Source organism: Chelonia mydas, chromosome 17, assembly GCF_015237465.2.
Source record: "Chelonia mydas isolate rCheMyd1 chromosome 17, rCheMyd1.pri.v2, whole genome shotgun sequence".
NCBI lineage: Eukaryota > Metazoa > Chordata > Testudines > Cheloniidae > Chelonia > Chelonia mydas.
This window is the reverse complement of record NC_051257.2, coordinates 18,079,433-19,198,785: the sequence shown is the minus strand read 5'-3', so window position 1 is coordinate 19,198,785 and position 1,119,353 is coordinate 18,079,433. Positions and strand designations below refer to the sequence as shown.

The following is a 1,119,353-nucleotide window of genomic DNA, read 5'->3' as shown; positions in this document are numbered from 1 at the left end:
CGCCTCCAGGGACGTGGGCCCGGCTTAGGGTTGCCAACTTTCCGACCGGACACAACCGGACACCCTTGCCCCGCCCCTTCTCCGAGGCCCCGCCCCCCTCGCTCTCCCCCACCCTCACGCGCTGGCCGGCCATGGGAGTTGGGCGCCTGGCTGATCTGGGAGCTCTCCCCGTCCTAACGTGTGGGTGCTTCCTGCCGGGAGACTGTCCCGTAATCACGCTTACATCTGGCGTGGCGGGGTTGTCAAAGAAGCCCATGGGAGCCCGCCGCTAAACCCCACTGAAAATCAATGGTTGTTGAGCACCTAAGTCCCTTCGGCACCTTTGAAAATCCCCAGTTGTCTGTAGGCCTCAAAAAGCACCATTGCCCCCCGCTGTAGAGGAAGGGAAGATGAGGCGCAAAGAGCTGCGTGCGCGGCAGGTTTTGGGTGCCCATCTTGAAACGTGTAGGGCCTCGTTTTCAGAGGGGTGCAGCGCGCGCAGCTCCTGTTAACTTCATCGCTCAGCACCTCTGCAAATCAGGCCGGGGGCGTTTCCAATTCGGCAGCCAAAACCAGGGGCCTCTCAAATGAGTGGACACTTCAAAAGTTCAGGCCTACGTGACTTGTCCGCTGCCACTCAGTTGACAAAGCCAAGTTTGAAACCCGTCTCCTCGCTTCCATACCACACCATATTGGGATATTATAACTATGGCTAAGGACCATCCAACGTTGCCATTACGGGGAAGAAATGCTGACTAGTTGTTCTGCCAGGAGGGTTGGAGTCTATACCTGGCTCTACCATTGTCTTCCTGGGTGACCTTGAGCAAGTCACTTAACGTTTCTGTGACTCCCAGAGTTGCCATCTCTCATGATTTTGTCATGAGTCTCGCCATAGGTGGTGTTCTTCTTTATGCCCCAAATCCTACAGAAAAGTGGAAATTTCAGCCAGCGTTCAAAAAAAAGAATTTCTATCTCTCATGGTTGCAGAGAAAAGCTTGAAAAAATGATCAGAGTATCTCCTAAAGGTGCCAAAACAGAATGCAAACAAAAGGAACCCCAATCTCACAATTTTTAAGGTGATCTCATGATTCTGGGGGCCGGTCTTGTGATTTTTGAACCTCTGGGCCTGGCAATACTTGATTTGCTATAGTAAAGGAGGACTGGGAGGCTCAATTAATGCCCGTAAAGTGCTTTGAGATCCTTGGATGAAAAGTACACTGTTACAGACATGCAAAGTATCATTGTAATTTGGCAATTTGTCCTACAGTGCAAAAAAGCAACATCATGATGTTTGTATTACTATATGATGACATTTCTGACATGATGTTGCTGAGTCAGCTTGTTGCTGGCAATCCTAACTGGGCTTCCCTCAGACTGATCAGCAAGCTACAATGGCTGTAGAATATAGCACCTTGCATCCTCCTCAGGGACTGAGGGAGTCGGTTGCATCTGCCTCCCATGAATTACATGATTACTGCTATTCCAAAAGCCACAAGTCAAAGTCTTCATACTTGCATATAAAGCCCTTCATAGACTAGGCCCTCTCAGTATTTGAGTGATCATGTCTTACTCTATATCCCTGCCAGGAAGGGCTGGTCAGTTGGCCAGGTCTGCTCATAGACCCTAATCCAGATCCAGGGTTTCACCCCATTTATAGTTCTATATAAACATATACTGCTAGGTATTCATAAATGGACAAGAGGGGGAAATTCCTGCCCCGTGTTGCATATTAATGATTATTATTAGTATTATTTATTTGTATTACAGTAAGACCTAGGAGCCCTAGTCATAGACTGGGACCCCATTGTGCTAGATGCTGTACAAACAGAGATGCGCTATAACAAGCCCCTTCATTTTCAGTTTAAACCCATTTTTACCAAAAAATATCCTGGGCTTTACAAATAGTATTATTCGCTTTTTTCCGATTTTCACCCTACTTTTATATCATTCAAGTATCTAAAAAACAACTTGTTTTATTAGGAAAATACAATACATTGCGTGAGATATATGTAGTACGATGATACATTAGCCGGTGTGTGTATGCAAAGCAGCCTGTTGAGGGAAGGCTAGGTATTAGTCTAAAAGATACACACAATAAACAAACGGGTGCGCACACAAGCTCTGAAGTGCGTGCGCATCTGAACGTAGTGATGACTCGCTTGCACATCACGTACGCATTTCAAGCTGCGAGCGGATAATGGTTTAAAGATCTGACAGACTAAAATGGGAAGAAAATGAAAATCTGTACCAGAATACATTCGAACGTATTCGAAAGTTTTGAAAAGGCAAAAACAGGAGAAAAGGATGGAGCTGAGTGGATGCGTCGCAGATGATGTGGCCCAATTATTAAATGTCAATATTTATAGGTTAATAGTTCTGAGTCTACAACAGAAAACTGTTTATTCAAGTGAAAAGTTTTATCTGGAGATTAGCGATACATTGTTTTCTTAAATTCTGAGGTAGCATTGTGTTTTGAGTTCTCTGTTAATTCTGCAGCAAACCACATTGAATTCCATTCACCAAAACATTAATCTACTGAATCAGTTTTCCTCTGTCCTTCTGTCCACCAAAATAAACCCCAATATTTACCGAGACAAATTATTAAGAGTTTTTTGCCCCGATTTTCACCTGATTTTGTTGGTGTGGTAATAAACGCCGATACATTCTCAGGAAAGATAAATTAAAAACCACAACGAAAGGGCCCTCGATGTGACGGAAGATGGGGCAGGGCTCCTCTTCCCTTGCTACACACCTGTGCAGGGTGTTTTCTTACTGATCTCTTGAGCACTTAGACCAGCATGTTCACAAATGGCTACTGAGTTTGGGTGTCAATGGAAATGTTGGCCTTAAGCACTGAGGGATGGATTCAAAGCCCACTGAAGTCCATGGAGAGACTCCCTTAGGCTTCAGAGGAACAGCCGTGTTAGTCTGTATTCGCAAAAAGAAAAGGAGGACTTGTGGCACCTTAGAGACTAACCAATTTATTTGAGCATAAGCTTTCGTGAGCTACAGCTCACTTCATCGGATGCACCTTAGGCTTCAGTGGGCTTTGGATTAGGCCCTAGAAGAGGTCAGAATAGCTAATGTACCAACTGACACTGCAGCCCCCGCCCCCAAAGGGGGGCACAGTCAGGAGGCTTGGGGGGTGTAACCAAGCCCACCCTGAGCTGTAGGCTGCTGACACTCACAGTCCTGGGCTATTGTTTACATTTACAATGTCCTTTAGCTACAGAATAGCAATTGATTAGTCTTTTACAAAGCCTTGTATATTCTTTCCTCTAATAAGGTTTTAGAGCAGTGGTTTTCAACCTTTTTCATTTGTGGACCCCCTAAAAAAAATTTCAGTTTGCAGTGAATGGGACTACATGCAGGAGTAAAGTCATGCGTAAATGTTGGAGGATTGAGGCCACAGGTAGATTTGAGTTTTATTATTTATTATAATAATAATAATAAGCAGAGATGTCTACATATATTAACATAAAGATAAATCCCAGCCATCTACATCTGCAGTCAGTTTCCCAGCGACACTGTGGTAGAAATGGGGCTGGAGGAAGGATTTGAAAGCGGACAGGACAGCAGCTTCATGAACAGGCATATATTGCTCTAGCTCCACCAATTTACGCTACCTGTGGATCTGTCCCATCTTGTGCAAACATCGACTTATTCAGGCCATAGCATGAAAGTGATAAACAAACATCACGTTGCAGAGAAATTAAGTCCTCATAGAAAATATTTCAGCTCAGATTGTACTATTTATATTGTAAACCCTTCAGGGCAGGGAACTTGTTTGAATATGTCTCTGTAATGCACCTAGCACACTCTATAATTAATCCTGATAACACCATTGGTAGGTGGATACAGAAATAGCCTTCATCTTATTTTACAGATAGGGAAACTGAGGCAGAGAAGTTAAGTGGTTCTATGAAGGTTACATTGAAAATGGCCAGAGGTGGGATTAGAACTCAGGACTGCCTGGTGACCAGCTCACAAGACCAGACAACTTCCCAGCAATTTGTTCATAAAGGTTTTAACTTGGAGGAAGCTCTGGAAGCTGGTCAATGAACATTCATCTCCAGATTCCACCCCATGACACAGATGCAACCCCAATGCCTTGAGGCTGCATGAAGAATAGTTGAGAACAGAGAATGGCCAGTGAAGTCAAGGCTGCTGATTGTTCTGAATGAATGCCTTGGTACAGAAAGTTACAAATAACCAGAAGACTTGCAAGATTCCAATGTATGTTCAGTAGATCCCCCCGAAAGGCCTAATAATCCTGATTCTGCCCACACTATTAAAATAACTCAAAAGCATCCAAATGCACAGCTTCGTTAATTCCTGCGGCCTGGGAGACGAGGTCGTCTCTTCACATTTTCTCCCCTCTCATGTTTCTTGTGGTAAATGGCTTGTGACATATTAAGGGAATATTCTCAACCTGCTTTGACATGGAGGCTTTGTTTGATTAGCTGCTTAATATTCTGATAGGTTATCCGGAGATAATCACCCCTTAACTTCAGCAGCGATGAGAGATTCATGCTGATGCTTTGATTCCCCTAGTACCCTGCAATTCCTTCATGCTGGGCAAAAAAAACCCAACAATCCTGCTCTAGACGCTGTATGGCTGTTACTCCCTCACTCTGTGTGTATGTGTGCGTGTGTTTGTGTGTGTGAGCGAGAGAGTTGTTGGGGATGGCACTTCGGAACAACCTCCTGCACAACCAGCAGAGGATCTTCAGTTCTTCTGTGGCAACAGCCTCACAGGAAGCCCGGCAAAAGGTGCGTATCTGCTTCTACCTCTAAATTTGCTGGTACCTCAATGTTACGTCTGTTGCCACAAGGCCTGGCCACCCGATTTGGGGACCAGGACCCCACTCGGCTCGAGTTTGCTAAAAACACAGAACCAACAGACGCATTCTGCCCCAAACAGTTTACAAGCTAATGCCTTGAGCAGAGCTAACGCCTTCTGTTTTGCCCACTGCCGCAACACAGCCTCTCACTGAAGCATCTCGGTGGCAGTTCTTGGGCCTGAGAAATAGGAACATTCAGGAATGCAGGAGCGTAAGGGGACCACTGTTTACTGGCCGTTGACCCAGACTTTTGCAGCTAGAGTTCAAAGGTGGCTTCAGGATTCTGCATCCCAACAGGCGGAAAGTTGGAAGCCTGAGAAACGGTCCATTAACAGAAAAGATGGAAGGCGAGTGAAGGACTCCAGAGCCCCTGAGGGTTTGAGGTGGTGTCGCTCTCCCTTTTCGTAGGGGGCAGAGTGTCCGGAATGGCTTCTGGAGACCCCAGCAGTAACTTCTCCCTAGTCGTAGATTCCGAAGCCAGAAGGGACCACTGTGACCATCTTGTCTGGCCTCCTGTATAACAGCCCAGAGAACTGCCCTCAAAATTCCTAGAGCAGATCCTTTAGGAAAATGTGTACCCACTGATGAGCTGTTTCATGTACACCCTACTCCTTTCTGAAGGTGGGTTAGCACATCTGGCCTCTGTGTGCCAAATTCCACCAGGAATTCCAAGGGACTGTGCCATCCCCGGCCCTTCAGGCTGGATGTTGAGGGAGAGCTGGCTATAGCTTCCCCCTTGTTGGCCCCCCATCACCCACTTGCTGAAGACGGTAAAGCCAGCGACAATGCAGCACCACGCACGATGTGAGTTGGGGGAAGGTAATCAGCAAGGGAGTGAAAAATGGCAAGCTGATTCTAATCTCAGGTGGGCAGCCCCATGGACGTGCAAAGAATCACGTGGTTTATATGGTAATGACCAGCATCACCCTGTAATACAAAGTCAGTGGCAGAATCAGAGAGGATCCAGATAACTTCATAGGGTCAGACACACGCAGAGAGTAAAATTCACTCCTGTGAAGGAGGCCCCTTACACATCTGTAGCCCTTTGACTAATGTAGGTTGCAAAATGCACAAGTTACTAATAACAGATTCTTTACTCAGGCAGCTCCATAAGAAATATAATAGGAATTGAGACTGGTGAGACACCCAGTGAGACATGGAGACGTTGTTTAGTGCAAACAAGTATAAGTGAATAAAGTATAAATGAATAAGATAAATGCAACAGAACGATCCCATGTATTGTTTGTTCTCCCAAACCTTGTCGAGACCATTAGAAGTGAAGAAGAAGAGGAAGTGGAGAACATCTTAAGCGGGATGTGACAGGCCAGGCTTCTGCCATTCTGTCATTCCAATGTGCCCACCAGAGGTTGGACTTGCACGTTATTTTATACCCCTGTCCTATACACCTACACGTGTCCGGTGGCCATATGTAGATTAAGTCTTAACCCCTTGCCCATGTATGGTAGTCCAGGGGCCCATGATTAGGGTTCCGAGTGCTTACACAAGCGATTTGCATCAATGCATTTACAACATGCTAAAGCCGTTAACCTCATGGTTACATCTACCAAAACTCCATTAGAAATATGTTGGTTTTGTTCTTTTTGTGGTTGACTTTTGCAGGGGGGAGGGATCGCTCTGTGGTTTGAGCATTGGCCTGCTAAACCCAGGGTTGTGAGTTCAATCCTTGAGGGGGCCATTTAGGGATCTGGGGCAAAAATGGGGGATTGGTCTTGCTTTGAGCAGGGGGTTGGACTAGATGACTTCTTGAGGTCCCTTCCACCCCTGATATTCTATGATTTATCACAAGATATTTATTGCTAAATCCTGTGACCCTAGCACTCTTAAGCTCGCTGCTTCCTCCTGGGCCCTGCTAGGCCTCCAGCATATTGCAAAGCCTACTGTTACATTTTATTCTTCCCTACTTGTATCACAGCTTTAATATCAACATCTTTAAGCACCCTAGCTTCCCTCTCAAATATAATTTAACACAAGCATAAACCTTCCAAGATCAGGTCAAGGTCAACAGGGCTGTCTCTGCAGCCTTCTCTTTCGGGACGGTTGCCCTGGACACAGTAAGAAAACTACAGGAATTGTGTTTTCAGGGTTGTTCCAAGGTGCTCCTGTTCCACTTCTCCTGCCTTCTTGCCAACCCACCTGGTGACCCATCTGGTTCCCTACCTGTCCCCATTCCAACTTCAAAGGACTTTCCCTATGTCCATCTTAAATGTCAGCAGCCTTCCGTTCTCCGGCATTTCCCAGAATCCTTTGCACCACTTACCAGGCATCTCATGATGGGGTGCTGTAGGAGGTCACCACTGGACTCACTAGCGCTAAACGCCTGTGGGCTGCAAGCATTACAAGAGAGTTTGACAACTGGGCTCCTTGGGCAGCCATGCTGGGTACTCCAGGAACAGGCCTTTAACGCAACCGTCTCTGCAAATGCCCAGATACATTAGCAAGCCGATGGTATTTAGTTATCAAAAACTCTTATCTCCTCACACCAGCTCCAGGGGGTCGGCATTACGGGTTTCCCAAGAGGCTGAAACACTAATTAATTTGCTCGGAGCATCATCTCATTAGCAGATTTTGGAACATTAAGAAGTCCCATGTTGAAGACAGATTTCCTATCTAATCTATCTGCCAGTGTCTGAGCTATCTGCTTAGCTATCTCCAGGATCTATTTACTGTATCTAATCCATCTGCATGCGCTTCCGATCTTTCTAGGTATTTATACCCTGCTCATGATTGTGGGTTTTGATCTCCTCATGGGGGAACTTTTCCAGCCAGTGCATCCTCAAAAGACATTTTATGGACACATTTACAAAAAATTCACCAGGAATGATAAATCTGAAAAACCCGGAATGCCATAGAACGGAGTAACATAAACGGTACAATGCTGGGATTATGACCGTTGTGAGACTTCCCAACAGGACAAGCTGTGTGTTGCAACCTCTTTAATCCTCCTGGTCCGTTCCAAAGCAATGTGACAGCGCTTTGGTGCAGCCAGGGAATGTTGCATCCCGGCACCACAACGTTGTGAGGAGACATTGCAAACACAATGGCATTTTTTGCAGCTTCCCCCAAAGTGATTTTGGGATTGTTGCTTGAGGGAAGTGGGCACGACCCCAGCCAGACAGGACAATCCTGGAAATACTCCAGTCTTGTGCTGCAGAGTGTAAACGGATCACCGGCATGAGGAGGAACTTGCCTTCTCGCCACATGGACAGCGTGCAAACTGGCATGTTATGTGAGGGTGCCAATCTGCTTGCGATGTGCATTGATCATTGCAGGGAGGCAGGATACCAGATTCGACGGACAGGTGACTCGAGCCGGTCTGGAAAAACTTGAATTGGTGTGGACATTAGGCTTCTGAATGAGACCACGCTCTTGTATCGTGATTGATCCACAATAGCAGGGGGCCTCTTGGCTTCGGATGACAGCAGCCCTCACCGTGAGCTGTTACAGTGGTGGTCTGTGACATGGAACGCTGTAACATTTTACTCTGATCCAAGCTTCACACAGGAGCCAGAACAGAAATGATACTCTGCATGTACACCGCGCCGTTCCTCCAAGGCCTTCCAAAGCTGGGTGCGTATTATCCCTACATTACAAGTGAGGGAAACCGAGGCACGGAGACGTGACGTGACTTTTCCAAGGAGTCAGTGGCACAGCTGAGATTCCTGATTCACAGTCCCCGGCCGTTGCCGTTAGCCAGCTTTATCTCCCACCCTTATTCCTGTTGTTGCCTCCATCCATACACAAGGCACATGCCAGGCTAGGGTGATACCCCGCTAATTGACTTTGTAGAGCTCATGCTCTGAACGCCCCCAAGCTCAACAGTAATACAGCTGCTGCTACCGCAGCACAAAACTGCACGGAGGTGGGAGAGCTGAGGGCAAGTGAGAAAAGGCATCATCTGCTTGGCTTGCAGCACCTACAGAGCACAGGGCAATAGCATTGAGCTGGCTCCATTTCAGAGGCGACAAAGGGGATGGAGAAAATGGGCACCTCGCTCTCTTCCCATCCCGCTCTGGGCTTGCTCCAAAGCCCACTGAAGGCAAAAGAAAGAGTCCCCTTGGTTTCAGGCTCTTCTGGTGACCTGACCCCCCAAAGTGATCTGTTTCTTTCAGATGACTGGGGCAGGGGAGCGGAGGGATAGCTCAGTGGTTTGAGCATCGGCCTGCTAAACCCAGGGTTGTGAGTTCAATCCTTGAGGGGGCCATTTAGGGCTCTGGGGCAAAAATTGGGGATTGGTCCTGCTTTGAGCAGGGGGTTGGACTAGATGACCTCCTGAGGTCCCCTTCCAACCCTGATATTCTATGATTCCTAATGAAACGCAGAGACTCGTCCCCTTGAGGTGGCAGGTCGGTGATGAGTGCAAATCGTTGCACCCAAAGGCGGCTTGGTGGCCTATGAGAAGTGTGTCAGGTGGGATCTGGGTTCACCTCCTTGCACTCAGCGATTTGCATCACGACCATCGGCCTTTATGATGGATGAACACTGTCTCAACGGAGAGGACTGAACTTAGGGACTGCTCTCCCAGCTCTAGCTTTGGCCTCTCTCTTTGGAAAAGGGGAGGAGGTGGGGTCGTGTGCCCTGGCCCAGCCTGTAGATAAACTGACCCCTTCTGTTTCGGCTGCTGCTGAGATTCAACCCCCTCCTCCCGGTTTGGTTTGGGTCCGTCTCAGTAAACATTCCGGGCTCGATGCTTCACTCTGTTACTCCAGGTAGGCACTGGTGTAACTTCACAGAAATCAGGCCCGAAACAGGAGTCACAGGCCACTGCTGTGCACGGTGGATGCACTGAATGCAGAAAGGAAAAAGGCTCCAGAAAGCATCCCTCAAAGTAGGGCCTGCTGTCCTCACCGGAGACAGGAGCTGATTGAGAGGGCAGGGGAAGATGAAAACACCAGACAACAGTTGTCAGGGATTGCATTGGAACAGCCCACTTGTCTGTAGATTAATCGTGCTTTGCACTGGTATGGGGCCTTTCATCTGAGGATTTCAAAGCACTTCACAAGCATAAATGAATGCAGGCTCCCCGCCTGCCCCCTGAGGTATTTATCATTATCGCCATTTTACAGAGAGGGCAAGTGCTTGCTCCAAAGTCACACAGCAGGAGGCAGAACGCTGCAGTCCTCATTCCCAGGCTCATCTTCTGACCACTAGCCTCTTCCCTCCCACCGGGAATCTGCCTCACTCCCACAGTTCGACCCAGTCAGATTGGCCAGATTGTTGGCTCGAGTGTTCTAATCTGCAGCTGGATTGAGTTAATGACAGTGGTTTTCTGCTGAATGCTAACATTAGAGTCGCTCTGCTGGGGTATTTGGGCCTTGCGTGGCTGAAAAATAGCACATGCCCCCTTTCACTGTTGGAGCAACCAACTCGAAAGAAAGAAAAAGAAAGAAAGAAAATAGGATTTTTTTAGTTCCATCCCCCTTCTGCAGCTGTTTCTGGTTCAGATTGCTCATTAGAGGGGAGCACTTTGAAGTGAGTCACGGGTGAGGGGGGGAAGGGGGGCGTACAGTGCAGAGATAGGGACAGCAGAGTTCAGCAGCTGACACACAGGCAGAGAAGGGGGATGGGGCAAGGCAGAGCTCAAAGACACTAATGCTGTCATGACTGCTTTGCATCCTTTGATTTGGGTCTGTGCCGGCAGGAGCAGGCGGGGGCTGGGGGGGAAGGATTCTTTTGCGCTGAATCTATCGCTGTGATTCGGCGGCTCTTCCATTCCTGGGAGGGGAGGGGGGACAAAGCCTGCATTGAAGGAGATGTAAGAGGTGTAGCCCCCTTTCTTCATGTGTGCTTGGAATCAAAAGGAATTATGCAAAACTCTCAAGGGGAGAGTAGGCCCCCTAAGCATCTGAGAGCAACCCACTAAAGCAAGAGACATTCCCACTGAAAGGTGAAATGGGGTAATTAGCTGTCATGTCTTAGAAAGCCTAATACTGTATTTACTAACAAAGACCCCGCTGCTGCAATCAGATCCACATGAGCAGACCCCTGCGCCCATCCAGAGCCCTGTTGGGATTCTGATCAGGGCCTGCCAGTGGAGATCCGACTGCAGGCTCAGGGCCTGAAAAAGGAATGCAGCTATCTACGAGGAAGCCCTGCCCGAGGGATATTACATGCTGGGAAAGGAGGTGTCAGAAATACCCATATATGTTACTAACTGCAGCTCTGAAGCACTGACTCATCCCATTCTGGGGTGGTTTTGTACTGCTTTGTATTGAAACTTCTAGGCATCTTGGGTGAAATCACCCCTGTCTGTTCCACTCAGGAGGCAGGAATTGGCTTTAAGCCACCTTTGTGCTCACTGCATGCTGGCACTGTTGGGACCGCCTGTCCTAGACACTGGGAAGCAGAAAGCAGCTGTTGTATATTCACCTCCTCTCTTGTCCACAACACTACGGGCTAGCAGCAAGGCTGGTGTGGAAGCCTGGTGCAAGATCTACCTGGGGTGGGTTTGCCCCCGGTGCAGGGAGTATCCTCAGGAAGCTGCTTTCACCTCCTTGAAAATCCCTGTAGGCCACAAGTGTGGGGTTAAGGGACTGTCTGTAAGTGAGGATCCGCCCCTCTTGGTTCTGAACTTCCCCAGGCGGATCCCTACATGCAAACCAACAGACAAGCCTGCGCCTTCCCCAGCGAGAGTTTGCAGCTTCCGCAGTTGGGGGAAATAATCATCTTTTGGCTTTTAAACAGGGCATATTTGCTCTGTAAGTCACCTCAAGAGACTAGATATAGACCCTCCTCTGACGGCATGTTACAGAGACACTTCTCCGCACACGACGGTGCTGCAGCCGTCTGGGATTTCATGGTTGTCTAGTGCAAAGAGGTCTGAGATGAAAATGCTCCGGCCATTCCCATCCCAAAGCCCGACATCCCAGATGTCCACCTGGTATGGATGAGCCTTTCAAAGCCTGGTCAACACAAACGCCCCAGAATTAGAGCTTTAAACTCAGGTCTGAGTTCTCAGATAAACCCAGGCCCCTCTATGCCCACTACTCCGTGGAGGCAGAGGGCCAGCTGGCAATCAGGGAGCCCTGGCTCCTGATACGAGCCTACCCCGGCTCCACCAGGCACGGTGCTGAGGAATTACCTCATTCACCAGAGCTAGGCCCAGCCCCACTTCCCTCCTGGCTGTATGATGGGGATAATGTCGATGTACCTGCCTCTTGGTGGGTGCCAAGGGTAAGATAGTGAATATCTGTCCAGTGCGTGGAGCCACAGTGGCTGATTCAAAACACATCGAAAGCCATGCAGAGACGCCCCGTGACTTCACTAGGCTTTGTATCAGGCCTCAGAGGGCTATAGCCTGCTACGACACCGCCACTTTTGCCGGCCCTCCCTATTCTGGGCTGCAGTCTGGCAAAAAATAGGGCCCTCAGGGGCTGTTCTCCTTCACAGCAGCCTCCTGAGGGCTGCCTATGTTACGTTATGTCTGTGCCAGGAAAATTCTGCCCCCGCCAGCTACCAAGCTTTTAGCTGTGGCCAACAGCATCCTGTCTCCCTTTGAATTGGTTTCAGCCTCCTCCTTTGTGTTCTGAACTGGGCACTGCTAAACAGCTGCCACGTCCCACCCCAGAGGTGGCTGCATTACAGTGGCGTGGGAAGTGACCTCTGCGTACGATCTGCAGAACATCTTCAGATCCTTTTGGGATGGAGAGCACTGCCTAACTGTAAGGTATTTTGAATCACAGTAATTAACGAGTTAACGACAAAAAGGAAACAAGGAGAGAAGGGTTGTGGGAGGGATCATGCACTGGGTCCGTAGAGCTCATTTCTAAGTCCCACAGAGACATTTCAACAGTTGCTCACTGAAACCTTTGCCCAGCTCTTCTCCGCTGAACTCTACCTGGGGAGGTAAAGTCTTGTGGACACGGGAACATTTTGTTGGTATAACCTAAGGTAATTATACAGATATATTCCCTCATTCCCTCTTACTCTGCTGTAAGAGTGTCCTCACAATGAGTTATACCTGTATTACTCTAAAACTTGCCCTTGTAGACAAGGCCTAAATCTGGGGGAAAGATAAAAACACAAATTGAACCTTTGCACCCAGTTCTCCACCGATTTGCACGTTGGGTCTTGGGTAGTCACCACAACTGTGCACTGTCGGTGTGAAACGCTGCCATTCTGACTGGGCAGCACCTCACGCCCCCTTTGCACCGAGATAAGTGGTGACATGAGGATAGGAGCAGGATCTTAGGGCCAAAGTCTCAGCTGACATAATGCCATTGACTGCAGTCGAGTGACCCCAGGAGAGAATTTGGCCCAAACTCCCAACTTCCATAACTTTCCCCCTGGGGCAAGGCTGAGAGAGAGAACGAGCCACACATGACATACGTTAGTCATGTTCATAGAATCCTAGAATATCAGGGTTGGAAGGGACCTCAGGAGGTCATCTCGTCCAGCCCCCTGCTCAAAATGTTGCTTGACTGGAAGGGCCTCAGAGACGAGGGTGCCCAGGGAGGCATCGGAACCTGAATAAAAGAGCTGACAATTGGTGCCGGCATCCACCCGAGACCAGGAATAGCCTGCATGTCCTCTTTCAAGTTGACTTCCAGTTGCCTGAATGTTAGGCAGACAGCGCTGCGGTTTCAGTCTTTAGGAAGAACCAGGTCTCTGCCAATCCCACCCATCTGGAAATCCTCCCTAGATAGGGGACTAAAGAGCACAGCAGGGAAAGCACTAGAAAAGAGAGGCGAAAGGACAGTCTTGCGGCAACCTCTGGGGGCTCGAAGAGGGATCTCCCACCTCTTAACATCTAGACTTCCATGACTGCTGGCATGGGCCAGTGCACAGAGGACTGGGAGACCGGGGTGTTAACCCCAGCCCGGCTGTATGAGCCTGGACAAGTCACTGCCCCTCTGTCTCCCATCCCACGCTGTCTCTAGGCTGCAAGCGCTTAGAGATGTGTGTTTGTGGAGCACCCCCTTAAATAGGGCCCTGATCTTGGCTGTACCTCTAGGTTCTATTGTCAACCAACCAACCCTGAGGTCCCTGAGCTACACACGCCTCGGTGACTCCCACTCTCTTATGGGCCCCACTGGAGTACACTCATGCCCCTACCTTGGGCCTCAGCTTCCCACCCCCTGACCCCAGCATACAACACACAGTGGGGGTGGGGCTGGCCTAGGGCTCCCTTACACTGGGCCATTCCCAGCCCTGGTAAGGTCCCTTCTGGCTCCAGGGCGTGGAATGGGAAATCAGCTCCCTTGGCCAAGGAGGGAGGTGCCCGGGATCCCTTTGCTTTCTTGCTCTTGTTCTGTTAGCAGGCTGGGGTGTGGGGGATACCCCAACAGGTTCCCCAGTCACCCAGCATCGCGAGCAGCAATCCTGGTTGGTCTAGCCCCGACTGGACACAGCGTGGCAGCTCAGCAGGGCAGTGGCGAGGTCAGTGTGGTTCGCTCTCTCCTTCCTTCGCCCCTCTCTTTTCCAGCCTCGAGCTGCCGCAGCCTGGGAGCGCTCTGCTCCTTTGAGGATGGGCAGTGGAAGACCCAAGTTGAGACCTCTGAGAATTCATTACACCCCAGATACCTGGCTACATCCATATGCCTGCTTCCTCCTCCCCCCTTCCTCAATGCCTGCGGCTCTAGTGTATTGGGGCTGGGCACATGTAGGTCAAGTTCCCCCCCTGGGCAGTCCCAGGAGCACCATACGCTGTATGAATCAGAGCTCAGCCTGCCCCGTGCGGCTGGCTTTCCAGCCAACCCTGCAGCCCCATCTCTAATTAAAACGTTGAACACCTTGTAAATTACATAGCAACATGCGTTGGCAGATGACTTGGCAGTAACAAAGGGGGAGAAAAGCAATAAAGAGGAGGGAGAGAAATACATTTTTTTAACGTTCCCCCGCAGCGACCTCTGGGGAAGGCGGGGAGGAATCTAGACCCAGGGCGGCCTTTATACCATGGGGATGATCATTCTGGGAAACGTTCTGCCATCTGTTCTTCTAGATAATTATACCACGCCCATCCAGGGGCATCTGAATGGCTGAGTGCTCAGCTAGGCCAGGGAGGAGACTGGTATACTGAGAGAGACAAGGATACATATGAGGAGAGGTAGATAACAGAGAGAGATAGAGAGAGCCTTAAAAATCGATGTTATTCCATGCCTAGTTACATAGCTTGGAAGACAGACACAACCCCGTTTTGTATTTACCGTAGCTCCTTTCCTCTGATCCCCTCAGAGCATCTTGTGGATAATTCACTCAACTCCCCAGTTCCCCCATGCTATAGGGAAATATCCCTACAAAGAGGCAGAGACTGTCCCAGGCCATGCAGTGAGTCAGCGGCAGAGCCATGTCACCCTTACAGTGGCGGAGTTACAGAAAAGAGACTAGATTTCAGGGGACAGCTGGAGTAGAACCCAGGAGTCCTGGCTGCCAGTTCCTTGGAGCTGGACTTCTATTGCCTGCTGACCCCCAAGCAGCACTCAGCCGATAACTAGCCAGTGTATAATGACACAGCAATTGCCTGGCCCATAACTCCTTTCTGTAATTGTGCACATCAGCTGCTAGGTTACCACAGGGGCTGGGGATCGGCTGTTTAACAAGAAGCGGAGGGCAACGTGATTCAGAGACAAGGAACAAATCACTGCCCTTCACTCACACCCTGAATGGGGCCAGGCGTCCCGGGAGGCAAACGTGTGCCTCCCTTCCCCGTCCTCATGTGCTGAGGCGATACAGACTGCTCTGGGAAATGCCACAGGGAGAAGCCACGGGATCTGGAGTGCATCTTCCGACAGTAAGGGCTATCCCCAGCTGGTCTGCAGTTGGCACTGGGGGGTCTGGCCCAGTCAGCCTTAGGAGAGGCAGAGGACTTTAGAGATGGAGCTGGGAGAAGGATAGTTAGGTCATCAGAAGGCCCCTGTGTTCCTCCTGGCAGGACCCTGGCCTCAGCCCAGCCATGCAGTCAGGCACAGGCTGCTGGCAGGCTTTCCCTTTAAGGGATGAGACTGTGAAGAAACTCCGACCCCCTAACTGCGGGGGCTGGTCCCCGTCACAATCAGCCGCCTGCAGCCTACGCCACGCCCCTCCGGGAGGCAAAGCCAAGAGAGATGAGGCAGCCGCTGCTGTGACTAGACAGAGCGGGGTGGCTGAGGCCCTGATCCGCCTTGAAGTGAAATGCCCCCCTCGGCTTCCCCCGCGTCTGCATCCCTCGCACGGAGCCCCCTGGACTGGAAAGCCAGCTCCCTCCCAGCAATGTCCCCAACACCACACGCTCAGCATCCTCCATACAGGGCGTAGGCTGATCGCCTCGGGCTGCCCGTCCCTAGGGCATGGCAAACACCTGTCTGAGATGCTGGGCTGGGCTGCTGGCTGGGGGGCATTTCCTTCAAACACGGGCCTTCCCTTGTGCCTCGATACTAAGGAGACGGGCGCTTTACAAAAGCAATTAGATAGATAGATAGATAGATAGATAGATAGATAGATAGATAGATAGATAGATAGATAGATAGATGCTGGGTGTGTATGGGGATAGATAGATAGATAGATTAGATTAGATCACTGTTACAGTTGGAGCAGTGCAAAGCAATGGAGCAGCCGCCCCGTTAACAATCCCAGGCAAGCCGTCCCCAGCACAAGCCCTAGCTCCACATGTCCCCCCTGCAGCACGTGACTTCTCGAGGGCTCTGGAAAGCGCGCTCCCGGTGGCCCCCCACGCCGAGGGAGCTTTAATAATTAAGCAGGCGAGCCAGGGCCCAGACGTCAGCTCTTATTTAAGGAGCTGATCTAAATACCGCATAGGCAGCACTTCAAGCATGTCTAAAAAAAGGCTCCGGACGCCTTGCTCCCTCCAGAAGCAGCCTCCTGCGCTCTGCGAGGCTGGCAGGCAGTGCAGCACCAGTCAGGGCCATGACAAGGCAATTGGCGTCAGCCGGTGGGCCGGGGTGGGAGCAGGGCTGGGCGTGGGCTGGCTGGGGAGGACGTTCCCATGGGAGGTACTGGGGAGTGCAGAGGATGCTGCACCCTCTTCACCCTCCTGCACCCCAGCCAATCCCGTCCCCATCCTCTCATCCACCATGGCCCAGGGAGGGTGGGGCGTGGACAGTGGCGTTTGGAGAGGAAAGCCCCAGGGGGTACACAAAGGCATTACCTCTCCTCTGCTCCACCTGCAATCTCGCGTCCTGCCCTTCATCTATGGGGGTCAGACCCCCAAGCCATCCTCACCCTGAGGCCCAGGCCAGGATGTGAAAGGGACCGATGCCCTCTGCTGGCAAAGCTCCCTCCAGCCATTCTCCCCAAAGACCCGGCGCCACGGCTCGTCAGTGTGAGCGGGCACGCAGCAGAAGCTCCCGCCGCGAGCAAGGCCACCCTCCGCTGGGCGGAGACGGGGCTACCGCGCACCCGCTGGGAGCCCTGAGCCTGCAAGAGCCGCTGCTTCGAAGCAACGCCGGGGAACAGGGCAGAGCGGACGCTCTGAGTAGGGCCCAGTTTCAGCGTGAGCCCAGCAGCACCCGGAATTCACAAGGGGGCGGCCAGCTCCTCTTTCCCAGACGCAGCCCCGTGAAGTAGTCCTGTTACCAGGGGATAATCCTCTGGTCAAGTACAAGCCAACGGATCCTTCCTCCTGCAGGGTGCTACCAGCCCCTCCAATCCCTCCGGCCACTGAAACATCGCTTCCTCCTCCCACACCAGCACAGTTGCTTACACTTAAACACTCTGTGGGAAGCGTCTGGCTTTCTCTCCGTAGCCCCCAGGCATCCCCATTAATATCTTTCTCCTCCGCCCACCAGTGGATGCCACGTTACACCACTAAAGTCACAAGACATTATGCTGCTTATCTGATGGGTTCTCTGCTCTCCCCATGTCACCAGGCCAACCTCCCGAAAGCCTCAGTCACTAACCCAGTCCCACAAAGCCCCTGGCTCAGTCACTAACCCAGTCCCACAAAGCCCCTGGCTCAGTCACTAACCCAGTCCCACAAAGCCCCTGGCTCAGTCACTAGACCAGTCCCACAAAGCCCCTGGCTCAGTCACTAACCCAGTCCCACAAGGCCCCTGGCTCAGTCACTAACCCAGTTCCACAAGGCCCCTGGCTCAGTCACTAACCCAGTCCCACAAAGCCCCTGGCTCAGTCACTAGACCAGTCCCACAAAGCCCCTGGCTCAGTCACTAACCCAGTCCCACAAGGCCCCTGGCTCAGTCACTAACCCAGTCCCACAAAGCCCCTGGCTCAGTCACTAGACCAGTCCCACAAGGCCCCAGGCTCGGCCACAGGGTAAGCTTTGTTGCCTCCCTTTGCTAATATTTCCCAATCAGCCAGAAGTCATTTTAACTAAATCCTTTTTTAAAATTCACATAACCGTTTCCCTAACAGGACCCGTGTTCTGCATGCCTCGGTGAGGCCCCACTCGCTCCCTTCTGCTGGGGACTCAAGGCCCCTCCAGCCAGCCGGCGCTAAAGCCTCAAAGCCCCGAGGTGTCTTTATACGGTCAGGGTTGGTCTCAGCACTGTGATGACGGATCTTGTCTCCGGAACAGCCTGCAGCCTTCTAGCCTTATCAGAAACATGAGCGTCGCGTGTAACCCCCATGGATCCAACCCGGGGGCACCACAGCACTTGGCTGCTTGTGCCTAGCCGCGTTCATTAGCACAAAAGGAGATGGGGTGTGGGGGGGAGGCAGAGAGATTTTTCAGCCAGGCTCAGTGTAGAGTTCTGCGCAGCTAGTCGCTGGATTCAATCAAAAGCTCTTGGTAAGTTATTACTTACGGCCCTGTCCACATCATAACTATCAGCCACGTCCACCGGCTAAATCAACACGGAACACGCTGAATAGCCAGTGAATCTTCCTCATGCCCCATGCTGGCGGACCCATCTGGCACATGCGCTGCATCCTGGAAGTGGTCAGACCTGGGCCAGATCCTCAGCCGGTGTAAATCAGTGTCGCTCCAGTAAAGGCAACAGAGCTATGCCCATGGCCTCTGGGCGTTTTGTTACATGGCATGGTGCCCCTCCCCATGCCACTGTAACTGGAGATCAGCTCCTCCCTCCTGCCACAACGCTGCCTGGTTAGATATCCCAGAGTGCACTTGCTCAGGCAAGCGTCGGTGCCTCGCCCTACGGAAGCTTTATTTCCTGTGTGTAACGAATACCAGGGGGCTTACCTGGCTGGGGGACCCGGAAACTGCAGGCAGGTTTAAAATGTTAGGATCCTTCTTTGCTAGGCATAACACAGACACCATTGTCTGGACAACCATGACCTCCCCGGTGCCCCTTCTCCAGAGAAGCCTGGTCGGACCAGGAGATCACAGCCCTGCGGGCTGGCTGGAGTCAAGAGAACAGGCAGATCCATTTGAACCCCAACATATAAAATGCCGGGCGTGTCCATGGCTGTCTGATCACTGTGCTGACAGCAGGATGCCGCAAACGCCTTGTGACTGATGGGGTCGCAATAGATCTCCAGCAGCTGGTGGACAGCGCGTCCATATTCCCTGGAGCTGGGCGAGGTTCTTGTGGACACACTGGGAAGTCCAGCCTTGGTGGAAGGTCTCCGTGATCCCTTGAGCAGCCCCGCAGCACAGGGGCCTAGTTTCCCCGGGGCCGTGAGCTCATGAGCATGCCCCGAGAAGTCATAGCTGGCAGCTACGGACACCAGCGCTAGCCTGTGAAACTGTCAAACTGACTTTGAAATCCTTGCCTGCTTGGCTCCAGGCAGGGCATGGCCCAGTGGGACCTGAGGGCTCAAGGGGAATTTAAGTTGTGCCAGGGCCGTGTGCTAGCTGTCTGCACCCCTAACGAATTACTTCCATCATGGAGATTCTTCCACCCACAGAAAGCCAGCCTGCAGGGCATGCTGATGATGGTACCACCATTCTAGATGGAATGGGGTACAAAGCAACAGGGCGTCAAACCTGCCACTGTGGTGAAATCTCAGGAGTGTGTTGCAAGTTCTATTCATCCAGCGCAACGCAAAACCTCTCAGGCTGCAGTAGATTTCCAGCCTGCTGTGTAAGGGGTTAACCCAGGTCTGCAATGCAAACCCACGGGCTGCAATGAAATGCCAGGGCTGCTTTGCAAGTCATACTAAGTTAGGACTGCAATGCAACCCCGGCACTGCAGTGCAAACCGAGACCGCAGAGCCGTTCCAGGGCTACCCCTGTAAATCATACAAACCTGAGCCCATTGGAGCAAACCTGCCATATGGGAACTGCAGGGAAATGGCTGAACTATAAAGGAATCAAAGGAGAGCTGTCTCCCATTAGAGTCTCCTCTGCTTTTCAGCTTGAGCACAGCCCAGAGGGAAAGTAATAGCTCTTCCAAATATGGTATTCAACTCACATAATTGCCCAGATTCTTCCTCGCCTAACTTCACTGGCTGCAGAGCTGAATTTGCCCCGCTAGTTGCAACAAGCAGTTGCCAGCCTGCCCCCCTACTACAGGAATGCAATGCAAAGCCAAGACTGCAGTTCTAGTGGTCCTGTTCCTAAGGGACCAGTCCCTTCAGATCATCTCCTGCCAGGGCTCACAGCTCAATGAGAATCAAGAGAGCATGGAGCCCAGCAGGAGGAGCACAGCACTTTGCAGGATTGGGGCCCAAAGGCGCAGGCCCGGGTGACTGCGCTGCAGACGGTACTTGAGAATGCTTCGCTGCGGCTCCCTGAAAGCAGCTGCCTTAGTTCCGCACGCTGACCCTGGAAATAAGATCAGTGTCAAAACAGAGGTTCAGGCCAGAGTTTCTCCTCACTCTCAGGCTCTGAGCCACTTGCCTGCAGTGGTGGATTAGAACCAGATTAAGCAGATCAACCAGAGTCGTAACCCCAAGTCGCAGAGGGATTTCTGGTTACCTGGGTACGGCGGAAACAGGCAGCCAGGTACCTAGGAAAAGAGGCGTGTTTCCCAGCGTACATTCCTGGCAGTGCCCACTTCCCTACAACGGGGATGCTACATTTTTGGTCAATCCAGGTCACGTTTAGCCACTGGATTCCACTGGGGCCTTTGTGAAACTGGTCAGAAGTCCGGGAATGAGATACTCCAACAGGCAATGAGGGCAGCTTCTTAGTCCTCTGTCAACCCTGCGTGGGAGCCAGGTTCTCCTTTCATTCTGGCCCCTGGAGTCGTTTGGCGATAAGGATTATGGAGTTAGACCAAAGCGTGTTCCACATTGTACCAAAATGTCGGTACAAACGAACTGGAATCTGGACTTTAGTTCCTGTGTTGTTTGCTTCTGCTCCTGGAAAGAAAGAAAGAAAGAAAGAAAGAAAGAAAGAAAGAAAGAAAGAAAGAAAGAAAGAAAGAAAGAAAGAAAGAAATTTGCAATATTTTGGCACAGGTGTTGCACTTTTTGGGAGGTGTGGCACTTTTACAGCTGACTAATAAGTCCTCGAGCAATAACACTTTGTACCAGAGAAAGAACCTTCGTCAACCGTTGTTCCTCGGTGACTATCAAGTCCCATATTAGCAGACGTAATAGAGACTGCCTTTGGCCCATCAGAGAGCACGGGGTGGGGTCCACACCTCAAATCCCACTTCCAGATCCACATATTCCAATGTTCAGGGGTGTTTGAGTCCCGGCTCAGGCCCATCTTTAATTTAAACCCTCAGGTGATGTGCCCTATATACATTTGGTGCCCAAATATAATGATGAGGGGGTAGGTAGGCAGACAGGTAGGCGGGCAGTAGATAGATAGATAGACACTGCTTTTCATGATGTGTTATAAATAAATCCCTTAGTCTCCCTTTCCCACTCCTATATGAGTTGCTGATGCCCTGCAACAAAACCCATTAGCAAGGATCTTGTCTGAAGAGCCTCTGAGCCCTGTCCAGCCTTTGATTCTTTGCACACCTCTCCCTGCCCCGTCCTGATTGAGATAATTCATTGCCAACCTTTGCCTTGGGTCTCTGCAGAAGTGATCATTCATGCACGACTGGCACAATGCCGGACGAGTGTAAGCGACACAGACCATCAGGAGAGTTGGAGACACAGCCTGCTGAGCTCTTCCTCCAAGACGTTACCCCGCAGGGACTCGGAACAGGAGCTGGGAGGATACCGTGACCACTATAGCCTACACCTGAGCCCCACAGCCATCCTCAACTGTGATCTTTGCCAACTTGGTTAAACCCAGGTGTGGACAGGGAAAGGGCTCTTCTGAGATTCATTTGGCATTGGAAAAGGAGATGGGAATGGTAAATTTTTCATGAAACAGACTGTCCTGAAGATGAAAAGTGCTGGACTGGTGGCTCCACGGCCTTGTCTGCACACAAAAGTTGCACCAGTTTAGGAACCGATTTAGTTAAATCCATGCAGTCTCCTAGTATGTGTGGACATGGAGAAAGCCCCACAGTCACAAAGAACTTCCTCCTCCTGGACTGACAGACTGCCATCTTGCAGCCCTGGAGTGTGAAGTCCTCTTCTCCATCTGTCCAGCACTGTCTATCATGGGCCACTGTCCCTTCCCACAGGAGACTGATGTGTCCTTTTAGCCTTCCTGCAACCGACCTTACGTCTGGAGACGGCAGATCTCCAGTCTTCATGCCTTGATGTCTCTGCTGAGGCTGCCGACTAAGGGAGAGAGTTGTCCTGCTGGCTGCCGTATTTGGTGGCTCTTCTACAAACGTCTCACTGGACATGGCACCCTCAGGGTGGCCACGTGTTTAATTTTCCATCAGAAAGTCCGGTCGAAAAGGGGACCTGACAGGATCCAGTCAGATCTACTGACCGGACATCCAACCTCTAGTTTCTGCAGCAGGGGGAAGCGCTGGGTCATCAACCTGCTCGTCCCTACTCAGCCAGGGCTGCCTCCTACCAGCGTCGAGTGGCTGCAACTTTCAGTCCCCGGCTCTGCAGGGGAGTCCCTCCCGACCCAGGTGTGTGGGGGGGAGAGGAGCAAACGGGGGCAGGGCCTCAGGGAAAGAGGCGAGACAGGGGTGGGGACTCGGGGGAAGGGACGGGGCGGGGGAGGTTCTGGCACTCCCGTTGGAGTATCCAGTTTTTAAATACGACAAAGTTGGCCACCCTAGGCACTCACGGGGCTGCTGTCAGCGTCCGGAGCGTGAGCTGAGAAACCACGCCCAGCAAAATATTGCCATGGTGGAGTCAATCCACAAGCCCCAGGGAAGACGAGGTGGTGCCCCCCCCAGCCCCCCCCGTCCGCCACCTCACATACTAAGGCCTACAAATAGCTTGCAGGGTGACGTTCCTCAGGGGCGCTCGACTCCTTCGCCCCCCGTCACAGAAGGAAGCCCTGGGAAACCTGGGGCCTGATCCGCAGCCCGCTGAAGTCAATGGGAGTCTTCCCGATACCGTCCCAGATCTGCGGGCATCTAGCCCCGCACCCCCGAGGAACAGGGCTGCAGATTGTAGCAGCAGGGCAAAGACACGAGGGGTGGCTCCTGGCGGCAGGGAAAGGTCAGCAGGGCCCCGTACGCTGCAGCCTCTCCGACCCAGGACACGCAAAGCTGGCTTTTCAATCCCTTGGCCACATAAAAGGCCGGGGGGGGGTGTTTGGCTGCAGATTTTGGCTCCAGGCCCTGCGAGGGAGACAGGTCAGCTACAAACTCCAGACCTAGGTTGAGAGTACAACCCCCTCCTCCAAAGTTAAGGGGCTCTTGCGCCCCGAGTTTAATTTGGGGCCCATGGAGGAACCAGGGGTGACCTCAAATGATAAAGAGGTGGTTGTTTATAGGATGCTGTGTGCTGAATACATGGCAATCGGGGGGGGTTGCGGAGGTAGCAGGGGAGATGGAAGCAAGCCAGCCCCGTCGGCTCCCCCCGCCCCCGCTGGGCACATCACCAGCTCCTTACTGAACGCTGCCTGGCGGAAGCCACCAGCTCACTTAAAGCTGCCCCGTGAGTGGATTGATTTCTAATGGCTCCATTTCACCTTGGCTCGGAGTCATTCCTTGTCTTTATAGCCCTGCATTACTCTGCCCAGCTGGCGCTGGCAGGAGACACCCCCCCCCCGGGTCCCCCCACCCCTTTAGCTGCTGCAGGGGAGGCGGAGGACCCCCTCTGCAGACCGCAACGCCTCTCCCCTCACCCCCTCCAATCAGCCAGCTCTGCAGATGGACCTAGCAAGAAGGAGCCAGTGAGCAGAAAGCACCGGGGCTGCAAGGAATAATCAGCAATCTCATTAGTTTTCATTAGGGGCAGCCAGCATGGTGCGGCTCAGCCAGTCCGGCTGCCGGAGTCTTGCTGGAATATGGCTCTGCAGAGTGACTCAGCAGCAGATGCAGCCTGGAGCCACTGATCTGTTCCTGGAGGGTTGGGACAGCCTCCCTGCCCTCTCCAAGGGCAGGGCACCCCCTATTCCCGCTGTGTGTCCTGGGAGACCTACTCCCAGCCACGCCGGAAAGTCTCCTTCCAGAAGGGATCTGCATTCTAGCTCGGCTGCTGGTCAGAAGGAATCCCAGTGCACTCAGTAAAAACACACCAGCCAGTGAGCACGTGGGCACACATAGGTTCTGCTTGCCAGGCAGTCATATTAAAAAGTTGGCCTAGTGGTTACAGCAGCGGATTGGGAGTAAGGGCGTCTGGGGTCTAGCCCCAGCTCTGCCACTAATGCACTGCGTGAACTGGGGTAAGTCTCTGTGCCTCCGTCTCCCGCGGTGTAAAACTGTCTCTTGCGGAAGATTCCTTTCGCGCGAAGGAAGACGTTCTCTATTTCGATGGTAAGCTCGTCGGGTCAGGGGCTGTCTTTTACCGTGGGTCTATGCCTCGTCTAGCACCATGGGGCCCTGATCTCAGCTGCTGCTACTGCAATGCAAATAATTACGAGTAACACGCTCCAGAACCATGAGCCACTGTGTTATCTCTGCTTAGCAAGGGAGAGCTTTACTGGAGCTTATCATAGAATCATAGACTATCAGGGCTGGAAGGGACCTCAGGAAGTCATCTAGTCCAACCCCCTGCTCAAAGCAGGACCAATCCCCAATTTTTGCCCCAGATCCCCAAATGGCTCCCTCAAGGATTGAACTCACAACCCTGGGTTTAGCAGGCCAATGCTCAAACCACTGAGCTATCCTTCCCCCCTGCATGATAGCCCCCTGTCACACCAGTCTGTCCGCCTCACCAGCAAACTCCTCCAGGTTCTGCCAGTCTAAACCTGGCCTTGCAGGTAACAGCCAGGTCCTGGGTTCCCCTTTTATGGGGACTTTATGTTTGTTCTTTCTTGTTATTACTCTCACAAAGTCATTTTCATCTGCACACAGCCACTCTGCATGCAAGGAGGAGCGTAACATTACTAATGATGGATACCGGAGTCTGGGTTTTGCAACTCTCAGTTTTACCCAGGCCAGCCCAGTGCAGGGAGGGGGGAGACGCATACTTTCAGTTTTGACCTATGTCTCTTTATCGCTGCGGCCGCTCATGGATTTCCCTGATGGACTGGCAGCAGCAGGTGGGTCTTGTTTTCCTGCGCAGTGTGGATGAACCAGTCTGGGTAATTTGAGTGGTGTTGCAGAGACCTGGCTCCTTCGGGGTCGATTCAAGCAGTTGATGGTCAAGTTCACAAGGTCAGCACGCCGAGCCTGAGGCAAGCGCCTGTATATAGCCCCTGCGCCATATCGGTGTCGTGTCCCCCGGTTGGCGTGAGCACCTCTGACGCATGCTGCATGCCTGCCCTGAAGCAAGATGGACTCTAGTCCAGCTGCTGCTCGTCACTGAGGCTCAAAATAAGCAAACGCCAGCCCCAGATCACAGCGAACGGCCCATGCGGTGCCCTCAAGCTGCAGGATCAGCCCTGGTCTCTGACCACTCGGCAGCACCAAAATCCAGCTCTGCCTGGGGGAAATCCCTGCTCCAGGAAGTAGGTTGTTAGGATCAGCTCAGGGGTCCCACACATGGCTCTGGAGGGGTCAGAGGAGGAAACAAACAATTGCGTGTCCAATTCCCTTGGGGGGAGAAGGGAAAACTCTGCCCTCCCTTACACCACTGATTCCCTGCTGTCTCCCAGGGTCTTTCACTGGGGTAACAGAGGGCTGACATGGGTTTAAGCAGGGGCAGGATTTGGCCCTGCAATTGGAAAGCACATACTTCTGGGGATGACCCATGAGCTAGAGTAGAATAGGGCTTGTCCTCTCCTAGCTGGATCGGCTCGGCAGTGGAAACAGTAAGACCGTGTGTTTGGCACCGTCCCCGAGAGTCGAGAGCCGATCTGACTCCCAATGTGCACTGGGGCCCGATGCTCAGCCCCTTCCTTCTTGCACTTGGGGCAGGAGGAAGGGGAAGCAAAGGCAGCTTTTACACATCTTTGCACTTCCAGTATTCTGGAGCAGCCAGGACCCAGTGTAAATTAGAGCAGCCTCAGGGCTGTGGTAATTCGTGCCCCAATCCCTATGCCCTATATGGGCCCTGACAAGCAGTGCACTCTGCCCCCTCCCTGCCCTCAGCCCGCTCCTGACGTGGTCCCGACACTCCGGGCTGGGAGCTCCAGCTCTGCACCCATCTGGGGGGGCAGCTGGGACTTGCAAGGCCCCTTTTGTCACCAGAGTGTCCTGAGGCCCAGGCCCCGGGAGTGGATCTGCTAAGTGAGGAGGTGCCATTGTACGTGGCCACTTTTGACTAGGCTTCTCTGGCTTTGACCATGGGCGGCCTGGGCCAGCAGCCAGCACAAGACAGGAGGGGCAGATGCTTTGTGTGGGACCATGGCCTGCCTGGGATGATTTCCTCTCCTGCCCCGACCTCTCTGCCCACCTCCCTTTCGGAAAGCGATGCTCCCCCCAGCGTCCGGCCTTGAGGCTCTAGTGGGGTGTGAGAGGAACTGGCCGCAGCCATTAAAGGGCCAGCGCCTTGCTCTGCTCCTTGGGCACTGACAGCAGCTGCGGCTCTGACCCACCACGAGGGGGTTTTAAGGACCTCCACCACCCAGGGAGCAGGGAGGCAGGCCGGAGGCTCGCCAAGGGGGCCCGGAGGCAGAAGCAGGGAGGTGCTGCTCCACTCACCTGGCCCCCAGGAACAAAAGTGGCATGTAGTGCACACACACACACCCTGGCTCCCTCCATGGGGCTGCCCTGTGTGGGGCCAGAAGGAGAGTGGGACAGATCCCCTAAGCAGCAGACTCCGCTCCCCAGCAACCCCACCCCACTGCACATCCCCATCAGAAACAACAAAGGATGAAACCAAACCAGGAAAGCCCTGGCCCTGTGGGGGTGAGGGCCCCTTCCCCTGAGGGTGAGGGGAGAGGGAAGTGCCCCTCCCCTGCCCCAGCTAGGAGCCGGGGTCCCAGTGCGAGGCTGTTTGCCTGACCGTGGTTTCAGGGATGGGGTGAACTGGCACCTAGCACTTCCAGGGAGCAGGCTTTGGCCCCCTGGGCCACTGGCCTGGGGTCTGTGCCCTGCACTGACGTGCATCCCAGCAGCCCCGTGCAGCCCCTAGCCAGGTCCCTGCCCGTGGAGCAAGGCATTGTACACACACGCTCAGAGGCAGTCCCTGCCCCAAAGAGCTTACAGTCTAAAGAGGCCAGGCAGACAACGGCCAGGAGGGGAAGTGACTTCTGCATTGACACTCCCCAGGTTAGCAGCCGAGCCAGCTACCAAGCCCCAGTCCCCTCCAACCCAGCCCAGCGCCGTGGCTTTCTACCACTCAGCTCTCAGGGGCCAAGTCTCCAGGACACAATGGCCCCACTCAATGGGGCTGGGAGCCTGACTGAGCCCCCTGGACCAAATCCATCCAAGATGCAGCAGCACAGGAAAGAAGGGGTGTCTCTGGCCCTTCCGGCGCAGACCCTACCCCCGTGCTCGCTCCGAGCAGCCCAGGGCAGCAGCAGCATGGGCCCTTTAAATCGGCCAGCTGGGGCAGGCCTGGCTTTAAATTGCTCTTCAAAGTTCACCTGCCCAGGGGAGATTTTGCTCATTAAAGAGGTTTCCCGGCTTCCTTTGCAGGGGACTCGGGGCTAGGCAGGCTGCGCTGCACACAGGAGCCCTCTGCCTAGCCCCAGCGTGGGCCGGCTCCCACCCTTCTCCGCTAACGCCCCCTCCAGCAGCTTTTCTGGAGAACGGCCTGGCCCATTCCCTGCTCTGCTGAGTCGGCTAACAAGGGGCCTGACTGGGTGACTCTGATTTTTAAGTGGACCCCTGGGAGCTGGGCGGTGCTCCCCTGCCTGTGTCATGCAGCACAACAAACAGCTGTCCCATGGAGCAGTATTCAGCCAGCAAGAGATCTGCTTGATCCCCTTCCAGTTCGCCCCGGGCATCACCACCAGAGCTTCCCAGGGCCCTGCCCGGACTCTCTGGCTGGGAAGCTCAGCCCTTAAAGGCACAGTGCCCCCTACCACTACATGGTGCCAGCTTTCAGTCATGGCTGGCCCAGGCTGGATCTGGACTGGTGACCTGGAGGTGACAGGCCCGCTGCTCCTTGATTTCGAAGCTGGAATGAGAACGTCTGGGCTGTGCTCTGGCTCAGACAGAGGTCTGGGGCCCCAGCTAGCACCACTGAAGTCAATGGCACTGCACTGATTGACACTAGCTGAGGATCTGTCCCAGGGGGGTTTCTGTTTGAGGGGGTAACTTTGCTGGTATTCACACATTTGTGTCTTCTAGGAGAACCTCAGGGGTGTCTCCTTTCCTCTCTGTCCCCTGTCTCCCACCATCCCAGGACTGTGCCATAGCGACCACTTTCCCAGCCACCAAGGGCTAGAACTCCAGAGCTCATGGGGTCTCCTCAGTCAGCCAAGGCGAGCGCTGGGACATGATCCCAGGGACTGGGCTAGCTATGCCCTGGTGCCTTGGCCCTAGGAATGGGGTGACATCATTACTCAATGCAAACCCCCGGCAGACGGGGGAATCCCCTTTACCTTCCCCTGGGGCAGCAGCCAGGATCCCATGCCACTGCTGCCAAGTCCCACATTGCAGGAGACGGGGAAAGGCATGACACCCGGTCCTCTTCCTGCCTGGTATGCTGATCTAAAGGCTGGTGAGATCCAAGGGCTCATCTTGCAGCTCCCCGGCCCCTGCCCCACTCCGCAGCATTTTGGTGTTGGCCTTGCAGGTGCTCAGCACCCTGGGGATGAGTGTGGCATGAAAACCTAGACCCAGGAGATGGTGCCCCAGTCTCTACATTCCCAGAATGACTCCACGAGCTCCCGGCTCCCTCCTTAAGCAGAACAACGTCTTCCAGCCAGCAGGGCAAGTGTGGGTGTGGATCGCCTTCCCAAGCCGCCACGGGGCTGCTCCTGGTTCATCCGGCACAGGAGCAGGTGCCCTGCCGCAGGGGGTATCCGTGTTGCACACACTCCCCCATCCTCCTCCAGGGAGAGAGGCGGAAACTCCAGCCTGGCAGCTGGCCGCCATCTGCCTCCCCTCAGGGGAGTCCCCGCTCAATACTCAACTTCCCAAGGCGGGTGCCACCCTCATCTTTATTTAGATCAGAGCCAAGCCCGACTGAAAACCTGGATCCAAACACCCCCGGATTCTGGAGCCTCCGCAGGCCGGATCCAGAAGTAGAGCCACCATTTTGCTGCTTGAGCCGATCTCTTATGATGGGCCCACAATAGCTGCCGTCAGCGTTACCTCGAGTTCTCTGTGCTGAGTGAACCCCCCTTGAGCCTCTAGCTCGAGTGCGGTGCAGAATAATACCGGAGCAGCACCGAGCCATGATGTTAGCCGTGGGCTCACTTGAGCTGTAGCCTAAAACTCATTGTGGACCAGCCAATGGAAGATCAAAGCACCCCCACACTTGAATGACGGGGTTTTGTGTGTGGGCAGGACTTGAGTTAGGGCCAACACTCGTGTTAACTCTGCAGTGAGGACAAGGTTAAAGTCACAATGCGGATTCTGTTTAAAGCTGGTCGAAACAGAACCAGGGGCTGGCTTGGCCTTTACAAACCCTTCAGAGTGGGACTTAGCCAGGACTAAGGACAGTTCAAATGTGGGGCCCATTTTAACGGAACTTAACGGAAATTGTTTTCCCATCCCACAAGAAGTTTTGCAATTTCTGAAATTTGTTCCTGTCCCAAATCAGGGCGAAAAGTCGAAATCTCGAAAATTTTTGTGGGCCGAAAATCGGAAACACATTCAGCGTGGGTCAGCTGAAACATTTGCGTGTCAATAATTTTGAAACATTTCCTTTTGATTTTGATCCTTATAATTTTTCCTATTTGCATTTGTTTTTTACTGTAAGTTAACTTGAATTGCAAAACGAAACCTGGAATGTTTTGTTTCAACATCTTGGCCACGTCGAAACTCTCGTTCCAAATTTTTTTGAAATGCAAAATTCATCCAGACTGACCCCTTCCCGCTAACGGTGTCAGTCAGGACAAATCAGCATTTTCCAGTGGAAAAAAACATTTTGCCACAAAAATTCCCAGCCAGAAACCCCTAATCTGAACCCCTAACGTTTATCTGGGCGGGGCAGTGGACTGATTTTGTCCTAGAAGATACTAACCAAGAAAAACAGCCTTGAGATGACTCCATCAGAGCGCACCATGGAGGTGAAACAGAATCACTTCTACGTGAAGACACCTCGCCAGCCGGCGAACCCCTCCGCGCCCCCCTCCGGAACTCCCGTAGACACAGGTTCAGGACCCTGTGAGGAACGTGGACTGAGATGAAACGCACATCACTTGTGGTGCTGTGAGTTAATGGCGTTCATGCCCCCTGTAAATAAAAATGACTGCAGTGCAGGCTGACAAATTGGCTGCAATAAGGATTACACTATTGCTCTGAGACCCACAGGGGACTCGCCCCAGTCACGGGGGAGAAAAGAAGGATAGATGGAAAACGCTGCCAATGTGGGATATTTACCCGTCTCAGCTGGAGTCCTCGGAACCTCGAGGACAAGGGGAGGCACAAATCTTTGTGCCGCAAGGGTTACTGGCTTCCGGCAAAACCCTGCCAAAGCGATGGGGTGAAACTACAGAGCGGCGTCAAACCAGCCCAGGCTTCGCTCCTTGCGTTGTTCACTGCCTTGCCAGTTCAGTCATTGCTTTGGTGACGGCACGGTTCCTGAAATAGCTCCTCGTCACTTAACTAGGGCTACGGAATGGAGAGCCAGAGAGGAAGGATGGTTTTATGTTTAAAAAACCTGGGTCCAGGAGTGCAGGTCCCAGCTCCGCCACAGACTCTCAGCGTGACCTTGGGCATGTCACTTGGGGGCTGATTTTCAAAATTGCTCAGCCTGCGGGGATTGAAAATCCCAGGCGATCTCTCATAGTTCCCTGTCTGTCAAAGGGGGATCATAACCCTTCTCCTCTGCCGGGGCCCAGTGAGACCCTGTAGGCTCGTTATTCTCATGAGAAGGCCTGCTGGAACTGGGCGATCTCAGTCATCTCCGGCTCAGGCATGGGGAGAAATGGCATTGGCAGAGCAGTGGGAGAAACCCAGGCTGTTGGCGCTGCCCATAATGATGATGGATGGAGCTCCCTGGGGCTGCACTTCCCTGTGGGGCCCTCTCTAGGGCGACCAGGAGGAAAGTCTTGATTGCAGTACCGATGTGGGTGGCCATGGTGGGCCCGATCCTGAGCGCCATCAGGCACCAGCAGCTCCCACTAACACCAGTGGGTGCCCAGCACCTCTGAAAAATCAGCCCTTGTATTTAGGTGCCCAACTTTAGACTGTCAAGCGGGGGTGAGGGGGAGGCTTTAGGTGGCGGCCCCCAGCACTGCTCACCTCAGGTGGGTGAGAATTGTTATGAGATGGGGAAACTGAGGCAGAGAAAAGGGAAGGAGCCAGTGGGAGCACTAGGACAGGAACCCAGGTCAGCTGCTCTACGCACGGATAACGCTGCCTCTTGTAAGCAGCTGGACTTGCAGGGAACATCAAGATGTGTAAGAAGTGCTCGGTGCACCCTCTATCACATCTGGAGTGAAAGGGTCCAAACATTGCAACATGTGACCTCATCGTCCCCAGGCAGAAAAGCGGGCAGGTCCATAACCAAACAGGGAAACTGAGGCACAGAAGGGTTTGATGACTTGGGCCCAGGAACAGGCAAATGCACAGGAACAGGAAGGTTGCTTCCAGCTGAACAACTGCTTGTGCATTGAGTGACTCATCCCAGCTCCAGCGCTGGGCTGCTCAGGTTACAGGCAGCGTCTCTGATGGCCTTAAAGGGGCACATCATCATGACACTGCCGGCTAGGCTGCTCCCTTCCCCCAGCCTCAGACCTACTCGGAGCTGGGTCAGAACCACAACACCGGAGCCAGCCCCTGCACTTTGGAGCCTGATAATAAATCAATACGTCATAAGACATGGATCAGAGCTGGGCAACTGTGGGTCATGCCTGCAATGGGGCAGGCTGCCCCCCATCCCCAAAATACACCCGCACTCCCCCCGCATTGGGGGACGGAACCCCCTTACAAGACACCAGCCCTCCATGTGGGAGGATGCCTGTTTAAGGGCCTGGGCCCTAGCCCGTTTGAAGTCAGAAGAAAGACTCCCGTGGATTGCAGTGGGCTTTGGATCCGGCCTTTAAGGCAGACCCCACTCGGAGCAGACCTCTGTACCTTGATATCCCTGGCAGCTGCAGCCAAGCCAGTCCCCACCCAACCAGGCACCCACCCTGGGCTTATCTTTTCCCTCCCGCTGTGGGTTGGTTTCAAAGGGCCGACGCAGCGCGCCGTGGCGAGCTCTACCCTTACCCACGACTGGAAGCAAAGGCAATTCTCAGCCCAGGCCAGGTCCTGCCAACAGGGCTCTCTCAGGGTGCTGGCCGGGCGCCCGGGCGGGCTGGGGCTGGGGGCACGTCTGACACACGGCTCAGCAGATCCGCAGTCCCTGCAAAGCAGGGGCAATGGCTCAGCAGCGCTCGCCAGCGGCCTCTGCGCTAGGCGGCACTGCCCGTTTGGCACAAAGCTGGGGCCGATTGTCTCTTTTACCGAAGCCGGATTAAGGTTGGAGGAGCAAAGATCCTGAACCGCTCCCCACACGGGCCCATCCTGAGCACAGGGACCGCTCCCTGCTAGTCGTGAGGGGCATCAGTCACCCCCCAAAGGACACCCCACCCTCATTAGGCTGCACTGGTCTCAGTGGGGTGCGCGCACACACACACACACACACACACCCCCTACCTGCTTGCAAGCTGGCTGCTGGGTTACCCCGAGGCACATGTGATTCCTGCTCTGGGCCACTCAGGGCTGGCATTAGGAACGGGAGGGGGGATTTCCCAATCCCTCGGGCTCTCCTCTTCCATCCCAGTCTCCCCACGCCTAGGCACCGCTCCCCGGGACTCCGGCAGCTGCAGAGCCCATAGCTGCAGGCTAATTTAAGGGCAAGGCCTGCCGGTTTGAGGCAGGGAGCCGTGGATCCAGGACTCCCCAGCACCCTCTGTAAGCTAGTGTAATGAAACGAGGACCCTGCCTTTCAGCTGTGGACACAGCACAGAGCCTGCCCTGAGGGCCAGCTGGATCCAGAGCTCCAGCCTTCCCTAGGTGGGGGGAGCCGAGCCCTGGCACCAGAGTTCTGACAACTCTTCTACTCCTGACCTCCAGGACAAGCGGTGGGACGGACCCAGAACCCCAACTCCTACCCCCAGCTGGGATCCAGAACCTGGGTTTATGGGCTTGATTCTAGGTCAGAGCCAAAGCCAGAAGCGGCCAGGTTTTCTGGACGCCATTTGGAAGCAGCCTGGCATGGTGGGAATCTCTTGAGAATGATGGATCGCACAAGGCTCTCACCCCTTGAGTCTGCAATCACCTGAGAACAGCTGGGAACACAGGAATCATCAGACCTGGGGCCAGAGTCCTGTCTCTGACAATGGCAGCACCAGATGCCCTGAGGAAGGTGTAAGAACCCCCCAGTAGCAGATGCTGGACAATCTGCCCCCCACATTAGGTCTAAGGCCTGGTCTATAATAGTCAGAGATTGGTTCAGCCCCGGGAAAAGCAGGTTTAAGACCCCTTCCAGAATTTCTGTTTTCATTAATTACAATCACTCAGGACACTCTTGTCCAGGTTAGGAGGTTTCACCTCTTGTGAATCTTGCTCGAACCTCAAGCCGCTGCTGATCTAAATCGAATCCAGATCCTGGGCCCGTCTCTGTCACACAGCAGCCCCTGGGTGCCTCCATGTTGGGAAACCCACCCACTGAGTGTCCCAAATGTGCCCCTTGGACGCCACAGATCTGGGACCCCTTCAAGCTAGCACTGGGCTTGAACCAAACTGGCCGCGCTCAGCCTCTGCCCATGGGAAGATTCGCTTCCAGAGCTGAACGTTGCAGGTCAGGCTCGGCTGATCCAAGGAGAGAGGGATGGGCGAGGCCGGAGCTGGACACCGCCCAGACTTACCCACGTTTGGCCAGGATCAAAAATCACCTTGATTTTTCCCCACCTCTCCTGGAAAATGCTCTCTGTCCCCTTTAAGCAAGGCTTGCCAGTGTGGCCCACTGGCCGGGCGCTACCCTGGCACTTAGGGAACTCGTGGGCTCATCCCAGCTCTGCCACTGACACATGGCGTGAACTAGGATGAGCGACTTGCATTTTCCGTGCCCCCGTTTCCCGCTCCGAGGGGAGGCTGATGCTGCCGCGGTGCCGGGGCAATGTGTTCTCTAAGGGCCAGGGGCCAGATTTTTTAAAGGTGTCTAATCCGGCCTCACGTCTTATTATTCCAGAATTCAGTGAAATCAAATTCAAGCCCCGCTCCTTTCCCTTGCTGTCTTGGGTTCTTTCAGCCTGGCTTAATAATTGCCTTCCCTGTTAATAGCCCCTCGCCCAGGCACAGACTCATCCCTTATTCCTCAGAGGCCATAAATCCAAACCCAAGCTCGCCTGGGCTTTATGAAATATTTATTCTCTCCATCCTGCGCCACCGTCTCCCGTTCAGAGGGTACGAAGGGAACCGCTCGATGCTATTGATCTGTGTAGAATTGCAGTGGCTCTGGGCAAAAGCTGGGGAAAGCAAAGGGAAAAAAAAAGCTTACAGTGGCCAATACAAAAGGGCCCATCTGGCGCGCGCTTGTTCCCTGGGCATTTGATTAGATGCAGCCGTCGCCTACAGACAGGGCGACTTCCTTCGTCCGTGCACAGGACATGAGATCGGGAGCTTTGCTGTGCTCTTCCGGTAGCTTGGCACATGGGAAATAAGCAGCCAGGAGCTCAAAGCTGCCTGCCTCGACCCTGTAGCGTGGCGGCCGCCTCCAGAATTCCCCTGCCGTTCCCCACTCCGGAGCCAGGTCCACTCTCGCCCTTGCCTGGAGCCGTGGCTAGAAAGAGCATCTAGCTAGCGTGGAAGGGCCAGCCAGATCCAAAGGGACTCAGGCTTTTGGACTCCACTGGGACTCAGGCTTTTGGCCCGAGTTCTTCTCTAACATTGCCACATTAGGGCCCAGTATGGTCTTACTAGGAAGCCATCCCTGGCTCTGGAGGGTAATCTGGAGCCAAAGGAAACTCAGTTTCTCCAGCCTAGGTTCTGCAGAAGGACATCCGCCCGGATGCATTGTGCTTTGCAGGGCAGCTGCAGTGCACTGGGCCCAGAAGCCAGAGACCAAGGTCAGACAGAGGGAGGGGACTGGGTCTCCCCACCTTCAAGCTAAAGGGAGTGAGTTGTATCTGACAGGTGCAGAATACAACCCCAGAAAGTTACAAGACACCCCCCTACGGGCCTGAGATGGGAGAGGACAGGTGCTCTGATGCTACCCTTGGACCTGATTCACTAGAGCGTGGTGGGACGCCGTATACAGTGTGACACATGGCACCTATGCACAGTGGGGTAAGATACTCCCAGGGATTTAGGCACCATAAATGCAGAGAGACCCTTAGGGGGGACTTTAATACTGCCTGAGCAGGTTAGGCACCAATGCCCCGTTGAAATCCAGGGGGCCAGGTGCCTTCAAAACTCCTACCAGGCCTCTCTTTAGGCTCCTAAATCCCTTTGACAATTCTGGCTCTATGTGACTGGAGATTTGGGGGCGTTTGAAACCCGCCTGGTGCGAGGCAGTGGAGAGCCAGGCCCTGGCGTTTGCTCTGCTGCCCTCTCTCCAGCAGGACACAGAGGGCTAGAATATCCATAGAACGGTAGGACTGGGAGGGACCGCAAGAGGTCACCTGCACTGAGGCAGGATTAATAGATAAATAATCACTAGCTCTTCTATAGGTGCTTTTCATCAGCAGATCTCCTAGAGCTTTACAAGGAGGTCATTGTTTTTATCCCATTGTACAGCTGGGGAAACTGAGGCACAGTGAGGGGCAGTAACTTGCCCAGAGTCACTGGCAGAGCCACGAACAGAACCCGCGGTTCCTGAGTCCCAGTCCAGTGCTCTAACCACTAGGCAACACCACAATCATAGCTGTCCCGATGCAAATGGATCCCTGCTCAGCTCAGATAGTCCTGTGGGGGGTGGGGAAAGCAGCCCAGGATGGCCCAGTGGTTAGGGCACTAGCTTAGGACTCGAGAGATGAAAGGTCAGTTCCCTGCTCGGTCACAGACTCCTGGTGTGACCCTGGGCAAGTCACTTTTCTCTCCGTGCCTCGGTTCCCCATCTGTGCAATGGGGATTGCAGCCCTGCCTTGCTGGGAGTGCACAGGGAGGGGGGTGATGTAAGTGTCCCAGAGACAAGCCAAAGCCTACCCCGGGGGTTTGCTTAGGGACCCCTGCTGGTCCCCCATCCTGAGCGAAGTAAAGCCCTGGGAGGAGACCCTGGATCCTGGCTCACAGAGCCCAGGTCCTTTGCCCACTCTGGCTCCTCTGAGGTGGTCGGCCTCCTTCCCTGCTGACGGAGCAGCGCCTGCTGCAGGCAGCCAGTGCTCCGCTGCGTCCACCCGTTCCTCTCCTCCCGGCTCTCAGGAATCCCTCTCCTCTTGCAAGGCTGCAGCAGGGAGGCTGGCAGTGCCAGGCTCCGAGCCCTAGCTCTCTTTCTCAAGTCACTCACTCTCCAAGGGGGCGTGATGTGCCTTTGGTAATGGGGGGTGTACCATATCCCCCAAGGACTAATGGGGAGTTACCCGGGGAGCCCAGGGTAATGACATTATACCACATCCGCGGGCTCCATCTTCCATGACAAATCAACCCCTGCCACGGGCATCCTGCAGGCCCCAGGGCTACTCCCCTGATCTCTCCGGCAGGTTGCGGTGGCGCTGGGAGTACCCTCAGCTCCCATCCCTTTCCTTCCTCTCTTTTCCCAGCAAGCCATCTCTGCCACCGCTGCGGCATCCATCTGCCCTTCCAGGTAGGGCAGGACGGCTGGTGGGGATGGGATGGTCCCGAAGCAGCAGTCCAAGGCTGGCAGGTTACCCAGCCAACCAGTAGCCGGCCAAAGAATGGGTCTGGATGTTTTACCCACACGAGGGGGGACCCTGGGGTAAATGGGAGGCAGGGAGTCTAGTGGCTAGTGCCGGGAGGCAGGATTTTGGGGGTCTACGTCTAACTCAGCCCCATTTCTCAGCTGGAGAAACTGAGGCACCGAAGCGCTTTGATCACACTGCAAGTCAGGGGCAAACAAACCCCTCCCAGGGGTGTTGCGAGGGGGCCATTCATTGCAAAGCGCTGTGAGCTCCTCAGAGGAACCGGGCTCTGGAAATGGCAAGCGTGAGCCTCGCGACAGATCCTGGAGCAGCAAATCAGGAGCCACGCCGAGCAGGCCTTCATCAAGCTCTCCCTCTTTTGCCAGCGGCATTAGCCGGCAGCTAACGGCTGGGATCCGTCTGGTGACGGCACCTCGCCACTCAGGCGGTGACAGATCTAAAGGAGGGAGCATCTCACCATTACCAGCTTGCTTGGCTGATGGTGGAGAATGTCTGGGATCGCCTGCTTGCTGGCATGTGATGCTAACCGAAGCACTCAGAGAGGCAGAGAGAAGCCAGTGAGAAACCCTGGTTTTGTCCTGGGTTCAACAGGCCAGAGGTCCAGCTAAGTCCCCATTTCAACTATTCAGTACTGGCAGACCATGCACGACACAACATAGGGGCCAGATGCTTGGTTGGTGTAACTCAAAGTTACTCTCCTGACCTCACTGGAGTTGCACTGATATACATCAGCTGAGAATCTAGCTCTAAAAATATAAAAAATCCAAAAGCTACGGTTTGATCATGTCTTCCAGGCAACTAGCGCACAGAAAACCTCAGCCCATACTTCTGATATGCGACACCGGTGTAAATCAGGAGCAGCTTCCTTGACTTCAATGAAGTTACTTTGAATTTGCACCCTCTGGGGCAGCCCGTAACCACAGTGACTGTTCAGAATCCATTTGCCACTGAGGGACTGACCGCAGCCAGCTGAGCTGTGATTCACAGAGCAATGAGGACGCTGGTTCTCAGCACACTTCCAAAGGGCTTTTATTTATTCACCCAAAAAATGTATAAGAAAAGAGAAAAAACCCAGAACATGCACACTCAGTTATTAACAAAGGAATTATACCGAGAATTGAAAGGCCCGGGATTGCCCGCGTCGTAATTAAGCAAGCTCCTCCCTTTCTGTCTGCCAAAAAATAGTATTTCTCTGTCTCCCAGCTGGGGAAATGACAAAGGGTTAATGACAAACTTCGAGGATCCCAGCAGGGTTCCAGGATTCTTCGCCAGGATCCGAGAATGCAAACAGAGCTTCCTTGCGAAATACCCAAGACCGAATGGGGCTACACGGGCGTCTTGGCTGACAGGTGGAGCCACCCAAGTGGGTCCAAGAAACGCACCGGTTCAGCTCCACGTTTTTATTCACCAATCCCCAGGAGCCAATTCAGCAGTCAGGTCTGTGCTGGGCACAGAGAGTCCCACTGACTTCCGGGGGCTCTATGCAGGAAACCCGAATGGATCGGATTCTGGAGCGGGGCCTAGATTTCTAATGCACATGGGCCTGCAAATGGATCATCCAGGGGCAGTTTCACAAACACCCTTTTGATAAGCAGGTCAGGAGCTTTGCCCGTGGATCAGTTCTGAGGGCCATTGCAGGGTGGTGGGTCATTCTGATGGGAACACGTGGCCACAGGGACCTGGACTGAGACCGGCTGCCACACACATCTCCCGTAGATCCGCCAGCCACCATCCAATTCCAACAGGATGCGGGCCAAGATTTTCAGAGGCTCCTATGGGACTTACAAGGCCAAGTCCGTTTTCAAAAATGACTTAGGAACTTAGCTCCATTGGCTTTTCATGGGATTTCGGGCCAGATTTTAAGATGCAGAAGCATTTAGCAAGATTTTTGGCGGGAGGCATACCTCAGTGGTTTGAGCATTGGCCTGCTAAACCCGGGATTGTGAATTCGATCCTTGAGGGGGCCCTTTAGGGATCTGGGGCAAAAATGGGGGATTGGTCCTGCTCTGAGAAGGGGGTTGGACTAGATGGCCTCCTGAGGTCCCTTCCACCCCTGAGATTCTATGATTTTCTAAAGCACCTGCCCGCCTAATTGTCATTGAGAACTACATCTTTAAGTGCCTAAATAAACTAGGGCCCAGATCCTCAACCGTGTTTAGGCTCCTAAATCCACTGAAACCAATGGGAATTAGGCACCTAAATTCATCTGAGGATCTGGTTCTACGTCACTTCTGAAAAGGGGACACAGGCACATATGAAAACGTGACCTTTGGTCACTATCACCGTGGGCTGGATGAGAGCTGGCCACCTGGACACAGCTAGTATCTGAGCTCCAGGGACTCTGCAGAATAGCCCAGTCCAGCTCCCCGTGACTCTCCACAGAGTCTAGCAATGCTAGATTGGCACCAAAGTTCTCTGCCTTCTCCATGGGCTCTGCTTCTTGGGTACGTATGTCTCTGCCGTTTCTCCCAGAGAGACTCTGCGAGGCAGCGGTGTTCCTTCTTGCTTTTCTTCCGTTCTGGGGTTTTTCTTGGGACAAAAACTTACCCTGCCAGAGAGTTTGCAAAGATGCCCATGAGCGGCTGGAGCTCTGCTCTGTGCATCGTGGATAATGTTCAAGTAGGCATTTGCCAGTGCCCCTAGAGAAATCTCCACGGAGGGTGGGGAGGGGCCTGGCAGCGAGAATAGGGCTTCGATGCCCATTACAGACGTGCTATATACAGCGATGTATAGGCCACGTGGGGGTTCATCTCCCACAGACATCGGTGCCGTGGGCGCACCAGCAAGCCAGCCCACACCACGCCACGTGCCGCTGGCATCTGGAATTCTCCGCAGTTTGAGCCAGCGTCAGTCTGAAAGAGAAACAGCCAACGTCAGCTGGCAGCCAGGGCTTTTCATCCGGCTGATCGGTCAAAGGACAACTCAGGGCAGATCCTGGGGCCTGACTCCTCTTAACCAAACCACTTTCCCCGGGGCCTCACTCCAGTAAGCTGAGCCAGCTTGAGCGACAGGCCGGGGGCACCACGGCCAGGTGGCTCTTTTCACTTTAGGCTTGATGTAGAGCTGCTGGCCTTTGAACAGCTCCCTGGGGGGGGAAGGGGGGGGCACTCCTGCTCTGCTACCAGGAGAGTCGGGCTCGTTCTGGTTGGGACGGGTGTCTGAGCTCCGGGGTTGCCCTCACCTCCTACGACGGGCCACTGTCCTTTAATCAGCAAAGGCCCGGTCTGCCCTGCCTACAGACACATTACTGCCCTGGGCTTCGATGGGGCACGGTAGGGGAAGCAGAGAGACACGCAAGGGGATCGACCTGCCCCCCCGGACTCACCCGGGCGTCTCTGGGCGGCCGCGGGCACAGAGCCGGTCATAGCAGCCCGCAGAGGGCGCCGGCGTCTTCCGAGTGGTCGCAGTTATGCACGTTCCAGCGGATGTGGGAGCAGTGCAGCAGGGAGGGCTCGTCGCCTTTGCACTTGAGGTTGTCGAGGAAGATGTAGCCGGTGCCTGGGCCGTAGCGCGCCTCCCCCCAGGCAGCCCGGGCGGCCCCGCAGCCCAGCTGCCGGCACACCACCGCGACGTCCCTGAGGTCCCAGGCGTCGTCGCACACGGTCCCCCACTGGGACAGGTAGAACATCTCCAGGCGGCCCTCGCAGCGGTGGCTGCCGTTCACCAGGCGCAGGGATCCTGCGGGGGGGTGGGACCGCACAGGGTGAGGGGAGCCGGGGCAGCCGGAGGCCCTGCCCATCAGAACCCTGCACCGCACCCGTCAACCGGCTGCCCTCCGCCTTCCTCCTGGGGACGCTCAGCAGCCCTCCGATCCCGGCAGGACGGACGCAAGGCTGCTCCTTAATGGGGCGAATAGGAATGAATTGTTTCCTTGATTCCCCTGGGAAGACGGGGAGTGAATCCACCCAGCCGAGCCCCCGGCACTGGGCACTCAAAGCAGCGTCCGGCCTAGAACCTGCGAGCAGTTGGCGGTCCCCCACTGCGCCCCGGGACGCAGGCAGCTGCTGCCCCAGCACAGGCAGGTGCTCAGAGGAGAGAGCCAATGAGGGAGCCAACACAAGGTCCCGCAAATCCAGACTCCCCCTCCTGTGGCTCACTTTGCCCTGGCAGCGAGGGGCCAGCGGTGGAAGCAGCACGAGTGCCTCCGTATTAGGAGTTCAGTGGAGACGAGAGAGCATGGGGTCCAGAACAGGGGAGCAGGCCGCAGGACCCCAGAGCAGTATGGGCCAAAGCATCTGACTGAGAAGCCAGAAAGCCTGTGTTCTGTTCCCGGCTCGGCCTGGCTGCGTGGCCCGTGCCACGTCACCCAGTGTCACTCAGCTTAACCTCATCTACCTCACTGGGATAGACAGAGGCTACAGAAAAGGTGCTTTGAGATCCACCGATGACAGACGCCGTGGGAGGGAGTCAACCGCACACTGCCTGCTACCCCTGTGCTGCGGTATCACTTCTGATCGACGTTTCAGCCAACGCCATGGGCGGTGTCATAGAATCAAACTCGTAGGACTGGAAGGGACCTTGAGAGGTCTTCTAGTCCAATCCTCACCTGGACCGGGCATTATCTAGACCAACCCTCAGCTGCCTTCATCTCTGGCTTCTCTGTCAAACCCGAGGGTGTTTCTCTGGGAGGAGACCTATGGCTGCCTGAAGATGGTTGGGGGGGCGCTGCTGGCCCCGTGGGGTACCTACCGTCCTTGGGACGAGTTGTGGCCGAGGTCGTGGTGGCAAAAGCATCTTCTGTGAAATGGTCTTCGGACTCGTCCACACCTGCTCCAGCGAAGGATGGATGAAAAGAACAATGATCAGCCATCTCTGGTCTCCAGCTCAGGGGCGGATGTCATGGAGCATGAGTGGCTGGGCTGGAGCTAGGCAGACCCAGACAGCTAGGCGGGGAGAGGAGACGCACTGCAGATTGCTGACGTGTGGTGCGTTTAGGAAGCAGAGGAAGGGCAAACATCCCCTGAAAGCAGGCACTGAAATTCACAGGGGAGGCTGAAGGCCTTATCTATCGGTCACGTGTAACAATAGCATCCCATTCCCCAGTGGGTGTCACTCCGGAAACAGGGACCGGCTTCAAACCCAGGGACTGGGCCAAAACTAGCACCTCAGACCTGAACCCTCTGAAGTTCTGGGAGCTTGGATTCGAATCCTCGCATCTGAACCTGGCTCTAAGGTTTCGGTTCTGGGGGAATCCAGAAGCAGGAGGGGCCTTTCTGGGTGTGTCTGAAATTCCCCCAGGGTCTCATGGGATTCCCACCAAGAGCATCTGATTCCAATTCCAATTCCAACCTGAACTAAACCCCAAGCCCCAGACTAAATATGATATGATCCCTGTGTGGCCCATCTCCCGCTCGAGCGGCTGGAATCCAGGTTCCCAGTTCAGACGGCCCACCCGGGGAGGCTGCAGGACCTCGGATGGCACTCCCTGGGACCCATTAATTCCGCCCCGAGGCATGCTGAGGCCGGCAGCTCGTGGCATGACCTAGGCCCAGCTTCCCTCCCCGGGGCGGTCCCAGATCTGGCTAGCTTTGGAGGGAGGTGCACAGGATGGAGCTTGGAGCCAGGCGTGCCGCTTGGGGCGGGGCAGACGTGCTGCGTGGAGCCCGCACACGTATCTCACCTCTGCAGATGACGCCGGCGTCCTCATGGTGCCCGCAGTTGTGCTGCCCCCAGCCCAGATGGAAGCAATTCGCCAGGTCAGCCTCCCGGCCGGCGCAGTCCACATTGTCCAGAAGGATCAGCCCAGTGCCGTAACCAAAATACCCCAGGACGGTGGCCGCAACTGCCACCCCGCAGCCCATCTGCCGGCAGACCACCTGGGCGTTGGTGAAATCCCAGTCGTCGTCACACACCGTGCCCCAGGCGCCGCGGTACAGAACCTCCACCCGGCCCTGGCAGCTGCTGTTCCCGTTCGCCAGCCTGATGCTGGCACCTGTTGGCCAGACCCGGAGAGCAAAGGTGACGTGGAAGGCCAGAAAGTCGAGAGATTCTGGTTGATGCTGGCGGTGGGGAGGGCCCGGGGCTCTTCAAAGTGCTCTGCAGCAGCTGCCCTCATCTTTGATACGAGGTGGGGCCCAGGGAGACGACAGGTCCCCGCACGCCAGGCTCCTGTTTAGGCTCAAGATAGAGCATGGCATTGCTGGGACTTGTAGTTTCTGCCGGCTATTGGCACGCTCCCTATGGTTGGGCAGGGGCTGAGTTAATACCGCAGGGCTTTCATTCCAGCCCTGGCAGCCCAGTGCAGGCGTGCCGTGTGGCTGCCTTGGCTTTGCGGGGAATCTCTGAACGCACCCTGGGCCGCCCGGAGCCAATGCCCGCCTGCGGGGAACGCGCACACTTACTGTTCTTGCCTGCAGCCAGAAGGGCTGCTGTGATCACTTCGGTCTCCGGCGAGGGCTGATCTCCGGCATCCGTGGCTGCAAGGACAAGCAGCGGCATTAGGAGGGTGGGAGTTCAGGGGAAAGCCTGCTCCCGGGCTGTTCTCCGTTGACGGGGCACAAGGGCAGCATCCTCACCCATGGTGGCAGCATGCACCATGCAACCTCATGCCCAAAGGATACAGGATCTGATGGGGCTCCTGGGCACAAGGGTGAAATTCACCGCTGGACTGATGGCCAGCATGAGAAGCAGGCCCATTTCGACCCGATGGGGGGCAGTTCTTTTTGCAAGGCATCACCCTATGCGTTGAAGCGGGACCTTGGTGAATTTCACCCACAAGTGCCTCATTCCCTGGCATCACAGCCACCTCGGGATGCCCAGGTAGCGGCAAAATCAGAGCACAGTGCCCCCCGGGAGAGCAACATCATGGCATGCTGTGCAGCAAGCACCCGACTAGCAGGCTTTCAGGGATCTGGAGACGTTTGTTTGCAGCTCCTGTGATCCTGATGCTGGGCCCCAGGAAGGATCCCACCCAGTGCTGTGGATCGAGCGAAGCCCAGCATGACCTGAGCAATACTCCAGACTGCGCTGAATTCTTGGCAGCCCAGCCGTGTCTCCAGGTCACCCAGCGTCCCTACTGATGACTCCAAAGGAGAAGGGGAGGAGAAAGCCCTGGACAGGGGATCTGAGCCCTGCTTCCCCAGTACGGGTGGCTGGACCAGGAAGGATAGCGAGCTGGTTCAGATCCCAGCTGTGTCCTCCCCAGGACAATGTTATGGGGTAGCTGCTCTGATCAATGCACTAGCCTTGGACCTGTAGGTCTCCTCACGCATCATCCATCCAGAGAGCCTCCAGATGCGGGAATGGGCAGCGTTGGCCTTACCTGTGGCAGTGTCGGTGAATGACTCTCCGTAGTCCTGGCCAGCCGAGGTGGTGAATGGTGCCACCGTTGAAATCCGCAGCCCTGCGGAGACACACGTAGGGGCAGAGGCCACATGACCAGCGGCCGTAGGTTTGTTTGCACTGAGTCATTTCAAGAGGATGGGCAGCCAGAAGGGAGCCCATCCAGAGAACAGAGACATGCGTCCATCATTCTCCACTCCTCCAGCCGCTCTTAGCGGCTCCTAGGTCAGACACTGGCCGGTGCCTTGGGAACATGTGTTCGGAGCGTAGTGTCCTGCTAAATGCACTTAGGTAACCCACGGGTTGGGATCAGCGTGTGTTATACAAAGGATTGGAAGGATTCAATTTTTATCGGGAAACGTCCGTAAACCTGCATTTCCCCGGACATGCCCACACACTGCTGCACAAATATTTCCATCAATAATAATCGAAGCGTACAGACTGGGAACGTACAGGTTGAACTTCTCTAATCCGGCACTCCCTGGGCACATCCGTGGTCCGGCATAGGCACCGACTCTGTGGGTGCTCTGGGGCTGGAGCACCCCGGGGGGGGGAGGGGAATGAGTGGGTGCGGAGCATCCACCGGCGCCAAGCTCCCCCCTCCTCCCGCGCCTCTCGGCACTGGCGGCCCCGCGCTTACCGACTCCGACTCCTCCCTCCCAGCGCTTCCGGAGTGACGCAAACAGCTGATTCACCCATTCAAGCTCTGGGAGGGAGGGGGGAGGACCTGGGGCCGGCGGCTGGGACCGGGGGCCGGCATCGGAGCCCCCAGGCGGGGGGCCACACTGAGGGCAAAGCCTGGGGGTGCTGCAGCACCCCCCGCATCTCTACTTCCCACGCCTATGGAGGCCCGCTGGCACTCTGCACTGACCTCCCGTGGTTCGGCAAATTCTCTGGTTCGGCACCGGTCCAGTCCCGAGGGTGCCGGACTAGAGAGATTCAACCTGTACAAAAAATGCCAGTTCAGGACGTACTAGAGTTTGATTTAAGGCTATTTCCTTTGTATATTTTGACCTGTGATATTGACAATTTGTGTTCGAACGGTTACAAAGCTTTTAACCTTTGGAATCTCCACCTCTTCTGTCATTAAACAATCATCCGGCCCCCTCCTATTGGCCGACCCCAGCAATTTCCCGCAACCGTGAACATTCAGATGGATCCAAATTCTTAAAAAATGCTTAAAAGCCATCGTTTGGGGCAAATTTCCATAAATACAAATGTAAAAATAAACATCAATGTGTCAACATTGTAAAAGAAAAAGTTGAATTCTGTCAGGCCCCGTTATCCAGATCCCCGGTTGCGGGGGGGGGGGGCTCCAGGCTGGGGGAAGGGGGTTGAGGTGCGGGGGAGGGGGAGGAGGGCTCCAGCTGGGAGTGCAGGCTTTGGGCTGGGGCCAAGGGGATCAGAATGTGGGAGAGGGCTCAGAGCTGGGGCAGAGGATTAGGGTGTGGAAGGGGGTTTGGGGTGCGGGCTCCGGGCAGTGCTTAGTTCAGGCAGCTCCCTGGAAGCTATCAGCATGTCTCTCCAGCTCCTAGGTGGAGGGGCGACCAGGTGGTTCCATGTGCTGCCCCAGACTGCAGATGCCGCCCCCGCAGCTCCCATTGGCTGCGGTTCCCAGTCAATGGAAGCTGCGGAGCCAGCGCTCGGGGTGGGGGCAGAACGCAGAGTCCCCGTGGCCGCCCCACTGCTTAGGAGCTGCAGGGACATGGTGGCAGCTTCCCGGGAGCCACGCAGAGCCAGATAAGGAGCCTGCCTGCCCCGCTGGTGCTGCAGCCAACTGGTCTTTTTGCGACCGGAGCCGCCAGGGTCCCTTTTTGACTGGATGTTTCAGAAAACCGGATGCCTGTCAACTCTAATATTGTAGCACCTGACCGGGCTTGGCAGTGATGGTGGCTAGGCCCAGGTACAGTGCATCGCTCACACCACAGCACTCCAGCCCATTCTGCCTAGCCGTGTCACCCCACCCAGCGGGCCAGGACCAAGACCCCTCTCTTGCCTTGCCGCCAATCTGACCATCACTAGCATCTCCCCTAGAGGTTTGGTTCTCCCAGCTGGGCCTCACCCACTCTGTGGACCCGCTGCCCCCATTCAGAACAGCCCCCACCCCTGTACAAGCCGTCCCACCGAGGCTCTCCGGGCCAGCGTTTCCATCTCCCCGGCTTCCAGGACAATGGCTAGATAGGCAAGAAAGGAACAGCCTGAGAAAATTGCTCATTTTGCGCGCATCAGCCTCTTTGTTAGTTAATCGCTGGGAAGCGAAAGTGACGGCACTTAGAGCTCCAGTCATTAGCTGCGATAATGAGGGAATTCAAGGGGATTATTAACGTTATAAATGGTAATCAACAGAGATACATAATTGAAAGAGGGGAAGAGAAAGGGAGACCGGGGATGGCTGAGTGCCCAGCCGCTGACAGCCAGTCACTCCACTTCCTGACCAAAGCAGCTTGCTTTCCACCAGAGCCAGGAAATCGCAGGCAACCAGAGTCATTTCCCTTGCAAATTGCTGCTCAGATTAGTCCCAGCCTCTCTCCATTGTGTTTTATCCATCTCCTGGGTTTCAGCCTAGCAGGTAATGAGGAAGGATGGTCCAGTGGCTAGTCCCCTAGGCCTTGTGAGCCCTACTTTCAAGTCCCTGCTCTGCCACAGACTCCCTGTGTGACCTTGGGCAAGTCACTTAGCCTCTCTGTGCTTTAGTTTCCCATCTGTGTAATGGGGATAACAGCCCTGCCCTGCCTCTCCAGGGTGCTCTGGGGTATATTAGACATTATATGGCCACCGGATCCTGTGGCATTGGGGGCCATTTAAGTAACTTAGGGCACATCTACACTACAAAATTAAGTCACCTAACTTACGTTGCCATACAGCCACCGCAGTAATTACATCGTTTGTGCATCTACACTTTCCTCCTTGCGTCGGTCGTGCGCAGCCTCACCGGGAGCGCTTGCACCAACTGCATCAACCTTGTCTCTACACCACTCAGGGAGGTGGAGTTATTAAGTTGGGGTAGCGGGCGAGTTACGGCAGCAGGAGTGAAATTTTAGTGTAGACACCGACATAGATCTGCCTTGTGTGGACCTAACTCTGTAGTGTAGATCTGGGCTTAGCTAAGTAGGGGACACCTGGGGGAGGCCCACAAGGAGCTCTTCCAGGCGTGCCCGTCCCAACAGTGCATTTAGGGCATGCTCACTGTGGAGAGCCATCTGCATTTCATTCCCTTTGAGGAGGGTCAAAATAATGTTGGGCCTGGGTGATTTGGGTTCCCTGGGGTGGTCTGGGGTTCAAACCCACCTGCAGAGCTTTGTGGCTTGAGCCTTCTCTCTGTCCAGCTGTCAAGAGATTTGCCCCCCTTTTCCCTGCATACATTCAGCTCTCCATTTTCGGCAAGGCTGAGCAGGTTTGCAGCCACTCAGCTTTCCTCCTGGTTGGACCCTCCTGCCTTGCAACCCCCTGCGCCCTTCTCTGCACTTGTCCCCGATCCTTGGTCATCAGAACCGCCCATGGGAGCCCTAAGCAGCCTCACTGGCCAGCCGTCATTGCCTTCAGTGGCAGAGCTCTGGTTGGTTTCGGGACTGAGCCATTAGACTCAGTAGAGGGGCGTTATCAGCACCCTGGCTCCGGGTCGTGGCAACATCTCATTTCCTTTCCGGTGGCTGCTACACACCAGTACTCCTGGGGGAATTCTGCGCCAAAAAATAAAAAATTCTGTGCACAATATTTTAAAATTCTGCATATTTTATTTGTCAAAATAATGCAGTATAATCACTCTGGTTTCAATTCTTGCAGTAATTTAAACTACAGCACAATGGATGGAGAAAGGGAGTGGAGAGCATTGGAGGAAATCCTCAAGCCCCCTTGCCTAATAATAACATAGCTCGGTTTGACAGTTTATTTCTAGTTATTAGTCAACAAATATATGCAGCCATATGCTCAGGGTTACATCATAGGCAACTGAAGAGCAAATGAGGGCTGGGAAATCAAACTCACAATTTATACTGGCTACTGACCATCTCCAGAAAGGTCAGTATCAAACAGTTCATGGAGCACATTGTGATAGGAAAATTTTTCAGTCCAAAAATGTAGACCAGTTCTAATCACTAAAGCACCATAAGCATTTATAAGGCCACACTGTCCTTTACACCCCTCTGGCAATGTAAAGGAGCCTTAAAACTTTTATACCTGTTTTATACTCCTGGGAGACCTCACCAAGACAATGGGAACAATTCACTAAGCAGGCAGGCTGCTACATTCTGTTCTGCCTGAGGGGACAGAGCCTGCCCCATGCCTACGTCCTCAGAAACACCCTGAAGCCTTGCCCCTCCACGCCAAGCGTGCTGCAACAACAAGTGAGAGGGACAGAGTGTCTCTCACTCACACAACTGCCGAGCCCCCCTCTCCCTTCGGTGGTGATTTATGTCTCTACCAGCTGCTCCAGGCTCCCGAACCAACCTGACTGCGCTGCCGGGGAGGAGTGTGTGACCGCTCTTGCGGCTTCCCTTTGCTTCCCTGTCAGGAGTCATTTTTCTGCATGGAAGCAAAGAAATCTGCGGGGACATGAATTCTGTGCACACGCAGTGACGCAGAATTCCTCCAGGAGTAACACCAGACTCCAACTTCTCTGGCGTTATGATCCCGACTCCCTACCCCCCATTAGTCACTTGTAGTTCTGTTCCATTCAGCCTAATAGTCCTTCCGCTGCCAGGACTACCCTCCCCAGGGCTAGCACTGCACCCTTCCCATTCATCTCCATTTGCCACCACTCTGCCCAGCTCCCAAGGCTATTCGACTTCCTGCAGTCCCGGGCTTGCCACAAAACTGCTCCTCCCCCTGGATCGGCATCATCGGATTTAGATCCCACGTCTCTACGTTTAGTGCAGATATGGGCACCTGCAGACAGCCCCTTCCCCCAGGAGCCTCCAGTCTACAAGGGAGAAAGTGGTGTGACGGGAACATTGAGTTTGAAGACGTCGGCATGGATTCACTGCTGGGTTCTGGGGCTTTGAAATGTTTCTCTTATCAAGATTGGACAGACCAAGCGAGGCTGTGGGTCCGAGCGGAAAGAGAGCTGCAGAGAGACTACGACTAATAACAGAGGGCCCCCCTGGCACAACGCGGAGCGTGTGCCGCGTCACTGAACGTGCACGGCCCGTAGCTTTCACAACAGAGCTGTGCGTGGTGCGAGCCGGCAGCAGAGGGATTGGGCAGGCTACTTCAGCAACCGCTCATCCTAGGGGCAGGGCTGAAGTCAACGCAGAGGCTGGAGCTCCCTCAGGACAGACCACAGGGGGCTGCTGGCAGGGTGTTCGAGGGGGGCCCTGGGCTCGGGCTGCCACTGCCCGGATTCGTTAGCTTTCTGCACACGCTGCAAAATGGTTCCAAACCAGCATCCGGGTACCAGCATCCCTGATCTATGGGGACGTTTGGATCTGGATCAATGTTCAACCCATCTCATCCGCACCCTCTCCTTTTTGCACCTGCAAATGGGACCGGCACAGCTGGTGCTGTGGAAAGAGAACTCTGTGTGCGCAATGTGGAGAAGGGGGCAGCTTTTGTTTTCACGCCAGTAGCAGCTTGCACAGACACTGTTGGGGGTGCCGATGCACGTGCCCGTGCGAATGGAGGCCACGGTTAAAATACACGGCCCGGCAAAATTTTGCTCCAATGTGTCATGATGGTAGGAAGCAGAGTAGGATTGTTTAGCACAGCCCTGAGCAGCAGCAGTGACAGGGGATATAACCCATGGCTTGGTGTGTGCTACTCATTCCTCTCCATATCCAATTTACAGCAGCCCTGCCGGCTTCCCCCCATGGGCCTGGATCTACCTGTAGAGACTCAGGCATTCTGCTCTGGAGGGCTGGACTCGATGCTGGCCAAGGAGGCGGCCATCGCATCGGTCAAGGCTTACCCAGGGCTTGCACTGCCATGGCTCAGACGCTTGCGTTGAGCTGCCTCTGGATGGGGGAGGAGGGTAATCCTCCAATCAGCCTGGCCCCCTCTGCACCCAATCCACACGGGCCGCGGCTTGCGCCTCGGTTCCACCCCCGGCGGGTCAGCCAAGATGGCGGCCGTTCCCATGAGGCTTTGCTCCCTTACCTGTGCAGATGACCCCCGCGTCCTCGTGGTGCCCGCAGTTGTGGATCCCCCAGCCCAGGCTGTAGCAGGCCGCGAGGCGGGGCTCGCTGCCCTCGCAGTTCACGTTGTCCAGCAGGATGTGCCCCGTGCCATAGCCGAAGTAGGCGTTGCTCTTGTGGGCCACTGCGGGGCCGCAGCCCGCCTGCCTGCACACCACGCTGGCGTCGCTCATGCCCCAGTCGTCGTCGCACACCGTGCCCCAGGTCCCTCGGTAGAATATCTCCACCCGGCCCCGGCAGGGGTCGGCGCCGCTCACCAGCCGGATGCTGCCGTCGCCTGCACAAGGGCAGCCGGGGTTCGCGTCAGGGCTCTCCCCGGGGCAGGCAGAGCACCGAGCGGGATCCCACGGGAGTGACAGGAGCAGGCCGTGCGGGGATGGGGAGCAGCAAGCGAGACGGGAGTTTGCACGTGGCAGCAAAAGCAGCCCATGGAGTTGGGACGTCCCGTCCCCAAACTGGGAGACCTGCTCTGTACAGCCACGGCTCTGAGCAGCACCGCTGCAATGCAGGGACCTCAATAACCCACTGGGGTCATCCTTGGCCTTGGTCTCACCTGTCTCCTCTGCTCTCCGGGGGGGAGCTGGCCCAAGCCTGGGGGTAAGGTATGGGGAGAGTCTGCATGCACTGCTTGGGCGCCCTGGCCTGGCCTCTGGCGGAAAGACGCCAGCCAATAAGGGCTTCGAAGGGTGAGTAGGAGGCAGGGAGGGAATCTGATGAGTGAGAAGCCAATCTCCGACATGCTTACGCTTCCCGGTCAGCAGCATGGCTGTGGTGGTTCTGCTCACAGGTCCTTTGCTTGCCCGGGTGGGGGAGAGCTCTGAAAAGAGAGCCAGAGGCAGGCTGGGCGTCAGTGTGGCTTTACTAATTTTCCTTTCCCACGCGCCCTGTAATAAATACACCCGCTGGATACGCAGCCCCAGCATCCAGAGCCCAGGGGAGGGCAGCGATGTTCACCCACACAGACGCACCGGCTAGAAAACTGGCAAATATCAGGAGACTCACGATCAACCTGCAAGAGCCGGCAACGCTGAGCAAAGAACCCGAGTTCTAATCCTGGCTCTGACCCAGATCACTCTTGAGGGAGCCACCTCACCTCTCTGCCTCGCATTGCCCCGAGGGAAACTGAGGACAATGACACTCAATCCTGCTGCTGGGGATTGGTCCCTGTTTGCAAAGCGATGCAGAGGGGCTAAGTGCTGTTCAGACCCGTGTGGGATGCTGAGTGCTAGAGGGAAGCGTCAGTTTTTCCTTGCAGGCCAGGCTAGCTGGAGGGCTGGTTACTTGTTATTAGCAGACCCACGTCTGTGTCTCTGAGCTCAGTCTGGGCACGAGGGAGGAGCCCCGGACAGGGCAACGTCACCCCATCACTGCATTCACCAGCCAGCAGGGTAACATATTGCTCTGGGTCAAAAGCCGGCCCTGCCCACTGGGACCCCCCTCCCAGCGCACCCCGGGAATTCTTTCACACGGCGCCAGGCCTCTGCCTCCCTCTCGTCAGCATCCCGGCTATGAACAGCGACGGACAAACCTCCAACGGCCTGAGCAGAGCAGTTCAGCCTGGAGACTCAGCAGCAGGATCAAACCGCCGGAACCTCCTCCAGAGATCTCCTCCCCAAAAGCCGGCCTGAGCTCACCTCCCCGACCAGCTCCTCCCACTCCCCTTCACAGCTGCATCCTGAGACTCATCACCCCTTCCCCTCCAGGTCAGCCCCCTTTCTCCAGTCAAGGCTGGACGCCTTCCCTAATCAATCAGTCCCTGGCTCCTTCCCGTTGATCCCCAGCCTCTTAGGGGAATCACAAATCCACTGTCTTTCTGCTAGGCCTGGGCCGGCATCTGTCTGCAAATCTGGCCCAGCTCCAGGCATCTGCCCCCATCACCCTGACTAGGTCTGAGAGGGGAGCCCCTGGTCTGTGAGTGATTGGGAATAAAAAACCAGGCCCCGCAGAGCAAAACTAGACCTTACTGGGTCTGTGATCCTTTCAGTCAGAGCTAGCTTGGGTAGATCTACACGCACTGTCCCGACTGGAGTGTATCATAGGATCAGAGAATATCAGGGTTGGAAGGGACTTCAGGAGGTCATCTAGTCCAACCCCCTGCTCAAAGCAGGACCAATCCCCAATTAAATCATCCCAGCCAGGGCTTTGTCAAGCCTGACCTTAAAAACCTCTCAGGAAGGAGATTCCACCCCCTCCCTAGGTAACGCATTCCAGTGTTTCACCACCCTCCCAGTGAAAAAGTGCTTCCTAATATCCAACCTAAACTTCCCCCACTGCAACTTGAGACCATTACTCCTTGTCCTGTCATCCGCTACCACTGAGAACAGCGTAGACCGTGCGGAGCTAGCTTTGATCTAGCTTGCGCCCCTCACGCTCGCAGCGAGGCTGCTCCTGCACGGACGGACAAGGCTGCCTGAGACCCAGGGTGCGTCCTCGAAGGGGCGGCTGACGCTGCTACGGTTCCTGGAGCCAGCTAGATCCAAACTAGCCCAGGTACATCTCCACGCTCCGCAGTTGCTCTGACTGCAGTACAGACCTACCCTAAGGGGGGTCACAGAGATGGCAGATGGGAACGGGGAGCCATGGGCCAGGACAGAGTGAGAGCAAAGGGCAGGGCAGAATGGGAAAGCTGTGGAGGGAGGGTCAGTTTAATCAAACAGAGCCAGGCCCTGGTGCTGCTCAGTTCCAGTCCCCAGCTCAGGTGGTTGGTGGATGCGGGTGCAAGCAGCTGGCCCATCCCTAGTGATGGGCCCAGACTCTGAGCCCCAGCAGCCCAGCCCTGCAGCACCGTCTCCTCCGAGAGCCCAGCGCCGGGCACGGGGGCCCTGGTGAGGAAGCCACGGTGACCTCTGACCAGAAGTCCCATTAGTCCTTCACAAGAGGGACATGAGACAAGGGGGCTGCTGGGCCCTGCCTGGTGGGTCTGGAATCTCCTTCCTTAGAGGTTTTTAAGGCCCGGCTTGACAAAGCCCTGGCTGGGATGATTTAGTTGGGGACTGGTCCTGCTTTGAGCAGGGGGTGGGACGCGGTGACCTCCTGAGGTCCCTTCCAGCCCGGATCTTCTGTGGTGAGGCGTCAGTCGCGTAACCCCATCGCTGCCCCGCCCCCGCCGTAGGATGGAACCAAACCTTTTTACCGTTACACATGACAGCCACATCCTCATAGTGGTAACAGTTGTGGATTCCCCAGCCGCGGCTCCCGCACTCGCTCAGGGCCACCTCCCCGCCTTGGCAGTCCACGTTGTCCAGGAAGATGGGCCCCCTCCCGTGGCCAAAGGTCAGGGTAGCTGGCATGGCGAGGGCATGGCCGCAGCCCAGCTGGCGGCACACCACGTTGGCGTCTACTAGGTCCCAGTCGTCGTCACACACCGTGCCCCAGGAGCCGTTGTAGAGGATCTCCACGCGCCCCTGGCACTGGGTGCGCCCATTGACCAGCCGCACCGCTGCGAGGAGGAAGGTCACAGTGAGATGAGTAACCAGGCAACGGGCTAGCCCTAATTAGGTAATGAATGCACCACGACCCTCACCAGGGGTCATCAGCAGGGTTTGAACCTATGACCTTCTGCACCAAATCCCAGACTGCTACCACTTAAGCAAAAGGAGTAGCTCCATTAGTTGATACCAGTAGTAGGCTGCTGTCTTGCTGGCATTTGCTTTGATTCTGGTGAGTGGGTTTCTATTTGTTTGTGGGAAGCAAAGGGTCAGGAATACATCTCTGCACCGGACACATTCACTCGGCCATCTTGAAAGCTCTTGCTGGGTTAGGGAATCGTCCAATGAGAGAAGAGAAATGGTATCATGTGACGTGGGTGACCTGTCACCTGGAGCAGGTAACAAATTGCTAATACTCACAGCAAACCAATCCATGGATAATTCCTAGACTGAAATCAGCCACACATAAATGATCTGTCAAATAATTAGAAATAGAACACGCGTCTGTATAAATGCCTTGCCGAATCAGTCGGTCACTCACTAGAGCCGTGGGCACCCACTTCTATGGCCCTGCCCATCAGAGATGGCACAGAACAAGGCCAGGGAGCTGCAAAATTCCCCTATTGCTTCCAGTAATAAGTAGAGCTGGTCAGGAAAAAGTTATTTTGCCTCCACAAAAAGTTTCGTCCAAATTTTCCTTTTAAACCCATTTGGTTTTTTCAAAGCAAAAACTCAAAATCTCATCACCATTCCCCTGCCTCGCCGCCAATATATTCCCCATTTTTCGGGTCCAAAACATTTCGTCCAAAAGCAGTTCTAATAAGATCTCACCTGGGAATGACAATGGAGCAGAACCGGAGGCGTTGCCTGAAATGGAGAAGGAAAAGGATCAAGCATCGTTGGTGTGCCAGGAGAACACAGATAGGAAAGGGTTACTGGATAAGGGATATCAGAACGGACCCATAACATCTTACCAAGCAGCATGAGTGCTAAGAGGGATGGCTTAGTACATTAAGCATCAGGTATAACACACATCCCAGTCCCAGCAGGGCCTTTCACACTTCTCAGTTTATAGGGTGTTCCCTTCCATGCACAGTAACAGGGCTGCAAACGAGTTACTGAGGACAGAATTTGCCCCTCGGGATCTTTGTTACCGCTGTTGAGGTCTGTGGTTTGTCACAGATTAAAGGGGAAACAGTTCTGGAGTCCTTGTTAGCTTACTGGCCACAGTTCACTCATCACACTCAAGTCCACATGACTTCTCAGAGGCTTCTACCTAAGGGGAGTTTTGTTTTGTTGTTCCATGCAGCTCTCTTTGCACTAGCAAATTCGACTGCATTCGCAGAACCGTCTTTGCTGTGGTGGCATCTGGACCCTGGAGGTCCGTGGAACGAGGAAGCAGTTGGGGGAACTGAGCAAGCAACTAGCAGTTGGTGAAATTGTCAGGGCCAAGGGGTTATCCCAGCCACTGGAGCTTGCTTGATTATTCAGAGCAGGATGAAATTCACCCCCACGCAGAGACCCGGCACAAAACCCTGTGCATCACTCAAGCCCTAAAAATAGCGGGTCCGAAGGACTGATGCAAAGGCATTGAGCTAGGCCTGTGCGTGTAGGGGTGAATTTCTCCCCCCAGCGAGGCCGGTCACAGACTGCTGCAATACCAAACTCCGTGATCTGGGCTTTGACCGCTCCTGCCTGAGACAACTGAGAGGAGTTAAGCCTCCAAACATCTGAGCACATGAAGTTTCCGCTTACCTGTCTCTTCCCTTTTCCACACAGATCTGAGGTCTGGGAGAGGGGAAAGGGGAGAGCAGGAGAGAGAAAGCAGTTGGTTTAAAAACAAAAACTCCCACAAAAAGACAGATCGTTGTTATCTTCACTATTTTAGCGATGGGGAAACTGAGGCACAGAGCAAGGGCTGTGAGTTGTCCACTGCCATGCTGCGAGTCAGCGTCTCAGAGATAGAACACAGCTCTCCTGATTCCTAGCCATGTGCTTTAACCACTGGGATACAGCGCCGTCCAGGGGTGCTGGGAGTCAGTTCCCGAATGTTGGTGTAGGGAGATCCTTAGACAAAAGGCGATGGAGAAGTGCCAAGGACTATCATTAGCAGGTTAAATGAAACCAAGCTGTTCTTCTGGCTCACACTTGAGAGTTACCAGCTTTCAGAAAGAAAGACCCTTTTATAGCTGGGTATAATATTGTCACTCTTTTTTCCCCAACATGGTCACAGTACTAACAGCCTGTTTTGTAAAAATGAAGGGGGACAGCAGTGGAGCCGAGTGGCCAAAGGCCTGAGACACAGGAGACGTGGGTTCTATTCCCGCCTCTCGCCTGCTGGGTGACCTTGGCCAAGTCACTGTGCCTCAGTTTCCCATTTCTACAAAGGAGATGATGATCCTGAACTCCTTGGTAAAGAGCTTTAAGATCTACTGATGAAAAGTGCTGTAAAGAGCTAAGTATTATTATTTACTTGGTACCATTTTTAAAAAACACAACGTAGTCAATAGTCTTTACAAGCTCTCTGTCTGTCTATATGCACAGATCACTTCGCCCACAGCTGAGATGCAGCTGCCTCTGGGGCAGAAGGTGGCAGCCTCTAAACCACAACAGAATAGGAGAGAAGTTATCCCCTGAAAACCACTGAGGAGTTGGGAGGCATCCCTGGAATTTGGCACTTGGCTTAACGCGCCGACTCGGGTGGAAAGTGGCAGTGGCCCCTTGGTGAGCACAAGCACCAGCTTCTCATCTCATCCGAAAAAGAGACCCTCTATCACCACCACCGGGGTATCAGTCCAGCTCCGACGCGGAGGGGGACATGTAGTCAATGAGAAAGGATTTTGGTGGGGCCAGGCGTTCATTCAATAGGAGGGGTGCTTCTTACTGATTCACCAGCATCACTTCCCCACAGCATCTTGGCTTTACTGAAGATGGCTTAGATCTTTGGGGGATCCAAAGAGTGGAAAATGCTCGGTAAGGACAAATGTGCTGTAATATTTGCATGGGAGAGAAGTTTGGTTTCATTATTTGGTACATTGTGATTGATATGAGAGCAAATCTGTAACTGGCACTCAGAGACTACAGTGATGAGCATGACAGAAGAACCTGTATAAAGTAGAAAAGAAACTGTGATATTTTCTGTTCCTGAATGTGCACAAAAAAGTGACTAGAAAGGGGTACATATCAAAATGTGATTAAGACTTGGTGAAAAGTCCATGACACTTTCACACAGCTCTAAAATGTGGGTTAGCTAGCTGAGGTGGGAGGAACCACAATGGAATTATGAACAGAGCACAGAAAGCATGCAAACCATGGCTGGGATGATTTAATTGGGGATTGGTCCTGCTTTGAGCAGGGGGTTGGACTAGATGACCTCCTGAGGTCCCTTCCAACCCTGATAGCCCAAGGAATCATAGACTATCTCCTCTCCTGGTACGTACCGAACCTGAGTATACCTACCGTAGAGCAGCTCCTGAACTCACATCCACTCCTGGTGTGCCATAATCCATCCCTCTGCCTGGCCACAGTCAGGTCACGGATACTGCACTCAAAATTGCCGTGTAGACGTCCCTGCTCAGGCTGGAGCTGGGGATCTGGGACCCACCCCCCCCGGGTATCATATCCCGAGCTCCAGTCTGAATGGGAACAACTACACAGCTGTTTCTAGCACCGCAGCGTGAGCTGTGCGAGCCCAAGTCTGGAGACCCGGGCTCCGAGACTGGCTGCTGCGGGTATGTTTTTGCTGCAGCAGCTCCATGAAATTTATCATCGGCCTTTTTTTCCCCAGGAAAAATAAATAAATAAATAAAAATGCAGATTCAGTGACTCCAAAACGTTTGGCAAATTCGCCTTGGTTTGGCTGAGTTGCTCAGCTCCGGGAAAACAAACCAAAAAAAGGCTCCCTCTTCCGACATTTTTGAAGAATCACATTGTGATTCAAAAGCACTTTTTCCTGCCCTCTTTCCTTCAATTTTATTAAAAAATGCAAAAAAAAAAAAAAAAAAAAGCTGAACATTAAAACAATTCAGTGTAATTTGACCCCAAACTATTCACACACACACACACACACACACACACACACACTTTTCAGTTTGCTGAAAATTTCAAAAAAGTTTATTGTCAAGCCCCCCTGAGATCATTTTTCTCCAGACGGGCCAGCAAATCACAAAATCAGTTATTCACCCAGTTCCTGTCCTAACACCTGCTAGTGGCGCACTGGGTTGCAGAAGAGCCCCCCCCCGCCCCCCCCTCCCCCCCGCTGGCACAGAGGAGCTGTTGTGGCTCGCCTTTACTAGCAGAACAGGAGCTCCAGACGGTTTGATCAACGCTGGGAAGAACAGCTGTGTGCCCAGCTAGCGAGGAGGGGAGCATGTACTCTACTTCCTCCTAGCTCCGCCTCGGAGCAACCGACTGGAAAAGTGCCAGTCAAGGCTCGTCCGAGCTATCCCCATCTGAATGGGTGAGGAGTGGAAGCTAACCTGGCCGTCCAGCTGCAGTGACAGACGGAGGCAACAATCGCTTATGCGGCAGGCTGAGAAAGGCCTGAGTAACAACAGAGCAGATGCCCCAGGGGCGCTCAGGTTGTGTCACGGCTGGGCCAGGGCGGGCTTTACCACGCACAGGCATCCAGCCTGACAGCGGTAACAATGCCGCTCGAAGGTGAAGCCGCCGGAGCTATGAATGCAGCAGGCCTTCATAGCTGGGGAACGCTGAACTTTCCTCCACCCCCAGGGGGCTTGATTCCCCATGGCCCTCCGATACCCGGTGTCCTCAGTCACGCCAGCGTGAATGGTCACCGGGCTGAGCCGCTAGCTATCTACAGCCCCTTTGTGCTGGCGTCAATGACGACACGAGGTGCAGGACAAAGGGAATCGGGCCCATGATCAGTACCGGGCAACAGCCCAGTGCAGCCACCCAGGGGATGCCGGTCCCCTTAAGAAGAAACACTCAAGAGCAGGACTGGCCGCAGGTTACCAACACATGGCCAGATTCTGCCGTGTCCAGGCATTTACACCAGCAAAGTGATGTAAAATGCTCCCACTGATCTAGCTGCACGTTACCCCCACGTTGCACTGGTGCAAATGACTGCACAAGGACTCGGGCTACAGCTTCTGCTGAAAAAGGAAGCAAACAGAGTATCTGGCAGAGGGGGCCAGTCACGCTGGAGATCTGCTCTCCTATCTGCCGCAGCTCCTCAGCAGAGACCGTCTGGCTGAGTGCCGGAGAGGAGAAGATGCACGTTTAAAAAAAAAAAAAAAAAAAACCATTTACACTAGGTGTAGCTGGAGACAGAGGGGAGAAGCGAGTGGGGAAATCACAGGCAAGAATCCCATTCCAGTAACTGATCCTTTCTGGGAAACCGGAATCAAAGTGCCTCCCTTCTCAGCTTGTGTTTATCCCTACAGGCAGTGTAGTTGGATCCCTGTGGATCAGAGACAGCAGGTGCTGCAGAAGGGAGGGGCAGCTCATTGGTTTTCCTAATTAAACAGAAGGCTTTTCATAGCTTTTCGGTGATTTAGTGGGGTTGGTCCTGCTTTGAGCAGGGAGTTGGACTAGATGACCTCCTGGGGTCCCTTCCAAGCCTGTGATCCTATGAACCAGGCAGCACGAGCTGGCAAACAACACATGGGAAGTGCATTTGCTTGGAACGCCTGTCCCATCTTCCGGCTCCACACGCAGGACTAGCTCCTCAGCTGGTGCCCGTCGGGGCCGTTCTCTCGAAGGCAGGGAAGCAATGACAAACGACACGAGCTCAGAAGCGGGCTCACCGCTTGCCAGGCTTGTGCCGCGTCACCAGTTACTGCCATTCCAGTCTGAGTCGTGCAATACCTGGCGCTTCCCTTAAAGCCCCAACTCCTGGCAAAGGGATCGCACTATGTCTGGGCAGGGCGGCACTTAAAGTGCCGTGTAGCCCTTCAGTGAAGACGCTCCTACGCCGACGGGAGAGCGCTCTCCCGCCGGCGCAGTTAATCCACCTCCCCGAGAGGCGGTAGCGATGCCAGCCGGAGAAGCGCCCCCATCGACTTAGCACTGTCCGCACGGGAGGTTACGGTCGGTACAACGACGTCGCTCGGGGGTGGATTTTTCACACCGCTGAGCGACGCAGGTCTGTAGTGTAGACCTGGCCTAAGTGTCTGAGCCCCAGTTCTAAGCCATCTTTGACAGGGCTGCCCTAGCATAGGGTGACCAGACAGCAAGTGTGAAAAATCGGGACGGGGTGGGGGCAATAGGCCCCTATATAAAACAAAGCCTCAAATATCGGGACCGTTCCTTTAAAATGGAGACATCTGGTCACCCTAATCTAGCCAGGGATAGCCGGCCACACAGAAAGGCAGGAAAACTCCCTCAGACCTCAGCCAGCTGGACGTTAGCAAGGGCTCCCCAGAGGACCCTGCTCCAGGATGCCAGGGGTTTTAACCCCCCAACCAGTCTCTCCTCGGCCACGTCTCCGTGCGCTTAGCCAGACGGACACCCAATTCTCCTGGGCCTCACGCCTGTGCCCAACGCAGGTGAGAAAGCGACCGCTCAGCATGGTGGTGCAACGCCCCCACAAGAGGCCAGGGGTGGGGCAGGCCAGAGGCGTGGAGCTCTCTACGCCCGGTCGCTGGACACCTCGCCCCCAGGGAGCACAGAGCACTGGCGACGTCCCTAGGATATACAGTGCAATGGTGACACCCAGTGGCTCGGACAGTCAGTGGCTGCGATGCCAGGCCTGGTCTTCCTTCTGCTTTGCACCTTGGGGAGCCTTTTACACCCCCGAAAGGCAGGCTGGGCCCAATGCTGAACCGCACCAGGGCCTCTCTGGCCGCAGGAAGGGGCTGGACCGCATGAGGCTCCTCCCGGCTGGGAACTGCCCCAGCCTAGGGGGTCCCCCAGGTGCCAGGAGGGTGGCGTGAGTGGCCCTACACCGTCCCCTCCCAGACACCTGCAGAGGAGAGAGGGCGTGGCTGGAGCGGTCTCTGCTCTGGCTGTGAGAAGCGGGTAAGGCTGGCGCCTCCCCATTGGGCTGCATCTGCTCTTAGTGGCTCCACTGCCAGGGGGGCAGGGGGCCCTCCCCGGGCTCCCCACTCCATGGAGCCACTCAAACCCTAGCCTGTTACTTGGGATGGACACTGGGTCCCCAGAACCAGCTCTGAGCGGGTACGCCAAGGGAGAAGGCTTCCCACTGGCCTCCCTGCCGTCCCCAGCACGGGCTGCTGAGTGCAAACCAAAGAGAGGGACCCAAACTGGGACACGGGATCGGATCGCCCACAACCTTGGGGGCCGTTCGGCTCCAGGTCCAGACTTGAGTGTCATGGCTTGGCCCTCTCTCTTTAAAGTGTCTGGCCCAGAACCCCCACCCTAAGCGCGCCCTGAACTCGGGGGACAGCCTGACGCAGCACAGAGTTCTTGGGCCCCTCAGCGCTTGCCAGAGACCACCACCCGCGGCCTCTCCCTTGCAAGTGCCCTACAGGTGAGTGGCGCGGTGTGGCGCTGCGTACTTCTCTCACAAAATCTGAGCACTGGATTGTTTCGCACGGGCCACAATCCATTTACAGGTTTCAGAGTAGCAGCCGTGTTAGTCTGTATGTGCAAAAAGAAAAGGAGGACTCGTGGCACCTTAGAGACTAACCAGTTTATTTGAGCATAAGCTTTCGTGAGCTACAGCTCACTTCATCGGATGCATTCAGTGGAAAATACAGTGGGGAGATTTATATACACAGAGAACATGAAACAATGGGTGTTACCATACACACTGTGATCAGGTGAGGTGAGCTATTACCAGCAGGAGGGGAGGGGAGGGGAGAGAGGGGGAACCTTTTGTAGTAATAATCAAGGTGGCCATTTCCAGCCGTTGACAAGAACGTCTGAGGAACAGTGTGGGGTGGAGGGGAATAAACAAGGGGAAATAGTTTTACTTTGTGTAATGACCCATCCACTCCCAGTCTCTATTCAAGCCTAAGTTAATTGTATCCAGTTTGCAAATTAATTACAGTTCAGCAGTCTCTCGTGAGAGTCTGTTTTTGAAGTTTTTTTGTTGAAGAATTGCCACTTTTAGGTCTGTAATCGAGTGACCAGAGAGATTGAAGTGTTCTCCGACTGGTTTATGAATGTTATAATTCTTGACGTCTGATTTGTGTCCATTTATTCTTTTACGTAGAGACTGTCCAGTTTGACCAATGTACATGGCAGAGGGGCATTGCTGGCACATGATGGCATATATCACATTGGTAGATGTGCAGGTGAACGAGCCTCTGATAGTGTGGCTGATGTGATTAGGCCCTATGTTGGTGTCCCCTGAATAGATATGTGGACACAGTTGGCAACGGGCTTTGTTGCAAGGATAGGTTCCTGGGTTAGTGGTTCTGTTGTGTGGTGTGTGGTTGCTGGTGAGTATTTGCTTCAGGTTGGGGGGCTGTCTGTAAGCAAGGACTGGCCTGTCTCCCAAGATCTGTGAGAGTGTGGGTCGTCCTTCAGGATAGGCTGTAGATCCTTGATGATGCGTTGGAGAAGTTTTAGTTGGGGGCTGAAGGTGACGGCTAGTGGCGTTCTGTTATTATCTTTGTTGGGCCTGTCCTGTAGTAGGTGACTTCTGGGTACTCTTCTGGCTCTGTCAATCTGTTTCTTCACTTCAGGTCACCGTGTCTATTTCCCGGCATTCTTGAATTGGTCCAAAAACCTTTATTTCCAGCAGAAAGCTCACCATTGATCAGCTCGGATGAACGGGCGCGTCTAATGCCAACTCCAGAGAAACCCTAGACCTGAAAGTTAGACCCTCTCCCCCCCGCCGCCCCACCTTTCAGGATAACAATTCCCAATAAATAAAACCTGCCTTCGAGTGAAAGGCTCCAAAGACTGAAAGTGAAGGTAAAGGGGGTGACGATCACAATCTCTACGTACCTAGATGGGGAACAAATAGTTGGTAACGGACTCTTCAGTCGAGCAGACAATGGAAGTGGAACCTGGACAAATTCAGACTGCAAAGGAGGCTTACCTGTGTAACAGCGGGCGTAACTAAGCATTGGAACACTCTACTAATGGTTTCCATCACTGGCAATTTTTAAACCCAGATTGGCTTGTTCCCTAATGATTTCACCGCAGTTCTCTGGCCTGGGTTATACAGGAGGGCAGCAGATGATCACAGAAGTCCCTTCTGGCCTGAGAATCTATGAAAATCCCTGTCTTAGTCACGGAACACAAACGCGTGATCAGGGTCTCTCTTCTACGTCGTCCCTTTGCCTTCTTTTCTCTACCTTATCCCTCCTCCCGCCTCTAACCCACCCGATCCTGCTCTTTCCAGGCCGGCCCTTCTCCCATAAGCAGAGCACACCACAGCTGTCAGTTCAGTGTAAGCGTGGTGTCCTGTAACTCATACACCAGATGCCGTGGCCAAGAAGAGAATAATTTAAAGGTGACTCTCATGGCATGAAACAAACTGGGCCACTGCCCTTTTGTGCGTCTTAAGGATGACAAATATGGCTTCCGAGGGTTCTAAGTCAGCCACAAAAAAATCAGCTTTTATCCACTTTGGAGGACTCTATGGGCCACAGGAGAGCTTGTGAACAGACAGGATCATTGTAAGTATTATTTATTACTCAGCACCTAGAGGCCTAGACGAGAGTGAGGCCCTATTGTGCTAGGCGCTGTACATACCCATAGTAAGAGATACTCCCTGCCCCAGAGTTTACAATCTAACTAGACCAGGCAGGCTAAAGGTATAGAGAGATTCATTGATTGAGCTCAGGGACGGGGGCAGGGCTCTGCACCCACAGCTGGGGCCAGTTTCAAAAGAGCTCAGCTCCCCACTTGGGCACCGAAATAAAGGCCAGGTTTTCAGAGGGGCTCAGCTCTGAGCAGCTTACAGTGGGAAATGTTGGGGCCAGGTTGACCAAAGACTTCAGCATCCAATCCATGGAGCCCTTCTGAAAATCTGCTCCTTGGTGACTTGCTCCAGGTCACGCAGAGAGTCCGGGGCGGAGCCAGGAACTGAACCCAGATCACCTGAGTCCCAGGCTACCGAATGAATCCCAAGGCCCTTCTCCTTGTCATCACGGCGGCTCTCCCAACAGGCCAAGCAAACATCTCCCAAAAGGCAGCGAGGACACAGATACCTGCCCCCCAGTGCAGTGCGCCAGGCGGACGCAAGCATCGCCACCTGTGTGAACAGAAGCAGCAAAGCGTGGGCACTCCCCACCAAAACAATTCTTCCAGCCGCACTAAGATGACAAATCTTAAACCAGTGCAACTTGTGCATGTAGGCAAACCCTAAGAGACAACGTTAAGAGTCAAGAAGCTGGATCCAGGCCTTGCCACCATCTGGAACGAAGGCCACGGACAGAAATCGGGAGCACATCAAGCTAGAAGTGGTTTACTTGAAGGAGTTGCCAGGTTCACACTACTTCCGCCCACGTGCCCAGAAGGGACAGGCGAGTTCTCCCACAATACACTGGGAAAAGATTCATAGGGCAGCTCAGTGTACTGCAGTTCTGGGAACCACGGGATGGGCAGTAATGATACAGCAACTCCAGCCTGATCGCTCAGTATCACTGATCTCCCCCATGCTGGGCTGACTCAGGAGAACTGACTCAACTTTAGATCACTTGAGTAAACCCCACAGCGAGGGAAAGTATTTTGAGTCAGATTGTTTAAAACTGTTTTGCATTTCTTTTTGCTGACACCTATTTAACTCCAAAGCCTAAAACACACTTGATAGAAAGGACATCTTTGGTAAAGTTTCATATCACTGCCCCTTTCATTAAGGTGCAAGAACTTGCAACATGCATCTGAGCTGCCCAATCGACTTTCAGCAAAACCAGAAGACCCCCCAGACTTGACATTTCTGGTATTTCTATGTTTAAAAGAAAACAGGAAAAAAGGGTATTTTGGAAAGCCAATCTTCCAGACAGAGCCACCTGAAAAATTTTCAGTGGAACATTTTCCCTAAGAAAATGTCCTTTTGTCAAAATCTAAATGTTTTGCAGACCAGTACCAATTGACAACATTTTTGCCAGAAATATTTCAAACTGACTCACAATCAGAATGGAGTTTTTTGTTTCGACGTTCTCATTTGGTTTCATTTCAACTTTGCCGCTTTATTTAGCCGTTTACATGAGATGACAAAATATTAATGTGAATAGTATATATTTGACGTTATGTTACAAAATGAATTATTTTGAAATTCTCAAAACAAAATGAAAAGGAGTACTTGTGGCACCTTAGAGACTCACAAGTTAGTCTCTAAGGTGCCACAAGTCCTCCTTTTCTTTTTGCGAATACAGACGAACACGGCTGCTACTCTGAAACCTGTCAAAACAAAATGATTCAATAAGGCTGTTTTGATGCTTCCAAACTGACATTTTTTTAGTATTTCTGTTCCCACAATAGTTCTAAATTTTGACTTTTTCTCCCAATTTGGGATGAAAGCAAATGTTAAAATGTTTTCATTTCCTGTGGGATGGAAATTCCATTTTCCAACCAGTTCTACTTCCAGGTTTCCTTTATCCATCTTAGCAAAGCGAAAAAGGGAACAGAACCAGTGGAAATAAAATCCACCAAATAACCTAGCGCCAGATTCCCATCTCAGTTACATCAGGGCAGGCAACGAGGCCCTGGTGCAATACGCCTACATAGACACTCATTTCCAGACGCTGCTTCTGCAATCCTGTACCTTGGAGGACAAATCGCCCTTTGTTATCCACTTAGTCAAGTCTCATTCACAAAAAGAAATGAATGAAACACTAGAGGGCAGCGCATGCTCTGCCTGGTTTAAAGTTACAAAGTTCCTGTCTCAAATTCTCCCTGGGGAAATCTGTGATTTATTCCAAATTCCATGCAATTTATTGGGGAGGGAGGAGGATTGCGGGAAAGATAGTTACCAGGCGTAGTATAAGCACATGAGCGAGAAGTGGATTGCCCGCCATCAGCCAAGCTTTTCCCAGGGAAGAGCTGAGAGGTGCCAACCTGCAGCTCCTCACTCCAGACCAGAGCAAGCAGGCTTCCGAGCATGCATCAAAGCAGAGCGCTCATTTTCAAAGGCTCTCCCCGTAGGCCAACAAGGACGACACGCTCACTCGCTGATGTTCAGTCTGCATTAGCCTTGCCAGGGCATTAGCCTTGCATTAGCCTAGCATTCAGTCTGCACTAGCCTTGCATTAGCCTAGCCACCAGTGCGTCGGGCTTCCATTCCAGACCCCAACCCAGTTGCTGAAAAGCTTTAGACTCGAGCCAGTTCCGAGTGAGGTGGAGGCATGAAAGCTGGGAGTTTTCACAGAGCCTACGGGAGTGCAGTGCTAAAATCTAACGGAAATGCAGTGACAGCGGGGTGCCTCAAAGATCTGCTCGGGGAATTATTTGGGGAAAGTTCTGTGCTACACAGGAAGTCAGGCTAGACGGTCACAATGGTCCTTTCTGGCCATTGAATCGATGACTAGAGTAACGAGAATTCCCAGTCGGTGGGAAGTTCCAAAAAACTGTGTTCTGAATGGGAACAAAATGCTGACATTTCAAAAATTTCCCGCAGAACAAACATTCCCCCAAAAGATCCAGAGCCACCGAAAAGCTTTGTTACACGAATGTTGAAATGTTTTGTTTCCATTGTCAACGCATTTTGGTTTGACTTTTATAGGATATTAAAATGTTAACGATAGATTATACTTAATATCCTATAAAAGTCAAAACAAAGTGTTACCGTATGGAAAGATCCCTGAAATCGGCATGCTCCGATGCAATGTGTCCATTTCAGTGAAATCGCCTTTGTAGTCAGACGACTCTTCCATCAAAACTTTGCAACCAGCTCTGGTGCCAAACTCCTAACCTGCTGTGACAATCCCGGGGCTACCTGGGAAGTTAGACTGGTACAGGAGCACTAGTATAGCTCTCTGGGGGGACACTCCTGTTCCCAAAGAAGAATGGCTTTTCCCAGTTTAGCTTAAACCTCTTCCAAATTGGCATAAGCTAGACAAAACAAAACAAAACAAAACAAAAAAGACACTCACATCAAAATAAGAACATCCGTATAGGGAATACCACTGCTAAATCAATATAAATTCACAATGTAGCTTTCCTGTGTAGACAAGGCCTTAGTGTTTAGACTGTGCCCAACTTTGTGGTATCTGAGCTGGGTTCAGGTGGCACATTTCAGATCTGAATTTCATCTCCTCCCTGCAGAGGCTGGGGCTAGAAAGTCTTATCAATCCCTTCCTTAGCCCAGCCCAGAAAGTCTTATCAATCCCTTCCTTCAGAGCACGGTTTATTCTTCAAACACAGCAGTTCAATGTTAGGCTATGTATAAACCTGGTCGTTCCCCCAATTCAGGTCTTCTGCTAAGGCCTTTCCACTTGTATCCCTTCCTTACCCCTAGCCCAGAAAGTCTTATCAATCCCTTCCTTCAGAGCACGGTTTATTCTTCAGACACAGCAGTTCAATGTTAGGCTATGTATAAACCTGGTCGTTCCCCCAATTCAGGTCTTCTGCTAAGGCCTTTCCACTTGTATCTGTGTTCATGTCCCAGTCTCCTCCCTGCAGCTCCTCTTTATACCTGAGCCACTGGGTGGCTTTTATAATCACTGGATCAAACTCAGCTGGGAAGCAGCTGATTGGTCACAGGTGAGGCTGGACCCAACTCCCCTTAAAGGGCCAGACACCATGTGACAGGAAGTGTTTGGAACTTAGTTCTGGCCCAGCTGTAACCAAAACCTCTCTTCATCAGTGGTAAAATTCACCCCTTTTACAGAGGAGCCAGCAGATATAAGGCCTAGGCCCCACTTAGGTCCCACTTGAACCCTTACAAGGTGCCTACGGCTACTGTGGCCCTCTGCCCGGGGATGAATTTTTATTTTACCGCCTGTGAGTTTTTTATGGTTTTTTGGGGCGGGTGGGATTTAAACCCCCTAACTCCATGGGGGGAGAATCCCATGTGAACTCAAGCCACAGAAAGTCTCCATGTGCCGCAGTGAATGGAAACAGGCACATTTCACGCAGCTCTGGTTAATGCGCCCTGTGAGGCTGGCAAGCAAATACTAAAAAGTGGAGAAATGAAGAAGAAATACAGTGAGGCCCCTGGTTCCTGCTGTATTCACTGCAATGCTGGGGGGCCCAATCTCAGCCCTGCTGGAGCTGGAGGTGAAGCTCCAGTTGACTTGAGTGGCATGAGCTCAAACCCTTTCAGACCTTGTCTACACGGGGGCATTTTCCCGCCACCAGACTAACTCCAGCGCAGCTCACCGGGTGCTAGCAACAATGTAAACCAGGGGACGGTGTTTTTCTCGCCCTGCCCGTGAGCTCCTCCACCACATGAGCTTCAGGAGAACCCCATTATCGGCTGGATGGGGATGAGAGGTGTGTTATAAAGGGAGGTAAGTCTCATTAGCCTCACTTTGCAATTGGAGAGACTGAGGCCTGGTCACGCACCAAGTCAATGGCAAAGCCGTGAATAGAATCCAGGTGTCCTGACTCCCTGTTCAGTGCTCTTCTCCTCTGTGGGTCATCCAATACACACACACACACTACAGGGTAATGACTGGGGTTTACACAGGAGCAATATCCCCTGGAACAAACGAGCATCCGGCTCTGCAGAGAATCATCTCACCCAGAGATGATGCAATCTAGGTAACTTTCCCTCTGGGGCTGAGCCAGGATTGTTCCCTGTAATGTGTACTTAGGGCTTGCCTGGAGCAAGGTTGCTAAGTGCAGATCAGCTAGAGGGCTTTGGGTATCCTAATTTGGGGCCTCTCCCGTCTGGCCAATTTCCCAAGCTTCACCCCCATTTCTTCACGAGAGCAGCACCCAGCCTGCCGATCTCCCTCCACAGAGGTTTCAGTGGCGTGTCCCCGCAGGTTCCAGTCATCAGGGCTTTGCCCCTCTTATCGCTGTTGTGACTTTCAGGCTTGTAGGGCCCCTACATCTCGGTGATGGCAAAGGCAAGTTTTGATTGTCTCCATTACGAGGCCAGCAAGTGCTGCAGCAAGACGGCTGAGTCAGTCAGCGTGGTACTGAGTCCCTAGCGAAGAAACTGACCGGCTTCAGGTGACTCCTTCACCAAAACCCACCGACTAGCCGGGCACCAAAGAAGGCTGCCATGAACCTCAGCCAGTTCTGCTGGCAGGCTTCAAACAACTCAGGTTTCATTGTTAGGATTCTTCACGGCATTGTTTCCTACCCAAACCGATACTCCCTCAGAGAATTCAAACCTCAGGGCCCAGTCCTGCATTCCTTGGGAATTTGGCCAAGCAAGGACCACAGCAGCTGGTACCAAGTTCATGCACAAGAGAACCTGCTTCCCCATCTCCCCAAGAGCGCCAGCTGAGAGCAGCGAGTTTCAATAAACAGCTGACCCTGAGATTTCACCCTCTGCACATCTTTCAAGGCTCTCTGCCCTGTTTAAAAAGAGCCCTTAGCATTAGAAGCCAAAGACTGATGGGTGTCCGTGGTGATAATTGGGTCTACAAATGTACCCTCATTGTGAGCTCCCCTGTACAGAGTGTGTGAAAGTTCATAAGCTGTCCCCAGACCCTATAACAACGAATGCTGACGGGAGAAGGTGCAAAAGCGAGACGGACCGAGTTAGCCGAAAGCAAAGAGCCTCCTTCTATAACTCAAGGACCATGTTAATATCATGCCTGGTAAGCAAGGGAAGTGAGGGACCAGAAGTGAATGGACCAAAATTGGTGAACCAAACAAGGAAGTGATGGGCTACTCCACCCACCATTCCCCTTTGTGGGTCCTCAGAAAGAGCCTTTGGGGCAACAGGCTGGCTACCGCCATGCTGGCTGACCAAAAAACAAGAGACGGGGAAGGAGGGAGTGTCACCATCTTGGCTGCCACCCCCACCGTCTCCTGGGACCCCAGGATCCAGCATGACGCCACTGTGCCTTTGTCGCCCTGATCCTGAGAGATGTCCTGACCAGACCGGGCCAGAGAGACTCCGGTAACGTCGCCGCCTCCACGGGCTCCGGCTACATCCTGACCACAGCCTGGGACGTGAGACTTTGTCTCCTCCCCCCCTAGACTGGCACTGGGCCTATACCGTCTCCTCGTCCACACTCACAAAGCTGGTGGATGACCACTTGGAACCCACACCCCTCCTGCGTGTGGTGTTCTGTCCCCCATAGTGGCACCGAGACCACTTAGAGAGAGATTCATGTGTTTGCTCTGTAGCCTTAGCTTAGGGGCACATGAGAGGCTCAAGCATTTAGCTCCACAGGTCCCAGGTTCGATCCCACCCACCGACGACCGGAGTCTGTCAGTGTTACACGCTGTTCACAGGACTTGTGCGGAAGAGAAGCTTAGGCCTGTATGGGTTCACTAGGGGAAAGGGTGTTCTCTACTCCTGGTGCCTAACACGAGGAAAACCCTAGTGAAGCCAAGGCAGGGTGTAGTTTTCACTTGTGTTAGTGTAACCCACACACCGTCTGGGTGTGGAGGTGTGTGGGTTACATTAGTAGGTCGAGATAAAGATGGTGGGAGAGTCTAGGGTTCACCTTGGCCTGCTAACCCATGTTAAAACTACAGCTGCCTTGTCTTCACTGGGATTTTACCTCACGTCAGTTACCACGGGATAGCAAACACCTTTCTCCCTAGCGAAGGCAAGGCCTGTGTGTTTGCCCAGGGCCCCCATCCTGAAGAGGGCCCCTGTCAAATGGATAACAATGGTACTAACTGCGCCAGGACACCAGGCAATTCCACTGATATTCAGGAGCGTGCCGCCGGAGAGGAGTCAGACTGGACTCTTGTGGGGCTCTACCGAGCTGCACCTTCCCTCCAGGGGCTGGAAGGAGCTTAGGTGTGCAGGGCTGGAGGGCAATCAGCACTTTGTCCCTCTATTGTTCTCCCCGCCCCCCCACCCACATCAGCTGGGGGTTTCCAAGCTGCCTAAGGGATTTAGACGTTCCGTCCCCATTGACATTAATGGCAACTGAGCATCCAACCCCGCTAGGCATCTTGAAAGTCCCTTTTCTTCTCTCTTTTTGCTGGCCCCGTCCAATCAGCCCCATTCCTCACCTCCCTCCACCTCTGCTGGGAGGAGGGCAGCCTCTGTTCCCTCAGCCAGTCCAGTCATGATCGCACCCCACGGGGCATGGAAGTCACGGGCACTGTGTGTGGGGGTGGGGAGCCAAGCACTGGCTAGGGGAGCCCTCACATTTCACAGAGTCATAGGTTCCGAGCCCAGAAGCAACGAGTGTGGCCATCTAGTCTGATCGCCCCGTGTAGAACTTCCCTGGAACCATTCCTGTTTGCCCTTTGAAAGACATCCCATTCTGGTTTAAAAATGGGAACCCACACAACCCTTGGTAAGTGGTTGGAGCATTGGCCTGCTAAACCCAGGGTTGTGAGTTCAATCCTTGAGGGGGCCATTTAGGGATCTGGGGCAAAAATTGGGGATCGGTCCTGCTTTGAGTAGGGGGTTGGACTAGATGACCTCCTGAGGTCACTTCCAACCCTGATAGTCTGTGAGTCTATGATTCTAAGTTGGTCCAATGGTTAATCGTGCTCTCAGTTAGAAATGTCCACCTTATTTTCAGTCTGAATTTGTCCAGCGTCAACTACCAGTATTAAAGCAAGGAACCCTTCCCTGGTCAGTGCTCGTTGTGAGTGTCTGGGAAGAGGCTGGCATAGCAGCTTGGAATGGCCAAAGAAGAATTGCAAAGAGGCTGGCAGGAGATGGGGGTGGTAGAAAATCCCCATGCACAAAAACCTGGCACATCTGCATATAACAAGGTTAGGAGCTGTTTGATCAGCAATAGCCTTCCTACGGTTACCACCACGGCTGGTCAGAACATGTTCAGAAAAAGGGGGTTTCGATAGCAAAGGCCATTTTTGCCTAAAATCAAAAGGGTTAGAAACATTTGTCAATGTCAACGCGCTTTTATTTTGAAAAAGCCTAAATGCAACATTTTAAGAACGTCGAACCGTCCCCATTTTGGAATGGACTATTTCGGCTTTTCATTTCCAAATGACCTTTCGAACACAAAATGAATTGTTTTGCCTATAAAAGTGAAAAGCAAAAAAAGTTCAAAAGGGTTGAAATCGGAACGAGCCATTTTGATTTTCCCAAACCAAAATGGCTTCGATTGGCCCCAAATGAAGAGTTTTCGGGAATTTCATTTTGCAGGAAATGCAGAAAAGGTTTCTTTTTGTTCCATTTCAGAATGGAAGAAAATTACAGAAATTACAGAATTTCCCATGACAAGAAAAAGCCGATTCCCTGCTAGCTCTGATTAGTAGCTGACTCGGGCCACTGCATTTGCCATCCCAAATATCATTCATGAGACTGGGGCTTGGTTTGGAAAATGTCCTGGACCGGCAGCATCCTTCGTGTGCCTGCAGTTATTTGCAGACACAGTTAACGTCACGTGGACCGGCCTGATTGTGCCCAGAGATCAAGGAAACCTGTTGTCTGAGTGACACCGATTAAGCCTTGAAATAATGGCAGGGGATCTGTGCCCAGAATTTGTGGGTGTCAAAAGGAAGACGTCCGTGAAAGTCACCCCTGCGCCGACGCCAGCACAAAGTGCTATTTAAGGCCCTCTGGGCTTCAGAGGGACTTACGCGATGCACAGACCTATACATTGCCAACCCTCCAGGATTGTCCTGGTGTTTCCAGGAATTAAAGATTAATCTCTAATGAAAGATTATGGCATGTGATGAAACCTCCAGGAATATGTCCAGCCAAAATTGGCAACCCTACCTTCAGCTGACTCTCTGCCCAGGGATAAATACCAAGGCTTTACAGAGCACTTTTCATCAGGAAATCTTAAAGCTTTTTACAAGGGAGAGCAGGATCATTATCCCCATTTTATGGAAGGGGAAACTGATGCACAGAGCAGGCTAGTGAGTAATTTACTCAGGGTCACCCAGCAGGCCAGTGGCAAAGCTGGGACTAGAACCCAGTCTCCAGAGTCTCTCTTCAGCACTCTTCCCATTAGGCAATGCTTCCTGCCAACTCTGCCCTGTGGCAATTGTGTTCAGAAGCTGGAGTGACTCTCACGTGCATGGTTTGGAACCAGCCTTCATTTTTGCTGCTCCCAAGGAGCTCCGCACACCGACGCGGGGGACCGACCAATCAGCCAGCGCACCTGTACCGGACACAGCGCTGCTGGCTAGAGGTTCCCCATGTGAAGGGAGAGATTTACCTCGATCCAGCTGATCCTGGAAGTGCCCTGTCCTGGGATCAGCTCCCTAACTGTGGGCAAAGTTCTCACCCTGGTTGCACCCCGTGCAACGAAAGAGCTCACCGCTCGGGACGAGGAAGAGGAGCAGTGCTGCTGGAAGCAGGAAGGCAGGGAATACCCAGAGGCCCGGCCTCCACACTCTGTGCTCGGTAGCTGGGCGGGGACCAATTCTCATTGCTGCTTTGCACTCGTCAGCTGGATGGTCGTCCGGTTGTCTCTCACGGAAGCAGATGCGAAGCCACACCTGGAAAGTTCCGAGACAAGCATTCGTGATTATTCATTGTTACTATTTCTGTCGTGCCTGGGAGCCGCCGTCATGGTCCAGGACCTGTTGTGCAAGGCCAGGAAACGGACCAATAAAATAATAATAATCTTACATTTATACAGAACTTTATATCCTGCAGGACACAAAACCTACATACAGGAATCATTTTGCCTAGCTCTGAAATGCAGTCACCTCTGGGGTGGAACCCGGCAGCTGTTGAACAGCAAAGAAGAACAGCTTAGGAGAGGAAGTGAGGAATACTGTACCCAGGTGACACTGCAGGGGGAATCTGAGCAGGCCGAACGTAACAGCCTCCAGTGAAGTTTCCCTCACTCCCTTGCTGTGGCCGAGATGCGCCAATGAAATTTTTTATGACCATATGTGGGCGGGACCTTACGTCTCACCGGAAGGACAGCGGCCCACCCCGTGCTGGGACATTGGTTCTGTTATCACCAACCTTTCTCCTGCAGCCCCTTGCGTTTCTCTTGGGAATCTCCCACCCAAGTACTGAGCAGCCTGGACCCTGCTGGGCTCCTGGCACAGGACTAGCACACCCAAGGCGGAATGGCGACTGCATGAGATGTAGCCAAATGTCAGCTAGTGCGTCCTACAGCATAGACGGCCCAGACTGTCCCACAGTGCACGGAGGGATCTCTTCCCCCATGTAGATCTAGTTGAATGTGGGCTCAGCTATCTGGGCAGCGCATTCCCCGGGTCTCTGTGTGATCCAGTGACTGGGCTGGGGAGTGGGTGGGATATGCCCCAGGGTGGCTGCAGGAAGTTCTGGGTGAAGCACATCCGGGGGATCCACCTCGACTCTCCTGGCCCCATGGAAATTAGTCAGAAAAGATAATCCAGCCCCAGGTTCCCCACCCCAACCCCTGTATGGAGCATCCACAGCCTGGAGCCAGCTATCCCACAACACGACTCCAGAGGAGCACCTTGCCAGGTGCTCCTGTGCTGGTGGCCCAGGCCTCTCCAATTCCCAGGCCTGGGGTTGGGCCCTACAGCCTTTTCTATGGGGAGCATCAGGACAGCATGCTTGGGGTGTGTGTAGGGGGGTCCTTTCAGAGATCTCTTCACCCCAGCCCTCTTCCATGGGTTCTTCCACAGGGCAGGCTGACCTGGGCCAGCATCGGTCATTTTTTTGTGCACACTCCACGCAGTAAAATAACTGGCCAGGGAATCCTCAGATAATTACAGGTATCCAGGGATCCTGCCTCAGCACAGGGCCGGACTAGCTGACCTCTCCCGGTCCCTTCCAGCCCTGCATTGCTATGCGTCCCTGACATTCCACCTCCTTGGCCCTTCTACCTTCTAGGCCCAGCTTGGCTCTCACTCCCACCGGCATGTGGGCCTGACCCAGACCCCACTGAAGTCAATGGGCGTCTTTCCATTGACTCCAGTGGGGTCTGGGTCAGGCCTTAAGGCAGTAACTGACTGACGTCAATACAGTTGTGCTTGCATAGGAGACTCAAAGCCCACAGCATTCAGCCTCCGGGAGGGCACTCAACAGCGGATTGTACAGGCAAATTCCCTAGGTCTGTGGGCTGTGTGCTAGGGAGGTCATTGAATTATGGGAATATGGGACTGGAAGGGCCCTTCAGGGGGTCATCCAGTCCACACACATCCCCGCTTCCCAATGCTGAGGACATCATCCCTGACGGGTGTTTGTCGAACCTGTCCTTAGAAACCTCCTAGGATGGGGATTCCTCCATCCCTCTTGGAAGCCTTTGCCAGAGCGTAACTACCCTGAGAGTGATTAAGTTCTTCCTAATATCTACCTTCAATCTCCCTTGGTACAGATTAAGCCCATTGCGTCTTGTCCTCCCTTCAGTGGACATGGAGAACAATTGATCGCCGTCCTCTTCAGAACAGCAAGTAACATGTGTGAAGACCGTCATAAGCATCCCCCTCAGTCTCCTTTTCTCAAGACTAAAAATGCCCCGTTCTGTCAGTCTTTCCTCATTGGCCAGGTTTATTAACCCTTCCCTTATTTTTATTGCTCTCCTCTGAATTCTCTTCAATTTGTCCACATCTGGCTTAAAGTGCGGCACCCAAAACTGGACACGATTCTCTCGCCGAGCTCTCAACCAGCACCAGGCAGGGCGGGACAATTACCTCCTGTGTCTTACCTACAAAACTCCTGTTCATACCCCCCTAGAATCGTTCCCTCTTTCACCACTGCTTCACATTGTTGGCGCCTATTCATTTGTGATTCGCTATCACCCCCAGACCCTTTCCAGCAGGATTACCTGCCTAGCCAGTTAGTCCCCGTTCTGAGTTTGAGTTTTCCTTCCTCGGTGTAGCACTTTGCACTTGTCTTTGCTGAATTTCAGCCTGTTGATGTCACTCCAATTCGCCAATTTGTCAAGGCCATTTTAATACTGCCTTCCAAAGTGCTTGCAACCCCTCCCAGCTCAGCCTCGTCCGTGAACGTTCTGAGGGCTGGAGAGGTGGCGGGGGCGGGGAGGTTGAGCTATCCCCTCCCACACCAATCTGTGGCCTCTACTGCAGTGCCTGTTGTTACGGGGGTCTTTCCCCCACCTTCCCCTCTTAGGGTGCGGCTACAGTGCAGTCGGAGGTGCGATTGCAACACAGGTAGGCCTACCCAGACTAGCACAGCTCAAAACAGCAGTGTAGATGCAGTGGTGTGGTTTCAACAACGCGAGTATCTAGCCAGGGTCCCGGGCGGGCTCATAGAGCCCACGTGAAGCCCAGGCCACCACCTCAGGTCCATTGCATCCACTCCAGGAGCTTTCACAGCTGCGGAGATCGGGTCAGATTTGCCACTTAGTGAAGCTAGAGCAGGGGAAATCTGCAGCCACCCCCTCAGAAACGTGGACATGAAGTGCAGCTGGATAAAGGGGACTCTGACCGAGAACACCCTGTTTTGCAAAGAACTCCTCCTTTACCGTCAGGCTCTTGATGTGGAAAGGAACATACAGATAGAGATGCCCAAGCTGGACCAACATCTAAGGAGCTTTCAGTAACAATGTCAAGAGCCGAGGCATGCTCATAGGTTTGAACCTCCTGAGTTTGCCCGTGTTGCAGGACAGTGCCCACTTTATACCCCGCAGGCAGAGTTTGGTGGGTATATAAGCCCTGCCTCTACATTTTCAGAGGGCATCAGTGGACGAATTCATTGGGCCCTGCATGGAAAGTCTTGGATTGGGTACCTGCTCCCCTTGAGAGCAGATATTAACACGTTCCCCCATCTACAGCCATTTGGGCCCTCTGACCTCCTCTCGCACAGGCTCCCAGATGCCACGCATCGTGTAACCTGCCACACCTTAGCACACGGCTACAACATGCAGCTTTCCCCTGCCAGTGGCGGCCCATGGAGATAACCCGGAGAGATGAGGATGCAGCCTGAACTCTGACGTGTTTGGCTGGGAGACGTCTGAACTCCCCCCGCAAGACCAACGTGCTTGTCTCCTTGTCAAACAAAACTGCCATGGCGACTGACATTCGGCTTGAGGACCATCTTCACGCAAGCTGCCTCCCCGGAGAGACTCACAGCTGCCACTTTATTCTCCTGGCCCAAAGATTTGGAAGGGGCTCCCTGAGGCCCGGCCCCCCTCCCCATGATGGGCCCTAATCTACACCATGCTTACAGTGTACTGTCTTATCTTGCTTTATGAGACACAAGGCTCAATTCACTGACTTTCAGTGGAGTGCCGTCCATCTAAGGCACTTATGTTGCCGCATCACTGTAATACCTGAGCACCATCTTTAATGTATTTCTCCATACCCCATCCCCGCACGGCAGGGCACTATTATTATCCCCATTGCACACCTGGGGAGATGAGGCTCAAAGAGGCTAAGTGACTTACCCAAGGTCACACCAGGAGTCTGTGTCATAGCAAGGACTTGAACCTGGGTCTCCCAATGCCCAGACTAGTCCCCTACTCACCATTTTATTACATCGAAGCCATCAGCAAAGATCATGGCTGCTGGGGCCTTTAGATGTCAAAGACCATCCTATTTGGGCCATCAAAGACCACTTCTCGGAAGGGGACAAGCCCCCATGAAAAGCATGAGGTAACAATGGGGAAAAGTGAGCCCACCTGGATACAGTATCAATCAACCTGACACTTCACTCACAACTCACGCTCAAACCTTCCTTCCCATTTCCATGCTTCCTGGCTTGGAGGGGCCGGAAGAGCAGTCCAGAAATACCGCAAGACAGGCCTGTCCAGTGCGGGCTTGTGACCCAGCCAGAAGTGACCAGCCCCAAACATCTCGCCAGGAAACCAAACTGGGTGAGATCACGAACCCGATGGAGTGAAGAGGGGTTCAGAAAAGCTTCAAAAGAGCAACCGAGCTTCCAACCCGACTTTGCTCCTTACAAGTTAAAGATCGATTCAGAAACACCCACCCAAACCTGAATTCCATTTGCTGCCTTGGAAAGACGCCCCGACGTGATACAACCAAAGCCTGGTTTATGTGGGTCATGGGCGACCTCTCAGACAGGTGCTGCGTTTGCACTGTAGAACTAAAGACGCTGGCGACCTACAGACAACAGAGCGAGCGCTTTAGACCGAGCGGCACAACGGAGCAAGCGCCGTCCTGCGGAGCTATAGAAAACGGAGCGAGCCCTGTAACGTACGGGGTGTGCCGCCGTGGAGAATTCCCGACTTCCTGCGCTCTCCCTGCTCGTATGCTGCTCGCCGAGCTCGCAGCGGGGACCCGCCAGCAGACAAACGGCTCCGTTATGAAGGGATGAAAAATAATCTTGTCCCCACTGGTGTGTTTTTCAATACTCCATTCATCCCTAATGTGCCAAGGCTCCATTCCGAATAATGGCGCCTTTTGTCCTGCCCGGCCCGCCCCGCCCTCAAGCCTAGACTGGCTGAAAGAGGGCAGATGAGGCTCTCCTGGGCCAGCGGCACATACCTGTTCCCTACCAAGGGAGGACGTGTGGCCAGGCTGAAAGGAAACCATCCCAGCCTTCCCCCAACAAGCACAGCTCCCAGTGCCATCCGCCCTTCCCCGCCTGCTTTAATGCAGTCAGACCGGGGAGGTGGAGCAGTCTTTCCTAATCGCCTTCGCCACGAATGATCATCATCGGTGACTTTTGTGAAAGAGCCGGAGAGCGATGGACAGCCCCTGGCAGGGGCACCGGCCGGTTTTAACCATTCAAATGCCACCCTCCGCTTACCAGACTGGCGTGGCAACACCCAGCCTGTGCTGTGTTGCTTGTGTGTGTCAAGTGCCCGGCAGCAATTTGCTTAATGGATCCCGGCTCCCAATCCCTCTCCCCCGGCACCAGCCTCCTCAGCTCTCAGCCCCCGATTCAGGATTACACCCACTCTTCTTTAAACCCCAGGGGAAACCCCTTCATGAATCCCCATTGATCGAAAATTAGCTTTAATTCAGTACTGGCTATCACAACCCTGCAACAAGCACCCTTTAAATCCAGGAGGCTTTCTGAGCCCAATGTGTTATAGAACCATCCTTAAAAAACTAGCATGTATTCTACACCCAGAGTAGATATATTGCTCACAACCTATGCACTCACTGAAATATTGGACAGGGCATCTGGAGTAACCTACATGCAAAGCAACATTGATATCGCACAGGGCATAGAAAGTCCCTACACTGTCGTTCCACAAATTCATAAATCTGATATCAAACAAACGGTGCTTTAAAACAGCTCATTTAAAAATCCTGCCTTCGGCGTGAATTGGAAATGCATTGGATACAGAAATGAGCCTGTCTTTCATTGTTCTAGGGTTGGATCCATCTCTCTTCGTAGCCATGTCTCCTCTCTAAACTATTTAAACACGCTCATGAAAAAGTAAACTCTTTCCAGCTCCATTTCCCTGCCCAAGTGCTATGGATGGGTAATGATCACACTGATAAACATAAAAAGGGAGTGCCATAAAAATCACATACCTGCTTGGTATTTTCTTTCCAGTGCAGTGATGGTTCTATAAAATCCCACAAATAAATCTCTTCTTTTGAAATAAAGAAAAGAGCTGGCTAGTTAACGAAAGGAATAATAAAAAAAAAAATACAGAAGTCACTCCCCCCCCCCCCCCGGCACCAGGAAACCAGGAGGAAAGGAAGGAAACTTTGGGGAGAATTTTTTTTGCAAATGAAAGGGAAAAAAAGTAGGAAGAGGGAAAAAATGTTTCACCCGGCAACCAACGAGCTCCAATCTGTCGTCACGTTCACCTTTCGGGAATGGAAGTTGCTGCTGTTGGATGTGAAGTTGACTTAAAGCGCTATGGTGTGGAAACAGCCCTGCATTTACAGTATCACATCCTGGGGTGGGTTTTCTCAAGAGGGAAAGAAGAAGAAAGAGAGAAAGAGGGGGAAAGGGGCACGTTTAAAGAGACATGGTAGGGTGGGGAATGACTCGGGTTTCAGGCAGGCAGGCGAGAGATACCCTCTTATGTTGGGTTCTGGCTCTGCTGATGAAAAGTGGAGGCTGATTTAGCGTCTTGGAGGAGGGGAGACCACATACTGAAGGCATTTCTATTTGTATTTTTTCTTCTCCTACAAATTCCTCCACTGGTAGTCTGCGCTAACCGTTCTGCTAGCTACACGCATGTTGGCCGGATCCCTCGGGATGGCCAGCGGCTGTGATGCACCAGCAGGGAAGGGGTCGCAGAGTCTGATGACCCCTCGGTTAGTGGGCACAGCGTATGCAGCATTGCTGGCTGACAGCCTTGCACTCCTCGGAGTCCAGCCCATTTACGGCGGGTAAAAGGGACAGAGCAGGCGCGAAGGAGCCCTAAAATCCTGCGTTCCAGCTGGGGGAGGATTCTCCTGGTGCAGGGACTGTGGAAGACAGGTTGTCCTCCAAGGAGCCCCTTGTAAGCTCTGCCACAATGGTTGTGCCAGGGGTGAGGATGGGGGCTACAGGGGCATGAGGAGGATATGGCCACACTGCACAGCCCGGAGGAGATTCTGGGAAGCACTGGGGCCCACACAGCAGCCTAGGGAGGCTGCTGCCTTCTGAGCTGTCTAAGGCCTGGTCTACACTAAAGAGTTTACACTAAAGAGTTAGGTTCATGCATATTTAAAATCTGCACCCCTGAGCAATGCAGTTAAGCCGACCTCGCCCCCGGCGTGGACGGTGCTAGACTTCTTCCATCGGCCCATTTACCGCCTCTCAGGGGTTGGATTACCTATGACAATGGCAGAACCGCTCTTGTCTCTGTAGGGAGCGGCTACGCTGAACACTGCATTGTGTCGCGTTTCCAGTGTAGACAAGCCTGAAGTCACACGGGGGGGCCCCTACAGCCTCCTGAATAGCCCAGCATCAGGAGGGCACAATGGTGACTTGACACCAATGGTGATTCTCCCCTTCTGCCCATAGTTCTGCGCTACGCTTCATCCCTCCTGCCTACTAAGCAGGGGGCAGTCGAATTCCTTGGGTGACTGGTTTTCATTTGGCTGCACCAAGTCAGGCATATTCGGTGTGTGCATTGAAGTGTTACCTCCTTTCCGCATCCACCTCCATTCCATTGCACGCTACACTTCCGCTTTTTCTCCTTAAATAATAGTCGAGGGCCAACTTGCGGAATTAGGAGAACGGGCAGGAGTCTAAACTTGTTTCACTCAAGCGCAAAGGGGCCAGAAAAAGGTGCAAGTGGAGTGTATAGGAACTGGGTACCATCCCTTTAAGTGGCGCGTGAGTCCTCTCGCGGCGCTCACTGTGTTCTGTTGAGGAAGCCGCCCCAGCAGCAGGGCTCTATGTAGCTAGGCCTTGTATGTTTGTAGAAAGTTCGGAAACATGGTTATTTGGAACCCTGCTGTGGTTTCCTCATGTTCTGAATGGTGTCTAAAGAGCAAAGACACAACAGGGAGGAATCCATGATTTCACCCTTACCCCGTTGGCTGGCATTCTTGCTATGTCCCTCCCTCGTGGCCCATCAGTGTGCACCTTACAATAGCTTAGACTTCCCTGAACTCAGGCGCACCCACGTACGCACATGTCACTTACATGTCACCCTCTGCCGCTGAAGTATTGTTCCCCACTGAGCATCTTCCAGACCGGTAGATAACAGTGAGTGGAAAAACTTCCCCTTGACATGCAGCCCATCCAAGCCTCCTGGCTTTAAACCGCTTTTGGAAACCAGTCTGGTTGAAAAATTTCTGTCTAAACTGGTTTTGGACAGAAAATTGGGATTTCGGTTAAATGGTTTTTTGTGTGTGTGTATGAAAAGTGTCTGCCTTCCATGGAAAAATTAGATTTTTAATTTAGAAAAAAAAATGCCTGAAAACCAAAATATTTCCTTTTGGAAATGCTGCCACTGTGCCCAGGGGAGTTGTAGTTCAGAGTGCCTCATGCTGCCATTCTCCTCTATGGGGTGGGCTACCCAGCCAGACTACATCTCCCATGATGCACCCACCCAGTGACTCACATGATGCATCACCCATGCTCTCCAAGAGGGGACACCGTGGTGCATCATGGGTGATGTAGTCTAACCAGGGAGCCCAGCCTATACAGGAAAATGGCAGTATGAGGCACCGTGACAGAATTGCCAAATCAAAGTATTTCTGTTTTCAGCTGAAATTTTCTAGTATTCAAATTTAAAAAAAAAAAAATCCATAAATCCCCTGCATTTTCCAACCAGTTCTATTGAAAACCCATTTATTTCCCAGAGTGTTGCCGGTGGAGTCATGTTTGGGCCCCTTCTTTAACGGGGCCAGTGTGCTTATTTTTCATTTTCTATATAATCTTTGAATTCCTACAGCCCTTCCTGAGCACCTTGCTGGGGTGGGAGATGGGGCACGGGCCAGAGAAAATGCTTTACAAATAACACTGTTGTGATTGTGTTACAGATAATGGGTCGTGTCCAGCCCTGCCCATGTATCTGTGCAATGTGCAAGGATCACGTATGGATGATGCCAACACATGAAACGTGTGTCCTCAGCCAAGCATGCTCCTGCCACCAACGCTCCAATGACTGATCCCTACGCGCCTTGTACTTTTGTCAGCGTGAGCTGGTACAGAAGAACGACTCCCATTGACTGCACTGAGAGACGCGCTGCTTTACACCAGGGCTGAATTTGGTCTATTCTTGTCAAGAAGCCAAAGGGCCAAATCCTGAGCAGTGAGGAAGGTGGGATTGGATGTTCTGAGAAAGATGCAGAATATCTGAAGTACCTGCTCTGTGCACACTCTGAAATACGGATTCTTAAAGGACAGGAGAGGACCAAGATCCGGGGGATATTATGAACCCAAACTGACCAGTATCTAACTAGCAAATCTTGAATACAGGCTGTGAACACAGGGTCTGTTCCTAGTCCCATTGCAGTCCATGGGGATTTTGCCACTGTCTTCAATGACACAGGAGCCATCCCCTTAGAGTTCTCTCTTTAAACTCCTTTGTTTTGTTTTCAAGCCAGGATCCGAATACAAGTGTCACTAATTGCACTGTTAACCATCTGTTATGACTTTAATCTCTGGACTCAGTAATTAGCAATTAGGCATTTAACGTCTCCTTTCCAGTAACGTCGGAGTTTTAATTAGGCAGCTCGCACATGCAAGAGCGTTGCATTTAAAGTCTAGTTTGCCTCAACTTTGCTACACTTCTGGCCATCCTGGCCTTTTGCCGGGGGCGTCAGGACTAGAAATAGTCTACATCAAAACTGGATCAAGATCCAAATCCCAAGTTTGAACACCCCACACCAACTCTCCTTAAGTCCAGAATTCAGGGATCAGGCCAGCAGCCTGAAGAAGCCCTGGGCACTACACTGTTGATCATATAAACTCTCAGGGGGAATTTCATGATGAATCAAGACTGTACTACTCCTAATCTCTTTACTTCCATGGTGTTGGTGCCACCTTGCTTGGCAGTGCCAGGCCCTGCACCAAAGCGGGTCTGGGGACCAGAGAACACCCCCACCCCGATCCTTGCACTGTCAGGGGAGCATGATCAGCAGCTACGACAGCAACACTATGGATGCCAGGTGGGACGAATGTATTCTGTTCGCTGAACTAGAGAAAGACCCTCACTTGCTAGAACCTGCTGTCTAGGGAATCACCAGGACTCTGCTAATATTCAGGGAGCTCACACAGCAAGAGAAGTCTCTGGCCTGGCCAGGATTCTGCCGATTGATCAAGTCCGTTCTCACGTCCAGCACAGCAGACAAGGGAACGGAGCACCTCGCTGTTCCCTCTGGAAGCTCCAGCAGACCACTCCCCTAGTGGTGTGAGCAGGACCCAGGGCTGCTGTCCTGAGGGGTCTTCTACAGGGGCAGTCACCACAATGAGGGGAGAGGAGCAGGAGAGAGCGCGCTCTGGAGCTGCTGCAAAGCTACCAGGACATATCATGGTGCTTTATAGCTAGGGGACAGTGCAATGTAAAGAACCAGGCCGGTTTTTGCTGAGTCGGGAGGACACGGGGCAGAGGCATGGTTCAGGCCTTTAGCTAGTGAGGCAGGTGGCCACACCAAAAGCCACCCGCACTGCTGGCAAGGATCACGGGGAACAAACACCTACAGGTCCCCGTGGAGTTACAAGCTCAGGAACCAGTCAGAACCTCTAAGACTGGGGAGGGGGACACTTTCACTTACCCAGATGGACCGGGCACCGGCTGCTGGGGTTCCCACTGCAGCAGGCTGGATCTGCTGCCCAGGCGACACTAATCCCAGAGGGTGTCCCGGGGACTTACGATCTGAATCTGGGTTGTGGTTCTTTGCCACTGGTTAGCACAGTGGATGGCCCATCGCCATATGGAGTAAAGGACTGCCATGTTCTTTGAGCTCCTTTTTCGCTTGGGATCATTTTCCAGTCCCTTTAACCCCATCTTTTCGTTTCTGTCCCTTTCGCTTTTCCTGCCTGGAAAGAGAAGGCCCACTTCTCCTTTCACCTGCATTCATGTGAGAGCAGGATCAGGGCCAGAGCTAGTTATTCTGCCTCTGGACAGTGACACTCCACCCAGACAGCGAAACTCAGTCCTTCTTAAGTCCCCTTTGGCAGCTGCTGCGGATTCCCTAGTGTAGGACAATCCTCAGCTGGCACAGGGCATGTTCCAGGAGTGGTCAGGACAAGGGTGTAGCACGATGCACTGTGGCAATCCTGGCCAGCCGAATAGCTCCTTAGGAACCATTATCTCCTGGTGCAAGTTAGAGCAGCCCCAAGACTGCTCTAATTTGCGCCAGGAACTGATGTGTCTCCCAGCAGCTCCAAGATGGAGGAGAAGGGAGCAGAAAGGCAGTGGGAAGCCATCAATGCCCGTCCCCCATTCACATTTACCAAGCACTGCACAGGTGCAGCTGAGGGGGCTTTTATTTGATTTTTGTGAATGGATTGATTCATTTCCATTTTTTCCATGTTTTCAGAAAACTGTGTGCGCTAGTAAATGCTGAAGGAAGGACAAGGGCAGAGGAGAGAAAGGCTGGAGCAGCAGCTGACGTGCCTACGAAATGCTGCTGGCAGACAGCTGCACTCAGAAGCATCTCAGTCAGAGGTGCCCATCCCCGTCCTAAACAAAATCACCTTTGTTTGTCCCTGGTAATCTGCTTCCTGCTGCAGAAGCCACCCTGGCCAGGGGAGAAAGAGCAGCCCAAGGACGCCTTGTTGAAAAGGGGCTGCCTGGAGGGGACTCCGGGGAGTGCCAAGCGAGCTGTGCTACCGACCCACATGGCTGCCAGCCTCTGATCTCGGGTGGGAGCGTAGAAACCGCACACCACGGGCTGGAAGGGGGCAGGGAGCAGCCCGGGTCCCTTCCCACCTGCCAGGCTGGGGATCATTCAAAGAGGCACCAGGACCCCTCAGGGGAGGCTCCTCGACACAGGGGGCATTCTGGGGACCCTCTGGCAGCCCTTCGAGTTTGAGCCGCCCCTAAAGCTGCTCCAGCCTGCGCCGGCAGCCGAGCCAGCCCCTGGCAGGGCCAGCCTAGGGGAGGGGTGCAGCCTCCCATCTCGGACACCTCAGCACAGACCTGCATTCATCCGTATCTCTCTCGGTACCTCCACGGCCCCCCATCGCTGAGCACAGACAGAAGGTCTGTCATTTAAAAGCCCCATTTCAGCGGAGATCAGGGCAGCTGGTGAAGATCCAAGCTGCTGCCCCTTGCCCATCTCTGCCCTAGCAGCTGGGCAGGATTCCAAGTTAACTCCCGAGGGGCACGAGGGGGATGGAGCCACTGCCATACCAGCTGGTGCAGGGGGGTGCCCAGGGGGAGTGCCCAGGCCCCACTGCTTTTGCCCCTGTGCAGCCTGTCATGATGGCAGGACTAGCTGCAGCTCTGGCCTCTCTCTGTTCTCTGAGAGCACCGCATCAGGTATCATGCCTTTACTTCTCCATTCTCAGACTGGGCTATGGCACCCTGGGGACTGACTGTTCTGACCCAGCAGGTCCAGTCTGGGTTTGGCCGCTGCTGGTTTTCCGTTCGGGAGTCTGAGCGGGGTGAACAGGAGCAGACAGCCTTCTGGAAACCAGAGTGTCGTTGGTTTTAACCCTCAGAACAAAGCATTTAGAGGAAAAGAATTTTAAAACAACAGTCTGCTGATTCTACACACCTCTGTCTTACCAAGAAGCTTCCCATCCCCTGCTGGCAACCCTCACGTTCAGACACCCCAGCAGGTCCTGTGTGTCAAGACCTGACCAACTCCCGCTCCGAGAGAGCGTGTTCCTTTCCAAACTGCTCCAGCCTTTTGATCGAGTGGGTCCCAGGCCTTGGCCCTGTCCATCGAAACCAGTTCTGCAAGCTGGATGGAACCCAGAGACAGACTCTTCACAGCATCTACTGCAGGCGTTGTGTCTCTCTTCCCAACCCTGGAGGGGGAGCCGCAAAGTGGCTCGCCACAGGCTGGCAGGCCCTTGAAGGGGACCTGGGCTGAGCCTCACCTGTGATGGATCGGTTACCTCCCAGCTGAGGCTGCTCGGCTAGGGATAGGGGATTATCAAAGCCAGAGGGGGTCAGGTGGGGAGAGAGCTCTGGTAGGTCGGGGGAAGGCCTGAGAGGTGGAACTTGTGTTACCAGTTTTACATGCAAAAAATAAAGCTGAAGCCCTAATAGCCTGAACTAGACTCTGGGGTGGGGTCAGTCCTTCCCCAGCTGGGCAGACAGGCCTGCAGGACGTATCTTGAGCCACTCTGTGTCCTTCATGCTTGTTTTCCTTACAGGCCACTATTCAACTGGGATTAATATTACTGCCATGCCTAGACCCCTCTATTCAAACAGAAAACGTCCCCAGTACCAAGTCAGCCTCCAGCATGAATTATTACAGAGCTGCTGTCACGTACTCCACACCCCCTTAGTGTCATGGCTGGGCCACAAAGGGAGGCTGATGAGCCTGGGGTGAGCCTCCCCTCTGAATTCCCCGCCCCCGGTGATCAACACCGCTCTCATTTCAGTTCCTGGGGAAAACACTGGCAGTGGGTCTCTTAGCTCAGGCAAAAAGAAAAGGAGTACTTGTGGCACCTTAGAGACTAACAAATTTATTTGAGCATAAGCTTTCGTGAGCTACAGCTCACTTCATCGGATGCATTCAGTAGAAAATACAGTGGGGAGATTGATATACACAGAGAACATGAAACAATGGGTGTTACCATACACACTGTAACGAGAATGGATTTTTTACCTTCAGTCCTTTTGGTATGATGTCCATCTGTTTGCATTTGGAAAGGAAGATGATGTCTGTCTGTAACTGTACGAGTTTTTTCATGAAGTTGATAGATTTCCACTCCATACGGCTAAATTCAGTGCCTTGCATAATGACAGGTTTCAGAGTAGCAGCGTGTTAGTCTGTATCTGCAAAAAGAAAAGGAGGACTTGTGGCACCTTAGAGACTAACCAATTTATTTGAGCATAAGCTTTCGTGAGCTACAGCTCACTTCATCCATTCTCGTTACAGTGTGTACGGTAACACCCATTGTTTCATGTTCTCTGTGTATTTAAATCTCCCCACTGTATTTTCCACTGAATGCATTCGATGAAGTGAGCTATAGCTCACGAAAGCTTATGCTTGTATAAATGTGTTAGTCTCTAAGGTGCCACAAGTCCTCCTTTTCTTTTAGCTCAGGCAGTTTAAGATCCAGTTCAATCCCGGAAGCCACCGACCCACCAAGGCACGTGGGTTAAGAAGTTACAGCCCGTACGTTCCCATCTGCAGCATGTGCTAGGCAGTGATGTGGGCGGCTGCTTTCCAAGGTGTACCGACCAGGCTGTCTCTTGGAAGTCAACGCACAGCTGGCACTGCTCTGTTCCCCTTCCACCCCCACGTGGATCCTGCCCAAGTGAAGCATGAGGGCTGCAAACTCACCTCCCCTGAAGCAAAACCAGGAAAAGGCCCTGTGTTCCATTTGGGTCTAATGATAACACCCTGTCCTGCCCTCGCCCACCCCTAGGATCTGCCCTGCTCTGCTAACTAATTTTGTGGGGGGTTGTTTTTTAGCGGCGGGGCAGAGCTCTGTATACTAGGTGGCACCAGTTTTCAGGGGGAATCCGAAAGGGCTCCAGCAGGAGTTAGTTTAGGAAGAGGTTGAACCTGAGCTCCACTCCGAGTTGTTCCCAGCCCCGGCTCCAAATGAGACTGCCAGGCTGCCTGCTCCTGGGACATTAAAGCAACAGGCAAAGCATGCATGGGGCAAGCTCAGCAACATCTGCCTTTAGCCAACCACGGAGCAGCAAACGAACAACAAATGAAAACAACAGGGATGAGGAAACAACCTAGGGAAAAGCAGTTGTGAACTAGAGTGTCACTCCAGAACCACCAGCCAGCCCAGGAGAGCTAGAGCACGAGAGGAAATTTACCCCAGTTGAGGATCTGCCCTAAAATGCTTAGCTCTAAGATCTTTCCACCCATACATCTCCAAGAACTGTACAAAGGTGGGGAAACTGAGGCACAGAAGACCTGGGTTCTATTCTTAGCTCGGCCATTGACTTGATGTGTGACTTTGGCCCAGTCACTTATGCCACAGTAGTCAAATTATGGGATACCGATTTGGAACATCTGCGTTTTTAGGCGCCCAACATGACACCCTGGGTAGCTTCTTAATGGCGCCGAGCCCCCTGCAACTCCCACTGACTTCAGCTGGAGTTGTCGGGGCAGGGGGAGGGCTCAGCATCTCTGAAAATCAGGCCCTGGGTGTCTCACGTTCAGCACCCGCAATCCAGGGCCATTTCTGAAATATTTATCCTCGGTGACTCAGCCATCGATTTAGCAGCAGAGCCAGGAAGAGAAGCCAAGAGGGCTGCAGGCTGGCATCTTGCCCACCACAGCACAACAGCCACTTCCTAGGGACAGAGATGTAGCCTTTCTCCAGTAGCAAAAGCATCAGCTGGTTCCGGGGGGCCAGAAGACAAGACCACCTCTTAGCAAAGCCATGATCCATCTACTCCACTATTCCGTCTCTGAGCAGCACCAGATGTGTCAGGGGAAAGTACAAATCTAATAACCTGCCTGCAGGGGAAGTTTCTTCCTAACTCCTATCACTTCGGACTTGTTTGCATGGGAAGTTATGCCAAAATCAGGTAGAGGGTGAATTTAAAGTCCTTTCGCTATCCCGGTCAATATCCTTATACAGACAGGCCCTGTGTGATTCGTTTCCTCCCTGAAGTATCAACCTAACCCCCATCACTTAGCAGAGCTTGAAGCATGAGGGTTTATATATCTTAGTACAGGTCCTTGGTTCAAAAACACGTGGGAGGTGGTCATCATGGAGAAGTTAACTCAGCCCCTATGGCCCTGCTGCAAGAAAAGAACCAAGGCGAGGACAAATCTTGAGCTAGCCGGTTCCTGTCTACTGACTACGCTAACAACAGACTCTCCCACGCTGGGTGCTCTCAGTCTGTGCTTTGGCAGGGTGATTTGGATAGCTGGGTACGTGCGTATGGGGTATCGGCAAGCGTCCACCCACGGAGCAGCGTGGGAGGGAACGTGGAGTTGTGCTGGCCCTAGGAATGTGACATGCGACAAGGGAGTCTTTGCAGCCCACATCCTCGAAGGTGTTTAGGCACCTGACGCCCGTGAAATCAATGGGAGTGAGGTGCGGATCTGGGCCCCTGTATCCGGCGTGGCTCTGTGCCGATGCTGCCAGAGATTGGGCCCCATCGTGCTGGGTGCTGTACGTACACATAGTGCTAGACAGTCCCAGCTCCCAAAGAGTTCCCCATCTAAACATCCAAAGGCAATCCCAAACCAGCATTCGTCTCTCTCAGCTGCCTCTTAGCAGACTGGAAGGCTGGCCTTGTGGTTAAAGCCCTCAACTGAGACTCAGCAGCTCTGTGTGCAGCCCCCAGCATTGCTGCAAACCTCCCATATGGCCTGGGACAAATCACTTACCTTCTTTGGCCTGGATTGTCAAAGGCATTTAGGCTCCCAACTCCCAGTGATTTCACTGCCTCAGCTTCCCAGCTGTAAAACAAGGATAAAAATCCTGTCTTGTCAATGTAGAGGCTCAGCTCTTTGAGGCATGGGCTGTCTCTTATTGTGTTTGTACAGCGCCCAGCACAATGGAGACTCGATCTCGTCTGGGGCCTCTCTGTGCTTCCCTAATACAAAGGTGTCGTTAGACTCTTGTGCTCCAATACAGCGTTGCTGGCTATTTTACCTCGACACTTTATGCCCAGGAGTCAATGAAGATCTCTCATGTAAACACCACTGAGCTCTTTGATAGGGCTCTGGTAGCAAGATCACGTCTCCGCAGCACACAGAAGGGAGCCCTGTTTGTACAAAAGCAGATCTCACCCTGCTTCCACACCCGGTTCTGCTGACGACCAAATGCAGAACTTGTTTTCTGGATACGCAACATAACTTCTTCATCTGTTAAAGGGTGGTTCAGGAAGACCCTTTCTAAGGTTTGTAAATGTGGCCCTGGTGTGTAGAGCCATATCTTTACAGCTGTTTGGGTTGACAATCTGAACACTTGGGCTCCGGTTAGTGCAACCTGTCTTTGGAATGCAAATTGTCCGGCCAAAGTTCAGAGGGAGATGCAAAGTGAGACATCACATCCTTATCCGCAGGGCGTGCTGTCAGCAGGCAGCAAGTTGAGGATTATCACCAATGAGCTTCCAGGATCTTTGTGGATGCACACAAACGTAACAGATTGGAGTTTGTCCAAGGAGAACCTTATCTTTACGACCAGGGTGGATCACAAATTGCTTCATCAGACACAGCTTCGAAGAACAGTCTGATGATTTAGCAACAACCACATGTATGATGTCGGAGACATCTGGTACCATTCCATCCATCCATGTCTTCACCGAGTGGTCAGATAGTGTTCCCTGGGCATCTCCAGAGCCTCCAGAAACAGGGCCCAGATTCTCACCTCAGTTACACTGTGCGAACTCGTGGCAACTATTCTAGCTGATTGAATCTGGCCCAAGGACAGTTGATCATAACCAAGTCTTTGGTCGGGTCTCCTGTTTTCTTCCCTGGGCTGTTCTGGAAATTGTGGACCCGTAGATATATCCCAGGGTAGGTCCTCAGCCATAGCTCCGTTGGTTCCAACGAGGAGCTGCTCCTCTAACAGTGCTGCTGCATCGTGATAGAAAACCACATTAACCCTGGGAGTTCACAGTGGATGATATTGTCTCCTATCAGATAGAGAACTCTCACCAATATTTGACATGCTGTCGACAGTTTAAAAAAGATACCTCTTTAATACCAGTCACGTTTTGAGCCCTTTCCCTTAAGCCCGTCCCTTGTAATGGTGTCAACTTCTAGTGGTCCTGTTTCTTGGTCCCAGATCATAGAATCATAGAATATCAGGGTTGGAAGGGACCTCAGGGGGTCATCTAGTCCAACCTCCTGCTCAAAGCAGGACCTATCCCCAACTAAATCATCCCAGCCACGGCTTTGTCAACCCTGACCTTAAAAACCTCAAAGGAAGGAGATTCCACCACCTTCCTAGGTAACCCATTCCAGTGCTTCACCACCCTCCTAGTGAAATAGTGTTTCCTAATATCCAGCCTAAACCTCCCCCACTGCAACTTGAGACCATTACTCCTTGTTCTATCATCTGCCACCACTGAGAACAGCCGAGCTCCATCCTCTTTGGAACCCCCTTTCAGGTAGTTGAAAGCAGCTATCAAATCCCCCCTCATTCTTCTCTTCCGCAGACTAAACAATCCCAGTTCCCTCAGCCTCTCCTCATAAGTCATGTGTTCCAGTACCCTAATAATTTTTGTTGCCCTCCGCTGGACGCTTTCCAATTTTTCCACATCCTTCTTGTAGTGTGGGGCCCAAAACTGGACACACTACTCCAGATGAGGCCTCACCAATGTCGAATAGAGGGGAACGATCACGTCCCTTGATCTGCCGGCAATGCCCCTACTTATACAGCCCAAAATGCCGTTAGCCTTCTTGGCAACAACGGCACACTGTTGACTTATATCCAGCTTCTCATCCACTGTAACCCCTAGGTCCTTTTCTGCAGAACTGCTGCCAAGCCATTCGGTCCCTAGTCTGTAGTGGTGCATGGGATTCTTCTGTCCTAAGTGCAGGACTCCACTTGTCCTTGTGGAACCTCATCAGATTTCTTTTGGCCCAATCCTCTAATTTGTCTAGGGCCCTCTGTATCCTATCCCTACCCTCCAGCGTATCTACCTCTCCTCCCAGTTTAGTATCATCTGCAAACTTGCTGAGGGTGCAATCCACATCATCCTCCAGATCATTAATGAAGATATTGAACAAGACCGGCCCCAGGACCGACCCTTGGGGCACTCCGCTTGATACCGGCTGCCAACTAGACAGGGAGCCATTGATCACTACCCGTTGAGCCCGACGATCTAGCCAGCTTTCTATCCACCTTATAGTCCATTTATGCAGTCCATACTTCTTTAACTTGCTGGCAAAAATACTGTGGGAGACCGTGTCAAAAGCTTTGCTAAAGTGAAGGAATAACACGTCCACTGCTTTCCCCTCATCCACAGAGCCAGTTATCTCATCACAGAAAGCAATTAGGTTAGTCAGGCGTGACTTGCCCTTGGTGAATCCATGCTGACTGTTCCTGATCACTTTCCTCTCCTCTAAGTGCTTCAGAATTGATTCCTTGAGGACCTGCTGCATGATTTTTCCAGGGACTGAGGTGAGGCTGACTGGCCTGTAGTTCCCAGGATCCTCCTTCTTCCCTTTTTCAAAGATGGGCACTACATTAGCCTTTTTCCAGTCATCCGGGACTTCCCCCGATCGCCATGAGTTTTCAAAGATAATGGCCAATGGCTCTGCAATCACATCCGCCAACTCCTTTAGCACTCTCCGATGCAGTGCATCCGGCCCCATGGACTTGTGCTCGTCCAGCTTTTCTAAATAGTCCCGAACCACTTCTTTCTCCACAGAGGGCTGGTCAGCTCCTCCCCATGCTGTGCTGCCCAGTGCAGCAGTCTGGGAGCTGACCTTGTTCATGAAGACAGAGGCAAAAAAAGCATTGAGTACATTAGCTTTTTCCACATCCTCTGTCACTAGGTTGCCTCCCTCATTCAGTAAGGGGCCCATACTTTCCTTGACTTTCTTCTTGTTGCTAACATACCTGAAGAAACCCTTCTTGTTATTCTTAACAGCTCTTGCTAGCTGCACCTCCAGGTGTGATTTGGCCTTCCTGATTTCACTCCTGCATGCCCAAGCAATATTTTTATACTCCTCCCTGGTCATTTGTCCAATCTTCCACTTCTTGTAAGCTTCTTTTTTGTGTTTAAGATCAGCAAGGATTTCACTGTTAAGCCAAGCCAGTCGCCTGCCATATTTACTATTCTTTCTACACATTGAGATGGTTTGTTCCTGTAACCTCAATAAGGATTCTTTAAAATACAGCCAGCTCTCCTGGACTCTTTCCCCCGTCATGTTATTCTTCCAGGGGATCCTGCCCATCAGTTCCCTGAGGCAGTCAAAGTCTGCTTTTCAGGGTCTGTATTCTGCTGCTCTCCTTTCTTCCTTGTGTCAGGATCCTGAACTCGACCCTCTCATGGTCACTGCCTCCCAGGTTCCCATCCACTTTTGCTTCCCCTGCTAATTCTTCCCGGTTTGTGAGCAGCAGATATTGCAGGGATATGAAGTTAGTCCGGTAGATCTCAACAGACATTCATTCCATTGGGCCCTGTACTCAAATTGTATTTGATGGTGTGGCTTTGCTAACAACGTGAGTAAGTAGAAGGTCGGTTGAGGGCATTGACTGTTGTTCCACATCACCAAGTGGCTACAGTAATACATTTAGGACCGGCAGCCAGCAAAATGTTCATACTACTGACACGATGGATGGATACGTTGTCTTTACAAAATCCACTTTGACATGAAGAGGAGCACTCCTCCTTGATGGACCAAAACCAGCTTTGAGTGTATCACACAGCTTCTTTGTTGGTCTGACTCAGGCCTGGTCTACGCTAGGAAATTAGGTTGGCAAACTGCATCGCTCAGGGGTGTGAAAAATCCATAGCCCAGAGTGACGCAGTTAAACTGACTTAACCCCTGGTGTAGACAGTGCTAGGTTGATATCACCTCTCGGGGAGCTAGAGTGCCTGCACTGACGGTAGTGTCTTCACCAAACCACGACAGAGGTACTGCTGTAGCATGTTAAGTGTAGACAAGCCCTCAAGGTCTTCTAATAGCTCAGCCAATGTACCTTTAGTCTGATCTTTCATAGCCCTGCACCCAGATATGCTAATATCTCTCCATCTGTAACATCACCCAGGTCTTTTTAGTCCAGAACCCCCCTCACCTAGCTCTGGCAATGCACCTCAATGCTGACCCTCTTCTTCCAGTCACACCCAACTATCCTCGACACACAGCTCAGCCAGTGCACCTCAGGTTTGACTGAGAGCCTCCTTATTATTCCGGCTCTGCCCGATGCAGCCTCTTGAAGCCTGCACAATAATACTGTAGTATGAATCTGAACCTGTACCCTGTGCGGGTACACCCCCCCCCACGCTACCCACACCTGGAAAACTGTGTGCAGTTCTGGTCGCCCCATCTCCAGAAAGATGTATTAGAAGTGGAAAAGACACAGAGAAGGGCAACAAAAATGATTAGGGGGATGGAACAACTTCTATATGAGGAGAGATTAATAAGACCAGAACAGTTCAGCTTAGAAAAGAGACGACTAAGGGGGGAGATACGATAACGGTCTATAAAATCATGAATGGTGTGGAGAAAGTTAATAGGGAAGCGTGATTTATTCCTTTACATAACATTAGAACCAAAGGTCACCCACTGAAATTAATAAGCAGGAGGTTTAGAAAAAACATAAGGAAGTATTTCTTCACACAACACACAGTCAACCTGTGGAACTCATTGCCAGGGGATGTTGTGAAGACCAAAAGTAAAACTGGGTTCAAAAAAAGAATTAGTTAATTTCATGGACAGGTCCATCAGTGGCTATTAGCCAAGATGGTCAGATGTAACCCCATGCTCTGGCTAAGCCTCTGACTGCCAGAAGCTGGGACTGGATGACAGGGGATGGATGTCCTGTTCTGTTCATTCCCTCTGTAGCATCTGGCACTGGCCAACGTCAGAGACAGGACACTGAGCTAGATGGACCATTGATCGGACCCAGTATGGCCGTTCTTATGTTCTTTATCTCGCAAACTTTTCCAAATGTTTTGTAAACTTGCAGACACATGTGCACGCTTGGTGAATCTGTAAAACATTTAAAACCTCCTCCCCTGTTCCTGAGATCAGAATCTGACCCTCACTAATTCCAAAGAAAAGAGAAACCAAAGCAGTTCAAAAACATAGAAGAAAGCTGGAGCTATAAATCAATTGCTAAGCAACAGCACTGGTATCTCTCCGGTCACATGCAAGAAGAAGATTTCAACAAAAGGCATCATAATAAAAACTACCAAAGACTCAGAAGGGGGAAAGAGCAAAGTCATGTTATCCACTGCTCCCCCTACCCGTGCAGGACTGTTCCCTGCAAAATACTTTGTTTAGTCTTTTATAGCTGACCCTGAATTTTGCAGGGGAGAAAACTGACACACTCCACCCCCTATGCTTTTCCAATTTTTCCTTTGGAGACACAAATCTTTTTCTCTCTTTGCAGCTGTTGTCTTTAAGGCAGGGAACATAAAGGTTCTTTAATCTTCCAGGTGATTCTCTTGCTTTGTGCTGCTTCCATAATCCTGCCTTTATCACCCACAGGCAAAAATGTAACCATTCGTGTTCATCAGATATGGGTGCTGGAGCTGCCTCTAGTTCTCATTCAGTCCTATTAAGCCTGTTTGATGTCAGGGAGCTAAGGAGCTAAGCAGTGCAGAAAATTTAACAGAGATTTGAGATTAATCTGCATAAGTAAATCTTCTGTAAAACACCAAGTTACTGATGACTGATTACAATTTTTTTTAAACTAGATTTTCTGTGCTGGAAGCCTCAGATCATAAAATACCCATCTTTAATCCCATTCTCCAGCCTCGCTAGCTGTCTCTGTAACCGGTTGTTTTTGTCAGGCCTTGATAATACAATAGAATCTGATAACATTTTGTATAGCAGCTTTTATCCAACCTCTCTCTGAAAATGCAGTAGGACAGATGTCATTTCCCTCTCCTTGTGCCAGTAAGAGATGAAGAGATGAGAAGAGACTCAAAGAAGATTTGAAACGAGATGGTTAGAGCAGCTGGGAGGCTACGAGTCTTGCAATATTTGTGGTGTTTCTTAAAGCCCCAGCACCCAGAGTCATGTGATTATGTGAGACTCTCAGCTGTCATTTCAGTCAAAAGTGAGTGGCTAGGCTTTCTGGGTGCAGAGAAAAGCTTGAAAGTGGGACCAGCATGTGACCTGAAGGCAAAGAAATAAACCCAAGTCTCATGGTTTTTAAGCCAAACTTATGATTTGGGGGCAGGGGCGGGGGGTTGGTTCATGGCTTTGGAGCAGCTGGGGTCAGTGACACTGTGCACCTGCCTGTCCCAAGCACAGGAAGGGGTGGCTGAGAACTGGGTCCTGCTTTCATAAGGCAGCAGCTGGGACGGAGTGGCCACGTGCACTCGCCTGAGAGGGGCTTTGAACCGCCTCCCACCTGGGCTGGGATGGGTCTGTCAGCAAACTCCCCGTACACGTGGGTTCCAAGGAGGATCAGGCCAATAAATTGGGGGGGGACATTTGCTGGGGGGGGTTTCAAAGGCCCAGAAGGTGCCAGTTGGGCTGGGGGAGCCCCAGTGAGGCCCCAAAGAAACGACAGGGGGAGGTTGGGCGTGGCACATTAAGTCCCCAAAGCTGTGGCAGTGGGAGGAGTTGGGGGACCCCCCCAAAAGACCCCAAAACTGGAAGGGGGATGGGCTGGGGGAGCCCCCAAAAAAGCCCCCAAAACTGGGGGGTGGGCTGGAGTGGGGGAGCCCCCCAAAAAGCCCCCAAAGCTGTGGCAGTGGGAGGAGTTGGGGGACCCCCCCAAAAGACCCCAAAACTGGAAGGGAGATGGGCTGGGGGAGCCCCAATAAAATCCCCAAAACTGGGGGGGTTGGGGGAGCCCCCCAAAAAGCCCCCAAAACTGGGGGGGTGGGCTGGAGTGGGGGAGCCCCCCAAAAAGCCCCTAAAGCGGTGGCGGGACGGGACTGGGGGAGCCCCCTCCTCCCCCGAGCCCCGGGCGGGTGGCTGCTGCTGAGGCTGGGGCAGGGCGAGCTAGAGGCGGGGGTGGGGGAAGGCCGATGGCCGCTCCGCACTACAAGTCCCAGGGTGCCCCGCGCGGGGGGCGCATGCGCGCTGGGCGCTCTGTCTCGGCTGCGAGGGAAGGCGCTGCCCCCAGCAGCTCTCGCTGCCTCCTGCCCAGCGCTGGCCGGAGCGGAGCGGCGCCCTGAGTGGCGGTGAGGGGCGCCCCGGGCCTCTGAACGGCGCGGGTCGCGGGGGATGCCTGGGGGCAGAAGGGGGGTACTTGGGGGGGGGTCTGACCTCTGCGGGGGGCCAGGCAGGAGGGGGGGAGTCTGGCCCCTGGGGGGCGGGGGGAGGCCAGGCAGGAGGGCGGGGGGGGGGGGAGTCTGGCCCCTGGGGGGCGGGGGGAGGCCAGGCAGGAGGGCGGGGGGGGGGGGAGTCTGGCCCCTGGGGGGCGGGGGGAGGCCAAGCAGGAGGGCGGGGGGGGGGAGTCTGGCCCCTGGGGGGCGGGGGGAGGCCAGGCAGGAGGGCGGGGGGGGGAGTCTGGCCCCTGGAGGGCGGGGGGAGGCCAGGCAGGAGGGCGGGGGGGGGGAGTCTGGCCCCTGGAGGGCGGGGGGAGGCCAGGCAGGAGGGCGGGGGGGGGAGTCTGGCCCCTGGAGGGCGGGGGGAGGCCAGGCAGGAGGGCGGGGGGGGGGGGAGTCTGGCCCCTGGGGGGCGGGGGGAGGCCAGGCAGGAGGGCGGGGGGGGGGGGAGTCTGGCCCCTGGGGGGCGGGGGGAGGCCAGGCAGGAGGGCGGGGGGGGGGGAGTCTGGCCCCTGGGGGGCGGGGGGAGGCCAGGCAGGAGGGCGGGGGGGGGGGGAGTCTGGCCCCCGGGGGGCGGGGGGAGGCCGGGCGGGGGGGGGGGGGAGTCTGGCCCGCGGGGGGAGGCCGGGCGGGGGGGGGGGGGAGTCTGGCCCCTGGGGGGCGGGGGGAGGCCAGGCAGGAGGGCGGGGGGGGGGGAGTCTGGCCCCTAGGGGGGCGGGGGGAGGCCAGGCAGGAGGGCGGGGGGGGGGAGTCTGGCCCCTAGGGGGGCGGGGGGAGGCCAGGCAGGAGGGCGGGGTGGGGGGAGTCTGGCCCCTGGGGGGGTGGGGGGAGGCCAGGCAGGAGGGCGGGGTGGGGGGAGTCTGGCCCCTGGGGGGGGTGGGGGGAGGCCAGGCAGGAGGGCGGGGGGGGGGAGTCTGGCCCCTGGGGGGAGGCCAGGCAGGAGGGCGGGGGGGGGGAGTCTGGCCCCTGGGGGGCGGGGGGAGGCCAGGCGGGGGGGGGGGTGGGGAGACTGGCCCCTGGAGGGGGGGGAGGCCAGGCGGGGGCGGGGGCATGACAGTGGGGTCCGGTCACTGTGAGAATCAGAGGGCAGTGTTGTGGGATGGGGATCTAACTCTGAGGTCTGGTCACTGTGGGGTATCTCTGGGAGGGCAGGGAGGTGGTGGGTGGAGTAACTTGAGGTTCCCTTGGTGATTTGGGTGGAGGTAACTGATCCCTTCATTTCTTCCTTTCTCTAGCGAGAAGTGTGTCTCTGCGAGTCAGGGGATTTGTCTGTGCCTGGCGCTGGAACTGCTCCTCAGGTTTGGGCACGTCTCATTACTCTGGGTGGGCATTTAGAGCCTCTGTCTGTTCTGGAGATTTTACTCCCACTTTGCTATTCAGTCCTCTCTCTTCCCCCGCCCCATCACCCCATCTGCTGGGATCTGACAGGCCTTCTCCAGCTCCAGGGACATAAAGCCCTTGTGCCCAGCCTACTCTATTACCCCTCTCTATCCCCCTCCCTAGAGGGCTGTGGGTGTCTACCACCTTCAGCCTCCTCCAGCGTGCACACCCAGCTTTGCAAACAATCTGTCAGTGTTGTTCCCCTTGCAGAGCATGCACCTCCCATTCAACATCACTCCTTTCATTTTCGATATCGACTGTCTCCACTCAAATATGACCCTGGTTTCTTGCAGGTGCTAGTGACAGACACCCCCTAAAATGCAAGGGGAGACTCAGTCCACTCAGTTCATTCCCAGATAACTATACGCTGAGAATTTAAAGTGGCACCAATTAAAGCTAGTTACTTTTAAAAGAATGAGTAACAGTTTCAGATCTCACACCTGCCCAAGTCCTCCTGCCAATGTGCGTGGGTTTAAAATCACATGTTCTTATTTTTTAAAATGTTTCTCCCTCCTTCCCCGGTTGCTGTGTGCAAAACCTCCACAGACAACAGGGGAAACTGACTAGACTGGCAACCGTGAAACTGACTATGCGCAAGGTGCTGTCAGTGTCCAAGCTGTAAAAACAGAGAGATGCTTTGTCCTGATCATAGCTGCACCCGTGCAAACCCCGTGGATGGGCAAAGCTGTACAATGTGGGCTAGTGCAGTGTATCATTGCTCGGAGCTGGGGTAAGCTGCACTGGTGAATGGAGCTAAGCCTTGCGTCTCTTTCATCCTTCTACTATAGTAACATTTGGCCAGTCCCTGCCCAGAAATTCCACTGGCTGAACTAAATCAGTGCATCTCCATTGCACGCTAACTCACAATCAGCTCCTCCTAAGCTGATGTCCATGTTGCGAGGCGGATATGAGTTTAGCTTGCAAAGGGTTTGTGCCGACTTAATTAAATCTGTTTAGAAACCCGTTTAGTTCAATCAGAGCGATTTGTGGTAGCCCAGCCTTTGTTTGTTCCTTGGGAAAGCACTTTCAGACAGATGCCAGTTTTTAAACTGATGGTGACCCTTTAAGATAACAATTTATTTTCATTCTCAAAAGTTATGAAATGTCTAGGACCTAAAGATTTTTTTTAAATCTTGCATCTTTTAAAGCAATTTGCTTTGATATTTGGAAGGAAGTTCTGTGGGAGCTGCCTTTTACAGAAATGAGATTAATTTTGACTTGGGGTTAACTTTTCAAGTGCTAAAGGCCCATTTTCACTTAGTTTCAATGAGATCTAGGGCACGTAGGGTACATCTACCCAGCAAGCTCTGAAGACCCCACTCCCTAAGCTTCAGATACCGAACATCTACACGCTATTTTTAGTGCTGTAGTGTGAGCCCAAGTCTGTAGACCCAGGCTCTGAGACTCACTGCCGTGGGATCCTGCTTGCTGTGTAGACATGCCCTAAATGCCCAGGTGACTTTTGAAAATGTTACCCTTGTCTTAACTGTAGGACTTTTTCTTCCTCAGGGTCTGATCCTGCAAATGCTACCAGTATTCCCATGGGGACACCGTGCCTGATACTGTTTACTGGATGAGGCCCTTGGTCCTGCTCCTGCATTTGGACCCACAAGGGTCCAGTTGTAGGTTCTGGACTTTAGACTGTCAGTTGTTCCTGGCAGGCAATATCTGTGGTATTATGTGGCTGCCCATTGCTATAGTATCTGAGGATTGTGAGGTAGTCAGTGTGTGTAGCCTCACAACACCCTGTGCTATTCCTATGTTACCGCTGAGAAACAGAAGCAGAGGGTGACTTTCCCAGAGTCATACATGAAGTCTGTGGTAGAGAAAGGAATTGAACCCACATTTCCAGATTCCTAGGGTAGCGTCCTAACCACCAGACCACTCTTCCTCCCTAACTGGGCCTTTTATACGGATCGACCATATAAATAGTCATATCTGAGTTTGATTCTTTAAAAGGACACTGACCACTTCTTCATAATATTTCCAGTCGGAATTCCTGGCCCATGTTACAAAGAGCACTTGGTTTACTAAAATTGAACTAGTGTTGAAAATCTAATTTTCTTTTTGCTGTTCATGCTGATTGTTTGTAGTGATTCTCTTAGCCTGGGCAAATAAATATTTGCTGAGATAATATAAGCCAAAAAGTGGAAACTTCCGTTTTGCTTTCAGGCTCTCAGTGGAAAACCCCACCCCCAAGAGAATGTGAGCTTAAAAGCAACTGTTTCTCGTTTTGCATTTGAACAGCACCCTAAAATATCTGTGTAAAACCCTTTTCCACTGGAGTGAAAAGAAATGAATGGATGCATGTCTGTTGAGTTTGGTATAAACGTGTTTATACAGAATCTGAAGTGCTGGCCAGCTTTGAGTTGACATTGTTTCTTTAGTGCAAACCTTCCTGATGAAGGGTCTGATCCTGGGAGGTGCTGAGTGCTTTCAGCTCCCCTTGGCTTCGGTAGTAGTGGAGCGAATTTAGAATTTTGCAGGCTGATCTCTGGACTGGTATGATCTGAGGGGCGCGCTCTGTATTAAGTACGTCTACACTATGAGCTAGGGGCGTGATTCCCCTGCTCATGTATGCACACGGAAACCCATGAGTGTGTACTCAGCTTTGGCTCCGCTGCTGCTCTCTGTGCTTAAGTGGCTAGTAATACTCGTGATAGCTCTTACGGAACAGTGCAAGTATGAGTGTGACGGGTTCCCCCCCCCCCAGGGTGCCACCTGGAACTGGGGTACCACTGAGCCCTCTGACTCACCAGCCTGGGCTCCCTCTCACACTGTGCTGCTGTGAGAAGCTGCAGACCCGCTCCCACTCCTACACTTCCACCAGCAAACACACAGGTCGGGACACACCCAGCTGCAGTTACGCACAGGCTGACCAGCCACTCCATGAACCAACAATAGAGAAGCTACAGCCAAAATAACCACCAGCTTCCCAACTTAGGACCCCAGAGCTGTACCGTCCTGCCCTGGTCGAAACCCTGACCAGTATGAATTTATTATCCAGTTCGCCTCCCCCTCAATGTGGAGAGGAAATGCCCCTGCCCCTTGAGCTAAGATTCCCAAGCACTTCATTCAAATTCACTGGTTTAGATGAAAACATAAAATAAGTTTATTAATTACCAAAAAAATAGATTTTCCGTGATTATAAGTGTTAGCAAACGGATCCCAGCAGATTACTTAGTCAATAAACAAAACCGCAAACGAAGCCTAAAATACCAGAAAGGTAGGATATGAATTAGCAGATTCTCACCCCTGGCTGACAATACCAGCAGGCTTGCAGATTGTCAAGCCACAAGCTGCACTTGCTTTGCATCTTGGGATTCCCACCCCTGTTCCAAGTCCTTTTCTTTAGGAGATTCTCTTAGGTCTTCAGTTGTGGGGGAGTGAAGAACAATCAATGAGGTCACTCTCTGCCTTATATAGCTTTGGCATATGGCAGGAATCCGTTGTCCCAAACTCAGTTTGTGGAAAAACACTTTTTTTCCATGCTTTTTTCATGCTTTGTGTGTATAAAAAGATCTTCTACACTTTCCACAGTATGCATCTGATGAAGTGAGCTGTAGCTCACGAAAGCTTATGCTCAAATAAATTGGTTAGTCTCTAAGGTATCACAAGTCCTCCTTTTCTTTTTGCGAATACAGACTAACACGGTTGTTACTCTGAAACCTGGAAAAACACTGGTATCCAAGATGGAGTTCCGTGTCATGTGGCCTGATCACATGCCTTTGCATACTTTGCTGAGTTATAGCAGCCATTTCTTAGGCCTTGTGTACACTGGCACTTTACAGCGCTGCAACTGTCTCTCTCAGGGGTGTGAAAAAACACCCCCCTGAGTGCTGCAAGTTTCAGCTCTGTAAAGCACCAGTGTAGACAGTGCACCAGCGCCGGGAGCTGCGTTCCCAGCCCTGGTAGCTACTCCCCTCGTGGAGGTGGGGGGGGGTTTTAGAGCGCTGGGAGAGCTGTCTTCCAGCGCTGTGCCGTGACTACCCAAGCCACAGGGCAGCGCTTTAACGTTGCCAGTGAAGACGTTCCCTTGCAAGCTCACCAGGTTGGGGAGAAGCTTCTCCTAAGGCTTATTGTTTTTCCTAATGGCCCATTACCTTGAATAGGCTCTTCACAGCCCCCTATCTAGACTGGAAGCACTTTGCCCAGTGGGTGTCCCCCAGGTGTGACTACATGTGAAATACAGATACATAGTCAATATTCATAACTTCAGATACCAAAATGATAATGCATACAAATAACATAATCATATTCAACAAAATCATAACCTTTCCAATGACACCTCGTACAAAATGCATCATAATTATGCCATAATCATATAATTATATCACTATGAAGAGTATGGGGTGCAGTGTCCCAATGGGCACATGAATAAGGGACGCAAACCCCAGCTCGCAATGTGTGTAGCCTTAGTGTCTCTTGATCTTGGTTGAGGCCTCTGCTGTAAATACTAACGATTCATTCTGATAGTGAAAAGGCTCTGGAGCCGGAAAGTCATTCCGATGACCTTGAATCAGGTTGCCGTCTTAATTTTTTAATGGTTGTGAAAACGCTAGGATTGCACAGGGTGGCAAACTAGTGTACAGTTCAGTTCTCTCTTATATCAGGCTGTCTGATTTCCTTCTCTACGTTCACACTGCATTTGCTCGTAGTACTTTTTCTAGTATCCAGATGGGTTTGCATTTCTACCTCAAACGCCCTTTGATATTTTGTCAGCCTGAGATCAGCTCTGTAAAGGAACCTTGTGGGTAGTGAATTATCGATGGACGATTGTAAATGCCCAGTGGTATTTATGCAAGTGGATATGAGCAATGCATATTCATCTCTTCTGATGCGTCCATACTTGTGGCATGCCGTGTCTCGTTAAAGCCCCCTTGTGTCTCCCTGAGCTTCGGACTGGTGTGTGCCATGGTGGAAGACGGTGTTATCTGATGTGATTTTAAAGGATACGGTGGCTCACCTGCCAATGGGAGTTGAGCTTCAAACTCCTCTTAGAGCATGTTAGAATCCAGCTGCCAGAGCAAAGAGGGCAGCCACCTATTCTGATTCCTCCATTGTAATGGGTACTGGAGCCTGTCACCTGGCGCAGTTCCACTCCTGGTTCTTTTTGTCTGTTGTGCTAGGCACTGGACAGAAACAATAAGGAACTTATAGTCTAAACAGACAAAGGGTGGGATGGGAAACAGAGGGACAGTGAGGTAATGAGTTGGTCAAGGTCACACTGGAGGTCAGAGTCAGAGCTGGGAACAGAACCCAGGTCTCCTGATTCCTAGGCCAGACCTATGGTCATTACTCTCCCATGAATCCCAGGTCAAGTTTGGGGTACAGGCCATACCATTCCCTGAACCCCAGAGTCAGGGTTGGATACCCTTCTGCAAGATATACTGTAGCCCACAGAGAAGTTAAGGGTTTGGTGCAAAAATCACTGGGTGAGGGTCCCTGGCCTGTGTTATGCAGGAGGTCATACCTGGTGATCAGAATTCTGGCCTTAAACTCTATGAATAAAACTGATATGATCCTAGTAAATTTCACCTGGCTGCTCCAGGTGGGATCAGGCTGGGCCGGATTTGGCCTACAGTGCCCAGGAACAGCGCAAGTACCTGAGATTTCTCTACAGCTGTGAGACTCAGGTTTCTTTCCAGGTATCTCCACCGACACCCACAGAGAGCCCTGAACAACGGATGATGGTCATGGTAGTGCCTCTGTTGCTCCTGTAAATTCACAGCGGAATGAAACTAAAATTTCATTTGATTTGCTGTGGGGCTTGGCAAGCACCACGCGGCGCAGCGGGGCTGTTAGTTTGATCTTCCCTTTGGGGTTTCCGAATTGCACGGGGTATGGGCTGCCTGCAATCCTGTAACAAACGCACCCTCCTGATGCTGAGTCGTCAGCCAGTTGGAGACCCCTGGCTTAGTGTATGTAGCCTGCACACCTAGGAATCTTTTAATTCAAATATAATCCATTCACCGTGATGATATGTAGTCGCTTGTTTGCAGACCTCGCGTTTCCTAAGTGTGGTGTCAGTGATCCTTGCAAATCTTTTCTGGGCATTGTCCTGTTCGAATAACATGCTGAAAAGCCCTGTGCTTTAAAAGAATCTCACTCTGTTGGCCCTAGAAAACTGCCTACATCCACAGCACAGATCTAAGGCTCCCCGGCCTTTTCTTTTCCACTTGTGAGGCAGGCTTCATTGTCAGTGAGTTTTTATTAGCACCGATGAGTTCAATCCAGAAATTTTAAGGGGACATTGTCAGCTGGATTGTAGAGCCAAAGTTCAGATTTTTATGTATTTAAAAAGGCTTTAACACAACTGAATAGTTGTTGGGGTTTTTTCCTCCCCTCCAACTTCTGTTTTAAATTTCAGTGGAAACAGACTTTTGGCTTGAACGTTGCCTGGTAGTGCTGTGAACCCAGCTCTGCTGCTCTCTGCTAGGCTTGAGAAGCAGGAAGTGACTGTGAAAGAGAAAGAAACAAAAACTTTCCAAACTACTTTTGTTGTCAGAGTCCCCAGTCCTGCAGTCAAATCCAGGTGGGTGGATCCTTACATGAGGCTCTGCCCCAGGGGCAGAGATCCACCCGTGCAGGTCTGATTGCTGGATGGGAGCCCAAGTTAATAATCAAGTAGCATAAATGGTGAAAAATAAACTAGAAACTTACAATCTAAAGTGCTGTTAACAACAGGGGAGAAGATATTTTTTAAAACTAAAAGCAAAGTTGTTCTGTTGTGAGATTTAGCACCGACATGTAGCTACTACATCTGGGCCTGCAGATCTCTGAAGAGCTGGACCACTGAATTTAGTAGCTGACACAGTAGACACGTGGGGTCATGGGAGATCTGTGGTAGATATGCTGGTACAGGACCACAGCCGTATTCTTCACTGTTCCTAGACTGTACAGGTAAGTGACGCAAATGCAGTGGATGTTAGATATGAGAGATCAGCAACCAGACTGAGAAGTTTGTAAAGTCCTTATCACAATGTACCTCAAACTGTTTCCATCTTACATGCAATAGCTGTAGATATGCAAGGGGTGAGGATCGCAGTTCGGGGTGTCAAGTATCAGGGGGTAGCCGTGTTTGTCTGTATCCACACAAAAAACAAGGAGTCCAGTGGCACCTTAAAGACTAACAGATTTATTTGGGCATAAGCTTTCGTGGGTAAAAAACCACACTTCTTCAGATGCCTGGAGTGAAAATTACAGATGCAGGCATTATATAATGACACGTGAAGAAAAGGGAGTTACCTCATAAGTGGAGAGCCAGTGTTGACAGGGCCAATTCATGCGAGTTTTTTGTTCAGGGTTTGGGTGACCTTAACTTTGGATTTCCAGGCTTTTAAAATGTGTGTGTCACTGTTTGGCGCGGGAGGGGAGTGATGGATTGAGATGGGGTTGGGTGTTTTATTTAATGAAAACAAAAATCAAACTACATTTTTCTCTTAGGTATCCCCTACCCCGAAACCCTTCAATAACGAATAGAAACATACAGCCTTAACTTCAAGTTGCCAAAGTGCTTTGCCCAAGACATGGAACTTGCGTTTGTTCTTTCACAATCCTTGCAAACAGCTGTAGTCTAGAATTCCATTTAGATGCATAAACTGGGAAGCCCTCGCCCCTTTAGAGTGTCAGTTTTCTGATCCAGGAAATAGTATCAGTTACCTACTGGGCAGTGAATTTTCGTTTACACGGAACTCACTTGCAGCCAATCAGGATGTCCTGGTTTGCATAGTGAGTGCTGATTGGCAGCTGCAGCTCCTCGAGTTAGCTAAGCATTGTTGACCCCCAAGGAGGTAGACAGTAGACCGTTTGTTACCTGACTCTTTTCAGCCAATCGTGACCCAGGATTTCGTTGGCCAGTAGGTAAGGAGGATGTCTACCCCCACCTGGGTTTTGAGGCTGTAGTGCTGGGGGAAAGCTACCACGTAAGGAGAAAGCGTTAATAGATGTGTATCTGCTGTGATCTTTTTTTGTTTCCTTCTGCTGTCGCTATATTTTAACAGGAGCACAAGCCAATTGTGTGACCCCTCCAAAACAGAGCGTGCCTCCCCCTGATGGCCTGCTTTGCTGATAGTTATCCAGGCCACTGTATATATTTGGAAAGGCCAGGAGCCCTTTATGTACAGCTGTCCCTTTCCCAGTGGGGCGCAGAGTACCCCCTGCTTGCAAACATTGGGCACCAGATGGGATAGAAAACTCCACAGCAGAGCTCTGAACTGAGATGATCCAAGCTGAGCTCGGCAATGCTGAGCAGCAGTGTGTGAAATCCAACGTAAAAATAACGCACGAGGCAGGTGTTGAGATTTTACACCTGGGGTTTGTTGAAGTGACTTGTAATTCCAAGCTGTAAAATAACTACTCCTGGGAATTGGGGGGTGCTAAGTGACAGCAGCAAATGTCTCAAGATTTTTTTTTTTTTTTGTTAATCAAATGATCTGTGGAGGGGTCTCGTTGGCTGCCGGTGGCTTGTAAGCCTGGGGGCGTTGGGTAGAACTGCACAGGATGACTCATTCGCTATCGTTTTCTTAAAAATGTATCACTCTCCTCTTGAGAACGCAGCCATCTGGGTGTCTCTGCTTTATTCCATATGGATGAGTTGGAAATAACCAACCACGGGAGCCGCCCCCGAGGGGTGGGTGCTGCGCCCACAGGAGCCTGGCTGCCCTACATCCCAAAGGGCCCCGCCGAGCGGGCGTACACCAGCGGAGGCTCCGTTGCTACCTGCATCTCCCCAGACTCATGCTTCTGACTGTGATGGAAAAAAACCTTCCAGCCGACTGATGGCTGCTCTGTTGGTTAAGTTGTGCCCTGCTCTTCAGCTCTCCAGGGCCCATGGCATTTTAGAAGGCTGTTAGCAGACAGTGTGATACACAGATTAACCCTTTGACTGCGGCATGGGGGGAAGGGTAGCGATTGGGTTTTGGTTGTGTGCGCACAGAGCCTGGCTAATGGGGGCCTGATCCCAGATCAGGGCCTCTAGATCTATTGCAATACCCATAATGAATAACACTGGAAATCCTGGGTTCCTGTAATGCCCCATGTTGGCCTACTTATCAGTGCTGACATCATGTGCTTGGGGGTCTAACACTGAGAGTCTTTGCCCCCAAAAGCTTACGCTGTCCGTTTGATTGTAACCCCCCGCAACATTGGCAGCAGGATTCAGGCCGGGTAGGACCCCAAACTACATTTAACGCGCTGGGTTTGACATTGATTCGCTTCTGAGTTGCATGCTTGAAGTGTTCAGCGATTTCACCTCCCAATTGTCTTTCATGGAGAAATGCATGCACTTCCTCCCCCTGGGTTTGTAGACTTTGCCGCCTACCTGCTGGATTGCCTGCTGTCAGCTCAGGGTCGTCATTCTTAACTCTATATGTCTTGTCTCTCTCTCTTTGCAGGCCTGACGTACGCCCTTGAAGGGGATGGTTTGAAGGTGGGTGGACAACGTGCTCTGGCTCGGCTCGCTTTCAGACCTTGGAAAATGGCAGCCGCGCTGGGTGCCGGAAGCGGTTCTGCTGGGCCACCTGGGCTCCCCAATTCCGTGCCAGGGCATGTGGCCCTGCCCGCAGTGGCAGTATGGGAATGGCAGGACGAGTTCGGCAGGTGGAGGCCATACAGAGGGAGCGTGTGCAGCTTTATTGAACAGGCTCTCCAGGCCCCTGCGCAGAAGGGGAGACGATCAGGACCTGGGCTGGCCAGCAGCAGTATCCCGCTGGGGCAGGCAGACGCCATGCTCGCCCCTTATGTCATCGACATACCAAGCCTGGTGCAGTTCCGACAGGACACAGGTAAGAAACCTCTTTCCCAGCTAATTTTACATGTGCTTAAATGCTTTGCAAGATTGCGGCCTGAGAACCGTATGCCCTCTTCCACCCTCCCATTCCCCCCGCACATCCCTTCAGGGAAGTTGCATAAAAAGGCCTTTTTGTGATTAAAACACTCCTGTTTGATTCCCTTGTCCCACTCCTCCCTGGCTGCAGCACCAGCTGCTCTGGCTTGGCCTGGTGCCCTGTGAACGCTGCTGAGCTAATGCCTGCAATCCCCACAGAATGACGTAGGGCAGTGCTAGAACACTGCCCCTTCAGATTGACTTTCCTTTCCCACTTTTTTTTTCCCCTTTGTTCCAGGGAGGAGGGAGGTTGGCTTTTGAGGGTAAAGTACAGGATTAGTTGCGGGAAATCTGGGTTCTGTTCCCGCCTTTGCTCCTGACTCACTGCACAACCCAAGGAGGTCTCTCAGGCCAACAGTTTGGTGTCCATTACATCTGGATGATCGCCTTTAGCACCTAGGGGCTGACTTTCTTTTCCCCTGGAAGTAGTGAGCACCTATAACTTCAATGGGGTTTTTGTGTGCTCATCACCTCTGGAAAATCAAGCCTGGGTGTGTCAAAGTGGACACCCAACATTAGTCCCCACTTCTGAAAGCACAAGCCTATCCGTGCCTCAGTTTACCCATCTGTAAAAATGGAGCTAAGCCCTGCCTCCCGAGAAGTGGCAAGGCTTGGTTCACTCTGAGGGCCTTAGAGAAGGGCAGAAATGTTCAGGTTTCTTGAATATAGTAAATCAGTTGGGTTCGCAGAGCGTGAGGGGCGATAAGATGAATCCTAAATGACGGGCCTATAAGCAAGGACGGACATGTTCCCCGCTCATATTCCCACTTTCTTGCTCTGTTAGGGTGAGTAGCACACAGCTGGGCTGGGCACCGCTCTGGAAAGTACCTGGAGCTTTGAAACCTGGCTAGGAAGGTGTCCCACGTGAGAGACTTCATCAGGAAGATGTATGTGTTTGGGAGTGTCTGTCACGGGCACAGCACCAGTAGCTCTGAATATTCTTTAGGCACCCAGCAGCCTTGTTTGGTTGGGGCTCATAATGCTCTGAAAACTGCTGTGGAGATCACCAAGCAGGCACCAGGACTGCCTCTTTCCATAATGCTCAGTGACCAAGCTGTGCATAGAACCCAGGAGTCCTAACTCTCAGGCCTTGCTCTCCCCAGTAGCCAATGGTCCCCTCTCTCTAGCCCCCCATTTATTTTCAGAAAGGGTCCCTTTTCTGACCCAGCTACAGCAGCATGATTGAATCAGTAACAGTGATGGGCTTTGTCCCAGCTACGTGATGAGTTAAAATGGTCTCAGCACTCAGCAGTGGATCTGGTTCTTAGTGTAGGTGGAATCTTGTGAGCAGCTGGTGTGTAGGACCACCTAGGGAGCACCATTCTCTCCTAATGGCCAAACTGTGAATGGATTATCCTCCCACAGGAGCGGGGCAATCTCTCTGAAAGCAACTACCGACGCTCTATATTATCTTGCTTCTCTCTAGTCCCTTTCACTGGAAAAGATTCCACAGCGCTTCACAGATTGTATTCATGCAGGGACTGCTGAAATGCAGCCAGCTCTGGGGTGGAGGGAGGTGGAATGAACGTTTTGGCAAAGGACCCTGGGGGTCAAACCGCTGCTCTTATGAAACTATAATAGAATCTTTAATGTCGGGGCTGCTGACTCAGGTTTGAGGATCTTGTCTGAAAGTCCCCTCCCCGTGAATGCATGGGGCTCAGTAAATGGATCTTGAAGGGAGGATGGGCCGAGATGGCCTGGCTGGGATTTGGATCTGTGGCTGCAGGGACTGCAGACTCGTTGCTCACCCCATGAAGCCACCTGTTCAGTTTGCATTTCAGTATGATCCTTTAAAACACTCTTGTTCCCACTATTCCCCACCCCCAGCTTCTGGTGGGGCAGTTATGTTCAAAGCTCCCTGGCTTTGAGCAAGGCTCCCCGCCTTTAGACATGAACGTTGTGTAAATGATCAGCCAGCTGACCTTTGTAATGCGCTAGAGATAAAATAAACTCCGCAGGAAACGTTCCTATGAAAATCGTTAAACAGAACGAAAAAGAGCCCATTGCATTCTCCCCGCTGCTATTCAACAGACAAGCAGGCTCTTCAAAGGAAGCTGGGAAGAATAACAGGAAGCCAGTGTTAACAGGTCTAACATCCCCATAGAAAGGGAGCGACAGCTGCAAAGGCGGCTCTCAAGCGCTGGATTAGGAACGAGCCTCAGCTGCTGGTCTGTGCAGTGTAGCCAGAAGTAAATATCAGGCGGCTTCAGGAACTGTCCTAAAGCTACCCTGTCTGTGTGGCCAAGATAAGAACGGCCAATGCCCTGCCCCCTGGGTATCCCAGAGCGGTACCACCTCACACTGTGTGTTGAGTCCCAAAAGCCACCTCTTCCCACAGCTGGGGGCTAGCGGGTGCTGCGGTTCCATGCTCTGAAAGCCCTTGTGCTGCATTTATCCTGCAGTCTGCTAGGACGTAGGATGTCACTGCTGGCTTTGAACGCTAGCCCCCAGCTGAGCATCGGTCTCCCACCTTCGTTTTCCCACAGCGCCCATGGTACAGACTCTCTGGGGGGCTGCGTCACCTCCCAGGGGTGAGGTTTGCTCTGCCTCTCGAGGCTGCAATCTCATCCCCATTGCTCCCCCCAACGAATTCCTTCTCCTATGTGTCTCGCCGCGGATCCAGGGGTGCTGTAAGAGAACACCCCCCTCCTTCACTTCGTTTTCAGGGAGCAGCCAGGTGGGGAGCAGTTCCTAGAACTTGCTTTTGGGCACGTGCTCTGATTTCCCATCCCAGAGCCAGCTCCTCAGCTGGTGGATGTCAGCCTAGCTCTCTTGATGTCCGCATTACACTGATTTACTCCGACTGAGAATCTGACCCACTAGGATTTCTAAGCCTGATGTTTGAGCTACAAGGGCCCTGGGGAAGTTACTAGAGCGCCTTTCCTTTCAGTAGCTCTTAAGTAGCGTTGGTCACATGTTGTCTCTTGTCATGGTGCTTGCTAGTTAAAGGGTCAGTATTCCGTCGGTAGAGCAAAGTAAACCGAGAGCAGTCAGTGCTCTTGTATGGAGCAGGTCACTTGCTGAGCTAACCTCTGAAGCAATGATCTGTAACTTTCTAAGCCCCCAGGGCCACAGAATCAATTTCCGTAATACGCTAGAGGACCACAAAACAGCCGTCATGTGAGATACTGAGGTCCTATTACTTGGAGATAGTGCTTTAAAGTAATCATGAAACTCTTTTTTTCATATGAACACATGTAATGGGGTATGTGAGGGGCAGTGTTGTCCAGTGGTCGAGTGAGGACTCCTGGATTCTTTTCCTGTCTAGTCCTGTCATTGACTCGCCTTGGGCAAGTCACTTTGACACCGTGCCGTAGTTTCCCCATCATAACGTGCGTACCTCACAGGGTCATGAGGCTTAAGGTTTGCAGAGCATCTGGGCATCCATGGATGACAGGTTCTTGTATGTCAGGGAGGTCCCCACCCCGCTCTCCCTGCAGCACTGGCAATAGATTATGCTCCATAATCACTTCCTTTATTTTTAACTTATGTAATGAAACCCTGAGGCAGGACTGCACTTACAAACCCAAGCCTTCACTTGAGCCATCTGTTCCTCGGGATGCTCCCTGACCCGCCTGTCCCTTCCTTCTGGCTCTTTTACCTTGAAGGAATTCTCAACCTATTATGCGTCGGAGTTGGAGCTAATGACACCCTCCTGATCCGGTTGCCAGAGTGAGTCACTGGAACAGCTCTGCACCTCTGCAAAGGGTCTTGAAGTCAGACACCTGCAAGTCAGATCCCTACAGCCCAACACTGGTCCCAAAGAGAGCAAAATATGATTAGCCAAACGCATTATACCGGAATCCAAACCAAACCTACAGAGACGCCCAGGAGCAATGTAGGAAGAGGCTGACTTTAGGGGAGTTCCCATGAGACTAAAATGTTCAAATTCATCTAAGTGACTTGGGAAAATGGGACTGAGGAGCCTAAGTGACATAGGCACTTAGGAGGCATTGAAAGTCATTGGGACCGAGGCTCCGACGTGCCTGAGTCACTTAGGCGTGTGAGCCCCTTCAGTGCTTTTGAACGTTTTCCCCTGGTGCTTCTCCCTGTACAAGCTCTGTAGCTGCTGAAAAGCCTTCCTCTGTGAATGTGAAGGTTTGCTCATGCCTCCCTGTTCCCCCCCTTACGCGTGTGTCCCCAAAGACACTAGCACCATGGAGGAGCGGCACTCTGAGGGCCCCTGGGCTGGTTCAGTCCCTGCTGGGGGAAGCCATTTTTGCTGACTTTTAATTTCCCCTTTTATTGGTTGGTTTCTATCCTCCTTGAGCAGGTTTTAATAAAAATAACCAGGGCAAATGTGCTTCTCAGGTCACTTTGCAGCTGGGAAGCAGAGCCTTTGATATGTGAGCAGGCTTTAGCTCCCGCTGCTGGTCTAGAATAATCCTTGAACCAGCAACTCCACTGTGGTTTTGTTCCCATTCCCTCTGTATGAACAGCTGCTCTCTCTAGACTTCCCAAACTGCTTTCCCAGGTTTGCCTCTGCCTTTCCTTCGGACTGTTGCACACACGTGTGTATGTGTGGGTGCGGTACCTGGCAAAGTGGCCATTTCAAAGCATCTTCTAGGATTGTTCAATCTCTAAAAGACCCACATCTACTAAGCCACCAGACCTGCGTGGTTGGCCCTTTAGTGGTCACTTCAGAAACGTTCCGCTGTCCCTTTTGCTTGTGATTTCCTACAGTGCCCTAAGGAAGTGGATGCCGAATTCCCATGGGAAGTCAAAGGGAGTTGAGTTGTTGACTCCCATAAGCACTTTCAGAAATCTTGCCCCAGGGTGCCACTTCTCCATAGTTACAGTGTTGCTATGGTTTTTGTGGCTTTGACTGATGTCCAGTGTCTGTTTCTCTTGAACCAGGAACCATGCGATCCGTCCGCAGACACCTCTTCGCTCAAGACTCTGCGGCCGGGCAGGGCATCGTGTGGGAGTGGCAGAATGACGAAGGTGGGTGGTCTCCATATGAGATGAAGATCTGTGTGTTCCTGGAGCAAGCCTTCACGCATGGCCTTCAGCATGTAGACCTGAGCTCCTTGGGCTACAACTACGACATTGATTTTGTATCGCTGGTCCAGACCAACAAGACCTCCAGGTTCCGACGAGGTATTCAGAGGCGCATGGACACCCCGTATCCAGTGACCACGGCCTCGGGGCCCCTTCACATGGCAGTGGCTTGTTCTTGTCAACAGTGCTTGTTGAATAGCGGAACTGGCCCTATCACCACGCGCTATCGGCACTCCATGATAAACCTCCCCAGTTCATCGGCTGTGCCGCAGGTTTCCAGTCGGACAGCTGCACTAAGCTCTTCTGGGCTCGGCTTTGTGCCCTATAACAAACCGACCTTGTCTGGAGCCAGGTCAACGCCGAGACTCAATACACAGAGTGCGTGGGCGCTGCCTCAATCTGTGGGAGCCGGAGGCCCAAGCCCAGGACTGTCAGCGTCTAATGGAGTCAGGTACAGAAACTGATTGTGTTTAGGGCCTTTGAGAGAGCATAGTCTAACCTGCTAGAATTTGCCATGTAGCGGGCATTTGAATCCAGACCCATATAACCATGGTTGGATGTGATAAAGAAAAGAAAAAATTGGAGTTTGTGCCCTGTCTGGCAGCTTTGTGATGGATAAAGGCGGCCTGGAAGGAAGCTACTGCATTCTCCTTCCCTCTTGTTTTTTCACATCAGAAATCCAGGCCAGATCTTCTCCAGAAGTCTCTATGGGCCTTTGGAAAACTTGGTAGGATTCTGATGTGGCACGTTCCAGGAAGGGAGAGGTGGTGAATGGAAGGGACAGGGTTTTATTCAGGCAGTTTAAAACTGAGTTAACACGGAAGCCCCCTGAAAACAGCCAGCTGTAAAAGAGTCGCGTTCAGAACCCCGTCCCTTCACCAAAGGGCCGAGAGTGCTCATGACACACGTCTGAGACCGCCTGTAAGTCATCCAGGAAAGTCCCTCCTTGATAGCTCTAAGTGTAGTTTTTATGAACCAAAAGACCTTCCCGGACTTTTTAATCAGCACAAAGAATTAAAAAAAAAATGAAAAAAGGATAAATCCAATGATATTTTTCTTGTGCTGCTCACCTTTGAAGGCACTGAGCCAGATTCATCTCTGGTGTATCTGAGGTCCGGGGAGTGATGCTGCTGACGAATTTGACCCATTATATTCAACAGAGCTTCCAGCTTCATAAGGTTAAATGCTGAGGTCTGCCTGGATAATCAGAGATGCAGTTTGTTCTCCATGTGCTCTGATGCCGTGAGCAAGGCTAAGATTTTGTTGCGGAGGTCACGGAATCCGTGACTTTGAGACCTCAGTGACATTTTCCACTTCAGCCCCGGGGCAGCATGGCTGGAGGTGTCAGCTGGCAGGGGCCCCGCAGCTCCCAGCCGCTGCGGGTAGTGGGGAGACCCTGCAGCTCCGAACGAATGCACGCAGCAGGGAGCGCCCTTTCTGCAGCTCCCAGCCACCACCGGTGGCAGGGTGCGGGCTTGCAACAGGGGGCCCTCTGCAGCTCCTAGCTGCCTTGGGCTGCAGGGGAGACCCCGCAGCTGGCAGTGGCAGCAGGGGGGACCCAGAAGCCCCAGCGGTCATGGGTACTTGGCCCTCCTCACTTCCCATTTTCATAGGATCATAGAAGATCAGGAATGGAAGGGTCCTCAGGAGGTCATCTAGTCCAACCCCCTGCTCAAAGCAGGACCAATCCCCAACTAAATCATCCCAGCCACGGCTTTGTCAAGCCTGACCTTAAAAACCTCTAAGGATGGAGATTCCACCACCTCCCTAGGGAACCCATTCCAGTGCTTCACCACCCTCCTAGTGAAAAAGTTTTTCCTAATATCCAACCTAGACCTCCCCCACTGCAACTTGAGACCATTGCTCCTTGTTCTGTCATCAGCTACCACTGTGAACAGCCTAGATCCATCCTCTTTGGAATCCCCTTTCAGGTAATTGAAAGCAGCTATCGAATCCCCCCTCATTCTTCTCTTCCGCAGACTAAACAATCCCAGTTCCCTCAGCCTCTCCTCATAAATCATGTGTTCCAGTCCCCTAATCGTTTTTGTTGCCCTCTCCTGGACTCTTTTTCCAATTTTTCCGCATCCTTCTTGTAGTGTGGGGCCCAAAACTGGACGCAGTACTCCAGATGAGGCCTCACCAATGTCGAATAGAGGGGAACAATCACGTCCCTCGATCTCCTGGCAATGCCCCTACTTATACAGCCCACAATGCCATTGGCCTTCTTGGCAACAAGGGCACGCTGTTGACTCCTATCCAGCTTCTCGTCCACTGTAACCCCTAGGTCCTTTTCTGCAGAACTGCTGCCGAGCCGCTCGGTCCCTAGTCTGTAGCGGTGCATGGGATTCTTCCGTCCTAAGGGCAGAGTCATAGTTATTTCTAATAAAAGTCAGGAACAGGTCACATGGATTTTTGGTCATTGCCAGTGACCTCTCTGTGACTTTTACTAAAAAATAATCATGACAGAATCTTAGCCTTTGCATGAGCAGCATCTGTCTGACGTGGCAGGACTGGAAGCACAGCAAAAACGTCACTTTTTGAAAAAACGATCGGAGGCTCGCCTCATGAACGCTGGCTGCTTCGGGCTTCTGTTTTCTCCCCTTTCCACTGAGGTCACTCTCTGGTGGGGGCTTATGGACAGCTTCCGAATGTTTTCAAGGGAGTAGCCTAGGTGGAACAGCACTTGGTTCCATGTCCTATCAAGGGATTTGGCCTCACTTGATTCTGCTTGGCTGCAGGCCTCCCCATTGTAGAGTTCTGTTCATGCAATGGCCACCACTCATTTGGCTGTTCCCTGACACAGGTGAGACAGGTTTCCATCTTGTGGTGAAAGTGGGCTCTTAGCTATGTCTCCTGAACGGGGCTACAGCCTGGCAAAGGGAACCGTGTGGGGGACATGTTTGGTTCCTGCCTACGCTACAAGATACGTGTTTCAATGAGTGTTGTGGCTATGCTGGAGACTGGGCGACTGTGTTGTAACTGGGTGCAGAGGTGGGTGCAGGAGTTCTTATCGATCATTTCACATTGTTCTGCCTTTAACAGCTGCCCCCTTTCTGTGTCATGGTGTCACATTTCTGGGAGCGGCTCAGCTGCTGTGTTCATGCCCGTTTCCCAGGAAAGCAAGGAAGCTGAGCGTGCTCTCTCTGCTGCTTATCTGTTAAGGGAGGGACGAGACTCCAGCATGTACCTGACCTGATAGTGCGCACCTCTCAGCCCTGTTCTCTGCTGGCTTCCTATCTGGGTTGTAGTGTGACACGGACCTTTTGTGCCACATCCCGTGTTTGCTCCCTCCCAGCAGCAGAAGTGTCAGCCAGACTCGGTTCCACAAGTGGATGTCCTCCTTTCTTCAAAACCGTTCCGGCCTGCATAGGGTTCTTTCCCTTTACAAATAGTCACCAGGGTAGCAGCAGTAAGAGGTGGATTGTTAGTTGGAAAGCACCTTTCATTCAAAGCGCTCAAAGTGTTTTGCAAACAGAGAAGAGCTGAGACCACAAATCCCTCCCTCCCGGAGGTAGATGTACGTTCCAGTTTACAAACTGGGGAAACTGAGGCACAGGTGGGCCTTCCCCAGGGTCACACAGCGAGTCAGCCACAAGAGTCAGGAATACATTCTAGGGGTTTATCGACACTTTAAAATAATAATAATAATAAAAGCCTGCAGTAGCGAGATTCAGCTCGGAGCCGGAGTTGTCTATTGGGCTAAAAATAGCAGGTTGGAGTTGAAGCCCAGGCTCTGAAACCCAGTGAGCAGGGTGGGTCTCCGAGCCCAGGCTCCAGTCCAAGCCTGAATATCTACAATGCTATTCTTAGCTCTGCAAGCCCTAGTCAGTGGATCCAGGCTCTGAGACTGTACCACCAGGTGTGTGTGTTTGGTTTTTTTTGCAGTGTAGACAAACCCTGAGACTCACTGGCTGGGGTGTGTTTTTGCAGTGTAGAGGTACTCCAGATCTCCTGACTATTGTTGCGCTTGTATGTAGCTTGTGTGGTGCCTTTGTGCTTCATGATACTTCAGCTCCTCCACCCATCAACAAATAATGTCTCCCGTCCTCTCAAACTACAGAACAAATAAGGAAGCGTTGAAAGTGGGAATGATTCCCTAATTCTCTACACAAAGCTATTCCTGATGGACAATCAAATTGAGTTGAAAGGAAAACTCCAGTGTAATGTGGTCACTGCATCAAACTGCAGAGCTCAGTTGATCACTAAATAATGTTTCTTTAAAGTCTCCAAGGTGCAATTAACACTCCTAAAAAGGAGTACTTGTGGCATTTTAGAGACTAACAAGTTTATTTGAGCATAAGCTTTCGTGAGCTACAGCTCACTTCATCGGATGCATCCTAGAGGAAGCTTAACACTCCTACAGGAAGCTGCTGTCTCAGTAACCTTGTGGTGCAAAATGGGATTGAGAGAATTCATGTCCCATTGGAAAGCATTAGGAAGTCAGGGGGCTCATTTCCAGCTGAATCTTGGAAGTGTTCTCATTTCTCTGTGCTTTCTAAAGAGCTGAATTTTCTCAGTCCTACTATGCATCATTTGGCAGGGCCTCAGGCAGGGAAGTACAGTGTGGTATCACGTGCACTCCCCCCAGTAGTGGAGAGGATGGCTGAATAGCAATCCCAAAATAATGGCAGGCAGCGATTTCTGAAAACTGTTTCAGAAATTAAACTGTTATCAGTCCAGCTATTTTGGGCATTGCCCAGAAACCTCTGCAGGTTTGCCGTTTACAAATTGTCATTTATCTATATGTAAAAAATAGAATTGTTGGTTATACAAAAGACCATGGTTTGTACACTTTGCTGCAAGGACTGCCTCAGTTCATAGGCGAGTTTGTTACCGTTGCGTTCCATCTCTCCGCACTGCTTGCTTTCTGCGCAATAAAACAGAAGAAACCTGCTTGGCCTGCCTGATTAGTTGGTTTCAGATGCTTGAAAGGTGCAGTCTGCACGGTCTGACGATCACAATGCCAGGACCCAGGCAATGACTCCAAAGGGTTCTCTTTGGCTCTCTGGGTGCTTTCTTTCCTCTCTCCGCAACTCCCCTGCCCCCAGGAAAATGCAAAGAACTCCTTTGGAACTGGGTTGGAAGTCAAGAGACTTTGGGTCTTTTCCCAGTTCTGTCACTGAGTTTCTGTGTGGCCTTGGGAAGTCACCTCACCACACTGTGCCTCAGTTTCCCCATTTTCCAGATGAGGATAATGTTGACCTTCCTCTGTAAAACGCTTGAAGATATATAAATGAAAAGCACTAAATATTGTTGGCTCTTAGATCTGTGGTTTAAAAAGGAAATTACCAAAACAAGGGCTAATGGAAATGTTTTTGTGGCTATTTTTTGTCTGATTTCCAGTGACGACAATTCCCTGTTGTGCATTTAAACCTCACCTAGCAGCGTTTGCAAAGCTGGTTGTGGACAGGACACGTGATTTATCTATGGGCCTGATCCTGCAAAGTATTACTCATGTAGCTGTTACTCATGTGAGTGGCCTCATGGGAAAAAAAAGTGGGAGAACTTCATGTCCAGTGAAAGTTTGCCTGAGCCCATGTGTTTGTAAAGTGCTGCGTACATTTACAGAGCTATGCGTGTTTCACTGTAATAACCCAGACACTGGAACATCGTGTGTGTGCAGGAGAATCTGACCATGAACCTGCTAGTTCACTGTACTAGTTTAATTGTCCAGGTTGATCCAGTGTAAAAAATATAAACAACATGAAGGTTGAATAGTCTATAGGACTTTTAAAGTGCTTTGTATTGTTAATACAAGAGGATGGCAGTAAGGGGGATTTGAATGTTTTTTCAAATTATTTTGAGCCTCGGTGTCCTGATTTTAAAAAGAAACATTTACTCTGATTTCTAATATTGCAGTATTATATTTTACATTCAGACGAGACATTTACAGATGAAGCCCTGTCTGAACATTAAATATCTCTAGCATTTTGCATAAGAGGAAAAGATTCTTCCTGTCCCAAATTCCCCTTTTGTTTCCAAACAACTACACAGTGCTCTAGGCTATTGGCCTAGCTGGCTGCTGGCTTTCCTCCCCAGAGGTGGCTACATTTCAGTGCTGCATTTATATTTATATATGTAGTTTGCGAAGTGCGTGCTGATCCTTGGGGAAGGAGGCTTTAGGAATGAACAGATAGGCACTGCAGACATCACCTGAAGACAGACCTTCCCTAAGACTAAGTTAGGTACTAGGTGGTGTGAGCTCTTTGTGGGGTAAGGGCTGCCGTGAAATCAAGCAGGGGGAATAACTGATTCCAGATCATCCTCAATTCTGCAACCTCTGTGGATTTGTGCAAGCAGAAGACAGGCATTCCTCTGGAAGAATACAACCCCTCTCATGTGTCTCCTGGGCTACTGTTTCCTGTACTAAACACACAGCCAGTTTGGAAACACTGGTTCACAAACAGAACCAAACTGTTCTGTCATCTCAGGTGTATTAAGGGATGCTCAGATTAGCTAGCTCCTAACTAATATGCTTTGTCACTGATGCTGGATTGGATTGATTCTTAATCCACACTGAGCAGCATAGTACCAGAGTGCCCTAAGAGCCATTGCATTTCCTTCTCTTTCCCATGTGGACTAAGCTTTTGGGCAGTTTTCAGTTGGGCCCTGGTTAGGATTTGGATTGTGAGTCCCACATTCCTGGAGGGCCAAAGGGCTGTGAGCTGTTAGTGTACTGAAGGTGGCTTTGGAGATGGGTGCCCATCGGTGAAGTAATGAAACTTGCTGACTTTGCTTGCAGACAGTGTGGTGCCCACTACATTCACAATAATCCGTGGCCCATTAAGCCTTTTAGAGGCTGCAGAGGGGTTAGTTGATCAGGCATCTGCTGGGAACAATGCAACACCACAGGGAATGTGGCTTATTCTCTCAGGGTGATTGGAGGGGTGTGGGAGAGACTAGACACACCTGCAAAGTGTGAGACAGGAGTGATCCTACCTGCAGACTATGAAATCTGCCTTTGTGGTTTGACCCTCCTGCCTGCTTGCTCAATTCCTGATCACTGTCTGGCTGTTAAAGATTCAATGCATCGAGCAGGAGAGAGCCACTTGACATTGCTGTGGGGAGATCGTCAGACTCACTTTCTGTGGGACTGGAACTTGGTGTGGAGGGTGAGAGTTTTGTTGGCTGCCTTTACCCTGTGAGCTTCTGGCTGTGGAGGTTTCTGCTTTAGCTGTGGGGTGGGTTGGTTTGTTTTTGGGCGGAGGGGGTGGGGGAACAGTATCTAATATTAGCCTGTATCCTAACCATACCCTTGTCATTTGTTTCCTGTGCACTCCATGTGAAATTCACTTGAAAAGCTATTTCTTTATTTGATGCTGGCAGATGTCTGTCAGTAGAGCTGGGGGAGACTTTAGGGAGGGTCCAGAGACTGTGATCTTACACTCCTCCCCCCATCAGTGCAACATTGGAGGAGCAAGCTGAAACCCTGTGAATCAGGAAAGGATGGGCAGTGCAAATCTTTGTGTCAGATGTTGATTCTGGATGCCTTGTGGCCTCCTCCTGACTCTGGATTTTAAATCTCTGGGAGTTTTCTTGTATTCTCTCTCCCCCTCCCGCTTCTGACCCTACACACACGAATTCAAAGGGAAGAGGGACAGTGAGGGTAATTTTGGCCTTAAGTAGCAGCAACTATAGAAGGCAGGCTGTGAAAGGGACAATTTCACCCCTAGCAGACAGCCCTGGATGACTTTTCCCTTTCTTTCCACATGATGGACTTGAGTCGGAAGTCCAGTTAATTATTCCTGTCCGGGGTTCTTTTCTCCGGCTTGTGAAATTCCATTTTCCAACAGAAAATATTCTAATACCCATGCATTAGAGGAAACCTGAGCAGCCGACTCTCACAATGTGTTTCATTTTACTTCTAGCTGTGACATTCCTGGGTTACTTTATACACTAGATTCCCCCCCCCCCCCTTTTCCCTCCTCAGCTAGGGTTTGTTTCTACAAAACGTTTCTTCTTTTCTTCCCTCACAGTCCATATGCCTCTCCTCCTTTGTCGTTTGTACATTTCAGGGAAATGTTAATGTTTGTGGCTGATTCAGTGTCAGTGAACATGAGACTAATTACCCTGGCAAGAGCTGGGTGTCTGTGTGAGCTTCCAACACAGAGGTCTGCTGATGCATCTCCGTTGTGACGTACCCTTGCCAGTTTTGTAGTCCACGCTCAGAGGCCCGACCGTTCTGATGACAGTTCTGAGCCTGGGTTTTGTGACCCTGACCTGGGTTTTGTGACCCTGACCTGGGTTTTGTGACCCTGACCTGTGTGTGCAAGGGGCAGTGAAAAGATTGAGGTCTCCAGAGCAACCACCCAATGAACAGCTTTGCCCTCCTTTCCTCTCTGGGTATTTCCTGTCCAAAGACTTGTCTACACGGGGAGGGGGGCCCTCGGCAAAGTTAATGCGAGTGAACGAAAGTGTGAATTTAAAGTGGATTAGTTAAATCACATTAAACCCCTGTGTGGATGCTCATATTCAGAATTAAAGTGGCCGTAGTTCAGTGTAGCTTTAATTGAATGTAACTGAATTGAGGAATAGGCAGAGCTGCAACCGTGTGTCACCCCTGGAGGATATCTAGGTCTGAAACACAATTATCATGTGAATTTCTCTCTACACTGGCAGGAACATGCCATGTTATAATATGGTTTGAATATGAGGTCTGCACTTTTGCAGGAGCAGTTGCCATCGAGCAATGAAATGCATTAATTTTACATTTATCCTGGGCAGTGCAGATGGGGTTCAACAAAGTTTTTCAAAGGTAGATTAAATTCCTGATTCCCTTGAGTCTTTGATAGATCAAGGTAATTACAGAGAGCGGCAGGAAACAGTGTGGCCCAATGGGTAGGGCACTGGATTGGAACTCAGGAGATGGGGGGTGGGGGTTTCCATTCTTGGCCCTGCCACTACCCTGCTGGGTTGCCTTTGGGAGTCATTTCACTTCTCTGTGCCTTATTTTCCCATCTGTAACATGGGGGTGGGGACGCCGACCTTCTTTTACAAAGTACTTTGAACCTCTGCAGCTGAAACATCGCTCTGTAAGAATGGTGTATTTTATTATTCCCACTGCCAGCTGGATGTGTAGCAGAGAGAAACTAAAATACAGTCAGTGCCTTCCAACTGCTGGTGCCGTGGGCCTGTTGTGAGCTTCGGTGCTTTCTGAAGATAACACCAGGAATGGGAAAGGGTGTATTTCAAAGCGATGGGAACCGCAGCGTAGTAATGCTCTTTGCATCACTCTGGTTAATTACAGAGAAGAATAAATCGCTGAAGTTTGATAAGAAGTGTCCTTGGCGTAATAAAAGAAGATCTAACACTGCTGCAGGAAGCTGCTCGACAATGTAACAATTATAAAGCGGACCAACGTAATCCCTGGTGTAACTCCATTAATGTCGCTGAAATTAAACCAAGGGTAGCTCTGGCCCCAAATGTTCCATTCAGCAGCATGTGGTAGCAGGAGGCTTTCATAGCTGTAAGCTAGTTTCTGTGTTTAAAATCAAAGGGGGGTGAGTTTACAGTGGTTTGACATACACAGTATTTGCAGATTATGGGTGTGGTGCTGAATAGTGACTTTACTGGAAGTGGGTAGATGCTCGATCCTGAGAAATGCTGAACGCTATGTGAGAAGCAGCAGGGCCTAGTGGCTAGGGCAAGGCGGAGGGAATCAGTAGGGCTGGATTCTATTCCTGCTCTGCAACTTTCTCTCTTTCCCCTCCCACCAATTCACCTGTCTTGTCTGTAGACAAGGAGGTAAATTCTTTAGGGCAGGGACTTTCTCACTATGTTTGTATAGCACAGTGGAGCCCTGATCTCAGCTGAGATACAAAGAATAACAGACCACTTTCTATTGTTTCCCATTTTGTTTAAAAAAAACAAAAAACCTAAAGAAACCTAGCTAAGTGTGATGTTAATTCTGTGAAGCGGGAGTCCAGAATTTTCATCATACCCATCATGTGGCCTCACATGAGCAGGTGACTTTACTCCTGCTGTTGCTCAGGATTAACTGCTCACAGTTCATGGGTGCAGCTGGGAGGTTTGATTCGCTCAAGCTAGCCTGCCAAGAACAGCTAGTCTTGGGCTAGCCACCTGCGCTCAGACCCAGGGGGCTGGGCAGGCTTTGCCTTGGGCAGAGATCCATGCTCCTGTTTTCAGGGCACTGGCTTGAGCGTAGCTAGTGCGAGTCTGTCTACCCGGGCCTATGTCATGTCCCCATTATAGCCAAGCTAAATTATTGCAGTGAATCCTTCCTGTTTGTGCCACAGTAAAAACAGTTCTGCAGCTGTTCAGGCTTCTGCTTGACGGGCCTCCACCATCACTCTACGAGCAGCTGTTTGTTCAGGCAGGTGGTGCAAAATGATCATGCATCTGCCAAACATAAGAGAACTATTGTACTTCAAAGGCCTTGGAGGTGTTTGACTTTGGGGTTTTAATCCAAGCTTTAAGCTTTACCGTTCCCCAGCCTGACATTGTTTTGGTTAGAAACATGTGGGTCAAATCCCAGTGGAGCGTAGACATGGCCTACGCCAACAGGAGGGGTTCTTCCATCGGCGTCGGTAATCTACCCCCTGAGAGGCGGATAGCTTTAGCACTGTCCATATGGGGATTTAGGTCAGTTTAATTATCCTTCAGAGGGGTATTGCTACGCACTGCTTCCCTAATGCTCTTTAGGGAAGTGTCTGTGTCCTGAGCCTTAGCAAGGGCTGCCTCAGCGAGGGGAGTGGGCCCACATTTCCCCCCTCCCTGGGAACATGCCCTGCTTCACAGAGGTGCTGTGAGGATAGCTGCATTAAAGGCAGGGAGGGGCTCCACTTCTGTGGTGATGGGGGCTGCAGTACTTTGACTGGATAGAGGGTGATACAAACCCCGAGCGTCAGGCGTGTTAGTGGGAGTTGCCCAACTTTTGCATGTAGTCTTTTGCCCAGAGTCATTTCCACTCGGGTGTCATGGGAGTAAAATCCACTCTGTCCTAAACAGGCAATTGCAGACCTTTCCATTTAGAAATGGATGTTAAAGACAGTCTGATTTCTTCCCCAGTGTTTCTGTCCCTGCAAGGAAGGAGGTGCAGCAGTGTTGTCATGTCTGTGTTTTTCTCTTTGAGCGTGTGTGTGTGGGGGGGGGGGGCAGATGCTTTACTTATTCAGAACTACTTAGTTTAGGTCAAACCAAGTCAGCTCGTCTTGTGCCAAGGTAGACAGAGGGGCTGTAAAATAAGGGCTCTTAAAACAAAGATGCTGCTGAAATAACATTGAGTAATCTGATGCCAAGGCCTCTCTTTCTCGTGCAGCTTCAGACAAGTGTCTGGAAAGTCTGGTGAGCCATATCGGTGTGCGGGCATCTGTCGGAGACATGGACCGAGGGAAATACTGCTCCGTGGGCTTGACTGTGTCAGCAGATGAGAGGAGTTTTTGAGGGGTGTTTCCTGCCCAAAAAAAATGACTTCTGCTGTAGCTCCATTTATGGGAGCAATGGCTGTTACCAGCAGGATCTGTTCCCAGCAGATCCATCCCGCTCCCCTTTGCCCCACTCCTTAACATCTTGTGTAGCCGAATGACAAAAGGCTCCCAATTCATTTCACTGCACCCCGTCAGCTTGGTCAGCTGGCTTGCCCTGTGGTTCTCAGATCTAGGGTCAGTCTTTGGTGAGTGGCTCATTGGTACCTTTTTTGCATAACAAAACTTTCTACCCAGGACTGTGGCTTTGAATATACCCACAAAACCATGTGGCGAGGAGTCTACCCCACAACAGGACCCATCACTTCCCTCCACTTCACCAGGCTTGGGTCCGTGACCCGAAGAGAGAAAATACGTACTAGGCACAGGAGATGCGTTCTTCCCGCTGTGAAATCCCAAGGTCACTTGTCGTTTCACGAGGGCCCTGACTCCTGCAGTGGTTGAGCAGTATGAGAAACGTCCGTGCCTACTCTTGCAAAGCATGGTTTGTCTAGGCTCCCGGCTTGTCCTCGTGGGCGTCCAGCACACGATTTGAGCACAGATTACCCAATGTGCCACCCTTCTGTATACCGTAGCAGTGACAGGAAACCTCGATATATTTGTTCCAGTTGAGGGATTTTGCTTCTGCTTTGCAGGGGGTAGTGGTGCTTTCTCCAGTTCAGCTACTCAGTGGATGCCTGGTATCTGCATTACTTGATCTCTCCTTAGCTGGCAAAAATGGGACATGCAGTTCACCCCCAGTGCCCACGAATGCAGGGCAGTAAAAACACCTGAGCCCTGCTACTCTTGAGCTTCCAGTGTCGTTCCCACCACTGAAGTTGCACTTATGAGGAATTACACACGAGGCACCTCTGCTGCGCTCTCTCATCTGCAGAGGCCTCTCTGGAGCTTTTTAGTGCTCTTGCAGACAGGCAGGAGAGCTATGCCGTTCTTGTGTCATTCCCTGAAGACACACCTTGTAAGAGAGCCTCACTTATCCACCCACCTTCCCTGCAGAGCCAAGGAGTTGGTTGTATTCTTTAATGTTTTCTGCTGTTCACAAGAAGGACAAAAAGGGAAGTGATAGCACTAGAGTCTGCAACTCTCCACTCAGCACGAGGGACGAACTGGGCTAGCTTGTGTGTGTGTGTGTGTGTGTGTGTAATGATATGGAGGTGCAGTGGAGCGGGAGATAACTCCACCCAGAATAGCGAAGCTGGGGGGATTTCCAGCCGTCATGTGCTGGGATCACAGACCCAAAGTTTAGAACTTGAGAGAACAGATCTTCTGGATGGGACATCACTCTGTCCTGTGCGGTGTTCAGGAGGAAGGAGGTGAGCCGTTTTGGTTCAGGGTTGTCAGCTCATTGACATTGGCAGAGCGATCCTCAAATTCGCCCTCGCTCACTGAGCCTTGAAAACGTTTGTATTCCGTGTTTGGAGCATGAGACGCTTCCTTGCTGTGGCTCTTCTCCTGAGAGACGACCAGGGAGGCGGGTGGTGGTGGTGGTGGTGGGGGGAAGAGATTGGGCGAGAGAGGAAAGGGAGGAAAAAAACCACCAAGACAACGTACTGCTGGGAAGAGGCCAAATCAGAAGAGAAACGTCATGAAGAGTGAAATGGATTTTAGGGTCTAATCCAAGCCCTTTGGAATCCCTGGGGGCCTTTCCAGGGACTTCGGTGGGCTTTGGATCACGCCCTTAGAGAGAGCAGTGAAGTGATGTGTCATTTGAAAAGATTGAGAAATTCTGGACAGCTTAGTGTGAGCGGGGAAAACCCAGTCACTGAAATAACTGGATGGGAAAACACCACGAGGCAGTATTCTGTAGGGCCAGAAGAAACCATTATAATCCTTTCCTCTGACCACCCCCAAAACTCAGGCTATAGCGCCTCCGCCTGCGGATTCCTGCATCGAGCCCCTGCCCCCGCGTCTCCAGGCATGTGCGGGAGGAGGAAAAATGGGGGGAGAAAACAGGAAAGTGGGTCTTGAAAGTGATTTTAATAGAGAACCTGCTTTGTGCAGTATTTGGAATCTGATTTTTAATGGCAGTCGATCCGATTTCTTTTGGCCTAGAAACAGAAGCTTCTCTTGGTATGTGGGGAGAGGGGGGATCGGTCCGTCCGTCCGTCCCAGAGCCCCTAGACCACTTTAATGATCTGAGCCCAAGGAGCCTGTGGCCTTTGTGTTTTGTAAACGTGGTGCTGCCGCTTCTTTTGCCCTAATATCCTGTGCAAAATTGCCCCTCCCCTCCATTGTGCTGTGTGCTTGTCTGTTGCTTTCTTCCCTACACCCCAGAGATGGCTGCATTTCAGTAGTTTGTGATGCCCTGTCGGGCTCTCTTGAGGTGACAGGCACTGTGTAAACACTATTATTGCTCTCTCACATTGGGTGAGCCGGGGTTGACTGACTATCTCATTGAGGCAGAGCATGGCCGCCTGTCCTCCTTGGCTAATACTCTGACCTAGACTGAAGTGGTCTCACAACCCCAGTACCTGAAACATCAGAGCTGGATGTTCCCTTTACATTTATATGGGCCTTGTCTACATGGGATGCTACCACACAGCAAGCCAGGGTGTGAATCTACTGGGTTATAGCGGGGACTACATGGCCAGCTAGCGTGCTGTAGATTCACACCCTGGTTTGCTGTCCATGTAGACAAGCCCTTGGTCTCCTTTCCCCACTCCACGTAACCCGAACCCTCTTGCTGTGACCTCTTGTCTCTGTGTGTTTTCAATCTGCTGCCCTCGCTCTCCGTACTAATCCTCGTCGTCAGCAGAACACGCTTCTGTGGCCCATGCCCAGGTTTCCAAATTCACCTTGGTATGAAATTCCATCCTCTTGCCACTGGACGGACGGACGGACACACACACACTCTCTCTCTCTCTCTCTCTAAATTCCTAAAGGAACTAGGCTGGGATTTCCAAATGGGGTTATCAGACTCAAGGGAAATTGGACATCTAACTCCTTTAGGTCTCTTGGACCTCCCATTGCTTTCCCATTCCCATAACCCAGTGCGGTCCAGTGGATAGGGCCCTTGAGCTAGATTCACACCAGACTTCTGCTGTGACTTTCACCTCCCTGTGCTTCATTTTTTCCCATTTGTAAAATGGTGCTCACCTCCATTGTAAAGTGCTTTGAGATCTGCTGCTGAAAGTCACTATATAAGAGGAGGCTGTATTATTATTATGCAGTGAGATTGCTTTTATTTTCACTAGCATCGACAACCAGTGCAGCAAGTCACCTGGAAGGTCTAATGCCTTTCTGCCTTTGCTGTGTCTCCAGCTGTACTTTGGTATGTACTAGAGAGAAACCTAAATTCTGCAGTGATTGACTTTGTTAGGTACAATGGGAAAATGTATCTAACACAAGCACAGTACTCTCCGTGGCCGTTGGACAGAACACCACGTGCCGCTGAATTGCCCTATCTTGTCTGTCATCCATGCGGGTGATGTTAAACTTTTTGTTTTTTGTTTTGTTTTGTTTTTTCTCCCCAGTGTCCAAAATCTGCCGGTCGAGATGCCCAAGCCCAGCAAAGTGAACCAAGCTTTGGCAGGTAATGACTCCTCCTCAATTATTTGTTTTCTCCCTAGGTTTTTTTCCTTTCCTTTGTAACTTGCTTCCTTACTTAGCCTCTAATAAGAATCTAGAGGGCCCTGTCATGTAGCCAGGGCCTGGCACAGGATGGAGAATGAAGCTAGTGTGTTTGAAAATGTTTAGAAAGTGCACAAACCAGCAGCTGGTTGGTTTTTCTCAACCACGTTGCGATAAGTACCTACTTGGCTTTGTATTGCTGTCCTTGCTTTGGTAATAGGGTGGGAACAGTCCCACCCTTGTCTTTCTACAATGCCACAGTGTGCAGACTTGTTACCTATAAGGGCAAAGGCTGACAGAGAGAGGAAGTCAAGCATCTGGAACTTGGTTAGCAATTCTGTAGATGAAGCATGAGTTCCCCTGTAACTGCGGGAGTAAGTAGGAGGAGCTTACGTTTGTCGCTGAAGTCTGCGGCTCTGACTCTGAATACTCCCAGGGAGCAGGTCTGTTAGGGAAGGAGGAATCCATTTTTACATAGTTGCTTTTCAGAGTAGAATTGCTCCCTGCGACTCTAAATGGCGTTGTCTGGATAATGATCCCACGCCCGTGTGGTTTGCAGTGTAAGCAGTGCTAGTCTGCGTCCCAGGGGGTGGAACGCTTGCTGGTTTGTTTGCCCCCTCTTAATTCAGCTAGTGCGCAGCAACTGGAATTCTAGTTTGGGAGCGTCTTCTGAAACTGGAGGTTCTGCTGATCACACGATGTCTTCTGCTTACTAATGCAGTCCATGCACTTTAATAATAGCACTGCCCTGGGACAGAACTGCCGCAAGGCCCATATGGTGGTGTCCAATGACGCCCTCGCATGGCAGGACATCTTTGAGTACATAACAGCACATCCCCCACTCCCATCCTTTGTATTCTGTCTGCTTGGACCGTAAGCTCTTTGAGTGGGGGAGCATACCGAGGCAAATACTCCACAACCTGGGTGCGTCTGTCCTCCAGCACTGGGGCCGTGTTTGTAGTCGTCTCCATGTCTTATACATCTAGAAAGCACCTAGTGCACTGTTGGTGCTGTCCAGTTAGTCGTAGCGATTGCATATTGGAAATCATCTAAATGTTCAGCCAAGCATCCGATCCCTCCATCTGCTAGAAATTCTCAAACCTACTTAATGGACATGAGATACTGGGCCGGACTCAGACCTCGTGTAAGTGGCTGACCTCAGTTGAGTTTCACCTTTTATACGTGCTCTGAATTTGGCTCATTACTATGTCGAATGGACCCATTCTCTAGGCACTGTTACAAAGGAGAGTGTTTCTAGAAAACCACTGGGTTAACCATATAGGGTCAGATTCAACAAAGCACGTGCTGAAAGGTATTGCTGGATCGGAGCTATGTTAATAACAAGCTGCTGGTACGTTCCATATACGGGGCATCCATTCTCAGTTTGGAAGAGGCAATTGGACTTGATGCTTTAATAGAGAAGAACTCCAGGAGGTAACTGGTACCAGCATTTTAACACCACCTTTGTTTAAAAAGCCACTTTTGCAATCAATTCTTCTACTCTTGTTGGAGGCAGGGGGTAAAGGAATGAGAATTTTAAAACTTTCAAAATCTCTTTAACTTAAAAATGAGGCCAAGGTCTGTGAGATCACATGTACAGCAGCTGACAAGACACGCAGTGCACTACAGGAGTCCAGAAATGGTCCGACTAGGGCATGATCAATGGGCAAATGCTAGCTTCTAAAAGGCAAACACTCTTCTTGTTTAGACCTGAATCTTTACAGGGCCTGGCTTTGACTGGAGTGGAGGGTGGTAATCTTTAACGGAAGCACCATGTTGCCTTTTGTTCAGTGTGGCAGCCTTTAAAAGGTCTGAGAAGGCTACAGCAGTACACAGTTTTTCTTTTTCAGCAGAAAATCCTTATTCGAACGTGACTGTAAAAGAAGTCACAGGGGAAAGGTGTGGGTAGCTTAACTAGTGTGTGTAAGGAAAGGAAGTGCCCGGGAACATCTATGAAGAGCAGCGGGCAGTGGAGTTCTGGGGACAAGAATACTGAATTTCATCACGGCTTTACTTGACGCGGCCTTTAATTGGTGACCTCTCCTTCCCATCTTATTGGGCTACTGTGTCTTTGGTAACTTTAGGATCTCTCTTTGGAAACTTGAAAAGCCTCCGTTGATCTTGATTCCCCAACTTTTCATGCTTCAGATGACTTAATAAGGCAAAGATCCCCTCCTTGGACACATTCTGAGCTCCGCTGCACGGTTCTCAAACTAGTTTGTTCTGTGGATCGGCAGGAATGGCTGTGCGGTTCGCTGGAGAACCATAGAGCCAGGGGAGAACCTCACAGGGGCAGTTCAGTGATGGTCTGTACCACCAATCTTAATAGTCTGCTCATCATTGGCTGTGCAGAGAGTGGCCCTTCTGGGGTGAAAAAGGCAGGCCCAAAACTAAGCCTAGCCAGCTGCTGTAGGGTAATAAATCTATTGCTATGCTGGATTATCTCTCATTTGGTCCATTCATTAGGAAACTAGTTATATTCTGGGACGAATGGACTGATGTCTCAGGAGCTTTGGGTACCAGTCAGATATGCTCCTCCACGTGTTTGAAACGGGCCTTGTAACTAAAAGTAACACCATACTAAAAGTACACTTTGGGGTTCTTTGTATTTACCTTCTGGTTTTTGATACGTTAAGGGGTACATGGCTCCTGGTTTCCAGCTTTAAATCTCCATAACCATGAAGGTCAGGAATTATCTTTTTTTAAAATGCAAGCTGAGATTCTCATGTATTCACATGATTCCAGGGGCTGGGGCTTTGGGAAAAAAAACCCTCAATATCACAAGACCCGCGATGAACATTGTGAGAGCTGGCAATACTGCATAGGATCTCCATTGCTATTCAAAGCAAAGTTCTGGTCCCCGTGCAAGTCTTGACTCTAAAGTACATTTGAACAAAAACGGGCAGCTGGACAAAGTGACATGTTAGAGCTTGCTCACATATCCAGCCTGGGTACACACAACCTGCTACTCTTGTCACATCCTCAGTCCTTGCACAGCACACAACAGTAAGAATTTCTTTGAATGGGAGACCACTTAGATCCCTGATTGCTGTGACCATTGCCATAGCAAGACTAACCTGGTTTACAACACACGTGTAGTTTGTATGCACAAACATGCTAAAATCTGCACTGAGCTGCAGGTAGATTTTCAAATTCCAACACAGATTCAATAACAGCAGCCAGATTCTCGGCGGGAGTCAGTGGAGTTAAATCAGCAGAGAATTTGTCTCTGACACTAAGGCTTGGTCTGTGCTACAGACTCTGTGTTGGGACAGAGCTCTCCGGGAGGTGGAGTACGTGCATTGGTGCCGCTGCAGTGTGGAAGGTGTCAACAAGCCCTAATGTTGCCTGGCTAACCCATTGTGTAGCTCTGAAGATACAGACCCGTAGTGTTCCTAGATAAAAGCTTAGCCCTCATTTGTTGTTCTCCTACCGTGGCAAATCTGCATTCCTTAAAGAGCTATTGCCGGCCACTAGCCAACTTTAAGGAAAACGTAGCTTAAATCACAACATCCTCGTGTGCTGTTTCTTCTGTTTCATCCCCATGGAGATCATCGTGGAAATAGAAAGAGTCAGAACGATCTTTGAGCCTTGTAATATGTGCCCTGGTTCTAAGGTGCTGAGCACATGCCTATAAATACTTGTCATTAGTGAGTACAAAAGTAATTGGCTCCTTCATCTTGTGAAATTGATGCCAAGAGCCCTAGTGATGAGACAGTGTTAACGGTGTCACTGGGTTGGTCTGTGTTACAATCAGAGGGCTGCTCAGGTAGGCGAACTTGCGTGCGCTTTAATCTGCCCAGCACAGCTAAAAATATCCAGGAGCCCACCGCGACATGGACTTGAGCATGAGCTAGGAATGTGGTTACGTACCCTGGGTTCCAGGTGGGCTGGTACAGCCTGGGCTGCTGCTATTTTTAGCTGTGCAAGCTAAATTTAAGCTAGCATGGGTATGTCTACCCAACCTGCAGTCACCCCTCCGATGGCAGTGTGGACATACCCAGTGATTTCCGGGTGCTGAAGAGGAGTCAAGCATGATAAGCCAGTTTCAACAGCAAAGCTGGCTTATCTGCATAAGGAAGCATCACAAGTGATTTTTGCCATCAGGCTCCCCAAGAGTTGATTGCTGAATACTGAGATTTCCTGTGTTACGTTAGACGCTTAATGGAAAAACAGCTGTTGGCTACGCAAATGATTCAAATGTAAGGGAGCCCAGCCAGTGATGCACCAAGTGACTGGCCTCTTGCTCAGTGATTCCTTGGTTTCAGGAAGGATGTGCTTTGTTACTGTTGCACGCTTCGTTTTGTGCTGCGTTTGATTCCTCTGCCACGTGTTGTCCCTAAGGACAAAAGAAAGTAGAGGAGGAGGACAGCCCAGTAGTTCACCTCGTCCATCTTCCTGCCTTCTTGCTAGATGCTCAGAGGAGGAATCTCTCGTGATAGCACGTGAGCATTGCTGTCTATGTGGTTTCACCTCCTGACGTGCTGGGTGGGTATAAAGTTCATGTGATACGTTTCTATTTTATTTATGATGATTCATCACCTCCAATACGCGTTGTTAGTGTATTGCCCCAGATGCACACTGGGATCAATATTGCTCTGGTAAAGCTTAGCTAATGAAACTGATATATTCTATGGCCTGTGTTCTACAGGAGGTCAGACTAGAGTATCATAATGGTCCCTTGTGGCCGTAAAAATCTGTTAACTCAGTTTTTCAGATGCACAGTTCTGCGGCTCCTGTGCTTTCTAATGGCATAGGCACAATATTTCAGTGATATCCTCTGGAGCAGTTAAGCTTAGATCATTAACTTTTCAGTTAGATATCAGTTGTATTCATTTGAAGATTATCCTGTGTAGCACTTTGACCAGGTTCAAAGTTCCTTAAACACTTTAGCTGATTGATGAACATAATCAAATTGTCCAGTAAAGATGACAGTTAAGAGGAGCTTTACCATTTCTCCTTCTGTGGCAAGCTGAAGAATAGTGTTTACATCCCTGCCTGATCAGAAACTTGTAGGCTGATTTAGTATTTATTAGAAGCAATTTTGCCTAGGGGCTAGAACACAGGACTGGGGCTCAAAAGACCTGGGTTCTAGTCCGGGCTCTGCCACTGGCCTGCAGGGTAGCCATGGACAAGTCTCTTCCCCACTCCTTGCCTCAGTTTCCCCATCTGTAAAATGGGGATGATGATACTGATCTCCTTTATGAAGTGCTTTGAGATCTACAGATGAAAAGCTCTGTATTGAAAGCTAGGTATAATTACCATAGCACCTAGGACCCTAGTTATGGATCAGGATCCCATTGCGCTAGGCGCTGTACAAACACAGAACAAAGAGATTGTAAGCTCTTTGGGGGAGTGACTATCTAAATATGACAAGAGGCAAATGGATTCAAACCAGTAGGGATGTACAGGGAAACAATGAGATGCTCTTGGTGACAGGCAGTGGACTCAGCACTCCAGCGGTTGTCAAGTGTAGGCTTCATGGCAAAGGGGAGTTTTGAGGAGGGATTTGAAGGAGGCTAATGAGGTAGCTTTGCAGATGTTTACAGGGAGCTCCTCCCAAGAGCCAGGCGCAGCATGGGAGACAGCGTGAAGGTGCTTGTTTGGAGATGTGACCAGTAGATCCCTGGGTACTACAGAGAACAAAATATCTTGTCTCCTTCTGAATATGAAAGTGTATTAGTCCGAGGGCTAATATTCCAGCATGGATTTATGAATCTTCCTGCCTTAGTGCCATTTTGACAGTCTAGACAGGCACAAAACACTTTAGTTTTTGCAGCCAAAATTCTTAATAAATGTGGTAAAGCAAATTGTCACTCTTGAATGGTGGTCTGACTCCAGACTCAGCTGGTCCAAACCCACCAATGCTAGGGATGAATTTGTTCGCCCTTCAGCCAAAGAAAAGAATGGAACGTAAGTGCAGCTGGTCAGTAATAGCATGGTTACAATGGCTGAGGTTAAGAAGGCTGGAATAAAAATGATCCACATGTTCTCCATTAATGAAAAGAAGGCCGTGTTCCATTGCTGTGGAAATCTTAGGATATTGCAAAAGGATTTAAGGTTTAGTCCTGCTTAGTGCATCCTGGAAATTGATGAGTACCCTCAGCTTGCCCTGGAAATCGAGGATGCACAGCAGTCTTGCAGGAACCAGGGTTTTAGTCCAGGATTAAAAAGAAATTTAGATTCTGACTGGCATTTTTCATTGGTAAGCTTATGGGCCTGATTCTTAGCTTTGTGTAAACTGACATAGCTCTGACTTTGGCAGAGCTTCCTTGATTTCTAACAGCTGAGAACCTAGCTCTGGTATTGTTACCAGGACAATAGGTTAGTAGCTTAATGTTTTCACCCACTAAAAATCAAGACTCTCTCTTTACCAACACCCCACAGCTGCTGGGGGCTCTCTGCTGCCGCTTAAGGAATGTGTGTGTGTTCTGGTGTCACAGTCCACCCCGGTGGACGCTGTTTGGAGATCAGGAGTGCTGGCCTCTAGCACTGAGCGTGGCAGAGGCGGTTGGCTGATGAGGAGGCAGGTAGCTTCCGTTTTCACATGTCTCTTGATAGCAGGAGTGATGTGAAAGGAAACCCAGATATTGACATTCGTCAGAGATTGAGTTCAAAAATAATGTTTCATGTCTGTTGGAGTGTAGCTTATCCATGTACTGTGTGTCTAGATCTCTTTGACGGAACTTCATTAATCTCCTAAAATCCTCTCCCTCCTCTCTCATCTATCCTTTTTCCCTCTTTTATTTTTCTCTCATTTCCTTCTTTCAATCTTCCATTTAAAAGGGGTTGCCTTATTTCTTACATCAACTCTGTTTTAGTCTGACATGCGGTTCTAAAATGCCCATCACCATAATACTTGCCTGTCAGTAACAATTTGTGATAGCTTTTGCAATGCTGTAGAAAGGATACAAATATCAGGCCCAGTTCTTCACTGCCTTGCTTCTCTGGTAGTCACTTGTTAGAGAGGAAGGATGGTTTTGTTGTTAAGATGATGGACTGTGGCTTGGGAGATCTCTGTTTAATTCCTAGCTCTGCCATAGGTGTTGCAGGTGACCTTGGGCAAGTCACTTAATCTCGGTGCCCACTTCCCCATCTGTAAAATGGGGTAATAATCTTTTCTGTCTCCCACCTTCCATGCGCTTTGGATCAGACCCTAAGGTTGTCAGGTCTTAGAGTCAGGGGCTGTCTGTAGCTGTATAAAGAAGGAGCTGTAGGAGTTACTGTAACGTGTTGTAAAATAATGTGTTGTACAGAATGCAGTCAGCGCTGAGTGGAGAATTCTTATTGGATAGCATTTCACCCTGACTTTGCACAGGGACGTTTGACTATGGAAAATCCATAGATGCTCTTAGTGAGTTATATATTTTAGACCGAGCTGATAGTGTCCCCTATATTTAAGGTTTCTTGAGACGTCCCCTGATGATACCCTGTTTTCAGTTTTTTCTAGTTTGTGTGCATGTACGTGGTATTTTATTGTACTAATTAAAGAATGATTTCATTTTGTGCATCTTTTTTGCTGCCTTTCCCTCCCCAGCCAAACAAGGGTTTGAAAAACAAAATACTTAAAATATCAGCTAACAGAGTTGTGCGCTATTGGTTACTAACACTCCCCATGTAGGGGGAACCCTAAGAACAGGGAAATATACACATCGCTACATCTTGTGTACTACCTTGGTGGGTAACTCTTGCTAAATGTTGACCACTGTCGAGCTGCATTTAAAAGGGATTTTCTAAATATCCTGGTGTCTCTCAGGGTAGAATACTTTTCTGTTGGGGAGTGAGGCAGACAGGAGGTTCCTTGAATATGTAAGCATTAGGGCAGTTTTATTACATTAGATTGTGTTACAATCCTGTAATGTAATGTAACTGGCCTGTACTTCAACAGTGAATGTTGCAGTATTAGATCAATCGAGTCAACCCTGAAGTTCTGTCTGTGCCAATTTTCCCTTTAGGGAACAGGTGTCCTTTTAAGAGGAATAATTAATGTTAAGAAACCGAATTCAACAAATTTGTTGTGGGACTGTGCTGTCCTGTGGCTTTGATTAGCAAAGCACCGAAGAGATCCGGCTGAAGTCAATGGGGCTGCAGTAATGCTTGAAGCTAAGCATGTGCCTAGCTGTTTTAATGAATCTGGGTCAATGTGCAGACATGTCCCAGGCTGTATGATGCCTAGAACATGACACTGAGCCCAATTCTGCTGTTACACTGGTGTGAATCCAGTGTAACTCCATTGAAACCAGTTGAGCCACTTCCAGATTTACACCAGCATAGGGCCCTCAGTCTCAGCCCCAAGGAGTTTACAATCTAAGGAACAGATCTGGAAAGCAATGAGCCTCTTAATGTGGAGTCAAGAGTACTCACCACCTTGCAGAGCTGAGCCTTAAATAGAGAGACTTACCATCTAAATAGCGGAATCCTAAGTCTATGCTAATCCATAGACTCCAAGTCCGAGGTGAAGACGGGGCTTCTGTTAAAGCAGCAGCTTCAGGTAGCATTTATCAGATTCATGAACCTATTCTTCCGCTTTAATTTACCATCCAAGCTGTTCCTCCTCTGGATTCTCCAGTTCCTGTCCTTGCACTGAAATCAAACTGAATCACCTTTCCCATTTATTTGCTTTACAAATATTTTATGTTCTTTGAATCAAGGGGTTTTTTATTTTCTTTGAAAAATTTATTCCTTTTTTTTTTTTCTTTAAATAAATTTATTTCCCCCTTGTTTCCTTCCTGCATGTTGATCTCGTGTCCCCTGTAGGCATGACGGCTATGCTGATGTCAGCCACTGGACTTCCCGTGCGTCTGACCTGTGCACCACAACCTGCCAGCACCCGTAGAGCCACTAAAAAACACAGCTCAGTTAAGGAAGGGAGGAAAGTGTCCAAGAAAGGTAGATGGTGCTCAAACTCTCTGGTATTTGCTTCAATCTCCTTCTTCTCTTTATCTCTGCACTCACTCTTCATTCCCCCCCCCCCCCCCCCTTGGCCTGCCTTTCTAAATTGACGTGATTGGTGCACTCATTCCATAAAGAGGAGCCGGGCTCTTTCCCTTGCTCTAAATGCTACTTGACACAGCGCAAAATAAGATTGTAAAAATAGACCATGCCTCTAACTAACCCAGTCCCTTTCAACCAGTAATTAGCATATTGAATAACCCGGCAGCCAGACACTTAGTTCAGACCTTTCCCACTGGGATCCTCTATCCCTGGCAGCTCGGGCTTGCCGGGCACTCTGAAAGTCAATTATTGTCATCTATTATTTATATGACAGTAGCAGCAAGGAGAGGCGTGGCCCAGGACCCAGTGTGCTGGGGGTCCCTTACTGACCAGGGAGCTAGTGAGTTCCAGAGTTGTGGGGCCGTGGTGGAATACATCATTCAGCTGCTCTCCAGTGGGTCTTCTGCTTGGGTGGCCCTGCCGGTCATCCCTGAGCACAGGGAAAGAGGTGTCTGTCAGACAAGTCAGTCCCTGGCCATTTAGGGCTTTGCAGGATGAAATGTGTTAAACCCACTTCCTATAGCTCAGCATTGGGTTGAACCGGTGGAACGGGGCCTGCTGCATGTTGGTTTCCAGTATCTCTACCCAGAATGACAGCAATAGCCACTACTGGGTCCCTGTTGCAAGGCTTAGTCATCTCCACAGTGGTTTCTCCACTTCCTTCTCTTCCCTGGGTCCAAGCCATGCAGCCTCAGCTTTGCGGAGCCACTTGTTTCACAAGCCGCAGGCCGGGTTGGGAGAGCCGGGCCTGCGTGTTTGTGTGCGCCAGCCCAGCCCCATACTCTACCATGGGGAAAGGCCAACGGCAGAGCTAAGGTGGAAATCTGGGTTAGTCCATCCTGGCACTATTGTGCTGACTCTGCTCGCCAGCCCAGCCACAGAGCCACTGGGATAGTTTCCCTTCCCAGCCCAAGCTAAGCCGCTCGCCCTGGGTGAAGCTGCTGGGCCCAGCTTTCTGCCCGAAGAGGGCACTTGGCGCAGACCTACGCTACCAAACAGAACGGGTCGGGTACCCAAAGCTGCAGCCCGAGCTGCCCAGCCTCAAGCTAGCAGGAAGTGTCGTGGGGATGGGCCACTTCTGCCCGGCCATGCCTCTCAACAGAGTGCCCCTCCCCCCCCCATTCTGCACTTTGGGCTGTTTGCAAATGAGGGTGGGGGGCTGAGAGAGGCAACCCAGAAGGTTTAAGCAGCAGACTCCTAGAAATGTCAGACTGGGGGGGACCTGGTAGGTCATCTAGGCCAGCCCCCTATGCTGAGGCAGGACCAAGTACTCCTAGACCTTCCCTGACGGGTGTTTGTCCAACCATGTGCCACTGGTGACCCCCTCCTACCTGGAAACCCAAATGGGGTCACTGAAGGGGAAGAGGGAGAAGGTTTTATGAATAAGTTGTGGGGGCGGGGAAAGATACTGGAGATCTTGGCAGGCAATGGAGGGAAGGAGGAAGTGGGTTGCAGGGGGTGGGGAGAGAAAGGTGAAGATCAGGGGACTCTAGAGGGAGGACTAGAGAGGCAGATGGGCATACACCACCACAGGAGGAGAGCGATTCTGGGGGAGTAATGAAAGGAGGGGAACAGAAGAGAAGGGAAAAGGGGGAGAGAGACCAGGCTGCAAAGCAGAAGAGGCGAGGAAGGAAAGGAGGGTGAGCAAGAAGTTGGGGACACCAGACTTCGGCAAGGGCAGGAGGAACAAGAGAGAAGGTGAGGTGGAGAAGAGACAGTGTGTGGAAATGGAAAGCAGTGCCAAAGGGCCGAGCTGGGTGAAGAGCTCGCTAAGCGGCGCCAGCTGACCTGGCGGTATGGGTATTGACCTCCTGGCATTAATTATTACAGAACGTGTGAGATTGAAACGGGTGCCTGGCACTTCTCACCCACATAGAGACAGGGGTGCCTGTACCAATGTGATCTAATTGGGGGGGCGGGAAGATGCCCTCAAAGTGACTGAGGACCAGATCCTCACAGGTATTTAGGCACCGAATTGATTTCAGTGGGAGGTGGGGGGTGAAGTTCCTGTGTGGATCTGGGCCCACAAGCTTAAATCGGGCTCCCTGGCTCCCAGGTTTACTCTAATGCAGCTCGAACTGCAGCGGAATAATTCAAAGGCCCAGGAGGGGCAAGTCACAGCAGGGGTGGACGGGCGCTTCCCAGCAGAATGCAGCCAGCGGAATTGAAGGGGGAGTGAGGATGCTTGGCCTACTGGGAGCCAGGGAGCAGCGCGAAGGACCAGGGCAGGTAGAGCACCAGGTGGGGCTGGAACAGGCCGAGCACAATGGACAGGTGTGGCGGGTGTAATGGGAGACTAGGTCTAGACTCCGAATGGGTGTAAATGGTCATAGCCCCACTGACTTCAATGGGGCTGTTCTCCTTTACTCCAGCTGAGGATTCAGCCCTAGACAGATCCTCCTAGCTCGGCCCAATTGTAAGTTCTGTGGGGCAGCGACTGTAGGTTTGTACAGCGCCTAGCACAATGGGAGCCTCTAAGCACTATTGTGAAGCAGGAGCTCGGTGGACGTCACGCTGCAGGACAGGAGGGGTGGTAATGGGGCCAGGTCAGTGGGCTGGAGACAGCACTGTGCTGGACTCGGAAAGGGCCCAGGAGTTTCAAGGTGATGGGGAATGAGCCAGGAAGCCAACCGAGGAAGGGGGAGGAGGGTGTCGGTCCCCGGGAGAATGGAGGGGTCAGTGTCCATGATGGGTGTCATGTCGCCCTCCTGCCTAATCCATTAGCCCTTCTCCTTCCGTCTGATCCAGCTGGAGCATTGTGTGTGTTGCCCTATCACCCGCCAGAAGCCACCCTGGAAAAGCAGGCATGGTTCCCCCCCCCCCCCCCGACCCCCTCCCTTTGTTAGGGCGTTTAGCTCTGCCCTGGCTGAGATCTCTTTTGTAGTGATGTGTCCCAAGCTGCCAGCCTCATGTGCAGCCTAGAGCTGTTAGCTTCCCTGAGCCCAAATATGGAGCAGTGCTTCCCGCAGCCCTGCCTTGGGCCCAAATGTGAGAGTCACTGAATGAGTTTAGCATTTCCAGCCGGCAGGGGAATAGCTGGGGGCTTTCTGACATTGCATGGAGCTAGCCCTAGACTACACACGCTCAGCTGAATCCTCCTGCCCCAGTCTGCCTGCTGGGACTTGCCAATTGCCTGCCAGCCGGGCTGTGGGAACTCACGTCACTGCCCGCCGGGTAACTCACGTGGACCGACCCTCCTCAGGGTACCAGCACCATCTATCTGCTGGAGGAAATGCATGATTTTCTTCCAGCCTCTTGTTGAAGCAAAGAGAGTGAGGGGTGGTACCACATAGGTGGGCGAATGATCCCTTCTGACAATTGGGCATGGCCTGAGGGGTGCTGAGCAGCTGGCACCGAAAGGATCCAGCCCATTGTTTTTTTCATTGTTATTTGAGCAGCTCGTGCATGGACATACTTCCCTAGCCAGGCCTTCTCCAGCACAGATGTCCCATATTAATACACAATGGTTGGGTGTCTTCCCCCAGAAGAGGAGAATGACTTATTCCATCAACCGTTTTGTCTGCTCATTGAGGTTCGTTTGCTTTATGTGTTGTAGGCCCAACCCTGCGAGGTTCTGAGCATTCAGCTCCCTGGGAGTAAAGGGTGCTCAGCACCTCCCAGGATCAGGCCCTCTAAAGTCTTATGTCCCTGCTAGTATTAAAGGCCTCTGTCCCTGCTGGAGATCCTTAGCCATTACTGCCAGAGAAATAAACAAGGGCTACCTGAAGGGTGTTTTTCATTTTAATTATTCTTTTGCCCAGTCGTTCTTTGTAGACCTGGTAGCTGTAAAGATCAGACATGGCAGTTTTATCCCTTTGGTCCTGTTGTGCTCCATACGTTGTTGTATTGCAAACACACACATTCTTGTGTCCCAGCGAGATTTGTAAACCGATGCATCCTTGCGTGAAAGCATCACTGAACGGTGTAAATATTTCTGCTCTCGCTGTTCAGGCCCCTAGGGGCGTGGCAGGGGGATGCTTCCTGCACCTAACTGGCAGTCCCGTCTAGCGTCCTCAAACCTGGGAGGCTGAACGGTGTCAATTTCTCCGAGGGGCGGTTTTAAGTCCCACATCAGCCACCCCAAATGCCTGGGGTGTTGCAGTTTGTTCCCATAGCAGCATGACAGGATTTCACAGCTGATTACATGGAGCGTTTTAATGAAGAGAGCCTGTCTGAGCACCAGCAGTTCCAAGCTACCTGCTGCTTAAAAGAAAGAGCTAAAGAAACCCAAACCGGATTATGCTGCTCTTCTGCAAATGCCTGGCCTGTATTGACTGAGGAAGATAATTAGTAGATGCCCTGTTGTTCTCTCAGTTCTGTCGGTGATTTTCTGGTATTGATGAATCATACAGCTAGTGCATTTCAAGTTGCCTCCGTGTTTCTACCTTACATAAAATAGAAAACACACCATTTTCACCTTGGCATAAAGCAACTGCGCTAATTCTGCAAGAGAGTTGGAATCCATCAATGCAAGGGGGAAAGTAATACAGCGAGTACCTCTAGATTAGGTCCACCCTAACCCTTCTTGTTCCTGGCTGTCTTGGAACCAACCAGCTCGGTGGGCTAATGCTCCGGTTTTCTCCATTGAGCCAAGCTAGGGTAAATGAAAGGGAATGCTTGTCCTTCCCTGGGGGGAGAGACCAGAGGATGCAGCCAAGGTGACGGTCGAGTACAGCACGACCAAAACGTCTCGTATCACCAGGCTCGCTAGCTAGTCCTCAGCCATAGCTTCCCTGCTTGTCCCCCTTCCGCTGAGGTGGTTTTGGGGGGGGGGGGGGGGGCAGGAGCAGGGTGGGGTTGCACTATTTCTGTGCCTCATGTTCCCAGTTGCTAGCCTTGTTTCCATGGGGGCTTGGCTAATCTGACGCCATCGTCGTAGTCCAGCACCTCACCCCCGCTAGCCCTCAGGCGGACGTAAGCATTTGCATGTCATCCTTCCTGTTCTGTGGAGGGCAGAAAGCTGCAGAACGTGGCAGTGATGAACTAAAGGAAAGTGTACCTCCGTCTGAACTTGATGCATTTCACACTCACGCCACAGGAAAGAGCTGAATGGGGGTGGGGGGGGTCAAAACTCCTCCTTAAAGAGACAGACCATCCTGTTACAGTGGGGATGGGTTGCTCCACCAGGTGCTGTTCCCCGAGAGTCCAATGCCTCATTGGTCTTGTAGACTGGGGGTTCTCAAACTGGGGCTTGGGACCCCTCGGGGTCGTGAGCTGTCAGTCTCCACCCCAAACCCCGCTTTGCCTCCAGCATTTATGATGGTATTAAATATATATAAAAGTGTTTTTAATATATAAGGGGGGGGTCGCACTCAGAGGCTTGCTATGTGAAAGGGGTCACCAGTACAAAAGTCTGAGAACCGCTGTTCTAACCTCTCCCGATTGCCTCAAGGGAGGTCCTTCCTCTGAGGTCACTAGAGACACAGGATTAGCAAGAGGAAAATAAAATAAAAACTCCACTCAAGGAATCATCCATGCCAAAGTGCAGGAAAACCGACTGCCCGAAAGCCCAGGCAACACTTCAAGAAACTTCAGGATCCCCCCTAGGCACAGCTGGGTATTCGGAGAAGGGTGAGTCTACCCTAGAAAAACGACGTCAGCATAGCCGTAGTGCTGCTCAGCATAATAAATCCACAGGGTGGGTGTCGGCAGGAGAAGCTCTTCTGCCCCTATAGCGCTCTCCACACCTGCACGTAGGTCGGTGTAAGTGACGTCACGCAGGGAGGTGGCTTATTCACACCCGAGTGACACCAGTTATGCCGCCATGAGTGTGGACAAGCCCTTAGTGTAGCTGAAGCTTTGATCCCTGGCTTCAAAAACAGGAGAAAGCTGTGCAAAAATATTTGGGGGCGGGGGATCGCTTTCCCTAACTTTAATTAGAAAGAACATCTCCGTGTTTGGCATGTGTTGTGTGTGAAACAATAGCTGCTGCAAACCATATGGCTCCTTTTAATCGCCAGAAGGAGGTGTGTTCTTGCTGTAAGCCTCCAAAACACAGCTGCTCAGTGTTATCTGTGGAAAGCTCTCCTCTTAATAAACCTCCTGCTATCTCCAGAAAATGGGCAGTGCTAGGAAAATAACGTATCCTCGCGCCTGTAAAGGAAGGGGCAGTGAACCTTTCTTCCCTTCCCAAATGATCAATAAAGCAACAATGACTGGGGGGTGACAGACAACGTTATTCGAGTATGCTGTAGTATTTTTCAACCCAGCGTTGACTCCAAAGAGCTATGGAAGAGTGTTTAGTGTTAGATGAACCAGGGCGGGGGTAGATTTCAAGAAGATTTGGACAAAGGCCCCCGAAGCAAATATCCTTAAGGTCCAGATCGGGGTAGTACAAGGTGGTGCATCTCTTGAATCAGATGTGGTTGTTCTCAGCTTGTGTCTTGACCTCTTGGTAGGTATCATAACTACTTAGGTCTCTGCTTTTAGCTCTCTTTCCAAATTCCCAAATGCTCAGCACCCACCGTTGGGGCCAAATTTTCAAAAGAGCTGAGCAGCTGGCATGCAGGAGACACACTAATATCTCTTGGAGAATCTGGTCACCTACCGTGGTGCCTATATGGGTCCAGAGATCTTTGAAAAACTGTCTCCAACTGCCCTGAAACCGATGCTCGAGCTTTGCGGGCAGCTTCTTAGGGCTTGACAGGGTTCTTGTAGCTTCTCATGGGAATTACTGGCATAATACTAATGGATGGGGATATTGGGCCAAAATCTGGTGCCTCTTTGGTAGAAAAATAGCCAGTCGTCTAGTGAATGAATCCATCCTGCTCAAAGCAGGAGACCGAACCTATGGGGGGCCCTTACTCTCAAACACTCCCCTGTTGGCACCTTCCCTTTGGTGCTGTGGCTTGGCGCAGTATGTCAGTGCCAGAGGGGATTGCATAGGGTGACCCAAGCCGCTCCACCCCATGGACACTAGGTTACATACTGCCAAATTGTGATGCCTTTTTACCTACCAATTCCTACGGGGCCCTCTGCTGTGGATACAGGTCTGTGCAGCGTTGAGGCCAGCAAAAACCTTGCTCTTCTCCATCAGCGTAGTGCTTAGCTGAGAAGCAAAGCAAAAAGCCAGCGGGAGGCTACGAATTCAGCTGGTGTCATTTGTAGCAACAGGTATCAGAGGGTCAGCAGCATGGGAGTGTGTGATCATTTTATACCCCAGGTTCAGAGGAGTCACCATAGGAACTAGCCTCTAGCTTGTGAGATGGCAGAACCATCGGTATTCTGAGGCGGGTGTCCCAGCCGCTGTAACCAGCAAGACACATCCTAGCTTTCGAAGTCTCTGCATGACCCCATTGTCCTAGCCCCGCTCTGTGGCATTCCTGTCTTCCTTTTAACAGAGAGCTTGGATTCTTCTGGGCAGAGAATCTCTCCTTATTTGCTCTGTAAAACCCCACGCTCCCATGTGGTGCTCCATAAATCCTTCAGGAGAACCCTGGTTTATGCACCTGGGCAGCGGAAGGTTTGAGCAAGGAGCGTCCTCAGTATTTCTGCACGAGGGTGAATCTCGCAAATTTCGTTCGTTTTGTGCTGTAGAAATGGTGTTATGGTGGCTCCTAAGCAGACCTCGCTGCTGGCGTGACTCCACCATCTGTTTCCCTCTGCCCTTTTGCCGCCTCCTCCGTGTCGGCCTCCTTTCCCTCTCCAGCTCCCAGCCCAGAGGACAAGAAGAATCTTAAAAAGGAACAGCCCAGAAGGAACCACTCCAGGAGGAGGTATCTGGTGCCTGATCCCACGGTCAGAGCTCAAGCTCCCAGCCACGGGCCTGAGGCTGGGGTTGACGTGCTATCAGACTGGACCACCTTGGAAGAAGTGGGTGGTGGTGAGCATCGCCTGCAGCCATGCATGTAGCTAATCTGCTGCTCAGGGCTCAGACCGTGCTCTCCAGCCATAGATCTCAAAGCACTTCACAAGCCTGCGGGCCGGTTGTCTGCCTCCAGGCTGGCCCCGACCCTGCAGAGCAGGCTTGTTTCCCTGCAAGAAAAACTGGAGCCTCTGTCTTCTCAGCGACCGCAACCGCCGGAGAGATTGATAGCCCTGCGCGGCTTGCTCGGCTGGTCCCACCTGCTAGCCATGCATGGAACCAAGTCCCCTCCCCACCAACTCCAGCCCTCTGCATTCCACAGCTGTTAGGCTAAAGTGGCAGTTGCCTTCTAGGAACATCCACCCACCCACCACCCCCTACCCCCTGGGGATCTTCTGGCAGGGTAAGTGCTGGGCAGGGGGAGCTGGGACCCCCCTCTTCACCCTGTGACTGGCAGAGGGGACTGACTGCACACGCCATCGCGAGCGCTGCCTCTGCTCCGGGTCTCCCCCTTCTGGCGCCAGAGGGAGTCGGCCTGTTCCGGGTGCAGGCGCTGCCCCTGCGAATGGAGGAGTGGGGGATTGCTTGGAAACACGCCTTGACCCACGCGGGGTAACTCAACCTTCCCACTCCCGCCGGCTGGTACCAAGCAGCTGGAACACCCCCAGCATCTCCCCAGGGCAGAAGCTGAGATTTTCCGGCTGCTTGAGGGCCCACAGGCCTCCCTTTGGCGCCGAGAGACTAGACTCCATCATGTCCCTGGGGTTAGACCCGTCCAGATGTGCAGGGGGATGTTTCTGACAGCCTGGCTGGGCAGAGTGCCTTCCCCTTCCCATAAATCCTGCCTTAGCCCTGGCGAGGCGTCGATTGGCTGGGGGAGGAACCCAAGTCTACAGCCATCAAATAAGCTGCTGGGTAAGATTTTCACAGTGCTCCTGGTGCCTGGAGCCCAGTACCCCCGACCGCTATCTGCTCTGGCTGCGCTGGACGAGCGCACGGCTACGAAGGTTCAGAGGGCAGCAGGATCACAGGCAAGGCTGCAGTCTCGTTCTCACGTTTGGTGGGAACTAGAAAGCAAAGGGGAGTCTCAGCTTCCATAGAGGCGACTACGCCCCCTCTAGGACGGAAGGAGCACAAGCCGCTGGATCTCATCTCATCCGGTTGGAAAGAGAGACCTGGAGATGCACACTCTGCTTTACCAGTGCGTTGGGTGTGCGGTAGATCCTCTCTCGGACCCCTTCCGAATGCTCAGGGCTCACACTTGCTGTGCATGCCACCCCACCTATGATTAAAGGGCTGGAGCTCAGGCCCACCGGAAGAGCCAAGCAAAGGCATGGCCCTTCCCTAAAGAACTGAGCTATAGTGGAGAAGACTGAGAAACGTCAGGGCCTCATCCTTGCCTGCATCTCTTCCCCTCTGTCTCATCTCTCTTTCCATGCTCTGTCCCAGGAAACGGCCAGAAGGATAAACCTCACAGTCCACCAACACTTGGGGTCAGGACCGTCCTGCACAAGAATATCCAGACTCTGGGGTTCAGAACAGTAATCCTTCATACCGAGAGAGTCTTTCAGCCCGGAGAGCCCAAAGGTCCGTGGGACGGGGGAAGAGTTAGGGACTCGTAGAGAATGAGCTAGGAACTTGCCCAGGGTCCCACCGATGAGGCTGTGCTGGAGCTGGGAATAGGCTCCAGGTCTCCAGAGCCCAGGTCTGTACCCTAAGGATAACTTTTGTTAGCTTCATTTGAAGGATGTGTATTCTCCCCTCTCCACCTAGCCACGTTATTGGCAGCTGGTCACTTGTATCCCCCACCTTTGGGTTGGTGTCTTTAGGAGCTTCATGAAGATCCTGATTGCCCAACTAAATGAGGAAGGAACACATCTTTGCTCCACCCACCCAACCCTCCCTGAGCCAGTCCAGCCCCTGGCTCCCCTCAGCAAGGCTGAATACAAGAGTGGCATTATCCATTAAGACAAGGACAGTGTTTAAATTCTCACACACACTCCTTTCCCCTCTCAGAGTAGCCCTGGTCTGCTCCCCAGGGCACACTCCTCCCTATAATCTCCCATGGCTCCTCCCCAATCAGGGATGGCCTCTCCCACAGGTGAATCTTCTTCCTCTTAATAGCTCCCTCAAAGGGTGGTGCAAACAGCTTCCTTTCTGAAATTGGGTCTAGCTTTGCTCTATCGGAGGGCAGAGCCTTCTTTCAAAAGGGCTCCTTACCACAGGCAGGCTTCTGGTGAGGAGCCTCTGAGGTATTTGTAGTGTCTGTTTCACAGGCTCCTGATGCAGTCTCAGGTATGGACCTGCCTACAGGGGGGATCTTGGTATCAGCGTGTGCTGCTGTGTGTTTCTGGTTCCTCTAGGCCCAGCTGATAGGTGTTAGTCCCTAGAGCTGCTTTTGTCAGTTGGGACCTTTCGAGGGTTCTGTGGGGTGTCTCAGCCTTCTGGGAGCGTGAACTTTAGCCCGGCCATCTTGGCTTCCCTATCTGGTCATTGTGTCTTGGCTTGTGGAGACAAACCGTTATACCCACAGCTGGAGGGGGGATTCCTGGGGTTCCCCAGTTCTTGTGGCTGTGCCAAACCCCTACTTCCTGTTCTGGGACTGTCTGTGTTCCCCTGGAGAGGGAAGCAAAGTTTGTCAAGGTCTAATTTGGGGATGAGCCCAGAAACTGCCCAGCTAGATTGCATCTGTCCTGGCCGAGCAGAGACGCTAAGCATCTTCGCCAGACCCTTTAAGCCGTTGTCTGAGCGCAGCCCTTGGGAACAGCATCCTGCCACCTCCTACTGTTCAGAGAGTAATAGCAAACTAAGGCAGGGCCTCTGCCATCTGCTCAGTCCCGGGCTGGCCCTGGCCATCATGGTTTTCTGGGCCCGAGCCTACTTGTCAGGAACCTCCCCGCCCCCCTGAGCATTCCACTTCAGGGAATCTGATGACTAGGAGCGTGAAGATGGGATTTCTTGGCACAGGCCCGAGTCCTGGTCCCCAATCCCTTCTTGTGTCTCACAATGTGCAGTAGGGTTTCCTTAAGAGCTTATTCCTTGATGTCCAAAGTTATGGGCTTGCTGCAGTTATCACTGGGCGAGGTTCTCCATGCTGTGCTCTTCAGGAGGTTAGACTAGAGGGTCATCATGGCCCCTTCTGGCCTTTAAAATCTAGGAATCTCTCTTCCAGACTATCCGCTAGAAACTCTTTGTTGCTAACATAACTCTGCTGCAGTTGGGGTGGGGGGGGTCACTTGTCTTGATGGGGCTGGTTTTCCTGCAGCTACAGGCCTTGGGCTGTATCTTTGTCCCTTTGATATTCGTGGGAGTTTAGCCATTGACTACATTGCAAGTCAGAATTAGCCCTCAGAAAGTAGCCTTTCAATAGTTTTTTCTTAATCCAGGAAGGCAGGTGCAATGGAATCGTTACCCGGTGATCTTTCTTACCAGACAAGGTAGCTTTTCATCTCTCCTCTGACTGTCCAGCAGGGTTATTCATTCACGCTTTCTTATTAAACTGTGTGTAGCCTTGAATCTGGCCATGTCTTCTGGGCAAAAGCTGGCTGTCGAGTGCCCCTGGAATTCTGTGTGACCCAAAACCAGTTCTTCAGGAACCAAAAAGACCAATTCGTCTGATATCCGGAGCGAAGGGAGGGACCTGAGGCAGCAGAGCCCCTTGCCCACTTGATCAAGGAATACGTCGCATAAAAGTGGATGGTCCTTTCTGTCTGCTTCCTAAAACTGCTTTCTACTCTGAAAAGTGACTGCATGAGTGGTATCCATCAGACCCAATCCCTGTGTAACCACAACTGCTCTCTTCAGTGACCAAAATAAGTTGTAACTCCTGTGTTTTCCTGTCAGCATTTTTGGGCTGTCGGAGAGAGTGCTGGAACCTAGTCTGGCCTGTTCATCGGCAGTAGAGTTGTTTATTGAGCTGCCTTTAGAGATACCGCTCTTGGCCACACCTTAGCCTAAGAGCCTGCATCCTGCTCCGTAGCGTGGGGTTAACAGGGGGTGGAATTGGAAGAAGACAGGGTCACCCAGGTGGAACAGCCTAAATGAGCCTTCACTCTTGGGGGCCCTGCAGGAGGCGCACAGGGCGTGTTTGCGGTGCTTAGGGAAATGCCTTTTGGAGTGGTAAACTGAGGAAACCTGACCTGAGAGCCAGCAAACGTAGATTTCCCTCCCAGAGTCCCCTTCCAGAGCAGTTCTGCCCTTCCAGGGACACTGAGAGCAGGGCGTCCTCCTGGGTGGAGAAGCCTGGAGCGTCAGCCACTGAAACTCCTCCTTGTGGTAGGCCTGAGTTCCTCACTGCAAGCTGCCTTTGCCCCAGCCTGTGGGCCCCGCTAGCTTTGTTGGCTGGGATGGAGGAAGAGGAGAAGGGGCAAGGAAGAATTACTTACTGGTAATAGCATTTGTCATGGCACTCCTCTTCCCCCACCCTACGCCGGCCCCTCTCTCGTCCGTAGGTCTGGTGGGCTTTACAGTAGGGCTGAGTGGGGAGGGAGTGGTCGAGGGCGCTAGGCCAGCCGAGTGACTAGTCCTCTCTTTTGCCCTCTGCTAGGTGGAGTCATAACGTCGATTGTGCAAATGTTTCCCTTTGCAGGCTGGTGGAAGAGCCTGATTGCGTCTATGATGGACACGGTTACTGGTAAGGAGCTTTGGCGCCCTGCCGTGGGGTTGTATGGCACCTGGTGACAGCGTGAGAGGCACCGGCCCACTTTCCCCTGGCTTGGGTGACCCGTCACAGGTTCTTGGCTCCCAGCTGTGTGGCGGGGGCTTCCTGAGCACCTCCGTCCCACAAGGAGCCAATCCCAGCCTAACCCGTTGAGGAGGCAAGTGAGCTGCTTAATGGAGCCCCCTTGTCCTTTATGACCCCCTGCGTGCTGCATCGCAGGGTCAAATGGTCTTCTAGAGCAGGTGAACCCCTGAGCTGCCCACTCTCGTTGCATTTCAGTGGGGACTGGGCATGGATGCCCCGAGGCCCCTCTGCCAAACCCAGCCCCAGCATTCTGCTGCCATTCAGCAGGCAGCTCATGGGGTAGTCTGCAAAATGCCACCTGAGCTTTGGGGCATGTTTGGGGTGGAGGGGGTGGTTCATCCCATCTCCTGGGGTCAAAGGGAGGAGTTCATTCTCTTCCTATACATGGGCTGGGTCAGGGACCCCTCCCCCTCCGACTTGGGATTCTTCCTCCTTCTCCCCATGTTTCAGGGCAGGGGTGGGGGAGCCTCCAGGGGGCTTTTCACCTGTGGGAATGAGTGTGGTGAAATGCTGGTCAGGAGCGCCTGGCCCCACAGCCCATGCTGGGGATGGCAAGAAGCTGGTCTTTGATCGCTGTTTGGTGCCCTACCTGATAAGGGCTAGAAGTCTCCATTCAGAGCCTCGTGGACCAGTGCCCACCGTTGTGGTACATATTCTCTGCCGTGTAGGTGAGCTCAGTGGAGAGTGCTGTACGTTCCCAACCCCAGGGGTGGTCCTAGACCAGAGTCCGGGTATGTTGGTGGGTGGGAAGGGAGGGATACCCTGGGGTACCAGCAGGGAGGAAATCCATTCCTGTGCTGAAGGGCGAGCCCTGGGACTGCAGTGGGGTATACGTGCTTGGGGAGAACTCGGATGAATATAAGGATTTCAGGCCCTGATCCTCAAAGGTACCTAGGCACAACTTGCATGGAATCAGTGGGATGCCTCAATACCTTTGTGGATCTGAGCCTCTGTAAGATCTGGAGACTTACATTCATTTTATTAAGAAACCAGCTTATTTTTAGAAACCCCAGTGACTTGCGTTCTATGGGAGGTACGAGCCAGGATCAGCCGTGAGACATTCCCAAGAAAGGCCCTTTCTGAGGAAGGGTTTGCTTTCCTGCTAGGAATGCAATATCTAGTAATGAAGCTTATTTCACTCTTGTGCTCCTTCGTGGCATAAGGAGAACACCCTGACGACTGCTGGATCTGACCGTAGTTGTGTCTTCACTTAAGATTTTTGCCTGGCTCTCTGATGTGAGAGCTCTAGTGCATATAGATAATGGTTTTCAGACTAATTATGTCCTATCTATATAGTATGTATCCATGTGCTGCTTTTTTTTTTTTTTTAATGATGTAGGCTACATGACCCTCTTCCACCATTGCGGGTGTATGGTCCTTGAGCCTGGTTCTGAGACCCAGTGCAGCAAAATACTGGTATTTGAAAGGAGCCAGTGTCACCTGCAGTATGTGAGGAGGGCATAGCCCAGCAAAGTATCAGAAGACTAGAGAGGATCCTGAGGTCTGCTTCAGATTGACTGAGCATTTGCAGCTCCCACTGACGTCCGATGGAGCGGTGGCTGTTCGCCCCGTGCAGTGGGAGCTTTTACAACCCGATTCTTTATCTACTTGGCTTTTACTGGGTGACGTCTTCTGGCCTGTGCTTTGCAGGAAATCTGACTCTGTGAGCACTGGTCCCTTTTTGGGGGCCTTAAAATCGACACATTTCCTGCACCCCATAGCATCTGAGTACCAGAGTAGTGTTAACCATTCAGAATGGCCCCTGCTGGACTAACTTGCTCCAACTCTAACCCGTAACTTTTTTCCTCGGCAGGCTGGCCTGCCACTGCTTTGCTTTCCTCCCTCCTTCGCCTCCTCTCGCTCACTTTGTACCTCCTGGAATCTTTATTTCCCTATGGGCTTTTTTTTTTTCTTCCCTCCCTTTCTTCAGTGACCCCAAGCGAGCCCGAGCAGGTGGTGAGGAAATACTTGGAAGAGCTGAGAGGAGCCCCTGCTGACGAGGTGAGTGTGAGGAATCAGAGGAGTCTCTGACAACAGCGGGGAGGGGAAGAATGGAAGGAACGAAAGCAGTTGTGGGCTGGATAAGAGGCCTGCCTTACTTCATACTAGGCAAGGCTCATGTGAAACCTATGCAGCTCTTTAGACTGTTAGCCAGATCCTCCACGGGTCTCTTCACTGACACAACGCTCACCAGCTGGCCCTACACAGATGACTTCCCAGTGGACCCCATTAATGGTCTTGTCAACACTAGGTGAAAAGGCCTGGTATCTGCAAGGCCTGTACTCTGCCTTGAGTGTCACTCTCATGCATTGTTAGGTACAGTGTGAGAGCTCCAGGGTCCCTGTTCCTACCAAGATAGCTACCCTGGGACACCACTGCTCTCTGCCTTTCTGTTGTGTGTGTCAACTGGAGCGTCTCCAGACTCCAACGCAGCCAGAGTTTGGAGCAGCCCTAACTTCCCTGTATGTTAGGAAGCACCCAAATGAATGGGAGGCAGTGGTGGATGCTGACTTGGGATCTTAGAGTGGTAGAAGTGCCCCCAAAAGGCTGGGACCTTTATTTAGAGGGTCCCGTTTGCAGACTCGAATGCTTGGAGGAGACAGCTGCAATGTGACCTCTCAGTAGAATATTTGCATCTCAAATGCACGTTGCCCGCAGAGATCTCACGGGGAAAACTGCCTTGCTCAGCAGCTAACAAAATGAACTGCAGTGCCCCTGAGTCCTCTTTGGCTCCAGGAGCTCTGAGGAGGGATACACACTGCTACTTGAGATAGGAAGTTATACAAAGCTGCCGCCTTATTTAGCCTAATACTCAAGTGCAAAGAGGTTTGGCTTCTTTTAATCTAGAAAAGAGTGGGCTGCTCGTGGACATAGACCAGATGAGCAAACCCCGCTCCCAGAATGGGCTGGCACAGCTTCCCAGGTCTCTCTCATCCCATAGCTACGAAAACCATCTCGTCCCACCACCTCCACCTTTCACCAAAAACTCCAGGGTGTAAACTTTCTGTGCTAGCCCCTCTTGGGCTGTGCACTCATTAGGTGCTGGCCTCTAACCCAAAGGTTAGGATTTCAGGATGTATGTGTAGGACTTTGGGATCCTTCAGGATGGGAGGTGTTGTAAAAATACTTTTTTAAAAAAAATTTGATTATAGGGACAGGCCTCTAGCGATCACACTGATAGACAAGTCAAATAAAATAGAAGAATCAGTGTTTTCCCAATAGTTAAAAGCTGCGGGGAGGGGCAGAAACTTCCTCAGACTTCAAAGGGGTTTTTTAATGCCACTGTAGACTAATTTCTAAATAGTCTCTCTGGCAAGCTGATGCATCAACAAGGCTAATGTTCACTGCAGCCCGAGGCTGGCGGTAAATGGCGTCTCTTCTTGCTCTGTTTCAAGGACTGTATGATCTGTATGGAAAAGCTGGCATCGCCTTCTGGCTACAGCGATGCCTGTGAGGGCAAGAAAATCAAGCCGGAAGCGGTGGGGCAACTGACCCAATGCCAGCACGCTTTCCACCTGCTGTGTGTGCTGGCCATGTACGCCAATGGAAACCAGGTACTGCACCACCCCGGACCTAGCACAGTGGGGTCCCGATCCACGAGTCGGGCCCAGGATGGCAGTACAGATACTAGTGCTAGTGTCCTCACTACTGTTGTGAAATCCCTCTGATGGTGACCCTTCTCACCCACAGGATGGCAGCCTGCAGTGCCCCTCCTGTAAAACCATCTATGGCGAAAAGACTGGCACTCAGCCAAAAGGGAAGATGGAGGTTTCGACTTTCACTCAATCCCTTCCCGGCCACCAGGACTGCGGGACAATACAGATCGTGTACTCCATTAGCAGGGGGATTCAGGTACGTAGGCAGCTGTAAGCCCCTTGGGGCAGCGACTGTCTCAAGTTCTGTCTGTACAGCACCCAACCCAAGGAGGCCCTGCTCCATGGCTGAGATACCTAGGTTCTGTCGTCGTGCGCCTAATAAATACAATGAACTAAAGCTCGTCTCTGCCGTGGTGGAGCATTGAATCTATGAGGCGTGTGGAACTCGCGTCACAATTCTTGTAAGCACCAGCCATGGTAACGCACCGGTGTGTCCCTCTTCCCTCATGCAGTTGGTGATGGCCAAAGGGATCGGACTGGGCACCAAAGGATTAGATGGCTTCAGAGCCTGACGGACCCCAAGGAGGGAGGAGGAGAGAGATTGAAGCTAGAGGAGCAAATGGGGATAAACTGGACATGAGTAAGCTTAGGGTGGAAATTAGGAGGTTTCGAATCATCGGAGGAATGAGGTTCTGGAACCGCCTCCCCGTAGGATTAGTGGAGGCAAGAAACGGAACTAATTAAGCTGGATCTTGATAAGTTTCTGCCTGGGATTATGTGATGGGGTTGCCTGTGGTGGCAGGGGACTAGCCTCTGACCCAGGAGGTCCCTTCTGCTCCTATGTCCTTAATTCCTCTTACGCTGACCCAATTCTTTGGGTTTATCTAATGGAAGATCCCATGGGATCTGGGTGCCCTACGTTTTTTTTTTTTTTCCAAAGAGCTTGTTAACACACTTGTAAATCCATCATCTATCTACGAACGACCTCTGTGCTCTCTGCTGTGTGGGCATTCGAGTCATAGCCCTGCAGTTAAGAACGCACTGACAAAATGGCTGCCGAGGCTGATTTCATCACTCGGACTCCATAATGGTCTGTTGAGAGACTATGCCTTGTGGTGGCTGCTGAGCCTGGGTGACATGTGGCACTTGTGTAGCCATGAACCATTTTTCCCCGTTTTGCGTCCTGCCCGAAGCAGCAGTGTTGGGCTTTTTCACCTTGAAAAGGGAGACGCACCAGGGATTCCCTGAAGTCCACCGCAGACTTCCCCATTGCTGCTAATGTAACATGGAAGGTGCCCAGATGCTACGGTGACGATAGGAAAAACTCTCAATGGAAGGATGTTGAGAAGAGATTAACCCTTCTCTCACAGATGGGGAAACTGAGGCATGGCTTGCCCAAGGTCACATAACTGAGCAATTAACGAAGCTTGGGCTGGACCCAGGTCTCCCAGGTGGTCAGCCCTGCTTACAGTCGTAGCAGAGAGGCAGCCTGGGGCCTATCTTGGACTTAATTTTTTTTCCCCCCCTAAATGGATCTCCAGGCAAGGCCTTCTCCTCCCCCAGCTGCCTTTCACCTTATTTAGCCATTAACATCTGTGCAAAATAGCCTTTCTGGCCACCCTGCACTGGTGTGACTGCTCTGCCAAGGGTCATGCTGGGGAGAATCGATCCCTCTGTGTTCTGCACAGACTTCAGGTGGCTCAGTTTGTAAACCAGGCCTGGCCGACCTGCAATGCTTGGATGCAGATCCTTAGGGCTTGTCTACACAGGTCCCTAATGCAGACTACAGCGGCGTGATTGCTAAAGCACGGTAGCTGGTCCTTGTAGATCCTGCTGGCGTGCACTAAAAGCTATGTCAGATCACATTCGGGGACTTTTTCGTGTACTCCAGCGGGGTCTGCATGGACTAATGCCAACACATTAGCGTGCATTAGAAATCACACTCCCGGGATCCTACAGCATGTAGCCATCCCAAAGCAGCGGTGTGTTGAGATCAAATTGGCCCAAGTCTCCTGGTATGTCAGGGAGACTCCCCGTTTCCCATCCAAATAACTCCAGCCCTGATTTCATAATGCTATCTCCTGCATGGAAACTGCCATCCCCAGAGTCCACCCCTCGCTCGCTGTGAGCCCGCTGTGTGGCTGGTGCCCAGATTCTGGGGAATGTAGTTGGCCTCGGCTCTGCCAGCGAGAGTGCTGGAGCGGTGCGGCTGGCCGGTCGGCGGCCAATGGCAGGGTGGGCGGGGTGGGGTAGGGTAGATTTGAAGTGCAGGGCCAAGATGGCAGGGTAGCATAAGGCAGAGGCAAGTGGAGATGGGGGACAGGCACTGGTCAGTATTTCAAGGAGGGGTTCCTGCCCCATTCTCCTCCAAGCCTAGGAAGAGGGTGGATGCGAGGGAACAGCCCCATTCATCCCAGGACTCAGAGCAGCAAGGGAGATTTGGGGGATGGGGAGGGGGTTATACCCCATTTTCCCCAAGTCTGGGGGGGGTGCAACAGGAGGGGGATCGAGGAGGGAGTAATGTTGTGTGTCGTGTCCGTCCCGTTCCCCCCCCCCCATCCCCCCTCCCCGCCCGGACTTGGGGTAGCCGGGAGAGGGCAGGTCTACGCAGTTCTGTTCTCCTGCTGTTGGAAGAATCAGTCAGTGCCGTCAGCCTGTGAAAGGAGCCGTCGTCGGTACAGAGTTGATGAATTGCCTTTATCTGTTGCAGGGGCCGGAGCACCCCAATCCAGGGATGCCATACACAGCCAGAGGCTTTCCCCGCTACTGTTACCTTCCCGATAACGAGAAGGGCAGAAAGGTAATGAAAGTCCTGATCCAAGTGGTGACTTCACCAGTAACCGGCACTTGGCCTGAGTCTGGCCTTTTTCCAGTGGGGCTGAATGGACTTCAAGTCTTACAAGAGCCCCGCACTCACTCCCAGTCTGGGCAGTAACTGAATTAATGCGGTGGTTCTTAGGTTTGCAAACCACAAGTGACTTGCGATCTTAGTCCGTGGCTGGTGCATCCTCTGCCTGGAGCACGTGCACCTCCTGCCTGATTGTAGGAGGCATGAAGCGTTTTCTGCAAGGGGCTGAGTGCTTGCACTTCCACTGAGTTAAGCGGGTGCTGGCACTCAGTATCTGGCAGGGTGGGTCCCTTTGGTAACTGCAAGGACAGTTGGGTAAAGGGAGCAGTTTGATAAGGGAGGCTGTGGAATCTCCACGTCTCCTTGGTTAATACCCTGTTTTTGGAGGAGGGAAATGCACGGGAAGCCATGAGTGCTAGCTTGTGCCCATACTGGGGATGGACTAGAGCATCCCTTGCAACCCAAATGGCCGGGGTTCCCTACTGGGACTGCAGGGCTCCAGTGAGTTAGATTTTAACCAGCTATTTCCCTGGAGAAATCTGCCCCATGGAGTTCATCCAGACACTATCTCCTCTGCGGGTAACCGTTAAGGATTGACGTGTGTCTAGAAATGGACGGGGTATTGCATAGATCCAGAGGGAGCAGGGCTTGCATCTTCTGCCTCTCTGGGAGGGAAGGAAGTGGGCCTGCTGGTGCTGCAGGTCATTAATAGTGAGACTTACCCACCTTTGCAGAGTGCTTTGAGATCCTCAGGCGAAAGGGATTAAGTGTCATCTCTCTCTCCCACCCCCACCCCCACCCCCACCCCCCACCCCCATTGTACAGCCAGGAAACTCGGGACCAGAGAGGGGAAGTGATCTGCACCAGCTAGGTCAGGAATAGAGCCCAGGGCTCCTGACTCTCAGCCTGGTGCCCTGACCACTAGGCCATGCTGCCTTCACCCCTTGGGCAGCGCTCCCACCATAGAGCATAGGAAAGGAGGGAACTGTGGGGAGGGGGAGCCGGCCCTGGACTTGGGTCCAACCAGGAATGGCGATGGAGCGGGAGGGCAGAGTGAACCAGCCTGGAACAGAGCTCGCCCAACCCACTCCCAGCTGGACGGGTCGCACGGAGCCCCAAGCTGCCCAAAACGCTTTGCTCTCTAGTGGAGCTGTCCCCTTTGCCGTCTCTAGGTCCTGGATCTATTGAGGGTGGCCTGGAAGAGACGCCTAATCTTCACCGTGGGCACTTCCAGCACAACCGGCGAGAGCAACACGGTGGTGTGGAACGAGATCCACCACAAGACGGAGATGGACACCAATCTCAGCGGCCACGGCTACCCCGACCCCAACTACCTGGACAATGTGCTGGCAGAGCTGGCAGCTCAGGGCGTCACCGAGGCCTGCTTGAGACAGTGACTCGCGTCACGTCTGTGCAACGCACGGCGAATGCCTACTCAAGCCTCTGGAGGGCGGCTAGTGCACTTATTCCTGTTGCCTTAAGGTCCTGTCTCTAATCACTTGTCATGTTCTGAGCAATAACACTGTATTTGGGAGTCACGTGTTCTGTACAGTCTGGTTTCTGGAGAGCAGGTTATTTTTGTATAAGCCAAGGGTCCTGATCTTGGTGTCTCAGGCGTGACACCGGAGCACTCCTGCAGCCAGGGCATGCTTGGAATGTGCTCCCGAGGTGGCTGATCAACTCGCTTCTCTGTGTACTTTTGCAGCACTCGGGCGGTCCCAGCCCTGCTCCCGCGCTGCGTAAAGGGACGTCTTGCTGGCTCTGGATCAGCAACGAATGGCCAGAAATGTCCGTACTCCTCTGGCTAACGCCCCGAAGCTCTGCTCAGCTGAGTGCATCCTCCCCCTCACCCCCGTCCCCGGGTAGCTGATTTAACACATATGCCTTTGTGCTGTGCTCCTAATAAATGCTGCGTTGCTCTGGAGAGTTGTCATTCGCCTTGAAGGAATCTCTTGTGTCTGATGCTTTCGTTTTTTGGTCTGATACCTGGTCCTTCGCTGGAGTTTGGCTAACGCTGTAGAGAGCCAGGCCTAGTGTTCTTCTGCTAAAGATGGTGGTGGCTGCCTATCCTGCCGCAGCAAGGCTTTTCCCATCAGCTGCGAGCCAGCGTGCTAAGGATACAGCAGAAGCAATTCCTGCAAGGGGGAAGGACAGGTCCTGGAGTCCGTGGACGGGCTCAAGGGTCCCTAATCAATGGAACTTCCCTTTCATGGTGCTGTTGCCTAATGAGGAGCGGCGAGGTTGTCTGCTGCATGATGCAGGCTGTCCCTTTCCTGGTCGAGGCTTTGCAAATAATGCCCCAGGCCTCGAGGAAAGAGAGGGGCCTGTCATTCCCCGGCAGCAGAGTCTAGGAGCGGACGTCAATTCCCCCCCCTCCTCGGCTCTGTGTACAGGTCTGTGCTGCCCCACAGCATTACAGAGCTGTCCAGCGGGAGCGGAGAACCAGCAGCAGCAGTCCCCAGGTGAGAGAGGGTAGCACGTGACCGCCAGAAAACCCCTCCCCAACTGCAGCTTCTGGCTGAACAAACCCAGAGCCCCCCCCCCGCCCCCCCCGCCCCGCACGAAGAATGTAGCAGGCTCTAAAATGGGGTAGGAAGGGAGGTATGAGGCTGAACGCAGCTGGAGCCTTCAGGGAGTGATGCAGTGCCCTGAACGCTAGCTTGAAGAGAGTTGGCCCATCAGACGAGGTGAATCACTCAACAGTGATCAAAAGAAGGGAAGTGGAGGCGCCTAGCGGGGATTACTAAGGCATACTTGGCTGTAGTTAGCCCTACCAGCCTCCTCCCTTCCATTCCTGCCCGGCCCTGTTGCTGGAGTTGAAGTGTTAATTGAGGGGTAAGTTAGTAAGGCTAAGCTCTGGTCTACGCAACATAGATCGACGCAAGGCAGCTTACATCAACCTAACTCTGTCTACACTAAAATGTCACTCGCCCCCTTAATAACTCCACCTCCCCGAGAGGCGTAGAGACCAGGTCGACGCAGCGTCCATGTGGACACCGCCTTGCTTCCGTTGACTGTTGCTAGCTTTCAGAAGCCATCCCACGTAGACAGTTCCATCGGTGCAAGGACGCGCACGGCCAACAGGAGGGGCGAAGTGTGGATGCCCACCAGTGCTGTAATTACTGCAGTGGCTGTGTGCCAATGTAAGTTAGGTCGACTTAATTCGGTCGTGTAGACGTGCCGTATGTCTACACTTCAACTGCTAGCCGATGCTGTACTTAACCCCCCTCCCCCAGAAGCAGTGACTGGAAGAATTCTGTCTCCACTGGGGGTTAGTTTGGCAGAGGGGCGGCTCCTGTGGTGTGGATTTTTCACACACAGCTAGGCCGCTGTAAGTTTTCAGTGTAGACCAACCCTTAGGCCCAAAGCACGAATTGTCTCTCATGGAACCCAGGGGCTCAGGGTCTTGGCGAGCACGAAAGGCCACATCTGTGCAGCTGGTGGCCATCAACCCTGTCTCTGCAGTTCCCTAAGCACTATGGGAATCATTTGTCTGAGGTTAGCACCTGTAATGGTGCCCAGGTCTTAAGTGTAGCAGGCTCCTAGATGAACCATTCGGACAAGCACAGGAAAATGCAGACGTTCGAATTGTTTCTTCAACCCTAAAAATCCCCGAATGCCCGGAAGAGAGCTGGAGCATTCCTCGCTCTTCATCATCCTAACATGGACGCTCCTTCCCTCTCGGCCCTTAGCCCTGCCCTAGCTGCAGCAGAGAAGACTCCAACTACGATGAAGCCTCCTCTGGGATGTTCACCCAAGAAGAGTAGTAAAGCTGCAGCAAATTAGGCCTGCTCTGGGACCAGCCACTTGTGTTTCCTTCTCCTTGAAACTGCGTGGGCACTGGTGATGTCCTTACACAGCGTGGGCCTTCAGAGTGGCTCCCAGCTGAGCAGGCTGCCTGGCGTTGCTCTCTCTGGTGCTGTAAGAAGTAGATCTGAGATTGGGCATTAAATCAAGTGTGAACAAGTCTGATTTCTCACTTGTAGGGGGCTGGGCTGGTGTTTGTCCAAGCTGCTGAGTCATGAATCCGTTGGAGACATCGATCCAATACTTCACGAGCCTGGAAGAAGCAGTGGGAGGCTCAGTAAGATACACGCTGTGTGGCTTTTGGGGAGCTGGGTTGAGTTCAGACCATGCCTGTTACTGACCTAAAGTTACTGCCTCATGTCTGGGTGGGATCCTGTGCACGGCCTCATCCACGCCCAAAAGTTGCACCAATTTAACTAAATTGGTTTAGAAACCAATGTGACTAAATCCAGGCCACCCCCCAGTGCGGATGGCCTGGCCCAGATATTCAAAGATATTTAGGTGCCTCACTCCCATTGCCATCAATGGGGTTAGGTGTCTGTCTGCCTCTGGGGAGCTGGGCCATTGGTCTTAGCTCAGTTTGAATTTCAGCAGAGACCAGTTTGGAGGAATGTGGTGAAAGCGCGCCAGGGAGAGAGAAGCAGCAAACCAGCAATGGACTGGTGGCTAAAGGTAAACCAGTGCCAGGCACCAGGGTGGCCCATTTTGGTATCAACACGCCGGGGGAGTTTTAAAAGGTCAGTGCAAGGGAACAAGGAACTAACCAAGCAGCAAGTTCACCAAAGGCTGCGTGTGCTATTCCAACCTCTTGTCCCGCAGCGGCATCAGGATGCAGCCAAGCGAGGGCTGGCGTACATCCTCTGAGCGCAGCGGGCCCTGCGCAGCTCCCGGCAATTGTTTGAAGACATGGTGCGGGAGTGGAGGGGGCGGGGGACAGTAAACTCTTTGCTCTGTGTTTGTACAGGACCTAGCACCGTGGGGGTCCTACTCCACGACGGCCTCCTCACTGCTACCGCAATGCAACTGCCGTCTCCTCCCAGATGATGGCTCCTAGATTCCATGAGAGTTGGGGATAGGCCCGGGGCAGCTCAGCTCAGAGGTGATCCAGCTCTTAACCTGTTTCCCCCTGGCTTGGCTAGTACCCGACACCTGCAGACGTGGCTGTGCTTACCCTGCAGCGTGTGAGTGATCCCCGACAGGAGAGGGGGTGAGATGGACCACCGGTCTGAGCCAGGTACGGGATGGCTCCGGGGCTCAGCTGAGCACGTGCGTAAGTGGTTGCGCGGATCCTGCCTCGGTACTGGGTGAGAGAACCCCCGTTAACCCTTAGAGCCCTGCCCAGACCTGGGGTGTCTTGCACCATCACCACTGTATTATGAGGGTGCTGCTGGGGGGAAGGGAAAGGATTTGTGGGGGGAAGAGGGAATGATCGCTGGAGGCAGCCCTGTTCCTCCTTCCTGGCTCCCTGCCCTGATCTGGGGATCAGCGTGGGACGGGCATAGCAGAGATGAAACCAGCGTTATTCCCAGGCACACGCTACACTCCGTGCTGGAGAGATCGCTGGCGGCAGAGATGGGGGCCAGGGGGTGACTTGGTGGTGGGGCTCCTGAAGGTTCTCACAGGGGTAACGGGGCAGCTGCTAGGGACCGCGTCAAGGGAGGAGAGGGACAGGCGTCCGTTCTGCTCCTGTTCCACCACAGAGCTTGGACAAGTCTGCGGAGATGGGCTAAGGCCAGGGTAGAATCTTTCTCAAGGGGCGGAAGTCCTGAGCTGGAAGAGGGAGGAGGAACAGAACAGCAGGGGCCTGTCCCAATCCACCAAGGACAGTGACGCTATGTGGCATTTCTCCCCTGTAGATCTCAAAGAGCCGGCAGAGGAGGGCACTAATGTCCTCTCCACTTTACAGCTGGGGAAACTGAGGCACGAAGCAGGGACAGCAACTTGCCCACAGCCGCAGAGCAGGACTGTGGCCACAGGGGAATAGCACCCAGCACGCTAAAGAACGGAAACTGAGGCAGAGTTCATCCAGCCGCAGCAGCTCCATGCAAGGTGACGATCCCCGTAGATGATGCTTTCTTGACACACCGGGTTGTGAGACCAGCTGGGTCAATAATTACCGTGGGGACGGCATCTTGCCCTTCCAGGCGTGCTCAGGGGATATTGTGCATGAATGAGACGGTATTTAGCGTGTGTGGAACAGCCTGGGGGCTTTCCCCCACCCGCTCAGCGTGGGGCTGGGCTCCACGGGACATGGTGCAGCCAGACGCTAGATGACCAGCACTTGGCTGCAGGGTGTGGAGGTCAAACCACCGAGGGCTGCATGCCCAGCCCAGCTGGCCCAAGCCCTGTCTAGAATGGCGGAGGGTGGGGGGAGCCCATGTGAAAGGCTCAGGGGCTGTTTAACCCCGAGCTGAGCACTGATGCTATAGCAGCCTTTGCCCAAAGGGCTGAACACACACGAATGGAGCTGCTCCGGCGGGAGGAAGGGTGGGTTTGCGGTTAAAGCCCAGCACCGGGCAATCAGCAGCCATGGCTGCTCTACCCAGCCCTGCCCCACCCCGGATTTGCTGGGAGGCGTTTGGGCAAATCGCTGCTTATCCTGGGGCTTCAGTTTCCCCTGTCTGTAAAACGGGGATCCTGCCCTGCCGCCGAGTGGAGATGAGGACGGCCAGGCACTGGTGTAATGCCGGGTCTGAGCTGGGGAGCCCAACACGGGGGAGATTAACTCCGACAGCGTAGGTCTGAGCAGGAGGGCGGCAAAGCAGAGGAACCCCTCCAATGCTGCAGTACCTGTCTGAGCTGGAAAGCAGACGCATGGCCAGAGGGAGAGGGGAGAAGCTCTTGTAATGCAGCAGGACAGGCCTGACCGAAACCCCCACCCCTCCCATTGTCTTTTGTCTGGCCCTAGCAGAGTCCCTCTTTCTCACACCCACCCCCTGCATTTCTTTCTCCCTGGGCTTCCTCCTTCGCAGATCCCTCGCGTCGTCTTTGAACGGCACAAGTGGGATTTAGTGTCAGGAGCGGTTCGGCAGGTCGCGCCTGCCGCTCTCGCTGGGAATCGGGCTAGAGCCCCAGAGGCCTTATGATGCTGGTTACAATGGAGCGGAACCGGCGGAGGGGAGATTTTGTTTCTTTAACGCCGGTGGTGACTCATGTTTGTTTGTTATTTGTTTATCAGCAGCACCGAAGGCCCCAGCCCCATTGGGCCACGCGCTGTACAGACCCAGAACAGAAGACAGTCTCTGCCCTGAGGCGCGTACAGTCCACAAGACCAGCCAGAGCCCTGCTGGCCGCAGTGTTCTGAAGCGGAGGGATCTGAGCCTTGGGCAGTGAGGGGCGAATTTGTAACCGCACGTGCAGTATTTTCAAATACGATGCAATCTCCTCCTACAGCCACAGCAGCCTTTCCGAGCACTGAGCACCCAGATCCCACCCGAGGGTGCAAGAGGCGGCTTGAATTCAGTAAGAACTGACCCCAAACCTTCCCTGCAAAGCCAGGGGAGACAGATGAAAGCAGGGAATGATGTAAGTCATTAGCAGGGTGCATTAGCAGGCCTGGATGGGGGCCCAGGAGTGGAGCAGCTCCAGTGGCAGGGAAAGGGGGGTTGGAAGCCTGTACAGCTTGCAGCTGGACTAAGCCAGTGCTGTGAGCCCTTTGGCGTGAGCCTGGGGCTAGCTGGATGGGCCGTGCGGTAAAGAATGCAGAGAATCCAGGTTCTCTCCAGTTGTCTATAGCGCGTAGGCCAGGAACGATGGTTTTGTTTGTTATTAGCTGGGGCCTGACCCTGTAAATAAGTCAGCGAAGCCTCTGAGCTGCGCTCACTGGTTCCAGGGACTCCTTCAACCAGTGACTCATGGTGGCACGCAGATGTATCACCTGGCGAATGCGGGCCACCCCCTATTGCCAGCAAGCCCACCGGCAGAACTCCCCCGGCCTGGCCTGGGAGGAGTTCTTGGCATCAGGACACTGTGCTGCTGAGTCCCACCGAGGTCCGCAGGGCTCCACGCCAGAGCATCCTTCTGCCGTGGTGTAATGACGTGGTCACTCAGTGCAGCCGTTCGGCAGGCCCTAGCTGTGCCCCCAACCGGGCTGTGTACAACCCATGGGTCTTTGTTGTTTCCTCTGGGTAATGTTGGGAAGAATCAGATCTAACAAACATCTCTTGCGATCACCTTGCTGCATAGCTCTGCCTGGCTGCCCCCGCCCTGTTAGTGCTCGGAGGGACGGAGGGGATCTTGGCTGTGGGCGGTTAAGGTTGTGAGTGTGAATGCGGGAGCCCAGCATGTACACAGAATGATAGAAGATTAGGGCTGAAAGAGACCTCAGGAGGTCATCTGGTCCAACCCCCTGCTCAAAGCAGGATCGATCCCAACTAAACCATCCCAGCCAGGGCTTTGTCAATCCAGGCCTTAAACACCTCTAAGGAAGGAGATTCCACCACCTCCCTAGGGAACCCATTCCAGTGCTTCACCACCCTCCTAGTGAAATAGTGTTTCCTAATATCCAACCTAGACCTCCCCCATTGCAACTTGAGACCATTGCTCCTTGTTCTGTCATCAGCTACCCCTGAGAACAGCCGAGCTCCATCCCCTTCGGAACCCCCCTTCAGGTAGTTGAGGGCTGCTATCAAACGTTTCTAGGTGGACGCCAGCCCGTGGTCTGAGGCTGGAGCTCACCCAGCAGCCATTACTATAGCGAGCGGACGGGACCCAGCGTTCTGTTAGGAAAGCAGCTGTTCACAGACAGCCAGTGCAGGAGCTGTAGCCCGAGGGCTGGCCTCATCCACACTGCATGGGTCTGTGAGCGTATGTGCTCCTCCTGGGGCTACGGTACCAGGAATCCCAGTTACCCCTAGCTCCCAAATGGAGACAAGGGGCCAGATGATCACTTGGTGTGAACGGCATATTGCAGCTATGCTGATTTTCACCTTCCTCCTGCACACAGTCCCACCGCCTGTCTGCGGTAATAGCATCCAGCTCTTAGCTAGCACTTTTCATCAGTGGAGCGCAAAGCACCTTCCAAAGGCGGGCGATAGCATTAGCCCCATTTTACAGAGGAAGTCAACAGCGGGCAGAGCCCATTGCAAATTGGGTCCCGTAACAAGGAACAGCAAAGAACGAGGTATGGTTTGTATGCTGGAGGCAAATCTAATGGGAAGAAAGGTGAATTTGGGGGGCAAAAAATGGAAACCCACCTGAGATCTTAAAGTTGCTTATGGGAATTAAGGACTGCGTGGTTTAGCTTGTTGAAATTACGTTTCAATGGAAATAGAGAAGGGTCAAGATATCTGGCTTTGCTGTCTGGAAACCTGCCGTCTATACTGAGTGCATTCGTGTCTTGCTGTCCTTATTGCAGGTGCAATGTGCGTCTGTACAATGCATCTGTCCGGGTTATGCACACAAGGGGCAAGGCCTGGGTTCAAGCCACTGTAGTTATTGAATGAATAGTGCCAGGATGGGGCCTTATAAAGAGAGGATCAGATACTGGTTCATTTGGCCCCATAAATCTCTCTCTCTGACAAAAATGCTCCCCAAAAAAACCACCCCAAATATTTGGGATTAAACAAGTGGCCCCAATTTATGCATCTAGGGGGAAATCCTGGCCCCACTGAAGTCAGTGGCAAAATTCCAAAAGATCTCTGTGGGGCAGGATTTCAGCCAGAGTGTCTGATTCTCCTTAGGTAACATTTTTATGTCATTGGAAAAACACACACACACACGCGCGTGATTTACTGTCCCCGTCACTGAAAATGCAGTCCGGCCCAGAGAGCTTCCTTTGCCTGGTGATTTGTACAATCCTCTCTCCTAATTACCCTTGAAACAGATCCACCTGTCTCTAGGTAATAACCTCGATGCCGGAACTGGGGGCAGGGGCCCTCTCACTTTGCAGGAAGACAGCGTTCTGGAGGAGTTATTTCTGCGCTCTCTGGAATGGCAGGAATGCCATGTGAAAGCTGGGGGGGAGGCGTGTTTCCAGCCCCACAGGACCAGAAGGGAGAGGGAGAAGATAGGAATTAGCATGTTGCCGAGGCATGCACAATACAGCTCTGTAGTTCATAAGGCAGCACGATTCAGTGAGTAAAGGCACCACCTAGGCAGCAGGAAGCTCTGCTACTTGCTCACTGTGCGACCTTGGGCAAGTCACGGGGGCCGAAGTTTTCAAAAGTGGCCTCGAAACGTAGCTGCCTCCAATTTTGGGTCCCAGTGTGGGACACGTAGAGGGCCTGGCTTGCAGAGTTGCCCACTCAAAGCTACAAAGCTCAAATACTGAGCCACTCAGAATTAGAGCCCACTTTGGGAATGTCAGCTGTGTAGGGCACTGTGCCTCGGTTTCCCCATCTATAAAATGGGCATAATGCTGTTGCTCCATCTATGTAAAACACTGTGAAATGCCTGACTGAAGAGCTCTCTCCATCCACTAATCACCTCGGTTCTGTTTATAATCAGAGGCCTAGGGAGCTGGAGTTGAACCGGCCCCTGCGCGGGTCTGGGTCAATCCTCGCTAGAGATTAACCCAAATCAAACAGGCTGAAGCTGGAGTGGGTTCAGGACAGGTGGCCTGGCAGCCCAGACGTTGGACTGGGACTCAAGAGATGCGCGTTCAAGGTCGAGCTCCACCGCACATGGGCGCTGACGTTCACGCCCCCGCAATGGGCCGGGGGTTCAAAGAGCCCCACTCCCCTGCAGGCACCTAACGAGGGGGCAGATGTCGGAAAGATCTCAGCAGCCGATGGGCTGAAAATCTGGCCCGGGGTGCGTGCTGAGCCCCTCTGACCATGCTGGGCCTTCACCTCCCTGTGTTTCCATCAGTAATACTCTCCTACCGCCGAGGGTCATTTAACGGGACGGGGGCTATGAAAACACAACCGAACCCCCCTCAACGTCAGGGCTCTTAAGACCAGAAGGGGCCATTGTGATGCTCCTGCAGAGCAAAGGCCAGGGAACCTCGCCTAGGCATCCTAGCCTGGAGCTCAGCCTCTTGCCTTCCCTGTGCATGGGGTTCGGATCCAGGCCCCTGGAGAGTAACAATGGCACCCTGGGAGTCAGGCTCCCAGCTGAGGGCCAGGTGGAGCAAGGCAACGCGCACGGGGTCCAAGGAAACCCGGCCCCGGGGACGTTCATTCCACTCTTGCAAGCCTGACTGGGGAACGGCCTCTTGTCTTGGGCTCTCTCTACCCCGGCCACTTTCATGACCAGCCTTTGGGGCCCTGGAGCTTTGCTGAAGAACCAGCCTGACCTGTTTGCTATCTGGGCCTCGATCCCCCAGCAAGGAATGCAGGCGGCTGGGAGCTGGGGGGGCGGAGGGCACAGCAGAGACCCTGGGGGCAGGGACATAACTGGGGGGAGAGAGGGGAGATCTTTCCTCTCTGCCGTCCTCTTCACACTAGTGCAGAGGACAGAGAGCGAGGCACGGGGGCCCTCGCTGTCCTGCTCCAGGTCAGGCCAAGACACAGACAGAGAACCCATGCCGTCCACTGCTGCAATGGGGCTGCTGCTGGTGCTGACTGGGATCGGCTCGGGCAGGGTCCTAGGTGAATCTTTTGACTATTACAGGGGATAGTGGTCTGGTGGTACTGCCTGCTGGGGAGGGGCAGAGCTATGGGGTGGGTGGGCAGAGAAGGGGAAGCGATGGGGTGGGTGGGGAGGGATGCTATGCAGTGGATGGGCAGGGAAGGGAGAGCGATGGGGTGGATGAAGGGAGAGGGAAGCTATGGGGCGGAAGGGTGGGGAGGGACACTATGGGATGGTTGGGCAGGGAAGGGAGAGGGAAGCTATTCGAAGGATGGGCAGAGAAGGGAGAGCGATGGGTGGATGAAGGGAGAGGGAAGCTATGGGGCGGAAGGGTGGGGAGGGACACTATGGGATGGATGGGTGGGCAGGGACGCTATGCAGTAGATGGGCAGGGAAGGGAGAGGGAAGCTATGGGGTGGAAGGGTGGGGAGGGACGCTATGGGGTAGAGAGAGGAAGGGAGAAGCTGTGGGGTTGAAGGGTCTTGTCCCCTAAATACTTAGCAGAGGGAGAGAATCTGGGGGGACCTTTTCTTCCCCAGAAGGTCTTTGCCAGGGGGATCCACCCCCCACCCCCCCCCCCCCCCCCCCGCATATATTGGGAGCTGTTAAACCCCTGCTCAGACTGGTGTTGGGAAGCAGTCTGGGGAGGCCCCAGGGCGTTTGGAGTGATCAGATATGGGGCGAGTTCATTAGCTCCCGTTTGGGGCAGTTACCCGCTGGGGAAGGCAGCCCCGGCTTCAGGGTGGAGCTGGGCTGGCTTCCACCAGGGCTTTCCCTTGGCGAGAGGGAGTGGGGGCCTTGTCCCAGACTCGGTCCCTCAGCATAGCCTGGGCAGGAGGTGGGTCTCTATTGCTTGGATGGGGATACAGAGCCTTGCACCTCAGGCATGTGGCTTCTGAGCCAGCCCATTGTGGGAACGACTGACAGCGGCTGCCTCTGGCGGGCGGCGATTTGGTGCCTGCCTGCGGACTCGGGGCCCGTTCCCCGCTGCCCCGGTCACCAAATAGCCATGCTGGCTCGCCCTTTGTGGTCAGCCTCAGCAGAGAGGCCATGGGGCACATGATCCCAGAAGCTGGCGCTGCCCACCTCGTGCCAGAGCAGGTGAGCTCCGTGGGGCAGGGACAATCCACGAGCGGGGCTCCCCGGTGCTACCACACCAGCAGCACCCCTAGGGGATCCGGGGTGCAGGCTGCCAGCCCAGCATGGAGGTCCTAGGCCCGGAGGCCGCAGAGTGCTGAGCTCATCAGCAGGGACGGCGCTCCCGGCGAGGGTTTGTGTTTGCCCAGCAGGGCAGAGTGACCCAGTGTTGCTGCATCATGACGTGGCTGGATTCGACCTCACACCGTGTCGGGGCGACACTGCCCCCCAGGGGCAGGCAGGCTGCTGCATCGGTACTGACGCCACACGACGTCACCAGCTGCCGTGCCCATGGCCACGGGGACTCCTGTGCCTTGCAGGATGGCCGGGCGCCGGGACCCACCCTGTCCATTCAGCTCAGCAGCACGCCCAGCGGGCCCCCCAGTTCTCCCCAACACGGGCTGCTCTAATTTCATGTGGGTGGGGGGGAACTTTGCTCAGCTACACCAGTGTGAATCTGGCTTGACTCCGGATTCCCACGGCTCTAACGGACTGAGTTTAGCTGGTCTGCAGGAAGCTATTTCCAGTGGGGGGCATCCATCACCTTGGATGCTGAGGGCCAGATCCTCAGCTGATGTAAATCAGGGTCGCTCCATGGAAGTCAATGGAGCAATGCCCGTTTACCCCAGTAGCCCAATGACGCCAACTGAGGATCAGGCCCCAAAAGCCAGTAGGGTCCATTTCAGTGAATCCGGCTTGAGATCAGAGTCCCAGGTTTGTGCCCAGAAGCACGAAGTCTTAGATCCCTCAGCACTAAGTAGGATAACGCTGGATCTTCTTGTGATCCGGAGCCACGTCCAATCCCTCTGTGACTCGTGCTAAGGGACACGCTACGGTACTGGTCGTGCACGACTGAGCCTTTCTCATCTCGGTCACGGATTCAGGTCCACTCCAGGTCAGCAGAGAACTCAGCTGCTAAGATCCAACAGCCCGCTGGTGACCTGGGTGAAATGGGCACAACGACTGGAACCATTAGCGAGTGCCCTGGTGGGTGGTCTCTGCTCGGAGACCCCAGGCCAGCTTTGGTTCTGTTACACCGCTTCAAAGCGTTGGCGTATTTGGGTGGTTGTGTCCCAGGCATGGATCAAGGCCCCCACGCTGCTAGGAGCTGTACATACTTGCAACAAAGCGTTGGCCCCTGCCACAAAGAGGTGCCAGTCGGAGTGGGAGAGGAGAGACCAGGGGGTGCAGCAAACCAGGGGAACCCAGTGGAACCGAGCCCATCCTGGTCAGCAGGGTAAGCAGCTGTCACAGCTCACCGGCTGCCTACGCACTCATTTGAGTGGCGTTACTCCAGATTTATGCTCAGAATCTGGCTCAGAATGGTGGAATCTCCTTCCTTAGAGGTTTTTAAGGTCAGGCTTGACAAAGCCCTGGCTGGGATGATTTAGTTGGGGATTGGTCCTGCTTTGAGCAGGGGGTTGGACTAGATGACCTCCTGAGGTCCCTTCCAACCCTGATCTTCTATGATTCTATGAATGCTCACTCTATGACCACAGCTGCCGTGGGCCCATCAGCCCGGTGACAATGCTGGGGAACACCTGCGTTCAGAGGGAAATGAGAAGCATTGGGTTCCCCGCCCCTCTCTCTGCTGGGCCCCGTGTCCGCCTCACTTTGTGTGTTCCCCTTTATGTTTCTCCAGAGACTGTCCCCTACACGCCCCAGATCACTGCCAAGTCACTGGAAGGGAAGCTCACCGCTACCACCTTCACGCTGGACCAGCCCATCTGCATCTTCGATCAGTACGTGAATGGCACCGATGACATCTGGCTGGTCGTTGCCTTCACTAATGGTACGTGTGGCTCCAGACCCCGCCAGGCACCTTTCCCTGTGCCTACAACAGCCTTTGCCAGCCCCAATATGGCACTGTCTGAGGAGGAAGTTCACAGCCGCCTCTATTCCCCTTCTGGCTTTTCCTTCCTCCCTCGCTTGAGAGATTGTACGGCTGTGTGCCCTCTCTAAGGGGCACCAATTTGCAGCTACCCTGGGTTACCCCCTGCCCTAGTAAAGGCAACGGGGTCAGAGCACGGCATTAGGAGGCCTGTGGTTTAGTCCTGGCTCTGCAACTGTCTCACTCTGTGGCCTTGAGCTAGTCACGGAGGCTCAAATTTTCAAAAGCAACCTCTGAACTTGGCTGCCTCAATTCCTTGAGGCCTGAGCTAGCGAGAATAATAAGATCCTCTGTCCAGGCCAGATTCAGGCAGGGTGGAAAGCGGCCATCCAAATGAGCTGCACTGTGCCCAGCCAAGCGGAAGAGGAGCCCGAGGAGACACCAAAATATAAATGAGTTCAGAGAAATACGTGTTTGCATGACATTTTAGGCTGGGCTCTAGAGATTCCTAGGAATGTGGGGTTTGCCACACCGGATCAGGCCGCCCCCTGGCCCTTCAGGTTTGGTATCTTGCCTTCAGCTGCAGCTTCAGGAGAACACCTGCTCCCTCGTGCACCTAGCCAATTGCACAATGCTGTGAATGGAGCAGAAATACCCCTGCAGCCCTCACCTTACGCCTTGGAGCGTGACTTTGGATCGCTCATATCTGAGCGTGGGGATCGCTTTACCCAGCCCTTTGAAAAAATCCTGCCGCAGATCGAGAAGCTAACGACCTGCCATGGCTCCTAGGGGAGCAAGAATCCTCTGGATTCCTAACCCAGCCAGCGTGGCAGTGATCTCACGTTCATTACCCACTGCCCCATTTCCACGGAGGGCTTAGCTGTGCTGGCTCTCTGGAAAAACCGCTGGCCCTGTGCCAACGCAGCCCCCAGTGTAGACGCAGCTAGGCTGACGGAAGAGTGCTCTGCAATGTAGACAGTCTTGCGGCCCCCGCTCCATTCCCCAGCACTGGGAAATCACAAACATCCTGTGCATTTCAGCCCAGCAGCGTATCTCGCTCCCACCGATTTGCAGCTTTCGCCCGTGCGCCATGCCCGCGGCGACGCACCGCTCTCTGTCCCGGCGTGGCAGCACCCTCGCTGGGACCCGCAGGCTTTGGGCACAAGGGTGTCGCAGCCCACGGCCTGGCGATGCGCCATCCACGGGCCACTCTCGCAATTTTGCTTCCTCGTGTGCACAGGGCAGAATTATTGCCTCACAGCGGGAGAACGCCCACCCGTGGGCCATCCCTCCTGCTTACGTTCACACGGGGACACGTACGCTTAGGCCCTGCGGCGCTGTGACACGACAGCCAGTAATGCAGCAGCCCCCCGGCCCCCCCACCCACTGAGCAGGTGGGTCAGATGTAGGGAAGGTCTTCCCTGCAGAGTTAACTCAGGTGGTCAGCCCCTGGATCTGAGCTCCTGGGCTAGCCTCACGCAGGTGTCAACAGCCCCGCCGCAAAGGGGGGGGCCCGTCCCATGGTTCGTAGCGCTGCAGTGAGCTGAGCGGTGAATTGGGGAGAGCAGGTGTGTCCTCCTGGGCACACGGGGTGAATCGGGGGAAGGCAGCACAGTGATCAGCACTGGCATGGTTCAGCCGGTGTCCCCGCTGGAAAATGGACAGGTGGCTAGCCTGAGGGAAAGCCTCCCCTGGGTCTGAGCCTGTCCCCCCTCCTGGGTCAGTTAGTCGGGTTGAAAACGCCACTCAGTTCGGGTGAGAGGGTTTGGTATGTGGACGGGAAGAGGGCTGGGGGCAGCCCATGAGGACAAGCCAGAGTTAACTCTGCAGTGAAGCCAGATCCCTGGTCAGGTCACAAGCCCTAACACTGCTCTAGCTAATGGAGAGCCTATGTTGGCCCAAGGAGTAGCAGCTTGTGCTTTCAGGGCAGATCGACCCAAGCTCCATCCTTACTCACAGCCACAGGGGGAGGCTGAGTTTGCTCAAGCAATGACCTTAGCAGTCAGGGGTCTGCCCTGGAACAATCCGCATTCCGAACCTGTGCCTTTCTATACTTATGGGGTTTGGGGTGCAGGTTTTTCCAATGTATTTAGGGGCTTTTCTAGGCTCCCTATCTCCACAGCATCTGTACCAGTCAGCACCTATGGATTTTGCTTCCCAGGACATCTGTGACGTAAGGAAAGATTTACAGGTGGGGAAACTGAGGCACTGTGGGATTAAATGACGTGCCCAGGGTCAGCCTTGGAGTCAGTGGCAGAGCTGGGAATGGACCGACCAACTCCAAGTACCAAGTACCTTGACCACCAGCCCAGCCTTCTCGCCTAATCCGGGAACACCCTCTTCTCTTTCATCCACAGCCACATCCCATTTCAAAAATCCAACCTCCAAGATCCAAATCCCTCCCTACCAGAAGCTATCGACCGCTCTCCATTACATGACGCTGAAGAATTCCATTGCCTTCTACCCGTGTGCTGAAAACAGGGCCGCTAGCGTGCTCCGGGTTGGCAGTGACACCTCCTGCAAAGATGACCGCAGCCTGGAGTACTGCAACGGACCCCTGCCTCATCCTGGGCCTTACAGGTACGACAGTCTGAGCCCAGGCATCCCTGCAGGTAGGGGCCTGGCTGCCCTCTCCCTCACGCAGCAGAAATCAGGAGTAACTCCCAGGCAGACAGCGGACTCATGCGGATGGCGGCAGGAGGAGGCTCAGTCCCGTAGAGTTAGATATTAGAGGTTTATTATCACCTGTATTTGCAGTAGCCCCTAGGAACCACTGTCCTGAACTAGGGCCCCACTGTGCAAGGCGCTGTACAGACACAGCATAGACAGATGGTCCCTGTCCCAAAGAGATTCCTGATAACAAATTCAACCTCTTTAATATTAACTCCCCCTGTCCCTCCATTCCCACCCTCTCTGGCTTTCTGTGTCCTCGGATCCGTGCAGCACCCCTTGCAACCTTCGAAGCTTGCTCTTTCCCAGTCTAGAACTCGCTCGCGCACAGAATCCAGCACATGCATTTGCTAAGGAGGCTCCCGGTTCTTTTTAACCCACTCTCTGCAGCTGGGTTGGCTGCGGTGCAAGGAAGTTTAAGGGACCTGCTAGATCCTGGCTCCCGGATCACAGGGCTGAGTCTGCCACCTCTTTCCACTCCAGTCCCTCAGTTGCCTTTTGTTATTAACTGGCTCTTTAATGATGAGCGCCCCAGTGTGTTCATTTCTGCCGTCCTCGCCGTCCTGATGCAAGAGTCACCTGCTCTTCCTCACCTGCTGCTCAGAAAACCAGTATTCCTTCTCTCTTCTCACTGTTCTTCCGCTCTCTCTCCTTCTCCCCTTATTTCTGAAGCGTTACTCCCCAGGCCCTGTCTTAAGACACCAGCTAACTCGTGAGCACGGCGGGCAGAGTGGGTTGCAGATATCTAATCCCACATGGTGCTGGGGAAAGGGGCACCACCAGGGAAGCAACCAGAGAAGACCCCTGTGCTGGCTACCTGAGCGGAGAATTGGGTTAGATTCTGCCTTTAGTTTACATCCTTCCGGCCCGTTGACTTTAGCGGGGTTGTGCAGGTGTGTCTCAGGGCAGGATCTCACCCAGGAAATTTGCTGGCACCAGGGGGCTTTGCATTTTGGAGATTTCTACATACGCAGAAAGATACAGAACAAACCTCTACGTCAGAACTGCAGTTCCTCAGGCTGCCTGAGGACAGGTTACTTGCAGTATAACATTCAGCCACTAGATGTCTCCCTGTGCTCCGTACACTTGCAGGCAGGGCGTGGTGCCTGGTAAACAAGGGTAACCATGCTGGAATTTGAGCTGCGTGGGAACCTGTTTGTGTCTCTAGTCAGTAGCTGTTTTCTTTAACAAATACCTCCTGCTTAAGGAGGACTTTGATTCCATAGACCGTGACTAAGGTTAAGATTTTGTCACTGTTATTTTTAGTAAATGTCATGGCCAGTCACAGGCAATAAACAAAAATTCACTGGAGCCATAAGGCTGGGAAGAGAGGGTTGGGGGCAGGGGGGTGGAAATGACAGCTGGACTCTGGGGGTAGGGGGCTAAGAGCCCAAGCCCCTCCCCAGGGGGCGGGGGGACTGACAGCCCAAGTCCCACCACCACTGGGGGAGGGGTGCACAGCCCCAGCTCCACCCCCACTGCTGACAGCTGAAGTCATGGAGGTCCGGTAAAGTCACAGAATCTGTGACCTCCGTAACTAAATCGTATCCTTAACCACGGTAGTCCGAGTGTCTCTCTTAGCATACACTGCTCCTGCCGATGACTGTCGTACCTAGGTCCTGATATACCAAAGGCTGATAATACTGAACATCTGACATCTGCTTTGGGGGTCTTTAATCTAGCGGAGAAAGTAAGAATAAGATCCACTGTCTGGGGGTTGAGACTCAACAAATTCAGGAATAAGGCATAAGTTTTTAATAGTGAAGGTAATTAGCCACTGGACCAACCGACCTTGATACCCAGGGCAGTCTCCACCTCCTGAAGTCTCTAAGGCCAGAGCGGATGGCTTTCTAACAAGGACACTATGGGACAAGTGGGAATTATGGGCTCAACCCAGGCATGAGTGGGGGAGGTTCTGCAGGAGGTCCGGCTACATGATCAGAATGGGCCCTTCCAGCCTTGAATAACTAGGACTCGGGGTAAAGGTGATGGCAAGGAGAAAGAGCCAGATCCTCTACTGGTGTAATTCACCATGGCGCCATTGGATTCAGTAGAGCTGCAGCGAGATGTACCAGCAGAGGGTCCAAGGGATTGGTGTCTTGGGCCAGCTGTCTGGAAGCAGCCTGTGGACAGACAGACCCGGTATCTGTCAATGACAAGCTGGGTCAGTTTTGCTCTCCAAGCATGATAGGTCTCGGTGGCTTTGCCGTTTGCAGCTGCATCCCTGATGCTCCAACGTGGGCTGGGCTGGAGCCCTGCCAAATTTCCCTGACCTTCTCTCTCCTTTTGTCGCCCCCTCTTTCAGCGTGAAATTCCTCATCCTGGATACCAATGGGTCCAAGGCAGAGACAAGATGGTCCCAACAAATTATGCTGAAGCAAGGTAACGCTGGAAGAACAGGGAAGGGGCTTCTTGCATTGTAAGCATCTTGGGGGAGGGTTCTTGTCTCCTTTAAGCCCACTCTCAAGGCAGCAAATAGGGACTTGGGTTCCTGACTCACCCTCTGCACGCTTCCTAGGGCTTGTTAGACAGGATGGTACATACCAGCCAGAGCTGGCAGTTCCCAGGGTGTCTCCTTGCAGGCCCCCTGTCCCTCCCTGCTCAGAGATACTCTTGAGTTGTCGTTAATTGGGCCCGCCTGGTCTAGTTGCCAGGGTGAGTCAGTAGAACAGCGTTGCACCTCCCTATAGGGCCCTATAGCCTGATACTCGGTCAGAAGCCTTGAGTGACCAGGCTACGTTACAACTCCCTACTGGGAATTGGACACTGAGCTCCCGGGGCATCGCGCCACCCATACAAACCTGGGAGAGGGAAGTGACTGTCCGAGCAGCATTAAGGGAGCTGGCCCTAAACTATCCCAGCTTCCGCCATGCTCCCCGCCATTTCCTCTCCTCCCTTCCCTGCTGCATCCCTTCAGTCCCCACCACCCTCCCCGGCGCCTCCCAGCCCGTCCCCTCCGGCTCCCTGCCCGCGGTGAAAGCTTCCCCGGCCGTGTGCCCCAGGTCGCAAGGCGCGCTCCATCGACACCTGGCCTGGGAGGCGCAGCGGTACCATGGTCGTCATCACTTCCATCCTCTCCAGCTTCATCGGCGTCCTGGTGATCTTGTTCCTCTGCACGGTCGCCTACGAGTGGTGAGTGCCGAAGCCCGGAGGGAAGCGCAGCCCGGTGCAGCCTTGAAGCAGAGACTGGCTCGACCTGGGGGGGGGCAGGGACGGGAATCTGTGAGCCCAGGCTGGTGGGAACGCTCTAGATCTGCTTTCTTTGGGGAATGGCGAGTGAGCTGCCCTCCCCACCTGGCACTCACGCAGCACCGACCCTCTCTGCACAGCACCCTGGGGTCAGAGGGCAGCAGCTCGGGTGGGGCCCGCAGCACTGGGCCCCCCCGCAGGGCGCCCCCTCCCAGCAGCCACTCGGCCTGGCGCTGCGGGAGGATTGGGTGCTGTGTCCGCGGAGCTGCCTGCGTGGTCCGTGGTGCTCACCAGCTGCCTGTTTGTGGCTTGTTTACAGCTTTAAGCTTTGGCGTCGAGAGGAGCCCGCAGTCCCGGAGGAGCCACGCGTCGGGTCCTTCAGAGAGAGGCAGTATGATACCCACCACATCCCCCCGTCGCAGGCTCCAGCCCAGCCCCACAGCGACGTGCCCCGGCCTCACTCGCCGGCCGCCTCCCCATAGGAGCCCAGAGCTTCCCGCAGGCCATTGTCCTGGGCTCAGCAGTCAGCCCACGGGCACCCCCAGAAGCCTCGCATCCCATTTGTACACCCCGTGCCCTCCCCATCACGCACCCTGCTGCACAGTGTCCCCTGTAAACCCCGGACCCCAGCATCCCCATCACGCACCCTGCTGCCCGGCATTCCCTATATACCCTCGACCCCAGCATCCCCTATGATCCCCAACCCCCAGCGTCCCCATCACACACCCTGCTGCCTGGTGTCCCCTATATAGCCTGGTCCCCAGTGTCCCCTTTGCTCCCCAACCCCCAGTGTCCCCATCACGCACCCTGCTGCCCGGTGTCCCCTATCTACCCTTAACCACAGCATCCCCTACACTCCCCAACCCCCAGCGTCCCCATCACGCCCCATGCCCCAGCATCCCCATCACACGTCCTGCTGCCCAGCCTTCCCTCCGCACCCCAAACCCCAGCATCCCTGTCAGACGCCCCAGGCCCCAGCCTCCCACACGCTCACCCTGGTGCTCTAAGATCACCAGCGCTGGGAGAGGAGAGGCTCCATGCTTGCCATCTGGGGTATCCAGCCTGGCCTGACCGGCCGTGCTGCTTCCCACTTCCCTGGGACTGACTTTACAGGACACAGAGCAACAGCTGGGGAAGAAGGGGAGTAAACAAGCCACATCCTCTGCTCCTGCCAGTCAAAGGGTCCTGTCTGTTAACTCCAATAGGCAGCTGCCTGGTGCATGGGGCTGGGCACTGGTGACACTCAGGGCACCTCGGTCCTTTGTTTCTCGCAGGCTTTATTCACCTCCTGGAACTGTTTATGAAGCCAGATTAACTGGAGGAGCTAGTGGCAGGCCAATCCCATGATGACATCAGAGCTCCATTTACAGGACCGGAGGGATTGAAAAGCCCTTGAGAAACAAAGACTATCCCCCCTGGGCTAATGGGTCCCGTGCTTTGATCCCGTTTCTTTACCCCCAGTGTAGGGAATAGGACCCGTCTGTCCTATCAGCGGGAACGTGATGGAGGTGTTCCCGGCCCGCCAGCACTGCAGATGTGGCTCCAGGTTCACGTGGGTGCAGGGCCGGGCCCCGAGCCACGCTCCTCCTGAGCGCTGGGGACGTTTGGGCCTGGATCTAGAGCAGGGATCCTGTCAAAGAGAAGCAAATTCCAGCCAGGGGTGTAGCCGGCTGATTGGCACCTGAACACACAATGACCCCCCGGCACCCCACCCTCCCCACCACCTGCCATTGACGCAGGAGCCTTGGGGCTAGAATGACGGCCCTGCCCTGGCCGGGCCCACGGGAGCATTAGCACACCTGTGCTTCAGTCCGCTGGGAGGCCGGAGCCCAGGGCTCTGTGCGCAACGCCTGCTGACGGCAGTGTGGCCTCAGGGCTCTTGAGTGGCCGGGAGGGAGGCGTCTCATCTTTCCGACGTCTGCAGCCCCGGGCCCCCTCGGCCAAGCAAGTGCGGAGGAAAGAGGTCAAGCCAACCCCCACCCGGCCTTCCCAGATCTCTGCTTGGAGTCTGAGAGTCCAGCCCCGCAGGGCCCCGGCCAGGACCCAGGGGAGGAGCAGGGTCTCAACCCAACACCCATGGAAGCCATTGGGCTTGGAGCAGGCCCCCAGCTCAGCCGGCTGCCGGATGGAGCGGCCCCTCCAGGCGATGGAGCAGCCCAGCAGCGGTACAGCGTTAGGTGCTTTCCCCTACAGCCCCTAGAACTTGTTTCAAGGACCAGGGCCCAATCCCTCTCCCTTCCCCTCCCCCATTGGAAGCCATCCTCAGGGACCAGCGGGCCGGCCGGTGTGAGAGGTTCAGCTTCTGTGGTTCTTGTATATACTGCTGGGGGAAGGTGGGTTTCTCTTTTCAACTCATCGGTGCCCGGCCAAGTAAACTGCAGTTTGCATTTTTGAACCGCTGCCTCGCTGTCCTCCTTTGCACCCTCGGCAGCGGTCGCAGGCCGGGGACTCCCAGCCCTTGGGCCACAGGAGGGAGCTGTACGACAGAACAGCTGACGGGATGCCACAGGCCCACAGAGGGTCCACGCAGCTCGCGTCCCAGCCTTGCCGGGCTTTGCTCACCAGCCCCACCATAGCCCCTCGGGCATGCCAGGCAGCACACCCTGCCATCTTGTGGCTGACCCGTGTAACGGCAAGTAAACGTATCACGATGCCTTGTCATGCTCTTGCATTTATGTGGCGCCTTTCATGCAAAGGGACGGTGCAGCGGGTGTTTCCTGGGGCCCAGCATGCCCAGGTACACCAGGACCGTGCCTGCTCTCCCTCAGCCACTGCCAGGCATGAAGTCCTGGCCCCGATCTGCAAGGAAGGGAGTATTGTCGTGGACAGGAATGGGGCAGTGTGCCTTTTCGAGTGTCTGCTGGGGTGGAAGCCACAGGCCCCTAACACAGCAGCAGTGGGGGCGGGTGTCCCGAGGCCTTGTACGTTTGTAGCTAGTACCTAGTTAGTAACGCGCTGATCTGGGGACGTCTGGGCCCATGGAGTTTCCTCAAAATCGTATACGTTCGAGGGAAATCGGTGTGGCCTAGCGGCTCGAGCAGAGGTCTGGGCCTCAGCAGAGCTGGGTTCTCCTCCCTTGGGCAAAGCACTTTATCTTGGTTCCCCCCTCGGTACAACCGGGGTAACAGTGCTGCCCTCCCTCACAAAGTGCTTTCAGATCCGCTGCTGGCCAGAGCTGGATGGCGTTAGTAGTGGTGGGGCAAGAGCAGATGAGGGGTTTGTGGGGCTCTGGGCCAGAGTGTGGGCCCCACCCCTTCCACCTGCAGTCCCTGCCTCCCCGCCCAGCGCTCCTGCTGGAGAGCAGAGTTGGGGCGCAGGGGCTTCCCCCACTCCCCAGCGGGTGGATGGAGCGGGACAAGCCCCCTTGCCCCAAACCCGCTCCCCGGCAGGAGCGCTGGGTGGGTCGGGGTGCCCCGATTGGCTGGGCTAATCCGCCACTGGGCAAGAGCAATAACACATCAAGCGTCTCATCCACAGGAACTCAGTGTTATTCAATGGCCTTTTCCCCACAGGGCAGAGGGCATGGAACAGCAGCATGGCCCTTATAGCAATGCCTTCACCTCTGCTTTCCTCTTGGGCGATGTCCCTGAGCTTCTGAGCCTCTTGACTCTGCTGGTCAGGCCCTGGCACAAACACCTCCCCGTCCATTAAAACCATTAATGCTGGGGAGGGGGCAGGAAGGCATGGGGCGGGGAAGGGGGAGATGAGATGGGAGTGGAGGGGAAGGAAGGGAGTGTGAAAGGGGAGGGCAGAGGGGGAGACCAGCTCTGACGTTGTGAGGGCCAGGCGGGGTTGCAGACGAGCGCTGCTGCAGATTAGAGAGTGGAAGGAATTGTAATCGTGCCAGGTGCGCCCCAGAGAGCAGCAGGAGGGTGGGGAGTGGGTGGCGGGGGGAGCGGCAGTTCAGCAGGATTCTGTGCAGCATGTCGGGGTGGGAGAGGAGCTCTCGGAAAAGAACAATCCTGCCGGCTGCCGCCTGGGGCAGCCCATGGGGCGGTCGGGGAGTGGCACGCGGCACGAGGACGGGGCAGAGCGGGAGGCAGCAGTGGGCAGAGCATGGGGACTGGAGGGCAGGAGACGGGGGGTCATGGCTCCCTCTGGCCCTTCTCCTCTGTTTTCCCATCAGTAAACCAGGTCAGTGACCCCGGCCTCATGCGAGCAGTAACTTCTGTTTTCTTCCTGAGCTGCAGAAACCGGGGAGGGGGCTGCCCGTCCTGTGAGCAGAGGCTCCCTGGGGCTGGGGCGTCGCTCCCTGGGCCTGGGGTGTGATCACGTCACGAGTGGGGCTTACCCAGGCTCGGAAAAATTCTTCAGCTTCTTACACACACAGCCATGCACAGACACACACACACACACACACACAATGCATGGACACACTCACACCCGTACACACAAACCCATGCACATACACACATTCGCATCTGGCCTGTAGCCCTAAACAGCAATCCTCTAATAAACCCAGCTATCCTGGGCCAGCAGCCCCCATATTGACCCTACGCCCCCTCTCTCCCTCCCTCCCCGAGTGTATATCTCTAGTTGCTTTCTGCTCTTTCGACTGTTAGTCGGTGATCAGTTACTCAGCTCCGAGGACTAAGCAACCAGGTGCACCATGCCACTAGCCACATGGGTAGGCCGGAGCAGAATTCAATCTGCATTTCTTTATCATGTCAGCAGATAAGCTCAATGTTTATTTTCAAGCATTTTTTTCAACATTGATCGATTAAAATTTTCCCTGTTGCAGGAAATTAGGGGACAGGGATCAGACAACAGGGAGCGTGGTCCAGACAACAATTATTTAATGGCTGTAGCCGCTGAGATGCTAAAGCTTTTATAACCCTTAAAACACAAAAAGAAAAGGAGGACTTGTGGCACCTTAGAGACAAACAAATTTGTTTGAGCATAAGCTTTCGGGGGCTACAGCTCACTTCATTGGATGCACTGGTCAGCATCACTTGTGGAAAGAGACAACGTCAACGGCCTTAACCCGAGCTCCGAGAAGGTCTCCAGCACCGGGTGTCTTACTGGGCCTGGCTGTACGTTTCCATTAGTAGCACCGGAAACCTTTTCTCCTCCGTTTGCGTGTGCGCCTGCGGCAAAATCGACGTTGACCAATACAAACCTGATCCTTCCCAGAGCCGGATAACTGCACCAGTCCTGTGAGCCGAGGGGGAGGTGCTGCTTCCCCCCATCCCTAGCCTGGAGTGTAGCAGAGATGGGAGCAGCCACAGGGCTCCCCTCCCAGGGGTGGGAGAGCAGGGTCCGGTGCTGTTACATGCCGGCGCCTAAGTAGCCCTGCCCCACCATGGTATGACAGCAGATGAGTCAGGCCCTGTTGGAGCGGCCCAGCCCACTGCGGACAGGTGCACTCGTGGTCAGGTGTGTCCCTCACCCCTCCAGCACTGTGCGGGTTCGCCAGGGGCTGGGAAGGGAGACGCCTGTCAGCTTTGCTCACGCGCTCAGTGACCCGAGCAGGGGAATGCACAGGGAGGGGGGCAATGACCACACCCACCTTGTCTCATTGAGTTCAGTGCTAATGCCTTTTACTGGATCAGCTTCTGCGGGTGAGAGGGACCAGCTATGGCGCTTACACTGAGCTCTTCTTCACGGCCACCCTGAGCTAAAGGCAGGGGCTGCTCGTATGATGGTCACAGGCTCAGATCCCCTGTGGCTGAAGCACCGAGCGGGACCCCAACACGCACTCAGCAGTGGGTCACGCAAGCACTGGGAGCGCGGGTGGAGCGTGTGACAAAGTGGGAATGTTTTCTTTGAATACTGTGTGGGTGCCTCAGTTTCCCCTGTGCCTTTCTTAAGTATCTAGGGGCTGGGATAAGGGGTCGTGATTGTTGCAGAGCAGAGGGCCAATGTGATGCTGTCTGCACAGAGAATGGCCGACACCCTGTCTCCTGGCAACTGATGGCCTGGGCCCCTCCCCTGCAAGGTGCGAGCTGAAGGTGTTGGAGAACAAAGAGATCAGGTGGCCCCCGGCCCGGGAAAGGGACAAAGGCTGGAGAAGGAGCCAGGGGGTATGGCTGGGGGGAGACTGCTGGAGGGGGTCAATTTGAAGCTGGCTGGGGTAATGGAAGGAGGTCCAGACGGGGGTCTGGGCTCCCTACCGTCCCCTCCGCCCCCCAAGATGGACCTGACTGAGGGGTCCTGTTTCCTGTATCTACAAGCTCTGTTTTGGACTGTGTTCCTGTCATCTAATACACCTTCTGTTTTACTGGCTGGCTGAAAGTCACGGTGAATTGCAGGAAGTGAGGGGGTACAGGGCCCTGACTCCCTCACACTCCGTGACAGAGCGTGAGGGGCCTTATTTCATCACAGCGATGACTGCTGGTTAATACCGGCATTCCTGTGGCTGAAAGCTGGTCCCAGGCTCGGGGACCTCCCCCATGTTTTCTGTACAGTCAGCGTATCGCTTCGGTCACGTGAACAGCGAGGGGATGCTCACCGGGACCGCTGTGCCCTAGAAACCGTGCTGGGAATCTGACGAAAACAGGCTTTGGTACCAGATTCCCAGCTCGGCCAACGAGACCCTAGGAACTTCCTTCCTCCTGGTTAGCCAGAGACACCTGGAGGAAAACGGTTCCTTACGCGTGACCCGACGGGTCTGAAGCTTTGGGTGCAGATCTGGCCCGGCTCGTCTCTCACCCGGCCAGATCCTAAGCTCCAGTCCCTGCCACTTAGGAAAGGAGCACCCTAGCCATTAGCTGCCACCCTCGCCAGCCACAGGCTGGGCTGATCAGGCTTGTCAGTTACAGTCTTCTCCCCCCACAGGTGTCTGGCGCCCAGGGTTTGTTCACACACACACACACACACACACACACACCCCTACCTGCAGCAGAGGGGTGGGCCTGGCACAGTTCCAGGCTGTTTTCTTCTGAATCCCTCCAACACGAGCAGGGAGTTTTCTGACTCCGCTCCTGGTGAGGTCAATTACAAAGGATTGGACTCCAGGGGCTTATCACTGGGCCACCAGTTTGGCCCTCCGCTATAGGGTGACCAGCCCCTTTAAGAGGTAATCGGTCCAGCCCCACCTGCCCCTCACTCAGCGCTCCTCCCCAGGTGGGGCGCATCATCACAGCGAGGGCCTGTGGCTAAATCAGGCTCAGGCCGAGTGCTGTAAAAGAAGCCTGCAGCAAGCCGGAGGGAGAGAGGGTGAGCAGACAGGGGGCTGCCTGGAGGGGAAGGAAAGAATTCAAAGGGGGCCAGCTCAGAGACGCTGATCAAGGGCTGCAGCCTGCCTCTGAGAAGGAGGACCACACCCAGAGAGGCACATAGGCCCAGAGGGACAGCTGTGGGACCCCTGACCCGAGAAGGGGGACCCTGCCGAGAGAGACACACAGGCCGGAAGGGAGCGTTGTGGGACCCCTGACCACATCCAGAGAGGCACACAGTCCCAGAGGGAGGGCTGTGGGACCCGACCCGAGAAGGGGGACCATGCCCAGAGAGGCACATAGGCCCAGAGGGAGGGCTGCGGGACCCCTGAATTCAGGGGGAGTTCAAGGGGCTAAAGACGAATTGATCTATTTAGCGACTGAGGAATTCACAGGGGGAATCTCAGGTTAAAGCCGTCTGGCCTGGGAGTGGCTTCTTACAAGAACCAGACCAGGGGGAGCAGAGGGCAGCAGCTGTGCAGAAGGGGCGTCCGGAGGGAGCGTTGCCTGTCACAACTTCCAAGTGCCTTCAAGGCAGTGGGAACTGGGGGACTCAGCACCTTATCCTCAGGACGTACCGTATGTCCGTAGGAACAGGAGCCCTCTGCACTGAGAGCGCTCTGCCTGGGCCCTGCTGGGCAGCTGGGAGACCCCAGCATCTCTCTGAGCCTTAGGTGGAGACCTCTCCAAAGGTCTTCCGGCGTCCTGCCTCCGACAGCCACCAGCAGCAGCTGCTTCAGAGGGATGCGCAAGAAACCCTGCCACTACGGGGCAACCTGCCACCATCATGCAAACGGTAGCCCCTCAATTCTGCTCGGCATTCAATGTAATAAGAGCAGAGGAATTAAGAGGTGCAGACATATCGGGATCGAATCTGCTCTCACTTACGCAGTTCTATGCCGGTGCAGTGGATTTACCCAGGGTAAGGGGGATCCGAATCGGGTTCTGTGCGCTGCTGCTCACCGGCCTGGTTGACCCAGCGATGTCGCTCAGGAGGGTGAAAAACCCACACCTGAGCGCTGGAGTTAAGCCGACCTAACCCCTGGTGTAGACAGGGCTAGGTCGATGGAAGAATTCTTCCATCGACCTAGCTACTGCCTCTCGGGGAGGGGGAGTACCTACGCCAAGGGCAGGTAGTGTTTACACTGAAGGGCCTCAGTTATACCAGATTAAATCTGGAGTAACTGCACTGAGGGGAGAGAAGTTACTTCACATATGTGCCCGTGTCACAGAGTTCAGAATCTGGCCGTGTGTGTTTGCAGCTGAGCCTTGATCCGGGCTGCAGCACTGATGAGCTGGGGGGGTGGGCACTTGCACCATGGTCGGGGGAGATTGTTTGGAAGGGCAGAGAGGAGGCTGCTGCTAATAACTGGTAAGAAGGGAGAGAGACGTGCTGGAGCAAACCAGGGCCATCTTGAGTACTCCCTGGGTTTGCCTGGGCAGGTGGCCATGACACTGGCCTGGTGTTAAAGGGCGAGCCAGGCTCCGATCTCTGTATGCTGTGTTAGATCGGTGCCCCCAGGCAGCTGGCCCAGGGAGGGCGATACAGGACAGCTCTCTCCAGCGATGCCCTGCTCAGCACCCGTCCCTGGCGCTGCCAAGCCTGCTGCGCACTCATGCACAGCAAACGCTCCCCAAGAAACTGGCCCGACCTGTTTGCTGTCAGCTCTCGGAGGAGAAGAGAGGAATGCAGGTGTCCAGGAGAGAGGAGGGTACAGGCGGGACCCACAGGGGCCGGGACACAGAGACCATTCAGCCAGTGATCCTCTCGGCATTACCCAGCCAGCTGCCGCGCCGCCAAGAGCCCCGCTCCACCACCTGCCGCCGGGATGTCCCTCCTGCTGGCACTACTCCTGCTGGCCACCACCACCTGCACCGTGAGAGGCCAAGGTGAGTCTTGGGGATGCTGCCTGGTGCCGCAGTGTGGCAGGGAGGGCGACGCAGGGGAGCTCTGGGGGGACTGAATACTGGGGCTGGGGGCGATGGAGCTGGGAACACCTCAGAACCGGCGTTGGAGCTATTTGCAGAATATGGTGCTAGTGTGAACACAATCAAGACCACAGAGCGTCAGGCACCCATGGGTGCTTCGATACAGATCCATGTGAGGCTCAAAGTTCTGCCGTATCGGAAGCAAATCGCCCCCCGGCTGGGGAGGTGGGATGGGGGCCTCTGCGGGGAGAGCAGGTCTAGGGTGACCAGATGTCCCAATTTTATAGGGACGGTCCCGATATTCGGGGCTTTGTCTTACATAGGTGCCTATTAACCCCACCCCATCCCGATTTTTCACACTTGCTGTCTGGTCAACCTTCAGTGCGTTCCTCCTGCTCGTTAATGATAACGTCATGACCCCCAGCACCGGTCATGGCCAAAACTCTGTGATTAACCCTCCCCACGTGCCCAGAGGTGGCTGGTTCTATCCCCATTTTACTGATGGGGAATCTGACGCCAAGAGGGAAAGGGACTCGCCCGAGGTCACGCGGCTTAATCTAGCTCCCTCTCTGGGTGTGTGCATGGCCCCCGCCCTGCAGTACGTGTGGCCCTCCTGAGCTCAGGCGTCCCACCTCCCAGGCCCCCAGCATCAGCAGTGAGGTGCTAGGTGCTGTACAAACACCAGTCAAAAAGATGGTCCCAGCCCCAGAGTTTACAATCTAAGTAACTGAGCTTGATAGTCTTTTCCCTTGCATCAGCGAAATGCCACCAGCTTCATTGCAGTTACTGCTGAGGGGGCATATATATAAAATTGTACTGTCCCAAGCTCCACCCACAAGCCAAGCTCCGCCTACTAACAGTGCCAAATGAGACCCCCCACTCCCAGTAGGATGCTCATTTTCATTAGGCTTCAGAGTGAACAGCCCCTTGGAATTAATAGAGACAGTCTGCATCTCTCTCAGAGCCACTCTTTCAGGCTGATGGCAAACTCAGGCCTGGGCAACCCAAGTTGCACCAATTCCACTCAAGTGGTTTCTAAATTGTCTTGTTTCCAAATGAAGCTATATCAATAGTCACTCTTCATCCCGTTTAAGAGGAATGGCAGTGTTTTAATTCACCTGATTTAGAAACCCCTCTAGCTGCAGTTTGTGTGTGTGTAGCCCAGGCCTGGGGCAGACATCAGTGCATCACTGTATGTCTGGGTCACATCTGGAAGGTTTTCTTTGAAACTGGAGGGCCTGGAGACTTCGTTTGCTTTTTTTTTTAAGCAAAATTTTAGATGGTAGAACACATATTGCAGCCACCACGGGAAAGTCATAATTACACCTTCCCCTCCTCTCGCACTTTGCATCCCTAGATCCCAAAGCGCTTTACAGAGGAGTTCAGTGTCCTCAGCCCCATTTTGCAGATGGGGAAAGTGAGGCACAGAGGGCGGAAGTGACTTGCCCAAGGTCACCCAGCAGGTCAGAGCTGGGAATAGAACCCAGCTCTCCTCCGTTCTAGCGCTCTGCTCACTAGGTGATGCTCTCTCCCACTCGCTGTCATCCGCTTGCCTTCCCAATTCAGCAGCAGCAGCCCGAGTTTCAGAGACATCTCGAGGTTTGCTCCTGCGTTTCTGCAGCTGCATTTCTGCCCCCACAGTGACCTGCCAGCTCAGAGCAGAAGGTAAGTGGCTGTCTGCCAGCCTGCCTGACTCATGGTCTCTCTCCTTGGCTTTCTGCAGTCCTCACCGTTGACTATGAGCCTGCAATCACTCTCCTGGCGCTGGAAGGGAACATTACTTCTTCCACCTTCGTCCTGGAGCAGCCCCGCTGTGTCTTCAACCAGACTGTTAGCGACACCGATGAGATCTGGTTGGTGGTTTCCCTCAGTCGCGGTAGGTGTCATTCCCGCACACGGGATGCGCTTGGCTCAGCAGAAGGGCTCTGTGATTGCAGGGGCTACTGACGTGGCCCCAGGGGCTTTGTATCGAGTGTACACTGCGTATCGGGCCATTGCAGAGCCCCCACTCCGCAGCTCAGCTGAGGCGCTGGGAAACCTGCCCTTGCCCTGGAGCCCTGACTGGCTGGCGATGGGCAGAGAGGCGAAACGGGCCTCTCCACCCTGCCCCGCACAGCCCTTGTTGGCTAGAGATCCTGCCCTTGCTCCTGCAGCCAGCTCCCCTCTGCTTGGAGACTGGGGATGTCCCTGGAGAAGGGACCGCACAGGCTGCAGGGGAAGGCATGTGCTGGCCTGCATGGATGCAGATGGCCCAGACAGAGCCAGACGGGTGGGGCACAGGCCCACGGAGCTGCCTGTGGTGTGTTCCCTATGACCCTGCGCTGCATGGAAAAATCAGCCCCTCCCTAAGGGCAAACAGTGCCTTGATCCAGGGGTGAGGCTCCAAGGTGGCTGGAGGTGCAGTCAAGACTCTGGCAGGAAGGAGAGCTCCTTTTTGGCCTCTGACTGCTCTCAGTGATGACACTAAGGTTCTGCCCAGGCTGGGGCAGATTTGTGCATTGGAGCCGTTCCCTGCCAGAGCCAGTAGCTTCAGAACAGGCACTTAATTGTGCAAGCTGGGAGAACAGGTGCTTTCTCTCCATGTGTCACCCTCGTTAGAGTCCCTACTGGTGCCAATTTTTGCCCCAGCCTTACTGGGCTCTCTGCCTCAATTTCCTGTGGCAATGAGTTCCACAGATAAATTATGTTGTGTAAAAAAGAAAATGTCCTTTCCATGCAATAAGTGTGCCATTCTCAGGGCTGGATGGCTCAGGGGGTTAGACTGAGGCTTTTGCCTTATACCCACTGGGCCAAGTCCAGCCAAGGTGGGAAGTGGCTGAAAGTTCTTGCCACTTGGCTAGATGTTGAGTGGCCTATAGGGTGGGACGGCCCATGAATCCGGGTCAGGCTGGGAACAGGGGCTCCTCTCCTACTGCCACTCCTCCAACCCTTTGGAGCCCAGTTTGATCTGTATTGTTTCCGTAACTCTGGAGAGAGTCCATTGGTGCCAGAAGAAGTCTTCTCTAGCTTACGCAGGTGTCACTCCAGAGTGACTCCACTGAAGTCTCTTCTCCCACTGTTGTAAATCAGGACTAAAACGTTTCACTTGCTTTTCACCGTTGTCCCTGCAGCGATATCCAGTTTCACCAGACCCACCTCCCTGCAAAGCCTCCCTGCCTTCCAGCAGTTCCCAGAGAATCCCAATTACATGACCATGGGCACCTCCTCCTTAAACTACCCATGTGAAAAGAGCTCGGGCCAGATCACGGTGCTGCGTGTTGGGAACGAAACCGGGTGCGTTTTGGACACATCAAGACCAGATTGCAATGGCCCCCTGCCTGGCCCAGGGCCCTACAGGTGAGCAGCAATGGCTGGGCTGTCGTGTTCATGTGCTAATCCCCGGGCAGCACAAGAGATCTAGGTACGCTTCATCCTGCCTCAGAACCAGGGGTGGCCTGGATGTGACCCCTTGCGGTCCCTTCCAGCCCCACAATTGACCCATCCCCCGTCCACAAGGCTTGTTACCCTGTCAATGTGGGATGAAGCGGTAGATGTGGTATATCTTGACTTTAGTAAGGCTTTTGATACTGTCTCGCATGATCTTCTCATAAACTAGGGAAATGCAACCTAGATAGAGCTACTATAAGGTGGGTGCAAAACAGGTTGGAAAACCGTTCCCAGAGAGTAATTATCAGTGGTTCACAGTCATGCTGGAAGGGCATAATGAGTGGGGTCCCGCAGGGATCAGTTCTGGGTCTGTTCAATATCTTCATCCATGATTTAGATAATGGCATAGAAAGTACACTTATAAAGTTTGCGGACGATACCAAGCAAGTGCTTTGGAGGATAGGATTAAAATTCAAAATGAGCTGGACAAACTGGAGAAATGGTCTGAAGTAAATAGGATGAAATTCAATAAGGACAAATGCAAAGTACTCCACTTAGGCAGGAACAATCAGTTGCACACATGCAAAATGGGAAATGACTGCCAAGGAAGAAGTACTGTGGAAAGGGATCTGGGGGTCATAGTGGATCACAAGCTAAATACGAGTCAACAGTGTTACACTGTCGCAAAAAAAGCGAACATCATTCTGGGCTGTATTAGCGGGAGTGTTTGTCAGCAAGACACGAGAAGTAATTCGTCCGCTCTACTCCACGCTGATTAGGCCTCAACTGGAGTGTTGTGTTCTGGGGGGGCCACTTTTCAGGAAAGATGGGGACAAATTGGAGAGAGTCCAGAGAAGAGCAACAAAAATGATGAAAGGTCTAGAAAACATGACCTATGAGGGAAGACTGAAAAAAAACTGGGTTTGTTTAGTCTGGAGAAGAGAAGACTGAGAGGGGACATGATAGAGGAGGGAGAAAAATTGTTCTCCTTAACCTCTGAGGATAGGACAAGAAGCAATGGGCTTACATTGCAGCAAGGGTGGATTAGGTTGGACATTAGGAAAAACTTCCTAACTCTCTCAGGGTGGTGAAGCACTGGAATAACTTGCCTAGGGAGGTTGTGGAATCTCCACCATTGGAGATTTTCAAGAGCAGTTTGGACAAACACCTGTCAGGGATGGTCTAGATAATACTTAGCCCTGCCTTGAGTGCAGGGAACTGGACTAGACGACCTCTCGAGGTCCCTTCCAGTCCTATGATTTCTATGGGTCTGTACTGGAGTGAAATCCCGTAGAACCTCCCCCTCTGCACAGAGCCAGCCCAGAGCCCATCTGTCACTTCGGTGCTATTTGGAGGGCATCCGTGGTGTGCTTAGACCTCCTAAATTTCATGTCTGCCACCGTGTGTTCCTGTTTGTTTACCTTTTAGGCCATTGTGTTCCCAGGGCATTCCTCCGATCTACCTCTCCTCGTTGCCCACAGGGATGGCTGATCCTCATGGGGTACAGGGGCAGATCTGGAGCTGGTGCAAACTGGGGTAACCCCAGTGACTCCGAGAGAGCGATGCCAGTTTGTGCCAGCTAAGAATCAGGCCTGTTGAGCTCAGTCCCCCGCCCCCATCTCTTGATTTTTGCATGCTTGGGGTTGGCGCTGCTGGGAACAGAACCTGCCACAGGCTCACCCCTTCCCTCTCCTCCGCTGCTTCCTGTGCCCCCTTGTTACCTTGAGCCCCCAGCCTGTGCATTTCCATGTCCTCTTCCCTTTTCTCTCTTCCCAGAGTGAAGTTCCTTGCGATGAGTCCTGCAACTGGCCCCAAGGCCGAGACAAAATGGTCAGCCCCGATCACGCTGAAAAGAGGTAACTGACCGTACAGCTCAGCCGCCCCGAGACGCAGGTGGCGCCAGGGTTCTGACTGCCCCAGGCCAGCAGCGAAAGGAGAGGGTCGCACCGCATGTGGCCGAGACGGTGAAGCATTAGCAGGCTCCGGTGGGAGGCGTGTTTGGCCCCGGCAATCGGCCATGCCAGAGAGGCTTTGTGGGAAGCGGGTGGAGTGGGACGGACACACGAGACGAGGAGGGGCGTCTGGAGGGAGGGAAGAATGGTGCCTTGGAACTTGGGAGAGCTGGGTTCAGTTCCTAGCTCTGCCACAGGCTCCAGGTGTGACCGCGGGCAAGTCACTCAGCCTCTCCGAGCCCCAGTCCCCACCTGAACTCTGGGGATAATCGTCCTGCCCTGCCGCACAGGGGTGTTGTGAGTATCAGGGGCTGAGACGCAGCTTTGAGCGGGGCCGCAGAAGAGTCTAAATGGCTAGAATGGAACATGTCTGCGTTCATCTCTATGGCCCTGGCTCAGTGACTTATAATGCCCCTCTTGTATAGTGCTTTTCCCCAGCAGACCTCAAAGCCCTGCACAAAGGAAGCTAGTGTCATTCTCCTTATTCTACAGGTGGGGAAACTGAGGCACAGGGAGGTGAAATGACTTGCCTAAGGTCACCCAACAGGTCAGTGATGGAGCTGGGACTAGAACTCTCCTGAGTCTGTCCCGTGCTTTAGCCACTAGGCCACCCTGCCTCCTTCTTAACTTTAAGCACAACTGGTCCCATGACACCCACTCCATTAGGGGAGTTATTCATGCGCTTGGAGTTAAGCGCATCAGGGTCTCTCCCCTCCTGCCCAGGGGGGTCCCTGCCACTGACTGTTTCCCCTCCCCCCCACTCTCTTTTCCAGGGAAGGACCCTGCCCCCATTGACACCTGGCCCAGAAGGCGCAGCGCTGGTATGATTGTCATCACCACCATCCTCTCCATCCTCCTGGCCATCCTGCTGGCCTGCTTTATCGCCGCGCTGGTCTATGGATGGTGAGCTCCACATCCCGGGGGGAAGATGGGCAGGGCCTGGGTGCTGATCAGAACCATGGGAGGCCTCCCTTCCCCTCTCTCTGTCACACCCAATCCTTCCCCTAGCCCCCTCCAGCCCTATGCTCTCATAGCAGGGGAAGGTCACCAGCTGGGATCCTCCCTGTCGTAGATGCTGGAACTAGGGGTGCTGCCCCCCCCCCTCGGGTTTGAAGTAGTAATAACAACCCAAGTGCATGGTTTCCGCCTTCAGCACCCCCACTGCAAACCTTGTCCCAGCACGCCTGCTCCCTGTGCGGGTAGGGGAGCAGCTGAACCAACGGAGGAGGGTACCTGAACAGATGAGCTCGGCCAGGGACAGGTTTCACTTTCCAGCCCTTTTCTAAGCAGGTGCTTCTCTGGACTCGGCCCATCAGGCATCTGCCGGGCAACGCCTTGAGTCTTGGGCTCTTAGGTTCTCTCTCTACTGTAATCACAGGGTGCGATTGCAGTTTGAGCTCCCGTACCTGAGCCTGCTTGGACACCGCTGCCACGGCCTCGGCGCGGGCTAGTCCTGCCAGGAATTATCCAGGGCTCCCGTCGGGTTCGCACACCCTGCACTGAACCTTGGGCTGCTGAGGCATTGCCTCTCCAGGACCTGAGCTAACTCCGTTGAAGCTGGCTGGGGTAAATCACACCCTGGGAGTGCAGGCCAGATGCACCCCGGGCCGGGGAGATGAGTCTGCTGTGGTTAGCACAGCTAGTGTGGATCTGATTTCAGCACGCCTGGCTCTGGACCCACAGCTCATTAATTCCTCTCCTGCCCCCAGAATAGTGCAGGCTACGGTGGCCTGGGAGAGGTACCGTGTCTTGGCTGGGATGTTAAAACCAGGTGTTCTCATGAAGATTCAAACCTGGGTGAATTCACTGTAAGGGGAGAAGCCGCATGCGGCCTGTGAAGGTCATCCCATGTGCTGTTTATTCACCTGTGCGGAGATACCCCATACCTCCCCCGATTTACCCTGAGTCCCAGTCCTTGGGGTCAGCAAAGGAGCCCAGCCCAGTGAGGGGGAACTGGGGATAACTGGAAGGGTGGGCGGGGGAGAGAAACTGACTTGTACCAGAGTCACAGCAGTGGGCAGAGATCTCACTGTATCTGACCCAGTGGCTTAGGTTCGCCCCGCCCCACTCCCTTTGTGGAGCCCCTCGCTCTGCCCTGATCCGCTGTCCACCCTTCCTTCAGCAGTTTGGACCTTTCCGAGCGCACGGAGATAATGGGCAAGCAGGACTCGGTGACAGTGAAGCGATACAACACCCACCATATCTACGACCAGCCTGCTTCCAAGAACTGAGGCCCTCCAGCGAGACAGCCACCCCCTGCTGCAACCCTGTCCCATCAGCCGGGAGCTCCCCGGCAGAGCCTGTGTGCGCCATGAACAGCGCCGGGAGAGGAGGGGACCCGAGGCAGCGAGCTCCAAATACTCCAGTCCCAAGCTGCGGACTCGGAACCAGGTCCTCCTCCTAGTTCTGAGCCTCCGATCACCCCTGACCTCCCTGGGTTGGGGGGGATTTGATGTTGGCGTCCGTCCCTTGGGCTTGGGCGCTCCTGAGGGGGTTGGTTTGTCCCTGTGACGTGGTGACGTTTCCAGGGTCCGGGCTATCCCCTCTGCTCCGAGTGGGTCGGGGCGATGGCGATTCCTCCTGGACTGCAGAGCCAGGTCCGGTGCGACCCTTCCTGGCTGGAGGATGCTGGGTCTGAGGATTCCCCCTCCCCCCCCCCCCACCTCACTTTAACGTACCCAGCCTGACTGCTCCAGGCACAGACAGGAGCAGTCACCATCCCTCCAGCCTCGACACACTGGACATGGACCCCCTTCGGATCCCTAAACCCCACCCCTTCCCGAGCTGGAGAGGTCACTGCTGAGTGTCCGGCCGCTCTCCTAAGACTTAGCCCTGTGTCGACAACCCAGTAGCCTGGGACCAGGGTTATTTCTAAGCGGGTGGTACTTGAACACAGGGTGCAGTGGCCACCTGTGGGTCTCTGGCTGCAGAGGGCTCATCCTCCGGGATGGAGCGCCACTCCTAATCCCCAGCCGGCCACATTCCCTGGCTGCCCCGATGTCTGTCTGCTGGGGGCCACGTCCGTGCCACTAATTTTGGTGCCCCATTTCCCATCGGAGACCGCTAGCCCGCCTGGACTGGGTATGGTCCTGTGTGATCAGACAGAAGCTCAGCCCAGACGATAAGGATCCCCTTGCAGAGCTGTAGGCAGATCCCACTCCAGCCAGGCATGGAAATCCAGACCGGGAGATAACGCAGGCTCCCACAGGTGAGGTGCATTACTTCCCCCAATTAAGTTGTTAGCAATAAAGTGGGGAGGCTTCCCCTGGTTGCTGAGCCTCTGGGAATAACGGAGAAGCCGGACTGGATTCCCATGTGCTGTGGGAATGGATTCTGCCTGCAGTTTGTAGGATCCTCAGCAAGCTACCTTAACCCCCACTTTAAAAGGATTTGGGGATGGGGGTGGTTCAAAGGAACCTCAGGAAGTTAGCTGCCCTGCACCCTGGAATTTCACTGCGTCTCGGGGCCCCTTCCTCTCTGTGCTTCTGGAAATCCCAGCCAGTGTTCCCAGGGAGGCAGAGGCCAGGCCCGTGCAGCAGGGACATTCACCATTTTCTTTCTCAAATGAACAATTAAAACGGGTTGTCACGAAGACAAGTTTCGCTGTGAGTCGTTGCTCATGGGGTGCAATCGGCCTCAGAGCCAGCTCAGCCCACGCCTGCTGCCCCCCCCTTTCTGCTCAGCACAGAGCTGGACGGGTGGGGTACGCAATAGACAATGCCCTGCCTCAAAGAACCGGGGGGGATTTTGAAGGCACGTCTGAGAGTTAGCCGTCCTCCTCCGGCTGCTGAACTGTCCTGGGAGCCTTAGAACATCTGCCCCGAGCTGTCGCCCGGACTAATACAGGACATGGCACAGCTGATCCGCTGCGAAAAGGTTCGGGGGTAGCCAGGGGAGGAGAGCCGTGCGGGACCAGTGCCGAACAATTTCGTTTGAACCAACCCCTCCGAGCTGATCTCCTCCTCTGTGACGGGGCAGTATCGTTACCCCAATTCTACAGGGGTAGCGAGCCAGCCGGCACATGCGAAACCCGTGCGAATTCAGCACGGCTCTTTGTCCCCCTGTAGTGGCAGTTCATGCCCCTGCCTTAGCGCAGGAGAGGCTCCTGTTCTAGATCTCCTGGGTTCAAGCCCCATTGACGCCCTGCCTAGGGGTGTCGTTACAAGGGCTGACCCATACAGGGATGGGAACTGTGGTGGAGCTTGAGACAAGCGTCCCTGGCTCCAAGGAAAGTATCGTGGGTGCAGGGGTAGGGTTCCAGGTGACGCTTGTCTGTGCACGGAGTGGCAGCTTTTCTGATGTACGGTTTTAGCGTCGTGTTGGGGGTTTCATCCTGCAGGGGAAGGTTACAAGTTCGGCGTCTGATTCCTGGCAAAAACAATCTGTTCCTTTGAGGCAGAAAATCTGCACCGAATGTGACTCATCCGGAAGTTGTTTCAGGGGTACCTATAAATAGCAGAGCTGGCCAAAGAGATTCAGGGGGGAAATCTTCATCAGAAAACTGGGTTTAATCAAAAAATGAGTCACGCTTTAATTTTTTTTCCAAAATTCCAAACCAAAATCGTATTTTTTACCACCCCAATGTTTTCCTACTCGTGTTTCTTTTTTTTCTCCCACTTCTCTGCAGTTTCCCAGCTGGCAAAATTTGGGAGAGAGTAACACAGCGGGAGATTACCAGACCGTAGGTTAACAGAGAAAATTTGGAAGGGGTTTTCTCACACATTCTTACTCTTTCCCAAATTTTGCCCATTGGAAAACAATACAAAGTTGTGGAAAGTGGCTTTATTCCATTTCCTCACACCTTTTCCCCTCCTTTCTCTAGTAGATAAAATGTGCCCATGGAACCTTAACCCAGACCCCTTGTGCATATGCAGTCTGATCCCGCTGTTCATTGCATGTTAATAGGCTATTTTTTCCCCCCACGAGGCACATTCCTGGCCCCAGCCTGACCCCCCCTGCCAAATTTCAAGCCCCTGGAAGGTTCTAGAGCATCTCACTGAAACTGTTTCAAGACTTTTCCACCAGGGGAGAACAACGTTCTTGGAAATGGCAGAACGTTTTTTGCTGAATCTTTCCGACACCCGGCGAAAGTTTGGCAAAGTTATAAGCCACTGAAAACAGGGTTTTATAAGGGCCACAGAGGCGACTTTAACAAGAGGGGTCACTACCAGCTCTGCCTAGACGTCTTCGCTTGTCTAATGACGGCTGTTTTTATTAGGGTGCCCAGTGCCATTCATCGGCTTCCCGAGCAAGGCGGGTGGATGCACCTCTGTGCTGAGCTTTCCCGCTCGGGGTGGTTCATGGCCCAGCAGGCTGAGCCTCCCCGGTGCAAACACACCCTTTCTCCTTTCCAGGCTTCTGATGAAGTTGGCCGCTAGATGGGGGAGTTGTGCAGGTTTTGGTGAGTTATGACTGATATTGGCCACTTTGCTTCACTGTAACGCTATAGCTCTGGGTCTGTCTGCAGAGAACTCCCCCCCCCCCCGCCACGCAACTTATCGTAATCAATAAATGCACAAGCCGAACAGATCCCCATGAGCATGAAGAGCAAGGGGTTAAAATCTACAGGGCCCTGTGGTTACAGGCCCCAGGCTAGCTGTGGGCCCTGCAGAGCTTTCTTGGTCCCCTTGGAGGGAAGGCTGTGTGGACAGAAGGGTTTGAAGAGGTTTTTTTAGTCCCAAAGCCGAGAGCCTTAGGGCACAATGCACAGATCAAAGGCTGCCGATGCCCAGATGGCATGGTGATGGGCAGCTGTAACTGCCAAGCCAATTCTCCACCAGCATCCCAGCATCTCTTCCCCACCAGAGGGCATCTCCGTCACCCATTCACTGAACGGCACAAGGGACTTCAGGTGGATTCGCTCTCCCATCCTTTCCCTGATGTTTCCCATCTGCACTCTATGGTGTAGCCAGCGCTCCCGCAGCACGGACCCACCTTGCCCTCAGGTTCCACTGCAGGCCAATTGGGGTGGGGAGTGGGGTTAACCTCCCAGACGCGTCTGCTGGTTCTGCCACGTGCTGCCTGGGAGGGTCAGCTAAAGCCAGGCTCTGTGGCCAGTGATCGGAGCTGAGAAGGGAGCTTGGCTCGCTGGGCTCCCAGGCCAGTGCCCTGTCCGCTAGACCACACTTCCTCTGTATGCAACCGTTTATTATCATCACTTGTACTGCGGTAGTGCCTGGCAGCCCCAGGCACGGGTGAGGGCCCCCTGGCGCTAGGCGCTGTACAAACACAGCGCAAAGAGACAGCCCCTCTTCCAATGGCCCAGGCCTGTGTCTATCGTTTATAGTAGGGGACTGACGCCCATGTCATCTGGGGTGTGCAGGGCTGTGACTGGGCTTCAGCAGGTGGAGAGGTGGGTCCTTTGCTGATCATTTGAACCAATCGGTGGCAGCAGGTGTGGAAAAGGAGGTGGGACGTTTCCCAGGTGTAAGGTAGCGGACGGGGGGGCTGGTAAAGAGAAGGGGCTCCAGGTAATGAGGCAGGCGCTACTGGGAAGAGCCGAGCAATGTTTCCGCCCCAGACTGAAGAGGGAGATGATTAGCTCCTGCCCCACCCCAAAACGCAGAGACCAGCCATGCCCCGTGAGCCAAAGCCCCTCATTTTCACGCAATGTATTTCATTCTTTACCAATGAGTACGGTAATTGGTACCCGGTGCAATGTGCTATGCACAGCACTGCAGACCACGCCAGGGAGCCTATAAGAGCCAGCCAGGACTTGTCATCAGGGCAAAACTGATCAGCCGGGTTGGAGGGGTGGGTCGAGAAGGGTCCCCCGCAGGTGTGTTATAAGCTGCTGCTGGAGACGGGGTGCTAGAAATGGGAGGCCTGCGGCCTGAGCTGGTGTGGGAGGCGAACCAGATAGGGGAATTCATGGTTTGGGCCAGCGTGGCTGCAGGTAGAGCGTCTGGGGCAGCAGGTACCCCAGTGTGGTGGGGAGCCCCGACGCGGCCGGGGTCCCAGGCTCTACGTGGGTCACTGTTCTGATCGGCGTTCTGGAACGTGCCTTGCTGCGAGGACTCTGCCTCCCTGCTGCAGGGGCTGGTCCGTCCCCTCCCACGCTGGGATGGGAGACCGAGCAGCTTAGCAGAGCGGGCTCCTCATTCGGCGCGGATGCTGGCAGCATCTGTGCGAGGAGTGAGTCACGGCGGGCGGCAATCAGCACTCGCTCCCAGACGGCAGGCCCTCAGATTGGTGCCATTAAGTCTTCTCAGAGGTGGGGCCCGTGCGGGAGGGCGGAAGGTGGGGGGGGGGGGGGGGGGCGGAGGCCGGTCTCCGGAGGAGCCCGTAGGCCGCTCCAGCCCTAGAAACAGCTGCGAGGCGATAAATCTCCAATGGCTCGCTAGGGGCTTTGAAACAAACACATCAAGGCTGGAGGGGCCAGGAACCCAAAGCTGCGGAGTGCAACCAGCTGCAGAGAGGCCCATGCTGATACCTCTGCTCTGCTGACAGCTGCCATGACGCCGGGCCTATAATGCAGGGGAATGAGGGAAAACAAAGAGATCGAACCCAGCCAAATCCCAGCCCCAGAGCATTTCGTGGCACTCAGAACCTGGTCACAGTCCGGCCACATGGAGAAGGCTCTGCCCAGCAGTCCCATGGGACTGAAAAGCTGGGGCCATATCGGGGTATAACCCCGCTGTATCTGTAAGGGTCTCCCCAGCACAGCAGAGGGTAGATGGAGCCTGCAGGGCCCAGCTGTGGAGACACGGCACCAGTGCAATGACAAATGGGGCTACCCCGCAACCCCCATCCCTGCAGTGCAACATCTGCTGAGTGTGGGGGGGGCACGCTAGCCAGCCGCAGCCCCAGGTCCTAAACACAGGCGACTTGCAAAGACTTTGCCCCAACCCCGGTCTGGATCCCTCTCCAGCTGTCCCCATCTGACTGGCCAGTCACTCTTGGCTGACCAGGTTTAGAAACGGCACCGGTCCCAGCCGGACTCCTTTGAGGTGGCAAAGAGACCGTTCCAAGTGCTGCCCTCGTTGGACGTGCATCTCCCTAATACACACACCCTGGGACCTTTTAGGGCACTGTGGATGGGTTCCTGGGTGTGGGAGCTTTGCAATTGCTCTGTGGCTCGCGGGGTAGAAGGCGGCTTGGAAGCTAGATGGAAATCGCTCATTTCAGCAGCAGCGTGGGCCGTACAATCTACCAGCACACCAGCCATAGATCACGCCGAAGCATGGAAGGCCGGGGGGAGAGATAAAGCCATGTCAAAACAGCAGGAGCAGTATCCAAGCAGCAAAGGCTACGGCCTCTGAGGTCGTAAAAGGGGAGTGGGGAATGTCAGAGCAGACACGGGGCATTCAGCCGGCCCAGTAAATCACAGCCTCTTTTCACTCTGCCAGAGTATGCTGCCTTTAAAATGCCCTGGTTACCTCCGTGAGTGATCAGCCCCTGGACCGACCGTTGTCCTCCGGTTTAGGGAGGCATCATTGTCAGAGTGAAGGAGACAACCTGGCTAAGCAGAAAGGGGACGTGGGGAAACCCAGCCAGCTGGGGAACTGGGGAGGACAGCTCATAACCCTGCTTCAAGCCACCCAGCTCTCCGAAGTGGCTGGCTGGAGCTCTGGCCAAGTCCATGGTAAGTCAACGCTTTACTGGGGTCCTTGGGACGGAAGCTGCTCTCGATGCACGCTGCAGGGAAACAAGTGTGGACAATGGCAGGCTAGATCCCGAACCCTGGGTAGCTTTTCCCCCTGCCGGGAAGGGAGAATGGAGGCCTGTGGAAGGAGGAGTAAGCAAACAGAATGGAGGCTGCACCTTCAGGAAAACTGCTTCAGGTGGAATCCGGGGCCAGGATTTCACCCCTGTGTTAACGGTGCTGTCCGGGTCCGTTGTGGATAGCTGGGTGAGGAGACGCTAGTGAACATGTCAGTGCCAGTGGCCGGCCAGGAGCACGGCATTACGGCTACAGATTAGCCTCTGCTCTGGTCTCCAGAGGGGAGAGCTGGAACCTGCTGCTGGAGCTGAGAAAGGGGCATTGCCTTGCAGGTCGAGCAAGGGGCTGGAAGCCCTGGTGCTCAGTCGCCTTGAACAAGTCAATTAACCCTCTCTGTTCCTCAGTTTCCCCAATGGGGCCAATAATGCCTGGCTCGCTGGGGGTGGGGGTGGAGGTCTTTCATGCCAGTAAGGAGCTTAGCTGGATGTGCCAAGCTGTATTATTGTGAGGCCAGTGAGGGGGGGAGAGCTTCCTTGCCTCTCCTTTCCACGGTCCATCTGACAAGGGGCCAAGCGCTCCCTGATCAGCGGGGGACATCTCCTCGGCACCCTGCAGGACTGGGCCTTCCAGGCTGGAGAACAGGAGGACAGTAAAGCACGAGCCACATGGCAGATTTCCTTATTCCCCTTTGCTGTAGGGTCAAGTGCCAAGCGCTCGGCACAAGCCCCCACAGCCAGGACCGGATTTCCCCCCAGAGCCCAATGCCTGATGCTCTCTTGGGAATCTAGCCCATGAAGTAAATGGGCCATTCCCAGGCCAGCTCTCCCAGACAAAGCTATAAGTGGGGTAAATCAGGGTGTTACAATGGAAACTAGTTACCCCCTGCACTGCTTCCTCTCCATAATGCCCCTCTGAACTCTCCGCGTCCATTGGATGGGGCAAAAAGCAGCTGGGAATGTCACAAGAACCACATTCCACTGCTCCCGGCCTCCGCTCCAGCGCGTGGACGTGTGTTTCATTAACACAGCAGCCCCTCTGTCCCTGGGTTTTTTTCTCCTACTGTCCCCTGCAACTTGAGCTGCTTGAAAATGGAAAATAATTCTCTCTCTAGACATTTAACTGGTACTCCCCCAAACCTCCGAGGTCCTGCTGGGGAGTTCCGGTCACATTGGGTTGGTTCCGGCACTTTGGGACAATCAGAGTGCAGGATGTCCCCCGAAAATCCATCCGAGGGGGCAGGGCTGAGCCCGTCATGCTGGGACAGGGCTTTGAGCACAGCCGGGGCTGCGGAGGGTGTATGCAGTGCGTGTGTAACCCACGGGGGAAGAGCTACCGGTCCCCACTGTGCCAATCCACAGAGCACATGAGTTGTTAAAGCCTCACCCAGCTGTAACTCCTGCTGTAAGCGCACCTGCTTTGGAGGGCCCTGGGTCAAACCCTAGTCGTACCTGCTAAGACGGGGGCTGTCATACAAACCCAATGAGTGAAGCACAAGCTACGTACCTCGCTCACACAGCCTCAGTCTAGGAACTTGGTATACAGCTGGTCTCGCAATCCCCACTAATAACACTGGCCCGGATCTCAGCTGCCGTTAACTGGCGCCGTCCCAGGGAAGTCAGCAGAGCTGTGCAGATACAGGCCAAAGAGGGACATGGCCCCGTCTTTCTTGTTATAAATTCAAGGGTGAATTTCAGGCAGGTGCTGTTAGTAGAACAGGGGCGGGGAGATTGATCACCACGCTCCCCCTTCTAGGCACAGACGGATGCCTGTGTCCGTGTGCAGGCCGCAGAGATAAGCTCTCCTGGCCCCGGGGGGTGGTGCGGAGATAGGGCATGAGTGATGGGGCCCCTCCGAGGAGCTGAAGCATCACACAAAGGGAGCATGAGTGATGGGGCACCTCCGAGAAGCTGAAGCATCCCACAAAGGGAGCGAGGAAGGATGGCACAAAAGCTGCAGGACTTGATTTGCCGGCCTGTCTGGGCACCACAGTGTGTACACAGCCGGTTAGGAGAGGACAATAGATGAAAGGAAACCACCAAAGGCTGCAGAGAGACAAAAGGGCAGGAGGCTGGAACTGGCTAACAGCAAGGGAGGAGGAGGGGAGTGACTGCTGGAGGAAGCATTGTCTAGTGGTTAAAGCCCAGGGCTGGGCTGCAGGAGGTCTGGGTTCTAGTTCAGCAGACGTGCTGTGGGACCTTGGATTGTTAGCGGGTGCCTAGAAACCCTGCCCTAAAGAGCTAAGGAGTGAGGTGGCTTATCCAGGCTGGGGTGGGCGATTGGAAGGCTCTGTTGACTTGAAAGGAGCCATGCCCATTTACCCCAGCTGAGGATCTCTGGCCAGCTAAGTGACTTGCCCTAGGTCATGCAGAAAGTCTGTGGCAGAGCAGGGACTGCCCCCCGGTCTCTCCAGTTGCAGGCTAGCACCCTGCACCAGCCTTCCCCGAGCCTGACACCCGCATGCGGGGGCGGGAACCCTACTCACGCTTCTATCTTTCTTTCTAACTTAGCAGGGAACTAACAGAAGAGCCTGAGGACCAACCCCAGAGACCGCGCCATGAGCAACACTCGACTCTCCCTCCATCCTGCCTGCCACAGCCAGAGCGCCCCGAGCCAGCTAGGCCACCCCTCGTCATATGGCCAGCGCTGACCGCGGCACCCACAGGCAGCTGCTTCCTTGTGTCTCTGCTTGGCAATGACCCGAAACAAAGGGGGTCCCGGACTGGTCGCCAGGCTCCTGCGGGAGGCTCAGAGAGCTCTGGCTCACTTCTTAGTGATGTATACTCTCCTGCTGGGCGGGCTGCTCTGCGCTGGGTGGATTGTACAATACCTGGCACCGCGGTGAGCGCAGACGCCGCCCCAGGCCCACCCTGGGTCCCAGGAGACCTGGGCCCTCGTCCTGGCTCTGCCGGCGACCGTGGACAAGTCACGTCCTTGCTCGGTGCCTCGGTGTCCCCACCTGTACGAAGGAGACAATGCTGCTGGCCTCCGGCGCGAAGTGCTTCGAGATCTACTGAGGAAAAGCGCTGGAGCAGAGCTAGCTCTTGTGAGGAGACAGGGAAGGATCAAAGCTGTCTCACAAGCCACGTGGATTTTCAAAGCATGGGTAATCCACACCTACGCAGCGTGGCCCTCTGGTCCCCTTTTGTGGGGCCGCGGCCACCCGCAGAGAGGCTGATGAACGCGCTGCAGCCTTCGCGAACGGCAGTGGCTCTTTTAGCTCAGGCTCCTGCTTTAAGATCCCAAGGTTCCAGGTTCAATCCCACTCCCCCCCAGCAGCGTTGTGTAACGCATCCAGCTACCCATGTGCCGAAAGGGTGCTCCCCTGCCGGGGGAAGTGGGGGGCCCCCAGTGAAGATGCGTAATGGACCCTCAGCAGTGGGTTACACACGCAGCACAGTGGGGCCCTGATCTTGGCTGGAATGTCTGTGTGTAATATGGGCTAATAATAATCCTGTTGACCATGGAAGTCGGTTGGTTGTATTTGCCAAAGCTGTGTCAGCATATGGAACGTTATGTGTGATTAGTTCCTGTCCTGCAAAGTCAGAGGGGGGTGGAGGGGGGCAAAAAGTGGGAGACACAGTGGAGCATACAGACTTATAAAAATCGAGGGGGGAACTACCCCCGGGCCTCCTAGCAAATGATGCCCCTGAGGGCAGTTGCCCCACCTTGTATCCAGGCTGTGCGTGACGCTGCTTTCTGTTTAATGCTGGCATTTCCGGGGACCCAGGCGGGGTGCGGAGAGGGAGAGGTACAGCCTGTCGGACAAAGGTTACGATGTGATCGTTTCTCTCCTCCATCCCTCGCCATGCATCCGCCCCTCACCCCCACTCGTGGCCCTTCCTTGTTTCTGCGGGACTCTTTGCGGTGGAAGAAAACGCTCCTTTGAAAGCTGTTCCTAAGCGGCGGGGGACGTGGGGGGGACTAGCCCTCGCTCCCTGCTAATTGCAGTGCTGGCTCCGGGCACGTTATGAACACGCACAGTCGTTAGGCTGGTTCCTGCCATGCCCGCAGGGGCGGGGCGGGTAATGCTCTCTCACTGTGAGATGGCCTAGGTTCAAAAGCCGCCCCCTCTTGTTCCTTCCCGCTGCCTTTCTACAGCCGTTTCCTCCTCCCTTTTTGCAGCACACGTTCTCGGCTCTCAGCATGGCCCTGTCACAAGAGAATGAAGCCCACTGCTCCTGCGGGTTGCTCCCCTTCCCATGCGGGCTGGGAGGGGCAGCCCTGGAAAACGCAGGCCTCTTTATCCAAAGAGCCAGTGCAGGCCAGCCGCAACCCCCATCCTGCCCCGTGCCATGGGACCGCCCCGAGCGGAGGGAGCTTTCTCCTCCAGCCTCTCTAGTGAGGCCACCAAGCATGGGCTCCAGGCGCAGCAGTTGCTTTGATCCCCCGAGGTCCTGAGCCCCCGTGGGATGCTCCGCAGAGCATGTAAAGTTGGGCTCAAGGGTGAATGGAAGCCCTCCCTTCCTGAGCGAGAGAAGGGCAGGCATGGCCAAGGCGGTGCTGCACCATCCCCAGCATGCCTCTGTGCCACGCACTCCCCTTGAAGGCCTCGTGCCAGCCCCCGGGCAGCAGCGAGAGCTGGGTCTGCGGCACCCCCCCCCGACCGGCTCACGCCCTTCTCCCTTGGGCTGATACGTGCAACATCCTGGACCTGCAGAGCGCAGGATAGAACCCATACCCCCACAGGCTGCCCACTCTTGGCTGGGGGTCTCGGCCCCTCCTGTTTGGTTACGATAGATTTGTATGATGGTGGCACAGAAACAACCCGGCCAGGCTCTGCACGGACACTGAGTGACAGTCCCTGCCCCGGAGGGCTGATGGTCTAAGGAGGCAACGGGAGAGTCTTGGTCACGAGTCAGCCCAGTCTGCCTTCATCCCAGTTATCTAGAGGGGAAAGGTTCTTTCTGAGCCTGATCCAAAGCCCACTGAAGTCGAGGGAAAGACACCCCCTGGCTCCAATGGGCATTGGATCAGACCCCATCCCATCCTCTGAGCCATCTGCTCCCTCTCACCTGCTTTTCTAAACTGTGGGACCGGACAGCGAGAACAACTGCAAATATAGCCCCCTGGTCCTGCATGTCTCCATTCGCCCCATCGCTCCCGCACCCTATCCCATTGCTAATACGGTCTGCGCTGCGGAACCACTGCTGCCAAACGGAGAATGGGGCAGTCTCTGCTGAGCGCAGAGGCAGCATGGCCTAGTGGCTAGGGCAGTAGATGGCAACTAAAGAGACCTGTATTCCCGACTCTGCCACTGACCCACTCGGTGACCTTGGTCAAGTCACCCCCCCTCTCTGTGGCCCTGTTTTGCTTCCCACCTGCTGGCTGTCTTGTCTATTTGGATTAGAAGTGCTTCAGGACAGGGAAAGTCTCTTGCTAGGTGCCTGGGCCTTGCCCAGTACCATGGGGCCCTGATCGTGGTCAGGACTTCGAAGTGCTAGCAGCACAAAGAGCTAATAATAATACCGTGCCTGCTGCGGCCTCAGCAAGACGGGCTGGCTGCAGGACCTGTCTGCTATGAGGCGGGAGGGACACAGCTTGATGGTCAGAGCGGGAGAGTCAGCGTGGCGCAGTGGCTCGCGCTCTCCCCGGGATCTGCCTCCGTGGGTTCCCCCTAAGCCCCCCCATGGGTGCGGTGCACGCCAAGCCCTGCCTCAGAGACAGGTGCCGGAGTCCAGGCTGCAGGGAGGCACCTGTCTCCGCCAGCAAGCCACGAAGGGGACCCAGCCACGTGGCTTAGATGTCTGTGGGAAGGAACCAGGCCTCTGCCTCACCCCACACCAAGTGGCAGGAGTAGGCGCCTGCCTTATAAGCTTTAGCCCAGTGGTAAGCACACTCGCCGGGGAAACTCGGCTTTGATTCCCCCCTGCCTGCCAGAAGGGGGACGATGGGTTTGAAGGGGGGATCTGCCACCCCTCTGGCAAGTGCTCTAACTACTGGGCTATGGGGTATCCTGTTGGGGGGGGGGCTCCCCCAGTTTCTCTGTTGAAGCAGTTCCACTGTAGCTAAATAACAAACCAGGGACTTTAGCCAGGGTCTCCCCCACCGGTGTCTGAGCCCCACAGCGACAGTCACTCTCTCTGACCCAATGACTGCAAGTATTTAGCCGCTGGGCCAGTCGGAGAGCAGCAGGGGTCCTGTGGATTACAACGGAGCCAAAACTGGGCACCTAAACCTGAATCCGGGGTGCTAAATACGGAGCTTAGGTGCCTAATTGCCTGTGTGGATCTGGGCCTTTCCCACAATGGGCCTCTGTTTCCTCTCCCCCACTTGGTCTGAAAACTCCTCAGGGCAAGGACTAGGATAACGGGCACTGGGCTCAGCCAGGGCCTCTGGGTGTTGCCTGACGCACAGAAAAGGTTAAAATGAGGCCCCCTGGCAGGTCTGGCAGTTAATAAAAGCATCCCGCAGCCTGGTGCCCCCCACCCACAACACGACACAGCCACAGCTGGAAGGGTGATTGGGGTAATTGCATTGGCCTCAGTGGACGGTGATTTATACCAGTTGAGGATCGAGCCCAGGTTGCATTGCAGCCTGATTAGCAGCCTCCGGGCAGGGCTCCCCAGCGTTCCCCCTCTTGCTCTCAGCCTGCCTCGGACTCCTTTGCAGCCGGCGAGCCCGCATAACATGGGAGAAGGAGCCGCACATGCTGACGTCCGAACAAACCGACCTTTCCCACAGCTTGGTCAGAGCTCACTCCACCCGCCCTCTCCCACCTCTGGCCTGCTGCATGCCACCGCTGGGGCTCTGAAATGCACAGCCCACCACAGCAGGAGAGGAGCGACCGTGACATCCAGCTCCACGGGACGACAACTGGATCAGTCCTCCACAGGTAAGCAATCAGTCGAGGAACTGTGTTGCACGGGGACGGTTGTGCACTGGGCTCGTGCGGGAAACACGTTCTGTGCAATGAGCTGCAGGTGCCCATTAAACCGGCCAAGCCACTCGCCAGAGAAGGTAGCCAGACCCAGGAGCCAATGACCTTTGGCCCCAGAATAACCCGTATAAATAGCACTATGGCATTCTCCAGTCACGGCCCAGCCGCGGTTCACAATAGCGGTTCTGTCACACCGACGCAGGTCACTCCCCATGCTGCTGTCAATGCCGGAGATGACCGGAGCGGGTAGCAGCCCCACAGGGCGAGGTGCTGCACAAACGTAGGAAGGGACCGTCCGTGCCCCTAAAAAGACAAGCCAGACACAGGAAGGATCATTCTCCCCATTTTGCAGACAGGGGGCCTGAGGCCAAGAGCGGTTATGGGCCAGATTTTCAAAGCGCCTAGAGATGCAGATAGGATTTTCCAAAAGCAGACGGCACCTAAGTATGTTTGAAAGTCTGGGCCTGAGGACCGTGCCCATTCACACAGGAATGCTGAGGCAAAGGTAGGCCTCAAAGCCAGGCCCTTGAGCCACAGGCTACTGTCTCTACCACACAGCCACCCATCCGTTCCTAGTGTGGCTCTAGATCTTCTCCTTCAGTGAGGGTATTCTCACATCCCCTACAGGAGGGCTGAGGCCCTTTGCAGGAAAACGTGAGCACCGTCTCAGGTGCTAGGGCTCTGCGTCTGCCCCCTAATTAGCTGTACAAATGCTACACTCCAACTCCTGACTCGAGGTAAGTGTTTTGCCTGGCGCCCGTCCCAGCTTCCCTAGTCTAGATAGAATAGGGTGACCAGATGTCCCGATAAAAATCAGGACTGTCCCGATTTTTAGGTCTTTGATCCACGTACCGACCAATGCACGGTTGGGATGCCATTTGTCCCGATATTGCGGCTTTGGCCGCTCCGGTGGGGTTTTTTTGGTTTTTTTTTTGCTTCCCCCAGGTGTCCCGATATTTCCTCTGTTTAATCTGGTCACCCTAAGATAGAACCCAGCATCCATGGGGCCTTCCTTGAACCGGCTGCCTTCCGCTGGCTGCGTGCAATCCCAGCCCAGGGTTTTAGCCCCAGGTGCCGATGCACGTTGGGCTGGCAGCCTTATCCCCGGCTCAGCTGGCATCCGAGTGAGGCACCATCTCATGGAGAGGCAGCCGTGTGCTCTGCAAATCAGAGACAATTTCAGTTTAGTGCCTGGGGAAGCGAAGCTCAATCTGTCCTGAAATCCTGTGCGGGATGAGTCACAAGGCTGGGAACCCACTGCAGGGAGCTTTCCTGAGCCAACTTACTGAGATGTTCCTTCTGGCTAGAGGAGATGGGGCTTCGCACAGACAGGGCCCTGGACTCTTCACAAGAAGCCCACCGGCTGGGAGAGCAGCTCTGGTGGGGAAGGTGTCCTGGGGGGAGGCGCACAATTTAATGGTACACATGGCAGCCTGGATGCTCCTCAAAGGGGGTGGCGTTCCCCAAGCCAGGGACTTTCTTCCTGAAAGGTCACCGCTCAGGGAAGGAAATGGCAGGAACAAAGGGAACCATTAGTCTCCTCTCCAGCTGCTAATGAGCTGTCGTCCCAGCCCTGACGGAATTAATGGTCTCTGTTATCTCCGCTCTGCAGCCTGGCGCCTGCTTTGTGATGCCAACCTGCAGAGAGAGAGAGAAAGATCAGAAAGGAAACAATGCCCATGTCTTGTACAACAGGCTGTTCCCCACCTCCCCTGCATGATCCCTACCTGAAACTGTCTGCAAAGCTTTAGAAGCTGCCCTGTGGAGCTAATCCGGGTGGGCGGGGGAAGAGGAGGTCTGCCATTAGGTTTAGAGAGTTTGGAAGCCAGGTGCAATTCTAATCAATTTGGGATATAATACAGGCCCAGAGGAGGTGTCAGCAGAGTATTTCTGTTCTGCGCAGCTTGGGGACAGGACAAGCCTGTCGGGAATGGGCAGTTTTGCCCCACCACAACCGTGCCCACACGTCCATGCTGCTTACCAGGCTTTGGGTCCAGAGAGCTACTTGCCCAGAGCAGGTAGCCCTGCCTGTGACCTTGTCTCCAGGGATGCAGGATTGGGAGTACAGGAATGGAGCTTGTTCGTAACTCTGAAATGTTCATACCTCTGAACAAAACGTTCTGGCTGTTCTTTCAAACGGTCACAAATGAACCTTGACTTCACACAGCTTTGAAATTTTACTATGCAGAAGAAAAGTGGTGCTTTCTCTTTATTTATTTATGTTTAGTAGTCTAGGTTTAGCACAATACTGTACTGTTCTGTCTTTCGTTTTGGGCGTGTGTGTGTCTGCTGCTGTCAGATTGCTTTCGGTTCCAAATGAGGCGGGCGGTTGACGGGTCAGTTCATAACTCTGGTCTTCGTACCTCTGAGGCTCGACAGTAGCTAGTATTGGGTGGGAGAGCGCCAAGGAAAGCCCAGGGTGCCACCAGCAACTTCAGAATTCTGGTGGATTTTTCTGAAATTGCTGTGTAAGGGAATTCGCTGGGGTGTGTGGGCTCCATCCTCATCTCTCCCAGAGCAGAGACAATGGAGAGTCGTTAACCGGCGCGGAGAACATCCTCATGTTGCCGCATTCCATCAGGCTGCCATTGCTATTAAAGGCCACAGAGCTGTGGGCTGGGGAGCCACCCGGAGCCACGGCCAGACCACTTCGAAGCAGCACGTTGCTGGGCTGCTGAGGTTTGGCCCAGCTTCCCCTCCACCAGGATGGGAGGCCAGGCCAATCTGAGTGACTGGCCAGGGGGTCGCAGCTCTGCTCAGGTTCCCCTTAAATGGGGCTCCAAAGCCCCTGGTTGTTTATTCTTTGCATTACCATGGGCCAAGATCCTCAAAGTATTTAGGCACCTCCTATTGAGACCAATGGGAGTTGTGCACTTAAATACCTCTGAGGATCTGGGGCCTAGTTGCTAGGAGCCCTAGTCCCGGACCAGCACCCTGTCTCACAGCATCGTGGCTCAGTGTTCTGTCCTGCCACCCTTGCATTACGTCTATTGCATGTTGCAGCGTTCCATTACGTTGCCATTGCATCGCACCCAGCGCTGGGTGAGTAACAGGGGGTTTGGTTCACTGGCTGGTCCAGGAAATTTTTAAAAATATATCAGTTTGGGTCGACCCGAAACAAATGGGTTTTTGAGATTTCCGGCAAACCAAGAAGTCGAAAAATGTTTTGAACGGAGCGTTTCTTAAACGTCTTACAGTGTTAAAAAATAAAATCGAACGCAAGTTCGACTCATGGAGGGGCTTTGAATCCTGCTGGTGAAAGAGAAGCTTTCAAGCTCCACAGAAGGCACGTGGGGCATGCACAGGTCTACACTTAAACCGCTGCAGTTTCACCGCTCTAGTGCTGCCATGTAGACACTACCATGCTGATGGGAGGGGGGTCTCCCGTTGGCGTAGGAGGCCATCCCCCTGCCCGAGAGGCAGTAGCTAGGCCAGAGGGAGAAGTCTTCTGTTGACCTAGCCCAATCTACAACAGGGTTAGTTCAGGATAGCTACGGTCTCTCAGGGTGTGGCTTTTTCACTCCCCGGAGACTCTTAGCTCAGCCAATGTAAGCCCTGGTCTACGCTTCAGATTTACTTTGGTATAACTACATCCCATTAACTGCTCTCTCCGGTCAGTTTACAGCGGCCTCATTAAAGCGATACAGCAGCTCAGCGGCACCGGTGCAGCCGTGCTGATGCAGCGTCTACAGCGTGGACCTGTCCCGAGTTCTCCGTGTAGACCAGCCCTCGGCGTGTCACAGCTAAATACAAGGTGGCCGAGATTGTTTCGTGTCAGTAGTTAACGCACGGAAGAGGCCATTCAAGATGAAGTGGTCTGTTAGCACCCTTGCAATCTCAGGACAAAACTGGGGGTTAGTGGGTTACAGAGTGTTGTAATAACCCATAAATCCAGTGCCTTTAGACCGTGATTTTTAGTGTCTAGCAGAGTTAGGAATCTAAGTTCCCAGGCTTGTCTTTGCGGACTGTTTTGGTGTTGTCAAATCAGCATTTTTTGCTGGAAAAATTTGATGTGGCCAAAACGTTTCTCCCAGCTCCAGCTGTATCATGATATCCTCCTGCTGTGGTGTTATACCATGTGCAGTTGCAATCCAAGGGCAATATTTTCCCCCTGCTGTTAGGGGGCTTATTCTTTCACCCTCTCGCTTCCCTGGTCCTTCTCGCATAAACAGAGAGCAACAACACCCGAAGTCCGAAGGTGCAAACAATTCCATGTTTATTGGGGTTACCTTCCAGCAAGCTTAAATCCAAGTTCCTTTTTCCTTATTTTCGAATCCCAACTTACTTCCTGTTTGCCCCTAATTTATATAGTAATATTCTTAGCTATACCTTAACCAGTCATTTTACTGAAATTTACCTAACCAATCCTAACATATTGTAACATGATTCGCTAACCAATTATATCCCACCCACCTTAATTAGTTTACAAACAGCAAAATTAATTATACAGCAGACAGGAACAATCACAGAACCAGACAGAGACCATGCAAATAAACAATAGCAAAGCGAGAACTATAATGACAAAACAATACAGAAGTGAGGATTTTACAACAACATCTATAAAGACATAAGGGTTTCCCAGCTGTGTCTATTGATAAGTGAGTTCTTACCAAACAGAAAACGATCAAACTAAATTTCCGTTTACATCTTTTAGGCTCTTCCCTTTCTCTGGAGGTGATAGTTCAGATCACCTTTCTAACGGCCCCAGATTGCCTTATTTCAATATAACTGGTTCGGGATGTGAGGATGTGATCGTATGTTTTCCAGCTTACGGCTGCCCCTGCTGCTTAGCCAGAGGCCTTAGCCTAAGAACAGGGCCTCAGACTGTCACAGGGAGAGAAGGACTTTACACCGGCAGACAGTGATTTTGATTCTTTCTTTTACACCTCTATAACTAGCTAAGTGATAAGAATACACCTAAATTCTTAGAGTATAGGCCTTTACAGACAGGCCTGAATATCTATATCCTAACACCTGCGTTGACTCGTCCCACGGGGCAGAGCACGAAAACTAGCAAGCCTGCCCTGCACCGAAATGGTGCTGGGGACCAGCTACAAAGGGGTTACGTTCTCCTGGTCTTCGTGAACAGACGGGCACAAAGGGACATGACTCAGACTGCCTGACATTTCATTTTTAAAGACCTAGAGTAGAGAGCAATTTTTTTGCCCTAGTACAAAATAACCCTGTTCTAATAACAACTATTAAACCACATCCTGCATTGAAGGCTATATTCTCCCCTCCTGTGCACGTTAAGATGCTGACATTAAGCAGCAGAGAAGCAGCATTGTCTAGCGGTTAGAACCCAGCGTGGTGTGTCAGGATTCAGCAGTTTCCAACCCTACCCACAATCACAGAGCAAGGCAAGTCACTCAACGGCAGTGCCCTCCGGGGAGGTTTAAGCAATCAATGAAAGTGCCTGGAGCTTAGAGCAAAGACCCAAGAGAGATGCTAGGTTTTCTCAGGAGAGCTGCTAGGGGCCATGCAGGAGCCATGCAAAATATTTTCCGCCCCCATTCCAACCCCTTCCCCAAAGTCCCCACCCCAACTCCACCCCCTCCCTGCCTCATTGGACCCCTTCCCCAAATCCCCACCCCAGCCCCGCCTCCTCCCCTGAGTGCGTGGCGTTCCCCCTTCTCCCCCCTCCCTCCCACCCGGACGAAACAGCTGTTTCACGGCACAAGTGCTGGGAGCTAGGGGGAAAAAGCAGGCATTCTCTCGAGTGATCAGCATTCACTTTCTTTCTCGAATGATCAACATTCACTCTCTTTCTTGAATGATCAACTCTTCTTTGGGGAAAAATAATGGGAAAATCCCAGATGTTTTTAGATATTTAAAAATTCCTCCCAGACGGCGATTTACAAACCAAAAAGCTGGACATGTCTGGGAAAATATGGATGTACAGTAACCCTAGATTTATGGCTCTCCATCAAAACCATGTGGAATCAACTGAGTGCAATTTGGTTAGAAAACTTAACCCTTATAGCTGGAGCCGTAGAGCCTTATGCTGGTGGTTTGGAAGTGCTGGGGCTCCATCCTCACCCCATGCAGAGCCGGTGATGGATATGTGGTTGCCCCCTTAATTTGCAGGTGCTAGCCTGGTAATGGTACAATTACCAGGCCCTGTCCCAAGGAGCTTTCCACGTCCCCTTGTGAGCTGGTACTGGTTTGAGAAGCAGGAGGGATGGCTGTGTTAATGGCTGTGGAGCACAGGGGCAGGGATGAGAGCTGGGTTTCAACTTGCAGCGGAAGTGAGATCTCTAAGGAAAGGGTGGGGTGAGGAGGTGGGTGGGGAGGTGAATTAGGCTTTGTCTTCACTGAAGTTTCAAGCACCGTGCTTGACAGTAGCCATCAGGGCCCCCTGGGGCTGGGAGCTGTACAGACAAAGAGACAGAGACAGCCCTTGCCCTGGAGAGCTTGTAGTCTAAAGATGAGACAATAGGTGGATACAACAGACTGTGTGTTGGGGGAAACCATGAGGGAACCATGCAGACAGTGCTGATCAGCATGGGAAACAGCGGTCCCTGCTCACCTGCCCCTTCAGCACTGTCAGGCAGATGTGGATTCACAGCTGGATAAACTAGGCCAGGACAGGTGACAGTTGTCTACGCTAGGGGTTTGCATCAGTGCAGGTGCCCCTGGGGCTGACATCCCAATGCAGATGAGGCCCTAGGCTTGTCTACATGGGGGGAGTTATTCTGGAATAGCTAATCCTGACGGACGCCACGTCTGGATGCTCTGAATCTGGAATCAGAGCGCCTTATTCCAAATTAGCTTATCCCCTTGGACTGAGGTAGTTTGGAATAAAGATCTCATTCATCGGAACAGCCACACAGGGAATTAATCGGGAAGAGTCAATCTGCCTCAAATTCGTACCCTAATGCACAGCCATGCCCTGCGATCTGCAAGAGAGGAATGCCTTGCTCACGGCCAACCCTTCCTGTGCCAGCAAAGGGGACCAAGGAATGTGCTCATGGGATAGCCTTTTTCCCCATGGTGGACCATCGTTCGCTGGTGGGAAATGGACCCAGGCTCCCCCCAAGGGCCGCAGAACAGCCAGAAGGTTTATGAAGCAAAGAAACTGGTGCAAACGGGGGTGAAGGGCTTGTAAAGTCCAGGTCAGCCCAGAGTGATCGTTAAGGGCCCTCCTGAGTACGCTGGCTGCTGGGCACACTGCGGCCCCTGTCCCACTGGCTGGGCTCTCCTCCAGCCGGATCCCCGGCTGGCGGGCAGCGTTCTGGCCCCGTGAGGTCATTGCATTGTTTGTTTCAGTGGCAGCTGCCCACGCAAACAGGCTGCTGTCGCTCTGCTCGGCGTTTGTTATGACGTGGGTTTGAGGGGAAGCCACCTCTTCAGTGACAGCGTTGGCAGTGCTGGGAATAAAGCAGCGGGGGCTTTGGGAGGTGGGTGGGGGCGGGGGAGGGGGAGGGGAGGCGCTCCCCTTCGGCTTTCTCCCCCTCCTATTTGCAGGTCTCCCAACTCCCAGCCCGGTGCTCCATCCACTAGACCGTGCTGCCACCCAATACGGCTCCGACATGCGATGCGTTTGGATGCACTCCCCAAAAGCAGCATTTCCCCCCAGTGTTCAGCTTTCCTGGGACACTGGCTGTATTTCCTCCTCCAGCCCCAGGAAGCGCTGATCTCCCAGCGCCGCTCTTACCTCCCCGCAGGGAGTGTCACCGTGCGAAGGGCGACGGCTGACCACCATCCAGGTGCACGACGGCTCTTAGCCGTAAGGAGCCAAATCGCCTTCGGTGCTTGTTTGATCCAGGGGCCGTGTCTGATCTGTGGGGCCTGGGTGTTGTTCAGCAGAGCAAACAGGATTGAAATGTCCCATCTGTGTCTTCCCCCCCCACCCCCTCCCGGCCCCGGGTGAAACCCTCTTCAGATCTCCCCCTTAGATGGACCCTTCCTGCCCTTGTCTCCAGGCTCCGAGACTGAGCAGCCTTCTGGCTAACGGTCCCCTGTTTATAGTCGCTCATCTTCACTTGCTGAGAGCGGGGCTAAAAATAGACAGCAACGCTGCTGAAAATAAACGGGAATGAGCAGCTCTCTCCTGGGGCTGCTGCCTCCCCGCCTGGCTCCGATGCATTTCAGCACCGTCCCTCGCGTGGTGGGGGGACTCCATTGTTACGCGCGGCTACGAGCCATTCACTACACCTGCCGCAGCTTACGGAGGGCGGGTCGCGCAGGCCAAGCTGGCCCGTTCCGGGGGCTGGGGCTCTGCTGCACCCTGTGCCCGGCTCAGCCCACCTCCCCAGGTGAAGGGCATATGTCCTGCTGGGGTCACATGGGAGAAAATTGCTGAAGTCCTTCCTGGGTGGGGCATGTGATTCTGATTTCCCTTTTAAAGGTCAGAAGTCTGGCTGCAGGGCTCTGGGACACTCCGCTCTCTTCCTCACGGAGACTTATTCTTTCTTGGTTGCCTTAATCTGAAATAACTTCCCGCCTGGCCCAGGAGGGCAAGTTGAATGGAAGTTGTGTATGGAAGACGAGATGCAAGCTGGGAAAAGTGCCCCGGGATTTTTTTTCTTTCCCTTGAGCCTTTTGCCTGAGGCGGCCCTGGACCCGTCTGAGTTCTGGGGGGAGTTCTGACTGGGGCGCTGGTTCTGGAAAACGATCGGTGTGGAAGGGGCAGCCCTGGGAACACTGAAGCCACTTTCTCCTACATGCCGATCTCGTCCAACCCTGCGTCTCAGATGGCTCACTGTAGCATGCGTCATTGAAATGCTAGGCACCGAATTGCACCCCATCAGTTGCGTGGAGGGGCCCAGCTGTAACGATGGCCCAATGTAACGACCTGGCTGCCCCTCTGCCAAGTAGTAGCAGATCTGGGGTCTCTGCAAGTTGAGGACGGGAATCAGCGATTTGCTTTATTTACATTTACATACAGCAGCCCTGGCCCAGAGAGTCTCACAAATGGCACCGAGGCAATCCCCTTTCATAGCTCTCAGCTCAACCATCCCTGGCTGGTTCCCAGGGAGCAGGCCTGCCCTCTCTAGGGAGGGAACTTTTAAAATCAGGACTGGCTGTTTTTTCTAAGAGACCTGCTCTAGGAATTATTTGGGGGAAGGCCAACGGCCTGTGTTCTCCGGGAGGTCAGACCAGATGATCACAATGGGCCCTTCTGGCTTGGAAACTTATGAAAAATATAGACAGGCAGCAAAGTTTTCTGCTGTTTGCAACAGCTTCCCCCGCCAAGATCTGCATCACAAAACTAATACAAGCATATCATCAAAGACTGAGCATTGCTCACATGTGGCCATCCGCTGACTCCTGCCATAACAACGCTTCGCACCATCCCTCCATAAATTGCAAAGTGTAGGTCAGGGTTATTCCAGTGGAAACAGAGGCACTGAGAAATGATGTGTCCTGCCCGAAGGGGGAGAGTTAGTCAGCTGCAGAACCAGGTTTAAAACCCCGATTTCCTGCTTGCCAGTTTTGTTCTCACCCCCCTGCCTTGCTCTGCCTCGGCGTGTCTAAATACACACACAACATGAACAGCACACGTTGAAATTGGCCAGATTAGCCTGGTCCTTCAGTGCCCATACGCCTGTAGATCCTGCTGCAGGCCGTCACTTTGACTCTGGATCCCAAACGTTCACTTAAAAGAAGCTGCTCAAATGAATAAAACCGGTGAACAGGAGACTGTGATTTAAAAATAATACGCCCCCAGCCCCCCCCCCCCCCACAATAAACCTGTTTGTTTGCTGGTACCCTTCCCAATGCAGAAGGCTTCACTCTGCGGCTAGCGCAGCCTGGCAGAGCCCACCAGGTGATTTCTTTCTCACCTTCATGTGTGTAATCCCTAGGATGAGGGGGGTGGGGGGGAATCTGGGGGCTGATCTTATCTCGGGGAATTAAAGAAAAGTGGCTCGTGTCAAATGCACTTTCTAGCAGATTGGGGAACGTGCTTCACTGCACTACTAATTCTCCAATAGACCAATGTCCTGTAATTTGATGGTGAACTTCTCTGCGCCGAACGTAAAGGGTTAAACGGGGCCAGGCTGTCTGCTTCCTTCCCAGGCATGGAAGAAGCCTCATCTTAGAAGCGCCATGCAATGACCAGGCATAACTGCAGTTTCTCCTAGCTCTTGCAGGGGCGCATAGCAGCTCCCAGGAAGAAGGGGCCAGGGAGGAGGTGGGGCATGGCCTGGCCATTTCCCCTCTCTCCCCGCTGGCAGGGTGCAGAGCGTGTGTCCTGAGGCATGGCGCAATGAGCGTGTGTCGCCCACGCCCACTCACTGGGGTGCGTTGTCTCTCTCCAGTGGTGGTTGGGCCCCAGAGGTTGACTAACATTGGCTCTGAGTTGGCCATTCTAGCTCAAGGAGTCAAGGCTCTGTGTGTTCAGACCCAAGGGCCCATGTTCAATCCCCACTACCAGCAACCCCCGCAGGGTCATGCTGTGACCTGGGGTCGGCACCACCATGTTGCGATGGACACTTGACAAAATGACTGTACTTAGTGATGGACATTGGACCGGGGGGGGGAGTTATGTCATTCAGTCATTCAATTTTTTGAAAAATTACCACAGACCTCAACATTTTTACCATGGACACTTGTGTCCGTGTACGGACACATTGCTGACCCCTGGCTGTGACACACACTCCCTTTGGGTGCCTGAAAGCTCCCGAAAGAGATGTGCCTCCATGAAGGACACTCCTCCCCAGAGTTACTGCAGAGGTGGGACAGCTCCCCACGAGGGAGCTCAAGCGTGGCCTAGTGGCTAAGAGTCACACCTGAGCCCACACTGTAACTGTGTACATATACACACGCTAGCCACTAAAGTCAGGGACCAGATTAGCAGAGACAGGTCTCTATCAAAAGATTCACTCTGTTTGCCATGCACAAGGAGCCAGGCCTGCAACTTCAGTCTTAGAAAAGGGAAAAACAATCACAACAAAAACCAATCAAATATACATCTCCATCTCCATAAGACAGTGAGAGCACAGTGTGTGAGCCTCTTTGCCTGACAGCCATGTTGAGTTCACTCACTGCGCCATCCCCATAGCAGACAGGCAAGGAAACCCCTTACAGGTGACAGCATCATAGCACGTCCTTTTACACTCACACAGCCAGGTGGTCGAACACAGTTATACTGGAGTCTTGGCCATGCTTTCAAGTGCTCATTCAGCTGGTGAAGGCCCTGGAGTGGGATTCGGGAGATGTGGTTTCCTGACTCCGCCACAGGCTTACCATGGGACCCTGGGCAAGTCACTGGTCTAGGAGGTCCCTTGCAGTCCTATGGTCCCTATCCATGACTTGGAAATTACAGGAGGGCTGTGAGGAAAATAGTCATGTCTGGGAGGTGCGCAGATACTGTGGGGATGGGGCCACAGAAATGCTAGATTAAGGGAATGGGCTGCTAACGTATCTTAGAGCACTGGTAGGTTTTGCTGTGTCATGTGGTTATAGCTGATTGTTACATAGATGTGGAGCCTCTTGTGAACACTGGTAAAAATAACATTTGGGCAGTGTCGAATGCATGGATGGCTGTGGCTGGATCCTCAACAGAGACAAAAGGGACACCTCTCTGCCTCTAATGATATAGCTCATCTGGAGTATTGTTCCCCTTTTGACCCGAGCAGCTAGTCAAAAATGTGGGGGTCCAGTAGGTTGTTCCAGTTAGGAGGAGAAATTCGTGATAGTCAGGTAGTTCTTTGTAAATAAACAAAACTGCATCAAAAGAATGTACAAAGTCCCGTGTCTCTGAGCCCAGAAAGACTCAAATAACAGATAAATAACAAATAAGCGGAGATTTTCCACTTGTCCCAGCTCCTGGAGTCATGTGATTCTAAGAAACACATGATATGATAAAATAAAACCATGATAAAATTGTGAGCATTGGCAATGCTCTGACAGAGCAACCACGTAATGGATTCAGTGTGTGCGTCAGAAGGCCTAAACTCTATCTGTCTCCATGTTTCTCTCTAACCTCCTTCCTCTTAGACACCTGTCAGGTCCAATAGATGGCGCTAGACCATACTACCACTGGCACTTCTCACAGAGGCCTTTTTGCATCTGCTTTCCACATCCTGTTGTTCCATATGGTCTCCACTCTGCAACGTGCCATGAACAGTTGCACCTTGTTTCACTTCTCAAAGAGGAACAAGCCTGAAGAGGACATGGGCATCTCTGTCCTTGTGGTGCCGGGTGTATCTATCCTCATGCAACACTAGCAAATTAAATACCAGATGGTGTCAAGCAGGAGGCTTGAATTTTGGCAGAGGAAAACAGCCAGGCCTCCTGTTCTCTGGCTGCTGCCATTTTGTCTGTTCAGATTGCAGTACTCTATGAAAGCGAGGCTGCGACCCAAAATTTTGTGGCACGTTATTAGTCCTGGGGCTGCGGTGTACTGGAATATATGAATGCCCCCAAGTAGCTCAGGCTGCTGTAAGGCTTCCACAGGATCTAGCAGGAGCTGTCTTCTCTTTGCCCAGGGCTCTTGCTGACTTTCCCTTGTTATTGTTTATGCGTAATGACTATCATCATTGTTCCTATTATCTGGGCAATTTGTCTAACACCCCCTTACGTGTAACTTACAAAGTGAAGCTAATCTGCATTCAGAACAGATCCACTAGAATACGTTTCTCAGAAACCACTGGCCTCGGCGTCTAGCAATCAGCGAGGAATAGATTCATCGTTTGAATTACAGTAGCGCTAAGAGGCCACAGCTGCGATAAGGGCTGTACATACACATAGCATTGCACTATCCATCATAGAGAGAGGCCCTGTCTTGAAGAGTTTACAGTCTAAATAGACAAAGGGCTAGAGGGGGGAAATCATAGACACATTGAGGGGAAGTGACTGCCCAAAGTCGCACAGCGGGACAATGACAGAATCAGGACTAGAACTCAGGTCTCCAAGCTAGCATCCTAGCCACTGGCCAACACCACCTCTCCAGAGCACATGCCTAGTCCAGCTAACCCTATAGCGTATCTCTGGTACTGGATGCTTCATAGGAAGGTGACCTACCCTAGTGCACCAAGTTATTTGGGAATACTCCAGTAGGTACTATATAAAGCAAAGCATTTTCTTGCAAGGATCTTGCAATGGATTAGTATTCAACTAATCGATTGCAATGGATTAGTATTCGACTCTCGTGATAGATGTACACACCGGTTCAATGATTTCTCCAAGCTCACTGAGCAATCAGTGGCCAACTGAGGATTAGAACCCAGGAGTCCTAAGACGGAATGCAGAATTGGCGCGTTTGACTGGGTGACTGAAGAATAAAGCAATTTTCCAGTAGATGAAGGCAGGGGGGGAAAGAAATAAAGCAACTCATCTTATTGCCTTGGCTTCCAAGGTAAGGAGGAGGTCATGTTAAAACAAGCCAACCATCAGCAATAGCAAAATCTGAGAAGGGACGAAGGGAACAAACCGCTGTGGTCCTTACTAGTGTCCCCGTATAGTGCTGCCAATGCATGCCATTCATTCACCGCAGCCCAATGCCATTTACTGGGCATGTTCCGAGAGACAGACCAGCTTGTGACCGATCCCCTGCGCGAGGTCGCCCACACCAAACGGTGCGGGGGTCGTGCCAGAAATTAGATCTTGTTCCCCAGGGGAAGAAGAGTACTAAATAAACGAACCAAAGATAATCTCGCCAGCAACACATGGCCTTTTTCTCGTTCCAAACGGTGCTTCCTTTCTGAGCCATCTTCTGTCAGTTCATTCAGTGAAGTACATGTTTCACTTGGAAAGCGGCTTAGGGGAGCTCAAGTGGGTTGAGCACCCAGTCACATTGCTTGAAACAGAAATCGCTTGTTTGATGTGGGCCCCGCTGTGGCAGGTGATGTTCCTTCCCCAAAGGGCCAGAAGGGCTCCCGGTCACAGGCAAAGCACCAGGTGTTTTTAGAGCAGAAAGCTGAGTGTGCCTGGAGGAATCAACCTTCTGGTTCGGTGCTGCTTCGTGACCAGGGAGTATCGCATACTGGCGGAAGACGTCCAGCTGAGTCAGCAAACTAGGAAGGGCCAAGTCATCATGACACTGAGATCAGGTGCAAAGCCAAATTTACTACAGATCCAGGTAAAATGGCTTTCAACGCCTAATAAACAGATAGGGCCACACACAAGGGGTTCAGGCCCCGTACGCTAGGGAGGAGTGTGGTTCATTGAAGGCAATGTTAACTTTTAGGAAGCGGTCGTTCTGTTTCCCAGAGAATGGGGGCTGGATGTGCCTTCAGGAGGCCCCAGGTGAGGTGGAGATGCCTCTCAAAGCATTATGATGACTTTGAATATCTTCTCCAGGCTGTTCTGCAAGGTCTAGGCCAGCAAGTGGGAGGTTTGCCCCATGGCATGTGGGATAAGGCAAAGGAGAAAGGGTTCCAATCGGCTTCTTTGTGCATTCAGAATCCCCCGATGACGGATCAGGCAACTGGCTAGCTGTGCTGGTCAAATCACGATTGAGAAACTTTCCCGCGAATAGCCATTGAGATCTTATGGTCATGAGGTCAGTACAGATACCTAGATGCGTCACATCAACAGTGACTAGCGAAATCTCCTGGCTGACGCATGGGATGAGCTAGGCTTTACCCAAGCCAGCTTTTCGTGGGCAAAGCAAACCTTCGAGTGAGGACAGCAGAACTGCGGGTGGAGTTGTTTAAAGAAACTGATGGATCCGCTTTGTACCCAGTAAAAAAGCGCTGGGCTAGCAGGGAAACCCTCGCAAGTGTAAATGGCGGTCTCCAAGAGCCAGACCACTAGGAGAATGGGAGCCCAGTGCCACCGCAAGCACTGAGCCCTTGATCTTTGCTTTGTGGATTTTATGAACAAATCATTGAGATTTTAGTGCATTTTCTCCCATTTGTGGTTGGTGCGGGCGAGGGGCATTATGACTACAAATGCATATTTTAAAAAAATAAAAATTTCCCCTCTGGAACTAAATGCTGTTCTGCAAACACGGTGACGCCTTTCCCCATGACGGCTAAACCCAGGAGCCTGGCTCTAGAAACAGGAAGCTATTGCTTCACCTGAAATGCCAGCTCCATTAGCTCAGAGGCAGTAGAAGACTCGTAAACTTCTGTAGGGGGCCTAGCCACTAGAGGGAGACAAAGTGCCACCCTGCATCCCCCCTCCACGTTAAGAGTCTCCGCTCTCCCCATATGGAAATCTGTCATCGGTCTCTGCAGAAAAGAATAAAGAAACAAAGGCCAGATTCCCAGCTGGAGTAAAGAGGCAGAGCGCCAGTTAAGTCAATGGCGTGCTGCGGATTGACACCAGCTGACCAGCTGATCCTGTCTGTCTTATGGGTTCCGCTAAAGTGAAGCAGCACAGAGGGTGGGTCCACAAATCCAGGCGCCCAGATCCAAAGGGTGCCCCCAGAGTACAGCATCATCCTGTGTCATGAAGAAGGATGGCCCTGTGATGGGGAGTGCTCCCCACCCTGGCAAGAGCTGAATTGGGCCAGGTGGGCCCAATCAATTAATTAGGCTGCAAACAGGGGGAGCTTTAGGTTGGAGGCAGCTACTTAGAGAGACACTCACCTTTGAGGGACAGGCGGGGCTTCTACAAAAGACAGGAATTGGAAGCAGAGGGGGCAAGCGGAGAACCAAGTTGCCTAAAGTTATTGCCTGGGAGGAGGAAGCGAGGAGTGGGGAAGGCCGGGAGGTATGGAAGCAGCTCAGGGAAAGGCAGCAAGGTGCAAGGACCCTGGGTAGAGGGTCTCTGAGCTAGCACCCGGAGTAGCGGGTGGGCCCGGGCTGCCCTGCCAGCCCCTGCAGGAGTGGCACTGTGAGGCAGTGAAGCGGGAGACGGCTGGAGAGCAGGAACCTTGTTGCACTGCCCCCGGGAAGGGGAACACTGATAGTGACCCGGCCGGAGGGCTGAGTCACGAAGAAGACAGCTGGGGCTCCTGAGAGCAAGAGAGGGGCTGCAGAGGAGAAACCGGGGTGTAACCGCCGAAAGGGGCGTCGGCCTGGACCGAGCTAATCCCCAGAACGGCCAGGAGGTGGCACCATCCAGCAGTGAGTAGAACAAACCCGTCCCAGGTCCCCAAACCAAGATCTGGGATCCCCATGCTCCAGACACTGAGCCTGTTCAGATCCAGGAGCCACACTGGACATGGATGCAGCTTCACCTGTGCAGTTTCAGGCCGTCCCTGGTGGGGGTAGAAATGCGTCGGCAAGAGGCATCATCCTCCCGGACTCGCCAGCACCCTGTCAGCAGCCAGAGTCCGAGAGCGAATGGGGGCCGCGGCACAGTGGGCGAGGGAGATGGGGGGCTGCTCGCCCCCGGCCTCCCGAGGTCATGAAACACCCCGGCAGCTGCTCTTGTGCCGTTGGCCGTCGCTCTCCGCAGTGCACGCTTTGCATTCGGGGGGGCTGCACTGGAAGGAGGCTGCCATTCAAACCTGCCTTTAGAAGCAGCAGTCTGGGGAGGGGGGCTCGGCTTCATGACAGCTCAGAAAGCTGCTCTCAATAGAGGGCTCCTGCCGGGGCTGTTAATTCAGGGCTGCTGTATCCTGCAATTACATGAAGAACAGCTTCCCTTCTTTCTTTTGACTCCAGTCACATGAAATTGCCGCAGGAATCAGGCTGCTGCCAACTTAATGGCTCCTGAGGCAGGGCTGGGTCGTGGGTGCACTTTGCCGGCTTGGTTTGTACAGAGACCATGCAGCTGACGACACCGGCTATTATGTGTAATGGATTCCACGGGGCGAGGGCCCCCCCCCCGGGGGCGAGGAGAATGGAATTGGGGAGGCAGGCGCCCACTGGGGAGCCGTGTTAAATGGCTTACCGATCGTAGGCGAGGTCTTGGCGCTCGGTTCCCTGCCCCACAAGCTAGCCTTGCGGTGGGGCTTGCATGGCCCAGCCAATGCACGCAGTAGGATTCCTCCTTCCCATCCCGTCCTTTCTTTGCTCTTCATTAGTTAACTGGGAACTAGGCCCAGGAGGGACCAGCGGCCGGCCATGAGCCTGCATTGTGACCCTTGGCTGGCGCCTGGGCCGGGTTATCCAACCCGCTTCCCTTTGTGTTTTTCCTTGTTGGGGTTTTTCTTCCAAATGGTCCGACGAGGGAGAGTTCCTTCTCGCAGGGCACCTGCCAGGGCTCGGGGCTCCCCCAGGCAGGTGTCTTCGAAATGTCCCCACGTCTCTGGGGTCGTGAAGCTCTCCGTGCCCAGGCCCTGTTCACGCTCCCCGTGAATTCACTGGGGGCGGGAATGGACCTATAGGCAGCCAGGAGAGGGCGGCACTGAGACCAGCCTTAAGGGCTTGGTTCTGATGACGGAAAGCAGGAGTAATGCGATTGACGCTAACCCCCACCCCCCACCCCGCAGCCCTCTCTCCTGAGCTCAGTGTGCTTTCAACCCAGGCTAGCATGGCTGCGGGGCTGGTTTAAACCCTGGGTTCCGCTGGTAACCCGCCCACTTTGCAGTGAGGATGCTGGCTAAACCGCACCAGTGCCTAGAGTCCTCCAGGGCCTTCCTCCCTCCCGTGTGCCCAGAGGGACCGATGAGTTCTCCCACAACTCACTGGGAAAGAATCTCAGCCCCCCAGAGTCCTGTCGACAGCTGGAGGAGCGCAGCAGTCGCTGGGGTCGGGCTTTGCACACCCTGGGGAGGCTAACCTGGTGCCGGTCAGCAGAGTTAACTCTGCGGTGAAGAGAGACCTTTTAACAAGCTCAGGTGACTGCTGACTACGATCTCCCCATCAAGCCGGTGACATATGTAAACAGCTGGTGCCTTTGCAGCGCCGTGGCTTCTAGCGAAGGCTGGCGTGTGCCTTTTCGGCACGCTCTCTTCATGATGCGTTTCGGACTGTTAAGTCACGGTGCATATGTTTGCCTGCCCTCATCAGCTCAACAAAATCTGGCTCGCGTCAGTGCTCTGTATTTACTGGGAAGTCTCCCAAATTCACATAATGATCCCAATTAAAACTCCTCTTCTTTTTTTTCAGTCACAGAAATAAGGTCTGGCACGCTGGGCTAAGTCTGTGTATCCTATCGTCTGTCTGTGTCGGCTCCATTCTCTGTGTTATCGGAGCCATGCGTCAGTGAGGTTGCAGGGATGTAACTGACAGATTAATTCAGCCCCAAATGCAGCCACCCAGGCAGGATCTGGCTGGGTGTTTAACCTGGGGTTAGTGAAATGGGGCTGGGGCGGTTTATCCTCGTCTTTCCTTGCACCCCTGGCCAGCAACTGGTGGTGGTTCTAGGGCAGACCAGGCCACATTGATTTATCATCATTTATTCCCTGTAGGACCGGGACATCCAGACGCCTCCTCCGAGATCACAGCACAGATTTCCTTCCCTCTCTCTGCATTTTCTCTCTCTTGTTGCTTTACCAGCCACCAGCTCAGTAAATCAATGGCTGTGGCTGCAGCCCGTGGTAACAGGAGAGATGCTGTACTGGAAAGTGGCATAAACCTTGGCCTTGGAGGCAGCATGACCTCCCCGGGTTTGACCTTGGGCAGGAACAAGGTGTGCTCGGTGACCTGATTAGAAGGCTCAGCATGCAGCTGTGCGAGGGAGAGGTGTTTGGTAAACAGGTCTGGCTGATGCCTTCCATTCCTGAGAAGGTGGGGAGCCCAGGGCCCTTCGCCTGTGATTCTGACCATTGTACGGAGGTTGGGTTAAACCGGCAATAAAATCAAGCATGGAAAAATCTACTGGGGGTCATTTCCAGAGGCTTCTACCGCGTCTTCCCTCCGGCTGAGATTTTCAAAGCCCTCAGAGTGATATGGGGCCCCCGTCTCCACCAAATGTAATGGCAACCAAGACTCCAAATCAGTTAGAAAAAATGGAGACAGATTTCATTCTCCCAGCCCAGTTGGACTCCTGGCACAAAGAACCCACTTGGGTTTCCAGGCAGAGGGCATGCTGGCTGCCAGGCAGGTTCTCAGCCAGCCTCTGAGCTGCCCTGTCATATCAGCCAGCCAATGAGCCAGCTCCATTAGGAGGGCATAGGCCAAGTACCTGCAACAGGCTCCTGGATTGGCTGGCTGTGACACGGGGTAGTTCATAAAAGAGCTAGGACAGGTAGAAGAGGGGCTTGTCTTGTTCCATTCTTCACTGCAGACTCAAGGCTTTTCATTTCATGCTATCCTCCCACTCTCATCTAGCACGTTTCATCCATAAATCTCAAAATGCTTTACCACTGAGGGGGAGTCTTATCATCCCACTTGTAAGATGGGGAAACTGAGGCACAGAGAGGGAGCCATGGCGTGCCCAAGGTCATGCCGCAAGCCAGTAGGAAGAAGAGAACCCAGGTCTTCTACGGCTTAGTCTAATGTTCACTGCTCTAGACCACAGTCCCCCAAGGTACCCGCTTGCTACAGTAGCTCAGGCCAGGGAACCATCTAGGCTCTTAGCCTGTCTCGGACAGTGGCCAGCACCAGATGCAGAAACTCTGCAGTTGGCAGCGATGAAATAACCTGCCCCTGGGGAAAGTTTCATCCTGACCTCCTTTAGTTAGAGGTTGCCTTGTCCTTTGACTCTCTGTGGTGTAAATCAGGAGTGACTCCATTTCAGGCAGTCAGATTCTTTGCTGTCCTGCACCTTGTACAATCATTTACACCAACACAACGTGACTTCAGACTTGATCTGATCTGGCAGCATTTTACACCCGTGTTGCATGGGTGTGCATGACCACACATGGTGCAGGGCTCTGGCCAATAAGGGGGTTTGTTGACAATCCCCCATCCCAACCCTGTGCAGGTTGGACCCTGCTTTGGCTGTGGTGAGATCACATCTCAAGACGTTATGGCTGCAGGAAAAACATGTAGCTTTATACAGCATTGGCACTTTTCAAAGAGCCAGGGAGGGGAGCACTGAAATGGAGTCGGGTTACATTTGTTTTCCCTCTTAGGTCTTGTCTACATGAGGAAATTAACTGGTATAATCATACTGCCGTAGCTAGAGCAGCGTAACTCCCTGCGTGGATGCCTTTATTCCGGAATAGGAGTGCCTGTTTCCACTTCAGCACATACCGCTGCCAAAGCTACATACCCAGAGTTAGATTAGTAATGTTTGGAAAAAATTCCAGGAGTTTTGGAAGGGATCTAAACCCTCATGTTTCAGGCCGTGCACTAACTAATGGAGGTCAGGAAGAAACTTGCCCCGGAGGGGCAGGTTACCCAATAACTGCCTGCTGCAGGGTTTCTTGCAGCTGGTACTGGTCACTGTCAGTGATAGGATATTAGTGTAGATGAACCGCTGCATCTATCCTGTTATAGGTACCTACATGGCCCCCAGTACCGTGGTATCTGAGCTCCTCATAATCTTTACTGTATTTATCCTCACAACTGCCCTTTAGAGCAGGGAAGGGCTGCTACTGGCATTTCTCAGGTGGGGAGCTGAGGTACAGAGAGACTTAGCCCCTGACCCTCACAGTGACTAAGTGACTTGACCAAGGTAATAGAAGAAGTCTGTGGTTGTGGGGAATTGGACCCTGGTCTCCAGCTAGTGCTTCAACCGCCAAAGCCTCTTTCCTCTCCAGCCTTGCAGTGGTCCGGTCCCGTGTAACTGAGGGGCAGAACTCGTGCTGTAGGGTAATGGACCTTTCCTATGGCATGGGTGAGACCCACAGCAAGTTCTGGGATGGGGCTTGGGGTTAAACCAGCTCTGCTGACCCCCTCCGGCCAGCGGGCAGGATCCTTGCCAGCTGCCGGTTTGTTGCGGCTGGGGGGCCTAAAATTCCCCTTTGCCACGTCAGCTGCCATATGGAAAGGAGAGAAATGAAAACAAACTAAACACAGAGCAGGAGGGTGGTGACAGTCTTGGCAGTGTGGCCCTCTCTGAGCCATAGGAAAAATACACCACAATGAGCTGTTCTCACCAATGCAAACATCCTCGACAGGGGGGACTTTTCCCCCCTGACCTTTCTCGCTTCCTTATTTCACAAAAGCTCTCTTGTAATGCTACCGATTTACCCTGTGGATTATATTGTTGCCTTACCACGCACAGACTGGATAACCAGCGCATTCTCCATTCGCGAGTCGCTCTGTCTGAGCCTCTAACCCAGAGCAGCCTCTGACCCCCGGCACGTGTCTTGAGGCACACATCCAGCCTGGCCCTGCAATGCCTGCCCAGGTCTTTATCCTTCTGCCTTTCACTAGCTCCTCCGCTGGTGTAAATCGGCATTGCTCCAGTGGTTCCCCTGGTTCTGTGGGGGAAAAGGCAGTGGTGGGAGAGTGATGCTGAGGATCTGGTCCCAGGTGCTTTGTCCTAGTGTATTTGTCCTTCCTTGAATCCAGTTCTTGGGTCAGAGCCAAATCCTGCATCAAACCATCCTTCTCCCGCATTTTTTTGTTTTGCTCACTTGGGCATTTGTTTCCAGCCGTTGCTCTAAGATAGACCTTGGCCATTTCTTCTGGCCTCCATGCAGCGTCTTGCATCACCAGCTAGCATTCATAGAATAGCAGGATTGGAAGGCACCTCAGGAGGTCATCTAGTCCAACCCCCTGCTCAAAGCGGGACCAATCCCCAATTTTTGCCCCAGGTTCCTAAATGGCACCCTCAAGGATTGAGCTCACAACCCTGGGTTTAGCAGGCCAATGCTCCAACCACTGAGCTACCCCTTCCCCCCCATTCAAAGAGGGGTGCAGATAGCAGTGGCTCTACTCTGTTTTTTTGAATGTGAATTTAGTTCTGGTGAAAGGTGGTGAATTGACACCCCTAATTTGGGGTGTCCCAGTTTGAGGTACCCTGATTATTCAGAGGTGCTGAGCACCCACAGCTCCCCCTGGCATCTGTTGTGGGTGCTCCACACCTCTGAACATCAGGTCCTGCACGCCTGGGGCATCCATGATTAGAAGCCACTTAGGAAAATGTGAGCCTTAGCGGCTCCGTGCCTCAGTTTCCCCCTCTGTAAAATGAGGCTGGGGAAAACTGGGCCAAGGGCAGATATGAGGCAGCTTAATTCATTAGTGTTTCTGAAGCACTTTGAGGGGGCAGGGGGCTAGGTGGGGATGCTACAGAAATGCAAAGCATGATTGGTTAAAGTGGAGGTTTCAGATTAGGGCTGCTAATGATGGTAGTTTCTAGCTCAGGTTTCCTTGTGATGCAATATCACTAGGGAGAGGATGGAAGAGAAGGGGTGTTTCCTTTGGTAAATATTTACCACCCAAGCTCTCACCCTTTCGAGAAATAGTGTCTCCAAACAGCTCGCAAAACCCCTCTATAAAAAGCAAGTTAATCATTTTCATGAATTGCTTAGGCAGATTAACCCCGAACAGCTGGAAATGTCACACCAAAGGTGGGCGTGTGGTTACAGGGCCAGACCCCCTGCTGGCGTAAATAGCTCTGTTGGCCTCAATGGAGCTATGCTGATTTACACCAGCGGAGAACTTGGCCCATTGTGTAAGCAGCAGAGTGAAGGATTCAGGTCAAACCATTTCCCCTTGAAAAAAAGCAGAGGTCTCATTCCCATGGGGGTTGGGTTCCCCAACACGCCTCTGAAATACATTATCATCCTCTCCGGAGGCTGGATTAGATCGAGAATAAAGGCAGCAGGCGCCTAATCCTGCCATCGCTCACGCTGGTGTAAATCGGGAGTAACCCCCTTTGAAGTCAGTGGATTAACGTGATGTAAAACAGCAGCCAGCGAGAAGGGATTCGGGCCCAAGCGCTCCAATGCCTTTCGTCTCATTGCTGATAACTTGCACTTTGCTGTGTGTTCTTTGCAGCCATAATTAGGGGCTCTGGGAACAGATGGCGAAGGCTTAGTTAAAAGTATTATGTCCATAAACATAACCCTGCTTTGTGATTGCTCACTGCCCACGGCAGCTCGGTGCGTGTACAAAGGCCTGTGATTTTTATATCGCTTACCCTATAACACCTAGCTCACTTCACGGCTGGCGCTCAAAGCACTTGACAAACGAGGGCGACAGCCATCTGCCCTGTTTTACAGAGGAGGGAAACCGAGGCACGAAGAGAGGGAAGGTCACCCTGTAGGCTGGGAAGACACCCATGCTCTGCGCTGAAAAAGCAGGGAGGTTGGGTTTGGATAGTCAGGCCGGAGCACTAGCTGGCTCAGAGGGCAACCTTTAAGGCCAGATGCTCAGCTGGTGTAAACAGACTTCATTGACTTCCATGCTGAGGAGCCGGCACAAGGTCTGGGTTCGTGAGCTGAACCCCAGCCAGGTTGGGAACAGCCGTCCGTTATTACCCGCTGATCGGGGCTTGGTGGGTTGTGGTCCCTTCCTCAGCGGACAGGTCTCCAGGTCACAGAGCCACAGCTGCGACGGGAAAACTCAGCAGACAGGCTGGAGATTCAATAAGGTCCCAGGGACTGGACAGGGGTCGGTTCCATGGGACGCAGGCGGAGTGGTGGAGCCGTTTTGCTGCTCTCCCGGCTACGTCTGTCCTGTGGATTGAGGGTCTCAGTCTCTAGGGACTGGCAGCACTGAGTTACGCCCATAATACAATGGGCAGGGCTTGCTGGCCTTTCTCTGCTCCTGGAACTGTTCTTCTCAGAACTGCATGGGCAACGGGGGAAGCTATCCCCTTCTCGAGCCCAATAACTGGCCTATGGGCCAGTGGCTCCCAGGCCCGGAAACCAGTTCTTTCCGAAGCGCGAACAGCGCTCCCGGCTTTCGGTGTGCTCCCCTGCTGTGATTCTAGCTGAGCCGTGAGCGGCGTTCCCTGCCACCCACCACGCTCATCGGGAACTCAGAGCAGGTTCCCCCGTTAAATCCCTGTGATTAAGCGGTGGCGTTGGAAGAGCAGAACATGCGGCCTTGTTTTGACTCATCGTGTATTTTAGGCTACAACATCTTTTCTTGCGCTTTTCTTGACCTGCTGCTCACAAACCAGGTAGAATTAGTGGGGGAAGCAAAAGTGGATGGGAATCTGGGAGGCAGTGACCATGAGTTGGTTGAGTTCAGGATCCTGACGCAGGGAAGAAAGGTAAGCAGCAGGATACGGACCCTGGACTTCAGGAAAGCAGACTTTGACTCCCTCAGGGAACAGATGGCCAGGATCCCCTGGGGGACTAACATGAAGGGGAAGGGAGTCCAGGAGAGCTGGCTGTATTTCAAGGAATCCCTGTTGAGGTTACAGGGACAAACCATCCCGATGAGTCGAAAGAATAGTAAATATGGCAGGCGACCAGCTTGGCTTAATGGTGAAATCCTAGCGATCTTAAACATAAAAAAGAAGCTTACAAGAAGTGGAAGGTTGGACATATGACCAGGGAAGAGTATAAAAATATTGCTCGGGCATGTAGGAAAGATATCAGGAGGGCCAAATCGCACCTGGAGCTGCAGCTAGCAAGAGATGTCAAGAGTAACAAGAAGGGTTTCTTCAGGTATGTTGGCAACAAGAAGAAAGCCAAGGAAAGTGTGGGCCCCTTACTGAATGAGGGAGGCAACCTAGTGACAGAGGATGTGGAAAAAGCTAATGTACTCAATGCTTTTTTTGCCTCTGTTTTCACTAACAAGGTCAGCTCCCAGACTGCTGTGCTGGGCATCACAAAATGGGGAAGAGATGGCCAGCCCTCTGTAGAGATAGAGGTGGTTAGGGACTATTTAGAAAAGCTGGACGTGCACAAGTCCATGGGGCCGGACGAATTGCATCCGAGAGTGCTGAAGGAATTGGCGGCTGTGATTGCAGAGCCCTTGGCCATTATCTTTGAAAACTCGTGGCGAACGGGGGAAGTCCCGGATGACTGGAAAAAGGCTAATGTAGTGCCCATCTTTAAAAAAGGGAAGAAGGAGGATCCTGGGAACTACAGGCCAGTCAGCCTCACCTCAGTCCCTGGAAAAATCATGGAGCAGGTCCTCAAAGAATCAATCCTGAAGCACTTAGAGGAGAGGAAAGTGATCAGGAACAGTCAGCATGGATTCACCAAGGGAAGGTCATGCCTGACTAATCTAATCGCCTTTTATGATGAGATTACTGGTTCTGTGGATGAAGGGAAAGCAGTGGATGTATTGTTTCTCGACTTTAGCAAAGCTTTTGACACGGTCTCCCACAGCATTCTTGTCAGCAAGTTAAGGAAGTATGGGCTGGATGAATGCACTATAAGGTGGGTAGAAAGCTGGCTAGATTGTCGGGCTCAACGGGTAGTGATCAATGGCTCCATGTCTAGTTGGCAGCCGGTGTCAAGTGGAGTGCCCCAGGGGTCGGTCCTGGGGCCGGTTTTGTTCAATATCTTCATAAATGATCTGGAGGATGGTGTGGATTGCACTCTCAGCAAATTTGCGGATGATACTAAACTGGGAGGAGTGGTAGATACGCTGGAGGGGAGGGATAGGATACAGAAGGACCTAGACAAATTGGAGGATTGGGCCAAAAGAAATCTGATGAGGTTCAATAAGGATAAGTGCAGGGTCCTGCACTTAGGATGGAAGAATCCAATGCACCGCTACAGACTAGGGACCGAATGGCTAGGCAGCAGTTCTGCGGAAAAGGACCTAGGGGTGACAGTAGACGAGAAGCTGGATATGAGTCAGCAGTGTGCCCTTGTTGCCAAGAAGGCCAATGGCATTTTGGGATGTATAAGTAGGGGCATAGCGAGCAGATCGAGGGACGTGATCGTTCCCCTCTATTCGACACTGGTGAGGCCTCATCTGGAGTACTGTGTCCAGTTTTGGGCCCCACACTACAAGAAGGATGTGGATAAATTGGAAAGAGTCCAGCGAAGGGCAACAAAAATGATTAGGGGTCTAGAGCACATGACTTATGAGGAGAGGCTGAGGGAGCTGGGATTGTTTAGTCTGCAGAAGAGAAGAACGAGGGGGGATTTGATAGCTGCTTTCAACTACCTGAAAGGGGGTTCCAAAGAGGATGGCTCTAGACTGTTCTCAATGGTAGCAGATGACAGAATGAGGAGTAATGGTCTCAAGTTGCAATGGGGGAGGTTTAGATTGGATATTAGGAAAAACTTTTTCACTAAGAGGGTGGTGAAACACTGGAATGCGTTACCTAGGGAGGTGGTAGAATCTCCTTCCTTACAGGTTTTTAAGGTCAGGCTTGACAAAGCCCTGGCTGGGATGATTTAACTGGGACTTGGTCCTGCTTTGAGCAGGGGGTTGGACTAGATGACCTTCTGGGGTCCCTTCCAACCCTGATATTCTATGATTCTATGATTCTATGATCTCTGGTGTGCGTGGCTTCTTGAGTGCGGCGTCTCACTCTTCACTTCCTGGCACTGTCTCTCTGGAGGATTAACGCTGTTGTAGATCATCACACACACACACACACACACACACCCCTATTTTTATTTATTTTGGTTCCCAGATTCCCCCTTCCTTCGCATCACGCACACACACACACACACACCCCTATTTTTATTTATTTTGGTTCCCAGATTCCCCCTTCCTTCGCATCTCACACACACACACACACACACCCCTATTTTTATTTATTTTGGTTCCCAGATTCCCCCTTCCTTCGCTTCTCTATGCCTTGCCCCTAGCGAGTATCAGGGCCCCTCATGTGTCTACTCATTGAGCCAAATCGTGCCCCCATTTACACTAGTGTAACCACACTCCCTTCAGTGCTGTTGCTTGGGTGTAAAACGAAGGGCCGAGTTATGGGGTGTGGCTGTGTGATCATTGCCCCTTAACTGCCTCTCCGAGACAGAAGACTGTAACACTGATTATAAAAGTCACATGAATCTGTGCTGGCTTCACTGATCGTTACAAGAGTTTTCCTTCCTGGTTTTGAGGGCAATAACCCTAAAATATTGCCCAAGGGATGTGAACAATTGCAAAGAAAGAAGGTGTATGTTCAGCATGGTCTTTTGCAAGGCTGGTGACTTTTCTGGCCCTTGACCAGTGTTTTACACAGCTGTTGCCTCAGGTGAAATGATCAGTACATCTTCGTTATGTTTTATTTCTGTATTACATTAGCATCTGGGGGTCCCCCACAGACCTAGGGGCCCATGTATGTTAGGTGCTGTATGTACAATTAGTAAGAGATAATCCCTGCCCTGAAGGGCTGACAAATTACTCAGAGAAAGGGACGATTCTCCTATTTTAAACAGAGGCAACGAGGCAGGGAGAGACTGACCAGATGGATCATGAGATCATCTAGTCTGAGGTTATGTCACAGGCAGCCCCAGTGCAAAGTCACACAGTGAGTCTGTGGCAGAAGTGGGAACTAAACCCAGATCTCCAGGGTTCCCAGGCCAGCGACTTATCGATCAGATCAGTCTTCCTCTTGCATCTCACTTCTCTAGGGCTGAAAAGAGAAGTGTGGGTGTGCAGCATCTGCTGTCTCACTGCTCGAAAGGGTCTGAGCACGTGCAATGACCTCATTGCATGATTTTGGGGACCTAGTGTTGGCCTGCAATTTTTTTTTTTTTCCAGGCAACAGTGCAAAGGTGTCTTAGGTCATGTGATGCTGTCTGGCACCACTGGAATCTCCTCTCCTCCTCCCTCCCCGGTAACTGCATCGCCGGCTAGCGACTCCCAGTAATGATACAGGTGCTGAGAGAGAGGCCTAACCAAGCATCCTCTGTCACTTCCCACACCCCTGCTGCAGCTCTGAGCGGGGGCACTGAGCTTGTTTTATGCTCCCCCTGCAGGGAAGTCAGCGCAGGCAGGCAGAGCCGGGCACAGCAGCGGCCAGCCAGCCTCCTGCCACAACAGCCGCTGGTACGAGAAAGCTGGTCATGCTGCCTCTAATGTACAGGCTGCAGCCCTGGCCATGCCCTTCTGCCCAAGACATGCCCCCTGTATCGGAGTCTTGGGGGACAGCACAGAGCTGACTGGGGAGGCCTCCTGCAAAAGGGGTTTTCCATGGGGTGGGACTTGATGAAGGCTTTGCTGCTCCACAGCATCTAAGTCACAGGACAAGCTTAGCTAGCTCAGTTGGTACAGCCTCAGCCTTTTAATCTGAGGGTCCAGGGTTCGAGTCCCTAGTCAGGCAGAAGGAGTCTTTTCCCCCTGTGGCATCTTCCAAGGACTTCAAAAGGCACCTCTTCACAGCCCTCCCAATGCAGTGGGGCCAGATAACCTGAAATGTTAGCTTGGAGAGGTGTGAACCGCCTTAACCCTTTCACCGCTGATCCTTTCAGCAATGACATCCCAGCTGTGGGGGGAACTGGAAGCAATGCATGGCCAACTCCTCCTGTTCCAACCTGAGCGCTGCTGGTTGAAGGTGCTCCAAGCGGACTGTTTTATTGCTTGCCAGGGGCCTGGTCCTGCATTCTTTGAGATTCCCAGGAACTGCAGTTGGAGTGCCAGCAGCACCAGGAATGCAGGATCAGGCCCAGTGTTTGCAATGGGGATCAGACTGCGGAGAAGGCTCCCCGTCTGTGCATACCAGAGACTGTTGTTTTATTTTCCCCTCTCTTTTGGATCTTGGCCACTCGCTCTCTGCAGGGACTGGCTGGCGTCTCACACTGGGCACAGGAACCTGGCTTCACTGGGAGATTTTTGTGCTATGAAAAATGACATTTACCCAGAGCAGCAGCTTAAAACCTCCTCTCCCTCTCTACTCCCGATTTGCAAGAGTTGCTCCACTGGTCAGCAGGCATGAACCTCCTTGCTCATGGGGGCACAAACCAAAGATAACTCCTCTGAGCTCAGTGGGCCCAACTCTCCTCTCTTACACCAGCGTAGCCCAGTTGACTGCCATGAAGCTAATCCCGATTTACAGCAGTGCAAGGGTGCTCAGAATCGCGTCCAGCGTCTGTACTGTTTACCAGTGGCAGAGACCTCCAACCGGAGAGCACCAGGGGCAGGTTAACTATTACGTGACCAGTGAGCAGCTGCTCTGTCTCCTGTTGTGTTCCTTTGAAGTGAGCTGGGATTGCTGGGAAGGGCATTACTGGGGAAGGGGACTGAAGTGGATCCCAAGCTCTGGTGTGCAGCTCAGTGAGCGTTTCTCTCACCTCCTCCCCTATTGCTATAAAATCCCTTTCCTAATGACCAGCTGGTTAATGATGGCCCTGGTTAATGTCAGCTTTGGACAGGATTATGCTAATAAAGAGGGGGGTTTAACGTTAGACAGAGGCTTGTTTAGTTTGGTTTATGTGAGCTTTGACATGTCTGTTGCTCTGTCTAGCATCAATAAATATATGTATTCCCCATCGGCCCTGCAATCACAACACTCAACTCTGCAGCCCCCTGTGGATGTCAGGGCCTTGTTTCCAGGCCTCTTTCCTCTTCCTGCTGCTCTCTCTAACTAACCTTCCCTTTCAGAACCGGTGCTTCCTTACTCAGGATCTGTTGCTGGTTCCGGTCACATCGCTAATAAGTCGCATTGATCTCCACAAACACTAATCTAACCCTGTATTTCAAGATCCAGTTCCAGATACGTGTCAGCTGCATGTTTCGGTCATTCAGTGTGTTGTTAGGTTTCAGAGTTAACAGTCTATCTCCGTAATGAATGGGTGCAGTTCATGCTTCTCGGAGCTGTTGATCCTGAAGTAATCCTACAGGTCAATATGGCTTGTGTCCTCTGTACCTTCTCCATAGAGGATGTGAGGCTTTCACAGGGCCTGATTTGAGACCCTGGCTTTTTAGCCCCACTAGCTCTGCAGGTCCCCAGTCCAATCACCAGTGTCGCCAAGCTGGTGGCCGTCACATAAGCGCTCTGCAGACTCAGGCAGACAGTCCCTGCGCTGGTTGCATTCAGGGCTAACCTTTTCAGGGGTTTCTTCCCGCCCCTAAAGGCTAGAGATGTATTATGATGAAAGCTGAGATTCCGGAGCACGATTCTGCAGCAGGCCCTGAGACTGGCCTAACCTCCCTTGCTCTGTCACTTCCCCTACCCCCGCAGCTCTGAGCAGGGGCACTGCCCGGCCAAGCTCAGCTCCATTGGCCCTTGGCTTGTCAATAACAACCAGTAGATCAGAAGAATAATTGGCCTTTTCACAGGGGCCCTCCATTAGCGAGGAGGGGATGGAATCCCCCACTGCACCGAGTGTTTGTTGTCTCTAGACCTAGGCCCTCGTTCAAGCAAGGCACTTAAGAACATGCCTAACTTCAGGCATGTGAATGCATTGCTTTGACGCTCAACTTCAGCCAGGCTCTTTGGTCAGTGGAGGGATGTGATCACCGTTCCATGGGCCACGTTCTCCCCCCTCCGCCCCATCCCCTCTGCACTGCAGAACGGAGGGAGATGCTGCGGAGCACAGAGCTTGGCACGAAGGGGGGGGTCGTGTAGGAGCTGGACCCAGCATAAGCAGTCCCTGTCCAAGTGGGAGGACGACGGGAGATCACCAGGTCCCCTGCTCCCCACTGGCCTGCCTGCCTCCTTGCAGATGCCGTGGCTTGAAGGTGCTTGCTTTTCTTTCTCCCCAAAGCAGGGCCTATCCATGCCATGAAGCTCCTCCTGCCCCACCTCACTGCTGCAGGACAGAACCCCTTCGAAGCCCACAAGTGACACCCCTAAGAGTTGCAGCAGCATGGCCTGGTGGCTTGGGTACATAGCTAAAGAGCAGGAGACCTTGGTTCTATTCCCAGCTCAGCTGTGTGACCTTGTGTCAGTTACGTCTCTCTGTGCCTTAGTTTTCTATCCGTTAAATAGTATATAGTGCTTCCTTGGCAGATTTAAAAGCCCATCAATGTCTTCAACCCCAGAACTCCCCCGTGAGGCAGGGTAACTCCATTATCTGCATTGTACAGGCTGGCTACAGAGATACTAAGTGACTTGCCCAGGGTCATGCAGGAAGCTGGTAGCAGAGCAGGGTACTAAACCCAGATCTTCTGCATACTAGGTTAATGTCCTAACCATGGGACTACTCTTCCCTTGCTTTGTCACGCACTTTGAGAGCTATGGAAGAAAAGTGCTATGGGCTTATTTGTAGTGAAGAGCCTAGGTCCCCAGGTAAGCAAGGCACCTAATGACATGCCTAACTTCAAGCGTGTGAATTCTCCCATTGACTCGTGCTGAGAGTTAGAAGCACGTGTTAAATTGGGGCCCTAGTTTAGCAAAGAAACCTGATGGCTCTTGGAGGCATTAGTGGGGGGCATGTGTTTGTCTCACCCTGGTGTAAATCAGGAGGAACTCCACTGAAGTCCATAGTTATAGTGATCAGAGGTCAGAATTTAGGGCCACTCCAAATTCATCAGGCAAAGGCATCTATTCCAGTCTCCTGAAACTGGATCCCGGCTCAGCCTTCCTTTGCAGAGGCTGATCTGTTAATAAAATGCCATATGGCTTAGTCTGGAAAGGAAGTCAACTCTCTCCTAATCTTGGATCCCGCTCGTGGGTGTTACATCTGGGCAACTTGGATTTCTGAATTAAAAAACTAACAATAAAGCTTGTAAGGCCAACATCAGCCGTGCCGTAAACAGCAGAGTAAGTTACATATCGAGTATAACCTGGTCAGAGTACTAAAGTAATGAGCTGGCGTGGCTTTGTGCAAATTGAGTGTGGCAGGCAGGAGAATCAATCTGCAGGAGGATGTAAGGTAAAGCAAACTCCCTTCGCCCTCCCACCCCCACATGTGCTCCCACACCCATTTACAACAGCAGAACTCCATTGACTTCAGTGGAATTTTTACGGGCTGCATGTGACATCGGACTCAAACCCTGAATTCCTGCCTGTTTTTCTTTTTTCCAAGAATGAAGATGAAGGGAAACAAATGGGAGGGAATAACGGGAAGAGAGAGAGAAAACAGTGTGGGTAGCTGGAATAGAGCAGTGTGTGTGGGAGAGATAATACTTTGCATTTCAGCTGCTGCTCTCATCCACACATCTCGAGGTAGTTTTCCCTTTCTTTAAACGAGGAGCCCAAGGCCCAGAAAAATTGAGTTACCCAAGTTCCCGCAGCTGGGTAGCCAGGAATAGAATGCCGGAGTCCTGATGCTCTGTTCTGATCACTAGACCACACTGCCTTTCAATTAGCTAATGCTCCACTGACTGGCACAAGGTAGGAAAAGGGCCTGAAATGAGACAGAAAATAAATAGCGCAGGGACATTAGGTGTTAATACCCTGCGCTTCTACAATGTCCAAGAATTTCATAGCTCTTTATAAACCTTGATGTGTCCCACTTTTTTTTTTATAAAGGATTAATAAATTGCTAGATGGTTTAATAAATGGTGAATTGGTTGTTATAAAGGCCAATAGGTTGCTTATATCACCATCTAGAACACCTTCTGCTGATGGGCTAATAACCATCTCTAGCATACGTTGCTCATGTCTGTAACATGCTTAGAACATCTGGTCACATCTCAGTATAAAACAGGATCCATCAATGAATTAAGCCACATGAGGAATTTGTTTCCTGAACCTATACAGCATTAGGCTACAGTTTGCTCTCCCTTTTCCTCAATGAAAATCTGAAGTAACTCCTTTGAAGTAAATCCATGTTTACAACAGTGTAGCTAAGAGCAGAGTTTGGCCTATATTCATAGACTTTAAGGTCAGAAGGCACCATCACCATCTAGTCTGATCTCCTGCAAGCCACAGAACCTCACCCAACCACTCCTATAATAGACCCCTAACCTCTGGCTGAGCTACTGACTCCTCAAATCATGGTTCAAAGACTTCAGGTTACCGAGAATCCACATATATTTACACTAGTTGTGTAATTCAGTCTCTGAGGTAAATAATTTACCGTACTTTGATTTTGAGGTAACACCCAGTGTGGGGGAGAGGGCTCCGAAATGAGGGACATCCCGTTTACTGTTGAACAGAGCACAGGTAGGGTAGGAGATTGGTCAAGAAGAAAATGGACTTCCCAATTCTGCAGCCTGTATTCGCTTGGGTAACCCATATCAGTCCTAGTGTCTCCATTGACGTAAATGGGCTAAATCGTTACTCAGGCAAAACTTTCCTTGGAGAATTGTGTGAGCGGCTCAGGGTTTGGCCCAAATGTTTTACTCAGCTGGATAAGGATTACTCCTGGGAGTAAAGTTTGCAGTTTAAGGTGTCTGGTTTATCGCATGCCTGATTCTGTTCCCTCTTATATCAGCTGCTGCTGGCTTGCACGAGACACAGTCCCAGAGACGAGGACTGAGTGCACCAAGAAGCACGCAGTCCAGTTTGTTCCTGGAGCACGGTGGTGTTTGTTCCAAGCACTCAAAGTTAGGGCTGGCTGCGGGGGTGCACTGAAAGGAAGGATCCCACACAAGGTGCAGCAGATTTCCATGTATGGAAAGGTGTGTTTATTTTATCTTGGTCAGTTGTTTCTGGTCAATTGTATCCAGAGTTATTTAGGGTTCCTTAAGTTGTGTGTGAGACTGATGGGATGAGTAGGGGACTCATGGTGGAGGGTTATTTTTTGGGATGTGGATGGGAAGTTAGAAATGATTCTTTCTGTTGTAGTTAATTAGTGGCTAGATCTTCAGAAGATCTAAAAGAGGCTTTAAACCAGCTGAGGACCTGGCCATCTATGTCAATTGTGATAGATTATTGAAATAGAGACCCCCAACTCCCCTTTCCACTGAGGGAGATCCAAATCTGACTTGCCCCAGTGTAACTCTTTGGACTGCCCTGGAGCAGCACGTGAGTCCCTTCATTGTAAGTGAAAAGAGCGTCAGGCTCTTAGCCTTAATATAATCTTGTTTTAACCAATGGTATTTTTTTTCTTTGAGTTGAGGAGTATTGGTAACTTTGCTGGTCAGTATTAAAAGTTTCGTTGGTGTATTTTTCTTTTCTCTTGTGATCAGTAGGTTTTATTGGGATTCATCGGGCGATACACAAAACTTTTGTTAATTACAGGCTTAGATTGTAAATTCCCTGGGCCAGGGATCATCTCTTTGCTCTGGGTTTGTACAGCACCTCACACAACGGGGTGCTGGTCTATGACTGGGCTTCTTGTTGCTACGGCTGCAATACAGATAACAATGGAATGGGATCTCTGTATGTTTCTCTAACGTTAGTATCTGGTTCTCCGCATTTAGTAAGTCTTCAGCCCACTTGACTGTATTTAACCCATCTTCTCCCTGTGTTTTCATGCTCATTTGAGGCAGGCAACACCCGATTTAACTCAGTGCAGGGCTTGGAAACCTTGCGTACTCATCTGCTTAACAATGTTGCTAATAAATCAGGGTCTGAGCTCCCTTGCCGTGTATTATTCGGTGAGTGTGTCTACTGGTTTAGGTCTCTGCCCCATGTTTACAGTCTAATGTTTGAAGGTGCCAGAGGGCGGACCCTCAGCCTTGGGCCTCCTCCTGTTTCCACTGTACTAGGGTGACCAGACAACAAGTGTGAAAAATCTGGACAAAGGGTGTGGGGTAATAGGAGCCTATATAGGAGAAAGACCCCCAAAATCGGGACTGTCCCTATAAAATCAGGACATCTGGTCACCCTACACTGCACACCCATGTAAATGGGGAGTAACTCCACGGAAGACAATGGAGTTACCCAGGTGTGAAACTGAAGGAGGATTGGTTTCAGAGTAGCAGCCATGTTAGCCTGTATCCGCAAAAAGAAAAGGAGTACTTGTGGCACCTTAGAGACTAACCAATTTATTTGAGCATAAGCTTTCGTGAGCTACAGTTCACTTCATGGGATGCATGAAGGAGGATTGGGAGTGCAGGCTGCCTGGGGGAGCCAAATTGTGCTCTTGCAAAAGCATCACATGGAGAAGCAGCTGCCTGGGGGAGCCAGATTGTGCCCTTGCAAAAGCATCACATGGCTGATTCACCGACATGACTCTCACCGGAGTCGCTCTTAGCCCAGGGGCGCGTTAACCAGCTCAGACAATCGGGTGTCACACTCCGCCGCCTCGCTTTAGAGCAACGCCCCAGAGGGGGCGCATTACCGAGCGCACCCCGAGCAAGCGGGCGGGTCACTCTCTCGCCAACAGCCAATCCGCGCTGGAGCTTCCCGCCGGACCACGCCCCCTCCCTCCCTCCCTCTTCTGATAGGCCAGCTTGCTGCCGGTGACGCAGCTCCCCACACATGGGTGAATGGAAGCGTGAGCCGCCCAGCTGGGCTCGGTCTCCTCTCCCAGTCCCCAGCGTCCTGCGGCCGGGCCAGGCTCGGGAGCCCGACCGGGACCTGCCATGGCCAAGCGGAGCTCGCTGTTCATACGGATCGTGGAAGGGAAGAACCTGCCAGCTAAGGACATGTAAGTAACAGCGCTTCTCCCCCCGGCCCCGTGTGTGTGTGTGTGAGAGAGAGAGAGATTCTCCCCCCGGCCCCGTGTGTGTGTGTGTGTGTGTGTGTGTGTGTGTGTGTGTGTGTGTGAGAGAGAGAGATTCTCCCCCCGGCCCCGTGTGTGTGTGTGTGTGTGAGAGAGAGAGAGATTCTCCCCCCGGCCCCGTGTGTGTGTGTGTGTGTGAGAGAGAGAGAGATTCTCCCCCCGGCCCCGTGTGTGTGTGTGTGTGTGTGTGAGAGAGAGAGATTCTCCCCCCGGCCCCGTGTGTGTGTGTGTGTGTGTGAGAGAGAGAGATTCTCCCCCCGGCCCCGTGTGTGTGTGTGTGTGTGTGAGAGAGAGAGAGATTCTCCCCCCGGCCCCGTGTGTGTGTGTGGTGGTGGTGGTGGTGGTGGTGCACAGGCATCGTGGGGATGATTTGCAGGGGGGCTGGCACAACTCGTAGAAGGGGGCTGCTGAGAACCATTGAGCCAACCTGTAAACCCTGGATATGATGGAAACCACTTCAAGCCAGGGAGTGCAGCGCCCCCCCCCCCCCCCCCCCACACACTAGTTCCAGCGCCTATGGGGGGGTTGTGTTGGTTCTAGTTTGCAGATTAGTGGTGGCCCATGAAACACAGGGAGGATAGAGATCGTTGTGAGGCAAGGAAAAAAAGATCTCCCCGCCCCACAGGACTGGCACGTTCAACCCCAAACAGCAAGCATGTCCAAAGTATTATCCCTTCCCTCCCCCACCGCCAATTATCCACATGACTGTCACCCCCAGCCTTCCCCCCCCCCCCCCCCCACTTGCAGGCCTGTCCATAGAGTGATTGCTCCTGCCCCATGCATGTACGTTCCCAGGGTTATTGCTACTCCGATACAACCCCATTGTAGGCAGGCTTTGAGGGATCTCCTCCACACCCCTCACTCCCAGTGTAGTTCTTGCATGTGAACCCTCACGCCCCTCCCCAGTGCGGGGATGTTCCCTCAACACAACCCTCCATGCCTTACAGGGTTAGTCTCCCAACACACCCACTCATGCTTCCTTCGCAAGTGAGGTCTAGGGTTATTCCCGAACACACGCACCCTCTCCCGATGTAGACATGCTTTAGGAGTTACTTCCCAATATATGCCATGTGCCTTTCCGATGCATGCATGGTTTTTTAGGATTATCAGCCAATACACATGTACTTCTCAGAGTATGCCGGTTCTAGCTCTGGAAAGTAGGTACAATGCAGTGTCCCAGCACCTGCCTATTCTTCACGTTGCTTCTCTTTTACAGACACTGGACTGTAACCAAAAGAGGTTGATTTATTTATTTACTTCCTGATTTATTCTTTCTTTCCATCCTGTGTGGCCCTTTCTTGGGGAAGAGAAGTGGCTACATGTTGCTTTTTTCTGGGCAGGAGGAAGCAGCTACAGGAGTGATGGAAAAGGGTTAGTAAATGAAATAGTCAAGATTTTGCTGCTTACCATATGGAGGCATTTGTAACCAGGTTCCCAGTGTAAATCCTGAATCGCTCCGCTCAGCTAGGACAGCCATCTCCGGAGGCTGTCAGTGTTAAGGAATCAGCCTTCGGGTTGGTGGGACTGAAGGGCTGCCAAAAAAAAAATAAAAAAATCCTAACAATCGTCATGGAAAAAGAATAGACATAAATAAGGAAAGAAATGTGACTTTTGAGTGTTTTACAGGCCTGATTCTGAAACGAGGTTTACGTCAGTGTAATAATGCCACACTCCTGATTTGCCTGCGTGTGAATGAGAGGAGAATTAGACATTACAGAAAACTGAGAGTGAAATAACATTTTTAAAAATGCGTTGCCCATAGACTGCGTTTGCAGGGAACAGGGACTGCACAAGCTCTGATTTCACCAGCATGGCTGTGTGGTCTAGTGGGTAGGGCATTTGCTGGAGAAACAAGAGACCTGGGTTCCATTCCCAGCTCTATCATGGGACTGTTGGGTGACCCTGCACAAGTTACTTCCCCTCGGTAAAACGAGGTTAATTATCTTTATCTGCTTATGTTAAAGTGCCTCGAGATCTGGGGCTGAAAAACCCTGGATTAGGGATCGTTGTTCTTCCGTCTTTAATTTGGCCAGCCAAACACTGCTCAGGTTTATACTCCACAGAGCCGTCCACGCAGCCCCTAAAGTGGGTGGTGAGGCTGCACAGGGGAGGTGGAGGAGCCTGGATAGCCTAGTGATGGGGCCATGTCAGTACCTTGGGTAGACACCATGGTGTAAGCGAGAGCTAATCCAGGAGGAACCCTGCTGAAGTCAATGGACCTTACTTACCCCTGGGTGAGATCAGAATCTGGCCCAACCTGCTTTAACTTGGAGGGAGGCAAAAGATGCGTCATGGGATGGGTGGCCAGACTGATCCGAGTCTGTTTCGCTCCAGTGTGTCCTGCAGCAGTGCGTTCTCCTTGCGACTCCAGTGCTCTGGGCTCCAAAGCCCAGGATCCCAACTCTTCACCTTGGATCGGATCATGGTTCCCGATGCTTTCGGTGACATTACTGGGTTTAGGGTTTTGTGTTTTGGTTTTTTTTTAATTGCTCTTCTGATTAAATCCATTGACTCCATGCATCAGATCCTCAGCCGGCGTAAACCATCATAGGGTCACGGAGCGATGCTGCTTTATACCTGCCCAGGATCTCGCCCATTATAGTTGTGGATGTCTGTGAGTGGTGCACCTGCTCTGCTTATGTAAATCTGGAGTAACTCCATTTGTTCCAGCTGAGTTACTTTGGATTTACAGCAGGATTTGGCTCTGATCCTTGCTCCCAGCTTTCACTCGATGGGCCATATCTTCAGCTGGCCTAAATCAGCACAGACGCCACTGACAAGTCCTGGGGACGGTGCTGACTTGTGCCTGCTGAAGATCTGGCCCCACACCTGTAACAGACCTGTAAACAGACCCAAAGCCCCAGCTGCATGTACAAACCTGCAGCTCCAGGGTGACTGATCTGCAAGGTTGCTGATTGCCACAGCTGAGCCTGAGGTGTCCAATTCGGCCCACAGGGCACCCTGACATTTTAGGCAGCCTATTCATTAATATATTAATGGGTTTGCCTTCTCAGATACCTGGAATGAAATTCACTCCCCAGGCAGCAGGGAGAGAGCCGTGCCTTGGCTTGTCTCCAGCTCTGGGTTGGCTTCTCTGGCCCTCTTTGTGTTTGTCTTCGGTCTGTGTTAGTCAGGGCTTTGAGGAGCCACTGATGGGGCCATGAATCCCAAGGGTTCAAGGCCCTGGACCGCTCCTTGGGGAGTCTGAGCTAGTGACGTCCTGTATCAGTGGAAATAGATGGGAAAGAAGCTCTGAACTTTGCCACTTCTCCTGGATTTGCCTTTCAGTGACCCTGGGGTTGTTCTGCCCAGCCTGTAATCACTTCTGAGGTGGTAAAAAGTCTTAGGGCCTGATTTTTCCCTTCCTTTCTACCAGCTTTACCCCAGTGTAACTCCACCAAATTCAATGGATTTACTGCAGATTGACACCAGCGTAAATATGAGGTGATTCAGGCCCTGTAGGGATAAATCCTGCTCTGGGTGACACCGTTGTAAATCCAGGATAACTCTGTTTCAATCAATGGATCATTCTGTATTTACGCCAGAGTAGCCAAGGGCAGAATTTGGCCTACAATATGTAGCTCAGGATGGATCCAGTGCAGGGATGGCTTATGGAAACTCAGCCATAAGTGCACCTGATTCGCCTCTGACACCGCCATACCACCAGAGACGTGAGCTATTTACCCTGTACGAAGCGGGTGTGAGATATGAATCAGACCCAGTCAGTGCATGGATCCAGCTTCTGCAGGAATCTGAACAAACCCAAGTACCTCCTGTTCAAGAGATGATTAAGTGTGGCCCCAAATTTTAGCCTCATCTTTAACAATGGGAAAAAGTCCTGTTCAAGCACAAATCTCCCCTGGCAGTGTTTGCAGCCTAGACTTGGCTGCATTGAGAACTTGAAACTGACTAAACCAGGGGAAACAGACTTCTTTGATTTCTCTCCTCTACCCCAGCCATGGTCTGAGCCAAGGGAGAGAGTGGTATTTTTGTTTTTTGTTTGTTTGTGTTTTTTTTGCGCAGAATGCCATGAACAGTATCAAGTGAGCTGGGTTTTGGACACTCCCTTTTAATAATCTAAAGTCATGTTAGGAACATGGGGATAGAAATGGGTTTCTGTATGTGTAATATGTTTATATGGAAATCACCACCACATGCTGTCCTGTGTACCAGGCATGTCATCAGTGCAACATCAGCTCAGTTTACATCCAGGTTTCCAAACACCACCCCTATCTTTGGGTGCTTCGCTTGAATCTCCTTCTGTGGGCCCTGTTAAAAATCCACAACTCCTGTTGACTTTGCTGTTTGGCGTGTATCTGGCAACTGAAATAAGGTTTTTTTCCAAGGAGGGCTGGTCCAGGGCCTGGTGGTGGGTGGACCATTCTGGGAAGAGTGACTCCACTTGCCAGCTGGCAAGGGCTGGGCTCCTGGCTGGCTGCCTTACAGGGATTGGGTTTCTTACCTTCATCAGTTTCTGGGTGCTTACCAGAAAGGCACCTCTCAAGAAGCTATTTCTAGACTGCCTGTAATAACTTGCTGCGTCCGTGCGAATGGTTCCTCCCACCCCTGGGGAAATGTTAAGCGTCCTTCTCCCAAGCAGTCAAGCTGCCGATTGTTTATTGTTTAATTGTGGGTGATTCAGTGGCATTTGATAGTGGGGGACTCCTAGCAACCAGAAATAGCGCGGACAGGTGTTGTGTGAGCTCCCCCCCCCCCCCCCCTTCAGTTCAGTTCTGTTGTGAGCTGCAATGACCCCTTTGTTAACCTAATGCTGGGCCCCTCCCCACAATGCACCTCAGTCTTGACTTGCAGCATGTCTCTTCCAGTTCAGTACAGGTTCCCTACTATCATCAGCTGGGATGTGGACTGTCACTCCTACTGGTTGGAGTAGGAGCCAAAGTCGGGAATCCAGTCACCAAAGCCAAGGGGTCGGGGACTTGGGGCCAGAGTCAGGAATGCAGTAACCAGGGCCAAAGGATCAGAGCTGGACTCGGGAACCAAAGCCAGGGGATAGAGATGGAGTCAGGAAGCCAGTAGGCAAGCAGGACTGGCAGGAAAGGAGCAAGGCAGGATGGGGGCTGGAGCAAAGCAAGGAGAAGGGCAGGCAGAGCAGAGATCTGCTGCGGGCAGGTGTGGTGAAAAGTACAACAGCTCTGGCTAAACAGCAGGCTTGCTGGCTTCCTCGGCCAGTCAGGCAGAGTGGTCGTCAGACTCCACTGCGCTCACAGGCGGCCCGGTGATCGGCCAAGTGCAGCTGCAAGGCCTCACGCCTGACACCCTGCACGGCTCTGCCAGTGACCCACGGTCCTGGCTGGCTGCATCTCCTGCTTTCCTAGGCTGTATCGTGCCTGGGGTATCTCCCCTGCAGCCACTGGAACTGCACCAGGGACTGATTTGTTGGGTTTGCGTTGGGGACGAATGGGGACCACGTTGAGCCACCGTACGTATTTCGCTTCCGACCAGCTCCTTGGTTTGGAACCTCTGGCAAGGAATGGCCATTGCACTAACCCAGCGTGCTAACTCCTGTAGGCTGGTGGCTTTGACCCTGACCCCTCCCACTCCCCGTTCTGGGGACCTCAATGGAAGGTCGTGCACGGAGCATTCAGCGGCACAGCAAAAGCGTCCAAAATGGAACAGGCTCGTGCCAGCTGGGCAGTTTAAATAGTTCCTAGCTAGCCCTGGTACGGCCACAGATTTACAAGGAGGTCAGAGCAGCAGGGCGTGGGGAGAGGGATGTGACTAATTCTTAGGCATCTCCAAGCAGTTCATTCCTAGGGGATTAGGGGCCCCCTGGAAGCTTCACCTGGAGCATTAGTTGAATTCCTGTGGCCGTTTTGTTGATTGTGATATTCCACCACTTTGCCTTCCTGCTGTACCTGCTCCTTGTTCCTGGCGGAGGATGGGACATGAATGCAGGCTGCAAGTCACTTCACCTTTATAGATCGTGCTTGTACATCTGATCCAGAGAGGTGGAATATCCCTGCTGAATCCCAAGGAGATGGCCTCTGCAGGAGGGGTCATGGGTTATTTCTATGGACAGATGTCCTAGCAGGGTCATCCTGATGCCTTCAGGTACAGTTTTGCCTAAAGTTTTTACCCTCTGCTTAGCTAGCACAAATGTAAACACCAATATTGGAGTCTCATCTCCAATATTGCAAAGGCCGTTTCTGTCTGCTGGAGTTACCCAAGCTACTGGAATACAGTCATAGCCCTTGGAGCTCGCTGCACCTTCTGGCTGAAGGTCTCGGAGTGCTTTACAAACATGAATGTGCTAAGTCTCACCATCTCCTGAGGAGGCAGATATCCCCACCCTCGTAGAGATGGGGAAACTGAGGCACAGAGTTCAGGAATGAATTGCACAAGGCTATGGAGCAAGTAGCAGAGCTGAGAAAGGAACCCAGGTCTTCTGTCTCTGGTGTACTTGCCCCTAGACAATGCTGCCTCTTACCCTTCCTGCTGAGGACCCATGACTCTTAAATGATCTCACCCTCCACGGACACCAGAGACCATCTGTGTATGTCCTTCAGCATGTGACTCAAGACACCTTGGCTGGGCTTTCCAAAAGAGGAGTTAGGTGCCCAACTCCCTTAGGCCCCATTGAAAATCCCAGAGATTAGATTAGTTTTTAGACTGCTGTTGTCAGTGTGCAGTTGCGCTGTGGGGTGAGAGGCGGTGCAGGGTATGTGCATGTGGGTGGATCTTGTGGCTATTTCTGTTTCTGTCTCTATCCCAGCTTAAATATCTGTCTGTCAGACAAGGCTTGCAAAACGGGGGCGGGGGGGGATGGTTGTCTAGAAAGTGAAAAACCCAAGTTTTACTTGCCTATCTTCATGGAGAAGGTGGGCAAGCAGATTCTATGTCTTGGCTAGTACATTTTAATGATGATTTTGCCAAGTTGAATTAGTTTCTGTCCGTCTTCATGTGCAAGGAACTGTGTGAGAGCTCTTAGTTACTACTTTTTGATTTATTTAACTTTCACTTTTTTTCTTTTGTGTGTGGATTTTTTTGTTCAAAAGTCTAGATCTTGTCTCCACCCCTATCTTTCCGGAAGGCACTGGCTATGTGTATGTACGCTAGGGGGAACGGTGTCTTTTTGCTACATGTTAATTGACACGTTATAAAATCTCAGTGTAGACAGGGCAAGTTGTAGTTTTAACTTAGGTTAACAGGCTGAAACAAACCCTGTTAACATGACAACTTGCGCTCTCTCCACTAGGATTTGGTAAGTACTGGCTAAGGCATTCAAAAGACTCCTTTTTCCTTGTGTAGACATGCTCCAAGTGAAGACATGGGAGTCCCTGGGGTACACTGTAACAGGCCGGTCTACCTCTTTCCAGGCCAGGATGCCTGGGACCAATCAGTCCTGTTCACTTAACCCTGTCCCGCTACCCCTGTGCAAGGTGTGGGACTTGGAGGGAGGAGGAAGGAGTTTCTGGGGAAAGGCTGCCAGAATTCCCTGGGGGATGGTGGACATGCAGGCTAGAGCAGCTGAGGAGAAAAGCTGAGGGGGGGAAGTCTCCTGTGATTAGCCCTGAGGAGCGAGGGCCCAGCGGTTGAGGGCTAGCTGGGGAGGACAGAAGTGAGGCTTCTCAGCAAGGAGGCAAGAAGCTGAGAGCTAGGAACTGGCTGAGGACTCTGGCCTGCCCATGGCCCTTGAGAGGAGGGTAGACTTGACCCCATGGCTGAGTAGACTAGAGCCCAGACTCCGGCTGTCAGTCAGTGGGACAGCAGGCTGCAGCCCTTCTGCTGGCTCCTCCACAGCTTTCTAGTGAGGTTCTGGCTGCATTTCCCGCCCCATCGCCTCAGATTTGCACATGCTACCCATGGCCCCCACAAAGTCGCAAAACCTCCCCATCCAACTTCCTCCTCCTGCTGTTCTTGTGGACTGCTCTCTTGGCCAGTGTGAGGAGGAAGTTGGATGGGAGGCTTCCTCTGTGGCTATGGATTCTGCTTCTGGTTCCTCATATCAGGCAGAGTCTGGCTGGGCAGGCAGTGTCCACTGGCTCCTTGGACTCCTATGAGGAACTGTGCGGGCTGTGTGGGGTTCTCTGCTCGGTGAGCCCCTCTGGATCCCTTGACCCACACTCCTGTTCCTGTTTTCTTGTGATTTATTTATTTATTTTTTATTTGGTCCCACGGCCGTAACCATTGGCCAGCTGGGCTTTGTGGTTCCTCCCCATCGGTTGAAGAGGATGGGTCTAAGCCCACCCATCCAAGGACCCACAGTAAGTAGACTGGGACAGGCCTTTGCTGCTGGGAGCCACCTGTAAGCGAGGGGGCTGAAGGCTGAGCCCTATGGGGCTGGAGACTCTAGTTTGGATATTGCTTGAGGACTTGGACTAAGGGACGCTGTATCCCCAGACTGTCTGGCCAAGCCACTTTAAAGCATTCAACTTGCCTCTATGGCCAAAGTAGGCCAAAGCTCATCATGGGATAACTGAGGAGGAAACGCTGTGATGCCAGGTCTCACCAGGCGGGGGCACCCCGGGATGGTGGGTTTTGTAACGTGTCTCCCCTGCAAGCAAAGGTACGACTGCAGTCCCGGAAGGCCTCTCCATGTTTGCTAAAACAGGGAAGACCAGATTTGACATTGCCAAGGTAAAAAACACCTAGAAAGCCCCCTTTAGGCCTTCTACATCCATCACAAAGAGAGGGCAGAGCTTCAGTTTCATGTCCCTTGGCAGGTCCTGACTCCTGCTTCTGCTCTCTTTAACCTTGCTTTTAGTTCTGTTTTCTTGGTAAGTCTGGGGCCTTATAAAGAAAACATGATGCTATTATTCTTCAGGACTGCTCCTTTGTCCTGTTAAGTAGCCATCCTCCTGGCAGTCAGGAAAACACCAGCATCCTTCGAGTTAATGGTGAGAAAACCATCAATGCAAAAGCAGCCACTGCCACCTTTTTAGTGGTGCTTTGATTTCCAGCCTCAGCCAGAAGTCCTGGGTCATTTAGCTTTGGCAATGATTAACAAACCTCCGAGAACGGGAAGTTTCCAGCACCGCAAGCTATGCACACCACTCAACCTTGGCATTTCATTATAAAACTGTCAGCCTCCCCTGAGGATCTATGGCTTCCCATAAACAATGGGACATTAAAGCCTGCTGGAAAGAATCATAGCACCTCTTGTGCTGCCTTGTTCTGCTGCAGCCTTTTTAAAGGATTGCTCTACTCCGTTCAGATGAAATGCCTGTTGAACCAGGATCTTTCTAACGTGCTTATATGGCCCCTACACCGACGGAAGGGTTTTTTCCATTTCTGTAGGTAAGCCGCCTCTCCTTGCAGTGGTAGCTAAGGGTTAACGTGACGTAGGTACCCTGTTGTTCATGCCAGCACTGTCCATGCAGGGCAGTTAGAGTGCACCTCTTTGGTGCTCTCTGCAATTCATACCTCCGAACTTCACGCTGTGACACAGTGTAGACAGAGCCTGGGTCAAGAGGAGACTTTTCCGTCAACTTAACCACATCTACACTGGGGGTTAGGTTGGAATTTTTCACACCCTAAGCACCGTAGCGTAAGGCCATGACTTGCCTAAGGTTACACAGGGAGTTGAACCCAGGTCTCTGGCTAGCACCATGACCACTGACCCATCCTTCCTCTCCTCCGTTCTCTGGAGCAGTGAGCCGAATGGTTCCCAGGACTGTCGGATTCATTAGTTGTTGGTGCTGGCCGAGAAATGTTGGAAAAGTTGGAAAATGCCATTGGGCTGAAATCAGAATGAGCATGTTGATCTTGACACAACTTTCAATGGAAAAAATTTCAAAATGGTGTGCCAATGAAATGGAGGCTTTGATTTCCGTGTTCTTGTTTCGGCTTTGATATTAATATATTATTTAATATTTTAATTATATTTATTATTTTAATTGTTTCACAGCTGTTGAAAGAAAACGTTTGATAAGGTTGTTTCCAAGTAGAAAATCTTCAGAATTTGTTTTTGTGCCCCCCCCCCCCCCCCCCCCCCCAAAAAAAAAAAGGACTTTTTATACCAATTCAAGACAGGAGTGGTAGAAATGCCCTAAAGGGAGGCGGGAGGGTCTGAGGGTGCCCAAACCATGGCCCCACCCTTGCGGTGCCCTGAGGCCCCACCCTCACACCACCCCTTTCCCCAAAACCCTGCCTCTGCACTGCTTCTTTCCCCTGGGGCCTTGTCTCCCGCTCACCCCTCTCCCCCTGTTGCTTGCCCTTACAGCCGGTAAAAAGTGGAAAGACCATAGTCCTCCTGTTCTGGTGCCCCTGATTCAAGATGAAAACACAATTTGAAAGGTTGGAATTTCCTGTGGGGATGGAAATCCCATTTTCTGGTCACCTCTACTAATTGCGCTGGATGTATCGGAGATTGTCTGAGTTGGTTCATTACTTTTAGGGAAGAAGCAGGTGCCTATTGCATAGGCAGTGTAGTGTTTTGGGAGCAGGGTGTGGTGGTTAAAGCTTTGATCTGGGCATTGGGGGCTTCACGCTGTGAATTTGGCTTCGAGCAGCTCATCTGATCTGTGAAACGGGGTTAATATCACCTGCGTCGTAAGAGTGGGGGAGGAGCATTGTGAGGCTTCATTGGTACAGCTGTCACATGACAGTCATGTCTAATGTTAAGCAAGGAAACCGTTCGCAGAGACGTGGGCTAAGTGAAGCGGTCAGCTCATGCTAAACCACTGTGCGGTCAAGTGATTGCATGTCCCCAGTGCTGCGTTTGTACCAGTGCATCCTAGGACTTCCAAAGCACCAGCTACAGAATGGAGGTAGGTGAGCTAGGCCACCTACAACACCCCTGGCTTCTCAGTGGTGGGGGGAAACGTTGTAGATGGTGCCAGTCCCGACCTAAAGACTTTGCGTCAGGCATTGCAACTAGAATTTACCTACCAGCCCTTGTGAAGATACTGGGCTGTAGCGAGTGGATGTCAAGGCACTGCCCAGGCCTTGCAAAGCCTAGAGTGAGATGGTTGCAGAAGGTAACATGACCCGGTCATGCTCTGTCGTGGGACGGAGGGCAGGGCAGGCTGATCAGCTCAGTGCGCTGCGATTGGTCGGAATGGTCTGAAACGTTTATAAAGGGAGTAGATGCCGGGCGATGGCCGTTCACAAGGAAATCATTCCATCCAGGGCTCAGTTTGCAGTCCTCCAAACTCTCTGGGAGGTTCGTCATGTCCCTGGGCTCCTGAGATGGGACTGAGTCCATCTAAGCTGCCTGTAGTGTGTTTGGGTTTTTTTCCATGCTTGAGTAGAGCAGCTAGGCTAGAAATGCTGAAGACAGGAGGCAGCGTTTGGTCTGTGGGTTAGCTCCCGGGACTAAGGTCAGCAGTCCTGGGTTCTAGCCTTGGCTCTGCCACTGATGGATGGCAGGCAGCTTAATTTTATTATTTGTACTGCAGTAGCACCAGGATCCCATAGTGAAAGGCCTTGCACAAACACAAATCGCTTAACCACGCCATCTCAGACCTTAGTGTTTGGGGCCTATCACACTTATAAAACCCAGTGAAATGGGGTGATACTGACCTCTCTCCCAGCTGGGTTATGAGGCCTGGATGATGTATTTAAAGCACTTGGAGATCCTTGGATGGAGAAGGTACCATAGAAATGCAGCATATACCTACTGTGAGGTGGATTTAGAAACCTTTTGGGAGGTTTGTTTTAACCATGATCACTTGAGCTTCATTCCCCCAGAGGAATTGTCAATGGTGCAGGATCAAACTGGACACCATCAGATTAGGCCTGAATAAAGACTGGGACTGGTTGGGTCATTACAGAACCTAATTTTCCCCCTACTGAGACTCACACCTTCTTGTCAACTGTCTCATGGGCCACTCTCATTACCACTTCAAAAGCTTTATTTTCCTCCCTTGGTATCCTGCTGTCAATTGAATTGTCTCGTTAGACTGACCTCACACTTGGTAAGGCAACTCGCATCTTTTCATGTATTCATACTTGCTCCTTTATTTTCCACTCCATGCATCTGATGAAGTGGGTTCTAGCCCACAAAAGTGTGGCACCTTGAGACTAACATTTATTTGGGCATACAAGGACTCCTCGTTGTTTTTGTTGATCTAGGAACAGACACTTAGGTGATATAAATTGGTACAGCCCCATTGGCCTCCATAAAGCTACAATGGTTTACACCAGCTAGGAGCTGGTCCTTACTTTAGAAACTCCAGGTTAGATATTAACAATCTACAGACTAGTTTGCCCACATCTGACATTCCCTATATGTATTCCCTACGTACTTCATAGTTTGTCTAAGGCAGGAAATGTTGTCAGCAGCAGCATATATTTAACAGAATTTGAGCCACTGATTTCATTTTGTATAAAAACATCTTCTGTATTTTCCACAGTATGCATCTGATGAAGTGAGCTGTAGCTCACGAAAGCTTGTGCTCAAATAAATTGGTGAGTCTCTAAGGTCCCACAAGTCCTCCTTTTCTTTTTGCGAATACAGACTAACACGGCTGTAACTCTGAAACCTGATTTCATTTTAAAACCTGTCCTGACTGCAGTTCCAGCTCATTGAAATGCTGGGAGAAACGTGTTCTTAGCAACCTGAAATTACTTCCAGCAAAACACACTCATTTAAATTATCAGCTCCCCGTAAAATGAAATTGTTAATGTGTTGGCAAATAATAACACAGAATGTAAGTGAGGCAGGAGCAGAGAAAATGGAGCAGGTAACAGGACAAAAAGAAGCGCTCTTTAAAATAAATAAGGTCAGTTATTTATCTGTGAGGCCAGCTTTGGGAAGAATATGGGCATTGCCAGACTGGTCCATCTAGTCCAGTAACCTGTCTCTGACATTGGCCAGCACCAGATGCTTCAGAGGAAGGTGTAAGGAAGAGGTCCACAGTAGCGGATGTGGGAAAATCCATCCCCGTGATAGGTCTTGTCTTGGTCTAATAGAGATCTTCAGAATTATTGTTTTTACTTATGCATAATGTATTCTCCATACTAATAGTCAATCCCTTTCTGAATCTTGTGACAGTCTAGGCCTCAATGATTTCATGTGGCAGTGAGTTCCACAGTTTAATCATTTCATTATCACTTTTTTGGGTTTCCTACCTTTAGATTTCATTGGGTGCTCTCATGTTATGAGGCTGAGAGAACAGAAATTCCTGATCTATTTTTCTCTAGCCCATTCCTGTTGGAGAAGAGAGGAAAAGAAACAGTTCAGTTAAGTCTTTTGTCCTCTCTACCCCTTTCCCCTGAAGATCCCAAAGCACTTTACAAACATTAAGGGGTCAGTTTTCAAACCTGGGTGCCCAAATTTATGCATCTAAACCCATATTTTGCCACCTAGATACTAGTTTGGGGCCCATGAGTGGTTTCTAAAGTGGCACGTAGGTACCCAAGCCACAGGTGCCTCCGTACCGATTTAGCTGCTGCGACTTCAGGCAAGGCATTGACAATTGAGCCCTGCTGAGTTCAGCCCGCCGCCCCCTGTGAGATGGGCATGAAGCACCGAACGTGCTAAACAGACGTGGAAAGGAAACCACAGTAAGACTAAAGCCATGTCTACCCATCGCTGCTCTAGGACCAAGCCCAGCTCAGTGGCACGGGCGCGAGTGATGGCGTAGATAGCTCTCTCCCTTTAGCTCCATCATACGAGACTCAAAATGGCTGCCAGAACCGGCAAGGTGTCTGCCTTTGGGCTTCCACCATGGCTACTGCCAGACCAGTCCCGCTGAACTGATGTGAGTTCCCGTAGCGCTCTGACTACTAGTCTCCCCCCCCCGCCCCACCACACACATTCCTCCTCCACTTCTCCCCCCCCTCCCCAAACGGCAGCTCTTGCTATTCTGGGGAGTAGGTTTGTGGCAGACAGCACCTGAGAGCAGAAAACTGAAGCCAACATAAAAGCAGAGGCCCCAGCCCTGCCTGCGGTTTTGCAGCCATGCAACGAATGTTTGTTTTAGTCTATCAGCCGCTTAACGCTCCTTGGCAGAATTAACCTTTCCGCTGGCCGGGGGCATTGTTGCTCCGGCTGCAAATCATTAAGACAGTTTTGCAGAATGCCGTCTTTGGGTCCCGCCATCCCCTTTCCTTCCTTTGATTGGAAAGCTTCATCGAAACAGCGAATGTGCAGAAGAGGCTGCATTTGCCACTGGCCTATTTAATTTACCACTGGCCTGCTTTACACCTGCTCCAGGCCGCAAGCCAGCATAGCAGTGCTGCGTAGCAGTGGGAGGGGATTTCCTCGGCCATTGTGTCTCCTCGCCCCACCTCCCCTCAAAGCAGGACCTGACTCTGACCTCTAGCCTCCCTTTGGGTGTCCATGTCCAGCACACGTGGACACATGGTTCTTTCCACCCGGTTTCTCCCTGCCCAGACCCCGTGATAGGCCTGATCCAAAGCCCGTTAAAGTCAATGAGCTTTGGGTCAGGCCCACAGCAAGTGCCTCTTCTATCTGGTGACCATCACCGTGGTATCTGGGCACCTGCACTGGTTTCCCCCAAACTCTTCCCCTCCTTGGCTATGCTACACCCTTATGGGAATCTCTTCCGCATGGCAGTGATGGTGGGAGCGGTGTGGCACCAGCCTCTCTGCCACCTTGTCTAGATCTGCTCCCCTCTCCAGTTGGTCAGCGGAGAGGCAGCCTGCAGGAGAGTCTAGTGTGGTGGGGGGAGGGCAGGGGGGAAATGTAGCTGCCTGGTGGAGGCCAGAAGGAGGTGCTATTGTGCTTGCAACACAAGGGTGCCCTTTGAGAAGATGGGTAGCAGCGGGGCCCTAACGTACTCCACACCCACTCGGTGGGGACCACAGATGCTGTGCAGGAGGATTGCACGTCCCCAGAGCTCACAGAGTAGGATCGATTCCGGATGAAATATAACAGCCTGGAATAGCTACTCCACCTCTCCTGGGTCCTCAGGGCCTTGCCTGAGTGGTGGCTCCCTTTGTTTTAACAGCAAGTAACATTGGGGATCCCCTTCTCCCTGGAGAGCTGCCAAGGCAGACCCCCCTCGCCAGAGCTGCTGAAAGGAGAAGTAAAGGTCTCTGTCGCTAGCAGGTAGCACTGCGTTTCCCTGGCCGCAGGAGCTTGGCGTAGCCATGGTCTGGTTAGCGTTGCCTTCCCTGGGGTGCCGCGAAGAGCTGTCGGCCCTGGTTACCCTGAGACTAGAATCTGCATCCGCACCTCTTTAAAGAGCCCTGTTTTGAACACTGTCCCCTGGCAGCACCAACGCCCTTTGCAATTCCAGGCCGGACGGAGTCTGAGTTGTGCTGGGAAACCTAGACGACTGTGTCTTGAGATCACCAAGGCTGAACTGAATTCTACTTAACCCAGAGCTGGGAGGAATCCAGCGTTAGCCCATGGATCTGCAGCGCGTCACCAAAGACCCCATTGGGCAGGGTTTGCATAAGGCCATCTGAGGGCTTTGCCACAGAGCAGGCTGGATTCAGAATCTGCCTGGAATTCCCCATGTGGTTCTAGGCCAGCAGGGAAGTCTTCCAGAATAACTTCTGGATATGCTTGTGCAATGAAACCCCACCAGTCCTGGGCCAAATACAGCTTGGATGAGATCCCCAGCTCCATTGATCAGAGGGGCCCATGCAGCTGTCAAATGGGAGTGACTTTCATTCAGTCCTGATCTGGGCCATCTGTGAGCCAGCAGCCAAGGCATGAAAGGTCTCCTCTCCTCTTCTGCTTCCTCTGAGCTAGGCAGCCTTTGTTTGTGGGCTGGTATGTTCATGTCATGTCCTTTTCCTGATGAAGAGCATCTAGTTCTAAGCAAATTGTTTTGACCTGGAGATCTGGAGCACAGTTGTGCTAAGGACCTGCCAGAAATCTCTACCCTCGAAGCCACAGAGCTAGAGAAGCACTATTAGAGCTTGGCGGGCTATTTTCCCCGCCTCCGTGCTGATATGTTGAGTGGGAATTCTGGCCATGATGCAAACCTTGGAGGGCACTGACCAGTGGATCCTAACCTTGCTGGTTTTCTGGCAGCTGCTCTCGCTGGTCAGTGCTCTCCTTTTTCCCTTTGTGTTCTGTGCTTTAAAGACCTTGAGTCCGCATGCCAGAAGGATCTAATCTATTCCTTGACCTAGAAGTTGCTGTCAGGCCAGCACCACCTAACTCCAGAAGTTTGGGTTGTCAGGTCCGCACCAGAGTGCCTCCCTGGCTGGGAATTAACCCCCCAAACCACTGGGTGGCCCACTGGGACTTCCTTCTTCGGGACATAAGGTGGTCCCTCCTCCAGGACATGCACAAAGCCCCCTAAAGCCCATCCCTGGGGAGCTAGGGGAGTTTCTGTGGCCGTTAGGAATGTGTTGAGAGTAGCTGGATGGGCTACATCCCCATGTTACAGGACCCATATAGCAGTCTGATAGCGCTGGTTATGATGAGGGGTAGTGCTGGGCCTCCTGGAGTTAGTTCTCAGGACACCTGAGTTGAATGTTGGAACAAGATAAAGTCAAGGAAATATCCTAGATCTTAACCTCCCTGTGCAGTTTGCCCAGTGGGGGAAGGAGAGGAAGGACCCGGTGGATGTCATTCTCTGAGCCCCCCAGAACTTGGCGGACCGGGGCTAGGTCCAACTGGGCTGGAGTTGGCTCTGTCTCCTTTTTGCTGCCTTGTTGCTTGCTGCAGGAAGCAGCTGCATCTCTGGTAGCCCTGAGTCACTCTGGCCATCCGGTTGCAAACAGCCAGTGCCTGATGGGGGAAGTTGGACACACTCAGCTCCAGTGATAGAGAGGGGGGTTTTCCTCCCCTGTTTTGGAAAAAAGAGAACTTCTTGGCAGCCAGAAGGACTGAGAGATTCCCAGCCAGGCACCTCTCTGTTTACAAGGAAGCCAGTGTCTGAGATTTATTTCCTTAGCGCTTGGTGCCTGACCATCCCCCAGCCTGGATCCGTTCTTATTTATGTTCAGTCCAGACGCTGTCTTGTGACAGTTCTTGCGTAGATGTCTAAGGCCACAATGTCCCTTTGGACCAGGTAGTCTGACCTACACAGGCCAGAGTTCTTCACCTAGTACCTTGTGTTTGACTAAAGCCTCCAGAATGGCACCAGCCTTGATTTGGAGAATCCACCACTTACTTCCCTGGGCTTACAGGACTCTGGTTCATTTTATTTCCTAGTGAAATTAGGGTGCCAACAATTGGTGCCTAGCTGACATGCTTGCTCCATTTGGGTCTCCGAGAAATAGCCTGTCTGACCTGCTCCGATTAGTTTGTTTATTTGCATCGCAGTAGGACCTAGATCCCCCTGCTAAAATCAGGTCTAGAAGAGCTGTTCTGGAGCTGGGAAGGGTGGGTACAGCAGGGAAGGCAGTAAATGGATTTTACCTCCCGCTGTCCCAAAAAAGAGCTGATCCTTGCTGTGTGATTGTATCGGCCCAGTACTGCCAACTGTGTGCATTCAAAAACCATGAGTCAGGCCTCGAAAAAGTCACAAGATTGGCTTAAAAACCATGAGATTAAAAAACCCCACAGAAACCAACCAACAGTCTCATCCCCTGACACAACATGCCTCTGGAAGCCTGCTGCTAGCGCTCTAAGGGTACGTCTACACTGCAAAATATACCACCCAGCAGTGAATCTCGGAGCTCGGGTCTACAGGCTAACGCTTCAGTGCTAAAGACAGGCAGGTAGATGATCCTGCATGGGCTGGAGCTTGGGCTCTGAGGCATTCCCCCTCCCTTACCCTGCCAGGTTTCAGAGCCCAAACTCCAGCCCGAGGGGAAATGTCTACACCAACCTTTTAAAAGAAGCCGTAGCATGAGTCCAAGTCTGTAGACCTGGACTCTGAGACGTGCTGCCATGGTGTTATTTTGCAGGACAGCAGTACCCTTAGACAAGTGGACCGTGACTTGCATAGGAGGGAAAGGCCATTGGGACTGAAGAATGAAAGTTGGGTGCCTTCTTTCCCTTGTAGCAACTGTGGTTAGAAATTTCCTGGTCTGTGCTAACAAGGACATTTTGTGTTTGTTTTGCAGCACGGGCAGCAGTGACCCTTACTGCATCGTGAAAATCGACAATGAGGCTATCATCAGGTAACTGACCCATCCGCTTGGGCACTCTAGTGCTCGTCTGTGTGGTCTTGCGCTCTCTCTCTGTGCAGACTTTATCCTCAGTTGGTGTAAATCAGCTTAGCTCTTCTGACTTCGATGAAGCTAGGCCAATTTACACCGCTAAGGATCTGGGGTCCTGGTTTGGCTTTTTTTTGTTGTGTTTTTTCCCTTGAAGTGCTCCCTGGAGCAAACTCTTATTTCTTCTGCATCTCTAGCATGTGTGTTCCAGGTGATCATCCTGTATGTTCCGAAACGTGAAAAACCAGCGCGGGACTAATCCCAAGCTCCGGGCAGCTTGGCGCAGTTTAGAACATTTGCCATATATAAAAAAAAGTTTGCCGTGGTTTGAGGATGTTAGGAGCCAGAGATCAGAGAGACGTTTCCTTTCCATGCGAAATGCCCGTCGGGGATGTTATGAATTTTTCCTCCTTCTGATTAGAGATTAATATCATGTTGATTTTGGAACAGCTTGTAGAACTGTCAACTGCCCTGCCCCCACCCTTTTTAAAAGTTGTAAATTTTAATTTGATTTTTCAACCCGTCCCCTCCCCAAGCTGGCTCTGTAAACAAGAAGGAGCTATCAGAAAAGCTATTTCCCGTCTCCTGTTTTGTCTCCTATCCTCTCCAGCAATGGCTGCTTTTTTTAATTCTCCTGTGCTCGGAGCAGAGCGGACATGAACATGAGGTTTTGTTTCCCAGTGTCTCAGGATCCACGGCAAGCCAGCGCGAAAGGCTGAAATGTGCTTTTCAAGTATGGTCGCTAACTGGTGATCGAATGCTAGTGTAGACTGGACAGGTTTAACGCATGCTAGCTGGTTGAACTTAACTCTGTCTTGGCTCCCCCCTGGGATCCGACCAGCTAACCCGTATTAGAGCTACAGCTTACCCTGTCCGCACGAGGAGTTTAGTATGTGTTAGCTATCACATTTTTAAAAGGCACTTTTACTAGTGTAGACAGGAGGACTCAGGAGGCTGCTGTTAATAGGCAAGCACAAATCCTTTTGCTATGAGGTCGCTGATCTGAATCCCCAGCCCCAGGTTAGTAGTGACTGAAAGCTGTTGGCATCGGAGCGTGGTTTAGGACAGGAAGTGAGACAGACCACCTCTCCTGGTGGTTCTCAAATTTTTCCATACTGTGATCACAATAGAGAAGCTTCAGGATCCTCCCCCCACACTTCCTGCCCGCAAGCTCATCTAACTATAAAGAAAGAGCAGCTCGGCATACGCTACTAAAACCTGATTTTGATCCCCAGGTTGAGAGCCCTTAGTGTATCCAAATGAAAGTTCGGGGGGAACGGAGGGAGAATGGAGTCTGGCTAGGACACACTACTATGGAGAAGTGCCCTGGGTCCCTGAGGCTATGTCTACACTGCAGTATAAGCCCAGGGTTCGAACACAGGCTCAAGTCTAACCCCCTTCCATCTACACACAAATCGTACTAACCCAGGACTCAGACCCAGGACCCCTCGAGGGTGGAGGGGCTGAACCTGAATCAAGCCGGGACCCAGATTTCAAGCCCTGTTGTTTTGCAGTGTAGATGCAGCCCCACTGGACTCATGCTCTGGGAGTTCACCAAAAGTATCCCATGGGCCAACTTTCTTTCTGTCCTCTGGACAGTCAAGTTTTCCCACACTGCACCATGAACAGAGAGCTGGATTGGCCACCTTTTGGGGAGGGCACTAGGAAGTCTGGGAGATGGGTGGCTGGACTCAGGCCCGCATAATGCAGTGTAGACGCTGGAGTGCCAGGTTGGGACCCAGGTTCGACAGTTCCTAACCTGAGGTTACAACTGAGTGTAGACACTCAAACCTCAGGTTAACAAACTTGGTCTGCTAACTCGAGTTCTCCTAACCCTGGGCTGACACTGCAGTGTAGACAGACCCTCAATGACCATGAATGGTTAGGAGAGCTTGGTAGAACACCTCACCTGGGGCTTGGTTGCATGGGGAAGCTAATATCTTGCCGTCCCTATACAAGCACTTGGACACGACTGCAATGTCTATGGCAGAAAACCTCCGGTAGGTGTATAGATAAGATATGTATCAATGAGGAGCGGATGGCTGTTTGGGACACAGGTACCCACGCTCCTGGTAATGACTTGTGGTTAAAGGGACCCTCTTCCCTCCAGGACAGCCACGGTCTGGAAGACGCTATCCCCATTCTGGGGGGAGGAATACGAGGTCCATCTGCCACCCACCTTCCACTGCATCGCCTTCTATGTGATGGATGAAGATGCACTCAGGTATGGTGTAGACGTCTCTGCAGCTCTTCTCATCACTCCCACCAGTGCAGCTCCTCTGGCTTCAGAGGAGTTTGCCCAGGGTGAGATTTTAGCCTTGGGCTATATCCATGGCAGATCTCTGACACTAGTATTGTTGTTTATTTGTAGGATGGTAGCAGCAGGAGGCCCCCACTGTGCTAGACCCTGTACTTACCACCCCTGCCCTAAATAGCTTACACTCCAAACAGACAAGGCCAAAGAAGTGCTATTACCCCTTCATTAACAGATGGGAAACTGAGGCACAGAGCAATCAAGTGACTTGCCCAAGGTCACACAGGGACTCAGTGACCGATCAGGTCATTGAACCCCCGCCAGGTATTTGCAGTGCCTTAGCCACAAGACCAGCTTCAACTGCAAGGGACTAGGGAAGAGAAATGACCGATCTGTGTTTGACTTGGTGGGTTCTGCTGACCCACTGACCCCCTCTGCAAAGGATGGGTGGAAAAGATGCAAATAAAATTGAAGCCAGGAGAGGCTGACTCCAGAACAAGGGCTGCTCCTGAAAGGAAACTCCCCTGAGTCATTTGCAAACTCAGCTGGCATGGGCAGCCACAGCAGGGAAGCGCATGAGTGCCCAGAGGAGATGCAGGCTGGGCTCGCTGCAGTGGTGCCCGGATCTGGGAGAGATGGGCAGTCCTGAATGGCGAAGCATGTAAAACAGGGCAGTTCCACAGCAGCGATATCGGGGCTGGACTAAGAACTACCAGCTGCCTCGGGGCCAGACCCTCATCTCGTTGACCTCAGTGGAGGGAACACGCATCAGGGCTGTCCCACAAATTGAGGGACTTCTTGTGAACCCTCTGCTTTCAGCTGCCTAGGAATGAAAACATCCCTACTCTAGCAGGGTCAGTAGGAATTTGAGGCCTTCCCTGTCTTGGGCACAAGGTGCTTCCTACGCTCCTTAGCCAGAGAGGGGCATGGAATGCGTCTGGCTCTCCTCCTGCCGGCTGTGAAGGAGGTGAGGGGTTTTCCCTCAGCCGAAGAGGTGCCCGATGCCTCCTGCTGGCAACGCAAATGGAGACCCAGCCACGTGGGAAGGTCTCTGCCTCCCCTGGAGATCAGTCAGTTCAGCTGCTCGCTTAGCTGCCTGCAGAGCGTTTCAAATAATCCTGGTCAGCTGGAGAGGGGCTGAACAACCGCCTAGCCTGGAGGGGCTGGAACAATGGGCTGGGGTCACTGCAGGGTTCTCTCTCCCTGAATGTCAGGAGGACAGAGGGCCAAACCCCCTGCAAGCTGCACACGGGTAATTGAGGGCACAGATGCTGGTCCAGCGTCAGATGCCAAGGGCTGGCTGTTCAGCGTGGCAATGGGAGCACTGGTTAACACATGGGAGAGGAAACTCCAGATGAGCAGTTACCCCACAGTCATGGAAGCGGAAATCCGTTGTCAGCTTGATGCACAAGAGTGAGCAAGCAAGTGGGAATGGAAGAGGACAAGCCATTCAAACCTAGAGGGTGCAGATTTGGACTGTCAGCCCAGTGGGGCCTGCCTTTGTATGTGAACACCCATGGAATTTGCTAAGTGTATGTAACTCTTTTTGTGGGAATTTTATTTCTCACAACAAATGATTCAGGGCGAGAATGGCACCTCGCACCTGCCCGCAACCCTATGATAACAAACCAGCTGGCCTGATCTAATTATTCTGCAATACCAGAGCAGTGCGCAAAGTCCACCATTCCCATGCAACCCTCCCATAATAAACCAGGGGGTGTGGCCTGGCCTCGTCAGCCGCCCTGCAATACCAAACCAATGCGTGAGCCCCAGCACTCCTGAGCACCCCTACGGTAACACAACGGTGTGTGCAGTGCCAGCAGCCACACAGTAGCAAACCCAGCTTGTGCAGCACTCTCGCTCCCCGGTGACCCTACAATAACACACGCATTGTGCACGCAGCACAGGGGAAGAATAATTTCGACAGGCTGCCACGTTTCCAATTAGTGGCCTCTCTCAAGCAGCTTGTTGGAAGCCTCTGGCAGGATTGAGGGAGGCGGAGGGCTCCGGCGGATAGAACGCTGGACCGGGTCTCTGCTCTGTCACTGGGTGCCCTTGGGCAGGTCTTGTCCCCTCTCAGTGCCTCAGTTTCCCCATCCCCGCAGCAGTGCTGCTGCCATCTTGCCAGCCTCTAGTCACTGCTGTGGCGCAGTGCTGGTGCGTGCACCATCGGGGTTTTGGGGAGCGGTGGAGCCCCAGCACACCGAGCATCGCAAGCAGATATGGGTCAGGAAGCTTAGTCAAGCTAACCTGGCAAGGACTGCTCCTCCGCCCACGCCAGGAGCCGGGAAGCAGCAAGAAGCAGGGCTTTGTAAACAGGAAGGCGGGGGGCGGGGGGGGGCAGCACTTGCCCAGGTGACAGGCTGGGCTGATTGCCCAGCAGCGTCTCTCTGAAACTGATCCCAAGAGGCTAAGGGGGGCTCCCAGGGAGCCGCAGAGTTCCCACATCTCTCTGGAGCGGGCTCTTTAAGGGGGAAATGGCACTGCGCATTAATGAGCCAAGGAGGCTGCACCCTGAGGAGGCTGGTAAGGGAGGCGGCCTGGCCTGGCGGAGCACAGTGCTGGGACTCGGGAGACCCAGGTTCTGTTCCCAGCTCTGCTGTTGGGTGACCTTGGCCAAGTCACGTCCCTTCTCTGTGCCTCAGTTTCCCCACCTGTGCAATGGTGGTAATGCTACTGACCTGCTCTGTAAAGCTTTGAGAACTGCTGGGAAAGTGCTTTTGGGAACTAGGTTGGCTGGGATGAACGGGGCTTGGGTTTTCGGCCAAAGCAGGGATATAGCCCCAATTCAGGACTGCGTGTAAGTACGTGTTTGTGTCCTATTGAAGTCACTGGGACTTAATCACCGGCTTAGTTACTGCCCTAACTGGGACTGTGGGTTGGGGTGGGTTATGTCAAAATCTTGTCCGTGTCTGAACCAGAAAGCGAGCTAGCTCCACTCGTGAACTGGAACCATGGGGTCAGGCTCCGACCTGGGGATTTGAATTGGATGTCTGCCGGGGTTTGGCATGTCGAGGTTTTACATTGGCTCGGCCCCTGCACTGCGAGGTGCTTTGTTTTGTTTCCCCAGCCGTGATGATGTTATCGGGAAAGTCTGTGTCACACGGGACGTGCTGACTGAGCATCCGAAGGGTAAGGCCGATTCTCACTCCAGCTGAGTCGGTTTCTATGTATAGCTGTGCATGCCGCCAGACACGAATCAGCACGGTCCCTTTCCCTGGGGGCACCGAGCTGACACTGGGAAGCAGCTTAGAGAGCCGCTTCAGGGGGGTTGCACTGGTGGAAATGAAAGCAAGGCTTGACCCCACAGCTGATAGCAGTCGTGAGCCAGCCAGAATTTCTCTTGCGGCTTCTCCCCTGCCGTTTACACAGCCCCGTCAAAAGCGACCGCCTTGCTTGATTGCATCTAAGGGTAGAATTGCACCCTCAAGCACTACTGCCCTGCTACTGCGCCGGGCACTGTGCAGACCCCCCGTGCATGATGCCTCGGGAAACTTGGGTATGGCAAATGCAATGGCATTTGATTTGGGGTTTGGGCTGTCATTCGTTGCAGTCCCCCTGTGAATCCATGCAGTCTGTGTCCTAGCGTAGTCTCCAAGCCATGTGCTGCCATGTTCGGTGACTAATGAGCGCTGCATGCAAGCCCTCTGTCTGCAAGATGTTGCCCCAGATCAGTGCAGCCTGGGTCCCAATGCGCCATCTCCCTGCAACACACTAGCATTGTGTTTTTGTTGGTGAGTGTAATCTCTGTCCCCTGCTGTGCCTTTGCTGGGACTCTGAGAGGACGCGCTAAGGCAGAGTTGGGCAAACTACGGGCCACATCCGGCCCGCGGGACTGTCCTGCCCAGCCCCTGGGCTCCTGGCCCCGGCCCCATCCCTGCTGTCCCCCCTGCCCCGCAGCCTCAGATACCGCCACAGCTCTGGTCCTCCACTCCTGCCAGGCAGTGTGGCTGGCTCTGGCAGGGGGCGGGGCTGCGAGCTCCTACTGGGCATGGTAAGAGGGTGGGTGGGGGGGTTGGGTAAGGGGCAGGGGATCCCAGGGGGCAGTCAGGGGAGGTTCTGGGGCGGGGCAGTCAGGGGACTGGGAACAGAGGGGTTGGATGGGGGGGTTCCCAGGGGGCAAGGGTGTGGATAGGGATCAGGGCAGTCAGGGGGCAGGGGTGGGGGGGTTGGATGGGTCTGGGGTTCTGAGGGGGGTAGTCAGGGGGCAGGAAGTGGGAGGGGGAGGATAGGGGGTGGGGGCCAGGCTGTTTGGGGAGGCACAGTCTACCCTGCCCTCCATATGGTTTTGCAGCCCCGATGTGGCCCTCGGGCCAAAAAGTTTGCCCACCCCTGCGCTAAGGGCTAGTTTGCAGCACAGGAGCGTAGCTGCTCATTCCAGCAGGCTCCCATCGCTCCCTCTGTGCAGAGAGCGCCCCCCGTTCTGAGCTCTGCCGAGCTGCAAGTTGCCAGGGCCCCGGGGTGATGGGCCAGCCCTCCCTGCAAACTGGAGCCATCCCGTACTCCTGGCGATTCGGCCCGTGTTCTAGCTAGTGGCTGGATTGAAGGGGTGAACTAGCTGCAAACTAGTTAAGAGGGAGCAGAGAGCGAGTTCCGATAAGCCCCCCTGTATTGCAAATCCTTCTTGCCAGGAGGAAACAATCTCCCACCTATATCAGGGATGAGTCATGCAGGTCTCTGGCTGCCTCAGTCCCCCCATCCTTGAGTAGGCAGCTTACGTCCTCGGCTTACCCTTGCCCAGCTGAGCCAGCCGCTAGACAAGGGCAGCGAATGCTGCGTGGGTGGAGGAGGCGGGGAGGGGGAACTCTGCGCTGGCCTCCCTCCTGCATGTGTCTGTCTGGGCAGCTGGGTCCAGCCCAGAGGAGGCTGCAAAAGGGAAGGGAGCTGCCCTATGGGGGGGTCTGTCCGGATTTGTGAGGACTTGGGAACTCTCTGGCTCTTTTGGACGCCAGAGAGGCTGAAGATCCAGGTAAAGGGTCCTGCACCACCCCACTGCCCCTAGCCGTGAGAGGCTTTGGGTGGTTCAGGGGATTGGTAACGGGGTGCCGCGCCTTTCCCCGCTAGGCCGCCAGCTTGGGCCTGGTCCGAGGCCAGAGGTGACTGAATGTCGTTACCCTTTGATACCTCGCCTGCAAACTGAGGTGCTAGCCCGGTTCTTCTGGGACAGGGGCTGCGTGGCACATGCCACCAGCCACTGCTCACGGTAACGGGCACCTGTGTCGGCAGTGGGAAAGCTGGGGTCTGAGCAGGCCTGGAGACCCAGATCTCCTCTCCTTCCAGGTTAGGCGCCAGGCTCGTTGGTGGGAAGGGCTCTGCAGAGAGATGACTTTGGGCTCTAAGCCTGGTACCTTTTGCCAGCATTAAATTCAATGTCAGTCTGTCTCTTGGGGGAGTAGTGTGAGCCGACTGTGTGACACTGTGATGGGTCCGTGGTTTGGGCACTAGCCTAGTGAGGCCTTGTGAGACTCAAGGTCAAGTTCCTGCTCTGCTATAGATTTTGAGTGACCCTGGGCAAGTCACTTAGCTCTATGCCTCAGTTCCCCAGCTGTACCATGGGGATGACAGCCCCACCAGCCCTGCCTCCCAGGGGTGTTGGGAGGAGAAATGCATTAAAACTTGTGAAGCGCTTTGAGATCTCCTGATGGAAAGCCCTACATAAGAGCAAGGTGGTGGTATTATTATTATTTCCTGTGTGGAAAACAGGCCTGACCAGACAAACCCATGGCAGGGAGGCACACACAGCCTTCTCTACCAGCTGTTCTCTCTGTCTAGGCTACAGCGGCTGGCTGAACCTGGCCGAAATCGATCCCGACGAGGAGGTGCAGGGGGAAATCCACCTCCAGATCGAGATCCTGGGCAGCGACGCGGCAAGGAAGCTGCGCTGCAAGGTGTTTGAAGCCAGGTAAGGGGGTGGAGCAAGGCAGAGACAGGCCTGCAGGGAGGAAGCTGCTAATGCCCCTTTGCTCTCCAGGAAGAGTCCAAAGAAGAGCAATGAAACTGATCAGGGGCCTGGAAAGGAGGAGGGGTTTAAAACCTCAGGGCGGTGCAATGTACCGGTAAGGCTCTAAAGGGGCGGGGGCTGTCACAGAGGTGTGTGTGTGTGGTAATAAGCAATATATACCAGGTCGCTGGGGCTCTTCCTTTTACCCTTGCTCATAAAATGAGAAGAAAGGGACGTCCAGTGATGTTGCAAGGAAGGCAGTGTGATCTAGTGGCTGGAACACTGGCCTGGTTCTAGTCCCACCTTTTGCCACTGGCCTGCTGGGTGAGCTTGAGCAAGTCACTTCTCCTCCCTAAGCCTCAGTTTCCCCATCTGTAAAGTGGAGCTAAGTATACTGACCTCCTTTGTAAAGCGCTTTGAGCTCTGCTGATGAACAGTGCTGTATAGGAGCTAAATATTATTACTACCTGGGGTATAATTAACCTGTGGAACTCATTACCACAGGATGTCACTGAGACCAAGAGCTTAACAGGATTTGGAAAAGGATCAGATGTTTATCTGGATATTGAGAAAATTAAATTAAAAAGGATCAGACTCCTCCTGCTTCAGGCCATAGATCAACCACTAGGTGCCTGGGGCTGGGAAGAAACGTCCCCCTGGGGCCAGATTATTCCATTCTGGGGTCTCTTGTCCCTGCCTCTGCAATGACTGCTGTGGGCCCCAGTTGGGGACAAGACGCTGGGCAAGATGGACCCTGTGTCTGCTCCATCCTGGCCGTCCTTGTGTGCACAGCGCCCGCAGCGCACGGTCTGATGCAGCTGGCAGAACAGCAGGAGCTAGATTGAAAAGGCATTTGGCCTGCCTGCCTCTAATGAGGGGTTAATCTTCCCTGTGGCTCCGGCTGCACGCCCAGCTGAGCTCCCTCCACCGCAGGGCTCCCTGTTAAATGAGTCCCAAGACCCCAGCTGCTACAAACGTGACAGGCTGTGGGAGAATCTGGTGCAGGCGGGGGCTACCGGTGGGCAACTGCTGTCTTGCTTTTGCGGTAAAGGCTGCCTTGGCTAGAAGATGACTGGGGGGGTGCGGGGGGTGCCCGATGCTGCTTGAAGGGGTGCACAGCAGGGCAGAAAGGAATTATTCGGGGAGCTCCAAGGGGTGTCACTAGGAGGGATGTGGGGGATGAACACCAACGTTGGGCTGCGGAAGAGGGTCCCCAGGGAAGTGGTGGGAGCCCTGTGGGTTCAGACATCCTGGAGTCGGGCTGGCCAAAGCGCAGCAGAATGTCCTCCAGGGAAGAGCCTGCCCTGGCCAGGGGGGTGGATGGACAGGGCGACTGCACGGGGCTTTCCCTTCTCTGACGCCTGCCATTCTCTCTGCTGCTGCACGTGTTCGGGCTGGGTACCACCCTCCGGGGCTGTTGGGGAATCTCTGTCCCCTGCCCCCAGCCAGGCAGAGGTGTGGGATGCCCTGTCTGCCTCGGGGAGAGGAGGATTTATGCCACGCAGAACAAAGGGAACGTCTTCACTGCAGAGTTAGCCCAGGCCATCGGCCCCGGGTCAGCCTAGCCCGGGTGTGAGCAGCCCCACTGCAAAGCCCAGCCCCGGTGACTGGGCGCTCGCTGGTGCTGCGCTCCCCTGGGGGAGTCGCTAGGACGCCCCATGGCTCTGAGCTGCTCTCTGGTGCTTTCCCAGGGAGTTGTGAGGGGGTTTAGAGTGGGGATGGGTGGGGGCTGAGGGCAGCGCCTGGTTAAGAGCCCGGGTTAACTCTGCGGTGAAGACACTCAGGGGCAGGATAATGTGCTGATATGTGCGAGACCTTCTGGCGACTCGAAAATGCAGGGCCAAAATCCATCCCGCTGGCTCCCGGTGAGTGAACCCAAGGATGGGCCCCTCCTTCCTCCGTCCAGCCTCTGCGTAACCATTTCCTCCCCTGGGGCCTGCGCATCGAGAGCCCCTGGGCTCCGCTCCTGGAGACCACTTCATGTCTGGCCCCGGCTCTGCCGTGGGGCTGTGAGGATTGGGGCCTGCAGGCAGTGCCAGGCTGGCGCGGGGGCCTTCCTGCTGCAGCGTGGGCGAGACTGTGCCAGCTGCTGCTGGGTATTTGCTCCAGGTACCAGCCTCCCCGGGATTAGCCATCTGCCTCCTGAGTCGGGGCTCTGTGACCCACGAAGGCTGCGCAGATGGGAAGCCAGCGCTTTGTTTGGGCAGAGCGCCCTTGAGGCGGCTCTCTCTCGTCCGCCCCCTCAGAGCAGCCAAGCGGCCCAGCGTGCGCTCTCAGCCAGGCACAGGGGGGAGGAGAAGCCCCCAGGGAGCTGCAGGGAATCCGCTTCCCCAAGCCAGTGAGCTGCCTGGAGTTCCCTTCCCTGTGACTCACCGCTCCGCAGGATTCCCCCTCCCTCTCCTGACCTTTCCGCTGGCTCTGGGGGGAGTACCCTGCACTCCCGCAATGACCAGCAGTCCGTCTAATGGCCAGGAGGCTTGTTCCAAGGGCTACGTGGGGAGGGAACAACAGGGCACCTACAGGAGAGATTCGGACACAATTCCCTCCTGGGGTTTGCCAGGCTGCATGGAGCGAATACTCACTGTCTTCAGCCCTGCTCTGAGCCAGGCTGCCTGCGGGCCGGGATCCTTGCAACTGAGCAGCCCACAACGGGAGGCGTATGTTGTCCAAGTGACATTGCAGGGGGAGTTTAGGGAGGAATCTGGTCAGGATCCTGGGGTTTCTCTTCCCAGGGGATCCTAATGAGCACGCGTGCTCAGGGCCTCTCTCTTCTGAAAGGCAGCACGTCCTATGTGACACGTGACCCCCGGGCCATTGGTTCAGTATGCAGTGATTCATATACTCCATCACCAAGTGCAAATCCCTGCAGCAGCCTGGAGTGTAGCTACCCAGGTACTCAGCAGCATTCTGTAGCTGTGGGGTATTATTCCTCTATTAACGAACAATAAGGAATTAATATTCATACCGTGGTAGCACCCAGAGGCCCTGATATCAACCGCAGCCCCTGGGTGTGGGTCTAGTCCCTCTTTGGTGGGGCAGGAGGAGAGAAGGCAGCCCCTTTCTTTGGTCTGTTGGCGTCTCCAATCACTGAACTGCATCATCAAGGAGTCTGCTGGGTCTGTTGGTTGCCCCGTTACTGTTTTACGCTTCATTATTTTCCATGTCTGCTTAACAGGCCACCCCACCCACCCCCGGGCACTTCCCCCAGCAGCAGGGAGCTGGGAGGGGGGAAGTGCCGAGTGCAAATTCTAGGGGTGAGTGCCAGAACCTGCGACTCCCTGTGAAACAAACGAGCCCCTTGTGTGACTCGCTCTGGGAAACGCCTCATTGGCCAACCCTGCATGTGGCTTTGACGCTTCAGGTTTTCCCTTTGCACACGTAAGCCTGGCAGCAGAGGGTGGCTTTTCCTGGCTAGCAGTCAGCGACGCTCCCTGCATGCTGATGGAGCCTGTCGCCTGGCTCCAACCCGCCCTGTGGATTCTGGAAAGGGAGCACTTGAAACACGCTAGGCTCTTTAATTCCCTAATTAAAGAGGATGAGTCTGGTTTGGGTGTCTGGCTATTTTTAGCTTCAGTCCCTCACGATGTAAACTGGCGTCACTCTGCTCCTTCTGGGGAGCTCTGCTGAGGGTGTTGATTTGCACTCGCTGAGGACCCAGCCCGTATGAGTCAGAGAGAGGACTGCGTGGGAATGCGTCTTCCCCACTAGTCTCTTTGTACCTGCCAGTTCTCTAAGGCAAACAATAATACGGCATCCTTAGTAAAATGCCCTGGAGCCCTACGCACATCAACCCCAGTTAAAAGCATCATCCCACAGGGATCTCTGCCATTTGAATTCTGAACAGCGGGGTCGGCTGAGCTCTGTCTTGTTAATAAAGGATAGTGTAGGTGATCAGAAGTGCTTTGACGCAACCGTGGACGTGTTTAGATCCCAGGGAACAACTTGGAGCGTAGGAGGCAGAGCGGACTCGGCTGTAATGAAATGAATATGAAGGGGGTGTCATGGGGGGGGTCACACGCGTGCACACACGCTGTGCTCTGCCATTGAGACTTTGCTTTTGTTCTTTCTTAGCCCGTCATTCTTTATTTTAAGCCATCCAGACTAAAAATACACCGTTGCTCTTGGCCTACGGAAGGCCATAAGCATTTTATTCCCGGTTCGTCAGCACCCCGTGAACAACGTGAACTTTGCCATGGAAAACCTACGTCAGTGGAAGTAATCTCTTGGGCGAGTTTAAAGCAGGCGGGAATTCTCTTGCTAAAGAGAGAGGGTAATAAACTGGGCTGGTTGTTTTTTCAAAACCATGAGGGTTCAATTGAACTGCTCTGAAAAGATATGGGGGATGCCACCTGTGGAAATAGCTAGACACACAAGTTACAGCGAGCCTTAGTTGGAGCGGTGCTTGAATTTTTACGTGGTAAGAAATGACTGATGGAGGGGCGGGTGGAGGGGAGAATGAGGGCACTTTGGGGAAGGGGGCCGGCGTGTGTGTCTTCATCGGTTATAAGGCCAGAAGGGATATTGGTAGAAATATTTCATCAGACAATTCTACTGCAGATTTTGCTGGAATCTGATCAATTTCATGCCTTCTTCCAACACATCCGTGTAAGCAGCTGGGTTGCGTCCGCAGAGACAAAGCACGCACGCAATCAGCAAAGGGTTTGCCTCTTGGGAGGGTGTCTCTAACCAGAGATCAGACCAAGTTACCATAAGCAACAAAAGAGTGAGAACGCTGCCTCATGCTTGGAGTTGGGCACGTTCCTGAAAATAGCATGTATTTATGATATCAATCGGTAGTGTGTGCTTATCTGAAATAATGTATCCCACCTGGTCATGCTGCGTTGAAAAGGATAGAGCAGAAGTAGAGGGGGCTCGGAGACTGGCAACAAGAACGATTAGAGGTCTGGAAAAGAGGGGGGAGACAGGACTGCTTACCTGAGAGAGGCGACACGCTGAAATAATGAATGGTAGAGAGAAGGTAGATCAGGGCCCTTCTGTTCACTCTGTCTTGTAATGTAAGTACAGGGAATGTCGCTGACAGACACACACGAAGAAATAAGTGTTTACCCACCACGCAATTGGCCCGTTGAACTCATTGCCACAAGATGTCACTGAGGCCAAGAGCTTAGAAGGATGGCGAAAAGGATTGGCCATATATATGAATAATGAGAAGGTCCAGGGTTACAATAGCGAGGATGGGGAAAAGGTGGGAAGGAATGTAAACTCTCGTTCTTCCAACGAGCCTCTGACTCATGGGTGTTAGAAAGATGATTCCTCTGAAGCAGCTGATGCTGGCCACTACCAGAGATGGGCTATTGGACCAGTGTAGCAATTCCCATGACCCTGGGAGGGCAGCCTGACCTTCCCAAAAGAGTTCTCTCCCATCTTCCCCCAAGCTCCCCTGTTGTTGGCTTTTCCCTGAGCGCTCATACAAAGAGTGGGGGACCCTGAGCTGGAGTTAGCCCTTCTTTACCAAGAAACAGATGGCACCCCGGGACATCACACCGCTGGCTGCTTTCGGTGGCCAGTCTGGATCACCCAGTGCTCCCAAACCTGCACCTGTCAATGGCCCTACCCCCCCACCCAAGGGGTACTGGGACAGTGTTTCCTGCTCACGCCACAGCCCTGTGTGACATGTACAGGAGCTCTGTGGAAGCAGCTGGTACCCCATGAGGTATCAAGTTATTGCCCTTATCTCCTAGCCCTGACTGGGGCACATGGCAGATCCCTCCCTCCATCCATGACTCCCCTACCTTCCCATCAACATTCACACCAGTTACGGACATGCAGCTTGTTCCCCTCCCTTCCCCTGCAGATGGGCTTCCTTCCTCTGTCCCTGTAGGCACGCAGCAGCCAGGAGTAATGTAGGAGGGAACACGCATTTGAAAGCGGCTTTGGTTAAGTAGCAGATTCCTTTATGGTGCTCACCACAAACTGGCCCCCGTTCTTTTGTGCTTTCGGTAGGAAGAGGGAGGATTTTGCAGGTTCCCCTAAAGCTGCTGGTAGCTCAAGCAGAGCTTAGGTCAGTGGCAGTTCCACAAAAAACCCCCTTTTTTGTTTGACCCACAACAATTTTTTTTTAAATTTCCAACAAAAATGAAACATTTCATTTAGATTTTGAGCTTTTTTAAAAAAATTCTTATTTTTTACGTTGGCTTCAATAAAACTGAAGGAAATTTCTAACGAAAAGGTCACTTTGAAAACGTCCAAATGAGCCCTGTCCGAATTGAGTTTGCTTCTGGGCCGACACCGATTGGCGAAACGTTTCGGTCGACCTTTATCTGCATTTTGCACTGACTCGTTTCCGTTGAAAAAGATTGCCAGCTCTAGTCAGAAGCTCTTTTGTGCTAAGGCCCTTCTGATTCCTCCTCTCTCCTCAGGGATTTGGCTCGGAAAGACCGGAATGGCGCTTCCGATCCCTTCGTCAGAGTTCGCTACAACAGCAAGACCCAGGAGAGCTCGGTGAGTCGAGAGAGCAGCTTGGGGTGTTGATCCCATTGTGGGGACAGGGAGGAGAGCGGCCTGTGCTAGAAACTCCCTTCTGCCTTTCCCTTCCCCAAGGGGAGACCCAGGGATGCAGTCAGCCGCATGGGTCATGTTCGTAGCACAGCGCCCTTCATGGACGCAGCATCCAAGGTTACTCTTGGATGGGTCAGTTAGCAGTGAAAGTTACACGTGAGCATCACTGGGACCAGAGCCCTAGGAGCCTCGTTCTGTGCAGAGGTTGTGTTGGTGCTAATGGGATCATAGAATCATAGAATATCAGGGTTGGAAGGGACCTCAGGAGATCATCTAGTCCAACCCCCTGCTCAAAGCAGGACCATTCCCCAATTTTTGCCCCAGATCCCTAAATGGCCCCCTCAAGGATTGAACTCACAACCCTGGGTTTAGCAGGCCAATGCTCAAACCACTGAGCTATCCCTCCCCCCGGATGGCTCGGGGTGGTATACGTCAGGCCAGAGTTTGGCCCTGGTCGTGTTCAGGACTCCAGGAGGAAAGCCGCTCGGGTGTGGCGCTATGAGCCATTTCAGTGACGTTATTTCAGGTAGAAGACGAACTGCCTCAGGATTTCCTCTCGGGATGGGCCTGAGCCAGACTCCTGAGGTCTGAACAACCCCAGGCTTTGGGGGGGGATTGGCACCCCCAATTGAAATGTTGTAGCGTGGCCCCATTTCTAGTGCCCTGTTGGACTCCTGTCGTTGCCAGCCTTGCAGCTCAGCTCTGGTGGCACTGTCTGTATCCGACCTAGGCCTCTTTGCAGTGACCTAGTACGGGAGTGTAAATTTCGCTCCAGACATGGGCATAGCCTCTCAGTCCAGGTCAGCACCTCCGGTTTAGCAGAGTGGGGACTATCAGAACGGTACTGTCTGATCACGGGGAAGTAGTTATGCCCATCTGGGGAACGGATCCAGGTGCTCTCTAGACGTACGGCAGGAGGGTAAATGCAAGGGAGGGGGAAGAGCAGCTGAAGCTAAATGAAGAACCAATGGCGATAAACTGACCCTGAAAAAACGGAGGCTGGAAATTAGAAGGTTTCTGACTATGAGAGGAGCGAGGCTCTGGAATCCAACAAGAATAGTGGGGACAAGAAACCTACCTGGTTTTAAGGTGGAGCTTGATAAATTTAGGAGTGGGATTGTATGGGCTTGCCTGCAGTAACCGCGTGCTACACTCCATGACCCAGGAGGTCCCTGCCCGTCCTGTTCCTGGATGGCAAACGATGCATAGGAACTGTTTTCCTGTGGGAAGAAGTCAGCAGACTGAGAGATCTGCTGACGCTGGGAATGGAAATGTAGGTAGTTTAGACCTAAAGTTTAGCTTCTGTACAGTTGGGATTTTTTGTTTGTTTGTTTTTTAAAGAAAAAGTTTTACCAGAGCTGATAGGAATAGAAATGATTGCCCAGTTACAAAGCACAAAGGCATCAGTACTGACCACCACAAACGTCCCCTCAAAAATCACGAGATTTGGTTTAAAGAAAGAAAATTGGGTTTTTTATTTGCCTTGGGTGTTTTGAACCTTTGGGTCATGTTTTCGCCCTTGTGAGCTAGAAACTTACTTTTATAAAAGGAAAGCTGTGATTTCTCCCCCCCGCCCCCCCAAATCACATGACTCCAGGAGCTGGGGCTTTCAGTGAAACGTGACCTGTGACAAGACTCCCTATGAAATCACAAGAGTTAGTAACACTGTGTCATTGCAACACGGGGCTGTGAGGAGTGGGGGTTAACAATTGTGTTTGGGATCTAAACCTGCTGTAGTGCATGAGAATCAACGGCCTGAATTCTCAGTGACACTAAGTCCACGTTATACCACTCTAGGAGGGAAAAGAGGCCTTCCGGTGGTCTTAAATGTAAATGTATATGCATTTGAGTGCCCCTTTAGATTGTCAGAACCATTTTATAACCGGCTGCCCCAAACCCCTGGGCTCTCACCACTCCTCAGCTCTGAGGTGCTGGAGATCTAGCTCTGGCGACTGTGGCTTGAGGCCGTCTCTGCAAATGCAGGGCCTGATATTCCCTGTCCTGTGCCTTGCGTGGTCACTCACGCTGTGCAAAGTGGGCGTGAGGTGCTTTGCACTGATGCAGACGACCAGGCAAGGTGCAGAGCCGCAGTGAATCAGGTCAAGAATCAAGGCCGGGAAGAATAATCTAAGGGCTGTTAGTGACACAGGTAAGAACATTCTCTCTTTTTTTAAACAAAAAAACAAAACAAAAAAATGTTTCCCTTTTAATTTGCTTGGTGACTCGGTGAGATGCTGTTCCCTTGTCCTGAGCTGCTTAGTGGAGCATGACAGATCCCTCTGGGGAGGGTGATGAAAGCTGTACTGCTTTGCCTTGCCCAAAGGTGGTCAAGAAATCCTGCTACCCCCGCTGGAACGAGACCTTTGAGTTTGACCTGGACAAGTCGGCCACAGAGAAGCTCTGCATTGAGGTGTGGGACTGGGATCTCGTCAGCAGGAACGACTTCCTGGGGAAGGTGAGGGGCGACCGCCGGCTGATCAGAGCCACCTCCTTTGGCCTGGTTCTTATACAGTCAGTAGGATTAATATTTAATAAGCTTCATGGATCAGACACAGGGCTGTGAGTCAGACACCTTGGGGGTCTGGTTCCAGCTCCACCACTGACTCTTTCTGTAGCCTTGGTAAACCCTGTTGCCGCACCATGCCTCAGTTTCTCCCATCTTTGAAATGGAGGCAGGATGGCCCAGTGGTCAGGGCGCTAGTCTGGGACTCAGGAGACCTGGAATGAATTCCCAGCTCTGCCACAGCCTTCCTGTGTGGCCTTGAGCAAGTCCCGTAGCCGCTCTGTGCCTCATCTGTACCAGGGGATGACAGCACCGCCCTGCCTCGCAGGATCAATGCATTAAAGATGGGGAGGGGCTCAGGAACTTCCCATCACTGTAAAATCAGAGTGAGAATTAGATGCTTAGGTAGAAACACCTAAGTTAGGATGAAATAATTCTCCCTTCCTTTGTACAGTGCTGCCAGCCCCTCGGTGAAGTCAGGTAGAAGGTTAAGTATTTTCATTATTATTTTATCCAAACCACTGAAGTTCCAGGGCACGCTGGGAGTTCAGATAGAAGCGTCTGGTTCTGGGCCATCTCTAGGCTAACCGCAAGCATCCTGAGCATGGCCTGGCGGAGGAAGGGGGCGTTCAGGATTCAGAACTGCACCAGGTGTCAGTTCCCACCTTTGCCACAGCCTTCATGTGGGACTTCGGGTGGGTCACCCGATCTCTCTGGGTCTCAGCTCCCCATCTGTGAAATCCTTTCTCCCACCCCGTGTCTCTCTTTTCTGTTACACTGTAAGCGCCTTGGAGGAGGGACTCTCTCATTCTGTGCATGGACAGCGCCTAGCACCCTGGGGGCCCTGATCTCAGTTGCTGCCTCCTAGGTGGTGGCGTAATATGTGCAGTTGGCCATGGGAACGAGCTAACGGTGAGAGAAGTAGCTGGTGAGACTCGTTGGAACTATTCCAGAAGTGATTTGCTAGCGAAAGTGCCCTGTGGTAACCCAGTCAGGGAGAGGGTTACATTTTCCTTGCCAGCTTTCTCCTCCTGTGTTCTTCCTAGGTGGTGTTTAATATCCAGGGGTCACAGACTATTCAGCAAGAGGAAGGATGGTTCAGGCTGAGGCCAGATAAATCCAAGCCCAGAGTGGATGAGTGAGTCTGTCATTATCCAGTTACGTTTTCTTGCCATAAAATGCAGAGAGAATGCCAGGGGATTCGGCAGGGGGTGCTGTCCCTCCTAGGCAGTGCTGACCCCGCCGTTCCTGGGGCTTGCAAGGCAGGCGACGCAGTAGGGGGCGCTCTCCCCTCTGCCTCTGTATTTCTGTGCCAGCCTTTCCAAAGGGACGCCCGTCCGTGGTGTTTCTGCGCACCACGATCGGGTGGGTGTCCTCGTGGGTCCTGGTACATGTGGTATCTCATAGGAACATAAGAACGGCCCTACTGGGTCAGACCAAAGGTCCATCTAGCCCAGTATCCTGTCTTCCGACAGTGGCCAGTGCCAGGTGCCCCAGAGGGAATGAACAGAACAGGTCATCACCAAGTGATCCATCCCCTGTCGCTCATTCTCAGCTTCTGGCTTCTCTCCACGCTTTGGTTCTGTGCTTCATCCATTTCAGAGGCAACCTGGGCTCCCTGCAGCTGCAGGTGAGGCTTCGAGATGAGACAGTGCTGCCAGGCAGTTACTACCAGCCTCTGGTCCAGCTGCTGTGCCAAGAAGTAAAAGCGGGACCCAAGGTGAGCTGGCTGCACCACACCATCTCACGCAGGGCAGAGCTGGGAGGCTGCTCAGCTGGGCACATGGCTAATATTTCCTGGCATCACCCCTGTTCAAAACAGGAATTCAAAGTCCTAGAGTTTTAAGGTCATTCTGATCATCTAGTAAGAGCTCCCGGTCAGCCACCCTGCAGGCCGCAAGTGGCTCCTGTGACTCGCAACGAGCTACGGAGCCTTTCACTTCAAGGTTGGTAGTGACCAAAATATCATTCCCTGCTGATGATCAGCTCATTTCAGGCCATCAGCCAATTACCATTCGACATCTGCTCAAGGCCCCCACCAATTCTTCTCATGCCATGACGGACATCCCAGACATAGCCCCGCTAGACTGATTAACCATCATCTGTTTGTATTGTGATAGCCCCTAGGAGCCGGAGTCCCAGCCCAGGACCCCATTGTGCTAGGTGCTGTACAAACAGAGATGGCCCCAGCCCGAAGCAGCCTACAGTCTAAGTAAGGCGTTTTGGTGCGGCTGCATGGGGGAAGCTAGTATAATCCACACTAAGCAAGTGCGGTCTTTGTCTCTGTCCAGTGGCTGGCCCACATAAGAGGGTAGCAGTCTACTACAGCTGGCAGCTAAGGGAGTCACTCCTGTAGCTCATGTGGCAGAGGCTTGTGCTTTTATCACTGATGATGCAGGGTTTCGAACCCCACTGTCAGGCCAAGCGGGGTTGGTTACCCCAGTTCTGCCAATGCATAGGCTGTACTCGCTCTGTAGACAAAGGACTTCAGCCTCCAGAGCTGCCAGCTGCCAAGAAAACTCCCCAAAACCCAGTGTGCCCTGCCGAGGGGGAAGGCCTTATCCTGCCTGCCTCTTCCACTCACTGCAGCCCCTGCTTCTCTTCCCAGCAGGATGGGAAGCTTCATTTAATCACCCTGATCGATGAAACTACAACGGCGGAGTGCAGACAGGAAGTGGCCATCAACCTCGTCAAGCTCTTCCTAGGCCAAGGCTTGGCCAAAGAGTTCCTGGATCTCCTCTTCAAGCTGGAGCTGGATAAAACAGGTGAGGCACGAGGATATGGGGAGGAGCCTGTTATTACACTAGCAACAAGTGACCCAGCTACAGTCTAGCGGATAGAGCACTGGACTGGGTTCTATTCCTGGCTCTGCTGGGTGGCCTTGAACAAGTCACTTCCCTGCTTTCTGCCTCAGTTTCCCCACCTGTAAAGTGGGATAATGCTATCAACCTTCTTTGGAACGTGCTTTGAGATCTACTGATGAAAGGGGCTAGGTAAGAGATAAGTGGTGATATGGGGATGTAAAACTAGCAGGAATTCACAAACCATTTTCCCCCTGTCATTTACTTGTCCTCTTTCACACCCGGTGATTCCATTAAACAACACAAGTGTTTCTAGTTAAGGGGCAGCCTGTTCCATGTGTACGGGATAGACGAGTGTCCCGAAAGCCAGGTGCGTGTCCTACAGCTGCTCTGTGCTGTGAGCCCGGTTCTCCTCTCGCTTACTCTGATGTAAATCCGGTGCAGTGCCACCGCGGTTACAAGGTTCTCTCGAGGCTGGTTTGTTTACCTGGCTCTGAGTATGTAAGTAGGGAATACAAAGAGCACCATCTACTGGCAAGTAAGAAAATGGGACATTGTTCGTAAGCAAGATAAAGTCTGGTGCAAGTGGCTGCTGAAGCCCCAGCTCTGAACAAGTTTAACTGCGCTAGCAAGAAAGGAGAATCTGTCCAAGGGGCGTCTGTGGCCGCTGTCCCTGGAGGATCTCAGCACCTCCCCATCCTTAATGGACTCAACCTCACAGCAGCCCTGGGCGGCAGGGCAGGACTGTTCTCCCTTTGTACAAAGGGGGACCTGGGGCACAAAGAGACTAAGTGACTTGCCCCAGGTAATGCAGGAAGCCTGTGGCAGAGCAGAAGAATTGAGCCCCGGTCTCCCATACCCTGGGCTGCTGCTCTAAGCACTGGGCCATCCTTCCTCTCAGAAGCAGGGGGTGGTGCCCAGAGTTTTTCATCAGACTGTCTTTGCCCTTCCCCAGCCAACCCCTTCTCCCCCCATCATCCCCTAAGTCTGTCCCAAACACGGTGACGTTTGATTTCAAACCCACAATGTCCCTGCAGGCTTCGGATGAATCAGGGTCAGCTGCCCCGGCCCATGTGAGTTTTGTCTGTCAACCTCCAAACAGCTGATGATGCAGAGAGGTCACAGACAAGGGGCTGGATGGCTCTGGAGTCTGCTAATGGCACTGAATTCTAAAACAGGCCAAACCCCCTGGAACTGGCTAACCCCCCACTTCGGGGGTGTTCTGGTCTGGAGGCAGGCTTCAGGAAGAGCTCTCTTCTCCTAGTGACCAGGGCTAATGTCTGCTGGCCAGGATGGAGCTACAAAGCTTGACAAAACCCTGGCTGGGATGATTTAGTTGGGGATTGGTCCTGCTTTGAGCAGGGGGTTGGACTAGATGACCCCCTGAGGTCCCTTCCAACCCTGATCTTCTATGATTCTACTCAAAGGGGGGAGTCACAAGGGAGGCAGTACCACATGTGGAATTCTGTCACCCCTTGATTAATAACGTTGCTTTGGGAGACGTGGGTCCAAGTATCCAAGTGGGGCTGATCACCAATAGCCTGGAGGGTTGGTTCAGCTCAGCACTTGAGGCTGAACGTTAGTGAGAATTAGGTGTCAGGACTGCTTATGAGAGTCACCCCCATTCCCACTGGGCCGGCTGGGCTGGAAGTGCCAGGAGACCCTGCCATGATGGGAATGCTTAGAAACTGCAACGGGGATGATGATAAAATAATTGAGGGGGGGGACCTGAATTTTTCCAAGGCCCCCAAAGGGTCAGTTCAGGTTCGACTTGAGCTCCAAAGTGAAGCTTTGGGTTGTTTTTCTTATTTTATCCAAGCGCATTCAGGCTGGCCTGCAAGACACGCCCTAAGCGTGCGATACGCGCCAGGGAAATTCTGCTCCAAGTGACCAAAGCCGGGGGCTCTGGCTCCTCAGGTCTCTCATGGGTGACGCTCTCATTTTTCAGATGAGCCAAACACGTTATTCCGGAGCAACTCCCTGGCTTCGAAGTCGATGGAATCCTTTCTGAAGGTGCTGCCCTGTGCTCTGCCCGCCGCATGTTATATCCTGGAGTGTGTTATCAGTCTTGTAATATCCACACACGCCAGGCAGGGAGGTGACCTCCTAGATAATCGAGTCTGGCCCCCCCTTTAGTTGCCGGCTTGAAACCTGCTCCACAACTCACCGCTAGAGCTGGGGCTGAGCTGAAACCCTGTGACCGTGGGGAGTTTGGATCCAGATCTTTACTCTGCAGCCCGCCATTATCTCTGTAACGGGCCAAGACAAACACCCAGCTCTGGGACCAACGAACTGGGAGGAGACCAGGGCCTTGGATCCCTGTAGCTGGAGTCCATCTGTAAATGTTAGACACCCCCCCCCCCCCGCCCCATCCTCCGTGAGATAGTGGGGTGGCCCCTGAGACTTTCTTTGGCCAAAGGGCTGCAGTGGGGGAGAGATCCGGACACGCGGTGTGGATCCAGCTTTGCCCTTCGGATGCAGGACTGGGCCCGTCTCCTGATGGCTGTAAATGCTGAGGGGGGGAGAGAGCGTGTGTGTGTCTGTGTGTGCGAGCTGCACACTTCTCTGCTTGCCTCACTGGCCGCCTCTCCTTAGGTGGCAGGGATGCAGTATTTGCACAACGTCCTGGGGCCGACAGTGAATCGAGTCTTTGACGAGAAGAAGTACATCGAGTTGGATCCCAGCAAGGTGGAGATTAAAGAGGTCGGGTAAGCGGCAGTGCCGGGCGTCGGGCAGCTCCCGGGGCAGGGGACGAGAGTGGCAGAAACCAAGAGCCATGTTCTGGCTCCGACACGGAGGAATGTGGCGCTGATGTGTAGGCTGCTACCCATGACTGCCCTGGTGCCAGTGAGGTGCCAGCCACCCCGCCCTAAATCCACGCTGCTGCTGGAGCTGACAGTGCTCCCTGAACGTAGGGGATGCGTGAGGCTGGATGCTCCTCTCCCCTGGCTGTAACTCCCATGAAGACCTGACGCAAGTGAGATCAGGCCCACGATCTTTAGGAGCCAGAGCCTCTGGGTATGTCTACACAGCAAACAAAACCCCACGGCAGTGAGTCTGAGCCCAGGTCAGCTGACTCGGGCTCATGGGGCTTGGGCTGTGGGGCTAAAAGAGCAGTGTAGACATTCGGGCCCAGGCTGGAGCCTGGGCGCTGAGACCCTCCCCCCTTGCTGGGTTTCAGAGCCCGGGCTCCCACCCGAGCCTGGACATCAACACAGCTATTCAACGCGAGGCCAAGTCAGCCGACCTGGGGGTGGGGGGGCTTGCTGTGTAGACATACCCTAAGGGGCCAGCTGGTGTCGTGTGGCATCACTCCATTGACGTCAACGGATCTACACTGACTGACACCAGCTGAGGATCAGGCCCTAGATTCTGTGTGGATCACAAACCTGCCTAACGTTCCCTCTCCAAACAGAGCATTCTCCTAAAGCCTGTAACTCCCTGGCTGCAAATCTCTCTCTTTGCTCTGGGCCCCTGGAGGGGGCCAGTAAAGGAATCCCAGGGCTAGAGAGGAGCCCAAACCAAACCTCCGGCTCACTCCTGACTTTGTGTCTCAGGCCTGTCTCTAAACAGAGCCACACAGATGCCAGGGGATTGGCTGATGACTTAGGAAGAAGGGAGCTAACTCACCCGGCGATGGTCCAGCTAGTTCAGCGTCCTATATCCCACGTCACGCTGCACTAGACTCTTCAGGAGCAATCCTTCCTGACCCCAGCCGGTGGCCAGCATGTGTCCTGAAGCATGTGGATTGGCAGCCCCACACTGCAGCTGTGTGGCTGCAGAGACCACTCATGCTTACGCACACGGTCTCCCCCAGTGTGCGTTCCTGACTGTGTCCCTGCGGCTCGCCCGGCAGGTGCTCCGGGCTCCATCGGATCCAGACGGAGAGCGAGGTGATCCAGCAGAGCACCCAGCACCTGCAGTCCTACCTGACCGACCTGCTCATCACCATCGCCAAGTCGGTGAGGACATGTCCTGCCACCGTCCGCGCCACCTTCAGGCAGCTCTTCAAGCGGGTCGAGAAGCACTTCCCGGAGAACAAACACAAGGTTGGTTGCCAGGCCCTCCCCATCCCTTTCTGTCACTGGCCCAGAGGGAGGCCAGCCCAACACAGAGACGGGGATGGTGATGTTTCACTGCCAGAGAGACCGTGACTCTCCGGGGGGACCTGGCTGTCCCGTGCTGTGGCTGGCTTCCAACAGGGCATTGGCAGAACAACTTAACCCACCAGGCAGCAGCTGCCCAGAGCCTGCTGCTCAGACACAGCAGTGATGGGAAGGGGATGGCCTTGGCTGGAAATCGCAGCCTTGTTTGAGTCTGGACCAAGATGGGGCCCCAGTGCAGGGCCCGCTGAGGTGGGAGCTGCAAGGAGCAGCACTGTGGTTCAGTGGGGGGCGCTCTTCACTCTGGGCCATTAATGAAGCAATGGTGGCCTGCAGGGCTGGTCAGAAATTAAACTGCTCTGTGATGGAAAATGGGGTTTTCGGCTAAATACATCCCTCCCCCCCCCCCCCCCCCCCCCCCCCCCCCCCCCCCCCCCGACACACACAGGAAGCGCCGTGGAGAATCTTGATTTTTTGTCAAAAAACTGATATATCTTGATTTGGATTAGCCTGCCTTGGCGCCGTATGGGAGTTGTAGTGCGGTTCCTCATATCCCCGTTCTCCTTGGCTGTTCTACATGTCCCATGATGCACCAAGGCCAGGGAATCCCACGATGTACCCATTCCAAGAGGGAATACTGTGGGGCATCATGGGAGATGTAGTCCAACCAGGAAGCTGGACCAATATAGGAGAATAGGAGAGCATGAGGCACTGAACTACAGCTCCCATGAGGTACCATGGCAGCAAATTGAAATGTACCAGTTTTCAGATTTTCACTGAAATGACAAAATTCTCCAGGGAAAACTGAGATAAAAATCGTTCTCCCCACCCTCCTTCCATCTGAATTTTCTGCAGGAAAATACTGCATTCTGACTGTCCCTATTTTTCCAGCATGGTGCATGTCTCCCTGAATTCCCCTTTGACAAGGCAACCAATAGTGGGGAAGAATCCTGCAGGCAACTTAAACTGCAAACAGCTGGCATGTTTGTTCTACCCCAGAGGTGGCTGCATTACAGTGGCAGGCTCTATATTTGCTAAAGCACTTTGTGATGCTGCTGGCCCAAGGAGGCTCGGGGGGCCTGATTCTGGTTGTGCTTACACAGGGATCAGCTGACAGACACATACCATCCCCCTGGGAGGCCTAAGTTGCTGCTATTGGTATTTAATGAGCGATTTCCTTCTCTGTCTCCCTGCCGACACCCCTCCCTGACCACTCTCCTCCTGCAGAACGTGAAGTTCATTGCCGTCACCAGCTTCCTTTGCCTCCGCTTCTTCTCTCCTGCCATCATGTCCCCCAAGCTCTTCCACCTGCGGGAGAAGCATGCGGATGCCCGCACCAGTCGGACCCTGCTGCTCCTAGCCAAGGTAAGTCCCATGTTGCCCCAGGCTGCGCTCCATTTGATGTAGGGGGAGTGTCTGTGTCCATAAGGGACCCTGCCAGCACTTCCCAATGCAGCATTTCCAATCGGCTATGCCAAGGGGCTGGCATGGGAGCACAGGCAGTATTCCACCAAGCAGCCCTCACTGCCTGCTGACCCCGTGTGTCATGCTCCCCTTGGGTGGGAGGTGGCAGTGGGGTCAGCTAGCCTTCCTGCAGCTCTCTGAGTGAGGCCAGGACATTCGGGGGACTCCAGGCAGCAGTGGGCTGCATCAGCCACTCACACAGCCAGAGAGAACCACAGAGTCTGCTCGTGTCCAGCTGCCCATTTCTCTACAGCAGGGGACTGAGAATCAGGACTCCTGGGTTCTATTCCTGCCCTGATGTCAGGCAGAGTGTAACTGCCCCAGCTTTGCCCGGAGCACACAGCTGTGGGCAGCTCGGGTGGCGTGCTGTGATCCTTCCCTCTCGTTTGGTGCCAGGCTATCCAGACTGTGGGGAACATGGACGCTGCGGCGAGCCGGGCCAAGGAAGGCTGGATGGCCCCTCTGCAGCCCACCATCCAGCAGAGCATCTCCCAGATGAAGGAGTTCATCACCAAGCTCATAGACATCGAGGAGAAGGAAGGTGAATGGATCTGCTGGAGCCAGTTGGTCTAAGGACCCCACACCTCGCTCCATCTGGCTTGGGGGGATTCGCCGTCACTGGTGTGGCTTTGGGCTGAATCCCTCTTCTAAAAGCATAGCAGCTTCTGGCCCCCACAAGTAGAACGCTGGGACTCTCTCTCTGCTTAGCCTAGATGGGTAGAGCCAGGTAGATCAGACTGGGACCAATGAAGTAGCCTGTGTCACAGGTCAGGGGACCTGTATTCCTGCTCCATGGTTCAGCAAAGACACCCACTTTTAGGCTTTGGGCCCCAGCCACCCCCTGTCTTGGATGGGACCCACATCTCATGCCCACCTGAGTCAGGTTTCCCCAGGTGATACAGTCCCCTGCCTATGCTGTGATAACCCCAGCAAGCCAGACTGTCTAAAAGGTCAATGTCTGCACTTTGTTTCCCCTCCAGAGGCTAGGACAGGAGAATTTCCCATGGTGATCAGGTACCACACAGCCCTTTCTAAGCACACACACTGTTCTTCAGGTGACAGCATGAAAAACAATAAAAATAACCTACACGTGTACTAATACAGTTACCTGAGACCAGCTCCAGCAAGGGGTGATCAGTCTGGCCGGCGATTGGTCCTTCGCACTGCCCCCAGGGGGTTTTCTGTGGTTACAAGTCATGGCGGCCTCTGCTCAGAACACATACATAGGTTAGCCTTTCCTGTATACAGCTGGGGCCTTTGGCTCATGCAAGAGTGAACCACAGACACAACCTCTCTCCTCAGGGTGGGGCTGCAGAAGATTGGGGCTTTGCATAACCAGAGGGGGGTACGTTGGCGCGTGCGCGCACACACACACACTCACAATCTCTCTCTCTCTCTCTCCCTGGGCAACCCAGTTAATTGTTTGTCCCCAAAGTTCATTCTTGTCTGGCTCATTGTTTCAAATGCTCCCTGGGAGTGCAGAACACTCCCCCGGGTTCACACTGGTCCCGTCTGCCCCAAGGCATTACGTACAATCCCACAGCGATACATAAACTTTGCATTCTTAATACAATGGACTCCAGTCCCAAGAAGGATTTCCAGGGACAGTGCAGGAAATGGCCATCTTTGTTGCAGGCGGCGCTGCCTGCAGGTGGCGTGCTCCAGCAGACAGGGCACCACCTTGGGAAGGAGACCTGCATGCTTGTCCCAGCCGTGCTGCGTGCCCTGGTTGTGAAATGTGAATCGCTCTGGGAGACTCTGCTCTGAGGTGCTTTGAGGTCTGCAGCTGCCCGGGGGCTAAGTGGCAGCTGTCTGGTTCTGAGGGCGTCCCTGTTGCTTGCAGAGGCGGACCAGCCGAAGGCGCAGACGCTGGTTGTGAAGGAGGGGCCTTTATTCATCCACAAGAGCAAAGGCAAAGGGCCGCTGCTGTCCTCCTTTAAGAAACTCTACTTCTCGTTAACGAGTGAGGCCCTCAGCTTTGCCAAGACACCCAACTCCAAGGTAAGGGGGACACACCCTGCCATTAGCGGGGAGTGGTTTGCAGCCTGGATGGGCCCAGCTCAGGGAGGCAGCTGCTGGTCCCACGTCTTCGGTTGGGCTGCACTGATCGTGGAAGAGAAGTGGCTGTGGGGCCTCAGGTGGACACTCGGCTTTGCCTGGACCAGGCGGACAGATGGAAGCTGCTTCCCTGCTCAACCCCCATCCCAGGCTTTGCTGCCAGGGTCGCCGTGAGCCCCCTGGGAGCACTGCGCTCTAGGGGATATTCAAGGCAGGGCACATTCCCCCTGACACATGGCAGTCACACGGGGCAAAGACTCTGCTCACACTGCTGGGACTGAGAGCTGGGTTTGGGCCTCCATTTGTACCTCCATTTGCCCATCTGTGACGTGGAGCTGAACTGCTAGCTTCTGGGGGCGGTGTTGAGAATTCAGGAACATGTACAAAGCGCCAGGGGTGGGTGAACTGGTCAGGGGGGAGAGAACTGGCCAGAGCCACCCCAGGGCCTTGAAGGCTTTTCCTGCCCATCCATTCAAGATCTGAAAGGCAGAGTGGGCCGCTTGAATCACCTGGTCTGACCTGCAGAGCATGGGCCAGAGAAGCACGGTCAACGGTTCTGCAGTGCAGGGGATCTACTGGTGTCGGGATCTGGTTGCATTGTCCCTAGAGTCTGGGGTGGGGGGTCAGCATGGAGCCAGCCTCTGACTGAGCTTTCTCCTGTGAAGCCCCCTCTAAGGGGGGCATGGCCTCTCCCTGGGCGAGCTCAGATCTCCTGGGCTCTGCTGTGAGGCCCCTTCTCCCCTCTTGACATTTCCATGGCTCCCGCCCACCCCTTCATTTCAGAAAAGCTCCTTCATCACCCTGTCCAACATCCGGGCGGCCGAGAAGGTGGAGGAGAAAAGCTTTGGCAGCTCCCACGTGATGCAGATCATCTATGCTGACGAGGCGGGGCAGTTGGAGATGGCCTATCTGCAGTGCAAGGTGGGATGGTCACCCAGCCAGGGGGGTGTCTGTTCACCGATTGGGTGATGGCGCTCAGCCCATAACTCACAGAGGAAGAGGATGTGCAGCAGACTGCTCCAGTCTGAATGGAGACTGGAACTCATGGGCCTGGCCGTGGGTGTCGGGAGTCGTCCCCCTTCCCTGACAGCGCAGCGGGCCTGGGGGTCGGGACTCCTGGGTTCTATGCCCGCAGGCTGGCCACACAGCTCGAGTGAGAGGCTGAGAACATGTGAGCAGCAGTGCGGCGAGCGACGCAGCCAGTCAGTCCCAGGAGCCAGAAGAGGCTCTTATGCTGGGCGGCGGGGGCGGAAGCTTCGTTTGCCTCGTGAGGCCGGCTGTTTCGGGGAGGAGGCTCCCCGGGAAAGCACTAGTGCCATGCACGGCTGTCACGCCACAGATGGGGGCCCTTTGCTTTGCTCCCAGGCTGGCACGCTATCGCGCTGGGCAATGCCGATGGGCTGCAGGCCAAGCGATGCTGGGGGTTGTGAGCGGGGACCCTCCAGTCACTCAGTGGCCGGTGTTGCAGGGACATAGGGCAGCCCCCACTGTGTGTGTCTGTTTCAGTGCGTCAATGAGCTGAACCAGTGGCTCTCGGCCCTGAGGAAAGTCTGCGGGAACAACACCGAGATGCTGTGCTCCTATCACCCGGGAGTGTTCAAAGGAGACAAATGGACCTGCTGCCACCAAAAGGATAAAACCGGTAACGTGCTTGCCTGACCCCCTGCCAGCAAGGGGAAGGCGAGGGAGTCCAGGGATGAGAGCGGAGAGGCATGGCTCTTGGGTGGATGCTAGGGCTGTCGTTCTGCCACTGCCTCATTGTGTGACCTTGGGCAAGTCACCTGACCTCTCTGTGCCTTCGGGCCCCATCTGTGAGATGCATGCCTGGGTGTAAAGCGTTTGTCTGTTCTACAGGTGGGGGGGTGTTCCCCTCTGTGCCTGACCCACAGAGGCTGTGACTGGTACAGCCCAAACTAGGGACGTGTGGGTCGTCTGCTCGTGCTTTTAGCTGTGGAGCTCCCCGGTTGTCTGCCAATAGGGCTTGGAGCCCCTTGGCTCAGGGCTTCTCTAGGCTTACGAGGCCGCACTGGTGCAGCTGCGTCGCTGTAGTGAAGACGCACCTACGAGAGCATCTCCCATCAGCATAGGTGCTCCACCTCCCCCAGAGGCGGCAGGAGAAGCCGTCCCGTCGACATAGCGCTGGTGGCTACACTGGGAGTTCGGCTGGATGGGTGACCACACCATACCGACATGAGTTTTGTAGTGCAGACCACAGCTCAGGTGCTAGAGAAAGGCAGAGTATTGTTCCTGTCCCCCTGGGCACGGAACTGTGTTCATTTGCTTTATGAATGTCTTGGGAACGCCCGGACACTCCCTCCTCCCAGGGAAGCCAGAGCAGGGGGAGGGCAGGAAGTCGCAGAATGCCTGCAGGAGTGTAGTTAAACTCGTGGGCTCTTACATCCACTAGAGGGCACCACTCCGATACCAACAGGTGGCCTTTGCTGGCCCACCTCAGATTAACCATCTGTGTCCTGGCTGCTGTCGTCTAGGTTTGGGATGTGATAAAACCCGGCACGGAGTCACTCTGCAGGAATGGAATGACCCCCTGGATCCAGATCTAGAGTCTCAGTTAATTTTTAGACACCTGTTTGGAGTGAGGGAATTAATGAGGTGAGTCACTTGATTTGTGCGGCATGATTGGGGCTGTTTCCCTCTAGGAGTTTGCACCCAGGGATCATCTTTGGGCCCTGTAAGCATGAAACGAGTCTCGCACACTGTCTTCTCACTCGCGGGGGACCATCTCTGTGGCCCCAAGGAGGGAGGGGGCCAATCAGCACAGTGACTTATGTGTCCCAGGGTCCAACACTCTGCCCCTGGCAATCATCTGCCTAAGGCCCAGGGCTCTGCTCTGTTTCAAAGGTCTGGCTGGAACTGGCCTGGAGTTTGTACCTGTCTATGTGCACACGTCCCAGGCGTTCTGACTGAAGCCAGGGTGAGGGAGATACCCCAGGGCCCCCCTCTACACTGGTCTGCAGCCTTGGGATCCTGTGCAGAAAGAGATGAGTCATTAGTGACTAGCCTAGAAATTGGAGATTGGAATCCCTGTTAAGTCCCATCTCGCCCATCCCCAGGCCAGGATTGTTCCCTTCAGTCTATTTACCAGTGCTCTGTCCATTCTAGTTTAAATGCCCCAAGCGATGGGGCTTTCACTGTTTCCCTTGGGAGGTTCTTCCATTATCTTAAGGAACTCACTGTGTGGGAGCTTCTTCTGACACTCACCCTCAGTATTCCCTTTCTGACTGTCCCTGTCCTTCTGTCTACACCCTGTATCACCCTGAACAGTTCCTCCTTCCTGAGCATCCACTGGGGCTCCATCCCAGAGAAGAAAGTGTGGGTGAGCAGGGGGATGGACATACACATGAGGCTGGGATGGCTGCTCAAAGGTGTTTAGAAGAAGCCACCACGTGTCAGAGTTAGCCAAGGGGAGCAGACACACACATCTTAAACTTGCAAAGTCCTGACCATCTCATGAGATGCCGATTCTCTTCAACTCCTGTTATCGGTGGCATTGTGCAGGATTGAACCTTCTGGCCTCTTGGCTTTCAATATGGTGGGGCTAATCAGTTAATTGTGGATTACATCTGAAAACCCATTATTGTTTCATCTTTCTCCCTTAAGGGAAAAGTACCTGGAGATGTTGACGGAGAAAAATGAAAATGTTCTTCTGAACCAAAGTGGAGGTATTGCTTTGTTTGTTTGATGCATTAATCTTTTCAAGGTACCCATCACTACCACCTGGTCATGTGCTGAGATTTCGTGGTACATCTAATAACCAGCACTTTTCTCCCTTTTCCCAGACAACGCCACATTACCTTGTAATAGTTCCCTGTCCTCGCCATCAACCATGGCCATCAAAATTTTCAACCAGCCCTAGCTATCATCCTCCGCTGCTGGAAGCGGGCTCAAATTTCTGGGTGGTGCTGTCTCTTCTGGTGATCCTTGGGGCTGGTAGTGTTGTCAGCAGCTGCTGTGCAAGCATCAGTCCAATTCTTTCTGCTTCCTTGCATCTCCACAGACCCCAAAAACGTGGATGGACCCATGAGGCTATTCCAGGTGCTGCAGGACCTCGAAGACGCCCATCACACAGCCCTCTTCAGCTCAGGCACCCTAACTGATCGGGACAGAAACTGCCTCCTGGAGCTGCAGACGTGACTCCTGGAGTGAGCCACTCCATCGGGGTGACGCCACTGCCTCTTGCTGTGCTCACTTGGTCCCTCTGCATCCTTCAGAGCTGCCAACACCAGACATCTTTGCAATGGGAACTCCCTCGACACCATGTGCTCTCATGCATATTGCCCTGCTGCTCAAAAAGCCAAGCCATGGACTTCTGCTAGCTTAGCATGTCTCCATTAGTGAGCGACTGGTCAATGACCCTCTTGTGCTTTCACTAGTCCCCAGAGCGGGATGTGTGGCCTGTGCTCCATCCAGAAGGTACCACAGAAGCTTTCACGTCTCACCTCTGCCAGGGTTGCACTAGGGAGTCTCTCCACTATTATTTTTACCTTTCAGTCAAGATCCAGCTGTTTTGTCAAGCCTGATCGGATGTGAAATCGTAATTCCTCAATGCAACCTTATAGCTGAGCTGCTTCAGCCTGGGTTTCTCTCACCAGGGTCAAAATGACTCAGTGGAGCACCGAAGCCAGTAGTAATGTACAGGCTGATGCATCCACAGCAAAGGAGGGGAAATTTGCTAAGGCAGGGGACTGGGAGCCAGGTGGCCTGGATTCCATTCGCTCTTCTGCCACTGACCCACAGTGTGAGCTGCAGCAAGTCCTTTGACCCTGCTGTGTTCCTCAGTTTTCCCATCTCTGAAATAGGGATGATGAGACTTCCCCTTCTTTGTTAAAATGCTTTGCGACCTTCTGATGAAAGGCGCAATGGTGGTGCAGAGTATCGGGTAACTGGAGGTGCTGGCTGCCACCTGGAATTTCTAACCAGTGTCACTGAGCTGCACATCCATATGTCTCACTGGGTTGCAGCCGAGGTAAAGGAATGCAGGTTCAGCTTATTGAATGAACATGGACAAGGAGCACCTTAGACCCCATTGCATGGTATGTGGTTACCGCTGGCTGCTCAGTGACCATTCCACACCTTGAGGAAGAAGAGTTGGGGAAGTGGTTCATTAGAGCAGGTGCTTCTGAGTCAGGACTCCTGCTTCTATTCCCACCTCCCCCCACCCTAGGTAAAGTGCTGCTTTTTTAGAAGCACTTAGCATCCACCCGCAAGAGTCAGTGTGAGCTGGAGAGGCTCAGCACCTCTGAAAGCCAGGGCCTTGACCTTTGTGTCTGTTTTTTCTGATCTGTAATTGTGGATAAACATTTATTAGGCTAAACTAAGTTCTCCATTGCGATCCTATTGGCAGTCACTGAAGGCAGATTTTCACTCCCTATGCCTATCTCTCAGGGGTCTTGTAAAGCTTACTTACCTGTCAAGTGGGTCTTGATCCCAGGAAATGCAAAACCCTATCTGTATAATGGCTTCCTGTCTGAAAAGTGCTTTCACATCCCTGGCGAAAGGTGCTGTAGAAATGCAGACTGGCCACTACCACCTGACCCACATTTCAGGCCCAGATAAACTGATGCTCTGAAACTATTGAGCCAGGGGCCTGGCTCCTACTCGGTGTCCTGCACTAACTAAAGCGCTGGTTACAAACGGTCTGGTTCATGGATCACGTGGACCCTCCATTGAATGGACGGATAATGCCCCAGGTTCGACCTGCTGTTCCGTGTACTGTTATCATTTTAAAAAAGGAAAGGAGTACGAGTGGCTGCTGCTCTGAAACCTATTATCATTTATCAACCCGCTCCAGCAGCATAGTGGAGGGACCCCACTGACCATCCGCTTGCCACGGAAAACGTGTCCCTCTGGACACACGCTGGGGCGTTCATGGCAGAGGTGGCTTAGCCCTCAGTAGGTGCAGATGGCCTAAGGAAATAGACTCCAGAGGAGACCGGTGTCGAAGGCAGTAACCACGGCCTCTGCCTTCCTCGCCACTGTACAGAACCAAGGCAGAGCAACAGCTGTGTACTGGAATGCACAATAAACATCTTCTATCCTGAGGCCCGGGGTTTGCTTCTCCTTCCCGGCCAGTGGGTTGAGTGCGGGGGGGGGAGGGGCTGCCGCCGGCAGAGCCCGCCGTGGCCTCTGGTCCTGCTGGCGGCTCCGGCCCGGGGCGGGGGCACGGGCCCCTTGGCGGCGTTGCCATCAATCACGACGTGGCTGCGTCACGCAGGGGCAGGCCGCCGCCGAGCCCGGCCAGGGGCGGCCCGCACGGAGCGGGTCCCCGTCCCCCGAGGCGCGCGGCTGCCCCCGCCGACGGCGCTGGTGACGCGGGTGGGGGCGTTGCCCCGGTCGCTGGTGTTGCCATGGGTGACGCTGGTGGGGGCGTTGCCATGGTCCTTGGTGTTGCCCTGGGTGACGGAGGTGGGCGTTGCCATGGCGTCACACCGGGGGGGTGCCGACGATGGTGTTTCTGTGGCTGAGGGCGGGGCCCCGGGGCCGGGCGGGGCCCCGGGGCCAGGCTGAGCGGCCATTTCTCCTCGCGGGCGGCCCGGGGCGCCGCCTGCGCCGCCGCCGCGTAGTGCCCCGGAAGCGGAAGTAGCGGGGCGCTGGGCGCTCCCGGAAGTGGAAGCTGAAGCTGAGCTCGGAGCTGCTGGAAGCGGACCGGCCGCCGTTACCGCCGCAGGATGAACGCGCCGCCGGCCTTCGAGTCCTTCCTGCTCTTCGAGGGGGAGAAGAAGTGAGTGTGGGGGGCGGGGCCCAGTCGCTGTGAGGGCCCGAGTTCGATCCCCCCGAGCCGGGCAGCGCCAGACCCCCCCCCCCCGGGGCCCCTTCCAACCCCACCACGCCCCCTTCCACCCCCCCGAGCCGGGCAGCGCCAGACACCCCCCCCCCCCCCGGCCCCCTTCCAACCCCTAGAGCCGGGCAGCGCCAGACACCCCCCCCCGGCCCCCTTCCAACCCCTAGAGCCGGGCAGCGCCAGACACCAGTCCCCCGGGGCCCCCTTCCGCCTCTCCCCGCCCCCCCCCCCCCCAGCTGGCCAGCGCCAGCCCCCGGAGCCCCCTTCCAACCCCTAGAGCCGGGGCAGCGCCAGACGCCGGCCCCCCGAGCGGGCTCGGCCCGTCCTTGGCGCGGGGGCTGCTTTGCGCGGACCCCGGCCGCTGCCAGGCTCTGCCGGGGGGGGCGACTCCTGCCCCTCTGCTCAGTCGCGCTCTGTGGCGTGGCCGCCCCGCGGCCCGTCCGCTGCCCCCCTCCAGAGTCCGGCCTCCCTGTGCGGGGGCGGGGGAGCCGAAAACCACCTCGAGCCAGTTGTGCCAAGGGAGCTGCTGGCCCCATCAGGCGGGGCTGGGGCAGTGCTGGGGAATTAGCCCCTTTCATAAAACGGAGTGCCCAGCTGGGTCCAAGATCCTACTGGCCCCTTACCGATGGTTTGCTGGCCAGCCGGGGGGATGCCTTGTGGGATCACACAGGGGTCTGGGGCAAATCAATATTTTCATTAACGACTTGAACAGTGCAGTGAAGAATACGTTGATAAAGTGGGGATGACACCAAGCTGGGAGCACTTCGGAGGACAGGATTAGAACTAAAAATGACCTTGAGAAATTAGAGGATTGATCTGAAATCAACAAGATCAAAGAACTGCATTTAGGAAGGAAAAATCAAATGCATTAATACAAAATGGGGAATAACTGTCTAGTAGTGCAGAAATGGATGTCGGTGAGCTCTAGCTCATGAAAGCTTATGTTCAAATACATTTGTTAGTCTCTAAAGTGCCACAAGTCCTCCTTTTCTTTTTGGGATTATAGTGGATCACAAATTGAATATGAATCAGCAGTGTGACGCTATTGCACAGAAGAAAATATCATTCTGGGGTGTTTTTACAAGAGTGTTGTAAGACACAGGAAGTAATCTGCCCACTCTACTTGCTACTGGTGAGGCCTTGGCTGGAGTGTTATGTCTAGTTTTGGGTACTACACTTTCAGAAAGATGTGAACCAACTGGAAAGAATGCTCAGCAGAGCAACAGAAATAATAAGAGGGTTAGGAAATGTGACCGATGAGAAAAGGTTGAAAGAATTGGGCATATTTAATCCGGAAAAGAGAAGGGTGGGAAAAGACCTGATCAGTCTTCAAATATGTAAAAGGTGTGTTACGAACAGAGAGAGAACAATTGATCTCCAATGCCTACTAAAGGGCGGGGCGGGGGGGAAGTAATTGGCTTGGTTTGCAACAAAGGAGGTTTAGCTTAGATAGTAAGAAAAACTTTCCAACCCTAAGACTAGTTCTGCACTGGAACATGTTACCTAGGGAAGTTGTGGAATACCCATCATGGAAGGTTTTTAAGAACGTTTAGCAAATACTTGTCAGGGTTGGTCTAGGATTACCTAATCCTCCCTCAGTGCAGGGGCTGGACTAGACCAGGGATTGCAGACCCCCTGAAACCGCTTGTGGACTCCCGCTTCAGACTGCTGGACTAGATGAGCTCTAGAGGTTCCTTCTATCCCTACATTTCTATTATTGTAAAATCTCAACAATTGGCAGAGGGACTTTTAATTAGGTGGCAGACCATATATATATTTCCAGTTTAGAGATGTTTCATTGGGTGTACACAGTCCTAGGACATGCAGTCAAAAACAAGTATGTCCCAATCAAGTCCTTTCATTTCAGACACCTGCTCTGTTCTGCCTTGACATTTCGTACATATGGCTATGTTTTCGCAGCTGCAAAATGACAATCCGTGAGAGACAGTGTCTGAGTCGTGCATTTGTTGCATGTTGCACCTTTTACCTAGTCTCTGATTTGCATAATGAGTCAAAGTTATGGGTTAAGTGAGAAACTTTCAGAAATACAAATGGATTAAAGACAGGGGGAAAAAATTGACAAGCTAAATCTTCTAAAAAAAAGATCTGAATTATTAAAGGCAGCGTCTCCTCAATAGACAATTTGGCAAACAGCTCTAAAGTATAGAATGTTTTTGCGTTTACAGTATTCATCGTGAAGTGACATTTAGAAGCTATAATTTAAAAAATGGTGCAGTTTTGGGGTTGACAAATTATTCTGTAATTCACCCACAGAGCTTTTCAAATTATCTGCTAAATTACCTTTTTATTAGTGCACTGTGCACAGTAACTTTGGGCACATTAAAAAAATTCTCCCTTGCCAATAACCATATACAGCTACAGCTGTGTGGGATGCAATTGCTATAACAGTAATTCTTAAAGAAGTAAACCGGGCTCTGAAATTCATTTGTTTTCTTCTGTCTCTGTTGTGCTGCATTAGCAATGCTGTAGGGATGACATGAATTATGTAAGGATCATTATGATCCCATATTGACTTCATAACTTTGTCCAAAACAGGTACAAAAGGCTCAATCTGGTGGGACTCTCAAGATAACCGTGTTTGACTGAAAGCACAGACTGGTTTGGTTTGATGTTCGATAACATCACTTGCTTTAACACTAGTATTTTTCTTTTACTCAGGATCACAATTAATAAGGATACAAAAGTACCAAACGCCTGTTTGTTTACAATCAACAAGGAAGACCACACGCTTGGAAATATCATCAAGTCGTAAGTAAAACCAATTCCTGTTGCACAGGGTTAGGAGTAAAGTTCTAATGGGGATGCAGTAGCTTACATTTAGCTGGCAAGATTGCCAAGGTGCAGAGCGCCCGCACCCTGACTCTAACCATAAACACTGGATAACTAGCAACCGGTCAGTTTCAATAGCATGTTTGGGTGATGTCTGCAGGCCTAGTTGTGGTAGTTACGGATGTGAAATTATGTTCATTGACACCCACTTCTCATTGTGGCCCTTTTTACCACCATGTGTAAAACTTTGAGCTAGGGGTTCAATTCCTCTGCTCGTGTACGCATACTGGTGCTAGCTCCTGGCGTGAGCAGGAATAGCAGTATGGCCGCAGTGGACGTACCCCCCCGCCCCACCCCGGTTTCAGGCAGGTTTGTACTTCTGCCGCTATGAGGGATAGGAAGAGTATGCGTACCTGAGCATGCGAATCATACCTCTAGCACGGGGGTGGGCAAACTGCTGGCCACATCTGGCCTGCGGGATCGTCCTGCCCATCCCTTGAGCTCCCGGCCCCTCCCCTGGTGTTCCCCCTGCATGGCTTGCGCCCGCCCACCTCCCAGGCTTTCGAGTAAGCCTGTCCTGATGCTCTGAGTGGCATGGTAAGGGGGCAGGGAGCAGTTGGATGGGGGGGTGGTTAGGGGAGCGGGGGGGTTTGGATGTGTCGGGAAGGAAGTGGGTGGGGGCCAGGCTATTTGGGGAGCACAGCCTTCCCTACCCAGCCCTCCATATGGTTTTGCAACTCTGATGTGGCCCTCGGGCCAAAAAGTTTGCCCACCCCTGCTCTAGGGCATAGTATGAGCAGATACCCAAAAGTTAGAGGCTAAGGTTGGTTCTTTGTAATGTGGTAAGACGTCTCCCCCCAGGTGAAACTGGCAGTGACCTTGGGGGGGTGTTTCTTCGTCCTTTTTTTTTCTTTCCCTCCTCCTTTTCAGTATGTGGGTGTGGGTTGCTTGCCTAAATTATCTGGTTATATCTCACTTGATCATTTCCCTGCTGTTACTGAGCCTGATGCATCTTGGTCTCTGCCTGTGGCACATAATAGTCTAGTCTTCTGTGGGCTGTAACACATTGGTCTAACTTTGGTCGCTGGGTGGTGGTATTGGCCTGTGATACACAGGAGGTCAGAGTAGATGATCTGGGGGATCCCCTCGGGCCTTAAAATATGATTCTCAAAGGTGCAAATGCCTGTTTGTGTTTTTTTCTTCAAATTACAAATTAGCATTGTAGCAGTACACAGTGATTCTAGTGAAGCAAGAAACCGTTAATTTAACAGTGTAGGAAATTCAAGAATCTCCAGGGCTGAACCAGGTTGACTTCACACAGTTTGGCAGGGGCTAATCCATTCGTAGCTGGTGATGCAGGAGGTCTTTTGCTTAAGTCCCTTCTGTAATTTATGAACTCAGAACAGCAGCATGTGGCCTCCAGTGGTAGGAGTAAATACTGCTGCCTTTAAACTTGGGCTCTCTGCGTCAGATTATTGAAGTATGCTTTTGATAGCTCTTCTGCATGGACTTCGCTGATTCTAAGTTATACCCTGGTGCTTCGTTCACATGACCACCACTGCTCTGTACTTGCTCTTAACAGCTCTGCCAGTGCTTGTCAAGCATTTCCCATTATCCCTGCTGTTCCAGTCCTGGACCTCTAAGGTAGGAACGGTCAATGCTGCCAAAATGTGCAGTGGCTTTATGAAATGCATGTACTGCGTCTTATTAGGATAAGATAAAACTTGCTCTCAAGCTGAGATGGGCATAGACATAACATTTCCTCTAGCCCTCTGGAAAAATTCTCCAAGGATTGAATTAGTCTGTTAGAAAGATGTGATCTATGGCACACCCAGCTTCATGCTTTGGGATCTTACAGAAATTTTGCAGGTAACTGTTTAAGTCATCCGTCTTGTATCCTCTAAATGCTTTCCCCCTCCCCATTTCAGGCAATTACTGAAAGACCCTCAGGTGTTGTTTGCAGGGTACAAGGTCCCACATCCTCTGGAACATAAAATCATCATTCGAGTTCAGACCACTCCTGATTACAGCCCCCAGGAAGCTTTCACCAATGCTATCACGGACCTGATCAGTGAACTCTCCCTTCTGGAGGAGAGATTCAGGGTAAGCTTGCTCCTCTGGCTAAACTGTAGTGTCACTAATGTGGGGAAAAGTTACTGAAACTGTGACCTGGTTTACAAATGGCAGTTAACCTTACAGCTGTTGCTTTCGTATGAAAAATGTAACTTATGATCAGCCCAATTCAGCTCTGAATACCCATGTGTAAATTCCATTACGCTGGAGCAGAATTTGGCTGTTTTACCACAGGACACTTGAGATTTTGTTCATTTTCTCACACACCTTGTCTCTCTAGGTGTCTAGCATTTGCTTTCTCTCCCTTTTCACAAGCATTTAAGTGTGAAAGCCTGTTGTCTGGAACAGCTTACTTGAAAAATTCTGCCTTTGAAATCTTTCCCATAACTCTTTTTAATGTGCCCTTCTGTACAGTGTCTATTTAACCTCTAAAATTGTTTGAGATACCATTGGTCTGAAAAACATTTCAGACTAAAGCTATATTGAGTCCTAGCCATGACTTGTTTTAATGTAACTGCTTTATTCTTTGAGATCTCATTAGTTGCTGGAAACTTGACACACAGGAAACCCTTTGAAACTTACCCTCTTTTCATGTAAATGCCTTCCAGTAATGAATAGAAGGTAAGGGACCCGTATAAATATGCATTCTCCATCGGAACATGACTTGGGTTAAAAAATATTGAATCATAGATTTTTTTTTAACCCCAAATATATAGTGATGAATGTTTTGCTCAAATTATTGGTCTTCAAACCCCATTTAGAGAGGAAATAAATGAGATCACTTTCTGGTTCAGAATTCCTTTAAACTAAGTGATCTATTTCTTGTGTTTTACAGGTTGCTATCAAAGATAAACAAGAAGGAATTGAATAGAAACAGGAAGCTTCAAGTGGACTATTTTTTTTTACCTGGAGTGTGTTATAAATAAGTTTTGTTTTCATTATAGTGGATGTGACTCCGCTTCGTTGAACAAGTTCTTTAAGGATTATTTTAAACTTTTTCAGTAAGAATTCATGTCTCTAAATTCACTTATTTTTAGTTAGTTAGTTTGCCCAGAGAAAGCAGTATTTTGATTTCTGTACAGGATAAATTATTTGCAGGTAATTGTATCAGTTGAGCTATTAAACTTTTTTCAAAGCTGTGTGAGAGACGTCCACAATCCATCATTTACTGTCACACAGAGGTAAGACCCCATGAAACTTAACAGCTGGGTAGTTCTCCACTTTATTTTGTAGCGTGGAGCGTGTTAAAAAGTGACTGCTTTTTCACCATGCAGTATTGGGCTTAGTAGCTGTACTTCCAGAACAAGATTAACTGGTGGCTAATATATTCCTGTACCCCTCCTACATCTGTAGCAGCATTCCCTCCCATCCCCAGAAGTCATCTCTTCACTACCAAGTTAACAGGTATTACATTTTATTAAGTATCATATTTCTATAAAACAAATACACAAAATTGTGAAAACTCACAGTAAAAGAAAGTGGGTATTGTCAATGACAGGATGTGGGCCAAGTCCCTTTGCGTTCTCTCTCTTGCATGATAAGGGCTGGTTTAGAAAACTTCATGGTTACTCTTGGAAACAATCACTAATACTGCACTATTTCAAAACATCACAGGAATGAAGTTTTCCATAATGAACAAGCTATGTTTTCTTCCATACAGCTGCTATATTTACGCCAGTTAAAGCAATAAGGTAAGTGAAAGTAGGGTCTGTCACCACATTGTTTATTAAGACTTCAGTCAGCAGCTCCCCATTTGCTCGAAGCTCTGGCCACTCAAGAATCTAGCAAGAGAACAGATTTAGTTCAGAAAAGCTTATACAAAGTAAGTCTTGGTTGGGGTTTACCTCTGTTTAGAAAGGAAAGGTAACGTACAGTCTGTGCAAAGCCCAAGTCTTCACTGGGGGAGGGTATAATCTTACCGCAACTGGTTAAGGTTGTGGAGTAGCTGTTGGCTAACAGCATGCAACATCAGTAGTCTAGAAGAGTCACCTACATGCTGACAATTAGGGCCTCAGTCATTAGGAGTATACAACTCCGATCTAGGACAGTAAATCCTTCATACAGTATTATTAGGCAATTGGAGATGTAAGCTAGGGTAGAGAACTTCTGGGTTGACCAATGTTTCTCCACGCAGATTTTCAAGAAAAAATTAGATGATTGCCTCTCAACAGCTTTAGGGTTAAACCAATGTGTACCAAAACCTGAGTTAATGGAGTAAAGACAGTAGGTAATGCAGAGAGAGCCCTGTTAGAGAAGGGGAGAATCAGTTTTTTCACCACCAGCTCTGAAAACTAGATAACAATTTGCACTGAAAGGCTTCTCACCTGCTATCCAAGAGCTTGGAAAAAGCAGATTTACCACACATTTTAGTTCCCTGCTAATTCTTAACAGACCCTTTTAGAATTAAATTGAAGAGTCTGAATTTTAAAAAAAGAGTCATCTGAGATATTTAAGGTGCTGTTTAGCAGATGGGAGTAACAACTTTAAGTAATTTGTCTTATGCCTCCTGTTTGCACAGCCTCACTGATAGGGAATATAGTTCAATATAAAAGGCCAAGGCCTACCTGCGTGGGAGCTATTCTGTTCTCTGAGCATTTTCCCTTGGAGGCCCTCCAGGCTGAAGAGTGCTTGCTGAGATTGTACATCCACACACTTCCCTTTTCATCGCCACAGAACACATACTCTGCTGCTGCAAGAGCAAAGGAACCAGTGCAGGGTTGACATTTCTGGTGGCACAGAGCCCAGTATAATGTCACCTTCCAGATGAAATGTATCCCATTCTTAATTGCTGCAGAGTGTTAAGTAAACCAGCCTTACAAAATTCAACTCTAATCATTTGTTGTATCATACTAAGGAGGTGCTGAGTGGACTTTGGGCTCAAGCTGGTGTGTTTTTATGACCATTTTGGCTGAAATAAAGTTGTTAACATTAGTCTTGCGTTGCTAGTGTCCTCAGTTGGGTGCCTCCAGCAGACAGCTCAGCAAGAGCTCTTTCTCCTTTCAAAGTGCTGCACTAGGAGGGGAAAGTATGTGGGTTATTTTAAGATTCAGGTTCCTCCCAGAAATTTGTCACTATTAGGAGTGCCGGGGGGAAGTTCTACCACCAGTTTGAAATGCAGCACAAATTCTACCATGCTGTCCACCTGTAAGCACTTAAAGAGCACCCCTCATTTCAGCCGTTCATAAACTACGCTCCGACCAGCCCTCTGAGGTAGATATTAACATTTTACAGAGGCAGCAAGGTTGGATATAAAATCCTTACCCTGCCCAAGGAATCAGGTAAGTAAAGCAGAAATGGCAAGATCTATTAAAAGAACAACTTGTACCTTTCACGTCCTTCCCCAATAGTAGCTTCTTGAGTCCAGCCTTCTGCATTGTTAGCTATAAAAGTGGGCTTACCTGGACAGGTGCTGAGAGTAAGGTAGGGCAGGTCTGTTGTTGACCACTCCAGTTCTGCTAGAATAAGTGCAGGTCGTGTTCTCTGACAAGATTTCCCCTGTGCCTCGAACGACTGGCTCCAGCTCCATAAGTATATAGACCCTGTCTTAGAACTCTTAGAAACTGGAGGAGAGAGAGAAAACCAACAGCGTATTAGGAATGAATGTCCTAAAATATTCAGACACATTTATTTCAAAACACCCATCCCTCTTTAAATACTGCCTTTCTGACAGTAACATGCTCACCATTAGTGGTGATAGCTGAGGGACCTTTCTAGCCATACTTGTCTTAAGCAGATTGACAGTGTGAGGCTAAAGGAAGAATTAAACTTGATTTCCCACCCCAGAGTAGTTTAAAGCAGCACCCAAGGACTCTGGAGCTAGTGGGGCCTGGGATGCTGCTGGCTACTAAAAAGGGTTGTCTACACTGAGAAGTTAGAGCAGTAAATTCACACCCTACCTTGCTGTGCACTAACTCCCTGTATGGACAATCTTACTGTGCACTAAAAGTGCCTCAGGCCGTGTAGCTTTAAAATGCACAGTTACTTAGTGTGAGCGTCCACACAGGGAGTTTAGTGTGTGGTAAGTTCACACCCCAGCTTACTGTGCGCAAATGTCCCTGTGTGGACAGGCCCATAGAGCCAAACCCTGCCACATTTCAGGGTGGGAGTTAGGGTCCCTGAACCAGGAAAGCATTCTCTCCAGTTCCATTCAACACGCAAAGCAAGTACAAGCCATCTGCCTGGAATGACTAGAGGGGGAAAAGCTCCTCCTTATATTAGGAATATAACATTTCACAGTATGTAGTTCCAGCCCAAACATCATAAAACCTGCTAAAATGTTCACAGCCACAGCTGTGATACACAATTAAAGTTGTTTCAGTCTTCCTGAGACCAGCATGACTTACTTCCTACACCCCACGTAACTGTTTATGGCAATCTGCCTCCAACTAAGAGGCAACTATCCGAGTTCATACCTACCCACAACATCCTTGTTCAAAAAGGCCAGTCCATCCACTCTGTGGGAAGCTGTCTCTTCTCCCTCATCATTAGGAAACTGGAACGCCACTTCAAAAGGCCTGATGAAAAATTGGAAGTTAAACAGTGGTCAGCTACCGAATGAACAAACATCATCTCCAAGTGACCTGTTAAACTAGACAGTGATGGAAATATAGCCTGTCATCGAGCCCTTCTCGGTGCCCAGGCAGGATCATTCCCTAATGCTAGCTAGTTTTAGCTGTGCCAAGAAATAGGCTTCCTGTTATGCTGTGATAATCAGGTGCTGACACTCCAGGGGGAGAACAGAAGATTTTAAACGCCCAACAATGAGCAGCTGAAGCGACTGATTGCGTACAGTATTATTGTACTATCAAAGTGTCTTGAGTAAGGTCTTTTATGAAAGCCCGTAATGTGCAGAACTTGATGGTTTTTACGAGAGACGTATACATACCTGCACTACAATGTCAACTACATCTCCCAGCAGGGAGGGGCACCTCCCAAGCCAGGTATTTTCAAGAAACTGGCTCCAAGTAATGACCCACTGTCCAGTCAGGAAGAGACAACGGGTGAAGCATTGGAGTTAATGGAAAGCCATCCAGCCAACCGAGCTGTCAAGTTTACATGCTGAGTAAACATGAGTCACCCTGGACTAAAAGGGGGGAAAAAAGGGGAGGGGAGTCTTTTAAAAGTAAACTTGTGTCTGAGGGGTTTTTTTAAATCTGGAAACTGAGGGACAGCTTTGAGGCAGGAAGCTGTCTGTGAAACCTGGATCCCCCTAGAGCTACGGGGTACTGGGGGAACCTGTTCAAAGGCAATACGTAAATTGTTTTAGGAAAGGGACATTATTTAATGTGGAAGTGGAAAGCCTGAGGTTAAGTCTTTGTTATTTGTCTCTCTTTGCTTTCCCTTAACTATTTCATCTCTGAATCTGTGGTTTTTCTAGTAAATGAACTTTTTGTCTATTTTTATCCCAAACAGGTCTCTGTTGTGCTAGGAATGTGGGTGCCAAAGTGAATTGATAACGGGGCTGATTTCATGCCTTTGGAGTGACAAACCAGAGGGGAGCAGTTCGAGTGTCTGGTAGTTAGGGAGGGCAGATCTGGGAAGACTCAGGACTGTTGGTGTCACCCTCTGAAGAGTAACTAGCCTGGTGAGAGCCAGGTGAAACCTTGTGCTTTGGGGCTTCAGAGGTCTGAGCATCATACATGCTAAATAACTGCTCTCTATACCTCTTGCTGTGGTCCACCATCTTGTAAGAGCTCGGGAATTATATCCACAGATTAATAGGTTTTCCTCATCTCAGCCTTCTATAATCAAAATCCCAAAACCCTCAGAACACTTATGGTTGTGGAAAGTGAATTTGTGTCCCAGGCCCATGGTTCTTACCTGCTCTTCTGTGGCTTGTCCAGTCTAATATCCCAAGCAAAGCAACCTTCTTCACAACCAGCCAGCAGGAACTGATCTGGGCAGGATGGGACCAGGGCCATCCGTAATGGAATAGAGGCAACTTCCAGCACCATTAGTTGGCTGGCAAATAAAACAGACATTTAGTCCAACTTCCTGTAACAGTTGCTTCTCGGGAGAATTTAACTGAGTGCAGCTTGTTTCTGAACACTTACCTTGCTTTGAAGTTGTAGTCACAATCCGGAACCCCAATATCCCAGAGGCCAATTCTTTTGTCATAGGATGCAGCTGTGGGGGACAAAAAATGGTACCAGGTAGTTACAGACCATTACTTGCCATCTTTTCTTTTTGCTCCACTTAAAAATTCCCCCTGGATCACATGCCATGACATTGCATGGCTGTGTCATGTGTGAGGCCATTAACACAGCATCAGCCATATGGGCTTTGGTCCAGCTAACAAAGCAGCCAAGCCATTAAAAACATATGGTTTGGAATATTTTTTTAAACTTGGGAAAGGAAAGCCCTCTCGTGTGTGAATTTACTGCTGGTGAAGAGTGCCAGCTTGCTAGCTCTGGGGCCCTTCATCCACAGCGCAAGCTTCCCCCATACCAAATCTGTCTTCTCAAGGGAGCACTTCGAAGGGTGAAAGGGAAGTTTGTTTTCCAGGCCTCTGAGAAGGCCAATAAGAGCATCAATTAGTGCCAGTCCAGGCAGTGTTGTTTTGGTTACTTGTCCCAATGGACTGCGACCCACCAGTTCATTCCACATAGGTTATTAATCGTCATAGAACCTCCCACTGTGGACGCTAGGCACCAAGTACAAAAGATTTTAAAATCTTCTTTGGCACTGAGAGCTATGTGGTACATTTCCAATAGATTATTCAGAAAATAACTCAGACCCCAGCCAAACGACTGCCCTCAAACTGCCACTACCTGGCCACCAGACAGTCCTTTAGGGAACAACTGTTAACCCCTGCAAAAAAACCCCCACAACTCTACAAACTAAAATGGCCCTTCCTCCATTCCATGTCCCTATGGTTCAACTCAGAACAATTCTCCAGGTGAAAGTCCCCCTCAGCTGAGAATGATAATCAGATAGGGTACCTATCTACTGGGCTGGCTAGGCTCTTGTTTTTAAATTCTTGAGCGTACTTTTGAGACATGTCCATTAGTTTTGGATGCTTCCAGAAGTTGGGCACCCAGAACTGGAAGATTCCAATGTTAGCGGATGCTTCTGAAAGTTTAGGCCTTCATGATTCACGTGGCACTGACAGAAGGTATGGAATGCAAAAAAAAGAAGGGTTGATTTAGGTGGTGATTGGTCCTGCTTTGAGTAGGGGGTGGAACTAGATGACCTCCTGAGGTCCCTTCCAACCCTGATATTCTAGGATTCATTACTGGACAGACAATACAATGGTAACTTGTAACCCAATGGTTATTACTGGCTGCTCACTGAGCACCACTCTCTCTACCCAGGCAAAACTCTCCTCAATGTCAGGATCTGACCCTGAATAAAGTCATTTGTAAGAGTGAGTAAAATCAGAGGTCACTAAATTTATTTAACAAGTAAAGGCACAAACGTCATTGATCTGAAGAAATCAAGCAGCCCAGGGTAAGCGCACTCATTTGACATGGGGACTGAGTCACAACTTCTGACCCACAAGATGCAGCCTGGTCTGACCCTCCTTACTCCTTGGCATGGAAATGGTTGGGGTTTTATGTGGTCTCTGTGTGATGGCCGCCCTCACGGGCAAGACGCTGTGGACCTCTAGAGCCAAAAGCCAGAGCTGCTACCACTGGGGCGAAAGTCTCAAGGCTCTATAGCTGAAGGCTGTAACAACTCATGTCAAGGTTCCTTCCCCACTCTGAACTCTAGGGTACAGATGTGGGGACCTGCATGAAAGACCCCCTAAGCTTATTCTTACCAGCTTAGGTTAAAAAATTCCCCAAGGTACAAACTTTGCCTTGTCCTTGAACCCTATGCTGCCACCACCAAGCGTGTTAAACAAAGAACAGGCAAAGAGCCCACTTGGAGACGTTTTCCCCCAAAATATCCCCCCAAGCCCTACACCCCCCTTTCCTGGGGAAGGCTTAATAAAAATCCTCACCAATTTGTACAGGTGAACACAGACCCAAACCCTTGGATCTTAAGAACAATGAAAAAATCTATCAGGTTCTTTAATTCAGAAGAATTAAAGAAAAGGTAAAAGAATCACCTCTGTAAAAATCAGGATGGTAAATACCTTACAGGGTAATCAGATTCAAAACATAGAGAATCCCTCTAGGCAAAACCTTAAGTTACAAAAAGACACAAAAACAGGAATATACATTCCATCCAGCACAGCTTATTTACCAGCCATTAAACAAAAGGAAATCTAACTTATTTCTAGCTAGATTACTTACTAACTAACAGAACTTCTGAGACTGCATTCCTGATCTGTTCCTGGCAAAAGCATCACGCTGACAGACAGACCCTTTGCCTCCCCCCTCCCGGCTCCCGATTTGAAAGTATCTTGTCTGCTCATTGGTCATTTTGGTCAGGTGCCAGCGACGTTATCTTAGCTTCTTAACCCTTTACAGGTGAAAGGGTTTTGCCTCTGGCCAGGAGGGATTTTATAGCACTGTATCCGGAAAGGTGGTTACCCTTCCCTTTATTTTTATGACAACTCATATCCTCTGTGGCTAGACACTGAGGGGAAACTTGTACCACACACCCCAGTGAGGTACATGTGCTCCATGTGCGTTTCAACACTCCTCCACATCAATTCCCACCTACCAATACCTGCTCCAACACTAATGACCACAAAATGCTTCTTTATTGGGAAGCAAGGCCTTTTCCCGGCTACTAGAGAAATCCAGAACTGGAGACTTACTAAAGAGGTGTGTCTCACAGGTTGGGCTGAAGCAGGCTGTAGCAATGGGCTTTTTGTGAGCCTTTATCTCTCCATAGCAGAAATCAGCCGATACATGAATCAGCTTTACAATTCCTCTTCTTCCGGCTGCGGCCAGGATATTATGTTTTTTTTTCCGACCGTCATTAGTTACCATGGTCAGAGTTGTCCATGCAACGGTGAAGAACTCCTAGGACAGAGAGAGGTGAGAATTTGTGAAACTAACACAGGAGGATGGCTGTGAGGTCACAGATTAGATAGCAATCTAGGGAACTAGTGAGAAGCCGCATTTTGAAATGACATAAATATTCAATCAGGGGCCATACATGTCAGACCAAACTTAACGGGAAGAAACAAACTGCAAAAGCAGGGCATGGATCCTTCTACGCTGTGAAGCAGATTCAGCAGCCTACAAGTGGGGTCGCTAAGTTTTAGCCCATATTATTATTTTCCAGATCCTCAAATGACATTTTCCATCTGTACCCATCATTTTACAACCTGTCATAACATAAGAACGGCCAGACTGGGTCAGACCAAAGGTCCATCCAGTCCAGTATCCTGTCTGCCGACAGTGGCCAATGCCAGATGCCCCAGAGGGAGTGAACCAAACAGGTGATGATCTAGTGATCTCTCTCCTGTCCACCCTTCTAACAGGCTGTTTTAACACTGTACTCACGCTCCTACCTCCGCAGGCACTTTATACTTTTTCAGCACTATTCCAGTCTCGCAGTCGATAAGACAAACAGATTCCCCTCCACAGGTGGCCATGGTTCTGGAGGTGCTCACTACAGGGTCTGAAAGATGAAAAGAACTGGTAAGAAATGCCGGGGCTTGTAATTAGATCTCTGCTGATTATACTAATCATAATCACCTCTCTGTTACCTCAGGCTCCCACTGTCTGTGCGGTACCGGAACTATCCTGTGGCCTGGCATCTCTAGGGAGGTTAACTTGACGCAAAATTCACACACACAAACTAGAAAAGAATCCTGATTTATTTTATAGTCAAAAATATAAGTAGGTAGCAGTGGAAACTACCGCTTGAAAGTGGAGGGGTCTAAAACATGAGTCAGTTGGGCATCATACCCACCAGACCCTTCGCCAAAGGGTTTGTGGAGTCATTCTGTGAAGCCGGCCAACTGCAAAGTGCTCTCCAGGTGCCTTCGAACAAACTCACCTTTCCTCGTCCCAGAATCCAACGGCGGCTCGAAGACACAGGACCAGAGCTGCGTTTTAAAATCCTCCCGGCTGTTGCCTTTACTGTGACACTGAAGAAAGTGCAATGGCTCCAAACTGATAACCTCCTGCAATAAACCTTGCAGTTAGAAAACACGTGCCGCTAACAGGAATAGAAGATCAGAAGCCTTCTTCTCCAAGGGCTTGTTTAAACAGGACACCAGTGACTAGATCAAGAGGCAGATGGATCTTAGGTGTTTACATAGCCCTAGTAACTGCAGCTAGGAGTTGAAATACAGTGTAAAGAAAAGGGCAGAATACTTCCTATAAAAGGGATCGGCTCTTTCATACATAGGTCTCAGCTGCTTGTACTGGTGTGTTATACACCTAGTCAGCATCTCAACCTTTGGGAGGTCTGCACCAGATTCTGAAGGGGATCAGACTAGAGGCTGCATTCTATCTCCCTCCTGTGGGGTGTCCCATGGCCTCCGACCCAGTGCCAACCCTCTCTCTCACTGGGCTTCTCTACTTTCCAAATCCTTAACAGTGTCTGGACATGAAGTGTTCCAGGCAGCAAGGCATTCCCTTAGGTAGCCTGGCTATAGTCTGTTAGGGTTTTGAAGACAAGGGCTCCGATGTTGCACTATATCCAAGTTGGGCGGAAAGGTGACTTTGTGCCACAATTATGCTCCACTGATCCTGGGACTGGCTGAGAAATGGGCCAGTTCCTGCTGTATGTTAGAGCAGTTTCAGGGCTGCTTTAATTTATTTCCACATGTTTATGGCACCAAGGGGTTGCTCTGCTAGGCAGGGATCAGTGGGGCACAGACACAATCCAGCTCTGCCTCCTTCCTCCCAGGGAGGCTTCCTACACCAGGAAGAGGGGTTGCATCAGAACACCCCATAGTGAGAGAGTCCTCCCTTGTTCAGCTAAGCCAGCACAGCTCGCTGCAGCTGCTTGCTGGTGCTTCAGTGCAAGGGGAGACTGAAGTAACACAAAGCAGTGGGCAGTGTCCTCTGTACACGAACTATCCAAAAACCATTTAGCATTCTTCAAGCAAGGCTCTGCCTCACAAAATGCTTTTCGCTCATATACGTGACAAATCCACCAACTCTACGGTAACTTTAGAAAAAGAAATTCCAACAAGCTGGTGACTTTACACAGCTGGCACTGGGATTTCTTCCCCCTTGCTGCCTTTCCTCCACATGCCTGGGAGCCGAGCACATACACTGATCCCAAATCTGGAATGAATCAGTGTCACAGATTCATAGAGTTTAAGGCCAGAAGGGACCAGCAGATCATCTAGTCTGACCGTGGCTATAACACAGACCATTACATTTTACCCCTATATTGAGCCCAATAACTTGAGTTAAACCAAAGCAGTTCAACTGATTAAGTGGGATATACCCAAATGATCCCAGCACCATGCTGCAGAGGAAGGTGAAAAAACCCAAGCTCCGTGCCCATCTGGCAGGGTAGATAAAAATCAATTATTTAAAAAAAAAAAAAAAGATTTTTTAAAATTTAAATGCAATCCAGATTTTTTTTTTAAATAAACTTCTTTAAAATTAAATTTGAAATTGACAATCTATGTTAAGGCCTAAACTTATTATAATCTATTAAAATAATTTAAATACAAAAATTAGTATTTGCTGCCAAATTTTAAAGAAATTCACACCCCTGAACAGGCTAAAATAACTAAAAAGTACAAATGCAAAACACAATTACAACAGATGATTTAAATCAAGGTTTCCTGCCTGCCAATTTAAATGAGGGTTAAAATTGCAACCCCCCTTGCAATCTGACCAGGGGAAAATCCCTTCCCAGCCCCAAATCTGGTGATCAGTTTGACTCTGAGCATGTGAGCAAGGCAGAGCAGCCACACTTCTAGGAAAGAGGATTTTCTGTACTACCTCAGAGCGCTGGGCCACCCCAACCAGTGTCCCATCTCCAGCTGTGGCCAAACCTCATGCTCCAGAGAAAGGCAATCCCCACCCCCCAATACATGCGGTCAACTGTGCATCAGAGAAAGCTGCGTGAGTTGTTAGGATGCCTTGAAAGAGCAGAACCTTCCCATCCCCCTATCTGAATGTGGATCCTCTCTGTATGCCCAAGAGGCCAAAAACCAACCCCAAAGGAAAATGATCAATGTACCTTGTCTTCCAGGTTCTTGACAGGGGTTATGGTCAGAACCCTTTTGTCCTGATCCTGGCTTTTCTGCTCCTCCGTCAACTGGCTAGATCTTCTGTGGCTTTGTCCTTTCGGAGGCTGTTCTCCATTCCTGTGAGTCTCTTCGGCCACCTTTGCCTGTTGGTTTGATGCTCTTGGTCTATCAGGAGTTGGGTCATCCTGTGAATGGCTGGACTTTCTGGGACTAAGCACTACTTCCTCATCAGTGTTACACTGGGACCGTGGCCTTTTGCTCGCAGATCCTGCTGTTGAGTGATTCCCTCTTCTCTTGCTGTGGATTAATGTGACCTACAAGACACACTGGCAATGTACTGGGTTGTTTCCTTCCCCAGCCAGCATACAGACAGCTTGTAATTCAGAGAAAGTCTTTACCCCAAAACTGATTCCCTTAAATGCCTACAGAGGCTGGGCTCCTAAATCAGACAGATCCACATCTGAAGAGCTCGTATAGGCCAGCAAGCTACAGATGACCAACGAACAACATACAGAAAGGGCCTGATTCTCCTCTCACTTGCTTCACCTGTGTCACTCTGCTGACTCCAAGGGAGTCACTTTGGATTCACACGAAGATAAGGAACAGGAGAATTGTGCTTACAGAGCTTAACACCAAGTCAAAGAAGCCAAGTGCAGTGATGGGGCAGCCCCAAAACAACCCCAACATCTTGGGCATGTGCCACCTTAGTTAATTTCATTAAAAATATCTTTTCCCCAAGGAACAGTGGAACAAGCAGGACATTATCCAGCCAATATTTTGGCTCTCCTATGAAAGTCAGAGTCTTGTGCTCTAGGATATTAACCCTGCCTTCACATTCCTGGGAAAACTTAAAGCTGGCACCAGATGAAGGTGGGACTAGCTTGCAAGGTTTTTTAAATTGGATAAACCCTGAGGTGCTGCCTGAGTTACAGAAAGGTAAGTTCTGGATGCAACTGATGAGTATTGTTGAATTTGTAAGAAAAGCAATTAAAAAAAAAAGTTAACAAAACCAACCCCTGACCTCACAGTTTCAATTAGGATTTCTGAAAGCCAGCATGCAGCTGCTGCATATCATCCCAGAGGTGGCTGCATTTCAGTGGTGGGTGAAGCAATCCCTGTATTAACGGAGAGGCAGCCAGGAGACCTGGATTCTACTCCTGTTTCTGCCACTGACCTGCTGTGCCTCTATTCCCCCTTTGTTTAGGTTGTAAGCTCTTCGGAGCATGGACAGTCTCTCACTATATACATATACATCACCAATCACGAAGGGGCCTTGATCTCAGGCTGGAGTCTTTAAGGCACTACCCGAATACAAATAATTAACAACAGCAGCATTAATTTTGTAGAGGACTTTAAGATCCTTCTGGATGAAAGTAAAAACTTAGATGGAATGAGCTGTCTTTACTTCCCTGATGAAGTTACAACTGGATCTGCTAAGATCGCCTGGCTGGGGAATCCTTAGTAGAGAAATATACTACTTCCATGCAGGTTTGCTAGAGCAAGATCATAACGCTGACCTCAATGCAATGTGTAAAACCTAACTGGAAGCAGTTGTGCATGGACCCTACTCTTTAATGCAGTATTCTTTTTAAAAAACCAAGGGGGTCTTATCTAGAAGAATCCCCTGGAGAATCCTTACCTGCGCAATATCATCGTCTCCCACCTCTCTGGGGTTTTCTGTCGTCGTCTCATCATCATCCTCCATCCTTTCTTGTGTTTCAGGATGTGTGTTCTCTTCCTGTCCCTGCATGGATGCCAGCAACTCCTCCGCAATCATTTTCACCTAGCATTGCAAGGACATTTTTAAAAGGCATCACTTAATGGAGGACAAAGAACAAGAACATCCTGACTCAACTATGCAACTACACTTTGTAATAGGGGAGGATGTTTTTGCTTCCGTTAGATATTTTGTGTGCACTTACTGGCTGGTGGAAGGACCCTGGGCTGACAGGTGGGGAGACTCAAGCCCTCTCTTTAGTCACAGAATTCGTCCAGGATGGGAAGCAGCAGTGCAAGATGCCCCATGCTGCCACCCTCCTGTGCCTCATTCCTGATCTGGAGGGACCACTGCTAGGAGGTTGGAATTTAGCCTCATTCAGTGTATGGCCTCTCTGCTGAGGCTGCTAGCAACCAGGGTCAAAGACAGCTCTTTTTAGAGTCAGAGAAAGGAGCAGGTGCTTGGCAATACAGTGAGCCCGGAAGAAATACTGGTGACACAATGAAAAGATAGCCAATTGAAACCAGTTATTAGCCAATTGAAACCAGTGCATCCAAGCAACAATTCAACTCATTGACCAAGTGGAGCCCCTGGATACCGTGAATGGCAAGTGACAGATACTGGTGACCTGGGAGATCAAAGTGCGCAGGCAGAAATGAGAGATTAGGGTGAATTTTTCTGCATCAGCACAGCAGAGTTCTGCAACATGTGGTGAAATACAAGCCTGTTTGACTGCAATCTTAACCTCCACGTAGGACGTCTGCCTATACTTGTTTTGTTTTACTGGGTATGTCTGTGCCACGTGGACCGGGCACCCCACTCTGTTACTGATGCCAATGGGGTCATCTGAGGAAGGAATGCAAAAGCAATAAAGCTAGACAAAGAACACATGGAAGTCCAGGGCACATGCAGACAAAATACTCAAACAAAAGGGTATATTGCACACAGCTGCCATTAGCTTTAATGGGAGCTGTGCAAAATGAGCAGTGACTACACAGTGGTTCCCATTAAAATCATTTGCCACTTGCAATGACTACCGTATTTCTAATAATTAATTACTATGAGTACCTTAACTACTGGTGAGTAGAAAACAAAGACAGTAAAGACCATCACTCCATCCGGAATGGAATTTATTGCTGGTTCTTGTATAACAGCCACAGCTAATTGGCAACGAAAACCAAAGACTGATACTGTCATTTGCAGGAGCCCCCCTTACCGGAAATCATTAGAGCAGTTTAACCTTATGGGTCCACAAAACGAAGCTGCCGAATCCTGGCGTCAGGCAGCTCAGAAAGATCAGACACTTACCCTCCATCGGGTAAATTCACCGAGGGAGCTGGGTCCATATATGACGTGGGTTTGTGCAGACTTCAGAAACTTTTTCCTGATGAACATCACATGCTCGGCTGAATACTTCTCAGGGAGTTGGCTTCGGAAGTGCCTCTCCCAGTGAGCTGTGACCTAGGCAGAGAGATCTGGTTCACTGAACTGGATGCTTCATGGAAATCAGAAGGCTCCCTACTAAAACTGCTCCAGAAATGGCCAACCCCCGGGCCCAGACACTGTTCTGTTTGAAATGTACGTGATCAGGTGCTTGTATACGATCTCAGCTCATTTGGGAAGGGGAGGAGGATTTGTTAACACATTTTGCATTTGTGTTTTAACTTTAAAGAACACGTATGTGTTAAAAAGAGGCACCCTGGAAGCATCTACAAATAAATTATATATTTACATAGTATCTTTACTCACGGGACACTCGTATTTTTAGGTCTGATTGTGTAAGCAAGTAGTTTTAAGTGATGTGACACAAGACCAATCACACTACTGAAAGGGGTACATTAGTCTGGAAAGACTGAGAACCACACACTTATGGGTTGTTGCAGTAAGCCCAGAAAAGCTGAAGGCCCCTGACACACATCTCAGCCAATCCCATTTACTACGGGCTGCAAGGGGATCTAATGCAGGGCTGTCAAATCCGCCCTGCACAAAGGGGAATTCCAGGTGGGAAGATCTGTCAGGTTTGCAGCCCTTATACACCAGCAGAGCTGCTATACAGGTGTTGCTGAGAATCCCAGAATCAGGGGCCATGTCTTGTAGTGCTGAGCATGCTGGTTTAAACTGGGGGCAGTGGATGGTCACAAAGGCTGGGTGGAGTGAGTGTAAGGAGATTAACGAAAACCAGGAGAGCAATCATGAATTGGTTTCAAAGAACAGGAGGCCAGTGAAGGGGACTCTGAAGTATTTACAAGGACTGTTCACACTGCAGATGAAACTGTGCTACCGTATTTAAACACGCCTGCTGCCAGCATAGTTTCAATGGCAAAGTGGAGGACAGTGTCTGAGAGGTTAACTTCATTATTGCATTGTATCTACTGTAGAGCCTCTGAGTTACGAACTGACCAGTCAACCACACACCTCATTTGTAACCGTAAGTATGCAATCAGGCAGCAGCAGAGACCCCCAAAAAAGCAAATACAGTACTGTGTTAAATGTAAAATACTAAAACAATAAAGGGAAAGTTAAAAAAAAAAAAAAAGATTTGACAAAGTGCTTGTTTCATTTAAATTAAGATGGTTAAAAGCAGCATTGTCTTCTGCATAGTTAAGTTTCAAACCAATATTAAGTCAATGTTCAGTTGTAAACTTTTGAAAGAACTAAAACGTTTTGTTGAGAGTTACGAACAACCTACATTCCCGAGACATTTGTAACTCTGAGGTTCTACTGTAAGTCTAAGCTATTTCTTAGGCATGCATGCGGAAACATTACACATCTTACCTTGCTGGTCAGCTCTCGGCTGTTGACAACTCTCACATGATTAGCTAATTTGGTTACATCCTTGCCATTGAGTAGCCGAAGATTTTGTAAAAGAAACATGACCTTATAGTCATCATTGGTCTAGAAAACAGATAGAAGTTTGAGTTATGGTAACACGTGTATGACATTCCCTTGAACAAATAATTACTGTTTGTTTTTAAATTACAAATCCACCAGGAGGGAATTGAATACATTTATTCCACAATGGGCACCTAAAATCATTTAGCACAATACAAGACTTCCCAATCAATATGCTCCATTTACAAGTACAAGTTTTTTCCTGATTGCCAGCCCTGCAAACTCAACCTGGGGTCTGAAAGTCAAGTCGGGCTCTTTCCTGTTCATACATCACCAGAACTAAAATCTCTGCCAGTAGCTACACCAGAGAGTTGTGCAGGAATGATAGCTGGCAGAATTTGCTTCTGTATGTAGAACTCAGTTAACTCTTCTGTTGATGACCTCCCTTGCTCTCCCACAGCTGTAGCAAGTCTGCAGTGTTATGTGGAGTACAAAGTAGCAAAAGGGCTTTTGTGGTCCCCAAGATCCCTTTCACACTTAGCACTTCCATAGCGCTTTCCATCTTCAAAGCGTTGCACAGAGGAGTGATGTTAGAGCACCCTGAACAAGCAGCCCTAGGTGGGAAGTTTCCTGTAGCTGGCCTAATGACTAGAGCACTGGTCTGGGACACAGGAGACCTGGCTGTCACTGGCATGCTGGGTGACCCTGGGCCTTCTGTGTGCATCAGTTTCCTCGTCTGTACAGTAGAGATAATGCTACTGGACCTCCTTTGTAAAGCACTTTGAGATCTACTGCTCAGGAGTGCGATATAAGGTACTATTATTATTTACGTTCCAGTCAATAAACTGCTGATCACATAAGGATGGAAACCGTATCACTCACTGTCAGGTACACATTGTTTTCATAGTTTAGCTCCTCCAGCAGCGGAAACTGCTTCAGGACAGTCACATCTTCCAGTTGGTTGTTACTGCAGTTTAGGACACGCAGGTCTGGCAGGCTTAGATTAGCAGGTAGTTTGTCCAACAGATTATCAGAGAGATCAAGATTTTGCAGATGTCTCAGACGGGAAAACAACCGTGGGTCCAAGTCTCCGGTCTTTAACTGCAGCTTGGATAAGCTGAAACAAAACAAAAACAAAACATGCTGTCTCCGGTTCCCCAAAGGTACGGGCAAAGGTGGACACATCTGACTTTTAATGGACATCAAGTCTCATTCTGCTGCACTTCTCACTCAGGCAAAACTTGCTGAGTAAATCTTGCTGACCCTACATTAACTTTTGAATGTAGTGCTGCATGTTTCAAGCACAAATCTGAAGGCGGCAAGGAGAGAGTTGTTAAGTGTAACCACAAGTGTGGTGGGTGAACAGTAACCATTGCTAACACCTACAGGCAAAACCTGCACCTGTTGCTTACTGAGAAAACACAGCCATTTGTGACACTCCCAATTCACTGAAAATAAACAGTGGAATGACTGTATCTTAATTGCCAGGCCATGCAGTCAGTGGCTCACTACAAAACAAGTTGTTGTTCCTATGAAAACTATTCCCTATCCTATCGTGATAACAATTATAACTAGCCATTTTGATGCATCTCTGTTGCTGAATTCTTTGAGTTCACATCTTTCAGAGTCTACACTTGACTTCTGGAACACTATTTCCAAAAGAGGAATAACATAGCCGAGTTATTTTCTCATCAGACTGTCTCTCTTGTATCCATTTACATCACATACACGGCGGCCAGACACACAGGATACACTATATAATTCATGCACCTCAAAGCACTTCCCTCTCTAACCACTAAATCATCTTGCCTGGGATCAGCCCCTGGGCAGTTTTCAAACAACTGACTAACTTTCAGAAAAATAAATTATGTTTTACTTTCAATAAATAAAATAGAATAAAGCAAACAAATAAATAAAAGCATGCTGTAAAAGGATTCCGATGTGGAATTCCACCTACAAGCCCTAGAACAAACAGAAGTTTAAGGAAGTTGTGACCAACTGGTCCTAAAAAAAACAACCAGGTGATTCATCCCATTGGAGAAATGGGAAATTCTCTTTCTAAGGGGACAGAGGACCTTTCCCACCTGACATATCATGAGAATTGAGGTCAGACTGGTCTGGTTAAACCTTTACATTACAGTCCAGATTCTGATCCCCTTACTCACAGCAAGTAGCACCTTACTCCTTGAGTGGTTCCCATTAAAGACAATGGAGGAAAGTGCTATTTAATGTAAGGAGATCAGAAGTCAGCCCTCCTTAAACAGTTCTCCAGTAAAATATATGGCATATGCAGAATTGACATGGTGGTTCAGATCTTGCAACTGCAGATAATATGACTATCTAATTCTTGCCCATTCAACCCTACAGTGCTGATAAAGCCCCGGTATCTATCACACTATCAAGTATTCCATATTTTATAACGTATGTGTGTTATTTCTAGGGCTGTCGATTAATCGCCGTTAGCTCATGTGATTAACTCAAAAAAATTAATTGTGATTAATTGCACAGTTAAACAATAGAATACCAATTGAAATTTATTAAATATTTTGGATCTTTTTCTACATTGTAACTGAAATCAAAGCGTATATTATTCTTGATTACAAATATTTCTACTGTGAAAGATAAAAGAAATACTCTTTTTCAATTCACCTCATACAAGTACTGTAGTGCAATCTCTGTGTCCTGAAAGTGCAACTTACAAATATAGACCTTTTTTGTTACATAACTTCACTCAAAAACAAAACAATGTAAAACTTCAGAGCCTACAAGTCCACTCAGTCCTACTTCTTGTTTAGACAATCGCTAAGACAAACAAATTTGTTTACATTTACAGGAGATAATGCTGCCCTCTTCTTATTTACAATGTCACCAGAAAGTGAGAACAGGAATTTGCACGGCACTTTTGTAGCCGGCATTGTAAACTATTTACGTGCCAGATATGCTAAACATTCGTATGCGCCTTCATGCTCCAGCAACCATTCCAGAAGACATGCTTCCATGCTGATGGCGCTTGTTAAAAGAATAATGCATTAATTAAGTTTGTGACTGAACTCCTTGGGGGAGAGTTTTATGTTCCCTGCTCTGATTTACACACATTCTGCCATATATTTCATGTTATAGCCGTCTCGGATGATGATCCAGCACATGTTGTTCATTTTAAGAACATTTTCACTGCAGATTTGACAAAAAGCAAAGAAGGTACCAAAGTGAGATTTCGAAAGATAGCTACAGCGCTCGACCCAAGGTTTAAGAATCTGAAGCACCTTCCAAACTCTGAGAGGGACGAGGTGTGGAGCAGGCTTTTAAAAGTCTTAAAAGAGCAACACTCCAATGAGCAAACTACAGAGCCTGAACCAACAAAAAAGAAAATCAACCTTCTACTGGTGGCATCTGACTCAGATAATGAAAATGAACATGAGTTGGTGCGCACTGCTTTGGATTGTTATTGATCAGAACCCGTCATCAGCATGGACATACGTCCGCTGGAATGGTGGTTGAAACATGAAGGGACATATTAATCTTTAGCGCATCTGGCACGTAAATAACTTGCAACGCCGGCTACAACAGTGCCATGAGAACGCCTGTTCTCATTTTCAAGTGGCATTGTAAACAAAAAGCGGGCAGCATTATCTCCTGCAAATGTACACAAACTTGTTTGTCTGAGTGATTGGCTGAACAAGAAATAAGACTGAGTGGACTTGCAGGCTCTAAAGTTTTACATTGTTTTATTTTCGAATGCAGTTATTTTCTGTACATAATTCTAAATTTGCAAGTTCAATTTTCATGATAAGAGATAGCACTAAAGTACTAGTATTAGGTGAATTGAAAAATACTAATTTTTTTTGTTTTTTTACAGTGCAAATACTTGTAATAAAAAAATAAATATAAAGTGAGCACTGTACCCTTTGTATTCTGTTTTGTAATTGAAATCAATGTACTTGAAAATGTAGAAAACATCCAAAAATATTTAAATAAATGGTATTCTATTATTGTTTAACAGTGTGATTAATCATGATTAATTTTTTTTTAATCGCTTGACAGCCCTAGTTATTTCATATTCCAACAACACTATTTAAAGAAGGAAAAAAAAGGGGGGTATAGCCCAGGTTGGATTCAACTGGAATTTGATGAGAATCTGGTTTGCACTTACTTCAGAGTCTCAATCTTTCGTAGCCTAGTAGATCTTGGAACCGCTCTTTCCAAAAGAAGCTCTGTAGTAACTTTTGACATTTTTAATTTCCGCCCCTTTCCTGGAAGCACAAAGCCGTGAGCCGTAGACTGTCTTCTTGGAACCTTCCTGGTGAAAGAAACAGGAATTAGGGGGAATCCTTTAAAACTGTGTCCCAGCAAGAGAAAGAAAAAAAAGTTATGGTGCAACTACCCTGTTGATAAAGCTGACATCACTGGGTGATATTAGTAACCCAGCCTTGCAAAACAACCATATTCCACTTCACCTGCCCTGACTGCAATAATGATAATAAAAACACTAGTGATATTTTACTCACCCATTAAAAGAAGTTACTCCTTACAGGTGAGTTGTACCCTAGATTGTACACATTTTAGTTCTGTGTTTGTACAGCACCTAGCACAAAAGGGCCCAGTCCATGACTAGGACTCTTAGACGCTACCACAATACAAATAATAAACAATACCTGCCTACAGCAAGGTTTCTTCCTCTGACGCAAGTGTTACTGCCCACTGGATAGGATACTGGACTACAGACACCACTAGCTGGATCCAGTCTGGCAATTCCTAAAATTTTGCAAAACTGGACTAACTAGCTGATTCCCCTATTCAAAGGGAGAGAAGGTACAAATGATAACGTCCATCACCTTTGATGGGCACTGATTCCTCACAGGGGACAGAAATGTTAATAGCAATATTGTAGGTTATTAGGAAACACATTGCTGTGGAAAGGGGACACGACACATATTCTGTTACTTAAAAACACTATGTCCAGTGCCAGAACAGCCTTATGGAACTGCTGTTGGGGATACTGGGCCTTGGTTTAGCTTTCTTTCCAGCCCTAGTCCTAAAGGGAGTACAAAAAAAGCTATTAGGCCATGATCATGACCTGCCTTCTAGTCCCATTGTTGGAACAGAGATTAGGCTGCAAGTTGATAAGAGTATGTGGGCCCTGAGCAGTCACTTGTCTTGCTGAAGAAGACTTGCTACAGTCAGCTGTAAGGTCTGTTTGGGACCAACACTGTTGCATTGTTTCTTTTGTTTAAATAAAGGCTTTGCAGGCTCAACTGCAGGGAGACTCATTTCAAATAATAATTTTCCCATTTTATCCAAGAATTAAAAGCATTAAACCTGACAATTTCATCAGTGACCATTTATGGCCTGATCCAGCAAGCTGCAGAACCCCCTTCATCTCCCAGGGCAGTCAGTGGGAGTTGAGTTCCAGGATCAGACCCCTACATACTGATATATTCAAGCCTCCCATAAACCCCCACGTCAATTATAAGAGTCCAAACAGTTACAAGCTAAAATCAGTGCAGGCACAGCAGAGTTATGAGCCATGTCACCATGTTAGAAACTCTGCTGATGTCTCAGACACAGCTGTGTCACACCGTCATGGGCCACATTATGGGTGACACTGGGGCCATACCATGGACCATCTCACATATAGGGGCTCTGTCACCACTGAGTTACAGAGCAGATTATAGTGACTGTATTACAGACTTTGCGTCACATTACAGGCCACGTCACAGTCATGTTTCACACAGCCACGTTCTGGACTAGCACTCACTCAGGGACACATCCTTGGCCTGTTCTGGCTCAAAGGTGCCAACACTATGTTATGACTCAAATACCACGTTCTAGGCCAGCTCTGCATCCGGGCTGTGTCACTGTGTAATGGACTGCATTGCTGTGTTCTAAGTTGCTTCTGGATCAGAACAGCGATAAGGGCTGCATCACCAAATTCTCCTCCAGTCCTGGCTCAGCAACACATCACCATTATGGATTAGGTCACTATACTATCACAGTATCGCCGTGTCCACATTGCCATATTCTGGCTCAAGGTTGTGTTGCCACATTATGGGCCATGTGGCTATGACCATGTCACGGTGTTCTGGTTCTGGCTTAGGGTTGCTTTGCCACGTTACAGGCTGCCTGGCCGTGACTGTTGCTGTGTTCTGGTCCGGTTCTGGCTCAGGGCTGTATTGCGTTAGTATGTTACAGGCCACGTCTGAGTGGCTGTCACTGCGTTGCCATGTTATGGGTTGCATGGCTGTGACCATGTAACTGCGTTCTGGTCCAGTTCCAACAAAGGTTTGTGTTGCCATGTTGTTGATCATGTTGCTGTGACCAAGTTGGGGTGTTCCGGTTCAGTTCTAACACAGGGTTGCGTGGCTATGTTCCAATCCAGGTCTCGATCCGGATTGCTTTGCCATGTTAAGGTTCATGTGGTTGTGACTGAGTCACCGTTTCAATCCAGTTCTGGCATAGGATTGTGTTGCCATGTCACGTGGCTGTGACCGGGTCGCCGTGGTCTGGTCTGGCCCAGTTCCCGCGTGGGATTGTGCTGTTATGTTATGGGTCATGTGGCTGCGACCCGGTCACCCTGCCCAGGTCAGTTCCAACTCAGGATTACATTGCTGTGTTTTGTCATGTTGCTGTGTCCTGGTCCAGCTCCAGCGAAATGTGGCATTGCCATGTTCTGGGCAATATGGCTGTGTCCGAATCGGCAGGTTCTGGTCCAGTTACGGTGCCGTGTTCTGAGACAGAGCGCTGAGTCCAGATCGCTGTGATCTGGTCCAGTTGCAGAGCGGGGCACGTTACCACATTGTGTGTTAACACGGCTGTGACTGTGTTGTGTTCTGGTCCAGTCCAGTTCCCGGGTGGGTCTGGGGGTGCAGAGCCTCCATGGGCACGTCCCCATGTACCAGCTCAGTCCTGACTCGGAGCCCTGCCCGAAGCATGGAGGGCTGCCAGAAACCCCATGTTCTAGGCCGGCCCAGGCTCACAGCCCTACCTGCGATGTGGGGGGGACGGGAAGGGGGAGAGCCCCCGTGTGCCAGGCCGGCCCTGGCTCCGGGCCAGGCCTGCGAGGTTGGGGATGGGGTCAATCCCCCCGCAAAATGTCTCATGCCAACCCTGCCTGCGTGTTGGGGGTGGGGATGGGGGTCAACCCCCGCCCCCGTGTGCCAGGCCGGCCCTGGCTCCGGGCCAGGCCTGCGATGTTGGGGGGAGGGAGCCCCCGTGACCCAGGCCGGCCCTGCCCGAGCTGGAGTTGGGCAGAGCCGGGCCCTGGCCCCAGGGGCAGGGACGGGAGTAGGTGCCGAGGGGCGGCTAAGGCCGGAAATGGGGGGACTACAACTCCCAGCATCCCCCGCGGCCGAGCGTGGCCCGCTAGCTTGGCCGGCCGTCCCGGAGACTGCTGGGAAAGCGAGTTCCGCGCAGGGGCGGACGGAGCGGCTCTGGGCCTGCCGGAGCCGGGCCGGGGAGCCCTGGTGTCCCTCCCCCCGCCGCGGGTCCCCTCCCCCCGTCCGCCCGCCCGCCCCCCCGCCCCGCCACTCGCTCACCTGCCGCCGGGGCCGCGTGCGGGCCGCGCTGGGCCCTGCCGCCGCTGCGGAGCCGGGAGCGCAGAGCCCGGCGGGCGGCGATCCGGGGCCGGGCGGGGCCTGCCCCGCGGGATGGAGGCGCGGGGAGGCGGCGGCGGCGGCGGGGGCGCGGGGCCCGCCTGCGGCTGCAAGGGGATCCGCTCCTGCCTGCTCTGCGAGGGGCCCGCGCTGGCCGCTCCGCCCCCGCAGGTAGCGGGGGGAGGGGCCGGGAGGGGGCAGCGGGGGGGACAGAGGGGCGCTGGTGGGGGGGCAGGGAGGGATGGGGCAGAATGGGGGGGGAGACAATGGAAGGGGCAAGGGCAGAATGGGGGGGTAGTGGGGTGGGGGGTTTAGAGGCAGTGTAGTAGGGTGACTAGATGTCCCGATTTTATATATTTGGGGATTATCTTATGTAGACTCCTAGTGCCACCCCCCCCCCCCCCCCCCACTTCACACTTGCTGTCTGGTCACCCCACCGTGGGGACAGGCCCAGAGATTGCCTTCTTTCAGCCTCATGGAGCCCAAGGCCTCTTTCCCCCTTGCTACCCCAAGGGAACAGAGAGCAGCAGAGGGGTCTGTTGTCTGCCTCCCCCTACCTGGAAGGGTTTTGCATTCCCCCCATTCCTTAGAGGGAGAGGCTAAGGGGTGCATGGGGGAGTATCTATTAAATCAGCAGCTCCCAGGCCCCTGCCCTCCTCTGCTCCTACCGGTGGAGGAAACTGCACAAGGACAGCCCCTGCCCTTGGCATTTCCAGGGCATAGGGTGATGGTATTGGAGATAGCTTCAGGCAACACCCAGGCCTGGAGAGCATGACATTGATCTCTACCTGATTAGGAGTGATGCTAAGGAGCTTCAGAAGGCATCTCCTCTAGCCAGAGCAGTCCATGTTGCTTCAACTTAGAGAGGGGGCACCGTCAAGCCTGATCTGGATCACTTCCTGTTTAGGCCTGTGTCAAATGGATCGAAAAAGACTTGTTAGTCATACAATTGGAGCACCCCGGTTGACCAGCCCACACCCAGGAGTCAGTTGCTTACATCTCACCTCGAGGCAGAAAAGACATACAAAATAGTTATTAGGGCAGCCCAGTGGCTAGTGCACTAGACAGTGGATCCATTTTTAAAGCATAGGATTCTGTTCCTTGAACCAGCAGCATTGGTAGAGGTGCCTTTGGTTTTGTAGGGAATCCAGCACTTTTTGCCCCAGTGAAGTTGGCTGCAACCTGGAGCACTGAGGGATGGGAGAGAGGCAATAATCCCTCAAATATACACTGTGTTTTAAGAATGCACAGCTTGTTATTTTTCCTCCAGTGGTGTCTTGTACTATAGATGTCACTGTTAAAGAAAGGTATTAACCTGCATTGCAAAGATGCAATTATAAAAGGAGGGAGACATTTTCATGAAGACAAACAGTATAACTGGTTAACTCTACCGCAGTCTTATGCATACATTACCTGTTGCAATGCTATAACAACAGACATCACGGCAGTGTCTTATTGTGCTGTGTCCTTTCTTATTTCCGCAGGAAAAGGGTAACTTCACTTACTGTCCAGCAGCAGGTTTAGCTGTAGGAAATGAATGCTCAGAGTTTGTTGGCTGGGCATTTCCATTTCCAGGAGTATTCTTGCTGGAGGAGTTTATAAATCAAGACGAGGAATCTGAGATGGTTCAGCTGATGGATCAAGATGACTGGAAACTATCGCAGTCTGGCCGAAGGAAGCAGGTCCGATTCCAGAAATATGCTTATTTCTAACTCCGTCTGGGGAAGGAGATTATTTCTTCAGTTAACAAAAATCATGCTTTAGGTTTAATGTTTTCATTAAATTGATTCTTTCTGAAATAACAAAAACATAATTGTATTTGAAATTAGCCAGGATGGGCAGGGGTGGTGTCCCTAGCCTCTGTTTGCCAGAAGCAGGGAGTGGGAGACAGGGGATGGATCACTTAATGATTCCCTGTTCTGGTCATTCCCTCTGGGGCACCTAGCACTGGCCACTGTCGGAGGACAGGGTACTGGGCTAGATGGACCTTTGGTCTGACCCAGTATGGCCGTTCTTATGTTCTCTCAAGAGTGCATTTGTGATTGTTATAATGAATCACACTTGATAGTGCACATTCAAATACAACCTCATATCACATCAGTGTCCATAAACAGGAAAACTGAATACAAGAGTATTATGACTTTCATGGGGTCATATTATCAGAATATGACTTGCACCAGTAAGTTACTGGTAAAGATGGGAATAGAACCCAAGAGATCTAGGGCTTCTCAGTTTGTCCAGAGGGTAGTGCCTCCCTAGAAAAGCATGCCCAAGATTTTTATTTAACATCATCTGGTTTTCCTTTTCAACAGGACTATGGGCCCAAAGTGAACTTTAAGAAAAAGAAGCTGAAAGCTGGTGGTTTCATTGGCTTGCCCAGTTTTAGCCAGGAGATTGTGCAGCGAATGAAAGCTCATTCTATGCTAGAGGATTTCTTTCCTGTTGAGCAATGTAACCTGGACTATCTACCTGAAAGAGGTTCTGCCATTGACCCACACTTTGATGACTGGTGGCTTTGGGGGGAGCGACTGGTTAGTTTAAACATGCTCTCAAAAACTGTGTTGTCCATGTCTTGTGATTCAGAAGAGAGTCTCCAGTTATTTGCCACTCACAGTCAGGTAAGTGGGGCATCAAATCACTCTGCCTCACCTCAAGCTTCTCAGAACCATAAATCAAACAACCTTACTCCCACATCAGCATGTGAAAATTTGGACAGTTGGGATATTGACCACTCATCTCCCGCAAGACTTATTCCATACAAAGAAGTTACTGTAGACATTCTCTTACCTAGGAGATCCCTGATTGTGCTGTATGGAGATGCACGCTATAAGTGGAAACATGCAATTTACCGCAAGCACATTGAGCATCGCCGGATCTGTGTGACCTTCAGGGAGCTGTCTGCAGAGTTCACTTTGGGAGGAAAGCAGGAAAAACTGGGTAAAGAGCTCCTGGAAATAGCCCTGACATTTCAAGGAAAACCAGTGTGAACATTAGAGGGAGAAAACTGGAATTATGAGTTGTTTGGATATTTGAAAATTAAAGTGCAAAAATTCTGAAATTTATCTCTGTCTTATTTGGAGATTGTTTAAGGGCCATTCTCGGACCAAATTATACAAAATATAAAAGCTAGATCTCATGGAAATGTTACAACATTGCAGCAGATTGAAGGTGCTTGGTTGTTTTTAAAATAAGCCTTCCCTGGCAGTATCACAATCCAAAACATTGTAGTGTTAGCTGCTGGATGAGAATCAGAAACTGGCTATTGTACTTTTGTCCTTACTGTAATTTACTGCAAAAACGTGAACAAACCACTTTAAAATAATCACTTGAAGCTAAGGTGTAAATCAGGAAGGAAACTTGGTTTGTAAGTGACTCAATTTGACAGTCTGCATAGTCTAAACATTATTGTAAGTTGATTTATGTTTATTTTGATGTTTCAAATTACTGCAAGCAGAAAAGTGTCTTGTTCTTTAAGCTTTTTTGATCATTTTAGTGCCTTGACTTTCTTTAGGGCTCTATTTTAAGAATGCAGGTGCTCTGCCTAAACTAATAGTGAATGAAAAATGAATGTCCCTTCCTATGGGACAGAATGTTTCACACTATCATTCTAGGAACCAGTCACTAACCTTCTGGTTCAAATGCAGTCCAAGCAATGGAGCAGATTCCAAACTACTGGTCAAGGCTCAGTTCTGAGATATTGCTTTTAGAGCTGCACTGTTCCTTAGGGACATAACTATCTTCTTGTTTGCATCAGCTAGTTCCTTTAAAAGGCCAGCTCTCCAGAGGAGGAGCATAAGTAAGGATCTACCCATAGATACTACTATCCACAGAGAACTAATTAAAGTAATTTTCCCTTTACTGAAAATATTAACTGTGACACTGAGAATTAATCGTATATATAGTGTATGACCTACATCTTGTGGGATTTCAGAGTGACAGAGCAACATTTGCAGTGGGAGGTTTTCAAAGACAACTCAGACATCTTCAGTATTTGAACTCTGTCTAAGTAGGCTGTATTCTTTTCTGAGCATCTGTAACCTCTGAACCCTGCCATTAATTCACAGTAATAAAGTATGTTTTTAAGAATAAGCAGAGAGGCAGACTACAGCACGAGTCCTTTCCTGTAACTTCCAACAGAAAGGCTCAGGTTTGTGTCACTCCAGGTAGGAGATTTGAGAAGTCAGCTGTGGCAGAAGCTAGTATCTTCATGTTGTAAGTCTTAGGCTTCAGCCACCTATATTTAAAAAAAAAAAAAAGTCTACTCACTACAAACAATTGACACAAATAGAAAAAGGATTGAGTTATCGGATATTTTAATCACATTGAGTTTTACATACACAAACACAGGTCTGTTCATAGTTGCAGACAAAATGAACCAGTTTCAGTTTAGTGAAATATTTAAATGCAAATGCACAAATAGCAACATATTAATTCTTACATTGATTAGCAAGTGTTAAATGTACACAGTGTCACACCCATGACTCCCGCATAAGCTTCAAAACCATGAGCAGCATTCAGATTTTCTGACAGCAAAGCGTTTGCTTCACACAGTTAAAGCATTCCCTCTCTCTGCAGGAAACATACTGTGATCACAGATTGTCAGAAGGGAAGATCTGTCACCGCAGGACAATCCTTTGCACCTGATACTACTGTAGAAATGCAACCTGCATGAGACTTGTTCACTACAGCCACATGTCATTTCTTTTAAAACAAACAAAAAAACCCACCATTCCTCCCATAGGCTACAACCTTTTTGGTCCAATCAGAAAGCAGGATTGCGTGTGTAACTTGTGCTCTTAAGCTAAAGGCCCCCCCAACTTTTTCGAGTAAATGTACGAGTTCATACTAACCTCTCCTGTACTGCTAGCACCTACGTCCTACTGCTCAATTGTATAGCATGCTCTATCACAAGATGAGTCTTGGGGTGCTCCTAACACCATCTCAATTCAGTGCATGTCCAATTGACTGGAAGGTAGGTAGTGGCAGCATCCTGGAGCTCTGTACAATGGTACAGTAAGTTAGGAAACCTAGAGTACCATAGTTGTATATGTAACAATACTTTTGATCCATGGTCCTAAATGATCCTGTTTGCTGTTAGCATTTAGCCTCTGCAGTAATATGCTCTAAGCTTACTAAGCGACAGTAGACAGAGTATTTAAATTAGTGTTTGGTCCTTATATTTCAGTCAAACATTCTTCCTTTAACTTATGCTCTGTGCTCTCACTCCACTGCTAAAATACTACATATGCCCGTTTTAATCTCAAGGTATGATACCAGATGGTTTCATGGAGAACATAACTCCATAAAAAGAAGATAAACTGTAGTGCATATTTTGGCTCACACTGTGCTGTGTGTTTATTGGCTGTTTTCAGCCCTGTACAGTCTAAATGAAGACAGTTCCTGCCCCGAGGAAAACAGACTAGAGAGACTCAGTATGAACTAATTTTTTAAAATGTATGTTATACTCTGAACTATAAACTAAAGGGTTTTATGCTATGTATTGAGAGAGGCTGACGTTTAATTTGGTCACTGTTTGCTTCTTGCTGCATCTTAGCGCATACTTTTCCTAGGTAAACATTGACATGGGCACCTGTTTAAGGAGCTCCTGAATGCAATACTTGTAAACCTGCCATTTCATGCTGCTGTGGCATCAGGGACACACATGGTGGCTCTGTTTTCGTTTGTGAAAACCATACGCATGTTCTCTCCTGAAAAGGCAGAATGGCAGCATTGTAAAGACATTAATAGTTGTTTTGGATGATCAGGTATTGTAGAGATCTGTGGAAAGTATAAAGAGGATTTTAATCTGTAACTAGTAGCTGCTAAGAAGAGTTTTGGGCTTCTTTGCTAATGCAGTTAATGTAATACATTTAAACTATTAAAGTTCAATGCAACAGTACCTCCTATCAGAGCAGTATATTTTCTTAACCTAGATTAGTGCTTGTAAACACATTCCAAGAACAGGGTCCTTCTTGAAAATCAAAATCGTCAAGTTGACTTGCATCCTGTACATTTTATAAAGGGGGAGCCTAACATATTTGGCCAAATTAATTAAATTAGGTCAACATCCTAATGTACTATTATATATTTTTTTTGTCCATACAGGACACTGGATGACTCAGTCTAGCCTTCAAAAATATAGTCTTAAACAGCATGACAGTGTAAAGACCACTATACTTTAGAAAATGTTTATCCAGTTTCACATAGGATGGGTTCTTATTATTCACATATCTAAATACAGTCTAGGATATATATTTTTTTCCCCCATAAAATACTCCATGCATAGATAAAGCAAGACTTCAACAGGAACTAGGTGGAAACCCCCCCCCCCCCCCGACTTCAAAAGTTTTCTCCTGGCACTTAAATGGTTCAACATTTTGTTCTCGATATCAGTTGTTAGAATCAAAGCAAAGGTGAGCTTTGAACTATATGTACAGATATTAATGTAGATGTTTGATATATTCAGATGGTTATCAAATGATTTAGAGTATTAACTTTGAAGTGGACACAAAGGAGATTGATGGTGAGAAGTTAGTTAGAAAATAAATGGGCTGGCCTGATTGTCCTGGCACTTGGGGATCCAAGTGGTTTCTTTGTTTCCCAGGCTGAAAGGAATGGGAGGGGAGGGGCTTATGGCAGTGGTACAAAGCTTGGAGGATGGGGAAGGTATGAAATGGGGAACGCTGAGGGCATGAGAATTTAAAAACCAGAAAGATTTATTAACTAAGAAAAGAAATGAGTTATTAAAAGGTTAAGACAGGTAAAACATAGTACTGTTGGATCAGAGACTGTAGGCCAAAATGTTAGCAGGGATGTTAAATCTGCTAGTTTCCTATAAGTCTCTCTGGGTTGCCCAAATAGCTTTGGGACCTCAGTCCTGTTGTTTAAAACTTCTCTGGTCAGAATTCACCGTCCAGAAATGGGGTAGGAAAGAGGTGGCCAGGAGCCTTTGTTCTCCCCTTTTTATATCTTGACCCTTTTTGCTGGAAAAATCCTGGCTGTCTCAAGGGGTCAAGTGACTCCATGGCATAAGTGCTTTGCCCTCAGTTCCTCATATGAATTTCAAATCTTTGCTTGCCCCTTTCTGGGGAGAGAAGAGAATGGATGTCCTGAAATACAAAACAAAAATAGTGGACAAACAGCTTAGGGTCCAGTCCTGCAATTTACATTGCATGGCAGACTATTGCGCTTTCATGGAGCCCTAGAGACGTCAATAGGGCTTCAAATGGACACAGCATCCATCTGTGTGTTGTAAATTGCAGGATCAGCTCCTAAGGATACGCTGCTAAAGTCACAAAGTCAAGCATATTAACTCTGTGGTGGTGTGCATTCTACCTTCCCACATATTAATACTGCGTACTGTAAAATGCATGCCATACCTTAATTCATCCACGGTGTTTAAGGCACTTAATCATAGGAACATAGGAATTACTAGACTGGATCAGACTTGAGGTCCATCTGTATCCTGTCTCTGTCAGAACCTCCACCAGATACCTCAGAGGAAGATGCCAGAACCCCATAGTAGGCAGATGTGGTCTGCCCCCATGCAAGTCTCATCCAAATCCCCACTAATCAGATTGGCTCCAACCTTACATCTAGAGTTTTTATCCCTTCCAAAACTCTGTTTGTATCTTGATTGTGATTTTAAGTGAGCAGCCTTGGGCTTCAACCCTTCAAGTACTTACAGATGAGTTCAGTGGGCATACTCATGTGCTTAAAGATATTCAAATGTTTGCAAGATCCAAACCTTGACGCTGCATTACTGTGGTCTGGTGCCTTTCCTTTCACGACAAATAATTTGTATTTGTCTTTTATTATTATTGTGATGCAGTCTAAAGGGGAAGGTGACAGTTTACAATATGGTCACCACTGTTGCAAAATTGTAATAAATCTCGTACTAAGTATGCCTTGTAAGGGATCATTTAAAAAGTCAGGATTTGCTGAAACTCATTGTCCTATTTGAACGTATCATCATTGTAAATGAAGTTATCAAATGTTGATATATATTTGTAACTCAAAGTTGTTGTGAGCTTGAGAATCATCCATAGGTTAGCTCTTCAGGAATAACAAAGAAGCTGTAAACAAGGGTAAAGACACCTCAGACAGCATGTATCCAGAAAGGGGCAAGCAAAGATTTGAAATTCATATGAGGAACTGAGGGCAAAGCACTTATGCCATGGAGTCACTTGACCCCTTGAGACAGCCAGGATTTTTCCAGCAAAAAGGGTCAAGATATAAAAAGGGGAGAACAAAGGCTCCTGGCCACCTCTTTCCTACCCCATTTCTGGACGGTGAATTCTGACCAGAGAAGTTTTAAACAACAGGACTGAGGTCCCAAAGCTATTTGGGCAACCCAGAGAGACTTATAGGAAACTAGCAGATTTAACATCCCTGCTAACATTTTGGCCTACAGTCTCTGATCCAACAGTACTATGTTTTACCTGTCTTAACCTTTTAATAACTCATTTCTTTTCTTAGTTAATAAATCCTTAGTTAGTTTACTAAGGATTGGCTGCAGAGTTGCTTTTCATGTAAGGTCCTGCACATCCATTGACCTGGGTAGAACCTAATGTGTGGTGTTTTTTGGTTTTAATAACCTTACATCACAGAAGTCCAGTTTGTCTGGGTGGTAATAAGGGGCTGGAATGCCTACAGGGATTGTTTGTGGCTGCATGGTAAAATTAGTATAATGATCCAGGAGTATATTTTATTACTGGTTCGGTAAAATCTAGTGGTAGAATATACCACCAGTTGGGGCATATCTGTCCTGAGTTTGGCATTTTTAGCTGTGACCCACTCCAGGCACAATGACAATTATTTGTTTATTTAAGTCTTGTGTTATGGATGCTATTTGTCCCTTCACATAACACAAGAACCAGGGGTCACCTGATGAAATTAATAGGCAGCAGGTTTAAAACAAACAAAAGGAAGTAGTTCTTCAAACAATGCACAGTCAACCTGTGGAACTCACTGCCAGGGGATGTTGTGAAGGCCAAAAGTATAACTGGTTTAAAAAAAGATACACATTCACTGAGGATAGATCCATCAATTGCTATTAGCCAAGATGGTCAGGGATGCAACCCCATGCTCTGGATGTCCCTCGCCTCCAATTGCCAGAAGCTGGGAATGGATGACGGGATGCGATAATTGCCCTGTTCTATTCATTCCCTCTAAAGCATCTGGCACCGGCCTCTGTCATAAGACAGGATACTGAGCTAGGGCTGACCCTGTGTTGTCATTCTTATCTTAATTTTCTATGTAGTGTTAATTTAGCTTTGAAGACCATACCTATTTCAGTACGGGAGGGGAGAGAATTCTCACCTTTATGGCTGCCACTGTTTGGGCTGGAAACACTTTTCTTACAGTTCACACTGCAACTGCATCAAAAGTCAGAGGCACTCTAAAATCACGGGCTTCTGGATTTTCTGCACCTGCACTTTTCACCTTTTCCTTGCAGCAAAATCCTCCACTGACACATTTACAGTCCCAGCACCAGCTGATGTCCCTGTCTGGGCCCTCCGCTATCAGGGAGAATTTCAGTGATGTTGAAGTGGGAGGGAGTTTCAACAGGCGCTACTAAAATCTTAGCAGATAATGCATGAGCATACGCAGATGTGATTTTCCCCTTAATCGGGGTTTCAATGTCTCATCTCTTTGCTCCTCAAAAGAGAGGCGCACACGCACGCTCTCAGGGAGGGTTCGTGTCCCGGGCAAGTGTCAGACTCCAGCCATTTTTTCCTGTAGCTATGTTCAAAAATAGTTTGCTTAGAACCCCGATGTGTGTACACCACAGTGCATCAGGCCACTTTTTAAAATTAAACCCACAATTTTTCTTTTTACCCTGCTTTCAGTAAGACACCACTAAGTGGATTTTGCGAATCTTTCCAAAAAGTACCCATCAGAGAGAGCCAAAGCACATCTTATCGTATCTTAACCTGCTTAGCAATCCTAACTGTGTCAGGTACTTGCAAAGAAACAACTGAGGAGATGAAGACAAAGTCCACTGTCCCTTTAAGAGCTTTTCCCTATTATGATCCCCAAATCTTTGGTCTGGACTACTGTTCTGTCATACATAAGCCAGCTTTGGCCTTAGACTTATTATTTCTTATTATCTAGCGTAAACTTCATTTCCCTAGGAAAGATCCAGATTCTTGAAGTCTGCTCGCATTTCCCCCCCTCCTATCTGGAGACAGTAACTATTTAAATGTGCATATTCTTATGTCCAACTCATAACTCAAGTGAAAGGTCTCAAGCTACAACCCAGATGTATAATACCTTACAAGGAACTTCTGTCCAGCAGGCAAGATAACAGTTGCTTCATGGTTTTGGCCAACTTTCTATCCAATACATTATTTACCTCTTGTCACAGTGTGAACTGGGCCTTTAAAAAGATCTGAAGCCCCAGCTCCCTCTTGCCCATGCCTGGTTTCCTCCCAAATCAGGTAACTGCAGACTATAGCAAGGTCTGTTTGGAAGAAGGTGGTTTTAAGGGAGTACGCTGAACCACTCTGCAGCAAGCGATCAAACTCTCCTGTGTGGTCTCCAAAAGCAGCCAGGTATGAATGGAAAATGTCCTACAATGGCTCAGGTCTTTCCTCTCAGACTGAACCCAATGGATTGTCAGGAATAACTGCTTCCAGCCCCCTCACACCAGGGGTCCCACCAGGCTTAGCTCTTTTTCCCCTCTTTTGCAATGTGTGTGAAGCTTTTGGGAGAGCTAGTGAGATAGCGTGGGCTGAAGTGCCAGCAGTACATGGATGACACCGAGCTGTACATCTTCCTTCCATCAACTGAACACCACAGTCTCCAAGCTTTCTGATTGCCTTTCTGACTCTGGATAAGGTTGAAGGATTGCTAGCAGGAGGAGGAAAGTAGAGGAGAATTCCTTGAAGCATTACAATCCCATCTATCAAATTGCCAGACATCTAGGCTGGACTATTACAATTCTCTGTATCTAGTAAGGAAGACCCATTCCCAGAAGAAACTCTGCATAGTTCAGGATGTGGTACTCAAGTCCTCAGCAACACAGGTCACAGTTATACATTACCCAGATACAAATCTGAGGAACTGTCATTAGAGGTGATTCTGGAACAACCTGATGAACTAAGCAGTAATAAATCACCAAGACCAGATGGTATTCACCCAAGAGTTCTGAAGGAACTCAAATGTGAGATTGCAGAAGTACTAACTGCGGTATGTAAACTATCACTTAAATCAGCTTCTGTACCAGATGACTGGAGGATAGCTAAGGTGACACCCATTTTTAAAAAAGGCTCCAGAGGTGATCCCAGCAATTACAGGCTGGTAAGTCTAACTTCAGTACCAGGCAAACTGGTTGAAACTATAGTAAACAGAATTATCAGGCACAGAGATAAACAAGATTTGTTGGGGGAAGAGTCAACATAGTTTTTGTAAAGGGAAATCATGCCTCATCAACTAGAATTCTTTGAGGGAGTCAACAAGCAGGTGGACAAGGGTAATCCAGTAGATATAGCGTACTTAGATTTTCAAGAAGCCTTTGACAACGTCCCTCACCAAATGTTCTTAACCAAAGTAAGCTATCATGGTATAAAAGGAAAGGTCCTCATGGATCAATAAGTAGTTAAAAGATAGGAAACAATTATAATAAATAAATGGCCAATTTTCAGAATGGAGAGAGGTAAATAGTGGTGGCCCCCAGAGATCTGTACTGGGACCAGTCCTATTCAACATATTTATAAATGATCTGGAAAAAGGGGTAAACAGTGAAGTCGCAAAATGTGCAGATATTACAAAACTACTCAAGATAGTTAAGTCCAAAGCAGACTGCGAAGAGTTACAAAGGGATCTCACAAAACTAGGTCATGGGGCAACAAAATGGCAGATGAAATTCAATGTTGACTAATGCAAAGTAATGCACATTGGAAAACATCATCCCAACTACACATAGAAAATGATGGGGTCTAAATTAGCTGTTACCACTCCAGAAAGATCTTGGAGTCATTGTGGATAGTTCTCTATGGATAGTTCTCATTGTGGATAGTTCTCTCTCATTCGATTCATTCATGGAGGAACGGTCCATCAATGGCTATTAGCCAGGACAAGCAGGATGGTATCCCTAGCTTCTGTTTGCCAGAAGTTGGGAATGGACAACAGGGGATGGATCACTTGATCACCTGCTCTGTTCATTCCCTCTGAAGCACCTGGCATTGGCTATGGTCAGAAAACAAGATACTGGGCTAGATGGACCTTTGGTCTGACCCAGTATAGCCATTCTTATCCCAACACACTGCTTTCTGCACTGGCTTCCCAATGAAGATAGTCCAGTTCAAAGTCACAGTCCTGATTTTCAAAGCCCTACACAGAACTCGTCCCAAACCCCTGAATCCACATATCTCCCTCTGTGACAAAGGCCTCCCAGCCACCATGTTTTCATGGGAACAATGATACTGTTGATCAATATGTGTAGGTTTGTAACTATGGGAGACAGCGTCTGGACTAAGAATATGGAACTCATTTCCAGAAGAAAATCAGAACAGCCACTAACCTCAGTGTATTCAGAGCCAAGTGTGAAGCCCATCTCTTCCCCCAGGCTTTCCCACAATAGTGCCCTTGTTCTCAAATTCATTCTTTTCAGAAATACTCTAAGCTTGATACTTGGTGGCAGTGAAAGAGAAGAGAGAGAGAGATCATTGTCATCTTTTTAAGTAATAAGAAGTGCCCTGACACTATGAAGAGGAGTGGCCTTATAAGTACTAGGTAGGTAGCTTCCTTCCCTCAGCAGAGGAGACAGACCTGAGAAGAGCAGCAGCTGGTTGGGAAGGCTCAACAGGGATGGCTTGGGCCGGGGCCTGCATGGTTCCCTGCTAAAAGGGAGCCAAGGAAGGAACTGCCTAAGAAGACTCAGAAGATGACCTGGGGAAGAACAGTCATCGGGGGGCTGCAGGGAGACCACTGGTGGCTCCCTGCGGCAGAGAATCAGAAGCAGAGCCCATGAGGGGCTCAGCAGAAGACTGCAGGGAGAAAGCCTGACCAGAGATAGATCTAAGCAGAATGTGGCCCTGGGAATCATGAAGCAAGCAGTTGGGAGCTGAAGACAAATGGTCGCTCTACAGTATAGGGGGGTCCCAGGGGTGAAATCTGGAATAGAGGGACAATAGCAACGAGAGGCAGTGGGGGAAAATGCAGTGAACAGAAGTCAACAACTGGTAAATTTAGACAACTGAGAACGTAATGGAAGGAGAGGCACTTACAAGCTTCACTACTGAGAATCCTGTTCGTGTGAAGACAAGCAGCAGCTGCTGGATTTTGGCACAGTGGCTCAGACACGCACAGCTGGCCAAGATAGGGCTCAACTCCATGAAGCCTTAGCAAAAGTCTAATTAAAACAAGCTCATGCTGCTTCAGACATTGCTTGGGAAACGGCCGAGTTTCACCATGCTGCCAAACACCCTTTTTTAGATCAGCTACAATTTCTGTAGCGGTGGCTGACACCATATGCAACCTTTAAGGAACAGATGCCAGTGAGTCGATATGCAAGAGTGGCGGCGAGGAAGACACATTAGAGGAAGACGAAGAGGCACAGGAGAAAGAGAAAAGGAACCACTACTTTTTGGGCAGGAGCTGGAGAGAAGCCATAGCAAGAAGCTGATGAGAGGGTATAGGAATGCCTGGCTGTCATGGACCCCTGCAGCCAAGCAGCAAAAGGACTATAGATGCAAGGGAAAGGATTAATGCCCACACACACACACACACTGGGCAGGGCTGTGGCCTAAAGAGGGCAAAAGGCACAATCTTGCTTGGTGGTGTTTTGACTTTATTTGCCATGGCAGAGGATTATTTGATATGGCTGGAGGGCCAAATCATCCTACTGGCCTGCAGGAGACAGCCTCTAGTGAAGGGGTTCTCAACCTTTTTCATTCTGAGGCCTCCCACCTCCAACATGCTATAAAAACGCCATGGCCCACTTGTGCCACAACTGGTTTTCTGCATATAAAAGGCCGGACCAGAATTAGGAGGTAGCAAGCAGGGCAACTGCCTAGGGCCCCACACCACAGCGAGCCTCATTAAGCTAAAAGAAAAGGAGGACTTGTGGCACCTTAGAGACTAACCTATTTATTTGAGCATGAGCTTTCGTGAGCTACAGCTCACTGCATCCGATGAAGTGAGCTGTAGCTCACGAAAGCTCATGCTCAGATAAATTGGTTAGTCTCTAAGGTGCCACAAGTCCTCCTTTTCTTTTTGCGAATACAGACTAACACGGCTGTTACTCTGAAACCTGTCATTAAGCTAAGTTGCTCAGGCTTCAGCTTCAGCCCCGGGTGGCGGGGCTCAGGGCACTGGGGCTTTGGCTTTCTGCCCTGGACCCCAGCAAGTCTAATTGGTGGCCCTCCTTAAACCTGATCGTGGCCCTCAGGTTTGGCGGCCCTCCTCAAACCTGATCATGGCCCCCCAGGGGGCACCGGACCCCTGGTTGAGAACCACTGCTCTAGTGGACAAACTTAGACACAACCTGAGGCCTGGTCTACACCAAAAACTTAAGTCAACCTAGCTACTTCACTTAGGGTTGTGAAAAATTTCATGTCACTATATTTGAAACTCTGATTTTCATTACTGTGATCTTGATATGGTTGACATGTCAATACTAATTTTTACTGTGGTGAGATGGGACAGAATTCAACCCTAATATTCTAGCCAACCTCCAAATCAGGGAATTATACTCTACTTCCTTAAACTATCCCAGCAATTTCAACTGCAATCAGTATTAAAGTTCCATCCTAAAACTTGTATAGGGTATCTGTGCAATGTCAAATAGTGGCTACATTTCTATAATGGAAGAAGAGATTACTGTGTGACATTCAAAACCCGTTGGGGTCCTTAGGATAGAGGTGCTACATATAAGGAAGTGCAGTAGCATTTGGTATGGAGGGTCACTGAAATTACATTCAGGAGCTTTAGCAGGAATTTTAAAACTACTCCCTTCCAGAAACAAGGTCCTTATATTGTGTATTTGGAAAGCAGTAGGTAGTCCTGTGTAAACATGGCCCGTGGCGATGAGGGTGAGAATAACTGGTGAAAAAACAGATGAGTGCTAACCCGCTTGCCCAGGAATGACTGAATTAAAATGAAGAAAAAGGATTGGATTTGGCTTCCCAGGAACTTGTCAGAGAGAGAGAGAGATTTAAAGATACATTCTCATCTTGCTGCACTCATTTCACATGCTCCCCATGCTGGGAATCTGATACTTAGTACACTGACATATTTCCTAAATACCACTGGTTGAAGGGAAGGGATTAAATAGAACATCACAAACTTCTTCAATTATTTTAGAACTATTCAAGAACTGGCAGAAATTGTAAAACTATTATCGAATGCAAGGGAATAGGGCCTGAAATGAGCACTGGCAGCATCCTGCAGATTACTGAGTGTGATGAGACAGGACAGGACAACTTTGCTTAAATATTTTGACATATTTCTGTAGCTGAAATAAGTGTTACTTTTCCTTTAAAAATTAAAATCAAGCTACTGATTGCAGAAGAATATTTTGCCTCCCCATGAAGTAGTTATAAATAAAGTCACAACTAATTACACTTTCACCCAGAAAGATGCTACAGTGCTTTACAAGTTTCACTCACGAAGCTACATAAGCACAAACAAGAATCACTTCCTCCACTGCTGAAATACAGCCAATAAGTGAAATGTGATGGTACTTTACCTACACGCAGCTTTCCCTTTGGAATGGCAAAGGCTGGACGCAGCTCACCCCAAACGCAAAAATGCAGCTCCGTGTGCCACAAGGGGTATGTGTTGTTTGAGAAAATGCAAGAGGCTTTCTTCCCTAAGGGGTAAGAATGCTGAGAGCTCTCAGGCACAACTAACACAAAGAACAAGGAAAAAGCACGGGATCTGGACGCCGAGCCCTATGTGGCAAACCAAGCCAGCAAAACAGGAATTATTCTGGTATATACAAAGCAAATGAAGAAAACACAGTGACAGATTTCAGTGGTGTGCTATCTTTCCTCACCCCTTTAAATCTGCTTTTCTAGTCCTTTGAAATTCTATGCCAGGCCTTTTTAAATTCCCAGTTAGTTTCCTGCTTTAACAATGTCTTTGTTGTTAAAATGAAAATACCTGTAAGCCTTCCCTGGGCACACAAACTTTCATGATCAGTAACATTAGAAGATCTTGGTGTGCATTCATTGGAAAAGAATGGACACTACTGAAGCAGGCAAAACAGAGCTTCCCAGCCTCCTGCCAGTCTGAAATTCTCTCTCCCCGTTCTAAAGCAGGGTTAGGTACTAGCAAAAGAGGATAGCAAAAGGAGGACATATGTACTAAGACTGCTGATTTCTAACCTCTTGCATCATTCTAGTGACCTGTTTCTGTAACACCCATTTTATAATAAAGATGGCAAACACACACCCCATGTTCTGCAGTGCTTTCAGAAGGTCCTCAGATTTGTAGTAGATAGCACTACTTATCACCTCAACCCTGGAAACAATCATTGTCAGTTTGCTGCTGCACAACCAGCAAGGGAGCCCTGGCACTCAAAAATAACCTAAACAAACAGGTCCTACAGAAACAGTGGCTTTTTTTTTTGAAGTATCAAGTAATTTCACTCTTGGCAAAAGAAGGTTGCATTGTTAAAATAGAACACTTTGGAAATCACCCTCCAGAACATAATGTTAAAGTAGATAAAGTTTTGGGCTTTAACTGTGTGGCAGTATCAACTTAAGTACACAATTGTGTAGGACCAGAAATAGGCCAGAGACCCCATTAGTGTGGGGAAGAACTAGAACCCATTGCCCTATAAATCAGGCAATTCGCATTTTAGATTGTTAGACCCCCAAATAATCCATCATTGGTTTTGGTTGCTCCTGTTAGCAAAATGTTTATTTTGCTCTTAGCCTCAGCAAAATGATTTGTTTTGAAACAGATCCCTGTTCCTCTGTCACACTACCTGCAACCCTCTGTCATGTCCATCTAATTGCACTTTCAGTTTGTGAAGCTCTTCAATCTCCCGGTTATGTCGCTCCGTTTTGTGCCGCACCAGAGAACGGTAGAAGTGAATGGTGAAGACAACAAAAATCAGACCCACTGGGACCATGATGATGGTGGAGACCAGGGCTGCTTGCCAGCCCACATGGCCACTGGGCTTTTGCATGACGGCAGTCTCGTTTTTCATAATGGAGTCCACAGGCAGAAATTTTATCCAGCACAGAAGCACCACCTCAGCAAGGAAAAGGAGGATTCCCAAGACTGTGGAGAAACCCCAGGCCAGCTCTATGTAGACGTGCATGCGTTCATGTGGGGATTCACTGATGGAGTTCAGGTTGTGTATGTTACTCACCGCTTCCACGTTAGGTAGTATACAGGTGCTGATGAGAAGGGCGAAGAGATGAACTGCTACCAGCACTGTTGTGCAGGCACTGAACGCAATCAGCAGCATTTGGGGGTACTTATACTGCATCTCTAGTTGCACCTCAACCATGGCAACCTGCGGGGGGGGAAGAAAAAAAAGATGGTCAGTTGCTAGAATTCCCATATTTCACTTTTCAAGGCTCCAGTTCAGGAAAGCATCATTATTCAGAGTGCTTAAGCACATGCTTAAGTGCTTTCCTGAACTGGGGCCTAAATGGATTATTTCTTTTTTCTGAACGTCCATGAACAGTCTGTATCTTTCCCCTTCTCAAGACTTACACACAAAGTTACATCCAAGCCCACAGGAAATTATTTCAACATTGCAGAGGGTTTTTTTTAAGCAAACTCTCCCTTAAACTGTGACCCATATGAACAGCATCAAACAAAATGGGGCTAGGACTGATGCTGTGAGGCAAGATGTTGATGGTAACTCTAAACACAAATGTGTTACTGTCAGGCACATGGTTGTGCAGCCTCTGCAAATAGTCAGGCCAATAGATCTACAGGAGGGGGAAAAAACCTGGACAATTTGGAAAAAAACCCACCTCAGAGCAATTTGACAAAAAGCCAAGGAGGCTGAGTGCAGAAGCAGCTGTTAACTCAGCCAGGAAAATGATTAAGGGGATTTCTGAAGATCTTTCTTCTTAAAGTGAATGTAGTGCTTCTCAGAAGCGCTAGACTGAGAGCACAGGGACTGGAGGCCCTCTGTTTGCAGTGGTCACAGGACAGGTGCAGTGACAATGCAGACCTTCCCTACCTGCCCTGACAACATGCCTCAAACTAGACCTAGAGGGACTACACCTACAGGAAAAAGAGGAGCTCTGTCTTCCTGCCTATTCTGTCTTTGGCTTCTCTGCTAAGACGGCCAATAAGAGCACCAACTAGTGATGATGGTTTGTGTGATGGGATGCCTGCCCAATAGGAATGGGACCCAGACCCAGCAGCTCGTTTCACACAGATCATTAAACAGCCATCAGCTGGTAACAATTTTCAGCCACTACTGATCTGTGTTGAATTGGAAGCAGAAACAGAATGCTGAAAAGAGCTGAATCCTAGTCCCATACTACAGTATCTTGGACTTATGTATATTTAAATATGTAAATAAAGTACGACTTTGGAATACATTTTACTTCCATCAATAGCCAGATTGTTGCCTCTCTTAGGACAGAGTACACAGCCTGTTTAATAAGTATTTGCCTTCCAAATTATTGCAGCAGAAATAAATTGGCTGCAAATGATACCAGGGTCGTTAACTGGGATGCCCGATTCTATCAGTTGGAGAAAAATTAGTAACAAACTTGCACAAATTAAAGGAATCCCTATATTCTGAAAGTTAGGTTTATGAAGAAAACATATTGCAAGTAATACCCAAGACCAGAGATCCCACTTCTTTGAATGTAATCGCACGTCATCCAAAATGAAAGTCATTTTGGTCTATTTTCTTTTCATTTTTAAAAAAATATACGCAAACCACCAGTGCTCCTTGGAGTCAGCTCTGAAGTTCTCACAACAGTTGCACTGAAAAAAAATCCAGCAGGAGCAAGAATCCTTCTGAGACAGATCCAATAGCATGAAGTGAAGTGGATAATTTTAGCAGAGACATCTAAACAGCTTGCGAATATGCCATGAATAGAAGTCAGCTGGTTTATACTGTATATTTGCTGAGAACTTTCCATGGCTGTTTGTGTTCAGTGAGTTTAGAAGTAGTGTTTTGTTTTTAAAGTGACCACTGTGCTTTCCGACCCTGCAAACGGATCTAAGTGGGTAGACCCTAAGCCCAAGAGCAGCTCCGTGGACTTCAGTGACACTCCACAGGGACATAGAAGGTCCATTTGCCTAGATCAAGTTGCAGAATGCATTAGAGTTAGGATAGTGACACTGTTCTTAATACAAAATTCTCTCTCTAAAGACATACAACAATTATGCTAAATACTACTAAAAGGAAGCAGATTTTACCTATAGATTCTAATAGGGCCTAATAGTAAAATTCTTGTAAGGAAAACAAAAAGGAGCATAAACTCTGGCAAGTCACATGCAAAAGTACAGGCAAGCAAAATATATTTTAAAATAAAATAAGGCAGGCCATGAAAGAATTTGAAGGGCAACTACCTAAAGACACAAAAACTAACAGCGAAAAAAAATGTTTAAGTACATCAGAAGGAGGAAGCCTGCCAAGCAGTCAGTGAGGCACTGGACGATGGAGGTACTAAAGGAGCACTGAAGGAAGACATGACCATTGCAGAGAAGTTAAATTAATTCTTTGCATCAGTCTTCACTACAGCAGATGTGTGGGAGATTCCCATACCTGAGCCAGTCCTTCAAAGTGACAAATCTGAGATGGTGTCCCAGACTGACCTGTCAGCAAAGGAGGTTTTGGAACAAATTGATAAATTAGTCACCAGGACCAGATGGTATTCACCCAAGTATTCATCTCAAAAATATGTATTAGAATTGGAAAAAATACAAAGAAGGACAACAAAAATGATGAGGGGTATGGAACACCTTCCATACGCGGAGAAATTAAAAGATGGGGACTGTGAGTCTTAGAAAAGAGACAACTAGGAAGGGCTAGGATAGACATCTTTAAAATCTTGAATGGTGTGGAGAAAGTCAATAGAGAAGCAGGGGTGCTGGGACAATTTCTATAGTGGAGGAGCTGAAAGCAGAAACCACATATTTGGTTGTTATTACTACTTCAAGATAAGGGGTGCTGCTGCACCCCCAGCATCAGCATCGTAGAAAAGTATAATTCACCCTATCACATAGCAAGAACTAGGTGTCACCCAATGAAATTAATAGGCAGCAGCTTTAAAACAAATAAAAAGAAGTACTTCTTCACACAATGCACAGTCCACTAGTGGAACTCATTGCCAGGGGACATTATGAAGTCCAAAAGTATAACTGCGTTCAAAAAAGAATGAGAGAAGTTCATGGAGGATAAGTCCATCAATGGCTATTAGCCAAGAGGGCCAGGGATGCAACCCCATGCTCTGGGTGTCCCTAAACCTCTGACAGATGCTGGGGACAACAGGGGCTGGATCACTCGATATATTCCCTGTCCATTCATTCCCTCTGAAGCACCTGATACTGGCCACTGTCAGAAGACAGGATACTGGGCTAGACCCAGTACAGCCGTTCTTATGTTCTAATAACCAACTTATTAACTATTGATTTTTACACTCAGAGCCATCCCTTGGGTAGGGCAAATTGGGGCAACTGCTCCAGGCCCCGCGCTTTGGGGGACCCCACGGGCCGGCGCGGTTGGCCGGCACAGTTGGTCCCGGAAGACATAGGCATGGGAACTAGAGGTGAGGGCAGGGCTGCAGCACCCCCAGGCTCCCAGCTGCCGCCCCGCACGACCGGGGCCTCAGCTGCCACCCTACGCAACCGGGGCTCTGAGGCCACCCTGCACGACTGGGGCTTTGCAAGTCCCCGGCCGGAGCCCTGAGCCACCCTGGCACTATGGCCAACAATAGCCCTGAGGCAGGCGCTGGCAACTGCCAGCAGAAGCAGGCAACTCAGCACCAGGCCGGATCCATCCCAGCCGCCAATGCAGAGTGGGGCCCCCAAGCCCGCAGGGCCTGATTTGTCCCAGGCCCTGCACCACCCTAGGGACGGCCCTGGCTACATTGCAGACTTCTACCAGCATATCTCTGTCAATAAGGGAATACACCTCTTCACACATGACTGACAGAGCTATGCTATCAGAAGTTCTTAGCACAAACACAACTATACCCTCAAAACTGTGCTTTTTGCAGCATAGCTTGTTTCGCTTGTGGGAGTGGTTTTTCTATACAGGTACAAGTACAGTTTTGCCAGTATAACCTGTGTCCACATTAGACGTGCTTGGCTGGTATAGTATACTGCTATTCCTATGCTGGCAAAGCGTGCCTACTGTAGACAGGGCCTAACATCAAGAAAGCTGCTATGCTGGAGGATTGAACAAAAATACATTGGATCAGGGATCTGCAACTTTTTCCAGTTAGAAGTTTCCATCTGCTACTTCAGAATACAAAAGAAGTTACAACCGGACATATAGTAGAACCTTGATTTTATGAACACCAATCTTATGAACAACCAACTATACGAACCATTTTTCCTGACCCTGTAAGGGTGGGGAGGAAATTAAAAAAAAAAAAAAAAAAAAAGAACCCACACATAACAAAAGTGATGTCAATGAAGAACAAGTTGACATTCCTTCATATTCTGATGCCTTTAATGCATTGGAAAGGGCTTGCAGTGGTTTGAAGGACCAGAAGAAAGGGATGCAGTGCACCAAACTGCAGCTTATGTGCAACTTATTTGTTGTACAACTTATCTATCGTAATTTTGAGATGTTCAGTTTATGAATTTTCATTTTATGAACTCCTCAATCCCCATTTAGTCTGTCAAATAGAGACTGTACATTACTATATTTTGTGAATACACATACACATACTATACCCAAAAAGAAAAAATATTGGCAGGGAGGGGGTGAACCACAAAAAGACAAAAGGAAATATACCCGCCACTCCTTCCCCCCACACCCAGAAAAATCCCCGGCAACCCAGAGAAAAAATTGAGTTTAAAAAAAAAAAAAAAAACTAAAAAACTACAAGCAAACCAAAAATTTTCTACGGATCTTGTTTCTCTCTCTTTTCACACCTGAAATCCCTTCATACCCCCCTCACTCACACAACACTCCTCTTTACATGGACATATGAAAAGGACAAGCCCTCAGGAACCAAAAAAGCCCTAATACCAGGTCTGCATTTTCTTGAGCAGTGTTTATTCCTCCACCTCCTTACTACCACACATATCTGCTGCGCATGCATAGGGATAGGAGTTTTAATTCCGTCCACCAATGAGTGAGATCCAGAGGTTAGATAAGGGGGAGGTTCATCACTTCATCATCTTATGCAAGTGTTCTGTTTATGCCAAAGACTTTTGCTGGCTGCCAGTTACTAACAGGTCAGCCGATACTTTGGGGCATGGGTTTTGGGGCTCCCTGAAACTATTTCTAGGTAGCGGATATCACAACACTGCAACAAGTGTCTTGAGAGAGCTGCCCTCTGTGTTAAAACTTTTCAACAGCAGCCAAACAAAAATGCACACACTCAGATTCCTTACCACCTAATAAGGAAATGATGGAATGTCTTGCTCTATGTACAGAAAACAACCCCTATTAACAGAGGAAGGTTTTACACAACTCAACATTTCACAATCCAGCAACTAGAAAAATATACCATAGCAAATCCAGAGAGCAAAGCAGACGTTCTGCTGGAAGCTTTGAGCTTGGCTCGGCTCAGATACAGTTTTCTCCATGCGAGGGCCTGAACAGAGTGATGATTTGAAGTGACCAATTCCAGATAGCTACGTCGGACCCAGTCCCGATAATCCATGCCCTTTGTGCCAGGTTCAGAGCCGCAAGCAGGAGTGGCAGGATCCGCCGGGACGTTTAACTCGGAACTCATGATGAAAGCAATGCTAGAGAAATAAAATATTTTCACATCAGGATAGCAGTAACAGAAAGAACAAGTATGAACTATTGCACAGGAGAAGGCAATCCCAGAGACTGTTTTGTATAAGACATATGGATAGGAATGCAGTAAAAAGCTGCATTAAAAAAAGTACCCTTGGGAGACAGATGTAAACTAGATTGCACGACATACAGAGCTCTAATCTCTACTCCCTGCTCATCTGTAACTGCTGTGAATGCCTATGGGAGTTACAAGGGGAAAGACTACATAAGACAGACCATGAACTACTTTCAACATGAGCTCAGGATGGGCTGGTGACAGCTGAACTTTGTATCTCTAGGCTGCGGCCAGTTTGCATTTCAACTTTAAACCCTTGCTTAATTCTGCCCCTCCCTCTCCATCCTCGTTTGCTTGTTTGAAAAAATAAGGGCAACCATCTTAAATCTAAATCTTGCTTGTTTTTTCTACTTTGTTTCCAAAGTGACACAGTTTAATTCCATGCTGCATCCTGGGTGCATCTCAAAAGCTTCTTATTAAAGCACTACTGTAATATCGGCTACTGCACTCAGTGTCTCAATTTTAATTATTTTCTAAATTGAACCATTTTCAATTAAATCACCCTGAAAGAGATGGCAATTTCCTGCAGTATCTTTGAAAAACCTTACTGAATTAAATTTAAGTAGCTTTGGAGTTCATTGTATCAAAGGCAAATGTTATGTATTAATGTGGCTGGGATTGTATGTAGTATCCTTGGGGGGAAGATGGGATTTGAATCTGGGAAGTTTTATGAACTTCAAAGGACTATTTTGAACAACGGGCCAGACAAAAATGGACTTTTGAACAAACTGGGGAATCTCTAGGGCAGGGGTTCTCAAACTGGAGATTGGGACCCCTCAGGGGGTCGCAAGGTTATTACATGGGGGGGTCGCGAGCTGTCAGCCTCCACCCCAAACCCCACTTTGCCTCCAGCATTTATAATGGTGTTAAATATATTTTAAAAGTGTTTTTAATTTATTAGGGGGTCGCACTCAGAGGCTTGCTATGTGAAAGGGGTCACCAGTACAAAAGTTTGAGAACCACTGCTCTAGGGGGAGGCAAATGCAAATTCCCACTTCCAGTTTTGCAAAAGTCCAGCCTTTTGAAGCTACACCCTGAAGGAAGGACCATTGTCTCCTGATTACCTGTCCTGGAGTCACAAGGTCAAAGGCCCAAGCTGTATAAAGGAAAGACTAACCTATTCTGAGCTAAGGCTTGTATGGACTTGTAACCACAGAAAACCCCCTCTGTGGGTTTTGAAGGACTGACTCCTACCAAAGTCCTTGCTGGAGTTTGGGGAGGAGGTGGGGGTTGTAGGCTTTGGTGTGTAAGCTTATTAGCATGTGTGTAGGTTCTTCTGTTGTTTTAATATGTTTTCACTGTAATGCTTACACCTTAAGAATAAATGTGCTTGCTTACAAATAGCTGTGTGGTAACATAACTGCTGACAGTTAAGGTGGTCATAAGCCTTCGAAGAGAAAGTAAAGTACAGATGTGGGCCTGTTTAGGAAGTCTGGTTTGCTGAGAATACCACAATGCAGGCAGGGAACCGTGCAGCCTGGGGAAAACCCCAGTCACATGGGAAAGGGAAGTGGGTCTCTACACAAGAGAGGTAACAAGTGGGAGCTGGAAGCCTAAAAATGGGTCCCACTGCTGGATCACAGAGGGAGAATACAGGTGCAGTTGCCCTGAACTGTAACAATCACATCACGGATCACAGTTCATTTTACATGGGTTCAGCTTCCTCCCCTCAGCTGAGATTGCAAAAATACAAAAGGAGCTGAATGGCATATAATGTAATGCAATTGAACTGGCTCGCACCTTGAAAGGAACAGCTGTGCATTTCCTAACCCACTCACCCCATTCCATGCTTAACAGCCAACATTTGTGACCAATATTTGTGCTTCTTTACATCCATCAGCCTCGCTTAGGGAAGGAAAAGACGTGACTCTTAAGGGGAAAATCAATCAGGTTTTACTTCTGAACTATGTAGTTTCATAAATGTGCAGACATTGTCAGATTCAACCAACTGTATGAAAACCAAGTTAAATCAACAAGACTATTTCAAGTGACCACATACAACACTGGCCATGACCCAGATATCACCTCCATTAAAACTATGAGTTAACCTTATTGTTATTTAAAAGGCAACCTCTTGGGTTATGATCACAGTGTTACTCATGGACATATAGTAGGATTTAACTGAGCAGGGTTTGTGAACTCTGGCACAAGTTTGAAACTCATATCCTAATTAGGAGGTTTTAGATAAACAACAGAGACCTTGATCCTGCAATCAATCCTTGTACCAACAAGACTGCCACTGACCTCAGTGAGAAGAGCACACATGAGCTCTGCAGAACTGGACCACATCAGCATTTTAATGCTATGAATATTTATACGTATCTAGAAGGAACCGGTGCATGCACAGGAACACGCATGACGTGGTGCTAATTCATCTCAGCACCACACTTCAAGATCAAAAGCACCTTGCCTTTAGTTTGGCACAAGTTACTTTTTATTCATACCCATGCAGTACAAATGGAGACTACAAACATAACTAATAAACCAGTATTTCCCCCAGGGTTTCAAGCAGTGATGGACGTAAATGTCACTCAAGTGCCAACACTATGTAGAAACCGTCTTCGTTCCATATACTATTTTAAAAGGGATGTTACTTCTACATGTCATGGTGAACCAGCAATAGAGTAGGTTGCTGTGGCAAAAAAGGGAAAGTTGCTCATCAGCAATTTCTACTATTTTGCAGATACAGTGACAGAGGATTCTCACTCTTGAGTCTTGTGCTCTGCAAATTCTTTCAGATTTTGGCCCTCTGACACAGTAATAGTTAGAGTGCACGACCCTTCTCCTGGTCAGCTTGTACCAGCAGCTACAGCCTCAGCCCTTGGAGTATTCCTACTCAGTTCCTGACCTGTGTGGGAAGCAAGACCTCCCAATTTATTCCCATTCAGAAATCAAATAAAATGTCTATAAAAACCAGAACAAAATGACACCACCTCAAAAATATTCCTGCAAACAAAGAAGGAAAAGGAGGCTCCGGCATGATATTTTCAAGAAGCAGATTCACAGTTGAATAATCTTCCCTTTTCAAAAAAATACCATTAGTACAGGATTGTGACTCTAAGTGCAAGTACCTGGACAGATATCCTAAAATAAATGTGAACAACACTGCAACAAGCAAAATAAGAAAAGGCCAATGCCAGATAAGCAACAAAAAAGTTGGTGGGAGCGCCTCTGCTGACTGCAGTGGGAAATGAATGGATGGTTCTGAGGGCTGAGATAGGAGACCCAGAAGGAGATTCCTGTATGGATGGTGTCTTTAACAGAACAGTTTTACTGCACTGTAATCACTGGCCAGGCATCTGAGTAGAGAGGCCGAATTATTCAAGGAATCCTGGTCTCCCGCCTTGCAATATGACAGGGGCAGGACCACCAGCTGTTGCCTCTCATAGACTGGAAAAGAAATGGAAGTTAGGAGAGATGTGGAAGAGCACTATTATCAAGGCAGCGTAGTAGTGCTCTCCAAAGTCTATTCACCAGCACTATGTCACACCTAGTTTTGGACCAAGTGACAAGACAGCCACAATTCCATAAGGAGACTCTTCCACAGCCTAATAGTCCAGGGGTTCTCAATCTTTTTCTTTCTGAGGCCCCTCCCAACAGGATATAAAAACTCCACAGCCCACCTGTGCCACAGCTGTGTTTTTCTGCATACAGAAGCCAGGGCTGGCATTAGCGAGTAGCAAACAGGGCAACTGCCTGGGGCTCCACACCACCGGAGGCCCCCCACGAAGCTACATTGCTCAGGCTTCAGCTTCAACCCTGGATGATAGGGCTCCGGGCTTCAGACTCATGCAGCGGGGCTTCAGCTTTCCGCTCTGGACCCCAGCAAGTCTAATGCTGGCCCTGCTTGGCGGCCCTCCTGAAGCCTGCTTGCAGCCCCACAGAGGGCCCCGGACCCCTGGTTGAGAACCACGGTAATAGTCAAACTGGGCCAAGGGAGAGAGAGTAGGTGAGGTTATACCTTTTATTGGACCAATAAAAGATATTCCCTCACCTACCTTGTCTCTTTCATGTCCTAGAACCGACAGGTCCAGACAACACTGCGAACACAGGGGGCTACCTTCGTTCCTGGGGTAGCTCTTCTGACTTTAGTGGAGTTACAAGAGAGATGCATTTGTCCCGGCTACATTTCAGGCCAGCACACTGTGCGGAAGAGGGAAAGCTTTTTGCCGGTGCCGGTTAATGCTGTTTTTGATCTCACTCTGTCTCATCACTGGCCCCCACAGCAGCAAACGTCGCGGGGAAAGCCTTTGCCGTGCCTCCGATCTCAGCGGCCTACGACACAATTTTACACGCACGCCCAGGGGCTTTCGCAGCCAAGGCAGGAGGAGGAGGAGACCCCCACTCCGGCCGACAGGGGCGTGTCCCTCTCGCACCCCCGGGCCGCGGCCAGCCCGGCTCGCCAGAGCGCCTGCCGCAGGCACCGCGGCCGCGCCACCCTCGGCCTCGGCACGGGGCTCCAGGGGCCGCGCTCAGCCTCCCGACGCCGGCGTGGCTCCATCCCCGGGGCGGGGATTTCAGGACCCCGGCCTGGTTCCGCCCCCGGCTTCAAGACCGGCGTGGGCCCGGGGGGGCCGCCGCACCCCCGGCTTGAAGCGGTTTCCACCACACGCTGGTTGCAGTTTGGGTCAGTGGCTCTCAGCAGCCCCCCCCCGCGGTACACACCGCTCCAGCCGGGGCCGGGGCTTGGCCTAGCCCCCCCCCCATGGCACTGGGACCCGAAGGGGGGCTACAGCCACAGGCCGAGCCCCCGTGACAGGGCGGGGGCGGGGGCGGCTGAGACGCCGGCGCCCTCCTCAGCCCGGGCCCCCCCCAGGGGCCGTGCCCGCGGCTCCCTGCCACTGGCGGCAGAGCAGGCGCTGCAGCCCGGGGGGGCCCATAGCCCGCGCGCCCCCCTCCCCCCGGGGGGGCCCATAGCCCTCCCCGGCATCCCCGGGCGAGCCCGTCACTCACGCGCCGCGGCGGGGGCAGTGCCCGGGCGGGTCCGCTCAGCCCCGCCGACTGCGCCGGAGCCGCCGCCAACGAGCCCGAGCCGCCGCCGCCGCTGCCAAGGCAACGCCGGACCCCCGCCGGCACGTGACCCGGGGAGTCCCGCACCACGTGACCGGAGCCGCCCAGCTCCAGACGGGGTGGGGGCGCGATGGGCGGGGCCTGCGGCTCATCCCCCTGCCCCGCATGGGGGTGGCAGGGGGAGTCCGGGGCTCAGCCCCATAGAGGGGGCAGGGGGAGTCTGGGGTTTTCTCTCTGGGGGGGGCAGGGGGAGTCTGGGGCTCATCCCACAGGGGGGCCAGGGGGAGTCTGGGGCTCACCCCCATAGAGGGGGCTGGGGAGAGTCTGGGGCTTACCCCCATAGAGGGGGCCAAGGGAATCTGGGGTTTTCTCTTGGGGGGCCAGGGGAGAGTCTGGGGCTCACCCCCATAGAGGGGGCTGGGGAGAGTCTGGGGCTCACCCCCACAGAGGGGGCCAAGGGAATCTGGGGTTTTCTCTTGGGGGGCCAGGGAGAGTCTGGGGGCTCACGCCACAGGGGGGCAGGAGTGGAGGGGGCAGGAAGTGTGCAGAGGGTCCCCCCTACCCTGCAGTGCTGGCCCTGGATGCCACAGCTGCCACACACGCGGGGTACCTCTCTGCTAGGGGATTGTGTAACACCCGTGCTCCCAGAGGCAGGAAGGGGACTGCAGCATTGGCGCTATTCATCCCCAATCTCCAGGGAAATCCCAACAAGCGGGCAATCTCCCCAATCTTGAAAGGGGCAGACACCCTCGCCCCCCAGGGCCCAGCACCCTGCAGGCATAGCCCCTTGCCTGCAGAGCATTACAGGGGTGAGAACAGAGCGGCCCCACACTGCCAGGCCCACATCCTGTGTGCTTTACAAGGATCAGATCGAGAAGTGCACTGGGCTGCTGCAGCGCCATAATATATACAAGCACAGATAGAGCCAATGACCCAGGAGCAACCAAGCGGATAATCATGTTTGCAGGGCCTACAATCGTTGAAGGAGGCTTTTTTGAAGATCAAAAGACACAAATCCATTGCATCAAAATTTCATCACAAGCCTATTCTGATGTAACCACTATTCTTTGCACCGAGGCCAAGAGGGACTCAATAGGATGGAAAGAACCACCCCGGTTGCTTTATTGTAGAATAAATAATTATGCACCCCAGCAATCATCCCTCTGCCTTACAAAACATCCCTTTTTGTCCCGCTGAGATGAACTCAGAAAGGCAGTAACCTCCACCTTTGGCTGCAATACAGGAAAGTATCCCTTTGTACATTAGAAACAAAGGCAGAGCACGGCACCCTGGGTTGCACCATCTCTCTACAGACTCTGCTGGAGATCGTGTAGGAGGGAGCAGGGATGGGGATTGTGTTGCAGGGAAGAGGCAGGAGTAGTTCTTTACTTAAAAAGGAGATGCAGGAAAATTCACATTCCATACCAGAAGTTACCAGGAAAAAGTAGCACAATGGGGCAGCTTGACCCCCAAAGTCAAAGTCATATTTTCTTTGGGAGGGGGGAGAGAAGAGAAAACACACAGCAAAAGCCAATTAAAGGGATCGCACCAATCCAAATAATTCCTAGCCCTACAATAATATAAATGTATTTTAATTTACTTTTCACCATTTAGGTTGAATTTTTACATTCATTCAAGGTGAGATGCTGAAAGTTGCTCAGTTTTACCATTGTAGCCTTTATTTTACAAATCCTCATTTGGGACTGCCTTGGACTAGAAATCCAGAGAGCTCGGTTTCTGCCACCGATTTTTCACAGGACCCAGAACAAGCCACTTCCCCTGCTGTACTTCAGTTTTCCTTTCTGTATGAGGAGCATAACAATACTAATTTTCCTTTATACGATCACCACAGCAGACTGTGCTCTTAGTGTTCAGGGGGCAGACATACTGCATAGATACTTACTGTACAATGTCTGTGCCCTGTAAGAGACACCATTGAAACATATCCCTAAAGCAGCTTATACAGTTCCTTGCAACACACACCAAACATGGCCTGAACTGGCACACACACATACATTCAGCTCTCCAAAAGACTGCCAGCGATGGAGACAGCAGGACACATTTCATCTTCAGTGGTGCATCTTCAGTCCTTTTGATGAGTTTCACATACAAGCTTAATGTTCTTGGAAGGAGATGTGTGCATACACAATTCACTATAGGCCATTAGGGGAATCATAAGGTGACAGAACCAGGCAGCATAGCTTGAATGCAGTTGAACCCTAATGTAGTGGGATAGACACAAGTCCATCTTCACCATTCAGACAGGAGTTCTCAGGTGACACACACATGCCTTTAATTAATGAAAAACCCCATTCATTTCATTCAGCCCAGCAACATGACAGCTCAGAAGAGAAGCAATGCCTCAGGGTACAGTTATTCATGAGACTCATACTCCTCTCCTCCCTTTCCCCACATACTGGGAGTCTGGGAAATAACCTATGTTTTACCTGTCACCTACAAATCATCCTAGCGTGGAAATTTTGCCCACCCTCCTGCCTGCTTGGAGCAAGCAGAAGGCACAGCGTCCTACCTCATGTCTGTACCAAGATCCCTGGGGAAATGCCACTGATCATAGCACACTAAACGCTTCAACAACTGTGTGGGCGAAAGCAATTACTAAGCTCTTGCATGAGCTCACAGGAAAAGGAAAAAAGATAAACACACCGTCACTTGTGGGTGAAAAACCTTTCAGTCCTCATCCACAAAGGAAATCTGCACAACGCCTTCAAAGGACAAGCCCTGGAATTTAAATAACTTTCAGGCAGCAACATCAGATGCTGAGGGCTGATCTAATAGTCTCCCTTTCTTTTAAGGTTATTTTAAGATAACTCAGCATCAGCAAAGGCTTGAGGGTAAAAAAAAAAAAAAAATAGCTCTTGGACTAAAAGCATTCAAAAAATGACCAGCACTTCCAAGTTAAAAAGAAATAAAAGTTGTTTTCTTCAATCCAAGGTGCAGCAATGGACACAATAATGGGTTTTGTTTTAGTTTAACTGGTCAGTGCAGATGGAAGGTGCTACATTGACAGCTCCTGAAACCTAAAGTCCGCTCTCCACATAACGGCACAGTTCAAGCAGTGGCAGGACAAGCTGCTCTGCTAGTGTGTGTCAACCCTGAGGCTGCACAGCGCTGGGCCTTTTTGCAGAGACCGCCCCCAGGACAGTCTATAAGAGAAGGATGTATGTACCCCAGGACCGCAAAATATTTAACACAGCAACACAAGCTTCAAAGCAGGACAGAAAGAGAGGCTGCTCCCCCTTAAGAGATGACTGGCTCTGTAGTGTTTACAGACTTACTTTCTTTTGGAAAGATTAGAAGAAAAAGTTCCTCCTCTCAGAAAATTAAAGGCACAGTATACACAGCAACTCCCTAGAGTCTCAACTCTGTTATTTCCATGTTAAGCGTCAGTATCACTACTGATCTTTTTGTCCCTTAATCCAAACATGGCTGGGATGGCCCAGCATTGCCACATAGCGTTAAGTATTTCTCCTTTACTGTAACTCTAGATTTCCTGGAATTTCACACGCTTCCCCCCCCACCTCCATGAAACAAAGTATTGTTCATGCACTTTAAAAACTCCTCAGTCTAGCTTTAAAATCAGCAAGCAAGAGGTTCTTGTTTTAGTTAAATCACATTCAAATAAGAGCAGACAGGAAATCAGACATTCCCTTTTTATTACTAGAAAAATTTAAAAGAAAGTAATAGGGCACATCTGAGCAATAAAAAAAGGGTTCCTCTGTTTAAATACCTCTCACACCCGTCTAGCAACAGAAACCGACTTATTTGGGTTAGAAACGGGCCCAATACAAAACCCCAAATTGAAAACACTCACAGTGTGGGGAAGTTTGGGCCCAGACCAATCTTTACTTCAGGCTAAATTCTGCCCTCAGAGTCATACATCCCATTCCTATTGATTTCAATGAATGTTGTGTACACAGCCTTCAGGGTAGACTCCGCCCTAAACGTTGATGGATATGTTTTAGATCTCAGCCAGAAAACACTTTGGGCCATGCTAGAAAGAACTCTAGGGTAACGCAGGCTTGTGGCTGTCTCGTTAGAGCAACCTTATAGCAGACTGCACAGCAGTTATACAAGCAGTTATGAAAATACTCTTATTTGGCAGCCTTCTACCAAAAGCCTTTGGGACTCAGATGTGAAGGTCACACCTCCACTGTCAAGCAGGTACAATATATGCTAATGGATTCTGTCCAGCTGAGATGAAAGCTTCTGTGTTCCTGAACATAAAGTAATGAACGTTGTTTCCAGCTGCCACTGCATTATCATCATCTTCCCATCACAAAGCTGGGCTCTTCTACATCCTCCTCCTTCTCTTCCTCCTCCTTAGTATCCTCATCTTCTTCCTCACTGGTCTGTTGCTCTTGAGACTGGTCGGACTCTAAAAGGGTAAGGAGAACATGTTGATTACCTGTAACAAGGCGTGCATGCCAATGTATTAAACAGCAGGTTAACCTCAGAAATTAGAAGAGAAAAAGTTTATTAGGTTACCCACCTTGTCCAATCCTAAAGGGTCATTGCAGGATTGCTCTCTACCATGTATTTACCAACATTTGGTCCAGTTAAATTTTAAAGGCCCCATGGGACAGGCTTCCAAGTGAAATGATGGGTGCACCTGAAAAATCTCACTGTCAGGAATACTCCCTCACCCACCTGCAGCTACATCTTCTTAATTGTATCCCATTGCTCCTAGTTATTACTAGCATTCCTCGTACCACTAGGTAATGCCCGTTCAAGATCACAGCTATTATAGCTATGCTGGGATCTGCAACAGATTGACAGGTTTGGCCTTGCTTAGGAGTATGCTGAGCTCTTTGGGGGTATGCATTGCAAACCAGGTTCATGAAAAAGTGTCCCAAGTTTCAATCTGTTGGAGAAGGATCAGACCTGGGACCATTTAGAACCCCAATGATGACCTTTGGTTGGATAAAATAGGGGGAGGGATAGCTCAGTGGTTTGAGCATTGGCCTGCTAAATCCACGGTTGTGAATTCAATCCTTGGGGGGCCATTTAAGGATCTGGGGCAAAAACTGGGGATTGGTCCTGCTTTGAGCAGGGGGTTGGACTAGATGGCCTCCTGAGGTCCCTTTCAACCCTGATATTCTAGGATTATGATTCTGACCCTTGATCCAAAAATCCCTCTTATCACCCCTCTCCAGCTCCTGCACCTGAATTGGTTTAGGACACAACAGTACTCATCCCAAGCGCCAACCCTTGCACACAGCATTTATTTTTAGTAGTTTGATACCACCAACTGGTGAAGCTGTGTAATGGCACTTGATATTAGGCACCATACTTTATTTAAAAAAAAAAAAAAAACCAAAGTGAAGGCGACAGTAGTTGGATTCACAGTCCTGGAGACTGAAGTCCTAGTCATTCAGAGAACAAGCTTCCCTACCCAATCCAACCAATAAGCTTCCACTTTGCTTTGGAAGGGCTCTCTCTAGAAGACAGAGGGGAGTGTGATCTTTGCTGAGGCTTCCAAGACGGCTGCCAGTTAGAGCCAACTGTGATGCTAGTTCAGACCAATAACCTAGATGTGAAAGACTCCTCATCACATCACCAGTCCCTGATGCAGCAAATTCCACCCTCACCAGTACATAATTTTAGTTAAATATGACACTAGTCAAAATAAAGACACTGAAATTTACATTCCCCTTGAGATCAAGCTCCACAACAAAGTAACGAACTGAGTTCAAAGGGACCAAATCCACCTGTAGTGTCACTTCAGAGAAAGTACGCCAAGGACTGACCCTCTGATTTAATAGGTCACAGGCTGGCAAATGTCAGGTTCAAATAGATGTGTTCTTTAAAAGCAGAAATATTCACACATCTAGCAAACCTGTCAGCATAGCTACAGCCCTCAAAGACTTCCTGTGGAATCATAATTCAAAGCCACAAAGTGCAGTTATTTCTAAGAAAAGAAAGTTATAGTGCTCTCGCTAGAGCTACCTAGTCAGCCAGTGTTGGATTCTCAAATCAGTGATCTTGATCTTACTAAAATACCTAATTTTCCAGATTTAAACAGAAGAGCTATAGAATTTTCGATGTTTCTTTCTATATATGGAACACAGCTGGTACTGAATAGACAACTCTTTTACATGCAGTACCTACCATAAGTCAGTTTCTGGCTGGCCACACAGTATGAATTTTTTTCCTCAGTGTGGTTCTAATTTTTCTGTCCTGTCCTCAATGCGCAAGACTATTTTTATGTAGTCTGATTCCTTTTAAAAAATGCCTTTTGTAAAATGCTCTAATTCTGCAAGTTCTCGGTTTGACTGAGCCAAAATATTTGCAACAGCATCACCTGAGGAAAACACCAACATTTGCTGCAGTTAAGGAGCAAATGGAACCAGTTTGTAGGTCTGCGATATTCTGAATGAAGGGTAACATTTTCAGAAGCACCTAAGGATATGTCCACATTGCAGCAGGGGGGCTGCTTCCCAGCCCGGACAGACAGACGCGCTAGTTCTGCTCAAGCTAGCACACTAAAAATAGCGGTGTGGACATTGCAGCGTGGGCCGCGTACGCGCCCGCTCAACCCTCTTGGTCTGTATTCTGGTGGGGGAGTCTGTGCCGCTCTGTCCACATAGCTACTGTTACTCCACTAGCTTGAGCAGAGCTAGCGTGTCTGTTTCTCCCAGCTGCCGCATGGACATATCCCACCTGACTTACAGCTTAGTTCCCATCCTAAGTGAATTTCAATGGGGATTTTGAAAATTATACTGAAATTTCAAGTTTAACAGCTTAGCTTGTCCTCCATCACACAGGCACAAACTGCAGGCTCAGCAGTGGGGAAAAAAAAAAAAAAAAAAAAAAGTCAGCTATTGCCCTTGTATTGGAGAGCAGAACTGAGCCCCGAAAGAGGGGAAAACTCGATTCCACTGACCTTCTTGCTGCTTCTTTTGCTCAAGTTTACTTTTCTTAGCCAGCAGTTTCTTCTCTTTTAACTTCTGGCTGTAAAACAAGAAAACACAAATTCCAGCATTTCGATCTTGTGGCACATTTTAACATGTTAGACGATATGCTGCTGTCAGGTTTGAAACTTGGCCTTTAAAAGCCAAGTTCAGGTCAAATCTGGCCTCAAATTTCCGCTTAGTGAGAGTGAAGTTTGACAAAACAAGACCAACAGAAATGTTCCCAAGTGGTTTTTATTCCAACTTAAAACTTTGTTTTTTAGCCATTTCCCTGCGGGACTTGCAACCCACATGCTAGTACAGGAGAACCTGAAAATGGAACAGACACGAAACAAAAATGAACGTGACTCATCTATTTTCATTATCCAAGATAAAAAGCCAAAAAAGCGAACAGAATGGCAAAGTCAGTTTGTTAAAAGCTGAACATTTAAAAAAAAAAAAAAAAAAAAAAAAGGGAAGGTGTTAACAACAAATTTTTATATACAAGTTTTTAACTTGAAATCATCTCTCTAACTACACTGACCTATTACAAACTCATCTCCCCAGCAGCGTGCTTCAGCTTTACCCTAAAGGCAGCACCTCTAGGCGTAGGAGGGAATTTCAGTCTCCAGAGCTCATTCTCTCCTTGGCCCTTATGTCAAGAATGCTAACAAGGGACCAGTAAGAGTCAAGGGTGACAAGGCTGTTTGTGATGTGGATACTTGTGCACAGATACATTAACTGAGACCAGCAACTAATTTCACAGGCCTTTCAACAGCTGGTAGCACCTTTCAGGCACTAGAAACCTGAACACTGGCCTCCAGTGGTAGTGAGTAGAAGCTGCAGGGGCTCAACACCTCTGAAAATTCAGTCCTCTAGGTTGCCAGGATGTTTTAAAAAGATACTGTACTAAACAAAAGTTGCAGACTTCACATGCCTCCATCATTCCGATACAATTCCTGGAGCACGCTTGTTAACAGGAATTTGTGTGTATTAATCTCATACATGCTGATGGATGGCAGTCAGTTATAATGTGGTTTTAAATATTTCACATTAACCAGTGGTTCCATAATTTGGTATAAAGAAAAGGAGTACTTGTGGCACCTTAGAGACTAATCAATTTATTCGAGCATAAGCTTTCGTGAGCTACAGCTCACTTCATCGGATACATACTGTGGAAAATACAGAAGATGTTTTTATACACACAGACCATGAAAAAAAATGGGTGTTTACCACTACAAAAGGTTCTCTCCCCCCACCCCACTCTCCTGCTGGTAATAGCTTATCTAGTACTCCTTTTCTTTTTGCGAATACAGACCAACACGGCTGTTACTCTGAAACCATACATTTGGTATATTTTCAGAGCTAAATTCACTACTGGTATAAGAGAGCACACACAGTACTGTTGACTTAAATAGTCAACTAACGTAGTAAATCTGATCTGCAGTCTTTTTGAACATCCACATGAAACAAGGAGCTGGATAAATCATGTTGATTTATACGGAACGCTGATCTACAAAGTTGTCGGATTTTTCCCCTGCAGGCTCGTACCCCTGCAAATACTCAAGATGCACAGTTGTTTTCTGAACTTAAAGTTCTTGGCGCCAAGTGCTACAGACACTCACTTAAGAAACTTTTAATGGCCACACTTTTGAAACTGATCTCTGTAGCCAGACATCTGAGCTGAAAGATCTGGACAGCAGAAGACAGCATTTAGCCAAAGTACGTAGCTACAGGCAGGACATAAAGCATTTAGAGTTTCTATGTTCTGTCTCCTGGGAACAATTTGCTCTCACCGCTTCCTTCTGCGTTTCGCTGTCTGCTCCTCTGCAATCATCTTATTCTTCTCCAGTTTCTTCTGGTATTCCTCATCCAGTTTTTGCTGCAATTGACCAGATGACATTTTGGTTACAATCTAAACAAAATGTGATTATATAAATTATACCTCAATGTAGGGAGAAGTCTCTTAACAGACACACTGGGAAGATTTGCCAGCAGGTTTGGTGTGGGTGCCTTTTTATATTTAAAAATGTGTATCGATAAGAAAAATGTTCTTTATAAAATTTAACAGCCAAATTCCAAGATCCTTAACTGAGAGGGGAGGGGGAAAGGGTGGGGACCTAATCAATATCAATTGCAGCAAGAACCTGAGGATTCGGTCCTAAAAAATTATATAGCAAAAATGAGGGAACAACATGGAAGACATCAGCAGCAACATACGAATCAACTGACTTTGAAAGATGTGCTGAGAGGGGGAATCAACTGAAGGACAAAGATCCATGGGACAGCAGTGCTAATGTATCCCTGGTCCAGGCCTTACGAGCAAGTCCAGGAGTGTGCAGTTTTTGATTCCTGACTTTATAGAAGTACTTGTTTTGATGCTGTCCTTGTAAGTCGAGGGCTGCTAACCAAGGAAGCATAACCAATGCTGCTCACTTTGTTGGCTGGGAAGAATCTACTCATGTTTCTATCGATTTTTAAAGCATTTTAAAGTCATAATTGGGAACGGGAGCATAAGCACTCTGGCTTAGTCCACCTCCAGCAGGGTCCCCCACTACAGAGAGAGGATGGCATGGTCTGATGCAAAGAGCCAGATGTGTTATTGCTGGTTTTCCACACATATTCCATATTAGGAAAAACAGCCACCTTGAAGTTTATCTGATTTCACACTCTTAGAAAAAGAGTGCAATGAACACTGAGTAATCGGACAACTGACTGCAATAAGGGGCCCGCTTACCTTCTCAGCCATGGCATCCATGAAATCCTGCCTCTGGTACTCTCGCCGACGAAGATGTCGGTACACATGGAATTCCCCACTGCCGGCTCCGGCGCTAGAACCTGCCAATGGCACAAGGATCGTTAGATAGTCTGCTACTCTTAGTACTGTATGTGACGTTTCACTCCATATTCTTTATGAAAATATGCTTATGATATGAATATGACATAACTGAGATGTACTTTATGCAAGATGGCTCATGTAAGATATCATTGGAAAGGTTATAATTTACTGAATGTGATTTACTGAATGTGATTATCCAATTTGTATGCCTATGTCATTTCTGTATCTGAAGTTAGGAATATTGACTACGTATCTGTATTTCAACTATGCTACTTTGGGCGATGCCCACTGCTAACACTTCAGGTACAACAAATTTGAAAAGCCAGATGGGGCTGATGACCTATCAGCAAGGACAATGGACTGTGAAAAGGCTTGGCCTTCCTGCGGCCATACTGTGATACTACAGAGTCAGGTGGTCTTGTCACCTGATACTAAACTTTACCTGGGATTTCTTGTAACTTCCCACTGGAAGGGAAGGCGGGGGGGGGAGCAGACAGGAGTCCAGTCTGAAAAGGACTATAACTGGAACTCTGAATCGCAGTAACTTTGCAACCTGCCTAAAATAACATTTAGGGTGAGAATTTATATTTTGTAACCTGTTTCTTAAGTATATTGAGCTTAGCTTGCATACTTTGGTTTATTTGCTCAGTAATCTGCTTTGTTCTATCTCTTATATTCACTTAAGAAATAAGTGTATTAACTACAAAAGGTGAATTTTGTTTATAATATAACCCAGTTTAGGTAATTTCTAACCAGGGGTGGGGAGGAAGAAGTTGGGCATATTTCCCTCCAGATTGAGGGCAGGGGTGAACTTCATAAAACCTTTGGGTTTGTGCCCCTTAAAGGGAGAGGGCACCAGAGTGTTGGGGCAAGCCCCTAAGGCTGAATCTTTCCAGAGCGGATCTCTGTGTCTCTGTGCAGCCGGGTGCGGCCCTACCTGTGTGCTTGGCTGGAAGAGGCTTGTGAGCCTAGCCCAGCAAGGCCGGGTAAAGGGGACCCAGGCTGGCAGAATAGGCTGACTCAGTGGGCACATCAGGTGACACCCCAAAGGGCCCAAACCTGTCACACTGTATACATAGCACCTCCTAAGGGAAGGTCAGAGTAAGAGTCACCTAAATTCTGCCCCTTTAAGCACTGACATCTGCAGAGGAGATCAAAGGGAATGGCCCAGGGTGCAGCAGCAGAGTCCGGTGCGCTCTGAAAGGACTCAGCAGCCCTGGGGCTTGTGTTTGGAGACTGAGTTTAACAAAACTCCAGTTGTAAAAATGTCCCTGGTCTAAGACGCTCTCAAATGGATGCCTATGGGATACAACTGACTGAGGGATTGTAGGAAGTAAAGACCATCACAAGTTGGTAACAGCATATCTTTATCATTGATTTTTATCCAGCCGAGGTCAACAGGGTTTTGAAAGCCAGAGTGAGCTATGAGACACCCAGTGGCTCAGTCCAGTTTCTGTTGGTCAGCAGCCCACATCACAAAACCATCACTTCCGTTAATTCATTCACTAGACCTCTTGCCATCAGTCTCAGCCGAATGGGCCATGGAGACTCACTCATCTCCCACCCTGTTTCAAGTAATGGTAGGTTGACTGGGCATTTTGTCCTGCTATGCACACACAGACCAGTCCCTCCCCCCCCCCCTCCTTTTCCAAATACATCGCTAGGTCTTATACAAAGTCAGGAAGGTAGAGCAAATACGGTGGTAATGAAGCCTTTGTAGTCTGCTCACCACACATCCTTTTACGGCAATAATGGTATTATAGTTATAATTGGCTCCCCCCCGCATTTTCTTTTAAAGTGATCCTTGGAGTTCCCTCTTTCTGGCATCAACCTGCTCCCAGACTCTCACTGCAGGGTCTGTCCCTTCCCTTTGATTGCTAAACCACTTCTTTAAGGCCTCAATTCAGCAAAGTACTTAACAGAGACACGGTCCCAAAACAGGTCTGAATTAGTATCTCTGAAGCACTTTGAGATCCTAGAGGAGGACAGAGTTACTACTTACTATCGATACAGCAGCACCTTGCCTCTACCCACACAGTCAGAAGTGCACCCTCCTTTCTGGGGAGACTTAGGTGCTGTTCACATTTCACTCTGAAAATAAACAGCCACAACATAGACTAATAAAAAGAACTTGGAAAAATGTGACCAAAAGCATGTCCCTGGCTGCTTTTCTTAACAAAGGTAGACAGCAGAAGAGCTCTCTCCCCTGTCTTTATTACACATTCATCTAGGATTAGGCCATTCGATCAAAAAAATTGAAGAATAGTGCCCTTACCCATAACATCTCTCACAAATTCCGGGGGAGGGCGTGGTGCCCATTCATTTAGTTTTTCAGGAATTGGAACAGTCTTATCCTACAATAAGAAACAAGCCAACCATCAATATCTCCTCTGGGCAGAGAGTGAAGGTTTAATGCATTAACGAAAGCTGATACACGCCCAATGGTGGAATCTCTCCATGTCAGCACAGACCTTAGTGGAAGTAGAACTGTGCTAGCTCTTCTCCCCCAGCAGAAGAATTGGGGATCAGTGGCCCCAGGGGACAGGAGTCAGGGTATACCCCCAGAATGGGAACTGGAGGTCAGTGCCAGCCACCCCCCCACACAAACATACTGAATTTGGGATTTCCTCCCAACAAACACAATGGAGAGTTACGGTGTCTACCCAAGAAAGGGCATGGGGGAACCAGTCCCCCCCGGGCGGGGGGGGGGGAAGAATCAGGATGCTCCAATCACAGAGGTATGGGGGAATCAGTCTGCCAGGGAGGAGGGACTGAGGTACCCCCAGCTAAGGGGTATAGGGGATCAGTCCGGGGGGCGGGCGGGTTGATCCAGGCCTCCAGCACAAGGAGAGAGGTCGTTCCTGCTGGGGACTCAGTCCCAGGGAGTCGGTTTGGGCCCCCATCACAGGGAGCAACTTCAGTTTGGGGAAAAGGGTTGGGGTGGCCCTGGGCAGCAAGGGGGAATTAGTTCCCAGAGGGGGGATCAAGGTGCCCCAGGACAGAGATGGTGGGGGCAGTACCAGGTGGAATCAGTCCTGTGGGAGAGGGGTGCGGTCCAAGCCACCCAGCAGAGGGAGGGGGGTCAGGGAAAGGGAGTTTGGTTCAGGAGAGGGGGGCTGGGGTACCCCTGGGCAGGGGGTAAGGGAGGAAAGAATCAGTCTGGGCTCGGTGCAGTGGGTCAGTCCGGGGGCCGGGCCAGTGGGTTCAGTCTGGGGTCGGGCCAGAAGACTTGGTCGCGGCGGGTCAGCTGGGGGGGCTGGTCAGGTCAGGGGCTGGGATGGGGATCAGTCCGGGGGGCCGGGAGGGGGGCGGGTCAGTCCGGGGCCGGGAGGGGGCCGGGCCGGGTCAGTGCGGAGCGGGTCAGTCTGGGAAGCCGAGGCTGAGGCAGGGCCTGGGGGGGGGGCGGGTCCGTCCGGGGTCAGGCCGGGGGCGGCTCAGTCCGAGGGGCCGGGGTGGGTCAGTGGGCGCCGACTCATTCTGGGGGGCCGGGAGGGAGGAACAGGCCGGGGCGGGTCAGTGGGGGGCGGCTTAGGCCGGGGGCGGGGGCCGGGCCGGGCGGGAGGCTCAGACAGGGTCAGTGGGGACTGGCTCAGGCCGGGGGGCCGGGCCGGGAGGGAGGATCAGGCCGGGGCGGGTCAGTGGGGACCGGCTCAGACCGGGGGGCGAGGTCGGGCCGGGGGGCCGGGGCGGGTCAGGCCGGGGGTCCAGGCCGGGGCGGGTCAGTGGGGGCCGGCTCAGGCCGGGGGGCGGGGCCGGGTAAGGGAGGGAGGGTCGGGCCGGGGGGCGAGTTCAGGCCGGGGCTGGGGCCGGGTTAGGGAGGGAGGGTCGGGGCGGGTCAGGCCGGGGGGCGAGGTCGGGTCGGGCCGGGGCTGGGGCCGGGTTAGGGAGGGAGGGTCGGGGCGGGTCAGGCCGGGGGGCGAGGTCGGGTCGGGCCGGGGCTGGGGCCGGGTAAGGGAGGGAGGGTCGGGTCGGGGCCGGCTCAGGCCGGGGGGCGAGGTCGGGCCGGGGCCGCGTAAGGGAGGGAGGGCCGGGCCGGGGGCTCGGCTTGGCTCACCGGGTTCTTCATGAGCCGCTCCAGCCGCAGCCGCTGCTCCTCGGCCGCGCTGCGGGGGATGACCAGCGGCTGCGGCTCCTTGCGGGGCCGGGGCGGCCGCGGGGCCGAGGGCGCCGCCATCTCCGGCCTCTGCCGGCAGCGCTGGGCCCGCCCGGCCCCTGCTGATGACGTCCCGGCGGCGACGTCCCGCGGCTCATGAGCCGAGCCGAGCCGAGCCGAGCCCCGGGCGGGCGGCGGGCGAGCTCGGCGACTCTCCGCGGGCACCTCGCCGCTCAGAGCCGGGCGCCGGCCCGTGCTCTCGAAGGGTCGCCTGGGGGCTCCGGCTCGGCCCCGGGGCCGCGGTGTGTACACACCGGCGCTACGGCGCTGTAGCGTGGACGGTGTAGACGCAGCCCCCGGGTGGCTGATACCAGAGCTGATCCAGTCCCATAGACCCAGCACCGGCAGGGTTAGAGCAGGGCCGCTCACAGCCCTTTAAGCCATGCCTGGGCGCTCAGCTGTTCAGCTGGCTCAGAGCCAGTCTAGCCCCGCCCGTCTAAACAACACAATTGTTTAAATGCCGGGGCCCTGTCTACAGCATCCTTCTCACCCTTGCTACCCCAGTACAACCTCACCTATATTGGCAAGGGCAGCAACTGGCAGGCAGACACAGCTGAAGAAAGTAAAGAAATACACACATCATGTAAAGTACATGACGATCTACAGCTGCATTATTATTAGTGCTCTAGGGTGCTTTTTCTTTTTGCGGAGGTTTTGCAAAGCACTGGAGTTTTAATAACGATGATCATCAGTCATATAGCACCTTTCACATCCAAAGCACCTTCCAGATATTATCTCGTTAACCCTCCACAGGGTAAGTAGGATTACCCCCATTGCTCAGCTCTAAGGCACAGAACGTTTACGTGACTTGCCCAAACCTACAACAGGATATGGGGCAGAGCTGGGATTACAACTCAGTTGTTCTTAAGCCCCAGTCCTGTGTTCTAGCCACTAGATCAACCTTCTCACTCTCTTGCTTTCAAAGCTGAGTTTGGTTGGTTGGTTTTTGTTGTATCCCAAACAGAGCAACCTTCTACTCTCCTCAAGCAGCAACGCTGACCTGAGTTTTGTCCCCAGAGCTCTGCAAGACATGCCAGAGACAAGTGGCCTCCGTTTGCAAAGTAGGTCACATTCTGGCTGTGTTTTGTGGCTGCTTGCGGTTGTGCACATCCACTTTGCAGAGGCTCCGGGCTGCAATTCAGTGTGTTTTGCACCAGCATACCTGCCTGTGCCAAATTTCTATCTCGGTGACAATGGGAGCGAGACCGTACTTCCTAGCACCTCCCTGTATTGCTGCTTGCACCATCTGTTCGTGTCACTTCAGTAATTAACTAGCGCTCCATGTGACACCTCACAGGCTTTTGTGCACAAACAGTGATAGATGACGGTGGCTTGAGGGAAGCTGCTTCCAAGAACATAGGCAATCTGTATGGGAAAGAAGGCATTGAGGTAGCTCACTGCATCTGAGCCTGCACCATGCACATCCCCTTTCACAGCCTTTGAAGGCACAAGGCTTGTACCAACAGGGAGATTGTAAACCTGAGCAACATTTAGCCACTGCAACAGCTGGAAGTCAAGAACCGGGAGTCAGTGCAGAGCCCGGCTGGGACACAAGCGTCATATGCAAGCCAAATTCCTTGTCAGTCCGCTGTGTGCTACAGAAATGGCATGACATTCACTCAGGCTGGGTGCATGCCAAAATTAGCTACTAGAGGTCAGGTGCAGTGGAAGAGGGGAACATGCCTTTTTGTATTGTACACCAAGATTGGCAGAAGCTGCAGAATCTGGATCCAGATCTCAGATGGCCTAAAGGTGCAAGAGATGTGCAGGGGGAGAGCTTTGGGTCAGCTCTATAAATTTAAGGACCGTTTACAAAATCTGGATCTACTATTGAACCCCTCCAAAAAAGACAGAGGATGTGGAGCTGGCTTTCTGGTTCAGCCCCCTCTATGTTTACATAAGGTACCTTTTTAGATCCTCTGAGGCTGATCTAGAAGTCACACTGGTTTATGAGTTGTGTTGGTCTTACAAAACTGATTTTAAAAAGAACGGTGTGAATTTAGTGCGGGCAGAGTTCCTAAATGGCTGACCACACCAGAGCTTAAAGTCTTGACAGCTACAGTCCAGGCAGAAGCAAGTTAACCTGCCCCCAGCTGACTGCCCAGCATGCTGCTGAGGCAGTCCTGTCTCCATGGCTTGGTCAGCCCTTGGGCCTTCAGGTAAGACTGCCAGAAAATGGGCCAGTTAGTGCCAGTTGGGATGGTGGCTCCCGTGATGTGGACACCTGTCTACTGAACGGAAACCAGCTCATTTCCTACAAGCCATGGAATAGCCCGTGGTCCATTTTCAGTCACAAGCAGCCTGGAGATGAAAGTGCTATATACAGTATCATTACTAATCCACTGACACCCAGCCAGTCCCTCTGCATCGCTTGATAGGTGGATGCTCACCGGCCAGTCCGATTGCCCTACGATGCCCTGTTTCTTCATCACTGCAGCTGCCACCTCTACAAAGCTGTAAGTCCAAGATAAACATTTCAATATTGGGAACTACTGCCTGGCTGTCAGCTCATGGTTCTGGGGGCGCTATCCCCTAATGAAGGAAGGTGGAATGTCAACTGGGAGTGTAGAAATAGCTACAAACATGGACCTGGCTAGCTTGTTTGTGTAGATAGTACAAACTGTGGTTTCCACGTGTAACAACGTACGACCACAAAAAAAATCACAGCCACTTTGCTGGTCATCTAAAGGAGCCCATATATGCAGTATGTGGAAAGAGCAGTGAGCACGGTGTGCCCTCAAACCACACGTCCCTAGGAAATTGCCCTAGAGCCAACAGTGCAGTTGGTCCTTGCTTGTTATTTTTAAGATACTCGTTGGAGGCAAGACCATTGTCAGGGTTGTGCAAAAACAGCAAATATTCCTTTGTGAAATTTAAAAAAAACCCACATAATGACTCACAGCTTTGTGGTGGGGCCTTGATCAGTTCCAGAATTGTGCTGACTGCAGCCTGACAGGTTTTACATCAGAACAGGAAAACATTTGCATGTTTTAACAGGGAAAAAAACCCCACAACCCTGCTCTTGGTCTAAACAAAACGTTTGCATTTGGGAGGCACTTTCTTGAAAATGGGAGCATTCTTGAAAGAAACTGAGTTTGTTATCGCTCTGACATGCTCCTGCATTTGGATGGGGAGGTGGGGCAGAAATGTCCATTTTTGATATTTGAGCTTTGCAATATCTCAGTGAATGAAATGTGAAAACCTTTGATTTTGAGGGTTCTCAGGTTAATTGTAAATCAGTCTCTGCCCTAATAATCACACACACTACAGCACTTCCGATTCCATCCAGCCGAGGGCAGTGGGGCTCATACAAATAAACCAGTACGCTACGCTATCCCTGGCTTGTCTCTTACATTGTTTCTACTCCCAGATCTCTCTGTTCCTTACAAATGGACAGAGGTGTCCTTCTCTCAGCTTCCCAGGAATCCTGTAAGAGGACAGAACATTATTTTCCAGCACAACCGACAATTCATTCATTCCTGCTGCAGGAGGTTGCAGTTCACCAACACACCAGGGCATGAATAACTTACTAATACGCAAGAGCACACAATGTAATGGTCCCTGGTGCTTGTCTTAGGGATCCAGCAGTATGAGCTTCCTAGCGCCAAGGATTCCATCCTGCTTTTTCTGAGAGTGTTATTGCTTTACCAGCTGTCTGGGCCTTGACTGAGGAGCTACCCAGAACTGGCCACGGTCCTGTCTGTACTGCAAATGTGGGGTTTTTAATCAACCCAATCACCTGATCTATTCACAAGAAACAGGGCTGAGCAGCTTTCTTCTGAGACGTACCCAGGTGTCAGCCGGGCTTGGGCCGCTGCCCTCATCGCGCTGCCTAACTGTGCTTGTGCCAGGGCATTCTGGGAAAATCCAGACAGTGCCTCAGCAGCGGGGAGAACGTCGGCGCCAGAGGGGATAGCTGCCAGTAGCACCTAGCGCAGAGCGTTCAGAGATCCTATGGCCGAAAGAGCGGGAGAACCTAACAAGGGGGAACCCGTTACACAGCCAAAGCTGTGTGCTGAACTGGTTGCAAGGAGAGCACGTGTCAACGTAGGCCTCTGGCAAGGGAGACGTGGTCAGGGATGCTAACGGAGTGTGAATGATGATGGAATCCTCTGCCGCTTTGACCACGCTGAATTTACCGGTGACCCATGTGACAAAGACAGCAATGGAGCAGGGGGCTGGCTGAGGTTAGCGGCTCACAAAACACCTCCAAAAACGGGCTACCACGAGCAGGAAGCAGCTCAGATCCATGGCACAGAAGCTTCACCGTTGGCACAGCTCCGGGGACCACTTTGAAGTGCTTTGGTGCCCAACAGAGCTCCAGCCACTGCCATTTGAGGCCACTGTCAGTGCTGCATGTGAAAGAGGAAGAAGAGTCTTGTGGTTAAGGCCCCAGCTGGGGAGCCACAAGACCTGGGTTCTATTCCCAATTCTGTTTATTCCCTTTGTGACCTTGGGCACGTCATGATCGCTCTGTGCATCAGCTTCCCCAGCTGTTAAACAGCCAAAAGGTACTTCCTTCCCACCCTGTGTAGGCTGGAAGCTCTTTGGGACAAGGACCATCTCTTGCTCTATGTCTGTACAGCCCCAAGCATAATGCAGCCCATATCTCAGTTGGGACTTCTTACCAAACTGTAAGTCGTGTATATGATGGAAACCATTTCGAGCCAGGAATGCTGCCGCACCCCTAGTTACAGCACCTATGTACACACTCGGAGAAGCTAATATGGCAGCCAGCACTCTTATAGCAAATCCAGGGAAGCCCCTATAATCACTTTCAATGCAGTGTCTTGGTTCAAGTGGTTTTATTTCAAAACTGGAACTCAATTTTCCCATTTGTTTTACAAGTTGCTTAAATAAATGTAGTTATTCTACAGAACATTACACTTCTCCCTACTTCCCCCTATTTACAAATCAACATATTTGCTTGTAGATCATTTGCTACCCCCTTTCCCGCTTACCCCACCCCCAAGGCAGAATGGGAACGAGCAGCCAGCTGGGGAAGGGCTCCGAGGCAATGCATTGCCTCTGTCTGATCAGCTCGCCAAGTCTTTCTGGAGAAGAAGAATGGCAGCAACCGTTCAATATCTGGACGCTCCCCGTCAGTTCCTTGGGTGTGCAAACAGAGCAGGTCCATTTCAAACTCGCTACCGAAGAAAACCCTGCCTTTCTCTGCAGCACAGGGTGCCCCCTGTTTGTATATTGCACGGGCTCCTCTGTATGTGACCCCCCGTCTAGGCTGGGCTGCTGCAGCAGGCAAATGAAAAACCCAAACTAAATCGAACCCCTCCCGCTGTCCCTTCCAGATCATTTGAAAGCAGAAGTGGCTGTAAGCATAGGGGGATGGGCAGCCAAAGGCTCCCCTCCCTTCCCCGAGTGCTGCTTTAGGAGCACAACTCTTAAGCAGGTGGTGCAGAAGGCTGGCCCAGAAGACCCATTATTTGCCTTTGCAAATAGGGGGGAAGGGAGGAGAGGGGAAAAGCTGGGAGAAATGGCCACTGGAAGGGGGGGAAGATGAGGACGCATTTTGCTGGCTCAGGAAAGAAGCCACCACAGAAATGCCAAAGGAACCCTTAAGTGGGACTCGAGGCCTTGTCTACACACACAAGTTGTGCTGTTTTAACAACACCTGCAGTGTCCTCCCTAGGGTGGACTCTGTTAGACTGGCAGACAGATGCTTACACCATATAACTTCTTCCCATATGGGAAGGGCAGTAATATATAGTGTTATAAGGCACCTTTAATAATAACTAGCTCTTATATGGGGCTTTTCATCAGTAGATCTCAAAGCACTTTACAAAGGAGAGGTCGGTCTCATTATGCCAATTTTACAGATGAGGAAACCGAGGCACAGATAAGGGAAGTGACTTGCCGAAGGTCACCCAGCAGGCCAATAGTAGAGCTGGGAACAGAACCCAGGTCTGCTAAGTCCCAATCCAGTGCTTGATCCATTTTGCCACACATGCACACTAGAGGTGTACGGGTGTAACAATTTCAGTTCAAATAAAAATGCACACCCCAGGCCCCAGCCCACCAACTGACATAATTATATCAGTACTAAATTGGTGTGTAGACCTGGCCCTCTGCCCCGGGGGAGTTTCATCCAGCCATGAGTACATATTTTTTGTTTTAAATTAAAACCAAAAGCATACCAGCCAAACACTTCAGTTATTTTGTCTATGAACACAGTAGGAAACAGCCCTCTCTTTTCTCCAGCTCGCTCTTCTTCGGCAGTTAGGTTTAATAGGCCATAGTTTCAAAAGTAGCCCCTGATTTTCAGTGCCTTAATTTTGGGAAGCCCAACCAAGCAGCGGAAATTTTCACTGACTTCTAACAGAGTAGAGAGGGCCTGGTCCTCCTGAAAATGAGGTTCCCTGGGCATCTCCAGCTGGGGACCCAACCACTGGAGCACCCAAAAAAATAAAAGTGACCACTTGAAAATTTGAGCCAATGTCATATTTTAAAAGCTCGGTCTCTAGGGGATGGAACTGATTGAATTTGCCTTGTTAGCCAAAAGGTGCATTTGCAATCATGTTCCTCTTAGCACTGGCAATAGAATGTACACGGGTTAGCCATGACTGGGATTCAACCAGGAACTTTCATGTTGGTGTATGTGTGTGTCAGAGAGAGAGAGAGAGAGAGAGAGAGAGAGAGAGAGAGAGAGAGAGAGAGAGAGAGCATGCACGTGAAAGAGAGAGAATATGCATCAGACACACATGTGCATGTTACCAAGAAGCCATTGACAAACTGGGGGAAGTTCAGAGAACAAACACAAATGATCAGGGCCTGGGGAGATGGATTTAGAAGAAAATACTAACAGAACTCCACAGATACAAGCTGGCTAAGAGATGATAGAGGCAGGAGGATTTTATTCCACCCCTCAAGCAGCTGTAGGATTTTAAAAACCAAGAAGGAAAAGGAATGATTTAGGGTGGGTCCCATGGCTACAACTAGGAGTAACAGGATAAAATGAAGAAAGAGAAAATATGGGCTGGCTATCAGGAAAAACTTTCCAACAGTCAGATGCAGTAGGCTGTGGAATAATCTCCTCTGGGGAATGGCAGAAGCCCCCTAGTTTGGGACTCAAGTGGACAACCCCTCCCCCGTAAATTTCCTGCAGCGAACAATCTTGTAATAGCAATGGAGAGGGACCAGATAGTCTGATAGGTCTTTTCCATCCCTGACTGGTGTGTGTGTGTGGGCACGTTCTCTGTGCTAGCAACAAAACTGCCTTGGTGAGATTTGTCATATACAAGGTCACCTCAGAACGTTACTAGCTTGCAGTGTCTTGTTTGCAGAACTCAAGGTAATTATCCCTGAAGGGAAGTAACCGTTTGAGGTGACCTTGACTACGTTCCAACACTGGCAACGTCTAGTCCTTTCCATCTAGGAAATGCCAGGAGACGCTTTCATTGTTGCACAGCTAAGGGAAGAACAATATAAATCAAAGCCATGGATTCCTGTTCCAGGAGAACCACTGCATGTTACCAGACCGAAGCGGGAAGTGGAAAGTCCCGATCCGACTGCAGACAATGGAGAGACCGGCAGGCGAGTATTTGTAGGGGTTAAGGGAACCGACCACAAGCTGACAATGGCAGAGACCGGGTAGTGCTGACCCGAGAACAGATCCCTTAATGGCACCGGTGTCTTCGGCCTTCTGAGCTCAGAGCATGAGCCAGATCTAGGGAGCGGTGAACGTGTTTGGTTGGGACATCCCCAACGCGGTTGCCGGGCTGGTGGAGTTGCTCATCGTTCAAACCATTCTCCGAGGTGCGAGGGGGACAAAGGACAGCCCAGGTCCATTGCTGGTGATGGATGGAGTTGGCGACTTTCGACTGGCACCAGTGAATCGGATGCTGAGGTGAGGGGCACGCCAGAGAGTTGACAAGAGAGTGGGGACAGCCCATGGCTTTGGGCCATGGCGATATGTAAACATCCACGGGGGCGGTCAGAGATCAGAGCCAGGGCTCATCAGCAACGGCACGAGCATCTCCATGAGCCACGGCTGCACTGGTAGGCAAGGACACCCCACACAGAGGGCTGGCCTCCACCCTGCGACTCCTCAGTAGAAAGAATACTGGTTCTCAACCGCCCTGGTCCTGCTGCGCGAGCCGTCGCTCTCGTGGTAGTCCTCCACGCTAATGCTGGGTGACTCCAGCAGGCGCTCGGTACTGTTGCTGCGGCTCCGGGCGCTGAGGGTCCCCTCCATTCGGTGGTACAGAGGATGGCCAGTTGAGGAGGAAGAGGCGACAGCCCCCTCCCCAGGCGATGCGGGCTGGAAAGGGCCTGGCACAAAGCTGGAGAAGTAGGGTTGGGATGGGAGGTCGCTCCTGCAGCTGGGCTGTTGGGAGGCAACAGCTGGGGCAGGGCTGGCATCTGCAAGGTGAAACACAAAAGAGTCACGTGCCTGGAGAAGGCACGAGGGCGAATGTTTTACAAGCTGTTCGGTGCTGGACTGGCAGCCACGGAGAGAGGAGTTCTCCGTCCCCAGGGCACATACAGCACAGGGACGCTTGCCCCGCACAGCCCTGCCAATAAGCTTTGCACTCACATGAAACCTGTCATCAGAGGGTCTCATGTGCTTTACACAGGTGAGTGTCATTAGCCCTAAGTGACAGGTGGGGAAACTGAGGCACCCATGGGGTAGGTGGAGGGGGTCTTGTCCAAGGTCACCCAGCAAGTCAGTGACCGTCAGGACTTCAGATCTGCTGCAGATCTTCCAACTCCTAGACTCTAGGTGGCGTGGTCTCTCCTAACCTCAACCAGTTGAAATATGGAGCCAGGTCCTGGGAGTGGCCATGCATGCGAGGAAGGGCAGAGTGGTACTGGGATGGGCTGCTCTATCGACTAAGGTGCTAGCTCATTGTCTTTGTCCATCTCGCAGCGCTTTGCAGACTCCGGCTCGGCCTCACAGCGCCCAGGCCAGGCAAGGAAGCAGGCGGGATCACCAGAGACACGGCGGGCAAGTCACTACATGAAGTCAGCGGGCGAGCTGAGAAAGACGTCAGGTCTCCCGAATCCCACTCCAGCACTTTAACCATGGCTCCTCGCTGCAGATCCCCCAGTGGTTCAGATTCCAGTGCTCGGATGCCAGGAGCTACATCCTGTCCCTCCCAGCCTCTCCCACTGACCCGAACGAATCTGCTCTCAGTTAATTTGGGTCTTGGCCAATATGGAGACAGCCGCCCTCTGAGTCTGCTGCGTGAAGCCACGCAACCCACATTGCCTGCAGGGGGTGAGCGCAGCTATGCGCCCTTCCTTGCAGGCCTCCGAGGGCAAAGGGGTATCTCCTGCCCAGCCAGGGGTGGCTCCTTCTCCCCAAGCACAGGGGCACAGTCCCTCCGCTCTCATGGCGATGCCCCAGCCTGCCCCAGATACAGCTGGGACAGCACCAGCCTGCGTAGGCCTCACCTCGGAAGCCCTGTGCGTTGCTAACACAGCAGAGGATTGAGACGCTCGTGCAGCTGAAATGCCTCCAAGGGGAAAGGGGAGCACAAAAATCGATGGGGCCAAGAGGCGAGGGGGAGGGAGGGCAGAAAGCGCCAGCGCTGTGACTTTGCCCCTTCTACCTCCAACTGCACAAGCGCTCTGTGGGTCTGGATGGGACGTGCGGCCTATCACCCCCCTCTCCCCAGTCGGCCCCAGATGAGGACCTGGAACAAGATCAGGCCCATCACGTTTGGATCATCTTGAGCAGATCCCCCTTCACTGCAGTAGCGGGGTGTGGGGAGGCCAGCAGCTGGTGCGGGGACTCCTGGCAGCACATCCCCATCAGAGGGATTGAGGGGTGTGGGTAACAGCCCAGAGGCACGGGGACGCTGCACAGATCTGGTGGCTCCCCAGAAAACCAGGCAGGTCTTGGGGGAAAACCAAAGTCCTTGGGGGACTGGACTCCCTGCCACTTCCTATGCAGACAGAAGGAAGCTTGTCTCCCTGGGGAAGAACTGGGAGACAACACTGAGCCCCATATTAAGGCTATGTAGGGGAGCACTGATCTCTGTATCATGTTACGGCCCCCATTGCTCATTTGAGGAGTGGGTTTTAAATGCATCCACCCTATGCCAGTTTGGAGGCAGCTCAGCCCCAAACGAGAACATCCCCTCCGGACACAAGGTGCTCAGGGCCCTCGCCCTGTTCAGCCCCTCAAGATCTGATAAGACGCATGGACACGGGTAATCAAATCCTTCCCACAAGGTCCCGCCTAATTGCGTCTCGAGCGACTTCACTCTCCCTGCCTCATCAAGTATGTGCAACAGGCCACTCAGCACACCCCTTATCACCGGAGCAGTAAATACACACACTGGCCCCCAGCATGCTCTTCCTACAGCTCATGGAGATGGAGATGGATACACACACAGAGCTCCTTTAGATTTTTTTATATATGGAGGCAGCACCTCTAGTGGTTAGAGGAGAACACTGGACATTTGTAAGGCCATGTGCATGGTTGTCAGCCGGGACTGAACCTTGGACCTCTGGATGCAAAAGCCCGCACCACTTCTGCCTGAGCTAAAAGGAGCTGGATCTGCTAGCCAGGGCTGTAGCAGGCTCAACCTCTATATATGGCCGGGCCACCACCAGAAGGGGCACATCCACATCCAGGATGGTGGGTTTCTATTCTAATCCCTTGCTGTGTGACCCTGAGCAAGTCATAATCTCGCTGACCCTCACTTTGTCTCTCTGTAAAATGGGATAATAGACACAGACCCACTTTCATACCATGCTTTGAGATCCCTGGATGAGAGATACCAGACATCATGTTGTGGAAGTTCTCTCTGGAAATCCACCCCAGCCTATATCAAAGGGCGCCAGCCTGTAAAGCCAGCTTGGTCCTTCTAGCCAGGGAATCTTGGACACCACCATTCCTGAGCTGGCTGCTGGTCAGAAGAACTCAAGGGCTAAGTGACGTGCTCCTAGCCCCACTCCCCAAGGGTCAGCATAGGGGCAACACCTTAGAATGAGCAGGACAGCTTTTGGGAAATGGTACTGGAGGAGAAAACACGAGAGAGTCTTTTTCTTTTGGATGTTTGCAGGGAACTTGGTGCAAGCACGTTTCTCCTGGAGACGGCCCTGACCCCAAGTCCTAGGATCGCATCCGGATATGAGCTCTGACCCATCTCCAGCTCTCCTCACTCATCTCCTGTGCAGGATCAGGAGGGATGCTGTGCTAGCCAGGTGACCTACCAGAGAAGGGGCCCTGTGCCACAACGTAGCTGCGGAGAGTGATGTCAGCTGAGCCGCCGGACTCCAGGGGGATGGGGTGGGTGTGGAAGTGCCGCAACATATCGAAGATGGTCTGGAACCAGAGGTGCTGCACATGGCACTGGCCGTTCTCGTTCAGGGATAGCCGGAGGTGCTGCAAGAGAGGGGCGCAGTGAAGCCGATGGGCCGCAGGGCAAGTCCACAACTGCCGTGGATACTGACCCAAGTGTTATTTCTGCCACAGACCGTGCACATGGCTTGGTTCCTTCATGTGCTGGCTAGAACGTTTACAGCTCCCACAATCCAAAGGCTACTGGTTATCTACAAACAAAATTGTTTTTTCCGCTTTGCTAGCAATTTGGCTCAAAACAGGAAGATCTCACGTTTCAGAGCCGATTGAAACTGATTGGCTGCCAAGCAACAGTTGCTATGACCCATTCAGAAAGCGTCTGGTCAGGGAAGCTGGCCTTTTGGGTTACCAGCAGCATGAAACAGAAGTGTTCTTTGAGAAGGGGGGGAAATAAAAAGGAAAGCACCTTTACCAAAAAGCACTGGAATAGAGGCTGCACAAAGAGAACATCCAGCAGAGAGCTTCTGCTCTGGGACCTTTCATTGACACTCACCCAGCTGCATGCAAGTTAAAGTGCAACTGACTTGCAGTGCAAGACATTTGCTGGGAAATCAAAGGCTAGTTCCCACTTTCTGCAGTGGAGTGGCCTGTTAAAATGTTCTAGTTTCACCCCTACGGGGCAGTATTCCTTATAAACACTGCGCATTTAAATGCCCTTTCTGTGTTGCAAGTCCCTCCTGTGAAGCGTGAGGTTCCTCTGTGCAGCTCCTACCAAACTCGGAGGGGGGGCGGTGTTTATCAGTAAACAATTATGTTCTAAAAATAAAACAAAAAATATGTATGCAACAAGAGCTTCCTTTCTTGGGTCCTGAGCCTGAGAGGTGCTGAGCACGCACAATGTTCCCTGAAACCAGTTGGAAGAGAGTGCTCAGCATCACTCAGGATCAGGCCTGCCATGACTTGCCAAGGCTAACACTTGCCAGCGGGACATCCCCTTCAGCCCTGCAGAGTTGAGAGTGCTCCCTGAGCCCTAACCCATTTCAGGAATGTGTCCCTTTCCCCGTCACCCCAACCCAGGGCTTAGCAGGGTGGCTGCTGGAACGAGCACCCCCCTGCCATGTCTAATAAGAGAGAGGATTTGCATTCAGCTCTGCCACTGAAACCTGACAGGTTTCTACTTCACTGAACCCCCTCAGACTTCATCCACAGCACCATTCAGGCGAGTGCCTTTCGCTTTCACGCACCAGGCCAGGAACCTGTGCAGCCAGCACCAAAGGGCTAATAGATCTCTCCATGGGAGATTACCTAGCGGCGTCACCAAGGGGAGAACTGATGCCTCTTCGCTAGAACATGGACACTTGCAAGAGTTATTGCTACCATACCGAGCCACTCAGGCTGTCCCAGCATTGAGGGCCATCGATGCCAAGCAGAAACAGAAACAGAATAAGAATAAAAGGGAGGCTTTTAATCCAGTGATCTCAAAGCACCTTAGAAAGGGAGCCAAGTATCAGCCCAGTTTTGCAGAGGAGCTGGACAGAAAGGGGTCAAGTAACCTGCCCATGGTCACTCAGTGAGTCAGTGGCGGAGTCGGAAATAGTCTGCAGATCTCCAGAGTTGTCCCCTGACAGAGTCGCATAGTCCGTGCTTAACCTGGGGCACGTGAGTCATACACCGCATAAAAAGGGGTCTGCGTTAGACACACACACAAAAACAGCCAGCAAGAACAAACAGGCTTTATATTTAAAAAAAAAACAAAAAAAAAAAAACAGGCCTTGCTCTGATCTTCCTATTGTGCTGTTCCTGGCAGGCTGGCACTGGGATAAGGAGCTGCCAGCATTGTTTCTTTTAAAGCCTTCCTGCCTAGGCAGAGCAGCAAGCGCTGTCAAATCTCTGAGATGCATTTCAGTGGCTCAACATTTCCACTCCCCCAGCTTCATGTTCGCTGAGAGCCCTAGATAGCGGCTGCATTTCTCTTGGGTGGGGGGGGGAGGTGGTTAACGCTCACTTGGGAGCCAAGCCCGGAGACTAAACTGCGTGGGCTATTGGCAAAGTGGGTGGTTTGGGGTCCCCTTGGGCATTTTATTCTCTATTCATTAGAGCTAGTCTGGCAGGGCCCCCTCTGGCAGCATCTTAAGCCAACAGGAAGCTTTCACTTCCTCCGACACACTAATCCTCCAGGGCTGCTCTCAGCCCTCTCCCTGCACCGAGCAGCTCATTCACTCTCCTCTAGCAGCCTTGCTTCCCACTGGCTCCCTGGGCTGCTCTAGGAGGCTAACATCCAGCTTCCTTTAGAGCCCCCCAGGCTTCTTTCACAAGGGGTTTGGTAGCCCCAGTGTCCTGGCTACATTCCAATTCTGGTAACCACCCGACAATCCCTTCCTCGCTTGCGACTGGATCCAAGACCCTCACATCACTCTCTGGGGACGTCTTCACTGCAGCTAGAGGTAGACATACGCACACGAACTTTGATCAGGCTGTGTAGCTGGGGCAGCGCAGGTGGCAGGAGGGGCTAGCCACCCTGAGGACCATCCCGTCTGAGACCTAGGCCCGTACTCAGGCCATTGGCCCACCCTGCAGCTACATTGCTACTTTTAGCGTGCGAGCTCAAACAAAGCTAGCACACGTATATCGACGCAATGTACCCTCCGTACTAACCTGTAGCTCAGTATTTCTGTGCCCTGTTAAAAGGGGTCAGCGTTCCACCCCAGAGAGAGCTGCATTTCAGTGATGGTGAGCTAATCCCTGTTCATTACATAGGTCTCCATCTTGCTTTCAGATACAAGGGTGTCACTTCCACTGAAATCAATGGGAGCTTTGCCTAGAGAATCTGGGGACAAAACTGATCTGTAGTGTTGCAGCCCAGTAGACCCGGCACTGGACTGGGACTCATGACACCTGGGCTCTATTCCCGACTCTGCCATTGGCCTGCTGGGGGACATGAAGGAAGTCATGTCCCGCCCCGTGCCTCAGTTTCCCCACCCGTAAAAAGGAGATAATGATACTGACTTCCTCTGTAAAGTGCTTTGAGATCTAACAATGAAGAGAGTGAGGTAGTAATAGTTTGTGGAGTGCTTCCAATTCTGGTAACCACCTGACCATCCAGACCTCTGGATGAAAGGCCACACATAAACGTTAGCTCTTTTCATTCCCTCTTATGCAGCACAGAACTAAAGAGACGGAGAACCACTGTCATAACTTGTTATACAGCATGGCCGTGTGTTTTAAACAGCTGCAAAGGTGGCCACATTTCAGCCACAGGTGGAATGGATCTTTGTGCATCATTCTGGGATGAAAGGCGCTTTCAAGGGTTGGAGGATTATTCATGTTTGGGGATCTCGGCAATCCCAAAAAAGCCCAGTCAATAACGACACTTCCGAGCATCTTTTTAGAAGTCAGCAGAGCTATCCTGCTTCCGAGCCCCACTGTAATCAGACAGGTAGGCCAGAGACAGGCCCCTGTCCTGCATCCTGCTCGCTACATATTGGACTGACGCTGAGAGGTGGAAAGACAAACTAGGGATAGCATCAGAGAACAGTGGGTGAGTGCGGCTAGTGCAGTTCTAAAACCATTTAAATAATAAGCATCACAATGGCACTTGCCTTTGCTTTCCCCTGGAAGTTAAAAGTCAACACGTATTCGCCTGGTCGAGTTTCACTCTGCCGAATGACAAACAGACCGTGACTCCTGGCCCCACCGAAGAGCACCAGCTGGGCGGCTTTGATCCGTGACAGCGTCCCATGGAACCAGGGGAAATCTGAGAGGTTGATCTCCGCTTCTGTCTCGCTTTCCTCCCCTGTACAGTTGGAAAGGGGCAAAAGAAAGGCAGTTTAGAGAGGGAAATGGTTGTCCTTTGAAAGGGACGGCAGCAACAGTGAATAGACCGCAGGGCTCTGGCAGAGGACGTTCTGGCTGTTCCAGAAGGATCAGGATCATATGCTGGGAAGATGACGTCTGAGTCAAATACAGAGGATCATGTTGTAAATGTGCACCTGTAGCTAAGCAGGCTGGCTACTGGGTGCTCCACTCAATTCCACTGAAAGAGTGGCCAGGCAGGGCAGAAAAAGGATTTCTATATTAAACCAATGGGCTCTTCTGGCTGGGAGCAGCGGGGCAAGGTTAGAACTGAGTGCACTCGTCCCTCCCTGCCTGCCTATACACACCTGTCCCCATGAACACCCCTTTAATTCCCCACCTCCGCCCTTCCCCCTCACACCCTTCTCTCTAATCAGAATGCAGCAGTTCTGCTCAGGGTTTGCTCAAGAGACCCACGTTGCATTGCAATGGGATTTTCCCCTTTTCTTCTATCAGTTGTGTCACATACAGCAAATCAGCTGGAAGGTGGCCAACGTGGCTACCTCCCTCCCCCCCCCCCCGGAGCCTTGCAGGTACCTGCTAAATGACTGCTGGTGGCTGGTGACTCCACGGTCTGCAGGAAGTTTTCCAGTGGTACATGGGCCAGGTGTTCCCCCAAGGAGTCCCTGGCCCTGCCATGCGGGGGTGAGATGACAGTGGCAGCAGTCGGGGTGGTGGTGTGGGTGGCAAGCACAGAACATCTGTCTGGAGTCCTGTGCACACCTGAAAGGAAGGCAAGCTTTAACGGCTTAAAGCTCAGAGTTTCTCTGCGAATCAACCCACAAGCACCTGTCACGGACCTACAAGATCGGTGCTACGCCCTCAACTTTGGAGCAGTCTCTTCGGGGAACCCTTCAATGGGCCAGACCCACAAGGGGTCTCACTCCTCCTTCAGGGCAGGCCATGCAGCCTCCCAGGACTGAACCTCGGGGGCTCCAACACTCCTGCTTCACGCCGCGAGATCTGCTCAGCGAGTCCAACTGAGATCGACACCTGGTAGAGACCTGTCCACCCACCAGGGATTCATGCACGTCACCACGTATTTACGGGGACACTCAGGCAATGTTGTCAACACAGGTGGGTTTATTAGTCACCTGGAGCACAGCAGAGGAAGTCCTTAGGTTAGCGCAGAGGAATGAGGGTTAAAGCATAGCCTGGTCTGGCTAGCCCAGAGCCCCAACCAAGCTGTAAAACTCCATTTTCCGGCTCTGTCTCTCGCAGTCTGCCTTCCTTAGCCCGTTCCCAGGTGAGTGAGCTCCCAGCTTACTCCAGAAGCCAACACTTTATCCCGCCACCTCACACCTTCCAGCCCTTTGTTCTCAGGCTGGGGTCTTTGCTCAGGGTCCCTGCTGACAGGTGGGGGAACTGCATCTCCCTCTGGGTTGCTGCTTACTGGGTCAATGTCTGGTTGACTGGGTTTTCCATTGATACAGGCTTGATTTGTCTCTTGCTATAGTGTCAGCCTTGGCCAGTTCTTTTCAGGGACATATTCAGGCTCAGGCAGCTAGGCAAAACACACGCACACACTCTAGGTCACTTAGCCTGCCCTCAGAGACAGCTTGGGCCTTTCCCCACCCTCGCTGGGTAGCCATGCAAAATATAAGGGAAACTGAGGCAAACAGAGGATTCATAAAAATATTATAGAAAATCCCCACGTTGTCAACACCACTTTCAGTAATAACGGACGTGGTGTATTGTCCTCTATATGATCTGCTCCTACTAGAGAGAGAAAGGTAGACAGTTGGCTGGTTTAGTTTGTAGGGTTAGTTAGTTGGTCACCCTAGAGACTGCAGTCTTCCATTTACCCAGAGAATGGGTCCAGACAAGCAGAGCCACTTTAATCCTTCCCTACATCACCCTGACAACGTGCTACTCCCCTGCCCCAGAAGAACAACCGCGAGAAGTAAGAGAGGGTAGTTCAGTCTCAGACAGGCCATTCACGGTGCAGCCGCTCTGCTGTGACTAGTGACAGTGGTGCCAGGATGCCTCAGTAGGAGCTGGACAGAGACCCAAAACTCATCTCACACCCAGCAATGAAGTTTTGGTCAACAGAAATGGGGCAGATTTGAAACAGAAGCCAGAGTCTCCATGTGCTGGTCTCAGTCCCCCATTTCTTTAGGGATAGGCAGCAAGGGAAGGCTGCTGGGGTCAGGCTAGGATCAGCTTGATTTAGTTGGGGATTGGTCCAGCTTTGAGCAGGGGGTTGGACTAGATGACCTCCTGAGGTCCCTTCCAACCCTGATATTCTATGATCAGCTGCTGGCTACAGGGCACATGAAAGCGAGTCAGAACGGCCAGATACTTGGCCTGCATCCCTGGCCTGTCAGATCAGGGTGGCTGCATCATGAACAAGAACACATCGCGAAGGAGAGCGGAGTTGCTCCCACATTTTATGATCTTTTCTTTTGTTGTCAGCTGCGTTCTCGCCTGGAAACCCAACCCAACACCACAAGATGCCAAACATCTGAACCCAACATTTCTGGTGATTTTCTCCGGGTGCCCTTACCATCGGCCAGAAATTCACAGCTGCAGGAGGGTACCCTGCCTGGCAGGCAGGCTCCCTGCACACAGGAGGAAAGTTCAATATCATCTCCGCTGTCCCTGCGAGGAAAAAACAGAGCAGATGGTCATGTGCAGGCTGTCACTCTCTGCAGGCACATGCCTCACCGGGGATGGGGTGAGCAGGGAAGAATTTCCACTCTCAGGTAGGAACCATGGTTCATTTGACTGATCTTATAATTCTGGGTAAATTCTAGCTTCATGCACTCAGTTGGGTGTTCTGGATCACATTTCTAGTGTCTGTACCATGAAACAACGGGCCCCAGCTCTGCCAGATGGCTGCAGTGCCTTGCTTGCCAGTCCCTGGGATGCAGGCCAAGTTCCCATGCTGGCCACTCATGGTGGCGACTCGGAGGCCATTTGGGTCAGAAGCGGAGTTCAAAGAGAGCATCTGGGACCGAACGGATGGGGGAAGGTAGGGGAAGCAGAGCAGGCAGGAGAGATGAAGGCAGGCCAACCCCAGAGATGGAGGACACCCATCTGGAGATGGAGGAGCCAATGTTTACCATCGGGGGGTGGAGTGGGAGCAAGACAGGCCTGGTGGACCTTGAGACAAGATCTCTTGGGGTGACGGCAACAGCCAGTCCAACAGCGGGAAGTCTGACCGAATGACCCCCTATGGGAGCAATGCCTGTGCACATCCCTGACCATTAGCTGACTCCCCCTGTCAGTCATAGCTGTGCCCGCCCCTTTAGCCTGACGCCACTGTCATGCAAAAAGCCACGCTCTCTTGAAATCCTATTTTTAGCCTGGATGCTCCCGATTGCCCCATTGTGGTGAGATACGCACACCGGTCTCCGTTACTCTTGGAGCAACAGCCTCTAGCTGAATCAGGAGGACACGTGCTAGCAGGCAGCTCAGGAAGCGGTTTGTGTTGGCGGTAAGTGTTTGGGAGGGAGCTGCTGAATTATTTAGTAAGCAGTGAATGAATCAGCAGTCGGAGTCGCTCAGCTGCAACCCTTAAAAAAGAAACCACCTCTGCAGAAAATGTTGACAGGGCACTGACGAGGTTTCCGATTCAAACCCTTGGCAAGCACGGCACTCACAAGATGAATGAAAATTCACTCTTGGTGCTCACCAGGCGTGTCCATGTCTTAAATATCTCAGACTGCTCTACGAACACAGGCCCTGATGTTGCAAATACTTATGCCCGTGGTGGTTAGCTCTGGGTCCACAAAGGGCTGCAGGGCTGCTCAAGTGCTGGAAGTTAAGCACATGCAGGCCCGTTTGCTGGATCAGGGCCCTTACTCCTGCAAGGGTGGCAAAGTGTTTGCCCCCCATATTGCAAATGGGGAGAGAGCCGCACAGAGATGTCAAGCTGCTTGCTCAGAGTCACAGAGCATGGCAGTGGCAGAGCCAGGAGTCCTGGCTCCCATCCACTGCCTTAGCCCCTGGATAACACTCTTTACAAGCTGCAGGGCGGTGACCAAAGTGCATTAATGTGGTCCTCTAGACTCCAGAAAGCCCTTTGACACCAAAACCCTTGACCGTTCTGTGGGCTGGGCGCTCTCAGCTGAGGGCTGCCGGATGCTCTCTCTAGCAAAGCAGAACATGTACAATGTGCTCCCAAGACGGGGAGTCAATAAAAACCAACAGACCCCACCTTTCGCAGTTCCTCTCTTCACATCTGAGCCACAGGGGATTTTTTCCTCCCCTGTGAACAGCTTAGTATTTCAGACATGTTTGGAATTAGAATGGAGCCTTATGCCGCGGAAAGGCAGCTAAAGCCAAAGCAAATAAGTCTATTTGCTACTGTGAGATGTTTGTTAAGGTATTTTAACCTTTTCCATGATCTCTTGAGGAGTCAGACCCTCCCCCCTTCCCTCCCCAAACCCTCAGTGAGACGAAGACAATCTTCTACAGCATCTTGCAACCTAACGGATACCATACCAAGCTGGTTGTAGGCTGCACACATAGGAATCACTGCCTGTCAGTGAAACCCAACCACCTCTGGGGAGGAACGCAGCAGCTGTCTAAACCGTAGCACTCCACAACAGCGTAGGAGAAGATGTGAAGACAAACGCTGTATCCAATTGCAACTGCAGGCAGAACGAGACTGTAACCCACTGGTTAGTGTGTGCAAGACATCCAGGATTCCAGTCACAGATAAGCCCCCACTTATGTGATGGCCACTATATTAGTGGACAGACTGGGGATTTAAACTAGGAACTCCAGAGCTACAGACATGGGTTGTTTCAGCTAGAGGGACAAACCTCTGTAGCTGCTGGCTGTAACAGGCTCAGATCCCCCGCGGCTCAGGCACCGAGCGGGACCCCAACACACACTCAGCAGTGGGTCACGCAAGCACTGGGAGTGTTTGGGGTCACAGAGATGATGGCTGGTTAGTACCAGGGTTTCTCTTCCAGTCAGCTGTGTCTGAACGCTGTTCCCCGTCTGCCAGGGCAGTAGATTGGTGGGTCACACAATGACTAACGCTAGCCAACCTTTTATGAACAAATTTTGTTGCTGAAAAATGGGCTTTTTTAAAAAAAAAAAAAAAAAAAAAAAAGCATTTTTGGGTGAACAGAATCATTGACTTTTTTCATTTTTCTTTCTCTCTATCTGAGCACCTCACCCTCTTTATAATGGATTTATCCTTATAACACGTCTGTGAGGTGAAGCAGTGTTGTTATCCCCATGTTACAAATGGGGAACTGAGGTACCAAGAGACTAAAGGACTTTCCCTGGGCCACACGGAATGTTTGTGGCAGAACAGGGACGGACTCCAGATCTCTTGGGCCCAGGCGGTGCTCGAACCCCTGGATAATCCTTCCTCTTCTGAGGTAGAGAGGTGCTTTTTGAAACAGGGAGGGCAGCTTCCCCAAGTGAGCCTTACCCGGGGTCTATGCAGTCCTGGATATCCGCCACCCAAGAATGTTTCTGGAGGGAGTCAATGGTTTCCAGAATATACTCAGCACCATTCTCCACCTAGATGGGGAAAAAAGGGTGGTGGGGGAGAAAAAGACGCAGTCAATTTACAATTCCTTTACCTGTTTAAAATAGACTCTTCCTCACTTTGCCACCCACCCCTGAGATGTGAAAAGAGAGGAGAAATAAACTGCATAGCCTCTGTTTAACAATCAGACTGGATCGTGGAGTTAAGTAAATGCTCGTATCACACCTTCACCTACCACTGTAATGCAGCCACCGCTCTGGAGCATGGGCAGCTGTTAAATACCTCACAGCCCATCAGTTCGAAATGGGAAGTGAAAGAGCATATCGTGTCCAAAAGAAATTATGATATGGGATGGAAGGGGAAATTTTCAGGCATTTGACTGTAACTACCTAAATTGGAATTAGACAGAACTCTGAGGCGAACATCCCTACTTCTGTGAAATGTGCCATGGGATTTTTAATGGACATGACTTCAGTGTAAAGGCTCATCTGAAAAAGACAGCCTAATCCCAACACCACAGTACCCCCTAACTCCATGCTGGAACATTAGCTCAACACTGACTCAAAGGAAAAAGCCCACTTACTGATCAACCAGCCTCACTTCCTGCAATACCCCAGGCTTTCTTTGAAGGTCTCTCTTCCACATACTGACCAGGCCCAACTCTGTTTGTTTTACCACATCGGATGCCACAGCCAGAGGCAGTATGGCCAACCCCAAGTGTGCAAAAAATCACAAGTCAGAATTAGCAATGCCATCCCCAGCAGATATGCCTAGGGTAAGCCGATGATTACTCCATTCCTGTGATTTACCTCACAGTAAGTGAAACTGATACCTAAACTTTAAAAGAAATAACACAAAATATGCCTGGAAGATTTGGGGATTCTTAAATCGTTTGAACAAATGGAAAGGAAACAAAACACAGTGTTTAGATATCTTGCAAGGCACTATTTTTCTTCACAGTGAAAAGAAATGTAAGCATACAAAAGGGAGTGCTCAGTTAAAGGGTGTATAAATACATTTTGGCTGAAAGGAGAGACAAATTGCAGGGCCAATTTACAACAGAGATCCTCTGAACTAGGGGGAAGGTTTTCCATTCACAAATATCTGCATTTCCTCTTCCCTCCATCATAAACCCACTGTTGCATACAACTGACACAATTACTCCACACATCAAACGCATGTGGGAAGCTGAGAGTGGAAGCCTGCTGCTTTGGCTCAAAAGCTACAGACCTCCTCCACCTGAGGAGAGCTCCAATAGCCAGAAGAGGTAATAGGTCCCTTATCTTTGCTGGGGGTTCAGCCACTACATCAGTCACTTCCACACTTCTTCAGGGGGGCTGGAACAATTTGTAGAGTGGGGTGCTGAGAGCCATTGAACCAAACTGTAAACCCTGTTTATAATGGAAACCACTTCAAGCCAGGGGGTGCGGGAGCACCCTCGGCACCCATAGTTCCGGCACCTATGTGCCTCTTCCCAAAAGACATCTTTGCAGTGCATCATCTGGGTCCAGCTGAATTCCCCACACTCGCTAATTCTTTAGGCAGAAGAGGTTTGTGGGAAGAGAGCAGTGTGTAAAGAGGGAGAAGGTGGCTCTGGGACTTTTCAGAGAGTCATTTAGTGGTCAGCACCACGCCGATTCCTGAAAAGTCAGCACACTTTTTAAACACTTCCCCTCCCTGAGGAGACAGAGAGCAGGATCTCAACAAGCAATTATGGGCTTTGAAACTAACAAACCAAATAAACCCTTAGGGGAAACAGGGACTGAAGCAAAGGGGAGAGCCGTTATTGTTAGGGAATTATTGGGAAAATTTAGGAGAGGAAAGAAGGTGCATTCATCCAGCTGCTATCCCAGGACACGATTCCACCTCACCCATCACCTGCCTTGCTCGCTCTGGAAAGAGAAAGTGTGAGGAACAACCCCTCCCCCCACACACACACAGCAGAACACCAAATACAAAGTTTTGTGCCTCACAAAGCCCCTTTGTCCTCATTGAAAAGGAGTGTGGGTGAAGTTTGCATAAGTTCGACTTGTCAAGGAACCGCCATCCAAGGGAAAGAACCATTTCTATGGCAACCTCTGTGTGCCACGGGGCATCTAGTCAATTCAAAGCGCTTTCTTAAAGGCCTGGTAGTCAGCAGGAAGTGAAGTGCCAGGCTTTTAAATCAAACTATGGTAAAGACAAAGCAATACCATTCTACAGGCAGTTTTCCCCTTGACGTTTATGATTGTGAGAGCTTTAAACAGGCTCATCCACACAGGCAAACTGGCCTCTGAACTCTTCCTTTGAAAATATGCTTTAGGCAAACAATGGGGAAGAGGAGTGATTTAAGCAGCAATGGGATGGGGAGGGGGTGTTCTTGACTTTCCTAGTGGAAATGATGAGCACACCAGGTATCTAATAAACTCAGATGCAAGCACAAGGCTAGTAGCAGTCTGAGGAGTCCAGCACTGGACCATATGTTCTTTCTCCTGCGAGGCTGTTCAAATATCACGTTAGCCCAGTATGATTTGCTGCAAGGAAGGCAAGATCTAGGGTAAAATTCTGCATGCAAACATCAGTATTCTACATTAAGTGTATATAATGGAAATCACTGCAAGCCAGCCCCCCTGGCTCAGCACCTCTGACCCAAAAGACATCTTTGCACACGTGCACCATCTGGGTCCAGCTGAATCCCCACACGCTTTCCCCACACTCGCTTAGACAAAAGAGGTTTGTGGGAAGACAGCAGTATGTAAAGTGGGGGAAGGTTCTGGCTCTCGGGCTTTCCAGGGAGTCGTTTAGTGGTCAGCGGCATGCCAATAATGTGGAATACAGATGAAAATAAGTGCAAAACTCAACTCAGCCTTAAAACTATGCAGCTGCAACGGGCACTTCCCTAATAAATGAAATGCAACAGCCATCAGGTCACCAAGCTGGTCCCGATGTCAGACAAGGAGCTAGGATTGGGGCCTGCTTTGCTCATGTGCTTGGATTCTCCCCTCATACCCCCGTTTCTGGTTTCTGTAGCTCCGATGGAGATAAATTTAAGACAGCAGCCATGGAATAGAGGCTCCGGTGGAGGCTGATTCAGAGATGAGCACCTCCTACTGAGTCACCCTCAGTGCTTGCTGCAGCAAGCACCTCCTGGCATCCCACTGGGAGCTCAGGTTGGGTTCTGCCTCAGTCAGTGCCAACAGTAATAAGACATTGCATTGCTCTAGCTTCTCATGCCCCTGATCCCCAATTGCTTTGCTAGGAGAGGGAGCATTAGTGTCCTCCTTTTAAACGACGAAGGCACAAGGAAGGGAAACAACTTGTCTCAGGTTATACCCTACACCCAGGGCAGAGAAGGGAGCAGAACCCAGGTCTTCAGCCTCAACCCACTAGACCAAAGCTGCACCAGCTTGTGGGTTTGAACTGGGACCAAAAGCAAAGGGACCAAGATATCCTGAGAGTGCCTGATCTTGTGACCGTCCTCTTCTAATTCTGGGGACTGGTGTAGGTTGGAGAGTTCAGACAGGCAGTTGGATACCTGGATGATCACAAACACATAGTGCTGGCCCAGCCCTGGAACGGATGCTGGTGCACTGGAAACATCAGGCTATTTTCACTCACGTATGCACGCTAACCTCCTGGCTGTAGCCGTAAGCGTTTCTGATCCGGCTCAATGGGGAGCGATAGTCCATTAACACAAACATCCCATAGAAAGCAGCTGATGTGAAGTGGCAGCCACATTAGTCAGAGTGAAGCACTCTCTCTCTTTTTTTTTTTAAAAAAAATTTAATTTTAACTCAGCATTCATTGCGTGCTTTCGCGTGGCGGCCCCGGACGAGCCAGATTCTAGGAGCTCTGTGTTCTGGGGGCAGGAGAGGGAGGGGGAACCTGGATGGCTGGGAATGAAACTCAGCCACAAAAAGGCAGAGCTCAGCTCCAGCTGGGGGGGCAGCCGCCTCCCAGCTCAGCAGGCAGCATAGACATTTTCCACCCCTTCTGCTTAGGCCCAGTGGGACGAAATCCCCATTTGTAGGGAGAGTTTGTTAGCAGCAGCTGCCACCAGCATGCTGTGCGGGATCGCGTAGCGAGCTAATTAATTGTATTTTATGGAAAACTCTTCTCTGGGGTCTCTATAGCGAGAGAGGGAGACAGACTTTTAATATCTGCTCTCCCCCAGACTCCCGTCTGCTATGTGTGATTCCTCATCCCTAGAGGCTGTACAGCTTCCAATGCAAGTGAGGCTCCCGCAGATCAAACAGCATCTGCCAGCCCCTTATTGATAAAACCGTCACTCCACTCTAGTGGCCTAGAACAGCAGCATTTACATAACAGGGAGCAGCTCCCCAGGAGAGGAAGCATGACTAGATCCCCCCTTGGGGACGGTCTCTGAGTGTGGATGGATCCCCCTTTGCCAGCCAAACAGGGCTGTCTACCTAACAAATCCTTTTTTAAAAAGGGGAGAGCCTCTTCTGTAATCTCGCGATTTGGAGAGGTGCCCAGAAGGCAACCAAAGACCAAATGCAGCCTCTAAGAGGGAGAGGACAAAGCAGACAATCTTTTAGTGTACTGTTTGTCTAGAGGCCCCATTGTTCCAGGCACCATCCAAACATATAGGGAGAGAAAGTCCCTCAAAGAGATTACAGACAAGGCAGACAAAAGGTGGGAAGGGAAACAAATCAGAGGGGAATTAACTTGCCCAAGGTCACAGTGCCAGAAGTAAAATTCAGGGCTCTGGAGTGAGTTTTAGTGCTGGTTAGGACAAGGAGCAAGCAATTGCTGTTCACCTATAGGGGCTAAAAGAATGGAAAACCCTACGTGATTATCCAAGTGCACCTATCAGCTAGTGCGGGAAGATAACGATAGGAGCAGACCTGAGGGGAGCACTGAGTTAATTGTTGGGGAATTGTAAAGTGTAGTCCAACACAGAAAAGTAACTATGCAAAAATGGCACCAAGACAGATCACTTGCATATTTAATCTGCAATCTTCAGGCTTCACTGTAAAATATTAATTCTCTTAGCTCTGCAAAATCCTCACAGCTCCGAGGGAGTAAGCAGGATTCTATTCTGTTTCATGCATCGTCAACAGAATTGTTGCCCAAATTCAGGCCACAGAATCTTTGTTGCTAGAAACGGCTATTGTTACAGTGACCAAAACAGCAAGCTGGGAACTTTCTGATAAGGCAGAAAGAGCCCAGCTTAACTGGCAGATCCCAGGGTGAGGAGATGTGCATAGGGAAAATGCATTATTCTCCTTGTAAACTGAGCAGATTTGCTCCAGAAGCCAGAGAGAGAGAGAGAGAGAATCATACATACATGCCATTGTTATAGTCATTTTCCAGAGCAAGACAGCCCTAAGGAGTCTGGCAGTACACCAGACCTCCCCCAGCCAAACAGAGTGGAATCTGGCCCTGATTCGGAGCCTGGGCCCTCGGAACAGAGATTTAACACCATCACCATCTTGTCTCTCTGGAATACCCTCCACTGAAAAACACCCGTGAACCAAGCCTCATGACAGCACTGCACTCGCTAAGTAATGCCACCAGTTAGCTGCCACACAGTGCTGGAGAAGGTTACCAAGCGGGGGCAGGGTTTGCGTCAGGGACAGACCTCACGAGTGACTGCTTGGGGCCACTGTGTTTAAGGGTATGTCTACACTGCACACTAAGACTGGACTCTGACTCAGATTTGAGCCAAGGCCTGCTTCTGTCCAGACACAAATCAGTCTGACTCGGGTCAGCAAGCACTCAGCGCCCAGGTGGTCCTCTGATCCTTCTAGCAAGGAAGGGAAAAGAGGGCAGGGAGGGGGTCAGAGCCCGAGTCCTGCTGTGACTCGGGCCCAAGCCTTGCCCATTTTGCAGTGTGGACGCAGCTCAAGCCGCAGAGCCAAGTCAGAAGGTCTGCACGGTGTAGCATGGAAGCGTTAGCATGGCTGGGAGACCCAGATCCCACCAATGTAAACCCAGGTTTACAATGAAGCATGAACACTCAGGTGTGGACCCAAGTCCCACAGGCAAGGGGTTAGTGTGCTGTGTAGACATACCTTAAGAATCTCCATAGTCCAGCACTGTTATCAGTTCATCTGCCCCTTCCACAGTCCATAAAGATGGCTGTGGAGGAGGAGCAGCAAGACAAACGCAACAGGGCAGTTGAATGTTAATATTATACGTGTATGCTACGTTCAGGGTGGATTAAAGCACTAGAGGATCTTCAGGCAAACAGCTGGCAGTGGCCTGGTGCACAGCTGATTGGTGCCAGCCTTCTGCAGGGAAGAGGATACATGCCGTGGACGCAAAGTTCCCTTCCTCCCTCAGTCACCTCACCATGTGACGGGAGGGAAGGGCACAGGCACCGGATCTGTGCAGTCACTGGCTGCTGGGGAGTTGGGAGGAGAAGCCCAGAGCTTTGGTGGGTTCAGTACAGTCTCAAGGCATCCAGCGTGCCTTATTAGCCAAGCAGCCTTACCTTCAACACAAAGGTGTTGTCTTTGTCCGGCATCTCCAAAGGCATGGTTGTCCGGACCTCAATGATGGCCGAGAGTGGGATGCTGACCTTAGGTTTGGAAACCTGGAAGAAATAAAAGGAATGAACAGTGCCTGTAGAATAGAAGTTCTCCCAATGGGCAATACAGCCCAGCTCACAGCAAGGCAAGCTCCCTCTCCAGTCTGTGCAGTTATTAAAAAAAAAAAAAAAAAAAAAAAAAAAAACAATTTCCCTCATGCGCCTGATAACTCCAAGATCTTTTAATTAAGGCAAGAGACGCCCCGGTGGAAGATAGGAGAGTTAGCGCATTTCACTGCCAACCCGCTTGCTTATTTCAGTGCCTCCTGACATTCCAGCTCTGCTGACTCCATTAATGTCTCTGGGTTGTTTTTTTTTTTTTTAATCTCTCTCTCTTTATTAAGATGCGCTGGGAGGAAATAATGCTATCTGATCAAGGAAATATTTAGCATGCACAAAAGGCAAGGGGAGGCAGAGCCAGGAAAGGGCAGCCGGATGGGGAATGTGCCAGTTTATCTGGAAGAGAGAGAGGCATTTCAATAGGTAAGTGAAGACACATCTGCTTTGTCTATTGTAGGGAATTTTGACAAAAAGTTTCCCACTGGGGTTGCCACCGGCTCAGCTGTACCAGTCAGAGCTTTAGTGTGGATGCAGCTTTTCAACACAGCGTGCCAGAGCCTCGACTGCACTAGGGTTGAGACCCTCCACTGCTGTCAACTGAGTTCCCCTGATTCACCCCAACAAGAGGTTCCTGCCCCAGGGTACCCCCTGAAACACCTGAACTTGCTGCAGCAGCAGTGGGAATCTGCTGCTAAAATTCTTTCATGTAGACGCAGTCACATCTTTCCATCCCCAGCAGCAGACTCCAGAGATGGGTTTACAAACCTCAGCAAGGCCAGTTTGTCCATGGGGGGAAGAGGGTGATTGGCAATTGAAGCTGTACATGAGTAGATACTCCAGATGTGCTAGGCTCTGTACAAATACAAAAGGCAGCACAGTCCCAGCCCCAAAGACTTTATAATCTAATCTCTCCATGCCTCTGTGTCTTTACCTGTAGAGTGGGGATAAAAATTTACACCAGTTCTACACCAGGAGTGCTTTGCATGTAGCTGTATTGGAATACTACGCTGGCAAAGCACTCCTGGTGTGGCTGTAACTTACACGGCCAAAGCTGCACTTTTGCTGGTCTTGCTTATTCCAGCCCCCTAGAGTAAAACAAGCTATACTGTATTTCTCCACCGTTTCCTGTTGTACGGTGCTATGTCCCAGTGTACTGTTGGGCAGCTCATGTGTTCCACCCCAGAAGCAGCTGTTTCCTATGTCTATAAAGAGCTCCGTGATGAAGGCTCTTTACTAAGCAGTGGAAGACACTTTCAAAGTGAACCTTCTCCTCCTGTCCCCACCACTGGAAGCCAAAGGCAAGAACAAGCGATTTCAGAGGCATAAATGCTGCTCTCTTTGGGCAATGGGATGGTCTCTATACACCGCTGCAGCCCTGGTAACAGACATGCAACCTGATGCATGCTAAGCACTTTGCACACTTAAGGGCAAGATAAATAATAAGCTGCTGGGTATCTCAGCTCCAGATTTGTGGTGTCTCCTTTTTAATAGGGAGAGGGAGAATGTATAAGGGTTAAGAGCAGACAATATGGTCAGGACTCCTGCGTTCTATTCCCAGCTCTCCCAGTGGTGCGCTGTCTGGCCTTGAACAAGTGACTTGACTGTGCCTCAGTTTCCTCCATCTCCTAAATACTTACCTTCCCCTCACAGGTGTATTATGGTTGGTTGTTGCTCTCCACCCTCGAGGTGGTTGAATTTCCGCAGTGCTGTATGCTGAAGACAATTCAGTCCTGCTTCCATTGAAGTCTATTTCAAACCTCCCAGTCCCCCAGTGGTACAGGAGTGGGCCTCAAGTCTGACTGTGCAAACACTTGCTACTGAGTGTAGTACTTACTCCCATGAAACCAATGGATGTACGGCCACTAGTAAACATTATAACTGGTAGCAAGTGTTTGCAGGATTGGGCCCTAAATGTATACAACTCTTCGGAATGAAAGGCCCTATGCAAATGCAACATGATTATTAGTAAAAGCTTGTCTAGTAGCACATTTGAGCAACAATCCCCAGATTTCTAGTAAATTGGCCCCTAGAATTATCACAGTTAGGGATTTGGAAGCAAGAGTTTCTCTTAACTAGACAGACAGACTGGCTAATCCTCCCTCAAGCTGTGCACTTGAATTCAAAGCAAGCATCTAGAAAAGGAATAGAAAGGCAACATAATCATCAGAAAACCTATGAGTTATCCCAAGTGCCTCCAGACCCTAGACGACAGAAACAGGCTCACGATGCGCATAATGCCACAGGTTTCAGAGTAGCAGCCGTGTTAGTCTGCATCCGCCAAAAGAACAGGAGTACTTGTGGCACCTTAGAGACTAACAAATTTATTTGAGCATAAGCTTTCATAAGCTACAAGTACTCCTTTTCTTGATAATGCCACAGGTTACTAATAAAGGGTTCTGTTCTCATTTTGTAAATCAGTGTTGCTGTGAAACAGGAACCAAGAGCTGCCTTTCCCTTCCCCTAAGATTTCGTTTAGCTGGGCCTGGGAGTTTCTGACCAAGTTACTGTCACTGCAAGACTCCAAATGAATGAAGGCCCCTGATCTTTAGAAGTGCTGAGCACCCACAGAGCCAAGGACCACTGCACCAGCTCAGCGGCTCCCATAAACTGTCCTCTAATGCTTGTTTTGAAGCAATGAATTTGCAGAAGCTGCTGGGCTGGGGTTTTTTTTATTTTTGACCAGAGGCGGATCAGAAAAAGAGGAAGCAGCTGTTTAAAGGGAAGAAAATATGACATGAGCTCTTAGGGGTGGAAGGAAGAAGAGACTTGCTTTGACTCTTCTCAGGAACAGCAGACAAAAGAGCCAACAGAGGGAGTCTTCACCGAGTTCCCAGCCCTGCAAAAACACTGACACATGTGAGTAGTCCCACAGAAGTCAATGGGACTCCCCAGGTCAGTAAAGTTACTCCCTGCTTAAGTGCTTGCAGGATCAGGCCCTACGCCTGAGCTGCGGTTTTAGGGCTTGCTCAGAGACTCATCACAGGAATAAATGGGGGCAGGCAATGGAGGTTTTTGTGCTTTGAATCACCATCAAAACAGCTAGTATAACACCAAAAGGTAAGATGGACTGTTGCCAGGTACTTGAAGCACATTTAATTTCCCTTCATGTTTTCAATCACTGTTGCTTTGGGAAAATATACACACACCTAACTTTGTCAGAAAGTACAATATCCACTGGAGAGGGTTTTTTCTTTCTTTCTTTCCTTTTTAAATGAAAACCCAGTTAGCCCCTATTTTTGTAGGACCCCCACAAAAACAAAGTAGTGTGCTCTTGTGCACTCTCAGAAGCAAAAGTTTAAGTTCTCGTCCCACAAATGTACAAGAAAGCGAGGTTAACGCATCAGTGCCTCTCAAAGGGTTTGTTGGGAGTGGAAATACAGGAACATTTGACAAATGAAGAAGATAGATATCATTAGGGAAAGAAATTTAAGCGAAGGATTTCAGGAGGGTGTAACGATGATAATAAAAGACAAGACTGTTTTCATAAAAAGCACTTAAAAGAGGTCCTTTTAACATTGATTTTTTAAAAAGGGGAGATAAAAACAAACCTGAAAAAATACCTATTTCCAGCTATAATATTGCTTAACAGCAGTTACTGCTCCAGCTAAACCTATGGCTGTATCAATCTGTGCATAGACTCACAAGCACTGCTCCCAGATGAGCCAGTGCCAGCTATGCATCTTTCATGCCCTAACTGCTAGTGCAGAAAGAGACTCTGGGGCAGAGGGCAGGGAGCTGGGGATGGGAAGGAAGGTAATGCAGTTAAAATTAATTAAATAAACAAACAAACAAACCCTCTCACTGGGTCTCCAGTTCTCTAGGGGACATTAGAAAGGTTAGAAGTCAGTGAATGGAAACCAGATATTTCACATGTTTGATGACACCCAGAATTCAGACACTATAAATGGTTTCACCCTAATGGCTTTTCCATGTGTTCTGATCCGGTATCTACATGGGGGTTTTTCCTCCAGCTCCATTTCAGGTTAATACACTGTGAGGAACAGTTTATATTGGACTCAAATATCTTCCTAAAGGGTGTATATTTCTCTCTCACAACACACACACACACACACACAATTTTTATTGAATGTAAACATTCCTCTGCCAAGTTGTAAGCCCAAGTACAACAAGAGTAAGGACCTGATTTGAAGTCCATTTCAGATCAGTGGGAGATTCCCACTGGCTTTGAATCAGGGACTCAGTGTAGAAAATGACTCGTGAACGGGATTAGCCCCGTTCCACTGTGGAAGATGAGTGAAACACAAAAACCAACAACATAAATGGCCCAAAGTAAATTATCTATATTTAGTAACCTCAGATTTAATTAGTAATGACTACCTCATCTGCATAATTTATCTACTTGGAAGCATTAGTTAATGTTTCTACAGTGCTTTGAAGAGAAAAAGTGCAACGTGCATGCCAAGTAAAATTAATGTATCTCCACAGGTAAGAACTTAATTTTAAATGCAGGGTATGCTTTTTTTTCATCTCAGCAGGAAGGGTGGTCCAGCAGCCGGGGCACTAGCCTGAGATTTGAGAGACCCAAGGTCAATTCCCTGCTCTTTCATGGTCTTCTTGTGTGACCTTGGGCAAGACACTTAGCCTCTCCCACACCTCAATTTCCCATCTGTACAATGGAGGATAATTGCACTTCCCAGCCTTACAGGGGTGCTGTGAGGGTATACACATTAAAGACAGCGAGGGGCCCAGATACTGTAATGGTGGGGACCATATGGGGTCATTCCATAATGAGGATCATTCAGTCTCTGTGTTTCAGTGTCCCCAACTCTAAAGTTGGGATAATAATTCTCTGCCACATGTTTGTGAGATGCTCAGATACTTGATAGTAAAGAGGGACATGCAGGTAGGTAGATAGATAGATATTAAATTGCATAATGAATCTACAGTAGTTAGCTCCTTTTTCTGAAGCTTTCTTTAGGACCCTGTGGAAGGAAAAGAGTGCAGGGAAGAAAGAGATAAATAAATAAACGTTCAGGAAGGTAAGTAACTGAGAAGATCATTTGGGAAGGTGTGCTACGAAAGAGGAAACAGGAACAATATTTACTATATGGGCTAGAATGCTCCTGGCAGAGGACACTGAAGTCTTTCTTCTCTCTCATTGAAATGTTATGGGGGGGGGGGGTGTGGGTGTGGGTGTGAGAGCAAGCCTAAATGCCAGAGAAAGATTCATCACCTTACATTTCTTTAGCTCCATTCATCCCACTGGATGCAACAGCACTTTACAGACTTACCCACTGCTCCACAAACTACACACAAGAACCACTTCATCCACCTCTGAATGCAGCCAGTGCTGGAATGAAACACTGCAGCTGTTTAACAGCGCATAGGAACACGGCACACTTTTCCAGCTGAAATAACACTTTTCCGGCTGAAAACTCCCCGGCAGTTAGGTAAGCAGAATAGAAAGTTGGATTTGCCTAGGACATTGGAGGCAGCCTAATTATTGCTGCAAAGTGCCCTGGACCATTAGTAATCAAATGTGTTTAGGACCTTGGCTTTGCTTCTCACCTGAAAGAGAGCGCCTCCAGCAGCAGTCTCTTAAAGCCGTCCTGGGGTATTGAGTCAGCACTGATTCAGAGGTGAGGGAGGAAGGAGTGCCACCTACCGACTTATCACTACCTGCCTGACCTGCGGGACCCTTACAAGTCTCCAATGGCCAAGGCAGCTACTGGCTATGTGCTGAAACTCTCTCTCTTCAGGATGATGTCACTGACAATTGCCCATGGAAGCTGGGCTTGATTAGGCAAAACTAGGGAAGGTTTGGACTGGATTCCATTTAATCAAAGCCACCAAATTTCTCAGATAAAGATGTCTGGGCATACCTCAAAGGATCACAGTAGAGAAGCTACAGAAAAGGCTGAAGCAGCTACTCAGTTCTACACCCCTCACAATGTTCCCAATGCGGTTTCCTATGCATGAGCAGAGGTTCAATTTTGATTAAACTAAAAAACGGTCAGGAATTGAGGTTCCAATTTTAGCCCATCTCTAGGCGAAATCTACTCTCCTGAGGGCAGGAAAGGGGGCACGGCTGGAGTTCTTTATCCCCTGTCACAGTTACCTAGCGGTACAGAGAAACTGAACCTGTCAAAAACATGGGTGTGGGGTTCACAAGTTGCCTTCCTATCTGGAGGTGGGAAGGGCTAGTCCTGGCTCTGTACTGTGTACGTCTGAAGCGTGAGTGACAGTGTTAATGGGCCGAGAGAACTCAAGGCTGCTTAGGCCCATCACAAGCTATTTTTACATCCCTGACATCCAGTTGGTGACTGGTCAGTGCAGCTCAATGAGCAGCACCTGACAGAACCCTCGTTAGCCTCGCAGCTAACGAACAGGGAGATGTGGAGACGTTTCCGCAGCAGAAATGAAAGGTTAGAGGAGGTTCCTGTACGTTGCAGGTTAACAGCTACTAGAAAGCAGTTCACTGGTGTATTGGACAGCTCCTGGCTTCAGTCTCCTGCCAGGTAAACACCGGGATCCGAGTTCTCCCAAACGCCGGGCTGACTAACAGACTGCCCACATGGCTGATACAAGAGAAGAAATAGCAAGAGGATAGAAAGCTAGAGTGAGTCACGGACGCTTTGTTCCTAACACATAAGAGCACAAGTTACAGGGCCCTCTCGGTACCTGATCGACAGAGGATACGAGGCTTTTACACCCCAGATTGTAGCACTGGCTCTTTAGCTCAAGCAAGAACAGCTCATGCTTTTAGCTCTGGACGTCCCAGGCTCAATCTTCAGTGTCAGCCAAGATGGCAGTGATCACAACAGCAAAGATGACATGTCTGGGCTCATCACCACCAGAAAAAGAAAAAATACTGCATTGTATTATTCGCATGATAGCACCAGGAATAACTCAGCTTGCTCTTGCCAGCGTAGACAGGAACCAATCCACGTTACGGAGTCATGTTACACCCCTGTAACAGGATTACCAGTCTGATCCCCATCTACATGAGGCAACAAAAGCCAAGCTTTAAGCGTGGCTGATTGGGGTACAAATCATGTGTATTACATGAATCCCAAGACAGGGTTGCGAGGCGGGTGCAGATGGATGCCTTCAGTGCTTCTTGCTATTTGAAATCAGACCCTGTCCCTAAAATCCAGACAAAGTAGCACTCAAACAGGAATGACTGAGTCCCTGAGGGACTGGATGGCTTGGGGAGGGGAACTGGTGAGGAAGCTGGTGACAGAGTAATTGGGGCCAGGTCACCCAACTCCCAGGCTAGAACCCTAACTACTAGGCCATCCTTTCTTAGTGATGGATTTGGGAAGCGTCACTATCAAAAAAGGCTCGCTGACAGCCTCAGTAGCTGTGCCTGCCTCAACTGGCCCTTTTGCTTTCAGTCTTAACTTAGAGGCCAGTGTCTGAACAGATTAACATTAGGAAAAACTTCCTAACAGTCAGGGTGGAGAAGCACTGGAATAAATCACCTAGGGAGGTTATGGGTCTCCATCATTGGAGATTTTTAAGAGGAGGTTAGACAAACACCTGTCAGGGACGGTCTAGATAATACTTAGTCCTGCCTTGAGTGCAGGGGACTGGACTAGAAGACCTCTTGAGGTCCCTTCCAGTTCTATGATTCTATGATTGGGGATACTAAATTCCTCTTTCACCCCTAGGAGGTGGATTGTCCAGTTCTGGGGTGAGGCACATTGGTAGTGGGAAAAAAACCCTCCAATCCCTATTCAAATCCAGTTCAAAGACCTATAAGATAGATAACGAACTAGGAGCACTGGGCATCAGGAAGTCTGAGCGGACAGTAACATTGTTTGTCAGAAACTTGGTGGAGAGTTTGGTACAGACAAAATAAGCAAACCCACTGAATTATACTTCATCCCATAGAGTGGATTACGACCAGGAGGTGGAGGATTAAAAGAGACCACCTGAAAACAAGAGAGGAGCAATACCCATCACCAGGAAGCAGTACACCAGCCCAGCAGAGAGCTGTAAAACCGCCACGACCGTCTGGAGCTCTGATGAAGCGCAGCTTGGAGACGTGTCAGCTGGGATCTATGGCTTCTCGGGGCGAGGAGCGTCACATCTATAAACTCTGCAGCCTGCAGCCAAGCAAGTCAATATAGATAGGAAGCTCAGCCATGAAGAACCTACAAGACCTACCTTTGGTGGCACATAAAACTCCAGCAGGAACCTCTCCCCCTCCATCTTAACAGCCTTCCTGAGCATCAGCCGACATTTCTGCCACTGAGAGCTACCCACACAGTTTGTGTCATCCGCCACCATGTAGCGGAGGGTGCCTTCCCTCTGAATATCCACCAGTTCCACCTTGGAAGACTGGACTTTTGACAGCCGCAGCTTGTGAGTCCATCGCTCCCTCGTGTCATTGTGTTCCTTGATCACAGCGGGACAGTGCTCTCTCTCTGACCTCCTGCCACCCTGCGTGGCCTCCACACCTGGCTCCGGAGAGGACTTCCTGTGCCACATCTCCTTCATGCCATCCACCACACACAGGCTCATATTCCTCAAGGAGAAACCTTTCTTGAATTTCGGCTTGGAAGTAGCATGGACAGAGACGTCCTCTGAACTCCGAGAGTGGCCGTAGGAAGAAACTTTATGAGCCTGAGCCTGCTGGGACTGGCTCAGATATCGGCTGGAGTTCACAGGGTTGTCCATGCTGTCCAGGGATTCTGTGGAGGTCTCCTCTTTCCTCTGGAGGATGTCTCGGCCGTAAGGCATGTGGCAGTTCTGTAGCCCCACAAAGGGTACTATGTTGTACGTGGTTGGGGAGTCAGACACAAACACTCTACTGACCTCCAAGCTGAAGATGTCCAAGAAATTGGCAGCAAAGTGATGGGAGAAGGAGGTTTCAGCCCCCGGGGTATCGTAATGGGGGTTCTCCCTCAGGAACTGGCAGAACTTCTGAGCAAAGTCCACCGCAGCAGCCTGGGCATGGAGCTCACAGAATTCCCTCCAGTCGGGAAGCTGGGAGGAAGACTCTTGGCAAAGGGCATCACCATTCATGACTGTCCCATTCCACCTGCCAGCAAACTGCAAAGGCAAATCAAAGAGAAGGTTAATGACAGTTCAGATAAGGAATTCCAAACACAAACACACACCCACCACTGCAGAACTATCCATGACCAAGGGAATCCACAAGGAAAACAAGGACAATTGATGGTATGTAACATTTTAAACAGCTGCAGTCACAACATTCCACCATGTCTAGAAAGCATGCAAAACTATGGTTAGTGCAACCTTATTTCTGCCTCTATGATCACCTCACTTCAGACTCTAGCCCTAAGATGTTCCATGTCTTAAGACCACTGACTAATGGCTATGATCCCCAAGGATCCCACGGGGCTTTGCAGGGTGGTGGGATAGTGGGAATCAGGTTCTAGAACACTGGTATCTTAGTTAGCACATCCTGTTTCACATCTGGGTGCTCACATCAGCATTTTCACAGCTAAGATACCAATATGAACACCCAAAATACGGAACTGGATGCCTTAAATTAGAGGCCTACAGTTGAAAACCAGGCCTTGTATATATCATCTGCACCATGATGACCTCACTCACTACTGAAACACATCCACTTCTGGAGCAGAACATATCCACCATTTAACAGCAAATTACAACACTTCCCTTCATGTCAAAAAGAGAAGAATACTGTGTTCAACTGAAGCTACAAGAGAGACTTTTTTGGTAAGCAAAATGTAAATACCAAATACAAATTTGGCTAGGACACAATGATCAACAGTCTAGTCTTTTAAAAGAAGAGTGCTACCATTCCGCAATGACGGATGGTTCTCTCAGCACCATTACTGGGACAGAGACAAATACGGACTCAGAAGGAAGAGTGTCGTCTACAGAATCACCAACATCGCTTCCTGTGGTGCAAAGTTTTTCCATAGACGTGTCTTATCAGCACGCAAACCAAGACCCTGCCCTGTGTATCGTATGAGAGCAGACAGAGTCCCAGCCAGATGCAGCAGGGCTAGGCAGACACCACCAACCACATGGAGGAAAAAAATAAATAAATCACAAAATAGCTGCTTGGAGTTCAGAGGAATAAGTCAAAGTTAGGGCATACATAGAGAGCCAGCTATGCACAACCTGCCTCCGGAGCCACACAGTGAACGAGGAAACAGGAAATTCCATCCATTCAGAGTTCTATTCGATTCTATATTTTTACACTGTCGTACGAGCGCCTTCCAGTAGTGCTTTCAGTAACACGGCCACACACCTGTCACACGTTTGTTCTCTTATCCTCTCCCCAGAGGGAGAAGTGCATGGAGTGGAGTGCCTTATTTCGGGAGAGCCCTCCTGCAATGCTGTTACTTTCTTTTCCCAGGAGCAGGGATTATTTCGGGAGATGGCATCTTTTACAGATGGAGTCAGTGGACGACGACAGGAGCTGGGAGGGTCTCATCCAAGTGACAAGGGAAACCCCCCATCGGTTAATTCAGGCACAGCTGCAAAAGCATAAAAAGCCAGCCTTTGCTTTCACTTCTGTGCTGGAATAAGTTAAAGGACTCTGCTGACATAACCAGCCTCTGCTATTGCTGAAGCTGGAGGTGGAGTGATACCAATCCATGCGCATGGCCTGCCGCCTGCGGGAGTCATTCATCTTCTCAGGAGCACACCTGGACCTGATATGCCCCACTAAGTATTAAATCCTAGCTGGAAATGACCATGCTCATCTGCTCCTGAAGTTACACCAAGCACTGAGAGGGGCTGCTGTAGTGGTTTCAGCTCCCTCACACGCTCACCCTCTCATCTTGGATTGGGTGTCAAGGGGGCAATACCGTGAGCAAGGTTAGAGCAATTAACATGAAAAATTGCTTGTAGGGCCAGCAAATGAATCCAGCTAACGGACCATTGTAACTGCCTTTTGCAGCCATCCATCATGTATCTAACTACACAGATCCCTCCTGTTGCGAGATATGACCTGACTTGCATAACCCATCAACACTGCACAAATGTACAACCCCATCTGTTTTTATCTGTAGTACAGTAGATTCATAGACTTTAAGGTCAGAAAGGACCATCGTGATCATCTAGTCTGATCTCCTGCCCATTGCAGGTCACAGAACTTCACCCACTCCTGAAATAGACCCCCAACCTCTGGCTGAGTTACTGCAGTCCTCAAATCATGGTTTAAAGACTAGAGGCCCTAGCCGAGATCACCAGCCCCAGCATGCCGGGCGCTATACACACCCAATCCCCAAAGTGCTCACACACTAAACAGACAAGACAGATAAAGGATGGGAAGGGAAACAAGTGTGCAGCTCACACTTCATTGCTGGGTTCATTAAGTCAGGAGCTCTCTAACTTTTGTCAGACTGTACCTTAAAAGGAAGAGCGTGTGCCTCCAGATTGGCCTCCCCTCCCATTCAGTATCCTGCCGTCCCGCCTCCTCTCCCATTCACAATTGCCTGACAGCTCTGATGTAGCTACTCGCAGAGGCTGCCATTGAAGAATAGCATCAGGAAAGGATGTGATATTTTTAGCTGCTGTTCAGTGCAATTCAGCAGCTGAAGCGAAGGAGGAGCCAGCCAGCCCTATATGGTCAGCAGGTTCGATGCAAACTGCCAGCACTTGTTTTGTTGAACTCTACTCTACAGGCCACTGCTGGTCAAGAACCTCAGGGTCAGGTCATTGTCTGTCTGCAGGTGGGACTAGAGGGGACTGGTCCTTACAGCATACGCTCCAGTGCTTGTGCAGCTCACCCAGGTTTCTAGCTCTGCCCTGGGGAAAGCATTTCACAAGCTAATAAGCTGAATCGCCTGGTGAGGAGAAAAAAGAAAAAAAAAAAGTAAAATAAATCTGTTTTGTCCTCAACTCCACCCCGTTACTCACACTTTCTGCGAAGGCACATTTATAGCAAATAAAGGTTAATAAATGCTGAATAGGTGTTCTATAGTGTTACGGGCATGAGGAGTTCATCCTAGTGACAGAGGATGTGGAAAAAGCTAATGTACTCAATGCTTTTTTTTGCCTCTGTCTTCACGAATAAGGTCAGCTCCCAGACTACTGCACTGAGCAGCACAGCATGGGGAGGAGGTGACCAGCCCTCTGTGGAGAAAGAAGTGGTTCGGGACTACTTAGAAAAGCTGGACAAGCACAAGTCCATGGGGCCGGATGCGCTGCATCCGAGAGTGCTAAAGGAGTTGGCGGATGTGATTGCAGAGCCATTGGCTGTTATCTTTGAAAACTCATGGTGACCGGGGGAGGTCCCGGACGACTGGGAAAAGGCTAATGTAGTACCCATCTTTAAAAAAGGGAAGCAGGAGGATCCTGGGAACTACAGGCCAGTCAGCCTCACCTTAGTCCCTGGAAAAATCATGGAGCAGGTCCTCAAGGAATCAATTCTGAAGCACTTAGAGGAGAGGAAAGTGATCAGGAACAGTCAGCATGGATTCACCAAGGGCAAGTCGTGCCTAACTAATCTAATTGCCTTCTATGACGAGATAACTGGCTCTGTGGATGAGGGGAAAGTGGTGGACGTGTTGTTCCTTGACTTTAGCAAAGCTTTTGACACGGTCTCCCACAGTATACTTGCCAGCAAGTTAAAGAAGTATGGGCTGGATAAATGGACTATAAGATGGATAGAAAGTTGGCTAGATTGTCGGGCTCAATGGATAGTGATCAATGGCTCCCTGTCTAGTTGGCAGCCGGTATCAAGTGGAGTGCCCCAAGGGTTGGTCCTCGGGCCAGTTTTGTTCAATATCTTCATAAATGATCTGGAGGATGGTGTGGATTGCACCCTCAGCAAGTTTGCGGATGATACTAAACTGGGAGGAGAGGTAGATATGCTGGAGGATAGGGATAGGATACAGAGGGACCTAGACAAGTTAGAGGATTGGGCCAAAAGAAATCTGATGAGGTTCAACAAGGACAAGTGCAGAGTTCTGCACTTAGGACGGAAGAATCCCATGCACCGCTACAGACTAGGGACCGAATGGCTCGGCAGCAGTTCTGCAGAAAAGGACCTAGGGGTTACAGTGAACGAGAAGCTGGATATGAGTCAACAGTGTGCCCTTGTTGCCAAGAAGGCCAATGGCATTTTGGGATGTATATGTAGGGGCATTGCCAGCAGATCGAGGGAACGTGATCGTTCCCCTCTATTCGACACTGGTGAGGCCTCATCTGGAGTACTGTGTCCAGTTTTGGGCCCCACACTACAAGAAGGATGTGGAAAAATTGAAAAGAGTCCAGCGGAGGGCAACAAAAATGATTAGGGGCCTGGAACACATGACTTATGAGGAGAGGCTGAGGGAACTGGGATTGTTTAGTCTGCGGAAGAGAAGAATGAGGGGGGATCTGATAGCTGCTTTCAACTACCTGAAAGGGGGTTCCAAAGAGGATGGATCTAGACTGTTCTCAGTGGTTGCTGATGACAGAACAAGGAGTAATGGTCTCAAGTTACAGTGGAGGAGGTTTAGGTTGGATTTAGGAAAAACTTTTTCACTAGGAGGGTGGTGAAACACTGGAATGCGTTACCTAGGGAGGTGGTGGAATCTCCTTCCTTAGATATTTTTAAGGCAGGCTTGACAAAGCCCTGGCTGGGATGATTTAGTTGGGGATTGGTCCTGCTTTGAGCAGGGGGTTGGACTAGATGACCTCCTAAGGTCCCTTCCAACCCTGATATTCTATGATTCTATAGGTGGTTGTAAGCAGAGCAGTAGAAGGTATAACCATGGCTTACAGCCCTCTATAATAAGGACACTACTGGACCCTAACAGTTGCTTAGCCATTTATTGGAACATCTATGGATGATTCTTAACCTTTTAAACACTCTGGCCACACATCCCCGGAGTAGAAAGTGTGATCGCTTTTATTTACTGTTGCTTGGACCCTTCTCAGCATCTGTCCCCACAGAGGCTGGGTGGAAAACAGTGAGCTTGAAAGTAAAACCACTTTCCCCAGGGGAAGTGCAGGGTCCTTTCGAAATCCCTTGTGGGATCAAGTCTGGAGCAGAGACAGAAGCTCATGAGCGTCAGCCTCTGAACATGCTTCTGCTTGGGCCAGAGACAACCTTTCAAGCCGACACAGGAAGAGGAAAGGCAGAAAGCCCAGCGACGTGGTCTAGATAAGATGAGCAGAGAAAAGCAATGTGTTTTGGGCTGGGCTTCCAGGTTTATACATTGATGAGCAGAGCTGCTAATGCCAGAGTTGGACTAGCTCTTGCTAATATGGTGCTGAAGATTAACACACAGGCTCGGGAGTCAGGATTGCAGGGTTCTCTTTCTCTACCCTGACACAGGCTCATGATGCGATCTTGGGCAAGTCACTTATCCTTTCTGTGTCTTGGTTTCCTTATCTATCTACCTACCTATCTAAAATGAGGGTGAAACCTCACAGGCATGGTGTGGCCAGATCTAGCTTGTTAGTGTTTGTAAGGTAAAGAGATCACATCTGTTCCTATGATTATGGATAAAGGAGCCAATTCTGCGTGAGCCCTGGGTTGGACACTCCCAGCGAAGCCAGGGAGAGACCCTTATAATCACAGGCTTGACCAAGATTATAAATCCAGCTCACTCCCCGTCAGTATCAATGGAGTGCTAGGTGCAGAGAGGAACCCAGGGATATTAATAATGCTTTGATGGGAAATCAAGCCAGCAGGAGCTGAGTGGGGAGGGCAGGGGAGTCTAATGCTGATCGTTATTGATGGCAGGGATGGACTGCGTCAAGGGCAGGGAATGTCACACGGATCAAATCGGGAATGCAGAGTCCACCCAGCCCCTGACAGCCAAGCAGCAGGATTAGATAGATTTCGAGGCGCTTGCTGCCTGAACTCATTGGTAGGGAAGCCAAAAAAAATCATCACCACCCCTCTGGATGCAATTTGGGGCAAGCGACTGCCCTGCTTCCAACAGAGCAACACCCTCGGTGGAAAGAGAGCCATGCTCATTTGTTAAGCCAGCCTAGCAATTAATTAAGGTCACACCTGGGCTAATAATTTCTCACCTATTGGGCAAGGGATTCAGAGCCATTAAGTGCTGCTCTGAAGCTGCGTTGCTGGCGTTCAGAGAATTCCTTTTCATTACGGGGAAGCCTTGCCTCTCACTCATCTTCATCAGTGTCAGGATCTATGGCAGGGCAGCATTCCAGGAAGGAGCTGCAGCTCCTGGGTGAATGGAACGGGGAGGGAGACCAGATTCTACTGCAAACGTACATGTGCCCCGAGTAAAGCAACTGACAAGTAGCCCATTCTGCAGGTGCATTCACGGTTCTACAGCTGTGCAAATCTTGCCCACAGCTGAGGAGGCCTTCATTTGACTGCTAGCTGTCTAAAGGCAGATTTTTGGCATGGGAGAATAAAGTGGGACACCCCTTTTGACATAAACCCTCCCTCCCAACAAACTGGGCATGCAATATCTCCCTACCCATAACGAGCCATCGCCACGCATGGGTACAAGTCTGTGTGGATACATGGGTACCCTCAGTCCGAGAGAGAATGAATGGACTCTCAGCTTTACAAGTCTGGAAATCACACACACATACACACACACCCCTACTTTGTACTGACAGCAGGGTCTGAAAACTGTTTTACATAGATTAACCTTCACATTCACAGAGGAAGGAGCATTAGACTATATTGGGGGAAGGGAAGGGAAATCCCTTTCTGACCCCTGCAGGTGTCTGGCTGAAACCATGTGGTGGGTTTGGGGATGGGAGGTGAGTTTCTCTCTCACATGAAGAGGTCTGCAATATGAAAGGACTGGAGAACCCCTTCATGAGGCCACGTTCATTTAGAATGTAGATGAAAGGGAGCTGAAGCAGTGCTAACAGTGGATAAATATTTAACAGTGACCCCCCCACCACCACCTAGCCCCCAAGAGTGGAGCAGCCACCATATAGAAAAGAGAGCAAAGGAAGGAGCCAATAGCAGCTCAGTGGTTATCCCAGGTGGATTATAAGAAATTATTCCATGTATTTAAGATTCTCTAACAAGTCAAGTGAACCAGGCGAGAAGTGAATTATTCATTGGCTTGGCTCAGTTTTCAGCATTGTTTGGTCTTGGAGGGAGCAGACACTGGAGTAAATTTATAGACCGAGATGCTTCAGGATGTTGCACCTGTCTAGTGGGCTGCTAGGATGCTGGTTGTCACCCTGGAGTCTGCATTCACACTTTGTAAAGCTCTACATAGGACGCAGAGCTCATTGCTGAGCAACAGTGTGATGGGGTTCATTCACCACTGCGGCGCCTCCTGCTGGCTGTCCTGGGAATTAGCTGTTTGCCAGTGCGCCCTCTTCTGGTGATGTCTTGCCACCATCACTTCTGCTCCAGGACCCACGTCACTCCAAGGACCGCGGCAGCCTCTTCGGGACACAGCCCTCCAGCTATGCTGCACTCCATGTTCCCCCCCTTCCAGGGGAACGTACCACAGTCCGACGGTCCAGCTACTTCCTCAGTGGCGAGTGGGGGTGAGAGGGGACCCGGGCCTGCCCGCTACTCCATGTCTCAGCTCTGAGATCTTCCAACAGAAGGCACTATACAGGTGTGTCCTATTGCTTCATAGAGAAAGGATTTTGGTCTGTAGTCCCATCAGACTGGCACGTTTCCCTCAGCACTATTATTCATATGAAGCGAGTCTATCTTCTTTTATTCATCCGAGAAGAATGGGAGATTTGATCACCGCAGTATCTCAGATACGGCGGGAGTCTCGCCATTCCCCGGACACACTGCCAGCCCCCAGGCAGCGGGAAGAGCGCTGCAGCTGGGTGAAAAGTCCAGCAGCTACCGCCCCTCTGCTAACACCCCGAGAACAGCCAGTGCAGAGTGCTCCAACAAGCATGCACGTGAGGCTATTAATATTTCACCCTCGCAGCACCACACTGGGCTCGGAGAGGAGTTTTGTCAACAGAACACAGCACACAGTGGCAGGGCGAGAGCGGGGCTGGCTAGAAACTCAGCATCGATTGCCGGGAACGCTATTGATTTTTTAAGTTGCTGACAAGTTTGGAAGAAGTTCCATTCACTAGAATAGCAGCTTCCCACAGACAGTGGGTAAAGGCGAAGGAGGTCAGCAGTAATACCTTCTGTTTTCAGGAAGCAATAAATACAACAGCCTTTTATCGCCTCAGTTACACAATCCCACTCTCTCTGCCCCAGGGAGATCCAAGTGCCAGATGGATGAATTAGAGAGAAAGGGGAAAGGTATAAAGGATTTTATTTAACGTTATCTACACAGTGCCAAGGAAATGCCTTGAAGGCAGACCCAGCGCCTGTTGATAGAGCCACTGAAGTGGAACTGCGAGCAGAGACCTGCCTAAACGCAAGCTTCCAAGAAATCCCTGGAACTGGTGCGCTGGACCCAGCCACCTCTGGAGTTGGGCAACGATTGCTAGGGTGGGAGAGGTGAAATGGGTTTTGCAGAACTAGAGATGACTCTGAACCAGAACTAGCTCAAACGCCCCCTCAACTTTGAGGAAGGCTGGATCCAAATGTAGTAACTCGAGCCCATCTTGAAGCAATGTCCAACATAAGTGCAGTTTAGATCTGGATCCCATTTTATCAGCCTCCATCCGCCTTCCCTTGAGGCTTGTGGTGGACTTAAGAAAAACGGTTCTGGTTTAGGGCAATTTTTTCCCGGAGAACAAATTCCTCAGTTTAGCCACAAAAGAGGCAGAGTCCCAGGATCGACCATGAAGGCTTCCCATGCACCACACGGCTGATCGGTCTCAGCTGTCCTGGCGGGACCCCACCTAGTGGCAAGAGGTAAATTCAGTCTCCACCGTCCTGTCAGTCCTTGCCCTCTCTGCAGCATTTGCTAACATGGCACCAATTAGTGCAGACTATGATAACGATTTGTGCGATGGGTGCAACTACCCTCACACTGACTATTGCAGAGCCATCAAGTGGCAACGAGGTGCTGTGTAGAAAGGCCAAGACAAACCGGCCTTCCTTAGCCCTGGTCCAGTCAGGAAGGTCTTAGCTTTCTGTGCAATTACGCTTCCAGGCAACTGCTGCAGATGGAAAAGAAAAAAAACTAGCAAGAGAAATCATGGGGAATGCCTCAATATACAAATGAGATGCTCTTCCACCAGTGCCCAGTTCATTGGCTGCTCATCTGACAATTAGCTGCACCCTTCCCCCAACCCTTTTGGAAGGGGAGTGAGAGGTTGGGAAAGCAGGAGGAGAACAATAAAAACCTTCTACTAATTATTCAGAGATTAACTTCCATTAACGTGCCTGTTATTCTGTTTGTTTCTTACACTAGCTGGGGAGAAAACACACCAGGATGTGGACTAATGACAATAAAAGGGTTACTTGTTTGTACGTCAAATTACTTAGGTCATTTTGAACACCAGAAAGAACATGGCCTTAGGCAGATTTTATTCATGATGGGACATTTATTTTTAGTAACTAAAGAAAATATTTACAGTTCTGGAGTATGAGACAGCTACTTGGGCATGTTGGGATCATTTATTTCCTAGTCCTGGATGTTTGGGGGCTTGCCATCATTAGCAAATGGGATAGAGAGTTGCTCACTCAAAAGTTACTTTAATCGGGATTCTAAATGGGAATTAGGTACCTAATTCAGAGTGACACCTAATTCCTGCAGGCACCTTTGAAAATTCCCACCCCAGACTCAAGGCCAGTGCGGCGGGCAGGAGGGAAAAAAAATAAAGTGTTTCCTCCTAAGAGCCTAGTTTAGTTTATTGCTTTGGGTTATTCCACCTCTGCCTTATATCCTGGGAAACATGGTCTTGTCAGAGGCCATAAATTCCATTTGTTTTATTATTATGACCATGCAAAAGTATTATTGATTTTTCATAAAGCCACTAAGGAGCCCCATCTGAAAGTTCCCAACACGATTCACCTTCAGGATTTATTGATCTTGTATCCGACTTGGTAATGTGGCCGTATTCTTTATAGGGCTTATTTTAGCTTGGAAAACCTGGAAACCAAGGAACCAAGGAAACCAAAACCAAGGAAAACCTGATCCGAAGTAGCACTACTTGTTAAGATATTATTTATCCCCTGTTCCCAAGATGTTCTACAGGTCTTTCATACCAAAGCCAGGATTTTAGTCTCAGCCCATTAATTTCTCGGGCTGGATTTCTGTCATGTCTTTTGTTCCATTTTTGTATCCACGACTTTTTGAAACTACACAAAAGTTACAACAACAGAAGATGCATGACCCACCAGAGTACAGTCTGCATAAAATTTAATGGCACCAGCACATTTGGTTTCACACCTTGCGTGCTATGGAATTTTAATCTGAATTTTCCAATAAACATGATATCTCCTCTCTTTATAAACAGTCCTGAACCGAGACTCTCAGACTCCCTATTTGGTACCATTACTGTGCCCCATGTTTGTATCTTTCTTCCTCCGTCACTGGTGCGCAGAAGGGCTGACATCTCAACTGTTCCTTGTCAGGTTGATTCTCCATCAGCTAGATCCAGGCTGTGTGACCAGGTCACAAGTTGCAAGAGCTCTTTTCCCACCTTAACCACGGAAGGAGCTTTGTCCAATTTCTGACCCGTTCTTTACTTCGCCATCCCCTGGCTGACAGCTGAAGACAGGTCTTCTTGCTGGATGATTGTCACTTGGTTGACTGACTCTGGATCCATGAACAGATCACTAAGCAGCCAGGACCTCACAGGGGAAATGATCCATCCATGCTTCAAGCAAGTTGAGGAACAGAGTGCTACATGCTATCCACGGGAACCAGTACAGATCACCAGCACTCCAGAAAACCTCAAGACAGGGGAACAGCAGCACTGATCAGACATCCATTTTGTTGCACCTTCTATTGACGGATCCTAAAAACCACACAGATGGAAGAGACCAAGTAGATTATTCAGCCCATCCCTGGGATTCTTTCCTACAACGCATTTCCCAAGGCTCAACCCAGTTCTGAGAGACATCAACCACTTTCCCAGGGAAAGTCTAGCTGAGCTCAGCTCTAGGAAGTACGCTTCCTAATATTCAATCTGTATGATTGTCTCGTTACTTCTAGATATACCCACATTAAAGAATTAGGTTTCTCTGCATTGTGCTTGCACAAATACTTGTAAGTGGTGTTCGTAGCTAAACCCCTTTTCTTCCCCGACGGCTGCCATCTTGGCCAACGCACCAAGGACCGAACCAGGCACCTCCAGAGCTAAAAGCAGGAGCTGCCACTGCTTGCGCTAGAGAACTGAGGCTCCCAAGGCGGCACTGTAACGGATTCCTATCCTCTGTGGATTGGGCACGGGGATTTGTGGTACACATTTAGCAGTGGGTTACAACACACCCACTCAGCTTTATATAGATGAAGAGGTGCAGAGCAGCCTATTGCACAGTGAAGATGGTTGGAAGAGAATCTGCTGAAAGTGCTACTTAGACAGGACTTTGGTGCGAAGCAGAACTACCTGGTTGTTTATACCATCCCCATCTCCACGGTACCAGGACACCCAATGTTGATTCAGGATGTTCACACCGAATTTGAGAGCAAAGAATGAAGCAAGAGCATAGAAATAATTTCTGAGAACTGAGTATCTTAACAGTGATGTGGGAAAAGGACTAGAACAATAAACACATCCTTGCATCCACAAGGCAGATGGTGAGAAACATCACAAGAGGACTGTGGTCAATCAAGGAACTTGACTTTGGGATTAAAAAAAAAAAAAAGTGGTTTATTCTGGATTTACCAGCATCAATGAGCCCAGGGCCAAGAAGCAAAATGCTGACATTTCTGATGTGAGTGGCTCTTTAAAGAGCTCCCTTGCAGTGACTGGGAAAGGGCCTGGAGCCTACTGAACAGCTGCACTGAATAATGTTAAGCAGGGTGCGAAGCAGCACAGAGGAAGAGAAATGCAAAAAACGTGAAGGAGCAGATTGGGTGGCTCCCACAGCCAGGCAAGGCTTGCAGTGCGGCCGGAGTGCTGGGGAACGGAAAGATAACAAGCCAGCTAATTGACGCGAATGTAGATAGCTTCAGCAGATGGTGCTTGCAGCCAAGCCACCTCGGTCTTGTGTTCCTGACCTGGTCACACACAGACTGTTCCACGAGGTCAGTGCTCCTCAGGAAGGGCTATGACATAGAAGGACAGTGGGCTTCAAAAGTCATGGGTTAGCTCTCTTTGGAGGAAGATCGGTTTGTTAATTCATTCTACAGGGGGCTCTGAGTTCCCCCTATTTTTTTTACTGCCCCTTCTCCCCAAATGAGCTTCCATCCATGCCCTGCTGGGCTCCCCTGAGCGCACTAGGGAGGGACAACTTGAAAAATGACATGCGGTGTTTCTTCCAGGGGCTAAGGGCATTAGCTGTGCAGCACAACGAGCCTCAGGGCCAGCTTTGTATCCCCCATGTGGTGGGCAGAGACAGCTTTGCAGGTAGCCAGCTTTGAATATTGAGGTCAGACTGCAATAAACAATACTACACGTCGCATTTATGAGATGGTCCACCACAGAAGTGCAGCCACTTCTGGGGTGGTGCGCAGTAGCCATTCTGTGCCAGCAGTATCTGTGCAATCATCAAGGCTTGCTTTATGATTGGCAGGTATCCAAAGCAACCTAAGGTGATTCTGGTAAGGGAGGAGAGACAGAAAAGCCAGGAGACCTCCTCCTGTCACCATCCAGTCCTTTGGCTGCAAGGAGAGGTACGGTCCAGTTCATTAATAGCAAGTTTCCTCCAGGACTACAGAAGCGCAAGGCATCCTAGCTGCTAACTGTTTTGCCCTGGTAGCTGGAGTGCAGCACTTTCCCCTCCTTCTGAGCACTGCTAGGAAAAAGAACGCAGGAACAGAAGAATCCACATTAGCTGTCATATGCTCAGTGAGCAAGAGCCAAGCGGCTCCTCTTAAAAAGCAGGTTCAATACTCAGGTCCAGAATCCAGTTTCTTAAGCATTCTCATGGCCCAATGAAACGGTTCCATTGCCCCATCTCTCTGCCAGCTTCGCCGGGCTGGGATAGTTCTACAGGCACCACCCACCCCATGCTGGTCTCCTGAGGACCAGAAGTGGTGAAACATCTGCAGGCAGCTTGGAAAATGGGCCAGTTTCATTAAATTTCACCGACATTTCATGGCATACCCCGCTCAGAGAGAGTCTGTGTTTCCAGTGAAAGAAGATTATTAATAAACAGCCAGCAGATGAAGTGACCAGTTATTAACCATTGACCAAAGGAACTACACAGTGCAAGGGACAGCATGTGAGATTCAGACCGGGAGTAAGTACCACTGATTTCAACGGTCCCTCACCCACTTACTCCAGGTCTGCAAATGGAGTGGTGTGTTTAAAAGCAGGAACTCTGAGCAGCACTATTGTCCCGGAAAACAACGAGTGTGTGTGTGAGACCCCACAGCACTGGCCATTCTGCACCAACACTCCCAGACCTATACGCAGGTGGCCCTAATCCCATTAGCCTAAATTTCCTGCTCAAACAGAAACTGCTGGTTACCAAAAGCACAACAACATTGCTCTAGAATCTCAGATGGTTGCTACTGATCCCTACATGCTGGTTAAGTGGGGCTGTATTGTATATCTATCAGAGACCCTTAGGTATTCTGTTCAGACCCCTATTAAGCCAATGGCACCGCTCTTGCTCTCAGTAGGGGAGCCTGCATTGCACTAATTGGCTAAGGATGGATAGACTGGACTCCCCGAGCCATATCAACAGAGCTGCAATCAGAGACCGCTGTGAGGAGTTAGGCACTTTGCCTCTGCACTTCTCCCATGCCCAAGGTCCTCCAGAAGCATAAAAGTCAGGCCAGGCATTGAACTCACATCTCTGCAGCTGCCCAAGCAGAAAGCTGCAGGGAGAAACGGTCTGGTCTTAGAATCCTGATCAAAAAAGAAAGCAGGGTTTCTGATTCCATCCTTCTCAGCAGGAGGTTTGCTCCGCTTGGCTGGAGTCCGAACTCCTGAAACAAGTGAGGGGTTTGTGGGTAACCACTAAGTACCGAGTGCTTCAGAACAGGCAGACGAGAGGATGGGGGCTCATGAGCCACCTTAGAATCTGGGTTTACAGCACACAAACCAAAATTAAATAATTTGATTGGTCTGATACTGCAGACACAGGAATACTTGCCAAAAAGAAAGCCAAACCTTGTTAAGGAACTGGGTGGTTATAGCTAGATGCAGACTATGGGCCAATCCTGCTCCCCTGTTGCAGTCCATGGCAAAAGTCCCACTAACCTAGAGGGCGTAGGAGCAAAACACTAAACATTTGGTATCAGCCTTCCAGGAAGAGAAAAGAGGAAGCTAGGCTGTTGGCCGATCCCCCATGCAGTGGAGCAGGAGAGGAGGCTAGAAAGATAACAGATGTCAGAGATTCCTTTTGCCTGTGCCGTGTGCCTACTTTCCAGGTGAGAGTCTGTGAGCCCCAACTCTCGCAGAAAAAGGAATAATCCGAGCGTTCTGGCCATCACGCCCTCTGACAATCAACAGGGTCGTACATCCCAGGCTAGGTGCGAACACACTTTTCTGCCTGCCTAGCCAGCCATCTCAACGCCAGGACCTTGCTCTCCAGGCCCGTCTATACCATAGCAACTACCACATTGCAGAATCCAACACCGCCACAAGTGTGCCCCGGACAAGGCTCAGTCTCTCTTTATACCACAGGATAGATAGCAAGAAGCCGAACCTCACCGGTCACAAATGATGCAAGTCTGACGGTTTCGAGATGTGGTCTTAAGAGATATGCACAAGTGGCCGCTAGGAAGCGTGTTTAGGCACAATTCTGTCCCATTCCATTTAGGAGAGACCCAGATTGAAAGCTGGTGGGTGCTGCAATTCACGACTGCTGTGCTCCAGCAGAAGTGGATCTCACTCTTTCAAAAATCTTGGCTTCGCTGAAGTTAATGGCAAAACTCCAATTGTCTTCAGTGGAGCCAGGATTTTCCCAAGTGTCAATATGTACAGGAGGGAAGGCTGCCCAGTTATCTGAACTCCCTACCACCACTTCTGGCCATTATCATCACACGCCGGTTTTGATTTGGGAGAATCTCATTCGCCCAAATACTGCGGTGGTGGTGGTGGTGTTTTCAGAGCGGCATCTGCACATTCCCCCAAGGGACACTGTAAAAGCAGCAGAGAGAGCAAAACTGGTGTGTTACTGGGGCAGCTGAATCTTATTCCTGCTTACCCATCCATCGCTGAGCGGAGAGTTTAATGCCTTGGAGCGCAAGAGCAGCTACTTCGCCTCAACTCTAAGATTCCCAGGAAGAATAATTTTCCCTTCAGAGCCACCCTCAGCACAAACAAGGGGGACAGGGAACAGGAGGGCCACAGGCAAGGAAGCTAGGCTTGCGGGGGAGGGAAGGGACTAAACCTGACTCCCCTCTCAGCCCACGTTCTCTGTTTGTCTGGGCTCGGGGAGCAATCATCCCTGTCACACGCTGTGCCACAGACCATGCGCAGGTCGCAGAGCTGGCACTAGGGATCTACAACCAGCAGACGCCCAGAGCACAGGGGCAGCAGTGATAAACCACTCAGACAGGGAGAAGTGGGAAGGGGTCCTGGGGCAGGCGAGGGAGGCTGCAGATATTGGTACCCCACCGGCAGTGCTTGCATTTAGTTGCTCTGGCTCCTATCAGGCCAGAATTACTAGTGCCTCACGGGAGGGGAGGAAGGGGCAAAAGGTGCCGAGGGAAGATGGGAAGGGAGAACCAAACTAAGGACTCAATTTGCAGAGGCACTGAGCATCCACAGCTACAGTTCAACGGGAGCAGCAGATGCTCAGATCTCTGAAAACAAGGTCCTCAGCATTAACAGCATCAAAAGCTTCTTCTTAACGCACTCCCCACCCTTTGACAGCTTCTCCTGCCAAAGGGAATCCCCTGCCCATGCAGTAGAGTTGCCAACCCTTCAAGATTGTCCTGGAGGCTCCAGGAATTAAAGATTCATCTCTAATTAAATATTATGTCATGTGAGGACACCTCCAGGAACACGTCCAACCAAAACTGGCAACCCTGCCATGCAGAGAGAGCCAGGCCTCCGGCGACTGCACTTGCAATAGATGGACTCTGCTTTTCGCACCCCGCTTTCCACCCACCAATTCATTGCCAGCTACAAAAGATAAATCTGGCGATGGTTGGGTTTTTTTATGCAGATCCAGAAGAATTCCTGCCTAACACCGGGAGTTATGCCAATGCTTCCCGACTCGCTCCTTCAACCCGCCCTGCTTGTACAGTGAGGGCAGCTCCTGAGGGAAATTCTCCCTTGTTAGCTCAGGTCACATGGCCTCGCAGGGAGCCTTTGGGAAGTAAGGGAACTGGAGCAGCCCCTGAGCCCCGCAGCCCTAAAGGACAGAGGCTTAGAAGAACAGAGAAACAGGGACAGCGGGAGTGCGGAGAGACAGAGACATGGGAAACCAGAACTGAGTGTGCCTGGCTGGTGCTGCCTTATCTTATTGCTCCGATCCTCATGGCACGTTTCCTCCCCAGCGGGCCAGATCCGAGCAACTTCCTTGGGAGGGAGGTGTCTCTTCTCTGGGGCAGAAGGAGGACAGGAGATTTCACCAGTTTCTACCCCTGCTTACTGTCCAGTCAATGGGAAGTTGTATACATGTTATCAGAGAACGGCCACCTATACATTAAAAAATAGGGGACCAGGTGTATCATTAAAGTGACGCCACTTCCACTCACTGTGCTCCGTTCACAGTGCAGAAATCAGAGGGTATGTCAGTGTCTGCCCCTCTGCACAATTATTGCTTGAAACTGGACTCTCAAAGGCTTTTGGGTCCTCAGTCCATACAGGATGTGGGGCACTAGGCAACAAATATGGGATGTCCCTTAAAGCACAGGTTGGGTGGTCACCCTACAGACAAGGGAGATGAGGACTGGACCCTACATTTTTATTATACTGCTTTATAGAAGAATAGGTCTTCGTCGACCCTCAGGAGTTTTGCACGGATGGATCTGCACCAGTGTAAAAGCATGGGTACGATATGAAGCAAAACTCGTGCCATGGTGACTTAAGGCAGGGCTCATTTACCGGGCATTATCAGCAAGGCAGCACCGCTTACCACTCTAAAGCAAGGCATCCAGATTGTTTGGGGTTCCAGGGCTTGCACAAGCCCCTCTGATGTCACTGATACCCAGCAACTTTGGGCAAGGGGGGTCAGATCATCCTTGTCACCGCCCCCACCCTGAAGCTGTCCCAGCTACCTGGGAATGGCAGGCCAGGCTGGAATGGCTCCCTCGGCCTCCACTGCGGCTCCCAGAGGTCTGAGGGGCCATCTTTGAGAGAGGCAGGGCAGCCGTCCCTCACACCCAGCCACACAATGACTGGTGGGGAGCGGGCAACCAGGCCAGAGCTTCGCTGGTGTAGCAGCACGGGAGCCCTTAAGAGGGGCAGAGGCCCATGAAACTATCCCAGATGGTGGAGATGGGCAGGAGCTGCACCTGCGTCCTAGGTAGCTGCCTCGAAGGCCTACCCTGCGAGCTTCACCCACCACACACACAAGCCCCACATCAAGGTCAAGCAGCTCGGTGACATAACGAAGGCCAACACGTGTGGAAGAAGCGAGCTACTCTGCACCCCCTAGCCACGGCCCTCTACAAAACCCAGCGCATTCGGCCACAGACGTTCCCCTGCTTTCATCCTCTCGCTCACCCCCGGAGACAACGTTTCCCCTCACCCATCGGCCCAGGAGGGGGACGGAGCTAAGTGACAATTCCTACAGGCCAAAACCTGCCAGCCAGCGCGCGGCACAGAGAACTGGAAGCAACGTCAAGCCAAGCTCCAACAACTCAGAGAGAAACGCCAGGCTTCAAAAACATCCCTGATGAGAGAGATTTCAAAACTCTCCCCGAAACGCACACCCGGCAAATTCCTTTCATCAGCATGGGGCTGACAGGCTTTAGGAGGCCCTTTTATAAAAGTGAAGCCTCAGTGAGACACCCAGGCAGGTCTGAGGGAATGGAGAAGAGAATTATTAACAACACTTTGCACTTCCATAGCCCCCTTTCATGCAAGGAATCCCAAAGCACTCCACAAAAATGAAGGCATCGAGGCATAGAAGGGGCCTGCGTTTTTGGAGCCAGAGCATGAGGGAGACAGTCAAGAGGTGACTTGTCCTGTAGTTGGGGCTGTAGCCGAGGGGTGCCACCCAGCCAGGCTTTACCCGGACAGTCTGGTTTTTGGCTTCTGTGTCCAGGTGACATTTAGGGTTGTCAGGTGCCTGGCTCTCAACAGGAAAGTCTGGTCGAAAAGGTGACCCGGCAACCCTAAATGGCACCCGAACCAAAAGTCCGGTTATTACAGGGTTAGGTGAGGCGCCAGGTCATAAATCCGCACCAGCCCCTGCTCAGCTAGGGCCGCCTCCTACCTGCAGGCAGGCTCCTTGAGACAATCCAGCAAGCAATGGGGGTCCGGGGGAGAGGAGAAAGTGACGAGGGCAGGACCTTGGGGGTGGAACAGGCAGAGAAGGGGGCGGGGCTCAGAGAAGGGGTGGGGCCTCAGGGGAAGGGGGCGGGGCATCAGGTATCCAGTTCCAGCAATTAGAAAGGTGGCAACCCTACTCTAGCCTGAGACTTGGGAAACCCAGGTACAATCCCCTGCTCCACCACAGACTTCCTCTGTGACCTGGGCAAGTCACTTAACTTCTTTGTGCCCCAGTTCCCCATCCGTAAAAACAGGGATAACAGCACGGCCCTCCTCACAGGGGTGTTGTGAGGATAAATAGTAGTATCTGAGCACCTCAATCGTTAATGGGGGCCCTATAAAAACCTCAGATCCTCTATAATTACATACGTAGGGGAAAGATATGACAGGAGAAGGCTCTTTAAATCTAGCAGACAAAGGTCTATGGGGAGGGATAGCTCAGTGGTTGGAGCACTGGCCTGCTAAACCCAGGGTTGTGAGTTCAATCCTTGAGGGGGCCATTTAGGGATCTGGGCCAAAAATTGGGGATTGGTCCTGCTTTAAGCAGGGGGTTGGACTAGATGACCTCCTGAGGTCCCTTCCAACCCTGATATTCTAAGGTACAGGGGTTGGGAATTAAAGTCAGCACACTGCAAAATGAAAATACAATGCAACTTTTTAAAAAAAAAAAACTCAGGGTGATTAACTATTGGAACAGCTTCCCAAGAGAGGTGGTAAATTCTCCATCACTTGGCATCTTTAAATCTAGATGGGACATCTTTATCAACAATACACTCTAGCTCACCCACAAGTTTGTGGGCTCAGTACAGGAATTGTGGGATGAAGTTCTCTAGAGTGTTGTTATTCAGGAGGGCAAATGATCACAACACTATCTTCTGGCCTTCAAAATCTATGAATTCTCTCTGACCATGGGATGTAGAGCAACAGCTGTGAAGTATTGGTGGCCCTGGATTTATTGCAACAGTCTCCTAACCAACCGGCAGAGATGTAGCAGGAGGATGGAGTACCCAAACACAGAATATTAGCCAAATAAAGCCATAACCTCAGAAGGGAATTCGTGTTTTAGAAGAAAAGGGATTGCTGGGGACAGGTCAAGCTGAAATCCCGCTTTTGCAATTGCAAAGCCAGTGTCAGCTGCCTGTAGTAATGTTATAAAAATCCCTCCTGATAAGCTCTGATGTGGTCCTATGTACACCAGGGATGCATGTCAGATACAAATGACAAGAACAGAAAGTCTATTTAAGCTACCGACCTCAAGAAGAAATGAAATTAATGCCGTCAGCGAAAATGCACAGAGTGAGAGCATGCGTAACATCAGGGGTCAAGAAGGAGCAAGGAATAGTTACAAATTCAGCAAGATTCATTGAACCAGAGAACTAAATGAGGACAGAACTAAGGTGTAGCTAACATACAGTGATCCACTATTGACACAGATTCTCAGCTTGAGAGACTACAGCGTATAGTCATCATGGCACCTAGCCCACAAATTTTATATGAAAGAAAAAATAAGAAACAGAAACAAAACAAAACCATCCCCTAAACAATTAGCTATCAATGCGATTTAGGAGGAGCCCACTCAAAAGTGGTGAGTGACATTTATGTAGTGCCCTTCCTTCCGACGGATCCTGAAATTATTTACAAACTCCTTTGTACACATTGGATTCATTTCACCCAGCACAGACGTGCAGCCAGCTCTGGACTGGAACACGTAAGCTCTTCAACAGTGCATAAAATTACACAACAGTTTAGAACGGGAAGTGAAGAAGAACAGTGCCTCCAACTGAAACTGCGAAGGTGAGGAAATTTACGAAACTGAATTGCACAAATCAGAATTTGGCCAGGATGCCACGCCGCTCACAGAAACCGCCACGGGATCTTTAATGACCACAAGTGGACAATACTTCTGGTTCTGGGGGAACCCTTCTTTTGCTTAAGGCATATAGCCACATTATTCTTTTACCACCATGCTGTGGGGTTGGTTCAGTACCAATTCAGAGAAGAGCAATCAGTATCACTTCCCGCAGTAACTGTTTTCCTTGGAGGTAGTTCAGCTCCGTCTGGCACGCGAGAGCTAACAAATCACACCAGCAACAGCGTGGTGGCTGCGGCACAACAAGGGATACCCAACCATCATGGTTTGGATGCGATTGCAATGTTTTATTCAAAGAATGCAACTCCCAACCCACAGCTAGGGCCTGGCTGACAAATAAGGATCCACGAAGCTGTGAGACCTCAGGCACTGGCCAGAGAAGACTGATACAAATCAGAATTCGAGGGCTCCATCCTTGAGATAACAAGTCACCCATCAGCTCCCTGAATGTTACGAGAAGAGTCCTTTGGATTGCCAGGCAGGCACCAGCTAGTCAGTGCAATAGTCCCAGTGCAATAGTGTGGCACTGTAGAGTTCATGTACTCTGCAGACATTTCACATCTGCTCAGAGAGGAGGAAAGATCCCAGAACACTCACAGCTATGCAGCACATCTCCAGTCTGCAAAACCCTTGCCTGGGCCACAACCAGCAGAGATCAGGCCCAGCTTGCTGCAAAGGTGACATGCCTGGTGTCTGTGGCAAGGCAAGTGCTGCCCTCTGGGACCCACCCGCTGGGTGGAGGCACTTTGCTGGCAGCTTTTGAGAGAGTCGTATTGTAACCCTCCATGGCTGCACACAGACAGCCGCTGAAGATGTACACGGGATTGGAAGAATACGATTCATTCCCAGAGACACAGTCCTGCCTGGTGAGCTGGGAGCAGGTCCATCGGCACACGTAGCAGAGGGAACCAACACACACTACCCAGCAGCGTGTAAGTGCGCACACCCACCAGCGGTGTCTAACCTTTCACACCCAACATTATTTCAAAGAGGTCAAGGGGCCACAATGAATATTTTGGAGTAGGTTCTCTGGCTCATAGAATATCAGGGTTGGAAGGGACCTCAGGAGGTCATCTAGTCCAACCCCCTGCTTAAAGCAGGACCAATCCCCAATTTTTGGCCCAGATCCCTAAATGGCCCCCTCAAGGATTGAACTCACAACCCTGGGTTTAGCAGGCCAATGCTCAAACCACTGAGCTATCCCTCCTCCCTCTGCTCCATCTCCACCACTAAGGCCAGTGTGAAGGGAGCAGACGCCAGGCACAGATCCCTGCTGGGTATTCCTCCATGGTGTAGAGCAGTCGTTCTCAAACTAGGGCCACCGCTCCAGGCCAATGGGGGCTGCAGGAAGGGCGACCAGCACATCCCTCAGCCCACACCGCTTCCCGCAGCCCCCATGGGCCTGGAGCGGTGAACCGCAGCCAGTGGGAGCCGTGATCGGCCGAACCTGTGGACGTGGCAGGTTAACAAACCAGCCCGGCCCGGCAGGGGCTTTCTCTGAACAAGCAGCAGCCCTAGTTTGAGAACCACTGGTGTAGAGTTCCCAGTGGGAGCAGAGCCCGGGCATTTGCCCCTTTGCTTCCCTCCTTGCCATCCATGGTGCAGGGGGAACGTCGGGGTGCAGAAGGCGTGTTGAGGTAGCGGCTGGTGCATGCTGTGCTCCAGCTACCCCCCGGTGGCCCTGGGTCTCTTGGGAGCCAGAACCAGCTGGCTCGAGTTGCAGCAGCCCCCCATGTGGGGTCAGAGAATCGGGGAGCCGCAACTGGCTATAGGTTCGCAGCGTCTGCTCCTTCCGTTCGTTGGGTGGCTGTGTGGGGGAGGGGAACAGTCCTTTGCTAGGGTCCCACAGCCCCGCAGGGAAGCAGGCAATGGAGCTGGAGGAGGGTCCCTCCTCCATCTGCTGCAATGCAGCAGGTGGCCAGCAGGGACGCTGCTCAGCAGCTGCAGCAGGGAAGGGACCCTGCTCCGCATGCTCCCAGAGCTGCTCGAAGCAACGCTCCTACCTTCGCCCCACAGCAATGGGTCTGACACAGCCCCCCCACCCCACACACACACACACACAGAGGCCACAATTTAGAGCCTCAAGGGCCAGAAGTGGCCGCAGCTTGGATACCCCGGACGTACACATGTCTGCCCCAGATCTGGCAGGGGACTCCCACCGCCAGCGCAGTTGTGAAAAGGGGCACAAAAGAAAGAGGCAGAATAAGAGGAACAGAAATGGCCCAGTCCCAAGAGCACCTCCCACCTCCACCCCTCACGTCTCAGCTACAGTGCAGAAGCAGCGAGGGAGAGCCAAGCTGGCAGCCGGGTCTCCATGGTTCTTAATGCCGTAGAAAGAAACTCACGGCCTTTTTATTATTAAGCCGCACTCTGGTCGCTTCGCAGCACACAGAGCAACTAGTGTTAGCAGCAGAGAGCTGTGTCAGGGCCCCCTTTTGTCTCAGATTTCTAACTGAGAACCACGTTGGTCTCTCAGACCAGCCTGCTCTGCCCCTTTTGTGAGTCTTCCCATCCCTGGCGCTCTACAGGCCTGTCAGCTTCCCGACCTGACAGACTGGCCTGGGGGATTGCAGTGCTGCTGAGGTATCCAAGCGGATCTATCAACCTGGCTCCACCAGAACATACGGCATGCAAATCTCAATGGCAAAGGAAGAGCGGTGCTCAGGCGGGAGGGATTTAATTAGATCAGGGGCACCCCTGCTCTGCAGGAGCCTGGCTGGGAGGCTGGTGGGAGGACCGCCCCAAGTTTGCACCATCAGGGTGGAAGTGCCAGAAGAACGGCCTCTTCTGGTGTTTCAGGACTTACTCTTTGTACGGCAGGCACACCGACAAGCCCCAGCCACCCACAGGATCCATGCTGCTAGGCGCGGTACAAACACAGAACAAAAAGAGGGTTCCTGCCCCAAAGAGCTCACAATCGAAGTATAAAGACAAGAGACAATAGAAGGGTACGTGAAACGGAGCACAAGGAAACAAGGAGAGACTATTAGTCAGCGTGACAGGCACCAATCTCAGCGCTGTCTCCCTTTTCGTAGGCAGGATGGCAGGGGAGAGTTTTAAGGAGGGATCTGAAGGAGAACAGTGAGGCAGGACTGGATACTGATCCCAGACTGATGATGAATAAATGAATTCTTTGTATTACAGTAGCACCCAAAGGGCCCTACCACGTTCAGCCAATTGTGCTGGGCATTGGTACAATCAGCTAGGGGCTGCGGCCATGCTGGAGCTGGAAGGTGCAATTCCCATCCGACGGAGGCACACCTGCACCAGCTCTGATTGAGCTAGCATGCTGCAAAACAGAAAGGCAGCACTGCAGTGCGAGCAGTAGAAGGAGCTAGGCCCCCCCTCCCCGGTATATGCCTGGGGTCTCAGATGGGATCATACACGGGCCCCCCACTTGTGCCGCCGCATCTACACTGTTAGGCCTCTAGCTCAATCAAAGCTAACACAGGTCTGTCTCCTCGAGTTGGAAATCACATCTCCAGCTCCACATGCAGAGTGACCCCATGAGAGGCAGTCCCTACCCTCAGAGACTTCACAATATAACTAAACTAGACAAAGGCTAAGGGAAAGAGAGGACTGTTATTGAGGGAAACTGAGGCACAGAGCGACAAAGCAAATTGCCCAAGGACACGCAAGGACTCTGGCAAAGCTGGGAACTGAACCCAACTCTCTCGAGTCCCAGTACAGTGCCTTAGCCATGACTTGAGCTCCTAGGCTCGATGCTAATAACCATCCAAATTTTCCGGTCACAAGTTCCACTGCCCCCATTTACCTTCTCCACCCACTGTGGTGGGAATAGAGGAGCCTGGCCTTTTGTTTAATGAAGATCTATAGGATATAAATAGGCACAGTCAGACTGGATGTCTGTTTCCTCTCCCGTCCAAGTCAAGCTTCATGCCCCTGTTTTACAGTCTGTCCCACTGAAATATTCATTGAGGAACATTTTGCCCTCCAATTTAATGGTCAAGCTACCTTCCCTGAACCAATCACCTGCTAAATGCAGGCTTTGACTCACTGCCCAGACTCACTAAAGGGCCCTCCTGTCATTTGGAGCTTGGAAAACATTTGTCCAGAGAGAAAAGGCTTCTCAGTTCTTATCCGCTGCCCTATTAGGAATTCTTCCAGCTGTAGAGTAAGCAAGTTTAGCTTTTAGAACAGATGCCCCAAAACCACTGAACAGCCTCCCCACTCCAAGTGAGAGGAAGGAGATCAAAACCAGAGCGTGCTGCTCACCTTTTAATAAAGGTCTCCCTCCCCGCACCCGCGTCTCCAAATGGACTTCGGCACTTGCAGAAGCGAGACTCGCTGTCTGGCCTTCAGCAAAATGCAAACCACAGAGTCAAGCACAGCAAGGTTTCAACTTGCTCTTCCATTAGATGAATGGCAGCTCCACAGAGCGGAGGAAAAATGCAGTCATGTGAATGAATCATTAATAAAAATATTATAAATCCGGCTTTGGAAAGGCTTTCTTGGTAAGTTTCTTGATTCAGAACAGTGCCTGAGTGCATCCTGTTCTATCAAGGTTATGTAGCCAGAGACCTCGCAGCTAAGATCAGCGGGCCAGATCCTGCTGTCAGTTACACGAGTTTTAATCCACAGCTACTCCAATGAACATCTCTAAGAGCAGACTGTGGCCCCATGTGTGACTGTTTGAGATAAGGAGGCCCCCAGTGCTGCTGATCGGGTGGAAGCAGCAGGGGATGGGGTTTAAGAGGAGGGCTATCAAAGATGCCTAGGAGATTTGGGCACCAAATCCCTTATCAGTAGTAAATAACAACCCTATTTCTTATCTAGCGCCCAAAACACTTCACAATCTTTAATGTATTTTTCCTCCCAAGACCCCTGTGAGATAGGACAGCGGTATTATCCCCACGCGGATGGGCAACTGAGGCACAGAGAGACTAAGTGACTTGCTAAATGACTTATGGTGGCCTTGAAACATCTCAGGCTAAAACTTGAGATGCTCGTCTGCTCAGCATCCAAAGGCAATGGGACTAAGAACTGCAGCACGGGTCTGGAAAAAGATGTGCTGGTCAAATGCCTCCCTACTGTGTGAGCTGGAGAAATGAGGCCAGCAAACTTGAGCAGGAGAAAGGAAAGCGGGGATGTTGCAAAACCTCATGCTTTGGGTGGTGAATATTCAAATTGCTGCTAACTATCTTAGGTACCTCTGTGGCCCCCCCATCAGGATAATATCTGAGCGCCTCACAAGCTTTAGTGTATTTATTACAACACCTCTGCGAGGCAGAGCAGTGCCAGATAACTTTACAGATGGGGAACAGAGGCACAGAGAGGCTAAGTGACTTGCCCATGATCAGCACAGAAAGCCTGTGGCTGAGAAGGAACCAACCCAGGTCTCCCGAGTCCCACTCCAGTGCTCTATCCACAAGGCCACATTCACAACTCTGTAGAACATTTCACTACTCACCACCTCCCCCACCCCAACACACACACCAGCTTAGCAGAAACTCCCTAGTTCTAGGCCCTCAATTGTTGGAGGCAGACAGTACGCAAACCTGCACCCAGTGGAAAATGGTGCTCTGGCTCTCTTCAAGCCTTGATATGAGAGGATGGTCCGTCTGCGGAGATCAAGGCGGAAGATGGGCAAATAAGAATTTCCACTGATATAGTTCTTTCCACCTACAGGTCTCAAAGCCCTTTATGAATGCAGGTCAGTGCCACTCTATGCCTTTTATAAATGGGGAAACTGAGGCACAGAGAGGTGAAGGGACTTGCAGAATTAGAACCCTGGGCTCCACATTCCAGCCCTGCGTATCTAGTGGCATGTGTCTTTTCTATTACTGTCTAGGTGAACGCTTTTGAATTTCACCGATTGTCCAAGATGCGTTCATAGAGCACTGAAAGAACATCTGTTAAGCTCATGATAAGAAAACTTTGAAGCATGGCAGAAGTCTACTGTTCCAAGAACCTCATAGAGAGGGAGAATCTTCCAATTATAGATCATGAGAACAGCTAATCTTGCATCTGTCCCCATAAATAACAGGCATATGGTCCATTACAACAAGCCTTGTAATCACAACTTTAAAGAGACGTGTTTGAAGACCAGAGATCAGCCAAAAGCTCTTGGGTGAACTCCAGACACCTCTGCCTTGGTGACCTGCCACTCAACACAGACATTTTAAAATTATGCAACTCACAGAAATGCAGCTCTCTCCCTTGCCTACTAGCATTTCTGGGAGTAATGATAATCGTGATGAACTACTCCCTCTCCTCCCCTCCCCTCCCACTGCCCACACAGAGCAAAGAGCCAATGCAAATCACATCCACGCCGTGTGCTGCTTTGTCCTCAGCCACATATAGTGGTTGATGAGCCTTGGCTGACAGAGGTACATCTTTTAGCTCAGGTCGTAGAGGCTGATGCTTTCAGAGCCAGAGGTCCCATGTTCAATCCCCACCTACACAGTTAAGCGGTGGCCCGCTGCACCGGCAGACTGGACACTCAGGCTGGCAGAGCACATCAGTCCCTGCCTCTCTCCCGAGTGAGGGACATTCTAGAAGAGAAGGACAAACATCTAAGCCATCCAAACGGGCAAGCTGATGGCCTCCTACCTTTGAGTGAAGCGGCTGTGTCTGCCGCCTGACGCAACCTCCAGTGAATAGCAGCAAGGGAGCGTGAACTTGAGACCTAGGGGGTTATCCCACAGACAGGAGAGCTCATGAAAGCCTGTCTCACTGCAAGTCGGTTGCATGAGGAAGATGCGCTAATGGCCATACCAGCATGGCGCGTCCCTGAAGCCTGCAGGTGTCCCATATTGGGACTCCTTTAGGTGACGTCCCGCAACTGGATCAATCACAAGCTAGCTGTGCCGGGCTGGAATTTGGAGCTTACAAAGCCCATGGTGGGTGGGCAGCACCCACTCCGATAACGGGTCTCCACAGCATGATTTATGATATAGTGCAGCCGAAGGGCACAGAGCTTAAGCATGTTCTCAAGGCCTTTTAAGGAGCATGCCAGAACACTTACATTGCGATGTAAAATGAAAGGGCCTCATTAGGACTGGGACATAGACTGTGCTTTGCATGTGGTATGTATTACTGTTAATTTGCTGCCATTCATCTTCACCACGAAAGCTTTGAACAGTTCAGCCTTCACCATTATCTCTTCCCTTCACCTGCTCTAAATCTTTTACCCCTCTGTAACCTTCTCTTTTACCACCCTACCCTCCTGGGGGCAGCCTCTTCTCCGGCAAACCATTCTCCCAACACCACCTCTCCCACCGAGGCCAAGCCCTGCGAGATTCTCACACCCCCCCTCCCCGATCACAGCAGCACTCATGTACTCTGTGGCTGATGTATGTTTGAGCAGGACCGTAGAGTCCTTGGGGCAGGGACCATGTTGGGTTATTTGTTTCTAAGGTTCTAATCACACTGCTGGCCCTTGGCAAATAGAGTCAAAGGACAAGCATTGCAGTATGCGATGGACAGAATTTCACTATACGGGGCAGGCGTTTCTGAATTATTAGGTTGTGAAGGAAACTCATTTCCCACTGCAGCCTCCAGAGAAGCTGCCCTGGTACTTTAGAACCACATGCTTGATGGATCAGTGTGCATGAAAGAAGAGGTCCCGCATTGCTGCTCAAGATGAAGGAGCAGCCACACTGCCTATCAGTGGAATGTGGCATTCAGATCTCCAAGACATCACAGTCTCAGGTTGCCAAAGCCTCAAAAGGCCTTCAGAGACTGAACAGTCAAAGTAAAGTTTGCCTTCATATGGAAGCTTTTAAAATAAAGAGGACTGCGAGGACTGCGAGTTAGGAGGGATTCTTGGCAAAATATGATCTCATCCTTCCCCTTACACACAACGCTTTGCTTATGCACATAGGTGCAGCAACAACTCTAAACAAGCAGTTATCCAAAGTTGCACAATGAGGCCCAATTCCGCATCCCCTGAAATCAACTGTAAAGCACCCACTGATTTCAGTGCTGCAAAAATCAAGTATTTGGGGCCCAATCCTGCAGAGAAGCTGCACAGTTCAGTAGGTAGGAAGGCCTGCGTTGTTCCAAGCTCTGCTGCTGACTTGAATAAGAGTTCTGTGTTGCTCAGAAGCGTTTCTCTTGCACCAACAGAAGATGGCCCGATGAAAGATATTCCCTCACCCATCTTGTCTCACTAATTTGTGGCATGTACTTGGACAAGTCACTTCCCTTCTCTGAGCCTCCATTTCCTCTCCCACTTTTTGGCTGGCCGGTCTGTTTAGATTGTAAGCCCTTGAAGGCCAGGAACGTCTCTCACTATATGAATGTACAGTGCCTGGCACAGTGGGGCCCTGATTTCTGTTCAGGCCCCTGGGCAATATTGGAATACAAACAATAATAATAAACCCACCATGCATGAAGCTTTCATTGATTGTAGTCAACAGCACTTCGATCAATTTCCACCGTATGTGCTCCAGGCTTGCTGTCAGGACATGGGACAGTCTCTTAGCAAAACCTGATGTTTTATACATTCTTGTCACTACTAAGATTAAATGGAGATTTTCATCTCACAGGGCTTTTTCCTTCCAAAAGTTCATCCCAGTGACATTTTCTGTCTTATGTTTTACTCCCTGTGCTAACAGCTGTTCGAGAAGAAAACTGGTGAATAGACAAGATCTGTAGACTTTTCTGATTATGGTGTAACAGATCAGGAAAAGAGAATAAAGAGCAACACATGGAATTCCTTCCTGTATGCACAGAGCTGAGTTCACAGCCAGCCAATATGCAATTATCTGGACAAGTGTACAAGCAACCTAAAGGAGCCCAATGATTTTCAGCTGGCAGCATGGGGTGTCAGGGGGTTTGAACCCAGGACTCTCATCTTGGCACTTGCTATGTGCTTTGTAGTTTTGGATCAGAAGTGAAAACTATTTCACAGATTCTGATTACAAAGCCAGAAGGAACCACTGTGATGATTTTGTCTGACCGTCTCTATAACACAGGCCATAGGACTTCCCCAAATGAATTCTGGTTTGAACTATAGCAAATCTTTTCTTGTGTACTTCATTATGGTGGTGGTGGGGGGGAAATCCAAATAGTTTTTTTTTTTAAAACCCTGCTGTTCCATTGTCACACATAATAAACATGGGATTTAGGATGTTGGGGTACAATTACATGGGTTTGTGTTAATTTTTTAAATTGCAGATGTCACTGCAATTCCCAGCTTGCATCATTAACGTTATCTGCAGGCAGATCGGAGACAAACTGCCATCTAACAACATCTGAGCTGGGGAAATTTAATTCTAGGCAGCATGTTAGCAATAAATGTAGAAATCCCAGCTAATTACTTCAGTGGTGTATTAAGCAAAACACCTTGTAGAAATTCCGATGATCTTCAATAACCTCCCCAAATAGATCTCTTGTTAAAGTGATTTCTATAATCCCTGGTAATGGCTTTAACCTCAACTGCTCCCCTCCTACTCTGTTTCCCTAGCCAGTACCACATTATACAATACATTCAATGTACAACAGTGCAAAATATGCAGAGAGGGACTTCCAGCTAAGACAGTCTAGCCCGGCTCCTGCTGGCTCAGCCGGGACAGATTCCCATTTGGCCCACACAGTAACGTTTCTTACTTCCAACAGCAAGGACCCTAGTTAGAGTCTTGGCTGCAGGTTAGGTGCGAGATGGGAGACACAGATTGCGGTGGGGCAGGCTCGCTGGTAAGCACTGTTCCCAGGATTCTGAGGCAGACTTAAGTGAAATGATGGAGGGGCCTCTAGCTTAACAAGGCTCCAACAATCCCCAACACGTCACTAAACCAAGTTCTTGGGATCTTTTAGACCAAGCAGCTAGAGCACGAAAATGCTCAGGCTTAGACTTTGCTCACACTGTGGCCTGCCTCTCCTCACTTCCATTTCAGGAGGGACTGGGTGGCTGAGCAGGTTTGCCTCCTGGTCACCAGACCAAGTGCAGCCTGGTTGCTACCGGTAAGCAGATGGTACTGGCGGCTGTTCAGCAGCCTGTGTGAAGCAAGTGTACTGGACTCAGCCCAGTCACAGGTGTCTTTGTCCCACGAGCTACGATTACATTGACACTCTCAGGACAGAGGCCACAAATTGAATGGAGCATGGAGACAGAACCTCCCCTTCATGGCCCAGGTGCTCTCTACAAGGCAGAGAGGACTATCCTGGAGTTTCTCAGCTGTTTGGCATGCAGTGCATAAGAGAAGAATGCAAGAGAGTTTGCTAGGGTCTCAGCCTCAGCCCAGCAGTGGAGGAAGACTCCTCCCTGCCCTAAATTCTAGACCCTGGAGAGACTGGGAAACAAAGTTCAAGCCCACGCTTGTCTATGTCCTTCCTGTGCAACCCTGTTGTCTTCCCTGAGATCCAGTTGACTGCACAGTTGAGCACAAGTCTCCGCTTGAGTGGAGTAAGTGCAGTTCACCCTCACTGCAGATCTGTTAACAGATCTGCAGACAGACAATCAATATACAAGAGAGAGAAATGAGCCCAGCAAGGAGACACTGTTTCCAGCTCCTCCCATAAAGGAGAGAAAGCCATTCACATCACCCCAGGAAGCATCCCTTTCACTTAGCCCTCCACGGCTGCCATTTTCCTCCAGTACAGAAGGGCTGGCTGGAGCATTCCTTTGGAACTCAAAAGTCACACTTCTAGATTGAAGGAGTTTTACAGAGGATATTTCCAGATCTGCAGGTACAGCACTAGTAAAATGCAGCTGCCTCTGGAGCGGACAGCATGCTGCACAGTAGTTAGGAGGAGGGAAAAGGAGAAGACAAGAATTCTGGGTAGACTCCTACTCTCCCCATCAGTGCCAGGGTCAAGTATAAAGCAAAGAGGTCTCTACCTATCTTGGATACTTATAATGCACCCAGAGTAATTGGTTTTTAAGTTCTTATTTGACAGACACAAAATACATTTCCTGGAACACTTTAAAAAAAGATGAAAGGTTTAACTGATCCTGCTGAGATTTGAACCTGTGGTTCTAGGGAGTCTAAGAATTTCATACCGGACGCAGATGCCACTAAACCTTCCCCTCTAAGCTAATCGTACTAACTTTCCACTTTTCATAATTCTGGAAGAGAGAGGCAAAAACACCCAACCAACCAGAGCTGGACCATATCATCAGAGCTATCATTCCTAGCATTTCACTTCTATTCCCATTGTTCATGTAGACTATATTTTATTGGAGCAACGGTATCTGAAATACAACCTGCGGTCTGAGACATTAAGGAGCAGAGCGCAGCTAGAAAGCACAGCAAACAGCTGATGATGCAGCTGGTACACCCAGGCTGCAGAGACTGCATACATCAAAGGTTGGCGTTTGGGGGTTTTCCCACCAGAGGCTTGGATCTCACTCTTCTTCAGGAACTGGCACTTGATGGACAGTTCCCAGGTGGCAAGAGAGAGAAGAGTGGCAGCAGAGGTGTGTGTGCAGGCCTCTTTAAACTTAAATTCTGACCACCTTTGGGATTCTCCAACATCCTCTTACAGGGTTTCCTCATTTCCTTCACATAAGTGAAAACAAAAAACTCTGACCTCATTTTCTCTCTCAGAGCTCAACTCACAGGGCGAGACCAGCAGCTAGCTCCTGATGATATGGATCAGTATTGGAACCCAACTAAGGAAAGCGGAGACCAGAGCTGCAATTTGGACCATCGGAGAAGACACTATGTGCATTAGAAGGTTGACAATCCCACTCTCCATTACACAAGAACATAGATCCTGTATCTACCCAGCATGTGAATGTGGCAAAAATGGGGATATGAATAAGTAACTCCAAGTTCTAGACATATGTATTAACGAAACAGATGGGAGAGGACTGCAGATAGAATCAGCGTGGGCACGTGACCTTTGTCCATCACTGCAATGGAGAAGAACCACCAATGAAGCCAGCATTATCTCTGTGCCATTTCCCAGGCAAAAGCCAGGTGGAATGGGGTCAAGGAACACAGAGGACTTGAGTTGGTACCAACTTCCTCAATAACCTGACCCAAAAAGGAAGCATTAGACAGGATGCTATCTGGGAAGTTTGTCAGCATCAAGAAATGGTTGATAGCAACTGTTTGATACAAGAGGGACCCCAGAGACCAAGGAATGGCAGGAAATTGGAGTGGTCTTAGCAGAGGGAAGCAGATGGGACATACACACACATATACAGAAGACCCCAAGAGATGAGGTAATGAGGCCAAAAAAGGAGGGAGAGCAGAAAGAAGACAAGTTGGGGGAGCTGTAACAGAAAAATCACCACAATTCCAAACCTAGAGAAAAATCTTGAACATGAGCAACTAGAGAGAAGGAGGGCAACATGTTTTAAAACAAAAGCCATCGCAAGTTATCTCAAAACACACTTTCACAGCAGATTCAGCAGCGCAGGGAATGAGCATCAGCTCCAAAGGAAGTTATTACAGGACGGACCACACTGGCACTAACTAACTAAGTAAATACAGAGTTAGCTTTAATTAGCTAACTGAGACAGAGGGTGAAGTAAAGGGGAAAACCCAAGGAGAAAGGCAGCCCTTGACATACAGTACAAATTAGCAGACACGCAAATGCATTGGTTTCCAATTAATAGTGAGATATGCCAGACATCCTACAGTTAGAGACAGGAAAGGAGTAAGTGACTTAAATAAAAGTAAGTTAGTTAACGGACATAGCTGGGTGCGAAGCAGCGTTATATTAAAACACCATGCGTGCTGCTGAGCAGCAGGCAGGACTATTCACTACATACAGATGTGAAAGACAAGAGACAATACAAGCCTGAACATACCAAAGGAGAGGGGCTCGGATTTTCAGGAGAGTGGCATAGGAGCACATGACCCACTGATCTTCAGTGGAACTAGTTCTCCTACGTCATTCAGATGCTTTTGATACTCTACCTAAGGAACACAAGAAGCTGTGACATGTACTAGAACAAACATTCGCTTTTTGTGGATAAGATAAAGGTTGCTATATGCAAGGATTTTGAGCAGTAATGGAGAGGGTAGTTTAGAGGCGTTTGGAATGATCTTAATGATCAGCTCCTGAAGTTCATTCATCCTCCCACAACATGGTCTCAATAAGGATACATTTCAAACCCCTAAAGCATGGGTCTATTGTATTCCAGTCCAATTTGTTACAAAACAGCATCAACAGAAACTGGAGATAAACAGAACTGCCACAAAGTCCCCATGCTGCCCAAAGACATGGGTCTGATTCTTTCACTTACACAATGCAAATCAGGAGCAATTTCCCTAAAATCAGCAGTTATACCAGTGCAAAATCAGGATAAGAAAGAGGAGAATCAGGCCCATTGACTGCAAGGGGAGTTGCAGGTGGTCCGTTTTTCTCAGGATCAGGCCCACAGGAGGGAAAACAACTTGCTAAAAGGGAAATGCAAATCTCTCCAAAGAAGAGAGCCCTGTGAGCAATAGGGAAACCCATGAGGCCCTAGAAAACTGTACTTAAAGGGCTAAGCATGTTTTTTGTATATTAATTAACACACACACCTTGAACCTGCAAAGTGCGAAGCACCCATTCATTTCCCTGGTAAGTGGAGATGCCTTGCACCTCGCAAGCTCAGGCCCTAAATAAGGAAAGAGAAATACCACCAACCTCTTTTATTTACCAATAATAAAAGTCTGCCAAGCAATCACACAAGTTACACCTCTCTCCACATCCTACTAGCCCAAAAATTCATACCTGTTGTCTGACGTTCTGACGTCCCCCAGCCTGGACCTTGAGACCCCCAGCAGCTCTGAAGACCGCTGGAAGTTCAGACCCCATGCATTTTACCTGATCAAATATTTAAACAAAACAAATCTACCTACATACAATGCCACAGTTGCATCATTACAGACCTACTTTACAGCCACTCAGGGCTGTCATCGAGATTTAGTGTCTCTTAAAAAAAAGGGGGGGGGGGAGAGAGAGAGAGAGAGTAGCTAGAGATGTGGAATTGCCAACAAGCAAGCAGGACAGGCGTCCATCCACAGCTGTCAAGACAGACAGCAGAATCAAGCCAGGAGCCCGCTGCTGTATGGTTTATCCTTGCTCTGTAACCCTTTCCTCCACTTAAAGCAGCCAGGTAGACACCTGAGCATAACCTCCAGCAGGATCCGGGGCGGGGAGTCCTTGTCATTTGTCTCATAAGGGACACGCCATCAACCACCAGCTAAACGGTAACCTCCATCGATCATGCAGCAATAGGAGAGGGGGGGTCGGTGGGACACTGCGATACAGTACCAGGATTCCCCCTCCCTCAGCCTTGCCCCGTGTCTAAAGCACAGACCCGAAGCAATGCAAGCGTGGCCCCCAACAGAAACCTTTCATTAAATCGCCAGCAGGGCTCCATTGATAGGAACGATCCTTCCCAGCGGCTTCAGCGAACGCCCACTGCCCCAGAGCCACGGGGGCTCGGAGCAGCCTCCCCCCGCGTTTGGGTCCCTGGAGTAACAAGGGCGCTCCACGGTCGGCAGAAGGCGAGGTGGGCAGTGATTTGCAAGGAGGTGGAGGGATCCCCCCCGCTGGTTATTTGAGGGGGGGGGGACAGCAGCGCGGCAAGGGGACGGGGGGCTCCGTTCTCCCCGCTCCAAGCAGCGGAGCCCCCCGCAGACCAGCCTCCCCCCAGATCCTAGCCACGGCACCGCGCGAGCCCCGGGGAGAGGCGGCGGCTGGCGGCTCGGTTGCGAGCCCCGGCCGGCGGGGCGGGGGAGGCACTTACTGGGCTCGGAGGCTCATTGCACGGGAGCGGGGCTGGTGGCTTCTCCCGGGCGCTGGCGGCGGCGGCGGCGGCGGCGGGGGGACCCCACGGGCGGGCCCGGCTCCTGGGGATGCGGGCGGAGACAGATGCCGGGCAGCCCCTGCGCGCCGCAACTGGAGCGCGGCGGCCGGCCCGGCCCGGCCCCCTGCTCCTCCCACTGCCCGGCGGGGTTTAAAGGGCCCCGGCGCGGGGGCGGCTGGGCCAGTCCCAGCCCGGTCCCCGGGCGGGACCCCGAACCGAGCGGGAGCTGCCGGGCGCCCGGGACCCGCTCCTGAAGCGGGCGGGTGGGCGCGGCCAGCGACGAAGCCCCTGGTGCTGCCGGTCTCAAGCCTCTTCTGCCCCCGGGTCCTGGAGCTGATCCAGGTGCTGCGTGGAGGGAGCCGATCCCCGGCTTCTTGGCGGGACGAGACGGGGGTGGCGGGGAGGGCAGAGAAGGGGGCCCTGGCTGCTGCCCCCTCAGAAGTCTGCTGGATTTTGGTCATAGCCTAGAACGGGCCGCCCCAGAGGCCTGGGTACCCAGAGAGGACCTCGGCGTGGACAGTATGTTCTCAACACAAAACAGCCAATGTTTCCAGCACTTACTGGTCGCTATTTCTGATGACTCCATGAGGCATCAAAGACACCAGATCCACCTCTCCTGGTCACCAAGAGGTGGGCAAAACACTGCAGCTACGTGAAGGGGGCAGTGTATTTATTTGTGCAATGACCAGTGACCTCTCTAGGTCAGTGTTTTTGGTGGGGCCCTTGTAATTCACATTTGCTGCTCTAGCTCCATTTTTATATGGTCCCTCCCAAATATTTATCCTCACTATGTCCCTGTTAGGTCCCCATTTGGAAGATGAGGAACAGAGAGATTAAGGCCCAGACCCTCAAATGTACTTAGGCACCTAACTCCCATTGGTAAGCTGGGTCTAAATGACCTTGGGCAAGTCATATAGGAAGGTTGGGGGTCAGTTCCTGGCTCTGCCCGGAGTCCCAGTTCAGTGCCCTGACCACTAGCCCATCCTTCCTCTCTGCTCATGGGCTGCTCAGTCAAGGAGACTAGCTGTGTAAGTAAGGCTTATTCCTGAGAATAAGGGTTTATGGGGCAAGACCTAAGGATAGTAAAGCACCTTTCAGCTGAGGATGATCATTACAGAAGAGAGATCAGGTAATATCTTTCATTGGACCAACTTGTGTTGGTGAAAGAGCCGCTTTTGAGCTATGCAGGGCTCTTGGTTAGGTCTGGTTCACCCACCTTGTGTCTCTAATATCCTGGGACCAACAGGGCTACAACATCACTTTTACCTAAGAGATATTCAAGGTGGTGTTGTGTGGAGAGTGTGGTGACTAAGTGGAATGGGGCTTTCAGTTAAAGTCAAAGAGTATTCAGTAAAGGTTGATGACTACAGGGAATTTAAGTTAAGTGGTTGTCATTTTTGTGTTTGGGAGTAGCTGGACTCAGGGAATTTTCCGTTCATTGTTTTCTCACTCTTCTGTCACCAACCAACATTGACTGCCATTGCGTGTCTGCATGGTGATGTACTTTTCTCTCCCAAACATCGTCATCGTTTAGGCCCAGATTCACAAGGTATCTTGGCTCCTAGCTTCTGTTGAAGGCAGTGGAAGTTAAGAGTCAAAATAATTACCTGGGTGGATCTGGGCCATAACTCTTATGCTTTATAGCAACGTACAAACTAACTCACTGAGCTTCACAACACTCCTATGAGGTGAAAAAATAGTATCCTCATTCTACAGATGGAGAAACTCAGGCACCAAGAAGCAAAATGATTCACCCCAGACCACACTCTCAATTACTGGAATTAGAATTTAGAAATTTCTTTAATCTGTACTTCCTCTGCAAACTACGCTGCTTGCACTAAACAATCCAAGATACAATGGGCCTATATCCTGATTCAGGTCCTACAAGACATTGTAACCCTGAGTCATCTGTAATGATCTTTTTAAAATTCTGTTGCAGACTGGGAGTATGGAGGGGTGGTTACGATGTCTGAATCTTGCTATTCACTTGCCCCTATGTTACATCATGTGTCTTCAGCCTTCATCCTTTTTGCCATTAATGATTATTAGTCATAGCCATAATTAATATATTGGAATGTGCAAATAAAGAATAATGCCCTGATCCTGCAATGAGGTGTGTGTACAGAGACCACTGCAGCTGCAAGAAACCCCACTGGACAAAGTGGGGTTTTGTACCTTTCATTTTAACCACTGAGGTCTATGTTCATGAATACTAAGTATTCTCACCAAAAGGCCTGTTACCAGGTCAGCATATGGTATGATCCCAAACCAAACATTTCTGCATCGCGGATAAGTTAGTAGAGCACATGTCTGAAGTTTCAGCAGGGCATCGTTATCCCCTTAAGGGCAGTCAGCTGTGCACCCAGGTGTGCAATCAGGAGTGCCCAGAAGAGAGCAGTAGCACTTTCAGCTTTTAGCTTCTCTGAACTGACCATGGCAGAGTTTATTGTGGTTTTCTTGGAAATAACCACTTGTGTTGAGCTTGGAAAGGGATCTTCTGGGATTTGTTGTTCTTCTCTGCATCTCTAAAGTAGGAGCAGTACCCCAGGAGAGGTTTTGGAGGAGGGCACCATGTGCCCCTTCTGCAGCTCATCACTTGTAAGGTGAAAGGGACATCTTGCCTCACGAAGTCTACTGATGGATAATATTAATCCTCGAAGAGCCAAAGGAATTTGACTTCACGTAGGCACCCTCAGGTATGTAGCCTGAGCCATAAGCTGACTGAGAACTGATCTGCTTCCCCTTGTAAAGCCTTCTAGATCCTGTTTCTGGTTGGAGATTGCTTTTTAAACAGGGAACTGAGGTTAGCACAAGGGCCGTAGAGCTAAAGTTGTCTCCTGTGCTTGCCATGTTCTGAGGGATTTGGCTTCCCTCTTATACAGAGTTATAAGTTTCTCTCTGCAGGAACTAGATCATACTTAGTCCTGCCATGAGTGCAGGGGACTGGACTAGACGACCTCTCAAGGTCCCTTCCAGTCCTATGATTCTGTAACTCCAAGATAAGCCCTGTATTTTTGTTTCACAGGCTTTAAACATCTCGTTTTGGGAACGGGGGGCGGGGGGGGGGAAATAAGAAAACAGCTTCAATTTCTGGCCTCCAGGAACTGAAACCCTCTTGGAAGATGAGGGCCAAAACTTTGAGAAGTGTCTGCTGCCTTTCGGATGCTCAACTTGAGCCCCCTTGGTGCTGACTTTCAGAGGTGCTGAAGATCCATCGCTCCACCCAAAGTCAATGGGAACTGGGCACACTCAGCACCTCTGAAAAGGGGATGGACACCCAGAACTGCTGAAAGGTTTGGTCCAGGCCTTTTATTTTCTCAGCCCCGTTTAGGCATCAGATGTGCCTGGTGGCCAAAACACACACACACATACGCAGCACAAACACTGCAACCCACGCATGCCCCTTAATGTCTTTGCCCTGCCCTTAGGGGAGAATCCTTGACTATCAGGGGTGGAAGGGACCTCAGGAGGGCATCTCGTCCAACCCCCTGCTCAAAGCAGGGCCAATCCCCAATTTTTGCCCCAGATCCCTAAATGGCCCCCTCACGGATTGAACTCACAACCCTGGGTTTGACAGGCCAATGCTCCAACCACTGAGCTAGCCCTCTGCTATATATTGCTCTACTGCAGTGTGAGAATAACTGTCAAGCTGCTGCCTGTGTGTGGCTTGTGACTGGTATTGAGAACCCTCCACAGCTGGAGCACAGGACATCAGAAGGGCCAGATCTATGTAAATCAGTATAGCGCCATCGACTTCAGTGGCATTAGGCTGATGAAAACCCGGAGCCTCTGCTGCTTGACGCTGGCTGAAGGACTGTCCCAACATGTGGCCTTCTCCCCGCCCCCCAGCTGCCCTCTCCACGTGACTCGTGTGAAGGGAAAGCTCAGCAATAGCATAGCTTTATTCTAGAGCAATAAAGACAAGTTTTTGTCACGGATATTTTTAGTAAAAGTCATGGACAGGTCACGTGCAATAAACAAAAATCCATGGAAGCCTGTGACCTGTCCCTGACAAAAGGGGTAGGCGGGTTCAGCCACCACTGCTGCTTGGGCTCCCGGGTCCCCCACCGCTGCAGTGTGTGGGAGCTGTGGGGTCCCACTGCCCCTGGGGCTCGGCTGCTACGGGGTACTCTCACCCCCAGGGCAGCTGGAGCTGCAGGGGCCGCCGGCCGCGGCTGGGCAACTGCAGGGTCTCCTCCACCACCAAGGTGGGAGCTGCGAGGGTGGGGCTGGCTTGGCGCTCCTGCCTGGGGCAGAAAATGTCAGAAAGGTCGATAAAAGTCATGGATTCACTCCACTTCAGGGCAGTAATATACTTTCCTCACAGGAGTGTTTTGAGGCCTAATTAATGTTTGTCAGGAGCATGGAGATACATGCCTGAATGTGTTTGTTGCAAAATCAGGCTACTTTGGAGTAAGCACAATATCTGTGGCATTTCCTTCTGGCCCCTTTGCTTGGGCCATTGATTCTCCCCCAAAAAGCATCTTCCCCCATTCATGTACATCTAAATATTTAAAGAAAATATTAGACAATCAATAGCCTCTTAGTCTGAGATTTCATTACGGGTTTCATTGCACTTGGTATTTATTGCCTTGGGAGTGCTGGGGTCTGCTACGTTTGGTGGTAACTGTAAGGAGACAATGCTTTAGCCCTATTGTTCACACAGGAGATCAACTGGCGCTAAACAAAGGTTTGACAAGTTATCACTGGTGTAGCTACCTCATGTTCCATCCTGCAGGGGGAGATTTCAGCACCAAATTAATCCCCATCCTGATAACTAGAGCAGTGGTATCTCTGAAAGGTCGTGCAGGGTGAGCACTGCCTGTCCTTCTTTGAAACTGATACACCAGGGGTTCTCAGCCTGGGGTATCACAAACCAGTGTCAGAGGGTCCTGGCTGTAGCAATCTGCATGGAACTTGGAGGAAAGAGTTTGGAGGAGGAACCGGGAAGCTAGTCTGTATGCGCATGGCTGGAATACTACCTGCCGTGGTAGCACTGCTTAACAAAGAGCTGGTTTAGTTTTAGAAACATGGAGTCCTCAACCTCTGCTACATGAAACAATGACCATTCTGCTCTTCTCATATTGCTAAGTGGGATTGAGTTGGGGGGATCCCAGCTAGATGTGAAAGCGGCTTCAGGGGTGGATAGTGCAGGATCGAACCCTACCTGTTTGCATACTGCTGTGGAAAGAATCCCTTTTTCAGCTGCACGGAGGTCAGGGATGCGTCTTATGTTCTAAGCCATCCACATTTTGGGCTGTCCCAATTTTCACATGTACATTAAGCCCAAGTGTCATCTTTATAGTACCCTAGATATGTCACCATGTGGATTAATTGAAATTCTGGTCATGGTGAATATATTTATGTGCCACTCTAGGCCCACTTACTGAGGGCCTGATCCCAAGTCACGGAGGTCACTGGAAGTCCTATTGACCTCCAATAGTCATATGAACCCTTCACCAGAACTCTCTTCATAGTCTCAATCTGTAAAGGCTTCTGCACAGTGCTATTCACTTCAAATGCTGCTTTTCTCCCCCTGGGATCCTATTACCATAAGAACTTTTAAAAATCCCCAGCTTTTATTAAACATCACTCAAGAGCAAACATGGCTTTTTTTTTAAAGCTTAAAGTAAATGCCCTGAATAAAGAATATGCAGTGTTGTTGTAACCGCATTGGTAGCGGGATATTAGAGAGACAGGCTGGGTGAGGTAATAGCTTTTGTTGGACCAACTGCTGTATTTAGCTGTGACACTGTGAGTACATTTCCCAGATCTGAAGACAAGCTCTGTGTAAGCATGAAAGTTTCTCTCTCTCACCTACAGAGGTTGGTCCTCACCCACCTTGTCTCTCTGAATAAGGAGAGCAGTTCTGATTCGGCAGATAGCTCGGTGGCTGCCATATGCTAGCGAACTCTGAGCTCGCACTCCGAAGAGTTGTTAAAAGGGGCTTACTTGCTTACTAGAGGGATGGTTCTGCTGGGATAATATGCATGCTTCTCTCGTGCCTTCACTTCACAGACATCGTGACTTGTGCCTCACAACATCCGGTGAGGTCTGCAGTCAGCTGTTCTCACTTCTCAGATGGACAAGTCACAGGAAGTTTGGACAGGAGGGAGTGGTAGAGTTGGGTGGAGAATGATCATTCCAGTTCAAGGAGATTTTTGAGATCTGGTTTTGTTCCAGTTCCTAACAAAACCCCCAAATTACAAAATTTTCCTAAATGGAATTACCATTCTCTGCCTAGCCCTGCTGGGAGCCCTGTCTCCAGGGCATGGCACCTGGTGGGCTACTCTGCAGTTTGGGACACTGTGCCCTGGGCTGATGAAGAACTGGGAGCCAGGGCTTCCAGGCTCTCGGCTTCCATAGCCTGGCTGCTGGCGGGTGAGCCGGCAGGAAACCAGGCAGGTTTCAAAACTTGTCTGGCAGGTAGGGTTCCATCAGACGCCTGCCTGGCTTCTGGCAGAACTTTCTCAAAATGGACACAATCCTGCAGTGTTTTTTTTTTTTTTAATTTTGCTAATTCAGCAAATTCTGTTTCATTTTTTTTTCCTGATCACGAGAGTGAGTGGTCAGCTGAGAGCTTGTGTAAGGAACTGAGGAAGAGGAAATTTTTAAAGTCAGTGTTTGGCTGTATCAAGGTCTCCGAGAGCCCAGTGGCTTGTGCATGCCAAGGGAGCAGAGAAGGGAAGCCCCCCCACTGTCTCTTTTAGAAGGGATAAGGGTTGCCTCAGGTGCTCAAATGCTAGTTGTGTCAGGGGCATGACTAAGTCAGGAGGTGCAGGTTAAGGTGTAGAAACATCAGTCCCTACAATCTGAGCTCCCTGAAAACTGACTACATGCAGGAAAGGGACTCACCTGCCCACGGGCTGAGCTGTCCGCTAGAGAGAACTGGGACTTGCTGAAGACTTGCCCAGGGGGTGAGGAAAGTTGTGGGGGAAGAGGTGGGCAGGATTGGGGCGCAGGTTTCAGGGTGGGGCTGAAATGGGTGTGACCTTCTTGGAGAGAAGTTGTCATACAGCACCCAACAAAACTGGGGCTGTACATCATGAGACAACCAGAAGAAAGCAGGTGTCAGGCTGAGGCAACGAAGACTCAGAAAGGGGCTCCCTTACCCTCTCTTAACAGGGTCTGTGAACCTTAGGGGGTGGGGTGGGATGACTTCACTGAGGTGCCAGCTCACCTCATTCCCCCAGCGATGAACTCGAGAGGCCAGTACCTAGGAGTGGAGCCCTCTCTGTGCTAGTCAGGGTCAGCATTGTGCTCTGCGTGCTCTCCAAGAACCCTCAGGGACTCCGCTGGCACTGTTCTTAACCTCATGCTTGATCTTTTGTCTCTCTCCAGGAATTGTGAATTGCTTTTCGGCTCCAGAGGCTGCTCTCCAGGAAGGCGTCGGGGTGTAAGAGTGTGATCTGGTAAGTGGCTTTCGATAAGGATAGTTAAACACTACAAAACTAAGACACAGAGCCCTGTTGATAAGTGTAAGGGCCTTTCTCTTCCTGGCCACTAATACTGCTGGTTTTGGGATTAATATGGAGGAATTTTTGAGGACTGAGATTACTGATCATCGGGAGATGTGTCCACTGATAACAGGTGACCACGAGGCTTTGCTGGAGGGCTGGCAGATCAAAATGGCCTGGATAATGGGAGTGACATGGCTTTATGGAAGTGCGTATACCTCAAAAGTTGCTCCACTGAAACGTTTGGTTTGAGAGGCAGTGTGGTCTAGTGGACAGGCCACTGGACTGGGACTCAGGAGCCCTGGATTGTACTTCTGGCTCTGCCACTGATTTGCTGTGTGATTTTGGGCAAGTCACTTCCCTTTGTTTACCCTCTGACTTTTTGTCTTTCCATTTAGACTGAAAACTTTTCAGGGCAGGTACAAACTATGTGGATGCTATGGTGCCCGCTCCAGTGGTGGCCCAATCTTGATTGGGGCCTTTTAAGGTCTAGGCACTACTGCAATATAGATAAAAATGAGCTATTTACTCTAGGTTATACTGGCTTCGATTTGTGCACCTATTTAGGTTTCTAGATTGGAGCAGCTGTCATTCTCAGCTGTTTTGGTAAATTTGTTTAGTTTGGTATTTAGAGGGGTTTATATACATGTTTTGCTTCTCATAGTTCCACCAGCTTTTCACTGTACTTTCTATGTCATTTTGTGGAGCCTGTTAGAGAAAAGTTTATTAGGATCCAGTTGCATGGTCACTATATATAATCAATCAGCTAAGCACATTCGGCTGATCCCATGGAGCCTTTTCCCCTCTCTGTAGGGCAGGCGTCGATTCATATTCTCGGATACGTAGGAGAAAGGGGACGTCCACAGAGGGATGCTGTATTTTGGTTTAAATGCTGCTTCTCATGCCAGTAATAATCACGTGCAATTCTAGAGAGGAAGCATGGCCTTGTGGTTAAGACATGGGACTGGGACAGACTTCCTGCGTGACCTTGGGCATGTCCCTTCATCACTGTGTCTCATGTCCTCCTGTGTAAAATGCGGATCAGAATCCTTTCTTTCTCACACCCTTTTGCTATCTTGCCTATTTCGACTGTAAGCCCTTCAGGGCAGGGACTGTCTTACTATATGTACGTATAGTGCCTAGTGCAAGCAAACTTGGTTGCGGTCTCCAGATGCTACTGTAATATAAACGATAATCTTACTTCCTCCCTAAAGACTCTACTAGAACTAGTCAAACAATTTCCATCCAAGGGTCATTGACAGAAAATGGTTATTTTGTTGATGTGGAAACTTCCAGGGGAAATGTCCTGTTTTTGCCAATAAATACATAAAATAAATATTGTGACAAACCGGTTTTTCTTATGCTTGGAATTTGCTGTGGGGGTGTGGTCGTGGAGAACTAGTTTTCTGCTCAGCTCTACTAGATGTGTTTGGCTGACTTCTACCCTTGTGGTTTTGGGTGGTAGTTGGTGGGTTGGGTTTTTTTTTTTTTTTTAACCCCTGGTTTCACTTCTTCAGTTTAGAACAAGATTTTTGTATAAAGCAACTGACAACCTATCTCTTGACCTTCCCCTCTGTGGTGTTGCTTGCTGTACTAGATCTAACTTTAATAGTAACCCCTGATAGTTTAAAATTTATATATATTTTTGCCTATTTGGTAAAGCGCCATATATCCCTCTGGTACCATATTTAAAAACACCAAACAAACCTAGTAACTACCAAAGCTTACAAAAGTCCTTTCCAAGCACAGCTGTAAAATCACTGTCAGACCTTTGAAAAATCATGTTACCGAGAGCCTAAAAATGGATTTAAGGACCTAATTTTAGGTATCTGCATTTGGCCTGAGTGTATGCAAAACAGTAATGTGGAGTGGTCAGTTTAACTTTTTCCCATAAGTTTTTTCCTCATAATTTCATTAGGAACTATGTTCACAGTAGAAGGATACAGTTCACAAGTCCCTCCCCTCCCAAAGTGTTGTAAAGCATTTGTTTAAAAGTAAAATGCTAAGGGCCACACTTGAATAGCAATAAGCTGTTTTGGGGACCCAATCCAAACCCCAGTGGAGTCAATGAAAAGCTTCCCGTTGTCTGCAGTGGGCTTTGCTTCCAGCGCTTGGTGCACATCTCTTGTGATGAAGATGTTGTGGGCCTGCTCTTCCTTTTGCACTGTTTTTATAACTCCACTGATTGCAATGAAGAGTTACTCCTGATTGACACCGGTATGAGGTCAGGATCAGACCCTCCTTCATACTTGGGTATCATGGCTCCTACAAAGCACACACCAATAGCGGGCTAAAGAACATCCTAGTGTAGCAATAAATCACTATCCTGGATTCATAGCTAAACGCTTTCAAGGAATACACTTGTAAGTAGAGCAAAGTGTAACATGTTGAAACACAGCCTTCTGTTAAATGGTCATTGAATAAACCTAATATCTGCTTACTTCTGCCAATTCTAATTATAGAGCTAATTTTTGTCTTATTAAAAAAACCAAAACCCTAAAAACCTCTACAAGGAATACACTTAGTGCAGCAAGCCTATGGAAGAAGCGGTGGCTGGACTTTCACTTTGAGCTTGGTGTGCACGTGAAATCTTTTGCCTAAAAGCATCTGTGGGCCCAGACAACCCCAACAGTGGCAGATTTTTCCAGTGTGTGCTGCGGCTTTGGTGCTGCTCTGGTCACCACAAAGATGTGGTTTGATTTTATTCTTCCCTTGGGGTTGGGCTGGTATTTTGTCTCTCTCATTGTTCCCCCACCCCCCTTCTCGTTTAATGAAAGAGACACTGAGGCTGGGTCCGAACTCGAGAGAACTTCTACCTTCCCTGCGTGAATAACTTCAGAAGAGCTGTTGACTGAAGCTTCAGGAGAGAAGCTGAAGCAGAAGGAAGAATTTGTGTACTTGGGAAGTACACTTAGGATATATTAACACTGAAATAAAACACCCATGGCTGATTCAGGTCTGAAGACTTGAGCTCTGGCTGTAGGGCTATGAAATTGCAGTGCAGACATTCAAGCTTGGGCTGGAGCCTGAGTTCTGAGACCCTCCCCTCTCATGGCGTCCCAGAGCCTGACCATCAGCCTAAGCCTGAATGTCTGCACTGCAATTTTATAGCCCTGCAGACCCAAGTCAGTTGACATGGGTCAGAAGTGGGTGTTTAGTTGCAGAGAAGACATACCCTAAGTGCTACTGGAGAGAGATCTGGGAATTGAAAAGAATAACCCAGGGTACATGGGCGGGAGTGGAAAAAGGTAGCAGGAGTATTGTGGGACCAGCAATTAAATAAAACTGCAAGGACAAGTGTATGCTGCATGTGTTCGTCCCTGCCTGCTATATGGTTTGGAAATGGTGGGTCTTATGGAGCTAGCAAAAAAAAATAACATACTGAGAAGACTGGCAGGCAAGCGGAGGGTAGACAGAGTACGCACAGATGTTAGGGGGAAGATGAACTTGGGATTCTGTGACAGATAGGCCAGAGAGCACATGTTTGAGGTGGTCTGGGCATAAGAATGGGAAAAGAACAACCAACCAAAAAAAAATTGGCGGAAGAGGATAGCAAGAAAGGATGTGGAAGACAGAGGACACGATGGAAAGACTGTCAAGAGAAATCCTGAAGAGAAAAGGACTGGAACTCCAAGACTTACAAACCCATGCGATGGACCAGATGGAGTGGCGAAGATTCATGGCCATCTCCGACCCCGTGTAAATGGGAAAAGGAGTCGTGAAGTGAGACTTTGGCTTGGTCTGAACTTAGAGTTTTAACAGGCATAATTATGTTGGTAGGAGTGTGAGGTTTTTTTGTTTTTTTAAGAAACATACATATTTTTGCCAACCTACTTATGCCAGTAAAAGCCCCAGCATAGATAGAATTATACTAGCCTAGTTTTTTGCTTCCCTGAGCTGGCAAAGTTAACACAGCAACACTTTTAAGTGTAGACAAGGGCTAAGAAACATGGTAACATCACTTGTCTCAGGGTACGGCTACGCTGCAGTCAGAGGTGTGGGTGCAGTTTAGGTAGGCACACCCATGCTAGCGTTCTTCTAGCTAGCATAGCGAAGACCCTGGGGCAGGGCCCGGGTGCGGGCTAGCAACATGAGTACGTGCCTAGGGTTCTGGGAGGGCTTGTACAGCCCATGCTCGAAGTTGTGCAGCTGGCATCTTCACTGCTGCTTATCCCTGAACTAGCTAGACTAAAGCAAGCACAGTTATGTCTCCATGAGCTGCAATCACCCCTCTGATCATAGGGTAGCCTTACCCTAGGTTAGTGGGAAAGGAACCCTAGTGCTACCACTCCAGTGGGAGCTTGTTGGCTTTAAACACCCAAAGAGGAAAGATGGTCTTCGTGGTAAGGCCATTCTGGAAATCTGGATTTAATTTTCAGCCTTGCTACAGACACCCTGTGTGATTTTGTTTTTGGACAAGTCACTTAATCGCTCACTGCCTCAGTTTCCTGTCTATAAAAAGGCAATATGATCCCACCCTTTGTCTTGTCTATTTAGATTGTAAGGAATTTGGAGCAGAGAATATTTTACTATGTGTCTATGCAGCATCAAGCACAATGGTGCCCTGATCTTGGCTGGAGGTCTTTGGCACTACTAGAATAAAAATAGGGTAGTAGGTGTTTAATGTAATTGGGTGTGTCATGGGGAGACGTATCTGATCCATATTGGGATGGGTACAAGCTAAATGAATATTAAAGGAGAGGTTTCCGAGTAGCAGCCGTTAGTCTGCATTCGCAAAAAGAAAAGGAGTACTTGTGGCACCTTAGAGACTAACAAATTTATTTGAGCATAAGCTTTCGTGAGCTACAGCTCACTTCATCGGATGCATTCAGTGGAAAATACAGTGGGGAGATTTATATACGTAGAGAACATGAAACAATGGGTGTTTCCATACACACTGTAACGAGAGTGATCAGGTAAGGTGAGCTATTACCAGCAGGAGAGCGGGGCGGGGTGGGAACCTTTTGTAGTTATAATCAAGGTGGGCCATTTCCATCAGTTGACAAGAACGTCTGAGGAACAGTGGAGGGTGGGGGGAAATAAACAAGGGGAAATAGTTTTACTTTGTGTAATGACACATCCACTCCAAGTCTCTATTCAAGCCTAAGTTAATTGTATCCAGTTTGCAAATTAATTCCAATTCAGCAGTCTCTCGTTGGAGTCTGGTTTTGAAGTTTTTTTTGTTGAAGAATTGCAACTTTTAGGTCTATAATCGAGTGACCAGAGAGATTGAAGTGTTCTCCGACTGGTTTTTGAATGTTATAATTCTTGACGTCTGATTTGTGTCCATTTATTGTTTTACGTAGAGACTGTCCAGTTTGACCAATGTACATGGCAGAGGGGCATTGCTGGCACATGATAACTTAGGTAGATGTGCAGGTGAACGAGCCTCTGATAGTGTGGCTGATGTGATTAGGCCCTATGTTGGTGTCCCCTGAATAGATATGTGGACACAGTTGGCAACGGGCTTTGTTGCAAGGATAGGTTCCTGGGTTAGTGGTTCTGTTGTGTGGTGTGTGGTTGCTGGTGAGTATTTGCTTCAGGTTGGGGGGCTGTCTGTAAGCAAGGACTGGCCTGTCTCCCAAGATCTGTGAGAGTGTGGGTCGTCCTTCAGGATAGGTTGTAGATCCTTGATGATGCGTTGGAGAGGTTTTAGTTGGGGGCTGAAGGTGATGGCTAGTGGCATTCTGTTATTATCTTTGTTGGGCCTGTCCTGTAGTAGGTGACTTTTGGGTACTCTTCTGGCTCTGTCAATCTGTTTCTTCACTTCAGCAGGTGGGTATTGTAGTTGTAAGAATGCTTGATAGAGATCTTGTAGGTGTTTGTCTCTGTCTGAGGGGTTGGAGCAAATGCGGTTGTATCGTAGAGCTTGGCTGTAGACAATGGATCGTGTGGTGTGGTCTGGGTGAAGGCTGGAGGCATGTAGGTAGGAATAGCAGTCAGTAGGTTTTCAGTATAGGGTGGTGTTTATGTGACCATCGCTTATTAGCACCGTAGTGTCCAGGAAGTGGATCTCTTGTGTGGACTGGTCCAGGCTGAGGTTGATGGTGGGATGGAAATTGTTGAAATCATGGTGGAATTCCTCAAGGGCTTCTTTTCCATGGGTCCAGATGATGAAGATGTCATCAATGTAGCGCAAGTAGAGTAGGGGCATTAGGGGACGAGAACTGAGGAAGCGTTGTTCTAAGTCAGCCATAAAAATGTTGGCATACTGTGGGGCCAGCGGGTACCCATAGCAGTGCCGCTGATTTGAAGGTATACATTGTCCGCAAATGTGAAATAGTTATGGGTGAGGACAAAGTCACAAAGTTCAGCCACCAGGTTTGCCGAGACATTATCGGGGATACTGTTCCTGACGGCCTGTAGTCCATCTGTGTGGAATGTTGGTGTAGAGGGCTTCTACATCCATAGTAGCCAGGATGGTGTTTTCAGGAAGATCACCGATGGATTGTAGTTTCCATCTCCGTTTGTGTAGAGTAGGAAAAGCTTCCCAGCATGAAAGTACTGCTGTTCGCTAGTGACTAGTTTTGGGGGAACGCTTGTGCTATATATTCAGAGTGTAAATCGGTTTCCATCCTAATTAACTGTCTTAGCACCAGGACTGGACTAAAATGAGAGGAGCCAGTGATCCAAGGGCTACTCAAGCTCCATCCTGCTTGATGCCTTGGTCATCTTTTGTTGTTGTTTATCTCTCTCTGAGTCTTGGCCTCTCCCTGGGTGGGCTACATGTTAATCCAGTGGCTCTCAACCTTTCCAGGCTACTGTACTCCTTTCCGGTGTCTGATTTGTCTGGCATACCCCCAAGTTTCACCTCCCTTGCTTACAAAATCGGACATAAAAATACAAAAGTGTCACAGCACGCTAGTACGGAAAAATTGCTAACTCTCGTTTTTACCATATAATTATAAAATAAATCAATTGGAATATAAATATTGTTCTTACATTTCAGTGTAGAGTATATCGAGCAGTCTAAAAAAGTCATTGTCCGTCTGACATTTTAGTTTGTACTGACTTTGCTAGTGCTTTTTATGTAGCCTGTTATAAAACTAGGCAAATACCTAGGTGAGTTGATGTACCCCCTTGAACACCTCTGCGAACCCCCAGGGGTACGCTGCTTGAGAACCATTATGTTAAACTATAAGGTGACACAGGGAGGGCTCAACGACAAAGTGGTCTCTAACTTTGGCTCCTTGTTCAGGTACGTGTGGCCTGATTTCCAGTGGTGCTGAGCCCACTCAAATAGCCACGTCCAAACCTTTGCAAGTTTGGGCCTGCCTGACCGTAGAAACAATAATAATGCTTTAATCCATACTGCTAGAGAACCTGGAGTCTTAAGAGCTTAAAACAGTTTTAAAATGTTAATTAAGCCTCAAACCCCCATGTGAGGCTGGTGAATATTATCCACACTTTACAGATGGAGAAACTGAGTCACACGGGTGAAGCAATTTGCTCATGGTCACCCAGGATGTGAGTGGCTGAGTAAATGGGTCCCTGGATTCCTGGCTCTGTTATACACACTCCCTTTAAATCAAAAATCTACACTTCTCCTGCTTTTTTTAAGCCAGTAGAAATGTGTTTAACTGTGTAACGGTGGGCTCCCATACCAATGCAATTACAAAGGAGGTTGTTTGTCAGCAAACTTAGCTGCTCAGAAATTCCAATTGTAATCTTATTTTCAGAATCATTTCATGGTTTAGACACGGTAAAATGTACTGCATATGTGATCTTTCAGGACGGCAAGTCAGGCAAATAGATGCAGTTTTTCCTCTTGGAGTAATGAAAATGGTGGTTACAGTAGCAAATTGTCCAGGAATAGTCCCACGTGTTCTTTTCTCCTCTCAGAGAAACCAAGCGACTGTATCTCAACCCGTGTGCTGTGGAAACCTGTCATAGGCAGGTGGGGGATAATCGAAGATGGCAATTTACTCGCTGGATATAAAACTTAGTAGTAATTGACTTTTCCAGAGCATCTCAAATACATGGATCAGCGTTTTCACAGAATTAAAGAGTATAGGAACTGAATGATAGCCAATCTCTGTCTATAAGGAACCTCCTTTCAAGTGCTGAAGGTTCTATGCATCAAAGAAATGTAAAAGACCACAGGCTAACCTCAGTTGTAAACCAGAAGGGTGGCTGTAATGATATGGTAGAAAAGATCAACCAGAAGGCCTTTTCCTCATAGGTAACCAGACTGAGGTTTCTGTTACAATTAGAAAGTAACCAGAAAAAAATCTCTCCTGTATGATGTCCGTCGATCCCTGGGTGCAGAGCATGTCCCTTTCAAATGCATCCTTCTCTTCTCCCAAGAAAACTGCAAAAAATGTCTAGCCTAAATTGGGGAGCAAGTGGGGAAATCGGCTGGTGGCCTATCATGGCACAAGAGGTGAAGTGGGGAGCTGGTTTGGATCCAGCCATCAAACATGCGCACAAAGGATAATCCAGGCTCATGCCGCACACCAGTCCAGTGAGATAATTGGGGTTTCCAGACAACTATGGAGAGTAAATTGAAGGCCAATGCAAAGCAACTGGCAGACAAGCTAATGTCCCAGGACAGGGAGGCGCGGGGGGCAAGAACAGAATCAACAGGACTTACAAGTAAAGCTGAGTGAATAAGTGGATTTTTCGGTTCAGCCATCCTATCCCCCTCAAAACAAAACTGAAATTGTTTTTGTGGGGGTGGGGAGTTGGCAAGACAAAACACCAAAAAAAAAAAAAAATTATTTGGGTCAAACAATGTTTTGAATGTTGAATAAAAGTGGACATTTTTGAGGTTTGAGTTTTTTTACCAAAATTATTTGTTGAAGTCACCACTTGTGACTGAAAGGAAACATTCCAACCGAGAAACTGGTTGTGATGGGAACCAGTCTACTGCCAGCAATGAGAGAGACGAGGCTGCTCCAGAGACTGGAATACTTACAGGACTCTGTATGGTAGGGGGCTGAAAGCCGGCTAGTCATCCATAGACCTGATGGTAAAGGCCATGCCACACAGGGCCATACAGCAAGAGTCTGATCTAACACCCACCGAAGCCTTTCCATCAATCTGAATAGGTTTTGGATCAGGCCCTAAAATTGTGATTTATGGATCATTATCAGCTCCCACAATCTTTAGCACGCACTTCTCAATGCCTATAGAAAAGAATGTGGAGCGAGGATCCCCCTGTCCGAGGGAGAAGCATTTAAGAAACAAATATGATGAACTGAAGAGGGCAGGTCTTGAGAACAAGGTGAGCTGGCAGCAGCTCCTGTGATCATTGTGAATAAAAAGCTGTTTAATTCTTAATCAACTCCTGCAGACTTCTGTTGCAGCCTGACACAAGCCAGAGTGGTCTTAGCAGGCTACATCCTGCTCAGAGGGCAGCTGAGTTTGTGGTGCTCTCTCCACAGCAGTGATTGCCCAAACTTCACCTGCATGTGTGAAAAAGGCCATTGAAGCTGTGTGAGAAATTGTGTGTGTGTGTGTGTTTGGGGGGGGTTAGGTAATCCCCTGATCGTCTTGCAGTATAAAAAATTAATTCCCATCCTTTTCCCCCCTCAAACGCCTGCAGTTCCGTTCCCCTGCTGTGCCCCAGATCCTCCATGTTTTAACATCTGTTAGGGAGTGTATTGTGTGACCTTAGGGTGTCGGCTCCAGCTGTGAAGAAAGCAGACACTGATATTTCTGACTGACGCGGGGGAAGAGTCTGGCCTCCCTGGCTGCACTGGTTTCTACACTGATCAGTGGGAGGATTTGCTCCCACCCCTTCTCGGCACTCTTGTTCTATACTGATGCCCAAGTGAATGCTGATCTATTGGATGCGGGGCCGGGGGCGGTGAGAGGGGCTCTCACTTGGGGATCAATAGAGTCTTATGATCAATCAAGTGATTTTGAGAGTTTCCATCTCACCTTTATTGTAATCCGGTGAGTGAACTAGGTGCTCTCAAGGGAGAATCTCTCCTACTGACCTCTGTTCGACAGGGTGTTGTTATTCTCCCGCCGAGCCCCACTGAAAATACCAGCCTGAGAGTTTTCCTACACCGGGAGCTTTGTCAGGAGAGGGAGGGTGGTGCAGTGGTTAGGGCGCTAACCAGGGACTTGAGACCTGGGTTCAATTCCTTGCTCCCCCACTTGGGGCAAGTCCCTTAGGTTATGTCTGCACGGCCTGCTGTAGCAGTGAGCCTCCTGCACTGGATAGAGCTGTATAGGTCACAGAATCATAGACTATCAGGGTTGGAAGGGACCTCAGGAGGTCATCTAGTCCAACCCCCTGCTTAAAGCAGGACCAATCCCCAATTTTTGGCCCAGATCCCTAAATGGCCCCTCAAGGATTGAACTCACAACCCTGGATTTAGCAGGCCAATGCTCAAACCACTGAGCTCTCCCTCCCCGCCTGAGATGATGTGGCTCAGCCTGGTGCTCTGGCTTAAAAAAGCCACTGCCTGCACAGCTCTTCTGAGCATGGCAGTGGGAGCCCAAGTCTGTCGACCCAGGCTTGGAGGGTCACTGCCACCGGCTGTGTAGACGTTCTCTCTCTCTGCCTCAGTTCCCCATCTGTGCAATGGGATATTAGCACGGCCCTACTTCCAGGGGGTGTGGAAGGATAAACACACTGACTGGCACGAGAGAGGGGCCATAAGTACTTTACAGAAAGAAATCCTTGAGGGCAGCCAAGATCAAAAAGCACCTAGGTAAGTGAGAGAATGGGCAAAACTGGCCCCCTTTGTATTTTACTGGCAGGGGCAGCTTGTTGCATAGAGTTTAAGACCAGATGGGACCAGTAGATCATCCTAGTCTGACCTCCTGTATGGCACAGACCCTAAGTGCCATCTAGGTAACACTATAGTGAGACTCGTATTAGACCCAAGCATTTCAGTCCTCGGGAAACAAAACCATTGTGTGCCACAGGGAGAGGCGAAGACCACCAATGCTTGAGCCCCCTGCAATGGCAGGGAATTAATTAGACAAGATATGTCCAGATGACCCCAGAAGGTGATCTGTGCCCCATGCTGCACAAGAAGGCGAACCATCCCCCCATCACTCCCCAGTCCCTATCCATCTGACCTGGGGGGTTCAACTCCTTCCTGACCCCAAAATCTGGCCATCAGTTTCACCCTGAGCATGTGAGCAAGACCCACCAGCTGGGCTTCTCTGCATCACCCCAAAGCACTGGGCCACCCCATCCGCTGTCCCATCTCCAGCTGTGGCCAGTCTCTGCAGGAGATTTCCCCAACACTCAGCTGAATGACTCAGTGGTGCAAACATCCAACTGGTGACACCTAAGCTTTCTTGGAAACAGAGGTTCAAATCCCAGCAGGCTCAGGACAGAGCTTTGTCCTTCCACGGTGGATAGATGGAGCAATATGTTGCCTATTGAATAGGGGGGCCTTTTAATTAAAAAGAAAAAACAACCCAGATCTGCTATGTGTGGGAAATAGAGCATCTCTGAGAAGCAGCAATCCTTACTGGGAACTTCGGGCCTGAGGTGCCTGTATTTCTAACTTGTAAAACTGGAATATACAGTCAACACCATCTCTTCTCCCTCAGGTACTGGAGGATAAGGTTTTGCACAGGTGTTTGAATCAAAATCTCTCCCGCACACGCACACATGCTGTCACAGAGGTTGGTCTCTGCCTTTCTAGCCCACGAAAGCTTATGCCCAAATAAATTTGTCTCTAAGGTGCCACAAGGACTCCTCGTTGTTTTTGCTGATACAGACTAACACGGCTACCCCTCTGAAACCTGTCACCATGCAGAGTTTGGGATTCTTCAGGATGGAACGTGTGACATTAATCTGACATGTTATAAGGGATGCATATTTAAGGGTCTGATCCTGAGCTTTTCCCGCCTTCTTTAGTCTCAGCAAATGCAATCCAATGAAATGGCCCCTGGCTAAAGAATCCACTACAGCCCTCCATTCTGTCAGTGTTTCCTTACTTTAATAAACCTAGGCAGAGAAATTGCCCAACCTACTCCTTGGGCAGCTTCTGCCTTCAAGTGTCTCTTCCCCCATTTAGATGACACGGGCCAGTATGGTGTTTCAGTGGCTTTTCTGATCTACAGAAGTCAGCAGCTGGTGTTGTGGTAACCTGCAGCAAGTTCTCTCAGTCAATGATTTCCTTTTTCCTCTTAGATAAATATTAGTGGGCTGTTACCTGTAGGGTGACCAGATAGCAAGTGTGAAAAATTGGGAGGGGGGTAATAGGCACCTATATAAGAAAAAGCCCCGAATATCAGAACTTGTTCCTATAAAATTGGGATATCTGGTCACCCTAGTTAACTGTAATCTCACTTGCTGTCCCCAAAAACTCATCTCCTTGGCACTGTTCTTCACAGTTAGTCATGCTTAAGGGAACATTGCTGATGCTTCATCTCTCTGGACTTCAATCAGGTAGCGATGGCCTCTTTTACATATCTCACCAAGAGGCAAATCCATTTAAATCTGCTTCATGCATCACAAAGAGGGGAAAATGGTGCAAGGCTCCACTCTAATTCTCAGATCACCTTCCCATCAGACACCCTATCTTAGATTATAGGAGGCATGCTGTTCACACTGTCCTCTACAAATAATGAGGGGGGGGGGAGGGAATGGATAGATTTGCAGATCTAACGCAGATCTAACGCAGATCTTTGTGGTCCTAGCTCTGCCCCGACTCACTGAGTAACCTTGGGCTGGTGACTTCATCTCTCTGTGGCTGTTTGCCCCATCTGGAAACTGGGAATGATAATTATCAACCTCCAGGGATGAGCTGGCTCAGTTTGTTAACCCTTAGGTGATCAGAAATGCTCAAGTAGAGTATTCTTTGTTAAGGCAAGGCCCCTGCCCCAAGTGACTGATTAAGGAAGATGGACAAACGCGCCCATAATGATTGGACCAAACACCTAATGCAAAGGGGCGGAGATGTGAGGGGGGCAGAGAACCATGCGACAAGGCTGGATGTAGGAGATGGCTGGGTGTGCGGGAAGTGGGAGGCAGTTCCGAGCATAGAGATGAGCAGGGAAGAAGTCATGCAGGTGAGAGGAGGATGAAAGAAAAGGGGCTGGGAGGAGGAGGAGGAGAGGTAGTAAGAACAGAGGTGGAGACAGCCATGCAGTGTCCTGAAGGTTAGGAGATCTAAGCTACTGAAGGGGTTTGAGGGCTTGGCAAGAAGTAGCTGAGATGGCAGGAGAGGGCTAGCCTATGCTTTTCCTTACACATCAGGTTACTGGACCATCGCTGTTCCATTCAGTTAAGTGTGTTTGCTCACTGCACTGTGGCAGATGCTAGAGAACAGAATGTGATGCCCGGACTCGGTACTTCTGCAGAGCCTTACCGCTGAGGCTGTCTGAGAGCTTGGCACATGCTAAACTCTACAGTCACCCCGTGTGGGCTATTCTGGGATCACTTGACCCCAAACCACGGAGCACTGCAGGCATCTGTGTCTTTGATCGCAGCAATACTTCACAGCAGTTTAGGACAGGAAGTGAAGACTACCACACTCAATTGAAACTGCAAGAGGGAAGTTAGGGAGGCAGAATGTGACTGCAGGAGTTGGATATTTTATGTCCATAGCGCACTCACAAATTCAAACCAAAACATAAAATACTCATGTTGAAAGGCTGTAATGTGAACACTATTTTATTTTGTAGAATTTAGAACCCTATCACACAAGAACCCAAAACCAGAGAGTGACAAAGCAGGCTGCTCCTTAAAACAGCGAGGTACCACTTTGCTCCAGGCTGCTCTCTGCAAAGTGACTTGGATCACACATGCTTCCCTGGAGAGCCTCACGGACTGCAAGCAGGACCAGGAAACCATTTACAAATTAAAGTGATAGCTTGTAATTTTAACCCAGTTTTTCCCATACACCACTCATTGGACTTGGCAATTTTTGCAAGAGTAGGGGTGTTAAGAGTTCTCTAATGAACCCAGCTGTCACGTCCTTGCCCAGGCATGGGCATTGGTTTGTTACTGGCACAGAGGAAAGTGCCTCATTCTGCAACACCTTGATTATCTCTGGAGGTTTCTCACCCAAGCAGGGACTCAGTCTAAGGTTGTTTAGCTTGTACGATGTGACCAGGCCACAGCACAAGTCGGAAAAGGCAGCTGCTGGAAACTGTGCACCCTTATAGTATACAACTGGCCAATGACTTTGTTCTGATGTTGTATAATGCTTCTAACTTGTGTTGCACTGGCTGATTGTGGTGTCAGTTAGGGTCCAATCCTGCAAGTCCTTCACATGCAGCTTTCCTACATGAGCCCTGCTGCAGAAGGGCTTGCAGGCTTGTGCTTTTTGGTATCCTGCACCAGACTGGCAGGCAGAGTTTCTGGAGAAGAGCCAAATGTTTCCACGTGTGCATCTGTTAAATCCCCCTCGTCTCTCTCCTCGTTCACCTCTGGACTCAGTTACCTTGCTCCAGACACAGCGACTTAAACCGTCCAAAAAAGGGCAGCCCGCTCTTGAAGGCCACTTGTAATACACTGGCTTAGTGTGCTTGATTGTCTCCCTCTAGTGGCTGGGCCCAGAAACTATAGCAGCCTGCTACTTACGCCCATATCGAGGAGGTCTCCTTTATTCAAGTGGTGGAAACCTCTGCTTTTTGATGCAGAAGGACCTGGGTTTGATCCCTGCTGATTACCATATCCGCATCCCATGCTGTGCACACCTTAACTGGGCCCATTGTCCTCCATGTCCAGCCAGTTACATTAGACCCCTGCTCCCTCCTGATCCCCATAACAGTTTGTGCCTGATGACCTTGGCTGTGAACTAGCTGGGCTCCTATCCGTTTAAATCCAACCACTGGCATTCCCTTAGCGACAAGGCTTTATTTTTAAAATGCTCTTTCTGTAGTATCAGGTTTGTTTTTTTTTTTAAATCCATTAAATATTAAACAAAACCATATTTGCCTTGACTAGGAGCCGCTTTTAAAAACACTATCTACTCCAAAAATCCCAGATCCCCCCTAGTTTTGAAAGCTTCTTCCACCTCTTCAACATCCCCAGGCCCTGGGGAGGCAGTAAAATGCAGCTAGAAGTGGAAAGACGTTGTGTGCAAAATGCCTCTAGAATGAATCTGTGCGACTAACAATAGAAACGGTGACATTTCTGAACTCCATAACCTTCAGTGACTTCTGAGTGGGGCAGGGAGCTCTGTAATGTCACCTGCACAGAAAGCCCAAGAGCGTCTTGATTCTGGCCCCGTGCACTGATTGTAAGAAGGTACACCACTGTTGCAGCCTCCGCTCCAGGGGAGTGGAGACATTTGATGCAGCCCTAAAAGTTGGACCTATGTGAGGGCTGTACCAGCTGAGTTTGTCTTCTCCCCCATGAGCTCTGCTGTATTGGAGGGGCCATGAAACCCAGCTCTCAGAGTGCTTAATACAGAGCCAGGAGGGGCTGGGCCAGCCAGGAGATGCACTCGTTCATTATTGCTTCCCAAGCAGCCTTTGCCAGCAGGGACCCAATTAAGACTCGAGGAAACTTAAAGGTGTAATCCCTCAGCAGAGCCCCTGGGGGGAACTCGGCAGCAATAATGCCAGCTGCCCTTCCCCCACTGGTGAATTTCCGGCTCACTCCCATCAGTGGGGTAGAGCGGCTTGGGGGCGGGGAGGGGATTGCCAGAGGTCACAGACAGAGCCAAAATGAAAAATTGAGCTGGATTGCGGAGGCACTCTCCTATCAAAGCTGCTGCTCGCAGGTGATGATAGGAACTCCATCCACCCACCGACCCACACTAAGCGCTGCCTCCCCAGGCAAGGGTGGTGGGCATTTAGAGCTGATGGAAGCCCTTTGCAGAACACAGCTAGTTTCATAGGTCCTGCAAAACTTAGAAACGATGCTTATGTAACGCTGACAGACCCCGGTCGTCAGCGGGCAGGATCAAACCGGGGACCTCTGGAGCTTAGTGCATGAGCCTCTACCGCATGAACTAAAAGCCAACTGGCTGTTTGCTAACGCTGTAGAGCAGACTCCTTTAACTCTCTCTCTAAGTGGTCTCGGTGCCACTAGATGGGACAGAACACCACACCCAGGCGGTGTGTGGGTTACACTTACATATTCCTGAGCACCACCTCCAGCTGTTTACATGTATACAGAGAGAGCAGGTGCTAGTAACAGTGGGTATCATTTGCAACCCCCTGTGCCAACAGGGGTGGATTTGGCCCACTAACACGTATGCGTGTGTGGTGCACCTTTCTCTACCACTGATTTCTCAAGTTTGTGGTGTGGGGGAGGGATCCATCTCTAGTAGGATTCTAGCACAGCTGGAACCAGAAGATGCTGTTAAAACTTCCAAGATGCCTCTTTTAAATATTATAGAGTCTCTAAAGGCTCCTAGCTGGAAGGGCCAACATCCCTAGGTCTGATTTTTCCTTGTGTTTGGAAAATGGCAAGATTCCTTTTCCCAGGCAGGCTGCTGCGTACTGCTGCTCCCTAGAAAGCCAGCCAAAGATAAATATGCCCAACCTGTGGGCTGACACTATTAGGAAGTGGTTTCCATAGCAACAGCCACCTGAAAGGCCTCCGATCTTAGGCGATACATCTATAGCTGTAATAGAATAGACATGATTGGTTGCACAAATCTCTGTGTCTAGCTGGTGTAGATGGATGGAAGCAGAGGAACTCATTGCTTTGTTATCTGCAGCATTCTCAAGCAAGTGCCAGACCCCATTGGGTCATATTGGAGATGGTGCAGACATGCCCTAGATGGCCCTCATTCACTGTAGGGACATGAAATCCTATATACTGGCAGAGCCCTGGATCCATATCCCTCCTTACTTGCAGAAAACTTTCTGTTCTGTAGGAGAGCTCCACTGAATGGGTACTTGTGACAGTCTCGTTTTCCAGGACAGCTGGCATTTTAAGGCTCCTGAGCTGTGTGTTGGCTCTTTACCACCAGCTGTCTCAACTGCAAAGCTGCATTGTTCTAAATGTTCCTTACCCCCAGCGGATGACTTAAAGGCAGGACACAGCATCCAGGCCTCAGGGTTGCAATGTAGCAGGGGTTCTCTGAGCATCAGGTAGCAAGCTGCCTGGCTGACTAGTGCTGGGGCAGCAGCAGGTGAAGGGACTTGGTAAGGTTAGGGTGGACTCAAGATTCCTCAATTTCCTTTTACTGCATTGTGACATGAATCAAAGGCCCAGCAGTGGCAGGGAGTTGTGGGGCTCAGGTTCGGTCAGCTGGCTGCCTGCAAAGCTAGGGGGAATTAAAGGAGCAAAATTTTTATGGACCTTAATCTACTCCTATAGCTGCACAAGAAAAGCAACACCACCACACACTCTGGTTCTTGCTGACCGATTCTTGTAGGAGGCATTGTATTTGTCACCTGTACCGAGTGACTGCTTGGGCCGTGTGGTTTTCGTGAGGAGGGGGAGCACAGAGGATAGTTTTGCCACTTGGTGCTGCCATAATTTCTTGCGCATCCAACTTTGCTATGCTGCAGTGGCTTCTAAGACTGGAAAAAGTAAAATAATTACAGTAATTGGCCCCCAGTAAAATAATTTTTTACCAGTAATTTTTCATGAAAATGGTGCAATGTCAGCCCAGATCAAACTATTTGTGAAATAGAAAAACGAGCAATTCCGCAGCTGTTCATCTCCCATCTTTTTGATTGACACCTTCAGTCTCTGCACATTCCCCAGTTCAGTGTCCGCCCTTTCGCTTGAGCTCCTCTTTATCACTAGGAAGGATCTGATTGAGAATGTGAAAGTGAAGTCTATAGACTGGACCAAAGCACAACTTAAGTTGTTCCCCTGTGGTACCAGCAATGCCTAGGAGAGCTTGTTCATCTACAGCAGGTGCTTTGTCTGATGGTTCTTGTAACAGTGGGTGGAGAGTTGCATTTTTCCCTTCTGATAAAGGCAGATTCCAAAACCTTGCCTCACTGAGCATCCCCTCAAACTGCATTACCACTCACCCGTACAGGTTAGGCTAGAGCAGTGGGCTGGGTGGGGAGAGCAGTCTGATCCTTGTCCAAACTCTTACACCTGGGAGTAATTCTGTTCTCAGTTGGAGGGAAGACAAAGCCACATCCTAGGACCGGAGTCTTGAGGGCTTACTGGCCCAAGTCAAACAGATTTGTGCTTGGATGGAAGGGGGGTTTGGGCTTGAAACGGAGTCTGAGCCTGGGCTTAAATTGCAGTATAGACGTACCCTCAGGCTCCCTATAAGACATTAAAGACGGTCTAGTGGATAGAACACTGGACTGGGACTCGGGAGACGGGGGTTCACAGATTTCTGACCTTGGAGAAGTCACTTTACCTATCCGGTGACTCTGTTCCCCGTCTGTAAAATGGGACAGCATTTCCCTACCTCAAATGCATGTGGAGGATAAAAACTCATTAATGATCATGAGATGCTATGGTAATGAGAGACATCTAAGTATGTGGACCGATGGTGTTTTGACATAGACTTTATAACAGGCACCTTGTTATGTGCGGGACCTTCAGAATTTCATCCTGGCAAACTGGTCCAGTGTCCAGGTTAACGGTGGAAATGCTGCTAGAGATCCCAGAGTCGTGGTCATTCAGGGTCAGATCGCACAGCTTTTTCCTCCCCTCCCTTTACATTTAAGCACATTTCCACCCACACTCCAGCAGGTCTCCCCAAGCCATGACAGACATCCATTATATGACTCTGCTCCCTCTCGTTCCCAAGGAAGTCCAGGACACAAGTGGACGTGCACTGGCTTTATGGTAGGCAGAGGACTAGGAATGGGGAGACCTGAGTTCTATTCCCCTGTGTGCCACTGATGGGCTGTGTGATTTTGGGAAAGGCCTACTAGCCTCAGTAAAATGGCTTGGGCATGCTGGCTGCTGTCAGAGGCAGGATACTGGACTGCATGGCCTCCATATCGAATATAGTTTGGCAATTCCTCTGTGGTATCCAAGAGCTCATCTGAATTAGGCTTTCACTGCTGGGGGAGAAATAGTGGTGAGCCCAAAACTCTAGCTGTGGCAGGCTGAGAGGATAAAGAAGATTCCACCTCCCTGGTTATTTTTAGCCCATCGGCCAACAGCCTGTATGTGACTCGTCCCTGTGCTACGTTCAGTGACAGTCATTCTGGGTAACAGGCAATGTCAGATGAGTTCACAGTCAGCGATGCTTTATTGGGGCGAGGGTTCTGGCTGGCTGTAGGTGAAGCCAGTGTAGCCTGGCGGGAAACAGGAACTCGCCTGTGAGTGGCAGGCTGGCACTTCCTGACTCTGCTGCCCCTGCACAGCGAGGGAGCGTCTTTGGGGTTTCAATAGAGGTCTGCTTCCTCCTTGAAGGAGATCTCCTCCCTGTGGCAAGTCTAGACGCTAGCTCGCTAGTCTTGGGCAAAGGGCGAGTTGTGGTGCTCAGGTTCATTTTGGTGTTACTTGGCAGCCCCCAGCTAGGGCCATGTTTTAGGATTCTCAAGCTCCAACTTCTCAACCACCCCCCATGATGGCAACCTTCTACTTCGTTAACTACGTGCTACCAGACAACTTAATGTGCAAGATCAGCCCTGCCTCTGACACTTGTCTTAATGTTCAGTGCTAACAGCAATAAGTTCATAACAGCAGCATGAATGTGGCGGCGACACAGTTAAAGGCATCCGATGAAGTGAGCTGTAGCTCACGAAAGCTTTTGCTCAAATAAATTGGTTAGTCTCTAAGGTGCCACAAGTCCTCCTGTTCTTTTTGCGGATACAGACTAACACGGTCGCTACTCTGAAACTCAACAGTTAAACGAGTTGCTGCTAAAATCAATAAAGCTCCGACTGCGTTAAATCGATTTGCCCCGATAGATGGTACAGTCAACACTGGCGGGCCCTCTCGTGGCTGTCCAGGGCGTAGCAGGCTCTCACCTCGCACCCTCTGCCGGCAGCTGCTCCCACCCTGTGGTGGTCTGTGTCGTCTTGCGACTTGGCCTCCGGTCCAGTCACACATTAGTCCCACCACTTTCGGAGTACCAGAAAGTCCAACAGAGAGTCCAGCATCTTTACAAAAGGTCTTCACGGGGCCCAGAGTTGGGCCTGGTCTCCACAGCATCCTCTCAGGGCTTTCAGTTGTCTCAGGGGCCTTCCCCAGTGGCTGGCGGGGAACCCAGGCCCTCCCGCTGCAATGGGCTCCAATTCAGGGGCCCAATAACCAGCAGCCAAGATTTGCTCCATCCAATTCCCTGCTGCTGCCTCTCTGGACGACTTCCTCCCGTAGCCTCTCAGCAGGTGTCTCCTGCTGCCTAAGTTCACCCTTCTTTCTAGGCCAGGACTCACAGGGATCTCCCCTGGAATCCCTCAATAAAACTTCAACCAACTTCTTCCCTCCTCAGGCTTGGCCTTTCATCCCTCTGAGATTCCTCTACTGAAAGCCTCCCCTCTTTGGAAGTCCAGCTCCTGCCTTTTTATCAGCGCCCCAGGTGAACCAGAGCCTGCTCCATGTCTTCCCTGCCAGCCCTCTCTACTTAGGAGAGGAGCTCAGGGCCAAGTTTCCCCCAGGCTTCCTCCTTGACCATACCAGTCTCTGTAGCCCTGTGCTTAATTTGTAATGAAAGAGGTGCTGGGGCTCAAGCAATTTTTTTACATTCATAGTGGATTCAGCCAGCCTAGAGGTGCCAGGGCTCAGTCCTGGCAAAAGTTAAACTCTGCTATAGCCCAAGAGAGGAGCTGCAGCGTTTCCCCCTCTCTCATGGAGCCTCCTTCTAATCTGTGCTTCCTCTCTTTATAGTCACCGCCCAGCTCCTTCCCCAGCTGGGCTTCATCTTTAATTAAGCCTGGACCACCCTTCAGGAGCAGCAAGGTGGGCTAATTGGCCTCTCAGGCCCACATTAACCCTTTCAGAGCTTGGAGGGGTAGAAACCATTCAAACCCCTCCCTCCTCTCCCCCAGCCAAACACAGACGGACATGGAAGAGACAGAAGAGGGGAAAAGGAAAGAAAGATGGTGATTATGGCCAGGTTTGGTTGTAGAGTGGTTAAGTTAGGCCGACTGTGGCACCCTCTGTTGGGCAGGAGCACCCTTGTCCATGGACACTCCATCAGGGTGGAGGTTGGTTCAGTTTGACCGACAAAGTTTCCTTCTCTCTCTGGGGCAGCATGATATGGGCCGGCAGAGACCACATCTAGGAGGGTTTGTTGTGAAAGCCCAAGAGACACTAGGACCTGAGCCTTGCTTGGCTAAATGCCCTTTAGACCCACTACCTGGAGTGGGGAGAAGGGACAGAAACCAACACACAGAGTTTTTCAATTCCTCTCTCTCTCCTGCCCCAAGCCCCTCAGGGTTTGTAACTCTCTTTCACCGTACTCTGCCATCGGCCCTCAAGGCATCTATGGAAGATTTCAGGAGTCCTCTGACTCAAAAATCTGTCAGATATCTGGGCCTTGAGTTGTCTGGAAAATGTCTATATTATGTAGAATCCAGGCACACCATACCGGTGACCCTTCTGCACCTATCAGCAGCAGCCCTAGTTCCCAAAACAAGTCCGTCTCAGCCAGACTCCAGTCAAGGAAATAAAGTTTTCCCATAATTCCAAGGAAATTGTCCATAGTCCTCAAGCCATCCTGTTGTCTCTGCTAAAGGCAGATGGCGCTGGCAGATAGTTTCCATTGTCACAACAGTGTTACCCTCTTTCCCCCCTTCCCTCTTCGCTTTAATTCCTATTTCTAATGTAATTTTTCTACCCCTTAAGGTGTCAGGCTGCTTAAGCAAACTGGACAGCCTTATGGGTATGTCTACACTACACACTAATCCCGGGTCTTGACTCAGGTTTGAGCCCAAGCCCTCCTTCCATTCATACACAAATCTGCCTGGCTTGGGTCAGCAAGCACGCAGGTCCTAGGACCTTACTGGGGGATGGGTTGAAGCCTGAGTCTTGTTGTGACTTGGGTCCACGCCCTGTCATTTTGCAGTGTGGATGCAGGTCAAGCCACAGCACCAAGTCAGAAGATCTGTGTAGCACAGTGTGGATGCATTAGCAGGGCTGTGAGACTCTGTCCAGCAACTGTAAACCAAAGTTTCCAATCCAGAGTGGATGCTAAAGCATGGGCTTGGCAATGCCAAGTCCACAAACCTCAGTCCTACAGACCCAGGTTTACAGTGCAGTGTAGACATACCGTAAATGGCCTCTCATCTCTTGGGCTTAGACAGAGTCAACGGATAACCTTTTACACAAATCGCAGCACATCACTGCTCAAGTTCTGAGTGGGAGGTTTAATTTAGGGAGAACTAGCTTGGAAAGTGCTTCCCATGCTTTGTCCCCCAGGGTTATTTCCCCACAGCTTGCTGTACTGACCCCATAGAAAGGATTAGAATAGTTGAAAAACAGGAAAGCAATTTTTCCAAAAATGTCAGTCACAAAAAGTGTTCAAAATTAAAAATTTTTTTGTCATAACTTTTGCCAAAAGTGGAAATCATTATTGATATTTTTGGTGTACTGGGAAATAGATGCTGTCTCATGGAAATGTTTTGTTACCAAAATCCAGTTCCTATCATTTCAAAAACTTTAATTGAAAACATCACAGAAAATTTGGCTTAAAATGGAAAATTTTGATACTGTAACTTTCTGGAAAATGTCATTGTTTGTATAAAGGGAAACAAGTTCTTGTGTGAAAAAGCATGACCAGGCTAGAACTAACATATGCTAAACTACTGTCAAGCTATCATTTCAACAGGCCAGACGGGCCTTCTTCTGTATCTGCTATTGGACCCCAGTTATCCTGCCAGGCAAAATTGGTTTCTAAAGCCACGTCTTGTCTGTTGAGCCTCAGAGCACCAAAATCTGAACACTATCACGTCTGAGCATGTAATGAATACTGTACTGTGGGGTGAGGTGTAATACAAGTACCTAGATAGGCCACAACCTCATCCAGGCAATGCTCGCTTCAGGAAGGAGAAGCCTGTCGGTTGTGTTTATCCCAAATGGAACTGGCAGTGCTGCAGTTGTGACAAACTGTGTGGTGGTTTGTGAAGCGGAGATCTCCGCTAGCTGATGCTAAACTTAAGGGATGCGTGAAACAGGCCCAGTTTGAACACAAGGGAGGTAAAAGGCTAGTTTAGCCTTGCGCGACTAAATCACGTACCTTTCCTTCACTGAGGCTCTGAGTCTGCAATGCACCAAAGTCCTGTTGACGTCAGCACGTGCTTTGCTGAATCAGGACCCTAGTGAATTCCTGAGACACAGCTTGATATTCCTTTGCACACGGTATTCCTTGCTTCCTGTCTTAAACCCTTGTAGAGAATCACTTGCTCGGTAAAACAGCTGCCTCATTACTCTCCGGGGTCACCAGCATCTCAGCAGCAGAGGGAGTTGCTGTGTATGTATATCCTTCAGGCTGGAAGTTAGCGGTAGTTAGTTTGATTTCTGTCAGTCTTCTTCCATGCTCCTCAGGCCGAGCAAGTGCTGTGCCCTGTGAGAAGCAAGCACTCCCTTTTGCTCGGTAGCACTCCCCTCTGAAGGGAGCAGGAGGAGGAGGGTTCAGTCTGTCAGAAGATCGGTTTGAAGTGTTGGAAATCTGTAGGGCGGACCAATGTGCTGGTGCATTCTCCGTTCCTACTGGGATGACTCGTGGCTGGAGCGCACCACGCCTCTCTGGTGCCAGTAGCACTCTGGGGGCACCGCGGCGCAGAGGCAAGGGCTGAAAATGCTTCCGTTGCTGGGCCCGATAGCTGCCAGCGCTGGTGGGTCCCAGTAACAAGTCTAAAGTGGAAGGGCATTCCATGCGGGCAGGCAGGAAAAGGACTGGCTGCAAACACCCGAGGTGCAGCGGCTTAAGTGTTACAGCTCAGAGTGGGCAATAGCAGGTCTTATCTGGGCCCTTGTGGGGGATTGGGGGGGCAGTCCATTCAAGGGTTAGGGTTCTCCAGGCCTAGGGTACGCTCTCCCGTCCTGTCCTGTATTCAAAGCAGATAGGTTTCAGAGTAACGGCCGTGTTAGTCTGTATTCACAAAAAGAAAAGGAGGACTTGTGGCATCTTAGAGACTAACCAATTTATTTGAGCATAAGCTTTCGTGAGCTACAGCTCACTTCATCGGATGCATTCAGTGGAAAATACAGTGGGTGTTAACACCCATTGTTTCATGTTCTCTATGTATATAAATCTCCCCACTGTATTTTCCACTGAATGCATCCGATGAAGTGAGCTGTAGCTCACAAAAGCTTATGCTCAAATAAATTGGTTAGTCTCTAAGGTGCCACAAGTACTCCTTTTCTCAAAGCAGATAGGAACCTGTGGGTTTCCAGGGCAGGATCTTTTAGTGGTGTATCTTTCCTTGGGGGCTCTCTGCAATGGCTCCCTGCCCATTCTCTGCTGCTTCCCCACCTAGATCTGCTGCATACTGCAATATCCGACAGTCGCACCCTGTTCCACACACACTTCCCCATCTCCTGCTGAAGCCTGCCCTGTCCCCATCTCCTGGGGCGTTCTCCCAGCATCTGGCTTCCCTGTTGCTCCTGGCTTGCCGTGTCCCGGCTGCCCTGCCGGGTCACTTCCTGGATCAGGGTCTTCCCAGAGTTTCTGACCCTCAACCCCACCCAAGGAAGGGGATGTGCAGTGGGGAGGGGTTGATGGGAATAGTCGTTCCCTGCTGAGCAAAGCCATCACCTTGGTTAAGTTTGATCACCCTCCCCAGCGTGCACTGTCTTATCACTGCTTCTGGACATTACCTTCCTCCTCTCCTTAGAGCCAGTGGAGATTTTGTCTTCTCTAAACTGCCAGGCACTTTGCTCCTAGGAAAGGAATTTGCAAAGCAAAATTGCTCTAGGCTGAAACGGAGGGACTATGGGGATATTCGAGTGCTATGGCACCAAGCTCCCATCTCCAATCCCATCTCCAATCTGCACCCACCCACCCTGCCTCTGCCCTCCAGCCCTCGGAAGTTTAGGAGCCTTTTGTCTTACAGCAGAATCAATGCAGAGGTTGAAGAATCCCACTGAGAGATCCGGAAAAGGGCGAGCATTGATGTTTCTCTAATTAAAAGGTCGCTCGCAAATCATGGTTGCAGCCTCTCTTAGCAGCACTAATGGATGGGGGGCGGTGGCAAGATGCACATGTAGAAAGAGAGAATTCGCAACAACCCCATCAGGGAAACAGTAGCCGAGTAACTAGCTGCCGATCAATGCCTGTGTTTTCCTGAATGATTCCCCCAGCTGATTTTCTTTTTCCAATTGCACTCCAGCAACAGGGGAGGCCTGTAATAAACCAGGACAACTTCTCCATTCACGGCTAATGGGGCTGCTGCTGCACAAGTAAGAGAACAGGACGAGGCCTTGGCAGTGATGGCTCCCCAAGGCACAGCTTGTCTGATTTGTTTAAAAGCTGCAGGGGGAGAAAAGCCGCTCATTGCTAAGAGCATTTCCAAGGGTCTGAGCTGGACTCTTGCGTCACTGAGTTAAAGCAAGAACAAGCCACCAAAAATCCATCTAAAGACTGTTTAAAGCTGAGCAGTTCTCGATTTTCTTGGGGGGTTGTGAAACGCTGGCGAGACAGCACGCAAATCTAGCTCCTCAGCCCGGCATTGGGAGAGAAGAGAAAGAGAGATTTTTTTTTTCCCCTTGTGGTGTTGAGCGGCCACCACTTCTGCAAACCACAGCATAGGTGTCTCCAGATGGGCATCCAAGATTGGTGGCGACTTGGGAGAAGAACATGGCCTTAACTTCAGAATTGTATAACCTCAGTCTCTGTAAATCCACACATAGGTGGGGGGAGGGATGCTTATGCATGGGGTAGTTCTTTGGAAGTCTGAGATCTGCAGGTGGAGCGTGCAGCACTAGAAGGGCAAAATAACGCTATATAAATGGCATTGTTAGATTTTGCAATCTACGGGTGATTTAGGCCAGCTTTTTCAAAGAGCTCTGCATGTTGGGTGCTGAGCTCTTTTTGAACCTCTTGTCCCAGTTTATGGGTGCTGAGTACCTGTAAATATGGCCCTTGGAGACTATCCTAATGAGGCCAAAGATTCTGTTCTCACCTTGCTGAGGGATTTGGGTCCCACGCATGGTGACAGTTAATGTAGCTGGCACACTCTCTCCATAACAAAAACTTCTTTTGTTCTTTGCTGGCTGGCGAGAATTTCCCGGGACCATCTCTTCTGTTTTTCATGTTGCACTAAAATATTTATTTCCAACATGGCGAATTGCACACCTGCAATTTCCATTGGTCCAATCCCAAGCCATCACTTCACAGCCCTCTCTTTTCTTTAGATGCTTTAATAACACTGGCTCCTCTCAGGACGACGGCTGCCCCATTCACTCGCGTTGCTTTGGGCTAGGCTGCAGCCCTCCACTCAGCAAGAATGGCGTTGCCACGATCTATATTTTAGGGAAGCTTCCGCTATATCGTTAATCTTTATGATCAGTTATAAAGTATAGGATTAAGCAATGAAATGATGATTTTTAGCCTAACCCCTCATTAAATTTTCATTCTATAAGCTCTTGGCAACATGTTCAAACCTGGCTGCCTTGGCTCTTAAATCCATGTTTAGGCACTTAAAAATAAAATGAGCCTCACACTTAAAAGGTGCTGAGCAAACAAAAAATCCTCCCTACTTCAGTGGGAGTCACAAATGCTCAGGGCCTTTTCATAATCAGGCCGCTTTCATTTAGGTGCCTAACTATGGATTTAGGAGCCAAGGCAGCCAGGTTTGAGCATGTTGGCCAGTGCCTTTAGCTGAACCACTGAGGGCTGTGAATCCATTGGGCCTCCTACAGGAAACGTGACCAGGCCTGATGGGAGACCTGAAGCAAATCTAGGGTGGTGTAGAATGTGGTATATTTAGGGTTGTAAAGAGTGTTCTTCCTTAACAATTAGTACTGGACTAATGCCGCAGCATGTCTGGGAAGCAGGGAGGTTGTGCTGCTGGAGATGTTGCCAGGCATGGCAACTTAGAACGTGTGGCTTGACTTTGAAGGTAATTACAGCTGCCACCTAAAATGCCCCGAGGACTGTGTTTCCCATTGGATGTGGCACCCTTCTCCCCCAGCCCTCAACTGCTGTGATGCACAGTGTCAAACAGCTGGTGCATTTCGGTGGTGGGTGAGGCGATCCCCATGTATTCTATTGTGCCGTTGGGATACTTTTGAGGTCAAAGGTCCTATATACCCAAATCCTTATTTAGGGTCCCCCAGTGGAGGGAACTCTAGTACCCAGCACTGTGCATGTTTCTAGGTGTAAAACTGCACACAGTAAGATTGGGCTCTTGTGGCTGCATCCTAGAGAACAGCCACAGAGCTTGGCACCTTTGGCAGCTTCTGAGTAAAGGAGACCTAGGAATTGATCAGCAATGGGTATGTGGTTACAGTGAAGGATTGCAGAATTGGGTGTGAGGAGGGTGCACGGGGCTTGTATATTTTTATGCTTTGCTCTGTGCCCGTATGGACCAGTGTTTATATAACTGAGGGTTGGCGTAGCCACATCACCTCTGTGGGGGCCTTAGTACTTACTTACAATATGAAAAGGGAAATTCTGGGGTAACTCACAAACCTACCTTTACACGTGAGCTGCTGAAATGCTCTCTCAGGTCTGCAGCCAGGTGGACACAATAGCTCAGAGAGGTGTGAACTGCCCCATTCATCTCTGTGTGGTTTTAACTCTGGAACTTAACCTTGTCCATTGACATGGTAGCACAACCTATTACCCAGCTGTCGTTAGGAACAGAAACAAAAAGAAAAGGAGGACTTGTGGCACCTTAGAGACTAACCAATTTATTTGAGCATAAGCTTTCGTGAGCTACAGCTCACTTCATCCGATGCATCCGATGAAGTGAGCTGTAGCTCACGAAAGCTTATGCTCAAATAAATTGGTTAGTCTCTAAGGTGCCACAAGTCCTCCTTTTCTTTTTGCAAATACAGACTAACACGGCTGCTACTCTGAAACCAATGATAATAGGGTTAGTCTTGGAAGAGGGGGACCTGGGAGGCTGTGGAAGCAGACTGGCTGTGTTAGGTGGTATTTATCCCTACCTGTCCTTGGTGGGGGGTGTGTGGAAGTAATGGGTCAATTGCGGGGTTGCCCAACCATTGTCTCCCAACCACCCAGGAAAATGAAACACAAAACTTAATCTTCACACAGTGTCATAAAACTTTGGGAAACCATTTGTCCGCTGCACCCAGCTGACTGCAGGCAGCTTCTGCAAGGTGCTGAGCACCCTTCCCCACTGGGTGCTGAACCCTTTGCAGTGTCAGGTGCTGGTGAAGGTCCTTTTGCATTGAGCGAAACTGGCCCTTGCGTTCACCAGGCCGTCGCACCCTGCCATGGCTCCGGTCACCCTAAGTGTTTTTTCCAAGCAGCAGGAGTGTTTACAGGAACAGAAGAGCCGGAGTTTCCACATTGTTGCTCGTTTACTTTTAACTGCCTTAATGAGAACAGATTTTGGGGGGGGAGGGAGGTAAATATTTCTCCGCTTCCTCTCTGAGCTGGAAAAGCCTGTGAGGCCCATCTCCAGGGAAACACCGTAAATAACACTGTGAAAACTTGTTCCATATGCTGCAGTAGCTTTCAGCTCTTTCTTGCCATCAGATGTCAAACACAATAGCTATTACCAGCCAGCACCTCCCAAGAGAGCAGTGCTGGGGTCTTTATGTAGGGAGATGACTGCGGGGTGTCATAGGGATCTGCTTGCTGACTGGAGTGCTAGCTGATTTCCTCTTACTCCCCTCCAAATCGCTGTGTTTTGTGAATAACCTCCCAAAATGACAAATGGCAACGAATCTCTCTTATGGTGATATCTCCCAGGTGTCTAATCCTGCTGACGGGCATGGTGCAAGGCCCACAGAAAGCATCAAAGCTGAATACAGAGCCTAAAAACTGGACAGTGATGTACATTGAGGTAGCCAAATCTAAGAGCATGCACTGACTTCAGTCCCTGAAGTTCCCCACTGCAGCTGCTCAGGATTGGTGCTGCAGTCTCTGCTAACCTCGAAATCCTTTGACCTGGTGCTCAGCATCAGAGCTGTATTTGCTATTGCATACACTGTCTGACTGACTTTACATCTCAGTCCTACATCTGATTTGACTTTCTTTGCTCAATTTATTAGAGACCCAGGGTGCATTCTATACTGCCAACAGCCCAACAGATCTCTTTAAAATTGGCCCCACTCTGCAAATCTGGATCCTATCGTACTGGGTAAGCTATGGGGATCTTCCATGAATTAAGCAAAACAGCTTTCATGATAAGCAGTTTAGAGGTACTAGCAACCAAAATTGTCAGACACTCTCACTCCCCCAGTGCATGGGGAATTCTGTGCTATCCATTAGAGCTGGTTGAATTTTTTTTTTGGTCAAAACAGTTTTCTGTTGGAAAATGCCATTTCGATTAAACAGTTTTTTTTTCTTCTTGAAATCACACAGAATTTGCTGAAGTTTTGTTTTTGAAAAAAAAGTTGGAAAAAAAAAACAATTTTAAAATGTCAGATTGTCCATTGTTGACATTTGAGGAATGGAACGTTGGATTTAATTTTTTGTTTCAAAACAACTTCATTCAGAAATTTATTTTATGGGAAAAAATTAAATGGTTGAGATGGAAACATTTAAAATTGATCAATTTTTAAAAATCCAAATGAAACTTTTTTCAGAATTTCACTGTGTGAAAATTTTCCTTCCCCCTCTAGGCTGTCTCCATTTTTCATGAGATGGAGAATCCATTTTCCAGCCTGCTCAATTATCCATTTCTCTCATTAACCAGGGCTCTGACACAAGGGTGTATTAGTCCTGAGCTTATCCCATCATTCAGCCTCACAGAGCCTTGGTAAACGTGAGAGCACAGGGGTAAAGGTAGCAGACACAGTTGCTGGATTCACTAATATGACTTTCGGAAGAGCCAAGTCTCTATTCGCCTGGAAGAGTCGAATTTTCCATCTACTGACCGAGCGTTGCAGGAAAGGGTAATGGAAGCAGCGGGTTGTCTCGCCTCGTCTCTCTGTCCCAGTGGAAGAGCCCTGTGGCAGGGTCAGCGGCAGGTCTGAAATGGCTTTACACCAAACCTATAGGAGCGAGTCAGCTGCCTGTCTTTCACTGCTGTGGGGCCAAAGGGTTTTTTAATCTCTGGTTTTGGCACAATGGGGTTGCCTGTCTGATCTGTGACTGCGTTTGATAAAGCAGCGCCCACTGCTAGCCTGCATGGCGGAGGGGTGGGGACCCACCTTGCAGGAGTCAAGAGGACGTTGAAAACTCAGTCCCACCGAGGTAGGGTGTCTGGCCAACTATGCACCTAAAGCCCCCTCACCAGAATTGCTCTCTCTGTTGGCTCCCTAGTTGTTGCCTCACAAACACACACCAGCAATTCAAGCAATTCTGCTGCTGGGCTTTATTCATTCCACCCCCTTTTCCTGGCCCCACGTCCTGCAGGCTTTTCATGGCCTTTCCTGGGCACAGCCCACAGTTATCCCCAAAGAGTCAATCCAAAATGCTGCCCTCCCGTTATGGGATAACCATAGTCTTCTCAGGGGTCACATAACTGCCCATCCATGTGTCCCCCTGGCCCCTCTGCACTTCACCACTGGTTAGAGCTGGGGTCTCTGCCCTCCCAGGGTCAGCCTTCACTCTGGTGGGGTTTATGGTACCTTCCCGCCTGCTCCAGGCTTACCGTCTTCCTACGGGGCCTTGTGCTGCTTCCTCCAGCTACAGCTTATGGTAGAGCCTTTCTCCAGGCCCTTCGCCCAGCTCACTCCAAGCTGCCTTTTAACTCCCTATGGATTCCCTCCTACCTGAGTTCTCCACTCTGTTTATGGAGTCATCTCTGATCCCCACCTGCAGCTGGGGTCAGTCGTTATCATTAAGTCTCCCTATCACATTCAGCTGGGGGGACAGCTGCCAGATCTCAGGCAAGGCTGAGCCCAACCTGTCGCTCCCTTATTCCTCCCCCGCCCCCCATACTTCCTCCCAAATTGTGCTGAAAATGGTTATCCCAGGGGTGTAGGCATGGTGACCAGAATTCAGCTCCCATTAGATCTAGGGGTAGTGTGTCCAGAACATAGATTTGGGGCCGTGATCCTGGTTGGTGCATTTAGATGCTACTGTAATAGAAATCCTACTGTTACGGCAGGTGACTGTAGCTTGACCTGTGGGACAGAGACTTATAAAGTTCTTTTTCTTAGCATGTGAGCAAATTTTCTGTCTTTGTATTGTTGCTAAGTTTGTTAAGGAGTGGTCCTTTGGGAGAAGCTGTATCAGACAGCAGAGTTTATCCTCTGCTTTATTCTCAGGAGTTGGAGGCAATTCCAATATTGTCAACCCCCCCCCCCCAAATCATGAGATTAATTTAATAATTGTGAGGTGTTGTTTTTTTACATGGCTTTTAAATTTGTTTTCTCAGGACAGAGTAGTTTCCTGAAAACCAGGCAATAGTGTGGGGGCTGAGATTTCTGGAAGAGGGGAGTGCTTTCATGCTGTTTAACAGTAGTAGGTCTTTATCCACTGTGTGGGTCCTGCCACTAGAGGGCAACATAATTAGCTCATATGCACAAAGCTGGTACCATACAATAGACTGCACATTGTTAGGGGTATCCGACCATGTCTACTTCAGCAGGACTCAGTGCTGGCAATGGCCAGGGGACAAGAGTGTTTAGCACTTGATGTGAAATGCGGCTCCGTTTCCTTGTGTCGTCCTGCGGCAGCTGAGTGCATGAATCGTCAACGCACAACCTGTTTCTTATTCAGTAGCTAATGAGCCTCTTCCTTTCCCAGCGGTTTCCATTCTAACCCTATACTCCTCTGGGTACATCAGGAGGATGCTAAAGTTCTTGTTTTCAAAATACCTAGACCCTATTACTCCTGCAGAACATGCCTGGAATCATTCAGCTTTTAAAAGGCACAGAAACTGGCAATAAACTAAGACCAAGGCTAAGCTTTCAGGGGTGATCACTCTGAGTTGTTAGATTCTGCAGGCGCATGACGACTTTGCGTAGCATCAACAGCCTGCTAGGGGCTTTATGCACAGATAAACTGACAAGGACCATGCCCTGAGAGAGCTTAGAATGAGCAAGTTAAACACATGAATGGTTATTCCCCCCAGAATTCTTTTTTTTTTTAACTAAGACCAGGCATAAAAAACTTGAGCTCAAAAGAAGAGGGGTTTATAGTGTTATTTGAAAGTTATGAGTAAACCAAGGGGTAGGTTATAAACAATCTCTCTGGCAAGCTTTACTAGAGACAGAATAATCAAAAGGGCTTAGCACCTGTATATATACAGGTGCTGAGCTCTTTTGAGTATCTGCCCCTGATTGTGGGTGCTGAAAATCTATCCCTGAATTCTCTTGGAAATTTGTTCCTGTTATAACCATGGGCCAAATTCTGCTAACCTTGGAGTTGAGTAGTCCCATTGATTTTACATGCCATAGTATGTAATGATGTCAATGGGACGGCTCATGGAATAAGGCATTATTGAGCATGAGTAAGGGGTGGCAGGATGGTTTAGTGGTGAGGGCACTAGCCTACAACTTGAGGGTTGTGGGTTCAAGTCCCAGCTCTGCCACAGACTTCCTGTATGACCTTGGGTCAGCCATTTAGCACCTCCGTGCCTCAATTTCCAGTCTGTACAATGGGGATAATAGACTTGCCCTACGTCACAGAGGGGTTGAGAGATAAACGTATGAGAGACTGTGAGGCACTCAGATACTATGGTGACAGGTATATAAGTGCCTAAGACAGGTACATAAAATAGGCTCGGTATAAACAAGTGACCTAATGAAGAGCTATATGCTGGGGGTGGGCTATGGGGTTGAAGGAATTGTTCAGCTCAGGTCAGTTAGGAGTGCAATGAATATAGTGCCAAATCTATTTTACAAGAACAATTAATAGATTATAAACCCAGAAGTGATCGTCCAGTCTGACCTCCTGCATAACACAGGGCAGAGAACTTCCCCAGAATAATACCTGTTTGGACTAGAACAGATCTTAAAAGAAAAAAAAATTCAATGTTGATTTAAACATTGCCATTCTTACGCAATCTGCATTCATTTAACTGTCTAGCAGCTCTAAAATGTTTGTGTGAAGTAGGATCCCGCGCAGGCTCACTCACCCTAATGAGGAGAACAATAGAATAATTGTATAATTAAACAACAACAACAACAAAACAAAACGGCATTAGGACAAATAGTACTTATTTTTATTCCACTTGAATTCAGCCTGAATTAGTTACAATTTTCCCAAGATAGTTATTAAGGAAATTGCAGAGAATTTACAAAAATCTGTTAATGATTTTCCTCCCCATTCATTGCCAAAAGCTTTAATAATGAAAACTGCTGTTTGTTCCAGAAACCCCAGATAAAGTATAGTAGGAAACCAGACTCCCAGCAGCCATTATGTAATACTGTGTGTTGGGTAACACCTTTTCTAAAGAGATACTCCCAGACCTGGAATATTCTGCAACAGGCCTATCCTCTTTGTGTAGATACATAGATTTTGAGGCCAGAAAGGACAGTTGTGGACCATCCTCTAGTCTGACAACCTGCATCACACAGGGCAGAGACTTTCACCCAGCAATCTCTTCATCGTAGAATCATAGACTATCAGGGTTGGAAGGGACCTTAGGAGGTCATCTGGTCCAACCCCCTGCTCAAAGCAGGACCAATCCCCAACTAAATCAACTAAACCATGCACAATAACTTGTGGTTGAACTTTTAAGACACGTGTTCTTAGTAGCATAAGAATGGCCAGCATGAATGTTGGCAGAGCAGAACACCAGTATGACCATTTAGTACAACTTGAACAAATGTCACTATTGAAGAGTGTAACTCTTTGTTGGGTAGTCATCCACAACTGCTAAACAAGAGAGGGAATAGGATGCTGGAATACAAGGTGTGTAATCACTACACTGTTATCCTCCACGGGCTGTTCACTGACCTATCTGAAAGTGTTATTTACTGCTTCCCATAACACAAGAACTAGGAGTCACCAAATGAAATTAATAGGCAGCAGGTTTAAAACAAATAAAAGGAAGTATTTCTTCACACAATGCACAGTCAATCTGTGGAACTCCTTGCCAGAGGATGTTGTGAAGGCCAAGACTATAACAGGGTTCAAAAAAGAACTAGATAAATTCATGGAGGATAGGTCCGTCAATGGCTATTAGCCAGGACGGGCATGGATGGTGTCCCTAGCCTCTGTTTGCCAGAAGCTGGGACTGGACGACAGGGGATGGATCACTTGATGATTACCTGTTCTGGACATTCCCTCTGAAGCACCTGGCATTGGCCACTGTCAGAAGACAGGATATTGGGCTAGATGGACCTTTGGTCTGACCCCGTATGGCCATTCTTATGTTCTTAAGTGCATTGGAAAGTCTCGGTCTAGATCCTAGATGTCTGCCATGCACCAACCACAGCTGCGTTAGCACTTGCTTCCCTTGCTCTCCTGTCTCTGTCTGTAAACACCTGCTGTCTTATATTTAGATTGCAAACTCTTTGAGCCAGGGACCATTTTATTTTCCTCTGTGTATGTACAGCGCTTAGCACAGTGGGGTCCTGGTCTGCAACTGGGGCTTCTAGGTGCTACCACAGTACTTAAGAATACTAGCACTAACTGGCCCCTGTAGTCAATGGGACTACTCACCTAGGTAGAGTGACGCATCATGAGCGCGGATCGCACAGCCGCTTAACTCACATTAGCACCAGGCAACCAAAGTGAACAGCGTTAAATTTTGAATATGGTCTCCCGTGCCATAGAACGGACACCTAGCCGCCTCGTGGCTGCATGCTCTTGCTCTTCGTGCGGGCAAGTAGCTAACCAGAGAGCTGCTTTAACACCACTGCATAGCTGACAAGCAAATACATGAGTCTTGGGTGCTGTGGACAGCTCAGGGATAACCCAGGTACGACAGAGTCTCCGATATGAAAAGTGCCTTTGAATTCATTCAGAAACCTTGTCCATATGTAGTGCTGTTCACACATTGACTGACCCGCACAACACTGTCTGAAGTACGTAGGTAGGTAGGTACTTGTAGCTCATTTCGGTGACCCAGAGAGGTGCAGTGACTTACTTGCATTAGAACTCAGGACTTCCTCCCTCCCAGCACTCTCCTAGGCTCGTGGTTCTCAACCAGGGGTGCAGGGCCCCCTGGAGGGGCCACGAGCAGGTTTCAGGGTGGGCCTCAAGCAGGGCCAGTGGCCAGTGTTAGACTCGCTGGGGCCCAGGGCAGAAAGCCGAAGCCCTCTTGCATGGGGCTGAAGCAGGAGCCTGAGCAGCTTAGCTTCGCAGTGCCCCCTGTGGCATGGGCCCCCAGGCAATAGCCCTGCTTGCTACCCCCTAACACTGGCCCTGGCTTTTACATGCAGAAGAACAATTGTTGTGGCACAGATGGGCTATTGAGTTTTTAATAGCATGTCGGGGCCGGGGGGCTCAGAAAGGAAAAGATTGAGAACCCCTGCTCTAGGCCATGCTGCTTCCATGATAAGTGAGGAGGGGCAGCCCTCCCCGTGTCAGGCGGGGCACGCCAGAGGGAGGGGCTTGGGATCAGAGCTTCTAGGGGAGAGTGAATTTTCTTACTCTTGTACCCAGGCTGTTAAACACAATCGCTCCCGGCTGGGGCTGGGGCTGAAAGAGCCAGTTTAACGCTGCCCCGTCAGGACTTTGGTCCTGCTGCAGGCCCTGCACTTCTGCGGACTTCCCCGAGGAGTGGCTGACTCGTGCATCAGAGGAGCTGAGTGCCCCCCCAACACGAGTGGGCAGTGAGGGACCCGTAAAGGACAGGCGAGGCTAGGCAACGTGCTTCGGGGACACCAGGAGCGCAGCTAGAGCCCACGTTCAGGCCTCATGTGGCCTAGCTTCTGGGTGCATTGTTTCCATGGTTACAGATTGGCTTGCAGCCAAAGGAAGCCGAAGCGCTAGGATAGAAGTGCATCGTTCCAACAGAATACGAGTTCTGTGCTGAGGCTGTCCTCACGCTCGGTGACTGGCACAGCCTTCCTCCTCCATGTTCAGTCCTGCAACTGGACCCGCCTAGCACGGTTACATTTGTTCTCTCCTCCTGGATTGCTTGCCAAGGTTTACATGCGGGGCCTCTAAATTGCATTTGCTCATGTCTTTGTTCGTCGCCCCCAGGTTTGTTTGGTTTTGGTTTTTTTGTCAGCAGCAGCTGTAACTACTTTACTATTGATCTCTCTGGGTAGATTCATTCATGTAGATTAACAACGGCAAAGGTCTAAACACTGCCCCTGCAGGGCCCCACTTAATACTTCCCCTCTGCTTTGACCGGATCCACTGTGGTTTAATTTTTAATGGTCTCTTTATCTAAGCCAGTGCAGTACTCCTACGCAGTCCATGCAGGTTCTAGCGGAAGCAGGAGACTGGTTGCTCATATCCAGCTCGAGCAAAGACTTTATGAAAACACAGTAAGTTCTGCTCAGTGTACCTTCCATATTGGCAAGAAGCCTCAAGAACATAAACGTCCACCTGATTTGTAGAGTGGTACAGCTCAGAGTCCCAGCCGAGATCTGAGCCTCATTGTGCCAGGCACTGTATGTACACAGTATTATTTAATATATGCATTGTGGTAGCTCCCAGCAGTCCCCATCGCTGACCAGGATCCCATTGTGCTAGGTGGTATACAAATCCAGAACAAAGAGACAGTCCCTGCCCCAAGGAATTTACAATCAAAGTAGAAGACAATCGATGGCGCCAGACAGACAGACGGAGGAGTACAAAGAAAGAATGAGACAATATCTGTCAGCCTGATCGGCTGTGGTCTCAGCATACCAGCAGGCTGACTGTTGTCAAGAATTGAGGAGGGTTTGGAAGGAGGGATAATTGGTTAGTTTTGCTGATCCTGCCAAGGTGGGAGACAGCACAAAGGTGCTTATTAGAAAATTGAACAAGTGTGCGAGGGAGGCCAGCACCATGGGCCGATCAGAGGCAAGAATGGACATCTCAATAGCGAAGAAGTGAGGATGTGTAGAGTGAGATGGACCGTGCAGGGCCTTGAAGGTGAAGATAAGCAGCTTATGCATGATGCCACAGAGAAGCGGGAACCGGTGAAGGGATGACATGGTCAAACCTGCAGGCCAGGAGAATGATCTTTGTAGCAGCATTCTGAATGGAGATGAGGGGGCAAGATTGGATTAGTTAAGGCCAGAGAGCAGAGAGTAGGATGTTGCAGTAATCAAGGAGCAAGACAATAAGAGCTTGGATGTGGATGGATAGGAAAGGTCATATTTTATGTTCTTCAGAAAGAATCTGCCAGATTTGATCACAGCTTGGATGTGAGGACCCAGAGAGAGGTCCGAGTCGAAGATGATACCCAGGTTCCGGGCCTGAGCGATAGGCAGGATGGTGGTGGCGCCCAGTGATTGATAAAGGAGGTAGCAGGGAGGGTTTTGGAGGGGAGATTAGGAGCTTTGTACGTACACACACACACACACACACACACTCTCTCTGTGGTGGAACTTGGAATTAAATGTAGATCTCCTGAGTCCCAGCCCAGTGCTTTAACCACAAGTCCATCCTTTCTGATACAGTGTCATCTAGAAGCATACATACGCCTAGCAAGTAGTCACTAACCAGAAACCCACAGTTCCTCCAATCATTGGGAACCGCATAGCATTTGATTATATAAAGTTGCTCATCAGTTCTGACATCTCTCTGTAGCTGTTTTTTGGGGGGAGAACCAGGGCAATTATCACGATCTCAGACCCATGAATTTTAACTGGAAAAAGCTTCTAATTCTCTAGAATTAAAGCAACCATTTTAGAGACTATTTTTTAGAGCTTACGGGAATTGTGCTTAAACTGCAGCAGCACGGTGTTTGGTCTTGAGGACGACAGAATAAGGGACTTGGATATAGGAAAGTACGGGGCTGATGACTTGAACTGGAGCAAACATTTTTGGTGGGGGAGGGGAATTGAAAATATTGTTTGGCAATTTGTGTTCCTTGCATTCAAACTGTCCTGTCACTTTAAAATCAAAAGCGCTGTAAAGTGTGGATTCCCAGAGTTAACGGCACCATCCATTTAAAAAGAAATGGAAAAGATGATAGTTCACAGATCTGGAGGCCATTATCTCCGACATCCTGTGTTACACAGGCCATAGAATTTCCCCTCAGAACTCCTGCATCCAACCCATCATTTCCGGTTGAGCTGCAGTGTGTCTTTTAGAAAGACGTCCAGTCTTGATTTAAAGACTTTGTGTGATGGAGAATCCATCACGTCCTCAGGTAAGTTGTTACAATGATTAATTACCTTGAAGGTTTAAAAAAAAAAAAAGTGTGCTTTATTTTTCACTCTGAATTTGACTGGCTTCCAGCCACTGGGATCTTTTTATCTGCTAGATCAGAAATCATCTTCCTGTTTAGGTTACTCCATAGACTGTGTTCAATTCCCATCTCAATTTTCTCTTGGATAAACTAACTAAACTGGGCTTCTGTACACTCTCGTTGTAAGGCAGGTTTTCCAGACATCAACACATGCCTGTCGCTCTTCTCTGACCCTTTCCAGTTTAACATCCCACTTCCCAAGACGCTTAAGGAGGAAATAGCTTTCCCCCATACTGGCACTCAGGTGCGCTGAGATTCCATTGCGATAGTTACGTAGCATGGGAGCACCTGCAGGATGATCAGGCATCTTGCGGACACCTGTCTTCAAAAGGGTACGGCGATAGACATGCTGTAAGAATCTAGGAGGTGCAAAATATGTGGCACAGAGCATGTTGGACAGGAACAGGCCTTAAATGTTCAAAAGCTTCTCAAAACAGCTTGAATTAATTAACATCTCTAAATTGCTTTGAGATTCCTTGGCTGGAAAGAGATAGAGCTATGTAAAGTGTCCTTCTGCACGCAGAATAAGCAGGGCACCTGGATGTTCTCATAGCAACGTTAACTTCATCACAAGTTAAAGAAGTATGGGCTGGATGAATGGACTATAAGGTGGATAGAAAGCTGGCTAGATTGTCGGGCTCAACGGGTCATGATCAATGGCTCCATGTTTAGTTGGCAGCCGGTATCAAGTGGAGTGCCCCAAGGGTTGGTCTTGGGGCCGGTTTTGTTCAATATCTTCATTAATGATCTGGAGGATGGCGTGGACTGCACCCTCAGCAAGTTTGCAGATGACACTAAACTGGGAGGAGCGGTAGATACCCTGGAGGGTAGGGATAGGATATAGAGGGCCCTAGACAAATTAGAGGATTGGGCCAAAAGAAATCTGATGAGGTTCAACAAGGACAAGTGGAGTCCTGCACTTAGGACAGAAGAATCCCATGCACCGCTACAGACTAGGGACCGAATGGCTCGGCAGCAGTTCTGCAGAAAAGGACCTAGGGGTTATAGTGGACGAGAAGCTGAATATGAGTCAACAGCGTACCCTTGTTGCCAAGAAGGCCAATGGCATTGTGGGATGTAAAAGGAGGGGCATTGCCAGCAGATCGAGGGACGTGATTGTTCCCCTCTATTCGACATTGGTGAGGCCTCATCTGGAGTACTGTGTCCAGTTTTGGGCCCCACACTACAAGAAGGATGTGGAAAGAGTCCAGCAGAGGGCAACAAAAATGATTAGGGGACTGGAACACATGACTTCTGAGGAGAGGCTGAGGGAACTGGGATTGTTTAGTCTGCGGAAGAGAAGAATGAGGGGGGATTTGATAGCTGCTTTCAACTACCTAAAAGGGGGTTCCAAAGAGGATGGATCTAGACTGTTCTCAGTGGTAGCTGATGACAGAACAAGGAGTAGTGATCTTAAGTTGCAGTGGGGGAGGTTTAGGTTGGAGATTAGGAAAAACTTTTTGACTAGGAGGGTGGTGAAACACTGGAATGCGTTACCTAGGGAAGTGGTGGAATCTCCTTCCTTAGTTATTTTTAAGGTCAGGCTTGACAAAGCCCTGGCTGGGATGATTTAGTTGGGGATTGGTCCTGCTTTGAGCAGGGGGTTGGACTAGATGACCTCCTGAGGTCCCTTCCAGCCCTGATATTCTATGATCACTGTGCACATCTGGGCCAAGACTGTCAAAGCGCCCGGTGACACTGGGTGCCTCTATTTCTTGGTGCTTAGCTTGGGACCCCTTTCCAGCAGGTGGTGTGGTGTTCCTTCCCCTCTGTTTCTACTTCTGGAGGTGAAGGTTGGGCCAGAGTGGGCATTGCCCATCGGTGCTGGCCTACAGAAGATTGCTTCTGCCTATAGCTTATCCTGGAAACAGCTAGTGCACAGTTTTTACATTATAAACATCGGAGTCTTGAAAGAGTTTGTCCAAGAAAGATACAAGGGACCGTCTTTTTGTTTGGTGTTTGTACAGCACCTAGCACAATGGGGTGCTGGCCCATGAATGGGGTGCCTCGGTGCTACTGCACTACTTTATTATTTGTATCTGAGAAAAACCTAAAAAGAGAACAAGTTTGGTGGACAATGTTATATCCTTTATTTCTCAGCAACTAACAGTTGGGAGGACTGCAGAATGCCACATGGGTTATGATTGTGGCTACTTAGCTGTTGTCCTGAGAACTATGTTAGCTTTAAAATTTTGCCCATTTGTAACTATGAATAAAAGGGGGAAAAAGGGACCTAGGCCCTCTCCAAAATGCCAGGTGCTGTTTCCTTGGTAAAAGTCACAAATTCTTCATGAATACTGACCCATCTGCCATTGCTACGAATCCCCCCCTTGTAAACCACAACAAGTTCCAAAATCATGTATCTGGTTCCTCTGGGACTTGAGTAACTCCTATTTACCCTGGCAGCCTGTTTATCTGGTGTGTTTCATAGTTTACTAAACATACCCTGATCCTAGAATAAACTGGAAGGGTGAGTACATCTCTCCTGGCATTGGCTGTACCTATATTTATGTTTCTGAAGTGCCTTTCCTGGTATGCCGTCAATACTGGAGTCACTGTGACATCCTGTATTAAAAGCAGTGTGCTGGTTTCATTCAGCTGTATTTGAATCCTATTGATCTCACTCGCCCATTTATAGTGCATGGGAAAACACTTCTATGTCTCAGAGGGGTAGCTGTGTTAGCCTGTAGCAGTAAAAACAACAAAGAGTCCTTGTGGCACCTTAGAGACTAACAAATGTATTTGGTCATAAGCTTTCGCGGGCTATAACCCACTTCATCAGATGCATGGAATGGAAAATACAGTAAGCAGGTATAAATATGTAGTACATGAAAAGATGGGAGTTGCCTTACCAAGTGCGGGGTCAGTGCTAACGAGGCCAATTCAATCAGGGTGGATGTGGGCCATTCCCAACAGTTGCCAAGAAGGTGTGAGTATCAACAGAGGGGAAATTATTTTTTGTAGTGACCCAGCCACTCCCCAGTCTTTATTCAGGCCTAATTTGATAGTGTCAAGTTCGCAAATTAATTCCAGTTCTGCAGTTTCTCATTGGAGTCTGGTTTTGAAGGTTTTTTTGTTGAAGAATGGTGACTTTTAAGTCTGTTATTGAGTGTCCAGGGAGATTGAAGTGTTCTCCTACTGGTTTTTGAATGTTACAATTTTTGACGTCTGATTTGTGTCCATTTATTGTTTTACGTAGAGACTGCCCAGTTTGGCCAATGTACATGGCAGAGGGGCATGGCTGGCACATGATGGCATATATCACATTGGTAGATGTGCAGGTGAACGAGCCTCTGATAGTGTGGCTGATGTGATTAGGCCCTATGATGGTGTCCCCTGAATAGATATGTGGACACAGTTGGCAACGGGCTTTGTTGCAAGGATAGGTTCCTGGGTTAGTGGTTCTGTTGTGTGGTGTGTGGTTGCTGGTGAGTATTTGCTTCAGGTTGGGGGGCTGTCTGTAAGCAAGGATCTGTGAGAGTGATGGGTCGTCCTTCAGAATAGGTTGTAGATCCTTGATGATGTGTTGGAGAGGTTTTAGTTGGGGGCTGAAGGTGATGGCTAGTGGCGTTCTGTTACTTTCTTTGTTGGGCCTGTCCTGTAGTAGGTGACTTCTGGGTACCCTTCTGGCCCTGTCAATCTGTTTCTTCACTTCACCAGGTGGGTATTGTAGTTTTAAGAACTATCAGGCATTCTATGTCTGCCTGCTAGTGGCTATGGAAACCCATTTAGATTGAGAACCAACCAGTGAGAGGTGCCTTGTAGGCTGGCTTTTAGAGAGAGCTTGGTGGTTTGTTTTGTTTAATAGCACTGCCCTGATTGTCCCTACCTATTGTGATATGGTTTGTTTGTATCTCACAGCTACTAAATGTGAACATTGCCATAACTTTCTACACTGTTCCTCTTTGCACTCACTCTGCAACTCCCTCTTGAGTCTGCAGCCACTGGTTCCTCACTGAATCTCTCTCTGGAATAATGGCATCATGCTAGATCTGCTTACACTTCTCTAGCCAATGCTTCATCTACAAACTTGTCTCCCTCCCCACACTGCTGTAATGACTGTGGTTCATGGAGCACTTTGCATTGCATCTATGAGAATGACCATCGCTCTGTATTTCTTTTAATAGGGTTCTCTCTTTAGTCAGAGAGTAGAGCCAGGTTTGAATGTAAATGGGATTTTAATAATGCAACTTAAGGCTCGTGACAGATGTGTGCCGGACAGAACCGGTGGTAGAAGGTCCATGCGTCCCCAGAAAACATACAGCAAGGAATGCTCTGACGTCTCTATCCTGCCTGGATCTGGAAGGACCACCTCTAAGGGTGAGAAGAGCACCTAGTCCTGGCCATGAACACCTGCCCATTTAGGAATTGGACTGAAAGCACTGGCTTATTTCACCCAGAGACTGGCCATCTCCTGGGCAGTGATTTTTAGCCACTTCTGCTCGAGGCCAAACCTAAACTAGTGACCGAGATCTGAACACCCCTTGTATCCTAGGAGGCATCCAGGCCCCCCGGTAGAATTTTGTGACCGGAGGAAAGAGACACAGGTTAAATGGGTATAAAAGTGTGGGTTTTCCTTTGTTTTCCTGAATGTATGTCAATACTGATTACAATTGTTTGCCATAATCAAATTTAAAAGACTGAGAGAGAGCAAATTGCTGCAGAAACTCTTTTCTTTCAAGGCACTTAATGACCAAATGCTCTTCCAAATTAAATTAGCAAAAATTAACCCTTGGGACTGTGCCCACACACACACGCTGTCTCTCAAGCAGCCATTGTTGAGCCTGTGAGCCAAAAATAACTGTTCTTAGGGATAATAGTGGCCTGAAAAGAACATTGGGAGCCAGGAAGTTCTGAGTTCCAGTAGTTGGTAGCTCACTTTTGACGATGAGAGAAAGAAATATCACTTCTCTAGTAGGGCAAGTAGCTCAAATTAGGAGCTTTCCCAATGTTAAGGTCATTAAATGGTCTGGTGTAGGAGCTTAAGGAGATGTCTGTGGTTCTTTCAGTGGTTTCCTATTTAATATGTGAAGTAAACAGTTCACTGAAAGTCAGTCAAGCTGTGTCCTTTCATTCTGTCAAAATCTGCTTGGCACAAATCAGCAAAATTTTGGAGTTTGCTTTCTGGATGTAGCATAGTTGATGGATTAGTGCATGTGATGATGACACACGACGTTCCAGAAGATGCTGTAGAGAATCGTCCTCCATGGGAAGAGGATTAGACTAGATGAGCTGGAGAAAAAAACCTGAAACCTCATTTGTGGGTAGCATGGGATAAAAACCCAATATGATTAACCTTCAGTTCTCCACTTCATGGTAATTGGGAAATGAACTGCTTGCCCAATCTGAAAACAAACAATGGGAAAAGCCCAATTTGTTGTCATTCGTAGCTTACCGTTCAGTGAGCAACTGAAGTTTAAATTACTGGTTTGGTAACGGGACGTGATTTCAGAGAGAGGAAGAGACATTGAGAGGGAAATGAATTGTAAGGGTATGAGTGTCTGTGGCGAGAAGTGATGAAGGTAGGCAGTTTTTATGGGCTACCATAAGAACTCTTGAAGAAGAGTCCCAGAGAAATAGGCACGTATTTTTCATGAGGGTGATTTACTGTGTGACCTTGGGGTTGTCATTTATGCCTCGGTTGCCATATCTGTAAAATGGGACAAATAGTTCACAAAGGGGATGGTGAGCCTTTGCCAATTACTTGTTAAGTGCTCCAAGCTCCTCTGGTAGGTGGGGCTAACAACTGGAAACTCACAACCTGCAGTTGAAGTATGACGTGTGCATATAAGTGCAACCACTTTGCGTGTGTGATTGGGGAAATGGTCTGTCACTAGTTTCTGGTGCAGGATGGAAGCTGACCTTCAAGCCAGCCTGCTTCTGGCTCTTGTCTGTGGTTGGTTAAGGCTAATGAACCGTCGGTGGCAAAAGCTAAGCAGAGTGGATGTGAAATCTGGAGACGCAGAGTGTTCAGTGCCCAGAGGCGTCTGATCCAGTTGTCTGTCTCCATCAGGGAGGATGGAAAGGGGTGGGTGGGTGCAGCCTGGCAAGGCTGATTGTCCTTGAGCCTGGGAAGCAGATGAGATCGGGGCTCTGGCCACCACTTCTGTGTTATGGCTGACTGAATTAGACTCAGCCCAGTACTAAAGTTCCTGAAGACTGTGCTGCATATGTCCCCTCGCACATCTGCATATGAGTAACGTCATTGCAGAGCCGTGCCTCTTTCACGTAAGAGGAGGGGATAAGCCCCGTGCAATCTGAATAGCCCTTGACTCACTTCAGTTTTACTGTAAGTGAGAACAAACTCTGGCCACTTGATTGTTCCCAGAAAATCTGACTTAGGGCAAGAACAGTGACAGCAGAGCAGTTAATGGACCAATCTAGACGGGATAGGAAGGGTATGGAGACTTATACATCCCACATCCTCAGCTTGCTCACCAGCTATGCTGTACCAGGGATAACCAGGTCCACTCTGTTTTTACCTGGGCAGTGTTGCCCAGTGGATGGAGCACTGAACTGGGACTCAGGAGATCTGGGTTTTATTCCTGGCTCTTCCCTGGGCCTGCTGGGTGATCTTGGCCTAGTCCCTTTGCCTTTGTGGCTTGGCTTCCCTGTTGGTTAAATGGGAATAATGATCCTGACCGCCTTTGTAAAACGCTTTGAGATCTATGGAATAAAGGGATTACTACCGGGTATCGAGTCCAAACCCTGCAGTTTCCCCTCCAATGTTGCATACTTTTGTTCTGAGGGCTGGTGCGTGTGCAGCGTAAGAACCGGAAACAACCAGAATAGGTATCTTGGGCTGGGATTTCCTTTTGGCTGTCCTTTGCTGGGGAGAGGGCAGCATGCAAACTCCCTAGTCCTTCACATCTTTACATGCCTGTGTGCAGCGTAGAGGGAAAGACTGTCCTGTGCCTGGGTCCAGTCTCAGCCAGCAAAACCTTGGCTGAGCCTGAACTGACGTTTGGTTTGCTCACAGCCCGGGTTTGTCTTTGGGGCAGGGAGTGTGTCTCTGCTCAGTTGTGTACCGCACTGGCACCGTGGGGTCCGGCTCATGTTAGAGGCTGTTAGGTGCTACAATAATACAAATAATAAATATTAATCATTTGTCATGGGTCTAGTCGTTCCTTGCTATCATGGCCCTGCCACTTTGCTGGTGCAGTCACAAGATTGGAGATGCTAATATGTACGATAGGTCCATAGGCTGGCTGGGGGAATCATTTCAACTTTCCTGAGCTGTCTTAGAGACTGAACTGAGGCCGGGGGGGGGGGGGGGGGGGGGCGTGAGAGACATGAAGGGGGCATCTCTGGAGGCAGAACCAAGCTTTCCCTGCCTGGCCGCTCTCGCCATGTGACATATAATTCGGTGAGACAACTTTTTTCCCCGACTCTTTGCTACTCTGCAATGGCATCTGTCTTGCTAATCAAGTAAATAAACCCTGGCCTGAATGAATTCTCTTTTCCGTTGGAGAAGGGGCCTCAAGCAGTGACAGCATATAATTCTCTGAACATCATTTGAAGGGTCTCCAGCAGGTCTCCACATGGCACCAGCCACTGAGCAGCTTTGAAACCCAGAAGCATCTGACACTCACTGAAACCTTGCCCGGGTCTCTGGTACAGAGTCCTCCTGAATTCAGGCTAGCCTTGCCCTTGATAATTAATGATTTTTGGCTTGCATGGTTAGAGCTTTAGGAGGCCGCAGTTCTTTCTCTCGTACAGAAACAGCAAAGTTCTCTAGCTGCAGCAAAGGGACTGGTGCTGCTTGAAATAACGAATTATTTTTGTAGATCAAGTCTGTTGCAAGATTCCTTTGCTGCATGCCTGTCAGAAAGGAGAAGCACTACTTCCAGCACCCACCCTGGAGCTCTTCACTCCGTTCCATTGAAAGGCCCAGAGCCCTGGAGTGATGTGTGTTTAAGCCACTGGAGTAAGAGTTACAGGAAATTACCAAGTGGATGAAGAGCGGTTTTGGTTCTTTGTAAGCCTCCATTTTAGAGCTAGCTATTGCAATTACCACTGCCCTCCTATATGCCTGGAATACAGTGACCAAGAAGCCAGCGAGCCTGTGGATAGGGAGACTTCTGTAGAAACAAACTTCCAAAGAGGCTACAAAGACATGCACGCTCTTCCTTCCTTCAGCCCTGAGGCTTTTGCCTTGCACTGCCGCTGGAGCAGGTGGGGTCTTTGCAACATAACAGGTAACCCACAATGGGACGTAAGTGGGCTGTTGGTGCACACCTCAGAGGTGCTTTAAGGCTGATGGCAGAGAAGTCACCGATGGATGACAAATGGATGCCCCTCCCTGGCTTATTAGAATGGCATGTTGCTTTCCTTATGGAGGGCTGGAGCTCCCAACAGAAGGCTGAGAGAGAACAGTAGGGAAAGGAGTATAAACATGGTGGGCTGGGTTCTGTTCTGTAACGGCCGTGTGAATGCAGCGTCACTGACTTTACACCAGTGTAGCAGAATTACTTCTGCCGGTGGAACTTCCAAAGAAAAATGACACTTCTTTCAGCAGCAACTGTGCACTGCTGCTGTCTAGAGCTGGTTTACAGCTCCTAAGTCAGTTGCTTAGCTTAAAAGGCCTGGGGGGTGGTGGTGGGGGGGGCTGGTAAAGGTAGAGGGGATACGAAGGAAGCAGACATGGGGCTGGCAGGTGTTCACTTTCCTCCAAGTTTCTCTAGCCATGCATTTTCCTCCCCTTTCTTTTGAGCCCCTGTGGGTGTTGGAAGCACTGTCTTGTAGTTCTAAGGAGCAGCCCCTAAAACAAAACCCCACTGAGAAGAAAACAGGGTTGAAAGCTGATGATCACAAGTCAAACTCTAGTCTCATGAAGGAGGCTAAGATTTTGTCACCTGATATTCTTAGTAAAAGTCACGGGCAATAAAGGAAAATTAACGGAAGCCAATGACCTGCCCCTGACTTTTACTAAAAATATCCATGATAAAGATGCAGGGTGGCGGGGAGCTCCAGCCCCCCACCCCTGCACCTCCACCAACTGCGGCTGGGGCTGCAGGGTCCCCCTGCCCTCCATGGCATGGGGAGCTGCAAAATTCCCTGTGACTGGCAGCGGCAGCCAGGGATCCCCCCTGCCACCCACAGCGGCTGGGAGTTTGGGGACCCTATTGTCTTAGGCAGCAGGGGTACCTCACAGCTCCCTGCCACTGCGGGAGGCTGCGGGACCCTGCGGCACCCAGGGTGGAAGTCACGGATTCCGTGACTAAATTGTAGCCTTACTCATGATCATCCCATCAAACATTTCCCTTTTCAGCTCCGCCTGTGACGACTCATTCAGCACAAAGAGGCCGTGGGAATGTGTTTGTATGGGGAGGTGACCAAAATAGGCTGCAAGCCACAATAGGAGGAGAACTGGGAGCAAACAATTCCATCTGAAACTGGCCATTTTATTAGCACTTGGAATGCAACAGGTAAAAAAGGTCACTCTACTCATTTGTAAGAAGCCTGCCCGCCTCTGGACCTGTGCAGAGAGCCAGTCTCTCCCCCTCCTTGTTCCCTTTTAATCCCCATCAGGTAACACTGTCTAAAGTGCCACAACAAGATGTGAGTGTTCCTGCCATCCCCAGAGAGCTGGAGGCTGCCCATGTTCATTTGATACAAATACATGAGGAGATGTGCATGTAAATGGCTGAAGTGTAAAATCGGTGCTTGGTCATGGATGAAAGGAAAATTAGAGGGAAAATCACCATCAAAATTAAGAAAAGCAAATAGAACTGGTTTGAGGGGTTTTTTTTTAATTAAAAAAAATAATCCTTGACCCCTCAAACCTGTCTGAAGGTCTCGTTTTAAAATATAAACACAATAGTTTCTCATTCCCCACAGGAAGCACTGTTAGCAATGGCCAGGGAATGAAACCAACACAGAGACTGCTGGTTTGAGTTCAGCCTGACCATCTGCATGACAGGAGGAACCAGAACAGCATTCGGGCTTGAATCTTGTGAGGGGCAGAGCCTACTCATCCCTGAGCACTGAGGGTATTCAGCAATGGTCCTACCCCCTCCGTAGTAGAGTATTTTCTCCTTCCTGTTTATACCTAGTAAAGCATATTTCATCTCAACTGCAGGTGGCCCTGAGCCTCACACAGCAGGGACCAAAGCTGCCTTACAGGGCTGGAGATGCTGCTCCTTCCGACTGTGCAAGACCTCAAACAGTTACTTTAGCTGTCGGATTGGATTTCTAAAACTAGCTGCAAATTTTGTCCTCCTGTAGCTGGGAATTGAACTGGGATGCTTCTTGCTTGTAAAAAACAGAACCACAAACGCAAATCAGTCTTGATGCATGTCTAGGTTTATTTGATCACGTCTTGCATAGCTCAATAATATCTATTTTAAATCATTTATGGAAGATTACATGTGCCAATTTCTAAGCATGTTTTGCAATTCTAATATACGCAATATAGCATCTAAATAAAGTAAGTTTTACTTTCCCTATGAAACCTAAAAGAAACTAGCCTAGCAAATATCCCATTCTTAGCAAGATTGCTCTTTTAGCAAAGACAGCAAAACACCTATTTATTCCGTATATAAAGACCATTATCTTTTTGGATGTGAAAAGCACCCGTAACTTGCTCTGGTCTTTGAGAGCTCACGTCTACTTTACGTTCCCAATCTTGCAAGTGCCGAGCCCCATATGCTGCCCCTGAAATCAATGAGAGTTGGAAGGTGCTCTGCACCACACGTAATCAGGCCCTGAGAGAGATCGGGCATAATCTCTCGAAAGCTAGAGAGATTGTCCTTTCAGATAAAGTTGCCTTCCTCTTAAAAATGCTGATAAACATTACTTTGAAGCAGCAGCACAGACCTGAGCTGGATACAAATCTATGGAAAATTGGCTGTGTTTTGATCACAATCTCTGAGACGAAATACTTATCACTGAGTTATTCAAAGAGAGGAAATAGTGACAACAAACAAAATGCTGCAGCTTCATAAGAAGCAACGGCCTGTTTAGTTTAGAGAGTCCCGTTCATTTTAACAAACACACCAATACTTCGGCCCCGTCTATTTTTATTTTATTTTTGTGCTGCTGTAGCTCTCTCAGTGTAGTTGCAAAGGGGGTAAATCCCCAGTAGAGTCACTGCAATGTAAAACAGGATTTACACTAGTAATTTACTGGTGCACATCCCCTTTTCCACCATAACAGTGTGGCTAGATGAGGGATTTGTAGCAGTGTAATCACATCCAGGGCAGATTTCTCTCCCCTAGACAAGGCCCGAGTCTTCTTGAACCTCTCTGTATAGACAGGTGCTGATTGGTCCTTGTGTATTATCATCTTCATTGCAATTAGTATTTTACTGTTTTCTACAGGCTGAGCAACTATAAATAGATCTTCATTGCTCATGGCATATGGAAAGTCTTATCACTGATTGCGTATTCTATTTATACAATCACACTTACTAACACATGCGTGTGGTTTGCTATGCAATATTAACCATGAGGCAACAACAGTCTTCTGGCCTAGAATGGGGATTTTAACTGAGCAAGAATGGACCATACTATTAACTATAGAGTAAGGGCCTGATCTGGCATGCTACTGAGTACTTTCAATGATCACTGCAGTCAATAGAAGTGGAGGGTGCTCAGCACCTTGCAGGAATGTGGAATCCTAGTAGGAATTTACAAGCTCTATATAAATCAGCTTACCAAGTATTTTCTTTCCCCCAACTAAATCAATGACTTTTATTAGCAGATCAGTCACATTTCCCCCCAAATAACCCACGGTCAACAATTAACTCATTCAAGCTGAAAAGTAGCCCAGAAGGGTCAGACACTTACCCGCCAGGCTGCAATGCAAGCAAGTTTGCCCATCAGACATCTTGCACTGTGCTAACACATCCTTTGCAGCAAAGCAGAAACATTTCTATCATCCGCGAGTGCCCACTGCACTTCCAATGAGCTCCATGCTTATTAGCCACACTTCCCTCATGCCAATTAAATCCTAAACATCGAGTCCATTTCAAGTGTAAGTCAGTCTCCAGTTCAATAATGCCAATAAAAAAGCCTGTCAGCTTTTACTCGACAGCACTCTCAGAGGCCTCAAGAAATGCACATTAGATTACATACAGAGCTGAACAAGATCTTAATTCAATAAGAAATACAGTGTTTTCCTGTCTCTGGATGACTGACCTCACAAAGGGTAAGACAATTTATTGTAGGCTCTTGCAACAAGCCATTTCAAAGTCTAGTAAAATCTGTAGTCTTTGATCACTCAAGAATTTGCTAGAGCATGAACAAATTTTTTAAATACAAGGCCATTGTAAAAGCCACTAATGTCAAGGGGTCAGTTTTCCCTATTTCATGGGAGGTTTAGCCAGGCTAGTGTGTTGGACTTTGAAAAGGTTACGAGGTGGTGCTTACATCAAAGTAGGGTCCCACCCTGTTCCCCAGCCCTCAAAAGCTACATGAAGATGTTAGCTTTCAACAGAACAGTTCCCTACCTCCTACAGGTTTGTAAAGCAAATCTAAATGAAATGAGGATGAACTCTCCCCAAGTTACTTTGGAGATTCCTAAAACTTCAGACACCATCACCCAAGGGAATACACAGAATTTCTATGATTCCAGATGGAATCTGCTTCCTTACACTTATGTTTTGCAAAACGACACTCCATCATTGCTGATTCTAACCTACAAGGGTCAGAGTGGGGAAGGGATCACTGCTTCTCCATCTTACAAAGCACAAAGGTAATCTTAGAAGGTTCAAATCAAGCAGCTGTCTGTGCACAATGATCACAGCAGGGACAGAACACATGGGAACAAGTGCGGCCAAATGCTACTGATGGAATTAACAGTCCCTGGGGATGGGAAGAGCCTCGATTCCAGCCTTCACTGCCACATATCGCCATTGTCTCCATTCTCATGGAACTTGTGCAAGTGATCAGCATACCTGAAAAGAACAAGTTAAATAATGAATCAGCACAAGTTCCACGGCAAGACCCAATACACACTGAAATCAGTATGAAGCCAGACTGCCCTTCCAACAACACCTATCATAATCAGGACCATAGTCTCGCTCACACCACCAGGAAATCCCTATGAGTTAGTCAGAGCAGCTGAAAACAAATCATGGGACCTGATCTGGATGTCTTTACTCACATCTGGAGCAACCGATTGTTGTTTTGTTTTGCTAGCCATTCTGAAAAAATTGGGGGAAAAAAACCCATTTTGGGTTGACCCCAAATGAAATTTTTTTGGCAAACTGGAAAAAAGCTTATTTCAGTTTAAAATGTTTCATTCGACTCAAAACAATGTTGTGTTTAATTTTTTTTTGAATACTTAAAAAACGGAAGGTACATTTTGAAACAAAGTAGTTTAAAAATAGCACATTTTTATTTTGTGGGGATTTTTAACCAGAACCATTTGGTGGATTAGACACAATTTCCCCATGTTTCAGTTAATCTGAATCTACATTTTTCAGTGGAAAAAAAGTTGTGGCTGAAAATCTTCACCCAGCTTTATCCCACCCTCATTTACGCGAGAGGATTACTTGTGCACATGGGCGTTGCAGGATTAGGCCCTCAGCTTCTGAAAATATTAGTCTCCAAATTAATCGATCTCTCGGGTATTTGTCATTCTGCAGCTAATTTCAAAACTGGTGTTCCGCTCCATAAGCCCGTGTAGATATGGTACAGCGGGCTTCCATGTTTGTCTTAAAGGTTTGCAGTTCTAATGAGTAAAACAGTCCCTCCAGCAAGCTGAGCCTGGATTGTTTTATTCTTGTGCATCTTCACCAGCAAAATGTCCTCCTCACCAAATTAAGGCTTAGGTTACATCTCTAAAATCCTATTAGCGATTGCTGATAAAGGTGTCATGATTAGAACTTAATAATTCTATTGGTTCACAAGAAGGAACAAAATTCAGCTCGCTCTGTCTGAACTGGTTTTGCCTTTGCAGGGCTATTAAGAATCAACCTTTACTTCCGGTACTAAAGATAGTAGATAAGACTCTTAAAAGTAGTCACAGGGAACTGATGTGCTGAAATAAGGTGCTGTTTTTCAGAACAGAACTGCACTTTAATGCGACCGTGTGTTTAGAAAGTGATTGCAAGCCCAAATGTTCCTCTGGTTAAATCAAAGTTGCTCCTCTTCTCAAGACAGTAACTGTTTTGAAATCTGGATTGTACTGAATTGTTCTGTTTTCATACATACTTCTTGGCACAGTAAGCAGTGCAGTCCCTTCCCACGCTCTCACTCCAAGCAGTTTTGTAGAGTACCTGGGAAATAAGAAATGCTGTTAACTGTTTCCCATTGCAATGAGAGGCCCCCTGTATTTACTTTCTGCTCAGTACATTAGTGCAGCTGTGACCAGCATCTCACTTCTCTTAGCATAAGCCACCAACCAGACTTTGATGACCAACCCTCTGTGATGCTGTATTGCTTTACATAACCACAGGGTCTGATTCATCCATGTCTGTTAGAGAAATGTTTGCTACAGCCTTAAAGAAATAACTGTCTGCCCCAGTCAATCAAACGCACACAGTAACGGGCTGGGTAGAATAGTAAGTGCATGCTTTGGATGCACGTGTCTCTTGGTTTTTCATAGCCATAAACTATGTATGTTCCAGTGCAGGGGTGGGCAGTGTATGGCCTGAGGGCCGCATCCAGCCCTCCAGATGTTTTAATCCAGCCCTCGAGCTCCCACCGGGGAGCAGGGTCCAGGGCTTGCCCTGCTCTGCGTGGCTCCTGGAAGCAGCAGCATGTCCCCCTCAAGCTCCTGTGTGTAGGAGCAGCCAGGGGGCTCTGTACGCTGCCACCAACCCAAGTGCCGCCCCCACAGCTTCCATTGGCCAGGAACCATAGCAATGGGAACTACAGGGGCGGTGCCTGTGGACAGGCAGTGCACAGAGCTGCCTGGCCACGCTTCCGCGTAGGAGCCAGAGCGGGAACATGCCACTGCTTCTGGGAGCTGCTTGAGGTAAGCATTGCCCGGAGCTTGCCCCAGCCCTGATCCCCCTCCTGCCCTCCGAACCAGCTTGGTCTCATCCTGAAGCACCCTCCTGCACCCCCAACCCCAACCCAGAGCCCTCACCCTCTTCCGCACCCCACCCCCACTTTCATGAGCATTCATAGCCTGCCATATAGTTTCCATACCCAGATCTGGCCCTCAGGCCAAAAAGTTTGCCCACCGCTGTTCCAGGGGGTGGATTTCAATGTGGTCAAGAATATGAAATTTTTCAATACATGATTAAAGAGCACATTAAGGAAGAGCTGTGTGGTTGGAACACAGTTGTGAACTACCACCACTACTAAGAGATTTAAATATACTACATGATTACATATGAGGGTTAATTTTTAGAAAATAAAACTGAACCAGAAGCTTCAATTTCCCCTCCCTTGAGTTTTAGGACTTTTGCCTACCAAATTTGGATTAGTTTTGCATGCTGTAATTTGCAACCTGTAATGTGCAGAGGGTCTCTGCAAACAGAGCAACTTAAAGGGGAGGAAAAAGACTACAGGAATGGGAAGGTCTAAAATCCATGAATGGAGATAAACTGGAGAGTTAGCAGAAGAAGAGGCTACAGGGCTGTCCAGGTCCATTGATGCAGTGTGAAATTAACAATAGGGAGACAGCATGGCCCAGCAGGTCGGGAACTGGACTCTGATTCTGGCTCTGCCATGGACTTGTTTTGAGACCACTAGCTAATAACTTATCTTTACCGAGCCTCGTTTCCCCTCATCTATAAAACCAGAATATTGTACCTTGCCCGTCTTTGTAGTGTGTTCTAAAATCCATGAATGAAAAGTGATTTTCACTCTAGTACTCACAGAGCCATAGAAGTGTATGCAGTGCCTTTCGCTGAACCAATGGGTACGCTGCCAAAGAGCAGTTCTCAAGCTAAAACAATGATGCCTTTTGTGTCAACAAGAAGGGCTCTATTCCTTTCTGCCCTTCTTTAAACTCGTCGACAGAAGTAATGTGCAAATGGCAGGCCTCTTCAGAGACCTGATTTTCAGCTGCGCTGAGCACCCACAAATCCAGCTGAAGTCAATAGGAGCTTAGGTTACTCAGTACCTCTGAAAATCAGCTATCCCTCCGTCTTAGCGCCATCTCCTGAAATGTTTAGCTTGTTGGCGTGTAGGTCTAGATACATCCTCGCTTCCATTAATGAAGAGGAGGGCGGTAGTATGGTGGCCTCTGTTGTACATCTCACTGGTCTGTTGACCATCTTTGATATTACACATATAATAAGTGTGGAGTGGAGAAATGATTTAAATAAAACTTTACAATCGACTTCACCGAAAAGCACAATGGGGCTGCAAATGCAGGCAGAAGACCTCCACATCTGCTGCCGAAGCTGATGTGCTAATGCCTTCGTGACTTGTAAGAAGGTATTATCCTGTCACCGGGGAAATACTCTAATTCCACAAATACCATTCAGCAGGCCTCCAAATTAGGGTTAATTGAAATTCACAAAAGGGAGAAGAAAGAAAAGATTTGTGGAAAGGAAGCCAGATGGAGGGAGGTGAAGGCCTCTGTTTCTAGATTAAGAGGAAAGACATTTCTCAGATGGTAGAAGTGGATCAGACAGAATCGTCCAGCCCATTGTTAAGTGTATGCAGTTGGAGCCTGATCCAAAGGCCATTGGTGTCAATGGCTTTGCAGCTCTGGCCTTGTGATGTTTAGACAGAATGAGATTATTCCATCCATGCAATTCTTATGCCTAATAGTTTCCGGTTACATTTTAAACGTTAATGAAGCTTAACTTTGTATTTCTTTGCTCTCGTCCCCACAAGATGACTGCAGGTTGGCTTTATTCTGACAAAATCTGGGTAGAAACATTCGTTTGTCTTTCATCTTGTCTCATTTAATCATTGATAAGTTTTCCCTCCCATGACAGATAAACGCCCCAGAAATTCTGTAAATAAAACTTTAAACCAGGATAGACTGAAAAGCCCAATGCCACTACAAATACCGGCTGGAGACCTGGGCATCTGCTGCTGATACTTCCTATGCAACTCAGAAGCATGATCCTGCCACTGGGGAAATGCTGTAATTCCAGAAATACCATTCAGCAGGCCTCCACATTAGGGGGAATTGAAATTCACAAAAGGGGGGAAAAGACAGCTGTGAACACAGCCCTGAGCACAAGGGAACTGCCAGATTGAGGCCGCCTTTATCTATCTGGTCTGAGTGGGCAGCCATCCAACTCCACTGGATCATATTGGGACTTTCCATCCATACCCTGCAAACTGACCCTCACAGGAGGCTGCCTATGCCGAGCCCCATTAAAGTCAACAGGGCTTCTGGCTTGGATCTGATCACAGGACTGGGGCCATACTGACTGGGAAAGGAAAATCCAGTTTGCAGCTTCCTGCCTTTGGAAATACAGATCAGCTAGAAGACATTGGGGGGTTGTTGTGGAAAAATCACTGGATCAGGGCACAGCTGCATTAAAAAAGGCAAAATAAGTCCAAGGTCCAAAAGACTGTAGTGAGCACATCACTATCACTTCTTTGCAGTTATGCAGTGAGGGCCAGAATTCCAAATTGCCACAGCTAAGATACTGCATGTTGGCTGCTCGCTGCTCGCGAAGCAGCCGAGAATTGCCTTGGTCCAAAACACAACAGCATACAATGACAACACTGTCGTGTTTGCTAGTACTGGGGAATACCGTGTGAGCGGCTTTCATAGGGGCTAAAGCAACACAGCTACTAGACAGGGACACCTTTATGGGATATTTCTAGAGACCGGTAACTTTTCTATAGAAGTTTTAAACCAACCTGTGGAAGTCTATAGCCAGGATATAATTCTCTATTAAACCCGATAGGATTATCTAAATTTTAAATGGTCTACAGAAAGGAGATCATGGTCTATTCACCTGTATAGGACTTTTACAATTCTACAGGATTTTAAACCCAGGTTGTTTTTAACACTATTAAGTTCCATAGGACTTTTCCCACAATGGAATTGGAGATTATTCCCTCTGGAAGAGGAGACATTGCAGTGACCTAATTAAGACTTTTAACATAATGAAAGAGAGAGATGTGTGGGAGTGTATTTACACTGGTAAATGTTTAGAAACTAAAAGTATAGACGCTAGGGGAATGTAGGACTCACTAGCAGAACTGTGTCCTGCAGAGTGTAAGGCAAAGATGGTACTGTAGTAAATTGCCAAGAAAGGCAAAGCAGAGACTAACTGAGCTCAAGAACCATCTCCATTTGTTTCTGAAGAGATTAAGGGGCGTGATGAGAAAGCAGGAAGATGGGATCACAGTGAGCCAAACGTAGACCAGCATGTTGGGTCACAGGGACATTTCTAAAATTTCTTACGCTCTGAACTTCATGTTGAATGACTAAATTAATAAAAGCCTTTAAAGCCCTGGTGAGTGGATGGATTGCCCTAATGCTGTCGAGTTGTAGGAACTCCCAAGGACTCCTGCATTTAAATCGGGCTAAATCCTATGCAACTATCTGAAAGCAGAGTGGTAAGAGACTAGCATGTCAACAAAATGCGTATGTTGCCTACACTGCGCTAAAAACCCTGCAGCACTGAGTCTCAGAGCCCGAGTCACTGGATTCAGGCTTGCAGGGCTCAAGCTGCAGGGCTCAGAATTGCAGTGTAAACATTTGGGCCTGGGCTGGGGCACAGGCTTCTGCCCGAGCCTGAACATCTGCAGTGCAATGTTGAGCCTGAACCCGCTGATCCAGGCCAGCCCCAGGTCTTTTATTGCAGTGTAGAGGTACTCACAGATGAAGTGAGCTGTATCTCACGAAAGTTTATGCTCTAATAAATTGGTTAGTCTCTAAAGTGCCACAAGTCCTCCTTTTCTTTTCACAGACAATGTGGCCTCACAGCTAGATCAGGGAAAGGTATCAAGAGACACCCGAGTTCTAGTCCCAGGTCTGCCACTTACACACCGTGACCCTGGGTGAGTCACTTCCCACCTCGGTGCCTCTGTCTCCCCATCTCCTTGGGTGCATTGTGCTCCGTGTCTTTTGGTGCACGGATGCATGAGCTACCACACACTTACTTGGAAGAGGCAAGAGTACGTCTCCTGGTTTAAAATGAAAAGCTGAGCACTTTATGGGGTATTTTCCGGCCATTGTAAGCAGTCATCAGTTCCCCTTTTAGACCTAAACACTTACCAGGAAGACCAGGCAATGCAGGAAGAGAGTGTAGAAAAACGCAACAGTGCGAGCTGCCTTGCTGGACAGGATCAGCCGCCCCTACAGCAAGATCAGAACGAGAAACAGATTCAGCCCAGTTAAAGCAAAATTACTTTGGCCACATTATTTTTATTGTTACATTAACCACTAGAGGGGCGCCAGCTGAGCTCAGGACCCCAACGTGGTAAGCGCAGAACACACACAGCAGCAGACAGTCCCTGCCCTACAGAGCTTCCAGTCTAAATGGACAAGACAGACAAGTGGGGGAGAAAGGAAGGATTCTGATTCACATTTTACAGATGGGGAAGCGAGGCATCAGGACAGAGCAAGTCACTTGCCCAGGGTCACACAGGGTCTGTGGTGGAGCAGGCATCTGAACTAGGTCTGAGCCACTGGAACCCTGAGAGGAGGCATGTTCCGTTCCAGGCCGGCCAGAATACCGTATATTCGTTTAAGGTTGTTTACTTTTAAAAACGTTCTTGCATGTTTCAGAGGTAACCAATTCTTTGTACCTGGACAAGGAAGATCATTCTCCTGATTGCCTCATTCTGTTTCGCACTCTGGCCCACTTCATTCCCCTCTCTCCGTAAATCCAAGCAGCCTTACCAAACCTGTAAACAGTGCGTTAAACCTGTGTGCTCAGAGTACGTTAAACAAGGTTTCATTCTGTGGCTTTATACCCCAGGCAGCATGCGCCACACACCTGCTCAAACAGACAAAACAGAGCCTGGAAGGTCTGATTAAGGGGTCAGTCCTGCAAGGTGCTGAGTTCTCTGGCCCCAGCAGGCTCAGGGCTTTGGCAGCAATGGGTAGGTCTGCACACCAGGTCTCCGAGTCTCAGAGCCCTGGTCAGCTGATTCAGGCTGCAGGGCTAAGGAGCGTAGTGTAGATGTTTGGGATCAGGCTCTGAAACCCTGCAAGAGGGAAGAGGCTCAGAGCCCCGGCTCCAGCCCAAATCCCAACCTCTCCACCGCTACTTTTAGCCCTGCAAGCCTGAGTCATCCAATTTGGGCTCTGAGACTCGCTGCTGAAGGGTTTTTTATTGCTGTGTAGATGTACCCAAGGAAACTACTCATATGGAGAAAGTTAAGCAGGTGCGTAAGGGTTTTGCTAGATTGAGATGAGTGCTCAGAGCCTTGCGAGTTTAAGCCCTGCCCACATACTCCAGCTGCTGTATAGCTAATGGAGGTGATGATTTCAGGGGGCTTTCACATCCCGACATCTGCAGTAGCAAAGCTCGGATCCAAACATTCTGGGGAAGTTTGTATCTGGATCCAGCAGCTCAGACACGTCTCTAAGGAGGTTTTCATAGCTCAGCCTAGACACAGTATTTGCATTTACACAAACTTCCCAGCCCCTTTGCTCCTTCCTTCTCCTGGGCTCAGGGAGGTGAATTTATTCTATGTTGTTAATTAGCAGCAGCAATGAGAAGAAAAAATTACAGGCAAAATAATTGTTCTTGGCTGAAACGTGCTCTTTACATAGCAAGTGCCAGACTAGACCATCTAGATCAGTGTCCTCTCTGACAGAGATCAGTACCAAGTACTTCAAAGGAAGATGCAAAAAACTCTGCAAGGCTCTTATGGGACAAACTGCCCTCAGGGAAGGTTTCCTCCTAGCCCCCTTTATTCCAGTGTGATCCCCTGCTGCTGCTGCGGAAGTCCCTTTCTAAGAGCAGACTGAAGTACTGGGCTGGCAAGAACTCTGTACAATATGCACAGCACCAGGTACCTTCTGCAGTGCTGTCAGGCCGCTTCAGCTCAAAAATCCTGCACCAATCTGAGGCAAAGAAGAGATTTGCATTTAAAAAATGCCTCAAAAATCCTCTTACTAAGATGCACCTGCAACCCCCCCCACCCCCCCATTACCTTAAAGGTCTAGCTTAAACCTACAGATGCAAAAAAGAATTCAGTTTTAGAGCCAGTGATACAGGCTGATAATACAGCATGGCCCAGCCCCTGCCTTGTGCTCTGCAGAGCCTTGGACCCAAAGGAAGGGAGAACCAGTGCAGCGGGCATGAGGCTGTGGAAGGAGCAGACTGCGGGAAAGCGTGCTCAGTCCATGTGCAGCTGTAGCATAGACACGGTTTGGAACCAGGAGCAGGGCTCCGCGAACTGGCTACATGGATCCCCTGACTAAATACCCAGCACATCTGGAGAGGGCAGTAGGGGGAATGGGGTAGTGCGCATGGAGCCTGGTGCTTTGAAGTCCTCACAGTCCCTGTGTTGACTTGGGCTGTGCCCAATGAGGGAAGCCCTTGGCCCTCACACTGAAGAAAAACACAAGCCATTAGGAGTTCAGGATGCCCCAAGAGGCCCCTCCTGTCTTTACCAAAGGACCAGGTTGGTTTTTCGCCAGTTAATAGTTTGTTTCCCCTGTTTTCTGATGTCTCATGGTTAGTCCCTGAGCTGCAGACTGGTGGGCATGTGGGAAGGCATTTCTCACCTGGGGCCCTCAGAGACGTCCCGCTGCTGCGCGCTGGTGAGCAGCATCCAAGATGAGCAGCTCACTGTACCAGGTTTTTCTGGGGTAACTAACACTCACCTTTTCCCATCACAGGTTGTGAACTATGGTCCTGTGCAGCCCCCACCTGAGCCTTTTCAAGGTAAGCGACCGATAATGACATTCATACACATTAGATACTTTACATGAAATCCGTGCAGGGGAGTTATCCCTGGAGACTGTCCCCTCTGTGTATCTCCAGGATGGGCATCTACACTGCCCTGCTAAAATGCCTAAACTTTGACCCAGCAGGCTCATTGGTAGAGATGAGAGGGAGATTCAGCCTCCATGGCCATTGAATCCTGGCCAGGATGTCATTGCAAATTGTGATATGCACACCTGTTCTTACAAAAACTGTGTTGCCATCAAACTGCTCATTTTGGAGAGCAGCAGCAAACAACTGTCAGGTGTTAGTGATGTTCAGTCACTATTGACCTGGGTCAAATCTGAGCTGGTGACTAAAATGGGAAAATCTCCATAGCCCGCTCCTCTGGGACATTCAGGATGCCAGGGAAAACCTAAAACCCCTATCATCATCCAGGATGGAATTGTTTTACAAACATGGGGTCAGAATTTATCTCCGCTTTAACAGCAGAGACAAATTCTGGACAAAAGTAAATTCTCATTTAAGCCCCCAAAATTCTACCAGGGGATTTCACAGGATGGAATTAAACAAACAAAACCCACAACCAAACCAATTCGTTGCTGATGTCCTTTCAGCTACTCTAGGCAATGGAGATCACTACTGAAACAAACAAGATTATGTTCTTAAATATCCAGAGGAATAACTCCCTTAAGTCTGCTTTTTGTAAATGAGTTGCATCAATTCACTGGGGTGCTAGCATTCCATCTTATCCATATTCATATTGGCATTTGCTTGAATTCTATGCGAATGGTGCAAAGACTGTTTTGCTTGTAATACAGTATATTTTTGTACTGTAGCCAACAATCCCAGATGCTTAACCCCTTTCATGCTGGACTATCAATGCATTACAACACTCAACCCAGTGCCTGAGGCTGCTAACATCACAAACTCAAATTTAAGTCAAATCTTGGGAAAAGCAAGATTTAAATTTGAACTTGGACAACACATTTGTTCAGGGAGGGCAGTGGGAGTTTTGCTATTGATTTCTAAAGTAGCAGGATCTGGCTCCGAGAGTAAGGTTGATAGTGACAGCAAGAGATGTCACCCACGGGCCAGTCACATGACACTAAGGCACCAGTTCTCTGCCCTCCGTTTCCCCCAAGGAGGCTCCACCTCAGACCCCTTTGATTTGGAACAGCCCTATGTTCTTCTCGCTAACTCCAGCTGATGTTAAAAAGAGCTACATGCACATACCCGCTGAACGGGAGCCCGTTCCCTCTCCACGTGCTGCATCCTACAAGCCAAATGAAATAGATCTGTTCTGATGGACATAACTCCCGGCTCGCAAAGTATCCAGGAGCTAGATGCGTTCTGACTGCTGAAACCAAACACACCCAGGCTGCGCTGTGAGGGGTTTCAGCCGCTAGAATGGAAATACACACCTTGCGTTGAGTTGTGAAGCACCTTCCAGCCCACTCTGCCAGCTCCACACCTCCTCCCACTGCGTCGCAGAGACGTTACTATTCCAGACACATTCATCCGGTGGCCTCTGCTCGATACCCAGAGAGGGTTTTTATAGCTCTCTTTGAGGGAAGAAGCAGGATGGGGAGGGAGGATTATCTGCCAGCAGGTTTAGTTTTGCAAGGCAGCTTGAATAACGAAGAGGCCACCAGATGGTTAGTGATACCAGCTGAAAAGTCAGTTGGCAACCATATCAGATCCATCTCTGTGCAAATCAACAACTGCTGGGTGGTGTAAGAACGCAGAGTTAGGACAGCAAATTGGCAATTTCTGGGCCAAATGCTAAGGATCCCAGGGGTCTGGGCTAACACCATTGGAAATACAAAATAATCTTAATCTGTTTGATGTTTCTCAAAGGTCACTGCAGCCACCCAGGCATTACACTCTGGATCCCAACAGCAATCGGATCCTGTACCCTATGGTACTGTGCCCAGTTACCTCTGCAGCTCTAGTTTAGAGCCTACCTTAATTAGTATAATCCCAAATCCAGTCGCAGGTGCTTGTCTACACTTGTGCTCCCTAACCAGTGAGAATTTTGTTGTCAAATTCCCAGTTTAGACAAGACTTATCCGTGTTACGGGGGAAGGCCATCACGAGAATTCATTTTCCTCTTGACTCCATCGGCTGGCAGGAGGAGACCGCACCTGCTGAGAGTGCTAGGATACCTCCACCTTGCAGAACCACTGCTTTTCTTTCTTTAGGAACAAATGTGCTTAAAACTTGTTATTTAGCAGGAAACCTGTATAACCAAAGCTGCTCTACCCAGCGTGAGTGTTAGTGAAGAGCAGAACTGGGCTATGAGGCATCACACTGGATAGAATTCTGCTTATCTGCATTTTAGAAGCATCATGCTCTGGAATTCATTTTCCCCTCCTCATTGTTCTCCGCTGTGCACTCTTCTCATATCTCACCTTTAACCCCTCCCCCCTTGGATTTAGCCTCAGGCAAAGGCTAAATCACATTCCCCTTTCCTCCCTGTAATTAGTTCACAAGAATGCTTATGTCCATTATTACCCCTTTGAAATTACAGCTTCCTTTACCCGCTGGTCTCCTCCTGCCATACTGTGCCTTGCACTCTGCATACGCAATTATGCCAGGCGTTTGCTCATTATTTAGTCTCTCATTGTAAAGCATTGAGAGGCGCTTTGTGTGAAGGACGCTAGATAAAAAGTAAATTAAACTGAATTATTGGGCTCTCCAACAGAGTTAGAGAGAGTAGACGCAGAGCAATGTACAGTGCAACTCAGGTTCAGGATCACCCTGAATCATTTGGAAAGAAGTGTCAGTGGCACTTAGAATATGTTCTACAAACAGCAGTAAAGCCAGAGACCTGGGGATTTACTGCATTGTACAGGCTTTGTAGTCTCTCTCACTTCATCCGGGATACAGACTAACCCATGGATGTTCTAGCTGAGTCAGCCGGTGGGAAATCATGAGATTATTTTCAGACAAACTGTCCTTGAAGTCCATGGGAATTTTGCCCAAGAAAGCAGCTCAGGAGGTGGTCCCCAGAGACAGAGTTCAAACAACATTCAGGTACTATCACCTCCTCTTTAGAAAGAGATTTAGTGCAAAAATTTGCGAGGGACTCACGTAGCCCTGAGAAGATGCAGCATCAATCTTAATCCCTACCGATAGCATGCCATCTAATTGAGAGGTGGGATCAGGTCTGGATTTCTGACACCAAACAGCCCAAAAGTCCAGATGTGGGGGATAGTGGAGATTCTGCTCAGAGGTGTCAGACTCTGGGCTCAGGCTAAGAAACTTGAGTTTGGATTTTGAAATCCCATAAAGTTTGGGTGTTGAGATTTGGGATTCCAATCCTGGCTCTTCTCCAGTAGTGACAATGCCCTTATGTTTGCGTTTTTGCTTTCAACACACAGCGTAAGCCAACAATGTGTCTATTTTATGGTTCTAATAAAATTCTTAATGTGGCTTTATATGGTGTTGGTTTTCTCTTTTCCAGTCATTGATTTTTCTTCTGACCATGATTAACGTATTTACTGGTGCCCAATTGCATTTTTTATGCATTTCCTCTAGATAAGGAAGTTACTTGCCTTGTTGTAACTGGAGATGTGTGGTCCCCATTTCTAGTCCACTGTGGGGTCCGCATGCAGTCTGTGCACCTGAGACCAGAGAATTTTTGCAAGCTGTGTCCATTGGTCTCTGGCTCTGCTTGCGCTCCGTGCTGAGGGTATAAGGGGCAGTGCATACCAGTTCCTTCTCTTCTGTGAATCCAGTCATGATCCAAAGCGGAGGGGAACAAGGGCAAGTAGTGGAATACAGATATCAAACCATCATAACCATCATCAGATCTGCATAGTCTACTGAGGATCATTGGGCCAGCCAGAGTCACCATGGTTGATGGCATTGCTCCAGGCATCACGTAGCGAATTTCCTAGATCTAGATCAATCCTGCAAACCCATGAATCTCTAGGGCAGTCCTGTGCATGCAGAGCCATCCCTTGGGTTCGGCAAATTGGGGCAACTGCTCTTGGCCCCATGACTTGGATGGCCCCATGGGCCGGTGTGATTGGCTGGTACGGTCAGTCCTGGAAGTGACGGATTTGTCACATCTGCTCCAGGCCCCGCACCCCCCGTAGGGGCGGCCCTGAGTGCATGGCTCCAGGTCGGGTTACAGTGTGCACCCCTTTGCACATTTATGGAGAGATTGGGAGCATGGTGTGCTGGTGTGTCTCTGTCCATCCTGGCAAAGTGGTCAAAGAGCATGCAAAGTTGCGGCTGAATATAATGAGCAACTGAAGGAGGGCCAGATGTCTGCGAGATTGTGGCCTTTTACACAAAGTCAAACCACTTTATGCGCAAGATTTGGCGCTGATAGCATATGGAATGCCTCTAGCCACTGCAAGTCTATCAATAAGAGGCGCCAAGTTTCTGACTGGTGTAGCAATACAGGTAGTACACAGGTTTGATAGATCCTGAACTTTGTCTCAGGGCAAAGATGGTTTTGCATCCATTAGTGAGATATGGGTTTCATGCAGGAAGGTGGTAAGACCTAGTTATTGGAGGATGTCCAGTTTACTATGACTGAACTTTGCTTACAGCCTACTTAGATGAACTCATCAACACTCTCCATGGTAGTCAACCCCACCTGCACCAGGGGTTCTGGTGGCCTAACTCTGATATTCTGGACCTTTGTCTTCTGCCATGAGACATTCAACCCCATAGTGCAGTCAGTGTCTTGCAGATCTTGGAGGGCAGGGCTGATATTCTCGGTCTTCTGCACAAGCAAGGCGGCATCGTAAGCATAGTGAGCACTTCTTGACCAACCTTGATTCCGATGTACGGAGCAGCATGTCCTAATATCCAGTAGATAGCTCGACAGACTAGTGTTGGGGCGAGAATGCATCCCAGCTGCATACCTGAGGTTGTGTAGGAATGCGGCGAAACCCATGAACCAACGTGCACAGTTACACTGGTACCGGTGTGAAGATTTAGCAGAATTATCTGGAACACCAGCTCCTTTCAGTGCGAGCCAAAGTGCTGACCCATCAATCAAAAGCTGCTTTGACATCAATATATGCCACATGAAGAGAGCAGTTGATTCTCAGTGCAGCTCAGCCAGAAGCCGGAGAATAAGGACAGTATCCATGGTCGATCGTCCAACAGTGAAACTTGTTTGCTGTGGATGATGATGTCTGTCTAGGAGCAGCTGCATCCTACCAAGCAGAACGTGAGCAAAGACTTTTCCAGGGACCAATAACAATGAGATCAGCCTGTAGTTGCCACACTCAGTGCGAGATCCTTTGCCCTTGTACAGGGCCACTCTCATGCCATCTTTCCATTCTGCTGGCACTCTGCCTGATGCCCACACTTCTAAGAATAGTTGATGCACGCTGATGCTGCCCGGTTCGAGGACACTTCTGAGCAGCTCACGGGGAATATGATAATTGCGTCTGGGCTCAAAAAGCATCCCGTTACGTTGTGGTGGCGTATGCTGCCTTAGGATTTGTCTGCACGAACAGTTCCTGTTTCAAAGTGGTGCAGCTCAAAGTGCAGGAGGGAACTTCTAGTGCACAGCAGCATGGTGCATACGGACTATCAGTGAGTTCAATTTACACCCCCGCTTGCCTCCTCCTGTTTGTATAGAAGAGCCCTTAGTGAGTGAGATGACAACTAGTGGCTAGTCCCAGCAACTATAACAGCCTGCTACTTACTTACAGTTACAGGCATCCCCTGTTTAGCTCAGGTGGTAGGAGCAGATGCTGACAATTCCCATTTCTGGCTGTTATGTCTGTAAATATGCAGCTGCAGTTTGTTAGAAATACATAAAGCCGGCCATGGGAATGAGTTTTGGCACCTGCAGGAATTCCAGGTAAAAATGCTCTACTTTTAGGTAGAGATTTGGAAAGCCACAAGGGATTTAGGCACACAGTTCCCAATAGTCTTCATGGGAATGGTCTCCAAATCCCCTAAATCAGCTTTGTAAATCTTAGCCTCATAACCAGCCCCTGTAATCTCTCTTTTGTGTCAGTCTCTAAGTACAGTATAACCTTGCTACATTAGTTACTGCAGCTGTTCTCTTTGCATCTCTGAAGCGCTGAGGAAACCTACAAGCCAACTACACATTTAGCAAATCCTGCCCCTCAAACAGAGTTAAAGGCACAATGGAACCAGACAATCTATTGCCCCAGAACAGAGTAGCAGCCGTGTTAGTCTGTATTCGCAAAAAGAAAAGGAGGACTTGTGGCACCTTAGAGACTAACCAATTTATTTGAGCATAAGCTTTCGTGAGCTACAGCATCCGTTGAAGTGAGCTGCATCCGATGACGTGAGCTGTAGCTCACGAAAGCTTATGCTCAAATAAATTGGTTAGTCTCTAAGGTGCCACAAGTCCTCCTTTTCTTTTTGCCCCAGAACAGTCATCCCTGTGCACATGCAGTGATCTACAGTATGTTGCCACTGAACACAGACCAGTCCCCCTCTATTAAAGAAAAACGGTGCCCGGTAAGTGCGGACCTGCATTGCAGGAAGTGTGGAGTGGCAAATGCCCCAGCGCCAGTTCCAAGCAATAGTGTCAGGGAGACGCAACGCCTCCCAGAGAGCACACCTTGTACTAGGTTGTAAAGCCCCTCAGTGGCAGCCCAGTTCTGCTCACTCAAGGACCTGGGCAAGGGCTATGACCTCACCTTTTCCCACCCAGCAAGGCACAGTCAACCTACACAAGGATCAGCCTGAATCTGGCCTGGTAGGCATAAAACAGCTGTTGCATCTGCAAATGAGAGCTAGCGCTGCACGTGCCATTGCACACCCAATCTTTCGAAAACCAGGCCCTCTGCTCAGTTTCCTCCTGTGTCACACTCAGGAGTGTTACATGCATGTAACAGGACAGGGTATTCTGAAGCCAAGGCTATGTTTTTGCTGCCAGAAAGGGGTGTTTGTACAGCAAGACAGCTAACACGGGTGAGTCACCTCGCCGTAAAATCCTAGTGGAGACAGGACAAAAGTAGTTTTTACCTTGATGTGGCTCGATGAGGTCAACAACGTGCCCCCTCATGGAGCTGAACTCGCCTACTTACAGCAAGGTAAAAACCTCTTTGCCTTGAGCACGAGGATTTTACAGCGAGACAGCTGGCTCCCGTTAGCCATCTTGCTGTAAAAGCAACGCTGTTTCTGGCAGTGAAGTCATGGCCTTCAAGCGACTGGCGTTTGTCAGATGCTTTTGGCTCCTCAGCTGGAAGGTGCTCTAACAGGTGACGTATTATAGTGCTTGTAATGTCAGGGAATGACTGATCACAGGGCAAGGAGCCAGGGGAAATTATTCCCCCCCCCCAGCAGCACGTCTGTAGAAAGCATCTGTGCTGGAGCCAGAGTTTGTGTGTATAGGGGTGGGGGTGGGAACTTCCTGCTGACTTACTGTGGATGAAGGAGACTTGGAAGTTTTTCAGCTCAGGAATATCACGCATGTCAAGTCTTCTCCTCTTGTTTTGCCATAGGACAAGAGAACGGGTAGGAGCTTTCTTAGCCCTTAACTGATGGGCGGGGGCGGATGGGCGGTTGAATCTCTCCTTCCTAGCATATGAGCTCACTAGACGTTGACAAAAACAAAGGCCTGGATCCTGCTTTTGTCCCCCCGGCCCTGCAGATCAAAGGGCCCTAACGTTGCTCTAGTCAGATTCAAGACGACCCTCCTTGCGCAGGGGCGTCATCAGTGGTGCAGAGCTGGTGTAGGCATAATGGCTCCTCTGCTGCCACTATTCCCCACCCCTGCTGTGGTTGGCGGAAGGGGTGTGACCAAGGAAAAGAGGGTGTGGCTAAGGTGTCCAGACGCGCTGCTGATCCCCAGCGGCCCTAGCATCCCCTTTAGGGCTGTTGGTTGCTGGTGCAATTTAGAGCAGCAGGAGGGATGCCCCAACTTACAGTGGGGGACCAGTCGGCCTCACTGAGACCCAGGACCAGGGGAGTATAAAAGGAGGCTTTAAAGCCAACTTCACCGCTCTTGCCAAGGCATGCTGTGTGCTTCTCAGCTGCAGAGGAGAATCTGGGCCTAAGACTTTTAAACAGTGCCTAAAAATCTCTTCCCCTCTCAATTATTCCAGTTTCACTTCCTTGGTACTTGGGATTTCCCCCTTCTAGTAAGTGTCCAGTTGTCCCGAGTCTTCCAGGAAAAGCAGGGTAACAAAGAACTGAAGAGCAGAAAACAAGCAGATTTTTAAAATAACCACTGAGGCCTCCATAATCCATTATACAGCAGCAGAAAGGAGACATCTTCCCTGTACACTCCCCCGGCAACACACCACCTTTTGTGCACTACACACCACCTTTTGTGCACTACACACCACCTTCTGCAAGTCACCTTTAACTGATGTCAAGGGAAAAAGCCAAACCGTTCTAAAAGAACATTCTCTTAAATGAACGCCAATGCAAGCTAACCATCTGCCCCCCTCCTACCCCGGTTCAGGACACCATGTCATGTGAGTCATGTGGCCATGGGCTGGGTCTGAGCTTTGCCCCCTCAGCCATTCTGGAATCCAGTCAGCTGTGATGCAAACACCCTGATGAAGGGACAGCAAGAGAGGAAACATTTGTCCTTATCTCCTCTTCTGAAGTGGAACCATTTGCAAAGACTCAGTAGGAGAGTTAAGAGTGGAAGAAGCGACTGTCTGTCCTTATTAACTCGTGAGGTCCAAGTGGTGTCAACAAAACATACGTAAAATGATCCACTCTGAGCACACTGAGCTGGGATCCAGTGCTCAAGGGCTCAGAAAACAGGAGGTGGGCGGAGCATATTTGACATGAGATAAATGTTTATAACTAGAAGAAAATGTACTTGGCTGCTACTTTTCAGAGGTCCCTTTGCTAAGAGTGAAAGTATTTGTGCTTAAAAAAATAGTTTCCTTCACAGCTCATCTTCCCATGCAAGAACCGGCTGCAGAGAAGTCCTAGTTCTGTATTTGGGACATCAGCCTGGTGCCATTGTGTCTGAAACTAGGATGTCACAAGTACAGCATGATTTGTAGCTCTGCCACAGGATCAGAGGGGGGCAATGCTGGCTTGAATGGCAATCAGCAAACCCAGAAAGGAAAATTCTGTGAAGGATCTGAAAGTGTGCAACCCTGTACACAGGAGGGTGTGAGGTTTGGCAATTTCTGAAGAAGGAAGGTCCTTGTTGAAAGCAAAGAGACCAACAAACTCTTTGGCATGAGGAGAGCAACAAATGGAGACAGAGAATTATGTACTGTAGGTGACCTGCCAGCACTTACCATACTGAGGGTGGCTTTATCCCAAGGACTGAGGCTCAGATATTTCCTCTGGCGTTCCTGAAAGTAAATGGCACAAGAGGTTTCATTTGGGGCTAGAAGTGCTCATTTTAGGTTTGGAGAAATATAGGGGAGGCTTGTTGCATGCCAAAAAAACCAAGCAGCACTTCCTACCTCTCATGGAAGGGAGGGATGTAAGTGGTAGGCCAAGATTAACTGCCCTCTACTCCCAAATCTACCCCTCCCCAATGTTCTTACTCTAGCGGTTTGATGTCCAGATGTCAGCTACTACCTGCCTCTTCACAAAGGGTCCAGAAGGGTCAAAGGGTTTCTTTCCACCTTGTTACTGTGATTATTTAGTGCTCAATTTTCCCAATCAGTATTACTCTGCTGCCATTGGCATTTGGGCCATGCAGCTGTGGAGCAGAGAGGTAGTCTCAATGCACATCTGGGAGCCTGGAGCTACTGCGTTATCACCCTGACTCCTTCAATGGTCAGGCCCAAGGCTCAACCTCTGCTTCAGCTTCCCCATCTGTAAAATGGGGATAAATACCACTGCCCTGCCTTCCTGCCAGGGTGCTGGGAGGGAGGAATATGGAAAGGACTTTTTAAGATTAAAACAGCAGGATGAACAGTGACCCTGCATGAACTGACAGGTGCTGGTTGTACAGAGAGACTGAGTGAGCACAAGGCAATTTCTTCCATACCCCATGGTCGGCAATGCTCTGGGTGTGGAATCCCAGTCCTCAGCCTGCTCCCAAGCATCCCAGCGGACAGAATGCTCCATCCAGCTGGAGAACAGGAGAGGTTTTGGCTGGCATTGGGCAGCAAGCTAAATGCAAGACTGAATTCTAGAGAATGGGCCATACTCAGGGGTGATGTGTGTAACCCATCAGACGCAAGTGGCTAAGTCATGCAATTCACGCTGATCTTCCATTCAGAGTGTTTGCAGGAGAGATGCAGCCTATAGCATTTGGGGATTTTGTCTGGCGTAAAATTCAGCACTGGAGTGAGAAGGCACAACTCCTATTGGAGCCAATGGGGGCTGTCCTTCCTACAGCAGAATGGAACTGGGCCCCCAGGAGGCTTGGGGATGGTCTAAGTACAAGGTGAAGTGCATGAGGGTGGCTAGATTTATCTTACACCCTCTTGTTAGCTGCTGTTCTAGCTACACCCCCTTGCTGGTAGGTTACTCTTGTTTTGCATCCAACAGCTTGGTCCAAGTTACACACAGCATCTAACACCCACCCTGCTTCATCAGTGCTGAAACTGGCTTGGGAACCCCCACAACAGGTCCATGTGCGTACTCCAAGCTGTATTTGGCCCTGGGATTGTGAAATAATTCCCTCCCCCCCCCCCACAAAAAAACCCCCCAAACCAAAGAACTCCTTCAGTCTAAGAAGTTTGGGGGTGGTGAGGGTTATGTGTGTGAAAACTTTTGCTTGAATGGAAAAATGCCATTTTAAATGTCTCTCTATAGTGGACCCAGTAGAGCAACACCCCGTTTTCTAACTGCCTGGTTCATCACCCTGGAAGGCATTTCCCTCACTGATAGGCCCAGACCAGCCAGCTGGGAACACAGACAGGCCTGGGTAAGGAAGCCTGCTCCATGGTTCTTGCGGCTAGCCAGGGGCCTCTTCCCTTCCCATGCACCAAGACATCTCTTCCACCAGCACAGGCTGGGCAAGAACATTACAGCAGCCACGAAACATACAGCAGTGCCCCTTTGTCATGCTTAGGCTACGGATCAATACAGGATGGGAGACAAAGCTGTGATCCAGCTTCAGGGAGTTTACTAGGGGAGCACCACCCCCACCCACCCACCCACTTTTCCCCAAAGCCGTTCTGTGACGACGGGCTGTCTATGGTTATGAATTAGAATGAGACTTTCAAAGTCCCGGTGTTGCTCTTCAGCTACCAGCTTCAAAAGAGCCCCACATGAGAAGACGTGTAGGCCCATGCACTGAGCTGCCCACGAAGTGCTGTGGGACATGCGTGTCCTGTGCACGCCAGTCCCCTGGAACGGAGCTACCCGCTGTTAACTCTTGGGGGGGAGGCAAGGAGAGGAGGAGTTTGGAGGGAACGTGAAGAGTGAGAGAGCGTGAGAGAGACACCCCCCACACACACACTTAACTAAGATACTAAATGTCAAAATATTCTGGTGTGCTAATCATTTAGGACCCAATCTAGTGAGGTGCTCCGTGCGCCCAACCCTCATGGTCTTCATGGGGAGGGGAGGGGAGGGGAAGGCAACTCAGCCCCTTGCCAGACTTGGCCCTCGGGAGCAGAGAACCCCTCTGGCTTTCCGTACCTTCCTGCTGAAAGAGGAGAAGGGGTCCAGGCGCTCTTCGTACTGGGTGGAGTAGCGGAGCTCCGTGTCGTCACTGCTGCCACCCTACAGGAATCAAACAAGAAGTTAGCTTCCTTCGCCTCTGCTGACAGCTGGGCTGGGCGGCACAAGAGTTACTCTCTGCGCCGTCCTTTCCTGGGAGCAGATGGCTCCCTGCAGCACCATTCACCCACTGGAGATCTCCAGTTCTGGGGTGAGCCATGGACTCTACATTCATTCCCAAGCAATGGGGAAGTGGAAGACTTAGCCAGGCAACGTTCTTTGCTCACCCTAATTTATTTTTGTAATTAAAAGGGGCACCTTAATTAATTAAGGGCATTCCACCAAGTTTCTGCCCTTTGCGCACACGCCCGCACACATTGGGGCTGGAGAGCTCAAAAGAGACTTTATCACTCTGAGAAGGTTTTAAGTGGATTCAGCATCCTACCCCATAAATGTATGGTTCATTCCTTTAGGCAGAACCACAGGAATTGGATGCTGGGATGGAACACTGAGCCACTGCAGAGCGGATTCTGCATTTGGTGGTCCTTCTAGCAATAGTTATATTGGGACACTGACACCTCAAAGGGCTTGGGTGATCTTATCCCCACTTTACAAACGAGGAAACCAAGGCATGGAGACATCAAGTGACTTGCCCAAGGTTATGCAGAGAGGGCTTGATTCTCCCCTGCCTTGCCCCTGGTGATAGTCACTGACCCCAGTGCAGAGTGGGTGTAAAATGCTTCCTACTCAGGAGCACAACTCCTTGCACAGGTAGGAGTGACTAGGCAATGGGGAATCAAGACTAGAATCCAAGTCTCCCGACTCCAAGCCCCACTCCCATCACCCCAGACAATCCCTGCTCAACTGCACAGATGGTGGTAGCCTGTGCAAGTCTGTGCACAGGGTAAAAACTCAGTCCTATGGCAGAGTTGATCAGTGCTCCAAAGTTGGTCTTGCACACTCAAGCAAAGCAGAAAAGGCCATTTAAACAAAACCTTTTCATTTAACCAGCAGTTTTGTGTTTCCTTTGCTCCTGTTTTAGGTAAATAACAGCTTCATATTACACCGCCCACCTCCTCAGCTGCATGATCGAACAACAAAGTCAGAATTATCTGTTTGCAACACCACAGAATGTTCTTGCCATGGAATGCTTAGGATGTCACAACTCCAGCATAATATCCCTGACGGATCAGGAGAGAGAGGGAGAGGGGCTTGGAGGGAGGAAAACACTATTTAAACACACATCTATTAGCGGACAAAAGGGCAAGGGAAATTGTGAAAACCTCCTGAAAGGGGGTGAGAGATGTAGATCTTATTTAAGCAAGTTATGTTCTCAAGTAAGCTACATCCTGATCTCAAGTTTCTCCCAGTATGGAAGTTCCCATTTCATAACCTTATAGCCGGCTCTGGATTGAACTAACAATGAGCACTTCTTGAAAGCCCTACGTGAGGCTACAAGTCTGCAAACTGTGTTCCAACTTATTGAAATATCATCCAGATTCCAAGCCCACTTACTGATTCCTCCCCAAATTCCCTGACAACATTGGATGTACTCGGGTAAAACAATGACCTCCTCCAAAGCGTTTTAGCTCATACAAACAGTGCATAGTGTGGACACAGAGTCAGTACAATGCATTGGATCTCACGGCATGTCTGAATGGATAATAATTTCCAAGAATTGGTATGTGCAGATTTACTGATTTGGTGCTAACTTTTCATGCTTGGGTCCGATTTGCTGCTCTTGCTTTTGGATTTTCCCACTTGTTTCTTTGCCACTTGGGGTTTAAGTAGGCTTAAAACACAGCAACTAAAAAATGTAGAATCCCCTAGGGTGCTGGAGTTTGGTGCTCTGTCAACTTGTTCTATTTATGCATTGGTGTCTTATGATTCCATATCTGCCTGCCTCAAGCTTTAATTATGAGGGTGCATCATATTTACAATGCTGCTATTAGCCAGCTGTCCCCTATTTTTCCATCTCTGCAATGTCTTTGTCATCATCACGATTTTAAAATTATGATGTTGACCTTTAAGATGTCTTTCAAGTCTCATTACTACATGTTCCTTGTTGTTCTGCCCAGTCATCCAGCCATGATCTTGTGGTTCCTTCTCAGCAGGGTAAATCCCAAGTTGAATAAACTTTAGTGAATATGCCCCTGTTCTCTGGAATATGATACAAAGGCCACTGCATCTCAGAGTCCTTGGCTTAGATTAGGTCCCAGTTTAGGGCTCATGTATTCATTATATGCATGCCTTATTTTATGGTCTTTGATTATTATTTTTAACCAGTCACATGTCTCATTAGGTTCTCTATGTTGTCACCCTCCATGGTGGTTTGCTATACATGATACAGTGCTCCTTGTACAATGAGGATGATATTCTGGTGTAGTAAATACAGAGATACACTCTTCCATTTTAATAGGAAAAGTAAACATAACAACATAAGGCCCAACCCAGTTCGTCCCTTATGAGAAGAAGAAGAGATGCCCAGGGTTAGGTCTTTAATATATATAGAACCTTCCTCCAGAAGGATCCCAAAGAAATTTAAGATATTGATCCATAAAATGGATTCAGTTCACCCACTACTGAAATGCAGCCACCTCTGGGGTGAAACACAGCATCTGTAGCACAGCAGAGATCACCACCACCCAGCAGGTCAGGACAGGAAGCGGATTTTTAGGACAGCTTTCCTACAGTGTATCTAGTTTCTTTTTAGAGCTATCACATAAGGTTTGGACATAACTGGACATTGCAGCTTGAAGACACAGCTACAATGAAAACTCTTCAAATGTGAGCTTACGCAGTTTTCTTAACAGTTGTGAGAGGGTCTCTGACCACTGGCATGGAGGGAGATTTCTGCGTATTAAAATCCCACCTGTGTGCCAAGGGAGAAAGTCCTCATACATCAGACATTCTAGCAAGCAACAAGGAGGGGAGATGATGGTTGAGTATTGCTTGAGCAGCGATGTTTGAGTACTGTGTGGCCGTGTACACCTTTACGCCTTTGTTTTATGTTTGTGTATTACTGAGAGGCTTATTCTCTCTTGTTACGTGCTTTAGCCTCTCCACTTTTGAGTATGACAGACCCACAGGATTGCTGGTACATTCTGTACTAGGAAAGGTCAGTGGCTAGCACCTTGTGAAGGAGAGGAGCTCTCCCTGCTGGCCAGAAGGGATTCAGAAAGAGGCACTACAGAGTTTCTAGTTCAGGATAGCAGGAGAGGGGTGATTCTCTCTCTGTCTGTCACCCGTCATCACTTGCAATTGCACATGAAGAACGGAAATCAGTTGCCACTCTGACGTAGCGTGCAGGGGAAAGCGCAGAAAACTGGTGACTAATGCACAGGGAACAAAGCCTTTTGTCACGAACTGTAATCTCAGAGGTCGCCACTCCACAGTTCCAGAGATCAGTGAGTTGAATGAGCATATTGTTCTGTGATAGGGAACACGTGCCACATAAATCTCTTTGTTAAATTCCTCAGTACAACTCTTACATGCGGTGGGACGCAAGAGTGAGTCACTTTTTGACACCGGCTGAATTATTTCTCAGACTCTGAATAATTTCAGGAGTTATTTGTTTTAACTCCTTGGTGCCAGGCCAGTCAGGAGCAACCATGACCCTGCAGGTGGAGAACAAGTGTGTGAACATCAAAGCATATTGCACTGGCTCCTTCTGGCAGGAAAGGCCAACTCTTGGCCTCAGAGGGTAGCTCCATTAGTGAGATGTTTAAAACTAGACATTAGCAATTATACGGGAGGGAGTTGGGGTGTGTGTGTGTGTGTGTGTGACCTAAGGTGGAGAGGACAATCCTGAAGTAGCAGGGAGATGGCCCAAGTGGCCTGATATTGTAGATCTTTTCCATCTCCAATTTGTATGATTCTGAGTCTTGCATGTAGGATTTATAGGGGCAACTTTCTATCAAGCTACTCCACACAAAAAGGATAAGGTGACCTACAGACAGTATTATGGCATTATATAGGTGTCCCCAGTCATGGAAAGTTTGGACTACCCAAAGCCTAGGAACTGGACAGGCAGGATAGGCAATTACTGTGGTCTGATGGTGGTTTTAGGCATGGGTTAAGCAGGTTTGAGTGAAAAGATTCAGTGTCATCCTAACCGACTTAGTCCTTTGCAAATGAACAAAGACAGTTACATGTATTTTCCAGTTCCCCAGTACGTGCAGTGGATCTCCCAGAATGGGGAAGCATTAGCCTCCAAGGGACAACAGCTGAGATGGAGACAGGCTCTGCACTCACCCGGCCAGGGTAGCTCTGGAGGAACTTGATCTTTTCATATAGCTTGATATTATCAGCTCTCATGTTGTCCAGTTCACTTTGGAGAGCCTGCATTGTGTGCTGCATCATGCGGTTCTCCTGCAACACACAGAACAAATGCTGCTAGCTGGGGGCCCAGGGTTTGCAGATTCTTTGGGAAGGGAACTGGTGACCTAACTTGTCCTGTGGCAGAAATAAAACCCCCTTCCAAGCACTGTATAAGTTGCTGGGCTGAGTACAGCAGAGACAAAGAACAGATACAATCAGCAAAGGGTTTACCTCCAAGGAGGGTCCCTCCAACCACAGATCAAAATGAATGACTGTAAACAAAAACAGGGAGAGAGAACTACTCTAGCTTGGGGTTCAACACAGTCCTAATGGACTTCAAACCTAAGAAGTGCAATAACTGCCCAGAAATGCATGGCTGGGAGTGTCTTTTTACCATAATATTAATCCCTAGCTCTTATGTAGCACTTGTCATCAGTAGATCTCCAAGTGTTTCACAAAGGAGGTCAGTATCATTATCCCCGTTCTACAGATGGGGAAACTGGGGCAGAGAGGGGCTGTGACTTGCCCAAGGTCACCCAGCAGACCAGTGGCAGAGATAGGGATAGAACCCAGGTCCAGCATTCCAAAGTCAGGTCTTTGTAAGCAGCCTAACATACCGCTTCTAATTCTTGGTTCCTTGTACGGAAGCGTTCCCTCTGACTAGAGATGATGGACAGCAGAGAATCCATCTGCCCCTCAGGAAGTGGAGTGCTGGGAGGTGATGGAGGATAACCTAGGAAGCAGAGCTAACCGTGAGAGACCATCCTCAGTCAGCAGACATTCAAGGAAGATAAATAACACATGGCACTTCTATGGCACCCTCCACCGGAGGGTTCAAAGGACTTCACTGATGGCTATTTAATGCAGCTGGATGGAAAAACTTAGACAAAACGTTCTTTTCTCTCAGAATTTGCCAATTCACTGAAATTGAAATGTTTTGCAGAGATTGTTCAATTTTTACAAAATTCCTCTGGAAACCGGCAGGGTTCCAATAAAAACCTGCCCAGTTTCCTATCAGCTGCCCTGCCCCAGTCCCCAGCAGCCCCGGCTCTCAGGCTCCTAGGGTGCCCTGCTCCTGGGAAGCCCCCACAGGCAGACCTGGAGCCGGGACTCCCAGTCGAGCTGGGTGGAGAATGGTAATTCCATTTCCCGGAGAACTTTGAACATTTTTTTTCCATTGCAAATTGGAATGAAACCAAATTTTGAACATTAAAAATCCTCTGGGAAAGGGAATTACTGTTCCCTGCCCAGCTCTAGTGATTAATCAAAACTTAACTCTCCCCAGGCGGTAGGTGTTATTATCCCTATTGTCTGGGGCCAACTAATCTCTACACACCTTAGGGGGAAATGTTCCCCAAGGCAACCCCATTGGCCCTGTTAGGAGAGAAGGCACTGTCACTTGCCCGCAGCACCTGCTCACAATGTGCTGGTTCCCAGCAATCCCCGGCTGGGCTGGTCACACTCCCTATCCAGTGAATCTCTCCCACTTTCTGGGCTGCACTGACTCCCCTCCTGGGGCAGGTTTTGCAGTAGTGGAGACACTGGCAAAGGTCTCTTCAGCCCCTTCTCTGTCCCTTTCCAAAGCCTGTGAAATGGCGCCAACCACTTTATTTTTTTCACCTTAGCCTAACAAAGTGCCTCTGTTTCATCGCTCTTCAAAAATTCATTGGTTGCTTGCTGGGCTAAAACAACTGTTTATTTCCTACGCCGGGAACTGGGAACTGCATCATGAAGCTGCCTGGAACATGCCTGGCTGTGACTGGGGTCAGAACTCTCATGACTACGTAACCCCACTGGATGGCTGTCCCCGCCACTGGCCTTGTGAATGCAGTCAGGCATCTCTAGGGGTTTACACAGGACAGCAGAAGATAAATATGTCCTAGAAGGCAGCGAAGTCTACACAGTGGAGCTATTCATAGCAGCAGGATGGGTGGCTTCAGGTTGTTTTTGCTTGGTGGAACCGTTGCCATGAAATTGTTTATCATTCTACTTAAAAACCTTTCTAAACAAAAAGGAAAGGAAATGGGTTCTTTTCCAGTGGAGCCAACAGTCATCATTTATTTGATTCATTTTCTCCCACAGCCCTTGCAGCGAACAGCAAATGTAAAGGAAACATTTAGCTCTCTGGCTCTGGAGGGGATTCACTGTGGAATGATCAAAAGTGGAAGCGCGGGGTATTTTAGTTTCAGTCTGAATTCTATGTGTATGTGAAAGGAACAGTGGAGCGGCTACAGGGGGAAGCTGATCTGCTGTATTGTCTAGGGCTGTACTTTAGGGAGAAAATATCAGAAGAAGCAACAGTCAGTGACTCTGCACAGTGAAAACCAAGCAAGCAAGTATTCTTGCTTAAACCCCTTCCCAAGACTGTCAGCATTTGTTCTTCAACAAGACAAATCTGCTACAATAAATTAGTGACAGGGTGGGAATGAACCTCTGCATGCAGGTGAATCTCTTCTGCAGCAAAAGGATGGAGGAACTTGCTGAGGAACAATGGCTAACAAGGGTTGATTTTGATCTCCCAGAAGCTAACAGGAGATGGAGGTGCTCAACACTCCTGAAAACCAGGCCCAAGGAGAGTTTAATAAAACCTCTATGCCTACTTCGGAATTAATGGCTGTTATGTTGCACACCATGGCCACCTTGAGCGTCAGGATAGAATGGATTTTTCAGCTCTGAAAGCACAGGTCCTGACCATTAAGGTAACGGAGAATCCCCACCAGCTGTCCGCAGTAGAGTGCCTCAGCAAACCTCAGCACACCCTTCAACTGGATCTCCCATAACACAGCTGCTTCCCTTGCATGGTTAACTTACTACTTACAAATGCAACCCAGTTAGGTACTCAGCAAGTTCAGTGTCTGGTGTATGGACTCCATGGATAGTATGTAAAGCCCCGGTGTCTGTGCTGAACTCCCTGGAACACATAGCTACCAAACAGCAAAGCACGACCTGGACTCAGTCCAGGCTCTTACCATAAAAGAGGGCTGTAGCTTCCTTAATGGGGTCTGGAATCGTCTCTAGACTGTGAACAGCAGCACCCTGGGTGGAGAAATCAGATGTGAATAGGAACTCTTAGTGTAGGTGAGTAGCACAGGTCTGAAGGTGAGGAAACCCCACACCCGATCAGAGCAATAGTTCATCAAACGCATTCTCCTGTCCCACTTGTGGCCCATACCAGGTTCTTTGGTGGTGGTTTTAAGATTATGCTTTTCCATATTCTGGGAACGAGGGCAACACATTACGAAGTTCATGGGCTGAACTGTGGCAATGACGATGGTCAAAGTTCTGATATCCTTCCCCAGGGACATTTTCATTGCATTGACTCCGGTTGGCTGTACCCAGTGCTTCAGTCCAGCCAGCAGCATGAAGTTTCAACCCACCTAAAAGGCCTGAATATAAATGTGCAAAGAAGCAGAATGCAGGCAGACTCTGAAACAACAGACGCCAGAAGCATCTGAGAGAGCTCAGGGAGAACTGGAGTCTGGGGTGAGGAAAACAACAGAATGGAAATCTGGAGAGCAAACATGGCTCTAACGTGTCAAGCCCAATAAGGGTGGGCCGAACAAGGAAAAAGGCACCTCTGTCCAAATCTCAAACCTGAACCTTTTCTTAATGTTAGGATAAATTTTGGTTTAAGTTCCTCCTTTCTGTTTTCCCAGCAGGCTTCCCCATCATTGCTGAAATCCTTCTCAGAAGGTTTGCCAACCCCTCCAGGGTCCTCGTGGTGGCCCTCAACTCTTGTGAGGAATGGGAACACTCTAGAGTTGGGCGTAAGGAGGCAGAGATGAATTCTGGGGCCTAGGGAAACTAGAGCAGGAAATATTTTTATAGATCAGTTAACTCAGCAGAGAGAATGAAGAACTGAGAGCCTAGCTTGGAGTAGCACAGAGGTTTTTAAGGATGATGGGAGTGGGATGATGGAGAAGATTTTGAGGGATGTACGGTATCTGGAATAGTAGAAGGGGAAGGAGAAGGGCTGGAAGGCAGAGAAGTGGGGGAGAGGAAAAGGAACTGAATGCAAATAAAGCTTTTGTAATCAATGGGTCAGCAACTGAAAGGAAACCTTTGGAATTACCTCAGCATCAGGGCGATGCATCGAAGACATGGACTGGATAGTGCTGAGGTCACGCTCCAGGTTGGTGATGAGCTCTTTCTGATCAGCAACCGTAGAAACGGCTTCAGTGAACTGGATCTGCAGCTCAGCACAGCGTGCTGAAAAACAAAGCCAGCGAAACTGGTTGGTCAGCGTGGAGGGCCTCGACCTAACTCCCTTTTCATCCCACCCAGCTCCCCTTTGGTCTGATGCATGCAGCATCTGCTGCTCTAGAAGAAATATGCAAATTCAGCTGCCTAACATGGTGTCAGGAGCCTCCTCAGGTAACCAGGTTTCATCCTGGGGCTGTACTTTACCACACCTGACACAGCTTTCGACCGAGTGCTGCAGATAGAATCATCTGTTCCTGTGAACTGACCATCCCTGCACATTCATTTCATTGATCTGATTTCAGATTATCTACTCCCATGTGTTGCCTGATTCTCTGTCATGGTTATTTCTGAAGGGTACAGAAAGTTCTGTAGCTTTCTGAATGGCCAGCACTCTCCTCCACCTCTCTCATTTCAAAAAACAGACCATGCTGTGGGGAAGAAGGAAGGTTTTACATCATGAGACCCAGAACCCTAAATGATGTACTAGCAACCCTGTTGCATTGTCCTGTTAGTCCCTTCGGATTCGACAGGCTTATGAGGGAGGAACCTACCCATACAGATCCTTGGGGTGCCGGTGCAGTGTAAACGATTGATAACAGTGCCGCCAAACAGCTTTCTGCAGAGGTGCCCAATGCATGCTACACGCCCAGCCACAGCCACATGCTGGGCACAATGAGCTGGGGCAACGCAGCCCTGTTTTGGTCTTGCACAGTGGCCATCTGAGTTCAGTTATGAATGGCAGGGGCTATAAAAGGCATTTAGCCTAAGAGCTGCACAACATCCCATTTGCAAGAGCCAGGGCTTGTGCATTATATCTGGGGCTCTGGAACTCAATACAGTGGAAGCTCAGCAAAAAAATGACTTCCTGCATGTGCTCAGTACTGTCTGCTCTCAGGTGAGAATTTCTGTCAGTATTGCTCAAGTAGCTTATTCCACTGGCGAAACACATTAAGGGCTTAATTTAGGCTAAGTAGACAGGCTCCTCCACTATAATGCATGGAACCTGATCAGAACTTCCGCACAGTTCCGGAGAGTTTGGATGTGGCGTTCTGGTTCAGACCCATCCCTATTATGCGTCTAAGATGAAAATGTTTTTGTTCCTTTTGCTCAGGAATCTCAAAATCACCCACGTGCAGTTCTGAAAGTGAGGCTGTGAAAATGGCAGAGTGGGGCTTCACGTTTTTGATCTCTCAGTGTTTCCAGATCAAATGCGCTCAGTTCACAAGTAACAACAAAACTTAGCCAGGGATTTGAGAGTCAGGCTAGGGTCTTTCTTACTGATTGTAACCAGTTAAAGCAGCTGCAGGTTAAATGGTTGCCCTGGGTCAAGCCTGGAAAACAACACTGTCTACGGGGGTTTCCACACATGTCACCGATTGGAACTTGCCAACCAATTCTGCTGATGTACACAAGCTCCCCATTTCTGAGCTGGGCTGGCTCTGCAGGAATAAGCAGCAATAAAAGCTTATTTTCGTTCCTAAAGTTAGTTGACCAAGCAGATCTGACTGGTACACAAAGCCAGTAAGTAAGAGTCAATAGATAAGAATGTGCCAATTTTAGGATGTTTTCTGAATAAAATCACACCTTAAAACATGACAAGCATTTTTCTATGCAAGAAACAATCTCTAGATGACCAAAACTAGGAACTTAGAATGAAAGTCCCTGTTCATCACTAATGTCATAGCTATATACATCTCTACACACACAGAGAATATCATTAAATCAATGCATCTTCAATTTACTAAGAAAGAATTAGGGCATGCTGTACTACAAATGAATTTCTCTTTCGATATGATCATGTACCTACCAGTTATGGACTCCATCTGTGTCTCTTGGTATTAGGAAAATCCAGCTCTCTAGCTGTTTAAGCTTAGTAAAAAATAATATACTAGAGGTATAGAATCATAGAAGATTAGGGTTGGAAGAGACCTCAGGAGGTCACCTAGTCCAACCCCCTGCTCAAAGCAGGACCAACACCAACTATATCATCCCAGCCAGGGCTTTGTCAAGCTGGGCCTTAAAATCTTCTAAGGATGGAGATTCCACCACCTCCCTAGGTAACGCATTCCAGTGCTTCACCACCCTCCTAGTGAAATAGTCTGTAAGGTGCCACAAGTACTCCTTTTTTTTCCCCTAGTGAAATAGTGTTTCCTAATATCCAACCTAGACCTCCCCCACTGTAACTTGAGACCATTGCTCCTTGTTCTGTCATCTGCCACCACTGAGAACAGCCAAGCACCATCCTCTTTGGAATCCCCCTTCAGGTAGTTGAAGGCTGCTATCAAATCCCCCCTCACTCTTCTCTTCTGCAGACTAAACAAGCCCAGTTCCCTCAGCCTCCCCTCGTAAGTGGTGTGCCCCAGCCCCCTGATCATTTTCGTTGCCCTCCGCTGGACTCTCTCCCATTTGTCCACATCCCTTCTGTAGGGAGGGGCCCAAAACTGGACACAATACTCCAGATGTGGTCTCACCAATGCCAAATAGAGGGGAACGATCACGTCCCTCTATCTGCTGGCAATGCCCCTACGTATACATCCCAAAATGCCACTGGCCTTCTTGGCAACAAGGGCACACTGCTGACTCATATCCAGCTTCTCGTCCACTGTAATCCCCAGGTCCTTTTCTGCAGAACTGCTTCTTAGCCAGTCGGTCCCCAACCTGTAGCGGTGCTTGATACCAGCTGCCAATTAGACATCGAGCTGTTGATCACTACCCATTGAGCCTGACAATCTAGCCAGCTTTCTATCTACCTTATAGTCCATTCATCCAATCCACACTTTTTTAACTTGCTGGCAAGAATACTGTAGGAGACCTTATCAAAAACTCTGCTAAAGTATATAGATTTGAATCCTGCAGTTTTCATACAGGCAAAACTTTCATTAGCCTCAGTGAAGGCTATAGGATCAAGCCCACAGGATATGAATTTTCAGCTGGGTGAAAGCTTAGTTAACAGCTGGTCCCTCACTGATGATGCACCTAGTAATTAGTTGTGTTTTTTTTTAAAGAAGGAAAAAGAAGATGAGAAACTAATTATTAACAAACTAAAACTTAAATGTCACAATTAATTCTAACTATTCCTAATTATTTTTCCTAGGTTCTCATTGACACTGCTACAGTGCTCAGTCTCAGGCCGAGGATGGTTGAGAAGGAACTGAGGGTGTCGGATCTTGTGCACGTTAGATGAGGCACCAACGGTGCTGTGAGATGATCACTGTGCGCGTGTGACCCAAACAGACACTGCTACCGAAAATCTCTGATCAACGGCGCCGGGACGCACTGACACCTGAAGTGGAACCCCCACAGGAGGACACATCTCGAAGAATCTCAGCAACTGCACAGGGTGAGTAACCATCTCTTGCCTAAAATTCCAAACAGCTGGGAGGAAAAATGCTCATTTATCAAAAGTTGGATAGTAAGAGATGCTTAGATTCCAAGTGAAGAAGCTGTGCTTGGAAAGCCAGGGCAGACTCTTAGAGGTCCTTAAGCACCTCTTTGCAGTCATCCAGGTGTCGTTTTGAGTCATGCAAAGCGTTTACAGCAAAAGCCCAAATTGCATGCAAACCTCTGCTGGTTTGGAGCTTCACTACAAACCTGAAACGAAGTCCTGAAAGATTGGCTATGGTTTGGGACCCTTTAGCTTGAGTCTGGGCTGATGTAGATTCCCCATTGAAACCATGCAGGGTATGTGCTTTTGACATAAAACCAGGTGAAATCTGCTGGGTTTGACTGTGTCTTGCAGTGAGATTTTGAGCTTGTTAGAATCTGCAACTTATGAAAGTTCAGACTTGCTAGTGCCACAGTATTCCCACAAAGCCCAGTGATCCAGAATGGCAGAATTCCCTGCACTCCTACTGCTTACCAATCATCTTGGCCTGGGTTTTTTTTTTTAAACCTGCAATTCAAAGATAATTTATCAGCATAAACAAAGACGACAAAAGATTAGAGCACAAGACTGGGAATTAGGAGACCTAGCTCCTAGCCTAAGCTCTGAAACTAACTCACTTCCTGGGCTTGGAGGTCCCTTTCCTTTTCTGCATGACTGTATTCCTCATCTGTGAAATGCCAATAGTGCTTTCCCTACCCCCCAGAGGTATTGTGAGGAGGAATGGTGTGTGAATCAGAGAGATCATTTCACACAAGCTGCTGTATTAGTGCCAGCTACTATTATTGACCGTCTCAAACGCTACTTACACAGCAGGTGGCTGCAGAAGGTTGGAGCATATTTACAGGGACAAATAGATATGTATGGCAGGCACAATCCAGTTATTTCTTTTTGCTGCATCTATGTTCGAAATCCATGACACAAGACTCCAGAGTTTTAGGGCAGGGGCTGAGAACTTTTATATATAAAGATACGGTATGAGTGATCAGCAAACAGCAGTATCTGTATAGTTGTAATAGAACTTACAGTACACTAGAGGGTGCTGTTTCTCAAGAAATGTGAGAGGGTTACTCTCTACTCTTCGAAGTGCTTGCACTTGGAGAGCCCTGGAATTCACTACTGTATATTCAAAGGAATATTTCCAGATACAAAATATTTGGAAACAACAAAACCTCTTCCCTAAAAAAAAAATATTAGGGCCCAATTCTGCAGTATGCTCAGCACCATTTAATGTCCACTGGCCCCAATCCTGTACCCACAGATGTCAGTGGCAAAGCAGCCATTAACCCCAACAGGAGCAGGACTGGCCCCATTGATATGAGTGCAGGTAGAAGCGCTCTGCACCTTGCAAGATTGGCCTGTAGAGGATGGCAAGTCCAGGGAAAGGGAAATGTTTCCTTTAATCTTAATCCTGTGCATGGGGAAATGTAGCACTCATAAAGCAATCGATTATAGCACTGACTAGAGAGGGTGGTAGAAGGAGGAGGAGCACAGAGAGCTGGAAGTTTGCTAGAGGTTTCACTGGGTACTGTGTGCTTGTAGCCTCTTGGGGAAAGGGTCAGAAAGGGACTACAAAGTTTTGCTAAGCCTGTCATGGAATGAAGAGAGATGGCCATGGAGGGCTCAGAGACAGGGGCCCTCAAATGAGGATGGGTCGGACAATCAGCTAAATGTCTAGGTGCAAGTTGAACCTTGGATTTGCCAACTGTTAATTCAGACTCAAGAACTAAATTAGTTTAATACATTTGAGGAATCTTTACTTGGACACATTCAGCGGCAGTATAAAAGCATCAAAGTAAGAGGGATGAGAAATGAATCAACATTATTTTGCACTTGTACAGCATCTTTTATCTGGGGATCTCAAAGTGTGTTACCGAGTGGGTCAGTATCATTATCGCCATTTTATGGATGGGGAAACTGAGGCACAACAGTGCCCAGCGAAACACAGTGAATCAGCAGCAGAACTGGAAACAGAAGCCAGATCTCCAAACTCCCACTTTCCAGCTCGGACCACAAGATAATATTGCCTGCCCAGCTAGAAGAAATTCAAAACATCCTTTTGTTCATTTTCCAGTGGCTCAGGGGACCCTGTCAGTACAAGTACATGCCTCAAAGTTTACATGCAAAGGAAACATTAATTTTGCATTTTATTTTTTGGGACAGTGGGATTTTTTGATGTACAAAAGAGCCCCGAAAAGATATTTTTTCCCCTCTGCTTGTTTCCAAACCTTGGAAACATCAAGAATATTGAATTTTTGACTTCCATGTTTTTAGGCAGACCAGAGGACTGGAATGGAAGCTCTCTCAATCCTTATCGGAACTTTCCTTCTAAATATTCTTCAGATGCTTGAATTAAATTGTTAGTTTGTTTTTTTAATAAGGAAGGTACCCACCCCCGCCCTCAACTGGCTGAATTTTAAATGGAGTGAAAAAGGGTTCTCTCAGTTGCTCAAGTTTCACTCCTTGGTACTGGCCATGTCAAATTCTACTGATTCTCCAGTCATCCACAGAGTGTCTTCCAGGAAAACAGTAGACACAGCTTGAGTTTCTAATGTAAAAGACAACGAAAATTAGAACAATCCACACTTCCTCTTAATACACCTCTTTTCAGGCTTCGAATATCATCACTAAAAATAAAAAAGAGGCACAACCCCCTTTTTGTGTCTATGCAAGTCATCTTTAACTTCACACAGTACATAGAATAACCTGTGTTAGTGGGTTAGAATGCCTATGTCTTAAGCTTTCAGCTAGAACAAAAGAATATCCGTGTTTTATTTTCGGTATGTTGCCACATTTAACAGAACTCACTGTAACCCTTTAGGCTCTCATATGCATTGAACCAGTTTAAGATAAGTGAACTTTCATTGACTGTTCAACTTCAAGTGAACATACTGCAAGAGATAATGGCACAAATAAGCTAAAGTCCTGGGAAAACTAGAATTTCAACTGTACTGTTCATTCTCAAGCTTGGTGGCCTCTAGCATACTTGACAGGTACAACTCAGTCTGAATTACTAGGGCTCTCAGTACTTCCAGCACTTTGTCAAGGGTGGTGATGAACTGAAACAACTGGACAATCTTATGCACTACCAGCAACCTGAACAAAATATCAACACCTCCTGAAACCTGTCATTCTGTATGTTAGTGCTGTCTGGAGCAAGAATGGTCTTTACCTGTCGACTCAGCCTGACAAGGATGAAATATTATGCAGTTGGAAATAGAATATTACTGAAAAATCTTGTACTTTCCTGGGAGGATCTGAAGAGGCAAAAGATAGAGATTTGGAGCTGTTATTGTTTATGAGAAGCTAGCTTGAGACGAAGGCATATTATCAGATTCTAGATTGACTGGGTGAGGCTGAAAGTCTGTACCTTTGTTTTCCATATCCACCAGCCTTGCACTCCATTTGCACCATTACAATGGCTGTTAGGGAAAATTCTATCTCAAAGCCTTCAATTTTCTTCTGACTTGTTGATTGTGCCATACTTACTTTAAAAAAAGATATGCAAATTTACACAATGGCTTTGAAATAAAAACTAACAAGAGACTGGCTGAAACGAATTCTGCAGATTTCGAAGGTCCTGAGCTTTGGTGTGTATGAAATCCTAATAAGAATTTTGCTGGTTGTGCCCATCTCTAAAGGTAACATTTGAACCTCTGTCTAAATCTAGTAATTTCAACAAAACAGTTTTTGAATGCATCGTTGCATGATTTTACTAGAAGAGCTAGAAATCACATTAAAGTTCTCAAAGACAGACATCTTGCATAATTGCAACAGAATGATCTTGCCACATGCTTCTTTTCTCATTTGATTTAAGCTATTCTGCTGTGTAAATGATATGAAAACTGAGGAGCAACAAGGAGCCCTACCTAAACTGTTCACAATACTGGCAGCATTCATGAGATAAGCCAGTGGATACCATTGCCAAGACAAATCCTGTTTGCTTATCTTTTCTAATTCCAACAGCACAATATTGGAATTCTGCGCCAGCAGGGAGGCGGGAAGGTAATTTAATTTGTCTGACTTTCTGTCGTGGGTGGCACTGGGATTCCTCTAACTAGTATGCCAGGGGCTGGGGATTGACATTTGTACAATGCTTGAATTCTGATCCACCGCAGTAAAGACAAAACCATCTTTAACATCCTTTGTTGCCTGAGAAGGCTGACAGGAATATGAGCCTGGCAAAGAATATCCTTTTGGTTTAGAGAAAAGACAACTCATCTCAGGCATATGGGCACTCAGCATTGTGTATCCTGAAACTGGGGTTTCTATACAAGCTGACATAAGCACAGCAAGATTCCCAGACTGCTGAGTGATGCATGCCCATGTGTGAGATGAGAATTGAGCCCTAAATCCTTGCAAGATAACTAGTTTAAAGTGATCTCAATTGTAGTTGAGCTATATTGCCACTATTGATTCTAACTGGGCTATAAACGCTGTCCTCCATGTACGTCTTTTGTTCTATTAAACCTGAATCTTGTCACCTGGATTTTAGCAAAACCACCACTGTCACGGGAATAAGAGCTAAATTGGGGCTTCCATCTGGTAAATGAATTCTTCTATTGGGTAATTGCCTATGGGGTGATGTTTACAAGAGTCCCTGGAGGTCAGGAAGCAATTTAAATGACACACTTCAGTCAGATGAGAACTGGCATGCATGTGAAATGTCAATCCATTTCCCTAGTGTGCAATCCCCTCTGACTTGAAAAGAGCTAGTTGGGGGATGCTGAGGCTGGGTGAGCATGTTTCAGGTGGTGGAGGAGATGGCCCAGTTGGAGAACTGGGTCATAGAAATTAGTGATGGAAAACGCCTCTTAAATAATCAAACAGCTTGCATGAGGATAAAAGATCAGAAGCCATTACGGTTAGGAGCTTAGTGAAAACACAAAAGGCTGAGGGAAAAGTTTTCATGAAATGCACACAATTGAAAACTGGAATCCAGCATCTGAAAAAGGAAATAACTAAGGGGCAAGTGGCCATGTGCAAATATGCCTCCCAGAAACTGAGGGCACAAAGAATCTTCCTGATTTAGGAAAGGAAAGGTGTCAAATCATAACGAACGAAAGCCTCCGTCCCCTTGATTTCTTTGGTATGAGATCTTAGAACCATTTCTGAGTTACTCAAATTATGGACTGATCCAACTTCCATGGACAACAATGGGAGTTGGAGCAAGTCTCCTGTAAGGACTGGATCATTTAGGAAGAAGAATCTTATGACAGGGATTACTGAAAAGGATCATTTAATGAGCAGAAGGGCTGACCTGGCAGGCTGGAGTGAATACAGGCATCTCCTGACCAGAGAGTATCGAAAAGGAAAATACTAGCGCTGAGTGCTCTTCAGTGAGTCATCCAAACACCGTCTGATGGACAGCATCATAGGTGAAGGCATCTGCAGGCCTTCTGGGTCTTAAAAGGGTTTTGCTGTCCACTTGAAAAGATTAGGGCTGACCACACTGACATCCAAAGGAAGAGAAAACAGGTTGTACGAAAAGGTTGACTGTAATAGGTTTAGACCAATCATGAATGTTCTGGCTAAGTTTGATAGCAACTTGCACTGAATTATTTGCCCACCCTTTTCATTTGTGAGAGTATCGTCAGTTTTAGAATTGAACGGTTTTTCTCCTTAAACTGGAGGTTAAAATTCTTGTCTTTAATATCAAGAAAAAAAACATACTGACAGCCTGAGCCTCGGATGGCACTTCAACCATGGTAGTTAAGAATCCAGCAGATGTACACACACATCAGAAGCATGTTCATAATAAAGAAACCCTGACAGTTCTCAGAGTGATAAGAACTTCAAGACATGGAAATAATCCTAGTGACTGGACTCTCTTGGCAAATCATGTGCAGCATCTGTTTCCACAGATGGAGGAAACTGAGATGCCACAGCAGTTTAGTTTGAGATTATATGGCCTGACAAATGAGAGGGAAGCTTTATGATTCCACTAGTTGATAGCTTGTTTTCTAAATGTCCTGGACACCCTGGATTTAGATAACTCTGCAGAAAACAAGAACAGCAGTGATTTGCCAGGCTAGAAGAGACTTTTTTTTTAAAAAAAACAACCACCCTATCTTTATCCTCTTAGAAGTGGACAGACAGAATGGAAGTTCACTGAAATACAGATGGCTTGGAGGTTCTAAGATACTTTATTGACTGGAAGGAAGATGCTTTTACAGAGATCACGACTTGCAATGCCCCTATTTGATAGGTCAATACTATCCCAACTTGAAGGATGGGGAAACTGAGACATGGAGTCTGTGATTTACCCAAGGTCAAAGCTAGTCTGTGACAGCTAGGGCTGGAACCCAGGCCCTGCAGCAGCAAGTCAGGACACCTTCTGGTACCTCAACATTCTTAGCTTATTGATCATCTTTTCTTTTTTCTCTCCCCCTAGTTAGGACTGATTTGTTGTGAATAGTTATTTAGAAGCAGTTAAGGTGATATGTGTATTTGTCTGCATAGGAAAGTACATTCTAATCTCTTTTGGAATATCTGTTCCAGGAGCTGCCTTTGCAGCCCAATGAGATTAATCTCCTGCTGCGATGTTAGAGCCCAGAAAGAAAAGCACGTTTACATATTGCTCTTTTTGTGGAGGCAAGATATTGATGTCTGACCTCCCTAACCAACACCTCAGATGCTTTGGTGAAGGGCACTTGCCCAATAGATGTTCCCCCTGTCTGAAATTCACTGCTGGGGTCCACAAGTATAGGAGTCATAGCTCTAATCCTTGTTGATGGGAGAGCTTCCAAACTGGCATATCAGTTAGAGCTACTTTCAGGCTCTTTGTTGAGTTGGGATACATCAGTGCATTTTGAGAGGGTCTGGAAAGTTCTCTCTCAGCATTCAGCAATGGAAGAAAGAAAGGGAGAGATGGCACCCTCATCCCCTAGAGCCCTGCTTCTCTTCTAAAAGATACAGAGATCATGGATGAACCTACATCTGAGAGGTAACTATTTGGTGCAGGAAGTTCAGTGTTCGGGTCAGCAGTCTTGGAGACATGATTGGAGTGCTGATAATGCTGTAGTCTCCTTTTTCTGCCTTGCATCAGCTCCATACTAAAATTGGAACGACACAGAGAAGATTAGCATGGTCCCTGCACAAGGATGACACGCAAATTCGTGAAGCATTCCATATTAAAAAAACAAACAAAAAAACAAATCTCCAGTGAGATCAGTCTTTTGTGCCTATCAAAGTACCAGTTAGTACCTGCCTCATTGAAGTTTAAATTATGCCATTAGTAAAGGACGTTCCTGTTGACGAGGTTGTAGAGGTCAGAATCCAAAACAACTTGTATTTTCTCATAGAAGATGATATAACAGAAGCATCATCATCACTCCTGCCAAAATAGTCTCATCAGGAGTGTAGAGATATTTGACTTTGAAAAAATAATCAATTATTTGAGGAGGGGCCAAATATTATCACTCTGCTTTCCATAAAGTTGATGAGATGAAGGCTGGTGTCTTCCATAAAACACTGAACCATGCCTCACAGGCCTTCATTAACAAAGACAGCCACTCTGCATGGATGACTGTTCCAGGTGTCAGACAAACTGACCTTTGTCTTGAGCACTGAAAAGTTCAAACTACTTCAAGTTCTTCTTTAATAGTGTCTGAAGGAGGCATGGCCAGTCAGATCTCAGATCACCACCCTAGGCGACAAATATGCCCTGAAGATAGAGCTAGGCTGGAAGTCAGATTAGTCAGTCACTTTACAGATGAGTAGCAATCAAGCTGTGTTTATTTATTACATCTGTACCTGGCACAAGATCATTCCTAGAGCATCTCACCTTCTTCAGTTTAAAAAGGGGGCAAAACAAGATAGCAGCTGAGGGTCAGAAAGTTGTGAAAAGCATTCTCTAAAAGCTCCCTGTAATGCTCAGGCACATCTGCCCAATCTGTAGCTCAGCTGTAACCATTAGAAAAGTCTCCTGGCTGAAGTGCACTGGTCTCTCTGCAGTCCTTCAGAATATAGCATAAAACTTTCCAAAGGGTTCTGGTTCAGTGCACAGGTGCACCCCAAAAGAGAAAACTGATTATGGCAACACTCAAAGAACTCTGGAATCAGCTGGCATTTGACACACGTCATGCCTTTCCCACTGGAACCCATAAAAATTGTGTGTTGGGGGAGGGAGGAAAAAGGAGAAAGGGGCCCAGAGACAGCCAATGGTAACATCTGCTGACATATTTATGCACCAAGACCTCTCATCTTCAAACCATGGACGTCTGATTCTTCTGCCCCAGATGGATAAGCAAATTCATTCAAGTCTAAATGAGTAAAAGGACCAATCTGGAAGGAATAAATTATTTCAGAGAGCCACTAGAAGAGGATGAATTTTCTTAATCACTTGGATCAGAAAAGACAGAGATCCATGACTATTTTAAGATGGAATGGCTTTCCTATGTATATTACTATGTCTCTAGAACTTAAAAGTGGGAGAATGGGCCAGGTACAGTATTGTCTTACAGTCTCAGAATGAGAGAATACCCTATTCAGGACAATTATCAGGTCTATGCACAAAAGCAAAGAAATGCAGAGAGCTCATAGGTGCTCTTCCCTTTCTTCCTGCAAAGTGTGCCTCTCACACCAAGATCAGGTCAGAAAGGTGGAATATGACGATGTTAGGTTTCAGAGTAGCAGCCGTGTTAGTCTATATCCGCAAAAAGAAAAGGAGGACTTGTGGCACCTTAGAGACTAACCAATTTATTTGAGCAAAAGCTTTTGTGAGCTACAGCTCACTTCATCAAAAAGCTTTTGCTCAAATAAATTGGTTAGTCTCTAAGGTGCCACAAGAACTCCTTTTCTTTTTATGACAATGTTGATGTCCCTGTCACTGCTCACTGCAACAAGAGGCTGCTCTGTGGCATCTGAGACCAAATGCCCCATTGCCTTTTGCCTGAAAAGTTCAAGATACATTTAAGCTTCTGCCCTTCCTGTCCAACTTGCAATGAACCATTAGTTATTTTTTCACATTTACTATACTGGAAATGAAAGTTAAAAGGTCGCTTGCACTGTTCATACAAACAATGCAAACTGGGGGCAAGAGAAAAAAGAATCATGGCTGGTGATCTGATCTGATCTTCAGTAGCATCTGCCTGTCTGACTAGCTGGAAAAGATTATCACACCCATCTAGATTAGCAGGATTATCAGAAGGAAATAACTTTTTATCTTGGCTAAACAACACACTCATTACAATAAATTAACGTCCTTTATACAGTCTCTCTTACAGCCAGTTTCTTGTCAATGCACTTAGAAATATCTCCAAGGTAGTCACTGCAAAATTAGAGCTGACTAATCAAGTAAGCTACCAAAATTCACTATGACAGTAGCTTACATTATACATATTCAGTGCACAGCACTCTAAAGCTTATGTAATGGAAAGGAACTAACAAGACAAGGACCAAATTTACACAATTAGCACAGCTCCATTGACTTAAATAGAACTATGCTTATTTATGTTGAAAAACTGGCCTAATGTATGTTGAGTTCAAAAGATTTAAAAACAAAAACACACATTGGTATACACTGGCATCGAAGTACTGCAGTACTGACCACACGTACAGTACAGGATTGAGATTTCATAAACATCTGAGAGGGGCTCACATCTGCAAGACTCAGTGGCTGTCATTTAAAAGTCAACCTTTACTTACAGATTCCACAGTTACTGGTTGTTTCCTTTTCCAGCTATCAGGGGAAACGCTGATATCCGAGAAACCATGCAGTAAAGAATCCTGACTTTTTTTTTTTAAAAATGACACCTGCTGTAACTATGGAATTTGGAAGCCTAAAAAGGATGGGTGGTTTAGGGGTCCCCCCCCCCCAAACCAGGAACTTAGTGTTAATCAATGGAATTCACTCTGTAAGGCAGGAAATTCTCTCACGAAGGAGGATTTTTAAAGGATCATACATGGGTAACTAATAAGTTCCAGAAAACCATCATAATTTCCTCGTAGCATCTCTTCCAGCTTGTAGCAATAAAGAAATAACTGTTTAATACAGTAAAATAATGTTCTAATGTAAACAGTTTGTTCATCACCTTTATTACAACAAAAAGAAATAATAGAGAATGAAGAAAATGTTAGATACTAGAAACAAACTTTCTCCTGATAGAAACAGTAAAGGCTTGTCTGCTTGACACTATAATTTCCATGGTAAAATCTCAGGGCATCATCAAAGCATCTGACACTAGAAGAAGCCATTTAAAATGAAAACAAGAATGGCATATAGAAATGCTGTAGTAGCAAGCACTAAGGGCCTGTTGGCATTAACACTCCACACCTCTCCTTTTGGAGACAGGTGTCTCGGCTTTCCCATAACACTTCAGATTAAGCTCTGGGATGCACATAGGATGCATATTTCTTTCTTGTAATTCCATGAAATAGCAGGTTGCACACCTCTCAGCTTTCTGAGACTTGCTCCTAACTAATGCAGAACCCCACCGTTTTAGGTGATTTTCTTCAACTGCAAAGAGTTCAGGAGGACTTGGGCCAAAGAGCATACTTTGATTTTACAGCAGGAAAATGTTTCCATGCTACACTGAAAAAGAAACCCCAATTCCTCAGTGTAGGTTCAGATGCAGTTGTCTGTTTTTGAAAATGGTACACTTCTCTTGCATAATTACATGTACATTTCCAGTATATTTGGTGTTAACATAACCCAGTACGCCTGAAAGCATGCACAGTTATAAATATATACAGAAGATGAACTAGCAGAGTGAGACTGCTTTTAAAGCGTAGGTACTTTAACATTAAAATGATTGAGGTAACATTACACGAGACAATCCTATTATACTCCTAGAAACCAACAGTTTGATCAGTCATTACATATTATTAAAATTTCTATTTAAAACTATAATTTTTACATCTTACTAAGCAAACTGTCACAGACATGTCATAGGTAAAGAAATGCAGTTACAGAAGAATGAAAGTTAAATAAAATGTATTGAACATTATTAATACTGTATTTTGATAAATGTCCTCTCCTGAGATAATAAATATAAGCAAAGCTAGAGATGGCAAAGATACAGAATGAACAAGCTTTTCATTTTGAACTTCAATAGTTATTTTGCTAATGTAATTTAGCGGACTATAAACCAATAGGATGAATTTCTGGAACAGCCTGAAGGGATGGAAAAAGCTGGTTAATATCTATACAACTTCACACCACCAAATATTGCTCAACAATGTGGGACAGTACAGTGCAAAATCTACAGTTTTAGCTCTTTAAAATTCCTCCTCTCATGCAGTGTGAACTCCATCGAATAATCAATAGTTCCTGAAAAAAGAGATATATACTCTCTTACTGCAGGACAGGAAAAATGTTAAAGAGACAGGCCTATACACGGATACTGAGGAGGAGACATTATATGGTTAGGTCCCAGTCCTGCAATAATTTCAGTGACCTCAAAGTCACAATTTAAAGAATACATCACAACAGGACTGGTAAAAGAGTATGAAACAAACATGCATTACAACTGAATCTGAAGACATTTCAAGCTACAGATTTCTACTGTTTTTTCAAAAAGAATTTCATTGTTGAATCTAAATAACTACTTTAATACCAAATTTTCAATTCTAAACTTGTAGGAAGCACTCAATATACTTACAGGAAAAAACAGCCTGCTAACATTTTAAGGCACAACAAGAGAAAACAATTTTCTTTATGAATATCCATTAAAAATACAGTCAAATACAAGCCAAATATTGGCCAAAGTTCTGCCACATCTATATTTTTGAATGGTAAGCACTGGTAAGCACTTCTGATCACAAGTCACTGGTAACCTCAACAATCGATGATTTTACAAAAAAATCTAACATGCTATTTTGGTCCTCATCTCTCTCCTCAAGTTCAGAACGTAACCAGTCTTTGCTGCCTAAGTATCCAATCCTACTCCCACTGAAATGGGAATCTTTATACTGAATTTAATGGGAGATAGAATAGATTCTAAAGTTAGCCATTTAACGTACTTAAGATACTGAAAACGGATTCTTCAGCGAAATCAAGATACAAAGCTAGAAAGTCAATTACCAACAAAAAAACCCACAAACCCCTACTGATTAGCAAAATGATCAAAACCACCAATGTAAATGTTTGCTGCTTTGACCGTCAGATCTCGACTCTCACCTTAATAAAGACAACCCACACATTATTGTGTTTGTATAAAAGATATTTACTTCAATTATCACACCTAGGGTGCTAGTGAATAATAATAATAATACATCATGTGAGTTTCATACAGTGATATTGCTTCTCCATATCATATAGGGACCGTTGTACAGTGCTGAGAACAAACATTATATGGCTAACCAAACAAAGACAGAAGAAACAATGCCATTCTGCTGACGGAGGGAGCACTTCCCCGCTACTGCCAGCCACATAAACTTTTACTTTTATGTTTAAACAAATACCAAGAAATAAAATGTTACAAAAGATGAGTCACAGCAACACAACGTGGGCTTCTCAAAGCTACTTGTACAAAAAAAATGACACTTTTTTGGTCAATTGGTTCTTTGTGAGGATTTTTTTTTAAATTTGTGATTGTGAACATAACAAACAAGCTCTAAAAATGTCTAAGACTTAGTGCGTTACAGAAAAAATATAAAATACTGCTAAAAATGTAAGACACCACAATACACGGGGGTAAAACTGAGCTTATTATTTAAAAACAAAAAAGTTCTCAGGAAAAAGTACACCACTTTATCTGTCTGAGTTCATCTTGTGCTGTGTTAGTAGTCAGGGCATTCATTTCAAAAGTCTGCCCATTATCATGGCAAGTAGTTATTGCACAAATGCAAAGAGTTAATTTCTTAATAAAAATGAAAAGGGACATGAGGGAAACAATTTTAAAAAACAAAAGCACCCCCACTCCCAAACAAGTTAGTCTCAATTTACTTTGGATTTAACGTCCAAATTCACACACTTGACATTCTTGGAGCATTTACAGAGAGTGGGACAGACAGTGCCTGTTTTCTTAAAAGGAACAGCAGAAAACAGCTTTCAACACAGAAATGCATAGACTATTCTGATAGAAATGAAAACCTTTAGCAGAAATTACCTAATAGTTTAATGTAGGGCCTTTTCCCCCCTCTGCTAGAAGGAGAATGTCACGGCATTGGGAAAAATGTTATTTCTGAAAAATTAATCTGATGTTCTTAGTGGGATGTCCTCAAAACAAAACAAAACAAAAAAAAAGGCAAAGTGCAAGTTTGCTTCCAATCCACAGAAGAGGTGATGCGCAATGCAACAATTGCAGCTCCTTACATCTTTGCCTTCTGTAAGGCTCTTTTTTGCTGGGCCAGTGCTGGTTCAGTGCTTACTGATGGCCCTTGACATTGTCCCCCAAGCAGACACATTCCCCTCTCATATAAACAGGGCTATTTCTAAAGCAACATTTCAGTTGTTGTTTAAGCAGCTCTCTCTCTCTCTCTCTCTCTCGAACTGTTACCTACCCACAGAATGCTTGTCTTAATGTGTTTCTACATTGCAAGGAAACCAAACAACTCCGTCAGCACAGATACAAATTTACAACTAGTATTTTCATATTTCATACCAGGAAAAGTTGTTGCTGCACAAGATTGTTTTGACCAACTTCATGTGTAAGAAAAAAATAGTTATGAATGCAGAAATCAAAACACGTGCCAACAAAGACGAACATCGTAGGAACCCAGTCTCTCTTGTTTTAAAGTAATACTCTTGAGCAGTTTGCAATGTACCTTAACAAAGGGATATTGCATCTTCATGAAATCTTAACAGAGGCTCTAGGAGGCTTAGGGTATTTTTTTGTCTCTCTTTATATCGGAGTCTCTTCCCTCACAACTGAGTCTTTTTAATCTCAATACTAAATGGTTTTTAATATTTAAATACAAATATTTAGTAGACATTTATACAGAGTCCTTTTTAAGTGGATTACTCCAGAAAACACAACATATTGATATGGGTATTGATCAGTCAAGTACATGCCAACCCATCCAATTCCCAGAATAGGTCAATTTTTCTGAACAGAACAGAATAGAATGAGTTTGGTGTGCTGGACCATCTATGTCCGTGTAAGCAATAAAAAGTGATATGTATACTTCTGTTGTGTATATATAAAAATCTCTGAAAGGCATTTTAAAGTAATCTCACTAGAAATAGGAAAGACCAGAATTTTGTTTTGTTCTAATGATGAAAAACTTTTATATAATTAGACATATGTTGCTGTGTAAAGAGCGAGTTTTAGAAATAAACAAAAGCTAGCTAGTACTGACTGAGGAGGTAGGAGTGTGATGTAGAGGACAAAAACCCTATTCTTCACTAGTCCCAGTAAGACTGGAATGACCTTATGGCATATCACCATTTGAAGATGATATGGCTAAGGAAGTTGAAATGAACACGTTATGTGCATATTTTAAAGTTATGTAAGAACATGATAAAAGTTAGCCATAGCTGGAGATCACATGGGTGCTTGACCAATCAAGTTTTTTAAATGCTCACTGAGAGACCATTAGTATGATTTTTGAGAGACTCTTGTTATGAGTGTAAGAGACATTGTTGCATAATGGTGGACTATTTATTCCAAAATTTCATCATGCAAATATAACCAGTGTGAATATACTCTTCAGTCACCTGAATCCTCCTAGAGTAAAGCTTACATTTGCCTACATTGGGTGTACAGGGTGTTAGCTCCTAAATATAAAACTAGAACTTCTATTGCACAAAGCTTTAAATGCATGGTAGTATTGAGTGCTCTTTATCAAAGGGACCAGTAACCCGGGGCTACGGAAATGCGCCTTGACTGGTCTTTTTTTCGGAAATAAAAAGTAGGCTTTTGCGTGTGCTGACGTCTAGGTCCCTGTGCGCTACAGGTCACTCTCGAGGAAGAGATGAGGAGAGAAGGCACCGTATCTTTCTGATTGCAGGGAGTTTGATAAATAGCATGTTTTATGAAAGACGTACAGGCTAAACACTGCTAGGAAATTGTGTGATAATATTGCTTAAACTAAAAACATTTCAAAATAATCTAAAAACATCCCCCCGCAAAGAATAAACAAACAAACAAACAGGAAATCTGAGACCTTCTTCATTCCCAGGGAGGATGAAAAAGGAATGGAAGCCTCTTATGGAGGGGAAAGTGGGGAGAGACAAAACCCACCCGACAGCACAACATAGTCGTGTTGCTTATTCTTCACCTGCCCTCCTTTAAGCTAGTTTACCTAGAACACTTACTGTATATATTATACTCGCTATTCAGAGGTAACTAGGTGCTTTGGAAACACTTTTTTTTTTAAAGCTAATCAATTTACACACAAATAATACATTAAAATAGCAGTAAGGGTCTAATGGAAACTAACAAAAGCCAGAGAAATGCAGAGTGAACCCTGACAGAGTACCAGTCTTATAACACATGGAGATCTATTTTTTTTTAGTTCCACATATGTAGGATTGGATTTATAAAGCCAGTTAAATGCTTAGTTTTTTAAAAATATATTGCTCCTTCAAAGTAATCAAAGTCCCGTGAGGAACTTACAATATGCAATTTCAATTATATACACCTCAGAAGTAGAATTTTCAGCCTGCAGGGGCACCAGAGGTGAACTGCTGGTTTTGATTTGTCACTTGGTTTAGTTTACTGAAAAATTCTTCCTTTTTTAAAACCTACCAATATACAGAGTTTGCAAAATAAAAATCATTTTTGTAAAGGAGGGAATGCTGCTCCCTTTAACTGACCGTACGGTACGTAGGCATAACAGCTCATACTGTACATGTAAGAGTGCTTAGTGCATGAGGTTCCCGATAGCCATATCAGAGCAAAACTTATTTACACACAGTTACAGGGTGAGTTTAGGACGTTTCATCTTTAGTTCTAAATTTCATCTTTAGTTCTAAATTATCTAGCTTTTGTACATTTCAGCCAGACCCTTGACATTATTTTTGTGTATTCTAAATGTGAACTTTTTATTTTTCATGTTAATTAAACCTGCATGGTCAAACAATCTGATCCCTCAAAAGCCTGCAGTCACTTTCTTGCAACGTGGATTTTGCCTAGCAAGTGGGAAAATGGCACTCTATGCATTAATATACACATTAGCATGTAAATAACATTTTTAAACCTGCCATCCACCCATGCCCCAAAGCATATAATTTATCTGATAGACTATAGCAATTCCTTACTGAGCCACTAAGGCCTAAACTGTAAATATGCTACATATTTAGGAACTTTTCCAAACAGGAATAGTGTAAGTATACATGTTTAAAAACTTTAAAAAATGCATATTATTGACCCGCACAGCTAGAAGGTGATAACACAATTAACATATTATTATTGTTACCAATAGAAAGATTGTGCTGTTGCAAACATTACCACAAAATTACACAGTAACTATGCGAAGAACTCCTGTCACCATTACTTCAGGAAATTCCTGGGATTCTTCTCCACTTTCTGTGGATCTTTGGATGAGTACTTTACTTGGTAGTACAAATATCTCCAAAAATAAAATGAACAGCCACAGATATGCCTCTAATGGATGGAGTGGGGGAAGTGGGACAGCAGTTAGTATTTATGGTAGTTTCCTAATATGACTGTTTGTCATTTAACTTTTATATGGTCAGGGCTCACTTGACGGGTTCAGTTTAATAGAGAAACTGAACTGATACAGCAAAGTCACCAGATTTAGTAATAGAAAGAATCTAGAAAGAGCTCTAGATTGTGCTCTTGGACACGCATTATTTCGACTGAAGTCAATGGGAGTTGCATGCTTGTATGATGGCAAAACTTGTCCTTTGGCAAACATCGGTCAAAAAATAAAAGATTAAATAATCAGAGCATAATTTTAAAGTAGATATTGTTTCTTCTACACATTTTTGTGCCTGAACATGCTCATGAATGGTGATGAACTGACAATCCTGGTGACTCAAGTCCATTTTTCACCCACACAACAGGTACAGCAGTGCACGCTTCCCCCTCTGCGTCAGCATGCCTTGGGCCTGACATAGAAGGGGCGAGAAGGGTGTTTAGTCTCCATGGCCAATCAATTCTTGGCCTTTACAGAGGATGCTAATAAGGATACCAATTAGTAAAAAGTTGTGTGGTTAATTTTTGGGACGTGAACACTTCTCTACGAGGAACTGACCTGAGACCAAATAATTTATTTCACATATGCCAAAGAACAAGGTGAAATTCATCACTGTGCTGAGGGTCATCACAAAACCAAAGCACCACTTAAGATGTATTTTCAGGGCTTAACTGGGTTTTTAAGGACTACAGGAGCCTATAGTTGACCCTCCCCAAAGAAGGGTCTTTTAATCATTGTATATTAATAGGATATGGCATATTGCATTACACACAAAATTTAGCAGCTCAGATACTGGGGTGATAAAGGCCATAAAAGTAAGTACCTGGATACATATGGTAACAATGGATTTATTTTTCTTAAAGTCTATTGTTACATATATTTAATACATGGTTTATTCAATATTAACTATATTAAAGCCATAAAAATGAATAGGGAAGGAAAATAAAACAATTTTTGATGAATAATACATACCAAACTCTCATATAGTACTTTTCATCCATAGATCTCAAAGCACTTTACAAAAGAGGTCAGTATCACGATCCCCATTTTACTGATGGAGAAACTGAGGCACAGAGAGGCAGTGACTTGGCCATGGTCACCACAATGACGGAGCCAAGAATGAAACCCTGCTCTCCCAGGCTCATGTTTATTTTCATTATTTAAAGTAATTTGGAGTTATATTTTAAGTTGTTTGGTACTTTTTGAAAATCTTGTATTTATACAGAATTTTTTTTACAAGCTCTTTAATTTAAAACTGTTTGATTATATGTATGACATGGAGGAAAACATGTTAGTGCTTGGCTAGAGGGACCACAGAAAGTGCCATGGAAACTGGAAGGCCTAGCATAATAGTAAATTAAACTGAATGCTGTGTTTTACACTTGTTATGTCTGTATAAGTTAAACTGTGGAAGATCAGATATAAGCAGCCTGTCTTGTTAGGGGCTGAACAAATACTGAAGTCAAAGGAAAGACTTTCCATTGACTTCAATGGACATAAGATTAGGCCTTAGACCAAGTGACACCTTTTGTTCCTCTCTCTTTCTTACGATCTCCATTAAATCGTCAGAATTAGAACCTATGGAACTCAAGTACCGTATATGGAGTGATTTTAAGACCCAGTATACATAGAGATATACCTGGGCTGTAATATAAGCAAGAGAGATGATTTAAAGAACTCACTTGCTTAAAAGGAAAGCAAAGATAGAAAAGAGAAGGAACAAATGGACCCTCCATCTGCATGTCAAAAATCTTTATGAATGTATTTATTTATTGTATTTGCAACGAATCACTTTGCTACATAACACTGTTGATTTCTTAGCAACCCCGCTAAAGGCATTAGTCCGTATTACTAATGACATTTCAGTTTAAATGAGGAAGCTGTTTTGGATTTAAGTGCAAAAATGCATCTGAAACCAATTACTTTTTTGGTATTTTTATAATTTAAATATGGTCAAAATGTTTTTCCATTTCTAAACTACCAAGTTCTTGCCAAGAGCAATTTTTTTCATTTTATAGCAGAGTTCTAAAACCCTTGAAATTAGGGATTTTAAGATGGAAACTCTGACAGACCCTGGACTGCAGCATTGCTAGTGGGGACTGCTATCTTTTTTTTTTTTTTTTTATCATATTTATCACATTATTCTGTCAGATTTTCCCCTAACTCTAATTTATTTAAATTAATCAGCATTATAATTTCACTTGAGCTAACACTGGGATGATGCACTTTTCCTCTAGATCGCTGTTTTCACTTTTAAAAGATAGCAAAATGGTAATATTTTAAAATAATGAGGACTAGAGAATATTGCATAGAATTCTGTAGTGTTCATTAACCCCTTCTCTGTATCGTCCCCACATGAAGGTTATGTTAAAAATTAATGCAAAAACCTCTTAGCTAATAGGAAAGGAGTACTTGTGGCACCTTAGAGACTAACCAATTTATTTGAGCATAAGCTTTCGTGAGCTATGATGAGCTTCATCGGATGATGAAGTGAGCTGTAGCTCACGAAAGCTTATGCTCAAATAAATTGGTTAGTCTCTAAGGTGCCACAAGTCCTCCTTTTCTTTTTGCGAATACAGACTAACACGGCTGTTACTCTGAAACCTGCTCTTAGCTAATGAGAAAGGCATGCGATTTTTACTTTTAGAGATATCTTATTCTAGTAAAGAGCTTATTATTAAACAGCTCATTTGACAGATGATATGGATAGAACACACCAATGCAAGGCTCCTTAAGGAGTGACTCTACCCACAAAGTCTATTTATAAATTTTGCAGGAGTGCAAGCTAAACTAAAATGATTGAGTTCCATGGCATTCAATAGCTACTTTAACAAAAGAAAAAGGGTTTTGTTATCAGTAAGAAAATCTTGTGATTCCATGGATAAAGGAAATCGTATTTATAAAAATGGAACAATTATAATCAACAGGCATGCTTCATCCGCTCTCCATTAACACAATAATAAGAGACCATCACACTTAGTTAAATCTCAGTATTGTCCTCTCCTTTTTGCACTACCCATCCAGAGATAAAAATTTTTCCTGCAGTATAAAAATATTGGTTAAAACAGCCTGAGGCCTATCCCTCCATTGCTTTAGAGAAAGTCTGAACTGTAAACAGAAGCAAAGGTTTTTAAAAAATGCTTTTAAAGAACATAAAAATGGAAACAGTCTGCAGAAAACCTGTAATGCTAGAGACATATATGCACGTTTATCTATCTGGAAAAGTACTGAACAGCATGCCTGCAGCAAGAGCTCGCTTTTCAGTCTTTTTAACTCTATAAAACAACTATGCATAGAGAACAGCCCCACATGTTGAACACGCGGCACCTTATACCACCTTTCACCTTTGTTACTCTCAACTAATCAATGACTGAAAAGCATTGAAGAGTCCAACTCTTTTTACATTACTTCTCCAGTAGCTCTTTATGAAGCAATGAAGACTAGGAGTGTAATACTAATTTTCCTAACAACATTAATTTCAAACATACTTCATTAGCATGAAGAAATATAGCTAAAAATCATTCACCACAGATGCAATTTAACCCTTTTTCAACCAGGGAGGTCTTGCCAATTTGGAAAACTAGTAAGGAAAAAAATCTCCAAACAGGAGAGTAAGGTAAGGTATCTGTCAAAGAACTGTAACGTGATTCCTAATTGGAAGTCTGGAGTCATCCCAATGGCATTCTAATAGTTTTACATACTTTTTACCTATGACATTATGCATGAAATGACAAAAGGAACTAAAGCATTAATAAAGTGCCAAAATATAGGGAATACCAAGAGCATTTTATCTTACTAATTTTACAATAAATACTGATGACAACCCTTGGCAGAATGGGGTGACTTATGAATGCTGTCTTCATTCAACAAAATTCTATGCATTGTAAGTGGTATAATGGAGTTTACAATTAACTGTTAGTGTTATAAAGGAAACACATCCTCTACAAGAGAGCTACAAATACGCTTTTTGAAAACTGACATAGCATTAACAAAAATAAGCAGACACTTTTGAGTGTTTGGCTCCTCTAATGTAATTAGCAGAAACCTGAAAACTACAAAACGAAAGAACAAAAAGGAAACTTTTGAAGGCACTTAAGTATTGCTTATCAAGAAGAGAGATTAACCCTTAATGCTGCATTTGGGTTCATGCTGTAAATAAAATTTTGCTTTCAGTGACAGCTCTCAGTAAGCATTATTGAATGCAATAAAGACACACACTTATTCCACAACAGGTCTGGGGACCTTAATTAAGCAAAATAATAAATAGAAGAAAAAAAAAAACACCCTACAAGCAAGCAAAATTTAACCACTTGACTGCATCAAGCACCCAGATCTCAACCTGATAGAAACAGAGGGTGGCAACACATGGCAAATATATTGTTCTAAAGTAAACAAAGGAAACTGATTAAGTTAGAATGTAAGAAAATATCAAGAAAATGTAAGAAAATTAAAAGTTCTGTCTCTTGGCTGAACTGAAGATGTTTATATTTTGTTATTACTCATGTTCAGGTACATATATTTGAATGGGACACACATTCATAAACAGAGTTGTGTTTTATAAATCAAATCAAAACATTTGCTTGTAAGGAGACACTGTGGTGAACAGAAGATTTCTAATGGTAATGTTTTGATTTACCATGTCGTTGGCTGGAAGTTTTCTCAGCTAAACTTTATGTCCCTATAAAGAAGTCACAGTGATTCTAGATGGTGCGATCACATGTTCCAAATTTTGTCTTCGCTCACCACAGAAAGGGCCAGTTGCTGTCTCTGTTTATCAAATTTGAGTTGTGCACCACAAGCTAAATCTCTGGTTACCCAAGCAGGTAATTTGAAATGACTGTAACAGTAAAAACAGTTAAATAAATCTCTGCCTTTCAGCCTCCTAGAGCCTTCTTTTCGTGTTCATGAAAAGGCTATTTTTTTTTTTTTTTTTTTAAGTGTAGTGACTCTTAATTTGTGAAAACTTGAACTAAGTGCTGCTGTTGCACGTTGAGACTGTAAATGAAATACATAATTTCTAAAACATCATGCAAGAAATGTGGGTTCACATCGTACAGTCAAAGTCCTACTAGTTAATTAATACAAGCACACTGAGGTGTAATATTGGGAGCATACCTTTAAAATTGGAACTCCTCTCCCCACCCCCCAAAATCAAAAAAGTAATATTAATTAAACTTAAAAAGTAATGAATGCACCATTAAAGTGTCATCAAAAGATGCTGACCTAAGACAAAGGTTTCAATGATACACAATACGGTCAAAAAGTCTTCAATCAATAATATACAGTATGACAACTACATCTTGTAAATTATACCCAATACTGCCGGCAGTCTATCCCTCTAAAGAATATTTGCCCCCTTTCATCCCTTCCTAACAATCAGATAATAAAATACAGCACCTATAAATAAGCAAAAAAAAATATATATATATATACCGAAATCATCTATTGTTAGTTTTAAAGATATGGCAATAAAGGAGTCTAAATTAGCAAACTTGTAGAAGCCATAACTGATAAAACAGCTTATTGAAAAAAGGTGGCAGTAATGCACTCTATGTGTGCACAAGTACATAAGAAAATACACAGACGTATAAAATTGCACGCACACACTCACGCACACACATCCTTCCACACACCTCTATGCTCACGCATATACATATAGACAACAGGAGGAGTCAGAGACAAGTGAGAATTTGATTTGTACTTTGATCAAAAGTTTTACGCTGTGCATAAAATAATCTGAAGAGGCTACATTTCTGAAGGGCGGAATAGTCTGGACTGGGATTCAAGAGCATGAATATTTTGGTTTGGAGTTTGGGCTATTTACATCTTGGTCACAGCCCATCTGATACCTGCAACGTATTCTTTTTCTACACAAACAAACTTCCCACAAACTAAAACATTTAAATCAGTGCTTGTGGTGGGAAGAGAGTCAGTAAATGGCTACCTATTGGAGGAAGACATCTCTTCATCTGAGGCAGGCCCAATTCCTTCTTCGTGGTGTGTGACATCTGTTACACATGTAAATGAAACTTTAACTGATTTCAGGTTAGTTGAATGCTACAGGTTGTAAAATATGTCCCCAGAGCTGCAGGCTGAAATGTTACTGGCCAACTTTTTTCATTTCTCTTTCTTTAACAAAAAGGTACTAGATATACCACAATTCAAATGAAATGATCAAGTACATGCTATTCTAAGTTGTCTCCTAAACCTCCTGGATATGAGGTCTGATCAGCGTGCTCTGTGGTTAGAGGTTAAAAAGCAGATTATAAAATACCTAGATTCAGATTTTTTTTTTGTCCTGATTTGGCCTAAAATGGAGTGTATTAAACAAATTCTGGTCTGCAAAAGACCAGAATCAGTTAAAGCTATGAAACAATGTGCACTACGTGTCAATATTCTATTTCACTTACAAGAAAACACTAAGTCAGCTACCACAAATTAAGATATTTTCCTGATGTGACTTTTTTTGTTTTGTTAAAAAATATGTGGAGTAAATGTGTTTTTTTTTTTAATTCAAAGTTTCAAACAACACGATTCTTTTCTTTTCTTGAAAATATTTAGGAATCCAAACTAGTGTGTTTAGAGTCGGTTGACTGTGCAATCTCTTAGTGGCAACTGAACAGCTACAAAAAACTTTTTATTTTTCCTTTTTGAAAAATCTCCCCTTTTTTCCTGGTTTAAGAAGATAATAGTGTATTATCGCTCTGTAGCCATTAGATGGCAGATAAAAAGCCCCCTTTAAATATGTGGGTTTGATTTTTTTTTTTTATGTTTTTGTTTTTTTAAAGCCCACACCAAAGAGGAGGGCACAAGGCAAAGCTGTATGAGTTATTCCAGAAATTGTGGAAATCACTTAGGGCATTAATAAAAACACTTCAGGGTACAAAAAAGCTTGACCACACATTTCAGTTTTCTTCCTTGAAAACACAAACATAAATTGGGCTTAACGCTCCTTTTGTTTTCTATATGCACCTTGGCCTATGGCGTTTTTGCCCTGTGGCCTGCAGGGCGGTAAGTGCGCAACACAATAAAACCAGTAGAGGTCCAGTTTAACTTTCCCAGCTCTCTAGAGTTGGGTGAGTTTAATCTCAAAACTCCCATTCGACGGGCTCTTCTCGACTAGCGGCCTTCTCTAAACGGTGTATTATGTTGTTCAAGTTTGCTGCTTTCTTTTTCCTCAAGGTGTTGTCCCGCGTGTTCTTGGACCTTGCTGCCTCGGAAAAGCTGAATAAACTCTGAATAGAGTTGGCTTTCTGTGAGCCTGCAGCCAATGTGGAACTTGTACTTGGCACACTCAACATTTTCTCGGAACTTTCTTTTGACTTGAAGGAGCTCTCCCCTGTAAGGACTGAGGTGGAGGCAGCTGAGGTAGAGGCATCCTCTTCTGTAGCAGAGTTTGGCATTGTCTCCAGAGTTTCTCCTGAACTTTGAGACCCTGGCGGAGAACTCTGACGTGGTGCTTTGAGCCTACCCTCATCATCAGTATCCTCCAGGCTCTCCATTCCCAAATGGAAAGACTCTGTTTTCTCTGATGTTCTGGCATCTTGTGGTACCTCTTCCCCCACTTCAAAAGCCGACTCTGCTTGCCCTCCCTGAGACTTTGTGGTTGCATTGCTGTACTCGTCCGCCTCCAGACCACTTTGCTTTCCTTCAGGTGGGCCTTCTGTGTCCACACCATCACAACTGTCTCCCTCAGAGCTGTGAACCGCTCTGCTGCTTCTGGCTGAAGGAGAGTCACTTGATCCAGCCTGGCTCTGACTTCCTGCTTGGATTTCTTCAATGAACAGCTCTCGACGGATGCGAGATCTAGAAGACACGACAACAGAACGATAAATTTGGTGCTAGCCATTCATAATCATAGACCACAGTAATATGGTCCAACTTACAAAGTCCATATCCATATAGAAACTCTCCCAAAGTGCAGCAGGAAGAGAAAGGGGATGTCTGGATCTGGGTTTTGATTTGCACCCCATTTTTACTTTGGGTAATACTCACAACATGCCAAATTTAAGAGATTTAAAGAGACGCTGATCCAGTAAAAGATATTACCTCACTCACTTTGTCTCTCTAATATCCTGGAACCAACACGGCTACAACACCACTGCATATATAATTGTTGTAAATCTGATTCCTTCCGACTGTTCAGTTCAATAATTACCTCACACTCTATGCAAACAGTGTAAATTTAACTTTCGTGCAGGTAACAGAATTGTTCTAGAATGACAGTGTGTTAAATCATAAATAGACTTTCTAGTTTAGTTAAAACAATACTTGTTGCTTTAGGAGAACTTTAATCCAAGTTACGCACATGCTGACATTTCCAATTTTACAGGGTCATATGTGGTTTATAAAGGGGATCAAGAGACAAGCTCATAAAGATCTCCCATTCTCAGTGGAATCTCACTTCTGAGAGCATGAAGCTTCAAAGGGTTCCTGAAGAACCTAAAAAGATTCCTCTCTGATGAGGGCACAGGAATTCAGAAGGGATTTTTTTAATATATAATTAGAGGGAAAACAATTTATAAACACCAATAACATTTTGATTTCTACTCCTAAAAATTAGCCATGACTTTGCCTAAAATTAAACAAAAACCAGAAAAAATAATTATTACAAACAGGAAACCCTGATCAAAAGTAAGAATATACTTCTGAATCGACTTTAGGGCAGTGCAGCTTTCTGACTGATTTTCAGTCTATGAGCCCAATGTGACTTCTGCCTTATTTTTTATTTATAAATTTAATTTCAGAACATTAATAGTCACATGACAGGCAGTGCACTTCTAGGGAATTAATGCACTCCACATATGGGTAAAAGTTACCTAATGTTCAACTTTGTGCTTCCTACAACATGAAGTGTATAAAAATCACCCAGCAATGTACATGTCATTTTATTTGAGCCTCCCATAAGGAGTTTCCCAATGTCCTGGATCACATAGGGAAATGAAATGATGGGTGGCCTGGGGTTTTACTTAGCTTTGATACTAAATCAATTATATAATCGTAATTCGACTGTGATTAATATAATTGTTTATGACCTCTGTACATTATACTGCAAGATACGCCCCATGTTCCTATATAACAAGAAGAAAGAACCTTAGTGCAGGAATAGTGTAGACACAGTAACAATTTAGAGAAAACTTTGTCAAAAAGAAAAATACCACTGGTTTTAATGAAGCGCTGCCTTGTCTTTCAAGTCACAGATGAAAAACCCTCTTCATGTTTGTGGCAAGTTTTCAATAGAAACTTAAATTTCTCGCAGGAACTAATGTACGCTGGGAAGAACACAGACCAGCAACAGAACACTGCTGGAATGTCTGCTTTGTGTTTGAAGCTAATGACATTATTGACTTGCTTCAGAGACAGTACAGTACTTCGGCAGTAACTGCTGACATGGCTTTTTTCAGGACCGGGGACCACAGGTACTAATATTAATTTGCTATTAACATTACATCTATGCATTTTATGTTTATTACTAGGCTTTATTTACTTCTTATAAATCTCCCTTTATAGGCAGTGATCCAAAGCACACTGCTCCTGGGGTGCTCACTGAGTCAGGAGAAGGAAACGGATAACTTCGTGTCTGCCCACCTAAGAAATGTCATTTAAAATACCACAGTTCCACTTAAGAAAGTGAATCACAGCATGCTCATTGAACATTTGGCCACAGCTCTGTTTAGTATGGGCTTGTTTGATGGATGTGCAAATCCCTGGAATTGATCCCCAACACACTAGGTCTGGAAGTCAATAAAGCACTAAATTAACTAGGAGACAAAGTCTGTACAATAAACAGGAACTGGTGCCAGCAGCTAGGAAATTCTGGACAGAAAGTACCTATCAGTGGAAGTTGAATACCACTAAATCAACCACACCCTGAAGACATTCTTCAGTGTTATTCAAAATATGAGGCTATCCTGGGGATTGTGCTTGAGTTCATTGTACATGTCTTTGCACAATTTCCAGTATCATACATAGACATTTAATATAGTGATGTTTCCCACAACTTTTATAAATTAAGTTGAATGGAGTTTAATAATTTAATAGCACTGGACTGGAATTTAAGAGAACAGGGTTTAATTGTTACCTCTACCAAAGGCTCTCTAGGTGACCTTGAACAAGTCACTTAATTCCTGTGCCTCAATTTCCCATTTGTAAAATGGGGTTAATACTACTTCCTTTCTTTCACCCTTTGTCTGTCCTACCATTTAGAATGTAAGTCGTTTGAGGCAGGGACCGTCTCTTAACATGTATCTGTTACCGCTTCTAACACAATGGGGTCCCAATTTCAAAAGGGGCCTCTGGAAGCTTCTGTAATGCAAAAAAATACACTCAGATGTATATTATTCTTATATGTGTGCTGAGTCTTGAGCTCTGGAAACAAACAAAAAGGTTTAGATGTGTTTGTGGATACAATGAAATCTTTTCTGAATATTTATATTTCAAAGAGAAATTCTCTCTCTCTCTCAGGTATTTCCACAGTGCCTCTTGCTGTGACACATACGTGCCAACACACATTCTTTACACAAAGATGGATGTGAGGGCATATTCTAATGCAGCAACAGTTTGTGGAATGTATGGCATTAGCCATATACCCAAAGTATAAGCACTGCAGTAACAAGATTCCTGAGGCCCCGAATCCATGACATTATGGACATTAAGAAAAAGGTATCAAATTCAAGAGGAACAGTACACTACGGCTTGTAATGGGACAGACAGCAGTTGTACCAAAATAAGTTGTATGGGAGATATAAAACCCACAATGCAAGCTAAAATTGAAAATGGGCTCTTGACACCTTTAAAGTATGACAAACAACACATTCTTATCTTTCAAGATTCCTTATAGTTAGAAAGGGAACCCTCTTCAGTTCCATGAATTCATTTCTTGTACCACCTTGTATATATTAGTAAATAATAAAAATAATAATGATACCTCACATTTATAGAGTACCTGTATGCTGAGGCTCTAGAATCATTTCACAGACATTACTTAAAGTTCACATTATTAATTGTTAATATTCTTATTTTTCAGATGGTGAAACTGAGGCACAAAATAGTAGTCCATGGCTTGATTTTCAGAGGTGCTGAGCACTCAAAAAATCCCACTGACTTCAATCAGGCCATAAATGACTTGCTCACGATCACACAACAAATCAGTAGTGCTGGGACTAGAACCCGAATTCCCGATTCCATGCCCTGTATTCCAACCATTAGAGTATGTTGCTGCCTCGCTTGTACATATTTTACTTTGTCTATAACAGCAGGAGTATTCTGAATTAACGTATAGCTTGGTGTGGCTAAATGTGCTGATCGATCATGACTTGTCGTGCTTTCTCACAATGTGCCTAACAGAAGACCTCATGATAATGAGGACGATAACACATGTCACCAGATTACTCTCATTCATCTGTATAAGTGAGAACAGCACATTTTGCTGTCAGGCTGAAGGGAACATATTTACACAGGCATTACACTCCAACTTGTGTATAACTGCTATAAGTGAGAAAGGGAATAGTTGTCTGTATTTGCAGAACTTTAAACTAAGATGCAGTATTTGCAGCGCACACAAATCAAATTTAAGTACAAGTCAATATGACAGAGTAGAAATGTTACCACCTACTGGTGACTATATTTGTTATTTTCCTTCGCCTACTACTGTGTGTTCTATTTCTTAGCTCTGTCATTAACAAGGAGTCTTTTTCTGTGTCCCTAGTGGCCTCGGAAGTGGCAGAAAGGAGCTTAGAGGGAGAAATCTTTTAAAATGTGAATTGTTTGTTCAGGTTTTTTAAACTGTCTTCTGATAATCAGGGACTCTTGGTTCAGAAAGCAAGGGACTGAGGCTTGTATGTTTTCTTCTACCTCTCAAATTATAACTGTTATATTGATCAGCGCCAATTTCTGGGACAAAAGTGTGTTAAAATGATGAGGATTCCTGATCAATTCCCTTCAGACAGAAACTGAGTGTGTTTATCCAATTCCTTCTACTTCTCATATGCTGGTCAAGCACAGTCTTTAGTAATCAGAAACTACTCAACGCACCCAACTTGTGGTTCCTTTTAATGGAAACAAGGGATTAAACTGAGACTCCAGTCTCATTTCATTTCAGGGTGACTCTTGGCATCAAGGATTTATCATAATAGTGTAATAAATTTACAGCCACCTCAGATATCATGATTATCACTAGGCTGCACACCATGGCCATTTGGAACTTTCTGGAGACGGAACACATTCTCCTGGTCCCAAATCACAGGTCTCTATATCTTGAGCTAAAGGAAAATCTCCTTTAATTTTCAGCACTGTAAGAACTGTTCTCTTGTCATAGGTCCGATTCCATCCAATATAGGGCAGTAGTACACACACTATTTAGTAGATTATAATATGAATTATAAATATCCCACGACTGTGGACCCTTTTAGTTTAAAGTCCCACTCTGACGTATCAAATCAAAATGCAGGATTTCACACAGACAAGAACTATTTATTAAGTCAATATGTGGGTATTTTTATTCCCCAGGAATTATTTTAAAACTGGCATATACTGTCTGCACTATCATTACTACTATAAACTCCTTGCTAATGAGACAGTCCCTTCTGTATCACTGCCCAGCACTAGTTAAGGCAGATAGAAATAAACAGCCTTTTATGGCTAGAGTATATACTGTGCTCACTGGAGATGCTGTGTGGGACATGTACTATACCTGTAATTGTGGAACCAGTTGATCACTGTGCTGGTTTTCAAGTTGAGCTGTGTAGCGAGTTCCTCAATTGTTTTTGGCGATGGGTATGGCTTTTGCTGATATGCTCGTTTTAGAGCTTCTTTCTCTTCTGGTGCTAGCACTACTCGTGGTTTCTTTAGCTGATGCTGTGGCTGTGGGCTGGCTCCCTGGCTATAGTCTATTCCAACTGAAGAGGGCTCACAAGGTTGACTGTCACTAACTGAGCTGTGCCGTCGTTTCATGTAGGCTGAAAGAGAAATACAGAACCATGTAAATATAAAGTCACCAAATATAAGAACTGCAGAGTAAATGCAAAGATCCCAAATTGTGAGCTCGGGGGGTGTGCATGCTGGGAGGACAGAGCAGGAAGGAACAGGAAATGAATTCTGGCGTGGATCCGAAAGAGACTGCAAGAGAAGGCAGAGGTGGCATGGAAGAGAGCACAAACTGACCATAAACCTTTCTAAGTTTCCCACCCCATTGGTGAATATGTGAGACAAATAATGGACATAAGAAGTTAAGTGTGGCACATAGTTCTAATGTTACTCAACAAAAGTGAGTATTTTATGAGTATGACATTTTAACATATACATTCCGTTAGGACACTTACGCTGCACTGCAACTGAAATATTCTGTGCTTCTTGGTATTTAAAGCTTCCTACTGGATTATATTTAAACTACAGTAGCTGATAAAAGCTGAAATCACAACCATGTTCCAACACAAGATGGCACTTGGAACCTGTGGAATCCTGACAATTTTGCCTCAGCCCTAAGGAACAGTTCAGAGGTTTGTTGCTTATTCCTACAGATCTTGTCTCAGATGCATACACTGGAAACAAGTTATAAAAAAGAAAAACAACCAACAGCCCCTTCCTTTAAGCAAGATTCTTTTACAATACAATTTGATGGGTACTGCTGCTGTGAACAGTTAGCTCAGTTAGGTCAGTGATGGGAATCTGAGCAACTCCATTAGGCTCCTTCATCCTCATGGGGTGAGGTGGTGATGGACCATCCTGTTAAGTTCATTGAGAAAAGAGATTTGGCTAATGATGTCATTGCCTTGATTGACTTGCACTGGGTGGAGGGAGATGGGATCAGAGTCATGCAAGAGCATTGTCGAGGAGGCCATTCCCTTGCAGTGAGAAAAAAACACTTCCAGATTAACTTGATCAATACAATGTTGCAGTGGCCTGATAAATATCTTTTAAATTATATTTATATATAAAAATCGTTTGGAGCACAGACTCATGCCATAGAGATTTGGAAGCTAGTGAAGTAGGTCACCTGAGCCACCAACAAAGTCTTTCATGAAATGAATTTCTTTACCATAGGTTTTATCTTCAGGAATAGGATGCATAGATGATGATAAAAAAAAAATACAAAAGACTTTTACATGAACAGAAACAGGCCACCTTGAGCTACAACTCAAGTTTTCTGGGTATACAGCTCACCCTCCTTATAGTACCAGGCAGCTGCTTTAATAGAGTACCCTTCTTTTCCTCTGCAGGACTGCCTGGGCGTTTAGTGTCCAGCTCTGCTTTGTCATTTCACCATCTACACTGGTGGTGGATCTAGTGGGACTGTTACACACTGTCACAGGAGTATCCAAGTGAATTCTGAACATAGTGTTTAACCTTCCTGGGTACCTGAACTGCCTGCATTTTATTTTTCCTGAATAAGATGTCTTGCCTGTTGGATCGCTGGTATGGAACAGAATGTAAGAACCTCATTATCCCTCACTCCGCCGTGTCATATATAGTCCTGCACCCATTTCAGAAAGTTAGTTGTAGTTGTAGCCATGTCAGTCCTAGGATATTGGAGAGACAAGATGGGTGAGGTAATATCTTTTACCGGACCAACTTCTGTTGGTGAGAGAGACAAGCTTTCGAGCCACACAAAGCTCTTCTTCGGGACCTGAGAGTGGCTCAAAAGCTTGTCTCCCTCACCAACAGAAGTTGATCCAATAAAAGATATGGTCTCCCTCACCCACATTGTTTATATAAGAAAGTTATTTTTAAAGGTTATTCCAATCAACCAAAGCTATATAGGATGTTTCAACCAGTGGGGAAAATGGGAAGCAGTTAGTGGTAAACAACATATGGGGCCCTACCTCTGCAGCCCCTGAGGTGCAGCTAAATGCTACAACTTGTAATGCTGGCAATTAATATGACGAAAATGATGTCTTACATTTATAAAAGGTCTTTGGAGTCTTTTGAGATTAAAGTGTTTTACAAACTTCTACTGATACACAAACTAGACACAGGGCTCCCTTCATTCACCACTGTAACAGCCAAAACAAGGGAGAAGAATGGTATTTGCTCATTAGAGCACTGCAACACTACCCAGTAATTTAGGAGACAACATGAAGGAGAACAGCACATCTAATTAAAAATGTAAAAAATTTGTGCTATATCCAACTGAAGCTGCCAGAATTTGGTCAGGTCACTGGGCTTAACACCCTCCTCTTATTCAAAAAGATCTTTAATGAGTGGTCAGAATCTCTTATCTAACAGCCAAAAGATGGCACCTCCAGCAACACAGAGTTTTCAATCTTCATTCTGGGACAAGAGCTCAGGCCAAACTCAAGAGGATGAGCACCACTTCCTGGAGAACTAGACTTTCCTGGGAGGTGTTCCATCCAAGTGCAGACCTGCCCAAACTCTCAGTGCTGTCACTATGAAGCAAGAACTGCTAATGTCTGTATCTTTCATGAGACTGGAATAAAGAAATGATGACTTACAGGGAACCCGACTGCAAAAAAACCACAACATCCACCAGTTGATATTTTTTCATCCAGATCAGGTTATCTGACCATCGCTCCAGTGGTTCAAGGTCACATACTATGCCATCTGTCAGTGTGCTGAACCAGATTACTAGCTATGTGTTCTGTATGAAGCACTCTAGATGCTTTAAAGATGATTTGCAAATATTATTTTAAACAATCTTTGAATATACACAACGTCAGGGGAGATTTCAGCACATTTTCAAATAAAGAGAGACTCAAATCAAAAGGCAAGTTACAAACATCCCTGAGTTTTGGAGGAATTTGGTTTTGGATACAGTTTTGAACTTTTCCATTAGCCACTACTTCATAATGACCAAACTCACTTCCTAAATCCAGTCCTTGGGAAGGTTTGGACTTGGATCCTTGGTGTTGGGCCCAGTTCTGTTTGAGGATTTTACCCCCTTTTTCATTGCTGTTGTTGTAGACCCAGCACTGCCATGTTCCCTTGGCAAGTCTCCCCAGCATGCACTCGGCTGGAAGTGGCACACCCACCACCCAACAGCACTAGAGGCCTGCCGCCTGGGGTAAAACAGAGCCCTTTTTAAATAGAATTCTTATCCTCCCTGGTACTGAACAAGCTTATTACAAATGAAATGATGAGGAAATATAGAGAATTAACATTTCTCCTGTCAGGAGGCTTCAGCACTATTCACTGGGGAGTGCAATGTTTCCAGCAGCATCCACAGTGGGGTGCCATATGCCGTAGAACCTAATTATTCAGAGTAAGGGAAGTGGGGGGAAGGACTCTGATCTTGGTGGGTCTGAAGACCCCTCCTAAAAGTTGATTTAACATACGGTAGAAATCTGCTGAACTGTTTATACAGGGCTTTCATAACATAAGTTTCAAGCTGGGGGAGTGGGGGGAGAAGAAGATGGTAAAGGTGAAATGAGCATAACTGTCAATTTATTCCTCTGATAAAATGTGGCAGAGGAGTAATTGGTAGTAATGTTTCACTGGCAAGAGAAACCACTGCAATGTTCTTTCACTGACATTACCTGAATGGAAAGGTACATTGTTGATGTGGTTCCAGGGTAATTTAAATGGTTGAACAACAGGACACTTAGCTGCAAGAGAGAACTCTGGAGTGAGCTCACTCCCAGTGCTCTGCTACCAGGACAGCACTTACATAGTTCAGGAGCTACGCTGAGGCCCTCAAACAATTTACACCGTATCTTTACTCAGGCACAGGTTCCTTCCCACAGCATATGTATTGCATGGGACTTCGATAAAAATACGGTGCAGAAACTCGTTTCCGAAGGAGGCTGTCAGTGTTACTTTTTCATTATTTTTTATTTTGTTTTATTCAACATTGTATAGGATGATCTCTTAGGAATGTTAAAAATCTAGTTATTTGGCCCATTTATTTTTGCTCTGTTTCTAATGCAGCAGAAGCCATCTCAGCTCCCTTTAGTTTACAGTGCTAAGTGGGAAACCTGAGAGGATTCTGCTCCCAGTGGAAGACCTCATGCAATTTCTGAGGAGATATTGCATTGTGGTACTACCAGAAGTTACTGTAGCAGAGATTTGTTTCTCTTATTCACTTTCAACAGGAGACTACGAGCTCTCCTGTAAGCCCCCTTAACTGCAATTTTCAGTATAACCACAAAAATTCTTCATGACATGTTAGTGTTATTGTGAAATCAGTCAACAGTAGCACTTTAATGCAGAGGTGCACTATCATCATCCAGGATAACTAGCTGGAATGTACACAATTCTGCACTCAGCTAACTGCTGCTAGAAGTCAGCATCTGGAGCTTCTGTGTTGTAGAATTATGTGATCATACTAAAAGGTGTTAAGTATCAGAGGGGTAGCTGTGTTAGTCTGTATCCACAAAAATGACAAGGAGTCTGGTGGCACCTTAAAGACTAACAGATTTATTTGGGCATAAGCTTTTGTGGGTTTTTTATGCTCAAATAAATCTGTTAGTCTTTAAGGTGCCACCAGACTCCTCGTCGTTTTTATACTAAAAAATGGCTATTTCTGTAATTGCTATTTCTCAGCAATGGATTCAAAATAAAGAGAAGGATCTGAAATTCACAGGACATGTTCCACAATAAAATTGTAGGTTTCAGAGTAACAGCCGTGTTAGTCTGTATTCGCAAAAAGAAAAGGAGGACTTGTGGCACCTTAGAGACTAACCAATTTATTTGAGCATGAGCTTTCGTGAGCTGCAGCTCACTTCATCGGATGCATACTGTGGAAACTGCAGAAGACATTATATACACAGACACCATGAAACAATACCTCCTTCCCCACTCTTCTGCTGGTAATAGCTTATCTAAAGTGATCATCAAGTTGGGCCATTTCCAGCACAAATCCAGGTTTTCTCACCCCCCCCGACCCCCCAAAAACTCACTCTTCTGCTGGTAACAGCCCATTCAAAGTGACCACTCTCTTCACAATGTGTATGATAATCAAGGTGGGCCATTTCCTGCACAAATCCAGGTTCTCTCACCCCCTCACCCCCCTCCAAAAACCACACACACAAACTCACTCTCCTGCTGGCAATAGCCTATCCAAAGTGACCACTCTCCTTACAACGTGCATGAAAATCAAGGTGGGCCACCCCCAGCACAAATACGGGTTTTCTCACCCCCCCCCCCTTTTTTTTCCCCAAAAAAATACACACACACACAAACTCACTCTCCTGCTGGTCACTTTGAATGGGCTATTACCAGCAGGAGAGTGAGTTTGTGGGGGGGGGGGGGGGCGGAGGGTGAGAAAACCTGGATTTGTGCTGGAAATGGCCCAACTTGATGATCACTTTAGATAAGCTATTACCAGCAGAAGAGTGGGGGAGGAGGTATTGTTTCATGATGTCTGTGTATATAATGTCTTCTGCAGTTTCCACAGTATGCATCCGATGAAGTGAGCTGTAGCTCACGAAAGCTCATGCTCAAATAAATTGGTTAGTCTCTAAGGTGCCACAAGTACTCCTTTTCTTTTTAATAAAATTGTAGATAACTATTTGGAGGCCTAATAGATAAATGTTTTTGATCTAAGCAGATGAGGGGAGTTCATTTGAACAAAACCAGAAACACAAAGCATACTAAATTAAATGATACAAATGCATCTCATAAAATCATTTTAAATCACTACATTTATCTTTCCTCCTAGTGATCTCCAGTGTTAGACCAGCAAGAAGTTCCCTCAGGAATCACTGCTTACTCCCTCCATCCCAACGTCTGTGACTGGGTGTGGTCCTACTAATGAAAATCCTGAGCCAGTTCCCATTCTCACGTTTCTCATTTGGTAAGGCAAGTTATCACTGATGCATTAGGATAGTAGTAATTAATTCTACAGTGAATCTAGCAATGGCTTCCTGACACTGGGAATTCAGGGTGGGTTCTTTTTCCCTGGAGATATATAAAAAAAGCAAAGCTAGCATCAAGTCCGGCAAACAGAAAGATGCTGTGAAGCCCTTTCCATACCCTTCAATAATGCTGGATCAATATGACCTATATAATACTCATGGATAATTTAAAAAAAAAAGTCCCATTTGAAATAATAAAAAATATGCATCAGCAATCTGCTGCAAATTACCTTTTTTCTCCATTCGCTTCATATCCATCAATTTCTCCACATTGTTGGGATCATTTAGCCACAGCTGCATGCGGACAAAGGGCTCCCGTCCCTTCAAACTCAATTTGTGCCAGGGCTTTGGGCGAGCCAGAAGGTCTGAGACTGAGCCTTGCGTTAGCCCTAGGATTGTCTCCCCAAACAAACGCTGACCTAATAAGAAATCAAAACTGAAAGGTATTCATTCAGCTAAGAGGCAAATCTAAACTAAAAAGACAGAAGAAAACAATGCAAAAGAAAGGCTAGAAGGTGGAAGGGGACCAAATTCTTTGAAGGAGTAGCAGAGCTCTGGTATATATAATCACTGTCAATTATTCTTACTTCAGACTTGCCTGAAAACCCAACAGAAAAAAGGAAGAATAATAGTTCTTCCGCCATTAAAGTTGGAAATTAATTAGTTTTTGTTTAGTTTTGGCAAGCAGGGGAGCTCAACACCTTTTGGGATCAGGACCTTATAATGGACACAATGTGCAAAAGTAAAAAGTAATAAGATTTTAAAAAGTAAATCAAGCTTTTAACTAAGCAGTCAGCTCCAGCAGGACTACTACAGCTACTTAGGTTTTATGAGGGAAGGTTCCTTCCATTAAGATAATACAGACAATTCAATCAGTGAAACAAATGCTAATCCTGTACACCTCTCCTGTTCAGCAACATTCATGCTGGTGTCTTCACAGGGACATGCAAATTCTTTCCATTTTATATTGTTTTTACTGCTATTGTACATGTGCTTTAGCAATTGCAGGCAAGCACCGTTTACGAAATGTAACAGACATGTATGTTTGTAACTTTTATGTAGTACTTGCTCTCAATAATTCTGTATTTAATGTTTCAAATGCTATGCTCTAGCATTGTAGCAATTTGTATGTATTTTGGAATGTACATACTTTGTATGTACATGTAGTTATTGTTCCATTTATATGCTTAAGATTTAACTTTGCAGTAACTACAGAAAACGTCCACAGCACTCAAAACCAGGCCAGTTTATTTTCTAACAACCTTCACTGGATGCTTTTCTTGAGCAAAATTGTCCTGATATGCAATAGCTTTTGCTACAAAAGAGAAGCCTGCAGTCATCTGAGTCAAATCCTGATTTCTGATAGTATTTTAACTACTGTATATTGTAAAGGTAATCTGAAAAGCTTTTTACCTGTTAAGACTTGGCCTCAGAGTCCTGTGTCTGCCCCCCAACAGAGTATTTTCCTTCACTTGCTCTAGGTATAAGGGGGCCAGTTGTAGTCTTGGGCCTATATGACCTAAGCACTTGGAAAATTTCTCACTGGCTCCCTTTTTTAGTTTCCTGATTTATCTGGGGGAAGAGGGGGTTGTGGTGGGGACTCCTGAGGCATCCAAATGAAGGCAAGGATTCAACTGAAGCTTGAGGGAGTTGTAATAAGAGGCAACCAGAAAAGGGTATGGTTATGAGTATATAGAGATGGGTAGAGTTGCCAAGCATGTGGTATTTGCCCGATTGAAAATGGACACTGGCGGGTCTGGTCAGCTCTTAAAAGTCCAGTCAGCAGTGCAGTGGGGGCCCGGGGCTAAGGCAGGGTCCTTACCTGCCCTACCTCTGCGTTGCCCACAGAAACACCCACCAGATCCCTGCAACCCATAGGCGCTGGGTGGGCCAGGGACTGGGAGGCTCCACATGCTGCCCTGGCCCCCAGCGCTGGCTCCACAGCTCCCATTGGCCAGGAACCATGACCAATGGAGCTACAGGGGGCGGTGCCTGCGGGTGCAAAGGCAGTGTGCACCATGCAGAACTGCTTGGCTGCCCATGCACCTAGAGGCCGCAGGGACCTGGCAGCTGCTTCCTCGGAGCCGTGGTAAGAGCCGCCGGGATCCTGCACCCTCTCCGACACCCCAACCTCCTGCCCCAGCATGGAGTCCCCTTATGCACCCCAAACCCTTCATCCTTGGCCCCATCCCAGAGCCCTCACCCCCTTCCAATCCCCTGCCCCAGCCCGGAGCCCCCTCCTGTACCCCAAACTCTTCATCCCCAGCCCCACCCCAGAGCCCACACCCCATCCAGAGCGCACACACCCTCCGACATTCCGAACCCCTTGGCCCCAGCCTGGAGCCCCCTCGTGCATCCCAAACCCTTCATCCCTGGCTGCACCCCAGAACCCACACCCGGAGGCCCCCCCCGCATCCCAACCCCCTGCCAGCCCAGAGCCCCCTTCTGTACCCCAAACCCCTCATCCCCGGCCGCATCCCAGAGCCCACACCCCAGCCAAAGCACACACACCCCTGCACCCTGAACCCCTCGGCCCCAGCCCAGAGCCCTCTCCTGCACCCCAAAACCCTCATCCTCAGGCCTCCCCAGAGCCTGCACCCCCAGCCCAGAGCTCATACTCCTCCTGCACCCCAACCCCATGACCCAGACCGGTGAAAGTGAGTGAGGGTGAGGGGATGTAGTGAGCAGGGCTGCAGTAAAGGGGCGGGGCAGGCGTGTTCGGTTTTGTGTGATTAGAAAGTTGGCAACCCCAAGCTGGGGAGGGAGAACCCAACATGGAGTAAGCTGGACATGGCCTGTGTGTGTGCCCAATATTACCTAAAGTTGTCCCTCCTCTTGGTTCTTACTGGGGAAATACAGAAGCCTATACTCATATTTTGGCAAGTAAGTAAAAGAAGAAGTGATTTTCAACTACATTGTTTTAAAATACATTCATTTTTCATTTTGTACCTATTCACAGACAGGTAAACCCTGATTACGCGAAATTCTAAAAAATCTGACTAAATGCCAGTTTTGGTTCATCTGCATTCCAGAGCATATCTGTACCCTGGTACAGAGTGGGGATCTTTTGAAATGAACCCTCGTCTATTTATCTTTAAAACTCTTAAAATCTTTTTAATTGTCTTTGTAACTAAACAACATTCCCTTAGTATGTCCAGCAATCTTTAAGTATGAAATTTTAGGGGATACTGCAAATATCACATTAATGTTACGTAGACGGCAAAAGGCAAAACTGAAATGTTTTTATTCCACTGTGTTTATTCTATTTCCCTAAGTACAACCATAAAGGATCAAATACCTGGTTTGAAAGACTGTCAAGCTAATGGGAATCAGATTATAAATCACTACGGGTAGGGAGCAGGTGTATCATACGCCATATACTCAAACAGCCATTGAGGAGTTGTATTTTTTTTTAAATATAGATTTCAGAGAATTTGCAAAACCCATGCCATTTAATTTGCCCCATCTTTACTGCCAGTCGGTAGCCACAAGAGTTAGCTTTTGTATCTAGTGACCTACGTTTGTTGTGATTGTTATGGAAAATTCTTTATGGTATTTTGGCACTTTCTGCAACCCCCCCAAATTTAGGGCTTTTTGTTACATTTTCTCCCCTCTGTGACAATGTGATGTGCTGCCTCAGTTGGAAAATCCTTATTGTGCTACAAATATCTCACTGCTGGCAGTGCTAGTATTGGCTGCTAGAATTGTTACTAGTGTCTGAATCCAAGAAGGCCCATGAGGGAAGACCCTCCAAATACAATCCAATTTAATGAGTCATCTGACCCAAACCAGTTTCACTCTAATGCCCTCTTTAGTGGCTAATGGTTTTTGAACTACTGAGCCACTAGGAATTGGCTGAGACAGGTTCATGTGGCCCTGTGGCCTAAAACAGAAGCCTCAGCACTGAGTAAATCTGGCACTTCAGCACACTGAGGGCAAAAGGAGACATTTAAACTTGTTCCACACCTAATGCAGAGTTTGGGGCACATTTCCTGGCTCTTCTGCTGCTTTTTAGGCTTGTCAGCCACACTGTAGGAAAACAAAAATCATGGGAAAAAAAAAAGACTAAGTAAAAATGGCATCAAAATAAATGTAAACAAAAATACTTTTCAAACCCTCTCTGGAACACCAGAGGAGGAACAGTACCCAATAGCATTCTGAACAAAAAACGAAGGGCCTGATCCTACAAACCCTTACAACCATGTGTAGAGTTTACTACTGTGAGTAGCTCCATAGAGACAGGTTTCAGAGTAGCAGCCGTGTTAGTCTGTATCCACAAAAAGAAAAGGAGGACTTGTGGCACCTTAGAGACTAAATACATTTGTTAGTCTCTAAGGTGCCACAAGTCCTCCTTTTCTTTTAGCTCCATAGAGTAAGCACTCTGGGTCTGACCATACAACATAAGCACGTGAGAAGTTCCCTCAAGTTTAATGGGACTTGCTTTCATGTATAACTTTTTGTAGAGGATTTGCCTAGAATTTTTTTTAAACGAATGTGAGTGACACTAAAAAAAAAAAAAAAAAAAAAGGAGTAAAATGGGTCTTACTTTAGTCTAAGATGGCAGCCCCTGTTATTCTGCAACTGACTGAAAAAGGGTCATATAATCCTGTTTTCTAAAATACAGTAGACTTAGCAGAAGCTGGGTATAATAATGCTTGTAAGTGGTTATAATAAATGAGACAGTCTGAACTGTTTAAGCTCCGAGAGAAGGGTTGGCCTTTGGATTGAAAAAGGGATGAGTACAGGGAAGGAGTGACCTCCTCATCAATCTCTTTTTAAACTCACAGGACACTAGTTTTCTCTAAACTTCAACTCCAAGAGAGGCCTCAATATCTAGATCCCCAACTACACCCTTTCAGTTTGAAATGAGTAGCCTCCACACACTTATACTAAGCATTCTTGCCTCATGGTAGATGCTGGCTGCATAAAGCGACATACTCAGAAGTAACATTTGTGTACGAGTGGTGCTACAATACTCTGCCCTTCTCTACTGCCTTCCATCCAAGGACTTCAAAGTGCTTCACAAACATAAATGCATTAAATCTCCCAATACCTTGTGAGGAAAGAAAGTATTAGACACATAGGAGGAGTTACTGACATACAGGGGTCACAGATTAAGCCAGTGGCAGAGTTGGGAGTAGAACCCAGATCTCTTTGGCTCCCTTTTCTGTACCTTAGCCAACGCATCACATTTCCCTTGACAGCACTGTATATGATCAAACACATCAGCAGTGCATCCATCTGATAATTCCATCTTGAACCAGAAAACTGCTCTGCAGACAAGGGCAGCATTAGCTTTTGTGGGCCCTATGTGAGGTAACAATTAAACGGCCCCATCCCCTTCCACATACTACCCTCTTGTGTCTGGATTCTTCCTCTCCACCTCTACCACATCCAGGACATCCCTCCTTAACTCCCATCTGCCTGTGATGCTCCTCCTCTTCCAACCCTTTCCCTCACCTATTTGCAAAACTCTAGGGCCCCTGGTTAACATCTCTACATGGTCGGGGAAACCAAAAGCTGGAGGTGAAGTACAACTTCTCAAGTGGAGAACTGAACAACATAGAAATGTTGATGTCTGAAGAGCCAAAAGGACTCAGATGACTGTGGACAGGGAACTGGGGATGGTATTCTGCTTAGTGGGCCAGGTTTACATGTACATGATGTAGAAGAGTGACAGAGTTATGATTTTTTGTTTGGAAGTAGGTATTTAAAATCTGGAGGACATTCTTTATCGGATTAGAACAATTTCAAAACAGATTACATTTTAGACCTAAACAGTTTGAGACAGTCCCTTTAACATTCTTTCTAGTGACACATTACTTAAAAAAAAGCATTAATACTTTGTTTTATTTCATTAAAAACATTAGAACAAAGCAACTTACCAAGGTTGTTGTCTGTTAACACCTCTTTAACCCTCTTCGTAATGCCATATGTGTCCAATTCAGGAGAGACAGCAACCAGTTCTTGAATGCTAAGTGCTGAATGGCCCGAGAGAGGCAAAGGTGTTGTCGACTGGGATTCAGGAACAGGTGGCTCACTTGATTCTTGAGGTTTGCCATCTTTACTTGTCTCTATAGCAGGACAGGGTTGCTGTACCAATTCAGTCAGACTCTTCACTGATTCACTGGAACTCATAGGAGACTCAGGAGCAGGACTGCAACTGGCAGAGGTCTTTGGAGTGCTTTCTGTAATTAAAAAAGGAGAAAAACTGACTACAGCATAATTATCTTGCAATCAAAGCATTACAACTATCTTCCTTCTCGTTTATATTCTACATATTTTAACAAATGCCCAGGTATGCAAAAAGTACACCAAAGCCCTAAAATGCTGTTTTTAAGGGCTAAGGTACTGAAAGGTTTCATTTTAAAAACTATGCTATTTTGTAAATTTTACTATTTCATTAATCTCTGTTTTCTCAGAGAGACAAGATACATAAGTGCAACAGAAAAACAACACAAATAATTAATTAACGTTCAATATTGTGGAGGGCTGCAAGAAACTCACTTGGCTATAAGATTTCTAGGTATTGTTTTCTCTGTCATTTTCTTACAAAATATTTTGATGCGTCAATTATTATAGAGGAATATACTTCATAAATAAACATGGTGTTTGAATGCAATCACAATAAAATGGGGGTATTCAAGGCAATAAAAGCTTTTACCATACTGTATTTAGGGAAGTCTTCCCAACACATTCACAGAAACTGCTCTTTCAACCAAAGTAACTGAATTTTTTAAATAGTTTATGAAAGATGCAAAAGAGAGAGACATAAAAGGAGAGCAAGTTCTATATACATCTTTAAGGCAATAAGAATCCTACAAATTTTATTTCTTCTTTCTGCTCACCCCCAAGTCGTCATACAATAGAATATAAAACCCAGCAAATGTTATTTTTGTATCAGGAACAGCAAAGGAATTGTACTGTAAATTTGCCCCGATTCAACCATGCGAGGGACCAATCTGGCAGATCATCCATCTTGTTCACTGTACACTGTCAGGGATGGCATGAATTCCCTACATGATAAACAGATTTCTTCTCAGGTCTGTGTCCTTTAACCCACGTCAAGGTCAAAATTATGGCTGCCTGGCTAATAAACTGCACAGCAATGGTTCAAGTTCCTTCTAATTTTGTCGCTTGTGCCAGCTTAAACAAATCTTACCAAATAACTAGAGCAGCTGCAAATTTCCTATGCAATTCTACATACATGCACTGCAAACCACACATATACAGTACAGTAAAAACCAAAACACCTCACAGAGGACTAAACAAAAGCATTCACCAGTGTCTATTTTTTCAGCCTGTAACTGCAGACATCAAAGGTAAAACAACATATTTCTCTCCTATCACTAAAATGTGGTATGTTGCAGACAGAGTGGATTAGTTACATTTTTTAAAAAAAACATATCAACAGCCTCCTGGGATTTTGTTTTTAAGAGCAACCAACCTTTTTATTTACTCAAAAAGGTAAAAATATCTGAATCTGATTTTGGAATGCAACACAAAGGAAAACAACGGGTCTATTCTAGGAGCACTCAGTGTATTGTGATTTCAAACTATGTATTATACACACACACACACACAAGATAAACAAACAAAATACACTCTACATTCATTCTTGTGAATTTCCCTTAATTTAAAAGCATTTTCAAAATCAGACATTTCTGAGAAGCTAGAAATTAATTCCTCAAGAAAATGAAATCACAAAGCAGATATTCTTTGTTACTCTATGTAGAAAACTATTTTGTTTTTAAAAGGATTTTAAAGTAGAAGTTGCTAACAAAAGAAAGGGAAAAAATCTAATTTAACAATTGTTGACCTCCTAATCTGCAGTCATTTCATGTGTTTTATGATATAATTTGTGAGTGCCCATGTCTCTTGACTCCCTGGCAGGAAAAAAACAAAATTCAGGGACACCTGAGAAATAGCAGATTAAGGATTCCAAAAAAACAGCAGTTGCAAAGGGCTAATGAAAACAATATAGTAAAATAATGTTTCTTTGATACATCATCTGCTTCTCACATCCCAGATTTGAGTGAGAAATACTACTGAAATATGAGTGATCAAATTGATTAAGTTTGTATAATAAACATGTATGTGCAAGTGTTTACACACATATTTATGTTTAGAAAGAGGGACCGTACTACTGGTTGGGGGGTAACAGATTTTATTATCATGAGTTGGGGTGATCACATCATTCAAATGGCAAAGCCCAGGGGCCCCAGTTAATGACTACGGCACCTTAATCAGTCCACATAAAAGCTTTATTATACCAAAGAGGTTATGCATGTTATTTAAAGGGCATCTATGCAGTATTATGAGTTAGAAAGAGCTTCCATGATGTTCTCTCTTCCACTAAGACCACTATTTTGAGGGCAGATATTTCAACGTGGAATGTTTGCAAACACTGCTACCTTGACTTTAGCCATAGCATCTGGTTGAAATTCAAGGGGGCTGTTGTGTGGTTTGTAGGGATCTCTCTTGTTTCTTGTCTTGGGAAGGATTTTTATAATATCTAAAACAGGAATAACTTTTGTATGCACACCCCTTCTAAGATCATCATTACACTATATGCTGAGAAAAATAACGAAAGGTTGAAGGATCAGGTACATAGCATATATATTTATTTTGTAAAGCTCTCAGATATACTGGTTGTGAAAGATGTAATATTTAAAAGGGATAAAATAGTCATACCTAATATAATTATATATAGAAACGCAAAAAACTAGTGATAGTGCAACATGAAGGATGAGAAATCAAGTACTCTAAAGCTGGAGTCTGACTGTGCAGGGTTGTGTCAGCTGCAGGGGGGCTGGAACAATTTGTACAGTGGGGGTGCTGAGAGACATTGAACCAAACTCTAAACCCTGCGTATGATGGAAACCATTCCTAGCCAGGGGGTGCAGCAGCACACCTAGTTCCAGGACCTATGGTCAGCTGAGCAGTATGTTTCCAACAAGCCTGCCTTCTTGTTCTGTAGAATATAATGTTTTACATAATCCCGCACATTCACCCCCCCAAAATTGTCTATCCTTATATGGCTGCTTTCAAATGTGAATTGAATATAATGAGTGAAGTGATGTCGGCTGAAAGTGCAGACAACCGGAATCATTTGAGAAGTGTGATCAGACCCTCTTCATCACTGAAGCCTACAGATGACAGTTGAGATGTCGACATTGTTAACCATCTTACAGCTGATCAAAACAGCCAAGAAGAGAGAGAAACGATCATATTACAATGGTCTGCACAGTTAATCTGGGTCGCATCTGATGCAGCTGGAGCGTGGCTTGTGGACAAAGCTTGGGAGGGTCCCACTATTCTCCTTGCATATAAACTGTTCATAAGTTAGGAAATTCCAAAAGTTAAGGTTCTACTGCAACCAGGAGTGTGGGATAAGAACAAAATAAAGCTAAATAAAGGAATGAATGTAAAATAAGTCAACATTGCCCATCTGCTTTCTATTTTTGTTTTCTTTCTTAAATGTGAATTATATTATTTTTATAACATAAAAAATTGAAAGCTATCCAATATGGTTGTGTTAATGCTGCAGAAAAATACCTACATTTTGGAATTTCCTGACCAGTGATAGTTTGATTGCTCAATCTTAATGCTGATATTTATATTTAATTCCTGTGATTTAAGAGAAAAAAACTGCAAAATTGCATTCTACTCTGAACTGAGAGAACACGACTTGACTCTGGTTGAGCAAACTGCAAAGCTGGCTGAGAACAATATATCGACCTCCTCATTATTACATGAACCACAGATTTATGTTCTGTGGTTGTGCATTCCCTATTGCAGTGGATGAAGCCACAACAAGCTTAAAAGTGGGTATTTTTCAATCCAACCTCCTCTGCGCATTCCTTCCACTTTTTCTCATCACCAAAGTTCTATAAAACACCACAGAGTCTGAAGCACCGCTCAGAGCTCTTGCTTTCATTCGTCAGTTTTGGTTGTACATTCTACTGGACCTAGTAATGGATTTTTCTGTTCTTCTGCTGGATTTTCTGACCCTAGGCAAGTCGGTCTGCCATTTTTCTGTACAGAACTCTACCACATTCTCCCATCCTAAGGTGATAACAGTTCTGAAAAGCTTATTTAATATATTTCCTCCAGTGTGCGAGTCACTATCTTCTGGAATTTGAATGTGATACTTAAGTTGGTGGAACAATCATTTAAAAGCCACTGCCAGGATATGCCTGGCCTCCCCCTTGTTGAAAAATCATCACTGGTGGTGATTTTATCAGCTTGGATAGTCTCAGATATTACCACAGCAGTGTTCTATAAGGAAATGGTAGCATTATACCCATGTTCTAAAGTCTTGTCAAAGTGAGTCTCTGATTTCCATATAAAAAAAATCAACAATAAGTTTTTCCCCCCAAAGCCCATTCATAACCAAGAAAGACTAGGCTTCTTCAAAAGTGAAGAGGGCACTTTGTTCCTATCTATACAGAAATAAGTCATTTTGCAAAACCTCTAGATTGCTGGAAACTCAGGAAGATAATACTAGGGAGCAATCAATTGCCACTCAGATTGTCTAATTCAGTAGTTTTCAACCAGGGGTCCACAGACTATGTCTAAGATTTCCAAAGAGGTTCGCACCTCCATTTGAAATTTGTTAAGGGTCTGCACATGAAGAAAAGGTTGAAAACCACTTGTCTAAATGAATTAGACGATCTACAAATTCTTGCTATGATTGAGTGACGATTTCGGTACTAATGTGTTGGAGTGCATTCCACCAGATCCAAGACAGCCACTACTGCATGTCTCTGAAATGTCATACCTTTATATAGTATTACTCTACGGATCTAATTCATAGGTCAGATGCGGCATTTGAAAGAACATTTCTGCAATATCTTTTTAGTTGAGAGTCCCTGTTTGGTCAAGGATTGAGTCTGCTTGTTCATCACCTAAAGTGGGGAATGAAAGGGGCAATGCTTGGAAATGAAAACAACAGCCACTTACAAAGCTAGTACAGATGACTGCTACGTCGAATCACATTATCCTCCCCCACAGTTTCAGAGTATTACAATGGATTCTGATTTAGTGGAAGGAACTGAGTGTCAGGTGGATCTGCACTGGACACACGCACACAGAGATATAACGTCCAATGGATACTCCCAACAATAATGCCCTGAGCATCAGCACCAAATGCATACATTCTTCATGGAGAGTGTTATATGAGATATCAATTATTATCATGAATGATTAGAAGATATTACAGCCAAACTTTGATTACTTGAATCTCAATTAACTAAACTAAACTTCCCACTCCTCCAAAGGTCAGATGCACCACATTAAAATGGAAGTGGATGATTGGGGAGCCAGTCCAGCAAGCTCTGAAGTCTCTCCAGAGTCCTTAAAACCTGCAGGTTCAGCAGGACTTCAGGGCGTAAGTCTCACTTCAGGTAAAAGGACAAGTGGACCTGAATCTTACTTTCACTGCTTTTACATGGGTCTAACTCCACTGAATTCAATTGACTTATTCTGGATTTACAGTGATGTAAGATAAAAATCAGACCTAAACTCACCCCCACTCATAGTCTGAAAATTGTGGGCATGCTTGAAATTTACGTAAAACTGGGGTTCTCTTGTACATGCTCAAAGGAAAGATTTCCCTTTTTCTTCATGTGGACTATGCAGGGGATTATATCCTACAATTGCAGGAGGATGGATGGGATAATCTATCAGATTTGTGATGTATCTTATTTTGATTCTTTCAACTGCAAGTAGCTTTTGCAGCAGCACCTCCTCAACTGTACATTAACACTACCCAGATCTACAGAAGATAGCCAGCAGGAGGTTCATCCTGGAGAGAAACAACAGATACTGGTGTTCAGAGGCTTGCACGTAGTGATTGACTTGACTAGTTACAAACTCTTTAGAACAGCATGGACTTGAACATGATCGAGACAATAGGCATGGAAGTATCCCCGCCAAAAGAGGTAAATGGATGATGGTGCAGTGTTAAAATACTAGGTGATGGATGCAACCTTGTCAATCCCAGAAGCATGACAGCCTAGAAGGTGACATATCCTGGTAGGATGTCTACAGCATGGTTTCTTAAGCAGAACTGTTAGTATTTCTTCTGAGGACTATGGATCCCAGGAAGCTACGCTCTCATTTCTACAGGCTTGGCAGCAAGTGGTTTCCTTCCCTTTTGTCCTTTTGCCAAGACAATGTAATCCAAAGCCTTTTGGTAGGACAAGAGCGATCTGGACCAAATCCATCTGAGTTCTCAGAGCAAATTAAAAATTTACTGTGTTGAGACTTTTTCTGTGGCACATTTGACTTCCAGAAAGAAGTACTCAGTCCTATATTAGCTCAACAATAATGGAGTGAATATACGGTTGAATGTGTGTTACTGCCAAAAGGTACAAAACATAAAGATGTTGGGGAAAGACCATCTGAAACACAGAAGGTATTCAGGGGCCTCTAACAGGATTAAGAAAAGTATTATATTCTGAAGGCAGCAGGCAGACAACAGCTGCCTTAAGTTTTAGGCAGAAGTGGATTGAAAAAGCAGATCCACTATAATTTTCAGAGACAAATCTCTGCAGTTTATCCAATCCACTATTTAAATTTCAGCACACAGCCCTCTATATACAGTAATAACCTAAATTCCATTTAGTGTTCATTTGAGCAGTCAGGATAAAGTCATTTCTTATTATCTCCCCACTGTGTAAAAAACAGCTTGAAGGTAGGTAGTCAGCAAGCATTTTCACCAAAAAGTAATTATTGTAAGTGACATTTTTACTGCTGGCATGCCATAAGGCGAACTGTGCATTTGGAAGGACAAGTTGCTGGAACAAAATGACAGGGTACTCTGTGACATTCTGACAATAACCCAAACATTATTTAGCTGGCGATTGGCTTGATGCACCACTTTTCATAATGTCCATAGCTAAGGCTTCCGGTCCATACCAAACAAGTCATATTCAAGTTACCTATAAATGAATATCAGAACAACAACATAGGACATGTAGTAGTGAGAAGATACAATAATCTGGTTATTTTTTCTATGGCAAATTATTATAGAAGAGGAAGACAGATAAACATCAACAAAGGATTCTCTCACCACCTCCCAGAAGAGCATTTGATATCTGAGAGCCTGTTTTTACCCACAGATGAGTTGATGGGCAATAAACAGATTTGGATAGGTTGCCCAAGATCAAAGTGGCTCATACTGAGACTAGATTAGCTCCTAGTTTTTCCTGTCTAATTATTAGTTTGTACAATATCTCCATTTTAAAGATTAAAAACCAGAGTATACTGGGCCTACTCTCGCTGATGTATCTTTAGGGCCTTATCCATTTCCAAGTAAAGTCAACTGCAATACTCCCACTGAGTTATGCATTCGGTTTTCTGGCATCTGAAAATTTCATGCAGAATTTGGTCTCCATTTTTCTACACTGTGATTTTAACTCCTGCACAGGAATTTATGTCTTCACACAGTAATGAGCTTTTTGTGCACCAGTGGTGAAATGAAACACAAGTTTGATCTACGTGAGTAATAAATCAGCTAAGCATTTGTGGCACAATACTACAATAAAGCCCTCTTATGACTAATTAATAGTACTGATTTATGAACATTGAATATTTTCTCAGAGGTAGTGTTTTAATGGATTTATTTTCAACGAGTGAACCTTGCCTATTCACAATTTGCACATTAATATGGCTTATGAAAATAAGCCATCTCTCCAGAGCCTAAATGTGTGAGACAGACACATACAATAATGTAAAGCAAGTATGTATATAAATTCATGGTAGTGAATGCCAGCTATTGTTAAGATTATAGATTTCCCTGGATGATTCTTGTGTGGTGGTTGTAGTGTTTATAACTGAATAAATAAATAAGAATGTTAGAATGAAAAAAACTCTTAGGTCTGAAACTTTCCAGACTTGGTCTTGCCTCAGAGGTGAATTTTTGTGGGTGACAGAAAAAATCTGAAAAAAATCCCTTCTGCGTCAAACATTTGTGTGTTTTTGAAAGAAAAAAAAAATCAATTTAATTCCTTGAACCAATAATTCAAAAATTACATAATGAAAACAAAAAAGCCTAGGCTGGTCACCTGGCTACTACTTCGTCGTCTTTACATTCTGGGAAAAAAATGAAAAACAAAGGCCCCTGCACTGCAAATACTCATGCTCATGAATGTGTCTAAGGTTACACATGTGCAGAAATGTTTGCAGAATTAGGGCCAAAGGTTGTGACCACTTGAATAAAGTTACTTCTGAGCATTGGCAAGGGATTATATAATCTCGCCACAATTTTATGCTGCATTTTCCACAATGTTATGCTCGTTCCACACTTACATTTATATATAAATTTTCAGCTGTGGGCACCTGAAATATGTAGCAAAACTAGATGGAGTTCAGAAAAGAGCAACCAAAATGGCAACTGAAGGGCCTGACATAGGGTGGGCTTTCAAAAGTCCTCGAGAGAGTTAGGTACCCAACTCCCATTGGCTTTTAATGGGAGCTGGGCATCTAACTTGATTAGATACTTTTGAAAATTCAACCCATAGTGCCCAATATTACTACAAATTACGTCCCTTCAGAACTCCCTTTGACTACATGATGTTTGCTAGCAGTGGTAAAGGCCCTATTGTAGATCAGGTGCAGGCAGTTTTAAATATAGTATTTCAAGAGCAGAGAAGAAAACGTCACTTCCTTAGTCTCTACCATACCATCTCTATTGATATATAGTCCCAAACTGCCTTAATTTATAATGTGATAGGGTGGCAAAGATGTCAATTAGGCCAGAGCTCAGTCGAAACAAATGCTTTTATCATTGTCTAGCACTGGTACTGGCAACCAGTGAGAAAAGTTCAAGTTTATGTCTAGACTGCCCCACAGTTGAGACTACGCAGTGTGCATACAGATGCTCCGCAGTTACTCCCCTGTGTGAATGCTGCAGGTACAAATGAAAAGGTGCCAAGTTTGTATTAATGTAGTCTGTTTAAAGAGGACGAGGTTAATGTGAGCTACGTACCTTTTATAGAGTAGCAGCCGTTTTAGTCTATATCCACAAGAAGAATAGGAGTACTTGTGGCACCTTAGAGACTAACAAATTTATTAGAGCATAAGCTTTCGTGGGCTACAGCCCACTTCATCAGATGCATAGAATGGAACATATAGTAAGTATATACATATATATACATATATATACATATATACACACACACACACACACACACACACACACACACAGAAGGTGGAAGTTGCCATACAAACTGTAAGAGGCTAATTAATTAAGATGAGCTATTATCAGCAGAAGAAAAAAAACTTTTGTAGTGATAATCAAGATGGCCCATTTAGACAGTTGACTAGAAGGTGTGAGGATACTTAACATGGGGAAATAGATTCAATATGTGTAATGACTCAGCCACTCCCAGTCTCTATCCAAACCCAAGTTAATGGTATCTAGTTTGCATATTAATTCAAGCTCAGCAGTTTCTCGTTGGAGTCTGTTTTTGAAGCTTTTCTGTTGCAGAATTGCCACCCTTAGGTCTTTTACTGAGCAGCCAGAGAGGTTGAAGTGTTCTCCTACCGGTTTTTGAATGTTATGATTCCTGATGTCAGATTTGTGTGCATTTATTCTTTTGCATAGAGACTGTCCGGTTTGGCCAATGTACATTGCAGAAGGGCATTGCTGGCACATGATGACACATATCACACTGGTAGATGTGCAGGTGAACGAGCCCCTGATGGCATGTCTAATGTGATTAGGTCCTATGATGGTGTCACTTGAATAAATATGTGGACAGAGTTGGCATCGGGCTATGTTGCAAGGATAGGTTCCTGGGTTAGTGTTTTTGTTGTGTGGTTGCTGGAGAGTATTTGCTTTAGGTTGGGGGTCTGTCTGTAAGTGAGGACTGGCCTGTCTCCCAAGATCTGTGAGAGTGATGGGTCGTCCTTCAGGATAGGTTGTAGATCCTTGATGATGCATTGGAGAGGTTTTAGTTGGGGGCTGAAGGTGATAGCTAGTGGCGTTCTGTTATTTTCTTTGTTGGGCCTGTCCTGTAAGAGGTGACTTCTGGGTACTCTTCTGGCTCTGTCAATCTGTTTTTTCACTTCAGCAGGTGGGTAGTTTTAAGAATGCTTGATAGAGATCTTGTAGGTGTTTGTCTCTGTCTGAGGGATTGGAGCAAATGCAGTTGTATCTTAGAGCTTGGTTGTAGACAATGGATCATGTGGTGTGTCCTGGATGGAAGCTGGAGGCATGTAGGTAAGTATAGTGGTCACTTGGTTTCCGGTATAGGGTGGTGTTTATGTGACCATCTCTTATTAGCACAGTAGTGTCCAGGAAATGGACTGCTTGTGTGGATTGGTCTAGGCTGAGGTTGATGGTGGCATGGAAATTGGTTGAAATCATGGTGGAATTCCTCAAGAGTTCTTTTCCATGGGTCCAGATGATGAAGATGATATCAATGTAGCGCAAGTAGAGTAGGGGCGTTAGGTACCCGCATGGCCCCACAGTAAGCCAAGAATAACGCTTCCTTAGCTCTCATCCCCCAACGCCCCTACTCTACTAGTCAATAAAAGACTTAAGGGTGGCAGTTTTGCAACAGAAAAGCTTCAAAAACAGACTCCAATGAGAAACTGCTGAGCTTGAATTAATATGCAAACTAGATACCATTAACTTGGGTTTGGATAGAGACTGGGAGTGGCTGGGTCATTACACATATTGAATCTATTTCCCCATGTTAAGTGTGACCTTCTTGTCAACTGTCTAAATGGGCCATCTTGATTATCACTACAAAAGTGTTTTTCTCCTGCTGATAATAGCTCATCTTAATTAATTAGCCTCTTACAGTTTGTATGGCAACTTCCACCTTCTCTGTATGTGTATTTTATATATCTTCTTACTATATGTTCCATTCTATGCATCCGATGAAGTGGGTTGTAGCCCACAAAAGCTTATGCTCTAATAAATGTTAGTCTCTAAGGTGCCACAAGTCCTCCTGTTCTTTTTAGGTACTTTTTAGTTCACGCCCACAGGATCCACAGGGGGAGTTGGTATGCACTGCTATTCACTTACAGATAGCTTATCTAATTGGCTAAAGAATGCTTTATTCACCCTCTGACTTTAAACCAAATTTATAACCCACCGGAAGCATATTAGGCTCCAAACAGGATTTGTGTCCACATGCAGCATGGATAATAGTTTGTTAGCAACTTCAGCAGTTAACAGTGTTTTATCCTTACCAGGGCCTAGGCTGATACACAGTTGCCTTCTTGTGTAACTGGTTCTTCAAAGTATTTTGCTTTGGGGGCTGTCCTGTGCTACTAGTTTGGCTGGTCGTCTGTTTCTCAAGCCCTCTGTGGGTGTGTCTTCTAGGCAATCTATGCACTATGGTGTAGCTGCCCAGGTGCTCCCTGATACAAAGAGGTGCTGATACAAAGAGTTCTGCAGCACAGTAAGAATTAATATGCAAACATGGCTATGAGGGAAGAGATACTGCACTATTGACATAAACCAAAACATATAATAAGTAAACATATAATAAGTAACAAGTAACCTCTGACTGGTTACAAAGTTACACTTGTAGTTGCAGAGTTGAGGGGTCCTAAAGAGAATATCTGTATTCACCAATAATGGGCAGTGTGAACATCAAGGATGTAGAGAATTACAATATTTAAGCTTCTATTAAGGGTATAACTAGATGTAATGGGACAAAATTAAGAAAAGAGAAATTTAGGCTACCAGGAAAAGCTTCTTGGCAGTGCTATTAGCCTCTGGAATTAGATAGCACTTTTTAAAAAAAAAAGATTGGACAAAACTCCAAAAGATATGGTTTAAGGAACACTCTTGAACTGGTCCAGGGATGGACTAGATGATCATTACATTAATGCACTTTTTGAAAAACAAGGAAGAAAACCGGGGGCTTGTGTTAGCATATAGACAATCACAGTTTTTAGAACCACAGCTGAGATAATTTTAGAAGATTATTTTTAAGTTAAATCAAATTTTAATTTATACATTTAACACTCGGATCCTGGCAGGTTTTTAAGACACCATTGTACACCACCAAGCCCTCTTTAAAAACCTGATTTTTCTGTGTTGCCATAACTCACTACTTCTTCAGAAATCCATATTGATTTAAGAATACAGTAACTTAAAAAAATTATCTTCAGTAACCCTATTACTAAAGCAGCTTGTGTGTAGGAACAGTTTTATTAATGAGTTCCTGAAGATTAAACAAATATCTGTCATAAAAACATCCTACTAAGATGCCAAAAACAAAACTTGTGTTTAAATTGCCTTATTGTGAGCAAAGATTAATCATTATATGACAATTTTTCACCGATTCAATGCTTCTAAGAGGTCCTAACTTCGTTATTATTGTAACATCTTTGCTGATGCTCCAGCCAGTTAGAGACTAGAGCTCATCATGCTATCACCATCATATTCGTTTGGTCCTCTCTCCACCTCAAGCTTCTTAACAAACTTAGATAGAGTATGCAGGTACTTCTATGAACGTGTTCAGTGTCTTAACCTCATTTGCCCCTGGATATACAGCTTAAACCAGGTGCAACAGCATACATATGTCCAGTGTACATCCTGTTCTGTACTGAAGAATATCCCCCCCTCACTAAACAATGTGGACATTCATTTGCTAGGGGCAAGATACTTGAGGGGTTAATATCTGGATTCTTTTTCTCATAAGAAAGGCCAAACCATCACCAGTCATATATGTTGGTATAGCAAACTGCTCTTCATCTTAACAGAAAGCGGCTGAATGGACTGTCCCTGCATGTTACTGTACTAAATGCAAAACCGTTCTGGAGGAGTACTGGCTAAAGTACTGAAAGAAAATGCCATTTAGATTATACGCAACAATATTATAAAAGCTATTAAGGTACATTATTTTACACATCCTCATAATCTCTCCATACTGCTTTACTTAATTTGTGATAAAATTGTTGAGAAAGGGTACTTAATGTAGGACAGTCAGTAAAAGTAATTTATCATCTTCCCGCTTCGGTGCTCATGTTATCAGCGAACTCATTTTCTGCATTCATCATGCAATCAACCTATTATTTGCATATTAATCAGGCAGTGGACCATGAAAGAGCTGCATCCCAGCCAAATGCTGCACTATCTCAGGAGGAACACTCAGTAATTATCATACATCAGTGTTATGATGTGGTAATTGATTATAACATCTTTCTGTTGCCCCTGGGGAGTCCCACTGCTAACCCAGCTTCAGGCATTCTGTGCAGTTTTCTCTCTGACAATTAGAGAAACCATTGCTGTCCTTTTACTAGATTTTTTTTTACCTTTACAATAGGCAGTTTTAGAGCATTTCCAAGTTACCTTTAAAACAAAAACAAAAAACCTTCACAAGAAAAATAACTGTCTCAAAACAGGAGATTAAAAACACAATTGTGTTCATTCCTGCTCATCCTCTCTCTCAAGGTCTTATGGATTTTTAGGTGCTGATCTTGCTTGCATAATACCAGTAAACAAAATAAAATGTTGAAACTTCACTAGATTGTAATTGTAAAGTTCGTACAAAGGAGAGTTTAGCTGCTTTATTTAGGTGCCAAACGACAGGCTAATTTTGGTCCTCTTGTAAAGGACAAATGAAACATCTGCTAGTTCCAACTTACTCTATATTTAGGATATAAGTTCCAAAAGAGGAAAGGAGAAAAACAAATGTAAAACAAAACTGAAGTTACACTAAGACTAAACAAATTACTTGTTCATCTGGGTGAAAATATGGAGAGTGGGAGGGGGCAGCTTCCATCACCTTTACACATCCCAATATTTCCTTAGAAAGCAAAGGTGTAAAGGAGGGTGCTGTGGTGGAAGAAGTATCTGGGAGGTGGATCTGATGAAGCTTTTTAGGAGAAAGGAGCAGCTAGGGTATGTTTTATAATGTTAGGATAGGGGAAGGAGAAGTGGAAGGAACAAATTGCAAAGATAATTTTTTTTAGAAAAGGAGTATTTGTATCACTGTCCTAGTGTCTGACATGAGATGCGCAGACTACTGATGTCCAAAGGAATTTTGCTGGTGCTCTGCATTTCTCAGGATCATGCCTTTAAAATACTATCAAATGGTGCTTATGTTATTCTGGATGTAGAATACACTTCTTAAAGAGGGACACAGGGTTTCAAATACTATTTTTTTTAAGAAACAAATTTCCTTAAATTTATTATTAGTACCACCTTTGATCATTAAAACTGTAAGAATTTTAAATATCAAATTCACTTTATTTATATTCTTTGTTTAATTTTTGCATTTCACTCAGCTCGAACAATGAAAATAGACCAGTCAGTTTCAGTTTTCTTTATACTTGATTTCTAGTCTATTTAACTTTCTGGTTCCCACACAGTAGCATTATATTTCAACATTTGGTCTGTAGGGGAATGTTGACCTAGAAGAGAAATGGTTTCCATCAGAATTAAAATAATCATAGGAACAATCTTCTGGATGATTGTTTACAAATTTTAAAAAATCTCAAGTATCTATCAAATTAGATTTGACACACACATCTTTTCTTTTCTTCCTCTGCACTGAAACAAAAGGGACAGCCACAAGGTAACTTGGAGGATACTTAATTTTCCAGTAATTTTCAGTTTTCTCTTCTTGGAAATGATTTTACATATTTATCAATCAAACACACAGCTCCTTATAATCTAAACCTGATTTAATTACTTGTCAGAGGTATAATCTGTTACTTTCCACCACAGAATGTTTACTTCATGTTAAGACTAGTTCCTGGGAAACATACCTGCCTTAGAGCTGTATCCTCCTTATGGACTGGAAGCAATGACCTGTACATTTGGAGCATATACTTTCTATTCAGTAACTCAGGAAGGAAACAGTCCATTATCTGTTTTATGCAGTCAAAGCAAGGTAATTCACACCCACCTCAACAGTATTTTACTAAATTGCCAAGCAACCTAAAGTTGTAGTTTGCCTGTATCCATTACCATAGCCAAGGGGATGAAATAGATTAATACCCTCTTTCCCCCCATAACCACTCTTATGTGACCAATCCCAGAAGCCAAACCCTTGTAGCTTCCTATGAAGAGACATGTGCCTCACTTCCCTTCAAGCAACCAAAAACCCAACATGACTCCTCGCCAGCAGACAAACCCTCCCATCACTGAGAGACAAATGCCTTATCCCTAGTGATAAGTACCTTTCCTGACCTCTTTTGCAGCTGCCAAGCCCTCCAGACTTCCTCTCAATATAGAAGAAGGTGCCTGACCCTTCTTCTCAGCTGCCAAACCATCCAGAGCCCTATCTCCCCCCTCCCCAAGCTGTCAGACCTTTGGACACCACAACACAAATACTAAGGCATCCTTTATGTCAAAACTGCTTGCTGATTTAGGGTCAGTTACTCTTACATTCTGGTTTTCAAAATATGAGATCATTCTTTCATACCCAGCTCCTCCTGGAGCTAGCAGCTGGCTGTAGGATCCACAGACTGTTTGTAAAGAGGGAGGGTCAGAGAATTGGGGCTCTCTTATCACAGAGGGAAGATCCCCTCCAAAAAAAGGGATGAATGGGGAAAAAACATAGATGAATGATTAAGAATATAAAGAAATTGAGAGAAGTGAGTGTTTGTAGTCTATCATATTTAACAGACCAGATCTTCACTCTGAACTAAGCTTGGAAAGAATATGCACCAAGCAGGTCACATGGTTTGGTTGATCTTCAAATACATTTGATCTAATGAATTATAGCAAACTATTCCAGAAGCAGTTTTCATCAACAATTTTGGACTATTGCAATCCCTTAAATAAAGAACTGTAAGCACTATGCTGATCTAGAAAAATCTCAGTGCACTGACATTGTGCTAATTGGTACTTTTCCATAACTGCCTGACAAAAACAGCAGTGGTAACAGTACAACTAATTAAACTTTTCGTCTTCAAACTTTATACATATTCACTAATTAATTATGAGAAGCATCCTGTGAAGTAGGTATTATCTCAATTTTTACAAATGGAGAAACTGAGGCAGAGAGCCTTTATGACTTGCCCAAGTTTACTGAGGGAATCAGTGACAGACAAGTTCTAGAATGCCTGAGTTCCTGGCTCCCAGTCTTGTGCTCAGACCATAGGACAGTGGATTTATGGAGTCCACACAGCCTGACCAAAAAAAGAAAAAATACAGGTTGCACTGGATTGTGTGCAGTTCTTCTAAAAATGAAGATATAGACCCACATTCACTATTTAAAATAAATTAAGATCAGCTTCAGGGTATTGCACGAGTTCCCTTTCCTCCACTTAAATAGGGAAAGAGTGTTGTCACCAAGTTACTACATTACATCTACAATGAATCTTTCCTTATAATGCTGGTGCTCATAATTACAGATTTTATAATGCCAAACACACTTTTATACCTGTAAGGTAAGGACCACAGTGAGGAGGGAATTGTGTTGCAGAAGTTTTGATCATTGTTCACCTAGTGTATGTGGACTCAAAATAAAAATGAGTGGGAAAGGGTTTTAACAGGTGAAATTCTAGGTTAACATGCATAAAAAAAGATCAACACTTGTATGATAAAGACATCTCCTATGCTAAAGGGTCTATGAAAAAGAATAGCAGGTAGAGTTTCAATAAAATCAATTATTTACTAAGCATCAATAATACACACACACAGAGCTACAGGCACGCAAAACAGATTGTGACTAAAAGAAGAATTCTAGAAAAGAAACAAATGAAACTAATGTTCTAGCAATGCTGTCCATGTTATATTAAGAGTCAACTTTAATTCCGACTTTGCACTGCATTTCAAGGTCCCAATAAAGTGCATTGGATAGTGATTCTCCTCGCTTTATTGATACTAGAAAAGTTACCAGGAACGTTTTCACGGTCCAAATTATCAGGGAAATAGCACAGAATTTAATCATACACATTAGACAGACAGACTATAGCAGCTGCCCTTGTGAGGTGCCAGTTGAAATCAACACAGCTTGAAATCAACACAAACTGGGGCCAATTACTTTAGAGCTGCAAACTCAGTATGCACAAATGATGTGGAAACTTAACCAATTTGCCTATTAAAATTACATTTTAGAGTTAGCACAAGAGGCTTGATTCTGTTGAGTTATCCATACACTCTAAGGAACTAACTAAAAAATTCTATTCTGATCTGGCTCACACTGATAAGAGATGGCATTAATATTTTTATTAGCCTCTTTAACCAAAGTTTAAAATAAGTAATTGAATTTAACCTACTTGTGTAAGGAATTCACGCCTGCTATTCTGAAACCTGTCATTAGTCTTATGACTCTTATGTCAAGAGATCCCCCTTTCTTCTCCATTTTATTGGCCATAAAGTCATATTCATCAGAACCATTTCAAACCACAAACAACTTTGTTAACCGAGAATGCATTCTCACAGAACCCAGTATCTCTTGCTACAAGGAGATATTAGCCTGTTTCACAGATAAAAAAATCCAAATTTGGAATGGTCTCAGGAGCAGAGGAACCGATGTCCATGTACATTAGCACATGGGTCTAACTATAGAAGTTCTCAATAGATTGGTCTGAGCTACCTACTGGAACACCTCCTATAACAGTTGTGCTCCTCTGGAACTATAAAGCCATGCACAATAAAGGTAAGAATCATGAGAAAGGGCACAGAGTTTTTTTCATGTCCCGCTTGAGGCTATCAAACTCCTTTCCTCAAGAAATCGGAATCTCACTACTTCCAGAACAAAAGAGTAACACTCATATCTTTGCCTTAGTTTTCCCACAACAGTAATTAAAACAAGACCGTAAACAATATCTAATAACTCTGTTGTGCATAATAGGGAGATTGACCCAATCCACAATTAACTACCTGTTAGCCTTTGTTATTGAAAGATAACACAGTGATGAGCATGGTATGAATAGAGATAGACAGACGAGATATTTGGCTTTCCTGTCATTCTGCAATGCAAGAACTATCATCAGATCTGGAGTAAACTTTGTACTCGTCTTTGGATTTTTCCATACTTCTTTCCCAAGGGATGATTAATCTTTATCATCCCTTGTTGTTACAATTTTTTTTATTTTGAAAGGAAAGGTTTTATGTAATATTTCAGTAGATCTAAATACAGTAAATCTTTGGTTTTTAAATCACTAGGTGATACTCAATTATCTAAGCGAGATTTTGATTTAAAAAACAAGCTTTGATTAGCTCCCCATTTTATGCAGCTATAATCCTTTCTTTAATTCCCATGAGCATTACTACTGCTAAACAGCATGAAGTTAGGAATGATGGATGATACCCAGAAAGGAAGACAAACAAAAGGAAAATTCAAAATCCCCTGAGATCACCCGCAGCTGTACTGACAAACGAAGATTTCCACATTAAGTCATACGAAGACCCTAACAGAAACACATACCAAAAAGACATGCAAGTCTTTAATGTAGTATATGGATACTATATGACCTTCACAGAGGATAAATACAGAAGTGAATTAAAAATTCAACATTCTTGGGAATATCAAGACAATCACCAGAATTGGTACATAAGACCATGGTATCTTTAGTTGCTAAAGTTTTACAGACACTCAGTAAAGAAAGTAATCCAAATAAAACCAATACAGGAGCTACATACAATACAAGTGTTCAAAACACTCAACCATATACACCTCCTAATATTTATTGCAACTCTCTAATTCTAATCTATCTTTGACCAACAAAAATGCACCTAAATAAGGGCCAAATTCATTAAAAAAAAAGAACAAACATGCTGATGCAGCTGGGTGACATTAATTCTGAATTTTTTTTCCATATGATTTGGTCCATGTTGTTGACACATACCTCATTAAAAAGACAGATTTACCCAAAGGCAAAGGTAGAAAGATACATTAAGAAAATGTTAGAAATAACATACTGAATTTCTTTTTCACCACTGGAAGTATAGATATACAATTTGTGTGTAAAATGTATTCAGCAGAACTTGCGTAAGGATCTTCTGATTACTAGACTGATACTTAAAGCTCACAGACACAGAATACAGAAGAGTATCAGATTATATTTTGGTATCAGAGGCTATTCTTGTAAATACTTAAATGTGTTAAAGGTTTGGACCCTTTTTTGTTTATTTATCATATACAACCATATAGATTTATGATCTTATATCATACAGAAAAGTCCTGAATGTTAAAAAAAAGTTACATTCTCCTTGATTTTTTCTTTAGATATGTCTTGCCTTCATTGGTTTTGCTGGAAAACTCCTTGAAGGACAATCAAATTAGAGTTGGAGCATTTACAGCCCTCAAGTAGAGGGGTGGGATGTTGAATCTTTCACAAACACAGCTTTTCTACCGTTTGCCACGCATTTGAATTAAAATAAAGGTGGCAACAAAAACGATCAGATTACCCTTCTCCTCTCAACTGATCATGCTTTACTCTCTTGTTATCTGTGATGTGATAAGCCTATTAGTTCTACAAATATAAAAGGGAAAACAAGAAATGAACTTCTAATTCTAAAAATAAACAATTTTATTCACGTGTTTATTTTTAATCATAAAAAAAAGCCATGGACACAATCCCATCTTTTTCCTTATTTGCAGGTCATCTTTAAGGCAAGAATAAAGGGTCGTAATCAATAATATGCTCCAGTCAGGTAATAAAAACTTAGCACTTTGCAAAATATTAGCTCAAGGACAGTAACTGACAGACTAGGTGGGGATGTGTAGCAGTGGAGCAGAACCTCACACTAACTCATCTAAACTTCCTGAAGGAAATAACCGTTAGCTACTAGCTATCCTCCTGGGAACCCATGAGTTGATCAGACTGCAATACTGTAGGTCAGTATTTCAACCCTTTCTTAATTACTGTTAGGGACCAGAAAAATGATTACTAATAAAAATATAGCCTTTTCCCCTTCCCTCCCATTTGAAACCCTACTATTTTTAAATGACCTGTTAAATGTATTATTTATGATATTTTCTATGTTTTCTTAAGTGTTTATATATATTTTTAAATTAGAATTGTGACTTGTGTCAGATGAATGCTACAGAAAAGTAGATATTGCATACTTTCATGAGCAGCAGTGTAAAAATGCCTCAGGAAATTTACATTCTTTAAATACTTGTAAGTAAGTAACAATAGCTCTGTGATTGCAAAGACTGTTCCTAATTTTATTCATGAAGATTTTATTTTCGTGGTTGATTTTAACGCTGACATTTTGCCTGTATTCAGTCCATTTTCATCTAACTCCTGGGGAAAGTTTAGAGAATTTCTCAATATGAGAAATAAATAAGTTTAGAACCACAACTGAGGGTGAAAAAATATACCAACAAATAAGGCAGTTGAGGTATGTAGGTCATATTACAAATGAAACGCTTCTGTTTTACAACCTAATACATCTCACTGTAAGAGTCTCATAGTAAGGGAAATGGTGGAAACCCTGTTATTTAGGACATTTTACCTAAACTGGACAAATTATCAGCAAAAGGTACTGTGTTGTAACTGCAAGGAGATGGACAAGATGACTTAACAGGTCCTTCCTTTCCATTCTGAACTGCTGTAATTCTCTCATTTATAGCACCTGATCATCTTGCAACCACAGAACACAATTATTTCTCTAGCCTTGATACAGTATAAATGGCTTACATCAGTTAACTGTATAACTGGCTACATAGTGTGCGTGGGTAGAATTTGGTATCAAGCAGCAGGAACACAGCTGTTTTATACTTGGGCTCCCTACTGTAATGGTCATCCTCAGAAACATCTTTAAGCAATTCACTTGCATTTTTCACACATCTCTGTTTTGTTTTAGTGAAGGGGTGGGAGAGTGAGCTGCATATTTAGCAATCTTCCTCAACTTTAAATTAGAAAAGCTGGTTTAGAACCATAGCTGAGGGTGAAAAAAATATACCAACAAATAAGGCAGTTGAGGTATGTAGATCATATTACAAATGAAACGCTTATGTTTTACAACCACTGTTACTTGTCAAATTGATATACTGTGGTAAAAAAAAAAAAATACAGTGCGAATGATCTCAGATCACAATCTTCCAGCCTAATGTACTCTGTTAAATGCTTGCATTTTCAAGATCTGCCATAGCAACACAGAGGGATGAGGAGTTAACTGTTAATAAAAAACCCTTAAGGTGCTCCTGCATGCTATAACAACAAAACACAAGAATCCTTTGGGCATCAAGGCAGCAGAAACAGAATAAAATGTAGTGAATTACTTTACAGCAAATCATTTGAAGCCAGTTGATTACCTGAGCTTGCACATCCCTGCTGTAGGGAATCCTGCAGTGATGTCACCGAGTGGAGGACTAAGTAAGAGAGAACAGTAAAATCAGGGAACAATAAAGGAGACTCCCAATCCCCCAAACAAGGCAATAACTCCAATTCTAAACAGATTTAACAGTTAGTCAAATGTTGATCTCAGTTACAACCAAGTGAAGGCAAAATCTGCCTTGGTATTACTAAAAACAACCACTAGATATTTGTTACTTCTAAACAGCATAATAAAAACAATGGTAAAAAACAGAATTAGAACCACCACTTCCCTCTTTAAAACTTAATTCTTTTATCTTGTTACATGGATCAAAATTCTTCAAAGAACTTTAGAAACAAGTAATTCCTATTAAAATGTGACTGAATTTAACTTTCACATTTTTCTAGACATTTATCCAAAGTTGCTTGATTTATATGCTGTATTTATACATAAACACCACTATCTTAATTGGTAACTCATCATCTCCTGCTTACGACTTAAGCAGAAAACTAATCCTTCTGTGTAAAATCCCAGTGAGTCCCTTAACAACAGGTTGTGAAGTTGAGGTGGGCAATTCTACTTACACAAATGGCAGAGCTAACTTAAGAAAAAACTCTCGCTTACTGCAATTTAAAAATAATTCCTCTCCTTCAATGCCAACAACATAGTGGAATTTTAATTACCTTGTCCTTGTTGCTGTCCTTGTGCAGGCAGGACACACTGTCCCAGCTCACCATTCAACCAGAGTTGCATGCGAATAAATGGTTCTCTGCCTTTTTGCGTCAATTTACTCCATGGCTTTGGCCTGGAGAGCATGTCACTGACACTCCCTTGAGACAGGCCCAACACCTGAAGTGAAACAACCAAGAATGGCATATTAGCACATTTTATTTCAGGGTGGGTAACTTCTGTGATATACTTCCTACCAGCATGTTGCTCATGTCACATGTATATTAATCATTAACCAGAAAGCACATGGGGAGCCTTCAGTTACAAATGCACATTTTATAAGTAAATGGAAGTGTGTGTGTGTGTGTGTGTGTGTGTGTGTGTATTGAGTTCAGGAAGGAGTATGTGTTCTTCCTGCAGGAGAAAACACCTACAAGAACACAGGGAGCTGCATAATACACTGTATAATGTAATGTCATCAGTTCTAACTGGAGAATCAGAGACCTGGTCCTAGTAGGTAAATAAAAACAGGAAATGATTTTCATGTATTTTGTTTTAAAATAAACATACCTGAAACTTTCAAATTTACCCATCAATTGTGCTAATCACTTAAATCTTTAACAGCTTCGTTTTGTACACGTTAGCTCATCTTTAACAATGAACTGCAACTCTACACAATAGTTTAAGAGAGGAAGTGTAGACGATTAAAACTACAGGAGGAATGTAGATAGGCAGAATGTAATTAGCTGACCTGGAATTCAGCCAGGACACTTGAGTTTAACATCCATTGTTTTAGGAAAGCTCCATGGAATATCTAATGACCCCAAGTGGTCAAGCTCTTAGTTTTACAACCTATTTGAAACATGGTACTTGTAGTAGCATAATGTACCTAGTGTCCTGCTGGGACATGGATTCAGTACCAAATCAGAGGGAATAATGCCACCTGCTGCATCACCAACACCACTTCTTGTAGCTTTAGATGTTCCCTTGGTGGTCTTCCATCCACGTAATGACTCAACCTGACTCTGCTGAGCTATGAGATCTGAGACCATTAGAACTCTGAGTGTTGTAGCTTCAGAATGCTACATTATACAAGACGTATATGCATCACCAAGGGCTCACTTAAAAAAAGATACTAATGCTAACTGGGAGGCTGGACACTTAAGGGCTAAGCAATGACTATATAAAGAATTCTTAACTAAAAATATAAGACTGAAGAGCAGAGAGAGTTCCAAATCCCCTTATATTATTTTTAAATATTAAACAAGAAATTTCAGGTTTCCAGAGTCCCTTAACCTTCACTTACAAAAATCTGTTGCAAGGATATTACTCAAATAGTCCATGAGTTCACTTTAGCGCAGTGGTCCCCAAACTTTTCAGGGTCACCCCCCCTTATCCAGTCTACACACCCCAGTTCCCCCAGGAGCCAGAGCCGCAGCTCCCGGGGGGGGGTGGGGGGGTGGGTAAGACTGGGGCTGCAGCTGGGGGGGCAGGAGGAGGATCTGGAACCAGGAATGGAGCCGTGGCCAGGGGCCAAGGCAATGGGCTGAGGCTGCCCCACAGTTTGGGGACCACTGCATTAGTGTCTCAATATATGTTCCAACTTAAAATGAATGTAGTTGATGAGTGTGACAGATATTACAACCACATGCAATATTGTTGGGGTCCATTTGTTTTAAATGAATAGTTTATATATATGACTGTGTTCTGCTTCATGGGACAGGGCTACCCCAGCTCCTCCAGGAATTCAATCAGCCAGATTGTCATTTTCCCCTCCCCACCACCCCAATAGGTAAGTAAAGTCTCCTGGGGAAGCTTGCACATAATAGCTCAAACTAGATTCCCCAGAGACCAACAGACAAAGAAAGAACTTTTTGATAAGTAGCCTGAGTTTAAACTGACTCAGGACCTTCTGTCTATGTGTGGGAGGGCAATCTTTGTGGAAGGGGTAGAAGGGACAGACCTACTAAGCCCTCATAAGACTGATGGGTGACCTCTGGTTAGTACATAGGAACTTTTACTGTTTTAGTATGTTTTTTTTCTGTATTGCTTGCATCTTAAGAATAAATGTGCTTGATTATAAAGAGCTGTGTAGTAACTTGTAACTACAGGCAATTATATATATGTTCATAACCTTTACAGAGAAAGGAAAGTGGAGACCCTGGCCTGTTTAGGTAGCCTGGCTTGCTGAGAATATTACAGCGAAGTACGGGAACTGTGTCCAAGAGGTGATGATTGGGAGCCAGAAACTGTTAAGTGGGTGTTCTTGGTGGACCACAGCGGGGGAATACACATGCAGTTGCCCTGAACTGTGAAAAGAAGAAATTAGCTTTGTGTTCGTACTGTAAGCTATTGAAGAAGCTTTTCGTATAGAAGTTAGAAGCTAGAAAATCTGTGCAATGTCATAAGACACGACTCATATCTTTCACTTGTAAATGTATTTTGTAACTATTGAATGAAAAAGAAATGTTGCGCCTTTATGTGGCAGATTCCCATCCCTATGCCTAAGAATATAGCACTACATGTTTAAAGTATTAGTGTAATGAAAAATCAGTTCTTTACCTTTTCCCCAAAGATCCTTTGGCAGATGCCATTCTTTGCTAGCTTTTCTTTGACCTGACGAGTTAGTTCTATTGTATCCACTTCCTGGTACATGTAAATCTCATACTGCTCAGGTGTCAATGGAGGAACTGAGGGTTTGGATGGCTTTGATATAGGTACAATAGGAGAGGAAGGAAGGGGGCTATTTTGTGGTGTCTCACTGCGGCTTGCCCCAGTAACGCTCAATTCAGAGCTCTGGGAATATGGAGATTCAGCATTTGGCCACTCCTTCCAGTATTCTGAAGAGGATGGTCCTTGGAGTTGGCTACGATCTGACCTTGTCTGGTTGCTGACCTTTTCTTTTCCACTGCTGGCTTCCTCGACCTTTGTATCTTCAGAAAGAGTGGTATTTCTTCTGTCATGCTGAACAGTGTTCCACCAATGGTCCTTCCAAACACTACTACGTCCCAATTCATTTTTAACATGCCTCAGCACACCTTGTGCAGAATCAGTTATTCCATGAAGCTCTAAAACTGGTGTTTCTTGGTGCTCCTTTTTTAGCCCAGAGAGGTTCTGCAATGCAGATATATTAGAATCCATGACAGCTGAATGTTTCTTCAGTGACAAGGCCAATGGAGAATAACTGGAAACTGATGACATTGCAGGTGTAGATATTAGTTTTGGGGACAAGATGGAAATGTCGGCTTGAGACAAAGGTGTTGTTTTTAAGGCAGGTTCAAGGGCAGCCTGCTGTGCTTCCATTTCACGTCGGGCTTGTTGCAGAATGGATCGAATGGCCTCATCAGAATTGCCACTGCTAGATGCAGAAGGTGGCTGAGCCGGCTCAGCTGTGAAAACAAACCAAAGATGAAATGTAACACTTTTTATATAATATACACATTCTTCTAACATCAGTGTCACTGTAAATGTTTCCCAACAAACCTGTGAGGGAATAGATAGTCTGCAGTACATTTTTACATATCTAAAATCTGATTTTCTCTAATCAAAGAAGATAATTTTCAAGAGTTACGCCCTGGAAAATATTTGCAGCCACACATGCGCGCACACACACGCAAACTGCATATGTATAACTGATATGCATTGCAAACATTTGCAAATATATAGCTTTGAAAAACTGGCCCTATTTCCCTCTCCCCTCCCCTGCAAAACGTATACTTCCCCAAAAGTGACATTAACACTTCATGGTCCCAGCTACATTTACTTAAGCATTTGGTTCTCTATCTCCTCCAAATGAATCATGCACAAATAAAGTCCAGGTCACCCAGCTGCACTGCCAGTGTCCTGTTACAACAAAAATAATCTGATATGGTTAATCCTTCTACCCAAAACAGAATTGGAAATTTGAAAACTCAAGGACTTCTGCAACAAATTTAATTCCTTTCTTTCCCTGACTACTCAGCTTTCTCTCTCTTTTTCCAAACCACTGAATGAAATGTCACTAAAAAGAACACGATTATTCAACAGCTTTCAAAAATAAGTGTGATGTCCAGTCATAGTGGTCTGCATTGCCAAGCAGAAGCTCTAGGAAGAACTCTTGATCTCTACCCTGTATAGAGCCAATGGGCATCAAAGAAGAGACACAGAGTCCAACTGAAGGGTTTTAGTGGTGAATCAGTGCTGATATGGCCTTCTTCAGCCAATGTATGCAGCAGCAGAGGTTGGAATTCCATAGAAGAGTCCAATGTACTCTTCTGCAGGGTCAGGAGATTTGGTAAGGTGGTCCTGCATTTGGATTTATAGCAGTCTCCACTGAGACCTGAATTGAAGATGAATTCCAAGGCTTAAAAATCCCATTATGGAGGTTGGGCAATGTGATGCACCTGATCTGACTAAGGGAGCTGTGCACTTCAAGAAGCAGCCACAAATGAAAATAAATAGGCTTAATATAATTATGATATTATCCTATAATACTGTGGGTCAGCTATGCATGTTTTCATTCTGCCACCCTCTGTCCCTTCTCCTTCATGCCCCACAAAATAAATCAGAAATAAGGACAAGGGAAAAAAAACAGGGATGCCTCTTTTGCTTTATCTAACTATTTCTCTCATAGGAAGTTTTAGGCTTAATTAATTAATGTCTGCAAAGCACTTTGAGATCCTCATGAACATGAAGTGTGTTGCAGAAGAATATAGTAATTAATCTGTTTTAAATTACTGTATCTATTCCACATTTAGACACCTAATAACTTGTTCTGTTTATTAAAAACATTTTTCCATTACTCCTGCAGATATTTTTTGCCATGTGATTTGTTTTAATTTCAAAGCTGAATATCCAAAGTAATAAACCAACATTTATTTATAAAATTAAATTTAATGCAAAGCACTTTCTAGTGCAGTGCCAGCTCCTTAAGTGGATATACAGGATTGGAGAATTAGGTAGAAAGTTTTGATAGCTGTCGAATGCATGGAAAATTACACAGTGGGAAGATAACCTGGACATGTGCATTGGAAAAGGAAACACTGTTTGATCTGGCATGACCATTTTGAAGCGCATTTTTAAAATCAGAAAATGGAAAGCAAATAAGCTCCAAGGAACAATTTATACCATGAAATAAAGCCCTGTAAAAGTCAGATTCAGGAATGATTGTGTTATAATCCCAATTCATGAGAAAGATAGTGTGGTGAGAACATACTAATTAAGGGCTAGCTCATGACTGGCCCCAACACAGGCATGCAGGGGAGTAAAATGGATTAAATTATCAACTATGGTGGGTCTTTTGCTGTTTGGTCAGATGTGGGGAAAAAAAGGGCAAGGCAGGAGCAGGAGAGGAATTGTGACCTTCCTTAGATATTTTTAAGGTCAGGCTTGACAAAGCCCTGGCTGGGATGATTTAGTTGGGGATTGGTCCTGCTTTGAGCAGGGGGTTGGACTAGATGACCTCCTGAGGTCCCTTCCAACCCTGATATTCTATGATTCTATGACTTTTTCTAAAGGTTCTATCTAGCACTAAGGATATAAAGGTTTCAGAGTAACAGCCGTGTTAGTCTGTATTCGCAAAAAGAAAAGGAGTACTTGTGGCACCTTAGAGACTAACCAATTTATTTGCGCATAAGCTTTCGTGAGCTACAGCTCACTGCATTGGATGCATCGGATGTAGCTCACGAAAGCTTATGCTCAAATAAATTGGTTAGTCTCTAAGGTGCCGCAAGTACTCCTTTTCTTTTTAAGGATATAAAGTAAAACTTAATATATATTATGTACATGAACCCCTCCTCACTCCAAAGAAACAGCTCTGTAAAAATATGTTCAAGATTTTAAGAACGTAATTAACCAGAAAGCTCATGATAATTGTTTTAATTAAATTCTGAAGTAAAAGGAACAAGAGACAAAGTGAGCCTGTACCTGTTTTCTGTACTTGCAGCTCCCTTTTGGCTTGTTCTAGAATGGATTTGATGGCTTCATCAGAGCCAGTCTCTGTGGTTCGGATTCTTGTGGTGATGTTACCTGAAGAGTAGAAGGAAACTAATGACGTTAAGCAATCTTTTTAGCAAACACTGAGTGTAACGCCTGCAATTCATTCCGAGAACAGTTTGCAGAGGTGCTTGTAAGCACTCATTGGGAGGATTTTAAGATTTATTGACCTTCACTAGTACTGGAAACTCTATTCTTTTCAAGAAATTTTCTCTGCTTGAAAATACACGGTATATTACCATTCAGCAGCAGCTACAGGATAACTTTAATATATAAACAGTAGAAGAATCAGTAGGTCATGTACTCAGTGTCAAGTACCACACAAATTGTACTATCCAGCAGGAATTTAAAAAAAATCTTGAGTCTATTCCCTTCTTCGGGGGAGCTAAAAATGTGATGGCATGAACCACTTATAAAATATCACATTAGCTGGTTTGACCCTGTATGAGATCTGAGTACACTGTACATTTTATTCCAGATTGGAATCTAAAACAGAGAACATTGGATATAAGAAAGCACTATTTATTCTAGTTTATTTTACCTCTCCAGGTTGTCAAAACAATAGGAGAAATACATATTTAAGTGCTGATAACCCTTAAGATATTCCCCAACAATAAAAGGCTTATTTCTTGTTTTTAAAGCAAAGAAAGATAGAAAGAAAATTCCTAATGATTTTGGATTACGTCTGTTGAGTGCATTTTTCATCATGTAGTAATGCTCTATAAATGATCTACATATATCACTAACAGGGCCCATATAATTTTCGACCAGAAACAAAACTCCTCTTTTAGGGTTGGTTTTCTTTTTTCTTTTGCCATCTTGCTAAACGCAAAATTCTGTCATTGGTCTGAAACAAGGCAAAAAAGTTGATACTTAAATAGCAGCTCCTACTTCTTCAATTAGTAGTTTACTGATCTGATCTTCAGTGAAAGCTTTGTCCAGGCTTTTTCACATATTATGCTACGGTAAGTTCTACACCATTTTAAGAGCAACTTATAGTGTATTTGTCAACATGTAATCAAAATCCTAGGAGAAGGAACCCGTAGTACAGATGAAATACTTTTTACCTATTTGTGAAGGAATTACTTAATATTGGGTAACTTTCTTGCTTGGAAGTCACAAGGAAGACAGCCAAACAGTATCTCAGTAGTTTTAATTATTTGTAATGCCACTTCTATCACTTATCTCTTTTTATATACATACATATTTGGATGGGATATGGAGGCAGTATCCAAAACATGTTAAGTTAGTATGGTAGTGGTGGAATTAGAAAAAGTGAAGTGTTCTTGCAACCCATGGTTTGTTTTATACTTACTGTTTTTCCATCAGATTCCAGGCCAGAATCAAACTGCACAGCTTAAAGGAAACGCACAGCTAGAGCACACTCCATTTTCTAGATATTAACTGCAAAGAAAAACACCTGCCTGTGACGTACCTTCAGACCCATTTCTTCGTTTCGGTACTTCCTGAAATAGTCTGTTCAGGTTCTGGCCTGGATTCTCTGTTGAAAAACAAGTTTGGTAAGAATAAAACAATCAGGGGATGATTGTGCTGACATCATGGGCTGTGTGACATGAAAAGATAGCTGCCTATCACTAAATACAAGGGTTCAAGCTTCTCCTAAACCCTTTGAGTCTTTGTCCAAGCATTAGAGGAGCAGGCTACTTTGGAAGAAGTAAGGCTGACTGATTTGTTAATAAAAATTACATCTATATACAGAATAGAGGTTAGATAGATATAAATAAATGTCTAAAGATGGGTAGATAAACCTCCCAAGTATAATCATCAAAAGGAAGAACAAATTATAAATGCAATGACGTTCGTTTTCATTTAAACAACATCTGTGGAAATGCTGCCTATTCTTTCAACTATTTCTAGGTTTTTAACAGCTTTCTTTTCATTTTCTTAAATGCAAGCTTTAGTGTTTATTTAAAATTAATCACACTGACGTGAAAGTGAATGTTACTTCTTAAGATTTTCTACATAAATAAGCAAAGCTGCTTTAAAATCTGGGTTAATTTTTTTTGTTAAACTAATGATCTTATGCATCACCCATATAATTTTTTCAAGACACACAGAAAAAATTGCCACCAGAGTTATTAAGGGCACAATAAACATATGTTCTCTGCAAATAATCCCTACTATAATTTTGGAGGTACATGTGGTGGCTGATGTTCTTGAGAGCTACTTTTCTCTCAATATTTCATTCCAATATCGGGCTATTCTCAATTAAGACAGGCTTTAATATACCAGCTCTTCACTCTTTCCAACAAAAGTCAATCCAGTCCAGAGTATAAAGAAAATCTCTGCTTCTCAGTGTCAAACACACTATACTGTGTAACTGCTGGAAAACAATGTAGTTGAAAATTTGATATAGAAAAGTTATGTTTTGTAGAGCATACGTTCCTGCACCGTAGCTCTGTAAAACAGTAAGGTGAAAAACAATTCTGTTGCATAAACGGCCTAGCAGGAGAAAAATTTTCACTGGTTTGCATATTCATAGTCCAAGAGACCAAAGTTTAAATCAGTTAGTAAACAGAACTTACCTCTTTGTCTACCCTGGATGCTCCGTAGCGCCAGGATGTTCTGCTCATCTGAGAGGAACTGCTTCATCTTGTGAAATGGCTCCTTGCCTCTCACAGTCAGTTTATTCCATGGCTTTGGCCGGGCTAGTATCTCGCTCACAGACCCTTGTGACAGTCCCAAGACATAATGTCCAAATATCCGCTGTCCAATATTGTGCTTGATCAATTGCTCTTTCACCTGACGTGCAATTTCTGCTGTGTCTATCTCCTCGCCTTCGGAGATGCTCCCAGCGCTTTCTGACTGGCTGGGAGATGGGGCCATGCCATTAACATCCGGACTTTGTTGTAATGGACTTTGGGAAGATATGGAGTTTGTGCTGTAAGGACCTGTTGAAAAAATCATGCTTGTGCTTCCTGCTTCCTGCATTGCCTTGGAGTAGAAGGACTGCATTAGCTGTCGCTGGAGGAGAGAGTTTAGTGCAAATTTTCCTGTGGAGGCCAGGGGTAAGCTGGGGCTTGCCAAGGATGAGCTGAAAAAGTCTTGACTTAAACCCGTTGGTGAGAACTGGTGTGTACCATTAGTATTGGAAGCCTGCTCCCCTGTGTTGCGGAGCAACTGAGAAGAAGGGGAGGCCGGCAAGGTTGCAGGACGCTGACTCTCAGGCTGGTCTTTCCCTTTTCTCCTGGCTGACCCTACAAGGAAGGTCAAACATAATGCATTATGGGGGATTAAAAAGGGAAAAACCAAGATAAAATGCAAAGTTTGCCCCACAAAAGGGAAAAAGTGCAGTTTTTACAAGGGCCAATGAGGTGGTGGTTTGTTTTTTATTAATTTAAATTTTAATATGCCAAACAAGGCCCCCAAAACAAACAACATGCATTTCATGTTTGCACCTTTCTTGTATGTTGCAGCCTGGAGAATCCCCCTTACAAACTCTAAAACTAAAACAATTACATGAAGTGCAGTTATACAATTAATATAAAGTCAATTACAAACAGCAAGTTTCTTTAGCGTCTCTTATTCAAGACATTACTCAGTGGATTTGGCTGAACCTAATGCAGCAAACATTTACATTTTGTAACAAATCAATTTAATTAAAGAAATCACGTTTAAGTGGATGCAACAAAGATTGCTCAGTTAAAGTCATATACATTTCAGAATGTAGGAAACCCCAGTGCCAATGACAACTTTTAACTGTACCAGCAGCAAAAACCATAAGCATTAAAGTATCTGGAAATTCCATGACTCCACCATTTAAAAAATTTGCACAGAAAATGTAAAATACCCACATTAGGAAAGCTAATAAAGACACAGCTATTTCAGTATTTGTTTTTTAAACTGATCTGATCATGAAAATATCTAAGTATATTAGATAGGAAGATTATTGTATTCTACATGCAAACACTTGGCTTTACATTTGTGTGTGTTGGGGGGGGAGGGGACAGAGCTTTTTGCGCCACTGCTGAATTTGTTACCGAAACGGAAACCAGCCTTGAATGCTACCATTTGGTACATCCTACAATGCCTCTCTTTTCTAACCTTCAGAGCAGCTCTCAGGTCTCTAAGTCTTTATTCTATTATCCAGCCTATTCAATGGCAAAATCAAACATTATTCAAGGTCCTTGTTGTCCATTAATCTTTCTGTCACACACTAGCTTGGACTCTCATCTCACATTCACTCTCCTTTTCCCCCCAGATAGTAAACAAAGTATCACAGCAGAAAATCACAACCTACCGCTCAGGTCACTATTAGTGATACGCAGTGTGGCGTTCTCAGACTGCAATGAGCGATTTTTCTCCAGCAGCAACACCTCCAGTGGTTTGGATGCATCCTAAAGACAGTCAGAACATGAGGTTTGCTTCCAGGTTAGCCATGAAGGTATTAAACAATTTAAGAAGGTCATTCAACTATTGTGAAAGAATTCAGAAGGAGGAAGAAAGCACTTGCCTTTGCTATGACTGACGCTGTAGAATTCATCGTGTATATATGTATGTGAATGTTCAGATTCCTATACATGCTACTCAACAGCTATGCTGCTTAATTTTCAATGTAAATCACTCATCAACTCGGTGTTTGTTTGTTTAAGTGTTCTGTTAATCATTTTGTTACTCTTACCTACTTTTTTATTTGTCTTTAAATTGTGCTGGTATAGTTTCCAATGAACAACTAAAAAGCTGTTTTAATTGAAGAAGTATTAGTTAAGATTATATTTCTTCTTCCTGGACCACTCCAGTACACTGGCATTATGTATTTCCTTGAAATGCTGTGTGTTTCAGTGCAAACAGACCATATGATCATGAATTAAATCAGTTACAGAAATTGGCCATTTACCTTCCACTAAATATCTAACCCTTGATCATTAAAAAGTAATCCTTTTTATGCCTGGTATATTGATATTCAGTTTGGATTTCAGAAGCAGGAATCCAATTCATAACCTTTGATCTTAAGTGAGATTAATATACTGGAGTATTAGAAGTTTCTACTCCTTTCTCACTGTTCTCAGCTTGTTTTCTTTTGTGAATGCTATAGCCAAGCCTTTTCAATATTTAAAAATTACTGAACAAGGTTTTCAGCCGATTATTAGTTCAATAAATGTCCAAGTTTCAGTTTAATTGTGTGCCAATGCAGCATCTTAAAAAGACTCAGTTTTATAATATTCAGGTTATTCACTCAAACACCACCTGTACTGTCATTCTTTGCCCTTGACCACTTGAAGGAAATGTAATTAACAGGCAAAAAATGTTCAATTCAGCTTTAAAAGAAGAGGCTTGAGAAGCCAGTGATCAGCTTGTGTACCACAATATTTTATGGACACTTAAGAGCCTGTAGTTTACAGATCAACAGGAAATTGTTCGTGCTTGCCCTAGATAACACAAAAATAATATTACTAACTGAACTGGAGAAAGGATTAAGAAAACAAAAGTAGAATCAGTACCTGTGCACCAGAGCCCTCAGAGGGTGCAAATTCCACGGACTTCAGTATACTGTAAAGGGTGAAAAAATGAGTTATTTTCTATTTCTTCCTTTCATAACAGTTCCACTAATGAGCATTTAACATTATAATTTCCTACTTTCCAGGAACACTATAAGTGAGAACTTTAACAACTTTCCTTGAGTAATATAATCTAATAATGAATACAGAAAAACTATTCCAACTAGTTATTGGATAAGAAAATTTTCTCAAGCGTCATCTAATTCATTCTATATACAATCCCACCAGGCCAGTTTAGAGCATAAACTTAAAGGTTAATAAGGATATAACATTTTAAGCTGTCAGAAACAATATAAATTTATCTGTGAAGCTTGAAGGGAATGAGAAACTTATAACAAAGCAACAAAACAGGGGATATCACCATAACAGTTCTAATACTGTATATAAAATACACCAGCTTGCATATAAAAAATATGCACAAATTATTTTTCTGACCAATGCACTACAGCCTAAAAGGCAGTTCATTTTAATAACCTTCCGTTCTACAGCATGGGGAAGACTGACTGTTCAGTATTTATTAAGATACATGAAAGAGCCAGACATAAAACTTATAGAGCACTTTTTATGTATAAAGCATATTAGAAATATTTCATCTTCAGAAGAGCTGTGTGAGGTAGTTCAGAATAAGCACTATCATTTTACAGAAGGGGAATCTAAGTCACAGAAAGGTTAAGTCCAATATTTGAAGATGTATCCACTGATTCTGGGTGCCACATTAACACAATCAGAGTCTGGAAATCAGGCTAGAGGTGTCTAAAGTTGGGGACACAGAGTCAGAGGCGCCCAAAATTAGTGGACACTTTTGAAAATGTTGGTTTTAGTGAATTATGCAACTCCAGAGGATCTTCCTCTACCACTCCGAATTATAGGAGCGTTTGCACCTCCTGCATTAGAAGTTGCTCGTGAGAAGGGTCACTGAAGAGGGATGGGAAAGGTGAGTGGGAAGGCGGGAGGGAACAGAATTGGAGAGAATATCCCAATTCTACCATGCTCAAGACCCATTGGCCTGACATGATATGTGCCCAGGCATGGTAGAAATGGGACAGACGATTCACAAAGGGAGGGGAAGGATCCGGGATCTGAACTGGTGCGCTGCCCCCCAGGCGCACCTTCAAAAGTTTGGCTTGGAGGCTGAGGGCTGCTTCACTGAGCCTTGGCCCTGGTTAAAGGAGGACTGAGAGGACCTCCATCTGTTACTCCTGTCCCGCTTCCTGCAGCTTAAATTGCTTCCTTTAGGGGGCTGGCATATGAAGCCTCAAGGACTTCAGAGTTGCCCGCGAGTCTTTCAGGCTGTGGAGCCTAGTGTCTGTTTGCTCCGAGAAGAGCTCTAAACAGTCAAAAGGCAAATCCTGAATAGTCCATTGGACTTCATGCAGGAGTCCCAACACTTGAAGCCATGAGCTCCTTCTCATGGCTGTCACAGTTGCCACAGTATGAGTTGCTGAGTTCAGCGAATCTAGGGAGGCCCGTAAGGAGGTCCTCGTGACGACCTTGCCTTCCTCCAGGACAGCAGCAAACTCCAAACGGGAGTCTGCTGGCAGCAGTTCCTGAAACTTGGACAGTATGTTCCAGGAATTAAAGCTATAGCAGCTAAGGACTGCCTGCTGCTTGGCAATGCAAAGCTGGAGCCCCTGGTAGAATACACCTTCCTACTGAAGAGATCCAGCTTCTTCACCTCCTTGGACTTAGGAGTCAGCCCCGGTTGTCCCTGCCTTTCCTTTTGGTTGGCCGCCTCCAGCACCAGAGTGCCCAGGCTGAGAATAAGTAAACAGATACTCACACCCTTTGGAGGCCACAAAATATTTCCTCTCCACCCCTTTTCGCTGTGGGGGAAGAGAGGCGGGCGTTTGCCACAATGCCTTAGTGGTGTTATGGATAATCTTAATGAGGAGCAAAGCCACCCTCGAGGGATCTTCAGGGACCAGAATATCAACCATAGGGTCGGTCTCCTCCAACACCTCCTCTGTCTGTATGCTCAAATTTTGAGCCACCCTCTTGAGCAACTGTTGATGTGCACTGACAGGCAGTGGTGGAAGTACCCAACACCATTTCATCCAGGGAAGATGACGGTCAGGAAGACCTGGTGCCCCCGTGGGCATCTTCCTCTTGTTCACAGATCCTCTTGCGCCAAAATGCCCTGTGCTGTGCCAGGAGTGGTGCTGGTTTCCAGGCCTGTGCACATCTCGATACCAGCTCTGGTGCCAGGTCACACAGTGGCCTCAGTGCCAGCCTGCATGCCCATCTCCTGCCCTTGCACAGGTTTCCAGACTACAGATGTCAATGACGATGGGACCCATGCCTCCAAACCCACTGACAAGACATACCCCGCTGGTGCCTCCTCACTCCACCACCTTAGTGGGAAAGCGACCTCTGTCTGTCTTCTTTCTCTAGTGCGGCACCAGTGAATGGGAGAGGTGCTGAACACTCGCATCAGAGGAGGTCTTAGGCGGCGGGGAATGGCGGTGCCGAGGGTCCCTGGAGCTTGAGTCCTTTCTTGGTGCTGCGGCCTCTCTTACCGAGGCCGGTGCACTTCGCACCGAAGTGCTAGCCCTGGGGTCGGACGCCACCCGTGCTGGCTTTGGACAAAGGGCCGACTCCATGACAAATAGTTTCAGCCTAAAGTCCCTCTCCTTTTTGGTCCTTGGGCAGAAGCCTCTGCAGCTCTTACACTTGTCCGTTTGATGGGCTTCCCCCAAGCACTTCAGACAGGAGCCATGTGGATCTCCCTTTAGCATAGGCTTCAGACAGGACCTGCACGGTTTGAAACCCTGAGACCGAGGCATGCCCCAGTCCCCGGGATGGGAAACGTGGTTGGGAGGGGGAACCCCCAACTGAAACGTACCGAAATCTAACTAAATTACTTGAACTAACACACACTGCGTTTTTTTTTTTTTTTTTAACTATTTACAGGAAACAATGAGAAAAAAGTCCACTAGGGGATCGCTTGCTGTTAGCAAGAGAGGAGCTGCTCCAATGACCGTCACTGGCGGTAAGAAGGAACTGAAGAGGCAGCGCCAGGAAGGTGTGACTCCAGGGGGCTCCATGGCTGACCCGATGGGTACCACTAGGGGGTAAACCTTCCAGGGAACGTGCATGCGGCGCGAGCACATCTACTTGGAATCGACATGAGCAACCTCTCGAAGATGAACAATTGTACTGGGCTCTGGACGCAATTTGAGCCAAAACTGTACTTCCTTGCTTTTTGTGGTTTTGAGTTATTCTTGATTGTTCCAAGAACACAGATTTGTGGCTTCATTTAACAAGCATTGTTAATCTACGGTTTGTGAAGAAATTATGTAAGCATTTAACACTTACTTTAATTCTTTCTTAACCTCTTCATAGTCAGCCTGTGTTTTCAGTTTTTCTTCCAGTTGCTTAAAAAAAAGAGAAAAGAAAAGAGAAATGTAATTATTTGGACGCGGGGGAGAGGTTAACTTTCAAAATAGTCTTTAAATTATTTCTTTGATACAGCAAAGAGTGTATGAGTCAGGAGTTACTACTGTTACCTAATTTACATATAATAGAAAACAAACTATACATAATTACATTAAACCAAATTATCGTTGATGCGCTTTTCCTTGTTTACAGAGCGCCAAGCATTGTACAAGTGACAATTGGTTTGTAACTGTATTGCATTACACAAACGTTAAAATTTTCCTAAAGCTATTAAAGTAAAAAACAAGAGTAGTATTTTGGAATATGCTGTACTGCTACTGTATAGTCTTGTCTACAAGAAGAAAAGAGTTCAAGAAGCTATTGACCAGAATGCCTTAGGCTTGCAACATTTATTCAATGCCTTGTATCCAAACAAAACAGCTTGTAGCAAGTGGCTTTACAAGCATTACTTATTGCAATAACTAATATGATTATACACTGAAGAGGAACCAATAAGACTGCACCACTGAGACTTGCTGAGCAGATCTTTTGCTCAGCTCTGGCTAATCTTCTGCAATCTTAATGGTTTGTCTTCAATGCTGAGAAGAGGCCAGAAGCACTGACCCTCCTTACACAACCCAAAATGCAATGTCACGCATGTGAACATTACCCAAAAGCCCCTGTTCTCAACATCAGTGCTCAGCACTGTAGGATAAATGCTCCAAGAATCCTAAACTGTAGTGTTATGATTTTTGCCAACTATGCTGATGCCACATTACTGGTAGACACTGTACAAACAAAGAACAAAAAAAGACAGTCCCTGCCCCAAAAGAGCTTACAATCGAAACAGTTTCCTTCCTTAGTACAGACACAGCCTAGCTACACAAGAGAATAACAAGAGAACTTCTTGGGCTTACAACTTCCACAGACAAGTTGGGGTTGTTTCTGCCTTACTTGACTGGCTTAATTTTTGTTCAGCTCATTGATCCAAAATGATAATAGGTATCTGAAGAAAGAATACACACACTCCTCCCCCTGCAACTTTGACAGCAGCAGAGCATTTTTGAAGCATGACACAAGCAAAGTCAATATATTTACAGCAACAAAGTATAAGGTGGCATGAAATAACCATGTGCCAACTTTTTATGCGCTGAAAATTTCTGATGGTAACATCGCACAGAATCCAAAATCTCACTGAATGTCAAACTACTTTCACTGAAGAAAAGAAAAATCTAGAGTAACAAGAAAAGGCATGAAACAAGCTTAACAAGTAAAACAATCAAGAGAAACATAACAGAGGGAAAGGGACAGAAATGACCAACCTGACGCAGCAACAAATGAAACAGGAAACAATCTTACAACACTAGCTAGGTATAAATGCCTCAACAGATTAGATAGCAAATAACCTGAGTACTTGGATAGCCCCGCTGACTTCAATTAGACTTCTTCAGAGGGTAAAGATAGCAGAGCTGGGTCTTATTAGACAAAACTCTATCTTGTAACTTTTTAGAGTAGGGCAAACATATCAGGTAGAAAGACTGACTGAAGGAAAGAACTGCCAACCCAGTAATGAACTCATCATCATCACTGGTTCTCATGCCTACTATCAAAGAAACTAAACAAAAGTAGTCATATTTTCCATTTGACTCAATCTGCCCTTTTTTCTTCAACCACACAAATTTATGTGCATTACTAAGAAAAATCTCCAAGACCTGAAAGGATACAAGGATAATTCAGACAATCTAGTAAAATATTTGCATTTGCGTCCAGTTGCAGAACTTTTTCTTCTGAAACTCCAACATGGCTGGAATTTACCCCTTTTTTCTTATAATCCACACTTTCCCCATAGCTCCTACCAGGCATTTTTGTGGTCATTTCAGCCCTTCCTGGCATGTCAATTACTGTAATCTCTGTTTGCAAGATTTGGAAATTCTCTGAAAAACAGGAAATGGCCATCTGGTTCATCATGTTGCCCCTCTCTTCCTGTTTTTTGATATCAGACTCTTCAATCCTCACTTGTATTTCTTAGACTATTTGTTTCAAATGTTCTCTCTTAGAATGTATTACATACATATTTCTGTGTACCTGAAACAATTCTGCCAATTTCCTCTTTTTACTCCTCGTTTCCACATTGGAAAATTATGACAGTTTGATCAATTTTGCTACAATGGATTCAACGGAAGTGTTAATGAAAGAAATTATCCCATCCAATTAAAAAAACCCAGAGTCAAGTAGCAGGAGATGCTATTATGCCAGCTACCCATCAAGCAACATGTTCTAATGAATCATCATCACAGTGAATTCCAGGAAAGCAGAGCGAATTTTAACTTGTGGAACTCACAGCTCGAAGGATATTAATGAAGTGAGTAGCTTTTTACGAAGTTAAAAGAACCTTAGACAGGAAAATGAATAACCTCTAGAGTTATTCTAGTTATGTGAAAAATAATAAGAGCTACTGGGATTAAGACAAAACTTCCATGTGGCGTATTATGGCACATTTTGGAGCTTTCCTCTGAAGTAGCCAACAATAGCCATTAATCAAAGGAAGGATACTCGAACTAGTAGGACTAGAAGAATACCGGATTTTGTTCTTGTATAGCAATAACTATGCGTGAGTTTTTAACCCCTCTAACATACCCATGCTGCCCTAATGAAAACTTCAAAGGATATCCTACACATTTTAAACAGGCTCTGTATAGAATGCCACCTCTTTACAAAAGTGTTGCACATTTGTGAAATCCTGATGTCCAAGATCATGCCAGTGACACTTCAGTTCCGTGAGCTTTCTGTAAAGCCAGATACAGCAACTCATAGGTGTAACCAACTGTTCAAGTTATAGCTTGACACTGTGGAAAGTGGCCTTAGTGCACCAGAGAATCTGGCTCAACATTTACAAACCAGACCTAGTCACTAGCACTGAAGCAGGGAGATGTAAATGAGCCAGCCCCTGAGGCTCGAGAAGGGATTCAGCTTTCAGCCTTTCTAGGTGTTCTAAAAAGCCCTGCCAGTGTGTCTACTGAGAGGGCTACTGAATCAGAACATCCCACTTTGGCCATGTCTCTTTGCCAGCCATTTCTAACAACTTTGTTGATCCTTCTACAGCCAACACCCACTATCTGATACATTCATGTGATTTAAAACCTGGGGTGCATTACAATCCATCCTTCTTTTGATACTAGCTCTCAGATTCACAAACTTTGTGTTATTATATGACATACAGTGACAATCGAAAAGTAGACGACTGCCAAGTTACTCTGGCTTTAAGCACTGCAACAGAAAGCCATGTAATGGAGTGAATTAAAAATAGTAACACTAATAACAAGCTGGTTATTGCATTAGTTACTACTGTAGGGATATGCTAAGTAGGAAGGCCTTTTAGGGATACTTACCAAATACAGGATAACTAACATTACTTCCACTTGTAAGCCTGCCTTAATGTTACATGCAGTTTCATACAGTTATATTTCAGGAGGTTTTAAGTATAGATATGTGATTGTTATCACTGCCCAAAGCAACAAAACATTATCTGCAGCTTTTGTTTTTGATGTGAAGATGTCTCCCTTGGAGCCTCAAACATACAGATCAATCTTATAACAGGATGGCAACACAGGAAGAGAGTAATATTGAAACAACTAAAATCCTTTGAACACTACAATAAAGCATATAGCAGGAGTGGCCAAACTTACTGGCCCTCCGAGCCGCATACGACAATCTTCAGAGCGCCGGAGCACACCTGCCAGGAGCCAGGGTTTCAGCCCAACTCCTGCTGAAGCCCCAAGCTCTGGCATGTGCACCTTGCAGGGCTGAAGCCCTGAGACCCTCCTCTCTGCTGGACAGAAGTTCCTACCAACCCACGCCATTGCAAGGCAGAGGTCCCGAGCTCCCTCCACCCACTCTGATAGGTGGAGAATGGGGGCGGGGGGCAAAGGAGGCTTGCGAGCCACACTTCAATGGTAAAAGAGTCGCATGTGGCTCATGAGCCACAGTTTGGCCACCCCTGGCGTATACCCATTGTTCCCAAGGGGAAAACCCCATAATTAATATGGAGATCGCTGCTGCCAAGGGAATTTTGCACTTTATACTTTTTAGTAAACAATACAATCTGTATGTAATTAGACCATTTAGGTATTTGGCATCTCCCCAGCCAATCATTATTGTAAAACGTATTAGTGTGGTAATTGTCTCAAACAACACTGGAAACCGCACAGAGCAAAGAACAATAAAAGGTTCAAACTGTGAAACAATCTGAAGGAACTAATCTCTTGTTCTAAATATCAACCTGGTTAATTCAGACAAAATAAAGTGTGTTTTAATGTCCCCCAAAGTCTAAAAATACTCCAGTCAGAAGGATACAAATGTGCTGGTGGCAGTGAAAAATATTTCTACAAAGTAGCTTAGGAAGCGTCATCTTATCAAGAAATCAACTTGCATTTATTATACAAAAGAACATATAAATACCAAGTGTCAGAGTGCCCACTAGATTGTACCTTTTCCTACAATATTTTAAAAATAATAACTAAATTATTATTAAATAAATAATTAAAACTGCTCTCTTTTGTTAGACCTGCATAGGATATGTTAGAGGGGTTAATAGTTAAATAATGCAATCTAAAAGATAGTTAGTTATCACTTAAAATCAAAGAGCACACACATACCCAAATAGTCAATTAACCTAGGTCATTTGGTGCCAGGGAGACAGGATCTCTTGGCTAACTAGGGCTACTACATTTTTGCTGGATAGTGGGGAAGTTCTGACTCCAACTGACAAGGGGTTAAGACACTTACAGTTAGAAAAGTCTTGATACTAGTGGACAGATTCTGATGATTACATCAGATGAAGATAAGGAAGCAATAATTTTGAAAGACATTGGAAGTATTGCTGAATTGTTTCATTAAACCACACAGTATTAAAGAATTCCCCCAAGATATGGATAAAGAACACTACTTTCATCTGTAAAATTGATTCATTTTTTGTGAAGGCAACCATTAAAATCTTAGCTATTTTAGAAGCACATGCTTTATAATCAAAATTTAAGGTCTACAAAACACTATTTTGACACGGTTCTGTGTAGAACAGAGTTCAGATCTCAGCTTTACTAGCACCAAAGAAAAGACAGGTAAATTACATCATCATCATCATAATAATAATAATGTCACAAATAGGGACAAAATGGCACAAACATGATAAATTAGATAGGATCAAGGTATCAAAAATCATCACTGAGAACCAAAATATTAGCTTTAGCTGGACAAACCTGTGAGAATAGATATGAAGATTACTGAAATGAAAGTCAGAGTTGCTCTGTCGCCAGCTCTGATAAAGGACCAATCTTAGTCCCATTAAAGTTAATGGCAAAACTCTTACTGACCTTGATCGGAGCAAGATCCAATTCTAAGGGTATAAGTGAAACACGTGGGTTCAAGCTATTTTGTCTAAAAAGCTTTATGAAAAGATTCGCAATAGCCGAATAGCCAGAGAAAATGTATCCCTTAAGAACAGCCCAGTTCCTTCGTCTCTCCACAGAAGTGATGCAAAAACAATGACAGATTGGCAGAGACTGATACCATCTTTACTGCTGCCGGCAACAAGCGAGACCTGGTAGATTTTTATTTCCTCTACTGAATTTTCATGACAATTTTGCAAGGATGTCTTAGAACATACAGCAAGTGTATTGAGTTGAAGAATTTAAATTCCATCCCTAAAATACATTTTTCCACATAAACTAAACTACAACACAATAGAGCCTGTACCCTCTGAAGAATGTCAGATTTAGAACAATGTGTCAAGGTTTGCAAACGAGAGCTGAGGCAATTTGATATAGCACAGGGGCAAACTTTTTGGCTCAAGGGCCAAATCTGGGTGGGGAAATTGTATGCAGGACCATGAAGCAGGGGGTTGAGGTGCGGGAGGGAGTGCGGGGTGAGGGAGAGGGTGCAGTGTGCAGGAAGAGGCTCAGGGCAAGGGGTTGGGGAGCAGGAGAGGTGCGGCAGTAGACTCAGGGCAGGGGGGGCTCAAGGCAGGGGGTTGGGGTGCAGGAGGGGTTTAGGGTGTGGGCTCCAGCTGGCACCACTTACCTCGAGTGGCTCTGGGGTGGCAGCAGCACGCAGCAGGGTTAAGGCAGGCTCCCTGCCTGCCCTGGCCCTGTGCCGCTCCCGGAAGTGGCCAGCAGGTCTGGCAGCGGCTCCTGGGAGTGAGGTAGGGCACACAGCTCTGCCGCACGCTGCCCTCGCTTGTGGGTGCCACCCCCGAAGCTCCCATTGGCCATGGTTCCCTGTTCCCGGCCAATGGGAGCTGATGGGGGCAGCACAGAGCTCTCTGTTCCCCTCTCCCCCCACCTTCCCGGGGCCACAGGGACACGGTGCTGGCTGCTTCCGGGAGCGGCATGGGGCCAGGGCAGGCAGGGAGCCTGTTTTAGCCTCGCTGTGCCATGGGGCTGGCAATCTTGTGGGCCACATTAAAAGCCCTGATGGGTTGCATCTGGCCCATGGGCTGTAGTTTGCCCTCCCCTGATATAGCAGGGCTAGAGAAACTTACACAGTAACTGCCTAAACCATGGCTGGCTTAAGTTGGCGCTATCAGCCTCTGACTTTCAGGAGTGCTAAAACTAGAAATCTTTAACAAATAGCTAAAATAACTTCATTTACTATTTACAGCTTATAGCTGGTAGAACAATGAAAGAGACAGAAGGTAGAGGAAACTGATTCAAAACAGATGTCAGGAAAACATTTCTCATGCTTACTGACAGATCAGAAATGTGTGGAATGGTGCACAAAGACAGACAGTGGAAACAAAAGAGAATGGGGTCATTCAAGAAACACTTAGATATACCATCCTTGTGGTTTTCAGGAGAGTGCTACTGACTGATATATAGAAGGCCCAGGACTGGGATACTAGCTACAAATTAGGTACTATCTTGGGGAAAACAGACAAAAATTAAAAATATGCTCTAATAAAGTTAAAAAGCTTCCTTTCAATCCTCATGCTTTCTTGTGTCTGTGCATCCAAACAAGGCAAGTCCCTTTTCCAATGGGAGAAAAAAACCTGGTTGGGTGCATTTACAGGTTGACTGCTGAATGACAGATGTCCCTGACAAAACTGTGATACTGAATGAAGGCATGGCTTAGAGAGTTTTAAGTCCTGACAGGATTTGCTGTGTTATTTTTGGTTTGATTATTTTTCAGACATATACATGGTTTTTAAATGATCCTAATTACAGTAATTTTACTGTTCTATGAAAAAAATATTATTCAGAAAGAATCTGCACTAAAAATAACGATACATATAAAATCTGAACTTAAAATATAACTGGAAACAGGCAGAGTGAGTTCAACAACAACAAAAAGTCATTAATTAAAACAAACCCTACAAAATGTCAACAAAACTACATTCTGAAGAAATGACTAACTCAACACAAGGAAAAAATGGTTATTAACTTTCTGTAACTGTTGTTCTTACAGATGTGTTGCACAAGTCCATTCCACTCTAGCTGTGTGCATACCTCAAGCAAAGTCGCTAGAAATTTTCCCCTCAGTGGTACCTGTCAGAGCACCTCAAGTACCCTCTGCTTCCACGTGCTGATCGCACCAATGTAAAGTGTCAACCCAACCCGGGGCCCCTTCAGTTCCCTCTGATGTAGAGGGGCAAAAGGGTGGTTTGTGGAATGGACATGGGCAACGCATCTTAAAGAACAATAGTTACGGAAGGTTAATAGCATCTTTTTCTTTGAGTGACTGCACATGTGCATTCCACTCTAGATGACTCACATGCAGTTGAATAGGTGGAGGGATCGGAGTTCATGGACACACAGAACGCAGAACAACTTGGTCAAAATTGGCATAATCTCTAGAATGCTGAGTGATGGCATAATAGGAGGAGAACGTGTGCACCAATGACCAGGTCGCTGCTTTACAAATGTACTGAATAGGGATCTGTGCTAAGAATGCTTGTGACCCTGTTGAACGAGCAGCCAGGACAGCTGGCAGTGAAACACCAGCCTGATCGTAACAAGTGTGAATACGTGAAGTAATCCAGGACAAAACTGTCTGTGAAGAGATTGGGACACCTTTTCATCCTGTCAGCCACACTGCGAACAGTTGGGTGAACGCTCAGAATGGTTTAGTTCTTTTTAGGTAGAATGCTAGGGCTCGTCTAACATCCAATAAGTGAAGACATTGTTCATTCCTATTTGCATGTGGCTTTGGGTAGAAGACAGGTAAGTAGATTGCCTGATTGCTATGAAATTGTGAAACCACTTTTGGGAGGAACGGGTGACGACGTAAATATATATTATCTTTAAAGAAGAATGCGTAAAGAGGCTCTGATGAGAGGGCAGGGAGCTCCGACACCCTTCTGACCAAAGTGATACCTACTAAGATTTTTCCAGGAGAGGTATAATAAGGAGCACATTGCCAAAGGTTCAAACGGTGTTCCCATAAGCTTTGACCAAGTTCAGGTTCCAGGGAGGAATGGGCTCTCTTACTTGAGGGTATAACCTTTCTAGGCCTTTTAGGAATCGGACAGACATGTCATTTGAAAAAACAGACCGGTTATCTACCCTGGGGTGAAAAGCGGATATTGCTGCATGGTGAACCTTGGTAAAGGAGATTGCTAAGCCTTGCTGTTTTAGGTGCAATAGATACTCGAGTATGTCTTGTATGGATGAACACATAGGCGAGACTCCACACTGGGATACTCAAACAGAGAGCCATTTCTACTTTGAGAGGTAAGTAGCTCTGGTGGAAGGCTTTCTACTACCTAGTAGGACCTGATGAACTTGCTCCAAGCAAGGTTGCTCTCTGGGATTTAGCCATGGAGCTTCCAGGCTGTTAGATGAAGGGAGCTCAGGTTCAGGTGGAGCATCCAACTGTGGTCCTGGGAAATCAGGTCCAGGTGCAATGGATTGGACTTGCCACTGAGAAATCTAGAAGAGTGGGAGAACAACAGTTGGTGAGCCCATGCTGGGGCTATCAGAATAACATGGTCCCAGTCCCGCTTGATCTTTTGCATCGCTCTGCATGAGCGAAAAAGGGGAAGACGTATAGTAAAGATGTTCCGTCCAAGGTAGCAGAAAGGCATCCATGACAGAATCTGCACTGTGTCCCCATAGGGAGCAGAACTGGTGAGACTTCCTCTTGTACCTGTTCACAAACAGGTCTGTCCGGGAAGTCCCCCATTGCTGGTAAATGTCTCTTGCCACATCTGGGCAAAGGGACCACTTGTGGTGACTGGAGAAAGACCTGCTGAGGCAATCTGCCAAGTCCTTTTGTGTTCCCAAATAGTAAGAGGACTCGAGGTTGATTGAGTGGGCTATGCGAAACTCCCATAGCTGCACTGCTTCTTGACAAAGGAGGGAAAAGCAATCTCCTCCTTGCCTGTTGAAGTAAAAAAAATGGCTGTAGTCTTGTCCATAGAGAACAGCAAAGTTTCTGCCCATAATGTGAGGCAGAAAGGCCTGACAGTCCAGCAAAACCCGCTCTGAGTTCTCTGACATTGATGTGAAGAGAAAGTTCCACCGAAGACCAGCAGCAGATTTTTTCTGAGGGGCCCCTGGTGAGCTCCCCATCCTACTGCTAGCACTTCTGAGACCAAGGACATTGACGGTTAAGGTTGTATAAAGGGAACGCCCGCACAAACCGTGAACGGGTCCAACCACCAACTGAGAGAGATGAGGTACCATGAGTACAGTGTCCAAATGGTGGTGGTTTGGTGAGGCCAACCACATCTGGGGGAGTCTGAGGGACCTTGCGTGTTGTACCACATGTGAAAATGAGGCCACATGACTTAAAAGTCTCTCACAATTTGGGCTGTTGTGATTAGATGGCCTTTAAGGTGTGTTATCAGGGATCCAACTGAATGAAAACACCCCTCTGGGAGGAAGGCCCTGGTCTGAGTACAGTTGAACACCACCCCAATGAACTCTAACCTGTGCACTGGAGCAAGGGCAGACTTTTCTGTATTTATTAGAAGGCCTAGAGTGAGTTGGACACCACCTGAGCCTTGGATTGGCCCTTGACTAGCCAGTCATCTAGACAGGGGTGCAGGTCTACCCTTAACCTCCTATGGAAAGCTGCCACTATTGCCATGCCTATTGTGAACACCCATGAATCCGCAGACAAACTAAATGGGAGGACCGTGAATTGGTCGTGTGAGTGGTTCACTATAAATCAGAGGAAACATCTGTGTCCTTGGTATATCGATATATAAAAATAGGCGTTTCTTAAATCTAGGGCAGCGTACCAATCCCCAGGATCCAGGGAGAGGATAATGGATGCCAGGGTGACCATGTGGAACTTTATTTTCTAGAGATAGTTGCTGAGCTTCTGGAGCTCTAAAATGGGTCTGAAACCTCCTTTGGCTTTTGGGATTAGGAAATAACGGGAGTAGAACCCCTTCCCTCTTAAATTCTGTGGAACCTCTTCCACAGCTCCCACATGAAGGAGAAGTTGAACCTTCTGAACCAGAAGTTCTTTATGAGAGGCGTCATGAAGAGGGTCAGGGAGGGGTAGAAATAAACTGGAACGTGTGCTCAACACTCAATGGTCCATGGTGATATAGGACCACACACTGGAAAGTATGAAAGTCGGCTTTCATAGAATCATAGAATATCAGGGTTGGAAGGGACCTCAGGAGGTCATCTAGTCCAACCCCCTGCTCAAAGCTGGACCAATCCCCAACTAAATCATCCCAGCCATGGCTTTGTCAAGCCTGACCTTAAAAATATCTAAAGAAGGAGATTCCACCACCTCCCTAGGTAACACATTCCAGTGTTTCACCACCTTCCTAGTGAAAAAGTTTTTCCTAATATCCAACCTAAACCTCTCCCACTGCAACTTAAGATCACTACTCCTTGTTCTGTCATCAGCTACCACTGAGAACAGACTAGATCCATCCTCTTTGGAATCCCCTTTCAGGTAGTTGAAAGCAGCTATCAAATCCCCCCTCAACCTTCTCTTCCGCAAACTAAACAATCCCAGTTCCCTCAACCTCTCCTCATAAGTCATGTGTTCCAGTCCCCTAATCATTTTTGTTGCCCTCTGCTGGACTCTCTCCAATTCTTCCACATCCTTCTTCTAGTGTGGGGCCCAAAACTGGACACAATACTCTAGATGAGGCCTCACCAATGTCAAATAGAGGGGAACAATCACGTCCCTCGATCTGCTGGCAATGCCCCTACATATACATCCCAAAATGCCATTGGCCTTCTTGGCAACAAGGGCACACTGTTGACTCATATCCAGCTTCTCGTCCACTGTAACCCCTAGGTCCTTTTCTGCAGAACTGCTGCCGAGCCATTTGGTCCCTAGTCTGTAGCGGTGCATGGGATTCTTCTGTCCTAAGTGCAGGACTCTGCACATGTCCTTGTTGAACCTCATCAGATTTCTTTTGGCCCAATCCTCTAATTTGTCTAGGGCCCTCTATATCCTATCCCTACCCTCCAGAGTATCTACCACTCCTCCCAGTTTAGTGTCATCTGCAAACTTGCTGAGGGTGCAATCCACACCATCCTCCAGATCATTTATGAAGATATTGAACAAAACACGCCCCAGGACCCACCCTTGGGGCACTCCACTTGAATCCGGCTGCCAACTAGACATGGAGCCATTGATCACTACCCATTGAGCCCGACAATCTAGCCAACTTTCTATCCACCTTATAGTCCATACTTCTTTAACTTGCTGGCAAGAACACTGTGGGAGACAGTGTCAAAAACTTTGCTAAAGTCAAGGAACAACACGTCCACTGCTTTCCCCTCATCCACAGAGCCAGTTATCTCGTCATAGAAGCCAATTAGATTAGTCAGGCATGACTTGCCCTTCGTGAATCCATGCTGACTGTTCCTGATCACTTTCCTCTCCTCTAAGTGCTTCAGAATTGGTTCCTTGAGGACCTGCTCCATGATTTTTCCAGGGACTGAGGTGAGGCTGACTGGCCTGTAGTTCCCAGGATCCTCCTGCTTCCATTTTTTAAAGATGGGCACTACATTAGCCTTTTTCCAGTCATCCGGGGCTTCCCCTGATCGCCATGAGTTTTCAAAGATAATGGCCAATGGCTCTGCAATCACATCCGCCAACTCCTTTAGCACTTTCGGATGCAGCGCATCCGGCCCCATGGACTTGTGCTCGTCTAGCTTTTCTAAATAGTCCCGAACCACTTCTTTCTCCACAGAGGGCTGGTCACCTCCTCCCCATGCTGTGCTGCCCAGTGCAGCAGTCTGGGAGCTGACCTTGTTCGTGAAGACAGGGGCAAAAAAAGCATTGAGTACATTAGCTTTTTCCACATCCTCTGTCACTAGGTTGCCTCCCTCATTCAGTAAGCGGCCCACACATTCCTTGACTTTCTTCTTGTTGCTAACATACCTGAAGAAACCCTTCTTGTTACTCTTAACATCTCTTGCTAGCTGCACCTCCAGGTGTGATTTGGCCTTCCTGATTTCACTCCTGCATGCCCGAGCAATATTTTTATACTCTTCCCTAGTCATTTGTCCAATCTTCCACTTCTTGTAAGCTTCTTTTTTGTGTTTAAGATCAGCAAGGATTTCATTGTTAAGCCAAGCTGGTCGCCTGCCATATTTACTATTCTTTCTACACATCGGGATGATTTGTCCCTGTAACCTCAATAAGGATTCTTTAAAATACAGCCAGCTCTCCTGGACTCCTTTCCCCCTCAAGTTATTCTCCCAAGGGATCCTGCCCATCAGTTCCTGAAGGGAGTCAAAGTTTGCTTTTCTGAAGTCCAGGGTCCGTATTCTGCTGCTCTCCTTTCTTCCCTGTGTCAGGACCCTGAACTTGACCATTTCATGGTCACTGCCTCCCAGGTTCCCATCCACTTTTGCTTCTCCGACTAATTCTTCCCAGTTTGTGAGCAGCAGATCAAGAAGAGCTCTGCCCCTAGTTGGTTCCTCCAGCACTTGCACCAGGAAAGTGTCCCCTACACTTTCCAAAAACTTCCTGGATTGTCTGTGCACTGCTGTATTGCTCTCCCAGCAGATATCAGGGTGATTGAAGTCTCCCATGAGAACCAGGGCCTGCGATCTAGTAACTTCTGTGAGTTGCCAGAAGAAAGCCTCGTCTACCTCATCCCCCTGGTCCAGTGGTCTATAGCAGACTCCCACCACGACATCACCCTTGTTGCTCACACGTCTAAACTTAATCCAGTGACACTCAGGTTTTTCTGCAGTTTCATACTTGAGCTCTGAGCAATCATATTGCTCCCTTACATACAGTGCAATTCCCCCACCTTTTCTGCCCTGCCTGTCCTTCCTCAACAGTTTATATCCATCCATGACAGCACTCCAGTCATGTGAGTTATCCCACCAAGTCTCTGTTATTCCAATCACATCATAATTCCTTGAGTGTGCCAGGACTTCCAGTTCTCCCTGCTTGTTTCCCAGGCTTCTTGCATTTGTGTATAGGCGCTTGAGATAACTCGCTGATCGGTCCCTCTTTCTCAGTATGAGGCAGGAGCCCTGCCCTCTTGTGCGCTCCTGCTCGTGCTTCCTCCCGGTATCCCACTTCCCCACTTACCTCAGGGCTTTAGTCTCCTTCCCCTGGTGAACCTAGTTTAAAGCCCTCCTCACTAGGTTAGCCAGCCTGCTTGCGAAGATGCTCTTCTCTCTCTTCGTTAGGTGGAGCCCGTCTCTGCCTAGCACTCCTCCTTCTTGGAACACCATCCCATGGTCAAAGAATCCAAAGCCTTCTCTCCGACACCACCTGCGTAGCCGTTCATTGACTTCCACGATTCGACGGTCTCTTCCCAGGCCTTTTCCTTCCACAGGGAGGATGGACGAGAAGACCACTTGCACCTCAAACTCCTTTATCCTTCTTCCCAGAGCCACGTAGTCTGCAGTGATCCGCTCAAGGTCATTCTTGGCAGTATCATTGGTGCCCACGTGGAGAAGCAGGAAGGGGTAGCGATTTCAAATAAAGGAGAAACAGGATCTGGAAAAATTAGAAAACGTCCAGCGGAGGGCAACAAAAATGATTAGGGGACTGGAACACATGACTTCTGAGAAGAGGCTGAGGGAACTGGGATTGTTTAGTCTGCGGAAGAGAAGAATGAGGGGGGATTTGATAGCTGCTTTCAACTACCTGAAAGGGGGTTCCAAAGAGGATGGATCTCAACTGTTCTCAGTGGTAGCAGATGACAGAACAAGGAGTAATGGTCTCAAGTTGCAGTGGTGGAGGTTAAGGTTTGATATTAGGAAAAAAAAATTTCACTAGAAGGGTGGTGAAACACTGGAATGCATTACCTAGGGAGGTGGTGGAATCTCCTTCTTTAGAAGTTTTTAAGTTCAGGCTTGACAAAGCCCTGGCTGGGATGATTTAGTTGGGGATTGGTCCTGCTTTGAGCAGGGGTTTGGACTAGATGACCTCCTGAGGTCCCTTCCAACCCTAATATTCTATGATTCTATGATCTGGTATCATGGGAACTGGTACAGAGTCCTTGAGTGTCCCATCGAAACACCTGCTTAGAACCCCCTGGATGTCTCGGGGTGGGGGTGGGGAGGCATTGACACTGAGGTAGAAGATGGTGGTGGCCTACACCTAAAACCCCTTCTTCTCTGCGGATCCTGACTGGCAGCTGGGGCAGAGAACCAGATGGGCTGTTGAGGTCTGTAGTACTTCCTTGAAGGAGCTGGTATGTACAATGCCAGAGACTTAAGGATCGTCCTGGAGTCTTTTAGACTATGAAACTTCACATCAGTCTGATCTCAAAAGTGCGAAGTTCCTTCAAAAGGTAGGTCCTGAAGGGTTTGCTGAACCTCCTGTGGGAGTCCTGAGAACTGTAGCCACGAACTCCTGCGCATGGTCACTGCCGAAGTCAGAGACCTGACTGCAGAGTCAACTGCATCCAAAACAACTTGCAACCTCGCCACTGATTTTCCCTCATCCACCAGTGAAGAGAACCCTTGCCTAGCATCTTGTGGGAGCAAGTCCTTGAATTTCTGGATGGAGTCCCACATATTAAAATCATACCTTCCCAGCAGTGTCTGCTGGTTTGAAATTCTGAGTTGTAACTCCCAAGTAGGATAACCTTTCCGACTGAACACATCTAATGTCTTTGAGTCTTTTGATTTTGGGGCTGCACCCTGATGACCCTGCCTTTTTCTCCCATTAGCAGCAGCTAGCACCAGGGATTCCTGGGAGGGGAGGAATGGGTGCACAGGAACTCATAACCCTGGAAGGAGCAAAGTATTTTTGTTCAGCCCTTTCTGACAGAGGGAATGGGACGTGGAGATCTGCCACAAGGTCTTAACAAGGTCCATAATGGCCTCATTGGCAGGCAGGGCTATTTTTGAGGGGCCCATAGCAGCTAAAATGTCAACCAGGCTATTGGAGGACGCTTTCACTTCCTTCACCTGTATGCCCAGACTTAAGACCACCCTCTTCAACAAGACTGGTGCCATGATGGAGATGCCTTCACTGAGGACAGCATAGCCAGCTTCCCTTTTGATGGTAGTAAAGGGCATGGTACTGAACAATGACAGGATCCAGTGGGTTCCCTCCTGTCCACAGGCACCGATAACACCAACTCTTGAACTGCCAGTGATACTGGTATCTGACTGCAGCAAGCGCCTCTGGTGTGGTCATGCTGTGCAGCAGATGTAGACAGCTCTTCTGGTACCGGATTGGATGGTGCCTGCATAGGCACCAGAGTGAAGGGTGCCAACTTTTGTGGTACTGAGGCAGAGGAGTGCTTTGGTTTAGATTGCACTCTAATCTGATTCCCATGCCTGGCTGCCTTTGGTGCCAGGGATCGCCCCTTCTTGACTGTCTCTGTCTTGTGCCCTTTCCTTGGCACTAGGGATGGTGATCGGTGCCAGGACTTTGGTACGATAGAAGGAGTACTCCTTACCGACACTGAGGCATTAAGTGCAGAATCCAATTGGCTTGGCTGAGATGGAGGTCTCAGTGCTGCCTCCATGAGCAAAAATTTTAGCCTGGCCTCCCGGTCCTCCTTCTCCAAAGCTTAAAGTCCCTACAGATCTGGCAATGGTCCCCCTCGTGAGCTTCTTCCAGGCACTTCAGGCAGCTTGAGTCCAGGTCACTCAGGAGCATAGCCTTGTTGCAGGAGGCACACGGCTTAAAGCCCTGTGACCAAGATATGCCTCGGAACCGGGGAACAGATAAAACTCCACTAAAACACTAAGTTACAGAACTTCACTAAAATTAACTAAAAGTGACTAAAAACTGACTACAACTAACTATATACACAAAGAAGAAAAAGACCACTGAGAGAGCTTCTAAAAGTAAGTATAGCAGTTCCAGTGACTGTCACAGGCAGTAAGAAGGAATTGAGGGGCCACGGGTTTGGCTGGATGCTTTATACCAGCGCTACCAAAGTGTGGCAGCAAAGGGCGCTCAAGCTGCCCGACAGGTACCACGGACGGAAAAAATTCCAGTGACTGTGCTCGGGCACGGACACACCTAGAGTTGAATGTACATGTGCAATCACTCGAACACACTGTGCCACTCACAACTACAATGGATGATGGAATCTGCACTAGTGAACAAGTGCATGTTTACCTAAGAGTCCTACTCTGAATAAGGAATGAGCAAACTGTGCTAAATGCACAACTGATCCTTACTTTAAGTGTGCTGTTCTTGGCAGTCAGCTGCTGCTCCAGCTGTGATATCTGGCTGGTGGAGTTCTCACGAAGTTTGGTGAGGCTGCCTTGGAGTCTCTGGACATCTTCTACGAGCTGGGCAATTTCACGTTCTTTTGCAGCCAGTTCCACCTCCAAGCTAGATCGCGTCAGCACCTCTATGGCCTGCTCCTAATGTGAAAGAAATAACATTATACCATATCAATAGAGGCAACATGCTCAAACAGGAGGCAGTTTGGTCAGGACCAAGCATGGAGCTGGAAGTCAGAAACTCCTGATAGAGAGAACAGATTTAGCTGCATCACATGGGTGTTGGGAAGACCCAGGAGTTAATATCTGCACGGTGCTTTGAAGATACAAAATGCTCTATTTAACATTATTGAATATTATTAATAATAGTGCTTCTGGCAATGAAATCTTGTGCTTTAAAAATAATCAGATAGTATGCCATTTCGGAAGAATGGGGGGAAATGTTTGGCCTATAAATTACATACTGGGTCAGACCAATGGTCCATCTAGCCCAGTAACCTGTCTTCTCACAGTGGCCAATGCCAGGTGCTTCAGAGGGAATGAACAAAACAGGCAAACATTCCCTGTTATCCACTCCCAGTTTCTGGCAATAGCCACTGATGGGCCCATCATCCATGAACTTATCTAACTCTTTTTAGGCCCTCCCCCCACTATAGTTTTGGCCTTCACAGCATCCCCCCCGGCAATGAGTTCCACAGGCTAACTGTACGTTGTGTGAAGAAGTACTTTCTTTTGTTTGTTTTAAACTTTCCACCTATTAATTCCATTGGGTGACCTCTGGTTCTTGTGTTATTTGAAGGAGTAAATAACACTTCCTTATTCACTTTCTCTGTTTCGTTCACGATTTTATAGACCTCTATCATATCCCCCCTTAGTTGTCTCTTTTCCAAACTCAGTAATCCCGATCTTTTTCATCTCTTCTCATATGGAAGATGTTCCATGTCCTTAATCATTTTTGTTGCCCTTCTCCGTACCTTTTCCAATTCTAATATATATTTCTTGAGATGGGGTCATCAGAACTGCTCATAGCATTCAAGGTTTGGGCACACCATGGTACATCCCCATTATTGTGACTTCCTAGCTGCCAATAGCTCCCAGGACAGTGAGGCAGGAACTAGGAGGGAGAAAGATAAGGGAAGAGGGAGAAGAAGCTATGTTTTATCTTTTTCACCTAAGTTTTATGGGACCAGATAGGGCCTGGGTAAAGTAGACTTGCACCCCTGACCCCACCCCACCTCTTTTCTCTCCTCCCATTCAATCTCAACTTCTTCCCCAGAAAACAGACCATATAGAGAGGTCAAGTATTGTGCTGTGGAAGCAGCTTCCATGCAGAATTGGAGCAAATCCTTGTGCAGAAAGGATACCGCATGTTCAGATCTAGGGAGCATGATCTAGCCCAATACTTGGTGCTTACATAGCAATCTTCATTCAGAGGCTGCTAAGCACCTTTACAAACTTTAAGGAATAGATCTCACAATATGCTGAGGTAGGTAAGTACTCCTTTTACTAATGGATGAAGTGGGCCACCCAGACGGTGAGCGACATGCCAAAGCTCACACCATGAGTCAGTGGCGAAAACCCAATCCATAAATGTTGACACCTAGTCCCTCTTGTTACAACAAATGACACTGCCAGATACTGGATACCTATGTATTTTCCAGAATAGAAATAACTAAGTGCCTTTTCCATATCTTCCCAACACTTAGCTTGATTTCCAACGTCTACATACTAGTGTCGTATCTCATACAGAAAGGTAGAAATCTGAACAGCAGCTAATAATGCCTTATACTTTTTATCTTGAAAAAACCCTCTAATTTGCTTGCATCAAACATCATAAATTGTGTAACTGTCTACTGCATATCTCTATTGAGACCAGAACACAAGTTTGAAATAAGACAGATAATAATCATTTTCATCCTGCAGTAGTTGTCATATTAAATACGAATGAGGTGCAAAAGTAGTATTGAACACAAGAAAAACCTAATGCTAAAATAAGAAGGCTGGAATATAAACTGGGAAGAGACAGGTAATTCAAAGTTAAGGCTAATATTTTGACTTTTTATATATGCTGTTAGGCCTTGATTCTGGTCTAGTTAACTTCAGTGAGAATATCACTGGGCACTTAAAACAGTTTTTAGGCTTTTTGGTTTGTGACACAACTGTACCAAAAAGTACTTTTAAGGCAACTATGTATTCTTCTGTCTGATATCGAGCAGTGAATGTATTTGGTTCAAAATAAAGTAGCAGCATATCAGGAATCATTTTTGTTAAATTAGTCAGCTGCAATCAGAGCCAATTTTCCATTTTTTTAAGGTAACCACCACCTACTATTCATCTGGATAGGCTAAACTCAAAAGGAATTTTCCTTTCAAATATGACAGGTTTCAAATCATGGTTATTAATCCAGAAAAATTCTGAGGAATGTAATACTATGTGCTTGGAAGGTCAAACAGGCAAAGGGATAGTGTAAACAATCTCCAAAAACAAAACAAGTACATCTATTTCATTTTAAAATACTTGGAGGAAGACAAAAAACCAAAAAGTCAATACAAATAAGAAAGAGAACGCATATTATATCAGTTTGCTAACTTTTTCCTATTTCCTTATGAACTAATTTATCATAGCAGAAGAAGATATTCAGTGAAAGATACCACATAGTCTGAAATGTTATTTTTAAACTTTCTTCTAGAACTATATTCTAAGAACAATATGACACTAGGTAATGCTCAGATAGGCCACTAGTACAATTCTTTGTTGGTTGAAATCACTTGGCCTACCCTACAGCCTCATGCCTCACTGTGTACCCAACGCATGTGTTAATAACCTATTAATGCAAGCCCTGTTGTATGGCATTGCTCAATTTATTTTTCTGCTGTCGCAGCGTCTATCAACTCGAAAGAATCTTTGATAGCTGCTGCTATCTGTCTGGACTCCCTGAGCAGTTGCTGAATGAGTGCTGCCCAGCTCATACTAGCATCCAAAGAGCAGATGGGATTTCCACTCCTGTCCCCCGTCTTCGACTGCCTCCAATCTCAGTGAATAGCTTGTCCAACAAAAATGTAACCAACTTACAATTTCCAGGAACACAATTCTGTTTCAGCTAAAATATTAGTCCAAACAGATATTTTTATAACTGTGAGCATAAACTGAAAGAGCTGGACTGCAGGAATGTCAGAAACCTGTAAGAGTAGGTAAATATTTTCTCACCACATCAGGTGCCTTCTGGATCTGTGTAGCAAGTTGGAGAGATTTGTTAGCTGACGAGAGCTGCTCCCTTAAGGTTTCTGCCTCTCTCTGAGCCACCTCTGCCCTCTGAAGGAAATGAAAAGGGGTGAAAAGAGAAAGTACATTCAGTTTAACAACTGACAATTATTACAAGAACATTCATCAATTCATGCCTGACTGACTATAATTGATTTTCCTAAACACTGAACCTAATAAATGTTAGGAAAAATACATAGAATGTGATGGATTTTTATTTTAAACAGTACAAGGAAGAAATAATTGAGCGATTATGACAGTAATTTAACGCTAGGAGCAAGGAATCCCCTGCTGATACTAATGCTGTGGCCCACTGAATTTCCCAGACTGAATAAATACAAGTGGAAATGGAGACTTTTTATTCAATTTCTTTCTATTCTTCTACACCAAGCAGATTTTATTGCAGGATTCCTCATGGGAATAATTCTCACGGGAAACACTGAATTAAAAGACATTCTGGCTATTCTCCCTAAAATATACAAATGCTGTGGGTTATCTTTTTTCAGCAATTATTTGCCAAAAAGTGAATTGTGAAGTTTTGTCCATTTCAGATGTTCTATTTATGTAACAATGTTTAATCCCTCCAAATCCAACAACTTTGCATGATCAGATACCAGCTACTGACAATTTCAGCAATATCTGATAAGCTTTTGGGGGGCAGGGACTGTCTTTTTGTTCTGTTTGTACAGTGCCTATCACAACGGGGTCCTAACCATGATTGGGGCTCCCAGGAACTACTGCAATATAAATAATAATTAAAAAGATGAAAAAACCCATAGGTTTCAGGGGAAAGAATGTTCATACAGGAGTTTGGGTGGCAATTGGTGGATCACAGGTGACTTCAGAGGGCATGTGGGAGAAAAAGTGCTTTCTACCACCTGTTTTCAAGTTCCAATTAAGAAAAACAGCACAAAAATCTAATTATTTTTTACAGCACACCCCGCTTTTGGCTTATTAGAAGTAAAAATGATTCTTATCCACCTTAATTATTACAAAAAGAAAAGGAGGACTTGTGGCACCTTAGAGACTAACCAATTTATTTGAGCATGAGCTTTCGTGAGCTACAGCTCACTTCATCGGATGCATACTGTGGAAATCGCAGAAGACATTATATACACAGACACCATGAAACAATACCTCCTCCCACCCCACTCTCCTGCTGGTAATAGCTTATCTAAAGTGATCATCAAGTTGGGCCATTTCCAGCACAAATCCAGGTTTTCTCACCCTCCGCCCTCCCACAAACAAACTCACTCTCTTGCTGGTAATAGCCCATCCAAAGTGACCACTGTCTTCACAATGCGTATGATAATCAAAGTGGGCCATTTCCAGCACAAATCCAGGTTTTCTCACTCCCCCACCCCCATACTCACACAAACTCACTCTCCTGCTGGTAATAGCTCATCCAAACTGACCACTCTCCCCACACTGTGCATGACATGAAGGTCGCTATCTTACAACAAAAAAACTTCAAATCCAGAGTCCAGCGAGAAACTGCTGAATTGGAATTCATTTGCAAATTGGATACTATTAATTTAGGCTTAAATAGAGACTGGGAGTGGCTAAGTCATTATGCAAGGTAGCCTATTTCCCCTTGTTTTTTCCTCCCCCCGCCCCAGACGTTCTGGTTAAACTTGGATTTATGCTGGAAGTGGCCCACCTTGATTGTCATGCACATTGTAGGGGGAGTGGTCACTTCGGATGAGCTATTACCAGCAGGAGAGTGAGTTTGTGTGAGTATGGGGGTGGGGGAGTGAGAAAACCTGGATTTGTGCTGGAAATGGCCCACTTTGATTTTCATGCAGGTTGTAAGGAGAGTGGTCACTTTGGATAGGCTATTACCAGCAGGAGAGTGAGTTTGTGTGTGTGGTTTTTGGAGGGGGGTAAGGGGGTGAGAGAACCTGGATTTCTGCAGGAAATGGCCCACCTTGATTATCATACGCATTGTGAAGACAGTGGTCACTTTGGATGGGCTATTACCAGCAAGAGAGTGAGTTTGTTTGTGGGAGGGCGGAGGGTGAGAAAACCTGGATTTGTGCTGGAAATGGCCCAACTTGATGATCACTTTAGATAAGCTATTACCAGCAGGAGAGTGGGGTGGGAGGAGGTATTGTTTCATGGTGTCTGTGTATATAATGTCTTCTGCGATTTCCACAGTATGCATCCGATGAAGTGAGCTGTAGCTCACGAAAGCTCATGCTCAAATAAATTGGTTAGTCTCTAAGGTGCCACAAGTCCTCCTTTTCTTTTTGCGAATACAGACTAACACGGCTGTTACTCTGAAACCTTAATTATTACCTGCTCCATCCGGTCCCACCAATTAAAATATCACTCCTCTTCCAGTACAAAGCAACTACAATCATCCTTTATGCCCACTGCTCAGACCACATTGCTCCCTTTTCTGAATCCCTGAGCTGGTTCAGTCCTGCCTCCAGATGAAGCACATGATACTAACAATCACTCTAAAGACTGTGCAATGCTGCCCCTATCTATACTGCAAATCTTGTCTTTGTGATTCAACTTGTCCCCTTTACTATGCCAATGATGTGCTCCCTTTATTTCCTTCTCCCACTCTCACCTTCACGCTTTCTTCTACGCATCCCTTTATACCTGGAACGATCTTCCTATTTCTGTGAAACATACTCCCTCCCCTCATCAATAAATCCCTCCTGCAAGGTCCACAAACTTTAACAAAAACAAAGCCTATATCCATTTTCTTGGTGTCACCTGTATTTTTTGTCTGATCATTGTCTGACTTTCAAATGATAAGTGACAGTGAGCAGCAAAATGTGTTTTAATTCAGATCTCATTCAGCATACTATCAGGAATTAAATATGTAATTTGTGATACTTTCTTGCAACATTTTGATGATTTTGCATAGGTTTCACAATAGTTGTTGAGAACAAATGTGGAACTGTACACGTTCTAATAACTAGTACGAGACACTTAATCAGCGTACCGTATGTGTGATGCATGAAAAGATGTCTGAAGCAGTCTTTTTCTGGTAATACTATTCCTCACTAAATGGAAACTAAACTGGTTTCCATAGGTGGATAAAGTTGGGAGGGAAAACTGGATTAGCAAGTCTTATTGGGATAATTTATTTTCTCTCATTTACATTAGATGAATGTGAGAAAATATCAGAGGGGTAGCCGTGTTAGTCTGTATCCACAAAAACAATGAGGAGTCCAGTGGCACTTTAAAGACAAACAGATTTATTTAGGCATAAGCTTTCATGAGTAAAAAACCCCACTTCTTCAGATGCATGGAGTGAAAGTTACAGATACAGCCATAGATATATTGGCACATGAAGAGAAGGGAGTTACCTTACAAGTGGAGAATCAATGTTGACAAGGCCAATTCAGTCAGGGTGGATGTGGGCCACTCCCAATAATTGACGAGGTGGTGTCAATACCAAGAGAGGGAAAATTGCTTTTGTAGTGAACCAGCCACTCCCAGTCACTATTCAAGCCCAAAATAGTGTCAAGTTTGCAAATAAATTGTAGCTCTGCAGTTTCTCTTTGAAGTCTGTTTTTGAAATTTTTTTTTGTTGAAGGATGTCTACTTTTAAATCTGTTATTGAATGTCCAGGGAGATTGAAGTGTTCTCCTACTGGCTTTTGTATGTTACCATTCCTGATGTCTGATTTGTGTCCATTTTTACATAGAGAAGAATAAATAAATAAAAAGAAATTAAATAAATAATAAAAGTTTCCCTCTTTTGGTACTGACACCTCCTCATCAATTATGGGGAGTGGCCCACATCCACCCTGACTGAATTGGCCTTGTCAACACTGGTTCTCCACTTGTAAGGTAACTCCCTTCTCTTCATGTGCCAATATATCTATGGCTGTATCTGTAATTTTCACTCCATGCATCTGAAGAAGTGGGGTTTTTTACTCATGAAAGCTTATGCCTAAATAAATCTGTTTGTCTTTAAGGTGCCACTGGACTCCTCATTGTTTCTGAGAGAAAATATTTATCTAATAATTGCTAAATAACAACTGCAAAACAGAACAAGTTACTACACTGTGTTGTTACTTCATCTAGTGTTGTATAAGTAATGGGTTTTGCACCCTTAAGCAATTCTGCTGATGGCTTCCATTCATAACAGCATTGTTTTGAGAATCTATTCACTCTGCATGCAAATAAACCACAGAGGATATTTCTAATAGATATTACATCTGCATATACTGTAAGCTGTCAGCTGCCCTTCCTTCCCACATAGTTTCCCTAGCCAATTTAGCACATCTGTTGTAATCTTGTGAATAATATTAAACAAGATTTCATACTATGCATTGCTATGAAAGAAATCAACAAACTTCAGACAACTCTGACTGGAAAATATGGAAAAATATGTTTTTTGTTTTTAAGACTATATGCTCTTCAGGGTAATGACTGTGGATGCCTCAGCATTTGAAAAGCACTTAATAAACTTCTGGGTGCTCCTGCAACATAAATAATAAACTTACCATACAAAAAACTGTGGAAAAAGAACGTTAAGGTTGCAAAATCAAACACTCAAAAAGTTGGAAATGCCACAATAAGGCTTCCTGTGCAATCTTAGTTGACCTCCCCTTGTGCATACGCATTATGATACAATCTTCAGTTGCATGATCACGCGCTCCCCCTTCCCCCCAAAGGACCCATGCCTGAATCAGTGCACAGAAGGCATGGTGCTCAACAACTAAGCAGCTATTCAATATTTTATTTTATCCTTGTTGTTCAATGACTAGCCCTGTTACTTATTTACTGCTCAGTATTCAAACTCTGCTCTGAATAGTTATTCATTTCCTCATAGGTTTTTCTATGGCTTTTGTCACTATAATATCTGAACGCTTCACAAACAGTAATGTATTTTCACTCATCCCCTGAAAGAGGAATGGGTATTATCCTAATTTTATACATGGACAACTGAGGCACACAGAAATTAAAGTAAAAATTATTCACTAATTTTTGGTGCTCAATTTTGGACAACTAGAACCTGATTCTTCAGTTTACTTTACATTCTATAGCACAGGGGTGGCCAACCTGTGGCTCCGGAGCCACATGCAGCTTTTCAGAAGTTAATATGCGGCTCCTTGTACAGGCACCAACTCCAGGGCTGGAGCTACAGGTGCCAACTTTCCAATATGCCAGGGGGTGCTCACTGCTCAACCCCTGCCCCTGCCCCCACTCCACCCCTTCCTGCCCCCTCCCCTAAGCCTGCAGTGCCCTCGCTCCTCCCCCACCACCCCCGAGCCTCCTGGATGCCATGAAACAGCTGATCGGCGGGTGCAGGGAGGGAGAGGGAGGCACTGATCGGTGGGGCTGCCGGGGGGCAGGAGGCGCTGGGAGCAAGGGGAGGGGCTGATGGGGCTGCTGACGTATTACTGTGGCTCTTTGGCAATGTACATTGCCCACCCCTGCTATTGCACATTGTAGGTTCATAGCACAGTTCTCACTGACTTCAGCTGCAGCGATGAGTACTCAACACTTCCGCAAATTAGACTTGAGGGTCTCAAGGTGGACACCAGGAAATGAGGAACACACAATTAGTGGCCACCTATGACATGTTTGGCTTAAATGATTTGCCCACCACCACACTTCTCCTCTGGTAGAGGTTTGGATAAAATCCAATTCTCTAGGGGAGCATTCAACTGTCTTAACTACAAGACCACCCTTTCTCTTCCTGCAGTCCCCTGCCTCATTCACTATTAACCTTCCAACTTCTGCCACAAACGAAGCATGGGTCCTGCAGTCAACGGCCTCCTTCATTACACAACCCTGATTTCTCCATAGAACACCATCCTGTCCTCTGAATAAGGCACCTGTCCTGTGGAAAAGGGGAGTATGTCCCAGTCTTCTACCCACCTTGACTCCCAGTCCCTGTTTCCTTGTCCATCCAGCCCAGTCTTTCCCTCCCTTCGTTGCTAGCTTCCATTTCCAGTCTCCAATCACAGTTTGCTCCATGCTTCCCCGACGCCAGTAGGGGGAACATCGAGAGCAAAGGAGAGTCTCTCTGCTATCAGTTCCGGTGCCCAGCACCAAAGCAGCCTATATCAACCAGAAGCAGAAATTGCAAGGAAAGTCCTGCTCAGCCTGCATCCCCAAGTTGGAGAGTACTCAGTATTGACAGAATCATCAGAGAATTTAGTTGCCAAACTATAACAAGTCTCAACTGAGGATGTACAAACTGAGATTTCTCAGAGGCTTAAACAGACCAAACTTGGAAATTTTTTTGCCACAGGAACAACAGATTGCACATCCTTGATACTAAGGACACCTGCCTTTGCCAAGTTTCAGGTCCCAGCTCCAAAGTATGGAGTACTAGAGCTTCTTACCAAAACAGCTACAAGAAATTTAACATGGGAAAAACATTTTCCCGTATCTCATTCTCAGAAATGGCTATGCAGTTTTTGCTGAAAGTTAGGGGAAAAAAATCAGCCTGAGCCAAACACCCAGCATGGGAAACTTCTGTCCAAACTGTTAAGTGTTTGGGAAAGTTCAAAACACGGCGTCTTTTAATGAGAAGTGTCAGTTAAGTCAGTATAGATATCACTAACAGCTCTGCCTATACTAATTAAATCTATAGTAATAGATAGCTGTGCCTATTCATGCTAAAGTGCCTGGCTTCTTTCTAAATATCTTAAATAAAAGACTGCCCACACCATCAGAAATGACCAGTGGAAGTCAGTCACACTGCTAACATTGAGAAAGACCATCCTCATTCTCCATGCATCCAATGAAACTGTATTTTTGGATACTTCAGTCATGAATCTTCTCTGTTCCATGTAGCTAATATTTTAGCACAGAATTCTCTCATTTCCTTTACTATCATATGTAAATACCATACTGCTTAGTAGTGAAGCCAATTAATAGGTCATGATCATTTGCCATGTGCATTTCATTTTTTAAAAAATGCGTGCAATGTATTTAGTATAACTTATTTTTGTAGCGCTTCATGACAGGATGAAGATCATGAACGGAGTATAATGTTAATTTGATCAAAGACCAGAGGTATGATTGGAAAAATGGGATACTTTATTTAAAGATCTTTCCCCTCAGAGTTCTATCAGTTAAATTGTCCTTTCTTATATACATACAACACGTAGCAAACACTACTACAAACACTAAAGTGTAATGCATATTACCAGGAGTAGCTCTGTTGAAACTAATAGATCTAGTTATGGCCTGCTAGGGTCTGCAGTATAGGGCCCTCTGTTTGTAGACCATCCCACAGCAGCCATGTTCTTTTCGAGCATCTAGTTGACTAAGGCATATGAATGGAATATGCTTCATTTTCCCCCCTAACTTTTCAACCATTTTGAAGCCTTAGTCTGCATCAAGTTTCACAGAAAAGGAGAGAGAGTTATCAGAAAATCAGTGACATGAAAAACTCTCCAGGGCTTTGGCACCTATTTTTGCAGCATTGGAGAATTATATAAACAACATCAAACAGAAGAGCTTGGGTTGTCTTCAGTCTCGTCTTCAGGCTATTCAATTTTCCTTTTCTCACTGAAACACTGCCAGGTAAATGTGCTTCCAGTTGGAAGCCGAGCTTTTACAGGAGACTCCTAGACATCTATGAAAATAATATTAAACATACTTTGCAATTAGATAGCACTTTCCATGCAACAATCTCAACACACACTTTTCTTCTTCTGTGGATTCTCTGTTACTGGAGGTTTGCATCTATGGTAGCGCATTCTCTACAATCTTCTGCTAATCCCGTTGTGGATAAATAGTCTTTTTGATCCACCCAGGATACCATACTGTTCATCCATCATCATCTTTCTCTGCCTTGTGTTCTTCTGTCAGTAATTTTCCTTTGTAGTGAACGAAAACATGCACTGCCCACTGAGCGCCTTAAAATGTGCCCTGAAAATCCAATCTTTCTTTTCATAAGATCTCTGACTAGTGTTTGCTGACCAATAATTTTCTGTTGGTTAGATATTTTCAGAATTCTTCTATAACATTATAATTTGAAGTACTGTAGCCGTGGTTTACACTACAAATTTATGTTGGTAGAACTATGTTGCTCAGGATTTTCTATACCCCTTAGCAACGTAGTTATACTGACCTAACCCCTGGTGTAGACAGCACCATGTCGATGGGAGGACTTCTCCACTGCAGAACTATAAGTACAGACAACCCTGTCATTTCTTATTCCTGAGTGTCTGAACGTCCACGTTTCACAGCTATAATTTAACACTTTATAAGTTTTTAAGAGTCAGAATTTAGTCTTCAGCGTTACGTCCCTTCTCTTTACAATTTACATGCTGCACTTTACAAAGGTGACGTTCATTATTTCTCTTTTACAGATGGTGAAATTGAGGCACAGGATCAAATGACTGGTGCAAACACCACCAGACCTCATCAGATGGTGTAAACCAGTGGTACCCAACTTTATTACATGGGAGGGCCAGATAAACCTAGGCACAATCTCGTGTGGGCCAGATTCTACATATTTTAATAAGATTTAAAGTCTTCTGTACTGATTTACCTTTTAAGTTCAGCTTGCTTTGTATGTATTTAGATAGGCTGTTTCTATGTGTAGTATTGTCTATTTACACACTCGTGTAAACTAAAATTATGTAAACACGATGATAAAACACTAATGAATTAGCCGTTACTATACTGTGTTGAAGGAGGCCGCAGGCCTTATGAAATGCTCTGATGGGCCATGATGGGCTGTAGGTTGGGCACCCTGGTGTAAATCATTTATGTTAGCTGCGGATCTAGCCATAGTGAGTTGAAGAGTCAGAAACAGAATCCAGATATTCTAATGTTAGCTGCATCAGCCTTGGTGCAGATGAAGGAATCGTGCTGAGTTAACAATACTATCTTCATGGTGAATAAAAACAGGAACACGTTGTCATCATTGTGGTTGCTACCATCAGTTGTGGAACAAATTTTTTTTGTCCGATATCCATCCTTTGCATATATGCTGTTGTCAGTGTTGTTAACTGAACAAGGAGAAATATCACTCCATATATTGGTCTGATACATGCATATTTCCTAGTTGTGCTTAGTTGGAAATATAAATCTTTGACAATTGTGCTTAGTTGGAAATATAAATCTTTGACAATTTTCCAGCATGATCTGTTAGAGCTAGAAGGAGATTATACTCAATTAAAAAAAGCGGAAAACTGTTTCTGCCAAAACAATTTCATTTTCCTTATGCTTCTAGGAAAAGAAACATTTTGGTTTTGCTTATACTTGCTATAGCAGACACAGTGGTTTTTACGTTTTAGTATTCTTTTGTTTCAACAATTTTAATCATTAATTCTTCCTCTACTGATCTTAAAATCCAACACCACAATTCATTAAACGCATAGCACTAATGCAGTCTAGATCCTTTAACAAACTGCTATGTAATTCACCCGACACTCTGAAAAGAACATTTCCTCTTTTCTTGTTCCATTATGACAGAACTTTCTATAATCTGCAATTATCTCTACCCTACAAAACACACAAATGCGTGAAGGACGAATTCAGGAACTCTATCAGCATCATGAGGAGAAACAGGGAGACCAATGAAAACATGCTGACCTTCCAAAGATACAACATAGCATAACATACTGTACAATAAAATATCTAAATTATATATTTCCGGTGTCTTCTGGATGCATTCTGTAGGGGAAATAGTCTCTTATATTCTCCTGTCTCTTGATTCACAGGAAACACTGTAAACATGACATTTCTCAATCTGAGCTTTTTTTTTTTTTTTTAAATCATGTTTGATTCTTCAAGGCATTACACTGATATTATGTCAATGCCAATCAACTGGCACTTCCTTAATTTAGGTGTCCCTTTCTCATTTCTACAGGGGGAACACACTTTCAAACATCTTTACCAAGGAAGACTAAATTGTACCAGTTCACAACACACTTTTATTTTGCTTTTTTAATTTGGTTTCAGAGTAACAGCCGTGTTAGTCTGTATTCGCAAAAAGAAAAGGAGGATTTGTGGCACCTTAGAGACTAACCAATTTATTTGAGCATGAGCTTTCGTGAGCTACAGCTCACTTCAAATAAATTGGTTAGTCTCTAAGGTGCCACAAGTCCTCCTTTTCTTTTTTTAATTTGGATACCCAATATTTGGTCATATAGATCTGCAAACTTTGGTAATGTGAAACCACAGGCGGATAAACTCAAGTGTCATCCGCAGCAGCTTGGAGTCAATACCAGTACCATCTTTTTCTTAACCATTCCATGAGAATTTCTGCTCTTACACCACAATGAATTATTGTTTTCAACAGAGGCCTCAATTCTCATGGGCTACTGTCAGGCAACCCCAAGGATGCTGGAGAAAACAACAGCAGCAGAAGGAGAATTCATCTGCAAGAGTTTGTCATCACCCAATATTTGTGACTTGTTGCCACATACATTTATGGAGGGATGGAGAAAGAGGATGAGAGGCCTTCCACTGGCTGGCTGATGTACCGAGCAGAGCCAACAATAAATATTTATTTATAAAAAACATACATGCACCTGTGTTGCGTGTACACACTAACTATTATACATCCAGAAAAGTACAGTACAACCTTACAAATTTCATAGAAAAAAAATTCATCATAGTCTGTGAATCAAACAATAAGAATTCATATCCCAAGTCCCAAACTATGCTAAATTAATTTATTTGCCAAGTAAGGGCAATTTGTTTTAATTAATTATTTATTATCTTACTTCACAGCATGTCAGCAAATATGCAGTCACTGATGGTGTAAAATGAAACCTCAATAAAATGAGATTCCTCACTACAGCTCTATTAATTAAATCCTTATGGAAATGTCTGTAAAACATCTAGATTTTTTTGGTGAGAAACACTGGGTTTGTGGATTAGCAAACTGAAAAGTAGCAAAGTTCTGCTGTATTCAGATATACTTCCATTCTGCTCCTCTATTGATACCAATTAAAGTGTTCAGAAACAGAGCCTTAAGGTTTAACAGAGAAGCAAAAAATGAGATACATGCTCAGCTGACAGTTCTTTTGTTATCCTGCAACAGAAATGGTAGCGTTTTACTACAAAGGCAAATGCAGCAGGTCTCAATAGAATTCTTCTGACTCTAAACCAAGCGTTAAAATAAAGTTAAATTTTAATGAACTATTAAGTTGTTCCCCCCAACAGAACCCTCGATACAGCAGCCAACTTTACTTATTGCTCCATCTTGTCTTTTTTACACTGGTTTATCCCTCTCACTACTCTAATGCTTTGCTTCATTCTCCATTATCACTATCTTTCGGCTTTTTCAGCATTGTTCCTCCATTTCAGGTCTGTGGTATCATTCACTGTTTATCAAACTACCCCTATAAAACTTTATACTCTAACTGCAGAACCCTGTCTCTATACAATATCCTTGGCAAGCCCTATTCCAGTCAGCATACCCCTCAAAAGGCTTGTCTTCACTGCAACAGGCAATGTAAGTTAGTACACTTGAGTTACCCCACTCCAGCTAGCCTAGCTTGGGTGCAGTGAAAGTGTCTGCTCTATAAAACATTCAAACTACATAACATGATTTGATTAGCAGGACAGAGTGAGAGGATTAGCATCTGATGAGTTGTTGGAAGCTCAAGCTTCTGGAAACTCACTCCATTACTAGCTCCAGCATCAGTAGCACTTGAGATTCAACTCACACCTCGATGCTCAAGCTTAAAGCACTATTTAACTCGAGTTTAGAGATTTTTGTGTGTGCATAGGAGTTGGGCAAAACTTGAATTATACCTGGAGCTAATAATGCAGTGAAGAGACATCCTAATTCTATGGTCACTGCCCTCTTTTTAAAGTATAACATACTCTTCTGACCTCAATGTACAAAGTCTGCTCTTGCCTTACCAGTAGTTTTTCTTTTCCCAAATTTTCCAATCACAAATCACTAACTTCAGTGTAATGCATTTATAAAGGGTCTACAATCCCTTCTGGGAGTTGATGAGGGCACTGGGAGCACAACCCATAGCACACTCCCCCTACCCCTGAGAATGCCCACTGCATGAATGGAATTGAAGTTTCATCTGATCGGAGGGCTGAAGAGAAAGTGTATCGGGACTGAGAAGTTGGAGGAAGTTGAAAGAATCACAGAGCAACTGCACAACTGGCTTCTTGAGATCAGAAGGCAACACTATATTCTGCTTCAAAAACTCTAGAAGTTTTAACTTGCTGAGTTTTCAGAGCACTTTTTTCAATGGGAGGGGTGAACCTGGCCCTAAGCAAATGAGAATGTACTCTTTGAATATCCTGAAGGTTAAATGAAGAGCAGATTCCCTTCCAACACCTGAGATCATGGATCTATGTTACTTCTACAAAGTGAAATACATCATCAGTTGCAACAGAGAAGGTAACAGCATTTCTCACTTGGCTGTAAAAGTTGTAGGTATGTCATTAAATAAAGCAAGAAAAGTACAGGGTTCTGAACTCAGGATTTGACAGCTAAGAGAAGAAAGAAACAATTTTCAAACATAAAAAATGTGTGTTTGAAAATGAAAATATATTTACTATTTTAAGGGGAAAAATTCTGTTAATGATGTTTTTAATATCAAGACTTTGCTGTTCTTTGAATACGTTTTCTGAACTACATTTCAGTTTGGACAACTCAAATATAAATACATTCTTTGTATACAGCAGCAGTCACCCAAACTGTGACGCGTGTCCCCCTAGAGGGGTGCACAGGAACATTCTGGGGGGAGGGTGGTATCGGGACAGGGCCTGGTCCAGCCCCAATGGGGGGCAGGTAGGGAGCATCACCCAAGCAGCTCCGCCCCCCCAACAGCTCTGCTCTGCCCCTCCCCCACCCCTCCCCTGCAGTTCTGCTCCACACCCCCAATCTGGCCTGAGAGTTTATCTATTGGCTTTCATCTATTTGATCAGGTTTGGAATGTGGTGATCAGTTGTTGCTCATTATTTTTAACAGGAGCTGATTTGCCTAATATGGTGTATTACAGATTCATTGCTGTGAATAAACTGCTTCAATTCCCCAAGTAGTCAACTAGAACAATAGAGAGATAAGGTGGATGAGGTAATATCTTTTATTGGACCAACTTCTGTCAGTGAGAAAAACAACAGAAGTTGGTCCAATAAAAGAGATTATCTTCCCCACTTTGTCTCTCAAATATCCTGGGACCAACACAGCTACACCACTACTGGAAAAACAACAGAGGTACATCTTGGATTAAAGCTAGTCACCATCTATGGGCACGTCCCGTGTTGTGGCAAACACTGAGGCATTTAAAAAACAAAATGGGCTTAAAAAGCTCAAAAAGTAAATTTGCTTGTAAATAGCATCCATTACCATATATATTACTATCCATTACTATATATATATAGTAATGGATAGTAATATATATGGTAATGGATATATATATAGATAGATAGATAGATAGCAGAAATAGAGCCATTACAGAGTTTCCCTCACTATATTTGCGGCTCGCACAGCCACACAAAGTAATAAGCTTGGACTGCTAAACATGGATAGGACACGAGACCACCAGAGAAGGGAACATTCCACAAGATAAATATCAAAATCAACGGAAGTTTTTAAAATTTTATGAGTAAAACTTGTTTTAAAATCCTACCTGATTTGCTCGTTCAAGGTCCGTCATGATCATCTCAATTTCATCAGCCCTGGAAAAAGAAAGAGCATAAGCACTGTTACTATATGGTGAAGAAGAGCCTCTAGGCTGTGTGTTTTCAGTCTATTGTGCAATTTTTAACATTCATATAGAAAAATACCAGATTGAAATAATATTTAAAAAGGATACAGTTAAGTCTGAAAGACCAAACTTTTGACCTATTAGCTCTATTTTGGATCTCACTTGTGCATACAGGTATGTACTTCCCTCTTACCCACTGTGCATGTAAGATCGTGAAAAAGAATTATGTTATCAATTTGCTGCTTTAGGGTCACTACCATTATACATTTTATCTAAAAATACTTGGCTTGCAAACTTTAAGAAGTAAAACAATTTTACAGTACTTAGAACAGATTACTCAAAAGGTGAGATTTTTGGCCTCTGAATCATGAAAAAATTAAAAATACTGAAAGAAGATTAAGGTTGAAAGTGCTTCAGTTCTGCTGGGGTGTCTAAATATAATAGCATTCTCCAAACATCTGGCCATTTCACATTCTGTCCTGGAAGTGCTGCAAAGTGAAGGAAGTAAATAGAAAAGTTTCAAATTTACATCTGAATTTCCTAATTTTATGTTTTTGACCATATTTTAACATTTATAGCAATTTTCCTCTTTTTAAAATTTCATTTAAAATTTTCAAGAAATGAGACACCAGGAAGTTTAAATCTATATTTAATTTTTTTTTTAAAGTATCAGACAGTATTGTTAGTTTAGAGTGAGGCCCGTAATACATTTTACAAAAATTGGTAAGTCTGTTAAAGGGTTACAGAAATAGTAGTAGTTAAGAAAAAGCAGTCCAATCAAACAATTCATATACATGTACTGGGTGCTGGCTACCTTAGACACCTAGCTTTACACATGCAAACTCTTGCCCCTGCATGGAACCCCACTGATTTCCATGGGACTCTGTCCACTTGGATGCAGTTGTAGGATCAGAGCCCTACAGGATGAGGATAAAAGTGGTCTCTATTTTATACAAACATCTTTTTGGGGAGGTGGGGGTGGGGGGAGGTGTCCTGGTAACAGGATATCATCAGTGAAGGCTTTTAGACTCTGGGATTCCCTCCTTCTGCCGGTGCAAAAAAGTCGGCATTTGTTTTCCTGCGGGCATGCAGTAAGACCCATTTATTTGCTTGGGTCTGTGCTAGGAGAGGGGTTGCAATAATGCAATTGTTTTAAACTGTATCCCTTACTTCTAATATTCACAGGAGCGCCAAGAATTGACTTTTGAGGTCTCCTTTGGATAATATAGAAAACAGACCAACATGTGTTTTGTGGTGCAATCTTTTCTCTTTTGGCATGAGCTGATGAACTGTTATACTAGGAAGAAGACATGTGCAAGATGTTCTGAATTACTAATATGCATTATTTACTGGACTATATATTTTCTCTTGGCACAAACATAGTTCCAAGTGTTTAGGTACCAATGACATGATGAACCTGGAGAGGTTATATGAGCTTGTGATTACTTTTATCCTTTATGCCAGTTTTGAAACAGAAATCTCTTTTTTTTAGCATCAGGCCTGAAAAGTCTGTTCCCACTGCCAAACCAGACATTAAAATGAAACTATTTTTAGAATGGGATTTTCATATGGAAAACAGTGTCTCTCAACAAGATAAGTACCAGAACATTCAAATGATCAAATCAGGCATCTCCAGTGATGTATCAGGTGGAAGAGGTCAAGTTAAAGCACCGAAGAAACTGTTGTTTTATCTCACTTGAGAAAAAAAAATCTTTTTGGCTCTTAAAAGGAAACTTCAGTGTAATAAAAGAGATTTTTATTATTATAATTGTCATTCATTGCAAGCCAACAAGATTTCTGGCTCCAAACATAAGTAGAAGAAGACAGTCCCTGCCTACAAGATTACACTCTAATATAGACAGACATAACAGTTCAGACACATACAGAGCATGAAATGCCGGTATGAGTTGGAGGTGGCGTAAAAGTCCAGCACCGGTCATTTCTTAAAGACTTTTTTGAAGAAATGTATTTTAAAGAGGAGGGAAAGGTTGTCTGGTACATTGGAATATTCTCCTTGTTCCCAACACAAGGAACATTGTGAGAGGATACAAAACAGGGAGGCAGGAGACACGCTTGGGACAAGAAAAGGGAGCGGAAGTAGAAAGAAGGGAAAACAGAGATGTAAGCTGGAGCTGAATGCAGTGCCTGACAGGTGAAGACAAGGTGCTTGAACTTTTTTAGGACAACCACTGTATCTAATTACAAAGAAGTATAAATCCCAGTATTTTAAAACAATAACATATTTGGGACAGAATTTAAGAGACCTAACATAGCACTGTTGGGGACAGTCACGTACAAGAGGCTAAACAAGGCCGCAGGACTCTAAAAATAGTGATTCAAGTTCTGTAATCTCACTGATTACAGTGGGAAGTGTCCACCTGTATCTAAGGGCAACTTTGTTGGTATATTCAGCTATATACCACCTGACTAATTTTGAGATGTACTTTTCTTCCTTTCACACAGGTATTTGTCCTACCTTGCTTTTCTACCTCGTAATACTTCTGTATAAATCTAATAAAAAGATGCAAACTTTCCAACAACTTCAAAATAAACATCTCTAGTGTAGCAATCTGAACACCCAGTGAGGCTGTGCTGTAACCACAAATATTATCTTTAAGGACAGTAATGAATTAAATTACTGTATGCTCTTTCCAAGAGCAAGTGTCAACAGCATTCAGAAGAACCTTCAAAAGGATTCATTCTTTTCACTTTAAAAGCTCAACTACCACATCAATAGCTGGCACTCCGACAGTGTAAAATCACTTATTTCTGAAAGTCTCTAATAGCTATGTACATTGTTTGCTCAGCAACAATATTTAATATAAAAAAAATTCAAGTTCTCTCACCTTTTTATGAGCTTATAAAAACAAGCTTTCATTTATTCATTACTTACAAGACACTGTGTAATGCTCAGCCTTCAAGGCAGGGGATAATTCCATTTTGGTCTAGAAAATAGCTCACTGAATCAGAACCACAAAGGTCATTCCAGTGCACTCTCTGTATGGGCTAGTTTCTGCCACGTTTGCTCACTTTGAGTAAACTCTTTCAACAGTTCCATTTATTTCAGTGGAACTATTCAACAAGCACCGTACTACTCAACCAACCTAAGGGGGGGCAGAATCGGGTCCTATTGGTTTTAACTTAAAATCTGATAAACTTAAAAGAATATGATCAAGTTTAAATAACCATAAAAACTATGAATTGATCATAATCCTGGATCTGCAGATGGCTTCAAACAGCTCTAAGAGAGGTGTGAACTGCCCTATTTATCTCAGTGGGCTGTGAACTCCGTAAAAGAAAAACTATTTAACATCAACATTATTAGTTATTTCAGTGCTGACCATTTTAGAAGAAACATCCAACTCATGTGTGATCCTGGGATAAACAACTGCCTCACTCACCCTTCTACTGTCCCTAAATCTAGAGCGCACTGAAAATGAAAATGTGGGATCAGAATACAATCAATCTAATCCATCTTTTATGTCGATTTAATATTGACATAAAAAGGCAGGGATTACTGCTTTATCCATTGTTGTATTGAGTCAATTAAAAAAACTTGTTTTTAAATTTAAATGAAGCTGCCACCGATTTCCACATAGCGTCACCAGAATGACATATATTGCAGAGAACTGCCACAGAACACAGGTGTATCTTACCACAAGCACACAAGGTTTTAACTGTACTCTAGGTGTGTGCAACTTGTACATGTGAGCCCGGAATCTTTTTGCTGCACCGACTGTACGGGCTGTGCAATACCCTGTAACTCATAAGAACGGCCATACTGGGTCAGACCAAAGGACCATCTAGCCCAGTACCCTGTCTTCTGACAGCGGCCAATGCCAGGTGCTTCAGAGGGAATGAACAGAACAGGTAATCATCAAGTGATCCATCCCCTGTCGTTCAGTCCCAGCTTCTGGCAAACTGAGGCTAGGGATACTATCCCTGACCATCCTAGCTAATAGCCATTGATGGACCTATCCTCCATGAACTTATCTAGCTCTTTTTTGAACCCTGTTATAGTTTTGGCCTTCACAACATCCTCTGGCAAGGAGTTCCACATGCTGACTGTGCATTGTGTGAAAAAATACTTTCTTTTGTTTGTTTTAAACCTGCTGCCTATTAATTTCATTTGGTGACCCCTAGCTCGCGTGTTATGAGAAGGAGTAAATAACACCTCCTTATTTACTTTCTCCACACCAGTCATGCTTTTATACACCTCTATCATATTCCCCCTTAGTCACCTCTTTTCCAAGCTGAAAAAGTCCCAATCTTATTAATCTCTCTTCATACAGAAGACATTCCATACCCCTAATCATTTTTGTTGCCCTTTTTTGAACCCTTTCCAATTCCTATATATCTTTTTTGAGATGGGGCGACCACATCTGCATGCAGTATTCAAGGTGTGGGCCTACTATGGATTTATATAGAGACAGTATGATATTTTCTGTCTTATCTAGCCCTTTCTTGATGATTCCCAACATTCTGTTCATTTTTTTGACTGCTGCTGCACATTGAGAGAATGTTTTCAGAGAATTATCCATGACTCGAAGATCTCTTTCTGGAGTGGTAACAGCTAATTTAGACCTCATCATTTTATATGTATAGTTAGGATTATGTTTTCTAGTGTGCATTACTTTGCATTTATCAACATTTAATTTCATCTGACAATTTGTTGCCCAGTCACCCAGTTTTGTGAGATCCTTTTGTAGCTCTTCACTGTATGCTTGGGACTTAACTATCTTGAGTAGTTTTCTATCATCTGCAAATTTTTGCCATCTCACTGTTTACCCCTTTTTTCCAGATCATTTATGAATATGTTGAATAAGACTGGTCCCAGTACAGACCCCTGGGGGACACCACAGAATCACAGAATATCAGGATTGGAAGGGACCTCAGGAAGTCATCTAGTCCAACCCCCTGCTCAAAGCTGGACCAATCCCCAACTAAATCATCCCAGCCACGGCTTTGTCAAGCCTGACCTTAACTTCTAAGGAAGAAGATTCCACCACCTCCCTAGGTAACACATTCCAGTGTTTCACCAACTTCCTAGTGAAAAAGTTTTTCCTAATATCCAACCTAAACCTCCCCCATTGTAACTTGAGACCATTACTCCTTGTTCTGTCATCTCCTACCACTGAGAACAGTTGAGATCTATCCTCTTTGGAACCCCCTTTCAGTAGTTGAAAGCAGCTATCAAATCCCCGCCTCAACCTTCTCTTCCGCAAACTAAACAATCCCAGTTCCCTCAGCCTCTCCTCATAAGTCATGTGTTCCAGTCCCCTAATCATTTTTGTTGCCCTCCACTGGACTCTTTCCAATTTTTCCACATCCTTCTTCTAGTGTGGGGCGCAAAACTGGACTCAGTACTCCAGATGAGGCCTCACCAATGTCAAATAGAGGGGAACGATCACGTCCCTCGATCTGCTGGCAAAGCCCCTACTTATACATCCCAAAATGCCATTGGCCTTCTTGGCAACAAAGGCACACTGTTGACTCATATCCAGCTTCTCGTTCACTGTAACCCCTAGGTCCTTTTCTGCAGAACTGCTGCCGAGCAATCCACACCATCCTCCAGATCATTTATGAAGATATTGAACAAAACAGGCCCAAGGATCCATCCTTGGGGCACTCCACTTGATATCGGCTGCCAACTAGACATGGAGCCATTGATCACTACCCATTGAGCCCGACAATCTAGCCAATTTTTTATCCACCTTATAGTCCATTCATCCAGCCCATACTTCTTTAACTTGCTGGCAAGAATACTGTGGGAGCCCATATCAAAAGCTTTGCTAAAGTCAAGGAACAACACGTCCACCGCTTTCCCCTCATCCACAGAGCCAGTTATCTCGTCATAGAAGCCAATTAGATTAGTCAGGCATGACTTGCCCTTCGTGAATCCATGCTGACTGTTCCTGATCACTTTCCTCGCCTTTAAGTGCTTCAGAATTGATTCCTTGAGGACCTGCTCCATGATTTTTCCAGGGACTGAGGTGAGGCTGACTGGCCTGTAGTTCCCAGGATCCTCCTCCTTCCCTTTTTTAAAGATGGGCACTACATTAGCCTTTTTCCAGTCATCCGGGACTTCCCCCAATCGCCATGAGTTTTTAAAGATAATGGCCAATGGCTCTGCAGTCAGATCCGCCAACTCCTTTAGCACTCTCGGATGCAGCGCATCCGGCCCCATGGACTTGTGCTCGTCTAGCTTTTCTAAATAGTCCCGAACCACTTCTTTCTCCACAGAGGGCTGGTCACCTCCTCCCCATGCTGTGCTGCCCAGTGCAGCAGTCTGGGAGCTGACCTTGTTCGTGAAGACAGAGGCAAAAAAAGCATTGAGTACATTAGCTTTTTCCACATCCTCTGTCACTAGGTTGCCTCCCTCATTCAGTAAGGGGCCCACACTTTCCTTGACTTTCTTCTTGTTGCTAACATACCTGAAGAAACCCTTCTTGTTACTCTTAACATCTCTTGCTAGCTGCACCTCCAGGTGTGATTTGGCCTTCCTGATTTCACTCCTGCATGCCCGAGCAATATTTTTATACTCTTCCCTGGTCATTTGTCCAATCTTTCACTTCTTGTAAGCTTCTTTTTTGTGTTTAAGATCAGCAAGGATTTCACTGTTAAGCCAAGCTGGTCGCCTGCCATATTTACTGTTCTTTCTACACATCGGGATGGTTTGTCCCTGTAACCTCAATAAGGATTCTTTAAAATAGAGCCAGCTCTCCTGGACTCCTTTCCCCCTCATGTTATTCTCCCACTATTTATCTTTCTCCATTCTGAAAACTGACCATTTATTCCTACCCTGTGTTTCCTATCTTTTAACCGTTATCAATCCATGAGAGGACCTTCCCGCTCATCCCATGACAGCTTATTTTGCTTAAGAGGCTTTTAGTGACGGATCTTGTCCAAGGTTTTCTGCCCCATGGCAGTCAAGATGGAGCCCAGAGCCTTGCGGAGTCTGTAGACTGCAGGTCTGCCAGCAGAACCCTACAGCAGCTTTGATGAACCCACCTCAGGGTGGGGCTGATCTTGGAGCAGCTGCATACCCAGTGTCTCAGATGGGCTCGTACTCGAGCAGCCAGCCCCTCCCGCTATACTCTGCTTTTAGTATGCGAACTCACATGGGTGTGCCTCCTCCTCCTTGAGCAGAGATTTGCACCTCCGCTGGCAGCGCAGATGGACCAGCTGTAACTGGCCCCAGGCCACCCCTGTCCTAACTGCTGGACTAGACTTGGAGTTTGTGCTGGAGCAGCTACATCAGCTGCTGAAAGAGGAGCTAGTCCCTGTCCTTGGCAGCTGGTAGCTAGGGCTGGAGAGGGCTCCTGGAGGGTCCCTGCACCATGCAGGCTGCAGCTCCCCCAGGTCTGCCTTTCCCAGCATGCTCTCCTTGCCCCTAAGGTACAGTATATCCACTGGATCCCCTTCTCCACATGCTTGTTGACCCCCTTAAAGAATTCTAGTAGATTCCTGAGGCATGATTTCCCTTTACAAAAACCATGTTGACTTTTCTCCAACAAATGATGTTCATCTATGTGTCTGACAACTCTTGAGCCCGTAAAGTGAGGGTATAAAAGGTAGAGCAGCCCCAATTGCCTCAACTTCTTCACTTACAAATCCAGGTAAGGACTCCATAACACTGGGAAGGAGGACGGGTTGAGAGAGCCACAGGGACACAAGCATCTTGAATAACCCCAGTTACTGTAAAGTAAGTAACCTCTCTAAGCATTTGCCCACTGAGAGTAGCTAGAAGTTATCCCACAAGGACATGGGTGACTGTAGTCCCTATCTAAATGACTGTAGAACAGCCCTGCTAAGTTGTGCATCTGATCTAGAAGCTGAGCCAATGGTCTGAACTCCTGGTAGTTGTTCTACAGATTTCAAGAATAGGGACTCTCTTAAACAAAGTACTCACATTGAATGTGAACTAACCTGAGAGGGAATGGATAGTTTATTCAAAGAGCAGGACATTTTAATTCAGTTTATAACCCATTTGGACACACTTTTTGAGGTAACAGACTTAGATTTATAAGAGACCATGAAAAGCTGAGATGATTCAGAAAGGCTTTGTCCTGGAAAGGTAAAAGGAAAAAAGACATAGCCCTAAGAATATCTAGTGTGTGGAGCATGGATTCTTCAACAGTGTAATGAGTATTTAGGAAAAATACCAGTAGGTGAATAAATTGGTTTATAGGAAAATCAAGCAATTTTTGGTAGAAATTTCAGATGAGCTGTGAGAGTTACTTGGTCCTTGTGAAATATTGTATTCGGCTGTTCAACCATTAAAGCTTGATTTTTGTCCCCTCTACAAGCCAAGATGATGGGGACTCAGATGACCATTTTATCAGGAAGGGGACACATAGGCTGAGAAGGAGAGTCTTTCAAAGCAGCAAGTATCCCATTCAAGTCCCAAATAGGGAATGGCTCCCTCATTGGTAGAAACACGTTAATCATGTTTTTAGAAAATTTAGAAACAGTGGGATGGGGAAAAAATTGGATGATTGTCAACAGGTGGATAGTATGCTGATACAGTGGCTAAATGGACTCCAACCAAGCTAACCAAAAGCCACACATTCTAATGACAATAGGTAGCCCAAAATAGAAGAAACCAAGAGTTGAACATGATTCTGAATAGACTACAAAGGGAAGACCTCTTGCAGAGATGATGAATGGGATCTATTCATAAAATAAAGTCAACAAGATTCTATGCTGTTAAATGCATGGACTCTGAGTCTGGGGGCAGCATCAGGCCTTGGCTCTGTCAGATAATGTCCAGTAGGTTCAAAAAGAGGAAGAGGGGGACTGATCAACTGATGCATTAGATAGGAATACCAGAACTGACATGCCCAGGCTGCAGCTATCAATATCACCTGAGTTTTGTCCTGGAACGCCTTCATTAGAGCCCTTGGAATTAAGGAACTAAAGGAGGGTTGTGGGGGAGACAAACCAGGTTATTTTAGCAGCAGAGTGGAAATGCGTCTCAGAAATCTCACGCTTACTCCTGCCCAGGAGCAGTCCCATGGCAGTGAGAAGGAAAGGAGTGGCAGCAGGGCTGTTCTGCCTTTTATACCCTAGCTGTAAGGGATGCAAGGATGTACAGGGTACATGCACAGCCCCACCAGACAATGATGGTTAAAAGACTCCAGGTTCTCTCACACACACTGGGATCTGCATGGACAAGTGTTCAAAGAAGAACTGAAGTGTTAAATGACTGCTCAGCAATGCACCACAATTCACCCCTCATTTACATAACCATCACATTAAAGCTGTACAGCATTAATCATTAAAACAGATCTCAGACAATAAATCTACTGTTTCCAACTATAAATTGAGAGGGCTTCTTACATCATCGTCTTTCGCTAATTTAATAATGCTGCAGAATTTAAATACCGGCAACTTTCCTTCTCCCTCATTTAAACACAAAGCATATCAAAATTATAGAATTACTCTTGGCTTGGCCATGAGCAGCCCAATATAGTGTCAATTTTCTATGTGCAATAAAGCAACAGCATGTAAAAAGCAACTAAAATGCAAGTCATACTCAAGCATGTGAGCCACAGAGAAATCAAAGACTGCCTGCAACTGTCATTCAAGGCTCAGTCATCTTCATACAGGAAAAATGAAACATCTGTGCCCCAGAAAATTAAGTTATATATTGCATAATTCATTTGGTGTCTGCCATTGGAGCCAATTTATTGTTCCAGTGATAAACATGTTTGATTATTTTTGTTTTGTTTTCCATTGCCTCAGTGGTCTTCCTGTTTATCTAACCATCCTACAACACATAACAATGTAGATAGCAATTATACAAAACAGGGTTATAGTCTGCTGGTAAGATGTGGGAAATCATCAGTCTTGTTAAACACATTAACATGGCACCAGTATTAAATATTATAGCCAATGAAATTTTATTCCGTTTGATTCTTTTGGGTCCATTCTATAGTTATATCTGAAAGTGCTGTCATTGCGTCCTAAGCATACAAGCATCAGCAATTGACCACCTTTTTATTCTCTGGTTGCTTCCCCCTCATCTGATTTAAGTACTTCAATATCTCCTATATTAACTCCTCCCCTTGTCAGTATACTCATCATCTCACCTCTGCTTTGAAACACACTACTTACTCCTTTACAAGAAGTTTCCATTCATCCTTGGTAACCTGAGCTATTCGCTCCCTCACATCCCATTAACAGGATATATATGTTCTGTATGTACATATACACAACAGAGTACCTTATGATTATCCTAGCTGTACAGCCGCTGACGAGTTTCTTGCAGAACAGAATGCTATGACCAGCCAAAGTGCCAGCCAAAAAGCGTATCTTTCCCCATGAGTCAGGGAGCGGAGAAACTGCTCTCTTTGTAGAAAACAATGAAGATTTCTTTTTAATTGCAGTACTGGGTTTCTAGATAGCACTATTTGATAAATTTCATATACAATAGGTACTTAATACTATAAGCAAATTCCCATCACTGATAGGGATCTTGCTTCAGGATCATAGAGATAGAAAGGGTTTATCAGATTGAGATCATCTATCTTGTAAATATAGGATACAGTCTTCCAGTAGGATGACATATCTGGTTACACTGATAGCATATTGTATTGACTAAGGTGATTTACCAAGTAATTGTCCAAGATAACTTTAGCTTTATTATGTTCATAACACCTTCTTACATAAGGTGACATAAACCAATTTATTTTGGGACATCACATTTCCTGACTGCCTGTTTGATTTGTTTTTTTTTAATAAATATGTATTTTGGTTAAAAAGTACAGTGAAATAGAAATGCCAATAAAACTCAAAAGAAACCTTTGGAGTTAAGGGATTCCTTTGAAAACAAACTATTTAAAATTCATTTCAATAAAAAATACCCAAAAAAGGATTAATCAAATTTAGTAACTAGTCAATATTTACAGATAAGGCAGTTTACAAGTGTTGAAGGCAAAGTTTAAAAACTTATCCAGTCTGTAGGACTTTGCACTGTTAAAAGTTTAACTTTGCACAAGTTAAAAACGACACTCTACTTAAAATCTTTTCCAGTTCAAAACATGAGATAAAACAGTTTCGCTTCTACAGCTATCAATTCCCAATTTCTAACTATTTTTCATCCCCAGATTCCAGTAAGAAAAATCTGTACAAACAAGACGAGAAACTGCCTGGCACAAATGCACAAAATACACAAATTGAAAGAATTAAGAAAAATTACTTTCTCCAATATTTCAGTTACAGTAATCTTAACTATTCCTTGTAACAATAGTAGGTAAAAAAATATCCAGGTGGAAAGGCTGCTCTTTCAAAATACACTTATGTTAGACAGTATTATTTGATTAAAAACATGAATCATATTTTAAAAATAAAGTAGCTATATTCCCAGAAATTAGCAATCTTATTGTAATGATTACATTTCTGTAAACTGATTTTATTTATTGTCAGTTGCGCTAGATGTCAATTCATTTACTATAACTTCCTGCTTAGAATTTACATCACTTTTGAAAAATTTACAAAAATTGTCTTTTGCTTGGTCAATATAGACTTGACCGAGCAAACATTTTGCTGGCTCAGGATCAAGGGATCCAAGTACCTTGCTGGATTGATTGCTATGTCTTTAATATACAGTGACAAATTATTAAACTCCCATTGCCTCTAATGGGGCCAGGATTTCCCCCAGGATGTTCTGATCATGTATGGGGTTAGAAAATTTTTGGCAGAACATAGTGAATGCTATTTAAATAGTAACTTATTTGCTGATACCTCTATATCCAGCCTTTGGTATTTTGCATAGAGGTAATAATTTTATCATCCATAAGTGTAAGTAAGAATAAATGTGTTCATTTTGTGCTATGGATGGACAAATGTAAAATTGCTCTTCTGTGGAATTCCAACACATTGCCTGAAGTGAGACCTAGAACAGCTGAAATGGCATGTTTACTTTTGCTTTAAAAATATACAAAGCATAAAAATATCCATTGACGTGGCAACCTTAATTGATTCTGTAATTTGAGCAAGTTTTTTATCACCGTTTCTTCAAACTTATAAAAAAATGGAGGATATTGGTTTGGGGAAACATAGTGCTTAGAATAATTTTATTTATTTTTATTGAGTCATAATAGATCAGTTATCCAAAATAAGTGACTTTAATTGGAAATGTTAAATACCACTCCTTTTACTGTAACACCAAGAACATGTAAAGGACAAGAAGTAACAGTTATAAAATCTTTGATACTTAGTTGATAAGCAACAGTTGTTACAAATTAAGGCTGTGATCTTATTCACATACTTAACAGTGTGCAAAGTTAATAATCACATTAAAGTGATTGGGACTCCTTGAGGACATAAAGCTAGACACATATATAAATCCGCAGAATCAGGGCCTAAGGTACTTTCGGCAGAAGAACGTCAATATTCTCAAATATTATAATCTCAGTATGAATTCTCTTTCCTCCTCAGGACTGGTCTACTCTGAAAAGTTATATTGGCTTAGCTACATCTCAGGTGTGTGAAAATCCCACCCAAGCGACATAGGTAAGACAACCTGACTCCTGGTGTAGATGGCACTAGGATGACAGAATTCTTCCATCAACCTAGCTACTGCCTCTTGGGAGGTGGATTACCTACAGTGATGGGAAAACCCTTCTGTTGCTGTAGTCAGTGTCTACACTGAAGCACTACAGCAGCACAGTTGCAGCGTTTGAAGTGTAGACGTAGCCTTAATTAAATCAATGTCAGTGTCTGATATTTCTGTACATTTTGTTTTCTTTAATATAAAAATAACTGTAGAAAAAACAAACTACACATGATTTTTTACTATAGCAACAGAGTGGATTAAAAAATCTACCTTTAGAAACTGATTTTCAGTGGTACTGAGCACTGACATCTCCCATTAGCGGCAACGGAGTTGTGGGAGCTCAGTACTTCTGAAAATCAAGCTCCTTGTAACTTCATTAAATCTCCATATTCTTTATTCTGCATCCTTGTTCTTTAAAAAAAAATGACAAAATATGTTTTTCTTCCCCTAAGATCAAACCATAATCAGTGAAACAGATTTAATCATTCACCTCTGTGCAAGTTTGAAAATGGGTGCCCAGTGCACCAATACAAAAAACCAATCTTATATACATGTGTCACTCCTTGTGATGAATGCTACTTTTCCAGTGGCTTAAGCACATATTAGAGTAACCATAAAAATTAAAGAAAAAAGGCCCCACTTTTACCAAAATTCTCTGAAAAGACTTGTTCTCCAAATTGTTGTCAGGCTTATTCTGGCAGTCATGTGCCTTAGCCCACCCAGCCTCACTTTGGGTAATTCGTACTGTAGGGTACTGTAGAATATGGGATATACTGCCTGAATGACTTATTTGCATGGAACAAGATAAAAATGACCAGCAGTTTGCAATTTGGATACTTTTTCTCAACCATGTTGCTTATATACCTTTTCAGACAGACTCACTAACAGGTACTCAGAAATCATGGTGACTAAGAAAGGGAAGGGAAGAGATGGGTTTGGATTTTTACTGACCAATGTGTTATACTGACTCTTATACTTTTTTCTCCCGACTAAGACACACCTGTACATTTCCCCCCCATTGTTATATGCTTGTCACTGTTCAGTGATAGTACCCATACAGCAATGCAACTCATCTGTTTTTCTAAAAAAAATTATATCGAATAAATAAAAGCACATAATAAACAACAAATATAAAAAAATATAATGGAAAACCATAAAAAAAGGCAAATATAAGCTCAGCAGCAACGTAAAACAGTCGAGTGGGAGAGCTGCATTTGGAGAATACTTCAAACACTCTTGGCTCTGGTGGTGACTTTGCGTTGTAGAGGTAAAATACTTGTTTTCTGCTGGAAGGATAATGGATGCTCAAGCAAGTGCTTCCTGGTGGCTGACTAACAAAATCGTATTGGCACTGGTCTCAGAGAAAGATGGTTGGGTGCCCTCCCAGCTAAGAGATGGGCACAGCAAAAGCACAAACCGAGACTGAACACCTGATTTTTCTTTTTTGTTGTACTGTTGAGGGTGTTTTATCTGTCTAATGTATTGGCCGCGCCTGTGCTGGATACTTATTTAGGCCTGTTGCTTTATTTGTATAATTTTGTTCACTGAATTCTGTTAAAACACCCAGAAGATTTGGGGCATGTTGAGCTCAGAAATTCAAATAATTATCTATATAACAATATAGATGGCTGCCTGTATGTCTATCTCCCCTTCCAAATCTTACTCTCTTCTGAAGGGAAACAGAATTTTATGTCAAATTATAATTGTACTGTATTACTGTTCTGAGGTGGGGTTCAGGCTATCGACAAAATAAACCACACTGAACGGGAGAGGAGAAGAGGGAGAAGGGGATAATGACTAGGAAAAGGAAAAGAAATTGAGCAGAGAAAAGGAGGCAAAAAAGAAGAGAAGGAGATGAAGAGGAAGCACAAAGAAGGAGAAAGGAAAAAGGTAGCTATCACAATCTCACCACCACTACCAGCTACCAGCTTGTTGTTATTAAAGAAGATTTATATGATGTAGAGAGGAATCTGGTGGCCCTTGAGTGAAAAGAATGAGGACCCATAAAACCACTTGGATTTGCCTTAGACAGATGCTGAGCACAGAAAAGGGGAGCTGAGTATATGGCTGCTCTTAGGCATTCTTTTCTCCAATCCTTAGACTTGCATGGGCCAGGTCCTCACCTATTATAAATCAGAACAGCTCCATTGAATTCTTTACAGCAGCCAGTTTATACCAGCTGAGGATCTAGCTAACATGAGTTTAGCTTCTGGTTCTTTAAAAAACAAAACAAACAAAAAAAAAAACCCACCAACACTGACAATGTAATAGCAGTGAATTCATGTAACCAAGAAGAGTCAACACTTTTCCTCCTAAAGTTTCCAGACATTGGACGATTATGTGAGTGTCACAGGCATACATAATAGCTGTATATAGAAAACTATTTATTCCAAAATAATCCTCCCTTACAGGCAACACTAGGTCCTATTGCAAGCTCTCCCTGGGGTGATAGTGCTATTTTTTCCAATTTAACCTTTTCCAATTTTATTTTCAGGAACACATTTCAGATTCTCTAGTTCTCTTTCCACAGTTGTTTAACCTTTAAAATACTGTAACAGCAAAATAGCTGCAGGCTGAACTGTAGACTGCTGTTGTAAACTGCAATATGGAACCTTTTGATTACTTTGTTGTACCAGTTAATACAAATAGGTTCAGCACTCCAGTGAACTGGAGATCCAGTTGTAAACTGCATTCTATCCCGTGATAACTTTGCAAAGGTTTCTACTAAGTCAAAATAAGGTGACGTCAGAATCTTTTTCATTGAATGCAGATTACATTTTCTAAATGTAAAAACTCTTGCAGGGAGAGAAGGGAAATGGGATGATACAGATTTGTTTACAGGATTTGGCTGGGGGGGGGTTCGAAACGCTTGAAATGTGTGTTCTGACTTTAGTAGCAATTAAGTCTTAAGGCAAGAAAACAGGTATTTGAATTATTAACAGGCAAATGAGGATCCACATGTGCAGTTCTTTGTGTCCAGGCCAAGCACCATTCGTTGGATGAGATTCTATCTGTGTATGCAGGAGGGTCTGCCTATGCAGAATCAACTACAGTATCAGGTCTAAGGTTGTTTCTTGAGAGGGAGACGGTCTTTATTTGTGTCTTGCACATTGCCTAGAACATAAACATGCTTAATAGAGTCATCTTAATATTAACAATATTAAGTAATAGTAATTAGGATTTCTTATGTTGCTTAAAGGTGAAGGTACGGTAGCTTCAAGCATCATGAAAGTAGTAAAATGAGGGATTTCCTCACCCTAGGGTGCAATACTATTCTATAATGGCTCAACTAAACCCTTATCTATAGGATGTACCCGCAGGTGGACATACTGATAGCAAGTTAAGAGGTCATTTGCAAGAATGGATCCAGTGCTCTTCTTGTAAAGGAATTAATGAAATGAAACATGGTTCCAACGACAGTATATCCTGTCTTTCCTCTTTGGATTTTCCCCACACTAAGCTCCTTTTATGGGGCTAAGTAGTAAATCAGTAATTCAGCCATTCCTTCTTTGCTTTTGAAGTGTTATACAAACAGAGAAGATGAGGTCAGACTTGCTGGCCCCTTTAACTGTGTACAATTCTTTCCAGGGACCTCGTTGTTTTCACTTGCAAGTGTAAAGCGGTTGGGGACGTCTCAGGGAATGCCATTTATCTAACCCAAAAGCTAAACTGTGTAACAAAAATGGTATCTGTGTTTTAGATCCAAAATAAGACTATACCTAGTGCCACCATTTAAAAGCTAGTATTTATGCATAAATCCCACTCAGTGCTATGCGAGATACGTGGTATTTCCTACATTAAATACAGTAACTGTAGTAAAGGGGTGGGGAGCAATAATCCCTCTTCCAGGGAGGATGAAGAAATATTTGTTTGAGGCACTGTCACCTTATCAGCTCTTCTTTCTTGCTCCTTTGGTTGGGATGATGTGGGGGGACGGATAGGACAGGAGAGTGCAGTCTCTGAATGCTCAATCTGAGAGCTAGGTGCCTTGGAGAACTGCAACAGTAGTCTGCCCTAGCATCCCAAAGTGGCCATTAGGGAGGGCTTTAAGGAAAGGAGGGAGGCACCAGTGCTGGTCATATCAAAGGGGATGAGGAACAGCTCAAGGTGGAAGCAACCTTAAAGAGAAGGCTCCAGAGGAGTCAGGCTTCGGTTGATAATCTAAGTAACAGTGGATACAAATCTGCATTTCTGTGGCAATGGAGCTATCTCTGTGGAAACCTAATGAGTCTGGGTAGTAGAAACCTGCAATACCAAGGGTGGTATGGTCTGTGCCAGTACTGGTTGACTGATGGATCTGGTTACCATAAGTAGCAATGAGGAAATGGAGGACACAGTCGGTACGTTCTTCCTTAGTGCAGAGTCTTTGGAATCCCTAGCATCTTGATGGTGCTTAGATTTTACCGAGGTATGCTCTGGTACCAAATGCAGGGTTTTATGGTGTTTAGCTATAGAGGGACTCTTGGTACCAAGACCACATGAAGCCTCAGTGGCACACTGCATGGGGTGCAAGGTCTCGAGTACAGCAGGTCTTTTAAGACCAGCTTCTTTCTGAGGAGATTTGGAGCTCCTCTTGACAGAAGATTTGGCATTCTCACCTGCAGATCTGTCTCACAAAAATCTGGAAGGTGATCAAGCTGCAGAAGTGGATGCATGCTGTAGTCACTTGAATACTGAACAGAGGGGTACCTGGGACTGGGTCTGACACAGGTCAGAGGGAGCTTTCCATGAGGAGGAGTCGAAGCTTTATCTCTGTCTGTCCTAAAACAACTCTTGAATCTGCGCAGATCTCGCCTTTGGATAGCACATGGATGCTTGAACCCTGGGGATTTAGTCATGCCCCAAGGAGCTCCTTCAAGGAAGGAAATTTCCACTGGGAAAGGCAGGCAGGAGGAGGAAGAAACTAAAAGCCTCTAGAAAAAAAATCCAATAAAAACTACAACAACAATTAAAACTAATCTATTAGTACTAATTAATTAAACTAAAGATTAAGTACACTATAAAGTACAAACAGGGTACCTACATACATAAGGCGGCACCAGTAGATGCTCCATCTTAGGCCGAGGCAGTTGAGAAAAAACTGAAGATGGTTCAAGCATCATAGCCCAGTATACCTTCCGTACAGAACATAAGGATAGGAAGGATGCATGTGTGGAGTGAATGGGCTGTGCTACCAAAAATCTTCAATGACAGCAAAAGAGGTGCACATACTCTTGAAGTGGAGAGCCCATAGGAACATTACTTGAAGAAGGTTTCAGAGTAACAGCCGTGTTAGTCTGTATTCGCAAAAAGAAAAGGAGTACTTGTGGCACCTTAGAGACTAACCAATTTATTTGAGCATAAGCTTTCGTGAGCTACAGCTCACTTCATCGGATGCATACTATGGAAAGTGTAGAAGATCTTTCCATAGTATGCATCCGATGAAGTGAGCTGTAGCTCACGAAAGCTTATGCTCAAATAAATTGGTTAGTCTCTAAGGTGCCACAAGTACTCCTTTTCTTTTTACTTGAAGAAGAGAACTTTTACAAGAAAAACAAGAGAAAAGAGCAAGGTTTCACAACCATTCAGGGTCATCACACAAAGTCCATTTAATACTGAACTCCTGAGTCAGAACTCCTTGTCCATCCAACTTTTCTCACTCCTGATTTGATCAGCTTCAGTCTGTCAGTTACATGTCACAGCATCAGTGAAGATGATAGTAACAGAATTAATCAATGATCTCCATCAGGAAAATAAATAAGTTATCTGTATCACAACTAAAATGTATTTTTGATCAATAACATTAACTTCTACTACTTTGCCAGGAAATTAGATTATTTCATCACAGTACAGACAGAGGGAGATCTTATGTAGCCAAAAATAGCTCAAATTGCTGTTTAGTGGCTTCTGCCTTTCAGTCAAGCAGACGGAAAGTATAGCTATTATCTGCAGTAAGTCCGGATACAGAAGTGGTTTCCTACTGAGTTAACCTGGCTCAACATACTATAGTAGTGTGTGTATATATATATATATTTAAAATTATATAAAACGATGAAGGCATGTTCTCAGGAAAAGGACTAGAAGGCTACAACATGGCTTGAATTAATGTCCCAAAGTGTTTCTTCCCTCTTAGTTAGAAGAATCACAGAAATCTATGGCATGAAGGGACTTGAGAAGCCATCAAGTCCAGCCTCTGTGCTGAGGCAGGACCAAGTAAACCTAGACCATCCCTGACAGGCGTTAGTCCAATTAACACTCCTGTTAATATACTCCATAATTACATTAGCCCTTTTTGCAGCTGTACCACGCTGTTGATTCATATTCAGTTTGTGATCCACTATAACCTCTAGATCCTTTTCAGCAGTACTACAACCTAGCCAGTTGTTCCCCTTTTGCAGTTGTGCATTCGATTTGTCCTTCTGAAGTGAAGTACTTTGCACTTGTCTTTATTGAATTTAATCTTACTGAATTCAGACCAATTCTTCAATTTGTCAAGGACATTTTGAATTTTAATTCTCTCCTCCAAAGTGCTTGCAGCCCCTCCCAGTTTTGTATCACCTACAAATGTTATATGCAAACTCTCCACTCCACTATCCAAGTCATTAATGAAAATATTAAATAGTACCAGACCTAGGACTGACCCCTGCAGGATGCCATTAGATATGTTTTCCCAGTTTAACAACAAACCACTGATAACTACTCTTTCAATGGTCTTTCAACCAGCACCTACCTTACTGTAATTTCATCTCGACTGCATTTCCCTTGTTTCCTTATGAGAATGTCATGTGGGACTGTGAGCCTTACTAAAATCAAGATATATCACATCTACTATTTCCCCAATAACTGCTAGGCCAGGTACTCTGTCAAAGGAGGAGATTAGGCTGGTTTGGCATAATTTATTCTTGCCAAATCCATGCAAGCTATTCCTTATAACCCTATTACCCTCTAGGCAGAGCTGTCCCTTGGGCATGGCGAATCGGGGTCAATAAGGTCATGAGGAGGTGGGCAGGAAGGTGAGGCAGGAGGGCAAGTGGGGTGAGGAGGTGAATGGGGAGGTGAGCGGCAGATGGAAGGGTGGTGAGGAGGCAGGCGAGCAGGTGGGAGGGGGTGAGGAGCAGCCACTAGCAGCCTCCCCCTCCCTCTCAGGGTCTATCACCTGCCACAGATCAGATGTTTCGGAGCATCAGAAACATGCAGCACCACAGCTAAGAGGCCTCTACTAGTCCTCAGGGTTAACAATATCCTACAGGGAAAACGACCATGAGTCCACAAATATAGTCTTGGCAGTTGACAAGTACTACAGAGCGTAAACTGGCAGCATTATCAGAGTCATTCCTCCCAATGAATACTGGATGGTGGAGGGAAACAGTGATGAACTTTCTATCCATCACCATCCTTAGCATCAGTTAACTTTATTGCACGGGAGAATCCAGAAGCAATAGGGCATTAGGAAAGCAATGATTAAACCAAGGACTGATTTATGCCATGAAACAAATTTTAGGGTGAAAGAATGAGAAGGGGAGTATCTTTTTCTTGTTCCCTGAACAGGCTACTGCACAGTAGTGGTAACAGCAAACTCTTCGGTGGCCACTGAATAGTATTGGTGACAGCAGACTCAGGTGGTTTTGGATACTTGAAGCAATGACTAAGAATTTGTCAATCAGGGCCTGAATCAGGTTTCTGGAGTTGGTTCACTGAGTTAGGATGCTGCAGTGAAGGTTGCTCACAGTTTAACAGAGACCTCGAGACACCTGAAAACAAAAGTCATGCAGGATGGTGATCAACTTTGCATGCACACGGAATGCACATCTTGAATCCTGGAATGCTCACAGATGGGCCATTCCTGTTCAGTTCCCTTGTGTGTCTAACATTTAAAAACACAGAATAATCTTTACATTATTACACAAAATAAGAAGATAAGAAAACAGGTAAGATACAGATAAGAAAACAATACAACTTCAAGGCTACATAGTTGCCTCAGAAAGCCCTCAAATGTCTGGAAAATGCAAATGACAACAGATGCCATTTGGCCTAATTTTTAAAAATGGATAATTATAGTCCATTCTAATTGTTAATGATATATTAGTTACTCTAGGTTAAGTACTGTAAATGACTAATAAACGAGAAAAACATGTTTGCAAGTGTCTTCAAAAGAGAGCCAATAAGAGTAGATGGTGAAGGAAGCAACGTCCCTTGCAAGAAAGGGCAGCTGTTGTGTAAAATATGCTGAAAGGAATATGATCTTGAGCAAAGCTGTGTGTGATGTTATTTGTGAGGTTGGCAACAGGAAAACTATGAAACAGTGTGTCAATTTGCCAAGGTGCTGAAAGACCAATGGTGTTTAAATGGGGAACCCCAAATACATTTATGGCTAGATCATAAAAGTTGTCATGTCACTACAATTGTTCAGGGAACAAGAAAAAGATACCTTGGGTGATAAATAGGGGGTTTTTTCTTCTAATCCTGTATTAAAAGGTTTCCCTAGGCTGTACTTCCAATATTTTGATAAAAAAACAGAAATATGTTATGACCTAGTTTTGGTTCCATTTTAACATAGCTGGTCATGTGCAAAGTGAGATTATTGGAAAATTAGCTAATTACCAACAAATTGAAATAATTAGCCTAGCAAAAATCATACAAAATTTTCTTTTGCTGTAAGTACCTTTACATGCATTGTGTGCGCACACACTATTTTCTCGTTAAAGAACACTGTGATGATATCCAAAATACGATTTATGCTAATATGTTTAATTTTTTTTCCATTTTCAACTGTATTTGTGCTTATCACACCTTAGTGAGGTTTGTTTGGTTTTGTTGTGTCTTTAAGGTTGGGGGAAGTTTCTAGTCCATCGTTTGAGGATTAAATCAGTAAATAATTAATAAAAGGACCCATAGCTTCAGTGTACATCTGAAAAGAGCAATCCTGCACAAATGACCTATTGTATATAGTGTATGTAGAGCTTTTTAAAATGTCAGGCCAATATCAAGGGCCAGAGATTTTCCCCTTACCAAAAAGAAGTTTTACAGTCTTAAAATAAGTTCATTTTATAATAGTGGTAACATTGGTATACAGCCACAATTTTCATCCATAGATCTCAAAGAGACTTACAAAGATTGGTGGCTATTTTTTGAAGATGGGAAAACCGAGGCACAGAGTAAGTATTATGCCCAAGGTAACACAGCAGGTCAGATAGCAGAAGTGAGACTAGAAGCTGGGTCACCCAATTCCTGACATGGTACTCAATTTTTTCAACTGTGCTGTCATTTCTTATAATGGTATCAGACTTCCAAAATGGGAAATGACTGCCTAGGAAGGAGTACTGCAGAAAGGGATCTGGGGGTCACAGTGGATCACAAACTAAATATGACCTCAACAGTGTAACACCGTTGCAAAAAAAAAAAAAAAAGCAAACACCATTCGGGGATGTATTCGTAGGAGTGTTGTAAGCAAGACGTTAGAAGTAATTCTTCCGCTCTACTCAGCACTGATTAGGCCTCAGGTGGAGTATTGTGTCCAGTTCTGGGTGCCACATTTCAGGAAAGATGTGGACAAATTGGAGAAAGTCCAGAGAAGAGCAACAAAAATGACTACAGATCTAGAAAACATGACCTATGAGGAAAGATTGAAAAAAATTAGGTTTATTTATTCTGGAGAAAAAAGACAACTGAGAGGGGACATAACAGTTTTTGAGCACATAAAAGTTTGTTACAAGGAGGAGGGAGAAAAATTGTTCTCTTTAACCTCTGAGGATAGGACAAGAGGCAATGGGCTTAAATTACAGCAAGAGCAGTTGAGGCTGGACATTAGGAAAAACTTCTTAACTGTCAGGGTGGTTAAGCACTGAAATAAATTGCCTACGAAGATTGTGGAACTTCCATCACTGGAGAGTTTTGAGAGCAGGTTAGACAAACATCAGTTAGGGATGGTCTAGATAATACTTAGTCCTGCCATGAGTGCAGAGGACTGGATTAGATGACCTCTCACGGTCCTTTCAGTTCTATGATTCTATGATGTACTGTATAGGTCTCAGCTTTAAACTATCTGTCTAGCATCTTTTTAACAAACTTTTACATTGTACCCAGATGCACTGTCTGAATCTGACTCCTCCTGGATCTGTACTACTGTGTCAGGTAAGTGTGCAGTAGTTGAGAGGATAACATAAGAGGAGCTGCTGGAAAACCTCTCTTGATACAGAGAAATACACAATCAGCATTTTTTTCAGAGTAATTAATGAAATCTTCTCATGAAAATAACTCCTTTTCCCCAAAACTGGTCTTCATCAAATTAGTATTTATTTATTTGTGATGTTATTCAAATAAAATGAACTCATTTGCACTTCACTGCACGGAAGTTAGCTATATTGTAGCATTTGCAGGTTAAAAACAGACATCTTTGTTCTCAATTTTGTATGTCATACTTGAGTGCCTATTTGAACACTTGGTTGAGAAAGGGTGCACACTGCAAACATGACAGGCCCATGTTCTCTCTGGGTCTGAAGTGAGTGAGAACACTGCTATAATTTCCTTGTTCAAACATGCCCAAATGGGGACTATCACTTATCTTCCTGAACAAATAGCATCGCAGGTCACTCCTGCCTGCCTAGGGTCAGGAGTTCCAGAGTGCTAATAGGGTTGCCAGGTGCCCAGTTTTCAACCGGACTTTCCAGTCAAAAAGAGGACCTGACAGTGTCCAGTCAGATCTACTGACCAGACACCCAAAGTCCAGTTACTGCGAGCACCAGCTCCACCCCTTACTCAGCTGGGGCTGCCTCCTACCTTTGTCTGGAAGCTGCAGCTGCCATCCTGGCTTCGCAGGCAAGTCCTTCCTGACCCAGGCAGGGGGTAGAGGTGGAGAAGAAAAGAAGCAGTGAGCGATGGAGCAGGTGGAAGGAGTGGACAGGGACAGGACCTCAGGGGAAGAGGTGGGGCTACTGAACTGTGCATTAATGCTTAGTGGGAGGAGCTCTAGATGGCCTGTTACTACAGAGGGAACTGACAGGGAACAAGTCACTAACAGGAGTAGAATTCTGGTCTCCAGTTTTCTTGGTAAATGCTACGCTATTGAGCTAAAAGGAGTTGCTCCGCGAGCTCAGGCCTACAATAGATTTACACTTCCTATTATAGAGAAGAGGCAAACATTCTGTTGAACTATGTTTTTTAAGTCCTATATTTACATTGAGTTTCCATATGGTGTTTTTGCTGATGAATGCAATTGTTTTTTTGTGTGAGACACTAAAACCATAAATCAGACCATGGTGAGACATGGCATTCACTAAAAGATGTGAAATGTCAGTCCTAAAGACTATAGTTTTAAGTAAACTGCATGCATTCTCTGGACAAGATTTTGTAGCTCCATCATCCCAAACGTGACTTTGGTCACCTCTTGTTTTTTCAAAGTCATCCGTGTAGTCGTCTTCTAGGGATTTCACAATACTCTGAAAACAAAGAGGCAGATACTGCAAAGTGCCTTGACTTCACTGGAAGTTTAGGACTCTCAGAATCTCAGAGATGCTATATTTATTTCACTTGTTGAAATTTTCAGACAACGGGAATCACCAAGGCTCAGCATTTTTCAAAATCAGGCCACTCTTTAATTAGTTGCCTAAACATTGATGTAGATGCCTAATTTGAAGTGGCTAGGTTTGAAAACGTTTGCCTGTTAGAATGTCCTAACACTGAACTACTGCACTAACTGAGAGGAGAGGGTACATCAGCCAGTTATCCTCCCACAACAGTAAGTGCAGCTTCCTGCCTCTTAAAGGTGCCAAGAGAAGGCTAAGGGGTGACATGATTACAGACTGTAAGTACATATGTGGGGAGCAAATATTTAACAGTGGGCTCTTCAGTCTAGCAGAGAAAGACATAATATGATCCAATGGCTGGAAGCTGAAGCTAGACAAACTCAGAGTGGAAATAAGGTGTAAATTTTGAAAAGGGACAGTAATTAAGCATTGGAACAACTTAACATAAGAACAGCAGACCAAAGGTCCATCTAGCCCGGTATCCTGTCTTCCGACAATGGCCAGTGGCAGGTGCTTCAGAGGGAATGAACAGAACAGGTCATCACCAAGTGATCCATCCCCTATGGCCCATTCCCAGCTTCTGGCAAACAGAGGCTAGGGACACCACCCCTGCCCATCCTGGCTAATAGCTAAGTCTGCATGTTTGTCACAGAGGTCACAGATTCTGTGACTTTCCGTGACCTCTGCAGCGGCTCATGTGGCTGAGCAGCTCAGGCAGCCCCTGGGCCAGTTGCACCAGCTGTTGCTGGGGCACTCTCAGGCTCCCCCACCCCCCAGCACCAGGAGTTTGGGGTGGGGGAGGCGGCATGAGGGCTGGGGTGGCACTTACCTGGAGGGGGTTCCCTGGAAGGGCAACAGGAACTCCCATCCCTCAGCTCCTAGCTCCACATGCTGCCTCTGCCAATGGGAGGTGCAGAACCAGGGCTTGGGAAGGAGCGGAGACAGCACATGGAGCTAGGAGCTAGATGTTGCCATTTCCCAGGAGTCGGGTAGGGAACCTGCCCCAGCCCCACCAAACCCTCCACCCCCAAGCACCCACAATACACACACCCCAGCTGCACTCCTGGTGCCGCCCCTCCCAAGTTTTAGTCAGGGGTATACAGTAAGAGACATGGACAAGTCACAGGCTGTGAATGTTGGTTTACTGTCCATTACTTTTACTAAAAATACCCATAACTAAAACAGCCTTACTAATAGCCATTGATGGACCTATCCTTCATGAATTTACCTAATTCTTTTTTGAACCCTGTTATAGTCTTGGACTTCACCACATCCTCTGGCGAAGAGTTCCACAGGTTGACCGTGCATTGTGTGAAGAAATACTTCCTTTTGTTTGTTTTAAACCTCCTATTAATTTCATTTTGTGACCCCTAGTTCTTGTGTTATGACAAGAAGTAAACAACACATCTTTATTTACTTTCTCCACCCGAGTCATGATTTTGTAGACCTCAATTATATCCTACCTTAGTCATCTCTTTCCAAGCTGAAAGTTCCAGTCTTATTAACCTCTCCTCATATGGAAGCTGTTCCATACCCCTAATAATTTTTGCTGCCGTTTTCTGAACCTTTTCCAATTCCAATATATCTTTTTTGAGATGGGGCAACCACATCTGCACTCAGTATTCAAGATGTGGGTGTACCATGGATATATATAAAAGAAATATATAGAGGCAAACTTACTCATGATCGTGGTGGATTCTCAATCACTGACAATTTTAAAATCAAGATTGGATGTTTTTCTAAAAGACATGTTCTGGGAATTTTAGGGAAGTTATATGGCCTGTGTTATACAGGAGGTCAGACCAGGTGATCACAGGGTGCCTTCTGTTCTTAGAATCCATAAATGACTACAATCTCTATGCCAGCAGAATAATAATATTCTACCTCTATAGCACTATCCCATAATGTAAGGAAGGATTATACTCATTTTACACAAGGGGAAACCAAGTCAAAAAGTGTTTAAGTCACAAAGCAACCTTCTGTCAGTGCTAGGAATACAACACAGATCTCTGAATTGCCAGGACAGTGCATTAAACACACAACTTTCATTCCTCTGAGAACAAGATCTTAAACTTCATACCAAAATGTGCTATTATTTTTGTAGAAGTAGTCAGATGTAACACATGACTGGAACTACTGAATGAAATGAGGGGATTTCTCTACTTGTAAAGCCAAATCAGAAGTCCTTGCTCTTGCAAGACTTCCACTGAAATATCATAGGAGTTTTTCATAAGTAAAGAGGACAATCTTGGGCCCACAGTGAGTAAGACATACTGCTTAAAGGCCAACATCTGGAATAAGCGAAGATTCTGACATATGATTTAAAAGTGTAAATGTACTTCTGTGGTATCAATTGAAAACAACTTGCATGTCTTGTTCACAAGGCTGAAGACAAATTGCTCTAACATCACTAGAGTACAAACCCTTTTCTAATAGCATGTTTACACTACAAACTTAAGTCAAATTATGTTAGGCCGACTTACAGTCACCTTGATAATTACTGTGGTGATTCATGTCCACACTGCTCTCCCTTCTGTTGCTGGTGAGCATTCTCACTAGGAGCGCTTTCACCAATTTAAGAGGGGCGCTTAGAGCCCAGTTCCGCACAGCTCCCCACCAGGAGCCAGGCAGCCCCCCAGGCTCTCAGCTCTCTGCCAGGAGCAGGGCAGCCGCCTGGGCTCCCAATGGGGAGACTCAGTGCAATCAGGTTCCCAGTGGGGAGCCAGGACTCCAAGCAGCATAGAATCATAGAAGATTAGGGTTGGAAGAGACCCCAGGAGGTCATCTAGTCCAACCCCCTGCTCAAAGCAGGACCAACCCCAACTAAATCATCCCAGCCAGGGCTTTGTCAAGCCTTAAAAACCAATAAGGATGGAGATTACGCCACCTCCCTAGGTAACCCATTTCAGTGCTTCACCACCCTCATACTGTAACAAACATTAAAAGATCCCTGTAATCAGAAACAGAAAAAGAGGCCAAGGTATGAATTATAGATCAGCATTTTAGAAATCAAATTCAAAGTTATTCTGATACCTTTTTGAGCACATTATTTGAAACCTTTTTCCAACACACTATGTTAATCTACAGGGAAATTAACTGATCTACTTTTGGTAATTGAGGGGTTAATTCTGACTGATGTAGAATGCCCCTAGTCTGTGCTCTGTTCATCAGAGCATTAAATCTGAAAGCTCAAGAGAGTAGTGCAGCCATGCTGCAAGGGCTATGTTATAAAGTTCTGCATTAAAAATTCATATTGCAGGCTTGCCACAATACTCTGCTCTGGCTGAAAGGAGAGCTGCCGGGGAAATATTAGACACCCCACTGTCTTTCTGGCAATTGGAGACATTCCTCAACAAACAGCACCTCAGGAAGGGAATGAAAGGGCAAACAAACCGTGAAACAAATCAATGAGTTCAATTATCTCTCTCTCGGAAAGGAAACTTTTCATTTTTAAGGCTGTTTTGTGAAATCTTTTAACGATGGCCCTGAACAAAGATCCTGAGCACTCTGGCTGCAGAGCCAGCTGTTTGGCGTAGCATTTCATTTGTTTTACATAAGACAGAGATTCCCATACACACATAGTGAAAGGCAAAGCAGGGTATAGTTGTCTCTCTGCAGCATGACTCCAGTTTCCTTTACATCATCAGCCATGTGGGATAACACTGTGTAAACTGTTCCCATTTTCACAGAAGTGTCTCCAATAAAGACTGAATTTAGATCTAATAAGACAGTTAGTTACTCTATGGTTACACAGTCGCATGAGTTGTTTAAAACTTTACAAAGACATTAGCACTGTGTAACAAATACATATAACAGACTTGAAAAAACTGTAGCAAATAAATTCTTAGCCATTGCTTGGTATTTAACATATTAAACTCCAAGACCAGCTACAATGCCTAAAACAAAAATTAAACAAAAATAATTTCAGAACAAGTATAGGGCTTGCTGATGTGCAAAGAGGACTGAAGAGAAGCTGGCATAGTCAGCATTTTGTAACACCAGTCTTCATTGCTCAAAATCATGAAATTAGAAAATTCTGGCTGATCAGATGTTGCAAACTACTGAGCAAAAGGATTATTTTAAAGGGCCACTGTCAACACAAACCATATTTTGTTAATTTGTTTATTCAAAATTGTTGTTACCATCACCTTTAATTAAATTTCACTTGTAAGTTTAGTTAGCATTCACACTGAACTTTGAGAAGTGCTATGTAAGTGAAAGAGGCGGACAGCTGGAGACACAGAGGTATGGACTTTACCTACTGATCTGACTTCTGATCCCAGCTCTAACTCCCTTCTGTGGACCTAGTCAACAGCTATGTTCCTCAGTTCCCAATCTATAAAATAGAGATAACTGTCACAGCAGCTAGGCAATGAATTAATATTTGTAAAGATCTTTCTTTGGAGAGTCATGCTAGATAAATATAAAAGATTATTATTAGATTTGCAGGCTTGTAAATAAATTCTTCCCTCCCAAACACCAAGACATAACTAAAATTGATTACTGGTTCCCTGTTCCTAATTTGTTATTCAAAAGGCTGATTTTTTAAAAATATACTTTGATAAATATTTAAATTTTTTAGAAATTTCACCAATTTTGAGGTTTAATTTCATAATGATATTTTTTGTGGAACAAATAAAACTCCTACCCCACATGATGTATTCGTTTCTTCATTTAAATATGTAACAGATAAGCGGGTATGCAAACAAAATACTTCTTGGCTCACCCCAAGTGACATGTCCCTGTGAAGTTTCTGAATGAGATAAAACAGGCTACTCCCTGACCTGAAGCTTTATTTCTGTGCCAAGTACTGCCATGTGTTTTATCCCCACTCTTCTCAATTCTGCAACCGCTCCTTGAATAAGGAACTGGGTTGGGTGGGCTAAACTACTACAAATGACACAGTAATTTTGGGTCACTCCATGTGACACATCCCTGTGACCATTAGACCACTCGGAAGGAGCTGGGACATACCACTTCCTAACCTGCTGAATATCTGCAGGCAACACAATCCCCCTTATCACTATCTAGAACATTGCCCATCCCTCCTTCACCCAGACAGGTGCAGACAGATTGTCTCTGGGCATGCATGAACACTCACGCCCCAGAGACATGTTTCCACAAGAGCAATTCCCTTGCTGCTGCGATTGGGTTGCAAACACCTGAAGGATGGGTTAAAACTAAAGTAGCATTGGCATTTTGTAAAGCAGTAAAATTTGGGGGACTACAGAAGTTTATAGTGCCCCTTAAAAATTGGTTATACATGGGTGAGATGGGAAAATCAATGATGTCAAAAGTTTTAAACTCCTAAATCAGGCTGAAGCTTTCATCTGTAAATCATCAAAACATCTGTAGAATTTACTTTCTCTGGCCCTGATCAAGTCCCTGAAGTCAACAGGAGCAGTGAGTATATTCAGCAACTCTCAATTTCAGACCCTATATAGGTAGGGCTATAGTGTAATACTTTGAAAGTTACAGTATAAAACCAGCATTTTGTGCAAGAACTCTTTTTACTAACTACATAAGAGATCCATGCTAGTTTTTATGGTCAGAGGATGTCTGATATCTTGGACCCTGTATCAAAATGTAAACAGAGTGAAGGGATTAGGTACATTTATGGTCACAACTAATGACACACCAAAAAAAAAAAAAGACCAATGAGGAAACAGCATATTGATATTTAATGAAACTTTAAAAGCTTTGTGCCAGATACATAGCTATTGACAGATAACAAGGAGTTCTCTATAAATAAAAAATAAAACCAAAATGGAAACGTGTGATGAATTTGCGAAGTGGGATGAAGCACTCCAGTGTCTGCATATAACCAGGACGGTCCTCCAACATTCATGGAAAATGTGTGAGTTTCCAAAAAGTGAAAGAAAATAAAGGGAACAGTGACACCATGTGTTTTCAAGGCTCTGGATTTTGTAATTCACAAACCTGAAAGGTCACAGAACAGGGAAGTTTTTTTTACTTGTTTCCCATTTTTGAACAGCCACCTTTTCCAGTTAAACGAGGAAGCATGCCACACACAAGATCTACTCATTTGTTTGCCTACATGATCATCATGTAGGGCCTCACAGGGGGAGAGTCCAGGCTGGGTCCAACGCCAGATGCAGCGATTTCTCCATAAGAAGAAATTTAAACCAAATGTCCCAGTCTTTTCTGGCCCTGGCCATCAAGTCGTGGCAGTGGGAACATTTGTGTGGTATGTGTCCCTCTCGCAGACAGCGAATATAGGTGCAGGTGGCCATCTGTTACCGGGAAGGTGGCTCTGCAAGAGATGCACCTTCTAAACCCAGGAGATATGGGCATAAGGGTGAGGGACAATGCTTCCTGGTCAGGAAGGGCAAGAAGTGGGGAAATGAAAACCTAAGCTATGGAATAACTCTAAAGGTAAAGCTAAAACAAAAAAAGAGCAAGGACTTCCGGTTTGTTTTTTTCAATAGAGGAAAGGAGCAGCAGCAGAAGAAACTAACAGGTAAGGCACCACTGACGGAACAGGAGACGTGGGCTCTGCTGCAGATTCCGTCCTAGACCAAAGGCGGTAGAGAAGGAATTGGGGGGGAGAGGCGGTCTGATACACACACATCCATCTGAAGACCTCTATATACTGTCAGGATAAAGAAAATGAACCAGGATAACAACCAGGGTGTGCTTGAATGTCTGTGGGTTTTTTTTTTAAAAACTGCTAAAAACACACTGCCTTTTACATTATACCAGAAAATAGAACTGATTATTTTCAACAGAGATATTTAAGAAACTCTTGCAAGAGTTAGCTCAGGTCTACACTATCAAAAGAGTACATACATCAAACTAGCTACAAGAATTTAACAGAGTCCAAACAGCTTGACTTCAATAGTAACTTACAAATATTATGTTTTCTTTATTTAGATTTATCAAAAATGCACACACTGTAGATTTTTAAAAGTCCAGAAAACTTTTGTCCCATTATGTTATCTCCTGCTACACCTTCCCCCCATTTCAAGACTCCAGCCAGGAGCAGACTTGTTGGCATTATGCATGTCACTTCATCTCTTTGGGCCTCAATTTCCCCATTCAAAAGCAGAGGCTAATGACAACATTTATACCAAGTTCTCAGAGTGCTTTATAAAAGTGGGTTCAAATTCAGCAGTAATACTGTAATCCAGAGAAGAACTCCATTACAGGCAGCAAATAGCCTTGTAATGTTTCACTGGCCTAACTGGAAGCGGTAAGTTTAGAACAAAGATCTTGAAAAAAAGACCAGTTTGTACTTTCAGCCCAATTTCACAGAACCAGGAGGTTTGAATCAACTGCAGAAATGTCTGACCAGAACCTCCAAAATATTTTCACCCATCACTAGTGTTTGGTGCATTAAGCACATCATCATCAATTTGGTCTTGTAAACCCTTTTAAGTTTTTCATAAATCTCTCTCTCCCAAATTCCAAAAACCATTTAGAGTTCAGTCAGATTTAGTGCAATTGTGTTCTTTTTTCTTTAAATTCTTCCCTTCAGGACTGTATGGTCTTATCTATGCTAGCCTCTTCCTCTCTTTTATTTCCTCACATTACTATCACAGTTGAGGTTGCACCAGTTATGGCGACTAGGAAATTTTATGGCAAAAAGGCTAGAACATACACAGCTTATGAAACTCTATCTCCTGTTTTTAGGGAAATCATTTTAACTAGAATAATAGTTATAGAGACATGCATTAGAAGTTAATGACTCAGCAGAAGGACAGGATGTAGGAAACTTTAAGACCTTAAAGGTACAGCAAAGAGAAACTATTTCATGTCACATACAACACAGCCATACTAATCACAGTGTTTCATGTTCAATGAGGAGAAGCAACATTTAAGAACATCTATCAAAATAATTATGTAATCCTGGAGCAAGACTTCTGTTTTTTAATTCAGTCTGGCCTCTAGCACCAACAAACTGGAAAATGACAAATATTTGAGAAGTGAAATATCAGTACAACCCTGGTACTTAAAGGAGAAAGATTCCTTTTTAAAAAAAAGTGTGTAAAACTAAATACTAAGGGCCAAATTCTGTTTTCATTGTAAATTAGGAACCCCTCTGCCAAAAAGTCAACAAAGCTAATCTAGATTCACACCAGCGTAAATGAGAGAATATTGCCCCTATTATATAATATTTGAACCCCAGTCCATTAATACCACATTGGGAAAGGATAATCCACAAGGACGGAAAGTGGAAAAATATTGCTGCTTTCTGTCTAAGGGCCCAGTCTTGCAATCTTTACCTATATGTAAAGGCTCTACTGCTTTATCCTCCTTCAGATTTATTCTTAAGACTCCCATCTGCCAGGATGCCTGCATAACACTGTCAGTTAATGATTGCTAGGCAATGGGTGAGCTACAGTACACACAGCTAGTGAACATGGAAAACGTACTTGTACTAAAAATACTTTGTCCTCCCTCTCCTATGCCTCTCTACTTATTTACTGGCTTCATTCACTTGTTGTAAGTTGTCATTAACTTACACGTTAAGCTTGTTAGGGCTGAGACATTTGCACAGTGCCTACCCATCATCCAGATCATTAATAAAGATGTTGAACAAAACCGACCCCAAGACCGACCCCTGAGGCACTCCACTTGATACCGGCTGCCAACTAGACATCGAGCTGTTTATCACTACCCATTGAGCCTGACGATCTAGCCAGCTTTCTATCCACCTTATAGTCCATTCATCCAATCCATACTTTTTTAACTTGCTGGCAAGACTACTGTGTGAGACCATATCAAAAGCTTTGCTAAAGTTAAGATATATCACATCCACTGCTTTCCCCATATCCAAAGAACCAATTATCTCATCACAGAAGGCAATCAGGTTGGTCAAGCACGACTTGCCCTTGGTGAATCCATGTTGACTGTTCCTGATGACCTTCCTCTCTCTTTCAAGTGCTTCAGAATGGTTTCCTTGAGGACCTGCTCCATGATTTTTCCAGGGACTGAGGTAAGGCTGACTGGTCTGTAGTTCCCCCGGTTCTCCTTCTTCCCTTTTTAAAAGATGGGCACTACATTTGCCATTTTCCAAACGTCTGGGATCTCCCCCGATTGCCATGAATTTTCAAAGATAATGGGCAATGGCTCTGTAATCACATCAGCCAATTCCCTCAAGCACCCTCGGATGCATTAGATCTGGACCCATGGACTTGTGCATGTCCAGCTTTTCTAAATAGTCCTTAACCTGTTCTTTCACCACTGCGGGCTGCTCACCTCCTCCCCGTACTGTATTGCCCACTACCACTAGAAGTATTTAGAGTAACAGCCGTGTTAGTCTGTATTCGCAAAAAGAAAAGGAGTACTTGTGGCACCTTAGAGACTAACCAATTTATTTGAGCATAAGCTGTCTTGAGCTACAGCTCACTTCATTGGATGCATCCGATGAAGTGAGCTGTAGCTCAAGACAGTTTATGCTCAAATAAATTGGTTAGTCTCTAAGGTGCCACAAGTACTCCTTTTTTAGAAGTATTTACTTTAAGTCTATCCCTGATATAAATGTTAAAACCTTCTTCTGTATTGAATTTTCAGTTAACACCTCCTCTTTCAGATTATTACAAAATCTAAAGGTCCTAAGAAAAGTCACATAGACAAGGAGCATGGCTGTATAGTTGATGTGACTTTCTCTCCCTAATTTGCTTTATTTTATTTTTAATGGAAGTTTCCTATTGTAGGAACAGGTACAGTATCTAAAATCCTCATAAGACTATTTAGAATTTACCAGGAGTGTGGTATTTCAGTGATATTTTCTTTCATCAAAGGCACTTCAACCCACATGTTAACAGTAATGTAGCACACACAGCAGGCTTGTTACAATTGAAGGTCCTTTCCCAGTTAGAATTCACTTATGTTGTGGGGGAACGGGTGTAAGAGCAAAGAGATGGCTCTGGAGTTCACTTAAAACTGAATTCCAGCACTTTGGCTGACAGCATTAACAACTCGGTTAGGAATCTGAAACACTTGTTCGAGTGTGCAGCACCAAAACAGAAGTGAAAGAGGATATGAGCAGAATGTGTGTTCTGGAGAAAACACAAGAAAATACATGTAGAGCATTTCTTGTCCTACACAGACAAACAGTCTGTTTTCACTAGGAAAAAAGCTTTTTTTAAATTTGACAGGAACTCAAGATCCAAGTTTGCTTTTTCTGTTCCAGCTTTGATAGAATCTCCAGATCAAACTCATTAGTGTTGGTTAAATCCAGGTTTGCTGACAGAAACGTGTGAGACCGCAAACAAAATCAGTATTAGGCTTCAAGAGAGGATGCGCCTCTTTAATTGAAAAAGGCAGAGCAATCATTCATTTATTTAACCCAGACATGATTATAATCTGAAAACCTTGAAATCCTCTTACACAACTGTTTTGGCAAGCCTCTCTGTGTTCCAACAAATATTAAACTGTGCTTGCCATTTGTCTAAGGAATCTTGCATTAATAAACATGAAGAAGAACACTTTTACCTCCCACACTCAATGACAGAAGAAAACAAAGACCAGCTGTATTCATCAATGGATCCTTGTTCTGTGCATAAAGGCTAATTACATTTTACTTCAAGCCTACACATGGAAAACTTTACTGCTGCCATCTTGTCAAATTCAGCTTCTGATATTCCAGCTGCCATACCGCAATGACTGTACATCAAACTTCTTTTTGTCATTAACACCTTCAGTGCCCTAGACACGAGACATTTGTCCATTAAAAGGGCCCAGGAGAAGGGTGCTCAGATGACAAGCCTCCCAGAAGAAGAATATTAAGTGGTCTACCTGCTCATTAGTAAGAAGGGGAAATCTTTATGCAACACATGACAGAAGGGGCTAATACTATTAAAGGTTTTAATTTCACAAACTGATCTCATTCTAAGCTGCACTGCTAGCAAATGGTCAAGAACATGGTTTGGGTTGCACTTCGCTTTGCACATACCACATTGTACTACAAAATTTAGAAAACCACCAAAAGATAAAACAAGCAATTTTTACACATTAAGTTTCAGCTTCATAATGATTCTAAACAGTTGCTGTAGAAAAATCCAAGCCTGTTATGCTGAGATACCTAAAGTTTTAACTTATCTTGCTGTGCTTTTCTTTTTTTTTTTTTTTTATAATATGCAGATACCTTTGACATTTCAAACAATTACCAGTGATCTCTGCATTCCACAACTGAAAGTCATACAACCAGTATTAACTTAAACCACCAAGCTATCCCTTTTTAGGCCAAAATAATTTTAAATATTTAATTCTCCTTTCACCCTTTTTGCTGTTTGTTTACTTTTCCAGTTTCTCTCAACTTGGACAATGAAAATACACTACCTAGTTTAACCTTCATTTATACTCAGTTCCCCTTTCATGTTTTCGTGGATTTTCAAGTTGCAAAATTTGGGTTGCAAACACTGAAGGAGATTGTTTTACAAAACTATTTACACAGGAAATAAACAATCATAAGAACATTTCTGTTGATGTCAGATTAAACTAAGGTTTTAGAAAAGCAAACTTATATAGAGGACAAAATACATGTCAGAATGTCCATTACAGGATTCAGCTATATGACTACTATATTCTTGACTCAGGCTGCAAAATCATTGCATAACAGAACATAATGAAAATGTTATCTGATGTGCTATTTATTGGTTCTACTTAATTGTATATATAGCCAGCAAGGATCATAGGCGAGACCAACTCCAAATATTCTATATTTATAAAAATCTCAGAAGGAGCAAAATACACCAGATAGTCTATCAAATAGTTTAGAGCAAAATTTTTGCCCACCTTAAGATAATTACAGTGGAAGGAAATCCCACTTTTTGAAAAGAAATCCACCATTCTGCCAGTGAAATATTTATATTAAAAAAAACAAGAATTTACATGTTTATGTTTGTACAGCACCTAATACATGTGTCCTCATCCACGACTGAGGATCGTAGAATCCACTGTAATAGAAATTTTTAACAACAGAGCTAGTCTCAATGATACCAACCCATAGAAAAGGATATGCAAAATCTATGTTAATTTCTAGCCCCATTAGAGAAACAGGTTTCAGAGTAGCAGCCGTGTTAGATTGGGAGTGGATGTGTCATTACACAAAGCAAAACTATTTAGCCATGTTTATTTCCCGCCCCTCCCCACCCTGTTCCTCACACGTTCTTGTCAACTGCTGGAAATGGCCCACCTTGATTATCACTACAAAAGGTTTTTCCCCACCGCTCTCCTGCTGGTAATAGCTCACCTTACCTGATCACTCTCTTTATAGTGTGCATGGTAACACCCATTGTTTCATGTTCTCTATGTATATAAATCTCCCCACTGTATTTTCCACTGCATGCATCCGATGAAGTGAGCTGTAGCTCACGAAAGCTTATGCTCAAATATATCTGTTAGTCTCTACGGTGCCACAAGTACTCCTTTTCTTTTTATTAGAGAAACAGTTATCAGTGTGTATCAGTTGGAAAAGAATGCAACCAGTAAGAAAATAAAATAGATCCAAGTTCTGAATAAGGCATTTCAAACAACTAAAATATGCAAATTAGCAAAAATTTAATTAATAGAGTCCATATAAGAAGGGGATAAAAATTGTTTCTATAGTAAACACTGAACCTTAACAATTAAGGACCCAGTCACAAGTTTCAAGCACTGTAGCTCCCAAGGATCTCAATGGGGATTAAGGATCCTCAGAATTTGCAAGATTAGTCTCTAAAGAACTAACTTCGATGCAGACTTGGACACAACTGAAGAATGGATGCCAGCAGGCCTCTACTACAGACTGCTACTACTACAGACAGATCTCTACCCGCCAACATCTTATGGGCAAAAACTTGATCACCACATTCCTCTTATTACTAAGGACTAGAGATTATGGCAATATGCTATGGCTCAGCGTAAGGGGTAATGTTTTGTTGCCCTGGAGAAGCACAGGAGGCAGATTGTGACTTGGGGAGCCAATCTTCTTCCTGGTCTCCCTACTGCTCCACGGAGGGAATAAAACTGTCCAAAGTCCTTATGCAACACAGTATATGTTGCTCTAGCACGCTGGTTCGTTAGTTGGGACAGAACCAAGGCTCCACCCACTCTCCGCCCTGTTGCACCACCCTCCTGCCTTGCCCAGCCAAGACAGGAGAGGAACTAGCGACTCTGTGGAAAACACACTAGTGTAATCAGTCTCTATATAGGATATTCAATTATGCCAATGTTTTCCTACTTATTTCTACTCCAAAACCACCTCCATCTCACCCTTCTTTCCAGTTATAACATGCAAAATTAGGAAGGTGGGGTACTAAAGGAAGATATGTAAGAAGAAAATGGTGAAATCTTACTTTGCAGTAGTTTCTTCATCATATTTTGTTTTCAGGTCAAACAATTCTGTCCGAGTTTTTTCCAAGGCTAGAAGGCATAAAACATTGAAACGTTACTGGTACTGTAATAGACCAGTACTTTGTGCAATATAAAAAGGCTACTCAATTTTTTATCCCACTATAAACTGTTTCCTGTCCAAAAATCATCTTGCATTAAGGATTCTACCTGACCAAATAAATAATGCCTTAGATGATGAAAAGGTTTTAAGAATTAGTTTTTCTGTATTTTTTAATCTGTTTCTTTTGAATTGTAAAAGTTTCCAGTTACCATTCTGCTTAATGTAGCTAGACATTATTCGTTTCACATTGCTCCTTCAACTAAAATATTTATTCCATTCAGTCCATGGAGTCAAATTTAAATGTCTTGTGTTCACAGGGAAAAAGAAACCCAATGGGCACTACCTTAGATGGACTGGCAAACACAACTGTGCAAGGATGAATAGCAAAGTAAACAGCAGGTTGCTTGATGGGAAGCAGAAATATGGTTCACGTTGAATTCCGACCATTATATACAGCACAGATTAGGGGTGTATGAGATCAGAGCATAATACAATGTGGAAAGGCAAACATGGATGTAGTCAGCAGCTCTGTGGCCTGTTTTAGTTGCAGGAACATTCCAATGACATAGCTACTATACTATATAGGTTTTACCCACTACAGCCACCAATAGTTGGCTATAGCTCAAGTGGGCGTTTATTTTGTAGATACACAGAGTTTAAGGCCAGAAGGGACCATTAGATCATCTAGACTGATCTGGCCCAGGCCACTAAATTTCTCCCAGTTACCTCTATACTGAGCCCAATAATTTGGATTAGACAACGGCATTTCAGTCTTCAGGAGACAAAACTGCTGTGTGCCACAGGCAGAGAACGGGGAGAGATCAAGTTGCCACCAATACCTGAGGACCCTGGGCTAAGAGCCCAACAGAATCTTTGATTTGCAGGGCAATTTTTAAGCACTGCTGGCTCTTCCCCTGAGTCCTAACGTAGACTTGCAAGATCTGGTTCAAGCTCAGTCCTGATTCCCTTTCATTGTATTTATCCCACCACCAGCCTGGCCATTGGTATAGATCATAACAGCAATACCAAACCTGTTTGTAAAGCTTGAACTTTGTGTTCGGCCTCCTCCAGCTTCGAGGCTGTCGACATCTGTGTTTCTTGCAACTTTCTAAAAAAGAAAAAAGGAGAGATGAAAATGGAGCTGGTGATCTTGTATACCAGCTTAACTGTATTTTGCAATTTTGAGAGAGACAGAGATTAACCAGCTCAACTGTAATCAGGCAAATGACACCACCATGTATACTACAAGATACCACAATGGGAACCATAAGCCATATCTCACTGGAATGCTGTACATATCTTGGAGTCCCAGTTATTAAAATTTTAACAGTGTAGCTACTTTAAAATGTAAGCTGTGAACATAATTCAAGAGTTGACTGCTATCTAAATGATATCTTTAGTGGAAGGTTTTCCGTAGCATAATTTGTTTTGGAAATGTCACACATATTAAGAAAATTGTCACCACGCACCCACTGTCGTACAAAGTTAGTACAAGAAGAATGATACACTTCCATTTTTCTGTCATAATGAAGGAATTTGTTGCTATAAATGATATCCTCAATAGATCTGACAGCTGTTTCATCATAATTGCAATGGATTCTAAATGCAACAACAGAATTAACTACCCTCTAAAAAAAACTATGCACATTTCAAAACAAGTATTACATTGTTGTTTCCTATATAACATGATCAGACCTTTCAATATGCTCACATTTCTTATGTCCATAAGCAACGTTCCCTTGTTTGTGTCAGTTACAGCACACGCTTTCATGTCACTTGCCCATACAGTCACGAGACTCTTCGCTAAAGGCCAGACTTATAAAGCCTATACTAGGCATAGAGTTGCTGTGACATGCTTCTGGAGACTTTTACCTATTCTGCAGATTTTAAATAGCGATGATAGAGCGTAAAGCGCCCAGCATCTTAAACGTCTCCCTGGGGAACATGTTTAAAAAAATCCTATTCAGACAAAATCAACCAAAATTTTCTAACTGTCACAGATCTTGAGTATTATTTTGTGTTTTTACATATTCTCTGACACAGTAATTTTAAACCAGACAATACATTTTCTTTTCTATCAAACTTGTTAACAAGTATCTCTGGCAAGAAACTCAGGTCAAAGTTTGTTTTTTTCCCTCCATATTAAACTATATAATTTTAGGTTGTGTTTTGTAGTCAAAAAGCACCTCTTTAACACACACCCTTTTCTGTAATTTACCTTCCACTGAACTGTCATTACATACATACATAAAAATAAAATGTATGTATGCATGTATGTATGTACGAATGTATGTAAACAAACTGGATTTGATAGAAACAAGAAACGTTGATTCTGTTATACAACAAAAACTAACTATAAAATGCTGATTTTAAAAAGTATCTCCCAGTTCACATGTAGCTTCATCCCGCTCCTACCTTAATCTAAATGATCAATCCAACCACCCACACAAACAGCCTAGGAAAATGGTAAGCCTTGAAGTATGTACTGAAGGTTTGCAGATCCAGGCACTGCTGGACTAAGGGAGGAGTACCTGAGTTGAGGGTTCATCACTGTAAAACAACCTGTTAACACTCCCCTTCTATAATGTACAGTCTAACTTCCCTGACAGCTGATCTAAATTATAGAAAAGGTTTTTAGCATTCCATTTTGCTAGCTTTTGAAAAATTAGAAATGCTTCCAAGTTTGCTTTAAAAAAAAATCAATAATTAAGTGAGAAATTAATTACATATTATTTTGACATATAGGAGCATGCACACTTTTCAAAATTAAGTTCTGAGTGAGAACCACAGAGCTCTGCCTCACTGCCAGATTCCTGTTACCATGCAAGTATGTAACCATATTGTTGGGTACAATATTTCCTCTTAAAATGCTCTGTGTTGAACCGATGTACAATGGTACTGTGACACAAAAGACTGACTGAATTACACTGTCAGCTAATGGAGAAAGATTGGCGTCACAAAGGACGATCCAACTAATGAAGAATAAAAGTAGGTTTGCACTCTTTTGAAAGTAACACCCCAAATACATCAGAGGAGTGAATCATAGAATATCAGGGTTGGAAGGGACCTCAGGAGGTCATCTAGTCCGACCCCTGCTCAAAGCAGGACCAACTAAATCATCCCAGCTAGAGCTTTGTCAAGCCTGACCTTAAAAATTCTAAGGAAGGAGATTCCACCACCTCCCTAGGTAACGCATTCCACTGCTGGCGAGCCATTCGGTCCCTAGTCTGTAGAGGTGCATGGGATTCTTCCGTCCTAAGTGTAGGACTCTGCACTTGCCCTTGTTGAACCTCATCAGATTTATTTTGGCCCAATCCTCTAATTTGTCTAGGTCCCTCTGTATCCTATCCCTACCCTCCAGCGTATCTACCACTCCTCCCAGTTTAGTGTCATCTGCAAACTTGCTGAGGGTGCAATCCACACCATCTTCCAGATCATTAATGAAGATATTGAACAAGAATATGTCCTTGTTTCACTTATACACTTGCACAATTGTCTTTCTGTGTAAAGTTGAGTATCAAATGATTCTGTCTCAAACACATAAATCACTAGAATGATTCAATGTATGAGCTGTCTCAATGAACTGAAGGAAGGACCCTGTTTGGGAAGATTAAGCAGAAAATTATGATTTCCTTCCCTCCATACAACACCTACACACACAAACACTCACCTCTCCTTCTCTGCAAAGTCATTTTGTAATTTTTGTTCTTTTTCAAGGGCTATATTCTCTGCTTGGTTCTTCAGAGTCTGTTCATATTCTCTGATTTTCTCTTTAAGCGCTTTTATTGTAACCTCTACAGAAAAACAATGAGGCAAAGAATGAGTTTACACAGCTCCATGTGGCTACAAGAATACAAGGCTCTCTTTACCCTGTAGGCTCAGTGTGTTTTAAAATTTAACTCTTCAACTCTGACACAAAATCAATGGATACGAGTCCCTTCAGAGACCTTTTACTCCCTAAATGTTAAATTGAACTTTAAACGTTTAGGTTGAGAAGGATCAATGGATTTTGCTGGGAAGCAGAGCTACGGTTTCTATAACATGACTGAAAAAAAAATCAATTGTAAAATATAATATCACCTTATTAACTAGTCTCAAATTAGCTCTCTGCTGAGTGGAGATAAATAAAGTCCCACTGTGGGTTTAAGTATGAATTTACACAAATAGTTCATTCATATTACTGTGCTCGTGTAAAAAGAAGCAATTTTAATATGGCTCTTGTACAGATTCAGTCTTTCATTAATTGAACACACACCAGCTTCACAACTGATGAAAAATATGACAGTTAGGATTTAACTGCTGTGTTAACACATATATCAAATTTAATAGACTAACTGGAATCCTTAATATTTTTGTTATAGTAACTGACGTTGTCACTGAGACTCTCACTCCACCCACACAGAAGGGCAGAATTCTTTATGCCTTAAGGCTTACAATAGGAAAGCAAGACACGGACCAAGACTGGTGTGCTTTGCAACAAAAAGGGAGTCTGGAAAGGAACCATATTTAGAGAAGACTCATAAGCTGGCAATACTCTGATGCTGCCAGGGAGAGATGTAGCAGTCCAAGAAGTGATATTATTAGCAATATTGGTGAAAGGAGAAAAATACTACCAGGTGCGAAAAAACTGTCCATAAACAAATTGGAAAGACAAATGCTACTATAAAAATTAAAGCCTACAGGTTGAAATTGGATCTAACTTATACCAGGTAAAATTAGGTTAATGGAATTTTATTATAAGACCAGAATAAGTGAGATCAGAATCTTGGTGTAGGGAGCACAGAGGGAAAAGTCAGAGCCATTGTGACCAACTAATAGAGAAGAATTGAAATAACAAATGCACATAACCAACCACCGGCTTTTGACTAAATATGACAGTCTAAAATTTTTTAGACATTTAAAAAAAATCATCTGAGGCTCATTAAATCATGTCATTGGCTGGTGTCCCTTTTTACCATATTGATCAATTGTATCCTTGAAAATCCAAGGGAAAATTCTTCCTTCAGACCTGCAAAGTAGATCTGAACATTGATATTTTCTTGGATGTGCAGAGTTGGTATTTGCCATTTGGACTGGAGAGAATTTTACCCTAAATATTTTCATCACTAAAATGTAAGAAAACAAAATGAACTAAGTAATATAGAGAACTTAATTCAGCACTGGAACGAGTAAGTGCAATTCCACTAAGGACCATGAGAGCTGCTTGCACCCTCAGACCCTGACTCATTCAAAGCTACATAGATATGAAGTACCCCAGTAAAGGGTCATGATTTAGGCCCAAACCCTGTTCACATCTATGCTCACTTGAATAGTCCCAGTGAAGTCAATGGAATTACTCCACTCCAGGAAGCAAGCACCTTATTTGTAATCTGTGCTGGCTAAAGCTCAATAAGCAATTACAGAAATACCACTTCTGGGGGATGGCACTTACAGGAACAAGAAAGTTTTGAGAGGGAGTTCTCCAGGTTAAGGAGGAGAGTTTACATTATCCTCGGGTGAGTTTCTCAGTTTGTTTGTTTTTGTCTGCTTGCTTGCTTCCTTGCCATGTGCTTGGTAGATTGACAAATATAGTGTGGTCTGTTCTGGGGGCTGTGTGCTGAGCCAAGCAGCCTGCTACACTAGGCTGACAGCTTACTAATGAGCCTCCAGCCTGCTATCCTCTGAACCCTAACCCCTTTAAAATCCCTTGACAAGGAGGCAGGGCTAACTCAGGGCTAACCCCCCACCCCTCAAAAAAAAAAAAAAAAAACCCTCCAAACTAAACAAAAACAAAACACACAAACAAAAAAGCCCTACAAGAGTAAAAATAATGCAGGCAGAAATCCAGGAGCAGATTAGGGGCTATCTAGTTTATCACACTGAATGTGGCATGTTCATTTATCTGCCTTGTGGGCAGGTGGCATGTGTGTGCATGCAGTGCAAGCAGCTCTTGGCCCCCACAGACACAGTACAGGCTCTGGAGGCCAGAATGGCTGAACTGAAAGAGCTAAGGGAAACAGAGGAACATAGACAAGACTTTCAGGCACAGAACAGAGTGGTCCCAACCCCAATCTGACAGCCTCTGTACTGTTAAAGAGGATGAAAATCTCAGGTAAGGCGCGCATAAGGCTGGAGCAGAAGGAAACAATCTTATTGTTGAGACCCTCCTTCCAGATTATGTAATGGGATCCTCTCACACTGAGGTTATCCCTCCAGGACAGGGAACAGTTATTAGAAAGAGACAGGTAATAGTGATGGGGATTTGATTCTCAGAAGAGAAGGTTACTCACCTTGTGCAATAACTGAGGTTCTTCGAGATGGTTGTCCCTGTGGGTGCTCCACTTTACGTGTCTTGACACACTGCACTTGTAGTTGGAGATTTGTGATAGCCGTGCCTGGTTGGGCCGCGCACACGCTGTTGCCATCTTGCGCTGTTCTGAGCGGCGACAGTGGTGTACAACCAACCATTCCTCAGTTCCTTCTCTACCTCAGAGAATCGATTTTAAACTCCAAAGTAGAGGCGGTGATGCATGGAGTGAAAATTATGGTAATTTTCTGGTAATATGGTAATAATTATGGTAATTTTCACTCCATGCATTTGAAGAAGTGGGTTTTTTACCCACGAAAGCTTATGCCCAAATAAATCTGTTAGTCTTTAAGGTGCCACCAGATTCCTAGTTGTTTTTGTGGATACAGACTAACATGGCTACCCCTCTGATACTAACGAACCCTAATCTATCTAACAAGAAAGAGAGGGTGCCGCTGATCGGTCTGACTCAGTCTAAACGTGGTAGAGAAGGAACTGAGGGATGGCTGCGCACCGCTATGTAACAGCTTGGAATGGTGCAAGAACGCGCAGCCGTTAGGGGAAATCAACCTAGTTAGCATATGTGACTCCATTTTGGGTTTCCTCTCGGCCATTAACTAGAAGCGAGCACATCACATACCAAGGAAGGAAGGATCCTTCAAGATGGACAACTGGACAGTTTCAAGATAAGGGAAACAAAGGAGACAGGAACCAGCCGACATGCCTGAAATAGTTGCCACTTCAGCTTTTTTGCATGGGGAAGGTGGCTGCAGGGGATTGGTAATAGATAAGGAGAAGGCCTGTTTATTGGTTTAGGCCCCCCAAGGCGCACAGGCAGGATGTTTTGCCAACAGTATATAAGCTTGGTGTAACCTGTAATCGGGGTCCCGTTCTGCTTAACAGAGCGGTACCACGCTCGAGCGCAATAAACCTACAAACTTTGAGATAAGCTGTAGTTTGTCTTTATTTGGTTGCCTCAGCCTAGAAACGAACTGTACCTGTCCTCACTGAAATAATTCACAACAGTTTTGGCGACTACGAAGGGACTCTAGGCTTGCCCTTGTAAGCGAAGCCACACTCCTTCCCTCGGACAACTCCAGCCGGCACCGGGTGAGTTCACCTTCGAGAACTCCGAGGAACAAGAGTGTGGGCCGTCGCTTAAGTGATAAGGTGGCACATTAGGCGTTCTTTTGGTAGCCCTAGAACGGGCTCCGGGCAGAGCGTGAGCAGGGGACCCCCTTTGGCTGAGATTCTCGAGAATTGGAAAAATATTTCTGGCACCCATGGGTTAGGTAAAAGGAGAGCTGTAATTTTGTGTAAAGTCGAGTGGCCACCGCTGACTATTCAGACGCCCTTTGGATGGCCACCTGATGGAACTTTTGGACAGGATGAATTCACCTGCCTTAGACAACAGCTGGAGGAGAAGCATCCAGCTCAAATGGATTATTGGTATGTATGGGATAATTGGGCATACGCTCAAGATAAGGGGTGCCCCTTGACTTTGAGCTCTGGTACCAGATCTAAGGTTTGCATGCCGCTTGCGGATTCCGCTCCGCCCTATGCTGCTTTCCCTCCTCCGTCTCTTCCCCCTACTCCTCCTCCTGCTGCCCCTCTATACCAGTCTCTAACCCCACCCCCTGTTGCGCTTCAAGCACCCCTGATACAACAGCCCATTGCGACGGACACTGACCGTGTCACTATGGTCACGGTCCACCGCCCTTTTGGCCCTGGGGACGTGGTAACCTGGCAGTCACAGACGCCGAGGTTGTGCGACGATCCGGAAAGAGTCCTACAGACTATCCGTTCAGTCTTTACGGCATTCAACCCTAACTGGGCAGACATCCAGGCTATTTGGCAAACCCTACTTACCCCTGACGAGAGGTATTCTATTCTAGACGCTAATCGGCGTTGAGTGGGGGACGCTGAGAATCGCACCCCTTGGCCCCAAGCCGATCCAGGTTGGAATCCCAACGACCTCGATGGCCGGGCCCGCCTCTCAGCTGCCCGGGAAGGGCTCCTGGAGAGCATCCGTAGGGCGGGTAGTAAGACGGCAAATTGGTCAAAAATTAGAGTGTGCCAGCAAGACCTAAACGAGCATCTGCCTGCATTTTTTGCCCGCTTGTTTAAGCAGGTTAGACTGTATGGGGGAGGGGTGGAGCAAGAAGCCGAGGTTAGCCGCACGATGATGGTCTCTTACTTTGTCGATCAAGCGGCACCGGACATAAAGTATTTAACTAAACATGTTCCCGATTGGCCAGGGAAACCCCGAAGCGAAGTAGTTCGCCTGGCCACTTTTATGTTTAATGGTAGAGATGAGGAGAAAGCTAAGGAAAAACGTAAGCAAAAGAAGTATGTTGGCAGCCGCATTGCAGGTTCCCTTGGGGAATCAGCACTGGCAGGGACACGGGAATACAAGGGGGAGGGGACGCGGGACAGGACGGGGAGGAGGCTGGGGTGGGACAAGGAACGGGAACTGTAATTATTGTAAGCAACAGGGGCATTGGAAGAGGGAATGCCCCCTGCTTCCACGAGGGGCTCCTTGGCAGGATCAGCTGGAGACCGGTTCTTCCTTTCCCTCTAACGCTCCCCAGGACTTCGCTAATCCCCAGTGACTAGAGGTGGAGATTTTGGGAGCCGTGGGAGAGTTGGAATGGGATCTTGGATTGCAGTTGCAAATTTACTTGAAAATTGGGGAACAGTTTGTGCCCTTTTTGGTGGATACCGGAGCCACCCTTTCCACTTTAACTTTTGTTCTGGGCTCTCTTTCTAATACCAAGGTCTGGGTGCAGGGTATTGAGGGCAACCCGAGCTCGACTCCCCTATCCTGCCCCGTCCCTGTGGAGCTGGGTTCTTTAAAGTTGTCACATAGATTTGTTGTCATGCCAGAAGGCCCCGCTAACCTTCTTGGGCGGGACGTGCTTAGCAAGCTGGCAGCCCACATATATTGTGCCCCCGGGGGGCTTCGCATGTCTGTCCCGGACTCGGCGGTTGCTTCTCTTATGGCCTCGGTTACCCCGATTCCCGATCTCCCCACAGAATTGTCCAGCGTTCCACCCAATTTGTGGAGCATGAGTTCCACCGACGTGGGCCTCCTTAAATCAGCCACTCCAGTCAGTCTGCAGGTGAGGGATGGGCCGCCTCCCTCTGTAAAACAATATCCCTTGCCGAAGGAGGCAGAGGAAGGTATTTCCCTTCTTATCTCTAGCTACTTAACCCAGGAGGTCTTGGTTCCGTGCACTTCTCCTTATAATACTCCTATCCTTCCTGTGAAAAAGTCAAAACCGGGCCCGGATGGGCGCCCAGTTTATCGGTTTGTTCAAGATCTGCGTGCGATAAACAGTTATGTTATAACCCCCCACCCAGTGGTCCCTGATCCGAGTACTATCCTGACACTGATTCCCCAGTCGGCTACTTGTTTCACGGTTGTAGACTTGTGTGCTGCATTTTTCAGTATTCCTTTCCACCCCGACTCCCAATATCTGTTTGCGTTCACTTGGGGGGGGGGGGGGTCAGCAGCTAACCTGGACGTGCCTCCCCCAAGGGTTCTCAGGTTCCCCCACTATTTTTTCCCCGAATTCTAGCCGATGATTTGAAAGACATTGTTTTGCCTAGCTCCTCTGTTCTAGTCCAATATGTGGATGATTTGTGGATTGCTAGCTCTGATTATAATGCATGTTTAGCTGATTCAGTTACTCTGCTTACTGCATTAGCTAATAAGGGCCACCGTGCATCTCCATCCAAGCTGCAGCTGTGCCGAACCCAGGTGATCTATTTAGGTTTTGTGATTCGGCCTGGAGAGCGTTTACTCTCCCGATAGGGTGCAGGCAATCCAGGATTACCCGCGCCCGACTACAAAAAAGCAGTTGCGGGCTTTCCTGGGGGCTGCAGGGTTCTGCCGACGCTGGATAGTGGCCTTCGGGGAACTGGTGAAACCGTTAGTCCAGGCCACCACAACTTCTAACCCCAATTCTGTTCTCTGGACCCTGGAGATGGCAGCCGCTTTCGCATCCACAAAGAAAGCCCTGATCTCTGCACCCACCTTGGGACTCCCGGATTACGGTAGACCATTTTTTCTCTTCAGTCACAAGCAGCGGGGAGTGGCCAGCCATGTCCTATTGCAGTACCCAGGGGATCGCCCATGCCCCATAGCTTACTATTCCGTACAATTAGACCCTGTCATTCGGGGATCAGTCTCCTGTGTGCAGTCCATTGCCACTGCAGCCCTTATGGTGGAACGGTCATGCCCTATTGTTCTGGGGCACCCTTTGACTGTCTGGGTCCCCCATGAGGTTGAGGTTCTCTTAAAACAGCATACAACGCAGGCGCTGTCTCCGCAGCGGGCACACAAATACGAGCTGATTCTGCTGGCCGCTGACATCATCACCCTTTGCCGCTGCAACGTCCTCAACCCGGCTACACTGACACCCCTTCCAGAGGATGGCACGCCTCACCATGTATGTATGGACATCATCGCTGAGAGTGGTAAGCCTCGCCCGGATTTAAGTGACCAGCGATGACGTCCATACCCGCAGACGCCTTGTCTACCCTTCAAATTGAGGTGACGCAGTTATCTCAGACCACACTGCAGAATCGCTTAGCCTTGGACTATCTCCTTGCAAACCGGGGGGTGGGGGGGAGCTTAACCGGGGAGCTTGTTAACTCAAGCTGTTGTGGCTTTGTGAATCAACACCGCAGGGTGGAAACCGATATCCACACCCTTATGCAGCAGGCCACCTCGCTTCACCGTGTCACCCTTGAAGACACCAGTACCGGATTCCATGAGGCCTGGAGCTGGCTCACCTCCTGGCTGCCAGACTTGGGGAAGGCGTATTTTGTACCTCTTTCTTATGGCTGTTTCTGTTTTTGTATTATTCTTTGTATGCCTACAATGCTGTAGTATTTGCTGCCGGCAAATTTTAATCTTGCATCGAGGTTATTCTGCCCCGATATAATTTATTGACGTACATAAGAAAAGGAGGGACTGTAGGGGGAAATCAACCTAGTTAGCATATGTGACTCCATTTTGGGTTTCCTCTCAGCCATTAACTAGAAGCGAGCACATCACGTACCAAGGAAGGAAGGATCCTTCAAGGTGGACAGCTGGACAGTTTCAAGATAAGGGAAACAAACCTGGAGACAGGAGACAGCTGAAATGCTTGAAATAGTTGCCACTTCAGCTTTTTTGCATGGGGAAGGTGGCTGCAGGGGATTGGTAATAGATAAGGAGAAGGCCTGTTTATTGGTTTAGGCCCCCCAAGGCGCACAGGCAGGATGTTTTGCCAACAGTATATAAGCTTGGTGTAACCTGTAATCGGGGTCCTGTTCTGCTTAACAGAGCGATACCACACTCAAGCGTAATAAACCTACAAACTTTGAGATACGCTGTAGTTTGTCTTTATTTGGTTGCCTCAGCCTAGAAACGAACTGTACCTGTCCTAACTGGAATAATTCGTAACACAGCCCAACCGGTCACTGCTACCACAAATCTCCAGTTACAAGCACCTAAAGTGGAGCACCCACAGGGACACTCCTCAAAGAAGAAATATAGATAGCTGGGTTTGTGATGACCAGAAGAACCTCATACTAAATTGCCTGTCAGGTGCAAAGGCTGTGGATCTCACGAGACATCTAGACAGATGTATGTGCAGTGCTGGGTAGTAGCTAATGGTTGTGGTTTATGTAGGTACCAGTGATGCAAGGAAAGACAGGCGAGAGATCCCAGAGGCCAAATTTAGGCTGCTAGGCAAGGGATTCAAGTCCAGGACCTCTGAAGTGCTTTCAGTTCCATGTGCAGGGCCAGAAAGAGAGGTAGAACTGCAAGGTCTCAATGCACGGATGAGATGACAGTGTGAGGAGGAGGGTTGTAGGATTATTACAATCGGGGAACCTTTTGGGAAAGGAGGATCCTATATAGGAAGGACAGGCTCCACGTAAACCAAAATGGAACCAGACTGCTTCACTGGAGATTTTCAAAAGGAGACTGGACAGCCATCTGTCTTGGATGGTTTAGACACAACAAATCCTGCATCTTGGCAGGGGGATAGACTGGATGACCCTTGCAGTCCCTTCTAACCCTAAGGTTCTATGATTCTAAGTAAAATTAAAAAGTTGTAGAGGATTTTTTAAATAAAGGGCTGGGGAAAAGCTGACAGATATGGAGAAGCACATGGTTCGGGCAGAGACATCCCTTAGGGATGAATTTATTAATGGGAGAACTCTATATCCTAGTAAACAGGATACAAAAGAAGTTGGTAAGTACAGGTAGGAGCTAGTGAGGAATAGTCAAACACAAAAGAGTCCCATTTAAATACAACACCTAAAGGAAGCAACTGAATATTAACAAAATGTACAAGTGCTTTTTATAAGATGGGTGTACCAGAGTGCCTGGTATTAATCAAGGATAATGATATAATAGGCATTGTGGGAACTTGTGCAGCAGCAGTCAAAAAAGTTAACAGAATGTTAGAAACCATTACGAAAGGGATAAATAAGATGACAGAAAATACCATAATGCCACTATATAAGTCCAACAATACTGTGTGCAATTCTGGTCACCGCATCTCAAAAACAGATCACAGAATCATAGAAGATTAGGGTTGGAAGAGACCTCAGGAGGTCATCTAGTCCAACCCCCTGCTCAAAGCAGGACCAACCCCAACTAAATCATCCCAGCCAGGGCTTTGTCAAGCCAGGCCTTAAAGACCTCTAAGGATGGAGATTCCACCACCTCCCTAGGTAACCCATATTAGAGTTGGACTAAGGGGGGACATGAGAGAGGTTTATAAAATCATGAATGGTATGGAGAATGTGAATAGGGAAGTGTTATTTACCCCTTCACATAACACAAGAACTAGAAGTCACCAGATGAAATTAACAGGCAGCACATTTAAAACAAAGAAAAGGCAGTACCATTTCATACAATGCACAGTTAACCTATGGAACTCATTGCAATGGGATTTTGTGAAGGCCAAAAGTATAAATGGCTTCAAAAAAGATCAATCAATGGCTATTATAGCCAAGAAGGTCAGGGATGCAATCCCATGCTCCAGGTATCCCTAAACCTCCAACTGACAGAAACCATCAGGCACAGACCACTGTCAGAGACAGGATACTGGGCTAGACAGACCAGTATGGCCATTCTTATGTTTTTAACTTCATTTAAGGCCATGTACAACCCATTTATGGAAAGAAATCAAAACACCCTCAACTACTAACAGGACTCTGTAGGTCATTCCTAACACATTCAGACCATTTCAATTTAAATACGGCATAGAACTGCAATTCCAGAGTGAAAACACTGATCAAAGAGGATTTGGTACATGAATGAAATAAATGTATATGGCATAAAAAAGCCACACATAATAAATGTTAATTTTGTAGTTGCATTAGAGGGCCCGGACCTGCAAGGTGCTGACTTCCCTCAGCTCCCACTGGTTTCAAGATCACAAGCTCTTCATGACATGTCCTTCTACATGTTTGCATGACATTTAGCATAATGGGCCTTGATCCTGACTGAAGTATTTAAGTGCTACGCCTGTCAAAATAAATAAATAAATAAAAAGCAAACAACCGGAGTTGACGGTTCTTTACACTTTCCAAGATCAGGTCCCAAGCTCCTAAACAAAGGTGGTCAAAGTGCATGACCAATAGAGTGCCACAAAGTGAACTGTGGTTGTGTCTCTACTTTTATCAAAGTAGTGCAACTGCCAAGGGTAGAGCTCCCAGTACGCAATGTTACATCTATTGCAGTCCAGTCTGAAGACCTGGATGCTGAGGGACCTGCAGTCTCAATGGGCCACTCCTTTCATATTAAAGAGAGAGGTGGCTGTAACACGCATCTTTTGCTGCAATTTAGGTTCAGCATATTGTGCCCCAGTAAACTGTCAATGAGACCTCTAGCTGGGCAATGTTTGGATCCCCACGTCTTACATGATAAACAAAGCCTACTCTCCCATGTGGTAGAACAATTTGCTGCTAGTGTAACTCAGAATTGGATATTTACAAGGAAACCACAAGTTGTGTGTAAAGGGAAATAGGTTTTTACAGTGAGCATATTTTGTTTCCTGGTGCAGGAAGCATGTTTTCTGAAAGGCAAGAAAGCCTGGGTATTTTCAGAGACAGCAGGTTTTTGCACCTTAGATAATGGTCTTTTCATGTATCGTGGTCATCTTAAAAAACTTGCCAACTGCCTTAAAAAATGAAACTTTACCTCAGTATTTGCACTATTACCTGGGCATTCCCTGTAGTAATTATACAGAATTCTGCAAGTACCGAGGTAACTTTACTAATTTATCTGAGGAAAAATTGAGCAGAGAAGATATACTTTTTAAAAAAAACAAAACAAAGTTCTTTATAGTGGATTAAAAAAAATACTTGTTTGGCCTTAGACCAGTCTTACTATAATCTCAGTATTTAATGACTGCTATGTAACTTCAGTATGCCAGCTGGATCACTACTAGGTATTGCTGAAGGCAACAACAGAATGCTTAAAAGAAGAATGTCCAGCTATCACATGATACTATAGGAAAAGTTCTAAAGGAAATCCTATTGGTCCAGTCAAAGTAAAATAGTCATATGCAGACATGCAAATTTCAAAGTGGCTATAAGCATGCAATAGTCTTCCTTTATTAAATACCAATATATCTGCGCACACTAATTTTATGAAATACAATTAGGGCTAATCCTAATATTCTTCAAACAGTCAGAATTACAATCTGAGAGAAAGAGTGCAATTTTTTCCACCTACCTTGATTTTTCACTTCAGCAAATTCCTTGTTGTATTCCTCTAGAGTTTCCCTAAGTTTCTGGTTCTCTGTTTCAATATCATGCATGCGCTGGACTTTCAGCTGAAGCTGCTGTCCTAGATCCAGAGCTGGAACTGGATCTAAATAATAAAAAGACAACAGCAACACCGCTATAGCTTTAGTAGCTCAGAATCCTGAAATTCTCCTTCTTCCTTAGTTAAAATGACATTCTAAAGGTCATATGCAGTGGTGTTGTAGTAAAGCCTAGGTCTTATTTACTTTCCTCTACTTTCCCACGTGTTTTTTTAAAATGATATACAATTCTTTATATTTAGGCTCTCCCTTATTTTCTAAATGATGAACAGTATCTTTTTAAAGTGATAAAAAGTATTCTGACAGCATCTTTAAAATGACACAGACTAACGAGGCATGAAAAGTCTCGAGATCCAATCTATTTTTATGAAAAAGACATTAATGTACAAGACGTTTTGTTGTTCTTTTGTTGAGTAAAAGCAACAAAAATTATATTAATTACTGATTAATGGAGTCCTTTAAATACCTCCCCTTTCAAAGAACCATACTTTTGAATAAGCTTGTACCATTACCATAAGGCCCTCAGCCATAAGGCACAAACAAGTACAGCTGTGTGGATCTGTGAAAGATCTGTTATTTGATATCAGAATCTCTTGCGTGAATATGATTACAAACCTTTGGCTCATTTTCTATCATAGTGACATTTACTAGTAAACAACTGATGCGAATGCTAATAAAATTTAATTCTGCTAATTGGAGATTTTATGGTACTTATTCTCTATTTTTCTTACACAATAAATTAAATACAAATTTGAAACACTTTATATGTTCTCCTATTGTCAATTCTATCAATTTCTATTCTGCTAAAAACACTGTTACAATACACCTGCCATGTATGGATAGAGAATTTATTCTGGGATCTCAGCTTCCCAGTCAGTGCTGAAAATGCTGGAGTCCAATGGACTTATAAAAAATTATTGAATGCATTTCTCTTATGGGCGCCAGCATCACTTGTGAAATGGCAGCGAAGATTTAGTCTCCTGTTGAGGAATGCTAAACACTAAACTCAGTGGATCAACAACAGTATATATTATGGAGTTCACTTAATTTTCAAACACCGTAGTCATTAATTTTTCAGACCACCCTCAGTCTCTGGAAACATAATAAGTCTATTGTACCTCTGTTAACACATTAAGCATGAGCCTGTGCGTTTTTCAATATGCTAGCATTGTTTCACAGTTTATAAAAGAACAGTGCTGGGTTATGTTGAACTCAGAGACATCATAAGTAGTATACTGCATTTTATTATTTAGTTCCTCAACAGCTTATGACATTACCTTCTTCATAATATAAAATCTAGGCTGCTTGTCATCTATTCTCTGTACATACATTCATAGTTTATGACTACATAGATTTTTCATTTATGTTTTTAGGCCAAATACTTTTCATTATTATTATCTCTATTAAAATATTTGTAATAAATCAAATTTAAAATGTTATTGTGGCAGGTACAGGGGGTCTGGGTAAGGAATTATACATAAAGTTGAAGTTATAGCAGCACTGAGAAGTCCCTACAATATTTACACACAGTCCAGTTAAGGTGCAGGCTGTCACAACATGAACCTTCTCCCATGCAGCCAAAACAACCATTACCTAGAATGACCATTTTGTCACATTTCTTCAGTCCAGTGTTTCTCCAGCAAAGCCCGTCCAGCTCTTTGGACTACTAATCATAAAGAAAGACTGGATGGTGTCAGCCTATCTGATTTAGGGCTATAATACAAACTTAAAAATATAGCAAGTGACGACCTAAAACTTTATCTGTGATACTTCTATAAAATATCATTAACGTTTGTGTTAACAGGCCTAAAATACCATGGCCAATACAAACTGTATTTATAAGAACCAGTGTTTGTACACTGCCTTCTATCCCCATGATTTTTAAAAACATTTTTAGTACATTCTTTTTAAAAACCCAGGATACACACAAGACGCTGTAACAATGCGGAGTCCGGTGGCACCTTACAGACTAACAGATTTATTTGGGCGTAAGCTTTCATTTTCACTCCATGCATCTGAAGAAGTGGGTTTTTTACCCACGAAAGCTTACGCCCAAATAAATCTGTCAGTCTTTAAGATGCCACCGGACTGCTCGCTGTTTTTGTGGATACAGACTAACACGGCTACCCCTCTGATAGTTGGCACCATACAAGACACTGTCTGCTCCAAATAAACAATGCTTTTCTAGACTGAAATTAGGAAGGAATTCAAAGACGTATAAAAATAACACGTGCATTATAAAGTGAATAATGACTAACCCTTTAGTCAAATTTTCAATCCCTGTAAAGCATTATACTGTAAATAAAAATTCATGCAACCTCATAATTATTCATCAGGACATGTATATTTAATTTAGCTCTATTAAAGGTTAATGCTAAAGTAGCAAACAGTCACAGAAGGACCAAAATGTAAAAACAGTCTCCCATGCATTAAATTTCAAACTTTACTATAGCTTAGTTGACCAACTAAAAGCCTGCAGCCTTAGAATATTGTTTTGGGATTCGTAAAAGGCATTGCCGAAGTACCTCTTAGGCTTAATTTATAAATGAAACTAATTACTGCATGACAACATAATGACTATGACTTGCTTTGGCTAGAGAATCAAACAATTAATTTATGTATCTCAAACCCCAACGTGCATTTTAAACTTTAGAAATCACAGCTTTTTGGTCTTCTTAATTATCTCCAACACCATTTAAACTTCACACAAGTATTACTGTGTTCAATGTAAGCACCGCAATCTGAAATCTTTGATGTTATATTTTCCTTCTTGATTGGTGTGAGGGTTTTTTTTTGGTTTTTTTTTTTTGGGTGGGGGGGGGGGGAGGGAACAACCAGAACTTGCACATATAAAAGGCTGTCTTTTTATGTTACACAGATTTCATATAATTTAACAGGAGGTCACTGACATTTGAAGGAACTGAAATGAAATGGTGATAGTGTACAGAAAGCAGCAAAGACAAGGTTCCAAATAAGGGAGTGCTTTTTCTCTAACCCCCAGTACAGCAAAACCTTGCTGATCGACACTAGTAACTGAAAGACTCACTGTAAATGACAATTTTGCAAGCTAGAGAATAAGTCCCAAATCAAGAGTCTGGTGCCCCGCCTGGACACAGAGCTGACAAGAAGACGGGGAAAGAGAGGAAATGCTTAAATCGCTAGTATACAAAAATGCCTACAAATCATTACCATCTGGTGAAAGGTGAGTTGAGATACCTGCTTTTATGCTAAACCTTTCATTTTATTATGACCTCATCTTCCAACTCCCCATACCCGTTTTTCTGTCTAATCCACCTGTTGCATCCTAACACCAAGACAGAAACTCATCTTTATTTCTATTTATTTAGTGACTAGCATAATGGGGCCCTGATCCTTGACTGAGCGTCAGACATAGTACCATAATAGAAATACTAAATAATAGTCAAAACTATTCTTCTATGCCACTCAAGCCCTGAGGATGGATTAGTGTCCACAGAGCTCACCCTTCCCCTAACCTTTCCGTGTGCTGCCTTCTCAGTGCTGCTTCACAAGGAGCTCACTCTGAGCAGGTCTCCCCGGCCACACACATGGCAGACCTGCGTGAATGCGCAGGTGTGCACTACAAATGAGACTCTGGTCAAGAAGTAGGGGGCTGGATATGCCTCTGAATGAACAAAGACATGCAAAAAGCAACTGTGTTAACTTTGGACAAATGCAGTGTCGTTTTCCTGGCAGATAATACTTCACAATATACTAGTTAATGCACACTAGTGTATTTTGTTTTAAAAAAAAAAAAACAACGGTGTCAAATTAATATAAGGCCTTAATAACAGGATCTGCTATTAAACCACTTCTGAGAGGGGAAAGAACACCAATTTTTTGGTGGAGTTTATAAATGTGTGGACGAGCCAGGTTCTATTGTGCATATTTTAAGAGCAGGGTTTTAAAGTAAAAGAAAGGTGGATCTCAATGAAACAATGCACTGCATTACCAGCCTGAGGTAACATTTCAGCAATAGCCATAACATTTTAACGCTTAGACCAAATGTAAACTCTGCCATAGTACCACAAAGTAAAACTGGACTATCACTGAACAGATGAATTTCCAAACTGAGTTTTCTTCAAAAACAATTCTCCATGCATTGTACAAGCTGGAAAAAAACACGGATCTTAATAATTCAATATAACTGTTTACACAAAGAGCACTGTGGGTAATGTTGCCCTCCCCTGTCATTAGGCAGAAGATGAATGCACCCCCTTGTGAGTGCTGTTCACGCAATGACATCACGCTCCTGCATGCGTTACTTTTCGCCAGGGCACTCTAGGCTAATGTAATCATACGATTATATAATTAACCCAGCTGTCTCATTAAGAAAATCAACTGGAATTCAGGGCATAATTAGTCATACAGCAATTAGCATGCTGATGAGCAACTGATGAAAAGCTGTCTAGATATTGAATATGCTGGGACCACCTTATTTATTTAAAAAGGAAAAGAAAAAAGCACCTCAGCAGAAAAAAAAATAAGATCAATTTTAAGAAGTTAATCTTTAAAAATATTTCTGATAGTACTTGTTTGAAAAGATAGAGAAGTGAAAAAAATAGTGAATAGTGAAATTATTTCTAAATCATGTGAACAGACTTCAGAAGCAAAAATCAATTGTGCCCTATATTATGTAGATCGTCCCTATTTAAAATTAATTCTTCCATCTGCAAACTAATACAAGACAAAGAGACTAATACAAAGCCAGACTGGAAAGGTAAATCCTATCAACTAAGACGGAAAAACTGTCACTGTTTAAATTTACAATTCACACAGTATTGGCCAACCCTTAACTATCCCTGATACTATTAAAAAAAAAATTGAAGACGTTTGCATGGCTTGAGGTTTCTTTATAGAAACTGCTTTACCGAGCCTTGAGATTGTACCTGAAATGTGAGAAGTGATGATTACTTGATTGCTCAGCAAACATAACAGTGTCCTAGCCATTTCTGGTATACAGCCGCATTGTTTCTTATATTTAAAAGATTTTGTAGGTGGCTAATTGGTGTTATGGAAAATGGGAACTCCTTAACCACAGAAGGCATGAGTTATAAAGTGCTCCCTAGACTCAACCATAGGGACTGATTCCTGTTTTGCCAACGAGAGAGAATTGGAATGTATGGAATGGAGTATGTTCAACAGGATCAGGACAATGTTCTCTGTGAATTTTAAGTCTCCACACAAAGCTTTCACATCAGCATGACTGTGGACTTAAAATTTCTGCAAGAGTAACGTGCTAAAACACAGGTCACTATAAATTTCACATGTGTCTACATATGTTGTAGGCTTTAACTTTGTGCCACAGTGGTAGTGTTAAAATATCCACACTTGTACCATTTCTAACAGTAACTAGTAATGCAATACCTGCGTTGAAATGTACAGGAGAAATGAGTGGATTACCAATATGTTGCTAGGACAGGAAAGATGCAAATCATAAACCTTTAAAACTAATCATAAGCCTCTAATTTCAGAGTTTACTGGTGCACTTGTTCAGTGACATACAGAAAAAAGTGTACACCACTCCATCCTTAAGAACAGAAAATCAGGTTTCCCATTTTATTTGGTTTAGTAATGAAAATCTGAACCACCTTATAAAAACTTGTTCACCTGATATTTTAGATATGGAGCTTTTGAGGTGATTTTTCAAAACAAAAGTCTGGTCTCTCTCACCCCTGCTTCCTCCTCATTACAGGCCTACAACATTGACAACAGTAAGACAGCAAGTTATGAAATACTGCCAGAACTAGTGGCAATTAATATTTTATATAATTGGTAATGTGTTTCCTAAGGTTTGGATCTAAAAATAATACATCCAATGCACTGCAATTCTTTCAAAGAGACTATTTGTGTTGCCTAAACTATGTCTTAAGTGATGCTTTTTTAGCAATTGTTCTCAAGAAACTCCCACACAAAATGACAAGCAGTGAAAGAAAATTCCTAAATGTGAGTTTTTTAAATGTACAATTACAATTAAACGTACAAAAAACCACAATGAAGCCAGTTCACAAGTTCTGCTGTGTCACACTGTCATCACCACAAAGCAAAATGAGTTTTTAAATATATTGTTTTTTCCCCCCAAGCCTCATCTTTGCAACAAACATTTGTGGTGGAGGCATTCCTTAGGAATACTGTCTCTGGGTGAGTAAAGGCATAGCAATGAGTTGTACCAGGTCTTGATGGAGTAAATGCAAATGATTTCTTGGGAGATCACACGTGAAAATAATCTGAAAACATGTTTTAGAAAAATAATAATTACATTGTGGCTTTTGAATATTCAAATACCTCACAGCATACTTAATTAATTCATTAATTATTCCCCTGAAAATTCAGGGGTAAATTGAAATAGCCTAGAGAGACTGAGGCAAAGATTCCATGCAATAAACTGCAGCTCTCCTCCTCTTCCCCTGTGACTCCACTAGCCTAAGGGACAGAAGAGTTATTGCCCTAATTCCATTTTGAAACAAAGCCCATCATCGCCGCACCCCCACCTCCCCCCATTTTATATAGAACATGAAAAGCTTTTGTGAGCTACAGCATGCATCCGATGAAGTGAGCTGTAGTTCACGAAAGCTTATGCTCAAAGCTTATGCTCAAATAAATATCTCAAAGGTGCCACAAGTATTCCTTTTCTTTTTAGTGAAGGGAATATTAGTCTTCATTATCAAAAAATAGTACAAGCCTAAATTCTGCAGGCATCTGAAGGCTTTAGAGCAGTGATACTCAGACCTTAACGGTTCAAGAGCCAAATTAGCAATCAACATTACCCAAAAGAGGCACAGTAGAGTGAATTCATAGTTTCATTTACTGTTATATATATATAATTTTCACAGCAAAATGACTGACCAAGTATTCTACAATTGGTTAACAACATAGTAAAATATCCTGGTTAATAATTAAACCACATGGCGTTTTAATATCATGTGCTGCAAAAAGCCCTAGGAGACATATTAAAGAGCCACTTGCTGCTCCTGAGCCTCAATCTGAGTACCACTGCTTTAAAGGCAAAAGAAACAACATGATTCTGCTGCTTAGAGAGAAGGTCAGATATAGGATGTGGCACACTGAGAGACTGTTTCTCATGGAGCATCATAGAGCACTTCTCCTGTAGCAGCACTCTCCACAGCTTGCAGGAGGAGTGAAGTGTTGGTGTGATGGGATGTGGCCAGTTGAACCATAATTTTGTGTATCCTTTAGCCATAAATTGGTTCCTCAATACTATGGCTATTGTTTAAAATCTACCTTATCTACCAAACCTAGAATGGCTAGAGCTTCTACTGCCGCACTGGCTGCAAAGGTGCTCCAGGCCTGCCCTGACTTGAGAAGCAGCATTTCTTTTTTTGCACTAATGTCCATACAGCTCCAACACAGAGTTTCAGTTAGCTGGGTGCATGATTTGCCCCTTAAGTTACATTCATGTCCTTCTCTTTCAAAGAAGCTACAAAAATAAAGCTTCCCACAATTTTTAAACATAAAAGTCAGATCTCCATAATTATAAATAAAATAATATTTCACAAAATTTATGAATACAATGCGGCATCAGAAAAAGAACCTAATAATTCACAGGAGGAACAACCACAATTCAGAATGCTCCAGTTCAATTTCTAATATTCCAGTAGGGTTGCCAACTTTCTACTCGCACAAAACTGAACACCCTTGCCCCGCTCCCTGCCCGTCCCTCCTTTGTGCCCCATCTCTGAGGCCCCGCCTCCCGCTCACTCCATCCCCATTCCCTCTGTTGCTCCCTCTCCCCACCCTCACCCACTTGCTCATTTTCATCAGGCTGGGGCAGGGGGTTGGGGTGCGGGAGTGGGTGAGGGCTCTGGGATGGGGCCAGGGATGAGGGGTTTGGGGTACAGAAGGAGGCTCCAGGCTGGGGGGTGGAGCAGAGGGGTTCAGAGTATGGGAGGGGGCTCTGGGCTGAGGCAGGGGGTTGGGGTGCAGGGGGTTGAGGGCTCTGGCTCGGGGAACGGGTTCTGGGGTGGGGCCTGAAATGAGGGGTTCTTGGTGCGAGGCAGTGAGGGCTCTGGCTGCTGGTGCAGACTGGGGGGGGGCTGGGAATGAGGGGTTTGGGGTGCAGGAGGGGGATCAGGGCTGGGGCAGGTGGTTGGGGCGTGGGAAGGGGGGAGGCAGGCAGGCTCCAGGCGGCGCTTACCTCAGGCAGCTCCCACCAAGCGGACTTTTAACAGCCCAGTTAGTGGTACTGACCAGAGCTGCCAGGGTCCTGGCGTTCTGGTCGAAAACCGGACACGTGGCAACCCTATATTCCAGTAACATCTGAGGAAGTCTGAATTTACTACTTGCAGCCTAAGATCAATGCAATGTTACAGAAAAGCACTCAAACTCTAAGACTAATTTCTCCTATTCTGAAAGTATAATAAAAAAAATTTGTAGTTCGTTTACCCTCAACCTTTCTTCCCCTGAAAAGCATTCAGAATGTGTTTTGATAAAAAACTCGGGCCTTATTCTACTTCAGTCTTACACTGGAGGGAAGAGGGTGCACTATCCTCATCTGTCCTTCCACAAGTAGAATCAAGAATCCTACATCTTGCACTCTGAACTCTAGCACTGCCTGCAGCATTGGACACCCTGACAGGGGTAGTAGCGGGCAGGCTGGGGGGTTGGAGGCAGAGCTGTGGCAACAGTCCCTGGAGCAGCATCTTTCAAAGGGCGCTGCAGCTTTTACTCCCACCTGAACCTTCGCACTGCCCCCAGGAATATTCTGTCTCTTCCCCTAAGGCACAATCTTCCAGCCATTGCCAACATCTACATGCACCTTCTCTCTAAGCCTCCAAACCTCCACCATACCTAATGTGTCAGTTCCTGATAAATATGCAATAGAGTTCTTAAAGTGCACGCTTTAGGGATATTTTCCCTATATTATTTCAGCTTTTAGAAAGCTACGATACTTATCCCAATTATTAATTCAATAAGAAAAAAAGAGAAAAATATGTCAACTGGTATTAAAGTCAGCAAAAAGATGGTCCAAGTCCAAGCCATATATTCAGGTAACAGAAAGAGCTGTAACTAGTGTGAGTTCAGTTTCCAAACATGTGGACACCGAAGTGGGTCTTTTAATGACCATGACTGGTCAGGACTTTGTCTCTCACCTAAAAGACAGTACTTCCAGCACCAACAGTGTCTCTGAACACCATGCATTGGTCCAATACAGATACTGGGTGAGATTTTATGCTGCACCTGTAAGAGGCACATCACAGTACTTGTAGCCCAGAGGGAGAGGGCTAAGGCAGCCTTAAACCACCTTTGCACCCTCCCAATCCTATGATGATCCAATGGGTAAAGCAGCCTCCAGAAAGCTGCTCTGAAAGGTGTTACGACAGCCTCCCCGGGCTCCCTCATGGGACGTAACGCTACTCGGTGGCCCTGCATCCCTAATGCAACCCTCCCAATCCCAGCTCTGCCCTCTCCCCAACCCCTAAACCAGTGCTTGCAAGGGGGTCTATGGAAGGCAGCCTTATGGCTATCTTCCATAATACTTGTGCTGGGGGAATTCTCTCCGAGACAGAACTGGGGGTTTCAGAGTCCCTTTATTCTGCTCCAGCCCTTTTACCTGGCATAAAGCAGCTGGAACAGGAGCAAGGATTTCGCCCTCAATGGGGAGGAACCACCTACTGAATCACTCGACCTACTTTCCAAGACTGTGTTCATTTACTACCAGTCACTCATCCAAGTATTAGCCAGGCCTAATCCTGCCTAGTTTATTAGATGTTGAACATTTAAAAAGTCATGCCCTTTCTCTGTTTAGCTCTAGCATAACTCTGTTCTGCACCTGCTCTTTATACAGTTTTGCCAAATGATTGAAGATCAACCCAATTAAAAGCATTTAGAATGTACTAACTTTTTCAAACATATTTTAGTGTCCCATTTCAGAATCTTTGTAACTTGCTCACTTGGGACCTGATTCACCCTCACTCTCATCTCTTCACCCCTTTTTAAAATGTACATACAACTGATATTACTTTATTAGCACAAAGGGCAGTATGCTTATGTTATAAATAAGCAAGTTTCATGGCTCTCTGACCATTTTGGTAAGTAAATTGGTGTATACACTCTCCAGTTTGTCTGAGTTATCATGAATCTTGTATCTCTTGTTTAATATTATACATTGTACTTGGGAAGAAACAAATAACCAAACAAAACAAATTCCTACTTCCCAACATTTATCACCTCTGGTGTAAGTGAAGGATTACGTTTTGGTGTCCTTTTCTGAAAAGCACGAAATGAAGGTAATAGCCTGAAACCTCCACTTCATACGACAAACTGTCTTCTAACACCTTTAGTAGCTGTTGAAGCCTTTATCAGATTACAAAAGCAGCCTGGATCTCTTCTTCCCCTTCCCTCCTCCTTTGTCCTGTTCCCTTGTTCCCATTAATTCATCCCATCCTTCCTTTTCTCTTACCTCACCTCTGACCTCATAAGATTTAAACAAAAACATTTTTTAAATGAACCTTTAAGTTGTATCCCTTTCTCCCTCCCCACAAGCCCCGTTTGCCTATCTTTCTAGATTGTAAACTCTTGGGGGCAGAACTTCCTACATGTTCAGAGTATAGCACATTCTTGGGCCTACCATGATATAAACAAATAAAGCATTTGAAATGGTGACCTACATGAAAGAAGTTCTCTCTAGCCAATTATAAATTCTCCAGACTCCAACATATCTAAAATTCTTAACATACTATATTGCAGTGCTGGAACTCTGTCAAAGAAAGTTAGCTTAGTTTTATCTTTAATTCGCTTGACAGAGTTATTAATATATAAAAATAAATAATAAACAAATGAGAATCATGGTATTAAGAGCTCTTTAAGAAAAAGTAGATTTTCTTTTCTGGGCATGGAAATAATTCCCTTGTTTATTATTGGTTACTTATTACTGGTTACTTGATTAATTTTATACCATCTATTGCCAGTACTTGAATAGTGTAACTTACAGAAGAAAGCATTATGCCAGATAGCGTTCGCAGGATTGAATCATAATCACGTATGAACAAAATACTTATGTAATTCTTTATGTGGAAGGCCCTCCCTCAACTGACCCATAAGTCCATCTTCTCCTTCAAATTTCTCCTCAAGGCCTATTCCCAATGTGGCACATATAAAAGAAGTCAGCTAATTTATGATGGCTAGATGTAAGGGTTGATAGTTGGCCCCTTAGCAATCTGCAACTGTAATATTTCATGTAAATATACGTAAGAAATTTGCATGTATTTTATTATCCTCTCCCTCCATCCTTTTTATTCCACTTGTCTTTTTTAGACTGTAAACTCTTCAGGGCAGGGACCTGTCATCAGCACACTGGAGCCCTTGTCACAGAGCAGGTTTGTGAGTACATTAGTAGTTCAAATATTAAATGCTACTCAAATATGTTTTATTCTCGAGTTTTGTGAACTCAGCTGTTGGCATAATGCATTGACGTTAGTAGGAAGACAAGAAAACCTCCTTAATATCTCCTGTTTTCTAAGGGGGAGGGGAAAAAAAGAATGAAGGGGAAAAAAACCTAGTATTTCAAAATAAGTTCCACCATTGGCACAGTTCTAACAATTCACATGGTAGGAATAAATTTATATTAACTCTGTTCTATAAAAAAGGAAGTTAAATTAGAAAAGAATTTTTTATTTAAAAAAAAATTGTTTTGGTCCCCAACAAAACAAACAGTATATTTTTGGTTTCAGAGTAGCAGCCATGTTAGTCTGTATTCGCAAAAAGAAAAGGAGGACTTGTGACACCTCAGAGACTAACCAATTTATTTGAGCATAAGCTTTCGTGAGCTACAGCTCACTTCATCGGATGCATTCAGTGGAAAATACAGTGAGGAGATTTGTATACACACAGAACATGAAAAATTGGGTGTTATCATACACATTGTAAGGAGAGTGAAAACTTAAGATGAGCTATTACCAGCAGGAGAGCGCGGGGGGGGGGGGGGGGGGGGGACGGACCTTTTGTAGTGATAATCAATGTGGGCCATTTCCAGCAGTTAACAGGAACATCTGAGGAGCAGTGGGGCGTGGGGGAAATAAACATGAGGAAATAGTTTTACTTTGTGTAATGACACATCCACTCCCAGTCTCTATTCAGGCCTAAGTTAATTGTATCCAGTTTGCAAATTAATTCCAATTCAGCAGTCTCTCGTTGGAGTCTGGTTTTGAAGTCTTTTTGTTGTAATATTGCGACCTTTAGGTCTGTAATCGAGTGACCAGAGAGATTGAAGTGTTCTCTAACTGGTTTATGAATGTTATAATTCTTGACATCTGATTTGTGTCCATTTATTCTTTTACGTAGAGACTGTCCAGTTTGACCAATGTACATGGCAGAGGGGCATTGCTGGCACATGATGGCATATATCACATTGGTGGATGTGCAGGTGAACGAGCCTCTGATAGTGTGGCTGATGTTATTAGGCCCTGTGATGGTGTCCCCTGAATAGATATGTGGGCACAGTTGGCAACGGGCTTTGTTGCAAGGATAGGTTCCTGGGTTAGTGGTTCTGTTGTGTGGTATGTGGTTGTTGGTGAGTATTCGCTTCAGGTTGGGGGGTTGTCTGTAGGCAAGGACTGGCCTGTCTCCCAAGATTTGTGAGAGTGATGTGTCATTCTTCATGATAGGTTGTAGATCCTTGATGATGCGTTGGAGAGGTTTTAGTTGGGGGCTGAAGGTGATGGCTAGTGGCGTTCTATTATTTTATTTGTTGGGCCTGTCCTGTAGGAGGTGACTTCTGGGTACTCTTCTGGCTCTGTCAATTTGTTTCTTCACTTCAGCAGGTGGGTATTGTAGTTGTAAGAATGCTCGATAGAGATCTTGTAGGTGTTTGTCTCTGTCTGAGGGGTTGGAGCAAATGCGGTTGTATCGTAGAGCTTGGCTGTAGACAATGGATCGTGTGGTGTGGTCTGGGTGAAAGCTGGAGGCATGTAGGTAGGAATAGCGGTCAGTAGGTTTCCGGTATAGGGTGGTGTTTATGTGACCATCGCTTATTAGCACCGTAGTGCCCAGGAAGTGGATCTCTTGTGTGGACTGTCCAGGCAGAGGTTGATGGTGGGATGGAAATTGTTGAAATCATGGTGGAATTCCTCAAGGGCTTCTTTTCCATGGGTCCAGATGATGAAGATGTCATCAATGCAGCGCAAGTAGAGTAGGGTCATTAGGGGACGAGAGCTGAGGAAGTGTTGTTCTAAGTCAGCCATAAAAATGTTGGCATACTGTGGGGCCATGCGGGTACCCATAGCAGTGCCGCTGATTTGAAGGTATACATTGTCCCCAAATGTGAAATAGTTATGGGTGAGGATATTTTTGAACAATTAAAGCAACATAAATGTACACAAAACATACTCAAGGTATACTTTGTGGGATTTAACTTTAAGAATTATGCTTTTTTAGTACACACAGGTTGATGGGGTACTTGAATAGTAATATAAATAGGTGGGAAAGGGCATAGCTATCCTTTATATGAGCAAACCATTCTATTTATAAGGGCAATTATGCAGATAAAAATGTCACTTTTTTTCCAAATTCTTTACAGATGAGTCCAAGTGAAAATTTGCTATACAAGTCAGTAAAGAAAGTCCTCAAACTTAGCTGAATCCATAAAGGATCACATCTGGTGTTTCAGTATGGATACATTTTATGAGTAAAATTAAAATAGTAGCTGTTTTTAATTATACAAAGTGTGTACGTTATTACTGAACAGAGTATTAGAATTAGACAGGTGCTGGGAATTAGACAGGTGCAATTTTTAATATGGTACTATAAAGAATACTTAATTTCTGATAAAACTGTACCCTGGTCATATAACAGTGGTGTGTGATACTAAATAGCCACTCTGCAGAATTCCAACCTTCGTTCCATGCTGCATCTCTGCAGAATCATAGCATTATCAGAATGGCATAGCTTATTATGCACATCAGAAGAAAACCATAGCTACATTCTGAAACTGAAAATATGAGTAAATATTTGAGACATCAGACAAAAGTGGTAGGTCACATATGTAGTGCTAAACACAAGCAAAACACCACACGCCTGACAAAGGTATGCTGATATCATTTAGAGAGAGAAAGGCCATCCATAAACATAGAAGACCATGAAAGATGGGAAAAAACATGAAAGACTAGCACAAAATGATGGCATTATCAGTATCAGCACTATAAGCAGCATATCTACACGAAGACATCTGGGAAAGTACACAGGTACTTCACCTTTTCACCCTGATGGACTAGATTTAATTTTCATTAAATGGTTTGTGGAAAATAAGTGCTTGCATACCTGTATATAGCCATAAAGGGATATATTGGGTTTATTCTCAATTTTTTAAATTTTTGTGCCACCACAGGCAGGGATCTAACAGCAGTCTTTCCATTCACCACCCAATCTCATTTAAAGGTGAACACCAAGCAGGCTCTTCCCTCCATGAGCAGGGGTGCTGGAACTAGGAGTGCGGCATTATCCCCTGGCTTGAAGTGGCTTCCATCACATACAGAGTTAATAGTTTTCTTCAATGGCTTTCAGCACCCCCACTATAAAACTTGTTCCAATGCCACTGTCCATGAGGCATGATTTCTGGAGATTTAACTGAGGGGGGAAACCCTGCAGTTATTACCAGCCCCACAGATTCCACTGTGTTCTAACCTAGCCATATTAATTTTTCCTGTGATGGTAAGAATCGCAAAATTAAAAAAAAAAAAAAAAAAAAAAAACTGACTGGCATACAAAATACAATATGTATATGTAACAGGTGGGCAACGAAGGACCGCGGAGTGTGAAAGACAGCATGTATAACGTTGCTTGGGCTAACGAAGGAAAAGAAGAAGTCTTTTATTCACAACGAGGTACTACAGAAATCTCTCTCGTAAGTAAGGATCCCCGAACAGGAAAGTCATATATTTTTATAAAAAGAAAAGGAGTACTTGTGGCACCTTAGAGACTAACAAATTTATATGAGCATAAGCTTTCATGAGCTACAGCTCACTTCATCAGATGCATTCAGATGAAGTGAGCTGTAGCTCACGAAAGCGTATGCTCAAATAAATTTGTTAGTCCCTAAGGTGCCACAAGTACTCCTTTTCTTTTTGCGAATACAGACTAACACGGCTGCTACTCTGAAACCATATATTTTTATGTTCCACATGAAATTTTCAATTTGACTTTATGCCTTTTGGATCTTGCACCTATGATAATGTATGTTTTACTGAAAATATCTTCTACTGTGCAGGAGTGGGAAGAAGCCTGCTCTCTTCTTTCTATGTAACCAATCAGTGCTGAAAATGGACCATGAGAAATCAGGTTCACTCGTTTGACAAATTATGGCTTAGAGGACAACATAGCAGGCTGCCATATGCCACTTGCATGGGACACTCAAGTATAGGCCTTCTTGGAGAAATCTATTACCTTTCTGAGCCACAGGGCAAGTGCAGTAAACTGTGACTTATCTACAAAAGGGTGAGGACACAGAGTAGGAAACAAGTAAATTAATGAAAACTCACAGGCCATATTTGAACAACCTAACTGGATAAGCTACTGCCTGGGGAATGGTAGGCCCCCTTAGATGGGCAGAATGAATATGGACGAGTCCATGATATGTTATCTATATATTCATTGTACTGCACCCAGCACAAAGGGGCCACTTCCGTAATACAAATGGTAATAATTTTAATTATAATGCTCTGTCTGGGGAATTAAGTGATGAATACTTAATGATTAAACAAGCTGTAAATAAAAAATTGAGAATTGTATCACTGTTAGAAATTTGCAATGAATACATGATTGTCTAACTTGTCACTTGTCCATGACCATCCAGACAATGATGGAGCTGGAAAGAATACTCAGGACTCTGACTCCCAGCCATCTTATCTGAACATGACAGCAAAAATAAAAAATCTCCAACCAATCTAATGCGCCTATTGACCGTACAAAACTATACCCTCTCTCAAACTGTAAGTAGAGAAAAAAAAAACTTAAAATTTGGGCTGCCCCAGGAATAAAGGAAACTTCCAATCTGATACTATATATGAACAGCCTTTACTTAATAATTAGGTACAGACTTAATTTTAATAAAATTGAAGCTTGACACAGTTTAGTTTGTCAATATCCAAAATGCTTTTCCTGTTCACAACTACTTAGCAGCAGTGGTAGAGACTGAGCTCTGAAAGCAAACTGAAAGGTTTGTGTTTGTCTGAAGATGCGCAGAGTTGCTCTTTTCTCTGCACTTTAAACGGAGCTATGACATTAATTTATTTGGTTTGCATCATTAAGATAAAGTTTCAGATAGTCTCTCTCGAAAGGCTGTGAATTTATTTAATAAACCATTAACATTCAGAACAGCTTTAAGAATCATATGGTACTACAACAATTAAATATAAAATGATTCTTACAATACTTAATATGTGAACTCAATGAACTGTTTTAAGAGGAGCCATGAATGCGCCTAAGTTAGGGTTCTTTCCGTTAGAAACAATGTCATAGTACATCAATTTGAGAATAAAACCACTACTCAAATATAACTTAGCAAAGGCAAAAGAAGAAGAAGAAATAATTCCCAATAGCATCTGGAACTACTGAGACCATTTGCTTTTCAGAGTAGGATAATAATTTGCTTACCTGGAACATCAATTAATCTCTTATAGACATTCAAGAAGGCTGCCTCTGCTTCTTTGCTTCTTTTACCTAATGCATCAATCTAAAAAGGGTGAGGGAAAAGAAAGCCTTAGACTTGTTCAAGAAAAACAAAGACACATGCACAGCAATGGCACCATATACATAAATGAATAAATGTATCAACTGTATCATTTTAGTTCAAATGTAAAATGGGAACCTGAGTTCTCGATGTACATATTGGGAAGTACTAGGGGGAATCAGCTGTATAATATGATTTTTTCTATGTGTTTGTACTAAATATACTAAAACACCAATTCTAACACAACAGTAAACATCCATATTTTATGCCCAATACCATCTATTTTAGTTCTTTGGCATACAATATATATATTAAAATGTATTTGGGACACAGGTTTTCCATGAATAATTTAATTTGTTTGCCACTAACTGAAGCCTAGCTATACTACAGCATCATACACAGGCAAGGTTTGTCTCTCTGCTGGTCCCATTCCACCTTTTTCGGCAACATGTGCAGAGCTTTGTATTTCTATCAGGTCTCCTGGCAAGTCATGAGACATTTTTCCTGGAACACTGCTATACCAAAGACTAAGCAGTCATGGATCTCCCACATACAAAGGAGTTCTCCTGTAAAGATCAGACATATTTCCATTTAAATTCTGAATATCCTTCCTTTTGTGACCTTAAATTACACCAGTAGACATGTATGTGGAACTCCTCCTGAAGATAAGAGGAGCTGTGCATCCACTTGTGAGGGCAAAATTTACCCAATACTGTTTACTATAGTTTTTCTCAGTGATTTCATTCCCAAAATAAACGGAAGGGTAACAACTCTGAGAATGCACTAAACATTCCTTGGGTGAAGAATATGATTTTTTTTTAAAGTTCCTAGTGCATTGGATTAGATAACAAAACATTTATAATTATTAAAGGTTGACCAATCACCTTTTTTATACACTCCAGTGCAAAAGGAGACAATGAGGGAAAACAGGAAAGTCTTTGGCAAAGTTTTCTAATAGTACACTGAGGTCTCAGTTAGTACTCGAAGGATGGATATTATAGTACCCATATTTTTAATAAAACACAAAGAAGGATCTGGATATCTAAGACTCATTTCAACTAGAGAGAAACAATTGATAAGGGATAACACTATGAAACATTTGAAAGATGTGTACGTCAACATGAACTACAAAAAGGAAGGTCCTGTCTAAAAAATGTCCTTGAATTCTTTAACCACGTTACTGATTTGGTAGATAAGGCTGAAACAATGGAGAGAGTTTACTGTATCCATGTTTCAGGAAAGTATCTGATACTCTACTACATGAGAGTCTGACTTGCAGAATAAGAAAGTATCCTACGAGCAACCTATTGAAATGGATTCTAAACTGGCTTTGGCACAGGAAACACAGGGTGCCAGTGAAAGGAAACAGCTCAGGGAGGAGAGAGATAAGGAAAGGGGTGCTGCAGGGTCAGACCTGGTGCCACATCTGTTTACTTTATATGAAAATGACTTTGTAAAGGGAAGGATTTTGAAAAAGCCTAGAACTATAGATGGATAACATAATGGAGGGAATAACATAATGGAAGGAATTAGACATTGTGCACAGGAACAGAGCATACAAATTCCAAATGACTTGTATAAATTAGTCTTATGGACTAATAACTGACTTGTAGAGATTATAAAGACGTTAAGGCAACAAAACTAGGAGACACGGACAATTGTAAAAACTACTGAACAGCACAATACAGTATATAAACCAAGAAAAGACTCGGGGGGAGGGGTCCAGCAGGAAAATAAGGACCCTAAAAGCATCTGCACAATGCTTTGCAGCAGTAACACAATCTTGGGATACACAGAGAAAGATTGTAGAGAGAGAAGTTATTTTGACACAATTCAAGGTTGCATGTAGAAAAATGAGCCAAATTCTGATCTCACTTGCACCCAGGAAAATATGGAGTAACTCAATTGACTTCAGTGGAGTTGCACCTAATTAACCCAGATGTAATGGATATCGGAACCTAGACTACTTTGTGCGATTCCTGTTAGCTTAGAAAATCAAGGGTATTGGTGAAATTGAAAGCAAGCAGCAGAGGGCAAAATGATTGCAGATTTGGGGAGCAGATATACATTCTGAAGAAAGATTGGCTATGCCTGGCTTTTACAGTTTACCAAAAAAGGTTATGGAAAAACAGTGGAATCTCACAGGGCATGAGACACACTGGAAAGCAAGGAATAGATGGTTGTGAATAAGTTGTTTATTAATTCAAACACAAGAAACCACAAATGGGATGATGTTCATGAGGGAATGAGCACATAAGTATTTCAGTTAGAACATCTTTCAGATAAAGAATATCTGGCAACTGGAATTTGGAACAAATTGCCAAAGCCTGAAAAACATAAGATGGTATAAATCAATGCTTGAGAGAACTAAACAATATTTTTGAAGTAGAGAGAATAGATACGGGAGCTACTAGCTAGCTTTTTGAGGTTCAGATGAAGAGGTATATCCTGGATATATAAATGAAAGCTCTGAAAGGACATATGTACCCTATGTTGTACTTCTGGATCTCATTGTTCCTATACACACTTTTATCTCCATTTGCAACCTTTCTACATCGTACAGATCTAAAGTATAACTATTAAACCCTATTAACATTAGAGAACTGATAATATACTTATGGGGGTGGGGGGGGGGGGGGAGAGAAATCATTCACCCTTTCTATCAAAGCAACAGCATTCCAGTTGATTGAGACACCTTTTCTATGAAACACTTGAACGGATTTATTTTCATATCAAAAGTTTTTCTTTTCTAAAAAATGACATATACTTATTTTCTGTTTAAACAATATAAAGTGTATCATTGAGTTACCAACACCTGGTTATAAACTGATTAAGTATAAAATAGCAAAGTTCAAATGACATACACCAAGTGGATCAAAGATGGCAAGCAGTTTTGTAATTGACAGTAATGCTCTTGACTCTTTCAAGTCCTAAATCCAGAACTGAGATTGCAAATACTTAGACTAAGGCACCAGAATTTCCATTCACCTTATTTCATTTTAGGACTGTTTGGACAGTTTGGCAAATTATCAGTCTGTCTGATTGTGTTTACTGTGAGCACCTCAGCACATTTTATAACCAACACACAAACACAAAACTAGAATAAAGCACATTTGTTTTAACCTGGATTAAAAAATACGTAGGGACACTACTTCTGAATATACAGAGGTAGGAAGTGTAAACTAGACAATACTTAGTCCTGCCATGAGTGCAGGGGATTGGACTAGATTACCTCTCGAGATCCCTTCCAATCCTACGATTCTAAGTAATAGGGAAAGACAAAGCACCAAAACATATGGTAGTTTCAATGACACAAAGCAGCAGAGTACAAAAAAGGACCAGAGACATAGGAAAAACAAAGCCCTAAAGTAACATGGAAATAAATATACTTGTACAGTTCACACAACACATTTAAAGACAAGGTGGTGTTGCCTCAGGAGTCAATGACGACCAGTTGGGACTGGAGTAAGTTAGAACAGTGTTAGCTATGTCATAAAAAAAACTCTGGCTGTGGAATTTTGTAAGCTCTGAAAAGTTTAGGGAGCCATGTGAAATTACACTAGCCAACTTCTGAGATCAGCTCAGCTGTGAACCTTAACTTATCTAAACCAAGCACATTAAGTCTTTTCTCACTAGAAAGAAACAACAGTGACCCCTATACTCCCCACCCCCATAAACATATGTTCACTTTTAAGTTTTGGCATACTATTTGTCTTGATAATACCACTGGAGCTATATTGAGATAACAGAAATAAGACACTACTAGTGTGTTAGCAATCCTCCCTCCTTAGCATACTGTTCATCTTTAAAATACCAATGGAGCTATATGGAGATAACAGAAATAAGAAACTAGTGAGCAATCCTCCTCCTGTCCACCTTATTTTCCAAGGTCAAGCTCTTTCATGAGTTGTTGAATAGAGCTCAAACGTCAGCCCACAGACAGAAGAAATCATTTCCATAATTATCTGTTTACTAAACCAGTGACAGGTTTCAGAGTAGCAGCAGTGTTAGTCTGTATCTGCAAAAAGGAAAAGGAGTACTTGTGGCACCTTAGAGACTAACAAATGTATCTGAGCATAAGCTTTTGTGAGCTACAGCTCACTTCATTGGATGCATGCGAGACCAATGAGACTCCTTAATCTGTTCCCAATCCTCAATCGCCAGTATGATGGCTGAATTACTGGCATACCACCATACTAGCTTGGACAGCCTAATTTAAATACAGTGGGTCAGATACTGATCTCTGTTACATCTGGGTAACGCCAATGAAATCACACAACTTACCTCTGGATTTACCCACATGTAACGAAGATCAGAAACTGGCCACGAGTTTAGTGAGCACTGTCCAAGACTAGGAAGATTAAATACAAATTTACATTAGAACTAACTCCCACTACCTGAGTTACAGCTGACCCACGTCTAGTTAAATTCAAACAGAGACAGGTAAAACCCATCACTTTGATTTGCAATCCTTAACTCTTTATGCTTTGAGGAAGTTCAATACTAATTGAAAGTCTGAGACTGTACTGCTCCACAAATCCCCGAGATTCAGTGTTCTATTTGAAAGGAGTGGACTGCACAGGAGAACAGGCTGTAAGGAAATAAATAGGTTTCAGAGTAACAGCCGTGTTAGTCTGTATTCGCAAAAAGAAAAGGAGTACTTGTGGCACCTTAGAGACTAACCAATTTACTTGAGCATAAGCTTTCGTGAGCTACAGCTCACTTCATCGGATGCATACTGTGGAGAGTGTAGAGTATGTATGCATCCACAGTATGCATCCGATGAAGTGAGCTGTAGCTCACGAAAGCTTATGCTCAAATAAATTGGTTAGTCTCTAAGGTGCCACAAGTACTCCTTTTCTTTTTAGGAAATACTTTCTCATACAGTACAGTCACAGATCGAACATTGCACTGCTGCATTTTAGAATTTAAAGGTACAGCACAGAGAACGCTTTTAGTGGGGAAGTTGGGATTTCCAGCTGCCAATGCATCTTTCACTGACACTTAACAAGAGCTGTGGTTGTGATGACATGATCAATGGGTAAAAACTCTGGATGCAGAATGAGAAAGAGGCATATGGCAATGATACCCATGGAGGAGCTAAAGGATCTGAGACTTTTCAACATGGATCACAGTTAGATCACTACATATATATTTTTTTGCAATTCAATATTCCGAATATAGCTCATCAGGGAAGGGATCATATTGTCGTCTGTGCCTTGTATTTCAATGACCATGTCAGTGCTTTAATAATTATAGTAATATTAGCAGTACATAAAATATGTCAGATATGCATAACCTGTGTGGAGATTTAATAGGGATTTTCTAGTCCTGATCCCTTTACATTTCACCACTGGATGTACATTTGCGATATTCATCCTCACAAACCCTCCAATACTCTCCAAGGAATAAATATCCTTTTATTATACTGTACCCAACCTGCAACTAATTTACCATCTTAAAATAAATGACTCGTATATCCAATTAACTTTTCAAAGACTAATTATAGAAATAAGTTAACTATTTGAGCTTTACATTTAATAGATTCCTGACAAATATAGATCATCACGTGATTAAGGTTGCATACAACTGAACAAAAGCAAATCCCTTTATTGGTCCCATTTTTCCTGTTGCAGAGGTCTCTATATACAGGATAACCTGGGTACAACCGACTGAGTTAAGGGGGTGCATGCATGCATGCGCACGCGCGTGCGCACACACACACACACACACAGAGACTCAACTAGGAATTTCTTTACTCTTTTTATTTTGCAAAACAAAATTAGCTCTTTTTAATGTAGTTTGAATTTAATTTGGAGTTTGGAAGTGCCATTAAGAATAGTAAAAGATGGTCACCATGCTTTTCACTTTGTTAAACCATACCATAATTCTTGAAGAAACCACCCGGAAATCAAACAGTGGTGCCAGTAAGTATTATTAACACTAAACAATGTGCAATTCATTCTTTGGAGCAATTTCAAAAGAGCGAGTCCTATTTTTCATCTAACGCATTAGCATGTCGGTTTCAAAGGAGATACATCCTAACAGCTATGCAATACACAGTGCATGCTAGAGACCACTTACTGTACAGGTACAGTATCTTTTCTAAGATTAAAAACTTGCCTTTTTTAATGCTAACAGTGATATCTACATCATGAACCAATGGGCTGAGAAATTTTTTTTTTTTTTAGATTAGAAACTCAGGTGACAGAACACAAAGCAAAAAAACTGTTTTGTTTGATTTTTTGCATAAATTAAACACATTTTAAAAGGATTTTAATGACATTTAAGAAAAAGCTTGTGTATCTGCTTGCAGCATACGGTATATTTTTAGCTGAGCGACAGACAGACAGACAGACAAAAACAAAAATGGGGGTTTATCATGCAAACAATGGAAGCCTGTGAAAACAGTTGCTCTAATGTAGTGCACAGGTATGCCACCTTCTGAGTAATACAGTCCTAGGGACATGTACACCAGTTACATTTACCCACACATTATGCCAGATAGCTTTTGATCAAACTGTAAGGACAACAGGAGCAGATTAAAGATAAGATTAGATAAAAAGATAGCGATTATTTTTGAAAACTCATGGAAGATGGGAGAGATTCCAGAAGACTGGAAGAGGGCAAATATAGTGCCAATCTATAAAAAGGGGCATAAGGACAACCAGGGAATTACAGACCGGTCACCTTAACTTTAGTACCCAGAAAGATAATGGAGCGAATCAATCAATCTGCAAGCACATAGAAGATAATAAGGTGATGAGTAACAGTCAGCATGGATTTGTCAAGAACAAATCGTGTCAAACCAACATAGTAGCTTTCTTTGACAGGGTAACAAGCCTTGTGGATGGGGGGGGAGGGGGGGGGAGTGGTAGATGTGGTATATCTTGACTTTAGTAAGGCTTTTGATACTGTCTTGCATGATCTTCTCATAAACAAACTAGGGAAATACAGCCTAGATGGAGCTACTATAAGGTGGGTGCAAAACTGGTTGGAAAACCATTCCCAGAGAGTAATCATCAGTGGTTCACAGCCAAGCTAGAAGACCATATCGAGTGGGTTCCCACAGGTATCGGTCCTGGGTCCGATTCTGTTCAATATCTTCATCTATGATTTAGATAATTGTATAGAGAGTACAGTTATAAAGTTTGCGGACGATACCAAGTTGGGAGGGATTGCAAGCACTTTGGAGAACAGGATTAAAATTCAAAATGATCTGGACAAACTGGAGAAAAATGGGGACAAATTGGAGAAAGTCCAATGGAGAGCAACAAAAATGATTAAAGGGCTAGAAAACATGACCTTTGAGGAAAGACTGAAAAAACTGAGTTTGTTTAGTTTGGAGAAGAGAAGACGGAGGGGGGACAGAGTAGCAGTTTTCAAGTACATAAAAGGTTTTTACAAGGAGGAGGACAAAAAATGTTGTTAACCTCTAAGAACAGGACAAGAAGCAATGGGCTTAAATTGCAGCAAGGGAGGTTTAGGTTGGACATCAGGAAAAGCTTTCTAACTGTCAGGGTAGTTATGCACTGGAACAAATTTCCTAGGGACACTGTGCCATTTCCCTTATTGGAGGTTTTTAAGATTACAAACACACCTGTCAGGAATGGTCTAGTTATTACCTAGTTCTGCCTTGAGTGCAGGGGACAGGACTAGATGACCTACTGACCCTTCTAGTCCTAGACTTGTATGACACTATAAATGGGACTCAGATCCTCCGAAGTTCCAGATCTTCTGTCCCCAAGGCAGCCTAAGGCTATGTCTACAGTATAGCCGGGATCGACACTGAAATTGATCCACCAGTGGTCGATTTAGCGGGTCTAGTGAAGACCCACCAAATCAACAGCAGACTGCTCTTCAGTCAACCCCAGTACTCTACCCCCGACGAGTAAGGTAAGTCGATGGGAGAGTTTCTCCTGCAATCCCATGGTGCAGAGCAATAAACTTTGCAATCAGCGCAGTGACCTAGCACCTGTGTCAATATGCCTTTTTGCATGGGTGTGGAAGACCCAAATGGCACGTGTTGGAAAGTGGAGTCTAGACATGGCCATGGCAATGATGCCAAAACCTCATCCGTGCAATCGAAATTAGGGAGCAGAGTAGCCATTTTCTTGAATTTCTGTGCTATGCAGCTCCATACAACTTCCCAGTATGAAAAGTAGCACCATGCTAAGCTGAGTGGTTCTCTAACCTGTCCTTCAACCTCCCACCCCAGCCTCTAATCAGCAGTAACCCTTTAACTACACCTGTTTGAAATATGTACAGTTAAAGCAGTACAACCCTTACTGTGGATGCAGTAGTTATAGTTACATAAAGATGCTTTTCCCCCATAAACGTAGGGGAAAATATACCCCCCACACACTGAAACAGTTAAACTGAACAAGAGAAAGAAGTTCTACTATAGTGAAGGTTGAGAGTTGCTTACTGTTTAACAGACTATTCCTAAGTGCTCTAAAATCCACATGCTGACTCAGATTGTTTTTAAATTTGCTATGCCCAACAGGTGCAGAGTAGGGATAGAGGTCCAAATCTGGGGTCATTTGAATAAGGGGTTCCTGAGATACAGCACTTTTTTTTTTTTTTTTTTTTTAAAGAGCGTGTTAATAAAATCTACTTTTTCCCCCCTAGCTTTTTTTGTGCACATCTGGGGCTTAAACTATGGTTCTAATCCTCCCCAAAAGGATCACAGTTGTTTGGGATTTATCTCAGCTAGTGCATGGCACCCACTGCACCTGTGGGCTGATTATGTTGAAGAAATTATTCAGGGCTAAGTTAGGAACTCTGAGCGGGGTTTCTGTAGCTTCAGCCAAAGGGTACATCTACACTGCAACTGGGACTGCATGCGTAGGCATAATCTGAGTTAACTCACAGTGGCACAGGTGGCAGCATGGGCTAGGTGTAGGACTACGTACATAGGGTTCCAGGTGGGACTGTACGGTGGCAGCTAACTCACACCACTCCTGCTATGCTGCTAGTTTGAGCGAGTTAACTAACTCAGGTATGCCTGCACATGCTGCAAATGCGCCTTCTAAGTGCTGCGTAAACACACCCAGAGAAAATGAAATGCACATGTACAGCAAAACTAAAGGCTTTTAAAGAGCCAAAGTGTTTCCAGGCAGTCTGCTGTCACAGGGCTTGTCTACACTTGAAACGCTGCAGAGCTACAGTTGCATCGCTGTAGTGCTTCAATGTAGACACTCAATACAGCAACAGGAGGTGTTCTTCCACTGGCATAGTTAATCCACCTCCCCAAGAGGTGGTAGCTAGGTCGATGGAAGAATTCTTCCGTCTACATCAGGGGTTAGGTCAGCTGAACTCCAGCACTCAGGCGTGTGAATTTTTCACATCCCCGAGTGACGTAGCTGGGTCAACTTAACTTTTGAGTGCAGATCTGGCTATAGTAACTGGGTGGCCCAATGACACATGCTGTGGTCACTGCACCAGAGCCAGTGCTTAACTTATGCCAGCACTTCCCAGGGCTGATCCCCAGCACCTCTAGGCTTGGCACCTCCTGCCTCAAGCTGGTACATACACTACTCAGAGCCCCAGCACCTTCCCATGATCCTCGAAGGGTAACAGGGGCACTGCCTGGCAAAAAAGGGGAGTGGAGCTAAGGTCCACGTGAGGGGGCCTGGAACAGCAAAAGGTATGAACAACAGGTGATGGAATGAATGTTGGAGCAGTGCTAGAGCAATGAAGAGAAGATGGGGATGAAAAGGAGGGGGTCCGATGTGCAGTAGGGAATGTCAGGGGGCTTCAGCTCTGTCGCCCAAAACCCACCACATCATTCACTCCATGTTTGTCTCGCACTTCAAAAAACACCCTCAAATGACTCCACATCACGCCCTGCACTGTACCTGCATTCCCTCCCTAGCTCCTCAACCTGCAGGTCCCATTCCAACAACTGTCTCTTCATGGGGAGGAGGGAGATGACAAGATGCTGTAGAGGCAGTGAAGGGACTAACGTGCAGCTAGTGCATTCTGTGGTTGAAGTAATCGTTGCCAAAGAGCCCGAGGCAGAGAGTTGGCCTTTGGTACATGTGGATGCTGAGATATTTAAAAAAAAAAAACCCACAAGGAAATTAAAACACACTCAGCTACACTCAAACTTCTGAAAATAGGAAATCCAAGAAGTTAAGGAATACGCCACCCCTGCACCACCACCTTACCTTGAGCAAAACCTGACATGCCAACACACACACTTACTAAAATTCTACAGATGCTACAGAACACTCAGGGAACAGGGTATATGAGCATTGCACAACAAAGCCTAACATCTTGTCTTTGTTATAGCAAGGCTCAGGTTGAGGTCAGGCATCGCAAAAAGGAGCTACCTACACCTGGCCTACACTCCAACTCTGAGCTAGTCCATTCAAATCAACTTAGAATTCAGTGTTCTGAGGGGCACCAAGCACCACCAGGCAATCTCAACTCTCAGGGCCTGACTACACCACATAGCTTTTAGCAACAAGGCTGTGTCAACACATCCTTGTCGCTAAAATTCAGCGTGTGTAAACACTCTTTGTCAGCACTTCTGCCGACAAAAAACCTCCAGCCATGCGAGTGGCGTTAGCTTTGTCGGCAGGAGAGCGTTCACACTGCCACTTGTGTCAGCAAAACTTGTGTCTTTCACCGGGGGCGGGGACACGACTACTTTTTTAAGTACCTGTGAAAGACAAAAGTTTGTCTACAACTTTGCAGTGTAGACATACCCTTAATAAAGCTTTGGGACATTTAACCTGTACAAAAACTGTATGTACCTGCAAACTAAGGACTAGTCTACAAACAGAAATGATGCCTTTGAAAGGTGCAAATTGCCCAATTCTTCTCTATAGAGGTGCTAATTCTAAAGTCTGGTGACAACGTAATGTCAGTGTTAACTATTTCACCACTAACCATTTAAATAGAAACTTTCAGCTAGTCTGGGATGGGGGTGGGATATAGAAGTGAAGTTATAGAAGAGAGTGGTGTTATGGACAGATCTTGAGAAGAGTGCCAATATTTTTGTTCCCTGTCTGAGCCCAGGGCAGCAAGATGGATGAGATGCCTTCTCCAGCTCTACTTTCTAACACAGATATACTTAAAAATGGAAACACACATGGGAAGGGAATATTTATGTATAAAATGAAAATATGCCTTAAGGTACTGCCCCAAATTGGCAGCAGCATGGAGTCTGACCACCACCAGTAGGCGCTCTTAGAGGCACTGCGTTGGGCCAGATTCTCCGACTGCAGGATACGAGTAACTTCCATTGATTTCAGTGGGACTTGCTCATAACTTGCAAGGGGAGAAAGAATAAGTCCCATTGTAATTTGGAATGGAACAGAATGCCAGTGGCATGTGTAGGGGGTAAAACAGACGTGGGGAAGCTAGTCACACCCTTCCCTTGTGTGCTAGTGTTGAACATAATCTGACCTGTACAAACTATGAACAACTCTGCTAAAGTTAATTGTTTTGAATATAATATTTCTCTTCTCTCAAAGGCATATTCTCTATCCGCTCCATGTGTATAACTCTTATTGATGTTAATGGATGTCCTGCATTCTCATCAAGAAGAGAGCATACCCCTTTCCAGATGTCTAAATATGTTTAAATCCCCTTCCTGAGGGAAGACTTTGCCTAAATTGCAACAAGCCTAGCCAAAATTGATCATTTACACATTTGTACAAACCAAAGAAACAAAACCTAACCACACCATTGTTGTTCCAAGCTGCTCAGTGTGTTTTCTTTCGCAGTTTAGGATCATAACACAAGATTAAAATAAAGTGTGTGAAACCTTTTTCTGTGTTCATGTTAAAGAAAGAAAAACTCCACTGACAGCTGCTGAGAGAATGTTAAAGATAACAATTATGTAGTGGAAATATTAGATTTGCTCCACACTGTCTGTTACATACAATTGTTTAATAGGACTTTTATTGAAAAGCTGCAAAGCTTTGGGCCTAAATCAATGAGATGAAAGCTCTGAATTTTGATGTATGCTGTTGACTTCCACAACACAGAGCAATTTGTAATAGCTTTGCCTCGCTGTTGTTTTCAAAGCTCCTGCTACATCACAAGCATTTATTTCTGACCACAAAATTACATTTATTCAACAGAAAGCAGCTCAGGGTCTTTAAGAGGTTAACTTCTGGAGTGGTTGGCTGCTCTCCAGCCTCTGTACTAGCATCAGTGCTAATGCAACAGCACACAACAGCACCCAGGCTAGCCATGATTAATAGACTGCTGAATACGCTGCTTTCCACATACACACACTTTTCATTCCCCTGCTTCCATAGATCATGGACTTATCCTCAAAATATCTGACTGAAATTGAATTTGGCTTCTCTCTAAACCATTCATTTCCTATGTTATGCAAGGTTATATCCTTTTCTGCATGAGCAGAACCAAACCAGCTGCAGCTTTTGAGAAGAAAATGTGTTTTCAATTATGAAGTTGGCCTGAATATTGAACCATAGTTCTACTGCTATTCTAATTGAGCCATCATGGAGTGAACTTACAGGAAAAATCATATTAATCAGGTTTGTAAATTTAACAAAAAAATTTAAACAGAAAAGAAAAGATTGATATTAGCCAAGGAATATTCCTATAAAATGTCTGCCTATAGACAATTACTAAATTACTCTACTGACCAAATCAATAGCTTAAAGAGCGATTCAGCTAAGTACTGAGCCAGCGTGCTCTCATCAGAATGGTAATACACCTAAAACTACTTGTCTTGAAAGAAGAAAAGTAGATATGGCAGTCACAGAAGATCACAGTCTACTCTTTCAGAGTATTTGCCTGAAAGGATGCTCCAAATTAGGGATTACTGTGTTTCTGTTGGATAGTCCTGCTATGCCACATGAAAAGAATGGTAATAACCCCAGGAAATCCTTTCTGAGCCTTAATATCTACTTGATGACATCACAAATATGGATTCAGACATTAAATTTCCACAAAGCAAATTTATTTCTATAACAGAAAGCATAGCCTAAGAATATAAAGCTTTATATTTAGGATTCCATGTGCAAGTGTTTATCTGCTTATATAAACGTGATAACCCATTGCAACCTACTAGGTATTATGTGCAGAGAATGTTTATTCAGATGATAACTAGAGGGTGTTTCCTTTCTAAGTTGGAAAACGAATTACAATCGGATAATAAAATACTCTGGCCATTATTTATTCATTCTGGCTTTTATTTAGCCCAGGATACAGTGATTGAAGAGTTAACTGGAAGCACCCTTAACTTATTTAATGTAAACAAAGAAAAAAATGATTTAAAAAAGAGTTAAGGTTGAAAGTGGAGTTCAGTTGAGTCCAGATAACACACCTACAAAATTACATTCTTTATAAAATTCTGTACTTTCTAAAAACATTAATGGGCCCCACTGTTCTGTAATTCTTCATCCCTCCCTCTCACACCACCTCATTTACATCATCTCACAAGCTTAAGTGTCCCCCCATAAAATTTCCAAAAACATACAAAAGTCAAATATCTAACTTACCAGTTTTGAAGCACAAAGCTTTTTGCGGATTTTAAAAGGAGGGCTTATAAGAGAAATCCAAATGCAATCATCATAAAAACAATAATATACTTCAAGTAGACTGTCCATTCCCAAATAAGTCAGGAAGTGTAAAACTGTTTTGTAATATTTTTGCATTTTAGTTTGATATACTGCTTTTTCATCCATGTTACTATATTTGTAACATTACTGTTGTGATAATCTTGGGACTCATCTTCTATGCTAGGCTCACAGAACAAACGTGTGATAAAATCACCACAATACTATGCATTTCAGAACCTTAAGAATTTCATTTTTTCCTTTAGCTAGTGATCCCCAAATGCACCCTGCTTTAATAGGTTTTCTTACAATATTTATTTTAAGTGCATTTTAAAATCTGCAGTATCCTAAATTCTATTTCAGAAGGCTTTTACATTAAATGTTACCATGAAGAATCTGCAGTTCCAAGATCTGTAGATGAAAACAGCTCTTTCCAGCAACTAATGGAAATTGTTTGTTACCAAATATCCAGTTTCCATCTGCAATTTCTCCTGATTGAGATAAACATCCATAGAATACAAAACATTCTGGCTGTGTCTTTTTTATTTATAAATATGCATCCATATTATGCAGGGAAATACAAAGAAAACAATTTGAGAGATCAAACTAAAAGCAAAAAATCTACTACTGAAGGAAACCAATGAATATGTTTAAAGAAATTAGCTAACAGCAAGTATATGTGCTGAATGCTCCACACATCATCCATAGAAAGGACCGTGAGAACATAAGTCATTTTAAGTTTACCGTCTCCTCCAAGCCATGTCTGGTCCACTGATGTCACATGCTTCCCCACTCCAGGATATCTCCCAACATGAACTATGCTCATGATGTCACAGCCACCATGGAGCCCAACTGGAGCAGAGAGCCATCCTACAGCAGACCTGTAAATGCTTGTTTCCCCTTCTATGGCAGAAGTTTGCTAAACATTTAATACTATACTTTTACATGCCAAAGGACAGTCAATGGGTACTTCCAACAGTATAAGAATATTTTAAAACCCTGCAAAACCATTCTGTATCTAAAAGGGGAAAATGATATTTACCTGACCCCTAAAAGGGAGTTCCAGAAGGACTGCATAGTGATTGTAAAATTACAAGTATGATGCATGCTGCAATATCCCTGGGAGTGGGGTGAGGTGCAGCAACTTCAGAGGACTTGAAATGGAGGGAAGCTTATGCCTTGAATGCCTTTTACTTGGGCTCTGTGGAGCATTCAGCACATAAGCTTGTAATAAGCTATTCAATAAGACTAACACTTGCAAACCAACTGTAGATAGTTGAATTATGACTTGACAGAAACCAGGCTAATGTTTTTTTATTTACTGAAATAATTTCATATTAAGGCTGATACACTGTTTTCTAAGAAACACCATGGTTGAGAGTCATCCATTCTATGTTTATATATAGTTGACATGATGAGGGTAGTTATGCTGGAAATAAAAGGAGTTTCTAAGGCCTGTCTTAGAGAGATTCACACCACTGTGGACTACATAGATGCAGTTACAACAGTGCCAGCCCTAATGCAGACATGCTGCACTAATGTCAAATGAGGTTTATACTAGCATGTCTTACTCTGGTAATTTACCAGAGCAAGTTAAACCAGTACAATCTGTGATTTACATCAGTGCAGCAAGCCTACAGCAGAGGTTTGCTTTGCTGCAACACTGATATATTTATATAAGTGCAAATTTCTCTAAAATAGATAGGACATGTCGGGAGAATCTTCTTTAAATGTAGCAGGATCAGGGTTTATGACACATATTTGAGCATGCAGCATTCCATTCATTAGAGAAAAGTAGTACACATACGTAGACTTCTGTCAATATAACAAGATGGAAACCAAAGTGAAAGAGCTTTATAGAGCATTACAGGTCATAGAAAGCAATTTTAATGTGCAAGTTCCCATTGTCAAACTGACTTACACGGGTCATTCTTTTTCTCACGTGTTGCTATTAATATAAGGAACTTCATCTGATAAATTTTTATAATTGTGCTTGGGAAATTAAGTAGTTAAAAAAACATACTGCTTCCAAGCAAAGAAATTACTGCTTGTTTGAGGTACATATTCAGCAGAACGTGCAAGGAATCAGAAATATAACCCTCATCAAAAATTGTATGAGTGTGCACTTAATTCTCTATGCAGATTGCTGAAAATATACTCCTAAATTTCTCCGTGCTCTGATGGGAACTTCAACAGTAAAATAATCATCTTGCAGTTTATTACACATTTAGCAAGTGTAACCCATGCCTGCTGGGTGTGGTACCCTGTCCCCCTTTAGTGCCACCTAGACCACCTAGATCAAGGGTGGCCAACCTGTGGCTCCGGAGCCACATGCGGCTCTTCAGAAGTTCACTGCTCAACCCCTAGCACTGCCACAGGCCCTGCCCCCACTCCACCTCTTCCCACCCCCTCCTCTGAGCCTGCCCTGCCCTCGCTCCTCTTCTCCCCCACCCCACCCCATGCCTCCTGCATGCCACGAAACAGCTGATCAGGAAGTGCAGGGAGGGAGAGAGTGGGAGACACTGATTGGCGGGGCTGCCAGTGGGCAGGAGGCGCTGGGAGTGGCGGGGAAGCTGGTGGGGGGCTGCTGACATATTACTGCGGCTCTTTGACAATGTACATTGGTAAATTCTGGCTCCTTCTCAGGCTCAGGCTGGCCACCCCGACCTAGATGTTAATGAGTCTGCTACAACCAAGGGGCTTTTAGCTCATGCAGTAGATGCTCATACACTAAGCTTCAGAGGTCCCAAGTTTGATCCCGCCCACCAACAACCCAGGTCTGTCGGCATTACACAAGTACAAAATTTTGCAGCTGTGAGACATTCTTTGGGTAAGAGATCTACAACACATAATAAGGTATGAGGTTACAGCCACTACTTACTGCGTCTGATGCACTAATTTTTTTTTTTTTTTAAGGGGTCTGCATTTCAGGTAGTTGAAAGCAGCTATCAAATCCCCCCTCATGCTTCTCTTCTGCAGACTAAATAATCCCACCTGTAGCTCTCCCACCTGGACACAGCGGGCACAAACTAAAAGCTATCTAGTTCACATTAACTTTTTAGTCCTGTTTAAAGGCCCCTATGGCCAGATCTACAGACCTTAGGTCGGTATAACTATATCACTCAGAGGTATGAAAAATCCACACCTCAAGCAATGCAATTATATTGACCTAACATCCAGTGTAGACAGCACTATGTCGACAGGAGCGCTTCTCCCATCAACATAGCTACCGCCTCTCACTGCAGTTGATTAACTACACTGAGGGGAGAAGCTCTCCCGTCTTCTCTGAAGCACTGGTGCAGCTGCACCACTGCAGAGTTTTAAGTGTAGACCGGCCCTAATTTAAAGTGAACTAGGCACCTTTTAGTTCACGCCCACAGCATCCACACAGGGGAGTTACAGCACAGCACACCAGTGAGCACCGCAATTCACACCATTGTAGTCCAAACTGCAGGGCTGTGAAGACATAGCCTTAGAGCACATTACTTTTTAAAGTGTTACAGCCTGATCCAAAGGCCATTAAAATCAATGCAAAAATTCCTCTCTGGTCTAACCACTGTTTGGGAAAACACCACCTGCAATAAGTGCTTCATTGTCAGCCACAGTCAAAACGTACAACTCTGCAGCAGGTTGCAACCTCCTTTCCCATAAGAAAGGACCTCATGCATCAAAATAATTACAGGTTGACTTTTTGAAATTATGACTATTCTAAAGAGAAAAATGTCTATGGGAACAGAAGTAGTAGCAACAGTGTTAGAACTTTCTGTAATTTTTTCTTTCAAATACCACCTATAAACATTAGGGTCCAAAGAGCTGTTTAGAGTCTAATGTTGGTACATATTTTATATATCGTTTTCCCTCTTCAATGTAAGCCTATATATATTTTATACATGCACATTATTTAATATACATTAACATTTACATTATATTTAGAATCTAAATGGTTTAGGACCTACCCTAGATACAGAGTCTCTTTCCACTATGTCACAGCTGAGATCAGCAGGAGGACCTGACCTGGAGCCCCACTGTTATAAATGAAAGGGGGCTGCTGGCAGTGTTCTCTGTGAGGGCCACTCCCTCCTCCAGGCTTTGAAACTGGCTCTGGACCTTAATCCATAATAGCATGAACCTAAAAGCACATTGTAAAGCTCATCTTTTTTTCCCAGGCATTTGAAAATGAGGTGGAAGGATTGTAATGGTGGGCACTGTTGGATGCGGTGAAAGATTTCAGTTTTTAAGTTGCCTGGTACACTGGTGGTAGATTATCTTCCATTGTACTGCAGCACTTAGGGTATTTGTAAATGTTTTTAGGTTATGTCAAGGACTCCTTAAACAGGTGTCTTTTTTAAGCATTTGTATAAGCCAAAATATATTCCTTTTTCATATACATAAACACAAACACACATGGACCCTGTTTCTGCAAACTGCTCCATGCTTATAGCAGAGCTCTTGGTCCACACAGCCCCATTGAATGGCTACATCACTCCAGACTGAAGTAAACGTAGGCAATCAGAAGTGACAAGATAAACAAAAGCATAGTCTCTTACCTCCCCCTGGAAACTCTTCAATAATGGAGCTACCTGTTTGCGCAGGTCCTGCAAGACAAAAGCAAAGGGATTCCATCAGGAAACAGCCATTTTTAAAAAGAAAGTATATAAAGAATAATTTTCATCAGAAGAAAAGGGATTATTAAATATTTAGAATGGAGCAGCACATTGTCAACCTTTTTTTTTCTAATTTTTTGAATACTGATTTGAATATTGATTTTGAAGCTTGACTGTATTTTATGGCAATTTTTGTTTAATCAGAGGTCAGCTAGAATTCATTCTGAACAGGATCATGTTTCCAATTTAATAGTTTCCAGTTTGGTACACACTTATGATTGTTGCAAATGATGATAACTGGTTAAAGGCAGTGGTAATGTTGGGCAGACAGTGAACTCTTTTAGTCTTATAAGTCCATTGGAACAGTGAAGTGAATAATGTGATCTGAAGTAAATTTGTGTGTCCACCTGAAAAGCATTCTAACTACAGCCCTGAATTTAAGTCAAAGTCTCCTTCTGACATGTGTGAATTTGCATTAATGGGAGTTACACTCAAAAGGAGGAAAGGCCATCAGGAGCCATACAGTTGCCAACCATCCAGGATTGGTCTGGAGCCTCCCAGAATCAGCACTGATCTCCCGGTGACTATCGCAAGCAATCCAGGAGATTTTAATAGGATATTTTCAGAAAATGACATTACATCATGTTGATATTTTGGGTAAAAATCTCCCGGAAAAGCTTCAGTCGGAGTTGGCAACCCTAAGGGGCCACCACCTTAACCAAGGACAGTTTGGCTTCGTCCCTATTGAAAGAGGGAACTTTTGTAAAGGGCTGCTGTAATTCCAATGCCTTTGAGAACAAAGAGAAATAGTAGCAATTTTGAAAGTGGGAATTCTTTGTGGTTCTTCTACAGAGAATTCATTATTCATTAGCCTCTGCTAAAGAAGAGTCTTTCAGTTATGAAGTATGATGGCAACAAATGGCCATTAATCCTTAAAAAAAAAAAAAAAAAAAAAAAAAAATTAAAAAGGCTTCAGATGTAACCTACACATACTACATGGGAAATCTGAAAAGTCTGTTACTTCACCATCAAGATCATTTGGGCAAAAACATAGTACAGTGGTCTGATAGTACTAAATTTCTTAAAGGACCTTCTTTTAAACTCATTTTAATTCTAATTAACAGATGTACTTATAAATTCTGAAAATTCATTCTATGCCCAAAAAGTAAGTGCTGTAACTGGGGAGAATATTCTGTAGATTCTTCAAGTGGTTAAATCCCTATTTGAAGTGCAAAAGTCAACTGTGGAACCATATGCAGCACTTGTATAGTTTATATACTTGTAAATATATCTAAAATATATAGACTACACACAACAACAGGGAGGTGCTGCATTAAGATTTTATTGGTATGACTTATGGATTGGCAAAGCCATGAGCTGCACAAATCATCCCAAACAAGTGTCATTGAAACTTTATACCACTTCATACAACCATGCCATACATGTTTTAATACAAAAAGCTGTTTTTCAACCTTTCTAAAAATTGGCTAATTTTTGTATCCTTCCATCTGTAAAATCAGAGTCCCCTAGTTATAATGAATATCAAAGTCAGAAAAACTTTGAAAAATTTTTAAAAACAAATTTAAATGGCACAATTTCAAGGTTCAATATCTTAGAGACTTCTAGAAAACTCGGTCCTCATAGAAAGCCAGGAATTTTGTCTTACCAGTGGTAAAAAGCCTTTTCTTTGAACCCTGAACTTAATTTTGCCCATCCTGGTTCTTACATGAGTGTAATTTCTTGGAGGAAATGGAAACAATTTTCTGGCAGATTAATTTTTTTTTAATGGCAGTTGTTTGAAGCCATTTCATATTCCAATTCTCTGAAGCTGTTTCAGAGGGTTTGTATATCAGAAGTCCAAACTGGGATGAATTAGTGCCCAGAATGCAGGTGAAGGTGTCAAAGACAAATGATTAGTTGAAGAACTATGTTGTAAGTATAATTTATCACACAGTCTTTCAATTTCATTGCATGGCTTTGCACTGTATCATATGACTATCACCTTACAGTACACATCCATCTCATGATAAGAATACCATGGTAGCCATATAAAACTCTCTTTAGCACCCAGCTAAAACACTGATTAGACCACCGATAGTTCAGTCCAAAGAGGACTGTGAAGAGGTTACAAAAGTAACTCAGGAAACTGGGTGAACGGGAAACACAATGGCAGATGAAATTCAATGTTGATAAATGCAAAGTAATACGCAATGGAAAGCATAATCCCAACTATACATACAAAATGGTGGGATCTAAATTAGCTGTTACCACCCAAGAAAGAGATCTTGGAGTAATTGTGGATAGTTCTCTGAAAACATCTGCTCAATGTGCAGCAGCAGTCAAAAAAGCTAACAATGTTAGGAACCATTACGAAATAGACAGGTAATAAGACAGAAAATATCAAAATGCCACAACAGAAATCCATAGTATACCCACATCTTGAATACTGCATGCAGTTCTGGTCACCCCGTTTCAAAAAAGATATATTGGAATTGGAAAAGATACAGAGATGGGCTGCAAAAATGATTACAGACATGGAACAACTTCCATACAAGGAGAGATTAAAAAGATTGGGACTCTTTAGTTTCGAAAAGAGGTGAATAAGGGGGTGGGGATATGGTAAGTCTATAAAATCATGAATGGCGTGGAGAAAGTAAGGAAGGAAGTGTTTACTCCTTCACATAACACAAGAACCAGAGGTCACCCAATCAAATTAAAAGGCAGAAGGTTTAAAACAAACACAAGGAAGTATTTCTTCACACAACACACAGTCAACCTGTGAAACTTGCTGGTAGGGCAGGGGTGGGCAAACTTTTTGGCCCGAGGGCCACATCAGGATTGCGAAACAGTATGGAGGGCCAGGGAGGGAACGCTGTGCCTCCCCAAACAGCCTGAATGATTTATTACATCACAACACAAAAACAGCAGACATTTAAATAGGTCAGAATTTAAAGTATCAAAGCACTGATAAATACTTCAGGCTAACAAAGCTTCTATTTTAAGGAGCAAAAAGCTTCATCTCAAAGTATAGCATAAGGTCCAAATGAAACCCTGGTGTAACTCTAATAGTATCGGGAAAATTGTGCTTGTTACACCAATTCTGAATTTGACCATTGAGTCATTTTAAAAATGACCTGTGAAATTTGAGTAACTGTTTAAAATTCCAGTTAAACAGATTGCAATTTCTAAGCCTACAGTCAAATATATTTACAACTTGAAACATGGCTCTCCATTCACCCACCTCCAAGTTCTAACATCAGAATTTAACATTTAAAACATTTAACATCCTCCAAGTAAGCAAAATACTAACAAGCAGGATTACATGACATGGTGGCAGAAATACTTGTGCTACGTTTATTCTACAGCTTCCACCATTAGTAAAACTATGTTTACAAAATTTCCTGGGGTAGATGCATCCTATGAGTGTATACGACATTCCCTTTATGGGCTCTGACATTCAAAGTGATTCAGCCAATCCTCTATTAGAGGGTGCTATTGAGTTGGGGACCAATTATAGTCAGTCTTTGGGTTTGCTGGAGTGGTGATCACTTAATACAGGCAATTGAAACATGTAAGAGGCTTTGATACCTTGGAATGGTAGCTAAGGGCAATAAAGGTTTGGCACTTAACACTCTTCATCTTATCTCCTTTCATGTAACAATAAACTTTGAGAAGAATGACCAAAAAAAAAAATCTTATATTCTGCTCCAGTATTTTAAAAACACCCAAAATAAGTGCACCTTTGAAAGGAATGGTAAGTAAACTGAACTGAGTATCACACACCAGAAGAAATGACTATGCATTTTCACCTGCTCGTTATTTTTGCAAATTGTTTTAGTTTGGTCTAGTAGTTTTATAAGTGCTTACTAGGCTAACTTGCATTAAAACTTCAGACATCTCACAAAAGAGAGGAAGTAAAAATAAAACCACAAAAGTAGTCAGAACTACGTTTGCCCCAAGTCACCAGCTAAATCACTCCTGCTAGATTTATTTTTGGCAGTTTGAGAAATTACTTACCACACTATGGCTCCAAATATTATACTAATGTCAGATATAATTCTACCTTCTCTGCCCTAAACTGGACAAAAATAAGGACGCTCAATTCTGACCCATAGGAACCTGTAATGTTGGTTAGCAAGGACACCATATGATTTATTATCCTTTTAAAATGTAGTGGCCTTTATTGTCTGGGCTGTGATCAAAATAGGAGCTGCAACCAAATCCAGCCCTCACACACAGCTCTGTAGCATATCACTGTGATTCAACACTACAGCTAGAAAGGGTACATTCAACTGAACATTAGAACAAATGATAATTTGTCAACCCAAATGCATCAAAGACTATACTCAAGTGCTCCTATACGATCAAATTAGAAGCATATTTTTCCTTGCCATCTAAATGTGCTCTCTCTGTGGATGATTTATCAGGACACTGCCTTTTTCAGAAAGCTCCTCTATCAGAGACGAACTCAGCACCCCAAAAAGGTATGAATTAGTATGTTGTAGCGCTATCAAGATCAAATCTGTACAACATTGAAGGCCAATATGGTATCTCTTCTCTTTAAAGTAAGAAGAAACAACCAGTTTTACATTTTGATAAAAGAGCTACACAATGAAATCTGAATCCCAATAATTTTTTTAACTCCTTTTTCATTGGCATTAAAAATAACCCTTCAGACAATGAAGCAACAGTAAACCTAGGATACAAAATTGGACACCAAATTTGTCTTTTTGATATCCAGATTGTATTATTTATCTATTACCATCTTCATATATTGCACTGGTGTATGCAGATATATCAACTCAGGATTAGGCTAGCAACACTGCACTTTTAATTTACCTTATCTCTGAAGCTACACAGGACCTTTTGCTTTCTCTTAGGCTTTGTCTACACTACACAGCTTTGTCGCTAAAAGTCAGACAGTGTAATTGCTGTTTGTTGGCACTTCTGCTGACAAAATACTTCCACCCCCTACAAACGGGGTTCACGCTGTCAACAGGACAGCGCTCCTGCCAACAACAAGCCATTTACACTGCCACTTGCCACGGCAAAACTTTTGTTTTTGGGGGGATGGGGGAGGAGGACTTTAAGCACCTGTGAATGACAAGGTAGTGTAAACAGGCCCTTAGACTACTTGATCTCATTTACGTCCAAAAAGCTCATCTCTAAAATGCCACAACAAAAGCCGTGACCCTGGTTTGATAAAGTGGTTTTACAACATTGTCTTGACCTGTACAGCTTTATCATCCACAAAAGTACTGTATCCATTTGAGGAGGGCAGACCGGGGGGGGGGGGACGGGACGGGGGGACACAACCACTAGAGCAGGGAAAGTGTTCCACCCGTTACCTATGGTGCCACATTTTCTATGATCTGTCCTCTAGATTATCTATTCTAGGTGCATGTTGGCTGGTGAATGTCAGAGTATCTGGCGGAGAAATCATAATGAGAAGCAGCCCAGTTGTATCAGCATCAGTGACATCATTAGTTCAGCTGTCACATTCTATTTTGGAGCTGGCTCATCACAAGAAGATGCTAAGGCTTTTCTGCCATCTTACCCTTTTGCATTTCCTTCCTTGTTAGGCTACATGTAATAAGGAACTAACAACTGGCCCTACACTGAAAATTGGTAAGGCTGAAAATTATGACTCCAGATGCTTTCTGATGAGACTTAAAAACAAAAAGTAGAATACTTTGGGGGGGGGGGGGGGGGAAGGTATTTGTTAGCTCAATCCACATTACCACTTAAAAAAGGGGACAGCCAGTAGCAAACCTCTCTTCTAGCCAAAAAGTATTTGTATACAGCATACTGTTTATTTCTTTAGAATGGGAAAATATTTCCCAGGGGAGAATTGCCCACGCTTGGGCCACACATCTATTATCTCAATATATGATTGAAACTCTATTTTATATTTGCATACAGCTAAAAAAATAACCCAGTAACCAAGCACAAAGCATTTGATGAGGAAAGTCACGCTCAACTTTGGAGGTGCGTTGCTTACATGCTTTAAGGCCCCAAACTGTATCTCAAAGTTTACAGGCAACATGGAAATTGACAAGTTAAATCTGAATGCTGTCGCTTCTAGTTAGAGTTCCGCTGGCCACCTTACAAATATCTGGCATGCGTATATGCTTCACCCAGTTAGAGGCAAAATTAACTACTAAATGGTGGTCATCTGAAGTTTGACTCATAACCATAAATAACACATAGGCAGAGATTACAGTATTTTATTACTTGTTTCCAGTTGTGCCCACAGATAAGTCTTCTGTGAATGAATACAAAGCCAGTATACCTTCCCCCTCACAGGTAAACAATTTTGAAAAAAAAAATTAATGGAAACATCTACGCCTTTTTTTGTGTAATAAACTTCACTGGAATCAGTTTAGCCCTTCAAATTGAAACGCTAGTTGCATACACAAGCAGATATTGCAGAGGAGCTGAGACAAGGTATTTATTTCCTAAAATAAGGCACGTTAAAAGTCATATGATCAAACAATTCTGTTGCTCAATTTATGGTATGATTTAATGAGATGTAAAGCTTCTTGTTGCTTAAGGCTGCTAAAACCTTTACTTGGTATCTAATCATTAGAGAATGATTCATGTTGCTATCAATTTAATATGATACTTTTGGTCATTTTAACAGATGAGAACACATTAACACTCCAGCTTCTCCTCTGTACAAAAAAATCATTTAAAATTACATTTTATAGGTAAGTTTCTACCTATCATACTGATAAATAAATAATCTTGATTTACAGTAGCAGAATGTACACCACACTTCTTTCAAAAAGATTTCAGTTCACATATCTCGTGAAAATTCCATTAGCTTTAATTATTTATTAGCAGAAGAATTAGATTACTGTTCTTGACCTATTTTTTCAGAGTATGGGTCCACCAGCAGTGAAATGAAAGAATATTCTATTTGTGAAAAGGCTGATTTACTGGGGATTCCAGTTTAAAAGTATGAACTATCCCCAAAACAAAGAAATTAGAATGTTGTACCCCACCATAGAATCTTCTATGCAGTAGGCAGAATTCTCACTCCGAGTTCCGATATTATTAAACATAAAAGGTTTCTTTGAAAAAGATGGATGTTCAGTCATCTTGGTCCTAATCCTGCAAAGCTTTAGTTATGTGAGTAACCCTAGAAGAAGGTGGAGGAAAAGATCAAGTCTCTAGAAGGGAGGTTCAGCTTTCTTAGTAGCATCATGCCCATTTTCATCAAACCCTGCAAAGGAGCGCTCAAGCAGGTTATGGGGCCTCTGTGTGGATTGCCCGTGATTCTGCAGAGTTTCTGGGCAGACTCAACGGTCTAATCATAGAATCATAGAATATCAGGGTTGGAAGGGACCTCAGGAGGTCATCTAGCCCAACCCCCTGCTCAAAGCAGGACCAATCCCCAATTTTTTCCCCAGATCCCTAAATAGCCCCCTCAAGGATTGAACTCACAACCCTCCGTTTAGCAGGCCAATGCTCAAACCACTGAGCTATCCCTCCCCTCTAATCAGTAGATATGGGGGAGAGAAGCAGACCTTGCACCCCTCCCAGCAGAAAAACATGAGGGAAATCTCTGTAAGGAGATCTTTGCAGAGATTTCCTGCTGAAACCACCTCCAGTATTTGTTTTTCTCTTTTGTTTTATTTACCACGGGCATGTGTGATCTGGCCCATTGACTTCAATGGAACTACTCAGGAGAGTCAGACTTTGAAGGATCTTATAATTTCTTCCAATTTAAAAACTTGTAAGCTTTTTATTTCTTTTTCTTCTGTACCTATGCAGCAATGTGCAAACACTTATTGATTACCTTCAAAATTGTTTACAGCATGAACTGTGCAACAGAAGCACCGTGGTATCCACTTATGTCAAAGCAATTTTTTTATATCACTTTACAGGTCAATTTAGCCAGCTACACATTTTAGAAACATGCTAAAAACCTTACGGTCACTTATAACACAGACAGTTAACATTGGACAAAAATGACATGAACAGAAACAATTATGAAACTTTGAACTGTTGTTGCCAACAAAACAAAACAAAGAAGAAACTACTGAAAATATCAAATGACAATCTTTACAAGGGGCTAAAATCTGTAGCCTGATAATTTTATTTTCTTCAACGTTAAAGATGAGAATTATTTTCTTATGAAGTTCATTTTAAAAATTACAATAAAGTTGCTTTTTCCATCTCCTCACTTGTTGTTAACCTTATCTGTTACATTTTTATTTTCCCAAAGCTCAGTGAGAAAGAACAGATCACCACTGAATGGGAAAGTTGGACATATTTTCAAACAACTGAATCGATTTTAAAACCTATGGATTAAATCTTGTGCTAACAGGGGTTTTCCCTTGCAAATACTTTGTCTTGCTTTATTGCTAATTATCGTGGCACTAAACTACCTGCAGAAGGTGACAAGTGACACTGAATATATGGCTCCACAGATAGAAACCTTGTAACGGGAATAATTTTATGTACATATCCAAGGTCAACAGAGTTACACATCATGTCTAACAATCAACATTCTTTCAGAAACCCTAACAGGTCTAATAGAAGGTATAATCTGTGATCATAAATACAAAGCTGCATTTTTGGCAGTTTGAGGCAAAGTGTAAAATTAGTCAATAGTACAGGGTCTTGAGATGCCTTGAAGGGAGCCGTTCTTATGCTAATGGTAGGACAACCATGCTTCCCAGAAAACCAGGAACATCCTAATTTTCAGATCTTGTCCCATTATCCCTGTTGGATTTTTAAAAAGGGCATTTTCTCCCAGTTTTCATTAACACCTGCAGATTCTGGCTATCTGAAGGTGCATAACTGAGCTAATGAAACTGAAGACAGATGAGGTGCAAATATGTGCAACCAAACGACTACTCCCAACTTAGTCTGTCAAATATTGCTACCCTTGCTTTCTTTATCCCCATGAGATCTCCCCACTCAGTTGCCAAAGCCCTTTTGTGAGTATGTCCCTGACACCTTACCAAAACCATGGCCTCCTGTATTATTTCCTTCTTCACCTGCTACAGTTCTCAAATTTTCCATTTTGAAACTTTGTCCACCCTACTTACAGAAGGAGAAAGTTCAAAATACTTCACTCATTATTCAGAATTAGAGCTTGTATAACAAAAAACTCTGTTCAGTGCAGCATTTAGAACTTTTACAATGTAATTATCACCATGCTTTTAAAACAAAAAACAGAAGAATATACAATGGGCCTAATCAGATCCTGATGCATTCATCTTGCAGAAAATGCATTTAGGTTTAACAGCCCACCATAAGAGACTACAAATCAGTGTCAATCCTGGTTTAAAGGCAGACTTACACTTTTCTTTTTTAAAGTAAGTCTACTACATAAAGAGACAGTTCAGAAAAATAATTTTGCCTGCAATTTTCTGTATTCTGCCTGCTAGTAATGGTGTTTTGTGTTTGAATCAGAGTGCTCCCTAATTTGTCACTCAGTCTCCCCCTCCCTCCTCTCCCACAGCAAAAGAAGAATCCTGTGATATGTGGTACAAAGGAAATGTAGACAAAGGATTTGGACTTCCTTGTAAACTCAGGTAGAAGGTAGATGTGCTGAGAAGGCCTGTTCAAAAGCCCACTTACGTCAGTGGAAGACTTTCCATTTATTTCAACAGGCTGCAGTTCTGGCCATAAGAGAAGCTATTGTTTCTCTTATGAAAGAGAAATAGCTGGCCAAGAAAACTATGAAAAAAATCACCTTAAAAGATTAATAAGTTTGTATGTCAATTTGGTATAGTTGAATATTTTCTGTAAAGTTAATGTCCTAATTTAGTAGCATTTTAATTTGTCAGAAGGGCAATTTTACTGTTTTAATGTTAAAACAAAAGGGCCAACTTTTAGTCTCCAAGATCCATACACACAACTTGCATATTTCAGAGAACTTTTGTGCACAAGGATGACAGAGGAAGTTGCAGATTCTACTGTTTGGTTTTTCCATACTTGGATCTGACTATGGATAGATTTTTTCAAAGTCATGTTAAGTGACTGTGAACAAATACATGTGAGTCAACTCCCGCCTCCGCAAACCATGTGTCTAAATATAGGTCCATTTACTCATTTGTGTGGTTGTAATGGGCCATATTCTGGCTCTCCAATAACCAAGTTGTCTAATTCTCTCTTTACTGGCTAAAACGTTCATGAGTCCTCACAGTATTTGTTCCTTCCTCACATAATACTAGTCAGAATCTTGATCTGAAATGGTCAGGGTCAGAACAGCATAACTAACCAAAAAGTGCAAAGCATTTTTCCTTAGAACACATCTCAAACATTGAGAAAAGGTCTGAACATTATTGCTATTTTAGACAGATTCACGTGGACTGATTGAGGTGTTTATATCACAAAACCACTGTCACACCTAGCATCCTGAATAGCATTACTAAAAGAAAATGTATTCAAAGCAAAAACCTTACATAGCTTCATATTTGTATAAAGTTATGATCTGTGGAAATTTGACACTTACCCATATACCAGTTTTAAAAGTTAATGCACTAGGATGTTTTACACATATGTATTGTTAACAGAGAATACGTGCATTTATCTAATGAATGGTCCAAACAAACTATATTAAATCCATTTGTTAAGGAATCTCTGCATAAAATGTTCATGTCAGAATGTGGTACTGCAGGAACACCTAACTGGACAAACAGGTTATGGTGCCATCGCTATGAATGAGGCACTGGGCATACAAACACTTTACGTGTCCCAATAATATATTCCTATTAATTCTTTAAATATTTTAAGAGCTATTACAAATTTCACAATAAAAAAAATCTTGAACTGTGTGACACTGATTCTAAGGCCAAAAGGAGCCACCGCTTGACCTCCTGTATAGCACAGGCCACCAACAGCACCCGCACAATAAACCCAACAACTGGAATTAGACCAAAGTATTGCAGCACATAGGAGACTAGACTATTATGTGCCATATGCAGAGAATAGGGGGGACTGAGGTGCTCTGGTGCCTGAAGCCCCTGCAAGGACAGGGAAATGATTGAGATATGCCCAGATAAACCTGGCAAGTGACCCCCACCCACACACGACAGAGGAAGGTGAAAAAACTGCCAATTTGATCAAAGGGAAAATTCCTTACAACCCTATATATGGTGATCAGTTAGACCAGGGGTTCTCAAAATGGGGGCCGGGACCCCTCAGGGGGTCACGAGGTTGTTACATGGAGGGTCGTGAACTGTCAGCCTCCACCCCAAACCCCGCTTTGCCTCCTGCATTTATAATGGTGTTAAATGTACTAAAAAGTGTTTTTAATTTATAATGGGGGGGGTCGCACTCAGAGGCTTGCTATGTGAAAGGGGTCACCAGTACAAAAGTTTGAGAACCACTAAGTTAGACCCTCAGCATATGAGCAAGAACCAGCCAGCCAACCACCAGAGAGAGAGAGAATGAATATGCTTGGTGCCAACTCAAAGCCCAGGCTCTCCCCATCCTATGTCCCATCTCCAACCAGGGCCATCCCTGATGCTTCAGAGGAAGGAGAAAATAAATACATTTTTTTTTAAATCATCATCATCTTGATACTTCCAAACCATTCTTCCCCATCCCCCAATCCCTCCCAGCCTTGGTTATAGCCATTTGTTTGCTTACGGAGAGTGGTTCCTCTATGGGAAAAACCCCAATTTAATTTTTAAAAAAATAGGAAATATGTGGTATAGCTATAATACAAATTTTCATATTAAATTATATTTGATAGAACAGATTAAATGATTGTTAAATAAGTATGTAGTGCATATGTGCAGTAACTGTCAAATTTTTCAGGGGATCAGCGTTTCAACTTCACTAATTTCAATGGAGAGAGCAGTATAGTGGACTCTGGCAAGGTCTGAGGTTAGTAAAGGGAACTTCAACATTAAAAATGGTACTTTAACATTAAAAGAGGCACCCAGATTTCACTACAAAGTGTCTCATTGTAATAGGTTAGTGAAGCAAGTCTATCCACTGTAACACATTACAGTTTCCCATATGCTTAAGAGCAATTACCATTTAAATGCAGTCAAGCTAGTACCACAAGATTTCCAAGAAGGTGACAAACCAATAAAAAGACTCGTACATCAAAAGTCAATACACAAATTAATCTAATGTTACCTTAGTCCAGGGGTTCTCAGGACAAAATCTGGTGGCCTCAGAATGCTGGTGGCCGTTCTCACACTTTTTCCTAAAATGCTTAATTAGCTTTAGGAAAGCCAAATAAATATGCACACACACATGTCCAAATCATTGTAATTTATTTGTTGCTAGTTAGTAAGTCTGTTGGAAAAAGTGATATTTACATTCATACAAGTATCACTTTTCGCAGCAGACCTACTCAGCCCTGGCAAGCCTGGGGACAAATTAAGCCTGGAGGGAAGGTATGGGGAGATGGGGGTGAGGGGGGCTGGAGCCCGAAGCTCTGCTGCAAGAGCCCGAAGCCTCACAGCTGGAGGATGGGACCCAGGCCGAAGCCGTGTGGCTGGAGCCTGGGGCCTGCCGCCAGAGCCTGGGGCTGGAGCCTGAAGCCCCAAGCCCCGTGTCCAGAGCCTGCCGCCCCGCCACCCCGGGCTAAAGCCCAAAGCCTGAGCCCCGCCGCTCCAGGAAAAGTGGGGAACTCGCTGGCTGCCTGCTCCTCCAGCATTGTGCCCCAGGTGACTCCAGAGGGGGGCAGAGCCCAATCCCTGCTGATGGCTCCAGCAACCAACACCAAGGCGGTGCATCCAGGAGCAACAGGGAGGAGGAGGGAGAGCTACTTTTCCCTGCTCCCTGTCACAGCCCACGAGACTACGGCTGCAAGAAAGGCCCGATGGCCGCATTTGAGAAATGCTGCCTTAGTCAGTGCACCCACTAATACGAGCCCAAAGTTTGATGAGCTGAATTTTTATCTTTCTGTTGACCTAAATCACAAATACAGTATAGATCTTCTGATGTTGTTCTAGCAATTGATTAACTTGTGAGGGTGTTCTTCTATTTTATAATTAGAATTTTTGCCAGAAAAATCTAAAGTGTGACCACCAAAATCAATGGAAACAGGCTCAGGCCCATAGTGCGTATGCTCTGTTGGCAACTGGTACAATAGATATAAAGGAATCAATTAAGGAGGAGTCAGAGCAAACTCAATACAACAGTTATTCAATACTCTTTGCCCCACCAAACAAAGTGTATTTCATTAATTCAACTCTAAGAAGTTTCTAACAGCAGCACCTTCTCACAACTGTAATATGTAGTCTCCACTGGGACTAATTCCCAAATTTATAAGACTGAACTGTGAACTGTTCTAATACATTGTAGGAGAAAGAGACAGACCAGGAAAAGAAACCAACTGGATTGAAGTAAAGAAAAAAACCCAAACATTTTACTGTCTCTGTGCTCACTTTTTTCCCTATCATTGAAAGCATTCAAGCATAGCAGTGAATCACAATGCACTAAATAAGATTAAAATGAGACATACTTGTGTATGAATATATCAACAGCATGAGTACTGGCTGCTCTTTTACTAACATAGAAGGGAGAGGTAACAAATTGCACTTAAAGAAAAAACAGTTTTATTGTTACAAAAATTCTGTTTTGTATAGGAGACTGATCACTTAGAAAGTCACTGTTTTGACAATGGCAAAATAAATTACTTGTGTTTTCTGGGGAATTCTATTGGCATCCAAATTCTCTGAAACTGTTACCAACTACAAGGCCTTCATAATGCACTGTATTTCCCCCTCCCCCCTTTCCTTGTGAGCACACGCAATAAGCAGTTGCTCCTATGGGCTGCAGCTATTCAGGAACTTAATGCAGTTTAACAAATTCCCTATCTCTTGGCTGAAGCTGTTGGCTCTGACAGATGAATCAGAGAAGTCCATAAATGTCTTGAGGATTTGTGCAGACTTTTCTTGTATGACCATATATAGCAAGTACAGATCAAGTTATCTACAATCATTTTAACCTAAGCTTCAGACTTCTTACCTTATTCCTATCTTCATGGCAAACATCCTTGATCCACCATACAGCTAAAATGGATATAAAGCTGTCAACCACTCATCTGAAATGTATTTTCCTATTCTTTATGATCCATTATTGTAAAAATTATATATACAGTTACTTGACTTAAATAAAGGTATACTTAACTGGAAATGAAGCTATTTAAATGCTTTCGGCTCCTCAGAGAAAAATCAGCAATATATTGTGATTTAACCAAAAAACTCCTGTTGTGGAAAACATGTATTATAAAATGTGTATCCCATTTCCAATGTGCTGCAACTCTTAAACAGAGGAATAGGACCCCTACTGCTTACTTTAAAAAAAAAAATCAAACACCACAGTATGTCATTCAAGTTATCATACAAAGCAGTAAAAGAAAGTGGAATCAGCAGTAAATTCAAATAGACCAACACAGTGCCCTTAACTCTGACCACTTGGGGACCAGCATTCTGCACATGGACTTATCAAGGAATTCCTACAATGTCCAGGGCCTCAGATGAATCCATACACATTCTGTGTTGCAATTCAATATCTATCGCTTTTCATACCTGTTTTATTTTTACCTATTGTTACACCCCGATACAGTCACATTTCTAATATACAGCGCAGAAAAGAATATCTAGCTGAGTATGCATCGCTATGGGCACCTAAGAGCAAATACGAAGTGGAGAAAAAACTGACTCCCTAGAGTGAAGTGCTTCAAACAAACAATATGAGAGATCTCAGGTACCACGAAGCTCAAGATAGCATGGCTCTATAAGGGAGCTCCTCAAATCCACGCACACTCACCAGTCATTCTGCACTTACTCAGCCTGTTGTTGAACCACTCCTTGCTGCTGTCAAGGTGCTCCCGTGTATGGCTTCATAAGCCACATCATTACGGTATTGGCAGGGTCTCCCAGGATCACAATGGGCATTTCAACTTCCCCTACGGGTCTTCTGGTCCAGGAAGAAAGTCTCTGCTTGCAGCTTCCTGAACAGGCCAGTGTTTCGAAAGATGCGTGCGTCATGCACCTTTCTGGACCAGGCTGCATTAATGTCTGTGAAACATCCACGGTGATCCACAAGCACCTGGAGAACCACTGAGAAATACCCCTTCCAATTAATGTACTCGGTGGCTAGGTGGTCTGGTGCTAGAATTGGAATGTGTGTGCCATCTATCACCCCTCCGCAGTTAGGGAAGCCCATTTGTACAAAGCCATCCACAATGTCTCACACATTGTCCAGAGTCACAGACTTTTGGAGCAGGATACAATTAATGGCCCTGCACACTTTCATCAACATGAGTCCAACGGTGGACTTTCCCACTCCAAAGTGGTTAGCAACCGATCAATAGCAGTCTGAAGTAGCCAGCTTCTACAGTGCAATTTCCACATGCGTCTCCAATGACAAGGCAGCTCTAATTCTCGTGTCCTTGCACGGCAGGGCTGGGATGAGCTCACCACACAGTCCCATGAATATGGCTTTCCTCATCCAAAAGTTCTGCAGCCATTGCTCGTCATCCCAGACGTGCATGACGACATGATCCCACCACTCAGTGCTCATTCCTGAGATGTGAAGCAATGCACCACGGGGCACTGGGACAGGACCCAGGATGCCCTGTGACCACCTCCACTTTCCCACAACTCTTAGTGGCAGAAGAGGAAGAGATGCTCTGTGGGATAGCTACCCAGAGCGCCCTGCTCCGAATACCGCTGCAAGTGCCGCAAGCATGAACACGCTATTGCGCAGCCAGCTGACAGTGTGAACACACAACAGCAGTTTCCTTTTAGCGCTCTCTGAGCAGCGCTGTAACCTCCGGTGATGTGATTCTGACAGTGTAGACATACCCTTAGACTGGCTACGACACTCACTCTCTCCTCTTGCTTTGTACAAGCTTTGGGATTTGTTGTTGTTTTATAAATCAATTGTTTATAAAACAATTTTGAAATAATTTCTTTTCATTAGAAGAGAAATAATTCTGATGCTATATGTTAGCTACTTTAGAGCAAATTCATTACCTGCTTTAACAATGTGTTTTGTCCTTCACTGTATCACTGAGAGTCTTCCTATTCTCTCAGTCTACTTTAGTTATTCTATACCTCTTACATAATTAAAGATGTTATGTTCTCGTTTAGAAGATTTGCAAGACAGAAAATCCACTACAAGTAAAACATCCCTAAACTGGTGTCGTGCTAAGATATCTCATAGCTCCTAGGTAACAGATTTGGCTGATGAACTATTTGTTCATCGTCTTCAGTCATTTCTGGCAGCAATTCTTCATATTATCCAGAATGGTACTTGAACTGTACTCTGGCAATTTTGTTTCATGTGAAATTCCATAATGACTGGTTAATACAGCCACTAATCCAATGCTTGATAACTGTTACACTCTGTTTCTGAAAAACTGCTTAGTACAATTAATGCAGGCTCCTTTAGATTGGAAGCAAGAAACCACATTCTATTCTTCAGCCCAGTGATTCACCTGGCCTATTTCAAACTGGAAATTGTGATATTCCTTCAGTGGTCAATATGACTGCTTCAAAAACAAGTTAACCAGATGCACGCTAAAGGTATTTGCCTCAAGTTCTTGTAACTGGATACTTGGCTTTGACTGCCAGTGTAAAGGAATTTAAAGATTCTTTGTCTTAATGGGCTGAAGGGATAGTTGCTTTAAGTTTCAGTTATCTTCTGTATATTTCTACCTCTCCTGGCAGTCTCTCTCTCTCATCATAATAGGTCTATCAGAGGCACCCCAATGCTATCTTAAAGAATCCTTATTGAGGTTACAGGAACAAACTCTCTCGATGTGTAGAAAGAACAGTAAATATGGCAGGCGACCAGCTTGGCTTAACAGTGAAATCCTTGCTGATCTCGAACACAAAAAAGAAGCTTCGAAGAAGTGGAAGATTGAAAAAATTACCAGGGAGGAGTATAAAAATATTGCTCGGGCATGCAGGAGTAAAATCAGGAAGGCCAAATCACACTTGGAGTTGCAGCTAGCAGGAGATGTTAAGAGTAACAAGAAGAGTTTCTTCAGGTATGTTAGCAACAAGAAGAAAGTCAAGGAAAGTGTGGGCCCCTTACTGAATGAGGCAGGCAACATAGTGACAGAGAATGTGGAAAAAGCTAATGTACTCAATGCTTTCTTTGCCTCTGTCTTCACGAACAAGGTCAGCTCCCAGACTGCTGCACTGGGCAGCACAGCATGGGGAGGAGGTGACCAGCCCTCTGTGGAGAAAGAAGTGGTTCGGGACTATTTAGAAAAGCTAGACGAGCACAAGCCCATGGGGCCGGATGCGCTGCATCTGAGAGTGCTAAAGGAATTGGTGGATGTGATTGCAGAGCCACTGGCCGTTATCTTTGAAAATGCATGGTGATCGGGGGAGGTCCTGGACAATTGGAAAAAGGCTAATGTAGTGCCCATCTTTAAAAAAGGGAAGGAGGAGGATCCGGGGAACTACAAGCCAGTCAGCCGCACCTCAGTCCCTGGAAAAAATCATGGAGCAGGTCCTCGAGGAATCAAATCTGAAACACTCAGAGGAGACGAAAGTGATCAGGAACAGTCAGCATGGATTCACCAAGGGCAAGTCATGCCTGACTAATCTAATTGGCTTCTATGACAAGATAACTGGCTCTGTGGATGAGGGGAAAGCAGTGGACGTGTTGTTCCTTGACTTTAGCAAAGTTTTTGACACTGTCTCCCACAGTGTTCTTGCCAGCAAGTTAAAGAAGTATGGGCTGGATAAATGGACTATAAAGTGGACAGAAAGTTGGCTAGATTGTCGGGCTCAATGGGTACTGATCAATGGCTCTATGTCTAGTTGGCAGCCGGTATCAAGTGGAGTGCCCCAAGGGTCGGTCCTCGGGCCAGTTTTGTTCAATATCTTAATTAATGATCTGGAGGATGGCATGGATTGCACCCTCAGCAAGTTTGCAGATGACACTAAACTGGGAGGAGTGGTAGATACGCTGAAGGATAGGGAAGGATACAGAGGGACTTAGACAAGTTAGAGGATTGGGCCAAAAGGAATCTGATGAGGTTCAACAAGAACAAGTACAGAGTCCTGCATTTAGGACGGAAGAATCCAATGCACCGCTACAGACTAGGGACCGAATGGCTAGGCAGCAGTTCTGCAGAAAAGGACCTAGGGGTTACAGTGGACAAGAAGCTGGATAGGAGTCAACAGTGTGCCCTTGTTGCCAAGAAGGCCAATGGCATTTTGGGATGTATAAATAGGGGCATTGCCAGCAAATCGAGGGACCAGATCATTCCCCTCTATTCGACATTCGTGAGGCCTCATCTGGAGTACTGTGTCCAGTTTTGGGCCCTACACTACAAGAAGGATGTGGAAAAACTGGAAAGCGTTCAGCAGAGGGCAACAAAAATGATTAGGGGACTGGAACACATGACTTATGAGGAGAGGCTAAGGGAACCGGGATTGTTTAGTCTGCAGAAGAGAAGGATGAGGCGGGATCTGATAGCTGCTTTCAACTACCTGAAAGGGGGTTCCAAAGAGGATGGATCTCGACTGTTCTCAGTGATACCAGATGACAGAACAAGGAGTAATGGTCTCATGTTGCAGTGGGGGAGATTTAGGTTGGATATTAGGAAAAGCTTTTTCACTAGGAGCGTGGTAAAGCACTGGAATGCGTTACCTAGGGAGATGGTGGAATCACCTTCCTTTGAGGTTTTTAAGGTCAGGCTTGACAAAGCCCTGGCTGGGATGATTTAGTTGGGAATCGGTCCTGCTTTGAGCAGGGGGTTGGACAAGATGACCTCCTGAGGTCCCTTCCAACCCTGATATTCTATGATTCTATCTTAAACTGAACTTTAACTTTGCCTTTGGATTTCAAAATGCACATAGCTATTACTGAAAGAAGTTATGAAATTCCAATCACAGGGATACCCAATGGTAATAAATTATAGGAGATGTGGACAACAGGGAGAGAAGGATCCTAATCTTGTCAGGTTAACTGGAAAGAGATAGGATTATTACACATAGCAAAAGAAAACTATAGTTTTTATGAGATTAGCTATATTTTTTCCACTGCCCCCAAAAAGAAAAGAGATAAAGGAATTCCTATGTGAGAGTTATGTGGCTTCAGTATGGTTTCTCAGTAACACTGATGATTACAAACAGGCATTTGGATCTATTATATAAAAGTATAAGGCTGCACACATGGATACGTAATTACTGTTTATCTTTTGGGAAAAAATAAATAATAGCACTTTGGTATTCGGTATAGCGGCTTTCATCTGAGTATCTCAAATAAAATTTATAAATCTATTAAACCTCACAACTTTCACCGAGGAACGTATTGTTATATAGCTTTATTATTTACAAACTGTATCTATTTATGCAAGGAGAAACAGAATCTGGAAGCATAAAAGTTAACTGAAGAGAATGAGCCAGGACCAAAAAACTTCACTTTGGAACTCTGAGAAATCTGGTTACTTTTTCCTAAATACCACAATGGATAAGCATTTATACACCATAAAGCAAGATTCACAACCAACCTATTGATGATACAAAACAACATAATAGGTAATTGCCTTAGTGACCATGAGATGGTTTTCAATCCTTGGTAAGAATATGTGGCAAACTGTAGCATATAAAGATATTTTACCATAACCTTCCAGCTTCAGTATATGACAGTTTTTAGTGTCTGGGCTGATTAACTATTAACTTTGTCCCCTATTTCCAGTCCAACAAGGTGATAAAATACCCAAATATAAAAGCCTAAAATGTATAGTATTAGAGGTGTAAAATTTGATTTGTACACTGCTAAATTTCTTCCTCTAAAGTGAAGAGATGGCAAAAGTTAAAAGAGAAGGCTCGAGTTGAGAACAGATATTACTTACACTGGCTGCTGATACAGCATGACTGATATAAATTGGTATCAAAACATTCTTCTTCCCCCACCCCCTTTCCACCCAAAAAGGGTTATCTATCAAAATCCCGATATTTGTGAGAGTATTTCTCAGACCCAAAGTTACGTATAAAATTTTCCTAAAAGCTTATATCTTGGACTATATCTCCCTAACATTTCTGAACTAACTAATGTTGGATAAATCCCGATGACTGCCATTGGACAACAAAGAACCAAACAATGATAAAGATGCTAAGCACTCTCTCATGTGGGCAATCACAAAGTTGAACACTAGCATTCCAATGTATATTTCATCATAAACAATTAAGAGCAGATAGACTTCTTTTATGATTTATACTCCCATTAACTGTTTACTGTGCTCTCTTTACTGGTATTTTTTCATAGTGAAATCGTAAGAGAAGAAAGGTAAACTAGTTTGTTCAACAACAACAAAAAACTGAGTTTGGACTTTCATCTTCTCTGATCAGATAAAAAAGAACGTGAGTTGATTACCTTTTTTTAATATTTAAAAATGCCTCTAATAGGCTAACAAAGCTGTAATTAAGTAGTTTGCCAATTGGTCTGGAAAGGATTATCTTCTACTAGAAAATTAAGATGGATATTGGATACACCAGGCTCTAGGGGCTATGATCACTTTTGTAAAGCACTCATACATGAAAAGATAGGAAAAATCAAATTGTATCCACATTAGATCTACATGAGTGGACGGATATTTTAAAGTATACTCATGGGAATGCTACTTCATACAACTTGACAATGATACACAATTCAAGATCCATTGTGGTTCTAGGTGACACCAGATAAACTTCACAAATTTCAGATTTCTTGGTCAGTAGAATGTTGGCAAGCATACGACCAAAAAGTAATTTTACTTCTATATTTGTCCATAGCCAACTAATGGTTTACAATACTTTCTGGAACAACATTGCCAACTTTCTTTCAACCAATCAGATAATCTACTACTCCATGATTCCAAACAATGCTCAGACTCACCTGCATTCCACTATGAAAATGATAAGCACTACAGAAATTAGTCTGGCATTTGAGTAGCTTCTTCACTCCTTTTTTCCCCTCCAAATTAATCTTTGCATTTCACCTCAAAAGTCGGATTGCAGAAAAGCAAGAAAATCTCAAGTTTTAAGCAACTGTAAACATAGGGCCTGATTCTCCCCTGCCTTACACTTAACTTGCATGGGTGTAAATTCCTACATATGGCACAAGGTGGTGTGAAATATTACCCCTAGTATGCTTCAGTGGATAATTCTGACTTGGTAGCACTTTACATCCACTTTGCCAGATGTAAATAACTACAGGGGATAAAGCAATGAACTGGGATCTTAAAATTTCTATATAAACAAAAAGGAATTCTTAATTCTATTCAGGGTATTTATATCTTATATTTTTAGGCAACATACAGTGGTAATACATGTTTCCTTTTAAGATACCATATAATATGTAACTTGGCAGTTAACTCATGTGACCTATGCACTTTGTTAAATATTAAAAGGTCTGAGTATATTCTACCTTAATACAATAAAACCTTTTTTATATTTTTTGCCATTACATAGAGATACGTTTGCAAAACACCTATGCGATCAGCACACAGATAGCTTGTTAGAAGACTCATCACCTAAGGCCTTGCCTACAATGGAAAGTTGTACTACTCTAATGATACTTATATAGTTAACGTGGTACAACCTCCCTAGCGTGTACACAGTTATATTGGAATAAAGGTGCATTACGCCAGCACAGCTATTGCCATATTCCCATAAGGCACCTTTATCTCAGTATAACTGCATCCAAACTAGGCCTTGTATTAGTATAATGATATCAGTAAAAAATGCACATCACTAACTGACACAGTTATACTTGTACACCATTCAAGTGTAGACCATGCTTTTAGTGCTTTGTGATGTTTGTGAAACTTAAGCTATTTGACTCCATCCCCACAGAGTTTCACCTCTCCCTGAAACCATGTCAGCATGGGTTATCTATAGAAGTTTTCTCCTTGACACCATCACAATAAAAGAATCACCTGAACAGATTCCATCAAACATCTTCAACAGCTATTCTAGAATTTGAACAGTCCTTCACATACAAGAGTGATTGAAATAATTCAGCTGTGCAGCTATTCATCAAAGCAGACAATGCTGTTTAAGATGCAGATCTCAACATTTTAGAATATCTGAAATAACATTTTCAGTGCTGTTCTTGAAGACATTACATCTATAAGAAGTGTGGAAATATGTTTCAATGACATTATCAAACAAGAGAAGCATAAACATGTGGCAGCTACTATCTGAAAAGAGAAAATATAGTTCAATTACAGACAACATGCTTTTTGAATAGTCCAGAATGTGGGGAAAAGTAATGCCTAAGGAAAAAACACATTGTCACAGTAGCAAACAGAGTCCCTTTTAGTCCCTCTGGAGCAGTGGTGGGCAACCTGTGGCCTGCAGGCCACACGCAGCCATTCGGGGTAATCCGCTGGCGGGCCACCAGACAGTTTGTTTACATTTGCACAGCTGCCTGCAGCTCCCAGTGGCCACGGTTCACTGTTCCTGGCCAACGCGAGCTGCGGGAAGCAGCAGTCAGCACATCCCTGCAGCCCGCACTGCTTCCCGCAGCTCCCATTGGCCGGGAACGACGAACCAGGCACAGTCTGTCAGGGTAATCCGCTGACGGGCTGCCAGACAGTTTGTTTATATTTGCACAGCCGCCCGCAGCTCCCAGTGCTTGCGGTTCGTCGTTCCTGTGGTGGCTGTGCAAATGTAAGCAAACTGCCTGGCGACCCACCAGCAGATTACCCTGATGGGCCACGTGTGGCCCGCAGGCTGCCCACCCCTGCTCTAGAGTGCACCAGTGCATCTTGCTATGAGTGAAACAACATGGTGCCAACCACACACACTGGAATTTTGGGCTGCAATCCCCATTTCCCAGTCGTGTTAATGCAACAGGCCCAACTACACTGGGCACCTGGAAGTCCTTTCACTCCAAAGACCTGTGTGACCAGTGAGTTGATCAAAGCAATTCAAAAACAGCATCTTCAAAACAAAGTATTATTTATTCATTCCCCCAAAGGTACAAAGCACATAAAACAAAGGGTAGAAACAATAAAAAGCCTATACGGATGGGGCTTATTGGCACCTTAATCTTTCCTTGACAGTTTTTGTAAACTTCCCTCAGCCCAGCTAACACCCAGTGCTCGCTGAAAGAACAGTTGCGCTTGCAGGATATGCGCCCTGTCTCTGAGCATCTCCTTGCCAGCCTGTCAGCTCTTGCGGATACTTCCTGGGCAATCTCCGGCCCTCACTCAATCCCCTCTCTTTTCTCAGCCTCAGTTTCTTCTAATGTTTAGTGTCCTCCTTTAGATCCTAGGTTTAGCTTTGAGAAGAGTAAACTGTTCTTAGCCTGGTTGAAGCCAGGTAGCGAGTAATTTCCCAATAAACAGCTTCCTCACTGTTTCCTCAAGGATTTTTATCTGTGTAATTGTTCAAGATGAGTTACTTGCTATGGAGTTAGATCAAAAAGGAGTTGTTAAAAGAACCAAGCATGGAAGGCAAAAAAAACAAACACAAAGAGGTGTTACCCATATTCATATTAAAAAAAAAAAAAAAAAAGACACATTCCCCCCACACACACCTACACACACCTTTAAGTACCTTTTTATGTCTGGTTAAAATACAGATACTTTATGTTGTGATAGTGATAAGTACTCATCAGGAATTAATTTCCTCAAAGTTACTGCTCATGTTTTTATGTAAACTAGTATTGCATTATAAATCATTCTATTTACACTAACTAATGAGGACTAGCTCTTTTCATGTGGGTAGGAGACAATCAAGTTAAGAAACTCGATTAATAGGTACTTTCTGAAGACTACTTCAAATCAAGAATAATGAACAGCTTTCTCCTTCTCTTAGCTATTTTAGATACAATACTTAGGTACTTTAGAAATACCTACTTGCCAGACAACAACAAGATAGCATAGGAGATGTCCAAAAGGGCAATGGTATCTTGGTCTCTAACTTCCTGGTGTACGTGTGTGAGGGATTTCTGTGTTTACATAGTTATTTTTCTTTCATCTCTACTGATTTTCATCTCTTGTTGATTTTACACTAATTAAACTAACAAGAAAGGTGACAAACAAATCACAGAATCAAAGAACTGGAAGGGACCTCAAGAGGTCATCTAGTCCAGTCCCCTGCACTCAAGGCAGGACTAGGTATTATGTAGACCATCCCTGAGAGGTGTTTGTCCAACCTGCTCTTAAAAATCCCCAATGATGGAGATTCCACAACCTCCCTAGGCAATTTATGATGAAATCTTGGACTCCATTGACTTCAACAGGGGCAAGATATCCAACTGAGAAGAATAAAAGAGTCAAGAGTCACAGTTTGGTTTTTGGGTGGACTTGAGGAGTTACCAATATCATCATGATGTTCCCATTATGCCTCTAGCATTTAGGGCAGTAATGAAGCTCCTCCACTCCTGTCTGTTTCTGGGAAGTCTTTCAGTGGTTCCTCAGATGTGCCCCAGGTTTTTCAACTCTGCTTCCACAGCTCTTCACCATGTTGTTTTCTGGCGGCCTCGTTTTTGCTTGCCTTCAAGTGTCCAGCTTATTGCTACTCTGGTGATGGAATCAGTTTCCATCCAAAGCACATGGCCAATCCACCTCCAATGCCTTCTGGCAATGACAGTGCTTATATCCCCTTGGCTGCACTGTGAATACATCTTGGCTTGAGATTGATCTGGGCCAAAAGATATGGAGGATTTTTCTGAGGCAGGCTGTATGGAATGCAGACAGTTTGGACATGTCATATTTTCTCATTCCCCAGTATTCTGCACTATAAAGTAATGTTGAAAGTACGCAGCTCTGATAAATCTTGGTTTTGGTGTTGTATTTTGATGATTTCCAGACTGTATTTAAGATCCTGAAGGTGTTCCTGGCTTTTTTGATTTTGTTCCGGATGTCCTGGCTTGTTCCACTGTCCTGGCTGACGGTGCTGCCCAAGTAGTGAATGTTTCTACATTGGTGAGATCATCATCCTCTATCTGTACTGGTGAAGGTGAGGCAGTATTAAAGGTCATGATATCTGTCTTATTGCGGTTGATTTTCAGTCCAATTTGCTGGCTGAATGCGTTGAGTCAAGTTGTTTTTTTCTTGTATATGGTGTTGGGTATGTGATAGGAGAGAGAGATCATCTGCGAAGTCTTGGTCTTCAAGGGGTGGGAAGGGTGTCCATTTCATGCCTCTTGGCAGGTCTTCTGTTGTACGCTGCATTACCCAGTCAATGGCAATGTTGAAGAGGATTGCAGACATGACACACCCCGATGTACTCCTGTTTTGACTTCAAAACTGAACTCACTGTGAATGCTATCAAAAGCCTTCTTAAAGTCTATGAAATTTATGTAGAGTTGCAATTGCCATTCTATGCCTTGTTCTATTATGTTTCGTAAAGTGAAGATCTGGTCTGTGTATCCACGCCCTTTCTGAAAACCAGCTTGCTCTTTTCAGAGTTACCAACATCCACCCTTAAATCTAATAATTTTAAAACTTTTGCCTTTTCTAGCAGTAAACCTGTAACAATTTTTTTCAGATGTGAAAACGTTTATGTGAATGCTTAATATTTTCCATCCATGTCCCAAAATATTTCATTTTTCCAGGCACCTCTCCATTTTCAGGTTCCAACAATGAATTCAAGAACAAAAATAGCACAAAGGCTCATACCAATATACTTCAAGCCTGATCAGATGCAAAAAGATAACATGTTTGAGAGATTTCCAGTACAACTCTGACAATCCAACAGATTCATGTGAGCATTTAAAGTTGAATAGGCCCACCACATGGCCCTTCCCTACTCCTAAAGTATTTAATATCCTTACAAGAAAGGTGCACTTTTTCCCTTAATGTGCCTAATGCACTTAGAACATTGAAAGCATTTCATTTTTAAAATGACATCAATATAAATTTTAATTTTGAAAGGGATCTATAAATTATCAATGGCTTCTCTTCCATGTCATTTGGCTTCTAAAGAACGTCAATTCTTGTCCTTAGGCTGGCAAAACTTGTCAGCTTCAAGAAACACAGTGCACTCATGCCAAGCACACTCATGACATACACATATATATTAAAGCAGTATTTAGAGACATTTTTACAAAATAAACTTTAGAGAAATCCCATTCTAATACAACCACAATGTTAAGTAAAAAGACTACTTCTGGTGCTATAATCCCATGTTTTTAACAAGTTAGGAAATGATGTGGAGATGGATGGTCCTGGATGCCTCTTACATACATACACCACACTGTTCCCAGTCCCAGGATGAATGTGTTCAAGTGAACAGGTATTTTCCAGGAGGTGGAGCTGGATATAAGAGAAAACTGGTACTCCAGAACAAAGGGGGGTAACTTAAGAAACTTCAATCTGCATCTACAGCAGGCCAAAATTACTGGTTCACCTTAAGAAGGTGGAAAACCTTGCCATGGGTCCCTCTTTGGACATGGTAGCATGAACTCACATTCAGAGGCCTGAACTACTCAGACACTCAGAGATCAAAAGAATTTTAAAACAGCAAAATATTTTTTTTAAAAACACTGCTATTTTAAAGATGCATGTAGCCATTTTAGAACACAATTACATACACGCAACATCGACTCACAAAAAGTTGGTCATCTGCACAAATGGTTTGCAGAGCACATTTTGAACAGTTACTTTACAATGGAAAGCAAATGTTACATTTGGAGTAATAGTTATCAAGTGCCTGATTTTCACAGTGCTGAGCATATGCAGTTTCCATTAACTTCAAATGGGATGATGAGTGCTCAGCATTTCTGAAGAATCAGGCCAAAGCCTAAAGGCAAATTAAAAAACTGAAAAGTGAATTTCCTAAGAGCTTATCTGGCACGCACATGGAAAAGTTCCCAACAGGTGTCCAGTACCAAAATAACTAAATCAGAACTCTTAAGGCTTATAAATCAGGACTGTAGGAAGAGGAACCCTGAAAATTAGCATGCTTATCCAAACCCCTATGACCTGCAAAATCAAGTTGGAAATTTTACAAGAGCAAGCTCTCTCACAAGATTATCATCATAACCAGTTTCATCCCCAAAACAAGAAAAATATTTTCCCATAACACATCAAAACCACAGAACAAATTCTGTTCTAAAACTGTGTAAAGGTGGGGTGTGCTTTGTTTCGGGGGGGTGGGGGGGAAGGAGGGAAAGATGGCAAGGGGAGGAAGAAATGGAGGATTGCCTTATTTTATACAAACTAGTTTGTCAAGTTCTAAGTGAAATGCTCTTATACCTTTGTAACCACACTACCTTTTTGTCTGAGATCCTCAGCAGATTTAACAAACTAAGCAGCTTTAGTCTACATCAGTACTTGGATGGGAGACCACCAAGAAAAGCCCAGATAAATACAAGAAATGGTACTTGCAATTCATTAGGAGTCACTCTTCCTCTCAGTCAATACTCAACCAACTGCTCAGAATTGCAGTAGTAAGTACTGTACTATTGGAGAGGGTCTCTCTCATATAAAACACAAGCTCAAAGACCTCTTACGGTCAGCAATTGAGAATTGGGATTTATATGCAATTTCTAAAACAAGCCGTCTAAGTTCAAAAGTGCTCAATTTGGATAATTAATGATATTACTTACCTACCCAAGCCATATGAAAGACAACGACGATGACTTACTACTTAGACCACCAGTTACTAGGATACAATAAAAAATGTGATGTAACCTTCCCCACACCTTTCATTCAGCCAAATTCTAACTCTGGCAATCACACTCTGCCTACCTAAATTCCCCTTGCAATTGCAAAAGGATATGGTATTCTATACTTCCTACCTTCAAATGTTGCACGGTGGTGTTGTATATTGTTAACATTTATTTCACTGGGGCAGGGGTCTCTCTCTCTCTCTCTCACACACACACACACTTTACCTTTTTGGGGGGCAGGAAAGTAGGTAACTAATGTTTTAATACTCTTCCAGATGCATAGATGATAACTTGTTGCACCTTTCACCATCCCAAGCACTTTTTAATCCCCTTTTTAATCCCACCTAGGCAGCACAAAAGAAACAACTACAATTTTTGTTTTAAAGCCCGGTATGCTGCCATCAACATGAAAAGGGGATTAAGTTTTTGAATTGGAACAAAATCAGACAAGTTATTCAGGTGGTTCTTTTTGTGGCCCTCCAGATACTGCAACTGTCTTGACTTACAGCCTAGATGATCATGATCACCACAAAACATAATTGGAGTTTACACAGACTGACTCACTGAATTCAAAGCTACATTTCAAGAAAGTTTAATCTTGAAGCAATCACTGCAACAAGTGCTCCTGCTCCAGATGAACATATCATAAACTGTCACAGAATCTTCTTGCACAATTTATCACACCATAGCAAAACAGAAGCCGCCTCTCCCAGATGCTGTAATTGTGATGCACTAGATGCTGAAATGCTGTTTTCTGAGTATAATAAACATAAATCAAAGAAAAATCTGCTGTATTAAGTCTACTAGCTCCCAGAGAATTGGGATATATATGTAATTTCTAAAACAAGCAGTCAATAAAGTTCAAAAGTGCTCAATTCGGATACTTAGACTGCCACAGGCGATACTGCAATTGTATTAGAAAGAAATCCAAAAATGCAAAGGAGGAATGCTGTGCTTAGTTCCAATGCAGAGATAGGTTATAGACAAGCACACTATGAACACAGTAGGAACCTCTTTCTCTTTTTAATAACAATTAATAGATTACCTTGCATGATGAGGGCAATGTGACAACAGATAGGGCTGCTCCCATGATTCAGTTTGAAATGGGGATCTGTTATCCTGGTAAGCAGAAGAATACATCATTCCTACTCAACACCAAGAAGCACTTTGAACAACTTAAAAGAAGGAAGCCAGGTGGAGTTAGGAAACTAGTAGCATGCTTTCTACACACAAGTCTCTTAACTATGGTCTTACAAGCTGCCTTTGTCACATGTTATGTGCTAAGCAGCAAATCATCTTCATTTTGTGCAATATAAAAGGCCTGAAAAGCTGCAAAACTGCTGTAGTTCTGCTTTGGAGCTGGTGATAAGACCAAAGAGAGGTCCACACAGTGAACACGCAGCTGAGCAGTATTTTGTGATGTATTGTTCAGCAGTGGCAAAGAGGAGGGATTGAGAGCTGGGAGCATTGCAAGTGGATCCATGAACTAGGAATGTTCACCGATAAAGATAACATATAGTAAGTCAAACTCTATTATAGCCAGAAAGCTTCTGTTCTTCCCAAACCTCTTGCAGGTACCTAATACAAAGTATATTTACTCAAGTTTTGCAGAGGATGCGAATTTGGTCCTAAAGAGGAAGTCTTCAGTCACACAGCTAATGAAATGCACTTCAAAGCTATATTGCAATGATAAATCTGGGAGTTTTAAAATTACATTCTTATATGTTAATTTCTTTACCTAAAAGAAACGCAGAGGGACTCTGAAAGTGCTAGTTTAACATAGCATTCAACTTCCTTGCAACGAACAACTACATATTCTTCTGTGAAATCAATTCCCTTCGCCTATTCAGTGATCCATCATTATGCACAGAATACTTCCAAAATCAAAATTCTTCCACAGCATCCAGCCTTAAAATAGGGTTGCCAGGTGTCCAGTTTTCGACCAGAATGCCCGGTCGAAAGGAGACCCTGGCAGCTCCAGTGGACATTAAAAGTCCAGTCAGCGGCGCAGCCAGGCTAAGGCAGGCTCTCTGCCTGCCGTGGCTCTGCACACCTCCCGGAAGATGCAGCAAGTCTCCCCTCCAGTTCCTACCCATAGGGGCAGCCAGGGGGCTCCGCAGGCTGCCCCCACCCCAGCTATGCAGCTCCCATTACCCCCAGCCGGAGCCCTCACCCACCCCCCCAACGCCCCAACCCCCTGCCCCAGACCTGATCGCCCTCCTGCCCTTCAAACCCCTTGGACACAGCCCAGAGCACCCTCCTATACCCCAAACTCCCCAGACTCACCCCAGAGTCTGCACCCCCAGTGAGAGCCCTCAGCCCCCCCCCACATCCCAACCCTCTTCCCCAGCTCAGAGCCCCCTCCTGCACCCCAAACCCCTCATCCCCAGCCCGGAGCCCCTTCCTGCACCGCAAACCCCTCATCCCCAGTCCCACACCAGAGCTCACACTCCCAGATGGAGCCCTCAACCCCCCTGCACCCCAAATCCCTGCTCCAGCCCAGTGCCCCCTCCCGCACCCTGAACCCCTCATTTCTGGCCCCACCCCCAGCCCAGAGCCCATACCCCCTCCTACACCCCAACCCACTGCCTCAACCCAGAGCCCCTTCTGATACTCCAAACCCCTCGACTCCACCCCCCAGCCCAGAGCCCCCTCCTTCACCCCAAATCCTTTATCCCTAGCCCTACCCCCAGAGCCTGCACCTCCAGCTGGAGTCCTCACCCGCTCCCGCATCCCAACCCACTGCCTGATCCCACTGAAAATGAGCAAGTGAGTGAGAGTGGAGAGAGCGAGTGATGGGGAGGGCACCTCAGATGGGGCAGGGCAGGGCTAGGGTGTTCAATTTTGTGCAAGTAAAAAGTTGTCAACCCTACCTTATAAACAGACTGATCCTAAAACTTGCATGGCCAGTGTTTAAAAAAAAAAAAAAAACCCCACACAACCAAACTATAAATTCCAAAAGAAAGGCTTTCAAGGGTATTTAGGAATTCTACAAGTAAAAATGGTATTTATGAGAATAACTGAACTGGACATAAGCTAAACTAGAACTGACTGACTTGCACCATTGTGCTGTTCTAGTTATCTTTCTGAAGAATGAGCCTTTGGCACTCTGGAAGTTCGTACTGGAGAGTCAATTTCCTGTTCTCATCAAGACTACTAAGTAAATCTTCTGCATGTTTGATTCAACTTATATTTAAGTGTCTTTTTAGCCATGAACACAAAAACAGACAGATAATGATTTGGATCACTTTGTGCTGCATTAACTGATTGCTTATAGTCTGATTGCAAAGCTAAGGATACTGTAGACAGTTTGGCAAAGCTGTATTTTAAACACTAAATAATAAAACTTCTTTTCAAGGGATCATCATTCAGGCATTACAATTTGCAATATTCAGAGATCCTGCATTTTCCATAACTAATCATTTTGTTTTAAGTTTTCTTGACATAACATACATTAAGATATATCAGCTGTTCGAGATGCAAATAACTAGGGAGAAAAAACTCCATATGATGTTAGCGGTTTTTCAAATTCCCACATTGTAACAGAAGATGGACAATAAATCTTATTCACCTTTCTTTCCTCCATTACTGCATCTTTTCATCCACCCACATTGTGGCTAGCCTTTCTTGCATCTTTTAAAGTTTAGAAATTCAGCCTCTTCTTTTAAGCTCTTTTCACACATTATTTTTGAGCTTACATCATCGGTATACTATTTAGCTGTGTAAAGCACTCTCTTTATTGCTCCTATTTGTTTGTTTTAAGGTAACACATAAGAATCTCAAACATGGAACAGGGCCCTATCGTACTAACCTTTGCCCCGAAAGCTGACAGTGAAGCTATTAGACAGGATGTGACAAGTGGACAAAGCAGACAAATGAAGCCGGGGAAGTCTGAGGATGATGTAACAAAATGAACCAAGGTTAGCAGAAAAAGAAGTGAGACTGTTGTCTCAAGGTTCATGTGATATTTGTATATAGTATCCTTTATTTGTTATTTCGTATACAGTATGGAATCAGTTTACTCTCCCTTCATTCTAATGTGCATCTAATTTCACCTTCAGAAAGAGGAATGGAATAACCAAAATTTAAAATATTTTTGGGTTTTCTATTGTTTCATTCTGACTTTACAAATAATTTAGTTTCAATTATAAATATCTTATTTATATATTCATACCGCCTTAACCTATTTTTTAAGCAGACTTGGGACATCACAAATTAATTTTAATGGAAATATAACAATTTTCTCATTTGCTTTTGAAATCCCAACAAGATTTTGCATAAACAACTCTAACATAATATCAGTCCACAAGGTCATTTTTGAACTTGTTTTTATACTTCACAACCAAAAATACTTCCAGTGTAAACTGTTAACTGAAGCCCTGACAAGTTTTATTATAAATATTCCTAGCTTTAAAGAGAAATTTGAATACATTCACTTAGCGTGTGTTCAAGACCCAGTTTAGGTCTGACAGCTTCAGATTATGCCTCATTTATATGGAGCAGTGATCAAACTCATTAATATGTGAAAGAACCAAAGAAGCAAAGGATTGTGAATCACATAACGTTAGCAGAAGTTGTCTAGTAACATGAATAGCTTATAAGGATTTACGTAGGGTGATAGTTTTCGTGGTCTCATGTGCCAAGGTTTCTAAAATAGATGAACAAACAGTGAGTAGCTTGGAGCAGCAGCTCTTATAAGAGGCTGACGTAGTGTCATTAGCAGTCACTGCAAAGTCAGTGAGGCACACAGCACTGTTATGTCACTAGGTCTGAAATTCACTCTATACAAAGACCTCTACTGCATTGAGCGCCAAAGAGGAACCATTTAATTTGTCCAAAATTCATCCCATATGTAAAAAGTGTTCAGGGTCCTTCTGCTTAGTCCAAGTGAATGATTTGACAAGACAGGTGAGGTGGTTCAGAACATTTCCCTCATCTCTTGTATTGTCAAATGTTGCTGGAATGCAAGAGCATCTGTGACAGTATTTTAGATAGCCCAAAAATTTAGCAAGCATTTCCACAGAATAAAATCAAATCCCACTATGAAGTCTTTATTTAAGATTCACTTTTATCTTTGCTAACACAAGCTGTGCACATACAATCATCCTAGATGATAATCTGCTATATATCGCTGTAAATCTATTATTCCATTTATTTTAAAACATTATAATGATACTATAGGTAAGCGCATAACAAAGTAGTGACAGAAAAATGGTTTTGGAAACATGACTACTACTTCCTTTGATTGACATGGCTGCCTAGTACCTATGGATTTCTCTATATGGCGCCAGACTCCAGCCTCTGGGGCTGTGAATTGTAGAAAGTTCTATGTACCTTTTAGTTCACACTAGCAGGGTCTATATGGGGCAGTCAGAAAATCTTTTAGACTGCTCTACAATTCACAGCCCTGTAGTCTTGACAGCCCTGCCACACAGACAAGCCGTACAACTCATTACGTACACATGCAGAGCAGCATATTTGTTTTAGTTTATTCTGTGCTTGTGCGAGATTCTAGACTGACAGACATGGAACGTTCATTTCCTCCATCCAGAACAGGTATAGCACAGGATGTGCCTGAAGCCCCACATAGAAGGATAAGCTCTGAGTGCGAGGGAGTTGTTCACGCTCAGTACCAGTTCTGATTTTTACTTATGAAAATTGCTTAACAGAATTGACCATTAGTAGCAATGGAGATGGCAGTTGATTTGATGTGAATATTTTTCTGGAACTAGACTGCAACCACTGGTTGCACTATTAAACGCAGATTAGATTTGAACCACTGACCTAGAGGTAAGAGACTCCATATCTCATTGCCCATCCCCTCCATCCAGACAACCCACAAAAAATCTGTGTTTGTTGCTGTTCAAGTAACAGTGAAAAAGCATTAGCTAAAGCCAACTGATTCAGACATAAAAACAAGCATGAATATTTTGGTTCTAAAGGAAAGAGGTATTACTGAAAATAGGTTTACTAGGCCCAGAATGCTGGGCCTAATAAATTGCATGCTGCAATTCTGCTACCATGATGCAGGTTACATGTAAATTAAGTTTAGTTTCATTTTTCTTTTCGAAACTCAGTTGATACAATCTGCTAGGAATTGGCCCTAGGCAGCCTTTATTAAACAACATGGTTGATGCATGTTAAAATGGCTTTTACACAATGCTCTTACCCTTTTTTGACCTTTGCTTTCTTGTCAATGGCTAAACTTAGTTCCAGTGTCTAAGTTCCAGCGTTCTTCGTTCTTTATCTGCATTAGTAGTAATAGAAAGCCAGACAAATTGCAGCAATGTGCCATTTCCTGACATGAAGCCAAAAGGGAAAAACAGTGAGGGCCAGGAATCCTGATACATTTCTTCTCACTGCTTTGAGCATGAGCCATTTAGCAGAGCAACCAGAAGGATTATGGTAAGTAACCTTTAGTTAACCAAGTTGATTTTTTTTTTAAATATCTCAATCTCTGATGTAGTTTAAGTTTTTCCCTATGAAATTGTGCTTTAACACTGAACATCTTATTAAAAAAAACTTGATTTTTCCTATTACATTCTTGCATAAATAGATGCTTTACAGCTATAAAAGAATCTCACTAATCCAGACTCTGGTAAACTGCACACAAATGCTGGTGTTTTCCTATCTTTCAGAAAAGATTTGACAGCAGATGTTATGAGGCATCACATTAAGAATACTTCATTGCTTTTATGAAACGTATTATTAGTATACAGTTAAGTACCAAACAATGGACAAAATAATTGAAATCCAGATTTATTTATATCAAAAGTTTATAGAAAATACAAAATCAGTCAGTGATGAGTGACTTAGTGGGGAATGCCCTCTCAGGCCAACATACACAAAGCATTTCAGAAGGTTTTGTTACTTCAGGGTTGATATAACTAGAGTCTTTATGTACATTATCTACTGCAAGATATTTACATGAAATAAAGCATCCATTTATTTTGAACACTTAAAAAAAAATGCAGCAAGATAAATTTTTTTGGTGTTTCCAGAATGAAACATAAGATCTTAAAGAAGTCCTGGTAAAATAAGAAGTTGTGGAAATTTACTTGAAAAGGGAAATGTACCATTTGATTATAAATATTAATAAATAATAAGTAGAAGCAGCAGCATTATGGTAGTGCCTAGGAGCCCCCGTCTTGGACCAGGACACCATCAGGCTAAGCACTGTATAAACATAGAACAAGAAAAAGCCTGCGGTAAGAGCAGCACAGAAATAATGACCACCCCAAATAGGTGGCATTTAAATCTGCTCTTAATCCAGACAACACATACTGTTTTTGGTATAGGATCTTTGTCATCACGGCAATTACTTCTGTTTGCTAGAGAAATCATCATATCAAAGTATAATTTTCTTATATAGATTATAGGACTGTCAAGCGATTAAAAAGATTAATCGTGATTAATTGTGCTGTTAATAATAGAATACCATTTATTTAAATATTTGGGATGTTTTCTACATTTTCAAATATATTGACTTCAATTATAATCACACAAAACAAAGTGTATAGTGATCACTTTATTTTTTATTACAAATATTTGCACTGTAAAAAACAAAAGAAACAGTATTTTTCAATTCACCTAATACAAGTAATGTAGTGCCATCTCTTTATCATGAAAGTTTAACTTACCAATGTAGAATTTTTACAAAAAATACCTGCATTCAAAAATAAAACAATGTAAAACTTTAGAGCCTATGCATCCACTCAGTCCTACTTCAGCCAATCACTCAGACAAACAAGTTTGGTTACAATTTGCACAAGATAATGCTGCCCGCTTCTTGTTTACAATGTCACCTGAAAGTGAGAATAGACACATGGCACTGTTGTAGCTGGTGTCGCAAGATATTTACGTGCCAGATGCACTAAAGATTCATATGTCCCTTCATGCTTCAACCACCATTCCAGAGGACATGCATCCATGCTGATGATGGGTTCTGCTCAATAATGATCCAAAGCAGTGCGGACCGACGCATGTTATTTTCATCATCTGAGTCAGATACCACCACCAGAAGGCTGATTTTCTTTTTTGGTGGTTTGGGTTCTGTAGTTTCCGCATCTGAGTGTCGCTCTTTTAAAGCTTCTGAAAGCATGCTCCATACCTCATCCCTCTCAGATTTTGGACAGCATTTTAGATTCTTAAACCTTGGGTTGAGTGCTGTACCTACTTTTAGAAATCTCACATTGGTACATTTTTGCATTTTGTCAAATCTGCTATGGAAGTGTTCTTAAAACAAACAACATGTGCTGGGTCATCATCCGAGATGGCTATAACAAGAATTATATGGCAGAACGCGGGTAAAACAGAACAGGAGACATACAATTCTCCCCCAAGAAGTTCAGTCACAAATTTAATTAACGCATTATTCTTTTAACAAGCCTCATCAGCATGGAAGCATGTCTTCTGAAATGGTGGCTGAAGCATGAAGAGGCATACGAACGTTTAGCATATCTGGCACGTAAATACTTTGCAACGCCGGCTACAAAAGCACAAATACCTGTTCTCACTTTCAGGTGACATTGTAAATGAGAAGCAGACAGCAATATCTCCTGTAAATGTAAACAAACTTGTTTGTCTTAGCAATTGGCTGATCAAGAAGTCGGACTGAGTGGACTTGTAGGCTCTAAAGTTTAACATTGTTTTGTTTTTGAGTGCAGTTATGTAACAAAAACAAAAATCTACATTTGTCAGTTACACTTTCACAGTAAAGAGATTTCACTACAGTACTTGTATGAGGTGAACTGAAAAATACTATTTTCATCATTGTGCAAATATTTGTACAGTGCAAATATTTGTGATAAAAATAATATAAAGTGAGCACTGTACACTTTGTATGCTGTGTTGTAATAGAAATCAATATATTTGAAAATGTAGAAAAACATCCAAAAATATTTAATAAATTTCAATTGGTATTCTATTGTTTAACAGTGCGCTTAATCGCAATTAATTTTTTTGAGTTAATCGCATGAGTTAACTGCGATTAATCGACAGCCCTAATAGATTACCAAACTCTCCACTAATCATCCCATGTTACTTCCTGCACTCTTGATACACAACATTCTAAAAATCCATAAATAAAAAGCTACATTTACCCGTTCATTTAATTTGAATCCAAACTTCGATAAATCCCAAGAGACCATGAACTAATAGTGTAGCATTACATATTCATTTAGAAATACAAGATCATGTTACCACAATGAAACTGCTGTTATTGTTTCAGAGCTTTTCTCTTTAACCTAATTTCATACGTACCTCATTTATTTCCCGCCCCCCCCACCAATTTTTTTCCATAAGTTTTCATTTTGCACACTATCATGGAAGAAAGATACTGAGAATGTTTTGCACACATTTTAGACTCGCTGAATAGCTAAAAGGCTTCTGTGGTTATACTTCTTATTTGTCCATACTAAGTTTCAATAGAACCATTTTAGTTGCAGCTTTCATATCTTTATCACACCTGAAAAAATAGGTCATGTTTCCTATAGCGTTTACTTTGTATTCTAAAGAGTCAGGAAGCCCTATTGCAAAAAGCGTTCTTGTGTGCTGGCTGCACCTCTCTTTGGTCTGACTCAGTGATTGCTCGGCACTGAAGGTGAAAGGATCTGAAAGCCAATTCTATATACTGTATACACACAGCAATTTGTTACTGTGAAAACCCATCTGTTTCTCGGTATTACAATCCTCAGAGGGCAAATTATAGCTAGCGTTCAACATAAAACATCAATTTAAACCATCAACTATTCATAATTCCAATTCTTTATTGGAAACCAAGGACATAAATGTCAGGGAATAGAGCAATATTTCTTTTATTAACTGTTCCATTCATCTGGCTATTAAATAAAACCAGGACCCTAATAAATAGCATTAGCCTTTGTACTGACAGCCACCCCAAATAGCACTATAATTCTCAGATGTTTTAAAAACTAAAAATGCATTATTTTAAAAATTAAAGCTATAGTAGAAAAATACAATAAAATAAGGACTAAAAGCATTTTTAACAGATTTTAAAAGGTGCTTGCAGTTGCTTGAGAATAGTTTAACACTTTGAAGACACACTATTGAGCAAATAAGAAAACCTCACTTTATATCAAGGTTTTCTGTCAGCCAACTACCTCCAGATATTTCCAACTACCGCCAGATATTTTTCTGCTAATATTTAGATTACTAAAGAACAGAAAAGCATCCACTATTGATGCTTGCTTAACTTTTGCCAAATGGGGTTGTTCTCTTAATCCCCTGCTTCTAGCTCAGATGCCTCTTAAAAGGAAAAGTAGGATTAAAAAAAAGAGAGCGAGACACTGATAGTCACTGGGACGGTTCCTTTACTAAATACAAAAATGCCTATTCATGTTGACAGCTATGGAATATTTATGCTGTTTGGGGTTTAAGAGTTACACACAGAAATACAGAAATCTAACTGTGAGTGGGACAGAGTACCTATTAGAGATCCAAATGCAAATCTTTTCTTCGCCCAAATTGACAAATAAAAAAAAAAAGTCAGACCTTTTTTGTTTGCAGCTTTCATGCTTCATAGGGGCACAATCCTGAACTCCTAACTCACACAAAGCTCCCTGCTGAAGTCAATATGAAATTTGCCCAAATCAGAGGTTCAAACTTCAGCTCCATGTGATTAAATAAAAGACTATCTGGAGAGATTCCCACACATGAAATGGAAAGAAGCATTTTATAAACCAGATAAGCAGCCCTAAAGAGTCCATAAATTCACCATTAAAGCTCACATAATTATCTATTACTTCTCCTTAAGAATAACTCCCCTGCCTTTAAAAGTAGCAGCATGGGGTCTTTAGCAACACTGTTATGGGTAGAAGGAAGCACAACTGTAATCAAAACAATGATTACTATCATATTCATTTAGATGCAGAAAGAGAAATTAATACTAAAATATTCACTCAGAAGGAAAAAGGTAAGAGATTAACTTTTTCCCTATGGGCATCAGAAACAACCTCAAAAACCAAGAATTACTTGTTCATTTTCTACATCCCCTTTGGAACACATTTGTTTCTCTTTCTGCATTTAAATGAATTTGATAGTAATCACTGTTTTGATTGCTCTTCCTTCCACCCATAATGGTGTTCTTAAGGACCCCATGCTGGTAATTTTAAAGGCAGGGGAGGCTGGGGAGCTATTCTGAAGGAGTAATGGACAATTACATGAGTGTAAGTAGCGAGTCCGTGGATTCTTTAAGGCCACTAATCTGTTTTATACAACATTTTTTCAATTTCATATGTGGTACTCTCCGCAAACAGTCTTGTATATCTCAACCTCTTTCTTGGACAAAACTCACACTGGTTTCAACAGAAGTAAGGAGGAGTTCAGGGTCATGTCTACATTAGGACAAAAAGTGTTTTTCAATACGTTCGCTAACAAGGTTTTACTAACCCTGGGTTAAAATCCTAGCATAGACAAGGCAATCTGTAGCTTTAACATGTTCATTGTTGAGGAAAACCCTATGCTCATAATATTGACCTTAATTCATGCCATTACAAACCTTCCTGCTCTCCAGTCCCCCCACCTTTGTTAGCTGTAGTCTTCAGGCACACATTTCCTCAACGCTTCCTTCAGTCACTGACTGTTCCCCCCATCTTTCTTCATCTCCTCTTTACTGACTGCTACCCCCTCTTCATACACACCCTTTCTAGCTACTCTCTCCTCATCCCTCTTTTTAGTTTCACACCTTACTAGCTGCTCCCCATGTATCCCCATCTCAAAGACAGCCCCAATCACTGGCCTTGGGCCACAGCAAGTGGCAGCTGAGCCTTCCCCACCTGATGCATAAGGTGGCTTCTAAATACTTGCTGCCTGCTTTCTACCGCTTCCAGATTAACAGTAGTAGGCATGCTTCTTGGGTGGAGATAGAAATTTGGAAATTCTGCTGTTCTACTTTTCCACACCCCTCAGTAGTCCTGTCGCATCTTGCTCCTTTTTCGTCTCTTCCTCCCAAAGCCAATCCCAGGTAGCAGCAGGAAGGCAGCCCTTGAAGCCTCACTCTGATTCCTTTTTCTGTTGTACCCCCAAGCTCGCAGGAGCTGTGAGAGGTGACAGTTACACTCCCAAAGATTTGCCAGTCCCCCTACCACACTGTTAAACCAAGATATCAGTTATAGGTTTACGGGTATTTCTCTTTTGAACCATCAGGACAAGAAAATGAAATCTGCATGTTACTGGAAAGCTAGGATACCTCTGCTCATAAGTGCTTCTATCTCTGAAATACGTTAATACTGGTTATCTAATTCCTTATCAAGCTGCACAATGATTTGCGCCCTTTGCTGCAGGTATCAAGTAGCTGAATAATATTTCATGAACTGTCACGATTTCTGTTTAAGTAAAATAAGTGCACGATTATTTAAAAACAAAATTTTAACCAATGCATATGCAGTACTAGGATTAGTAAAATGGTCAATTGACCGGTCAAATAATGTCAACTGATCACCTATTTGATCATAGACAAATACTGCCAAATATTCCAACAAAAATACCCTGATGTAGTCAGTGTCCTACCCTTTTGACTATATCCCGGTGCCTCTTTCATTTTGTGAACTTCATTTCAGTGTGTTTCACATTTTTCTAAGTTAGTTAAAATAATGCAGTTAAGTAATTTGTTTTTCATAATTAGGCTTAAGTATCTACCTAAGGCTAAGCAATAAAGTCTTAGTTTGTTGCTGTTCTAATAAATTAGTGCTTTAAATATCTGACCGTTTTTGACATTATTTGACAATATTTCACCAGATCAATTATTTCTGGATTGGTCCAATACCCAACTCTATACAAAACCACCTACACAGTTACAATTTGTTATAATTACAGTGGAAGAGGTATTTCCAATCTAAGGTCCCTTTTTCCAAAGGAATTTTAGCAGTTTGTGCAGAGGACTGGAAGTCTGGAGTCCTGAGTTTTATTCCTGAGTACCATCTACTCACTTTATGATGATGAACAAGTCACTTAACTTCTGTGCCTCAGTTTCTTCACATGTAAGACGAACACTATGCCCCACCTGTAAAATGATAATTCCTGCCAAATGTTCCCTTGCAAAGTGCTTAAAGATGCTTGGAAAAAAGTCATTATTTCCCCAAAAATTATCTTTGAGCTGAAATTTGTAATGCTTGTTCTCACCCTAAGATGAATTTTTTTTGCAAGTTGGAAGAAAATCCATTCACTTGTTTTAAAGTTATCTGTGGGCTCTCTCACTTTTGGTGGAGTTTTTTTTTTTTTTTTTTTTTCCATTTTGGGTTTGTTAGTAAATTGGGGAAAGTGATCTGAAACTATTCTCTCTCAACTATTTCAAACATGATTTGAACTTAAAAATTCAAGCTTCTCAAATAAAGTTAAGGAGTACTTGTGGCACCTTAGAGACTAAGGAATTTATTTGAGCATAAGCTTTCGTGAGCTACAATTCACTTTATCGGATGCATTGAAAAGCTTATGCTCACGAAAGCGTATGCTCAAATAAATTTGTTATCTCTAAGGTGCCACAAGTACTCCTTTTCTTTTTGCGGACACAGACTAACACGGCTACTACTCTGAAACCTGTCAAATAAAGTTGTCAAGGAAGAATGTGCACTTTGGACGGTATGAAGAAATGGTTAAGGAATACAGAAGTTTGCCTTCCCTACTGATTAAAGCATGTACAAATTTCAATTACATGCAAGCATGAGCCAGTGTGTAACTGGATACCCTAAGAGATCTTCATCTTAAACTCCACAGGATCTAGCCAATCAGTCAATCTCCAGCGTAACTCCCTCCTGTAACTCTCCCCCTCACCAAATTCCATCACCATCCTTCAAGAGGTTGAGCATTCTAGCAGCCTATTTGCTGAGACCCAAGGGCCCTCAATTTCAAATTGTGTGTGGTTTGCAGGATTCAGTGTACAATGCGGCATAGAAATCCACAGCATGGAAAATTTGAAATCACTGTTTAAACAGAATAGATAGCAGTCCATTCAAGTGTAACTGAATTTAACTGTGCTGTCAAATAAATGTACTTGGCACATCTTTTTCTTAATAAGGAAACAATGCAAACAAATTTTATTATTAACTAGAGCAAGTAAGAGAGAATATATATATCACATACACACACAAAGTCAGGTGCAAAGATGGCAGGGCTGAGGTTACGACATACACACATCTTTGAATTCCCTGAATTGCCTCTATCTAAAATCTCTACCATAACATGACATTAACAGCATTTTTGCATTTAATAAAACTGTCATTAGTAGATTGGAAGCAGCAGTTTCTTTACCCACCAAGAAAAATAAATGACATCATTTAAAGGTATGCGGTACTTTCAGCATGTTCCACTAAGCATATGAAACATGAAATTACAGAAGAGCAACTGCTCTGCATAGTTAAGACCAGCTTTCTGTTTAAAGCTCAACTCTCTGTGCTCTAAAATCTATGTGGTTACTCAGATTGCCTCAGGGGGTTGTGGCATTCTGATTGTAATCAGAATTTGGGGTCATTTGACCAAAGGGTTGCCGAGATACAGCACACAGGAAAATAGCTTTTCTTAAAGTTGAGAAAAAAGAAAAGGAGTACTTGTGGCACCTTAGAGACTAACAAATGTATTTCAGCAAAAGCTTTCGTGAGCTACAGCTCACTTCATCGGATGCATTCAGTGGAAAATACAGTGGGGAGATTTATATACACAGAGAACATGGAACAATGGGTGTTACCATACACATTGTAACGAGAGCGGGGAGGGGAACATTTGTAGTGATAATCAAGGTGGGCCATTTCCAGCAGTTGACAAGAACATCTTGGGGGGTGGGAGAGATAAACATGGGGAAATAGTTTTACTTTGTGTAATGGCCCATACACTCCCAGTCTTTATTCAAGCCTAAATTAATTGTATTCAGTTGGCAAATTAATTCCAATTCAGCAGTCTCTCCTTGGAGTCTGTTTTTGAAGGGTTTTTTTGTTGAAGAATTGCCACTTTTAGGTCTGTAATCGAGTGACCAAAGAGATTGAAGTGTTCTCCGACTAGTTTTGGAATGTTATAATTCTTGACATCTGATTTGTGTCCATTCTTTTAAGTAGAGACTGTCCAGTCTGGCCAATGTACATGGCGGAGGGGCACCACTGGCACATGATGGATACAATTAACTTAGGCTTGAATAAAGACTGGGAGTGGATGGGTCATTACACAAAGTGAAACTACTTCCCCATGTTTATTCTCTCCCCCCGTTCCTCAGACATTCTTGTCAACTGCTGGAAATGGCCACCTTGATTATCACTACAAAAGGTGTTTCTCTCCCCCCCCCCCCCCACCGGTAATAACTCACCTTACCTGATCACACTCGTTACAGTGTGTATGGTAACACCCATTGTTTCATGTTCTCTGTGTATATAAATCTCCGCACTGTATTTTCCACTGAATGCATCCGATGAAGTGAGCTGTAGCTCACGAAAGCTTTTGCTCAAATAAATTTGTGTCTCTAAGGTGCCACAAGTACGATACAAACTAACACAGCTGCTACTCTGAAACCTATCATTAAAGTTGAGAGATACTGTCAACCTATTCTTGCTCACAGAGATCAAACCAGGGTACACATAACCTTAGTGTGTGACATATGATATCATCACAGTGTACAAAATACTCCATGTTATTAGAGTATATTTGTAGGCATGGAAAAATTCCTCGACATGGTAACTGAAGTAGACTATACATAACATTTTCGAAAGCACCTAAGTGATTCTGAAAATGAGGCTTAGGCACATGTGAACATTTTACCCCTCATCCATCATTTATTTTAACAAGTTAAATCCTACACAGAGTTGCTGCCCCAAGAGATGCCAGCTACATACAAAGAAAGGACAGATGTGTTGTCTACTATACTTGGTCCAAGAATTCTGGGTTCTGTTCCTACCTCTGACACAGACGCATCTTGGAGTCATCATGGATAGTTCTCTGAAAACATCCACTCAATGTGTAGGTTTCAGAGTAGCAGCCATGTTAGTCTATATTCACATGCATCCGATGAAGTGAGCTGTAGCTCACGAAAGCTTATGTTCAAATAAATTTGTTAGTCTCTAAGGTGCCACAAGTACTCCTTTTCTTTTCAATCAATGTGTAGTGGCATTAAAAAAACCTAACAGAATGTTAGGCACTATTAGGAAAGGGACAGATAATAAGACAGATAAGATCATAATGCCACTCTGGAAATCCATGGTAAACCCACACTTTGAATACTGCATGTAGTTCTGGTTGCCCCATCTCAAAAAAGATATTAGAATTGGAAAAGGTACAAAGACAGGCAACAAAAGTGGTTAGGGATATGGAACAGCTTCCATATGAGGAGAGATTGAAAAGATAGTGACAGCTCAACTTAGAAAAGAGATGACTGGGGGGGGGGGGGGGTGTGTAAAGTGAATAGTAAGTGTTATTTACCCCTTCACATAACACAAGAACCAGAAGTCACCCCATGAAATAAATAGGCAGCAGATTTAAAACAAATAGAAGGAAGAATTTATTCACACAACACAGTCAGCTTGTGGAACTCATTGCTGGGGATATTGTGAAAGCCAAAAGTATAAGCAGATTCAAAAAAGAATTAGATAAGTTCATGAAGGATAGGCCCATCAATGGCTATTAGCCAAGATGGTCATGGACACAACCCCATGCTCCAGGTGTCTCTAAACCTCTGACTGCCAGAAGCTGGGACCGGACAACATGGGATGGATCACTTGGTAATTGCTAGGGAGACCATGTTTTTTAAACTAAAAACAGGACAGCTTGCGGCTCATCCGAGCCGCCCCCTCCCATCCCCATGTGCCACCTGGGATTGGGGCTGATCCACGGAGCCCTGCGCCACCTGAGGGGGTGGGGGTTCAGCTCTGAAGGCAGTGTTACCCGCCTGTAGCAAACTTCTCTGCTGCTGCTGGCGGCCAGCGCAATCTTCAGCTGATCCCCAGGCAGCAGCTGCCGCTCTCATATTTGCCTTGCAGCCAGGACAAATGCCCAGTTTTGGTGAAAAAGTATGGACTCCTGGGCAGAGCTGAAAAAGGGGACTGTCCTGGCCAAAACAGGACAGATCTATGGTCACCCTAGTAATTGCTCTGGTCATTCCTTCTGAAGCATTTGGCATTGGCCACTGTTGGAAGACAAGACGCTAGGCTAGATGGACATATGGCCATTTTTATGTTCACTCTACGATTTTGGTCAAGCAACCTAACTTCTCTGTTTCCAATTTCCCATTTGTAAACAGAGAGTAGCACTTAACAAGACAATTGTGAGGTGTAGCTTATTTCTAAATCATTCCAATTCTAAAATGAGGGGGTATTATAAAATTTCAAAAGTATTATTATTATATGCATATAATGAAGGTTTTAAAGATGAAATATGCTTTATAAATGGAAGATGGGATAATTAGACAAAATATCACTACATAACAATTTTAATACAGAATGAGCCACGTTCTGTTTTGACTTACCCTGTGTGCAAGCCCGGTCTTCCCCTAGTCTCCTCCTCCAAATATTTTTAGTACATTTTTTAAAAAATCAAGGCTGATTTGTCATTAAATATATATATATATATATATATATATATATATATATATATATATATATATATCCCTAAAAGCCATAGCAAACCAGAAATCTGTTTAGTGACCTTTTGTTTTTGATTATAATAGCCTTTTTGCAATCATATTTACATTTACACTGCAGTACTCAAAATGAAAAGGAGTACTTGTGGCACCTTAGAGGCTAACAAATTTATTTGAGCATAAGCTTTCGTGAGCTACAGCTCACTTCATCGGACGCATTCAGTGGGAAATACAGTGGGGAGATCTATATACATAGAGTACATGAAACAATGGGTGTTATCATACACACTGTAAGGAGAGTGATCACTTAAGATGTTCTATTACCAGCAGAGGGTAATGGGGGGTTGGGAGGGGGACCCTTTTGTAGTGATAATCAAGGTGGGCCATTTCCAGCAGTTGACATGAAAGTCTGAGGAACAGTGGGGGGGTGGGGTGGGAAATAAACATGGGGAAATAGTTTTACTTTGCGTAATGACCGATCCACTCCCAGTCTCTATTCAAGTACTCAAAATGTTATTTCCAGAAAAGATGAACTGCAGCTAAGAAAGATTAAAATGGAGAAATCAATACTTTTGTCTAACCAGGTCTTTAGACTTACCTAATTGTTTTGGCTAATCTTTCTATATATAGTGATTTTTAACTATCACTAGAAAATATACTCGTTCTCAGCCATGTAATGTCACAAGTTTCTTACATACTACATTTCATAATTAAATAGTAGGAAGGTATTTCAGAAAGAGAATTAGGAACAAATACCAATAAAAATTATTCATCTCATGAAATTATCCTGGAAACGACAGCCTTTTGCAAATTAAGACCGAAACAGGTGGAACTTAAATACAAACTTATCCACTGATAATGCAACAGTCCATCTGCCTTTAATTAGCTAAATCAAATATGGATTTCAGTTTTTATTTCCAAGTACTATTATTTTAAGGGTTTTTTTAAACCTGATAATATTTGGCTGGCCAAAAGGATAGCTGCTAGCAAAACAGGCTGCTCTTAAATGAGCCACATTGTTATATTGATGGGGGGGAAATCACTGCATTGACTCAAAGACTAGCACTGTGTATAACTAGAAAAATCAAAGTTCTGAAAATGTTAATAGACAAAGCAATCTGGTATCCAGTGAGAAGGGGATAAGGCTAATAAATTGCCCTGTGATCAAGATGGAACAGGTATAGTATTAGTATAGGTAACTACTTAGATGCTACAATTTGCTTTTTAAATGATTGTTTTAAGAACTCTATAATAAAAATGTAAGCGATAATAGAAGGGGTATTGTAGCTATTAAAAGCTTATTAAAACTCTGCTTTTGCTAGTTCTCAGCTAAAAAAAAATGGCAGGATTAACAGGAAACTATTGCAAAATTAATCTCATTAATGCCATAAAAATAATGAAGTGTATAGGTAGCTATACTTAAAAGAACCACAAGGTACACCATGCTGGAACATGGAACTTGTATGTGATGAAATACTAACGAGGAGAACATTTTTCCTATTAATTAAACAGTGAAAACAGGAACCTCCCAAAAATCTAGCAGAAACAAACAAGGAAGGGGGAAAAAAATGTACTACTTGTAAAAATACAAAACTAATTACAACACCCTCCAACCTCCACATAAATCAGCATTCTCTGTTCAGATGGTTTGCTGCACATGACCACAGTTTTCTTGGAGAAATACTGTTTTCAGATCTTTTTAGTTAGGTTTTCTTTTTATTTGATATCAAATCTCACTCTAGGGCAAGAGTCATTTTTTTACAACAATCATTTCACCGACACTATTTTATTTTATCATGTCTGCTGGCTCCTCACACACTGAGGTATGTCTATAATCACTAATTCTGTCCATCAATAATATTCTAAATTAGAAGAGTGCGGATAAAGGGTTGGCTTTTTTCCCCCTTTCCCCTTCTTATCAGTGTGCCATGCCAGTGGGAGCTTCTAATCACTTTCTAAAATTGGCATTAATATTTGGAAGATTCAGGCAATAAGCTTCTTTTTTTGGGGGGGGGGGGGGGGTTGTTTGGTTAAAAACACACTTCAGAGCATCTTCAAAGAAAAATATTTATACTGTACAGAGGAAGCAATTTGTTTTTAAATATCAAATGTGCTTCCTCATCATAGTACGGAAGAGATGTCCTATCTTAAGTTAAAAAGATCATTTGCTATGTAGAGTGTTTACATAATAGTCTCTAAAGTAACACGGATTTTAATGGTAGCTACTGTAGAAATGACTTCACTCTAACTATCACTCTTTGTATGACTCTCAGCTCTGATACATAAATCAGTGTGAGTGCCCAGGACCACCTTGCCTTATGAACACAAGCCAGAGCAACAGTTATATTAATAATGCAATCAACATATCAACTTCAGCCTTTAGCTCTTCTTACTTTTTCACCCACCATTCGGAGACTATTAACAACTATCATTCCTGCAACTGCAGCTCAAACACAAAGCCAAGGTCCACACAGAGTTAGCTGTCAGGCTTTTCAACCCCAACATATGAAGACTAAATCAAGGTACAGTACATCTCCAGAGCTGTATATCTGTGCACTGGAGTCAATACTAATCTCATATTTACAAAACACTGCTAAGCCGTGAACAAGCAGGATTTAGAAACACCTCAGGCTGTGCCTCTGAGTAACAGAGAGCGTCTCTCCCAGGTTATTCCTGGAGCTACCCAACTGTAACAATCTATTTGCTAAACCTAAATGACTGCTTTCCCTCCCCATCAAACTATCAAACCTCTGCTTAAAAAAAAAGAGTGAGAAAAACAAATTTTACCACATAGTTCTTACTACTAGTGAAGTTTTCTAAGAACTACCCACATCCAGTCTAAACAAAACTTTCTGAATGTCTAATTCTAAAATACAGTGGTTTAAAAGTCAACCGCAGTTGAACAACAAAAAGGCAGAAAATGGAGAGTCTTGTGATTAAAGTACAAGTCTGGGAAATCCAAAGACCCGGATTTTAGACCCAGCTCTGCCACTAACTTCTTGTGTGACCCTGGACAAATCACTTAACCTCTCAGTACCTCCGTTTTTTCAAATGTAAAGTGTACATAATGAAAATACCTACTCCAAAGTGGTTCTCTAGAACTAAATTAGTGTTTGTAAAGTGCTTTAGATCCTTGGATGGAAGGTACTGCAGAAGAGCAAAGGACTAAAATAGAATTATTTTCATTAAAATAATACACAAGTTATTCAACTTTACTAATAAGTATTTCTACAGATAGTTGTCACTCATTAACCAAAATAACTTTAAAAATATCATCAACTTATTTATATCACTAAGAAAACCACACACTTATATTGTGTAATACACAATCACAACCTAATGGAGCATAGATTCCCAAGCAACACTGAAATCAAGTGAAAGTGAAAACAGGTTGAGAGAAAGCAATGTTTTAAAAATTACTGACATTCCAAATCATTACCATCTCACCACCCCGTCAGTATGAAGTACGGCTATTTCACTAAGGGTGTGACATTCCTTGCTGTTCTTAGAACACCATATAGCATGGGAGAAGGGATATTCCACTACATCAGTTCAATCACTGATGTTCTAGCCTTTAAAATAAAATAAAAACACAAATGGCTCCTTCACGACTAACTGCACTGAAGACCCGTTTGGAAAAATGGCTGTTGACACTGTTGATCTCAAGGTGCCACAAGCAGCCCTGCCACAAGCAGCAGGTGTAAAGCCAAAAAACCCTCGGTGCTGAAAATATATTTACTGTACAAAGTAGATCAGAATACAGAAATCTACATGAGTTTCATAAACAACATACATACATAAGACAGATGACTGCATTCCAAGAGGCCAATGAATGAAGTTGTTCCAGGACAAACTGGCCTGGTACTCTCTTAGCCACCTTTCTGAAGGCATTCTTGAGAACAAAAGCAGTTGATAGCATGAAAAATGTCAGGTAATGAAACCTACACCATGACTGGTTCTGACTAATAGGAGGTCACTGGAGAAACTACAAGTACAGCCTTGAATTAAGGAGAGGCAGCTCTCTTAAAACTAAATGAAAACAACTTCCAGTACCTGTGTTGTAATCTTATCCTGGAAATCAGGTCATCAGCCCATGCTGCTGTCTAGTGAAGGATCACTAAGAGGTAGGATCAAAATAGAACCTCATTTTTGCAGTGGGAGTTGAACCAAAATATTATTCCCTAGAATATTGTTATACAATGGTTCAAAAAGGCTACTACTAGCAGAAACATCAAGGAATGTGTTCAAGTAAATACGGACAGAGGAAAAGCCTCCTGGCCAAAAGGCACATAAATTAAGCCGTTTCAAAAGCTCAGAAATATAATTCAGAGCACCCGTCATCTTTTGCATCAATTGTTTATATTAAAGAAGGTCAGAACAGTTTTTATAATGGAATGTATTAAGCAATCTAATTAGAGAGGCCACATCAGCTCCCCTTATAAACTGAGTTACTAATGACCAATATCTACCAATGGACACAAAGTGCTAAACTGAAATACTTCTTACCCAATGATCTAATCTTTTAAGCTAATTCTTAAGGGAGATACAATGGAATACAGTACTTACACAAATCAGATTATTAGTATGTGACAATCATGAATTCAATACAGAAGTAAAGAAAATCTAAATTAATATTAGCAAACTTCCGGAATAGTGTAGTGCAAAAGCTTGGCAGGATCTTCAGGACCTTGATGATAGAAATAATTACCCCCATCACACTCTTTACCTACACAAAGGATCTTTCAGAAAAGATTAACAATATTTGGCATTTACCCTGGTTTGAGAATATCAAAGCCTATAATGCAGCATGCTCTAGAAAACCTGAAATCAGAGGAAAAACAGCAGAAAGACAACTAGATCATTGTCCTATCCCTCATTAGAATCAGACTCTGATGTATGGAGTCCCTGAGATGAACATGTTCAGGAGAAATCAGAGAAATGGGAGACTCCACTATGAATCTAAGGCCTACTATCAACATTAGGATGGACACCAGAATCACAAAATGATCTAATGACAGAAGAAGATTTTTAAAGAACGAACAGGTTTGTGACATTGTCCAACTATTTTATTCAAGTGATTCACATTAAACCTAGGTTCTTGGAAGACATTCATTGTGTTTTGACCCAATACTAATTACTATCTTTTGTTATTTGAAAAAGGGTGGGAAATAGTGGTAGATTCCTCTTTAATCTATGCTAAATTATAGAGGAAAAAAGTATAACCTTAGGTCTACTGTATTTCCATTGACTCATTGCTATTACAAATCATTTTAGAAAATTCTCAACTAATTTTCTTTACCATAGTAATTTTATGTAGTCAAAATAATAGAATAAATATCACAAAATAAAACAGTATAAAAATGGCAATTTTCCCATGGGAAATTGGGCTTGCCATTTCAAATTAACAAAAACTGTGAAGTGGGCATTACTGACAATGTGAATATAGTAATTGGGGTTGATTTCTTGGCACTTTGCTGAATCTGGCTGACTAGTGTCTTGCAAGTTAATTATAGCTCTCTTAACAAAGTGGGGACATTTAGCAATGTTGCAGGGATAAGACTGATCATACAAGTCTCCAGCAAAGCAACATTGTAATGTTATGGCTAGAGACTGGGCAAAGCAAATCACTACTACTGCTCAACTTGTTACTAAATGGCCATAAGGAACATCCAGAACAAGGTAGTTAGTAGCTGATTATTACATGGAAAACATTCAAGAAAAAGAACATGCCCTTTAGTATTATACTTAGTTACATGACATACCATAGCCTATCTTCAATCAGAATTTTGAGCTAAAGCCATTATAGAAAAATGTTAATTTAAATATTGCATGACAAGTGAAATGCTCTGGAATTTCTTCATCTTTGTTCCTGTTTTGTTGATTCTGTGTATGCACACTATTGATTCAGTGTGTCTCATAATACGGTTATGGATTGCAATCAGTAGTTTTGTGGAGGTCATGTTGTTGACCTTTGTGGGGGAGGACAACCAGGTATCACTCCCAAATGTTCCCCAAAGATAGCTGCAAAATGTTAGTGCACCCTTGGAAGATGCTTGCCTTCCAGCCTCAAAGTCAATGGCACGTTTAAATGTGTTAAAATGGAATTGACCCCGAATAAGAGATCACCTTCATCAAAGAACAAGGTGCCCACAAACATAAGAACTTGGAGGAATAAATGTACTGTGTCCACTCATGATAATGACTTCAAATAGGGAACCTGAAGCAGGAGCAGATGAAATCACAAGAAACAAGGGTGCAAATTTAATGCAAAATGTCTTTCATAGCAAGTATAATGGAAAGAGGAAAAACCTAGAAAAATTATTACATTAAACCGTCCACCATTATTCTCAACATCTATATGTTTCCTTGCACTGTTATCAGATATATATTTGTCTGAGTAATAGTCATTGACCAGAGATGGATCAAAATGGTGACCATTTAACTGGTTTCTCTTTCCCTACCATCCTGAAAGGGTTCAGGAAAGATGGGCACTGAAGCTAACCCAAACCCAAAGCCACTCTAGTTTTGCAGATCTTTATTTGCTTAGTAATATTTTGATTTGGAGGAAAAACAATCCATGAATTAATATGTAGCACTTACAATAGTCTTAAAACAGTGATGAGGTACAGTAGAACAGTGGCAAAATATTCCTACTGATGCATATCATAGTAGTTCAAGCAAAAGAAAGGAATGAAAATGTCACATATTTCTAACACAGTTCATGAGATCCATCTCTAAATGGAATATATACAATACTGCAAACAGTATACCTCGTTTAACATGCCAGGATTATGCTTCTAGGTTTCAAAATAATCTTTAAGACCAAGGTTCACACTGGAATTTCTACATTTAAGATCTCTGGTAAATGATGGCAATTTAAGTCTCTTGTCCCTCCCCAGTTTCCCACAAAATGGAAATAAGTACAAACATTTATTTTAAAAACACATTTCAAATCTTCCACAAGCTTTATGAAAGCACAAAAAACTAATCGCATGCAGCAAAATACATTTTTCAAATCAGAGTAACTTATCAACTTTTTTAAATTTTTGCCTATCTTTACAAGTTTGTGTAGGCCAAAATACCCATTTCATAGAATCATAGAAGATTAGGGTTAGAAGAGACATCAGGAGGTCATCTAGTCAAACCCCCGACTCAAAGCAGGACCAACCCCAACTAAATCATTCCAGCCAGGGCTTTATCAAGCTGAACCTTAAAAACCTCTAAGGATGGAGATTCCACCACCTCCCAAGGTAACCCATTTCAGTGCTAGTCACCCCCCTAGTGAAATAGTTTTTCCTAATATTCAACTTAGACCTCCCCCATTGCTCCTTGTTCTGTCATCTGCCACCACTGAGAACAACCTAGGTCCATCCTCTTTGGAACCCCGCCCCCTTCAGGTAGTTGAAGGTTGCTATCAAATCCCCCCTCACTCTTCTCTTCTGCAGACTAAATAAGCCCAGTTCCCTCAGTCTCTCCTCATAAGCCATATGCCCTAGCTCCCTAATCATTTTTGTTGTCCAATTTGTCCACATCCTTTCTGTAGTGGGGGCCCCAAAACTGGACACAATATTCCAGATGTGGCCTCACCAGTGCCGAATAGAGGGGAATAACAACTTCCCTCGATCTGTTGGCAATGCTCCTACTAATGCAGCCCAATATGCCGTTAGCCTGCTTAGTAACAAGGGCGCACCGTTGACTCATATTCAGCTTCTCGTCCACTGTAATCCCCAGGTCCTTTTCTGCCGAACTGCCGCTTAGCCAGTCAGTCCCCAGCCTGTAGCAGTGCGTGGGATTCTTCAGTCCTAAGTGCAGGACTCTGCATTTGTCCTTGCTGAACCTCATCAGATTTCTTTTGGCCCAATCCATCAATTTGTCTAGGTCACTCTGGACCCTATCCCTACCCTCCAGTGTATCTACCTCTCCCCCCAGCTTAGTGTCATCCGTGAACTTGCTAAGGGTGCAATCTAGCCCATCATCCAGATCATTAATAAAGATGTTGAACAAAACCAGCCCCAGGAACGACCCCTGGGGCACTCCGCTTGATACCGGCTGCCAACTAGACATCGAGCTGTTGATCACTACCTGTTGAGCCCGACAATCTAGCCAGCTTTCTCTCCACCTTATAGTCCATTCATCCAATCCATACTACTTTAACTTGGTGGCAAGAATACTGTGGGAGACTTATCAAAAACTTTGCTAAAGTCAAGGTATATCACATCCACTGCTTTCCCCATATCCCAGAGCCAGTTATTTCATCATTGGAAGGCAATCAGGTTGGTCAGGCATGACCTGCCCTTGGTGAATCCATGTTGACTCTTCCTTATCACCTTCCTCTCCTCCAAGTGCTTCAAAATGGATTCCTTGAGGACCTGCTCCATGATTTTTCTGCAGACTGAGGTGAGGCTGACAGGTCTGTAGTTCCCCAAATTCTCCTTCTTCCCTTTTTAAAAGATGGGCACTACATTTGCCTTTTTCCAATCGTCCGGGACTTCCCCCGAGCACCATGAGTTTTCAAAGATAATGGCCAATGGCTCTGCAATCACACCAGCCAACTCGGACGCACTGCATCCAGCCCCATGGACTTGTGCATGTCCAGCTTTTCTAAATAGTTCTTAACCTGTTCTTTCGTCACTGAGGGCTGCTCACCTCCTCCCCATACTGTGCTGCCCAGTGCAGCAGTTGAGAGCTGACCTTGTCTGTGAAGACCGAAGCAAAAAAAGCATTGACTACTTCAGCATTTTCCACATCATCTGTCACAAGATTGCCTCCACCATTGAGTAAGGGTCCCACACTTTCGCTAACCTTTTTCTTGCTGCTAACATACCTGTAGAAACCCTTCTTGTTACCCTTCACATCCCTTGCTAGCTACAACTCCAATTGTGCTTTGGCCTTCCTGATTATGTTTTTTATGTATGCAACATCCTATCACCTACTTTACAGCTCTCGATACCTTTTCTAGTATAGCCTGTAGCATCTGCCCCTTCATAATCAACAGTGAAAAGAATAAAGAAACAAGATGGGTGAGGTAATCTTTTATTGGACCAAATTCTGTTGGTGAGAAAGCTTTCCTCTTTCACCAACAGAATAAAAAAGTTATTACCTCACCCAGCTTCTCTCTCTAATATCCTGGGACCAACACAGCTACAACTACGCTGCATATAATAGTGAAAAGAATACACTTATATTATATATAAAATATGACAACCCATGAAAATTTACTGATAATGTACAGATGCATATTTTAGTTAAATTGTCCTTATAATACTTAATTTCTGTAAGTTAAGCTTATTTCTTCTTAGATGACAGAATTCTTACATATGTTGGGTATTCAAGTTGTCTGACCATAAAAGTTTTAACTAATACTTGTAAAACACTCTGTAGATAGAGAATAAAGTATTGTTACAAAAGGCAACTGTGAAGGTAGAAAGTTATACTGCTTTTACCATTGATTTAAGTTATTTTAAAAGGCACAGTGTCAAGTTTTAGACCTCAGTATGTCCCTTCAGTTAACTCTTCTGTTAATAAACTGAGTACAGTATAAGCCACACTTACATTTTTGTTTGTGTTCCCCCACTCCCTTCTCTTCCCTTAACAAATAATATAAACAGGTCTATTTAAACACACCTATTTAATCTACAGCTTTAATGGCACTGGATTTGGTAAAACAAATAGCCATATATATCCCTATTAAAACACCTTCTGAGCCTTCTGGGATGAGATTCAAGATTATAGGTATGTTTTTAGAGTACTAATAGTACTTATAATCTTTGGATCCGAGAATTCAAGTTAAGGAGTGGCCATTTTCCTTTCTGGGAATTTTCCGGTATCAGTCAAGGTACTCCATCCTGTTAGATTTGGGAGTTGTCATTTCTTTCTTAGTCATCCTACTTTGGAAAGTCTCCAACAAGAGATCCAAATCTACAAGTCCCTGTTTCTAAAAAGATAAGTGTCATGATATTATGATCCGAGCATCCTTTTTTGCCCCCCCCCCAACCCACTGGCAGAAAGGAAATATTAACCTTTCCCTCTAATAAAAGTCACAACAATTCCCAGAAATAAGACTCAATAATAGAATTAAATACCTTTCTCTTATTATGACTGAAAAATGTTAAGCTTAGTTGATAAATTTACCTAAAGGTCTTTCTACTTATTCTTTTCTCAGGCAAGTATCACATTCAACTCAGTGAGAGTTCTCATTGCATAAATGCTGAGTAAAAAGTGAGTAAGGACTTAAATGAAGAAAAGAAGAAATAAAATGGAGTCCAAAATATATTTCATTAAATAGTTAGGTCATGTTTCACTGAACTTTTGAAGTTAACCTTTCATGTTTGGGATCTGCCAATGTAAGAGGAAATGTATGTGTTTTACTAATGGATGCTTCAAATCAACTCTGTCCAAAATTTTAAGCGAATGAATTAAAAGCCAGATCATTTCAAAGCCTTTCTTTTTTGACTAGTTAAGATAACAACTCTATGTCTATTATCCTAACTAATCAACAAATATAGCCTTTGAAATGTTCTAGGTTTTAATTCAGTTATTACGTTCTGATCTCTGGCATGAAATTAAAAAGACTAGGTTGAAAAAATATCAAAGCGTGAAACATTCGGGTTCATAAATATCACATATGGACAACAGATAAATTAGACAAAACCATCCTCAAGACTGGATTATCAGAACAAATTACCAATTTGCATTTTCCATAAGCAAGACAGTCAGCACCTCGACAAAATTAGCCTAAATTATTAGGTTCCATAAAAATATTTTATTTCTCAAAAGCAGATACTTGGCAACAAGATTTTTATAGCATTTTATATTATTTAGATTTTCATTCCTATTTTTAAGATCCTGCAAGGAAGGAAAGCAAACACCACTTATGAAAGAGTCATTCAACTGATGCCAAAGTTTTAATTATGCAGGTAGCTAGTACAAAAGCCCAGGTCGGGACTTGTTAGCCATTTTCTTCCTTAAATCATCATGCCTATGAAAGGGAAAATAGTAAAGATAATATCTCTAAAGTGTATAAAAACTATTAAGGTTTAGGAACCTGGTGGCTACTAAAATCTGTAGATGCTGTCGCAGTCAGCACTCAGCCTACAGCCATGACTGAAACTGACAACAAAGAGCTTTAGCTGCTACTTTCACAGAACTGAACGAATAAAAAATAGAAGCAGCCAATTAAATCACCTCTTTCCATAAAATCCTAAAGTTTTACTTTAGAACTTTTTCCACTGATTTTATGTTCTCGTTAAAAAAAAAAATCAAATCAATCAATCAGTAATACAGTACTTAGCACTTACATAATGGTTTAGGCTGTATCTTCAATTAGTTAATGGTTTTTCAACATTTTGAAGGGGGTGGGCAACAACTGCCAGTGCACTTTAAAAAGTGATGTAAATTTTTAAGCTTATATTTTTAAAAATAAGCCCCCAAAATTTATAAATGCTGTGACACACAATTAGACAATGACACATGCATGAATGTGTGTCTCAATACACCCAGAAGCATACAGATAGCAAATATAATAGCGCATCTTGCCATGTGTTTTAAAGTAAACTGGATGCATCAGAAAATCACAGTCAGCTACCATTAAAGAAATGGTAACTCATTGTTGATCAAGAAGTTTCCTTTTAGGATTGCGACAAGACCATAAACAAATTTTCTTAACTGTAAGTATTATGAGATAAACAGAAGGAAACTGAAAACAGCTACACAACGTTTTTACCACATATGTGGGGATTTCAAAATCCACATGAAACTGTATTACCATATGCCTTTAATGCTCTCATGCACCCTCTGCCCACTAATTCATCTCCACCAGGACTACTTCCAACATTTCAAAAGCTTTCTATAGAAAGGAAAGAAAGGAAGGAAAGAAGGTGTTCTTTCCCCTCTGCCAAAAGCAAAACAAGTAATTCTCCTTTTTCTCCCAGTTCCAAAATTACACTGGTCCGAGGTACAGCACAGGACCAGTGAGAGGCTTAAGAGGCCAATGCTGTGCAGCACAACATACAAATCTAGACATGCTTGCTTTGTCCAATTACAGAGTAACTGATAAGAAACGGGTTATTTACTAATAATTTTTGATCTTCAAGAGTTGCCACTGTGCGTTTGTTCACACTTGTCGGTATTCAGCACCTCAAGCCCTGAGCTACAGAACTGTAAAGAAAAATCCTGTCTAATGAAGGGTACAGCATGCCCTTGCACTTACAATGTCATCAGGCCCATCTATTTAAGAGAGAGCACCCACCCAGTCACCTACCTCTCCCCAAAATACCAAGAACTGCAAAGCAGAGGGGAAGGCAGATGAATGCCGAAAAAACTCTCGAAGAACAGTTACTACTAAGTAACACCTCTTTTTTTCTTAAAGGGCCTCTATACGTTCCCACTTTTGGGAAACTACCAAGCAGTGCCCTCTGTAAGAGGATGGCAAGTTAACTGACTACAGGGGGGTGGGCAAACTTTTTGGGTGCGAAACTATATAGAGAGCCAGGTAGGGAAGGCTGTGCCCTCCAAACAGTCTGGCCCCCACTCCCTATTTGCCCCCTCCCACTTCCCATCCCCTGACTGCCCCAAACTGCCTGCCCCCCGCCCCCCCGGGATCTCACCCCCTATCCAAGCCCCCCCGCTCCCTGTAACCTGACTGCCCCGACCTATCCACACCCCCGCTCCCTGACAGGCCCCCGGGACTCCCACGCCCTATCCAACCTCCCTCCCTGACCACCCCAGAACCTCCGCCCCATCCAACCACCCCCTGCTCCCTGTCCCCTGACTGTCTCCCCACCACCACCCCGGGAACCCCCGCCCCTAACCGCCTCCTGCTCCCTGACTGCCCCCCCAGGACCCACTACCCAACCCTTTCATCGCCACACGCGTGCCACCACAACCCCCTTACCATGCCGCTCAGAGAGGCAGGAGCTCACAGCCCCACTGCCCACACAGCAGCATGGCTGCGTGGGAGGGGGGACAGAGGGAAGGGCCAGGGGCAGGAGCTCAGGGGCCAGGCAGGACATCCCGCGGGCTGTAGTTTGCCCCCACCTCTGGACTATATGTATTGTAAGTATGTATGATAAGAAATGTGGAGGTGGTAGGGTAGGAATCTTTGATTCCATGGATATTAATTTTTTATTATTATTAAACCAGTGATCTGATAAGAAGAGACCGCTTTTCAAGTCTTTACAACAGCTTGAGCTGAAGAGATCAGGGAGCCCAATTTGAAAAAATAATAATTTGAAACAAATCTGAGAATTAGAAGTGGTAGTTCTTTTGTGGATTCTCCATGGCAGGTAAATTTAGTAGGCTACTTTAATTTTAAATCATTTTATCTCCTGGCAATGTCCTGTGCATTGGATCTGACAGAGAGGAAAGTGATTGAAGTTTTTACGGCTACATCTCAGTCTCCCAATTTTATAATCTGAGTGTTTGAATCTGCTGCCACAACTCTGAGAACAGAGATCAGAAGCTTATCAAAGCAGCATCTATTTCAAAGACAAGCAGAACCATTTCTCTCATTCCTTCAATACCTAAAATCCCTGAAAAAAGTAAATGAGTAAACCACAAAACAGGTGTGAAGGAACCCTCTGCATCTTCCATAAGTCTGTTACTTTTATTAAGTTAAAAGTGATCTGTTTTGGTTTAACACATGTAAAATATATTTTTTTAGCAGACGGACAATCTTTTAAACAAGTGAGCTTAATTTATTTTTTCCTGCAATGAAAGCACATTCTTTTAACTATTTTATTACTTTATCAAGAATTAATTTAAAAAGCCACTTCAATTAGTTACCCGATTTGTTGTTCCAAAGTGACTTCTCTTGCCTAGCTAGGTGCCCTTTCATTTCCTCTATTGCAGTCTTTATTTTAACTTCATGGATGAATCCAGTATGCTTTAGGCAGTTACATGCATTGTTTACAATAGGGTAGTATGTTCTAAGGGTTTATTACGTTCAGAATGGGATTTACTGAAGGGCTGTACTGTGCTACTGTACACCCAAGATTGTCAAATTTATTTAAATTAGGTTGAATTTCAATTTTCACATGCCTGATATAGTTACTGAGTTCACTGTCACGTACAAGGTCTTTCCCCTCTCCCCTTTCATGATTAGGTCATCTGTCTGAGTTTATTTGGTAATGGAGCTTGCTTATGTAGTATACCAGCTGTTATGTAGTATGAAATATCCCCACAGAGGAGACTGATATATGATGAAAGAAGAATGGTAGGAGGGAGACATCTCATCAAAATAAACACAGTAGTTTAACACCTATTGTTCTTAACCCCTCCTTTTTAACTGGAAATCTTGTCTGTTGATAGCGGAGTTTAAGAATACATTAATTGTAGTACTTACCCTCGGTGCCTACTTGTATTGTACAGTCTTAGCATGAAACAAAGATGAGTGGGCCTCAATTGTCCCTCCTATAATTTTTACAGGGAGTGTAAAATCGCTTAGGGGCACAAGCATCTTCAATTGCCTCCTAGCCATCAGAAACTCTCCCTACTCACCACCACCCTCCGCATAAGACTTCCACCCCCTTTCATCTTTTCTCTATTTGAATAAAAACATTTTTTTGCCATCTCTCATCCCTAGTCCTTTGACCACTATGGATGTATCACATCAAGGGGCATCACAGATAACTGTCTCTAAGAGTATGCCTTCACTGCAAGAAAAAAAAAAGTTTGTTCTTAACCCAGGTTGACAGTGAAGACACATCAACTCTACTTTTAATGTGGGTTAGTTCAATCGCAAGTTCCCCCATAGGCTTTAACTCAAGCTGCTAATCAGAGTCAAAAAACCAAACTGCCATATCTTCACTGCTATTTTAACTCAAAATTAGCTAAGAATGAACTTTTTTTTTTTTAAAGCAGTGAAGACATTTTAAGTCCTTTCAAGCCTAAGCACAAGTTAATGAAAAAACGTTCTGCAAAGCTCACACATGAACACAAGTCAGTGGGTAAGATTTTAAACACTTACGTGGCTTAGGAATCATTAAAGGGACAGAGAATAAAACTGAGAATATCTTATTGCCCTTATATAAACCCATGGTACGCCCACATCTTGAATACTGCGTACAGATGTGGTCCCCTCATCTCAAAAAAGATATACTGGCATTAGAAAAGGTTCAGAGAAGGGTAACTAAAATGATTAGGGGTTTGGAACAGGTTCCATATGAGGAGAGGAAAGAGGCTAGGACTTTTCAGCATGGAAAAAAGGAGACTAAGGGGGGATATGATAGAGGTATATAAAATCATGAGTGGTGTGGAGAAAGTGAATAAGGAAAAGTTATTTACTTGTTCCCATAATACAAGAACTAGGGGCCACCAAATTAAATTAATGGGCAGCAGGTTTAAAACAAATAAAAGGAAGTTCTTCTTCACACAGCGCACAGTCAACCTGTGGAACTCCTTGCCTGAGGAGGTTGTGAAGGCTAGGACTAGAACAGGGTTTAAAAAAAGAGAACTGGATACATTCATGGAGGTTAAGTCCATTAATGGCTATTAGCCAGGATGGGTAAGGAATGGTGTCCCTAGCCTCTGTTTGTCAGAGGGTGGAGCTGGATGGCAGGAGAGAGATCACTTGATCATTACCTGTTAGGTTCACTCCTCTGGGGCACCTGGCATTGGCCACTGTTGGCAGACAGGTTACTGGGCTGGATGGCCCTTTCGTCTGACCCAGTATGGCCATTCTTATGGTCTTAGGCTCCTAAGTCCCATTTTCAAAAGTGACTTAGGGATTTACTGAAAGTCAGTAAGACTTGGGCATGTCTACAGTACAAGTGAAGGTGTGAGTGTAGTATAGGTAGGCACTTACAGGTATCAATAGTAGTGACGATACGGAGACACGGGTCTCAGTGATGATTAGCAACCCACGTAAGAGCCAGGGTTCCTGGCAGCTAACCTGAATACAAGCCCGTACCACCACATCTTTATTATGATTGTCACCTGTGCTAGCTAGATTAAAGTTAGCACAGATATACTGATCCATACGACAAGCAAAACTTCATTTGCAGTATAGACATACCTATATAAACTCCTAAGTACTCAAATCACTTTTGAAAATGGGACTCCAGAGCCTAAATGATTTAGGAGCTTTTGGAAGTTCTCATTACCATCGTTTGCTAAACACAATTGTAACGGTTTAAAGTGTGCTTTTTATGAGTTTTCTGTTTTTAAAAAAACCCTCCCTCTTAAAAAGATGGAGATCATTTGCGAACTCTCATTCAGCATACAATCAAAAACTATTTTCTCTTCTTTGTCTTTAACATTTTGTTCATTAAGATTTTTTCATCCAGACAGCGCACATAACCAGGATGCAATTAACTTAAGGTTGATTTTTCTGCTAGGCCACATTCAACAATATGCTCAACAGTGAGGATCACTGTGTCAAACAAGACACAGCTCGTTGCAGGATCAGAGCCTTATATACTGTAACACTTAGATAATGTTAAAATTACTTTTCTACCTCTCAAGGGTTTTAAGAGGCTTGTCTGCAAAACACTGAGATCTACGGATGAATCTTACCATATAAGTCAGCCGGAAGAAAGTATTTTGTCCAAATAGTTCTGAATTAACAGATTCCACAGAGCTTTTGAAAACACTGAATATTAGAGAAAACACTTTTAAATCTGCTACAAAATCAAAAATGCAAGTAAATTCAAGTGATTGTTTTCAGTCTGTCCTTAGTCAACAACATTGTTCTTGCACTGTGTACTGTGCCTATGTTTCCTATGTATGCTGTTGTGGGTTAAAGACAGACATCAATGTTAATATTTAACTCCCTTGTTTTTAATAACCTATCATCATTCTTTGAATTTCTTTTGAAAAAGTGTACATTTCATTCTATTTCACATTACTTCAGCAACTCTGGGCTTCCAGATAATTATTTAAAAATACATACACAGCATTTATCTGACAGTCAAGAGTGACAAACTTTGGCCATTCTAGATCACTGGCTACAAAGCATTTAAAAATAAAACAAGATAATTCACCTGACAGACAGCAGCTTCAATAGAAGCCATTTCAGTTTATTGGGTAAATATGTAGTTAGGCTAGAACAAGCTCCTGTGGAGGGTTATAAAACAACTACCTTAATATATATATTTACTCAAGAGACAGCATCCTTCCAGTCTTTTGAGAAAGTGGTATGTCTTTTAAGCTATTTAAATAAGTGTTTACAAGAGAGAACTGAGGCATTTTTCCTGCTAATTGATTTAAAATTAACGAAATAAAGCTTTATAACTTTTTAAAGGCACAATTATTTACCCAGTAGGAAACCTATTTAGACTATTTAGAAAACGCACAAAAATCTTTATGAAATGTAATTACAGTGCGTCTTAACTAGCCAATTTAATATCTTGGATAGTTTTTTCCATTTACAAAATAATTAAAGCAATGAGACAATATTGTGAACTAGCTTGCACAATTTTTATTTGTATATAGCAAAGTCAGAGTATCAAGGGAAAACATCATCCAACAATTTAATTTTATAATGTGTACATAATAAACACAGCTCTTACCCATCCCAAAGCTCCAGTTTGGTATTATAAGCAATACACTAAAATTAATCAATACATATTGGGCCAGATTTTTCAAGTTAGGCCTGCACACCAGAGTGCATACATTGGCAAGTGTTTAACTTCTGCACATAAATACCCAATGTGAGCACTTAGGCGCAGATCCAGAAAAGCATTTAAGCACATGATTAACTTTAAGCATACAAGTAAGGTGATTGGGACCACAAGTCAGGTATTTATATGAGCACATGACTGTCCATACACACAGGAATACATGATTTGCACATACCCACTGGATATTTATTTGCTTAAGCAGTTAGACACTTGCAATTACACACATCTAGAATCTGACCCCATATTTATTCCAAAAGATTAGTAAGGTGTTACCACATACTAAAATAACTTCTCAGAAAAGTCAATAAATGTGCATGTGCATGTTGAGCATACACAACTGTGTTTGCAGTAGTAAAACTGGGAATATGGCTGTGTCAGTGCCTCAAAACTTCTAAAACCACAATTTTATGATCTTAAGTAAGGATAAGACTTGCAATCATGAGAGGTAGATGTGTGCCTCAGATGGGACTCTTCAGTTTAGAAGGAAGATGAAAGTTACAAAAGCAGTAATTTGACTAAGTTAACTATTGTATACATTTAATTATTCTATTTTCAAGTATTTTTTTGGACTTTATAAAAAAATTGTGTTTTGTTTTGCTTGCTTGTTTTATTCTTTGGGTGAGTTTGTTCAGAAATAGGCCATGCACATAGTAGGGTCCAGATACTGATTATTATATTAAACTCTTGCTTGCATCCTGCCTTGATAAGGGTTTGAATATTAAAAAAAAAAAAAACCACCACCACCTGAATATGTAACAAACCAATAAAAACACTTAACTTTAACTGCAGTAGCATGAATTTGCCATGACCATGAAGAGTAGTTCTTGTGTTCTTTCAAGAACTGTCATATAACAAAATAATATGCCTAACGCCCAAGTTCCCTCTAAGCTCTGCGGCCACGTGGCCGTGCAGCTGGCTATCAAGGGCCGTGCAGATGGGAAGAGGCGCCTCTCCCCCAGCCTTGGAGCTGTCCCCCCCTGGGCTGCTGTGGCAAGTCCTCTGTCCTCACCACAGTCCCAGGGTAGCCTGTACCTCAAACCCCTCATCCTCAGCCCCAGCCCAGAGCCCTCACCCCGCACATTCTAACCCTCGGCCCCAGTCCTGAGCCCCCTCTCAAACCCCTCATCCCCAGCCCCACCCCAGAGCCCATACCCCCAACCAGACCCCTCACCTCCCCGCACCCCAATCCTCTGCCCTAGTCCTGAGCCCCCTCCCACACTCCAAACACCTCAGCCCCACCCCCACCACACATCACCTCCATATTAGTACACAACAAAATTCATTCCACACATGAATGTAAAAAATTAGAGGGAACATTGCCTACCACTTTCTTAAATCTAAGATGGTGCTTATTTGAAGAGTACTTACTGCTAAGTTTCTGCTGGGAAAGAGATCCAGAATTGAAGTGAGCTAATTTTCATGATTAAGAAAATATATATATTTCCACATTTAATTACAGACAGTAACAAAAGCTCAGTAATAAAAAAAAAGTTCCACAGAATCCCTGGAATTGTGTCTGCCAACTAAAACACCTACTACTGCGAACTTAGTAATGGGTCATGCAAACATAAATTACAAGGCCAGACATTTTAAAAGGAAAAAAAGTTGATTTATTGTCACATTGGAGACACAGCAGAATGGAAGGGCAATTTCGTTTTTCCATGTATTCATCAACACTGCAGATGTGTTAATGCAAAAAGAATTCTAAAATAAAAATTACTCTCAACTCCTCTAATTCTCATGTGTCATTTAATTTACTTAAAAATGGTTACCAATGGGCTTGTTTCTTACAAGTGAGACATATACAAAAGATGATCTGTGGAAACAGATACTTATGCACAGCTCAGCTACAAATAAATTTCCTTCCAAACATTCAGCTTCTCCACATTTCATCCAAAAATGATAATTATGAAAAAAATTCCTGAAATGAATTCACTTGTTTTAAACAGAGAGACAAATGAAAACTGCAAAATTGTGATACCTCGCCTATCATTCATTATGTTTGTTTACTATATTCAAGTAAAAATATGATCATAGCTGCTCCTAGTTTAGCAGATGTGACTTTTTCACATATCTGTTGTCAGAAGAAACACAATTTCTTCTTTCCAGTAACCATTAAGAGTTGTTCATGACAGAATGTGATAAGTTTAATGAGAACAACATGTTCTTTTAATTAAATTTTAAACTATTGCACCTGTATGACCCTGGGGTGGTCCCACTGGATGAAATGAAGTAGATTTATAGCATGTTTGTTCTCAAACTAAGAAGAAAAGTACATACAATCAGAAGTTTAATTATCTATTCTACTATCACTCACACATTGGAGGGGAGACTAGGCCTCTTGCTGTGTCTGTGTGTTTGTGAGTACGCGTGCATGCGCGACAGAGACACAGAGAGAGAAGTTGCGTTTTGAAAGTCAGGCCAATATTTTAGGAGCCTCAATATGAATTTAGGAACTTGATTTTCCCCTTAAATATGGCATTGGATAGAGGTATTGTCATGTCTCAATCACATCATTCCTTTTTCCCCCGCACAAGCCACACCTTTACTCAATCTTGGAAGCATTAGAGGTCTTCTGGAAGATGCTGACTGCCTTGCAAAATCAGGTTATTCACTTTCAAGATCTGGCTGTGAAAATGTATTCCTCTTAAATCTTCCCTTTTCCCACCCCAACTGTTCATCCTGGCCAGGATACAAAAGTTAATCAATAAAAAGGCGAAGAAAAAGTATAACGGTCTCAAACCCTCACGAGAGAAGTAGTTTTTGAAAAAAAAATTCATTTCATTGTTCAGTGATAAGAATACTCACCTTCACCCTTAAATGTTTATTTATTAGTACATTCCTCTGTAAACCACAGTAAGTCAATAAAACTATTCCACCATTCTACTTGACCTCAGTGGAAAATGCAAACCCTTCTACTGATACTAATGGAGATGTCACAGATATCACTAAAAGTGCATTCCTTAACTGTCAAAAGTTTACACTTAACCAGAAAAAGGTTTTAAAAGAATAAATACAAATTATGAAGTATGAATGATTCCAGAGTGATTAATTGCCTGAAGTTCCTTAAAATGTTGTCCATGATATCTGAGCTGCCCCTTTCTTTAGAGGCTTATAACTTCTGGACAAACAATCACCCACATTTTCAGTCTTAGAGGAAGGTTTTTCAGGTGTAAGCATTTTGAAGAAAAATGATCAAAGGATTTTTTTAAAGGTGAAGAAAGCAGAAGGGAAAGGTCTACATATTTAAGATATTCTGAGTTAATCGCAGAAAAATATGTTTCAAATGAAACTTTTCTATCTAGTAACCTATAACCCAGACTAATCTCTTCTGCAATTAAAATTAAAAGGAGTTCTTTTGCTAGAATACAAAGCTACATGCACATGCCATTGAACACGTACATAGTGAATTTAGGCATTCTATGCCCCATTGCAATCTATACAAATACTGATCTCTGAAACAAATATTCAGTATGAAAATGTCCTCTCAAATTCTATTAAATCCAAAGATATTTCTTGAATCAGGTCTGCATTCCAATATCCTTCTCCTGACCACCTTTGCTATCATTTCATCTTTGTTGGGAAAAATGTGATCACTTTCTTCTGGAAGAAAAACCACTGCTGGAGGTGGACTGAGTTTAGTGAATCGGATATATTATGCTAATGAACAAATTGACAATGTATATGCAAAAAATATCAGGACTATATTGCTAAAATCCCTTCCAAAATTAAAAGTGATTCCGTGAAGCCTGAAAAACTGAGCAGATGCAAAGAAATAAGAATAAGACTACGAGGACTTGAGTATGTTAGAAAATATGTTATTGGCTATTGTAAAGAATACGCCATTCTTCCAATATACTGGAGAGTACAACATGACACAGGAGTCAATGCTGGAATTAAGTAACGTGCCGTAAATAAGAGGAGAAACTTTGGTTACCATAGAATCTGGCTTAGCTTCCTCTAGGTACCAAGAGCATATTTTGTATTTTTTATTTCTTTTAATATCTTCTATGAGTTATATAGTGTGGGGAAGGTTAATATGCATGGGAAAAACTGAGGTTGTCTTAATGGGAGTGCGACTGTGAATATGCTGTACTGTTTGACTCCTTCAATTGCAATAAAGTAAAAAAAGCAAAAGATCTTTGTCTAAGCAAACTCACAACTATTTGTAATTTTGTCTTATTAATAAGTATCCTAAACATCTGTGAACTTTATATCTAAACAATAGTATTTTATATTGTTTAAGAACCCTTGAATAAAGGGCCTCCGCTAGAAGATATTTTTTCTTCTAGTGCCACCAAATCTGTTAATTAATATTTTAAGACATGCATCTACATGCTAACTTTCTGAAAATAGTTTCAGAGAGCTAACATACTCAATCACACAGCTTCTGTAAAAGAGTCCGTAAGACAAATTCAGTAACAAAAATTTACAGTAATGACATTTAAAAGCATGACTAAATGATCTAGTGTACACCTGCAGTAGTAAGACACAGTTATTCGGTAGTAGAGGTATCCATTATACTTTAAAACAGGGGTAGTCAATTATTTTTTGTCAGGGTTCAAACTTTTTGGTCAAGGTATAGTCAAGGTCCAGACTCCAAAGAAAATAATAATGGATAAAAAGAAGTAAATAAAAAAGTTTTGGGGTCCGTTCAAAAGCATCTGGTGGTCTGGATTCAGGCCACGGTCTGCTTATTGACTATCCCGCCTTAAAGCCTTGTAAATACATATCTTACTCTTTCATTCCTATCTTTTGATTCCTTAACAGGAAACAGGAAAGTTTTAAAGTGATAAGAGAGACCCACAAAATTCAAAAAATACTCTATGACTAATAATATTCAAACCCTCTACTAAACTTACATATCTATAAAAGTTTTTAACACTGGTGGAAAAGGGAAGAGAGATTTAAAGCAAGCGTCTTTCTCCCTCTTCTCCCTTTCCCCATGTATTTTAAAAAAAATTAAAAGATTTTTGTTTTAGTTCAGTTTGACCATCTTTGGCTGTGGAGACTGGGTAACTCAACTAAGTAATCTGGAAAAGCAACAATTTAGTAATTTTGATTTTTAATTTTAAAATATTTTGAATCCTTGACACGTAGCTGTGCAAAGATTTTTAAAAAACAAATTCCATATGATGCTTTTTTAGACAGATCAGCTTGGTTCACAACCATATGACTAAAACAAGTTTTTCCTTCATAACAAAAAAAAAAATCATAGTACAGATTCTTCCTTCATTTACACTCACAGCATCAGCAGGACTGCACAGGTCCAAAGTAGAATTTAGGTTGCATCTGTGGCTCAGTTAAACGCAACACTGAAATTTCAGATTTTACTCAGGTGGATAACAACCACCAACCAGGATGGTGCAGAGTTGATCAAATTAAGCAGCTTCCATTAAAACAAAAAAGAGTAAGATTAAAAAGAGCTTTTCTAAGACTTTAGAAAGCAAAAAACAACAACCAGACATATCTTATGTATTCCTAAAATCCTGACTGAATATTGCAATATACTTTCCAAGGGCAACTACATTTCCACCCACAGAATTTCCATTTATTTAGAAGAGAAATGAGGTCAGCAGGTGGCCGTGACAATCAGTGTTAAGGTGTTCTGTTCATGTGCTCATTTATTTAGTCTCCTGGCTACTTCTAATATCCTATTTCCCAAACCATTTTGAAGCTGTTTACTCTGAGAATGCACCTATGCTAGCTGTGCTCAATGGCTCCCCTGTACACTTCCATATCCCTGTGATCTGATCTTTAATCAGCTTTATAAATATACAGATGTCAATTTTGGCATTAAAAGGTAATCCTGACCTTCTAAATCTTACTGATGGAGCACATATGCAACCTGGAAACAGGGAAAGGCCACAATGAGGAATCAGTGCTTCAACTGATCCTTAGAAGAGACCAGGGATCAAAGTAACAAGCAAGCAGAAAGCACTAAAGAATGAGAGGGTAAGCTCCCTCATACAGTGAATTCCTTCATGCCAAATCTCACACTGATTCTGCATGACTCACAAAGTCACACCACAAAACGGTATCTGACACTATTTTCAGCTGGTCTGCTCCTCATCTTTCTTTCCCTCTCATTTTACTACTTTTTTTGTGTCAGATAAATATAGGAACTTCAGAATGGCTAATTAAAAAAACAAGGTCTCAAGCATAATATCTTCGTTACAACAGAAATCCATATTAATAAAATCGTTTTAATCTTAAATACAAACATAGAAAAAAACATCTCTAGTCTTCTCTTATAAATTAAATTTCTGTCAAAGACCAAATCATGCAACCTTGTGGTCTACATATATAGCTATCCAAACCACTACCACCAAAGCTAACTTTCGTTGTCAAGTAGAATAAAGAGCCCAATAAACTAAAAAAAGGTTTTTACAGATGTCCAATGGTAATCTGAACTGACATTTTTTCTGATTTTAAATTATCCAAATTTACCCCATTCAGAAAGTAAATCAATCCAAGACTATCTATCGAAGGCCCCATGGTCTTACCTCATAATGCTCTAAATAAAGCAACCCCCACCTCCCAAATAAAAGGAATTAAGTCTCTCTTTTCAAATTGGAAAAATCATAGTCAGCTCTGGCCCTAAAATAGCTACTACACCTTACATTAACATCTGTACCAATTCCCAACCCCGCTGCAGAGAATCAGATATCAACTACTAAGATGGGAGGGAAACAAAAAAAATGTGGCCTTTCATCCCAAAGGATTCTAAAATGCTTTACTATAGCTAGGACTATAGTTAGAGGATTAGCCAGCCCCAATACCAAAGTCCAGACACATCTGTGATGGAAGACAAAAGCTATTAATGGTACATAGTAATACTGTAAAATGGCTTAAGATTGATACAGTATTCTTCACGTACTAACAGAAACTGCAATGAAAACATGAAATTCCCTACTCTGAAACGCCACCCTGCTTTGATCCAACAAAATCTGGATTTGCTAATCTTCTGGGCATAAGGCAAGGCATATTCTCTTTTCCAGGGATTTAATAAGGGTAGGTGGGGAGGGGAAGAGATGAATGGGCTGAATGAAGTTAATTTTATTGGCTCTTTTTTCTTGGGAGTCTAACATTTACTACTTATAGATAAAGGCTTGGCTCAACTATTTATTTATATCTAATTGTATTTTGGAATTTCTTCTATTTTTCTACATTTTTTAAACTTACTGTGAAGCTCCTAGAGCACTGGATAGGGTTTTCATAAGTTAAATAAATGTAAGTAGGCAGAATGTAATTACCTAACATAGGAATTTGGACAGGAACTAGGGCAGCCTAATGACCACCATCAGGAAATCCCCTGGTGTCATGCCAAAAATTACTAATCAGTACGATTGGGACTATTTAGAAAGGATATGATTAAGAGGATATATAATACAGCTAGACAACAAAATGAACATTAGAATAAATAGCATCTGAATTACCTTCTCTATTAATACTTAAATTGTAAACTCTTTAGGGCAGGGACAGTCTTTTGTTTTGTTTGTTTTGTATTTGTACAGCACCTAGCAAAATGAGGTCCAGGTCAATGACTGTGGCTCCTACAGACTAGAACAACAACACTGAACAAGGGACACTCCATGATTGTGGCACTCAATGCCACAAGGTAACTTTGTGGCCAAGAACCTTGTAGGGTTAAAAATACAATTAGACATTTATATAGATGAGAACATCCTTAGTTACATTACATTGGAAAAATATTTTTTCCCTAAGAGATAAACCTCTATGCTTCAGGGTATAAGCCAACCACCCACAGATGTGAGTTATGAACATACTTTTGCTATGGGAAGGTTATGCTTTAACTGGTAACTACAGGGTTTCATGCACCATTCCTAGTTACATCATCTTTTCCTAAATCAATGGGTACTGACCACTGTCTGATACATGGATTAGAATCAGACCAGTGATCTGATCTGGCGTGACAATTCATATGATTTTGCATATAATAATTTATATATTTCAGCTCTATGATTAGATAGCCAAACCTCTGAACCTTCGACCTCCTTAGCTGTTGCTCACAACAGAATACAAATAAGTAGTGGTTGACAACTCCCTAGTTGCATCTATGGAATGCAGACATAATATAGTGAAAATATATTACCTTTCTATCAGAGTTGATAATTTACATGGTACATAAAAGGAAGATACCCTATTGTATCTGGTACATCTTTTAAAGCTTCACCTAGATTCTCCTCCCCGTCTACTCTCCTGAAATAGAAGTGTTAGTATGCTAAGTTTCACTGACAGTTTAGCAGAACGGGCCCTCTGCCACAGCGCTCTTCTAAACACTAGATTACTTACAACAGACTTTGAGGAGAGTTTAAGGGCATCTTGGACAGCATCGGGCAGGGAGCTGGGCAGCAAGTGACACCTACTAATCTGTGGTGAGGGAAAGAGATCATGTAATGCACAATGCCACTGCAGCATTGACTGTGCTGCACACTTAATCGGAAGGAGACAAAAAGCTGAACTCAAACAAACAATCTCAGTTGGGAAGGGTAGATTTATTTGCAGATCAGGCAAACCTTGTTCATCTTGGAAGATATTCTGTACATAAGCTACTTTTTTAAAAATAACTGTTATCGACAACAATATATTTGGAGTTTCGGCTACCAAGAAAGATTAAAGAGGGAATTCCAAGCAAGCAGTCCTTGTACTTCCCTGGTGTATGTCTCAGGGATAGTTTCACTGCCTTGGATAGGTTTTGTAACAGGGACTCAAAATTGCAGTTTTGGCTAAAAGCCTGCCCAAGTAATTATCTTCCCCTTCTAGTTGTCTCCCAACCTCCAAAGGCTTTGGTTCCTCAAGATTTAACCAAGGACTATTCTTCCTACTCAGAACGCTATGCTCTGGAGAGACTAAAATGTCCTTTTCCTGTGTTTTTTCTGTCAGATATCTATTTCCTAAGGCTGACTACAATTTCTCTCAAAGAGCCAAGGTTATTGCACAGGGTGAGTAATCTCTTCTTCGAGTAGCATCCCTACGGGTGCGCCACTCTTAGTGAATCCCGAGCAGTGTCCATCACAGAAGAGAGAAGTAGTTACCCACCTTGTGCAGTTAAAGATGGTTCTTCGAGTTTGTCCCCCTATGGGTGCTCCACTGTAGGTGTGTCTCCGTCTCTGCACTGCTGATCAAAGGACTTTGGTAGCAGTGTAAGTTGGGCCTGCACGTGCACTGTCTTACCTTGTGCTGTGCCACAAGGCTAGCCAGAGCACGCGGGCTAACTGTCCTCAGTTCCTTCTCTACCACAGGGTCATAACAAGAACTCTGAAGTAGAGGGGAGGACAGTGGGTTTTGGAGCATCCATAGGGACACACATCTTGAAGAACCACTGTTACTGCACAAAGTGAGTAACAACTTCGAGTAGTGTCCCTATGGGTGCTCCACTTCAGGTGACTCAGAGCAGTATCCCTTTTGGAGGTTTGGGACTTCGGAGTCGCGTCAGTTACAGATGACAGTACTGTTGAGCCAAAGATGTCCCATCCCCATCCTGGAGTGGTAGCATGGACACTTCTTGTTCTGGTAAGTGGTGAACAGGTCTAAGGACTGTGTTCCCCATCATGTGAAGAGGTCGTGGAGTACTGACAGCTGCATCTTCCACTCGTGATCATGCAGGAATTTGCGACTGAGGCTGTCCACTATCGAGCTCTGAATGCCCAGGAGGTAGGCCGCAGACAAAATGACGTTATGAGAGCTGCACCAGTTCCATAGTCTCATTGCCTCCACTGCCCCCTCCCCAATGGTTGATGCAGTACATGCAGGCTATGCTATCTGTTCGGATCTTTGTACGTGATCCTGCTATCAGCAGGAGGAAATGGGCGCAGGCATTTCTGACCGCTCTGAGTTTGAGGAGATTGATGTGTAGAGATATCCCTATAGGTGACAATTTGCCTTGCATCATGAGGATGTTTAAATGCACGCCAGTCAGCATTAGAGATGTGGCGGTGGTAAGGAGCAATGATGGTGATATCTGTGAGAAGGGGATTCCTTTGCATGCACTGGTTGGGTCCTTCTACCAGTCTAAGCAGTTTTCATCCCGGTAGGTAGTGACAGGGGTTTGTCCAACCTGTCCCTGTGCGGTTTGTAAACCTAACTGAACCATAGTTGGAGCCATCACATGTGGAGTCTGGCGTGTGGTATCACTGCCATGCGTGCCACCATATGCCCCAATAGTTGAGGGCAGAGTCTGGCTGGTATTTGGGCAATGCGTTGAGCTGTGTCTATGAGCGAGACCAGGAATAGGAAACTGTAGTGAGGTAGGAAGGCTTTGGCCTGTAAAGCGTCTAGGTCGGCCCCTATGAATTCTAGGTGTTGCACTGGTGTGAGGGTTGACTTCTGGATGTTGATCTGTAAGCCCAGCTCTGTAAACAAGTGTATCATAGTGTCGATGGCTCTACGAGCCTCTTGGAGCGATCAGGCTCTGAGGAGACTATCTATCCATACCTGGATGATTATTATCCCTTGCAAGCATAAATGAGCAGCTACCACAGAGAGAACTTTGGAAAATACTTTCAGGGCTGATTAGAGTCCGAAGGGAAGGACTCTGTATTGGTAATGGTAATGTCCCAGAGTGAATCTGAGAAATCGACCGTGAGCTGGTAGGATCGAAATGTGAAAGTAGGTGTCCTGTAGGTTGAGGGCCAAAAACCAGTCTCCCTGTTCCAGTGATGGAATGATCATCTAGAAGGTGACCATCTTGAACTTCTGAGCTTTGACAAACTTGTTGAGAGCTCTGAGATCCAGTATGGGTCTCCAAACTCCCTTTCTTTTGGTTATTAGGAAGTAACAAGAGTAGAATCCTTTGCCTCATAGATGATGAGGTACTGGTTGTATGGCTCCTAATTGGAGGAGCTGATCTATCTCCTGTCGTAGTAGACTCTCATGAGAAGGGTCCCTGAAGAGGAGTGGGGACAGGTGTTGTGGAGGGGGTAGAGAAATGAAGTGGATGGAGTAGCCATATTGGATGAGCTCTAAGACCCCTCTGTCCAACATTATGCGTTCCCAGGCACTGCAGAACCCTGCCAAACGGTGATCAAATGGGTGCATAATCACAGTCAGTTGCAGGGAGTGGTCTTGCAGTTCCTCGACCTGCCCACCAAATGAGGTGCTTAGAGGCAGGGGGCTGGGTCAAACATTGTGGCTCCCCAATGGCTTGCGCTTCAGGTATTTCTCCTTTTTTCTTTGCAGCTCATAATGGTGCTATGATGGGAATTGAGTTGCATACAGCCTGTATTGGGACTGCGGGGCTAAAGCGTCTCTTTTGTCCCGGTGTAGATTCCCAGCAACCTGAGGGTGGCCCTGGAATCCTTCAAGGTATGGAGGGAGGCATCTATCTTCTCAGCAAAGAGCTTTTAACCCTTGAACAGGAGGTCTTCTACTGTGGTCTGCACCTACTTTGGGAATCCCAACAAGTGGAGCCATGACTCTCGCCTCATCACCACAGCTGTAGAGATGGATCTAGCTCTCGTGTCGGCAGTGTCGGGGACTGATGGTAGCAATATTTTTGCCACTAGTTGTCCCTCCTGAACGATGACAGTTTATCAATAGTGTCATTCAGCTTATTGCAGTTTGTGTAATTGTATTTTGCCGTGAACGCCTGATAGCTGACAATGTGGAATTGTAAGGTTGCCGAGAAATATGCCTTCCTGCCAAAGAGATCAAGGCGCTTCCAACCCCCCTCCCCCCGCCCCCCATCAAAGGGCCTTGCCCTGGAATGGTGTTGTCACATGATTTCACGGCATCCACCACAATGGAATTGGGTGACGGGTGGGAGAAAAGGAACTCTGATTCCTTTGTGGGGACATAATATTGCTTCTCCTCACACTTGCATATTGGGGCAACAGATGACAAGGTTTGCCACACTGTTTTAGCCAGGTCTAAGATGGCTTCATTAACTGGAAGGGTGATCTTCAAGGACGATAAAGAGTAGAGGATATCAAGGAGCTGCTGGTGTGTGTCCCTAACCTCCTCCAGTGGTATGTGGAGGATATCCACTACTCTTTTCACCAGCTCCTCGATAAATCAGAAGTTATCTGCCATGGACGGTGGTGAAGGCATGTATGCTTCGTCTAGGGTGAAGCCACTGGACGAAGCTTGAAGCTCGCAAAGCAGGTAGTTTTGCCACCCCAGGGTCCCAATATGGCCATTGTGGTGACATAGGGCCTGGTAGAGATGCTCATGGGTGGCACTCCCGCACCCTCTCCTATGGAGCTTGGGAGGAGTACTGTGAGACCTCAATCTGGCTCACTATCTGACCCCTCAACTTGACAGTGGAGAGGCATGGCATGATTGCAGGAATATCCCCTGTGCCTGGCAAAGGCTCAGTGCCGTGATGTCGGTACCGAGGGGTTGAGACTCGGGTGCCTCCGTCATGCAGTGGTCCCTTGTCCAGTGGAATTCCTCCAGTACTGATTGTCCCTGTGGCAGTGCTGGGGGAGGTGGAGACCTCATCTGTGCCGGGTGGGCTACTGTCACTGGCGGTACCAAGGTGGGTGGGAGAAGAGGAATTCAGAGTCCTTGGTAGGGATACCCTCTTACAAGTGGGTTTCACTGTAGAGAGGGTTTGCCAGATGGTCCTAGTGGATTCCAACAGAGCCTCATTAATAGGGAGGGCAATTCTAGCTGGTACGTCAGAGTGCAGAATGTCCAAGAGCTTGTGTTGGGGTTCTCTGATCTCCTCTAGGGGTATCTTCAGAGAGACCGCCACCTGCTTAACAAAGTCCTGGAACTGTCAAAAATCATCAGCCACCAATGGTGAGGGAGAAATCAAGGCTTCATCTGGTGAAGAGGACAAGATGGTAGTTTGAGACATTGCTTTTTTTGTCCACCCTGGTATCCTGCTCCTCAAATGTTTCCTCCTGTTGCTGGTGGGGGGAGAGAAGCTTGTGTCTCCCTATCATCCCTATAGGATAGGGTCTGGGCCCTAGAGAATTACCAGCAATAGACTGCCCAGAGATCCCAATATGGCCATTTAGAATCATAGAATATCAGGGTTGGAAGAGATCTCAGGAGGTCATCTAGTCCAACCCCCTGCTCAAAGCAGGACCAACACCAACTAAATCATCCCAGCCAGGCCCATACATATGATGGGATGGAATCCAGGGTTACTCCCACCAGGATTGATAAGGTCCTGGAGCATCTTCCCTGTCCCTTTGGGAGACAGTTAGTGTAAGGTATAATCGGAGAACCTTGCACTGAAATGGAAGCAGCACAGGGGAAATCATCAACAACATCCTCCTCTTCTTCAAATGAAGGAGCTCCCAGAGGAAAGGGTGGGTGGAGAGTGTGACGGTACTGGGGATGCAAAAGGATCCCGCTACCAAGAGGTTCTCTATACAGAAATATGCTTGGTACCTGTCAGCAATGGAGACTCTGGATCAGAAGCCATCACCAAGTCTCTCTGGTATCTGAAGTCCTGCAGTACCAACAGATGTTTTAGTACCCGAGTGTTTGTCCTTCTCAGATTATACCAGAGGCATAAGGCACTTCAAGGCTGCAACAATGAGGCTGGAGGCTTACGTGGTACCGTGACACTTGGTACGAGCATTGAAAGAGGAGTCAGAGTTGATGGTACTGATCTTCTATGTTTGGTGCCATCCCTAGACAATGATGCAGGGTCTTCCTAGAGCCCTGTTTTCTCACATCCCCTGTACCGAACGAGTGTTTCCCCTCTATTGTACAAAGCCTCGAAGACCTCTGAGGAGACTGGAGACCAAGGTCTTTTTGAGGGAGAAGCCCCAAGAAGGGAACTAGATCTGGTTTTCTGAGAGGATTTGAAGGAAGGCTCTGAGGATTTCTATTTCTTAGGAAAATGTTGCACCGAGGTGGAAGTGGGGGTAGAAATTCCTGAAGACTGATGGCCAGGAGGCTCCCGACCTGGTTCCAAAGGAGATCGGGGGAACGCTCCATCACGAGGAGTTGAAGTTTGAGTTTTTGGTTCTTCTGGACCCTAGATTTCGGGGCTAGACAGAAGTTTCACTTCTTGCCTACCTCGGCAAATACGGAGCTTCTCCTTACATTAGCTAGCTGGTTTATTACTTGTAGTTAGTTTAGTGTGTGCGTGCGTGTTTGGGGGGGGGGGGGGGGGGGGACAAACAAAAAAAAAATTCTTTGGTAATAGAGACTTGTTCCATTCCCTGCAGGAAAATTCTCCCTGTGAGGGGCATGCCCAATTCACTTGGGTTTAAATGCTGCCTCTCATGTAAAGAGGCCATCCCAGTCAGCGATGGATACTGCAAGTAGGTTAGCTACCTGGGTGAGACCCAAGTGCTATAGAGGTGGACATGCTATCTCTGTCTCGGGCCCAGGCAATTGAGAAGGAACTGAGGGCGAAACCAAATGGACACTCCTAATAAAAATCTATGATCAAGGGTGTGTGGTGCGCGCGCGCATGCGCACACACCCACCCACCCAGTGGGATACCCATAGGGACCCTACCTAAAGAAAAATTACTTCTATACCAACAATCAGCTGAGGAAGCACAGGTTGGCCCTGTCACGTCTGAGATACTTCCTCTGTCTCTGAAAGCACTAATTGCATAAGTTACCTTTATCTCTTTTTTTAACCCACTTTATTTTTTAATTCTGACAAAGAAAGCAGAGTTTGATGAAGTAGACTATGAAATTCCTGTTCAGAAGCAGAGAAGACTGAAAAGAAGACATCATAGCAACAGAGGAAAGAGAGAAAAGGAACACCAAGAAATCTATACAAGCTCACAGAAGAATATGATCTGGCAGTGACAAAGAGAGATGAGCCCAAGCTGTAAAAGTTGGAACAGATCCAAGCTTCCCCAAATATTGAGGATGATCTAAATCATTGTTTTGGATCTAATCCATCTCTACTTCTGAAGACAAGGAAAACATTAGTGAACAATAGGCCGCAGTATTGTGTTTTTATTAAAAAAAATTATTTATTAAAAAAATCTTAAATTCTACCTCTATATGATTTACATATTAAAAACTATTCACTTACCTGTATGTCTTGCTTATCTACTGCAGAAGCAAGCCACAGACTTGAAAAACGGAGTGGGAAAACAATGCCCCTATAAGAATGCCGGGCTTTCCTCTGAGTATGAGCAGCCAGACAATCAACTAAAAGTTTACTGAGAGACTTTGCTTCTGCTTGATAAAAATACAGTTGTCAGTGTGTGAAGTAATTTGCCAGGGACAGTTCTCCAAATAAGCCAACAAACTGACAAATGCAGAAAGTCATTTTTGCATTCTGGGGAATTTGAGGTTTTATTCTTCATAGCAAGGTGAGAAAAACAAAATTCGCAGAATGCACATATAAATCCTCCATCAACTTCCAGACACTTTGCTTATTTGAGAAATCAGCCTTTGAAAAGATGTTTATCCCCTCTGCCTCACACCTTCTCCTGTACCCTCCCTGACTCAGACCTCTCCCCCTCCATAGCTTTGCCCGCTTCTGCCCACTAATGTATTACTTTCTTTTGCCCCAATGCTGAGCATTGGCCTGGATCTGTTCCCATTGAAGTCAATGGTAAAACTTCATTTGACTTCAGTGGAAACAGATGGGCCAATGCAGAGCACAGCTGAAATTTCACCCTTGATTTATATTTAAGGAGTTAAAAGGCCAGGGTCTACATGCATGTAGAGTGATAAAGTTTGGATTACCACAAACAAAAAGATTTTTGCAATGTCTCTGAGTTTTAGATTATGAAACGTAAACAAGCCATTTACGTTAAATACCGTGTTCAAGTTTAGAGCCCAAAAAATTCAATTCATATTTCAACAATCATAGAACACTTAAGCAGTCTTAACAAAGAGTCCTCATATATATCAATAACAATTAAGATGGTGAATTAAGCAACACACTAAAGAAAATCCTTGAATCACATTCATCCAATCTAGTTTTTTTTATATTATATATTTACTTACAAGTACTTGTTAAAATATATTACATCAAGAAAGTCAAATGACTGTGAAGTAGCTTTTCACATTACCTCTGGAGTGTTTTTCTTGAACTCACGACTTTGCTCAATAAGCTTTTTTCTAGACTGCTCGCTTTCATCTTGTCGGTTAGCCAATACCGTTGCTGTGGCATCAAGCTCTCTCTGTCAGGAAAAGGAACAGCAAGATTGTAATTGCTCTTAGTTGAAGAGAAGGTCATTTACTCCAGATAAATAAAAATATAAGCCTTTATACCGACTCCTCTCAAGAATTCCCAGAACAAAGATACCAACCTCCAGAAATTACTTCCCTTGAATGTAATTAAACACTAAGTGCTACAGAATTTAAATTCTGTCCTGAAACCAAAAATGACTGTTGTTTGCATGTGGGAAAATCAAACAGATATTTTCTCAAACACATTTAGGGTTATACAATAGTAAGGTAATATAGTAAGATACCAGAAGCAAAACTAATGCAACATATACCTCATAATAATCCCCAAATCAAACTAATGTAGCATGTCTACTCAGGACCATCGCTACCCATACACAAAGTATGCAGCTGCGTAGGGCACCAGGAAATTTGGGGCATAAAATTTCCTGCTGCCCTGCGCAGCTGTGTGCTGCTACAGCCCCTGCCCCACCTCTTCCCCATGGCCCCCGCCCCAGTCCTGCCCCCATCCCGTCCCTGTTCTGCCCCTTCCCCAAAGCCCCTGCCCTGCTCTGCCCCCATCCCACCCCTGCTCTGCCCCTTCCCCAAAGCCCCTGCCCTGCTCTGCCTCTGCCCCCACCCCTACGAGGACCGCAGCAGGACCGGGCCTGCACTCACCGGCAGCGGAAAGTGCAGTGACACGGCCCCTGCCGCGCCATTGGTGAGTACTGGGGGGCGGTTCCCTCCCCCTACCCCCCAAGCCAGCCTCCCCCTGCCCCCTGTGGAGGCCTGGGGCCCCCACACACACCCCCTACGGGGGGGGAGGCTGCATAGGGCTCCAGAATAGCTAGAGACAGTCCTGTGTCTACTTCAAGTCCAAGTCCGTTCCATTTTTAAATGGCTTACATCACCTGTTTCGTTTGCCGGCTTTGGAACCACTCTCTGTCTTAGGTATTCTGAGTGAAAAAGCTATGTTTGAATAACTGAAGTACAAGTTCTTCCTCAACGTCAACCGATGATGGCTTTACTTCAAAGTTATTTTTAAGATCACAAACTGCTCTCTGGGATCATTATGTTCTTCTCCATACAAAATTTTTAAAATTAGGGGACATCCCTCAATAAGAGACTTCCTTCTGTTCTAAAGACCAAATGATCTTTTCCTCTGTCTCTGCTTCATATTGGAACTTGTCCCCCTTACGTTATCAATAACTGTAGTTATCCCTTTGCTGATTGTTTTGTCACCAGAACACCACACAATAGCCTTCATCTGTAGTCATATTTTATGAATGCCAGAATAACTTCCACCAATTTATTGTAAACAGAACTACCAATACAGCCGTAGCATTACTGCCAAGCTTCGCCCAAGTGATTTCAACATACGATCCACCATCACATCTTTCTTCTGTACTCAACACCATACTTCAAATTAAACCATGCTGCATTGCATGGGTCACTTATCAGCATATAAGCCAACACTATTCAAATCATTCTGCATCACTCTGCTTGCTTTTGCAATATTTAAATGTTATATTTAAAATACTAACTTTCCCACTCAGATACGTGCAACATTTTCACTTAAGTCAACAGGTGCTATATCCATGCATTTATGGAGAGAATCTGGCACTATATTTTCTTTACTTTTAATTTATTTTCTTTCATTTTGACTTGCTAAAGTGAGGCATAATGTAGACAGGTTCTGAACCATCTTCTCCACATAACTCTGCCAATAAACCTTGGTCTTGGCCTAAAGAACCTCTGCTATTCTCCAGGGCAGAAATGGCCAATCCTATGAAACTGAATGAAAGACTTAGATATAAACAAATATCAATTTAAAAAAATCAGATTGACACAACCAGATGAAAAATATAAGGCCAAGATTTTAGCTCTTGAGCCTCTTTCTAGGCATTTTGTGAAAGAAATCTGGATTAAAATTATTGGTTCTCTCATATGTAAATCCTGCCACTTTTCTGTTACTTCTAGGCTCAAACTAATTTAACAAATCTGAAGCATAGACTGGGTTGACGTGCACATATTTTACATGATTCTGTAAGTTCAACGGGGTTGGGGGGGGAGAAGAGGACGGGGTCTGAGATTTTTCTGTTGCAGCACCCAACTCAGAAGGATTCTGAAGGTTTTTTTCTTAATTTTCACTTCCTCACAAAGAGATATCTTAAGTTTCTTACTATTACATATAGACCATAGTTAATTTAATCCTAAAAAATATGATATATCTGAACTAGGAACCATCCTGGAGATAGTGATCCAAATATCCACATAACACTCTTTTAAAAAAAAAAAAAAAAAAAACCACCACCGCTCAATATTTCTGACTTTAAGGAAAATGTTAAGGCAATATCTCCAACAGATTTTGGTTTGAAATTCTATAATATACAGTATATGAAATCTATTGCAGAAAAGTGGAAAATACTTAACAGTTGGATAAGCCACATTTGAAATTCATCCCAGTTAATTTTATGCAAGACAAAAGAGCAACAGAAACCAATGTGGTTAGACTTTACAATAAAGAGCAATAAGGGCTAAACAGAAGGCTTTTCAAAAATATAAATAAAATCTGGTAAGGACAACGATTTGGAAATCTATATTTTAGAAATAAGCAGAAGTTAAAAGCAAGAAGAAAAACTGATGACACTGGAGAGAATTGCAGTAGATAAAATATCAAGCAAATGCTGTCTACTAAGTAGTATTAGTAATAAATTAGAAAAAAGAATAGAGAAGTAGTAGATTTGTCAATACAGTTTTTTGCTTCCAATTTTAGAGAAGAGGAACAAAGTGACGAATTGCTTCAGACAAAGATCTTATTTTGCACTATGAGAGTAGAGGAGTTAGATAGTAGGTTAGACACTCCTTCTGGCCTGTTTGCTTTCTGCCAGTCTACTGGTATAAAGCAGATTTTAAGGCAGCTGATCCAGCCTCTTGAGAATTTCCTTTGCACAGAGGAATCCCTTGCTGGTGAGAAACCAGTACCCATGCTATGCCACCCTTCAACATACTGGGCATGCCCAGGAAAAAAGGAGAATGGCAGAGATGAGAGACTATGTATCAATACTCCCAAGCTGCTGAAATGACAGCTTGACACAGTGGATAGAAAGCGTAATGTCCTGGTCCACTGTCTATGAGTAACAATAGAAAGCGCTATGAATAGTTTAAAGAAAAGGAGTACTTGTGGCACCTTAGAGACTAAACAATTTATTTGAGCATAAGCTTTCGTGAGCTACAGCTCACTTCATCGGATGCATACTGTGGAAAATACAGAACATGTTTTTATACACACAGACCATGAAAAAATGGGTGTTCATCACTACAAAAGGTTCTCTCTCCCCCCACCCCACTCTCCTGTTGGTAATAGCTTATCTAAAGTGATCACTCTCCTTACAATGTGTATGATAATCAAGGTGGGCCATTTCCAGCACAAATCCAGGGTTTAACAAGAACGTCTGAGGAACAGTGGGGGGGCAAGGGGGAGGGAAGGAATAAACAAGGGGAAATAGGTTACTTTTTATAATGAATCAACCATTCCCAGTCTCTATTCAAGCCTAAGTTAATTGTATCCAATTTGCAAATTAATTCCAATTCAGCAGTCTCTCATTGGAGTCTGTTTTCGAAGTTTTTTTTGTTGAAGGATAGTCACTTTGAGATCAGAAATCGATTGACCAGAGAGATTGAAGTGTTCTCCGAGTGGTTTATGAATGTTATAATTCTTGACATCTGATTTGTGTCCATTTATTCTTTTACGTAGAGACTGTCCAGTTTGCCCAATGGACATGGCAGAGGGGCATTGCTGGCACATGATGGCATATATCACATTGGTAGATGTGCAGGTGAACGAGCCTCTGATAGTGTGGCTGATGTTATTAGGCCCTGTGATGGTGTCCCCTGAATAGATATGTGGAATAGATACATACACATTGTAAGGAGAGTGATCACTTTAGATTAGCTATTACCAGCAGGAGAGTGGGGTGGGGGGAGAGAAAACCTTTTGTAGTGATAAACACCCATTTTTTCATGGTCTGTGTGTATAAAAACATCTTCTGTATTTTCCACAGTACGCATCCGATGAAGTGAGCTGTAGCTCACGAAAGCTTATGCTCAAATAAATTGTTTAGTCTCTAAGGTGCCACAAGTACTTCTTTTCTTTTTGCGAATACAGACTAACACGGCTGTTACTCTGAAACCTGTCATGAATAGTTTAGACACTCATACAAGCAAAGTATCCAGTCCTCTAGCTAAAAAAGTTGTAGAAGAATAGAAATTAATGAAATCTTAAGGAGACATTGTCAAGGTTGGCAAGCCCGAAACTTGAACCATCTTAATTTGTTCTTCATTTCTTGATCATAACTATTTAGACATCAGGGCTGCAAAGTCCATTTATTGGAAAAACTAGTTGTGCGCTAGGTGCAACAATACAATAATTACGGAAGATTTTCCCACATTTGTGGCATACACAGGAATGTCTCAGGAGAGGCTGGGCTTATTGCAAAATTCAATACCATACACTGAATTATTCTTGTAAGAGACTGATACCACATGGATAAACTTGTGATCCCAAAACCTTCTGGGTAAGACAAATTTGTGGCCCACCAGCCACAATAGGTTCTAAGTAACCAATAAAAGGAGATTTAAGATTACAAAGAGAAAAATATTGGAGGTTCCATTAAAATTACAGGATGCCAATCTCTCAGACCAAATATTCTTTTGTTGTCTAACAATTCCCCACAACTTTGAAGCCTAAAATTGCCAAGATTAAAAGCAACAGAAACCGAACAATAAAGGTGTTATACTGGGAACCAGTCTGTGCAGGGGATTCAGAGCCCATTACCTCCAGGTTCACTAATTCAAATCTGGCTACTAAACTTTTAGTCAAGGGTATCCAAAATGTACCACTGTTCAACGGCCTATGCAAAATGAGTTGGAGTCTCAGGACACTTTTTCATTTGAGAAACATCGAGAAACGAGCTCAATCAGAGACATGGAGCTAAACTAATTCCACCCCATGGTTGGTCACACCAAGTTAGGGCAGATTGGAGAGGTAATATGGGGTGTTTTCTATTACCCATTCTACACTTGTTTTGTGCTTAGCTAAATGACCATCTCTCCAGAGCTGTCCATGAACCTTTCACCAACATTACATTCACTTTTGAAATGGGGGAACACAAGGAAAAGAAAGCATTATACTCTTAAATGTAAGCCTTGTTAAAAAGGAATCCTCAAATATCAACATCAAATATTTCTTTTATGCTCTATCAGAAATACATCACACAAACTACACAAGGTTAATTTGGTATTCACTGTAACATTAAACAAATTCATGATGAATTTGTTTGGTATTAATGTGACAATTATGAAGTTCCACTAGAATATCATTGTATTAGGCTTTAATATTTTTTCCTTTAATTTTTATTTAACATGTTAAAAACAGAGAAAGCAACGGTATATTCCCTTGGTACTCAAAGCGTGCCGGCCAGTTGCAGCCCTCACTGACCCACTAGAACACTGAGCAGATCATACACACTCATTGGCACGCGCGCAAACAAAAATCCCCTTTTGTAATAAAGGACTGCAACCAGTATTTCTAGCTCCCTGCCCAGAAGCACTATGTGCGAGCACCTGACTCTTCTGGAATTAGATGGCTTTTTTACTGCTCTGTCTGGGAAGAGAGTTCTCAGAAAGGGGACGCTACCTATGTATTCAGAACACTGCAAGAGGACTCCCCAGCCCACCCACAGTTAAACATTTCCAGAGAAGGGTGAAAGAAGCTGAGAACTTCAAGCAGAGAAGACCCTGCATTACCAAGAATCTCCAATCTGCTTCTCTCCCAGCTCCTTCCCTTCCCCCTAGCAATGAGTGAAACAGGAGGGTGGAAGGGAGAAGTTAGAGGAAAGAATCTATGGTGAGAATGTGCACAGATACTAGATTTGGTGGAGACTGGAGAGAGATAACAGGTGGGTGGGGAGGATGTATGAAGAACAATTTAATTTTGGGCGCTGCAGGAGAGATAAGGGAAGGAGAATCAGAACCTGCATCTCTAAAAAGAAGTCCTGAAAAGGAGTTGCACCTGATTAAGGGAAACTGAAAAAGAAAATGTTTCTTACAGCAGCTAAGATATCTGCATTATATGTTTGACATGTTTCTGCAGCCTACTAACTATGCCAGCAGAAATATACTGACCGCTTGCTGATAAGATGTGGGGAGAAGAGAGAGAATAAGGTTTAAACTATGACAGTTCTCACCAGTCCTGCAACAGGAGACGAGTGGGGGGGGGGTCTATTACACTGTGAAGAATCAAATATTTTAGATTAGCTAAAAAACTGCTTTGTATGTTTGGCACGTTTCTCCAGGCATGCAGCAAAATAGTGAAGGGAAACACACAATTTGCAATTTCATCCAAAACAAAGACATCTTGATAGAAAAAACAGTTACCTTCTCATAACTCCTGTTCTTTGAGATGTGTTGTTCATGTCCATTCCAATCAGGTGTGTGAGCGCACCACGTGCACGACACCAGAAAGATTTTTCCCCTAGCAGCATCCATAGGGTTGGCCTGGGCGCCCCCTGGAGTCGCTCCTTCATGGCACCCTATATAGGGCCCTGCTGACCCAACTCAACCTGCCCTCAGTTCCAGTTGACAAAGGGGCAGGAGGGTGGGCATTGGAATGGACATGAACAACACATCTCAAAGAACAACAGTTAAGAGAAGGTGAGTAATCGTTTTTTCTTCAAGCGCTTGTTCACATCAATTCCAATCAGGTGACCCAAAGCCCAAGTTCAGGAGGTGGGGTCGGAGTCATCCACTATTTGGAGCACTGGTCTTCCAAAGGCTGCAACATCTCTGGCCTGCTGGGTGATTCCGTAGTAAAAGTGTGTACGGAGGTCCAGGTCGCTGCTCTGCAGATTTCCTGGGTGGGAACCTGTGCCAGGAATGCCGTTGAGGCCTGAACCCTGATTGAGTGCGCAGTGATCAAAGGAGCAGGCACCCTTGCCAGATTGTAGCACTCACGGATGCAGGACGTGACCACGTCGAAATCCATTAAGAGGAGAAAGGAAGACCTTTCATTCCATCCACAACTGCCACGAATAACTGTACAGACTTTCAGAACGGCTTCGTTCTCTCAATGTACAAGGCTAGCGCTCTGCAGACATCCCATGAGTGAAGCCTCCGCTCCCTGCTGCTCGAGTACGGCTTAGGGTAGAACACAGGGAGGAAGATGTCCTGGCTGATGTGAAACTGGGAGACAACCTTTGGGAGAAAAGCCAAGCGAGGCCTGAGCTGAACCTTGTCCTTACGGAACACAGTGTAAGGGGGCTCTGATGTTAGTGCCCTGAGCTCAGACACCCTCCTAGCTGAGATTATCGCTACCAGAAACACCATCTTATATGAGAGAGAGAGCAGGGAGCACGTTGCCAAAGGCTCAAATGGTAGCCCCATGAGTCTGGATAGGACCAAACTGAGGTCCCAAGCCGGGAAAGGCTGTCAGACCTGTGGGTATAGCCTGTCGAGACCTTTAAGGACATGGCTGACCAACAGGCTGGCAAAGACTGAGTGTTCCTCTGCGCCTGAGTGGAAGGCAGAGATGGCAGCCAAGTGAACCCTTACGGATGACACAGACAGTCCCTGATGCTTGAGGTGGAGAGATAGTCCAGTATAAGTGGCACTGAGGCAAGCGTCGGGGACGGAAGGTGCTGCGCCGACCAGATTGAAAATCTCTTCCACTTGGCAAGGCAGGTAGCTCTCGTGGAAGGTTTCCTGCTGCCAAGGAGAACCAGTCTTACTTGATCAGAGCAAGAAAGCTCCACTGGGTTCAGCCATGGAGCTTCCACGCTGTGAGGTGGAGTGACTAAAGGTTTGGATGTTAGAGACAGCTGTGATCCTGAGTTAGTAAGACCGGAAAGAACAGCAAGGTGACTGGAGCTTCCACGGACATTTCCAGGAAAGATGTGTTCCAGTGCTGGCAGGCCAAGCTGGAGCTATCAATATCACTGTAGCTTCTTCCCTCCGTATCTTGAGGAGCACCTTGTAAACGAGAGGGATGGGCAGGAACGTATAGAGGAGACGGCCTCCCCATGGAAGGAGGAAAGTGTTCACAATGGAGCCTGGGCTGTGATTCAGGAAGGAGCAAAACTGCTGACACTTCCTGTGGTGTCATGTGGCAAACAGGTCCATCTGGAGAAAGCCCCACTGATGGAAGATTGAGTTCATGATGTCCGGACGAAGGGACCACTGGTGGCCATGGAACGACCTGCTGAGATAATCCGCCAACTCATTCTGTACTCCAGGAAGGTACGATGCTTGCAGGTGTATCGAGTACTCTACACTGAAGTCCCACAGCATGAGGGCTTCCTGGCACAGGGGAGAGGAGCATGCACCCCCGTTTGTTGATATAAAACATCGCTGTGGTGTTGTGTGTCATGACTGATGCACATCTCCCTGTTAGGTGGGCTCAGAAAATCTGACATGCCAGGCGTGCCACTCTCAGCTCTCGGATATTGATGTGCAGAGCGAGAGCCGCCTGAGACCAGAGGCCGTGTGTTCTGAGGTAACCCAAATGTGCCTCCCCAGCCCAAGTCTGACGCATCTGTCACTAGCGAGAGGGATGGCTGATGGGTGGTGAAGGAGACCCACCACATACTACCTGCGGGTCGAGCCACCACAGGAGGAAGTTGAGTACCGGGTGAGGCAGAGTTACAATCCTGTCCAAACTGTCCCGGGCTGGCCGATATACTGACACTAGTCATGACTGAAAAGGTTGAAGTTTGAGTATGACATGCTGTACTACATGTGTTCAAGCAGCCATGTGTCCTAGAAGTTTCAGGCAGTTCCATGCTGTGGTGGTGGGGAACTGCCTAAGACCTCAAGTGACACTGTCGAGGGCTCAAAATCTCACTTCGGGAAGGAATGTCCTGGCCCGTGTCAAGTCCAGTACCGTCCCTACAAATTCCATCCTCTGCACCAGGGACAGCTTTGATTTCCCCTCGTTCAATAGCAGGCCCAGCTCGTCAAAAGACGCTCTTATGAAGGCGAGTTACATCTCTACTTGAGCCCTGGATCGACCCTTGATCAGCCAGTCATCGAGGTACAGGAACACCTGTACCAGTCACCTGCGCAGGAACGCAGCCACAACTGCCACACACTTAGTGAATACCCGAGGTGCCGCTGACAGGCCGAACTGTGAACTCATAGTGGGCGTTGTTCATCACAAACCTGAGGTATTTTCTGTGGGACAGAGTTATCGCTATGTGAAAGTAGGTGTCCTTCAATTCAAGGGTAGCATACCAGTCTCCTGGATCCAGTGAGGGGATGATGGAGGCCAAAGAAAACCACGTGGAATTTGAGTTTCTTCACAAACGTATTGAGATCTCATAGATCTTGGATGGGCCTATTATTTGCTGACACCAAACAGGGAATTTAAACTTTAACTGCAACAAGTATTGTACTTCATACACTGCTTTTGGATGGTAAGAAAAGAATTTATGCAGTACCCAAAGCATAAGGCAAAGGGAGAATACACACAAAAGAGCAACAATGTAGCTCAATTTTACATCAATGAGACGTAGTACTCACCCTTTAAAAAAAAAAAAAAAAAAGCCATTGTGGCATCTGACTCCCACGTTGACACCAGCTCAAAGAAGCCTGTGCCACAAACAGAGAGCAACGCATCAACAGATCTAGAAACAGGAGCACAAAGCCAGCAGCTCTTCCAAAGAAGCCAGTGACAGCAGCAGCAAAATACTGATAGAGATGCAGAGGAGACAGCAATGGGTCCATTAGTACTTGGGGAAAGAGCACTGTGATAGTCCCTATAGTTCCAACTGTTCCTGCTTTTGGATCGGCACCTTGGGTCCCAAACTCTCAGAGGCTGTTCTTGGGTCAGTAAGGATAAGGGAGCCAGAGGACTCAATAGGTTTGACTTACAAGCTTCTTTTCTTGTTTAGTAAAAATAGGACAGTTCACATGAACAGTTCTTAATCTGACATAGTTGTAAAATGCTAGTGAGGGTCTACGCTAGCACTGCCACCGTTGGCAGCTGGCAGTGGAGCTGCACTGGTAGTAAAATTTCAAAAAAGTATTCAGCATAAGCAAGGCAGGATTCATTTCCAGAGTTATTAACAAGAATTCACTTTTGTCCATCCCCACCCCCTCCAACCCCACCTTTTACTGCAATCTGTTGTAAAAGCTGTAGAAGCTAACTTGTAAGTAACTACTTCCACATACACCTCTACCCCAATATAACACAAATTCAGCTATAACATGGTAAAGCAGCGCTCGGGGGGGAAGGGGGGGGTGTGCTGCGCACTCCAGCAGATCAGCGCATCTGGCTCCGACATGCTGCTCTGAGCAGCACGTTAAGGGTGCCGGGCTGGGCCCGAGGGGTTGGATAAGGGACAGAGGGTCTTGGTAGGCAGTCAGGGGACAGGGGGGGTTGGATAGTTCGGAGGTTCTGGGGGCAGGGCGGTCAGGGGACGGGGCGGGGGTTGGATGGGTCAGAGGTTCTGAGGGGTCAGTCAGGGGGCGGGAAGTGACTATTAATAACAGAAATGCTCAAGGCCAAAGCAAGTTTGATGTAACGCAGCTTCATCTATTATGCGGTAAGATTTTTTGGCTCCCAAGGACCGTGTTATATCAGGGTAGAGGTGTACTGTTATTTTGCTTTGCATAGTCCTCTGATCCAATGGTTCAGGTGTGAATTAAGATTCAGCAGAGAAGCTGAGTTCAAGGTTTGTGTGTTAGGAATACACAATCAGACATAGCAACAACACAGTCTCTACTGCTTCCCCATAGCCTTTCATCTACTCTCTCCATGAAGTCACCAACAGCAGTGCTCACAATCCTTTGCCATGCATGTCTAGGACAGCCTCTAGCATTCTCCCATTTTATCCTGCATTTCCTCAAATCCTTGGAACCACTGAGTTTTCATCATGCCTAGATTATCTCTCTCAGAACTCCTTCTCCTTGTCAGTCTCTACTCACATCCAATTGTCACCCCAACTCCACTCATAACAGATCTAATGCCACACTGCTACAGAGGCCGCAAGCCACCAGGGTCTCGTTCACCTCATTGTTGTCCCAGCATAAATGAATTAGTTTCCTTTAACTATTTAGCAATCTAGGAATCACTTGGAACATTTTGCTAAAATACTGGTTGAATTAAGTGCTCATTGCATCTATGCCTCTGCTTTTCTGCCAGCATTCCTTCAAAGAATTTTATTTTTAAATTTCTTTTTAAGGAGTTTGTCTGTACTGGAGCGCATTCATGCAATGAAGCCAACACACACTATTCTCTCTCAGCCACACATGACCCCCACCCCATTTCGTTTATATGCACAGCAACTAAGGTGTCTGTCATTGCATTTTATTTCACTTCATTTCAACAGAAACATATGTCCATGAAGAAATGGTAGTTTGGTTCTCATCTTCTGTAACAAGTCACATCAATTCTTCTTTTATTCTTCAAGTCCAACCTAGACCATGACAACTCCTGTGACTGTCAGGACTTATGGCTCAACTGACTTCCCACACATTAAATAACTGCCTCTCTCCCCTAAAAAGTGAATGTTAAAAGCAGCCTCCACAGCAGCACCAATATGTAGCCAACTTAACACCAGAGGTTTAAATCAAGGGGGAAAAGTCCCAACAGGAAACTTAAAGGTCCTGAAAACTATGAGATTTCACTCCCACTTTATTTAGCACTTACAAAATAAACAAAATATTTAGTAGTTCTACAGTGCTAAGACCTTTGTTTCCCTACCCCTGTTTTATATATATTTATTTTTATAATTTTATATATATATATATATATATATATATATATATATAACCGAGACCCAGACAGTTTAAGTGATTTGCTCAAGGCTGCACAGCAAGTAGTAGCTAGAAACTTGGATTAGAATAAAGGAAATTCCTGATTCCTAGCCCCATACTCAATTCACCGATCCATACTACTTCTACCTGAGGACTTGCTACATGATAGCATGTAATCAAGTAATCACACACTAAATGTGGTTAATCACTTGGAAAGAAAAAACCCCACACAATTTAAAAGTTGTCACTCTCATAGTAACTGATGGCAAATCAAATCACACCTCTTTCTGCTAAATAATAGGCAACCGTCAACCCACTGGATCATGGCAAAGGCTGCCCTAGACCTACCATTCCCCTTTTATACCATTGAGACAGAGTCCAAATGCCAGACCGAATCCAGATGCTCAGTTGTATGGTTGTATCTTCTGCCAGAGAGCAACAGATGAGAACTGCTGCAGACTGCCTAACACCTCAGTAAGGACACGTTTCTGCCAGGGTGATGCCCCTTAGCCTTACTTCAAATGAGGAATGCCCACAAGGCAGTGGGGGCTTGGGTTTTAAGTCACCCTATACTTGTCTTATTCTGAAGGTTGCAACACTGGTATTTTATAGGAGCTACCCCGCCATGAGTAGCCCCAGTATATTCACACCAGGCCCTCCAGTCAGATGCAGTTTACGGTCATACCCAGAACCATGCCAAATAAAAATAAATAAAATAGGAGAATCAACAGACCCCTGAGGTCCCTTCTAACCCTGTAATTCTAAAACCAACTGCTAGGTGTCAACTAAGGTTTTGTTCAGCCAAGTTGCACAAAATAAGCTGTACAGTATCTGCCTGACATACTATCATACTAAGCTGATCAACAGTTGACCAGTTTGAAAAGCAAGATATTATAATTAGGGCTCTGTGTCTGTCATGGAGGTAACGGATTCCATGACTTTCTGCAACCTCTGCAGCAGCTGGTGTAGTTGGCTCTTGCTTGCACCGGCCGCTATTTAGGCAGCCCCAAGCAGCTGGCCCCGGGGACCACCCAAGCACGGACCTGTGCGGTTGGCCCCAGGGACTGTCTGAGCAGTGGCCCCAGGAGCAACAGTGCGAGTTGGTGCCGCTGGCCTCGATGGTCCCCAGCAGCTGGTGCCACTGGCCCCCAGCTTCCAACCCCATAGTAGCGGCTCCCCACGAGCAGCGCCCCTCCCCACCCCCCAGCTAAGATTTAATCAAGGGTACATAAAACAAGTCATGGACAGGTCATGGGCCATGAATTTCTGTTTATTGCCCATGACCTGTCAATGACCTTTTGCTAAAAATACCTGTGATTAAATCATATCCTTAATTATGATCACAATAGCATCTATCCTAATAATTAAATTGTTCCTCTTCTAAGGGGTCACTGTGTCAGTATAGAATATAACAGAACAATGACTATAATCATTGCATATTTGATTCCACATGAGACACTTTCTCTTTTGTCCTTCTTCCTGTGAGTACAAGATGGCATCACTCAGGAAGCAGCACTGTCACATGGGAAGTGCATCGCTAATGACTGCTAGCACTGGGATCACAAGCACTGCTAGCATCATGCAATGATCACAGAAATAGGCATTGAAAAAAAAAAAAAAACAAGGCCTCTTTTGACAACTACAGATTATGAATTTTTGATCAGTGCATAACACATCCAAATCAGCTCAGCTGAAAGAAAATTTCAATGAATAAGAATTTAATAAGGTTTTATGTTTTTATATTTTGGAACAGTCAATCAATTTAACTGAGTTAATATACTATGCTGTCATTAGTTAGAACTTGCTCTCAGCCAGGTGGCATAGCAGCACTGCTCTCAGGTGAGAGTTTTATTTACATTTTATAATATTCCTTCACTAAATTCTGATAGTGTTTTATTTGCTATTAATATCTGGAAATGTGGATTCTGGGCACCAGTGGGTTACATTAAATAATTCATAGGGCCTCAGCTCAAAGTAAAACGTAATCTTAAAGGCATGGGTTAAATTTAAAAAAAAAAAAATGTTCAAGCCTTTAAATGATGTAACAGAACTTAGCTAAAAGTATTTAGTTACTCCTCTTCTTCAACCTAAGCTTTACTAATAAATGAGGTATGACCATGCTGTGAGCAAAACCCATACTACAACACAGACCAGGATTTATAACTCACTATGCATTTTGCTACGAGTAAGTCAATACACACAAACACAGAATCTTGTTTAAATCAGAATTCTGAGTGTTCAGAACTTCTGAAAAATATCCATATGTATTTCTTTAAATTAAAAGCTCATTTGCAGACATTAATGTACGTAATTTCGAAAACATTAATGCAAATCCATAGCACATTAAACTCCCAACTGGAACACCCAAATTTCACAATTAACTTGCCTTGGATAAAGAAGAGAACTTCACTTCTTCTTTGGAAGACAGTTATCATGGGACTATGCATGAAGGAGAACAGCCATCTGGCCTGAAAGTTGTCATCACAACCATTACCACTGTCCACTGGCATCCAAAGGAGATTATGACTAATAAAACTGCACCTATTAAAAACTTCTTTCCTGAAAATATCCTGTGCCCAACAGATAATACAAATAAGTATCTGAAAAAGAAACCTAAAAAAAATGTTTCTCTAATTACATTCCAATAAAGTAACTCTTCTGGGAGAAGAAAAAAGACTAGGGAATTCTGAATTTGAGCTGACATGTCACATTATCTTTCATTTCCCCCTACTATGCTGAAGTATTGTAGAAACATCATAGTAGATCACAGTGTGTGGTCTTATTATATATATCACAGCACATATGGTTTGGAAGGATGGAGCTGGAGTTTTAACTTGGAATTTCCTTGTTTTTGTTAGTTTAAAAACATTAAAGACGGACTTGCACATTAGGGGAAATGTGCAAGTATATCTTACTTTAAAATTCGATCAAGTTACCCTCTCTAATAATTTTAACAGATTTCCCTTGCCACTTTTACAAGTTACTAAAAGACGTGTTTAAATACAGGTTAGTCATCTCTTAGCTCATCTCTTCTTCCTGAAGTCAAGTCATATGGCTGGATTCCTGATATACCCGATATAATGACAGGCTGATGTCAAATGCAGGGTGATGAGTTCATTGCAGGACTCTGCAGAGTAAACTGGATAGTGAGCTTGTATTCACAAACACAAATATCTACAACAACAGTGAGAGCAGAAGAAAATTACTGGCAAATTATAATCGCTCTTCATATAAATAGTTTAAACTGGAGGGGTTTTTTGGCAGGGTGTTTTCAGAGAGGGTCCTTGACTCTGAAATTTGCTTCCTCCTTTGGACTGATAGAGCCAGAGTTTGTTGACTTTTGGGGCATGCTGCAAGGCTTAGACAGACATTTTCCCAGGCTTGGAAAAGGGGGATGATTGTTGATATCAATCCAGTTTGTATTTATTTTTGTAACATTGTTTGTATGTTAAATTATTTAGAAATTAAAATAACTATAGAAATAACTATGATATAAACAAGCAAGCATTTTCCTTATTCAGGTTTTATCCTACTTAAAGTCTCTCTTAAAACAAAAAGCCTCTCTTAGACCTATTCGTGTTCATATCCAAACCCGTAAGAATGAACAAGTTATATGACAATATGTTCATTTGGAACATTAACAATATATGCCTATCGTTATACTACCAATACTGGGTGTTATGAATTTTAGACAAATTGTCAGATTTTGAAACCTTTGGGAGATTTTTGCAGTCCTCTAAGCACCAGTTTGACCTAAAACTGAAATACATCTGTTGGAATATAGAGTGCAGTTTCTAATTAAGTGTTCCCAAAAACAATGTGGATATTTTGTTCAGCTCATTTTTTGTGACATGAAACAGAAAAAAGTTTAGTACATGTGCATTCACACAGAGGCAAGCCCTATGGTCACAGTGTGCATATCATTAGAGTATATTAAGAATAATATGCAGCAAATATTATGGAGCTTTGAAAGCTAATACAGAGCCAGAGTTTGCATATTCTGTTTAGGGTTCTTAATATAGATTGACAGTTTAGCATGCAATTCACTGAACACTTGTTAATGTACATTAGCAATAATATTGATTACATAATAAGAAATTCTGATGAAGGCAATGCCCAAAGTTCTCTTAAAATTCAGGACAACTTGGCACATTAGTGTATTCATTACTGTACAGCATTTTTAACATTAAAATAAAAACATACTTTAGAATTTCTCTCACTCTACACCCTGTCCACTCTGGGAGTGGCACTGAATTAGATGTAACAGGTGTAGAAAGCACCGTTCTGCTCCATAGTAAAAATATGGCTAAACAACTTCCAACTCTTCAAACATCTTAATTCAAGAATTTGTCAACTTTTACTGCAAGGAATAGCAGTGGAACTATATAAACCACACTAAAAGGAGATTTGTAATCAAAACAACAGATTTAACTACAGTGACACTGCCAACCCTACTATAATAGTCACTGAAAAGTCCAAAATTTTGGCCAAAGACATTATATTTCAGTATCTTGCACTTACAGCATTAAAAACAATTCTGCAAAGACAGTATGTTTACAATCTTTCAGTAAAGAATGCAGCTGTCTCAATCAATGCAGATTGTCTGCTAATTACTGCAGTTTCACAAGCTGAGGGAACAAATTACTTCATCCCTTCCCCCTCACACACAGCAAAAGATATTCTATCAGATGCAGGTTTTTAGTGGTAGCCGTGTTAGTCTGTATCAGCAAAAACGAGGAGTCCTCGTGGCATCTTAGAGACTAACAAATTTATTTGGGCATAAGCTTTCATGGGCTAAAATCCACTTCATCAGACGCCTGGAGTGGAAAATACAGTAGAAAGATATAGAGAGAGAGTACATGAAAAGATGGGGTCACCCACAGTACAGTGATTTTTGCTTTGGTGGTGATAGTCGGGAGAGCAAGTTGCCCCTCTATTAAGGATCCTTTTTGTTTTTCATCCCTTGAAAGGCACTGTGCCAAACAGTGATTTCCAAACAAGGAAGCTGGATTGAAATCTCTTTGGAGACAAACAGTACCACTTTTATGGGTTTTCTGCTGGGTGACCTAGGTCACTGGTTCTCAACCAGGGGCACATGTACCCCTGGGGGTACATCAACTCATCTAGATATTTGCTTAGTTTTACAACAGGCTAGCGAAGTCAGTACAAACTAAAATTTCATACAGACAATGACTTGTTTATACTGCTCTATATACACCATACACTGAAATGTAATTACAATATTTATATTCCTATTTGATTTATTTTATAATTATATGGTAAAAATGAGAAAGTAAGCAATTTTCAGTAATAGCGTGCTGTGACACTTGTATTTTTATGTCTGATTTTGTAAGTAAGTAGTTTTTAAGTGAGGTGAAACTTGGGGGAACGCAAGATAAAATCAGACTCCTCAAAGGGGTACAGTACTTTGGAAAGGTTTAGAGCCACTGACCTAGGTGAAGGGAAAGATGTAATTTTCCTGGATTGTATGTAATGGGTACCAAATTCACACAATACCATCCAGCCCATTTTGAATACAGATACATTTCTTTTGTGGAAATTTCATTTCCATGACTTAGAGCCAGCATTTTTAAGAGTACATGATGAAACCAATCACAAAGGAAAAATAAAAAGCAAAGAAGGAAACATTTTCCCATATGCTTTTTGGGATCCTCTTTTTTCCTAATTGAGATATTCCATAGATGTTAAAAAGGAAAATAAAAAAGCTAAAGCTAACCTCAAGGGCATTCAACATTTCAACCTCTTCTTGCAATAAAGAGGATGATTGAACCTTGAGAGAAGGCATGTCAGAAAAAACAGAGTAAGGGGAACTTTACCCAAAACTCTTCAGCCAAAAGCAGCATCCAAAGGTTTGACCTATGGTAGCATGTGAACAGTGCAATTTTCAGTTGATCACTCTGAAACCAATATCATCTTCTCTCCCCCTTATGCACTTTTTGAGGCCTCACATTGATTATTAATGACTAGATTACTCCTTACCATCTGTCCTATGAGACTCATTGTCCTTGAGCGCACACCCTTCTCCCCTATCCCAGGTCTGGAGACTTCCCCCCCTCCCACCCTAAAAAAACAAAAAACAATAGATGAGAGTCTATTTTAAAATTTCCATTATTCAGTTGGAAGTTGTGGACAGGCAGGAGGCCTTTGGATGCTAGGAACAAGTGTGCCCTTGCGGAGAGCAATCAGAACGGAGCTCCGTAAAGTCTGAAGCCTAGTGGTATAAAAGTTAGACCAGAATGTCCATAAGTTTAAAATGGAATCAGCTGTAAATTAAATCAATGAGAAAACTCTTAGTCCACACACAAATATGCATGCAGAGTTACTAAATATCTTGATTTAGGAGTTTTTTCTTCCACCCACCTTACTTTAGGATGCTCCTTGAATATAAAGGAAAAACGTCCTATCTGAAGAACACCTAGGGATTTTTAAGGATGAGATGCTGCTGGCATGACTTGGATATCCAACTCTTGAGTTTTATGGCATCCTGCACACCACAGCTTTCTGCAGTGAGTGGAACTCTCATGTGATTTTTGACAATATATATAAATTGCTATGATCATAAAGAAACATGACTCCTCTTATGTAAAGGTATCTAAGCAAAACTAAAGGTGCCAATGTTACTTTTAAAATATTTTAGGCTCTTTGTAATCTTTGCTGCTGTTCAGAGAATCCAACATTCAATATAAAAAAAGTATATGAGTTTAGTTCTTTTGAGTGTGAAGACAGTCTTTCAAATGTGCAGCTACACTGTAAAGACAGCTGTGCAGAAAGCTCTGTAGCTACACAGTGTGTCCACAGAAATGGTGTGAACTTTTCAAAGACAGGAATCGAATAGAACATTCAGCTGAAACCTGACTAATATTTTTAAAAACTAGTTCTAATTCTGTTAAGTGATACTCATGCCACTCTGCAATGAATCTGCATGAGAGTGAAAACAGAATCTGTCCTACTATTTTTTATGTTCAGGCCTCTTTCCTCCTCCTCCCTGCTCCTTCCAATTTATCCAGAATGAGCTCTCCCTTGGTCCACCAGCTACCCAAGTTTAGCTTTTATTCCACACTATCTAGACCAGAATAAGAACAGTGGTCTCCATCCTTGTTATTTTTGATACATACTAGATCATGCCTTACCCTCCAGCCTGAAGGATGAGCAGTTGGCTCCATTGTTTAAATGATACACAAATGACCAAGCAGAACATACCGCAGCAAGTGCTGCACTTTACTACTGGACATTTAGATGTTATTGCTGCAATATCCAGCCACTTCCTAGGCCTTAGGAATCTGGGCCCAGCCTTTTACACCCCAGGGAATCTTCACCAAAGTTCATACTTGAACCTGCGCTGTTCACTTGGCTCCCTGATGATGTAATGTTTGAATAACCTCTTTTCCCACGTCAAGATTGAGGCCCAGTAGTAGGACAATGTGAGAAAGCTTGTACTGCTGCTGACTTGCTGTACTTGTGCAGTGGCTAAAGGGAGAACTTCAGACTCCAGTGCAATCAAGCTAACACGTCTCAGGAGAATTCACAGATTCATAAATATTAAGGTCAGAAGGGACCACTATGATCATCTAGTCTGACCTCCTGCACAACGCAGGCCACAGAATCTCACCCACCCACTCCTGCGAAAAACCTCTCACCTATGTCTGAGCTATTGAAGTCCTCAAATCATGGTTTAAAGACTTCAAGGAGCAGAGAATCCTCCAGCAAGTGACCTATGCCCCATGATACAGCGGAAGGCAAAAAACCTCCAGGGCCTCTTCCAATCTGCCCTGGAAGAAAATTCCTTCCCGACCCCAAATATGGCGATCAGCTAAACCCTGAGCATATGGGCAAGATTCACCAGCCAGATACCCAGGAAAGAATTCTCTGTAGTAACTCAGATCCCACCCCATCTAACATCCCATCACAATCCATTGGGCCTATTTACCATGAATATTTAAGGATCAATTAATTGCCAAAATCATGTTATCCCATCATACAACCTCCTCCATAAACTTATCGAGTTTAATCTTAAAGCCAGATAGGTCTTTTGCCCCCACTGCTTCCCTTGGAAGGCTATTCCAAAACTTCACGCCTCTGAATTAAATTCACTCTAGAACAAAATAATTTAAAAAGATGAATTATTGCATTAAAAGTTATTTGAGGTACAGCAGCAAGCTTAGCATTATTTATAAACCCTCAGAACTGCAGTATTTTCAACGATATTTCAAATTACTAAAGACTTGGTTAAATATGAATGAATCTTAAATTTAAAAAGTACAAGATTTAAAGAGTGTTCAGAATTCTGCAGACTTTGGATGAAAATGTAAAAAGAACTTGCCAAACTTCTCCCAACTTCTGTCAACTTGCTGTCTACTGCGCAGTGCGTGTCACTGCGTAGAAGTTCTATTGCAGCATATACTTTAAATATAGAAAATACTGTGGAAAAAAGATTCAATGCTATACATTATGGGATTGGTTTACTTTGTAATGGCACCACTGCTAACTTACAAAACCCATATAGAAACGTTTACATGTTTGATTTGGTTTCTCTGTCTCCTCCCATACTTTGTAGGTTGTCAAGGTTCTTAGGCCTGATTGTGTTTATACAGTTTGCTCTGTGTAAGGGTGATTCTACCCTAGGAGCTTTCCAATGTTAGAAGATATGCTTCAGAGAAGCACAATTCCTTCCCTGCTTCCCCCTTGCCCAGGAAGAGGAGTGGGAGGGTTCAATCAATAGCAAATTAATATTGGGATTACTAGCCTCACATCCCCCCGGAACCAGCTTAAGTGCACTGCTCAGTGCACAAGAGGTAGAGCCACAGCTCAACCCACTCCTCACCTGCCTGCTCAAGGGGAGTGTAATAGGCACTTAATACCTGCTTACCCTCTCCATAAGCAACTGGCCACAAGGTGGGAAGGCTATGAAGGCACATGATGGGAAAGGCTTCCCTCCTCCTTACATCTCTATGTTGAAGTGTAGATCGGAATAAAATCTGACCCTTAGCTGAAAATTCCTTTGGGCAGGGACCAAATCTGCCTCTATATTTGTACTGTGCCTATGCATAATGGGCCCAATTCTGTTTAAGAAACCATCATGAGGTATCCTCACCATGGTCAGCCAAAATGAAGCGACAAAATTCCACTCAGATTCACCAGCATGTACTCCCACTCACCATGCCTCAGAGAAAAGCACAGCAATATCTAGCGTTGAGTCCATTATGTAAAATAAGTCTGAACCATCTAGGTTAGTGAATCTGAGGTAATACTCCACCACTTATTTACTGTATCTCCAAAGCATTTCAGATTCTAAGCTGAATATATTTCACACAGTACCAAAACTTTTAAATATCCACAGGAAGATTTCATTTTTATAGGCAATAAACATTAAATCTAAAGGACTGGAACATAAAAAGTGTTTTAATATCATATAAATCACCTTTCCCTAGACAGAATAAATCTTTGAAGGTTTTAAGGACTGCAATATAAATTTTATGGCAAATTATCTACATAGAAATTATCTGCATGAGATGCACTTTCACTTCCCTTGCTCATTTACATAGTGCTGACACTCTTTTCAATCACAACATCCAATCCAATTTGGAAAGTCCAAAACACAATGCATAGGAATACTAGCTAAATGCTGAACACCTCCCGCCTTACATGATGTGGATTCTTCTAAATGCCATTCTCTTTATCAATACTGAACTTTACTTTGCAGAGGTAACATAGCTAACATATGAAACTAAGGCTCAAAAAACAAGAACAAAAACACCTCCTGGTTTTACCTCTCACATAGGCTATACTGCTAGCTCTAGTAACAATACAGAGCTTGTTTTAGTCAATTAATAATCAGCCTCATAAAACAATCACCAAAAGATAGAATCAAATGCACTGAAAGCCTCTTCTTCCGAAACAATAGCCAATACTCTTCAACTTTTCTAAACTAGATGATACTCCTTGAGTAACTGCTAGTAGGGTAGTTGGCAGAGGCACATCAGAGTCAGGACTCCTGAGTTAGATTCTCAAATTTGGAACTTACGGAGAGCAAGTCACTTACAGCCACATTTTCTGAAATGGCCCCTAGTTTTTAGTATCTCAGATTTTAGCCTGTAATTGTGGTTGGCCACACAGACACGCCAGGTATTCAGAGGTGCTAAGCACTCACAGCCCTTGTTGACTACAGATGGGAGGGAGGGGGTTGTTAGCACTTCTGAAAATTAGATTTCCAGGTATCTCAAATTGGGTACCAGTGGTCATTTCTGAAAGTTCTCATCATAGCTGCTCTGTGGCTGTCTCCTCATCTGTAAAATGGAAATACTGACATCAATCTTTATTGATTCATCTCTGTAAAGCACTTCAAGATCCTCAGCGAGTAGGTGCAATATGACTGCAGTGCACTGTTATTATATTCGCAAAAAGAAAAGGAGTACTTGTGGCACCTTAGAGACTAACAAATATATTTGAGCATAAGCTTTCGTGAGCTACAGCTCACTTCATCAGATGCTCAAATAAATTTGTTAGTCTCTAAGGTGCCACAAGTACTCCTTTTCTTTTTGCGAATACAGACTAACACGGCTGCTACTCTGAAACCTGTTATTATATTGTATATTTTTCTGTTGCTTTGGGGGAAATTTTGAAAGGTGCTGAGTGATCTCAATTTATTGCCTTGTAGGAGGTGCTCAGTACCTCAGAGATTCCCTCCCTTTATGGAGAGTATAGTAAAATTAGATAGCAACAAGCACTAAAATACCTAAAAAAAAAAATGTAAGTGTCAGGAATACAAAAAGGCTTTTAAAATATTTCCACTGTATATTTTCATCATCATCAAACTTTCACATTATTAACTAAACTAAGGCAGAGGTAAGACAAAAACAAATTTCCAAGTAATGAAATTAGTTGTCAATCTTCTTCTTAAGCTTCCATTACTTGTTTTAAAACTTTTTGTAGATAATCAAGTTTTATCAAGCTATTCTTCATGACCTCCTCTCTTCCTCTCCCCCTGCCCCTTCAACCAATTATTGCAATAGTGGGATTTAAAAAGTGACCATCTGTGCACACAGATTATGGTAGCACGTGCACAAAGCTTTATGTCAGACGTGCCCAAGAAGTTGTGGAGTTTTTTTAAACTCTCTTACTGTAAAACCAATCTGTTGAGGAAAGAAAAACTTGGATGAATCCTCATGGCCAACAAAAAAAGTTCTAGGGTAATTTGCAAAACACTTGTTTTTGGATAGGATAAGTTATTTATTTCCATTTAATGAAGCAGTAAAATGCAGGTTTAACACCTTTTAACGTAACCTTTCACAAGCTTCTATTACTTGTCATGAACAGTCTTTTAATCTAGAGACAGACTTATCATTGTGTGTTGAAATGCCAGGTTATTCCTGATATACATACATCCATCTCTCTCTCTCCCCCCCTGCTTCAGTCTTGTACAATCCCCAGAAACTATTATGGACATTAATTACCGCTACACCAGTGGATCTCAACCTGCAGCCCAATCAGCACAGAGCTGATATAGTATATATATATTGTGTGGATGAGGCCCATATAACACAGAGAGCTGCATATGCGGCCCAATGGTAAACAGGTTGAGAACCACTGCCCTAAACAGTAAGGCCAAAAATTATCACTGTGCCAAGAAATGCTTTAACAAAACAGAGACAGAAAAGGAAAACAGGCTTTTTAGATTGTGCATTATATACTTTTCTATGTAGATTTTAATCACTGAAAATGTGAACAGTGACCAAGAAGTATTATTGCTCTCAACTGTCCTCCACCTCCAATCTGCTGCTACCCCATTATCTGCTAAGGACTGGGGCAATATGTAGTCCACCTACTGTTCCAAGGAAAATGACAAGTTTGCAGCCCTCCCTCCCCCATAGTCTTGTGTGGTTTTTTTGTAGTGTTTGAAGTCTGAACATATCTTTAACAGGCTGGACCATTGAAATTTTAGAACTAAGTGATTAAACATAAAAAGAAAAGGAGTACTTGTGGCACCTTGAGACTAATTTCAGTGTAGCAGCCGTGTTAGTCTGTATTCGCAAAAAGAAAAGAAGTTCTTGTGGCACCTTAGAGACTAACCAATTTATCTGAGCATAAGCTTTCGTGAGCTACAGCTCACTTCATCAAAATTTTCCACTGAATGCATCCAATGAAGTGAGCTGTAGCTCACAAAAGCTTATGCTCAAATAAGTTGGTTAGTCTCTAAGGTGCCACAAGTACTCCTTTTCTTTTTGCGAATACAGACTAACACGGCTGCTATTCTGAAACCTGATTAAACATAGTTGCTTGATGCTAGGTTTAGTTCAAAGGAGACTGGAGGCTACTGTGCCCAACTCTCTAAGCAAGAAAATGACATGTATAACATAAGGATGAATATGAAGGAAAGAAATGAAAGGTGGGAATTTTTCTGAATAGGAAAGTCAGAGTCAAACAGATGTATTTTTCCCCAACACATCTCTGAAAAATATTGCGCCCTTAACTCAGAGCAGCCCAACTATTGCACTTTATAGGACGCTGATCTATGGATTAGCGGATTATAAACTCCCAGACTAGACATCCATCCCAGCCTGCAGTCATTCCATCATTCACAGCAGATGTTCCCACTGAAAAGCCTAAACAAGAAAATAAAGAATAACGGGGGGGTTGGTGGGGAAAGTAGCCACCATGCAACCAGTAAACAGAGGAATTCAAATGGGAAGGAGAGGGGAAAAAGCCAGTTACGAATGTATTTCTTGCCAACAATGCCTGCTTCTTTTGAGGCTGGGATGGCATTTCCAAGAAAACTATCCTTGAATTAGATTAAGTTTCTGGTACTGTCTACCACCCAAAGAATCCAGTTAAAGGCACCTAAATAAAAAAGTTTACATTCCTCTTAAAAACAAAACAAAGGAGGGAGAGAGGCTGGGTAAATGAGCCAAAAGTAGATGGGAGCCTGTCAACAGCTACCCACTGAAGGTTTGGCCCTAAAATCCAGCAAAGTTAAAAAGGATGCTTGTAAATGGAACATGCTCATGGCAACCATTTAGTTTAATTTAATTCCATGACCCCCATGTTCAATCTACAACCACATTACCTCTGAAAAAGCAGCAAGTTAGCCTAGAACACATGTTGAGAGGAAGACAAAAGTTTACTTCTAACACACTGAAGGTCCTTTGTGGAAAGGTATGTAATCCAAAGCCTACATCAGAAGGCCTTCCTAGGTGATACTAACAAGTCCCTGGCACTTACTGTCAGACTGAAGTGAGTCCAGAAAACTATAATCAGAAGCCTCAGATTCATCTGTAAAACAAACTCCTTTGTTTCTGGATACAGGTCAGCTCTAGAGTCAGGGGCTAAATCTGAAAGTCAATCAAGGGCTGCTCTGGCTACGAAAACAGAACACATGGCAACACGTATATGGACATGTAAAAAAAGGCATGCATTTTCATAGAAGACCATCTCAAGAGACACTGGCTTCCACTGGAAGCTTCATTTGAGGAAGATCTAGCCAGGATTCCCAATTATTCCTGGGCAACATTTAAGTCTTGTTTAGCTTGGCTAGAAATGCAAGTCTATCAATCCTTCCACCACATGATGTATAGGGAGCAGACTATTTTATTGTCCATTTCAAACAACTGCAATAAATCTTCCCCAGATATACTGGTGGAAGAGGAAAAAACCAAAACATTTTCATTTTTCAAAAAGAAAAGGAGTACTAGTGGCACCTTAGAGAAAGCTTATGCTGAAATAAATTTGTTAGTCTCTAAGGTGCCACTAGTACTCCTTTTCTTTTTGCTAATACAGACTAACACGGCTGTTACTCTGAAACCTGTCATTTTTCAAAGTAATTTAAGTTCCCCACCTCCATCATCAAGAAGATAACCTCCTCTACCTCCAAAGAAAAGCCAAGATAGAATATCTTTTAGGAATTAATCACTAATTAGGACCACAAGAAAGAGCAAGAGGTCTACCAAAAAGACTTCAACTCAAGTGTCCCAAATATTTCCACAATCACAACCAACACTATCCTCTGCCATGTTTTAAAAAAACTAGTTGGTCTGCCTTGCTCTCTTACACCTTTCCTGCACAAATTTTCCTCCCAGCAGTTCCCCCTTTCATGTTTGCCATCTTATCTAGAAGCCTCCAGTTTCAGATGGCTCTCACACCATGCCTCCACCTTATAATTGTTTGTGAACAGAGCAATAATCACCTTCAATCTACCTTGTCGATATAACCAAGTGGATAGATTCCTCTTTGAAGTGTTAGTTTTACACCTACAGTAGGTCTAGACTGGTTGAAACCCCTTAGGCTTCCTTAGTAGTACAATTTCTTTCCAATTTCTTTCATGGGAACTATCTTTAAGTGATCTATTCTCATTAAGATACTACTATTACAGAATACTCTACGATCCTTGATAAAGATAAAGAAATATTGGTTTTATTCTGGTTACACTGAAAATTTTTATTGCATTATCTCAGCTCAATTATTTATAGAAGGCACTGGTTGTTGGCCTTTTCACATCATTTTTACTGAAACAAGAAAAAGCTTAAAATAAAAAGGGAAGTTTACATATAAAAATTATATGAATTTCTATAGCATCTGGAAGATTGAGACAACAGCAGGTACAGAAAATAGACAGTTATCAAAAATGTAAAGAAATTAAAGATTTGCTATTTTCAATACACTTGGTCACGTTAACTGAAACATAGCAATTCTCCACTAAGTATCCTTTTAGATACTGTTGTAAGCTATTTCTATAGAAATAACATATTCCAAGATTTAAAGGGCAGGCCCCAGGGTTCTCATTATTTCATGCAGAGAATTTTGAAGCAGTTACAAATGAAAATCCTCTTCTGTCTCTGTTGCCGTCAAAGGAACTTTAACTCTGGCTGACAAATGGGTCTTCCCCCTTCTTATTTTTAAATGAATCTCACTGTCTTTCTGGATGCAGAACATGAGTGCAGCAAACAATGTCTCAGGCTAGCATTCCTGAATAGATGGAATCTGTCATTTTTGGTTGCATGTATAAATTGAGAACTGGAGCTCATCACTTCACATTAAACATACATAAGTTGGTTTGCTTACTGTCACTAATTACTGTGATCTTTGCATATATTTGATATTGTTTTGGTATAAAAATATGGTAATTTTTTTTTGTCAGAGACCAAAGTTGAAACCATTAGCAACAGTTGTATAATCTGTGTTCTAACACAGCACAGGCTAATCACTTGAACGGACAGAGTTTGCTGTACATGAAGGAAATGAAAGTCTTGGACACCCAGTATCAGACCACTTGCTCAAATTGCCACTTCCTTCCATTTTTAATAAAAGCAGTTTATAAATGTATGTCTGGCATCTTTCCTAGAGAAAAAGTTACAGTAGTTATCTTTCCATGCTCCCTATTCACCCTGCCCTTGCCCCACCCCCAACCTTACTTTCCTATTTTTTCAATACCCATTTTTTCATGTTCTCTGTGTATATATATCTTCCTACTGTATTTTCCACTGCACGCATCTGATGAAGTAGGTTTTAGCCCACGAAAGCTTATGCTCAAATAAATTTGTTAGTCTCTAAGGTGCCACAAGTACTCCTGTTCTTTTTCCTATTAGAGAAAGAGAAACTGGCTGGTGACCAATGTTTGCATGTTCTAGCTCCATTTCTGTAGCAGTTTGATTTCAAAAAGTACTGCTGTTATTGAGTACCTCCATATATGGATGCCCAATTTGAGACATATGGGAAAGGTTCAAATTTCAGAAGGTAAGTGATCAGCACTTTCTGAAAGTCAGACCTTTTTCAATATGCTTCAGGTTGACATACAACAAACAAGGCACCAGAATCACTGGTCACTTTTGAAAATTTAGATCAATGATTCTGTAGGTTTTGATCAAGAGTTATTGAATTAAAATTAATCTCACCTTTGAACAGTTCAGGTTTTGTTTTCTTTCCAATACAGTAATACTGGATACATTAACACTCTTTCAACAGAATAAAATTGCTTAATAACCAAATCCTCATCAAAATTAATTAGTAATTGATTTGGTGTTACTGAACTTCAGGGAAGACTATGCAACTTAAAACACCAGAACAAAAGAGAATATCTGCTTACATGATGTGTCTAGTGTTTTTAATTACAAATCCATCTCCGTTTGTATAAAAAACAGTATTGTCTCTTTCTTAAGTAATATTGAAGTTAATATAAAAAAAGCTTAAACTTACCTAAATGCATTGCAGCTGCCATTTTACAAGGCTCAGAGGAAAGTAGGCCGTGTCTTATCTGCTTTTGCACTATTCCTGCCATACCCCTCCCATACTTCTTAGCAGAACACATTCCACAATTGCTGCCCTGACTGGGAGCATGGGGAGAAGAGAAAACATGTATCTTGCTGTTTGTACACAAACCTAGTGAGGTCAGATGAGATTCAAGCTCAAGCAGCAGGAAAGAGGTTTTCAATGTGGATAAGGAGAGACATAGCAGCTGTCAGAGGTGCAGAACTAGCCTGCTGAGAAGGCGAAGTGCATAGCAGAAGATAAGACACCCTCAACTTTGCACTAAATCCTGCAAGATAGTAACTGCTACATAAGATCAGAGCTTTTCACAGCAAAGATGAAATTTACATACATAAAGCCTTAAAGAATATATCATTACAATTCAAAAAGCAAATATTAGCTGATACACATTTATCTATCCATACTGCCTCTGTCAGAAAAGGCTGCAGTTTTCGTCAATTACCACTCCTCCTGATCTTCCATGGAGAAAACATTAATCTACCTAGGTTTCAGAGTAGCAGCTGTGTTAGTCTGTATCTGCAAAAAGAAAAGGAGTACTTGTGGCACCTTAGAGACTACCCAATTTATTTTTATAATCTACCTAGTGTCCCTATCCAATACATTCAAGAAACTAAATGCAAATGTAGTCTCTATACCTTAAAAAAAAAAAAAAAAAAAACACTGTTCTTTAATGCCTCATGCTTCATACACTAGTGTAAAAGTGTGTTAAGTTTAAACTATAGAGGATTTATTTTAAAAAGGGCAAAAGGAAAGTTGGGAAACCTGTTTATATTTTGTCTTTACACACAATCTTGTGTGTTAGCAAGCCAGCAATAGTAATGAAAGTGACTTGTCACAAACAGCTCAGGGCTGCCAGCAATGAAAATTAATGGGAAGGCGAGGATTTTCTTTTGATGCTGGAAAGACTCCAGTAAAAACTGGTTTGTACATGGGAACATGGTGTCAAACTAAAAGAGAATCAGCTTGTCTGACTTGTGGTTTTCTTGACAACATTCATCTTCTTTTGGCCTGATACAGAGCAATTAGTGCTTGTCAGCTGAATCATGTGTTATTAGGATCATTCAGGCACTTTTTAATTATGGTTTGCTAAACAGTCAGTAAATGAGATCTCAAGTAACCAACTTTCCACTTCCTTTTCAGAGGACTCTAGACTGCCTCTTCTTCTATTGCCTTTTTAAAAAAAAGATTGGTTATTTCCACATACAGATATCTAGAACATTCTTCCACCAAACCAAGGATTAAATGTTGTAGCCTAAAATCTTATTTCCATCTTTTTATCAGACATCTTCTGAGTAACTACAATTCTAAGGTGCCAGAAGTCCTCCTTTTCTTTTTACGGATACAGACTAACACGGCTGCTACTCTGAAACCTACAATTATTTTTAAAACCTTCTATATAAACATGGTAAATCACTTCATATGCAAAGAAGTATTTTAAAAGTGTTCAAAGAGCTGCCTCATAAGTTTGTAATGCCACAGTATTCTCAAGACTAACAAATCTTCCTATTTTACCCTCCCCTCCACCAGTACTTTTAAAATTTTCATAGATGTCATTTATGAGACTGTTCCTTGGTTTTATCTAAAATTCCTCCCCATCTAAAACAGTTCCTTATCACTATTTTTTCCACTGAAATGAAAGCTAAAACCAAGAATGAAGAGAGACTGTAATTGAAGTTTCTTCTATGGGTATGGCTACCCTACAAGCACTTCAGCAGCATAGCTGCAGCACCGCAGCTACACCGCTGTAACACAGACACTTCCGACAGCAATAGAAGGGGTTCTGCATTGCTGTAGTAAATCCACCCTCTCACGAGGCAGTAGCCAGGTGACGGAAGAACTCTTCCACAGACCTGGTGGTATCTATACTGAGGCTTAGGTCAGTTTAACTACGTCTCTCTGGGTGTGAATTTTTCATACCCTTGAGCAACATGGCTAGGTCAACCTAAGTTTTAGGTGTAGATCAGGTCCAATACTACAGATAAGAATAGTTTTATTTATTTATTTATTTTAAAGTCTTAAGCAGAGGTGACCAAGATACCTTTTTGGTGTTAAATTTGGGTTCAGAACGCTTTGTTTAGAATTATTCTATTACTTCATCCATTTTTGAGGTCTCTCCATTCCTTTACCAGGGGATTTTTCAGATTTCCATATTGGTGTTTCCTCCTAGGGTTGCCAACCCTCTAGGATTGGCCTGGAACCTCCAGGAATTAAAGATTAATCTTTAATTAAAGATTAGGTCATGTGATTAAATCTCCAGGAATACATCCAACCAAAACTGGCCACCCTATTTCCTCCCCCCTGCAAACGTTGGCCAGCATAACTTGCAAACTATTCTTGATATACCATCTGCTCCTTCACAAGGCCAGTCAGAGGCTTGTGAAGTATTAGGGATGGGGAAATGAAGGTCCCATTCAAAAAACACCCACTGATATCTGTGGGAGCCCATGAACCACTTCATTTTTAGTTATAAATTGTGCTTCTCCACTGCAAATGCAAAAGCAGCAGCTTCAAAAGGAATACATATTTCAGAATGTTTCATAACAGATGGAGTAAATATTTAACATGCACATCAATTTTAGCAGACTTCAAAAAGTCACTCCTAAAATGAATGCTGTTCAAGGATCTATTTATCAATTCCCAGGAGTGTATCTAGTGAAGGATCCTTGAAAATTTCTCTTTTTAGGAAGACTCTTGAAGTTTTGCAGCAGCAACAAGAGAATGGAACAAATAGTCACATGAAAACCATGTCTATCACTAGCACCTTATTTAACAGGAAAAAGTCTACATGAGTAAAAGCAGGAAACGTTTTAGGAACGGGGCGAGACAAAGTCAGTTCCCTACAACTGAAGTTAATGACATTCTTTTAATAAACGTTTTGCTGTAAATTAGAAAGTCAATTAAGTGCATGAAGGTCAAGGATTTTGTATACTTAAATTTACAGTAAACAAAAAAGGAAAATAGTTTTCTGGAGGGATTTTAATTAAATAATTTGGTGTGTTTTCATTTTGCTTGTTTCAGTATATTGTTCTTGCATTCCATTAGGAAGAATCTTTCCAGACTACCACTCTGGAATATTGTGAAGAATTAAGGGAACTCATCACCTCTGACAGAGTCCAAATGAACAAGACATAGTCCCAGATCATCGTCATTTGCAGTTTCATTAAATATTATAGCAATATAACGGTTGAAAAAGGCAACACTTACCAAAAAGTTTATTTCATTTAAGTAATGTTATGGCAACTTAGAAACTAACAGAATACTATAAAATGATATTAGGCCACACCAGCACTATTTTCTTATAAAACACCTTATTTACTGCTCACATCTATTAAACTGAGAGAATGGAATTATAATTTGCAACTCTGATGATTCCTTCCCCCCATGCCCAAAGTCCTAATGTAGATAATATTCCTAATGTAGAATCATATTTCCAAGATATTTATAAAGTTTTGAACAGACTATGCAGGTAATGGGAGCCATTTTGTTCTGTATTCAGTATCCCAAAGTAACAAATTCCTTCTATAATCTGATGTTCCAATCCAGCTGCTCTGTCTCTGTCTATCTTTAACATGTTCCTTTTTTATGGGTGATAGGACACACCTTGAATAAATACCACTTGAATGGTTTTGGGATGCGTATCGGAATTTTGTACTGGATTGTGAGAGATGAGTACTTCCTGAAAGGTGCTGCACACTCTCAACTCTCCATGAAATAATTGGGAGCTAAAGGCCTTTGTAGGAAACATTCAGCATTTTACAGGATTCGACCTTTTGTTTGCACTGAATAATACCTATACCGCAAACAGAGATAGCTTAAGTAATTTAGGACCATGGTAAACATAAGTAGAAAGAAACTGCACAAAGAAAAGCTGTTTTCTAAAATTAAAATAAAACTACAGTAATACAAATTTGTATCTGAATACTCAAGCATAAAATCTGGAAGTCACACCTACTGCCCAGACAGCCACGAACATGCACTCAAACAACTTGGTGCTTGAAATAAGAGCCTATGATCTGGTCTACACTACAGACCTTTATCAGTATAACTACGTTGCTCAGGGCTGTGAAAAATCCACATTCCTGAACGATGTAGTTATACCGACTTAACCTCCCATCCTCTGGAGTAGACAGCGCTACGTCAGTAGGAGGGCTTCTCCCATCGACATAGCTACTGCCTTTTGGAGAAGCAGATTGTCTAAGATGGCAGGAGAGCTCTCCGCTGTTGGCTTAGAGCACCTTCATTAAAGTACTATAGCACCAAAGATACAGCATTTTAAGTGTAGACCTGCCTTAAGCGATTAAGGGAACCTACAACTTGCAAACAGAAAGCCAAGAGTTCAGTTATTATAGGTAATTTTTGGATCAAATTATTCTGCTTGTTACTCCAGGGCTAAACAACATATATACGCACTATCATCAGTTAAAAACCATGCTCACGAGCCAAGCATTCTTTAGTACAAAAGATGAGGTTTCTCTTATAATAAAAACAATCATAGTCTAAAGACATGGTATTATTGCAACAGTGACTAGAGAACTTCAGAGAATGTTGGCACCTGCATCCTTTCAGTTTCAATAACCAAGTACTTTCAGGAAGCCAGATTTCTAAAGCTGTTAAACTTGCAGGTTTCTTTTCCAACCCCTATGCTAGCAACCTACTGCCCAACTGGGTCCACAGCCCAAGGAGTAAAAACCTCAAGTTCGCTGAAACGCTGTTCAGTATCACCACCCTGTTGCACAGGATATATATATTTTAAAAATCCAGTGGTGAATTTTGATTATATACACACACCACTGCCATTAATTTTAAAGTTATAAGCACATTTTGCAGTCATCGTGGCTTTGCTACCAGTGAAATATACACAAGTATAACAATTCTTATTAAAAAAACAAGTTTCCCATAAACTCTCCATCTGCTAGATTTCCTGCTCAAGGCCCAAGCCCCTTCTTTTAGTGTCTTTACTAACAACTTTTAAAATTTACATAAAGTGAATTAGCTAATGTGAAATATTTTAAACTCCTTTCGCAAAACCACCCTCCTCATACACCAAAGCAACCTAGCACTTGTTGCCATTCTTATACTAGCTATTTCTAATTCCCTTACATCAACAACTCAAAAACATTACTCATTTCCAGTACAAAATTATTCTGTCTACCATACCTGCAGTTCTGCCATCCAGCTAGTGAATACCCACAATCTTCTTTACCATTTTGGTATATTTTTTTCTTTCCTGTATCCATTTTCTAAAATATTTAGGAATATTCATACCTCACTCTATTACCTTCATCTTTTTACAGATAATTCACTGGTGTTGATTTAATCCAAAAGAACCATCAGTCAAATCAGTTTACACTGTTTTCTTAAATGTTTGCAAAAAACTAGAGCACGCCACTTAGATTAGATAATGTTGCTCAGGCAATGACTTAAGGGCAGCCACCCTGCTGCTCATTTAGGAGAGAAAAATACACACTCTGTTAGCAGATTTCTCACCACTGTACTACGCAATTATTGAGTGAATTTGAAAAGCAATCATTAAAGAACTGGTACTTTCTTTACACTCCATAGGGTCAATATAGTTACATTCCCTTTTTTTCCCTTCAACTATACATTATTTAATTCTAACACAAAAGACAAAGATTTATCTTTCAAAATTTTCCCAAAGTTTACATAATTACATCCAAGTCAGGATACCGCCAATAAACATTTTGATTTAAAAAAAAAAAAAAAAAAAAGGTTGACTCTATAGGTCTTGATTTTATTCTGGACCCATTTCTGGCTGTACTTTGACTCACAACTGCATCAAAATATTTTTATTCACAAGAGAAACAAATCACTATTAAAGCTTCAGATATTACTTCTACTGTTTTCATCATATTCATTATACAGCAGTCTGTTTTAAGGAATTAAAAGTGAAACAAAAAAAGAAAACCAAAATACAGAAAATAAGGTAAACATAACAAATAGAGTAGAGAAAAAAAAATCTCTTTAGCTTATCACTGACTACAGACAAAATACTGCAAAGCATAGTTTCCCTTTTTAGAGAGTCTTACACACCACAGTATTGGGGAGAAACGTATTTAAGGATAAGAAAATGTAGCTGTAAAACGACAAAGACTATCATGCTGAATAGGGGGCAGGTTCAAAACCTGAAGTTTTGTGAACAAGTTATATGGCACACACAGGCCGTTTTAAGTCAAACTAGATACTTGAATAACTGAATAGAAAGCTGATTGCTAAGGAAGCAGTATTACATGGGAACCTTTACAGGAACCACAAAATATGGTCTCAAAGGTCAGATGCATAAACATGCAAAAGCATCAAACAGTTCTGTGTCTTGACAAAGGTAACAGTAAATCACCAAATGTGAGCAACCGTCAGCTGTGAATGTCTGCACAGAGACAAACAGTGCTTTGTAAAGTTCTGATAGCCATTATTCTAGTTTGAAGGATTAGTACTTATTTAACAGTAAATTAAAAAAAATTAAAATCAAAATGAAAACCTCTGTATTCCTAGTCCTCAGGAAATATTTATACTACTGGGGTAAAAGGGCATCTTTCAACATGCAATTTTTTTTATAGTTTCTCAGGACAAACAAGTTTGATAGAGCCAACTTCTGGTAGGCACTCACTCACTTTATTTATTTAGGAAAAGAGAGATCTGATTTCCTTCCCCATCCTCCCCTCCAGAAGAGGAGAGGGAAAGATCGAAGGACTGGCATGATATAATAAATTGGCACATCCAGGCTTCAAAAAGAGGAAAACAACAATGGCATATTCCGCCCCCATCCACCTTTTCTTCAACTGGCTACAATGAGAAGTAGGAATATGCAATACACAGACACACTCTCCCAATTTGAGCTCTGCTGCACACAAGATTTTATTTAAAATGATAATCAAGAACTGTGATAGCTGAAAACAAACTCCTTGGTTAGATAGGCATCCACACTCAGCTCTGTTGCCCTACATTAACATTCCCTTTAAACTACTAAATCACACTTAATTCTATTAAATCTTGAAATTCTAAACACACACAATCCCCTCACGTTTAAAAGAAAAGAAGCTAGGTAAACACTATCCATTCAAGTATTTATTTCCTAACCACTTAGAATTATCTGATTTTAAACTGACCCCAGAAGACAAGTGCACACACAAAAGAGGCTTCAGAAAAAAAAAAAAAATGCTATATTGCTAACCTAGAAACTCAAGCAATCAAGAACAGATTGAAGATCTTAAACTCAGAGGTGGAGCAAGCTATGAAATGATCAAACTGAATTTATCTGTTAGAAAGAAAAGAGAAACTTTTATGAAAATGCAGGTAAGGAGTGCTATATGGCATCAGGAGCAGACATTTCTCTTCTAAACACCTCTCCTCAAACAATACTTATTTCCCTGTTGGACTGCAAGGATTATAACCTGATTTTCAGGGTTTCTGAGTACATCTAGCTCCCACTGACTTCAGGGGAGCTGCAGGTGCCCAAAATCTCTGGAAAAAAAAAATCAAGTCATTAGCTTCTTGACTTTGTACTCACTATGAAACCAGACCTTTCTAAAGAAATCTGGGTTAATTCAGCTTTATTTATTGAGCTTCAACAACCCTGGAGGCTATAATTTTTCTGTCTCTACATCTCTGGACCTTGCATTGCAAGCTACTTTGCCACCAAAACTGAAAGTAAATCTACTAAAGTTGTGGGAGAAATTTCTTCCATTTTCAGCTATCTGAAAATACCAACTGACTCAAAGCAGAGGCATCTATCTGCAACTTTGAAAACATTGGCTCATCCACTGACTAAAAGATGGCATTTTATTCAGCAGGAATAGATTACCTCAGAACTTATTCTGTAGTATTACAACACAGAAATTAACTCTCCTAGGTTTACAAAGGAAATGTTTCTATAAGAAGATCGAATTGTAGATCGTGAGCAGGCAGTAAGGAGAGGCATGGAGGGTTGATCATTGCAGTTGTTGATTTGGGAGAACTTGTCAACAGTTTACAGATATTAGGCAACAATCAGGCAGATTTCGAACTTAAATCTGAAAGTGACAGAAGAATGGCTGAGGCAGAGGAAGGCAAGAAAACTGCTCCAGAGAGCTACTGCAGCAACAATAAAGGATCAATCTGACAAAAGGGAGGAAGCACAGGACTAACAAGAGGCCAGAACTGACCTAGAAAAAGAGTAAGGAGGGAGACAGAAGGAAGTGCCACAGAAATAGGTGGAGATGTGGGCTTTAATGACTTCAGTAATGAAGAAAGTTACTTTCTAGTGATAAAGAGGATTCTGGGGAGACAGTGGAGATCTCCAAGGATAGGAGTGATAGGATAACCTCTCTGTGTATGGACAAATAGGGCTGCAGTGTTCTGAAAAGAATGGATTTTAGATGAATGGACCGTTCACATGAAGAGAAGAATGGAGACTTTCAAAGACTAAATATGAAAGTCTAAAATGACCCAACCACCAGTAGTTGTTTCCAGTTGAGGAACCAGTATTTTCCTTAGTTAAAAGGTGGGGGGGAGTCACTAGTGACATTTTTTTCCTGAAAAAAGGAAAGGCCCTCACTTTTTAACAAACAATCATTATTGGAAAACAGATGAGCATTAGATAAGTAAAACAGCAAATTAAAGACAAAATTGCACAACTGTAAAACAATCTTATTACATGGTATTTAAAAAGAGAAAGCTAAAATGTTAGCGCACACATAATAATTGCTCTGAAACCTTGGCTCAATGTATTTTCCTCAGTTGTCCAGGAGTGGTTTAAGCTGCACAGAGTTCAGATTTCAGAGTAACAGCCGTGTTAGTCTGTATTCGCAAAAAGAAAAGGAGTACTTGTGGCACCTTAGAGACTAACCAATTTATTTGAGCATAAGCTTTCGTGAGCTACAGCTCACTTCATCGGATGCAGTTCAGATTATTATTCATTAAAGTATTTTTTAAGTTGTGTCAGAATTTGACTATTCCTAACTTAGAAAGAGAGACTGCAGGGTAGATGCTGCACCAAAGTAACACCAAAAGTTGAAATTTACTTTTTTTTGGTAAGTGCTACAAAAATCCAAAAACACACTTTGGGAAACTGCCAGGCACCTGTTGAATACAAAGCCAAACTGATGAGCCAGCCTTAGTTTCAAAACCGATGAGCATTTGTTCAAGAATTGTTGCAACGCACAGCATTTTATGTCTATCATTACAACTGTACAGCACCTTTTTATATATATATAAAGTGTCTAGCACACTACTCTGCTAATCAAGGTGAATCAACTCTTGGGCATTAATGCTATGATGGTATCATACATTTGTGCTGTTCTAAAGAATCATTAGATTTCTTATACAAAATGCATGAATCGGGCAAATCTATGAGCAGATGGGACCACAGTCCCACTTTATAAGGTGGTTCTCTACACTTTATAAAAGCCTTTTTATGGGCAAGTTGAGGATAAAAGCTCCACCATGTGGGAAAAGCTTAGCACAAACCCAGGTGAATAGAAACGGTACTTAGTGAAGGATCTACAGCAACTATCCATAGTGCAAATATATGCAACAGCACAGCCATTAAGATACCTGTACACTCCCATAAAATATGTCTACATTTCTTGTAGGTCAAACGCCACAGACCATTCTGTCATTTTTAAATATAGAATTACTATCAGTATACGCCAGTACATTGTTAATACTTGTCAATTATGTAACTAGCTAGCCTAAAGTATTTCCTATGCATTTTGGTATAGTGAAGGAATAACTTTTTCCAGGACCATGAATAATGCACTAATACTCCATACAGTATGACTGAGAACAGTGAATAATTACTAAAAGGAATGGATGTGTGTTTCAGTGAGGATACAGGCTGCCAAAACAAACATATTATGGCTGTAAAGGAAAATAGTGTCTGTAATTTTAAACCCTGTCCACTTTAGCAGTTCAACAACTTTTCAATCCTTCACCCAAACACCAAAGTAGTAATGCACAGCAACAATTGCAGGATTTTGTGCAAAAATAAAAATAAAAAGTTTTATAATATATTACTCAACAAGATAAAATGGTATTGGTGAAACATTGGTTTTTTAAAGCCCAACCTTGCTCTACTGTACAAGCCGTATTGTATTAATTCTCAGCATGCATTTTAAAATATTCCTATGGGATTATTTGCAGTACCCTCATTTTCACAAGCGGGGCGGGGGGTGAGGGGGGAAGCATCAAGCATGCCTTCAGTAGCACTACAAACTGTCACAGCAAGTTTCTTGAAAGGAAAGAATAAGGAAAATTTGTTGCATTAGACAGACACCCTGGACACTATAGGAGCCTAAAACAGGATATAGTGCCAAGATTTTCAGGCCTAATTTTCAGAAAGCACCAAGGACCCATTCCCTGGAAATCAGACTCCTTCAGGTTGGGCACCTATATATTGAAGCACCCTAAATAAACAGTCACTTTTAAAAATGTTAGGCTCCCAACCACATTGGGCTGATTTCTATCAGTTGATCATCCAGCAATATCAGCTGAAGTCACTGGGTCCTGGATGCTCACTACTTTTGAAAAATCAGCCCCTTTCATCTATGTGTGAATTTTTTTTTTTTTTTTTTTAAAGATCCCAGAGTTTCACATCCACGTAACTACTTGGCTCTAGTCAAATTTATCTCCATTTATCTGAATTTAGGTTAATTCTGTCTTTCATCATTATTGAGACAATCTTTTATTGGACAACTGCTGGTAAGGGAAGCTTTTGATCTTACACAGAGCTCTTCTTCAGGTCTTTAGCTCACCTACCTTGTCTGGGACCAACATGCTACAACCCTGCATAATTCATCATTACAGTTCACGGTCATTGCTAAACTGGTCCACTGGCAAACACACCCAACTGAGCACAAACTTATTGAATATTACCAAGTTTAAAATATTAAGAATGCAGTAGCCAAGCTTTATTTCAGAAAAGAACTGAAAATTTTGTAATTTTTAACAGCCATGAGAGTCAATATTTCTGAAGACAAACAATCTTTTTCTATTTTAAGAATTGTTAATTTTAAAATTCTCATGAACTGAAACCAATTTCACATTAATCCTATGCAAACCTCTTTTGGACAATTTGTTAAAAGACATGTGCCTGCTTTTAGAGTCACATTACCTCCTACTTTATCTCAGGTTTCAACTACCTCTGAAAAAAAAGGAGTACTTCTGGCACCTTAGAGGCTAACAAATTTATTTGAGCATAAGCTTTCATGACCTAGAGCTCACTTCATCGGATGAAGTGAGCTGTAGCTCACGAAAGCTTATGCTCAAATAAATTAGTTAGTCTCTAAGGTGCCACAAGTCCTCCTTTTCTTTTTGCGAATACAGACCAACACGGCTGCTACTCTGAAAACTACCTCTGACTGGCCCAAATTGAATGCTGGCACATGTGGACTCGACGGACTTTATAGGAGTTGCCTCCGTTTATGCTAGAGCTGAATCTGGCCCTATTTTCTAGGTGCAGTTGATTCTTTGACCAGGACATTTTTAAGTCTGTGTTCAATTTTAGTTTCATATTTCCTTGTGTGTTAAACAAATCTCCTGCCAGCTCATTTTCAAGTCACTGTTTTGACAGTGTTCTTTGAGGAAAAAAAACAAACAGTGTTTTAGAACATCTCACCTACTACAGAAGTTGTTGGAATACTTTACCACCTTTATGACCAGCGATGTTATGTATCACTTTACTCTTGGGACACTAACAGATTGTAAACTCCTCTCCTTTGATAAGGGGGGGGATCTACCACCCATCCTATGACATTTAATAGTCTGACCACCACCAAAAGTACCCAACCTTCCTTTTCTAAACAAGACAGAGTTCTCTATTTTCTTTAACTATCTGTAGGATGCAATATGTAGAATGTATATTTTAGGTGTTGGGACATGTGAAAAGACGCATGCTTGCCTGGCAAGGAAGGAGAACAGCCAGGTAAAAAGGTGAGCCTGAAATCTGCAAGTAAACAACTGGGTCAGCAATCCAAACACGTAAACAACTGAGTAAGCAAACTAATCTTAGTGCTCGGCAGAAAAAGTATTTCTACAGTATACAATGAATAACTTTGTAAGACTATTTAAGACAAGCACCTGAATGTGGGGGCATTCTTGCATTTAACCCTATGCTGTGCCCTGTTTCAGTGGACTGATCACTGACTGAAGTAGCTAATAAATACTATACTTCTTCAGCTCAAGAGTGTCTGTGAACCTGTGTGTTCTGGGTGGCAGGAAAGAACTCATCAACATTATCCAGGAGGGGCAGGATCAGAGTTACCTGTGGGAGCCTTGATTGCTCTCAGTCCTTTTGTGGCAACTCGTGTGAATAGGCCAAATTCTTGGAAGCAGAACATTACATTTCTGGCCCTCTTCTAGGCTTGTTTTTCTTGCTTGGCTATAAGACTATCCCAGATACTAGTAATCCTGTCTGTGAAGTAAGAGGTCAATTCCTTATAAGCTGCTGCAAGCTACAAGTTGAGAGGAAGCAGCCTAGATTTACGACTCAATTACTGGTCCAGAAAAATTAGCCACCTTTTTAGCTGACAGTATCATGGACTCCCTCTAGCCAGACTTCAGGCCATGGCAGGGTACTGAGGCAGCACTTGTTACTCTGGTGAACAATGTGCTCTTGTCCATAGAGAGAAACTACTTCCATACTCTCACTGCTGAACCTCTGCACAAAATATGAAACCCCTTTATCAGCAAATATTTCTGTCCCACCTCTAAGAAACTACAGAGGTGAGCTGAAATACACCCAATGGCGCAGATTCTTCTCCTACTGAGCCCAAAGGGTCATTATGGACAATAGTTACTTAATCTCTAAAACCCTCATCTGCAAAGCCCACAAGACTCAATCCTCTCCCCCATATTACTCAACAACTATATGAAACTGCTGGAAGAACCAATAAGACAACGTAAGCTTAAGTACCAACAGCACAGATGACATTACATACTTTAAATGTAAACAGCACTGAGAGTAAACAAAACAACAAGGAAGGGTGCAGGGAAAGGGGTACATGAGAGGTTGAGGGGAGCAAGGGTTGCATAAGAGCTGGAGTGCCCCCCCAACCCACTGATACTACCATCTTATTTTCTCTGTTGCACTCATCAAGCCCCATCCTATGCTATATTAGGAGTAAAAATAATTAAGCTGATTCATGCAAAAATGGATAAATTGGTTTGTAGACAGACTACACGATAGTTAGAGAGAGGGGATCTAGTTCATATGATGATATTGGCAAGCATGAATGTCTCAAAATAGAGAGAGGGAACAGGAATTTAACTAGTAATCATGATAGAAATAATTTACAGTCCCTTACCCAAAGACTCAGTTTATGTCTACACTACCGCGGTAAGTCGACCTACGCTATGCAACTCCAGCTATGTGAATAACGCTGCTGGAGTCGACATACCTTAGATCAAGTTACCATGGGGTCGACACCGTAGGGGGTCGATGGGAGAAAATCTCCCATCAACTTACCTTACTCTTCTCGTCGGGGGTAGAGTACAGGGATTGACTGGAGAGCGATCTGCTGTCAATTTGGCGGGTCTTTACTAGACCCACTCAATCAACCACCGGTGGATCGATCTCAGAGCGTTGATCCCGGCTGTAGTGTAGACTTGCCCTCAGTTCCCATTCCTTGCCTCCTTGCAACTTCTAGCACAGGGCTTAGTAAAATGATTAAAATACCTATCCTTGTTATTGCTCTTATAGCAAAAGAGACAAGCAACAGTAATGTGTATGGCACATGAAGGACTTCAAAATCCTTCATTTTCAGTTGTTTTATGAAAAAACTGCAAGCACACTTTCACGCACTGATTCCTTCTAACTGGTGTCATTATAACACCTTGCATATAATATTATGCAAAACAGCATACCCACATCTATTCTGAAGAACAGTGTCTCCCAGCTGTGAATCCTATTTTAAGGACATTCTTGTGAAATGTTCCTAGCATTTGGGAAAATGTTTAGTAAAAATTTAGCAACTGTTTAGATCCCAAAATAAGGGACATTTACTAAAGCATTAGTGAAATGTTTAAAAAGGCATTTACTAAGAATCAACTGCTTACACAAAAAAGCCAAGACTGTTTGAGCGAAATGCTAAAATCTGCTGAGTAATATAAATTAAGCAATTTAAATTGATGAGTCTATTTCATGTCATGAAAAAGGCATTACCAACAGTACAGTATTATCTAACACTAGGATAGGACAGTGATCCAGAACTGAATACAAAAGAATGCTACTTACTGAAGTCACTAACCCCACTTCCTGTTTATTACAGATCTGACAACTATAGTAGAACCTCAGAGTAACAAACACCCAGAGGTTGTTCTAACTCTGAAATGTTTGCAACTCTAAACAAAATATTATGGTTGTTCTTTCAGAAGTTTACAACTGAACATTGACTTAATACAGCTTTGAAACTTTACTATGCAGAAGAAAAATGCTGCTTTCCCTTTTTTTAGTAGTTTACATTTGACAGAGCTGTACTGTATTTTTTTAAATCCCCCCTCTCCCCACCCCCCTTCTGCTGCTGCTGGATTGTGTACTTCCAGTTCCAAATGGGGTGTATGGTTGACTGGTCAGTTTGTAACTCTGGTGCTCGTAACTCGGAGATTCTACTGTAAATACTGACTACACTGGTCACGCTTAACTTGCCAGATCTCGGATGTTCCCAGGACAAGGTGGTACACCTACAAACAGTAATTGTAGGTTTCAGAGTAGCAGCCGTGTTAGTCTGTATTCGCAAAAAGAAAAGGAATACTTGTGGCACCTTAAAGAGACTAACAAATTTATTTGAGTATAAGCTTTCGTGAGCTACAGCTCACTTCATCGGATGCATTACATCACAGTAATTGTGATGGTCTATAATAGCTACAGCCTCAAGACACAGAGTAGTAGGGCATATTTTATTTATGCTCCATGCTTATAGAACTTATTTCCTGTCACTGTTCAATCGGTCTCAGCATTTAAAATTAAGTTGAAAAGATTCACTAGTGTTCACAAATTTACTAGCACTTTCAAATATTCCTAAATTAACATTAATTGTATTGTGAAGCACTAAAATTGAATATATTTTGCTATAGTAACTCTCTGGTCAAAAGTGACTTATTTAGGAACCATCTCAACACTTCTTTGCACAGAACACACACATTGGTGGCATGAGGCTTGGAAAGAAGTAAAGATATCATGAATGAAGAGGGAGAGATGACCGACTATGCGTGATGGGATTAGGAATGAGCCACTTACCCATTTCAGAGCCAAGACTGTTTACTCTTGCCCATGCAATGAACTGTGTTACAATCAGCTACTTGTAACTCCTGTATCTTGTACTCCTACAGCAATGCTGTACACAGGACTGATGTTATCCTGTCATGTTTCTATTTCAGTGGTTCTCAAACTTTTGTACTGGTGACCCCTTTCACATAGCAAGCCTCTGAGTGTGACTCCCCTAATAAATTAAAAACACTTTTTTATATATTTAACACCATTATAAATGCTGGAGACAAGGCGGGGTTTGGGGTGGAGGCTGACAGCTCGTGACCCCCCAGGTAATAATCTCGCAACCCCCTGAGGGGTCCCGACGCCCAGTTTCAGAACCCCTGTTCTATTTACTCCCTGGACTACTAACAGGCAACTGATGTCATATGCCTGTATGCAACGTATGCAACAACAGAAATAATCCTCAACCTAGAAATGTCTGCTGGCAACCGATCAACAGACTGATGTATGCAGAACACAAACTACCCAAGCCTTGAGCCAGACCCCATTAATGCAACTATCATCCTTTACTCTGGGATAGGGCATTATTTCAACTATAGATATATCACTGACAGCTGCAAGGCCTGAATTTCAGTGACCATATTCATTTGGTTTTAGACCAATGTTAAAACGTAGACCCCATAAAATAAGTTATTTCCTATATAGTGAAAGTGAGTGATCTTCAAACACCTGGGTGGAAATTATCTTTGTATCTTAAGTCTAATAAATGCTGCTACTTTACCGACAGGCAGAACATTCAACCTTGTGTTAAACAGTAGCCCTCAGCTGACTGAAACTCTGCAGACGGTGGGTGACATAAGCCAATTTAAGTCATTCTAAATGTTGTCTTATACACTGAATACTGCATAATTTTTCTTTTTTTTAAAAGGATGATTTTGGATGGTACCAAGTATAACGAGAAGTAATGGGATGAAATTAAGGAACAGAAATTTTCCACAAGCATTACTGAAAAGCAGTATTTCCCACACCACTGCATTTGACTTTACATTTGTATTATGATATTCCCTTTACTTAAAACCTCTCGATATCCCTACTACACAGCTAAGGGGTTATATCAGAATCACTCGTTTGAACATGGTTATGAATGATCAAATTAAATGACTGCATCCTTCACATGAGGTCATCCAACTCAATGCATCAAGTCATCTAAATTGGAATTTCACAACTGTGTTCAAACACATACAGATTCTGTAGTGCAGACCAGTTGGCAGAGGATATTGTGCCATTTACCGAATCATAAATGCCACTTTCTGAAGCATGTGTGTTCTTTCAAGGTCTCCCATCCATGTTTTGAACTGGTGCTAATCTTGCTTCTCCTGCAAGATTAGTTGGCTCACAATACTAAACAGTGTGCAGACCAAACTACTAGGTCTCCGTCATCTCTAATTTCTATTGTTAAGGTTAAAATTTTAACACAGAGATTTTTATTAAAAATCACAGGCAGGATGCAAGCAACAAACAATAAATCACAGAAGCCCCAGCCCTGCTGCAGGGGGGCTGACTGTCCAAGCCGGAGACCCGCTACTGCAGGAGGCTGAAGCTGAAGCCAGAAATCACAGAGGTCTGTTAAAGTCATGGAATCTGTGACCTCCGTGACAAAATCATATCCTTATCTATTGTTCAACAATACCATCTCACTCTAGGAAAATGTGATTTTCTCTTTGAAGAGTAGCATACATTTCCAAGACTTACAACACCAGAAATAGAGTGCTTGGGGATAAAGGTGCTCAGATGGAGACAACTGATCAAGGTGTTCTGACACTGCAGGTCCCAGAGCTCCACTACTTTTGTTTACATATTAAAATAGGGAGCAAAAGTACAAAATTTCTCACCTTTTTCTTGGTTTATGGTTATGAGAGAACAACATTTCTCCCTCCCCACCCCCAAAACAGTCATGCCCCAGCTGTACTGATCACTTTGGTTCGGCAGCCTTGGTGGCCTGCACTATACAGCAGCTTCACTGACTTGAGCATGAAACAGCTGTTTGGAAGCTCTCCCACACACAGACTGACGAAACTGAACAACATACTACCAAGATCACATCCATGAAGAACCTAATCCTACAGTCCTTGCACGAACAGGGCTCCCTTTCAAGACAACGTAAATAAGCTCTGCATAAATAAAGAAGCACAGGACTGGTACCAAAGTTTAGGAACAAATATGTGATGCCAGAAATTGTTAAAACAATATTCAGGTGCTGCTGAATTAATAAGTCAGCAATCTGTTCCTAAACGTCAACATAAAATTTAACAGAAACAATCTTCCACTCCTTCGCAAACGTTATATGAAAACTGTGCTGGTTAATAAAAGAAAACATCGTCTATAGGATAAAGAACCAGTCTTTGAGTCAGGGCTCCTGTGTTCTATTTTCAACTCTGCCACACACCTGCTGTGTAACTTTGAGTAACAATCTCCCTGGTACCTCAGATTTCCTTCATCTATAAAACGAGGACAGTGAAAGTTTCTTACTTCATGTGCGTTGTTTACAAGACTTAGTGTTTTTTAGAGTCTCTGATAAAGGAGCTAACAAAGAGCATTATTACCCTACCAGTAAAATATATTTTCATATTGTAATACTAATGCATGTACTGAATAATTCTCTTTAGAATCCTGTTTTCAAAACCTGACATTTTATGGGTTTACCAAGAAGGCTGGTTATCATAAACATGATTACAATTAAGCAATAAAGCCTGACAGGAAGTACATTTCTAAGCCATTACAGCAAGTGTTTTTAAAGCCTGAGGCTGAAGATGAAGCCAGAGTGACTTCAGAACACCTCAAAGTGCAATAATCAGCCTCAAATGCCATGCTTAGAGTACTTTACTGTTCATATGAAATTTACATAAAAAATAAGCAGAACCACATGAGCATTAAGAGTCTGACATCACTGACAGCCAATTAAAAAATTCAAATTACCACCAGAATTCCAAAACCATTTAGGTTCACAGAAACAAAAGATGGAAAAGACCTATCAGATTATATACTGGATCAACACTACACTGGATTTTAACAAAAATCAGTTCGTAAAAATTCAGTATCACTGAGCACCAAGGTGCAAGAGCCTGTATATAGTGAACTACAGAGAACCCCTAAAGGAGGGGAGAGTCTATATATACATGCAAGACTTAAATTTTAAAAGATTTTAGCCCCTTGAGGATTTCTAGGTTTGTTTTAAAAAAGAATTTTTTTTCCTCAATTTAAATAATATTTTCCCTGCAGAGATTATTCTAAACTTTCTCCATCACAATCTGAGCACAACTAAAGGAAGAGTGTCAGAGGTTTAGAAAGTTTAGGCAGCAATAAGGAAATATTTTGATTTAATAGGCTACATTCATCCCTGGTGTAAGAGATCCTAGAAGATTTATCTACATTATGGAATCAGAAGTGGATATTTAGGGGAAATTTGTTTGCCATTGCCAGTGCAGCATGTAATTTTGCAAAACATTTGCCTATTATCAGCATTATATGCCAATAGACAAGACAAAGTACAAAAAAGAATGCCAGCTCCTCCACACACATGACACAAAAGCATTCTGCCGAGCCCTCCTTCAGGTTCTCTCTCACACGAAGACCTTAGAGCTATGGGACATCTGCCAGGGAAACAACTTAAACCAGAAGAACACGAACATGTATTAACCTAAACTTACATGTTCTTTCTTCCCGATTCCTTCTGCCCCCCGCCCCCCCCCCGCCATCTCTCAATTTACTTTATTTTCTCTCTCTCTCTCACTCTCCCTCCTCCTCCTCCTCAATTCATGGACTTTTTTTTGTTTAAAATGTTCTCTCTCTCTGAAAAATGAATGCTCTTCCCTTCTATTATTTGGCAAGTCTGGGCCACACTCTGTTTTCCCCCAGGCCCCACCTCCCCCAACCTGGCTGTCCACTTCCTAGTGCATGTGATCAATTATGTGATTTCCAGGGTTTGGGGGCGGGAGGGGGAGGGCTGCATGACAGTAGGTGTTACCCCAAGAAAAGGATGGTACATGCATGCACACGCACCCGTGCCCCACACACAAGGCTTTATAAACATTTTTAGTTTAAAAGCACTCCAGGGGATTTTCTCAGACTGTTTTTTGTTTGCTTGTTTCGTTTTTATTATAACAGGATAATTGACATAAAGGGAATGTTAAAAATACTCTGTGAACTGAACATTTTTCAACTATTGATATGTTTAAACATATCAAGGAAAAAAATACTATTCTGAACTTGAAAAATCCACGTCATTTATAAGCATAAAACTGTAGGAAAAGTAGCTCCCACACACACACACAAAAGTAGGTTTCTGCAGTTCCTCTCATCATTGAACTGTTCTTCAGAGTCAGTGTCAGACACCAGCTCTGATGTTTGACAAAAAAAGGGATACAGCAGATTGCCCAGCAGCCGCGTCATGTGCTGCCAAGTGAGAAATACAAGCTGGGAAACAGACGCAAGATCCCAGCCAGGACAGCAAGGCTGGAAGCATAATAGAAGTGACATAACTAACTATGCAGTGGAGAGAGGGGACGCTATAGCATGGAACAACACTTCTGCAGTGCATGCAGAGGAGGTGCCTTCAGTACTAAGGAGGGGGAAATTAATTATAATTGGGAGAAACTGAAGGGGGGAAAAAAGAGTTAATCATTAGAATTACCAAATCTGCTTACATTTCATTACCGCTGAGTGTCAAATTGATTAATTGCATAACGATCTTCACTATCTGAATTTGAAAGAACTTCCCAACTGTCAAATTTTTATACTTTTATAGAACTTTTTCTACAAAACATCCCCCCAAAAAGTAAATTACTTTCAGTGTTTTAAGTGGCAGAGTACCAAAATTCTTTAACCAACCTGAAAACAGTGTGTGCAGTGCATTCAATATGAAGGATCTTAAATCTTGACTCGAGTCTAGCAATTTAGGATCCCATCAACACCCAGAAAATGTCAAGTGTGAACTCCTCAGGACAGAAACTGCCTTATGTGTTTGTACTGTATCAAAACACAACAGGGCCCAAGATACTAACAATAATATGGGTATGTCAATATGCAATTTGTCTTGAGACTATGAAATAAAAATCAATTAAAAAAAGACAGTTTATAAGCATCTCTATCAATATTTTCCTCCAGAGAACAAGCTTCAGACAGCAAAAAAACGAAAAACAAATTTGCTGCAAATGTAACCACAAGGGGACAAGTAAACAAGGGAAATTGTGGGAATGCAGTTTAGAATGAAATAACGCTCAAATGCCCGGGATCACCCATGACAAATAAAATATGATCTAGTGTTCAAGCTCTGCATTTATATTCGTCCATGTTACCTTTGCCATTCTTCGGTATCAGTAGCATATGTTGATGTTAAAGGAACATATAAAGGAGATCCTTTTCCTTCTACTCCTGCTACCAAAGTGTGACTAGAATGATATGGATGAGGCTCCTTTACCAGGCAAGAAATGCAATTTTGGAATCCAAAAGGCATCATAGCAGTTGAGTGTTGCTGGGAGTTGGATAATTGGGGTAAAAAGGGTCCTATTGTTCTGGGTGGTATACATAGATCTACATAGGCTAGGTCTACATCAGCACTTTTGTCCGTAAAACTTAACACACACACACACACACACACACACACACACCTGTGACCAACATAAATTACATCAACAGAAGTGGCCAGAGTGGACAGTGTTCCCACCAACATAGCTATTACCAGTCATAGGGGGGTGATTTAATTATGCCAACAGGAGAGCTCTCTCCCGTCAGCATAGAGCGGCTACACAGGAGACCTTACAGCAGCACAGCTGTACCACTGTCAGGTCTCTAATGTAGACACAGTCTTCAGGGCAGGAATCTTTTTCACTAAGAGTTTACAACTAACCAGACAAGTAGACAGAGAGCAGGAAAAGAAAGTGAGACACAGAAAGGTGAACTGTCTTGATCCAGGTCACACAGCAGATCAGTTTGAGAGCTGAGGTTCAAGTTCCAGTCCAGCACCCTATTCATTGGGCAACACTGCCCTGTTTGTATTTAACATACTACCTCAGATTATTTGAGAAGTGAAAGAATTATAAAACTAGACTTTACCCACACAATTTAGCACATAAATGGAAAAAAATGTTTTATTGATTTTATGCCCTTCACTTAGCTTTACAATTAAACTACATTGCTCTGTTGTGTCAGTTTCACATCCAGAATTAGCAAAGGAGATGTAATGTTTGGATTACAAACACTGTATGGGATTGATTACATTTTTTAAAAGGTTTGGGTTTTAAGTCACAAAAAAAAAATTTTTTTAAGTAAATTCTATAAATTTTGTCTTGAAAGAAAGCCTAAATGTGGAGTATAAACAGCTTTTTATTCAGAGGGGAGACTGGAGGGGAGCTTATATCATTTTGTATCAACACTAAAGTATAACATTTGATATTTTTGTTATGATCAACCTATAAAACCTGTCAATTTCACTCAGTTTACACAGGACTCTAATTATGTTTAACTAGAATATATTTAACATCTTATAGCACAAAACTACTGAGGACATCTGGTTCAGCAATTGGCAAAGCAGTCTGAGAAACAAGATGTGCGCACTGTAATAAAAGAACCACCCCTGGAATCAGTTTCCCCACTACACACCTTCTCACTTTTTTTTCCTCCACCCAAAAATTCCACCTGTGTTTTTATACAGCAGTGCTTTCTACTTCAAGCCATCTACAGGTTCAAAATGATGCAGCTAAGAGAGGGAAAGTTGTTTTACAGTACCACAGGGAAGATCAGATGGCTTTTAAGACCTTTTTCCATCAGGAGGTAACCCAAATGGCACAGAGGAACTCCTAATTCAATCACTCTGTTAGGTTTTTTTGAGTCTCCTTTCCCCAAATCACCTACAGCCAGCCATGTCTAGGAAACTTTTGGGGGGAAATGCCCCAGTCCTAAACTGGGTGCAGCTGCAGCAATAGTAGCACTGGTAAGAGCCTCGTACAGACAAGCTCTACCCACTTCCCAGGTTTGTAACTCCCATGCTAATTAAAAAGAGCAGATTTAACTAACACCGTGGTGAAAACTCCAGCCTCAGGTGATCTGAAGTCATCCCGCTGAAAGCAGTACGGTTAGGTTGACAAGAACTAGCAATCCTGCCCAGTCTAGAAGCTGAGGGGTTGTGTGTGCATGAGCGTGTGTACCAGTGAGAGGAAGGGGGAAAAGAGCACCCTGTAAAAATGTTTTCCACAATGACAGCCTTGGTCACAAAATCTTTCCCATAGGCTTGGCTGCCTGCAAGGTGATATTGTGCGACATACCTAAGGGCTGTGCAAAGAGGAGGGTGCCTGAAACACAAGAACCTGCTACGGTGACCTGTATTGTGCAGACATGTTCCCCCTTTGATCTCTTCTCCTTGAAAGCACAACAGATCTTCCCTGACAGATTAATCGGATGTGTCTGCCATGGACAGGCACAAACCAAGAATTCAAAGACCTGGTTAAAAATCCAGCTAAGATTACTATTTGTCTTTATTTTCACTTAGCTAATAGATGGAAATTAGAAATAGCTATCTGTGTGGATCAGTTATAACTGAGGTGCAAAATAATTTCAAAAAAAATATATCAAGGTCAATTAAGACATATTTCCTTAACTGTCTATAGTCAAGAATCTCCCTTGAAGCCTTTAGGTAAGACATAAAACAAAAACTACTTTTGAAAGCTCCTATGGCACCTTTTGTAAGTATACAGGTAACCCCTGTGTTCTGGAAAATTCCACTTTGTGAAATTAAGTTCTGTCTCCTGAAAATTCCACCTACAATTTCAACTGAATATGATCCTCACTTCCTCTGCTGACCGGTTGGGTAGCGACATACTCTTCTGTAAAACAGCTTCCACATTTCAGAGTAGAACTGACTTATATTTCAATGACTGATTAGATAAAGCAATTCCTGCATGCATAATATGAAAAGTGCTTCAGGATCCTTCAGGATGGAAATCCCTATATAAAAATGCAAGATATCTGAAGTATCACAGGGGTAGCCGTGTTAGTCTGTATCCACAAAAACAACGAGGAGTCTGGTGGCACCTTAAAGACTAACAGATTTATTTGGGCATAAGTTTTCGTGGGTAAAAAACCCACTTCTTCAGATGCATGGAGTGAAAATTACAGATACAGGCATAGATATATTGGCACATGAAGAGAAGAGAGTTTATGCCTGTAACTCTCTTCTCTTCATGTGCCAGTATATCTATGCCTGTATCTGTAATTTTCACGCCATGCATCTGAAGTGGGGGGTTTTTACCCAGGAAAGCTTATGCCCAAAAAAAAGATATATTAATTTATCCCTTGCATCTTAAAAAGCCAACTAAAACATGATGGTGTACTAAATACGGTCACATTGGGGGTAAGATTTTAAAGTGTACTAGTACTGGTTTCAGGAAACAGAAAAAGGAATTGTTACAGCTCTTTCACAACAGATCTTCAGGGTGGTAAAGGATGACCTAATTCAACACAAAGATCAGAAGAGCTTTATTGGGTCTCCAAATTAGTGTGACTGACAGTTGAACAAACAGGAAGTGTCAAAACTTAAGTCACCATTCAAACAATAAATTCACAAATGAATAAAAGTTAGTTCCCAATCCAAAAAAAAAACCCTTACAAAAGGATTACTATCAAGCATCAAAACTCTAAACGAGCTGTAGATTCAAAATTTGCTGTGATTTGTAATTAACCTCATAATTTGCTGGGGAACGAATTACAACAAACAAATAGGGTGTAAAAGCACTAAGATATCAGGTTACATTTTGCTAGGACTAATACAGGAGCAAATAAAAATACTTAGAGCAAAAACACTCTAAAACAATTAAAGCAATTTTCTTCCAAGACATGCTTGCTATCTTACCAGCTCAGTTTAATGTATCCATACAATAATCACAGTTCACATGTACAATCAAAAATGAGATTAATATATAACTATTTCTGGATTTCAATACCTCTGCAGTTACCATCACATCTGAAAGAGAGACTATAATATTATAATGTACCCCCACCTTTTACTGTGAAGGATCAAAGAGCTTCACAGATTACACTGTCACTCCCTACACCACTGAAATGCAGCAACTTTTGGTGTGAGAAGGCCACAACAAAATGAGACAGAGCACGCTGTTCAATAGTATGGAAAGGTGACATCGAATGACAAAGTGTAATTTGCTCAAGTCTTAAAAATTAGTCAATGCAGTGTTTTTAAAGCATCTATCTCAATATTAAATTTAACTTAAAGATAGCGTAAACAGCTCTAGAGCTTTGTGACTACACTTCAGTATTTACATGTCTTGACCTTCCAAGATTTCTAGAACAATTTTAACGACCAGGTGTTTTTTTTTTAAAATCCCATTTGATGTAGGTTTTCAGTTTCAATTTTAGACTTCAAACCCTATTTACAGGGCAGAAAATCCCAGATAGTGACATAAGTAAAACTTTATTAAGCATGCTGTAAGACATGACACGAGACATTAAAGGAGAGCCAACTGTTCTGATAATATGCCAGAACATCTCTTAACTAGTACTTGATTTTATTTCACTATCTGGAACACACACATTGACCACAACATAGTCTTGAGAGAAGTTTTAATCCTTTTTTTTTTTTTTTTTTAAATTAAAGTTCTAAGCATCAGGGAGAGTGAGGGCTTTAGAAGGTTGCTAGAAACAAATGAATATCAAAGGATAGGAGACAGAGTGTGGTAGCCTTACAATACAATATGTCAGAGGACCAAGTGACAAGGCTTTCTACACATGCCAAACCTTGATAGCAAGGCTTTTTCCTTGGCATGCACAGAGAGAAATGAACAGTGTTTTATACATGGGAATCAACAGCGTATGTTTGTAGAGCAATTTTACATGATTCACATGCCAATCTAAAATAGATGAGGAAACAATGCCCGATCCTATTTGGTGCGAGAGAGCCTGAGGGAGAGCACTCAATACCTTGCAGTATTAAGCCTCATGTTCCCATAAGTGTAGATCCAGTACGAGTGTACACAGGGTCTAAAGGACATTTCTTAAGCTATGCCTACATTGGAAACTTCAAAGTGGTGCTGTGGGAACGCTCCCGCGACAGCATGAGTGTTGTCACATGCGAGCACTGGGAGAGAGCTCTCCCAGAGTTCCTGTTAATCCACCTCCACGAGGGGATTAGCTTCCAGCGCTCAGAGCCTGTCTACACTAGCGCTCGCAGCAAGTCTGAGCACTTTAACTCAGGTGGGTGATTTTTCACACCCCTGAGCCAGCAAGTTAGAGCGCTATAAAATGTAAGGGTAGATATACCCTTATACATTGATTTATTCTCTGAATGTTCTTCCATATCAGCCCAGATACATGGCATTTACATCCTCATACAATGGTGGAGACAAGAAAATACCATCCTCCTACAATATCACTCACCCTATACACAGGAGAGTATTAAATCACAGATTTCAGTGAGGAGATTTTCCTGGTAACAAACAATTGTTTTGAGATTATTCGAGTAGAAAATATGTTCACCTCAACAAATGAGCGGGCAATCATGGACGGTAAAGGACAGATTAACTGAAGATGCCACATTAGCCAGCCACCCCTCTCCAGTATTCTGAGAATTTCAGGAGCAGAACCCAATGTCAGAAAAAATATGGGTGAGCCTACTTTAAAAAAACCCTGAAGTTTATAGCAATCACTTCCTGAAAGTGACATAGAACAACTGACAATGCTGAAAGTGAATATATTCAGAACTTTGATTTGTTTTTAAGGCATATTGTACAATTTTTGTGATCACACAAAACCAGAGATTATGGTTCTAGGCCTGTAAGCAACTCTATATACAGAGAACTGCCCACATTAAAAACAAGACTGGGACCCAACTCTAAGCAGTCTAGGCAAAAATCTAACATTACTGGCTCCTTGTTTTTAAGAATGCTTAATGTGATCCCAATGCCACAGATTAATAGCAGAAGAGCTATTTTCATAGCAGACACGCCAAACCCAGCATTTATTTCAATGCTATCAACATGAAAAAAAAAAAAATCAAGCAACGTAAAAATAGGTAAGTATTTTGCTGACAAAATTAACAGCTAAAGCAAGAGCGTCTTTCAGATGACAGACAAATGGTACTTTATTTATATCTGAAAATAAAACATCTATTCATTTAAATACAGCAGAATCCTTTTTATGCAGGGCTCCATTATCCAGCTCTCCATATTAACCAAACTAGGCAGCATGGCTCCACCGCCCTGGGCTGACAGCCCTGAGCCCCGCTGCCCAGAGCTGACAGCCGGAGATACAAAGTGGATAGAAAGCTCTTTGCCCATTCTCCTGGTTATCTAAATTTTTGATTATCCGACCTGGCTCCAGTTAGATCAGATAAATGGGATTCCATTCTAACTTGATTCCAAAGTTACTTTGACATGCACGCATGTCAACTTAAACAGTGAAAAATAAATTAATTGTTGACAAACAGACAAACTAAGTTTTAAATTTATTGAGCTGCTCTGGTGACATTTATTGTCCCATGCTAAACAAACAAAAGAAAAGTTTAATTTTTGCAGGAACATGGGATAAAGTAACATGCTTAGAAGGGACCAGATAACTCAGTGGGACAGCTACTGAATGAACAGAGAGTTCAAAAAACTGGATTCTATTCCCATCTCTGCCTTGAACTCTTGACAAAGGGCAAATCTTTCTATCACAGATTCAATAAACTGCTCAGAATACTCAAGTGCTTAAAGTTAGGCACATGCTTGAGTACTTTGTTGAATCAGGGCCTTTGCTCTGTAAAATGGGGACACTCCCCCACCTTTGTAAAATCCACTGAAAGCGACAGGTGAGAAGTCCTATATACGATAACTGCAAAGTATTACTGTTTGGGGAATTGATAATAGGATATAGCACCTTTTCACCAGTCTAATGTTTAAACATTATCACCTGATAACTATTCAGTCAATTGACTAGACGAAACGATTTCAGAGTGGTAGCCATGTTAGTCTGTATCGGGGGGGGAGGAAGAGTACTTGTGGCACCTTAGAGACTAATAAATTTATTTGGGCATAAGCTTTCGTGGGCTAAAACCCACTTCATCAGATGCAAGCAGTGGAAAATACAGGAGGAAGATACACACAAAGAACATGAAAAAATGGGTGTTGCCATACCAGCTGTAACGGGACCAATTAATTAAGGTGGGCTATTATCACCAGGAGAAAAAAAACCTTTTGTAGTGATAATCAAGATGGCCCATTTCAAACAGTTGATAAGACGGTGTGCGTAATGGTGGGGGGGGGGGGTTAGAATGGGGAAATAGTTTTTACTTTGCGTAATGACCCATCCTCTCCCAGTCTTTATTCAAGCCTAATTGAATGGTGTCCAGTTTGCAAATTAATTCCAATTCTGCAGTTTCTCATTGGAGTCTGTTTTGAATGTCCAGTCACTTGACTTGAAGGTATACAAATGTGAAATAGTTGTGGGTGAGGACAAAGTCATGAAGTTCAGCCACCAGGTTTGCCGTGACATTATTGGGGATACTGTTCCTGACGGCTTGTAGTCCATCTTTGTGTGGAATGTTGGTGTAGAGGGCTTCTACATCCATAGTGGCCAGGATGGTGTTTTCTGGAAGATCACCAATGGACTGTAGTTTCCTCAGGAAGCCAGTGGTGTCTCGAAGATAGCTAGAAGTGCTGGTAGCGTAGGGCCTGAGGACAGAGTCTAGATAGCCAGACAATCCTGCTGTCAGTGTGCCAATGCCTGAGACGATGGGGTGTCCAGGATTTCCAGGTTTATGGATCTTGGGTAGCAGACAGAATACCCCTGGTCATGGTTCTACTAACCCAGAAATCTATCCTTGCAACAAAGCCCGTAGCCAACTCTGTCCACATATCTATTCAAGGGACACCATCATAGGACCTAATCACATCAGCCACACCACAGAGAGGCTCATTCACCTGCACATCTACCAATGTGATATATGCCATCAAGTGCCAACAATGCCGCTCTGCCATGTACATTGGCCAAACTGGACAATCTCTATGCAAAAAAATAAATGGATACAAATCAGACATCAAGAATTATAACATTCAAAAACCAGTCGGAGAACACTTCAACCTCCCTGGTCACTCAATTTCAGACCTAAAAGTCGCAATTCTCCAACAAAAAAACTTCAAAAACAGACTCCAATGAGAAACTGCAGAATTGGAATTAATTTGCAAACTGAACACCATTCAATTAGGCTTGAATAAGGACTGGGAGTGGATGGGTCATTACACAAAGTAAAAACTATCTCCCCATTCTAATTCCCCTTCCCCCACCGTTACGCACACCGTCTTGTCAACTGTTTGAAATGGGCCATCTTGATAATCACTACAAAAGGTTTTTTCCCCTCCTGCTGATAATAGCCCACCTTAATTAACTGGTCTCGTTACAGTTGGTATGGCAACACCCATTTTGTGTGTGTGTGTCTGCGTGTCTGTCTGTCTTCCTCCTGTATTTTCCACTGCTTGCATCCGATGAAGTGGGTTTTAGCCCACGAAAGCTTGGGCCCAAATAAATTTATTAGTCTCTAAGGTGCCACAAGTACTCCTCGTTTTTCTTTAGATGAAATAAGTTGACAGTCAACCCAAATTTCTGACAGCAGAGGTAGGTTATCTAAATCACATTCTGCAGCCTTGTTACCAGACTTGCCAGAGAGAGTATGGATATTTGGATTACAATAAGCAAACACTAAGAATGGGATGAAGGGGGCTGTGAAAAAGCTTCAGCCTACTATATCAAACTTGTTCTGCAAACAAAGGACTTCAGTATCCAGCCATTAATCTAACACATTTCACATATGACCTTATAAGTGTACCACTGCCTTCTGCCAGATGGAGTATCAGACCTGCTTGAGTGCTGCAGTCTACAATCATTACAACCAGTAACAGCTGGCTTGGATAGAAACCCTACAAACTACAGATAGCTAAACTGGTAGAAGTTTGTCTGTTTTTAGAATGCAGAGCTGTTTGAGTCACATTACCTATGCATGCAGTTAGCTGCCTGCAGTTTCAAGTGGTGCAACCACAAACTGTTGCATACTAAATTCATCTTTTACATCACTGCAGACTTATGTTGTACGTTTTGGGTGTGCTATCTACAATTCATGGAAAAAAATCTAAAGAAAAACTTGATACACCAGACATCCTGCTCTCATATTACAAGCAACACCGAGTCGCATACTTTATGACTATATGCTTTTAAATAAAAGAGCATGTATATGACATTGTGTCATCTTCAGTGTTGATATCAAAACTTTATAACTAATTGCTAGCAAAAAATTTCTTACAGTGATTTGGTACCATTAAGATTTTACTAGGATATACATAATAACTCAAGACTTTGCCACCTCCTAGTTACTTTAATAGACTTACTCCTACTTCTTTTTCATGATCCCGTATAATGCTAGCAATAAGCTGAAAAATATCTGTATTTTAAGAATACACTCATTTGCTGGGCTGTTTTTTCTGTTTAAAAATGTAAGTTAATCCTGGAGAAAGGTGTCTCACAGCCCTGAAAACTAAAGCCCTATTTATCCACACAAGTACAGAAGTAAACAGTGCCAATAAAGAATACTTAGCTGTAACACAGAACCTTTCATCCATAGATGTCAAAGTGCTTCACAAAGGAGGGTCAGTATCATTATCCCTATTTCATAGATAGGGAAATAAATGCAGAGAGGTGAAGTGAAGTGCCTATGGTCACATAGGAGGTCAGTTGCAGAGTCATCAACCACCAAGAACAGGACTGAAACCCTCAACTCATTTCACAAAGTTATTACCATGCTGATGGCAGAAAAATTAAGGCTATGCTTACACTACAGTCCATGTTGGCAAAGCATTTGTCGCTCAGCGGTCTGAATATTCCACCCCCCAAGCGACATAAATTATACCGGCATAAGCGTCCATGTGCACAGAGTTACGTCAGTTGGAGAGCTTCTCCCACAGACAGCTTATGCTGCTTGCGGAGGTGATTTTTTTATGCTGACAGGAGAGTTCTCTCCCATCAGCACAGAACGTCTTCACCAGACGCACTGCAGCAACACAGCTGTACTGGTACAGCTGCAGCACTGTATGTATAGACGTGACCTCAGTTATTACCTGTTTAGGCTGAATTTGAACCAGTGATATAGAGCTGAAAGACACCCTGTGGTACTGTCTGTTCCCAAATCATTAGTTCCAAAATAAGATTTGTTCACACTTTGTGCAATATTAGTGACCTGCTACTTCAAAGATAATTATAGATTTATCTGACCAATTTGTAGTCTATATCTAAGTATCATTATACCAGTGTACGTATCTGTACCTTTTTGATAAACACTCTCAAATACCTAATAGTGGGGAAAGAGGTGCCAGAAATAAACATTTTTCTAGATATCAAAAAGGGAACAGCTTCTAATTGCACTTCACTCTATCCACACCTCTAAGCTTTTGCTTTAAATGTTAGGTATATTAAGAAGCCAAGATACCTTAATAAGTGAAAGATGAGGCCTTTCTATTTACAATATATAAACTTTTTTTAAGACACTAAATCAGAGGCAAACACTTTAAAGTTTCACTTTTTGTTTAATAAAATGGGAGTGGGGAGAATGTTTTAACTACGAACAAAAAATTAAACACTGAATGACATTTTGTATGACAAGTGTATCAAAAATTGTTAGCATGAACACTAACCTTAATACTAGAGACTAGTCAGTCAATCTACCATGGGTACTTCTAAGTCATGCTATTATGTTGGTATCTGAGATGGGACCTTTCCAGCAAGGTCCAACAGCAGTAGCTTGGTGGTAATTCCAGCGCACCACTCCATACCGCGCATCCAATGCGGCTTGTAAATACAGTGTAGTATTGTACCTGGACATCCACCGGGAGACCTTCTCATACTTCCCAGTTGCACTGGTTAGTATGTATCAGCGACTGTGGTGCTGGGGACAAGGGCATCATCTCAACTTTCTCCATCACTCACCATTTCCTCCCACCCATCAAAATCTGGAGTCTTCCTTTTCCCCGTTTGCTTCACCTGTCCTTACTTTCTACATGATTATGCCCTGTGTCTTCTGTTGGGCAATAACCACAAACTGAAACTGACCACTTCTCAAACTTCATAACTTGACACCAGGAGCAGGAAGAGTAATGTAGGCTCCATCTATACTAACAAAATTAGCATTGAGGGATCTAGTTGTACCATGGTACTATCTTTCTACATAGCGCGAACTGTGTGTTAAAATGTGCGAAGACCAGGGCATGATTATAAACACACACAAGAGCAAGCCATGTTTTAACAATATTGTAACTTGTTCCCTAGCACAGTTGTTTTCATAATACTCCAACTACATAACAAGAATCAGGTCAGTTGCACAATGCTGCTGCTGCAGCACTCTTACCAGTGAAACTGTCCCATTTGGAGCAGGAGAGTACTTTTTCTCATGGTTTATTTACAAAATGCCCACACCTGTTATCACATTCTGGAAGCACTGAATATGTGTAATTTGCATATTTAGTTTATATATTTTAACAAAAACCTTGCAGATTTGACCAGTGTATTTTAAATTAATCAAATGTAATCCAACAAATGGATTTTAAAGTTACCTTTAAAAAGCAACAAGAAATTGAGAGGCTCCACTACAATAAAGAAGGCAAAAAGATAAAGGTGGGAAATGCAGGGCCAACAGTGATCAAACTAAAGCACCTACAAGGGAAAAGTTGAGGTTGCGCTTTTTCCTCCTCTTCTTCCTCAAGTGGGTAGAGATTGATAAAAGAGAGGAAGACCGCTCCACACCCCAGGGCCCACCACAGCAAAACAATCACTAGTCAAACAATGATGTGATGAATCTCACATATGGTTAAGGCCTGAACAACTTTAAGAACTAAGCTCTTCAAAGGACTACCTCTATTCATACTACACCTAGCAAACTGGGTCCCCAATCCCAATCAGGGTTTCTGGGCACCAACATTTACAAAAGAGTGTCCATTTAAAATTACCCAACATATAAAAAAAGCAAAGGGCTAGTTAGAATTAGGCATAGTGCAGGGCACGTACTGTTCCAACTTCCCCTATGCAACTGAAAACATACTTCAATTATAACAAAACCTTATTAACCCAGCCCTACACCAAGAGTGTTTAGTTTTCCCAAGTGATTGAGGCACCAGAGTTGCAATTCAGGCACATAACAATTAAGGATCTTAGTTTAAAAGTAGCCAGACTTCAAAACTAGGCCTTCTAAGGTGCACTGGCTTTTCACAGATTTATCGTGTCACCTTCCTTCTTTTACTTTAAAATATTTATACTAAAAAAAATTTAGTATATTCTGCTAAATCACAATACACAACTGACCAATGGCATATAAAACATACAGCTCGAGATATCCAAGACGCTAGTCATTAGCAATACCAATGAATACCTGTTGATCTAACATAAATTCTGCAAGTTGCACTTGTTTTCTACCAAATCCAAATATTATTTAAGAATGGGAAGTTAAAGGGTTACTTTCAGATAGTTTACACTGGTAAATACAGAATAACCTAAACACTGGGCCGAAACTAACAATATTTATGAAAATGTAATGTTAATACAGATATTTAGTTCGTTAGTTTCAAATTCAGAATACACATTTATTTGGATTTAGACGTTCTTCCATAGGGTGTGCAATCCAAAATACTTTAATACAAAACACTTATGAGTAATATCCAGGAAGTAAAACAAACTAAAAAAAAAAGCGAAAATGACTAGTCCATTTTCATTGTTTCTCCCCTCTGGTGGGACAATAAGTAAACAAACAGTACATACGCTTCAAACTAAATGAGATTTTTCTTTTAATTATTAAATTTTCATTATGGGTTTTAATAATGTATCGAACAATATCTTAAATTAATAAAGGAGTCCAGTCTTCTCATCTTTTTTGTCAAGTTCAGGTCTCTCACCAACATCTAAGATCCTGCACAAGTCTTTCTCTGTATATGTGTCTGTTCTTGTTTCCTAGTCCTTTTGTCCTCTGCTAAACTTCCATTCAGCTTTTGTCCCCTCAACCTCGTGATTTCTTCCATGCTGCCCCTGCACTTGGAACTCTCTCCATCTTCCTCTGCACCAAAAATAAACCCTCCCTTCCTTCAATCACTCCTTAGCACTTCAATCACTCTGCAATTCACCCACTTTTTCATGAAGCGTGTGTAGGACAGTCCACCACAAAATAAATAACTCAGAATCTTAAAGTGGTACATTCAGGTTAACACTTATCTAGTCATCAAGTGTTTGCGCCCAGATTGTATCATCTGGTTTTGGAAGCAAGCTCTTCAGAAAATGGACCACAACTACAGTTTCAAACTTCAGCACCTGAATAAAAAGGGCCTGATGTCAGTGGGAGCTTGCAAGTGCTCATCAGCTTTAAAAAAAAAAAAATTTTTTTTTTTACTTTTATTTAGATGTTTAAGTATACATTTAGGTGCCCAAACATGAAGATTTTGGCCCATGTCTTCCTCCAGATCCTGTAAAGAAGGTGACTTTACATTCATCCTCAGTTTGTTCAGACTGAGCCCTTAACTTCATACATTCATTCCACAAGAACTTGCCTCTTACATTAACAAAAACAAACTGGCACATTCATCCTTTGTATTATTTCCCGGACAGTTAACTGGGTGTTTTATTAAGAATGGTGATTTAAGAGTCATCTCGTACAAATATGATGAAGATACCTTTTTTCCTTCCACTGGCTACTCAACTGATAATTACTGCAAAGATGAACAAAATTAGTTAACTACATGTCAGCTAAATGGAAACCCAAGCCAAGGGCTGAAAGTTGTAGAATCTGCTTTGATGTTGCATCATTTACATTATTACATTAAAATTTAATTGAGGTACAGCTAACAATGTTTAAAAGTGCATCTCCAAAAACAAATCAGTCTAGCAACACAAAGTTCCTTGAGCAGGCAGGGATCAGAGTTTGGGGTCCAAGCTTTGAACTGCATGCAGTTCAGAACATAAGGTATTCACACTGGAGAAACAAGAAAGGCACATATCATAGCACTCTCTAGTGTTCCTCTCCAACTGGCAGTAGGAAGAGTATCAAGTTCCAGAGGGAACTGCATGTAACAGCCTTCCTTACCACAATAAAAGGTAAACTTCCAGAGGTTCCCTTTCTTTACCGAATGGAATACATTAGCAACTGGAACCTGGAATGCTGTAGGACAAACATCTGAATCAAATTTATCAGCAGATTTTGCAAATTTACACTAAATTTACAATATTGTATGTTAGAAGCAAACATCCTGGAACACTTTATTGGGAGTGTTACACAAAGTATGCAGTACCTCCATACTTATTGTTCACAGAGATGGGGAGATTGAGCATGCTCATTTTCCATTTATATACAAATACATTTTCAACTATGGTTTATCATTGTTTTTTTCATTTATTATTTATTTATCTTTCACTCATGCCCAAAGGCTCAGATCAGAATCAGGCCCCTGGACAAACACAAAGGAAAACCTGGTACTTGCCCCGAAGAGGGCCGAATTAGAAATCATTTCACTCTGAGGGGGAAAAAAAAAAAAAAAAAAAAAAAAGAGTAGATACAGTACATTTAAGAAAGTAAATTTCATATTTAAATTTGATTGAAAAATACCCATAATCGTAACTATAGAAGCTTGTCTTCCTAGTAAATCTTGCTAGATAGCGTGTAGTTTCCACTATTGATGCTGATGAAGTCATCTGCAGATATACAAGAAGGTATGTTGAGGTAACTGGAAATCTAGCCAAGTCATTAAGCTGTATGAATGGGGAAAAACAGCAAGCCAAAAGGAAAAAGTTTCCAACTCTTCCCAACATCCCATTTCCACTTGCCATAAGGCAACCTCAATTCAGTTTCTTCTTAATAAAAGATTATGGCTGCTGCAACACTAAGTTGGTTTTTAAACAATCTTTCCCTTTCAACAACATTCCTTTCCCTAAAAGAAGTTATTTAGTGCTTAACCAGCCTACTTCTAAGTTACATAGCAGCTAGTAAATAATTGCCTTTGTCTACCACAGTTTAAATCTGTAATTCACCCCTTTTGTAATAATTATTGTTACTTATTTGCTATATTCATATATAAGGGCCAGTAATGTAGGCCTTGCTATGGAAATTCCCAATACAATCAAAGGGGAAAAGGAATGCAGAATCAGATCCACATAATATATGCATTTGTTATCCAGTTCTAAACTCTGATAAACACTTTGTGCATGTGCCACAGTTTTTTAACTCCTCGTCCAACTGACCTCAAATCTGGCGGAAAAATGTTTACCTCAACCATAAATTAATTCTACTTTTTTTGTGGTTGAAATTCTTTTGTTTGTGGATTTGGGAAACGAGGAGAGAAAAGGGGATCCCCCCCCAAAAAAGGGGGGGAGCCTTACAATGGAATGTCAGTTATAACTGTGGATCATCTACTACTGCTCCAAAATTACTCCACTAGGGCCAAATCCTCAGCTCATTAGACAGGCTGAATGGCTGGTCTGCATATTGTGCCTTTTTTCCTGTTATAGGGAGGTGAGGTATTTGCCACAACCCCCAAACAGTAGAGACAATAAGCTTTTACTCCTTGGCAAACAGCAGCTGGTACTGACACATCCTATCTCTTCCCCCCCCTACCCTCCACGGTGAACTCCAGCAGGAAGATTCAACAAAGAAGAATTTTGTGAAATAGAAAGAGAGAAGATCCCCTACATCACATCCCCAAATTCTGCTTCTCACCCTGAAACAGAACCACAATGCTTTTATTGAATCAAGTACCTCCATGGTCATGCAGAAGTGGATGGAATCTAGTTATAAACCTCGGAGCATCTTCTCTTGACACATGAATAATTCTCATCACTGATAATATAGCAAGGAGATGTTCCCTCACCCCACCTTCAGGACAGAAGCTATAAATCCCACTGTGACTTGGGAAAAGAAAATTATCTCTAGATCCACTTTTGATTTAACAGAGATAAAGTGGACAGCTATAAGCAAAGAGTCTTGTGTTTTGGTACAATCAGGTTCAGCTACAGGATGCCAACAATTCCACTTGCTTCCGATTAGACACTAGAAGTGCTTCAGGATTTAAACTCTATTCATTACTATTTAGAAATCAGCTTTTCTTTTGTGAATGGGCCTACCTTTAAACAATCAATGGCAGCAAACAGATAATGCTCCCCGTTTACCCTAACCATATGCTGCAAATACCTTTGCACAAGACAAAAGTATATGGACAAGATCTGGCTTTAAGTTTAAATTCCCTGGTTTGTTAGTGAAAGCCAAGCAGTTTTATTTAAAAAGTTTTGTGCATGCATGCGCATTTTTTAAAAAAAAATAAAATGCACCTCTGCTTTGAAAAGCGACACCTGATCGTATTGAGTTTCTATGTTTATCTTAATGTTTCCACATCAAATTTATTCAGTTTACAAATAATCTCTACTTTTTCTGTTTGTCAGATCTCAGGTTGAGTTTGCAGGACTATCAAGCTGGGTTCATTCTTGCCCTCATATTTCATTACTGAAGTAATAAAGATACTGCAGGACAAGTTATACCTTTTGTTACATCTATTCAAGCCTATTAGCCATGCAGCTTAAGGAGGATTTTATGCTATAGCCACAGGAGCGTAACACATTGTTTGACGGGCAAGTTTATTTATAATCCATCAAGATTATAAATAAACTAAGAACAAGACTTCAAGTAGGGTCAGACTCTTCCATTGTAACCTTTCTCCTGCTGTAAGTGAAGATAACTAAGATCACCTGACTATTTTCATACCAGGAGTTGTAGCTGCAACTCTTCAGAGCAACAGTACAGCACTCCACCAAGCATTCATCCAGATATTTATTCCATGCTCATCACAATGATAGCCAAGTGCTTCCAAAGATCTGTCTGCACAACACGCTGATTTATTTGGCAGCAGCTGTCAAATATGGTTCCTCCCTCAATCATGGTTAAACCAATTTGGCAAGTGGTGTACAGGTCATGCCAAACCATTCGACAGCAGCTGTCAAATATGGTTCCTCCCTCAGTCATAGAATCACAGAAGATTAGGGTTGGAAGAGACCACAGGAGGTCACCTAGTCCATGGTTAAACCCAGTTTGGCAAGTGGTCCAAAGGTGCTGCCAAACCATTTTCAACGCCTGATTCAGGAAGCATGACTGGCCTCTACTAGGAAAAAGGGTTGAACTTGGTGCCTGGCTGAACCATTTTAAACAATTTCAACAGCAAGTGGAGTGAGGGCTCGTGTTTGACACCTGTCAAACCTTACAGTTTCTGTTTCCAACATATTCAAGTTGTAAGACAGACTTTTATTGTTCAATCCAAGCTTTCTTGGATGATTTAGGCCGCCTTCAAGTGCTGAAGTCTCTCCGCTGAGAAGCAAAAGTAATTTAGTGAAAGGAGAAATGAATAATACAAAAGTCAGAGCAAATAGTGTTCTTGGCTGTGTATTTTAATTAACACAGATACAATCTTGACTGCACTATTTAAACGCCCACTGCTTTATGTTACAGTGCAGGTAGAGGTTTACTAACAGTAAACATGGCTCCCCTAACAATTTAGAAGGGGCGGTTACCAGTAGATAGTATGTGTGCCTGTTTTTGTCCCTCATTTCCATCAACAGAGTCCCACTTGACTGCCTTACAAGTTTCCCAGTGAAAAGGTGGGTGGAGCGATAGTTTGGAACGGATGCAGCCTTGAGGCTGGTTTCAAACTACAGTCAGAGCTGGAAAAGTTCTACTTGACAGAGCACAGGTGGGACTGGGGTACTTGTAAGATGCATGAATCTCCCACTTGAGTGAGGCAATGAAAGTGCAGACAGGACAAAATTTGATTTATGCAGTTCCACAGTTGGTTGAACACCCCACTACAAACGCCAGAAAAACTCCTTGTACAGAAAATACTGTAAGACTGAAACGGTCATCCCCCCCCCAAACAGAGAGTCACAAAGAGGTATTGTTTTATCCTCAGGATGAAGTAATTTATTCCTTCCCCATCATGCAGCTTGGGGAGGTGGAGGAGAAATAAAGATATCTGAAATCAAAAAACAGTTCTTTGCATGAGTAAATGTTTGTCTGAATGGACTCCCCACCTCTCTAGTTACTCCAAAACTCTCTGTGGCCAGAAATTGTACAAAGTTTATTACATACAGATTCCTCAGTGATTTAGCTAATGGATGCACAACCTAGGTCCATACAGTTCACATATATGTATGTATAAAGTTATCAAGTAAGTGGTAACTAAGGCTTTGGTGCTCAAAATATAAACTCCAACTCATTATTGCCAGAATGCTTCAAAGAAAAGCCTAGCACTGCTAAATTCAGCTCATCACATTTAGTCTACCATACACAAGATTAAAGTTTACACATTAATACTCCACAACAGGTTTTACAGTATGCACAGGAATTAAATTATAGGAAAAGTGAGTTATTTTTACTAAAAACAGAATAGACCAATCTCTCAAAATGCCATTTGGCTGTGTTCATTACATTCTAGAATTTAATTTACATGATAGCACTTTAGAGTAATAAGCTTTAATCAATAAACATTTGTTGAAGCTTTATTTTCTTTAGAAAATGTATTTTAGATGCCTTTCTACAGTGTTAAGTTTAACACTAAGAAAAATCACACTAGGAGTGCTGAGTTTCCAATTCTAGGGAAGTACAATTGCACATATACATATGCAAAAGCAAGGATTTACAATTAAGGTTGTCAGACCTTGTTTAAATACATATTAATCTAGACCATTGTATTTGATACAATCCTGCATCTGGCTCTCATTTTCTGTATTCCTGTAGGTATTCTGGGTCACTATTAAGAATCCTTTCAAGTTAGAAAAGTTCAGCCAAATCTACCTTAATCCAAAATCTTTAAAAATCAGAATTAAAACAAGAAGTTACTTTCTAGCCACCCCCTAATCCATCTGAAAGTCAGAGGACACCAGCCACTCACTATAGATAATACTTTGAAAAACGGAAAGTGCCTAGAGCTGTTCATACATTAACTAATTAACCCTCTCAACAGCCCCTAAAGGCAGATCATTATCCCCGCACAGCCCCTTAAGGCAGTTTGTTTTAGTCCCATATTCTTATACTTTTATTTCCCCAACATAAACCTATCCTGACAGCATCCTCTCACCTTTAACTTGACTGCAGCTATGCCAAACATCAATGTAACATATTTCCGGCTCCTTTCAGGCTGCCTGCGCTCTAAGCTCCCACATGGGCACTTGCTGAATACAGACTCCTCAGTGGGGGCGAGGGGTGGGTAGCAAAAGCTTTCTAGCCAATTTATTTAAACTCCACGCGTTTCAGGATTTAAAGAGGCAGGACACAATTTTCCTGCACCAACCAACTACAGTACGATAAAGCTACATGTTGCAGTGCTGTTAATCGGCAGGGAAATCTCCGACTAATTGCTCCCCCCTCCACCCCCCGTATACATGAGCTATTATATTAAGTAGCGGATCTTGAATCTCATCAAGGCATACACCCAAAAGATAAAGGAAAGCTGCATAGCAAGTACTTTTTCTTGAAAGGACAGGATTCCAAAGCGCTATGAGCAGCCACGTTAAAACTGCAACACTCAACGCATGTGTCAGGTCCTAGACAGAAGGGAGACGGTGTTCAAGCCGTGTGGTTACAGCGGGAGGAAATGCCCGTCAGCCCCAGAAACACACACGGAGATAAGCTCAGAATATACCCCCCTTCACACACACAGGACGTCTCCCGACACACTTCCCACTCCCCAGAAGTTCAACCCTCCGAAGCCGGCAGGAGCTAACTTCCATCAGACTCTTCGCTCCCCCCCCAGCATGGAAACCAACGCTCTGCATACGCCACAATATGTACAAGGCTGTCTGCTTCCACCCCAGCCAATGCCCCGCGGAGCCGCCAGTGCCAGCTCAAGCCCCCGCAGGACCCAGAGCCCCAGCGAGAATCGCACCTTAGACTCCCCAGGGCCGGCCAGCAGGAGCCGGACCGCGCAGCCCCCTCCCCCCAATACAGCCACCCCTTGGGCCAGCCGGAGCCCAACCAGGACCCAGCCAGCTGAGCTTCCTCCTTTCCGACCTCCGGGCCAGCCGGACCCAAGCCCCAGCAGGACCCGGACCTGCGCGCCGCTCCCCCCTGCTATTCCGAGCGCCAGCAGGCCCCGGAGCTCAGCCTCCCCCTGCCAGCCCGAGCCGGACCCCACGCCACATCCCCCCCGTGCCAATCCCGGCAGGCCAGCACAGCTCTCTTCGCACGTCCCGAACCCGCCAGCAAATTCAAACCCACCCGGGGAGGAGGAGGAAGGTCCAGCCATGGATGCCGAGATGTAAACAAACCCAGGGCAGGCAGGGGGGCTCGGGGGGTGGGGGACCCTAGGGAAGGCTGGCCGGACTCTCCCTGCTGGGGGGAGCCCTGGGAAGGGAGTGCGAGCGGGGGAGGGGGGAACCTGGCCGGCCACCCCCCGCACTGGGGTCCCCTGCCCCGGCTGTGGGGGGAGCCGGCCGGGGGAAGAGGCTGTCTGAGCGGCGGCGGGGAAGGCGAGTGGCTCGGGCTGCTTTAAAAGCGCCGAGCGCTGGCACCACAGCGCCCCCAGCCCCAGCCGCTCAGAGGCTGCAGCCTGCGCCCGGCCGGCTGCCTGCGCCCCACACAAAGTCCCAGCACTCAATAAACTTTCCCCGGCTCCCAGAAATAAAGGGGAGCGGGGGCTGCCCCCCGCCCGGCCGCCCTCTGCCCCGCACGGCCCCGCCGGGGGGCTGGCCCGGGACCGGGCGAGCGGCGGCTCCGGCGGCGGCGGCTCCGGCGCCATCTTGGGCTGATCGATGAATTGAACAAAGAGGATCAATTTCTGATAAAGCCAGTTATCAATGGGGAGAGCGGGGCCGGGCCGCGCGGGGGGCTCCCCCTGGGCGGCGCGGGCCGGGGGGCCGGGCCGGGGAGCGGCGGGGGGGCCCGGCGGCGCGGCCCGGCCGGCGGGGCGAGCGGAGAAGCCTGACCTGCAGCTGCTGTAAATCAAAGCGCTTCCAATATTGAAACATCGATCCCACATTGGCCGCCATCTTGAGACATATTGAGACAGAGTGAGCGGCTGATAGAGAGAGAGGGGCTGGAGTTCAGGAGCCGGGAGGGAGGGGGAGGGAGGGAGCCAGCCGGGCGGGGGGGGGGGCGGAGGGGGAGGGAGGCGGGCAGGGAGCGCCCAAATCCCGGCCTGGAGCCCGAGCCCGGCCCGGAACACGGACTCGCAGCCATTGCACAGAGATACTGCGAGCTGCTTCCCTCTCACCGGGGCACAAGCGCAGCAGCCAACGCGCTCGCCTCCATCCAGCCACCGCACAGGGAAGAGATCTAGCACACAGGGCAGGGCGATCAGGCACGGAAGACCCACGACCATCCGGAGCAAATGTAAGGAGCCTCCTGAGTGCAACAGAGATTTATATTAGGCAAGGAGACAGCCTACTTGAAACACCCAAAACATCCCGAACAACCCCAGGCTCCAGAGCACCGCAGACAATGAATCTAGACCGGGGACAAGCTGGAAAAGCACCCCGAAGAAATCCAAGATTCCAAAGTACAGAAAATATTTGCAGCAGTGGAGGAGGGAATCTAGCGAAAAAAATACCCCCAAACATCCAGAATAAATAGAAGGAGTAGACGAAAAAATGCATATTAAACAAAGCTACAATGTGGGGAGCCAGTTAAAAACAACCGCCTAGAGTACAGAAAGTATTTATATCATACAAGGATGCAACCTATATAAATACCCACAATATCCAGAACATACAAGGCGTTACAGTACAAGGGAGACGTGTGTTAAACAAGGATGCAATCTAGAAGAACTCCTCAAACATTCAAAAAACATCCAGAACATAAACAAAATAAATATTTTTACTCTGTAAGGATACATCAACTGAAATACAAAAAACATTAACTCTTTTATACATATAATTTCCAACTTGGTTTAGCCTGATTGCTTGCTTTTTTCGTTTTCAAAGTGTTGTTGATGTATCCTGTTTTATGTTTCCAACTATAAGCAAACAAATGTATGAACAGCAATAATAATACATTAAATGTATGCATTATGTCAAATTTGTAAAAAAAAAAAAAAATTAAAACCGTTAGCTCTATGCATTTCCCTGGTACAATTTTCAGTTGTGATAGAATCAGCTTGTATGTTTCCATTCCCCTTCAATCCAAATGTTGTACCATGTATATAGTGCATGGAAGCCTGAAAATAAAACTGACTAGAAATAAAGGTGAAACTGACTAGTGTATTTTTATTGTCCAAGCTGAGAGAAACGCAAAAGCTAAATAAACAGCATGACTGAGAAATAATTCAATTTTTTAAATTATTTCAGTTTTAATAATCCAATTGATATTTGAAACACAGTTTCAGGAATTTGGGGGCCATCCTGAAAAGATTTACCTGTATCAGTACCTTAACTCATATAAGTAGTCCCACTGAAGTAAATTGAAAGATTCCCATGGACATCAATAGCCTTTGGATCAGGCCCTGTGGGTAATTTTTATTTTTTAAATAATACATATATTAATAAATAATTGATTGCATGTGATTATTTATTTATGATAGTCCTCACTTTGTGGCAGATGCTTCCGAAATAGACAGTGAAGATGCTCCCTGTTTCAAGGAGCATACAATCTAAAGTCAGACAAGTAGACAGAGGTTAGGGGAAGACGAAGAACAGTATATAACCTACAAAAAGAAAAGGAGTACTTGTGGCACCTAAGAGACTAACAAATTTATTTGAGCATAAGCTTTCGTGAGCTACAGCTCACTTCATCGGATGAAGTGAGCTGTAGCTCATGAAAGCTTATGCTCAAATAAATTTGTTAGTCTCTAAGGTGTCACAAGTCCTCCTTTTCTTTTTGCAGATACAGACTAACACAGCTGCTACTCTGTAACCTACAAAAGCTAACTTGATTCACTATAACCAGCTTAGTAAAAGTGGGTCTTTAAGAGGAATTTGCCTAAATGTGGACAGGCAGTTATTCACATTCTGAAGAGCCTTTGCAGGATCAGAGCCTTACATAGAGGGCCTTTATTCACATGAGTTGTGTTATTGACCACTGACCTCAGTTGGACTACTCATATGAAAGTCTGCAAGATCAGACCTATAGCTTGCACCCTTAACTGTACTGTCATGTGGACAGAACGTCCATGGAGGCACAGTCTAAGAAGATACAAGAACTTTTTTGCTGTAAACAATAACTTTTTTCTATGAAAGGAAACATTTTTTCCTTGTTATTGTTTTAAACTACAGCCCATTTTACCAATTTTGTCTGTTTACAAAACAAATTATTTTAGAGACATTCCTCCTTTATACAAATAAGAATTATCTCTTTATTTCTTTAGCGTAAAATAAACAAAAAATCACAGGGCCTGAATCTGTTCCAACTGAATTTAATAGCAAAACTCCTGTTGACTTCAATGCATACAGAATCAGGCCCATAATTTACACACACACAAATAATCAAATTATACTATTTTTGTAATACATATAATCAATGTTTAGGTCATGATTTATTTGTCCCAAACATTTCAATGTGAGGGGACGGGGGAGAGTAAATTCGCTGCTAAATACACATGTATACAGAGCACAAACTTGTAGTCTTTTTGGTGCCAAAGTTTCCATTGTCTGCAGTGGGAATTTTGAGCATTCTCGGAATGGAGGAGCCCATAATTAGTTAAAACTAAACTTATAGCTGTGAAAAATCTATCTTTTTGATATGTGTGGGCCTACAAAGGGACTAGATATATACATACATATATGTGTGTATAATTTTTTTATAATTAAACAGCCTATTGAAAAATATATTTGATCTCTTTTAAGTGAATTTAGTACTCACTAAAGATACTAGATTGGCAGTACTGGAAAATGAAGTCTTCAGTTTATATGGCACAGACAACAGCAGAGCAAATTTCTACAAATTATCCACCAATGGGCCTTAGTCCTGTTCTGGAGAGACACTGTTATTTCACACTCCATCTCCATTCACACGTTGGCCTTTCTGTGGAAATTGCTGCTTACAAGGATATTAACTGTGAGGGTGGTTTTTATGCTATGGATATGTAATAACCAACAGCTACATACATACAGACACTAAAATTGCTAGTTGTCTCTACTAGGAATAGGACTAATAACATGTGGTTATGAAAATGTCAGGCCTCCACCTTGTGATTTGAATAGGTAGCTCCACTAGTGTAAGCCCCCAACATTCCCTGGACTGCAGAACTCACAGCAGGCAGCCAGCCTATGCAGTTGCAGACAGTTAAGCTTGTTTTGAGAAGGATGCCTCTTTTGCTTGCTAAAGTAGCCACGTTTTTGGCTGCCCAATCCCTTTCCTGGGACAGTGTTTGTGATTTTACCCAACTTGACTATTATACGTGACAGTTAGTCTCTTTGAGATTATATTAGGAGAGGGATTGAGTATGCAAAGTCCCCCTTGATATATCAGATGGATGCTGGGTTCCTCCCTGGCTGACAACAGCCAAGGAGAGAGATACTGGTCAGGCTGTGCAGTCCAAGGAATCTGAAATGGGAGTTGAATATTGGCAAGGGGAAGAAGAAAGAACTCTTCCCCCCAAGTTGTCCTCTCCAAACTCTCACTTCCCCATCAAGTCCCACAAGTTACCGTGTTTATTTTCAACTGAAAGAGGCTAGGATGCTCACCCTCACCCTTTCACCACCGTCTCTGCCAGTCAGTTCCCACTCCAGGCAGCTGTAAAGAGAAATGTCAAAGAATCCTGCAATGCTGGGTAGGTATTCCCAATTTTTATTTTGGACTGACTAGGTAAAATGTACAGGGATGTAAAAAACAAGGATGACAAATTAGGTTAGTGTTTTAGATTTGGGTCATACAGTCTCAATATAATAAACTATGTAGTAATACCCCAGTTTGGAAAAATATGTATCTGATCCGAGTCATTTTCTGGAAACACATCTGGTTAAAATTCAAGGTTTTAAATTGAATAATATTTTAGAAATACATTTGGTAAGTATTAAATTACTGTGCTATATCTGGAAATATTTATTATACTAATGTGTTAAACAGAGATTTATATCTATCAAGAAATATGAATGATTGTCATTTGTGGATAATAAATGAATCCTGATATAAATAACATTTTATTCTACTTTTTAACTTTATTGTAATCTTTTTGCAAGAGTCACATCTTGTCACATTACTGTCAGTTAAAAATAAAAACTTTATGACTAGGTGTCAGTGCATCTAGTAATACCATTTGAGTAGGAATAAGCTGTAGAGCTTGACCCTGTGAAGTGCTGAGAGACTTCAGCTCTAGTAGAAGACAATGGGCCTGACCTGTAACTCCTATTGACTTCAGTGGGAGTTGAGGGCACTCTTTATCACACAGGATCAGGCCTATAACAACTAAAACTAACCTTTGGCCTGTTAGTAAATATGAATTTTTTATTATCCTTTTTGTATACTAAACTCTCGTAATTCCCTGGCCAAAAATTGCAGAATTCTTGCTGTATTGGCCAAAGGGTGTCTGAAATAGTGCTTTGTTTTAAACTGAGCTATATTGTTGGTAATAGGTCTGTATTTAATTATCCACTCTGCTTCTTACCCTGACCTTCCTGACCTAATCCAGATGCCCAGGAAGGACTACTAATAACTAACAAAGGATGCTTGTTTTCATAAATGCTCACTGTAATTGATAAGATAGTAGTAATTGATAAAGTGAACAGGGTACATTTATTATAACAGATATATTCTATAATCAAGGTAACAGCAAATCATTGAGCAATATATTGATTAATGTCTTAAGTCACTGAATGTTAATTATGGCCACAGATGGTCTCAGTCGTGATAAACTAGTTACAGATGTCATGGGCTTATTAATTAAATAGGTTGAGACTTTTCAAAATAAGATCAAAGCATGAGAAATAAAGATTTAGTGAGTCCAACCCTGGGAAAGAAAGATTTAAAGGGATTTTCTTTATTTTGTACCAGTGTATAAGGGAGGAGTTTTGGGGAGTTAGTTAGAAGTGAAGTGAGCTGCCCACACTTCGCCAGTCTCAGATTAGTAATGTATGGTTTTCCTTTCTGTATAGTGCTGTATTAAGTATTGATTGATTGTCTTACATAAATAAAACTTCAGCTGAGTTGTTTATTTAACATAATGTCTTATTAAATCTAAACTTGTAACAGACCTGATCTTGCATTCCTTACCCAAAACATAATAATCCTTACATTACCACCCACATAATGTTGCCCATTTCAATGGGGTTACTCTTGTGAATAAAGGTTGCAGGATCAAACCCCTTATTTGTCATTCTATGTAACATTAATACCCAGGAAACCTTGCTGGACAGCTCTGTCCTCTTAGGGTATGTCTACACAGCAGTTAGACACCCATGGTTGGCCTGTGCCAGCTGATTCAGGCTAAGGGGCTGTTTAATTGCAGGCTTAACATTCAGGCTTGGGCTGCAGCCTCAGGTCTCAGACCCTCCCACCCTCACAGGGTCCTAGAGCCCAGGCTCCAGCCCAAGCCTGAACATCTACACTTTAATTTAACAGACCCCTAGCCCTGCAAGCCCATGTCAGCTGGCCTGGACCAGCCTTGGGTTTTTAATTGCAATGTAGACATACCTTTAATGCTCTATCCTTTTAGGCACTGAACCTGTGAGGTACTGAGCTCCTCTTGTGGGGTACTGAGCACCCTTAGCTCTCATTAAGGCCCCTGGGAGTTGAGGGTGCTCAGTACTTTGCTGAAATATACCAGTATAGCTTGTTTAAAAAGAAACTTTTAAAACTCCTCTATATACTGAAAAAATGTCACATACTTGACTCCCCAAAGGATGGCTCCAGACAGTATCAGACCTTGTAGTAATACATCCTGAAGCATCATAGCTTAAAGGGTCCAGTGAATGGGAACTAAAAAAACAAATATTTTAAAAGGTTATATTTTAGCTGTGTAAGTGCTGACTGCCTTTAGCATTCACTACATATAATACTGACCAAGTACAACATTCCCATGTATATTAGAAGTTCATTTTTAATGACATTGATCACTAATAATATTTAATTAATGTTAAGTGTATGCAGTATTTTTACCAATTTATTATACTGTTTTCTTTTTAATTTTTCTACATAGAAATGTACAGGACCAGTTTTGGCAACTGAAAAGTCTCTCATTAAGATTTGTTTATCTTATCCATGTCAATAGCATATCACTAATATAATTTTTTTAGTTAATACATTTGCTATATAATTGCCACTGGACTATCAATGGCATTGGGTCTGATTATCTCCCCACCTGGTTGCTCAGAATGCTGGGGATCAAAGCATCTGAACTCTAAAGGCCTCAAACCTTTCAAAGAATGAGGAGCCAATGTGGAAGCTCTTCCTTATGAACAATGACCTTATCCAATCAAGACTCCATCTTGAGTTAAGTTACTTCTCTTAGATCGGTTTTTCACTCTCTTTTTCAGCCCCTCTGTCTTTCCTCCTGGTTCTGTGGGGTGTTTTTTTGTTTGTTTGTTTGTTTGTTCGTTTGTTTGTTTTCCTTCCATTCCCTACCTTTTTTTTTCTTTATCTTGTTCATCATAGGTCTTCTAACACACTTTCCCTGGATCTCTGTTTCCGTGTGTCTTCCACTCTCTTCCCAGTTTAGCTGCTGCTGTCACTGCACTTTTTTCAGACCCATTGTTCTTCTCCCCCGCTGCGCAACCCCAACTTGCACTCCCAAATGCTATGAAATTTCTGGTTCCAAAATGCCATGTCATCCTGTTTGCTGTTAAATAGGAGTAGAGAGGAAAATAATTTTGCTTCATCAGCCTTTGTTACAATATGCCCATGGTTTGCTCAGATACCATGGTGATCATTGGGGGATTTTTTCTGAGTAAGGATTCAAGGATCAAGCCCCATATTTGTCTTTCAGAGTCAACAGAGCATTTTTCCCCCAATTGTGCCTAACCTGAAGTCAAAGGACCAAATTCTGCACTGATTTACATGCTGTGTATTCCCTCTGAAGTCAGTGGTGTTGCACAGAGTATGTCACCATAGAATTTGGCCAACGAGGCTACATTTGTAACATCATAGCATAGCAAGACAGTACACATGATCTAAACATGAGCTTGTGACTTCATTACAAATGCCCATACTGGTTTGCAGGAGAGAAGAGAGAAAACAATTCTACAGAAGCAGAGGAAATTGAGCCATTTAAAAGCAAAGCATATTTGGGTGGGTGGGTGGGTGGGTGGATGGATGGGTTGGTTGTTTTTGTTTGCGCAAGTTTACTCCAGTCCTTATATAACAAATGTTAGCATTAGTAACTCTCACACATAACCCACAACATTTTTTATATGTTAGCTTATCTTACAGGAAGAAAAATATATGATTACTTTTAGTGGGATTCTCTGTCATTTACAATATAGTCTATTAAAAACCCAACTAGAGTACATTAATGTGCATTATAATATTGATTCAATCTTTCAAAGGAAGTATGAGTTTCCAACATTTCTGACAAATAACTGCTTTACTGAATAGTGCATTTTATATAGATGCATGGACATGTTTTGGATGATACATAATTATTACCATAATCATAGAGAATCAGAGAAAATAGAGATGAGAAAGACCTGTAAAGTTATCTGCTCCATCTCTTTGGCATTGTTTCTAATGAATGCACATCAGAGTCATGTTCTGTCTAATTTAACTTTATAAAAATTCCCCCCACTTTATCTCCTCCTGTTAAACTTTGGAGAGGTATTACAGCTCTCATTCTTTTGGCCAGGAATATAGTATACTTCCATTTACCCAAAACTCTATTATCCGAACCTCTGCATTATCCAAATCTCTTCTTTGTCCTCCATGTATCTCATACAGGGAGACAAGGAAGGGATTCAGATAATACAGAGGCTTAGATAATAGAACAGAGACACCCCCCTACTCCCTCAGCCAGAACAGCTAGGAGCAGGAGCCCCGGCCATGTGGGATGCCACCCAGTGGCTGAATGGTGCCTGCCTTCTCGATTATCTGAACTCCCGATTATCCCAATAAAATCCTTGTCCCCCATCCTACAGTATTTGGATAATTGGGAGTCTACTGTATTTGAATGCAGCCTATATTTGCATGGTCAATGCCCTTCTTTAGCTGGTTGAGAGTCAATCCCTCTCCTATTTAACACTGAAGATTTTGCACTGAGTAAAAATAACTCAGCACTGGAGCTCTCCCCCCCTCCCCTGCATACTTGTATCCTGGGGTTGGTGTGGTACAATCTTTCCATTCTACCTAGCTGTCAAGATGGGTTTTTTTTAAACCTGAATATTTATCTTGTCCTTCCTCAGGGGACTGGAGGCTGATCTCCCATCTCCTGCTAGCTGGGTTTCTAACTCTGTTTCTCTTCCTTGGCCCCTCACTCTCAATTTCCCACTGTTTGGTGGTTTCTGGTTTGTTTGTTTTTTGTTTTGGCTTTTTTTGCTCCCTTCCCCCTTCTTTACTCACCCTCACATATTCATCATCGTTCTTCTCATGCATTTTCCTTGGCTCCTTATTTACACCCCCTCCTGGCCTGTTCCCTGTCTCTTCCATTTCCTCCCCCGTCACAGGCTCCTTACTGCTGTCCCTGCCCTTCCTTCAGACCTCTCCGCCTCCCCGTTCCCTCCAACCGTCACGCCTAACTGCCACGGAACCTTCCGGTCCCAACGTTCCACGGAGCCCTGGGGACGGTGACGCTCAAACTGGCACTTCTAATTCGAAGCGCTTGTGATGTTTACATTCTCACTTCTTGAGCAGGCTCTACCAAGCATAAGGAGGGTGGTCTAGTGGTTAGGGGCACTTGCGTGTTTTCTTTTGTTTTTCAAGAGACCGGGGTTCAGTTCTTGCCTCAGCCACAGAACATCTGTGTGATGCTGGGCAAGTGGTTTAATCTCCCATGTGCCTTAGTTCCCCGTCTACAAAATGCTTCCTAACCTCATGGGGGTGTTGTGAAGATAAAATCCATTAGTGACTGTGAGGCACTATAATAGTCAGGCCCAAGTAAGAAACAAACTAGAAGAACTCAAGGAGAGGATGGAAATCAGATGTGTATATATAATTAGTTCAAAATACACTTCCTCCACCCATAACTTTTAACTATCTTCACTTTTGGCCAGGGCCTGAAAAGTGCGTGATTATAAAAATCCCCATTATCTTGGGAGGGAAAACAGAAAATGTTTATTAGATTTAAACAATAGGCATCAATTCAACCCTTCATGCCCCATCAGAGCAGGAGAGAGAATAACCAGGAGTTCCTTCTTCTTCTAGCTGGGTTTCTCACTCCCCTTCTTTCTTGGCCCCTTGTTTTCTCTTTCCCCTTGTTCTATTGCTTTCTCCTTTCACTCTCTTTCTTTTTCTTTCTTTGCCTCCTGTCATAATTCTTCTCACACACTTTCCCTGGCTTCCTACTTAACGTCCCCTCTCTGCTTTTCTCCTACCTCTTTCCTCCCATCTCTCTTAGGGGTGTCCCTGCTGCTGTCACTGCCCCCAGAACCCTCCTCCTCTTCCCAGCTCCAGCTTTCAGTCACTCCCAAGTGCTCTGGATCACATGCCATCCCCTGCCTGTTAAAGGGCACTTGTATCATTCTGCTCACTGTTAAAAAGCAGGAGTCAAAGGGGAAAGATTTTCACTCCTGTGTCTTTGTTACAATGCACCTTAGGTGCCTAGATACCACAAGACAGATGCCCTGATTCTCCTCTCACATTGGTATACAATAAAAGTGACTGCGCTGAAGTTGATGGGCTATCCTGGAGCTAACCTGGTATATACAAGAGGGAGTAAAGCAATACATAGATTAGATACCCTGATTCTCCTCTGATATAGATGTCAAACAATGGTAACTTCACTGACATTAATGGAGTTACACTGATGTAAAACTGATGCGAGAGGAGAATCCAGCAGATAGAGACAGAGTGAGTAAAGTAATAGCCAGCCGGAGAGAGGAAGACACTGAAGAGAAAGGCATGTCATATACTGCCTTTGCATGGGTGTCATAATGTTGGCATCAAACTTTGACTGTGATATACAATCTAGATGCCACAAAATGCTGTAACCTTTACTTTTGACACCTAATAACTTTAGCATGACCTGATGATGATCAGCACAAGAACTGCATGATAGTTGGCCCTGTTGTAATACATGACATTTAGGGTATCTGCAATGATCCCTCCTGAAATAATCGATCAGATTTATTTTTGGGACCTGGGCCTTCCTTCAGAAACACAGCTGTGATTCAGATTACATTATCAGTAGTTGTTGAGTTTTGATGCAGATGAAACAACAATTCCAGCTGAATATATAAAGGAAGGAACAAGGCACATTGAGGAGTATTCGTGAGTGCACTGCATCCACTTTATGCTTGCAGAGCTGGTGTAGTGGTACACCGGAAATACTCTGGTGCAGAAAGCCTCCCCTTTGGAAGTCCGTGCTGCAAGGGGCATTCTGGGGAGGTAGGAGAGGGTCTGAGGAAGCATGGTGGAGCATTTGTATTTTCCTGTATTCTCAGATGCCCATAGAAGCTTTGTAACCAGGGTCCCTTAAATCCTAAGGGACTTAAGCACATGGTGAAAGTTACACATGCCTAAAATTAAGCCTGTGTACTTGAGCCCTGCTTCAGCAGTCCAGCCATAAGTCTCATTTTAAAGTGAAGGTTATAGAAAAACTAGAATAATAAAACAGCAAGAAAAAGAAATGTTCAAGGGCAGAAAAGCTGGAGGAAACAAATATCATTTGACTATGAAGTGTTTATATATGCAATTTGTGAACTCGTATGAAACCAATAACTTTGTATTTTTCAGACTGTAGCTGTCATGCAGGCATGAAACAATTCCTTTGTTTATCCTTTTCAAGGTTTTTTTTGGTGAGGAGAACACATTGCAGTTTAGATACTTATTTTAGCCTTTTATTTATTTTAAACAGCTTATTGTTTTGTTGCTTATCCTTGATTGGCGTTTTTTGTGTGCACTCTAAAATGGAAACTTTGCTTACAGGCGATTGATAACATTTTCCTGGCTTATGATTTCAGTAAGAGTTCATTTTAAACTTTGCTCTTATCATTTGAACATATGTGATTTATTTATAGGCTCTGATCCTGCTTTTCCTCACTCTTACACCAACATAAATTAGGAAGACTCACATCAAAATCAATGTAAATCCAGTATAATAGAGTGAATGTCACGCTCCATGTATATATTAGATTGTATATGGTCCAATTGGATTCTTCATGTTATTGGGATAATATTTTTCAGATCTAATGCCAAGCTGTTAACTAAATGAAAACCAATAAGGAACCAATCCTGAAGTTCTTAGGCAAAAAATCCCATTGAAGTTAATAGAAGTTTTGTCTGAATGAGGACTGCAAAATTGGACCTCGAGTCATAATCCCAAATCAGACAGAGCAACATATGTTAGATCTGCCTGAGTTGGAGTCCTGTAGCTCCATGAGATATTTGAGAGATTGAGTGAGAAGAAGGTAACAGTGAAATATGTCAGTTCTGATGAGATCACAAGAGCCAGGCTTGGCGATGCCAACAGAAGCTAGAAATGTTTAAATAAACTTTGTTCATAGTTGTCCTGCACTTTGTTTTATATACTGTAGTTCATGGATCACACAAGAGTTTAAGAAGAAAAGGATTCATATTAATTTCATACATAAAATGTTTTTTTATGAAATATATGAAATGCTTTTCCTTTTTATATGAACCCAATAAAACATTGATCATAAAACACTGCCCTTCTGCTTCTGTATTTTCAATTTCTACTGGGGCTTTTGTATTTAAATTTTGACTTTAAGACCGTTATGGGATACGATTATGAGACAGATTTAATTTGTGAAGACTGTCATCTCAATTCTTCTTTTGTTCACACTAGTATAAATCAAGACTAACTCTGTTGAAATCAGAGGGGTTACACACTAGTGTAAAATCAAACCATTAGGCCAGATTCTTAATAGGCGTAAATGGCTGCAGCTACATTGACATCTGTGTAATTATGCTCTTTTACACCAGCTGAGGATCTGGCCCATTGATTACACAAGGGACTAATTTTGCCCATTGTGTTAAACTATTTCCTGATGTTTTGCATTACGAGTTCTTCTCCATGTTGCCAAATTCTTCTCTCCAATTCACAGGATGGCTCTCTGTTACATATTGTGCACAAACTCAGTGCAGAGACCTTCCATTGAGTTCAGCTGGAGTTCCACACGTGGAGTGAGTGTTGAGTATACAACAAAAATCTTAAGCGTGGATCAGAGAGGAACACTTTGCCAACAGCCGCAAGGAATTATTTCAGCAGCTACAGATTGCCAAGACACAAGGGCATTCTTTCCATGGCCCTTCCTCCTTACCATACGCCTTGGGCAGGCTGTAGGGAGGGGTATGGCATAGAAGGAAGCATGGTGGCCCTACACTATTCAAGGCTCCCTCTGTGCTGGTGTGATTCTTCTATAGCTGGCTGTAGGACAGCAAGTGGAGATTAGCTAAATTCTTAAGGCATGTTTCTATGCTCATTTACCCAGAGTTTACCCTGTGTAATACCACTGAATTCAGTTGTATTACTCCTGATTCATACTGGAACAAGAGGAAAAGCAAGCCTCAAGCCCAAATTTGCATATGAAATGAAGAAAGTTGTAGATGCAAGCAAGATTTTTTTGTCTAATTATGCAACAAATCTTGTAGCTGAAATTTACATACTTCTTGATTCATGAAATTATGAGCAGCTGCTATTTTGCTACATTCTTATATTGAAAAGGCAGCATAGAAAAGAACAGACACATTAGACAAACTCCATCTGCCCCTCACGTCTATCACTTTCCTTCACTCTCTCCTTCACCAAACAGGATAAAACGGCATCATCAGATTTCTTGGTTTGCCAGGGACAGTCCCTGAATTTATGTAGCTGTCATCCAAGATGGGATTTTTGTTTTTAAACCAATTTCTTAACATGGTATCCTGTTCTCCCTTGAAATGTTCAAGGATTTTCAAAGAATATCCCAGAACACAACAGATCTTCAAGTAGAGAATAATCTTGCACAAAACTAATAGATCTTTGGAGATGCCTGAAACTCTTCAGACATTTCCTTTTAGGAGTTTTAAGAATCCTGAAAAAGAATGATTTAGGTTAATTATGACCTCTGATTTTTTAAAATTTTATTGTTTGATATTATTATTCTAAATATTGGAGAGGAAGGTTGATTTTTTTTTTTCCTGGTTAAAACACAGGATGAGGAGTCAGGAGAACTGACTTCTATTCCCTGCTCTGGCAAAGACTCATTGTGCATCTTCAGCCTACAGCCAAGCCCACCATGCTGGATAAAAAAGGGTGCTTTAAGCCCTTTGGGCCAGGGACCATCCCTTTGTTATATTTTTGTACTGTGCCTCTAATACAATAGGGTCAGAGTCTTTGTACGTAGCCTATACCCGCACTATGCAATAATATAAGTAATAATGCATTTCATCATGATTTTAAAATATTCAGCATCTTGTCAATTAAAAGATGGAAACTCAGAATTTCAAAACTGTTTAATACCTGGTTAAGAAGCAGGTTCCCTAGGAAATGTCCCATTAAAGTAGCCATCCTTATTAAGCATGTCCCAATTAAGCAGTGTTTATTTTATGGTAGGTTCCAGGCCTCAAGACAGAATAATTTTCAGTTCCTAAAGGGAGAAAAATCAGTCAAGGAAATTACATATTGTAGAAAGGCTTAAATTGATACAAAATGATAAGAGCCCCAAACTGAAAAATTAAGGTTTCAGAGTAGCAACCATGTTAGTCTGTATCCGCAAAAAGAAAAGGAGGACTTGTGGCACCTTAGAGACTAACAAATTTATTTGAGCATAAGCTTTCCTGAGCTACAGCTCACTTCGAAAGCTTATGCTCAAATAAATTTGTTAATCTCTAAGGTGCCACAAGTCCTCCTTTTCTTTTTGTGAAAAATTAAGGTAACTCTACATCCTTCGTTCATGCTGCAATGAGGATTTGATGCAATAGTGGTTTTCTGTTTTTTGAGTTAAGAAAGTAGCCTACACCCTAGAAATAAATTTCTTGGCTTTGATTTCATTGTGTCATAACTTAATGGTTTATGACTTACAAGTCATAGAAGCTACACAAGTTAGCTATCATGGAAAAGACATAGGGGATAATCATGTCTGTGCTCAGAAAGAATAATGATCTTGTGGTTAAGACAGTGGACTGGGACTCAGGAGATCTAGGGTCAATTTCCAGCTCTAGTGCAGACATTCCTGTGTGACTTTGGGTAAGTCACACACAGCCAGTGTTTTAAAGGTATTGAAATCAATGGAAGTTAGGAACCTAAATACCTTGAATTTCTCTGGTCCTAATTCAGTAAAGTGTTTAAGCACATAGAATCATAGAAATGGAGGGCTGGAGGGCACCTCAATAGGTTATCCCGTCCATCCCCCGTATGTGGAGGCAGGATTAAATATACCTAGGCCATCCCTGATGGGTGTTGTTATAACCTGTTAAAAACTTCCAAAGGACTGGTGCCCGTACAAAGCAGTAATGGGCCACCAAAAAGGATCCTACAAATGATCCATATATCTCTACTCAGAAAGAAGCTTCTCCATACCTAAAGATGAAATAAAATCTGGGAGATGCGCATTTTGGGCTGTGCTGTACTGCAAATCAATTGTGCTTCTTTTCCTTGGCCAAGCTAAGTACTAACTCACAATCTCTGATATTCAGAAACTCCATTAGAACAGAATGAGGGTATTTCCTTATCTCCTCGTTTCTGGGTTTTGCCCAGAGCTATGATGAGCTCTTTCTGTAATAACAAAAGGAGAGAAACAAATGGGTGAGGTAGTATCTTTTGTTGGACTGACTTCTGCTGGTAAAAGAGACAAGTTTTCAAGCTTACACAGAGCTCTTCTAAAGGGAAGATCTATACTACAAGTCTACAATGGCACAGTGGAGAAAGGTTTGGGTTTGTTCTTATTTATATGCATGAATGACAATCCCAGCTCCAAACACCCCCAAACTTCAGTTTCTGGCATCTCCAAAGATCTATTAGTTTTGTGCAAGAATATTCTCTACTTGAAGATCTGTTGTGTTCAGGGGAGTTCAGAGACAGATTCTGATCCACACTTTTGGGAAGTGGATCCACACCTGAACTTTGTGTCTCAGGGCTGTCTCTGATAACCTGAATTAAGGTAATTCTTAATTAAGTAGCTGCACTTGCTTAACACTGAATAAATGTTGTGTCAGCATTTCCAATGTGCAACCTTCTTTTGTCAGGGATTTAGAACTTGGCCATGACTTCCAGAAGCTGGTGCATCCAAAGTTGTACATGAATGTTTGATTGGGTCCCAGTGCAGAGAGCAAAGCACAATATTGTACCTGCATAGAAACTTATATGCATTCTTCTGGCTCTGACACAAGTCAACTACCAGGCACTTTGATACATCCCAACCCTTCAACATGTATTTTTCTAGCTCTGCTCATTATCTGAGCTCTCATTCAGATGCTCTCAGCACAGATGCCTTCCTCATCAGCTCTGCATTAAAACATACAGTAAGTGAAATTCTGCCATATGTTAATACATATGTTTTAGTTTCAATAAACATTCGGTGCATTTTTTTCTAGGAATAGGAATCAGAGTTTATACCATTATTTTTGCTTTCTATTCAAATATACCAGTAGTTTTAAGTAAGCTGTAATTAAATCAAAGTTAGCTGAGTGCAGTGTAACCTGTCACACAGATGGAAACACATATTGATAGTTAATGGTTCAGCATTTACCTGTTTTTGCTCCAATTACCTGTTTTTGGGGTTGGTGGAGTCAAATTGTCAGAGACTCCCCGTGATGTTGTAAAATGATGGAGAGGCAAAGAGTCCAGAGAACAGGTGTAACTAGGATTTTCACTTTGTCCCCACCTCAAATTTTCCCATCTGGCATATTACCATGTGATGATGTCAGCGTACTGAGAAAGAGGACACAGATGGGATTGCTTTCTCCTTTACTGAACTCTGTGAGCTGGCCACAAATTGTGAATATCGAGTGCCCATGGTATATTTCTGGAGAAGGCTCCATCCATTTTTCACAAGTGTGCCGATTTATTCCACCTGAGAAACTGGTCCAGTAACAGAAAAATACTCTGGGATGGAAGGAGGAGGCAGTGCAGTCCACCTATGGTTCCAGCATTTGAACCCCATCAATAAAACAGACTTATATTCTTTTCTTAGACCTTTAAAAAGGGATTGTATATGTGACTACAATGCTGACTTTTCCTCTCAATTTTGGCTTGGGATTCTTTTGCTGAGACTGGCATCTCCTCCCTCCTTCAGAAGTCAGCATGGTTTTGGCAAACTCCTCATTGACTGCCAATGCCATGATACCAATAATATACCAGTATTGAGAAACTTCTTTTGCTTTCACTGTGGAAAAGTGAATTGGCTCTTACATGCCTGGATTTGTTCAGTTACACATGTTGTGAACATTTTAAAAAAAGCACAAGACTTTTTTTTTTTATTGTTGGTTCATTTTTCATAAAATGTCTCAGGCATCTGAGAAATAAATAATCTTCCACTTACAATGGGCATAAATTCCCAAGAGACCTAAGGGTGCTGGCATGTATGTGCCAAACCTTGATCTCCTCCAGGGGGATTAATATGTATATATTGCCTGTAATTATAGGTTGATAATTATATAATTCACAGTCATCATTTGTGAATGACTGGGCAAGCTGGCAATGTGGAAGGGCGGGACCATATCATAAGCTAATAAAAAAAGTAATTATTTCTTTCTGATCTTGCTTTTGCCTTCCCAGTCAGATTGGGACATTGTGCAATAATTAGAGATGGGTGAGCCTCAAAACATTTGGAGGTTCCGATTACGTGAGATAAGTATCACAATGTTTGGATGTCTAGTCAGGCCTCAGCTGAACTGCTTTAAGTCTGGAAATTGAGGGCTGCTGTGAGAACAAGGTGTGACAGCTCTCAGGGCACCCAGGACAGTGAATCACCTTGTTGCCCCCTGCTTTCAGCATGAGGTAGTCATGCTTGTGCTTGGCTGGATGTCAGCTTCCTAGCACCACCAGTTTTTCAGCCACTCAAGCACTCTCCTTGGGGCTATGCCAACCCTGTCTTTTCCTTGCAGACTAACAAGAGGCCCACTCAGTCCAATGTCCCTTTGAATTGTACTACTGTGATATCCAGGCCCAACATTGGCTACTCACAGAAATTCCAGATCCTCTACTCTCAAAGGAGCCATGTACCCCAGTTTTACCTTAAACCACTACTCCTGTAAGCCACACAGCACTTGTGAGCACTTACAATAAAAAAAGGAGGTTTATTTAAGTGAGAATAAAGATTTAACAAAAAATGAGAGAAAATGGTGGAAACAACTGGTTACAACACAAAACAAAATAATAAAATATGAACCTAGGTTTACCCTTGTCAATAGTTACCTTTCCTATACAATAAAGTAGGTTTCCCCCCACAAAAGTTCAGTCTGTTAGAGAGGTGTCTGTTTTTTCCACAAGAAATAGGATCCAAATATTCATGAAAGCCTGCCCTGCTGTTCAAGGAATTTCCTCAGTGAATGGATATGAGTGTTTTCCCCTACACTCTGTTATACTGAAACGGACTTTTGTCTTTATTCATAGCCAGGGTGATCTCCTGCCTGCTATAATGGTCCTTTTCACCTCCAAGTGGTTTTGATCCTATGCAATTGTCCTTGATGGTTTTCCATTGACTGTTCTGGGATGTGGCCAGGGCAGACAACAGAACCTTGCATTGTCACGCTAGCTGACTAGGAAGGGGTGATAACTCCCGCTTGCTTGAATGAGCCATCACTGAGATGTATTACCCCTTGTGACTAATCTCCAAGTTCATAAATCGTACTTTCAATATAAATACATTATTCCTTAAATATTACCTGTACATACATCTTGCAGTGATTATCAATCCTGACAAGTTACGAGCTTCTGTAGCTATCTTACAGGGTATTTATCCATAAAGAGTAATATATGACATGTGTTTGGTGGTCGGAGCTAAGATAAAGTGTAAGTAGTCTCTCGGCCTATTAAAGGTTGTGATCAACTGTCTTGATGTGTTTGGTCTTTTGGCCCCGAGATGAAAATCTTGTCTGTGTGTCTTGGACCATAAAGTACAAACATTATTTTCTAAGTTTGTCAGGTCTGAGGTGAGTATTGGTAGCAAAAAACAGAGGACCGTTTGCCAAGGATCCTGTGTGTCACACAAAGTCCCACCTAAGACTTTCAAAACTAGTCTGAGCTGGGTCAGAAATGTTACAAGAATAGCCTTTTTCATGGTATTTCTTTTATTTCCCAAGTGTCAAGCTGTCCAAAGTGGCTCATGACTATGAGTGCCATTGTGTCATGAAATCTAGAATTAGATTTCACCAACCTAGTATCAAGTGTGAACTCCTCAAGCACTACCACAGCTTTAACAGGGAGTCACAGGCAGTCCCCCTGGGTACTCCGGTCTATCTTGCCACCTAAGCAAACCTGCCTTTGTGACAGATGGTCCCTTACACCAAAAATCACAACAATATAGAGGTTACTCCCAGTCCCAAAGGACCAATCATTTACCCCAGATAAATAGTACCTTAGATCTCTCACCAAAGATGATGTTTGTAGCCAATCCTATAATAAACTAACTGAAGATTTATTAACTAAGAAAAAGACAGGGGAGTTATTTACAAGGTTAAAGCAGGCAATATACACACACAAATGAGTTACAGTCTTAAGTGTCAAAAAGTAATAGAAGCTGCTGTCATTGCAAGCTCTATATGTTCTTTATGGCTAACCAAAGCTAAGCAGCTTGAGGATTCCTTACTTATGTTTAGAAATATTGTCATCTCCAAATTCCAAGCAGCACAGTGATACTGATCCTTCAGGTCAGGGATTTTTATTCCCTTCCCCCAGAGTTCAAACTGTGATGGGACAAGGGTTTGTACACATCCCCTCTTCACGGGTGTGGAGGGAGCAATCAACAAAGTCTATTGTCCACTGATGTTCCACAATGGTTTGCCTGGTGTCTATAGGCCTTTTTTTGTGGGGCAGGAGATGATACCTCTTGCGATAAACTAGAATTTCACATGTGATAACGCTTCTCTCCTGACTAAGGGGTTTTCAAGTTTCATAGCAAACAGTTTTATAGTTACAAAGCAAACACTTAAATATTACCTTATAACATGGGATATAGATTTTATAAGTGTGATTATCACATGCAGCAACTCACAAGCATTTAATGAAGTCCAAATACTAAACACATTCTTATAAACTTAACATCTATTTTAACAATGCTAACACACAGGTGAGCCAGACTGGATTCCTGCTATGCGTTTGTCAGTGCTCATAAGGCCTAGGGGCCCTGGCATGAGCTGACACTGGTCTGCCAGCGTCATACCAGGTTACTGGGAGCTTGAATCTAAGCACTAAGGCTCAATTTGAGCTTTATAGAACACATTTTTGCTGGGAGTGCAATACACCTCTGTGCAGAGGCCCAGAACACGGCTTATGCACTACTTTAAATCCCACTTAAGTCTCATTGTTTCCCTGTGCTCTCCTTCTTTTTGTATCCATCTGTCATATTTTGTTTTATATTTAGACTGTAAGCTCTTTGTGAGAGGGACTGTCTTTGTTCTATGATTGTGCAGTGCCTAGCACAATGGAGGACTGGTCCATGACTAGGGCTCCTAGGCACTACTGCAATATAAATACAATTAATTAATTAATAATAATTAATAATAATATCTTACATAAGATATAAAGATAAGATGAAACCTAAAAAGCCTTTTTTAAAAATTATTATTATTATAAAGTTCACAAAAGGCTCCATTTTCTTTTCAAGATGCTGAGCTCTCTGGCCCTGATCAAGCAAAGTATTTAAGCACTTGCTTAACTTTGAAGTCAGTGGGAACACTCACATGCGTAAGTGGAGTTTCACTGGATTGAGGACAATGCTCAGCAGTTTGTAGGATTGAGCCTAAAGCACGTAATCCAGAAATGAACAAATCCAGGCATGTGGGAGCCAATTTAATTGAGCACAGTAAAAGCACAGAAGTTTCTCAATACTGGTAAATTATTGGTAGCAAGGCATTGGCAGTCAATAAAAAGCTTGCAGAAACCATGCTAATTTCTTAAGGGAGGAAAATATGTCAGTCTTGGCACAAGAATCCCAAGCCACGACTAAGAGAAAAAGCTTGCTTTGTAGTGACACATACAATCCCTTTTAAAGGTCCCTTTGTAGTGACACATACAATCCCTTTTGAAACGTATTTGTCTTCTGATGGAGTTCAATTGCTGGTACTATAGATGGGGCACCTTGCCTCCTCCATTGAGTCCAACATGCCACCGTGTTTATGTTTATAAAGCAGGGAGCCCAGAAGGCAAAGCTGCAGAGCTGTTTTTCTTTGTTAAATGAATAAGATTTAAGTAGAACTTAAGTGGTTGATAGGCTTTCTGCATAGGGATGAATAGCATCCTATAGATCATTCACACAGTATCAATCTCCTAAAGTCCTTTCCAGAACAAATCAAACCACTGTAAAAACTGGGGTGGGTTGTTTGGGCCTGGCATTCCTTGTGCTTTTACAAAGTTCTGGTGAGCTACAGAAAGATCTTCCTAGTACTTTACAACCAGTACTTCCGATCCTGCACAAACCCTGCAAATTATGCAATTAAATAATGGCTCAGTCCTGAAAGGTGCTGAGCATTCTGACCCCCCATTCAGCAAAGCACTTAAGCATATCCTTGACTTAGGCATGTCAGTAGTTCCATCAGTTTCAATGGGACTGCTCACATGTGTAAAGATAAACATGTGCCAAGTGCTTTGTCGGATCAGGGCTGGAGCGCTCAGCACCTTGCAGGATCAAGCTGCTAGGCCCCAGTTCAGAAATATAATTAATCATATGCTTAACTTCAAAGGGATTTAAGCATGTGCTTAAAATTAGGCACGGGCTTAAGTAAATCCTGGAAAGGGATGCTTTCCTGAATCAGGGTTGTAATGTGCAGACATTATGGCTCCTCATAAAAGGTTATCATTCTTTTCACATGGAAGTTTGAATGAAGGCTGGGATTTTGTTTTAGTTTTGAGTGAAGGTTCAGGCAGAGTCTTGTTCAATCTGTCACCTGATCTCTTAAGATCAAGCTCTTGGCCCAAGGTTTTCTGACAAAGCCTTTCCAATAATTTCAAAAGATCATCTGCTCCATGACCAATTTGCCTTGCTGCTTCTGAAATAGGACCACCTCTATGTTTTTGCTAGATCAGGAGTTCTCAGCCTGGCAATCCCAAACTTGTCAGAGGGTTATGCCACTCCGCTCTTCTCATACAGCTAGATTGGACTACGTGGGTGTCCCAATATTGAAAAAGGGGTCCTGGTATGGAAAAGGTTGAGAAGCACTATTCTAGACTACAGTAGGCACATGCTAGCACCCAGTACAGTTAAAACTACAAAGCAGTTTCCATTATATTTTCAGTCCCCCACTTCTGAAAAAAATTACTTTTTGCAGTGGAAATGTCCATGTTTGGGTCTAGATCAGGGGTGGCCAAACTTACAGATCCTCTGAGAATCTTCAGAAGTTCAAGAGCTGGGATGTGCCTGCGAGGACTCGGTGCTTCAGCCCTGCAGGGAGGGGGGCTTGGGGCTTCAGCCCTGCAGGGAGGGGGGCTTGGGGCTTCAGCCCTGCAGTAGGCACTGCCTGGGGTCGGGGCTTCAGCCCTGTGGGGAGGGCTAGCCACACCACCCCACCCCACCGCAGGGCAGAGGCCCTGAGCTCCCCATCCCCGCAGTCTGGTAGGCAAAGAATGTGGGGGGGGGGTCTGGGTTCTGCAAGCCACACTTTAAATGTAAAAGAGCTGCATGCAGCTAACAAGCCACAGTTTGGCAACCCATGGTCTAGATCAAAAAAATCGGTTTGTGTTTGTGAGTGCATGTGAAAATGGAACAAAATTCCCCCAGCAATTTCCAAGTATTGCAAGAGTTAAATAAATACACCTTTTCTGTTTTTGTTTAAATATTACCACGCTTTCCCCCACCACACAGATAACTCAATTCAAATATTGCAGAATTCTGACACCTGATACTTGGCAAATAAACAGTCCTCACTGAGGGCTATGTCCATAGCCCCACTAGGGAAAAAAATCCTGGCTGGATAACATTAAAGCTTTGAATGACTGAAAATTGACAACTGCACACATCAGAAGATTTCAGTGTTTCAGAAAATTCTGAGAATCCACATTCACAGACAGGTGCACTGTGTATGCATGGAATTTCTGTTGCTGCACCTTCTAAATGGACAATTTTCTGTGCATGTCAATAAGCACAAGTTGGCCCAAAGGACTTAAAGCAGCTTAAGTGCACACTTATCACAATATGTTACTAGCTGTTAAAGATCCTGATTCAGCAAAGCATTAAGCATATGTGTAGTATTCCCCCTGAAGTCAATAGGACTATTCATATACTTACTGTTAATTACTTGCTTAAGAACGTTGCTGAATCAGGGTCCACGTATTTATGCTTCTGTAAAATGGCTTTTGCTTTCCTTTACTTTTAAGGTGGTACAAAAGATAATGTCAGCTAAAGGTATTTATGAATAATATTTTGCACTTCTATAATGCTTTCCAGCTGAGAATCCCAAAGTGCTTTACAGACATTCATGAATTTTGCCACAAAACAGCCCTGTTAGACAGGTGAGGAATTATCTACATTTAACAGATGGGTAAACTGAAGCATGAACTGATTAAGGCAAAATTTTCAGAAGGGCCCCCTAATTCTGAGTGCCTCTGTTTTTGCGTCCTCAAGATGACACAGCTGTAGCCTGATCTTTCAACGGTGCTGACCATCCTCAGCTCCAAGGAAGGGCAGTAGTCAGTGGAGATTTACTCTAGTGTAATTCTCAGCAAAACTCCCATAGTCAGCAAAAGTCAGGAAATGCTAACATTAAGGTGATCTGGATGATGGGATGGATTGCACCCTCAGCAAGTTCGCAGATGACACTAAGCTGGAGGGAGAGGTAGATACGCTAGAGGGTAGGGATAGGGTCCAGAGTGACCTAGACAAATTGGAGGATTGGGCCAAAAGAAATCTGATGAGGTTCAACAAGGACAAGTGCAGAGTCCTGTACTTAGGACGGAAGAATCCCATACACTGCTACAGGCTGGGGACCAACTGGCTAAGCAGCAGTTCTGCAGAAAAGGACCTGGGGATTACAGTGGACGAGAAGCTGGATATGAGTCAGCAGTGTGCCCTTGTTGCCAAGAAAGCCAACGGCATATTGGGCTTTATTAGTAGGAGTATTGCCAGCAGATCGAGGAAAGTGATTATTCCCCTCTATTCGGCACTGGTGAGGCCACACAGGGAGTATTGTGTCCAGTTTTGATCCCCCCACTACAGAAGGGATGTGGACAAATTGGGGAGAGTCCAGGGGAGGGCAACAAAAATGATTAAGGGGCTGGGACACATGACTTACGAGGAGAGGCTGAGGGAACTGGGGTTATTTAGTCTGCAATTTGATAGCAGCCTTCCACTACCTGAAGGGGGGTTCCAAAGAGGATGGAGCTCGGCTGTTCTCAGCGGTGGCAGATGACAGAACAAGGAGCAATGGTCTCAAGTTGCAGTCGAGGAGGTCTAGGTTGGATTTACATTTATCATACATTTACATAATCATTTATCATAATCAATTTTTTTCTGGCAAGTTCAGACCCTGGTAAAAATAGATTTAAATTCACCTGACTTTTATGTCGTATTTGCTGCGAGCTCAACTCCCACTTTTCAATTTGCTGCGAGCAAACACCCCTCGTTTTCCAGCGAACCCTCCTGACTTCGCCATTATTGTAGTGCTCAGTAGCCATTTCACCCAATTAACTTCAATCCAGTCTGGCAAAAATTTTACTCATCCACTTATCTCTGGCATATAAATTGTTTTATGATGAATTAGTAAAATAATTGAGTAAATTTTGAGTAAAGTAACTAAGTGACCTGGGAGCCTACATCTCCTTTTCAAAAGTGACTTAGGCACTTTAGGAGCCCGAGACTATATTTACACTGAACTGCAGTGTGGGCTGTGGGGGGTGTGAATTGCAGACATGAATTTAAAAGTACATTAACAAGAATAATGTACCTTTAAATTCATGTCAGCAGCATCCACAAGGGACAATTAGATAGCAACACTTTGGTGTGCTTTGCAACTCAGACCCCCTTAGTCCACACTGAGGCGCAGTGTAGACACATCTGAAGTCTTTCTATGAGACTTACGCTGCCAAGCGTCTAAGCAATTTTTTAAAAATGGGACTTAGGTGCTGTTGAAAATGTTACCCTTTGTGCCTCAGCTTGTAAACTGTGATGACAGTTTTGCAAGACTGCTTTCATTTTACCAACTACGGTTGGGGTTATGTGAGCACTTCTTCCATGAATGCAGGAGTTTAAAATTGGCTACCAACGTTTCTTCTGCTGATTAAAAGGAGTGCCAGGGATCACAATAATACACTCCTTCTGGCTGCTACAGGAGCACCACTGATGAGCTCTAAAGAGAGCCATGTCCAATTTATCTGGCTGGTGAGTGTCATATCCCAGATTACTGGGAGTGCCTCATATCAAAGCACTGAGAGGATCACAATGGTGAGGTTCATAACTGTGAGTCTTATTGATCATATCTGTGCTACACGGGTATCCACAGAGCACTCCCTAACCTCCCAAAATTTCGGCTCAGTGTGCCCTGGGCTCAGGGTAAAATCTAGGAAGAATTCTCTGGAGGCAGTCTCTTCTTTGGCTGATGCAAACTACTGGGGAGAATCTCCAAAAGGGACACAAAATCTTAATACTGAATGAAAGGAGAATAAAGGAATAACATAAGAACATAAGAATGGCCCTACTGGGTCAGACCAAAGCTCCATCTAGCCCAGTGTCCTGTCTTCCAACAGTGGCCAATGCCAGGTGCCCCAGAGGGAATGAACAGAACAGGTAATCATCAAGTGATCCATTCCATGTTGCTCATTCCCAGCTTCTGGCAAACAGAGGCTAGGGACACCATTCCTTCCCATCCTGGCTAATAGCCATTGATGGACCTATCCTCCATGAATTTATCGAGTTCTTTTTTGAACGCTGTTATGGTCTTGGCCTTCACAACATCCTCTGGCAAGGAGTTCCACAGGTTGACTGTGTGTTGTATGAAAAAATACTTTCTTTTGTTTGTTTTAAACCTGCTGCCTATTAATTTCATTTGGTGACCCCTAATTCTTGTGTTATGAGAAGTAGTAAACAACACTTCCTTATCTACTTTCTCTACACCAGTCATGATTTTATAGACCTCAATCATATCTCCCCTTAGCTGTCTCTTTTCCAAGCTGAAAAGTCCCAGAATAGTTGGGGTGGGGGACTTAATGACAGCCTACACATGGTTGTTTAAAACTGAATTTTGACATACAAAACGTGAACGCCTTTAAAATAGGATCATCCCATTTTATATCTTCTCTCCCTCCCTCCCATATAATTGTAAACAGCTTTGATTTCAAAGAGAAAACCAGGCAATTATTTTATAATGAGAGGTGTGGTCTAGTGATCTGAGCAGCCGAATGGCAGCCAAGAACCCCTGGAGTTCTAATCCTGGCCCTGACACTGACACCCACTGTGGCCTTGGACACATCATGATGGGCTCCACTGTCATCTGGTCCTGTATGAGTGCACAAGGTGGGGAAGATGACCCTTGGCCTGAGGATTCCTGCCTCTTCTCAATACAATTGCTCCTGTCTCTTTGAGTTGTCTGATTTCTTATCCTTGATTAATACTAACACTGACAAAATTCTCATCCCTGGGGATTTTAATTGGAAGGTTGATTCCCTTCTCTTCTTAGATTTCCCATCATTTTGAGCTTCCTTGGGGTCCCAGCCAGGCGCTCAATCCCCCTCTTCACATGGTCTTGATCTGAGTTTGCTTGGGGCTTGGCTTTGTCTAATTTGAATATTAGGCATCTTGCCATTTCAGATGACAGATCACCTCTGTGATGTCTCTAATGATGATGGAGAGGGGGCAGTGAAACCAGGACCTCATGGAGCCATGATAAATTCACTCTCCATAAAGATATTAAGGATCCAGTAAGACCTTTCTCGTATTTTGCAGCATACTGGATCAGGGTCTAAATTCTGCACCAGCCAGATTGGTTCCATGGGGCTCTGTTGCAAGGGAAGATTGCACATTTCAGTATGTGTGTGACTGTGGAAGAAGTAGGGAGGTAGAGACAAAGATACTGTGTGGGAGTTTTGATTCTTGGAAATAGTTATCTTGCAAATGGAAAGAGCTTAGAAGGCTTCACTAAAAAAAATTCTCAGTGGAGAGGACACAATTTCTTCACCTAATACAGCTCTCCCTTGGCTGTGACTTGCTGCCATGAAGATGCATAATAATAATGGCTAGCACTACTTCAGTGCTTTACAAACATTATCTAATTGAACCTCACAACTCCATTCTGAGATAGGTAAGTTTTAAGATTGGTTTTACAGATGGGAAACTGACACACAGAGAGAGATTAAAGGTATTGTTTTCAAAAGCACGTAAGTGACTTAGGAGTGCATTGACTTTCAACAGGACTTGTACTCCTAAGTCACTTAGGCACATTTGAAAATCCCACCACAAGTGATTTGCCTGAGTAAATCAGTGGCAAAGCCAGGAACAGGATTCTGGAGTTTCTGGCTCTGAGGCCTAAACTCAGTCCATGGCTGCCTTTTGGCTGCCACTTGTGTTTCTGGTAAAAGACTCTGGAGGAAAGGTGAGCTTGCAAAACATCTTGTTAACCAAGACAATTGAAAGGGACAAGGGGACAATTGCCCTAATTAGTGCTGAGTCCACATACAAAGCATCATTTGCAAGCAGTGGCCTGGTACTGTCCCTGTATTGCACCTGGCACAGCAAACCCAAGGAACCATTGTGCAATTCTTCTTATTTGTACTGTAGTAGCAGCCAGAGCCCCCAACCAGGATCAAGGCCGTTACACTGGGTGCTATACAAATGTATATCCCTGCCCGGAGGATCTTGAAGTCTTGTAAGCAAATCTCAAAGATATTTTCTTAATGTGAATTTAGTGCTGACTTGACAGCCTTGGAGACTGAATTTCTCTATTTATCTGCCAAACAGGCACAGCACGAGTTTCAACAGTGCTAGCTTCCCACACAACACCCTTTTAATAAGCTTGACACACAGTGATCTTCTCCTGAGCAGAAAGGTTATCTTAGCCCCCTGCCCATTCAGTCCTTGATCTTTCTACTAAAGCTGCCAGCCAGTACCAGTGATGGTTATGGTGACATGAATACTGATCAACTGGACCAAAACCTATTGCCTCATTTCACACAGTCCTCTTAATAGCCATTAAAAAGGAACAAGTTTTATTCATTACAAACCAGGGTTAGATTTGAACTGTTGACCTCCAGCAGAAAGTCTCTGTATCCCACTACAGGTTAGAGAACTTTAAGAAGAAAAGGAGGAAAACATGAACTGAATTACTTTGTAACACCCAACATACCATGGGAGTATCAGCTGAACAGGCAGGTAACATCTGCAAGATCTTTGACATTAATTTTTGCTGTAAACTCTGGTTGACGGAATAAAACTGGAGATTGTAAGCCACTACTCACTCTCAGTTACATCCACACTAATAGAAAGCAGTGTGGTCTAGTGGATAGAAACTCACCTAGGAGTCTGACAAAGGCTCACTGTGTGACCTCAGGCAATTCGCTTCCCGTCTCTGTGCCTCTGTTTTCCCATCCGTAAAATGGGTATACAGTACAGTATTGATATTTACCCGCCTTTGTAAAGTGCCTTGAGATCTATGGCTAAAATGGACCATATAAATATTATTACTCAAGGCATCTGGAAACAGAGCTTGTTCCAGTGATTGTTTATTCACAGAATATTTTCCATGAACAATTTATTATCCACCCTTTCACCCTCTCAACAGTTAAGGCACATTCAGAAACCAGCTTTAAATCAGAAGTGGAACTAATGTGATGTCCTGTCATAAGAAGAAATGGGCTGGGGGAAGTGGCTTGGTAGTTGGAATGCAGTAGTGATGGGAGGGTAGAGGGGCTATGAATAGTTGCCTAAGACTATTCCTTTTCCATTTTATGTCCCCTTGCCCATCATCTTTTCAGATTCTTCCCAGTAGCTCTATGCTTATTGCTCCACAGGTCATGGATACTGGGTGAGCCACGCCTTACACCCTTTTTTGTCCCTCTCCCGTTCACTGTTAGTGGACAGGTTTTCTATTTCCTCCTTTTTTTTGGTTGGAAACACATGGTCCTACCACTCTTAGATTGGCTCTCTGGCCTACAGCCCTCCTATTCCCCAACAGGCCACCTGGGTTTGGCACCTGTAAGCCCTTCTAGGGTGGCAAAGAGATCTCTCAGTTGGGCTAAGTGGGTGATTGTTTTCTGACAACATGTGATGCAATTCCACTCATTTGCACGATCTCTTTTGCTTGACTCATGCGTTTGTCATCGGTTTGGATGGATTGTGGTCTTTGAGGGAGTCTGGGATAGTAAGTTGAGTGAGGCCATACAGGAAATCAATGCTGCAGGCAACCCTATCTTCCTAACAGCTGGCTTCTGAGTGTGCTGTTGTTTGGATTCACTTACCAGAGCTGAGGTCATATGTATTTTGGTGATTCACACCATAATTTACAGATCGACAGAGCTTTTCAGTACAAAATCTGTTTTCAAGAGGTCTTCACACTGTGGGAATCACGTACAACCATGCTGTTATGAAAGGGACTGTTCCATCAATCTGTGACGTTCTGAAAAATCCATAGTCCCCTACATCTTCATGGCTGTCAGTATGCTGCACACCAGGGCCACTGGGAAGTGCATGAGTAGTCCAAGAATAGAACTCAGATCTTCTTATTCTGAATGCATCATTCCTTATCATCTGAGGCAAAGGAGACTCTTGTAGCTGTTGGCAGCATAGAACCTATGACACAAAGTTGAGCAGTTCTGATTCCATCCACAGAGGGCTTGTGTGTATAAACAGTTCATTACACTATAATACAAAATCAGTGTGAGTTATCCAGGTCAAAACTGCTTTCATAGACAATCTTCAACTCATGTTACGGAAGGTGGTGTAAAATCAGCATGAACTCAATGACAGGGACTTATACAATTTTGTGGGACTACACTAAACTGACAAATCCTACGTAACTGGGCAATTGATCCTGACAAAAGCTTGCAGTAAAAGCCTCACATGGGGGGAAAGCTAGTTGTATGTAAGCCAGGAGACACAAAGACAGAAGTTGATTTGCTTTATGGCGGCTGTGATTGCAGAGCCATTGGCCATTATCTTTGAAAACTCATGGCGATCGGGGGAAGTCCCGGACGACTGGAAAAAGGCTAATGTAGTGCCCATCTTTAAAAAAGGGAAGAAGGAGGATCCTGGGAACTACAGGCCAGTCAGCCTCACCTCAGTCCCTGGAAAAATCATGGAGCAGGTCCTCAAGGAATCAATTCTGAAGCACTTAGAGGAGAGGAAAGTGATCAGGAACAGTCAGCATGGATTCACCAAGGGCAAGTCATGCCTGACTAATCTAATTGCCGTCTATGACGAGATAACTGGCTCTGTGGATGAAGGGAAAGCAGTGGACGTGTTGTTCCTTGACTTTAGCAAAGCTTTTGACACGGTCTTCCACAGTATTCTTGCCAGCAAGTTAAAGAGGTATGGGCTGGATGAATGCACTATAAGGTGGATAGAAAGTTGGCTAGATTGTCGGGCTCAACAGGTAGTGATCAATGGCTCCATGTCTAGTTGGCAGCTGGTATCAAGTGGAGTGCCCCAGGCGTCGGTCCTGGGGCCGGTTTTGTTCAATATCTTCATAAATGATCTGGAGGATGGTGTGGATTGCACCCTCAGCAAGTTTGCAGATGACACTAAACTAGGAGGAGATACGCTGGAGGGTAGGGATAGGATACAGAGGGACCTAGACAAATTGGAGGATTGGGCCAAAAGAAACCTGATGAGGTTCAAAAAGGACAAGTGCAGAGTCCTGCACTTAGGATGGAAGAATCCAATGCACCGCTACAGACTAGGGACCGAATGGCTCAGCAGCAGTTCTGCAGAAAAGGACCTAGGGGTTACAGTGGACGAGAAGCTGGATATGAGTCAACAGTGTGCCCTTGTTGCCAAGAAGACCAATGGCATTTTGGACTGTGTAAGTAGGGGCATTGCCAGCAGATCGAGGGACGTGATTGTTCCCCTCTATTCGACATTGGTGAGGCCTCATCTGGAGTATTGTGTCCAGTTTTGGGCCCCACACTACAAGAAGGATGTGGAAAAATTGGAAAGAGTCCAGCGGAGGGCAACAAAAATGATTAGGGGACTGGAACACATGACTTCTGAGGAGAGGCTGAGGGAACTGGGGATGTTTAGTCTATGGAAGAGAAGAATGAGGGGGGATTTGATAGCTGCTTTCAACTACCTGAAAGGGGGTTCCAAAGAGGATGGCTCCAGACTGTTCTCAGTGGTAGCAGATGACAGAACAAGGAGTAATGGTCTCAAGTTGCAGTGGGGGAGATTTAGGTTGGATATTAGGAAAAACTTTTTCACTAGGAGGGTGGTGAAACACTGGAATGCGTTACCTAGGGAGGTGGTGGAATCTCCTTCCTTAGAAGTTTTTAAGGTCAGGCTTGACAAAGCCCTGGCTGGGATGATTTAATTGGGGATCGGTCCTGCTTTGAGCAGGGGGTTGGACTAGATGACCTCCTGAGGTCCCTTCCAACCCTGATATTCTATGATTCTATGATTCTATTCTGTCAAGCTAATGGTCTACTTCACAGGTCTTACATTTTCTACTTTCTTCCTCTTTTCCAATGAAGACACAATGTTTATTTACACAAGGATACCACCAGAGTCACTGATAGAATCAGATACTGACAGAGAGATGTTTTTCTTTCTTGATGTTCTTTTGTTGCTGGAAGATTTATTCTTGCCACTAAGACTTTTATATGAAATGATATTTTGTTATAAATGTTATCATCTTGTATTGTAATTATTATTTTGTTTTATCCTACCCACACAGAAAATTGTTTGCATTATATTCCATCAAGGATACATTTTAAGTTAGCTCTGCTATTCATGAATAATGTAAATTGACAAGAACTATTATGGAGGAGAATTGACAAAGAAGCTGAAAGTTAAATGATTCCCTTTCTCTATGGCCAAGTGACATCTACCTGTAAGTACGTTTGATTTTAACACAATTGGATGAGTCTCTTCCATGCTGGATTGGGACTGAGGTAGCTGGAGGAGTTCAGACAAAGAGTGGGCACTGAGAAATGCCCTCATCAGACCTTTCTAGGGAGGGCTCTTTCTGCATGACAGCATATCAGAATGTTTTCTTTTTAGTCCTTGCATCAGTCTGTCAAACTCTTTCCTTGTTTCTATATCTATAATCCAAATAGATCTAACAATGCTCCTTATAGATGTCCAGCAATATAGTACATAACACTTGTCATCTGCAGACCTCACAGCCCTTTAGAAAAGAGGGGTTAGTGTTCCTATCCCAATCTTACAGACCTTCAACAGGTGTAAATCAGGGCAGTTCCATTTGCAGGATTGGACATTCACTGATCGTCATCATCGTCAGCCTTCTTTTCCCCCTTCTTGCAACCCCCGACATTCCCCAGATTATTGCATGGGGGAGGGTCAGGATTTGCAGTCACCCTTAGACACGGCCAGTAATAAACACACAGAGGAACAGACATCTGTGTGCAGGATGGCTCCTGCCTCTGTGAATGAAGAGGTTCCCTTCTCCATGGATATCCTGGATCTGAAGGGTTGGGACACCTCATCTCCTACTGTCTCTATAGCCCCCACAATCTTCTCACCTTTGCAGGAATGCTTTGGGGCAAACTGTCAGGACAGCCTCACAGGTTTCTCCCTTCTCTGTCCCTAAGTTTCTCCACAGGATGGGGACAGGATCTGGCTCGATAAGAAAATGAGCCATTCCACTGTGATATTGTTACATATTGTGGGAGATTAGCTTTTGCATTCCCTGCTGCCTCTGATTCTGCTGTGACTGAGGACTCAAGGGTGCACATACACCATTATTATGTTGCCAGGCTCTCAATGCCTTTATATATATCATGCATGGGTTTTTAAAGTTTGCTGGGGAGCACTGATGCCGGCTGAGAACACCTACTTGCTTCTGGTTATTTTTGCTACAATTTTATAAGAGGCACAAGGACAATCAAAAATGGAACAACTGAGCTGCCAGGCACTGTGGAATTCCCCGGGGCTGTCTCAGAATGCTAAGACAGGCTGGTGAATCGTTTTATTGTTGTGAAAATAAACAGATCCTCACCTAATGTTCATTGCTGTAGCTCTGCTCATGAGAGCAAGGATGGTCCAATGGCTGGTGCCCTAGCCTAGGTCCTGAGAGACCTGGGTTCAGATCTCTACTCAGCCACAAACATCCTATGTGACCTTGGACAAATCACTTAGCCTCTCTGTGCCTCACGGGGGTGTTGTGACGATAAAGACAATAAACATTATGAGGTGCTCAGATACTAGAGTAATATGGGTCGTATAAGAGATGATATCTGCTCATCAAGGGGAGTGGGGAATAAGGGCTTGAGAAATTGGCCAGATGGGCCTTCCCATGAGATGATTGAACAGAGGAGTAGGGACCATGAGACATGCCCACGTCTTCTTCTGAAGTCAATGAGAATGTGTCTACACAGCAGCTGGGGGCAAGCCTCCCAGCCTAGATAGGTGGACTTGCACTAGTGTGCTAAAAATAGCAGTGGGGATATTGCCATTCAGTCTCTTCTGCCACACCACCCACACAGCTATTTTTAGCACGCTAGCTCAAGCCCCGCTAGTGTGAGTCTATCTACCCGGGCTGCGAGGCTTGCTCCCAGCTGCAGTGCAGACATTCCCCATGGGAATACCAGGTGCTCAGCTCTGTCCAGGATCAGCCCTTACAGCTGGGGAATATGTGAGAAACTGTCCTGGAGCTCAGAGACAATGGTGAAGGGCACCCTAGAAATATCTAAGACTAGCTAACAATAATAAAATACTACTATTAATACCCAGCTCTTGTATCAACATAAGATCAGCATCAGCATCCTCGTTGCACAGATGGGGAACTTAAGGCACAGAAAGATGAAGTTACTTGCCCAGTGTCGCCCGGCGGAGAAAGAGCAGAACTGGGAATAGAAACCAGGTCTCCTGAGTCCTAATACATACATATATAAGAAAGAAAGAAAGAAAGAAAGAAAGAAAGAAAGAAAGAAAGAAAGAAAGAAAGAAAGAAAGAAATTTGGTTCACCAAATTTAGAACTCATTCTAAAATCCAATGAAGTGGGCTATAGCCCACGAAACCTTATGCTCTAATAAATTGGTTAGTCTCTAAGGTGCCACAAGTACTCCTGTTCTTTTTGCAGATACAGACTAACATGGCTGCTACTCTGAAATCTTAAACAGGAATCTTTGGCCCTCACTCTGTTCTCTGCTACTGAGAACAAACCCCATTGAACTTAATGAGGCTACGGAGAAAGGAGCAGCTCTCTCCCATGTGCCAGACGTCAGGTATTTGTTTCTTCCTTTGTGGTAGTAACCCATCTCCAGTGGAGGTCTGTGCTAGTGGCCCTGCTGTGGTTTCACCTTGTGCGCTGGGGGAACTCCAGTTGTCCTGTGTCTTTGATGTTGCTAGGCCCTTTTCCTTTTGCTAGGGCAGTTCAGGAGGTCATGACCACATCTGCTCAGGTTGGTTCCGTTGTAAATTAATTTACCCTGCCACATCAAAGGAGGGACTGAGAAAGCTGTCGCATTTCCTCACCACAGATTTTTATCTTCGCTCCCTCATTCACCTAACAACACAGGCACCTCCCACCTGAACAACCAGCAGAGAGAGAGAGAGAGAGATTGAAATGATAATTAATAGCCGCCCTTGAGGGCTCCTGACACCGGGGTCTCTGGATGCTGAGCCTTATACCCACTTCTGGAAGACCTGGCCACAACCAATTTCTTCCTTATTCCCCCAGCAAGTTATTTGTTTTTCTCTTTAGACAAATCACAGGCCGCAGAATGACAAATAGCAGCTACAGTTCTGCACTTAACTGTGTTTAATTTCAATTAATCAGTGCAACCTGTCTCCCTTCCCAGACCCTAGCTCCATTAAACCAATGCCATAGACCTTGAAGGACAAAACCCAGTCAAGCATATGCATGTTTTAGGAGCCAGAGTTCATGACCTCTTTTCCCTTTGTGGTTAGTTCTATAGATGAGCCTGAGTTGCGAAGTTTGGGCCCAGAATTAGATCTAAATCAGAACTTCCTCGGTGTCCGGGCTGCTGGAATTTGGTGGCCATCTTTAGCCTGTTCTGGGATAGGCCTAAGTTTGGCCTCTAGATCTGCATCCAAACATCCCCAGGGTTTCTCTGGGATGGGGTTGGGTGTCTTGGTTCTGATCCAGTGTCCTGGTTCAGGCTTATCTCTAGCTAATTCCCTGTTCATTTATTTGTAATTTTGGAAAAGATGAGAAATTCTTTAAGTGCGGCAGGACTCTTTATTCACTGAATTATAAATAAATGAACCCTGGTCAATTAAAGATAAATTGCCCTTGTTTTGAATCCTCTTTGCGTTCCATAAAGAGCTCCCTCCCATCCTGCTGCTGATGTGCTCATTAGAGACAAGTATCAGGAGAAGGAGCATTTTCAAACTCCATCTCTTCCGCCCAGTCCTCCTGGCTTCATGTCCTGATGCTCTCTCCCTGGGCTCATTTAACCTCTTCCTTTTCCTCTTAGAGTCCCTTCACTGGGTCATTCTGCATAAAGTTCATGCTCCTCACCCTGTATTCTAACATTATGCACAGCTCTGCTCTTCTCCCATCTCCTCTTCTGTTGCTCCCCATTTTGCCCCCTGTGCCCCCTTTGTCACCTTGGGGCTCCTTTTGTCTACTCGTCTCATTTTCACCTCTGGGGCCTTTCTCATGCTTCTCTATGTGGGACACATTTTCAAGGGCTCAGCTCCCATTAAGCACCTAAATAAGTGGTCAGATTTTCAAAAGTGCTCAGCACACTGGGTGCTTATCTCTTGAAAATCTGTCTGACAGATATTGCAATTTCCTGCAACATCTTTGTGAGATCTGACTGTATTCAGTTGATGTACCATTGTAGGCCAGAGATGTTTTGTAATTCCATGGGGTAGTGTGACCACAGCCTTCCTGGAACTAAGAACAGCCAGAGAGTGGTTAAACAAATTCATTCAGGTTGTAACACCTCTAGAGAGGTACCACCACCTGCAAATGCTTGCACATACTGATTCTAACTGGATTCTCCAGAGACCAAGAGACAAAGAAAGGTCTTTTGCATAAAGAGCCTGAGTTTCAAACTGACTGAGAGCCTCCTTCTCATTGAGCAAATGGACAGGACCTTCTGTACAAGGGGACCCCCAATCCTTAGCGAAGGGTTGGAAGGCCTGACACCAGCCAGAGACTCTGTTGGAGTTGGGAGTTTGATCTCTCATAATTAGCATGACTGTAGGTTCTTTTATTGTTTTTAATACATTTTCTCTGTAATGCTTTCACCTTAAGAATAAACGTGCTTGCTTAGAGAGAGCTGTGTGGTACCTTATAACTGTGGGCAATTATGCTATTTATAGCCTCTGAAGAGAAAGCAGAGAAGGCCAGCTTAGACAGTCTGGCTTGCTGGGGAGCTCACAGTGTAGGCAGGGAACTGTGCAGCCTATGAAAACCCCACTCAGGAGGGAGAGAGACATGGGTCTCCACCCAAGAGAGAGAATGGCTGGAGAGCCAGAAACATGCTGGACCCTGGAGGGGGAACACAGGTACAGTTGCCCTGCACTGTGATACTGTCCCCTAAATGCTTGTTACAAACTCTATCTTCCCATGGCCACGTGTCCTCACTCTCCTCTTTCAAAACCCTCTTTGCTCACCTTCGTTTTCATCACTGGCTTCCATTCCTGTGCTCTTTGCTCTTCTCCTCCTGCCCAGCCTGAGGCTCAGTCAAAAATACCAAAACTTATGAGGTTTGTTTACTACATAATAATATTTGTTACTTGCTTTAACTCTCATCCTTCCTTTCCTCATCCCCTGTCTGCTAGCTACATGTGCTCAGTATATCTAAGTAAAGCAATGGTATCCATTTGCACAGATTCTTATAGCTGTGTGGGGGTCCTACTGACTTAAATGGGAATCCTTATTGGTGGAGGGGGTCTGTAGAAGTGTGTCACCTTTTCAGGATTAGATTGTTAGCTTTTTGGGGCAGGGACCGGGGTAAAATCCAGGCTTCACTGAAGTCCATGGGAATTTTGCTCTTGACTTCAGTGGGGTCAAGATGTCACCCCATGCCTTTTTTTGATCTCTGAAAAGGGCTATTTAACGTTGTATCACGATATAAAAGTCTACCACAAAGTTGGCTATGGACTAAACTTGATTTATTTTAATGAGATACACTGTTCTGATGGTAACTTCTAGCTTCATGACACAAACATGTGGGACAAGGGCAAAGAGATGTTACCATGGTAAGACAAGGGTGGAAGCAGAAAGCTGGGAGAAATTCAAAGCTTTCGTTTCACAGCAACCTCATGAAAAAAAGTCTCCGTTTCAGCTGATGTGATCCCTCCCCTTTAAATTCAGCTCTGGGAAAACGTTAGAGGAAATTTAGGGCAGGGACCATTTTTTTTTTTGTCATCTGTACAGTCCCTAGCACAATGGGGACCTAGTCCATGACTGGGGTAGCTAGTGCGACTGCAGTACACTAAATAAATTAATTAAATAAATGACTCATTAAGTACGGTTTTCATACATTTCTGACATGAAGCTGCACCACATGGCATGCGAGTTATTAAACCGGGACTACGACCCAGCATTCCTGGTTCCCAGTGCACTGAGCTCGCCACATTTCTTCCTCATTAGCTCTGAATCAAATATTTCTGAGACAACTGTCTCCTCCCCACCTTCTTATCTTACTTTATCTAAATACCGAGGGCCAATTTGCTGGAAAATGGGCCAGCTCTTCAGTGCATCACAAAATGTGATGGGCACAAATGCTTTTGGAGTAGTTTTTCATTCATTATGAAGAGGATCCAACCCTCTGAGAGGCTGATGACTATGTGGTCCTATGAACCCTCCTCTCTCATTGACTTTAGCAGGAGTCAAAGAAGCTGAGAACAGTGTGCAGGGTTTCCAAAACTGGGGTCTAGGAAATATCTGTCAGAAAAGCTGCAGGAACTGAGAAGTATGCTACTTTATAGATTAAATCCTGATGGCCTTGTCTGTCTTTGTAAGAGCTGGCCAGGACTTGGGAATGTTTTTCTGTGACTATTGGTTCAAATAGTTAAACTGGTTCACTTTGCCTGTGTTTGTGGTGCTTTGGTGGTCTATTACCACAAATAGTATAGTGAAAGAGTTGCCTAGCAGGAATGTTATTATTATTAATTATATTATTATTATTTGTATTATGGTAGTGTCTAGTGGCCCTAATTGAAATAGAGCCCCATTGTGCTAGGTGCTGTACAAAGATGAGTTTGTTTCTGCCACTGGCTGTATGTGTGATCTTCCCCTCTTTCTGCCTTTGTTTCCCCTCTCCCTCTTTGTCTGTCTTATCTATTTAGATTGTAAACTCTCTAACTGGGTCTTCACTAAAGAACTGATTTGAGTTATCGACACTTGAGCTACTCCTTTTGAGTTAGCTTAGTTTGAGAGAGTGCAGTCACACTGTGAAATCACACCAGATCTGTTGTTTCAGAGTGGTAGCCATGTTAGTCTGTATCAGCAAAAACAACGAGGAGTCCTTGTGGCACCTTAGAGACTAACAAATTTATTTGGGCAGAAGCTTTCGTGGGCTAAAACCCACTTCATCAGATGCACGGAATGGAACATACAGTAGGGAGGTATAAATACACAGCATATGAAAAGATGGGAGTTACCTTACCAAGTGGGGGGAGGGGGGCAGTGCTAACGAGCCAATTCAATTAAGGTGGAAGTGGGCTATTGTCAACTGTTGACAATCACAAGTTGGAAATCACTTTTATAGTGCTAATGAGGCCAATGTAAACAAGGTGGCCCATTTCAAACAGTTGACAAGAAGGTGTGAGTATCAGCAGGGGGAAATTAGTTTTTGGAGTGACCCATCCAGTTCCAGTCTTCATTCAGGCCTAATTTGATGGTGTCCAGTTTGCTAATTAATTCCAGTTCTGCGATTTCTCACTGGCACCACACTCACTCGTGTGCAGCTGTAAGACTTCTGGGGGCAGATCCCATGGGTCTTAGTAAGATGAGTCACTCTATGAATTATTTCCCAGGACATTGTTGGAGAAATTGTCTGTCTCCTCTGGGCACAAGGAGGGAAATTGTAGCAAGGAATTGGAGGACAATTTAGTTGGTGTGGGTCCTGCTTTGAGCAGGGGATTGGACTAGATGACCTCCTGAGGTCTCTTCCAACCCTAATCTTCTAAGATTCTATGACAAGCAGCACTTGAGTGTCACTAACCTGCATCCACACTACTGACTGGTCATGTTAGCAGCTGATGAGTTATGTTATTTCAAGCTTTAGCCTGTACCCTGACATGGGCCAGCCAACTTGAGTTAAAGCACTGCCACATTCGAGTTAAGGGTTTTTGTGTGTGGATGGGACTTGAGTTGGGGTAACACTTGAGTTATAGTGGGTATGTCTACACAGCAAAGAAAAACCCACGGCTGGCCTGTGCCAGCTGACTTGGGCTCGCCTGGCTCAGGCTGGGGGCTATTTCATTGCTGTGTAGACTTCCAGATTCAGGCTGGAGCCAGGGGTCTGGGATCCTCCCATTTCACAGGGGAAGTGCAATGTACTACTGCATGTAACAGCCCTGCGAACCCAAGTCAGCTGGCACAGACCAGCTCCGGGGGGTCCAGTTTCTGTGCAGACAGACTCAGTGAGCGTTAACTTTGCAGTGCAAACAAGCCCTTTGGTGCCAGGGCTATCTTACATTACATGTATTTCCAGTACCTAGCACAATGGAACCTGATCTCATTTGGGCCCTCTAGCTGTTACCTTAATGCAAATAACTACTCCCACTGATTGCCTTGTTGTTACATTGTTTTGTGTAACTGACTGCCCTTTTCATCCACAGGCCAAAGTATGATTATTGGAGACTGCCAGTTCAAGTCCAGAATTGTTTTGCTCAGCACTTTAACTATAATCAACCCATCCCTTTAGAAAGGCCTTTAGCGTCCACTGTAGATGTTCCTTTCATCTCGGCTTTTTTTAACTTGGTGCTCCTTAAATCATGGAAATAACTTGGCAAAGAGGCCAAATTACAAAAAACAACAGTTGAGAACACAGGTAAATGCACATAATAGCTCTTCAGAGGAGAGGAATGAATGTAATCAAGTGAAAGCTCAGAACACCAAAAAGTAAACATGGGGTCATCAGCATGCTTCTTTCACTTATCCCTCAGCTGCACTTCATAGATCCAGGCTTCCTTTTGCTGTGCTGTTATCACGCTTTCCTTTTGCTGTGATTTATTAACTGTGGAACTGTCAAATTATGAAAGAGAGGTTCTAGAAATACTTATTAATGTTTGAGAAATTCATTTCACACTTGAATACTTTTTCTAACACTCACTAATGTCCCTCATTTTGGTCATATGGGTCTACAGGGCAAGAAAACAAGGTCTCTTATTATATATTTAGCATGTGGAGATGAAGGATGAAAAGCTATTAGAAAACACTCTGCAGCAACCGTATGCATTTGGCCCCTGTGTTGCTGCACATGGTGTGTGGGTGTGGACATATGCAGGGCAGTGTCTATATATTCAGTGACACACCATTTCAGTTTTCTTTCAATCATTATTAAGAGAGCGCTTTTAATCCCCTCTGAGAAGCTTGCACATAAAATTCCTTTCCTTACCAATTTTGTCCTTCTCCATTTGGCAAACACTGATCTTTCCCGTGTATTGCTAATAGGGCTTGTAATTCCAAAGGCATTTCTGTTTATTACCCTGTTAGTGTACATGAATCAGTAGGGATGTCAGTACAGCTGTGGGAAATAGGGGTCATTCTTGGGCTCCTGCTGCTTGCTTTGTGCCAGCAGAATGGAAATACCTTAGGCCCTACATAAATAACAGTGACTATTTTGCTTCAAATATTTAATTTCTTCAGAGCAATGTATTGAAACAAAAACAATAAATACACACCCCTTCTTACATTTGGAGAATATTCCCTAGTAGAGTATGATAATTAATGCTGGTTAAAATCTTTCCAATGGAATGTTTTTCCACTCGAAAATGCAATTTTGTCAAAAATCAAACTTTCCATGGGAAGATGTCACTTTTGATGAAATTCTGTTTAGAAAAAGAAAAATTGAAACCAAGTGTCTATTTCAACCTTATTAGAAGGGAACCTTTCAATTTTTCATTTCAAAATGACTTGGTCTCAGGATAAATTATTATGTTATACATTGTAATGTAGTATATAACATTTAAAAAGTCTGAATCAGAACTTTGACCCAAATTGATTTTTTTTTCAAAAATTTCATTTAGTGGGACATTTTCAATGTTTTTGTTTCAACGTTTCAAAATGTTGCAATTTTCCACAGAATGGAAATTCGGAGTTTCCACCAGCGCCAATGATAAATGTATAAATTAAGTGTAATATTAGACCTAAGCAACTCAGGAGTGTCCTATTACCCCACCCTGCCTACTGAGACATCATCTAATAGGAAATGGCTGCAATACCTCGAGCTTTCCTACCAACAATTTCAACCGTTGCTTAAGAAACCCTCACTGGGGACTGCAGCTCTGAAGAGAGGCTTCTGCTTTAATGTGTGAACACTCAACTTTGGTGACTCCTTAGAAATTCAGCAGTGGTGCTGCTGGCATTGTACTGAAGTTTTCCTACAGCAATAGTACCCCCAGCTCTCCTTCCTTAGGCTAACCTGGTCTGTACATTATCAGAGGGGTAGCCGTGTTTGTCTATATCCACAAAAACAACAAGGAGTCCGGTGGCACCTTAAAGACTGACAGATTTATTTGGAGTAAGCTTTCGTGGATAAAAAACCCACTTCTTCAGATGCATGGAGCGAAAATTACAGATACAAGCATAAATATACGGGCACATAAAGAGAAGGGAGTTACCTTACAAGTGGAGAATCAGTGATGACAAGGCCAATTCAGTCAGGGTGGATGTGGTCCACTCCCAATAACTGATGAGGGGGTGTCAATACCGAGAGGGGGGAAATTGCTTTTGCAGTGAGCCAGCCACTCCCAGTCCCTATTCAAGCCCAAATTAATGGTGTTAAGTTTGCAAATGCAGAGCTATAAGAAGTGGGTTTTTTACCCACGAAAGCTTATGCCCAAATAAATCTGTCAGTCTTCAAGGTGCCACCGCACTGCTCGGTGTTTCTGATCTGTACAGTAATATTCTCCTCTTGCTGCTTTACCACTGCTGCTTATAACAGCAAATTTTTTTGCAGGCAAATCTTTCAACCTAGCACTGAGCAAGCAGTAATTTTTGCAAAAGGAGAATTTGTACTGTGAAGCTATATTGTTCCACAGTAAGCAATTTGCTGCACTGTGTAGTCAGGAATCTACTGCCGCCATGAAGTTGAGGGGAGCAAACGATGCCTCATACAGTGCACAGGTGGCTAATATAAGTTTTGGACTCCTATAAATAGGGAGTAAGTGGAAAAAGTACTGCCCTTTGTAGCGCTCCAGTTTTCCGAAGATGTCAGGAATAGGGTGTGCTCAGGGAGGAAAGCAGCGGGAATGGCCCTGCAGGAGTCCCAGGGAAAGGTGAAGGGGTGACTTGATTACAGCCTGTAAGTATCTATATAGAAAACAAATATTTAACAATGTGCTCTTCGACCTAGCAGAGAAATGTATAACATGCTCTAATGGTTGGGAGTTGAAGCTAGACAAATTCAGACTGGAAATAAGCTGTAAATTTGTAGTGGTGAGAGCAATTAACCGTTGGAACAATTTATCAAAGGTTATGGTAGAGTCTCCATCACTGACAATTTTTAAATCAAGATAGGATATTTTTCTACAAGTCTGCTCTACGAATTATTTTGGGGAAGTTCTATGACCTGTGTTGTACAGCAGGTCAGACTAGATGATCATAATGGTTCCTTCTGGCCTTGGAATTTATGAAACTTTTCCTTACATATCATGGAAAGTGTCTAAATTCCAGCCTCAGATCATCCTCAAGGAAGGCCAGGATGGGGATAGACTGGGTTGTTTACCTTGTTTTGTTATTCACCCAGAATGAGGGAGCAGAGCAACAGTTAATACAGCAATCCAAACCTTTGCTGGCCCGCACTTTGGCTACAGCTATGTCCCACACAGCTCCATAACATCTGAAGGAAACATTTCAAGAGTCCATGTGCTAAATTGCATGTGTACTGTGCACATGCCTGAATTGTGCACACAAGTGACAATGCATGCAAACCCTACTGGTGTTCGGTACACCGTTTGTATGTGTGCAATTTAGCATGAGCACTGTTGAAAGTTTGGCCCTGAGTGACCATTCTCCTGCTTCTCCTTGCGACTGTTGTTGTCTGTAAGGTTTTCTGCCTGCAGTCGAGAACACCTATGGGGTCTGAAGGTGCTACCCGCAGCATTTAGCTAAGCGCTACATCTTCCTTATGTGGAACATTCACCCTTACTAAAACCACACACACTGGTTATTACGCACATTGCAAATTGGCCTGAATTTGTTAGGTGCCATTTACATTTTCATGTTTTGGAGCAATTTATTTGTACATTTTTATTTAAACTCCACAAGGGAGGACTGGGGCCATGCAAATTAACTATTTGTTCCTTACAAATGTATACGTCTAGTGCCCAGTAGCCAAAGATCTGAAAGCACTTAACAAATATTAACGAATTATGCCTTGTGAAATGGCTTGTTATTTTCCCTGTTTTATAGGTGCAGAAACTGAACCACAGAGGGCCCTGGGAGTAGGGCCAAAGTTTTCCAAAGGGCTCAGTATCTACAACTGAATCCAGATTTTCAAGAGAGCTTGGCACATTGGGTGCTCAGCTCTTTAGAAAATCTGGCCACCCCTGTCACAGTGGGAACTGCTGGGTGTTGGGCATTTTTGACAATCTACCCTTTATTTAGGTGCATAAATGTGAGAAGAACTCTTTTAAAAATTTGAGCCTAACTGTGGATATTGAACTATTGTAAATTGGTCCCTTAGGTCTTTTGGCCCCCACATTATGTTTCCATGCACAAAAAGCAACATATTTACTTTCACTCTAGAAAGACTTTATTTTAAAATAAGGAAAGTCAACAGGAAGAGCAAAAGTAAAGTTTCCATGGGCAAGAGCATTCGATGTGTGTGACTCCTCTGTAACAGACAGCAAAAACTCTGTGAACAAAGTGCATTGTTGTCTTGCTGAATGTAATGCCACCTGAACCGTGGAAGGAGATTGAGTGTTTCAAGGGTCTGATGGATTTCAGATTTATTAGACACAGGGGATACGTCTACTCTGCAGTGTAAAGCCAGCATTGATAAAACTCAAGTTAGCAGACCCTGGGTTTGTTAACCTAGGGCTTGAGTGTCTCCACTCTTTTGTAATCCAAAGTTTGGAATTTGTTGAACCCTGGGTCCCAACCTGGGGTTCCAGTTCCTACACTGTATTACGTGGGACCGAGTCCAGCCACCATATCCAAAACTTCCTAGCACCCTCCCAAACTGTGGCTTCTTTAGCCCTTTGTTCGTGGTGCTGTTGGGGAAAACTTGACTGTCCATAGGACAAAGAAAGTCAGCCCATGAGACTGTGGGATACGTTTGGTAAACTCACAGAGCAAGAGTTCAGTTGGGCTGGGTGTATGCTACAAAGCAATAGGGCTTGAACCCAGGGTCCTGTCTTGACTCAGGCTGGGCCCCTCCACCTCCATGGGGTCCTGGGACCCTGGGTCCAAGTGATTTCCTGTAAACAGAAAGGGGTTTACGCTTGAGCTTGAGTTCAAACCCTAGGCTTACACTATAGTGTAGACACACACTAGGATTTCCCACCGCCTTTCTTGTCTATAAGAACACAGTGTGGAAGATGATAAAGGGCAGGAACAAGGGGAGCAGACTTTGTAGCCCTTAACATTAAAAAGACCTCTTCTGAATTGTGAAAATGTCTTTGCATGAAAAACTAGCTTCATTGTAAATGTTACGCTATTCTGTAAACTTCTCCCTTGGAAGAGGCATTTCACTGCTGCTGACACAGCTACGGATGTGTGACAAATGCAACTTATTTCTTAGATGAAGAAAAACATAATTACAAAGCACAGATGGAGTATTTATGCTGTAAGATAATACACATGTAACTGTAAATAATGAGGGTGAGATGTGATATTTCAGCTTTAGTTTCATTACTCATGATCTATGCAGCTTTCAAGATAGATTTGTTATACCACCACATTCCAGTATATGTTTTCCCTCCCTTAACCTTCTCTGTCTTCTCTAGCACATACATTCTATACAGTCTTGGCAATTTTCTCAGTGGTAACGCATACACACTGTATAAGCTACACAGAACTGGCATCTTTTTCAAAGGACATATTCATGATCCATTTTATGACGTTAACAAGGCTGAAAAAAATCTTGGGGTATGGGGATATAATTTCAAATACTTTTTTGGAATGTCTCCTATTCAGAGAAGAGCTCCAAGGTGCAACTCTAATGAAAGGCTGCTTTATTCTAGTGTTACAGGATTGTTCTCTTGAACTGCTTGGACACGACTCACAACAACAACGGTCTGCTCCCATGATACAGAGCTTTGTTTCAGTGTCTACATGTTCGGTTGTGACATGGAATAACTGAAGTCTGAAATTAATAGCTCTAATATATTAGAATCAGCATGAAAATACATACAACAAGATTACTGTTCAATGAAACTGAACTAATGGTTAATACACAAGCAGAGAAATAAAGGAGTGCCAAACTTCTATTTTTGACTTTGTACTCATTCAAAATATCTGAAAGGGATATACGTGGGTGGGAGGGAAAAATCATGCATGGACACACAACAAAACAAATGAGACAGTGTGAGCTAGTGGTTAGAGCAGTGGTTCTCAACGCATGGCCCAATCAGCACACAGCTGCCACCCATGTGCCCTCCTCAGGGCCATACAGGTAGTATATATATATTGTGTGGATGGGGCCCATATAACACATAGAGAGCTGCATATGCGGCCCACAATGGTAAATAGGTTGAGAACCACTGGGTTAGAGGACTGGACTGGCAGTCCAGATTCCTGAATTCTCTGCCAGGCTCTGCTGTATGGGAAGATTTTGGCAAACCAGTAAAGTGCCTGAATCACTATTGCTTATTGCTAACAGTAGCCAAGTCAGGGGGCCGTACTGAACCCTTATTGCTAAAAGTAGCCAAGTCAGCAGGCCGTAAATTGGCCATGCAGTGACCCTAGCTTAACCAAGGCAGGAGGGAAGGGGGTTTTGGGTGCCACAGAAAGGGTGGCTTGACCCCACGTCCTTCCTGCTAAGAATGTTGAAATTCCTGATATATGTATTTTAGAAAAACAGGAAGCTTGTCTATACGTGCCCTCAGGAATGTGTCTGTCCGGGCCTCAAGACATGCACATTCTGAAAAAATACATCTGGTTAATTGATGATCAGAGGGAAACCTCTTGCGTGACCTTTAAAAACCACTCGTTTAGCGAGTTTTCTTTAAGTGACATGTAATTGTATTACTAATGTATAAATAAGGGGAAAAAGTTTGTGGTAGTTAGACTCTCCAGAAGGGACTCTTCAGGGACTCTCCCTCTGGACGCATCTTGTGGTCCCCACCGGGAGATGGAAGACTGGTCCCCGGAAGACTGTCGCTGTGCCACTCGAGAGCCACACTCAGCTTCAGTAATTATTGAGGATTGGGGGTGTTTTACGAACCTGTTGCGGACATGTGTAAGTGCTTGAGACTAAGTAAAGTTTACCTTTAAGTGAAAGCACTCTTGTGTTGTCCTGTTTGTGCCAGACATCTATCGGTCGGACGGCCGTGTCTCCCTTGATTTATTTCCTGACACCACCTCGCACAGAGTAAAAGTTACCAAGAGCTTTGGGTTGAGTGAACCGCAGGTAACGCTGCCACTGGCCCATCTTGCCTCAGTTTGCCAGTGTATAAAAGAGGGATGATTCTTCCTTTCCTTACCTTGTCAGAGAGTGTTGTGATGTCTGTAAAACTTCTTAGGCCCTCAGATAGCACCTAAGTGAAAAATGCTAGCATTAGTCAATATAAGAAATTCTCTTTACAGGCTATATTTATCCAAAGATCCCTTCCCTTTTGAAACACCTTCCCTCTGATGCACACCCCAGATAGCTGTGCCTGTTTTACCTGAAGGATGAGATGAAGATCCTTTTATTGTGGAAGCAAAATATCTTCCTGTTCATATAACTCCGGGAGAGAAGTTATATTAACTCTCAAACTTCTTCAAGTGATTTCCAGGAGACTTTGCAGGGCCCAAAGCCCACTTGCCTTAGTCAAGAGAACAGTCCCATTAAAGTCAGGAGGACAGTTTGAGCCATTGAGGGGCACAGAAGGATCAGGCCCCACTTGATGAGAACTGAGGTAAAACTGAGAGAAAACACAACTGTAATTTGCATTGGACCATTCTCAGTTAGAATGTCAAGGTTTTTAATGTGTATTACCTAGTCTCCTTTCCTCTCCACCCAGTTTAACTTTGACCCACAATTATTGGTGGAAGTGGGCCTGTCCCAGAGGGCCATTAGTCCTTCTCAAGAGGCCTTCCAAGGAGAGCCCAAAATCATGGCAGGGGCAGGGAGGAAGGTCTCCTTGTAATAATACCTCTCTCCACCTCTGTGAAACATTTACACTGATTCACTGTGTGCAAAAATCACCCCTTATGCATCTATGGGAATTATTTTCAGAGCTGGTTCAAGCAAGTGTGGGGCTATTTGAATGGGCTTTTCAGCAGCAATGGCCAATAACTTGCATGTGATCTTCTCCCTTCCTGTCCTACTCCATGGCCTACTGGATGGGCTGGGGTGGAAGGGATCAGTCCTGCAGAGAGGTATATAGGTGATTGGTCACGAACTAGGGTATGTGCATTTGTCTAGGGACTTAGGGCAACAGGGAATGGAGGCTAGTATTAACCTGGAGGAAGGGGAGTCTGCAAAGTGCCTCTAACCAGAGCCAAGACAAGTGTTAAGATGTCTGGATTCCTTAAGGGCCTCAAACTCACTGCAGGGCTCCTGGTCAGTAGAAGAAAACGCTCTCTCTAAAACATACAACACAGGAGCATGAGAAGTAAACTTCCCACTAGCATCCTAATCTGTGCAAGCTAGGGTGGAGGAAACTGCTGTAGATTTGGCAGAACTGTCTGACACTGCCCCTTCTACTCTTCCATCATGCATAGAGCTGGAGTTTGCCCAGGGGAGCACCATGGCAACTTGGCCGGCTGAGAACCCTGCTCTTAAATCTGAACAGAAAAGCTATAGAATGAAAGAAAGAACTAGTCAAGGTGCCAGATTAATAACTTCATTTTTTTAAGTTAGTGACAGAAGCATTCTGAATTCTGCAGGGCAGGAAGGGTCTCCATTGTACAGATGCCCCGTGCTCTACCATATCAAATACTCACAGTAGAGGAAGTTCACTGGGAAGAGACCTACAGAAGGCTTCTGCACCATTTCATCCTCAGTTAAGCATGCACAGGCATCTACCCAGGAAGAACATGGGGATTACACTACTGGTCAGCCATAGAAAGTCTCCCAAGTATGAAAAAAGAAAACAGGGATCTGCTTTTCTTGTGGAAACACTATCAACATGCATAAGGGCTATGGACCAAGGTCCACAACTGCAAACACACATACACGTGCTTAATGTTTATATATGTGAAGAGTTCCACTGAACTCAGTGGGATTGGGGCCATTGTTAGCTGTGTGGGAAAACCCCAAGTTTACGTTTGTCCAAATGCATAACCCCAACAGATATATTAAAAAGAGCCTGTGGCAGAGTAGCTGAGCCAGTATACACTGGTTAATCTGTTCAGGCTATTATCACTGTAAAGAGCTGTGATCAGATTTCAATCTACTGCTGAATCGCCGACTGAATTTAGCTCTCACCTCCAGTAACTCCTCCCCAAATCTCTACAAAAAGTGCAGTTCAGGGCCCACTGGAAAAGGAGAGACTAAAGGAAGGGTCCCTTTCTCATTGTTACTGCTGCTTCCAGGTTTTGTGATATGTCATTTAAAGCGAACAAAACCAGCTGTTCCTGCAAACTCTACTCCTCTAGAAAAGGTAAGTGGGATAAAGGCATCTTAAAACACCAGGTAATGCAAGTAAATTTTAGACACTGAAGGTCTGTAGGCACTCGAAGATCATGGTGGAAATGTGCAGTGTGCACTCCTTATTTGCCACGTAACATCTAACTTTTTTCAGTTTAGTCCTGGTGAAAGGGGCCTGATTGCCAGCCCGGGAGAGTGAAATTCTTTATCCCCAGGACATGTCCTGCTCCATAACATTTATACTGTGGTAGTGTCTAAAGATAACAACGAGGCTGGGTACCCATTGTGCTAGGTGCTGTACAGACACATAATAAATGACAGTCCCTTCCCCAAAGACCTTACAGTCTAAAGGGGCAGTACAAGCTTCCCCCATACTGCCCCACCAGTATGATGCAATGCTGCTCTGAAAGAATGACCTCTAAGGCAAAGAGGGTATTTCAGTCTGTGGCCTTTTCACTCCCTGATATCTCTGTAGGGCAAGGTTTAGGGGAAGGCCATATCAATGCTACCTAAGATAGCTCAGTTTTAGAACGGACTCCAGGCTGGCCACCCACTCATCAGCTGGGACCTCTTGGGTGGAGGGGAGGGAGCCTGCTCCTTTAAGAGTGCCCTCCCATCCCAGCCCGTTGGAGCAGCAGCACCAGCAGATGGGGCAGGAAGTTGTTGCACCAATGCATCTGTGCCCTGGATGCCACTCCCTCATCCAGACAAAGCTCACAGAGTCTGCCCCTTGAAGGGCACCTTCCCTGCTGGGTAGAAACAGCCTAAGACATCAGAGCATGAAGAGCTGGCCCCACCATCCGTGGCATAACACTATGATTATTTACCCAATAGAAACACACCAACTCACTTCCCATGGGGCACTGAGCAGCCATCAGATGATAATGAGTTTCGGTCAATGGCCTGGATTTGAACTGATGCCTAGAGGTGAAAAGATCTGTATTCCATTACCAGTCTCCCGAACCATCCAGTGTCCCCAGGGTTAAATATTTTTAGCAACAGCTTGTTTACATGTCAAATTTATCAATGAGCTTCTGGGGCACAGCCACTATGTAGCTGTGTCAGAGGCTGGCCAGCAAGCTTTCTCCGTGCACTGAGCTAAAGCTTTCTGAAGGGCTTGTCAGATATATTCTTTCTTCCGTGTCACAAGAGCAAGACTAATTTCAAAGAAACAGTCTTTATTTCTACTTAAAACTGCTAAGGAAAATATCCAGCGCTGTCTTTTTTCTTGTCATTTGTTCGACAAGTGTCTCATAAAACAAATCGAGAGGTTTAAATTTCCTGAGACGAAAATCAATAAGAGGATAAAGTAAAGAATAGGAGGAAGTCAGCAGGCTGAGATTTATTTCCCTGGAAATATTTTTCAATGGATTTACTAATAAATCTAAAGTGGCTGGTGCAGCCACCTTTGATATGCAATATTCCCTTTACTTAGATGAAAGTTGCACATGAAAAGGAGCCTTAAAGATTGATTTTTACAAAGGTGTTAGTCAGCAAAACCCCTTGTATTAAATGTATCCTTAGCATGTGCTTCAGGTTGAAATTGGGGGTGGGGGATTCTGTTTGTGTGGCAGGATTTTTCACTGAATTCCCCTCCTTGCCTTGCACTTTATGGTAGCAACTAGAGGGCCCAATTGAGATCCAGGCCCCATTGTGTTGGGCACTGTATATACATGTAATAAGAGACAGTCTCTGCGCCAAGGACTTCCCATACAAATAGTTCTAGCTATAGCAAAATCCTCGGCAGTCCAAGACAAGCAGTGGAGATTACTGCCAAGGTGCAACCTTTGGTTGTCTTGTAGAGTTTCAGGCTGCACCATATGGACGAATGTTGAGCAAACACAGGATGGAGGCATCTGGGAGCGAAGTCTGGGAAGGCTGCAATAAATGGAGAGGGCTTTGGGAAATCCAGCATGACAGGCACATTCCCTAGAGTGATGGGAGACTTGTTAGAACTTAATGTAAGCAGGTGAGTTGAGACAGATAGTGTAGATAAGTGTCATCCCACGGTGCCCCCTCATGGCCCGGGGTGGTCCTATGGGCACCCTGCCTCAGTTTCCCTCTGAGTCCCAAAATAATTCACATATACCCAGAGTCTTTAAAACAATATTACACCTCTCTTAGGGGACTAATATATTTAGATGACTGGCTTGGAGCCTCTCTTTGACTCCCTGTCAAGTCATTTAATCAGTCTCTTAATCCTTCCCAAGTGAGTTTAATAAGCCCAAATGTCTGTCTGTGTTTGTCTGGGAGAGAAGGGAGCCTTGCCCCACCCACTCTACAAAGCTTCTAGTTCCGAGTCCTTAAATGGCCTGTGATCTGGGTACCTTCCCCCTCCCAGACACTGACTGTTCCCTGAGACCAACTCTCTCTCCATCTGACTGCTTCAAGGCCCTCATCCACTTTCCCGGGACACATGGAACAGGGCAATTATCTCTTTTGGCCTTAAAGGGACAATATCCCATTACAAGTAGAGAGTTGGAGGGACGTGTAGTGGAATAGGTAGATAGAGGGGGGAAATGTTAAAGCAGTCCAGAGAGGCCTGGATGCCAGTAGGAGATGGGTTGCTGCAATACATGGGCTAGGCTCAGTGCAAGAAGGAATACTGTCATAGACGACGGTAACAATGGTTGGTCACTTTGACATGCTCACTTAGCAATGAAAGGCTGCGTCCCTTTACCAAGACCCTGAAATGTCCAGTCCTCCTGGCCGGATGTACCTAAAGATTTTGATCGTTACAATAGCCCAGTAGATGAAGAGGAAGCTATAAGGAGCCCTTGGTTGAGTAATATTAGTGGTTTCCTCTGATTGGCACACAATGACGGATGGCTGTGTGTACGGAGCCGGTAGCTCGCGTGTGCTTATGTGCGCTTACGCACTGGGTGGGGTTCCAGACTTGCCATGGCTGGCTGTTCTATTTCAAAGGCAACAAACAGCCTTGGACAGATCTTCAGTGTCAAATGGGCAACCTGCCAGAAGCTAGCTGATATCTTATTATCCCTTCCTCTTAAATCAGTCTCGTGTTGCGGGAACGATTTCTCTGAACTACATTTCAGACATGGATACACCTAATCATTTCAATTTATCGAATCTGATGTTAGGCAAAATATCAAGAAATCAGAATATATCATTGAGATGGCCATATTAATCTCTTTATATGAATTGGATGGTCTCAAAGGAGACAAATGATTAGCTCCAGAAATTGGTATCTCTGTACTCTGAGTTGATTATTACTGGTATTATTTTTCTTAATTGTCTGTATTCTGGCTATATCACCCACTTATCACTGGAGAGTGGCAGCACCAGCATATTTAGGACACCTAACACTTTCCATTTAAAAATTCTTGCTACTGTTATTGTGAAGAGCTTTAACACCTCCCTGGCTTGCAGCAGGACTTCGAAATTGAAATGAAGCCGTAGTCCTGTGGAACAAAAATCATATGTGATCAGGTAGTTAAGGACTGTACCATAAAGCATATGCATAAGGGGGCTGAATTAAGGTTGCATGGGCAACCTTAATTCTGGCAGTTCCACAGGGCTTAATTGTGCAACCTAAATAACTGGGGGGTTTACGTAATATAAAGGATGATAATATAAGTGGATATCACACACACACACACACACACAGTTTACACCCTCATCAATGAAAGGAGAGAAAAATAATACTTGCCTATATCACAGAGCTATACTTAATGGGTGAAGCAGTCCTGGCTGTACAGAAATCAATGGGAGTTTTGTCATTGACTTTAATGGGGCCAGAATTTCACCCAATATTTCTAGCATGGTATATAAATGATGATCATATTTTATCCAGCCACCCACGTACCCAACACTTTGCAAGTATTCAGTTCAGCTCTGCAAGATGGGAAAGTATTACCCCCATTTCACTGAGGAGGAAGCAGAAAATTGCCAAAAGCCATCAAGCAAGTCAGTATTAGAGTCAGAATTAGGACTCAGGGATACAATGCCTACTGGGGCCAAAAAGCGTCCAGCAGACTTTTATGACCACAGCTGGTCAGGGCGTCAGTTTCACTTCTCATCCAGAATGGGGCACTTCCAGCAGAACTCACATGGCTCTTGGTTCAGTAATGACTTCAAGGGAAGAGCATCGCCCTCTGAAGCATCCACACCACTGAATGTCCCATCCTGGGTTTTCATTGGAAGATTCCCTATCCATGTCCAGACCCTACTTGGCTCAAGCTCAAAGCCCGAGGTAGCTGAAAGACCTACCAGTGAAGTGATTTATCTTCACAGGACCTTGATACTTTTGGAGTTTTTTCTCCAGGAGATGCAGACACTGGCCGACTCAAACCCCAGTCATCTTTCTTCTCCACACAGTTCCCTGCTCATAAAATGCAAACACGGGCCTTGTTTCCAGTGTGGCTTTTCTAGATTTGTTTGTGGGACACAAACAAACGCTATTGCATGGAGAGACATGACAAAATGCTGCAAAGAGGAGACAGATATTAACTATCCTGCTCTATTAGGATTCTAAGCTTTACTGTAATCCTACCCAATTAAATAATATAGTCAGGATTCACTCTGCATTGCCCTCGACCAGACTTTCAAGCTGGGGCTAGGAGAAGCAGACCACCTCTTTTCCCAGAGCAGAGAGCAATCCTGGATAAAAGTCAGTTTAATCAAGAGAAAGAAGTAAAACAAAAATAGATCTTTTCCATAAACAAAGCTGCTTTCCATTAACTAACGTAAACAGGCAGATGCATTAAGAGATCATGCCATCCAGGCCCTGGAAACAGGAACAGCAAAACTTATTTCCGAGAGTTCTACTGAAGGTGCAAGGATGGCTTGGGACTTACAAACTGCTTTACCCAAGGACAGCGTGAGCCAGAGTTGCCTAACTCACACCTTGTGTTGCATCCACTACCTTGTTTTTATGCATTCAAATCAAGTACCTGTACATGTTTGCTTGTGCAATGTGGGTTTTTACAGCACACCTCATTTGTTTTGCAAACAATTTAAGGCCCCAGTTTTGAAAGTTTGGCTCAGATGTGGATCTGGCTGCATAGTGATTAATACAGCCTTCCAGGAACTCTAATGCTGTGATTTACTGGCTGAGAGAAGAGTAGATCGGCTGAGGACCAAGCAAGTGTTGCTTTTAAAAGTTCACCAATTAAATTAAAATGCCATTGCCCCAGGAACTATAGGAGAAGAGATGAAATGAGAGAAGGTAAGAGAAAAGAAGAAAGCAGCTTCTTAGTTATGTCCTGGAGACTCTCTCTGCCTAACCTGCATCAAGCAACTGGGATAAAGCTAGGTTTTTTGGAGCCTGATCCTCTGCTTTTGCTCACCTGCCCTAAATCCATAACTCAAGTCTCTCACAGTAAGTGAAATCCACGCCTCTGCAGCACAAGGCCCATGTACTTTTTAAGCCATCGAAGTAGGGCTTAAGTAGTTGAGTGAGGCATACGCCTTGTACTTGCTTATATGGGGGTGAATTTCACCCTATTATATGTCTTCTGTAACAGCTTACATGGAGATACTTTGAGCTGTATTTCACAACACAGTTAATACAGGTGCCATAACACTTTCCATATGTAACATGCCCACCGGCAATCTCTCAATCCCTTTCTCTCTACAGCACCTAGCTATCTATTACCCAATCACTGTATCATCTGACAAATAGATACCACAAGCCAAGTTCTGCACATATTTACATGGCTCTACACAGGGAGTCATTTCACTGAAGCCAACAGAATTACATGTGTAAAGTAGGTGTAAAAGAGATGAGTGAAGCTCCGCCTCTCTTCTCAGGATATGACTATAAAGTTAAAGTGGTGCAACCCTCTTGTAATCAGTTTAAAAAACATGTGTCATTAAGTTGGTACAAAGAATGGCTTACTGCTGTTTAGCTTAGTCAACAAGGACTTTAAGATGTGTGGCCAGTGGATTGTGCACTGGACTAGGACCCAGGACACCTGGGTTCTATTCCTGGCTCTGACACTAACCTGCCATTTAACGTCGGACAAAGAAAGGGCCCCCTGTCTGTGCCTCAGTTTCCCCATCTGTGAAACAACACTAATGATACTGACCTCCTTTGTCAAGTGGTTTGAGAGGCAAGAGAGAGGTATTATTGTTAAGGAAAGTTTGGCATTTGGATGCAGCCTAGATAAATACCTAGTATTTGAATGTTGCTTCCTTAAACTATTTAAACATCCTCTGTCTGGAAACCAGGTTAAAAATCGAATGAGAACACGAGGATTTCTGTTTTTTCCTGCTTCCTCTTGGGCCAGAAGAGCCTTGTGCACAAGGATTTTCACACCTGGGCCCAGCTAGCACCTCGGAGGTCAGAACTGTGTGCAAATACAAAATAATTTAAAAACCGATCTTCCCTACCCTTTTTTCATTCTCAGAGGACCATTCATTTCAGGCTGAATTTGAGATCTGGGGTAATATTGTACCTGATCTGGCTTTGCTCATCTGTACTGAGAGCCATTCCCTCCCCGCCCTGCCCCTCTTAGAAATCACTATTTGGCTGGAATTATTTTAGCTGAAACGGTCCCCTGGGGTATGCCCTCTCCTTTCTCTTTCTCTTCCCTTCCTTTGTCATTCTTCAGTTCCCATTAAGAACAAGTCAGTGACTCATAATGATGCATTTCCAGAGCTCCTCCGCTACAGAGGATTCCTTGGTGCTTGATCTTTGCCACTAAGACACACACAATTCTGTGGCCTGTTTCAAGGCCAAAGGAAACTCTACAAACCAGTGATTCTCTGTTTCCCTTAGGAACAAAACTGGAGCAGTGTGGCTGCTGTCTAAAGGCGTGTAGATCAGCCTTAAACTGCTGACCTGTTCAACATTTCTAGGACCCTTTGAACTGGGGCTCTTTGAAGTGGAGGCTGTAACAAACTAGCGTATAATAAGGTGGAACCCATGCAGGGAAAAGGGGAGGCATCATGGGTTGATGGAAGCTTTTGAAAAGCACAGAATGCTATTAAAAGCTGAGAGAGACTCTGGAGAGGGATAGAAGTAAATCTCCTTTTCCAGGAGAGAAAAAAAAATGTAACCCTGAATTGTCACAATCTAATCTTTGGTAGTTAGAACTGGGATCACCTACAAAGGCACGATCTGGAGCCAAATTTGCCCAGAGTGCAAGTTTCAGGGTGCTTGGATCGGGGGGGGGGGGAGGGAGGGTTGGGGGGGTTGGTTCTGGCCCATCTCTACTAAAATTAAGACTCACCATTAGAAACGTTTCTCAGCCAATAACTCCTGTCACCCTCCTGTACTGATTAATTACTAGGGATGGCAGAACCGGTTTGCGTAACAGCAATTATCAATTGTGTCAAGCCTTTTTATCTTCAAAGCCCTTTACAGACTCAAACTAATTAATCCTTAAACCAACCTTGTGAGGCAGGTGGGTAAGTATCATAAACTCTCTGGTCTGTTTCCCCACCTGTAAAATCGGGTAAAAGTAATTTGCCTAAGGCCACAAAGGGAGTCAGTGTCAGAGCTGGGAATCCAGGAGCAGCCAGTGCCCACTCACCACCAGGCCACACATCTCTAATAGGAACAAAACTTAACCTTCCTCCAGACCTTGAACCTAAAGGCACACAAACCTTTTGGTGAGAGGGTTGAAGAAATCTGGTTAATTCTTTCCTTAGAATGCAGTTCTAATATGAAAAGTGACTATGTAATAATGACAGGTTTCAGAGTAACAGCCGTGTTAGTCTGTATTCGCAAAAAGAAAAGGAGGACTTGTGGCACCTTAGAGTACTTGTGGCACCTTCATCGCATCCGATGAAGTGAGCTGTAGCTCTCCAAAGCTCATGCTCAAATAAATTGGTTAGTCTCTAAGGTGCCACAAGTCCTCCTTTTCTTTTTATGTAATAATGGTAACTTCTTTGCCAAAAGAGTTGTTCCCCTATGTATTGCAGGTAGAACTGGGCAACAATATTCAGCCAAAACTTTTTTCCAGCAAATAAAATGAAGATTCGGTGGCAACAAAATGTTTTGCCAATTCATGTCGATTTTACTGAATTCTTTGCTCACGGGAAAGGAATTCTGAAAAAATTGAAATGTTTTGTTTTGGCATTTTCAAAATGAAACATTTTGATTTTTCATTCAAAGTGACTGTTCATTTAGAAAGTTCCCTTAATTTTATTTAGAAAACCCTCAAAACAACTGAAAAATACTCAGAATAAAAAAAATGCTTCCAGTCCAAACTCCAGCCCCCACTTTTCAATTGGCTGAACATAGAAAAATGTGTTGTTGGTTTCACACACACACACCCGCAGCAATTTTTTGGCATCACCCACTCCTGTTAGCCCTGCAGAATCAGCACATCTCAGAGCTGGATTCTCTTCCTCCTTGTTTCTCAACATCAGAACTGTTTACTAAACTCCCGTCAGCTACCCCTGTGTAAACACATTGACAGCCATGGAGCTGCGCAGATGTCACCGAGGACCCAATCTGACCCACAGGACCTCATTACTGGTGATTGGGTATGAGATGGAAAGGCCCCAGCTTGACTCTCAGGGCCTGATTCTCTGTTGTGCTCAGCTGCTGAGCAAAGCAGAGTTGGGGGCTGTCAGCAAGCCAGTTACAGCTGCCTGGTTTACTGTGCCCCAGCTCAGGCGCAGGCTACAGCAGCCTGGGAATGCTATAAAATGCTCCAGCTGGCTGCAGCTCCTAAGGGACTATCTGCCTGCTAGAGTGCACTGGACACTGGCCATTCCCCTTCAACATGTCCTCTGCACCAGGAGGGGTGTAGGAGCTAGCTATGCCAATTGGGGACTCCACCATCCTGGGTATCCCCAGTAGGAAAACTAAGGACAGTCTCCAGCATTAGGCCTAGGCAGTGGTTGAGTTTGCAGGGCTGGCAGTTAGGGAAAACAAGACAAAACAAAACTCAACTCCTCTCTCCACTAAGCTGTGGAGATTTGCTCTGGAATCAAGACACAATTGACATGATATCCTCCACAATGCCACTTTTACAAAGTCTCTTCTCAGAGTAGAATTGCACTTGTGGGACCAGAGTTTTGAAAGAGCTCAGGGTCAGGTTTTTGAGTGTGCAGTGCCCACAGTTGGGATCAGGTCTTCCCCAAGAGCTCAGCTCCCATTTAGGCACCAAGATAAGGGCCAGGTTTTCAAATGCACAGATGCTGCAGTGGAAGGCAGGTTTTCTAACATGCATTCACTTTGATCAGCACTTCTGAAAATACAGACACTTATTCTGGTGCCTAAATGGGAACATAGCTGCTTTGCAAATCTGCCTCTGATAGTGGGTGAGGAGACCTTCTGAAAGTTCTGGCACTCTTGTACTTTCTTGTTGAGAGAGGTATTGGGAGCGGCAGTTCCAGAACAACTTTAAGAAGGCTATCTTCACATGCCTGATGATCCTGCCTGATAACCCAGGAAATACGGGGAATCTCACAAGACAGCCTGTCCATTTTACTATTATTTATTATTTGAATTACAGTAGCACCTAGGGATTCCAGCCGTGGAGCAAAGCCCCTGGTGTAACCACTGTACAAACGCGTAAGGAACAGGTGCTCTCTGCTCTGACAAGCTTACAGTCTGCATACAAGACAAGAGACAAAAGGTTTATGCAACAAAGCGAGCACAATGAAACTGAGACAAAATTCTTGTGAGCATCTCCAGCAATGTTTCCACAGCAGAACAGAACAGTTAAAGATAAGCGAAGATGCTTACACCTTAGCTCAGGGGTGGGCAAACCTTTTGGCCCGAGGGCCACATCGGGGAATAGAAATTGTATGGCGGGCCATGAATGCTCACACAGTTGGGGTTGGGGTGTGGGAGGGGGTGCGGGCTCTGGGGTGGGGCTGGGGATGAGGAGTTTGGGGAAAAGGAGGGTGCTCTAGGCCGGGACCAAGGGGTTCGGAGGGCAGAAGGAGGATCAGTGCTGGGTCAGGGGTGTGGGAAGGGGTGCAGGTTCCGACTGGGGGTGTGGGCTCTGGGGTGGGGCTGGGGATGAGAGCTTTGGGGTGCAGGAGGGTGCTCTGAGCTGGGATCGAGGGATTTGGAGAGCGAGGGGGATCAGGGCTGGGGTAGGGGGCTGGGGCAGGGGGAGAGGCTCCGGGGGTACAGGCTCCGAGTGGTGCTTACCTCAAGTGGCTCCTGGAAGCAGTGGCATGTCCCTTCTCTGGCTGCTACGCGGAGGCACAGCCAGGCGGCTCTGCGCACTGCCCCGTCCACAGGCACTGCCCCTGCAGCTCCCATTGGAGTGCGTAGGAGTAGAGCCAAGCCCTGGCCGGAGCGCTGGAGCGTGGCCGAGCGGCATGGTGCGGCCCCCAACCCAGCGCCCTGGCCAGAGCGAGGCCGAACTGTGTGGTGCAGCCCCTGACCCAGCACCCCGGTTGGAGCGCTGGAGCAGGGCTGAGCCTCATGGTGCGACTCGTGGGCCAGCTTAAAAAAGCTTGTGGGCCGGGCTGTAGTTTGCCTACTCCTGCCTTAGCTGAACCACTTTAAATCTTTTGAAATTGGCCCATAACAATTAACTACTCCTTTAACTGGACAAAATGATTCACAGCTACAGATGCTGTCTCAAAGCTCAGGCTCTAAGCAAATTTACTGTAACTAGTGGTGGCTGGCTTGCAAAAAGCTTGGCATTCAGGTTCGATTGAGATAACCAACCCTCTTACCCCCCCGCACCAGCTCTAAAAGTCTGGAGGCTTAGAGACAACATCATCTAGCAGGGATTGACACTCAGGAATGGGAGACATGAGATCTGGGTTTTCTTCCTGCTTCTGGTACAGTGAGTTCTTGAGCAAGTAACTTTCCCTCTCTGTGCCTCAGTTTCCTCATTTGTAAGATGGGGTTAATGATCCTGACCTGTCTCTTAGCTAGAGGGCTGTGAAGCTTAGCTCATTAATATTTGTAAAGCGATCTAGGAGAATGAATCAGAGCCCATTGCCTGGATATGACACCTATTAACTTCAGTGGGCTTTGCATCGGGCCCTAGATGTTTAGACAGAGAGTGCTACGAAAGTACAAAGTGTTAATTACTGTTATTAATTATGTCTGATCTGGATTACTCCTCCCTATTTAATGTCTACTCTGCATTTCTGAAGCACCTTTCATCTCAGGATCTCAATGTACTTTACCAACACTGATGAATTCAATCCTGCCATACCTCTGAAAGAGTAACCGGGCTGATAGATTAACATAGCCGGAAGGAGGAAATTGCAGAGTCATGGCCTTCTGCAGCAGCTCAAGCCACAACTGCCTGCAAGACACAGAACAACAAAATGTGACTTCCTGGTGCAGTCCCCCAGCCTCGCCTAAACTGTGGGGAGAGAGCGAGAGAGAGAGAATTCGTAGGGAGGGAAGGCAACACAAAGGAACAAGTGATTTGTGCCAGTCTACAGACCAGAAGCACCAGAGAAAGGTTGAAGTTCCTCATGTCACCCAAGAGTGCCCCCTTGCGGCTGACCAAGGTCCTGAAGGGGATTGTGAAGTGCTCTTCATGGCAGTAGCTACAATTGTGGGGGAGTGTATCTTGAGGCCGTGGGTAGGAGGAAATAGTAGCGAGGCCCTTAGCATCTATTGAGAAGATATAAGACTCTTCCTGGAAAAGGGAGAGAGTCAAGGATGAGAATGAAAAGAAAATGGAATCGCGCTTGTTCTTGGACTAGAGCTTCTTGTTTTCTGGACTCTTGACTGATAGTAGAAAGCCTCCCCTGCGTTTGCTGGCTGCGCTGGTGAAAAGCCCTACGTGCAACACAAGAGCTAGTGCTCCAGGGAGCACCTTGACGGGGCTTGGGCTACTGTGCCTGCTGGTGCCCTGCGACTCCAAGGAACATGGTGTGCCAGGCCGGGGCATGGCTAAGTCCTCAGCTGGCTCATGCACACACACTCTGTCCCATTTTGGAGCAGCAGAAATGGGCACTAGGCAGGGCTTCTCTCATCCATCTTGGGCTGAGCCCTCCTGCCGTCTGTTGGCAAGACCTTAGGGGTGACTAGTACCACTCAGCTGCCCAATCCCAGTGCATGGCTGCTGTATGAAGGAACATTTCACCCTGTTATTAATCACCTCTTGTCTACAACTGCTGTACCCCAGGGCCCCGGCTGCTCCCTGCTGATCTCACTTCCTTAGTGATGTCTCATTCAGACTGAAAGTTTTCCAGGACAAGGACCGTGCCTCTCTTATGTTTGTAAAATGCCTAGCATACTTGAGGCATTAAATAATAACGCAGTGTAACATTAGTCACTCACATTACAACAACAGCGCACAAAATCCCATACTATTCACAGAGCACGTATGTCCACATATGCAATTACAAATAACTATATTTGATAGATGAACTGAAGGGCTATTATACTTGCCAAGATGGAAGTCCAGACCCTAGGTGGAGATTTCTATTTCCCCTACTTCTGTTGTGGATATTGCTAAACCTCAAAAGCAGCACAGCATGGTCATCCCCTACCCTGTACCTGGAGCTAGAGATGTTAGCAGTCAGAGGGCATGCAGAACCCTGAGGGCTAGAACTCTGGTCCCAGCAGCTACGTGAAGGAGGAACTAATTTTAAGCTATTTTGTTTTGAAAGGTAGCTAGCTCACACTTAAGTCTGTGTCATAAACGGTTTGCGATTTCAGTCAGGGATTTTTTGGGGAGGAAGGCGGTTTATTTTGAACAGCATTTAGTCTACTTGTAAATATAGCTTATTTTTTTAAAGAAGGAAAGGAGAAAACAAATCAAGCTCTAAAAGGCACTGGGTCAGTCTTGACTGGTTTAAATTGACTTGAAAAAAAAAGATTGAGCAGGGATCATCCAGGGGATTCGACACGAATATAAGATTTAGAAGATGAAGGTTCAAATCCCCACTCTATTACAGACTTCATGTGGGGCCTCTGGTAATTCTCTCTGTGTCACAGTTGCCCCAACTTTAACACAGGGATAACTGCACTTTGCTACCTCAGAGGGTACAGTAAAGATTGTGAGATACTCAGATTCTACAGTGATGAGGCCATATAAGTGCCTAAGATAGATCAAAACTGAGGTTCTGGCAGACTTATTAGCAGCTTATTTATTATTTGTATATTTTTAGCAGGGTTTCATTGACTAGACTAGCCACAGAGATCTGTCAATTAATGTATAATGAACTGAGTGTGTCTGCCCCACTGCCCTCTACAGGATGGAGTCAGAACTGTTCAACTGTGTATCATAGAACCTATATGCATCCGACCAAGTGGGTATTCACCCACGAAAGCTTACGCTCCAATACGTCTGTTAGTTTATAAGGTGCCACAGGACTCTTTGCCGCTTTTACAGATCCAGACTAACATGGGTACCCCTCTGATACCATCTAACAAAGTGTCTCCTAGAGCTGAAGAAGCAATGCCCTGTGCTGTTTGGAGCAGAACGGTGAGCGTGCTAGCCCTGATCTCACTGTGAAGTTGTGCGTGGCCACATGGTACAGCATAGCAAAGAATAAGCCATAGATACTCTGGTTTTAATATATTCATAATACCTTTTGAAAGCATTGTTTTAAATATTGCCCATATCCAGATATAGCAGTGACCAGTACTCAGAGTCCCTCTTGCAAGCTGCCCTGCAATAGGATCAGGGAACACTTCGTTATATTGCTTTCAGAAAGTGATGACAGGTAAAAAACTTTGTTCCTGGAGTGCTGGCTGGCATGGAAGTCTCTGCAAATATGCAATTTTCATGCTGCAGCTGGACTCTAGTGACCTGACAGGTGCTAATGCAATGCAACTGGAACCTTTAATTATTCTGGTGACTAATAGGAAACCTTTCAAAAGGGTCTAGAAGAAAGAGCCTCAATCTTTGCTGCGAGTTCCAAAATGAGAACAGACAAATGGCAAGCCTGAGCAGAGACTTGGCTCCCAAAGGAGCAGAAGCTGAGAGATGGATGGTTTCTCTTTCCTGTGACAATTAGCTTGTCATATGTGATAAGCAGAGAGGGAGAGAGAGAGAGAATAATATGCTGGGCCTGTTATTGGCTCAAACTCATTGGTACCTAAACTTGTTCTGCATCTCACCAGTAACTGGATAAACCTGCTGATTAAATGAAAAGATTTCTATCAGCTCTGTGTGCGTATGTGTGTGTGTGTGAGACAGAGAAAAAGAGACAGAGAGCTACTTACCACCTGGTAAATTAACAGAGACCGTCAGACCTTAATATACCCCACTTGATAGAATTATTCAGACTTTTTTTTTAAAAAAAACCTTCTTACAACAGTGCTCAGGTTGAAAACAACTAACCCAGACTGCCTATACTTTGTGCTTGGTTACTGGCTGGTTGTCACACTGATCTTGAACTACACCCATTCATCTTCACCAGCAATGGGTAGAAAGGGAAACAGAGGTGAAGTGACTTATGTACAGTCACTCAGTACTGTCACAAATACAACCAAGTTCTCCTAACTTATGGTCCAAAGCCCTGTCCATTAGCTCACACTGCCTCTTCAGAAAAGGCCTAGAAAAATACAGTGTTTGAAACTGTTACACAAGAATGTCAGAGAATCACAGATTTCCAGGCCAGAAGCGACGATTATGACCATCTAGTTTAACGTCCTGCATAACAATATTTCATTCAGCAGTTCGTGCATCAAGTCGTGGAGGAATTAGGTACCCGCTAAGTTGCTGGAGGAGAAGCAGCAAGGTCTATGAAAACACTGGAGGACCTGAGGGGACTCTAAGGGTACATCTATGTTTAAAAGAAAAAACCCCACAGCTGTAAGTCTCAGAGCCCAGATCTATAGACTTGGGCTTACGCTATGGTGCTAAAAATAGCTGTGTAGACATTCCTGCTTGGGCTAGAGCTCGGGCTCTGAAACCTGCCTGGGGGGATGGGTCTCACAGCTCAAATGGGAATGGCTACACGACTATATTTAGTGTCATAGTATGAGCTTGGCAAGCCCGAGTCTGTAGATCCAGGCTTGGAGACTCATTGTGTTTGGGGGTTGTTTTTTTTGTTTTTTTTGCAGTGTAGATGTATGTGAATGGGAAGGATGGAGCACGCTAGGGTAGGCGTAGAAGAGTTCTAACAGCAACATTAACTTAGCCACTGCACGTGTTGTAAAGTATGTATGTGCATTATTGCCCCCTACTGCAAGGAATCTGAACAGCTCAATTGTGTTGTGTCATATGCCCCAACAAAGACGCTGATGCGTTATGGGCCTTTTGAAGTAGAAGGACTTGAGTTCTATTTCCTACTGCCTCCGTGAAAGCCTGTGTGGCCACAGGTCTGTTTGAAGAATTACTCATTTCTATTCCTGCTTTTCTGGTTCGATGTGTACAGTAATATATAATGGTTGGTCGTAAAACATGCACCCATAACTAAGCAGGACGGGCAATCCAACTGAGTTAATGTTGAAGAAATGACGAGGATATTTTAAAAAATCACGTGATATTGTTGGTGACTCTTCTCATGGATGTGGTGAAAGAAGTGTGACTTTAGGTGACGTTTTAAAGAAGGTGGCTGCTTGGTGGACTAGCAGAGGGTCTTTCATACCCAGGTGGCAGCTTGGTAAAAGCACAGAAATGGCTACTGGGGAAGCAGACCACTGGTGGAGAGGAGGGGGTGATAAGAGATTAAAGGGCTGATTCAGATCTCCTTTGCACTGATCTCAGATTTACACCACTGTAACAAAGACTGGAGTTTTGCCCGAAGAGAGAGATTACTCCTGGGGTAATTCTGCACCACTGTGTGCATGCAGAATTCATGTTCCCTGCAGATTTCTTTGTTTCCCTGCAGAAAAATGACTTTCTGGCAGGGAAGCGAAGGGAAGCTGCAAGAGCAGTCATGCACCACTCCCTAGCAGCGCAGGTACATCGTTTCAGGCACTCGGAGCAGCCGACAGAGATGTAAATCACCGCTGCACTGGGGACACCCCGGCACTGGCTCCTACCCTGAGTCAGGATCAGCTGCTAGTCGCAGCTGGGCTGGAGGCAGGAGAGGATGGAACTTCCTCTTTCCCTGCAAGGAGTGGCTGGGGCTGTGTCAGACCCAACTCCAGAAACCTCCTCCAGCTGCAGGAAGCTCAGCATCCTACCCTGCTACCTCCCCCTATCGCTCCTCCGCTGTGGGGGGAGGGGTCACTGTATGGGAAGCTGCTCCCCCATCTGCCCAACCCTCATGCATCTGGACCTCCCAGACACAGACACCCCCACCAAGCCTCACCCCATACACCCAGAATCCCCCTAGCACTCTATACCCAAACCCCACCCCACTAAATCTCAACTCCTGCATCTTGACCCCCCTGCACCCATACCCCCTGCCTCCAGACCCCCACCAAGCTTCCTGCACTCATAACCACCATCCTGATAAGCCCCACCCCCAACACCATCCTGAGCCCCAACATCCAGACCCCCACACCACTGACTCCCAACTGGTTGCACCTAGACCCTCACCCCACCACGTCCCACTCCCCCAGCATCCAGACCCCCCCCCATGCTGAGACCCCACATCCAGACACCTCCACTGAGGCCCAACCACCTTCACCTGAAAGCCTCTGCAGTGTCCCCTTACCCTTGCACCTGGAACCCCCCTGCCCCCCAAACGAGCCTCTGTGCATCCAGATTCCCCCACACCTAGACCCCCCACTGAGCTGCCTGTTCCCAGATTGTCCCACAAAGAATCCCTCACCCCTCATTGAGCCCCCCTCACATTTGGATCCTGCCTGGTTGAGCCTGCCTGCCCCATACCTGGTGTGCCTGGCGCAGGGCCCAGGGTGTTTCTGGCCCAGGTCTTGTGCTGTGTCAGGGTTGGGTGCAGCCTCACCACTGACTCTGTTTCCCAGGTGTGGGGGTGCTGTAGGGTGATCTCCCACCTTTGTGCAAACAGTGGCCTGTGCTCCCCACTGCCGTGCTGGAGTCTCTGCATTTATTTATTGACAGATAAATCTTGCAGAATTTTAAAATATTGTGCAAAGAATTTTTAATGTTTTGGCACAGAATGCCTTCAGGAGTAAGAGATGTAGGCATTAATCATGATTGGATGGGTTTTTTAATATATATTTCCTATATAGAGAATGCCTTTGTCTAAGGAGCATTCATTCTCTGTTCAATAATGTTTAGACTTTCCACTTCTTTTTAATAGCTAGGTCTGAAGTTAGTTTACAAGAGGAATCACAGCTGTTCAAGTATGCGGAAGGAACAAACGTGTAAATCTGTTCCTGGAACTGCATAAGCCTGCTTTGTGGTCCTTGTTCCCTTCAGTCCTCTCACCTTGTTTACAGGAATCACTTTGACTGCTTTCTAGAGCTTCCCCGGCCATCACGAAGCATCTGAAGGAGAGCGGGGGAGATTCCTTAGTGCGTGGCAGTTAAGGCGGTGGCTGTTATATTGATAGCAGTAAATGAGACAGTGAGAATACAATGAGAATTTTAAATGCTAGAGTGACTGCATTGCCAAGACCAAAAGAGACTTCTTGTCAATGGTTTACTGAGCAGGAAGGACATGAACTGGGGGAGGAGGAGGAGGTTTGAATGGGAATCACTGGGTATCTGCTTAACAAGTTAATTTAGGTATTCCTGTGTGTCTGCTTTTAAAAATCACAATACAATTTGATTTAGACCCTTGTTTACATGCTGTTCCAGCAGCAAGCAATAGCAGACCTACATCCAAAGTGACAGCATGCCAAGACGCCTTCCCTAAAGTGAGACCCTCTCAAAGGATCACTCAACTTCTCTGTTCCCTGCCTGCAGGAGAACTGTTATTTACTGTTTGTATTGTGGCAGAATAACCCACTGGTGAGTGTTACAAGGTCCCCTCTGTGCCACAGAAGCTATGAGCCTGTTACAGCTCTAGGTACCTAAACTGTCCCTTTAGCTACAGCAGCCCACTTATTTTTTTAAAGCTCTGCAGATCACTGATTCAGTCACCACCGTGTTGGCCAAGATGGCAGCCATCACAAAACACCTCAAGTAACTAATGAGGGATTAGGCCCCATTATATGAAGCACTGTACACACCTCGAATGAAAAGGTGCTCTTTGCCTCAAAGAATTCATAACATAAGGCCTTATGTACATGGCAAGTTGCACTGGTTTACCTTCAAATCAACATAAAAACGATTTTATACTGGTACAGATAAAGTGAGCCTAAAAATGGATACAAGACAGACAAATCACATTAAGAGTGCCCACTTCAGTTTAACTTAGTTGGTTTAAAAGTCACTTATTTAGTGAAACTGCTAGAACTCTGACTATAGATAAAGCCCAAGTAAATTGTGAGACGTGTGGGTGGGTGATAACCATTTATTCCCCTCAATTCAAGCACTACTCAGAAAGGAAAGTGTAACCCACCACAAGGGCTGGGCCCGAGGCCCTCACTCAGTTTTTACTCAAGGAAATCTCAATAGGAATTTTGCCCAATTGAAGATGTAAGCAGTTCCACTCACCACCGTAACACCTGCTAATATCGGGTCATGGCACAGCATGGGTCCCATCCCTAGTACCCTCTGGTGACTGCTTCTTTGGCCCCAAGATGGCCTGTCTGTTTACATCTTCCATGACCCAGCCCTCTGGTAAGGTTGCCTTTCAGTTCATTCCTCTTCCAGGGTAATAAAAGGACAACTAAGGCATCAAAATAAACATCCAAACAAGTGATCCTTCTGCCAGGCATGGGGTATGTTGAAGTTCCCTGCTCTACAGCTCTATTCTCAAGTACTCCTTAGATTGTACACTACCTCCAAGGGCTCTTTGCAGGTAGGCCCTTCTCCTAAGCAGGTTTCCCCACTATATCCCCCTGCCCCGGGGACTCCAGCAGCTGCACCCAGAACCCTCCCTACTTATTAGAGGTCCTCTCTCAGAAGCCTAACCTTCTCCCTGTAGCTCTCCCTTGCCTGCCTCCATCAAACTCTTCCCCAAGAGCAGGTACTCCCTTTGCTCCTTTCTCCTGGGTCTTGTCCGCCTCTCTCTTTACGTAACCCTCCCTGACCCTTTCACAGCTGGGGTCACTAATGGTCATTAAGCCACTTGATCAGAAGCAGCTGGGGGATAACTGCTATGTCACAGGCAAGGCTGAACCCAACTCCCCTTGAGGGGCCAGCCAGCCTATGACAGAAGACAAAGTAACTCCAGTGTAATGACTTAATAATTTATTCCCAAACGAACAAACACACATGTAGGAGTATAAGTGTAAGCATCTTTCTCAGCAACCACACAACTCAGATATGAAGCAAACCTAGGAGAATGTCAGGGAACTTTTGCCTTCAGTCATCAATGAGTTGAGCAAGTTTCATTCCTTCACTGATTTTTAGATTGGATCACAAAAAGGTTGGTATGTCTTTCTTTGCATATTTCAGCAGTTTAGCAGTGAGAAAGGCCATAATTTCACTAGAAGTTCAAGAGAGAAGGGGGTATATTACTAGGGACTAGAAAGCCTATCACTTCAAATACATGCTGTCAGCCATAAGTTATGTCTATTAAATTGGGAGCAAATTCCTCTACACTAGGAGCAAAAGTTTAAAAAAAACCCCAGCCACCATCATATATTTATCTAGCTCTATTGTCTGTTGTATTTCTTTTATTAAAAAAAATACTGTAGTACTTTCCAGTCGTCTTCTTCTTTCTTTTGTATGGCTTGGGTAGGTAGCAACAACTACAAATGTATATCTAAGTTTGATAGCCACCACACTGCCACAGCAGTGAGCTGGTGAATGTCCTTCAGGCCCGCAGCAAAAGAATGCTGGGGACACTCAGATAGGATGCGCTCTATCGTTTGTGCCTGGTGACTACAGTCGCATACAGGTGTTTGCCTCATTTTCCATTTAGTCTGTATCTCCTGTGAGAAGGCCTGATGCAATTCAATCTGCACCAGTCTTTCCAACATAAATCAAAACCTGGTGGTTCCTTAACAGGATCAATGATTAACTGTTTTGAGTGGTCGAAGTGCTCTGTGTGACTCTCCATTGAGCCTCAGCATCAAAGTTGAGTGTAAGGATCTTGATATAGTTCCATAGAGGGTTGCGGGTTTTTAATCTTGTCTTTGGTGGGTTATGGTGCAGTGGATCCTTGTATTTGCATTGACATGGTTAAGAAAGTGAGATGTCTGAGCAGCTCTTCTAATCCGTGGATGGTGGATGTACGATAGGACCAGGAGCCAGTCAACTGGAATAGATTTGAGCGTCCCCAACACTATGTGCATGGCATTATTGAGTTGAGTGTCAAAAAGTTTAGTGTGACTGCTATGAGACTACACTGGGGCACAATATTCAGCTGAAGAATATACCAAGGTAATTGTTGTGGTTTGTAAGGTCCATGGACTAGAGCCCCATGATGTTCCGGCCAATTTTCAGATAAGCGCGACACGAGACCTGGACTTATCATGGGTGTTCTTGAGGTGCTGTCGAAAGGTCAAGCTCCAGTCCAGTGTAATGCCAAGATACTTGGATTAACTTCATGGCTGACACTCTCACTGCAGAACTGCACATTAAGTTTGGTATTAGCCATTTTATTGTTCAGATGAAAAGCAGTTAGCATGGGTTTTTTTGTATTAGGCCTAAATTTCCAGCATTGGAAATAATCAGCCATTGTGGTAAGATCATGGGTTAGGGTGCAGCTGATGATATGGAGGCTTGTATGCTTAACAGCTAGGGCAATATCATCCACATACATGAATTTCCTTGACTCCGTCACTGGTATATCCGTGGTGTATAGATTAAAAAGTATTGGGGCCAGGACAGAGCCCTGAGGGATGCCCAAGTTGAGAGTTCTTGGTCTACTGATCTGGCCATTAAGGTGTACCTTAAAAGGTCTCCAGTCATTGCCACCAAGAGACAGATCGTTCGCCAGCAGTGAGTGATGCAGGAGACCTTGAGGAGGAGGCTCTATCTCCAGACAATGGTCTCTTTCCACCTTTCCAGGCATGCTGAATTAAAGGACTCAAGCAGTGCACTGGGTTTATCTGGGTTGCTGCTCTTTTCATAATTCCGTCAGGGGAGACTCTGATTCTTTTGTCCAGCAGGGGGTGAAAGCCTTGTGGTGACCATGCGGGATGTAGCGGTTGATTTTAGGATGTTTGTAAAATGACTGAAGTTTCTAGGTATCGGTTCGAGCCATGGGATCCGAGGTTATGTTTCTGAAGTGTAGATGGGCCAGTCAGCCTTGCGGAAATTCCAACATGGCTTTGGCACAGACTGCAGAAGAAGCACTTCCAGACCAATCTGGAGGATGATTGGGTGATGTTCACTATGTGGGAAGTGACTCAGGATGGTTCTTGTTGTGGACAGTGGGACATCTGGACTATCATGGGTCACAACACAGGTCAGGGTTGTGATCTGTTGTCCACCTCATAGACCGAAAAGATCCAGATTGCTTCAGATCATAGAGCAGGTGGAGATCTTCAGGGGAGGCCCATTCTGTGATCTGCTACCCAGCTGTGTCATTTGAGCAGCATCCCCAATCTTTGTGATGGCTGTTAAAGTCACCTATGTAGATGGCTGGATGAGGAAGGGAAGATGGGATCAGGCCACATGAAGTGAGGTGGCTTGTATATGTATATGTATATTATATTACTATAATGATGTCCCTAATTCTAACCATGTTGATCTCTCTTCCACTGGTCGATGATTCTTCCAAAACTTCCACATCCTCTAATCCATTTCGCATGTACACTGCTAGCCCATGTTTTGGATGGTTGACAGCAGCGATTTTGAAATAGCCATAGATTTTATGTCTGGCAGCTTTATCTTCTTCTTTCACATGTGTTTCTTGGAGGGCCACATTGTCAATGTGATGGTCTTTGAGGGTCCTTGAGAGGTAATCTGCTTTTTCCCTGGAAACATCCCTTCTACATTAAGTTGGTATATTCAGAGGACTGGGCCAACTGTTCTTTTTTGGTCCTGGAAGGGGTTGTTTGAGGAAGTATAATTGTTGCTACATTCACTGGGAGGTCGGTAAAACGACATCCAGTGGCCAATTGACGACATTGGTATTTGCACAAAACAGGGCACAAAAAACACCAGCACTTAACAGAAGCACCATGTGAAGGTTATGGTCTTGCTCCTGTACTTTCCAGTAATGCTCCCAAACACTGTAGTATCTCTTTGGTAAACTGGAGTATTCTGGATTCTTACTGTAGGACACTAGTACAATTTTACATACAGTTCCCACTATTCCCTTGCGTGGCTCACAGGACTAAATGCAGCTATCCCCAGTTCTTACCCAAACAGAACTCTCACTTACTGTGGGTGGAAGTCTGCCCAAGTAAGGACAGCAGGCCTTAGTCCACAGTGAGGGTAAAATTCATCCCTAGGTGGAGGCCCCAATGCCTATGTATTGCTTAAGCCATATCACCAACCCCAAGAGTTCAGAAATCACGAGTCATGAGATTATCTTAAAAATCACCATTACAAATATAAAATATTGTATTTTTATTGGTGTTCTGTTTTTTCAAACCCAGATCCAAAGGTATTTAGGCACCTACACTCCCATTGGTATTTCCAGTGGGAGTTAGATGCCTCAGTTTTTAGAGTCATATTTTCAAGCTTTATTCTACAACCACAAGGGCTAGAAATTGACTTTTTTTAAATACAGGCTCACACGCAGCTAATCATGCAACTCCAGAAGCTGGGGCATGTCTCTCACTGCTGTGTTTGCCCAAGCTATCAACTGGAGTACAAGGCCATAATCATAAGGGATAGCATAAAGCAGAGTAAGTAGTGTTGCCAACTCGTGATATTTCTTGGTTTTCTTAAAGCCCCAGCTATGCGAGTGATGTGAATATATGAGAAGCTCAGCTTTCCTTTAAAAAATTGTAAGTTTCTACCTTCACGGTTGCAGAGAAATGCTTGAAAATGTGAACTGAATATCCCCCTCCAAGACTCAAAAACCAGAAAGCAAATAAATGGAACCCAAAATGTATGTTTTAAATCTCATGACTTTTAAGCCAATCTCTTGATTTTTGGGGGGCTTGAGTCATGATTTTTGAATGCTTGGGGTTGATAATACAGGTAAGCTAGGTGTAACCACTGCAGGACAGGTCCCGACAGCTCCTTAACAAGTCATGTACTAGCTCTCATTCCCTTTGTACTCCCTTTTGTTCGGTGTGTTTAATTAATTAATTTTACATGTTCTTTCGCCTGTCATTTTTTTTAAATACTTGCGATTCAGCAAGGCAATAAAAATCCTTTTATTTGAAAATTGGAAGATGAAAACTAGTGTAATGAGCTTGCCATTTCCTTAAGTTCTGGTAACTTGGGTGTGATCTGATGATATAGATGATTCATAAGGGAAAATTATAGACTTATGCAGGTGTGTACAAGTGCCTGGGTGGGGTTTAGGCAAACAGGGAATTTTATATGGTAATAAACATGGGCATGTGGTGTAAAATCCTCACAGCCCTTTAAAAAAATTGATAGGAACAAATAGATCAAAGCTGTGTTTTTTCTGGTCAAGGAAAAAGTCACCACTTTGCTGTGACTTTGGACGAGGCTGAAAAGATGGGGGTGGGTAACCATGCGGTACTGTCTATCTGCAAAAGGTGGAAGTGTCAGCCCGCTCCTAACACAGCAGCAAAACAATGGGCTGTTATTGCCCAAATTCACCCGTTTCTTAAGGTTTGCCTTTATTCTCGATGTAAAGCAGGGCTGTACTCAAACACTTTGGTCCAGATCTTCAAAGGGATTGAGGCTCTTCACTTCCATTGAAATGAAATCAGTAGAAGTGAGGAGCCTCAATGTCTTTGAGGATCTGGGCCTTAGCTCCTTCACCCCAAGCTTCCTCCTGAATAGGGTGTTCTTAGGGTTGCCTCCTGTCCCTCCCTTTTGGCTCAGAGAGGGACTCTCAGCCTTCTTATGTTCCTGAAAGGTGCTAAAAGGATTCATCTGGTCTGACTATCAAAGATGAGTTAGCTCTGCGCCTCTAAAGAGTACCCTAAAATCTGACACTGGGTCCTAATGTCATACAATGAAAGTCAGGAGGCTGCAGATAGAAAAATCTGGGTTGCAATGCAAAGCAAACAAAACGTGTATCTACTAACACTGATTGTACAGGACTTGCCTCTTGCCCTCTCGGCATCTTCTGCTCACGATATCACTGGCTTCTTTGCCAACTTTCCCGCAGCCTTGCCACACTGTTTGTCCTTCTGCTCTGCAGCCTCTGCTGCTCTGGGCAGCCTCCCTATGCCTGTGACTCACTGCCTCTCCTGACTTCAAAGCTCATCTGAAAAAACCAGTGCCAGCAACTCAGGTGGTATAACTCCAGGGAAGTCTGTGGAGATAAGCAAAATCCTTGGAGGACCTGGGCCACATTTTCTCCTTTGTCCTTATAACTTACTTCCTCTCTCCCTCTGCTGTTCGTTATCATTCAGCTCGGTACGGCATTTGAGAAGTAAGACTCTGATCCTGCCGTTGGAACCCTGCATGTGTGGGGGGCCACCGAGGTCAATCCAATCCCAGAACTGGGACATAAGGTTGTCTTGCACCAGGAGAGGGGAGGCAGAGCCCCATTCCCCAGTCTGTTGGCTGACCGGGAAGGGGCTAACCCTTCTGCCTAGGTGCAGCCTCAGCAACTAACAATTGCAGACACATGCAAGGAAGGGTCGCATGACTGAACAGCATCAGCTGATAAATGGCCAAGCTTTGAGTTCAGTGGATAAAGAGGCCTGTAGGGAGCAGGATAGTTCTTGTGTATCAGGACTAGGTGGATGGCTGGAAGCATCTCCACAGTGGGACAGGAAGAAGGCCCAGGAAATGGCCAGAGGGGTGCAGTTTTATTTGAAAGTGGTTTGTGGTTTTGACAATAGACAAACTTTTATAAAAGTCGTGCAGTTCCAGATGATCCCCTTCTAAAAGTTGCCATGGCAGATGTTACATGTCCAATAGCAGACAGATCTGCTCGTACACATGTGGTTAGGAAAGAAAAAACTGAGTCAAAGGAGCTGAAATACTAGCCTTGTTTACAGGACTTTCTCCTGATGAAAGATCCCAGCACTGAACATTTACAGTACCTGCCATTGCAGGAGGAAGCGTTTAGAAAGGCACCACTTTGAATTCCCTTAGATGTGACAATAAGATGGTGGGTGCGTATTTTACCTCACAGGAGGACCTGTAACTCAATTAAAGCAATGGGTCTGAAACATGATCTGCAGGCGCTTATGTAAGATAATTAGGAAGTTTTGATTGATGCTGATCACTCGTTTCATTTTACTCTTCTTTAAAGGGGATCTACAGAGAGGGGAAAGAACTGAGGGGAAATCCTGTGTCTGGAGGGGGCCTGACACAACTACTCTGCTCAGAGAGAACTGGGGATTTGAGAGGGCTTCAGGGGCCCTGGCTCTATGATACCATTGGAAGTCTTGAGGTAGAGCTCACTAGGACTCGTGAAGCCCTGCTTTGAAGGTGATTGGGGAAGCCTGGAGGAGGGCCAAAAGCATATGAAGCGCTCTGAGCTCTGGTGAAAAGATTGATTGTTTGGGGTTTTTTTTGAATGTCTGGTCACCACTGGAAGTGTGGGGGTGTCTTGAGTCTCCAAACAAATGATCATTTAGAAGCACTGGACTTGGCCTATCCAGGACTAGGAGACTGAAGTGTCAGGAGCTGCTGGAGGAGATTCAGCCAAAGTTAAGCACATATGGAAGTGCTTAGCTGAACTGGGGTCCTTATTTGCCCCCAGTTGGAGAGATTTCTGATCTCAGACTGTATATGATTGAGAAAGACCCGGTATGGAAATAGGGAGCCTTCAAAGGCACATTAGCAGGAGCTCAGGAAATGGGCCTCTCACTGAGAAAGAAATGTACTAAGAGTGGAAAGAAAGTCCTGTGGGTGATGGGGGAGGATAGAGCGTGAAAGGCCAGAGATATAAGTCTCCAGGTCAATGCTACTGATGAAGGAATCATGCACTTACACCCTGAGGAGCCTCATCTGGGTTCAGATTCTGAAACCGCACAAAGTTCAGGCCCATCTCCAACATATATACAGACTTGTGGGTGCTAATCCAAACTGAACCCGAGGCTCACGCATCTCCGCTACAGAAATTCACACACAGCACAACGTCAAATAAAGGACTTTGTCCATGCAATGTGCTGTACAAAAAAGCACTAGGGTGGGAGAGGACCATTTATTAAAATCATGTGTGTCTCCTTCAGTGGGGCTCATGTTGAGAATTTTTGGAGATGCCTGTAATCCTTCCCATAATAGCAACAGCACGTGAGCTAGAGGCTTCTGAGACAGACTGCAGGGCCACTTGGAGTATCAAGAGGAGGGTAACATTTGGTGACGAGAGGTGGCTACTGCTGGGATAACCGATGGCTTTTTTTGGCTCAGAAAGCAAAGGAAACCAAAGTGAAGCAAAATTTCCTTGTATGTGTGTGTTGGAGCCAAAAGGGACTGGAATAAAGGATCACACAGAACAGGTCTTAGGAATGAGAGACAATCCCAGGGCAGCCTGAGGCCTGCATCCCAGAATCCTGGTACACCTGGAAAAGGAAAGAAAAGAACCTGTGCAACTTGGCCCTGGCAACAGAAGTGCCATGGACCAGAGTGAGAAGTCATAACCTGATGCTCTTCCTTAACAGGACATCTCTGAAAGACTGCAGTGTGACCAATGTGAGGGGAGCAATTCAAGAGTTCCTGGATAAGAACCAGGACAGGTACAGACTGGTCATGGACAGTCGGTGTGGATTTATACAGAGAGCACCATGCTAAACTAATCCAATTAATTCCCTCAAGGATGTGACAATGAGAGCTGACAGGAGCAGAGCAGCAGATATAATTTACTTGGACTTTGAGAAGGCTGTCCACATAAAGGAGGAGTATATCCTGTTAGCGAGTGCAGGAAAAGCACAGTGAAATTCTCAACTGGGTCCTGACATGGGCTTAGCAATTGAGGTCAAACAGCAGGGCGATAGACAGACACTGGCTGAGTGAGAGGGCGGTGACAAGTAAAATGCCATAGGCATCCAATCTTGTTTGCACTTGAGATCAGAAGAAGCAGCATGTGGAAAGGGTTAGGCATTTGCAAGTGAGACAAACCCCCTGATCGTATGAAAACTGTCTGTAGGTCTGGGGGTTAGTTTCATAGATTCATAGCTCATCGGGCCAGAAGAGACCATGGTGATCTCGTCTGACCACATCATAATTGCCATAAGGGCCAGATTGTGCCATCTTTACTCCCCCGAATACTCCACCAACAGAGCACCGAAATCAATGTACAGCAAGGTACTACTGAGTATGAATAAAGGCAGCTGCACGTGGCCGTAGGGCAGTTGTGCCCAAAATATGGGCTATGGGCCAATGATTGTGACTCACATAGGCTGGGAACTGTCATCTCTGTAGGCAGAGTGTCCTCGGATCAAAGTGGAAGAGCACAGGCTGGGGGCTCTGGGGGCTTCTTACCAAAGAGGGAAGGTGGCTGCACTTTGCTCCATTCTATATAAACTGGGTACACCCCAGGCTTTCGATAAGAAGCCAATTTAAGAAGCAAATTTATTCTATGATTCTATTTGATTGGGGATTGGTCCTGCTTGGAGCAGGGGGTTGGACTAGATGACCTCCTGAGGTCCCTTCCAACCCTGATATTCTATGGTTCTATGATTCTATGATTCAATGGAGCCATCAGTTTGGGCACTAAGGTGTGGTAACCTCTAGCAGCTGGTCAGATATTCACAGCACTAGCCCCTTCCTGATGCAAGGAAAGATCTGGGCACGCAGCAAGTGGTAACACTAAGAAACAAAATCTCTATCCTCTCACTACCAGCTCAGCACAAATCCAGCCCATCAGAGTGAGGAGCAAAGCACACCATGTCCCCACCCCATCCAGAAAACAAAATCAGAATGCCGCACTTTCTTTCTGTAAATAACTAGCAATTCCAGAGGAAATGGGTCCCAGATTTCCCTATGAATTGGGGCCTTAAGTTCTGACATAGGGAGCTATTCATGGAGGAAATTCTAATCGAGTTGGGTTGTGCTTTTCCCCAAAATTGTTTATGCTCAGTCTGGGTCTGTGCAGGAGACCTAAAGGGAACTGTGTGTTGCACCCAGGTGCTGCAGTGGGTGGGCAGGTTTAGGTGAGCACAGTTTTGCAGCAGAAGTAAACAAAGAAGGACAAACATCTCTCTGGCTCGTAAGAGGGATGGATCATATGGTCACCAGCTGGGGCTGATGGATGGATCTGTGGACTAAAATAGCTGGAGTTGTGCTTTGCTTCCACAACAGCAGCAAAAGACGGTGACACGGAGGAAATTGATGCCAACTGTCCGCTCTTCTGATTCTTCTTAGCTGTGCAAGTGTGGATGTTTTAAAAAGAGAGAACCAGTAAAAGATTAACATAAAGGGCCTAATTCTCCTCTCTCAGATGTGTAGAAGAGGAGTTACTCCACTAAAATCAGTGGAGTTACACTGGTGTAAATCAGATGCAAGAAGAATCAGGCCCTGTATTCTGTGCTGAAATTCCCTCAAGTTTCCTTTCCTAGAATATACAAAAAACATTAAAGAGCCAGTTGGGGAGGCTGGCGTGGAGCAGCAGATTTTAACCTATTGCCTTTGGCGATCGGGGGCAGACCATCAGCTGGTGTAAGCTGGTATAGCTCCACTGAGATTTGGGAGGTTTGCAAGTTTACACCAGCTGAGGATCTGCGCTCTGGGTTCCAGTTCTGGTCAGTTCATACAAGTGTTAACCATCGTGGAAGCGGTAGCCTCTTCTTAGTCTCCATGGGTCCATAGAATTTGGCATAACTGGCACTTTCGGGTTACATGCTGAAATTAAAACAGAGTACTGATGTCATCCTGTACCTCTGCTTTATTCCAGGAACTTCTAGTCAACAGTAAGCTGGAAGCATGGGGTCCGCAATAAATAGTGTGCTCTGGTTCTGTCTGCTAATGGCCAAGATATCCCACATCACCACATGACTCCAAGAGCGACCCGGGGCTGGAACAGCAGGCTTGCTGGAGTTGAGAAATAAGAGACACTAGCAGACCTGCATGGCAGTTGATGTTACAGCAGATGTGCTGCAGGTCCTCACTCAAGTGCATTGGCAAGGCTGCATGTGTGGAAGCTGCGCATGCTGTTCCTGGCTCCAGGCAGAGCGATTGGTCCCTTATGAGATTCACGTACGTGTGAAATAAGAAAGCTGGGCATGGCCGGTAATTGTAACTTCCCGTTTCAAAAGCTGTAGAACACAGGGAGCTCTGCACAGTTTCCCAGCACCCGGGTCTCTCTGAAGAGCTCTCTGGTGAGGTGAACAAAAACGCTTCCTTCTGTATCTCCCAAAACCAACAGCAGTGCTGGCATCTAGACCCCACGCATGCAGCAGGAGGAGCAGAACACAGGCCCTTTGGGCTTTCAAGACACAGACTTCTCCCACTCGAGCTAAAGAAGAGCATCAGTTTAGCATGCTACCATTGGGTAGCCCTTCCATTGTCTGGCTTGTTACTATTACATTGTAAATTCTCTAGGGCAGGGACTGTCTCTTACTATGTGTGTAGCCGTATTCAGCACAGCCGGGCTCATTCTTGCAGGGGCCTCATTATACCACAGTATAAATAATAAAAAAACAACTGACTACACCTTCAAGATGTAGCATTTCCTGGAATATTGTTGGGGTGCAAAGAGGTACATTGTGTTGCCCCACGTGAGTGCCAGCCTTGTCTGTGAATTAGAGACACCCTCACTCCACCACTCTGTGTTCAAAGGAGGTCAGAAAATCTTCCCTGGGGAAGGAGTATTTGTGACCTCTCGAAGACAGGGTCTATATCTATCTAATGGTTAGAGAAAAAGACAAGGATTCAGGACTCTTGGCATCTTTTCCCAGCTCTGCCCTGTCTCACTGTATGACCGTGCAGAAGTCATTTAATTGTTCTGTGCCTCAGTTTCCCCCACCTTGATACTTCCCTGCCTCACAACGGTGCAATGAGACTTTTATATATTAGTGTCTATAACGGGCTTTGATCTTTTCAGGTGAAAGGTACTATTGAGGAACAAAGGATTATTAATAGGTCACATTCACTGCTGCTGACTTGACTTCAAAAGAATTACTCTAGGGATAAATCCTGGCTCACTCTCTTCACTGGTAACTCTTGAGGGAAATATTCAAAGGGGGTAACATTTCAAAAAGGTGCCTAAGTCACTTGGGTGCCTGGTTGAATTTTTACCCATAAGTCTCTTTAATACAGTAGGTAGAAGACATGTGCAGCATTTTCTCCACCTGAAGACCACAAGATTCTCTTGCACAGCGTTCATAGATCTTTGCTACACCTAGAGCCATCGTTTGAGATGGGGGCTTTATTGAGCATGTTACAAAAATCTAGAGAATGGGATCTCTCCCCTCTTCTGTTCCAGAGACTGGCTGAATCATTTTAGTCTCTTGTTGCTGCACCCCTTTTCTTTTCTTCTTCTTCTATTTTATGGTGAAACAGACTTGACTGAGTCTATAGCTCCTTTATGCTCCAGTTTATGCCTTTAAACTAACCACCTGATTCCTCTCCCAGCTGGGACTCTTCTTTAATTAAGTCTGGCCCACCCTCCAGGTGCAGCCAGCTAACCTAATTGGCCTGTCAGGCCCACGTTAACCCTGTCAGAGGTGGTGTGGGGTACTCATGCCATCCCAGCTCCTCAGCGACCCATCTCACTTCTTAGAAATTTTATTTCTTGGGTCTTGGCATGCTGAAAGCACAGCTCACTGGACAGACCTATCAGACAGCAGAATGACAGCAGGGGCAATTCACTACTTGTTCTCCTGTAACAGCCTGGGGCCTTGCTTTTGCTTGGAATCCTGTAAACTGTAAGGCTGACCTTGTCTAGTCAGATTTCCTGCCTCCACCAACTGCAAGGGGACATCCACCCCTGTCCAGGTTTGGAGCAAAGAAGTGGTCCTGATGGGCTAAGTAGCTCAGAGTTATAATTTTTTCATTATAGGGCGCTGGGGCATTAGCTTGTTCCTGGTGAGCAAAGAGTTAAATTGCAAAGGTGCGCACAGGGCTGTGTATGGCTGTATGGGGATGTGGGGAATATATCCAGGGAAATGTGGGCTCTATGCCCAGAATTTCCACAATGGGGGAGTTTCTCCATATGCTTCTGGGTTATTTTACTTTCTTGTCATAAACTCTGGCTGTCAAGGAAAAGACCTTGTTGACTCAGACTAACTTTTTTCTGACGAATTATCCCACCACTTTATAATCTGGAAGGCCAAGAGTTTCCCTTATATGAAGATTTACACAGCCAGTGCCTTGAGCCTTCAGTCAGGAGATGCATGTGAGTTTTCTCCTATTGACCTGTGAAACAAACAGTCCATGGGTTATACTGAAGGCAGAGATAGACCCAAACTAGAGCACTGGATCTGGAACTCCACCCTTCCCTGCTGAATGCCAGGGAAATTTAGGGTCTGGATCCAAACTTTGCAGCTATCCCCTTCCTCTCTAAGAAACCAAATTGGAACACTGAATCCAAAACAGAAGAGCTTTGGAGGAATCTTTTCAGATCTGATTCCAAATCCTAATTTTGTGACTCAAGGCCATCTCTAGTTAAAAGCAGGGATGAGATGGCCAAAGGATGATTGCTGATATTTCCAGTGAAATTCAGAATTTCTATGAGACTATACATAGCATACAACTTATTTGTCTCACATGATCTGATTTGCTCTTATAGATTCATAGACTTTAAGGTCAGAAGGGACCATCATGATCATCTAGTCTGACCTCCTGCACATTGCAGGCCACAGAACCTCACCCACTACTGAAATAGACCCCTAGACTCTGGCTGAGTTACCAAAGTCCTCAAATCATGGTTTAAAGACTTCAAGAGACAGAATTCACCTCTTGAGCAATCCATAACCATCCAGATGTTGCTGTGGTAACATTCGTTGTTATTGATCTTGCAAGGATTCTGCCTCCCTGTCATTAATTATGCTAATGAGATCTGGGGGTTGACTCAGAGACTCCATCATAATGCCAGCCTGTCAGTATATGTCTTGAAGATTGGGCATGTTTATTGCAGATGTTTAGGAGAGGAGGATCCACATTTTTCCCTGCCTGTGTGGGAAATATAGGGGGAATCAAAGTAACACACAAAGTAACAACAAGCAGCTGTCCTTGCTGTATTTGAAGCTTTGTGACAAAAGGATTGACATTTCCATGAGACAAGGAGCTCTCCCTGCAGCCTCATATGGGCAAAATGATGTTCCGTTTCATACATTCTTTTCCCAAGTACAAAATGAATCAACTCACAAAAGAATAGCTCATTCCTCTGTGCTGGCATCCCGTCCGGTATGTTGATAACTTTCCAGCGTTGATGTGTGTATTAGTCACCCTTGCTGGTTCATTGCTGATCTGAAAGACAGAGGTTAAATAATTGCGAAAGCAAGGTTGATGTCATCATGGTGTCTGATTGAAGCTGGTACTTGGGAACCGTCCGGAGAGATGTGTTTGCTTTGCTTTTGCTGAGGAAAGGGTCACACTGAGTTAGGGCTCTCAACCTTTTCTCAGAAGTGCAGCCCGATGCAAAATGTCTGTGTGACTGAGTCACCTCTTCCTCCCCAAACTGCACAAAATGGACTGCACAAAGACTTGAGCTGCTGTATGCTAGATTGGATGCGACTTCCCTTCTGCATTGCTTTTTAATCATCTTTCTCTCTGCTTTTCCCTATTCCTTTATGTGTATAGGGCCCGGGACTATTCTATGTATAGGGCTTCGGATTTTACATTTTAATCTATAAACAGCAGTAATACACCCCAATTAAAAAAATCAGTTTATCCAATAAACGCCAGAAATAGTTACTTGTATTTAAGGGCTTGTCTACATGGAGCAATAATGCGGACTACAGGGGTATGATTTCTCAAGTGAACTGACATGCTGCTTATTAAATGGTCTGTGTAGAACCTGCTGGTGGGCACTAAAGTTTCCCCAGTGCATTTTAACATACTGTACTGCTGTTTGAAACAGTACCTACATTAACGAATACTTGGGAACATTACAAAGAGAATACTCATTACAGTATATACTGTTGTAAAGAGTAATGTATATAATATTCCAGTACAAAGAGGCCCCCAAACCCTGATTTTTAATCAGCTACATAAAGCTCAAAAATTGCTAAAACTAAAACCTGAAAAATTAAATTAATAACCCTCCCACAAAAGAGAAGCCCTACTTATGTGCTATACACATGACTATACATGTGAACTGCATGTGCCAGTTCTATGCACTCTAAGATGTATATATGTGTGTGTCCAGGCCTGTTTTATGTACTATACTGTCTATATAACTATATGTGTATTGTATAGGCCTATCTTATATATCACATGTCTGTGCTATGCTTCCTTTGTGGATTGGAGGGGTTCTTTATGCAAAGAACACAACATAGAAAGATGTCTGGATATGAGATTAGGAGAAGGATTTGTGTGTAGCTATGTTTGTGTGCCTGGTCTATATGTATCTAAGACGTATATTCCGTATACAGATGTGCCTGCTTTGTGTAGGTTTCAGAGCAGCAGCCGTGTTAGTCTGTATTCGCGAAAAGAAAAGGAGTACTTGTGGCACCTTAGAGACTAACCAATTTATTTGAGCATAAGCTTTCGTGAGCTACAGCTCACTTCATCAGATGCTCATGAAAGCTTATGCTCAAATAAATTGGTTAGTCTCTAAGGTGCCACAAGTCCTCCTTTTCTTTTTGCTTTGTGTAGGAGTATCTTCCTATGGTGTTTGGGTTAGTGCAATTCCAGTGAAATCCAGTTTACCCAGTGCTGAATCTGGCTGTATATGTACATATACCTCTCCTTTTCTGGCTTGTACTCTTTCCTATGGATGCCCCCGTCTCTGTGTTGTTTTTGCCTGGTTTCATGTCTAACCCCGGTCTTGCTCATACCATATTATGGCTTCATGCTCCCTTTGGGAGCATATGGGAACTACTGATACAGAAGCAAAATTTCCATGCTGTGCATGCAGGAGGTGAGAGTTATTTGTAGCTGTGATTACTTTTCTGAACATACCGCACCTGGTAGGCACTGCTGTGGAAACCGCCCGTGCTCATAATTCAGAGCTATACAGCACTGTGCCCTCTGCAGCCGCAGCATTCCTACTGATATCAGGTGGGACTGTGCACGCAGCCTAATCTAGCATATACCCCTCACAGTGCTAGTTTGCCTCTTCACACAGAGCTGGGTTCTCACAGGTCAGAGCAAAACTGGGCCACCTTGGAGTGAAAATTCTTCCTTTCTAAGCTCACACTCTGACCTCTCTAATGAATGCAATGTGCACAGGTTTTTACCCTCTTTTGATTATCTAGACTCTCAAAAGCTGCAAGTGAATTTGATTAACTGGGGATATGCAATTATTCGTAAAGGCGCTGTTCCCTCTAAGCTGTGCACGTGTGTGCGTGCATGCAGATGCTAAACCCCGCGCACACGGTGAAACACTGTGCACACAAAAATTTCCACAGAAGCACAACAATTTGCGCAGAAGAAATTTTTTGCGCACATGGCCTGTCAAAAATTAGAGGGAACACTGGTAAAGGGTGAAGCTGTGTGTGGGTTAGTGTGAATACCTGAGAGAAAAAACGACCACCACAAAGCTGCTTCGGAGATGGAAAGACAATTGGCTGGTTGATTACTAGAGAGGAGTCCAAACCAAAGCTCTGGGTCTGAACACTGGGGAAGTTTGAATCCAGAACTCTGAACTGAGGCACCGTGCGGCTGAGAGGAAAAGCTTTGTTCTCTGATGCTTCGTTTCAAAGTGGCACAGCTTTCACACAAAAGCAGGAAAGCTGTATGGCCAAGAAGATCCAATAGCTTCCTTACATCACATAGTCTTGTAACATCATGACATCATGCAGCTCCTGAAGCTGTTCCAAGACCCCAGAGCAATTGCATCATTGCCTATGGGACTTGTGTCAGTCTCTGAGGCTAGTTTAGTTCTGGCAGAGTTTAAATTTCATTGTGTATCAGCCACACCAGGTTTAATAATATTACTCCTTAGGTCTCATATGGCACAGCCAGCTTCCCCCCAGCCATTCTCTATCTGTCAGGAGCTGTAAAGAGGGGTTGTTTCTAGAGCCATTATGTTGGTTCTGCACCATCCAAGGAAGCTCCTGGCACAGGGGGGGAATCCTCTGGTGGCCATAGCCACTTGTTTTAAGGCCCTGTTGTTCCCCCAGAATGGTGTAAAGAGGCCATAAAGCAATAGAGAATTGGGCCTTTAGTTTTGATCCCTAGTCTAGGTCCTCACTCCCCAGGGGTTAGGAGTTCAATGGAGGCTAGCTACTGAAGGACTCCTCCAGCAGTTGACTCGGTTCAGCAGTGACTCCCTTCGGTTATTTATGAGACGCACAGACAGCTCCAAAGGGAGAGTCATTCAATCTTCCATCATGCAAGGATGATTTATTGTGATGTGGGACTTCGCAGTTGCAGATGAAACTTCGGTAATAAAACCTGAAACGAAGGGAAGTGCTTCTGGCTTTGCTACGGTTCCTGAATCTTTCAGCAACCCCAAAGCTGAGTCTTGAGCAGTTTCAGGGCTGAGTTTTGAGCATGCCCAGAGCTGAGTTTCAAGCCAACCTGATCAAATTGATGGCTTTAGATGTTTTATTCTGGTTTTGATCCCTGAGCAAGTAAAAATCAGTGGGTACTAATCATACAAACAAACTGTGCAACCCTCTGTGAATCAAAACCACTGCATTTGAAACTGCTCTAGCCAGGAGCGGAGAGGTGTAAAATGGGGGGAAATGTGCTGATCTTAAAAGCTTTGAGAGATGCAGAGAAACCTCTTGAGGGGGAAAGTCATCATTACATTATGTGAGTAATTTGTTGTGATTTTCTCTGATGTGAAGTCAAGTAAAAGGTGATGGGAATTTTTTTCTGTTTAATTTATTGAAGTTTTGAATGACTCTTGTTTTGCCTTAACAAATGTGCTGGTAGCTGTTTTACACAAAGACAAAGCATTCACTGAACTAAAAGGAGTTTCTGAGATCTCTGTTCTCCTGCTTCTATAGCTGTTCCCTCACCTGACCCATACAGTGGAAGTCAAGGTTTTAGTTAATTGTATCCATGCCATTTCTGATATTAGAGACACCAAAGACGTTCCCATTGGCTAGTGATGATAAAGCTGCCAAGGACTGTAGATTCATCCAAAAGTTTCTGCTGGATTGAAGTGTATCCAAATTCCTCCGAGTCTTTTTCCATCTAAAAACTGGCCTGGGAACCTTACGAGAAGATGTTTGCTCATCATGAGACTTTCAGTACCTCCTGATATGGGCTAGGTTGGAAACACCATGACCAAAGCTCCTCTCAGAGCCTTTCTCCTGTCGGGGCAGGCACTGGAGCAAAAGAGCTGGGCACTAGTTAAAAAAAAAAAAAAAAAAAGTTTGTTGAACTTTAGGAACTTTTAAAGAGGGTTGGTTCCATCTGAGCTGGGTTGAAAGCCAGCTGCGGAAGTGACCTTTGTCTTTGTGTTTATTACAAACCTGAAACACGAGTCACATTGCGTGATATCAGCTAAAGTATGATCTAGGTGGGGTGTGAGAACTGAGCATGCTTGGACCAAGCCCTGAATGGACTCAAGCTAAGTTCCAGTGAGCCTTGGTTGAGTTGTGTTTTGAATGCAAATCAGGTGACACTTCGCATGTGGCCAAGTTAGTTTTGAATTTGGGGATTTTTTTAAACCTGAAACTAAGCGGCTTTGAAGTGTGTGAACCAAAACCAGATAAAGACTCCCAGGAAGCTATGTGAACTGAAACCATTAGGTTTCTCCCTGTACTTATTTGTTGTGTTTTGAGTTTGGGGCAAAGGTGCAGCCCAGCTGTAACAGCAGAGCTCCTCCCTACTCTTATCCATTTTTCCTTTTTTAGGCAGGTTTCCTGAAACAGATTGGGGCTGGGATCACTCTGTTCCAGGTTCTGCCTGTTCCATTTCCTTAGCAGACACACAGTGCATTAGAGGTGTCTGTTGGGTGTAAAGAAATGAGCTGACTGGCACTTTAGCATTCTCCCTGTGTGGGAGCATCTAAGGAGTCAGACACTTAATTATTACTAACATTCTAACTGGAGTGTGTGTGTGTGAGCACTTGCTGTTTGGATCTGGATTCATTGGGAATCCACGCTGGATGTTTTCAAGTCATACTCTCCCGCACGGGGTCAAGCATAAACAGAGTCTGTATCTTACTTTTGGTATCTCTTAACCTTCAGTCTCCTCCAGTTGCAAAGACCAAAACAGACTAAGCGCAAGAAAAAGAGTAACAGAATATTAAGGAAACATTAACAGGAAACGAACATCTTGTTAAAGCTCTGTAGATAAGAACCACAAGAATCGTTCCTTTTATGTAATGCCTGCAGTACAACGTGTTCTGTACGCCTTAGCTGGAATTCCATGCTGGCCTGCGGGGAAGGCCTTAGCTTTTAATGTGAAGCACTAGGTGTTTAAATCAAGAACATTTTTCCACAGTGTGAAATTATGTCAGGTGACTGCTGAAAGCTTGGGTTTATGATGGGCTTGCCAAAGCAGTTTCTTTGTTAGAGGCTTGCCACCTAGTGCTTAAGTCTGGAACTGCTGTTATCTTTATTTGAGCCACAACTAAAGGACTTTAGTCAAGGGTGGGAAAGCAACTTTTTAAATGTTTGTCTAACAAAAGCAGCAGTTGCATGGTATATGCAAAATGGAGGGACTCAAGACTGCTCTTGGGGGCTAGGATTCTGATGGGCACTTTAGCTTTTGCAAAGCATCATGTGCTATTAGGGCACAACTACACTGCAGCTAGAAGGAGGCTTCCTGGGAGGTGGGGAGGGGGCGGGGGGGGGGTGTTAGACGTACCTGCTAGCATGCTAAAAACAGCATGGGCAGTGGCTCAGGCTAGCCGTCTGCATGCAAACACACGAGGACCCCCAGGGTCCCTTCTCAGGTGACTAGCCCAGGCCCCACCAGTGCTATCACTGGCTACACTGCTATTTTTAGTGCACTAATTGGAGCAGAGCTGGCACCTATCTGTCCACCCGAGCTGGGACGCAGGCTCCCAGCTGCAGTGTGGATGTATCTTTGTGACACAGACATTTTGATGCTTTAAAATATATCTGTATATCTATATATCAGCCCTGATTGTCATTTATGCTAGGGCCCCTTTACACCACTCTGTCAGGGTAAGGAGCCTCAAAGAGAATGGAAGTATAATTTACACCACTGTGGTGTAAAAGAGTTGAAGTGCGAATAAGAATCAGGTCCATGGCATGCACAGATCATCTTGATGCTCTGATAATTGCAAGGTAAGGAACAAATCACAAGTCAAACTCGCACCTGGATTCAACATGAAAAGATTGGCAGATTGACAGTTTTCTCGGGGAGGGGGGGGGGAATGAATGTGTGTGTCCATTCCAATGTATTTGGAACATTCCCCTTTGGGGCAGTTATAATAAAACCAGAAGTAAATTAAGTTTCTCATATCTGCATTCAATTTAGCATGAAGAGGAAAGCCAGTTTTTAATATGTTAACTAATAACATAGTCCTGGATTCTGCCACCATTACTCACGTTATGAAGAGTACCTTACTCTGCACGTAGTCCCACTGATTGAGCGTAAAGTGCTACTCAGCCTGAGTGATGGTGGCAAAATCTGGCCCCTAGTTATTCCATTAATAGACAGGTTTCTGCTTTGGCATTGGTAATCCTGTCCCTGGATACCTATGACTTCAATAATCACTTGAACCCAAATCCTGAAAGGTGCTGAGCAGCTGCAATTCCCATTGAAATCAGGAACTGTTGAATGTGTTCATCATCAATCTGGATTTGACCCTTCATGTTTATTTAACACGCAATAACCTCCTTATTGAAACCTAAGAGTCATGCTGATGATCCACCCTACAGTGAATAGGATGTTAGTAATCACTTGGTATTTATTTAAACAGGCAATTGCTGCCTTATGCGAAGGAGTCAGTTTACTTAAGTCCAATTTGCTATGAATATACTTTGTAATGGTTATTTAACAGAGTCAGAACAGGAGTGTTGTCTAGTGGTTAGAGCTGGGATTGGGAAATTAGTTCTTGAGTCCAATATCCTCCTCTGCCACTGATTTATTGTGGGTTCTGGGGCAAGTCACTTAACCTCGACGTGCCTTCGTTTATCCCCTTGTAATACTGGTATAATGCATAGGTGCGGTAAAATTTAAATAATATTTGAAAAGCATCCCCCCTCCTCTTGTAAGGAGCTACACAAGTTATTCAGTAACTCTCCTGCTGAAGTAAATGAAATATATTTAGATCTTTATATAGAGAAATAGAGAGATTAATGTGTTTTAGGCCAGCAAAAAAAACCTCCCTAGCTAAGCCAGGCTAGACTAACACCTCTGTCCACGCACATGCTTCAGGAAATGCCAGGGTTTCCCTTTGCTACGAAGTGCAAAGTTGATCTCTCTTCCAAATACATCTACTGAAGGAGCCTGAACTGCCCTAGTATTGATTGCACTGACCAATTGACCAGGCATTTAGGAATACAGTATCTGCAATCTAGTCTGGGCTTTGCTTTTATTTTAGTGTCAGGCTCGGACTTCCTTGTCTGGTTCCCCCTCCCACCTGGCCTTATGAAATTTAAAGTGCTTCAGAAAGAGGACTGGGTTTGTAATAAGTTATTCTAATTGGATTTTTTCCCCCACTATTGGTATGCACAGGTTATCTTTAAATGATTTACTGATGTATTGCAAGCACTATTCACTTGACTTCCTTGCTGCACTCTTTGCCTGTGGATTCTTCTAACGATTCCAGCAAACAATTCTTTATTGAGTGCACAGTACACATATGCAACAAAAATCCCAAACGGAAAGCTGGAGAGACATTGCTGTTTTGGCAGTATTGGGGCCCAGTCCTGCAAGGTGCTAGGTCTTATGTACAAAAGACCTCTCCTCCCACAGACCTTGATGGAAGATGAGCGCACCCAGCACCTTGCAGGATTGGAGCACAACCTCCCGCAAGGAAGGAAAAGGGGAGTCTGTTCTGGGTCCCCCCCGCCCCGATTGTTGAGCCACTCTGATGTGAATTTATGTGTGTAATCATCTGTGTTGTAATTGGCAGCCTGGCATATGAGTCACTAACCAAATTAACTGAAGTTTCCTTCAGGGAAAAATGTAATCAGTTACTACATTCGGATACATTGTGGCAAATTAACTCTTACCATTTTTAGGGGATGGCAAGGTAATGGGCTGAGTGTTTCCTTCTAGGAGAAACAAATGGTAATCGGGGTTGGGGAGGGTAGAGCAACAGTCTCCCTTCATTTGCAGACGGCCATCTTGCTAACAGAACCCTTGAAAGGATCGTTTACACCTAGCCTAAGCATTTGAAAGTCATAATGACCTTGCCTGAAAAATCATGACATTTTCAAAGATTATAAAATATGGGTCCTTTTTATTTGCATCTGGGATTTAAGCCTTCAAGGTCCCCATTTTCAAGCTTATGTTTGGAGGCTAGAAACTTTCCTTTTAAAAATTAAAGCTGAAATTCTCACATAATCACATGACTCCAGGAACTGAGACTTTAAGAAAAACAAATATTGTAGGGCTTGGCAACACTAACCATTTAATTGCAGCCCTGCATTTTTTCCCTCCTTCTCTCTTCTCCTAGTTTAGGTGTAGGGGACCCAATTCAGCCCTCCTCTTCAAACAGGAGAGGAAAGATGGTCCAGTGGTTAGGATGCTAGCTGGAGACTTGGATTCAAGTCTCTCCTCTACCACAGACTCTGTATGATCTTGGATAAGTCACACTCTATCTGTGCCTTAGTTTTCCATCTGTAACATGGGGGTTATAGCATGGCCCTCCCTCATACGGGGTAGGGTTGTAAGGATAAATTGCTCAGATACTATGGTGAGGACCCAGAGGAGTATGTTAGGTAGGCAGATGGTCTGTGCCCTTCACATACTATTGTCACAGGAGTCTCACATCCCAAAAGTTTCGGTAGTCAGGATGGGTGGAAGGAATCCATCCTCCAATAATAAACCAACAAGGCCCATGCAGCATTTAAGCTCTCAGAGCCCATAGGCATTGTGTTGTCCTTTACATAGGAGTGAATTGCAGCCACTCAGAGGAGGAATGGCTGGGAAATTGATAGCTCCCCATCTTCAGGGACAGTTTGTCCCCAGCTCTGGATGTCAGTATTAAGTACCAACAGTGCGCTTTGCTGCTGTTCAGCATACAGAGGGCGATGTGGGGGGCCTGCTTGGAGGAGGTTACTCTAATGGACAAAATATAGAATTGACACCAAAGCACTTGTTGAGCAGAGAAAAGACAAACTGCAGAACTCATGGCCCATTCCTGCACCCACTAAAGTGTATCAGCTGGCACCTTGCAACTTAATAGTATACGTAATGGCAGCCTTCAAAGTCCTTCCAAAAAGGACCAAAAAGGACTAAACTTTTTTTCCCTTGACGCTCCCTCGATAAATATTGTACAAGCTGCTTTAGCACCCTTCTGGTATTGACTTTGACTTTTAACTATATTAATATTTCCCTTTTTCTTTTAAAAACTAGATCCATCTATTGCCCTGATTGGAAGAATGCAAAATTCAATTTATCTCACAGAGCACCTAAAACTAATTCAGGCAGAAAGGTGGTGGGGGGAGATTTAGAACCTGACTGGAAGCTTTAGACTGGAGTCATTTGTCATTTTGCTTCACGGAGCCGAGCAGTGAAGGTTTTACAGTGTGAGGCTTTGGAGTGATAGAGCTGCGTGTGATTTCATACTGCTGTGTCAGGACTTCCTTTCCCAGGCCTTCATAAACTTCTCATGTGAATTCACTTCTTCTTCAGTCAGTGCAGGAGGGAGTTGTGCGGGACACAATCCTGTGTTCCTTCATATTTAGTGTGGGATGCACCCTGTGCAGAGGACCAGTGCAAGGGCTATGCACCACTGAAGTCCCGTTAACAGGTTTAACTGTATACAAACATGCATCTAACAAGCTGACACAACATCACTGTTGCCTAAATCAGTTTTACAGAAAAGTAACCGAAATGTTACTGCCAGACAATAGAGATGGAAACATTTTGTGAGCTCAGGACTAAACTAATGGCTGGATGTCCGTGAAGTTACAACAGGAATGAATTCCTGTGTGACACGTGATGGGCTGTCTCTTTGAGGGAGTTGGGGGTAGCCTCTGCTAAAGTTGGTAGAAACTTTCCAAAGGAATATGGTTGGTTTTTATTTTTTTTTTTGGTTGGAAGATTCTGTTTTGTAGAAATCAAAGCTTTCTGCTGGAACATGTTGATTTTGACAAAATTTTTGTTGCAAAAAACTTGGAAAAAACCCAGTGTTTTGACCTTACTGGAATGGAACATTGTGAGTTTTGGTTGGTTGTTTTTGAAATGACTTCGTTTTGAAATGTGTTATGCTATATTAATGTATAATATTAAACAAAGTCAGAATCAGAACAAAATGCTTCTGTTGCCCCCCAATTTTTGTTTAAATTGTTTTGCGGGAAATTAAGAAAAATTATTCCAGTTCAGAATGAAAACAAATGTTCAAATCTCAGCATTTCCCCAGGGATGGAAATTCATTTTTTCTACCTGCTTTAGCCCCAACCTGAGACTAACCAGCTGCTTCCAGCTTCTGAGATAAAAGGCCAGCAAACAGCTCAGTTAGTGGGATGAGCTGCAGGGAGTAGGGAGGCGGCTGGTCAAAGAAAAGACCTCCAAGGAGGCTTGTGCAGGAGGTCAGACTAGATGATCATAATGGTCCCTTCTGATCTTAATATCTATGAGCTCAGTGGAAGACATGGCTGGGATATCTGCTATGCAGGCAGCAGCAGAAGCCCTTGCAGGCAGAGAGGCCTTGGAAGGGGTTAGTGGGCAGGAGCTGATTTAGTTTATGTCGAACTGTGTTTGAACTATAAATGTGTCCTTAGGAAAAGGGAAGGAAATACTGATATTGGTGGAAGCTTTGTTAGTGCACCTGGCTTTTTAAAATGTATTTTTTTTTTTTTTGCCCACTTTTATCCTTAGCTTAAACATAGGCCATTAGCTGCCTGATTAGTAATAAATACATAAAATGGAAGTGTTATTGCCTACGTCTGAGACTTCCTGGTGACGGTTCACTCCATATTCTTCATGAAAATATGCTTATGATATGAATATGACAACGGAGATGTACTTTATGCAAGATGGGTCTTGTAAGAAATCATTGGAAAGGTTATAACTTACTGAATGTGAATATCCAATGTGTATGCCTATATCATTTCAGTATCTGAAGTTAGTAATAGTGACTATGTATCTGTATTTCAACTATGCTACTTTGGGCGACGCCCACTGCTAACACGTCAGCTACAACAATGGAAAAGCCAGACAGGGGCGGATGGCCCATCAGCGAGGACAATGGACTGTGAAAAGGCTTCCCCTTCCTGCAGACTGCTCCATACTGCCACTGACTCATGGACGCTGTGATCCTACAGAGTCAGGTGGTCTTGTCACCTAATACTAAGGGCTTGTCTACAATGGCACTTTACAGCCCTGCAACTTTCTCTCTCAGGGGTTTGAAAAGCTTCAGTGCTGTAATGTGCCAGTGTAGACCGTGCACCAGTGCTGGGAGCCGGGCTCCCAACCCTGGTAGCTACGCCCCTCATGGAGGTGGGTTTTCTAGAGCACAGCGCTCTGCCGCGACTACCCAGCCACGTTAAAGCACTGCTGCACTGCCAGTGAAGATGTGCCCTAAATGTTACCTTGGACTTCTTGTAACTTTCCATTGGAAGGGGGGGTCAGGTTTGGGAAACAAAGTATTCCTGCCTTATGTAAATCCTATTTAAGGGTGGGGAGGAAGGCAAATGGGTCTCCTCCTCCTCCTCTCCATGGCCTGTCTGCCCAAAAAGAAAGACTGCTAAAGCCACCTGAAGGGGAGGCAATGCGGGAGTCCAGGCTGAGACAGGGGTCCAGTCTGAAAAGGAACACAATGAACTCTGAATCACAGAAACTTTGCAAGCTGCCTAAAATAACATTTAGGGTGAGAATTTACATTTTGTAACCTGTTTCTTAAGTATATTGAGCTTAGCTTGCGTACTTTGGTTTGGTACTTTGGACAGTAATCTGCTTTGTTCTGTCTGTTATCTCTCATATCCACTTAAAATTCACCTTTTGTAGTTAATAAACTTATTTCTTGTTTATAATATAGTCCAGTTTATGTAATTTCTAACTGGGGGCAAGAAGTTGTGCATATCTCCCTCCACATTGAGAGGGGGGCAAATTTCATAAAATCTTTGGGTTTGTACCCCTTAAAGGGAGTGGGCACCAGAGTGCTGGAGCAAGCCCCTAAGGCTGATCTCTGTCTCTCTGTGCAGCTGGCTGTGACCCTGCCTGTGTGCTTGGCTGGAAGAGGCTTGTGAGCCTAGCCCAGCAAGGCCAAGTAAAGGGGACCCAGCTGGCAGAATAGGCTGACTCAGTGGCACCCCAAAAGGCCCAAACCTGCCACACTCCTCTCTCTCTCCCAGGAAGCCCCTCCTACCTCCCTACTATTCAGCTGTAGTAATGAGTCAGTAAAACACGCTTAGTTTCCATAGTGTGGACATATCTTATGGTAGCATAGCTGGGTCACTGTAGGTATGTCAGCATAACCCATAGAGTAGATGCAGCGGATGTATCCATGGAAGGGTTTTTTCCATGAGCACCACTACCTCTGCGAACAGTAACTTTGTCAAAGAAAGCATTTGTCTGTCGACATAGCTGGGTTTACACTGGGTGTTAGGTTGGCATAGCTGTGTTGGTAAGGCCACTGTATCTATGTCAACCTAATTTATGTCTAGACCCAGCAGCATTGCTCCATGCTGATAGCGTGGAGTGTTTTGGGCAAAGAATGCCAGCTTGTAACACACCCCAGAGGCTGAAATATGCTCCCTTAAAATATTTGTTTGGACAATACTGAACAATAAAAACCACAAGTCTGTTTGTGGATCGTTCCTGAACACAAAAACAGGCCAGGATGGTTTTGTGGTTGATGCCCTAGGCTGGGACTCAAGAGATCTGTTCAGCTCCTAGCTCTGCAACAGGCTCCCTGCAAGACACATGGGACCCAATTCTCTATTGCCCTTCACCGTATGTACTTATTTACTGCTGTGTAAAATGCTACCATTCTGCACAGCCATAAATGACTATACAATGTGCAGGGCAATGGAAAAGTCCAGCCTGTAATCTCCCTGTGCCTCAGTTTCCCACGTGTGAAATGTGGGTAATGATGCTGTACTTTCTTTCACCTTTGGTGGGTCATCTCTTTGGCGTTGTAGCACTGATGTAGAGACTGTCGCTCACTAGATGCATATACAGTGCCAAGCACCAGGGGTACCTGGTGAGATACTGTACCTATTGGTACAGCCACTGAAATTTTGTATTCCACCTTTGCAGTTCACCTGTAGGTCTAGATCTTATTGTATTTCTGTTTAATTATGGAAGCCTGGGAAATAGCCAATGTCTTTTGTGTTTACTTGCTTGGCAGGCTGTGAATCAGTACATCCTCCAAGCATTCAGTGCTTCTTCAACTTAAGTTATGGTTTTATATAAATAATATATGCAGCCAGTCAATGCTTGGGAAACTACATTCTTTTTCCTTCTGAAATATTTATGGAGTTGACTGCCTACTTACTACCCTGTCACTTTCAAGACCAGGACTCTAGGAGGAAGGCAGTGTTGCCTTCAAAACATTGGCTAGAGGTTCGGAGGTGCAGACCTGTTCCTCCGAGAGATTCAGGAAAGTTGCCTTTTTATCCATAGATTTGTCGAGGTTTTTAAAATGCATTTTGTGCTGTTGAAAGATGTTGCATAGACTGGTAGGAGTCTGAAACCCTGTGTAGCTGCACAGTATTGGTACAGCATAGGCAGCAGCTGTGGGGCAGGTTTGCTCTACGTTTGACCTAACCAAATGAACTATCTCCAGGATGGAGTAGGGAGGAGAAAGTTATTCTACAGGGACTATTCAGTCTTGGTCCTTTCTGCTGAGCCGGATAATGAGACTAAGAAACTATATATGTAGCAAGTAATTTATTCAATACATTTACCTCTTATTTGGGATTTTCACTGATGAGTATATAATCAAAGTTATCGGAATGTTTTCTTTAAGCATATTTTAGCTTATGAGTTGCTGTGGCTATTCATTCATGGTGAAATTAGTCCCAATGTATACATCACTTAAGTTGAAGTGGGATTTAAGACACACAGGCTTTGTGCTCTGTACCTGGTCAAATTTCAGTCTCAGGATTTGCTATTTGGGATGCATGATTGGTCACGTTTGTCCTATTGCATTGTTCTGCTTCCTGATTGGAGCACAGAAACCTTCATAGAAGGAAGGGATTCCAGAACTGGGGGCAGATTTTCACAGGTTTCACATGTTGGGTACTGAGTTCTTTTGAAAACCTGCCTATAAGTATTACAATGGGCCTGATGGGTGCTGAGCACTTGGGGGAATCTGGCCCTTATTTCAGTGCCTAAGAGGGAGCTGAACCATTTTGAAAATATGGCCCGAGCTGGGTTCTGAGCACTTTAATTCTGGCCCTGAGTCTTTTGAAAAACTGGTCCAATCTTCCCTTTTAAATTTAATTTTAAACATTAGCAAATAGTAATGGACAGTTTTCTTTTGCCCAGCTCTGTCCTCTGTAAACTGGACTGACACCCCCAACTCATTTTGCACAGGCCAACGAATAGCCATCACTGTCACTATCTAGCCAGGTGACCTATGACTAGATGACCCAGAAGTGAAAGGGTGTCAGTCCTTTGAATCATCAGTCTAAATGGGGTACTGTCATGTCAAGACAGCCATTAGCCATCCACAACAGTAGCTTTCATTGTCCATACTGAAACCTTCCAAGTAAAATAAAAGTTGTCTATTGTCATTTCTAAACATTATGTTCCATTTGGTTTTAAATAGACTACTGTTTTTTCTGACCCCCAAATTTTCCCACAAAATTTTACTTTTTGATTAAACCCCATTTTCTGATGGTAAAAAAGTTTGATTCAAAAAATTTTTAACCAGCCCTAACAATGTGGATAGCGAACTCATATTCAAGTAAAGCCTTTATACTACATCATTACGTATTCTCTGTCTACATGTACATTCACATAAATATTCAATAGTTACATTGATATTTATTTTTATAGATGTATAATTTTATGCCATTATTCCACTTGTTTTTTCCACTGCTAATGGCTTCAGTACAAGACTCTTGGTACATGTTCAGCTAACAAATAGTGATAAATAAGATATGCTGATGTAGAGATTATTATACATAAATCATTGAAAAATGCTCTTTTTGGAGAAGGGAATCACAAAAGGAGTCATTGACCTGAATAAGAGCTTCTCAGCTATCCTCCAGAGGATTGCCATTTCTGATACGTGTTAGCACTTGCTAACAATTGTAATTTATTAATCTTGTTCCTTCTTTTTGTCTGCTACTTGCATATTTATTCTTTATTGTAATCAAGAGTAGTATTGTCTTATAGGGGTGTAACCAGGAGCCTTTTAGGAGTAATCTTATGAGCATTAATCCCCAGTAAAAATTATTTGAAGGACAAAACAAAAAAAACATATAGGCCACTAACACAAAATAGATGGAGACAGCCTTTTACTTTCCGTTATTAAATTTTAATTATTTTAAAGGGAAGGGTAACGTTTGCATCCTTTGTGCTTATCTAAGGATAACCGGTGGTAATCCTCTCAGACACATCAGCAATAACACGCTTTTTAAAGCAATAGTATTGGGGGCCAGATCCTCAGCTCATGCAAACTGGCATAGCTCCATTTATGTAAATGAAATCCATGAAGTCAGTGGCGCTATGCTGATTGATATAAGCCAGGGATCTGGCCCAATAACAATAAGATGTGCATATGAACAGAATTGTGTGGTATATTTCTGCCATTCATATTCTGAAGTTCCTAATGTGCATGTAGGAGAATATGACTTGGCAGATAAACGAACCTACCCTTCCTTCTAGAATAGACTGAATCAACATTACATCCCCATGTGGCATGGGGGACTGGTCATTCTGCCCCACAATGTAAGGTTTCATTTTATTTTTCTTTATGGAGTAATGGTAAAACACTTTGTCCTTCTCTAGCACCTTTCAGCTGAGAATCTCATGACAGTTTGCTAACATTAATGAATTATTATCCACACAGATATGTACACTGAGTCATAGACAAGTCGAGGATCAGATTTTAAAAAAGAGCTCCACCCCCATTTAGACACCAAAGTAATCTGGCAGATTTTGAGATGAACTCTGTTTTCCCATGGGGCGTGTTGGTTGCCCAACACTTTAAAAAAAAAACAAAAACAAAAAAAACACTTTCCCCTACGTGTCTAAATGGGAGCTGAGCTCTTCAGCCAATCTGGCCCAGTTGGGTGTACTGAGCACTTGCAAGTCTGGCCCTAAGTGACTTGCTCAAAGCCTCACAGAACAGAACCCAAGAGCCCTGACTCCCAATCTGCTCTAAACATCACAGGTGAAAACCTAGCCCCATTGAAGTCTATGGAAGAACTCTCATTGACTTCAATACTTCTGGGATTTCACCCCACATTCCACAACATTTTCTTGTTGTGATGGCAAAACTTTCAGCCTCATCTTCTAGAGCCGATCACTTTGTGGAAAGTGTAGAAAATTAAGGGATGACTCATCCCCAAACCTTCCCCCTCCTTCTCTTTCTCCTTCCTTTCAGTATTCTGTGTTAGTATTTATTCTATGCTATATACAGTGTGAAGGACTGACTTTATACCCTGTTTGCTTTAGGCCATACCATCTTCACTTGCATGCACGCAGCACATTACTTTCAATAATTAAAAATAGAAAGAACTCATCATTATTTTGATACCAAACAATAACTTTACATCAGGCTGAAGTGATGGATAAACCAGTTCTCCAGTAGGCAGGTTAGTTACCATAGCAAAGAGACCACCTGATTCTAGTTGTATGAAGGCATCTGTCTTGTCCTATCCCCGTCACATTATCTCAGAGGCTAGGAATGGAAAGATATGAAATTATAAGCTAAGTGACAACAGCACATAAAAGCTAAAATGGCAGATGACTTATTTTTTGCAATGTGGCCCAGAGCCATATCTGTTAAAGAGCTATGTTACAGTTAAAGGTGACTAAATAAAGTAATAATAATAATTAGTATAAACAGTCAGAGCCCTTAGTACACTAGTGGGTGCTATAGAAAGCCCTAAGTTAGATAGATATTGTGCCTCTGATATCTGACCAACAGACTGACGGCTTGGTCCTGCAAAAAGACTGAGCCCCAAGGAAGTCAATGAGGCTACTCACATCCTTCCAATCCATAGGTCTTCTCATTTCAAGGAGGTTAAAGAGCTGCTGTTCTTGGCAGGGAATTGCAAAAAGCCTTTTCTTCATTTAAATAGTGCATTCAGCTGTAACTTGCACTGAGTGCAGTTCTGAAATACCGGTAATCTTTATTTAGAAGATGTTTTCTTAACTACCTATTGAGCACTTGGAGCCTCCTATGTTCCTAATCCTTCTGCTTTGCACCAAACACAAAATTAATCTCTTAAATACACGAGCCAATACCACAAGAAATAAAGGACCGATAAAGGACCTCTGTAGAAGGCTTTATTACCATGAGAAACTTATAATAGCTGAAGGCAATATTGCCTAGTACATAGAGCATCTGACTAGGACTCAGGACATCTGAGTGCTATTTCCACCTCTGCCACTGGCCTGCTGGGTAACCTTGGGCAAATCACTTCCCCTCTCTGTGCCTCAGTTTCCCGATCTGTAAAAAAAAAGTTTCCTCATCTTTTGTATAGCTCTTAGGGCATTTCATCCATAGATCTCAAAGAGCTAGCTGTTGTTGTTACCATTATTAATAATAAAGTAATAGGGAAAATAACTTTAAAGTTGGAAGCAATTTATCTCCTCCATGCCATTTACTTTCTGGGGCTTCTCAGGGCTGGGCGGGACTGAAAAGGTAGGTTGAACTAGCTGTGTTGCTCAGGGGTGTGAAAAATCCACACCCCTGAGCATCATAGTTAAACTAACCTAACTGCCAACTTAGACAGCACTAGGTCAGTGGAAGAATTCTTCCATCAGCCTAGCTACCACCACTCAGGGAGGTGAATTAACTACCGTCATGGGAGAACACCTCCTGGTGCTGTAGTGAGTGTGTACACTGAAATGCTACAGTTGTCTGTGCCACTGTAGTGTTCTAAGTGTATACATAGCCTTAGAGTTTGAGCTAGATGGATTAGTGCTGCTTATGGCTTCTGAAAGTGGTGATAGTTGCTAACAATAGTGCAGCTGATCCCTCTGCGTCTACCTGAACTGGATATCATCATCAGGACTTTTACCTAGAAGCCCCAATCCCCTGGTAAAAGGCACTATGCAAACACACCACAAGAGATAAATACCAGACTATTTACAATCTAATGAGACAGGACAGACAAAGGGCAGGAAGGAAATGGAAACATGGGAAGTGATATGCCCAAGGTCGCACAGCAGATCACTGGCAGATACCCTATGTGTTAAATGGAGAGGATCTAATATTAAACAACCCCCCTCCTTCAAACATGCACAATTACCATCACCACTTGTTTCCAGATGACCTTCATTTAAACATTAGTAATGGGAGGGGGTTTTTTTGTTTTTGTTCTTAGACACGAATGATAACAGACCACCATCAGTTTTCACAGGCATATCGAGCAACCAATAAATCAGGCAAAACAGCAGCTGATTCAGAGACATTGTCCTGCCATTTGGGTTTCCTGAAATTGTCCACCTGGACCAAGATACAGGATGTGAGAATTAACTGTTTAAAAAAAAAAAAAGCCTTTGCAAATATAATAGGTTACAACGCTCCAGTTCCACACTCTACCATCCACAAGGAAACCTGCTTGAGAGATTCACTTTAGCAAAGTTACAAACTTTAACTGGGGAACTTAAATCAAGTTGGAAGGACTCTCTCAAACCCAAATATTGCATGGTTATCACTGCCCTAAGCACAAAAACTGGCCATTCTCATTTTTGCTGCTTTATGAGTGGTCTCCAAGGTTATCCACAGCTCTTTCTGACTTTGTACAGAACAAAGAGGATAATACCCATGCCAGCTACGCCAACTCATGGAATGAACAGCTGAAGAGAGCCTATAAAATTGCTATGATGAACAGCTACTACATGGAAAGCTTATTGCAAGAAGAGAGCTCCAAGCAGTGTTTTGTGCCCAGGAAACAGTTGAGGTACAAAAATCTATCCAGACATGGTCAGATGGGGAACATGTTAGAAGGGTACATTTTATATTGTAGAAGAGGGAAGAGGAAAGGGTCTTGTATATAAGAGGAAACCCAAAGGAAGAATTTGTACAAATCAAGTATTTCACTGGAATCTTATCTAATTCCTGTGATTGCCTTCCAACTCAGAGGTAAACTGGAATACCATCCCAAAGAGATTAGAGGCATAGAGACAATAGTAGGCTGAGGAGTCAGAAGAAGATTGTAGCTGGACACAGGGTACAGCAATTAGAAGAGTATCCTGAAAAAAACCAATGATAGTTGCCCCTAGAGATGACTGAGATTTGTTTTATGATAGCACCCAGAGGCCTCAACCAATATCAGAGTCCCATTGTGCTATGCAAGGCGTAGACTTAGTAAGGGATGATCCCTGCCCAAAAGAGTTTACAGTCTAAAAAAGAAAAGACAGAGTGGGAGAAAGGAAGTATTGTTATCCCCCATTTTACAGATGGGAAACTGAGGCACACAGATTATATGAGTTGCTCAGGGCCACAGAGGATGTCTGTGGCAGAGCCAGCAGATGAACTTCATTTCCTGGTTCCCAGTGCAATTCCCTAACCACAAAGCCATCCTTTCTCTTCAGAGAACTTCCTGCCATTGCTCCAGACCAAAGGGATAACAGCTAGTTTAGTCTTCTATAAATCTACTTCAGTCTCTCTAGCACTATCAGTGATGTTATTAGAAATAATGGGCCAGATAAAAAATGGACATTTATGGGCAGATACCATCCCTTGTTTGGATTGAACACTCACAATCCACGAGGGGACCAAGGGAAGCCCTGATTTACATCCATTTAAGACAGCCACACTATCAGCCTCAGTGATTCCAATGCCACAATGATGAGGGACCTCGATAGCTCTAAGAAGGACTCAACAGTGCAGGTAGAGAGCAATACAGTAACACCAATCCCAGGTCTTCCACACAAGGTAGTAGTCCTAAAGAAATTCTACTGTGTGGTATGTAGTGGGGGTAGACTGGTAAGATAAGTCTTCTTAAAGATCAGAGTGGTAATAATTTTCCACTCATTCCAGTGTAAAGCACTATGGTCAATAGAGTCACACTGGTATAAAACTGGTATAAATGAGAGGCGAATCAGCCCCCTATTTCTAGATGATAGCAGATCCAAGCCCATTCAAAATTTGGCAGGACCCAGGCTCTGGAAGACGTTGTCACAGATTGTTTTGTCCTGTTGGAGATGCTTCTTAATTAAAACCCATAACAGTTGCATTATATATACGATGTCTAGGCTCTTCACCACTTCCTAGAGGCAGGAAAAGTATCCAAGGAGCTAAAGAGAGAGAATATATGAGTTGAGTGAATCTTTAGCTCCGGGCTTCTTTGGAATACTGGCAAGATACTTTTGACCTGTTATTGGTGACACTGATCAGTCAACACTCTGAGAGCCTTATTGCTAAAGCCTGGGGCTTGTCTGACTTTATTTGACACCACGAGGAATCCAACTGTTAAAGGTCAGTGCATTAGATCAATACTAATTGAACTGCAGGCCAACAATTCGTCAGTAAAACGCTGCCATGTGGTGAGATGTTTTTCCCATCCTGTAGTTGTCACTGTTGTGAATTTATCTTTCTGGACCCCTTATCCATTTTCCCTGTGACAGCTGCAACCCTCCTATATCTGCCAGCAGGCTTAGACTGTGACATGATTGTCTGGCTTTGCCCCCACTCACCACAGACCCACAACAGCACCTCTTCTTTGTTCTCTAAGCATTTTGGCAGGCCACGTGCTGCATGGCAAGACTCTGGATGCCGTGAGGCTATCACTAGCTGAGTGATAAACAGATGTCCAGGAGAAAACTGAACCTTGGCCAAAACCCCCTAATAGGGGAAAAATCTAAAAAATGTTCCCACGTGATGGTCTCCAACTTCTGAACAGAAGCATTAGAAAAATGCAGGAGAGACTTTCCTCGTGGTGTTAAGTGGCTACAGAGCTCAATGCTTCTGGTTAGCCTGTCCGCAGGCAACAGATTTTCTGTTGAAATATACATGGCAATTAACATGGCCTGAACTGCATATGGGCTGATCTGAAGTCTACAGTGTTATGGGTGTGATCACCCATAGAGGGGTGTGTGTGAGTGTGTGTTTGTGAGAAAGAGAAATACCGAGTAAGGTTGTAAAAAATACATTACTGACTTAGGAGCCTAAATCCCATTTGAAAAAGAGACTTAGGCACTTAGATGCTAAATCGCTTTGATTTTAGTGTGATTTAAACATGTAGGAGCCTAAGTCTCTTCTGAAAATAGATCCTAGGTTCCTAAATCACTCTGTGCTTTTGAAAATGTTACCCACAATGTGTGTGTTCTGGATTATGGCCCTACTTATGCACGTAAATAAGTGATTTTTAAAGATGCGGCCTATCCGCAGATTCCTTTGAAGTCACCGTGATCTGTGGATGCTCAGCACCTCTGAAAAAATCAGAACATTTATTTAGATGCCTGACTTTAGATACCCGCATCTGAAAATGTTTGCCTTTGCTTTTGACTTTTGAGATTGGTGAGGCTGATTAAACAAAATGAATGAGCGTAAAGAAGTAAAATGTGGCAGGGGATTAAAAAGCAGGGAGATGAAGAGAGATTGTGGCAAAGAGATTAAAAGGCACCTTTTCGATGGGGTGTTTCTCCTTGTGCCAGTTCTGCTTTATCATTGGCCTTGCTTCCTTTGAGGAACTGCACTGAGAAAACTGCATCATGACTCTTCCATATGCCTGTATTTTGTAAGAGTGATGTATCCATTTGTAAAAAGCAGGTTAAAGGTTTGTGTGGGCAATTACCACCTGACTTCTGAAATCCCAGGGCTGGCATCTAGGGCTGGGAGGAATGAGTCATTTAGAAATTACAGGTTTCAGAGTAACAGCCGTGTTAGTCTGTATTCGCAAAAAGAAAAGGAGTACTTGTGGCACCTTAGAGACTAACCAATTTATTTGAGCATAAGCTTTTCATGTAGCTCACGAAAGCTTATGCTCAAATAAATTGGTTAGTCTCTAAGGTGCCACAAGTACTCCTTTTTTTTTTTAGAAATTACAGTGTGCTTACTTTCTCTGTCCCCTGCCTCCCCCCGGAACTGTTCTCATGCTAAATCTGGTGAGTTCCTGTTTCTTGAGTTCTTGCTCGAAACTTGGACCAGACAATTCTTAGGTATATTTTTATAGTGCAAACAGCATTTCTGTGTTGGAAATTATGTCTCCTGGCTGCAGCTCCTTACCCTCAAACTTCTTTAGCACTGCAGAATGTGCAACATTTAACTTGGGAGGTTTGAATAGCCTACTACTTGGATCCCATAAGTGAAAAAGGTTCAGCCCACACCTTCAAGGAAAACACAGATGCTAGCCTGCAGGAAGTAGTGCTGGTGATTCGGTAGGTGGCTCCCTTTCCTTAGGGTCAGGACTGAACCCACAGGCCCTCGTGTCCCAGAAAGTATGGTGCTATCTTTCAGAGGGTGGCGCAGGTGGTAAAAGTAAGGTCTATTTTATTTATTTGTATTGATAAGGACAAGAAGAAAGCACCTGGCCCCGGGATTCAGGCACTTTTGACACAATATTAAAAATACATTAAAAAAAAAACAAACTACCAGCTTCCTCAAAACCAGAAAACCACGAATTTAAGAGCTCAGTCAAAGGCTATCCTATCATGCTCACAACACCACCCCTTTTCATCCTCCTTATCCCTCCCTAAAAGCCTGGGGGAAAAGATGGGTCCAGCAGGGTGCCCTGGAGGTGTAAAGATGGTGCTGGGGAATTAATTCCAATTGCCTTGTAGAGAATGCTCCTCTCTCTCATACCCAGGTGGCCCCAGCTTGACTACCCGTGTATCAGTAGGGCAAAGGCGCTAAGACAGGCCCCAAGACATTGTGGGCTTCGCAGGTATAGCCAACGCCTAGAACTCCACCTGGAATCCCTGCTTCTCTCACAGCAGTGTCATAAGATTAAAAAATCTTTGACGCCATTGGTTTGATTCAGCCTGAGACTTCCACGGGCTTGCCCTTCCCTCCCTGGCACTGACTGGGTGGCTTTTTTCTTTGCTGCGACGCCATGGTTTGGCGCTGCGGTTGCTGTAGGCCCCTCTGCTGTGAGTGAAAACCTCTCCTGAGCTGGGCGAAGTAGGGGGTTTCTCTAGGGAAAACATGCAGCATGTGGCCTGACTCCTCCCCCACAGGCTGTCTAGCTGGTCTCACCCTGTGCCCACACGCCGCTCTGGTCCTGAGGTGGTCGGTCTTCCTGTGAGGTGGCCCTCCAGTCAGGTATCTTTTAGTCCTACGCCCTCCAGGGAAAACCAAGTCCAACAGGCCAATGGTCTGGCAGCATCACACCAGAGCTTTGGCCAAGCCTCAGGCTTTGTAGGCCTACCAGCCTTTGGTCTGGGGTCTTCATACCTTCCTCTCCATGGGCCAATAGGAAAACTGAGGCCCACCCTCTAGTTTAGGGTCCAGCTCAGGCACCCTGTACAAAGCAGATAAGGGCCACTTGTTCAGACCCTTTGCTGTATCTTTGGGCTGTTTCCTACCATGGTCTGCCACTAGGCCTTGCTCGCCCTCTTCCCCAGCTTACTCTTCTGCAGAGCCCAAAACCAAAGGGGAGCCAGACTAGTTATGAGGAGCAAAGAGGTTCTGCACCAGGCCTACCTGCCCCACTGAGGTTCTGACGCTTTGAAGTTTCTGGGCTTTCCTTCCAGGCAGTCTCTGGCCCCAGCCAGACCTTCCTTCACAGGGCTAGCTTAAGATGTCTGCTCCCTCTCCCAGTAAGCCACTGCTGAGTGGGACTTTTCCACTGTTCTCTCCTCCCTCTAGGCTTGACACTTCACACAGGTGCAATGGGGTGGGGCTAATTGGGCCCACAGCCTGTCATTAACCTTTCCTGCTCCGTGCGGGGGCTGTATAGCCCACCACAATTCCTTTCCCACCCGTGCACGCCACCGTTCTGCTTTCCCTAGCCTTGCTCCCTGCGGCTCCACACAAGGGTGGGAAGCAGGCGGACGCTGGGTCTGGCTGTTCATCCCAGTTTGAACAATCACACTCCGTGTATCTGTTTTGGAGTTTTATACTGCCTCGCCTCACCCTCGTCTCTGAGCGCCTTCCGCATGAAATCAATAGCCATCGCAAACCCCCACTCCGACCCTTCCCCGGAGGCCCTGTCCTCGTCCCTTCCTGCCTCCCGCTCCGACCCTTCCCCGGAGGCCCTGTCCTCGTCCCTTCCCGCCTCCTGCTCTGACCCTTCCCCGGAGGCCCTGTCCTCATCCCTTCCCGCCTCCCGCTCCGACCCTTCCCCGGAGGCCCTGTCCTCATCCCTTCCCGCCTCCCGCTCCGACCCTTCCCCGAGGCCCTGCCCTCCCTCTGCCTCTGCACACCCCACACCGTCCCCTCCCCTGAGGCCTTGCCCTCGTCCCTTCCCGCCTCCTGCTCTGTCCCCTCCCTCGAGGCCCTGCCCTCGCTCCGCCTCTTCACACCCCTGCTCCGCTCCCTGCCCCAAAGCCCCCCGCCTGCACGCCCGCCTCTCGCTGCTCTCTGTGGCAGTGGGTGTGGGAGGGAGCAGAGCAGGGGTGGGTGGCTGGTGGGTGCTGAGCCCTCCCTATTTTTTTTCTGTGGGTGTTTGAGCCTCAGAGCACCCACGGAATTGGTGCCTATGCCTTTGTGGACTTCTTGAAGTCTGTGGTGGTTCTCCCTTTTTGGGATAAAAACTGTGCTTGACATATGATTTTTGTTTTGGATTTCTTAGATTGTACATATTTACCTTTACAAATGGGTTAGGTTGATTTATTTCAGAATTGGGGTTTTTTGCGTGGGCGGGGGGTTAACATTTTGGGGGGCTTGGTGGGGTTTTAAGTTAGAAAGTGGGTGTTAGTATTGTGAGTGTCATTTTTGTGGTTGACAGGCCTTTATCTCTGTGGGCGCAAACCACCTCTTTCAATCCCCTAACATTTCAGAAGTGGGGTTTTGGTTCAGTCCATCGTAGAGTTGGACAGTGATTTAGATCAGATCTGGATTTTGACCTCTCCCCAACACGAGCTGGGTGGTGGTCAAATGTGAAGTTTTGGTTCAGGCTCAAATCTGCTGCAATTACCTTTTGTAGTTGCAGGGAGATGTGGTTCTTTTCTTCAGTGTTTGTCTCAAAATTGTTGTGTAGTGTGTCTGTACACTGTACAACAGTTACAATATTTCACCCATAGATGCTGGGGTTTCAGTGATGTTTGAAGTGATATCTGTGTGTATCCTAGTGTTTGTAAAGTGCTTTAGGATGACAGACCCAATGGACTAGATTCTGCCACCTTTACTAATATAAGTAGTACCCTTCCTCTAGAATAGTGGCATTATTATTTCCCACGTGTGGTGTTACATAAGAATGTAAGAACGACCATACTGGGTCAGACCAAAGGTCCATCTAGCCCTGTATCCTGTCTTCCAACAGTGGCCAGTGCCAGATCTTTAGAGGGAGCGAACAAAAAAGGGCAATTTATTGAGTGAGAACAAGGCAATTTGTGAGTGTCGTCCAGTCCTAGCTTCTGGCAGCCAGAGTTCTAGGGACACCTAGAGCATGGGGTCGCATCCCTGACCATCTTGTCTAATAGCCATTGATGGACTTATCCTCCATGAACTTGTCTAATTCTTTTTTGAACCCAGTCATACTTTTGGCCTTCACAACATCCTCTGGCAATGAGTTCCACAGGTTGACTGTGCATTGTGTGAAGAAATACTTCCTTATTTTATTTTAAACTTGCTGCCTATTAATTTCATTGGGCAACCCTTGGTTCTTGTGTGATGTGAAGGGGTAAAGAACACTTTCCTATTCACAGTCTTCACACCAGTCATGATTTTATAGACCTCCCTCATATCCCCCCTTCACCATCTCTTTTCTAAGTCGAACAGTCCCTGCCTTTTTAATCTCTCCTTGTATGGAAGCTGTTCCATCCCCCTCATCATTTTTGTTTCCTTTCTCTGTACTTTTTTTAAAGTGGGGGTGACCAGAATTGCAAGTCGTATTTCAGGTGTGAGCGTACCATGTATTTATATAATGGCATAATGATATTTTCTGTCTTATTATCTATCCCATTCCTAATAGTTCCTAGCATCCTGTTCGCTTTTTTGACAGCTGCTGCACATTGAGCAGATATTTTCAGAGAACTATTCACAGTGGCTCCAAGATCTTTCTTGAGTGGTAACAGCTAATTTAGACCCCATCATTTTGTATGTATAGTTGGGATTATGTTTTCCAATGTGCGTTACTTTGCATTTATCAGCATTGAATTTCATCTGCTATTTTTGTTGCCTAGTGTCACCCAGTTTAGTGAGATCCTTTTATAACTCTTCACAGTCAGCTTTGGACTTAAGTATCTTGAGTGTTTTTTATCATCTGAAAACTTTGCCACCTCACTGTTTACAGCTTTTCCTAGATCATTTATGAATATGTTGAACACCACTGATCTGAGTACAGACCCTTGGGGGACCCCACTATTTACCTCACTCCACTGTGAAAACTGACCATTTCTTCCTACCCTTTGTTTCCTATTTTTTAATCAGTTACTGATTCATGAGAAGATCTTCCCTTTTATCTCATGACTGCTTACTTTGTTTAAGAGCCTTTGGTGAGGGACTTTGTCAAAGGCTTTCAGAAAAAGTCCAAGTACACTATATCCAATGGATCACCCTTGTCCACATGTTTGTTGACCCCCTCAAAGAATTTTAATAGGTTAGTGAGGCAAGATTTCCCTTCACAAAAACATGTTCCCCAACATATTGTGTTCATCTAAGTGTCTGATAATTCTGTTCTTTACTATAGTTTCAACCAGTTTGCCTGGTACTGAAGTTAGGCTTATCAGTCTGTAATTGCCAGGGTTGCCTCTGGAGCTTTTTGGAAAATTGGCTTTACATTAGCTATCCTCCAGTGGTCTGGTACAGAGGCTGACTTAAGCAATAGGTTACATTCCACAGTTAGTAGTTCTGCAATTTCATCATTGAGTTCCTTCAGAACCTTTTGGGAAAATACCATCTGGCCCTTGTGACTTATTACTGTACCAATTTGTTTCAAAACCTCCTCTATTGATACCTCAATCTGGGACAGTTCCTCCGATTTGTCATCTAAAAAGAATGGCTAAACCACGGGAATCTCCCTCACATCCTCTGCAATGAATACCAATGCAAAGAATTAACTTCTCTGCAACAGCCTTGTCTTCCTTGCATGCTCCTTTACCATATTGATCATCCAATGGCCCCACTGATTGTTTGGCAGGCTTCCTGCTTCTGATGTACTTAAACTTCTTTTTTTTTTTCTTTGCTGTTCGTTTTTGTGTCTTTTGCAGCTGCTCTTCAAATTCCTTTTTTGGCGTACCTAATTATACTTTTACACTTGATTTGCCAGAGTTTATGCACCTTTCTATTTTCCTCAATCAGATTTGGCTTCCAATTTTTAAAGGATGCCTTTTTGTCTCTAACCTCCTCTTTTACTCTGTTTAGCTGTGGTGGCATTTTTTGGTCCTTTTACTGTTTCATTTGGTTGTACATTTTCTTAAAGCCTCTATTACAATGTTTTTAAAAAGTTTGCATGCAACTTACAGGCATTTCATTGTTGTGACTGCTACTTTTAATTTTTGTTTAACTAGCTTCCTCATTTTTGTGAAGTTTCCCTTTTTGGAGTTAAATGCTACTGTGGTAGGTTTCTTTGGTGGTTCCCCCTGTAAAGATGGTACATTTAATTACATTCTAGTTGCTATTACCAAGTGGTTCAGCTATATTCACCTCTTGGACCAGAGCCTGTGCTCCACTTAGGACTAAATCAAGAATTGTCTCTCCCATTGTGGGTTCTAAGCCTAGTGGCTCCAAGAAGCAGTCATTAATGGTGTCTCAGAAGTTTATATTTGCATCCATAGGTGCCGACTCCATCGGTGCTCCTGGGCTGGAGCACCCACAGGGAAAAACTGATGGGTGCAGAGCGCCCAACAGCAGCCCCCCTATCAGATTCTGCCTACACTCCACCTGCCCCCAGTGCCTCCTGCCTGCCAGCGGCCCCACGGATCAGTGACTCACCACTCCCTCCCAGCACCTCCCACCTGCCGCGAACAACTGTTTCGCGGTGAGCAGGGAGGCTGGGAGGGAGGGGGGGAGGAGCAGGGATGTGGCATGCTTAGGGGAGGGGGCAGAACTAGGTGAGGATGGAGCAGGGACAGGAAGAGGTGGAGCTGGCCTTGGGTGAAGGGGTGCAGTGGGGGTGGGGCCTGGGGCCGAGCTGGGGGTCAAGCAGGCCCCGGCAGTTTGAAAAGTTGGCATCTGTGTTTGCATCTCATCTGGAGGTGATATGTACCCATTCAATATGGGAATAGCTAAAATCCCCCATTATTACTGAGTGTTCTGGGTTTTTTTAGCCTGTCTGATATCCCTGAATGTTTCACAATTGCCATCAACATCCTGGTCAGATGGTTGGTAGTATATTCCTATTGCTATACTCTTCTTATTCAAGCATGGAATTTCTGTCCATAGAGATTCTGTGGTACATTCATTTAAGATTTTTTACTAAATTTGACTCTGTACTTTCCTTCACATATAGTGCCACTCCCCCACTAGCATAATAAACTCTATCATTCCTGTATATTTTGTACACTGATATTACTTGTCCCATTAATTATCATTGTTCCACCAAGTTTCTGTGATGCCTACTATATCAATATTCTCACTGTAATACCAGACACTTAAGTTAGACATCTTAGTATCTAGTATTTAGTAGACATCTTAATATTTAGACTTCTAGCATTTGTATAGAAGCATTTATAAAGTTTGTCAATATTTAGTTGTCCGCCTTCATGTGGCGTAATTGAATGGGATTCTTTTTTGTTTGCTGTTTCTCTTCTGTTCCTACTTGTACTTTATCAACTTCCATCCTCTCCTCTTTATGGTATATAGAGAATCCCCTTTAATAAATCCTCCCCTAAAGGATGTCTCTGTCTAAACCGTGTGCTGCTCCATACTTGTCAACTTTCCCCCAGCCCTTAGTTTAAAAACTCTTCTATGACCTTTTTAATTTTACATGCTGGCAATCTGGTTCTGTTTTGGTTTAAGTGAAGCCCATCCTTCCTGGGGAGGCTCCTCCGTTCCCAGAAGATTCCCCAGTTCCTAATAAGCCTAAATCCCTCCTCTGAACACTATTGTCTCATCTCATTGTCTATTTATTATGGCCTTGATTCTGGAAAGACCGTTCAAGACAGTGTTTAATTACAAGCTTAACTGTAAGCACACTGGGTGGGTTTTCAAGTGCTCAGAATTGGCCTAGATGCCCCCACTAAAGTCAATGGGATTTTACCATGCATATGATGGGAGCAAAATTAAGTCTGTGGGGAGAACTTTTGAAAATCCCATCCATTTAAGTCAATGGGGCTTAAGCACATGCTTAAAGTTAGGTACCAGCTTAACTTCTGTTCCTGACTAAGAATGGACTTAAGCACACGCTTAAGTGCTTTTTTGAATTGGGACCCCGGTAATTTAGTGGAATGTTGTCACCGATTCAGTCAACTGAGTACAAATTAACAATTTATCTGTCATTATGGACATAGCTTTTAAATTGAATCTGCTCTTGGCTTCTGGAGCTAGCCTGCACTTTCCTTTGATAGTTCCTTTTGATCATATGTTTTGCCCCTTGTAATCAGACCTTATTGCTTATTTTTGGAGGACTCGAATTTGTATATTTCATGTTATTTTGGCATTTCCATGACAGTCTCACTGAGCTCACAGGTAATATGCACTTCCTGACATTTCCTTCTTTTGAGGTCATCAAAAACAATTTCAGATTTATAAATAAAAATGTCCTAATGGATCTAATATTTGACTGGGTCTGTCTGCTGCCTGGCTTTTTAGTGTTTACACCAGGCGTCTTATGCCATCAAGGAACCAAACCATGAATAAATTTAACAGATTTTGTTTTAATTATCCCCCAAAGAGTTAGAAATGGAAAATACTATCAGAAACATTTTACAGTGTATAAAATATTAGAATGTTTACAAAGCCACTGCACAGCATTACAGAATGACAGTAAAATATTCACTTACATGCAAAAGTAGATTTTACAGGGTCCCTCTGAAAACAATCTTTGCATTGACCAGTCTTAAGCTTTGATCATGCAAGCACTTGTGCAAATACATGAGTGGTGCTGTTGAAATCAGTGTGACCATTCAGGGGCTTAGCATTAAGCACATGTGTAAAAGTTTGCAGGATTGGGGCCTTAAACTGTATATATCCCCAAAAGCTTCAATTCCATAAACTGGATGCAGCTGGGGATGGGGAATAAAATTGATCTTCAACGTTGGTGTAATTATTGTAGCACATATATTGGCAAACTGGATTCTCCAGTGTGCAACATTTTATTATACTTTTTAGATCCTCTAAAGGATGATGGTTTCTTATTATGAGTTATTCTTTGCCACATCTGCTTTTTCTTCTGTATCCAAACTGCCATAAGAGTTCTTAGTCTGTGAAATAACAATGATAATACATATGCATTTATAGAGCACAATTTTTCTAAAGATTTCAAACCTCTTACAGACAATAGCACCTCTCATTTATAGATCTCAAAGCACTTTATACATCTGGATAAGGATAGTTATCTCCATTTTAGATGGAAAAACTAAGAAATAAAGAGGTGAAGTACTTGCCCATGGCTACTGAAAATCCAAAAAAAATTTGGATTAGGTCAGTTAGAATGTTTCATTTAGATAATTTTGAAATATTTAAACCTTTTAACCTATTTTTTTTTTAAAAAATAAACAAATTAATGTAAAATTTGGAACAAAAAGATGATTTGAATCTAAAAAGGAACTTTTTCATTGAGAAAATGTTGACAATTTTTGACATTTTTGACAATTTTGAAATGTTTTGCATTTTTTAAAAAATGGGAAATTCATTGAAACCAACCTTTTCCCGTGAACAGTTTAACTTTTGACTAATCAGCATTTTCAAATGAAAAAACCTTTAATAGAAAAATTCCCAACTAGTAAATTCTGGCCTCATATTGCCCGACTCTAGTCATCTGATATGAACTGGGCTTACAAAAGGTTAATACCCCTGTCACATGACAGCAATCAGTCTTCACTGACTCTAAAGGCTCCTAATACAACAAATATTAGCTACTGAAGTCTTACAAAACTCGCATGAAACAGATTATTATTATATCCATTGTACAACTGAGACATAGTGGTGAAATGACAAATGAGACATTGGTAGAGCAGGGAATAAAACCCAGTAATCCTGACTCCAAGTCTGTGTGCTTTAGACATTAGACCATACTTAGTAGCAAAAACAATGTCTGACAGTAAAATATTATGAATATTACCTTTGGAAACACCTTCAAAAATGGCAATCAATTCTTCTGTGAGGTCACTCAGAACCCAAAATTAATACAGGTGCTGGTAGGAGAGGGAAAGAAATGAGAGAGACTTTAAAATGTATCTCTTACATTCAAGTTGTAAGAAAAAAGGGTAGAGGTCCAATTACTTTCCTACCCTTGGGATCTCTGTATTGTTTTTAGCAGTGTGGATGCCCTAATGGCAAACTCCACACACAGACTGGGATATGTTCTCATCTTGCTCCATGGGACACGTCTGTAATACTCATTAACATCAACGGGAGTTAGGAAGAGCATAAATCTTTGCTCACTTTGGAATATATACCTGATGTACACGGTACCACATCAGCTGCTGACTGAAGAGAAAGAGGAATTCCAGTACCTACAAACTGTACTTGAGAGTTCCTAGACTAAACAGTCAATCCAGCCAAAAAAATCAGGGATGAATTTCTACTCCAGACGAAGGTTCAGAAACACCAGCTGTGATACAGAGCATACCCCATGGGCAGATTTTGATTCACACAGGAAGTCCATAAAATCCCTAGGAATCCCAAGTCAGCTAGTCAAAATCTCCAGTTCCATGAGAAATTCTAAAGAAGAGATAAACAATATACATTTTGTAACTCTGCACTGTGGTACAACTAAAGAATAATATTACACTTTGCATATAAATAGAGAGAAATTCAAAAGCCAAGTAGCAGTAACTATACTATGGCTGACTTACAATTTGTGATTTCTTTGGCATTGAACCTAATGAAAAATCACTGTGATTTCCAACTACAAATATTTCTGGAACCACCAGACTTGCTCCCAAGTGTACACTAAATTAAGCGAATGCTCACAACCTGTATAAAGCCCCAGAGGGAAAACTGAGATCAGAAAATTAACATTAGTCTTAGGAAGTCACTAGGAACTATTCAAGTTGCAGTCATAAATTGCAATAAGGAAGGAATATAAGGGCTTTTTCTCTCTGTCTGTCCAGTGTGCAGGTGTTATATACTGTATAGGTTAGAATCTCCGCAATAAGTAAAGTAAGTGGTTGCCCTTAAATGTTGCTGTTACCTAAGGTGAATTAATGACATTTCCACAGTATGTGCAATGATCCATCCTATACAAACTGCAGAGAAGTATTGGAAATCCTGCAAATATTGAGGTAATGTAAACCAGTTATCTAAGGCAAAGCTGGAAGATTATCTAAGTTAGTTATCATTATTAGTATCTGCTATATAGAATATGGGCCAAAACTGAAATGCCTAAGTGTAGACACCTAAATCCATATTTAGGTACCTAAACAACCGTGTCTAAATTTTCAAAGCTGAGGAGCACCTGTCAGCTCCCTTTGACTTTAACAGGAGTTGTGATTGCGAGCACCTTTGAAAATCAGGTCATTGTTGTTTACTTAAATATGGGTTTAGATGCCTAATTGTAAGCACCTAAGTTTGAAAATTTTGGTTTTGGTATATAGTATAGAAATACTATGGTCTCCTCCACACAGTATTTGTTTCTATGGTTAATAAGAGAGGATGGGCTATCTGGTTCATATAAGTTAGAAACCTGTACTGAACTGTTGCTTAGAGCTTGAACAGAACCAAACCTGAACTTTTATTGCAATTTTTAAGAAAAAAATTACCTTTTTTTTTTTTTATTTCTCAATTTCGAAAATTAAAATATCACAAGGAAAGCTTGTTCTTTGACATAGGCATTAAAAAGGCAGCCTTTATCAGGAGATATCACACCATTGTATTGGCAATACCACTGTATTTTCCTTTATTTAAAATGGGAAATAATGAGTGGATCCTGCTCCTGTTGAAGTCATTGGGAGCTTTGCCATTGACTTCAGTGGGTGCTGGATCGGGCTATTATGCAGAGCATGTGTCCATGAATGTTTCCAATGAATGTTGTAACTACTGGCAATTGTTGACTTTTCAGTGGTGACTTCTATATTTCTGACCAAACCCCAAACCCAGGAAGCATGGGAACTCCCACAGGAAATCGTGTTCCACTGGGTTTTCCAGCCCAATGACTAGACCAAACTTTTGGAATCTCATCCACAATGAATTGAGCCACTCAACCTTATGGGATTCACCCTCTGCTAATTATAAGGAGGGAAATTATATCCCAAGTTCCTGAAATCAAGGCATGGAGGCTCTATAGGGAAACATAGCACTTTTTAAATCATCCCCAATGTAATTTGTAAAGATCTGTCACAGCAAGTACTGACTTCAATGTAACCTGTGAGATGGGATAAGGGCAGGCTCTGAGAACATAGGAATTGTCATACCAGCTCAGAATAGTGCTTCATCTACTCCAATAATTTGTATGTGACAATGGACAGCGCCAGATGCTTCAGATGACTGTTGAAGAGAAATCTCTCTCTCTCTCTCTGTGACTATGACCTCCCTTGACAAGTACCTTACACTGAAACAATGAAACTGACCATCAACAGAAGAGGGCGTCCTGGCCACAGGAAGCAGTCCCTTTCCTGGAACTGGACCAAGACTGTAGAAACAAGAGATGAAATAATTGGTTATGGTTCGGAGAGAGCATTTTTATTTAAACATATAGATTCTCCAATCCACTTATCTTTCCTCTCAGCAAGTGCACACATCCCTGTACACTGGGTTCAGTGCAGGCTCATGGGGACACTTTTTGCAGGAGCACTTTGTTGAAATTGGAATGACATTGTCCAGTTATGAAGAACCACACCGATGATGGTTCATGGCCCCGTGGTGGGGAACCTTTGCAGGATGGCAAGATGGTCTCATGAGGAGAGAACAACATGGTATTACTGCCTCTTTCCTTCATCCCACAGTTTAGAAGCTACTTGTTTTCCTCTTCTCTGCTTTGCTTTTATCTCTGTTGTATTCTTTTCAACGCATCTGAGCTGGTGACTGCTGATGGGACAAGTCCCTGAGCTGCCCCAGCATTTACACCAACCAAACACTCACCGTGGAGTGGGTCATGTTCTAAACTTGTCTGCTGTGGGTATTTACTTTGGTGGCATGACCTGGTACCCTGTAGTAATGTATTTTTTCCCCTCTCAGTCCAATGTTAACACCACGATAAGCTTTCCTGTATTTCTGCTTTGATCATATAGAATGTAACATATAGTTCCGGTAACACAGTAGCAGTTAATGTAGATGAAATAACCATAAGCCCTCTTAGAAGCTGGGTTTAAAAAGGGAAACCAGTGTAATCAGATCCCTCTAGCTGGACAGCAGTCTGACAAGGGTATTTGGCAACCAGTCAATCTCTATTGTTATTAGATGAAACAAAGCCTGTGTTCTTTAGTCCTTGACCTTAGCTGCAGCCACATTCTCTTAATCAGACCTTAATTTAACACCTAACATGGTCACAGAAGGGATTAGTCACAGGCTGCCTGTTTAAGTACATATGGCTGATATCATCTAAACTAATATAACCGCACTGCTGTGTGCTAGGGGGTGGATGGGAATTGCCTTGTAAATCACAGAGAAGAACAACCTGCAACATAATAAAATAGCAACATGCCATTTAAGGTTTGCAGCCTTCAATATTTAAAAAAATCACCATCTCCCTTTCTCTGTTTTGGGGAGTTGGCAGGTAACGGTGCAATTTTTTTCAGGGAGAACTGGCATCTTTGTCAAGTTCTGTTTGTCTATGCTGCTTCTCCTGTGATTTGGGTATTTTTAACTTCTCAGTGAGGGACTCCTAATTCCATTCCACCCTCATGGGTCCCAGTGCTGCATTACAGCTTCCAGACAGACAGATCTACACCACTACTTTCCCAGTTTTCATAGCAGGAGCAATCATATAAAAGTTTGTAGCATTTATTCAGAAAATATTTCATGACAAGGTTTTCATGTTTTGTGTCTGGCAATTTTGTGCTCAGTTCTTTGCAGAATTACACAAGATTTCTTTAAACATTGAAATGTGAACATTCACATTTTAGCATGGTTCAGTACAAAATTTGATCTTCTGAATGAATCTGTGAAATTTTGAAAAATATGAGTTTTTCAATCAGAAAGGGGATTATTTGATGGCCATTTTTTCACTCCAAAATCAACTTATTTTCAAGCAACAAACAAACAAGCAAACAAGTAAAACCTCATGGTATTTTGCTGTTTTTTAAAAAATTCACAACTTCTTCATGAAATCCCAATGAAACACAAAAAACCCAAATTCCGAGCTTTGTGGATTTTCTTGGAGTATTTTGCACAACCTTAACTGGAAGTTATATCCAGATGTCTGCTCATAATCCTTAACCTGATCAACAATGATGAGGCTCAAACTGTGGTTAAATGATGGGCAAAGCAATTAAAAAGACCATAAACAACAACAATAATAATAGAAATAAATAATAGGGAAGCCGTGTGGACTAGTAGATAGGGACTCAGGAGAGGAGGGATAGCTCAGTGGTTTGAGCATTGGCCTGCTAAACCCAGGGTTGTGAGTTCAATCCTTGAGGGGGCCATTTGGGATCTGGGGCAAAAATTGGGGATTGGTCCTGCTTTGAGCAGGGGGTTGGACTAGATGACCTCCTGAGGTCCCTTCCAACCCTGATATTCTATGATTCTATGAGACATAGATTCAAGTCCCAGCTCTGACACAGGTTTGCTGGGTGACCTGGGGCAAGTCACGTCCCCTCCCTGTGCCTCAGTTTCCCCAACAGCAAAAATGGAGATAATGATACTGACCTCCTTTATAAAGGGCTGTGAGAGCCACAAATGAAAAGTGCTGTAGAAGAGATAGTGATAATTATTATTTGTCCAAAACTTGAACCAAACTCTAAAGCACTATTGAAGGGCATTTACCCCTCTTTGCACTTCTTGGGGCTTGTCTACACATTGTGTTAGTTTGCATTAGAGGAGTGCAAATTCTAGTGTGTACTAGTATGTTGAGTGCTAACTGGCTCGTGGGAACCCTGGTGGCATGCACTAAAAGTTCCCTAGTATAATGTAGTCCTATTTCAAATAGTACTACCTTAAAGCACATTGGAGTACTTTCAGTGAGCACCAGAAGGGTCCCCCTGAGCCGGTTAGTGCATGACATGCTAGTGCAGACTAGAATTTATACCTGTTTAGTGCAGACTAACACACTGTGTAGACAACCCCTTGATTTTAGTCTGGGAAGTGAAAATATCACTACAAAATCTTTTTTGTGGTATTTTCAACCTGGCCAGAACCAGAAGGTATGGAAAACCATTATGAAATTTCTAATCACATGTCCAGCCCATTGAGATCTGGGTAAACCTGTCTGAACCAGACAGTTGGAAGTTCAGCCATTGCTAATGGTCCAAATCCTGCAAGGTGCTTGGCACCTACTGTGAGGTGCTGAGCTCTCTGAATTCCCCATGAACTCAATATGGAACCTGAGGGAGCTCATGTTCTGCAGAACTGTGTAGGAAATACACAAAGGTTTAGGGTGACATCCCGGCCGCATTCTTGTGAAAAACTTGGTGGTTTTGTGGCTTGGTGACTGTGAACCTTTTTGGTTTCTCTCCACTTGTATTCAGACCTGCTGGGGTTCGTTTTTAATGCCTGATTCTCTGCTGACCCTATATAGTCATTTAGACACAGAAAGTCAAGTGTGGTATGCTTCCATTCTGACTTGAGAGCATCTTACACCCATTTTGCGCAGGTGTAAATGACTGTGCAAGTTATAAGTCAACACAGAATCAAGCCTTGAGCATTTCAGGTTCAGATAAATCCCTCATCTTAAAGCAAAACTCATTCAAATCCCCCACATTTTTGTTTTGAATAAAACCATAAATTCCTCTATGGAACTTGAAACTCAGTCCTTGAATATACCCAGAATTGTACCAACTAAAGGTTTACCAATTAAAATTTGTACCCAGATTTGTATCAACTAATGATATTTTTTTAAACTTATTTAGTTAAACCTGTGCAAACCCCATGTAGACATTCTTATTTCAGTTTAAGAGTGACTTGTATTGGTTTGGTGCAGGTTGCTAGAGAAGAAGAATAGTCTAGTGCAGGGGTAATCCTATTGGTAAAAGTCACACTCCTATCTGACATAGATATACCAATACAAAAAACTGTGTGTAGACCAGACCTTAAAGTGCAAGAAAAATATTGACACCTCAGGTTTGAAAATGATTTAAATTCTACTGGTATAGCTTTCTTGTGTAGATAAGCCCTTAGGCTTGCCTACATATGTCTACATGTGTCTACACTACATGTCTGCACATGGATTTATTCCAGAAAGAATAATTATTGCTGGATAACTTCTCAAGAGGACATTCTTCATCTTATTCCAGAATAAGAGAGTCCACATGTGGATATATTTGGGAAGAGTTATGGCATTTTAAATTTACAACCTCCCTTAATTCAAATTAACTTTTGTGTGTTGATAAGCCCTTAGTCCCAGACTCCCTTGAAATTTGCCTGGGGCTTGCTGAAAGGCCTTTGTTAACTTATTTAGATTTTATAGCACCAATCTTATACCCTAGGAGTTTCACAGTAATTAAAATGATAGATTTCAACAGAATTTACGGTTTGCAAGTAATTGCCCCAAATCCTGCAGTAGCATTATTGTGAGCATTAGGCATTGGGTCATTACAATAGAATACTGTCATGGTTTTTTTTTAAAAGGGTTCACAAATCCTGATGGACGATTTAGTGCACCTAGCTCAAGTCTGACGTAAGTGTACCTGGTCCAAAACCTGCTGAGATTTCAGAAACTCCCAGCACAGCAAGGTTTGGTCTGGTTTCAGTTTTTGTTATGATTGGAAGTTTTGCACAGCTCTAGTTATGCTAGTGCAAACACTGTTGACCTGAAGGAATGTAGATTATCCTGCAGAAATGTCAAGGTCTGCCATTAAGACATCTCTCTCACACCTCCCCACAAGCACTCTGCATTACAGTGAGCACCGTTACTGCAGTGATATGTAGTAAGTAATACGGCACCAGAGAGAGCACAATTGCTCTGATGTATTCCAGTAACATGGTGTTAATGTGCCATTGGATTTCTATATTTCAGCACCACGGCATCACTCCCCACTAGTGCAGTAGTACAGGCAGAGGGGTTCCTGCTTCACGAAAACACAGCGAACCAGCTTACATGCTGGTATTGTACGCTGGGCCAGTTGGGTAAAATCACCACATGCATCTTACCTACTGACTTAACGCTAAGACTTGAATCCCGATTTTTTACTTCCATTAGCTGTGGATCAGACCCTGTCAGTAGTCTCATTCATTTCAATGGGACTACTTAGCCACAGTGTGTAAAGTTAAGTACTTGTATGTCTTTGCAGAATCAAAACCTTGAGTATTGACTGATCCCCTGCACTTCGGGTGAGCTGAAGTGGGCCAGGTTCTCAACTGGTGTAAGCTGATCTAGCTCCCTTGCTTGCAATGGCCCTATGTTGATTTACACCAGCTATGGATCTGGCTCCATATTGTCAAATTACCCTGTCATGGATACGTGGCAAACTGCCACATCAGAGACAAATGAGGGAAAAGGATGTGCTTATAAAATACTGCAGTGGTGCTCAACCTTTTACATACTGGGACCCCGCCTCTATCTGGGCCTCCCATCCCATCTAGCAATACGGGAAGGGCACGGTCACTTCATGCCCTGAGGCCTGCTTGCAACCACCATGGGATTCACAGATTTCGTTCTATTGGACTTTACTGTTAGGCCACTCGGCCTATGCTCACCATGCAATGTCTTAAGTACTCATACCCCTGAAGACGATATGCCACTATACAGCCCAATGACCTGGCTTTATACCTAAAAATGGATTAGAAATAAGAGATGAGCGATGAGCTGGAACCACCAAATTCATATCCAAATGCCCATCCACCTCCAGGGTTCCCCAAGACTCAGATCAAGGTTTTTAATCAGACTCATCTCTAATTTTCAATAAAACTGGACTGGATCTGATAATTTCTATTGGAAACGCTCCGGATATAGCACCATAGCTTGAGGTTGTTCTGAATACAAGCTTCCATAAAGTCAGTGGGAGTATACACATGTGAATTCTTGGCCGGATATGGTCCATAGTTTTAGGGATCTGCAGGATGGGAAATACTCTCTTAATTAGAGAGTAAATTCACTAGGACCCAGATTTTTGAAAATGGCAAGTTGAGGTCCACATGCAGAAAATATGCATGTAAATACACTTGTGTATTATGGTGAGATTGCATATCCATATAAGGGAATTGCACATGAAAGTGTGTAGTCATCCAAGTGGCTGCTGCATGTCCATTATCTGATTGGCATACGTGAGCGCTGCAAGGGTGAAATTCTCCCCTGTGCAGAGGGTCAGCGCAAGTCCCGTGTATCATTTAAGACTTTGCATAGGCCTTATTGTGGGTCTCTGCACGGGGGGAACTTGACCTTACCTGCACATGAAAATGCAGATACACACATTTTTGCCTTTCACAATTGGGTCTTTCTGCCTTTTCAAAAAATTCAACCCCGGATGTCATGTTAATAAGTGCATCTGGAAGCAGGTCATCTGGTCATGAATTCCAGCCTCACCTATGAACCCTAGAGGGGATATTTTGGGGAAGGCAGTTTGTTGCCATTCCTAGGCTGGTTTGTATTATAGCTTCATCCAAGAGCAGTGTTGCACCTACTGACTGAGCTGGCCTGGAAGTGGCAAACAAGAGCCAAGTTTAAGAGGAAAATGAGAAGACTGAGCAGAGCAGGGGGAGAGTCATCTCAGCATTAATTGCTTTGTTATAGAGAGCAAAAATTGTAACTAATCACGACATGGTTGTGCTGCTAAAGCATTTGAAAGCTCCCCTTCCCCAGATGAGCCATATGGAGGCTGGAAATGTAAATATAATTTGTAACGCAGAGCAGCATTTTATTACCAGCTTTTAAGAGGCACAGGGCGCCTGTAACCCTCAATATGAAATTTCCGTTGGCTAGAAATACATTCAGCTCAGTGTTTTGTTTTTATTCCCCCTGTGGCACCAGTATGAGAAAGATAACGTATACCCTGCAAAATGTCGCTCGCTCACTCACTCAATGCTGAGGATAGAATTGGCTGGCGGATGAGGTTTTCATAGTTGTACTACTGGCTTCCTCACATTGTGCACTGAAGGGGAAAGCAAACCTACCCTGGGCTAAATCAGGGATGCCGAGTGCCTTCTGAGCAACTGTAGCTCCCAGTGGCGTCAGTGGGAAAAGCAGGAGTTTAGCACCTCTCTGAATTTGATGCTTAGTTTCAGTAACTCAATAGGCACAGACTGGGCTGTCCTGATATCATTTATTGTTGTTATTTGTATTTTCAGTAGCCCCCAGTCACGGACCAGGACCCCATGGTGCTAGGTGCTGTACAAACACAGAGCAAAATGATAAACCCTGCCCCCAAGAGCTGATAATATAAGACAAAATGACAGATGGATACAGATGGAGGAGGGCATGCCATTTATGGCTGTTAAATATGGTGGAGTCGTAAAAGATGTCGTAATGATTTCTCATTTATAGCTTGATCCTGCAAGGTGCTAAGCGCTCTGGCTCCATCCAACAAGCCATTTGAGCACGTGCTTAACTTAAGCCCGTGAGCAGCCCCATTGCAGGTCGAACGCTTCAGTTTTAGGACACTGGCCAGTATGGAGGTTTCAAGTTTCCTTTAGAGAGGTGGAACCCTGCAGGGGGCACTGTGATAAGGAATTGGGAAGGGCTGTCACCAAAGAAGGCATGGCTGGCTTTGGATTCATGGGTAGAGATTGTCCCACTCCATCTCTCCCAGGCTGGAAATAAGTCCCCTCTTCACCTGTCCTGCTTCTAAGACTTGCTCCCTTTCCATTCCTCAACCTGTTTCTGCTGCCAGTCCTATGGCTTCTCAATGCAGGGAAGCAGCAGGAGGAGAGTTGCAGGCAAAAATGGCACAGAGCCCACAGTAACTCTGTGCTTGGAGACTAGCCATTGAAGGAGGTCAGATGGGGAGAGACCAGGAGGTTCTCCACCCTCTGGCTAGGAGAGCAGCTATTGATTCATTCCTACAGGTCATGGGAGGTATAGAGAGGTTGGGGAAAGGGAAAGGCAGGGAGGGAGGTGGGGCTAGAGCAACAAGGGAAAGAAAGCTGGAGAGAGACTGGAGACAAGTGACTTCATCCTTAGGGTGGTAGGGTGAAGTATTCCCCCCGGCAGGATTCCTGGGCCTTGTCTCAAGTCTCAGTAGGATAATACACAGGGGCAGAGTGGGCATAAGAAGGCAGGGGGGAAATGGAGGGGGTGGGCTAGGCATCAGGCATCAGGAGTGTAATTTGGTCAAAGAATTCACACCTCTATTAGAATTATTGCTATTATTTATTCTTTGTATTGTGATAGTGCCTAAAGGGCTTCCCCGCTGAAGAAATTAGGAAGGTATCGATTGCATGATGTGGTAGCAGAACATCTACCACAGGATCTGCCATTTCAACGATTGAGACACTCATTCTGCAACTCCCAGAGAGCCAGGTCAGGTTAATTTGTAGGTTATAGTAATAGCCATGCAGACAGCTCAATAAGCCATCAGTTTAATCAGAAACCACTTCTGTCTGTATTGAGCTGGAGCCTCTTACATTCCTTTGCTTTGGGGTTTGGTGCCTAAGATCATTTGCAATAAGTGTGTCAACCTCGTACATTGGATTTCTCACAGGAAGGTGGCTAAGAGGAAGGATATGCTTCTGTCCCTGGTCTTACTGTTCTCCATTCCTCGTTGTTTTTGCTGTTGCATGTTTCTTTTACATCCAGCGTACGTCCAATGCCAAATGATTCTTCTGAGTGGTGCCCTGCAATATTTGAATCAACCTTCATCTCTCATTTTGGGCTGGGCCAGATTGTGACCTGACTATGCTCAGGTGCAGGGGAGTTCATTGACCCAATGGGGCAGCTGCCTCAGAGGGAGGATTCACCTTGGGCGTCAGGGGACAACATATGATAGATATGTGCCATCCTTTCCTGTGGTTCCCTCACAGGGGAGCAATCTTAATCTCCATCAGAGTCACAACAGTGGAGATTGTCCAGGACTTGCACTGAATCAGCATGTCCTTTGGGTACTCTGACTCCAACCCATTTACCTGGGCCTATAGCCACCTAGTAGATTGGGAATTGTGAGCAGATTGCTCCCACCCCACTTTGCGCTTCCTGCTTCTGGGCCCTGCATCCACTGAAGAGGATGAGGGTGACATTTGATTCTCATGTACAGGTTCACCCCGCTGAATTCAGCGGATTTCAGTTTTACCAGCTCTCATGATTTCATTGTGAGTCTCATGCTCCAAAATAAAAGGAAGATTCTAGCTCTCAGGGTTGCAGAGAAAAACTTGAACATATGAACAGTAAAGGCTTAAAATCAAGAAGCTGAAAAAATATTTTTTTTAAATTCTCATGTGTGTTTAGACCACCTTGTGATTTTTTGGGGGGCTGACGTGATATTTGAATGACTGGCATTGGCCATGCCGGGGTTTATATGAATGTCGCGTTTGAATTGGCCCTTGGGTGCCTGGTTCAGCAGGCTCCCAGGTTATCCATGGGACTTTGTGTGGCACCTCTCAGTATGTCCGGATGGGCTGCATACATACAGAGAGCCTCTCTTTTCAAGCTTGTGGAATGCAGACTAGGTGAGCTAACTGACTTGGGTGCATGGCACATCACAATGATATACTCCATCCAACAGAATGTCAGGCTAGTTTTGCGGGGTCCTCGGTTAAAAAAAGAAGCTTGATTAACTCTCAGCTCAGCATGAAGTGTGCCAAGGCTAGCAGTTTCTGAGCAAAGACCTTCAGTGGTGACTCAGGGCCCCATTTCAAGAGGTTGGAAGTTGAGAAGAGCTCAGTGAGCTCAGAAGAGCTCAGTGCCTAGCAGGATTGGGCCCTCCGTCATGTAAGAAGCGATGTAAGAAGCGATGTCCTCCTGTATCACAGCTGAGCTGCCCCGGTCTTGTAAAATGCACTCTCACCCCGTCCCTCTACGACACATCTCACAGACAGGCCCTGGGCTCAGATACAAGGCCTCAATGTCTAGTGCTATCATCTACAGAAAAACAAGCGCTATTGAGCCAGATTCTGATCTCTCATGCCCCAGCAAATCCTGAGTCACTCTACTAATTCCATGAGGTTATTCTGGATTTACACTTGTGTGACAAGAGCTCAGAATCTGGCCCATTGCTTCTGTGTCATGCTCCTTATGCTTGTCCTGCTATTTAAAGGCTAGCAGGTGAGTGTGATTGCCTCTTTAGTACAAACAGGAGGGTTTGCTTTTGTTGCTCCCATAATGATGTGTGAGAAGAGTGCCTAAGGATTGAATTAGGGGTGGGTGGCATTTCCAAAGGAAACGGCAAAATTTCTTTGTGGTTCCCAGATTTTACAGTTACTGTGCTGATGGAATAACCACCCTGTTACTGTGTCCTACTGACAGTATCTGGAAACTAGTCTCAGGTTGGTAAACCAGGGGTCTCCAACCAAGCGGACTAGTATAACTCACTTTTGTCACTGGACTTGGTTGGTGGATTGCCACTCACTTGGCACAGTCCCTATTGCAAACATCCTTATGACCATGCAGCCCCAAATCTGCGCTGGGCCCTGTTGTGCTATAATTGCCTACCCCACATTTAGTTGCATGTTTGCTCTAGCCCACAATGGAACAGAAGCCACTCCAAACCTCAGTCTCATGTGATCCACACATTCTGGGATTCATCTACAATTAAACCACAAAATGCATGGCATGAGTTTAGTCACTGGGTCTATATTCCTATATTATTTTTTGTAAACAAAATTTTTTTGTGGCCTAGATTTTTGCAGCCCTGGCTCTCTGACAGAAGAGGTATAAATGCAAGCACAGCTGAGGTCTTAGCCTGGTGAGTTGATACTGTTTCCCCGAAAAAGTTAGGAGCCACCATGCTGCATGTATTCCAAACTTTTCAGAAATGGTGTATGTGCACAAACAGAAATTGTAAATAGATTAGATTAATTTAGAGAAATACCTTTTAATCTAGCAGACAAAGGCACAACAAGATCCAATGACTAGAAGGTGCAGATTTTTGACAGTTAGGGCAATTAACCACTGGTACAGCTTACCAAGTAATGTGGTAGATTCTCCATCCCTTGACGTCTTTAAATCTAGTTTGGATGGCTTTCAGAAATATGCTCTAGCTCAAACACAAGGTATGGGCTTGGTGCAGGAATTACTATCGGAGATTCTGTGGCATGTGTTATACAGGAGGTGAAGCTAGATGATCATAATGGTCCCTTCAGGCCCTTAATTCTATGACTATGACTCTACAAGACCCAATAGACTCCATTGTAATCCATCAACTAGTCTCTTAGTTTTTATTGGTCTCTCGTGGTTTCTACTGGGGGAATAGTAGGCTAAGGGACCAATAAACCAATGAATCCCTTGTTCCATTCCAGACATAGTCACCTGCTTGAACTAGTAAGGAACCACGTGAAAAAATTCAACCAGGAATTTGTATGAAGGTAGATACTTGCATTACCTTAGCTTTCCTCCATTCTGCGTATGCCTTATGGTACAGTCCTTAGACGTTTGCCATATATTTATTTTCTACACCCTCTGGCATGTTCTTTGGGTCTGTTGAATGGAGAACAAAGCAGGGTTGTGTAGTGAATTGGTTTGGGGTCCTGCTTTGCTTGCAGTTGTATGAGGTGGTATGAAATGAGCTGGTATCTGTTTCATTCACTGTGGAGGTTGGCTAGTGTGTGGTGTAGGGACGGGTCTGTGGGAGAGGAAGAATGTTTTTTGGGGTTATGGCACTGGGGTGGGACCTATTCCTGCCTCTGTCCCAGAATTCCTTTGTGATCTTCAACAAGACACTTCTTCTGTGCCTGAGTTCCCCATCTGTAACATGGGGACAGCCATGCTCCTCGACCTCATAGCTGTGTTGTGAAGATAACTTCATTATTGTTCTTGAGCAGCTCAGATACTATGGAAATTAGTGCAATACAAGAGCCTATAAAGATAAGGGGGGCAAACCTTTACTCAGACAATGATTTGGATGGTGTGCAGTAAATGAGGCATGGGACCATACACTAGACGTTGATTATAAAAAGAAATAATGGACAGCTGCTTTGTTTGCTGAGCACCATCCTGTGCACTGAATGAGGCTGGGTCCTGCAGAAAAAAAGACTGTAAAGCGTACCCCCAACCAGGCAGACTTAAGGGTGCAGGAGCTACAGTACTAGGCATCCGATGCAGTGAGCTGTAACTCACGAAAGCTTATGCTCAAATAAATTGGTTAGTCTCTAAGGTGCCACAAGTACTCCTTGTTCTTTTTGCGAATACGGCTGCTACTCTGAAACCAGTACTATTGTAATTTCCTGACTTTTGACTGCTTCACTTTCTAGCTTTGATGTTCTTTTAATGTCATTTTATTTGTAAGGAATAAATATCTAGGGCCTGATTTGCCCTAATATAAATCCTGAGTAACCCAGTGAACTCAGGGAGTTACATCAACAGGAAACTGAGCAAGAGGGGAATCAGACTTCAGTCTACAAACTATCCATCAGAATTCCACCCAAATGCCCAGTGTCTGACGCGTAGGTGGGTATCAGATGAAATACAAAACAATGACAACAGTACATTCTTCTATGGTCACATCACAGTATGTCACTCTTGTCAGGTTGAGTTACATTAGTCTGCTTTTCATTATGTTATGTTATGCCACTTGACACAGTGCAACACACTGTAAGTAACATAAAATGACCTCCAAGTATAAAAAAGAACACAGTTTTTGTCAGATTGGATAGTGGCTATAAATTGTCAGAGAGAGAGAGGTCCATTTCATTGCACTGAACATCAACTGCACAGAACTTAAATTAAAACTGCAGAAACCCAGCTGCTTTGGCTGTTTCCAAATAGGTCTACACATCCCTGCTCAATAGAAGAAGAGAAGCGAATTCTCAGTGGAACTCATAGTTGTTAAATGTATTAAAAAGCTCGCAGTGGTATCTGTAATAGCTCTTTCTTTGGTGTCGGCAGTCCCAGTTACAGTACATGTAAGATTAACATCACTGAGACTCATTGCGAGTCTTTGAAATTTAGTAATCAGATCAAGAGTCACCAATGGGTTTTCTGAGCTTCAGTGTGTAATTTTAGCAGGGGGTTAATCAGCTGCCAACTGCTGAAGAAGGAGGAGGAGGAAAAGGGGGCCATCTTGTCTCTGAAAGGAAAGAGAGACCCTAATTAATTTAAGCTAATTGAGGAAGAGTAGATGGCTCAGGGGAAGTCAGTGTCTTTCACTTCTCGTTTGAAATTCCAGCTCTGGTTGGCAGTGGTGACTAAGGAATTAGCAATTGTTGGCTTAGGTGAAATGAGTCCGTGTTCTCCGGGCACGGCTGTACAAAGGGATAGCGCACAGCAAGCTGCCATGTAAATGTACAGCGCTCTAGCATGCTGCGCACTAAGTTATCTCGCGGACACTGCTACCTCACACAAAAAGTTCCATGGTGCGCTTTGACCTTTGGAACCTTTCGTGCACAGTAGTAGGGTCCACATGGTGAGTTAGCATGTGGCACACTAGAGTATTGTACATTTACACCTTAGGTTGCTGCGCACTAGCTCTCCATATAGACAAGCCCTCAGTCTGGTTCCTCCTACCGAGGGGATTAAAGATGGTCCAGTTGTTAGAACACTAGCCTGGGACCTAGGAGACTTGGGTTCAATTCCTTGCTCTGCCCCAGATGTCCTGTGTGACCTGGGGCAAAGCATGTAGCATCCTTGTGCCTCAGTTTCCCATCTGTAAGCTGGGGATACTTCACAGAGCATATTGTGAGGTGCTCAGATACTACAGCGATGGGTAACCATATAGTTACTAAAGATAGCAAGATCATGCCACCAGATAATGGCAGTAACTCACCCCTCTTCAGAGAATCAACATGCAGCCCATTTAAGCCCGAACTTGAGGTGATGCATAGGACTTTCTGTACAAGGCTAAATTTCCCCCACAGGGACCAAGGTCTGTCTGGTGCATGAAGACTGAAATTCTCTCTTGCTAGAGCTGGTCCCACCAGTTCAGGGTTGAGGTGCATTAGAAGGGCAAAATGTTGTAAGGAAGCCCACATCACTGAATGTGCCTTGGGTTCTATAGATCGAGGAGGGAAGGTTTCAGTTTTCAGATTTGTTGATCTCAAAATTTCTTTCACATGCACATATTTTCTATATAGCACATACAGTTTTAGTGTTATTTCTATTCATGCTGAGGGCCCAGAGAACTGGGAAAGGGCTCTGGCTTCCATTCTGCCTCCCAGATCACCAAAAAGGATTGCTGGCTAACTTCTAGTTACTTGATCTGTGCGGGTGGTGATGGTATCAGAAGCAAAAAAGGACCAAGGTTATGAGATTCTAGTGCTGAGTTGACAGAGTGGCATTGTCAGCCAAAGACATTTGATATGGTCTCACTGAGAGGGAATGAACATGGAAGCCCATTTTAAAGGATATTTTTAAGAGCATGACCACACTTCAGGGAAGGGGGGTGGTTTTGTGGAAAGAGGAAGCATTATCTAGTGGTTAGAGAGGTGGGGAGCTGGAACAATGTGTAGAGTGGGGGTCCTGAGAGCCATTGAACCGAAGTGTAAACCCTGTATATAATGGAAACCCCTTCAAGCCAGGGGGTGCTGCAGCACACCCCACATCCCTAGTTCCAGCGCCTATGTAGAGAGGACACTGCATCAGAACTCCTGAATTTTGCCACTGATTCATCATATGCCTTTGGAGAAGTCACCTGACTTCCCTCTGCATAAATTTCTGCATTTGTAAATTGAGTGGAAACTTCCTTCTTTCCAGGTTGTCTTCCCTTAGAGGCCGGTGTGAAGTGCTGTGTATTCTGATTTATTATACTATTGAGCGTTAGAGCACTGAAGAGCTAAACAGTTACAGTTTTTGAACTGTACCCTGGAAACCTGCTGAGACCCCCATCCTGCAGGCAGATTCAAGCAGTCACTTGCATGCAAGGGTCTACCTACATGAATCATCTTGGAGCATCAGAGGCTGTGTTATTAAACATGAGATAGTCTGGCAAGAATTTCGAAGATTGTAAGGAAAATCGTTACCTTGGTAGCACATCAAACCATCCTTAAGGACAAGGAGACATGGGGACTTTACAACAGAAGAATGTCAGCCAGAATGGATCACCAGAGAACTCCTGTTATTATTTTATTTTCTAATAAATCAAACCTGCCCCTGTGACAATCTGAGTCTCTAAAGGAGTGTCCTGTTCTGATGAGCCACATGAGGGGAAAAATACAAAGAAGGAGAAAGACAGATTAAAAAAGGGCAATACAAAGGGCCCTAGAGGCAGACTTAAGTTTGGTATTTAATTTTTCAGGTACAATACTCACTTAGCATCAATTATCTTTGTTTTTTTTTTCCAAAGGAAATTGCCTTCTGAATCAGCCAGCTCTCTAATTACCAGATTGAACGCTTGAAATTTTTAGGGCAATTAAATTCAAGCCTTCCTTTTTCAGACCTCATGTTATCCCCCTCTTCTCCCTCCCCTTTCCAGTCTGGAGCCTTTCTCTAATTTGGAGGCAGTTGCAAGAGGCAAGCAGACCTTTAAAGCCAAGACGTATGTCTCTCCGAATTCCTCTGTGGATTTATTTTATAGACGAAGCAGAGAGGAACCTGGTGAGCTTGTGCTCTCACTACACACATGTAACAAACATAATGCAGGGTGGGTTTTAGTCTAATGTGTCTTTTTTATTTAAAAAACCCTGAAAAACTGGCTTGAAAGAATTAATTAAATGTAGAAACTCTCATGAAAAACCAAAGATCAATGCAGGAAAAATAAGCAATATAGAAAGAAACCTGAAGATCAACATAGTAAGCAATGTCACAAATTGATGATGATGATAATAATAAATAAATAATAATATATCATAACACCCTAAAAATCACAATAAAATAAAATACAAACAATTCTGGTCATGCAAGTGCTAACAAGTACACACAATGGTTAAATGGCAAAGGCAAATATTCCTGCAAAAGAGATCAAAATAGGCAGGGTGAAATCCTGACTACTGAAGTCAAGGGCAAAACTGCCAGTGTATCATTATTGTTATGATTAAGGCCAAGCTCAGGCCTGGCAAAGCACTTAAGCATGTGCTTAACTTAAGTACATGAGCAATTACACTGACTTCAGTAGGACTGCTCACTGCCTAATGTTAAGCACATGCTTAACTGCTTTGCCGGATGGGGGCCTAAATCAGTGGGTGACATGTTGAATAAAAAGAGCCTTTATCTCATCAACCACAGTAAACTTTTGAAATCCTATTAGTTTATCCTCAAATGCCTTATTCTAAATTTTCAGTTGAATGAACTCAGTCTACAGTACGGACACTGGACTGCTGTCTACCAAGCAGCTGCAGGGGAATGGATTGCATGGGTCTGATTCTACATTGGGTTTACACTGGTGTAACTCCACTCAAGTCAGGATAATGCATGCTGTCCTAAATTCGGACTTGCAACCAGGACAATTTCACTAAAGCCAATGGAATTATAATTATTTATTATGTTTTTAATTATTCATTACTTTACTTATTGTTCATTGCTCATTGTTGCTTAGTTATCACCGTAGCTGTTCACAGTACTTTAAACACAACAGCTGAAGAGCTTGCCGTCAAAGTTAAGATACAAACAGCAGGTGGATCACGCAGCAAAGGGTTGGACACTGGGAAGGACAAAGGACCCGATTCAGCAAAGTACATAAGCACACACCTAACTTTAGGTTTGTCTGACTTCAGTTTGCTTAAACACCTTGTTGAATCAGGGCCAATGGGATTGCACTATACAGCTACTTGGGAGACTAACGCACATGACTAAAAAGCATGGTTTTAAAAAAATGCATTTTCTACTTTATCCTAGGCATTTATATTGTTTCCATTATTGTGGTATCTGGTATATGAAGCTGCACTATGTAAACCTTCTTGAAGAAGTGAGTTGTGAGAAGAGATGTAAAGGAGGGGAGACTATAGAACACAGGATCAACAAGTAGGTTCCAAGCATAGGAATCATTGTTAAATGGATCACAGCGGTGAATTTGTCCCCATTCTTTGTATATTTCACTGCTCTTTAGTCTAGGTTCTGCTCTAATGCAGAACGGGAAACATGAAGTATTTTCATATATACATACCAGATTTTCAGGTAGTGGCAACCGTTGTACCTCATTGACTTGAATAAAATTATACCAATTTACACGAACTGAGGATCTGACCCATTTTAACAGAGTCAAAAATAATTGACGAGTTGTTGGATTGAACTTGTGTGTGCGTGTGCAATGAGAGATGTACTCAATCATAGTTTGACACTGGGCTTTTGGCATTTACAGATACATATGTGTCACCTCTAATGAAAGTGTTATATCTCTGGATTTGTCTCGACAGATACTTCTAGATACTACATGTAAGCTCTTTGTGACAGGGACCATCTTTTGTTTAGTGTCTGTACAGCATCTAGCACAATGGAGCCCTGGACAATGACTGGGGCTCCTAAGCACTACAATAAATAAAGAGAACAATTAATAATAAAAATAGTTTTTTGTGGGGGGATCTATATGGAAATGATAATGGAAATCTCTGTGAAATGGCTAGAATCATTTTCCATGAATGGAGATTGTAGCTAATGTGTCAGATTCTGCTCTCAGTTACATTGATGTAAATCCAGAGTAACTCCACTGAAATCCTTTGATTTACTCTGGATTTTCACTAGTATAAAAGAAAGCAGAATTTGGCTCTATGTATTTTCTGAATTTCTAGCCTCACTGGATTTATAAAAAGAAAAGGAGTACTTGTGGCACCTTAGAGACTAACCAGTTAGTCTCTAAGGTGCCACAAGTACTCCTTTTCTTTTTACGAATACAGACTAACACGGCTGTTACTCTGAAAACTGGATTTATAGTTACCTTCAATAGCCAGAAGATCATTTTTTTCCTTAAAATTATTTTATTTTATTTTTATTTGTGTTGTTGCAGCACCAAGAGGCACCCAGTCATGGATTGGGGACCCATTATGCCAGGCACTGTGCAGAACATGAGATACATTTTGTACTTTTGTTTCCTGCTTTCTAACAATTTGTGCATTTCAGTTAAACAAAGCAATGAATCTACAACAAGGCCCCTGAGATAAACCAGGGAAGTCCTGGCACAACGTTATATTTAGCCTGCTACCTGTGCCTAGCATTCCATGCTTTGAAGTTCATGCATTGCCATCGATTCACACTAGCTGAGGGTCTGGCCGATGGATGCCTTTATTTGTACTGGTGGAAGTAATAGGAAAATCACAACGGTTGCCATCCTTCAGTAAAATGATCTTCGAGTGTTTACCCCAATTACTGCTGTATCTGCAGGGAGCCTCATTGACCTTACTAGGGGTCTGGGCAGGGGCAGCAGCCTGCCATGTGCTACACATGGCAGGACCGAGGTCTCAATTTAAACAAATGTAAATTAAATATAAATAATAATTAATAATGGGGTTTAACTATACAGGGTTGTCCATGTCATGCAAAAGGTAAGTTTCCTATAGACTGGTTACTTTCCCACATTCGAATGGGCCACACGTAGAGCATCAGATAACTGCCACAATGGTGTTCGGGTTGATGACGCGGTTGGGCTGTGACTGGCGTTCTTTGTCTCCATGTGGGTATCACTAGGAAGGGCTGTGATGGTTCAGTTCCAGCCTCTCTCTCTAGTTCTGAGCAGCCTTGATGGCCACAAATCACTGCTAGTTTCTTCTGCACTTTCTCAAGGAGTCTCAGGGCTTCCCTCTTTCCAGGAAGCCTTGACAATTTACAATCCTTTTTAGTGAGTGCTTGTATTCACTGTTTAGAAGCACATGGGAAGCCCCTTCAGCTCTGGCTGATTGCAAGGACTGTACAATTGTATCCCAACTGCCTATCTACTTATCTGCTGCAGTATTTATGCGAAAGCAAAAGCCCTGCGTGGAACAGATGCTTGGAATGGTATTGGGATCCAATTACTGCACTTTTCCAATCTTACATCTATTGTCTAAACTTGGAGCAGGCATATTTTTACTCCTCGGTGACAGTATATAAAGGAACAATTGGCATTGTGTATGCTGGCTGGCTAGTTGGCACAGAAGGGGCAGAAGGAACAGCAACACCATGGTAGGAGTTATTTTTTCCCAAGTTCGTTCTTTCTTTCTTTCTTTCTTTCTTTCTTTCTTTCTTTCTTTCTTTCTTTCTTTCTTTCTTTCTTTCTTTCCATAGCTACTTTAACAGGAGCAATGATAATAACAATGTCAGATCTCATTCTTAAAGAGAATCACACTCAGACTGAGGAGATAGCCAGCACTGGGGACACTGGATGAGCTGTGACTTTCAGAGCACCCTTTTGCACTCTATTAATAAATGTGCTTGGTCTGGAGACAGTCAGAGCAAACTCTTGCCCATGCTGCATGGATTCACCAGCGGGGGGAAATAGCTTGCTGGGAGTTTCTTTTCCAACCTAGTCTCACCTTGGGTGCTTCATTGGAGCAGCAACTAATGTAGCTAGCAGTGCTGAGTAGCCCGAAGATAAATCGTCTGCTGTGGCCGAGGCAGATTTGTGACTATGTTGTCATTGACACATGGAAGAAGAGGCAAGGAGCACTACAGAGATTGTAGTCTCCATAGCCTACTCCCTGCCCTCCCAGCCCCACTTGGGGCATCCTGCCCTGTGCTGGCAGGATGGCTCCGGGACCTGCTGGATGGCTACTTCTGCACTATTGTCCCAGCCTATGTGGTTCCAAAGAGCAAGGGCAGAATTTCAGCCCAAGATGGAATCTGTGTAGCTGGCTCTGCGCTTGCCTTCTGCAATTTCACTGGAATTATTAAAACATCATTAATCAAGGGCTGGAGCGCTAGATGTTTCCCTATCTGTACAGGGAGGGAAAGGAATACTGTGCCTTTAATTATTTGCTTTCAGCTCTTTTTCTTTATTTTCCTCCTTCTCTTGCCTCCTTTCAGGCTCCCTCAGTGTAGCATTTCCCACTGGCACCTGTGACTGCTATCTGGAGCCTATTGACACCAGAGTCCTGTGTTTGAACGCCCTTGTTGAAGCATGGTTCAAACCTGGCTCCCTTTAAGCAGGAGATGAACGTGGCCCAACCACTGTTCTGAACAGGATCAAACCACAATCAAAACAATTTCTAAAAACCATGCTCAAGACCAGGTTGTAACATCAGCTTGCGAAAATGGTTTGGCCCTGTACACGCCAGCAACTAAACCATGTTCACTACTAGTTTAGAGGAGAGTGTATTTGTCCCGATTTTCCAACTGGGACCTCAGATATATAGACTACACTTTAATGGATTTCTCTAGAACCTAAGCCAACCATTTATCTGGTGGCATGTGTTGGGTCTTGACTTTTTCTTTTTCACCCCTTTAGGTGTCTTTCTCTCCCTCCCTCTCATTCTGATGAACTAACTCCTTTCCCAAACTGCTCTCTGCCTTTTGGAATAATTATTCCAAGACTATCTGTGGCCAAACTGGCCAATGCTGTGGATCTCAGAATGTGGCAAAACATGTCCCCAAAGCCTCATTGCTACTGAAGATTGTCCGTGATGTGTCTTTTCACTGTGCTTTTTGCTCTGGGAAACCATCTTCTGAGGCACCTTACAATTCATGGACACATGAAACAGATTTAAAATTGAAAGAAAAAATTGTCTTAATGAAAGAAAGCTGAGAATATCTTTACATAAGGAAGAGATCATTTTTTATTAATCAGAGGGAAATGTATATGTAATTATGCAAGATGCAGTCTGTGAGGAGGGTTTTTTCCCCCTTTATGATGTCTTAAGGGATTTATAAATATTACAGAGGTTTTATAGCATCATAATATTTCAGATGTTCAGTAAAGCTACTTTCAAAGGATTAGTGCAGACAAAGCAACACAGTAAAAAATAATTAGAAGTCAGCCAGTGCTACTAGATTCTGACATACAGGATTGAAGAGAATGAGAATGGCAGGGTTCAGGGAGATAATTTTTCTAAGAAGAAGCAGACCACACAAGTGTTACAGGATGGAATTCTGAGAACTGTGTGTCTGTAGGTCCCAGTTAATACCAGGGAATTTTCAGTCAAGTTGGATCTGTGATGTCTCTATATGTGAGCGAGAGAGACCTTTTACATATTCCAACAACATTCCTGCGTTCGTTCAGCTCGGTGACACTTTGTAGCAAATTGTGCGTGCCGAAGGGAATCATGTACCCAAAAATAGATCGCATTCTGATGAAATGTGTTTTGCAGCTTGCTAGACTGCCTAGAATGTACCACCTGTACTAAAAAATATTGACCGCAATAGAGCCAGGTCGAGTTACACCAGCTGGGGATCTGGCCCGTGGCTTTCCTTTGGAAGTGTGTGTGTAGGTGTAGGGGACTTTGTGTTGGAGGGGGTGAGCTGTTCATTTCTGTGTGCTTGAGAGGAGGCTGTTTATGTGTATACTTGCCAGAGGAGAAAAGGTATTGTGTGCTTATGTAGCGCAAGGGGATCACAGAGGAGATTTGGGGGCACAGGGTTTGAACAGGCTGTCGTGGAGACAGCGGGGTGTGTGTGTGTGTGTGATGGAAGCCAGTGGACGCTGTGTGTGTGTGTGTGTGTGTGTGTGTTTATGAAAGAGAGAGTGTGATAGCTGCAGTAAGGGATTTTGTAGGGAAAAGGACAGATTGTTTGTTGGTGTGATGTGTGGGGGATGGAGTTCAAGGGATATGGAAGGGATCATGGAGGGAGTCAGGGACTGTGTGTAAGATGTGTGTGGGGATGTGAGAGGAGGGATTTGTTTGTGAGCATAGAGGGGGTGATGAAAAGATCCTGTGTTTCTCTGCTCTGATAGTTCAGGTTTTTATTTGAGTTCTCGGAGCCTGTTGTGTGGCCTGCTTGAAATGCGAATTGTGGCTCTCAGAGCAGCTTGTGCTGCTTACTCCTCTAGAATAGATCATTCCTTGCAAGACCTGCATTTTGATGGGTTGTGTGTGGCTCACCTGCCACTGAGAGGATCCAGATTGTGTGAAATGGACAGGCCAAGTCTACACTACAAAATTACATTGACCTAACTTACGTTGGCATACAGCCACCGCAGTTATTAAGTTGCTTGTGTGTGTAGGTCACCTTTAAAGCAGCAGAAGAAATTCTTTGCCTGTAGACACAAACACACACCCTCTCCCGCCCACACCCCCAACCCCCCCGATCCCTGTTCTTACCTTGCGCCCAGAGAGGCGGAGGTGACGCTGACTTACTGTTTCTGTCTGTCTTTGTCAGTGCACTAACCTTGTTCTCTCAGACTCCCAGGGCCTACCAGACAGGAGAAATGTAAAGAATCTCAGTGAAGGAAACCCAGAACACAGCAAGCGCTGGGCTAGCCTGAGCTGTCTCGGGGTCAGGGTTTTTCATATTCTGGTTTTATTTAAAGCATCTAAAAATTATCAAAAAGATCCTTAGAAACGCAAGCCAGCTGAGAGAGCACTAGCACGGGTGATATAATCCAGCGATGTGTGATGGCTCTGAGGTTCCCTTTGAAAAGGAACTGTTGTCCTCTTCACACTGGGGTGATAAATACACCCAGGCTGGAATTGTATCAGACATGTTCAGGCATCGCAACATTCTTCCAGGCTCTTTTCTGTCAGAGGCCTTGGAATCTCAGCTTGGGGAACCTGCACCTCCTCATAGCTCTTAACATTCATATCTAACACTTTTCAGCAGTAGATCTCAAAGCACTTAGCAAAGTTATTATTATCCACATTGTACAGATGGGGAAACTGAGGCACGAGGTGGCAAAGTGATTTGCTAAAGGCCATGCAGTAAACCACGGATATATCCAAGAATAAAAATGAGGTGTTCTGCTTCCCCATCTGCTGCCCTGCTCACTGTTCTGTGAGGTAAAACAAAGATATTAGATGGTTTTGGAGTGATAAGCCTCAGACAAAATCCTGGTTTAATCACTGCAGAACTGCGGGGAGTTTTCGATCCAAGCACAAACTCTGCAGCTCAGGCGCATTTCTGCTCTCTTTTATTTGCCTTTTGGGTTTCACTTACACCGCCAACACGGTGAAGTCTCATCTACTGCCGTTAGCCCCTCAGCCTGCCTCACGCTCCCATTCTCCCACGATTCTGAGTCAAGCTGCTCTGTGAATATGGATCTCCTGGTAATTCAACACACACCACCCATAAGCAAGGATTTGGGAGGCTGGATAGCCCAGCGGACTGATGATAATCTTTTGAGCCCTAGATCCAACAGTTTGAATTTGGAACCAGTGACGGAAAGGCACTGCCATCTGACAGCTGCTTGGTGGCCTCTATGACATGATTTGATGGTCTCAGTCTGATTCCACGGGTAACCACATCATAAAAGGTGTTAACTGGGATCCATACTTGGACTTTAAGCAGAAAAATTAAAGACAGAATGGTCAATATTGGCAGTGAACAATCCTTTATCAACCCTGGAGGGGTCAGGATTGAAGTCTATTAACAAATCATTGAGGTGGTGGGGTTAAGGGTTTGAATTTTCCCGGTGCAGTACTTGTTCTGTGGATAAATAGGCTTCAGTCTCTATGGGCTTTAACACTCTTTTTTTTAAAAAGTGAGCTGATTTTTCTTTGTATTGGCAATGTGCCACATCTCTGGGTTTTATGCACATCATTTCATAAAACTGCAACTCCTGCTTAAAGACCCTACTGTGTATGCACTCTGAGCTGTCTATATAGACAACTTACCAAAATTAGCCAGGGAGTACCCGTTGCATGGCGTAATCAGGCCTTGCCCTGGGAGGAGTAGGATTCTAGCCCTTTTCATTGTGGTGTTAACCTTCAGAAAGTAAATTGATTATTAGGGAGGAAAATTTATCAGGGTGAATAAAAAAAATCATACATGGATTGAGCAACCGGGCTGCCCTTATTTGCAGCAAAAAAAAGCTAGTGATGGCTCACAAATTGCCCTTTCAGATGGATCAGCTAAGTTTGAGGAGCCCTTATGAAGCCATCCTCCTGACCCTCCCCCAGAATCTAAGGCCAGCCCTGCAGGTACTGCTTACATTGTGAAGTCATTTGCCCCTAGAGAGGTGTCAGTGTACTCAATGGGCTAACATCTGTTCTCTTTTTACCTTGGGGAATGAATACACTGTTCATAAGTGGGGTTGTCCCTAGATTTCCATTTTAACTAGAAATGCTGAAAATGTCCACCAGGCACCTCAAATTGCGTGAAATGCTGCCCATTTTGGCTCAAACCCACACTCATTCCATGTGAGGAGGAGGAGGGAATCTGTTTATTTTCCAAAATCAATATTTCTATATTAATTAAACATTCCATTTGTTCACATATCTTTCCACGTCTTGGGTGGCATTTTGTCTTTGTTTTTCTTCCCAGCAAATACATTCTCTCATGCATTTCCCATAGTACAGGAGTTTGTGTTCCAGAAGATAGGTACAATGTGTGTACGTGTGTGGAGTATATACCATAACATGAGATTCTCACCAGGACGGCTGAATGCTGAAATCTGCATGGCAAGTTAAGTTGACCGGACACTATATATTTCCAGCAGTGCTAGATGGAAAAATGTCTTTGACCAGCTCTCAGTCCCAGGATCTCATCTGAATCTTGGCAGATTTTGGTGAGAGGAGAAAGTTGCCTTCTGTTCTATACAGCATAGTCCAAACAGAACAGAATTTTTCTTTGTTTTCTATTACTTAAGGGGCAGACAGGACTATAATACAAATGGGGTTAGGGATGGGTCCACTGGTTAGTACTAACCTACTACTCAGGAGGCCCAGGTTCAGCTCTCTGCTTTGCCACAGATTCCCTGTGGGTCTGTCTACACAGCAGAAAACCCTATGGTAGTGAGTCTCAGAACTTGTGTCTACAGATTTGGGCATGTACTAAAAGTAGGTGTTCTAAGTTGGGCTCTGAACCTACTGGGCTTCAGAGCCTGAGCATTGACTGGGCTATTTTTAGCTTGAGTCTGCTGACCTGGACTTGCTGATGAGGTTTTTTCCCTGTGTAGACATACCCTCAACCTTGGGCAAGACATGTGGACCCAGATCCGCAAAGGTATTTAGGTATTGAAATCAATGGAAGTTAGGCCCCTAAATACCTTTGAGGATTTGAGCCTTTGGCTTCATCTTTAAAATGGGGATAATAGCACTGACCTGCCTCACTGCGATGTTGTGAGGACAAATGCATTAAAGATGGTGAGGCGCACAGATACTGTAGTCGTGGGGGCCATGCAAGTACTGAAGGGAGCGAATGTAATGTCTGATTACACGTCAGCTGGCTCTCTTTTGCTGGAACAGAACTTAGGGCGTGTGCTTTCCTCTGAACGTAGACAGTGTTTGTACCTTGGAAGGATCTGTCCACTCAGTACTGCATGTTTTCACTTCACAGCTCCATATTAGAGGCCTTATAGGGTCTGTCTACACTGCAGCTGGGAGCGAGCCAGGCTTGAGAGCCTGAGCTCCAGCCCATGCCACAATGTCCACGCTGTTACTTCTAGTGTGCTCACTCGAGCCTCTCTAACGAAAGTCTGTCTACCCAGACTGGGAGGCTCGCTACCAGCTGCAGTGTAGACAGACCCATATAGGGCTTAATTTTGAGCCTGGCTGCCTGGCCATTCAGGGGAGTAAAGTAAAATAAGCTACTTGCATTGCCAGAGCCGGCAGGGAAGGGGGAGGGAGCAGCTGCTGGTGGGGTGCTATCAGACGTTGTGGGGGAGAGGTCAGAGTCTTAGCTTCTTCCACCCCTAACCAGCCAGCCAGCATAACTCAGCCAGCACTGAGAGGAAAGTAATCAGCACTAGCAAATGGGCTGGCAGAGACCACTGCCCCCAAGAAGCAAGGAGGAAGCAAAGACCAGCTCGTGGCTCTCCAAGTCTGGTTCCTGCACTGCTCCTGGGGCAACGTAACCATGTACTGCCTCTTACTCAGGCTAGATTATCAGGTTACAATCCAGTCCACAGAAAGCCACTGGCGACAAAACTCCTTGGTAAAAATGCACCCTGTGTTCTGTAACCAAACAGCATTTTTCTGTGTTTATATATTTGTTGCACAACTAAGTACTGAATCAAAGGTAGGAGAAAATATAACCAAATACAACCTTCTCATGCTACTTGTGCATGCATATTTCCTTCCATTATAAGTGTGGTTGTCTAACCTGGTGTTCCAAGTGTTAATTTATTACCTACCGGATCTCTTTATTTCTTTTACAGTCTCCAAAAAAGGCAAAGAAGAAGACAGAAGGAGGTGGTTCCAATGTATTCTCCATGTTCGATCAAACCCAGATTCAGGAGTTTAAAGAGGTGGGCCAACTTTGTTATCCTGTATGGCTATGTTATACATCTCCCATCACTGCCTAGGATTAGTTTGCAGTCGTTACTTTGTTCATCTGCTTTAATAGAATACACAGTTGTTTTCTGAATCATCGTAGTGGTTTTGGCTGATAACTCATTTTGCTTGTTCACTTTTATGAATTTTTCTTTCTTTCTTTCTTGACTCAAGATCTAGGTATTACACGTTATTTAAAAACCTACAAAGCTCAATACAAAAAAAATTACTATACAATTCACTCAGAAAATCACATGCTTAAGGCTATTTACATTCAAGACATCATTTAAGCATATGCTTAACTTTAAGCATGTGTTTCAATGCTGGGATACTTTCCTGAACTGGGGCTTTAATTAATGGATAGTTCCGTAATACCCACCTTTCTCTGACAACTAGGGTGACCAGACAGCAAGTGTGAAAAATCGGCACAGGGGGTGGGGGCTAATAGGAGCCTATATAAGAAAAAGACCCAAAAATCAGGACTGTCCATATAAAATCTGGACATCTGGTCACCCTACTAACAACCCAACCCCCAAACCAGAAACCAAATCCCACGAAACCCTCAACCTACCTCTTCCCAAATGCCCACAAAAATAAGGACTTTACAGTAATGCACATGAGGTTAACTAATTCAGGCTCCTGCAGTTCAAGAAGAGTCTGGGTTAACTATGTATTGTTAATTTCTTGATCAGTTACCTGTGTAGAGTCAAAACTAATGACTTGGGCATAAGAGCTGAATGAATAATTAATGATGGATAATTTATTTGATGTATTTAGGCTATTTTCCTGCTTCTGGAATGTCCATGAGCACATCAGAGTTTCCTCAGATTTGTCATTTTAAATTATTCATTGCTTCCCCCATGACTTTTGTTAATTTGTATATTGACTGCAAGTTGTTTTGTATGTTCATTCTTTGAGCTGTGTTGATTAGCTCTGGATGGTCAGATAAGATGTATCCTATCATGTCTGTTCCCTGATTGAACAAAAGCACTTCCAGAGTGACTCTTGGGGTGTGTGAATATATACAATTCATTTTCATACACGTGGCTTTAAAATTCACTTTCCATGAGGATTCACGTTATTGAAGCTCAGTGTTATGAACGACCATTGGAACCCACACAAGAGATTGTGAACATGACCAAAGAAAATTCATCGAAACTGTTGACCTTTTCTGTGGAATTAACAGTGAGTGTTCAGCACTACGTAACCAGCTTTTATCAGCAACATAATCAATGCCCCATTTTCTTTCTTAAAGGGTTCTTTCTAAAACGCAACTGCACAAACTAGAGCTGGTCAAAAATGCCAATTTTTGTGTGAAGTATTTTAAATGATTGTTTAAAAATATTTCTTGCAGAAGTTTAGTTTTACTTTTCCCCATTCAAACTCAAAACCTAAAACCATTTTTGGTAAGTTTTCAGTTTCTGGTGGAAAAACTGGGGAGTTTTGACTAAAATTAAAAATTAAAGCCATTTTTCACCAAAAAGAGTCTCACACCCTCCCCCAAATTTCAGCCAACTCTATACACTTATGGCCTGATCCGAAGCCCATTAAAATCAATGAAAAGAGTCCTGTTGGCTATAATCAGCTCAGAAGATTATTCAGTGGAACTATTCACGTGCTTCAGATTGGGCACATTCTCAATTACTTTCCTGAATCAGGGACTAGCACTGAGTTTAGTACAGACCATTATGAGTTAGTCCTGCTGAGTCAACAGTGTGCCCTTGTTGCCAAGAAGGCAAATGGGGCTGTATAAGTAGGGGCATTGCCAGCAGATCGGGGGACGTGATCGTTCCCCTCTATTCGGCATTGGTGAGGCCTCATCTGGAGTCCTGTGTCCAGTTTTGGGCCCCACACTACAAGAAGGATGTGGAAAAATTGGAGAGAGTCCAGCGGAGGGCAACAAATATGATCAGGGGGCTGGAGCACATGACCTATGAAGAGAGGCTGAGGGAACTGGGATTATTTAGTCTGCAGAAGAGAAGAGTGAGGGGGGATTTGATAGCTGCTTTCAACTACCTAAAAGGGGGTTCCAAAGTGGATGGATCTAAACTGTTCTCGGGTACCAGATGATAGAACAAGGAGTAATGGTCTCAAGCTACAGTGGGGGAGGTTTAGGTTGGATATTAGTAAAAACTTTTTCACTAGGTGGTGGTGAAGCACTGGAATGCATTACCTAGGGAGGTGGTGGAATCCTTCCTTAGATATTTTTAAGGTCAGGCTTGCCAAAGCCCTGGCTGGGATGATTTAGCTGGGGTTGGTCCTGCTTTGAGCAGGAGGTTGGACTAGATGACCTCCAGAAGTCCCTTCCAACCCTGATATTCTATGATTCTATGAGGCCACAGTGCACTGTTGGAGCCAATGTGAAGCCCTGGCCGTAGACACTTGATGACGCTTGCAGAATTGGGCACTAATACCATAGTTTAAAAGCGGAAACATGGCTTTTTAAAAATCAGTAATAAAACCCAGGGTTTATTATAAATATAACCATTCTTTGCAGAGTTACAAACCAGAACACATTATTGTTCTGTTAGTGCACGAGAACTGCCTTATTTGTGCACCTATTTCCAGGTACAGAAGGACTGTTCACCATCACAATGATCATGTTACTTTAAATGCCACTTGTCAAGAAGCACACGTAGTATTTATATCATCTGTTGCCTCTCTTCTCTCTGTGTGTGTGTGTGTGTGTGTGTGTAGAGCTGTTCTATTTACATTTCTTCTGTTCTACTTGTCCTACACAGTCAGCCCTGCAAGAGGAGTGAAAAGAACTCAGGGGAAGTAGATTTAAACTTATCGTTGGATGGTTGTGCGGCATAGGAATCAATGATTGTGAATGTACACTGCTGTAAATGATCACAGAGGCACACTGGAGCTTGAATGTTGAGGTTTTATGAGAAATTGAGGTGAGATTGCATGGAGATCTGATGATAAAACAGAATCACGGAAGGGGCTGCACCTCACAGAGCTGTAGACTACAAATCTATACAAATCATGGTCGGCAGACAGAGTGAGCTAGCTATATGTACCTGTGGATGTTACCTCTCATAGTCAATGTATATCCATAAACAAGAGGACATCAGAGCTGGTAAAAGATACAGTACCATGGAAATGGGCACAAAAGATAGGTAGAGAGATAGAGACAAGGTGAGGGAGGCAATGTCTTTTACTGAACCGACTTCTGTTGGTGGAAGGGACAAGCTTTTGAGCTTCACAGAGCTCTCTTCAGGTCTGGGGAAGGAAACCAGAGTGTTGGAGCTAAATACAAGTTGGGACAAATAGTTAAGGATAAGGAGTTAACATGTGGTGGGAGACCATTTAAAATGAAGTGGGCAACTCAGGGGTAGAGTATTAAGCATAAGGGTTTACACATGCTGTAGGAGACTACTTATAATGAAGTGAGGAATTCAGGGTAAGCAGGCAATGGGTGTGTTACAAATTCTTGTAATGAGCCTTAAAACCAGTGTCTCTGAGTCTATGGTTTTGAGTGTCTAGCAGAGTTATGAATTTAAGCTCCCAGGCTTGCTCTTTGAAGGGTTGTGCAGGTTTCCTTTGAGGATGAGTACCAAGAGGTTAGATCTGGAGCGATTGCTTCATGAAAAGTGTTCACCCAGGGGTGAAATGGTGTTTTTGTCTTTTATCATTTTAATGTGGAAGTTCATTTGAGAGTGCAGTGATTGTCTGGTTTTACCCACATAGTCGTTGTTGGGGCATTTGATGCCCTGGATGAGATACATCACATGTTCATGCCTATATAGGCATGTAGAACACATGAACCTTGAAAGGTGTGTTTTGGGAGATGTTGATCATTGTAGCAGTGGAGATATGTCTGTAGGTTTTGCATCTGTTGTTCTGGCAGGGTGTGGTACCACTTTGAGTTGGTGGATCCTGTTCTGTGGGGAGCTTGCTTCTGATGATCAGCTTGGTGAGATTGGGGCATCATTTGAAGGCCAGAAGAAGGGGTTTGGGAAAAATTTATTTCAGGATGTGAGCCCCGTCCAACATGTGGTTGTAATTGTTTGATAATACCTCATATATGTTCCAGTCTGGGGTGGTAAGGTGACAACTAGGGGTGTGCAGTCAATGGTTTTTTTTCCCCCCTGGATTGAAGCATGTTCTCCCAGGGTATTTGGGTGTCCCTTTCCATGAGATGATCTACTTCACTGGCAGAGTGTCCTTGTTTAGTGAAGGCTGTTTTAAGTGTGTTTAGGTGTGTATCCCAGACTTCCTGTTCAGAGCAAATTCTGTGGTATCTCAGTGCCTGGGTGTGGACAACAGATTGTTTTGTTTCAGAGTAGCAGCCGTGTTAGTCTGTATTCACAAAAAGAAAAGGAGTACTTGTGGCACCTTAGAGACTAACAAAGTTATTTGAGCATAAGCTTTCGTGAGCTACAGCTCACTTCATCGGATGAAGTGAGCTGTAGCTCACGAAAGCTTATGCTCAGATAAATTTGTTAGTCTCTAAGGTGCCACAAGTACTCCTTTTCTAGATTGTTTTGTGTGTCTGGTGTGCATTTGTGGAGATAAGTGTGGTGATCTGTGGGTTTCTTGGGTCTTTTGTAGGGTTCTGTTGCTGAAGCTAGTCATGATGTCCAGGAAGTTGGTGGTGTAGAGTGTTCTAGAACGAGTTTGATGGATGGGTTGTTGAAGTTATGGTGGAAATGAAAACATCCTTGATGTATGTCAGGCATATGATTGGTTTGCAGTGCATTTTTCCAGAAATTCTTCTTTGAGGTGGCCCATGAAGAGGTTGGCATATTGGGGAGCCATCATAGCACCCATGGCTGTTCCCATAGCTTGGACAATGTGTTTGTTGTTAAGTTTGACGCTGTTGTGAGCGAATATGAAATCAATGAGTTTGGTGATGCATTTAGAGGGATATGTGAGTGTTGTACATTATCCTGTAAGCATTGCCATCATGGTAAGGGATGTAGGTGTAGAAGGAGGTGACATCAGTGGTGGCAAGGATGGTGTTCTTGAGGAGGTGTTAATGTGGTGTTTCTGGAGAAAGTTGGTAGTGTCTTGGGGGAAGCTGGCCTGTTGTGTGATGAGTGATTTGAGGATGTTTTCTCTGAGTACTGAGTTTCCTCCAGTAAGAGTGCTGTAGCCAGATATTATGAGTCTGCCTGAGTTCCCTTGATTGTGTATCTTTGGGAAGCATGTAGAAGGTCCCTGGGATGGGTGGATGGATGAATGGATGGATAGATAGAGAGATGGATAGATAGATAGATAAATACCACTTTCAGAGATATTATTGGTTCTTCCAATGTTGCCATTGTAAGCTCAGGAAAATATCTCTCAAATCATTAAAATCTTTCAAAATATAAGAAAATTTTAAATTATGACCATTGTGGGTATGTAGGTAGGTAGGTAGGCAGATAGGTATATTTAATGATGAATGGAGAAGAGGTTAAAGTTCCAAAATTGTGTGTTGGCTAAAAACTACAAAACAACAAGTGTATTTTCTGCAAACTATCAAGAATTGCCTGACAGGAGATATTTTAGGTCAATCATTCAGGGAACAATTAGACCACAGCCTGAAGGACACAGTGTGTTGGAAAGGGCAACAAGCCTGGGTTGAATAAATAACACATCAAAGTCGAGATTTCTGACTTTTCTTCCTTCACTTTTCTGTTTTTATTTCCTCTATGAGACTTTCCTGTTAGCCCCCACAGAACTCTGATTTTAACTCAGTACCAGTTTGTGATGGCCACTGTTGTTAATTGTCTTACAGCTTGTTCTAGCTTCACAGGGCAATGTGATATAGGCAGGGGTACACAACCCATGTAACAGCCTCTGTGGCAGCTGTGACTAGAGCTTCCCTAATCCAAGCTTTCACGGGTTAAAGCCTGAATGGCTGGATCTGACAGCACTGGCATAGACCCAACTACATGCTGCTCCGAGTGTTAATTTAGTAAGAAGAAGTTTGGGTGGGTTTAATTAAATCTCTTGCCAAGATACATTAACGTGTTGAAAGTAAGTAATGCAAAATAACGCTGTACGTTGTGGATTAATAAAGGAAAGATAAATATTCCCCTTTCTAACACAAATATAATACCACATTGATGAGTATCAGGATTTACAATGGGCCATCAAGAGGCAATGGTAACATAATGCCCCTTTTCTCTTAATAGGCTTTTACCATCATGGATCAGAATAGAGATGGCTTCATTGACAAAGCAGACCTGAGAGATACATTTGCCGCACTAGGTGAGTGAACAAACAAACAAACAAATAAATAAATAAAAGTACTCTAAATGCAATTTAAATTTCAAGCGCATATGAAAGGATTATATTAAAATTAGAGCTGGATGAGTCATAAGATATGCATGAGGCTCAGAGAGCCAAAGGGAAAACCTGCCAAACCTGCTCAATTTGATCCTTCTCCTCTATGGCTGGTAGCTGCTATCTTGGCTGTCTATCTCTAGCAGGGAAGTTTACTGAGCAGCCCCTTTCAAAGGCTAAATGAGGGCCATTCTGGGATTCGTTGGCGGGTGATAGTGAGTGGTGCAGCTGACATCCTCTCCTAAGAGGCTGATCCCTCCCCATCAACCCTTTCATAATTAGCCCACCCAAGTAGGGGTCCGTGCCAGGCATTTCTGATTTGCCTTTTTATCCGGGCTTCTTGAGCTGCACCTTTTTCATCTAAGAGTCCTGTAAATATCTACCAATTAATGTTTCTGTCATGGACCAGCCGCCATCCTTCCCACGCCAACGTGGGAACTTCATGTGAAGGTCTGTTCCTCTGTGCCCTGACCTAGATTGGAATGTGTGTGTCACGAGGTTAAGAAATGCCTTTTTCAAGTCATAAGTCTAGAGCTCATTTAACACCTTACAACATCGGGCCTTCCCATGCAGTGGAAGGTCAAAAGGCTCGTAAACCCAAACCTGGAGGTACATCCCTTTTGCAGCATTTGAGGCTTGAACAGCAATGTAGGTGTCTGGGCTTCTGCCATCTGGATATTATCAAGAGGAGTTAATGATTAAAACCCGCAGTGCTCCCTGTGGTGGAATCAGACTTCAGTAGAGTCCATACTGCAGCTACCCAAATCTTTATAGTGATAGTGAGGAAATTGCCAACTGTAACTAATGTTACTCTGGAATGTTCATTTCCTAGGGCCAGTTTCTGATACCCTTAATTCATGCCAGATAGCACCTCACCCTTCAGCTAGGCCCCCTGAAATCAATGGGACTGCACACTTAGCAAGGTACGACTCAATTTGAGCAGGGCTATCAGAATCGCAACTCTAGTCAAGGTCCTGCAGGGAAGGAAGGGAACAAACAGGGTTACCCAAGTCATCTGTCCATTCTTATTATGATTCCATCATCACAAAACCATCTCATGTCGGGTGACTGTGTACTAGGACAAGGGCTGAAATTCTGGATTTCACCCGTGGGGAAAGAGAATCAGTTTCTTCAGAAATGGTTCCCCATGTTGGCTATTATTGCCCCCATATCTATTACTTTCCCCTCCCATTCCTTCTTTTGCCTTTTTATCCTGTAGCCAACTCCTTCAGTTTGTTTTATGATGGTGACTTTTTGAATGACATCTACCTGAAGTTGGGAATGGGTGACCAGAGATGGGTCACTGGATGATGACCTGCTCTGTTCATTCCCTCTGAAGCACCTGGCATTGGCCACTGTCTGAAGACAGGATACTGGGCTAGATGGATCATTGGTCTGACCCAATAGGGCTGGTTTTATGTTCTTATGTCTTACCACATCATTAACATTGTTCTGCTGAGCCCAGACCACGACAGTGGGAAGGGGGTAGTGTGGAATCACTTCTTGAAATAAAATGATTATTTATTATGAAAAATTATCTCTGCTACTACAGGTCGTTTGAATGTCAAGAATGAAGAGCTAGAAGCCATGGTGCAGGAAGCTCCAGGTGCCATTAACTTCACTATTTTCCTGACTATGTTTGGTGAAAAACTGAAAGGTATGTACCATTGGTGGGTTAGAGAGGTATCTATCAGTGTACTTATATGGACCTCTTTGTTGTAATACCTCAGCACCTCGCAAACATCGATCTATGCATCTTGAAAACACCCCTGTGAGGTAGGGAGGAATTGTCTCCATTTTTGCAAACAGGGAATTAGGGCACAGAGAGACTAGGTGACGTGCCTTACGACACACAGGGAATCTGTGGCAGAGCTGAGAACTGACTCTTGGTAGAGTGCCTTAGCCACATGGCCATTCTTCATTTTTCCTGCAGGTTGGAGACAGATGACCCAACCTTGGTGTGATTCATATCAATGGGAGTTTTGCTATTGACTTCAGTGTGACCAAGATTTGGCCCAGACACTGCTGATTAGTGGGCAAAGTGAACTGATTTAATCTCAGTTGACTTCACTAGAGTTATAAAAGAGGGGAATTTGGCCCAATGTCATGTAAAAGACAGAGATTTCTGCCACAGATATTAGATTCTAACCAGAAGCCAGTAATTTAGTTCAATTTTTTGCATTGTACATGGCCAAGAATTGCAGAAGAAAGATCCCAGTGGCTAAGATGCACCTCCAGTCATCTTCTCAATAAATATTAATGAGGAGAGAAAGCTTTGGCCTTCGTATCAAGGTAATTCTGTTCTATTCTGTTCTGTTCAGGTTCTTGCACCACCTTCATCCCCCCACAATCTGAACACCTTCCAAAGTCCATTAAGTGTTACAGCTAGTGTTTGCTGTCTCTCTCTTTCCTCCCATTTCCTCTCAAGGGGGAATATTATGTTGGGATTTGAAAAAATAACAACATATTTTTGAATTATTTATTTCATGTTTGCTGTGTTGTGTGTCTATATTATTGAAGTCAAGGTCAAAGAAGTGCTCCTTGCTCTTGGAACAGAAAGTGGTAAGGTTTGAGGTGGACTTGAACTTAATATGAGTTAGGTCAGTAGAACCAGTAATATCTCTTAAAGTTTATCTAATCTCTCGTTCTCTCTCTAATCGGCCCATCACAGTGGCATGTGCATCTTTATTTATTTAAGACAAACCCTTAGACCCTTAGGGTATGTCAGCCCTGCAATCACAGGACATGATTGCAACTCATGTAGACATACCCTAGCTAGTTTTAATCTGGCTAGTTTGGGTACTGGAGCGGTGAAGCCATGGCTGTACAAGTCTGGTATTCTGCGTAATTACTTGTGGGGCTAGCCTGCACCAAACTGCCATAGCTAGCTACATTAAAGCTAGTTCAGGTATATCATCACGCACCTGGTGATTACAACATCGGCATACCCTCAGAAGGTAACACTCAGCCTCCTTCACAGTGCTCTAGCTGGAATCTGCTGGATATCTTGATTCACCCTTCTGGAGTGCACTAGTGCAGACTCCTGCCTATTCATAATGTCCATGATCACACAGCGCTTGGCAAGGTGCCTCTTTTCCTTTCTGTCCTTTGCCTCTCACAATTGCTGAAGCCTGGTGGGATTCCAGCCCTGCCAACTGTGTGGCATGAAAACAGAGACAGCACAGGAAGGTAAATGGGTGAAGTGTACCCCTCTTGTCCACAGGTTTCCTGTTGGCTATTAGCAGGAGAGCTTTTTTTTCTTCTTCTTCTTTCCATTTGTCAAAGGGAAAATCACAGCTGTGCTTGTCATGCCCTTCTGGTTGGGTTTGTCATGCAAAATAAGGAGAGCGAAAAGACTGCACATTCCCAATCAAAACTAATTGGGATGAAGAGTCTTTGTAGTACAATTATAAAGGGAGAATGGGCTGGAGGAAGTGGATATGGCAATTTTGCAACACTTTTTATTATCTAAGTACCACTCAGAGAGTTTGGTGAAAGGTGCTTTCTAAGTAAAATTTGTTGTGCTGTAATTGATTTCTGTCATAAAAGGGGAGCTGGGATTTTTGAGACAAGCTTTAGCTTTGTATATTGATATTATGATGCCAGATGAACAGCTAACAAAACTCAGTTTATGTTAATGCCAACCACATGGAGCTGTTTCTACAGGGATTTGGAATAATGCAATTTGTACAGAAAACAGAGATGCTTCACATCAAAGAAACCACTTTATTTACTAGCTAATCAATAAAGAATGCCTGCTGCACTGCTTCTCTTCAAAGCTGAAGTCCAAGGATATGACAGAGTAGAAAATGTGAAACGCACTAAGAGGAAAAAAATCCCCCACGCAGAGGTGACTGCTTAAAAGGCAACCCCCTCCTCCGAGCTGGGATAAGTTTCACTGCATGGGACAATCGAAACATTAAATACCAACACTCACTGCACTGAACGCATAGCCATTGCGGTTTGAAATTAGTGTCCAGAATTTTGCAGAAGAATACTCATGGCCGGTGGTACGAAGGCCTAGAAAGAAGTCCTCTAGTTTATGGATCATTGACCAAACTGTTATGGGCCACCCTGTCAGTTCAGCTACTGCACAGCCATGTGCTAAATATCCTTGTGAAACCTTAGCAAGAAAGAAACTTCTTGGGGAGTGGTCAGGGAGTGTGGATTGATAGACAGAGCAAAGAACTGGGTGTCAGAGCTCCTGGGTTCTGTCTCTGTTACATTGCGTGGCATAATGGCATTGCTACATTGAGAGCACATTTTCCTATTATAATTACACTTCAAAGACTCACCATTCCAATTAATTTAAATGATCTGTGTGGCTCAGTTTACTTGTTGGAACATTGGATTTTGTACTACTGTTGTTAATGGTTATTTGTATTATGGTACCACCCACAAGCCCAAACCAATATTGTCCTCAGAACTGTAGAGACACATAGTAAGAGAGTCCCTGTTCCCAAGAGCTTACAGTCTAAATAGAAGAGACAGACCCAGGGTGGGAGAAAGGAAGGAGTATTATTTCTGTTTTATGGACACAGTGAGTTTGAATGACCTGCCCAAGGTCAAGCAGAAAGGCTGATGTGAGAAGAGGAGCCACATCCCCTGAGTCCCAATCTAGTGCATTAGCCAAAAGACTGTCTCTTTTCTCCAACTAATACTTATCTGCTTCCCAGGCCTGTCAGTGAGGGTTATATGGTGCTTTGAGATCCTCAGATGGAAACACAATACGAACATAAGGACAATTCACTATTGTACATTGATCATCCTGTTTCCATTGCATTTCATTGACACTTCGTTTTGGTGACGAGCTCCATTTCCTTTGGCGAGGGAAATAACCTCTCCTCTATATAGTGGAGAACAAGTAACATCAAAAAGTGTTTTTACAAGGAACGTACAGTACAAGATTAAAGGAAGCCAGCCAGGGAAACAGTTTGTTATATTTTCATTTCTGAAAGCTGCTAATCCTCTGGGTACTGATATTGGAGACCAGTTCCTGGAAGTTTTCTCTCCTGCAGACACAGAATAGATATAGTTATTATTTTTAAGCTTCTGAACACTGAACTATTCACCTTTATTGTTTATCTGACATGATAAATGCTGCAGACTTAAGAAACCTTTGTCTTCAAACCCACGACTGCTGGGTTCTCCATTTTGCTCCATTTTCAGATGAATGCAATTATTTAGCAAATATTAGACAGCGATACAAACATACACACACACACACACACACAGACATCTACATTATATTTCATTTTCTTTTAGGCACGGACCCAGAAGAGACCATTCTGAATGCTTTTAAGATTTTCGACCCAGAAGGAAAAGGCCACATAAAGGCAGACTAGTAAGTTTATTTATAATCCTTAAAAAAAATAAGTGCACTGCTTAAAGGGGCAGTTTAAAGGATGTACATTCTACAGTATTCTAAGAGGCAGATGAGCTGGCAGGCGGAAAAGCATGTAGCTTTGTAAGCTACAGTCAAAAGACTAGACAGTTGTATAAATGTCCTTGTATCCCCCCAAAAAGAGATGTTATTGTCTTTAGACATTGCAAGAGGCAGCGGAAATGTAATCACATGCATGCCATTAGATAGCCTCTTTTCAAGGTTTGGATATAAATCAACACACGACCCACTCTTTATAGATCAACTCCATATGTAAAATGAAAATGAGTGTCTGGTGCAGAACACTCAAAGAGGGCTTGACTTGAAGGGGAAGGCTAGTCCTCTTTTAAAAATAGAGCAATCAGCTTAATTAATACAGGGAGACAGCTTTGGAGAAAGGATCTTCCCTTGTTAAATGTTTACCATTTGAGCCCTCTACTCCTAGATGATCATTTTCTCTAGCTTTCCAGATCACCAGTGGCCATTGTGGAAGCCCCATCATTAATTATTACCAGTAGTCGTATTTATTATTTTAAATACAGCTCCCCAACTGTGCTTATATAAAGACGTGAGGCCCAATTTTTATTTACATACAATAGGCCTCTCTACACCAATCTGGCAGTGTAAAGGAGCTTGAATGTGGGTATTAAGTGGCATAAAGGGGCCTTAATATAAATGAGAATCAGGCCCAAGAGATAAATTATTTGAAGGAGGGCAAATAGCTAAGGAACTCTGACCTATGAGTTCAGTGGGACTCCTCACATGGTTGAAGTTGGAGGTGCTTAAATACCTTGCGAATAAGGGCCTAATTACTTATGCCACAACAGCCAGTTTTGGGGCCTTTCACAATGTCCATTTTGTAAATGATACTAATTAGGAAGCCATGAGTTATAAAGTGATGACACATCAAGGGGTTCTGTCAACACTGTGATAACGTGAGTGAACCTCCAGCCATCTGTGCTGCTTTCAGACTCCCTGATGTGTATGTGTAGCCTGAAGCAGAGTATTCGTGGACTGTGTTTGGTGTAACTGATGGATAGTGCAAGTAAATTAAAAAAAAATAAATTAGTGTACGTCTTCTTTATTTACTGTTATTCATTTCTCTTACACTTGAGTCCCCAATCAGTATCAGAGCCTCATTGTGCTTGGTACTGTACAAACAGAGAGTAAGGGCATTTCGTTTTGCAGCAAGCTGGGGTGTGAATCTCCCCTGTACTTGCCTGCCACAGCCTACTGTCCCTGTGCACTCTGCTGATGCACAATGACAGTTTGTTAATGTGCTTTGATCTAGTCATGTTTCAAAGAGGACTAGATCAAAATGCATAAATGAATTGTTAGTACACATCAGCGGGGTCCATGCAGACAGTTAGTCAATGGCAGGCTAGCACCCCCAGCTTGCCACGAACTAAGTGTTCATGGAAATGAGCCCTAAGAAACAACCCTTTCCCTAAAGAGTCTACAACCCAATTTAATCAAGTGCGTGTAGCTAACTATTGGAAGGAACTGGAGGTAAGAGCCCTCCTGTTTGTTTTTAGGCTAATATTATCCAGACAGTTTGGGTTAGAGCTCCTTCCTGGGCAGTGGGAGTGGGACATCTGAAGTGACTCAAGATATCAGAGTACAGTTTATCCTATTGCTTAGTAGGCCATATCACATGGTAGTGAAATCACAACCTTGAAATACGATCTTCTGATGGCACCAGAACCATGAAATGTTATTTTTCTCACCACCATCTTTAGCAACATATTGTATACCAAATATGCTGCTCCCCTTCCTATGCCTGAGCCTGCAGTTTTTGCACACGCCAAGGTCCAAATGAAGCCTCTTAAAGTCTGGGGCAAATTAGGAATTAGGAATGACTCCAAAAGTGAAGAAGAGAGCATGATACTTTTTTTTTCCTTGACGGAGAAGGTCACCCTCCCCACTTCCTCCGCAGAGCTAGCATTAGACAATGGTTTTAGTTCATCACCACAACAGAGCATAATGTTTACTTATTAGACCCGAGGGTAATGTTGATCATTACAGAACAAACCATTAAATCAATTCCATAAATGTCTTTGAGGTTTAACTTCTATTCATATGCTTCCAAATTTTAGACATTTGAAGGTTTTGCAATCGTTTTTACAGTGGCTCACCCAACCCTTTCAATATGACAGTTAATATCTTAATAAATAATACTCCTCCATATTAAAAACAGTGGGATGGCTCTCCCAAACTCAGTCACATAGACCTTTCAATCAGAACTTATTTTTTAGGTTCATATCGTTAACATCCTTCTGGAGATTTTTATGTCTCTTCCCGCTGCATGTTTTCACCTCTTGTCTGGAAATGACTCACTCAGTCCATCCGATGGCAACTGGGATGGACTTTTCTAACCTTTCCAAAAGCTCCAGGAGTTTGTAACAGACTTCCAATTTCCATGACAAACTTTGTTTCTCCACATCGTTTTACCACACACAAACTCCCTCCTATACAATGACGTCAAAAAGAGAAAATATTGTGGGCCAGATTCACAGCTGGTGTAAACTGGCATAGCTTTTGGAAAGGTTAGATGACTCAGTCCCAATTCTCATTGATTGAACTGAGTCTGGTCAATGTCAGCCACTTCTAATAATGAAGTCAATGAAGCTATGTTGATTTGCACCAACTCAGGAGCTGGCTCTTTGAGTTTCAAAGTTTTCTGGCCCTTTGGAGACTCGACTGGATAGGACTGAATTGGGGATGTTCTCCCATGATCTAGACCAGTGCTTACATGAACCCATATAGCTTTTTCCAAGACTGCATTGTGTGATGGGCTCCTCCCGTTAAAAAGCAACTTGCCCCATAGATTTCAAAGGTAATTTTCTAAAATTATTTGGAAATCAAAGGAACAACCAAAATATTTTAAATATTAGAACCAGTTGATATTAGCCAGAACAGATATAATCTCGTGTGCCACATCAAAGCAAATGGGCACTGACTGGTTTCTGTAAAGTCACCACAAGGCTTTGATTTTTTTTTAATTTTTTTTTTTTTTTTGGAGAAAAAAATACTATGCAAAAAAAAAAAAAAGTACATAGCTTCTAGTTTTGGAAATTGTGAGTGTTCGTTTCCCTGTAAAATAAATAATGGAAAATGTGCATAGGTCCTTAACTCAGTCCTCCTTACTTATGAGAATGCCAAGGGTGGCCGGGCTATGCATCAGAAGATTATAATTAGACATTCTTTTTTTCTTTCCAAAAACACTCTAAGCCTGTGAACAGAGGACACATCGCACCCAGCTCTCTTCCTAATTCAAGCCTGTATGAGATGGAAGTTTATTTGGGATCCCTAAAACACAACAAGTAGTTTTAAGTGCTTCTTCCCATTCACCAAGCTGCTTGGTGTATCCAGCGCCCTCCTATTTATGTTTTTCTCCTGCTATTTTTTATAGGGTGCAAATATCCAATTATCAATGTGTTTCCATGAGAACTATCTTGCTAGCTTTTAATTACTGGCAGCAGCAGATCATGTGATAATTACATTGCAAAAGCAATGGTCATGGAACAAATGGTCTGGTTAAGAAGACAAAAATTATTAGTGACAAGGAAAGTCTTTATATGACTTTGCTAAATAAAGACCGTGGGAAAAGAATACAGGAAATTTACTGTAACGTAACTAGAGCTGTATTAAAATATAGAGCTGTGTGGAAAATATTTTCCAGAAATTTTGCATGAATATTTTCACTATTTTGTTCCTCAGGCGCCATTGGTAATCCAGAAATTTCATTTCTCACAAAAAGAAAAGGAGGACTTGTGGCACCTTAGAGACTAACCAATTTATTTGAGCATAAGCTTTCGTGAGCTACAGCTCACTTCATCGGATGTAGCTCACGAAAGCTTATGCTCAAATAAATTGGTTAGTCTCTGAGGTGCCACAAGTACTCCTTTTCTTTTTGCGAATACGGACTAACCCGGCTGTTACTCTGAAATTTCTCACAAAATGGCACCTTTCCAGCAAGAACATAAGAACAACAATATGCACATTCAGAAGTATATATATTGTATGCAAATTGACTTCTGTTAGGGGGCTTATTCCTTCACTCGCTTACTTCCCTGGTCCTTCTCGTATGAACAGAGAGCAACGATACCCGAAGTCCAAAGGTGCAAACAATTCCATGTTTATTGGGGTGAACTTCCAGCAAGCATGATTCCAGTTTCCTTCCTTAGTGTCCCCCTTCCCAGCTCTGACATCACAGAGCCTTACACCTGTGTCCCTGTTCCCATTTCCCCCCCTTAACAAAACATGATTCCAATTCCCCACCCCCATTCCCTGTTCCCATTTCCCCCACCCACACACTTCCTGATTGACTGCAGACTATATAGTAAAACTTGAGTTCTGCTTAGCTATATCTTAACCAATCATTTTCCTGAAATTTAACTAACCAATCCTAAAATATTATAACATGATTATGTCACCAATTATATCTCACAACCTTAATTAGTTTACACCGAGCAAAATTAATTATACAGCAGACAGGAACAATCACAGAACCAGACAGAGATTATGCAAACCATTGCAAAGTGGGAACTATAATGACAAAACAATACAGAAGTGAGGATTTCACATCCCAGTTATTGATAAGTGAGTTCTTGCCAGACAGGATGCTATCAAACTAAGTTTCCTTTTACATCTTCTAGGCACTTCCCTTTCTCTGGAGGCCATAGGCATTATCAGGACAGGATTGTATTCCTAACAGCCCAATAGCACCTTATTTCAGTGTGACTAGGTTGGAATGTGAGGATGTGACCGGTCGCTTCCCAGCTTATGGCTGCCTCTGCTGCTTAGCCAAAGACCTTAGCCTAAGAACAGGGCCTCAGGCTGTCACAGTAAGAAAAGGACCTTGCACCGGCAGACAGTGATTTTGATTCTTTCTGTTATACCTCTATAACTAGCTAAGTGATAAGAATACACCTAAATTCTTAGAGTATAGGCCTTTACAGACAGGCCTGAATATCTATATCCTAACAACTTCTATCATAAAGAAATTCTGATTTTTGTATTATTCATTGGCACTTTTCATTTCACAAGGGTTCTATTTTCAGAAGACGCACCCATGACATTGCACAGGGCTAATTTTTATGCTTTTCAAAATCAGTTCCATTTTCAAAAATGTAAAACTGAAATGGAAGTCGTTGGATTCAATTCTTGTTTCAAATTCTGCACACATATCTAACTGTAACCCACTGTCACCAATTTATAATCTATTTCCTCTAGATTTAGGTCTATATCTATTTCCTCTAGGACTTTCTGAGAGTGCACAGGTATCCTTTGGTAACAACAACAATAAAGACACACCTTTAATTTGCGCTCTAATAATTGAATAAAGGATGGGGGAAAGGTTGAAAGTAAAAGTGATCTGTGCTTATCTACACACTAAGTTGTACCATTTTAACTATACCAGTATAGTTAAAGTAGTACTACCCCACCTAGAGTGGACATGGGTTCTTTATACTGGTACAGCTATTCCTGCACTGGAGCTATACCAGGAATAAGCTATACCAGTATAAGGTATGGTTATATTGGTATAACTGCATCTACACTAGGGGTTGTAGTGGTTTAACTATTGGGCTTAATATAGGGGTAAATGAGTGAAATTTAATGGCCCGTGATACACAAGATGTCAAACTAGATGATTTAAGGCTCCCTTCTGGCTTAGAACTCTATGAATCTGAGAATTTCAATAAAAAAATCACACCCCTATTTGACAAGTATACTAGTAGAGAAACAATGCGTAGGCCAGCTAAGGTTCTGGCCCAGAATATTTCCGCTCTTTGATGTCATTGCATAGGAGGGAGTTTGTGTGTGGTATAAGCTCTGTGTTAAAGTTCAATAGTTCAAGATTAAGATACTTTACCTTGAAATACAGCAGTTCACAATCTCCTCTGGGAATGAGTGGTTGCAAAAAAAAAAAAAAAAAAGGATACTCGTGGTGATTTGGAATAGCTGCTGGAGTTCTTTCAAATCTTCTTTCTCATGTCCTCTTTCTCATTTCATGCTCTGTTTCTTTCATCCTTAGACGTCACAAAAATGCTCTCTTTTTCAGCTTTGCTAAGTTACACACATTTTTAAACAGCTAGCATGAAAACCACCATGTTAGGGTAAGATAAGCGTTGAAAATGGCTATATTACAAATATAATAACTGGAAACAATCTTAAAATGTTACAAAGCAAAATAACTTGGCAGAACCATGTGGTGACATTGATGGGGAAAGGCTCTTGGAACCAAGATATCATAGTAAATCTCTTACAATATCTTTCGAGGATTAGCAGCTCTAATTTATGCAGTCACACGCATTTTCAGAAAGCAGCTTGCAATCTGAGATGTGATCTGCAGTTATCTTCCTTTAACCAGGTAATTTCATTTTATTTGAACAGCATCAAAGAAATGCTTATGACACAGGCAGACCGATTCAGTCAAGAAGAGGTAAGGACCTTTTACCTTCTTTGAAATACGAATATCTCTCTAGCTGCTATTCAGCAATGGGCATTTGCCGTTTTTTTGCCTTATGAATTCAGCTCATGTCAAGACTGATACAGAGATCCATGCTAGCTCTGGCAATTAGGAACTATACAAAAAACCTCCCCTAAGTTATTTCATGGCTAAATCAGCATCACATACAAAAAGCATTCCTCAGATTTCCATGGAGATGTAAGACTGACCTATAGTCAGCTGTTCTGTTCTGCAGTGAGCTAGGCAATGAAGTTCTGTTGGGTGTGGGCTGGAACATTGATCTAGGCTCCATTTCTGTGGGAGTTATCTTGTTTGGAATCTTGTTGGATTCCTGAACTAATCTATCAAAAGTTCTTCTTTGTGTGGGACTTAGCCTGGGTTCTGCCATCTGAGAGGCAGGGCTCTGAGAGGAGGTTCAAACTAGAGTCTGTTAGTTGAGGGGCTAGACTGGAGTACTGAATGGAATTCTATTGGGTGAGGAAAAAAGAAAAGGAGTACTTGTGGCACCTTAGAGACTAACCAATTTATTTGAGCATAAGCTTTCGTGAGCTTTCGTGAGGGGCTAGCTTGGATGATGATGAGATTTCTTTTAATTAGAGGGCTGTATTGGGTTCCAATGGGAGTGGGTTAACTAGGTCAGCTGTGTTGTGATTCCTGTTCCAATAACCATTGAAGTCAATGGAGGATTTTCCGTTGTGGGCTATGGACCAGGCTTCAGAGAAGCTGAACTGGGTTGGAATTCATATGGAGATTGTGTACCCTGGGTTGCGAGCACCTTGCTAAAACCTGCCCACAGCATGAGGAAGCATGCCTGCCAGGGGTCAACTCTGCTTCTCCCAGCCAAAGGCAACGCAAACGCTCCCCTTGCAGGCACCGCTGACCCTGATGCAGGTTAGCAGTAGACACACACCAACCCCTGACTCCTCCAAGCATCCCCCTGAAGTGCCCAGCCCCCATTCCACTGAAGGGTCACAGAACTCTTAGTTTGGCTCCTCTGAAAGGAATAGCTCATCCCAGCTCACTAATTACACCTTAGAACACAGCTTCACTTAACACACAGGACTTAGATTTGTTTACAGAGAAAGCGAATATAAGTTTATTTAGCAAAGAACAGAGATTCATGTGAAGCAAACTAAAATATTGGAAACAAATGGTGACACAGAAAATAAAATAGCACACCCTGTAGAGCCTACACTCAACTAACAAGATGCCCTCTTATCTAATATGGTCCTACTTTCCCCTAAGTCCTTCCCAGAGCATTTTCCCACCAGGATGGCCGAGACTCTTCTTTCATGAGCCCAATCCTGCTGGCAACTTGTCTCCCTTTCCTGAAGATAAGTGGGGGTTCATCTGCATCCCAGTTATAGTTCCAAAAGTTCATCGTTTTGTCTCCTACACAGAATAACCCTTGCCGCTTTTGTTTTTTCCTGCAGCCCCCCCCAATCAATTTGCTTGGACTGTAAACAGGCATCTATTGTGAACCATACAATGCTTAGTTTGCACATGACCAGTCAGAGAGAGAGAAGCATCTCTTGCCCCCTGCCTGACGGGGTCTGTAGATCACCTTTTGGTGTTCTGCCGTAACTTGCCTAGACCTAGAGAACAGGTATATAAACATAACTCCCCACATATTTTCCATATGTACATCCCACAATGATTATGATGACCAGTGTGACACAGGCTTTCAGCAGACACTTTACATGGCACATTTTGGCCAACTCGCATGGGGATCCCAGACCCAGGGGATTTCTGTAACCGTTATGCACCTTTGTACCCTCTGCTAGTTGGCACAAAGAGTTCCCTGGGTCACAGAGATCAGTACAAGTTCCTGTCGTACCGTCCTGCATTTGTAATGCTTATTTCCTGTTTGTTTTGCAGATCAGCCAGATGTTTGCTGCTTTCCCTCCAGATGTCTCCGGTAATCTTGACTATAAGAACCTTTGTTATGTTATCACCCATGGTGAGGAGAAGGACTAAGAGGAGATGAGCTTCTCCTCTGAAGAGATCTTATGCTGCATTATTTCCCAGTGCTTTTGTATGGGGGACAGAGAGCTTAGCATTCAGCGTGCTGAAACCATATGGTCATCAGAACAGAACCAATAAAACAATTGAAATTAGATTAAAGTTATGCTTCTGTTTTTAGAAAAGCTGAAAATACCAATTTTGTTAGTTTTGCCCATCCCCTTTTTTCCCATCAGTGGTTTGAAGTGGAATTTTCTTGACGAACTGGTACTTTCATGATTTATTGACCGTTCTAATGTTCACCAGATGGTCCACTGGGCAGTGCAGTGTTGCTTAACCTTTTGTCTTTTATACATGAGTGCCACAAACTCATTCAGAAATGCTCTAGCTTATTGCATTGGGAAGAGCATTTTGTAAATAGAATTCTATTCCATTTCACAGCCCCTTACAATGAAAGTGTAAATAAAAAAATAAGTTTTTGTCTTCTTTCTTAGTGATGTGGTCAGTTTCATAAATCACTTGACTTGTTTGCCGTCATGCAATAAAACAGAAATTGTAGAATTATCCTAAAAAGAAAAGGAGTACTTGTGGCACCTTAGAGACTAACCAATTTATTTGAGCATAAGCTTTCGTGAGCTACAGCTCACTTCATCGGATGCATACTGTGGAAAGTGTAGAAGATCTTTTTATATACACACAAAGCATGAAAAAGATAAGCTATTACCAGCAGGAGAGTGGGTTTGTGTGTGTGTGGGGGGGGGGGTGAGAAAACCTGGATTTGTGCTGGAAATGGCCCAACTTGATTATCATACACATTGTAAGGAGAGTGATCACTTTAGATAAGCTATTACCAGCAGGAGAATGGGGTGGGAGGAGGTATTTTTTCATGCTTTGTGTGTATATAAAAAGATCTTCTACACTTTCCACAGTATGCATCCGATGAAGTGAGCTGTAGCTCACGAAAGCTTATGATCAAATAAATTGGTTAGTCTCTAAGGTGCCACAAGTACTCCTTTTCTTTTTGTGAATACAGACTAACACGGCTGTTACTCTGAAACCTAGAATTATCCTAGTTTATTAATAACAGAATTGCAGCACTTTTAAGTAGACACTATTGGAAACAACTGAGGGATGACCTTCCACCCTTAGAAACACCTTTGTTATAGGGGGAGGAAATTGTTCCTGGGTCAATCATACAAGCAATCAGGGTAGATAAATTATTCACCAGTTTCTAGTTTCATCACAATCTTTCTATAAGGAGAATTTAGGGGGTAGAACCCCAGAGTAATGAATGAGATTGCTTTGCTTTGGTATAACTGAGAGCAAAATTTGGCACTTTATGGTACAGACCCAAATCCTCCACCCATCTGTGTAACTTGATTGGGCATTGAGGAACTCCGAGGGGGAAGGAAGCTGCTAGAAATCCTCTGTCCAGATCATGGAACAGCTGGAGCTGCTCCACCACCACTGATAGAGTTGGAATAGCCTCCTGGTCTTTGCCCACCTCTGGGGCAAAGGGGTGGAGGAGCTACATACCAGTGGTCTTCTTTGGGCCCAAACCACCCTGGTTCAACAGTTGGGCTCCACCCAGGACAGGAGGTGTGATCCGTCAGCACGGTTTCTCCAAGTCTCCACCTTGCCCAGCAGCTCATCTGCAAGAGGGCAGGATTTTTCCATGTGAGTGTAACACCGACGGATGGAGGACAGGATCGAACCTGGGACCTCTGGAGCTAAATGCATGAGCTAAAAGCCACATGGCCCTTAGCTAAGGCTGTCGAGCAGACTCCTTAATCTCTAAATGGTCTCGGTGCCACTAGATGGGAGAGAACACCATACCCAGAAGGTGTGTGGGTTACATACATCCCCTACCTGAGGAAGTGTGTCCCAAGGTTCAGAGACTTCCCAGTTGAAATCCCAGACGAGTCCCCACTTGTAACACCAACAGACCCAGTTGTTGGCAGGCAGGATTGAACCTGGGACCTCAGTGCATGAGCCTCTACTGCATGAGCTAAAAGCCACATGGCACCTAGCTAACGCTGAAGCAGATTCATTAATTTCTAAATGGTCTCAGTGCCGCTCGAGGGGACAGAGCACCGCACCCAGGAGGTGTGTGCGTTACATGAGCACCATTCCTCCCTCTGGTTTGCATGGTGGATCTTGTCTCCATGGCACATATTTCTGTTCACATCAAAGGGAGTTCTGCTTAAGGGACGAGGGCAGACTATGGGACAGAGAACCATGCGGATAAGGGGTCTGCATATGGATCAGGGATACAGAATGAAAATCATTTGCGCTTGTCAGCCATGGGCTCCCAGGCTGGGGAAACAAATGACATCGTTTCTCAGCAAGGAGTTTGCTGCTGCTAGCGAGAGACTCAGAACTGGTGATGAACTGTATTTGGAAAGCAATCCAAGGGTGCTACATGGCAAGGAACGCTTCCCATGACCTCATCATCTCTGAGACTCTCCCTACACCCCCCTCTAGAAGCTGCTCTCAGGCAATCCCAATGGTTGATCTCATATGGCAGTGGTGGAGGGCCTGCGGCTCTGGAGCTGGCTTCTATTTATCTAGCCCCCATCAGAGTATCTGAGTCCCTCACGAACATGAACGGGTGAATCCTAACAATCCCTCCGAGAGGTAGAGAATTATTATCCCATTCTTATAATGGGAGACTGAGGCAGGTCAGTATTGTGGCCAGAACTATCCACAGAGCTCAGCATCCACAAGGGGGGCCAAATTTTCAAAAGGGCTCAACACCCAGTTGGGCACCAACATAAGTGGCCATCTTCTCAGCAGCGCTCAGCATCCAACTTACTGTGCTCTTACGAAAATCGGCCCATAGTGTCACCATGGGAAGCTGCTGGTTGCTGAGACCTTTTCAAAACCGGGCCCTACATGTGGGTGCCGAGGGCTGGAAAAATCTGAATCCTGAGTTCTACTGAAGATTTGGCCCCACGTGCCTGGAAATTTGTGGTCTCCTAGATCACCGGTGCAGTGCTTTAATCACAAGATCATCCAGCCAGAGGCTCTGTTAGAGCTGATTTCTGTCCACCCTTATAGCATGGCACATGGTGCCCCTCTCTTCTGTCTATCTGTTCTCTGGCCAGGGGCTCTGAGTTGGGGGTGGAAAGGGTGGCTCAGCTCATTGCCTATGAATAGGAGCATAAATGAGATTTGAATTGTGGAAGTGGGGCCCATGTTGCCACATCCTAATAAGCTTTAAGAATAACACAACAAATAATAATTAATATGGATGTTTAAAATTTGAAATGCCTAATCCAGGCAAATGGAGGCAGCTTTTCTGTAAGTATCCTCATTCCACCGTTGCAGCAGGGCCTTTTGTAAGCTCCCTGGGACAGGGGCCAGCTTTTTGTTCTGCGTGTACAGCACCTAGCACAGTGGGGTTCTGGTCCATCACTGGGGCTCGTCTGCACTATGGTAACATAAATAATAAACCACGAGTTGACCATTTTGGGGCTTTGCCTTTGGGGATTTTCAAATTCTAGGTCTGTGCCATTCTGTTCCTGTGCCACCAAGAACACTTCCTAGCCTTGCATGGCAGGAGCAGAGACTCTCTCTGCATCTCTCTGTGGCTGAAGCCGATTCTCGATCCCCTTCCACCACCCCCTCTCTCCCCAGGCCAGCTAAATAAGCAGAAGTTGTGGAATATCATCCACTTTATTGGTGAGCTGTGCACATCCTTCACCCAGCCACGTGTGGACAAACAGGAGAAACGCAACACCTCATCAGCTGGTCTGTTACTGGAATGAGAAGACTCTTTGTTCAGCAGCCAGGGGGATTCTGCCCTTCTAGCTGGCTGTGCTTAGATGGAAGCTGCTCTTGCTTGTGTTGTTATGCATGCTGCCCTTTCCCTGGGCACATCCCACGCCTCTGCTTCGCCTGTTGTTGGAGCGGCATTTGCTCTTGGGTTGTGCTCTGCCTCTTGGACATCCTGCCTCACCAGCAAAAAGGGTAGAAATCGTCTGTTCGGCTTCCCCTGCCGCGTCTCCCAAAGGGCATTTGAATGAATGAGAGAAATGGCAACCATAGATCACACATAGCCTTGGCCTCCAAGCCTGAATAGAGCCAGGTCCCTACACTAGCGATCCATTCCTAGCATCCATTTCATGCCACAGGACAAGCACAGCACACTCTTTTCCCAGACCTCGACTGCGGGTATATCGTTGTGTGCAGGCGGCAGCTCAGATGGCAAACAGGGCCAGAAGACTTTCTTCCTGATATTTGTGGAAGGCCTGTGGGCATTACCATGTGGTGTTTTGGGGGGCGGGGCTGTTCTCATGCCCTGAAGCCACGTGTCCTTGAAGCCATTGATGCGTATTTCTGAAATCAGTAGTATGTTGTTTTAATATGTCACTGGACAGGTGAAATGGCTTTTGTACGGGGCTGACAAATTTGCGGCTTCTTGTCCTACCTTCTATGAGAGGTTTTTGTGCAGCCAGTTTCAGAAGGACCAGGAAACCTGATGCCTGACCAAACAGCGCCAATCTGGGTACCCATGGGTAAAACTCGTCTTGTGCAGTGACCCAGGTCTATGCATTGCTTAAGACTTCAGAATGGGGCTTAAGAGCATCTTAAATGGTGCTAGGCTTAATGTTGACCCTCTGCAGAGGGGTGAAATTCAGCCTGCATGATCCAGCAACCAGAGACTTTGGGGGCAGGACACTTTAAAAGTGAACTTGGACATGTTACTGAAGGTCCTGCATGATCTTTGTGGAAGCCTTTTTATACACTGAACATCCTGTAATTGGCAACCTGCTAATGAGCATGTAGGATATGCTACGATAAACACCATGAGAGAGACAGGGTTGATTTAACCTCGTCAAGCGGGGAGGTCTCAGAGCCCAGGTCTCAGGGCAAGAAGGGAAGTCTACACTGCTGTTTTTAGCCCTGTAGCACAAGCCCCATGAGCCCGAGTTGATTGACCTGGGCTCTGAGACTTGCTGCCGTGGGGTTTGGTTTTTTTCGAGTGTAGATGTACCCCAAAACTCCTGATCAAACAGTCAGGTGGGAAGTGAACTCACATGAACACTGGTCTTTTGCAGCTGCTTGTTTAGCTCTGTCCCTTTCTCAAAGGATTACTTTTTGGACTGGATACAGAAAGAAACATTACAGAATTCATAACCAGCCTCATGAACAATAAGAAGTTCCAGTCGGTAAACCTGTCCCAGACCTCGTGAATGGGTACAAGATGCGGTGTAGGGTAATCATGCTGGGCCCAAGGTGCCTGAAAGGTGCATATTCAGTGCCACAGTTCCAACTGCCCCTGCATAGCAGAGCAGGGTTTCTGCAGTGCCTGTCCGCAGACTTCCTGTCTGGGAAGCTAAATCACTTAGAAGTACAGTTTCCAATACTACACAAGGTAACAGGGTCCTTGATCGACTTTTACAACTAACAAAGGCCTCAGACACCCACTGCCAAATCAAATGAGTTAGTGAAATGGATTTCCTGCTATGATTGTGGCATCCTGGATAAACTGTGCTTGCCTGAATCTAAGCCCTGATCCTGCACCTTTATCCACTCAGGCAGACCCAATGCCAGGGCTGAGTCCCACCAAAATCAAGAGGGCTCCATCATCATGGGTCTAATTGCAGGATTGGGGCCCTGCTTTAATTTAGGAATGTTTCCAGATGGGTTGATGCTGTGCTGTCTATCTATAGACTATCTGTACATCTGCTTAGCTAGTGCAGCTGCTATTTTGTAAGGTTCCTTGTCTCCTAATCTTATGAAGTCTTCTCCAGAACTCATGCCAATGCCTTTCATGCCCTTGTGCAATTCCCGATGATGTAAATGGGACTTGGGTGTGGAAACGAGATTTCAGACTAGAAGGTGGACTGTAGTGCTCCCGGACACTCACTCCTGGGAATTAGAAATATGGGTTTCCCAACACATGAACTCCGAATTTTTAGAAGCTGGGTGATTAACATTGTGTGTCTAAGGCTGTATGTGATTGTAAATGTTCGCATTTCTCAGAGGCAATCTCCACTTTTATTCGCCAGTTAATGTGCACTGTGACCTGAGGGACATAATCAGGTAAGAGTTTCCAAGTACGTAAAAGGTTGTTATACAGAGGAGGGTGATAAATTGTTCTCCTGAACACTCAGGATGGAACAAAAAGTAATGGGCTTAAATTGCAGCCAGGGAGATTTAGGTGAGCCACCAGGAAATCCTCCATCACGGAAGGTTTTTAAGAACAAGTTAGACAAACACTTCTCAGGGATGGTCTAGATAAGTCCTGCTTCAGTGCAGGGGACTGGACTATCTGACCTTTCAAGGTCCCTTCCAGTTCTACATTTCTGTGATTCTATGACACAGCAAATTCAGAGCAGCCTAGTGAACATGAAAATAAGGTGTTTTATTGGCAAACATGGTGCAGTAAGAGATGTGAGACACTGGGATGGGAGGAAGGATCTCCTTTTATTTGTTATGATTATTATTTGTGTAGGCATAGTGTAGGCCCGGTACATACACATAGTAAGAAACTTTATCATTTAAATAGACAATAGGCAAAATAGAAAGTGGGAGGCACAGAGAGACAAAGTGACTTGTCTGAGATCACACAGCCAGTGAGTCGTGAACTAGAAATAGAACGCATGTCAGGTGCCCTACCCACTGGGCCATACTGCCTCTCTAATAATCTGGGCTCCAACCCAACCATCTTAGACATGTGGGTGGACCCCTCTGCTTACACAGAACCCCACTGAGTCCATGAGACCCTATAGAGACACAATGGTTCACCTACACATGTGAGCTTGCAGGCTCAGGACCTTAGTCTGTCACTTGAATGGCTGTTCTCCACTCCCTAACCTGCTCTCTGCTTTCTAGGAGCGAAGCCTCCCTGGACTTCGCAGAGATTTGCTACAGTCGTTACAGATTCTATTTTCCTTTCTAAAGACATCTCTGGGAAACAAGCTTGGTTACCTGGAGGGGTCACAGAACACTAAAATACCCAGGCGTATTGTATATGGCTGTAACAGGCAGATATGCAACCACACCACAATAAATGCCCTGGGGTCAAGTCCCTGTTTTCAAGGACTGTTCCTAGCCTACCCCACTAACGTTATCAGTATAGCACTCTGAAGGGGTGGTGTACCCTGCAATGCTCTTTAGGAGGAGGTTGTTGTACAGGGTCCATTAGGAGATAACTCTATTTTTACCCCTGCCTCTTTAACTCTGAGACTCTGCTCCCAATCAGCAGCACAGCTGTGGTGACTAGGAAGTGCTTTGCTGCATTGGCTTGAGCTACCTGGAACATGTCCCCTGTGGGCTGAGACTCTCTTGAATTTGCAGGTACTGTAACCCCTTTTTGAGTTTGTTATGATCATTTGCAAAGGTGATAAAGCTTAAGTAGCCATCACAGAGGCCTCTGTGAAACTGAATTTGTTAGGCTCAGGGGAAACCAACTTGTAGCAAGATTGCAAAGTGGGCAAACTGTGGCTGACTTTAATATTTACTGCATGAATCAAATACTAAAGAATGCAAATAACACTTTTGTTTATCATTAAAAATTTGGGAGCAGTTTTAGACTAAAGGAAATGTATTGTTTATAGTCCCAGTGCAGCTGATACAAGTGGTAACTAGATAATGCTGAAATGTGGAACTTTATTTTGTGTTACTTGAGGACATTTGGAAGGGTTGTAGGGTTAAATGCATGTACAGGGAAGAGTTCTACCCAAAGCTGGATAAAATGCCAGAGCTGTATATTATTAACCCTCTATTTCATTAAATCTGAGACTCTGCTTCAGGTCGGTAGCGTAGCTGTGGCAAGCAGGCACTGCTGTGCAGTGGCTTCACCTGTGTGCTGTGTTTGTCACTTCTGTAGAGGGCTGAGTTTCCTTTGATCAGCAGCTGTGCTGATTAAATAGAGCTGTGTAGGCAATGGGCTGCTCTCCCAAAGGGAAGAGGCAGGGTTGTGCTTTGAAATCCCCCCAGCAGAGCTGGCCTGGTTTACATAGGAATAATGCTGTGCCCACTAATAGGATGGGCCAGCATCTGTGCTCCCTAGTCAATTTGGAAGGCATAGGTAGAATGTCTCTAGGAGGGTGCAGTTCTGCTTGCCCCAGGTGAGGGGCTGTGCCAGCAAAGCACAATTGAGCCCACAGTCTGCATGTGAACTTACCTCTCTCTCCCATGGAAGGGTTATATCTAGCATGCGACGCCGTTGTTCATAAAGGGCCTGATCTGTTGGGTTTCACTTGGATAAAAGTTCCTTTTGCCTCATGTGAGAAGCTGCAGGTGACCTCACTTCAGGGACTGAATTCTGCTCCGTGAAAGCTTCGGGCTGGGTCTGTACCCCAAATATGTGGTGAATCCCTGGGTGGTGCAGCGTTGGGATAGCCTCCTGCCCAGGCTTCTGGTGAGTGGGGAGCTGATGCTTTGAGTATCCCCGCCTGCAGAGTGGTCTGTTGCGGGGGGGTGGGGGTGGGGGGCCACTGCCAGCCAGGGTAAGAGTGGGTAATCCTGAGGTTGCTCATACTTTCACTAAGGCCTGAATGGGCTGATTTGGGGGAGCACGAAGGTAGTATACAGCCACGGTTTCCCCCTCCCCAAATCCAGTCCGTGGCTCGGTCAGACCTGAGGATTAGGCCTTATGAATCCACTGTTGGCAAGTGTGTTTCCCTTCCCAGTAGCATGTTAATTAGAATATTCAGGCCCTTATATCACCCTGTGGTACATATCCAGTGAACCGTTCATTTTGTTTGTTTGTTTTAACCATGAATGACTTTCAGTGCCCTGTTTAGTCAGCTGTATCTTATTATATAAAGTAACCCTCTGGCTTTCCATAGAACATGTAATGCTTATCACCTTCTTCCAGCTACTACACCTCAGTACACTCATTAAAGCAGCCCTCAATCACAGAAAAAACATTTGCAGTATTTAAGATCTCCTGTGTTTCAGAAATTCACATTGCTATCAACGTTGCGTCAATTAAACTACAGGGCATCAAGCCACATGGGCCAGGTGCTGGCTGGCCAGCTCTTACAGACAGGGTCTGGTGGGGCTTATGTAGCAGCATACCTTTCTGACTGGATCGAACTTTTAATCAGTTCTTTCCCAGATGGTCCCTCTAGTTAGGTCTGGTGGGTAAAGCGCTGACAACGCAAAAGTGGGGGTGTTACAGCTCATCCACTGCGGATTTCTGCCAATTCCAGAAAGAGCAGAATACAAGCAAAACTCTTTTATCTATGCTGCTTGACAACTATTGGTACAGATTTCTGTTGCCCTACATTAGGAATAAACCTCTGCTATATGTGCATGTCTTTTCACAGATGAGCAGGGAATGACTTGTGTTGTTCCATGTGACTAAGTTCCCTTCACCTTTTCCACCCTGGTACATCTATGGTGGGGCAGCCACAGACTGACCCTGTATGTCATGACAGAAGATGAAGGGGACATGGCTAAAGGAGAAGTACTCTGGGCCAGGGCAAACCTCTTTTTTCTTCTATATAAAGAAAAGGAGGACTTGTGGCACCTTAGAGACTAACCAATTTATTTGAGCATAAGCTTTCGTGAGCTACAGCTCACTTCATTGGAAGTGAGCTGTAGCTCACGAAAGCTTATGCTCAAATAAATTGGTTAGTCTCTAAGGTGCCACAAGTACTCCTTTTCTTTTTGCGAATACAGACTAACACGGCTGTTACTCTGAAACTTTTCTTCTATATGGATCATTTTCCTAGTGAAACATTGTTAGCTCATCAGACACAGTCTCTTTTCAGACTACCAACCATATGAATGCTTAGCAGGGCGTGCACACAGACAGAGGTAGACACAAACACAACGTATACTGTATGTAGAAGTGGCATATTGAAGCAAGTGTGCAATTTGTCATATGGGAGTTCTATATAACAGAGAGAGAGGTACATATGTACATGGGACGTTATTGATGGGGCTTATCCCTAGTGACCTGCTTGATTGAGATTTTGATGTAATGAGGGCAAATACAATGTCTACTCTGGGGGCTCATACACAGGAGTGAGTTTCACACTCCTCCCCCAATCCTGCAAACAATTATGCATGTGCTTAACTTTGTAACCAACAACCATGAGTAGATCCACTGATTCCAATGGGACTGCTCATAGAGAAGTAAGCATGTGCATAAGTGTTTGCAGGATCAGGGCCTAAGATAGTTTCTGTAGCATGCACTATAACTTCTAAAGACGGAGACAGGCTTGATTCTGCTTTTTTAACTTCCCGTATCTTCCCATAGTGCATTGGTTTTTAGTTTTTTTATGTTGCAATTCTGGGATCAATTTCACATTGAATACTCAGTTCAATTTAATTTAACTAGTTGAGAAGAAAACTTCGGAGTTTGGATTATGTTTTGTTTTTCCTTTTGTTATTAGAATTGTTTCCTTCTACTGTTTTTATGAATATTCCATTGCCCAATGATAGGAGGTGGAAAACGAAATTCCAAGATTGTCTTTTAAGGGGTGTTAATTACCATGAATGTAACCAACACAGTTTATAACAGTTACGCAAGGAGATGGGAGACCGTTCTCTTCTTTTGTCTAAGGATCAGCAGAGCTTTCTTATTATCCTTAGGTCCCTTCTAGAGAAGAGCAGGATATTAAAGGGTAACTCAGGCGAGGCATTTCCTTCGTAGCCTCCCTGTTCACTTATGCCTACTGTTTTTTGACATCCTTAAAGGTGTTGTTTAGTCTGTTTTGCATTACTTTAAAACAAATGAGTTTTTAAAACCAGCTCTTGGAGTCCATGGAAATATTTACTAACCCCGTTTGATCAGAGGGACAAGGTTTTTATTCCTCAGACAGGCATTCCACAGCAAACACGAAAGAGGAGGTTTTAATTTTTGCAGTGGGGGAATCGCTACTTCAAAAAGCAATGTTTGTGGGAGTCAGGGAGTATATTAAATTTTCATGCACTTTCCTGGATTAGAGTGGGGAGCTCAGCAGTAGCGTATCATGTCATTTTTCCAGTGGAGAATCACTTAACTAAAGTACAGTCCCGCTCCCGCGAACCAAAGAACAGAGCAAGGAATCAGTTAACCCCTGGAGCAATGAGAAGATACAGAATTACTGGACAGGAAAATAACCTTTTAGGCTAACAAGTCTGTCGCCTTAGGTTAATTTCAGCCCCACCTCCCTCCTTTGTCACTGTATCCTTCAGTTTCTGCCTGTTCTCCCTCTAGCTGCCTCTTAAACTCATTAATATCATTTGCTTTGATGGTCTTAAATTGTTAGCAACTTATTCCAGATGTTTACTACTCTGGGTGAAATAGATTTATCTGAATTTCCTGTTTACCCTTAGTTGCCACATGTTTTTGAACCTCTTACCAGTCGGAACACTCCTCATTTAATTGCCTGCCCCCTAGTACCATATTCTGAAATTTGGAATGACTTTGTATCTGATATCATCTTTCTCTTTTCTCATGGGAATAATCTGGGTCTCTTTTACCTTCCCTTGTCACAAGTAGAGCTGATTGGAAAACTTTGTGTATTGAAGCTTTTCATTTCGGGGAGGATGGGGGACAAAATGTTCCCAGTAACAAATGTTCTTAGAATCTGGACTCATCTTTATTATTCTCTGTTGTACCTCTCTGGGACTGACAATATCCCAGGGACTTAAAAGTGGAGACAGTGGGTTTGGGTCTCCTTGTTAGGCTTGTCTAAACACAAAAGGGGTACTGTTTTAATGACACTTAACATCGTTAAAGTGGTACAACCCCACTAGTGTGGATGCAGTTATACCAGTATAGTTATTGGGGAATAATCGCACTGATCTACGGCATCTTTCCAAGTGTATAACTATATCCGCACTAGGAAATTATACCACTTTAACTAGTTTGGTAAAACATAACAGAAAATACAAGTACAGAAACCGTGTAGCGAATGCTTTAGGCCCCAGTCCAGCAGATAGTTTTATACATGCTTAACTTTACCATCATGAATAATCCCATTGATTTCAATGGCACTGCTTATGCAGTAGAGCTAAGCAAGTGCATATTTGTATGATCTGGGCCTTACTTACCCAGTAGTGGGGGGAAATTGGAATTAACTCCAGTGAGGTTAATAGTTAATGTGTGTAAGAAGTGAGTTATGCATCTAGTATCTGGATTAGGTTTGTAAAGAGTATATTGTGCAATGCCAACATAGTTTTGCTTAAAGAAAAGGAGGACTTGTGGCACCTTAGAGACTAACCAATTTATTTGAGCATAAGCTTTCGTGAGCTACAGCTCACTTCATCGCATGCATTGTATACTTTCTTTGAGTCTCTAGACTGACTCGTGCCGTTTTGGCTGCAGTTTCGTAATTGGCTGATGGTGTCCCGGACATGGTAACAAAAGGCATTGGGTTTTGTGTTTGTCTTGCAAATCAGCAAAAGTGATTTGGTTATAGATTGATCAGCTGTAATATATTATGAACTTGCAAAAGTGACTTTTGAATTTCAAAAGCAGTCTGGAAGCGTGCCTTCCCAATCCCAGCATTCTCCCCTGTAACTGAAAACTGCCTAGTAAGGGCCACATTTTCTGCTGATATAAATGGAAGTCAGTGGAGCTGTGCCCTCTTCCACAGGCAGAGAGTTTGGCCAAAAGTCTTGTGCTGAGAGATCTCTGTGCCCATTGTGAACATGGGATATGAGTCATTTCATCTCTGGTGTACCCTGGATAAGGACATCATTTGGTTTGCTTTGTAAAAAAATACTTTAGGGAAACTAATTATTTTGTATTAAAGCACAAACAGCACAACCCAATATTGCCTCCAGTTATGTCCAAATTCCCTAATCCTGTGCCATTAAAGGGAAAGAGGGTTTACACCTTTCAACAGCTTTGCTCTGTTTAACAAATGCATGTTGTTAAATTTTACAAAATAGCAGCAGAGTGAGACAACGAAGCCAAGAAGAGCTTGCTCCTTTTATGCTAGATCATTGAGCAAGAAGATGGTTGGGATTACGAGGTGCATACCAGGGTGTTTGAGGGGTGCACAGTGATCAGTGATATCTCTTGTACAGTGGGTGTGATTCATTTTCAGAGTTCTGCTATTGCATTTGCTTAGAATGGGAAATCCTGCACAAATTGCAGTCAGTGTAACAACTTTGGATGCTAAGGACCTAATCCCCTCTCCAGTTTGAAATCAATGGAAAGATTCCCATTGCCGTCAAACAGGAGTTGTGTTGAGCGCTGTCACGTACCAGGCATGATGCAGTCTGGTAGAAGACCAGAGACCAGAAATATTGGGAGTTCAAGTGATACTGCACTAGGGCTTCTCTAAGTCTGATCAACTCAAAAAAGCAAAATAATTTGTCAGTCAGGAGGCAGTATGGCCTAGTGAAGAGTTCTCAAACTTTTGTACTGGTGACCCCTTTCACATAGCAAGCCTCTGAGCGCGACCCCCTTTATAAATTAAAAACACATTTTAATATATTTAACACCATTATAAATGCTGGAGGCAAAGTGGGGTTTGGGGTGGAGGCAGACAGCTCACAACCCCCTGAGGGGTCCCGACCCCCAGTTTGAGAACCCCTGCTCTAGTGGCTAAGACCCTGGATGGGGAATTAGGAGATCCAGGTTCTGTTCCTGGCTCTGCCACTGGCTTTGTGTATACTTCCCCTGTTGGTGCCTCTGTCTTCCTCTCTCCTTGTAACTTTTCTCACTATGTGTCTGTACAGCACCTAGGATAATGGGGCCCTGCTCTCAGCTGGGGCCTCTCTTTGTACCGCAATACAAATAATAGCCTTTGCTTGCTTGTCGTTTGGACTGTGCAAACACAATTCACATAACCACTCCAGGTGAATAATCCCCAAATCCCAGCCGCGGCACTGTTCTTTCCTGTTGTGAATCAGCATGTACTGCCCCTTCTCTGCCCCTCTCTCCTATTATGGGATCTGAAGCCCTTTGGAACTGGACCATAGTCATGGCTGCTCCCCCTCCTTCCTATGGGTTCAGCCACTAAATTTACCGGATGTGGTCTTGGGTGCTGCTGCACGTTCTCCAGGGCACCAGTAGTGATCCCGGCCCTTGCCTAGCCCGAGGGGAATGCTGCAGCTGTGCCTGCCCTTCCTCCGAAGTATTGTTTTTGGGGCACTGCCACCGCTACTGCCAGAATCAGAGGCTCTCGCTTCGCTCCCGTTGCTGCTGCTGTCTCAGCTGCCTTCTCTTTTATTTTGTGTGGCAGCTCTTTGGGCAGAGGACCTGAACTGCAAACCGGGAACTAGAGGGACTGTTCACTACGTGTTTTCATTTCTTCTTTCCCCACTCCCCCTGTGTCTGATCCATGCTGGTCTCGTCGCTCCTTTCTTCTGTCTTTTGCAATCTTTGGGTGGGATTATCTGTAAACATTAGAAGGAGGCAATTTTTGGCTCAGAATCTTTAGTTAGGGTTAAGGTAGGGTTATGAGTCTGGGTTTAAGGCTGGACCATAAAGCTCTGGTTCAAAGGCACCAACATCTTGTGAACCGATCTTGCAAGACCGCAGCCCAGACTGGCAGAAATCTGGTATGATTTTTCCCCCCATCTTGAATTGGTGGCAAACTTGCAAAATCAGCTGTTTTTAGTGAGATTTCCACCGTCTTGGCTTACGTCACAACCAGAGAGGCCCCTGGGGTACTGCACACCTGTAGTGAAATCAACAAGAAAATATGTAAGCTTACATCTCCCTGGAAGAATCCTTCACTTTACACCTATTCTCCAGCCCTAGTTCCCTCAGTGAAACAACTTTTAAGTGAGAGCAAAACATGTTGGTAACTAAATGACCATGACAGGGCATCTTAATGGCTTTTAAGTTGCTAATATTTTTCTTCCATCATTTTATTTTTTATTACAGTGGTACCTGTGATACCCTAGCTGAAATAATGGCCCATTGTACTGAGCATGGTGCAAATACATAGTTTGTACAAGCAAAATGATACCATTACTCTGAGGATCTGAAAGTCCAATTAGACAGACAAAGCACAAGCAGGGGAAGAAAGGCACTGAGAGGCATGTGACTCATTCAAGGTCACATGGCAGGGTTGGGAACAGAGCCCAGGTTAGAACCTTGCAACCTCACCCAAACCACAACTGCTGGGTTGGATGGGAAAGTAACTGGACCCCTTTGGGCTCAGGTCAGGTCAGATTTCCTCCTGCTGCCTGTTGGGCTGGCACAGAGGTGGCTGTTTGCCCATCTCCTGCCAGCTGCCCCACACCTTGCTGCACTGCGTGTGGTGCGTAATGTGTGTGCCGAGGAGTGGCAGCTTGCACGCAGCCAGCAGGGGGCAGTGCACGCAGCTGCCACTGTGCCGTGCAGTTCAAGGAGAGCTGACCCCCTTGGGCAGGAGGTGGTGGTGAGCACCTCAACCAACCCTCTCCATTCACTTCGGGTTGGGTGGGCTTGGAACTGGATTGGATCTAAAAATTAGGCCCGAGCAGCCCTCTAACTTAGGTCTCCAGATCTCTAGTCTGACCCACTGCGCCATCGTCCGCCTCCGGAGATACTTGTATAAGCTCCCAGCCTCTTGTAAGCCCCATTCGCAGAGCTGGGTTCAGCTAACGCCATTCAACCTTTGTTAACGAAGCTCCTTTCAAATCTAGATCAGCGCATCTGCATTGCACCACTGGACCTGGGCTGGATTCGTGAGCCCTTCAGACAGGCTGTGTAGCAGCAAGCACAGGCAGAGCAGGACCCGAACGTGGTACCGCACCACGGCCATGCCTTCCAAAAGCACGATCTGTGGGCACAAACCAGGATACCCATTCTTAAACCATGCTAAATTCCTCCAGTAGGCAACTGGACGCTCCTCAAGCCTATTAAATGAACCAATTAAACCAAGGCAATATACAGTGTATATGGGCCAAGGAAAGCAGCTGTGGGCGTAACTCTCTGAAGGTGAATTATAGTCACTGCTGATCATGCTGTTACAGTAAATGTTGTCAGCGTTTCCATTAACGGTGCCTGTTTTTTTCCCAGTGAGTTATTATTGAACCGTGTGAAAAAGTTTTTGCACATATTGCAAAACCAGTGAATCCTGGCTCTCCAAAGCACCCGAGAGGATTGATGAGAGAGACAGACTTAAGCTGCAAAATTTGGATCCAAACCCAGATTTCAACCCCCCTAAGCTCGGTGGTGTTCGGTTCATGCCCACCGCTTGCATTTGCTTTGGCTCTTATTTGATCGCAGAACAGGCTCTAAGACTGCTAGTGTTTTAAGTCCTGTGGGTTGGAACTGGTGGTGTGGACAGTGCTCTACTGTCTTGTTGAGTCTCAGTGTTTGTGTATTACTGTAGCGCATAGAGGCCCTGATAGAGATCAGGGCCCCCTTGTGCAAAGTGCTGTACATCCACGTAAATGACCACATCCGTGCCCCAAACCGTCCCCTGCTGATTAACTTGTGTTTCAGCCCACAAGAATGTGCTGTTGGTAGTAGTATGATGGTGGCTGGGTACCAACCCAAGAATAGGGTTGCCAACTTTCTACTGGCAGAAAACTGAACACCCTTGCCCTGCTCCTACCCCACCCCTTCTCCGAGGCCACACCCTCGCTCACTCCATCCCCCTTCCCTCCATCACTTGCTCTCCCCCACCCTCATTCACTGGCTCATTTTCACGAGGCTGGGGCAGGGTGAGAGGGGGGTGAGGGCTCCAGTTGCAGGCTCTGGGATGGGGCTGGGGTTGAGGGGTTTTGGGTGCAGGGGGGGCTCCAGGCTGGGTCAGAGGGTGGGGGTACAGGAGGGGGTTAGGGCTCTGGCTGGGGGTGCGGACTCTGGGGTGGGGCCAGGGATGATGGGTTTGGGATGCAGCAGGGGGCTCCAGGCTGGGGCAGGAGGTTGGGGTGTAGGGGTCATGGGCTCTGGGGTGGGGCCGGGGTTTGGGGTGCAGGAGGGGATTTTGGAAGCTGACTCCAGTGCTGCTTACCCCAGGTGGCTCCCGGGAAGCAGTCACATCTCCCTCCAGCTCCTAGGCAGAGAAATGACTACGTGGATCTGCGCACTGCCCACGCCTGCAGCTCCCATTGGCTGTAGTTCCTGGCCAATGGGAGCTGCTGAGCTGGCGCTGGGGGCAGGGGCAGCGCACAGAGCCGTGGCCATCCCTCCACCTAGGAGCCAGAGGGAGATGCCAGCAGTTTCCCGGGAGCAGCGTGGAGGTGGGTAGGGAGCCTGCTTGCGCCGCCAACGGACTTTTAATGGCCCAGTCAGCGGTGCCGACTGGAGCCACTAGGGTCTCTTTTTGACTGGGCGTTCTGGTCGAAAACCAGACACCTAACAACCCTGCCCAAGAACAGGGCCCCCTCGTCCTAGGCACTGTACAGCTACAGTGTAGTAGACAAGTATGTATGCTGTGGCATACAAGTAGAAGTGACCCTTTACCCTTGACACCTGCCCCCTATGGTGATGCAGGCTTCCATGGTCTGTTAGCCTGCTCCTGCTTAAGTCATTTTGCACACAGACAGAGAAAATGTAAAATGTTACCGTTCCGATTTGTTAACACTTGACACCTGCTTTGCACTGGTGTGAATAACAACTGATAGCTCAGGGTGCTGGAGAGGCGGGCTCACGATGTGTTCTGTGATGTGCCAAGCCAGTTCACCTGGCCAAATCTGCTTTTGGAGTCAGATGTCAGATAAAACCAGTGGAAAAAGCAGTTCCCTCTCTCTTTTCTGGGGAATGTTTCTGAATTCCTTGGAAAGGCAGAATTCAGTGGTTTGGAATTACAGTATATATCTGTGTTTTGGGTTTTTTTGCATGTGTAGGATCTGGAAATGCTGACCCTACACTATCTGCACTGACTGTAACGCCACATTGAAGAATGAGTTCTACCAGCATCGTTTGCTTTGGCCCGTATACTTTGTATACTGCCTTGATTTAATTGGTTAATTTAATAAACTTCTGAAGTGCTGTATCAGTTGCTTGGCTTAGCTCTTTATCCACCAGCCTGATGAAGAAAGTATAAATTTCAAAAGCTTTCCTGTATGACGTTAATCAAATAAAAGAGATCACCTACTGTACTTTGCTCTCTGTGTGTCTTGGATGGACTAACTGAGCTGACACATTTTTACAATTAAAGCATTTAAAAAAACCCACCCTTTTATTTAGATAATGTTTCAGGTTTGACTTGCCTAACTTCAACTTACAAAAGTCAGGAAATTCAAGCTCAAGGTTCTGTAATGCTGCAATAGCCACTTTTGACTAATGGTTGGGCCATCCTCTATCTTATGCAGGCCTGGGCGGCTGGGGGTGGAGAAATGTGGCACTGTGATAATAATGATTTACATGTATTCGAGAAAGAGGGCTGTTGTTGAGATTAAAGCACTAGACTGGGACTCAGGAGATCTGGGTTGAATTCCTCAAACACATTCCCTGTGTGACCGTAGGCAGGTCCTTTAACCTCTCTGCTTGTGTTCCCCATTTGTGCACTCTGTAATATGGTAACACCATGATAAATGGAGAGATCTGATGATTATAGTGTGCTGCATAATGTTTCTCTAAGCAAAACCTCACTGCTGAAGTGACTCTCATTTTGTCTCTGAAACTTACATGGCAATGATTTCTTAACCTGTTAAAAATTCCTGAATAGATTTTTTTTTTTTAAAGTAAAGGGATAACATTTCATTTCTGCCACGTTGTCTGTCTTGTCTGTTTACATTGTAAGGTCTTTGGGAAGGGGCTTTCTCTTACTATGTGTATGTACAGCACCTGGCACAATGGGCGTCCTAAGCGCTAGTGTAAAACTAAAAAGTTAGCGATTGAGAAGATCTCCTAACTAGACCATACTATATTTAATTTCCTGCCAATGCAGGATTGTTCCCTACAGGTCTGTGCAGAGGGTTTGTAAAAGTATTGTGCGTAATTTAAGTCCCAAGGGCCTCAAGTAGACCCTCTGCACAGGGGTGAATTTCCTTTGAGAGATGAATGCACATATACGTCGAAGATGAACTCATGCTACAAAATTTGAATCCAGAGTTTGAACGTTCCTAAGTTGTGGGGGGTTTGGATATGGAGTCTCTTCTCTGTCGTCATCCAGATTTAATATACTTTTATTAGTTTAATGGATTCATAGAGCTTCTTTCCCCTGAGGATCTCAGAATACTTTACAAACAGTAATTTTATTAATTCACACAAGTGCCTGTGCGCCAAATGCATCTCTGACCCACCTCTCCCAGCCGCAGCTGCAGCAGGCTCATCAACTTCTGTGTGGCCCAGGCTCCACCAATGGGGACAGAGCGCCACACCAAGCTGGCATGGGTGACATGCAAAACCAAACTCTACGGGCCCGATTCTCCTCTCAGTTACACCCAGTTTTCATGCTGGTGTAACTATTGGTTTAATTGGAGCTGCTCCTGATTTACCCCAGAGAGGTAAACCAGGCCCTTTGGATTGTGGGCAAGTCTGTTCTTGCAATCTACCCTGGATCAGTATAATTTTCAATCCAACAGTATTTGTAGTCCTAGCTAATCTGCTTTCGATTCGCTAGTGAAGAGTGACATGGCCAAGTGGTGAGCGTGAACATTTTAACAAGTAACATTTAATTAGTTTAGCTTTGCGTTATCAATGCGTTAGGAATCTTTGAGCCAGACCAATTCACTAGATACTGCCTGGATCCCTGGTTTATAAATTTATCCATTCCACTGTAGTTTCTAAGTTGCTCCTTTGGACCAGTGATGCTCCACCAAAGAAGGGTCTATATAGCATGAATAACTGTGCGTATTTGGAAGTACTTTTCTTTTTCAGTCACCTGTTTCATGTTTGCCCAGTCTGATCTTTGTGGGTATTGTACCATATTAGATCTACAGGGAATGTATACCGATCTATGGATGGTGCTTTATGTGAATTTACAACTTGCAGGTTGCATGACACCAATAAGTAGGGCTAAGTGCTACTGTAGGGTATCAGAATTCCAGAGAAACTCGGATGCTTTGACATTGATTTTGCTTTCCCTGTCATGGCCATTCAGTTCTATTACAGAACAGAGAGACGGCTCCATAGTGATCAGACAGGTTCACTAACCTGTTTCCAGTGCAGCCAATAAACAGATGCTTCATAGGAGGATGAAAGAAACCCACCATAATGAACAGGAAAGCAATAGCTCGCCCTTTGGAGGAGGTTTCTTTGTAATCCCAGTCAGTTAGATATTGTCTTACGTCTAGAAGCATGAAGGTTTATACCCCTTATACATTTTTAGCCTATATAATGTAACAGTGAGCATTCTCACTACACCTTTATAGGGATAATCTTTTTTGGAATTCCATTAAACTCATGACCTCCGTATCTTGTGGCAATGAGTTCTACAGGTTAACTATACTTTGTATTTTAAAACATTTCCTTTCATCATTTTAAAATTTGTTTCTTTTCAAGTGATCTGGTTCCTCCAAATCTTTTTTTTAAAAAAAGAGTGATCTTTTTAAAGAACAGAACAGTGTATTCTGGACTTAGTCCTGACTCGCTCCTTACTCCAGTAAAACTCTTTGCGTTTAATGGAAGTTTTACCTAAGTAAGAACTGAGCAAGGAGGGCTTCAGAACTAAGCACAGTGGGTGAAATGCACCCCAGCGCTGAGGGCTAGCATGACGCCAGGGCACCACTAGCAATGGCAGTAATGCTATTCCTGCCCCTTGGCTAAATCCTGTTCACATTTACATTGGTGTGAATCTTGAGTGACTCCACTGGGGCTATTCAGGATTTATGCCAATATTGCTGAGGTTTGACTTCATCCCCCTATGAACCACATAGAAGTGAGTTTTGTTATGTCACGGGTGTTCCTGAACATATGATTTCCAAACTATCCAAATAAATTACCAGTCTCCACTTTAAACATCTATACTCGTGCCAAGATCAATTTTGAAAGAGCTATTTCTGGTTTCACCTGAGACGTGCAATAGTTGCTATTGGCCAAAGATCATAGTCTTGAGGGTGCAGGTTCCTGGGATGGTATTAGATTTATGTTGTCCATGCAGGGCGGGTGAGCTGGTTAGGCAGGTTAAACTCTTGACTTGTGGCTTCGGTGTGACCGAGATTGTTGTAGTCTTCCTGCCGTCCGGCTTTGTCATGATGCGGTGCCTTGGGTCAGGTGTCTCTGGACATGGTCCTGAACAGAGCAGCTCACTGGAATTTTGTGAGGCTGTACATTTTAATTCTCAAAACCCTCTCGTAGTGAGAGCTTGAAATATTTAGACGTCATGGGGCTTTGTTGAACGCTCAGTCACGGTGTATTGTGATCAAACAGGGTGTAGTGGAATGCAGCCTTGCAAGCTAGGAGTGGGTTTAGGATAATGGCCTGGCCATAATGATGGTTGGGGTGGAGTGGTGAGTGACACTAGCCCCTGAGCTACCTTCTACATTAAAAAGATGCATCTCTCGCCCCTTGGGGTTCACCCGAGAGGTGATTGGCAGGGACAAGGACCTAGAGTGCCCATGTAGATCAGAGATGTGCAGGAAACTCTGCTGGAAATGCAGAAAATCATCCGGCTGGGCGCCTGTCAAGGTCAAGCCTAGGTGAATGCACCTCAGCTGGGTTGGGTGCTGTGTTGCCCCATCTCCTGGGCCGCAGCTATTCCTTGAGAGCCCTCTCATGTGGTCACAGAGCACGACGAGAGAATTCATGCCACTCTGGGTAACTTTAACTAACTCTTTATTTGTTCGTTTGAAGGCAGTCACTGCGCAGTGCAGGAGGGGAACATGCCACTTAGATACCTGCAAGCTGAATATTCCCCCTCTTGTCTGCTCTACTGGAGGTAGAAGGGAAAGGCCCCTTGCATGATGTTCCTTCCACCTCTCTGGACAATTAGAGTCCTGCTCCCTTGTACAGAACATTGCAGATGGATTGAGAAGAATCCCAACCTCCCTCTCCTTCCAGACTCCCTAGAGGCCAAATGCTGTTCAGACATGTGCATGTGGCCCTCGCAGCTGTGCATCCAAGAGTGGGAACTGGCCAAGCCAAAGTTAGACCAGCTCCTTCTGGCTCCGTCACGGAGGGGGCAGGGATGAGGGGAAGGCTCCATGTGCACTAGCGCGGCAGAGCTGCAGTCTATAGATCAGGAAACCAGCCTTATGGAGAGTCTGTGCACAGGGCTTACACCCAGTGGGCCTTGTCACTGCATGGGATCTCTGCCAGCTGGTGAAGGCTGCTTTAATGTCTGCTTACCAGCCGGCAGTGCCAAGATTATGTAGCTGCACAGAGGAGAAGAGGGGCCCAAACCCCATAGTCCGAGGAGACCCTGACATAACAGTAGCGAGTCAATGAGCAGCAGGCGCTGGAATGCAAAGCTGAGTGGTGCTGGCCAGCCATTTGCTGCCAGCATGGGATGCAGGGAGCAGGGGATTCACCTGAGGTCCATGATGCAGCCTGAGAGGTTCAGGGGACATCACAAAGTGACCCAAGGGATGGGGAGAAGGTAGCAACTGGTGTTGGCTGACCGACTCAGCCCAGGTGTGAAACAGAATAGGGAATGCATGGAGGAGCATTTAATCCATTCCCCAAGTCCTCACAGAGGGTGTATTAACTTCCCACCACAAATCTTCATTGCCCAGCCAAGGTCTTCTGACCACATTAGCATCCTTCTATGCCGTCATTAGGGGCAGTCTGGTAGAAGAATCACAATTCCTTCCCACAATTCCTTTTAAAGTGTTTGTTCTAATTTTTGTGACATCCTGCTAGAGGGTCTCTGTATCTGTCATTACAGGCCATTACACTCTTTGAGATATATATTTTGTAAGTAGTTTCTGACCCTTGGGTGACAGTGGCTCCGGGGGAGCTGACCTTTTGAAGGCGTGTGAGTGTTTGTGTGTGTGTGTGTAATGAGGATATGCATGCAACAGGTTCCTGCTGTGCTTATAACAGTCTAGAGACACTTCCAAAACACCCTGGAGAACACCAGAGCAGCAGCTCTGTAGCACCATCTATTGACTTCTCGATTGGCCAGGGCTGCCTGCAACACGGTGCATTGGTTACTAAAGGCTGCAGCATGTCATCATAAAGATACACCTTTATACACGAGGAACAGAGTGCAAAGCATTTGCACAGCTCTCCATTACAGCTTTCTGATTGTGGGTGTGCTACTGATCTTGCAAAATGGTGACTTTGTTTTAGCTTACAAATCCTATATAAATTAATTCCAGTGTCTGAAGATGTTTTTTAAGTAGCACATTTTAGTGTGTGCGGGGGTTGATTCACCGCTGTGTTACTCCAGTTTTAAACCAGGGCGATGCCATTGTGCAATGAAGTATCTTTAACAAGTTTTATTAAAGTGTAATGATCCATCACACTGATATTCCCTACTTCCTGGCTTCAGCAGGGGGCCCAGCTCTGCTGGTTGGTTGACCCCCACAAACTTTTCAGGGGCTAGATTGTTCCTCAAGCTAGTGACAGGCACCTTTCCCACTGCCCTTGTGCGCACCACACAAGCACTGGCAAGAACTGCAGGCCCTGTGCTTGGGGGATTACGTGAAACCCGCAAGGCACAAATCACCCCAAAGGGGGCATGGAGGAATGGAAAGTTTGGATGAGAGAGACCACGCTAAAGAATCCTAGGAGATGGCTCAAAATGTGTTCTCCTTGGGAGCAGCAGGGTGTGGTGGGGTGGTTCTTCCTGCTGAGATACATCAACTTCTGGGGTGCCCCTTGGGGCATCACTGCTCTACAGCATCCCCTCTGCCGCTGTCTCGACATGGCACAATCTAGCTCTGTGGTAAGAAGGAATTGCTGACTCTCAGTTTCTGCTTGGAGGAACTGTTTGAAAACTCACTGTTGAGATGTTATCACCACCAGCAGGCTTCCTTACAAGCATGACTCCAATACTGAAGGGCCTGCATGGACCATATGCCAAGGGAACTCTGCCTACAGGCTGTTGGGCTACTGGCACAAAGAGGGGGTCACTGAACCTAGTTCACTTTGCAGTCATGGGACTATTGGCACCGTGTTCCCATGTTGTGCTCCAGGGGTCTGAACTAGGGTGACCAGATGTCCTGATTTTATAGGGACAGTCCTGATTTTTAGGTCTTTTTCTTATATAGGCTCCTATTACACCCCCCTCCCCCCCCCCCCCGGTCCCGATTTTTCACACTTGCTGTCTGGTCACCCTAGTCTGAACTAAGGTATTGTGTCATGCCTTGCTTTGACCAGAGGCTGCCATCCTTTCAGAGAAGATTCTTTCTTTAAAAAGGGAGGTCTTGTCTGCTAAGAATGCAAATGGCAATTTTAATGAGACTTGCCCTGGGGGGAGGGAGGGTGTCCTTGATTAAAGTTTCCATCCTCTGTTGCACAGTACATTGTGTACTAGCTGGCTTCCAAGATCCACTGCAGGGGTGGCTGCTTTTCAGTGAAGCTGCATGTACATGGATTGTAAACTAAATGAATGTTTGGAGAGGAAAAATGCTGTAAAAATGTTCATTGTTATTACTATTCCCAACCCCCCTACAGGGAGCATAAAGTTTTCAAAGTGGAGAATCTCATGCGAACCTTATGGGAACAGAGCAATGTGGCCTAGTGGATGGAGCACTGTTCTGGAACTTGGAAGGCCTGGGTTCTATTCCTGACTTGGCCACTGGCCTGCTAGGCAACCTTCGGCAAGTCACTTCCCCACTCCGTGCCTCAGTTTCTCCATCTGTAAAATGGAGATATTGATAAAGCACTTTACAAAGGAGGCCATTGAGCTCTAAGGATGAAAAATGCTATGTAAGAACAAGATGGTGGTAGTAGTATTATAATTCAGCTGGACTGTAAGATTAAAATTTCATCTGTGGGGTCAGTTTCAATGGACGTGTTAATGACATCGTATACTGGAAACACCGGTGGCTATTTTGATGGGTTTGACAATCCTCTGGGCATGCAGTTTCTTAACATCACAAGCTGGGATGCCCATAATGTCTCTGAAATACCTGTAAGAGAGATTGCAACTGCTTGACACAAGCTAATATATGTAGTCTTGCTCTGTTGGTGAATAGCAGCAGGGGATTCTAAATGGGGCATGGGGCTTTCCCCTACTTCATTTTTCTTAGGGCTTTCCTTTTATTCTTAATTTTCTTAATGGCATGTGTAAAATTGAACTTTTTGCTGAGCTGCCTGTTTCTAGGATTTCTCCTGCACGGTTTCCCGTTTCTCTCTTGCTTTAGAGAGAGACTGTCAACCCTTTCTACGCCTCCATTGTAGCTAATGAGACACACTGGGTACAGCTCTCAAGGTGAGTCAGCAGACTTAACGCTACATCACCATATAGGGTCTGAAAAACGGCCATTCAGTCACAGGTGTGAGGATAAATCATAGTATCGCATGTGGCCTGCAGGTCATATAATGACGATCAAGGGCCTAAAGAGAAAAAGGTCTGTATGGAGTCTCCCCTTGAAGCACAAAAGCCATAAAGATATTGAAATCCTAGTTAAGGATGGTAATAAAACTAAAGCAATCCATATCCTCAGGCCACTCCCATGGGAGTTAGCCAGTAAAAGAGGGATGTGTTGTTTGTGTTAAGTAAGAAAAAGCCATATATTGATTAACTGACTAGTCTGAGCAAGAAAACTTAATTATATTTCTGGAGCATCCTGGCAAAGATGCAGGAACAACAACTCCTCCCTTCCTCCCCATGAATCTAGGTAAATTACCCACTGCAGAGCTAATGTTGTCAACTGCCAGATGAGAACTTTCTGAGGAGCATGTGATGTGGTTTTATGTTCCCTGCATCCTGAATGGTCCATGTGCCCGGCTACTTATCTTAGCACTTCCAGGTGAATTCGCATTCATAAGCCTGATCGCATAGCACAAAAAGTTAATTTGCTGGTCTGGCTAATTAACCCTTGGGACATTGCCAGTGTGTAAACTGCTGTGTAATGCTACAGATGAGTATAGTCCTCTGTGAACTGGCCCTCCCACAAAAGGGCTACAGATCCAATCACTATCTTCTAGCTTGTCTAGTCTAGAGCCGTGCTGGCTAGTGGACAGAGCACTGGACTGGGACTCAAAAGACCTGGGTTCTATTCCTAGCTTGGCCACTGGCCTGCTGCAGGACCTTGGGCAAGTCACTTCACCTTTTGGTGCCTTCACCTTCAGTACGTTGGGTAATGCTACTGACCTTGTACAGTGCTTGGAGATCTACGGGTGGAAAGCACTATAGAGGAGCTAGGTCTCTTTGTTTCTAATCCCTGCACAACCCACTGAGCAATCTCCCGGTGAGTGATCCTGCCTGCAGCCCCCAACAAGCATTCTAATGCTCTGCCTCTTAGACGTTTCATTTGCAGCATGGATGCTTGTGCACAAAACCTGTATGAATGTGCAATGGTACCCAGCATGTGCTAGGAAGGAACAGAAATCCTTGACAGTGACTGAGGCTGGCTAGCCCTTGGCCTAAGGTGGGGGTTTGGGGCTGGCAAAGGGCCCTTGGCCTAGGGTGGGGACGGAGGACCAGCATTTACTATTGGAACAGTTTACCAAGGGTTGTGGTAGATTCCCCGTTACTGGCCATTTTAAAATCAAGACTGGACATGTTTTTAAAAGATATACTCGAGCTTCAGCAAAAGAAGCTGGGTTACACAGATCAGACTAGATGATCCCAATGGTCCTTCCTGGCCTCGGAATCCAAGGATCTAATGCACTGTTGACATCCTTCTTTCCCTTGTCTCTGTGGCTCCCTGCTTGTGAGATGGTCTGAGTCAGGTACTTCAAAGTTCGGAAAAGCTGGTACTTTGAAGCTGCAAGTTCTAGGCTGTTCTCTTGCTGTCTGTTCAGAACTTCCAGCGATGTCCCTCAAACTCTCTTTTGGTGGTGGGGATAAGTGGGGACCTTTAAGAATATGACCTCATCTGTGAGAGTGATACTAGTTGTGGCAAGTACTAATCATCTTCTGGAAGATTGCCAGGGCAGTAATAAGGCGGAGAACTGCCAGCTTTGGAACAAAGTGATAAAATCTCTGCCTTAACTTTTTAATAGCCACTTTTCAAATTCACAGAGCGCTTGTGACCCTGCGTAGCTAAGGTGAGGGTGTCCTTCATTCTATGAACAGACATAGCTATGCTTGGAAGGTCTCGGTTTCCACTGGTAGTGTCAATAACTAATTTCCTCCTCCATCCCAAAAAGCAAGAGGAAACGTTTCCAACATTAATCATCAAAACACACAGAGAGGCAAAGTTTTGGTTTTGTTTGTTTTAAGATCGCTCACTTTTAGACAACGGCTGCCAATATTACGAAACACGGTGATTTATTATTCCGTTTGAGTCTCCTATGAATCTTGACTTCGGGAGTCATTCATCGGTTGATCCTGTAAATCTTTGCTAACATGAGCATTATTTATGTGAGTAAACTTGCTGACATCAGTAGCATTCATTAGCAAAAGTAAATGTGTGGGCCTAAATTCTGAAGAGAGCATTTCATAGCAGAAGTTGGAGTGGGGGGAGAGGGGTAGTTTCTGCTGGTGCTAAAAATTTAAGTCGATAAAAATGGGACAAAAGTACTTGGAACTAAATGTTCATTTACTCATTCCATTAAAAGGGTGACTTTCCAAGGTTAGACACAGGGGCAGATTTTTCAGAAGAGCTTGGCCGCCACCTGGACACCTAAATGAAGATCAGATTTTCAAAAGTGCTCAGCTCATTGGGTGTGGCAATAGGAGGTGCCGGGTGCTGAGCACTTTTGAAAATCTGGCTGTAACAGTGTGTGCTGTGCCCTCCTGAAAACTCCACCCCTAAGGTATCCACCTGGAAATGTAAAATGCTGAAGAATCCATGATATAATTAGGAATACATAAAGGAGGGGGCATCTTTTCCAAGGCCTTTATCCACAGGATCTGCTTGGGAACCATGCTTTTTGAGGTTGTTTGCATCAAAATAAATTGCATTGTGAAGCTTCAGAAATAAGTCAATGTGCATTTCTACCATCCTATAAAGGCAGTTCCTTGTATGGGCAAATCTTCTCGTTAAGCCCCTGAAGGCACAGAATCCTAAAAAGGGGTAAAAATCAGTTCACAGAGAGGATTGGCCTGCAGGAAATTTAAATACCACCAACCTTTTGCAAATCCAGGGTAGCTGAATGGTGTCCTAGCTACTCCCTGTTTGTGGAAACGACAGTGTAACAGCTGAAAACATTTTGAAATATGTCTCTAAACAAGAGACATTTTGTGCAGTTGAAGTAATTAATGGTTTCTCTCTTGCAATAGCCTCCAGAAAACTAACTCATGCGTTTGACAGCAAACATGAAGATGCCTGTAAAATTCAAGGAAATCGTTAGGCTTGTGTGAGCTTGAGCACTTAAAAACAAACCAAGAGGGGAAGCGCTGAACATGGAAGCGGGTTACAGATGAAGGGCTTGATTCTGCACCTACTGAAGTCAATAGGAGTATGTAGGCCCAGTGGGAAGGGTGAAGGCCAAGATGAGTTACAGCCTCATCAACTTAAATGAGGGGATGTGGTGTCTAGGTCATGGCAGAATTTGGACCAAAGAATCTAACGCAAATTTCAAAGCAACAGACTTGAGGCCTGTAAGTTCGTTCTGCACCATAGCCCCGGTCCTAAGGAAAAAATGGATCTAAATCAGAAAAGCAACAAAACAAACTATTTTGGTTGTTTTTAAAAAATTGGACGTAACTGCCAATAGACATGACAACAGACCAATCCTCCATGATTGTTACCAACATTCCTAGTTTGATTCTCTTTTTGCTTATGACTTGTGCTGATGCAATTCCAATTCCATATGCAGATATGAACAAGAGGAAATGCAAATATTGTACTTACATGTGTGACTCAGAAGAGAATTATGACAAACGGGGTGAATGCCAGGGAAAACACTTGTGAAAATTTTAACTAATTCACTGTTTGTCTCTCTCTCTTCATATTTGCTTTCCATGAATATTCCAGTCAGTGAGTGTACAGACGGGAGTGTCCATCAAAAAAGAGAATTTTAAGCAAATTTTGCAGAAGATTTAATAGAAAGTGATTCTAAGGTACTCAACCAGTTGGTGAACAGAGATGCATCATGTGGCCACTGAAACTTTGTTCTCAAACCATTTAACCATTCCATGGTCAATCTATAAACCAAGACATTAAATAACAGAAATGAGTTTGCAAGAATTTTTGAATAGTGAATACCAAGAGTAAATCACAAACAGAAAAAGTGGTAAAATTAATTGAATACCCACCCAGATTTAATGGCAAATGGTGGGTGGACCTGGAAGGGATCACCATCACAAAGTTCAGCCACTAGTGTGAAGTTTGTTGGAAACTCCGTGCATCATATTCTAGAAACTGAGTTCGAAGACTCCCCTCTACCCATTACAGGATAGAGGAGCCCTGGTGGTCCAAAAAAGTTTCACATTGTGTATTTCAATGACGGTTAACTACCTGGAAAGTGCAAGTTACTATTTAAAGGGGGAGAAGCTTCATTTCTGTCTTTCTTTTATTTACATACAGGTGAAACTCTACTGACCACAGTGGAGTTACTCCTGAATTATCCTTGTGTAAACGAAAGAAGAATCAAGCACCAAATAAACACCTGAACTTTACTGTCTGTGTCTGAGGTAGTATAATCCACTTGAGCTAGGAGTCTGTCTTCATCTGTGCGTACGTATGTACTGCAATCACGGGGGGGTGACTTCAGCTCGTGGAGATATACCTGAGCTAGCTTTAATCTAGCTGACCTGGGGACGGGTAGTGGTGAAATGACGGCAGCCCAGCTTCAGGACAGCTATACAAACTCGCCTGGGACCCTGGATAAATACTTGTGTGGCTAGCCCATGCTGCTGCAGCAGTGCTGCTCCAGTACCCAAACTAGTTCGAATAAAGTTAGCTCAGGTATGCCTGCATGAGCTGCAGTCACACCCCGTGAATGCAGTGTCCGATGGACCCTGTGCTCATGCATCAAGCAGATGATGATGGTGCTCTTTAAATAATAATATTTCTATTACCTATAGGTCCCTGTTGGAATATTAAGCCCATAACATTAACTCAGTGATGAATTTGTTGGATAAATCTGTTGAGAAATCATCTCGCAAAATATTTTCTCAACCTTATCTAAAAGCGGTAGCAGCACGGCTCCCGGCTTGGAGACATTAATGTTGCGTTATCTCATGGCACAGCTGACAATGATGCTATTACCCTGAAATAACATGTCCAAATGTGTCAGAAGGAGAGATGTTAAAGCATTTGCCTTGTATTACCTGCCTGCTAGCAAATGGGTGGTGAGAGAACCAAGTTTTAATAGGGTTTTTTTGTGCATTAGGCAGATCATACAGCTACCTAATCACCGTTCTGGAAAACCTGTTTGCTGATCTAGCTTGCAGCCCCAAATGACTTTCAGGTGCAGTAGTTCGGCGCCTAACTCTACAGGGGAAAAAGCAACAAACCCAGCCCAACACATCTTCCCGAACAACATCTTCCGGATTGTGAAGATTAGCAAAAAAAAAAAAAAAAAAAAAAAGCGGCCTGTGTGTGAAACCACGAATTATATTATGTCTGCCAAACCCCTTTGAGAATTGGACCAACTGTCGGTTCAAATGATTTGTGCTTATCCAAACTTTACTCATCAAAGGTTTTTATGAGTTCACTTTGGCCATGTCTCTGTTTTTCCATGTGGTGAAATCATACACCTGGAAAACATGCAGCCGAAGTGGTGCAGCACTTGAATAACCCTCCTTGTTCTCCACAGGCTCTTGAGCTTTAAGCATCCTGGTAGTTAAAGTGTTTGTGGTGCTAGAAAATTTGTACAACTTCACTGTCAACCTGACTGTTGCGTAACCCCCTTGGACGGATGACTGGCAGCTTAGTTGTGATCTTGTAGCACAAAGAGGAGCAAATGTTGGCCCTAAGTCTTAACTGTACCCAGGAAAGAAAGTAAACTATTTAATTTATCCACCTTTGGACATGCTGTTGTGTGCACTGGCATAGAACGTGTTCCGTGCAGCGCAGGATATAGAGTACCTGTGAAGAACCATGTTTTATGGTTCACATCCAAACATGCCTCACAAACAGCGTATGTACAGCACCACCTAAGTTCACCCAACTTGGAGATGGAGAGCAGCAGCCAAAAAGACTGTTGCCCTGGGCAGAAGTAGATGGGTGGGCGGGGTGGGGCAAAACCTGACAGAAAGTGCCATGAGGGTCTTCAGTTTCCATGCAGAGCAGAAAGGGCCTTGATTTTTTTTAGGTTTAGTCAAAAAAGCCCTCTCAGTGCATGGGGCTCAGTTTTGTTTCAAGATTGCAACTGAACTGCCAGTCGCTTGGCCTAGAACAATTCTTAAAACGGCCATCACTGCACACGCGTGTGGCAAAACATACAGCTATTTGGTGCAGCTCTGTTGATTCCCATATAGTTGTGCCAGGGAAGTATTGGCCCCCTTGGGCGTAATGACCAGCCTTTTGCCTCTACATTTACACAACAGGAGAGCCTGAGGTGAGCTACTGCACTTAGAAAATGACACGTTCACATATTCTAATAGGGAAAAAATTGCCATGTGGCTAAACAAATGAGTGCAGAAGAGATCAGAGCTCCAATTTAGACTGTCCCAAGAGCAGTTTGGAGAGTGCTGGCCTTTAGCCAATGAGCTACTTATTACTCGCTAGGAACAAAGACAGAGAACAAGGCTGCTGAGCTAAAACAATGCTATTCTATCTAGAAAGATGACAATCTCTTATTTAGTGAATGCACTCTCTCACCCGCACACCTAGTAAAGCAGTCCTGCAGCAACTACCGATGAGGCTGCAATGATGTAAAAACTTCACACCAGGTACGGTACTTATAGATACAGTTCTATAACGTGCGCCTATCCCTGACTCTGCCACTGATTTCCTCTGTGACCTTGGGCAGGTTCATTTAATCTCTCTCTGGCCTCATTCTTAGTGGCTATGATTGTGTGTAGGCTAACATCTGAGAAAACCTACTTTGTGGTCTAGTGGTTAGAATTCAGCACTCTCATTGCAGTGGCCTGGGTTTGATTCTTGGTTCTTGATTTAGTTGGGGATTGGTCCTGCTTTGAGCAGGGGGTTGGACTAGATGACCTCCTGAGGTCCCTTCCAACCCTGATAGTCTATGATTCTGTGAAAACAAGGGCCCTGTCCCAAGGAGCCTGAATGCTAATCAGGACAGTGTATGCATGAGACCACACAGAACGGCAAGGGGAGGGAAAGCCGTGGAGAAGGGGAAATGAACTGGGACAACCTTTATATTTCATTTTGCAGTGACTTGCTAATTTGGGAACAGTCTTGCTTGTGAGTAAAACCACTGGAGGAGGGCCCAGGGGGGAGGGACACTCCTTGACATTCAGTTCTTGGAGTTTCCCCTCAGGCCGTTACCTAGGGTGGAAGGATGGTCTGTGGCTAAAGCACAGGGATGCAGCAACACTACATCTGAGTTCAATTCCCAGCTCTGCTGGTACTTCCAGGGAGACCTTAGCAGCACTGGTGTTGCAGGGATAAATTAACTGTTTGTGAGGCACTTGGGCGCTACAGTGATCTAGGGGGCAGGGGCACAGAAGTATTTAGAGGGGCGGGGAGAAGGTGGAGGTGTGAGTGGTTATTCCCCAGTGGGCAGAGGTTATACTCTAAATCCCAGAGCTCTTGAGGGATGTTCAGGGTTATGTGCACATGTAACCCACACACCTCCTGGGTGTGGTATTCTGTCCCACCTGGTGGCACCGAGACCACTTAGAGAGAGAGAGAGAGAGAGAAATGAGTGCTCTACAGCCTTAGCTAACAGGCAGTTGGCTTTTAGCTCATGCCGTAGAGGTTCGTGCACTAAGCTCCAGAGGTCCCAGGTTTGATCCTGCCCGCCGATAACCAGGGTCTGTCAGAAGTGTGGACTCGTCCGGGATATCAACTGGGAAGTCTCTGAAGCTTGGGACAAGCTTCCTCAGCTAGGGAAAGTATGTAACCCACACACCTCCTGGGTGTGGTGTTCTGTCCCATCTAGTGGCACCAAGATCACGTAGAGAGAAAGATTAATGAGTTTGTTCCAGAGGTCCTAGGGTCTGTCGGTGTTACACACAGAGGCTCTGTACTGGCCAGATAGTTCCCTTGGCTGCAGATATGCCTGGTACCCTTCCTTACTCCCCCATAGTGGCTTTCCCAGTGCAAAGGGAGCTGTAGAAAAGTTCATACAGCCTCAGTTCACAGATGTCTTTGCATCAGTCTTCACTGCAGAGGATGTGAGGGAGAGTCCCACACCTGAGCCATTCTTATTAGGTGAGAAATCTGAAGAACTGTCCCAGACTGAGGTGTAAACAGAGGAGGTTTTGGAACAAATTGATGAATTAAATAGTATTAAGTCACCAGGACCAGATGGTATTCACCCAAGAGTTCTGAAGGAACTCAAATATGAAATTGCAGGACATATATAAACTATTCATAGATTCATAGATATTAAGGTCAGAAGGGACCATTATGATCATCTAGTCTGACCTCCTGCACAATGCAGGCCACAGAATCTCACCCACCCACTCCTGCAATAAACCTCTCACCTATGTCTGAGCTATTGAAGTCCTCAAATCATGGTTTAAAGACTTCAAGGTGCAGAGAATCCTCCAGCCAGTGACCCGTGCCCCATGTTACAGAGGAAGGCGAAAACCCCCCAGGGCCTCTTCCAATCTGCCCTGGAGGAAAATTCCTTCCCGACCCCAAATATGGCGATCAGCTGAACCCTGAGCAAATGCTTAAATCAGCCCTGTACCACATGATTGGAGGATAGCTAATGTAATACCAAGTTTTTCAGAAAGGCTCCAGGGGCAATCCTGGCAAACACAACTTCAATACCAGGCAAATTGATTGAAACTATAGTAAAGAACAGAATTATCAGACACTTGGATGAACACAATATGTTGGGGAAGAATCAACATGGTGTTTGTAAAGGGAAACCATGGCTTACTATCCTGCTAGAATTCTTTGAGGATATAAACAACCATGGATATAGTGTACTTGGACTTTCAGAAAGCCTTTGACAAGGTCCCTCACCAGAGACTCTTAAGTAAAATAAGCAGTCATGGGCTAAAAGGGAAGGTCCTCTCATGAATCAATAACTGGTTAAAAGATAGGAAACAAATGGCCAGTTTTCACAATGGAGAGAGGTAAAAAGTGGGGTCCCCCAAGGATCTATACTGGGACAAATGCCATTCAATATATTCATAAATGATCTGGAAAAGGCGGTAAACAGTGAGGTGGCAAAGTTTGCAGGTGATACACAATCAAGACACTTAGGCAGGGGTGAAAGTAAGTCTAGGGACTTACCAGTACGGGGCTGGGCTGGGGCCGGCTCTGGCCCCCAGAAGGGGCAGGGCCTCAGGCGGAAGGGGCAGGGCTGGGGGAGACAGCCCCTCTAAATACTTCTGTGCCCGGCCCCGGCCCACTCCGTACCAGCAAGTGCCTCCTTCCCCCTCCCCGGGGTAACAGCGGCAGCCGGGGGCTCTGGGCAGTAGTAGTGGCCAGAGCCCTGGAAATAAGGAAGTACTTCTTCACACAGCGCACAGTCAGCATATGGGACTCATTGCCAGGGGATGTTGTGAAGGCCAAAAGTGTAACTGGTGTGACGGAGTCAGGCCGGACGGCTGCAAGAGGGTGCTCCTATTGGGTTCTGGGAAGTCGGTGGGTGCAAGCCCGCCCACGGCTAAAGGACCCTCTCCCAGCCTATGGGGAGGATCCACTGGGCCCAGGATTCAAGTGATTACAGGGGACAACAGAAAAAATAATAACAGATGTGAGGGTCGAAGGGTCAAAAGTAGGAAACCTGAAGGGAGAGAGGAACGGAAACAGGCCCCACAGTTGCAGAGAACCCCCTCTGCCAACATCTTCTCCTTGGTGTTATAGATGGCCACTTTGGCCATTGCGAAGAGGAAGTTGACGAGGAGGCCCTGCGACTTTGTGGGGCCACGGATAGGATGTGCACCCTCAATAGGTGCAGGAGGGTGCTGGGAGGCAGATGCGTTAGGCCTGGAATGTTGAAGGCCCTCTTTCCTACTAGCTGAGGAGAGTTTACCTCAGGTCAATTAGGGACACCTGAATCCAATGACGGGCTGCCTGAGACCTTTTAAAACCCCTCCTCTTGTAAGAGAAAGGGGGAAGAGAGAGAGACAAGCTCCTGCCAGGCTAGTGGCAGCAGGGAAATAAGCGGCTCCAGGCTGTGCTTTTTCCCATAAGGGAAACAGCCAAACCTGAGTGCCCGCTAGAGGAGGACTGGCACCCCAGGGCAACCAACAGGATGACTTCCTGCACCAGCAAGGAGGCAGCGAAAGGTACCCTCTGGGTTTTTGTGTTTGAGAGACTTTCCTTTTTGTTTGATGGAGGATCACCCCTGAGGCTGACCCTGAGACCGATCCTGAAAATACAACCAAAGGAGCACAGGAGTGGGAAGGCAAACCCTTCCTTGAGTAGGGCTGATTACCCCAGGCCTGCCATCGCGCGGGGGAAGACAAAGGAGGTGCCTCGCCACACTGGGTTCAAAAAAGAATTAGATAAGTTTATGGAGGACAGGTCCATTGATGGCTGTTAGTCACGATGGTCAAGGACACAACCCCATGCGCTGGGTGTCCCTAAACCTCTGACTGCCAGAAGCTGGGACTGGAAATGAGGGGGTGTGGGGGGTGGATCCTGTTCTGTCATTCCCTCTGATGCATTTGGCACTGGTCACTGTTGGAAAACAGGATACTGAACTAGATGGACCATGGGTCTGATACAGAATGGCTGTTCTTACGTTCTTATGACATCTTTGTTATCCGGGTCATAATCTGATGCCCTGGACTATCAAATTATTATATAAGCATTAATATACGGCAAGGTTCTATCTATGGATGATTACACACAACTGCACTCCTTCACATGACTCTTTACCCAGCTGATAGTTTATTTTACAGTTTGATTTTGCTTGTAGACCTAGAAGTTGGGTCTCCAGGCTCACTTCTTTATTAGAAGATCTACCAGCTCAAGGTAGCAAGAGTCTGCTATGCTTCACCCATAACTCCTTACAATGCTGTTTATGCTCCCACTTCCACTAATGCAAATGAGGAGTAACTCCACTGAAGTGAAAGAAGAACTGGACCCCCATTTGGATCATTTTAGCATAAAGGGTAGGATCATGTGGCTGGGGTAAATTTGGAGCAACCGCACTCTGAAATCTACTCCACTCTCTGAATTACTCTAGATTTAAGCCAATGTAGCTACAATCGGAATTGTGTGTGGTGCAAGTCTAATTACTGAGTTCATTAGTCTCGCAGTAACCACACCCTAGGATCTTGCTATACTGCCTTGTGGTTCTTATTTACATAAGCCAGCTTCATTGCGTTGAGAATGTCTGGAGTGGGGTTGCAACCTCTGGGATGGGCAGCAGCTCTTACTAAAATAAACCCAATTCTGCCTAGTCCAGAAACAGATTCTGACCACTTAAAACTCTTCTTCAGACAACAGGATCATCCCTCTCAGCTGTGTTCATGCATTTTTATGGTCTTAACGTTGTAACCTGTTTTATCCCTGAACACAATAGGATGAAATCCAACACAAGACAGAAGAAAGACATATCTGAAATGTTTCCAGTACGTACACATCAGTGATGTATGTGTCGTTTCTAGTGCAGAGAGGATTACGATAAATACATTCTTTGTAGATGCCGTTTTAATCTTCCAAGCTAAACTTAGATCTCGGACACCTGTCTCTGCAGCAGTCTGTCTCCTGGGCGCATGAATTTTGCGCACAGCTGTCAGAGCTGTATGTGGGGTTCTCTTTTCAACTGGCTTCATTCCCAGTTGGCTGTAAAATGTAGGAGCCTGTTTTAGAAAGAGAATTTCCACTTCTGCATACTTGGATGGAAACAAGAAGATATGAAACAAGATTTAATGACCCAGGGTTTGGGGGATTTTTTTGGAAACATTTATTAGCTGTTCTGTACCTAGACAGTCTCCAGGGAACTAAGTTACATATTATGATAAGTGTGGAGTGCCTGCTCCTCGTGAACTTTGTTTAATTATTTATGTGGATAAAACAAAGTATATGACCAAACGTATTACCCTGGATGGTTTACTTTGAAATAGGACCTAGGGAAATGGCACCAGGTGCTGGGGCGTTGGGGGTTTCTGAGAGCCATTGAATCAAACTGTAAACCCTGTATATAATGGAAACCACTTCGAGCCAGGGGTTGTGGTAGCACCCCTAGTTCCAGCACCTAGGACCAGGTGGCCCAATGAATATGTGACCTGAGTTGGTGGTGGTAAAACGAGAGGACCCTATCTCCCCTTTCTCTAGACCGGTGATTGAAGATTCCAAAGAAGCAGGAGAAGCACTACTATGAAAATTATCCTCAGACATCTATTCTCCACTCCTTTGGGGCTGAGAAATAGGGGTAATCTGTTAGAAAAAGGATGACTGAAGTGCAACTGCTAGGACAAATGAGGCTTGTGTTGTTTGGCAATGCAGCTGGCATCCAGCCTTGTCTCTGAGCAGTGGACTGCAGAGACTTCAAATCCCAGCATGCCAGGCTCCATCTTATTCCGAGCTGCCTTTTGCTCTGATCCAGGTAAAACATTGCATGGTCACGGATGTGTAGTCTCTGCGGGTCATGTGTCTATATATCTTTAGGTGGCCTCAGTCTGCTGTGTTTAGGAAAATTGGGTATAGCCCTTGGGCTCCTGGCACTTTGCCAGCACAGCTTTCTCGGTTGGCAGAAGTTGGGCAACCCACCTCCAGAAGAAACCACCCACCCCCAAATCATTTGTGTGAAATTTGCGAGTCCATGACTCTGAATGAGATGTAAAAGCGAGGTCGTGGCCTTTGTCACTGCTAAGGGGGATGCATTTTCAGTAGAATCTATGCCCTTTTGCAGGTGCAGATCTCAGTACAGAACAGCACGTGCAAGTCGGGTATGTAGATGTGTAGAAACTCAACTGTGAGTGCTCGTCTAGTCCACTAGTGGCAAAAGGCAAGGTGCAGATTTGCCCACAAAATGGGACTCAGGGCTTTACCCCGAGTGAAAATGTACTCCCAAAACTTCCGGGGCATTCTTCACTTGTTACTTTTGTGTTCTGGTCAAATTCCCCACTTTGGGTATTTACATTTTTGCCTACTTTTAGCGATTTCAATTGAATATGGTCATCTTGTATTCTTGTCCCAAACTGATGTGCAGTGTTGCTGTGTATTGTTAAACTTCCTCCTCAGAGTTAGCAATAGTACAATGGTGAGCAAAGCGATTCCTGTGCGTAGCAAAGATCCTTTTAGAAATGAAAGACACATTATGAATGTAAGTCATTATTCACCATCTGATAAAAGGGGCTATCCTAGCCAGCCATACTATACCATGTTGATATCTTATATTTTCACAAGGAAAAGGAAAAGGAAGAGGGTACTGAAGGAACTTGGATCTTTTTAGGCAATACACCTAAACTACTAGATAATTATTTGATCAATCAACAAGCTTGTCAGATCAGACCCTAGATATGATGGCAGATTGCCAGATGCTGGATCAGAGAGAGTTTGTTTGATGTTATCTGAGCACAATTAGGTAATGTGCGTTGCTTTGTGGTCTAGGGCAACTGTGGATAAACATGAGGTGTGCTCACTTGGAAATCCAAGACCTGCTTTCCGTCGGGACAGCAGGTCTCTTGCTGCAGCAGCCAGAGGAAGAGAAGAGGGTGGGTCAGTCAGAATGCGTGAGGACGGTCTTAAATCTGTGTGTGTGTGTTTTGGTTCCTCTGTCAGTATGCAGCTGAGACAACAAGTAGAGTTAGTTTCTGGAGACCTCGGCGGTTTAGTGAAAAAGAAAGCTCAAAGGAATTACTCTATAGAAGACTAAAATACCAGGTGTAACATGCAGCTAATTATGCCAGTGGTTTACAGGAGGGGTTTTAAATGTTTCTTTTTGAAAAGCCTGAAAGGAAAAAAAATCAAAGGGGAGAGATTGAAAAACAAGTATGAGAAGATATAAAACAAGATTTATATCTAAATAATTTCTTCTAATTGCTGTTAGAAGACATTAATTTTCCTTTTGATGCTCTACTTTGTGCCTTAGGCTTTGCTGTACCTGCCAGCATGGCACGGAGTCAGAGGATTAACTGAGCAGTTCTTTAGCATAGCCACTGCAACAGATTTAGCAATGGGTAGAAGGTGAAGGGGTTTTTTTTTTCTAAAAAAGGGGAGGATACTGATTTAGAAGTGCCGAATTCTGCCTTTTTTTTATCCCCATGCAATCCTGCTGACTTCACTGAGACTGTGGGCACAAAAGAGTGTGGGATTTGGGGGGGGTGTCAGAAGAGGGGGAGGGGAGACCAGAAATGGAATGTAGGTGTGCGAGGCTATTGCTGATAGAAGTGGCATCAAAATCATTACTGGTGAAATTCATGCCTGTGCACAGAGCCAGCCCAAGGCATGTACACAAATTAAGTCCCCTGTCTAAGCCACCTTTTCCTCCCCCCCCCCCCCGCCCCGCTTTTTAAGTGGGATAGAAGTGGTGCATAAAACAGGGCTTAGGTAGGACTTAATTGGTCCATATGCTTTCTGCTGTCTGCCTGCACAGGGGTGAATTTCACCCAGGGGGATTCCAGAGAGTAGTGCTGGCTAACGTCTCATCTACCTGACTCTCTGACAAGGTACTGTTCTGTCCCTTCTTCCCGTCTAATGTGCGTAGGAGGCACCTGCAGTAGACAATGAGGCGGTCTGGGCAGTGATGTCATCAGTGTGCAGATGACATGAACTTTTGTGTCTCCTTTTCTTCAGATGTAGATGATGCAATATCTCTACTCTCCCCGTGCCATTCCAGGGGTGATGATAATTGGTTAGGGAAAACAATGAGGGGGGTGGCTTTTTTGGTTTTGTTTTGTTTTTTGGTGGGATTGCACCTCTTCTCAATATTTAGGGGGTTTGATTCCTTTGTCAATGAGATTCTCAATTCAAGTGGACTTCTCAACCCCTGCTTGCTCATAGAATCTCAGGTTGCTTTGGGGATCGAGGCTGAGTTTTCAAATTTTATTATCATGGCGTATGGATAGAGAAGCTAGATTAAAAACCTAAATATTTTTGCTGGAAGGTTGCAGTGTAACACTACTTTATTTCTTAAAGTTCAGAATGATAAAACACAAGAACCCAGAAACAGAGAGAGAAAAAGCAGGCTGCTCCCTAAAACAAAGTGGCGTGGCACAGCTCACCCCACCTTACTATAGCTTAGCTGTCTGACTGCTGCTAGCCCCAGATTGCACGCTTCCCTACAGCGCTCCCTAGCTTGCATGCAGAACCAGGGGGAAAAACCCTAACATTTAAAGTGACAGCTTACAATTTTAATGCAGTTTTCAATACACCACATCTAAGAGACGTGGCTGCCCATTCCCATTAAAGCCAATGGGAGTAGAGCATCTAATCCTGTAAGCAGTTTAGAATATCTCAGCCTAGAAATGTGGGTTTGTCTCCTCCAGTTCTTGCAGTGAGCTCTGGATGGAGTTATCTTTGGAAACCAATTCGAAGCATCAGCCAGTGTAAAATGAAGAGTGGTTGACCGTAAGGAGTACACTACACCGATATCGGAGAGATTCAATCCCTCTTACTTCCCCTCTGCACTCTGTCCGTTCTGGGAATCTATACATAATAGAAACTAGCGTAACAAAGCATAAACATCAATCCTTTCCGTTTCTATTCTGCATGTAATGATATGGTATAGTAGTGGGCAGTGATATGGCTCATAGACTTCCAGTGGTCTGTGTATGCTTTCCTGGTGCTTGATAGAACCGATAGAGGCAAAGTGAGAAATGAAAGCCTCGTTTGAATCACATGGATAAAAATATAAGCCAAAGAAGTTGGGTGCTTAGTAACTGTCCAGGTCAGTCACTCTGGCCAGATTTTTCAAAAGCGCTAGCACCCACAATTGAGGCTGATTTTCGCGAGAGTAAATTCCCATGGAGGCTAGATTAAAATAAGCAGCCTTTCCAAATAAATGTTAGCGCACTGGAGGGGAACTTTGGGTGATGAGCTCTTTTGAAAATCTGGTCCGACTAAAGCACGAGTAGACAGTCTTTCTTAATCATCTCCTGTCTGCTGTTGATTAAACAAACACTTTAGAGTCTGAGGAATATTAAAATTCTGCAGGCTCCGTAAATTACTTTGATTTCAGGATGAATGACAAGACGTTACAGTCAAACCCAAAACCACTGCAGAACCAGCCAGCTCTCTGAATTCAGGAAAACAGTGTTAATTTCTTCAGAAACAAAAGTGGAAGTTAATAACATGAAACATCTGACCATGAGCCAGATGTTTCAAACAGATAACAAGTAGTTCAGGAAGCCCTCTAGCATTTGGCTTTGCAGAAAACTTTTAAGATCTGTATGTATCCCTTCGGGGATAAATGAATTGGGTTAAACTCTGTTGTTTAATGTAATTGTGTAATGCTTGTGATATGAAAACAGGAACAACTATGTTATGCTTGCAAAACTCAGTAAGAAAAGGTTTGTTGTTTTTTTTTGAGAGAGAGAGAGAGCGAGAGAGATTGGTTAGGAATGGAAGTGAATTAACAATTAGGTATGGAATGAAAAAGAAAGGACTGTCAGGTAGAATCATGAATGACATGCCTATACATGGTTGACTTTTTTTTTTTAAATCTATGCTTAATTTCTAATATGCTTAATTTTAGAGTACTTTATAAGTATCCAAATTTGATATTCACTGAAATTGTAATGAAGCAATTCAAAGTAATAAATGGTGACTACAGATGGGATTTTTTTTTAAAAGAATTTTAACAAGTATCTTCTGAATTTATCCCCCTCGTATATCAGGCCTAATGAGTAAGACTCTGATCTCCATTATACCAGTGGAAACCCTGAGTTACGCCACTGACTTAATTGGAGTGAGTTAGAAGATTTACATCAGCGTAACAAAACAAAGAGATCTACTTTCTAAAAGTATAGAAAAGCCAATGGATTGAATAGAAGACAAAGGCAGATTTATGGAGAATGGAGTAGTTATCTGAGGCAGGAATGAAAGACTAAATACTTTGGAGCAGACCTTCACAACACCAGTATGGAATTTTTCTATATGGGTGGCTGACATATGAGGGCATTCTGCTAAGGACACACTGGTTTGCTGTCAGACATTTCACTTGGAAAAATAATAGATGTGTGTTTGGGACGTGGGAGAAACAAACGAGTCCCCTGCAGAGGATAAGATCTGATTTGAAGGCATAATAAAGGAAAATATGGCTAAATTTATGGTTGGTCAAGTGGCTGCTCAGTATCATATTTATTATTCTTTACTCTCCTCTGACTGCATGTTTATTGCACCCAGTGTTGAGTCACAAAGAAAATTCTGTCCAAAGAGCTTGCAGAATAGTTAAATATGATAAGGAACAGCCAAAAGAAATCTCAAGTAGCCTCCTAGCTGAAGTTTTACCTACGGAGGGTAAGATTTTTAAAGGCGCCTAGGGGAGAAAAGGATGGCCCAACCTTCTCAGTGATGTGGGCCGTATGCATACTTGTGTGACACTTCCGCAGGCAACATACAGAAACAAACTGGCATCCCTCAGGCGACATGACCTTGCAGATACAAGAACATGCTGTGGGGGCGGCGGGGGGTGGAGGGGAGATGCTGTCCTCAGCACAGCATGACCCCGCACGCACTGTGCATGTGAGGTCATGCCACGTGGAGGATGCCATTTTGTAGAGTAAAATGGCATGGGGATGGATGCATTCAGGAGCTGGACAGATCTGGCTTGTGGGCCACCAGTTGGACCACACCTATCACCATGCTATTTATTAGTACATACACATACACACACACCCTGCCCCCCCCCCAAAGGATCTGGGCACCTCCCAAGTATTTATGGCTCCATCCTTACAACACATCGTTGCGGTAGGAGTAATTATTCCCATTTTACAGAGAGATGAAATGACTTGTCCCTGGTCACATAGAGAATCTGTGGCAGGGTCAAGTATTGAATGCTGATTTCCTGAGACACTGTCCTGTGTCTTGACCACAAGAAAATCCACCAGGAATGGGCGACTTATGAATTATGGAGAAACAGGAAGTTGCCACCCACAGCTTTAATAAAACGTGTGGCTAAATAGTAGTCCTTATAGCTGAACTAGGTTGGGCGAGTAATGTTGAATTGGAATGGAAGCACAAGAAGGAAGACCCTAGCTGGGTTTGTGTTACAAGTTTCTGGTTTCAAAACCTACACATGTAAGGGAGAATAGCTATTGTTTATCAAGTGTTGCTCTTTATTAGCTTTATTTGGTTGTAGTCTTCTTGGAGGCAAAACTTTGCATAGCTATCAGTGCGAGCTTTGCCCATGTGAGGGCTGATATAAATCTGCCTGCCTTGTGGCCATTCTGTTCAGAATATTGCACCCACTGCTGTAGTATTTGGGAGGTAGACACAAGAACGATTGAGTAACCTTGATAAGAATTACTTCTTCTTTCAACTGTCTGTTTCCAAGACCTCAAAAACGTCCCCATTGACGTCAGTCAGAGTTATGGGTGCTCGGTATCTCTGAAAACAAGGCCCAAGCTGTCCCAATTTGGGCATTCAAAAATGAGGCTCCCAAAATTAGTGGGTGCATTTGAAAATATGGGTCCAAGTCAGTGGCCCAACGGTTATGGAATGAGTCTGTAGTAGAACCAAGATCAGAGCTCAAGGAGTTAGGAACTCCCAGGGCTGTGCTCAATTCACTAGGCAATGCCATCTTGGATTAAAAAGATTAAATGATTAAAAAGAAACACTTTAGAAATATCTAATTTAATAAGGGGCAATCCATGTGGATTCATAAAAGGGAGATTATGGCTGATTAAAATTGCATGAATTAAGTGCATTCTTCAGTTTTTAGACTAGAGCGAAAGATCTGACCTGATTTATTTTAGAATGTGGAGATAGATAAGAACTATTACCTCGACTGGACTCTTTCCCTGCCAATGGGGGATTGTATGTTTACTAGTGTTTGTCCAGCTTCATTTTAAATGTGCCAAGAGAAGATGTTTCCACCACTTACTTCCCTTGGAATAATTCCCTTCCACAGAATAATAGATCTCACTGTCTGGAAACTTTTCCGGACAGTCTAAATTTTCCCTTTCTTAATTTGTCTCATCCTTGTAACACACATTAGTTACATCCTAAATAATTCCTCTCTCTTTGGCACTTGCACACCTCTAGCCTCTGTACGTTGTGCACATCTTCCTCTGGACTGTTGCTTAACCAGACTATCAAAAGTTCAGGAAAGATTTAGTACCAACAGACTCATTTGTAAAGGCATGGTAGGGACCAGTTAAAAGCTGGCTTTGAGACAAGACGCTGAGGATGTCGCAGAGAGGAAACTGTTCAGGGTGGAGAGGTGTAGCAAGGGTCAGTTTTAGCCAAACTTTTCTTTCCCTTATATCTAAAATGACCTTGAAAAGGGTGGGATTGAAATACATTTGCTAGTGAAACAAGATGGGCCATAAGAGGGAGCTCATTCATGTCTATGAGAAGAGAGCAAGCAGAGGCTTGCTTGTGGTGAGTTGAGTTGACTGCTACATATATTGTCTGTTGTTCCTCTTTCCCTAGCCTCTGTCTGCTTGTCTGTCAGCACTCAGTTTGTGGGCTCAGTGGAGCAGGGACCCTCATTCTTGCACATAGTGAGTGACAAAGCAGAAGTAGTTTAAATAGATGGCCTTACTGTATTGGGCTAATCACTGATTTATGGAGGTTATCCTTAGTTCATGTGAATTGGCGTAGCTCCATTGACTTAGGCCAGGTCTAACTTAAACAGTTACTTCAACCCAACTACATCACTCATGGGTGTATGGAGGGCCGAGTAGGGAAGGCTGTGCCTCCCCAAACAGCCTGGCCCCCGCCCTTTCTCCACCCCCTCCCACTTCCTGCCCCCTGACTGCCCCCTCCTTGGACCCCTGCCCCTAACCACCCCCCAGGACCCCACCCTCTATCCAACCCCCCTTGCTCCCTGTCCCCAGACTGCCCTGCCCCTATCCACACCCCCACCCCCTGACTGCTCCCCCCCGGGATTCCCACGCCTATCCAACCGCCCCCTGTCCCCTGACTGCCCCCCAGGACCCTCTGCCCCTTATCCACCCCCCGCCCCCTTACCATGCTGCTCAGAGCAACAGAAGCTTGCCGCCCTGCCACCCGGCTGCAGCCAGCCACACCACCACGCTGCCTGGCGGGAGCGGCAGGCCAGAGAGCTGGCAGTGCAGCACACTGAGGCTGCAGGAGAGGGGAGACAGCAGGGGAGGGGCTGGGAGCTAGCCTCCCCGGCCGGGAGCTCAGGGGCCGGGCAGGACGATCCCGTGGGCCGGATGTGGCTGGCAGGCAGTAGTTTGCCCACCTCTCGTCTACACTGAAGCGCTATAGCAGCGCAGGTGCAGCGGTTTAAGTGTAGACATAGCCTGAAATGGCGCTATGCCGATTTACACCAGCTGAGGATCTGGCTCATTGTGTTTTAACACAGTGAGTCTAGGGACCAAAAATAAATACAGATACCTTGAAAGGAAGCACCATGTGAAATAAAGACCAAGAAAATGACCCTTGGTGTGTGTGCTGGGCGGGGGAAGGGGAATGTCGGTGACTAATACTTTTGCAGATGGCTTTAAACGTATCAAAGCAACAAAGTTATTGCACTCTATGTATAGAAGTATGAGGTGTAAAGCACGTGGCTGTATGTATGGAGGCATTCAGCATGCATCGGGGGGAACTCGAAACAGAACATACAGGATATTGTCTGAGGCTTTCGTTACTTTGTGATAGAAAAGATCCTGCACATGCGAGACAGGTGAGGAGGCACAGGGTATCCGGAATTATTCAGGAATTTAGGAAATGAATTCTGAAACAAGATTAGCCAGGTTTGGCCTCTAACTTTGAAACAAGGACAACTGGCTTCCCCAGGAATGGTGATACTGAACTGGAATTGGAAGGACAGGAAAAGAAGACCATGGCTGGGATCTTAGATGCTCTTGTTTGAAGTACGGTGAAGGATTCGGAGGCATAGCCTATGGGGGATGCTTGGGATAATCCCAAATGCTCATGGTAAAGTGGAGTGATTCTAGTTTAGGGGCTAGAGCAGGGGACTGGGAATCAAGGCTTCTGGGTTCTATTCCCAGCTCTGAGAGGGAGGGTGCTTTGGGGGTTAGAGAAGATATGGGGATGAAATCCTGGCCCCCTAGAAACTCCCCTTGACATCAGTGGAGCAGGATTTCACCCTGCTGGCTGGCTTGAGATTCACTTACTCAGCTGATGGGTCTAACATTTTTATTAAAGTAAAACACTCGGCAAATGGTGATTGGTTACGAGTGGGAAGCTCATCAGGATGATCTCATCACAGTCACTTCCTGCATCAGACAATACAGCTTCACAATCCCTTTGTTACACCCACTTTTTTCTTCTAGAGATAGATTAGTATCTCCTTTCCACGTTAACTCTCCTCTCTTCTCAGTACATGTTTTGCGTTAGTTCAAAACAGACTTTATTAGCTCTTTAGCTACTCTGTCTCTCCTTTTCCTCATAAACGTGGTTACTCTGCCATTTCTTACACTTGCGCAGTTCTTCTTATGCTGTTTAACTGTTATCAGAACAAAAAGAAAAGGAGGACTTGTGGCACCTTGGAGACTAACAAATTTATTTATCAGAACAGACTCTTAAAATTCACAGCAGGCTTCTATCAGGCTTAACTATGCCTTCGCTCCCAACACCAGGGAGTCTTAGACTCCTGGGCTCCACGCCAGGTTCTGCCATTGGCTTGCGAGACATTGAGCAAGTCTTGTGGGGTCAGTTTTTCCAAAGAGCTCCCACGCTGATAACCTGTGGCCAGATTTTCAAGAGCGCTCAAGCCTGTTGGGTGCACGTTGCATGCTGAGCTCTTGTGAAAAGCTGGCCCCGGTAATGGGTGCTCAGTCCTCGTGTCCTTAAGGCACGTTCCACAGGAGTCAATATAAGTCAAACTGGGCCCTTAACTTCCCTCTCTTCGTTTACACACCTGTAAAATGGGGCTGGTAAAAAGCCTACGCTATCTCACAGGAGGGATTTGTGGGTTAATTAATGTCTGTAAAGAGTTTGGAGATCCTCTGATTCAAGGCCAATCTACTGTAAAACTCCACATCATTATTACTCTATTCTCCACCATTGATCCGCTGTGAGTGATACAGATGCCCGAGCTACTCCACTGAATATAAATGCGAGTGCCGCTCCAGGGAACGGCTTGCAGTAACACCGACTAGTGCCGCTCCAGTAATCCTCTGGCAGGGACGCAGACTGGAGCGCTACCCCATTGATCAGCCGCTCGTCACAGAGACTCTAGTGATGCTCCATTGGTCACTTGGCACTAGGGAAGGCTTCAGTCTTGCTTTACAGACAAAGCCGTAATGGAGACTCCTTGTTCCCCTGGCAGTGGTACAATCCGTGTTCAGCCTCGAGAATTCCCTTCAGACTGTACCCAGTGTCATTGCTCAGTCAGGGCCTACGTGGTTTCCTCTGTTTCCAAAGTCTGATTTCCATCACAGTAGCGACTGTCTCACTGTGATGCCTGATTTACTGTAAAGCCGTAGGCTCAAAACCTGTTGCTCTTCATAATGACTGCTGGTGTCAATTCCTCCCCCACCCCATTAGAGCATGCCTAGCAGTAAAAACATCCCTTTTGCTCATTTTTCAAAAAATATATGTATTTACAATTATTCCAATATCACTTGGAAACTGTCAGACAGCAACTCTAGACAGATAGGAATACGACTTGCATAAAAAAATCCTACACACTGCAAGGGAATCATATTCGTGTTTCAATGCAGGGGTGGGGAAGGGAGTCAATCTGAAACGCTGCTGGTATTTTAATGGGGGCTCCCCCCCCAAAAGAGTGAAATGAGAGGCCATGCTAGGAGTGGGAGGCAGGCTGCAGAGAAAAGCAGAGTGGAGACATCAACTGAGTGCACAAGACATTGATGGTACGGGCCTGTACTCTAGTTGCGTCTTCTGTGGGTCCAGAACACTATACAGTGGGTATGTGTGAGGGGTGTTGGGATACCCACTGTATAGTGTTCTGGACCCTCCTAGTCCATCCTGAGCAATCTTCTCACTCTCTGTGTGCAAAATATCTACTGCTTGGCATACTCTGATTTGTTCTTCAAAGTCTTTTTATTAGCCCCAGGGTAAATAATCTCTGGCAGAGTGATTTAGCTGGATACAGAGAGAGGGTATATTAGGGCAAGGAAAACTGTGATTACCCCAGCTTCCCCTTCAGTTTGCAGTGGAAACTTAACAGGAGGCTCCGCAATGCCCCACCCCACCATGCCACCAGTATACAGGGAGTTCATTGCTCATAAATACAAACTGGTCTTTAGATATTATTCTACAAGCGAAGGGTCTCATCATATTCCAGCTTGGGAGCTAGATTCATATTGAAGTAAAGTGAAGCAAAGTTTCTACTGGCATTTAAATAAAAGAAGGAAAATTGATGGGCTGGAACACACATTGCTAAATTGGAACATGATGCAGGAATTTAACCACGTCGGCTTTACAGATAAGATATTCTCCTGGCTTGGAAACAGGATGCATGATTCTAAATGGAGGGGCACCAGCACTGAGGTTTTGGGCAAACTTTTGGTTAAAAGATATATCAACCTCGCGGAAGTCTTGTCTTATAATAATTAAAATACTAAAAGCTTTGTTGTAAAGCAATTAGGATCGCTACTAAGGCTGGGTTTCTTTTTTAAACGCTTTTTCTCTGTGGAAAATTTCAACAAAAACCAAATGGTTTTTGTCTAAAACTTTTCCTGGAAAATTTCAATTGAGGGGCAGAAATTCAAATGCCATAAAATTCTGAGGGTTGGCCGGAAATGTTTGGTTTTCATGCTTTTTGGTTTTTTGATGGAAAAATTGAAATTCTCTATGGAAAGCAGACTCTTTTCATGCAATTCTATTCCCCCCCCAGAAAATACTTTTGATGGAAAATTTTCAACCAGCACTAACTGTTGCATACACAATATACCTGACTCAGACTCACAAAAGCAGGGTAATGTAAAGTTACACCACCTAACGGCCTCTTTTCCTCCACCCATGGTTTATACCTCTCCATTACCACTGCTACTCTGCACCACAAAGCATGCACTGCAATCAGAACTCTGCCCCTATTGACCACCTCTTCCCCCCATGCCCCTTTACCACACCGCCCTGTCAAATACTCTTGGTTTGTGGATCTTTATGGTAGTTTAAGCCACCAGCGAGTGTTGGTTACAGGTCTCCTTTTGTGCCAATTTACAAAGGGTGAATCTGTTATAGCGCCAGCAAGCAGGCTTCGGTTCAAGCTGTAGCAACTCATGCTTTTAGTTCTGGAAATCCCTGTTCCAATTTCTGGTATGTTGGCCAAGCTGGCAGCCATCAGAGCAGCGTATGGTTTTTGACAGGGGTAGTCTGGTAAAGGGAGTCTTGGAAGAGTACCCTCCCTGGGGAGCTGGAGGAAAAATTGAGTCCAGGGGACAGTATAAAGGACCCCTCGTCCAAAGAAGAGACAGACGTTTGAGGCAGGTGAACATGGGCCAAGGAAAGCTGTTTGCCAAACACCGCCATTTTTGCCAGCCACGACCAATCTCTCAAAATTACACACAAATCTAAATCTGTGGAGATGCAATAGGAGTTAGAACTGCAAGGAATGCCTGCTTTTAATGCCAACAGATGGAAAGGAGTAGCCCGTATAAATGCAAAAGATCTCATTCGTCCCTGGTGTAACTCCAGTCTCTGAAGTTTGGTTACATCAGGGCTGGACTTGGTCTATAAAGGGTAAAGCTGGGATGGAACTAGGCTACTTAATTTCCTTTGACTTTATCTTGAGAGGCTCAGATTTTGAAAGCATACCAGACGTGATTTTCACAGGCAAAATAGCAGTTAGATGCCCTCTCCTATCGGAAGTCAATGGGATTTGGACGCTGATCTCTCACTGGATTCTTTGAAAATACCCCTGTAAATAAAAGAGCAAAAGCCAAGGTGAATGCAAAACAGAGGCTGGAAACCTCCACCCCCCTCTATAGGGCTAGAACCAAAAAGTCAAAAAGTGGATGAGGTCTCAAAGTCTCAAAATGATCAGCTGCACTTGAAGGTGAAAGAAATCCTCTTCAAGCTGTGATTTCCACAGAGAAATGCTCACCCTGGCTTAAAACATTTATTCTCACAAAGTGAATGCGCCGCAGAAGCCAAACACTCAGCCTTTTAATGTCTTACATAATTAAGGACCACTTTATTTTCCCTTTTTATTAATGACTTACCTTTCAAAATGTTACGCCGATGACAGAGTTGTATAATTTAATGCAAAATGTAATATTCAGCTAGCTGCCCCGCAGAAAGATTTTGTCAGATAGGCCATGTTGGGTTGGGTTTCAAGACAAGAACTTTTTTTTTTCCTTCCAAATATTCGGGGGAGGAGGGGGACGGCAGGGAGTCAAAGGATTTAGAGTGGGTCTTTTAAACATTTTGAAGTTTATGAGGGTTTTTTCACGCAAATTTAATTGAAGACAAAATAGAACAAATGATATTACATCGTTAACAAGATCAAAGTGCAGCAAAGACAAATTAATTACAGAGGCCCCAATTCAGAGAAAGCATTTAAGCATATGCTTAAGTCCATCTGTTTTAGGCAAGTACTTAAGCACGTGCTTATAGTTAAGTCCCAATAGAAGTCATGTCTTCGTTAAGCATATGCTTTCCTGAAAATAAATAAATATATATATGGACTTAGGTATATGCTTAACTTCTGGAAAGCATGTAAACACATGCTTTGATTTGATTTAATATCAAGTGAGATCACTGGGACTTAAGCCCTTGCGTAAAGTTAAGCATGTGCTTTAGTGCTCTTCTGCATAACAATGTTTTGTTGAATTGGGGCCGGAGAGGGTGAAAGAATCTGGGTGTCCAAGGCAGAGATGGTAGTGTTAGCTCATGCCGAGAGCCTTCTAGAAATGTAGCCCACCCATGGAAATATGTAGGTAACAGGGTAATCTGAAGGCTTCTCATGTAGTTGCTGAAATAGGAACATTATATAAGGCAAAAGGAGAAATACAAGAAATAGACCAAAGTTAATTGCAGGAACTGTACTGAAAATGTGATTCTTCCAATCAAATGAAAATACAGGGAATGATTTTTTTTAAACTGGTGCGCGGCCTGACTTCCACTTGTTCGTGCATGCTTGTTGTGCACTATGACCCAAATCGTCACATACGTGCACGAAAGGTAAAATTTACACACACGCAGATTTTGCGCGAAAACTCCCCTTTGCGTGCCAGTGACTGAGGCTCTCACCGCAGCGCCCCCGGGAGAGCACACGCAAGGAATGCCTGTAGTTGTGTGGTGTAGGCGCACAAGTAGGTTGCTTTTTCAAAACCCAAACCACATTGCATCAGGCAGCCTTTTTTCCTCTTGGATGCAGGGAGCTTTGTATTCCGACGGACCCTATCATGGTAGTAACTAAACTTCTTGTGGCATCCTGACATGCACGGCAGGGGAAATATTATTATGCCCATTTTCAGATTTAATGAGTTGACCAAGGTCGTACAAGGAGGCTTTGGGAGAGCTGGAAATGGAACCCAGATCTCCCAATTCCATGTTCAGTGCTTGAACCACAATATCACCTTTTCTTCAAGTAAAATGCAGATTCAGAGACAAACCAAGGTACAGAAATTCCTGTTGTCTACCCTCTTTTGCTTGCGGCATCCCTCCCCTGCAGAGAAACTCAGCTTCAGTGATCCCCCAGCATGCTAACTGTCCCATAGGTCCATAACAGGTACATGGAGCAGCTCTGGAGAGGAGTTTTGTCCAATGTACCTTCTATATTAAGGAGGAGTGATGCGCTTAAATTATGATCTTGCAATTAAAAACTGTATTAAAATCTTCTTCTACTCCTGGAGTATGAAGACTTAGTAAATCAGATAGCTACATGGAGGGTTTTAGACAAGTTACAAATTATTCATAACCAATTATGTAGATTTCTTTTGAGCTGTGATAATAAAGAACCTCCCAGTGACATGTACAAAAAGTGGGTTGAATTTGTTACCCCAGAGAAGAGGAAGCACTACCATTGTTTAAGTCTAGTATGTAAACATGTTACTGGATCCACTCTCCAGCATTTGAAGGGAGAGAAAAATGGTGCAACCCATTAACTGTCCATGTCCTTGTGATTGCAGAATAAATTGACTTTTATTGTATCCAAATGTAAGAAATCTTATGGGATAAAAAGCCTTTTGCTACATGGCTGCTTGATAATTGGAATCAACAACTCAAGGAATTAAGGAGCTTAGGTCAGTACATGCTTTTAAAATGATTTGCAGGTGATTATATCACCAGTTATGCACTCAGTGGACTAATCTCTAATTGTATTTTCTTGTATGGGTCTGGAACGAATGGGTGATTTACTGACAGATTCTGACCCTCCCATCCCCAAGCCTTTTACACATAGGAACAAAGTCCCTTCCAGCCCTACATTTCTATGTTTCTATTTGTCCAGAAAGTCCGATAGCATGTTCCTGGCAGTGGCTAAAATCATACTTCCAAGGAAGTATCAGAAAAGACTCTGATCATGAACTCCTAGTGCTTTTCTAGGATACATTGCATTTTGGGGGGGGCCAGTGTGGTCTAGGGGACAGGATATTGGACTGTGAGTCTAATTATCTATTCCCAACTCTTCAGCCTTGCGCCATTGAGCCAGTGATTTTGCCTCTCCAAACCTGCTTCCCACCCTTTGTTTGTCTTGTATACCTAGACTGTAGTTCTTCAGGGCAGGGGCTGTCTCATTATGTATTCGTACAGCAGTCAACACGATAGCATGCCAATCTCTGTAAGGCCTCTAGCCACTACTGTAATAAAAATAATTATTATTTTTGTTACCATTAAGAGGCATTGTGCTGTGAATTTGCCAAGAACAAACTCCCAAGGTGAGGGCATGAGCAGTTGCTTCCCCAGAGTGCAAACGTAGTGCATTCAGAACAGATCTTGTGGCACTGAAAGCCAAAGCGGTGACTGAAACTTAGGTTGGGGAAAGTGTCTCTGATTAAATAAGAACCAGCCTGAATCTTTACTCCAAACTCAAACTGAAGGCAAGTCTCTTCATCTGCCTCAGTTTCCCCATATGTAAAATGAGGATCATTACACTGACCTTCATTTGCAAAGTGCTTTCAGATCGATGGACGGAAAGTGCTATGTATGATTAGTAGTATTCATAGAGCTACAGAAATTAGATATGGCAAAGACCTGTTCCGCCATCCTATTCATCATCCTCATGCAGATAAAGGAATGTTCCCGATACTATTTTCATCACATAACTCTGTATCTGCTGACAGATAGTTAAGGAGCAATGGACTCAAAGTATGATATTCTTGGTGTTGGATGATTCTGGGGAATATTGCTTTGAAAAGTGTTTTCCATAGTCAGTCACTCCTTTCCCACTGTCTGTTACAAGAGCTTAATATTTTACTGTGAGCTCAATGTTTTTCACCTAAAACTAAAAACTTCAGTGCTGGATTCATAGGTAGAATTGGTGCAGCTCAGATACACAAAGAACTGTTTGCATCATGGGGCTATTTGCAATGCTGGCAGCTCCTACTTTGAGCCAGTCTGGATATGGAAACTAGTCTGGTGAAAACTATACAACAGCATAAAGGCACCCATGAGCGAGAGGTAGTGAAACAAAGGCAAAAACGCTTTCCTGAATTGTGTATTTTTTTAGAGGTTTGTTGTAGAGCAGTGCAAACTTTTCCAAGCTCAGTTCAAAAGGGCTTTGCACGTACGTGAGAGACTCACCTGCTCTGCACCAATTTGCAAGTTCAGAAGTTCCCGAAGGCAATCAACTGAACTGACAGGGTTTGTGCACAATGAGATATTAATATGAGCTAGACAAGGTGTAAGTCCGATAGTTTGTGCGGTTTGCATGGGTTTGTTGGAACTAGAATGAGGACTAGGCCTCAATTCTGATGCAACCATGGAACACTGACCTCAAGGAAACCAGTTTCCCTGTCTAATTCTGGCCTAGAAGAGATATGTGGAAGATGAAATGTATGAGAGTCTCTATTCTAGTGATAGTGGATTGCAGAAGTTAGTGTCGAAGGTTTCACAAAGAATCCTCCAAGCACAAGGCTTCGTTTCTGAAGCACAAAGAGAGCACTGAACGTGGGGAAACGTCTCCTCTAAACCGGAGATATAACTATAAGCCAAAATACAAAATCACAGTGACACAGTGCTAGAGTGGCCACCCAAACTGCATTTTAAGGGACAGCCCTTATTTGTTGCCTCATGCCCTGCAGCTAGTATCCACTAAAGAGGTGTTGCTCAGCTGGCTAAAGGGTTTGATCAGATAAAAAGTATGTTTTCAAGGAATTATCATGTAAAGGACCATACACTGTAAGACACTTATGATTTTGTGCCATGAATATAAATACTGTGGAAAGATGTCCTTATTAAAAAATAGCTGTTTCCCATAGTTTTCATAGCATTGTCCTTTGGTTCCTTGAAGTCCTGCCCTAGACCATTCCCACAAGCTGGGGGAACTGCAGAAGGCGCATGCAGACGTCTCTCAGGAATACACAAAAACTAGTTCAGCTCTGATGCAAGAACAGAACCCTGGAAATAAGACAAGAAAAAATGATTTCCCCTTGTAAAACTGGGGCTGTAATTATGATGGGAGCCAAGATATCAAGATAATAAGGAGACAGTCCTAAATAACTTAGGGAATTACAGAAGGTAATAATGTACTCAACCACTGCCAGCTGGAATTAGACAGACACAGTGGCTCGGAGGAAAAGAGTTTTGGCCCAGGTTCTCGCCTATGCTAAGATTGCACCACCAACACAATGCAGCCTTAAAAACCAGTGTAGGTGGTCGTGGGAAGATGCACAGAGATGGATTTTGCATGACACCCCCCACCCTCCGGAGTTGTGCTTTGTGCTTCTCAATTGCAGCCAAGAATTTGGGATTTGGTTTTTGGTTTTGTTTTCCTGACTTTTCCAAACTGGACTGAAGACCTCAGCCTCTCTTCTTAAAAGCAAAATGAAAACAGCCTCTGTTGAATTGGCTGAACTCCAGCTTGATCCTAGAGGCCGGCTTATTGCACATGTCCCTGGTCAGCCACAATTTACTCCATGTGACTTATTCCAACAAACCTGGCATAGGGTCAGAGGACACAGCAAATGACCCTTGGCTCATGACTTAGTGAGTATCCAGACAAGGCAAAATAGTTGGCATGAGGCTTCTGTGGACCACATTTTCCAAAGAACCCAGCTCTCAGACAGATACTGAAAAAACAGCCAAAGACTCAAAGGCGCTCAGCACCCAAATACTGAGCCCTTTTGAAAATCTGACCCTTGCGTATCATTGCTTTACCTATTCTTTCAATCCTTAAAAGGGATAGGGACCTTCCCTCCTCTTCACTACACCTCTGTTTAAGAGAGAGAGACATGTTATAAGCAGTGCAGTTTCTCTCTTGAAAGCATGCCTTATCTCTAATCAGGGCAGAGATTTACAGCCACTATCCCAGTACAGATTGACTCCAGTCCTTAAAGCTTAATTAAATCACAACCTCTGTCCCCCATCATCGTGGAGACACAGTAAAATTCCCTGAGCCTTGCTATCCAAAATGGAACGTGCACAAGTGGTTTGCACATGCTAACAATAGTGATCCTAATAAAGTATCTAGCTGAATAACACTGTGTACTATTTCCAGCACAGTAACAGTGTACCCTATTTCCAGGAGTTTTACCAGTCTCCTGACACGCTGGTACCCAGTCGCTGTAGGAGCAGAGTATGCTACGCTAAATGTTGTTAGATTAGGACCTTAAATCATCTGCAGCAGCTACCCCGTTTGATTTTGAATCTGGTTGTTTTCCCTACCAAGACTAAGAATTTTTTGGCGCCAGTTCCCTCCATCAGTTGTAATTACTGTGCCCTTTTACATGGAAAATGTGATCAACTTCAGCTTGTCTGAGCTGTGGCAGCCATCTGCACCTGTGGCCATGGAGGGATTGGCTCATGCTGGAAATTCTGACTTGATCAGAATGGCAACTTATTAGTCCTATAAACTGCATTTAAAAATATTGCTCTGATTATTATTATTCAAAGGGGTCCTATGTTGGATGGCCTGCTAATCAGCCAGCATGTTAATACCAATGTCAAATATCCCAACTCCTTAATAGCGTGAGTCAAAGATGTATGCTCTTACATTAGTGTGTCATATTCCTATATATTTATCTTTGGTGGAGTGAGAGTGCAAATTATCTGATTTAAATCCCTTAGCTCTCTGCTTTCTGTGAATCCTTCCTAATGGGATGGACACGCGCGCATACACGTGTTGATACCCTATCACTGTATGCCGTCCCTGCGTTTTGGGGAATTTCAGTGGGCCTCATGACTCGGGGGCAGCCTCTGAACCTTGAGAGCTCTGCGTGAGGCTGTTGTGTCTGCTAGAACGATGCTGGGCACCAACACTGCCTTTATCAGATGGTGGAGTCTTGCCTGGAGCAGCTAGATTTTTGCGTTCTGCCCTTTACTGCAGCTGAGGTTTGAAACTTAGACCATTGTGATGCTGGTAGGTTGTCGTCCTAGCAAATGGTCTTCCTGTGGCCACGCTAGGAGGAGCTCTGATCAGGTCAGCTCGGCCGGAGGGGACCCACTTTGCATCTCTTCGTATTTCAGAGACTAGATCGTAGAGCGCTGAGCAGGGTATGAGAGGAGTTGGCAGCTGTGAGAACCGCCTGTTACAAATGCCCCTAGACAATCACATGGGGAGGGGGAAAATGTTGGCAAGTGGCAGGACCAATCCCTGAGTCTTGGAGCTGCACTGAAGGAACGTGAACAGGGATAGTAAATGTCCCTTTCATCCCCTGCAACAGCTGCTCCTATGGCCTATCATTCTTGCCCTACTTTAACACCCGCTTGATATTTACAAGGTGCTCAGGTCTCCCAGTGACAGGTGGCTACACGGAGTATCTAGACCAGGCACAAACACATTTCCCTGACCTTCTTAGAGTCCTAATATGCCAGTTGCCTCCACAGAAGCCAGCCGCGACAGAGATTGCCCTGCAAACAGAGGCTTCCCAAATCTACTCGCATGAGGGAGAGGTGTGGTGCCGAGATTCCTTTTGCAATAACTAATTTGCTGCCCTGCTAATTTTGCATGGGTGGTACTGAGATCACAAGCTCTAATTGTTGGGAACAATTGGTTGGGGCCCACATTTTAGCCGCAAACCCTTTCTCTTCCCCAGACCGTCTCCAGCTTTAACAAGTGGCAACTCCCTGACTTACATATTTTTACCTCCTTAGCTCCAGCCCCTGTTTTCAGTGCTGGGGGGCAGAGGAGGAGTGAGGGGGAAGGAAAGCATGGTCATAGATTCAAAGGGTAAGGCTTCAAATGAGGACCGTGCCAGGAGGGAGCCCGATGAAGTGAAGTCGGTCGAATTGACTGTATTGTAATTTAATTCTCTACAGCACGTTTTCAACAGAAACCTTGGCCCTGACTGACCATTTCTTGGTTTCCAAATGATTTCCCCCTTCTGTCTGCTGGACCTTTGCTGAGCGCTCTATTTATTCTCTCTTCTGGCTTGAGGGAGGTTTTCCCTGGGCTCGTTTTCTCTCTCTGGTTTTTGACATGTCAGTCTTTGCCGTCACCCCATCGCTTCCTGCTCCAGTTCCCTGTTCTGGACATCAAACTCCTTTAGTTCCTTTACTTTCTCCTTTTGTCTCTTCTTTTTCCTCTGCTGCCCCCGATCTCTGAACCTTCTTACTGCTTGCACTGAAAAAGCCATTTTTTGCAACATAGGCATAAAATACTGTGGAGCGCTGCACATTTTGTACACGGAGAAGCCAAAAATAAGTGGTAGCAATTTGCTTAAACATGTGCGATAACAATATTAAGGTAGATCTGTTGCAAATCATAAACGTATGCAGATTTGCCGACTTATATATTACATAAATACTGACAGGTGCCGACACGCATAACACATAAATGCACGCATAGAACAACAGTTGCTATTGGCATAGTTTAGAATTTATTATATTTTATCATTTCTTCATAGTCAACTGTTTGTCCATCATCCTCCCGGATGGCACAGCTACAGCGCTTTCCCTGAAAAGCTGGCTATGTGCATGTCTTGAGAGGAAGGATGGCCTAATGGTTAGACCAGTGGATTGGGACTCGAACCAGTTCTCAACTCTGCTGCATGATCATGAACAAGTCACTTTCTCTCTGTGCCTCAATTCCTTGCCTGTGAAATAGGGGTGGTAATACTTAATCTCTTTGTGGCTCTGCTTTGCCTTTCGTTTTTTCGTCTGTTTAGATTATAGGCATCAAATTCTGGCTCCCCCTGAAGTAAACGGCAAAGCTCTCGTTGACTTTAATGGGGCCAGGACTTCACCTGAAATTATTTGGGGCAGGGATGGTCTCTTATGGTGTGTTTTGTATGTTATCTCATCCAACAGGGCACCAAATCTCAGCTACTGCTTCTAGGAGCTAACTAATAATTAGAGCTGGAGAGAAAATAAGTGTTTTTCCATGAAAACTTATGGAAGAAACAAAGCATGTTCATAATCTTCTTTTCAGACGTTTTCTGTTTTGTTTTTTTTTTATTCCCAAAGAAAATATGAAAACTTGTTTCATTTTCATTGAAAATCGAAAAATTCGAAAATTTCAAAAGAAATGGAAAATTTCCTTTCCACCATTACTGATTTGTCTGTGCCTTGGCTAGCACTGCAGTGTTCCAGATACAGAGTAAATGGTATCTTCTTTATGGTGGCCTCCACATATAGGCAGGTAATCCTGATTCTTGGAAGATCTCAAGGACACCCAGAAGCCCGGGATAAACTCATGTACTTATTAATCCAAACTCCTGGCTGGCTCTCTCCCAGGTTTAGAGGATGCTGCCCAGATTTAAAGTACTGTAGTCTAACTAGGGAAGTCCTCTGCAAGATGGTTGCCCTGCAAAGCTACCTCCATTCTGCTGCTCTCTGTGCTCCAGGTTTAAGGAATGCAGCCTCCTTTCTGTGCTGGTTGAACTCTGAGAAGCTGCCTGACTTAGGGGTTGGGGAACATGGAGCGCAGAACAACCTCCCTAAATTGGTGACGGGACTGCAATGTATCAGGTTCAGTTACCCAGGGCTGGCACTAAGGTGCCTCTAGAAAGCCAGCCAGATGTGGAGGTGACAAGGGTAAGAAAGATAGGTAGGTTGTCTCGATCAGTGTTTGCCACATGGAAAAGGACAAAACTGGGAAGAAAATGTACTTTAATTATTCTAAAAGTAGTAGAAACAATAAAAAATGAAATACATAGGTCAGACTTCCACTGGTGTAAATCAGTGCAGTCACTGATGTCAATGAACTGCACTGTTTTAAACCAGCTGCGGATCTGGCCCAGTATATTAAAAATTCTCAGTTTGGCTGGTCTTGTAATCCTGAGGTCAAGGCTATGCATTGCCATGTGAAAACCTGCCAGTACACCAGGAGAGTCCAGGATCTGAGACATAAGGAAGGTAACTTCACCCCTGGAAAACAAAGAAAGAATAAGGAATTGCTTGACAGTCTCTGCTGAAAGAAAAGTGACTGAGCAACAGGTTTCTCTCTCCTACTGCCACAAATGTCCGACTAAGGAGGCTGTCCGTTCCTTTTCCTATGTTGCCTCATTCCCTAGAGTTTTGACATGGCTCACGTAATCTACGAACTGAGGCCTGCTTTGATTTAGGGCTGTTTATAAACCTAACTATGGTGACATATTTTAGTGCAACACATAAAATTCAAGGCTTTTTCTTAAGCTGAGGAAATGAGGTTATGTGACATTGTTCCAAAATGGAGGGGAGTATTTTAGGTTTCAATGTAACTGGCATCAGGAGAAGTATGGCTTTACGGTGACTGACCCCTGCCCCCCCCCCCCCCCCAGGTTTTCTGCATATCTCAAGGGTGACATTTTGTGGTAGAAAGAAGCTAATAAAAACTAAGTTTAAATCATAATTCATTGAGGCTCTGAGAAAATTGAAATGATGCTTTGTGCTTCAATAGCACACCTCTGTTGGGTGGCTTAGAGCAGTTAAATGTTATGAGTCAAGCCCTCATAATGTTGCTGCTATGTGTGTAAAAGTCATTATCCTAATTTTACAGATGAAGCAACGGAGGCAAAGAAAGGCCAGGTGACTTGCCCAAGTCACACAGTGATTTCACTGGCAGGGATAAGAATCTGGCACAGTCTTCTAAGTTCCAGCCTTCCGTATGGCCCACTGTACCCCAGCACTACCCAAAATGACATTACCGGGGATACTAAGAAACTTGTACATCTTATTAAGATGAATGTGTGGCTTGCATGTGATTCAGGAGAATGGTGAGTTAACCAGCAGATTATAAAAGGTTATTAACTGGGCTGGTAACTTGGGCCTGCACTGACTTAGCCCTGTTTTCATGTATTTTGCATGTGCCTTGGCTGAGACAGTAGCTTTAAAGTCACTAACTGCCTTACTGTTCTAACAGTAATGTTACTGCTATTGGTTTGTATCCAGCCTCGCTCAGGGTACTGAATCTTTCTTCTGGTTACCTTTTGGATGCAAGTTTTTGGCTTGACTTTGTGATAGCAGCTATTAAAATTAGCCACAGCTCCTCTGCTGCTTTGCTCTTCAGAGCCGCACTTATGCAACTTTCATCTGTCTGAGAATCAGCGGGCAGTAGTTAATTGTCTTCATTAGTATCTCCCAACACAGTAACAGCTTGGTCTGCATGCCTGGTTGCATCTATTAACAGGGTCAAGCTAAAATGCTGTAAATCAGTTTTAAAGTTATTATAAGGATCCACACACAAAGTTGCACCGGTTTAACTTTAAGCCCAAACTCACCTATCTCTCTTCCAAGACTTCTCTCCCTGAACTTTCTGTTCCACTCCATCCCTTCTCCTTTCTGAACTCTGCTGGATCGTGCAATCTGTGCTTAGATGTCTACTGGTTGTACTTTCAACTGCTTTCTCTGAGCATCTCCCTTGAACTGATAGAAGTTTCCTGTATTTTTTGTCCATGGGGAATTCTCGTTATGACTTGAGCTGCTCAACTCACAATCCCTACAAACTCCCTGCAGCTCAGTGATGTTCTCAGTATTGTTAAATGGCTGTTACCAGCTAGGAGAGAGAGATCAACTTGCTTGTCTGGTTGTCCCTTCTTAGCAGCTCCCATTTCTTTGCTGGGTTTAGACTTTTGCTTCAAGTGAACGAGCTTACCTAAAGCATCCGTGCGAAACATGGCAATGGATGGCCTCTTCTAAAGGAGGATGCCTTACATATTGTCTCCCCATTTTCTTTCTTTTACTCATCTGTCTTCCCTACACCCAGTCTCTCACTAAGTTCTGTCACTTTTTGTTAATATCACTAAAATCTATCCTTAGCTTACTATACCGGGGCTACAAGCTGTCTATCTCTTACGTTGATTACAGTAACTTCCTCCTGCCTGGCTTTTCTGCCTTGCCACTCTTTCTCCTCCAGCCTGGCAAAAATCCTACAGATGGGTCTCTTCCCCTCCCATCCCTCCAGCTGCTTCACCCCTTCTCTGAGTCCTTCCACTGGCTTCCTGTATGTCTTGGAGCTGTTCTCCTCTTCCTCATGCAAAAGTCTTTTCTCCTCTTCCCTATGCTCTTTCCTTACAGATCCCTTTATTTCTCTTTGCTTTTTTAGCTTCCAGCCTTCTATTATTCTGTTTCCAGTGTCTGGAACAGCCTCCAGACTGTTCTTTTCTCCTGTGCTTTTCTCCTCCCCCAGATCCCTCTTTAAACCCTCCTCCTCATGGTCAAAGATCGACACTTCCTCCCTTACCCTCCGATGTTCAGTGTCCCCTCCTGTGTGTGCTCTGTCTCTCTCAGGTTGTGTGGCTGGGGTTTTCAAAGGAGTGAGACTCCCAAATCCCATTATAATTCAATGCGAGCGAGGCACCCACCTGACTTAGGGTGCTTTGGAAACCTTTCACTCTTCAAGGCAGGCAATGGATGGTGCTCCATGTTTGTGGCAGCCAGTGCAAATGTAGTTTGCTGTGTGAATTGTATTAATAATCTGAAAATGCAACAGGGTGTGAGTTATATGCACCTGCTCAGTGATGGGTTGGGCTGGTTAGTGGCAGCTTATATTCAGATGTCGTTTCTGAGCAAGGCAGATCTCGTAAGTATCATGGCTACAGGGCAGGGCCCCAGTGTTGTTGAGCTTCCCTAACCCTTGAATCAGTCTGTGCAAGTGGCTGCTAAATACTAGGTCAACGGCAAAATTTCCATTGGTGGCATCAGTGGGAACAGGACCCTGCACCCTCTGTTAGTTGCTTGCGTGTTCTAAAATCTGTTCTTTGTGGCCCTGGCCCTGACCCTGCCAGGTGGTGAGTTGGCTTCATTCCCATTGAATTTATCACCTTGACAGTTACATACAGAAGGTAGGGGGGCTGTGTTGTATTTATAATCTATATAAATGTCAGTAATTTATAGTCTATGAACTTCCTTGTCGAAAAGGAGCTTTGAGATGGGATTTAAAGATAGAAGTGCGGGAGCAAATAGGGAAAAGGAGGGGTGTTCCTGGCACGTGGCATAGCAGGAATGAACATGCAGAGGTCGGTGAGGGAAAGGGACATGAAGGAGCTTTGATTACGTGAATAGAGCATGGGAAGGGAGTAGAAGGAGACAAGATCAGGAAGGATCTAAGCAATGGAGGGACCTGAAGGGGGGAGCAAGGAGATTGAATTAGACCTGGGAGGCAACAGGGGGCCAGAAAAGTGTGCATCAGAGGGGCTGTCTGGGGCTGAATGAAGTGTTGGAAGATGATTTTACAGGTGAATTATGGACTAGAGAGCAACGAGTAGGCCAGAGAGGAAATGTTCACATTAGTAAAGATTAAAACCTGATTAAGACCCGGGCCAGCATGTTTGTGGTAGACAAAGAGGAACTAGGTTGCTCATACCTCCCTTACACAGTGACTATTTAGAGTGGGATATTCAAAGGTCTTCTGAATTGGTCTCTCTCTGCTCACATTAAAGTCCATGGTAAAACTGGCATTGACTTCTATGGGGAGCAGAGTGGTATCAGTGCTCAGCACTTCTGGAAAAATCACACCCTTCATTTTTGGCCAAATCCATTTCCCACTAAAGTCGTTTTGTAGCTTGGAATCTTTTATTGTTGCTCTGCTGGTAGAATAAAGTGTTACATTTGATTTAACATTGTACCCCTGGAAAAAATAAAGCATTTAATTCACATTTTACAAAGAAGTTACTGCAGGTTAATTAAGGAGCAATTGCGTGTTATAGGCCATTTAAGATCTATTAATAACACAAGAGATGAATCTCCTTGGTATTCAATTAAATGAAAAATCACAAAAACATATGTGCAATTTTATTTATATAATACATAAAACTTGTGACTTATAATGAAGCATTCCACATTCAATTGATTCATGGCAATTAATTGCTAAAACAGCAGGAAATCAGTATAAACCTTCTGATGACTGTCTTCCGGAACATGGGTATTTCGGTGCATTTGCCCCAGAAATAGCCACTGCTATACTACAATATCTCTTCCTCCAACTCTTTCCAGTATTTTTTTAAGATGCATATTTAATATGGAAGTGCTTTCCCTCCAATTATTGTCTTTGTTACATGCTTTTGAGTTAGACTAGGGTGCAACCTTAGTCACATTTATGAGCACAGTGTTCGCATTGAGTGCAATGGGACCCCTGAAGTGCTCACCAAATGAGAGCATTATGGCTATAGATTCTCTCTATAATGGAATAAACCAGTGCTCCAGCTCTGAACAGACGTAGACTTTGATTCAAATTTGCATCTTGGATACCCCTCTGCTTTAAGGGGAGGCTTTCAAAAGCATCTGAAGGATTGAGGGGCACACGTCCCATTGAAAATCAATGAGACTCACTCCTGAATTCCTGGGGGAGTAGGGAGAAATATAAAAACTACTGGAAAATGAGGAGGCCTCATTCTTCTCAATAATTTTGTGGTGAAGGTGAATCCTTTTGTGAAAGCAAGGTGTCAAATAGACCATAGATGTGGCTGAGAAGAGTAGTGTAGCCAGGACAGAGCCAGAAGAGTACCCAGAAGTCCCTTACTACAGGACAGGCCCAACAAAGAAAATAACAGAACGCCACTAGCCATCACCTTCAGCCCCCAACTAAAAGCTCTCCAGCGCATCATCAAAGATTTACAACCTATCCTGAAAAATGATCCCTCACTCTCACAGATCTTGGGAGACAGACCAGTCCTCGCTTACAGACAGACCCCCAACCTGAAGCAAATACTCTCCAGCAAACCACACACCACACAACAAAAACACTAACCCAGGAAGCTATCCTTTCAACAAAGCCCGTTGCCAACTCTGTCCACATATTTATTCAAGTGACACCATCATAGGACCTAATCACATTAGCCATACTATCAGGGGCTCGTTCACCTGCACATCTACCAATGTGATATATGCCATCATGTGCCAGCAATGCCCCTCTGCCATGTACATTGGCCAAACCGGACAGTCTCTACACAAAAGAATAAATGGACACAAATGGACATCAGGAATCATAACATTCAAAAACCGGTAGGAGAACACTTCAACCTCTCTGGCCACTCAGTAAAAGACTTAAGGGTGGTAATTCTGCAACAGAAAAGCTTCAAAAACAGACTCCAACGAGAAACTGCTGAGCTTGAATTAATATGCAAACTAGATATCATTAACTTGGGTTTCAATAGAGACTGGGAGTGGCTGGGTCATTACACATATGGAATCTATTTCCCCATGTTAAGTATCCTCACACCTTCTTGTCAACTGTCTAAATGGGCCATCTTGATTATCACTACAAAAGTTTTTTTTCTTCTGCTGATAATAGCTCATCTTAATTAACTAGCTCTTACAGTTGTATGGCAACTTCCACCTTCTTTGTATGTGTGTGTGTATATATATATCTTCTTACTATTTGTTCCATTCTATGCATCTGATGAAGTGAGCTGTAGCCCACAAAAGCTTATGCTCTAATAAATTTGTTAGTCTCTAAGGTGCCACAAGTACTCCTAAAAAGAAAAGGAGGACTTGTGGCACCTTAGAGACTAACCAATTTATTTGAGCATGAGCTTAGCTGTAGCTCACGAAAGCTCATGCTCAAATAAATTGGTTAGTCTCTAAGGTGCCACAAGTCCTCCTTTTCTTTTTGCGAATACAGACTAACACGGCTGTTACTCTGAAACAAGTACTCCTGTTCTTTCTTCAATATCTATGTGTGGCTGGGGACCAGATTCATGCCATTCTTTTCCTGTATATCCTGGCTTAAATACTGTCAATATGAGACTGTTCCAAACTTGGCCAGTTTAACTCCAGTCATGTGGTGACGAGCTATTTTCTTTTATTATTAATTATTGTTATGTAGTAACAATGGGATTGATGTACAGGACGCAAAGGGAGATGGTCACTGCCAAAGGGCTTCCTGTCTAAAAAGGCCCACCTAGTAAAGACAGAATGCACTGGGAAACCCAGAAGAGGGAATAATTAATGTGGTTAGATCACTTCTCATAGGCATTGCTGAAGATGACTGTCTTCCATGGGAACTTGAATGAGGGTAGGCATGTAGCTTGGGGAAGTGTATTCAGTGTATAAGTGGCAGCATGGGAGTGAGAGAGAGAGAGAGAGAGAAGGAGATGAATGGGACATCAAGGCCGGAGATAAATTAACTCCTCCAACAGACCCCAAGGGCTTGTATTGGTAGCTTTGACAGCTGCCATGGCAAAAAGATGGCAACTCTCCCTGTGCCAGCACATCTTTTTACTGTGCTATTCATTTCTCTGGCGGAGAACACTTTGCATTCCTTTCCATATTTCTTCTTCATTTCTTTCTGCAATAGTTGTCGGGGATATTAACATTAAATACTTACTGTTTGGCTTAACTAAGGGGTAAAGATCAGATTTAATTTGTATGGATGAAATCCAATTATAAAATGGAGCCCCCAGGGGAAGCAGTTATACCTGCTGAATCTTTTGGATGAATAATTACACACAAAGGCTCTTCTCCAGAAGGAGAAACAGACATTTTTGTGTGTGTGTTACATAATAGGGTTGGGACCCTGGAAGGAGAAGAGAATGAAGCCCAATGCAGGGAAGGAATGAAAGGACTGCCAAGAGAAAACAAGTTATAATCTGATAAACCAAATATCTAACAGGAAATCTGCAGTAGCATTGACTCAGAGGAGCCAAAATGCAAATCGCTTGCAGCACAGCCAAAGGAAGCTTACTCATCCTTTTGGAAAAAAGCAATGAGACTTCGCTGAGTGCTTTTTTCCCATATCATGATCAGAGAAAAGGAATCCTCTCCTCCCTTTTGTCAAAGCTGGAAAGGTACAAGGAGGGGATGTAAACTGCATGGATTCCAAGGCCAGGAGGGGTCATTGTGGTCATCTAGTCTGACTTCCTGTATAACAGGCCAGAGAACTTGCCCAAAATAATTCCTAGCGGAGCTCTTTTAGAGAAAACATTCAATCTTAGTTTAAAAATGGTCAGTGATGGAGAGGCCACCATAAGCTGCTCCAATGGTTAATTCTCTCACAGTTAGAAATGTATGCCTTATTTCTGGTCTGAATTTGTCTAGCTTCAACTTCCAGCCATTGGATCATGTTATAGCTTTCTCTGTTAGAAGAGCCCATTTTTAAATAATTGTTCCCCACATAGAGACCGACTGTAATCAAGTCACCACTTATCCTTCTCTTCGTTAAGCTAAATAGAGGAAGGTCTTTGAGTCTATCGCTATAAGGCAGGTTTTCTAATCCTTTAATCATTCTCATGGCTCTTCTCTGAACCCTGTCCAATTTATCAACGTTGTCCTTGAATTGTGGACACCAGGGCTGAGCGCCAGATTCCAAGAGTGGTTGCACCATTGCCAAATACAGAGTAAAATAATTTCTCTACTCCGACTCGAGATTCCCCTGTTTATGCACCCCAGGATCCCATTCATTCTTTTGGCCATAACATCGCATTGGGAGCTCGTGTTCAGCTGATTACCCCTCATGACCCCAAAATCTTTTTCAGAGTCACTGCTTCCTCGGATAGAGCCCCCTCATCACGTAAGTATGGCCTGTATTCTTTGTTCCCAGATGTGTACATTTAGCCCTATAGGCACACATCTTGTTTGTTTTGTGCTCAGTTTATCAGGCGATCTGGATCACTCTGAATCAGTGACTTGTCCTCTTCTGGAGTTGGGCGCCTACCCTGTTGAGGAACTTTAGAAAACCCTACTCGGCCCCCATCTGCATCTTTAGGCTCCTAAATACCTTTGAAAACCTGGTTGGTGGTGCTGCATATCATCTGCATGCTGATGGCAGCCCAGATCCTCTCACTATCTCCCCAGTGGCCTTGCATGCATGTTGAGCAGGAGGAGAGCCAGAAAAGCACCAGTGGATCTTTGCATGAGGGAAATCAGAGAGCAGATAAGCAATTGCCCAGCATCAATCACGCTCTGTGATAAGAGAATGCGGCCTGACAAAAGCAAGGTCATTTCCCCCAACTAGTATCATCACATGGCTCGAAATCCCACAGTGAGATGTATCAAGGGCTGCTTAGCACATCTGAAATCATTAGCATATGCACCTAGGCTGAGATCTTCAAAGCTGCCAATGGGATTTGATTACCCAATTCCCACTCTATTATAGGAATTTGGGTTTCAAAATCTCTCTTTAGGTGGCTTTGAGTAAATCGGTATAAGTCAATGAGAAGGTTGCTACATCCAGGCAGCCTACAGAAACACTGATTCAAAAAAAATTCAGAATGCCAGGGGCTGAAGACTCTTAAAAACCTAGATGGAGCATAAACCAATTTGCCTGACCAGCAAGGGAAGACTTCAGTGCCTTTAGAAGCCAGTTAAAGCAAAAGTTGTTACCACACATTTAAATGAGAAGGCAAAGTGCCTTACAAGTGGACTTGTAGCTCCACCCAGTGGCAACATAATATTAAGCATTTCCAAAGCTTTAAAAAAACACTATTTTTTTTAGACAATATTTGCTAGAACCTGGAGATGTTCCGACAATGTATATTTTTTCTTTGTGAAAATCCTAGCAAGCTGCCATCTGCTGCCGAGTTTAAAAACCCCAATATCTGTAAAAAGGGGTAACATAATGAAATGAAAGAAGCTATAGACACAGAGAGCTGAGTGGGGGGAAAAAATCTGCAACTGATAATTTATTCAATGAATTTCACCTTTGCATATTGTGTGGACAGATTGCAAATTTCTCCAGACCTATTTGTTGTGTGAAATTCTTTACATATTTCTTTAGCAAACAATTCTGGTTAGGCAGATCATTTTGCAAAGAGGTGAGTGAGGAAATTCCTGCTAACTTGATTTAAGTCAGTCACATGGTATTGCTTCTGCTTCCTGACTGGATGATTAATGTAACTGACCAAGTAAAGGTGAATGGTGACTAGTCGGATCAAATATACTGCACCAACAAAATTTGCTTTTTGTGACTATTTGAGCAATGGAAATTAAAGTTAGCCTTCTATGAATGCTTGCTCTAAAGTAAAGCTTGAAAGTTCACAGACCACATAGAATCACAGAGTTGAAAGGGACCTCTGGAGGCCATCTAGTCCAACCCCCTGCCCAGAGCAGGACCAATCCCAACTAAATCATCCCAGCCAGGGCTTTGTCAAGCCTGACCTTAAAAACTTCTAAGGAAGGAGATTCCACCACCTCCCTAGGTAATGCATTCCAGTGTTTCACCACCCTCCTAGTGAAAAAGTTTTTTTCCTAATTCCAACCTAAATCTCCCACACTGCAACTTGAGACCATTACTCCTTGTCCTGTCATCTGCTACCACTGAGAATAGTCTAGATCCATCCTCTTTGGATCCACCTTTTAGGTAGTTGAAAGCAGCTACCAAATCCCCCCTCATTCTTCTCTTCCGTAGACTAAACAATCCCAGTTCCCTCAGCCTCTCCTCATAAGTCATGTGTTCCAGACCCCTAATCATTTTTGTTGCCCTTCGCTGGACTCTCTCCAATTTCTCCAAATCCTTCTTGTAGTGTGGGGCCCAAAACTGGACACACTACTCCAGATGAGGCCTCACCAATGTCGAATAGAGGGGAACGATCACGTCCCTCGATCTGCTGGCAATGCCCCTACTTATACACCCCAAAATGCCATTGCCCTTCTTGGCAACAAGGGCACACTGTTGACTCATATCCAGCTTCTCGTCAACTGTAACCCCTAGGTCCTTCTCTGCAGAGCTGCTGCCTAGCCATTCGGTCCCTAGTCTGTAGCGGTGCATGGGATTCTTCCGTCCTAAGTGCAGGACTCTGCACCTGTCCTTGTTGAACCTCATCAGGTTTCTTTTGGCCCAATCCTCCAATTTGTCTAGGTCCCTCTGTATCCTATCCCTACCCTGCAGCATATCTATCACTCTTTCCAGTTTAGTGTCATCCGCAAACTTGCTGAGGGTGCAATCCACACCATCCTCCAGATCATTAATGAAGATATTGAACAAAACCGGCCCCAGGACCGACCCTTGGGACACTCCGCTAGAACAAAAGTGTTGTGAACTAGATCAATTCTAGTAGAAATTAATTTGTACTTTAAACTAACATTTGTGGAAAATTTTCTGCTGTTCACGCACAAAATAGGGTGAGGGTTTGGTAAGCCAGCATAAAGCACAACAGAGATTGTTTCAACTCTAAATTTCATTTGACTGCCTGCCCCATTTCTGAGCTGTTTCTCATGCTATTTTACTATATGAACTGCATAGCCAAACACAATGAGATGGTTAAAACGACCCCTTCCCTCTCCAAACTCTGAATGCAAGGGCTTTATTTAATGTAAGCCAGACCCTTAGGACCTGATTCTCATTTACACCAAGGCTCCTTTACACCACTCTGGTAGTGGAAAGGGGGGCTTAATGTGGGACTCAATTACATTTGCACCCACTTTAAGGTTATTTTATATTGCCACAGCAGTGAAAAACAATTTCTGTGTGAATGAGAATCGGATCCAGTATAATTTTTATTCAAGTTGCAAAATGCATCCAACAGTCTGTAAGCTCTGACATCAATTATCAAACCATATAAATAAGAATGCAACTAAACTGACAAATTTTCACCAAGAGATATTGTAAGGTAATTTTTTTGTTTGTTACAATGTTAGGTGTGGGTTTGGGTTTTTTTGTTTTGTTTTTTTTTTTTAAGATAAAATGTACAAGCTGAGTGGCAGAAAGGATTTTGGGAAAAGGTAAATGTGAAAGCTGCTTCTAAGGATAGTGATGAAAGTCTATATCTATATATATATATCTAAAAACCCTAAAATTGAGAGGGGATTTCCTGAGTTCTCCTCATCCTCCTAAGAATTATCCATTAAGGACCTCCTGAGTGTGTAAGTGAAATAAAGACAATCCACTAACTAAAAAATGGCTATTCGAGATCACTTTAAAAGTGCCAGTCCTGCTGTTGGAAAAGGATGTAGCTTATTCAGGATGTGGAATTAAATTGGTTACCAAAAATAATTTTGTACAAAGATTCAATTGAGCCGCACAAATCACAGGTCTGACCCTGCATTCCTTGCTCTGATGAAATGCCATGAAGCCAATGAGGCTACTGAAGTGAGTAAGGGCTGTGGGACATGGCCCCCCGTATGTCTGCCGCTGCAAGTGGATATTGTCAAATGGAAAATGCATATTAAGTTTATGTCTCCTGGGGAGTGGAGAAGTGATGCATAATAGAAGCTGAAAGTCATTGCTCTGTGTTAGTCTAGGTGTAATGAGTTGATGGTCTCCGTCTGATTCCTAGTGGGAAAGTTATGCACATGACCAAATTCAGATGGAATTCACTGAAAGGGATAAGCGCTCTTTGTGTTAAAAGTGCCATCTAGATCTCCTTCCCGTGGTGCTGATGGGATCTCAAGTTCTTTGTAGCTGATTTTAACCACTCTGTAGTTCGGCGTTTACTCTCTCCCCAGCTGTAGAGGGGGATGTACCCAAAATGCCTGAAGGCTTTGTCTGTCTCATAAGAGAAGGTGGTGGTTATTGCATTCAGCAGAGGCAAGTTTAGGAAGGGCTGTGGTTTCCAAAAAGGGTACAAAAGGATCCTGATTATCCTATAAAAGTATATTTGTAACCATACCTTCCAGTAAGGTATGCATGAGCCCAGCCTTATTGAGGGGTCCATCCCTGACAACAGCTGATATCTCACTAGGAAGCCTTTCCTTGTTGGGGTGTCATCGTAGGAATAATACACCTGCCCAGCAAGTACATCTGGTTTCAGCTGCAGGTTCCGGGCTGCAAGCACATGCATCCATGCAACGTTCCCTGGAGAAGGAGAAGGGAGAGTAGGAATGGAGGAGGAGCAAGCTTGGTCCACTTATTACAGAAGCTTTCTACACTAGATTGAATGCGTGCCCCACATCTGCATGTTTTGTAGGTAAAGCATCTTTTCCCATCTTGCCTCACCTTTGTCACCCAACCTTATTCTGGAGGGACCTGGTCATTGCCCAAAATATCCAAGTGTTCATTGTGACATTGGTCCATGGGAAATGAAGGGGCAATATTTCATAGTCAGAGCCAGATAAGTAAGAATCTGGACTCGATGGTTTTATTCCTGGCTCTGCTGCATGTCTTTGGACAAGTCACTTAACCTATTTGGCCTGACGCTCCTCTAACACTGGTAATTCTTGTAATTACATCCTTATGGGGAAAAAATTCCTATAGGTATGTGAGAGGGTTCCATAGAGATTACTCTACTCTAAAAATCTGGAAGACTTTCTGGAGGATTCTATCCCTGCTACAGTATGGTTCAACATACTGATACAAAGGATCTCTTCTCTATTAAATTCTTTAAGTTTTTGTACAGAATCTTCTTAAATTTCCACAGAATCCTGTTAGTTTAATCCCTATTAAATTCAGTTGCTCTCTTCCTTCCACAAGGAACATTTTCCAAACTTTACAAATAGAACTGGTTGGTCTCTTCCCCCTTCCGCCCGCCCCAATCTAACAGTAGGGTTTAAAAAGAGGAGGCGGGACTTTTCAAATGAAACAAAAATGCTCATTTGGTTTGAAATATTTTGTTTCTATGAGATGAAAAATTTTGTTTTGAAAACCAGTAAGTTTTCAAATTCTGGGGTTTTTTTTGCTTTTTCTCTTCCTGGAATCCCTTTTATTTTTTTTTCTACTGGAAATTTTTTCCATGTTCTAAATGATTTTTCATTTTGTTTAAAAAAAAAAAAAAAAAAAAAAAGAGTGAAATTCCATACAAAAACCAGAACAAAATAATAGTTGTTTTTAAAAAAATTTTCCCAGAAAACCCTTAATTTTTTTTTCAGCCGGCCCTATTTAGAGTTTTTAAAATTATTTCTGTGTTCATTCTTTACACTCCTTGCTCACTGTCCGAAGATGATCCAGGGTGTATAATAGCCTCATGGCCAAAAAGACAGACTGACCCTTTAAAAAATAATCTGGTAAAAACATGTAAAGGAATCAAAGCAACATACTCACCTACGTACGTGCAATTACGCTCTGTATCTTCAGGGTCCAGGTAGTCCAACACACCCTCTTTGGCTTTGGCAAAGGTATACAAGTCCTTTAGAACCAGATACTTCTCCCCATAAACTGTATTTGGACAGATGATGCATGTTGCAAGTTTGCCACCATTGCTTAGCTGTAAAATCAAGACAGAATGTTTGACAGACAAGATGGGCGAGGTAATACCTTTTATTGGACCAACTGCTGTTGGTGAAAGAGACCAGCTTTCTGCTACACAGAGTTGTTCTTCGGGTCACACAGAATCTTAGCAGGCTATGGATTCGAGGATGAGATCTCCCATAGTATTTTTGTGTTTGTTAAATAAAAAACACGTCATGTGGAAATAGAGAGACCACAATATGTTTTTTCAAAAGTGCCTAAGCAGTTTAGTAAAGTCCTGTTTTCAGAAATGACTGATTTTCAAAGATATTCAGGTGCCTAAGGATGCATCCTAGTGGGATTTTCAAAAGTGCCAAGGTGCCTAACTCCCATTGAAATGCCGAAGTCTCTTCGAAAGTCAATTTGACTTAGGAAGACTAAGTGCCGAAGGGATGTCTACACAGCACGCTAAGCCCAGGTCTACGGCACTCGGGCTTGTGGACTCGGTGTTTTCAAGCCTGTGCTTGAGCATCCACAATGCATTGTAAACCTGGATTTGCAATTGCCGCACCTGGGCCTATCAGCCATACCAGTGCGGATACTCTGCACTGCGCAGGCCTTCTGACTTGGGTCCGTGTCTTGAGCTGCATCCAGACTGCAAAATGACTGGGCTTGGGCCTCCGTCACAGCGCGACTCTGGTTCTGACCCAACCCTCCTAGTGGGGTCTGAGAACCTGGGTCCTGAGTATTGCTGACTCGAGTCAGACTGATTTGTGTGGACAGAAGAGGGACTTGAGCTCAAACCTGAGTCAGAGCTCAGTGTACTATGCAGTGTGGACATCCCTTTTGAAATTGGGACTTAGACTCCTATCTCACTTAGGCACTTTTGCGTATCCACTTACATGGGATATTAAGGTAAATGTGGTCTCTTGGGCCCTAATTCAGTAAAGCACTTAAGCCCGTGCTTAAGTAGTATTCTATTCCTATGAGGCATCTCCATTACTAGTAGCCCATTCTACACAATCCTCTGCTTATTTCTTTGTGAATAAATAGTCCTGCTGATCCATCCAGGATGCCACATTGGCTATCCAACATCATTTTCTGTCTTGTGTTCTGCCATCAACAACCCTGTGCCCGTAAACATGCATCACCCACTAAACCTCTTCAAATATGCGTTGTAAATCAAATCTGTCTTTTCATAAGATCTTTAACTAGCATTTTCTGAGTTTATCTCTAATACTCGTTCACTGGTTACATAGTCTATCCATGATACTTTCAGAATTTTTCTAACACACCATAATTCGAAGGATTGTAGTTTCTTCATAATTGATTGCTTGAATGGCCATGTTTCACAGCCATAATTTAACACAGACCAAGTGTAAGTTTTTAAGAGTCATAAGTGGCATTCACTACAATGGAATTTAAGCATGTACTTAACGCACTTTGCCAAATCCGGGCCTTGGAGCGTTACGGTCTGCGTTATGATTCTGTGGGAACACCCAGCATACATCAATTTAAGGCTTTTTTATGTGAAATCAAAACTGCAGCTGTTTGTAGTTGATCAGCTTTGAGTGGCGGGCTTGTATTCAGAGAATCATGGGCTCTCGCCTGCCGTAAATCCTATGTTATGGTACTGAGGCTGCTGTCTGACTTTCGTACCTCTTTCCCATTGGCTTCAAGTACCAATTTTTCTGCCATGGCCTTAGTCTTCCCATAAGGCAGTTCCACTTCGCCACTGTACTTGGTGTCTTCTGTTCCTCTGAGATAAAGGAAAAGAAGGAATCAGTGATCAGGGTACTACAAGAGACTGCCACAAAGCTGCTAGGCAACATCTTGCCTTTAGCTACAAACTACATGTCTTGAGAGTCTGGGAGACTGAGGTCCTGATAAGTAGTGCAGAAGCCTAAGGGCCTCAACAGCGTGGGGTATGAACTGTTTTTAACACTACAAAACTTACTCACTGGGCTGTATTATTGCTGGTTTGGTCTCATTTTTGTTTAGGTGGAGTTCGCCTATGTCTAATTAACCTGTGTAACTCACTGGCACATGACACACACTCGGCTTTTCTAGCAACCCACAAATGGCTGAATGTGGCCCAGGAAGATACAGGGCAGAAAGAATAAAAGCACTCACAGCTAAAAGAGAGAGACCGGCCCATTACCTGGCATAAATTAGAAGGAGCAGCTGCTGTTTAATTTTCCAATACTATTAATTATAAGGCATTTGCAAGCATAGTAGACACGTAAAAGGGATGCATACGGTATTAGGTGATCATATGGAAGTGTTAATAGCAGTTGGTTTATATTGGAGTTACTCTTTAGTTACCATGGGCAAATCCTGTTCTTAGGAGGAGAGCAAAGAAGTTCCAGCTGTCTGGCTATCACAAGGACCTTTTTGTAGGCTCAGATGGACGCGGTGCTGGAAGCACTTTGCACTAAAAGGAGCAGCACATGCCCCAGGCTAGCTCTGGATCTTAACTTACTACTGAATGAAGGAGGGGGAGGCCCACAGCTTGGAGGGGGGATGGAAAAGCTATAGAATGATCAGCAACACAGACTCCTGCAATAATCAGCTACAGAAAGGGAAGACAGAGCAAGCCTAACAGAGGCATTGCCTCTTGACAGAACCCTGGACTTTTGTCCACAGTTACCTGGCTTGGTTAGTGAATAAACCATAGATGCTAACAATGAGGGTTCTAGCTCAATGTGGAATCTGGAAGGCATTTCAGCGGGGGGAACGATCTTGAGAGATGGGGGCGCAGGGAAAATCTGCTTTCCTCCCGAGCACTAAGCAGGGATCATCCATTAGGATCAAGTGTACATGGACACACACACACTTCTTCCTGTAATTACCAGGAAGCTAGGCTTTGGTTCTTCCGATCTTCCTACCTGCTGTGTGTCTGTCCCCTTTAGCAGTGTGCAAATGCTGCAAAAAAAAAGTCAGTGACACTTCCTGCACATTTTTAATGAATTCCCTTTTGTGTTTTGCTTTCTGGATGACCATCACCCCTTCCCCCTCCTGCCAGCAGAGGGTCTGCACAAGACCTATGCATGGCTCCAGGGGACTCTGAGTCCTCTAAAGGCCTTAAGTCTTGTGCACAGGAGTGAATTCCACCCTCCATGGATAGTCTAGCAGACGAGTTTGCTGGCATGAGCGTTCTCTGAGCCAGTGATTGTTAAGCAGATATTGAAGTTCACGGGTGGCAGCCACCATTTTGCCCAAAACAATGGGGATTGAATTAGAGACGCCCAGAACAAAAAGCTTGAGCTGCTAAAGGACATTAGCCTAACAATGGGTGAAGTGTCCCCACGTCCCTCTGCGGTACAGTATTATTGTCCCCCATTCACAGGTGGGGAAAGTGAGGCCTAGAGGTTAAGGACTTGCCACAAGTTCTCTCACTAAATCTCATCTCCTTCACAGGAAGGATGATCTGATTAAGGCATTGGATTGGGCCTCAGGAGATCTGGGTTCCATCTGTAGCTTTGCCACAGATGCCCTGTTTGACCTGGGGCAAGTTATTTGATCTTTTTTGTACCTCGTGTCTCCAGCTGTAAAATGGAGTAGTAACACTTCCTCTTTCTCACCCTTTGTCTATGTAGTAGTACGGTGTCTAGCGCAATGGGGCCCCCGATTTCAGCTGGGACCACTAGACGCTGCAGTCATACAAATCAATAATAAGAGTCAGGAATTAAAAACTCAACTCTCCTTCTGCCCTGCCCTGTGCTTTTATTACAAGGCCGTCCTCCCCACTCCCTGTCTATGGGTGACGCATAGGACAAACAAACTAGAAAACACCCTGAACAAAAGATTTGTGGTGCATGGTTCATTCCACCCTTAGGAGCCTCCGGAGGCCCAATACAATTAGGAGGTTTATCTTGAAGTTTTAGTTTTAATTACTTTCTTTCTGTATCTTCAGATCTTTTTCTCTTTAAAAGAAACTGCTCCACCAAGGGTAATGTGCATTCTTGGACTGCAGTGCACTGTTTGGATTTCTTCTCTCCCCCCTCCTAACCCCGCTTAAAGCTTGCCCGTAACAAAGAGCTCAGCGTAATGCTCTTGCTTTTCAAAATGATCACCGATAACTGAACACTAATGAGACTGGAGCAGCATTGTCAGAAGGTATCTCCGCGGTAGCTCTCTCAGAGGGATTGAGACTGACAGAGGCATTTTCCATTATTGTCGGATGCTGAGGTGTTAGCATTATCCCAGCGCCCATCACCCTGTCCAGAGACTAATCAGGCTTTGTCTGTGTCAGTTCACCAGGATGTAAAAGTGAGTTGAATATAATTACACAATGAACGATGGGAGTGGGGGGGCAGAGGAGAGGAAAGAAGAGCTGGCGCATGAGCTGCAAGAGAGAAGCACAAAGGGGGGGATAAGAAGGGGAAGGAAGAGAGGAGCAGGGAAGCTGTATCACATGTATTTTCAGTGTGGTGACCACGGTCATATTGTGCAGTTTGCCAGTCCTCCAGCTGGGCTCCATTAAGAGGCAGCTGGTGCATTTTCAGATCATGGGCCTCATTCTTCTCTCACTTTACACCAACTTGCTTCCATTGACTTACTCTGGATTTCCACCAGCTAACAGGAGAATCAGGCCCATATTTTCAAAAGTATTTTCTATTTGCCCTACCCGCATGGTACATGAACCAGAGGGTACTAAGTTAAATTAATTAGGGTCTCTGGCTGCTGGGATCTTTTTTCTCACCCTGTTTTGGGTTGTATGTTTATTTTGAGGCAAATAATGTTTCAAGCGCTCAGGATACCAGCCTAGATGGACTGTTGCTCTGTTCCATTTCAGGCATAGTTACATGCCACTGGGCCACCCCCCTTAGAGAAGATTTGGGGTAACATTTGCAAAAGCGCTTAAGTCCTACTGAAAGTCAATGAATGGGGCTTGAGCTCCTAAGTCACTGGGGCACTTTTGAAATTTGTTAGCCCATGTCATTGAAAGTCAGTGGAACTTAGGAACCTAAGTGCCAGTCACTGCTGAAAATGGGGCCTAGGCTCTTAAGTAACTTCAGGACATTTGAAAATTTTACCCTTTGGCCCTGATCCAAAACTACCGTTGATTTCAATGGAAGCAGACTCAAGCCCTTAGCACCTGTTCAGGTATGGTCATGGGATCTAGGGGAAGGGGGCCTTGAGGCCAGGGATATGGCCAATGGGAAGGGCTGATAATCTGACTGATACATAGGTCATATGCAGCTGGGTCATATGCCATTTGGTAAACTTTTTATCCTGGGGATATATCCACTAGTGTTCGCATTTAGGCCATGTTTGAGGCTGTAATTGCTCAAGGAGAATGGTAGCACGGAAGGACCTGCATAAAAGGAAATCACTATGGAGGGAAAAACACCTTGCCCTCTTGTGTCCCAGCAAAAATCCCCATGCTCGCTCCAGCTCCAAAGCTCTTCTTTCAGTCATCTGACAAAGCAGACAGATGCAACGGATCGGCTTAGGCTCACCTCAGCATGGGTTCTTGTTGAGTGTTGGGTCCCACAGCCGCAATGGAACTTGTATAGACAACATATGGGATGCTCAGGGTGCAGCAGGCCTTCAGCACATTTTCAGTACCTGAGGAGCATGTCAGGAATGAAAAATAATTAACAACCTTTATTGGTTTGGTTCCTGATGTAGTCGCAAAAAAAGGTTTGCAGAGTCAAGGTTTGGATTTGAACTAAGTCTGTTTTACCACGGGTGGATCTCATTGCAAAGCCACCACAAGGTCTGGGTTCACCACGTTGAGATATTTAGGCAAGATCACTCAGTCTCGGCGGCTCACCAGATATGGGACCAGGGCCTACCCTTGAAAATTTAATGTGACTTGACTCACGTGGCTACTGTCAGTGGGGAAAACAGCAGAAGCTCAAAATTTACCATCAAACAGCAGCCTCGGGTGGTTTGCAGATATCTACACAGAGCAAAAACCTTCTCATTTAAAATTGTGTGTCCACCACCTTGGTGGTTTGCAAGCCCCTATTGAATATGAACTATGGCTGACTTTGTGTACACTGGCAGTGCGGGTCAAAAAAAATCCAGGTGGTTAGGGTTGCCACCTGTTTAGGTTTTCCCAGGATCATCCTGTTTTTGAGGTAGCTGTCCCAGGAAATCTGTAAGGATGCTCAGTACACCCTGCCAGCTGTCATGTTTTATGGACTTAGGATCATCCTGGATCTCCTGGGGATGGTTTATAGCTCAGAGGTGGCAATTCCACACATGGCTCTAGCCCTGATGCAGAGTCCTGAGCAATACGCATTTAAAAAATAAACAACCGTAACATTTTATACCAATGGTCCAAACACAAGGCCAAATTTTGCCACCTTATCTCGCACTGAGCACTGACCTATTCCAGGGGCAATCCCTACACAATGGAGTTAAGGGCCTATGCAGCATGAGCAAGGATGGTCAGATGTGGCCTTGTAGTTAGTGTGTAGTGATTCAGACCAGGCCTGGAGTCTGCTTTCACAAAAGGCGAACAGAGAGAAAAAGGTCTTTATCAGCCCCTGGGAACAGCAGTTCGTACAATTTGTTTTCGTTTGTTACAAAATCAACAACAAAGGGCCAAAAAAATAATTAAAATGGGGATTGCTCCATCTCTACTCGACTCCCACAGAGTTTGTGACAGGCGCTGCTTACAGCCTGCTTGCAGCCTTCCTGGGACAGACAGTGGATTAAATTAAGCCACTATTGTGGCAGGTGTGTTTGTGGACAATACCTATGTCAGGTCTGACAAAATTTTGAAGATGTGGCATTTGTTATGATTCTGTGGCATTTCTGGATAGGATAGTTGCATTCATTGGGACGATCTTCAGTTTGGGCTCTCCTAGGAAAATGTATATGGCAATACCAGAACTATGGGTGGTTCTGAGTATCCCTAACTTCTATGGAAGTCAATGGAAGCTGAAGGAATGCAGCATCTCATAAATCTGGGTCCCTAAAATATCTGTAATATCCCTGCCCTGACGTTCAGCTTCTGCTCTTGAATTTGCAGATCCTGGTTGGGTGCATGTTACATTTAATTGTTACATATGTTTGTTTTCTTGATTACTTAGGACGGGTCTTCTCGGCTTCAGATAGTATTCATCTAATCAGAGTCTGATTCTTCAGAGGTGCTGAGCAGCTACCACACGAAACTGAGGAATATTTTAAGGGTCTAAAATTGAACTCCCCAAAAAGCAGAGGGAATCACAATCACTAGTCACTTCTGAAAATCATGGCCCAGATGGCCTAGTTCTTTGGGCTAGTTTCAGAGGCCTTCTCTGTTCAACAGGAAAGTCCTCCGAGTTCACAGAGATCTGTAATCCCTTTCTAATAAACTGCTGATTTCAAGCAGACAATGAAGAGAGGATCTCACAAAACCATTAGAAAACAGAGCCCAGAGGGCTCTCTGAATATTACCGGCATTCACAAAATACAGCCACTTTTTTTAAAGCATCAGTCTTGAAAACAACAAAAATAGAGAAATGGATGTTGGCCTTGAATGCATTAGTAAATCACAGGTGCCTTAAGCATTAACCAAGTAGGAAGAAAAATATAAAGATCATCATTGCAGTTAACTTATATCAGCTCGTGGCCTGACGTGCATTAGAAATTCTTGCTGTAATGGGGATTTCATTTTTTTATAACCTGTGCTTATTCATTGGGTTTATGAACCAACGTTATTTAAGCAAATTTGTAAGATGGGAAGGACGTCTGTGTAGGTATTGACAGGGGGAGAACGCTGAGGACAATCTCACATGTATGTAAGGCCTTGTGTATCCACACAAATGTACGGCTTTAACTAGACTGGTACCAGTGTGGATGCAGTTATACTGGCATAAATGTACTTATACCGAGATAGCTTTTTTTTCATAGATTCCAAGGTCAGAAGGGACCATTGTGATCATCTTAGTCTGACCTGCTATATAACACAGGCCAGAGAATGGCCCCAAAATAATTCCTAGAACAGATCTATTAGACAAACATCCAATCCAGATTTTAAAATGGTCAGTGATGGAGAATCATCCAGGACAATTTGTTCCAGTGGTTAATTACTCACTGTTTAAAAAACAATTATACCTTATTTCCAGTCTGAATTTGACTAGCTTCCAATTTCAAGCCATTGGATTGTTAGACCTTTCTCTGCTAGATTGAGGAGCCCATTATTAAATATATATTCCACAGGTAGGAACTTATAGACTGTGATCAAGTCACCCCTTAACCTTCTCTTTGTTGAGCTAAATAGAGTGAGCCCCTTGAGTCTACCACACTAGGGCCTGGTTTCTAATCCTTTAATCATTCTCATGGCTCTTCTCTGAACCCTCTCCAATTTATCAACGTCGTCCTTGAATTGTGGACACCAGAACTGGACACAGTATTCCAGCAGTGGGTTGCACTAGTGCCAAATACAGAGGCAAAATAACTTCTCTACTCCTACTCAAGAGTCCCCTGTTCATGCCTCCAAGGATTGTATTAGCTTTATTCCCTTATCTTCTTACTTCTTGTAATTGTAAGCTACTTGGAGCAGGGACCGTCTTTCTGTTCTGTATTTGTACAAGACCTAGCACCATGCTGTCTTGGTCCGTGAGTGGGCTTCTAGATGCTATTACAGTATAACTAATAAATCATAATGCATAAGAGTATAATTACATCTGCACCAGGGGTTTATACCCCTATAACTATATAGGTAAAACAAATCACTCCCCTAACGAACATAATTATCCCAGTGCAAAATCTGTGCGTCGCTCAGGCCTTATTTGCCAGGGCTGTATTTTGCTCCTTCTCCATGTAACTTGGCATTGCACATATAAAAGCTTTGTAGAACTGGCAGCAAATGTCATTGCCTGGTCTCAACTCGGGTCAGGGGGCCAAGAGAGAAACTTTCTTGCTAACGAAGAAAAGGTCACTTTTCTAATCCACCATCCAAGTGGTGCTTCTGAATTACGGGAAGCAGAAAAGCACTACATCAGAGAGGGTATGTGTCATGTTCTTTTACATGACTCCGCACACAGATGATGTGTGAATATTAGTCTGTACTTAGTTCCTTACTTTAAAGCACTTACCAGCAACATTGACAGCTTTCATTTCCCGAAAGGGTACAGTATCTGTGTAGTCCACAATAGCAGCTGTGTGAATAACCACGTGGACTCCCCGCATGGCAGAGAGGAGCAGAGTGTAGACTCGGATGTCTCCTTTCATCACTGTCACACAAGTGGTAGCTGGAAAGAAAACGTCTAACTCCAGATGCAGAAATAAAAACCTATGAAGGAGCACCTTCCTGCAGAAGGAGAATCCTGTGCATAAAACCCTGTTCCGCATGGGACAAATTCAAACCCCGTGCAATTTGCTACTGTAACCCACACACCTCCTGGGTGGGGTGCTCTGTCCCATCTAGTGGCCCCAAGACCACTTAGAGAGAGAGTGAGTCTGCTGTACAGCCTTAGCTAAGGCTTTTGGCTTTTAGCTCATGCAGTGTAGAGGCTCATACATTTGGCTTCAGAGGTCCCAGGTTCGATCCCGCCTACCGACGACCAGGGTCTGTCAGTGTTACACTACCACTCCACTGAGTCCGTTGCATTAGGGCAGAATATGGCCCTGTATCTTTTACACCCAGAGACCTGGGTACTCAACTGGTGTATGTCCTTCACTCCAATGGAACTATGCTGGCTGACACGCGCTGTGGATTGGAGCAAGGGTCTGTCATTATAAATGCCTCGCACTCGTACACAGTATAGCACTGAACAAACCTGAACTAATTAATTGAAGCCAACAGTGCCGCAGAGATGCAAGTGAGCAGAGAATGGGCCCAGGTGCTGGTGATGGGGGAGCAGAATTTCACTACAGCAGAAGCCCTATAGAAATTAGCAGGGACGAAGCTACGAGAGTCCTGTAGAAATTAAACATGGTTCTATTCAAATTGCTTAAAAACATGTAGAATAAAATAGAGAATTATAGGTTGGTTTAGAAATGGCCTAGGGAAGTTCCCCTTGCCTCTTACATTCCGTACGGTTTTTTTTCCACAACGCCGGGGCCTGCTTCTGGGCTCTCCCTTCTCCTTGGCCCAGCAATACCGTACCTGCCTACTTCTGCAGCTACTACTAGTTATTTCCTTACTTCACCAGGGTGTTGGGGTGGTCAGGCAGGATTTAGCCCATTCTCCTGCGCTGTAGTTCAGAATACCTGGCTAGAGGTTGGCTCACTGTATTTCCTGGAGTTTCTCTAATGTGAGTGAAAGGCGATAACAGGTCGGTTTGGCATGGAAAGGCGCAGTCTCCTTAGCTTGGGGAAATGGGGCTCAGAGGGCACGATAGTCCTGTCTCGCAAGAGTGCGGAATGGCCACCTCTACAGGATGGTGGCCAATTCAGCAGCTTTCTGGCCACTACAGTTGGTGGGCTAGTGCCTCTACTCCTAGCTGGGTTAGGCCTAGCCTCTGGGCAGAGGTTCAGGGCCTGCAGGTACAGACTACTCCTATACCACCATAAATGTCCCTTCAGTGAAACTCAGCCTGAAGGAGACACCTGTCTTCTACACCCTCTGTTCCCAAGCTGTAGTCTGTGGATTGCTGGTGCCCCCCACGGCACTTGCTATCCCAGAAAGGTGGCACTCTGCTTGTTTCAAGCGGTTACCTTGCACTAAAGGAAGCTACGAAAACGTTGACTCCTCCCCTCACTTTTCTCAGTTAGCAATTGGAGCCCACTGGTGAGGATGTGTCTGGGGCAGAGGGGACCTGTCAGACTCACTCACCACTGGGTTACATGTTGTATTTGCCACAAGGATGTGAGGAGACTGGGAGGGTAGGTGGACCACACGGTTGGGAGACCCTATGGGAAAGTTTAGGAACTGCTGTCCTCCATGGGTTTGATCCGATTCCAAGGCTTTATGGAGTCCCATTGACTCAGCTGTGACCTACTTAATCATAATGAATATTTCAGCAACCAAGTAAGGGGCAGGAAAGCCAATCTCCCTGCAAATGCAGCAGCCAGAGAATCTGAGGATCAAACAGTGCGTGAGAGATACAGAAATGCCCAGGTGGCTTGTGTCTCTTACCACCTCACTGGCCCTCTGGAGTGAGATCAAATCTCATACATTGCAGCCGTGGAAGGACCATTTTTTCCCTCTCCATTTAGCACAGCCTGAGGAGTGAAGTCTTTAAAGCCTGCCGATCTCCCCTATATTCTTTCGCTCTCACCACTGCAAACATGTACGTGTGTGGTGTGAGTGAGAGAGAGTGTGTGTGTGTGATGGCAAGTGCTGCAGGGGAACTAAGCTGATTGTGACAGTAATGTCCCACGCCTGAGAGGTCCAGAACACCCACAACTCCAGGGACTTAACCGGAATTGTAGGTGCTCACACCTGTCAGGATCAGGCCCCAAGAAAGGCAATTCTAAAAGGATGGGGGCAAGGAATCACCTGTGCTAGAAAACCTGGGCTGTTGGGATTTATTTTCCTTTGTGTCCCCAAATTACTTCTAAACGTGTTACTTCTCTCTGGCCCATTTTGGTCAGATCTGCCACGTAGTGTAGGAATCCCCTGAACCAGGACTCAGTGCCCGGAAGGGATCTCTGACACTGTAAGCAACTTTGGTTATGTACTCGTGACAGCTGAAAATCAGGTCTGAAACAAAAGGAGTCAAATTCAAACCAAAGTGCAACTCCATGGATTCCTGTTCTCTAACAGCCTTCGGCCAGGCCTACAGTCTGGCCGCCATGATGCCACAGCTACGCTGTTGTAATCCCATAGTGTACAGCGCCGGACGGGGTTGTTCCTTTGCTGTAGGAACTCTGCTTCCCTCAATGATGGTCGCTAGGTCCATGGAAGCATTTTTCCATCGACCTACCTGTATCTACACCCAGAGTTAGGTTGGCAGATGATTTTCCCCACCTCCGAGCACGGCAGCTATGCCGACCTAAATATGAAGCGTAGACAGGCCATCAACTCCTACTTCCGTGGGGATTTGCACTGTAGTCCCAGTAACCCTGCTTCACTGCAGTCATGTGAGCCAGCCACTAACAAACTCATACTCCAGCACCCATTAGCCATGCATGGGAATCCATCCCTTGGGTACCCCCTGGAATCTCCTCTTGTTCTGAGCATTCATTCTGACAGCCTCTAGATGAAACAACAAGACAACTCTCCTCCCTCCCACAAAAAAGCAAGTGGAGCCTGCTCGGAAACTCCCAGGGTTACGCCCGATACAGAGCACTGGTTGCTGGGCATAGTGCTCTGCATGGATGTATGTTTAAGATTCCAGTAAAAGGTGCTGTTTTTCCAGTGCGCCGTACAGTAATAAACTCTGGTTAAAGAGAAAAGGCAGCTATGCAACAATGCTCAGGGTGGATTAGTTTAATTATACACCTGTTCACTAATGGTCGTCTCTAGTTCCTCGGGCAAAGTGCAGGAGGACTCTGATAGAAGGTTCCTTCCAATTATTTCATTCTGCATACCAGAAACTGAGCTCGCATCTGTAGTCCTGTCAGTTTTTTGTACTTGGGGCAGAACCTTGTTTGGGATGGAGCTGTTTGATGGGATGGAATTATCTTGCTGTTGTGTGTTCCAGCTGGTAACCAGACCACTAAGGCAGATGTAACCAGTTAGCTGTGTCGTCCACCTGGTGGCTGGGCTCAGGGAGTGCACATCTTACATATCGTCATAACCGACGCTTGATCCAGGGCTCTCTGTCCCCTGGCAGCATGTCTAGTAGATAAGTCAATACAGGTCCTCTCTCTGTGTGGTTTCAGTCCTGTGTTAGCCTTTTCTTAGCGGGAAGTTACTATTTGTAGTCTGTTCTGGTGAGGTTCTTACACCAGGCCTGTCGCTATGGTTTGGTATCTTATGATGGAGATAGCTTCGTGGTGGGCATAGTATAAGTGGAACAGTTGCTTCCTTGAAAGGAAGAGAGGCTGTTGCTAGTACATGATATTTCCTTACCTGTGGCAAACTTCTTCACTTCCTCCCCTGCCACTGAGTCAAAGACCCGGACTTCACCGACATAGTCCTGCTTGCACAGCAGCTCCACAATGTGCTCCCCAATGAAACCACATCCTCCTGTCACCAGGTATACCAGTGCTTCGCCCATCCTGGAGAGAGGAGCAGTTGCAGTAGAGAGGTGCTCCCAGGATCCTCTCAAACACTGACTGGGCTCTCCCTCTTGGCAAATTCATTTAGAGAACAAAGTCTAAGGTTTAATCATTATCTAG

The 1,119,353-nt window shown here is 45.8% G+C and overlaps 13 protein-coding genes, 2 long non-coding RNA genes and 1 other non-coding gene across 50 annotated transcripts; 9 read left to right on the top strand and 7 right to left on the bottom strand.

Annotated features, from left to right (window-relative positions):
* Nucleotides 1-37,941: 37,941 nt before the first annotated feature.
* Nucleotides 37,942-54,754, bottom strand: SSC4D (scavenger receptor cysteine rich family member with 4 domains). Its single transcript, XM_043531433.1, has 11 exons — nt 54,745-54,754; nt 54,602-54,637; nt 53,476-53,781; nt 51,088-51,159; nt 50,305-50,619; nt 44,195-44,275; nt 43,275-43,349; nt 42,554-42,865; nt 41,623-41,700; nt 40,259-40,611; nt 37,942-39,785 (listed from the first exon to the last, which is right to left on the bottom strand). The coding sequence occupies exons 1-10, from the start codon at nt 54,752-54,754 to the stop codon at nt 40,295-40,297; spliced, it is 1,602 nt and encodes a 533-aa protein (XP_043387368.1). The 3' UTR covers nt 37,942-39,785; nt 40,259-40,294.
* Nucleotides 54,755-96,639: 41,885 nt separating this feature from the next.
* DTX2 (deltex E3 ubiquitin ligase 2) lies at nt 96,640-158,157 on the top strand. 9 transcript variants are annotated; one of them, XM_037880277.2, is made up of 12 exons: nt 96,704-96,879; nt 98,202-98,264; nt 107,742-108,131; nt 113,090-113,684; nt 128,151-128,209; nt 137,005-137,136; nt 149,592-149,678; nt 151,720-151,790; nt 153,185-153,343; nt 153,480-153,641; nt 156,096-156,185; nt 157,406-158,157. In XM_037880277.2, exons 3-12 carry the CDS (start codon nt 107,825-107,827, stop codon nt 157,628-157,630), a joined length of 1,887 nt encoding a protein of 628 aa, XP_037736205.1. In that variant the 5' UTR covers nt 96,704-96,879; nt 98,202-98,264; nt 107,742-107,824; the 3' UTR covers nt 157,631-158,157. The 9 variants fall into 9 exon arrangements, with proteins under 9 accessions (XP_037736213.1, XP_037736205.1, XP_037736210.1 ...); XM_037880278.2 differs by having other exon boundaries at nt 96,736-96,879; nt 98,202-98,289; XM_037880282.2 differs by lacking the exon at nt 149,592-149,678 and having other exon boundaries at nt 96,711-96,879.
* A 154-nt stretch (nt 158,158-158,311) lies between these two features.
* On the top strand, nt 158,312-178,774 carry LOC102929567 (uroplakin-3b-like). Of its 2 annotated transcripts, XM_043530944.1 has the most exons (8): nt 158,312-161,310; nt 161,897-162,089; nt 163,219-163,502; nt 170,332-170,481; nt 172,878-173,100; nt 175,496-175,572; nt 176,193-176,322; nt 176,699-178,774. In XM_043530944.1, the coding sequence occupies exons 3-8, from the start codon at nt 163,415-163,417 to the stop codon at nt 176,859-176,861; spliced, it is 831 nt and encodes a 276-aa protein (XP_043386879.1). In that variant the 5' UTR covers nt 158,312-161,310; nt 161,897-162,089; nt 163,219-163,414; the 3' UTR covers nt 176,862-178,774. The 2 variants fall into 2 exon arrangements, with proteins under 2 accessions (XP_043386879.1, XP_037736215.1); XM_037880287.2 differs by lacking the exons at nt 158,312-161,310; nt 161,897-162,089; nt 163,219-163,502 and adding an exon at nt 167,405-167,572.
* A 3,699-nt stretch (nt 178,775-182,473) lies between these two features.
* LOC102929347 (uroplakin-3b-like) lies at nt 182,474-195,300 on the top strand. Of its 2 annotated transcripts, none has more exons than XM_043531414.1 (6): nt 182,474-185,426; nt 187,189-187,341; nt 188,576-188,801; nt 190,608-190,687; nt 191,557-191,686; nt 192,906-195,300. In XM_043531414.1, exons 1-6 carry the CDS (start codon nt 185,366-185,368, stop codon nt 193,012-193,014), a joined length of 759 nt encoding a protein of 252 aa, XP_043387349.1. In that variant the 5' UTR covers nt 182,474-185,365; the 3' UTR covers nt 193,015-195,300. The 2 variants fall into 2 exon arrangements, with proteins under 2 accessions (XP_043387349.1, XP_043387350.1); XM_043531415.1 differs by having other exon boundaries at nt 182,476-185,426; nt 192,909-194,680.
* Nucleotides 195,301-241,037: 45,737 nt separating this feature from the next.
* Nucleotides 241,038-293,015, top strand: RASA4B (RAS p21 protein activator 4B). 2 transcript variants are annotated; one of them, XM_037880591.2, is made up of 21 exons: nt 241,038-241,240; nt 259,220-259,276; nt 261,423-261,536; nt 264,637-264,698; nt 267,339-267,468; nt 273,888-273,969; nt 276,350-276,481; nt 277,576-277,667; nt 278,132-278,249; nt 279,138-279,294; nt 281,279-281,343; nt 281,926-282,038; nt 283,187-283,379; nt 284,661-284,798; nt 285,294-285,438; nt 286,741-286,898; nt 287,739-287,876; nt 288,462-288,597; nt 289,445-289,565; nt 290,574-290,635; nt 290,971-293,015. In XM_037880591.2, the coding sequence occupies exons 1-21, from the start codon at nt 241,176-241,178 to the stop codon at nt 291,105-291,107; spliced, it is 2,415 nt and encodes an 804-aa protein (XP_037736519.1). In that variant the 5' UTR covers nt 241,038-241,175; the 3' UTR covers nt 291,108-293,015. The 2 variants fall into 2 exon arrangements, with proteins under 2 accessions (XP_037736519.1, XP_037736520.1); XM_037880592.2 differs by having other exon boundaries at nt 241,053-241,240; nt 279,141-279,294.
* A 203-nt stretch (nt 293,016-293,218) lies between these two features.
* On the top strand, nt 293,219-299,758 carry POLR2J (RNA polymerase II subunit J). Its single transcript, XM_037880821.2, has 4 exons — nt 293,219-293,694; nt 296,434-296,523; nt 298,473-298,647; nt 299,453-299,758. The coding sequence occupies exons 1-4, from the start codon at nt 293,642-293,644 to the stop codon at nt 299,486-299,488; spliced, it is 354 nt and encodes a 117-aa protein (XP_037736749.1). The 5' UTR covers nt 293,219-293,641; the 3' UTR covers nt 299,489-299,758.
* Nucleotides 299,759-300,014: 256 nt separating this feature from the next.
* LRWD1 (leucine rich repeats and WD repeat domain containing 1) lies at nt 300,015-323,713 on the bottom strand. 8 transcript variants are annotated; one of them, XM_037880816.2, is made up of 16 exons: nt 323,611-323,713; nt 319,384-319,530; nt 316,116-316,350; nt 315,177-315,296; nt 313,710-313,862; nt 312,324-312,467; nt 310,675-310,998; nt 308,521-308,647; nt 308,030-308,139; nt 307,328-307,535; nt 304,671-304,743; nt 304,438-304,578; nt 303,034-303,131; nt 302,016-302,177; nt 301,182-301,306; nt 300,015-300,398 (listed from the first exon to the last, which is right to left on the bottom strand). In XM_037880816.2, exons 2-16 carry the CDS (start codon nt 319,461-319,463, stop codon nt 300,258-300,260), a joined length of 2,241 nt encoding a protein of 746 aa, XP_037736744.1. In that variant the 5' UTR covers nt 319,464-319,530; nt 323,611-323,713; the 3' UTR covers nt 300,015-300,257. The 8 variants fall into 8 exon arrangements, with proteins under 8 accessions (XP_037736744.1, XP_037736743.1, XP_043387002.1 ...); XM_037880815.1 differs by lacking the exon at nt 323,611-323,713 and adding an exon at nt 322,766-322,896; XM_043531067.1 differs by lacking the exon at nt 323,611-323,713 and adding an exon at nt 322,766-322,887 and having other exon boundaries at nt 319,384-319,526.
* ALKBH4 (alkB homolog 4, lysine demethylase) lies at nt 322,859-325,880 on the top strand. The gene is made up of 3 exons (XM_037880818.2): nt 322,859-322,993; nt 324,307-324,504; nt 325,135-325,880. Exons 1-3 carry the CDS (start codon nt 322,877-322,879, stop codon nt 325,807-325,809), a joined length of 990 nt encoding a protein of 329 aa, XP_037736746.1. The 5' UTR covers nt 322,859-322,876; the 3' UTR covers nt 325,810-325,880.
* Nucleotides 325,881-331,916: 6,036 nt separating this feature from the next.
* Nucleotides 331,917-350,900, bottom strand: ORAI2 (ORAI calcium release-activated calcium modulator 2). Of its 2 annotated transcripts, none has more exons than XM_037880820.2 (3): nt 350,752-350,900; nt 345,448-345,688; nt 331,917-340,298 (listed from the first exon to the last, which is right to left on the bottom strand). In XM_037880820.2, exons 2-3 carry the CDS (start codon nt 345,673-345,675, stop codon nt 339,753-339,755), a joined length of 774 nt encoding a protein of 257 aa, XP_037736748.1. In that variant the 5' UTR covers nt 345,676-345,688; nt 350,752-350,900; the 3' UTR covers nt 331,917-339,752. The 2 variants fall into 2 exon arrangements, with proteins under 2 accessions (XP_037736748.1, XP_037736747.1); XM_037880819.2 differs by lacking the exon at nt 350,752-350,900 and adding an exon at nt 349,859-350,539 and having other exon boundaries at nt 337,061-340,298.
* A 3,565-nt stretch (nt 350,901-354,465) lies between these two features.
* PRKRIP1 (PRKR interacting protein 1) lies at nt 354,466-364,781 on the bottom strand. The gene is made up of 6 exons (XM_037880709.2): nt 364,613-364,781; nt 362,834-362,912; nt 360,457-360,557; nt 359,516-359,601; nt 357,713-357,780; nt 354,466-355,204 (listed from the first exon to the last, which is right to left on the bottom strand). The coding sequence occupies exons 1-6, from the start codon at nt 364,730-364,732 to the stop codon at nt 355,092-355,094; spliced, it is 567 nt and encodes a 188-aa protein (XP_037736637.1). The 5' UTR covers nt 364,733-364,781; the 3' UTR covers nt 354,466-355,091.
* A 6,841-nt stretch (nt 364,782-371,622) lies between these two features.
* Nucleotides 371,623-435,892, bottom strand: SH2B2 (SH2B adaptor protein 2). Of its 3 annotated transcripts, none has more exons than XM_037880725.2 (9): nt 435,715-435,892; nt 400,016-400,903; nt 391,727-391,828; nt 385,228-385,319; nt 382,339-382,433; nt 380,370-380,555; nt 379,580-379,773; nt 375,893-376,064; nt 371,623-373,087 (listed from the first exon to the last, which is right to left on the bottom strand). In XM_037880725.2, exons 2-9 carry the CDS (start codon nt 400,874-400,876, stop codon nt 372,774-372,776), a joined length of 2,016 nt encoding a protein of 671 aa, XP_037736653.1. In that variant the 5' UTR covers nt 400,877-400,903; nt 435,715-435,892; the 3' UTR covers nt 371,623-372,773. The 3 variants fall into 3 exon arrangements, with proteins under 3 accessions (XP_037736653.1, XP_043387008.1, XP_043387007.1); XM_043531073.1 differs by lacking the exon at nt 435,715-435,892 and adding an exon at nt 408,699-408,703; XM_043531072.1 differs by lacking the exon at nt 435,715-435,892 and adding an exon at nt 403,204-403,287.
* Nucleotides 435,893-436,111: 219 nt separating this feature from the next.
* Nucleotides 436,112-562,161, top strand: LOC119563883. Its single transcript, XR_005222638.2, has 5 exons — nt 436,112-436,404; nt 443,116-443,186; nt 503,061-503,106; nt 526,280-526,525; nt 561,729-562,161. It is a non-coding gene; the product is annotated as an uncharacterized LOC119563883 (long non-coding RNA).
* CUX1 (cut like homeobox 1) lies at nt 491,670-874,039 on the bottom strand. 13 transcript variants are annotated; one of them, XM_037880465.2, is made up of 26 exons: nt 873,757-873,885; nt 871,911-872,376; nt 804,353-804,463; nt 725,566-725,613; nt 707,396-707,474; nt 690,682-690,819; nt 679,320-679,443; nt 676,681-676,757; nt 675,552-675,618; nt 638,107-638,155; nt 624,504-624,608; nt 621,249-621,437; nt 604,600-604,658; nt 601,228-601,276; nt 600,027-600,123; nt 598,312-598,983; nt 597,201-597,266; nt 595,697-595,798; nt 592,355-593,181; nt 589,807-589,972; nt 589,122-589,178; nt 567,810-568,112; nt 565,891-565,953; nt 562,155-562,343; nt 555,807-556,071; nt 538,714-550,921 (listed from the first exon to the last, which is right to left on the bottom strand). In XM_037880465.2, the coding sequence occupies exons 2-26, from the start codon at nt 871,938-871,940 to the stop codon at nt 550,204-550,206; spliced, it is 4,650 nt and encodes a 1,549-aa protein (XP_037736393.1). In that variant the 5' UTR covers nt 871,941-872,376; nt 873,757-873,885; the 3' UTR covers nt 538,714-550,203. The 13 variants fall into 13 exon arrangements, with proteins under 13 accessions (XP_037736397.1, XP_043387000.1, XP_043386999.1 ...); XM_037880464.2 differs by lacking the exon at nt 871,911-872,376 and having other exon boundaries at nt 873,757-873,913; XM_043531062.1 differs by lacking the exons at nt 871,911-872,376; nt 873,757-873,885 and adding an exon at nt 873,050-873,308.
* Nucleotides 533,600-533,705, top strand: LOC114021159. Its single transcript, XR_003565820.1, has one exon. It is a non-coding gene; the product is annotated as a U6 spliceosomal RNA (small nuclear RNA).
* Nucleotides 874,040-984,237: 110,198 nt separating the features above from the next.
* On the bottom strand, nt 984,238-1,009,606 carry LOC119563908. The gene is made up of 4 exons (XR_005222694.1): nt 1,009,551-1,009,606; nt 987,848-987,909; nt 985,399-985,471; nt 984,238-984,538 (listed from the first exon to the last, which is right to left on the bottom strand). It is a non-coding gene; the product is annotated as an uncharacterized LOC119563908 (long non-coding RNA).
* MYL10 (myosin light chain 10) lies at nt 1,006,356-1,034,242 on the top strand. Of its 2 annotated transcripts, none has more exons than XM_007054142.3 (7): nt 1,006,356-1,006,479; nt 1,013,543-1,013,632; nt 1,019,789-1,019,864; nt 1,021,492-1,021,596; nt 1,025,205-1,025,283; nt 1,031,719-1,031,767; nt 1,033,673-1,034,242. In XM_007054142.3, the coding sequence occupies exons 1-7, from the start codon at nt 1,006,477-1,006,479 to the stop codon at nt 1,033,769-1,033,771; spliced, it is 501 nt and encodes a 166-aa protein (XP_007054204.1). In that variant the 5' UTR covers nt 1,006,356-1,006,476; the 3' UTR covers nt 1,033,772-1,034,242. The 2 variants fall into 2 exon arrangements, with proteins under 2 accessions (XP_007054204.1, XP_037736750.1); XM_037880822.2 differs by lacking the exon at nt 1,006,356-1,006,479 and adding an exon at nt 1,013,227-1,013,319 and having other exon boundaries at nt 1,033,673-1,034,196.
* The last annotated feature ends 85,111 nt before the right edge of the window (nt 1,034,243-1,119,353 follow it).

Coding starts and splice junctions, on each gene's coding strand:
- MYL10 (XM_037880822.2), top strand. CDS start 1,013,242: ATGTACTGCCTCTTACTCAGGCTAGATTATCAGGTTACAATCCAGTCC. Junction 1,013,320..1,013,542: donor ACTGGCGACAAAACTCCTTG/GTAAAAATGCAC, acceptor TTTCTTTTACAG/TCTCCAAAAAAGGCAAAGAA. Junction 1,031,768..1,033,672: donor ACCGATTCAGTCAAGAAGAG/GTAAGGACCTTT, acceptor TTTGTTTTGCAG/ATCAGCCAGATGTTTGCTGC.
- LOC102929567 (XM_043530944.1), top strand. CDS start 163,415: ATGCAATCTCCTCCTACAGCCACAGCAGCCTTTCCGAGCACTGAGCAC. Junction 163,503..170,331: donor CAAGAGGCGGCTTGAATTCA/GTAAGAACTGAC, acceptor ATGTTTCTCCAG/AGACTGTCCCCTACACGCCC. Junction 175,573..176,192: donor ACAAATTATGCTGAAGCAAG/GTAACGCTGGAA, acceptor CGTGTGCCCCAG/GTCGCAAGGCGCGCTCCATC.
- SH2B2 (XM_043531072.1), bottom strand. CDS start 403,248: ATGGGAGGGGAGGCCAATCTGGAGGCACACGCTCTTCCTTTTAAG. Junction 391,829..400,015: donor AGTTTTATGTGCCACCAAAG/GTAGGTCTTGTA, acceptor TATTTCTTCCAG/GTTTCCAAACCTAAGGTCAG. Junction 382,434..385,227: donor CAGGACTGCATAGACCCCGG/GTAAGGCTCACT, acceptor TTTTCCTCGCAG/GGACAGCGGAGATGATATTG.
- PRKRIP1 (XM_037880709.2), bottom strand. CDS start 364,732: ATGGCGGCGCCCTCGGCCCCGCGGCCGCCCCGGCCCCGCAAGGAGCCG. Junction 362,913..364,612: donor AGCGGCTCATGAAGAACCCG/GTGAGCCAAGCC, acceptor TTCTTATTGTAG/GATAAGACTGTTCCAATTCC. Junction 357,781..359,515: donor GCGAAACGCAGAAGGAAGCG/GTGAGAGCAAAT, acceptor CTTGTTTTACAG/CCAGAAGTTAAAAGAGAAGA.
- LRWD1 (XM_043531066.1), bottom strand. CDS start 321,075: ATGCAGAGCTGGCCTAGAACGTG. Junction 319,570..321,052: donor CAGAGCTGGCCTAGAACGTG/GTATTTGAGTCA, acceptor GCTGGGACACAG/TTTTAAAGGATTCCCCCTAA. Junction 304,744..307,327: donor CTGTGAGACACACCTCTTTA/GTAAGTCTCCAG, acceptor TGTCCCCCACAG/CTGCATCCTATGACAAAAGA.
- POLR2J (XM_037880821.2), top strand. CDS start 293,642: ATGAACGCGCCGCCGGCCTTCGAGTCCTTCCTGCTCTTCGAGGGGGAG. Junction 296,524..298,472: donor CTTGGAAATATCATCAAGTC/GTAAGTAAAACC, acceptor TCCCCATTTCAG/GCAATTACTGAAAGACCCTC. Junction 298,648..299,452: donor TTCTGGAGGAGAGATTCAGG/GTAAGCTTGCTC, acceptor TGTGTTTTACAG/GTTGCTATCAAAGATAAACA.
- ORAI2 (XM_037880820.2), bottom strand. CDS start 345,675: ATGAGTTCCGAGTTAAACGTCCCGGCGGATCCTGCCACTCCTGCTTGC. Junction 340,299..345,447: donor TGCTCTCTGGATTTGCTATG/GTATATTTTTCT, acceptor CCCCCCCCGCAG/GTTGCCATGGTTGAGGTGCA.
- RASA4B (XM_037880591.2), top strand. CDS start 241,176: ATGGCCAAGCGGAGCTCGCTGTTCATACGGATCGTGGAAGGGAAGAAC. Junction 261,537..264,636: donor ATGGATGAAGATGCACTCAG/GTATGGTGTAGA, acceptor TTGTTTCCCCAG/CCGTGATGATGTTATCGGGA. Junction 281,344..281,925: donor CGATGGAATCCTTTCTGAAG/GTGCTGCCCTGT, acceptor GCCTCTCCTTAG/GTGGCAGGGATGCAGTATTT.
- DTX2 (XM_037880277.2), top strand. CDS start 107,825: ATGGCAGCCGCGCTGGGTGCCGGAAGCGGTTCTGCTGGGCCACCTGGG. Junction 113,685..128,150: donor TCAGCGTCTAATGGAGTCAG/GTACAGAAACTG, acceptor TTTTCTCCCCAG/TGTCCAAAATCTGCCGGTCG. Junction 153,344..153,479: donor TGTACGCCAATGGAAACCAG/GTACTGCACCAC, acceptor TCTCACCCACAG/GATGGCAGCCTGCAGTGCCC.
- CUX1 (XM_037880464.2), bottom strand. CDS start 873,819: ATGGCGGCCAATGTGGGATCGATGTTTCAATATTGGAAGCGCTTTGAT. Junction 675,619..676,680: donor AGTTCAAGCTTTACAAACAG/GTTTGGTATTGC, acceptor TATGCCTTCTAG/CCTTGGAAAAAACTCGGACA. Junction 589,179..589,806: donor AGGACAGCAACAAGGACAAG/GTAATTAAAATT, acceptor TCTCTTACTTAG/TCCTCCACTCGGTGACATCA.
- SSC4D (XM_043531433.1), bottom strand. Junction 50,620..51,087: donor CATGCTGCTGACCGGGAAGC/GTAAGCATGTCG, acceptor GCCCTTGTGCAG/GCGACGGCAGCATCCGGCTG. Junction 43,350..44,194: donor ATTCACCGACACTGCCACAG/GTAAGGCCAACG, acceptor TTGTCCTTGCAG/CCACGGATGCCGGAGATCAG.
- ALKBH4 (XM_037880818.2), top strand. CDS start 322,877: ATGGAGGCGCGGGGAGGCGGCGGCGGCGGCGGGGGCGCGGGGCCCGCC. Junction 322,994..324,306: donor TGGCCGCTCCGCCCCCGCAG/GTAGCGGGGGGA, acceptor TTATTTCCGCAG/GAAAAGGGTAACTTCACTTA. Junction 324,505..325,134: donor AGTCTGGCCGAAGGAAGCAG/GTCCGATTCCAG, acceptor CCTTTTCAACAG/GACTATGGGCCCAAAGTGAA.
- LOC102929347 (XM_043531414.1), top strand. CDS start 185,366: ATGTCCCTCCTGCTGGCACTACTCCTGCTGGCCACCACCACCTGCACC. Junction 188,802..190,607: donor CCTGGCCCAGGGCCCTACAG/GTGAGCAGCAAT, acceptor CTCTCTTCCCAG/AGTGAAGTTCCTTGCGATGA. Junction 191,687..192,905: donor GCCGCGCTGGTCTATGGATG/GTGAGCTCCACA, acceptor CCCTTCCTTCAG/CAGTTTGGACCTTTCCGAGC.